General features: G+C 43.2%; 8 protein-coding genes, 7 long non-coding RNA genes, 1 other non-coding gene and 3 pseudogenes across 42 annotated transcripts, besides 63 other annotated features; 10 read left to right on the forward strand and 9 right to left on the reverse strand.

The window, feature by feature from the left end:
* MTHFS (methenyltetrahydrofolate synthetase) lies at positions 2879–56617 on the reverse strand. Of its 3 annotated transcripts, none has more exons than NR_037654.2 (3): positions 56123–56346; positions 48425–48686; positions 2879–4774 (listed from the first exon to the last, which is right to left on the reverse strand). NR_037654.2 is itself a non-coding variant. In NM_001199758.1 (3 exons), the coding sequence occupies exons 2-3, from the start codon at positions 48630–48632 to the stop codon at positions 4542–4544; spliced, it is 441 nt and encodes a 146-aa protein (NP_001186687.1). In that variant the 5' UTR covers positions 48633–48686; positions 56493–56617; the 3' UTR covers positions 2879–4541. The 3 variants fall into 3 exon arrangements, 2 of the variants coding, with proteins under 2 accessions (NP_001186687.1, NP_006432.1); NM_001199758.1 differs by lacking the exon at positions 56123–56346 and adding an exon at positions 56493–56617; NM_006441.4 differs by having other exon boundaries at positions 56204–56346.
* On the reverse strand, positions 2879–82424 carry ST20-MTHFS (ST20-MTHFS readthrough). The gene is made up of 4 exons (NM_001199760.2): positions 82371–82424; positions 66961–67016; positions 48425–48686; positions 2879–4774 (listed from the first exon to the last, which is right to left on the reverse strand). The coding sequence occupies exons 2-4, from the start codon at positions 67003–67005 to the stop codon at positions 4542–4544; spliced, it is 540 nt and encodes a 179-aa protein (NP_001186689.1). The 5' UTR covers positions 67006–67016; positions 82371–82424; the 3' UTR covers positions 2879–4541.
* Positions 13039–13540: an enhancer, noted in NCBI's record as "H3K27ac hESC enhancer chr15:80146049-80146550 (GRCh37/hg19 assembly coordinates)". NCBI's record gives its function as "activates a minimal SCP1, AML or CMV promoter by ChIP-STARR-seq in primed H9 embryonic stem cells {active_cell/tissue: H9 hESC(primed)}" and the evidence as "EXISTENCE:reporter gene assay evidence [ECO:0000049][PMID:30033119]".
* Positions 33579–33873: a silencer, noted in NCBI's record as "tiled region #2833; HepG2 Repressive DNase matched - State 6:EnhF". NCBI's record gives its function as "represses a minimal TATA promoter and a strong SV40 promoter by Sharpr-MPRA in HepG2 cells {active_cell/tissue: HepG2}" and the evidence as "EXISTENCE:reporter gene assay evidence [ECO:0000049][PMID:27701403]".
* Positions 56355–56654: a silencer, noted in NCBI's record as "silent region_6724". NCBI's record gives its function as "represses an Ori minimal core promoter by ATAC-STARR-seq in GM12878 lymphoblastoid cells {active_cell/tissue: GM12878}" and the evidence as "EXISTENCE:reporter gene assay evidence [ECO:0000049][PMID:35858748]".
* Positions 56795–56844: an enhancer, noted in NCBI's record as "active region_9934". NCBI's record gives its function as "activates an Ori minimal core promoter by ATAC-STARR-seq in GM12878 lymphoblastoid cells {active_cell/tissue: GM12878}" and the evidence as "EXISTENCE:reporter gene assay evidence [ECO:0000049][PMID:35858748]".
* On the reverse strand, positions 58174–83084 carry ST20 (suppressor of tumorigenicity 20). Of its 2 annotated transcripts, none has more exons than NR_037652.2 (3): positions 82784–83084; positions 66961–67016; positions 58174–58457 (listed from the first exon to the last, which is right to left on the reverse strand). It is a non-coding gene; the product is annotated as a suppressor of tumorigenicity 20 (long non-coding RNA). The 2 variants fall into 2 exon arrangements; NR_037653.2 differs by having other exon boundaries at positions 66961–67038.
* Positions 61540–61589: a silencer, noted in NCBI's record as "silent region_6725". NCBI's record gives its function as "represses an Ori minimal core promoter by ATAC-STARR-seq in GM12878 lymphoblastoid cells {active_cell/tissue: GM12878}" and the evidence as "EXISTENCE:reporter gene assay evidence [ECO:0000049][PMID:35858748]".
* On the forward strand, positions 82103–84186 carry ST20-AS1 (ST20 antisense RNA 1). The gene has a single exon (NR_028330.1). It is a non-coding gene; the product is annotated as an ST20 antisense RNA 1 (long non-coding RNA).
* Positions 82242–82351: a silencer, noted in NCBI's record as "silent region_6726". NCBI's record gives its function as "represses an Ori minimal core promoter by ATAC-STARR-seq in GM12878 lymphoblastoid cells {active_cell/tissue: GM12878}" and the evidence as "EXISTENCE:reporter gene assay evidence [ECO:0000049][PMID:35858748]".
* Positions 82372–82441: a silencer, noted in NCBI's record as "silent region_6727". NCBI's record gives its function as "represses an Ori minimal core promoter by ATAC-STARR-seq in GM12878 lymphoblastoid cells {active_cell/tissue: GM12878}" and the evidence as "EXISTENCE:reporter gene assay evidence [ECO:0000049][PMID:35858748]".
* Positions 82452–82501: a silencer, noted in NCBI's record as "silent region_6728". NCBI's record gives its function as "represses an Ori minimal core promoter by ATAC-STARR-seq in GM12878 lymphoblastoid cells {active_cell/tissue: GM12878}" and the evidence as "EXISTENCE:reporter gene assay evidence [ECO:0000049][PMID:35858748]".
* Positions 82802–82981: an enhancer, noted in NCBI's record as "active region_9935". NCBI's record gives its function as "activates an Ori minimal core promoter by ATAC-STARR-seq in GM12878 lymphoblastoid cells {active_cell/tissue: GM12878}" and the evidence as "EXISTENCE:reporter gene assay evidence [ECO:0000049][PMID:35858748]".
* Positions 83122–83271: a silencer, noted in NCBI's record as "silent region_6729". NCBI's record gives its function as "represses an Ori minimal core promoter by ATAC-STARR-seq in GM12878 lymphoblastoid cells {active_cell/tissue: GM12878}" and the evidence as "EXISTENCE:reporter gene assay evidence [ECO:0000049][PMID:35858748]".
* Positions 83412–83461: an enhancer, noted in NCBI's record as "active region_9936". NCBI's record gives its function as "activates an Ori minimal core promoter by ATAC-STARR-seq in GM12878 lymphoblastoid cells {active_cell/tissue: GM12878}" and the evidence as "EXISTENCE:reporter gene assay evidence [ECO:0000049][PMID:35858748]".
* Positions 83663–84323: an enhancer, noted in NCBI's record as "H3K27ac hESC enhancer chr15:80216673-80217333 (GRCh37/hg19 assembly coordinates)". NCBI's record gives its function as "activates a minimal SCP1, AML or CMV promoter by ChIP-STARR-seq in primed H9 embryonic stem cells {active_cell/tissue: H9 hESC(primed)}" and the evidence as "EXISTENCE:reporter gene assay evidence [ECO:0000049][PMID:30033119]".
* Positions 103776–104964, forward strand: FDPSP9 (farnesyl diphosphate synthase pseudogene 9; annotated as a pseudogene).
* BCL2A1 (BCL2 related protein A1) lies at positions 120224–130528 on the reverse strand. 2 transcript variants are annotated; one of them, NM_001114735.2, is made up of 3 exons: positions 130032–130528; positions 126969–127024; positions 120224–120506 (listed from the first exon to the last, which is right to left on the reverse strand). In NM_001114735.2, the coding sequence occupies exons 1-3, from the start codon at positions 130449–130451 to the stop codon at positions 120491–120493; spliced, it is 492 nt and encodes a 163-aa protein (NP_001108207.1). In that variant the 5' UTR covers positions 130452–130528; the 3' UTR covers positions 120224–120490. The 2 variants fall into 2 exon arrangements, with proteins under 2 accessions (NP_001108207.1, NP_004040.1); NM_004049.4 differs by lacking the exon at positions 126969–127024.
* Positions 127598–127647: an enhancer, noted in NCBI's record as "active region_9937". NCBI's record gives its function as "activates an Ori minimal core promoter by ATAC-STARR-seq in GM12878 lymphoblastoid cells {active_cell/tissue: GM12878}" and the evidence as "EXISTENCE:reporter gene assay evidence [ECO:0000049][PMID:35858748]".
* Positions 129952–131151: an enhancer, noted in NCBI's record as "BRD4-independent group 4 enhancer chr15:80262962-80264161 (GRCh37/hg19 assembly coordinates)". NCBI's record gives its function as "activates an origin of replication core promoter dependent on BRD2, P300/CBP, MED14 and CDK7 cofactors, and independent of BRD4, by STARR-seq in HCT116 cells {active_cell/tissue: HCT116}" and the evidence as "EXISTENCE:reporter gene assay evidence [ECO:0000049][PMID:35650434]".
* Positions 136763–136812: an enhancer, noted in NCBI's record as "active region_9938". NCBI's record gives its function as "activates an Ori minimal core promoter by ATAC-STARR-seq in GM12878 lymphoblastoid cells {active_cell/tissue: GM12878}" and the evidence as "EXISTENCE:reporter gene assay evidence [ECO:0000049][PMID:35858748]".
* Positions 137873–137942: an enhancer, noted in NCBI's record as "active region_9939". NCBI's record gives its function as "activates an Ori minimal core promoter by ATAC-STARR-seq in GM12878 lymphoblastoid cells {active_cell/tissue: GM12878}" and the evidence as "EXISTENCE:reporter gene assay evidence [ECO:0000049][PMID:35858748]".
* Positions 138323–138402: an enhancer, noted in NCBI's record as "active region_9940". NCBI's record gives its function as "activates an Ori minimal core promoter by ATAC-STARR-seq in GM12878 lymphoblastoid cells {active_cell/tissue: GM12878}" and the evidence as "EXISTENCE:reporter gene assay evidence [ECO:0000049][PMID:35858748]".
* Positions 143580–145053, forward strand: LOC100420205 (ribonucleotide reductase regulatory subunit M2 pseudogene; annotated as a pseudogene).
* Positions 160939–161711: an enhancer, noted in NCBI's record as "H3K27ac-H3K4me1 hESC enhancer chr15:80293949-80294721 (GRCh37/hg19 assembly coordinates)". NCBI's record gives its function as "activates a minimal SCP1, AML or CMV promoter by ChIP-STARR-seq in naive H9 embryonic stem cells {active_cell/tissue: H9 hESC(naive)}" and the evidence as "EXISTENCE:reporter gene assay evidence [ECO:0000049][PMID:30033119]".
* Positions 161712–162483: an enhancer, noted in NCBI's record as "H3K27ac-H3K4me1 hESC enhancer chr15:80294722-80295493 (GRCh37/hg19 assembly coordinates)". NCBI's record gives its function as "activates a minimal SCP1, AML or CMV promoter by ChIP-STARR-seq in naive and primed H9 embryonic stem cells {active_cell/tissue: H9 hESC(naive and primed)}" and the evidence as "EXISTENCE:reporter gene assay evidence [ECO:0000049][PMID:30033119]".
* Positions 161712–164027: a biological region, named in NCBI's record as "MED14-independent group 3 enhancer GRCh37_chr15:80295257-80296456".
* Positions 162247–163446: an enhancer, noted in NCBI's record as "MED14-independent group 3 enhancer chr15:80295257-80296456 (GRCh37/hg19 assembly coordinates)". NCBI's record gives its function as "activates an origin of replication core promoter dependent on BRD2, BRD4, P300/CBP and CDK7 cofactors, and independent of MED14, by STARR-seq in HCT116 cells {active_cell/tissue: HCT116}" and the evidence as "EXISTENCE:reporter gene assay evidence [ECO:0000049][PMID:35650434]".
* Positions 162484–163256: an enhancer, noted in NCBI's record as "NANOG-H3K27ac-H3K4me1 hESC enhancer chr15:80295494-80296266 (GRCh37/hg19 assembly coordinates)". NCBI's record gives its function as "activates a minimal SCP1, AML or CMV promoter by ChIP-STARR-seq in naive and primed H9 embryonic stem cells {active_cell/tissue: H9 hESC(naive and primed)}" and the evidence as "EXISTENCE:reporter gene assay evidence [ECO:0000049][PMID:30033119]".
* Positions 163257–164027: an enhancer, noted in NCBI's record as "NANOG-H3K27ac-H3K4me1 hESC enhancer chr15:80296267-80297037 (GRCh37/hg19 assembly coordinates)". NCBI's record gives its function as "activates a minimal SCP1, AML or CMV promoter by ChIP-STARR-seq in primed H9 embryonic stem cells {active_cell/tissue: H9 hESC(primed)}" and the evidence as "EXISTENCE:reporter gene assay evidence [ECO:0000049][PMID:30033119]".
* Positions 167465–167634: an enhancer, noted in NCBI's record as "experimental_41344 CRE fragment used in MPRA reporter constructs". NCBI's record gives its function as "activates a minimal promoter by MPRAs in K562 erythroleukemia cells, with activity observed for the introgressed 15:80300560 variant allele {active_cell/tissue: K562}" and the evidence as "EXISTENCE:reporter gene assay evidence [ECO:0000049][PMID:34662402]".
* Positions 169597–169656: an enhancer, noted in NCBI's record as "active region_9941". NCBI's record gives its function as "activates an Ori minimal core promoter by ATAC-STARR-seq in GM12878 lymphoblastoid cells {active_cell/tissue: GM12878}" and the evidence as "EXISTENCE:reporter gene assay evidence [ECO:0000049][PMID:35858748]".
* Positions 176900–177059: an enhancer, noted in NCBI's record as "active region_9942". NCBI's record gives its function as "activates an Ori minimal core promoter by ATAC-STARR-seq in GM12878 lymphoblastoid cells {active_cell/tissue: GM12878}" and the evidence as "EXISTENCE:reporter gene assay evidence [ECO:0000049][PMID:35858748]".
* Positions 187384–187765: a silencer, noted in NCBI's record as "fragment chr15:80320394-80320775 (GRCh37/hg19 assembly coordinates)". NCBI's record gives its function as "represses an EF-1alpha promoter that drives an FKBP-Casp9 reporter gene in an ReSE screen in K562 erythroleukemia cells {active_cell/tissue: K562}" and the evidence as "EXISTENCE:reporter gene assay evidence [ECO:0000049][PMID:32094911]".
* Positions 191337–192082: an enhancer, noted in NCBI's record as "H3K27ac-H3K4me1 hESC enhancer chr15:80324347-80325092 (GRCh37/hg19 assembly coordinates)". NCBI's record gives its function as "activates a minimal SCP1, AML or CMV promoter by ChIP-STARR-seq in naive and primed H9 embryonic stem cells {active_cell/tissue: H9 hESC(naive and primed)}" and the evidence as "EXISTENCE:reporter gene assay evidence [ECO:0000049][PMID:30033119]".
* Positions 192083–192826: an enhancer, noted in NCBI's record as "NANOG-H3K27ac-H3K4me1 hESC enhancer chr15:80325093-80325836 (GRCh37/hg19 assembly coordinates)". NCBI's record gives its function as "activates a minimal SCP1, AML or CMV promoter by ChIP-STARR-seq in naive and primed H9 embryonic stem cells {active_cell/tissue: H9 hESC(naive and primed)}" and the evidence as "EXISTENCE:reporter gene assay evidence [ECO:0000049][PMID:30033119]".
* Positions 192827–193570: an enhancer, noted in NCBI's record as "NANOG-H3K27ac-H3K4me1 hESC enhancer chr15:80325837-80326580 (GRCh37/hg19 assembly coordinates)". NCBI's record gives its function as "activates a minimal SCP1, AML or CMV promoter by ChIP-STARR-seq in naive H9 embryonic stem cells {active_cell/tissue: H9 hESC(naive)}" and the evidence as "EXISTENCE:reporter gene assay evidence [ECO:0000049][PMID:30033119]".
* Positions 199041–199540: an enhancer, noted in NCBI's record as "H3K27ac hESC enhancer chr15:80332051-80332550 (GRCh37/hg19 assembly coordinates)". NCBI's record gives its function as "activates a minimal SCP1, AML or CMV promoter by ChIP-STARR-seq in primed H9 embryonic stem cells {active_cell/tissue: H9 hESC(primed)}" and the evidence as "EXISTENCE:reporter gene assay evidence [ECO:0000049][PMID:30033119]".
* Positions 218283–297725, forward strand: ZFAND6 (zinc finger AN1-type containing 6). 18 transcript variants are annotated; one of them, XM_047432695.1, is made up of 9 exons: positions 231894–231979; positions 232598–232662; positions 234496–234574; positions 257748–257910; positions 279660–279830; positions 281044–281152; positions 282032–282132; positions 290512–290625; positions 296812–297725. In XM_047432695.1, the coding sequence occupies exons 5-9, from the start codon at positions 279677–279679 to the stop codon at positions 296958–296960; spliced, it is 627 nt and encodes a 208-aa protein (XP_047288651.1). In that variant the 5' UTR covers positions 231894–231979; positions 232598–232662; positions 234496–234574; positions 257748–257910; positions 279660–279676; the 3' UTR covers positions 296961–297725. The 18 variants fall into 18 exon arrangements, with proteins under 18 accessions (XP_047288653.1, NP_001229841.1, NP_061879.2 ...); XM_024449959.2 differs by lacking the exons at positions 231894–231979; positions 234496–234574 and adding an exon at positions 219254–219295; NM_001242913.2 differs by lacking the exons at positions 231894–231979; positions 232598–232662 and adding an exon at positions 219254–219295.
* Positions 218686–219014: a silencer, noted in NCBI's record as "fragment chr15:80351696-80352024 (GRCh37/hg19 assembly coordinates)". NCBI's record gives its function as "represses an EF-1alpha promoter that drives an FKBP-Casp9 reporter gene in an ReSE screen in K562 erythroleukemia cells {active_cell/tissue: K562}" and the evidence as "EXISTENCE:reporter gene assay evidence [ECO:0000049][PMID:32094911]".
* Positions 218686–219580: a biological region, named in NCBI's record as "ReSE screen-validated silencer GRCh37_chr15:80351696-80352024".
* Positions 218711–219580: a silencer, noted in NCBI's record as "silent region_6730". NCBI's record gives its function as "represses an Ori minimal core promoter by ATAC-STARR-seq in GM12878 lymphoblastoid cells {active_cell/tissue: GM12878}" and the evidence as "EXISTENCE:reporter gene assay evidence [ECO:0000049][PMID:35858748]".
* Positions 226466–226515: an enhancer, noted in NCBI's record as "active region_9943". NCBI's record gives its function as "activates an Ori minimal core promoter by ATAC-STARR-seq in GM12878 lymphoblastoid cells {active_cell/tissue: GM12878}" and the evidence as "EXISTENCE:reporter gene assay evidence [ECO:0000049][PMID:35858748]".
* Positions 271695–272421: an enhancer, noted in NCBI's record as "H3K4me1 hESC enhancer chr15:80404705-80405431 (GRCh37/hg19 assembly coordinates)". NCBI's record gives its function as "activates a minimal SCP1, AML or CMV promoter by ChIP-STARR-seq in primed H9 embryonic stem cells {active_cell/tissue: H9 hESC(primed)}" and the evidence as "EXISTENCE:reporter gene assay evidence [ECO:0000049][PMID:30033119]".
* Positions 311760–312319: a silencer, noted in NCBI's record as "silent region_6731". NCBI's record gives its function as "represses an Ori minimal core promoter by ATAC-STARR-seq in GM12878 lymphoblastoid cells {active_cell/tissue: GM12878}" and the evidence as "EXISTENCE:reporter gene assay evidence [ECO:0000049][PMID:35858748]".
* FAH (fumarylacetoacetate hydrolase) lies at positions 312121–346281 on the forward strand. Of its 3 annotated transcripts, none has more exons than NM_001374377.1 (15): positions 312121–312237; positions 312358–312467; positions 317392–317502; positions 319088–319209; positions 319742–319791; positions 321578–321668; positions 327384–327481; positions 327596–327648; positions 331481–331580; positions 332346–332476; positions 334348–334423; positions 336869–336915; positions 339456–339557; positions 340374–340491; positions 345462–346281. In NM_001374377.1, exons 2-15 carry the CDS (start codon positions 312387–312389, stop codon positions 345539–345541), a joined length of 1260 nt encoding a protein of 419 aa, NP_001361306.1. In that variant the 5' UTR covers positions 312121–312237; positions 312358–312386; the 3' UTR covers positions 345542–346281. The 3 variants fall into 3 exon arrangements, with proteins under 3 accessions (NP_001361306.1, NP_001361309.1, NP_000128.1); NM_001374380.1 differs by having other exon boundaries at positions 312121–312173; NM_000137.4 differs by lacking the exon at positions 312121–312237 and having other exon boundaries at positions 312331–312467; positions 345462–345681.
* Positions 319557–320200: an enhancer, noted in NCBI's record as "H3K27ac-H3K4me1 hESC enhancer chr15:80452567-80453210 (GRCh37/hg19 assembly coordinates)". NCBI's record gives its function as "activates a minimal SCP1, AML or CMV promoter by ChIP-STARR-seq in primed H9 embryonic stem cells {active_cell/tissue: H9 hESC(primed)}" and the evidence as "EXISTENCE:reporter gene assay evidence [ECO:0000049][PMID:30033119]".
* Positions 319557–320843: a biological region, named in NCBI's record as "H3K27ac-H3K4me1 hESC enhancers GRCh37_chr15:80452567-80453210 and GRCh37_chr15:80453211-80453853".
* Positions 319979–320273: an enhancer, noted in NCBI's record as "tiled region #12283; HepG2 Activating DNase unmatched - State 5:Enh, and K562 Activating DNase matched - State 5:Enh". NCBI's record gives its function as "activates a minimal TATA promoter and a strong SV40 promoter by Sharpr-MPRA in HepG2 and K562 cells {active_cell/tissue: HepG2 | K562}" and the evidence as "EXISTENCE:reporter gene assay evidence [ECO:0000049][PMID:27701403]".
* Positions 320201–320843: an enhancer, noted in NCBI's record as "H3K27ac-H3K4me1 hESC enhancer chr15:80453211-80453853 (GRCh37/hg19 assembly coordinates)". NCBI's record gives its function as "activates a minimal SCP1, AML or CMV promoter by ChIP-STARR-seq in primed H9 embryonic stem cells {active_cell/tissue: H9 hESC(primed)}" and the evidence as "EXISTENCE:reporter gene assay evidence [ECO:0000049][PMID:30033119]".
* Positions 327164–327664: an enhancer, noted in NCBI's record as "H3K27ac hESC enhancer chr15:80460174-80460674 (GRCh37/hg19 assembly coordinates)". NCBI's record gives its function as "activates a minimal SCP1, AML or CMV promoter by ChIP-STARR-seq in primed H9 embryonic stem cells {active_cell/tissue: H9 hESC(primed)}" and the evidence as "EXISTENCE:reporter gene assay evidence [ECO:0000049][PMID:30033119]".
* Positions 345499–345999: an enhancer, noted in NCBI's record as "H3K4me1 hESC enhancer chr15:80478509-80479009 (GRCh37/hg19 assembly coordinates)". NCBI's record gives its function as "activates a minimal SCP1, AML or CMV promoter by ChIP-STARR-seq in naive H9 embryonic stem cells {active_cell/tissue: H9 hESC(naive)}" and the evidence as "EXISTENCE:reporter gene assay evidence [ECO:0000049][PMID:30033119]".
* Positions 348665–348834: an enhancer, noted in NCBI's record as "experimental_41453 CRE fragment used in MPRA reporter constructs". NCBI's record gives its function as "activates a minimal promoter by MPRAs in K562 erythroleukemia cells, with activity observed for both the introgressed and non-introgressed 15:80481760 variant alleles {active_cell/tissue: K562}" and the evidence as "EXISTENCE:reporter gene assay evidence [ECO:0000049][PMID:34662402]".
* On the reverse strand, positions 354813–411545 carry CTXND1 (cortexin domain containing 1). The gene is made up of 3 exons (NM_001352888.2): positions 411339–411545; positions 362921–363072; positions 354813–361346 (listed from the first exon to the last, which is right to left on the reverse strand). Exon 3 carries the CDS (start codon positions 361279–361281, stop codon positions 361102–361104), a length of 180 nt encoding a protein of 59 aa, NP_001339817.1. The 5' UTR covers positions 361282–361346; positions 362921–363072; positions 411339–411545; the 3' UTR covers positions 354813–361101.
* Positions 356575–356744: an enhancer, noted in NCBI's record as "experimental_41475 CRE fragment used in MPRA reporter constructs". NCBI's record gives its function as "activates a minimal promoter by MPRAs in K562 erythroleukemia cells, with activity observed for the non-introgressed 15:80489670 variant allele {active_cell/tissue: K562}" and the evidence as "EXISTENCE:reporter gene assay evidence [ECO:0000049][PMID:34662402]".
* Positions 401348–401891: an enhancer, noted in NCBI's record as "NANOG hESC enhancer chr15:80534358-80534901 (GRCh37/hg19 assembly coordinates)". NCBI's record gives its function as "activates a minimal SCP1, AML or CMV promoter by ChIP-STARR-seq in naive H9 embryonic stem cells {active_cell/tissue: H9 hESC(naive)}" and the evidence as "EXISTENCE:reporter gene assay evidence [ECO:0000049][PMID:30033119]".
* A 10854-nt stretch (positions 411546–422399) lies between the features above and the next one.
* LINC00927 (long intergenic non-protein coding RNA 927) lies at positions 422400–501137 on the reverse strand. Its single transcript, NR_033833.1, has 3 exons — positions 500888–501137; positions 447147–447185; positions 422400–425025 (listed from the first exon to the last, which is right to left on the reverse strand). It is a non-coding gene; the product is annotated as a long intergenic non-protein coding RNA 927 (long non-coding RNA).
* Positions 477129–477629: an enhancer, noted in NCBI's record as "H3K27ac hESC enhancer chr15:80610139-80610639 (GRCh37/hg19 assembly coordinates)". NCBI's record gives its function as "activates a minimal SCP1, AML or CMV promoter by ChIP-STARR-seq in primed H9 embryonic stem cells {active_cell/tissue: H9 hESC(primed)}" and the evidence as "EXISTENCE:reporter gene assay evidence [ECO:0000049][PMID:30033119]".
* Positions 501138–504184: 3047 nt separating the features above from the next.
* Positions 504185–563528, reverse strand: ARNT2-DT (ARNT2 divergent transcript). 4 transcript variants are annotated; one of them, NR_184070.1, is made up of 6 exons: positions 563323–563528; positions 562834–562917; positions 557276–557338; positions 521707–521842; positions 507031–507116; positions 504185–504459 (listed from the first exon to the last, which is right to left on the reverse strand). It is a non-coding gene; the product is annotated as an ARNT2 divergent transcript (long non-coding RNA). The 4 variants fall into 4 exon arrangements; NR_184069.1 differs by having other exon boundaries at positions 521707–521845; positions 563041–563528; NR_184068.1 differs by lacking the exon at positions 521707–521842.
* Positions 547539–547708: an enhancer, noted in NCBI's record as "experimental_41531 CRE fragment used in MPRA reporter constructs". NCBI's record gives its function as "activates a minimal promoter by MPRAs in K562 erythroleukemia cells, with activity observed for the non-introgressed 15:80680634 variant allele {active_cell/tissue: K562}" and the evidence as "EXISTENCE:reporter gene assay evidence [ECO:0000049][PMID:34662402]".
* Positions 563145–563645: an enhancer, noted in NCBI's record as "H3K4me1 hESC enhancer chr15:80696155-80696655 (GRCh37/hg19 assembly coordinates)". NCBI's record gives its function as "activates a minimal SCP1, AML or CMV promoter by ChIP-STARR-seq in naive H9 embryonic stem cells {active_cell/tissue: H9 hESC(naive)}" and the evidence as "EXISTENCE:reporter gene assay evidence [ECO:0000049][PMID:30033119]".
* ARNT2 (aryl hydrocarbon receptor nuclear translocator 2) lies at positions 563714–757265 on the forward strand. The gene is made up of 19 exons (NM_014862.4): positions 563714–563878; positions 610212–610326; positions 617261–617308; positions 629550–629763; positions 634342–634555; positions 667488–667590; positions 673243–673308; positions 673652–673737; positions 710531–710607; positions 711972–712106; positions 714397–714471; positions 722420–722571; positions 733480–733552; positions 734319–734442; positions 736198–736297; positions 739743–739881; positions 740571–740736; positions 750900–751036; positions 752932–757265. Exons 1-19 carry the CDS (start codon positions 563848–563850, stop codon positions 753028–753030), a joined length of 2154 nt encoding a protein of 717 aa, NP_055677.3. The 5' UTR covers positions 563714–563847; the 3' UTR covers positions 753031–757265.
* Positions 594500–594999: an enhancer, noted in NCBI's record as "H3K4me1 hESC enhancer chr15:80727509-80728008 (GRCh37/hg19 assembly coordinates)". NCBI's record gives its function as "activates a minimal SCP1, AML or CMV promoter by ChIP-STARR-seq in naive and primed H9 embryonic stem cells {active_cell/tissue: H9 hESC(naive and primed)}" and the evidence as "EXISTENCE:reporter gene assay evidence [ECO:0000049][PMID:30033119]".
* Positions 595325–596524: an enhancer, noted in NCBI's record as "P300/CBP strongly-dependent group 1 enhancer chr15:80728334-80729533 (GRCh37/hg19 assembly coordinates)". NCBI's record gives its function as "activates an origin of replication core promoter dependent on BRD2, BRD4, P300/CBP, MED14 and CDK7 cofactors, with strong dependence on P300/CBP, by STARR-seq in HCT116 cells {active_cell/tissue: HCT116}" and the evidence as "EXISTENCE:reporter gene assay evidence [ECO:0000049][PMID:35650434]".
* Positions 639217–640136: an enhancer, noted in NCBI's record as "NANOG-H3K27ac-H3K4me1 hESC enhancer chr15:80772226-80773145 (GRCh37/hg19 assembly coordinates)". NCBI's record gives its function as "activates a minimal SCP1, AML or CMV promoter by ChIP-STARR-seq in naive H9 embryonic stem cells {active_cell/tissue: H9 hESC(naive)}" and the evidence as "EXISTENCE:reporter gene assay evidence [ECO:0000049][PMID:30033119]".
* Positions 639277–653439, forward strand: LOC124903537 (uncharacterized). Its single transcript, XR_007064731.1, has 2 exons — positions 639277–647206; positions 647898–653439. It is a non-coding gene; the product is annotated as an uncharacterized LOC124903537 (long non-coding RNA).
* Positions 640137–641055: an enhancer, noted in NCBI's record as "NANOG-H3K27ac-H3K4me1 hESC enhancer chr15:80773146-80774064 (GRCh37/hg19 assembly coordinates)". NCBI's record gives its function as "activates a minimal SCP1, AML or CMV promoter by ChIP-STARR-seq in naive H9 embryonic stem cells {active_cell/tissue: H9 hESC(naive)}" and the evidence as "EXISTENCE:reporter gene assay evidence [ECO:0000049][PMID:30033119]".
* ARNT2-AS3 (ARNT2 antisense RNA 3) lies at positions 713941–722276 on the reverse strand. The gene is made up of 3 exons (NR_120363.1): positions 722194–722276; positions 719388–719499; positions 713941–716265 (listed from the first exon to the last, which is right to left on the reverse strand). It is a non-coding gene; the product is annotated as an ARNT2 antisense RNA 3 (long non-coding RNA).
* On the reverse strand, positions 739362–743889 carry ARNT2-AS1 (ARNT2 antisense RNA 1). Its single transcript, XR_007064732.1, has 2 exons — positions 743150–743889; positions 739362–742093 (listed from the first exon to the last, which is right to left on the reverse strand). It is a non-coding gene; the product is annotated as an ARNT2 antisense RNA 1 (long non-coding RNA).
* MIR5572 (microRNA 5572) lies at positions 740435–740571 on the forward strand. Its single transcript, NR_049837.1, has one exon. It is a non-coding gene; the product is annotated as a microRNA 5572 (primary transcript).
* Positions 774662–775163: an enhancer, noted in NCBI's record as "H3K4me1 hESC enhancer chr15:80907671-80908172 (GRCh37/hg19 assembly coordinates)". NCBI's record gives its function as "activates a minimal SCP1, AML or CMV promoter by ChIP-STARR-seq in primed H9 embryonic stem cells {active_cell/tissue: H9 hESC(primed)}" and the evidence as "EXISTENCE:reporter gene assay evidence [ECO:0000049][PMID:30033119]".
* Positions 813473–813974: an enhancer, noted in NCBI's record as "NANOG hESC enhancer chr15:80946482-80946983 (GRCh37/hg19 assembly coordinates)". NCBI's record gives its function as "activates a minimal SCP1, AML or CMV promoter by ChIP-STARR-seq in naive H9 embryonic stem cells {active_cell/tissue: H9 hESC(naive)}" and the evidence as "EXISTENCE:reporter gene assay evidence [ECO:0000049][PMID:30033119]".
* On the forward strand, positions 823104–823210 carry RNU6-380P (RNA, U6 small nuclear 380, pseudogene; annotated as a pseudogene).
* Positions 853360–853654: a silencer, noted in NCBI's record as "tiled region #13951; HepG2 Repressive non-DNase unmatched - State 20:ReprD". NCBI's record gives its function as "represses a minimal TATA promoter and a strong SV40 promoter by Sharpr-MPRA in HepG2 cells {active_cell/tissue: HepG2}" and the evidence as "EXISTENCE:reporter gene assay evidence [ECO:0000049][PMID:27701403]".
* Positions 854116–854275: a silencer, noted in NCBI's record as "silent region_6732". NCBI's record gives its function as "represses an Ori minimal core promoter by ATAC-STARR-seq in GM12878 lymphoblastoid cells {active_cell/tissue: GM12878}" and the evidence as "EXISTENCE:reporter gene assay evidence [ECO:0000049][PMID:35858748]".
* Positions 854296–854405: a silencer, noted in NCBI's record as "silent region_6733". NCBI's record gives its function as "represses an Ori minimal core promoter by ATAC-STARR-seq in GM12878 lymphoblastoid cells {active_cell/tissue: GM12878}" and the evidence as "EXISTENCE:reporter gene assay evidence [ECO:0000049][PMID:35858748]".
* Positions 854426–854845: a silencer, noted in NCBI's record as "silent region_6734". NCBI's record gives its function as "represses an Ori minimal core promoter by ATAC-STARR-seq in GM12878 lymphoblastoid cells {active_cell/tissue: GM12878}" and the evidence as "EXISTENCE:reporter gene assay evidence [ECO:0000049][PMID:35858748]".
* Positions 854642–914953, forward strand: ABHD17C (abhydrolase domain containing 17C, depalmitoylase). The gene is made up of 3 exons (NM_021214.2): positions 854642–855351; positions 908845–909024; positions 913483–914953. The coding sequence occupies exons 1-3, from the start codon at positions 854762–854764 to the stop codon at positions 913700–913702; spliced, it is 990 nt and encodes a 329-aa protein (NP_067037.1). The 5' UTR covers positions 854642–854761; the 3' UTR covers positions 913703–914953.
* Positions 854936–854985: a silencer, noted in NCBI's record as "silent region_6735". NCBI's record gives its function as "represses an Ori minimal core promoter by ATAC-STARR-seq in GM12878 lymphoblastoid cells {active_cell/tissue: GM12878}" and the evidence as "EXISTENCE:reporter gene assay evidence [ECO:0000049][PMID:35858748]".
* Positions 855176–855245: an enhancer, noted in NCBI's record as "active region_9944". NCBI's record gives its function as "activates an Ori minimal core promoter by ATAC-STARR-seq in GM12878 lymphoblastoid cells {active_cell/tissue: GM12878}" and the evidence as "EXISTENCE:reporter gene assay evidence [ECO:0000049][PMID:35858748]".
* Positions 855406–855465: a silencer, noted in NCBI's record as "silent region_6736". NCBI's record gives its function as "represses an Ori minimal core promoter by ATAC-STARR-seq in GM12878 lymphoblastoid cells {active_cell/tissue: GM12878}" and the evidence as "EXISTENCE:reporter gene assay evidence [ECO:0000049][PMID:35858748]".
* Positions 908388–909587: an enhancer, noted in NCBI's record as "BRD4-independent group 4 enhancer chr15:81041397-81042596 (GRCh37/hg19 assembly coordinates)". NCBI's record gives its function as "activates an origin of replication core promoter dependent on BRD2, P300/CBP, MED14 and CDK7 cofactors, and independent of BRD4, by STARR-seq in HCT116 cells {active_cell/tissue: HCT116}" and the evidence as "EXISTENCE:reporter gene assay evidence [ECO:0000049][PMID:35650434]".
* Positions 914954–931721: the final 16768 nt, after the last annotated feature.

A 931721-nucleotide genomic window follows, 5' to 3' on the forward strand; every position in this document is an offset into this window, starting at 1 on the left:
GTGGCGGGCACCTGTAGTCCCAGCTACTTGGGAGGCTGAGGCAGGAGAATCGCTTGAACCTGGGAGGCGAAGGCTGCAGTGAGCCGAGATCACGCCACTGCACTCCAGCTGGGGTTGGGGGGGTTGGACACAGAAAGATTCTTGTCTCAAAAAAAACAAGCTGTAAACTCAAATATGAGTTTTATGTGTATTTTTCGCACAAAGAGCAAGTATGCCACATTTCTGACCTTTCTGAGATTGTAAATGGCCACTAGTAAACTTCAAAGAAATAAATACATCTCATTTGAATTTTCAGAGTGAAAGTTATAGTTCATCACTGAGACACAAAGGAACTACTTTCAGAGACTTGTAGTATGAAGAGTGCATATAAAAATGGCTATTTGGAAATATTTTCATCATTATATGACTATGTTGCCAAAAACTATTAATAGTGTGACACCTACAAACACTTTCACATCTACACAACTGAAAAATTTGTAAGCAGAATTTTTCTAACTTGATTTAAAATCTTTGAAAGAATTTCAGTAAGCTTCGAACCTACTTGTTTTTTATGTTTTTGTTGTTGTTGTTGTTGTTGTTGTTGTTAGAGACGGGGTCTTGCTCTGTCACCCAGGCTGGACTTCAGTGCCGCAATCATAGCTCACTGTAACCTCGAACTCCAGCCCCTACTTTTTAACAAAGTAAATGTGTAGCACCTTCTGATTAACATGCAAAAATGACAGATTCACATCAAGAAAATGGATATTTACCAGCCAGATTTAAATTAAAAAAAAATTATCTTTGCAAAATTGGTAAATAGGATTGAAAATTTTAGTAGGTATAGTTTTCCTTCCATCTGAATCTGCTTCTCTAGAAGGTATCCTTTTCAGCTCTAACAGCCCTTAAGACCAAATATTGAAATAAACTGAAATTAGAACCAGAATTTTGAATCATTCAAAAGGTGTTAAAATAAGGTTTTCAAAAATAGTAAATGTCCAAAAGATTTCATTTAAAAAATATTGCTTTTTTAAAAAGTCCATTATAAATTATATATAACATATTCTACTTCAACATCATCTCATGCTGCTCTTGATCATATTGCTCTTTTTAAAAATGAGTATATTACACTTATTTATATATGTATAAAATATATATAAACAAGTATATTATAAATTATATATCATATATTCTATTTCAACATTATCTCATACTTCTTGTGTGTATATTTTATAATGTGTATGTTATTACTCAGAAAAATTTATTATTACTTTAAGCATATAAATAAACATATTTGGGGGTAGGTGCTTACAGGGATTGGCAACTACCATTAAAGGGCAGGAGGTCTACAATCATCCAGGAATAGGGAAGAAGACAACCCTAAAAAGCAAACAAGAGAGCACTAAGAAGGAAAAGTAGCACAGAAAGACAATGTGACACACACACATGGACTGCCCAACACAACGCAATGCAGTAATAGAAAACTTGTTCTGGGATAATCCAAGCCTGAGACAATGCTAAGGGGACAGAATCTCAGCAGCAAACAGCAACCAACATAAAAATGAGCAAGTGCACAGCACAGGCAGGGCAATATTCAAACTGGTTCATTCCTTCATCAAGAATTGATTGGCTCTTAGGCATTCCTGAAGAAGAATTAGGAAGGAGGCTTACCCTCATAGCCATCAAGACTTAAAACTATGAGAACTAAAGCAATGTGGGGCTGGTGCTGAGACAGAAAAACATAACAAAGGGACAATGAAGTAAGCCAGCAAACAGATTCACATATATTGGAGAACTTAATCTATAACAGACATAAAGTTACATATTCAATAAATGTTGCTGGAACAACTAAAAAAAGAATTTATTGGCTCTTTATTTTTTGTGTCTGTGGTAGATACTGGAATAAACTATGAACTTGGCAGAGAATTTGCCTTTGAGGAGATTGTAGGGTAGTGGAGAAATTAAGCATGTAAACATATGACTAAAGAGCAGTGTGATCAACTGAATTTCAATGATCTCTGCAGGAAAAAAAAAAAAAAATTGGGACCAGGAACTGTCTGCAGCAAGACACTCACGCCTAGTCACATTTATCAATCTCCTAGTTAGTAAGACTTTGTGATTAAGTGTATAATGCTCTTGACTAGAACTTTATATAGTTTACTTTCTAATTAAATTAAGCACAGTTCTATAGTACATACAGCAAACACAGACCTATGTTGGGGCCCTGATATATTTCCAATTTCCCAATATTTGAAATTGTTTTTGTGCAGATCTAGTTGCTATTTCTCTTCTACTCAGATTGTCCCCTCATCTGAGACGCTCATCATTCTTGCTTCATGTTAGCCTCTACTGAAGTGCTTGCCTCCTGAGTCTAAGGCCTTGTCTTCAGCCTCTGTGTATGCCCTAATCAGAGTTACAGTGTTGTAATCACCTACATCATAGGGGCATTTTCTCCCTTCCAATATCCCTGCACAAAGACTACTGTGCATTAGTGATCACTAGGGAGTGCTTCTCTTTTCAGGCCGAGATCCTGTGGCCCTCTGACTTTCCTGAATCTCAGCACCCTGCATTTTCTGGCCAGTTAACTCGGCATTCTGTCTGCACTTGAGGAGCTGGTAGAGTGGTTTTTAAATGCTCTCATTTAACAGAAGAATAACATAGACTAAGTTCAACAATGCCAAACTTTCTAGACCTGCAGCAGGTCAGGAATTTTACTGCTCTACCATTTCACACCAACAGTCATGTCAGCTACATTAACATTCACTTTAACCTTATAGTCGAAATAATACTTAACAATATTTTTAACCAGTACAATAATGTGACTTCATAGCTTCTGAGAATTCAGTTTCCTTCCCTTTCCTCATCATACATATTATATTGTACAAACCCATATTCAGCCTGATATTTTTCAAATGTTTTTACTTTTGTACATAAAACATCAAATTTATGCTACTATCCAAAGAATAATGGATGAGTATTTTGAATGAAACACTTCCAATGTATTCAATTATTTCATTAAAAAATTCTCTCTCTCACACACACACTATATGTCTAGTTGTGTACTAAGCATAAGAAGTATAAAGATCACTTCTTTTCTTTGGAGCTCACAGTATGGTGAAGGGGACAGATATGACAACAAATAATTTGATACGTAAGACAACATGATAAGCACATCAATGGCCAAGGCCACTCAGACAAGGGAAGGAACACTCACTCTGCTTGGGAAAGTAGCAGAAGACTTCACAGAAGAGGTGATGCTAGGGCTGAGTCTTCAAGGGAAAACAGTCTTCTAGATGAACAACAGAAAGAGCATTTCAGACAGAGAGAAATGCATGCTTACTATGTGCAAAGGGCAGAAGCCTGCAGTGCTCAGTCAGTGTTACAGGAGAATACAGAGTTGGGAGAGAAGAGGCTAGAAAAAGTAGATGAGGAGACCTCTCTTAAGGGGCTTTGTATACAACAGAAGCCATCTGTTTGCTACCCAAGAGGCTCTGAACAGCCACCGGAAGACCTTAGTCAGGGGTGCTGCATGATTAGATTCGTGTTTTCTAAGATCAGTTTGACTGCAGCTTGAGAAATAAACTGGAAGAGGCAAGATGGAAGCCAAGGGAAGCAGGTGTGACACTCTCGCCTAGTCCAGCTTAGAAATGCTAAAAGGCTGGACAAAAGGAGTGACAGGAAAATTGAAAGGAGAGAATAGATTTAAGAGGCATTTCAGAGGCAAAATCAACAAGACCTGGTGACAGGATGGACATGGAGTGTGAGTAAGAGAGCCACGTGACTCCCGGGTTTCTGGAGATGACCAAATCCTCCCCACAACAAAATTATTGCTCCCTAGCTGTGTTGCCATCTGCCAACTTTCAACTCACAGCAAATTTCATTTCCAAAGCAGAAACCATGAGTAAACAGAAATAATTTCTAACTTATAAGATACTAGATCTTAAACTCATCAAGGGCTGATACATGCAGTGATGGTAACCAATCAGTGGAGTAAAAGTATTTAAATCATAAAAGGTTTCCCTCCACTAACCACCAAAAGCTACAAAGTGTCCAACATAAAATTCTAGAGTGGGTAAAGGAAGTCATGATGAAGTGAGATAATATTCTTAGGGAATTCTGTATCCAAAGCAAATACCAACAAATAAATTAATAGTCCCCAAGTCTCCATGTGCCTGCCAGGACAGACCAGGTCATGAAAGGCGTAATGAAATACAGTGCCCACTCCCGCAAGTTTACCTTCCTCTCGCACTCAGTCGGAGCACAGTTCCTCATAAATATTTAACTTAAATTGCAAAGTAGACAGATCAACTTGTCACATTAACACCAGGAAGTTAAGCTGAAAATCACAGGCTGATAGCCTCCATTTTAATTAATATTCTACTATTCACACTTCTATTGGTTTTTAAAGATGGTTTTATATAAGGTATTTCATAATTACAATTTTAAAATGCAGTCTGTATTCACATTAATGAACAATTTCAACTAATTTTTGACAAGGGAAAAATACACATACTTTGCTTTACTCTCATATAAAACACTGATTATTTGGCTGTAGTAATCCAGATTTAAGCTGTTGACGAGTCTTCGTAAAGGACTTCATCTACCTTCATGTCGTTTTCATTCACTGGGACCTGGAGGCAAATCTGTTCTTTGAAAGCCAACGCCAGGGTGTAGGGCTTCACTTCCTGATGCTGCAAACAGCGCTTCAGATAGGCATCATAGTAGCCCTTGCCCCTCCCCAGTCGGTTGCCATGTTTGTCAAACCCAAGGCCTGGCATGAAGATGAGATCAAGTCCCCCTGCGGAAAAGAGGAACAAATTTAAGAGGATTAATTGTTTCTGAAAGATCATTTCAGGATGTGTTTTTTGTTTTGTAATGACATCAATTCTTTCTCTGATTTCTAAAAACAATGTGTGACCATTAATATCCAAAAAGCACAGAGTTGGACAAAAAAGGAAATAAAACGTACTCAGCAACTTAGTTAAGTCTCTTATTCATCCTCAACAGATCTTTTACATATATCTGTACAAAAGTGCCAGATTCCCAGGCCTCATTCATAACTAGTTAAATACAGAGAATCTCCAGAGATAGGGCCCTCTTTTTTCTAGCATCCTGGTGATTCTCCATACCTGTCAGGTTTGGAAATCAATACCCCAGGATAATGACAGTTGGAGGGCGGGAAACAGTCAAGGAGGAGCCATAAAGGACAAAGCTGTTTCTCAGGGTCAGTGAGCAGAAAGAGAGTCCACTGTCAGGCATACCAAGCAGTTCAGACAGCCTACTCCCTCCTCATTTCCCCTCCCATTGGAGAGGCAAGGCCAGGCTGCCGGGCTTCCCCAGACTCGTGTGAGAGCAGGCTTTGACCTACTCAAGGAAAGGTACAAGATGGGGACCCACAACTAGTTCTCTGGCTACAACCCTCTCAAGTAACACGAAGACCAGAACTGGCTATGACATTATCAGGACAGAATGCTGGAGCTCAGGGTGGGAGGCAGGGTCCTGGAGGCTATAAAAACCCAACTGCAGTAAGGGTGTGTGGGGATTCCCATGAAGATGGCAATGAAGGTCACTAGGTGAAGAACCTCCATGAGGGAATGGTACTCCAGCCTCTGGCAAGAAACATGGGGTACCAGTGTCAGCATAAGAGCCACATTACATGTCAAACCCAGTAGTCTGCCCTGTAGCCTCCTTATACTGAGTCTTGGCCTCCTGACAGCTGTCCTGGGGGTTTCTGGGTGACCTATAGCTTAGTTGTGGAATAACCATTCATATAGCATTTGCTGGCAAGATATACCAGGGTTGGAAGCCATGAATTCTCCAGAACAGCATGTTCAGAGTAGAGAGGATCAGACTGCCAACATGGCTAGCCCCCACTATCAGCAGATATTCTGACTACCTGCAGAACTGTGAGGTGAACTCAGCTTCTCTCTAGCTCCCAGCATACACCTGGTCACCCCTGCCTGCCAAAATCCAGCAAAGCATGCCTCAGATTACAGTAATGACCTTCCCCTGTAAACCTCCTTGTCTATTCCAATCCCAACTTTCTAAAAAGGTCCTGGTCACTGACCTCTGTCTTTCCTCCCTGTTCCTGTCCAGCTCATTTGTCCCTCTTGGGATTGACAGTGGACTGTGAATTTGGACTTTACTCCCTCGTGTCCTCTTTCTGTTGCCAGAGCACCATCAGGCTTGAAGTTCAGTTCTGTCTTCTATACCTAGAACACACAATGCGCAAACCTTTCTAAGGATTCCTGCCTCTTTACAGTATGGCAAGGTGCTCTGTAAGGTCCTCTGGAGGACACACAGTCTCTTCCCTTCATGAAATGGCAGTTCAGTTAGTACAAAATATAACCGCATGTAATTTCCATTCCAATGCACGGCAGCAGTCTCTGCCAAATGCCCCAAAAGCAACAGGGACAAATACTAGAGACCCCAGCAGGGGGAGAGCAAACGCTGGGTGGTCAGGGAAGAATTCATGGAAAACTCAACTTGACCTGGATTTTTAAGATGTGTCAGAGTTGGGTCTAAGTATCTTTCAGAAACCAAAAGAAAGGTGGCAAGAGCTGAGTGAGGGAGTAGGGAGTGGGGAGCAGTTTACTCGCTTGGACAGAAGGATCAACCTGAGGAGTAGCAGAAGACATGAGTGTAGAGTTCACCAGGTACAGGCATGGAGATTTGGGGTCAAAGGCACAGAGACCCCCTAGAACACAACAGCAAAAAACCAAATAACCCAATTAAAAACTGGGCAAAAGACTTAAACAGGATGGGCACGGTGGCTCATGCTTGCAATCCCAGCACTTTGGGAGGCAGAGGCGGGCGGATCATGAGGTCAGAAGACAGAGATCATCCTGGCTAACATGGTGAAATCCCGTCTCTACTAAAAATACAAAATATTAGCCAGGCATGGTGGAGGGCGCCTGTAGTCCCAGCTACTCGGGAGGCTGAGACAGGAGAATGGTGTGAACCCGGGAGGTGGAGCTATTGCGCCACTGCACTCCAGCCTGGGCGACAGAGTGAGACTCCGTCTCAAAAAAAAAAAAAAAAAAAAAGACTTAAACAGACATTTGTCCAAAGAAGACATACAAATGGCCAACAGGCATATGAAAATATACTCAACATCACTGATCATCAGGGAAATACAAATCAAAACTTCAATGAAATACCACCCCACATTCATGAGGATGTCCAATATCCAAAAAATAGAAAACCACAAATGTTGGCAAGGATGTGGAGAAATCAGAACCCTTGTACACTGCTGGTGGGGGTGTAAAATAATGCAGCCATTAAAGAAAAGAGTATATGGGTTCCTCAACAAATTAAAAGTAGAACTACCATATGGCCCAGCAATCCCACTTCTGGGTATTTATCCAAAAGGATTGAAGTCAGGGTCTTAAAGAGATATTTGCACTCCCACGTTCATTGCACCATTATTCCCAAGTGCCAAGATATGGAAACAAGTATGCATCGATGGATGAACGAACAAACCAAATGTGGTACATACATTCAATGAATATTATTCAGCCATATCAAAGAAGGAAATTCTGCAATATGCAACCCATGGATAAGCCTGGAAGATATTATGCCAAGTGAAATAAGTCAGCCACAAAAAGACAAATACTTTATGATGCCACTTACATGTGGTATCTAGAGTAGTCAAAATCTTAGGAACAGAATGTAGAATGATGGTTACCAGGCGCAGGAGAAAGGGGGAGACAGAGAGTTGCCATTCAATGGATACAGAGTTTCATTCATGGAAGATGAAAAAGTTCTAGAGATCTGCTGTACAACTGTGCTTACAGTTAACAATACTTTCCCAGACACTTACAACTTTTAGGAGGGTAGATCTCACATTATATGTTATTTACCACAATAAAAAATTTAAAAAAGCAAAGAGACCAAAAGAGAAGCCAAGAGAATAGTCAGGATTCCCACCAGATACAATACACAAGAAAGAAAAGGCAGAAGTTTGGAACATCCACATTTAGGTAGTTGGAGGAAAAGAATGAAGAAATGAAACAGAGATAAGAAAACAACGTTCTCAAATCCCTTGAGCGAGAGTTAATCTACTCCCTCTTTTCTTGTTACTCCCTGTACTTTGATCACAGCTCTCACTGAAGTCTACCTTGTACCACAGTTGATGGTACACGTCTCTGTCTCCCTCACTGGACAGAAAATTTCTTTGAGGGCCATAATTTTTCCAATTCCTCTTTCATCCTTGGATTTTAATAGAATTTTAGGCCAAAGAAACCCTGAAAAATGAATATTTTGCCTGCAGAATGGATCAATCCTAGCATGACATCCTCTATTTTAATAATTCCGAAGTACATAAATTTGGCTCAAAGAGGCAAAAAAATAAAATAAAATAATAAAAATATAACTTTGTATGGCTGCTTTTTCAAAATGAGTTTTACACTTGAGAAGCAAGACGAGAATGGTTTTGGATTCCCAGGTAACTAAGGCTCGGAAACAGCCCTTCCTAGGTGGAGGTCCTTACATCGTACATGCGGTGTTGTTGTTGTAGCCCTGCCCACAGAACTGTTCCTGCTGCTCCCTTCAACCACGGGGATCACAGGTTGCTCCTGGCCTCAGGTCCTTAAGATATACTTCCTAGTCTTCTCCCACTTCTGCTACTTGTTAAATCCAAGTGTTTTCCCTGAAACACATCATGTATTCTTTGCTTGACTTTATTTGTTGTCATCCTTGAAGCTCTTCCTGTGCCTTACCACCATCCCCACATGCATCACCCACCCCACACACACCCCTGGGGCTCCTCACACTTTGGGAACACTATGCTGGATGTTTTTCCTCCTCAAAGGTGACAGCTCAGTGGGGCTTAAAAATCATGCAGAGGCTCAACAAGCTTCCCTCACACACACTGGTCCCACTAATAGAGGTAGACACCAGAGACACCTTCACACACCACAAGGTCAGAATTCAATAGGGGAGACAGAAGAAAAACCTTAGTCCGTGCACAGTTCTGCATATGCCTCTGGCATTGCTCTGTTTTCAAATCGCCAAAGACTCATTAATAGCGTCCACTGACAGTGCAATGTGCAAGAGCCAACCTGCTCTGATTTTAATCCTGTGTGCACTTGCTTCACATTCTGTGTTAGTGGGCACAGAGCTCTCTAGATGTCATAAGATTGTTCTGCAGAGTCATGGTTTGTTGAGTGTTTTTCTCCAGGCTTCGCTACCTTTCCAATGTGATCTTGCATTCCAAAACTACAAAGCTAACCTTTGGAAAACTCACCCAACCCCACATACTGCATTTATTTGCTCAAAAACATCTTCCGTCTTTTCATTTGGTGCTGGCTCTGAAACAGCAGTGCCCTCTGGAGGCAGTCTGATGTGGTGATTAGGGGCATGGGCCCTCAGGCTATTTCTTAGCTGTGTGATCATAGGAAAGCTACTGCAATCTCTGTGCTTCCATTTGTTTTCTCATCCGTAAAATGGAGCTGGTCATGAAAACTGTATTAGATAATGCAACATATCTGTTCACAACAATTGTATTTATTAGGATACCTTTCTATTTTTTTAAAAAGAAATCTCAGGCACTATTTCTTGAACCAGGTAGCAGGGAAAGGGGTATAGTTTCTCCAATATTTCAAGTATTTTTTGACCAGAGCTTTTACAATCTTACCTTAGAACTGGCTCTTACATGTTCTCTCAGCAAAGGGGTTCAGCAGAGCCAAAAAAAGAGGAAGAAAACCAGGGGAGAATGAGGTTATAGAATGCAGATTAGCACATTTTTCCTACAAAAGACCAGAGAGTAAATAATTTAGGCTTTGCAGGCCTTAGGGTCTCTGTTAGAACATAACTCTGCTGTGTAGTATGAAAGCAGCCAAAGACAAATGTAAATGAATGAGTGTGGCTGTGTCCTGATAACATGTTATTTACAAAAACAGGTGGAGGGCCAGATTTGGCCTGTGGGGCTGCAATGTGATAACCCCCATCATAGAACATAAGGAAAGAGAGTTTCAGGGAGAGAGAAGTAGACGCAGTGTCAAATGTGGCAGAATGGACAAGTAAGGTAAGGACACAAAAATATCTATTAGATTTGGCAACTAGGGAATCACCGGGGCAAGGATAATATAAGTGGAGAGATGGGGACAGATGCTGAGCTGCAGAATCTTCGTTGACCAGGAAAAAAGCCTAGGTAGTAGGCCTCGAAAAAAAATGAAGAAGTAAGATTCTATAAATGCCTCTACTTCCTGAGACAGAAGTATTAGGCTCTGAGGATTCAGTTCACCGTACAAAACATTCTTATTAATTCTGGCAGCGAGGTAGCCTGGGCCCCTGACACCTCCTAAGATGTCCTGAACTCAGACTCCCTGTCCTGAGCTTTTCAGAATATAATCAGTTCAGCTAGTGGACTGTCTTTACTGTAATACTGAAAAGAAGGCTGAAAATAAGTGTTAGAGCCCAAGAGGTATGTGGGCACCTTCCTATCTGCACACCTTTGCTCCTGCGACATTGTTTTTCATTCCTGTAAGGGTTTTCTACTCTTTTTGTTAACTTATTTATCATAACAATCATAATATCACAAATCTTAAACTTCCATTGAGTCCTCCCAGTCCATGCAGTTTGGTGTGACCAGCTCTTATCCTATACTGTAAGAATGCCTGTGGTCCATTAAGTAGTAGGAATCCTTCTCCCTTCCTTCTAGGAACAGAGCTTTTGTCTTTCCCCAGAGAATTTGAGCTCAGTTCTGTTTACCGTGAAAAAAAGAATGACAGTGAAGGATATAAGGGATATAATGAGTAGTCCCCTTGCTGTATTTATTTTAGCTTCCTGACTATATCCAAGGAGTGACTTGTTCAGATTATCCTGTGAGATACCTAACTCTTAACCAAAGTCCTGCTTCTAGAAGAGAAGGAGAGCACAGAAACTAACATTTGTAAAGCGCCTACGATGTGTCAGCCAAGATGCCATATCCTGGAAAGAGAAGGATGAATAAAACCAGCTGGTCAGTACATCTACCTAGGGAGGCAGGAGGGTGGGAACTATTATCCCCATTTCACAAAAGAATAAACTGATGCTCAGAGAGGTCAAATTACTCCCTAAAGTCATTCAACTCATAAGAGACTCAGCTCATAAGAGGTGAAGCTGAGGGCTTGCTGTTCCAGATGGATAATATACATGGTTCCTATTACCAAAAGATACAAATGAGATTAAGTAAAGGTATGGAGGAAACACAACAAGGCCAAGCATCTTAGAGGTAGTACAGGAGAGGGGTTAAGTGTGTAGGATTCTAGACAGGCTGCCTGGGTCTGAATCCAGCACTACCACTTATTAGCTATGAAACATCATCAAAATTACCTTCACCTAAAATCTAGAATGGATAAGCATATTATGATGTAAAGAGTCTCTAAGCTATTAATACCAAATGTCAACTTAATCAACTGCTGCATGCCTACTCCTCAGGCCACGTGGCTGATTACAGAGAGACACAGGTACTTCCATCAAACATGCTTCTAAAACATGAAGAAGCTGAAATCCTAAAATAAAATACAGAACCAATAATTCATGATAGCTCTTGAGGCAGAACTGTCAAAAATCAATACCATATGTTTTGAACTCATTATGATTGCCTTAGAAAGAACAGACTGAAGCACAACCTCCTTGAATCACTCTTCATATAAAACAGTACAGCACATACAAGGCAATAAACAAAACCATTTACATGACTGCAGTAATAAAATATATTCAACTTCTGATTATATACAAAAATTGGGTTTTTAAAAAACATGGTTCCCTGCAAATCTATAACATACTTAAGGAGGAGTTAACTGAGCCACCTATTATTATAGACTGTTAATTTTTAAAAATTACATTGTAAACATACCTTCACTCTTTCTGCTATGAATGGTCACAACCTATTTTGGCCATCTGGGAATATTCACACTGAATCAAACACACCGTAGTGAGAATCATCTATTAAAGACATGACCACCATAATTGATCACTTCTGCATTCTTACTATAAAATTCTTTCTTTTAACACAGATACTAACATTTGCACCAGAATACAGCGACCATATTTGTCACAAAAGCATTAGAAATAAGTACCAACACCATGTAAGGTGGCCCTTCTCCTAGTATCCCTGGATGACACGGGTCATTCTGCTAATCAGTTACTGAGGTATTCAGAATATAAGACAATCTGTGTGCATCTTATATTTAAAACCCAAGTGTATTATGGGTTCAAGGCTTTCACTCAATCTTATGAACACTATGTGTTTAAATGAAGGAAGCAGGAGGTGACAGGAATTTAGACTCTTCTAAGTAAAGCTGAAAAAGCTAATAAGAAATGTGGATAATATTTAGTGACTTGGCTGCTGAAGATCTCACAGCAGCACTTTCCTCCTACCTAATCCAAAGAGCCTAGAAAAATATCAAGGACAAGAGGCCAGGAGTCAAGATAAAATGGGTTATAGAAACCAATCCTTCTACCCATAATACAGGTTCACCCCTATAAGGATATCTCAGGAAGGATACGAAAGAAGAGTGGCTACCTCTGAAACAAAGTATTAAAGAACAGGAGACTTGGATGAGAAGACTATTTTACACTTTCATAGTACTCTTCTATATGGTTTACATTTTTATCATGTGCATATGGAACCAAATTTTAAAAAATATCATCCTTATATTTTTTAAACACAAACATCAAGGACAAGAGCCTTGGAGGCAGTCCTGCACAGCAGTTATCTGTGCAGGCTTTTACAGAGACTGCCCAGGTTTGAATCCCATAACAACCATTACTAGCTAAGAAACATTAGTAAAGTTACTGAAATTCTCTTTGAAACCCAATTTCTTCTTCAGATAAAAATAATGCTATTTTAGAGGGACTAAATAAAGGAGATAAAACTCTAGTAAGTGTTCAATAAATTCTAGCTGTATTATACTTGGGGATATGAATAATGCCTATCCTCCTTCTGTTGACTCTGAAAGTTATTTCTTGAGTCATAATACTAACACTACAAGAGCTATCATGCAGATTTCCTATCAGCCCAAACCATGTGCAAGGGTGGGCCTAGCTCTCTACTGCCACCTCCTGTCAGCTAGAAACATGCAGAGCGGTCCGTAAGAAACTGCTCAAGCCTTAGGCAGAGCAGGAGCCGTGATGGCTCACTGAAATACAGTCTCCGAAACACGTGTGATAGGAAAGCATTCCTCTGTTAGAAATAGCCTTTCTCTTTAAAAGGCTCCTTTGAGGTGTATCTGTTTACAAACCAAGAAAAATGAAGTTGCTCTTTTATAATTTCTTTCAGCACATTCAGCTGTGTGCTAGACACTGTGCTAAGCTCTTTGCAAACATGACTTAATTTAATCTTCCCAACAAGATGATGTAATTTGCCCAAAGTCATACAGCTAGGAAATGCAGGCCTGGGAATGTGAATGGTAGTGTAGCTCTAGTGAAGTGTGGAAGCTCTTTGTTCTTTCCCTACGAAATTAAAGCAGACAGGGAGAGCGCTGCTTATTTGCCTTGGTGGTGGAATCAGTCAAACTGGATGCAGCGTCTGTACCAGTCAGGTCAGGGCCATGGTGAGGGACAGAAGGCACACTCAAACTAGGGAAACTAGAAAAGATTAATAAAGAGATGGAGATGCTTAGAGAAAGCAAGAGAGATGGTACAGTCCCTGGGGTAGCTGACTGTACCAACAACTTGGCCTGAAGGTGCAAGGGGAAGGGCTGGGGAGGGCATGGTTATAAGAACCCGCATAGCTGCGATGAGAAGGCTGCCTGACTGGAGTGTGGATGTGCACTGGGGGCGAGGGGTAACACCCTGCAGCCTCTGGTCTTCATTGCTGCCTGCTGATGTAGTCCACAGAGGCTGGTCTTCCTTGCCACTAAGCAAGTAGAAAAGATAGACAGTGGATCTAGAGGTGGCCAACCAAAATCACCTAGCAAAAGACCAAAATATGGTTATTATCAGTGGTTACTCCTGGCTTGGAGATTTGGGCTTATTTTTAATTTATTCTTTATGTCTTATCTTTATAAGAACAAAGCTATTTTCCTTTAGAAAAAAATATTTTTAACAATATGCAGAAAAATTTCCAGTCTTCTTTTTGAAGAGGTACTTCAAACATGCTATTTTCTTAAGTATGTTTTTTATATCTTAAGCCTACTACGTTGTCTAGAAAATAACTCTAAAATCATGTCAACAGATAATAGTAATTTGATTTACATTATTTTCTTAATCAACATCATCATCACCATCACCATAAACAACTACAATTGTATATGAAAGAAGCAAGCTAGGTTGCTGCAGACTGAAAAGTGGGAATGGTGTCCCAATACTTTACCACTGGGGTTTGCAAACTATAGCCTGCAAGTCAAATCTGGTCCACTGTATGATTTTGTACATAAAGTTTCAATAGGACACAGCCATGCTCTGTCTTCACACTAAAACAGCAGAATTGAATCACTGCAACAGACACTGTATGGACTACAAAGCCCCAGATATTTACTATCTGGCCCTCTGCAGAAAAAGCACCCTGCCAATCCCTACTTTACAGCTTCTGCCATAAGGTTTTTAACAAAAAAAAATCTATACATCAGCTTATCCTATCTTAGCAGATACTGACAAAAATAAAACTTACTGGAAAAAAATATAATTTAAACTCTCTTTACTGCAGATATGTAAAAATGCTCTGCAGAAAATAGGATCCACATCAGCAGTAGCTTAATATAAATGGCATTTCTAAATATTATATTTATTTGGCATCTGAGTTGTTGATAATCAGATGGACCTAAAAATGAAACAGAGAAGACATTAGAACTTCCTATTATTTTTCACTAACTGTAGGCAACCTCTGCTTGTCTGATTTTACTCATCTGTAAAATGGGTGGATGGAACTTTTCAATAACTTTTTTATTAACTTTCATTTTAGGTTCAGGGGTACATGTGCAGGTTTGTTATACAAGTAAACTCATGTCACAGGGGTTTGGTGTACAGATTATTTCATCACCCAGGTACTAAGTATAGTACCCAATAGGTACTTTTTCTGATCCTTTCCCTTCTCCCACTCCCCATCCTCAAGGAGGCCTCAGTGTCTGCTGTTCCCCTCTTTCTTCCATGTGTTCTCATCATTTAGCTCCCACTTATAAGTGAGAACACGCAGTATTTGGTTTTCTGTTCTTCTGTTGGTTTGCTTAGGATAATACCCTCCAGCTCCAACCATGTTGCCGCAAAGGACATGATCTCACTCTTTTTTATAACTGCATAATATTCTATAGTATATATGTACCATATTTTCTTTATTCAGTCCACTATTGATGGGCATTTAGGCTGATTCCATGTCTTTGCTATTATGAATAGTCCTGCAATGAACATATGTGAGTATGTGTCTTTATGGTTGAACGATTTATATTCCTTTGAGTATAGACTCAATACTGGGATTGCTGGGTCGAATGGTAATTCTGTCTTTAGTTCTTTGTGGGATCATCACGTTGCTTCCCACAATGGCTGAACTAATTTACACTTCCACCAGCAATGCATAAGCGTTCCCTTTTCTCCACAATCTCACCAGCATTTGTTATTTTTTGACTTTTTACCAATAGCCATTCTGACTGGTATGAGATGGTAGCTCACTGTGGTTTTGACTTGTATTTCTCTTATGATGAAAAAATTTCAGCATTTTTTCATATGCTTCTTGGCCATGTATATGTCTTCTTTCGAAAAGTATCTGCACATGTCTTTGCCTACTTTTTTAATGTGTTTGTTTTCTTCTTGTAAATTTAAGTTATTTATAGATTCAATATCTCAGATCTCTTTAGAATCAAAGCTTAGTGACTCTGAGAATTTAAGGACAATACCTTGTTTATCTGTGTGATTCAATCAAGAAATAAATTAAGTCAGTCACACACACAAAAAAACAAACATTATATGATCCTAATTAAATGAAGTCTTGAAAGCAGTCAAACCCATAGAATCAGAAAGTAGAATGGTGGTTACCAGAGGCTGAAGAAAGGGGGGAAAGAAGAACTGTTTAATGGGTATAGATTTTCAGATATGCAATATGAAAAATTCTGGAGATCTGTTGCACAGCAATGTGAATATACTTAACACTCCTGAACTGTACCTTTAAAATGGTTAAGATGGTAAATTTTGTTATGTGTTTCCTTACCACAACAAAAAAAGAAAGAAAGAAAGAAAGAAATTAGGCATTTAGGGAAGAGTCTAGAGGGCAGTCCATCCTATGCTCACATTCATGTGAGGGTGTACTCAAGAAAAAAAAGTCTAGCTTACTCTTAAAAGCAGTGAAGAACAATTTCTTCAGATACAGAAATACAACGGTGTTTTGGAGCTATTTCTATTTTTCTCAGTTTTTAGAAGATGAGCTCGCAAAGTCACTTTTTTTTTTTTTTTGAGACAGAGTTTCGCTCTTGTTGCCCAGGCTGGAGTACAGTAGCACGATCTCGGCTCACTGCAACCTCCGCCTCCCGGGTTCAAGCCATTCTCCTGCCTCAGCCTCCCAAGTAGCTGGGATTACAGGCATGCACCACCACGCCCAGCTAATTTTTATATTTTTTTAGTAGAGATGGGGTTTCATCATGTTGGCCAGGCTGGTCTCGAACTCCTGATCCTCAGGTGATCCACTCACCTCGGCCTCCCAAAGTGCTGCGATTACAGGCATGAGCCACCGTGCCTGGCCCACTATTCTTAATTAATTATTGCACAGTATGATTTCCAAGCCTTAAGAGTTTAGTAAAATGGAAACTTCTTCCTGTCTTTCACCATTTTTTTACTGAACTGTTAAATGAGCACTTGAAAGTCCTGCAACCTCTCTGGTTCAGTATATTTAACTAAAATAAAATTACACAGTACATTATATTTCTTCAGCTTGCTCTCTTCTTGCATGCCTAAGAGGACTCATAGCCCAGCTAATATGAGCCTTGTGCCATCTAGAACAAATTCTATTACAGCAAGTCTATGATAAAGTAACCTATTACTTTGAAATAATAGTACATGGATTTTATATAATGTGCTTTTCCAGTTAGTTCCAAGTGCCTTTTCACTGCAACTAGCCTTGTTATCTGCTTCAATAAGTCCTCTTCTGGTGGGGGAGAAACTTGCTCTTAAAACCCAAAATCCGGCTGGGCACAGTGGCTCACGCCTGTAATCCCAGCACTTTGGGAGGCCAAGACAGATCACGAGGTCAGGAGTTCGAGACCAGTCTGACCAACACGGTGAAACCCCCGTCTCTACTAAAAATACAAAAATTAGCTGGGCATGGTGGCGCGTGCCTGTAATCCCAGTTACTCAAGAGGCTGAGACAGGAGAATTGCTTGAACCCAGGAGGCAGAGGTTGCAGTGGGCCAAGATTGCGCCACTGCACTCCAGCCTGGGTGACAGAGCGAGACTCCATCTCAAAAAAAAAAAAAAAAAAAACATAATCCTCTCTAAAACCTTCTAAAACAGCTTTACAGGAAAAGAGCAGAAAAAAGTTTGAATCAAAATTTAATGGATTCAAATCAATAGTCATTACTAATGACTCACTTTATGGAAGGCCCTGCCCAAGGAACTACAGATAACACAGAGATAAGTTACTATTCATGCCCTCTAGGACCTAACAACCTGGTCAGCTAAAAATGCATCTAATCAGTTGTCTGTAAAGAGATTATTAAATAATAGTAATAAGGGGTAGAATAATGTAAGTTCCAAGGTAATAGGTACAAAGGAAGGAAGTTGTATTCCCTTGAGAAGGGAGTTAAACACAGGAAAACCTCACTAGGGAGGTGGCCTATTGTATCAACCACGAAAGGATGAGTCTTTCAGAAAGGAAAAGTCTTTTGGAAACAAGAACACCTGGGTTTTAGCCCTCCTCTGTTTGTGTGACTTCGGACAAGTCATTTCCCACCTAGGCCTGTTCTCTTATCTACAAAATGAAAAACTGACTTAGATGATCTTCAAATCCCTTCCAATTCAGATAATCCCCTATGTGCCAATTAAATAACTAAAGGATACAGAAATTGGGAGACTGAAGACAAATCTGTCTCTGTGGACTAACAATAAATTTGTAAAACACTGACATCTGCTGGAAATTAAGAAAACTATTCAATCCATCTCATAAATAGCCTTTAAAAACCTAGTCTTGAATACTTTGTTTTGAAAACATGTTATCAAAGATGCAAGTTTCTTATGAAATTATATCTTCTAATATTTTATTTTATCAAACTTAAGAAAATTGTGAAGAAAATAACTTTAAAATTACTTCAGAAACGTCTGTTTCCATTTGGAAATTTGGGCCTATGCTCCTACGCTTTCCTATATGACAAAAATAACCAGCTTAACAACACAATGGACAAATTTCTATTTGTAAGAACAACAAATATAAACTGATCCGGAATACACTTAACAATATACTTAACAGGACCAGTGCAGTAACAACATGACTAGAAGCAAAAGCATTTACAAAGGAACACAGCAAAGTCCTGGAATAAATGGGGAGGCACACCATATTCCTGAAGAAGACTGAATATTGCACAGAAATCCATTTCCCCCAAATTAATCTACAAATTCAACACAATTCCAATCAAGCTCTCAAGGGGATTTTGGAAAAGAAACTAACAAAATTCTTTTACAGTTAATCTTAAAAAATAAATTTAGAATAGTCAGCTAAATTTTTCAAAGTAGAATAATGGGGCAGGACTCATCCCACCAGGTATTAAAATCCATTGAACAGCCATTATACATCTATATTCATCAAAATACTATGGCACTAGTGCCAAAATAGGCAGATTCCACAGATAGTTTGGAAAAGACAAAAACATCCAGATACACACCCAAACATATATAAGAATTTTGTTCATGAAAAGGTAGGGAAAGGGTAGATTACTCATTAAATGTGTTCGGACACCTGGCTAACATTTCTTTATAAAACATATTCTCAGCCAGGGGCAATGGCTCATGCCTGTAACCCCAGCACTTTGGGAGGCCGAGGCGGGCAGATCACCTGAGGTCAGAAGTTCGAGACCAGCTTGGCCAACATGGTGAAGGCCCGTCTCTTCTAAAAATACAAAAATTAGCCAGGCATAATGGCGGGAGCCTGTAATCCCAGCTACTCGGGAGATTGAGGCAGAAGAATTGCTTGAACCCAGGAGGCAGAGGTTGCAGTGAGCCAAGATTGTGCCACTGCACTCCAGGCTGGAAGACAGAGAGAGAATACATGTCAAAAAAAAAAAAAAAAAAAAACCCTTATTTTCTCTCCCTGTATACATAGGGATTCAAATAAAAATTCAAAAAGGATTAAGACTTTAATATTTAAAAACACAAAATACTAAGATAAAATGATGATGATTTATATAAACTCAAGTGAAGTAAGAACTCCTAAAAATAAAGCCAAAGGCAAAAATCCTAAAAGAAAACATTAATAAACTTTACTAATAACATTTTAAAACATCTGTATCCTCGCCCTCAAAATACAAAAAGTTAAGAAAAAGGTTTAAAAATGAATACAAATTGGCCAGGCGTGGTGGCTCACGCCTGTAATCCTAGCACTTTGGGAGGCCGAGGTGGGCAAATCACGAGGTCAGGAGATGGAGACCATCCTGGCTAACATGGTGAAACCCTGCCTCTACCAAAAATACAAAAAATTAGCCGGGTGTGGTGTCGGGTGCCTGTTGTCTCAGCTACTCGGGAGGCTGAGGCAGGAGAATGGCGTGAACCCAGGAGGCAGAGCTTGCAGTGAACAGAGATCGCACCACTGCACTCCAGCCTGGGCAACAGAGCGAGACTCCATCTCAAAAAAAAAAAAATGGATACAAATTATTTGCAGCATACATGACAGACTAATGGTTAATCTTTTAATATATAAAGAATTGTTACCAACCTGGAAAAAAATAAATGAATACCAAGAGAAAGATAAATTCCCGGAAAGAAATGGGGCAAAGAACAGCACTTTACAAAAGATGAATTAGAAAGGTTAAAAAACATTTTAGAAAGCTTAGTATATATTTTGAAATTTTCATAAGTAGTGTATTTTAACCATTATAACTTTTCAAAGAAGCAAGGAGAAATTAAAATTTAAGGATTTTTTTTTTGATTAGTACTTCAAAACAAAACCAGAAATACTGATAAGACAAAATTAAGTTACTTCCAAGGTTGAAAATTCACACAGATGCCCACAATGAATTTCTTCTGAGAATAACTTTTTCAATATATTAATGAGGTTTCCGGTTACAGTGTACTTTCTTGAGAGACTTATTAAAAGGGGTATGTTTCCTTCTGATACAACCTCATGGCAAACCACTATTCAAAGTTAAAGACTTAATTACAACTTCCCTTCTGAAGCCTTCTCATGCACTTTAGGCAAAGAGAAATCTCCATCTTGTGTTCCCAGAGCACTCTGGGCACATCCCAATGGGATCCTTAGCACCAGGACTGAAATCACTAGTTCATGTGGAATAGTCATCGTCGTCATCATCATCATCAAGCACTTATATGCACTGGCATTGTACTAAAAGCTTTATGTAAATTTCCTATTTAATCTTCAAAACAATCTAGTGAAGCAGATATTATTACCCTCATTTTCAAATGATCAGAGGCTTAGGTGAAGGGGTTTACTCATGTCCACTCAGCTAGTATGCAGCAGTCAGTAACTAGACTCAACTCCACCTAAGACCAAAACCTTGATCCTAACCACTCCTTATCCATCGTCCCCCTCCATACACCTGTCTTCCCCAACAAAATGTGAACTCCTATGGCCAGACACCACTGCCCCTTATTTATCTTTTTGTTTCCAGGGCATCACATGGAGGCTACCACACAACTGGTAGTCATTAATGCACGTTCATTTGTTATTTCGGCCATTCACTCACTCAGGGAGAGGTCAACATACTCTCATGTGTTGGTGATGAGTACGTAAAGTGGCATAACCTTTTTTAGTAAGCAATACAGAAACACCTATAAAAATTTAGAATTCATAGCCATTTCATGGATAGATGTTGATCCCATGGACTTACTTGCATAACTATGCAGAAAAATATCTATCAGGATGTTCTTTTTTATTTTTATTTGTAATACCTAAAAAACAGAAGCAACCCAAATAGCTATCAACAGAAGACTGGTTAAATAACTTAGAGCACATCAATGCTATGTAACCACTTAAAACACTATGCTAAATCTATATGTGTTGCTATGAAAAGAGTTCTATGGTTTATCAACAAGTGAAAAAGTAGGATGCAAAACAAAATGTGAACTCCGATCCTATCTGTATAAATTTTTTAAAAGGATACAAATATATATATCTAGAAGGATACACAAGTATGTTAACAGTGGTCACATCTGGGGAACAGGCTGGGAAGAAGAGGGGTGGGACTTTTTCTTTCATACCCTTCTAAACCATTTAAATTATTTACCATGTGATTAGTTAGATGGCATGTAATTACTTTTATGAATGAATGAATTGTTGCTCTACTGTTTGGCTTTTTTTTTTCCTTTTTGTTGTTTCTAACACCAACATAGACTAAGATGAAGTACAGTTAACTTGGGTTGGCCAAGACGGCTAACTGAATCAATCCTCTCATATCCCTGTTTTTCATTCAAAGACTATGTCCTTATCTCAAATATTTGGCAGCTTGCACATAAATATGCCTCCTTCCCACCCCCAAAAAACTAACTAACACACCCTATAAGTAACATCAACCTTTCCCTCAAATTTTATTTGTTAAACCTTCAAAGGGTACATGAGAGAGGCAAGTCTTACCTGGGGTCAGCCAATTAAATCTGCTTTTTATCTACGGTTTATCACTAACTGAACATACAGCTCAAAGTACAAAGTTAATTACTACTTTTGCAAGGAGAAACTGAAAATGCTGATGGGTGAGCAGCAGGACAATTCTTGTATTTCTAATGTCTTACTCTCATTGATCATATCAGCCCTCACAGAAGACTATCTTGCCTAAAGTTACCATTCCTCATTCCAGCATCCCTTTATCATTTTATCCTGTCCTTTCTACAGCAAAAAGAGGTATTAAAAAAACTATCTTTACCTGCAGTCTCTTAATTCTAGCAAATTAATATCCATTTCTATATATATGAAGATTCTGCTGTTTTCTCCTTTTAGCTAACCCCTTCCAAATTTATATTTATAGTTTCTCTCTACTTTTATAAATTATACTAGGCTACAAAATAGTTTCAAAAACATTTCACCTAGAAAACCTCATCTAGAAAGGCAAATTGATCTTGGTCCATCTACATTTGCCATGGCCTCATCACCTAGCCACTAAGATCCCTGTTTGTAATATCAGGGCACACCCCAAGACCATACTCTGGCAAGTCCTGAATCAATATCTCCTATGTCCTGACCTCCAGAGCTATATATCCAACTAGCCATCTACCAGCATTTCTGGGAGGTCCTGGAGCCACCTCAAACGGGATTCACTATGTGTCCCCCAACCCCCTACATCTCCTCTCTCTTCTGCATTCTTTGCCTAGGTTAAGAGCATGACATGCAGATGGCAAAGCCAGACTGTCCCTCAACAGCCTCAAGTGGCCTGGAGACTCTACATGCTGCATATGTCAGAACTTGTTCTATCCTCTCCATTTCTAAAAGTGGTCATCATTTCTCATCCATTCGAATCCATCAGATTCCCAAGGGATGGTCCACTCCCAGTTTCTTTGGCTGTCCCTTGGGACAGCCTGTCCTCCTTATTTCTGGCAGAACAACCTTTCCCAAACATAGAACTAGTCATGTTACTCCTATGATTAAAGTCTTTCAATAACTAACTCCCAGCACCTACAAAATAAAGTTCAAATCCCAGATGTGTGACATACAATACCCTTCACAACGTGGGCCTCCAGCCTCAGCTCAGGCCATGACACCAACTGAAATCACAACCTGCCTTGAGCTGAATGCAGCAGAGGCTGCTGGTTGCCCATCTGGACATCATTCTCTCTTTCTCCTTAGTAGCAGAAAACTTTACTCAGGAGGCCATGAATCCCACCGCAACACCACATTTCTCACCTTCCCTGGTAGTTATGTATGACCTTGTGCCTAAGTTCTGACAAATGGGACTTTCAAGGTGAAGGATGCTCTTTTTCTCCCAACACCCTCTCTTTCCTCCTGCTGACTACAATTCAGAGTTGATAGCCGAAGCTTGAGATACCAGGCAGGACCATATGGCATATGCGGCAGGATCTGTCCCTAATGACTGTGGGGCCTGTACAACAGCCACAGACTATAAATACAACTCCCAGACTTCTTTTCCAAGCATCTCACTGATATTTTGAAGTTTTCACTGATACTTTGGAGTTTTCTGCTACATGCAGCCGAATCTGATTCTAACTGATAACCTGAGCATGCCCTCCTTTTACTCGCCTCCACAGCACATGACGGCAGTAAGGAAAGGCACCGTGTGCCATCCCACAAACAGCATGCCTTCGGGGAAAGCAGACCTGGCAGGAAGACCTGGCTCTGCCTTTTGACTGTGGCATGCCCATAAATAATGCTCTGAGACTTACTTTCTGCAACTGTGAAAATGAGATAATAACATAGTCATGATGAGTAATAAGCTTACATATGTAAGAGCACTTAGCATAAGGCTTAGCACTTAGTAGACAAAGGGTAGCTACTAATAATTTACCCATGTCACTGTCTCTGTACAAAAAGTCCTTGGGGCCAGGTACGGTGGCTCACACCTGTAATCCCAGCACTCTGGGAGGCTGAGGTGGGCGAAATACCAGAGGTCAGGAATTTGAGACCAGCCTGGCCAACATGGTGAAACCCCATATCTACTAAAAATACAAAAATTAGCCAAGTGTGGTGGTACGCGCCCATAGTCCCAGCTACTCAGGAGGCTGAGGCAGGAGAATCGCTTGAACCCGGGAGGTGGAGGGTGCATTAAGCCTAGATTGCGCCACTGCACTCCAGCTTGGGCAACAAAGTGAGACTCCATCTCAACAAAAAAAAAAAAAAAAAAAAAAAAAAAAAAAAAGTCCTTGAGAGTAAATGTCCAGAAACTGAGCTTTCATAGACCTGTACACGCTTTCTGGTGCTTACTTCAATATAGTGTAAGAAACTTGACTCATAAGCAGGGTCCAGGCTTATGACAAGTTAGTACCCCCTTGCTTGGCACAGTGTCACACACAGTAGGACTCTCAGAATATTTGTTACACAAGTGAGTGAACAAATACAACACTTTAGAAAGGAAAAGAAAAAGGCAGAGTGGACATAATTGATCACTGGGCTCAGCTCCTGATTTTCATTTGCCTAATTCTGATTTCTTTTTGGCCTTAGGCAGATGGAATAGAGAATATTTTTATGGCTGGCATTTGCAGTTTTTTAAACAACAAAAACTGTTTTTTAAAAAGTCAAAAAGAAAAACACCCCAAAAAAATAAACGTTCACTCCAGGCAAACTTCCAAATATTGTGATGTGTTTTCTCTTTGTTTCAGGGGAGAGGTTCACAATGAAACAAAATATTACAGCAACCTTTTGCAGATTCAAAAGGTTAAATTCAAAATGTTATCAATAATGTAACTCCCACTGTTTTTACAAAGAAAACCTTGATCCATAAAGATACACAATTTCTATTACAAGAAAACGAAGTGGAAATGTACCTGAACTTGTAAAACTGTCATTATTTAAATATAAGTCTTAAAATTCAAGATAAAGACCTTAGCACAAATATTTGACTTTCTACTTTCATTTCCAGTGAAATGAACAAAGGAAAACAAACTTGGGAAAAATGTCTATTATGATTAGAAACCAGGAAAGAATGCCATATCTAAGTCGGAAACTTCGAGGTATTTCTGCAAGATATAATTTAGGAAAAAGGGAATTTGATAATGAAATACATGTTAAAGAAATGGCTGCCTTGGGAAGAGCCGGAAGGAAACCAGTGTGGAACTGCAGTCAAGCCCCCAGCCAGGAGGAGCAGGTATACGTATCGTAACGATGGGTCTCTGGGCAGCAAGTTGCTAAAAAGCAAATCTTGACCCTTCTTGGGCCTCAGACACCTAGTGCAAAGCTGATTTAACGAGGAAGACCACCTCAGCCCTCATCCCTGCTTACCCTCAGCAGTGTGCTAGGCAAAATGTGGGTATGGCCATGAATCCTAACAAAGGCTCCATGTTTGGATCTTCTGCCCCTGCAAATACTGGGCTATGCTGACAAAAACCAACCATGGAGAAAATAAATCCTTCATACAGTGGCAAAGCTCCCTCCGGCAGGTGCCTACAATAATCGCTTATTCCCTTCTCCCCTCAGTTTACTGCATCTTTCTCAAGCAAAACAAAATGTAGCAAATTTAAACTATTCCCTTCTTTCTTCATCTGGGCCTGAACACCAACCACACAATCTCTAACAGAGCCCATCAGAACTACCAATAGCAGGCAAACCTAAACCTCTTTAAGGTGAGGGAAGAGAGAAAACAGTCACTGCAGTTTGAAATTTTATAAGTTTTTTTTTTTTTTTAAGGAGGAGGAACAGGAGCAGCTTTTTGTTTTTTTTTGGTCTCTGTGACAGCGATGGTGGCATTCGAGAGGCTAATGGCTAAGAACAAATCCAGCAGCAGGAATATGTCCAGTTCTCATGAATAAAAGGATCTGTGTTTTTTCCCTCAGAGGACCTGATCATGGGTCCAGAAGATAACTATTTGAGTTCAACGGTTTCCTTCTTTCCTAAGTTTTCCCCTTGATTTTCTCTTATGTCTTCCAAATATTTACCTGTACATTATTTGGTGAAAACAGTTACCTGATGGAAGAGTTTGAATCTATACTTCCCAGAAGTAACCCAAAGGCATTTGAAAACAGCAGTGAGAAAGAGTGTCCTGGATAAAGCATAATGAAAAACATCTTGTTGAGAGTTAGGATCTGGGCACAACCCCCAAATAAAAAGGGAGCTGATGTGGATGCTTCTACAATACAGTAGGATGACAGCCAAGCAGACAGTAGGTGTGCAGGATCTCTTCAGCAGGCGAGACCCTGGGACTGCCTCCTATTCAGTGCACGTGCATACACAGAACACGAGGGCAAACACACGACCTTCCAAAACATTTTTTTCTTAAGAACTGCTAGTGATTGGCCAGGCACGGTGGCTCACACCTGTAATCCCAGCACTTTGGGAGGCCAAGGTGGGTGGATCACCTGAGGTCAGGAGTTCCAGACCAGACCGACCAACATGAAGAAACCCCACCTCTACCAAAAACACAAAAAAGTTAGCTGGGCATGGTGGTGGCAGGCACCTGTAGTCCCAGTTAGTTGGGAGGCTGAGACAGGAGAATCGCTTGAATCCGGGAGGCAGAGGCTGCAGTGAGCTGAGATCGTGCCATTGCACTCCAGCCTGGGCATGCCACTGCACTCCAGCCTGGACAGCAGAGTGAGACTCTGTCTCAAAAAGAAAAGAAAAAAAAAAAGTACTCTTTTAGTGCCAAAAAAGCAAATCTGCAAAACCACATACACCAACAATTTATCTTACTTCCCATTTTCCCCCATTCTCCAGCCTCCCCTAACTCACCACTCCTATGAACTATAGTTTCTACAGGATAAAAATAGCCTAATACATCTTTTAAACATTCCTATCCAAACTGGTTCAGGTATATTGTCAGAGCTATCATCACTATCTTTCTCAACTCAATGGGAACTTGAAAGTTAGCAAATTATATAAATGAAGAACAATTCTTGGTTGATTATCACCATCAATTAACTGTTGAGGTGATTTTAGAAAGCCAAACTCTCAGTGGAGTAAAATCAATATGCTCTTTCTAAGGAAATAAGATTACGTAGCAAAAAAAAAAAAAAGGGGGGGACATTGAAGTTTTCTTTAGGCCTCTGTATGTATATTACCATATGTCACATATGACAAATTTATCTCATTTTCACTCATTACTAAGTAGATATTTTTCTGTAATCCAGCTAAATCTTTATTCTCTTGTAGCTTGTTATAACTATCAAATTCTGAAATATTTCCAAACATTTTTAAACGTAGATAAATGAAAAAATAGAAAAAAATGTAATGATGGTCATAAAAAAAAAAAACCAACAGAAGTTTTCCAAACACATTTCTTAACAATGCCTTAGTCACCAGTAAATTACTAGAGCTAGTATATGTGGGACATAAATTTCTAATTAATGTACTAAGATAATGTTTTAGAGAAAGTTTCTATCAGGAATCTAAAAATGACAATTTTCTAAATATAAAGATGAAGAATCAGCACTAAAAATCTAAAGTTCTTTTTTAAATCTTCAACTTGGAAGAGTATCTCCAGTCAATACAGAGACCTACAATCTACTGGGATCATAGAAGAATGCACACTGTAGCTTTGAGTGGAGTGTGTGTGTGAGAGAGAGAGAGCACGAGCGAGAGAATGAGAGAGATCACACACGTGAGAGTGAGCCCAGCAATCCAACGTTGGTATAGACCATGCTAGCATTTTTTATTTTTTATTTTGAGCGAGGTCTGAATTTTCTCTAAATATTTTGCAGTCTGTAGCACAGTGCTAGGAGACAGTAAAAGTAACAGCCAAGGTGTTGCATGCAAAATCAAGTATCTAGCTTGTTTTAAGCAGACTAAACTTAAGTAGGAATTTCCAATGAATAAAGCAGATTAGGGAGAAGCACAAAATATGTAATAGCTTTTATTTTATATCACCTTTTTCTTTCCAATTTCAATGTAGCATTCAATATACAATAGTGAATTTTCTGCAACTTCGAATATAATTTCATGATGTTGAGAATGAGTCATTATTGAAAGAGCTCTGTATCAGGTTTCTGTGTGGAGCAGATTATTTCCTCATAGAAGATAATCTTCTTAGATTCAAAGAGAAATATAGCACGTACTATGAAGGGTTTGGGGAAAGGAGAGGTATTTCTTGGTGTGATGGTTAATTTTATGCATCAACTTAATTGGGCCAACAGGTGCCCAGACCAAATATTATTTCTATGTGTGTCTATGAGAGTGTTTTAGGATGAGATTAACAATTGAATGAGTGGACTCAGTAAAGTGGACAGCCCATCTCAATGCAGGTGGCCTGAATAGAATAAAAGGCAGAAGAAGGAATTTGTCCCTTCTTTCTTGCCTAACTGCATGAGCTAGGCCATCTCATCACATTTCCTGCACAAGGACTAGAATTTACACCATAGGCTCCCCTGGTTCTCAGTCCTTCGGACTTTGAGTAAACACCACTACCTTTCCTGGGTCTCTAGCTTACAGACAGCAGACTTTGAGACTTCTAGGCCTCCACAATCACATGAGCAAATTCATTATAATAAAGCTCCTAAAAGTATAGATATAGATGTAAATATAGATGTACACGCACACACACAAACATAAAACTTATTGGTTCTGAGAACTCTGACTATACACTAGGTGCATTTTTTTTTAATGTAAACCTTTTCATGAAAAATGAAAAAACGGTGAGTGTTGGTAGCTTATTTGATAATACATACAGTACTTTGGGGTACTGTGACTACATCAGGTCATAAGGAATAAAAGTAAGTATGTATTTATGCCACCAGCATTTAATAAAATATACAAAAGGAACGAAAGCAGACTCTTGGCAAATGAAGTATTTTTAGTCATTGTACTTACTTAAAGAGAAAACAACTCCACAAGTATCCTTACTTTGTTGTGGTATTTAATTACTATTTTAAAAGTTAAATTCTATATCTCTCACAATAAAGATGGGGAGAAGGACCAGTCTGAAGAATCAGTGCAAATATTTCCCATTAAAATAGACATATTTCAGGACAAAGCTTTTAACAATGATATTTGAGAATATGCTGCATCTATAATATAAAATTAGAAAACACAGTCATACAAAAGAATAATCTGAGATTTGTAACAATTGCTTAGAGGTTTTTGTTTTATTTTTTTGAGACACAGTCTTGCTCTGTTGCCCAGGTGGGAGTGCAAGCATAGCTCTCTGCAACCTAGACCTCCTGGGCTCAGGCAATCCTCTCACCTCAGCCTCCCAAGCAGCTAAGACTACAGTTGTATGCCAACACAGCCAGCTAATTTTAAATATTTTGTAGAGATGGGGTCTCATTACGTTTCCCAGGCTAGTCTTAAATTCCTGGGCTCAAATGATCCTCCCACCTCGGCCTCCAAAAGTGCTGGGATAACAGGCATGAGCCACCATGCCTGGCTCACTTAACAGATTTTTTTAAAAGATTAATAATTTTAAAATGTTAATGATGGCAAAGGAATAACAGGATAGACAGAAGAAGAACCCAAATCAATAAAATAGACAAGATAGGGAACTTCGGTTATAAACCCAAATGATTTTGAAAGTGATGGGGATAAAAAGATGAGAGAAATATATTACAGATCCAGAAGAACCAAAGTAACTATAATAATAATTTCAAAAACAGAGGAAAGAAGGGATTATCAAAAAAGATAGTTGAAAATAGTTCCCTGGAGTTAAAAAGGACATGAAACTTTAGGATGAAAGAGATGACTAAATACCAATTAATTCACAAAATTAATGAATATTAAATTTGGAAATCAAAAATAACAAAAATTCCTAAAAGAAGTCAAGCAATGAAAAAACAAGTTTCTTACAAAGGAAAACATGAATGACATCAGACCTCACCTACAATACTAATCACCACAAGACAACAGACTAGTTGTCTAGAACACAGGTCACAAACTATAGCCCTAAGACTAAATCTGGTCTGTTGCCTGTTTTTGTAAATAGAGTTGTATTGGAACACTGTCTGTTTTGGTACCGTCTATGGTTTCTTTCATATTGCAGTGGCACAATCGAGCTGCTGTCAAAGATTCCATGGCCTGAAAAGCCTAAAATATTTACTATCTAGCACTTGACAGAAAATAATTGCCAAATCCTGGGCTAGAATTCTGGGTGGACAAAAGAAACAAAAACAAAAAACTGTGACCCTAGAATTCTATCCTATTCAAGAATTCACTGATGTGTACAAAGACAGCCTCAAAAATAAAAGCATTCTGAAAACATACCACTCACGGACCATGCTGAAAAAAACTACTTAAAGGAATATTCCATCTGACCAAGAAATTCATCAAAATACATAAATCAAGAATAAAGAAGATATGCTATAACAGTAGGAACAAGGAATCATGAACCCAGGAAAATTTACAGTTCAGTTTAAATGACTCTTCTCTATACTCTATAATATAGTAAGAAAATAATCGAATGTCAATGAAAAAAATTCTTTAAAGAATATACACATCTTTAAACTACTATTAATTTTAAACACCAGTTTATGTTGACAAAAGCTAGAAAGAAAAAGCACATTGGCCGGGCGTGGTGGCTCATGCTTGTATTCCCAGCACTTTGGGAGGCCAAAGCAGGCAGATCACCTGAACTGAGGAGGTCGAGACCAGCCTGGTCAACATGGTGAAAGCTGTCTCTACTAAAAATACAAAAAATTAGCTGGGCGTGGTGGCACATGACTGTAATCCCAGCTACTGGGGAGGCTGAAGCAGGAGAATTACTTGAACCTGGGAGGTGGAAGTTGCAGTGAGCCAAGATTGCTCCATTCGACTCCAGCCTAGGCAACAGAGTGAGACTCTGTCTCAAAAAAAAAGAAAAGAAAAGGCACATTTAATTTCTTGTCTTTCACAGGGGTAAGGTCAATAAATACTATATTTATAATGCTAGTGAGAATTTGAGGCTAAAAATATTTTAATGTAACCAATAGTAGAAATGAATGCATAATTATGAAGTACTAGAGGGAAAAAAGGACACAAAGAAAAGGAAATGACAAAAAAAATTGTCTCCCAAAAACATGATGACAAAGGTAACAGAAAGAAGGCCAGACACATGCATTATTCCCAAAAAAAGAGGACAGACTGAACAGCCTAACTAAAAGACTACCAGTTGGGTACAAATATCAAAAATTCAATCATAAGCTATTTACAGAGGGATGCCCCACAGAAAATTGATGAGGGGAGAATTCAAGACAAAGGGATTTTTTTTTTTTTTAGTGTTCAATTTCCACTTTATCTTCTTTCATTACCTCTTTTATAATTAACGATTCATTTGCAGTTTTGCTGAATAAAAAAATTATACAAATATTCTCAGACAAAAAAAATTAATGCCAAACTTAAAGGTGATTACTAGAAAAATAGTACTTTTAAGTACTACCAAGGAAACTCTGTATAATGTTTGAAGTGACAATTTGAAATGCTTAAACAAAAAGAAAAGAAGAAAATTAAATGCTGACTTCAAATGCTATTAAAATTAAAATTTTTTACATAGGCCGGGCACGGTGGCTAATGCCTGTAATCTCAGCACTTTGGGAGGCCGAGGCATGGATCACGAGGTCGGGAGATTGAAACCATCCTGGCCAACATGGTGAAACCCCATCTCTACCGAAAAAATACAAAAATTAGCCGGGCATGGTGGTGGCCACCTGTAATCCCAGCTACTAGGGGTGCTGAGGCAGGAGAATCGCTTGAACCCAGGAGGTGGAGGTTGCACTGAGCTGAGATAACACCACTGCACTCCAGCCTGGCGACAGAGCAAGACTCCGTCTCAAAAAAAAAAAAAAAAAAAAAAAAATTTAAGTATAGCTACTTTATTTCATTTTAATAGAATACACGAGGCCCAAACAGAAATCCTGCAGTTCAATCAAAATAAGTCTTCAAACTAATGAAGCTTTTTTATGCTATACTCTTTACAGAGATCATTAAGCACACTACAATGAAGAAATCCCATTTTCTCTGATCTAATTCTGTAACATTACCAGGTAACACTGTGGAGCCCTATGACCTTCTGGTCTTGTAGGGCTCAGGGATCATGGGTGTTTAAATAGGGAAATGTCATGTGAGTGATGCAGGACAGGTGAGCCCCAAAACTGGGGTTATGCCCAGGAGGGTTTTTGGCTTTGCCGGGAAAGAATTCAGGAGTGAGCCTTTGACTGAACAGTACTGCTCCTTGCAGAGTAGGGCTAGCGCTCAGGCAGTAGCCCAGAGTCAGCAAGGCAGGGGCTCCTGGCAACTGTATTTAACATTCAGGTAAACCCACATTTGGCTATATGTAAATTAAGGGGCAGGTCAATGCAAATTGAGGTTATTTAGAACTTTCTACAAAAGGATCGTAATTTCCAGGTTGTTGCCATGGAAAGGGGTAGTAACTTCCAGGTCATTGCCATGGCATTTGTAAATCGTCATGGTGCTGGTAGGAGTTTCTTATGCCAATGAGCAATGACAGCAGCCAGGGATCACTTTTGTCATCGTCTGCTGGTTTCTGCCGGTTTCTCCATTTTATCCTGTCTGGACCACATCCTGTTTTGGTCAGCAGTGTCGTGACCAAAAAGCAAGTCCTGCTGGTCTGTTACCTCATGAGAAAGGATGCCTTTTCACCATAGGGCTGTGCACTTCTGAAAGACCTTAGAGGCCCAGCCTAGCTGACCATTAGGGAGACCACAGGGCTTGCAAGTAGGACGCAGTCAACACCACAGGGCACTCAGTAAAACCTCCAGGAAACAGAGTGAGAACAGCAAAAGAGGAAGCTCAGGGCTTCAGGACCCTTCACCTTTCAGTCCCCATCCTTCTTTCTGTATCCCTATCTCAATCCCATTGTGACGCCTCCTGGTGCCAGGCTCCAGCTATAGATATATGATGTAGTGGTTTAGGGCTGGGGTCTTAACAGCCAAAGGGACCTGGGTCTTAATATTATTTCTGCCACTCATGAGTTGTGTGACCATCGATAAGGTACTTCATCTGAGCCTTTTTTCTGATCTATAAAATAGAGGAGCAGGATATTAATAGCACCCATGCCTCTGCAGGGTATGGAAAGAATCAAATGAAGCAATGCAAAATAATTGCTTAGCACAGTTTCTGGCAGGTAGTAAGTACTCAAGAAATTTGGACTGTTATTACATTATGCATCTCTCCCACATACCACATCCCTGAAAAATCAGAAATTTCCTCTCCTGAACATTCCCTTTTGCAATGATGGTAAGAAATCAGTGAAAATCCTCTCTGAAAAAAAAAATACTGTATATCAAACAAAATCATCCAAAGCCAGCCATTTCAGGGATTTGGAAGCTGACCAAAGACTGAGTAGGAACAGCAGAAGTCTCTGGTCCTCTTACCTGGTGAGGTTCCCAGGCCCCCAGCTCAGTCCTCAAGAATGGCAGTTTTACCAATATGGGGCTGGCTGGAAAAAACAGCAGCTCTGCTGCCAGAAGGGGCAGACTTAACTTGTGGTAGGGGGCTTTGTGAGCTAAACATAGGAATATTACAGGAAAAATTACAGCTTTACTTGCCAAGGTTGTAATCCCAGTTGGTGTAAGAGCATAATGGGAATGTAATGTGGCTATACTAAAATAAGAGGTCCATAGAAGGGCTGAGATAAACTCTTCCTACATACCTGGCTGACTAGAAACTATAGGGATATGCAGGGAAGATCTGAGAGAGCTTGGCAGAGAGTAACAGCCAAGGACAACTAGAGAAGTGCTAAAACTTGAATGCACTCTGCAACTCACAGACAGATCAATCAGTGGAGCTTCATGCATTCCAGTGTTTGAAAACAACTACTATCTAAATCACTGGCTCAGAATCACTTCTAGAATGGCAGAGTAGAAAACTAAAAATCTGCTCCTTAATAAAACCAGCAAGAACATTGGGAAAAATGGTCAAAATCAACTTTTCAAAACTCTAGAAATTAGTCAAAGGCTTACACCAATCTAAATGTTTATTCTCTGTAAGAACAGTGAGCTTTGTGCCTTTTCAACTTGCCCCATTCCCATCCCCCTCTCCCCAGCTTCATGGTAGACTTGAAAATCAACAGCCTTACAACTAAAATAGCTGTGACAACCACCAACAGCCTGGCAGCCAATGGAGGGGCAGAACAGGTTTGGAGCTCAACAAAAGCTCCATCCCAGAAAACTGTCACTAATTAATTTGTCTGGCAGTTCCCTGAAAAGGTGCATTGTCAGGTCTTATCTTTACTTGATCTGACTCATAGCTCTCTCCATGCAAAAAGCCCTAGCCCTAGGACATTTATTTTAAAAATCAATGGCAATTGTTTAATATCACAGCTGTCTGGGGCAGGAATCCAGTTAGTGCTAACAAGAGGCTGACCAAAAAACTTAAAAGGAAAAACTGGGGAAGAAGATGTCCTGAGGAGCCTTTGAAAAGCTCCGACATATTCCAGGGAATCTAGAAGGCTATCTCAGGGCTGTTCCTTGCTGAAAAAAAGAATTCAGCGATATTTCTCCTATTCGCTTTTGTAAGAGGAGAAATATGGCTCTGTTCTGCCCGGCTCTCAGGCAGTCAGACCTGATGGTTATCTCCCTTGTTCCCTGAACATCGCTGTTATCCTGTTCTTTTTTCAAGGTGCCCAGATTTCATATTGTTTAAACACACATGCTTTACGAACAATTTGTGCAGTTAACGCAATCATCACAGGGTCCTGAGGCGACACACATCCCCAGCTTACAAAGATGATGGGATTAAGAGATTAAAATAAAGACAGGCATAGGAAATCACAAGAGTATTGATTGGGGAAGTGACAAATGTCCATGAAATCTTCACAGTTTATGTTCAGAGACTGCAGTAAAGACAGGTGTAAGAAATTATAAAAGTATTAATTTCGAGAACTAATAAATGTCCATGAAATCTTCACAATTTATGTTCTTCTGCCATGGCTTCAGCCGGTCCCTCCGTTCAGGGTCCCTGACTTCCCGCAACAAAAGCGACAAAAAAAAAAAAAAATCACTAGAGATCCTCAGATCCTCATAAGATTAACAGCTGAATTGTCAATGGCAACCTGGAGGCCAGAAGGCAGTGAAAATAACACATTCAAAGTGCTGAATGAAAAACACTGCCAGCCAAGAATTCTATCTCCAGCAAAGCTGTCCTTCAAAAACAGAGAAGACACAATGCCAAGACAATGCAATACGGAAAGAATCATCTTTTTAAAGACAGTGCTGGGACAACCAAATATCCATATACAAAAGAATAAGTTGGCCCCAACTTATACCATTTACAACAATTCACTCAAAATACATCAAAGACCTAAATGTAAGAGCTAAAACAATAAAACTCTTAGAAAAAAACGGAGGCATAAATCTTCATGACCTTGGATTAGGCAATGGTTTCTTAGCTATGATACCAAAAGCACAAGTAGCAAAAAATTATTACATAGGACTCCATCAAAATCAAAAACTTTGCTTCAAAGTTCACCATCAAGAGAGTGAAAAAACACAATGGGAGAAATATTTGCAAATCACATATCTGACAAGGAACTTATTATCCAGAACACATAAAAAACTTAGATAACACAACAGTAAAAAGGCAATGTAATTAAAATTGGGCAAAAGATTTGAATATTTGAAGAAACAATCATTGGCTCACCACTAAGCTATATGGACATAGGAGCAGCACCTAGGAAGCCAGGCCAAAAAATAAATAAGCACACAAAAATTGAGCAGAGATATCTATAGACACATATCATAGGGAGATATGTGCTAACTGGCTAAGAGCAAGCTAGTTACCAAAAAACAAACAAACACTTCAAAAAGTAAATCAGAATCCAGAGATACTACAAGATATTATCAAAAAGATTTCAACAACAAAAAAAATATAGGATATGCAAAGAAACAAGAAAGTGACCTATAATCAAGGTGGGGGAAATCAGTCAAGGAAAATGAAGTCTAAGTGGGCCAAGATATTCAATTTAGCAAAGACATCAAAGCAGCCATTATGAATATGAGCCAAGAATTAAAGAAAATTCTGTTCAAAAAAACTAAAGTAGGCCAGGCGCAATGGCTCATGCCTGTAATCCCAGCACTTTGGGAGGCCGAGGTGGGCAGATCACAAGGTCAGGAGATCGAGACCATCCTGGCTAACATGGTGAAACCCGGTCTCCACTAAAAATACAAAAAAAAATTAGCCGGGCGTGGTGGCAGGCACCTGTAGTCCCAGCTACTCAGGAGGCTGAGGCAGGAGAATGGTGTAAACCCAGAAGGCAGAGCTTGCAGTGAGCCAAGATCATGCCACTGCACTCCAGCCTAGGTGACAGTGTGAGACTCCATCCCAAAAAAAAAAAAAAAAAAGTAAAGGAAACAAATGTTCCTAGAATTAAATGAATATATGACACCAATGACTCAACAAATAAAGAATATCAATGAAGAAACTGAAACTTTCAATAAGTATCAAACTCTACAGTTGAAAAGTTCAACAACTGGCAGGGCACAATGACTCATGCCTATAATCCCAGCACTTTGGGAAGCCAAGGCAGGTGGATCACGAGGTCAAGAGATCGAGACCATCCTGGCCAACATGGTGAAACTCCATCTCTACTAAAAATACAAAAATTAGCTGGGTGTGGTGGCACGTGCCTGTAGTCCCAGCTACTCAAGAGGCTGAGGCAGGAGAATCACTTGAACCCAGGGACCAGAGGTTGCAGTGAGCTGAGATTGCACCATTGCACTCCAGCCTGGGCGACAACAGTGAAACTCCTTTTTTAAAAAAAAAAGAAAAGTACAACTACTGAAATAAAAAATGCACTACATGGATTCAACAATGGGTTTGAGATGATGGAAGAAAAAAGGCAGTGTACTTAAAGACAGATCTACAGAAATTATCCAACGTGAAAAAAGAAAAAAAAGACTGAAGAAAAATGAACACAGCCTAAGTGACTTGTGGGACAATATCAAGAATACCAATATACTATACATGGAATAAGAGTCCTAGAAGGAGAAGAGAGACAATGTGGCAGGAAAAAAATTTTTTTTGAAAAATAATGGCTGAGAACCTCCTATAGTTGATGAAAAAATTAATCTACAGACCCAAGAAGCTCAATAAATCCCATATAGGATAAAACTAAAGAAATCTACACATGCCAGGCACGGTGGCTCATGCCTGTAATCCCAGCACTTTGGGAAGCCACGGCGGGTGGATCACGAGGTCAGGAAATCAAGACCATCCTAGCCCACATGGTGAAACCCCATCTCTACTAAAAATACAAAAAAATTAGCCAAGCGTAGCAGTGCACACCTGTAGTCCTAGCTACTTGGGAGGCTGAGGCAGGAGAATTGCTTGAACCCGGGAGGCAGAGGCTGCAGTGAGCCAAGATCATGTCACTGCACTTCAGCCTGGTGACAGAGCGAGACTCTATCTCAAAAAAAAAAGAAAAGAAATCTACATTTTTACACATCAGAGTCAAACTGCTGAAAGAGAAAAATAACTTATTATAAAAAGGGAAATACAAAAATAGAATGAATGATGACTTCTCATCAGAAACAATGGAGGCCACAAGGCAGAAGAATAACATTGAACATGCTGAAAGGAAAAAAAATACATATGTCAACTAAGAATTTCATATTCAGCAAAACCCTTTCAAAAATAGAGGCAGAATAAGACATTCCTAGATAAACAAAAACTGAGAGAATTAATTACTGGCAGAGCTGTCTGAGAAAGACTAAAGAAAATCCTTTGGGCCAAAAGGAAATTACACTGGATGGTAACTTGAATTCACAGGAAAGAATGAAGAACACTGGAAACAGTAAGTAGGAAGGTAAACACAAAAGACTGGTTTTTTCTCTTTTCTTCTATTCCTTTTTAAAACATAAGAGTTCTTAAAGCAATAATTATAATACTATTTGTTAGATTTATAGTACATACAGATGTAACTTATACTGTCGTGTGAATTAGGAGGACAAGAGAGACCTCGGGGTAAACCAGGAGGATCTTTTCTGAGTGCACTCAGACCCAGCAGACTCAACATCCAAAAACTGAGCCAAGAACAAAGACAGCACTTGACGCTTATACACACTTCTAAAAGGGGATGGGCTAACTTGAGTCAAGCTTACACTGGCGCAAAGCAAAAGCAAGGATACAGAGGCAAGACAAGACGGTTAATCAAATTGTAACAGGTTCATAACTCAGGATTACACATGACCATTGCTATGCAACTCAGATGGCCATTATCTAGTTTGCCGTAGTGCCTAGCAAGGCTTATTCCATGGCCTTCACTATGGTGCCCAGGTGGCCGTATCTCAGGCCTGCTCAGTTGCTTTATGACCATCACTCCACTGCTTAGATAAAACAGAATACTAGAAGTCACTAGTTACAGGGAACAGGAATCTATAAACTCATACTGTAAAACAAAGAGAAATTTGTTTTTCTTCTCCCTATGTGGAGGGAGTGGTGGGAGAGTCTCCAGAGCACATTCTTCTGTGTCCTGGCTTCTTAGATAGTATTATCAAGACTTTTCCTGGGTTTCAGCTGTGCTTGTTGCTGCCTCTGGGACAAGTCAGCCTAGCACAGGAAAGCTTATTCCCTTTTTTTTTTTCTTTCTTTCTTTAATTTCCTGCCTCAATATGACAATAATAACATAAATGGGGAAGGAAGAATGGAATTATATAAGAGCAAAGTTGCTGTATTTTACTGGAGTCAGATGAATACTAATCTGAAACAGACTGTACTAAATAAAAGATGTAATCCCTCCAGAAACTGCAAAAACAATTTAATACATAGCTTAAAAATCAACAGAGGAACTAAAACAGCACATCAAAAAAAATTTAACACAAAAAATTTTCATTTTCATTTGTATCATGCTTTTCATTTGTATCATCCATTAGTGGAATTTTGAAATTCCACTAAATGACCAGTACTTCCCAAATTTTTCACTAAGGTAACTGCAGAGAAAGTTAAAATCCCTGGAGGGTCTGCCTGCAGGCCTGCCCACAGAGGCAAAGTTTTTGCTTTAATATTTTGTGTTTTACCTTTAAATTATTACCCTTTTTTTTTTTTTTTTTTTTTTTTGAGTCAGAGTCTCACTCTGTCCCCCAGGCTGGAGTCCAATGGTGTGATCTTGGCTCACTGCAACTTCCGCCTCCTGGGTTCAAGCAATTCTCCTGCCTCAGCCTCCTGAGTAGCTGGGATTACAGGCACCCACCAGCATGCCCAGCTAATTTTTTTCCTTAAAATTTGTGAATTTTATTTATCTTCTATATGCTACCTTTGTGATTGTATTTGTTATAAAACTAATGTGTGGTTTGTATGTTTATATGTTTGTTTTTCTGGTTTGTTTCTGCTAAAATGTTGAAGTAAAATTAATAGTTGAAGAAAATTTACCCAATAAGGCCTGTAATAGATGCATGCCTTCTTGAGAAGCAGAGGCCTAAATCAGTGGCTTTCAAACATTTTAGAAACTCAGTAAGAAAAACATCATGACCCATTTTATACACAGCACATGCATATACACACACACATGCACACATATATACACACAAAACTCTGACTAAAATCAAAATTTCTTTCCTAGCTCTTTCTTGTTTTTTAATTAATCACAGGACTTCTTACAAGTGATTCTGGTTCCCTGTGTCACTACACCCAAAGAACACTTAAATTTTTACAGTGGATTTGACTGCTTTAACCCAAAGTAATGACATGGGCAGTTAGGAAGATATTTTTTGTTTCTGTTCAATTTCCATCTCATGATTTGCTGCCTACTTCATCCAACAGTAAATTAGTTTATTCTGCTTTTGTTCTTTTTTTTCTTTTTAAGACGGAGTCTCGCTCTGTCGCCCAGGCTGGAGTGCAGTGGCATGATCTCAGCTCACTGCAAGCTCTGCCTCCTGGGTTCACACCATTCTCCTGCCTCAGCCTCCTGAGTAGCTGGGACTACAGGCACCCACCACCACGCCTGGCTAATTCTTTTTCTTTTTTTGTATTTTTTAGTAAAGACGGGGTTTCAACATGTTAGCCAGGATGGTCTCGATCTCCTGACCTTGTGATCCGCCTTCCTCAGCCTCCTGAAGTGCTGGGATTACAGGTGTGAGCCACTGCGCCCGGCCTCTGCTTGTTTATTTATGGATAATAATCAATACAATCTGGTTTTGTAGATGACGATTAACATAAAAGATAAACATTGATGGATCATGTGCTATTATATCTGCATTTCTTTGCAATACTATCAGTCATTCACTCAATATACAATTCTCAGCTGTACTTTAAAAAGGATATTTAAGTTACTGAAGAAAGAGATGGTACCTCAGATTCATCAGGGCACTGTGCTAAGCCCAAACACACCAAAAAAAAAATGTTTGAAGACTATTTATATGTTTCTCTAAAGGACCATCAGGTGAAAGTTACATGAAGCCATAAACTTAATATGGAGAGTACTTTTCTAACCTTTTATAAAGTGGGGTAAATGAAATGGGGTTCTCTATTAAATAGTGGACTCCTAATCCCTGCAAGTAGTAAAGCAAAAAAAAAAAACAAACAAAAAACTTTTAAACTACATATATAGGATATAATAAAGCAAATCCAATGACAAAAGGTATGCTGAGGTGTCAAAATACAGGGCGAAAACACAGGAGGAAGTGTTTAAATATGACTAAGAAATCTAAGAAGACTTTTGGAGGAGGCAGCATTTAAGCTGGGCATTCATTTACACACAGGTCTTTACTACCCTAGCTTGAAATTTAAGGTTCAGAGCAATAAACTAAAAAAAGAATTTATTTTTTCTAATTCCAACTTCACTCCTCTTAAAAATTCTGCCCTTCCTCTGAATTAAATGTATACACAAAAACATAGAAACCTAATAGACATTTTAATGTCTCAATTAAGGTGATAAAATAAAAATTGAATTGGAAAAGCAGTTTAAACACCTGAAGTTCTATATGTAGCGAGGTTTAAGTCACCTGGGTTAGTCCTTTTAAAGACAGTTAAGTGTTCAATAGTACATTCAATGAATCATTATGCTTGAGTAGAACATTTAGCAGGCTAGCCCATCTTGGCAAGAATAACAGGGCATAACCCCTAAGGAACTGTCTTTTAATCTTAATGGGCTGGGAGTTAACAAGAAGTAAATTACCATTCTCTGAAATGAGGATATATTCTAAAGCCGCTGCAAAAGATAAAATAGACAATTCTGGAACAGGTCCAAGGAAGCCTATCATGGGTGCACTTCTCATTCAAATGAAAGGCCCTGTTATAAATCAAAGCTGTAGCTGGTTCTTCCTGTGTATTTAGCCGAATACAAAATGACTGAAAAAAAAAAAAAAGCTTAACTTTGAGACCAGAGTACTTTTAGATACATGTGACTCAGTCCAAGTTCTTCCTTGGGAAAATATGACAATGTTCCCATGCATACAGTTACCAAGGGTACCTGTTCCATGAATAACGGTTTTAATGCAGTATGCTGTCAAGAGAGAGAAAATCTAGGTAGTAAAGCAATATTAATGAATGAAGTGTGAAGAAAAATGGCACTTCAAAGGGCACTGGAGTGGAAACCAGAACTGGGTGACCTCGCATTATCATTAACTGCCTGTGTGTCCTTGGGGAAGTGACAGCCTCCCTGGGTTGCAGTTATCCTATCTGAAAACAAAGAAGATGAAGCAAGGACAGTAAGGGTTCACTCTCCCTCCCACAGTGCCTAACTCAGGAGGCAATGTTCTCAATTGTCCAGAGAGGGAGGTCACCCAAAATGCCTACAATGGCATGTGCGATGTGCAAAAGCACATTCCAAAATTACAATTGCTTTCATTTACTTTTAGTCATAACTTATTTCAAAAGTTCAAATACAATTAGTGAGAACGATTTTTGTTAAGCTAAAGAAACACGTGTTAAAGGTTTGGAAACACTTTCAATGAGAAGATAAGCTGTAACTCATATTAAAATATCATACCATGTAGGATCTTATAACTACTTATTTCTTGGCTTAGTAAAAATTAAGCATTCTCATAGACATGCTGACAGTCACTGGTGGGACCAGTGGTGTTAGAGTCTCCACAGAATATTATTAAAAATACCCAGACTGTCAGAAAATAAATGTCTGTTATTTAAGCTGCACTGCCTGCCCCCAACAAAAAATAAAAAACAAACCCAGAGACTGGATTGAGAATACCACATTGACCCAGCAGCTGTTACAGCACTCGGGCTCAGGAACCAATCTAAGTATTACTCCATGTACTTAGCCTTACAGAAGAACACAGAAGAGGAGATATGGCAGGTTCAGCATCTTTACCTCATCCAGGGCCCAGCAGCTACCTCAGTACACTGCTTCTTTTGCCTCCTCACTCACACAGGGTGCAGCAAGAGCCAAGGGGCACATAGGTCACCTTCACACAGAGAAGCTGCAACTCCCATTTCCTGCCCATCTTTTATACAGATCTAGTTCCACAGACCCAAGGCTTCCATGCCAACTCACAGCTCCCAATTCAGGTGTAGTAGCACACAGTAACAGGCAGGTACAGGTACATCCCACATTATCACAACTCTATGGCTTCCCCAAAACTAGTGCTGAGAGAAGATAAGTTTCAAGGTTATTCCCCCAGGCAGGCCCAGCTTAGTCCGGGACCGATGTTAACTCTTTACTCACAAATATAAAAAATGTTGGTTGGGTGCAGTGGCTCACGCCTATAATCCCAGCACTCTGGGAGGCCAAGCCAGGAGGATTGCTTGAGGCCAGGAGTTCAAGATCAGCCTGGGCAACAGAGTAGACGTGTCTCTACAAAAAATTTAAAAATTAGTCAGGCATGGTAGTGTGTACCTGTAGTCCTGGCTACTCAGGAGGCTGAAGTTGGAGGATCACTTGAGCCCAGAAGTTCAAGGTTACAGTTAGCTATGATTACACCCCTGCACTCCAGTCTGGGTGAGAGAGTGAGACCTTGTCTCTAAAAACAACAAGTTACAGCGCCTTATAAAACAACTGACTCTAGTATACTTTTTAATGTGTCCCTGTGTACATGCACACAGTTTTTTAAATCCAGATTTTCTTTCATAGCTATAAAGTGTTGATAATCTATTCATTTATACAGGCACGCTTTGAATTCAAAACTGTTAGCTTCACCTCAAGAAACTTTTACTGAAAGTCTACAACATAAACCATATGACTAGGTACCAGGGATACAAATGATTTAGAAGAAGGTTTCTGCTCCGAAAGAGTCTATCAGCAAAGAAAAGGGATATACTTCCAAAAAGAATTAATAAAACGTGCTAATATACGTAAAGTGCCAAGTACATAAGAATTACGGAAGAAAAGGACTAGTACATTGTAGGCAGCCATGGAAGGTTTGGGGGAAATAATTTCTGCTTACTGTTAATAACTGCCATGTATTGATCTCTGACTACAAGGCGAACTGTACTAGGCACTTTACATATATCACCTTACTACCTTACTTTATCCTCTCAACAACACAATTAGTCAGTACTGTAATTATCTCCAATTTTCAGATGGGGAAATTTGGACTTTGAGATGTTAAGTAATTCTGCCCAAGTGGTAAAGGCCAGATTCAAACTCAGATCAGTCTGACTCCAAAGCCAGTGATCTTAAGCACCAGACTAGAAGAGACTATCCTGAAGAAACACATAATATATTCTAGACTGGAAAATGGTATAAACAAAATCACTTTCACAGCAAAGCACATAACATTACCCTATGCTTGACCACTCAACATCAGCAAAAACAACAGCAGCCACAGCAGCAACAATGGCATTTTTACTGAGCACCTACTATGTGCCAAACACTAGTCAGACATTTTCTCATTTAAACTCCATAACAGATATGTAAGGTAGGTCTGAGTCCACTTACAGGTAAGAAGACTGAAACTCTAAGAAGTTAAGTGATCTTCCCAAGGTAACACAATTAGAAAGGAGCAAAACTAGAATTCAAATCCAGGTTAGTATGATTCTCAAATCCGTATTTTCCATTACTAGGAAATACTGTCTTCCAGCAGACCACTTTGGCTGAAATAAGGAGCTGTACCAAGGAGGCACAAGTATTAAGATAGAGAGGGAGGTCAGACCCAGAAAGTGGCCTGAATGTTTGGATTTCATCCAATGTCCCTTCTTTTGACAACAACCAGCAGGAACCATTGTTTGCCCAGGTACACAGATCTATTCAGCGTACAGAGAAGGCTTGAATAGGGTAGATGACCTGTACAGAAAGGTACTTTGGGAAAATTAATATGGCCAGGAAACCAATTTAAAGTTTATTCCAATGGAACAGATATGAAGAATGAAAATTGTAGACTAAGAATTCCCCCAAAACTGGAATTAGAGAAAGACAGGTGATAAAAACATTACAAAGAAAAACCTGGTAATAAGTAGATGGTGGGAAGGAGGCAAGGATAATTCCATGTCTACAAAGTGGCTGCTAACAGAAATATGAAAAACAAAAAAGAATGATAAGAATGAATTTAGACATGCTGAAAATAAGGAACAGTGAGACATCTAAATGTTCAACAAAAGGTGAAAAAAGCTAAAAGTTCAATAAAAAGTTGAACAGGACAGCTCAAAGGAGAGAGCCCTGTGACATGCCAGCACAAACCTGCTTCTGTGAGGACAATAGGCTAGTTAACTCCAAAACACTGGGAACCAGGTCCATGCTGTTCCCTGCTATACTCCCATCACACCTTCCACAGAGCAGTGATCTACACATCTTTTCTGAATAAAGTATTATGAGCCAATCCAAATTTCTCCAGCCTCCTGAGGATATCATGACTCCATCAAATATGCCTTGATGAAATCCATACCCACTATCTTTTATTATATTCTTGCAGACGCCATGCAACCCTAACAAAGAAAGAAATGAAGTCAATGTGAGCTACTCACAGTGAACCAATCATAACCCTCCCAAAAGTACTGATCATGAACAACCTAGAAGGGTTGTTCAAAGACTCTGTCCTTGATGATGCCCCACTCAATTACTTTAAAATGTTTTATTTGAGGACTAGAAAGTCTTCGTTGTGATCATTAAGTTATGGCTCAGGTAACTACACATAGATATTAATTCCCAAAAAGCCTCCAAGAAGATCATAAGTTAAAAATCAGCACTGACAAAGCTATGACTGCAAAGAGCCTATTATATTCTGCAGAATTTCAGAAATGATTGACAGCATTGGTGAGTTTAGTTTTGACTCTCCAGTATCCATTCCCCCTTGTTCTGGAAACACAACAAACACTCTCACCCTACTCTCAGCTCAGTGGTTTGGGTAGGGCTGCCGAGCTGGGCATATGACCTAGTCTAAGTCAATCCGCACTTCTTTTCTTCCTGGTCACAAAGAATGGGTCAGGGACAGGCACGTAAGACCCAGGCCTAAGCCAGTCAGCCGATTCCATATCTCTGGCCATAGTGATTAATTTCAAGATGCCCATTTGGGTCAAGAAGAGTTAGGTCCAGGACTTTATCGGACTGTTAGAAAACAAACTTGTTCTTTATTGCTAGCAGTAAGGATGCCATGGAACCTAGAGCTGCTATGGGCCACCATGTGGCACCAGTAAATGAAACTGATATAGATGGAAGCAAAGCCAAAAGGCAGAGATAGACTGGCTCCTAATGCCACTGATCCAGCCAGCCCTTCTGTGAACTTTTCAGTCTCTGGGCCAATAAAATCTCATTTTTGCTTAAGCCCGGTTGAATCAGACTATATACTTGCATTGGAAAAATTCCTGCTCTAATCTAATTGCCCAAGCAGCCCTTACCTTGAGGATAAACTTGGGAAAGAATCCGACCCTCGATTTCATTTAGCAATCTATTTCTTTTGCTACATATATAATACAAGAATAGCCCATGGGAAATTTTTGCTTAGGAACTTATAATTGCAACTGAGGACACAAAAGCTCACTCTTTTCTAAGCTCTGATAATGTGAGCAAACAAGAAAGATAAACAGACAACAAAAGCTACACCAACGACAGCCTGAGCTCTGATCAGCTTGTCCCAAACACTGTAAAGCTAGATGTATGCTTAAGCACTGAAGTTGTCACATTTTAAGTTGCTGATGCAAGTAAAAATCCACAGTACAGAGTGTGATGTTAGGAGATAACAAACAGCTGAGGCTGCCTACTCAAACATTTCTATAAACAACAACAGCGAGCTTTGACCCCAGACTGAAGTTTCGAGAAACTGTGGGTATAATCCTCTATCCCTTTACAATCCAGATTGCAAGTATCTGCAAAGAAAAATGCATGGGGGAAAAAAGCCACTGGTACTACAAATATAGCATAAATAAATACTATAGAGGAGAAAAAAAAAATGAGCAACCAGTTGTGGGGTTTTTTTGGTGGACGTTTTTCTATTCAGAACCATATTCTAAATTTCTATGTTTTTAATATTCAGTATCTTTTCATTTGACACTTATATTTGACATATAATACAGGTTAGGATATTCTGTTTATGTTCATTTTCTGTCTCATCAGCTATAGTGTGAGTCCCTTCAAATCAGGGCCTTATCTTTCCAGACCTAAAATAGTGTCTGACACAAAGTAGATGGGTGAAAATATCTGCTGAAAATTACCGAAATGTTAACTACTTGGCTAGTAATGAGTTTATCTTATAATGAATAATTCTGACTTCCTTGCTTAAAATTAATAAATTACCATTTATTCGATAGCTCCTATGTGACAAATGACATGCTAAAAACCATACATAGGCCGGGCACGGTGGCCTGTAATCCCAGCACTTTGGGAGGCCAGGGCAGGTGGATCATCTGAGGTCAGGAGTTCGAGATCAGCCTGATCAACATGGTGAAACCCCATCTCTATTAAAAATACAAAATTAGCCAGCCACGGTGGCGCACGCCTGTAATTCTAGCTACTGAGGCAGGAGAATCACTTGAACCCAGGCGGTGGAAGTTGCAGTGAGCCGAGATAGCGCCATTGCACTCCAGCCCGGGTGACAGAGTGAAACTCTGTCTCAAAAGAAAAGAAAAAAAAACCTGCATAAATGATTGACTCACTTATTTGGATTGAGATTATCCTAACCAAGAAGTGTAAATATAAGTTAAAAGGAAAAATAATGCTTCTTCCTTACTCTTTTCACCACTGTACTTGAATAGAACCAGAACAAATGCACAAAAGTTCAAAGTAACACACTTTAGCTCAACCCAAAGAAGATGTTCTAGAAGGAGCACAGCTGTTCTAAAAGGAATGAGCTGCCTCTAGAGGAATTAGTTACTGGAGGAAACCAAGTAAAATTCCAATTAGCAGGCACATTATAGAGATGATACAAGCATTGAAGGAGCTGTTAACAGAGTCAACTGGAATTGGGACAGTATCCTGGGTTCCACCATTAAGCCTGCGAGTCTGGAGTAGCTGCATTAAGTTTGAGCAAAGTCAGTAGCTATAATTTCCTGTCTTTTCTTCTCGATAAACCTAGGCTGCTCTCCAAGATACTCTGTATTCCCTTATTATCTCATTGCCTTAAAATGCTTGCAATCTTTCCCCTTGAAAATATGAAAGAGTTTTAAAATGCTGACATTCATCTGGCCTATTGATGCAGGACATGAAGGAGGTAGATCTGAATGTATTTTTGGTGCCTAACATCTAGCAAAGCCCAAGATTGGACAATACAGGGAAAGTTAAACTAGCAAAGTACATAATCCCTCTACTGTTACGAGTCCTTGACCCTCTCCCCTCTGACTCCATCATACTGACTTTATAGGCTATGGTGTTATATTGGAAGGGGCAGAAACTGAGCGAAGACTGCATAAAGTTGTGCTAGGGCTTCTTTGCAACCACTTAAGTCTTAGTCAAAAATATACACCTCTAAGATGGGTTTCAGGCATTATACTAAAAAATAATACCCTTAGCTTGTTTTGCTTTCATCTCTTTACCTGTTTCATAATGATAAAACTTCCCAAGCAGCTGTTGGCCAGAGAACAGCATGTATTAAGACCCAGCAGTAGAGAAGGCAAAGTGGAGTTGGGAAACAGAGATACTCAGAGTGGCTGGAACTCAGACTATGAAGTGGGGAGTAGAAAGATGTGAAAATAGAAAGATAGCAGGGCCAAGATTAGGAAGAACCTCGTTAAGGAGGGTTTACTTCAATCTAAGGGCAATAGTAAGTCACAGAAAGATTTTAAGGAGGGGAGAGAAGTGGCAGATTTGTGTTTTCAAAATCTTGTTTCAATTACTTTTAAATAACCAATAAAGAGGAAGGAGAGGATGCAAGACATGGAGAGAAAGAACAGTTAAAAGGCCTTTCCAGGAATGCAGGCAAGAGGAGATGTCAGCTTAGACTGCAGTAGTAGCAGTGGGTTGGAGAGAAATGGACAGATTCAGTAAATATTCAGTAGGTAAAATCATTAGGACTTAACAATAGACCACAGGTGGGGCATAAGAGAAAGAGGGGAGTCAAGGATGACCTGGAGATTTCTGGCATGGCCAGCTGGGTAGCTGGTGGTGCCATGTACTGAGATAAACACATGGTAGGTAGTCGAAGTTGAGAAGATATAAGTGCTCATTAACATTAATAATAATATGCTCATTAGCAAGCAGACCATAACTGAAACCACAGGAAATAATTATTCAGGAAAAATATATAATTCAACCCACAAGGTAGGGCAACAATATGTGAGAAGTCAACAATATTATTCATTTACACTTTACAGTTTTCAAAAGGCATCACATCCTAAACCAGGTAATACAGGTGTCTTGGAACGTAGGCAAAATACAAATTAATCCCTTACAGGAAAAGCAACTCCCACTGACCCACACATAACCCGTGGATCTGAGATCTAACAACTGGTCATAATCTAACAACATCCTAACACCATAATACTCACCTGTGGACAAGGCCTCCTCCCGAACATCACCCTCACCAGGCTGAGGGATATTCCAGGATGTTTTGGGAAGTAAAGAAATTTCCTCTGGTGATTCTATTCTCACCATATCCATGTGATTGCTCTGGAACCGGTACCGAGGGATGAAGCAGATTTTGCCTCGTTGGAAAATGTCCTTGATGATCTCTTCTGTCTCAATTTCATCTTGCATGCTCAGAAAGATGGAAATTCTTTTGGACTTTTGATACTCACTGTGGGCAATCACCTAAATGGGAAATTATGGCAATTATATTTTCCAAGACTATATTTAGCAACTCCTCTTAACAATTCCTCCTTTCTCTCTCAGCCTTCTCCAATTTCTTTAAATATTAAAAAGAAAAAAAAAGGGGGGGGGACCAGAGTGATATAGTGGGTCAGACAGTGTTGCATCATGAAGCCTGACTTTTAGTTTGGGACCCAGCACTTACCTGCTCCTTTTATCCCTTCCTGGTACACCCACTCTGGTAGGTGTGAAAACTCATTAAAAGGTCACTGTGGAGACAAGCTGTCTATCCAGAGAATTCCAGGCTTGATCCCCACCTATCCATTTTAGTAGTCTTCGGTCATTTCACATGCTTTTCCTAGAGTATGCTTTATTTTACCTCTGTATCTTGGCTCCCACAAGCTTCTCCACTCCTTGGATTGTCAGGCTTCTCTCTCCTCCCAAATTCTACCCATTTAAAGCCCAACGCAAGCCCTAACTTTTCCTAACTTCTGCCGAACCCTTACTACATTTAGAGTTAATATATACCTTAATAATGATGTACTGTCATGAGTGGGTCACTAATTGTTTCATGTGCCCTAAATGTGGTATCCCTAACCGGTCCATGAACTGAGTTCTCTGAGGCAGAGAACATGCCTCTACCATCCCCATCCCATTTCCTAAAATCCATCTGTTCAAATGAATATTAAAATATTCACAATTATGGGGTGGGGGCAGATCCTGGTGAAAGAAACCATATTCAGTTGAATCATCCATCAGGCAGGAGAAGGTAAATGAGCTTTGCTCATCATAGAAATGTCAACAATCTCAGGAACTTATCCACACTCAGAAGTTAGCCCTTCGCTCTCTTTTTTCCTTTTTTTTTTTTTTTTTTTTTTTTTTTTGAGACAGGGTCTCCCTCTGTTGCCCAGGCTGGAGTGCAGTGGTGCAATCTGCAACCACTGCCTCAATCTGCAATCACTGCCTCTTAGGCTCAGGCAGTCCTCCTGCCTCAGCCTCCAGAGTAGCTGGGACCACAGGTGCAAACCACCATGTCCGGCTGATTTTTCGTATTTTTTGTGGAGACAGGGTTTCACCATGTTGCTCAGGCTGGTCTCAAACTCCTGAGCTCAACTGATCCACCCACCTGGACCTCCCAAAGTGCTGGGATTACAGGTGTGAGGCACTGCACCTGGCCAGCTCTCTTTTTTTCCCTTCCTTTTCTGTTCCTCCCTATTCTCCAAACTAAAAAGAAAAGAATACTTTTCTTATTCTTTATAAGACTTTTTAATACTTTTGTTATTATTATATAATTGTAAGCCATAAAAGTAGCTTATAAATATGACTGGCAGAAAGATACAGGAACAGTAAGTCAGGTTATCACTAATAAAAAAGGAAACACAGAAATTAAGTAGATAGAGCACATCAAACCAGTCTAAGGAAGAAAGTTAACTCTCACATTCTGAAAAGTTACAAAATTGTTTTGAGGCCTGAAATGGGCAAAGAAAGGAAATGTGAAACCTAGACCTGGGCAGGCCTGGGGCTTTTGGCATCCAACTACTATATGAGAAAGTTAAGTATCCTTTTTGCTCTCTTTACAGCAGAATATAGAAGATCGAGAGTTGAATAAGCAGTAATAAACATCAGTTAACACTCAATGTGAGACTGTGCATGCATATTTATCTTCCTTCCTCAAATCCCATTTATATGATGGTAAAGAAGCACAAAAAAAGAAAATCCATTAGAGTACTGAGAATAAGAGAATAGAGACCTAATTTCTGTAAGACAAAGAGTGGATGGGACAGTATTTTACTGACAAAACAGCAGCAGATCACAACACTCAGAGAATAAGGGTGCAGGTCAGGCAGAATCCACTCCTCCCTTGAAATCCCAAAGCAACCATAAAAGGCAGAGGAAATCCCCATTAGCTAAGACATCTTCATTCACAAATATGTACAGATAACAAAGGATCATCAAACATTTTGAAAAGTCAAAATACAAAATAGAAGGATGGGGAAAAAAATAAGAAGGGGAGAAAAAATGGACAAACAGGACAGATAATTTTTTGAAATTCTAATTAGTTTTCTCAGACACACTCAAGAAGATAACTGCATTTCTAAAATAACAATAGACTGCTATGGGGAGGAAGCAATCAGGGAATTATGAAATAATCAATGGAAACTAAAATTGTGATTAGCAAAATTAAAACAACTTAGGAGAAAGCCGTGGAGTAGGGGAAAAGGCAAAAATAGGAAAAATGAAAAAAATGTTAAGAAATAGAGAAGATCAATCTGTGATTTTTATTATCTGATTAACAAGAGTTCCAAAAAGGCACAAAGGAAAATAAATAATCAAAGAAGATATACTTGGCTCACACCTGTAAACCCAGCACTTAGGGAGGTGGAGGCGGGTAGATCATCTGAGGTCAGGAGTTCGAGGCCAGCCTGACCAACATGGTAAAACCCCATCTCTACTAAATATACAACAATTAGCCAGGCGTGGTGGCACATGCCTGTAGTCCCAGCTACTTGAGAGGCTGAGGCAGAAGGATCACTTGAACCCAGGAGGCAGAGGATGAGCCAAGATCATGCCATTGCACTCAAGCCTGGGCAACAAGAATGAAACTCCATCTCAAAAAAAAAAAAAAAAAAAAAAGAGAAAGAAAAAGAAAAACACGAGTCTCCATATTGAATGGGGGCCATGGGTGCTGAGCAGAACAAGGAAAATAATTTTAAATTTGAAATTCAAACTATCAATCAAGTATGAAGGTAAAACATTTCCTAATGTATATTTAAAAGTTTACCACCCCCAAAGATACTTTCTCAAAAAAAATTATCTGAAAATATACTCTAATAAGATGAAGGGAAAAGAATCCAAGAAAGACAAAGATATTAGACTCAAAAAGCAGCCCTAACTCAGAAGTGGAGTAAGGAGGAACCCCAGGGCAATGGCAGTGCAATGGGCCAGAGGCAACCAGACCAGAAGAAGCAAGGGGCTGGAGTGTTTTCAAAAAGAGAGTGGATTTATTTTAACAGACGATGAAAAAGAATCTATTGATAAGATAAACACATATTCTTGATTTGTCAAAAAAGGAAAAATAAAGGCAATCAGAAGCTCCTGGAAAAATACAGAAATTAGAAATATGCTCCAAATGGGAACAAAGTAAAAAAGAGAATGATTTTGAGCAATTATGGGGGAAAAGAGAAAAGCTTTGGTACTGACACTTGAAACATTACCTTCCTAGCTACACATATCTAGTGACATAAAGTTATGTCTTTTCTTACATATTCAATCATACAACTTGATTCTACAATGAATACCATCTACAGAACAAAAATACGGCTGGGCGTGGTGGCTCACACCTGTAATCCCGGCACTTTGGGAAGCCAAGGTGGGTGGATCATGAGGTCAAGAGGTCGAGACCATCCTGGCCAACGTGGTGAAACCCCATCTCTACTAAAAATACAAAAACTAGCTGGGCATAGTGGCGCGCACCTGTAGTCCCAGCTACTCGGGAGGCTGAGCCAGGAGAATCGCTTGAACCCGGGAGGCGGAGGTTGCAGTGAGCCGAGATTGGGCCACTGCACTCCAGCCTGGCAACAGAGCGAGACTCCATCTAAAAAAAAATTAAAAAAATAAATACAAGGTATGTATTCAGTGCTTTACATATTTTTGTAAATACTGTTTACTGTAAATACAATTTACTGAAATCTCAAGTTTGGAAATCGGTCACAAATACTGCTCAGTAGACTCATTATAGTTACAGAACAAAGTTTAAATATTACAAAACCTGGCCAGGCGTGGTGGCTCATGCCTGTAATCCCAGCACTTTGGCAGGCCGAGGCAGGTGGATCATGAGGTCAGGAGTTCAACATCAGCCGGGCCAAGATGATGAAACCCTGTCTCTACAAAAAATACAAAAATTAGTCAGGCGTGGCGGCAGGCGCCTGTAATCCCAGCTACTTGGGAGGCTGAGGCACAGAACTCCTTGAACCCGGGAGGCGAAGGTTGCAGTGAGCCAAGATTGCGCCACTGCACTCCAGCCTGGGCAACAAAGCGATACTTTGTCTCAAAAAATGAAAAACTGGCTAGGCGCGGTGGCTCACGCCTGTAATCCCAGTACTTTGGGAGGCCGAGGCAGGCGGATCACGAGGTCAGGAGATCGAGACCATCCTGGCTAACACGGTGAAACCCCATCTCTACTAAAAATACAAAAAATTAGTCGGGCGTGGTGGCGGGCGCCTGTAGTCCCAGCTACTTGTGAAGCTGAGACAGGAGAATGGCATGAACCCGGGAAGCAGAGCTTGCAGTAAGCCGAGATCACGCCACTGCATAACAGCCTGGGCAACAGAGCGAGACTCCCTCTCAAAAAAAAAAAAAAAAGGAAAAAGAAAAAGAAAAATTACAAAACTTGACAACATAAATATAACAATATAAATGTCAGAAACTGACAGAGGGAGTAGAAAACACAGTGAGTAAAGGGGCACTAATTTCCTCATCTTAGGGAATCAAGATATGACATAAACCTGAATTTCTTTACCATTTAAATTACTTCTCTGATAAATTTCTAAGTTATAAAAAGGTACAGTGCCAATAAGAATAAATACGCTTTTCTAAATGAAAGACATCATTTAACACCTTTATTGAGCATTCACTATGGCAAAACACTACACAGTACACTGATGTTTCCAGTGATGATCCATTGGTTAGTCATGAAATCAATAGTGGGCTACAATTTTTAAATGAAATAGAATAGAAAATATTAAAGTTCGAGCCAGGCACAGTGGCTCACGCCTGTAATCCCAGCACTTTGGGAGGCAGAGGCGGGAAGATCACGAGGTCGAGTTCGAGACCACCCTGGCCAACATGGTGAAACCCCGTCTCTACTAAAAATAGAAAAATTAGCTGAGCATGGCGGCACGTGCCTGTAATCCCAGCTACTTGGGAGGCTGAGGCAGGAGAATCGCTTGAACGTGGGAGGCAGAGGTTGCAGTGAGCCGAGATCATGCCACCGCACTCCAGCCTGGGCGACAGAGCAAGACTCTGTCTTGAAAAAAAAAGAAAATATTAAATTTCATTGTATGTGCTTAAGAGCTGTAAAATGTTCCTTGTATGTGTATATTTGTTTGTACAGAGTAAAATGTATTTATTACTGAGGGTCATGGGTCTGCTTTTTAATTTTTCTCTCTCCTCCTTTAATGCCAGCTCTCAGTCGTCATTCTATTGCTGTCAGTGACTCTGTATCTATGTAAACTATTTCCATCTATAGTTTATGAATTCTAATCTTCTACGGAGAAAGACAACGTAGAAGATTAGAAACTGAATTCATCTTTATTTTCCCCATGCCCCTCCAAAATTTGTTCCAATTCCTACCTTCTTTATGCCTAAGGCTAAACACCATTATACCAAGCTCTAAATTTTGGAATCACTGGTGACTCTCCTCCCCTTCCAGTATTCTCTAACCTCTTCCAATCAGTTGCCAAGTCCTGCTGTTTCTCACTTAACAGTCTCCCATTTGCCTCCTTTCCCCTCATCTTCACTGCCCATGCTCTGGTTTGCATATTTTTCATCTTTCACTTGAATTGGCACAACAGCCCCTTACTGGTCTCCATATTTTTTTTCTTTCTTCCTTCCTCAACCCATTATCCAAATGCTGCCATTATACTCTTCCTAAAGGACATAACAAACAATAGGTAAAGCTCTGAATACATCCCTTTACACACTTCTTTAACTCTCACAATCGACCTACAAGAGTGATATTATCCATTTTATAGACAAGGAACCAAAGGTTCTGAGAGATTATGAGACCTGTCCAAGGATATACAGTTAAAAAACAATGGCGCCAGATTCAGCCCAGATCTGTGCAGTTCCAAAGCCCATGCTAAACTGTATCCTGTCATCTCTTGCCTAAATATCCCTACTCACACTCCCCTATCCCATCTTTCCCTTCACCTGAAAGAATTCATCTTGTTCTCCGAAATTCATCTCAAACATTTTCCAATAGAAAGCTTTCCAATTTCCCCTCCCCAAGGCTATGTTTCCACAACATTGGTGTTTACCTTTATCATATATCTGGCTTCAATGCAATTCTTTATTCATGTCTGTTTCCTCTTCTAGGCTCTCTGCTCCTTTAGAGCAACAATCATATCTTTTTCATCTCCACAACCCAGTATATAGCCAAGTGTGCACTACATAGGTGTTCAACATATGTGAATGAATTAGCTAAATTTTAAACAACTAGATAGTAAGGACAAGAGTCTATATCCTTTACATCTACTAAAACACCCAGCAATGCTTCCTCATAATAGCTAAAATAATTCTGTTTGAACGAACGAATTAACATCTGTATAGATTCCCTCATACACACCTACATAGATGAAGAGAGGGGTGAAATGAGCATATATGCTTTACTGCTTTAACCCATAGGCACCTTGAATTTGAGTAAATAACGGATAATAGAATAGTGAAGGGTAATTAAGAAAGCCTGATGGTATAACTAATTCCAAGGAACATCAAGTTTCCAAATATCTGGTGTCTCTGAAGCATGATGCTGGGAAGACAGATCATCAGTTTGACTTACAACAGAATTACAAATACGTACTTATTCAGGGGACATTAAATTTTTCTTCCTCTGGTGTCTAACAAAAATGAGTCCCCAAAAACTCTTTAGAACATGCCTTCACAACAGGATATGACTGCCATTTTATTGATAAGAAAACTGACATTACATAGACTAAAAATACATAGCAGTGCAGTTGGTGAAAGTAATGAAACAGAGGTCTGCTAACCAACAAACACGGACCCTCACTTATTCCTCTCATTTCTCTCTTCTGTTTCCTACGTTCTTGGGAAGCCTGGATATGATAGCCAAGTCTTCCTTTCGTTCACTCAAGAAAAAGCATTTAATGTTGACCAACTCTGAGACAGGAAAAGCCTAGGCCCTGGAGCTACTGAGACACAGCCTTAGCCCTCCATATGCTTAGTGAAGTCCAGTCAACCTCTGAGTTCTGCCCTTTGGCATCTCCACACCTTTTTTGGTGTTCCCTCGTCTAAAGCACCTGCATCTTTCTCTGGCCATTTTACTAATATAACCGGAGTCTTACTCGTAGCTCATTAACTTTAGGCCTCACTGAGGGAACCTGGGCACTCAGGTGTTCACCCATCTCCTCTACCACAACTTTCTGTTCTCACCGTGCTCTCACCACAGCACCGTCATCCCCACGGAGGGTTTTCGAGCACCAAAAGAGCCACCCATGCAAACAAACTCCCCTCCCAGAGATAAATCTGTCAACCCCTGCCGTCCTCTCGCTCTTTAGCCCCACAACTTTCACTACCGGGCCCTCTCCCCGCCATAGTGCCAAGAGCGTCCAGACCACGACTAGGGGGCGTGCGCGCGCCGGGAGGGGAAACGTGCGCGCGCCGGGGGGTGGGGGGGCGCCTAGCCCAGCGCCAGCACGGACCATGCACAGATCAGCAATCGCTGGCCGCCAGGCCTTCGGAGGGTCTGTCCGCCGCGGCTTCCGCTACGGGCGGCCTCGCACCTTCTGGCTCAGTACGCGGGACTGGCGTAGCCGCTCCTCGGCACTCATCGCCCGCAGACGCTGCTTCAGCTCTCCCCGCAGGCTCCGCTTGGCGCTGCTCACCGCTGCCGCCGCCATCTCACGCCCAAGCCGAGTCCAGTCCCGCCCTCGGCGCCCTGGGCGCCCTCGGGTTCGGTCTCCGCCCCTGGCCGCTCCCAGGTGGATCCGCGGCCTAGGGGCGGGTCGGGGCTCGGGGAAGCGCCCCCACCCCGCTTCCGGGACGCGGGCCCGCGGCGCGCCGCGCGCTTACCTCGCCTCTGGCCCTTGGGACCCAGCCCTCGTGCGGTCCCCGTGGTCCGGCTCGCCCTCCCCGGTTAGGGGAGCGGTGGCGAGGCGCCGTCGCTGCCCTGCCGCCTGACCTCCCTGAGCCTGGGCCCTCACCGGGACCGCGGAGGCGGCAGCGCCACTGGCGGGGATGGTAAAGATGGCCGGCAGTACCCACGGTGCCTGGCATCTCTTGTACTGTTCAGTAGTGGGACTTCAGGGGCCAGAAAAGAAGGGCAAGGCAGGACATGTAGCGAAATCGTCACGAGTCGCTTAACTACAGGGATAGGTCTGACAGATGCCCCGATTTCCTTCTTGTGCAAACATCAGAGTGTAGTTACACAAAGTTACTACACACCTATGCTACACACCTGTACAGCGTATTTTGTACCGAATACTGTAGGCAATTGTAAGCACCGTGATACTTGTGTATCTAAACACAGAAAAGGTAATGTGTTGGTTGGCTACCACATCAGTAGGTATTAGGAATTTTTCAGCTCCATTATAATCTTAAGGGACCACAGTGGTTGATGGAAATGTCCTTATGTGATGAATGTATAGATGATACATAATCGGGAACACTGCTAAAGCAATAACTGTAGTGTAAAAGCCAAATTTTGCGGGTTTCTAGTGTGAATGTATTCCAGGTAATAGTGCCCACATAGGTACTTCCTGTTATAACCATCAGTGACTGTTCATTCCCACCACTCAGCTCTGATTAAAACACAAAAATGAATTAAAACTAAAAGCAGTTGGGGGGTGGGTGAGGCACTTGCAGGAAGAGGTAAAAGAAACTGTTAAGTCTTAAACTGCTCCCAGTAGACAGGCGCCTCAGATGGCATAGACGGTTGCCTCTCAGATGTGACTTCCTAAGAAAACCAGAGCTGTCTCTGCCAAAAATACGTCCCTACTGACCGCCCCAGTGTCTTAATCCCCACCGTTAAGAATCACACCTCCTAGGTAAAGCATTAATTAAGTGCCCGGTGAGAATGCACATGGCTTGAGAGGGGAGTTCTGGCTTCTTTATGGAATCTATCAACAGCTTCCAGGGAAAGCTAATGCAAGTCCCAGGGGGACTGTGTTGTAAGAAAAAGGGAAGGCCAGGCAGGTACAGCGTATACATAGTGCAATTAGATTTGCTGACCTAAAAGTTAGAACACGAGGTCTAACAAACTACGTACTTTTCTAATCTGTTCATTTTTACCAAAAAATAAAAATTAAAATTAACACTAGCTCCACGTTGAATCATTTACCAATTTTCTTTGTTCAGAATATCCCAGAGTATCCTGCATATCAGGTTGCCATATCCATCAACCCCAAATGGCAAGCCAGAGAGAGAAGGCTGGGGAGGAGGCATCAATGGAAACTCTTAAGCAGCCAGGGGCACTGGAAACTGCAGAAAGCATGGGAAGGAAGGAGGGAAGAGGGAAGCCGACCTGAGTCTGCTTCTAGCCTGAGTCCGCTTCTCAGTCTAGTCTGCAGTCTAGCCTAGTGACACAGAAAAGGACTTTTGGGGTAATGGCACACCTTAAAAGTCTGCCTGGGGCAGAAAAGACACCGCCTTCCTGGTCATCATCCCATAATTAATTGCCTGGATCCTGTGTTGAGCTTTTACCCTTTGGCTGAATTTCCAGCCAGACTCCAAAACTGAAGACAAAAATGGCATATAGAGAAAAATACATACAATTTATTCATTAAATAGGGACAAAATTTCTGTAACTCTGGAAGGTCAAGTTACATCATCAAAGTTGTTTATTTAAAAGTAGAAGTATGTGTTGGCAATCGTTTTCGTAAGAGTCAGAAAAATTAGGCCGGTTTCACAATATGGAGTGTCCTTTCTGGTCAACAGTATTGCTTCAGGACAGAAGAGCATTTCACAGATCTTTCCTGTAACTTCTAGAAAAGTCATCCAGCCAGATTTAGGCTCAAGCTTCTTTACAAAGCCATTTTCCTATGAGAGAATAAATTTAACATTTTAAAAATCATTGGAGATTAAGTATGCTGGAATAAAAAGCAAAAATATTTTCATTTAAATAATGCAAATAATCTTCTATCCCTCTAAAGGAGCATTGTGTAACAGAAACACAGTGTGGCCTACATCTGTAATTTTAATTTTTGGTAGCCACATTTTAAAAAGTACAAAAATAGGAAAAATTAATTTTTAAGATATATTTAGTGATAATGATTTCTGTATGTAATCAATGTCAAATCACTAATGAGATAGTTTTTTTCATAACAAACCTTCAAAATCTCATGAGTATTTAGTACTTACAGCGTATCTTAATTCAGACTAGCCACATTTTACTACCATAGTGAACAGCAAGCACAGCTCTAGAGGATAAAAAGTCTTTTTGTTCTTGTTCTTGTTTAATTGTCCAACATTGATTTCAATGCACTTATATTTGTAATATGAATTCTATTATACTGTAAACTGCATTGTATTGAAACTCATGAGAACTCACAGTAAATCCAAATTAAACCAATACCTTTGAAGCTATGAAAAGGTTGATGGTTTCTTTTATAATCTACTCTCTTTGTGATCGGACATAGTTTTAAAAATGTAGGATAACCCAATTAACTGGACATTTTATTTAATTTACAATCTATAATCATAGAATCCTCACTGAAAAGTCCCTCTGAGATCATCTAGCCTAATGCTCTCTCTTAACAAATGAGGAAAGTGAGGCCCACAAAAAAAATCAGTTATCTAAGATTAGCCAAACCCTTGGTGCCTGGACCTGGATTAGAATGCAAATACCCTACTTCTTTCCACTCCATACATTTCCAAACAAGTGCCAAAATATTCGAAAATTGTTAAAATAATTTTTTCGAATGTTCATCTAGCAAACATTTGTGGCTGCATCTTACAGGTTCCAGAACCTGGGGTTACAAATGCCTGCAAGTAGCTCAGAGCAAAGTGTAACTAATATTGAAACGTAAACCAAGCATAACCCTTTGATAGTTGGGAGAGATTCGAGAGCTCTGCGGTGCCTTGGAATCATTTTATGAACATCACTGGCAAAGCAGATGAATACCACCAGCCAGGGGGATTTCATTTGAAAGACTTAGAAAGCCATTTTCTGCCTACGTAAGTGTGCGTCGTGCTCTGAGACATGCTGTCATGCCTTGACAGAGGAAGGAAACTGCCCCTCTTCTTCCTCTTTCCCTTCTGCCAGTACATACTCATAGATTACACTCTAGGGAGGTATCCACTTCATTACGCCCCTTCCTAAACACCATATTTCGCAAGTATGATGAGACCCTCTGAAATGACTTTTATTATAACGATAATCATTGTCTATTATCATTGATCAGTTAACATGTCATATACATCAACGTCTAAAGAAAGGACAGTGAACAAAGAAAATATTGATAAATTCAGCCAGATGAAGATTAAAAATTTTTTTAACTATGAAAAACTAAAAAGAACAATAAACTAGGAAAATATTTACATATACCATGAAAGTGTTCATTCAAATGTGAGAGAAAATTCTCAGGCCCTTAATAGTTTAAAAAGGAGAGACCATTAAACAGAGAAATATAAATCATTCACAAGTATATGAGAAAAACATTAATAGCAGTTAAAGAAATGTACATTTTAACAAAGTCTTATTTTTTTTAGACCTATTAAAGTGGCTTTATTTGATGCCTATTAAACCCTCAAAATTATTAATAGTACCACCCACACTGATAAGGTTGCTATGATATTGTTCTATTGATATAATACTTTCGAAAAGAAAATATGTTTTCCAGTATGCTAGAATATCGTAATTATACACACATCTTATGAACCAGTTACTCCACTGTTAGAAATTTATCATGAGGCAGTCTTCTAAAATATTGGAAGGTAGGGGGCACCAGAAAAGCATACCTATGCTTCACTACTGAACCATTATATCTAAAAGGGGAAAACCAGGCTGGGCGAAGTGGCTCAGAACTATAAACCCAGCACTTTGGGAGGCTGAGGTGGGGAGATCACTTGAGGTCAGGAGTTCGAGACCAGCCTGGCCAATGTGGTGAAACTCTGTCTCTACTAAAAATTCAAAAATTAGCTGGGTGTGGTGGTACATGCCTGTAATCCCAGCTACTGAGGAGGCTGAGGCAGGAGAATTGCTTGAACCTGGGAGGTGAAGGTTGCAGTGAGCCAAGATCAAGCCACTGCACTACAGCCTGGATGACAGAGTGAGACTCTGTCTCAAAAAATAAATAAATAAATAAAAGGGGGAAAATCAAAACCAAATTGTCTAACAATTGGGAATTGGTTAAGTAAATTATGATATGGCAAATTAATGAACTATTCTGTAGACATTAGAAATTAATGCCTAATGTTAACATGGAGTATGTGAGACAGTGTTGAAAATATTTGTATGTCACACCAAAAAACTCTTATGTACACCCTAATTATAATTGCATACAATGTCTGCATGTGGATATGTTAGGGTGATGGGAGTGACTTTTCTTCCTTTCAAAAATGTTATTTTCAAATATATTTTCTTTAATGATGCTATTTGTATCTTAAGACCATTATATAAAAATAAATATACAAATAAGGATTCAATATCCTATCAGTAATGCAGTAGTAAATAAGAATTGTTCAGGCCTTATTATTTCTGGGAACAGTGATAGTTTGTTAAATTCAGCTACCTTGGTTTCAACAAAACCTAAAGCATAAAATAATATACAGTATCAGTAATCTAAAGAAAATCAGAACCTCAGAATTTTTAAAGATACAGGCAGCCAGGCACAGTGGCTCATGCCTGTAATCCTAGCACTTTGGGAGGCTGGGTTGGTAGAATTGTTTGAGCCTGGTAAGTCAAGGCTGCAGTGGGCCATGATCACACCACTGTACTCCAGCCTGGGTGGCAGTGCAAGACTTTGTATGGGGAAAAAAAAAAAAGATACAGGCAAGTATCATGCTTTCTCACTTCTCTAAAGACTATTCCTTTGTTCACTCAGGAAATATTCACTGAGCATTGGCCACATGCCAGTATCAGTTAAAGTACTGGAAACACAGTGGTGAACAAAGCATACAGGATCCGTGTCCTCACTAAGCTCACATTCTCATGGCAGACACAGACAATAAACAGATAAGCAAATAAATATGCAATGGGATGTCCAGTCATGAAAACTATTATGAAGGCAATAAAGTTGGGCAGGGAGACAGAGAGTGATAGTGGTACTTTCTTAGATGGGTTGATCAAGGAAGACTTCTCTGAGGAGAAGAATTCCTTGGAAGGGATACCTGGGCGAAAAGAAGAGGGAAGGCAGGCGAACTTATGGCGGAAAATTATTCCAGGCAGAGGCAACAGCAACTGCAAAGACTGGAGGATGGAGTGTGCTTAGTTTATCTAAGGAGGCTGGAGCTATGAGAACAGGAAGGGATTCGTAGAAAATGAGATTTGAGAGGCAGGTAGAGGCCAGGTCATAAAGGGCTTTGGGTAACTTCATACTCAGGATGTTGTGCTTTTGTTCCCAGGGTGAAGGGGCATTTTGGAGAGTTCTGATTAGGCCAAGATCAGATCTAATTCAAGTCTGTAACATATCACTGTGGGTACTATGTGGAAAACAAATTATAGCAGATAAAGGATGGAACCATGGAGTCTGGCAGGAGGCTACTGACAGAGTCAAGTGATTACAGCATTTCAAAGGGGCAGCCAAGGGGATTTGCTGATGGATGGATGTGGGCTATGAGAGACAGGAGTCCAGGCTGACTCCCAAGGTTAGAGAACTAGCACTTAAGAGAGCTTGACTGAGGGGCCCCTCGGGAGAGGTGCTTTTCTCTAACTCCTGTGTCACTATCATGCATTTCTGCCTGTCTTGAGGGTCTTTTATTTTTCACTAAATGACTTTAAAATCTCAAGTAAAAATTCAAAAGAAATAGAAAAATTTTGCCCCAAAACGTATTTAATAAAAGGATATATATGAATACTTGAGATCATAGCACCTCACTGCTAGATGTTTATATGTTTTGGAAACGCCTTTGCCAAACTGAATGCTTAGTCAATCATCTATATGTCTCTGTGTGCCCATTTATTTGGCCTCAAATTAACCAGACTATTATTTAGGGTAAGGGGATGACAAAGAAAAGAAAGACCTCTTGGCCTAACTCTATGACCCAAGCTTTAAAATGGTGGTTACTTGGAAAGCACCAACTCTGACTGTACGTCCTACTTTCAGAAGGGCAAAGAATTACCTATCTAAACTTCCTGGAATTTCCCACATGACTCTCATAGTTGCACAGTATTTGACAGTTTGCAAAGCACTTTTAAAAAAAAGTTTTATAATCCTTTAACTTTCCATTAAAGGTAGGTATTATTGTTTTCATTAAATATTATATATAATAATGTCATCATTTTCATTAAATATTATATAAAATAATCATGTCATATCATTTTCATTAAATATTATATATAATAAATTATCATGTCATATATTATTATATACATTATATAAGGAATCTGAGTCTCAGAGTACCTCAGTAACTTACCCAAGGTTATACCTCTAGTGAGTAAGAAAACCAGAGTTCAAATCTCCAGTTTCAGTGTGGCTTCACTAAATCATTCCCTCAGCAAATATTTGTTACCTTCTATGCAACAGGTCCTAGGCATGAGGTACACAGTGATGCATTAAATAGATATGATTTCTCCCATGTGGAGCTGAGTGCCAAGCATTCTTTCTACTCCCCCAGCATATGCAGAGGAGAATGCTTCATTGAAGGGGGAGGAAGTAAGAAGATCCACCTGGTTCAAAAGGAAGGGTGATCCCAAGAGAAGAGACACGAGTTTCATCTCATGATCATACTAATGGTTTTTAAGAACCATCCTTTCCTTATGAATGCTGGAGGCAGCCAAATGGCACTAGCTCTCCTGTCAGATCTTGTGAGAGCACATCCTCTCAGCACTTCAAATTAGGAGAGCGGACAGGAGGAAACCATGGTAAATGTGGAAGAGGACAAAAAGAGAGATGAGAAGCCACAAACAAAAGAAGGCAGGAAGGCAGGTAGGCAGGAAAGACAAGCTGATAAAAAGGAGAAAGAGAATAAGGAAAGAGATTATAAGTCCCATTACTGATAGACCAGTCTCGTTTCTTCCCATTAGGGGATCTGCTTTACATGGTAACTAGTATCTAACTGTATTTGATCATATAATTTATGGAAACTAAATATAGTCAGATTCTCTCAATGGAAGCTAGGTAATACTACTATTACTAACAACAAAAACCCTAAACTTGTACTGAGTACTCATTTTCAGGAATTGTTCCAAGTGCTTTGTTTACATTAACTGATTTAATCCTTATACAAGTCCCAGGAGATAGGTTGCAATATTTTCCTGTTTTTACAGATGAGGAACCAAGGCTTAGGGAAGTTAAGAAACTTGTATAAGTCCGAGGTCTGGAGATTGAGACCATCCTGGCTAACACAGTGAAACCCCATCTCTACTAAAAATAAAAAAAAATTAAAAAATAAAATAAAAATTAGCCGAGCACGGTGGCAGGCGCCTGTAGTCCCAGCTACTTGGAAGGCTGAGGCAGAACAGCATGAACCCAGGAGGCGGAGCTTGCAGTGAGCAGAGATCGCACCACTGCACTCCAGCCTGGGCAACAGAGTGAGACTCCATCTCAAAAAAAAAAGAAAGAAAGAAACTTGTATAAGTCACACAGGTAGTAAGCACTTGAGCCCAGAAATGAAGCCAGGTCTGTCTGCTTCCAAGTTGGTGCTCCAAATAGCTATGCTATACTCACATACTGCATTCTTAATACAAAGTTTCCATAAAGTCTCTGGGCACTTTTAAAATTTAATTAAATTACAGATTGTGGCCAGGCGCGGTGGCTCACACCTGTAATCCTAGCACTTTGGGAGGCTGAGGCAGGCAGATCACGAGGTCAGGAGATCGAGACCATCCTGGCTAACACGGTGAAACCCCGTCTCTACTAAAAATCCAAAAAATTAGCCGGGCGTGGTGGTGGGCGCCTGTAGTCCCAGCTACTCGGGAGGCTGAGGCAGAAGAATGGCAGGAACCTGGGAGGCGGAGCTTGCAGTGAGCCGAGATCACGCCACTGCACTCCAGCCTGGGCGACAGAGCGAGACTCCGTCTCAAAAAAAAAAAAAAAAAAAATTATAGATTGTATGTTTTATGATCAGTGATTTCTTGAGAGTTTTTTCAGGCAAGTTAAAGCCAGTGCTCACATCTTGATAAAGTTGTGAGTGCCTCCTCTACTCTTACCTCTTCTTGCGGGCCACTGACTACTAGCATAAGGAAGTGATTGTGCCATTTCCCCTGAAATGAATCATTCAAGAGTAAATTCATTCATTTGAGCAGATTTGTCAACATCACTATGAAAAGAAGGTAACAGTTTTCCATGTCAGTTTGTACTAACCCAAAAAAGCACTGCCTTTCCTTTCCTTAAGATCAATGTCTCATCTGAGCTGGAAAAGGAGCACATAGATTGCTTTGAAATGACATCTTCAAGAGTATTTATTTCATGTCTACAACCTGAACTATTCAGGTGTTTTTTGTTTTTTGTTTTTTTAAAGAGCTTGGAAACTTTAGAAAGGCTGAGTGTGTGCACATGCAGGCAATGTGTGTATTTGTATCTACACTCGGGAGAGATTCATGCAACTGCACTCATGTTTACATGAGTGTACCACCCTCGAAAGATGAGGGTACTACTAGAAATTCTCACAGACAAGATTCCACAGCCTTTGCTAACAATGAGTTCCAGAAGCTCACAAAATTTATTGTGGAGAAGTTAAATTTTTAAGTAATATTTATTCACTGTCTGTGTGTTCCAAGTACTAAGCTAGGCATTGGAAATACAATCCAAAACCACATAGAGCCGGCAAACTAGTAGAGTATTTCTCTGCAGGCTCATCTGTGGTCCTCTGTGCCAGACAACGTTTGCCTTCACCTGAAATCTACACAGTGCAGCTGAAATTTCCACCAGTCCTCAAGTATAGCCTCCCACAGCCAACTAGAAGAAAACATGACAAAACATTTCACATGCTTCGCCCAGCCTCAGTCAGGCTCAGTTAGAAAGAACTAAGTTCCAGAAAGAAGATGACTAAGAAAGGGGAGTAGCTTCAGTAAGCTCTATCATGCAGGAAGGCCTTAAACAAAATGAAAAAGGCATCAAGTAAAAGATCAATAAATTTGATCGCAACAAATATTTAAACGGCTATAATGACCGAAGACATTGTCAGCTTTAAAGAATAATCAGCAGGCCGGGCGCGATGGCTCACGCCTGTAATCCCAGCACTTTGGGAGGCCAAGGCGGGTGGATCACAAGGTCAGGAGATTGAGACCATCCTGGCTAACACGGTAAAACCCCGTCTCTACTAAAAATACAAAAAATTAACCAGGCGTGGTGGCGGGCACCTGTAGTCCCAGCTACTCGGGAGGCAGAGGCAGGAGAATGGTGTGAACCCAGGAGGCGGAGCTTGCAGTGAGCTGAGATCGCACCACTGCACTCCAGCCTGGGAGACAGAGTGAGACTCCGTCTCAAAAAAATAATAATAATCTTAATAATCAGCAAACTAAAGATAACTGCCACATATATAAAAATAATTTGTATCCAGAATATTCAAAGAATTCCTACAAATCAATAACAGACCAAATAATAGGAAAATGGGCAAAGGATATAAACAGGCAATTCCCTGCATAAGATTTACAAATGATCAGTTAATATATGAAAAGATGCTCAAATGGAAAAATATTTAACCTTACTGGGAATCAAGGAAACAAGAATTAAAACAAGATAAACTCTGCAGTTTTTTAGCCCAACAAATTAAGGAAAGTATAACAGATTGCTACAAACTAACATTAGTCAGCTGGGGTAGGGAGACATGGATACTCTAACAAGCTGCTGATGGGAGTGTAACTTGGTGGAGCCACTTTGGAAGGCAAGGACCTAGTAAATGAAAAAATGTACGTACACCATGACCCAGCATCTACAACCCAACATCCACCCTAGAAAACTACACACATGCATGAGGAAAAATGACATTCAATAAAGCACTGTGTGTGATAACAAACCTGAAATAACCTAAACAGCTATCAGCCACAAATGGCCAGATACTCTACAGCATTTACATACATTAGAATATACATAGCACTTTTAATAATACTATTTTAAATACCTTTGGATAAAAAAAGTTGCAGAATTACCACCATGTACTGTTTTTACATATACACATGTAAATATATGTATGCAAGATTTTTATGTATATATAAAATACATAAACATACATGTACATATATGTACATATATGTATGCTCATATAAAACATTTTACATAAAACATTTACAAAAACTTTTTTTACAAAGAAGTATTATGTTAGCCTGGCCAACATGGTGAAACCCCATCTTTACTAAAAATAAGCACCAAAAAAATTAGCCAGGCGTGGTGGCAGCCACCTGTATTCCCAGCTACTCCAGACTCTGAGGCAGGAGACTCACCTGAACCTGGGAGACAGAGGTTGCAGTGAGCCGAGATCGCGCCATTGCACTCCAGCCTGGGCGACAGAATGAAACTCTCTTAAAAATAAATAAATAAATAAGAAAGAAATAACTTATATTACCAAAGCCTTAAAACCTACATTCTTTTACAGGTTCATTTTTGCTACTAAAAACTAGTGCAACAGGAGTCACATGCAATGTGCTTTGGCTAGAACAGTGTATTGTGGTAACACAAACCATTTACATTAAGACACTACTTAATTCTGCTATTTACTGCCCAAATTGTCTTTTTCAAATATCATGTCAAAATTACACGAATTTATATAGTTGTAGACATGTTCCTAGCAGAAGGGTAAGGGAGGCAGGGGTCTGGGTAAGTGGAAGGAGAAGGCAAGTAGCCCTTTTGGGCTACCAGGGCACCAGGACCGGGTTCCCTGGGCAATTTGGCACAGGGATTTGAATGCAGGGTGGCCTCAAAGATGGGACTGAGCAGCAGCAGCAACATCAGCGATCCAGAAAGTTCACAGGATGTGAGCAATACTGTTTTGGGTTCCTTATCTGATATTCCTAAAAAACAAAGTTGCTGTCGTTTTTCATGAAAACAGACTACATAGTTTATTTAGGTAGATACGATAAACATTTTAATAGTTACACTTGCGCAATTTCATTTTCTAAATGTAAAGTTAGGCCGGGCGCAGTGGCTCACGCCTGTAATCCCAGCACTTTAGGAGGCCAAGGCGGATGGATCACCTCAGGTCAGGAGTTACAGACCAGCCTGGCCAACATGGTGAAACCCCGTCTCTAGTAAAAGTACAAAAATTAGCCGGATGTGGTGGCAGGCGCCTGTAATCCCAGCTACTCGGGAGGCTTAGGCAGCAGAATCACTTGAACCTGGGAGATGGAGGTTGCAGTGAGCCGAGATCAGGCCACTGCACTCCAGTCTGAGCGACAGAGCAAGACTCCATCTCTAAATAAATAAATAAATGAAAAGTTAAAAACAAGAATAAGAGGCATTCTAAACCACTTTTGGTCGTGGGTGCTATCAAATTCAAGAAATTTTTTTGTCCAATTAAATTGTTAAATTTAAAACAAACAAGTATAATAGATCATAAGATCATATCAGCTGTCTTGGGTTCCAATTCTATCAAAAATGCATTATCTAAACTTATTGAAACCAAAATTTCTCCATCTGTGATGTATAATCTTACTAGCACTAAGTAACAAGGAAAACATCAATGGCTTTTAATGTATCAGGTTATATTATGATCCCTACATGACCACGCGGTAATGAAACTGACAAATTTTATCAGTAGGATTTTTTAAATTATAAAAGCAATTCATATTCATGAGAGAAAACTTGGAAATCACAAAAAGTACAAAGCACTTTAAAACAAAGTGCTTCTGTAATCCTACAAAACAGAGCCATGCCAGTACTTTGGTTAATTCTAAAACTGACTTTTAAAATCAGACACTAGATCTAGACAGTATTTTCTTTTTTAATTCATCATGGGAAAGGAGATTCAATACTGCCATTATTCAGAATCTGTGTGAAATTCCTCATCTGTAACTGGCATAACGGTCATGTAAGAAATTTGGTCTCAGTTTACAGTTTCACCTCATTTTAACCTAACATCACTGATAGATTGATTTCATTTAAATTAGTATAACTGAAGTCTTACTATACTGTGGTTCTGTTCAGAAACATAAACATGAATATGGTACTGTCCTCCTGCTTAGATTGCTCACAATCTAGACTACACAGACCAAAGTACAAGGTGGTTGTGTTAAATATACTCTAAGAAAGGATATATAAACAGTGATAGTGTGTCCGGAGTTGGTTCCTTCCACCGGGTTCTTGGTCTCGCTGACCAACAATGAAGCTTTGGACCTTTGCGGTAAATGTTACAGCTCTTAAAGGTGGCACAGACCCAAAAAGTTAGCAGCAGCAAGATTTATTGTGAAGAGCAAAAGAACAAGGGTTCCACAGCTGTGGGAGGAGACCCGAACCAATTGCCTCTGATGGTTGGGGTGGCCAGCTTTTATTCCCTTGTCCCCGCCCACATCCTGCTGATTGGTCCATTTTACAGAGTGCTGATTGGTGCGTTTTTACAGAGTGCTGATTGGTGCATTTACAATCCTTTAGCTAGACACAGAGCATTGATTGGTGCATTTACAATCCTCTAGCTAGACAGAAAAGTTCTCCAAGTCCCCACTTGAGGCAGGAAGTCCAGCTGGCTTCACCTCTCAATAGGTTAACATTAAAGAGGAAGTAAACCAAGTTAAAAGTTCAGAACTTCACTCAATAGGTTAACATTAAAGAGGAAGTAAACCAAGTTAAAAGTTCAGAACTTCACTCAATAGGTTAACATTAAAGAGGAAGTAAACCAAGTTAAAAGTTCAGAACTTCACAAAGGAAAGAAAATCTGCATCGTGCTTGAAGAATAAGGAAAATTTTGGTAAGAGGAAGAGAAAAAAGGGATGAACATCAAATGCCAAAGGACATAAATGTTCATAAAGGTTCTGGGAAAAGCAAGTAAATCTAGGAAAAAGGCAAATTGGCATTGGACTGCTGAGGACTTCTAAGTATCTTGCTAATCCATTTTTATTCACCAGGCATGATAAGGACTTCTAATGGTTTTCAAAATTCAAACCTACCCTCAAGAAGAAAACAACTGGCCATTACTGAGGATATTCAGAGAAATGTGCCACAGACTTAAAAATAAAAAATCCATGATGCTTCCATTGCTAAAGATCTCTCCCACACTTAAGCTTAGCACTTTCTCTTGAAGCTATCTTATGCTCCCACACAGACCACAACAGAATTAAAAGAACACTTAGAATTCAGATAACTCAACTTTTTTATTTCTTTGTAACATCCCCTGCCACAGGAACATTTGGCAGTCTTCTGAAGATTATTTCCAACAATTTTTTCCAGCAGTCCATATCATCCAAAAACAGCTCTATTAGAAAATCCTTCCTTCTACTAAATCAAAATTTTCCTGCCTCTAATTTACACCTATTAGTGTAATGATGAGGAGTTATATAAGTAATAATCCTTATTATAGTCCTTCAAATATTCAAAAAGTTCTCTTCCCAAGCTAAATAGGCTAAATAAAACAAGGTCAAACGTTCTTCATTAGACATGACTTTTAGGTTTGGTGTGAATCTCAACTTCACTTTATTAGCTATGTGACTTTGGGCTTAGCTTCTTTTACTCTAAAATGGGGATAACATGACACATTCTACCACATGGATGTACTGTGAAGACATAATGCTAAATAAGCCAGACACAAAAAAAAACAAATATTGTATGATTCTATTTATATGAGGTACCTAGAGTGGTCAAAATCATAGACACAGAAAGTAGAATGGTAGTTGTCAAGGGCTGGGGGTCATGGGAACAGGCAATTGTTCTTTAATGGGTATACAGTTTCAATCGAGGAAGATGAAAGTTCTAGAGATGGATGGTGGTGATGACTGCACAACAATGTGAATGTACTTAATGCCACTGAACTGTACACTTAAAAATGATTATCATGGTAAATTTTGTTATGTACATTTTACAATAAAAAAAGAATAGTAAGTATGACAAAATTGTACACTTTAAATGATTTAACATGTGTAAAGGAGCTGGGCATAATGGCTCACGCCTGTAATCCCAACACTTTGGGAGGTTGAAGCAGGTGAATCACTTGAGCCCAGGAGTTCAAGACCAGCCTGGGCAACATAGTGAGACCTTGTCTCTACAAAACATAAAAAATAAATTAGCCAGGCGTGGTGTAACACACCTGTGGTCCTAGCTACTCAAGAGGCTGAGGTAACACAATCACTCAAGCCTGGGAGGTCAAAGCTGCAGTGAGCTGTGGATTCCACCACTGCACTCCAGCCTGGGTAACAGAGCGAGTCTCTACCTCAATTAAACAAAAAAAAAAGTGTGGCCGGGTGCGATGGCTCACGCCTGTAATCCTAGCACTTTGGGAGGCTGAGGTTGGTGGGTTGACTGAGCTCAGGAGTTCGACACCAGCCTGGGCAACACAGTGAAACCCCATCTCTACTAAAATACTAAAAATTAGCCAGGCGTGGCGGCGTGTGCCTGTAATCCCAGCTACTCAGGAGGCTGAGGCAGGAGAATCGCTTGAACTTGGGAGGTGGAGGCTGCAGTGAGCTGAGATCACACCACTGCACTCCAGCCTGGGCGACAGAGCAAGACTGTGTCTCGAAAAAAATAAATAAAATGCCTTACACCAAGTGTCCCCAACCCCCAGGCCATGGACCAGTACCAGTCAGCGGCCTGTTAGGAACCAGGCCACATAGCAGGGTGAGTAGCTAGGCAAGTAAGCAAAGCTTCATCTGTATTTACAGCGAGTCCCTATTGCTTGCATTACTGCCTGAGTTCCACCTCTTCAGGTCAGCGGTGGCATTAGATTCTCATAGCAACATGAGCCCTATTGTGAACTGTGCACACAAGGGATCTAGGTTGGGCACTCCTTATTGGAATCTAATGCCTGATGATCTGTTACAATCTCCCATCAACCCCAGAAGGGACCATCTAGTTGCAGGAAAACAAGTTCAGGGCCCTCGCTGATTCTACATTGTGCTGAGTTGTATAATGATTTCATTATATATTACACTGTAATAATAACAGAAATAAAGTGCACAATAAATATAATGCATTTGAATCATCCCGAAATCAACCCCCATCTGCCACCCCCAGTCCGTGGAAAAATTGTCTTCCACAAAACCAATCCCTGATGCCAAAAAGGTTGAAGACCGCTGCTTACACAACACTTGGCATATAAAACATGGGCACATAATAGTGACTGTAATAGACTTACCAACTATGGGGCCTTGCTTGGCTAAATTCTATTTTTTAAGAAAGTAAGAACCTGGGGCCAGGCGTGGTGGCTCACGCCTGTAATCCCAGCACTTTGGGCGGCCGAGACGGGTGGATCACGAGGTCAAGAGATCGAGCCCATCCTGGCCAACATGGTGAAACCCCATCTCTACTAAAAATACAAAAAATTAGCCGGGTGTGGTGGCGGGCGCCTGTAGCCCCAGCTACTCGGGAGGCTGAGGCAGGAGAATGGTGTGAACCCGGGAGGCAGAGCTTACAGTGAGCCGAGATCGCGCCACTGCACTCTAGCCTGGGTGACACAGCAAGACTCTGTCTCGAAAAAAAAAGAAAAAGAACTTGCATTATCATGTCTCTCAGTATTCCCAACACTGTGCTGCACACAGGTACTCCAAGAATTTGTTCCATTAAAGAAAAAATATTAAAGCCATTTTAGAATGACTGGAAAACCACTGCAAACAAGGGAATAGAGGGCCAGACATGGTGGATCATGCCTATAATCCTAACACTTTGGGAGGCTAAGGTGAGCAGACTGCTTGAGCCTAGGTGTTTGAGACCAGCCTGGGCAACATAGCAAGACCCTGTCTTAAAAAAAAAAACCAGCTGATTAGTCTAACACACACACACAAAGAAACCACATTACTTTAAAGTAACATCTCCTTGGTACAGAAGAGTCTAGAAAACATAAAACTTCCCAAGATGTTAGTATGTTAATCAGTGAATGACTGCCAAACTACTCAGATAAATGGTGATAAGTACACAAATTGCTTTATTAACTTAGGCTTATCAGATTAAATTACAGGCAAATTTTACCAATGGCCCTCTACAAAAAGCATACATGAACAAAGAAGTCATGTAATAAATAAACTCTCAGCAGTGAAGAGCCACAAGTGACAAAAAAGACTAAAAACCACAGAGCTACCTGTCTCTGAATTGGGACATTTATCAACAAAGGTTATTCTTGAGAAGTCAGTATGAGTTTAAAGCATCTTCATAAACGTATCCAGTGAGCCAAGATGTAGCTTGACATGGGTTTAGGCATATCACTCCCAATGATGGAAAGGAACAGAAATTTTATCACTAATATTATGGTGAACATTGGTAGGATCAAAAGTCTGGATAAAAGGAAATATGAGAATTTCTCATGAGAAAAATAAGCAGTGTCTAGAAAGTCCAGACCAAACTGATTCCTTGCAAAATTCAAAATTAGATTAAAAAGAATGTTTGGAAGTTAAGAAAGGAAAAGTGAATACATGGAATCCTAGCTAGAAGATTCACCGTGAACAAGTTCAACCGAATCAACTGCAATGGTTATTTTCAAAGGTTAGTAATGTAGTATTCTTCGCTGTAGGTGAGAATCTTATAGGCACAGTATAGCTTAATTATAGTACGGCATTTGACAAAATCTTTCCTAATATCCACATAAAATGTCATATGGGCCTGACAATAATAGACAGAACTAGTTGTTACTGAACAACCATAATGTGTGCTGATTAATGGACTGGTGTTAATCTAAAGTGAGTCTAGCTGACTTGCACACTTCTGAGTAATTTATTCTGTCAATATTTTTATCAACAATTTGAATGAAGACATAGTAGGTATGCCTACCAAATATAAAGATGACCAAATAGAAAGTGTATTAAATGTCTAAATAAAAACTAACAAAAGGAAATTTAAAAGCCTTATATTTAAGCACACCTAAAAAAATAAAAAATAAAAATAAAAGCCTTATATTTAAGCTAAAAAAAAAAAAAATCCACTACACAAAAACAGGATTAGGGAGACTCAGTTTAACATCTTATGTATAAAACATTTTAGAGAGAAGTTGACACTTCTGGTTCATATTAAGCATAAGTAACAGAAGTTAAAACTGTTAATGAAATATTTGGTTTAAAAAAAAAACAAACCAGCATTTGGCTCATACCCACCACACTCTGTCTGGTCAAATATCATCTAAAATGCTGGGCACAATGTATAATGACAATGAGCAATTAAGGGTTAATTAAGAAAAAATAACCACGGTTGAAGGATCAGAGAATTACATTATCTAAGGAATGGTTAAACTAACTGGGATTATTGACTCTGAAGAAGAGAAGGGAATGCTCACCATGTGTGGCAGGGAGAAAGGGTCAGCACGGACACGACGGTAGTCTTCAAATATGTGAAGGGGCCATTCGTGTGAAAACGGGGTTATACTTGGAAAAAGCAAAATACAGTGAGAACAGCATGGGCTATGATGTATAAAGACCCAGATTCAAATCCTGGTGCCATGATTTACTGTGTGTTATTTGGCTTGGAGACAGATTAGCATCCTTACCTAGAAAATGATACTTACCTCATAAATGTATAAAAATTAGAGGCAAAAAATATTTATAAGCTGCCTGGCACAGACTGACACACTGTGATGCACAGTGGTGTTAGTTCTCATCCCTAGACCTTTCTGTAATTCTAGAACAGTGTTTTCAAAGTGAGAACTGAAACTCATTAATGGGTCACAAAATCAGCTTAGCTGGATAGTAACCAGTATTTTTCTTCTGATGAAACAGAAGGAAAATATTAGAGCACACCATTTGTGGCAAACATAATCATAATTTTGTGAAACTTCTGTTTCAGTTATTCATATACATGTGAATAGATTATGAGTTAAAATGTATTTCTTATCATGAAGTTGGATCCAAGAAAAAAATGTGAAAGTGACTACTGTAGAGCACTATTTTCTATGTGTGTTCTATAAGATACTAGTTCCTTGGGAGCTCGATTAGATTTAGGAACAAACCATACTCCCTAGAGATTTACTATGTTCAGTACACATTAGCATCTCCAAGAGCCCAGCATTAAAGAAACCTGTTTATCTTTCTTGAATCCAGTTTTTTCCCACATTTATTCAACTCCAGAACCCACCCACTTTTTTTTCCTACATGGTATTTATTGACATCTTCAGAACTACCACTTTGCAGCATATACACTCTGGAGGAAACATTCCTCTAGATGAAAAAGAAGATGCAATGGCTAGAAGTTATAGAAGGTAGATTCTTAGCTTGCTAAGAAGAAAAACATCTCAACTTTGAATCTTCCTGCCACTGACATCCACCCCCTATAACTTTTACCCTACACACATGCCTCATGCATTTTACATATGATTTATCCAACTTTCAATTCACACAAATGTTCTCAGAAAAAGTGTAGGACATCTATAATATCTAGATATGAAGCCAGGATCAAAGCAATAAGCAGGAATCATCTGGTCAAAAGAAACTCCTGGCATAGTATTTAGGAAGACTTGACAAAGCTTAACAAAGCTCATGCTCAGGAACCACAGCAGCCCAAGACTTAATCGGCTTTTCCAAGTGGACTCAATGTGTTCTAATACATAATTTAAAGTGGGCTTGTTATAAGTAAAGTGTTTATTTAGAAACAGAATGCTTGCTCCTCAGTACTGCAAGGAAAAATCAGCATTTAGACAAAAAGTGTTTTCAGCAAGGCAATTTTACTTTCTGCAGAAAGGGTGCTCCTCACAGGTGAAACAATGGCAACAGCACACCCAAACAAAGGAGGGAAGCAATTTTTATCCCTTATGCAGCTTGTCCCTGCTACTGTGTCCTGTCTCCATTGGCTGGAGCTGGACCTCACAATTTAAATTAAACCTGACTGGCTAACAACTTAAAACTTTCCTAAATAGGGAAAGGCAACAGAGAACAAAGGAAATGAGGAAGTTGCTTGCAAAAGGACTTAGAAAAGTAATAATATTTCCAAATAAGGAAGGGGCATAGGCTGCGAGCTGGAACGTGCCTGTGAGCATGTCCAGCACAAATATCTTGGTTAAAGTACAAGGACATAGAATATACTTATTCCCTTATATCTAACAGCTACATAGGATAGGGCTTAATGAAGAGTTATTAGCACAGAGCAGAGGAGGCTGGAAGGAAGTTAGTCTTTAAAAGAAACTATTATTTCTAACACTTAATGATTTATTCTTTAACAAGAAGGGAAATTTTTAAGAGGAAACTTTTTACTTTCTACAATTCCCTCCTCTTGATTTTGTATTTTTCTTTAAACCTTTTTTTTGTTTAAACGTGTTTTGGCTTAATTGTTTTGCTTGAGTTTTTAAAAGAAAAGGTTTTTATGGCTGATGAAATGTGAGGGCAACAGGGATAGCCAATCGAACTAGAGAGCAAGTACTGCTTTAATTATTTGGCAGAGTGCCCAGCAAAGGTCCTTTATAATACCACCATACATCTGCTTGGGGATGAATAAGGGTGGACTGATGGGTCAGCTTTTGGAAGTGCCTGACCTTACTGCATCCTGTTAAGTCTCCAAGGAATGCCAAATTTTCCCCTTGTCATTGGAGACACGAGATAAAATTGGTCTTGGAAGATGGAGGCTGAATGGCCCTTGGGGTACTGCACTTTAGGAAACAGCAGAGAGAGTTTGGCACAGTTTACTATCCTAGGCTGTAGGATTTTGAAAAAGAGCTACCATGCAGTCCATGTCCTGTTAATTAGAGGACCATCTGAGTGGAAAGGAGACAACCTGAGCCTCTGGCCTACTGTGTGCACAAGCATAATAATGGCTTTTATTTAGAGTGCAGAGGGAAAATTTAACCCATTTTAGCTAGGCATCTACATCCTGATACCCTGTCTTAATTGCTATGGTTTGCCTTAGATTTTTTACTTCTACTACAGAGACTTTGGTTTTGACACTATGTTTGGGAGGAGTGATTGATGGAGAGGTTGAAGGAGCAATAAAGCTTATTTTAAAAATTCCTTTAGGATCCTTTTCTGAAATGTCAGTTCCCATATTATGACTTAATGAAGGGGAGGAGTTTTCAGATGTTGCAATAGTAATAGTAAGCTGTATAGGATTACACTGGTTATGTTGACAGCTAGAAAGAACAACTCTTTTGGTGAAATGGATATATGGTTTTAAGGACAAAGACCTCTGGAAGCAGTCCACCTTAGACTTCTAGTGTTCTATAGGATATTAGACCAAGCAGAATATAGAGATTTTGTTTTAGAGGGACAAAAGTCCAATTCCTACCAATTAATATAGCTACTATTCTCTGGATTATTAGTATCCTTATAGGAACTTATTATGTCTTTCTAAACTAAGGAAGTCCAAGAGGGACAGAGATATTTTTCTGAAGTAGTAAGCTGTGTTTGGTTATTTAAATCTTCACAAGGTGTAACTAAACAGGCATCAAAAGTAATAAGTTCAGGTGAGTTAGATCTAGTTACATTAATAATAAGATGGGGAATAGTTAAAGGGAAGAAAAAGAAAAAGATAAAGTTTTCTTAGCCTTAATTTGGTAGGGCTTGACCTTGGAACAATGTCCCATGATTGTGAAGGTGATGACACTTTCTTGACTCGGGTATGATGTGTCCATCCTTTTTCTGCTGTGCGAAAGGCAGTCTCGGTGGTTAGCAGCACAAGGTAGGGTCCTTCCCAGGCTGGCTCCAGTTTTTCTTCTTTCTATCCTTTGATGAGGACGTGGTCCCCAGGCTGGTGCTAGTGTACTGGAAATTCTAGGGGTGGTACCTGTGCTAAAAGACTTTTAGTTCTGAGGGAAGGGAAAGTGGAAGTATATAATTTCTGAGAAACTGATCTTTTGTTTTAGATGTGGGGGCATCAGCAGTGGAATGTAAGTAAGGTAACCCATAGGTATCTTTTTGACTTTATAGTCCGTAGTGCCTTTTTGCTAAGAAATTTCTTTTTCCTTGTTTTTACTTATGCTGTCTCTGAGGGACCCTTTGGGGCTCCTTATTTTGTCAGAACTCTGCATATCCTGGGGCTTGAGGCCCCATGGTGACGCCTCCCGCTCCACCCCGGCTCAGTGCTGCCTAGGGGACGCTGCAGCCCCACCACCTCTTAAGGTCTTGGCCTCCTTCTGGCCCTCACCACTCCCACGCATTGAGGCCTTAGGGATGAGGGGCCTTGTGATTCACCCGGCTGCCCCTGGACCTTGCTCCTCCCTGAGACCCCGCCATCTGGCCCCTGGCCTTGGGCTGGGCTGTCTGTCTAATGGTTGCCCAGCCCCCTCCCCCACACAGGAAGTGTCTGTCTGTGGTTAGGTCCTCCAGCCGGCTCGCACTGCAGCCTCTATAGGAGTGGCTGGAGGTGAAAACTCGTTGGCATTAAGCCTGAGCTTAGAGGGCCCCGGCCTGGGTTCTTTGATGCAGTTGGAACAAGATTTTTTTTTTTTAATAAGGTGTTTGGATAATATTTCTTTTTGGTTTAGCAATATTCATTTTCCTTTTGAATTTTTTTAGCACCTATTTTTTAATCTTTTAATGTAGGTAAAAATCTATATTCTTATGCCTCCTTATAATTCTTTTACTAAAAGTATATTTTACTTTCTTTACATACTTTGCACATAAACTGTTTAATAGTTTTATATTCAGGATGGCTAAAAACTTTTAAATTATACAATATTTCTTGCATAAATTCCCTTTTATAACATTTTTTTCGACTTTCACAATCTTTAACATGCCTCAACTTTTTGACTACCTTTTACACTATTTCTCTCCCGTTTTACCTTCTGTGACTTTCTTTGATCTCTGTCTCTTTCAGTCTTTCACTTATTCTCTCCCTCTCATTTGGGCTCTTTTTCTGTCATCCCGTTTCCTCTTTCTCTTACACTTAGTCTTCTGGGCTGGGTGGGATCTGCATGGCCACAGTCCGGGCCACCGCCGCCGGCCTAGCGGCTAGGCAGATAGACGCCTGCCCCAAGTTGCATGAGTCATGCCCCTTCGCCTCCTTTGCTCTCCTCCCGGCACCGGTCCCTGCCCTCTTCCACACAGAGCCAGGCTGGGGAGAGGGACCCACCCTCTGGCGCGCCTGGCTGCCTGGCTGCGTGGCACAGGCTCCTGGCTCCGGTGCGCTCATTGTCTCCCACTCGGCTCCAACTTGCAGGTGTCCGTGGCCAGCTAGCCTCTGAGGGTGGCAGGATGCACCCGAGCAGCACGGAAGGTGCGGGGCTCGGGGGCCAGCAGCCTGGGTGGCTCTGGCTGGCTCTGGCTGGCTCGGCCGGGAGTGAGGAGAGTGTCTCAGCCACTGCCGCTCTGCCAGGTGCCAGCAATCCACAACAATGTGGAGCCACGTTCGCTGCTCTTGCTTTCTCTGACTTCCTTTCCTAGTTTCTCTTTCTTCTCTGCTGCTCTTTCCCTTGCCTCTTTCTTCCCCCAAGAATAGGGGAAAGGGAAGTTTTGAACATTTTTCCTATGACCGGAAGTTTCTGTGAGGTTCAATCTCCCCCTAATGGGGATTTTTCACCTCTTTTTAACCTCCAAGACACCTCGACTAAGGAATACTTCACCACCCCCGCCCCCCCTCCCCGCGGCTTTTCTTTCCTTAGTCCTAAGGAATGCTTTACCTTGGTATGTCCCAACCAAAGAATGCTTCACTGCCCTGTGGCTTCTTTTTCCTTAGTCCTGACCACCAAGGAAGTATTTTACTGTCTCCCCTGGCATTTCCTTTCTTGGTCTGTGCAGAGTTGCCTGGTCCAGGTGGTATGTGAGGATCTTTTACTCCAGGTCACCAGCCGGTTTCTTTCCACATTGCTGAGAGTCCAGTTTATTTGTCATAACTGGTGGGTCTCGATTCCTTACCCTGAGGCCGCTACAACAAGGCAGTGGGGCGCCTTCCTCATGAGAGAGGACCAGAGACCCACCCCCCCACCCCCGGAGGAGAATGGCTCCCTGTACAGGCCACCGCCATTGTTACAAGTAAAATGTTTATTTAGAAACAGAATGCTTGCTCCTAGGTACTGCAAGGAAAAACCAGCATTTAGACAAAAAGTTTTTTCAGCAAGGCAATTTTACTTTCTGCAGAAAGGGTGCTCCTCACAGATGAAACAATGGTGACAGCACACCCGAACAAAGGAGGGAAGCAGTTTTTATCCCTTATGCAGCTTGTGTCCTGTCTCCATTGGCTGGAGCTGGACCTCACAATTTAAATTAAACCCGACTGGCTAATAACTTAAAACTTTCCTATATAGGGAAAGGCAATAGAGAACAAAGGAAAAGAAGAAGTTGCTTGCAAAAAGACTTAGAAAAGTAATAATATTTCCAAATAAGGAAGGGGCATAGGCTGCAAGCTGGAACGTGCCTGTGAGCATGTCCAGCACAAATATCTTGGTTAAAGTACAAGGACATAGAATATACTTATTCCCTTATATCTAACAGCTACATAGGATAGGGCTTAATGAAGAGTCATTAGCACAGAGCAGAGGAGGCTTGAAGGAAGTTAGTCTTTAAAAGAAACTATTATTTCTAACACTTATGATTTATTCTTTAACAAGAAAGGAAATTTCGAAAAGGAAACTTTTTACTTTCTACAGGCTGATGAGTGCAGCTAATCCTCATTATTATAAGCATCACTATTATCATCACTTGCAAGAGCCATGTGACAATATTTAGATGATTCTGGGTTCTTTTAAAGTGCATACATACTCAGGATTCCTTTGGGAGGATGCAATTTCATTTATATGAAAAACTGTCACTACCACAGTCAGCTCTAATAATATTTGATATCACCTGGTAATAAAGGTTTGTCGGCTGGGTGCGGTGGCTCACGCAGCACTTTGGGAGGCCAAGGCGGGCAGATCACGAGGTCTGGAGTTCGAGACCAGCCTGGCCAGTATGGTGAAACTCCATCTCTACTAAAAACACAAAAATTAGCTGGGCATGGGGGTGGGCACCTGCAGTCCCAGCTACTTGGGAGGCTGGGGCAGAAGAATTGCTTGAACCTGGGAGGCGGAGGTTGCAGTGAGCTGAGATCATGCCACTGCACTCCAGCCAGGGCAACAGAGCGAGACTCCGTCTCAAAAAAAAAAAAAAATAGTAAATAAAAAATAAAGGTTTGTCACCATATACTCAAGAGTACTTCTGTTATTCAAATCTCCTAACTGGGAGTTACAAATATCTCTGACTCTGCTCTTGTAGCTGTCAGAGCATAAAATGCCCTTCCCACTCTTTCCTCACTTCCAGACTCCAAAGCCTCCTCCTCAAAGTTTGGCCCCTCTACTTTGGACTACTGTTTTCTTCCCAGTTACTGCGCACTGACAGTACTTTTGTTCTCTCTTTCGGCAATTCACCATACACTTTCTAGTTTATTTATCTGCATAAAACTTAGTTCTCAACAAGACTATAACTGCCTTATGAACAGGAATCAACAGTTGAGAATCTTCAGAGTCTCCTATAACATCATGTAAGAGCTCACTAAATGTTTGATTTAAATAACTAGGCTTAAGAGTAATAGGCTGGGCATGGTGGCTCATGCCTGTAATCCCAGCTCTTTGGAAGGCCGAGGCGGGAGGATCACGAGGTCAGATCGAGGCCATCCTGGCTAACACGGTGAAACCCGTCTCTTCTAAAAATACGAAAACAAAAAATTAGCAGGGAGTGGTGGCCAGTGCCTGTAGTCCCAACTACTCGGGAGGCTGAGGCAGGAGAACGGTGTGAACCCAGGAGGCGGAGCTTGCAGTAAGCCAAGATCTCAACAGTGCTAAATGCATACATGGATTATCTTACTAAATTTTCATAACTCTATAGAGGTAAGTGCTATCATTATTTTCTCCATCATAGAGGAAGAAAGTGAAGCTCAGAATAACTTGCTCAAGGTCATACAGGCCTGGGCAAACCCAGGGCCTGAATCCAGCAAAGCTCTTAACTACCTCAGAACACTGCACAGTTCGAGCCCTGCAATACTACAGTCTATGAATGATTTCGATTTCACTAAGTTAGAAATTTGAATTTCAACAGAGACATTTTAGCTAAAAGGTAAAATTTTAAAGAGGATGAATTAAGAGAATTTCCCACAGACATCTTTATAATAAAATGAGGAGAAAAGCCTCCCATTTCCTATTTATGAAAGTGATATTAAGGTGTGTGTCACAATTTCATCAAGAAGTGGCTTATGACAATACAGCTTTGGTTTAGGTATTAAAATAGGACTCTTTTCTGCCCATAGGAGGACATGGAAATGAAGGATAGATGTGATAAATGTCAATTCAGAGCTCTGCAAAATGCCAGACTCAATTCTTGTTTTAAAATATCAGAGCCAGGGCTCTTGTTTCACCCTTGATTCTTCACACAAAACACCACCATCCTCTGACCTCTTCACACAGAGCAAGCTTTACCCCACTACCTAAAGGGGAGTGCTGATCCACATGGTCTCCCCATCCACGCTAGAAATTGATCCCAAACACCAACCGCTGCATAGACGTCGGCGACTTTGGTCTGCACCCCCCGAACTTGGTGATACCTCATCAAGCCAAACCCCTCCCCAACATCCAAAATGCCCAGACCAGCATCCGAAAGCTGGTCTCCTATACAAAGCAGAATCCCTGCCTACAAAGCAGTTTCCCACCTCCGACTCCTCCCCACGGCGAACAGCCCTTCTGGATCCAACCAACCCACCAACCCCAATAGGGCCCAGCACCCAGAGGGTCCACAATCCAGAGAAGGAGCTACAAGCCCTGTACTTGCAAGCCTCGAACCCCCAACTCCAACTGACCTCCCCTCTGCCAGAGCAAGACCACGAGTACCCGCCGAGAGCGGACCTGGCTGGCTACACAAAGCCAGGCGCCCGACCAGAGGGATCCTCCGGGACGTCCTCCGCCACCGGGGCGTCCCCGCCCAGCCCCGCCCGGCGCCCGGCGCTCACCAGCTCTCCTCCCCCTCCTCCTAGCCTGACAGACGCTCCAGGTCGTCTAGCAAGCCGCCCTCCCCCGCCGCCAGCAAGAAGGTGGCGTCTCGCAGCTCCTCGTTATTCGTCCGCCTCGGGTCCATCCGGCCCCGCCGCCCGACTTTGCGCTGAGACCCAAGGGGAAGCCCCGAGGGGACCCCGCGCCGTAGGAGGGAGTGGAGGAGCCGGCGAACCGCGATGGAGCCGGGGCCCAGCACAGCGCGAGCGGCTCCTCGGCTGTTCGTGCTGCTTCCCCAGCTTCTTCACCGGCACCTGCAGCTTCCGCACCTCCTGGTCCGCGTTCACGTTAGAGTTAACGTCCTCCATCCCGGCCCCGCTGCCTCCGCCGCCCGCGGCCCTCTCGCTCTCGCAGCAACAAGGGAAGAGCCGGAGGAAAGAGGCGTCCACGCCGCTCACTCCAGCCGAGGCCCCCGCATATAGCAGGGCCAGGCCCCGTCGCCAGGGTTCCCCCAGCGCGGGTCCCGAAGCACCGCTGGCCACAGATGAACCGCCTCCTCAGCGCAGGTCCGGGATTCGGGGAGGCAGCGCCAATATCCGGTCTCTGCAGCCATCTTCCCTCCGTCCCTCCGCCCACCGAGGGTCGGCCCTGTAGGTGACCTCAGAGCGTCGGGGATGGGCGTGGCCCCGTCGGGCGCTAAGAAGACCTAGCGCAGAGAGGACCGCCGAGCTCCCGACGGGGCGGGGCCAGGTGTGTGAGGGGCGGGGATTGGACCCGGAGGGGCGTGTCTGGACTGCCGGCGGAAGTGGAACGCGGCCTGACCTGCGACGGAAAGCCACTGCAAGCCCGGAGGCGAACAGAAGGCATTCCGCGAGCCGGGCTGAGTTGGTGAACACGGTCCTCGTTCACCCCGCCTATTGGTCTGGGCGTGTGGGGTATTCTCCACCCACTTATACGGCGTGTGGGACCGACGGGCCCGTCCTGCCCGGCTCCGGTCCGGATCTCGAGTAGGCGCTCAATGGGATTCGGGGAGACGTAGTTTACTTTGTTCAGCAAATATTTAACCGATGCCTATTTTAATGGGAGATTGTTTCCGCTGGCGGGAGCCTCAGAGACCGCCTGTGTCCTTTAAGAAACCCGAATTTCAGACAGTTAAGAGAGGTCTAAGGTCAAAATAATAATCATAATTTCTTCTTACTGGCCAGATACTATGCTAAGCCCTTTTTAATTTTATTATTATTATATTTTGTCACCGAGGCTGGAGTGCAATGGCCCGATCTTGGCTCTGCAACCTCCGCCTCCCGGTTTAAAGCGATTCTCCTGCCTCAGCCTCCCGAGTAACTGGGATTACAGGCGGGCGCCACCACGCCTCGCTGATTTTTGTATTTTAGTAGAGACGGGGTTTCGCCATTTTGGCCAGGCTGGTCTCGACCCTGACCTCAGGGTGATCCGCTCACCTCAGCCACTCAAAAGTGCTGGGATTACTGGCGTCAGCCACCGCGCGCCCGGTCGTGCTAATCACTTTGAAAGGCATTATCTCATCGGTTAAAACATAGTTTTCCGGACTTAAAAGTTTACAGCACACTGGCGCAGAAGATGGAAAACCGCTGCTTGCCTTTCTCCGTTTATTGACTCACATTCTGCTCTTTGGATCATTTTCTTCGGAAAAAGTTTTCCAAAGTGTGTCTTGTGTATTAAAAGTTGTGTATTAAAAGTATTTGAACACGCTGACAGATACTGAAGAATGCAGAAAATTGTATGAGTGTGAAAATCTGCCTTTACGATGTGTACTAGTGGCAGCAAATCCAAACAAAATTTAAGTGCTTTGTTTTGATCACATTCATTGGGCTTCAGATGTCAATTGTGCGCTGCTTTGGCTTGTGTTTGCAGCCACAAACACAAGTGGAGTTATTAACGCCACTCACTAAACACAAGTGGAAGTTATTAAGAGTGGAGGTTCCCTCCTCCACTCTTAATAACAGTGATCCAGTTCGTGTTTTTTTTTTTTTTTTTTTTAGACGGAGTCTCGCTCTTTCGCCCAGGCTGGAGTGCAGTGGCATGATCTCGGCTCACTGCAAGCTCCGCCTCCCGAGGTCACGCCATTCTCCTGCCTCAGCCTCCTGCCTAGCTGGGACAACAGGCGCCCGCCACCGCGCCCGGCTAATTTTTTGTATTTAGTAGAGACGGGGTTTCACCGTGTTAGCCAGGATGGTCTAGATCTCCTGACTTCGTGATCCGCCCGCTTCGGCCTCCCAAAGTGCTGGGATTACAGGGGTGAGCCACCGCGCCTGGCCAGTGATCCAGTTCTATTACACCTGGGTGTGGACTCATGCCACGACTGATTTGCTTCTACCCTTTAGCTTTTCTAGTGCCTTAGTTTCCTTGCCTAGAATATCCTGCCTGCCATAGCTGATTCGTTTTCTTAAAACCCGTACTCGCTCATTCATTCAGGAAACCTCTTCCTGAAAATTCCACAAAAATCTAATTATTCTTTGTATTCTAGCATTACCCGAGCCATAGTTTTCAATAGGTGTTTGCACTTTTTAAAAAATTGCATTATTTTCTAAAAATTATTTTGTTTGTTTTTGTCTGTTTACTTGATTTAAAGACACCATTTTTGTTTACCATGTCTAGTACACTGACACAGTGGATACTCAATACTTGGTTTGTTGAAAGTTAAGTAGAATGTAAGTTCTTACAGGCCAAAGACCAGGTAGATGTTTATTCATAGCAAAAAAAGTATTGTGTTAAAAGTTTGCTGGCTAACTGTAAGTCGAGTATTTTCCTAACTATACAGACCTAGTCAAAGTGAGAGGTGACAGCGTGCTGGCAGTCCTCACAGCCCTCGCTCGCTCTGGGCGCCTCCTCTGCCTGGGCTCCCACTTTGGCCAGCTTGAGGAGCCCTTCAGCCTACCGCTGCACTGTGGGAGCCCCTTTCTGGGCTGGCCAAGGCCAGAGCCGGCTCCCTCAGCTTGCGGGGAGGTGTGGAGGGGGAGGCGTGAGCAGGAACCAGGGCTGCGCGCAGTGCTTGCGGGCCAGCGCGAGTTCCGGGTGGGTGTGGGCTCGGCGGGCCCCGCACTCGGAGCGCACGGCCAGCCCTGCCGGCCGGGCAATGAGGGGCTTAGCACCCAGGCCAGCGGCTGCAGAGGGTGTGCTGAGTCCCCCAGTAGTGCCGGCCCACCGGCGCTGCGCTCCATTTCTTGCCGGGCCTTAGGTGCCTCCCCGCGGGGCAGGGCTCGGGACCTGCAGCCGGCTATGGCTGAGCCTCCCCGACGAGCACCGACCCCTGCTCCACGGCGCCCAGTCCCATCGACCACCCAAGGGCTGAGGAGTGCAGGCGCACGGCGCGGGACTGGCAGGCAGCTCCACTTGCAGCCCCGGTGCAGGATCCACTGGGTGAAGCCAGCTGGGCTCCTGAGTCTGGCGGGGGCTTGGAGAACCTTTATGTCTAGCTAAGGGATTGTAAACACACCAATCAGCACTCTGTATCTAGCTCAAGGTTTGTAAACACACCAATCAGCACTCTGTGTCTAGCTCAGGGTTTGTGAATGCACCAATCCACACTCTGTATCTAGCTACTCTGGTGGGGACTTGGAGAACCTTTGTGTGGACACTCTGTATCTAGCTAATCTAGTGGGGACGTGGAGAACCTTTGTGTCTAGCTCAGGGATTGTAAACGCACCAATCAGCGCCCTGTCAAAACAGACCACTGGGCTCTCTGTAAAATGGACCAATCAGAAGGATGTGGGTGGGGCCAGATAAGAGAATAAAAGCAGGCTGCCCCAGCCAACAGTGGCAACCTGCTGGGGTTGCTTTCCAGAGCGTGGAAGCTTTGTTCTTTTGCTCTTTGCAATAAATCTTGCTGCTGCTCACTCTTTGGGTCCACACTGCCTTTATGAGCTGTAACACTCACGGGAAAGGTCTGCAGCTTCACTCCTGAGCCAGTGAGACCACGAACCCACCAGAAGGAAGAAACTCCGAACACATCCGGACGTCAGGAGGAACAAACTCCGGACACGCTGCCTTTAAGAACTGTAACACTCACTGCTAGGGTCCACGGCTTCATTCTTGAAGTCAGTGAGACCAAGAACCCACCAATTCCAGATACAAAAGAATGTATTTGTTTGCGAACATAATTGTCAAGTAATATATATTATCTGTATAATGCACATCTAAATATCATTGCTGTTTCGGACCAGTCTGAACATGTTGCCAGAGGGTTGAAAATCATGACTACTGGCCGGGCGCGGTGGCTCACGCCTGTCTGTAATCCCAGCACTTCGGGAGGCCGAGGTGGGCGGATCACGAGGTCAGTAGATAGAAACCATCCTGGCCAACATGGTGAAACCCTGTCTCTACTAAAAATACAGAAATTAGCTGGGCATGGTGGCATGCACCTTTGACTACAGGTGCGTGCCTGCAATCTCAGCTACTCGGGAGACTGAGGCAGGAGAATCTCTTGAACCCCAGAGACAGAGGTTGTGGTGAGCCGAGATTGCGCCACTGTACTCCAGCCTGGGTACAGAGCGAGACTCCATCTCAAAAAAAAAAAAAAAAAAAAAAAGACTACTTCATGTATAGAAGTTCTCACTTGCGTTTAATGCTTTGTGAAATAGATTCCAACTAGTCAGTGTCTGTAAGGAGAACCCTTCCAATATACTCCTTGAAAAGAGTAGTTCACTGGACATAGGAAGTTAGCACTAACGTTTGGGGCAAGGAGAGCTTGTTGTAGTGTGGAACAATGAATTAAGAATCGTAAAGCCTGATGTCGGGTTCTAGCTGTAGCATAAATGTGCTTGCCCTGATCACTTGTCTCTTAATCTCTGGTCCTTAATTTAGAATATGTGAGTTGGAGGATCTCCAATATCTCTTCCAGGACCAAAAAGTAAAGGATTCTGATGAGTCCCCGTGGTTGCAAAACATAAGAGTAAATATACTTAAATATATAAAGTTAATAGTAGATAGATATACTTGGATTTTTTAATTCAGTTGCCTTACTCAATATCTTACCTTTTTCATTTGATAAATATTGAGCATCTACTATGTGGCAGGCACCAATCTACATATTTGGATGTTTAATAGGCCGTGTAAGTACAAGACAACTTTCGTGTTCTTTTTTTTTTTTTTTTTTTTGAGACGGAGTCTCGCTCTGTTGCCAGGCTGGAGTGCAGTGACGCGATCTTGGCTCACTGCAACCTCCAACTTCCAGGTTCAAGGTATTCTCCTGCCTCAACCTCCCGAGTAGCTGAGGTTACAGGCACGCACCACCACGCCCACCCAGCTAATTTTTGTATTTTTAGTACAGACAGGGTTTCACCATTTGGCTAGGATGGTCTCGATCTCCTGACCTCGTGATCTGCCCACCTCGACCTCCCAAAGTGCTGGGATTGCAGGCATGAGCCACCGTGCCAGGTGACAACTTTCAACTCATACACACACACACACACACACACACACCCTCGTCTGCTTGTCCTGTAGTCTTCACCATTCCAGTAAATGGCAGCTCTTTTCTTCTAGATGCTCAGACCAAAAACCTTAGGATAGTCCCTACTCCTCACTCCTCACTTTCTTTCACCCACCAAATCCCTTTTTTTTTTTTTTGAGATGAAGTCTTGCTCTGTCGCCAGGCTGGAGTGCAGTGGCCCGATCTCGGCTCACTGCAACCTCCGACTCCAGGATTCAAGCGATTCTCCTGCCTCAGCCTTCCTAGTAGCTGGGACTACACACACGCACCTCCATGCCCAGCTAATTTTTGTATTTTTAGTAGAGATGGGGTTTCACCATGTTGGCCAGGATGGTCTCTATCTCCTGACCTCGTGATCTGCCCGCTTCAGCCTCCCAAAGTGCTGGGATTACAGGTGTGAGCCACTGCGCCCAGCCTACCAAATCCATTCTTTAAGCAAGTCATGCTGGCTCTGCATTCAAAATATGTCTTATTACTTCCCAGTACCTCCACTGCTGCGACTCTATTCAAGTCGCCATCTTCTCTTGTCTAGATTACAGTGGTACTGTTTTAATGAGCTATTCCACTTTGCTACTTACAGAATCTTGTGTACACGGCAACCAGATGATCCTTTGTGTAAGTCACATCAGGTCACTCTCCTGCTCAGAATCCTCCAGTTGCTTCCCAACGTATTTCAGAGTCTTTTCCCTGGCCTATAAGGCTCTGGATACTTGGCAACTTCCGCAAGTATCTCAATAAACCACCCTTCCCCTTCTCACTGTATCACACTGGCCTTCCCGATGTTCTTCAAAGAAGCCAAGCATGTTTCTACTTTAGGAACTTTGCACTTGCTTTTCCATCTATTTAGCATCTGTTCTTCCTCCACATTGTCATGTGACTGACTCCCTCACTTCATTCCGGTCTCTGCTCAAGTATCACCTGAATTCACTATCCTCATTATGATGATTCTCCATAAAATAGCATCCCTATCCCCCATCCTCTTAATTGTTTCATTTTTCCTCAGACACATCTTTCTTTCCTTCCTTCCTTCCTTCCTTCTTTCCTTCCTTCATTCCATCCTTCTTTCCTTCCTTCCTTCCTTCTTTCCTTCCTTCCTTCTTTCCTTCCTTCCCCTTTCCTGCCTGTCTCTTCTCAATAGAATGTGAACTTCATGAGAACGGAGTTCAGTTACATTCCCAGTGCCTACAACAGTGCCTAGTACATGCTGAGTGCTCAATAAATGTTTTTTGAATGAGTGAATGGATTTAGGTTAAGTGAAGCCTCCTAAAAGAGAATTTCAGATAATATGGTTATATCTTAAGTCCTTGAAGGGGAAATTTGCAATTATTTTGAATGGCTGACTTTTTTTTTATTTTGAATCAGAGTTTTGCTCTTGTCGCCCAGGCTGCAGTGCAATGGCACAATCTCGGCTCACTGCAACCTCCACCTCCTGGGTTCAAGCGATTCTCCTGCCTCAGCATCCATAGTAACTGAGATAACAGGTGCCCACCACCACACCTGAGTAATTTTTGTATTTTTAATAGAGACAGAGTTTCACCATGTTGGCCAGGCTAGTCTCAAACTCCTGATCTCAGGTGATCTGCCTGCCTCGGATTCCCAAAGTGTTGGGATTACAGGAGTGAGCCACTGCGCCCAGCCGAATGTTTGACTCTTTTTTTTTTTTTTTTTTTTTTTTTGAGAAGGAGTCTCGCTCGCTTTGTCGCTCCGGCTGGAGTGCAGTGGTGCAGTCTCAGCTCACTGCAATCTCCGCTTCCCGGGTTCAAGTGATTCTCCTGCAGCTGGGATTACAGGCGCCCGCCACCATACCTGGCTAATTTTTGTGTTTTTAGTAGAGACAGGGTTTCACCATCTTGGCCAGGCTGGTCTTGAACTCCTGACCTCGTGATCCACCCACCTTGGCCTCCCAAAGTCTGGGATTACAGGCGTGAGCCACCACACCCGGCCGGTTGACTTTTACAATTATATTTTTCCCTTCCAAAAGAGCAACATGTCATACTATATATGTCGTCCTTAAAACTAGGTCACTCTCCACCTCCTGAGAGCCAACAGCCCTTAGGAGTTGCTGAGGAGAGAGTATGAGGACAAGAATATTTCCTTTCTATCCTTAACCTTGCCAGGATCTTCCTCTTTCTGGTGAACTATGATACCCTGTCCTCTCTGGTGACTCAGAAGCGTTAGAGCATTTTTTTTAAGTCACTGTAAATGTGACTGTTGTATAGATACAAGAACTGTTATATAGATACAGAGCTAGTAGGTGTCTAAAGTATGCATCGCAGTTAGCCCAACTAGCTTTTCAGGGGTTGTCTTTTATGATAGCCTTGCTTTCTTACTGGAAGAGGGACTGTCTTCTTTTCTAAGCAGGTGTGGCCATTTTCATAACTTGCTCCTACATGCATGTTAGCGCTTAGCAAAATTCCTGACAAAGTGGAAAATATTACAAGCCACTAAAAGCATTTAGAATGAAAAACTGTTACTCAATGGCTTAAAGATATTTAGCCATTCTAAAATCCTAAATCAAAGTGTGTGTGTGTGTCTGTCTGAGCACATGCTAAAAAGTAATTTAGAAATTACTAGACATAGAAATATTTGCATTTCCTTAGAAAATGCTCACTCCTTTGACAAAACCTTTGCTATCCAATCCATCCATTTTTTAAAATAACAGATCATTTCACTAGACGGTCTGTTCATTTAATCTTCATGGGTACAGATGGTCAGGTATTTTCTATTTATCCTCTTTCATTTATTCCTTACCAGCATCCTTCCTCCAGATGTGCCTCCCTCTGGTCTATCAAAGGGCCTCTTCTTCACTGTCTTGGCACAATGCAATTTTACAAAGGAATCCCAGGAACCTTAAAGGTTAGGTATATAAGAATTGAAAGCTTGGTGGCAAAAAGAAAGGGGAGTTTCTTAGGGGGATTCTGTCTAGACGGTGGTCCCCTACCACACTGTTGGGGGGCATATATTATATAGATGTAGGGGTGGGTAAGTCTGTGATCAGAGCAGAGGGTGAACAGGTTCTTGAACTGTTAGGAAGCTGCTGTCTTACCCAAAGTGAAACAAATACCTTGTCTTTCACCATTTTTCTGGCAGGAGATGGAAAAATAAGATTCTTAAATAACATCTACTATTTCTTTTTTTTTTCTTTAGTATATCAGTAGGACAGTGAAGTTGGAAAAGTGGAATATGAACCACTTCTGAATGTCTTTGATGTTTTAGAGAAAGTACTATTCGAAGATGGAAGAAAACATACTAGAAATAATCCAAATCTCCAAGTCAATAAAATAAGTCTCAATAATCTGCCCTAGGATTTAAAATATATTATTCTGAGTATTGACTTGGAGATGCAATGGAGAGAGTAGATTATAAATAGAAACTTGTATCAAGCAAAAGTAAATTAAGCTGCCATTAAGATACTTATATAATTAGCCTTCTAAGAAGTTGAGCGAATTCTATTTCTGAGTCTTTGGGCACCCCTGGAGTATTACACAGACAAGGACATCATCAACTATTCAATTTGACCAAGTATGTCTACAAAGTTACTTTCTGTCCATCATCCTTCTTATGTAGACAAAGTTATATGTGCCCTGGAAGTTTAATTCTGTAAATATCCAGGTCTCCAAACTGGCCCAGTAATAATAGTAACAGCTATTGACCACTTTTATGACACGTAATAATTCATTTAAAACTCACCATAGTCTTTAGAGGTAGCTGCTGTTACCATCATCATCTCCATTTTACAAATGAAGAAACTGAAACACAGAGAGGTTAAATAATTTCCAGTCCCATAGCCAGAAGGTAGTGGAGCTGAATTTGAACCCAGCTGATCTGACTTCAGAATTGCGCTCACAATCTTCTTTGGCCCATGAACATGATGAGTTCTCCATTCTTCTACTTAAGAAAGTATTAATACCTAGTTAGCCACCCTCTGGGGTAGGGATTGAGGAACAATGTTGAGAACTTAAGGGTCATTGCCTTTGTGATACCCAACAACTCAATCTTCTTCCTCTAAGAGCAAGTTTGCCAGTTTTGATGTCTCAGCACCTCTGGAATCCGCACTGAAGGAATCAGTTCCTTAGAGAGGAAGGCAGTTCCTGGATCTCTTGTTCGAAAGTTGGCTGTGTATTTGGGCAGTACTCCAGCTACTGGAGAGATAGGTAGGAAAGCCGGGAGACCCATCAGTCAGCAGTTTGCTAAAGTGAAGTTTCAGTGTCCAGGCACAGTGGCTCACGCCTGTAATCCCAGAATTTTGGGAGGCCGAGGCGGGCAGATTATTTGAGGTCAAGAGTTCAAGACCAGTCTGACCAATATGTTGAAACCCCATCTCTACTGAAAATACAAAAAAATGAGCCAGGCGTGGTGGTGCATGCCTGTAGTCCCAGCTACTTGGGAAGCTGAGGCAGGAAAATTGCTTGAACCCAGGGGGTGGAGGTTGTAGTGAGCCTAGATTCCGCTACTGCATTCCAGCCTGGGCGACAGAGTGAGACTCCGTCTCAAAATAAAAATAAAAATAAAGCTTCAGCATCTGAGCTTCTCGTTGCAAAGGTTAGTGAACTAGCCCAGCCTGTAGGAGTTTTTGGGAGCAGAAGTTAGCGGAAGGAGTCTTTTACCCAGGGTAGTAGTACCACCACAATCAACAAAGCAAGAAGATTTGAGAGTCAGAATTTACTGGCAACAGTCCTGGGCCTATACATCAGAGAAGAAAAATTTGAACGGGTCCTGAAATAAGATTAGAAGCAGATCTGAAAAGCCAAAGTAAAGAGCCAGGGAAACAAATGAAAGCCAGGCGCACTGGGTTCAATGCTAGATGACAGGGTGATTCTTTGTGAATGCCAAAAGGAAGTGGTTGCAGGCAGTTGCAACCTTTGTTTCCATGCCCTTTGTAGCAGGGCATTTGGAAGAAACAGTTGCATTTAAGGGTTAGGGATTCTGTGCCTTGGCAGGGTTGTGAGTTTCCAGCATTGAGACCAGTTGGTAACCAGATCTGCTCGACTAGAGCCCAATCTGCAAAGCTCCCTAATGCAGAAGGGAGCTTTACCATTGTGTAAACAGATTCTATCTTCCCATGGTTCCTAGAAACCAGATAGCCTTCATCGCACATCTTCACTCTATTCTAGAGAAATGAGGGCAAGGTGTTGGGCAGGGCAGGTTAGAGACGAATAGTCGGGTATGGCACAGGTGGCTCCCTGTTATCAGTGGGTATGGTTTACCTCACATGGGGCACCTACAAACGAAGTAGTGGCCAACAGAGCTGCTTTGTCTGTGGGCATGTTTGTCTACCTGCATTATTAGAGGACTTGTTTCCTCTTCCCTACCACAACAATCCTCCCAAATTGTTTGAGCTTTTTCTACTGCCTATTTTTGCAGCCGATGTCAGTTGATCAAGAGGTATGGCCTGGTATTTAGTCCACCTTGAGTCAGATGCAGGTATCAGTTAGCAACTCTGCTTACTAAGTACTTGAATATTGGGTTCAAATCATGTTATAGTATCATTTATAGACAACTCATGAGCAAACCACCAAAATTCTGCTGTGCAATAACAGCAGGGCAGATCATGGTATTAAATGTATTTATCCTGGCAGGGAGAAGGTATGTGTATACTGTAGGACAGCTGGAGTGTGTGTATTGCTTTCAAAGGTGGGATTGCAGGCTACATGAGAGAAAATGAATTTCCCCAACCTCTCCAACGGCCAAGATAAAAGACATGCCTTTCTATCTCTTCACCTTTGATGCATTCAAAGCTACATCATCATGTTACACAAGGTCCCTTTTAAGAGTAGGTGTAGCCTGGGCCAGCCATGGTGGCTCACGCCTGTAATCCCAGCACTTTGGAAGGCTGTGGTGGGTGGATCACTTGAGGTCAGGAGTTCGAGACCAGCCTGGCCAACATGGTGAAACCCCATCTCTACTAAAAAATAGAAAAATTAGCTGGGCATGGTGGCAGGTGCCTGTAATCCCAGCTACTAGGGAGGCTGAGGCAGGAGAATTGCTTGAACCCAGAGGTTGCAGTGAGCCGAGGTCATGCCATTGCACTTCAGCCTGGGCGACAGAGCAAGACTGTCTCAAAAATAATAATAATGCTGCAAAAATAACATTCTCATTCACCAGTCTCACTCAGTTGTTGGAGAAATTACTTAATTTTCAAAATTGTGGGGTAAGATGTGTAAGATCTATGCACAAAGCTATTTATTATGGTATTATTGCAATAGCAAAAGACTGAGAGCAACCCAAAATTATCAGTGTGGGACTGGTTTTAAAAAACTATGATACATCCACGTGATGGAGGACTATGCATCTATGAAAAGGAAAGAGATGAAGATCATGTAGCTCCAGGATAACTGGTTCAGAATGGTGCTTATAGTATGCACCTTTAGTACAAGAAGCAGGAAGGGACATGAAAATATATACATATATACTTATGTTTGTAAGAAGCTATGATGAGAAGATAAACCCAAAATAAATAAAAATGGTAAACAAATGGAGAAGGAGGGCATAGAGTGAAGGGCATAGAAATAGTCCTATGGAGAAAAATAGGGAGGGGGGTGGGGCAGGATTGCAATTTTATTATTTATTTATTTATTTTGAGACAAGGTCTTGTTCTGTCACCCAGGCTGGAGTACAGTGGTGTGATCTTGGCTCACTGCAATCTTTGCCTCCTGGGCTCTGAAGGAGGCCAGCCCCTCCACACCTGTGGGTATTTCTTGTCAGGTGGGACGAGAGACTGAGAAAAGAAATAAGACACAGAGACAAACTACAGAGAAAGAACAGTGGGCCCAGGGAACCGGCGCTCAGCATATGGAGGACCCGCACCAGTGCCCGTCTCTGAGTTCCCTCAGTATTTATTGATCATTATTTTTACTATCTTAGCGAGGGGAGTGTAGCAGGGCAACAAGTGGGGAGAAGGTCAGCAGGGAAACATGTGAGCAAAGGAATCTGTATCATGAATAAGTTCAAGGAAAGGTACTGTGCCCAGATGTGCACGTAGACTAGATTTATGTTTCTCTTTACCCAAACATCTCAGTGTAGCAAAGAGTAACAGAGCAGTATTGCTGCCAGCACATCTCACCTCCAGCCACAGGGCGGTTTTTTCCTGTCTCAGAATAGAACAAATGGGAATGGTCAGCTTTACACCAAGACATTCCATTCCCAGGGACGAGCAGGAGACAGAAGCCTTCCTCTTATCTCAACTGCAAAGAGGCCTCCCTGTTTCACTAATCCTTCTCAGCACAGACCCCTTACGGGTGTCGGGCTGGGGTATGGTAAGGTCTTTCTTTTCCCATGAGGCCATATCTCAGGCTGTCTCAGTGCAGGGAAACGTTGGACAATACCCAGGCTTTTTTGGGCAGAGGTCCCTGCGGCTTTCTGCAGTGCATCATGTCCCTGGTTAATAGAGAATGGAGAATGGCAATGACTTTTACCAAGCATACTGCCTGCAAACATATTGTTAACAAGGCACATCCTGTACAGCCCTGAATTCATTAAACTTTGATTCATTACAGCACATGTTTCTGTGAGCACAGGGTTGGGGCTAAAGTTACAGGTTAACAGCATCTCAAAGCAGAAACAATTTTTCTTAGTACAGATCAAAATGGAGCTTTTTTGTCTTCCTTTTGTACATAGACACAGTAACAATCTGAACTCTCTTTCTTTTCCCCACGGGGCTCAAGCAATCCTTCCACCACAGTCTCCCGAGTAGCTGGGACCACGGAGGCTTGCCACCATGCCTGGCTAATTTTTGAATTTTTGTAGAGATGGGGTTTCACCATGCTGCCCAGGCTAGTCTCAGACTCCTGGCCTCAAGTGATCCACCCACCTTGGCCTCCCAAAATGCTGGGGTTATAGGCCTGAGCCACCACGCCCAGCCAAGTCTGCTTTTTAAAACAGCTTTCTTGACACACATACTATAACATTCACCTTTTTTTTTTTTTTTGAGACGGAGTCTCACTCTGTCACCCAGGCTAGAGTGCAGTGGCGTGATCACAGCTCACTGCAACCTGTACCTCCTGGGTTCAAGCGATTCTCCTGCCTCAGCCTCCCAGATAGCTGAGACTACAGGCACCCGCCACCACACCCGGCTAATTTTTGTATTTTCAGTAGAGATGGTGTTTCACCATATTGGCCAGGCTGGTCTCAAACTCCTGACCTTGTGATCCACCCCCTTGGCCTCCCAAAGGGCTGGGACTGCAGGCGTGAGCCACCGCACCCAGCCAATATTCACCCTTTTAAGTATACAGTGTAGTTCGTTTGAGTCATTATACAAAGTTCTGCGATCATCACAACCACTGAGTTGCAGAATATTTCCATCACCCCCCCAGGTCCTTCATGCTCATCTGCAGTTACTCCTTGTTCCTTTCCCAGCCCCAGCCAACCACTAATCTACTCTTTACTACTACAGATTTGCCTTTTCTAGACATTTCATACAAATAGAGTCATACAATATGTGGCCTTTTGTGTCTGGCTCTTTTTGCTGGGCATAATGATTTTGGATTTCACTGAAGTGGTAGCATATATCAGCATTTCATTCCTCTTTTATGGCTGAATTGTATTCCATTGTGTGGATATACCACATTGTGTTTATCCCTTCTCCTGTTGGTGGCCATTTGGCTTGAGTCCATGTTTTGGCTATTACGAAGAATGCTGCTGGCCAGGCACAGTGGCTCATGCCTTTAATCCCACTTTGGAAGGCTGAGGTGGGTGGACCACCTGAGGTCAGGAGTTCGAGACCAGCCTGGCCAACATGGAGAAACCCTGTTTCTACTAAAAATACAAAACTTAGCCTGGCATAGTGGCACATGCCTGTAATCCCAGCTGCTGAGGAGATTGAGGCAGGAGAATCACTTGAACCCGCGAGGCGGAGGTTGCACTGAGCCAACATCACGCCACTGCACTCCAGCCTGAGCGAGACTCTTTCCAAAAAAAAAAAAATGCTACAAAAATAACATTCTCATTCACCAGTCTCACTCAGTTGTTGGAGAAATTACTTAATTTTTTAAAAATTGTGAGGTAAGATGGTATAATTTGGAGTTTTTCCTCGTGTTTCCAATTTCTCAGAAATTTGGTTACACTGTATTTATAGTTTTAAGAATAAATTTCGGCCGGGCGCGGTGGCTCACGCCTGTAATCCCAGCACTTTGGGAGGCCGAGGCGGGTGGATCACGAGGTCAGGAGATTGAGACCATCCTGGCTAACACGGTGAAACCCCACCTCTACTAAAAATACAAAAAATTAGCTGGTTGTGGTGGTGGGCGCCTGTAGTCCCAGCTACTGGGGAGGCTGAGGCAGGAGAATGGCGTGAACCCGGGAGGCGGAGCTTGCAGTGAGCCCAGATCACACCACTGCACTCCAGCCTGGGTGACAGCGAGACTCCGTCTCAAAAAAAAAAAAAAAAAAAAAAAAAAAAAAAGAATAAATTTCATTCATTTGATTTAAATTTTATCATGAAATAGTTCAGTCATACACAAAGGCATAAGAAGTATAACAACAAAACAATCATGTACCCACTACAGCTCAAGAAATATCCCTTCCTCCAGGAGATAACTACTATCATAAATTTGTGTTTATCATTCTCACTCATTTATCTGTATGTACTTTTACCAACATATACACATTCTTATACAAATACAGTATTGTTTTGCATGATTTTAAATGGAATATGCACTGCATAAATATAATCCTGCTATGTACTCCTCTTAATACTTTAGTACTAACGTTGTAATTTTCACAATAACCATAAGATGTGGAAAATATTATCCCCACTTTACAGATAAGAAAATGAAGGCCAATCAAGGTTGGAGAATTGCCAAGGTCTTACTGTTAGGAAAGAACAGAAGCAGGTTTGAACCAAGTGAGCCTGACACCAGAACATCTGCATGACTATGCCACACTATTTCAAATGCTGTTATACTATCAGTATTCTTATGCCATCTTCTTTTTCCCTCAGCATTATGTTTTCAAGATTCACCATGTTGATACATGTAACCCTAATTCATTATTTTCACTGCTGTATGGTATACTGTTCAATAAATAGACCACAGGTAATTTGTTCATTCTTCTATTAATAGAAGACATAACCAACAATGTGGCAAGTGCATACTTGTACATGTCTCCTTGTGCATATGTGCAAGAGTTTCACTAGGGTATATGCCTACAGATACAATTTCTGGGTTACATAATATGTGCATCTTCAAATTAACAAGATATTCCCAAGTATTCTCCAAAATGGATATCATTTTACTTTCAGGAAATAAGTTTGTAAGAAATTCTGCTGTCCATAGTTACCATGTATAAAAAAGATACTACAATAAAAGAGAAGAAAACATCAAGAAAAATGACAAAAAATAGGAGCCAAAATAGAATAGCAAAGTCACCCAAGTCTGCCATTTATAAATTCTTCCTCTTAAGTGCATGCAACAGAGGTGAAACACAGCATTTCTCTACTCTCAATTTTCCTTGCCTTCTAAGCAATATTCAACTCTCAGACCTTCTCTGAAGAGTGTGGACATGAGAGTTTACTACAAATATTAAAATTTCTGAATTTGACATGAATCACGTTAAGGTGGATTTCCCTCACAATTCAGCATTTCATTTGATCCCTCTCCTCCTCAAGCATTGCCATCGGTTTCTTCCCTACCAGCTTGAAACTTCCTATTTAATTTCATTCAAAATGATGGAGTATGAAAGAGCTGAAATGCTCTGTTTCATATGGAGATGTAGATACAATATAGAGACATACCTATAGACCTCAAGTAAGTTTTCTCAGCAAAGACCCATGATAAAGTTGTAAGAAAACAACAAATTTGGCATGATATTTTAGTTCGATAATTTAGATGCATCCAACTAGTAACAAATCTAACTGCATTTTAAAATAAAAATTTAGCCCTAGTTCATGATTTTCACTACTATATGTGTACTGTTCGATAAATAGACCATAGGTAATTTGTTCATTCTATTCAAGTGAAGGATGATGACAGCCTGAACTAGAGAATGTGATAGGTATGGAGAGGTGGTGACAGAGAGGAGGCAGAATGGCAGGATTTGTCAATCAGATATGAAGGGTGAGAAGAAAAGACAGAGGGAGGAAGGATGTTCCAAAGTGTCCAGACTGTGCGATTTAATTTCCTTCACCTCCCTGTCAAATGATAAGTTTGAATGCCAGCAGCACCAAAGCATCGTATGATTGAAGATCTTTTGTTTCCCTAGATGCATGATAAGGCAAGGCTAAAAGCCCCCAAGAAAATCAGAATGGCAAAATAGCCCCATCACATACTCATGTAGAAGGAGAGAACTCAGAAATGAATATTCTTTCTCAAGTGATGGCCTGATCTCCCTTTTCCATTTACCGCCTGATCTCCCTTTTCCATTTACCTCCTCCTTTTCATCATATTGCTTCTTACCCTGTCTTAAGGTACAATGTTTTGGGGTAAAAAGGGCACTCACCCTCATACGACAGTCAATGAAAGTGTAAATTACAGCAAGCTCTTTGGTTTTTGTTGTTGTTGTTGTTTTTGAGACAGAGTCTCACTCAGTCACCCATGCCAGATGGTGCAATGGCACCACCTTGACTCACTGCAACCTCCGCCTCCCAGGTTCCAGCGATTCTCCTGCCTCAGCCTCTTGAGTAGTTAGGACTACAGGTGCCCGCCACGATGCCTGGCTAATTATTTGTATTTTTAGTAGAGACAGGGTTTCACCACGTTGGCCAGGCTGGTCTTGAACTCCTGACCTCAAGTTCTCCGCCTCCTTGGCCTCCCAAAGTTCTGGGATTACAGGCATGAGCCACGCGCCTGGTCTACAGTAAGCTTTTTGAAAAACAATATGGCAGTATTCTCCAAGAGCTTAACTATATTCATAGATTTAGGTCAGATAATTCTAGCTCTGGTAATTTAACCTAAAAAAGTAATTATCTGGAAAAAATATTCATGTACATAAATGTTTATTTTGGAAATATTTATAACAGTAAAAAACTAAAAACAATCTCCATGTAAAAAATTTGTACCTTGTGAAATTAGACACATCTCTCTTTTCATTAATGTTTTAAAAGAATTTTTAAATGAAAGAATGGTTATATTATAATGTTAAGAAAAAAACGGCCAGGCGAGGTGGCTCACACCTGTAATCCCGACACTTTGGGAGGCCAAGGCAGGTGGATCACGAGGTCAGGAGATCGAGACCATCCTGGCTAACATGGTGAAACCCCATCTCTACTAAAATACAAAAAATTAGCCGAGCACGGTGGCACGCACCTGTAGTCCCAGCTACTCAGGAGGCTGAGGCAGGAGAATCGCTTGAACCCAGGAGGCGGAGGTTGCAGTGAGCCGAGATCACACCACTGCACCCAGCCTGGGTGACAGAGCACGACTCCGTCTCAAAAAAACAAAAAAAAAAGAAAAAAAGAAAAGAACAAGGCTGAGGTGGAGGATCACTTGAGGCCAGGAGTTCGAGACCAGCCTGGGCAACATAGCGAGCCTCTGTCTATACAAAAAATATTCAAAATATTATCCAGGCATGGTGGCTCATACCTATAGTACCAGCTACTCAGGAGGCTGAGGCAGGAGAACCCCCTGAGCCCAGAAGTTCAAAGAGGTTATAGTGAGCTATGATCGCACCACTGCACTCCAGCCTTGGTGACACAGCGAGACTCTGTCTCTTAAAAAGAAAGAAAGAAAGAAAAAGAAAAAACAGTATAAAAGTAAATATCTATTATAATGTCAAGTTTATTTTATAAAAGCATAGTAAAAACTGGAAAAAAATATATCAGGATTATGATATAGGTGATTTTTGTTTTCTTCATTTTATTTTTCTCAAATTTCTATAATGTAATTTCTTATATAATGAGAAGAAAGGGTGCTTTTTTCCAACCCTACCCCACATCCACCTGTTAGATCAATTCCGAGGTGTTAAAGCAAGATCGTTGACAAAGCAAAATAGTTAAAAGACAAGCACAGTTCCGCTGGGCGCAGTGGCTCACTCTTGTAATCCCAGCACTTTGGGAGGCCAAGGCAGGTGGATCAAGAGGTCAGGAATTTGAGACCAGCCTGACCAACATGGTGAAACCCCGTCTCTACTAAAAATACAAAAATTAGGTGGGCGTGGTGGCGCACACCTGTAACCCCAGCTACTCAGGAGGCTGAGGCAGGAGAATTGCTTGAACCCAGGAGGCGGAGGTTGCAGTGAGCCGAGATCGCGCCAATGTACTCTAGCATGGGCGACAGAGTGAGACTTGTCTCCAAAAGACAAGTACAGTTCAACTGGACTCCTGGGTAGATTACTAGAAAGAGTGCAGCATCAACCTGAGCTACCCATAGAAGCTCAACAATTCGTTAGCAGCTGATTAATGCTGAATTTAAGCCAGAATAGGAGAGAAGAGCTGACCTTTGGGCTTTACCCATTAGAGGTTAGGATTGAAAGCTACAGGATAAGGAGCCAGCCAGTGAGGCTGAACTGATGGCCTCTTACCTTTTACCACTCCCTCCATCCTTGAATTAGAACAGCTCTGTCACCAGGGCATCATTCTATCCACCTTGTGGGCTAGGACCAAGGCTTAACTTACCACATTCAATTTTTGGACTCCTTGAATAATTACTAGGAAGATAATAAGCATGGCTGGGGAAATATGCTCATCTTTATCTATGATTAATTAGGCCCTTAATAATTTGTAATAAGTCAAAAAACATGAGAGGGAGAAGGAGAACTAAAACACTAGTTGTCAGTCCTGGGACAACTGAATGTCCACATGCACAAGAAGGTAGTTGGACCCCTGCCTAACATCATATTCAAAATTTAACTCAAAAAAGATCAAAGTCCTGAATGTAAGAGCTAAAACAATAAACACTTAGAAGAAAAATAGGCATAAATTCTTTATCACTTACATCATCAAGTTCATAAGTGGATTCTTAGTTATGGCCCCAAAAACACGAGCAACAAGAAAAAAATAGGTAAATTGGACTTCATCAAACTTAAATATTTGTGCATCAAAGGACACCATCAAGAAAGTGAAAAGACGACCTATAGAATAGGAGAAAATATTTGCAAATTATGTATCTGATAAGGCATTTGTATCCAGAATATATAAAGAACTCTTACAACTCAGCAATAAAAAGACAGATAATCCAATTTTAAAATAGGCAAAGGACTTGACTAGACATTTCTTCAGACAAGATATATAAATAGCCTTTAAGCACATGGAAAGATGTTCAACATCATTAGTCATTAGAGAACTGCACTTCAAAACCACAAATAGATACCACTTCACACCCACTAGCATGGTTGTAATTAAAAAAAAAAGGAAATAACAAGTATTAGCAAGGATGTGGAGAAACTGGAACTCATACCCATGGGAATGTAAAATGCTGCAGACACTTTGGAAAACAGTTTTGCAGTTCCTCAAAAAGTTAAATACAGAGTTGTCATATGGCACAGTAATTTCACTCCTACATATATACTTAAGAAAACATGTTCACATAAAACTTGCTTATGAGTGTTCATAGCAGCACTATTCACAATAATGAAAAAGTGGAAATTTCTGTCAAGTTTCTACCAACTGATGAATGTCTAAACAAAATGTAGAATTTTCATACCTCGGAATATTAGTCATAAAAAGGAATGAAGTACTCGTATATACTGTGACACAGATGGACTTTGAAAATGGTATACTGCCTGGCTCATGCCTGTAATCCCAACACTTTCAGAGACCGAGGTGGGGGGATCACTTGAGCCCTTGAGTTTGAGACAAGCCTAGGCAACATAGCGAAACCTCATCTCTACAAATAATAATTGTTTAAATATTAGCCAAGCATGGTGGCACGCACTTGTCGTCCCAGTTACTCGAGAAGCTGAGGTAGGAGAATTGCTTGAGCCCAGGCAGTCTGCAATGAGCCATGATTATGCCACTGCACTCCAGCATGGGCGACAGAGCAAGACCTTGTCTTAAAAAAAAAAAAAAGGAATACTAAGTGAAAGAAATCAGACACAAAAGGCCACGTATTATATGATCCTGTTTATATGAAATGTCCAGAGCAGGCAAACCCATAGAAACAGAAGGTAGATTAGTGGTTGCCTGGGGAAGCTGGTGGAACTGGGGTACAGGATTTCTTTTTGAGTTGATGAAAATGTTCTAAAGTTAGAGTGTGGTGATAGTTGCACAAGTCTTGACTATACTAAAAACCACTGAATTGAACATTTTAAAAGGGAGTTTAATGTTATGTGAATTATATCTTCCTAAAATAAAAGAGATAAAAGAAAATATACATTGTAGGGGGAATGCAGTAAACATAAACCAAAAACAAACTTTGGGTACCTACAGGGAAAGGGTGAGAGCTGGGTGGAAACAATGGGAGGATGGGAACAGAGTAGCAGTGACGAGGAGAGAGTAGCATTTCTCTGATTGTAGCTTTGTATATAGTTCTGACTCAGAACCATGGTAATGTTTCACATACACACATACATCCAGTCAACCAGGGTGTGGAGGCAAGCCAAAATAGAATGCAAGCAGAAAAAAAAAAAAACTGTGTAATAAATAACTAACATTACCACCACAAAGTGGGTGGAGAAGAAAATACTTAAGTAATTTAGTAAACTTTTATTTTGACTGTGTCATAAGACTAAAGACAAAAACAACTTCATACAAATATTGTCCTCTGGTTAGTACATTTGTTTTTCACAGGGGTATAAATTAGCAATTGTGAATCTACCTTATCTGTATCTGTATATCATTGAACAAATAAGTAAAGTTGTTGTGACCAATGACAATCAGGACTCTCCCTGTTGGAAAAACAAGTTACAAATAAGAAAAGGGGGAAGGCTAGAATGACCCCTGTTGTTTTGGATTAGAATCAGAGGTGTCAATCTGAGGTATGAACACATGGTTTTTAGTGTACACACACAGATAGATACGGCAGGAACTCGCATCCAGGAACAGAGCCCTTTGCTCCTCCCTCAGAATGAATGGGGACCAGAAATCAGATGTTTATGCCCAAGAAAAGCAGGATTTCTTTCAGCACTTCTCCCAGATCGTTGGGGTGCTGACTGAGGATGAGATGGGGCACTCAGAGATAGGAGATGCTATTGCCCGGCTCAAGGACGTCCTGGAGTACAATGCCATTGGAGGCAAGTATCACCGGGGTTTGACGGTGCTAGTAGCGTTCCAGGAGCTGGTGGAACCAAGGAAACAGGATGCTGATAGTCTCCAGAGGGCCTGACTGTGGGCTGGTGTATGGAACTGCTGCAAGCTTTCTTCCTGGTGACAGATGACATCATGGATTCATCCCTCACCCGCTGGGGACAGATCTGCTGTTATCAGAAGATGGGCATGGGGTAGGATGCCATCAATTATGCTATCCTTCTGGAAGCATGTATCTACTACCTGCTGAAGCTCTATTGCCAAGCACAGCCCTATTACCTGAACCTGATCGAGCTCTTCCTGCAGATTTCCTGTCAGCCTGAGATTGGGCAGACCCTGGACCTCATCACAGCCCCTAGGACAATGTGGATTTTGGCAGATTCACTGAAAACAGGTACAAATCTATTGTCAAGTACAAGATAGCTTTCTACTCTTTCTACCTTCCTGTAGCTGCAGCCATGTACATGGTAGGAATCGATGGTGAGAAGCAGCACGCCAATGCTTAGAAGATCCTACTGGAGATCGAGAGTTTTTTCAAATTCAGGATGGTTACCTTGACCTCTTTGGGGACCCCACTGTGACCCGCAAAGTTGGCACTGACATCCAGGACAACAAATGCAGCTGGCTGGTGGTTCAGTGTCTGCAACGATCCACTCTGGAACAGTACCAGATCCTGAAGGAAAATTACGGACAGAAGAAGGCCAAGAAGGTAGTCCAGGTGAAGGCACTGTATGAGGAGCTGGATCTGCCGGCCGTGTTCTTGCAGTATGAGGAAGACGGTTACAGCCACATTATGGGTCTCACTGAACAGTACGCAGCGCCCCTGCTCCCAGCCATGTTTCTGGGGCTTGTGTACAAAATCTACAAGCAGAAAAAGTGACCTAGAGACTGCAAGGACTCGGGAGAGGAGGCACTCAATAAATATTGTGTAAAAAAAACAAAAACAAAAACAAAAACAAAAAAAAAGATACAAAATATATAGAAATATCTTTATTTACATTTTTTTCTATATTTTATTAACTGGCTCTGTTTGTGAGAGGACCTGGAAGCAATAACACACCAGTAGCAATGAAATCTAACATCAAGATCTTGGTTTCTTAATATCATTTTCCAATTTAAAAAAAAAAAAAGAGCTTCTTGGAGAAATGGCTGATTCTAGAGTTGGGGCAGTGAAAATCAGAGCCGAGACTGGAGTATCTTGTGGTGCCACAAAGCAAGGACATGCTCTGAAAGGAAGGGAGCATGACAAGAGGGAGCCAGGAGCTGAATCAGGGTTCCCAATGGCTAATGCTTGGACAATCTGAGCAACAAAATAATGATAATCTTACATCATAACCCATAAAATAAATATCCATAGTGCACACTGATATGAATAAATAACTAGGAGAGAAGAGATATGCTTCCTTATCACATAATTCCAGTTAATAAATGTGGAAGGAATAATGGAAATGGAAAATCACCATTAAGCAAACATTGCAGTTATAATTGTTGCAGATGAAAACTGTTGATGGATGCTAAGCTTAGTGGGTGGAAGAATGATGAGAAACATCATAATCACAAAAACACCATAATCTTAAAAATATATCCCCACAAGAAACTTAATAGTGGAGAAACCTAGCAGACACCACCTTAACTGAGTAGTCAATGTTAGCATTACTAATAAGATGACATATGTTCCCCCCAGTATGATGCACTGGAAAGGACACAGCTTTCTGTTGTATTCCTGCCAGAAATGTATAACCTCAATCTAATCATGAAAAACCATCAAACCCAAATTGAGGGACATTCTATAAAATGCCAGACTAGTAATCTTCAGAAGTCCCAAAGTCATGAAAGACAAAGACTGAGGAATTGTCACAGCTTTAAGGAGACATGACAACTAAACTGCACGATCTGTTTTAGATTTTGGACCGGAAAAGGACACTAGTGAGAAAACTGGGGAATACCAGTAAGATTTGTAGATTGGTTAATCATACTGTATCAATGTTAATGTCCTTCTTTGGATAGTCATACTATAACTATATAAGATGTTAATGTTGGTGGCAGCTAGATGAAGTGTACTATTTTTGCAACTTTTCTGTAAAACTAAAATTAGTGCAAAATAAAAGTTCAAAAAATTTTTTAACTGTTAAATAAACATTGTGAAAGCATGTGATAGGAGAGACCATCATATGAAAAACATGGAAATTTTGGTTGACCCTATGTGTTAAGTCAAAAAACATGTAGCTGGGCACAGTGTCTCATGCCAGTAATCCCAAAGCTTTTGCAGGCTGAGAGGGGAGGATCACTTGAGCTCAAGAGTTCACGACTGGCCTGGACAACAAAGCAAGATCTCCATATCTACAAAAAAAATTTAACATTAGCCAGTTGTGGTGGCATACACCTGTGATCCCAGCTACTTGGGAGGCTGAGGCAGGAGGACCACTTGAACCCAGGAGGTTGAGGCTGCAGTGAGCACCACTGCACTCCAGTCTGAGTGACAGGCATTTTATTCACTAGAACTCCTCCTAGGAAAGTACCATGTGTATGACTTCTTTTTTTAAGAAGTACTTCTGGAAGACACTTGGGGTAGAGAGCTAGAAGCCAAAATGATAAAAACATGATCCCTCAACTGCTGTACATAAGATGACTACAGGACTTAAAGTTGCTTCCCAAAGGGAAGAGTAGAGGGAAATCACTCAAATACAAAGAAAAGATTGTGGGGATAAGAAGGCTAGTTTCTCCTGCATTGGAGGGAGAGGAGAGAAGGGGAAAGTCCCTGGAAACAACACAGCCAGGAAGAAAAATTTGAAGAATAAAAATGTCTAAGAGGAATTTTTTTTCAGTTATATTTTATGTGGCCTCTCACCTCTCTCCCCGACAAAATATTCAGTGGTCCTTATTGCACAGTCGTGTGAGTGGATTCTTGTGGGTAAACATAAGGCTGATTAGTATGGGAAAAATTTAAAAACTGGAGGATGAGGCCAGGCATGGTGGCTCACACCTGTAATCCCAGCATTTTGGGAGGCCGCCGCAGGCAGATCACGAGGTCAGGAGATTGAGACCATCCTGGCTAACATGGTGAAACCCCGTCTCTACTAAAAACACAAAAAATTAGCCAGGCATGGTGGTGGGCGCCTGTAGTCCCAGCTACTTGGGAGGCTGAGGCAGAAGAATGGCGTGAACCCGGCAGGCGGAGCTTGCAGTGAGCCGAGATCATGCCACTGCACTCCAGCCTGGGCAACAGAGCGAGAATCTGTCTAAAAAAAAACAAACAAACAAACAAAAAAAACACTGGAGGATGAGAGGAGAATGGGCATCTGGACTACAATAAGGCCAGTGATAATAGGTACCATTTCTGAGTTTACTAAATGCCAGGTGCCAAGTTAAATTTCTTATGTTCCTCAAAATGAACCACAAAGTACTTATTATTACAGTATTTTTATAGAAGAGGAAACAGGTTTGGAAATCCTGTGTCTTGCCCTAGCTCACGTACGTACTACATAAAGGTTATCAGATTCTAACCCAGGATCTCCAAAACTGACACTAAAATGCACCTCCTCCTCTGTCACAGCACTGTTTTATTAGCTCTGTAGCTCTGTTCTTGTTCATCCTGTGAAGTATGAGACCGGCCCATGTTCTGTAGTCACCTGTATCTTCACTGCTCAGCACCAGGCCTGGTGTGGAACGGATGCTCGGCAGATAGCTGCTGAGTCAGTGAGGGAAGGCTGTGTCATGCGACAATGAGGTGGGAAGAGCAACTTATTAAGCTAATAAAATCCCCAGCTGCTGTTGGAAGTCCAGGTCAAGAGAAGAAACCCCATTGTACTCTTTGCTGACGGAGCTATAGCTGAAGCGCTGCACCACACTTTAAGGGTGGTATGGAAAGCTAGTTTTCAGAAGGGGCTGACTTCCTCAGCTCGGGGTGGTAGGTAGTCATTGTAGAAATTTAAAAGAAAAGCCACAGTGTCACCAGGGAAAACCCAATAACCAAGTGCCATGCGGTCTCACTGGTTGTGTTTGGGAAGTACTACCACTAATCAATGTATAAACCAAGTGCCAATTTGCAGGAAGAAATAAAATTATCATGCAAACGATAATACAGTCAGCCTGCACAGAGCATTCTCTCCATTTAGATAGATCAGGAGGTTGCTGGTGACCCCTCCTTCCCCCGTTCCACCATCACCCCCACCCCCACTCCAAGGAAATGACTTTTCAGCTGAAATCACAAGGCTAAGTATGCATTCTTTAGGTGAGAGAGTGAGAACAGGGAAGAGAGAAAAACTGGAAAATTTTTCATGAAGAAACAACTGTATATACAAAGTTTCTAAAGGGAAACATGGCATGATATTTTAGAGGAATTGAAAGGTGGCCACAATGGCTAATCAACCAAGAGCCAAGAGGAGAGAGGCACGAGATGAAGCTGAAGAACCTGGGTCCAGATGACATGAGCTTGTATTTTGTTTGTCTGTTTTTTTTTTTTTTTTTTTTTTTGAGACAGAGTCTCGCTCTGTCACCCAGGCTGGAGTGCAATGGCATGATCTCAGCTCACTGCAACCTTTGCCTTCCGGGTTCAGGCAATTCTTCTGCCTCAGCCTCCCAAATAGCTGAGATTACAGGTTCCCGCCACCATGCCTGACTAATTTTTTGTATTGTTAGTAGTGACGGGGTTTTGCCATGTTGGCCAGGCTGGTCTCGAACTCCTGACCTCAGGTGATCCACCCGCCTCGGCCTCCCCAAGTGCTGCAATTACAGGCATGAGCCACCGCATCCAGCCAGTGTCTGTTTGTTTGTTTGTGTTTGTTTTGTTTTGAGATGGAGTCTCACTCTGTCACCCAGGCCGGAGTGCAGTGGCACAATCTTGGCTCACTGCAACCTCTGCCTCCTGGGTTCAAGCGATTCTCCTGCCTCAGCCTCCCAAGTAGCTGGGACTACAGGTGCCTGCCACCATGCCCCACTAATTTTTTGTATTTTTTTTTTTTTTTTAGTAGAGACAAGGTTCCACCCAGTTAGCCAGGATGGTCTCTATCTCCTGACCTCATGATCTACCTGCCCCCGCCTCCCAAAGTGCTGGGATTACCGGTGTGAGCCACCGTGCCCAGCCATCTGTTTGTTTTTCAATGAACATTTTGGAATAATTTGAAATTCACCTAAAAGTTGCAAAGATAATACTAACAGTTCCCACATATCCTTTATCCAGTTTCCCCAAAGTTAAGATCTTACATTACCATGGCACATTTGACAAAACTAAGAAACACTGATATATTACTATTAAATAGACTCCAAACTTTTTTTTACTGGTTTTTCCAGTGATATCAGTGATATCTATTTTCTGTTCTAGGATCCAGTCCAGGGTACCACACTGTGTCTCTATAGGCTCCTCTTTTTTTTTTTTTTTTTTTTTTTTTTTTTTTTTTTTTTTTTTTTTTTTTTAGTTGGAGTCTCACTCTGTCGCCTAGGATGGAGTGCAATGGCACTATCTGGGCTCAATGCAACCCCCACCTCCCAGGTTCAAGCGATTCTCCTGCCTAAGCCTTCCTAGTAGCTGGGATTACAGGCATGTACCACCACGCTGGCTAATTTTTGTATTTTTAATAGAGACAGGGTTTCACCATGTTGGCCAGGCTAGGCTTGAACTCCTGACCTTGTGATCTGCCCACCTTGGCCTCCCCAAGTGCTGGGATTACAGGTGTAAGCCACCATGCCTGGCCTATAGGCTCCTCTTAAACGTGAAAATTTCCTCAGACTTTTTGTTTTTGATGACCTTGACAGTTTTGAGAAATACTGGTTAGGTATTTTGTAGAATGTCCCCAATTTACATTTGATGTTTTCCTGGGATTATGGGTTTTGGGGAAACAATACCACAAAGACTAAATGCCTTTTCATTACATGATATCAAGGTGTGCTATCAACACAACTTATCACCTTAACCTTGATCACCTGGCCCAGATAATTTTTGTATTTTTAGTAGAGACAGGGTTTCACCATGTTGCCCAGGATGGTTTCAATCTCCTGACCTGTGATCCTCCTGCCTTGGCTTCCCAAAGTGCTGGAATTAATTGAATGATTTTTAAGCAGTATTGTGACATTAGATTTCCTTTTTAAGATTAATACGCTGGCTGTATCAAATGTACCAAATGGAGACAGGTGTAGATATGGATACATGAGTAAAAAGGCTGTGGCCTGGGCCGGTCGCTGTGGCTCACGCCTGTAATCTCAGCACTTTGGGAGGCCGAGGCGGGTGGATCACGAGGTCGGGAGATCCAGACCATCCTGGCTAACATGGTGAAACCCCATCTGTACTAAAAATACAAAAAAAAATAGCTGGGCGTGGTGGGCGCCTGTAGTCCCAGCAACTTGGGAGGCTGAGGCAGGAGAATGGCCAAACCCGAGAGGCGGAGCTTGCAGCGAGCCCAGATCGCGCCACTGCACTCCAGCCTGGGCGACGACTCCGTCTCAAAAAAAAAAAAAAAGGTTGTGGCCGGGCGAGGTGGCTCACACTCCAGCACTTTGGGAGGCCGAGGCGGGCAGATCACCTGAGGTCAGGAATTCGAGACCAGCCTGACCAACATGGAGAAAACCCGTCTCTACTAAAAATACAAAATTAGCCAGGCATGGTGGCACATGCCTGTAATCCCAGCTACTCGGGAGGCTGAGGCGGGAGAATAGCTTGAACCCGGGAGGCGGAGGTTGCGGTGAGCCGCGATCATGCCATTGCACTCCAGCCTGGGCAACAAGAGCGAAACTCTGTCTCAAAAAAAAAGCGGGGATTTGGGGGGGGGTTGGGGGAGGGAAGGGGCCGGGCGCGGTGGCTCACACCTATAATCCCAGCACTTTGGGAGGCCGAGGCAGGTGGATCACGAGGTCAGGAGATCAAGACCAGCTTGACCAACATGGTGAAACCCCGTCTCTACTAAAAATAGAAAAAAAATTAGCCAGGTGTGGTAGTGCGCGTCTGTAGTCCCAGCTGCTCTGGAGGCTGAGGCGGGAGAATTGCTTGAACCCGGGAAGCGGAGGCTACAGTGAGCTGAGATCGCGCCACTGCACTCCAGCCTGAGCGACAGAGCGGGACTCCGCCTCAAAAAAAAAAAAAAGGTTCTATCAGTGGTTGGCATAAAAGTTAAGAATGAGAAAAATGGGTAGATTAAGAGATACTTAACAAGTAAAATTGGCAGCATTTGTCCATTTTTAGTTGAATAAAAGGAATGGAAGAAGGTTTGAGAATGACTGCCAGGAACCAAGTTTCTGGTTGAGAAGCTGATTGGATATCAACAAGGGTGAAAGCAAAAGGACACTGAAGAGGCAGGCAGAGCTGCCTGAGGACTTACTGATGGAGGCGACCCCAGCACTGTGGAGGAAGAATGCTGTGGGTCAGGTGCCCCGGCGGAATTCCGGAGGCATCGATTTCCTGTGTATTCATATCTACTCTGATGATTCTGCACCCTGGACAGAACCCTTTAAAAATAAAACACCCTTGTCCAGTTAGGTAAAGCTTTGATTCCCTTGAGGGAAAAGTCTTCCTCATTTGCTCCAAAATCCTTGACAGTTAACAACAATGTAGTATTCATACTCTGCATTTCCATCAAGGATTGTACTTTCAAAGCACCAGCACTTGTACATGCCACACTAGGTGTGAAGTTCATTACGGTTCTGAGTCCCCAGAGAGCTCTGTGGACATTTCACCAATTTTGTTTAAGCCTCAGGAGCCATGTTACCAAGGCACAGATCAAGATCCTAAAAAAAGACTCAGTAACATAAGAGGTTTCAGAAATTGGGAAGAGGGAGTGTGGTTGACACTGTAGGGAAGCTTCTTGAGCAAGGGAAAGATGAAGTCAAGCTGTTCACAGGGAAGTAAATTGTGAAAGGCCTTAGAGCCCATTTTAAGAACTTGGACTATTTCTCTGTGTGCAGCGGAAACCACTGAGTTGTGAATGGAGAGGGAACACAAGTGATCTTATATTTTGAAGGACCCTTCTGACTGCAGGTTGGGAACAAATTGTAGAGGAGCAAGGAAATAAGCCAGACGACCAGCTAGGAGGTCACTGCAAAATCTATACAAGGGACTTCAAGTGGCTCGAGTCAGGATAGCAGTAGTTTAATAAGTAATTTATATATATATGAAATTATATATATTAATTTTATATAAATTATATAATTTATGTTAATTTATATATAATATATATAATTTATATACTTTTTTTTTGAGATGGAGTCTCACTCTGTTGCCCAGGCAGGAGTGCAGTGGCATGATCTCGGCTCACTGCAACCTCCACCTCCCAGGTTCAAGCGATTCTCCTGCCTCAGCCTCCCAAGTAGCTGGGATTACAGGTACGCGCCACCACACCCAGCTAATTTTTGTATTTTTAGTAGAGACGGGGTTTCACCATGTTGGTCAGGATGATCTCGGTCTCTTGACGTCGTGATCCGCCTGCCTCGGCCTCCCAAAGTGCTGGGATTAAAGGTGTGACCCACCATGCCTGGCCCTGTATGTATTTTGATGAAAGAACCACACAGTTTTGCCTGATGGATTGAACGTGTATAGTGAAAGAAAGAAAAGAGTCAATGAGTACAGAAGATTTCCACCTTAAGTGGGTAAAAAGATGAAAATGCCATTAACTAAGATGGTGAAGGATTCAGGGGTTAGAGGTTCAGATATTCAGATTTAGACAGTAAATCTGAAGTGCTTGTTAAACATCCAAGTAGAGAGACATCAAGTCAGCAACTGGATATTTGAGTCTGGAGTTGAAGGGGGAGGTCTTGGCTGGAGATACGATTTTGGGAGTCATCAATACATGGTGGATCCTAAAAGCCATGCTACTGAAAGAGATATCTAGCACATGAAGGCAGGTAAGGAAGAGAAGTAAGCCAAAAACTAGCCAGGGCACTCCAATATTTAGAGTTACAGAGTTTAGCTTGGGGAGATGAGGAAGATTCATCAAGGGAAACAGAGTAATCAGCGACATGAGAGGAGAACCAGCACAGAGTAGCGTCCCAGAAGTCAAATTAAAATATGTAGAAAGTCATTCACTGTGTCAAATGTCACATCAAGGAAGTTGAGGGCTGAGAATTCATCCCTGAACTTAGTAGTGGGGATGAGAGTCTGATTGATACATGTTCAAGAGACAATGAGAGGAGAGGAATTGGAGACAGCATATTATAGACAGCTCTTTTGAGGATTTTTTCTGTGAAGGGAAGCAAAAAATAGGGTAGTCACTGAGAGACTGTGTGTTTGGTTTTTTGTTTGTTTGCTTTTACCATAGGAGAAACTATAGCAAGTTCAGGTGCTAATAGGACTGGTCCATTAGAGACAGGAAATTGTATGATACAGAATAGTTTCCTCCTGCAGAGGAAATAAGAAACAAGGTCTAACACACAAATGTAGGGGTTGGCCTTAGAATAACTGATTCACCATAATAGCAGGAAGGGAAATTTAACCTGTCTAGATGCAGCAGGGGAGGTAGATATGGCAGAGAGAGGATGTAGAAGTTCTCAGTGAAATAGGAAGCAAGGTCAATGGAAATGAGATTGTGTCAAAATAATTATGTTGCAAGAGTTTATAATACTAAACTCTATATATACATTCTTCTGTTGCTCAAATAGCCTAGTCATCTACCTCCTACTTTAAAACAGTGTAAGGAATCATGGGTCATGGGTTTGGATCTCACATGAGCCGGTCAGGCTTAGCTTTTAAGGCAATAAATCATAGTCCTAGGCTCAGTCAGCTGTCTTGAAAATGCTGCCTCTAGTCATAAGGCAGATGAATCTACAAAAACCCAAACTGTAGAAAAACGATTTGGCGTTGTCCTGTCCTGGTGATGGGATCCTAATAGCATCTTCAAGCAGAAATAACCACACAGAGCTCCCAATTATAAATAAAGGATTTGTTGTATTTCCATGTCTGTGGGATGTTACCAAGCAAGGTTTCCCTGTGAGCAACTTTGGACACTATGCAAAACGTGTCCAGATCCAAAATAGTGGCAAGCAGTTTAAGTTGGGGACAATACAACTGGGAGGACACATGCAAAAGGGTGGAAGGTGAAAAAGAGGGAGTATGGGGATGGCCACCTGGCCACCAAAGGTCCTCACCATCAGTGGGGAAACCAGTTTCACCCAGTTGGCCTTCATGCAGAGTTTCAGCCTGTGAAAGGGATGGGGAAGGAAGCATAGGGTCTGAGTGGCCCCATGGGATCAGGAGGAAGTGGTGTAGGAGGAGGACGCCCAGTGACTGAGAGCCAGTGAGGACTGCTGGGAGGTCAGATGCCCCCAACTCTGTGACATTGGGCATGTTTCTTACTGGTTTTAAGCCTGTTTCTTCAACAGTAAAATACGGAAAATATCTACTTCAGAGGGACATCATGAAGATTAAAAATTATGTATCTAAAGTTCTTCACAGATGGACAACAACCATTAAACAGCCATTACACTCTCCCATGCTGCATTAGTCAATTTTCTGTTGTTTATAACGAAATACCTGAAATGGGTAATTTGTAAAGGAAAGAAATGTATTTTTGTACTGCTATGGAAGTCAGGAAGTCCAAGGTTGAGGAGGTGCATCTGGTGAGGGCCTTCTTTTTTTTTTTTTTTTTTTGAGACAGAGTCCCACTCTGTCACCCAGGCTGGGGTGCAGTGGTGCGATCTTGGCTCACTGCAACCTCCACCTCCTGGGTTCAAGCGATTGTCCTGCCTCAGCCTCCTGAGCAGCTGGGACTACAGGTGCACACCACCATGCCTGGCTAATTTTTGTATATATATATATTTTTTTTAGAGAGACAGGGTTTCACCATATTGGCCAGGCTGGTCTTGAATTCCTGACCTCATGATCCACCCATCTCGGCCTCCCAAAGTGCTGAGATTACAGGAGTGAGCCACTGCGCCTGGCCCTGGTGAGGGCCTTCTTGCTGGTGGGGACTCTGTGGAATCCTAAGGCAGTGCAGGGTATCACATGGCAAGAGGGCTGAGCATGCTAGCTCAGGTCTCTCTTCCTCTCCTTATAAAGCCACCAGTTCCCCTCCCATGTTAACCCATTAATCCATTAACCCATTAATTTATTAATCCGTAAATGGATTAATTCATTCGTGAGGGCAGAGCCCTCATGATCGAATTAGCTCTTAAAGGCCCAGCCTCTCAACACTGTTGCATTGGGGATTAAGTTTCAACATGAGTTTTGGAGCAAACCATAGCACATGCTATTACTGAGAACATGATGTTCAGCCTCACTCCAGCCTCATTTGCTATGAAATGACATAATCAAAACCAATTAATGTTCATTCCCATTTGTTGTTGTAGTTTTTGTTGTTCTTGTTGTTGAGACAGAGTCTTACTCTATCGCCCAGGCTGGAGTGCAGTGGCACAATCTTGGTTCACTGCAATCTCTGTCTTCTGGGTTCAAGCAGTTCTCCTGCCTCAGCTTTCTGAGTAAATGGGATTACAGGTGCACACCACCACGCCCAGCTAATTTTTGTATTTTTAGTAGAGACGGGGTTTCACTATATTGGCCAGGCTTGTCTTGAACTCCAGACCTCAAGGGATCCACCTGCCTCAGCCTCCCAAAGTGCTGAGATTACAGGTGTGAGTCACCGTGCCTGGCCCCCATTTCTTTTTAAACAAAAATATTATTGAACTCTTACCAAGTTCTGAACTGAGCTCTGAAATGAAATGGTAAACAAAAACAGCCATAGTTCCTGCCCGTACAGAACTTAGTATCTATTGGGGAAACAGATATATTGATTTAAAAATCACACAAATATAACCCTGTAATTGAGACAGTGACATTTTGTAAGACTATAATTGCAGAATTTAACCTAGTCAGGGAAGGCATCCAGAAGAAGTGAACTTTGAGCTGAACTCTGAAAGGCAAGTAAGCATTAACCAGATGCAGAGGCAGAAGGAACAGCACAGGCAAACATCTGTGGCAGAAGGTCCTGAAAACAGCCCAGCAAAGCTGCAGAAGAGACAGACTCCGGAGGAGGACACAACTGAAATGAAGTGGGACAATCACAGTAGAGAACAAACCACGTAGGGAGGGCCTGGTAGATTGTCAGCAAGGCTCTAATTTACAATGACAAAGTCCTTTTAAATGACAAGGCAAACAAAATAATGGTGCTTCAGGACTTTATTCATGGTATTAATAACTTTCCAGTTTAAATTAGTAGTTGCAGTGATTTTTATTTCTCTCATTTTGTATTGTTTACATTGCTTCTGATGAGTGTTTATTATTTTTCACAAAAAACCGCTTTTTTCTTTTCTTTTCTTTTTTTTTTTTTTTTTTTTGAGACGGAGTCTCGCTCTGACACCAGGCTGGAGTGCAGTGGCGCAGTCTCAGCTCACTGCAACCTCCGCCTCCCGGGTTCAAGCAATTCTCCTGCCTCAGCCTCCTGAGTAGCTGGGACTGCAGGCACCAGCCACCACGCCTGGCTAATTTTTGTATTTTTAGTAGAGACAGGGTTTCACCATGTTGGCCAGGATGGTCTCGATCTAACCTTGTGATCCGCCCACCTCGGCCTCCCAAAGTGTTGAGATTACAGGCATGAGCAACCGTGCCTGGCCAGAAACACTTTTTTCTAAGTCAACTTCATTGAGATATTATTTATCTACAATAAAATGCACCAGTTTTAAGTGTACATCTCTATGAGTTTTGACAAATTTATACACCCATGTAACTACTACCACAATCAAGATGAAGAATATTTCTATCACCCTAGGCAAAGTTCTTAGTCAATACTCACATCCCAGCCTCAGGCAACAACTGACCTGCTTTCTGACACTACGTATTGTCCTTTTTTGAGTTTCACATAAAGGAGTTAATACACTATGTACTCTTGTGACTGGCTTTTTTCACTCGACATGTTTTAGAGATTTATCTATTCTGTTGCATGTACCAGTAGTTCATTCCTTTTTATTGCTGAGTGACATTCTGTCTCATGGATATTCCAAAGTGTGTTTATTCACTCCCCTGTTGATGAACATTTGGGTTCCAGTTTGGACTATTATGAATAAAGCTATGAATAATATAGGCATATGTTTTATTTCTTTGGGGTAAATATCCAGGAGAGGAATTTCTGGGTCCTACAATAAGTGTATGTTTAACTTTATAAGAAATTTCCAAGCTGTTTTCCAAAGTAGTAGTACAATTTTATATTATCATCAGTAGTGTGTAAGACTTCCAGTTGCTCATTTTCCCAAAAGCTTGGCATTATCTATCTTTTTCATTTTAGCTGTTCTGGAGGATATGTAGTGGTCTCTTGCTGTGGTTTTAAATGCATTTCTCTGATGACTAATGGTGCTCAACATGTTCTCCAGAACATCTTTTCCATGTCTACTGGCCATTTGTGTATCTGCTTTTGTGAAGTGTCTGTTCAAATCTTTTACCCATGCTTAGTATTAGGTTGATGATGATCTTGTTATTGAATTATAAGAGTATCACCTATCACAAGTCCTTTATCAGATATTAGTGTGGTACAGATTGTCTCCCATTCTGTGGTTTGCCTTTTTGAGAGCTTTTTTAAATAGCTTTATTGAGGTATAATTCAAATACCTTCTGTTTGAGTTCTTAAAGTGTCTTTTTAACAGTAAAAATTAAAAAAATTTAATTTTCTTCTAGACGTTGTATAATTTTCACATAAATTTAGGCCTGTGATCTCTTTCCATTTAATTTTTCTGTGCCACATGAAGTAAGAGTTGAGGTTTATAAAAACCTTTTTTTTTTGTTTGCTTTTTGAGATGGAGTTTCGCTCTTGTCACCCAGCCTGGAGTGCAATGGTGCGATCTCAGCTCACTGCAACCTCCACCTCCTGGATTCAAGTGATTCTCCTGCCTCAGCCTCCCAAATAGCTGGGACTATAAGTGCACGCCACCACACCCGGCTAATTTTTGTATTTTTAGTAGAGATGAGGTTTCACCATGTTGGCCAGGCTGGTCTGGAACTCCTGACCTCAGGTGATCCACCCACCTCGGCCTCCCAAAGTGCTGGGATTACAGGCGTGAGCCACTGCGCCCAGCCATAAAAACCTTTTTTTAAAGTAAATTAATAAACAAAACACACAGCAAGGTACAGTTTAAAAGACCAGGTCACAGACCAAATCAGAAATAGTCACTGATTTCCCAGTGTCACATTGCTAAAGAAACAACTGCAGTGTAAAAACCAGATTTTGTGGTTGCTCATGTGAATGTATTCCAGGTAATAGTGCCCATATATGTACTTCCTGTTAGAACCATCAGTGACTGTTCATTCCCACCACTCAGCTCTGATTAACACACAAAAATGAATGAACACGGCCGGGCGCGGTGGCTCATGCTTGTAATCCCAGCACTTTGGAAGGCCGAGGCTGGTGGATCATGAGGTCAGGAGATTGAGACCATCCTGGCTAACACGGTGAAACTCCGTCTCTACTAAAAAAAAAAAAAAAAATACAAAAAATTAGCCGGGAGTGGTGGTGGGCACCTGTAGTCCCAGCTACTCAGGAGGCTGAGGCAGGAGAATGGCGTGAACCCAGGAGGCAGAAGTTGCAGTAAGCCGAGATCGCGCCACTGCACTCCAGCCTGGGCGACAGAGCAAGCAAGACTCCGTCTCAAAAATAAAAATAAAAAAAGAATGAACACTAAAAGCAGTTGGGGGGGGGGTGGGGGTGAGGCACTTGGAGGAAGAGAAGGAAAAAGGAAACTGTGAAGTCTTACCCTGCTCCGAGTGACAGGCGCCTCAGATGGCATAGATGGTTGCCTCTCAGACGTGACTTCTTAAGTAAACCAAAGCTGCCTCTGCCAAAAACGCTTCCCTACTGACAGCACCTGTGTCCTAATCCCCACCGTTAAGAATCACACTTCCTGGCCAGGTGCGTTGTCTCACACCTGAAATCCTAGCACTTTGGGAGGCCGAGGCGATCAGATCACCTGAGGTCAGGAGTTTGAGACCAGCCTGACCAACATGGTGAAACCCCGTCTCTACTAAAAATACAAAAATTAGCCGGGCGTGGTAGGGGACACCTGTAATCCCAGCTACTCTGGAGGCTGAAGCAGGAGAATCGCTTGAATCCGGGAGGCGGAGGTTGCAGTGAGCCAAGATCACACCATTGCACTCCAGCCTGGGCAACAAGAGCGAAACTCTGTCTCAAAAAAAAAAAAAAAGAGAGAGAATCACACCTCCTAGGTAAAGCATTAATTAACTAAAGTGCCCGGCGAGAATGTATATGGCCCGAGCTCCGGCTTCTTTATGCAATCTATCAACAGCTTCCAGGGAAAGGTAATTTTGTAAGCCCCCGGGGGAATGTTTCTAAGAGGAAGGCAAGAGGGCCTGGCCTGTAATCCCAGCACTTTGGGAGGCCGAGGCGGGCGGATCACGAGGTCAGGAGATTGAGACCATCCTGGCTAACACGGTGAAACCCCGTCTCTACTAAAAAATACAAAAAAAAAAAAAAAAATTAGCCGGGCGTCATGGCGGGCGCCTGTAGTCCCAGCTACTAGGGAGGCTGTGGCGGGAGAATGACGTGAACCCGGGAGATGGAGTTTGCAGTGAGCTGAGATCGCACCACTGCACTCCAGCCTAGGCGACAGAGCGAGACTCCGTCTCAAAAACAAACAAACAAAAAAATTTAAAAAATTAAAATTAAAATTAAAAAAAAGAGGAAGGGAAGGCCAGGAAGGTCTAGAACAAGGTATGGAGTTCCCATATCGCAATCAGATTTGCTGACCTAAAAATTAGAACACAAGATCTAACAAACCACGTAATTCCTAATCTGTTCATTTTTACAAAACAAAAACAAAAACAAACCCATTTTTTTAAACACTAGCTCCACATTAAATTATTTACCTAATTTTCTTTGTTCAGAATATCCCCGAGTATCCTGCATGTCGGGTTGCCATATCCATCAACCCCAAATGTCAAGCCAGAGAGAGAAGGCTGCGGAGGAGGCGTCAGTGGAAACTCTAAGCAGCCAGGGGCACTGGAAACTGCAGAAAGCATAGGAAAGAAGGAAGGAAGGAGGGAAGAGGGAAGCCGACCTGAGTCTGCTTCTAGCCTGAGTCTGCTTCTCAGTCTAGCCTAGTGACACAGAGAAGGACTTTTGCGCAATGGGCACACCTGAAAGGGTCTACCGTGGGGCAGAAAAGACACCGCCTTCCTGGTCATCATCCCATAATTAATTGCCTGGCTCCTGTGTTGAGCTTTACCCTTTGGCTGAATTTCCAGCCAGACCCAAGAAATTAAGACAAAATGGCATATAGAGAAAAATACATACAATTTATTCATTACATGGGGACAAAATTTCCATAACTCTGGAAGGTCAAGTTACATCATCAAAGTTGTTTATTTAAAAGTAGAAGTATGTGTTGGCAATCGTTTCCATATCAGTCAGAAAAATTAGGCCGGTTTCACAATATGGAGTGTCCTTTCTGGTCAACAGTATTGCTTCAGGAGAGATAGCATTTCACAGATCTTTCCTGTAACTTCTAGAAAAGTCATCCAGCCAGATTTAGGTTCAAACTTCTTTACAAAGCCATTTTCCTATAAAAGAATAAATTTAACACTTTAAACATCATTGGAGATTAAGTATGCTGGAATAAAAAGCAAAAATATTTTCATTTAAATAGTGCAAATAGTTAATCTTCTACCCCTTCTACCCCTGTTAAGCAGCAGCATCTAACAGAAATACAGTGTGACCTACGTCTGTAATTTAAATTTTTTTGTAGCCATATTTTACAAAGTAAAAAAATAGATAAAACTAACTTTTAGGATAGTTTTAGAGTTATTTTTATTTTAATATGTAATCAGTATAAAATCATTAATGAGATATTCTTTTTTCATAACAAACCTTCGAAATCCAATGAGTATTTAGTACTTAACAGTACATCTTAATTCAGACTAGCCACATTTCACTTCCATAGTGGACAGCAAGCACAGCTCTAGAGGATAGAAAGCCTTTTTTTTTCTCGTTCTTGTTCAATTGTCCAACATTGATTTCAATGCACTTATATTTGTAATATGAATTATATTATACTGTAAACTGCATTGTATTGAAAATCATGAGAACTCACAGTAAATCCAAATTAAACTAATACCTTTGAAGCTATGAAAAGGTTGATAGTTTATTTTATAATCTACTCTCTTTGTGATCAGACATAGTTTTAAAAATATAGGATAACCCAATTAACTGGACATTTTATTTAGTTAATTTACAATCTGTAGTCAAATAATCCTCACCAAAAACTATCTCTGAGATCATCTAGCCTGAAGCCCTCCATTATTTTAACAAATGAGGAAATCGAGGCCCAGAAAAATAAGTTATCTAAGATTAGCCAACCCGTTGGTGCCTGGACTTGGATGAGAATGTGAACACCCTACTTCTTTCCACTCCATACATTTCCAAACAAGTGCCAAAAGAATTAGAAAATTGTTAAAATAATTTTTTCAAATGGTCATCTGGCAAACATTTACGTCTTCACCTTACAGGTTTCAGAACCTTGGGGTTACAAATGCCTGCAAGTAGCTCAGAGCCCAGTGTAACTAATATTGAAATGTAAACCGAGCATAACTCTTTGATAGTTGGGAGTGACTCGAGAGCTCTGCGGTGCCTTGGAATCATTTTATGAGCATCACTGGCAAAGCAGATGAATACCACCAGCCAGGGGGATTTCATTTGAAAGACTGCCTAAGAAAGCCATTTTCTGCCTACGTGTTAAGTGTACATCGTGCTCTGAGACATGCTGTCATGCCTTGACAGAGGAAGGAAACTGGCCCTCTCTCTTCTTCCTCTTTCCCTCCTGCCAGTACATACTCATAGTTTCCTATACACTCTCAAGAGGTATCCACTTCATTACTCCCCTTCCTAGAATTTTCATAAACCCCATGTTTCGCAAGTATAATGAGGCCCTCTGAAATTATTATTATTATTATTTGAGATGGAGTCTTGCTCTATTGCCCAGGCTGGAGTGCAGTGGCGCGATCTCAGCTCACTGCAGCCTCTGCCTCCCGGGTTCAAGCAATTCTCCTGCCTCAGCCTCCTGAGTAGCTGGGACTACAGACGCGCACCACCATGCCCGGCTAATTTTTGTATTTTTAGTAGAGACGGGGTTTCACTATGTTGGCCAGGCTGGTCTTGAACTCCTGACCTCATGATCCACTCACCTCGGCCTCACAAAGTGCTGGGATTACAGGTGTGAGCCACCGCACCCAGCATGATTTTTATTATTATGACAACGATCATTGTCTATTATCATTGAGCAGTCATAATGTATCACCTTATATACATCAATGTCGAAAGGACAGTGAACAAAGAAAAAAATGATGAATTCAGCCAGAAAGAGATTAAAATTTATTATTATTATTTTTTGAGTCAAAGTCTTGCTCTGCCACCCAGGCTGGAGTGCAATGGCGCGATCTCAGCTGGCCGCAACCTCTGCCTCCTGTGTTCAAGCGATTCTTCTGCCTCTGCCTCAGCCTCCCAAGTAGCTAGGACTATACAGGCACACGCCACCACACCCAGCTAATTTTTGTATTTTTAGTAGAAACCGGGTTTCACCATGTTGGCCAGGATAGTCTCGATCTCTTGACCTCATGATCCACCCGCCTCGGCCTCCCAAAGTGCTGGGGTTACAGGCATGAGCCACCGTGCCTAGCCTAAAATTTTTTTAAACTATGAAAAATTAAAATTAAAAGAACAATAGACTAGGAAAATATTTACATATAGCATGAAAGAGTTCATTCAAATGTAACAGAAAATCCTCAGGCCCTTAATAGTTTAAAAGGGAAAGACCATTAAAGAGAGAAATATAAATTATTAACAAGTATATGGGAAAAACACTAATAGCAGTTAAAAATGTACTTTTAACACAGTCTTATTGTTTTTTAGACCTATTAAATTGGCTTTGTTATTTTATGCCTAGCAAACCTCAAAATTATTAATAGTACCACCCACATCATTAAGTTTGTTGTGACATTGTTCCATTGATATAATACTTTTGGAAAGAAAATATGTTTTCCAATATGCTAGAGTATTGTAATTATACACACATCTTATGAACCAGTCATTCCAGTGTTAGAAATTTATCATGAGGCAGTCTTCTAAAATATTGGAGGGTAGGGGGCACCAGAAAAGCATACCCATGCTTCAGTATTGAAGCATTATATCTAAAAGGGGAAAACTCGAAAAAACCAAATTGTCTAACAATTGGGAATTGGTTAAGTAAATTATGATATAACAAATTAATGAAATATTCTGTAGACATTAGAAATTAATGCCTAATGTTAACATGAAATATGTGAGACAGTGTTGAAAATATCTACAATATGTCACAGGAAAAAACTCTTGTGCACCCTAATTATAATTGCATACAATGTCTGCATGTGGATATGTTAGGGTGATGGGAGTGACTTTTCTTCCTTTCAAAAATGTTATTTTCAAATATATTTTCTTTAATGATGCTATTTGTATCTTAAAACCATTATATAAAAATAAATATACAAACAAGGATTCAATATCCTATCAGTAATGTAGTAGTAAATAAGAATAGTTCAGGCCTTATTATTTCTGGGAATGGTGATAGTTTGTTAAATTCAGCTACCTTGGTTACAAGAAAACCTAAAGCATAAAATAATATACAGTATCAATAGTCCAAAGAAAATCAAAATCTCAGAATTTTTAAAGATACAGGCAGCCGGGCGCAGTGACTCAAGCCTGTAATCCTAGCACTTTGGGAGGCTGAGATGGGAGGATTGCTTGAGCCCTGGAGGTCGAGGCTGCAGTTAGCCAAGATTGCGCCACTGCACTCCAGCCTGGGTGACAGCAAGACCCTGTTTCAAAAAAACAAACAAACAAACAAAATACACGCAAACACCATTATGTTACTCCCACTTCTCTAAACATTATTATTCATTTATTCATTCAGGAAATATTCATTGAGCATTGGCCACATGCCAGGTACCATTTAAAGCACTGGAAACACAGTGGTGAAGAAAGCATACAGGATCCCTGCCCTCACTAAGCTTACATTTTCACGGCAGACACAGACAATAAACAGATAAGCAAGTAAATATGCAATGGGATGTCCAGTCATGAAAACTATTATGAAGGCAATAAAGTTGGGTAGGGAGACAGAGAGTGGCAGTAGTACTTTCTCAGTTGGGGTGATCAAGGAAGACTTCTCTGAGGAGGCAACCTTGGAACAGAGGCCTGAGCAAAGGGAAGAAGTAAGCCAGGCAAACTTCTGGCGGAAAATTATTCCAGGCAGAGGGAGCAGCAAGTGCAAAGGCCTTGAGGGTGGAATGTGCTTAGCTTATCCAAGGAGGCTGGAGCTATGAGAGCACGGAGGGATTCACAGATGAGATTTGAGAGGCGGTTAGAGGCTAGGTCATGTAGGGCTTTGAGGACCACAGTCAGGATTTTGTGCTTTTGTTCCCAGGGTAAAAGGGCAGCTTGGAGGGTTATGATTAGGCCAAGACATGATCTAATTCAAGTTTTTATTTTATTTTATTTTTTTGAGACAGAGTCTCACTCTGTTACCCAGGCTGGAGTGCAGTGGCACGATCTCACCTCACTGCAACCTCCGCCTCCTGGGTTCAAGCAATTCTCCTGCCTCAGCCTACCAAGTAGCTGGGATTACAGGCATGCGCCACCACGCCCAGCTAATTTTTTGTATTTTTAGTAGAGACGGGGTTTCACTGTGTTAGCCAGGATGGTCTCGATCTCCTGACCTCGTGATCCGCCCGCCTCGGCCTCCCAAAGTGCTGGGAATACAGACTTGAGCCAATGCGCCCGGCCCCTCAAGTTTTAAAAATATCGCTGTGGGGGCTATGTGGAAAACAAATTCTAGCAGATAAAGGATGGAACCATGGAGTCTGGCAGGAGGCTACTGACAGAGTCAAGTGAGAGAGGAAGGCGGCCTAGATGCACAGGGTATTACAGCATTTCAAAGGGGCAGCCAGGGGGATTTGCTGATGGATGGATGTGGGCTATGAGAGACAGGAGTCCAGGCTGACTCCCAAGGTTAGAGAACTAGCACTTAAGTGTCATACATTTCTGCCTGACTTGAGGGTCTTTTATTTTTCACTAAATGATTTTAGAGTCTCAAGTAAAAATTCAAAAGACATAGAAAATTTTGCCCCAAAACTTATTTAATCAAAGGATATATATGAACACTTGAGATAGTATCACCTTGCTGCTAGATCTTTATACCTTTTGGAAATGCCTTTGCCAAAGTGAACACTTAGTTAATCATCTATACATGTCTCTGTGTGCCCATTTATTTGGCCTCAAATTGACCGGACTATTATTTAGAGTAAGAGGATGACAAAGAAAAAAAAAAAAAAGAAAAAAAACCTCTTGACCTAACTGTATGACCCAACCTTTAAAATGGTGGTTACTGGGAAAGCACCAACTCTGACTGTACATCCTACTTCAGAAGGGCAAAGAATTACCTATCTAAACTTCCTGGAATTTCCCACGACTCTCGTAGTTGCACAGTATTTGACAGCTTGGAAAGCACTGTTTTACAAAAAGTGTTTTATAATCCTTTAGCTTTCCTTTAAAGGTAGGTAAGATTGTTTTCATTAAATATTACATATATAATAAATTATCATATGTCATGTCATATTATTATATACATTATATAAGGAATCTGAGTCTCAGAGTACCTCAGTAATTTACCCAAGGTTATACCTCTAGTGAGTGAGAAAACCAGAGTTCAAATATTCAGTTTCAGTGTTGGTTCGTTGAATCATCCCATCAGCAAATATTGTTACCTTCTATGCTAGGCATGAGGTACACAGTGATGCATTAAGTAGACACAATTTCTCCCATGTGGAGCTGAGTGCCAAGCATTCTTTCTACTCCCCCAGCATATGCAGAGGAGAATGCTTCATTGAAGGGGGAGGAAGTAAGAAGACCCATCTGGTTCAAAAGGAAGGGTGATCCCAAGAGAAGAGACATGAGTTTCATCTCATGAACATTCTAATGGTTTTTAAGAACCATCCTTTCCTTATGAATGCTGGAGGCAGCCAAATGGCACTAGCTCTCCTGTCAGATCTTGTGAGAGCACATCCTCTCAGCACTTCCAATTAGGAGAGCGGACAGGAGGAAACCATGGTAAATATGGAAGAGGACAAAAAGAGAGATGAGAAGCCACAAACAAAAGAAGGCAGGAAGGCAGGAAAGCAGGAAGGCAGGAAGGCAGGAAGGAAGGAAAGACAACTGACAAAAAGGAGAAAGAGAATAACGAAAGAGATTATGAGTCCTATTACTGATAGACCAGTCTCGTTTCTTCCCATTAGGGGATCTGTTTTACATGGTAAACAAAAATCCTAAACTTGTATTGAGTACTCATTTTCAGGAATTGTTTCAAGTGCTTTGCATATATTAACTAATTTGATCCTTATACCAGTCCCAGGACATAGGTTGCAATATTTTCCTGTTTTTACAGATGAGGAAACAAGACGTAGGGAAGTTAAGCAACTTGTACAATTCACACAGGTAGTAAGCACTCGAGCCCAGAAATGAAGCCAGGTCTGTCTGATTCTGAGTTGGTGCTCTGAACATCTATGCTGTGCTCACATACCGCTTTTTTTTTTTTTTTTTTTTGAGATGGAGTCACTCTGTTGCCCAGGCTGGAGTGGCACAATCCCGGCTCACTGCAACCTCCGCCTCCCAGGTTCAAGTGATTCTCCTGCCTTAGCCTCCTAAGTAGCTGGGATTATAGGCATCCGCCACCAGGCCCTGCTAATTTTGTATTTTCAGTAGAGACAGGGCTTTACCATCTTAGCTAGGCTGCTCTTGAACTCCTGACCTCAGGTAATCCACCCACCTCAGCCTCCCAAAGCGCTGGGATTACAGGCATGAGCCACTGCACCCGGCACATACCGCATTGTTGATTCAAAGTTTTCATAAAGTCTCTGGGCAATTTTAACATTTAATTAAATTATAGATTGTATGTGCTCACATCTTGATAAAGCTGTAAGTGCCTTCTCTACTCTTACCTCTTCTTGTGGGCCACTGACTCTACCAGCATAGGTGTGTGATTGTGCCATTTCCCCTGAAATGAATCATTCAAGAGTAAATTCATTCATTTAAGCAGATTTGTCAACATCACTATGAAAAGATGATAACAGTTTTCCATGCCAGTTTGCACTGACTCAAAAAAGCACTGCCTATCGTTGACAGAATCAATGTCTCATCTGAGCTGGGAAAGCGGCATGGAGATTGCTTTGAAATGACATTTCCAAGAGTATTTATTTCATGTCTACAACTTGAACTATTCAGGTGTTTTTTTTAAAAAAAAAAAAGAGCTTGGAAACTTTAGAAAGGCTGAGTGTGTGCACGTGCAGGCAATGTGTGTATTTGTATCTACACTCGGGAGAGGTTCATCCGGCCACACTCATGTTTACATCTGTACCACCCTTGAAAGATGAGGGTACTACTAGAAATTCTCAGAGACAATTCCACACCTCTTGCTAACAGTGAGTTCCAGGAGCTCACAAAATTTATTGTGGAGAAGTTAAATTTTTAACTAACATTTATTCACTGTCTGTGTGCTCCAAGTATTATGCTAAGCGTTGGAAATACAATCCAAACCCAAATAGAGCCTGCAAACTAGTAGAGTATTTCTCTGCAGGCTCATCTGTGGTCCTCTGTGCCAGAGAACATTTGCCTTCACCTGAAATCTACACAGTGCAGCTGAATTTCCACCAGTCCTCAAGTATAGCCTCCCACAGCCAACCGGAAGAAAACATGACAAAACATTTCACATGATTCGCCCAGCCTCAGTCAGGCTCAGTTAGAAAGAACTAAGTTCCAGGAAGAAGGTGATTGAGAAAGGGGAGTAGCTGCAGTAAGCTCTATCATGCAGGAAGGCCTTAAACAAAATGAAAAAGGCATCAAGTAAAAGATCAATAAATTTGATTGCAACAAACTTTTAAACATTTATAATGACCAAAGACATCATTAGCGTTAATCAGCAAACTAAAAGATATCTGCCACATACATAAAAATAATTTGGGTGCATGGCTCACGCCTGTGATCCCATCACTTTGGGAGGCCAAAGGGGGAGGATCACCCGAGGTCAGGAGTTCGAGACCAGCCTGACTAACATGGTGAAACCCTGTCTCTACTAAAAATACAAAATTAGCTGGGTGTGGTGGCACATGCCTGTAATCCCAGCTACTTGGGAGGATGAGGCAGGAGAATTGCTCGAAACCAGGAGGCAGAGGTTGCAGTGAGCTGAGATCACACCACTGCACTCCAGCCTGGGCAACAAGAATGAAAACTCTGTCTCAAAAAATTTAAACAATAATAAAAATAATAATTTGTATCCAGAATATTCAAAGAATTCCTACAAATCAATAAGAAAAAGACAAAATAAAAGGAAAATGGGCAAAGGGTGTAAACAGACAATTCCCTGCATTTACAAATGATCAGTTAATATATGAAAAGATGCTCAAAATGTAAAAAAAAAATTAACCTTACTAGAAATCAAGAAAACAAGAATTGAAACAAGATAAACTCTATATTTTTAGCCCAACAAATTAAGAAAATTATGATGAATTGCAGCAACCTACTGTTAGTCAGCTGGGGTAGGAGAATCCCGGGGCATATCCTAACGAGCTGCTGATGGGAGTGTAACTTGGTAGAGCCACTTTGGAGGGCAAGGACCTAACAAATTAAAAAATGTATGTACACCATGACCCAGCATCTACAACCCAACATCCACCCTAGAAAACTACACACACGCACAAGGGAAGATTTACGTAAAATGATATTCAATGAAGCATTGTGTGTGACAGCAAACTCGAAATAACCTAAACAGCTATCAGCTAGAAATGGCCAGGTACTCTACAGCACTTACATATAACAGAATATACACAGCACTCTTAATAATACTATTTTAAATAATTCTGGGTAAAAAAATAAGTGGCAGCATTAGTACCATGTACTATTTTTACATATACACATGTAAAAATATGTATGCAAAATTTATATGTATACATAAAAAATCTATGTGTATATGTAAAAAAGGTATGTGTTATATGGTATAACATATATGTTATGTAAAACATATACATAAGCATACATATACATTTTATATAAAACTTTTTTTACAAAAAATGTTTTACAAAGAAGTATTGTTTATTTTCTATGGATAGATTCAGTAGGCATGTTTTGCATGCAAAATAATTGATAACAGTGGTTACCTCTTGGGAGAGGTGAAGGCCGTTGGAGAGAGGATCAATGAACACTTAAGTGCTTTAAAAAAATAATTATTAAGTATATTGGAATATAAAGGAAACCATATACATCCAGCTGTGTCAGGCTTTTTACCAACATGAGTTTCAACACAGGCCTCTACATAGTCTTGGCTTTTTTAGGCACTGATAATAAAGTAAATTTTTATTTGAAAATTCTTGAATAAAGGTTCTTGCTGGTCATACAGTATATTATGTTTTAATCAACAAACTTTAACAGCCCGGAATTTATTATTAGTAATAATGTGTTATATATTATATGTAATGTAATTTGCTATATATTAATATATGTTACTATTTATTATGTATTAGTAAACTGAAAAACACCAATTTGTAAGCGATGAACTTACAAAAATTTACACCTGTCTTTTGCAACCCATAAATACCTAAAAATAACAGCATCTGATAGCAACTTTCTGTGCTGATTGTAGAAATTTCTGTACTGTCTGTACTGTCATGACAACCCTAGCAAAAGCTAAGTACTAGATTAGAGTGTGTGCACAGCTGATTGTGAAGCTGCATGAGAGAGGTGCTTTATTAATCCCCAAAGCTCACTACTGTAATTTATACTGTTAAGAATAAAAACTGAAAACATAAGTGCTTTCCAACTATAAAGTTCAAGTTCAAGGATTCATTGGAAATAAGCCAGAAAGTATATTTTTATTTTAAAAATTAAAACAAACCACCCAAGGAAAATAGTATTCTTAGGTAAAGTGTTTTGTTGTTGTTTTAACTAGCAAGGAAATTCTCAATTTCTATTTCACAGGAAAGAACAATGAAGAATTTTTCCATCACACATACCCAGCCTCCGTTTTGCCTTATCCATTCTCCTGTGTTATTCATTATGAACTCCGCAACAAAATATGAAATCTCCTTATAGGTATCCACATCCGGGGCAATTTGCTGTCGTAGAAGTTTCTTGATGAGAATACCTTCAAATGCAAATATGGTTACAATTCTTCCCCAGTTAATGATGCCGTCTTCAAACTCCTTTTCCATCACTTGGTTGAATAGTGTTCTGGCAGTGTCTACGGACACAACATTAACATTGTCCAAGCATGACTTCAGATTCTTTTCCACTTCTTTTTGGACTGAGAACGCAACATTTTGTAGCACTCTGGACGTTTTGCTTGGACCTGATCCAGGTTGTGGTATCTGTAGGACGCACTGCAGATAGTCCTGAGCCAGCCTGTAAATATATCCAAATTCACAGTCTGTCATCTTCTGCCTGGTGGAGAGCAAAGTCTTGAGCTGGCTCACCTTGAAGCTGTTGAGGCAATGTGCTGAGAATGCTCACTGAGCTTGACTGAGTTATGACACATGATGATACATGGAGGCTGGTGGAATTTCTGTTTGCATCACTTTATAATATCCTTCCTCCTAGTCACTTTCGTGCGTAGGCTGTGTTTCATGTCATGTATGAAAGAGAAAGTTTAAAATGTGAAAGAGGAAAATGTTTCAGAGAAGCCACTTCCTCATCCTGTGATTAATTCAGCTTTGCAAGTCTTAAATGCAGGATGTGGAGAAATTAGAATCCTTGTAGATTGCTGGTGGGAATGTGAAATGGTACAACCCCTGTGAAAATGTTGGCAGTTTCTCAAAAAGTTAAATACAGAATTGTCAAAAGACCCAGCAATTCCATTCATAGGTATACACCCAACAGATACTCAAATACTTACATACGAATGTACATGGCAGCACTATTCACAATAGCCAAGATGTGGACACAACTCAAATGTTCATCAACAGACGAAAGGATAAATAAATTATGGAACATTATTCATCCCAAAAAAGGAATGAAGAACTGATACATGCTTCAACAGGAATGAACCTCAAAAACATTAGGCTAATAGAAAGAAGCCAAACAGAAAAGGTCATACATTATGTGATTCTATTTCTATGAAATATCCAGACAGTTAAATCCATAGGATAGAAAGCAAATTGGTGGTTGACAGGGGCTGAGAAGAGGAAGGAGTAACTGCTTAATGGGTAGAAGGTTTTCTTTTGTGTGATGAAAATGTTTTACAAGGCCGGCCGCGTTGGCTCACGCCTGTAATCCTAGCACTTTGGGAGGACAAGGCGGGCGGATTGCCTGAGCTCAGGAGTTTGAGACCAGCCTGGGCAATATGGTAAATCCCCGTCTGTACTAAAATACAAAAAATTAGCCAGGCGGGTGGCGTGTGCCTGTAATCCCAGCTACTCGGGAGGCTGAGGCAGGAGAATTGCTTGAACCCGGGAGACAGAAGTTGCAGTGAGCCAAGATCACGCCACTGCACTCCAGTCTGGGCAACAGAGCGAGACTCTGTCTCCAAAAAAAAAAAGAAAAGAAAATGTTTTGCAGCTAGATAGAGGTGGAAGTTGCACAACACTGCGAAGGTACTAAATGCCACTGAATTGTTCACTTTAAAATGGTTCTGTGAATTTCAAATTTAAGAAAAGTCTTAAACGCCATCCACGGGGTAAACCGGAGTAACGACAATTTGGAATGGAGACTACAAAACAGCCTGGGTGGCAGAGAACAGGGCCTCTCGAGGTGACTCTGGCAGTACCGCCCTTGATCATTTGTAATTGAGTAAGGATGATACCGAGAGGGAAGAAAAAAATACCCTCTTTGGGCCAGGCACGGTGGCTCACCCCTGTAATCCCAGCACTTTGGGAGGCTGAGGCGAGCGGATCACGAGATCAGAAGATCGAGACCATCCTGGCTAACACAGTGAAACCCCATCTCTACCAAAAATACAAAAAATTAGCCAGGCATGGTGGCGGGCACCTGTAGTCCCAGCTACTTGGGAGGCTGAGGCAGGAGAATCCTTTGAACCCAGGAGGCGGAGCTTGCAGTGAGCTGAGATTGTGCCACTGCACTCCAGCCTGGGCGACAGAGCGAGACTCCATCTCAAAAAAAAAAAAAAGAAAAAGAAAAAGAAAATACCTTCTTTGGTCTTCACCTTCCACCTACTCTAGAATTTCTGATAGAAAACAAAATTCTGCTTTAAGCCTGACTTAATTCACATTTTTAACTCAGGTAAACTATCCGATGTGTGGATTAGAAATTGCAGGACCAGAAAGAGCACTGGACTTACAGTCAGAGGGCCTGGACTCAGTCCCAGCCAAATCTCTCTTTCTTTACTCAGTATGTACCTTGGGTCTGTGCTTAATTTGTAAAATGAGGCAATACATGTTGACCTCAGAGGGTTGAGGTGAAGTTCAAAGAGATGACCTATGTAAAGCCTCTATCACCATGCCTGGTAAAACGTACGTGCCTAATCAAAGCTAGTTCCTCATTGTTCTTTTGTGGACTAATGAGGAATTTGGCCTCCCAATCATCTCTTTACCTATCAAGGATATAACTTCATAGGTGAAATGCAAATCTCATTTGATTTAGCTATGGCAGCAATCCTGAGAAAAGGTTTGCAGTGGATGGAAGAAAAAGGAGATAACTCATGGTCGCTGGAGAAATTGAATTCACTTTTTTTTTCCATCCACATATGGAGTGACTTTGAGTCTTTTATCCTGTCTATGACCAGCTGCAAATAGGAAAAATGATTCATATATAACCTGCATTTCTGAACTATCACCATAGGGTTAAGGAGGAAAGGAGAGGTGCTGCTTAGAATGCTCGTTAATAGCGTGGCAGCCATGAAAATGCATCTTTCAGACCTACTGTGGTGGTTTAATTGACTAAGGGCCCCAGCCGCAGTGCTTTGAATCTACCACAGCTTTGCACTGAGGCCACACATCCTACAGGCTGTTCCCAGCCAATGACTGAGCAAAGCAGGAACCTTAAGATCGGTTCCTGCAAGTCAACTTCCTTTGATAGGTAACTTTGCTTCAATGACTCCCCATGGGCTTTGCTGAAACTTCCTTCGACTGCACAGTCATGGAAGACTTCCTACCCCATCTTCCTCCTTCTGTCCTTTGCAGAGGTCAGTCCTGCATTGTAGTCTGACAGCTCTGTAGTCTCTTCTGCCTCCCTCCCTCTTTTCCCTCACAGGCATTTACCCCAGTAAATCTGTTAGACGTCTAATCCCCTCATGACATTTTCTTGGAGTATCCAGACTGATATAGGACCTGTAGAGCACAAAGGAGCATACAGATATGTTGTCAAGCCACTTCTCCAGGAATTCCCCTGGGAAAGTTCTCCCGTGCCTCCTAGACTGTGCCCGTTGGCCCACAGGAGCACAAAGCCAAGAGCAGGCTGCTGTACCTCCTTAAATCATCTTTGAGCATCATAAGAACCAGGGAAAGGATGGGAAGATTGAGTTTTCTCTCTCTCATTACATTTCCTTGGTGCTGAATATTTCTTTAAAAATAAGAGAAGCAGCCGGACCCGCTGGCTCACGCCTTTGGGAGGTCAAGGCGGGTGGATCATTTGAGGTCAGGAGTTCAAGACCATCCTGGCCAACATGGTGAAAGCCCGTCTTTACTAAAAATACAGGCAGTAGAGGCACATGCCTGTAATCCCAGCTACTTGGGAGGCTGAGACAGGAGAATCACTTGAACCCAGGAGGCAGAGGTTGCGGTGAGCTGAGATTGTGCCACTGCACTCCAGTCTGGGCAACAGAGTGAGATCCTGTCCCCTCAAAATAATAATAATAATAATAATAATAGAAGCATGTGGTTTTAAAATTGCAATCAAGCATCTTTGGCTGGGTGTGGTGGCTCACGCCTGTAATCCCAGCACTTTGGGAGGCCAAGGCAGGTGGATCACTTGAGGTCAGAAGTTTGAGACCAGCCTGGCCAACATGGTGAAACTCCATCTCTACTTATAAAAAAAAAAAAGTATAAGACCAGGCACGGTGGTTTATGCCTGTAATCCCAGCACTTTGGGAGGCCAAGGCAGGTGGATCACGAGGTCAAGAGATCGAGACCATCCTGGCCAACATGGTGAAACCCTGTCTCTACTAAAAATACAAAAATTAGCTGGGCTTGGTGGCACGCACCTGTAGTCCCAGCTCCTTGGGAGGCTGAGGCAGGACAATCGTTTGAACTCAGGAGGTGGAGGTTGCAGTGAGCTGAGATTGCACCACTGCACTCCAGCCTGGGCAACAGAGGGAGACTCTGTCTCAAAAATAAAAATAAAAATAATAATAATTAGCTAGGCATTTCATTTATTCAACAAAGATCAACTACCTGCCTTCACTGGGTCCTGGCTTGGGCAATGGGTGGAAATAGAAAAAAGATAGACCCTTGTTTTTGTTTTTTTGAGACGGAGTTTTGCTCTTGTCGCCCAGGCTGGAGTGCGATGGCGTAATCTAGGTTCACGGCAATCTCTGCTTCCCGGGTTCAAGTGATTCTCCCGCCTCAGCCTCCCAAGTAGCTGGGATTACAGGCGCCTGGGAACACTTCTGGCTAATTTTTGTATTTTTAGTAGAGATGGGGTTTTACCATGTTGGCCAGACTGGTGTCAAACTGCTGACCTCAAGTGATCCGCCTGCCTCAGCCTCCCAAAGTGCTGGGATTATAGGCATGAGTCACCACACCCAGCCTAGGGCTTTATATTTCTAATCTTCTGTATGCCAAAAGGAGTTGCTTTAAAAATTCTTACATATTGTGGGCTAGGCGCAGTGGCTTACACCTGGTAATCCCAGCACTTTGGGAGGCCAAGGCAGGCGAATCACCTTAGGTGAGGAGTTTGAGACCAGCCTGACCAGTATGGTGAAACCCTGTCTCTACTAAAACTATAAAAATTAGCCAGACATGGTGGCCGGTGACTGTAATCCCAGCTACTCAGGAGACTGAGGAAGAAGAATCACTTGAACCCAGGAGGCGGAGGTTGCAGTGAACCAAGATCATACCACTGCATTACAGCCTGTGCAACAAGAGCGAAACTCCCTCTCAAAAAAATAAATAAATAAAAATAAGAAATAAAAATTCTTACATATCATGGCCTGCTTTAGTTTCTTTTGGGGAGTTTCCAAATTATCACTTTTCAAGGATAGGTGGGAGAGAGAAAGACAAAGTTCTTTCCAAAAAAGGGAAAATTCTTTCTTTCTTTTATATGAAATGTGAAAGGACTGGTGCGGGGCGGAGTGGAGGGAAGTGTGGGTCAGAGGCAAGTAGCTGACCATGGACCAAGTGTGAAGAGATGGGGGATATCTTCTCTCAGTGCCACTACAATCTGAGTCTGCATTCGCCAGGGTCTACTGTACAGGCCTGTAAAGACCAGCTCATGGTTCCCCATCCTCTGAGCTGCTCTGTCAACGCGTGGAACTTTGTATGAAATTAGGGGTCCAGCCCAAGTACATTCTGAATGAGTCAAACAGAAGGCATATTGTCTGGAAACCGTATGTGTATCCAGTTATCCCATAAACATATACTAAACTGCTACTGTGTAACAGGGACCGTATTAGGCGCTGAAGTTAAAAATTCTTGCCTTCAAAGGATTTTCAGTCTAGGAGAACCTATACCATATTATAGGCAGTCAAAGGAACTGCATAAGAGAATAATTAAAGTAGGTCACTGCAGTGGCCCCGAATGCAGAGACCCTCCCTGGAACCCTTGCTCAGGCCCTGGAGCCAGGTTTGCAGCCTCACAGCTGGGAGTTCTGGAAAATGCACATGTGTAACACTGATCTATCACAGGTGGAAACGGCAGCCAGTTGGGGAGAGGGTGATGATGGAAGATAATTGGCGAAACCTGTTCACACTTAGCAAGTACCTAGCCGGGCGCGGTGGCTCACGCCTGTAATCCCAGCACTTTGGGAGGCTGAGGCGGGCAGATCACAAGGTCAGGACATCGAGACCATCCTGGCCAACATGGTGAAACCCCATCTCTACTAAAAATACAAAAATTAGCTGAGTGTGGTGGCGGGCACCTGTAGTCCCAGCTACTTGGGAGGCTGAGGCAGGAGAATCACTTGAACCCAGGACGCGGAGCTTGCAGAGAGCTGAGATCGTGCCACTGCACTCCAGCCTGGATGACAAGAGCAAGACTGAATCTCAAAAAACAAGCAAACAAAAAATAATAATAATTATAGTAATAAGTACCTATGGCCCAACCAAGGTTCTCTCTGTGATTGTTTTGTCCAGAAGTTCTTACTGAAGAAGCGTGAAGTCCTGGCTAGGACTGAGGAAACTACTTGTGTTTGTCATGAGAATAACAATAAGAAGAATATGAGCCATCCTAGTAATTAACAATTTCTTCTATTTGTAAGGTGCTTTGGACTTCATTCTTGTGATTCTTATCATATACATATATGTGAACTACCACCTCATGAATATTCATTGTGCTTACCTAAATTGCCATATTTATATACAAATGTTCCAGTTATCCATTGCTTTGGTAACAAACTAAGTTCTCAGAACTTAGTGGCTTAAAACAGTAATCATTTATTTTGCTCACGAACCTGAACTTTGGGCAGGACTCTTTAGGAATTATTGGTCTCTGCTCCAGAATGTCTAGGGTTTAGGTGAAGGGGGTATAGCTCAGGGGGCAGAGCATGTGACTGCAGAATGTCCGGGGTTTAGCAGGAATGATTCAAACAGCTGGGGTTCGGCTCTCCTCTGACCAGGGAATAGAAGCGATGGGCTGACAGCCTAGCCAGGTAAGTCTTGATGGGGAATAAGAGGGAAGAACCCTGAAGCCACCCTGGCTGATGAGTGGCCAGAGGAATGCAAGCTACAAGACAAGGTTTGTAACCTCAAAAAGAACTACTGAGGTCAACTTCTCCTTTCTCCAAAGTTGGCTGGGCTTTTGGCTGCTTCAGAGGAGGTGACTCAGGGGAACTCCCACCCCTGGTGTGTTCTTTAGTTTCTCGAAACTTATCATGGCTACTTCCCTATTCCAAAGCCCCGACCAGAGCAAATTATCTGTAGGGGAGAACGATCTTCAATAGTGACACGAGAGTAACACAAAGGGGAGCAGGAAAATATGCACGAGAAGCCACCTGCATGCCCTCCGGTCGTCCCCCTTGGTCCCATGGGGCCAAGCCTTGGTGGTCAGAACACACAACGAAGGAAAGTCGCCCAGACCATCAAGAAAAGCCAGAGGCCCAGGGTGACAAGGCTTCATTCAGTGGGAGCTTGGTTTCTATCTGGGGAGATGAATTTCCAGGAAATCCTACAAGCATAGGATCCATGTCAGCAGGATTTCCCCCCAATTTTCCTGCTATCTGTGGGAACAAGGCTTAAGAGGGTACTGGAAAGAGTGACTAGTTGTGAACCAAGGGAGCTGAGAGGCAGGGAGGGAAGGAAAGAAGTTTCACGAAGCCTGCCTAGTGGGGCAGAATGTTTTGACTGAGGTTGTGGAGAGCTCAAAGGAGACGGAGGAGGAAAGAGTGCGGGAAAGGAAGCAAGAGGGGAATTAGAGTTACGGATGGTCCATATAAGATGGAGTGCCTGAGTGCAACTGTCATCACGTCACTAATTTGTCCTTCCTCATCCCCTCCGGCACACCTGTGCATGCCGGTGTGTGATCAGCGCAGCCTTGCCTTACCCTCTGGGAATCTGACTTTACTATCCACTGGCCCTTCCAGTAATCAGCTCAGGATCCTCCAAAGGATTCCCGCTGCCCATGAAGGGGAGCTCAGATTCCTAAAAGGCTCTCCATGCTCTGACTCAGCCTCCCCCATCAACCCAATCTCACCCCACTCCAGTCCCCTGCCAGTGCCTGCCCTGACACTGACAGGCATTTCCTTCCCTGGCACCAGCTATGTGTTCTCACTGTTGTCTCTAACTGAAATGGCTCTTCTCTTCCATTCCCGTGTCTTTAAATCTTCTCCATCTCCGAGGTCCAGTCAAATAAAGCCTTCTCTGTTTACCCTGGCCAAGAAAAACCTCTTAGTCTGTGCCCCCAAGGAATTTGTGCCTGTGTAATAGCAGGTCTCATGGTGTATCTTATACTGCAGCCATTGTGCTGTTTTATACCCTTTGCTGGACTCCAGACTGGCAGCTCTCCTAGGAAGAGGGCTGTCTTACTTCTCTTTGATTCCCTCAGAAGGCATAGTGACTGGACTGCCATATGCTAAGCACATGATAAACGCTGACTGGATTCTATTATTATCATTGCTGGTAATGTTGAGTATTCTACAAATGGCCTGTTTCGTAATCAGGGTGATACTGTAGCTGAAGCTAAATTAGTGTTTCAGTTCATTTTTACTCCACAAAGCAAAAGCAAAATTTACTTTTCTTTCCCTAAATGACATCTGGGGGGAAGTACAAGAGAAAAACCTATTTGAATAGGACTTTTAAGTGATTCGGGCAGAAGGCCTTGGACTTTCCACTGCTCTGAATGGAACAGCAAAATATTCAACATGAACCAAAGAAGCAGAAGTACTCAGTAACAGCAAGCACAGCTGGGCCCCTGGAGGGCAATTCTCTGGGAGAGTCAAGGCCTCAGAATGCACCAAAGAGCAAAGTACAGAGAATCCACAGCCACTCACTCAGCCCATTGCTCAGCCAACTTCACTGAGCACCAACTGCATGCAAGACCCTGCACTGGGCTCCAGGAATACATACACGGGGAAGTTGTTTTGTTCACAGGGCAATAGGGGTGCCACACGTACTGCCAGAAAATTCACCTGCAGAAGGTTAAGTGCCACAATACAAAATGACATGAAGTTCATCCTAGAGGAGTAAGAGAGGCCTTGCAAAGTAGGCTGACATACAAGCTGGCTCTTATGGGACCAATAGAATGCCACTGTGCAGACAGCACAGAATTGGTAAATGTGCAGGTGTGAATCATGAATTATGCTTCTAATGAAGCTGAAATGTAGAATCTGGGGCTGTGGATAAGTTGTAAAAGGAGAGCAGAAATCCAGTTGTAGCGGCCTTGTGTACTGGGTCAGAAGTTCAGAATTGACTTTGAAAAGTAACAGGGGCTGGGCACGGTGACTCAACACCTGTAATCCCAGCACTTTGGGAGGCCAAGGCGGGTGGATCATGAGGTCAGGAGATCGAGGCCATCCTGGCTAACACAGTGAAACCCCGTCTCTACTAAAAATACAAAAAAATTAGTAGGGCGTGGTGGTGGGCGCTTATAATACCAGCTGCTTGGGAGGCTGAGGCAGGAGAATGGCATGAACCCAAGAGGTGAAGGTTGCAGTGAGCCAAGATCCCACTATTGCATTCCAGCCTGGGTAACGAGCAAAACTCCGTCTCAAAAAAAAAAGAAAGAAAAGAAAAGAAAAAAGAAAAATAAAAGGAACAGGAACTTTTGAAAGGTTTTAAGCAAGAGAGTACCATGGTTAGATCTGCATTTTAGGAAGGTTATTTGGACAATCGTATTTCTTTCTTTCTTTTTTTTTTTTTTTTTTTGAGACGGAGTCTCACTCTGTCGCCCAGGCTGGAGTGCAATGGCACGATCTCAGCTCACTGCAACCTCCTCTGCCTCCTGGGTTCAAGCAATTCCCGTGCCTCAGCCTCCTGAGTAGCTGGGACTACAGGCACACACCACCAAGCCCCGATAATTTTTGTATTTTTAGTAGAGACAAGATTTCGCCATGTTGTCCAGGCTGGTCTTGAACCCCTGACCTCAAGTGATCTGCCCTCCTCTGCCTCCCAAAGTGCTAGGATTACAGGCGGGAGACAGCACGCCCAGCCTAGACAGTCCTATTTCTAATGGACTTGTTTCTGGGGAAATTGGAATCAGGAATAGCAGAGATTATTTTGTAAAATCAACTTTATCGAGGTGTAATTTCCAAAAATAAAATCCACTCTCTTTAAATGTACACTCTGATGAGTTTGGGGGAAGGCAGTATTTGGGTTTTTGTTTTGTTTTGTAGAGGCAGGGCTTTGCCATGTTGCCCAGGCTGGTATCGAACTCCTGAACTGAAGGGATCCGCCCACCTCGGCCTCCCAAAGTACTGGGATTACAGGTGTGAGCCACTGCATCTGACCAGTGACTTTGATAAGTTTTGACGATTGTAAATACAAATGTAAACATCCCTACCACAATATAACACAATATAAAACATTCCTACCGCCCCAAAATGTGCCCTTATGCCCTTATGCTCCTTTGTAGTCAATTTTTTTTTTTTTTTTTTTTTTGAGACAGAGTCTTGCTCTGTCTCCTAGGCTGGAGTACAGTGGTGAAATCTCAGCTCACTGCAACCTCCACCTCCCGGGTTCAATCCTGCCTCAGCCCCCCTGCCAAGTAGAGTAATGGGGATTACAAATGTATGCCCCCATACCCGGCTAATTTTTGTATTTTTAGTACAGACAGGGTTTCACCATGTTGGCTAGGCTGGTCTTGAACTCTGGACCTCAGATGATCCACCCACCTCGGCCTCCCAAAGTGCTGGGATTACAGGCGTGGGCCACCACGCCCAGCCTTGTAGTCAATTTCTTACCACCCTTGGCCAGAAGCAACCATTGATCTGCTTGCCATCACAATAGATTCATTTTTCCTATCCTAGAATTTCATATAAATTGGCCAGGCATGGTGGCTCATTCCTGTAATCCCAGCACTTTGGGAGGCTGAGGCGGGTGGATTTCTTGGGGTCAGGAGTTCAAGACCAGCCTGTCCAACACGGTGAAACCCGTCTCTACTAAAACTACAAAAATTAGCTGTGCACAGTGGCGCACGTCTGTAATCCCAGCTACTTGGGAGGCTGAGGCAGGAGAATCCCTGGAACCAGGAGGCAGAGGTTGCAGTAAGCTGAGACTGTGCCCACTGCACTCCAGTCTGGGTGACAGAGCGAGAGTCTGTCTCAAAAAAAAAAAAAAAATTTTCATATAAGATCAACCAGTATGTACTCTTTTTATGTCTAGCTTCTTTCACTTAGCATGATGATTTTGAGATTCACTGGTGTTATTCAATACATCAGTAGCCTGTTCTTTAAAACTGAGTGAAATATTCCATTGTGTGAATATACCACTATTTATTTATCCATTTTCCTGTTGATGAACATTTGGGTTGCTTACAACTTTGGCTATTATGAATAAACTGTCTGTAAACATTCACATATAGATGTTTTATTTACACAACTACTCAATGTTGTAATTATGTCACAAGTATCAGTTGACTGTTGCTACAATAATGCTGCATAATAAACTTCCCCAAAACTCAGCGCCATACACCAATAATCATTCAGTATCATGCCCACCAGTTTGCAGGATTGGCTGGGGCAATTCTGTTTTGAGCTGCAGAGCTACGGGTTAGCTGGGCTGGCTCTGCTCCCTCTGGCTCTCGTCCTGTGGGACCAGTGGCCTCCATGGGATGTACTTTTCTAACCGAGGTGGCAGAGGCACAAGCAACCCCAACCACAGAAACTCATTTCAGGCCTCTGCTTGAGCTGCATCTGTTAACACACACCTTAACAAAGCAAATCACATGGCCAGTCCTCTAGTGAGAGGGCAGTGAATATTTGCTGAATAATCCAAACTATTACACGAGCTATAAAGGAAGTCCCTTCCTTGGTAAAGAAAAATTGATCTTTACTGATCTGCTATTATAATGGACATCTATTGCACGCTTCCCTTCTTTTTAGAAACAGCACTTCCCTTTTTACTGAGAAATTTTCCACTCACCAACTCTAATCATAAGGTTTCAATTATAGGTATCAGATTTACCGCAAAACCCTTCAACTCCCAGGTTATAGTATCTAACCACACCAGAGGCCAATTAGAGCCCCCCCCCCACTCAAGCTTTTAATTTTAATAACACAGCAATAATAATTCCATTTCCTCCAGCACGCACGTTCTGGATATGAGGCCCAACAGCTTTAGTGGTTGTGTTTCTGACTTTGGGAAGGAAGTTGGTAAACATAAATGAATTTCATGTGCTGAAAGAGAAGAGATGGCAGATGGGGAGGGTGTCCTAGTGGCCTTCAGGTTCTTTTTTTTGAATTGTTCCATCCTGTATTTAGGTAGAAAAACATCTCAGAGTCCTTCCAATAAATTCTTTTTGTCGTCTCTAACTACAGGGCTTCCAACAAGTATATTTCCCCAATACAGTACCATTGGGAGAATCTGCTTTGGCTCTACTGAGAAAATTGAATGAGGGTCAGGATAAAAGACTTCCAGAAAGAAGGCGGGGTGCGGTGGCTCAGGCCTGTAATCCCAGCACTTTAGGAGGCCGAGGCAGGCGGATCACGAGGTCAGGAGTTCGAGACCAGCCTGACCAACATGATGAAACCCGTCTCTACTAAAAATTCAAAAATTAGCCAGGCGTAGTGGCACATGCCTATAGTCCTAGCAAATCAGGAGGCTGAGGCAGGAGAATCGCTTGAACCTGGGAGGCGGAAGTTGCAGTGAGCCGAGATTGTGCCACTACACTCCAGCCTGGGCGACAGAGTGAGACTCCGTCTCACAAAAAAAGACTTCTGAGAAAGAAACACTGATCACAGTGGACGGGAGTGAACAGCTGCAATGGTGATTTAGATGTATAGTGAGCCTCAGGTGTTTCTCCCTGCACCACTTCCCCACTTTTGTGGTTGATAGAACTGCACTTTCCTGGAGGGACAATCCCAGCATTTTGGGAGGCCAAGAGATTGAGACCATCCTGGCGAATGTGGTGAAACCCCGTCTCTACCAAAAATACAAAAATTAGCTGGGCGTGGTGGCACATGCCTGTAGTCTCAGCTACTTGGAAGGCTGAGGCAGGAGAATAGCTTGAATCCAGGAGGCGGAGGTTGCAATGAGCTGAGAATCGTGCCACTGCACTCCAGCTTGGAGACAGAGAGAAATTCCGTCTAAAAAAAAAAAAAAAAAAAACCTCTGGACTCTCTCTTTGACTCCTATCAATGTAGATGTGGCAGGTGTTAAGTGGTGTGGCTCGGAACATGCAGAATTCTAGTGTTTCTTCTTCTCTGCTGATCAGTATCTCCATCATGTCTTTCCTCCAAAACTCTAGACACATATGTCCAACTACCCACCTTACCTCTCTCCTGAAATATCTAATAGTTATCTCAAGCTTAGCATGTCTAAACTCAACTTCTGATTTCCCACTTGCCTTCTAACCTACACCTCCTATGGTGTTCCTCAACTTAGGAAAGGCATCACCATCCACTCCCCTCAAAACACTCAGAACACTTGTGTGTCTTCTCTATTTATCTCATACCCCATATCCAATCTATCAGCATGTCCTAACAACCCTACCTTCAGAATATGTCTCAATCTGACCACTCCTGCCACTTCCACTCCTACCAATCCTACTCCAAACCACCATCATCTCTTATCTGAAATATGCGATGGTCCCCCAACTGATGTCTCTGCCTCCATTCCTGCCCTACAATCTGGGCTTCCCAGGACCACCAGTTCCCTTCATTCCCTGTAAACATACACCCATCCCCCATCCGTCATGCCAACATTCCCTCTGCCCACAACCTGCTTGCCACTGTCACCCAACCACTTGCAGTAGCAGGCCAACTCTTTCCCTTGAAGAAGCTCAGCCTGGCAGATAAGGACTGAGAGCAAGAGGAAGATCTTCCAGGAGTTTTCAGAGTCCACTAAATCTAAAGAACCTGCCACCTGCATGAAACATGAACTGCATGGAAGACGAGCGAAAACTGCAGCTGTGCTCCATGTTTCCAATTGAATACCATGACATTTGGCAGGTGTACCAGAAAGCCAAGGTTTCCTATTAGACAATTGAGGAGGTAGATTTCTCCCAGGACATTGAGCACTGGAAGCCCTGAAGCTTGTGGAGAGAGATTTTATATCACAGGCTCTGGCTTCATGGCAGTAAGTGATGGAGCTGGACTTGGTGAGCTGATTTAGTAAAACAGGACACGTTACAGAAGCACAGTGTTTCTAAGGTTTCCCAGGTAATGCGGACAACGTGTATGCTGAAATGTAGAATCCCTTTTTTTTTTCAGACAGAGCCTTGCTCTGTTGCCCAGGCTGGAGTGCAGTGACGTAATCATGGCTTACTGCACCCTCAAACTCCCGGGTTCAAGCGATCTTCCCGCCTAAGCCTCCCGAGCAGCTGGGACTACAGATGTGCACCACCATGCCTGGCTAATTTTTTTTATTTTTATTTTTAGAGATGGGGTTTCCTTATGTTCCCCAGGCTGGTCTTGAACTCCTGGCCTCAAGCAATTTGTTCACCTCCAACTCCCGAAGTGCTAGAATGACAGGCTTGAGCCATGCTTCTGGCCTGAAGGGTAGAGGTTCTTTGTTAATATTTACACAAAAGATTCCAAAAAGGAGGCCTCTCTCTTCAATGCCATCGAAATAATGCCCTGTGTAAAGAAGAAGGCAGAGAAGCTGCTCATGGAGAATGGCTCTTTCAGCAGTAGAGGAGACCTCTTTTGGTGGTTTTGCATAGACATTCTGTCTCAAGAAATGAGGATAAAGACCTGGGATCATAGTAGCCAACGAAATTACTAGCAGAGGCCAGGCGAGGTGGCTCATGCCTGTAATCCTAGCACTTTGGGAGGCCAAGGCAGGCAGATCACCTGAGGTCAGGAGTTCAAGACCAGCCTGGCCAACATGGTGAAATCTCATCTCTACTAAAAATAAAAATATTAGCCAGGCGTGATGGTGGGTGCCTGTAATCCCAGCTACTCAGGAGGCTGAGGCAGGAGAATGACTTGAACCCAGGAGGCAGGGGTTGCAGTGAGCCGAGATCACGCCACCGCACTCCAGCCTGGGTGACAGAGAGAGACCCCATTTCAAAAAAGAAAGAAATTACTAGCAGAGATGAAGTTGACACTGTGACTTTACCTGTCTCATATTTGAACACCTGTTATACAAACCTTCAGAGTGAAAACTAAATGAAATAATGATCAGTGCTATTAGGCATTGAACAAAAGCTCCTGAGGCCTGCTGTGAGGCTTATTAGAATGAACTGCACTTTAATGAGTCAGCATATGGAATTCGTAGCAAATAGACATGATGGAACTGGGTTTTAGCAAAGATTTGGAGTAGAAAAGCCATTTGACGTGTTTTGTGATAAAATATACAAAGCACATAATTTACTACTTAAGCCATTTTTAAGTGTACAGGTCAATGGCATTAAGTACATTAATGTTGTTTTGCAACAATAACCACCATTTATCTCTAGAACATTTTCTTCATCCCAAACAGAAATTCTGTACTTTTTTTTTGTTGAGATGGAGTCTCACTCTGTTGCACAAGCTGGAGTGTGGTGGCACGATCTCGGCTCACCACGACCTCTGCCTCCCAGGTTCAAGCGATTCTCCTGCCTCAGCCTCCTGAGTAGCTGGGATTACAAGCATGCGCCACCATGCCCAGCTAATTTTGTATTTTTAGTAGACAGGGGGTTTCTCCATGTTGGTCAGGCTGGTCTCGAACTCCCCACCTCAGGTGATCCACCTGCCTCGGCCTCCCAAAGTGCTGGGATTACAGGTGTGAGCCACCACGCCCGGCCAGAAATTCTGTACTCTTTAAACAATAATTCCCCATTCTCACCCCCAGCCCCTGGTAACCACTATGTAAACAAGAAGGCAGAGAAGCTGCTCATGGAGAACGGCTCTTTCAGCAGTGGAGGAGACTTCTCCTCATAAAGACTTTACGTCTTTAATAATTTGACTATCCTTGATACCTCATGTAAGTGGAATAATACAATATTTGTCATTTTTATGTCTGGCTTATTTCACTTAGCATAATGTGTTCAAGTTTCATTCATGTTGTAACATGTGTCAGAACTGTATTCCTGGCCAGGTGTGGTGGCTCACACCTATAATCCCACCCTGGTAATTGGGAGGCCAAGGCGGGTGGATCATTTGAGGTCAGGAGTTTGAAACCAGCCCGGCCAACATGGTGAAACCTCGTCTCTAGTAAAAATACAAAAATGTGGCCCGGTCTGGTTGCTCACACCTGTAATCTCAGCACTTTGGGAGGTCTAGGCAGGCCGATCACTTGAGGTCAGGAGTTCCAGACCAGCCTGGCCGACATGGTGAAATCCCATCTCTACTGAAAATATAAAAAAATAGCTGGGCATGGTGGCAGGCACCTGTAATCCCAGCTACTTGGGAGGCTGAGGCAGGAGAATCACTTGAACCCAAGAGGCGGAGGTTACAGTGAGCTGAGATTGTGCCATTGCACTCCAGTCTGGGCAACAAGAACGAAACTCCGTCTCAAAAAAATAAAAATAAAAATAAAAATAAAAATACAAAAATTAGCCGGGCGTGGTGGCACACCCCTGTAATCCCAGCTACTTGGGAAGCTGAGGCAGGAGAATCCCTTGAACCCAGGAGGCGGAGGTTGCACTGCACTCCAGCCTTCGTGACAGAGCATGACTCCATCTCAAAAAATAAATAAATAGGCAGGGCTCAGTGGCTCATGCGTATAATTGCAGCACTTTGGGAGGCCGAGGAGGCAGATCATGAGGTCAGGAGATTGAGACATCCTGGCCAACATGGTGAAACCCCATCTCTAGTAAAATACAAAAATTAGCTGGGCATGGTGGTGTGCGCCTGTAGTCCCAGCTACTCAGGAGGCTGAGGCAGGAGAATCACTTGAACCTGGGAGGCGGAGGTTGCAGTGAGCTGAGATCACGCCACTACACTTCAGCCTGGCAACAGAGTGAGACTCAGTCTCAATAAAATAAAATAAAATAAAATAAAATAATAAAATAAAATAAAAATAAATAAATTAATTCTAGCAAATTGGAAGATGTCAGTTTTGTAACTTCAAAGGTAACTTTAAAGTCTACTTGTTAAATAGACCTTAATAAGTCTATTTAATAGTCCATAAGTTTGTAGCACATTTTATATGTGTGTTAGTGTATATACATACATATATATACACACACACACACACACCTTGATAGCCTTTATTGTTCAAAATCCTCTACGGTTTCCTTTAGCACTGGAACAAGAATCCACGCTCTAATATGCCTGGAAGAGCCCATGCTATCTGGCCCTGACTCCTTCTACTTTATTCTTCCCTCCCTTCCCGTTGCTCACCTGACTCCAACCACGCCATTCGTCTTGCAGTTCCCAGCACACCCCATGCACACCCTGCCCCTCAGCACCTTTGTACTCACAGCCCTCTGCTGCCTGGAGTGATCTCCTTCTGATATCCGCATGAGTTTTCCCTTCACCTTATCTTCTTCATAGTGCTTACTGCCACCTGACAATAGATGATTTATTTGTTTGCATCAGCTTCTGTCTCTCCCACTAGAACGTAAGCTCCCTGAGGAAAGAGGCCTTTCTTTGTTCACCACAGTAAACTCAGTGCCTCGAATATAGTATTTGTTGAATGAAAAACAGATGGGTGGAAAAAGACTGAGACATGGAGAGTGATAGGACCCTAATGCTATTGTTTGAGACCCTTAATCCAGCCATATCTGCACCAGACACACTGCCAAATGTTTCAGTTATCTCAACCAATAAAGTCTTTTTTGCTTAATTCAGAGTGTAGCCAGCTATTGCTGTGATAATGCTTTGTAACAAACAATTCCCAAATCTCAGTAGCCTACAGATACAAACATGGTTTTTTTTTGTTTTTGTTTTTGTTTTAACTTGCAAGGTCTGTGAACTGGTTGGCGTGACATTGTTTTAGGCTATGGGTCAAGTTCTAGTCTGCAACGTATGTCTGTCATACTGGGTCCAGCAGCTACACTGGGCATGCTTTTCTCGCAGCAGATAGCAGCAAAGAACCCAAACAGAACTACCTGAGCACACACAGACCTCTGCTCATGTTACCTCTGCTCACACTCCCAATGCCAGTGGGGCCAGGAAATAGCTACTCTAGTGGGAAGTACTATAAAGTTATATGGGGAAAAAAAGGCATGGATTTATAATTTCAGTGCAGGGAAGAAGTGAAGAATCAGCAACAATAATTCAATTGATCACATTCAGTAAGCACCTGTTGCTTAAAAGTGAAAAAGTCCTGACTGATGCAAATCTACTGCATTAGGGCTAAAGCTGCAGTGGAGAAGTCGGACTAAGAGACATGGGCGATAGAGGTCACAGGTAGAGAGAAGGTGGGTAGAGAAGGTCATGTGAGTGAGAAAAGGCTACAAGGGACCTGATCAGGAGAAGACAGACATAAGGGCAGCAGTCCTGAGCACATATTCATGTGGCAGTGGAGGTGCAGACTCTGCATTCAGCACTCTGGAGCCAGCTGGCAGAGAGTGGAAAGAGCCAGAGAGAACTGGACTCTGACCCAGCTTGGTCACTGTAACTCTGTGGTACTGGAGAAGTTTCCTAACCTCTCTGAGCCTCAGTGGCTTCATCTGTAAACTGGGATGAATAGTAGCAATAGTAGGTTTTGAAAGTCATTTTTCTTAAAAAATGCCATTAAAGGACCTAGTACAGGACTTTGGCCCACAGTAAGCCCTCATAGCGCTCCTATACTCCCCAGTTCTTGCCTAAGGGCAGAATGGAAAGTAGCAGCCTCCCCCTTGCTGACTGTACTGATGTTCCAAGACCCTTTGAAAGTTATGTGTCTGGGACTTAGTGCTAAAGAACTGGCCACCCCTGCCACTCAGATGCTGCTCGGCCAGGCAGTGAAGGAAAGATTCACTCCCCATCAAGCATGTAGCCCTTCATGCCCAAAGGCTTCTGGAATACTCTGACCCTCCCTCCCCCAGCTCTGCATCACCTTCAGCTACATCAGGGAAGATATTCCTGCTTGGTAGGGAACCTTGAGTCCAAAGTCACAATGGCATCCCAATGCCTGGATCTTACCAAAGAGACCGGATTTCCACCCTTCACAAAACCACTGTCTTTGTGGTTTTTCCTCTTTGGGGTAAAACTGCAAGAGATGCTTGGGGTCTCAAAGCTACTGGATCCCAGAAGCAGGCAGCCCAGCTCTGGAGCACTCCACCTTTCATCAGGGACACAGCCAAACCAAGAGAAGGACGCTGGGCTGGAAAACACATTCTGAGACCTTGGTGCTAGTCCTGGATCAGCCACTGGCTTAAATCCCTTTGCTTCCTGAATTTCCTATTGGGTTTACAAAGATAACATGTACCATTCATAGATGTCGTGAGGATAAAACGTTCTAATCAAAACGAAGGTGTTTTGCAAACTCCTAAGCTCTGTGTCCATGTGAGCTCCTCATGATGCTCCGTGACTTTTGAACAGGAAACTGTCTCAAGTGTTCTTGCAACACTCTCTCTCCTTCATAATAGATTTTGCTGCAACCTTCAGTGGCTTCTCATTGCCTGAAGCTGGACGAGTCAGCCACTGGGAGGTCTAGGCTTGGTCTCTAGCCCAGGCTCAGCCTCAGCCTTCCAGTGTGCATCTTCCTCTCTGGGTTTCAGTTTTCCTACCTGTAACCTAAGTTGGACTAGAACATTTCCAAGTTCCTCCCAGCCCTGTAAATTCTATCTTTGATACTTATCTTAGATCTTTACAAGGGCTTAGCAGTCTCCTAAAATAAGGGAAGAGAGTTGCTTCTACTCTAGCAAAAAAAAAGTTGGGGACAGATGAAGGAAGAATGGGTGAAATGTTGGAAATTTGTGAAGCTGAGTGAGAAGCAGGTGGGGGTTCATTATGCTACTTTCACCATTTTGTGTAACTTAAAAATTTTCCCTGATAAAAAAAGTTTTTATAAAATAGAAGTTCCATTGAATTTGAGTGTCTTTACAGCCTTTGTTTTCTGGTACCCTTGGGAGGCATCCATCCCGTTTAATAAAAGGTACCTTCCACAGGAAACTCCCTTCCTTTGTCATCTTTGGTATCCCCATCTCCATCTTCCACAACAGACAGTTTGAACAGCCGCACCACTCCAGCATCAGGACAGTTTGGGGGGGTTTCCAGAATCTTCTATTCCCACTTCCCATTTCTCAAATCATTTGACCTGTCGTACGTACAAAGTAAAAAGTCCTAGACAAGAGACAGGAGAGGATTTAAATTCTTGGCCAAGCTGGGGACATTAAGGAGGCCTCCAGGGCAAAGCCTCTATGCCTACAGCTGAGTCTTCATTGTGGATCTTAGTCCAGGTACAGAGGAATTAATGGTCAGAGGTGGTTTCTCCCTGGTTCATTACATGCCTTGTGTTTGGTAGCATTTTGAACGCATGGGGGAAGCGGTAGGGCTCAGTGCAGTGGTTTGGAGACCCCATGGCCTGTGCACAAAGCATCTCCTCATGTCTCAATTGCCCCTCACTGGTGAACTGTTCATAGTGCAGGGCCCCTGCTCAGGAGGTCTTCTCTTAACCTGAGGCAAGGTGGGTGACTCCCGTGGTCCCACCTAGATGGGCTGGCCATCCTAAGGAAAGGTAGCGATCATTCCAGGCCTAGGTACACCCTCTCAGTGGAGATGCCGGAACTACTTCCCACAATGACACAGGCGCTGTCAGGACGACAGACTCAGACTAAGTCCAAACCAAGGGAGGGCAATCCCAGCCCACCTGTCCTTTCTGTCTTGGTTCCCTCTCTGCCAGCCAAGCCCAAGTGGCCAGTCCCAGCTGCTGGCTCCTGCCCATAACAGGGCATCATGTGTCTGCCCTGAGGGGCTGCACTTTTCTCCACAGCCAGGCAAGTCTGCCCTGGAAAGTTGCCTTTTTTTTTTTTTTTTTTCCGGAGACGGAGTCTCGTTCTGTCACCCAGGCTGGAGTGCAGTGGCACGATCTCGGCTCACTGCAACCTCTGCCTCCTAGGTTCAAGTGATTCTCATGCCTCAGCCGCCTGAGTAGCTGGGATTTACAGATGTGTGCCATGGATGCCCGGCTAATTTTTGTATTTTTAGTAGGGACAGGTTTTCGCCATGTTGGCCAGGCTGGTCTCAAACTCCTGAACTTAGGTGATCTGCCTGCCTCGGCCTCCCAAAGTGCTGAGTTTACAGGGGTGAGTCGCCACACCAGGCCTGGAAAGTTGCTGTTCAAACCACTCTGCAGGCCGGGCGTGGTGGCTCACGCCTGTAATCCCAGCACTTTGGGTGGCCGAGGCGGGTGGATCACTTGAGGTCAGGAGTTCAAGACCAGTCTGGTCAACATGGTGAAACCTTGTCTCTACTAAAAATACAAAAAATTAGCTGGGCGTGGTGGCATGTGCCTGTAATCCTAGCTGCTGGGGAGGCTGAGGCAGGAGAATCACTTGAACCCGGGAGGCGGAGGTTGCAGTGAGCCGAGATCGTGCCACTGCACTCCAGCCTGGGGGACAGAGTGAGACTACGTCTCAAAAAACAAAACAAAACAAAACGAAACAAAGCAAAACAAAAAAACCACTCTTCAGTTGGCACATGCAGGCAGACAAGCCTCTGGAGTCAATGATGGCAAAAGTAACTGTTCAGGTTTTATCAGATTTTCCCTGTTGTGTGTTTTAAGCAAAAAATGCCGAAGAATCTTTATCTGAATAGCTCAGGTTTTTCTGTGGTCCAGTAAGAGGACATTGGGTGGGGAAGTAGGGGGAATGTACCCATATAAACTGGATGCATTCATTATGTTTTCATTGATTATTTATTGAACTCCTGCTATGTACCTAGCACTGAGCTGGGTGCTGAAGATGAAGAAAAATCAGACAAGTCCTGCCCTCAAAGAGTTCCCCAGACTAGACTAAGTAGCAATAAGACATAAACAGAAAAAGCTATCATAAAATAAAATAGAAAGCAATGAGTGTAAAAGGATTATGGTAAGGTGACGTAAGAATTTTTCTTTTTTTTTTTTTTTTAGACAAAGTCTCACTCTGTTGCCCAGGCTGGAGTGCAGTGGCATGATCTCGGCTCACTGCAACCTCTGCCTCCCAGGTTCAAGCGATTCTCAGCCTCCTGAGTAGTTGGGACTACTGGTGCGCACCACCATGCCCAGCTAATTTTTTGTATTTTTTGTCTTCAGTAGAGACAGGGTTTCACCATATCGTCCAGGCTGGTCTCTAACTTCTGACCTCGTGATCCACCCGCCTCGGCCTCCCAAAGTGCTGGGATTACAGTCATGAACCACCGCACCCAGCCGTAAGGATTTTTAAAAGGGAAAAAAAATGAATATTTACTGAACATCTAGCATGTGCCAGGATCGCACTGAGAATTCTACAAACCTCATCTCATTTAAAGTTTGTAAAAGGACTTATTAACTGTTTCACGGAGGAGGAACCCAAGACCCAGAACTTGACAGGTCACACAGCTAGTAAGTAGCAGAGCCAGGATTAAAACCCAGGGCCATCTGACTCCAAAATACATAGATTAAATGCTACTTGTAAATTTTTCTGCTAGGCATGGTGGCTAACGCCTGTAATCCCAACATTTTGGGAGGCCAAAGCAGGAGGATCATGTAAGGCCAGGAGGTCGAGATTGCGGTGAGCTATAATCACACCACTGCACCCCAGCCTGGGTGACGGAGTGGAACTTTGTCTTTAAAGACAAAGTTGTCTTTAAAGAAAAGTTTTTTTTGCCTGGGCGCGGTGGCTCACGCTTGTAATCCCAGCATTTTGGGAGGCCGAGGCGGGCGGATCACGAGGTCAGGAGATCGAGACCATCCTACATGGTGAAACCCCGTCTCTACTAAAACACAAAAAATTAGCCGGGTGCGGTGGCGGGCGCCTGTAGTCCCAGCTACTCAGGAGGCTGAGGCAGGAGAATGGCGTGAACCCAGGAGGCGGAGCTTGCAGTAAACCGAGATCGCGCCACTGCACTCCAGCCTGGGCGATAAAGCGAGACTCCGTCTCAAAAAAAAAAAAGAAGTTTTTTTTTGTTTTTCTTAAATTCACATATAATGAATGATAAATGCAACCACTTGATAGCTCTATTCAGCATAACAAACAATTGGGTATCAATCTCATCTCTAACTCTGGGTTATTGGGGCTTCTGCCGTTGCTGGGCTTGGCAGACTATCACGTAGGAAAATGTCCCAAGACTATCTCAACAGGCCGCCGCAGGGCGCCATCTCGTGTTCTCAAATGGAACTGCAGCGGAGGAACCTTTGTAGTCCTGAGCCCCTTCCTCTCTCTCTACTTAATATCAAACTGCAAAGTGCTGCAGGCACCATTACCAAAGGCTTAGCCTGAATTGAGAAAACCAGAGACCTCTGGCAACTCTGTATGGGAAAACACCTGCAAATCAGAGTTGCTGTTCTGCTGTGTTTGCAACAAACGTCCTTCATAATACAAGGAGTTCCTTGTCTGTGACAGACCTTTGCTAAGACACTGGAGATTTGAGAGGGAAGATGTGGCCCTTGAGTTGCTCACAGTCTAGTGAGGGAACAGCCAAATGCATGAAAATCATAACTGCATGTGCCAAGTGCTCTGATAGAGAGGAACACAGAGTGAATTGGAAAGCCTCCCGGATGAGATTACCATGGAGCTGAAGCTTTGGCATGTGTAGGAGTCTGTCAGACTGAGAAGAGGTTAAAGATAGATGATCCAGGCTGAAGGATGGGATAGAAAAGTGAACAGAAGCTGGGGCAGAACTGCAAGTGTTTCAATTTCAGCAAAGTCCAGTTAACAACCAGTGGAGGAAAGGCCACAGGTGGCCAGGGGCCAGGTCATAAAGGATCTTCAAGTGATGTTAAGAAGAATAGACCTTCTCCTGCAGGCTATGGGGCTTGGAGCAAGTCACTGACTCAGTTAGATCTGAATTTTATTTTATTATTATTATTATTATTATTATTATTATTATTATTATTATTGAGATGGAGTTTCGCTCTTGTTGCCCAGGCTGGAGTGCAGCGGCATGATCTGGGCTCACTGCAACCTCTGCCTCTTGGGTTCAAGCCATTGTCCTACCTCAGCCTCCCGAGTAGCTGGGATTACAGGCGCCTGCCACCATGCCTGGCTAATATTTTTTGTATTTTTAGTACAGAGGGGGGTTTCGCCATGATGGCCAGTCTGTTCTCGAACTCCTGACCTCAGGTGATCCACCCGCCTCGGCCTCCCAAAGTGCTGGGGATTACAGGTGTGAGCCACTGTACCTGGCCTAGATCTGCATTTTAGAAAGAATAATCTAGTAACAGAGGAGAGTCTGGAAGGGAGAGGACCAGAAACCAGGAACCTGGTTCAGATGCTTTCGTAATTTGGTAATCCCCTTTGTAACTAGAGAAGACATACTTGAGACCCAAATTAAGGTCAAGATCATCAGGGTGGAGACAAAAAGACAGATCTGAGAGGCATTAAGGAAGCAAAACCACAGTGACCGATGACTTGGGAATGAGGAAACTGGAGGAGTTGAGTAAGTAAAGGATACACTCCTGAGGGCAGGTTTGATGGAGAGGATAAGATCCGCTTAGGACATGTGGAGTTGGTATTGAAGGAACAAAGGAGGCAGTTCAGTGGGTCTGGAGCTTTGGAGAGATGTTTCAGCCAGAGACTGGGAGTCATTCACATATTTATAGCTCTGAAGTCTTCGAAGAAATTGAAATCACCCATGAAAAGCGGGTCGTGTGGGACGAGAAGAAAAAGCATAGGATAGTACCTGGGGGACCTTGGATGTTGTTTTCAAGCTTCTAGAAAAGGAGCCTGTACAAGATCAAGAAGGTGGCCCAAAGTGGTAGGAATGAAAAACAGGCACATATGGAATATATACTTCTGAGAGTACCGAAGATTTTCCAAAGGGTATCCAGGAATGGAACTTTAAGAGAATCTTCAATTTCGTGTGTTCTCTTTTCTAAGCCAGATTGCTTGCCAATGAACCAATATTTGAAGGATTGTGCTGTGGGTTTTCTTTCCTACTTCCTATTCCACAATCCTAGTCTGCCACTGTGGTGCATTTTTCCCCAGGGTATGAAAATCTAGGGTGCCAGAGCAAAGGGACAGCTCAAAGTTTTAGTGTAGACAGTGACAGCATCACTAGGAACCAATCAAATATCAGCTGATACACTGTTAAAAGCAATTCTGATGATAGATTATTATGTGATTTTGGGAGGAGATTTCTAATTGAATGACATTTATATAACAAATCTTTCCTTCCTATCTACTTATTTTGTTTTAAAAAAATTTCTCAGTGCTTATGGTCATAAAAAAAATAAACAAAAACAGAAAAAAGAAAAAGTGATGCTGACCCCTAGCAAAAAGAAATAGTCACTCATGGATATATAAACAAATAGATAACATAATTTTTTAAGTCCTATCTGTCTCATTAAGAGATGCATCCCCAGCCGGGTGTGGTGGGTCACGCCTGTAATCCTAGCACTTTGGGAGGCCGAGGCGGGTGGATCACCTGAGGTCAGGAGTTTGAGACCAGCCAGGCCAACCCGGTGAAACCCCATCTCTACTAAAAATACAAAAATTAGCCTGGTGTGGTAATGTGGATGCATCATCCCCAACAAAAGTATACACTTTCATATTAAGATTTATAAGATACTTGTTATTTTGAATACTAATAATTATTACAATGATAACTGCATCCAAAAGAAATTGCTCTTCATCTGACCCTTTTCCATTTAGTCCTGCTGTGAAAATCTTTGTCCCGGCCCCTGCCCCATGTCACTCGTCAGTTTCCATGATTCCTCCTCTCTGTTCCAGGCTCTCCCAAATCCACTCCCATCTCTCAACACCCCAAGACTGATCTTCCTACAGTCTGACCATAGGAGTCCCTGGGAACCCAAAGTGTGGGCCCTGGGGCTCCAGCATCAGCATTGGCATCACTGTGGATTTTTTTTTTTTTTTTTTTTCGAGACGGAGTTTCGCTCTTGTTGCCCAGACTGGAGTACAGTGGCGCAATCTTGGCTCACTGCAACCTCTGCCTCCTGGGTTCAAGCAATTCTCCTGCCTCAGCCTCTCAAGTAGCTGGGATCACAGGTGCCCGCCACCACACCTGGCTAATTTTTGTATTTTTAGTAGAGACGGGGTTTCACCATGTTGGCCAGGCTGGTCTGGAACTCCTGACCTCAGGTGATCTGCCCGCCTCAGCTTCCCACAGTGCTGGGATTACAGGCGTAAGCCACTGCACCCGGACCCAGGATTTTCATTTTGGTTACAATGCAGCTCAGCAGTCCTCCAATGGAATACTGAATAAACAAACTATAGTACATATGTAAACAGAATACTACTCAGTAATAAAAAAAAGACTGGGCTGGGCACGGTGGCTCATGCCTGTAATCCCAGCACTTTGGGAGGCCAAGGTGGGCAGATCACTTGAAGTCAAGAGTTCGAGGCCAGCTTGGCCAACATGGTGAAACCCCATCTCTACTAAAAATGCAAAAAATAGCTGGGTGTGGTGGTGGGCACCTATAATCCCAGCTACTCAGGAGGCTGAGACAGGAAAATTGCTTGAACCCAGAAGGCGGAGGTTACAGTGAGCCAAGATTGCACCACCGCACTCCAGCCTGGGCAACAGAGCAAGACTCCGTCTCAAAAAAAAAAAAAAAAAAAGAACGAACTATTGATCTATTGATACAAGCAACACAGATAGATGTCAACATATTATGCTAAGTTTAAAAAGCCTTATAAAAAGGTAAATACTGTGTAAATACTGTATAATTCCATTTATATGAAAGTATAAAACAGACAAAACTAATCTATGGTGGAAAAAAAATCAGAGGAGTGCATATCTCTGAGGAGCAAAGGTGAAGATTGACTGTAAAGAATGTAAGAGGAGGCTGGGAACAGTGGCTCTCGCCTGTAATCCTGGCACTTTGGGAGGCCAAAGCAGGCAGATCACCTGAGGTCAGGAGTTCGAGACCAGCCTGGCTAACATGGCGAAATCCCGTTTCCACTAAAAATGCAAAAAAAAAGGCCTGACGTGGTAGTGCACACCTGTAGTTCCAGCTACTCAGGAGGCTGCGGCAGGAGAATCACTTGAACCCGGGAGGCGGAGGTTGCAGTGAGCTGAGATTGCACCATTGCACTCCAGCCCGGCAACAGAGCGAGACTCCATCTCAAAAATAAAAATAAAGGCCAGGTGCGGTGGCTCACACCTGTAATCCCAGCACTTTGGGAGGCTGAGGCGGGTGGATCACAAGGTCAGGAGTTCAAGACCAGCCTGGCCAATATGGTGAAACCCCATCTCTACTAAAAATACAAAAATTCGCCGGGCATGGTGGTGGGTGCCTGTAATCCCAGCTACTCAGGAGGCTGAGGTAGGAGAATCACTTGAACCCAGGAGGCGGAGGTTGCAATGAGCCAAGATCGTGCCACTGCATTCCAGCCTGGGCAACAGAGTGAGACTCCATTTCAATAAGTAAATAAATAAATAATTTTAAAAGAATATAAGAGGACTTTCTGGGTGATAGCAATATCCTATATCTTGGAAGAGGTTTGGGTTACACATGCATTAGTCAAAATTGAACTAATGTACACACATGAGGCGAATCTCATCTGCAGTTAATTGACTGTAAATTTTACAACAAAATTAAAAACCATAAGCAAATATTGAATTCTAGTTAATAATATGCATGCTGACTACCTGGGTGAAGTATACTGATATCTGTGATTTACTTTAAAATTAACCAAAATCAGGCCAGACACAGTGTCTCATGCCCGTAATCCCATTGTTTTGGAGGCCTAGGTGGTAGGATCACTTGAGCCTAGGATTTTGAGGCTGTCATGAACTATGATCATGCCCCGGCACTCCAGCCTGGGCAACAGAGCGAGACTCTGTCTCAAAAAACAAAACAAAATAAAAAATTTAAGTTGGCCAAAATTAAATGAATTAGGCCAGGTGCAGTGGCTCACGCCTGTAATCACAACACTGAGATGCCAAGGAGGGAGGATCACCTGAGGTCAGGAGTTTGAGACCAGCCTGGCCAACACGGTGAAACTCCATCACTACTAAAAATACAAAAATCACCTGGGCATGGTGGCACATGCCTGTAGTCCTAGCAACTCAGGAGGCTGAGGCAGGAGAATCACTTGAACCTTGGAGGCAGAGGTTGCAGTGAGCTGAGATCATGCCATTGCACTCCAGCCTGGGCCACAGGGCAAGACTCTGTCTCAAAAAAAATTAAACAAAATAAAAAAGTGAAATAAACTAAAATGAATTAATCAAGGGATAGAGGGATGAAAAGATCTGTAGTTATATGATAAAGCTAGTAGAGTAAAATATTAACGGTAGACTAGCTGATGGGCATATATGGCTCTAAAACAGAAAAAAACTAAGGTGAAAAATAAATCTGAACAGTGGTTGCTGAGGTCAGGGAAGATTGCCTGGGAGAGGACTTGAGGGAACTTTCTGGGTGATGGCAGTGCTCTCCATCTTGGTATGGCTCTGTTTAATGCAAGGATATCTATTTGTAAATTTTGAGGCTAAGATTTATGCAGTTCAATGCATGTACATTTTGCCAAGAATAACGAACTATAAGAAAATAATAATAGAGTAGAGGTGAGGGGAGGTATAGATAAAACAAGAATAGCAGAGGCCAGGCGTGGTGGCTCACACCTGTAATCCCAGCACTTTGGGAGGCCTAGGCGGGCGGATCACCTGAGGTTGGGAGTTCGAGACCAGTTTGAGAAACCCCATGTCTATTAAAAATACAAAATTAGCTGGGCGTGGTGGCACATGCCTGTAATCTCAGCTACTCAGGAGGCTGAGGCAAGAGAATCACTTCAACCCGGGAGGCGGAGGTTGCAGTGAGCCAAGATCGCGCCATTGCACCCCAGCCTGGGCAATGAGAGTAAAACTCCGTCTCAAAATTAAAAAAAAAAAGAATAGCAGAATGTTGAGTTTTATTAAGACTGGATGATGTATGGGTGAGAGTTTATTACATTATTATCTTTATTTTGTATATATTGAAATTATTTCTCCAATAAGATGCCTTTCCAAAGAATGTGATTTACAATAGCATCAAAAATATCAAATATATAGCAATAATCTAATAAAAGATATGCAAAAGCTCTCTGTAGAAAACTATTAAATATTATTGAGAGAAATTAAAGAAAACTCACATAAATGGAGATATATAATGTGTTTATAGATTGGAAGACTCTATATTTTAACAATATCTATTCAATGTAATCTCAATAGAAATCCCTGCTGCTTATTTAATTGTGTAAGTTAACAAGTTTAGGCCAGGCACAGTGGCTCATGCCTGTAATCCCAGCAATTTGGGAGGCTGAGAGGGGCATATCACCTGAGGTCAGGAGTTCGAGACCAGCCTGGCCAATATGGTGAAACCCCACCTCTACTAAAAACACAAAAATTAGCTGGGCATGGTGGTGCATGCCTGCAGTCCCAGCTACTCAGGAGGGTGAGGCAGGAGAATCACTTGAACCTGGGAGGCAGAGATTGCAGTGAGCTGAGATCATGCCACTGCACTCCAGCCTGGGTGACAAGAGAGAGACTCTGTCTCAAAAGAAAAAAAAAAAAAACCATACAAGTTTATTCCAAAACATATATGGAAATGCAAATGACCTAAATAGCCAAGACAATGATGAAGATGAACAGAGTTGAAGGACTTGTACTACTAGATTTCAACATTTACTGTGAAGTTATTAGTTAGGGCAGTGTAGCATTGGTACAAGGATAGGGGAATAGACCAACAGAATAGAATACACTCAGAAATAGTTTCATATGTACACATCCCTAGATTAATAACAAATGTGCCACCACTGCAATTCAATGGTGGATAGGATGATATTTTAATCCAATGGTGGTGGATAAGTTAGATATTGTATAGGGGGAGGAAAGGAAAACTTTGACTCTTACCTCATAACATACATAAAAATAACTTGAACTGGATCATCAACCTAAATATGAGGCAAAACCAATAAGGATTCCAGAAGAAAACATAGGGGAATATTTTTATGTCCTCAGGGTAGGTAGGCAAATATTTCTTAAACAGGACACAAAAAACTCTATGAAAAATAAATTGACAAATTATACTGTATTAACATTAAAAACTTCTTTAATCAAAAGACACTATTAGGAGACCAAAAGGAGAAGCCATGGATTGGGAAAGTATATTTGTAAAACATATTTCCAACAAAGAACTCATAACTACAATATATAAAGAACTTCTACAAACCATTAAGAAAAAAAATCAGCCCCATTTTTAAAAATAGGCTTGGTCAGGAACTTCATAACCAATAAATATATGGAAGAGTGCTTCACATCATTACTCATTAGGGAAATGTGAATTCAACCACAATATGATATCACTACACATCCCAGAAGAACATCTAAAATCAAAAAGTCTGACAATACCAAGTGTTGGTGAGGAGTGGAGCAATGGGAACTCTCTTACATTGCTTTTGGAGTGTAAATTTGGAAAAGGTTTGGCAGTATCTACAAATAAATCAATATCCTGGCTTTGCAATCCCATTCTTAGTATATACCCAAGAGAATCTGTGCTATGTGCATCAAAAGACACATACAAGAATGTTCACAGCAATTTATTTGTAATACCCCCAAACTGAAACAACCCAAATATCCAACAACAAGGAGAAAAGATGAACAGAAGTTAGAATAGTGATGGCCTTAAGGATGGAGTTGTAATTGATTGGGAAACCTTATGGTTTGCTGTAAATATCCAACTTGCTCTGAATAGAGGTTCTCTGGGTATAGATGTACGTAAAAATCTACTGAGTTGCATACTCAAGCTTCATACAACGTATGCACTTTCTGCATGTTATATTTCTATTTTAAATATTTTTAAAAGCTTCTACTAGATACTATAAAAGAACATATTCATGACGAATATTTCTTAAATAGGAAATTAAGGCCCGGCGCAGTGACTCACACCTGTAATCCCAAAAGTTTGGGAGGCCAAGGTGGGTGGATCACGAGGTCAGGAGATCGAGACCATCCTGGCTAACATGGTGAAACCCCGTCTCTACTAAAAATACAAAAAAATTAGCCGGCCATGGTGGCTGGCACCTGTAGTCCCAACTACTCAGGAGGCTGAGGCAGGAGAATGGTGTGAACCTAGGAGACGGAGCTTGCAGTGAGCCGAGATTCTGCCACTGCACTCGAGCCTGGGCGACAAAGCAAGACTCCGTCTCAAAAAAAAAAAAAAAAAAAAAAAAAAAAAGGACATTAAAGCACTAATAGTAAGGAAAGGACTGATAGATTTCACCATGTTAACAATTAAAAACTTCCCTTTATCAAAAGATGACGTTAAGAGAATGACAAGCCTCTGAGTGGTGGGGGTATTTGCAATACTTGTAACAGACAAAGCATTATATCCATATTATATAAAGAGCTGACTCTATGTACATGTTTGTGTATGTGTGTGTATACCTACAGAATAAGGAAAGAAAAATACAGAGCACACAGTAAATAAATGAGTAAAAGACATGAATAAGCACTTTGCAATAGAGGATACTAAATGGCCAATAAATATATGAAAACGTGCTCAATCTCAATAATCAACAGGGAAATACAAATAAAAACCATTTACGGGCTGGGCACGGTGGCTTACGCCTGTAATCTCAGCAGTTTGGAAGGCCCAGGCAGGTGGATCATTTGAGGTCGGGAGTTCGAGACCAGCCTGGCCAACATGATGAAACCCCGTCGTGGTAGTGGGCACCTGTAATCCCAGCTACTTGGGAGGGTGAGGCAGGAGAATTGCTTGAACCCAGGAGACAGAGGTTGCAGTGAACCGAGATCACGCCACTGCACTCCAGCCTGGGCAGGAGAGCAAAACTCTATCTCAAACAAACAAGCAAAACTATTTACACCCACCAAAATGACTAAAATTTAAAAGACCATGTTACCAAGTGTTGGGACAGATATAGAGTAGCTGCTTCTCTCGTATACGGCTGAAGTGTAAATTGGTACAATCACTACTTTGCTGTATTTATTAAAGTTGGTGATATGCACACTCTAAGATCAGAAATTCCATCTCAGGTTTGTACCTAGCAGAAATACATGCATGTATAGTGCAGGAGACATGCAAAAAAAATGCTGATAGCAGCATTACTCAGAAACATCAAAAACTAGAAATAATCCAAATTTTCAAAAGAAAAAAAAAAGCAGGAGCTGAATATGGTGGCGCATGCCTGTCATCCCAGCTACTTAGGAGGCTGAGGCAGGAGAACTGCTTGAGTCCAGGAGTTTGAGTCCACCCTGGGCAACATGGTGAGATCATGTCTCTTAAAAAAAAAAAAAAAAAAAAAAAAGACAGGAAAGTGGTTTCCTTAAAAGTCAGTGTTGGAAATAAGAGCTCGGAGTCGCAGGAAAAACAAGCACTCAAACAATAGGTTTCTCAGCAAAGCAAGTTTACTTCTACAGAAGGCTGCCGCTCATGCTTCTGGCCGCTGCGAGCACAACTAACAAAGGAGAGGAGTTTTTATCCCTAACATAGTCCCTATTCCTGTGTCCTTCCCCTATTGGCTAGGGTTGGACTGCACAACCTAAGCTAACCCCAGTTGGCTAAGACTTAAACTTTTCAGCCGGGCATGGTGGCTCACGCCTGTAATCCCAGCACTTTGGGAAGCCCAGGTGGGCGGATCACGAGGTCAGGAGATCAAGACCATCCTGGCCAACATGGTGAAACCCCGTCTCTACTAAAAATACAAAAAAATTAGCCGGGCGTGGTGGCCCGCGCCTGTGGTCCCAGATACTCGGGAGTCTGAGGCAGGAGAATTGCTTGAACCCCTGGAGACGGAGGCTGCAGTGAGCTGAGACTGCACCACTGCACTCCAGCCTGGCGACAGAGCGAGATTCCATCTCAAAAAAAAAAAACAAAAAAAGACATACTTTTCCAATTAGGGTAAACGTGCGATTCGCAAGGGAGGGTGGGGGATAGGAGTGGTCCCTCTGCTACAGCACAAGGCGTGTTCGGACATGTCTGGGCAAGTCCGGGCACAACAAGAGCGGGAGGGCTGCTCACAGGCTAGAAACAAGAAAGTACAAGGAGGTGAGGCTCCGAACCAAGGACAAGGACATTACACAATTAAACCCTTTGAAGACGAATTCACCATCTCTGGCAGTCAGAATGATAGAGGGAGACAATTGCAGATAGAACAAGGCCTTTGGGAGAACGGGGAGTTGAAGTGGAGGAGGTGATGCTGGAGTACTGGGAATGTTCTATTTCACGATGAGTGTGAATTACAGTTTATGGAACTGTGAGTTTATGTTTGATAACACTTCTCCAAGTAAGTGTTACATTTTGCAATATTAAAAAAAAAAAAGAAACTTTAAAATTAACAGGGAAGGCCGGGCGCAGTGGCTCAGGCCTGTAATCCTAGCACTTTGGGAGGCTGAGGCGGGTGGCTCACCTGGGGTCAGGAGTTTGAGACCAGCCTGACCAACACGATGAAACCCCGTCTTTACTAAAAACACAAAAAATTAGCCGGGCACGGTGGCAAGTGCCTATAATCCCAGCTACTCGGGAGGCTGAGGCAGAAGAATTGCTTGAACCTGGGAGGTGGTGGTTGCAGTGAGCCAAGATCCCGCCACTGTACTCCAGTCTGGGCAACAAGAGCGAAACTCCATTTCAAAACAAAAAAAATTACAGGTAAAAATCAGTAACATGTAGGACTTGACCAGATAGAGAAGGGAAGGAAGGTTTTTATAGACAGGGCAGAGAGCACGAGGGAGATACAGGGCCTGGGGCGTACCAAGCTAGTGGATTGGCGGAAGTATGGAAGGCTGTCTGAAGGTCCCACAACAAGGAAGCGTGCAGTGGGAGACAAAACCAGGACAATTCAAGGCCAGGCTATGAAGGACTGTGAATAGAACCACCACACATGACTGAAATTTGTGCCCTGCATCCAGGTACCAGCCAAGAGGGCAAAGGTATTCACCCTGGCATGTGCTGGGTCTGCTGGAGGAAGAGAAATTCTTTTCTAATTGCACAAAACTTCACCTCATGGAGAAGATAGTATCTCCTTATATGTTGTTTTTTCTGTAATTTGAATGTTTAAAAATATATATTTTTTATTTATATATGTATATACTATATATGTATATATAGTATATTATATATTCCGTTAATTTTAAAGTTTCTTTTTTTAATACGTATATAATATAGTATATATTATTATATATAATTATATAATATAGTATATATTATTATATATAATTATATATATTATAAAATATATTATATATAATTATATATTTATATATTATATAATATATAATATATTATATAATATATTTCTATATTTATATATTATATATTATATATTATATATTATATATAATTTTATATATTATATTTATAATTATATATATATAATATATATATATATAATATATATATAAAATATTATATATTATATAATATATAATATATATTATATTATATAATATATAATATATATTATATTATATAATATATAATATATATTATATATGTGCATATATTTTATATACTATATATTATATATTTTATATATAACATTATTATATACTATATAATATATTTTATATATAACAAATATATTATATAGTATATAATATATTATATATTTTATATATTATATAGTATATAATATGTTATATATTTTATATATTATATAGTATATAATATATTATATATTTTATATATTATATAGTATATAATATATTATATATTTTATATAGTATATAATATATTATATATTTTATAGTATATAATATACATTTTATAGTATATAATATATTATATATTTTATAGTATATAGTATATAATATATTATATATTATATTATATATTATATAGTATATAATATATTATATATTATATTATATATTATATAGTATATAATATATTATATATTATATTATATATTATATAGTATATAATATATTATATATTATATTATATATTATATAGTATATAATACATGGTATATTATATAGTATATAATACATGGTATATTATATAGTATATAATACATGGTATATTATATAGTATATAATACATGGTATATTATATAGTATATAATACATGGTATATTATATAGTATATAATACATGGTATATTATATAGTATATAATATAATATATGGTATATTATATAGTGTATAATATATGGTATATTATATAGTGTATAATATATGGTATATACCATATAGTATAATATATGGTATATACCATATAGTATAATATATGGTATATAACATATAGTACAATATATGGTATATAACATATAGTATATTATATAGTATAGTATATATGTGTATATATAAGGTATTTTATATAATATATAATATATTTTATATATTATATAATATATAACATAGGTTATATATAATATATTATATGTGTTATTCTATATATATATTATATAATAGAGAGAGAGAGAGAGAGAGAGAGAGAGAGAGAGGAAGGATGTGGGACTTTATCCTGGAGGCACTGCTGAATGATAATATGCATCAGGCCTCCTCCCAGCATCAGACTCAAGTCCCTGTAAGGCTTCTTCCCTACCCAGATTAGAGGGCTCTGGAAGAGGAGCCACTAGTAATTCTTCGTCTTCTTTGGCATACCCTCCAGCAGCCTCGGAGCACTCTGTGCCTGTGAGGTTGCTGAAACATTGCAGACTGACTGGCTCCGGGCTTCCATCCATCACCATTACTGGGGCTGGGCCAACACTGGCATTTTAAAGGATTCAGCAATTAAGGTCATTAGTGGAATAAGGTGATCTCACAGGTGGAGCAGGCCTCAGCTGCTTCAAAATACAAAAAGATCAGACTGTCTCCTGAGATTTTTCACAGGCAGGCTTTGTTGATTATGGTGTTGAAAGGGGCAGTAAAGTCTTAACACTGGGTGCCAAAGGCCTGTGGCAGTCCAGGTGGGTTGTTTCCTCAATTCCTCCTTACACTCCACACCCTTGCATCTCTTTTTTTTCTTTCTTTCTCTTTTTTTTTGAGATGGAGTCTCGCTCTATAGCCCAGGCTGGAGTGCAGTGGTGTGATCTCGGCTCACTGCAACCTCTGCCTCCTGGATTCAAGCAGTTCTCCTGCCCCAGCCTCCCGAGTAACTGGGACTACAAGCACGTACCAACACACCTGGCTAATTTTGTACTTTTAGTAGAGTCGGGGTTTCACCATGTTGTCCAGGCTGGTCTCAATCTCCTGACCTCAGGTGATCCACTTGCCTCAGTCTCCCAAAATGATGGGATTACAGGCGTGAGCCACGGCGCCTGGCCCATCCTGGCATCTCAATTCTTCACAGCAAAATTCTTGAATTGGCTGAATATCTTGGAAAACGTCCTCTCACCTTCATCAGTGAGTAAGAACACTAATATAAACAAACATCATTCAAATTAGCTAGAAGGTGAGCTAATGAGGACGAGTACTGGGCAGTAAGTGGGAAGTCCTATTGTGTTGACCATTTGTCCTGGAGCACAGCAGCACCTGTTGGGCTCCCTGCTGGCCTCCTTTCCTGTGCCTGTGGTTCTCTGACTCTCTTCTACAGACTCTGTAACTCCCATGTCCCAAGCTTCAAGACTGGGAGAATTAGGGAGCTCCAGAAGCTTTGAGGGGCTTCAGCAACAAGGCAGTCTGGCTGCTCGTCCCTGTGTCACAGAGACCTGAGTCTCTGTCCTGAAAACCCATCTGGCCCCTAGCCTTCTTAGAACCAGTGTACTCAGCCTGGGTCTCCAGCGAGTGCCAGCTCCGAACTTCCCATTCTTGTGTGCTCTTACTGATAAAGACTCCTGCCATTTCTTGCAGGGCAAAAGATAATATTCAGAATTTGTCTCTGCTTCCAGTCTTTATCATGATTCAATAAAAGCAAAAATGTGATAGTTACATAAGCTAAACAACAGACTTCAGCCGCATGGCTGATATCGTATTCTATCATGTTTTATGTCCAAACAAAAGTTTTTTTTTCTTGAGACAGGTTCTTGCTCTGTTGCCCAGGCTGGAGTTACAGTGGTACAATCATGGCCCACTGCAGCATTGGCCTCCTGGGCCCAAGCAATCCTCTGATCTCAGCCTCCCAAGTAGCTGGGACCACAGGCATGCACCATTGTGCCAGGCTTTTTTTTTTTTTTCTTCTGTAGAGACAGGGTCTCCCTGTGTTGACCAGGTTGATATCAAACTTCTAAGTTCAAGTGATCCTCCCACCTCCAACTCCCAAAGTGCTGGGATTACAGGCATGAGCTGCCACGCCTGCCCTCCCATCAAATTTTTTTGCCAATGCATTCCATCCCTGCTCTGCGAAGTCAGGATACTGGTGTGATGTGAGTGAATTTAGCTGAAATATTGAGAAAGACATGTTATGCATACAAGGATATGTGCGGCCTCGTCCATGCTACACTGCTGTTCTCAGAGGTAGTTCCCCTGGAACTGCCCCCACCATTTGCAAACATCCTCTTTGGTTTCCACAAGCCAAGCGTCCAAAGAGCACATCTAGCTGCAGATTCCTGACCCTTTCAACCTGCTTCATTTAGTTGGAGTTAATTGCTCCATGCTCAGTCAAGTCACAAGAAAAAAACCACAGGTGATTATTACTATAGTCCAAAAGCCGGCCTTTTCTAATTTGATGTATGGACACATTTTGTATGACATTTAGGAAAATGAGGCGTAAGTGGCTCCAAATGAAATTCGGTCATATATAATTACCACATAGCAAAAGGAATGTAATTCAAAACTATTAAATAAAAAAATTGTCCACATTTGAGAGTTAAAGATCTTCCACTAAGGATAAATCTTCTTTAAAAATATGGTTATTGTGGCCTAGGGGTCTCACTTACACCTCAACAAAGGTAAGTACAATGAAAAGTTCATTTTAACGTCACATTTTATCATGCCCTTGACTGCATTAATATTTCTAATAGCTCATCTCTCTCATTTGAACCCTTCAAGCCTTGGACCACTTGGGGGTTTTTGTTTTATTTACCTCATATCGTTGGAGAGAGTAGTATTTTAGTGATATATAATAATGTCTCAGGCCAGGCGCAGTGGCTCACACCTATAATCCCAGCACTTTGGGAGGCCAAGGTGGGCAGATCACCTGAGGTCAGGAGTTTGAGACCAGCCTAGACAACATGGTGAAACCCCATCTGTACTAAAAATGCAAAAAACATCAGCCTGGTGTGGTGGCACGCATCTGTAGTCCCAGGTACTCAGGAGGCTGAGGCAGGAGAATCGCTTGAACCGCGAGGTGGAGGTTGCAGTGAGCTGAGATCACGCCACTGCACTCCAGCCTGGGTGACAGAGTGAGACTCTGTCCTAAAATAATAATAAAAATGTCCCACTTCCCATTTTCTAGTCTCTCTCTGTTATTGTCAACCCTTTATCTGCAGATGCTTCGACACAGCTATTTTTTCTACAATGAAGAAGAAGCTAATACTATCCTGACATTCTGAAAAAAGAATAATCTCAAAATATACAAACTTTTCTCATAGCTTAAAAGATAACATGAAAAAAATATGTCTCTTCAAGTGACTTTTTGAAATATGTTCACTGGGTATCATATTTTCACATCTTTAACAGTACCTAGCCACCTAACCTACAGAAGTGGAAGCATGGGACCTTCCGACATTCTCTTGCTCCTTGCAGCCCTCAACCTACAAGGAGTGAGTAGTGGGATGGGGAACTTCTATAAAGGCCCCTCAGAACTGGGCACAAACAGGACCAAAGGACCAAAATGGTACTAAAAGGCTGGAGGTAGAGCCAGAGACAGGAGATGCAAACAGAGGTGCCATGTCCAGGATGCAGGAGAGTCCCAGCAGGCATGGAAATGGACTTCACAATGTGGGAGGTTAGACATAAAACCCCATGAGAACCTTCCTAGGGGGCAAGTCAAGAAGCAGAATCAGAGGCCTGTGATCTCCACACTCTGTTTCTTTCTTTTTTTTTTTTTTTTGAGACAGAGTCTGGCTCTGTCGCCAGGCTGGGGTGCAGTGGCGTGATCTCGGCTCACTGCAACCTCCACCTCCTGGTTCAAGCGATTCTCCTGCCTCAGCCTCCCAAGTAGCTGGGACTACAGGCACCCGCCACCACATCCAGCTAATTTTGGTATTTTTAGTAGAGATGAGGTTTCACCATGTTGGCCAGGATGGTCTCACACTCCTGACCTCAAATGATTCACCTGCCTTGGCCTCCGAAAGTGCTGAGATGACCTGGTGATTCACCTGCCTCAGCCTCCCAAAGTGCTGGGATTACAGGTGTGAGCCACTGTGCCTGGCCTCTTTTTTTTTTTTTTTTTTTGAGATGGAGTCTCGCTGTGTTGCCCGGGCTGGAGTACAGTGGCATGATTTCAGCTCACTGCAACCTCCACCTCCCAGGTTCAAGCAATTCTCCTGCCTCAACCGCCCAAAGAGCTGGGATTACAGGCATGCACCACCACACCTGGCTAATTTTTGTATTTTTAGTAGAGGCAGGGTTTCACCATGTCAGCCAGGCTGGTCTCAAAACTCCTGACCTCAAATGATTCACTCGCCTCGGCTTCCCAAAGTACTGAGATTACAGGCGTGAGCCACCATGCCCTGCCAGACACACCCTGTTTCTTTCTTTCTTTCTTTCTTTCTTTTTTTTGAGACAGAGTCTTGCTCTGTCACCCAGGCTGGAGTGCAGTGGCGCGATGTCAGCTCACTGAAACCTCTGTCTCCCGGGTTCAAGCAATTCTCTGCCTCAGCCTCCTGAGTAGCTGGGATTACAGGCACCTGCCACCACGCCTGGCTAATTTTTTGTATTTTTAGTAGAGACAGGGTTTCACCATCTTGGCCAGGCTTGTCCTGAACTCCTGACCTCGTGATCCACCCTCCTGGGCCCCCCAAAGCGCTGGGACTACTGGCGTGAGCCACCACACCCGGCCAGACACACCCTGTTTCTTGTATGAGTTCTGTATTTTTGTGTGCCACACAAGGTTGCTTTGCATTTGGTAGTACCAGAGGTTTAGGTTGGCACCCCCTCAGATGATGACTGAACAGCTCATTGGCACAGAAACCTGGGTGGTACTCTGGGAAGGATGCCAATGGACACTCAAACAATACTCCTGCTGATTTTTTTCAGCCTACTTGCCTGACACTTAACAGTCAGCAGCCCCACTTGACCAGTGTAATGGTTAAAAGCAAGGAGCCACTTTTATGGGTTTGAATCCTGACTCTGCCACTTAACAAGTTGCATGATCTTGGGCAGGTTACTTAATCACTCTGTTTCCCTATATGCAAAACGGGGATAATAATAGCACCTATTCCACAGTGGTGTGGAGATTGCATAAGTTAATACAAGCGAAGATCCTACAAGGCCTGAAACATAGTAAGCACTCAATAAATATAAATACTAGATATTATTGTTGTTTCCACTCTTTTGGAACCTTCCACCTAATTTTTCCTGCCTCCCCAGGATCCTCCAAATTCCTTACTCACATTTCTTTACCACTGTAGACCAAAAGTCCTTATTCTCTCATGTTACCTTACAGTAGCCCTCGAGTTCCTGACAGAAGAGCCTGATTACTTTACAAAAAAAGCCAACCCATCTCATAAACTATAAAACAAAAAAAGATAAATTGGTTTTATCAAACTTAAAGTATTCAAAGGATACTGTTAAGAAAACGACAAGATGAGTCACAGATTGTGAGAAAAAAATCAAAATCTGTATATCTGACAAAGAACTTGTGTTTAGAATATATAATGAACTCTTGTCCTCAGTAACAAAAGACAACTTTTAAACTCAACTTCTAAAAATGGGCAAAAGATATAAATAGGCATTTTGCAACAGATATATAAATGACTAACAAGCAACTGAACAGAGCTCAACATCATTAGTCAACATGGAAATGTAAATTAAAACCACATTGAGAGGCTGGGCACGGTGGCTCACGCCTGTAATGCTGACACTTTGGAAGACCAAGGTGGGCGGATCACTTGAGGCCAGGAGTTCGAAACCACCCTGGCCAACATGGTGAAACCCTGTCTCTACTAAAAATGCAAAAACAGGTAGCCAGGCGTGGTGGCGGGCACCTGTAATCCCAGCTACTCGGAAGGCTGAGGCAAGAGAATTGCTTGAACCCAGGAGGCAGAGGCTGCAGTGAGCAGAGATCACGCCATTGCACTCCAGCCTGGGCAACAAGAGCGAAACTCCATCTTAAAAAAAACAAAACAAAACACACACACACACGCACTGAGAGACTGCCTCTCAATACCCTCTAGACTGGCAAAAATAAAAAAGATTGATAATACCAAGTGTGACGAGGACATAGAAGAACTGGAACTCTCATACACTGCTGGTGGGTGTGTAAAATGGTACAATCACATTGGAAAATAGTTTGGCAGTTTCTTATAAAGTTAAACATAAACTTATCATACAACCACATAATTCCACTGTCAGTATTCTACTTAAGAGAAAAATATGTCTACCCAAGGAAGTCTAGTCAAATTTTCATAGCAAGTTTATTTATAATAGCCCAAAGCTATTATAAATATAATAGCCCATTCAAATGCCATTAACAGGAAAATGGATAAACAAAATGGTATATCCGTACGTGGAATACTAATCAACAATAAAAAAGAATGACTTACTAATACATGCAACAACATGAATAAATATTTTAAAATAATGTTAAAGTAAAAGAAGCCAGACACAAAAAAATTCCCTATCACATAATCCTGTTTACATGAATTTCCTGAATAGGCAAAACTAATCTTGTAATGGCAGAGAAAGCAAATGAGTGGTTTTCTGGGGCTGGGGTATGGGAATCGGCTGCACAGGGGCATGAGGGAACTTTTTGAGGTGGTGGAAATATTCTATATCTTGATTGTGCTGGCTGGCGGTTACACAGGGGGTTTACGCTTGTCAAAACTCATTGAGCTGAAAAAGAAAATCCCACATTAAATGGTACATTTAAAATGGGTGCATTTTATTATATGTAAATTTTTCCTCAGTAAAATAACTTTTTAAAAACAACCAGCCCATTTGTTTAGCAACAAAAAAATTAGTTCTGCATGCCCCGGGGTGGCAGGGAACAAGATAGCTAGAGGCCAGAGAGGGAGTCAGTTGACTCTTTCTTAAATAGACTTTACTTTTTAGTAGTTTAGGTTCTCAGCGAAATTGAACAGAAGGTACGGAATTTACCATTCACTTCCTGTTTTTATATCCTCACAGCCTTTCCCACTAACAACATCCCACTCCAGGATGATACATTTGTTACATTTGATGAACCTACATTGACACATTATTATCACCCAAAGTCTAAATTCACTTTTGGTGCTGAACATTCTATGAGTCTGGACAAATGTATAATAACATGCACCCATCATTATAATATTATACAGAATAGTTTCATTACCATAAAAATCCTCTGTGCTCTGCCTGTTCATCCCTCCCTACTCCCTAACCCCTGGCAAACACTGACCTCTTTACTGGCTCCATAGTTTTCCCTTTCTAGAATGTCATATAGTTGGAATGATACAGTCTGTGGCCTTTTCAGATTGGTTCCTTCCACTTAGTAATATTTAGCATCCCTTCTTATCTTTTTATGGCTTGATAAATCATTTATCTTTATTACTAAATAACGTCATTTTTTCTAGATGTATCACAGTTTATTTATCCATTCATCTATTAAAGGGCATCTTGATTGCTTCCAAGTTTTGGCAATTATTAATAAAGCTGCTACGAACATTCATGTGCAGGTTTTTGTGTGGACAAAGTTTTTAACCATTTGGGCAAATTAGGAGCATGATTGCCGAATCATATGATAAGTCTATGTTGTGCTGTGTAAGAAATTGCCAAGCTTGGCTGGGCATGGTGGCTCATGCCTGTAATCCCAGCACTTTTGGAGGTCGAGATGGGCAGATCACCTGAGGGCAGGAGTTCGACCTCACCTCACCAAAGAAGATATACAGGTGGCAAATAAATATATAAAAAGATGCTCACATCTGTCATAAGGGAATTACCAATTAAAACAACGAGATACCACTACACACCTATTAGAATGGCTCCAATCCAAAACACAGACAACACCAAATGCTGGCGAGAATATGGAGCATCAGGAGCTCTCACTCATTACTAATGGGAATACAAAATGGTACAGCCACTTTTGGAAGAGAGCTCAGCAACTTTTTTTTTTTCTTTTGAGACAGAGTTTCGCTCTTGTTGTCCAGGCTGGAGTGCAATGGCACAATTTCAGCTCACCGCCTCCGCCTCCCAGGTTCAAGCAATTCTCCCGCCCCAGCCTCCTGAGAAGCTGGGATTACAGGCATGCGCCACCACGCCTGGCTAATTTTGTATTTTTATTAGAGATGGGGTTTCAGCATGTTGGTCAGGCTAGTCTCGAACTCCTGACCTCAAACCCTCCACCAGCCTTGGCCTCCCAAAGTACTGGGATTACAGGCCTGAGCCACTACACCCAGCCTGCTTCCCCATTTTTTAACCAGTTTGTTTGTTCTTATGGTTGAGTTTTAAGAGTTCTTTTTTTTTTTTTGAGATGGAGTCTTGCTCTGTCGCCAGGCTGGAGTGTAATGACACGGTCTCATGGCAACCTCCGCCTCCCGGGTTCAAGCGATTCTCCAGTCCCAGCCTCCCAAGTAGCTGGGATTACAGGTGCCCACCGCCACGCCCAGCTAATTTTTTGTATTTTTAGTAGAGACAGGATTTCACCATGTTGGCAAGGCTGGTCTCAAACTTCTGACCTTGTGATCTGCCCACCTTGGCCTCCCAAAGTGCTGGGGTTACAGGTGTGAGCCACCACACTCAGCCTATTTTTTTTTTTTTTTTTTGAGACAGAGTCTTGCTCTGTCGCCCAGGCTGGAGTGCAGTGGCGCAATCTTGGCTCACTGCAACCTCCGCCTCCAGGGTTCATGCCATTCTCCTGCCTCAGCCTCCAGAGTAGCTGGGACTACAAGTGCCCGCCACCATGCCTAGCTAATTTTTTGTATTTTTAGTAGAGGTGGGGTTTAACTGTGTTGGCCAGGATGGTCTTGCTCTCCTGACCTGTGATCTGCCCGCCTCAGCCTCCTGAAGTGCTGGGATTATAGGCGTGAGCCACCGCACCCAGCCTTACGAGTTCTTTGTATATTTTGGATAACAACAGTTTATCAACTATGTCTTTTGCAAATATTTTCTTGCATCCTTGGCTTGTCTTCTCATTCTGTTAACAGGGTCTTTCACAGAACAGAACTTTTAAAATTTTAATGAATCCCAGCTTATCAATTATTTATTTCATGGGTTGTGCCTTTGGTGTTTTATGTAAAAAAGTCTTCACCATAACTAATACCCAATACCCAATGTCACACAGATTTTCTCTTGTTGTCTTCTAGGAGTTCTATGATTTTGCATTTTACATTTGGGCCTATAATCCATTTTGAGTTAATTTTTGTGAAACATGTAAGATCTTTGCCTAGATGTTTTTTCAAGTGTTTGGCCAGTTCTTCAGCGCAATTTGTTGAAAACAATATCTTTGCTTCATTGTATTGCTTTGTCGCTTTGTCAAAGGTCAGTTGACTGTATTTATTTGGCTCTATTTCTGGGCTCTATTCTGTTCCATTGACATATTTGTCTATTCTTTCACCAATACCATACTGTCTTGATTAGTGTAGCTTTAATAATTAGTCTTGAAGTTGGGTAATGTCAGTCTTCCAACTATGTTCTCCTCCTTCAATATTGTGTTGGCTATCCTGTCTCTTGCCTCTCCATATAAATTTTAGAATCAGTTTGGCAATATGCAGAAAATAACTTGCTGGGATATTGGTTGGGTGTACTTGGCCATTCTTGCTTTGGTGTAAAGGAATACCTCAGACTGAGTAATTTATGAAGAAAAGAGGTTTAATTGGCTCACAGTTCTGCAGGCTATAAAAGCATGGCACCAACATCTGCTTGGCTTCTGGTGAGGACTTCAGGAAGCTTACAATCATGGCATAAGGCGAAGTGGGAGCAGGCATGTAACATGACTAGAGTAACAGCAAGTGAGCCAGTGGGGGAGGGCCTAGATTTTTAAACAACCAGATCTTGAGCAAGAATTCAATTCTCACCAATGGGAAAGTGATAAAACATTCTTGAGACATCCGCCCCCACAATCCAATCACCTCCCAGGCCCCACCTCCAACACTGGGAATAGTATTTTAGCATGAGATTTAAAGGAGACAAACATCCAACTTATACCATTGGGATTGCATTGAAATTATAGATCAAGTTAGCAAGAACCAATATATTGACAATATCGGATCTTCCTATGAATGACTATGGAATATATCTCCATTTTATTTAGTTATTTGATTTCTTTCAGCAGAGTTTTATAGTTTTTCTCACATAAATCTTGTGCATATTTTGTTAGATTTACACTTATTTCATTTTTTGAGGTGCTAATGTAAATGATATTGTGTTTTTAATTTCAAATTCTAATAGTTCATTGCTGGTATATAGGAAAGTGATTGACTTTTTTGTATTAACCTTATATCCTGCAAAGCTGCTATAAGCACTTATTAGCTCCGGGGTTTTTTTTTTAATCTATTCTTTCGGATTTTCTTTTCTTTTTCTTTCTTTCTTTTTTTTTTAAATTGAGACAGAGTCTTACTCTGTCACCCAGGCTGGAGTGCAGTGGTGCAACCCCGGCTCACTGCAACCTCTGCCTCCTGGGTTCAAGTGATTCTTGTGCCTCAGCCTCCTGAGTAGCTGGGATTACAGGCATGCACCCCCATGCCTGGCTAATTCTCGTATTTTTAGAAAAGACGGGGTTTCTCCATGTTGGCCAGGCTGGTCTCGAACTCCTGGCCTCAAGTGATCTGCCTACCTTGGCCTCCCAAAGTGCTGGGATTACAGGTGTGAGCCACCACCCCGGCTCTTTTAGATTTTCTACGTAAACAATCATATCATCTGAGAGCAAAGACAGTTTAATATTCCTTCTTAATCAGTACATATTTTCTTTTCTGGTCTTATTACATTATTAGATCTTCCAGTATGACACTGAGAGGTGACAGTGTGCTGGCAGTCCTCACAGCCCTCGCTCGCTCTGGGCGCCTCCTCTGCCTGGGCTCCCACTTTGGCGGCACTTGAGGAGCGCTTCAGCCCGCCGCTGCACTGTGGGAGCCCCTTTCTGGGCTGGCCAAGGCCGGAGCCGGCTCCCTCAGCTTGTGAGGAGGTGTGGAAGGAGAGGCAGGGGGGGTACCGAGGCTGCGCGCTGTGCTTGCGGGCCAGCGTGAGTTCCGGGTGGGCGTGTGCTGGGCAGACCCCGCACTCCGAGCGGCCTGCGGGCCCCACTGGCCCTGGGCAGTGAGGGGCTTAGCACCTGGGCCAGCAGCTGCTGTGCTCAATTTCGCTCCCGGCCTTAGCTGCCTTCCGGCGGGGCAGGGTTTGGGACCTGTCGCCTGCCATGCCTGAGCCTGCCCGCCCTCCGTGGGCTCCTGTGCGGCCCGAGCCTCCCCGACGAGCGCCGCCCCCTGCTCCAGGGCACCCAGTCCCATTGACCACCCAAGGGCTGAGGAGTGCGGGCGCATGGCGGGGGACTGGCAGGCAGCTCCACCTGCAGCCCCAGTGCGGGATCCACTGGGTGAAGCCAGCTGGGCTCCTGAGTCTGGTGGGGACATGGAGAACCTTTATGTCTAGCTCAGGGTTTGTGAATGCACCAATCGACACTCTGTATCTAGCTACTCTGGTGGGGCCTTGGAGAACCTTTATGTCTAGTTCAGGGATTGTAAATATACCAGTCGGCACTCTGTATCTAGCTCAAGGTTTGTAAACACAGCAATCAGCACCCTGTGTCTAGCTCAGGGTTTGTGAATACACCAATCGACACTCTGTATCTAGCTACTACCAGGGGACTTGGAAAACCTTTGTGTGGACACTGTATCTAGCTAATCTGGTGGGGACGTGGAGCACCTCTGTGTCTAGCTCAGGGATTGTAAACGCACCAATCAGCGCCCTGTCAAAACAGACCACTGGGCTCTACCAATCAGCAGGATGTGGGTGGGGCCAGATAAGAGAATAAAAGCAGGCTGCCAGAGCCAGCAGTAGCAACCCGCTAGGGTCTTTTTCCACACCGTGGAAGCTTTGTTCTTTTGCTTTTTGCAATAAATCTTACTGCTGGTCACTCTTTGGGTCCACACTGCCTTTATGAGCTGTAACACTCACCGCGAAGGTCTGCAGCTTCACTCCTGAAGCCAGTGAGACCACGAGCCCACTGGGAGGAATGAACAACTCCAGAAACGCCGCCTTAAGAGCTGTAACACTCACCATGAAGGTCTGCAGCTTCACTCCTGAGCCAGCGAGACCACGAACCCACCAGAAGGAAGAAACTCCGAACACATCTGAACATCAGAAGGAACAAACTCCGGACACGCTGCCTTTAAGAACTGTAACACTCACTGTGAGGGTCCACGGCTTCATTCTTGAAGTCAGTGAGACCAAGAACCTACCAATTCTGGACACAGTGAGACCAAGAACCCACCAATTCCGGACACAACACTGAAAAAGAGAAGTGAAAGAGGACACCCTTACCTTGTTTCTGAGCTGAGAAAGCTTCTTGTTTCTCACCATTAATAGGTGTTAGCTATAGGGTTTTGTTAATGTTCTTTATCAAATAGAGGAAGTTCTCTTCTAGTCCTAGTTTGGTGAGAGTTTTTATCATAAATGGGTATCGGACTTAGTCAATTTTTTTTTGTATCTATTGATGTAATCTTGTGATTTTTCTTTCTCTGTTGATGTGATGGATTATAGTGATTGAGTTTTTGAATGTTGAACCAGGCTTGCATACCTTGGGTAATTCCATTTGGTCACGGTATATAATTCTTTTGTTTTGTTTTGTTTTTGAGACGAAGTCTCGCTCTGTCACCCAAGCTGGAGTGCAGTGGCGTGATCCCAGCTCACAGCAACCTCCACCTCCCAGGTTCCAGCGATTCTCCTGCCTCAGCCTCTGGAGTAGCTGGGACTACAGGTGCGTGCCACCATGCCCAGCTAATTTTTGTATTTTTAGTAGAGACAGGGTTTCACTATGTTGGCCAGGCTGGTCTTGAACTCCTGACCTCGTGATCCACCTGCCTCAGCCTCCCAAAGTGCTGGGATTACTGGCGTGAGCCACTGCACCCAGCCTGTTTTGTTTTGTTTTGTTTTTTGAGTTGAAGTTTCCCTCGTCATCCAGGCTGGAGTGCAATGACGCGATCTCAGGTCACTGCAACCTCCACCTCCCAGGTCCAAGCAATTCTCCTGCCTCAGCCTCCCAAGTAGCTGGGACTACAGATGTGCACCACCACGCCCAGCTAATGTTTGTATTTTTAGTAGAGATGGGGTTTTTACATGTTGACCAGGCTGGTCTCGAATTCCTGACCTCAGGAGATCTGCCCCCTTGGCCTCCCAAAGTGCTGGGATTACATGTGTGAGCCACCAAGCCTGGCCCTGGTTATGGCATACAATTCTTTTTACACATTGTCGTATTTGATTTGTTAATATGGTGTTGAGTATTTTTGCATTAATATTCATGAGAAATATTGGTCTGTAGTTTTCTTTTCTTTGTCTTGTTTTGATATTAAGGTAATATTGACCTCACAGAATGAGCTAGGAAGTATTCCCTCTGCTTCTATCTTCTGAAAGAGATTAGAGAGTCAGAATAATTTCTTCCTTAAATATTTGATAGAATTCACCAGTGAACTCATCTGGGCCTGATGCTTTCTGTTACAGAAAATTATTAATCATTGATTCAACTTTTTTTTTTTTTTGAGACAGAGTCTTGCTCTGTCACCCAGGCTGGAGTGCAGTGGCGTGACCTCGGCTCACTGCACGCTCCACCTCCTGGGTTAAAGCAGTTCTCCTGCCTCAGCCTCCTGAGTAGCTGGGATTACAGGCACTTGCCACCACGCCCGGCTAATTTTTGTATTTTAAGTAGGGATTCGCCATGTTGGTCAGGCTGTTTTCGAACTCCTGACCTCATGATCCGCTCACCTCGTCCTCCCAAAGTGCTAGGATTACAGGCGTGAGCCACCATGCCTGGCTGATTCAAGTTCTTTAATAGATATTGGCCCATTCAGATTGTCTGTTTCTCTTCATATGTTTTGGCAGATTGTATCTTTCAAGGAATTTGCCCATTTCATCTAGTTTGTCAAATGCCTGGGCATAGTTGTTCATAATATTCCTTTCTTAACCTCTTAATGTTCATGGGATATGTAATTATTAATATCAGAAGTGAAAGAGGTATCTTTCACTTCTGATATTAATAATTTGTCAACTCTTTTTTTTTTTAGCCTGGTTAGAGGCTTATTGATTTTATTGATCTTTTCAAAGAACAGACTTTTAATTTTGATGATTTTTTTTTTTTTTGAGACGGAGTTTGCCCAGGCTAGAATGCAGTGGCACAATCTCAGTTCACTGCAACTTCTGCCTCCTGGATTCAAGTGATTCTCCTGCCTCAGCCTCCCAAGTAGCTGGGACTACAGGCATGCACCACCATGCCTGGCTAATTTTTATATTTTTAGTAGAGGCAGGGTTCGCCATGTTTGCCAGGCTGGTCTCAAACTCGTGACCTCAAGTGATCTGCCTGCCTTGGCCTCCCAAAGTCCTGGAATTACAGGCGTGAGCCACTGTGCCCAGCTTTTTTTTTTTTTTTTTAAAGAGACAGGGTCTTGCTCTGTTGCCCAGGCTGGAGTGCAGTGGCCCGATCTTGGCTCTCTGCAACCTCTGCCTCTTGGGCTTGAGTGATCCTCCCAACTCAGCATCCTGAGTTTCTTTTTGTTTTTTTTTCGGACTATTTTCTCTTTGCTTTTTCATTTCAGAAGTTTCTATTGACATATCTTTAAGCTGAGAGAGTCTTTCCTCAGCCTTATGCACATTACTAATGAGCCCGTCAAAGGCATTCTTTATTTCTGTTACAATGTTTTTGATCTCTAGCATTTACTTTTTATTCTTTCTTAGAATTTCCATCTCTCTGCATTGCCCATCTGTTCTTGCATGCTTTCTACTTTATCCATTAGATCCCTTAGCATATTCATCATAGTTCTCTTAAATTCCTGGTCTGGGCTGGGCGCAGTGGCTGTAATCCCAGCACTTTGGGAGGCCGAGGTGGGCGGATCACGAGGTCAGGAGTTTGAGACCAGCCTGGCCAACATAGTGAAACCCTATCTGTACTAAAAATACAGAAATTAGCCGGGTGTGCTGGTGCATGCCTGTAGTCCCAGCTACTCAGGAGGCTGAAGCAGGAGAATCGCTTGAACCCGGGAGGCAGAGGTGGCAGTGAGCCAAGATTGCACACCAGCCCGGGTGACAGTGTGAGACTCCATCTCAAAAAATAAAATAAAATAAAATAAAAATAAATTCATGGTCTGATATTTCCAGTGTCCCTGCATATCTGAGTCTGGTTCTGATGCTTGCTCTGTCTCTGCAAACTGTGTTTTTGCCTTTTAGTATGCCTTGTAGAAGAAACTGAGATAAATAAGCCTTTAGTGATGTGGTGGCAAGGTGTGGCATGAGGGGAAGGGAAGCATTATATAGTCCTATGACTGGATCTCGGTCTTTTAGTGAGCCTGTGCCTCTGGACTGTGAACTTCACAAGTACTTCTCAGGTTTTTTCCCCCGCCACCTAGGTGAGACATGGTGGCTATAGTGGGTTGAGGTTGGGTATTTTTCTTCTATCAGATAGAAGGCTAAAGAGGGCTGGAGTTGGGCATTTTTCTCTCCCCTGATTGGCTAGGCTCTGATAAAACCCCAGACAATGGTGAAGTCGTTTCTCTGAGTGCAGGCCTTGTTAAGGATAACAGAAGGCAGCCAGGCACAGTGGCTCAAGTCTCCAATTCCAGCACTTTGAGAGGCCAAGGCAGGAGGATTGTTTCAGGCCAGGAGTTTGAGACCAGCCTGGCCAATATGGCAAGACCCCATCTCAACAAAAAACATTAGCTGAGTGTGGTGGTACACACCCATAGTCCCAGCTACTTGGGAGGCTAAGCAGGAGGATCCCTTGAGCCTGGGAGGTGGAGACTAGTGAGCCAGGATTATGCTGCTGTACTCCAGCCTGGGTGACAGAGTGAGACTTTTATTAAAAAAAAAAAAAAAAAAAAAAAAACGAGAGAGAGAGAATGACAGAATATTCTTATACATTTCAAAATGGTTTGTTTTCCCCTCTCCCTGCTAGAAGCACAAGGGGATTTTTCTCTGATAATCATTGTGAGAACCTGTTAGAACTCCTGGAGGTAAAACTCAAAAGTATGGCGGCCCCCCTGAATGAGTCTTCCTGGAATTAACTGTCAAACTTGCCACTCTGAGTCTCCAGCAATTCTTGAATTACAATTCAGATTTTCCTATCCTGGTACAGGTTCCTGTGGAAGTTTCTATTACAGTAAATTGTGATTCTCTGCATTTGCCTATCTCTCCAATTTTGGGGGCAGCAGTTTGCTATGTGACCTTACTTTTCTAACAGAACAAAAGAAGAGATGTTATTTTTTTTCAGTTTGTTCAGCTTTTTACTTGTTAGGACAGAGTGCTGACTTCCAAGTTCCATACGTGTCGGACTGGAAACCAGAAGTCAGGAGTCAGTTTTTTAAAAACACAAGTGCTTCTTTTAAAAAAAAAAGATTGTCTTTATTTAGAAAGTGTATGATGATTGAAATGTTAAAGCTAGAAAGAATTTATAAATGGGGAAATTGAACTCTAGAAAGGTTGTAACTTACTTATCAGTCAAGGTCTTGGTGGGAAACAGATGGTATGCTTTATTTTATTTCATTTTTATTTATTTTTGAGACATGGTCTCATTTTGTCACCCAGGCTGGAGTGCAGTGGCGCAAACACAGCTCACTGCAGCCTGGAACTCCTGAGCTCAGGCAATCCTCCCACCTTAGCCTCATAAGTAACTGCAACTACAGGCACATGACACCATGCCCAGCTAATTTTTCTAATTTTTTGTAGAGATGGAGTCTCGCTATGTTTCCCAGGTCGGTCTCAGCCTCCTGGGCTCAAACAATCTGCCCACGTTGGCCTCCCAGAGTGCTGGGATTACAGGTGTGAGCTACTGTGCCCAGCCCTAGATGGTGTATTTTAACAGGGCAATTTGAGAAGAGTTTAAAAAAGCAACTATGTATACAAAAGGTATGAGCATGGTTTAAGAAAACATATGAGGCACAAGTAGTGCTGTATGCCAGGGCCAGTAACAGCCTGGAGCTATTACCCCCACTAAGGCTGAAGAGGCAAGGGTGAAGGACTAGTTATCAGAACACAGGAAGGGTATCAAGAGGAACAACTGTTAGAAGCTATGACCCCTAAAAGGATGCAGCCAACTCACAACAATATGGTAGGAAGGAAACCTCCCACCTTCCCATCTCCTGCCAATATTGTCCACTGACCAAGCCCAACCAGGAGATGAAGGGCAAAGGTGCCACTGATGCCACCCATCCAGGTTGGCCTCCTGGGACACAGAGCACAGCAAAGTGGAGAGTGGATCTTCATACTGTGATATCCTTGTCTCCCAGAGAGGTATGCTTAAACCAGGATATTCTTGGCAATAAATAGCATTCAAAGTCCTTATTTTGGTCACCTCTGTTACTTTTAGAGAATACCTAATTTGTACTCCCTGGAGGAAGGATATCTTATTTAGTCCTGGAAAAGTTGTTCTACCCCCACCCGCCAAAAAGGGCAAATGATTTCTTCTAAGGAACATAAAGATAGGAAGGAAAAAGGAAAATTATGTCCAAACATTTATATGCTGTTACCCCACAGCTTTTTCCCCTCGGAAGCCCTCCATTCTGCTGAGGTGGCAGCAGAGGTAAGCTCGGGGTACAGGTCCCTGGTCCAAGTCTTTTCGTGTCAGGGGTCTAGCGGCAGGCAGGGAGGCCAATCAACAGGTGCTTTCCCACTTCTGCCAGCATCACTGAGACCCTTAGGAAGACAGTCTGGGCTCAGGAGCTGGGCCTGGAGCTCCTCCAGGACCTGCTTCTCTGGTAAGTGTACAGCTGCTGACACGAGAAACTTGGGCCATATGGACTAAGGATCCTACTCCCCACATGCCTTGCAGAGGCTGCTGCAAGCCCAGGTTTAAACAGTGATGCAATGTAGCCTCCACTCCTCCCTCCCAGCACTCCCACATTCAACCATCACCAAGTCTTGTCAATTCCAATTTCAAATAAATTTCAAATTCATCCACTTTCCTTGATCCCTCGTGCCCCAATCCCAGTCCACAGCTCTTTTGCACTTTCGCACTTGTCTTCCTGTTGTTCTTCCTGCTCCCATTTTGTCCCGTCTAGGCTTTCTCATTACTTTAAGGAAGAATTTCAAAATCCTTAAGATGACCTTCAAAGCTTTACATGATCTAGTCCTGCCAGTCTCTCTGGAGCCATCTGATGTTCACTTTTTACTCTTGATCTTTCAGCCATCCTAACCCTCTCTTCTCTCCTCTAACACAACCTCTTTCCTGCCTCAGGGCCTTTGCACATGTTATTCTCACTTAGCTCATGCTTCAGGCTTTAGTTTAGTAGCCACATCCTGTTTTCTTCTTTTTTTTTTTTGAGACAGAGTCTTGCTCTGTCGCCCAGGCTGGAGTGCAGTGGCGCAATCTCGGCTCACTGAAACCTCTACCTCCCTGGTTCAAGCAATTCCCTTGCATCAGCCTCCCGAGTAGCTGGGATTACAGGTGCACACCACCACGCCTGGCTAATTTTTTTGTATTTTTAGTAGAGACGGAGTTTCACCATGTTGGCCAGACTGGTCTTGAACTCCTGACTTCAGGCAATCTGCCCGCCTCAGCATCCCAAAGTGCTGGGATTACAGGTATGAGCCACTGCACCCGACCCACATCCTGCTTTCTTATATTGACATAGTAACCTGTAATGTTTTTCTTCATATAATTTGTCATATTTTAAAATTATATGTTTATTTTTTTGATTATTTGTCTCATGTCTGTCTGCCCTACTTATACTTGTTTTTTGAGATGGAGTCTCGCTCTGTCACCCAGGCTGGAGTGCGATGGTGCGATCTCAGCTCACTGCAACCTCCGCCTCCCAGGTTCAAGCCATTCTCCTGCCTCCGCTTCCCAAGTAGCTGGGACTACAGTCACGCGCTGCCACGCCTGGCTAATTTTTGTATTTTTAGTAGAGGCAGAGTTTCACCATGTTAGCCAGGCTGGTCTCGAACTCCTGACCTCAAGTGATCCACCCGCTTCGACCTCCCAAAGTGCTGGGATTATAAGCGTGAGGCACCGTACCCGGGCTGCCCTACTTATTCTTCGTGTGTGTGTGTGTGTGTGTGTGTGTGTGTGTGTGTGTGATGGAGTCTTGCTCTGTTGCCCAGGCTGGAGTGCAGTGGCGCAATCTTGGCTCACCGCAACCTCTGCTTCCCAGGTTCAAGCAATTCTCCTGCCTCAGCCTCCCGAGTAGCTGGGATTACAGGCTCCCGCCATCACATCCTGCTAATTTATGTATTTTTAGTAGAGACGAGGTTTCACCATGTTGACCAGGCTGGTCTCGAACTCCTGAGCTCAAGTGATCCACCCACCTCAGCCTCCCAAAGTGCTAGGATTACAGGCGTGAGCCACGACACTGAGCCTGCCCTACTTAGACTTCTTAAAGGCAGCTCCAGTGTCTGATTTGCTCATCACAGAATTCTCTATTCCTAGAATTGTGCCTGGTGTTTAAGAGGCCTAAACAGACATTCTTTAAATCAGGGGTTCCCAGCCTCCAGGTCATGGACTGGTACTGGTCCACCGTCTGTTAGGAACCAGGCCACACAGCAGGAGGTGATTGGCAGGCAAGCGAACAAGGCATCATCTGTATTTACAGCTGCTCTCCATCACTCGTATTCCCACCTGAGCTCTGCCTCCTGTCAGATCAGCGGCGGCATTAGATTCTCACGGGAGCACAAACCCTATTGTGAACTGCACGTGCGACAAATCTAGATTTTGCTTATGAGAATCTAATGCCTGATGATCTGTCACTGTCTCCTGTCACCCCCAGATGGGACCGTCTAGTTGCAGGAAAACAAGCTCAGGGGTCCCACTGAATCTACGTTATGGTGAGTTGTATAATTATTTCATTATATATTACAATGTAATAATAACAGAAACAAAGTGCACAATAAACGTAATGCACTTGAATCATCCTCAAACCATCCCCTGCACACACACACGCCATCCCTGGAAAAATTGTCTTCCACAAAACCAGTCCCTGGTGCCAAAATTGTTGGAGACCGCTGCTTTAAATGGATGGAATTAATGAATAAAGGTGCACTTTACAATGTAGGTTTTATTACTGTTTAGGTATGGCAAACCCAACAGACAACTGCCATTGGAAAGATATTTTGTTATACTCCCAGATCCCATAAGAAGGGGGCATGCCAGCTGGGCGCAGTGGCTCACACCTGTAATCTCAGCACTTTGGGAGGCCGAGGCAGGCAGATCATGAGGTCAGGAGATCGAGACCATCCTGGCTAACATGGTGAAACCCCGTCTCTACTAAAAACACAAAAAATTAGCCAGGCATGATGGCAGACGCCTGTAGTCCCAGCTACTCGGGAGGCTGAGGCAGGAGAATTGCTTGAACCCGGGAGGCGGAGGTTGCAGTGAGCCGAGATTGTGCCACTGCACTCCAGCCTGGGTGATGGAGCGAGACTCCATCTCAAAAAAAGAAAAGGAAAAAAAAAGCAGGGCGTGCCACACCATGGGGAACACACAAGAAAGCACCAGGGCTAGACTGAAGGCAGAGGGAGAGAGAGAAAAATGTGGACAAGAGCCTTTGTTGTGGTTTCTATAGGAAGGAATCAGGGAGACAGTGTTGGAATTGGCTGCTTTGAATAATTACAAGGGGTTCTGGGGTATAGGGGCTATCTCTAGCTATTTGGTACCTGGCCCTGGAGTTATTAGGACAGGGAGTGTGAGAGTCCAGTAAAGGAGATGGTTGGGAGGGGGGACTCTGGATTGGTTGGTTTGTATTTGAATAACCCTAGGAGGGCAGTCCCTCTAGAGTCAAGGAGGACCCAAGATGTCAAAGCATCAGAATACAGAAATAAAAGACATGGTTAATATAAGGGGCAAGACCCAGTACTTCATTCATACAAATGCCCCAGGGATTGGTCTTTCATACACACACACGTGCACACACAGACACAGACACACACATCCCTCCTAACCATGGGACTGCTGACTCAGAGAAAGAAGCCCCTGGGCAAGGGTTATTGAAAGAGGTATTCAAGTATGGTTCTCTACTTTCTTTCTAGGAACAGCATGAACACTTCATCCCTTTTGTTTCCTTTCTAACAGGGATATTAGGAAGAGTAACTACCTCCCCAGCTGGAAGCTGGTATATCTCGCAGCAGGGCTGGGCTTCTATTTCAGAAAGAACACGGCCACTTTGCTGGAACCAGAGCAGTGGCACAATCCGAATCCTGGCGGAGGGCAACAAGTCAGCTTCATGCTCAGAATCTGCTTCTCTGAAGGCCTCTGAATTACCAGGAAGAATCTAAGTACAAGCAGACATATTTCTCCCGGGCGTGGGGTGTGGGTCAGTGTTCTCAGTTGCAGACCACAGAATCTGCCCCAGCTAGTTTAAACAGAAAGGTATTTATTACGTGTTAAAGACAGATCACAGAATCACTGGAGGCCCTAAAGAAATAGACACTAGAATGAACCTTCCGGAAGGACTCCCAAAACCACAACACAGAACTGTGCAGCCAAGGGACCTTCTGCTTCTGCATGATCAAGAAGCTTCAGAAGCAGGAAGCTGCCACCCCAGCCACCTCCAGGAAACTACCTCCCAAACCAGGAAATCACTGGCAGCCTCCAGTTCCATACAGCCTCTACCACCATTGCTGCCACATTGCTCTCCCTACAAAATTCAACACCACATGCAGGTACATTTGGTTGGTTGAAAGTAATTGCCATTTTGTACAGTAGCTACAAGGGGGTATGGAAAATGCCATTTGTAGTCCTAGCCTCTCAATTAGAATGGATGTCAGTATACTAATCCATGTGTATACCACACATTGTTTGGTCCTTTCCCTGGGCCTGGTGTGTCCTTAGAGGATCAGAACATGTTTACTTTTTTTAAAAAAATTGTGAATTATTCAACAAAATTCTGTCCCTAAATCTCAGTGGCTATGGCTTGGCTGCCCATGGACCAACTTTCTAGATATTCAAGGCCAACCTGCCTAGATGTCTAAAGGTTACTGTGCTCCTATCTCCTGCTGGCATACACCATGGCTTCTTAGAACATACAGCCAAACATTTGTCCAAACTTCGGCCTGGCACAGTGGCTCACACCTGTAATCCCAGCACTTTGGGAGGCTGAGGTGGGCGGATCTCTTGATGTCAGGAGTTCAAGGCCAGCCTGGCCAACATGGTGGAACCCCATCTCTACTGAAAATACAAAAATTAGCCAGGTGTCGTGGCAGGTGCCTGTAATCCCAACTACTTGGGAGGCTGAGGCAGGGGAATCACTTGAACCTGGGAGGCAGAGGTTGCAGCGAGACGAGATCGTGCCACTGCACTCCAGCCTGGGTGACAGAGCGAGACTCTGTCCCCTCTCCCCACAAAAAAGGCCATGCATGGTGGCTCTTGCCTGTAATCCCAGCAGTTTGGGAGGTTGAGGTGGGCAGATCACCTGAGGTAAGGAGTTGAAGACCAGACTGACCAACATGGTGAAACCCTGTCTTTACTAAAAATACAAAAATTAGCCAAGTGTGGTGGGGTAGTCGCTTGAACCTGGGAGGCAGAGGTTGCAGTGAGCCGAGATCACACCACTGCACTCCAGCCTGGGTGGCAGAGTGAGACTCTGTCTCAAAAAAATAAAAAATAATAATACATTTTAAAAAATTGTCCAGCCGGGCGTGGCGGTGGCTCACGCCTGTAATCCCAGCACTTTGGGAGGCCGAGGCGGGCGGATCACGAGGTCAGGAGATCGAGACCGTCCTGGCTAACACGGTGAAACCCCGTCTCTACTAAAAATACAAAAAATTAGCTGGGCGTGGTTGCAGGCGCCTGTAGCCCAATTACTCAGGAGGTTGAGGCAGGAGAATGGCCTGAACCTGGGAAGCAGAGCTTGCAGTGAGCCGAGATCGCGCCACTGCACTCCAGCCTGGGAGACAGAGTGAGACTCCGTCTCAAAAAAAAAAAAAAAAAATTGTCCAAACTTCAATGAGAGATTGGGATTTCGCAGTATTTTTATCTAGAACATAACATTTCCCAGTTAGAGTAACCAGTACTGTCTGCTACGCCAGTGCAGGAGGCTTAGCAACTGTTCTTGATTTTCTCTGTTCCCTGAGGCTTATTAAATAGTTCTCCTAACTGGGAAGAAACACAGGTGGGAAATACCTTGTTGGTTTAGATAAAGGCTTAGAATTTATAAGCAAGAGCCCTAAGTTCAGATTCTGACTCTCCCATAATTTATATGTGTAATTTTGGTCAAGTCATTTATCTTCATGAAATATACATTTTCTCATCCCTAAAATGGGCCTTTATGAAGTAGCAACTACTTCATAAAGCTGTTGAGAAAAGCAAAAGAGATAATGTATCTAAAAATGTTATGTAAACTGAAAAAATATTGTCCTGAGCTAGTAATCAGGCTCTATCTCATGAACTAACTCTCATGAATTTTTTAGAGCTGTCTGGAGAACTGTGTTGAGAAGGATTCTGAGGGGTACATCCAGGTTTATTGGGAAAAAGTACTATTGTTGGGTAAAAATGCCTGCTGTGATTACCAGGGTTTGTTGGCATTGGAAGGGCACTGGTAAAGACGGTGTCACATATTTGACATTACCACTCTAGATAAGCAGGTGTTGTAATTAGCATCATAATGACAGAAGTCATCTGGAGCAGCCCTAAGAAGACAAAGAAGCAGCAGCAGCATTCAAGAAGCGGAATATCAGCTAAAAGAGAATGTAGCCTAAAGAAACAAATGACTTATTTTGCTGGATGAGGAGTTGGTTTCCCAAACAGCAAACTCCAAGCTGAGCCTTGGTGGGTTAGGAATAGAGCTGAACATTTAGCTCCTTCTCTACCTCCTTTGTGAGTTCCCATTCATCTGCCATTTCTCAAGTGTCCAGGCCAGGTCCTCTTCCATTGTCATGATGCCAACTTGCAGAGTAATCTTTTTTTTTTTTGAGACAAAGTCTCACTCTGTCGCCCAGCCTGGAGTGCAGTGGTGCAGTCTCCACTCACTGCATCCTCCGCCTCCTGGGTTCAAGCGATTCTTGTGCCTCAGCCTCCTGAGTAGCTGGAATTACAGGCGCCTACCACCATGTCCCACTAATTTTTGTATTTTTAGTAGAGATGGGGTTTCACCATGTTGGCCAGGCTGGTCTCAAACTCCTGAACTCAGGATATCTACCTGCCTCAGCCTTGGGATTACAGGCGTAAGCTACCGTGCCCAGCAGCAGAGCAGTCGTATCCACTCCCATGGCTTTAACCACCTCCATGAATATCTCTGCCCCAGATTTCCTAAGCTCTACAACTGCATATCCAAATGCTATCTGTACATTTATACTTCGCCTATATGAGACCAAGTGTCTAGTTGCAAGCAACAGAAAGCAACCTTCGTGAATTTACACAGAAAAAAAATGTTAAAAATATTAAATAGTTCACAGAATCTCTGAAAGGACACTAGGCAACACAGCAAAAAACGTCAAAGATCATGCCACAGAAGTGCCATCAGTGGACAAAGTCATAGAATCCTGGGCCACTAATATCACTGACATTGAATACTAGATGCTGCAGCTGGAATAGGTGCCATGCCAGCCTCAGAACACTGGCAGGACAAACTCTCCTGCTGCCTCCTTCACCTGAATGGATTCTGTATGCCATTAGCTTCCAAATCAAAGTCTGAGGGAGAAGTGTCTGAATGACAGTGACTAGGCCATGTGCCGGTGCCTTGGACGCAAGGAAATCTGAGAAAGTACGAGTTGGGCATTTTTCGCTTTATGGTGGGAGGTAGGCTCTGCCTTATAAAGTTTGCAAGAGGGTTTAAATGCTAGATGGCCCTTTTGGGCTAAGATGATATGGTGGAGCCACAAGAGGGAAGGAGTCTGGTCCCCTAAACCACCATGTCACCTTGTTGCCATGCTGATCTGAAATACCTGCATCGGATTGTCATGTGGAGCAAAACAAAAATAAAATAAAATAAACCCAAAACATCTATAGTGTTAAGCCACTGAAATTGTAGAATTTATTTCTTATGGCAGATAGCAGTATTATCTTAACTACCATAGTGGCCCAAAATCATTTTAAATTTCCACTTGATTGCCTCAGCAGATTCTTAAATTCAGGAGTCATCCTCTTTATCCTACACCTCCAGATTTGCTCTCCTTTGTTTCCAGCCTCCCTAGCCCTCAGTCAGAAGCTTGGCTGTCACCTTGCACTCCTCCCTCTGCTTCACCCCTGACATTCAATCAGAGACCAAATTCTGCAGATTCCTGCTGTCAATTCCCTCCTCAGCTTTTCCACTTTTACTGTCTTGGCCCATTCACCAATTCTCATCTCTTTTCTGCTCTGACTACTGGATCAGTCTCTGAATGTGTCCTTGCCTTTACTCTGCCTCAGCTCCAGTTCATTCATCCATTCATCCATCCATCCATCCATCCATCCATCCATCCAACCAACCATCCATCCAACCAACCATCCATCCATTCAACCATCCAAGCATTCATCCATCTAAACATCCAATCATCCATCCCATCCATCCAACCTTCCAATCATCTATCCATCAACCTATGCAATCATCTATCCATCAACCTATGCAATCATCTATCCATCCATCCCATCCATCCAACCATCATCTATCCATCCACTTAATTTATATGTATTAAATACATTACCAGGGGTTAGACAGTATAAATGTTATAATAAATGAGTCCTTGACAGAGGACCAAGTGTTGGGGAGACCAACGCTAATGAAATAGTCTCACTAATAAATATGTAATTACAGGTGCTATGAAAGAAAATTACAGGTTGCTGTGAGAACATCATAATGGGGCTCTGAACTGGTTAAGAGGTCAGGGACATCCTCCTTGAGGAGGTGACTTTTGAGCTGAGGTCTAAAGGCTAGAGGAGGTAAATTGGTCAAGGAGATGGGGACTATGATCTTTCAAGCAGAGGGAACAGTGAGTGTGAAGACTCTGAGGCAGGGAGGAGCTGGACACATTTGGGAAGCCAAAAGTCCAATGTGGTAGAAGAACCAGTCTTTTTTATCATGGTATTCCCAGGACCTAGCAGGGTGTCTGACACATAATAGGTGTTTCAAGAGCTTGTTGAAGGAGCCCATGAATGAATGAAGAGATGGGTGGTGGAGACAGATGGATAAAGAAATGGAACTGTAATCATGGCACAACGTACCACTGAAAAACAGAGCTGCAGCCTCCTTGCTGGTCTCCTTACTTCAGGTTTGGCCACCTCCAATCCCTACTCCACCCTATGGCCCCAGGAGCTTAGGCCATTATAGCACTTATCACACTGGATATAATTGACTGGTTATTGTCTCCCTCCTCCTCCATAATGAGCTCCACAGAAACTTGTTTACCAATAGAGTCCCAGCACCCAACCCACTGCCTGCAAAGAGGAAGCATTGCATATAAAAATTTAATGCGCTGGTAGGCATAGGAGGCAAACACCCAGCATCAAAGTCAATTGGGCAGGAGAGGGTGGAGTTGAGAATGAGTAAAACACAGTCAGCTGCCAGTGTCAGCCAGCACAGGAGGGGCTGAGAGCCAAGTGGAGCACTTACATGCCAGTGGCATTTGACAGTCATATATAGAGACAAGCCTAGAGCCTGCAGAGATGAGCAAGAAAGCAGGTGCAGGAGATGCAAGGAGGAGCTGCAGGGCAGGCCCACGTCAAACAGGGGATGGCATCCTTTTGGCCTTTAAAGAGCTTGGCTTACACCTGTCAGGTCACACAACGCCCTTCAAAAGAAGGCACCCATACCTCCTGACACTTAACTTCTTTTTTTTTTTTTTTCTTTGAGACGGAGTCTCGCTCTGTCACCCAGGCTGGAGTGCAGTGGCACGATCCCGGCTCACTGCAAGCTCCGCCTCCTAGGTTCATGCCATTCTCCTGCCTCAGCCTCCCGAGTAACTAGGACTACAGGCGCCCGCCACCACGCCCGGCTAATTTTTTGTATTTTTTAGTAGAGACGGGGTTTCACCGTGTTAGCCAGGATGGTCTGGCTCTCCTGACCTCATGATCTGCCCGCCTTGGCCTCCCAAAGTGCTGGGATTACAGGCGTGAGCCACCACGCCCAGCCTTAACTGCTTTTCCTACTGCATCTTGGCTGTGTGTGTGTGTGTGTGTGTGTGTGTGTGTGTGTGTGTGTGTGTGTATAATGCATCCCCTAGGAGGACATCCTGTTTCTAGCCTCTGCACCTTCCCAATGCCCAGCCCAGTGCCTGACTCAGTGCCTGAGTAAATGTGCGTTGGAGGAATGAACAGCCAGCAAAAGAGAGAAGACATTGGGCCTGGCAGCAAAGCAGCTGGAAGGGAGGCCCCTAAACAAACAGAGCCTCTGCCAGGAAATCTAACAAACGAGGCCCCATGGACGATTGTGAGTTGTTGTTTGAATGCTTCCTGTTTGCTGGCTTGAAACCAGACTTCCTACAGTGTCTATTCTGGTCCTCTCACTTTGACTTACCGCTTTTCAAAATGATCAGTTTCACCATTCATTCTGCCCTTTTGGCTCCTAGTTTCTGCAACAGACAGATTGAATCTTCATGCATTTATTCATGAAACACTTCTGGAGTCCCTATTATGTGCGATACACTAAGTCACCAGACTCAGGATTCTATGAGAGAACCTGGTGGGAAAGACAGCTACAAATAAAAATTCACAATCTAGAGTGATAAGAGAACGAAACACCAGGGTGACACTGGGGAGCAGACACTCACACCAAAATAATATATGATTGTGTTTTTCCTGAATTCATTTCCTCATATATGAGTGACTAATGAACAAGATTGGAGGTATTTGGGTCAGGAATGCCACTAATTGTTTCCCAAACACCCAGCTGTGTGGTCATTCAGGGCAGCTGGGAACAAACACCAGCCCAACAGTGTTCAAACTTCCAAGGACCAAGCCTGGGGGCTTTGCCACAGCACCAGCAATTACTCATTTGGCATGCGGCCACTCCTCACTCAGCCCCAAGGACCTCAGTCCTGCACTAGAGGGGTTTCCTGGGACAATGCTAAAACCAAACCAGTTCTGGGCAAACTGGGACAGTTGGTCACACTGAAGTCTGTGGGCTTTGCTGAACTTGCAGGTCTGCACACACGCCAGGACAGCTGGTCTGGATCGGGGATAATAGAGGGAGAGGCATTAACTGCTGCGTGGAATCTTAGCCTCAGCACCTGCCTCTCTAATCTGGCACCCTGCCAGCCCCAGCTCCTAAGATGCAGGCCACTCACACTTCCTGCCTGCTGACTCAGCCACACCTCGGCTGCTTAGTTAGTCCTGATGGAGGCAGGACAAGTGGCCTTGAGCCAGTGAGGAGGGTGGAGACCCTGCTGCTCTTCATCACTCTATCCTTAGCAGCTAGCATGGTACTCCATGGAGCAGGGGTTCACTAATGAATGAGTTAAGAGTGGTCTTATGGCCGGGCGCGGCGGCTCACGCCTGTAATCCCAGCACTTTGGGAGGCCGAGGTGGGTAGATCATGAGGTCAGGAGTTCGAGACCAGCCTGGCCAAGATGGTGAAACCCTGTCTCTACTAAAAATACAAAAATTAGCCAGGCATGGTGGCGCACGCCTGTAGTCCCAGCTACTTGGGAGGCTGAGGCAGGAGAATCACTTTAACCCAGGAGGTGGAGGTTGCAGTGAGCCGAGATCGTGCCATTGCACTCCAGCTTGGGCGACAAGAGTGAAACTCTGTCTTAAACAAAACAAAACAAAACAAACAAACAAAAAAAAGAGTGGTCTTAGTCTCTCTCTGTTCAGTGGGGCTTAAAGCCTCTGACTCCTGCCATGTACTCCCCTCTACCCGCCTCCTAAATTCTCTTCTGTTGCAACTGAAATACGGGACACCAAGACCCCAGGGACCAAGCCAGAAAATGCATGCTGCCTGAAACCCAGCCGTTTCTCACTTTCCCACTCCATGGGGACTCTTTTAAGGCTGCGCAGGCCCCTTTGGCCAATATCTGACTGCCGCCTGCCCCCTTCCCCCCTGAAGTGGCCTTGCCTTTTGCCTGCCAGACTTCCCATGTGCTGGAGTTTCCTGGGCAGATCTCCGGCATGTTGGCTGCTCCACCGCCCACAGCCTCGGGTCTGGCAGCTGCCTAGATGGGGATCCTATGTTTTACATACGCCTCCTGGGAAATCTGCATGCTGACTTTTCTGACCTTCTGAGCTGACAATGCTTTTGGGTTCTATCCCCACCCCACCCATCTGCACCCTCAGGGTCAGTCACCATCAGTCGGGTGATGAGGAGGAAAACAAGGTATTAAGGGAAGTTCCAATCTTTTATTTTTCCCCCATCAACACATTTACCATCAGCTAGCACCTGAGTCCCTGGAGAGCTGTGAGGAGGGTGTAGGAGGATCACGGGGCTATTTGTAGACACAGCCTCAGAGCTGGAGGGAACTGTCTGGGTCACTGAGCCCAGCCTCCCACCTGAGCAGGAAAGCAAACTTGCTGTACTCTGTCGATAAATGGGCCTTAAGCTTTTGCTTGAATCTGCCTTCATGGGTGGCTCACTCCCTTTCTGGGGTGTGGTTCATGGTTAGATTGTGCCTACTGTTAGGATGTTTTCCCTATATCTCTTGTAGTAAAATGAGCCCCTTGTTGTACATGTCAAATTCCAATGTTGCACTCCTGGATTCTGGTAAGCTTACCCTGTCGGTACCACTGTGGGTTGAGATGAGATCTCCCACTAAGGATGGGATGTTTCCCATCATTGATCCATTGTATCAATCAGGATCCCGACAGGTGCACTCAAGTTAGGATAACATGAGGAAGATTTATTTTCAAAAGGACTACTTACCAACTTATGGGTGGGATAGACAGGAACCCCAGAGACAGTGCAGTGATCTGCCTTCACTAGCAGTGGAGATCTTACTTGTTAGGCCTGATGGATCAGGGGACAGACTGGTAGTTTCTGGAACCCACAAAGTGGAGTCATGTATAGGAGCTGTCTATCAGAACCACCTAGGGGCTTTCCAAATGCACTCTCCACTCCCAGACTCCCCAGGAGAGTTTCCTAGAGCAACAGGGAATGCAGGCTGGTTATCAGGGCCTGTGAAGCAAAGAAGCTGCATTTCATCACCAGATGTGAAGGCTGAGTTTGGGGCTAAGAAAGAGCAAAGTTGGAGGGGTTAGGACTCAGGCAGGCACTGGCCTGGGGCAGGGAGCCTGGGCAAAGCACAAATGTGGCCTGTGAGAGGCCCTGCAAATGAGATGAGCACCTGGGGCCTATTGTTGCAGTTGACCTCTGGCCTGGCCAGGGCCTGTGTTGCTCCCCAAGATTTCTTTGCCACCCCAGACTCGGGATCCATTTCCTTGAGTAACAGACGGCTCCTGTTCTCCTCACTTGAGAGTTCTTTTGTCTGACTGGACTCTTCCTTGTTTTTGTCAGTTCAGATGAGTGACCTTGTTCAGCTGAAGTCTTTTCTTTGGGCCTGGGGCCAACTTTTCTTGGGGCCCACCTGCTGCCCAGTTCCTCTATGATCCAGCTCTAATGCTTCCCAAATTATAAGGTGAATAAAAATCCTTAAGGACCTTGTCAAAATGACAACACTGATTTAGTAGGTCCTGGTGGGCTCAGAGATGCTACATTTGTAGCAAGCACTCAGATAATACTGATGCTGCCCGTCCACACACCACACTTTGAGTAGCAAGCCTTGAACCCAGTGGTTCTCAATTCTTGGCTGGAATGAGCTTGAGCTCATCTGGAGCACATGGTGAAAACACAAAGGCCCAGGCCCTTGTGTACTCCAATGAGCCTGGACCTCAGCCAGCTGCATTAGCTCTCAAGGTGATTCTCATATACATTAGGGTTTCAGAACCATTGCTGGGCCTCTAGTGTGTTGCAGGTGGCTGGCCTGATTGGGTAGCATTGGTTGCCAACTGCATTTAAGGCCCTGGCACAACTCCCTGCCAAGACTTCCTGGAAGGCTCTTTCCCTAAGGGTGGCTTTATGTTGTCATTCCTTGACATTATGGGTCTCCTGTAGTCCCCCTCATCACTCTCCAACAATAGGTCCCTTTCCTTAAAGCTCCAGGTCAGTGCTGACACTGGATGTCCCCATTGCCTATAGCAGTGTTAGCAAACTATGGCCCACAGGCCAAACCAGCTGGCCACCTGTTTTGTAAATAATGTTTCATTAGAACAGTCATGCTCATAAATACAAATACAAAAATGCTCCCATCCCCTTTGCAAATAGCATGATCAGGAAAATTGTCTCCCTTTGAAATATAACTTCCTATGAAGCTCCTATTAACCAGAGCTTTGAGAGCATGGCATGTGCCCAGTGTTGAGGACACAAGGCTAGGCCACAGATAATGAACTCTTCCCCAGCAACCCCTGCAATGACCCTCCTCCCTGGGGGTCTGTGGATACTTCCCCTGCCTCCTTCTCCCCTATTTACATGCCAGGGCTAAGAGGGTGATAGACAAGCGTGAAACAAAATTACTTTCCATGTGAAACAGGCTACCCTACTTTGGCTGCCAAATGAAAATGCGAAAAGGTTCAAAAATACAGTTTCTTGATGGATTGAAGATTGTGGAAACGGTGAGAAGGAAATGAGGCGGCCACTAGGGAAGCCCAGAGGAGATGTGGTGAGGCACCTAACATCCCCCTCTTCTACAAACCTTCAACCCCAGCTGGGATGCACAGTAAGAAAATTCAAGCTTCTTGGCCCGGCACGGTGGCTCACGCCTGTAATCCGAACACTTTGGGAGGCTGAGGCAGGCGGAGTACCTGAGCTCAGGAGTTTGAGACCAGCCTGGGCAACACGGTGAAAACCCGTCTCTACTAAAATACAAAAAAAAAAATTAGCTGGATGTGGCAGCGTGCACCTGTAGTCCCAGCTACTCGGGTGGCTGAGGCAGTAGAACTGCTTGAACCCAGGAGGCAGAGGTTGCAGTGAGCCGAGATCGCGCCACTGCACTCCAGCCTGGGCAACAGAGCGAGACTCTGTCTCCAAAAAAAAAAAAAAGAAAATTAAAGCTTCTTTTAGGCCTCCCGTCATTGCAGCAACTGCACTGTCAAAGGTACAGCATCATCATCTGACCCAACAACCTCCAGGTAAGATATAGCAAGGATCCTCAGCCTGGGACTTGGCTCCATCCAATGCTTTGGAAGGGGAATCTGGCTTGACATTACAGGTCTCCTGCAGGCTCCCTCATCACTCTCCGATGATGGGTCTCCTTCCTCAAAGCTCCAGGTCATTGCTGACATTGGTTGACCCTGCTGCCTAGAGCAAACTATGGCCCATGGGCCAAACCAACCATTTTGTAAATAATGTTTTACAATAATGTATCTACAAAATAGCACCTATTTTGTAAATCACGTTTCAATAGAATACAGTCATGCTCATTTATTTATATCAGACCTCCCTCCCCCCAGTTACATTTTGGGTTGTGACAACTGAGGAGTGCTACTGGTATCAACTGGGTAGAGACTAGGATGCTGCTAAATATCCTACAGTTCACAGGACAGCCTTCATAACAAACAATGATCCAGCCTCAAATGTCAGCAGGCCAAGGTGGACAATACCTTGTGTATTGTTTATGGCTGCTTCTGAGCTAAAATGGGAGAGTCGAGTAGATGTGACAGAGATCACATGACCTGCAGAGCCTAAAACATGTTCTATTTGGATTTTGTACTAGTCAGGGTTTTCCATAGAAACAGAACCAATAGGATAGAGAGAAAGGAAGAAAAAAAGAGAGAGAGATTTAAGGAACTGGCTCATGTGATTATGGAGGCTGGCAAGTCCAAAGTCTGCAGGGTGGACTGGCAGGCTGAAGACCTGGGAAGAGCCAAGGTTGCAGTTTGAGTCTGAAGGCTGTCTGCTGCAGGATGCCTTCTTCCTCAGGGGAGGTCAGTCTTTGTACCATTCAGTCCTTTGACTGATTGGATGAGGCCTACCAACATTGTGGAGGGCAACCAACTTTACTCAAAATCCACTGATTTCAATGTTAATCTCATCCAAATGTACTCTCACAGAAACATCCAGAATAATGTCTGACCAAATATCTGGGTACTGTGGTCCAGCCAAATTGACACATAAAATTAACCATCAAAGCCAGGCGCCGTGGCTCACACCTGTAATCCCAGCACTTTGGGAGGCCAAGGTGGATGGACTGCGAGGTCAGGAGTTCAAGACCAGCCTGGCCAATATGGTGAAACCCTGTCTCTACTAAAAATACAAAAATTAGCTGGGCGTGATGGTGCGCGCCTGTAATCCCAGCTACTTGGGAGGCTGAGGCAGAAGAATCACTTGAATCCAGAAGGTGGAGGTTGCGGTGAGCTGAGATTGCATCACTGCACTCCAGCCGCGACAGAGCAAGACTCTGTCTCAAAAAAAAAAAAAAAAAAAATTAACCATCAAAGGCTTTTACAGAAAAAGTTTGTAGAACCCTCGGAGTCCCACCTCACCAGAGCTGAAGACTTGTTGGATTAACCTCATGAGAGGATTTTAGGTGGGCGTGACTTTGGATGTCAAGGAGAATGGAGAGTAAGCTGTGATCAGAACGCTGTGGTCATGCCTCCATGGCTCTAGCTGACTCCCCCAAGGGCAAAGTCCACCCTGACCCTCCCCTATGGACACAGTCCTTAGTTTACAATGTAATTTCACATTTTTTTTTTATTTGAAACGACCCTTTAAGGTAGAGTCCGGGGAGATGATACTGTTTCACTGATAAGCAAACTGAGGCCCAGAGAGGTGAGGTAATACCACACAGGGAGTTCGGGTGAGAATGGTGATCTCCTGGTTCCCAGTTTGGTGTTCTTGGGAATCACAATTCACTCTAGGGTGACCAACTGTTCTGTGTTGCTGTTGTTGTTGTTGTTGTTGTTTGAGATGGAGTCTTGCTTTGTCACCCAGGCTGTAGTGCAGTGGCACGATCTTGGCTCACTGAAACCTCCGCCTCCTGGGTTCAAGAGATTCTCCTGCCTCAGCTTCCCGAGTAGCTGGGACGACAGGCATTTACTACCACGCCCGGCTAATTTTTGTATTTTTAATAGAGACGGGGTTTCACCATGTTGGCCAGGCCAGTCTCGAACTCCCCACCTCCCGACCTCAGGTGATCCACCCACCTTGACCTCCCAAAGTACTGGGATTGCAGGGGTGAGCCACCGTGCCTGGTCCTGTTCTGGTTTTTATAGGCCCAAGAGATTTCCTGGAATGCAGGATTTTAGGTGCTAAAACTGGGGAAATCTGAGGCAAACTGGGACAAACTGATCACCCCACTTTGCCACCTCATGGATGTCTGACCTCAGTTACCCTAGCACTAAGTAGAATTAGCCAGCCAGGAGCTCAAGGCCCTGGGGAGACCCCTCAGTTAGGTGTGATGTGAGCAGACTGCCAGCACGGGCACCAACCGGTGTGTGTCCCTTTTCTCCAAACTCGAGAACAGAAATGTGATGGCAGCTTGAAGGGGGCTGGAAGGAGCTCTAGAACCCAGAGGTGAGACCTGCCTCAGCCTGCACCCCCTTTAGCAGCCAATGCCCCTGCTTGCCCCTAAGTTTCTCCATCTCTAAAATGATGATCTTTGGGTGCACCTAATAAATATTTACATTTTTACATTATACTTTCTTCTAGCACCGGAACTAATATTCATTCATTATCATAGACTTGGGGGGAATAAAAAGAGGAAAAAAAAAAGTTTTAACATCTAAATTTCCACTAATTCTAGTTTTTCCTAGATTTTTTTTCCATGTACAAAATTTATGCTTACTTTCACTCACTAGTGATTATACTATACAATTTTATTAGGTTTTTCCTTTTTTTATAACCTTTTCGTTTTTAAAAAAATTCTTACTAGATTATAAAATTGGTGAAAATATGAAAAACACATGAATAAAAAAGCCAATAGTAATCATCACCTATAATGCCACATATGTAAATATATATATACATATATAAATATATACACGTGTATATATAAATATAAACATCTATTTTCCTAGGCATATATGTGTTTACATTTATACGTGTATGTGTGTATATATTTAAATATGTATATATATTTACAAATAGGAGATAGTTATAGATATTTTAAAATACACATATATATACACAATACATGTGTTTATATAAACACATACTTTATGTATCTGTTTATAATTTATTTTTATTATAAAATTAATATATTTTCATTAGAAAAAATTCAAACACTCATAAATAAGCTTTCTCTTAGCCTCAAAACCATCCCTCAGAGATAATAACCCCTATTTTCAATTTGGTATCTATCTTTACAGGCATTTATTTCATTTGTAGGTATACATGTGTCTACATTTTTAACACAGATAGGATCTTAACATAGTACTGTTCTGTGACTTGCCTTTTCACTTAAAATATTATTGGCATATTCATAGAATGTTCTCTCCTGCTTTATTCACTTAACTTTCAAAGATAACTTCTAGACTTTTTATAAACTGAAGTATTTTACTGAATGGCTATAGTTGTTAAACCTCACTTTGGCACTTCTTTGTTATTTCTGATTTTAACTTATTTTTTAAATTACACAAGTAGTATGTAGATACATTCACATTAAAAAAAATTCAAACTATAAGGAAGAGGCCAGGCGCAGTGGCTCACACCTGTAATCCCAGCACTTTGGGAGGCTTAGGTGCCTCGATCACCTGAGCCCAGGAGTTTGAGACCAGTCTGGGCAACATGGCGAAACTCCATCTCTACTAAAAATACAAAAAAACTAGCAGGGTATTGTAGTATGCACCTGTACTCCCAGCTATTCTGAAGGCTGAAGTGGGAGAATTGCCTGAGCCCAGGAGGCAGAGATTGCAGTGAGCTGAGATCCCACCACTGTACTACAGCCCAGGGGATAGAGCCAGACCCTCTCTCAAACAAACAAACGAATTCAAACTATAAGGAAGAAAAGAGAGCAGTTTGCCTTCCTCTTTTCCCCACCCATATTCCTGTCCAGCAATAGCCACTGTAACAGTCTCTCTTCTATGCATTTACATATATGAACATATTTATCTACTGGATTCACACAGTACCTATTGTTCTGCAACCTGCCTTTTACATACACGTAGAAATCTACAGAGCCTTCACCGGCCTATTCAATGCCTTTACTGGATTTAGAAAAAGGCACTCCTTTATCAAATAAGTATTTTTTAAGTTAGCACAATCTGATTAGCTCTGCCAAGGGTGCTTTCCAGAGTGTGGCCTGGCTCTGGCATGGCCTGGCTGTGCACCACACTCTCATCCACTTATACTCTGAACTCCCTGAATGCCAGTGTGCTTGAGCCTCCAAAGAGGGCACAGTCCACCTCCACATGAGGAATCCATGTCAGATTTGGAGTTAGGCAGGAGGCAGGGATTGGAGCAGCAGGTGAATAAGAGGAGATTTCAGTGGGCTCCTAGAATACATGTGGGACTGGTTTTAACTACATATGCATGTGTGTGCTGGTGAGTGTGAGTGCATGCTCTGCTGAGTGTGTGCATGGCTATGTGTGCCGGTACTAAACTACATGAGCACAAGCAAGCTCTCACATCTCAGTATATGTCTAAGATGTCAATGAAGTTCCCTTGTGCAGTGAACAACCTAGACAGCAGTAGGCAGCATCCCTGGAGATGGACTTGTTTTTAACAGCTACATAGCAATGCATAAAATGGCTGTATCATAATTTAGCTAGGTGTTCCCTTTTTGATGGATATTTAGCTTCCCTCCCTCCCTCCCTCCCTTCCCTCTTTTCCTCCCTCCTTTCTTCTCTCACTCCCTCCCTCTCTCCCACCTTTCCTACTTCCCTCCCTCCCTCTTTCCTTCCCTCCTTCCCTCCCTCCCTCTCTCCTTCCTTCCTTCCCTCCCTCCCTCCTTCCTTCCTGTCTACCAACCTGTCTATTGTTATTACAAACAATGGTGTTAGGAATTTCTCTGCACTCACTTCTTTGAGTATTTCTGTAGCCTAGACTACTAAAAGCACAATTACTAGGTCAGAGGTAGGTGCACTTAAATTTTAAAAACTATTGCCTTCTAGTATTTTTATGCCCCAAACTGAATGACTGACAGTCCTTGTTTCATCATGACCTTTCTGGCTTTAAGTATAGTTAAAACAATTTTCTAGCTTTGAAGGCAAGGTATGGTATCTCATTGTTTGTTTCCTTTGCATTTCTTTGCTTACTAGCTAGATTGAACATGTTTACCACTTTGTTTGCCAATTACTTTTGGTTGCTTGCTAATTATCTGTTTGTGTCCTTACTCATTTATCTATTGCAAAAGACCAACTACTTTTAGCCATGACTGGATTAGATAACTAATTAGATAACTTATTGTTTACTAAGCATTTTTTTTGTGCCAGACACTATGCTAAGCACTTTGCACAGACTATTTTTCATTTAATTAACTTAGCGAAGAAGATATTGTTATCTCCACTTTAAAGATAAGAGACTAAGGCTTAGAGAACTAGAACAACATAGATCACTCACCTGGGTGAGTTGAAGGTGCCACAGTTTGAGCCCAGCACTGACTACTCAGTCCTCTAACCACTCAGTTGTATTGTCACAAGGGTGTCTTGAAACTTCTTTAACATGTGATTTGTTGACTGATTCATTCATTTAATGAACACTGATTTCCCACACTGGGGCAAGCACATATCTGCCTGGCACCCAGGCCACAGTGGGTTTGCAAGGTGCTACCTATAAGCTCTACACATATAGTGTGGCATGAATGCTAAGCTTTGGACTGATAGGGACAAGCAGAGGGAGCTGTTACTAGAACCTGGAAAGAGTGGCTGGGTGGAAAAGGCCATTGACAGGAGAATGGCTTTGGTAGAAGAGTGTCACCAATCTTTTATGACCAGCAGCACTAGAACCAGAATAAACACCTATCCTGACACTCCTCCCTCCCTCCCATCTCCTGCCAGTGCTTCCCATGCACCAGACACCACTGGAGGCTAAAGGACAAGGATATTCACTGAGGAAGTCCATTTGGGTCAGCCTCTCAGGGTACAGAGTTGGGGAGGGCATGATAAAATATATCTAGGCTGGTTGTGGTGGCTCACGCCTGTAATCCCAGCACTTTGGGAGGCTGAGGAGGGCGGATCACTGGAGGTCAGGAGTTTGAGACCATTCAGGACAACATGATGAAAACCTGTCTCCACTAAAAATACAAAAATTAGCCAGGCATGGTGGGAGGTGCCTGTAATCCCAGCTACTCAGGAGGCTGAGGCATGAGAATTGCTTGAACCTGGGAGGCAGAGGTCACAGTGAGCCAAGAACGTGCCACTGAACTCCAGCCTGGGAGACAATGAGGCTCTATCTCAAAAAAAAAAAAAAAAAAAGAAAGAAAGAGAAAGTATATCTAGAGGGACAAACAGAAGACATCCATCACCTCGTCTTCTGCACGTGTGGTGGATTCCCAGCAATAGCTGGGGATCCAACCATTTTGCTCACTGGACCAGGTACACCTTAATAGTGGCCACTTGTGGGATCTACTGGGCCAAGGCCTAGACAAGGCAGGTCACTGATGCAAGTTCATTGGAGAGAAAATGGGTTTGCAGGGGTGTTTATGGGGTTACTGGGAATTTTACTCTTTTAATTTATTTTAACTTTTAGGTTCAGGGGTACATGTGCAGGATTGTTATATAGGTAAACTCACGTCGCAGGGGTTTGTTGTACACATCACTTCATCACCCAGGTACTAAGCCTAGTACCCAATAGTTACATTTATTTATTTTCGAGACAGGGTCTTGCTATGTTGCCCAAGCTGGAGTGCAGTGGCACAAACATGGCTCACTGCAGCCTTGACCTCCCAGGCTCCCAAGTAGCTAGGACCTCAGCTCCCAAGTAGCTAGGACCACAGGTGTGTGCCACCATACTTGACTACTTTTTTAATTTTTTAATTTAGCAATATGCATTTAAATTCATCCATCTTTTCACATTTTGATAGCTCACGTCTTTTTATTGTTGGATACTATTCCATTGTACAGATATATCACACTGTATGCATCCATTCACCTATTGAAGAGCACCTTGGTTGCTTCCAGTTTTCGGCAATTTTGAATAAAGTTGCCATGAACATTTGTTTGCAGTTTTTTGCATGGATAGACATTTTCAAATCAGTGGGGTAAATACCAACAAGCGTGATTGCTGGATCATACGGTAACTCTATGTTGATCTTTGTAAAAAAATTGCCGAACTCCCTTCTAGGTGGCTGTATAATTTTGCATTTCCCATCAGCCATGAATGAGAATTCCTGTTGCTCCACATTTTTGCCAGAAACTTGTGTTTTAGGTTTTTGGATTTTAGCTATTCTAATAGGTGCATAATGATACCTCTTGTTTTAATTTGCATTTCCCTAATGACAAATGATGTTGGACATTTTTTTCCATATGCTTATTTGCCATGTGTATATATTATTCTTTGGTAAAGTATCTATTCAGATATTTCACTCTTTTTTTTTTCGAGACGGAGTCTGGCTCGGTCGCCCAGGCTGGAGTGCAGTGGCGCGATCTCGGCTCACTGCAAGCTCCGCCTCCCGTGTTCAGGCCATTCTCCTGCCTCAGCCTCCGAGTAGCTGGGACTACAGGCGACAGCCACCTTGCCCAGCTAATTTTTTGTATTTTTAGTAGAGACGGGGTTTCACTGTGTTAGCCAGGATGGTCTCGATCTCCTGACCTTGTGATCCGCCCGCCTTGGCCTCCCAAAGTGCTGGGATTACAGGCGTGAGCCACCGCGCCCGGCCTAAAGTAGTATTTAAATCAATTAGAAGCCATAAGAAAGAGTAGAATTGATAAGTAAATACAAGATGGTGGCTGGGTGTGGTGGTTCATACCTGTAATCCCAGCATTTTGGGAGGCTGAGATAGGAGGATTACTTGAGCCCAGGAGTTTACAACCAGCCTGGGCAACTAGGGAGACCTCGTCTCTACAAATAAAAATAAAAATAGGCCGGGTGCTGTGGCTCACGCCTCTAATCCAAGCACTTTGGGAGGCCGAGACAGGCATATCAGCAGGTCAGGAGTTCAAGACCAGCCTGGCTAGCATGGTGAAAACCCGTCTCTACTAAAAATCCAAAAAATTACCTGGGCGTGGTGGTGCACGCCTGTAGTCCCAGGTACTCGGGAGGCTGAGGCAGGAGAATGGCTTGAACCCAGCAGGCGGAGGTTGCAGTGAGCCGAAATCACACCACTGCACTCCAGCCTGGGCAACAGAGCAAGACTCCGTCTCAAAAAAAATAAAATAAAATATAAATAAATAAAAATAAGTTACCTAGGCAAGGTAGTGTGAGCCCGTGGTCCCAGCTACTCAGGAAGCTGAGGTGGGAAGATCACTTGAGCCAGGGAGTTCGAGGCTGCAATAAGTCTGATTGCATTACTGCACTCCAGCCTGGGTGACAGAGTGAGATCCTGTTTTAAAAACAAACAAAAAAAAAGATGAAACTTTTTTTTTTTTTTTTTTTTTGATACGGAGTCTGGCTCTGTCACCCAGGCTGGAGTGCAGTGACGCCATCTCGGCTCACTGCAAGCTCCGCCTCTCAGGTTCACGCCATTTTCCTGCCTCAGCCACCCGAGTAGCTGGGACTACAGGCGCCCACCACCACGCCTGGCTAATTTTTTGTGTTTTTAGTAGAGACGGGTTTTCACCATGCTAGCCAGGATGGTCTCGATCTCCTGACCTCATGATCCACCCGCCTCAGCCTCCCAAAGTGCTGGGATTACAGGCGTGAGCCACCACGCACAGCCTGAAACATTTTTAAAAAGATAACATAAACAGATAATCCTTTGAATCCTAGTCAAGGAGCAGGAATAATTACAATTAGAATGAAGAAAGGGCTATACAATTAGGTATAGGATAGTTCTATGTGTTGAGAACAGCTAGCCTGGCCATCACAATAATGCTGTTAGATGTCCTGCCTGAATGAACCCAGTGGGATGTTCCCTGAGAGGCATTATGGGGCAGCATTCCCTATCCTCATTTGGTTACTGTATCAAGTGCTTGGTTTTGCATCTCAGAATGCTGATTTTGTCATCAGATCCATTTCTCAGGCAGACTCACAATAGCCAAGTTCATAAGACTGATGTATAAATCTAAGTACCAATTTATAAATTAAAAATGAGAAATATAACTGAGGCTGGAAAACAGCCCAATCATATTAATCACAACAAAGGAAGTCTGTTAGATAAATTGAGCATTTCTAATAACAAGACATCCTTGTGAAGAATGTAAACTAGATAAAAATGTTCATTTTACAATAAGGATCACCTTGTCAGCTGGACCAGCATATGTGAAATTCAGCCACTGAAACTGCCTATCCCCTGGACCGTGCTGAGATGAACACTGCTGATTATTGCATCTCTGACTCTCCTTTGTCTCTGCTTCTACGAGGACCAACCTTCCCCTCTTTATGATTGACACTGGCTTGTTTCAGATAGGTCAGTGCATTCTAAAGGCAAATGAACAACGGCAGTCCTAGGAGCCGCTCCATCATTTTAGTTACAGAGCTCATGGACATAGATCCATGGTCTGCAGACAGGTTCTGGGAGATACGGGAACTTTCTAAACTAGATGGAAAGCTTTACATATAGTTTTTGCAGTTTTCTAAGGAGAGAATCTACAGGCTTCATGAGACCCTCAAAGAGGCCCACAAACTAAAAACAACAATTAAAATCTTCAAACATCTCTACTGTGATCTTTTTGAGTTGGGTTTGCAGTTTAATTCTCAGTAATTTTATCCTCATGCTCAGAAGAAACTCACATTTGCCCCAGGGTGCTGACAGCACAAGTATATATTAACAAATAAATTTGAGGCCAGGTGCAGTGGCTCACGCCTGTAATCCCAACACTTTGGGAGGCCGAGGTGGGCAGATCACAACAAGGTCAGGAGTTCAAGACCAGCCTGACCAACATGGTGAAATCCTGTCTCTACTAAAAATACAAAAATTAGCCGGTATGGTGGTGCATGCCTGTAATCCCAGCTATTCAGGAGGCTGAGGTAGGAGAATCGCTTCAACCCGGGAGGCAGAGGTTGCAGTGAGCTGAGATCACACCACTGCACTCCAGCCTGGGTGACACAGCGAGACTCCATCTCAGAAAAAAAACAAAAACAAAAACAAAACAAATAATTTCAATGAAATAGGCAAATTTCTATAAAAATACATACTATCAAAATTGATAAAACATGGAGTGAAAAACCTGACTGGACCAGTAAGTCAGGCAGAGACTGAGAACGTTTTCAAGCATAATGTTGGAAAGCAATCTCACACATGGAAATATGTAGTATGGAGAATGCAAGCATCATGGGGAAGACTGGAAATCATAAACATACTCATTTCTGGAACTGTCTATGGGCCCATGGGGCAAAGCAATGGGTATGCCTGCATCCAATCATCTTAAAGTATAGGGGGAACTTGGGACCTGGAGAACAGGGGAGAAGGATTTAGTCCAAGTGAGCCTTTGAGTCCATCTTGCCTTGCTTGCTGCTGGTGGAGGGAGAGTATTTGAATACTAACCCTTTCAGGAGCAGATCTTTTCAGACCCTTCCTGTCTTGCCCAGAGGAACTACTGCTAAACAAGAGAACACACATGAGTAAGACTGCCGGGGACACCAGCGGATGAAGCAACAGAACTAACAACGAAACAAACAGCATAGACTCCCATGCTGACTTAGTTGGCATTCTGGTTTTCTCTCTCTGAGCATAAGTATCCTTTGGCCTGAGTAAATTTCCTGGAATTATCATAAAAGGGAGGATAAAAGAGGGTAAGGGAAGGTAAAATGGGAGTTTAGAATCATTTAACGTAAGCTCATTTGATACTACTGATGAATTGGGCTACATCAGGTAGATATAGATGAAAAATCTAAACTAAAACATTAACAGATGTAATTAAACAACATAATGAAAGAAAAACTCACTATAGTTGTGCTAAGCATATCAATAATACAAGAAAAATTCAATAAGTAAGCCTATTAATATACTACTTTAAAACTATAGATCAAATATAAAAATGATCATCTTTGACCAGGCATGGTGGCTCACACCTGTAATCCCAGCACTTTGGGATACTGAGGCGGGTGGATCACAGGGTCAGGAGTTCGAGACCAGTCTGGCCAACATAGTGAAACCCTGTCTGTACTAAAAACACAAAAATTAGCCGGGGATGGTGGCACATGTCTGTAGTCCCAGCTACTCGGGTGGCTAAAGCAGGAGAATCGCTTGAACCCGGGAAGCGGAGGTTGCGGTGAGCCGAGATCGTGCCACTGCACTCCAGCCTGGGCGACAAAACAAGACTCCGTCTCAAAAAAAAAAAAAAAAAAAAAATCATCTTTATGGAAGGGAAAAATCAGTCAATACAATTCAATAGCCATTTCTAACAAAAATTAATTATAAAAATAGATGGTACCTCTTTAGCATCACTTTTTTAAAAATTGCAATAAAATATACAGAGCCCAAAATTTACCATCTTAACCATTTTTAAGTGTACAGTCGGTGGCATTAAGGACATTCACTTTCTAGTGCAGCCATCACCGCCATCTATCTCCACAATTCTTTTCATCTTGCAAAACTGAAACTCTGTACATATTAAACAATGACTGTCCATTCCTCCCTCCCCTCAGCCCTTGGCAACCATCATTCTACTTTCTGTCTCTATGAATTTGATAACTCTAGGTACCCCATCTAAACAGTCATACAGTATATGTCTTTTTGAGACTGGTTTATTTCGCTTAGCATAATGTCCCCCAGGTTCATCAGTGTTGTTGTATGTGTCAGAATTTCCTTCCTTTTTAAGGTGGAATAATATTCCATCTCATACATATACACCACATTTTGTGTATCCATTCATCTGTCAATGGACACAGGATGCTTCCACCTTTTGGCATTGTGAATAATGCTGCTTGAATATCCGTGTATAAATATCTCTTTGAGACCCTGCTTTCAGTTCTTTTGGTTATATGCCCAGAAGTGTAATTGCTGAATCATACAGTAATTCTAATTTTTTGTGGCTGCACTATTTTACACTCCCACCATCAGTGCATAAGAGTTCCAATTTCTCCACATCTTTGCCAACACTTATTGTTCTGTTTATATAGTAGTCATCCTTGGAACACATTATTATTATTATTTATTATTATTATTATTATTATTATTATTATTATTATTATTATTATTTTGAGACAGAGTCTTGCTCTGTCGTCCAGGCTAAGTGCACTGGCGCAATCTCGGCTCACTGCAACCTCCGCCTCCCGGGCTCAAGCAATTCTCCTGCTTCAGCCTCCCAAGTAGCTGGGACTATAGGCGCACGCCGCCACACCCAGCTAATTGTTTTTGTATTTTAGTAGAGACGGGGTTTCACCATGTTGCCCAGGCTGGTCGCGAACTCCTGAGCTCAGGCATTCCGCCTGCCTTGGCCTCCCAAAGTGCTGGGATTACAGGTGTGAGCCACCGCGTCTGGCCAGAACACATTTTTTTTTTTCTTTTTGAGATGGAGTCTCGCTCTGTTGCCGAGGCTGGAGTGCAGTGCCTGCGATTTCGCTCACTGCAACCTCCGCCTCCCAGATTCAAGCGATTCTCCTGCCTCAGCCTCCTGAGTAGCTGGGACTATAGGCGTGCGCCACCATGCCCAGCTAATTGTTGTATTTTTAGTGGAGAGGAGGTTTCACCATGTTGGCCAGGATGGTCTAAATCTCTTGACCTCGTGATCCACCCACCTCGGCCCCCCAAGGTGCTGGGATTACAGGTGTAAGCCACCACGCCCAGCCGAGAACACAATTTTTTAAAAAGACATTTATTCCAAATAAATCAGCATTTGCCAGAAACTAGTCTATAATGGAATGTCATATCAATATTATCATATCAACAACATGATATATCGATCAATATTGTCATATCAATAATATCAATATTATTTAATTTTGCTTTAAAATTCTGGCTACATCAGTAAGACATGAAACATAAATAAAAATATAAATATTTTAAAGAAAAAGAGAAAATACTATTTTAGTTATATTAACAAAAAACAAAGCAGGCTGGGTGCCTGTAATCCTAGCACTTTGAGAGGCCAAGGCAGGCGGATGGCCTGAGGTCAGGAGTTTGAGAACAGTCTGGTCACCATGGTGAAACCCGGTCTCTACTAAAAATACAAAAAAAAAAGCGGGACATGGTGGGGTGCGCCTGTAATCCCAGCTACTCGGGAGGTTGAGGCAGGGGAATTGCTTGAACCAGAGAGGTGGAGGTTGCAGTGAGCTGAGATCGTGCCACTGCACTCCAGCCTGGGCGACAGAGCAAGACTCTGTCTCAAAAAACAAACAAACAAACATACAAACACACAAAAACAAAGCAATCAACTGAAAAATTATTTAAAATATTTTTTAAGGATGGGGTGTGGTGATATACATCTGTAATTCCAGTACCTTGGGAGTTTGAAGCAAGAGGATTTGCTTGAGCCCAGGAGTTTGAGACCAGCCTGGGCAAAACAGTGGTAGCCCGTCTCTACAAAAAATTTTACAATTAGCTAGGCATGGTGTTGTGCACCTGTAGTCCCAACTACCTGGGAGGCTGAGGTTGGAGGGTTGCTTGAGCCCAGGAGGTTGAGGCTGCAGTGAGCTATGATTGTGCCACTGCACTCCAGCCTGGGAGACAAAGCAAGACTGTCTCAAAAAAAAAAAAAAAAAAAAAAAAAAATATATATATATATATATATATATATATATATATATATACATACACTATATATATATATATACACACACACTATATATATATATACATACACTATATATATATATATACACACATACACTATATATATATATATTTTTTTCTAACCAGTTTAGTGGTTAGGTATACAATAGATATACAGAATTAAATAGCGTTGTAATATATTATCAATGACTAGCTTGAAAATATAAAAAAATTTCATCCACAGTTTCAACAAATCATAAGTGAATTATTAACAAAAAAATAATGCTCATAAGCATTTCTCTTTAATATTTCACTGTTAAGTTAAGGAAACAAAAATATGAGAAATGTTTTTTTTAAAAGCTGAACAAATGAGGAAAAAAGACAGCAGATTTCTTTTTTTCTTTTTTTCTTTTTTTTGAGACAGAGTCTGTCTCTGTCGCCCAGGCTGGAGTGCAGTGGCGCGATCTCGGCTCACTGCAACCTCCGCCTCCCAGGTTCATGGCATTCTCCTGCCTCAGCCTCCAGAGTAGCTGGAACTACAGGCACCTGCCACCATGCCTGGCTAATTTTTTTTGTATTTTTAGTAGAGACGGGGTTTCACTGTGTTAGCAGGTTTGGTCTCGATCTCCTGACCTCGTGATCCGCCTGCCTCGGCCTCCCAAAGTGCTGGGATTACAGGCGTGAGCCACCGTGCCTGGCCCGACAGCAGATTTCTTAATGGGCCATCCAGATACTGTGAAGATGAAAATATTTCTCCCTGCTCCCCCAAATTGTTTTTGGCAAATGCAATTCCAATTCAAATCTTGGCAGGATATTTCTTAAACAACTGATTAAATTATTCTAGAGTTAACCTAGAGGCATAAACAGATCAGATTTTCAAACAAAATTCAGAAAAAGAGCAATGGATAGTAAAAAGACAAGCTCTAGTAGACACTAAAGCATATTATATAGCAATGAGATTAAAATGTCATGGGTCTTGAATAAAAACACGCTGTTGAAGCAAAAATAGCAAGAATAGTGGAAAAACTCAGATCTAGAATTTATTATGTATAAAAAGTTGACATATGCTAAAGAAGGCCTCACACAAAACCATGGGGAAAAGGAGAGTTGATATATTTGTTAGAACAATTGATTAGAGATGGCCGGGTGCAGTGGCCTGTAATCCCAGCACTTTGGGAGGCCGAGATGGGTGCATCATGAGGTAAAGAGATCAAGACCAGCCTTGCCAACATGGCGAAACCCTGTCTCTACTAAAAATATAAAAATTAGCTGGGCGTGGTAGCACGTGCCTGTAGTCCCAGCTACTTGGGAGACTGAGGCACGAGAATTGCTTGAACACAGGAGGCCAAGGTTGTGGTGAGCCGAAACTGCACCACTGCACTCAAGCCTGGGTCACAGAGAGAGGCTTTGTCTCAAAATAAAACAAAAGCAAAAGAACAATTGGTTAGAGACTTGGAAATGGAACAATTTACATGCTTATAATATACCAATTTTTTTTTTAATCAAACTTCAGAAAAACAAGTTTCTAGTCTAACTAGGGAAGAGGCAAACAAATCTCATTCTTTCTTTTCCTTTTCTTTCTTTTTTTTTTTTTGAGACAGAGTCTTGCTCTATTACCCAGGCTGGAGTATAGAGGCACAATCACAGCTCGCTGTAACCTAAACTCCTGAGGTCAAGTGATCTTTCTAACTCAGCTTCCTGAGTAAGGCATGTGCTGCCACGCCTGGCTAATTTTTTTTTTAACTTTTAGTAGAGAGGATATCTTGCTATGTTGCCTAGGCTGGACTGACAAATTTCAGTTTAACAAGGGAACTACTATTGCAGAAGGAAGAATAAAGTGTGTGAAACACAGAAGAGGGGCGTCCTAATTATGGCTAGAGGAATCAAGACAGCCTTGACCAATGAGCAGGCATTTATACTGGGTTTTGAGGGATGAGTGGGAGTTTGATAGGGATAAGAGAGAATACCCGTACAAGGATGAGGTCATAAAAAGGCCCAGCATCCTGAATGTAATGAATAGAAGGAGGTGGGCAGAAGCATGTCCATGAGTTGAGGGAGCTGCTTGCCTGAACGCCTACTACAAGTGTAGTACTCTTTCAACAATTTTAAGACACCGTGTCAACCTGATGGTAGTTTAGACCAGCAGTCCTCAAAGTGTGATCCATGAACCTCTGGAGGCCCTTGAGATCCTTTTAGAGGGTCTGCAAGGTCAAAATTATTTTCATTGTAATGTTAGGTCATTATTTCTCTTTGTCATGAGTGTACAGTGGAGTTTTCTAGAGGCTACCTGATGTGTGATATTGTAACCGATAAAATGTAGAGGCCCGGTGCGGTGGCTTATGCCTGTCATCTCAGCACTTTGGGAGGCTGAGGTAGGCGGATCACGAGGTCTAGAGATTGACACCATCCTGGCTAACACGGTGAAACCCTGTCTCTACTAAAAATACAAAAAATTAGCCGGGCGTGGTGGTACATGCCTGTAGTCCCGGCTACTTGGGAGGCTGAGGCAGGAGAATCGCTTGAACCCTGGAGGCGGAGGTTGCAGTGAGCCGAGGTCGCGCCACTGCACTCCAGCCTGGGCAACAGAGCAAGACTTCGTGTAAAAAAAAAAAATGTAGAGGAAAATAGGAGACTCAATCAAGCAGTCTTGTGCTGAGCCAAACATTAAGGAGGGCCTGCGAAACCAAAAGTTTGAGAACTTTGATTTAGACTCTGATGAAAAGCTATTAGAGGAAACACTATTAACAGAAGTCAAGTCCATGAGAAGTTTTTCTAAAAGTAGCTCCTTCCCCATTAACCAGAGCTTCAAATTCTGTTTTGGTCCTATCCTTCCCTGGGGTTATGTTAGAAGTGGGTGTGCCCTTGGAGATAGTTTTGAAAAGGTAAATTGGAAAAGTGGATTAAAACCATCAATTCTTTGCAAGCTCCCTGTTTCAAAAGATAGAATTTATCTCCCTACCCCTTGAATCTAGGTCAGTCTTATATCATTCTTTCATACAATATAGCAGAAGTGTCATCATACGACTTCCAAGGAAGACCAGGCTCATGCTCCTGTATTCCTGAAAGTGCTGTGCTCTGAAAGACTATGAGGGAAGAGAGGCCCCAGCTAAACAGCCATCACAGCTCATCTGTCACCTACAGCTTCTCCATGAGAGAGTCCAGGCAACACTAGCAGCAGGATTGCCCAGTCCACCCACAGAATCAAGAGAGATAATAAATTGTTGTTTTAAGCCACTAGGTTTGGGGTGTTTCTTACGGAGCAACAGACACTTGATAGAGTTGGGGACTAACTGCCTGGCCTCAAATGCAGAAGTATGTATTTTATCTCCTGGACCAGGGTTTCTCAACATGACATGATTGACATTTGAGGCTGATAATTCTTTTTTTGTTTGTTTTGAGACGGAGTCTCACTCTCTCGCCCAGGCTGGAGTGCAGTGGTGCGATCTCGGCTCACTGCAAGCTCCGCCTCCCGGGTTCACGCCATTCTCCTGCCTCAGCCTCCCGAGTAGCTGGGACTACAGGCGCCCACCACCACGCCCGGCTAATTTTTTTTTTTTTTTTTTTTTTTTTTGTATTTTTAGTAGAGATGGGTTTCACCGTGTTAGCCAGGATGGTCTCAATCTCCTGACCTCACGATCTGCCCGCCCGCCTCGGCCTCCCAAAGTGCTGGGATTACAGGCATTAAGCCACCGCGCCTGGCCGAGGCTGGTAATTCTTTGTTGAGGGGGGCTGCCCTGTGCATTACAGGATGCTTAGCAGCATTCCTGCTGCCACTAGATGACAGTGACAGCTCCACCCAGTTGTGACAACCAAAAATGTCTGCAGACATTGCCAAATGTCCTGTGGGGGACAAAATCCCACCCCCTCCTTTAGAACCATTGTCCTAGGCCAAACCATTCTGAGAATAAGAATCACCTGGGGGGTTATTAAAACTAGATTTCCAGACTCCTCCCCTAGAGATTCTTATTTATTGTGTCCAGATTATGACCTGCAATGTGAATTTTTTAAATGCTCAAGGTATTCTTATCAGAGGAATGTGAGAACTGCTACAGCAGAGACGAGGAACCAAAAGAGGTCTGACCTGCTCATTTTGTGTTTCAGGAAGATCCTTCTGGAAGCGGTTGGAAGATAAATCGGGTAGGATGTGGGGGGATGTAGAAAAGAGAATAGAATTGGAGGCTATTACTTAAATTCAGGTGAGAAATAACAAGGGAGTTGTATAGGGCAGTGGTGGTGGGGGTGCATTCCAAAGATATTTCTAAGGCAGAATCAGTGAAATTCATGACGAATTGGATATTGGGGAGAGGAGGGCTTAAGGAAAAAAAAATGAGGCCAGGTGCGGTGGCTCACGCCTGTAATCCCAGCACTTCGGGCGGCCGAGACGAGCGGATCATGAGGTCAAGAGATTGAGACCAGCCTGGCCAACATGGTGAAGCCCCGTCTCTACTAAAAATACAAAAATTAGCTGAGTGTGGTGGCAGGCGCCTGTAGTCCCAGCTACTCAGGAGGCTGAGGCAGGAGAATCACTTGAACCTGGGAGGCGGAGGTTGCAGTGAGCCAAGATTGCACCACTGCACTCCAGCTTGGCGACAGAGAGAGACTCCATCACAAAAAAAAAAAAGAAAAAAAAGAGCAAAAATTAAAGAACTTTTATACTTCAAATGATATCATCAAGCAAGTGAAAAGACAATATGCAAAATGGGAGAAAATATTTGCAAGTTACATATCTGAAAAGGGACTTGTATCTAGAACATGTAAGAACTCTTATGACCAACAATAAAAAGACAAACAACCCAATTAAAAAATGGGCAAAGATCTGAATAGACATTACTTCAAAGAAGATACCCAAATGGCCAATAAACACATGAAAAGATGCTCAACATCATTAGCCATTAGGGCAATGCAAAGCAAAACCACAGTGATACACCACTTCATACTCACTAGGGTAGTTATAATCAAGAAGACTGATTATAACAAATGTTGGCAAAGATGTGGAGAAACTGAAACTCTCACTCATTGCTGGTGGTTATGTAAAATGGTGTAGTCTCTATGGAAAACAGTCTGGCAGTTCCTCAAATGGCTAAACAGAGTTACCATATGACGCAGTGTCTACCTACTCCTAGGTAGATACCCAAGACAAATAAAAACAGGCTGGGCGTGGTACACCTGTAATCTCAGCACTTTGAGAGGCCAAGCTGGGAGGACTGCTTAAGCCCAGGAGTTTGAGACCAGCCTGGGCAACATAGTGAAACCCCATCTCTACAAAAAATAAAAAAAATTAGCTGGGCATGGTGGTGCATACCCGTAGTCCCAGCTACTTGGGAGGCTGAGGTGGGAGGATGGTTTGAGTCCAGTAGTTGAGGTGTCAGTGAGCTATGTTCATGCTACCACACCCTCACCAGGGTGACAGAGTGAGACCTCATCTGTTAAAAAAAAAAGTCCCTATAAGAACTTGGATAAAAATGTGAACAGGAGCACTATTCACATAATGGGCAAAAAGTGGACAACAACCCAAATGTCTATAAATTAATGAATAAATGTGTTATATTAAATATTAATACAGTGAAATATTCAGCAATAAAAGGAAATAAAGTGCTGATACATACTACAACACGATGAACTTTGAAAACCTTATGCTAAGTGAAAGTAGCCAGTCTCAAAAGACCACATATTATATGACTACATATTTATGAAATGTCCAAAACAGGCAAAACTAGCCAGGCATGGTAGTTTGCACCCATAGACCCAGCTACTCAGGAGGCTGAGGCCAAAGGATCACTTGCAAAACTTAAGGGACACACAGTAGCTTAATGGTTGCCTAGGGGTGGAGGTGGGCCATGGATTGGGGGAAAGGGGAATGTGACTGCTAATAGGTACAAGGTTGTTTTTTTGTTTTTTGTTTTTTTTTGAGATGGAGTCTTGCTCTGTCACCCAGGCTGGAGTGCAGTGGCGTGATCTCGGCTCATTGCCACCTCCGCCTGCCGGGTTCAAGTGATTCTCCTGCCTCAGCCTCCCAAGCAGCCGGGACTACAGGTGTGCACCACCAAGGCTGGCTAATTTTTGTATTTTTAGTAGAGACAGGGTTTCACTGTGTTGACCAGTCTGTTCTCTAACACCTGACCTCAAGTGATCCACCTGCCTCGGCCTCCCAAAACCCTGGTATTTACAGGCATGAGCCACTGCACCCTGCCAAGGTTTCTTTATAGGGTGACAAAATGTTCTGAAACTGATTTGTGGTGATAACTGCACCACTGTGAATATACTAAAAACCACTGAATTGTATAATTTCTTTCATTTTTCTTTTTGTTTTTTCTTTAATAGGAGACAGAGTCTTGCTATGTTGCCCAGGCTGGAGTGCAATGGCCATGATCCCATTACTAATCAGCACAGGAGTTTTGACCTGCTCTGTTTTGGACCTGGGCAGAGTCCTCTTTCTTAGGCAACTTGATGGTGCCCCCCACCCTCTGTGGACACCAGTGGGTACAGTGCACTACTGCCCAGAACTCCTGGACTCGAGCAATTCTCCCAGCTCACCCTCCTGAGTAGCTGGGACCACCGGCATGTGTCACCGCGCCCAGCAAATTGTATTCTTTAAAAATGGGTAAGTTGTAATGATATGTGTGTTAAATCTCAATAAAGCTTGAGTTTCTAGCTTTAATAACTGGAAACATGGTGTCACCATTAGCCAAAATTGGGACTACAGGAGGAAGAATGTGTTTGGGGGAAAATAAGCCTTGGACATATTGAATGGCTGTGATAAGCACACAGTGAATGTCCTGCTCTGGAACACAGGAAAGAAGATGGGGCTGGAAATAATAATGCATACACAATCATTTATTGAGCATCTGTTACATACCAGGTGCTGTGAATATGTTGTTTATGTACACTGACCGGTAGGTTGCGTATGTATACTGTTTATTGTTTCTGCTCCCTCTCTTCCCCTGTGTAAGTCAATGAGAGAAGGGCCTTCATCTTTCTTAATGCTGTCTCCAGCACCTACAGCACAGGCTGGCAGAGAGTCGGCATATAGCATTTACTGGGTGAATAGAAATGCAGTATCTTTTAACCCTCATAACAATCCTTTGTGGTAGGTTTTCGTTCCCATTTCACACAATTTTCTTAAGAGCACAAAGCTAGTAAGTGACAGTGGTCTGTCTGCATTCCACGTCACAATGCAATACTATAATCTCTCAATCTCCCAGAACGAATCTGGAACAAAGGAAAGCAGTAAAGGTCATGTAAACCCAATTTCTGCAAATTCATAATAACTGCATATGAAAATCCAACTGGGTTAGGTGCTGGAGTTAATACAACGATAAACTGGACAAGAATCGGAAGAAAAATACATTTAAGACAAAATCCGTAAGACTTGACGCATAACCTTGCTAGTTCAAGAAGCTCTTTCACACATATTATGTTATTTAACCCCCACAAATAGCCTAACAAGTAGGTTTTATTACCATTCCAATCAGGCTTTTGTCCTCCACTTAAACTGTACTCCCCAAGGTGACTTCTGTGTTGCTAAATGCTCAACAGGTACTCACTTCAGGCACAACATTTAAGGGAGCACCAAAAAACTAAGTGATCAAGATGAATAACATTTTTATTTTTTAAAATTAAAATTAATGCAAAAAAAAAATCCATGAATAACAAAATACCAACATTTAAAATAAAGAGGATTCTCAGGACTGGGCTCGCCTACCTGGATGCCCTAACGGAACTCCTCATTCACAATAGGATTGAATGACCTCGAACTAAAGTGTCACGTACTTCCTGCTCGTGATGCTCGTGAGCCCGAACGAAGGCTGAAAAACTTCAGGGGGAGCCATTCTGCCTATCACCCCTAGTTCCAGCGCAGCAGCCCAGCGTGCACCACGCAGGTGGGAACTGACCCCGTGCTTTTGGAACAGGCTGGAACTGGGGGTGCTTGTGCCTGTGCATGTATGTATTGCACACGTGTGCATGCACGCTTCTCGTCTTGCTTCTATTTCCAAGTCCCAGTTCAGGACAGGGCAGAGAACTGCTTTCCAGTATGCGCCCTGAGCTCGGACTTTGCGCTTGCAGACTGAGGCGCCGGCCTGCATGGGAAGACAGAAGCTCAGAATTCCTTCCTGCACAAGTGGCAGGTGGAGTGCAACTCTTTTTGGTGCCTCAGTCCAAGACAGGGACACGCCATTCCCTGCGAGGTGGCAAAGGTACCTGAACCTACATAACCAAGCCCTTAAAGTCTCCGCGGCACCTCTTAATCGCCTTCCCGTAGCTATTGGAGGTAGAGAAACCGCGGCGGGAAGCGCCCCAGAGAGGGCAGTGGAGCAAGGGACACTGGAGGTGCAGAAGGCGGAGGAGCATCTCCTTTCGCTCCGCCCCGCCTCTTTTCCTGCCTCCGGCCAATTGCCGTGCGCTCCGAGCCTTGACCCCGCCTCTCCCCGCCTCCTCCGGCCTGCGGCCCCGCCCGCGCCGGTAATAATTAGCGGGCGGGCGGGGCCCGCGCGTCAGCCGCGGGAGCCGGCCAATCCAGTGGCTCTCCTCCGCGGTCGCGTCATAGGCCGAACAACCAAACAGAAAAGTTTAATAAACAGCGGACGGAGGGGCCGGCGGTGGCGGAGCCGGAGCAAGCAGGGGTTCGGCGGCATTACCTGTACCCATTCACCGGCGGCTACCGGCGGCGGCGCGCAGCGTGTCAGGCGGAGAGACCCGCCGCCAGGTGAGGAGCGCGGCCCGCGGGGCCCGGCTTGCCCGGCGCTGCCCCTCCCCCGCCTGCTCCCTTCCCCCACCCGGCTGCAGCTAGGCGAGGCCCGCCCCCGGCCCCTCCCGGCGCCCGAGAGCCGGAAGCGGAGGGCGGCCGGCCGGCGCAGCAGGTGGTGGGCCCGCGGGGGCCGCGGGCGAGAGGGCGAGGACTCCCGGCTCCGGGGGTGGGGGCCGGAGATCGGCGGGTTCACCTCAGACGGCGCGCGGGCGCCCGCGGCCGGGGGCCGCTTCCTGTCAGGGTGGTCGCGCTGGGGTCGGGAGCCTCAGTTCTTCAGGGCCGCGGAGGCCGCGACGCGCGCCGCCCCGAGCGGGTTGCGAGCGGTTGGCTGGCGGGGGTCGGAAGGGCCCCGGGCACACTGGGGCGCGTCAGTTCCCCGCCTCCTCCGAGTCTCAGGTCCTCTTCGGGATGTTTTTCCACCTGCGGCGTTTTTCAGAAACCAGCCGGAGGCAGCCCGGTGTCTCCAACTCCTGACTGGCACCGGGAAGGGAATTGGTCTCTTTTTTTCCTGCTTGGGTTTAGCTTGCTTAGGATTCTAAATTTTTTGTCTGCTTTTTTGAAATAGTTATATTTAAGTTTTAGCTACCTAAAAAAGTATGAAAGAATATTGTGTTTGAAATCTTTTTAACTTGGTTTTTAAGTCACGTGCTAACTATCCTACACAGTTGGGACGCTATGATTTACCTTCACATCTCGGAAGTTGTAACCAGTTGTGAGGAAGTTAGGACCTTGGGGTTACCTAAAGATAATTTATATTAAGTTGTTGGGCCATAAAAACTGGGCAGAATTGGCCACGCGCGGTGACTCAACGCCTGTAATCCCAGCACTTTGGGAGGCCGACGCGGACTAATCACGAGGTCAGGAGATCGAGACCATCCTGGCCAACATGGTGAAACCCTGTCTTTACTAAAAATACAAAAATTAGCTGGGTGTGGTGGCGGGCGCCGGTAGTCCCAGCTACTGGGAGGCTGAGGCAGGAGCATCGCTTGAACCCGGGAGGCGGAGGTTGCAGTGAACCAAGATCGCGCTACTGCACTCCAGCCTGGCGACAGAGGGAGACTCCGTCTCAAAAAAAAGCCGGGCAGAATTAATGATTTTGAAGCTCCGAGAAACAGGATTAAATTCCTCTTTCAAACCGAAATCGGAATTTGATTTTTTAAAAGTGTAAAATACCATAAACTTTTAAGGTTAGTTGTTCGGTAACCATGTCACCAATTTTAAGGCACTTTCTGAGTTGTGTATAGTTTCTCCAGAGCCCTAGGGGAAATGTTTTGCAAAATATGCACGTTTAGCTTTCCAAAACAAGTTGTCTTTTTTATTTTTACTTTTTTACGTTTTAAAATGTGTTTAAAGGGAGACATCACAAATGTGCAGGAGAAAATACAGGGGTCGGTGGATTTATTATCTTGTAGTGATAACTTTTTGGGTGTATGCATATGTCAGAACTTACACGTTTTACACTTCAAATATGTGCAGTTTATTGTCAACTATATGTCAGTAACGTTTTTAAGAAGTAACCAAAATATATTTAATACTACCAAAAAAAAACACGGTAAAGTATAAGCAGATAAAAACATCATAAATCCTTGATGACTCCCCCCAAACCCAAAACTGGAACATTACTAAAACTTGCATTTGTCTATGAGTTTCTTATCTGTGCAGTGGATTTTGTGTATGTCACTTCCTTGACTTTTTGAAAAATAGTTTTATCATATATGTTTGTATGCCGAAACTGTGTGGCATTTAATTTGTTTTTCTTTTGAGCTTTATAAAAATAGTATGTGGCTGTAGTTTATTTCATTGCTTTATGATATGTTAATCTGCCATAACTTATGGGCACTTCGACCGTGTTTTTATTGTTTTTTATTTTGTTTTGTTATAAGCAGTCTTGCTCTGTGAACATTTCTTGTTTCCGGCTCTTGGTACACAAGTACAAGAATTTCTCTAGAGTAAATACTTAATGTGGATTGCATTAGACGGTATTAGGTAATCAGGACTAGAATAGATTGAATTACTTAGAAATAAGATGAATGAAAAACATTAGGATTCTCTATTATGTTTAAATAGAAGATTCATAGCCGTAGTGATTGAACTAGTTCAACCTAGTTGAACATTTGCATGAAAACCCAAAATTCCTGTTAACCTATGTGTAATGACTCTCTTACTTTGAAGTCACATTGTAAAAAGTCTGGCACTGTTTGGTATCTCCTTTTCAATGCAAAAATAGTATAGTAGAAAAAACGCTGGATTGTATGTAAAATAAATTATCCTTTCTGCTGTTCCTCTCCTCCCCTCTAATCTCTAGCAAATTACTTAAAAATTTCTCTTGTGCCTTAGCATACTCATGTAAAAGAAACTTGTCCTAAGCTTATCCTTCCACTTTTGCACAGACTTTAATTAAGGAAAACACCTGTCAAATGTCACACCCTTTAAGGGAAAGCATTAGGACCAAGGTGTTATTCTGTGGAATTAAATTTTGTATCCTTTGGAACATTTTTGGAAAAGTTGTGTGGTGGTTCAGGATTTGTTAACTCCATATTTAAATATGTTTTAGATTAGAGAATGCCCACAAGGTGTGTTTCCCGAGGATCTGTTTCATTATGCTAACAGGAACACAGCGACAAATTAGGGAATAGTATCTCCTTACTATCCTGAAGATAGGTGTGTTTTTATGTGTTTCATGTTTCATTCATGTATGTAAGTGTGAATTTACATGTAATTTTGAATAACCTTTTTGTTTGAAGGCATGGGAGTAGAGATGGTTTCATTTTTTCTATATGTAGCTTGCAGACAAATATCAGGATGCTTTGTTTTGGTAGGGCTGTATTCTGCTTTTAAAAACCTTATTTTTTATTTAATTATAAGGACAATGTGTATATGGGGTTTTCCCCCTCAAACTTGAGAAAGAATAGAAAGTTACTAAGAAAAGCCACCTATAACACCATGATAGATAACTATTATTAACATTTTGTCAGGTATACCCCTGGTCTTTATGTGTGTATTCTTAATATCCTAAACTATTAAGAGTCCATTCTAAACACTCTCAGCCTGGCTCTTTCTTAAGAACTTACCGAAATGTAATCTGCCTCACCATCTTATTTCATATAAGATGATAATAGAAGTCATCTGTTACCATTGCTTCAACTTTTCTACTCTTCTGCTTCATTTAAATGTGTAAATTTGTAAATTACAGTATCTTACTCTCTGACTCAAAACCTCCCAGTAGCTTTTCAATATACCAAATAAAATTGAAACCTCTTACTGTGGCTTATATACCTCAGACCAGCAAAGTCCACTAGAAATACAACGTTAGTCACAAATGGGAGCTACATTAAGTAATTTAAAATTTTCTGGTAGCCACATTATGAAAAAAAGAGAAACTGGTGAAAATACGTTTTATGTAACCCAAAAACTATTATTTCAACATGTAATCAGTATAAGAAATTGTTGATGGGATAGTTGTCTTTTTTTAGACTGTCTTTATAATTTGGTGTGTATTTTCCACTTAAAGTACATCTCAATTCAGACTAGCTACATTTCTTTTTTTGTATTTTTTTTGAGACAGAGTCTTGCTCTGTCTCCCAGGCTGGAGTGCAACGGTGCGATCTCAGCTCACCGCAACCTCTGTCTCCTAGGTTGAAGTGATTCTTGTTCCTCAGCCTCCCGAGTAGCTGAGACTACAGACATGCACCACCACGCCCAGCTAATTTTTTTTTTTTTTTTTGAGACGGAATCTTACTCTGTTATACAGGCTAGAGTGCAGTGGCACAATCTCGGCTCACAGCAACCTGGGTTCAAGCGATTCTCCTGCCTCAGCCTCTCCCCAGTAGCTGGGACTACAGGTGCATGCCACTACACCCAGCTAATTTTTGTATTTTTAGTAGAGAGGGGGTTTCAGCATGTTGGCCAGCCTGGTCTCAAACTCCTGACCTCAGGTGATCCACCTGCCTAGGCCTCCCAAAATGCTAGGGTTACAGGTGTGAGCCACTGCACCCGGCCTAAATTTTTATGTTTTTAGTAGAGACCGCGTTTCACCATGTTGGCCAGGCTGGTCTTGAACTCCTGGCCTCAAATGATCTGCCTGCCTTGGCCTCCCAAAGTGCTGGGATTACAGGCGTGAGCCACCATGTCTGACCCAGACTGGCCACATTTCAAGTGCTCGGTAGCCACATATGACTAGTGGTTACCCACATGGACAGTTCCATCTTATAAAAGTACTATAACCTAGTTATCTGTTGGGTGTAACTTAAGTTTATTATTTTTTTCTTATTATTATAAGTAGTGTGATAAATATAAGAGCTACTACTATGTATTTGTCATTGTTTCTTTCGGATCTAGTCTGTCTTACAATCACTGAATCAAAGCATATGAACATTTCTTAAAGTCTTTTCATAAATATTGCCAAATTTTGTCCTTAAAAGTTTGACTAACATCAAACTTTAATATCAAATTTGACTAAAAATATGACAGAATACACATTTCTTGTATATCTTTACCAGCATTATCTGTCTATCCATCTACCCTCCATCTTTCCTTCCCTTTCTATAGGAATCATCATATATTTCTTTAATTAATTATGATGGTAAATAAACCTGGATATTGGACATCTTCTAGTTTATCTTTTGCCCATTTTGGCTGGTGTTTTATATTTGTGATACCCTTTTAAACTTTTTATATTTTTAGGATTTAGGATAGCAACTCTGCTATATACTGCAAATATACATATACACACAAATATATATACACATGTATACATACACACACACACACACACACACGTATGTTTGGGTTTTTTAAAATGTTTTTTGAGACACGGTCTTGCTCTATCACCCAGGATAGAGGGCAGTGGTGCAGTCATGGTTCACTGAGGCCTCTACTTCCTGGGCTGAAGTGATTATCCCGCCTCAGCCTCCTGTGTAACTGGGATTACAGGCGTTCCCCACCATGCCTGGCAATTTTTTGTGGAGATGGGGTTTTACCATGTTGCCCAGAATGGTTTCAAACTCCTGGGCTCAAGCAATTTACCTGCCTTGGCCTCCCTAAGTGCTGGGATTACAGGTATGAGCCACTGGGCCTGGCATGCAAATATTTTTCCTGGCTCTTCATTTACCTAACAGTGTTGTCTTTTCTCTTGCTCTCTCTCTCTCCCCCTTTTTTTTTTTTTTTTTTTTAACAAAACAAAAAAACAGGCAAGGGTTTTTACTTTTTAAGAAAATTAGGTTAATACTTTCTTTTATGGCTTCTACTTTGCTTTTATATTTAAAGGCTTCTCCTACCCAGTTAAGTTTTCTTCTAGTTCTTTTACGGTTTCATATTTCACATCTGTCTTTTTCTGTTCATCTGGGATTTATTTTGACATATGTGAAGTGAAATAACCTCCCTTATTTTTCCTTAAAAATTTTGGCCCCACTAAAAAAAAAAACAACTTGTTGCCTTGAAATAAAGCTGCCTTTATCATATGTTAAATGCACATCTTCTTGGTTCTTTTTAGGTTTTATTGAAATATCAATGATTTGGTACCAGTGTACACTTGTATACATGGGGCATGGTATTTTCATTTTGTAAACAAGTGTGTTTCTGTTATTGTTTAAGTCTCCCCCCCATCCCCCTTTTTTGGTTGTTGCTTTGTTAGTCCTCAGATTTTTTAGTTTATTCTTTTGGGGCTTCAAATTAGTTTTGGTTTTGATTTTTTTTTTTTTTTTTTTTTTTTTGGAGACAGAGTCTTACTCTGTTGCCCAGGCTGGAGTGTGATGGCATGATCTTGGCTCACTGCAGCCTTTGTCTCCAGGTTCAAGTGATTCTCATGCCTCAGCCTTCTGAGTAGTTGGGATTACAGGGGTGTGCCACCACACCTGGCTAATTTTTGTGTTTTTAGTAGAGATAGGGTTTCATCGTGTTGGCCAAGCTGGTCTCGAACCCCTGACCTCAGGTGATCTACCCACCTCGGCCTCCCAAAGTGCTGGGATTACAGGCGTGACCCACTGTGCCTGGCCAGTTTTGAATTTTTTAACTTAAAAAAATTGCAACTTTTATAATATTTTATGTTTTATAATGAAAAAATGTAATCCTATTGAATGTTCCTCTGAGCATAGCTTTAGCTATATTACTTAAATTTTGATGAGTAATATTTTTATGTTTATATATTTAAAAACCCCTGCAGTTGCAGTTTTTATTTTTTCAACAAGTATTTAAGCACCTGCTCCATCTAGACATTCTGCCAAGTGCTGAGGACACAACTATGTACAAGACAAGGTCTCTTGCCTTCATCCAGTTACAGTCTGTCAATATAGACAAACCAACGAATAAAGAATTTTCAGATTTCGACAAGTGTCTAGGAAGTAAATAAATAATAGAAGGTGCTAATTGGATGATCTGAGACTGTCTCTCTGAGGATGTCATGTTTAAGTTGATTGGTGGTACCAAGGTGTGTATGGGAGTTTCTTTAGCTTTCCCAATCTATCGAAACATAAAAAAAAAAAAAAACGGAGTCTCACTCTGTTGCCCAGGCTGGAGTGCAGTGGTGTGGTCTTGGCTCGCTGCAACCTCTGCCTCCTGGGTTCAAGCAATTCTCCTGCCTCAGCCTCCTGAGTAGCTGAGATTACAGGCATGCGCCACCATGCCCAGCTAATTTTTGTATTTTTAGTAGAGATGGGGTTTCACCACGGTGGCCAGGCTGGTCACAAATTCCTGACCTCAGGTGATCCACCCGCCTCAGCCTCCCAAAGTGCTGGGATTACAGGCGTGAGCCACCACGCCCAGCCGAAATGACTAAGTTTTTTTGGGAAAATATTTTGTGAAAATTGCTTTGCAGGCCTGGCTGAGATCACTTGATGTCAAGAGTTCAAGACCAGCCTGGCCAACGTGGCGAAACCTCATCTCTGTTGAAAATACCAAAATTAGCTGGGCGTGGTGGCCGGTAGCTGTAATCCCAGCTACTCGGGAGGCTGAGGCAGGAGAATCACTTGAAACTTAGAGGCGGAGGTTGCAGTGAGCCGAGACTGCACCACTACACTCTAGCCTGGGCGACACAGTGAGACTCCATCTCCCAAAAAAAAAAAAAAAAAATTGCAAACAGTTTGAAGCCTCTTCCCCATCTTCCAGCTGGATTGCTGCTCCAAAGCTTGTCCTGTGTAGAAAATTTGGAACTTTGATTCTGAGTTCTAAAATCAAGAAGTTGAAGGTAGTTTCCCATGTGAAGAGAACTGCTGGCACAAATGGTACATATGCAAAGTGCTTGACTTGACTTTGAATTTGACAGAAGATTAGAATGACTGGTGTTTACTGAGGGAGGACAGTGGGACAAGCTTTGTTTCAGGACTTGTTTGGGAGACTTTTATTTTTTATTTCCAAATGGTAGGGCTGCTTCCACCCCTCCTGCCTTCCTATGGAGTTTTGATTTTGTAATCCAAATCAGTCTCCTACAAATAGCATATATTATTTTACCTCTTGTTACTTTTCTTCATTATTTCTACTGTTTTCAGTTTTCTCTACTCAAGACCTTTGCATATGCTTTTGTTTTGCTTAGTTGTGATTTCCTTGAGGAATCCTTCCTTGATGCCACAAAATAGGTTAGGTCTTTCTCTTGGCTTCATGGGCTCATTTTATATTGGGCTTTTCTTTCATAAACATTTGTAACAACTCCAGTTCATTAAGTTTGTGTGAATTGTTTTAGCATCTATTTCTTCTTCCAGAACCATAGTCTGGTAGCTACCATCCACTTGTGGCTATTTAAATAAATTTAAATTTAATTTAATATTAAAAATTCAGTTCCTCATTTGTATTAGTCACATTCTAGGTGCTCACTCAGTGGCCTTATGTGGCTAGTGGCGATTGTGTTGGACAGCAGAGAGACAGTCTTCTGCAATAATAGATACTTATCTTAATTTATAGTCCTGTGGCTAATGGCTACCATATTTTATTTAAATAGTCACATCTGACTATTGAGATATGGCAAGTCTGAACTGATGTATTAAGTTTGAAATAGGAACTTGATTTCTAGTACCAAACAATGAAAATATCTCAATTTTTAAAATATTACATATTGAAGTAGTGATATTTTACATGTATTGTGTTAAAATATACTATTACTGTTAATTTTATTTCTTAATTAAAAAAATTTTTTTTTCTTGAGACGGAATCTTACTCTGTTGCCCAGGCTGGAGTGCAGTGGCACAATCTCGGCTCACTGCAACCTCTGCCTCCTGGGTTCAAGTGATTCTCCTGCCTCTGCTTCCCAAGTAGCTGGGACTACAGGCGAGCACCACCGCGCCTGGCCTGTTTTTTTTTTTTTTGTTTGTTTGTTTGTTTGTTTTTGAGACATGGTGTTGCCTTTGTCGCCCAGGATGGAGTGCAGTGATGTGATGTTGGCTCACTGTAGTCTCAACCTCCCTGGCTCAAGGGATCCTCCCACCTCAGCCTCCTAAGTAGCTGGGACTACAGGCGCGCCACCATGCCTGTATAATTTTTAAAAATTTTTAAAATTTTTTGTAGAGATGGGGTTTCACTGTGTTGCCCAGGCTGGTCTTGAACTTTTTTTTTGAGATGGAGTCTCGCTCTGTTGCCCAGGCTGGAGTACAGTGGCACGATCTCGGCTAACTGCAGCCTCCAGCCCCCGGGTTCAAGTGATTCTCCTGCCTCAGCCTCCGGAGTAGCTGGGATTACAGGCGAGTGCCACCACGCCTGGCTAATTTTTGTATTTTAAGTAGAGACTGGGTTTCGCCATATTGGCCAGGCTGGTCTCGAACACCTGACCTCAGGTGATCCGCCCACTGTGGCCTCCCAAAGTGCTGGGATTATAGGCGTGAGCTACCGCGCTCAGCCGGTCTTGAACTTTAGAGCTCAAGTAATCTGTCTGCCTTGGCCTCTGAAAGTCTTGGGATTACAGGCGTGAGCCACCGTGCCCAGCCAATTTTTAAATTTCAATGTGACTACTAGGAAATAGAAAACCACATGTGGCTCTCATTATGTTTCTGTGAGACAGCACTGGTCTGACTCGACCATAAGTTTGTACAGTGGTAGGGACTATATCCATTTTATTTACTGTGGTATCTTCAGCGCATAACAGACGTTCAAAAGATTTGGTGAATGAATAAACTAACTCTGTTAACTTTTGAATGTTATTGCATAGTTTACAGAGAATGTTACCTATTCAGCTTTTGCTTTTCAGAATTGTTTTCTTTGTGACTGATTAAAATGGTTGAGAAAAGCTCTTTCAGTAACTATATAAAGAATGAGTCTTCGTCTTTTATGTAATATTTTATTTATTTTTTTCTGGTTTAGGCCTCCAAGGAGAGAGAGAATTTAAAGTTGGCCAGTCTATTTTCTCTTAGTTTTTCTATGTCTAGCACTTTTTCTTAGATGATCTATGATATGTTGTTTGGCACATGAAAATTTATGACTTAAAATCTTAATAGTTGAGTATTATAAATGCCTTCTCTTTTATTTTTGTCTCACTATTGTGATCCCTGTTTCTTTTTATTTTGCATTAATCAGTGACCTTGTTTATCCCTTGAGACCTAAAACAAAGCAATGTACTGTTTTTTTGTAGAAAGATACCTTATCCTATCGGCTTGGTTTATGCTTGCTTATTTGTATGTTTCCTTAATGTTTCCTTTGTGTTCAGTGTTTGACCTCATATGCCATTCATTCAAACTCCCCAACTCCTCATACACACCTTGTAATCTTTTCCCTAAGGAGTCAGGAGAGATACACCAGGAATTGCAGGCTCAAATATATCTTACTTTTGCCAGGGAAATATTTTTTTTATTTTTTGTTATTTATTTATTTATTTATTTATTTAGAGACAGAGTCTTACTCTATAGCCCAGGCTGGAGTGCAATGTCTGCTGCCCGGGTTCAAGCAATCCTCCTGCCTCAGTCTCCCAAGTAGCTGGGATTACAGGCACCTGCCACTGCACGAGGCTAATTTTTGTAGTTCTAGTAGAGACGGGGTTTCACCATCTTGGCCAGGCTGGTCTTGAACTCCTGACCTTGTGATCCACCTGCCTCTGCCTCCGAAAGTGCTGGGATTTACAGGCGTGAGCCACCACACCTGGCCATATTTTTTTATTTTTTATTCCCCATTGAGGTGTTTTTCAGAGTTTATCCTTAGTGATCCCAGTTATGTTTTGCTAATGTCAGGGTGGTCTTTTTATCAACTACTACAATAAACCACCAGTCGTGCCAGAGAAAATGCCCAGGATTAATTTCTTTTGTAGGAAGAGCAGTTTGAACTATATGGAATCCTTCAAAATTCTAAGAAAGTGTTTGCCCTGTTCTGTATATATTCTGCCAAAAGTTGTTCCTAATAGTCTAGATATTGATTCTTTATGTAAGTAGGGTCTTTTTAATCAAAAGTGAAGTGGGACCAAATTGTTCAGTGGCTTGTTCTCTTCTAAATTGTTTTTAGCTGATAAGATTTGGGAAACTTTCTGGGCTTCCACAAATAATATACAATACATCTTTGAATACTTGATGCTTAAAAAGTGTTGTTACTGCATGCAATCAGGGAGCTCCAGAGCTTTTTGCAGGCTCCTTGTTCCTGAGAAGCAATATTGTTTTCATATTATCTCGGTTATACATTTTATGGTTGTGACATTGCTTTCTTTTTGTTTTTGCTGTTGTTTTCTGCTGCTGCTGATTTAGAAATGAAATAAGCTAACTCTTAATTTTAACCTGTTTGCTACCTAAAATGGTAATCATCTTGATGTTCTTTCAAGCAGGTCCCAGAGATCTTAAAATGATCCGGAATCACTGAGTCCACAGTTCTCTTTTCTCTTGGTTATGTATAGATGGAGAGTGGTCTTGGTGTTATATTAGTGTATGATTCGTATTTGTTTCATAATTAACTTCGAAGTGAAAAATTGATGCGAGAGCAAAGGTTTATTTGGTTTCCATAACTATTTACTAATTTTATGCTTGCCAGATTTTAAGATTAAACTGTTTGCCATCTCTTTTTTTTTTCTTCCCGTAAAACCTTTGGCCATCTACAGTCACTTTTCCTCAAATCTTATGCTGTAATTCAAACTGTATATTCTTTTTGCTGATTGCTTCTGTACCTCCTCTGCTTCCAGTGTTCTTTTGCAAGAGTGTCCACACAGTGGGAAGAAAACCTGAACTTGACTCATGAAGTGCTGGGCATTCAAAACAGTGAATCCTTGCAAAGGATCTTGGGAGTAGACCCCTGTGAATTGGCTCTTTCAATTTGTCCACTTAAAGGGCATAATAGATTATGCAGCTGTTTGGGCTTCAGCAGGGTATTGCTCCATATTCATGCCTAGTTGCAATTATGTGAATTTTCAGTTTGTTACAAAGACTTCCCTTTGTATTCAAAACAATTTTGTTGGCTTTGTGTTCTAATATTTGAGTTTTCTCTGAGGAAAAATAGTTGCAAGATTTTGAACTTTGAAAACTTCAAATTAAAATGTTTAAAGGTTTTGTCACTTTTTATTTTCTGATGCAAACCATACATTGAAAGCATATTTTAAGAAGAAGTCACTCTAATAAGCTTTAATTTCGAGTTTATGAATCACAGGATTTTTGGTAGAGGTAAAAACTATACTTACACCGTAAATTAGACATTAAATGCCATTTAATCAGTCAGATAATGATTAATGTTAGAGTAATGTTTGATGGGCCAAGCTGCTAAAACATAAGCAGTTCTAATTAAAATATATAAACTTATCACGTAAAAATAGCAAACTTAGTAATGTATAAAGTGACAGTAGGTCTTTTTTGCTTAAAAATCAGAGTTCCTGTGTAGTGTCTCTTTATGATCTCTGTAGTAAAAATATTATTTAACGTAGCTTAGTGAGAAGTTTAAGAGGAGTATACCTTTTACTTTAGGGTGCCCATGCCACTTTGAAGTTATGGAGTGCAAAGTAGTTTCCACACATTAAAAAAAAAAAAAAGATGAAAAAGACTTAAACTTTTCTAAATTTTATACCTGAACATGTCATTAGAACATGTGCCTTTTGCTTTTAGATATCTGTTTGCCAATGGTTAAGCATTAACCTTGGCAAAATACTCACATGTCAGATCTGTTAAATGTAATAGTATTTCTGCCCAGTATTTTCTTCAGTTTTAAGTAGAAATATCAACCTTTGATGTCACTGAAATTTCTACTCTGTTGTGATACTGAGAACATAAATGTCAGTGAGTTTGATAGCTTAGAAGTGAATCTTTTGCATTCAGTATTTTAGTGCTGTATATTTTCACTTAAGTTATAGTTTTCTCTTTAAGTCTTAGAAAAAAACATTGGTTTGTTCCTCTTAGCAACATATTGTAATGGATTTTCTGTTGCCGTTTTACAATTTTCAGGTAAAATGTGAACTCTATTAAAAATAATCTGTCTTTAAAGCATAACTTCACCTTCATTGCTCCATAAAAATAAATGATTTAGATTAAAAGCATTGTATTTTAAACAATTGGTCACAGCTGCTTCTGTGAGATTTTCATTTTTGTTACTTAGTTTATTTTTCACCTAGACAAGGGTAAGCAAACAGTATATGATGGGAAAACTGAAACCTTATGTACTGTTTCTTTAAGAAACCAGCTTATCCAGGAGGTTTTAGTGTGTCTAACCTAACCTGCTAGCAAGGAAAAGTTCTTTAAAATAATGGATATTAGCCGTATCCAATCACAATTATCAGTTTCACTAACAGGGAGGAGATTTTACTCTTCAGCCACTAGAATTGGAGAAGGTGGAGCTTGGTATTCAGGTTTGGTTGCTTTGGAGTACAGCTTCAAGTGAAGTTAATCTGAGGTGAAGCAAACAGAAAATTGTGGAGGTTTTGTTGGTAGGATTTTTGTTCTAATCTTTTTATGATCCTTTATTTTATAATTTTGCTCCTTTATGATTCTGTGTGTGCTAGGTTTTGTCACTGTTTTTATTTTCTGATGCAAACTGAACACTAAAATTAAGCAGGGAAGCAGAACAAAAGGGCTCTTTGGACAGGAAATAGGTGTTCAGAGAATCAAACTTGACTTTCTCCTATCATTATTTTTAGTTCAGAATATGAGTGTCATTAAAACATCTTAGACTCAAAATCATCTCCAATAACAGGATTTTTTTTTGAATTGGTTGTTTGAACAGTCAGTTGTCAGTTTTTATAAATGACATCTTGAGGAGGTTCATTTGATATGTCATTTTCCTTAAACTTAAAATGTTAAGTTGCTGAAAGATAAATGTGATAGGCTTAAATACGTCTTTTTTAGTAAATTGAAATGCCAACTGTTTAATTTTTTTAACCCCAGCACAGCACCCCTTTTAATTTCAGTATATTTTAATTTAACAATATGTTGACATTTTTAATATGCTTATAATTTTTAATATGCTCATAATTAAAAAGGCCATTGATGAACAAAGTGAAACTGCTTTCTTCTTACTTCATTCAAACTCTTCATTTCTTTCAAAGGTGGAGATAAGTAATTAACATTTCGAAACAGGAAATGAAAGGATTTATATTTTTAAAAGCTATAGGTAGGCTACTACAACTTTTTTTTAAAGTATCTGATTCTATTTACATTTCTTATTTATGACGTAATTGTAGTGTATTTCAGTACAAGAATATTTTTTAGAGACTGTTTTCTTTATATTGTTGCTCTTTGTTCTCATAGAAATTAAGGTATAAATTGCAATAATCATTGCAATAATCAGACCAAAAGCCAGCTAAGCATTTTCAGCCATTGTATTTGCTATGCTACTTGTTCCGGATCATGCAAAGGTTTTTAAATTAATGCTTTTCTGCTATATCTGTTGTTTAAACAATAGTGTAATAATAATGAAATCAAGAAAAGTTACCTATCTACCCACCAGCAGATCATTGTTTGGTCATCTCATTTTTTTCCTGTTCCCTTCTCTGTCTTATATTCTTGCAGTTTTCCAATAATTATGAATCTGTGCAGTTTTATGTTTTCACTTAACTATCTGTTGAAATTGTTTTCATTTCAGTAACTATGTAATTCTCTTAAATTGATGTGACCTGAATTAACCTAGTTTTTTGAATTGTCTACTTTTAGGTTCTAATTTTTCGTCATTTTTAATAGTATTGCGTTGAACACACCTGTGTGTAGCTGTAAAATATTTTCCTTTTTAAAAAAGATTTCTTTTGGAAAAATCCTGGAGTGGCTTTACCTAGATCAAAGGATAATGAACACTTCACTGGCCAAATTGTTTTTCTAAAAAGTTATACCAGTTTATATCGACACCAGCAGAATATGCTTCAAAGTTTTTCTGATGTGTAGCCCCTTAAATGTTCTGTTAAAGTGTGCCTATGGAGCTCTCTGACTTGTTGATTAGTTTTTGCCTAAAAGCCTATTTTCAACACCACTTTCCAAGATGTAGATGGATATAAAGCAATTTTTCTGGATATTAAAATCAGCTGAGGGAAATTGGAAACACTTTTACCCACTTAACTGAGCAATTGTATCTATGCTAGATATTTTATATACTTAGTGTATGTGTTGCTATTAGTAAGTATGGGGCTTAATGTTTTACACTGGCTTTGTTATTCAGGCTGGCTTTTCTTTTTCTTCTGGTAAGCACATACCAGAAGAAATATTTTCTTTCAAGAAAATATATCAGAAACATTTTTAGGAGGAGACTGGAGTAGTGCCAGTTAACATTAGGAGACTGGAGTAGTGCCAGTTAACTTTACCTGTCTCAAAAACATGTATGAATAACCTTTGTCATTATTTGTGCGTTTCTTAATTTTGAGTTTTTAAAAATACACTTTGGAAACAGATAACTTTTATGAATAATTACAGGCTTTGAAATGGTATATCAGCATCTTTCCAGTATTTTATAGGTTTCAGTTAAAGGTAAGAACTTAACTTTACACACATATAGTGGTGCTAGACATATGTTGTTTCTGTTTGTCTTTAAGAGCATGCTTTGTTGGCATTGACCACAAATTATGTATACTTTTACTAGCTTGTCTGTTAAATGAAATAGGCATAACTGGCTTATAAACTAGTTGAGTAACGTTCTAGAATAAACTTAAGTTGTGTTAAAATCAAAGACAATTCTAAGACAATCATATTTTTTCTTACAAATGGGGAGTAATGATAAGCCATAGGCTGGGCTATAACTCATTGATGGAACCAGTAGTTGAGCATGTATGGTATGGAGTTAGTCTAGCTCATTTTGCAATTTAAATAATTTAACTTACTTTGTGTCAACTTTTATTTCAATTAACTGATAATTTAGTATCTCTGACTTTCAGAGCTGATGCTGGTATGTTTGTCATTGTGTTTGTTTCAGAGGGAAGTTTTTTTTGTTAATGTCTACTTTTATTGTTTGATTTTTTTTCAGATACTTTGGTGTTGAACATTTGGGATAGAAGAGAGAAATTTAAAATTAAAAATTTTCCATATTTCTATCACAAATATTGGTAATTTGACAACATGTAATTTGATTGTCGTCTTAATAAAATTTAATGTTATTGCTACCAAATAGAGATAAAGGTAATTGTAAATACTGTAGTGAAAGTTTAGCTGTTGATTACATTTTGCTGGGTACCCCAAGGTAAAGAAGTGATTTTTTTTAGTGGTTTCTGTAACTGTAATTCTGCAGTACTACTGATCTTACATTGACAGATTTAGGGAGTATCTTTTTGGTTTCCTAGGGAGAGTGGAAAGTAGTTTTCTACAAGGAGAAGAAAACTTTTAAATTGACCTAGGTATTTGGGTCAAGATATGAAAAGTGATGGTTGCGTTTTATTTCAAAAATAATGTATTCAAAGTCTCTGTTGTTAGATGCCATTCAAGAGGAACATAGTGATTTTTTTCCCTCCAAATAATATGAGGAAAAAACTTAATGGGCAGTAAGTTGATAAAACTTGAAAGAACCTAGAGCCATTTTTGTTTAAACCTATTAATGCTAATTTTTGAACTGATGTGTCTATGAACTTGTTTGACTAAATTTGGTTTTCTGTGTTTGTATGCCATCGGAGAAAATGAACTCGAAACAGTTTTGTCGTTAGTAGTGCTTTGGTAGAAGAGAGCAGATCCATCTATCCCTGTTTATACCTTTTTTCCCCTTCGCAATATAAATACCCTGTGTCATCTGCTACCAATAGATTTTTGTAAGTACTAGATTTCTCAGCAACATTTAGTGCCATTGACTACTTTTCCTGCTTGAAACTCTTCTCATTATTTTCATGATACTGTCTGTGCTTTCCTCATTAGTGATCTCTGTGTCTTTTGCAAATGTTTCTCCTTTACAACCATTAAGTAATAGAAGTTCGTAGCATTTTGTTCTTAACTCTTCTCTAGACTTCCCTTTTGATAATCTCCAGTCCCATATCTTTAATTAGCATACTATACATATTAATGGTTCCAACGTCTGAATCTAAAATCCAAAACTTTTTTTGTACCTGAGACCCATATTTATCCAGCTCACCAAAAGTCACAGCAAATGGGTGATACTGCCACCCAAGCCAGAATCTGATTGTCATTCTGATTCTTCTTCATCACCAGTTAGCCACAATTAGCCTATAAATTTTAAATTCAGTGTCTCTAGAATCAATCTTTTTTTTTTTCCTTCACGTGTTAGCATAAGGCCACACGGTATGATTTCTTAGATGACTAAACACCCCCCTAATTGATCTTCATTTCCATTTTAGGCTCTGTATAATACATTCTTTACTGTGCGGTCATATCTGTTTTTCTCTGCTTCATATTCGTTAGTGAATACTAGCTAGAGTGAAGAATAACACCAGCTGATTCTGTGCTAAACATTCTCTCAGATGGTCCCCACGCTAAGTACTGTTAGTCTTTTCGAACCAGTAAGTCAATTTAGAAAGGCTAGCTAATTTGTCTAAGGTCTCCTTGGCTGGTAAGTGACTAGCATACTTTAAAACTGAGGTTTGTCAGACTGGAAGTCCTTTCCTTTACACACTGAGCTGTGTGCTTTCCTGAGCTTACTTCTCTATTCCTTTTTTCCCTCACATCATTCCACTTCACTCTTTAACCACCAGCTATTTGTAATTCCTTCTTCTAAGGCATAGTGAAAACTTGCTGCCTGTCTAAAAATGCTTTAAGGGAAACAAACATTAAAAAAAAAAAGTATTTCTGACAGTTTTTTGGAACACTTTGATAAAGGATATTAAACATTTTAGCATCCCCAGGATACAAGAAGATAAAAGAATGAGGCACAGGCAAAGTAAAGGTAGTTTTCCTTATGCACATAGTTTTGAGTTTCATAGCTGTTGAATTCCTCACGTTTAATAAAAGCTTGAGACCAAGCTGTGTAGTGGGAAGATTAGGCAAAGTGCAAAAGCACTTTAAGCTATTTGAAATGCTAACAACTCCTTAAATAACTGTTGGCTTGGACCTTGTGCTCATTCTGCATCCGGGTGTATAAAGCACCTGCCTGTGAACAAAAGTCAAATAACTTACTGAGTAACTTATACATAGGGTAGAGAGGCTACATAGATTATTTTGCATCAAATATTCTATCATCAAAAAAGTTAAATAATGCAGACAACATTACTTACAAATAAAATTGACGTGAACAGAAAAATAGTTGATTTGGAATCATTTTCATTTAAAATATTTTCTCTTTGTCCTCTGTGCCATTCCCCCTCTAACATATTTTAAAGCAAAAGGACCTCTATTGGACCAAAAAAAGAAAAAGTAGCCTTTTTATTCATAGCTTTGAAAGCAACTTGGTGGTAAAGGAAAAAGGTCAAATTGATGAAACTTTTGAAATACAGGTAAATATTACCAATGTTTGTTTCTTTGAAGGGATCAAATTATTAACTATAGTTGGGAATTAAAGGTAATTATAAGCATAGTAAAAATCCATGAATTACCCATTGTAAGAATAGGAGTGAGTTTTCTTTCTTTTTTTTTTTTTTTTTTTGGAGACAGAGTCTCGCTCTGTCACCCAGGCTGGAGCACAGTGGCGTGATCTCAGTTCACTGCAACCTCCACCTCCCTGGTTCAAGCGATTCTCCTGTCTCAGCCTCCCAAGGAGCTGGGACTACAGGTGTCTGCCACCACGCCCGGCTAATTTTTGTATTTTTAGTAGAGATGGGGTTTCACCATATTGGCCAGGCTGGTCTCGAACTCCTGACCCTTGTGATCCACCCGCCTCGGCCTCCCAAAGTGCTGGGATTACAGGTGTGAGCCACCGCGCCCGGCTTTCAAAACTTTTAATGTGGCATTATTTACTATCCATAATAGTCTTTTGCTATATTTTATTTTTTCAACTTTTATTTTAGGTTCAGGGGTACATGTGTAGGTTTGTTACATGGGTAAATTGCATGTCACTGTGGTTTGATGTACAAACAATCCCGTCACTCAGTGACCATAGTACCTGATAGGTGTTAATAGTTTTTCAACACTCGCCTCTCCCCAGCCCTTTCCTCTAATTGTCTCCAGTGTTTATTGTTCTCATCTTTATGTCCTTGTGTACTCAGTGCTTAGTTCCCATTTATAAGTGACAACGTGGTATTTGGTTTTCTGTCCTGCATTAATTCACTTAGGATAATGGCCTCCAGCCCCATCCATGTTGCTACAAAGAACATGATTTTGTTCTTTTTTATGGCTGCACAGTATCCCATAATGTATATGTACCACATTTTCTTTATGTAGTCCACTGTTGATGGGCACCTAGGTTAATTCTATGTCTTTGCTCTTGTGAATAGTGCTGTGATGAACATAAACGAGTGCATGTGTCTTTTTGGTAAAATGATTTATTTTCTTTTGAGTATATACCCAGTAATGGGATTGCTGGGTCTAATGGTAGTTGTGTTTTAAGTTCTTTGGGAAATCTCCAAATTGTTTTCCACAGTGGCTGGACTAATTGACATTAACACCAACAGTGTATAAGCATTCCATTTTCTGGGAAACTTCACCAACATCTGTCATTTTTTTGACTTTTTAATAATAGCCATTCTGACTGGCTTGAGATGATATTTTGATTTTGATTTGCATTTCTCTAATGATTAGTGATGGTAATGTTGAGCATTTTTTCATGTATTTGTTGGCTGTATTTATGTCTTCTTTTTTTTTTCATTTGCTCAATTATTTTATTTTATTATTATTATACTTTAAGTTTTAGGGTACATGTGCACAGTGTGCGGGTTAGTTACATATGTATACATGTGCCATGCTGGTGTGCTGCACCCATTAATTTGTCATTTAGCATTAGGTATATCTCCTAATGCTATCCCTCCCCCCTCCCGCCACCCCACAACAGTCCCCAGAGTGTGTCTTCTTTTGAGAAGTATGTGTTCTTTTGCTCGTTTTTTAATGGGATTATTTGTTTCTTGCTTGTTGAATTCTGGATATTAGACCTTTGTCAGAGGTGCAGTTTGTGAGTATTTTCTCCTATTCTGTAGATTATCTGTTTACTCTGTTCTTTCTTTCCTTTTTTTTTGGAGACGGAGTCTCGCTCTGTCGCCCAGGCTGGAGTGCAGTGGCGCGATCTCGGCTCACTGCAAGCTCCGCCTCCTGGGTTCACGCCATTCTCCTGCCTCAGCCTCCCAAGTAGCTGGGACCACAGGCACCCGCCACCACGCTTGGCTAATTTTTTGGATTTTTAGTAGAGACGGGGTTTCACCGTGTTAGCCAGGATGGTCTCGATCTCCTGACCTCATGATCCGCCCACCTCGGCCTCCCAAAGTGCTGGGATTACAGGCGTGAGCCACCGCACCCGGCCTACTCTGTTCTTTCTTTTGCTGTTCTTTTGGTATACATTAAATAATAAAAATGTAAAATAATGACAATAGATTTTGAATGTTATAATAGATTTATGTGATATATAATTTGAAAAGAATGTTTTCCTTAGCTTTTTTTTTTTTTTTTTTGAAATGGAGTCTCGCTGTGTCGCCCAGGCTGGAGTGCAGTGGCGCAAACTTGGCTCACTGCAAGCTCTGCCTCCCAGGTTCATGCCATCCTCCTGCCTTAGCCTCCCCGAGTAGCTGGGACTACAGGCGCCCGCCACCACGCCCAGCTAGCTAATTTTTTGTATTTTTAGTAGAGTCGGGGTTTCACCGTAGCCAGGATGGTCTCGATCTCCTGACCTTGTGATCCACCTGCCTCGGCCTCCCAAAATGCTGGATTACAGGCATGAGCCACCACGCCTGGCCCTTAGCTTTGAGAAACAGAATACACAACCGTTTTTCTGTTTTTTTTCCCTTTCTTTTTTTTTTCTTTGAGATAGAGTCTTGCTCACCCACCCAGGCTGGAGTGCAGTGGTGCAATCTCCAGTCACTGCAACCACCATCTCCAGGGTTCAAGCAGTTCTCCCGTCTCAGCCTCCGAGTAGCTGGGATTACAGGCACCCACCATCATGACCAGCTAATTTTTGTATTTTAGTAGCTACGGGGTTTCACCATGTTGGCCAGGCTGGTCTTGAATTCCTGACCTCGGGTGATCCACCCACTTCGGCCTCCCAAAGGGCTAGGGTTACAGGCATGAGCCACTGCACCCGGCCTACACAACCAGTTTTCTTAAATTTTGTAGATAATTGTTTAAAATTATATATACAGTAGTTGCCCCTTATTCATGGGAGATATGTTTGAAGACCCACTGTGGATAGTACCAAACCTATATTTGCTGTGTTTTGTCCTATACATAAATACCTATGACATAGTTTTATAAATTAGACATAGTAAGACATTAACAATAATAGAATAATTATACTGTAATAAAAGTTATGTGATATCATCTCCCTCCCTCTTTCTCTCAAAATATCTTAGTATCTTCAGGCTGTGGTTGATCTCAGGTAACTGAAACAGCCGACAATGAAATCTTGGATGTGTTAGGTCATTCTTGCATTACTATACAGAAATACGTGAGACTGAGTATAAAAAGAGGTTTAATTGGCTCATGGTTCTTCAGGCTGTGCAGGAGACATGGCACCAGAGATCTGCTCAGCTTGTGATCATGCCTCAGGAAGCTTACAATCACTGCGGAAGCAAAGAGGGAGCTGGTGCATCACATGACAAAAGCCAGGAGCTAAAGAGAGTGGGGTGCGGAGAGGTACCACACACTTTTAAGCAGCCAGATCTTGTGAAAACTATCTCAAGGACAGCACCAAGGGGATGGTGTTAAGCTATTCATGAGAACTCCTCCATCCCCATCATCCAGTCACCTCCCATCAGGCCCCACCTCCGATACTGGGGATTACAGTTCACCATGAGATTTGAGTGGGGACAAATACACAAACTTTATCAGTTGATAAGGGTGGACTACTGTAAGGTTATCTTTTCTCTGAATGAATACTAAGTCTCAGTAGCTGTAGGAATTTAAAAAATACATTTACTTTTTGTAGAAAAAATTTATTCTTTGCAGACTTTCAAATGAAAACCTACACTGAAAAGGTGACATTGATTGCCTAAAATAATTGTTTCAGTAACAAATTTTTATTGAGTTGTGTGCATACAGCCTAGTCAGATAGTCAGACTAGTTACACAGTCAGATGAGCTTGTAAAGTACTGTAAAATGGTCCTTTTCTGGAGGAAACTCACATACTGTTTGATAAAAGTAGGGGATATGAGTATTTCCTATCTGATAAGTCAGTGTTAAAGACTTTAGACAAATTTAATGGAATTTAATTGAGCAAAAAGCGATTCAAGAACCAAGCAGCTCCCAGAACCAGAACAGTTCAGGAGGACTGCAGAGTACCGTATTGTCAAATAACATATTGTCAGATAACATTTATGGTCAAGAAAAGGGAAGTGACATGCATACAGCAAAGGGAAGTGAGGTACAGTAACAGCTAGATTAGTTACAGCTCAGCCTTTGCCTCATCTGAACACAATTTGAACAGTTGGCCACCTATGATTGGCTGAAACTCAGCTACTGTGATTGGCTGAGACTTGGCTACTTATTACAAGAGTAGGTTACAGTCTGCTTACATATCAAGTTAACTTTATAGTGCACTATGTAGAGAGAAACTTTGGGCCAAACCTAAAATATGGATGGAGGCAGCCTCGGGCCAGACTTAATTTAGTTTAATGTCAGGATCATATATTACTGAGTGCAAACTTGTGTTTGTTATAGATGATTGCTGTAGAAGTTCAAGTGGGAAGAAAGATAAGCCAAGATAATAAGAAAATTAGAAAAAGTAAAATCTGAGACATTCCTTGAAGATTTGTTAGATAGGTTTGAGACTGGATGTACACTAAAAGCTTTATTTACCCGGAAAGAGGCAATCCTGGAATGGCAAAATGGAGGGAGTAATAGATTCTGGATATGCCAACCAAAATTTTGCTGGTTTAGCAGGTGCCATTTAATTTCTCATTTTTCCAGTAAGCCCAGGTGGGGAAGAGGTATGGAGTATACATAGGATATGGGAATGGTGTGACTGTGAGCAGTGGTGAATTATGAAGGCTTCTATGCAAATAAGTGGTAAAAACAGGGTTTGGAATATTAATTTAATTGCAACTCATATTGGACACTATCAGACACATTAACTTTAAGTTCTCACAATATCATGAGATGGGTATTATTGTTGTGCCTATTTCGCAGATGATAATGCTAAGTTTATAGAGAGATAGGAAAAATTGACAAAGGTTAAACAGGTTTATAGACAGATAGGACAAATTGACAAAGGTTATGTGGCAGAGCCTAGATTGAAATTGGGAAGGCTGATACCAGAGCATGATCTTGCTATTCAGGTTTACTTAGAGAGGGAAGGTTTACTTAGGGAGAGGAATTCAAGGCAGGGAGACTACCAGTTGTTGTTTTTGAAGTTCTGTGGTAATGTGAGTAATTTTACTAATGTTCCTAAACCTTTGGGTTTGGTATCTCAATATCACTGTCAAGTGACTTTCTGGGAAAGGTAGGAAAGATTGACAGATGGATATAGCAGGGATTATTCATTCTTATTTTAGTGAGTGTCAAAGGATGGAAACTGGTAAGAGTTCCAGATATTTAAGGAGTTTATTATGAGGATTGGACCATGCTTCCCTCCTTGTTTTGCTGAGTTTATATCTTCTGGTTCTTTGATTTCCTATGAACTAAAAATCAGAATTCCATCTTAGAAATTTATTATTCAATTGAACTGCCCTCACCTCCCTTAATTTTCTTTTATAAAGTTTTCTCTGAGGTGGATATGGGATAGAAAAAATGATGGTGGACTGAGCACCTACTATGTATCCTATACATATATACATATGTTATTTTATTTATTTATTTATTTTGAAATGGAGTCTCACTCTGTCGCCCAGGCTGGAGTGCAGTGGCGCGATCTTGGCTCACTGCAAGCTCCGCCTCCTGGGTTCACGCCATTCTCCTGCCTCAGCCTCCCGAGTAGCTGGGACTACAGGCACCTGCCACCACGCCTGGCTAATTTTTGTATTTTTTAGTAGAGACGGGGTTTCACCGTGTTAGCTGGGATGGTCTCAATCTCCTGACCTCGTGATCCGCCCGCTTCGGCCTCCCAAAGTGCTGGGATTACAAGCATGAGCCACCGCACCTGGCCTATACATACGTTATTTTAAACCTCCCAGCCCTGTGAATTGGTGGTGGTATTATCCATAATAATAAATTCTGCACAGGTTTCTTAAGCAACTACTGGGTGCTATGCTAAGAACTTATGATATGTTGGGGAAACATGCAGAGAATTTATATTAAATGATAATGAGGGAGAAAAGAGACCAGATTATCATTGGAGCAGAGTCAGAGAAGACTGTAAAGTGGCTGTGCTAAGACTTAGAAAATAAATAAAAGTTAACCAGAGTGAGTGAAAGGGATGTTAGGTAAGCCTTGTAACTTTAGAGAAAAGCGTGTTCATGGAGATGATTAAGCATGGAAGTTAGGCTGGGCACAGTGGCTCATGCCTGTAATCCCAGCACTTCAGGAAGCCAATGTCAGGAGTTTGAGACTAGCCTGGCCAACGTGGTGAAACCGTGTATCTACTAAAAATATAAAAATCAGCTGGGCATGGTGGTGAGCATCTGTAATCCCAGCTACTCAGGAGGCTGAGGAGGTTGCGGTGAGCTCAGATCATGCCATTGCACTCCAGCCTGGGCAACAGAGCGAAATTCCTTCTCAAAAGCATGGAAGTTGAGAGCTTTAGGGCCCAGGAGGAAAAATGGCAGGAGAATGAGGCTTCATAGACAAGATGAGCTAAACCTATTCTCTTAGTGATGGAAAACCTTTGAATTACTGATTTGGGGCGTGGTCTGATCACCCTGAGAGGATTTAAATATCCTCTTAGGCAGTAAAGTGGCATGGGTTCAAGATTGTGCAGCTAAGAAGAAACAGCTCAGATCTGAATCCAGGCCTTGTCTCAGTATTATAGCACTCTGCTTCTTATGAAGTCTGTTTAAGCCTAGATCAGGGTTAGGCATGATTACAGCACACACATAGTTGCTGCAAATCAGTTCAGAGAGGCAAGAGATTAAGTGAGATTTACGAAGTGTAGGTCGATCATCCCAAATTCGAAATTTGAAATACTCCAAGATTGGAAATTTTCTGAGTGCAGACACGATGCTGAAAGAAAATGTTCATTGGAGCATTTCAGATTTTGGATTTTCAGATTAGGGATGCTCAACTGTTAAGTATATAATGCAAATATTCCAAAATACAAAAAAATTTGAAATCTGAAACTCTTCTGGTCCCAGACATTTTGGAAAAAGGATATACTTCCTAATAACTGAGGCCTAACTGGCCAAGAAGTGGGAGGGAGGAGGGCCTAAACCAGATGTAATGGCATAAAAGGGTTAGATGAGGAGTATTGATTTAATTACTAATTTACGTGGGGGCAGTGTGTCAGAAATGACCAAGGCGTTAAGCCGGGTTGGCAGAGAGATGATAGTTTCCTTGAAAACAATACTAAGTTAGGCAAAGCTATTTCTTGGAGCAAGTTCCTGAGCTATGTTGAATTTTGAGATTTAGGATTTTCTCTTCAAGTCATTGAAGGTTTTTGCTTTTACTAACCTGCAGATTTGACTCTGTATTAGACTCTGAGGATACAGAGATAAATAATACATGCTGTCCCAGCATCTGAGGACCAGGTGAGTGTCATCCTGCATCATCAAGCCTCAGAATGTCTCCTAAGCTGCAGTCTGAACCTAATTAAGAATTTTTAAGTCGGTTAATCCTGCCATGCCCCCTTGGTTCCTATACCAAATACAGTTCACTACTCATTCCTTTTGCTCTAGAGCTCTATTCTGTAATGAACAAGATACTTAACTCCTCACAGAATCTTTGTTTCCTGCCCTAACTGAAGCTTTCATCTTTCAAAGGACGCCACTTTCCTCCTGGTCCTCAAGTGTTGGCTGCTGATTCTTCCATACGTCATACCAGGAGGTTAAAAGGGGAGTGAGTTCTGTGTTTTCAGACCATTACTCTTCTGTCAAGTATCAAGGCTACTCCTGTTCATTATCTCTTTTTCTTTTCTCCATCGTTCTTTCACGTTCATTTAGAATTTTTGTACGTGGTTTAAGTTCTTCACTCTGTTCAAGTGACTTTCCACTACTGTGAATGCTGGGATTTGGGTCTGTTTTATTCGTTACTGTATCCTCAGATCCTAGAACCGTAGCTGGCACATAGGAAATGCTTAATTTTTATTGAATACATAAATTCATTTAAATTTCAAAGTAAATTAATTTTTTAAACTCCTATGACCTTTGTCTCCAGAGCTTTCGTAATCAACTCCCAAAATCACGACCTTAATCATTGCTTAAAACAGTTCCACTTCTGAACTTTTCTGGTCATACAATTGAAATACATATTAATTATGGAAAATTTGGCAAATGGATAGGCAAAAACAAAAAACACTCATCATCTAACTAGTTAGCAATAAAAATGGATAAAAATATCTGTATATTTTTCTAGCCTTTTTTCTGTAAACATGCATACCTAGGTTTAATTTTTTTAATGGGGATCATATTGTACATACTGTTTTTAAAATTCCTGGTGTGTTTTGTGTGTGTGTGTTTAACTTTAGGATATTTTGTGAAATCTTTACATGTATAGTCATGTGCCACATAATGACATGTTGGTCAGTGATGGACTGCATATAGACTGTGGTCATGTGTGTTTATAATACTGTATTTTTACTGTACCTTTTTTATGTTTAGATACACAGATACTTACCATTGTGTATTACTCTCTTCGTCTCCAGACCTATAAAAAAAGGTAGTTTATCTGCACCCATACCAGTAGACGTATTAATTTTTTTTAGTTATTGGCAATTCATTGGTGAAAAAAATTTTATTTTATTTATTTATTTGTTTTTGAGATGGAGTTTCAACCTCTTGTTGCCCAGGCTGGAGTGCAATGGCGCGATCTCAGCCCACTGCAACCTCCGTCTGCCGGGTTCGAGTGATTCTCCTGCCTCAGCCTCCCAAGTAGCTGGGATTACAGGCATGCACCACCACACCCAGCTAATTTTGTATTTTTAGTAGAGATGGGATTTCTCCATGTTGGTCAGGCTGGTCTCAAACTCCCGACCTCAGGTGATCTGCCTGCCTCAGCCTCCCAAAGTACTGGGATTACAGGCATGAGCCACTTGCACCCGGCCTAAAACTTTTTATATTGAGGTATAATTTACATACCACAAAATTCACCTGTTTCATAAGTGTTCAGTATTTTTTAGTAAATTTATAAAGTTATGTTGTTACTACCACAATCCACTTTTAGAACATTTCTGTCACCCAAAATATTCCTTGAACCAATTTGTAAACAATCCCCTTTCCTACCACCCATTATGGGTAACCAGTAACCTATAGATTTGCCCTTTCTTGACATTTCATATAAATGGAATAATAACAAAAATGACCTTAAAATGTTATTGAGGTACATTCATGTTGCACTACCTGTCATTAGCTTAATCTTTTATTGTGATAAAATATACATAAAATTTACCATTTAAACTGTTTTTAAATAGACCATTCAGTACCATTAAATACATTCACATTGTTGTATAACTATTACCACTTTCCATCTCTAGAACTATAAAAATTGTCCCAAACTGAAACTGTACCCATTAAACTATAACTCCCAATCACGTCTCCCCCAGTCAGTGGTAACCAACATTGTTTCTGTCACTGTGAGTTTGACCATTCCAAGTATTTCACGTAAGTGGAATCATACAATATCTGTCCTTTTGTAGTGTGGCTTATTTAATTTAGCATAATGTCTTCAGGGTTCATCCAGATTGTAGTATGTATCAGAATTTCATTCCTTTTAAAGGTGGAATAATACTCTCTATATATACATACCACATTTTGTTTATCCATTCATCCATGTATGGACACTTGGCTGCTTTTATGCTTTGTCTGTTGTGAATAATGCCACTGTGAACATTTGCGTACAAGTGTGTGGCATATGTTTTTGTTCTTTGTGGGTAGAAACCTAGGAGTGGAATTTCTAGGTCTTAGGATAATTGCATGTTTAACTTCATACGAAATGGTCAAACTGTTTTCCCAAGTGGCTGTAGTTTTTTACATGCCCACTAGTCGTGCTTGGGAATTCTGTTTCTCTTCACCCTCATCAAAAATCGGTGTGGTCAGTCTTTTAAATTTTAACCATTTTAGTGGATGTGGAGTGGTATTCTATTGTGGGATTAATTTGCATTTCCTAAATGACTAATAACAACTCTGATTTGGAATGCTTAATATCCTACTTTTCTGACTGTAGCCTCCTGTCATTCCAATGCTCATTCTCCTTTTCCCAGCACGTTTATTCTTAAGCTTTAAGCTTTATCAAGATTTCTGGTCCCAGCACCTCTTGTTTCATTCTCTCCTCTAGCTTCAGTTCCCTCTTCAATCACTTTTCTTCCAGTATTCTTAGCTTTGAATCTTTGCCCAGTTTTGCCATCTACTCTGCTTCTAAGTGCTATCAGAGGAAATCATATAGTTTTGTTTTGACACTACTATGAATTTTTTTGTAACTTTTAATTTATATTTATTTTCAAACTTTTACATAGTTATTGCATGTACAGTACAAGGAGCTTTCATACATCGTTTTTCTAGATTCCCAATTGTTATACTGTGTCCTGTTTGCTTTATCATATTCTTACTTTCCTTGGGGGTGTATTATGCATGCATATATAAAAATTAAATTAGTATGCACATACTATATATGCATTGTATATATAATACATATGCATGCTATGTTTTTCTGAATCATTTGAGCATAAGCTGGAGACTTTTACCCCTACATACTTCAGTATATATTTCCATAGAGCAAGAATATTCTCTTACACAGTGTGATTAAGTTATCAAAATCAGGAATTTTAACTTTTATGCAATAATATTATTTAATATACTGTCCTTATTTAGTTTTGTCAGTTGTCTCAACAATACCCTTTATAGCTTTTTGTTTTGGTTTGCTTTGTTTTTTTAAGCTTTACTACAAACTTTATACTTTACAACTCCAGCTTGGACTTGTCCATCCTTTTTGATCCTAACCCTCTACCATTTTTCTGTGTGCTTATCTTAAACCTTCTCTATTCTTTAAGACTTTGGCCGAGCACAGTGTGGTTCATGCCTGTAATCCCAGCACTTTTAGGGCCAAGGTGGGTGGATTACCTGAGGTCAGGAGTTCCAGACCAGCTTGACCAACATGGTGAAACCCTGTCTCTACTAAAAATACAAAATTAGGGGGTGTGGTGGTGCACGCCTGTAATCCCAGCTACTCAGGAGGCCGAAGCAGGAGAATTGCTTGAACCCGGGAGACGGAGGTTGCAGTGAGCCGAGATTGTGCCACTGCACTCCAGCCTGGGCGATAAGAGCGAAACTCTGTCTCAAAAGAAAAAAACGACTTCGTCCTCACTCTTTCCTTATGCTTTATTGTTACCATTGACATAATTTTGTGAGTTTTCTCAATTTCCTGCCCCTTCTTTTCCTTAATTTACAAATACCTGTATCTTCATTTACCCTCTTTTCTTTATGGAAGATAAATTCTTTCTGGATAAGAAAATTCTGTTACGTGTGCTGTAGATCATTGCTGTCTAATATGGTAGTTAGTAGTGGCTATTTAAATTTATTAAAACTTAGCTCCTTAGTTGCACTAGCTCCATTCCAAGTGCTCCGTAGTTCCACAGGGCTGGTGGCTACTTAATATATTGGGTAGCACCTTTCTAGATTCCCTTCTTTCCCAACATTTGAGGGATTTTTCTTTATCTCATCTTTATCCATAATAGACCCACCATAATCTTGCCCTTGCTTATCTCAGTATCCTCATCTCAACGTGTACTGTACTTCAGTCACAGTAAACTACCAGCATTTTCTCTAAATACATTGTTTCGGGCCCTTTTCACTTTTACAGCTGTTATCTTCCCACATCTTCCTGAAAGACCTACTCATAATTGACAACTCCTTCTGTTCTTCACTGATCACACCAGATTGCAATAATTCAACATATTTGCCTCTTGTACCAAAGCTGTGAGATCCTTTGTGAGTAGGGGCCATATTCTGTCTTCGTGTGTGAGTGTGTGTGTTTTTTTTTTTTTTTTTTTTTTTTTGAGACAGAGTCTCTGTCACCCAGGCTGGAGCAGTGGCACGATCTCCTCACTGTAGCCTCCACCTCCCTGGTTCAAGCAATTCTCCTGTCTGAGCCTCCCGAGTAGCTGGGATTACAGGCTGTGCCACCACCTGGCTAATTTTTGTATTCTTAGTAGAGATGGGGTTTTGCCATGTTTGCCAGGCTGATGTTGAACTCCTGGGCTCAAGTGATCTGCCTGCCTCAGCCTCCCAAAGTGGTGGGATTACAGGTGTGAGCCACCACTCCCAGCCTAGCCTTTGTGTTCTCTTGACCTAGCATTCAACTATATGTTGAATTGAAATGAATATGTAATCTCTGCCTTCTAGCTGCTTACCATAGGCTGATTGATGATCACTTGTATAGACTCCATTGCCTGTGGAAATGGAATAGCTTTCCTTGTAATACTGCCTGAGCTCTGCTTTCCACCCAGTCCGTTTTAGCCTACTTGAGCCCTGGACCTTGACTGCTGTCTGGATGCTTGAACTATGTTTTCCTTTTTATTTTTCTAATCATCTAGAATCCAGCCTAACTCTCCACCCTTCTAGGTATTTATATTTTAAGAGTATCAGTCTACTTGTGACTCTTGAGTGCACTATGTAGAATCATGGTATCATGTTTTATTTAGTCTGTAATATCCTTCATCCTCATTCAAAATATTAAGGTGAGTCTCCCACCATAAACCAAAACAATCCTTTCCCTATAACGAAGCTAATCACTGTATAACTTCTCTTCCTTGTTTCTATTTGTGTTGTTTCATATTATATTGTGACTTGTTAATTTGTCTGTTTTCCTGAGTAGCAGCCATTCCTTATTCAAATCATACTGCTCAGAAACTTTTTCATTTCAGCTTACGTAGCTATTAAGTAGTAAAGCAAGAATTTGAAGCCAGATGTACATTTTTTTCTGTATCCTCAGTATCTGATAGTACCTAAGTACTCAAGAAATGCCTCTTGAATTGACCAGTGACCACAACTCTGTCAGAATCTGCATTTCATTCTTTTTGATGTCTTAGCATGTTCAGGTGCTTGAGCTTTGGAGTCAGACTCTCTGGGTTCAAATCCTTGCTTTACTGCTTACCAGCTGTTTGACCTGAGCAAGTTCCATAATCTCTGTAGGCCTCAGTTTCCTCATTCTAAATAGTTACTACTACCTTTAAGGGATATTGTGAAGATGAAAGGAGACAATGCAGATAAAACATTTATCATGGGACCCCTCAATTCTGTTCTTACTATTTGTCCTGCAATTCTGACTTACCTACTAGCTCTTAGTTAATCCTGCTCCATGCTCATCCCATGTTTTTGTTTGTTTTTTTAACTGGCAGAGCCAATGAGACATCTAAGTGAATTTCTAGTAGGCAGTTAGCAAAAACAACCCTGGAGAATGGTCTGAGAAAGAGTCATATTTGGGGGAGATTTGCTCAGAACTCCTATTTAGAACTTTGAAACCTGAGCTAATGTATATAAAAAGACAAATAGCAGGTGATGGGATTTTGAGATACCATTCTAGGAGCCATGTATCTTCAGGCAACCCAGTTTTCAAATATTTTTTATTGGTCTTCTAAATTTTTGGAATATTTTAGAAATAATAACTTTTTGACACCCTTAAAATACAGAGTCACACATTTGGAAGTAGCACAAAAATTTGAACTGCCTCTTTGCCGCAACCCACTAGAGGTTTATGTTTTTCTACTGAAATATTCTATCTTGTTGAATCACACATCCTAGGTTTTGATTTAGAAGATATGGTCACCATAGGTGTTACTTGACTTGGCCACTAGGAGGAAGAGAAGTTGCCAAAGGAAATTCTTGCAAAGAAAGATTTCATTAGTATCATATTTTCTATTTAGTTGTTAAGGGGTGTGTGTGTGTGTGTGTGTGTGTGTCGGGCACACGTGCACATGTGTAGTTTCTCACCCTATTAGGTGATTTTATATCAGAATGGGGTGAGAAGGAAGGAGGAGGATGTACGTGAAAATCTAGAGGTGTTATTGAGAAGACTGAGTACCACAAAAAGCTCTGAATCTGGATGCCTAATGGATGGTTTGTATGTGATTAAACTCCAAGCCATACTTCATTCTTCTAATCATTTTGGTAGTTTTCTCAGAATAATCAAATGTTCTTTTGAAAGAAAAGGTAACCAGGACCTTTCGTTCATTTGCTTTCGCAGAGTTCCGTTTAGATAAAATGGTTAATTTTTATAATGTTATGAAAACTAAAAAGTGAACTATTTTAGAGAAAAGTAACACTGAAGATTGCCAGTTTGCCATCGGTATCCTTGATTTGCTCTTCTTCATCTCTAATAACAGATACAAATTTTTAATATATTTACTATTAAAAAAAAAACTTTTTTTAAGAGACAGGATCTTGCTCTTGTCACCCCAGCTGGAGTGCAGACGCACAATCATAGCTCACTGTAACCTCAAACTCCAGGACTGAAGCAGTCCTCTTGCCTCAGCCTCTTGAGTAGCTAGCACTACAGGCACGTGACGCCATGCCTGGCTAATTTTAAAATTTTTTGTAGAGGCAGAATCTTGCCGTATTGCCCAGGCTGGTCTTGAACTCCTGACCTCAAGCGATCCTCTCACCTCAGCCTCCCAAAGTGCTGAGATTACAAACATGAGCCTCCGTACCTGGCCAATCCATATATTTAATATCTCACTTTGACTGTTAATGTTAATAGCTGATAACATTCTTGAAGGTAGACATTTGCTCCCTGATAATGAAGAAATGCTTTGTTTCTGAGTAGAGGTGATGTTTTTGTATTTAGTTTTCTCCACATATATCTGTCCCACTTGCAATGGATAGTATTTATCTGCAAAACAACTGTTAACTGGAATGAATTATCAAAGAAGATTTATAGAAAAAATTTGGTTTGTTGGTGGTTGGGAAAAAAAAAATCAACTGGCCAGCATGGTGGCTTCCACCTGTAATCCCAGCACTTCAGGGATCAAGGTGGGTGGATCACTTGATCCCAGGAGTTCGAGACAAGCCTGGGCAACATGGCAAAAACCCATCTCTACAGGAAAAAAAAAAAAAAAAAAAGGATTGCTTGAGGACGGGAGGCGGAGGTTGCAGTGAGCCAAGATCGTGCCACTGCACTCTAGTCCGGGCGACAGAGTGAGACTCTGTCTCAAAAAACAAAACAACTGCGTATCCTCATTAAACAGTATAATAAACTGAATGTGCTATTTAAAACATATCAGTTATTCATTGTTAACATGTTTTATTAGAGGGGTAGTAACGTTTTAATTTATTCAAAGTTCTAAATGGTAAGAGAGAGGGGGGAAAGTTCTTGTCTCATCATTCAGGCTGAATTAGTGTCTTACATTTTGTATCCCTCAAGGCTGTGCACGTAATCAGTGGTGGGTGAATGGGTTCATTGACGGTGTTACCCTGGAATGTTTTACCTTGGCAACATTGACACACTATAATACCAATAGAATTTTTAAAAATTGTTTAAATTTGAAGGCTACTCTTAAAAATAGCTATTATTTTGAGCATTTTAATTTTGTGGTAAAGAAGCAAAAATGTTTCAAATGAATTATATTAAAATACTTTTATATTTAGCTCTCTGAAGAAGTCTTTTGGTCTCAAAATACCCAATTTACTGTAAGTTAATATTTAGGCTTTATGTTTAAATATTGGCTACTACAATTTTTTTTTTTTTTTGAGACAGAGTGTCGCTCTCTCACCCAGGCTGGAATGCAGTGGCACGATCTCAGCTCACTGCAACCTCTGCCTCCTCGGTTCAAGCAATTCTCCTGCCTCAGCCTCCCGAGTAGCTGGGATTACAGATGTGCGCTACCATGCCCAGCTAATTTTTGTGTGTGTGTGTGTGTTTTTAGTAGAGTCGGGGTTTCACCATGCTGACCAGGCTGGTTTCGAACTCCTGACCTCGTGATCCGCCTGCCTCGGCCTCCCAAAGTACTGGGATTACTAGCGTGAGCCACCATGCCCAGGCAGGACTTTCTTTTTTTTAAATATACAAGTTTTTGTCTAGAAAAGGAACTCTTTAGGAACTTGAATTATTTTGTAATATAAATGTAATAGATGAGCAAGAAGGTTGTATTTGAGGTGTGGGGAGGGAGGTTGCTTTCTCTATATTCTTTCAAATAATCGGAAAACATGAAGAAGTGATTCCTGGCTGGGCGCGGTGGCTCACGCCTGTAATCCCAGCACTTTGGGAGGCCGAGACGGGCGGAGCACCGAGGTCAGGAGTTTGAGACCAGCCTGACCAACATGGTGAAACTCCGTCTCTACTAAAATACAAAATTAGTCGGGCATGGTGGCGCATGCCTGTAATCCCAGCTACTCAGGAGACTGAGGCAGGAGAATCGCTTAAACCCAGAAGGCGGAGGTTGCAGTGAGCCGAGATCGCGCCATTGCACTCCAGCCTGGGCAACAAGAGAAAAACTTTGTTTCAAAATAAATAAATAGTTAGATAGATAACTTAATTTGGAGTTTTTAGCAAGGAGACACACTTGCTACTGCCTTCTCAATGGAAGAATAGCAGAGCTTTACTGGAGAAGTCTTGTCTCTGTTCTTTAATTCCAGTGTAGTTTCGGGAAGGGTGCAGTAGAATAATAAGATTGGGAGGAGGTAGACATTCACCTGACTTAGATCTGTGAGTCATACCTTATCATCAGTGGAAAGGTTTATGTCATTTGGCACTTACATTTGGTATTTTAAACTGGAGCACTATTTATTATAACTCAGTCATCATAAATCAGTTTAAACTGCTGTTGGATTGGATGGAGTTTGTGTGTGGAAACAAGATAAGGAATCTGGTTCTTTTAGCTATTTAGAATCCTTGGAACATGAGGTTCAGATGCTTACCAGGTTTTATTTTGCAATAATTCAAATTTATGGAAGGTTAAAATAGACATGTATTTCCTATCCCAGTCCCTGGGCTGGCAACTGAACTAGGCCTGGTACTAGTCTGTGGCCTGTTAGAAACCTGGCTGCACAGCAGGGGAGCGCGTGGGAGCTGGCATTACCACTTGAGCTCCGCCTCCTGTCAGATCAGCAACACTGGATTCTCATAGGAGTGCGAACCCTCTTGAGAACTGCTCATGAGAGGGATCTAGGTTACACACTGCTTATGAGAACCTAAGGCCTGATGATCTGAGGTGGAACAGTTTCACCCTGAAATCATCCCGCCCACCCCTACCCCCTACCCCAAAAACACACACGGAAAATTTGTCTTCCACGAAACTGGTCCCTGGACCTCTTAGTAAGATTAACCCATTGTTAACATTTTGTGCTATTTACTTATTCATTCTCTGTCATATTATTTTTTTCTGAATCTTTTGGGATTAAGTTGCTTACATCATGTTCCTTCACCATGTAATATTTCAATGTATAGTTTTAACAACAAGGACCTTCTCTTGTATAACTGCATTACAGTTATTAAATTAAGGAAATATGCAGTTATCTAATACACAGTCCACATTCACATTTTACTAGTTTTCCCATTAATGTTTTTTTTCTTTTGTGTGTGAGACGGGGTTTTGCTCTTGTATCCCAGGCTGGAGTGCAATGGCTCACTGCAACCTCTGCCTCCCAGGTTCAAATGATTCTCCTGCCTCAGTCTCCCAAGTAGCAAGGATTACAAGAGTGCCATCACGCCCGGCTCGTTTTTGTATTTTTAGTAGAGATGGGGTTTCACCATGTTGGCCAGGCTGGTCTCGAGCTCCTGACCTCAGGTAATCCACCTGCCTCGGCCTCCCAGATTGCTGGGATTATAGGCGTGAGCCCAATAATCATTCTTTAGGGATTTTTTTTTTCCTGTCCAGAATCCAACCCATAATCATTCATTGCATTTAGTTGCCACATCTCTTTATTCTCCTTTAATCAGGAACATTTCTTCAGCCTTTCTTTGCCTTTAATGACACTGACATTTTTGAAGAGAGTGACAGACCATTTATTTGTAGAATCTCCCTTAATTTGAGTGTATCTAATGTGTTCTCATGATAAAATTTAGGAATGTGGTTTTGGCAGGAATGTTACACTTGTGTGCTTTTCAGTGCATCACATTAGGAGGCACATGTCCACTTGTTTCCTTATCAGTGATACTTACTTAGATCTTTAGGTTAATGTGATACCTGCCAGGTTCCTCTACTTAAGTTAATATTTCTCCTTCTGTAATACATAATTTGTGGGAAGACACTATTAGACTCAATATATACCAGTCCTCATCAAACTTTCATTCACAAAGAGTTTTAACATTCTTTGGTAACTTTGTCTAAATCAAATTATTACTAGATGGTAATAATTCAGATATTTAATGGATTTAGATATTTAACCGGGTTTAGGTATTTAATTGTAGGAGCTCAGTACCATAGTAGGAACCGCTTTGAGCTGTTGGATTCTTTAGCATTATAAAGTGCTTTGTGTTGAACAAGAATGTCTCCTGAGACTTCTATACACTGTTTCAAGTTCTGTACTCTGTACCACGTGAGATGAGCCTGCTTTATTTGTGTCTCTCTAACTGCCCTTCAAAATGTGTTCTTTTTTGTCTTTTCGATAGGTTACTTGCTTTAATTTCATATAGTCACTTCTTGTAAGAGATGACTTTCCTGAATTTATAACCATCCTGTTGGTTTTCTGATAACATTCATTCATCAGTATCACACTTAACATATGGTATCCAAATCTGGATACTAATTCCAGATACAGTTTGATCTATCAGTACAATGGATCACTGTTTGCCTGTAATCTAGCTTTATGCTCAAGAGCACCAGGTTTTGGAGACAAATAGATTTGGCTTCAGGTCCTAGCTCTGCCACTTAACTAGCTCTGTGATCTTGAACCAGTTCCTAACATCTCCAAACCTGTTTTGTCATCTGTAAAGAGTTGGTAATAATAGCACCTGACTTTTAAGGATGGAATGAAGATTAAGCGTGCATGTAAAACTCTCAGTGGTGTCTGTTATATCGTAAACACCTATAAAATGTAAATTATTTTTATGCAGAAAGCATGCTTCTGTTTTATTGCCCAAGATTGGTACAGTTTATGTTTTAGCCCTTGTACTGCAGACTCATTTAAGCCTGCGGTGAAATCAGAGTTTTAATCAGTTCTACTGAAGCAAAGTTAGACACTTGGACAAATATTTTAACTTATTATGATAGAATACCTTTCATATAACTCTTATGAGATTTTGAATTATTTTTAAAATATTCATATGTACCATATAAGTCGATTATAGAGAAACATTTGAGTTACTTTGAATAAACCCTAAAACATCAAGTCATCTCTTACAGCATAGCAAATGTTAAATATTTCAGCATTAATTAATAGTTTTAAAATTAGTCTATGAAATTGGAGTGTTTGGGTGCTATTTCTCATGGTGTTTTTGAATTATGTTGCTAATATAAACAGTACATTTACTATGTTCATGACATCTTTAAGTTTTTCCTAAAATTTACTATAGAAATTTAGACCAATATACATATTAGCCCAGTGTACATATAGGGGAAAGGTATAGCCCAGTGTACATATAGGGGAAAGGTAGTTATCTCAGTATTCTAGGATGTTTTAATTGAAGTGTACATATTTTGCTTGAAGTTTACTTACAGTTGTATTAAAAAATGCAGGTGAATAGGAAATGCATTGAAACATCAAAGCCTAGAATCTTTCTCTGTATTGTGGCTTTCTGATACTGTTATACATTAAAGTTTAGATATAATGTGTTAGATTTTTTTTTTTTTTTTTTGAGACGGTGTTTCCCTCTGTTGCCCAGGCTGGAGTGCAGTGGCATGATCTCAGCACACTGCAACCTCCACCTCCCAGGTTCAAGTGATCCTCCTGCCTCAGCCCCTCTAGTAGCTGGGATTACAGGCATGTGCCACCATGCCCTGCTAATTTTTGTGTTATTTGTAGAGACGGGGTTTCACCATGTTGGCCAGGCTGGTCATGAACTCCTGACCTCTGGTGATCTGCCTGCCTCAGCCTCCCAAAGTGCTGGGATTATAGGTGTGAGCCACTGCGTCCGGCATGTGTCAGATTTTTAAATGGCACTTTTTATGTAGCAATATAAATTTTTTTAAAAATTAAATCTTTTGGCCTGGTGCAGTGGCTCATGCCTGTAATCCCAACACTTTGGGAAGCCAAGGCAGGTGGATCACCTGAGGTCAGGAATTTGAGACCAGCCCTGCCGATATGGTGAAACTCTGTTTCTACAAAAAATACAAAAATTAGCCAGGCGTGATGGTTGGGTGCCTGTAGTCCCAGCTACTCAGGTGACTGAGGCAGGAGAATCTCTTGAACCTGGGAGGCAGAGGTTGCAGTGAGCCAAGATCGCACCATTGCATGCACTCCAGCCTGGGCAACAAGAACGAAACTGTCTCAAATAAATAAATAAATAAATAAATACATACATTTATTTTTGCAGTGCAAACTGTCATTATGACTGCCTATGTAATACATATTTGCTAATGGGATGGAGAAACAAAGATTTTTATCTTGTAATTGTAGTTCTTAATTTACAGACTTTCTGTATTTTTGGTATTTTGAAAGTTCAGTTTAGTAGAATAGTTTTTTTTTTTTATGGGAACAAGGTTTTATTTTCTAGGCAAGGCTTCTAACACTTGATTAACCTGTAGTAATAATGGTACTGTAGAAATTTTAATCTGTCAAGAAATGTGCTATAAACCATAGAAAATGTCAGCAACATGGCTCCTCCTGCTGTCACAAAACAATCTCATTCTCCCTAGTCCGGTGCTATGACATGTATACTTGAGACTCTAAAGGCATTCCACTGACTGTTGGTAAAAGTGTTCTTTAGTTGGTAGCTGTTTATTCTAAATAAATTAGCTAGACTTAAGGAAAACAGAAAAATACCTACTTTTGCTTACTTTGGATAAAATGATTATATAAAGTAATCCTTACTCACCTAGTCTGTGGCCAGGTATAGAAAATCTATGGATTAGTTATATGCATATTGTTAATAATGTCAAATACCAATTGGAATGTTTTTATTTTTCACTTTTTCTTCAGCCACCCTTTTAACCTAGCTATAATAGCGAAAGCACTCCTTAAAATTTTAGGTGGTTAAAATGTGGTACGTAAATTTTATATGTCTCAACTCTGTTTCATGTTAAATGTGTTACAGGAATGAATCTGAAGTCTGCTGCAGTAAAACACAGAAGGCTTTAAAATGTTTTCTTGCATAAAATTCAAAACTTTTAAGTAGCTGCTTATGAGAATAGGGAAGGCAGAAAGCTAATGTCTGTCTCAAGATACAGGACAGCTGTTTGCTCATCAACCTCAACTGTGTGAGTAGAGACTTAAGCCTGTAACCCTATGTAATTGGGCATAGTAACTTAATTTTTTTTTTAATTTAAAATGCTTGAAGATAGACCTAAGTCATCATGATGAGACATTTTTAGGGTGTATTTTTTCTGGTGGGTAGGATACTGAGGGTGGAGTGGGTGGTAGATTTTTATTTATAAAATAATTTGTGCAATAACATTTATAACTAATGTTATTAGTGACTACACATCTTTTTTCAGAATTATTATAAGCATTGGAATCTGCATTACTAATTTATTATTGTGAAGCAAAAGATTGTAATTCTTTAGATTGCTGTTTATTTTGCATTGATTTCAGCCATTTAAAGTTAATATTTTGACCAAACAACCATAAAAAAATTACTTGGGATTATGATGTTTGATATTAATAGAGAAAATTGCTTCTGGAAATAATAATTTAAATTATAATAATTTTAAAAGCTAATATTTTAAAAAATAACTTCATTTAGTCAAAGAGTATATCAAAATACAAGCACCCTTGTTCCCTAAATGCAGTTGAAAGTTTTTTAAATTCGCCAATTTTATTTTTTAAAGTACTTTGAATAATAGAAATGCCTATGGAAGAAAAAAAATCTCCTTTTCTTTCCTTTAAGGTGTTAAAGTTAACACCTTAAGAATCTATGGTAGGGTGGTGTCTGGTTTTTTTCTACCCTCCTCCCCCCGACTTTTTCTTTATGGATTTAGGAGTGAGACTCTTAATTGGATGTTTTTTCTCTCTCTTTAGAAGAATGCATTGTTTGTACAGATGGAGTGATTAAAATGTACAGCATTGTATTGAGCAAAATGATGAGCATGTAGACAGAGACTTATAAAATCTTGTTAACTGTTCACTGAGGCATGGAGTAGAAGGAATGTTATGCAGTGTATGCACTAAAATGAAATTACTTTCTCTTTCATAACACAAATGTGTTGACTGAAGGAAAATAAAAATGGACTATCTTTAGAATCAGTGAATGAGAAAACATTTAGAAAACGTGAAGAATACACACTGAATATGGATATCCTTTTTTTTTTTTTTTTCGAGACGGAGTCTCACTCTGTCGCCCAGGCTGGAGGCAGTGGCACAATTTCTGCTCACTGCATCCTCTGCCTACCAAGTTCAAGTAATTCTCCTGTCTCAGCCTCCTGAGCAGCTGGGACTACAGGCATGCGCCACCATGCCCGGCTAATTTTTGTACTTTACAAAGAGGTGGGGTTTCACCATGTTGGCCAGTCTGGTCTCAAACTCCTGACCTCCAGTGATCTGCCTGCCTTGGCCTCCCAAAGTGCTGAGATGACCAGCGTGAGCCACCTTGCGCGGCCGAATATGGATATTCATAATGAAAGTGGTCAAAGGATATGTGGCAGAAATGGAGGGACACATGTTGCTGCATTCAAAACTAGTGAAAAACCCAAAGGTTTCACTTTGCCCCATTATTTTCTTTTCTATATTGGTCAGTAGATACATAACACTGTGTAAATCTCCAGAGGTTATCTAGTTCCTAATCTTTCAGTATTTCTAGAGAATAAATATTTATAATCTTGTTTAATGATTACAAGGCTCACTTTAATGCAGTTTTAGGGTCTGTAAAACGAAATTTAATTCTTAATTTACTGCCATTTGGCATTTCCCTTGAAAAGCCAAGTTTAATTTGGTGCTGCTATTCTGTGAACAGTACTTCAACACCCTTCCCTCCTCTTTTTTAATTAGTGTTAAAAATAAGGAAAATTCAAGGTGAGAGAGGCCTTTGGAACATACTAATGAAACTTTGATTTTTAAAATGAGATTAGGAGAGAACACACAATAGGGAAGAGAGTTGCTTTTATCACTGTAGAGGGTTTAGGGGGAAATTGTATGATAGTAAATTGGTCCCAAATTTCTTTTTATCTCTCTGAGATGATTCTCTGTGTTCTGTTCTATATTACTCTTCTCTCAAGGGGATAAAGTTAGAAGCTAATTAACTTTCCTAGGATAGAAAGTACATGTAGGAATATGTGAGCAACATATATAAAACTCATCTACTTTATTCCCTCTTCCTTGCTCTACCCTTTACCTTACCACAATAGTGTAGGCTTCTCATTGATCCTGTACGAAATTCTGTCATTTGGTTTTGCTTAGATTTTTAAATGTATTTGAGCTTGTTTTACTGTTGTATAATGCAGTATATTAAAATGAAGTTTTTGGGCTATATAAGGCCATGTAACATGGTCATGTACACAGGCTATAGAGTCTGGCTGCCTGAGTTCAGATCCTAGCTGTCCCTTCTAACATCTCTGTGATACTGAGCAAATTTCTTAAACCTTCCTGGGCCTCAGTTGTGTAATCTGTAAAATAGATACAGTAATAATTTGCTACCTGGTGGGATATTGTGAGGTTGAGTGAATCATCAGTGCTTGCAAATTATTATCATTATTAAACCTGTTTGTTCTTTGAGAGGAGGAATACTAGGTAGCATATTATAAATGCTCAAAATAATAGATTTTAAGGCTTTAGGATTAAGAATTTGAACATTACAAAGTAGGATATTTTCAATTAAGGTATCATAAGAAACATCTCAAGAAGAGTAGAATAGAAATCTTTACTCCCGGCTGGGCGTGGTGGCTCACGCCTGTAATCCCAGCACTTTGGGAGGCCAAGGCGGATGGATCACAAGGTCAGGAGTTCAAGACCAGCCTGGCCAACATAATGAAACCTCCGTCTCTACTAAAGATACAAAAAATTAGCCGGGCATGGTGGCTGGCACTTGTCATCAAAGCTACTCGGGAGGCTGAGGCAGGAGAATCGCTTGAACCCGGGAGGCAGAGGTTGCACTGAGTGGAAATTGCGCCATTGCACTCCAGCCTGGGCGACAAGGCAAGACTCCATCTCAAAGAAAAAAAAAGAAAAAATCTTTACTCCCCTGCCTTCCTGTCTCAATCTGCTGTGTGCATTAGCCCCATTTCACATTCTCAGTAGCTACATGTGACTGATGGCTACTGTGTTGGACAACACTGTTCTAGATAGTTGGTTTCACTAGGTAATGTATTTGCATTAAACATGACATTTATTGATGACACAATTCTCTTTGTCTGGAACATGAAAGATTGGTTCTTGTATCAGATATAACTCCACCAAGAAAGAGAAGAGGAAGCAAAAAATATTTCTTCAAGAATCTTGGTGAAGGTTAGGTGTATTTTCTCTGGGTTTTATGTAAAGTGTTTTTTTTTTTTTTTTTTTGAGACGGAGTCTTGCTCTGTGGCCCAGGCTGGAGTGCAGTGGTGCGATCTCGGCTCACTGCAAGCTCTGCCTCCTGGGTTCATGCCCTTCTCCTGCCTTAGCTTCCGGAGTAGCTGGGACTACAGGCTCCTGCCACCACGCCTGGCTAATTTTTTGTATTTTTTAGTAGAGAACGGGGTTTTTTAGCATGTTAGCCAGGATGGTCTTGATCTCCTGACCTCGTGATCCGCCTGTTTCGGCCTCCCAAAGTGCTGGGATTATAAGCATGAGCCACCACGCCCGGCCATAAAGTGATTTTTAAACAATTTATAAAATTTATTATAGTGTAGTTATTTTTATTTTTCATTTTTATTTTTGAGATGGAGTTTCACTCTTGTTGCCGAGGCTGGAGTGCAGTGGCATGATTCTCCTGCCTCACCCTCCCATGTAGCTGGGATTACAGACGTGTGCCACCACACCCAACTAATTTTGCACTTTTAGTAGAGACAAAGTTTTACCATGTTGGTCAGGCTGGTCTCGAACTCCTGACCTCAGGTGATCCACCCGCCTCCCACTCGGCCTCCCAAAGTGCTAGGATTACAGGTGTGAGCCCCCGCGCCCAGCCTTGCAGTTACTTTTGAATAAAGGTATTGACAGTTGAGTCAAGCAGTGTTGCAAGTATTGAAGTCTGTCAGTGACTGCTTCTCAGATTAAAGTGAGCCATCTGTTTATATGTGATATGGAGATGAAAACTGATTTTTACATTTAAATGCTAGTAGATTTCTTATCTAGAAGCACCTTTGAAGACTAGCAATGTTATGGGTGGCACATTAATTTAGAGTCTTTCAGGAAGGACTAGGTTTCAGTTAGTGGTTTTATTGTGAGATAAATTTATCTGTTTGAGATGATTCCACTAAAGGTTAAAAGTAGTCTGGATTTCAGCACTGATAATCACTTTTACTTTGTGCTTAGAAATAGTGTAGGTGTTAGGGGAGATACCAAAGGATAGGAACAAGCTATTAATGTTATGTTCTAAAAGAAATCACTGTTTACTGGATTCTAGTCAGGGACCAGAACACATGGAAATAGAAATCCATTCTACCTAAGGAAAGAAAAAAGGATTATTTTAAAAATCTTTGGAAAATCATATGTAATTGAATTGCAAGTATATAGCCTTGGTACTTTTTATGTGTGTGCTATTCTGTCTCCTCCCCACCTCCATCCATGACTTTAGATAGGTTCATCGGGTCAGTGTTCATCCAGGTCTAATCACCTTGTCTGGAGGGTTTATCCCATGGTACTAAAAGGTCAGCAAGAGCTGATTTATAGGTATACAGATTGTCTTAGAAGGGAATGTTAGTAGGGAGGCAGTGAATGGCATGTGTAACTTCAGTTTCTTCAACTGATTACAAAGGAACGTGTGTGAGAATGTTACCTTCCTTATACAGATTTGGTGAGGCCTAAGTCAGATAATCTATATAAAGTGCTTAGCCCAGGGCCTAGTACATAATAGTGAGTAGACATTTTCAGTGAGCACTTACTCTAATACATACCTAATTGTGTAGTTTCCTTACCTGGTTTTTTTAATTTAGGGAAAAAATTTGGAGAATTTGGTGGGATTAATTGGTAACTTGTGGATATTCACTCAGAACATCTCAATTCAAAGTGCCTGACTGAAATTTAACTCTTGTAACTAGCGGCCTAGATATGCTCTGAAGTGTTCATGGTATAGTATATCAGCCCGACCTCAGATTGGCTTACTGTTGAGCATTGTTGAGTTTGCTCTTAATCAAGAACTTAAAGTGTCCAAATTTTTTAGCCATCTGAGCCCCTTTATTTAATTGAAATCTTTTGCAGAAACCAGGTATGTGAAAACACCAAAAATGAACTATTCTATTTGAAGCAGAAATTTGTAACCCATTCTGCCTTCTCAGTCTGCTTTCTCCCTACCCTTTTCCTCTGCCTCAGCAATCTTTGATAGAACAAAAGCAGACACTTAGGAGAAATAAACTTTATGAAGGATTGCCTAAATGATAAGCCTGAATGATAAGTTCATTATTATTATTGTTTTTTTAAGAAACAAGAGTCTTGCTCTGTCACCTATGCAGGGGTGTAGTGGTGTGATCTCAGCTCACTGCAGCCTCAATTTCCTAGGCTCAGACGGTTCTCCCACCATAGGCTCCTGAGTAGCTGGGACCACAGCTGTGCACCACCACACCCAGATAATTTTCTTATTCTTTGTAGAGACGGGGATCTCACTGTGTTGTCCAGGCTGGTCTTGAACTCAAGCAATCCTCTCGCCTTGGTCTCCCAGAATGTTGGGATTACACACGTGAGCCACCGCCCCTGGCCGGATTTTATTTTTAACTCTGGCTCCACTCCATGAAGACTGGCTGTTAACTGAAGGTGGCCATGAGACTATTGATTTATATTAGAACTAAATAGCCAGAGGCTGGGTGGGCGGTTCACGCCTTATAATCCCAGCACTTTGGGAGGCTGAGGCAAGTGGATCATTTGAGGTCAGGAGTTCAAGACCAGCCTTGGCCAGTATGGTGAAACCCCGTCTCTTCTAAAAATACAAAAATTAGGTATGGTGGTGTGTGCCTGTAATCCCAGCTACTTGGGAAGCTGAGGCAGGAGAATCGCTTGATCCTGGGAGGTAGAGGTTGCAGTGAGCCGAGATCGCACCACTGCACTCCAGCCTGGGCGACAGAGTGAGACCCTGTCTCAAATCAGTCAGTCAGTCAATCCATCCATCCATCCATCCATCCATCCCAGAAACTTACATTTTACTTTTCAGGTATTATTGACCATATCATTTTGTGTTTTACTTGTTGTAAACTATAGATGAAATCCTCTTATGTTATCTGGGGTAATATTTCATTGTACTTTTCTTGAGTCGCTGATTTTGTTTTTCTTAAGTAGTCATATTCTTCTTTGCATTAGCTCCTTGAAAGAATAGAGTTGAATGGCTTCCAATTAGCAAATAGGCCTTTATGGGCATACATTTTATTTATTGACAGTATTTCTAACTTATTTTTTTTTAACCATTTTTACTTGGATTGACTATTTTTGCCTACTTTTGATATCATACAGCATGCATTTTTAAAGTCACCTAGAATTCTTTTCAGAGCAATTTAAAGTATATAAAAAACAGTAATATTTAGTGAACAGCACTTGTTCTAAAAAGCTCCCCTTTTCATTCTAAGGTGGTGGGATTCCCTGTTGCTTGTGGGTTTAAGTTCAGACTCCTTATCATGGAAACACAGATTTTGTGATGTGGCCTTATTCTAAGATCATTTCCCACTATCCTGTAGTCTAGGCACACAGAAGTCTCCCCTGGTAGACCACATACTTGCTTTTATCCTTCCTTTACAGTTATAAATATTGAGCGTAAGCACATAGTAAATTTTTGTTGCCAGTTATCCAGAGTAATTGATACATCATTTTATAAACTTTTGAGAGGAGGATGTTAGAAACCATTCCATCACACTTTTAATAAAAAACGGTATCATCTCAGGTGGAAGTGAGGCCTATTCACAGATCTCCTAACAGGTGATTACTGTCTCTGTGGCAAGGAGAACTTTTATGAACCTGCCCTTTGTGAGCTATGGGTAAATAAGGAGTCTTGGATTTATGACTGCAGCTACTATTAAATAGTGGACAGTTTGAACCTCTCTCTCTCATGATGAACTGCAGATATGTGACTTAAATAAGCCACCCAATTCTGAACTGAGCTTTATATTGCAACTTACGGGTTAAAGTATTTTCACAATCACCGTCCCAGTTGACCCCCTCAAAATTCTATGAGTTAGAAAGGACAGGCATCATAACTATCTTAAATGAAGTACTTCAGGCTAAGCACTTATCTAAGTAGGAAGTTTATATTCACAACCAACTTGAAGATGAGTCAGTTCTTTTTTCTTTTTACTACATATCAAGTTGTCCCTGTATATATAACAGTTGTTTTGCAGTGATTTGTAGTTAAACTTCCTTTCATGATGCATTTGTTAGTCATCCCTACAAGGTGTGTTACGTTTTAACTGAAAGAAAATCAGTTTCTGAAGTATCTTGCAATCATTTCTGGCATCCATTTTTATATACCTCTATGAAGTGAGAGTGGTGTATTCTAAAACTTTGTGGTTTTGATACTTAACATTTTGTGGTTTTGTGGCTAATAAAGTTGTAATTTTGGAGTTAGATGTGATGTTTGTGCAGATACGTGAAAATCAGACATTAGTATTTCTGTTCTTGTACCTACATTGATGAGAGCAGAACTGTGTGTCCTAAATATCTTTTACAGTGTTTAATAGCTAGCGGAGTGATAGGTACGATAAGTTTATCAAGATATCCTTGAACAAAGAGCTATGACAAAAGAAAGTACTTGCTTATAGTCATGGAATTTTGCTATGTCTTTCCTGATAATATCTCTAACCAAAATAGTTGTGAAATCATTTATTCATCCAGCATGTATTTGAGTACCTCCTATGTGCCTGGCATTAATCTAGAGCGGGAATTGGCCAACTATGACCCACTCACCAAATCCATTCTAGTCACCCCTTATTGTAAATAAAAGTTTTATTGAAACACAGCCATTCCTATTCATTTACTTATTGTCTGTGGCTTCTTTTTTACTGTAAAGGCGAAATTGAGCAGTTATGACAGACTCTATGGCCCACAAAGCCTAGAATAATTGCTCTCTGGTGCTTTAGAGAAAAAATTTGCCAGCCCTAATCTAGAGTGCTGGGAATATAACTCTGAAAAAACCAAATAATTTTTTCAGTATGTTAAATTTGTTTTTTTTTTTTTTGCTTCCATATTATAGGCTCTTTGTGCCTAGAAACTTATTATTTGCTCATTATGCATATTTTAATTCATGTTGAAGGACAGTGTTATTACAAGTAAGTTGTTTTCCTCTGAATTTGTGTAGGTATCTTTTTCCTCAGTAACCCTTTTCCCTGAAATGGGAGACTAATTAAGAACTGTGTGCCAAAAACCTCTGCAAGGATAGAGACTTCAGTTTCCAGTATGTGGATAAGAAACTAGATTGAGGAAGGCTTTACTCTGGGGTGACGTATCTCAAAATAGGTGAAAGAGGAAAAATACAATGAAGTGTAATCAGAATCAAGATTTAATAAAAGGGCCGGGCGCAGTGGCTCACGCCTGTAATCTCAGCACTTTGGGAGGCTGAGGTGGGTGGATCACCTGAGGTCAGGAGTTCAAGACCAGCCTGATGAACATGGTGAAACCCCGTCTCTACTAAAAATACAAAAAAATCAGCCAGGCATGGTGGCGGACGCCAGTAATCTCAGCTAGTCGGGAGGCTGAGGTAGGAGAATCACTTGAACCCAGGAGGCAAAGGTTGCAGGGAGCCAAGATTGCGCCACTGCGCTCCAGCCTGTGCAACAAGAGCAAAATTCCGTGTCAAAAAAAAAATAGATTTAGTAAAAATAATTTGTTTCATCAGGAATACTCAGCAAGTGAAACTGGTTTTTTGTTTTTTAACTGTGAGAGTATGGTGATGAATATAATGACTACTATTAGGTAGTCATTACATAATGACATCACCATATTATGTGACATCTCCTTGTCATATAACGACAACTGTACTATTATAGTATGGTTTGGTGCCGCTGTCTTGATGGCATGTTAAAGCTCTAGCTGTTTTACCCTTCATTGCTTTTACACTGCCAATGCAAATGTCAACACAGTGAATAAGACGAATAACAAGTTCTTGTTATTATGAAAATAGGGGCTGGGCGCAGTGTTTCATGCCTGTAATCCCAGCTCTTTGGGAGGCTGAAGCGGGTGGGTCACCTGAGGTCAGGAGTTCAAGACCAGTCTGGCCAACATGGTGAAACCCTGTCTCTCCTAAAAACACAAAAAGTCATGATGATAGGCACCTGTAAATCCCAGCTACTCAGGAGGCTGAAGCAGGGGAATCACTTGAACCTGGGAGGCGGAGGTTGCAGTGAGCCAAGATCGTGCCACTGCACTCCAGCCTGGGCAACAAGAGCAAAACTCTGTCGAAAAGAGGAGAGGAGAGGGGAGAGGGGAAGGGAGGGGAGAAGATGGGGTTGGGAGGGCAGCGGGGAGGGGGAAGGACCTCTGAAAGGATCTCAAGAATCCCCAGGAGTCCACAGATACGCTTTGGGAACTACTGATTTAGAGTGTGGACTCCAGCCAACTGCTTGGGTTGAATCCCAGCTCCTCACTTACTAGCTGTGTGTCCTTGAACAGTTTATTTCTCTGTAAAATGAGAGTGCTAATAGTACCTACTTAATAGGACTATTATGAGGATTAAAGGGATTGGTATTTATAAGTGCTTGGCACATAAAGTTCTATATAAGTATTGCTCAGTAAATGGTAAAGCAAGTTTTCTTCTGTAAAAAATGTGCAGTTTCATGAGCAGAAAAGATATAAATTTAGAGAATGACCATATATTAAACTTTAAAATTAGGGAAGGACATTCATTTACAATTGAAGATTTACCTTAGGGGGAGAAGAGATTTTTTAAAAGGTTTTGGGTGGAGGGGTTGGGGGGAAGTACAAAGTCTACATAGTTGAATTAAAAGCTTTAAGGGCAAAGAGGGAATAAAAAGCCATAGATAGATCGATCAATCTGTGGTAATCGTGAGAAGAAAGAGAATGAATGTCCATGAATGTGGAAGCCAGTGGGAAAATTTGAACGGGTTCCTCTTTTTGCAAATAAGAATATTGGGTGGCCTTGTGCTGGTAAAAACTGTGCCTTGTTCTTTAAGGTATGTGATATGAAACCTAGGTCAGTTTGAGAATATGAAATTCACTGCAACTTAATTTTACTAATAGAATTACTGTTTGGTATGCTAAATTAGTCACATTGCTAAATGAACCTCTTTCTGAGTAGGCTGAATGGAAAAGATGCCCAAAAGCTTGGAGCATGAGGCCAGGCATCCTTGTTTTTTTGTTTTTTTTCTTTTTTTTTGGAGTCTCACTCTGTTGCCCAGGCTGGAGTGCAGTGGTGCAATCATGGCTCACTGCAGCCTCCGCCTCCTGGGTTCAAGCACTTCTGCCTTAGCCTCCAGAGTAGCTGGGATTACAGACGCCTGCCACCACGCCTGGCTAATTTTTGTATTTTTAGTAGAGACAGGATTTCACCATGTTGACTAGGCTGGTCTTGAACTCCTGACCTCAAGTGATCTGCCTGTCTCGGCCTCCCAAAGTGCTGGGATTACAGGTGTGAGCCACCGCGCCTGCAGGCATCTTTGTTCAGTGCATGAACTGTATAGTCATAGGTGGCACACCTTGCTGACAGATCTAGATCTCTTCTTAAACAGCAAATTCAATTTCTTTAAAAGGAGCCTTTCTCGTTTTTTGCCTTGGGATAAATCCTTGGCTACTAGTGGTGGTGTGCAGGTAAGGTGGCAGGGCAGTTTCATTCATACATTCAATCAATATTGAATGCCTGCCATTTACCAAGCATTATTCAAAGCATCAGTGAACAAAATGGACAAAATCCCTGCCATTAGGGAGGTAACATTTTAGCAAAGGGGAGACACAATATAATAGTAAATTAAGATTAGGATAAGGACGTTGAAGAAAAATAAAACCGGAATTGATGCTGGGGACAATTTTAAATAAGTGGCAAGGGAATTCCTCCTTGAAAAAGGTAACATTTGAGCAGAGACCTGAAGGAGGTGAAGAACCTAGTCATAAGGATTTCTGGAAAGTAGAAGGAATAGCAAGTACAAAGGCCTCAGACAGGAAAATACCTGTCATACCCAGCAACGTGTATGGTAGGAAGGGGAGTAAAAGAGGAAGTCATGTAATGGGGGACCAGATCATGAAGAGCCTTTAAGTCAAGGTAAAGAATTTGTCTTTTAACGCTTTGTAAGTTGGGAAGCCACTGGAAGATTTTGAGTAAGCAGGCAGTGTGATTGATTTAGATTTTAATAGGATCACTGGCTGCTGTGTTGAAAATAAAGTATAGCGGGGCAAGAAGCAGGGAGATATATATACCAGAAGCTGTGTTATCAATTGCTGCATAAGAAACTAACCCAAAATTCACTGGCTTAAACAACAAATATTTATTATCTCACACAGTTTCTGTTGGGAATATAGAAGGGCCTCAGCTGTATGGTTTTGGCCCAGAGTGTTTCATGAGGTTGCAGTTCACATGTCAGCTAAGGCTGCAGTCATTCAAAGATTTGATCAGGGCTAGAGAAGATCGGCTTCCTGGTTCACTCATATAGCTGTTGGCCAGAGACCTCAGCTACTCGTCACATGAGCCTTTCTCTGTGAAATGGCCCTCAGCTTCTCCAGAGTGAGTTACCAAGAGAGAAAGCAAAGCAGAAACCACAGTGTCTCTTATGCCCTAGACTTGGAAGATATGCCATTACTTCCATGGTATTCTGTTGATCTCCCAGACCAACACTGATAAAATGTGGGAAGGAACTGCATGAGGCCTGACTACCAGGAGGCTCAGGGAATTGGGGCAGACCACCTAGGAGGCTGGAACAAACAGACAGAAAATGACATTTAAAAATAAGATACACCATTTATAGTAGATTTTAAACAAATACCTAGGAATATCCAAAAGATATGCAAGACCTCATCACAGAACACTATAAAACATTATGAATCTAAAGGAGAACTAAATAAACTGAGAGATATACAGTAGTATTAGCACATCTGTAGATTCAACACAATTCCAATAAAAATCCTATTGGTTTTTACTTTTTAAGTGGAAATTGACAAACTGAATCTAAAATTTATGTGGAAATGCAAAGAGCCAAGAATAGCCAACACAATCATGAGGAAGATTAAAACTGATACTAGATATCAAAAAAAACTGTATAATTTAGAATAGGATAGAGAAATAAACCAGTAGAATAGAATAGAGAGCCTAGGAAAAGACCCATACATGTATGAGGCCTAATGTGTGGGCAAAGATGAGACTGTAGGGAAAAGATGATCATTTTAGTAAATGGTTTGGGGTTAATTAGATATCCATATGGAGAAAAGCATTAATCTTAACTCTTAACCTCATTCCATACCAAGAAAATCAACTCTAGATGGATTGCAGATCTAAAAGTGAAAGGCTTAGCTTCTCACATGCCCAGCCTTGGCTCAGGTATTCAGCCCTGAGACAGGCCTGGCCCTGGGATGGGAGGGGTCAGGCCTACCCAAGCAAATGAAATGGTCTTCCTGCAAGAAATAGATGTTCTATTATCTAAAAGAGCAAGGAAAGAAAACATAGTAGGCAGATTGAAGCTGTCAGCTTCAGTAATACAGATACCCTTCAGATTCAATTGTTGAGTAATTTCATAATTAAGACACCACAGATATATTTAGCTTGGTGTTCTAAGTGGAGATGGGATTGTACCAAAAGTGTTACTATCATTTATCACATCATGGTTATAACTCCATATAAATCATGTCTGGGGATACACATTTGGATGAGACATATATTGCCTTTCTAATCCTTTCCCTTCATTGGGTGATGAACATATATCAGTCATCCCTCAGTATCTGCAGGTATTGGTTCCAGGACCCCCCTCATCCCACCCCTGCAGACACCAGAATTTGTGGGTTCTTAACTCTTGCAGTCAACCCTGCCAATCATTTGGGTATGAAAAGTCAGTCTTCCTTATTGACAGGTTTCACATCCTGGGAATACTGTATTTTCAATCTGAGGTTGGTGGAGTCGCCGGTAGCCACCTAAGATAGGAATGTCAATCAGAAGTTTTCTAGAATCTATCTTCAGATGCAAACAATACAGTGGCCTCTTGGTGAGATTTATTTTACCAGTATAACTATATAGCAATATAGGATAAGTATATAGTGATATATTGCTATAAGGAAATTTTTCTCATAAGTTTTTAATAAAGTTTTCTTATAAGTGGGAGGGGCTCATCTTACCACTTTGTGCTGTGGTACTAGTTCAAAGTTTAATGTGCATTCTTATTTAACTAAACGTGTATTTTTTCTTCTCTTGAAACTAATAGTGAAGATTCCCAAATTGAAAAGGCCAAAGATTGCTTATAAGATCAGTCAGGTAGCTAAAATTGAAGGTGGTCTTGAATCGGAGAGTACAGGCTCTGCCTAATAGGGCCTTAGCTGATGGGTTTTAATTTGGGGAACATGAGTCCAGTATTGTCAGATCTTCCTATTTTTCAACAGAAGAAATCTGGAAAAAACTGCTGTATAGGCCAGGCATGGTGACTCACACCTGTAATCTCAGCACTTAGGGAGGCCGAGGGAGGTGAATCACCTGAGGTCAGCAGTTCGAGACCAGCCTGGCCAACATGGTGAAACCCCCATCTCTACTAAAAATAAAGAATTAGCTGGGCATGGTGGCACATGCCTGTATTCCCAGCTACATGGGAGGCTGAGGTAGGAGAATTGCTTGAACCTGGGAGGCAGAGGTTGCAGTGAGCCGAGACTGCGCCACTGCGCTCCAGCCTGGGCAACAAGAGCGAAACTCCATCTCAAAAAACTGCTATGCAGAGAAACTACAAAGCACAGTCAGTACAGTAGTCCAAAATCCCTATACTTTTATCAGAGTGACTAGCATTCATCCCAAGTGTTTTGTATCAAGTCATACTTTCTGATCTGTTGGCTTTATGAGCATTCCTGGATTTTTTTGAGACAGAGTCTTGCTCTGTTGCCCAGGCTGGATTGCAGTGGCGTGATCTTGGCTCACTGCAACCTCCGCCTCTTGGGTTCAAACAATGCTCCTGCCTCAGTCTCCTGAGTAGCTGGGATTACAGGCATGTGCCACCACGCCCAGCTGATTTTTGTATTTTTAGTAGAGATAAGGTTTCACCATGTTGGTCAGGCTGGTCTCAAACTCCTGACCTTGGGAGCTGCCTGCCTTGGCCACCCAAAGTGCTGGGATTACAGGCGTGAGCCCCTGCACCTGGCCAGATTTTTTTTATCATCTCTGCAAAAAGGTTACTGCTGCTCCTTACCATCCCTCATGTCTCTTTATTACCCATGTGATAGTTGGAGATCCAAAGGCTCAGAACTCGGAATTACTGTATGCAACAGGAAACACTAATCTCAAGCACCTATGCCAAGTTAGGTAATTCCTCTTTTGGTCAGTTAATAAGAAAAAATTAGAGTGTACCACAAATCCTATTTTGCACTCTTCTGGGATCCATTTGATACAATTGCAAAGAGAATTCACCCATTCTGAGCAGTTAGTTTTCCAGTGATTTGAAAAAAGGCGGAGTGTGACAGGAGCTCGTCTTACCTTTGTGTAACACTTTGTGTTGCGGTGTCGTACTAGTTCAAAGCTTAATGTGCATTCTTATTTAACCAGACATATTATGTGTATTTTTTTCTTTTCTTGAAATTATTAGTGAAGGTCCCAAAATGAAAAGGCCAAAGATAACTTATAAGATCAGTCAGATAACTAAAATTGAAGGTGGTCTTGAATTGGAGAGTACAGGCTCTGCCCAGTAGGGCCCTAGCTGATGGGTTTTAATTTGAGGAACATGAGTCCAATATTGTCAGATCTTCCTATTTTTCAACAGAAGAAATCTGGAATTACGTGACATTCCCCAATTTTTGAATGCTAGCAACTAATTTTTTTAAAAAATAATAGGTACTGGCCAATCAAATATGGCTATGGGTCAGATTTAACTGAGGTTTGCTAGTTCACAACTTCTTTGGACTAATTCATCATTATAAATTATATTTTCTCCCTATTTTTTTCGGGAGGAGGGAGAAAAAGAATGAAGTGAAAAAAAGTATGCATTTTATAACTGCCTTGGGCTGTTGGTCATTCTTGCTGAATAACTGTTTCATTTTATAAATTATGAATATTGCAGTGTGAAACATTCTACATCAGTTTTCTCCCCTTTTCAACAGAATATAGCCGTTTTTTGCCTGACATGAATACTTGTGACAATAATGAAGTGTGTTTACTCAACAAAATATTTTGTGGGGTTCATGTTAGGCATAAAGAGGGTTTGAAGAAGAAACTTAGAGTTTAGCTGGGAACAGAGTTGTATACCAGTGAGAAGAAACTTAGAGTTTAGCTGGGAACAGAGTTGTATACCAGTGAAGTATTTGAGTAATGGTACAATTAAGTGCCCCAAAAGAGTGGTACAAGCAGCTTCCTTAGGAATATAGAGTAGAAGAGGCTTGAGGTGGTCAGAAAGGGGCCCAGAAGAAATAGAATTTAAGCTGATTTCCTGAAGTAGATAGGATTATTACAAGCAGAGTACAAAGGTAGATGGGATATACTAAAAAAGGCGCAATATGAGCTAGAAGCTTGTTTCCAAGAGTGAGCATGATTTGTTTCAATCAGATGGAAGCAAAAGACCCTCTGCTTTTAGGAAGAATAGAGTAAGAACAGTTATTGAAATTTTGCTATGTGCCACACACTATTTGGATGCTTTTCATATGCATTATTTAATCTGGTTAGATAAGTGATGTAAGTGCCCTCTTAGTTGAAACCAGGGAAATTTAGTAACAAGTCCAAGCTTTTACAGGTAATAAAATGGCAAAGCTGGGATTCCAGCTGCTGCCGACCTGACTCCAAGCCCATTCTGTTTACATACAGCATAGTTTCTAGGGAAATTAGGCTGCTCGGGTTAAATTATGTGAAGGACGAATGCTAGGTTGAGTACTCCTCTCTGGGACAATTATTATACAAACTAAAACCGAAGTAATATGATGAGAACTGGGTGTTTTAGGAGAATTTCAATAAATGTATTAGGAGGAGGGGCAGTAAACTGTTAAAAATAACCCAGGTATGAAAAGCAATGAGAACCACAGTTGGGATGGAAAATAAAAGAGGGTGAAGCATTTCAAAATAAAAATTATTGGAACATGGTGACTTACCTTTAGGGAAGGAAGCACAGGAAAGTAGGTTTAAATGACATGTGTGTGCTGTTATAATTGAGTTTATGTTGCCATCATTACTATTCTTTTGTCAGAATTTTAATAATTGGTAATGAATTTTCTTTACAGTCTTAAAGCATTTAATCTTGAATTTTTAATCCTGCTAAGAACTTCCTAGGTAAAAAGACATAAAGGAAAAACAAATTTTTTCAAGAGCATGGTTTTAGCTAATTAAAGCTGCATAATATGTTAACATTGAATAAATAAATGGAATTTAAAAGGTATACTTAAATGAAACTAATAAGAATTAATGAATGCTCAGAAAATTATAGGTTTTCAGGGATATGATGGACTTTGACAGTTCTCTTTTTTGTTGTTGGTTTTGTTTTGTTTTGTTTTTTAGATCAAAAGACACTGACTTAGCTGCTTACCAGAAGGGGAACTTGGGCAAGTTACTAAGTCTTTTTGAGTATCATTTTTTTTTGTTTTTAAAATAGGGATATCAACAGCACCAACATCATAGTGTTCTTGAGAGGATTAAATGAGATATAAATAAACAATAAAAAGAGTTCCTGGCACATAGTAAACTCTGAATAACTGTTAAGTATTGTCTGGGATGTTAGAGGGAGTAATAGGTTGGGGATTTGACTACGAATGTTATGAACAGTCAAAAGTCACATTTTATGAATTCTCTTCAATTCATAGGCTTTTGTTTATTATACCATGCTAATCATTTTTAAAGTATCTGGTAGAGTGATCTTACTCTCTGTCTCTGGATTTGTGGTTTTATAATTCCACAGTGCAGCAGTTAAGGAATTGTTCTGCCTTTTCTCCCCTTATCCCTTTTCCTCCCTGATCATTTGAATGCCAGACTGATTGCCCCAAAAAGGTATAGTAGCAAAGGGAGGGAGGCAGGACTTCCAGTTTCTTCATAGCTACCCCATCTATGCCATTACACATTCAGATAAACTAAATTACTCTTTATGGTTTTTTGTCTTTTTCAGTCTTTCTGACTCTTCATGTAAAGGTACATTTTATGGCCTAACGATTAATAAATAAGACTGATTCTTTTTTTTTTTTAAGAATCCTGTGAGAAACCCTTTGTGCCTCTTGAGTTATGAAAATCATTGTTAATTTGATGCCGTGCAGGCAGTTTGACTTGGGAAAATTGGTAGTGTTACAAGTTTTCAAACTTTAATCTTAATGTTTTGAAGTAATTGTAATGAAAAGCTTAGTGGTCATATTGTACTTTCATCTATGACTTTTTACTTGAGTTTTTATGGAAATATATTTATCCTTTTACTGTTTGGTTGCTAGCCATATATTTACCAGTATCATTGGGAGAGTTCCTTTAATTCCTCTCTTACACTTTAATGTTGTTAATAAGCAGTATAGCATAGTTGGTGGTTTAGACCCGAGTTCCTCAGTCTTTTTTCTCTATTTTTTCCCTAAGGAGCCTTTTTAGGTTTTTTTTTTGTTTTTTTTTTTCTTAAGTGGCCCCCACCTCCAGAAGATTTTAACTCCAGAGAGATATTGCAGGTCTGTTTATGTATTTTATGTATATCTGTGTTTTATACAAGAGTAAGGGTTTTTGTGACCCTTTCCTCCAAAAATCAGTGTTTTCTCCCTTGAGGGGCAAACTGTCTATACTGAGAGTGCACGTTTTATAAGCAGTGGATTCTCAAAATTTTGGTGTAAATATCCCGAAGGGCTTTTGTGTGTGAGAGTTATATCTAGTGAAATCATATTAAAAATTAAAGCTGAGAAAATGTTTTAAGTACTAGTTTATTTTAAAATATTTTAGGAAAATAACCACTTTCCTCTCCCCCACACTTGTTAATGAGAAGAGTGGCATTGTTAACACATTTTTGCAGATTTTTTAAAAAGTCTGCCTTAATAACAACATTCTAGTAGTTGCTTTGGCATTCAATCTGTTATAGTGTTATAAAGAAAATCTGGGCTCATATGTATTTGGAAAGAATATTTTAATAACATTATCAGATAATAGAGGTTCTTTGATATTACACTAAAACTTGACGATAGTTTCTTAAAGGATAGTTGCAGTGTGAAATTGAAACCATACAAGACAAGCTTGTTCAATCTGTGGCCCAACACAAATTCATAAACTTTCTTAAAGCATTATTTATATATTTATTTATTTTAGTTCATCCACTGTCGTTAGTATTAATGTATTTTATATGTGGCCTAAGACAATTATTCTTCCACTGTGGCCCAGGGAAGCCAAAAGATTGGATACCCTGATATAAAACTTTTTGTCCTGTTACATTAAAATTCATTGGCTTTTCACTTTGAATGGATCTTCTGTTCATGAGTAATTTCTTACTATTTCTTGCTAAGCAACCAACATTGGTTGCTTAGAAAATACTGATTCAGTGTCTTAGGATGATATTTCAAATATTGATATAGTAGCAACTAATCACATTTAATTAATATCACCATGAATCTTATCAGAAACTCTCAGAATATTGGAGATGCTTGTCAAGGTTTTTTTCACTTGACTGTTGTCTTTGATAACAGATACTATTAGATGTTTGAAGTGATGAGTGCACTTTGTTCATTTACAAAAATATCTACTGAATACTCTTTTTTTTTTTTTGAGACGGAGTCTCGCTCTGTTGCCCAGGCTGGAGTGCAGTGGCACGATCTTGGCTCACTGCAAGCTCCGCCCCCTGGCTTCATGCCATTCTCCTGCCTCAGCCTCCTGAGGAGCTGGGATTACAGGCTCCTGCCGCTATGCCTGGCTGATTTTTTGTATTTTTAGTAGAGACGGGGTTTCAATGTCTTAGCCAGGATGGCCTCTATCTCCAGACCTCGTGATCCTCCTGACTTGGCCTCCCAAAGTGCTGGGATTACAGGCATGAGCCACCGTGCCCAGCCTGAATACTCAGGTCTTAATAACCAGTTTATTAGTCATTCTTTCAAATAAGAAACGTGTTCCATGAAAAAGGCAGTTCAGTCAGCTCACAACTCAAACAATTGCACAGTGCTTTTTCTTCAGTCTTCATACTTCTTTACACAACAGGAGTGCTTCATGCATGCTTCCCGGTTTGTCATGTAAAATGTTAAGATGTGTATTCAGGGTCAAGATTTAGTAAAATTAATAATTTTTACTGTGAGAGCATGGTGATGAAGAGTTGACTACTAGTACAGTTGGGTGCCACTGCTTTGATTTGGCCCCTTGATAAGGCTTCATCTATTTTTTTCCCCCACAATTGCTATAGCAGCATTTGTCCATATGGTGAAAAAGGCAAATAACTCACTAGTATTATTATGAAAACAATTTTGACCTCTATAGGGGTATGTGAACCATACTTTGAGAATCATTGACGACTTAATAAGTGATGGAGCTGGGATTCAATCCAGGTATTGAATTGTGTGTGTGTGTGTGTGTATATGTATGTATATACATATATGTATACATATGTATACATACTATATATACACACATTATACATAGAATCCCAGCTCCATCACTTATTTTATTTATTTATTTTTGAGACAGAGTCTTGCTCTGTTGCCCAGGCTGGAGTGTAGTGGTGCGATCCCGGCTCACTGCAACCTCCGCCTTCCCAGGTTCAAGCGATCCTCCTGCCTCAGCCTCCCAAGTAGCTGGGACTACAGGCACACGCCGCCACACCCGGCTAGTTTTTTTGTATTTTTAGTAGAGATGGGGTTTCACCATGTTAGCCAGGATGGCTCTAGCTCCTGACCTCGTGAGCCACCGTGCCCGGCCTCCATCACTTATTAATTAGCTACAGGACCTTGAGCAATTACTCTGATACCAAAATCAGATAAACATAAAGAAAGCTGCAGACCAGTATTCTTCATAAAATAGGCAAAAAAGGGGAAAAACCCCAAAATATTTGACATTAGCATTTCTATACTGTGCTTGTTATTTTTTAATGTGATATGTGTGTGTATGTATGTATATATACATATGTATATATTTTACAGGGCTGTAGAAGAAAGAGGGTTCTAAAGTAGCATTTATAAAAAGAAAGGTGGCAAAGGTGGGATTCTGAAATGACTTGTCATCATGGAATAAGAAAGATGCTTGCCAAAATCCCAAATTGTGTTCATAGGCTAAAGGTTTAACTATCCTCAACAGTTTTAGGACTTTTTTTTTTTAAAGGCAGCTGCTAAGCCTGCATCATAATTCAGTCAAGTGCATTATTGCTCTTGGTTCTGAAATACGTATAAATCCTCACTACCCATCAACAGTCTTCAGATAATGTAGAGGAAGAGAAATCTAGTTGGTGACAGTAAACTGTGAATGCTTTTCTTGGGTGTTTACCAGTTCAAGGAAATTTCAGTGGCAAAACATTTTCCTTCTTTGGTTAGTCTCATTCTTCATGATCTTTGAAATAGACTCATCTGTAATACATATACACCCATTTCGGAGTAACCTTCACTTAGGAGATTGTTGTTTTTTAATAAGAAAGAGAGCCCGTTAGTACTTCTGTCATGTTATTCATGCCAAAGAACCAGTTGCTTTATGGGAGAAATGGCACATGGGGTTCTTCCATCTGCTGTAATTGATTATTGCTTTCATGTGGTTCCCAAACAATTCCCTCAGTCCCAGCATCACTTGCCTGTCTGACTAATGCCTCTGTCCTGTTAGTTTTTAGTATTTTTTAGTTATAAATACTTAAAAAAATAAAAATTTCCACCAATTATGCAAGTAATATCTTCATTTTAGAAAATTTAAAAAGTAAAGGTACAAATCAGGGAAAAACACTAGCTTCACCATCCTGGGATATGCTCATTACTGTCCTTTTTGATGATTAATGGGTGCTCCTTTTTTCCTAATTGGCAAAATATAGTATACGCATTTCATATTGTGCCTTTTCATTTATTATCGGTATTTCCCTCAATCAAAAAATATTCTAAAATATTTTTAATGACTGCATAACTTTTGTCATTTATATATCATGCTTTTTTAAAAAAAAACTGCATACATTCTAATGTTATTGTCTGTTTATAAAAATTATAAATAACGCTGTGAAGCACATCCCTTATATTTTATTATTCTTTTTCTGATTATACTCTAGTCATTTTGTTGAAGACCCTTAAAGGGGAATGACTGGTTCAGATAGCAATATTTGTTTTTTACAGGGTTCTTGAAGTGAATTGCTAACTTGCTTTCCAAAAAGATTGAACCAATTTATTATCATTTTACAAGCATTCAGCCCAGTTCTCCATATCTTCACCAGAAATGATACTATGTGAAATGCTTTTGAAACAGAATAAATAACACACATTAGCACATGAACTTCCAGCAAAAGTTTAAATGCTTAGATATTAGATAATATAACATACATCAAAACTTATAATGTATATCTCTTATTACTAGGAGGGTCCAAACTGAGCTAGACTTAATAAGTTATCCTTGACCTTCTGGGGGTAGAGTCTTCAAAACAGATTTCTTTCTCTAGGAGTTCTTTATACTTTCTGAGCCTGTACAGACTTGGCTTATGTAGAGTGGGTTGGAGATAAAAAGTTCAATGTGTGTCCTTTTGGTTTTTATATTTTTCTCTCCTTTTTAGCCCTATGTCTTGGGACAGTTATGTAGAATAGTTTGATATATGTGGGCTTTTTTCTTTATCATATAAAAGCAGTTTTGGATAATGTGTGATTGGAAGTTACGTGTCTGAGTTCTTTGCTAATTTTATGTAATTTTCAGGTGTGCAACTGAGGAACATGGCTCAAGAAACTAATCACAGCCAAGTGCCTATGCTTTGTTCCACTGGCTGTGGATTTTATGGAAACCCTCGTACAAATGGCATGTGTTCAGTATGCTATAAAGAACATCTTCAAAGACAGAATAGTAGTAATGGTAGAATAAGCCCACCTGGTAAGTAATTCTAGTGAAACCCGTCTATATTCATAATTGAAATACAAGTGGATATTTCGGTATACCCAATACCTTTTTCTGCTCTCACATTATATTTATATTACCATATTCATATCAGTAAAATTTCTCATTACACATTGTGATTATAATCAGTAGTGAGGAGTTAGGAATGAGTATCATCACTCATTGAAAATACTGTAAATTCATACCATAATCTTATTTCTGTGGCTGTGGAATTCTGTTACTTTATTTAGAGGGGACACCTCAAGTGTCTTGGAAAGTAAGGGAAGAGAGTGATAAAAGAACCTTTGTTCTTTTATCTGGTGTGACTTACAGCTCAAGTAGTTGTTGAAGGAAGGAGTGGATTATTGATAACCACAGCTCAGTGGACTTGAGAGGAAGCTTTACTCCATTAGGAAGGAGGAGTATCGTGGATTAACTCATAGTAAGGGATGTTCAACCCCAGTTCACTAGGGTTTTTTATGCCTTTTTGTGTCAAAGGATATTCTTGGAATTGAGGTGGTCTTTTGTTTCAGTAGTTGTATAAGAAGGATCATGCGGATTCCAAGTATAAGCTTTGCAAAAAGGAAAGTGTTTAGTGTATTCATTTAGGATAGATCTCATGTAGGTTAATGCCTGCATGTATAGATTTTTGTGGTTAATGAAAGTGTAGGCTATTACTTAGTTCATTTAATATTGTGTGTGAGATCTTGTCTGTTTTTGTTCAAGCCAAAACCTACAACCATTTAACCAAAACTCCAAATTTGCTTAAGGCTAAGATCAAATGAGTATAAATTGTTTTAAAATTAAGTCATCATCTACATTTATAACCTAATGTACTGAGCATAGATTTTAATTCTGAACCTATATTCTTCACTGCTATGTCATCTTATTTAAATATCTCATTTGTTCTCTAGTACTTGGAAGATGTTTTTGAATTAAAGCATTTGGGCTTGGGTGCTATTCAGTCCTAAGAAATAGGAGTTTATTAATGTATACAATTTGCAGATGGTTTCCTTCTTGGTTTAAAATTAACATATTTTTCACTGGCAAACCGTTGAAAAATTTTTTAAAAATAATGAACCAACATACTACATATTAAAAGAAAACCTCTATACTGTGTTCTGTGGAAAATGGATTTTGATTTTTTTAGATAAGGTCTTAGACTGCTGAGCATATAGAATCACTAATACGCAATGTGGTACTGTTACAGCAACCTCTGTCAGTAGTCTGTCTGAATCTTTACCAGTTCAATGCACAGATGGCAGTGTGCCAGAAGCCCAGTCAGCATTAGACTCTACATCTTCATCTATGCAGCCCAGGTAAGATGTACTCTCTGAATTCTAATGAGAATGCTAATAAAAACTAAAGAGTATATTCTGTGTTTGATTAATAAGGAAAACTACGTAAAGCTACTTTTAGATTAACTGGCCTAAAATTTTATCGTCTGATTATAACTAGTTAGAAAAAGCGATTTCTTGCTTTTACCTTGAGGGATCGGGGGTTATCGTTTAAGTCTTAGATTTCTTTTTCAGGCATCTTTTTCTTTCTCATAATATATCCTGACCTACTCCTGAAGTCCTTTGGAAGCATGTTAAGTGAAATGTTAGTCTTATTCTGCAAGTATTACTACCGTGTATTAAAAAAATACAGTCTTGTCACACATTATCTTTGTTTAATATCATGATGTAGTACTCATATTTGTTTATATTGTAATGTGTATATATATATTTTTTAACTCTGAAGTCACATCATTTAGAAGCCTGCATACAGCAATACTGGTTTCATTTTTATTCTGCTTTTAGGAACCAATATATTAAGTTCCTACACTGGGGTTCCTTTTTTCCAGTTCATGATAAGATATGTTCAGTTTTGCTATGCCAGAATATCATTTACAGCTTTGTCTTAGGGTTCTTTAAGCATGTCTTTATCATGCTAGTTTTCATTTAGTGAATTCATGTGGTACTTGAAATACACAAAGGACATATACACTGTTGCTTTGTTTCCAAGGCAGTAAAATTCTGGTCCAAATTAGTCTCTAGTTTTAAAGCTCTATGATTATGTTTAAGTTATTAAAAAAAAGTATGTCTGTGTTCTCATCTTAATTATCTACTTAGATATGTTGAACTCTTACTGTGTCACATTAGTTAATATTCATGTGTAGAGATCACCTTTTAAAATGAAATATTTTGCTTTTCTAGCCCTGTATCAAATCAGTCACTTTTATCAGAATCTGTAGCATCTTCTCAATTGGACAGTACATCTGTGGACAAAGCAGTACCTGAAACAGAAGATGTGCAGGGTTTGTATATGAACTAGCATGTATTTTGTTATTTGAGTATTATAGGCCAGACACTATCCTAGGTGCATGTATAAAAAAATTGCCAGCTTAAAATACATGTTTTTCTGTTTTCCCTATGAACACAATACTTTATATCTTTAAGTATTTAATTAACATGTTGGGGAGCCATTTCACACTTACATGTAATTTTATCATCAGCATAAATGTTGCAAATTCAAAATTTGTTTAGTTTGGAAAATATAATTAAATGAATGTGTGGCAGTGTTACACTGTTCTCTTTTACTATTTTGGCCGTTTCAGTCTATATACTACTCTGTAAGAAAACTGGGGCTGCTGGTTTGAGGGGCATCTCTTTCTTTTGTGTTTTGACTCATTATCTGAGAGACTGTGTCCATCGTGCCTGGCAGTTCTCCTTTTTTCTTCCCCATGTGTGCAATAGTCACATTCAGTTGCTCGTATTCACAGCATGGTATCTATCGTGTCTTGCCCATGCTCTTCATATCCCCATTATGAAGCTCAAAGTGATCTAGGAAGACTTGAAAATTTGTATGAAGGCTTTCGTAGTAGGGAGAGAGAATGCGGAGTAGGCCATTTTGGAGGCTATTAAATAATCTCTGCTTAATTAGTTGTATTCTAGCAGTGTGTGGAAATAACATGGTAACAAGGAAGGATCTCTGGAAAGATAAGCCTAATGAAGAGCAGTGTGTCATTCTGCCTGTGAGATGATTTACCAGTGAAACTTCATTGCACATGGTGTTCACATGATGGTAACAGATACATCTGCCAATCCTAGTTTAAGATGGCTAAATTTTTAATTTAGGCCAGGCACTGTGGCTTGTGCCTATAATCCCTACCTACTTGAGAGGCTAAGGCAGGAGGATCGCTTGAGTCTGGGAGTTTGAGACTAGCCTGGACAACAAAAAATTAGCCAGGTGAGGCGGCACATACCTGTAGTCACAACTACTCAGGAAGCTGACGTGGGAGGATTGCTTGAGCCCAGGAATTCAGGCTGCGGTGAGCTATGATCGTGCCACTGCACTCCAGCCTGGGTGGGCACCAGAGCAATTCCCCCACACCCGGTCTCAAGAATTAAATAAACAAATTTAAATAAGCTAGGTAGTTCCTCTTGCTTTTTTTTCATACCCAGCAAATACTTGAACCAGTTTGCTTGTTTGTGTAGATTTTGCCGTAACAAAAGAATATTCTGTGTGGTCAACGTAAATATTCTAGTCCCATCTAGCATATTGTGATAAATTCTTAAATGTTTTAAGTGAATAATTCTTATTTCTTAGTTACATCAAAAAATTTAAGGAAGGGCAGAAATGAGGAATCTTTAAAGAAATAAGGAAAAGACTGGGCGCGGTGGCTCACGCCTGTAATCCCAGCACTTTGGGAGGCTGAAGCGGGTGGATCACGAGGTCAGGAGATCGAGACCATCCTGGCTAACACGGTGAAACCCTGTCTCTACTAAAAATACAAAAAATTAGCTGGGCGTGGTGGCGGGCATCTGTAGTCCTAGCTACTGGGGAGGCTGAGGCAGGAGAATGGCATGAACCTGGGAGGCGGAGCTTGCGGTGAGCCGAGATGGCGCCACTGCACTCCAGCCTGGGCAACAGAGCGAGACTCCGTCTCAAAAAAAAAAAAAATTTAGAATGTTGGCAGTGAAAAAAATGTATAAAGCTTAAGAATACAATAGTATTTACAGAAGTTTGACAAAGAATAAAGGTCATAGATTGGTGAACTATCATAACACATAGGAAGTGTTTTTATACCATTTATTTATAAAAGTGTTTTTATTTCCATTTGTGGTGTATGGAAAACAATACCGTTTTCTCCACTTAGCCCTGAGTATATCACTTCAAAAGGTGGTCCTGATGCCATATTAGGAGAAATTGTATAGGCCCCATTTTTCATACATGATTTGAATGACTTTTAGGTTAAACCAGTATTAACTTGTAAGTACCTTTAAAAAACTTAGCATTCGTAATATCAGCAGCAAATCTTTGATAAATTAGGTATAAGTTTCATCTCAGTTTTAAGAGAGGAGGGTTAGGTTCCAGTATGTAAAATCTCTTAACAACCTAGTTTTTAAAAAAAATTTAACATATTATTGAATTAAGAATACCCTTTTTATTATAAACATACACAAATATAAACATGTATGTTTGTATATATGTACGTGTATATTCTGTATGTGCACACACTCATACACTTACATGCAATTACGATTTCCCTATTGATCAAATTCAAATAACTTTTTTTCCATTTATTTAATAGATGGATGAAAAGAGACAGAAAAAGTCTCTTTGAGTCAGTCATATGGTCATAAAAGCTGGAACTGGAATCCAGGGACCTAACTCATAGAGGCCAGTATTCTTATGATTAGACAGTTGTGGAGCTTGTTGGACTAGGATGTGGATATGTGTATTCCTGTTAACACATACATCTCCCTCAGTTCTCAGGGTAGGATCAACTCGTTTAGCAAACTACCCAGGTATCAGTTTTCTTCTTCCTCACTCCATATGCTTCCCTCAAGGGAAATTTATATAGATAGGAAAACCATCCCAAATGGAAGAAGGTATATGAGTAGCAGCTATATGTCTAAGCCAGAAGTTTGTAACATTTTGTAATTGGAACATTCAGAACAACTTTTTCTCTACATGTATTCTGCTTATAATTAGGATATGCTGCCACCAGGTTGGTGGTACTGCTTTCATATTGGCCACATGGCTCTGAAGAATTTTTATGTTTCATTGAGAATTTAGCATATTGAAGCATGTTTCTTAGTTGTTCTTTTTGATTTAAAAATATAGCAGTACCTTACTTACATAGTGTCACTCAGGAGTATAAGTCAAATTTCCAGTTCACAAATGCTAGCTTTTAAAAGAACTACTTTAAGCATTTTGGTACACTCTAAAACTGTTGAAGAATATGCTTAAATTTGGTCAACCTCTTAGTCCCTCAGATCTTGGGTCATAGTAGAAAAATACTGAATTTGGATTCATAAGTTCTATTTTCCTATCTTGGTATGCCTGCTTAACTTCACTGAGCCTTACTTTCATTACTCTTAAAAGAGAATAAGAATGTCCCTCTTACAGGGTATTAAAAGATACTGAGATAATGGAGGTTGGATGAGCTTTGTAAGCTGCAGAAGATATTCTTTATATTGCCCAAGTGATTTGGGAGTTGTAGGAGGCCTAGAGTAAGAGAGAATTTTGAAGCTTTCCAACACTCGAATGATGTCATATGTTAAGATGGTAAGGTCTACATCACTGAAGCATTCTAGGAAAGATGAGTTGATGTTAGAGACCATATAGAGAGAGGAATGCTGTGCTTAGTGACAGGATGAACTAGAATTCTCAGGCTCTTTCCTACTCTGAGGGTTTCTGACTTTATACAAAGTTGAATTGTCAAATCATTGGTTCAGAAAAATCAGAGGGGGACAGTCTCTTTGGACTGATTTAGGAAAGCTGTATGGGTTTTAAAAATCAGGCATTTCTTCTGATTCTAAAGAATGAGTGAGAATAGCCAAAGGTATCTTGAAAAATAACAAAGTTGGAGGACTAACAATTCCTGGCTTCAAAATTGAGTACAAGCTACAGTAATCAAGACTGTGTTGTACCGGCATGAGGATAGTCATGAAGGTAAGTGGAATAAAAAATTGAGAGTCCAGAAATAAACTCTTATTATATTTATGGGCCATTGACTTTCAACAATGGTGCCAAAATCATTTGATGGGAAAAGAGTAATCTTTTAAACAAATGATGCAGGAACAACTTCATATCCACATTCGAAAGAATGAATTGGACTCCTATGTCATACCATATGCAAAAATTCACCCGAAATACATCAAAGACCTAAAACGAATATAAGAGAACTATAAAACTCTTAAAGCAGGTATACATTTTTGTGATCTTGGTTTAGGCAGTGGTTTCTTAGATATGACACCTTAACCACAAGCAGCCAAAGAAATTATAGATAAATTGAGCTACATCAAAATAAAGATTTTTGCTTAAAAGAGTGGAAAAACAGCCAGGTGCAGTGACTTATGCCTGTAATCCCAGCACTTTGGGAGGCCAAGGTGGGCAGATCACTTGAGCTCAAGAGTTTGAAACCAGCCTGGGCAACATGGCAAAACCCCATCTGTACAAAAAATAGCCGAGTGTGGTGGCGCACGCTTGTAGTCCCAGCTACTGGGTAGGGAGGCTGAGGTGGGAGGATCACTTGAACTTGGGATGTTGAGGCTGCAGTGAGCCATTAACGCACCACTGCACTTCAGCCTGGGTCACAGAATGAGACCCTCTCTCAAAAAATAAAAGAGTGGAAAACCAGCCTACAGAATGAGAGAAAAAATACTTTGAAATCATATATGTGATAAGGATATATAAATAATTACAATTCAACAATAGAAAACCCATTTTAAAAATAAGCAAAGGATTTGAGTGGACATTTCTCCAGAAAAGATATACAAGTTTCCAATAAACACATGAAAAGATGCTCAACAGGGCCGGGTGCGGTGGTTCACATCTGTAATCCCAGCACTTTGGGAGGCTGAGGCGGGCGGATCACCTTAAGTCAGGAGTTGGAGACCAGCTTGGCCAACATGGTGAAACCCCATCTCTACTAAAAATATGAAACTTAGCTGGCTGTGATGTCATGCGCCTGTAGTCTCAGATACTCGTGAGGCTGAGGCAGAGGAGAATTGCTTGAACTTGGGAGGTGGAGGTTGCAGTGAGCTGAGATTGTGCCACTGCACTCCAGCCTGGGCAAAAGGGCAAAACTCCATCTCAAAAAAAAAAAAAAAAAAAAAAAAAACCATGCTCAACTTCATTAGATATGAGGGAAATGGAAGTCATGGGACACCACTTCGTATCCACTAGGATGGCTCTAATCAATAACAAAGTATTGTCAAGGATGTAGAAAAATTGGAGCCCTCCTGCCTTGGTGGGAGTGTAATATGGTGCCAGATACTCTGGAAAACAATCTCCTAGCTCCACAAAAAATTAAAAAGAATTGTCATATGACCCAGCATTTTTCTCCTGATTGCCAGGAGAATTGAAAACATACGTCCACACAAAAACGTGTACACAAGTGTTCGTAGCAGTATTATCTATAATAAAAAATAGAAACTACTGAGATGGCTGTAAATAGATCATTGGATAAAAAAAAATGTGGTATATCCGTACAGTAGAATATTCAGTCACAAAGAGGAAGGAAATTCTGATACATGCCACAGTATGAGTGATCCTTGAAAATATGCTGAATAAAAGAAGTTAGGTACAAAAGGCTACATGTTGTATGATTTTATTTATATAGAATGTCTAAAACAGGCTAGTCATACAGAAAGATTAGTGGTTGCCAGAAACCGTGGGAAGTGGGGAGTAATTGCTAATGAGTACAGAGTTTTCCCTTAATGTGACTTAAATGTTCTGAAAGTAGATAGTGGTAATAGTTTTATAACCTTGTGAATATAATAAAAACCACTGAATTGTATACTTTAAAGAGTGAATTTTATGGTATGTGAAATCTCCCCACCACCCCAAGACAGTGAAGAGGGCTTTTGCTGGAGGATGACTTGTGAGTGCAAACGCATACAGGTAGGAAAAATGAAATTTGAGAAAGAGTGAAAAGACTGTTTGCTGAAGTGATCAGTTCAGGCAGTTATATGTTGAAACTAAAGCTAGAAAGGTTGTTTGGAAGTTGATAAGGTATTCCTTGGTCTTAAAACTCACATAAAAACTGAGGAAACAGGATGATTTCTGGGAATCATAGACTTTTAAAAATAGTACTATATCATCTTGTCCGTGAATTCATTTGGTGACTGTTGAAATTCAGGTTGTCAGCTATTAGTTTCAAGTAAGCTGAGGTTACCTTAGCCTCATGGGTATATAATCGACATTTATTGGTCCCACATTTGAGTTATAGCATATAAGCTTTTAGATAGCCTTCTGATCCTTCACTTTAAAGACTGCATTTGCCTCAGTTAAAAAGAAACCATTGGCCTTCTTTGGGGCTTTAGGGTTAATACTGTGAAATGTCTTTTGAGATATGCAGTAGTATTTGTATGCATAGAAGATAGATGTATTTTCACTCTTCTCCATTTCCAGATCCCATTCAAATTTGTGTCTCAGTAGTTAGACCAGTTTTGTTAAAAACTATAATCTTGTGATAATGTTACTGCCATTAAATGGGTTTTTTTGAATTTTTCTGGAGAACAGGTTAGATATGGCTTACAGGTTTCAAAACCAATAAATACTGTAGGTTCATTTCTGATTGCAAGGTAAGCTGTTTTTGAGTCCATATGCATAGCCAGATAGGCTTATCTGATACTGTTCTAGGAGCTGGAGATAAACAGTAAACAAGACATTCAGCCCCTGCCCTCTTGGAGCTTACATTCTAGGGATATTTATTCATTGAAAATAAAAGGTTTGATGTGTCTATATTCTGTTTCAAAAATAGTATGTTCACAGTATTATTAATAGAACTGTCCCCTGTCTGGTTTCAGCATGTCTGAGTGGAGTAACATGCTATAGAGTTTGTCATTAGCACATATTTACTTGTTTGTGGCATTCTGCCTTTTGTCATCTTTTGTTAAAATATGAGATAATGATGGTAGCATAAGCAGGTTAGAATCACAGCAAATGTCTGAGCATGTATTACAATGTGTAGTTCACTGTGATAGGACTGGAGGTTCAGATGGGGAATAAGGTAACCATCCTTCTCAATGGCCTTACGGTGTAGTTGGGGAAATGAGGCACATAAATAAAATAGGTAAGTAATTCAATTCAACAGATACTTATTGTCGAATGTCTGCTATGTGGTTGGAGACACTGGGATAGGCACTGATAATGGGATAAATAGGACCGATGTCTCCCCTCAAAGAATTCAAAGTTAAACCAAGTTAAGCCAATGAGGGAATTTTAATATGAAAAGTGCTATACACAGGGTTTCCCACCCCAAGGTTGTTGGAGAGGCAGTGGAGGAAGAGCTGATTATATAAGCTTAAACAAGAAAAACAAGTTAGAGTTAGCCTGATAAAAAGAGGGACAGGAGGGGCATAGAAAGAGTATTTTGTATGGAAAGCACAACTTATACAAGAGCCCAGAGGCAAAAGAGAGTTTGATATGTCCAGGGAAACTGCAAGTCCTTCAGTATGGCTGAATCATGGAGTACTGTTGAGGAATAGTGAGAGATGAGGCTAGAGAAAGAAGGATGAAGAAAATCATGAAGGACCTCTGGGCTTTATCCTGGGGGGTAGTTGGGAGCCATTGAGGAATTCTAAACATCAGAGGGAACACCATTAGATTTTCACTTAAGGCAGATGATTGGATGCAATGTGTGAAGCATGGATTGTAGAGGGAACTCATGAGGTGCCCAGTATTTGGAAAAGGTGTTAAGGAAAATCAGAGTGAGAAGCTACAGAGAATTGAGACAAGGAAAGGGTATTTGACCTTGGTCTTGAAAAAGAGGAGGACCTAGATCAAATGGGGAAAAAGGAAACCCTTTGGAATAGATTCTAAGAAGTGTGAGCAAAGGTACATGGCATATTCCCAGTGTAGATTAATGGAGCAGTGGATCCCTGGGGAAAGTCTAGTTGGGGATAAAACTGGAGAGGTTAAGAATTTGATCCATGGGAAATTCCACCATTTTAGAGCAAAATGTCACGTCTGCAAGGTCATATTATATGATTCTGACTCTGGCGACAGCATTCATGAGGGCTAGAGTAGTTAGCAACTGGAGGGAGGCATGTTAAGATTTCAGAGTAGTAATTTAACCCGAATCTTGGTAAATCTGGCTTTGGTTTCCATACATAAATGCATCAACTTATTATCTTACAACATTTTAAAGCTTCTTTGCTTCAATTTGCCTTATTTCTAACATTTAAAGTGCTTTTATGTGAAACATTCTGGGAACTTTAAACATACTTAATATTCCACAGAATCTTGGTTTCACCTTTTCCCTCCTCGTTCTCTGAGAGACCTATGTCATTCTGACCCCGAACAATATTAAGAACTATGCATATGGCTATTGTCTTGCACACTCCCTTAGAATATTCAAGTAGTATTTGTTTATGTGCCTTTTATTGATTAAATTTGTAGTTACTAGAAAAATTAGAAAGTACAGTTAAAACCTAAAGAAAGTCTATAAAACCACTGTTAACATATCATTACATATTCTAGATTATTTTCTACATGCATATATACATACATTTAACAAAAAGGGGTCATATTTTTGTAAACAACTTTGTAATTTAATGACTAGTTTTCTGTGCTAATAAATTCCTCAGTATCCTCTGAATAATAGACTAGGGAGGGTGGGATGAGGAATAGCAAAATCTTACAGAATAATTAAATTTTGCCACCTTCGTATTTTTGTTAGCTTCAGTATCAGACACAGCACAGCAGCCATCTGAAGAGCAAAGCAAGTCTCTTGAAAAACCGAAACAAAAAAAGAATCGCTGTTTCATGTGCAGGAAGAAAGTGGGACTTACTGGTAAGGACCTAAATCAAATGTTTAAAATTAAAATGATGTTTTATAATAATGCATAGCTTACTGTTGTTGACTTCAATTAAGATTGTTCCTGTTCCCTTGAGAGTTAATATTGGATATACTTCACCTTCTGAATTTTCTTAAGGAAATAAAAATAGCTTTGATTATACACCTAAAAGTGAAATGAATAGCTTTTTTAAAAAAAGTTTTATTTCAGTTGAATTTAGAAGTATTAGACAAATAAGGTTAGTGTGCCAGATTCTGTGAAAGGTCAAAGATGTGGCTCCTGCTTTTAAGGAGAGAATATTTTGAAGTACTTGGTAAACTGGAAGTACTTTCTATATATAAAATAGGGCTAATCATACGTTGTTGTGTGGGTTCAGTGAGTTAAGACATGTAAGCAGTTAGCCCAGTGCTGCCACACAGTAAGTAATTAATATATGTTGGCTACTGTAACATAGCTATCAGATGCAGATGGTGGTGGGAGGGAGAAAGAAATGTTCAAAAGCATTTAGCAAAGAAAGTACATGAAGTGCAGTCAGATTGCTCTGGGAATTCAGGGATGAGAGTAACTAATTTACATTTTAAAATGGTAGTTCTTAGAGGCCCAGCAAGGAAAGGACCATGAAGGCAGAATGTTTCAGTGTGTCTTGAACAGTGAGTAGGACTTATAACTGATGGAAATAGGGGCATTTCAGGCAGAAAGAATAACTTGAAGAAAATGAATAGGGCATGTGCAGGGACCATGAATAGGGGAATGTCGCTGTGTAGCACATAATACGTGAACAAGACTGTTGTGTACTGCAGTCCAACAGGAATAAAGAAATAAGACTAAAAACTTATACAGTTGACTCTTGAACAACATGGGACTGTAGGGGTCCACTTAGAGTTTTTTCTAATACATTGGAAAATTTTTTGGAGATTTGCAGCAATTGGAAAAAACTCACAGATGAACTGTATAGCCTAGAAATATATTTTTTTAATTAAGAAGAGTTAGGCATGTCTTGAATGTGTAAAACATGTGTAGATACTTGTGTATTTTATCATTTACTACCACAGAATATGCACAAATCTATTATAAAAAATTAAAATTTTATCAAAACTTGCCTATACAATATGCAGATCATACATGAAGCCATTCATAGTCAAGAGAAATGTAAACAAATGTAAAGATGCAGTATTAAGTGAGAGTGGCAAAAAGTTACTGTGGTATATACTATACTTCTCTAATAATTTCATAGCCACCTCCTATTGCTATTGCAGTGAGTTCAGGTGCTGCAAGTATCCACTTAAAATGCCACACATTTTAATCGGCACTGATCACCTCTGTTTCAGCAGTTTGTCTCTGTAGTAAATTGCCTACCACAGTAAAAGGTAATCTCTTGTGGTTCTCATGTATTTTTCATCGTGTTTAATGCAATACTGTAAACTTTGAATAATACCATAAGACTCGTATAAAGTGATGCCACTAGCACTAGTGATACTGGAAGTGCTCCCAAGAAGAAGAGAAAAGTCTGACATTACAAGAAAAAGTTGAATTGCTTGGTATGTACCATAGATTAATGTCTGCAGCTGCTATTCTGCCATTTCAAGAAAAATGAATGATGTCTGCCATTTCAGGATAAATGAATTCAGTGTAAGGACTATTGTTAAAAAAAAAAAAAAGGAAATTTGTGAAGCCATCTCTGCAGCTATGCCAGCAGGCACAACAACTTTGTACTTTTTTATGAAATACCTTTTTATTTTGTATTGACAATGCAGCTTTTATGTGGGTGCAGGATTGCTATAAAAAAAGGCATACTATGATTCAAGAAAAAGTGAAGTCATTATATCACAGCTTTTAGATTCTAAAGCTGGAGACTTTAATGCCAGCAAAGGATGGTGTTTTTTTTTGTTTGTTTGTTTTTTGTTTTTTTTTTTGAAATGGAGTCTTGCTCTGTCATCCAGACTGGAGTACAGTGGCACTATCTCGGCTCACTGTAACCTCCGCCTCCTGGGTTCAAGCAATTCTCCTGCCCCAGCCTCCCAAGTAGTTGTGATTACAGGTGTGTGCCACCATGCCCGGCTAATTTTTGTATTTCTTTAGTAGAGATGGGGTTTCACCACGTTGGCCAGGCTGCTCTCAAACTCCTGACCTCAGGTGATCCACCCACCTCAGCCTCCCAAAGTGCTGGGATTATAGAGTGGAACCGCCACACCTGGCCGGTTTGGTAATTTTAGAAAAAGGTTTGGCTTTGAAAAAGTCAAGATAACAGGAGAAACAGCTTCTGCCAGAAAAGAGGCAGTAGGTTCCCAAACTACATTAAGAAAGTTCCCAAACTATATTAAGTTGTTGGAGAAAGAGTATCTGCCTGAACAAGTTTTTAATGCAGACAAAAGTGCCCTATTCTGGAAGAAAAAGGTCACAAAGATCTAAGGAAGAAAAGTGAATACTAGGACTTAAGGCAGGAGGAGATCGTCTAACTTTACTGTTTTGCGCAAATGCAGTTGGGTTTATGATCAGAACTGCCATTACCTATAAAGCTGCTAACCCGAGTCTTGAAGGGAAAAAGATAAACACCAGCTGCCAGTCTTTTGGTTGTACAACAGGAACGCTTAAACAATATGAACCCTTTTTCGTGATCGGTTACATTAATGCTTTGTCCCTGAAATCAGAAAGTATCTTGCTAGTAAGGGACTGCCTTTTAAAGTTGTTGGGTTTTTTTTTTTTTTTTGAGATGGAGTTTCACTCTTTTCGCCTAGGCTGGAGTGCAGTGGCGCACTCTCCACTCACTGCAACCTCCTCCTCCTGGGTTCTAGCGATTCTCCTGCCTCAGCCTCCCTAGTAGCTGGGATTACAGGCGTACTCCACCATGCCCAACTAATTTCTTTGTATCTTTAGTAGAGACGGGGTTTCGCCCTGTTGGCCAAGCTGGTCCCAAACTCCTGATCGCAGGTGATCCGTCCACCTCAGCCTCCCAAAGTGCTGGGATTACAGGCACGAGCCACAGCTCCTGGCCTAAAGTTGTTTTGATATTGGACAATGCCCCTGGCCACCCAGAACCTCATGAGTTCAGCACTGAAGGCGTCGAAGTGATAAATGCTTGCTCCCAGAGAAGCATCTCTAATTCAGCCTCTAGGTCAGGGGTCGTAAAGACCTTTCAGGCTCATTACACATGGTACTCTTTGGAAAAGATTGTCAGTGCTATGGAAGAGAACCCCAATAGAGGGAACATCATATCATTGAAGATACCATTATTGTTTAGAAAAAGATGTGAAAGCTCTCAAGCCTGAAACAACAAATTTTTGCAGGAGAAAACTCCAGATGTTGTGTGACTTCACAGGATGGAAATCATGATAGAGATTGTGGATATGGCAAGAAAGGTTGGGGGTTAAGGATTTCAAGATAGGGATCTTGGAGATATTCAGGAGCTAATAGACACCAAACCAGAAGAATTAACAGAAGATGACTTGATGGAGATGACTGCTTCCAAACCACTGCCAGACAGTGAGGAAGAAGACATAGAAAAAGAGAAAAAGCGTGCAAGAAAACAGATTGACACTAGACAGTCTGACAGAAGGGGTCTGATTATTCAAGACTGCTTTTCACTTCGTTTGCAACGTGGACCGTTTGGTGATATGAGAACTGAAACTAAAGCAAATGGTGGAAGAAGGATTGGTACCATATGGAAACAATTTAGAGAACAAAAAAGCAGAAAAGTCAGAAATTACATTGTATTTCCATAAAGTTACACCAAGTATGCCTGCCTCTCCAGCCTCCCCTTTTACCTTCTCCACCTCTGCTAACCCTGAGACAGCAAGACCAACCCCTCTTCTACCTATTCAATGTAAAGACAAGGATGAAGACTTTTATGATGATCGACTTTCACTTAATGAATAGTAAATATATTTTCTCTTCCTTGTGATTTTCTGAATAACATTTCCTTTTCTCTAGCTTACTTTATTATAAGAATACATTATATATTAATAATATACAAACATACAACACAAAATATGTGTTAGTCGACTATGTTACCAGTAAAGCTTCTGGTTAATAAGCTATTAATAGCTCAAATTTTGAGGGAACATAAAATTATACATGGATTTTTGACTTGTAGAGGGGTCTGCATGCCTAAATCTGGCATCCTTTAAGAGTCAACTGTACTGTGGTTAGTTGGAAAGTAGTTGCAGCTATAGATAGTCAAAATGTATTGTTTACCATGTGCCAGGCACTGTGCTGAACACTGCATAAAAATTGGACTTACAGAAAAGAGTAGATAAGATTTTGAGCAGAGCTTTGCTTTAGGAAGATTATTTCTGGTTAAGGAATGGTTTGGAGATGAAAAAGAAAGGAAGTTAGAGTTTAATATCAAAGATGCTTCAAGATCAGGTATGGTGGCTCACACCTATAATCCCAGCACTTGGGAGGCCAAGGTGGGAGGATTGCTTCAGGCCAGGAATTCGGGACCAGCCTGGGCAACATAATGAGACCTCATCTTTAAAAGAGAAAATTTAAAAAGATGTTTCAGATTTGCCCATACCTTAGCACATGTACATTTAAAGAATACAAACATGGCCCAGTGCAGTGTCTCACACCTGTATTCCCAGCACTGGGAGGCCAAGGTGGGAGGATCACCTGAGGCCAGGAGTTGAAGACCAACCTGGACTACATAGTGAGACTCAGTCTGTACAAAAAAATTTTTAAAATTAGCTGATCATGATGGCATGTGCCTGTAGTCCCAGCTACTCAGAAGGCTGAGGTGGAAGGATTGCTTGAGCCCAGGAGGTCAAGGCTGCAGTGAGCTATGATTGCACCACTTCATACCAGCCTGAGTGACAGTGAGACCCTGTGTCAAAAAAAAAAAAAAAGACATTTTAAAATATACATATTTAATATTAAAGATAGCCTTTCTAGGGCTGGGCATGGTGGCTCATGCCTGTAGTCCCAGCACTTCGGGAGGCCTAGGCAGGCAGATCACAAGGTCAGGAGATCTAGACCATCCTGGCCAACATGGTGAAACTCAGTCTCTACTAAAAATACAAAAATTAGCTGGGTGTGGTGGCGTGCACCTGTAATCCCAGCTACTCGGGAGACTGAGGCAGGAGAATGGCTTGAACGCAGGAGGCGGAGATTGTGGTGAGCCGAGATCATGCCACTGCACTGCAGCCTGGTGACAAAGTGAGACTCCGTGTCAAAAAAAAAAAGGAAAAAAGATAGCCTTTCTAAATCTCACAAACCCTCAGACTTCAAGATTAGAAGGGTGAGATTTAATAATTTTCATCTTGTCCAGTCTGTCTAATACAGTGCTGTTTGCTTCATTTTTCATTCATTATTATGAAGTTACAAATATGTCTTTGAAGTTAAAAATGTGGCAATGGAGGTTAACATCAAATATTAATGTTTAAAATATTGATTCCTGTGCTCCATTTCTAACAATTGTATCATACCATAAAATTCTAATTTGGGGGAGCAGGACCAGTTTTATTTAAAGACTGGCTGCACCCATTACATCTCGATTTTGGTTTTAACTCCAGGCATTTTCTTAAAATTAAGTAGCATTTATTGTGTGTTTTACCATATGTTCAGAATTAAATTCCTTCCTCATTTAATCCTTACTTATTATTATTCCAAAATTACAGATGCAGAAACTCAAGCTCAGAGAGGCTAATTTGCCTTCATTAGTAAGTAGATTGACACTGAGGCAGGCAGGCTCTAGATCCCGTGCTCTTCACCTCTCAACTGCAGTACAGTTCACATCTCCATGGGAGGTTAGCAGAGAAAAGCAAATATCGAAGCTGTGTTCTTTGTTAACAGTTCTTTCAGAGGTATTATTTGATCTTTCTTAAATAAATGCCAAGACTGCCTTCTGACAGTAGGCTTATTCTCACATCGTAGTGTTTGGATTTGAAAAATGTTTTACATTTTCAACCTAGCAACTGTGTTTTTGTTAAGAAGTAATTGTTGCCATATCACAGGTGAAGAAACAAGCTCAGAGGACTTTCTCTAGGGCAAACCTGCGTTTGTAGATAGGAATAAGAAATGAAGCTCTCAGGTAGTGAATAAGAATGTAGTTTGTGAGACAGTGTATTTAGAATGATTCTTTAGTTTACATTGCTGCCCTAAATATATTGTGCTGTTCAGTATTAATTATGCCAAAGACCTTAATATTTCATCCTTCAACTCATGTATGTGTATTACTCCATTTCCAGGGTTTGAATGCCGGTGTGGAAATGTTTACTGTGGTGTACACCGTTACTCAGATGTACACAATTGCTCTTACAATTACAAAGCCGATGCTGCTGAGAAAATCAGAAAAGAAAATCCAGTAGTTGTTGGTGAAAAGATCCAAAAGATTTGAACTCCTGCTGGAATACAAAATTCTTGAGCATCTGCAAACTAAAAATTGACTTGAGGTTTTTTTTTTCCTAGTCATTGGGAATGTAGAGCAGTGTATCTTGCATGTCATCGGAAGAATAGATTTTTGTTTTGGTTTTGTTTTGAAAATGACTCTGAACATTTATTTCCATTGCAATTTCTGTGGCTGAGGAGACTTAAACTTTACAAGTATTATCCTTTTAAGATCATTTTAATTTTAGTTGAGTGCAGAGGGCTTTTATAACAAACGTGCAGAAATTTTGGAGGGCTGTGATTTTTCCAGTATTAAACATGCATGCATTAATCTTGCAGTTTATTTTCTCATTGTGTATGTATATATCGCTTTTCTCTGCAGCACGATTTCTCTTTTGATAATGCCCTTTAGGGCACAACTAGTTATCAGTAACTGAATGTATCTTAATCATTATGGCTGCTTCTGTTTTTTCATTAACAAAGGTTATTCATATGTTAGCATATAGTTTCTTTGCACCCACTATTTATGTCTGAATCATTTGTCACAAGAGAGTGTGTGCTGATGAGATTGTAAGTTTGTGTGTTTAAACTTTTTTTTGAGCGAGGGAAGAAAAAGCTGTATGCATTTCATTGCTGTCTACAGGTTTCTTTCAGATTATGTTCATGGGTTTGTGTGTATACAATATGAAGAATGATCTGAAGTAATTGTGCTGTATTTATGTTTATTCACCAGTCTTTGATTAAATAAAAAGGAAAACCAGAATGCTCCCTTGTATTACTTTTTCTCTTATTCTTTCTGGTAGTTAATTTTATTTTTTGGTCTTTTAGTTTTCTACTTTCCTAATTTTGTAAGAGAACTACCATTATTTGTCTTGCATCTATTTGTGACTAAGCTTATGATCATGAATTGTAATTTTGTATTCCTCTGAGTTGAAGACCTGAGCATATCTTCAGAGGCAAGCACTCCTCTCTGTTACTTAAATGTATTTTTTAGTCCTTGTCTGATTCCCTTTTCTACACTGTCACACTCAATTAACATCTAATAGAAGCTTTTTCTTGTAGGATTGGAGAAATTTTAAGAGTATAATTCAAACTGCAGGGCAATTGTAGAATTGCGGAGTAGAAAGACCCTTGAAAGATCATTTGTCCTGTGGTTTTCAAATGTGTCTGGTAGCCAAACGTTTTTAAACATGAAATGTCATATAAAACAGATGAAGGCAATAATTTTACAATATAAATTTCTCAGTTTAAAATTATTTACTTACTTGCATGTTCTATTTAAATAAAGGATGGTTTAATTATCAAAATCTGTAAATTGATCACATTAACAGATTATAAAGAGAATAAACCGTTATGACTGTCTTAATAGATTCAGGTAGAGTAATAGAATTTAACAGCCATTCGTGATAAGAAAAATTAAACTTGACAAATTAAGACTAGAAAGGAATTTCCTTAAGCTGATAGTTCTATGTGAAATCAACAGCCAAACAAACAAAACCAAGCATCAGCTAAAAAGAGGAAACTTACTTCCTTTTAAAGTCAGAAACAAAGATGACTGCCCACTATTACTGCTTACTATTCAAAATTGTGTTGGAGATTATAATCAGTGGAGCAAGACAAGACAGAAAAATGATAAGAAAAGAGGTAGCACTCATTATTTGCACATTGTTTTTATAGAAAAATCATTACTAGAAATAATAGGGTTTAGTTAGGTAGCTAGATACAACATTCGTTTTTAGAAGACAGTTGCATTTCTTTACACCAGTTACCTAGAAAACCAGGAAACACCATTTGACAATAATACCAGAATCTTGGTTACCTAGGAAATTGACAATATATGTGGATGGCCTCCTCAAGAAAGAATTCTAAAACATTAAGGGATAATAGGAATTCAGTAAATAGATGTTAGTGGATAGGAAGACAGTATCAAAAAATGTCATCTGTCCCTCAGTAGGCATAGATTCAAGGTAATCCCAATCAAAATTCCACTTGATTTTTTTTCATGGAGCTTGTTTAGTTGATTGTAAAAGTAAAAGTTAAAAAGAGCAAAAGGCTAGAACATTTCAGAAGAGAGCAGGGAGACAGGGACTTGTCCTAAATGTCAGGACTCACTGTGAAGCCTTGTTAGTTAAAATAGCATGTTATTAGCTGATAGGGACAGACAGATACCTGAATTGAATAGATTGCCCAGAGAACTCTGCACGGACTGAACTTTGGTGTAAGAGAGAGGTGGCACATTGCATTCAGGAAAGGAGACTTCGATAATTAGAGCTAGAAGAATTGGTTTTCTGTATGAAAAAGGAAAAAACCCGTATGTTATGCCATAGGAAAAAAGGACTTAAAACAAAATTTGAAAACTCTCAGAAGAAAGATGGCTGCCTGTTAGGTCTTAGGATAGAGAGACTTCTTGGCCAGGCACAGTGGCTAACGTCGGTAATCCCATCACTTGGAGGCCGAGGCGGGCAGATCACAAGACCTGGCCAACATGGTGAAACCTCGTCTCTACTAAGAAATACAAAAATTAGCCAGGCGCAGTGGCACATGCCTGTAATCCCTACTACTAGGGAGGCTGAGGCAGGAAAATCACTTGAATCCGGAGGCAGAGGTTGCAGTGAGCTAAGATCGCACCACTGCACTCCAGCCTGGGTGACAGAGCAAGACTCCATCTCAAAAAATAAAAATAAAAAAAATAAGACACAAAGCATACTATAAATGTATTATTAATGAATTTATCTATTAAAAGGATATTTTATTCTCAAACACATTAAAGTATCTTCAAAGAATGTGAAAAGACAAAGGTGGGAGAAGTTCCACTGCAAATGAAGACTACCCATTCAAGCAACAAAAAATTAATCTGTCAGTATATAGTGTTGCCAAATTTCTGTGTGTTCTTGCATTGCTGGTGTTAGTGCAGTGGTTCAATCCTTGAGAAAGTTTGATACTGTCTTTTAAAGTGGAACTTTTACATACCCAATAGTCCAGAAATTGCACTCCCAAGTGCATACCTAGGAAAAACTTACACATAGATAAATGGGGGACCGCAGCCAGGAGCGGTGGCTCAAGCCTGTAATCCCAGCACTTTGGGAGGCCAAGGTGGATGGATCATGAGGTCAGGAGTTCGAGACCAGCATGGCCAAAACGGTGAAACCCCATTTCTACTAAAAATACAAAAATTAGCCAGGCACGGTGGCAGGTGCCTGTAATCCCAGCTACTGGGGAGGCTGAGGCAGGAGAATCTCGTGAACCCAAGAGGTGGAGATTGCAGTGAGCCAAGATCGCACCACTGCACTCTAGCCTGGGCAATAGAGTGAGATTCCATCTCAGAAAAAAAAAAAAGACAAATGGGGGACCACTACACGAAGTTTTATAGTGCTGTTTACAGAAGCAAAAGCCCAGAAACAAGTCTTCAAATCCCCAGTGAAGAAGAGTGGATGAATATAATGTGATATATTCATACACTGGAATAATACACTGTAACCAAAACTGCTGATCCATAGTGACACAACAAAATAGAAGCATATTATGCAAAAAAGTCTTCCAGTATAGTAAGCTTTAGAAATACAGGAAGAAGTGCAGTATAGTAAGCAAAACTAGTCTCAAAATATGCAACATGCTCACCTATAAACACTTTAAAATACATTCGCATGTAATAGGTTCCCCCCCCTCCCCCGAGACGGAGCCTTGTTCTGTTGCCCAGGCTGGAGTGCAGTGGCGCGATCTCGGCTCACTGCAAGCTCTGCCTCCCGGGTTCACGCCATTCTCCTGCCACAGCCTCCGGAGTAGCTGGGACTACAGGCGCCTGCCACCACGCCCGGAGACTTTTTTTTTTTTCGTATTTTTAGTGGAGACAGGGTTTCAACATGTTAGCCAGGATGGTCTGGATCTCCTGACCTTGAGATCTGCCCGCCTCGGCCTCCCAAAGTGCTGGGATTACAGGCATGAGCCACCGCGCCCGGCCGATTTTTTTTTTTTTTAGTAAAACGGAGTTTTGCTCTTGTTGCCCAGGCTGGAGTGCAATGGCACAATCTCAGCTCACGGCAACCTCCGCCTCCTGGGTTCAAGCAATTTCTCCTGCCTCAGCCTCCCGAGTAGCTGGGATTATAGGCATCTGCCACCACGCCCAGCTAATTTTGTGTTTTTAGTAGAGACGGTGTTTCACCATGTTGGTCAGGCTGGTCTCGAACTCCCGACCTCAGGTGATCTGCCCTCCTCGGTCTCCCAAAGTGCTGGAATTACAGGCGTGAGTCACCGCGCCCAGCCAATAGATTTTATGTGAAAAGAAAGCAGGATAATGATGATGAAAAAATTCAGAACAATGCCCTTAGATGAGAGGTGGCAAGGGATGCGCTAGTAAGTGGTACTATATGGTCAAAGCTCCAGCTTTCTTGGGGTTAGTAGAGTCAGGATGCTTATATTAGGAAACTAAAAGAGGCCATGTATGAACCAATGCTGAGAGTGTCTTGAACCAGGGATTATGATTAATCCAATATTCTGTACCGGAAGTCCAAAGTATCAAAAGCAGAAAGTTAATTATAAAGCTGTTTTGATGATCACATTTTAGAACTTGAAGGTTATGCAAGGAAAGGTGTTGAATCAGCCTCAGCATTCAATTTGTATTTCTTTTTAAAATTGTCACACATAAAAAACAAACATTCACAGTCTTCCAGTTTCACTACACCTAAATACACTGTTAATCAAGAGTTTTCTCGTACTTCAGTCTTCCATACTAATTTTTCTGGGATGTTTGTGCTCAAGTCTGGTGCAAAGTGTCCTCTCCCCTAGTTATCCTACAATGCTAACTTGTACTGCACAGTGCAGTCTTGAAATCATTCCTTTACTTCAAGCACAACTCAAAAGCCGTGTATTTTCTAATGTGAAAACAGTTTTTACTAAACTAACAATGGCTATACTTCCCCTTTCTCATAGTTTCCAGAACATCTTACCAAGACCAGCTCGGTCATGGAGACCCTAACCCAGTGGCGCTAGAGGAATTAAGACAAAGACACAGAGTGCAGAGTGGGAATCAGGGGGCTGACAGCCTTCAGAGCTGAGAACCCTAAACAGAGTTTGACCTGCATATTTATTGACAGCAAGCCAGTGATGAGAATTATTTCTATAGATTATAGATTAGCTAAAAGCCTTCCTTATGGGAAACAAAGGGACAGGCTCTGGCTTGTTATCCGCAGCTGGAACATGTCCTTAAGGCATAGATCGCTCATGCTATTGTTTGTGGTTTAGGTACGCCTTGAGCGGTTTTCTGCCCTGGGTGGGCCAGGTGTTCCTTGCCCTCATTCCAGTAAACCAGCAACCTCCAGCGTGGGTGTCATAGCCATCACAAGCATGTCACAGTGCTGTAGAGATTTGTTTATGGCCAGTTTCTCATGGCCTGTTTATGGCCAGATTTGGGGGACCTGTTCCCAGCAACATCTAAACAGATATTATTGGGAATTTAGGAAAGGATACTTTGTTGTGGTGTCTTTTCAGAGACTGGCTTCCTGGCCATTTTCCCTTCTTTTTATTAACACATAAGCATCAAGATTAATTCAGAAGGCCAGTAGAATAGAAAGTCAGAATGTGGAGATGGGAGACAGAATGTAACCAATGAAAGATGTTAACATCTGGAATGAAATCAAAGAATCTACGTAAAGACTCTTGAAACTTATAAGCAGTTATAGTAAGATTGCAGGATAAAAGGTTAATACAAAAAAAAAGGTGAATATATAATACAAAAGCCAATTGCTTTGCTATATACCAGCAATGAAAAATTTAAATTTAAAATTAAAAACACCATTCACACCAGGTGCAGTGGCTCACGACTGTAATCCCTGCACTTTGGGAGGCCGAGGCAGGTGGATCACGAGATCAAGAGATCAAGACCATCCTGGCCAAGATGGTGAAACCCTGTCTCTTCTAAAAATACAAAAAATCAGCTGGGCGTGGTGGCATGTGTGCCTATAGTCCCAGCTACTTGGGAGGCTGTGGCAAAAGAATCACTTGAATCCAGGAGGTGGAGGTTGCAGTGAGCCGAGATCATGCCACTGCACTCCAGCCTGGCGACAGAATGAGACTCCATCTCAAAAAAACAAAAAACAAACAAACAAAAACACCATTCACATTAGCCCCAACAAGAGGGAATGCTTAGGTATAAATCTAATAAAATATGACAAGATCTATGTGAAGAAGATGACAAAACTAATCAAGGAAATCAAAGATCATTTCAATAAATAGCTTTCATTTCAGTGCTAGGAAGACTCAATATTGTCAGTTCTTCCCACGTTAGTCTATAAGCTCAATGTGATTTCAGTCAAAATCCTAGCATGTTATTTTGTGGATAGCAACAAAGTAATTCTAAAGTTTATGTGGAGGGGCAAAGGCCCAAAATGGCCAATGCGATACTGAAGAACAAAGACTGATGCTACCCAACTTAAACACCTACTATAAAGCTCCCATAATAAAGACTGGTATTTGCAGAATATATCAGAGAGCCCAGAAATAAACCAATACAAATATAGTCAACTGATCTTTGACAAAGAAGAGAAGACAATTCATGGAGAAAGTCTTTTTCATAGGAATACTTTTTCAAGCAGTAGTGATCAGCTGTACATTTACATGCAAAAAAAGTCAATCTAGACACCTTGAACCTTTCACAAAAGTTAACTCAAAATTTATCATAGACATAAATGTAAAACACAAAAATGTAAAACTTAGAATATAAGAAATTCAAGGTTTGGTTTCGATTTTTCTAAGTAAAACACTAAAAGCATAACTTGGGAAAGAAAAATTATTGATGACTTGGACTCTGTTAAAGTTAAAAACTGCTCTGCAGAAGCTGCTGTTAAGAAAATTAAAAGACAAGCCACAGACTTGGAAAAAATTAGCAAAACACATAAAGGGCTTTCATTTAACATATACAAAAAACTCTTAAAAGCTTAATTGTATGAAAACAGTCCAACCTAAAAATGGGCAAAATATCTGAATAGATATCAAAGAAGATACACTGATAGCAATTAAAAAAAAAAAAGCCTGCAGCCTCAGCTACTCAGGAGGCTGAGGTAGGAGAGTCACTTGAGGCCAGGAGTTTGAGTTTGGTCTGGGCAACATAGTGAGACCCCATTTCTAAAAATTTTTTTTAATGATTTAATAAAGTATACTTGGTTAAAAAGCAAAAGTGTCCACACAAAAACTTGCACACTGACATTTTAGCAGCTTTATCCTTAATTGCCAAAAATTGGGAGCAACCAAGATGTCCTTCAATAGGTGAACAAACAAACTGTGGAACATTTATACAGTGAAACAGTATTCAACAAAAATAGAAAGGAACTTTCAGGGCAGGAAAAGACATAGAAGAATCTTAATGCATATCGCTAAGTGAAAGAACCCAATCTTAAAAGCTACATACTATATGATTCCAATTATATGACATTCTGGAAAAGTCAAGACTACAGAGACAGTAAAGAGATAAGTGGCTGCCAGCGGTCCAGGGGATGAATAGAAGTAGCAGAAGGGATTTTTGGAAATTAAGAAAACAATCTCATTTACAATAGCTACCAAAAAACCCCCAACCAAACAAAACACTTGGGAATAAATTTAACCAAGGAGGTGAAGGACCTGTACACTGATAACTAGAAAACATCAATGAAAGAAATTGAAGAAAACAGAAATAAATGAAAAGATATGGCCAGGCGCGGTGGCTCAAGCCTGTAATTCCAGCACTTTGGGAGGCCGAGGCAGACAGATCACCTGAGTTGGGAGTTCGAAACCACCCTGCCAACATGGAGAAACCCTGTCTCTACTAAAAATACAAAATTAGCCAGGCGTGGTGGCGCATGCCTGTAATCCCAGCTACTCTGGAGGCTGAGGCAGGAGAATCGCTTGAACCTGGGAGGTGGAGGTTGCGGTGAGCAAAGATCGCGCCACTGCACTCCAGCTTGGACAGACAACAAGAGCGAAACTCCGTCTCAAAAAAAAAAAAAACAACATAAAAGATATCCCATGTTCATAGATTGGAAGACTTAATATTGTTAAAATGTCCATACTACCCAAAGCAATCTACAAATTCAATGGAATCCCTGTCAAAATTGTAACGATATTTTTCACAGAAACAAACAAACAAATCCTAAAACATGTATGGAACTGCAAAAGACGCTGAATAGCTAAAGCACTCTTGAGCAAAAAGAACAAAGCTGGAGGCATCACACTATCTGACTTCAACATCTACTACAAAGCAGCCAGATGTGGTGGCTCATGCCTGTAATTCCAGCACTTCGGGAGGCTGAGGCAGGAGGATCACTTGAGCCCAGGAGTTTGAGACCAGCCTACACAACATAGCTAGACTCCATCTCTACATTTTTTTTTTAAATATTGGCCAGGCATGGTGGCAGATGCCTATAGTCCCAGCTATGCAGAAGACTAAGGTGGGAGGATCACTTGAGCCACTGGGAGGTTGAGGCTGCAGTGAGCCGTGATCATATCACTGAATTCCAGCCAGAGAACAGAGCAAAACCCTGTCTCTAAAGCAAAGCAAAACAAAACAAAATGAATCTACTATATAGCTATAGTAATCAAAACAACATGGTGCTGGCATAATAACAGACATATTGAACAGAATAGAGAGCCCAGGAATAAATCCACAGATTTACAGCCAGTTGATTTTTCACAAAAGTGCTGAGAATACGTGATGGGGAAAGGACAGTCTCTTCAATAAATGATGTTGGGAAAATTGGATATCCACATGTGGAAGAATGAAATTAGACCCTTATCTCACACCATATATAAAAATCAACTCAAAATGGATTAAAAACGTAAACTTAAGAAATGAAACTGTAAAACTAGAAGAAAATGGGAAAAGCTCCATGTCATTGGTCTGGGCAATGATTTTTTGGATATGAACCCAAAAGCACAGGCAACAAAAGCAAATACAGACAGATGCGATTATATCAGGCTAAAAAGCTTCTGTATAGCCAAGGAAACAATCGACAAGAAAAAACCTAGGAAGTGGGAGAAAACATTTGCAAACCACACATCTGATATGGAATTAGAATCTAAAATAAATAATGAAGTCAAACAACTCAATAGCAAGAAAACAAGTAACCTAATTCTTAAAAAATGAGTAATGGATATGAATAGACATTTCCCAAAAGACATAAAAATGGCCAACAGGTATGTGAAAAAATGCTCAACATCATTATCAGAAAAATGCAAAATAAAACCACGATGAGATATCATCTCACACCTGTTAGAATGGCTATTATCAAAAAAACAAAAGACAGCAAGTATTGCAGAGGCTGTGGAAAACAGGGAACCCTTGTACTTTGTTGGTGGGAATGTAAATTAGTACCGCCATTATGGACAACATAGGGGTTCCTCAAAAAATTAAAACTAGCGCCACCATATAATTCAGCAATCCCTCTGCTAAGTATATATCCAAAGGATATGAAATCAGTATGTCATAGAGATACCTGCACCTCCATGTTCATTGTAGCATTATTCACAATAGCCAAGATATGAAATCAAACTGAGTGTCCATCAGCAGATGAATGGATAAACAAAAGGTTTGTATACACAATGGAATACTATTCAGCCATAAAAAGAAATCCTGTCATTTATGACAACATGGATGAAGCTGGAAGACATTATATTAAATGAAATAAGCCAGATGCAGAACAACAAATACTGCATGATCTCACTTACATGTGGAATCCCAGAAAAAGTTGAAGTCAGAAGTAGAATAGAATGATGGTTACCAGGGGGTAAGGGCTGGGAGGTTGGGGAGATATTGGTTAAAGCCCACAAAATTTCAGATAGGAGGAATAAGTTCAAGAGATCTATTGGAAAATATGCTGACTATAATTAATAACCGTATTTTTTTTTTTTTTAGTCCAACTGAGTCTTGCTCTGTTGCCCAGGCTGGAGTGCGGTGGCGCAATCTCAGCTCACTGCAACCTCCACCTCCCGGGTTCAAGTGATTCTCCTGCCTCAGCCTCCCGAGTAGCTGGGACTACAGGCACGTGCCACCACACCCAGCTAATCTTTGTATTTTTAGTAGAGAGGGGGTTTCACCGTGTTAGCAAGGATGGTCTCGATCTCCTGACTTTGTGATCCACCCGCCTTGGCCTCCCAAAGTGCTGGGATTACAGGCGTGAGCCACCACGCCTGGCCTTATTATATTCTTGAAAATTGCCAAGAGAGTAGATTTCAAATGTTCTCAGGACAAAAAAAATGAAAAGTGAGGTAATGTTTATGTTAAGTAGCTCAACTTAGCCATTGTGCAATGTGTACCTATTTCAGAATGACATGTTTTACATGATAAATATGTATAATTTTTATTTGTCAGCTAAAAAAGTAAAAAAGAATTCTCCAGGTGTTGTCCCAGACAGCCGCTGAGATGTGGAACACATCTGACAACAACAATCAGAATCCTGGTGAGGAGGGAGGGCAGGACAGAATGCTCTCACACAGGATGTTCTTAGACAGAGTCAATCTACTTCTCATGTTGCATGTTATACTTTTATGTACATTAGTGATGGGGAGGTAAGGAAGAGGAAAACAGGATTGCTGACATTTATTGAGAACTTTCTGTGTGTCCCACAATATGCTGAGAGTTTTTGCAGGGGTTTTCTTATTTGATCTTCTAAACAACCTTACAAGGCAGGTATCGTTTTTATTATTTCATTTTTCCAATGCATGAAATTAAGATTTGGTGAGGTACAGTAACCTAAACCCAAACTCAATATGAACGTTCTAGAAAGAGATTTCAAATCTTTCTTATTTGAAACCTTAACATATATATTCTTACAGCTGGGTGCAGGGGCTCACGCCTGTAATCCCAGCAACTTGGGAGGCTGAGGTGGGCAGATCACGAGGTCAGGAGTTCAAGACGAGCCTGACCAACATGGTGAAACCCCATCTCTACCAAAAATACAAAAATTAGCCAGGTGTGGTGGTGTGAGCCTGTAATCCCAGCTAGTTGGGAGGCTGAGGCAGGAGAATCACTTGAACCTGGGAGGTGGAGGTTGCCGTGAACCGAGATCGTGCTACTGCACTCCAGCCTGGGCAACAGAGCGAGACTTTGTCTCAAAACAAAACAAAACAAAACAAAACAAAACATAACAAAAAACAAACCAACAACAACAACAACAGACATATATATTCTGTTACCACATACTGTTTCCTTTTGTTCAACATCTAGGGAAAGGGCCACAAGGAAAAATCATGCCTAACCAACTTTAGTGTGTGTGTGTGTGTGTGTGTGTGTGTGTGTGTGTGTGTGACAGAGAGAGAGAGAGAGAGAGAGAAAGAGAGAGCGAAAGAGAGACAGGGAAATTTTAGTGTGGATTTATTGTTGACAAACTAAACAATGTTTGCAGAGAGAGGCACTGAGAATGATCTATTCAGCTGTGCCAAACAGGTTGAATACAGAGGTTGTAACTTATGTGTCAACATTCCTCTGTATTTCTGGGAGCAGAGTGGGATCCACAGCTATAGCTCAAAAAGGCACCGAACATTTGGATGGGAAAAAAGGGATAATTCAGATGGGAAAACTATTGAATATGTATTTAGTTATAAGAAAACAAAACAAAATTAGAAGTATTTTGTTGAAATAACAGTGAGGGAGAGTCTAAAAAGTGGCTCCTGCTTTGATAATGGTAACAGAGAACTCATTATATGGTACACATTATTAAGTCAGATGGCAATGACATGTTCTTTATTTAAGGTGCTGCTTGTTATTTGTGAGTCTTGCAAATCCAGCTTAAATCCAAAATGGATTTGAGGTAGTATTCCATCAGAACATAGACACAATAGTACCTGAAACAGACTAAAGACAGAATTAAAGAGGGCAGGAAGAAGAAAATTTATATTGCAGAAAACCTAGCCCTGGTTGAGCTGGTTCACCTAGGACTTCATCCAATCCCCTTCTCCCCACCCTACAACATGCACTTGCACTTGAATTACTTACGTTCAGTTCCAAGATCCTCTAAATTTTGAACTCCTTTGAGAGGACAGAATGTCATGTATATTTGCACATGACATATATTCTTGATACTAAAATGTACTGGACACATGCCAAACCCATGATGCCCACTACAAAATGTGTACCATAAACATCACTGAGCTCAGACCTGAAAAAGAGAGGACACTTACTTTGCTAAAGTGCTTGGCCTTTGACATAGTTTCCTCTTTTTCTTGACGACCATGCAGCAGTGCTGAATGTTGCAAAAAAGGCCACCCCATCCTGCTTCCCAGTGCAGGCAGCGTCCACACCTTGCTTATCTGAATGGCAACTGCCAGCTTCTCAGAGCCGTTGCAAGACATTAGTGTCCTGGATCTGGAAAGTTCTCTCTCAGCTCTCTTGTAAAGGAGTGAGGGACATGCTTTGTGTGAATGAGGGCTGCAGTGCAGTGTGTTGCTTTTTAGCATCAGAGGGAGGCATTAAATATGGTGCTACAGAGACCCAAACCAGCCTTCATTGCTGGAGATGCTGAAACTCACTGCGAGTCCTGAAAGTGTTCATACTCTTTGAGTCAGGAATCTTCCTTAGATAATTGTCAAGGAAAAGGAAAACATTCTGTGCATGCACCTCTTCATTGAACCGTTATTATTACCATCTAAAACATTGCGACTTCCTTAGCTAATGACAATGATCATAATAAAGCCTATTGGGCCTCAAGGAAAAATATTCAAGAGAATAAGGTAGGGAAAGACTGAAAAATTGCATCTATGTAAAGTTTATAAGGATGGAAAAGCCATGTGCATACAAATGGAATGAAAAAAAAACATGAAAATGAGAAGACTACATTGGTGGGATTATGGGCAATCTCTTTGTTTTAAAATTCTTTTTAAATAATTGTTGTGATATACGTGGCCAACACATTCTCTTCCAAAAAATGAGAAAGAAAAAATATAGTATACTTGCAAGTTATTTCAAATGCTGTTTTCCAAATAGAGAACAGCTTTGGCGTTTTCAGACACTGTGTATAATTAGTGGGTTGGTTAAGTCTATTTTAAAACTATGAAATCTTACTCCCTCTTTAGCCATCTCATCCCCACACCCTTTCCTACACATACATCTGCCCCATGTCCTTTCCCTAAAATACTTTGGTTTTCTTTCTCCAAGGGTTTTATCATTTAGGCTTTTGTTAACTTGTATGTATTCAGTAGAAGCTCCTGGCCTAGCATCCCCCACACAACACATGCTCCATAAAAACAGGAATTAAAGATGTGAGTTGCTGGTGTATCCCCATGGCCTGGCATAGGGCATGGGCTTATTAGTTATTGCTTCATTTCCTTTTGGTCAACAGTTTTATATTAATGACATGTATTTATGGAGAACCTATTCTGTGCCAGGTGTTTTGCTGGGTATTGACAGAGTTGCACATGGAATAAGAAAGCTCGTGGTTTTAATGGGAAGGGGCAGGGCAACTACAGAACGTGGAAATAATTCATTGCGTTGCAGCTGAGGACTAGCTTGAATTAGGCAGGTATCAAGTGCTCCCTGGAATGCCTCTTTATAAGGCCACCAAGTTGGGATACTCTCCTCTTCTTTTCCTCTTTCAGGAACCTACCAGAACAAATCAGACCACCTTCATTCCCTCCCCAGGGCTGACTTAAAAGAACTGAAGCCAGTCCTTGGCAGAGCCACTCAGGGCAGGAGATGAGAGCCAAGAGGCTGTGCCCAGATTACACTCCTTACTGGGTGATGATCACTGGTCACGCCTGGTGGACAGGCACCAGAGTGATCTCAGGGGCTAGGAAGGGGGGCTCAACAGCGGGCCCTGCTTGCCGTACTCGCTCCTCTCAAGCCGTCTGGTTTCAAGCCCACTTAGCTCACATTATCCTGCCATCTTCCAGCCTCTTCTCCCTAAGCTGAAATGCGGAGCAGCCTCCCTAACTCAGCAGTCACTGTGTCACATTCCTCAAGGATCTTCAGGGAACCCTTGCCCAGACTATCGTCTACTTTTCTAGATTTCAGCCGGCATCCTGGCTGTTTAAAAGTGTACCTGAATCATTCACACCAACAATAACACAACGACACACTCTCCGGTGTGTTCCAAGTGTCCTGGCTGTGGCATGGTCTCAAAAAACTGCAGCTGACTGCACATGAGTGATTAGATAACACCTTGAACCCACCCTAAGATAGTCTGCCTTTCCCTTCTTTCCTGTCTTCCTTCTTTTCTTTCTCCCTCTCTCTCTTCTCCTATTTCTCTTTTATCTTTCCTTTCCTTTATCCCCCTCCCCTCCTTTCCTCTTTTTCCCTCCCTTCTCTCTCTTTCCACACACACATAACCTGTATATGCCAGGCACTATTCTAGGTGCTTCACAAATATTAATTCATTCCATTCTTATATCAACTTTGTGAAGTAGGAACTATTATCATCAACATTATACAGAGAAGGAAGCTGAGGTAGAGAAAGTTTAAGTAACTTGTCCAAGGTTGAGCATCTTGTCAACGTCATTTTACTACTGGCATGTGAAACAGGTGAGTTATATTTTTTAGAATATTAATTCTCATTAATTGAAGCCTTCCAAACAGGCCTAACTGTCCCCTTCTCTGACATACAAGTGGAAGTGTCATAGCTGGACGGAGCATCATGGTATGAAGGCAGAAAGGACGCGACTGGGTGTTCTTCTGAAGCTCAGGGAGCAGCTCTTGGGGAGAAAGTGTTTCCAGGAAGCGGACAAGAGTTCTGTTGAGCTGAAGAGCAGGGCAGCAGCCGGGGCGAGCGAGGCTGGAGTCATGCAGGGCAGAGCCTTAAATGCTAAGCTGGGGTTTGCTCTCGGTAGGACCAGCTAGCTGCCCCGAGCGGGGGCTGGAACCAGATCTCCCCCACGTGGACTCGCGGACAGGGCGGGGATCAGGACGGGGGCGGGGCCAGGGGAGGGGCGGGGCTCGGGGAGTGAGGCAAGACTGGAGGGCCTGGGACTCTCGGGTACCCGGGCCAGGGGAGGGGCGGGGCTCAGGGAGGGAGGGAGAGACTGGATGACCTGGGGCTTGCAAGGCGGGGCGAGGGGAGGGGCGGGGCGAGGGGAGGGGCGGGGCTCAGGGAGGGAGGGTGAGACTGTGGAGGACCTGGGGCTCGCGGGGTCGGGGCAAGGGGAGGGGCGGGGCTCAGGGAGGGAGGAGAGACTGGAGGACCTGAGGCCCACGGGGGCGGGGCCAGGGGCGGGGCGGGGCTCTGGAAGGGCGGGCGAGACTGTGGAGGACCTGGAGCTGGCGGGGGTCAGGGTAGGGGGGAGGGGCAGGGCTCGGGGTTCGGGGGCGGGGTGTTCACGGTGAGACCAAAAGTCAGGTAGGAGCCTCCGGGGTCCCTGCTGTGTCACCCGGACAGGCCGTGGGGGCGGGCAGGGGGGCGGGGCCGGGCCTGACCACAGCGGCCGAGTTCAGTCCTGCTCTCCGCACGCCACCTTAGGCCCGCAGCCGTGCCGGGTGCTCTTCAGCATGTCCTTCATCCCGGTGGCCGAGGATTCCGACTTCCCCATCCACAACCTGCCCTACGGCGTCTTCTCGACCAGAGGCGACGTGAGCAGTGGGGCTTTGGCGTCCGGGCGCGGGGAGGGAGTGGAGTGGAGTGGAGTGGAGTGGAGTGGAGTGGAGTGGAATGGAGTGGAATGAGGGGCGGGATGGAGGCTTGTGCCATTTTTCTCTTAAGATTCGTTCCGTGAGAGTGCCTATGGGCTCGAGTCCCGCCTCGTAACTTTCTAGCTGTGCACGTTGTTTAACTTTTCAGCCTCATTGTCCGCAGGTTTGCTGAGAATTAAATGCAAAATGAAATGAATCGTGTCACTCTCCCAGACAAGCAGAGCAAGCAGGATTCTGTTACCGGAAGCTGCAGCACACAGGCATGCTGCCTACTCCGAGGTGGTTGCGGTGTGTTTCTCTCGCCCAAGAGGCCAGGTCAGGGCTGGTGGTTCATCTCGCTGGATAGCCCCTAACCCTAGAACCCGGGAAATGATAACCCGGTATGCGTAGCAGGTCAGAGGGGCACGCGCGTTTCTTGGCTTAGAGTTGTGAGATCTAAGATGGCAAGTGTCTCTGCCTATAGCTGAAATTCTTTCAGCTCCTGGTGTGGGCTCCCTGGCATTCCCCTACTGATCAGAAGAAAGAGGGCAGGGAAACAAACTTTGACTAAGTCAGTGTAGTCTGATTGGTAGAAAGAAGTATTTGAAAACTGGGGGTTTATCAGCAAATAGATAATAAGAGGTTCCCTAGGTTGGAAAAGCAGATTCCCTTGGATTTGTTGATGATATTTTTGGCTTAGATTTCTGCTCCCAACTTTAAAGGTAAACTCCTGATTCATCTCTGTAAGCCATAGAACCCCAGAATCAGGAAATGTTTGCTAAACGAGGGGCCTGGCAGTTGGCTTCTTCTTGGAAAGTGGGGTTCCCTCCTTCCCCCATGGCTTGTCATTGGATGCAAGTGGCTGGCCTTTTGTGGGCCTGTCTGCGGTAAGTGCTTTGGTCTAGAAGAGTCAACTTGTGGTTTCACATCTGGCCGGGCTGACCAGATGTTGCAAGGATACAGAAAGTGGACACTCAATCCCCTGGAGGACACAATCTGAGGCACATTAAATCTTAACTTGTGATGGCCAACAACCTTTCTGCAGACAGAGCCCTCCCTCTGCCCTCCTCAAACACTTTGCCCTCGGCAGATGTGTCCTCCCTCACCTTTCCTGGGAGCACAAATCCATTAGACAGAAACATTTGTGAGAGGCAGGCACACCCCAGTAGGGAGCTCTGACTTGCTTTCTCAGGGGAATCGAATTAATATCCGTTAGAGTGTGGCTAGGTGTTTTCAGACACCATGTCCCGCTGTTTCAACATCAGAATGTGCAGGGCAGCCACTACAGATGTCTGGAAGAGAGAGCCCCATTCCGCTGTCCTCTGATACAGTGCTGGGGGTGGAGAGTTGGCCCTTTGGCCTTCCAGCTGAACAAGCCTCTTCTGAAGCTTTCTCTGCAGGCATTGGACATTCCAACCGTGATGGCTGCCTTGCCAGGCAAGACTAGTTGCCAAGGCAAAACCTCCCTTCCCCCATGTCAGCAGTCAGCCTTTCCTAATTTGAGTGGAATAACAATGAATCCTGCCATCACTTTATTCATTTTTTTTTATTCAGCGAATGCTTATGAACCCCAACTCTGGTCCAGATTTTGCCTGGGCTCCGAGTTGGCATCAAAGACACAGGAGACGCCTTCCTTCCATTTCTGGTTGATGGACTAGTAAGGTGTACAGGGGTGCTCTCTGTGAAGGTAGGGGTGGTGGCCTCTGAGAACGGGGTTGTAGTAGTGTGGAGCTGGTTTTGCCGGGTGCCTTGTTAAAGTCCCCGTGGTCTGGCTGTGCTGCTGCCTCCTGGCCTCTGCTTTCTCCAGCCACATTGGCTGCCTTTGAGTCTCTGAGATGTGCTAAGAGCAGCTTCCTGCCTTCAGGCCTTAGCACATGTTGTTCCTTCTGCCTGGAATACTCGTCCTTCTGCTCTCTATATGCTTGGCCCCTTCTCACTCTTTGGGACTCAGCTTAAATGTCACCTCCTAAGCACCCTCTCTGAATGAGCTCCCCGCTGCGGCCCAGCCTTGGTTATCTCTCACCACACCCTGTGTTTCCTTTTGCTTCTGGAGAGAAGGAACCACGTCACTGTTCCCAGGGCCTCAGCAGCCTTTGTGTAATGCTGGTACTGAGAAGATGCTCTCTAAATCTTTGTGGCATGAATAGCGTCTACCCTGTGTCTGTTCTTGTGGTGAGAGATTTACAGATATTAATTAAATTCTCACAATAAACCTACTGTGAAGTTATTGTCCCCATTCTACAGATGAGGAAACTGAGGTCCAGAGAGGCAAAGCATCATGCTCCAGATCTCACAGCCAGTAAGAGGCAGATATGGGGTTGATCCCCACATCTGTCAGCCTCCCAATCTGTAAGGTCCAGCCCTACGGGGCTTAGCGGGTTTTCTCCCTGTGTGCGGAAACGAGAGATTGTAAGAAATAAAGACACAAGACAAAGAGATAAAGAGAGAACAGCTGGGCCCGGGGCACTGCTACCACTGAGACACAGAGACCGGTAGTGGCCCCGAATGGCTGGGCACACTGATATTTATTGCACACAAGACAAGGGGGGCAGGGTAGGGAGGGTGAGTCATCCAAGTGATTGATAAGGTCAAGCAAGTCATGTGATCATGGGACGGGGGCTCTTCCCTCTAAGGTAGCCGAAGCAGAGAGGGAAGGCAGCATAAGTCAGCATTTTCTTCTATGCACTTATAAGAAAGATCAAAGACTTTAAGACTTTCGCTATTTCTTCTACCGCTATCTACTACAAACTTCAAAGAGGAACCAGGAGTACAGGAGGAACATGAAAGTGGACAAGGAGCGTGACCATTGAAGCACAGCACCACAGGGAGGGGTTTAGGCCTCCAGATGACTGCGGGCAGGCCTGGATAATATCCAGCCTCCTACAGGAAGCTGGTGGAGCAGAGTGTTCCCTGACTCCTCCAAGGAAAGGGAGACTCCCTTTTGCGGTCTGCTAAGTAATGGGTGCCTTCCCAGGCACTGGCGTTACCGCTTGACCAAGGAGCGCTCAAGCGGCCCTTATGCGGGTGTGACAGGGCTCACCTCTTGCCTTCTAGGTCACTTCTCAGAATGTCCCTTCAGTACCTGACCCTATACCCACCGGTTATTCCTAGGTTATATTGTACTACAATAAAGAGTAATATTAAAAACTAATGATTAATAATGTTTATACTAATAATCGATAATTGTCCATGATCATCTGTATATCTAATTTGTATTACAACTGTATAGCAGTATAGCTACAGTTTATGCCTTCAGTCTCTTGCCTCGGCACCTGGGTAATCCTTCGCCCACACCAATCCCATGCTTCCCCCTCTATGTCAGGCTGGGAGTTGGGTAATGCTTTCCTTTGGACAACTTTATATCAGATATGACCAACTATTTTAAAACAAAGGCAATGCACATTCATTCTCTTGAAGTTAGACAAATGCGGTCTCCCTCCTTAGTTTGTTTCCCTCAAGTTGCAGATGGGAAACTGAGGCCCAGAGACTTGTCCAAGGTGATAAGATGGTGAATGAGGGAGCAGACTTGGAGCCCAGGAATCCTGGATCTGACCTGTGAGCCCCCTCTAGTTTTGTGCTGAAGAAAATAACTCCCAAGGTTGAAAGTAGAGGGACTCACTCTCTCAGACTTTTTCTGGGTCCTCAGGTCATAGTTTGAAGCACAAGTTTGAAGCTTCTAGGCTTTGTTTGCATTTGAGGCAGCAGGCAGCTGCACTTGTGACCCCATTTTGGAAGTTGCTTACTGGTGGTGACTCCTTCTTGCCTTCAGCTGGGGTGTGGGGACCAGGGTCAGAGATGTGGTCCAAGGGTCTGCCCTGCACATTCCCTGAATGGAAAGCCACTTGGATTCAGGTGGTTCAGCTCTTTGCCTAAAGCAGATTTGCCATTTTCAGGAGGGGAAGACTGAGGCCCAGGGAGTTGGCAGTGGGGCTGAGAATGAGTAACTAAGCTCTCCAGGCAGCCTCTTCTAGGGTAGGCTCTGCTGGGACCTCAGATGAGGAGTATGGCTCTGGTCTACCCCGATTCCAAGAGCTGACATGCGTGGAGAAATGGTCATCTTTTCTCAGCCCACCCCAGTGAGCAGCCAATGGAGATAAGGCCAGCCAATAATCCCACCACTAAGCTCGCTGGCACTGAAATGGCCAAGCTGGTGGTTCAGGAGAGCTGGAAGCCTGGCTCAGGACAGAGCCCTGGGAAGTTGAGTCTGCAAACATGCCCTCGGGTTCTTGTTGACGAGCAAAGCTCAGGGTTGTGGGGACAAAGACCAGGACTTAACAAATATTTAAGACATCTTTGTTGATGCTGGGATTTTGTGGTACAGAAAGGAACTTGCCTTGCATGTTCTGAGCAGTCTGGCTTCCTGCAGCTCCCTTACAACCCGAGCTCTCCTCCATTTGAGCTACAACAGAGCTCATTAATCCAAGCCACCTGGCCCTCAGCACTGTGTGTTGGGCACTCATGCTCCACCGCACAACTGAACTACCCTAGTCAAGGCCTAGAAACCTGGAAAATAATCCAACATCCTGGTAAGGTGGTAAGCTCCTCATCACTGGAGGCATTTATGTAATGCCTAGGGAACTTTGCAGGGGTCTTTGCCCAGGTTAAGTGGCTAGGACCAGGCTGACTGCTCTTCCCCCAGTCCAAGGGATATTTGATTTCTTTCCCATTCAGGGAACACAGATTATTTTTCCTTTTAGTTCTGGAAGCAGAGATGGCACAAGGGAGCTGGGGCAGGATGCTGAGAACATGGTTCTTCAGTCCGCTCTGCATACAGGGCCACCTAAAGGGGGACCTGTGGACTCTTCAATAGATAGGCTTTCTGAGTAAATGAGCCAAGCCCAGCCAGGGGCTTTTTCTGGTGCTGACGGTGTCGTCTTCCTCCTAGCCAAGACCGAGGATAGGTGTGGCCATTGGCGACCAGATCCTGGACCTCAGCATCATCAAGCACCTCTTTACTGGTCCTGTCCTCTCCAAACACCAGGATGTCTTCAATCAGGTAGGACATTGTGAAACGACTTGTCCCTGACCTCAGTGGCACTTACTGTGGATGCCAACAAGAGAATGCTCCTTGCGTTCCATTTCCGATAGAGGTAATGCCATCGAAGGTCTCAGAGGTTATACTTGGATAAGGCTGGGGTTGTTTTGAGACAGACAAACTGGTAGGAGGTGGCCTTGGGACAATTCAGGGTGGCTTCTCACCTCAGGGCGAGTTCCTAGGTGAAAAAAGTGTCAGTGTCTGCAGTCCTGGGTCGTTCCTAGTTGTCTATGAGATGAAGCTCTTCAGGAACTCTGGTTACTTTTCTTGTCAAGCTGTTTGAGCCTCTGCCTGTCCAAGGGCTGTGTGGGCCCCCAAGGGAGGGAGCTACGAGCCCAGCCCTCCAGTTCTGTGGAAGCAGCTACGGAGGAGTCAGCCTGAAGTACATGTTCACATGGGATGGACATGAATTTGCTTCCCTGTAAATGGTCATCTACTTTGATATAGCATCTTCTCATTGCATGGGTCAGGAAGGAGGGTGGGATTTATGGGTACCTCTTGTGTGCCAGGAGCTTCGCACACATCCTCTCCTTCAATCCTCCTGACCACCCTCTGGCATAGGAATTGGAATTCCTATGGGGGCCTGAGCATCTAGATGGGGACCTGAACTTCTGGAATGAGACATGGTTTTCCCAAGCTGCACAGCTAGAAGTATCAGAGCTGGGACTGGAACTCTGACTCTTAGAACCTACAAGGGCTTTTTCTGCTATGCTTCACTGGCTATAAAACCTCTTCCTTTTTTAAATTAAAAAACCTCTCGGCTCACGCCTGTAACCCCAGCACTTTGGGAGGCCGATGTGGGCAGATCACTTGAGGTCAGGAGTTCGAGACCAGCCTGGCCAACATGGTGAAACCCCCTCTCTACTAAAAATACAAAAATTAGCTGGGTGTGGCAGTGCACGCCTGTAATCCCAGCTACTCGGGAGGCTGAGGCAGGAGAACTGCTTGAACCTGGGAAGCAGAGGTTGCAGTGAGCCGAGATCACATCAGTGCACTCCAGCCTGGGTGACAGAATGGGAAAAAAAAAAACAACTTTTTTTTTTTAATAGAGATGAAGTCTCACTATATTGCCCAGGCTGATCTTGAACTCCTGGGCTCAAGTGATCCTCCACCTCGGCCTCCCAATGTGCTGGGATTACAGGCATGAGCCATCACACCTGGCCCAAAACCTCTTCTTAACTGATGTGAAAGGAATTAGTTTAGGCTGTGATCACTCTGCAGACTGGAGTGTGCCTCTACTGGAAGAACATGGCCACCTTCAACTGTGGGCCGGGCCAAGCTTAGCACAGTTGCTGTGCCAGGTAGCAACTCCTGGGCTTGGACAATTGTGTGCAGGTGCACGAGGGCCTGAGGCAACGTCAAGAGAGGATATGCTTTTCTCCAGGTTGATGAATAAATGACAAAACTAAGAGCAGAGGTCCTGAGAGTTTGAGTTAGCGGGAGAGAAGTGGCAAGGGCTGGCAGGCTGGCTGGCCTTCCATTGGAAGGAGGGATACTCCCTGGGTTTTCCTGTACGTGATCTTTTTTCTCCCTGTTTTGGTCTTAGCCTACACTCAACAGCTTCATGGGCCTGGGTCAGGCTGCCTGGAAGGAGGCGAGAGTGTTCTTGCAGAACTTGCTGTCTGTGAGCCAAGCCAGGCTCAGAGATGACACCGAACTTCGGAAGTGGTGAGAAGCACGTGGTCATAGGGGGGATGAGGGGATGCAGCAGGGGAGGTGAAGGCTGTGTGGTTATCAGTGCCATTCTGAGTCACGGCTTGGCAGCCTTAGTGTGGCCAAGTCAGACCTGCCCTCATCCAGCCCCTGCCTGAGCTGCCTATTGATGGGAGGGCTTTGGGAGGACTGGGATTGCCTTGGCGCCTGGAATGGAGCTGCCCAAGCTAGGCCAGGCCAGGCCCATTGGCCCTCTCTCTTACTCAGGCTGTCCTCATTAGCATCATCTGTGACCTCATCTGGTTTCTAGAGTAGGAAAGAGTTTCCACTTGTCTAGTCCCATTTCCTAGGGTAGAATATAGAAACGGCTTCAGTGGGTGGATGTCCTCTCAGCTGTGAAAGGTTCAGCATAGCTCTGGCCCCAGGCCAGCCAGAAGGTGCCCACTGGAGATTGTGGATAATCTTGGGGATGGTCTGGGCTGAGCCCGTGGGTGGGACCGCGCTTTGCTGCCTACTTGACTTTGAAGCCCCTGGTTCTGTGTTTCAGTGCATTCATCTCCCAGGCTTCTGCCACGATGCACCTTCCAGCCACCATAGGTGAGTGCAGTCTCTTCACCAAGATAAGAACGGAGCAGCTTCGTGGGCCAAGAGGGCTGGCCAGGTGCTTTGGTTCTGCATCTGTGTGGAGGGTCCCTGCTGGTGGGGGGAGATGGAGGAGGGGCTCTGGGGCTGTTACCCGCTCCTCATCACTGACCTTTCCCAGCATCCAGGCCCGGCATTCACTCAGGCTATTATCTTGCCTCAGGTAGTGAGTTGCAGACTGCTCAAGTTCATGACTAGCCGCATGGCTCCCTGCACAGCAAATTGCTTTCCTTCCCCCAAAGGCTATGGGACAAATTCTCTGAGCTCAGTCTGTGAGTCAGCAGTTTTGAGGATAGAGGCCAGAGGGCTATGAAGGGCCCCAGTTTGAGCACGTGGCAGGATGTCTGGTTGGAGTGTCATTCAGGAAGTTGGAGCTGTTGAAACTCTCAACCTGAAGCAGAGAGAGAGGCTGGCTCAGCCTGCGGCCCAAAGCACAGCCCTCTTCCTTGTGCACAGGTCTCCTCTGCTGGGCTACCTGGGCACCTGTGAGCTGAGGGGCCAGTTGACCCTGCCCCTGGGGTACACTGCCTCTCTGGAACAGCTCCTGCTGTCCGGGGAGAGTCCTTTGCTGCTGGGCTGCTTGGGCTAAGCTGACTGGAGGATGGGGTTGGGGACAGGGGCCGAGTCACCTGCCTCCTCCCAGCCCCTCTCACTCCCCACTCTCATACACTCATGGGACTGTGCTATGTTTTGGCAAACCAGCTGTTGTGCAAACCATATGTCTTTCAGGGATATCATGTCTGGTTGACTGATGGTGCCCTTTCTTGTTTTTTTTTTTTTTTGTTATGGATTTATTCTTTTGAAAAATCTCTCAGCTATTACTTCTGTGCAATGGGACTGAAGATGGGAAGCAGCAGCTAAGGCTCCACCTGCCCTGTGGACTGTTCTTCCTCTCCTCACCCTTCACCATGACTGTTGCTAGTCTAGGCTGTTGGTATTGATGAATATCCAGCATTTTTTTTTTTTGAGGAGACATTTAGGAAGATAAAACAGGCAGACTGTCCCAACTGGTTTTTCTTTCAGATTTTTAATTCTCCGAATGGTAGATATGCCTACAGCTTGCTGGCTAGCCCATTCAGTTCATCATAATCAACAAGCACTGATATGCATCTGCAGTGTGCAAGCCCTTGTCCTTGGCACTCGGGCAGAGTCCAAGAAAATGAGGACTGGGCTGGGGCTGTCCTGGAATGTCCACAGTCTAGCAAAGATGTGCACACACATAACTGGAGCACCAGTGGGAAGCGAAGCCTGCCCCAGAAGGATTCAGGGGAGGGGATTTGGAGGGGGAAGAGATCCTGCTAGAGAGAGCAGGGAGGGCTTCAGGGAGGAGCGGGCCTCAAAGAGTTGCCAGGATTTGAATACACAGGGACAAGGGAGAAGTCAATCAGTATAGGCGTGGTGAGGGAGCCTGTGGGAACTCGGGAATGGCAGTTGTGTGTGGGAAAAGTGGGGAGCCTGAGAAGGGAGGTGGTATCAGCCACTTGGTGTTCACATTCCACTGTCAGTTTCAGAAAGTCTGGACTCCTGATTTCTTATTTGTTTCTCAGCTGAGGGCTCTAAAAACAAATCTTCAGTGAGGATATTTTATATTGCATTTGGTGCTGCCATTGCTGGCTGCAGGCTGAGCTCTGGATGTGTAAACAGTATTGTGTGCACACTCGTGGCTCCAGTGCTTGGAACAGTCCATTCTTCCTGAGGCATGTGGGTTGCTGATGGGATCTGTTGGGTCTTTCCTCTGCAGGAGACTACACAGACTTCTATTCCTCTCGGCAGCATGCTACCAACGTCGGAATCATGTTCAGGGACAAGGAGAATGCGTTGATGCCAAATTGGTATGAACTGGGCCAAATGTCTGCATAAGTTCAAAGTCTTTCTTTTCATTTCCAGCAGCATATTTGTCTCAGGAGCTGCCAAGTTCTTCTTAAAGTAAACTGGGGAGGAAAAGCAGTTATGATGTTGCAACCTCTGGAAGCAGTGGTCTCAGCTTCTGGTCTCCTGCTCAGCTTGGCTTAGGACTTGCTGTGGGATCGAAGGGCAAGTCCCTTAAACTTCCTTGGACAGCAGGGGTTGGAATTAGATTCCCTTAATCCCTATGCTCCTTCTGGAGTCTTTCATTTATAAGCTGTGTATTATTGTACTATGGGCAAGTCTTAGACTCTAGCATGCTCCATACTTACATTTTCTGATGAATGAGAATCCTCAAATGTGCCCAGTGCTGTATATTCCTCAACATGTGATCGGTTTCATTCATTTGTTTGATCCTCGTAGTAGTTCTCTGATGTCACAAGGCCATGATTGTAAGCCCCATTTTACAGACAGGAAAATGGGCTCAGAGAAGGATCAACTTGCCTGAGCACAACAGGGCCACAGCCTGTCTCCCAGCCCCCAGATCAGGCCATTGACCAAGCTGAGGATGCAGAGCTGGGATCCTTGCCCTTTGTTCTGTGTTGTCCCCTGGATGTGATGGTTCCTTGGAACTGAAGAGGGCCTGGACTCAGTGGCAGGCATACACTCCAGGCCCCAGTGCCATCAGTCACACACAGGAGCTGGGTTAGGGACGGGGCTTTACTCTCTCTCGAGTGAGTGTCTCCAGTAGGCTATGCCATGAGGGGAGGGTCTGTTAGAACCAAGATGAGGAAGAAAGAAAGGGAGAGAGAGCAGTTCCAAGCCAGAGATGTTGAACAACAAGGCCAAGGTTGCAGAATGAGGCAGGGGTGAATCTGAGACCAGAACCCAGGCTCCAGGTTCCAGGCTTCCACGTGAGATGCGCAAATATTTGAGAATCTTGCACTGTACAGGCTCCAGGCTGTATTTGTCCCCAGCCAGCTTCAACTTGTCTATCTGATGGGCTGAGTGTCTATATGAGTGTCCTTGGCAGTGATGACCCAGTGGACTGCCCAGCCCCAGAAGAGCTGGCTGTCACCTGTGTGCCAGGATCCCAGTGGCCAAAGGGCAGGGGCACCAGGAAGTGAGAGGAGAGCCGGGACCTGGGAAATGAGTGTTGACTGTGTCTGAAACCGAGTGTGGGGGCCGCAGCCATCCTTGCCCCATGTCCTTCTGCAGAATAAGAGTAAACAGGCCTTCTCTAGCCATGTTTGATGCAAGATGGCCCACAGCTGTGACTTTTTAGCTTTATGTACATAGTCTTTATTATAAAGGTAACATATATTTACTGGAATTAACCCAAACACTACAGAAAATATGTAAACATTTACAATTAAAAATGTGTCTACTCTTTGACCTGCAATGCTCACTTTCATGCATCTATCCTACAGAAATAAAAGCACCAGTGGGTTGTATCCAAGAGCAAGGATGTTAATTAGCAGAGTTTCTAGTGGCCCAGAACTGGAAGTAATCTGAATGCTTATCGGTGGAGGAATGGTTGAAAAATTGGTCTATTCACAATATGAAATGTTTTGCAGCTAGTGAAAGATTTAGATCAAGAAAGATGTGCACTGATCTGTGTTAAGTGAAATAGGTAAACTATAGGCAATTAGGTAAAGTGTGTCTCACTTTTATAAAAAAAGCACAAAAAATATATATGTACATACACACTGTATTAGTTTTCTGTTGCTGCTGTAACAAATTACCACAAACTTGGTGGCTTAAAACACAAATATATTCTCTTCTAGTTCCGGAGGCCAGAAGTCAAAAATCAGTCTCACTGGCTAAAGTCAAGGTGTCAGCAGGGCTGGTTCCTTCTGGAGGCTCTAGGAGAGAACCCATTTCTTTGACTTTTCAGCTTTAGAGGTTGCCTGTATCCCTTGCCTTTTGACCCCTTCCTCATATCACTCCAACCACTTGCTTCTGCTGTTACATTTCCTACTTCCTCCTTTGACCTTGCCTCTGTCTATAAGGACCCTTGTGATTACATTTAGGGTTCACTCAAATAACCAGGGACAGTATCCCTATCTCAAGATCCCTAACTTAATCACACCTGCAAAACTCTTTTTGCCATGTAATAATATCCACAGGCTCCAGGGATTAGGATCTGGATATCTTTTGGAGGGCTATTTTTCAGCTTAACACACACACACACACACGCATGTACACATGCACACACACACACTTATGCATACATTAGTTCCATAGGCCGGTATGAGCATAGAGAAAGGCAAAAAATATTAGACTCCAGATTAACATTGCTTTCCTCAGGGGAGTGGCCGGGTGGGGAGAGATTACTAACTCCTTTTTTTCATCTGAATTGTTTGAATTATTACATGCCATGTAATTGCATGCAATGGAATTTTATAATTTAATCCAATAAAGGAACCAAGGTGGGTAAAAAAGGGAGCTCTTCCTCAGCCACTCACCAGAGGCAACTACTTTGAACAAGTTGGATGTGCCGCTTCCTGTACTTTGCTCCAGGTTACACATGCATGACCACACGTATGCACGCATACATATGCATTTTATTTCTTTAGTTAACAAAACGAGGGCATGCTGAAATTTGCTTTTTTTACTTCATCATTGACATATCTCCATGTAGATAAGTTTAAATCTATCTCAGTCTTTTACAAAATAAGTTTTTTGGGGTAGGTAATACAAGACAATTACACAGTAAAATATCATTTTTATAAAAAGATACAAAAATACAGTACAGTAGGGCTGGGCGCGGTGGCTCACATCTGTAATCCCAGCACTTTGGGAGGCTGAGGTGGGTGGATCACAAGGTCAGGAGTTTGAGACCAGCCTGGCCAATATGGTGAAACCCTGTCTCTACTAAAAATACAAAAATTAGCAGCCAGGCGTGGTGGCTCACGCCTGTAATCCCACAACTTTGGGAGGCCGAGACGGGCGGATCACCTGAGGTCAGGAGTTTGAGACCAGCCTGGCCAACATGGTGAAACCCTATCTCTACAAAAGTACAAAAATTTGCTGGTCATGATGGCGGGTGCCTGTAATTTCAGCTACTTGGGAGGCTGAGGCAGAAGAATCACTTGAACCTGGGAGGCGGAGGTTGCAGTGAGCTGAGGTTGTGCCGTTGCACTCCAGCCTGGGTGAGAGAGCGAGACTCCATCTCAAAAAAAAAAAAAAAAAATTAGCTGGGTGTGGTGGCGGGCGCCTGTAGTCCCGGCTACTTGGGAGGCTGAGGCAGGAGAATCACTTGAACCTCGGAGGTGGAGGTTGCAGTGAGCTGAGATCACACCACTGCACTCCAGCCTGGGCGACAGAGCGAGACTCTGTCTCAAACCCCACCCCCCACCAAAAAAAAAAAAAGGTACAGTAATAAAAGTGTATAGAAATATAGGGAAATGAGGACCATGCTGGTTTCCTCTAGGGTGAGGGGCAGGAAGGGAGGGAAGGAGAGTGAGACCAGGGAGGGATCCCAAGGATGCATTGGACTGGATAAGTGAACTGTTATTTCTTTAGCTCCTTGGTGGTGCATGGTGACTTGTGTTATTACATGTTTTTGTATATCATAAATATTACAAAATAATTTATCAAACATTTAAAAAATTAAAAGCAACAAAAACAGTCAATATATATATACATGGTTGAGAATTCAAAAGGTACTTAAGGGTAAACAATGAAAAAAACAGAACTCAACCACCTATGGGCCACCATCCAGTTCCCTTCTCCAGAGACAAAACTGTTAATCGGTGTCATACATATATTTTCTTTTTCTTTTTTTTTTGAGACTGGGTCTTACTTGGTCACCCAGGCTGGAGTGCAGTGGCATGACCTTGGCTCACTGCAGCCTTGACCTCCCAGGTGAAGCCATCCTCCTGCCTCAGCCCCCTAAGTAGCTGGGATTAAAGGTGCACACCACCATGCCTGGCTAATTTTTGTATTTTTTGTAGAGATGGGTTTTCGCCATGTTGATCAGGCTGGTCGCAAACTCCTGGACTCAAGTGATCAGCCCACCTTGGCCTGCCTTAGCCCCACAAAGTGCTGGGGTTATAGGCATGAGCCACCGTGCCCGGCCTTCTTATATATTTTTTCACAGATGTTTTTGCATACTCTGCCAGTTTATATATACAGTCATTTCTCTATTATTAGTTTACAAGAGTGTTTTATAAGTGATAGAAATTAACCCTTTGTTGCAATGCATTGCAAATATTTTCTCCCAGTATGTTATCTTTTTTCTTTGTTTGCCAGTCTTTCTAGATACAGAGTTTTGCATTTTCTTTTTTTTTTTTTTTTTTTGAGACAGAGTCTTGCTCTGTCGCCATGGCTAGAGTGCAGTGGCACCATCTCGGCTCACTGCAAGCTTCGCCTCCCAGGTTCACGCCATTCTCCTGCCTCAGCCTCCCGAGTAGCTGGGACCACAGGTGCCTGCCACCACTCCCGCCTAATTTTTTGTATTTTTAGTAGAGACAGGGTTTCACCTGTTAGCCAGGATGGTCTCGATCTCCTGACCTTGTGATCCACCCGCCTCGGCCTCCCAAAGTGCTGGGATTACAGGCCTGAGCCACCGTGCCCGGCCTAGAGTTTTGCATTTTCATAAAGTCAGGCATGCCAATCATTTTCCTTATGGCATTTACTTTTGTGTAATGTTTAGAAAGGCTTTCTCCACCCCAAGAATTTGGAAGTTTTTTGTGTTTTTGTGTTTTTTTTTTCTAGTGCCTGTAATAGCCTTTGTTTGTACATTTAGATCTTGAATCCATCTGGATTTCCTTTTATGTGTGAGGTGTGGTATGGGTCTGTATCCATTTCCTGGGGCTGCTGTAAGAAAAAGCCACAACAACAGGAATTTATCCCCTCAGTTCTGGAGGCCATAAATCTGCAATCAAGGTGTCAGTAAGGCCATCTCCTCCTGAAGCTTCTAGGACCGTCCTTGTCCTTGCTGCTTCCAGCTTCTGGGGGCTGCAGGCGTTCCTTGTGGCTGCATCACTCCAGTCTCTGCCTCTGTCTTCACGTGGCCTTCTCCTCCTTTCTACATCTTCTCTTCTCTTCTGTCTCTTATAAGGACATTTCTAATTGGATTTAGGGCCCACCTGGATAATTCAGGATGATCGTGTCTCAAAATTCTTAACTTGATTACATGTATAAAGACTCTGGGAGTTAGGACATGGCTGTATCTTTTTTTTTTTTTTTTTTTGAGATGGAGTCTTGCTCTGTTGCCTAGGCTGGAGTGCAGTGGTGCGATCTCAGTTCACTGCAACCTCCACCTCTCAGGTTCAAGCGATTCTTCTGCCTCAGCCTCCCGAGTAGCTGGGACTACAGGCGTGCACCACTATGCCTGGCTAATTTTTGTATTTTTAGTAAAGACGGGGTTTCACCATGTTACCCAGGCTGTTCTCGAACTCCTGGCCTCATGTGATCTGCCCACCTCAGCCTCCCAAAGTGCTGGGATTACAGGCGCGAGCCACTGCACCCAGCCCAGAATTTTCTTCCTTTTTGAGGCTGAATAATATTCCACTGTATGTATGTACCACAGTTTGTTTATCCATTCATCTGTGGATGGAAACTTGTAAGCACCTGTTGATTTTTGAGCCATGTGTATGTGGCGACTCTTTGTTTCTAGTTTTTGAAGTTTTTAAAGTTAATTGACAACATATAACAGCTCTGATGCCCTGCATTCTCTTGCCTTCCTTTCTCAGGCTGCACTTACCAGTGGGCTACCATGGCCGTGCCTCCTCTGTCGTGGTGTCTGGCACCCCAATCCGAAGGCCCATGGGACAGATGAAACCTGATGACTGTGAGTGACCGCAGCGTCCAGGCCTTGCTGGTACCCAGCTCTCTGTTCCCACACAGAGAGTTCTGTGGCCTCACTCACAGCACCGTTTTTTTTTTTTTTCTGGTGTTATTCCAGCTAAGCCTCCCGTATATGGTGCCTGCAAGCTCTTGGACATGGAGCTGGAAATGGTAAGTGAGCTTGATGTTTTATTGCCATGGGATCTATAGACACCCGGCAGGAGAGCCCTTTGGGATGGCTCCCCGCACCATGAGCCGCCCACTCCCCTCCTCTTCAGCCACATCGGCAGCCGCTCTGTGTCCCCACCTGGCCATCAGAAGGACAGTTGATCCTTATTACTTGCAGATTCTGTATTTGAGAATTCACAACTACTTGCTAATATTTATTTGTAAGTCCAGAATTAATATTCACAGAGCTTTTGTGGGCATGTGTGGACATGCGCAGGGCAGTGAAACATTTGAGCTGCCTGGTGAGCATGTTCCTAGGTGAGGCTGGACAAGGTGTTACTCTGCCTTCTTGTCTCAGCTTATGCTGTAAACATGTGTCCTTTGTAGTCTATTCGGTGCCATGTTTTTTGCAGATCTGTGCTTTTTTGGCTGTTTCATTGTTTTTTTATAATGACCCCAAGTGCTGTGCTAAAGTGCCGTCTAGTGTCCCTAGCACAGGAAGACTGTGACGTGCCTTATGGAGAGAATATGCGTGTTAGTAAGCTTTGTTCAGGCAAGTTACAGTGCTGCTGCCTCAGCTCAATGTTCATGAATCAACAAAATATATTACATAAAGCATTTTTAAGCAGAAACACACATAAAACAGGCTATATAGTTAGGTTTTGATTAGTTGATAAAAATTTTCTGACCAAAGGCTTGAAGGAACCTAATCCTGTGTTTCCTCTAGGAAGTCATTCTATATTTGCTAATTCTGTGTTCATGGTGACTTTATAAAAAATAATTACCTGGCCGGGTGTGGTGGCTCACACCTGTAATCCCAGCACTTTGGGAGGCTGAGGTGGATGGATCACCTGAGGTCAGGAGTTCAATACCAGCCTGGCCAACATGGTGAAACCCCGTCTCTACTAAAAATACAAAAATTAGCTGGGGATGGTGGTGGGTGCCTGTAATCCCAGCTACTTGGGAGGCTGGGGCAGGAGAATCGCTTGAACTGAGGAGGCGGAGGTTGCAGTGAGCTGAGATCGCGCCACCACACTCCAGCCTGGGTGACAGAGCGAGACTCTGTCTCAAAACAAAAAACAAAAAACAAAAACCCAAAAATAATAATTACCACGAGTGACAAGAGTCAAGTGTATCAGCCCCATGGCTGGGCCCATACAACCTCAGAACTGTGGTCACTTTAGGCTGCATACTTTTTTATTTGTTTTTTGTTTTGTTTTGTTTTGTTTTGTTTTTCTGAGATGGAGTCTCACTCTGTCACCCAGGCTGGAGTGCAGTGGCACTATCTCGGCTCACTGCAAGCTCCGCCTCCTGGGTTCACACCATTCTCCTGCCTCAGCCTCCCGAATAGCTGGGACCACAGGCACCTTCCACCATGCCTGGCTAATTTTTTGTATTTTTAGTAGAGACAGGGTTTCACCATGTTAGCCAGGATGGTCTCGATCTCCTGACCTCGTGATCCACCTGCCTCGGCCTCCCAAAGTGCTTGGATTACAGGCATGAGCCACCGCGCTCGGCCAGGGCTGCACACTTTTTTAAATTAAACTTTTTATTTTGAGGTCATTGTAGACTCACATGCAGTTGTGAGAAATAGTACAGAGATCCCAATACCCTTCACACAGTCTCCCCCAGTGGCAACATCCTTCGTAACCATGGTGCTCTATCACAACCTGGATGTTGATGTTGATACAGTCGGTCCCACCACCTGAGGATCCCTCATGCTGCCCATTTTTCAGAGGGGACACTGAAATCTGGGCAGCCCCCAAGGTGAGGGGACCAGGGAAGTGATGGAAAGGAGGAGCTGACCTGGGGGAGGCAGCGCTCCGGGGACCTGGCAGGGTCTTCAGCATCTGCTGGGTTGTCTGATGCCCAAGGTTGGAGTCAGTCTCCGTGTGGGAAATGCAGACAGGCAGATGGAGGGGGCTTTCCCATAGTCAGCACCTACAGTTTTAGGCGTTGCCTCAGGAAGCTCTGAGTGCCTCATCACTGATGGTGTAGAAGAAGCTGTCATGGGGCCACCGAGTCAGGCTGAGACAGTGGGAAGCCCTGGTTGGTGGAGGCAGGCTGAAAGGCCCGTCTGCTTTTCTGGAGCTCCCTGTCTCTCCTGGGCTTCCCTGTGATTTCTCTGGATTCAGTCCAGAGGAGGGAAATGAGTGGGCACTGCCGAATAGCCCGTGGATAGCAGGGCATTCCCTGCCAGCCCTCTGCCTCCTCCTGCCTTAGCAAGGGTACTATGTGAGACTGCGGGAGGAGGACCCCCAGCTGAGATTCATCAGAGCAGGGCATCTGAGCCCTGGTTTGGGGCCATGGTCTTCTCTCTGGGAGAACTAAGGACTCTGCAGGCAGACACTTCACCTGTTGAGAGGGAGAGAGAAAAGACAGAGAGTCAGCATGTGGAGAAATGGTTGGGGCAGAGAGCCCAGGTCACCTGGACTAGTGCTTTTGGGTTCTTTTTTTCATCTTGATGAAAAATTTGCAATGTTTAACTATTGTCACAGAACAAATAAAATGGTGACTAAGTTTTGCAAATGTCATGGCTGAGTCTATGTTTTTCAAAGAGATTTTCCCAAATTTTTCTTTCTAATGATGCCTGGCTAGTCTGCTGGTTCATGGACATCACGTTGGTGCTGTTTTTCTTTAGAGGTAGTGGGATGACAGATAGGGGTTAGAGGCCGTGGGGTGTGCTCTCTCTGGTACTATTTGCTGCATGAAGGAGGCAGTCTTTTGGTTTTTCATTTTTCATTAAAAAAATTTATTTTTTATTTTTTATTTTTATTTTTAAATTTTATTATTATTATACTTTAAGTTTTAGGGTACATGTGCACAACGTGCAGGTTTGTTACATATGTATACATGTGCCATGTTGGCGTGCTGCACCCATTAAGTCGTCATTTAGCATTAGGTATATCTCCTAATGCTATCCCTCCCTCTTCCCCCCACCCCACAACAGACTGGATTAAGAAAATGTGGCACATATACACCATGGAATACTATGCAGCCATAAAAAATGATGAGTTCATGTCCTTTGTAGGGACATGGATGAAACTGGAAACCATCATTCTCAGCAAACTATTGCAAGGACAAAAAACCAAACACTGCATGTTCTCACTCATAGGTGGGAATTGAGCAATGAAAATTTTTATTTATTTTATTTTTTTATTTTTTGAGACAGGGTCTTGCTCTGTCACCCAGGCTGGAGTGCCGTGGCGTGATCTCGGCCTGCTGCAGCCTTGACCTCCCTGGCTCAAGCAATCTTCCCACATAAGCCTCCCAAGTAGCTGGGACTGCGGACATGTGCCACCATGCCTGGCTAATTTTGTTTATTTTTTGTAGAGGTGGGGTCTCACTATGTTGCTCAGGCTTGTCTCAAACTCCGAGGCTCAAGTGATCCTTCCACCTCAGCCTCCCAAAGTGCTGAGATTATAGACGTGAGCCACAGTGCCTGGCCTGGTTTTTCATGACATGAATACAAACCCTGATAGTTTCAGTTTTACAAGCCTCATGTGGCTGTCAAGTCTTGAAAGGCAAAGGCTGTATGGGATGAAGAGGAAAGAGCAGAGTGGCCTGGGATGCACTGAAGGGAGGGGAGGCTGCTTTGGAGCTCAGGGGAGTGGAAGGAAGGCCGATGGCGGGGGCAGGGCACACCACTGCACTCTGCTTTCCTGAGGCGTCCATCTGACCTCTGACTTAGAAACACAGTGGATTCATGCCAGGCCCCTGTGGCAGTCCTGGTCCATGGCTGGAGTTTGGAAATACCTGACCTTTGCTCTCTAGGTGACAAGTGACCTGGGCGGCAGATCAGCTCCAGATTCTAATGAACTCTCCCCCATGTAAGGCTTTTTTTGTAGGCCCTGGAAACAGATTGGGAGAGCCGATCCCCATTTCCAAGGCCCATGAGCACATTTTTGGAATGGTCCTTATGAACGACTGGAGTGGTAATTACTGGAGCTCTGCTCCTGTAGAGATGACGGGGAGGAGGCTGGGGACTTGGGGCAATTTCATAGAAGCTGAAGATCTGGTGCAGGTCAAAAGTGGCAGGTGATGCAGTGACTGAGAGTGGGGGTCTGGGTATCAAACAGACTTTCAGCTCTAAGAACTCGGGCCACTCACTTAACTCCTCTGAGCTCCAATTTTCTCGAGTGGCTAGGGACACGGCTGACATCATAACTAATATTTACTGAGCACTTATGTGTCAGGCCCTGTGCTTAACACCCTTCGTATATTCTCCCGCTGATCCCTACACGGTATGTGCAATATTATCTTCCCATTTTACAGATGAGGAACTGAGGCACAGGGAGATTTCAGTTAGTTGCTGAACTAAGATTTGAAGCAAAACAGTCCAGCTTCTGAGCCTGAGCTCTCAACCCTTTGCCATACGTGGGAGGAAGATGGCACCATAAGCCCCAGAAAGTGTCTCTCTCATAGTTTGAGAATGAGCTTCCAGCCCCTTCCTGGGAGATATCCTGACCACCGTTTGGTCATCCTTCTCTTTGCTGTAACCTGGCACAGTGCCCTCAAAGGACCTCTGTCCTTGGCATTGAATGCTCTTGCCCCTTTGTCCTGGGGCAGCCTGACTGGGGCTGATCTTTGTGGAGATGGCAGTGCTAGGTGTCTCTGCTCCTTGGTCAAGGGCAGGAGGGGGTCGTTGGGAGATGCCCTGATCAGCCTTTGTAAGTCCTGGCTGTGCCCTTCTTCTGCAGCACGAGACATTCAGAAGTGGGAGTATGTCCCTCTCGGGCCATTCCTTGGGAAGAGTTTTGGGACCACTGTCTCTCCGTGGGTGGTGCCCATGGATGCTCTCATGCCCTTTGCTGTGCCCAACCCGAAGCAGGTAAGCACATTCTCTGCAGGAAGCTCCCAAACCCAGCCCTGCTGCCTCTGAGGCTGCTTGCCCACTGAGTGGACATGCCAGGCATGCAGACCATCAGGAGGGAAGCTCTGTGCCCACGGCATGCCCACAGCAGAGTGCCTGGGAGTTCCTGGCCACGATTACTTCCAGGCAGCCAGGGCATCATTCTCCCTTGTGGTTTCCCTGGCCCTGGCACAGTTCTTGGAGAAAACACAGAATTTTGTAACCTTAAGAATCTTGCAAGACCCGGGGGATCTGGCCAGTTGGCAGGAGGAGTCCCTGCAGGTACCAACATTGCACAACCTCCCAGGTGGCCATCAAATCTTGTTCTGTGCAAATGGCGCCACCTGGACCCCAACTCATAGAATGCAGCTTGGAGCCCAGCAACAGGGAGTCCCTGCAGCCTCTGGTTCCCGGCACCGCTTGGTCTACCACTGGGTCTAGGCCTTGACCCCTGGTTCCAGTCCTCCCTTCTCAGCCTGTTGCAATCTGCCCCACTCCATCACTGGCAACACCTGGCCAGAGTCACCTGTGACCCGATAGTCAGTGTCATGACCTTGTGTCCCCTTCAGCATGGACTTCCTGTGGCCCCTCACTCTTGTTGGCATTCCCTCACCCCTTGGTTTCTGGCATGTGACCTGTCCTCGTTCTCCAGTGTCTCTGAGTCCTCACGATGCCCCTCTCCAATTCTGACCTCCCTGTGGGGATCCAGGCTGAGCTCCCAGCCATTTGCACATCCTCGCTTGAGCATCTCACCACGCATTTGCTGGGGGCCTCTACCAACACCCGGTGCTGGTCCTGCACCCACACTGCTCTCCCATGCTCCTCTGCCTCTGGGGTCATCTCATGTTTGCTGTGCTACAAACAACCCTGAGGTCTTTCCTTGCAAGCCAGTTCTAGTGAAGTCCTGTGGGGCTTTCACCCTCATCCCTTGCTCTCTCCTCGCTGCTCCCTACCACAGCACCCCCTGCCCACCCTGGTCATTTTCAGTCGCCAGGACTTGACTTTCTCTCTAGCTGGCAGCGGCCTTGTCTAGTCTCCCTAGGGCTGCAAGGCCACAGCCTCTCTTTGCTTGTCCTCCAGTCATCTGCCTTCTTCCGGGTCGGTCATCACAGGGTTTTGCCTGCCTTCCTCTGTGCCAGCCCTTCCCCAACACCATTTAGGTACAACACTACTATTCCCCCTCTGAACTATTATTTACTTAATGTTTTCCTTCAGAGTGGCTCCCAGTTTAAACTTAATATATTAAGAAGGGAACTTTATATTCCTACTGGCATCACTAGCTACACTGTTTCATAACCATTAGTATCACCAAAAACGATCTCATGTCCCGTGGGTGACTCATGTACCATGCTTTGGAAAACACTGCTTTTGGCCGGAGTGCAGGCGTTCTGGCCCAGCCATCCAAGCTGCCTCCCTAGCTGGCTCCAGCACCAGCCAGGGCTGTCTACTTCTGTTGTGACCCCTCTGCCTTCCAGGGGCCCTGCAATGCGCTTTCAGGCCCAGCCTTTCCTCACAGGCCAGGCTTTGTTCTCCATCTCGGCCTGTCTGCTGCCCACCTTCCCTTTCTCTCCCCTCCTGTGGCTTTCAGGAACATCTCTGGTTTGGCTCCTGTGACCTTTGACCTGCTGATGCCCCTTCCTTGGCTGCATTTCCTAGAGACCCACAGTATGATCCCCCCTACTGCTATCCAGGGACACAGTGCTGGGTCCCTGGAGAGGGAATGCTCCTGCTGTCTCAGACCCTCTGCCTAGGGGAGCAGGTGCTGCTGGGGGCCTGGCTGGTATGGGGGCCCAGCCGGGTGAGCTCAGCCCACCTGCCAGTGACCTCTGTGCTGTGCTTTGCCCTCTCAGGACCCCAGGCCCCTGCCGTATCTGTGCCATGACGAGCCCTACACATTTGACATCAACCTCTCTGTTAACCTGAAAGGTATGTTGTAGGGGGACTGACATGGCCAGGAGCTCTGAGGCAATGTGTGCCTGTGTGCCTTGTCCTGAAGGCTCCTGAGCTTTGGCAAGGGTGAGGGCACGTGCTACAGCCCTGGAGATGTGTGTGGCTCGTCTAAAGGAAAGAGGAGGGGAGGGGAGGGGACACCCTGGTGCTCACTGGGAACCTAACTGGGCCCATAGGGCATTAACCCTGTCACTGAGCTCTCAGTGGTAGGGCTGAAAGGATGGAGTCCGGGACTTCCATCTTCTGCTTGAATCCCCTCCCCAGCCTCTCCAGGGGCTGCCTGGCTCCTGCTCACATATCGCCACTGACCCTCACTTCCGTGGTGGGTGGCACATTTCATTGAGTGCCTGTTTGAAAGCATGTCCTTGTGGGTCTGTTCGCTTGGCTGAGCCCCTGGGGCCACACAGAGCCAGCGCATCAAGACCCCAGATTCCCACCATGGGCCAGCCCTGAGTGTCTTGCAGACAGACCCGAGATCCCCACCCTGGGCCAGCCCTGACATAGACAGGGCCCACATCTCCCTGTGGCTGCTCAGCCCGCCTCCGCGAACAGGCCCAATGGGGCGTTGGTAATAAAGAGACTGGCTCTGCAGGCCATGACTCTGCTGCTCAGCTGTGGGACTTTGGGCAAGTTGCCAAACCTGGCCATGTCCTCATTTGTCATCTATGAAATGGGATAATAGCGGCGTTGACCTCATGGTGTGTTGTGAGGACCAAACATGTCAATTCATGCAAAGGTCTGGGACAGGGTCTGTACCTAGAAAGAGTCAGGTGTCATTTTCCAATCCCAACGGGGGCCCTCGGATGGGGAGGGTTTGCCTGGTGGCCACACACAGACCTCCTAGCCACACTCTGGCCAAATCTCCTTTTTAGCTCCATTCCATTCCTTTTTCTTTTCTTTTCTTCTTTTTTTTTCCCCCGAGATGGAGTTTCACTCTTCTTGCCCAGGCTGGAGTGCAATGGTGCGATCTTGGCTCACCACAACCTCTGCCCCTGGGTTCAAGCGAGTCTTCTGCCTCAGCCTCCTGTGTAGCTGGGATTACAGGCATGCGCCACCATGCCTGGCTAATTTTGTATTTTTAGTAGAGATGGGGTTTCTTCATGTTGGTCAGGATGGTCTTGAACTCCTAACCTTAGGTGGTCTACCCACCTAGGCCTTCCAAAGTGCTGGGATTACAGGCGTGAGCCACCATGCCCGGCCAGCTCCATTTCTTTCTTCTGTCTGCTCTGTCTGTACACTCCAGGCTTTGCCATGTCTGTCTCACTGTCAGTTCCAGGGTCTCGGCCCTTCATGAGGTGGTTCCTGTCAGGAGGCGCAGTACACTGCAGGAGCTGTCGCCATGGGAGCAGGATGCTCCATGGAGAAAGAGCTGTCACAGAGAGCCTCCTGGCTGCCCAGGGCCCTCTGGGAAGCTGTGCTGGGCCCGCTCTTTCAGGTTCCAGGTCAGGAAGCTGAGGCTCAGAGAGGAAAAGGATTCACCCCGAGCCACCTACCTGGCTAATGGCAGGGCTGGGACTCAATCCAAGTGTGTCACAAGTTCTAGGTTGGCCTCCTGCCACCCACAATGCGTGCTTGGAGTATACTTTCTATCTGGTTTTGTCCTCAGTATTCCTGGCTGCCTAGAGGTGAACCTGCCCGCCCGGGGGAGGCCACTGGTAGAAAAGGGACAAGATTATCCAGAAAGCACAGTGTCCAGAGATGTAGTCCTGCATTTGCAGTTCTGATGTTCTGAGTTGGGATCTGGGCGAAAGGGTCTGGGGAGGAGCAGCCTTGGCAGACCCAGACCTCGCATGGCTGAAGAGCACACCTGTTCTGTGCCACCTCAGAGGGGAAGTTAGGACCAAGGGAGGAAGCCAGGTTTTGAGGGAGCAGAGGAGCTTTCTACTTATTAGTGCTGTTCAGAAGTGGAACGGCAACAGCCCGGTACCTTGCATGTAGTAGATGTTTAGTAAATATTGTTTAGTACGTTGTGAAGTAGCACACTGCCCATCACTGGAGGAGCTCGGCAGGGGACAGATGACCCAGCTATCCAGAGGACTCCTGAGGGGACAGCAGGTTATCCTTGATCAAAGGTCACAAGTAGCTTTCAAATGGCACACTATCTTTAGTGGATTTGCGGGTGCCAGGATCACTGTGTTAAGAAGGATTCTGAGGCTACATATGGACTCAGAGCAAACATGTGCTGTGATCAATTAATGCTGCCTGCTGTAGGCGTGGGAGGAGGAAGTGATGACTTGTGTGCATGTATTGGCCAACCCTGGACCTCCCAGCTCTGATGTCCTAGGAGCTAATTGTTTCACAGACTCTAAGTGAAATCATGTTGGACAATGGGAAGCTTCAGCCACAGAACAATTCTTTTTTTATTTTCCTCCCTGATGCATGGAATTAAGTTTTCATCAATATTGCTTTTCTTTCCAACAGGAGAAGGAATGAGCCAGGCGGCTACCATATGCAAGTCCAATTTTAAGGTAAGCTTTGACGCTGATCAGACTGCTTTTTAGAATTGAGGGAAAGAGAGACTTTTCTTCCTGGCAGGAACAGGAGGAGAGCATTCCTTTTGGGATATGATGATGGGTCAGCCTGTGGGCCTGGAGCTTCCATGGCCTGTCTCTTTTAGGAGTGGCCATGGGGTCACAGAGTTCTCTCGAGATAGAGGCTGCATAAATGTGGCCAGTGATTTTCTTGGGGGAAAATAGGTGTTCCTGTAAAGGTCTAGTTCCTGGTTTATCCTGTCCTGCCAGGGGCTGTATTGATGAGAGTGACTTATTTTTTAAGTGAACTTTTAATTGAAGCATAATATACATAGATAAAAATGCACACATTACTGTAATCCCAGCACTTTGGGAGGCCAAAGTGGGAGGATCGCTTAAGCCTAGGAGTTTGAGACCAGCCTGGGCAACATAATGAGACCTTGTCTCTGCAAAAAGTAAAAAAATTAGCCGGGCGTGGTAGCATGCACCTGTGGTCCCGGCTACTTGGGAGGCTAAGGCAGGAGGATCGCTTGAGCCCAGGAGGTCGAGGCTGCAGTGAGCCATGATCACACCACTGCATTCCAGCATGCGTGACAGAGCAAGACCCTATTTCAAAAAATAAAAATTAAAAAAAGTGCATATTATACATGTACAGCTTGAAGAATTTTCCTAAAATGAACATCCCTGTGCAACCAGCACCCAGATCAGAAATGGAAAATTTCCAGCACCTCAGCAGCCCCGTGGGGCCCTCCAGGTCACTTCATCACTCCCTCCAGCAAAGGTCACTCCTCTCCTGACCTCTGCTACCATGTATTATTTTTTTTCTGTTTTTCAGTTTTATAGAAATGGCATCATAAAGTAGCATGTATTCTTTTGTAGCTGGCATCTTTGTTTTAGTGTTAGATCTGTGAGATTCAACCCTGTTGCTCTTTGCAGTGACAGCTCATTTTTCTCATTGCCTTATAGTGTTGCACTGTATAAATATTCCACAACTGACTTAATTTTTTTTTTTTTTTGAGATGGAGTCTCGCTCGTTGCCCAGGCTGGAGTGCAGTGGCGCGATCTCGGCTCACTGCAAACTCCGCCTCCTGGGTTCATGCCATTCTCCTGCCTCAGCCTCCCGGGTAGCTGGGACTACAGGTGCCCGCCACCACGCCCGGCTAATTTTTTTTTTTGTATTTTTAGTGGAGATGGGGTTTCACCATGTTAGCCAGGATGGTCTCGATCTCCTGACCTTGTGATCCGCCCGCCTCAGCCTCCCAAAGTGCTGGGATTACAGGCATGAGCCACTGCGCCCGGCCAACTGACTTATTTTGTAAGTCACATCAATTCCACAATCGATGGACATTTGGTTGTTTCCGTTGTTTTTGGCTATCACAGAGTTACTGTGAACATTTTAGTACACACCTTTTGGTGCACATATGTGCACATTTCTATTGAGTGTATATCCAGTAATAGGCTTGCTGGGTCATAGAGTACACATAGACTCAGCCTAGGGGTACTTCCAAACAGTTTTTTGAAGTGGTTATACCAGTATATACTCCCACTAGCAGCATGTAAGCATTTTGCCTGCTCCACATCCTCGTCAGCTCTGGTGGTGTTTGCCTTTTCGTTCAAACCGTGCCTGGGATTGTGACTTCAGTTTGCATTTCCCTAATGACTAATGCAGCTGGGCATGTTAGTCATATGTTTATGGTTCATTTGTTTCTTGGCCTTTTGAATATCCTCTGAATCATTGAACTATTTCTAGTTTCCCTAATTTCCCTTCTAATTTAATATTATTCTGGGCTCCTTAGGGCTAGTAAGAAGAAATTAAGGGGCCTCCTTGCAGGGGCTCGTGGGCAAGAATCCATCTTTTGGGTTTCCTATGCCGGGATGTGTGGCTGTAGGAATGGCAATGTGAGAAGCTGTGGCCTGGGACAGGCATGGGCGTGCATTGCATCTGAGCGTCTCGGTGGGCACGTGGTGCCTTGGCCCCCTCTGCCCACAGCCTGACCGCCCACAGCTCTCCCTCGCTCCTTGGCCTGCCCTGACATCGTGTTTGAATCGTTCAGCTCCATTGCCCAGTGTCCATCCCAAGGCCCGGCATGGGAGAATGGGAGCGAGGGCTTTGCTCACGAGAAGCCTCTGCTGTGGTGTGGACTTAGATTCTCCCAATACGGGACTGGAGGGTGTTCCCAGGGCAGAGTGGAGTGTTGTACACAAGGGCATGTTGCAGGCTGAGGGACTGAGCAGTAAGGTCAGCCCTTAGGGGATGCTGCTTGGAGAAGGTGGTCAGTGTGGGCTTGAGGTAGCAGAGGAGCTGAGGTTGGAGTTTGTGAAGGAGATGGAAGAGCTTGGGGGAGGTCTCTGGGCAGCTCCCCAGGAGGACAATGTGTCCTTACTATAAGGGACTGGAGAGAGCTGGCTGGGGGAGCTGGGGACCGGGGAAAGGCCAGGGAAGGCGGTCGTGAGCAGGGCAGGCTGTGCCCAGCTGCCTCCGGGATGCTAGGCTAAGCCTGCCGCTGCTCATTCCACCTCGCGTCCATTGCCTGCAGTACATGTACTGGACGATGCTGCAGCAGCTCACTCACCACTCTGTCAACGGCTGCAACCTGCGGCCGGGGGACCTCCTGGCTTCTGGGACCATCAGCGGGCCGGTGAGTATCTGGCTGCACTGAGGGCTGCCCACGCAGAGCATCCCTGCTCCCCACACAGCCCCAAGGGCCCTCAGCTCAGCCTCGAGAAGAGATTTCAGGCCCGAGGTGGGTGTATCTCACAACTCTGTCTTCCTCGTAGCCTTTCTCTCTGGGTGCAGGAGGGACTTCTCATCCAAATTCAAACCTAAAGAGACTGGTGTGAGAACGGAAGCCTGGGTCTCTGCCTCTGTAGGGGAGCAGCGCAGTGACACGTGGGGAGGAGTCAGGAGACAGTGATAGTGTCTTGGTTGTCACCATCTCACACTACACCCTCCCAGGATGAGGTGGCCATGCTGCTGTGCCCCTTCCCACCCGCTTGTCCCCCTGTAAGCCTGCGGGAGTCACAGAACCTTCAGAGATGATGACCTTGGGGTGGTGCATGTGTCACTCACTTCCTGCAGGGGGCTGGCCGAGCCCTCTTGTTCCTTGAGCTGTCGACAGGAGGGTGTTAAGCATCACGATATCTGGGCAAACTGCAGCCTCCAGAGCAGGGAGGGGATGCTGCAGGGGGCACTGGGCACTCTGGTCAGGGATTCACTGATTCCTAAACAAGCGATGTCCTTAGTGGAACCATTGCTGTCCCCACAGGAAGAAGGGGCAGAGTTCCATGTCTCAAAGGCATCTCTGCAGTGATCCCACCAAGGCCGAGGCAGGGTCTCTGAGGGGCATGAGGGCCCCCTGCCACTTCTCGGGACTCCCAGGTCTTGCTGAGCATGGTCCATGCCAGAGCCAAGGCATAAATTCATGTTATTCTTTCTTCCCTTTCCTGTGATGAAGGAGCCAGAAAACTTCGGCTCCATGTTGGAACTGTCGTGGAAGGGAACGAAGCCCATAGACCTGGGGAATGGTCAGACCAGGAAGTTTCTGCTGGACGGGGATGAAGTCATCATAACAGGTGAGGGCTGCCAAACCCAGCAGCTCGTCTTCCTCCTTGCCCGCCATGCACTGTTCTAGCTGCGGGGCGCTCCTACCTGGCCATGAAGCCATCTGTTCTCACGCATCCTGACTCTGCCTCCCAGAGTCTCTGCCTGCTTGTTCTGTCCTTCCCCACAGCTATGGCTACCCGGGACTTCAAGTGTGAGTCTCCCTAGGCCAGAAAGACTGTAGACATTCTGCTTGGTCTCCCTTCTCCCTGAGCATAGTTATAAAATACTGGCAGGTTCCTCAAGGTCTAGACTTTGCAGCAAACGCCCTGTGCAGACACTTGGTGACCTATGACTAGGATCAAGGAAGGTTCAGCTGAGTTAGTGACTGAGGCTTCGCAGCAGCCTGTTCCAAGGAGGTGAGGGTGCCTCTTAATTCTTCTGGGGGTGCCATTCTGCCTACCACATTTTACTAATAGAGGGAAAGGGCACCATAATGGTTAGCAGCACACTCTTTAGAGCTGGAAAGGTTCAAGTTGAACTCCCAGGTCCCCCACCAGCTGTGTGACCTTCATTAAGTTATTTAGCCTTTCTGAGACTCAGTTTACCTCATCTTTAATTATTTTTTTTGTTTTTGAGTCGGAGTCTTGCTCTCTCATCCAATCTGGAGTGCAGTGGCACAATCTCAGCTCACTGCAACCTCCATCTCCCAGGTTCAAGCGATTCTCCTGTGCCTTAGCCTCCCGAGTAGCTGGGATTACAGGCGCGCTAATTGTGTATGTGTCAGTTTCCGTGCTTAACTAAAAGCTTGTGTTAGTTTCCTGTGGCTGCAGTAACATAGTACCGCAAACTTTGTGGCTTAAAACAACTGAAATGTATTCTCTCACAGCTCTATAAGGTACAAGTTCAAAATCCTCGTGTTGGCAGTGCCATGTTCCTGGAAACTCTGGGGAGCGTCTGTCCCTGGCCTCTTCCAGCTTCTGGTGGAAGCCTCTTTGTCTTGTGGCCACATCACACTGATCTCTGCCTCCACGGTCACATTGTCGCCTCGTCTTCTGTCTCATCTCCTTTACCTCTCTCTTATAACACACATGTGATAGCATTTAGAGCCCACCTAGACAATCTCCTCATTCTAAGATCCCAACTTAATCACATCTCCAGAAAATTTACTATATAAGGTAACATTCACAGGTCCTAGGGATTTGGCCGTAATTTAGTCCACTCCAGAGCTCTTGGAGAGCAAAGTTTAGTCCAAGTAGCAGCCACATAGTGCATGCCCAGTGTGGCTGTTGGTTAGTTCTTTGAATAAAGTGGATTTGGTAGAGAAGATGCAGGCAGAGCTCAAAACAGCAGATGATACCCATTATTAATCAATAAATACCCATTTTGCTCCCATTTCTGCAGCCTAATTATACCTCTCTAATTTGAATTTGACTATTTACTGAACATCTGCTAGGAGCCAACCATATTGCAGGCATGTCCACCTTCCTTATTTCATTTTCTACTCACAATAGCCCTTTGATGATATAATATCATTGCCCCCATTTTGCAGAGTCGAAAACTTAGGCTGATAGAAGGCAGGTTACTTGACAAAAGTCCCACAACTGGGGAAGCCAGTCTGCAACTGAGGTCTTCTGATTCCCCTGCCAAGTTTGTTTCTAGTCTTTCTGCAATGCTTGCCAGACCTACCGCAGGCCTTTGGTCACGGTTCTGTGGATTGAGTGAAAGCATTTTCTGAAGTTTTGATTTGGGGAAAGGAAGGAAAGAGATGGTGGCAGAAGAGAAAATGATGGCTTTAACTCTCTGTTGTCAGTGTGATAAGGGCCCCTGACTAAGCCATGCTAGACCAGGCAGCTGTCCAGGGCCTGGGAGAAAGGAGGCTGGTATCTAGCAGTTGGAATGCACATGTGTTCTTGACATTTGAGCCAGAGAAGGAAGGAGAAAGGAGCCAAGATGCCATGAGAGTCATTTCCATGTTTGTTTGTGTATACAACGCCTTACTCCGGAAGGATTTTTGGAGGCCAGCAGAGGAATTCAGGGAAAGGCAGTTCCTTGGATCTGAAGAAGCACATGTTGGCAAGTGAAGAGGGAAATGGGAACAGATGGGCAAAATCCCCTGGAACCAAGAAAGAAGAATTATAATTTGCTAAGAGGAGAGGCATACATTATGTGTTCATAAAAAGAAAAAAGAGAATTTCATACAGAAGGGGACCACTGAAAAACTCAAAAGAATGCATATTGCTAGAATTTGGGCTAAGCAGGGGGTAAGCAGAGGAGCGGGCAGGTGGAGGTGGTGTGTCAGCTGTGTTACCTTGTGCAAAGGTTCCCCGCATTGGCGGACGGCTCTGCCCTCACCTTCTACGACTTCACTGGTCACGTGGCCCTGCTGAGCTGCTTTCTTGCTTGAAAGCCACACATGGTTTCTTCAGCTCTTCCCGGCTTTCCTCCTCCTTCTCTGCACCTGCTCAGATGCCTTTATGGCTGCCTCTCATTTCCCTGCTTGCTCTTCACGGATGCTCCTTCCCCAAATCAATTTCTAACCATTGGAAACGCGATAGAACATTCAGAAGTGCTGGCATCAGCCAACGCCGCAGCACTTACTGCAGGCCAGACACTGTGCCAAGTGCTTTACCTGCAATACATTTTCTATTCCAAACAAGGCAGCTACTCTTACTGTCTCTATTTTTCAGATGTGGAAACTGAGGCCCAGAAAGATGCATACTTACCCAGGATCACACAGGCGATAAAGGGTAGAGCCAGGGTTTGAACACAGGCAGTTGGGCTCCAGGAGCTGTGCTCTGAACCCTTGTGTCCTGTTGCCTCTTTAAATGGCGCGATGAAATTCTCATTTCTGAGAGAGTCCAAAAACCACAAAATGTTCAGCAAGAGAACAGGTGAAGTAAACAAACCAAAAATATCAACAAAAATCTCTGATCGTCTTGGTTTAACTCATCCATCCCCTAGTCTCGCTCACAAACCCCATCTGGTGTTGAGCTTGCAACTTGCAAGGATGTGTTCTCGCAGGCATTTGCACGGATGGCTCTGCACTGCTGGACACATGCATTTCTCACTCTCCTTCAGATCTTTGATTTGTTGATAGTTATGATTTGTTGTGGATTCTTTCTTGGTATCTGACATTATTTGGAAACAATATCTGAGCAAAAGTCTTTCGTTTCTTGCCCTGCGTCTCTCAGTGGTGGCGTCTTTCACCTGGTGTTCCTGTGTCTCTGTTTATTCCAGTTTCTCTCCCCAGCATTATTGCTTGCCTTGCCTGGCACAGAATTCCTGCGCAAGGCTGACCAGGGGTCCCAGGGTGTAGAAGCAGTGACCCTTCTCCTTCAGGACCATGGTTGGGAGAGACTCTTTAAAAATGCTGCAGTTCCGAGTTAGTTGTTTTGATAGATGTTTAATAAATTTCTGCTGGGAGCCAGTTTTACTTTAATAGGCTTTTTTTTTCACCCCAGTGGTGTGGATATTTCTGAGCATTGAGGTGGAAAAGAGACTGACAGAAAATAATGAAAATGAGCAACAGAATAGGTGAGGTCGTTGCTCTCGACAAAGGGCATCCCTGCATGTTGTCAGCATGTGGGTCACGGGGCTTCTTAGGGCCCCCCAAAGGACAGCCTCACTGAACAGATGTGACAAATGCATCTCGTGCCTGAGTGTCTGAGCCTTTGCACGTGTTCTTCCCTCTGTCTGGAATGGCATTTTCATGTGTCTTCCCTAATGAACTCCTAGCTACCCGTCAAGGCCCAGCTAAGATATCCCCCCTTCCTGCTCCCTTTCCCTCCATGCTGCTCGCTCAGCACCTTGTAAGCATTTCTCTGTATCTCTCGTCTGGACCTCCCACTCCCTCTAAGTGGACCCCTCTCAAGGGCAGAGATGGGCTTCTCTCTGCTTTTCCATCATCCTTGTTGAAATGGAATTAAATGAAGGAAACTAATATTTATTAGTTTCTGAGATGTGCTGGGAATTTCACTGAAATATTTAGTCTAATCCTTACAACCTTGAGAGATAAGCGTTGTTTTTCTTGTTTGCAGATGAGGGAGGTGAGTTCTGAAGTCAAACAGCTTGTTCCCAGCCACCCAGCTCATAATGGTTGTAATGACTGACACTTACAGGGAATTTCAAATAGGGACTGGAGGCTGTTCTCAGAGTTTTCTATGCATTTGCTCCCATCATCCTTGCAGCAGTCCTGTGCGGTGGGCACTATCATAAGATCCATTGCACAGATGAAGAAACTGAGGTCTAGAGGGACCCAAGGTTACAGAGCCAATAAGTAGAGGAGCCAGGCTTTGACCTCAGGCATTCTGGCTTCAGGCTAATTGGCAGAGCGAGGATTTGAACCCAAACCCATGTGGGGAGAGTTGACCACTGTATTAGTCTGTTTTCACACTGCTGATAAAGACATTCCTGAGACTGGGTAATTCATAAAGAAAGAGAGGTTTAATGGACTCACAGTTCCACATGGCTGGGGAGGCCTCACAATCATAGTGGAAGGCAAAAGGCATGTCTTACATGGTGGCAGGCAAGAGAGAATGAGAGCCAAGTGAAAGGAGAAACCGCTTATAAAAACATCAGATCTCATGAGACTTCTTCACTACCATGAGAACAGTATGGAGGAAACCGCTCCATGATTCAATTATCTCCCACTGTGTACCTCCCACAACACATGGGAATTATGGGAGCTATAATTCAAAATGAGGTTTGGCGGGGGACAGAGCCAAACCATATTAGCCACAGGAAAGCTGTTGAGCCTTGCAGTGCCTCTGAGGATCCCTGGCTGTGGGGTGGGCCCGGGTTCTAGTCCAAGGGCTCCTGCGTGCAACTCTGCCCAGCTTCCGTGGAGGGTTATTCTTGTGTTTAAGATATGTGTGTGTGATTCTGATGGCACCTTCCTGCCTCGGGCCAGCTGTGTGCTGACGGGCACTGCCGCTGCCTAGGTGTTGGTTCCGGTGAGCCCAGCAACTTTGTGACTGATCCTTGTCCTCCTCTGTTCCAGGGTACTGCCAGGGGGATGGTTACCGCATCGGCTTTGGCCAGTGTGCTGGAAAAGTGCTGCCTGCTCTCCTGCCATCATGAGATTTTCTCTGCTCTTCTGGAAACAAAGGGCTCAAGCACCCCTTTCAACCCTGTGACTGGGGTCCTCCCTCGGGCTGTAGGCCTGGTCCGCCATTCAGTGACAAATAAAGCCATTGTGCTCTGAGGCCTGCACTGCCGCAGATGCAGCTGTGTCCACTTATGATCGTGATTTGATCCAGTGGGTCAAGGTGTGTAAAGCCTCCCTGCCAGATATTCATTAATATGTTTTCTCACTCTTATTAGTGAGGTCAGGGGTCTTTGTGGGATTTTCTTATTAGACATCCCAGGCCTCCTGGTATTCCATGGAATTTGAAAAGAGACTGGCACCTGTAGTAGTCAGGGCTCTCCAGAGAAATAGAACCAAGGAGAAAGAGATCGATTTATTGATTGATTGATTGATTTTAAGCAAATTGGCTTCTGGGATTCTGGAGGGTGGCAAGCCCAAAACCTGCTGGGTGGGTTGCTGGCTGGAGACCCAAGGAAGAGCTGCAGTTTGAGTCTGAAGCAGTCTGCTGTCAAAATTTCCTCTTCCTCTGGGAAGTGAGTCATTGTTTGGTGAAGGCCATCAACTGATTAGATGAGGCCCAGCCACACTGTGGGGGTCTTCTGCTTTACTCCACTGATTTAAGTTTTATTTCACCTAAAAAGTACTTTCTTAGAAACATGTAGAATAGCATTTGAGCAAATATTTGGGTACCTTAGTCTAGCCAAATTAATACAGAAAACTGCCCATCACAGCACCCTGCATGTCCAGTGTTTCTTGGGGCTAACGGATGAGCACATATGGGTTGTAGGCTTGGTTCATGGGCCCCGTGGCTGCGTCTCCACACTGTAAGCCTTGGGAAGAGCCTCCGAGTCATGGGTGAGCACCTGAACTGTGATGATGGCAGAAAAGGACCTAGCTTTTCACCTCTTGCAAGCCCACCAGAGTCAGGAGAGTGAGCTCTGCCCCATCTCTTCTGTCCCAACCCATTGCACACAGGCAGCCCTGGTTCTACCCTAGTTCCTTGGTGATGACAGCAGGGGAGTATGCCCTGCGACCTTTCCTGGGCCTGATGAGCCTTATACCGGGGCCTAGGGGGATAGTTGAGGATGCAGAGCCCATCCGTCAGATCGCACCATTCATTCATTCACTCAACAAATCTTTATTGAGCACCTTCTGTGTGTTAAGCACTGTTCTAAGGATGAGAGGCACAGCAGTAAACAGAATAGCCCATTTGAAGCTTACATTCGAGTGGAAAGAGATAGACAATAAACAGATAAGGAAAAGACATGTGGTATGACAGATGGTAATAAGTTTTATGGACAATTGGGAGATGTGGATGCTATTGTTAATGTGGTTAGAGAAGGCCTTAATCCCATAGTACATTTCTGCTAGAGAGCTGAAGGAGTGAGGGGAGCAGGCCAGATGGATATCTGGGGACAGAGTCCTCCAGGCACAGGAATCAGCCCGTGCAAAGCCCTGAGGATGGAATATGCTTATCATTTCTAAAGAACATCAAGGAGGCTGGTATTTCTTCCTTACATAAAAGCAACCTGGGGTCAGGAAGGCTGGAGTTAGTGTGGCAGCTGCACAGTGTCATTAAAGATACCTCTGCTCTGCCATCGTCGGTATGTGGTTTTTAGTCTCAGGGTTACATTATGATACAAAATGGCTGCTGGAGCTCCAACTAGTACATCTAAGTTCCAGGCCAGCAGAAAGAGACAACAAAGAGGTGAGGACTGGGAGGATGGAAGGGCAGAAGAGCCCTCCTTCCTCCTGAGTTAGGTCATTTTAAGCAGCTTTCCTGGTAGTCCCATACCACACATGTCTTAGATTTCATTGATGAGACACACCTCATTACAAGAAAGCCTGGAAATGTAGTCTTTCATCTAAACACATTGCTTGCCCTGTGAAAATTAGTTTGATTGCCCTAAAAGAAGGGGAGAATGGATACTGGGGGACAATTAGTAGTCTCTGCTACACACAGGCTGGGAAATATCATGCTCTGAGGCTGAACTGCTCCCCGTGGACTTTACTTCCTAGAGCTATGCTCTAGGGCCATATTCTCCAGTGCTTTGCTGATTTCAGTGGAAATGCTGTATAGGGCAGATGTCAGCAGGATCTCCCAGATGCTACTTTCCAGATCAGTGATGCAAACACTTCTCTGAATTTGGAAGACCAAAGCCTTCCCCAGGATTTTTCTGAATTCCTGGGGCTTATGTTCCCAGGGCTACATCTGCTTCTGTTGACTCAGCTAAAACCCCTGCTCTCTAGGCTGTGTTCTGAGATTGTTCCTAAACCCTTCTCTCCTTGTTCCTAAAGCCTTCTCTCCCGGCATCAACCCACAGGAGTGACTCATCTTTTTCTCAAAGCCCTCACCTGCACATGGATAAAAGGCCCTCGTGCTCTGCACAGTAGGGCTTTACTGGAGATCTCTGGGTCACAGGCAAAGGTCACTTAAAATCATTGTTAATCCACTTGTTCCCACTGGCACCAGAGAATGCTGGTGTCATCAGTAGAGATCACACGCTTATCCCCTTGTTGGGCATTTAATGCACTTAAAGGGCTTGGTGATGTTGGGAAAACCCAATGGACCTGCCCCAGAGTCTGAAACACACACAGGGCAGAAAGAGCCAGAAACGTTCCTGGCATCAGATTCACTTAAGAAACCAAACTCATGGATGTTAATTCTGGGTCCAGCCTGGGCTTTACTTGGCAATTACTTTTCCTTAATCTTCAGCGACAAGAGCCTCTTTGTTTTACTGTCTCCGACTCCAGAAATGCTCACTGCCAGCCCCACATGACAAGTGACTTTAATGGTCTTTAGTTTTGGAGATCTACTTTATTGAAACCTATCTGTGTGTAATAATATGAAATAGACAAGAATGACTTTCAGGGTCAAATTTCCTCTTTTTGACAGTGATATTTTAAGGACTAGAAGCATTTTGACCAGATGAATGGAGCTTTCAGACGGGATGATGAGCATCTCAAGGCAGGTTGGCCATAGTTATCACTATATCTTCCTTATTAATTTGTATTCCATTTATGCTTCCTGTTTTTAACCAGTGGTCCATTCGGAATATGAATGGATGACTGTGAAACTGAGAGTAGAGTTCATTTGAAACTTTACCTGACCAGGAGGAGTCAGTCCAGAGGTGTTTCTGGCAAGATGGGGCCCACTGCTGGTTTTATTGTAGGGTGGCAAGGGAGCTAGGCTCAGGGGCACGCTACTGCCCGGGGCCAGGGCAGGCACTAGGGGTTCCAGGGGCTGGGAGCCCCTGTCCCTATTGCAGAGGGGACTGGAGGAAGAGAAGCCTTGTTGCCCCCACCATGGGACTTCTCTGTCCTGAGGCCTCTCACACACATTGGTTTACCTTTGAAACACTGTACATTGAGAGCTCTCCTGAGGGTGAGTGTAGACTTGAACCAAGACAATGTTTTTGAGGACAAGGGAACTTTAAGGATTTTTTCTGTTTTTTTGTTTCGTTTTGTTTTTTAATTTTGAGAAAGGGTCTCACTCTGTCACCTAGGCTGGAGTGCAGTGGCACAATCTTGGCTCACTGCAGCCTTGACTTCTCTGGCTCAGGTGATCTTCCCACCTCAGCCTCCCAAGTAGCTGAGACTACAGGTGCACACCACCATGGCCAGGTGATTTTTTGATTTTTTATAGAGACGGGATCTCACTATGTTGCCCAGGCTGGTCTTGAACTCCTGTGCTCAAGTGATCTTCCTGCCTTGCCCTCCCAAAGTCCTGGGATTACAGGCATGACACACCATGCCTGGCAATTTTGGGGTGTAAAGTATCACAATTAATATTATCTCAAAGATTCCTGACACCAAAATGGATCTCAAAAGTGGTTCTATTTTCACATTTTCTCCCTTTCTTTAGTTTGGAAGCATATTCCCTTTAACACCCCCAGAAAAAGTAATTTGGCAGGGTTGTATCCTGAAGTACTAATTTGTTTTCTGTGTATCCCCTCTCTTTCTGTCCTCTCAGCAAGATTTCCAGGGCTGTGGGAGTATTTTGCTCTCCTTCCTCCTGCAGAGAGGCAGAAAGAAACTCGTGGGAGAGGGACCAAGACTGGATGCTTGCTTGCAAGCCTGTTTTTGTTTTTTAAAATTCTGCTCTTGAAAACTAAATAAGGCTGAGGCCAGTCTTATTTTCAGACTGTTTGCCAACAGCACACCAAAAAGTTGGAGTGACAATTTCTTTCTTGGAGAGGGAATGGAGTAGCATGGCACATCTATTCCCACCAAGGTCATGATCCTGGAAATAAATAGACCTTTGTTGTCTATGATGATTTGATCAATATCTGCCTTCATTGGATTTTCAGCTCCTTGAGGATAGTCTGCTTTTGCTTACTGAAAGTTCATCAGTACCTAGCACGTAAGAGCCGCTCGATGTATACTCATTCAGTAAGTGAATGAATTCTAGGAGAGCACTGGGAGCAGATTGTGTCTTATTGATAGGTCTACTTCTAGCATTTGCAGGGCCTAAGCTGAGAGTGCTCATGGAGTCTCAGTATTTAGGAGGTATAAACAAGCTATACACTGTTAAATAAAATACTTTCTATTCTCCTACCTAGATATGTTTGCTTTCATAATTGCAAAACAAACATATTTGCAAAGTGATGGCTTTTATGTGATTGAAAATTGGTAAAATATACAACTAAACTTAATTATCACCGCACTTGAAGAAAGTCGATGGGATGGCAATGTTTGGATGAGCATTAAAGACATAAATTCATGAATTTTATACTTTATACATTTTTAAAATCAGACTTTAATTTTTACAATTATTTTTCTTTCTTTAATTTCATTAGAATCATTAATTATGCTCTCCTGAGCTTTTCATATAATGTGTGGTTTATTGATGATATAAAAGATTAAAAAGTACATTGAATTATACTTCAGTGTACAAGAAGTAAATATCTTCATCAAAACTCTGTGTTAAAAATTGAAAAATTAAATTTTTCATATGCATTTTCAAAGTTAGTTTTCTTTGAAAATATTCAAAATTATTAATAATAAAAAGCGAGATACAAATAATTAAAGAGCTTTAATATTTAATCTCAAAATTCTTTAAATCAAAATGAAATGTCTAAATTCATTTTTTGAAAATGTAATAAAATCTGTTTTTGTTTTGTTTTTTGATATGGGGTCTCACTATGCTGCCCAGGCTGGCCTCAAACTCCTGGGCTCAAGGGATCATCCTGCCTCAGCCATCTGAGTAGCTGGAATTACAAGCCCGTGTCACTGCACCCAGCTCAAAAAAATTAATTAAATCTTATTAAATATATTTTATAAAAACAAAACTACTTTGCAGTCTTAGTGTTCACTGTCCACTTAGTTGCCAAAGTAAAGAATTAGTATCACTCTTTGTTTAGGTTATGAGACCCATGTGCCAACGAGGGCACATGTTGTGAGTCCCTTCAGAACCACAGATTGGAAATAAAGTTTGGTTTTAAAAATTTATAAAGTAGGTATGTAGTTGATGAATTTATGTCTTTAATTCTCATCCAAATATTGCCATCCCATCAACTCTCTTCAAGGGCAATGATAATTAAGTTCAGTTGCCTATTTTACCAATTTTCAATCATATAAAAGCCAAAAAAGAAAAAAAAAAAGCAAGAAAGTGGATATTTGATATAAATGGGAAATGTCATTTGTTTGGGGAAGAATCAGTTACATTCTGGCTAGGAGGAAGTGTGTAACAAGTTGAATAATCATTCCTTTCTCTTACCTAAGCGCTTCCACTGACATGTCCACCTCCAGGGTTGGACCTGCCACAGTCCTGCGTGACATTCACACAGTCTCTTTTATTCTGGGGACACAGGGCAGGGATGTAAAGAAGAACTCCCCTGGCTTGGACAGTATTACTCATATTTGCAGTACAGGTTGAGCTGCACCAACCTGAGGCCCGAGGGATAGAGGTGCTTGTATGAATTTGAACAAATTGATTTGTATGTGCGTATCTGTTATAAGCTGGGCCCTCTGTGGCATGAGTTCCAAGGAAGCCCCCACTCCATACCTTACCCCAGCCTAAGGGCAATATTGCTTCTTTACCTCCATCTTTGGACCCCACACGGTCTCTGATATTTGTTTTGTAATAGCAGAGACTTGTTCATTTCACACAACTAGTGAGTGGCAGAGCTGAAACTGGATTCTAGAGCTTTCAGCATCTAGGACAACACTCTCCCCATTTATGGTCTAGTGGTATGTGGACTTTGATTTCGGCCTGTGGAAGCAAGATTCTCAAGGGCAGGGCTGTGCTCTATGCATCTTTGTGTCCAAAGCCCCTGTTAGACAGTAGTTGCTTCTAAATGTGTGTGGCATTGTACTCACAAAGTTCCCCGTTTCGTAGCTATAAGCTCAAGCAAACTCTTCTTTCAAATGATATTAGTGCTGTATTTGGTAATCTAAGAGAAGAAAAAAGGAAAAAAAAAAAAAACCTGTGTGCACCAAGGTTGGTCACTGAAGCACTATTTTTGTAGCCTAACTTTCAGCCTCCTGAATGTCATCAAGTCATTTAGCTTTCTGGGGTCTCTCTTCCCTTAATATATATTCGTGGAAAGCTTGAGCTGCTGTCCTATCTCCAAAGTGAAACCGCATATCTCCCCACTTAATGGGATGACTGCTGTGAAATGGAGGTGGCTTCTAAGGGACAGCGTAATCTTTTTTGGGGGTATATGTTGACCAGCAGCCTCTGTATGGTCAGCTGAAGTATTCTCAATTCTGGGGTCCTTCTTAGTTATGTAGATGAGGCAAGTGGACACTCCTTTCCTTGGAAAAAGGGTATAGTTGGATATAACCAGGGTGCCCCTCTCTTTGGTGCAGAAGGGTGGAGAGGGAGTGGACCAAATTGCATAAGAAGTCCAAGGGATGTGAGAAACTGGTATTCCAATCCTCCCTCCTAAATAGTCAAAGTTAGAAAATTGGTTTGGGTGCACTGGTTGGGTCCTGACTGAGGTCTGTTGGCAGGAAGAACACCCAGGGCCCTCTGCAGATTCATCTCCCTTTGTCCCTCCAGATCTATTCTCCATCCTTCCCTGCCCTGCTGTTTGCGCACCTGGAGGCTGACCTCGTTGGACAACATCACCCAGGCTCATGCTCTCTGGCTGCTGGTTAGGATTGGCCAGTGGAGGTGCAGGCAGAGGTTGGAATATAGAGGAATAAAGCAGCAGAGAGCATCATCCTCCTTACTCTTTCCCTGCTGAGCCATGGTTTGGGCAGTGGCTGTGTCCCACTATGTCCTACTGCTCCTGTGGGCAACATAACCACAGTCTTTGCTAGATTCTGGTGCCACTGTTTTCTCCCCAGGCAAGGGGCAGTAATGGCTTCTTATCATTGTTAACCCTGGATTAATCATCAACCCTTACTGATTCTCTTTACCTTACCTGTCCCTCTGAAAATTGTCCCAAAATTAAACCCTCTTCATTGAACCTTTTGAATTTGCCGCTTAAATCCTGATGAATAAAGTCATTGGTATTAAGGGTGACAATTGGACCCATGGAGTGAGGGCTATTATTGTAGAAGTGGCCCCATGGAAGCCCTTGGAACTGCCTCTTTGTGACAAAATAGTAAACCAAAAGCAATTCTGCATCTTCAGGGCAATTGAATTGTGCCCCCTTCAAAGACTTGAGAGATGCAGGACAGGTGGTTCTAATCACATCACTATTTAAGTCACCTGTCTGGCTTATGCAAAAGCCAGGTGGGTCCTACAGATTTTCATAAACACAATCAGGAATTAATGCCATTTCAGGAGTTGTTCTGGATGTGGTATCTTTATTAGAGAAGATCCGCTCAGCCCCTGACACCTGGTGTGCACCTGGTATTGTACCTGGTGACTAGAACAGTAATTCTCAAAAGGTAGGTCTGGATTAGCAGCTTAACCTTGGAATGTGTTTGATGTACAATTTATAGAACTCCACTGAAGACCACCTGAATTAAAAATTCTAGGGGCTTACCAGCTGTGTTAGAATGAGCCGTCCCGGTGATTCTAATGCATACTGAAGTTTGAGAACTGTCATATTAGAAATAGTTTCCATTGCATCACAATCAATACAGATAATCAGAAGGAGTTCACCTTCACCTGTTACAAGACTGCGGCACACCCTAAATGCATTACCTCAGGGATCTGCCAATTCTCCTGGTTTCTGTCATATGATATGAGACCCTTATCATCTTGACAGCCCATAGAACTTTATGATTGCCTGCTACATTGATAACATTATGCTAATTGGATCTGGTGAATGAGGACTAGCAAGTGCTGTACTGCCACATGCTTGCCAGAGAGGGGAAGAAAACACATGTGGAGGTTCAGTGACCTGACACATTGGTGAAACTTCTTGGGTTCTAGCAGGCTGAGGCCTGTTGGAATATCCCCACTAAGATGAGAAACATGTTGCTTCACCTTGTGTCTTCCACCATAAAGAATGAGGCTCAGCAGTTGATGGATCTCTGGATTTTTGAGGCAATATATAGAACATTTGTGTGTGTGTCTGATGGATTTACTGGTTACATCATAAGATTGCTGGTTTTGAATGGGGCCCAGAATAATACAGGGCTCTAGAAAAGGTATATCCAGACTGTGATGAAAGCTACTCTGCCATTTGGACCTTAAGATCAGCAGATCCAATAGTGCCAGAAGTATCTGTTGCAAATGGAGTGCTGTATGGAATTCCTAACCATCTCCAATAGGAGAATCACAGTGTTGACCCAACTGAACAGGATGGGAAGAGAGGGTCCAAGGCAGTCTTGGGCAGATATGTGTGAAAAGACATCTTTGAAGGGGCCCTGGGTGTCAAGATATTCAAGAGCCATCTAAATGCCTATCAGAGGGCATCCACTGCAGAAAAGACTCTCAACGATCAGCTGGATAAGATGACCCAACCTGGGGGTGTGAGCCTCTTCCTCTGTCTACTCTGGTGTTTGCTCAATGACATCATGAACAGAGTGACCATAGTGGAAGGGATAGAGGCTATCAACACTATGGGCTTTCCCTTGTGAAGGTCCATTGGTTTCCATAACTTCTGGATATGTAGCCTTCCAATGAATGAGACCAATGCCAAGCCCCTGATATGGCACCATTCCCAGAGATGGGTGGTAGGAGACAGACCAACCGCTTACTTGGTAGCAGGTTGATTACACTGAATCCCTTTCATCATAGAGGGCAGTAGGAATAGACACATATTCCAGATATGGATTTGCCATTCCTGCCCCTCCCTGCCATTTGTGGTGTTTCATTCTTTCATTTTGTGCTGCTAAAACAGAACAACACAAACTGGGTAATTTATAATGAATAGAAATTTATTTGGCTCACGATTTTGGAGGCTGCAAAATACAAGATCAAGGAACCAGCATCTGGTGAGGACCTTCTTGTTGCATCATAAACATGGTGGAAGGAATCACATGGGCAAGAGAGAAAAGAGGACCAAACACCCCCTTCATAACAAACCCACTCTTGAGATAACTGCATTAATCCATTCACTCCGCCCTCATGGCCTAATCACCTCTCATTGGGCCCCAGATCTCAACACTGTTGCAATGGGAATCAAGTTTCCAACATATGAACTTTGGGGGACACATTCAAACCACAGCATATTCATCTCAGCATATCCCACAAACATGGCCTTTAACCAAGAAACCTTAGGTTTTGTGGGTTTGGAAATCTCTAGTGACCAAGAGGAACTGCTTCCACCAGGGAATATAGTTATGGGTCTGTTAAATTGGAAGATGATCTTGTGCCATCTGGGGCTCCTTATGTTGAAATATTGGCAGAGAAAGAGATCACTGCACTGTCAGGATGGTTAACCCCAATATCCAAGGGAAAGTGGGGTTTCTGCTACACAATAGGGGCAAGGAGTACTAGCTTTGGAACCCTGGGATTCGCTAGGGCACTTGGTACTCCCTGTATCCCTTGTCCTCATTCTGTAAGCCTGAGGTGGGGGCATGAAATTAGATTTCTAACAAGCTCCCCAGAGATGCCAATGCTGTCCATCCGTGGACCATAGTTTGAGTAGTGTTGCCCTAGAGCACCTGCTATTCTTTCTGATAATTTTACAGAGCTTCCAGGTGAGATCTTCAAGGCCTCTTCATGTTCTTTAGGAATCTGTGGATACTGTGGCAACTCATTGAAGACACGGCACTAAGAATTTGAATCCTCTGTGGATGAAGATTTGGGTCATTCCACCAGATAAAATTCTCCAACAGCTAAGGGACTGCCAGAAAGTAGAGGGGCTATGGAATGGGTGGTGGGAGAACAAGACTGCAGTTACCACTCTGGGCCTCATGACCAGCCACAGAAGGGGGCACTAGCAGTTGTGCTTTACAGGAAGTGTTCCACTTACCCGGGACTGGCTACATTATGATTTAAGTTGCAGGAGGGAGTGGGACTAAATTGCTATCACCCCCAGACAATATGGCTGCTGGTGAGATTTTATGTTTCCCCTGTGCCGGGGACAAAATATTTTTCTCCCATCTAAGCAAAGTTTGTGAATGGCTGCTAAGTGGTAATAAGATGAATTGTGCTGGTTTTTCTTCTTTTGCTCCAGTGTGCTGCCTATGTGGACCGTATCACCCAGGGTCCCCTGACCTTTAGCTTCTGTTGTTTTTGGCCAATGGAAGACCCAGACAGGAGATTGGAGGGCAGGAGGCAAGAGGTCAAGGTATTTATTCCCCCAGCTCTCTTCCTACTGAGCTGCAGTGGGTGCAGGAGTTTTGATCCTCTAGCTGTGGCCAGGGCTTCCATTGGGTGACTCCTTCTCCATGGCTATAGCTCTCCCTGGGTTCTAGATCCTTCTCCTTGTCTCTCTAGGCAAGAGATGGTAACAGTTGGTGGCCTGCCTGTTCCTGGGTAGTTTGTTTTTGTTTTTTATTTTTAGAGACAGCATCTCTCTTTGTCGCCTAGGCTGGAGTGCAGTAGTGTGATCCTAGCTCATTGTAACCTCAAACTCCTGGACTCAAGTGATCCTCCCACCTCAGACTCCTGAGTAGCTGGGACTATAGGTGTGCAACACCACAGCCAGGTAATTTTTTTTTAATTATTTTATTTTTTGTAGATAAACAGATTCTTGCTTATGTTGCCAGGCTGGTTTCAAACTCCTGGGCTCAAGCAATCTGCCTGTGTTGGCCTCCCAAAGTGCTGAGATTACAGACATGAGCTACCTTGCCTTGTCATCCCTGGGTGTTTTACTGTTCCCTGTTGTTTTCCATACCCTTGCCCAACCTCTGTAAATATTCTTTCATTAAACTGTCTTCAATCAGTGCTTCGTGTGTGCCATCTCTTTCCTGCCAAGACACTGAAAAGTCCCAAGGAGAACCCTCCTAAAGGGAGAGAGTCTTTGCTGATGACCATCAAGCTCATAAGTAAGGGCTGGTGTGCCTGAGGCTGTGTGTCCCTCTGGACACAGGCAACCTGTCTTTGTGCTATGATTGGACAGAATAGCTGGGCACATGGATGTGGACCCAGATAACTCTGTTTGGGCACCTCTCCACAGGCTGGGCCACAGGACATTGTGGGTGGTCATTGATCATGCCTGGCAGAACCAGTCCTCAACAGCAAGACCTAGGGGGTATGAAACCACACTAGTGGACACACCAAACTTTGTAGTTCTCTTCACTTGGTGTTTGAAAGCAGGGCCAGCCCCTTTTGGATTGATTTAGCCTCTGAAGTTCTGGAAATTTAATGAGACAGGGAGACACTGATCTTTCAACTCGATAAGAACATGTAGACATTTCAGCAACTAATTGGAAAAAAATGAAATAGCTATGATGGGAATGATATGCCAGGATGGTAAAGCTAGGGTCCTACTATACATATCCACCTGTCTGAGCATCCTTAGAGGCCACATTTCTTCTAGTGACCATCACTCTGAACTCTTGGTTCTGCATATTTCTGCTACCCCACTTGTCTCTGGGACTGTTGGCCCCTTCCAGATTGTATTTCCCTAAGTGACCCACCACCGAGGTGTCTTCATTGTCCCAAAGACCACTGCTGCAGAGTGGTGGATCATTTATCAGACTTTAGAGAGGGCTTGGGGCAACATGAAGGGAGTGTAGCTGAGCACAGTACAAGCAACAACTTAAAACTGGCCACTAGGCACCATTGCCTGGAAAACCCACCACCCATTCTCTGCTTTGGAGAGTTCCTCTCCAGCCTGTGTTCTCCTTAAGTCCTGGGTTGTGGCTACCTTCACAGGCCTCCCATTCTCTAAATGCTTTTCATTTCTTGTCTGCCAACTTCTAGCCTTCAATACTTCTGTGCATTTCTTTTGCAGATCAGTTTATCTTTCTATCCACAACCCCAAAGTTCATCTTAGCTTGCCAGAAACGAGTTGAGACGCTCTGATCACAAAGGACCATCTCCTCTATGCTTCAGCAGCATAATGCAACAACTGAAGCCTGAGATTCCAGTTGCTTTTTTCTCCTTAATATGATCCAGTTCTTAGACAGGTCTCCCTCCCCCATGTGCTCCATGTGTCTCTTAAATGGAGAGAGTGTACTGTAAGTATTTATTCTCCCCTGTCTTAAGCAAGCTCCCCGGCTTCATCATATCTATCTTGATCTTTCTTTTTTTGCTTGGAACATGTACAACAGGGAAAATGGAAGAAATCCAAATATTTAATAATAGGAGTCTACATAATTATATATGTGCACTAGATGTCATGTTTTATGGCCATTAAAATGACAAGTGTGAAGAATGTAGCAGCAACATGAAAGTATACTTGTGATGTAATGTTAGGAGAAAGAGTATGATATAAAATTATGTAGCAGATCATCTTTATGAAAAAAAATCTTGCATGAGGACAATGATTAGAAGGGAATATATGGACACAAAATGAAAATTGCTGTTTTTTGGAGGCTTGGGTTGGGAGTGCTTTTTATATTTTCCACCCTTCCTGAAATGCTACTATTTCCTGTTGCCATCAAACAAGAGTCAAGAGATAAGGTGAAACCCATTAGCAAATCTGAGTGTGGAAAAGAATTAATTAGGACCAAGGGATTCTCAGGCAGTGCTTCTTAAACTTTAACGTGCACATAAACCACCTAGCGAATCTTGCTAATATACATTCTGTACGTAGGTCTGGAGGGGGCTGTGAGTTTGGGTTTCTAACAAGCTCCTCAAGTATTGCAGAGGCTGTTTGTCCTTCAACCACAGTTTAAGTTGCACTGCCCTGGAGCACCCTCTTTTTCACCCCTGAGGGTTCTAAAGTGTGTCGGGGAGGTCTGGAAGACCTTTTCTTTTTCCTGGGGTCTGTTATTAGCTGACTGGGAGTTGGTTCTAGTTTGCATTGTAAATGCATGCTGATGAGCTTTTCACAGAAATGCCTGGCTTCTCAAGGTAGGCTTCAGAGTGAGGGCTGCTGCTGCTGAACCTGAGGCAATGCACAAAAGGCTTTTGCTTTAGATCCTCCCCATCATACAGGGCCTTCCCTGCATCTTGGTTCACTGCCTTTGCCAGCTGTCCCTTCGTGCATTCCACAATAGTGGGGATAGGGGTGGGTAGGAGAGGGGTATGAGAGGGATGACAACTGGATAGCCCCTGAAATGCTGCCTGAAGAGCTGTGGCCTTGTCCACATTCAGGGGTCACCTAGTAGTGATAGTGCTTTGGAACCCATTTTCCAGGTGGCCTGGGCTGTGGTGGGGACTAATGGCTGGGAGGCAGGCAATGAGAAAGAAGTCTTGAGCTTCTTCACAGCTGCAGGTCTCTTGGATGGGGATGGAAGGCCACAGCTTGGAGGGATGGAATAAATGCACTCAGAGGAAGGGGAGCTCAGGTGCTCTCATTTAACTTCGTACCATGTTATGGGAAAACTGATGACAAAGGCAATTATGTAAATTGGTAGACGCCATATCCCTTGAGGTCAGGTGCTGGGAAAGGCTGCTGTGAGTGTTCCTCTGACCAAGTGGTTCCGGCTGGGAGATTTGGCCTGTAGGAAGCAGCCCTCAGAAGTTGAGAAAAGCTGAAGGTGCCAGGCTCTGTAGGGGCAGGGGGCACCCAGAACCTCTGCTCCTCCCAGCTCAGACCCCTGGCTTCTCCTGGGGTGGTGAATTCAAGAACATTCATGTTTGCCCATGTTCTCTCATTTCGTCCTCACAACAACCTTGCGAGGTAGATGTTATTCCCTCACTTTACAGGTGAGGAAATTGGGGCTCAGAGAGGCTGAGTGAGTTATTTGGGGTCCTCTAACAAGGAAGTAGAGGAATTGGGACTTGGGGCCGGTTTTGTAGGCTCTGCTCTAATGATTTTGCTGCAAGGTCATAGATGTAGGTGATGGAGTGGGAGTGGGGTGGAGGGCAGAAAGAGGTGGGAGGAGGGAGGGCCTGAGAAGAGCCATCATCGATGACTTCTTCCTTGCCCCCCAACTCCGACTATAGCACATTCATAGTATATTCACTCCCCTTTCTGTCCTTTCGTTCACATGAGGTATATGCAAAAAATAAAATTTTAAAAATGACAAGGCTTTTCCTATCTTACAATGAGGAAACTGAGGCGCTGGGAGGTGAAGTGACTTGCTCAAGGTCGCATTGTAACCTGACTGGTAAATGCGAGACTAGAACCCAGGTCTCCCCATTCAATATTCATCTCATGGACTGTGCACCCCCAAAAAGGGTACCGGGCGAAATCATTTTGTGTGAGGAAAAAATAGTGGAAAATAATTAAATATGCAACCAAAGGAGATGATTTTTTAACCATGACCTACCCAACCGATGGGATGCCCTTCGGTCACTAAAACTGGCAGCTAAGAAGAGTGTTTGATGTAATGGGGAAGTATTCCTGCTATCATATGAGGCGATACAACATCATGCACAGAGTATGAATTTGACTAAAAAATACAAGTAAAAAGGCTGGAAGAAAATATATCAAAATGGTGGTTTCCGGGAGGTGGGATTATAAGTGTTATTTCCTCCCCCTTTCTTTCTATTTATCTGCATTTTCCCAAGTTTCTAAAATGTACATTTTATTTATAACAGGAAAAATATATCCCTCTATATTTTAGTTTAAAAAAATACTGCTTGGAAGCAGCCCATATCCTGTGCGTTTTGTGAATTTTCAGGTGAGACTCCCTCAACCCGCTTTCCCCCCTCACTGCCACACCACTGCTAGTCCATGGGGAGGGGGCTGGGGTTCAGGTGGGACCTCTTGGTTGGGAGCCTCCATTGCTACTTTGCATTTAAAGGACCGAGAGTCTCCTCAAGACAAGACCACTGTTATGTGATGGATGGGGGGTGTCTGTTGCTGGATCCAGTTCCAAAAGGTGCCCAGGAACCTGGGAAGGTGACTACCCTATCATCTCACAGGGACTCCCCACACTGGAACCCCAGCCTCCTGGGTCCTGGTCCAGGGCTCTTTTCCCCTGGCTGGTCCATGGTTGCGACACCCACGGCACCCGGGCATTCCACGCTGGTGCTCGAGGGAGGGCTGAGAGGGCTAAGCTGCACCTTCTGTTTCCCTGGGTGGCCAGATTCATTCCTTGCCTCTGTGGGATGGCAGGCTGGCAGGGAACACACGGATGCATCCTGGGGCACAGCCACCCACAGAGCGCCAGGTCCAGTCCCCACAGCCGCTGTGCCTCAGTCGTCCAGGTGCTGCTCCTCCCAGGTGGATGTGGGGATGGCGCTGTAAGGGTCCATGATGACCTTGGCACAGCGGATGATCATCACGACAAGGAAGAGGCAGAGGAAGACGAAGCAGGCCAAGGTCAGCCCTTTGTCTACGTCGACATAGACGGGCTCGGGCGTGGGCTCCTCCATCTCGCGGCAGCGACTGCGGGCTGCTCCTCCTCCGCCTCGGGTTTGACTGGTACCATTTTCCACCCCTGCAGAGACAGCCACAGCAGTGGGGAAGGAGGGGCATGGTCAGGTGCCTGGGGTGATTGCAGGGCACCAACCTCTGCTCCCTCTTATCTGCTACCCCTGCACCGAGAGCTTGCTGCTCAGACCACCCTGCAGGAGGGTAGGAGGGGATGGGTACACATGGACCCACATGGTCACAGCCCGAAACCTTGTAGGTAAACCAGAGTCTCTAGCAGGGTGCAGCCAGTGCCTCCCCAGACTGGGGCAGGGGAGGTGACAGATGAGTCCCAGCAGGCATGGGACTAGGGTGGGGCTGAGGGTTGGGTGGGGATAGAGGCCCTGCAGCTGCCTCCACTCCATGAAACCCTTTAGAAAGGCAGTTAGGATAATGCTTTCCATTTAGCCAAGCCACTATCTGAGGGTGATCTGAAAGCATTCCAAAAATTGGGTAATTATTATATTTATACATGTATTTTACAGACAGGGTCTCACTCTGTTGCTCAGGCTGGAGTGCAGTGGTAAAATCATAGCTTACTGCAGCCTCCAACTCCTGGCTCAAGCAATCCTCTTGCCTTGGCCTCCCAAAGCATCAGGATTACAGGCGTGACCACTGTGCCTGGTCTATCATGTTTTGAAAGCATAAGAACCTAGATTTCAAATGAAACCTATTGTGGAAAACCACAGAGGAATAGACTGAGGAGGGGCTGCTGTCATGGAAGAGAGTGAGAGGCTTGGAGGGTCTATATCCCCTTCCCTGCTGCAGGTCCTCACAGGGACTCTCTAGAGACTCCTGCTGACGCCAGCACATGGCCTGAAAACTGTAAGTGTTATGGGAAGAACAGTTTTGGCAGTCACGTGGAAGAGTCCCAGCTCTGCCACCACCCTGCAGGGCAGGTCTGGACAGCTCTCAATTATTGTTAGGACTCCAGCGGTAGTGCCTACACTGACACATCACTCATTCATCTTGGGATGATTTGCAACTTCTCTGGGTCCTAATTTCCTCCCTGCTGAGGAAAGGTGGCCATACCTGCTTCACAGGGATGTGACGACCAAATGCACAGTCCCTGGCTCCAGTGGATGGTCAGTACATACTTTGAGTGAACTGGGAGCTCGAGGAGCTGGCTAGGAGCGAGCAGGCAGCTCCCCAAGTTCAGCTGCCAGGGACAGCTTTAGGAGGAGGGCCGGCTGCTGCTCCCTCTCCCCATACATAGCATTCGTCCCTATCCTCATCCCTGAACTTGTGGAGTGCTTGAACTGTACTCTGTGCTTCGTGTTCTGTCTGTTATTTAAAGCTCATGATACCCCTGGAAGCAAGTTACCCAGGCATCAATAGGCCCATTTTATAAATGTGGAAACTGAGGCACTGAGCAGGGAAATGACGTATCCAAGGTCCCACATCCCACACCCGAGGTCCCTACATGTCTCTGCCTCCTGTAGTGGGGCTCCATCTTCCCCACCCACTCTGGAGCTTCAGGAAGATACCTGTGTGTGCAAGCTTGGAGCCCGCTGGCTGGGGAATATCTGTAACCACAGTCAACCACGCCTTCCCCTCTCTTAGACCTTGTCTCAGCCCTCATCACTCTCGGGGGACACTGACCTGCTGACTGGAGTGGTCACCACTTCATAAGGACCCTGGCTGTTCCAGGAGGCACGAGGAGCGGTCAGGCATCATGGGGGTCACCCAAGGAGAACAGTGGCCTTTCACTGAGAGCAGGCACTGTGCTGGCTCGTGGGGGCGCTGGAGTGTGACTGTAAGAGAAAGAGACAAAGAAGACTAGTTATTTCCTGAGATGCCCAGCCCCAGATTTGATGTGGACTCGCCTGGGTAGCTCCTCCCTGGCATGGGGGTGGGAGCTGCCACACTCTGTTACTTGATGTTGATTTCTTCTCTCTTTTTAAAATATAACAACTTTCAAGTCTGTAATCCCAGCACTTTGGGAGGCTGAGGTGGGAGGATTGCTTGAGCTCAGGAGTTCGAGACCAGCATGGTGAAATCCTGTCTCTACAAAAAGTACAAAAAGTTTAGCCGGGCGTGGTGGTGCATGCCTGTAATCCCAGCTACTCAGGAGGCTGAGGCAAGAGAGTCACTTGAACCCAGGAGGCGGAGGTTGCGCCGCTGCACTCCAGCCTGGGCGACAGAGCAAGACTGTGTCTCAAAAAAAAAAAAAAAAAAAAAAAATATATATATATATATATATATATATATATACACAAACACATACACACATGCACACACACATATATATTTATAAACTTAAAAAAATGTGACCACATACACATAATATAAAATCTACCATCTTGACCATTTTAAAGTGTACAGTGGCATTTATGTGTACTGTTCAGTGGCATTAAGTACATCCACACTGTGGTGCAGCCATTGCTGCCATCCATCTCCAGAACTCTTCATCTTGCAAAACAAACTGTGCGCTCATTAGACCATAACTCCCCATTCCCCTTCCCCCAGCCCGGGGCGGCCACCATTCTACTTTATGTCTCTATGAATCTGACTGCTCTACATACTTCATATAAGTGGAATTGTACAGTATTTGTCTTTTTGTGACTGGCTTATTTCATTACGCATAATGTCCTCCAGCTTCATCCATATTGTAGCATGTCAGAATTTCATTTTTTTTAAGGTCCGAATAATATTCCATTGTATATATATATATATATATATATATACCACATTTTGTTTATCCATTTTTTCATCAATGGACACTCAGGTTGTTTTCACCTTTTGGCTGTGTAAATAGTGCTGCTATGAATGTGGGTGTACAAATCTCTCCTTGAGACTCTGCTTTCAATGCTTTGGGGTATATAAGCAGAAGTGGCATTGCTGGATCATATGGTAATCATGTTTTTAACTTTTTGAGGATTAAATTGAACATTTTGCGTAATTAATAGTTGTACACTTTTCAAAACTCAAAAAGCACAAAAAGAAAACAGTCAAAGCAGTGTTTTTACTACCCCTCTCCCCAGCCATCTAGTTCATCTCCAGAGAGGAAGCTACTGTTGTCAGGTCTTTATACATCCTTCTAATCTGGAGATATTTTATTCTTATACAGGAAAATATGTATGTTTATGTATTTGTTTTTCTAACAAATGCAAGCCTGTTATATAAACTGTTCCACATCTTTTAAAATTTAACATATCTTGGAGATTATTTCATGTCAGTACATAGAAGGTTGCCTCTTTCTTTTTAATGGCTCTATTGTATTTTGTTGTACGGATATCCCATAGTAAATTCAACCGTTCTTCTATCAGTTAGACAGAATTTCCAATCTTTTGTTTTTCATGTATTGATGGAGTAAATGTCCTTGTAGCGATGTCATTTTGCACATGTCTGAGTATGTCCGTAATTAAATTCCTTCAGGTGAAACTGCTGTGTCTAAGGATAAATTCATTTTAATTCTGATTGATAGTATTATTCTTGGAGGTTGTACCTATGTAAGCTTCCATTGGCAAAGGTTGTGAGGGATGGTTGTCCTACAGTTGAAACCAGCCCAGTTGTCCCATAGAACTGATATTTATGGGTTTTTTGAATAAACATAGAAATTGACCCTCCCAGTCTTAAAACTTGAAACTTACATTTGTCTCATCTGAGTTTTTTCCTTAGAAAACTGACTCTCAGGCAAGGGACTGAAATGCACCAGATCCCGGCATCCAGACAACGAGACACCAGACCCCTCGTTCATCTTTCTTACTGTTCCTTACCTTCCTAGTCCAACTTTTCCACATTCTTTCCCTAGTCTATAAACCCCCAATTTTAGTCAGTTGAGGCGATGGATTTGAGACTTCTCTCTCATTCTCCCAGTTGACATCATGAGAATAAAAAGCCTTTTTCCCTGGAAATACTCATTGTTTCAGTTACTGGCTTTCTGTACAGTGAGCAACAGGACCCAGACCAAACCCCTGGTGTTTCAGTCACACAATCTTGAAAATCAAGTTATCCTTTATTTTTGCCAATTTGAAAGAAAATTTGAAAGAAGATGTTACAACATCTTATAGCAAACATTTTCAAACACACAGAGAAGTTGAAAGAATTATACAGTAAACAAATATATACTCACCACCTAGATTCTATAGTTGTTAACGTTTTGCTGCATTTTAAAAATTTCATAGTTACCCACCTATCCATCCTTTTTATTTTTGGAATGCATTTCAAAGTAAGACGCAAACATTAGTACACTTCACTTCAAAGCACTTCAGCGTGTGTATCATTAACTAGAATTCAATATTTGTTTACAGATTTCTTAAAAGGTAAAATTTACATGTAGTGAAATGTACAAATATTAAATGCATCATTTTGAGATTTTACAAATGTATATACCCTTGTAGCACTCAGAGTAATTTTCATTTATCTTCGTGAATGAAGTTAAGCATCTTTGCATGTGTTTAAGATCCATTTGTCCTTCCTTTTTTGTGAACTCTCTGTTAATATCCTTTATCTATTTTTCTATTGGTTTTTTGGTATCTCTCCTTTTTGGCCTTGAAAGCAGAGAGTTGAAGTAAATATACTCATTTTATTTATTTTTATTTTAGTTTATTACTGTTTTTTTCTTTATCCCTGATTCTTACTCTTATTTTCTCTTCCACTACCTAATTTTAGTCACTAGTATTAGCTTTCTAATTGTTTACGTTTGTTCTTTTAAATGTGTGTCAGTTTCTGTAATTTGAATTGTCAACTTTAGATGTATATTTATTCCCAGCTGTAAGATATTAGGAAATTAGGGAGCTTATTTTAACTTTCACCTCCTTTTCCCATTCTCTTTCCATTGTCAGTTAGTTCTGTTATTTCTACACGGTTAGGGGATGTAACATTTATATGTTGTTTTTGCCCTTATGTCTACCTTAGTTTTCATTCTCAGTTTTACAGTGACATCTATTTAAGGCTTCCCACCAGTCCTTTGGCTGAAGTTTTTCTATCATCTCTTGTTTGGCTGTAGATTGTTGTCTACCATGTCCTTCAGGAAGAGGTCATGTGAATAATATTCCCCAAGGTCTTGTCTCCCTTGAAGGGAATGTATATTTTTCTCTGCCTGCCTTAAAGATTTTCTCCTTCTCTTTGGTTTTCAGCAGTTTTCCTGTGAATGTGCCTATGTGTGGTTTTCTCTGGATTTTCTTGCTTAGTGTTTGTACTACTTCTTGAATGTTACTTGATGTCAGCTTCTGAAAATTCTGGGCTCTTTCCCTTTTAAATATTCATCTGTCCCATTTTCTCTCTCTTCCCTTTCTGGTGCTCCAGATACACTTAGACCTTTTCACTGTGTCACAATTTTATTTGTTATGCTTTTTTCCTGTTTTTTTTTTCTTTTTATGCTGTAGTCTGAATATTTTTATGAACTAACTTCAAGTTCATTAATCTTGTCTTTAACTATGTCCCATCAGCTATTAAATCTACCTATTCACATTTCCCTTCAGCCATACTTTTCAGTTTTAGAATTTCCATTTGATGCTTTAAAACAATTTCCAGCCCTCCAGTGCCATTTTCCACCTTGTCACTGATATCATAATTTTTTTGAAGTCCTTATTTGATAACTCCAATATCTAGGTCATCTGTGAGTTTGCTTCTATTGTTTATTTTTTCTTTTGGTTCAGTTTCTTGATATACCTGATAAACATTTCAGTGAGTTACTGAGCACTGATGTAAAACATTGCAGTAGCTCAGGGTGATGTTATTTTTCTGCAGAGAGGATTCACCATTTTCTCTGGTAAGCAACTATTGTGAAGCAGATCACCTCCATTCAATAAGGGGCTAAGCCCACTTCAGGTGGGGTTCACTTATTGTAAACAAGGCTGTGTCTATCTTTGGTTTGACAATATTCCTAGGGTGTTGCACTGTAGGGTTCCAAGTTGAGATCCTGGGATGTTTACTTGAGCTGTTCCTTTCTTGGCATATCTTAGATTCTAGCTTTTCTCCTTAGTGGCTTGAGATAGCTGAAAACTTCCTGGGGGAAATTATTCAGGATTATCCAGCAACTGGTTTTTGATTCTGCGCTGTGGAATGCAAGTTGTGAAACTTAAGAACATTGGCCATTCATTAATAGCCACTCACAACTATGAGGCCAGGCTTGAGGATGAGGAAATAGGTGTTTGGTCAAAGTTCTGCTGTTCTTTTGCCCTGGGATTTTGAAAGACGTTCACTGCAGTATTGTAACAGTGAAAAACTGGGAACAAAATTAACTTCTGTCAATAAGGAATGGTTAAAACAGCCATGGTATATCTGTGTCATGGAATACTCTTACTTCACTGGAAACACACGTGTGCACACACACATATGCACATACACACAATAGAGGGCTAGAAATTTTGTTAAGTGAAAAAGTAAGTTGATGAGCAATATCACAAATATGATATCATTTATGTAAAATAAAAAGAAACTATAAATTTTTTATGTACAATCTGCACATGCTGGGGGTGGAAGGTCAGTGCTCTCTACTCACTGCTAGATCAAGACCTGATCCTGCTTTAATTGCTTTTTTTTGTTTGAGAAATTTAAGACCTAGAAAAGTACAAACAATACTATAACAAGTACTTACATTTCCATGATGCAGAATTTGCAATTATTATGTTATCGTTTTTGCATTGTCTTTTTTTAAAAAATAAATCCTTACATTGTAACTCCTAACCTATAGAACCATTCCTCACACCCTCTCCAGCAGTATCACCATCATTAGTGTGGTATGCACTCTCCACTTTGGACATCCACAAAACCTCTAGGATTCCTTGGACCATGCTTTGAAAACATGGATCTAACCCATCTCCCTCTATTTCATAGATGAAGAGACTGAAGTGTAGGGGGAGGAGGACTTTTGCTCAGAGTCTCAGAGCAATAACACAGCAGAATTTGGAGAAGCCCATGTTTCCGACCCCATGCCTGTGCCCTGGGCCCTGCAGTGTGCATTCCACGTAGTCATTTAGCGGCTGCTAGAGAAAGTTGAATGTGCGAGGGATTCCTGCTCCCATGTTTCACAGCAGGACTCAGCCTAGCCTCTCAAACCTTGATTCTGAAATCTCAGGCTCTGCCTTAAGATAATATCAGATAACTTCATACAGATTGCAGAGGTCAGATCTCACAGGGATCACCTTGTGACCCTCCACTGTCTTGTCTGGAACTGGGATTGGGTCCTATAACCTGGTGACATATCCCAGGGGAGGATTATCACTGTCTCCTGGATCCTTCTGGGTGGGGTGAATGCCAAGAATGTGGACTCAAAAACCAGATTTGCTTTTCTGCCTTGCAGTTGGAATGTGCTCATTAACCTTAATTACCAGGCAGGCATAAGTCCTATCCAACTCTGCTTTGAAGCAAGGACACATATCCAGGAGAGAAGGCAACACTGAACTCAGCTGTGGTTCCCTGGGAGCTGAGCTGCTGGCCTTCCCGGTGGCCAGCTCAGTGGGCCCCAGCATAACTGCATCATCCTTCAACACTGAGCCTGTACGAGCCAAGTGCTCCATCTGCCATGTTCTTGCAGCAGCTGGAGGTGGATTTGCTTCAGAGTCAGGGACTCTGACCTAGGCGAATGAGTGACCCTCAAAGAAAGTGGCCGCTGGGCTGACCCAGTGTACTTGTCAAAGCGTGAAGGTGTAAGGTTGGGTTGTAGCAGATCCAAGTGGAAAAGAGTCCTGCCAAATGCTGTGAGAAAGCCATAGGACACGATGAAGAATCCAAACATAGACCTGGAAACAAGCATCCGAATCAGGATTTTAGGAAAAAACTAGCAGCAAGGCAATCACAATTCAAAGGGTGCACAAATACAGGATTTATGTACAAATTTGTGTACCACACCAGGGCTGGGAGTGAGGTGCTCAGGGAAGGCGCATATATTTGAATAATCTCACCCCGTTCTCTGTTTTACAGCTATGCCTTGGGCAAGCCTAATTTAGACTCACATGTATCTTTGGTAATTTATTAAAATGCCAATCAGGGCAATTTTTCATTTCAAAAATATGACACCTTATTTGTACTTTTAAAGCATACATGTAACTATTAATCTAAATCAAACAAACTCAATTTTAAAAAGTTATAGAAGATTAGAAACCTACTCAATGCAGATAAGAAAATAATGTCCTCAGCATTTTGGCTACATTTGAGGAATTTTGCCCCTGATCATCTGGTAATAGAAACACAGGCCTGGCCAGGCAGACCTTTTCTTCCACTGGCCTCTGAATCTCTCCAGATCCACCTGTTCGCCACCTCCTTAATGTTTTTTCTTTATTCTCTGGGGGCAAGGTGGGCATGAGACATAGCCAGGCTTGTTCTAGCCAGTCCACTGAAGTTTAGTATTAAGCATGGATACTAAATTAAATATTAATACTAGTAAGTATTGGTACTCATTAAATATTTTCCCCAAAATGTAAGACTCTTTCCACCTTCAATCTGCTTTATTTAAACCACAGTAAGCCAGAAGCTGTTTCTCTCTTTTGTGGCTTTCTCTTCCCTCTCGCAGCCAGAGAACTTGGCATGGGTAGGAAGAGAGGGACTTGCCTTTTCTGTCCCACATCTTGACTCTGCTTCTGCTGTGTCACCTTGTTCCCCTGGACCTGTATTTAATGAAATGATGAGACAGTAGACGCTGTATAGTGTGCGGAGCTTTGTTATCTGTTTGGAGGATCTATGAAAGGCACCAGCTTAAGGCCATCCCTTGCCTGAACACTTCAGAATCAGCAGCCTCGCTTTCTATGCTGATGTATTTCCTTATTTCTGTACATGTGTTTCTTAGTCCGCTCAGGCTGCCATAGCAAAATGCCACAGACTGGGTGGATTAAACAGTAGAAATTTATTTCCTCACAGATCTGGAGGCTGGAATTCCCAGGTCAGGGTCCAGTGGGGTTGGCTGCTCCCCAGGGCTCTCTTCCTGGCCTGCAGACGGCTGTCTTCTCACTGTGTGCCCACAAGACCTTTCCTAGGTAGGTGAGTCTTCTTGTAAAGCCACCAATTTGATTTGATTGGGACCCCACCTTATGACTCATGTAACCTTAATTACCTCCTAAAAGCCCTATCTTCAGATACAGTCACATCGGGGGTTAGAGGTTCATGAGTTTGGAGGAGGAGGGAACAAAATTCGGTCCATAGCAATGAGATCCTCGAGGACAGAGTCTGAGTCTGCTGAGGGGCACTGCCTCTGTGGAGCCAGGCCAGGCCCACACCTGTTAGGCCGGCTCACAGTAAATGCCAGAAGGTGAGAGCCAGTTCCTGGCTGGTGCCCACCAGCTCCTGAAAATAGGAAGATGAAGGGACTGAGAGAGCACGCCACTTCTCACTGTGGGGATAAACAGTACGCTGCAGCGACATTATAAATTCACTCAGGGTAAGAAGAATCCGAGTTGACCATGTGCAATCATCAGCTGGTTCTATAAATAGAAGTGCAGCCATTATGAAAGGTGACCTGTCAGAATCACTTCCCCAAACTGACAAATGGGTTAAATGGATGGCATTTGCTCAGGACAGAGAAGATGTTCAGTGTCCTAACCCCTCACCAATCACATCGTTCTGTGGGACTGCACTTGGTGGCCTCACTCCTCTACCAGAACAATTAACAGGCCTGTCAGGGGGAGGTGATGAGTATATGTTAACAGATAATTAAAACGATGACAATCAGCAGGGCGGGGGAGAGGATGGGATTAATGGAATACTGTGTTTAAGACTTGTTATCTTCCGATATGTAAACACCCCCATCCTCTAAGAAAACTCCCAGAGCAAGGAGGCAGTATGAGCTAACACCATTTTAGATAAAAGTAAGAAAAGAGGGGTATTTCTGCTGAGAGAATGCATTGTTATTACTTCATAATTCTAAGAACCACCATACCAATTCTGCTGAATTATGTTACGATAATGCTGATGCTGTTGGTCTCACTCAGATCTCCTGGATTCCCTTTACCATTTGGTATGCACAGCACCCAGGCTCTGAATGTTTTTTATTCTTTTTCTTATAGCAGGTCACACTTACAACTCCGTAGAAGACTATCCTTAGACTACTAGAGCTGCTTCACCCATGTGTATAGAGAGCTGGAAGTGCCTGGGAGTTAGGAGTTATGTTACCCTGGGGTGGCCCATAGCTAATGGCTAACTTGTGCAGGAGTATGAAAGTCTAGCTCACTAGTCCTGAGGGAGGAAAAACTCTGTTGTGTAATTTACACTACAGAGCACCACAGGATCAGGCTGAGACTTGCCCTTCATCTGAAATTGCACCCTTGCTGGGCTTCTTTCCCTTCTAGCCCTGCTTCCTCCAGTCCCGTGTCAGTTTCTCCTAGGAGCCCTTCCCAAATAAATCCTTGCACATGAATCACTGCCTCAGAGTCTGCTTTGGGGTAACCTGATCCAAGGTAGATGAATATCAGTTTTCTGTATTTATTCCATACTTTTAAATTCAAGATATCAAACTTCCACTGAAAGCCACAACAGGAAACATAGTATGTTTTGGATATTCAATGTTAAATCAGACCTAGTCCTTACCCTCAAGGATTCTCTGCATATCTGGGTTGCAAAAGATGCTAAAATTAGGATATTCACTGTTGGGAAAGTATGCTCTGGAGAGAAAGCCAAAGGTGGGACTGGACAATCTTTTGCTAATGCTGTAAAACTTAGATGTGTCACTCGCAGATCCCCTCAGCCATCTCAGCAGAAGTTAGAAATAGAGATACAGTTATCCAGAAAAAAATATTGGAAAACTCTCTGGTCTGAAGGACTAAATCACCACGACATATATGGGAGATCCGCAAAAATTTTTCAAATGTTATATCAGCAGAAACACTGCCAGCTTGGATTAAAAGGGACAGAGACAAAATGAAATAAAAAAAAGCTGTTGGACTCCCAAAATTCTACAGGCAGAAAACATACTGATAAAACTAACCAGCTAAAAATATGTGCTACCCTTCAGGAAAAAAGGGAGGATGACTCTGAGGGAAGAGCTGTGGCCAAGAGGGCAGAGCTGTGGGCAGAAAGGGTGGAGACTTCAAAAATAGAGGATTATTCAGGCTTTGGAAACCAATGGAGTTTTTCTGGTTGGATTTTGAGATTTCTTGGGACTATGATTCTTTTCTTCCTTCTGTTTTTTTCTCTTTTGAAATGAGAATGCATGTAACTGTTATCCTATGCTTGTCCCATGATTTTCAGAGCAGATAACTTGTCTTCCAGGTCCACAGATGGAGAGGAATTTTGTCCCAGGGTGGATCATAGCCAGAGTCTCACACATATCTAATTTAGATGATCTAGATTATGAGATTTTGGACTTTAATGCTATAATGGGTTGAGGCTTTGGAGTAATGTTGGAATGAGGTGAATATATGTAGCATAGGCATGAATCTTTGGGGGCCAAAGAGTGGCCAATGGTAGGTTGAATAATGGCCTCCCAGAAGTTCACCATATAATCCTTGGAACTTGTGAATGTTACCTTATATGGCAAAAAGGACCGTGCAGATGTGATTAAGTTAAGGGTGTTGGGATTGGGGGAATTATCCTGAGTTGTCTGGGTGGGCCCTAGATGTAATCAGAAGTGTCCTTATAAGAGAGAGGCAGTGGGAAATTTGACTATAGGAGAGGAGAAGGCAATGTGACCCACAGAAGCAGAGACTGTAATGATGTGGCCAGGGGCCAAGGAATGCTGGCAGTGACTAAGAGTAGAAGGAGCAAGGATAAGAAAAATCTAAAGACGTAAAGAGAAAGAAACAACAGGTTATCCACATAGGGGAAGAAAATTATGTTAACAGGCTAGCATAGGAGTCTCCTCTATAACAATGAACACCTGAGGACGAGGAGCAACATCTTTAGGATTTTGAAGGGGGAGATTATAAATAATACATTCTATATTCAGTGGTACTATTCAGCTGTGACAGCAACAGAAAGACATTTTCAGACATTAAAGAATTGTATATACCTGTCTGAGATACGCAAAAACCTTTCTAGCAATAAAAAATTGCTTGAAGAGTTACCTCTACCACTAAGAGACGAATCAAAGTGAATAAATGAAGGGAGGAAAGGCATATAGAGAATAATGAGAATAATAAAACTGGTAAGGCAATAACCTACTGTGTTTATATAGGTATAAAACAATATAAACATTAAAAACAATTTTTGAAAAAAATTACCTATAGTAAGAGCTTTATAATAATAATTTGTACCTATGAGCCCATAGTATTTCAATAAAAATTAGTGGGAAAAGGTAGAAGGAAATGAAAGTACAATACATTTTTCACATTATTGGATAATGTCAATAAATATTATTTTATTTTAATATTGATAGAAAAGTGTAAATTCAGATATGTGTTTGAACATTTAAAGATAACATTTAAAGATAACATTTAAAGATATTCAAAATTTGAATAATACAATTAATTAGCTGAATAAATGTTTTTATTACTGGGAGGGAATAGACATTGTTTTCAAATGTTTGTGGAATATTTACAAAAATTGATTTCCAAAGGAGACATCCACAAATTTTAAAAAGTAAAAATTCTGCAGACTGCATTTTTGACCACAAAGTAGTAAACAAAACAACAAACCAACAAGCTTCTTGATTTAAATAACATTAAAAAAAATTATTGAGTCAATGAGAAAATTAAGCTGTAATTACAGAAGATTTAGAAAATTACTATAATAAGAATACTTCCTATTAAAACTTATGGGGTGAGGTGAGTGACAGCTGTTTACTACACTTAGGGGCAAAATCATAACTCTCATCACTGAACAAAGGGAATTAAATGTAGTGAAACAAGGAATCAACTTAGGAAGTTGTATAAACAGCATGAAGAAAATCCAGAAGATGAGATTAGTATAGTTAAAAGTGGAAATTAATAATTCACAAAACACAAAATCAACACAGTTAAAAATAAACCCTAGAGCAAGTTCTTTAAAATAGTTTGAACCTGGGCAAACTTCTGGCAAGTTTAACCTGGTTAAAAAGAGAAAAGGCAAATGCACACCATTAGGAATGAGAAACAGGATATAACCACAGATGCTATACAAAGGAGATCAAAAATATAATGAGGCAGTACTATGAAAACTCTGCCATTACATTGGAAAACTTCAAAGATATGGATGTTTTCCAGAAAAATGTAAATAGTTAAAATTGGCTCAAAATGAAATAGAAAACCCAAATTAAACAATCTCCATGGGGTGTCTGTCAAGAGTGTTTACTTGGCCCAAGTTGGGCTCCAGTCCAGCAGCCAGACCAAGGCCAAGTCCATGAAGCCACCCAATGTTGTCCAGCACATAATGACCTACGCTTGAAACTCCTCCATATTGGGGGTACCATTTCTTCTTCTGAGAGCTGGGGGAATCGTGTTGGCCACCATTGGAGTTCCTCCTTGCCCCTTTGGGGTACAAACACATTTCCTGTTAGTACTTCCATTGAACAGCTCAAACTCCAATATTGACTATTTTGAATGTGTTTATGATGAAAGAAGTCCCCAAGGTGCTTATTTATGACCAAAGAGCCGGTTTATTCATGCCTTCCAGAGGGTATGTCTCCTCTCCTTGAGGACAAAGGATGTCACATCACCAAGAGAAGGTGATTAGGAAGTCTATTCCAGTCCCTGCCACAGTGGCTCTGCATGGGTGGTCCTTCAAGGTGTGGGAAGGGGGCTTCCTGGTCTTCCTCAGCTCTTTGTCAAGAGTTCCAATGTCACAGCTTTTTAGATTTGTTGTCTCATATAGGGCACATTCCTGGGGCATTATCTGGCCTCCAGGATGGCTGGATTGGAAACTGTCCTAGGATCCACAGCATTAGGGATTCAGAACCATTCCTCTCTTAAGAGCCCAACTCAGCAGTGGCCCGCCCCAAGCCTAATGCTTTTTATCTCCAAGATGATTTCATTCCAGGGGCTTCGTTGCTCTTTCCTCCCTCTGGACGTTGCTTAGGGGAGACTGGGCTACTGAAGCCGATTTCTGCAACTTCAATCTTGGGAAGAAGTGGGTGGAGTCTCAATCACTTCCCACTTTCAAGGGTCCTGGGGGCCTCATACAAATGTGCGGCCTCTCCCCAGCATCTTCCAAGGTCTGCTCATTAGTAGTTTTTCTCCCAGAAAGATATGTTAGCTATGTTAGATTTCCACCTTGTTGAACATTCTATGTTAACTGTGTTGACACGGAATATTCAACAATTCACAAAATGGCATTTAAAGATGTTTGTCTTTATCTCATCTTTCAATTGGAAAACTCTGAAGATCATGTCCCCGTTCTCCAGGGCTGGGGCGGCACCAAGCTGCATCAACCATATGTTTTCTGGCTCTACTCCTGCTGGACATATGGCAAAAGGGAACACTTCCTATTGATAGTATTTCCCCTAAATTAATGCAAATCCCCTCTGCGCAGCTACATAAATTGATTTTCTGTGTTTGAAGGGTAAACTGACATACGCTCAAAGTTTTGCAAACTAGGGAAGAGAGGTTTCTTTTCCAAAGAACACATTTCATTTGTTTACAGCCATGAATTGAGATGTTCGCATTTCCTTCCTACAAATTTGACAACTGTTACATAGCAGCAGGGGGACCAACAAACTGTCATTTACTTTGCTGCAATAGCAAAAGTAATTTGAGCCTTGTTTATGGATCATCATTTAATATAGAAACAGAAGTGATGACGCTGGAGATCATCCAGTCCCTTCCATTATTTTATTTATTTATTTATTTATTTTTGAGACGAAGTCTTGCTCTGTTGCTCTCCCAGGCTGGAGTGCAGTGGTGCGATCTTGGCTCATGGCAAACTCTGCCTCCTGGGTTCAAGGGATTCTCCTGCCTCAGCCTCCTGAGTAGCTGGGACTACAGGGGCACGCCACCATGCCCAGCTAATTTTTGTATTTTTAGTAGAGATGGGGTTTCATCATATTGGTCAGGCTGGTCTCGAACTCCTGACCTCAAATGATCCACCTGCCTTGGCCTCTGAAATTTCTAGAATTACGGGTGTGAGCCACCGTGCCTGGCCCCTTCCATTATTTTAGAGTTTGATGGACTAAGGCTCAGATAGGGCAAATGATTTGATCAAAGATTCTTCTTATATGGACCAGAACTCTTGAGTTCTAGTCACTGGTGTGTGCAGCGACTTGACACTATCCATGATAGTGGCAACTAAATCTCTGCTTTCCTTGAATTGGTTCCAACAGCAGAAGGTAGGCTCTAGTGCCAGGACACAAGGGAAAAAACATTCATCTTGGGGTTTTTCTATGCCAATTGCAAGCTGAACCTCACTTCTGCTGTGGGTTGAATAGCAACATATCAAGCCTTGGGGAGTTAAAAAAAATGTCTAGGAAACTGACAAAACTCCCACATGAGTTTGCTTCTTTGTCTACAAATAGATATCTTAATATAGAACCAATTTTACATCCTGAAATAGATCCTACTTTGTATACTATTTTCTAATACACTGTCAGATTCAAATGTTAATATTTTATTTAGGATTCTTACAACAATTACTAAGTAAAATGGAATCTATTTTTTTGTACTATTTTGTTAATTTTGTGTCAAGGTTGTGCTAATTTCTTAGCACAAATTGGGAAGATTTATATATGTGTCTGTGCTCTCCAATAGCTTGCTTATTTATTTATTTATTTATTTATTTATTTATTTATTTATTTAGAGACAGTGTCTGGCTTTGTCACCTGGACTGGAGTGCAGTGGCAAAATCTCAGCTCACTGCAAGTTCCACCTAATGTGTTCAAGCCATCCTCCCACCTCAGCCTCCCAAGTAGCTGGGACTACAGGCGCACACCACCATACCGGGCTAATTCTTGTATTTTTTATAGAGTCAAGGTTTCACCATGTTGCCCAGGCTGGTCTCGAACTCCTGAGCTCGAGCAATCTGCCTACCTCAGCCTCCCAAAGTGTTGGGATTACAGGTGTAGGCCACCATGGCCAGCCCACTAATAGTTTAAGTAAGGGGAATTATCTGTTCCTTAGAAGTTTTTTGAATTGTAAAACACCCTGTGTGACTTGGATCTTTTCTGGAAATAAATGATGGTAAATATTTTTCAATTTCTTCTATGGATGCCGATGTATTTAGATTTTCTACCTTTTCTTATAGGAATCTGGGAAATGTATAACTTCTTGGGAAATTGTCCATATTATGTATTCAACTTCAGTGATAGAAAATTGTATGTAGTATTCTCATTACTGTTTGGTATCCTTCTTGGCTGTAATTATCTGCTTATTAGTATATGTATTTTTAGAGATAGGGTCTTGTTCTGTCCTCCAGGCTGGAGTGCAGTGGCACAATCATAGCTCACTGCAGCCTGGAACTCCTGGGCTCAAGTGACCCTATCACTTCAGCCTCCCAAGTAGCTAGGACTACAGGTGTGTATCACCACACCTGGCAATGTTTTTAAACAGTGTTTTGTAGAAGTGGAGTCTCGCTATGTTGCCTAGGCTGGTCTCAAACTTCTGACCTCAAGCAGTCTTCCCACCTGGCCTCCTAAAGTGCTGGGATTACAGGTGTGAGCCACCGCTCCTGGCCTATTTGCTTATTTCTTATTGCATATATTATTTATTTGTGTTTTCTCTTGGTTAGGCTTTCCAGAACTTTCTGCATTTTGTTGATGTTTTAAAAGTATTGATATTACAGATCAATTGTATGCTTTCCTTGCTTTCCAATGAATTGTTTTCTTATTATTTATTTTACCTTTCTTCTCAATATTATATATATATATTTTCCGTTGATATTTTATTTGAAATAGTTAAACATGTACAAAATCTGAGAGAGTGTCTGTATATCTACTATCCAACTTTAACCAATATTAGTATTTCACCCTGCTTGTTTCCTTTTTAAAAAGGAAAGATATTACAGATGTAAGCGAAGCCCAGTATGTATTTGAACTAGATCCCACTCTCCACTTTCCTTCACCAGAGGTGAGTACCCTCCTGAAGTTGTGGATCATTCCTATGCATATTTTTATATTTTTATTATATAAGAAGAATATATTCATACACCATACTGAGTGTTATTTTCTGTGATTTTTTTTTTTTTTGAGACAGGGTCTTGTGCTGTCGCCCAGGCTGGGGTGCAGTGGTGTCATCATAGCTCACTTCAGCCTCTGCCTCCCAGGCTCAAGGGACCCACCCCACTCAGTGTCCGTAGTAGCTGGGACTACAGGTGCGCACTACCACTCCCAGCTAATTTTTTTTTTTTTTTGTATTTTTTTTGGTAGAGTGAGGGTCTCACTACGTTGCCCAGGCTGGTCTCAAACTCCTGGGCTCAAGCAATCCTCCTACCTCGGCCTCCCAAAGTACTTGGGATTACAGGCATAAGCCACTGTGCCCAGCCTATTTTCTGTGGTTTTTAAAACTTTAAATATTATTGAGTATGTATCATCTTGCTACTTGCTTTTTCATTCAACTCGATGACTTTGAGACTTTTCCTCATGCCAATACATGTAACTTTGTTTCTTTCTTTTCCACTACTGCATAGTATTCTGTGGTTGGAACAAGGTTTGTTCACTGCTCATTTCTTCTCCAACTAATGGGCTTTTATGTTATTTCAAAATTTTAAATTATAAAAACAATTCTTCAGTGAACATTCCTATACAGGTACACTTAGGTGAAGATTTTTCTAGGCTATGTTAATTGGTATGATTCCTGAGTTGTAGAATAGGCATATCTCTAACTTTATTAGACATTGCCAATTTTTCCTCCCAAGTGGTTATTCCTAATCTCACAGTCACCAGCAGTACCTGGGAGCTCCTGCCACTTCATACCCTTGGCATGAGCTGGTATTATCAGATGTGAATTTCTGCCATCATGGGGTGTGTGAATGGTATGTCATTATGGATTTAATTTGCATTCCTCTGCTTTCTAATGATGTGGTGCATCTTTTTATAATTTTATTGGGCATTTAGTTTTCCTCTTTATAAATTACTATGTTAATTTTCTCTTTCTCGTTTGTCTTTTAGGCTTTATCTTTATTCTAAATATCATTTCTTCGCTGGTCTTGTGCTTTGCCATTCTGCAATCCCTCCCGCCCCGCAATCTGTGGCTTGTTTTTCAAATTTGTTCTTAGAATCCTATTTGTTCAGATGTTTCGAATTTTAATGTAGTAAGCCACATTAATCTTTTCTTTTATAATTTTTGCTTTTTGTGACTTCTTAAATCCTTTCCTGTCCTGATGTCAAATATACTCTCATCTATCTATCTATCTATCTATCTATCTATCTATCTATCTATCTATCATCTATCTATCTATCTATCTATCTATTTATCTATCTATCTATATTAGAATTCTACAACTTTGTTTTTCACATTTAGGTTTATAATCCATCTGAGATAGTTTTTTTCATGTGGGGGGTTTATATTTATGTCTCCCTATAGGGATAAACAATTGTCTCATCCCTATTTATTGACGAATCTGTCTTCTCCCAGGGATTTGTAATGCCACTTCTAGTTTCCATCTACATGAGTTCATTTCTGGGCTCTCTATCCTTTTGAATTTGTTTATTGTCTATCTCTGCCAATACCATACTGTGTTAAATTGCATTAAGTGGCTTTATAATACATCTTGTTATATGCTACTCCAACTTCTCCACCTTGTAGTTTTTATTCCAGAGTGCCTTGACTCCTTACACTTTTATATATTAGGATCACCTTGTTGAGTTCATGAAAAACTCTGTTAGGGTGTTGATTGCGATTACATTGCATTTATGATTTAATTAATAATGAATTATCATCTTTATGATATTGAGTCTTCCCATTTGTGATAAAGGTATTCAGACTTTCATTCATGTCCGTTAATCATGTGTTATAATTTTCCCCATGGGAAAACACATTTTCTGTTTGTTTATTTCTAGGTATTTTGTGGTTTATAGTATTGATTTTTTTTTACACCTTATAATTAGTTATTGTTGGTATGGAAGAACAATATAAGTTTTTATGTATGAATTTTAAATCCAGAAAATTTACTGAGCTCTATTATTAATTAATTTATTATTATTATTATTATTTTTTTTTTTTTTGAGACAGAGTCTCGCTCTGTCGCCCAGGCTGGAGTGCAGTGGCGCGATCTCTGCTCACTGCAAGCTCCGCCTCCCGGGTTCACGCCATTCTCCTGCCTCAGCCTCCCGAGTAGCTGGGACTACAGGCACCCGCCACCACGCTCGACTAATTTTTTTGTATTTTTAGTAGAGACGGGGTTTCACCATGTTAGCCAGGATGGTTTCGATTTGCTGACCTCGTGATCCGCCCGCCTCGGCCTCCCAAAGTGCTGGGATTACAGGCGTGAGCCACCACGCCCAGCCTCTATTATTAATTTATTTGTTAGAAGATTTAGATTTAGAAAATCATAATGCCCGCCAAGAACAGTTTTGTCCCTTTCTTTGCACATTGCCACTTTTTTCATTTCCTGTTGAATTGGCTCAGACCACAAGTGAAATAGTGAATAGTAGGGATGATAAAGGGCATCCTTGTCTTGTTCTTTATTGTAAAGAAATATTACTAATCTTTCATTATAAAAATGATTTGTTTGGACTCGACATGGTGGCACGTGCCTTAAATCTCAGTGCTTTTGGAGGCTGAGATGGGAGGATCACTAGAGCCGAGGTGTTCCAGGCTGCAGTGAGGTATGATAGCGCCCCTGCACTCCAGCCTGGGCGACAGAGAGAGACCCTGGCTCTAAAAATAAAAATGATTTTTTTTGGTAAGTCTGATTTAACCTATATTAATCCCTTTGTCCTACTTTTAGTAACTTTTTTGTTCTTTTTCTAGCTTCTAAAGGTGACAGTTTAGTAAATTTATTTTAAATCTTTTTTGCTTAATAGAAAAATAAATATTTTTTAGGGCTTTATATATTTCTTTGAGTATAACTTTGGCTGCATGCCATAGATTTTGGAAACCATTGCTCTAACTGCTATTCATTTCTATGTAGTCTCAAGTTTATATTTTGATTTAAATGTTGTTTGGAAATATGTTTCTCAAAAATTATTAAATAGCTAGAAAATTTTATTTGGGGTTTCTCTTAATTGTTAATTTCTAGTTTCATTGCACCGTGGTCAGAGAATATAGCTTGTATAGGTGTTGCTTTTTGCATTATATGTGTGTATACATAGTCAGTTTCTTGAAATGATTCCATGGACATTTATAAAAACGTAATATTCTGTTTTGGGGGCATATAGGATTTTAGATATATTCATTAAATCAAGATTATTCATTATGCTATTAGAATCCTCTATTTCTTCATGGCTATTTGATCCATCCAATTTTAAGGTTTATATTCTTTTTGTAAGGGAAAATTTGAATTTAAAATTTTATGGAAATTTAAAACATACACAAAGTAGAAATGGCGATATAATAAATCCACATGTACCAATCATCCAGATGATCAATTATGAATATTATACCACTCTTATTTCATCAACATACCCCCCCTTTTTGGAGTATTTTGAAGCAAATCCCAGGTAACATATCATTTTGCCAGTAAAATACTTCAATTTAAAGCTTTAACAATTAATGACTCTTTCTTAAATAGTCATAACTATAATACTTCTATCATAACCAACAAATGTAACCCTAACTCTCTAATATACAATATCCAATTCATGGTCAATTTTCCCCAATTATCTCAAAATTGTTTTCTTAAAATAGGTTTGTTTGAATTAAGATATGAATGAGTTTTACACATTATCTCTTTTAATTGTTATTAACAGTTCCTCCTCTCTTTTTAATGCAATTAATAGGAACGTTTTTGAAATGGGTATAGTTGTAATTCTGCCAAGTTTCTTGTTTTTCTTACAGTTTTGCCTTATCATTATTTTACTTTTATTGTTGTTCTATAATGCTTTTTATTTTTTACTGCATCTTTTTTAAAAAATTATTTCTTTGTTTCACTAAATCTGCCATAGTATTTCCTTGAGTGTGTTTTTCTTTTACAATGGATTCACATATGACAATGTTTCTTAGATATATTTGTTATAAATAAACAAATAAACACAAATACATACAGACACACATTTGTATCCTGTCCCCTAGAAGAAACCACTATTCTGATATCACCACAGATTAGTTTTACCTGTCCTGAAACTTCATATAAATGGAATCATACAGAATGTTTTCTTTTGTGTCTGGCTTCTTTCACTTAACATAAGGTCTATGAGATTTATTCATATTTTTATTTATTTACTTATTTTTTTGAGACAGAGTTTTGCTCTTGTTGCCCAGGCTGGAATCCAATGGCGCGCTCTCGGCCCACCTCAACCTCCGCCTCCTAGGTTCAAGCGATTCTCCAGATTATAGGCATGTGCCACCATGTCCGGCTAATTTTGTATTTTTTTAGTAGGGATGAGGTTTCTCCATGTTGGTTAGGCTGGTCTTGAACTCCCGACCTCAGGTGATCTGCCCGCTTCAGCCTCCCAAAGTGTTGGGATTATAGGCCTGAGCCACCGCGCCCGGCCGAGATTTATTCATATTTTTGCATGTATTAGTAGTTCTTTTTTATTGCTGTGAAGTATTCCATTGTATGAAATGCACGATATCACGATTTATTCACTCTACAACTAGTGGACATTTGGGTTGTTTCTAGTTTGGGACTATGATGAATAGTGCTGCTAAGAAATTCTTGTCTGTCTTTGTTTATCTTTTGGTGGATATATGTATCCATTTCTATTAGTTGTATATCTAGAAGGTTGCTGGACTGTATAGGTGTATGTTTAATTGTTGCAATTATGGGCAGAGTTTTCCATGGTGGATGGACAAATTGACACTCCTATCAACAGTCCCAGTCGCTCTGCATCCTCATCAGCACTTGGTAGGTTGGGCCTTGTAAATTCCAGCCATTCTGGGGGTAGATTGTGGTTTTTATTTGCATTTCTCTGATGTGAAATTAGAACCTTTTAATATGCTTTTTGGCCAAAAAAAAAAAAAATACCCAAAACAAAAAAGCAACCATATGTGAGGGTTGATGTGCTAATTTAAAAATATGTCCACAAATACTTTGAAGAGGTTGAGTCCATGCGTCCCCCCATTGAGCCTGGGTAGGCCTTTGTGACTGCCTCAGTGGATAAAATGAGGTAGAAATGATGCTGTGTGACTTGGCTGAGTTAGAAAAGGCCACATCATTTTTGCTGTTTTCTCTTGGGACACTCACTTTGGGAACCTTGAGCCGCCATGTCAAGAATCAGCTGCTCTGACGATCACTAAGTGGAGAGACTAAAGAGGAAAGAGGGATGCCTGAGGAACCCCAGCAGTTCCAGCCCCAGCTGTGTAAGTCTCCCCAGCTCAGGTGCCAGATATGCAAGTGAAGAAGACTTTCAGAAGACCCCAGCCCAGCTCCAACCACCGACCGACTGCAATCAGCTGAGAGATCCTGAGTGAGAACAGCCTAGCTGAGCCCACTTAACTCCCAGATTTGTGAACAATAAAATAATTGCTATTGTTATAAGCCAAGATTTGGGGTCTTTAGCTACACAGCAACAGGCAACCAGAACAGTCTAGTTATGGAATTATCTATCCATTCTATTCCATTGTCCTTCTTTTCAACAACACCACACTTTCTTAATGATTCTAACTCTATTTAAGTCTTGAAATCTACTAGAGTAAGTTCTTCAGATTTGTTTTCAAGATTGTCTTGGATATTCCTGGCCCTTTGCATTTCCGTATAAATTCAGTTTATCAATTTCCACAAAACATAAGCATGCTGGCATTTTGATTGGGATTGTGTTAAATCTGTATAGATCAACTTGGAGACAATTGACATCTTAGCAATATCAAGTGACCCAAACAATGAACAAGGTATATCTCTCCATTTATTTAGATTTTTCGTATTTTATTTGAGTAGTGTTTTTTGAGTAGTTTTAAATTGAGACAGGCTCTCACTGTGTCACCCAGGCTGGAGTGCAGTGGCTTGATCTTAGCTCACTGCAACCTCTGCCTCCTGGATTCAAGCGATTCTCCTGTCTCAGCCTCCCAAGCAGCCGAGATTACAGGCAGCCGCCACCATGTGGGGCAAATTTTTGTATTTTCAGTAAAGACCAGGTTTCGCCATGTTGGCCAGGCTGGTCTCAAACTCCTTACCTCAGGTGATCTGCCTGCCTTGGCCTCCCAGATTGCTGGGATTACCGGCGTGAACACCATGCCCGGCCTTCTGAACATTTCTGAATGCCTCACAATGCCTTTCTTTTATCCTTATACGTGAAGTGTTGTTTTGCTAACACAGATTTCTAGGTTCAAGATGTTCCTTTCTCAGAACTTTAAAACTATTGATTCATTGTTGTCTGGGATTTTAGCAAGTAGTGTTAGAGATGAAAAAAATTTTATTTTTCTTTCCATTGTTGGCAACAAATATATTATTTACTAGCCTGGAAGCTTATAGGATATAATCTTTATTTTTAATATCCAAAAATTTTACCAAGAGATTTTTAATGTGTGTGTTTTTTTGTGTCTTGTTTTCATTTGTTTTTTCTTCATCTGGTGGGCACCTTTTATTTAAAAATTCAAGTCTTTCTTCAGCTCAAAGAAATTTTTCCCCTTTTTTCCCCACCATTTCCTTGTGTCTGTCTTTCTGGTTTTATTATACAAATATACAGATAGCGAATCTTATGGATTTATCTTCCATATCTCTTATTTCTTTCTCTCATAGGTTGTTACTTTTCCCATCCCTCTGTCCTTGAGGAATTCCTCAAGTTGGTCTTTTAAATCAATAATTTCATTTTCAGCCATGTTTCATGCTGCTACTCACTGCTTCTATGAATCTTTCTGTTTCATCCATTATGCTTTCAATTTCAAGGATTTTTTCCTTTCTTGCTCTCTTTTTATGAAGTGGTATGCTATCACTCCATAAAATCAGTCTTACTGAGCATACCAATTAGAATTTAATCTTTCCCTCTGTTCCTTCATTGCCATTTTTAAATTAGAGGCCATTTGTTCTAATTGCTCAGTTTGTTGAGATGCTGGTTATCCTCATTTTTTTTTCTGCTCACGTTTATAAATGGAGGTATAGATTCATTTATATTGGTAGCTGATGTGGGCTCTTCCAGCAACTGCCTCATTGTTTATACCCTAGCTATCTTTTCCAAGAGCTTAAGGGTCCATGGGCAGGGTTTATCCTGAGCACAGTGACTAGAGGATGAAGCAATAGGTGGGTTTTATTTCAGGGTGCTTGGGCTTGGGCCAGAAACAAAAAGAGGAGGTTAACCTTTCTCTCCTCTCACTCCACCATCAGGGTAAAGTGGGTAGCTCAAAGCTACTATGGAGGAAGTCCCCAATTGTCCAGTTGTAGTCAGTAAAAAGAGAATGAGGTGGGTCCCTGAGCTGGTGGCTCCCTAATGGATTTAAAGCAGAGCTTTATGAAGACTTTCTTTTGTTCGCTAATGTCCATAAGTCAACCTGCCTAAATCTGCTGCTGAGGTCTCAGGAGGGTCTTTTTGCTCAGTTGAAAATATGTTATAGCAGGAAATAAGGAAGTAATTCCAATGAAGGTAAAAAAAAATTAGGACATGTTTCTTTTGTAACTCCCACTCAGTATCTGCTGTAACGGCCCCAAGTTGTCCCTCCCTGATCTCTCTCTGGCCCTCCTGCTAGTGTTAGAAAGCTCCCAGAACAAATGCTCTGCCTCATTTAGGAGTCAGTCCACTCATGAAGCCCTGTGGCAACGAGAAAGCCTTTCAAGTGAAAAGAACACTGTCAAATTGAATTCTCCACTTTCCCCAACTCCCCCACAGCTGAGTGATCCAGGGTCCCCTTGGCCTGACACTCTGACCCTGGCGGCCTTCTGCTGCTCTACTAGGGACAGCCATCCACTCCTCCCCTGACAAGGATCAACCTTTGACATGAGAGTCAAGCCTTCAGCCATTGATTGTCAATCTGGCCCCATCTGCTTTATATCTTCCTGAAATTCCTATACCCGTCTGCTGCATTGAGAATGCCCTGACTTGTTTTCCATGACTGCTACAGACTTTTGAATCTATTTTTTATTTCTTTGGTAATTTCAGTGGGATGTAAAGAGTGAAGAGAAGGAAAAGAGTAATAAATTCACCATTCTGAAATCCTGCCACATGAGCAGGATTTTTTCCCCATCTCTTTGCTCTTTGCCTATTAACTAGTCTTCTCTTCATATCTTATTCATAGGGATCATGGTTTATTGAGTTTTATTGAGTGCACATAGCAGATGCTGTTCAAAATTTATTTCTGTTTTGTAAAGTACATCATTTTCTATGTTTCCTCTGACTCTTGAATTCTAGCATTTTTTTCAAATGCTACAAAGAAAAGCAAATCAAGCAAACAACTGGTACACAAGTAGTGTGTTCACAGTACCTTTGACATTAAAAAAAATGTGCCTCTGTTTCCTATAACAGATTGAAAGTCCTTTATAGGCACCTACCTCATTGAGTAGTGAAGGTAACTTACTAACTAATATCACAGTCTTCCACACTTAAAAGTCTCTTTTCAGTTTAAATAGTCATCCAGTTTTCTCACTAGGGGTGATTTCAATGATAAACATGATTTATTTAGGTAAACATGCAGGCTGTCAGAATTCTGTCTATTCTTTCTCCTCCTCAAGTAGACATCCGGCTATATAAGGGCTTATTATGGGGTCATACGTTGGAGATATTGTGGGTTCGGTTCTAGACCACCACAATTAAGTGACTATCACAATAAAGTGATATTTTTGGTTTTCTAGTGCATATGAAAGGAATTTTTTGGTTTCCTAGTGCATATAAAAGTTATATGTACACTATATTGTACATTAAACATGTAATAGCATTACATCTGAAAAACTTACATACCTTAATTAAAAAATACGTTATTGCTAAAAAATGCTACTGATCATCTGAGGCTTCAGGAAGTTGTAATGTTTTTGCTGGTGGAGGGTCTTGCCTAGTCGTTGAAGGCTACTAACTAATCAGGGTGGCGGTTACTGAAGATTGGGGTAGCCATGGCAATGTCTTCAAATAAGATGATGGTGAAGTTTGCTACATCAATGGACTCTTCCTCTTATGAAAGATTTCTTGCAGCATGCAGTGCTGGTTGTTTGACAGCATTTCACCCACAGTAGAACTTCTTTAAAAATTGGGGTCAGTCCTCTCAAACTCTGCTGCTGCTTTATCAATGAAGTGTATGTAATATTCTAAATCCTTGGATGTCATTTCAACAAGGTTCACATCTTCAAGGAACCACTTTCTTTGCTCATCCATAAGAAGCCACTCATCTGTGCAAGTTTGATCATGAGATTGCAATAATTCAGTCATATCTTCAGGCTCTACTTCTAATTCTAGTTCTCTTGCTATTTCTACCACATCTGCGGTTACTTCCCCCACTGAGTCTTGAACTCCTCAAAGTCATCCATGAGGCTGGAATTAATTTCTTCCAAACTCCTGTCAGCGTCAACACATTGACTTCCTTCCATGAATCATGAATGTTCTTAATGGCATCTAGAATGATAAATTCTTTGCAGAGGTTTTCAATTTACTTTGCCCAAATCCATCAGAGGAATCACAATCTATGGCAGCTAGAGCCTTACAAAATGTATTTCTTAAATAATAAGATGGGAAAGTTGACATTCTCTTTCACATGGTAAGCATAAGCTGGGCTTATCCAAGGGCCCCACAGTTTCCTTCATGTTATGCCAGAAAGGGAGCTACTGGCCCCATATTCTGAGGTCCTCACCTTTAGCAGGGTGCAGGTTGAGTATCCCTAATTTGAAGATTCAAACGCTGAAATGCTACAAAATCTGAAACTTTTTTTTTTGGAGACACAGTCTTGCTCTGTCACCCAGGCTGGAGTGCAGTGGTGCGATCTTGGCTCACTGCAACTTCTGCCTCCCAGGTTCAAGCAATTCTCTGCCTCAGCCTCCCGAGTAGCTGGGAATACAGGTGCCCACCACCATACCCAGCTAATTTTTGTATTTTTAGTTAGAGACGGGGTTTCACCATCTTGGGCAGGCTGGTCTTGAACTCCTGACCTCGTGATCCACCTGCCTCGGCCCCCGAAAGTGCTGGGATTACAGGCGTGAGCCACGGTGCCGGGTTCAAAATCTGAAACTTTTTTGAGTACTGACATGATACTCAAAGAAAAGGCTCATTGGAACATTTTGGATTTTCAGATTAGCGATGCTTAGCTAGTCAGTATAATGCAAACATTTCAAAATCTGAACACTCCTGGTCCCAAGCACTTCAGGTAAAGGACACTCAACCTACATTTTGAAAGCCTGTAAGGTGTATGACCCTGAGCTGGGTAAGGCTGGGAAACAAGATCCTGCCACCTGATATCCCCACTCACCTGGCTCCTGTTTCTTTCCCACAACCCTCCCGCCCGGCCCCGCACCCTGACTGGGGCTGGAAGGGACAGGTTTCAGGGTTTCTGGGTCTTTTACATCAGTGTTTTATGTTCATTCTGGAACTGTGGTTGCTGGTCATACCAAGGTAAATACAGAATTGGGGAATAAGTGTTAGGAAACCTTTAAAGCAATGTGACGCTGCAGTGTGTCTAAATGTGTGAGAATGGACTCCCTTGGAGCAGGGCATAGGCCAGTTATGTGTGAGTCATACGTGGTGCTTGCTGAGTGCTGACCAGGCAAACTATGGTCAGGTCCATGACAGACTGGAAATTTAGGAAGAAAGCCAACAACAGGTCATTCACTGCAAATTCACGCCCTGGCCACCACAAGGGTTCATGTGTGGGCATCCATTCTTACATTGAAACTCTGTGATTTTGATACTCTGATGCAAATTAAAGGATGTTAAAATATCCTTTGTTCCTACGGTATTTTGGCTTTGAAAAGCAATATCGTCTTGACTAAAAAATTCTGATATGGTCCTTGCTAGTCAAAAGCTGAAAAAGCCATTCTTTCTTTTTGCAGTCCTGGTATAGCGTGCTTTGGGCAGACTAGGGAGAAGGTTAGCTGCACAAAAATAGAAAAAATACATTACATGGAGTTCTTAAAAAATCCCTTTTTATGTTGGCCTCAAACAGAGAGAGATCTATCCAGGTTGGAAAATGCTAAGTATTAAAATTCTCCTTTCACCTCAGGCTGGAAGGCCCTGTGTTGAAGTAAGGTAAGAAGAGCAACTAGGGTGACAGGATAAGCATCTGTAAGGATGGGCAGCAGGACTCCTGGTCATGTTCAGAATTATTTGAACGACTTGGAACCAATGTTCTCTAATTAATAAGCTTGGTGAGTTATTTTCTAGATACTTTTATAGACATTCCCCAAATTAATTAATTTCTAGAATGACTTTCTATAATTCTTAAGTTGGTAGGATTGTGTCAGGTAGAAAATCAATTCTGTTTCCAGATCCGCAGCAGTGTAATCATACAGTGCATCTTGCTGTGCAGGCAAGTGTGATGATGGGTCTCTAAATGCCTCTTGGAAGGCGGGGGCGGTGTCTCCATTGATAAGAAGGAGTACTTTTAGTTCCTATTACTTAAATATTCACAATCTCCCACAAACATAAGCACATGCTCACACACTTCTGTGCTGGGATTACAGACGTGAGCCACAACGCCTGGCCAGTCATACCCTTTTTTATTCCTGATATTGGTAATATTCTTTCTCATTTGCTTCATCAGTTTATCAATCTTATTACTCTTTTAAAAGAAACAGTTCTTAACTTTGTTGTATACTTTCTATTTCATAGATTTCCATCCTTATCTTTATTATTTCCTTCTTTTGATTTTCTTTGGGTTTTGTTTGCCATTCTTTTTTTTAACCTTACTAAGTTGGAAGCTTACATCACTGATTTTAGACCTTTCTTCTTTTCTAACATATGCATTTGGAGCTATAAATGTTCCTTTAAGTAGTGTTTTGGCTGTAACCCACAAGTTCAAAGTATGGGTATTTAAAAGTATGGGTATTTAAAAGTGTGTTGCTTAATTTGGCTGGGTGCGGTGGCTCATGCCTATAATCTCAGCAGTCCAAGGACGCTGAGGCAGGTGGATCACCTGAAGTCAGGAGTTTGAGACCAGCCTGGCCAACATGTTGAAACCCCATCTCTACTAAAAATACAAAAATTAGCCGGGCAGGGTGGCACACACCTGTAGTCCCTGCTACTCAGGAGGCCGAGGAAGGAGAATCGCTTGAAGCCTGGAGTCAGAGGTTGCAGTGAGCTGAGATGGTGCCACTGCACTCCAGCCTGGGCCACAGAGCAAGATTCCATCTCAAAAAAAGAAAAAAAAAGTGTGTTGCTTAATTTCCAAGCATTTAGAGATTTTTTTTTTTTGGTGTGTGTGTCTTCTTGTTATTGCTATCTAGCTTAATTCTGCTCTGGAGCCTGACCGCTGCTTCTCTGTGCCTACTTCTCTCCAGGTTCACATGGGTAGTCTTTAAGATGGCTCAGTCCTGCATGGTCAAGCCCTCAATGCTCCCTCATTATCTCATGCACCTTGCCCCATCCAAATCTAAGCTAGGAGAAGAGAAATTGAATGACAGAGCCTTGCCACCTTCTCTCTCTCTTTTACCATCATCTTTGCCTGCCATTTTTATCCTGCATTTAAAAAAAAAGAAAAGAAAAAAAAAAAGAAAAAACTTCTCCTGTGTCAACTTCTTCCTGAATGCAGCTAATACCTCATTAAGGACACAAACATGGCTCTAAACCATGGGAGAAATTTATAAGCCAACTCCTCTAAATTGGTCTTTGATATGCTAAATAAAGAATGAAATAAGGGAGTTTGGAAATTTCTTCTCGAGAAAATAGCTGGCTTGCAAGGCTATTATTCTGCTGTATAATCGTAATTTTGATTGTCAGGAATGGACTATTCCTGTGGCCTTTTTTTCTACATGCCTCCTGTAACAGTCTGATCTCCTTCCAGGCAGAGTGTTGCCCAGGATGAACTAGGCTGAAAGTCACATACCCAGCAATGAGAAAGAGAAAAGCATATTAACTTTTATTAAAAAATTTTCCATCTTACAAAAAGAGAAAAGTCTGTCCACACTGAGAATAGCAGCTGCTATCTGTGCATAATTTATGTTTTGGAAGAGGTTTTTCCATTCACGGTATTGTTTAAGCATGAACAATTGGACTGTTATGGTTATTAAGGCTAAGCAGGTTCACAAAGGTCCCAGGAACCCAGGTCCCAGGAACTTAGGAAGTTGGATGGCGTGGAGCTTCTGGGGCCACAGTGGGACCTGGCCATGGGGATCAGCCATGGTTCTGGTTGTGGTTGGAGAGAAAGACCAGGGATGGGCATAAGCGGAGTGAGGCTATAGGAGTGGTGGGTATCTGACTGTGACAAGCCTGGAATGCTGGCGACGTGCAACTGATCAATGGAGAGATGAGGAGAGTTGTGAACCAGGCAGTGAGGATGTGCTGTGTGGGAAATTCTCCTGAATCAAAAGAGATAACCCTTGGCTTCTGCATACCTCCCTGCCCCCGATCCTTTTGAATCACAGAGGAATCGCTTACAGAGTCTCATGTATTTAGAGATATCCAATTATCTTAGATCAGACTCGTGGCCAAAGAAATGCTCAGGAAATCGAGCTCATGTTTCTAATCTGATTGTAATTTCATCAGTGGCCCCGATGTAATTATTTCCCTTTTAGTTTACTTAACACTAACAAACAGCCTTTAATGATTTTTTGTTGTTGTTTTTAATGGAAAGAATCAATCTTTCTTCTCCAAATAATGAAGTTGAGTGGAACACCATGCATGAGCAGGAGAGTCGTCCTGGCACAAACGCTCTTGCTCAAGGTGCCCTTTCCTTCAAGCCCTTTAAAGCCCCAACAAGAGCCTCAGGCCCAGGCCTCCCTGAACCTGTGTTGCTCTGTCTGTGCCCTGAAGCCCCCAAATAAAACTCTCCATCTCCCCAAAGCACCAGCAGGTAGTTTCTCTTTCACAAGACAGTCAGGTAGACTCAGGTGCTCATGCCTTTGCAATGATTTCCCATCACCATAGTTAAAATCCCAAAGCCCTTCCCAAGTGAAAAACAGAAGCCAGACTACTTGAAGAATGTTCGTTGGAAATTCAGGTCCTGGGCATAATGTCCAGGCTCAGGTTCTGGCTCCTGAACTACCAACAGTGTGATATTAGACGAAAAATGCAACTTCCTTTTTTTTTTTTTTTTTTTGAGACTGAGTCTTGCTCTGTTTCCCAAGCTGGATTGCAGTGGCGCGATCTTGGCCCACTGCAACCTCCGCCTCCCAGGTTCAAGCAATTCTCTGCCTCAGCCTCCTGAGTATCTGGGATTATAGGCGCCCACCACCACGCCTGGCTAATTTTTGTATTTTTAGTAGAGACGGGTTTCACCCTCTTGGCCAGGCTGGTCTTCAACTCCTGACCTTGTGATCCACCCGCCTCAGCCTCCAAAAGTGCTGGGATTACAGGCGTGAGGCACTGTGCCTGGCCAATGCAACTTCTTTAAGTCTCTGTTTCCTTACCTTTAAAATGGAGAAAATAATATCCCAGTGAATTTCACTGGATCTCTGGGAAGAGTAAATGAGAATATATTTCTAAAGTGCTTAGCATAGTTACTCAGCACAGTAACATATTTACTCAATTAAAATATTAGCTGTCATTCTTACTTTTGTTCTTACAGTTTCCCTCTCTAGGTATCCAAGCCTCCAATCTGGCTGCTGGAATACAAGATGCTCCTGTCCTTCAGGCTGCAAACTGCCTGGCTCTTGGTGGCTTCCACAGAAAATAGCCCCTGGTTTCCTCTAATGAGGAGACATCACAGAATGACCAAGTCTCCCAAGGATTCTTCCTCCCTGAACAAAGTGAGCTCAGAGGGCTGGGGGCTACACCACGCCAGGCTCGGATTCTGCCCTACAAAGAGACTGGGGGAGCTAGACAAGCCCACTTCCCCCACAGCGACTCAGACAAACAAAGGCAACCTGCAAGCGACTGACTTTGCTGTCTCGCGGAGTGATTAATCTCCCTGAAATTAATGGCCCCTCAAAGGCAGGCAGCTGCAGTGGCTGTGCGCATCTGAATTGCAGGATTCCTCTGCATGCGTGAAGACATTTAACAGGACAGATGACACGTTGTGGGTGCCCATGGCCCTCAGGAACCCACACAACTTGACCATAGGTTCCATAAGCATGCAGGAATGGGGTCACCACCATGGGGTTCCCTGCCTACCTCCTCCATTCCCATTAACAGAGGTAAAAAAGCTGTCCCTCAGAAGAGGAGCAAGCCTGCGGTGGAGAAGCTAAGTGACCTTGAGCAAGTGAGTGAGCCTGGGTCTTCTCCAGCAAAACCAGCACATTGCTTTGGAGGACTAGGTCCTTTGTGTGCAGAGCATCATGCGGAAATAAGAAAACAAAGAAAGCCCAGCCGTCTTACTTCAATGCATCTACAAACTTATTGGGGGAAGGCTTTGGGGATACGGATTGATTATGGAAACCTGACATTTTAGAGGCTGTTCGTCTGAGACCAGGGGACATTTGGATGAAATTTAGAAAACCAATTATTAAATATGTTTTATTTTCATCCAAGCGATGGGCTAAATCAGTAGAATGATTAGGTTCAGGGATGGGTGGGAATCAGGGGAGAGGTTGGGTCAGGGATAGGGTGAGACAGGGCTGTGTATTATACACAGCATCCTGAAATAACATGTATTATTCCACAATTTGAACATGCCCTTTTTTTTTTTTTTTTTCTGAGAGGAAGTTTCACTCTGTCACCCAGGCTAGAGTGCAGTGGTGCAATCTCAGCTCACTGCAACGTCTACCTCCCGGGTTCAAGTGATTCTCCTGCCTCAGCCTCCTGAGTAGCTGGGAATACCGGTGCATGCCACTGTGCCTGGCTAATGTTTGTATTTTTGGTAGAGATGGGGTTTCACCATGTTGACCAGGCTGGTCTCGAACTCCTGACCACAGGTGATCTGCCAGCCTTGGCCTCCCAAATTGCTGGGATTATAAGCGTGAGCCACTGCTCCTGGCCTCAGCATACTCTTTTGATGGGGCTGTCTTCCATCGCCTGTGTCAAAATGTCCCCTTTATCTAAACAGCTGCACAGTGCACAATCACTCAGGCCAGTTGTGGACAGAAACCTGCCGTGTTTTGTTTCCTGCTTTTGGGGAATGGCCTTCTTCAATGAAGCAGTGACAGCAAGATGCAGAGAGCAGCAGGCTGAGGTTCGGTCCCCAGAGTTTGAGTTATGACTCTGCCCCCCTGGTGGCTGGGTGACCTTGGGCAGGCTGCATGACTTCTCTGTGTCTTGCAACCAGGGCTCTTCCTTTGCCTCTCAGCTGCTCTTCCCTGGAGGGTTGTGGGGGAGGCAAGGAAAGGGGCCCTTGCGGTAGTTCAGCTACTGAGTCACAAGGCAGCCCTCCCAGCCTGGCGGAGCAGATGGAAAACTGGCCTCCTGTGTTCCTCTGTTCAAGATGTCCTATGCAGTCAACCCTTAGGGGCTGGCAGGACCTAATAGATAGCCTGAGCCCCAGAAGCCTAGGGTAAATGTTTTTCTCTCCAGGTACCGAAAGTACATCATAAGGCCAGCTACAGAAGAGATGCAGGTCAAGTGCCCTCCCAATGCAAGGGCCGAGGTGCACACGTGGCCCTGGTGGAGTGCTGGCCAAGATGGCTGGCATCCTTGGCTTAGCATCTCCGAAAGAGCTCGCCCTAAATTATGCTCATTTGCATAACCTAGTTGTGGGCTTGGTTGACAGGGACAGCAAGCATACTGGGAGTGGCATAACGCGACTGTGGAAGACTGCAGGGGAAATCAAGTCCCAGTTACTATTTTCAGCCTTTAACTATCTCCTGAGGGCCAATCTTGCCAGTTGGACATCTTCACTGGGATGTCCTGGGCTGTTGCTCTTGGCTCCATAAAGTTCTTATCGTGTAGTTCTGTAGTTATGACCCAGAACCAACTCCCCTCTACCCACCTGCCACTATCACAGGGCTACCCTACCAATCCCTTCTTCTCCTCAACAGGCTTCAATGTGGCTCTGCCCCTCACTGACTGGGTAGCCTGACACAAATCATTCATTCCTTTGAACCTCAGCTTGCTCATTTGCAAAATGGGGATACTAAATAACTACCTCATGGGATAATGATGAGGACTTAGAGGAATTAATATACATAAAGCACTTAGAAGAGTGTCGGGTTCCTAGTCAGCACTACATAAATATCCCTCAACCAGCTTTCCATCTGGACTTACCTTGTGCTGGGAACCATACTAGATCCTGCAAGTTCAAACTCTTAGCACCACATTTCCCAAAATAATGCTTGATGGAACAGGGTGGGGAACACCCCAGTGATGCTCAGCCTTTTGCGAAACATCCTATGTCATGGTCCTCTCTGGGATATTCTCACTGCATTTGAAAAAGGAACATCTTCCTTTTACTTCCTTTCAAGGTTGGCCCGCTGCTCGTTTCTGTACAGACATAAATAAGAATGGTTTCTACTTTTTTTAATGGTAGGAAACAAAACGATTAAAATCATGACACATGAAAATCATGTGACATTGGGATTTCAGCGAATGTACAGTTCTATGGGAACACAGCAGTGCCTGTTCATTTACACACTGTCTATGGCTGCCTTTGCACTATGACAGGCAGAATTGAGTAGTTGGGACAGACACTACCTAGATTTGCAGTCATGGTAATGCATAATGATGTTTCCATCAACCATAGTGGTCCCGTAAGATTATAATGGAGCTGAGCCAGGTGCGGTGGCTCACGCCTATAATCCCAGCACTTTGGGAGGCTGAGGCGGGTGGATCACCTGAGGTCAGGAGATCGAGACCAGCCTGGGCAACATGGTGGAACGCCATCTCTACTAAACATACAAATATTAGCCAGGTGTGGTGGTGTGCACCTGTAGTCCTAGCTACTTGGGAGGCTGAGACAGGAGAATTACTTGAACTGGGGAGGGAGAGGTTGCAGTAAGCCGATATTGTGCCACTGCACTCCAGCCTGGGTGATACAACAGGACTCGGTCTAAAAAAAAAAAAAAATTATAATGGAGCTGAAAAATTCCTATCACTTAGTGCTTAGTGGCATGGTAGCCCTCTTAACATCATAGTGCAATGTATTACTCACGTGTTTGTGGCAATGCTGTTGTAAACAAACCCACAGCACAGTCAGTTATATAAAAGCATCACACTTACAATTATGTCTAGCACATATACAAAAATTTTACTGGCTTATGTATTTGGTATATTATTTATTGTTATTTAAGAGGATACTCCTTCTGTTTATTAAAAAAACAGTTGGCCAGGCGCGGTGGCTCATGCCTGTGATCCCAGCACTTTGGGACGCCAAGGATGGCAGATCACGAGATCAGCAGATAGAGACCATCCTGGCTAACACAGTGAAACCTCGTCTCTACTAAAAATATAAAAAATTAGCTGGGCGTGGTGGCAGGTGCCTGTAGTCCCAGCTACTTGGGAGGCTGAGGCAGGAGAATGTCCTGAACCTGGGAGGTGGAGCTTGCAGTGAGCCAAGATCGCGCCACTGCACTCCAACCTGGGCGACAGAGCGAGACAGTGTCTCAGAAAAAAAAAAAAAAAAAAAAAGAAAGAAAAAGAAAACAGTGAATTATACAATAGCTTCAGGCAGGTCCTTCAGGAAGTATTCCAGAAGCAGGTATTGTTATCTTAGGAGATGGCAGCTCCATGTGTGTTACTGCCCCTGAAGCCCTTCCAGTGGGATAAGGTAAGTGAAAGACAGATATATTGATGCTCTTGTAGGCTCAGGCTCATGTGATTGTTTGTGTCTTAGTTTTTAACAAAAAAATTTAAAGGTTATAAAATAAAAATAAATTTAAGTAGAAAACACCTTACAGAATAAGGCTATAAGAAAGAAAATATTTTTGTGCAATATTTTGTACACTATGTTTGTGTTTCAAGCTAATATTTTTACAAAACAGTCAAAAAGTTAAAACACACTGGGTGCAGTGGCTCACGCCTGTAATCCCAGCACTTTGGAAGGCTGAGGCAGACAGATCACCTGAGGTCAGGAGTTCGAGACCAGCCTGGCCAACATGGCAAAATCCCATCTCTACTAAAAATACAAAAATTAGCTGGATGTGGTGGCATGCATCTATAATCCCAGCTACTCAGGAGACTGAGGCAGGTGAATCGCCTGAACCCAGGAGGTGGATGTTGCAGTAAGCTGAGATCGTGCCACTGCACTCCAGCCTGGGAGACAGAGTGAGACTCCATCTCAAAAAAAAAAAAAAAAAAAAAATTAAAACAATTTAAGTTTATAAAGCAAAACACTATAGTAAGCTGTTAATTTATTACGGAAGAAACAAAAATTTTAAAATAAACTTAGTGTGGCCTAAGTGTACAGTATTTATAAAGCCTATACTAGTACACGGTAATGTCCTAGGCCAAACTCACCCACCACTCAGTCAATGACTCACCCAGAGCAACTTCCAGTCCTGCAAGTTCCATTTATGGTAAGTGTCCTGCACAGGTGTACCACTTATCTTTTATGCCATATTTTTACTGTACCTTTTCTATGTTTAGATATGTTCAGATATATAAAACTTAACTTTGTGCTATAATTGTGTCATATGATTTTTATGTGTCATGATTTCGATCTTTTATTGTTTTCAATAATTTAAACATGTAGAAACCATTCTTCTTTCATGGGCTGTACAATAAGAAGCAGCGGGCAGACTTTGCCCAACCATGTTTGTTTTTTTTTTTTTTTTGAGACGGAGTCTTGCTCTGTTGCCCAGGCTGGAGTGCAGTGGCGATTTCTCGGCTCACTGCAAGCTCCACCTCCCAGGTTCACGCCATTCTCCTGCCTCAGCCTCCCGAGTAGCTAGGACTACAGGTGCCCGCCTCCACGCCCAGCTAATTTTTAGTAGAAATGGAGTTTCACCTTGTTAGCCAGGATGGTCTCGATCTCCTGACCTCGTGATCCACCCGCCTTGGCCTCCCAAAGTGCTGGGATTACAGGCGTGAGCCACCGTGCCTGGCCTGCCCAACCATGTTAAACTCAGGGAACAAGTTCTACCATTGCCTACAGTATTCAGTACAATAACATACCGCCCAGGCCTGTAGCCTAGGAGCAATCAGCTACACTGTATAGCCTAGGTGTGTGGTAGGCTCTGCCATCTAGGTCTGTGTAAGCACATGCTATGATGTTCACATAAGAACGACATCCCCTAAGAATGCATTTCTCAGAATGGATCCCCGTTGTTAAGCACCACATGACTGAACTGAACTGAATCTTCCGTTTTCTTCCAAGTCACACCTGCTGGCATCCCGAGCAGTCAGCGACAGAGCAGCACAGTGTCAGAGCTCTCCTTGACCTCTCGATTTCTGCCCACACCTACTCACGCCAGCCCTGGAGGCTCTGCCGTCTGAAGCCCTTCCCACCAGCTCTGGCTTTCCAGGCCCTCCCTGAGCCCCACAGTCCTCTGTGCCTGGGTCCCTTATATGGTCTCTTGCTCCCCACCTCTCCATCCTATGCCCTCTGGTTACCACCCACCCCAAATGGCTGCATTAATTACTGTGATGGTTAATACTGAGTGTCAACTTGATTGGATTAAAGGATACAAAGTATTGATCCTAGGTGTGTCTGTAAGGGTGTTGCCAAAAGAGATTAACATTTGAGTCAGTGGGCTGGGGAAGGCAGATCCACCCACAATCTAATCAGCTGCCAGCGAATATGAAGCAGGCAGAAAAATGTGAAAAGGAGAGACAGGCGCAGCCTCCCTGCCTACATCTTTCTCCCATGCTGGATGCTTCCTGCCCTCGAACATCTGACTCCATGTTCTTCAGTTTTGGGACTCGGACTGGCTCTCCTTGTTCCTCGGCTTGCAGACAGCCTATTGTGGGACCTTATGATTGTGTAAGTTAATACTTAATAAACTCTTTATATATATATCCTATTAGTTCTATCCTTCTAAGAGAACCCTAATACAATCACCAACTCGCTACAGCTCCCCATTGTCCACAGAGTCCAGTCCCTTCAGCCAAGCATTCAAGGATCACCATGCTCAGGCTCACTCAAGCCTCCCTGTCTCCTTGTGATGTCTATGGTATTTTTATCTTGTTTGACTGTTAAAAAAAATTAAGTCTTTTTTATTATTGATCATTTGCTGTTATTTTCTCATCCCAAATATTCACTTTTGTGCTTACTTTTGTTTTCATAATTTTGTATTACTTTATTTATTTATTTTTGAGACGGAGTTTTGCTCTTGTTGCCCAGGCTGGAGTGCAATGGCACGATCTCAGCCCACCGCAACCTCCGTCTCCCAGGTTCAAGTGATTCTCCTGCCTCAGCCTCCCGAGTAGCTGGGATTACGGACATGCACCAACACGCTCGGCTAATTTTGTATTTTTAGTAGAGACGAGGTTTCTCCATGTTGGTCAGGCTGGTCTTGAACTCCTGACCTCAGGTGATCCGCCTGCCTCGGCCTCCCAAAGTGGTGGGATTACAGGCATCAGCCACCACACCCCACCTATATTACTTTATTAAGGGGGGTCCCAAAATTGCATAAACCTTAGGACCCATAAAACCTGAATTTGCCCCTGTCCCTCATCTCCAAGGAAGACCAAGGTCTCCCTCTCTCTACCACTCTGTTTTCCTGTTCTGCCAGGCGTCCCAGATTGGAACATGGCGTAGGTCCCCTGGCCAATCTACAAGCCTGCACTATTTGTTAAATTGAATTGCATGCTTGACTTACTGTTGTGTGCCTGCCAACACTCCCCCCCCACCACCCAACAAATAAAAAGCTGTTAGCAATGGAATCAGTTCCTAATCACTGTGTAGAGCGGAAAGCCTCTCCCGAAGACTCTTCTGGAAGTCCTAAGAACTTTCCAGACATCTGTTAAAAGGAACAGGATTTTGGAAGCTAATTTGTTTAATTGATTCATTGATAAGAGCTCTTGAAAATGCATCTGCTTATTGGAGACACTTTGTACAAGACATAAAAATCAGTGGCAAATGTCACATTCAAGGGAAGATAAATCCAGTGAATAAAGACTTAAGTAGCTGTTAATGAGGGATGTTATTTCCTTATAACCAGGCAGCCATATGAATCTCAGTCAAAGCATCCGGATATCCTGGTACCTAGAGAATCCCCAGGACAAAGCTGGCTTCCTTTGCCTTTTCATCCTGCTCTGTGCCAGGCTGTGAGGGGGACCCACTCGGGAGACAAGTTCTACAGAGACAAGCTCTACTGCAGAGAAAGTGTGGAAATGCTGCTGCTCACGGAATCCTTAAACTGGCATGTGATACACATTTTGTTGATGCTCATTGCACCCTCACCTTCCCTTGTGAATGAAGTCTGTTATCCCTGTGTTATAAACAAAGAGATGGGGGCAACTACCGGCCAACAAGAGCTAAGCGATGGAGGTGGGAGCTGTGTGTGCATCTGTGGGCAGAAAACAGAAAAGCCCCATGTGTGACTCCCTAGACCACTCTCCAGGGTCAGGATTCAGGAGCTCAGGGAAAAAGGGGCCCTGCAGCACCATTGTCTGAGAAGGATTCTCTTCCTTTCCTGCCTCCTGTTCCTTCTTTTCTCATATATTATTCTCCAAACGCTGGGCTTCTCAAATGAAATAGGAACTTTTCCCCTTTTCATGACTTTGTTCAACAGACCTTTCTATGTCGAGAGCCCACGGCCCCTAGGAAATCTTTCAGGACGACCTTCAAGTATCACCTGCTATGATCTGAACTGAGGACCCCCTTTTGGGTTTCTGATGCCTCTTGGCATCAGAAACATGCTCAGACATGTAAGGGCTTCAGCTGCCATGAGGGCAGGGGCCCCCATTCTCCTTTGCTTTGCTCTGCAGGGCAGGGTGGGTGCTCAGTAACCATGCACAGTGAGGACAGCAAGCTCAGCTCTGCGTTCCACCCTCCCCCACAGAGCTGAGATGATGGAACGGGGCCTCATGACTGTAGAGACCCCAGGTGCCCACGGAAGTCAGGCGCACTGGCCCTTGGGGGAAACAGCTGCTCGTTGGCCTACCCTCCCTTCCACCCACAGCACAATTTCCTGGAAACCTGCCTAGTGCAGATTGAAGAAAGAGAAGCAGAAATACCAAAGTCCAATTCTTCCCATCCCACCCATAGAAAAACCCACATATGCAAAATGATAAGCCCTTTCCCCTGCCTGACTTCACCTTCCAAAACACTTTCATGTCCGTATCCCACTTTTTCACTCCAATAACATCCTTGTGAGGTGGGCAGAGCAGTGAGCATTCCTGTTTTATAGATGAGGAGACCGAGGCTCAGAGAGGCTACCTGGTCTGGACAGGACATTCCTGTTTTATAGAAGAGAAACTGAGTCTCTTTATTCTATGTTATGTAGGTTGAGAGAGACACCCTAAGAGAGACAGAGAGGCTGCACTTTGACCTGCATCGTGGTCACTCTGAGTGACCGTCCCCTATGTTGAAAGGCAGGAAGGAGAGGAGAGGCCCTAAAACGAGTTCCTGCACCCCAGGTGTCCACTCTGTGCTTTCAGGACTTGATGGCAAGTTAGATGTCTTTGAAATCTGCAGAAACTCTCCTGGCCCGCAAGGGGGCTCCTGTGAGCCCGGGCAAGAAGTTAAACAACGTGGAAGCCTTTCAGGCATGCTGGGCAGGAAGGGGAGGCAGAGATATGGCCCCGTCTGGCGCCTCCTCAACCAGAATGGCTCTGAATTATCTGTTTTCTAGATTGGGGTATCACAGGGGACTGTGTTTGAAACAAGTTCCACCTCCCCTGGAGTTTGCAAATTTGCATGAACAATGCCTCACTAGTCAATGCCGAGGGAGGAGCCTGTAAATCCCAGGTCACAACACGGGGCCCTCTGGTAGATCGGGGCAAAGCTATGCTATGTTTGGGCTGCAGACTGGCTTTATGTTTAATTTTGTTTTACCTTGAAAAAGTTGGCCCTTGGAGAATTTCACATAAAATTCAGGATTTCTGCTTTTGGAAGATTGGCTACACTGGGGCTGCCTTTCTGCCCTACAATGTGCAGGTGGAGCTGAGCTGCCAGAGTCCCCTTTACACTGCTCATGGAGTTGGTTTTTCACAGCCTCCACCACTCCCTATGGCTCAGACCCAGCCAGCTTTGGTCATTGATGTCATCTGCCCAGCCCCTGGAGGCATCTGATTTTACCATCTCATGCATGTGTGGCTTTAAAGAAGTAGGCTGTGAGTTAGAATTTCCAAACTTTGTTGCACAGGCAGGTCAGGAGGCTTGGATTTGTGAAAGACTTGATCTGTGACCACATGAGCTGCAGCTTCGGTCTGCCAACCCTCTGATTCCTTTGAACTACCTCCTCTTCATTCAGGAAGGAAGCCGTGCCAAGTGCATCTGCCCGGTTCCCTTGACCTGCCACCCAGAACAGATGCCAGTCAGTGCTGCCAGCCAGGCCCAGCTTTGGGAGTCTCAGGGTCTCCTACAGGGCCTAGTTGTTGAGGGCTGTGTTAAGCCATCCCAGGCTGGTGAACACAAAGTTACATTCCCAAGTTATACCTACCAAGCCTGGGGTATGGTGTAAGCTGTACATTAGGCAGTGGCTACTCTAATGGGCATTAAGATACTTTCCTGCACAGGGAACTCCCTTTGCCAGTTGTCACCTTAGCATATTCTCTGGGTCAGGCCCCAAGAGCCCTAAAAGGGAAGGCATGACGGCCACTCACGGGGTGAGTGGTGAGAGGTGGGGGCAGGTAGAACCTTGCAATGGTAGAGTCTTCACAGGGTGGTGTCCCAGTAGCTATAGCAGATGCCTTGGACAAGAGGTCAGAGTTATTTTCTAGGGCTAGGCAGGTAGCAACACACTAAGAGAATCCAGATTATTTACCATCGTCATTTTCCCTCCTTTCTTCCTGCAAAATTCAGATGCAAAGCCATCTTTCTCCTTGTACCCCAAGGGTAAATGATGCCTCCCAGCTGAGAGCCAGAGAGATGAGGCAGACAGAGTGTGCAGATGTGGCTGTCTCACATTGGACTTAGTCCACCAGTCACAGTGAGATGAGTCCCTTCAGTCGTTGAGTCTCTGTACCCTTCTCATGATAATGGAGCAATGACACCCCTTCTTTTGGGGCTACCAGCTTAGATGGTGTAGTCAACATGGAAGAGCATTTTGAATAAGTGGAAAGAGCTGTGTTAACAGCTCCTGGGAGGAGACCAGGGGATGTTGGAGGAGTATGATGCTCTGGGCCATCTGGAAGGCAACAAGCAGTCAGGCTCTGCTGAAGTCCACTGTGGAGCCCAGGGCTCAGCCATCCTGCCCATCTCCTCCATCTCCTGCATCTCTGCATCCATGGAGGGAAGATTGACTTTTCCCATCCTGCTCACCAAGGAGGTGGGAAATGGGAAGATCAACCAAGCCATTGTTATTACCTTTCTCTCTTTAGAGTCCTTGAAACTGTCTGCTTGTTTTCTGCTGAACGTAAGTAATCCTACTTATACTCTGCTAATGCCTTCTTTCCTCTGAGCCTAGCAAGTGAGATTTAAATGAACAGATGAGGTCTGAAAATTTATGTGCAAAGCCCATGTTCAGGACAGTGAGGGATATGCTGTCAAAGGATGTATCAAAGTCAGCTGAAGCTATAATGATCCTTACATTATTCTTGAAAAATTGAACCACGAGGAGGCACAGCCCAACACAGGGTTGGTCATGGGAGGCTGAGCTCCTCAGGTGCGTCACTGGCTGGACTCCATTCTTCCAGGGGGATGTGCAACATGTGATGAGATCTCTAGTTTGGAAAAAGTAAAGGAGCTCTCTGATTGAAGATCAGGCAGAGTTTCCTTTGAGTCTGTGCAGAAGGCCTCACACCAGAGTGGTGCAGGGTGAACCCGTCAGCAAGGACTTGGGTGGCTTTGTATAGTTCTGGCTGCAAGAAAGAGTGAATCAGCCCCAGACACTGCCCTCTGTGGTTGAGGCAAAGAAGACACAAATGACTAGAAATTGTGTTTCTAATAAGTTTCCTGAGGATGCTGATGCTGCTGGTCTGTGACCCTGTGGGCTAGATCTTTCCCACAGAGAAGGGCAAGTTCAGCCCCCTAACACCGTCGGCACCTTAAACCATATAAAGCACTATCAGGTACACAATCTCATCATCTCATCTGCATTCCAACAGCCTCCAGTGAGCTGGAACTGAGTGTAAGGGTTGAGAGTTGGGCCTGGAGCTAGTCCTTGGGTTTTGAATCTCAGCCCAAATCCCATTTATCAGCAACATGACTTGGGTGAATTCATTCACCAATTTGTGCCTTGGACTTCTCATGGGTAAAATAGGGGTGAGGATTAGGGTACCAGCCTCACAGAGTCGGTGTGAGGATCAGAGGCATGACTTTGTGGAATGCACTGAGGACAGTATTACACAGAGGGATCGTAAGACTAACACCAGCGGCTATCGTGATCATGCAATCCCTCTATGGGCAACAGCTCATAGCTGAACAGTTTGGGGCCTGTGATACCTCTCAGCGCTGCAGGCATCAAGACCTCTAGGTTCTGCCCCAACCAGCCTCACCAGGCACCTTGACAGTAGCAAGTTTGTGTTTACATCGAGACTGATGTAAACACTGTTCCCGAAGAGACAGTTCTGGTTCTTTATTCATAAATCACTAACAATCATTTATTTTGCTTACAAATCTGGAGGGTGACTGGGTTCAGCTGGGCAGCTCTTGCATGGAGCTCTATCATGCAGTTACCTTCAGATCCTGGTTGGGACAGCTGGCTCCTGATATGGCGGCCCAAGGCTCCCAGAGCACATGTCCCAAGATTGCCTGGCAGAAGCCACGTGGCCTTTTCTATCCCAGCCTTGAAGTCATACAACATCACTTCCACCTCATTTTATACATTGAGGCAGCCACAGAGGCCCACCCAGTTTCAAGGACAGGGGGCATGGACTCTACCTCTTTGTGGATTGATTATCAAGGAACTTGTGGACGTATTTTAAAGCCACTCTGAGGCTCTCACCCTTCCCACCCCTTTCTGCCACCACCCTCTCCCTGTGAAATGCCACCTGCCTACCTCTGCTGCCCAAATCTGTCCATTGCTCAAAGTCTCATCAAACTCCACTCTCACCACGATCTTTCCTGGCCAGCCCCCATGCTACTGATGGACAACCCCCAACCCCGCAAGCCTCATGAACACAATTTATTAGGTGTCATTCTCACAGATTCCACTTTTGTAATGAAAATCAAATCAACAACAACACCAGAAAAACACCAGGGAGACAAAACTGGAGGAAATACTAACATGGTAATTATGTGTCTGAGATCATAGGTAGTTTTTATTTTCTTCTTTTATAATTTTCAGTATTCCAAAATTTCCACCTAGCACATCTGTAATTTGTATAATGAGAAAAACATTTTCCTCCCAAAAAGTACACTTAAAAAATAAATGGTAAACATTTCTTGCTCTGAATTCAAAGGACTCAGCTGTTAAGCTACTAAAATCTTTGTCTTCCAAAGAAGCAAATTTTCTGTAATTCCAAAGTTCAATTCATATAAAGGTGGAAAAAATACTATGAGATCAAGTAAGAATAGAGAGAAACTTCCTAGTGTATAGGTTGAAATTGGAGTAATTATGGACTTTTGTTGTGGAAGAGTCATGGTTAAAAGGCACCTGGCCTCAGATCTGGGCTTTGCTGTTTATCCGTTTGTGATTTTTCCTGGGTTGGTACGATGAAGATCGGAGCCACATAAGCCTGGACAGGGAAGCTTTGGCTACTGGCAGTGCTGACAGCCGACTGCGTCATGACATTGGAGGCAGCAGGAAATTATGAAGTGCCCTTGTGTGAAACCCGTTGTGGGAGTTAATGTGTGTCTCTCTATGTTTAGAAGGAGAAAGAGGGCATTCATTTTTCTGCCCAGGCAGAATGAACTGTGGACTTTGGGGATTTGGAGTTTGAGTCAAGCAAGTATGCAAACTGCTAATTTGCCCAAGCTGGGTCAGTGATTCTCAGATTTTAGACTCTAATGTTTATCGTGCCTAATAATCTCTCATAGAGTTTGTTTAAAAATGTCTGTTATCAGCTCTGTGCCAGGAAGTTGCGGTTCAGGGATCTGAGGTTGGGTCCCTGAATCTGCATTTTACAATGAGCCTTACAGTTGATTCTTTGGCCATTTCTGTGCTGCCCACTTAGGGACACTGAAAGGTTTGTCCTCGCAGTCGGATTCAGATGTCACATACATTTTCCCAGGCCTGCTGTGTGACAAGCACGGTGCTGGTTAATTTCATATAGTCTCCTCTGTCAGCCTGTCTTAAAACTTAGGAGGTCAGTATTCCGCTTTCCATTTTACCCATGAGAAAATTGAGGCTCAAAGCAGTCGGGTGGTGTGTCTGTGGTCTCGCAGCTGGAAGTGGTGGAGTTAAGATTTGAAGACAGGTCAGGTGAATTTGACACCAGGAGGTCCCCATGCTCCCCTAGGAGAATATCTCCAAGGCTCCATAATTTGTGAATCCAACTGCTAAGGTGTTGATGACTAGATCTCTCCCTTCCCCATCCTCCCACCACCTTAGCAACATTCCACGTGTAGGAGCTTCCTCAAATTGTCCCTCATCCCCATCAACTATGCTTGTGAGGTGCATAGTTGCACCCCTAAGAGGGGTGCCTTTTGTCTTGTGTGAATAGTCAAAGGGTTAAAGTAAAAGGCTTTGTTGCTGGTCTCCATTGGAGGCAGAAGTCCCCTCCTTGGAATGACAGATGAAGAATGCCTCTTCTGAATTGCAGGGGTTGGGTGCTCCTGGGGAGGGTGGGGAGTGGGAGTGGTAAGGGAGGAATTTAGTCATAGGTCGAGATCTGACCCTTGGAACACTCAAATCCACCCTCCTCACACTAACATAGAAACCCATTATCTTGCTGAGGAGTATCCTCAGAAACCAGAAAAACTGCTGAACAAGAAGACAAATTTTAGGAGAGTTAGATTTCACTGGGCATGCATATTGATTAACAATAATTTCCTTGTTCACATGGAAATGTGGACACCAGGGAGAGGCAGGATTTCACAGTTTAGTTTCCTAAAGGTAGCAACTTTTCTCTGTTCTTCTGCAGACACTGAGAATGAATATATTAACATTTTAACTGGGCCCAGGGAAAGGGAACATGCTTTGACTATCACCGCACAATTCTGCCATACTGTTAATGCTGTTGGAACCCAGGTCACTACTTGGGAGCTGAATCTATAATGACAATTTGTCAAGTCAATTGACCTAGCGAAAAAGTGCACCCCTCTGAAACATCAGCTATCGTAGAGGGCACCAGACTTATCTTCCAAGAGGAGGGTCATCTTGGGAGCTGAACAGCCTACTCTCAATGGAGAGGATGCCCTCCCATGCCCTCCAGGGACCTGAGGCTTGTGGCTCTTCCCGTGCATGGGCCTCATTGCTGTGCCAGCCTAGACTACGCCCTCTCACATACAAATGAACCAACTCTAAAGTCTCATTGTCTTTGATGTCCTGGTCGTACAAGTCATACCTGATTCGATGCAGGCAGCCCAACCTGGGAACAGACCTGTTCCCTCAGGCCTAGTAGCAATGCATCAAGATAGCCTGCGTCTGATGTGGGGAATCTTGGGGCAGGTTTGCCTGCACAGGGGTCATTTCTACAGATGATCCTACGGCTTATAGGAGACGCAGCGGAAAGGGTAAGGAGAGAAAGAAAGGTACATTAGGGAAACAATTTCAGGAGTTTTGCCATCACATTACTCTCCTGGCTTAAAACTCCTCAATCTCTCCCCATTGTCTACAGTACCTAACTAGATACCATTTCCTAAGCCAACTCCAGGCAGTTGTAGAAAAGGATTCTGAGGCCTCGTTCTGGCTCCATGGGAAAGAATATCATAATTGATTAGCAATGTCTGCTCTAGGCAAGAGAGGGAGGTGCGACAAATGTATGCCATTAATTTGCAGTTTTCTAGAACACAGGGAGCTCCGTCTGAGTCAAGAAGCCAGGGTAGCCGGAGGGAACTGGATGTGATCATAAAGGCCATGCAGTGTCAGGCCACTTGTCAGCTATTAATAATATCAGCCTCTAAATAACAGACAGGTGTCAGTATGCCTGCTGCCTCTGGTCAACTCGTGGTAACCACCTGGGCATAGAGATTCATGTCTATGGAAAGAACATTGTATTTTAATTACCCATGTCTGCCACCAGGCTGGGTTGCAGGAGTGGCAGCACAGTTCTCTTTCTTTCTTTTTTTGATTTTTTTTTTTTAATTTGGTAGAGACAGGGTCTCACTATGTTGCCCAGGCTGGAGTATAGTGGTGCAATCACAGTTCACTGCAGCCTTGAACTCCTGGGCTCAAGTCATCCTCCTGCCTCAGCTTCCCAAGTAGCTGGGACTATAGGCATACCACCATGCCTGGCTAATTTTTAAAATTTTTTTGTGGAGATAAGTTCTCACTCTGTTGCCTAGGCTGGTCTCAAACTCCTGGCTTCAAGCGATTCTCTTGCTTTGGCCTCTGAAAGTGCTGAGCCACTGTGCCCAGCCTCAATTCCCTGTCTTTCTGACCCTGCTCCAGTCTCAGGGGAACTCAGCTCTTTTCCATCACGCCATCCTAAGGACAGGGATAGAATGCCATTTTGGGGTCTGTGGGATTCTAACGGGACAAGGGCACTAGGAGTCAGATCTTTTAGAGGAAGAACCCTACTCAGAATCCCAGTTTTCCTACCTCATTTAACCTTGAGTAATTCAAGTTGCTTCTCTGATCATTAATTTCCTTGTCAGGAAAATGGGGATAATAAACCTGATAATTAAATGATGGAATATATAAAATGCTTAGTATATACTAAGGGCTTAATAAATGGAACTGACTTTTAGTAATTGATGATTCTGGGGTTTTACAAATAAGAACTGAAGATAAAAAAGGTGGCTTGCTTAAGGTCATCTGACTTAGTGGCAGAGCCAGGACTAAACACTGATTTGTCCCCCACAAATGCCAGTGTTCTTCTCCCCGGTGTCCACAAGGCAACTGATATTCACAGTGCTGATCTTGAGTTGTCAGGAAACACACAAATTCCCATTCGCTGACTCTCTGATTGTAGAAAGCATGTAATGTGCTTTAGAAATATTTCCATCCCAAACAGTTCTAAATGTTGTCACTTTTAATAGCAAACTTAAGCTATCTAAAAAATTTGCAGACACGGACCGGTTCCAGAGCCTTCAATGTCAAAATTCACAGTCATTATGGTCTTCTTCTACATCAGAACTTATTAGGAGCATTAACCTCAGTCTAGGAACCATGTCAGTTTTATAAACACTGTTCTTTCTATTATGGCAAGACAGGATACTTAAAGGACATTTTCCTTGATACCATTTCATTTTCTATTTACGTCATGAAAATAGTATTGAATTTGGGCAATACTACACACAAACTATTTTAGGGTTGCAGATTTTGAGTCTGTGCTGTAATAGTGTGGCCAGGTAGTGTAAATATTTGTTGGAGAAAGATTAACTAGCAAGGCAGTATATTCAGAATGGCTGCCTCTTTCATTAACCCTGTAAGGAAAGGAACTGGAAAGACACACGCAATTCTGTAAATCACAATTTATAAGCAAGCAGCAATTGAACTTCTAGTTGAGCTAGTTTTTTTTTTTCAGGCCAATTAAAGTTCATATTATTTTTTAAACAACTCCTATTCTGCCATAACTTTATTTTAAATCTGCATCTTAAACATGTAATGGCGAGAAATTTGCTATAATTTTCCACATGTATTTGGGTTAGAGATACATTATGCTCTATGCATTCATTACTTGCATGCCGTTCAAAAATCATAAACAGTGTTACTGGGAAAACTGATTGGGAAATTAATCCTTTGAAACAACAACATATGAATGCAATGATTACACAGAATAAATAAACAGCTTCCCCACAATTTCTCTTTTGGATAAATGTAAAGTCATTAGTTTCAGAACAGTTTTCCCAAGGACGTAAGGTTTTGCTTTTCCTCCGTAATGCCTCCTCAAAGCTGGTACATATCTTATGCTGAGCCATCCCTGAAAAGGTAGCCTTAATCAAAATCTAATCTATAAATCACCTTTAAAGCCTTGAATGTTTGGCTTTATGAGGTCTTACACACACTTTGCAGGTTCGCAAAGACCACAGATCAGATTATTACAATTCCTCTCAAGATGTGGCTTAATGAGGGTGAGGGAAGTATAGAAGACTTCAACTCCAGACCCTCGGAACTAGATCCCCTAGTTCACTGGATACATATTTTATGGAAAAGGGTAAGATTGTATCACAGTGTTAATCCAGAAACTCGAATCCTCTGATTAGAATCAGAGGAGAACTGAGAAGAACCTGCCGGCGGATGCACGAGTGGGTTAGAATGGAACTTCTCCCCACGAAGGCAGCACAGGCTTCGATGGAGCTTTTTTCCTGGGTCCCGAGCCACATCCTGACAGGCCACTGTGGCCCTATTGCACGCCTGGTGAGGCGGTGCATCAGCTTGGATTTTCTAACAGGTTCTTTTCCAGAACTTTTGCTGCGGGCACGGAGACTCTTACCAAATTCGGCTCCATAATACATTCCCCAAAACATTAGAACCCAGGATAGGTCTACGCCTCCACTGATACGGAAAAATATATGAAAGCGTGGATTAGGGTTTTTGCCACAGATGAGAACAAAATCCAACGGAGACTTGACATTTCTTTAGAAAGGCTGCCACCAGCAGAACTTTCCCCAGAAGTTACATCCGTGCTGACCTTCATCAGTTACATTGAGAAAAAATCTGTTCTATGTGACTGTCAGCCACAGGAGAGGGAATTTTAGGCACTGAACGTGACGAGAAGGACTTTCTAACTTTGATTCAGTTTCAACTCACACTCCCCAAACCCCTCAATGGCAGAGAGGCCGAGGATCCCCGAATGGGGAGGTGAGGCTCAGAACAGCGAGGGTGCCTGAGCACAGCACCACACTCTCCCGGTTTCTGAGCCCCGAGCCCCGCAGTGGAACTCGGGCCGCTGCGACGCGGCTCCCGTGCGGCTCCCACCGAGGCTGCTGTCCCCTGCCGCGCGGGTCCGGCCCTCCCCGCCGACCGAGGCGCGCCCCGGGCGCAGTGCCGCCGAGGAGGGGATCGGTCCCAGTGTCCACGCGGGTCTCCTCGCCGCCGCGGCAGGGCTCGGCCCGACTTCAGCGAGCAGATCCTCCGCCTGCGGCCGGTGACCCGCGCGACGCCCCGGCGGCACCGACAATGCTGTGCTCCAGCCCCGCAGGCGCCGCGGCAGCGGGTCCCGGGATGCTCCCGCGGTCCTTACCTGGCGAGGCCCGTCCCGTGCGCTCCCGGGGTCCTGGCTGGGCCGGCGCCGAGCCCAGGGCGACCGCGGATCGCCGGCTACGGCGTTTCCCGGTGACGGGGGCGCGGGCTCGCGGGGCGCGGGGGGCGCTGCCCAGGCCCGGCTCGGCAGGAGTCAGAGCCCCCAGCGGCGCGGGCGAGCCCGGGCCAGCAGCCGAGAGGGGGCTCTGAGCGGAGCCGCGGCCGTCCTGGCATTTTAAAGGCGAGGCAGCTGGACGCTGTTCAAGCGGAAACGCAGAGAGAAACTTCAGCCCCCGGGGCAGAGCGTTGGCAGCGAGGGGAGGGGGCCCAAGAGCTCCTTGCAGGCGCACAAACCAATCTGGGCTATTCCAATATGCTCTTCAAATGCATTTTCTTCAGATATTCTCTTTACAGTTAAAAAAAAAAATCCCCCCAAACAACAACGACAGCAAAACCCTCTCAAAGCCTTCTCCTGCAGTATGCTTCATAGCAAGCCAAACATTTCCATTAAAGTTAGGGGCAAGAGCAGGGGGCCGGTTTGGGACGTCTGGTCAATGCAATCAGACAAGAGAAGGAAATAAGGTGTAAAAATACTGAAGTTGTGCCTTTGTTAAAAAAATATATATTCTATATGTGTGTATATATGTATATATATTATATATATGTGAAGCGGGAGAAAAATGATTACTGTTTGCAGCGGATGTGATTGTGTAGTTGGAAAGTGCAAACTGAAGATTGTTGAAATAATAGCCTTTCCAAGGAATTGGCAGGCTACAAAATAAACATACCAAATTAACGGTGTTCTTGTGCACTTACTAACCATTTTGAAAGGCAAATAAAAAATCCCATTCTCACTAATAGCCAAGCCACAGTAGCTAGGAAAAATAAACTTATCATGAAATGTGAAAGAAAAAAAAAAAAAAACAACCTTCTCTACTAGGGGACTAGAGAAGACTTGAATCTATTATGACGCACGCCTTATTCTTGGGCAAGAAGAAGTAAACACTGTAATCCCATCATGTCCTCTTTATCTGTCAATTCAATGCCATCTCTATCAAATTCCAAGTAGAATTTTCTTTTTAACTTGACATGATTCTCAGTGTCATGTGGAAGAATAAAGAGACCAGGCAACAAAATGTTGATAAGGAAGAGCATAAGGGAAGCTAGCCCTGCTGGATATTAAAATGAAGAAATGCTTGCATGCATAAATGAATAAATGAATAAATAAAATACATTGTTTGAGTGCTTACTATTTAAGGAAGTGCTCTACGTGGATTAATGCATTTTATTCATCACAACAAGCTATGATGCAGGTACTGATACTGCTGCCATTTTCAGATAGGAAATGGAAGCCCAAAAGTGTAAGTATCACACTTACACTTTTGTGTAAGGTCACACAAGTAGGAGTAGGGGATCAGGGGTTTGATGCAGGCGTTCTGCCTGCAAAAACTATGCATCTATGTGCTTCAACCCCATCACACGACACCGCCTCTGTCACAAGGCAAAAACCAGCACATTACTGGTCCGGACATGACTGTTCAATGGAATGGGATGAAGAGCCCAGAATTAGAAGTACATGAGAAACTGTGGTGTTTAAGGTGGTACTTCATGTTAATCAGATAGATAGTTTTTATTTTATTTTATTTTATGTTTGAGACGGAGTTTTGCTCTTGTTGCCCAGGCTGGAGTGCAATGGCACGATCTCGGCTCTCTGCAACCCTCTGCCTCCTGTGTTCAAGCAATTCTCCTTCCTCAGCCTCCCAAGTAGTTGGGATTACAGGCATGCGCCACCACACCTGGGAAATTTTTGTTAGGTACAGGGTTTCACCATGTTGGCCAGGCTGGTCTCGAACTCCTGACTTCAGGTGATCTACCCACCTCTGCCTCCCAAAGTGCTGGGATTACAGGCGTGAGTCACCACGCCTGGCCCAGATAAATAGATGTTTAAATAAATGATATTGGAATAACTAGATAGTGAAAGTGTGGGGATCTCATTTTCTACCTAGTTCCCCAGACCAAAACAAATTCCAGATCCGTCATAAATTGAACATAAAAAACTGAAGTCAAAAAATAATTAGATGAATATATACATAAAAGTCATCATAAACCTAGAATTCTGAAAGCCTTTCTAAATATATCATAAAAGCATAAAGGAAAAGACTGATATATATGATTATAAAATATGCAAATAAATGTCTTCATGGAAAAAGACACCGTAAACGGAATTCAAAAATAAACAACAAACTGGAAAAATATTTGCTATCCATATGAGATGGGGTTACTAAGTTTAACAGAGATATAAACCTGGTTGAATTGGAATTTCAGATAGGCTATGAATAATTTTTTAGTATGATTATGTCCCATTCATCATTTGTCTGAAAGTCAAATTTAACTTGATGTCCTGCATTTTAATCTGAAAGCCCTAACATAACAGCAACATTTTAATGTAGATATCTTACAAAGAACGCTTATAATCATTTTTTTTAAAAAGATGATCACCACAATAGAACAAAGAATAAAAGAGATGAGCGGCCAGTTCACAAAAAAAGAAATATAAATGTCCCAAACAAGAGAAAATAACTGTCCTCTCTAGCAGTGAAATAAATGCAAATAAAAAATTTAGGAAGTTGTACTTTTTACCTACTAGCTGGCAAATTTTAAAATATTGAACAAATTCAGTGCTGCTGAAGGGTCTGGAAAAATGGGCATTCTCTCTCACTGTTTATGAGAATGTAATTTGGTACAATATTTCTAGAAAGCAGTTTGAGGACAAATATCAAATTGAATACTTTATGTACAAGCAAATTCATTTTCAAGAACTTATCTAAAGACATCATCTGACAAGTGGACAAAATATATATAGCAGATGTTTGTTGCTTTGCAGAAATAATTTATAATAGTAGAATATTGGAAACAACCCAAATATCTGTCAATAGGGGATTAGTTATTGAAATATAATTAAATCATAATACTATGCAATGAGACTTACTGTGATGTGTGATGCAGGCATTATTCTTTTTTATTCTTTGTTTTTGAGACAGGGTCTCTCTCTGTCATCCAGGCTGGAGTACAGTGGTGTGATCTCAGTTTACTGCGGCTTGGATCTCTTGGACTCAAGCGATCCTTCCACCTCAACTTCCCAAGTAGCTGGGACTACAGGTGCATGCCAGCACATCTGGCTAATTTTTGTTTTGTTTTGTTTTGTTTGTTTGTTTTTGGTAGAGACATGGTTTGCCATGTTGCCTGGGCTGGTCTCAAACTCTTAAGCTCAAGTGATCCTCCTGGCTTGGCCTCCCAAAGGGCTGGGATTACTGGCATGAGCCACAGTGCTGGGCCGATGCAGGCATTATTCTAAACACTGCCTGTGTAATAACTTGTTTAATCATCAGAACAAAACAAAACAGAAACACTGTAAGAAAGTACTATTAGCATCTCCATTCTGCAGAAGACAAAACACACAGAGAGGCAAGCAACTTTCTCAAGGTCTTATAGCTGGAAAATTGAGGACTAGGATTTAAAGCAAGGTGTTGTCGCTCCAGAGACCACACTCTCAGCTGTTATGCAATGTTGTGTACTGAATGGAATCCCATGATAGCATGCCAGAATAAATGCATCCATAGGGTAGAATACCAAATAGGTGTTAAAAATGACAATATGATTCTGTACTTACTGACATAGAAGATATTTATAACATATTGTTAAGTGAAAAAAGAAAATTTCAAAACCACATACTTATATGATTCCATTTGCATAATGTTGAATCTATTTATATGTGGTTATACATATAGACAGAGAGAAATATCTGGATGAATAATCACTAGCATATTAACAGCCTTCCTTTCTGAGTGATGGGATTTCAGGAGAGTTTTTACTTTCTTCATTGTACTTTTCTAAATGGCTTAGGTTTTGGTATTATGAATATACTTTTTTTTGTTTGTTTGTTTTTGTTTTTTGAGACAGAGACTCTCTCTGTCACCCAGGCTGGAGTGCAGTGCCGCAATCTTGGCTCACTGCAAGCTCCACCTCTCGGGTTCAGGCCATTCTCCTGCCTCAGTCTCCCGAGTAGCTGGGACTACAGGTGCCTGCAACCACACCCGGTTAATTTTTTGTATTTTTAGTAGAGACGGGGTTTCACCATGTTAGCCAGGATGGTCTCGATCTCCTGACCTGGTGATCCACCCGCCTCGGCCTCCCAAAGTGCTGGGATTACAGGCGTGAGCCACCGTGCCTGGCCATGTTTTTTAAATATTTAGAAAAACAGGAAAACAAAATCCTGGGGGGAATTCCCATTTTATGATTCCATGCCTTAGTGTCTTGATAGTCTAGGTTTTCTGCAAGCTTGTTATTTCTCCCTTCAAATTCTGACAGCTGAGATACCTGGCTAGGACTCAGCCTGAAGGATCATGGGAGTTCCCAGCAGCAGGTAAACCCCAAGTATCCCCCATGCACCTCCTGCTGCCTCTGGCTGAATGAAGATCGTGCACTGGGCTATGTCAAGTGAATCTTGCTGCTATCAAAAGGGGTGCTGAGAACATGGGCAGGTCCCACCCATTCTTCATGACTAGTGTCTCATCTGTAATGTTAGATATATAGGTTAGGGCTCTAATTGCAAAATACAGAAATTATTTAATACAACTTACACTGGTTTAAAAAATAAGGCATATTCTCTTGAAGGTTTAGAGAATCCAGAGAGAGTAAGACAACCAAGGCACAGTAAGAACCAAGATGCAATTTACTCTAAAGAACTGCTGTCATCATCACCTCTAAGGATTCTCTGTCTACTCCCTGTTTCTGCTTCTGTCTGGGCATCAGTTTCATCTGTTTAATTCTACACTGGTGTCCTCTCCTCCTCAATCCATGAAAATATGGCAGTCACCTGAGTTTTATGTAACGTCTTCAGTCACCCAAATAAATTAATTTTTTTGGTCCTTAGGTTTAAAATTTCCAGACCAGGGCTTCCTTAACCCAGCTTGGGAGAATATCTATTCCCTTGGGCATCAGTCAGGATAGGCTGGGTTATGCTGTAGTAACAAACAGTTCCTAAATCTCAGTACCTGACAACAACAGAGTTTACCTCTTGCATGTGCTTCATGTCCATTGTGGGTTGGCTGTGGCTTGGCTCCATGTTGGGAACTTTACTTGGGAAGAAGTAATTTACAACTGGAGGATTTTGGTCTCATGGCAGATAAAAAGAGAAGACACAGGAAACCATGGGCTAACTCTTAAAGCTGCTGCCAGAGTAATTCACATGGCCAAGTCTAATACCACTGGGATAGGGAAGTCTACAGCTCTGCCAGAGTAACAATACAGCCAACAATATAGCTTCATACACCAGTAAACTGTGGCCAAGGGGATGGGGTCCTAACAGAATCTGACATTGATCACCACAACCACTGGATGGGACAGACAAAGATGCCATGTTCTGATACAGCTCTGTGTAGAAAAAGGTGGCAGGAACATTGGGAAGACAATTGCATCAATCTTGACCAGAGTCATCATTCAGTTAACGGATTCTGTGAAACTGCAAAATAGGCTAAATCGTCCTTGGGGATAACTGGGATACACTGGAAAGAAAGCTGGACTTGGAGTCAGACAGGTCTGGGTTCAAGTTCTGGCTCTGCAACTCACTATGTGTATAATCAGGGCCAAGTCATGGTACAGATTGAGTGCCCCTCATCTAAAATGCTTGAGACCAGAAGTGTTTTGGATTTCAGATGTTTTCAGATTTTGGAATATTTGCATATACATAATGAGATAACTTGGAGATGAAACTCAAGTGTAAACATGAAATTCATTTATGTTTCATATACACCTTATACACAAAAGCTGAGGTAATGTTATATAAATTTTAAAACAATTTTATACATCTAACAAAGATTTGGCTGTGTTTTGACTGAGACCCATCACATGAGTGTGGAATTTTGGTGCTCAAAAGGTTTCAGATTTTGGATTTCAGATGTTTTTTGTTTTTTTGTTTTTTGGGGACAGAGTCTCGCTCTGCCATCCAGGCTGGAGTGCAGCGGTACAATGTCGGCTCACTGCAACCTCCGTCTTCCAGGTTCAAGCAATTCTCCTGCCTCAGTCTCCCCAGTAGTTGGAATTGCAGGCATGTGCCACTACACCCGGCTAATTTTTGTATTTTTGTAGAGGTGGGGTTTTGCCATGTTGGCCAGGCCAGTCTTGAACTCCTGATCCCAAGTGATCCACCTGCTTTGGCCTCCCAAAGTGCTGGGATTACAGGCATGAGCCACTGTGCCCGGCCAGACTTCAGATTTTTAGGTTAGGATGCTCAACCCATATTTAATGTCTTCTCAGTCATGAAACAGGGATAGCAATGTTTGCAGGATTGTTGTAGGGATCAAATGCAACTTTGAATATAAGCCATCTAGAAGAATGTCATAGGTGAGCTCAGCTCTTATTATTAACCTTTAAAAAGAGATAAAGTTTCCTACCTGTTTCTGTTTAGTGTCCACTGGGAGTAAACGAATGTAATCCCTCCAATTTATGTCTGAGTTATTAACTGTGGCACTTCCTTTGTCACTCCCAAAGTTCAAAACACAGGTCGCCTTCAACAGAATTAGTTAAGTCTCACTCACTTGCACCTGGTTTCTGTGGGTATTTGAGCTGCCGAGCCAGCTTATGTAGAAGCCTACTTTCTTTGTGGTAAGGACAAAAAGCCCTAGAATGGCACCAACTGTAGCTTCCAGACCAATCTACTTGCTCTGTCCTGCACAGAAGTGTTGCCTTTGTCATGAGCTTGTACCCAGAGATACCATCAAAAGCCCAGAGTCTTTATCTGTGGGATCCTGATACATTCATAGGTATTGGCACCTTCTACGCAGCAGGTGACTTGCATCTGTGACCACCATGTCACAAAGCAGGCATGTCCTTCTAACTTATTCATGCCGAATTCCTGCCAAAGGCTCAGGGGTTTATTTCAACAGTGAAATTCACAAGAAGCCAGTTGGTAAAAAATTTTCCCAAGCACTTGGCTGGGATGGATGATGACTGACTGCAGTAGGCTTTCTGTATGAGGAGATAGGTAGCCAGAGGATGGAGGGCATTAATGCCCTATGGCCAGCTTGTACTAGCTTGTAGAACACAGTTGTTCAGTTATCAGGAATTTTGCCGGGTGGTTTTTAAGCCATTGGTAGCTTGAAATCAGCCATAGTGGGAGTATTTACACTACAGAATTTGGTAAATGCTACAGATCAGAGTCCCCCACCCCTACCCCAAACCAGCTGTTAAACATTTCCCAGCATAGCCTTGGTGAATGGCCACTCTCTGGAGGGCTGCTGAGGGACTTCAGCTCTGGTACTGGGTGAGAAAGTTGTCCCAGGAGATCTATGACATTTCTTCCAGACCTGAGGCTCCTGACTGCCCTGCAGAAAGGGGACTTGTTGCCTGTGGCTGGCAGACTCATGATTCTGGCCAACCAGGGTCCTCTCTTGAGTCTCACAAGGGGAGGACATCCAGACAGACTAGTTTTGCCACGTGTAAGGAGGTTCGGGCAGCAAATTTCTTTCTGCCTCAAATCTACGTTTTGATGCTCTTTTTCTTACTCCCATTTACAACTACTAGTTAATTAAATTGGCTCTATAAAATACATTCTGAAAGCCACCATTCTTCCAAACAGCAGCCAGAGTTACTCCTTTAAAATCGAAGTCAGAAAATATCACTTCTTTGCACAGAAAATAAACAAACAAACAAACAGCAGTTTTTACTTTCACTCAGGTTGAAATTCAGTCTTTCAATATGACATATACCCTGGAAAAGATCACTCCCATTCTTCTCTGACCTCCTCTGGCTCCCTTGTTCATGCTTCCTCAGCCAGGACAGCCAATGAGTGATTCTCCTGGCACACCTGGTTCATTCCGATCCTGGCTTTTACACATTCTGCTGCTTCTGTTCACACTGTTCTTTCTCCAGAGATCTGCAAGGACTGCCTTCTTCCTTCTTCTTGGGCTCCCCTATCAAGTAACTTCCATGATTGTTTTGTACAAAACAATAACTCTCCCCTTTTCACTCTGTCTCACTGGCTTTGCTTTATCTGTTTATAGCATTTAGAGCCTCTCTCCTCCCCTGCCATGTGAGGTGCTTAATTGTGGAATCATTAGTGGTCTGTTTCTACCTGCCAGATTGCATAATCATGAGGGCATGGACTTTGTTTTCCTGGATTCTGTGTCATGGGTAGTTGGCCCCAGTTGGGGGCATGGATGCTCAGATGGGGTGCCTGGCACAGCTGTCTCCTAAGGATGGATGGGCCCCTGCCTTGGCATGCTGGGTGGTGGGTGCTGGCTCCTAGGAGAGGGTCTCCCCATGAAAGCTCAGCCTTGGGCTCCTGCCCTGGTTGGCCAGTTCCTAACCTAATCCCAGCCTGAGAGCCTCATAGACCCAGGGAAAAGAGACCTAAGACCCTCAGAAAAGATCTCAGAGGCTACTTCAGGAGGCGGCTTGGAAAGGGCACACTGGACAGAGTTCCTTTGGAAGTGACTTTGAGGCAGCCCTTTGCTCTCTCTCTCTCTCTCTCTCTCTCGCCTCCTTTTCTCCACTGGACCAGGGCATGGGGAGCCCTGAGCTTTCTGCCCGCTTTGACATTTCCTATTCCATCCCTAGATGGGCCGAGGAGGCAGCTTTTGAGGGAAAGCTTTGGAAAATTCCCAGCTGTTGACTGTTGTTTACATCTCAGTTGCTGTTTATGCTTCTCCTCTGGGCTCCCTGCCTCTGCAGATGACACAGCATGGCCACTGTGGGGTCAGCTCCTCCTCCCACCCTTTGCCCTGCACTTCAGGGCCACAGCCTGCAGGCTGATTCATGCCCTTAAGAGGCTAGAAAGGTGGCAGGGAAGCAAGCATTGGTCCCTCCTCTTTGCATTTTGGGGAGGGCTGATGGATGACCCCATCCTAAATGAAGATACTCAAGGGAAGAAGATGTTTCCTGCCAGCTGGACCAGCCTCAGGGTGTGCAAAGCCCTTTCTCATACATCGTCTGCATTTCCAACCACTGCTTTATAGGCAGGGCAGGGCAGGCAGTGCTTAGGGCTTATGCTTGTTTTGCAGATGAGGAAACTGAGGACAAAGACCAGTTGAGTAGCTGGTCCAAAGTCTTAAGACTTCAGCACCAAATTCTGGAACTAGCACCCAAGTCTCTGGAGTCCTTGCCTGGTGCAGTTTCTGCCATATCCAACTGCCTCACATGGCACATTGTCAAATTGAACACCTGATATTGGAGTTGTTACTGTGTGGCTGAGTAGCATCATACCCCCTGCTCTAATGCCTGATATTGTTTGGATGTGTGTCGCCTCCAAATCTCATGTTGAAATGTGATCCCCAGTGTTGGAGGTGGCCTCCTTCAGGAACAGCTTTGCACCCCACGAATAGCTTGGCATCCTCCCCACCGCAATGAGTTCACTTGAGATCTGGTTGTTTAAGAGAATCTGGCACCTCCCTTCTCTCTCTTGATTCCTCTCTCACCATCTGACACACTAGGTTCCCCCTTTGCCTTCTGCCATGATTGAAAGCTACTTGAGGCCTCACCAGAAGCAAATGCTAGCACCATACTTCCTGTACAGTCTGCAGAACAGTGAGCCAAAATAAACCTCTTTTTTTGTAATTATCCAGCTTCAGGTATTTCTTTATAGCAATGCAAAAACGGACTGACATAATGCCTCCCTAGGTTCTGCCATTCCAAGGGCTTAGGACATTTGGCTGGAAAAGAAAACTCAAGGTTTTCTCTGCTCTGGGTCCCTGAGGGCTTGTGGTGCAGAGAAGGGGGCTAGATCCAGCAAGAGGAGGTACCGGGAGGCGGGTTTCAGCTCAGCTCAGGAATGCTCTCCCTCATACCTGCAGTCACCTGCAGTCACCTGAAAAGGGATGTGCTGCTCTTCTATGCCCTGTTTCCACATGGGTGTGCCCTAAGGAAAAACACAAAGTATGAGGGAAAAGACATGACTGAAAAAATGCCCGTTTAGCTTATAAACATGTGCACTGCCCTCTGTCACCTTCTAAAGAGGAAGGACTCTTAGCTGGTCTGCATCTTGGGTTTGCATCTAGGATCACATCATGCTGAATGGAGCATGGAGAAGAGAGCTGGAGAGCCAAGATAGGGACAAGTAGTTCTGTTTAAGGAAAGAGACAGTCAGCAGAAACTCTCTGGAAGAGGAATGGGAAGCAGAGGAGAAGCCTGTTCCAGGGCAGGTGGCCCTGAGGGAGGTTTGGGAGCTGAGGCTGGAGCACGGCAAGAAGGGGGACTTTGGAGGGAGGCAGTGGGGGAGAGGGAGGCAGGGAGGGAGCAAAGGGGCAGAGGGAGGAAGCTAGGTGGGAGAGAGGGAATTTTAAGTAGCTGTGTGTGTGTGACATTTTGTAAGACAGAAAGACACAATTTTGTCAAGAGAGAAAGACACAATTAAAACACACTTTAGGAAGTCCTGCTGAGTGGTACACAATGTCACCGTCTCTTGTCTACCCTCACAACCTTCAGTAAAGAGCCACATTACCTTGAGTGCTTTGGGAGCCTGTTCTGGGGAGGGTCTTACTGTGCCAGTGAGTTGGGGTCGTGGAGGTGCCAGGAAGGACAAGGGGTCTGGGAGGCATGAAGCCCTAGATGGGCTTCTGAAAGCAATGATGACCCACCATAGAGAAAACCTGGCTACCATCATGGGTTCAAATTCTGTCTCCCCTACCTATTGTTTAAGAAGGTTTGGGCTCTTTATTCACCAACTCTGAGTCCCGCATTCCTCGCTTTTAAATGGGGATATGATGGGGTCTGATTTTAGGGATGCTGTGAGGATTAAGCCAGGTGACACATGAAAAGCTTCAGTGCTGAGCCTGGTGTTCAGTGAGAGCCCAGTGCCAACAGTGAGGGAGCTATTAAATCATGGAAGGTGGACCCACAAATGCAAAGAGTTGACTGTCATTAGAGAATGCTAATGGAGATCATAGAGCAATGTGGAAAAATGTTTGGCTTATAATATTGGGTAACACATAAAAAAGCACTAAATCATGTAAAATTATTTACACAGGTGGATAGAGCATGGAAAAGAAACAATGAAAAACAAAAGCAGTTGATTTGTTAGAGTGATGGAATTGCGGAGGGCTTCCTTTCCATTTTTATTCCTTGTATTGTTATAATATTTTTGTACAGTAAATATGCAGGAAGAAACGAGTGGTCTCAGAAGGGGAGGAGGACTCATCCATAGCAGGGACTGTGGCAGAATCTTCTAGTGCTCAGCCACAGCCAGCTCTTCCTTTTTTTTGGGGACCATCACTTTTGACTATTTCTGATTAATAGATTGTGAAAGGAAATGAGTGTGTCCCTTCTAGGCTGCAGCATTTAATTGCCAGTCCAAAGGCTCCTCATCTCCTCCTTTCCCTGCCAGGTGACCCAGAAGGCCATGGATTCCAGACGGTGCAGCCATGCTGTGGTAGAACCTCCATCAGCCTCCATCAGGGTCCTTGAAAGACATGTGGAGAAGAGCCCCCTGCTGACCCCCTACTGGTCATGTAAGACTTGAGCAAGAAGTGGATTTTGTAGCATTCAGCCACCGACATGTGTTGGTTAAATTATGCACAGTATAACAGCCCATCCCATGTCCAAACCTCTGCTTGCTGCAGCAATGTGTGCTGAGTTTTCCTTAGATTGATGCGGACAGGCAGACGCCTGAGTCTCTTGTGTCTTAATAGCTCAGTTATGCTTGACTGAAAAGCCTGGTCCTTGCTTCTCCCTGGTATAGCTTCTCAATGCTGCTCACAGAATTTTTTGAAATCTGGTTTCTAGCTTCGGCTCAAGGTCTAAAGAAACCCCCACACCCCATGCACAGGATTTAGCTGAAATGGTGCAAAAGAGCAAAGGAGTGACTCAAACTACAACTAAGCAGGAGAGCCCACTGTGGCATCCAAGCCTTGCTCTGAGGCTCAGACATCACAGTGGGATTCTGAGGAAGTCAGAGTCTACCTGGGATCTGAGAATTCGGAGTTATGGTGTGAATATTTGCTGTTAGCTCTGATGTGGGTCCAGTTACTTCCTGCTGCCCACAGTGCAGCTTTCCCCTTAGCCTTGTCATCTGAGTACCTTGTCCTTGGTACCCTTCAACTCTCACTGGTTTATCTGAGCCAGGGGCACACTCTCCTTCCTAGAATTGAGATGACCTTGGTTAAAGAGAGATGTTAAGAATCAGTTAGCCCTAACCAGGCTTTCTCTCAAGTCAGTTCTACCAGGAGAGAATGAGGAGGCTGCTGTCCAAAGTTTTGGGTGCTGAAACCAAATATGCCTAGATCTTGGAAACCAAATATTTCTGAATCTCTCATCTTATAAATCTGAGATTCTTCTTCTTCTTCTTCTTTTAGATGGAGTCTCACTCTGTTGACTAGTCTAGAGTGGAGTGAAGTAGCTCAATCTCTGCTCACTGCAACCTCCACCTCCCAGGTTCAAGTGATTCTTGTGCCTCAGTTTCCAGAGCAGCTGGGATTATATGCACACACCAGCATGCCTGGCTAATTTTTGTATTTTTGTAGAGACAGGGTTTCACCATGTTGGCCAGGCTGGTCTCAAACTCCTAATCTCAGGTAATCTGCCCACCTTGATTTCCCAAAGTGCTGGGATTACAGTTGTGAGCCACTGTGCCTGGCTGAGATTCTTTTTAAAGTATAATTTACTTCAAGTTATTTAAGTTATTATTTTACTTCACATCCAGAGGGATAAGGAAGGAAACAAATAGCATGTTTCTAAGAACCCTAGAATCATTATTGTATTATGTCCAAAGGGCATCCCATGGTTTAGAATGAATAAAAACAAACTAAATTTATAAAAATTGCTTACAATGGCTTATTTATTTTTTAACAATGAATTTTGCCAAAGAGCTATATTTTTGAAGAACTCAGTGAATCTGATGACTAGTGCAACATTATAAACTGAGTTAAATGAAATGTTATGACATTTATTCAGCAAGTCATGAGACTTTCATATCAGATAAAGAAACCAAGACACAGAGGAGTAAGTGACATCACCAGGTTACAGCAGTAACAGATGTGGAACCTTACCCAAGATCCAGGCTCTCCAGCAGGGGGGTGGCATTGAAGGGGTAGCCCTGACTGGACTGGAAGCTCCTTGAGGGCAGGGGCCCTGTCCTATCTATTGCTGGAGCAGCGGCCATGACAGTGCCTGACACATAGAGGTATATGCTGACTGAGATAATGAGTGAATGAAGGAGGACGTGGTCCCTTCCAGGTTCAGTGACTCAGTTAAGCCAGTGACTCAGTGCCTCTGGTGGGGGCAGAGATGAGAGTGAAGGGAAGTCTGTGTTGTCTGTTGAATCCACTCCAGGCTGCATTGTCACTGATGCTAGTGGCCATCTGCCCATCCTCCTACTGACTCCATGTACCAGGCAGCATTGGTCCCTTCACGGCACTGATTAGGAGCAAGCCTGCTGTTTGTAAGGTAGGTTTGCTTCCACCTTTAGAGGCTTGAGAGAAGGAAGTTTGCATTCTCCTTCTGTATAATATGAGCTGTGTTACATGGGATGGAGGCAATCATTCTTCCTTCCCAAATGCTATAGGAGTAGGAGCTACTGAGCCAAAGTAAATGAATGCAAGGCTCTCATTCTGAGGTACTTCCCTCGAAGTGTCTGTCCTTTTCTGTGTGATTGCTCCTCAGTAAGTCCTGGATTCAAGCTTAGCCCTCCTGAATGGGATCTAGACAGAAGATGTAAGCAGATACTTAAAATATGTTTTTATCGAGGTAAAATATACGTAACATAAAATCGCCATTTTAAGTATTTTAAAGTATACATCCCAGTGGCTTTTAGTAAATTTGCAATGATGTGCAACTATTGCCATTATCTAATTCAGAATATTTTCATCACCCCTCAACAAAACCCCATAACCATTAAACAATCACACCCTATTCCTTCCTCCCTAAGCCCTAGCCTCTGGAAACCACAACTCTGCATTTTGCCTCTATGCATTTGCCTGTTCTGGACATTTCATATAAATAGAATCATACAATATGTGGCCTTTTGTGCCTGGCTTCTTTCACTTAGTATAACGTTTTCAAGATTGATGCATATTATAGCAGGTATCATTCCTTTTTATGGATGAATAATATTTTATTGTATGGATATGTCATATTTTGTTTATCCATGCATCACTTGGTGGACATTTGGGTTGTTTCCCCTTTTTGACTATTATGAACAAAGCTGCTGTAAACATTCGTGTACTGGTTTTTGTGTGGACACCTCTTCTCCATTCTCTTGAATCTATACCTATGCGTGGAGTTTCTGAGTCATATGGTAACTGTATGTTTAATTTTTGAGGAACAGAAACAGGTTCTTAGGGAGTATAAAGGCCCTTCTGGCTGGTGGAGCCTCAGGGGCTATTTAGAGCCTTCCAGTGAAAGGAACTTAATCTCCATCCGACCCCTCTCATTCATTCCTGCTTCAATATCTTTGTTAAGGCCCCTTCCCAGATGTCAGATGTCAGTTGCCATGACTGCTTTCTGTACCAGGCTCTCCCAGGGCCACTCCCACAGTGATCTTCCTATAGACTGACCATAAAAGTCTCTGAGAACTCAAAGTGTGTGTCCTGAGACCTTAGCATCAGCTTCAACATCACCTGGGAATTTTCAATTTTGTCTGCAATGCCATTTCATGAGCTGCACCCCAGATCTGCTGAATCAGAATCTCTGGGAAGGTTGGGCTTGGGCCATCTTTGTTCTAACACAACCTCAGAGGATTTGCATGCACCATGAAGTTTGAGAAGCTTGGCTCTGAGGAGTCTGTGCTCTTTGGGATCTGTGCCACTTGAGGCAGAGAAAGCTCAGATCACTGGGATCTCATTTCCCACTTCAGCCCAGAATAGGTGACCACATTAGTGTGCATGTTTGTGTGTGTGTGCGTGCAGGGCATGGGGGGATTCTGTTGAGAGGTGGTGCTGAGATGCACCTGCTCCCAGGAGAGATGACGCGGGTTGCTGACACCACAGGAGCTCTGATGCTGCAGAGCCCTAGTCTACTGCGGACTCTCCTTCCTGCTGGAGTCTGCAGTTGCTCCTACTTCTCTGGGACCTCAGTCCCATCATAACTCTGTCTCTTGGGGTTTCTCTTGGAGTGGGAGATCCCTTGGCTTCCCTCCTGCATCACCTCCAGAGACAAACATGCTGGCTGTTTGCTTTAAGGAGCTTCCTTTGATCCTCTGGGTAAGCAGAAGGCAGTGACAAATGGCAGGGGGCAAGTGGAGTGGTGGTTTCCAGAGCTCATGGAGTCCTTGTAGTCCAAGCCCTGGGACTGTGGTTCCTGACTGTCCTCCTTGTGTGTGGGTCAGGACGGGTGCCTCTGCCTGCCTGAAGCCCCGTGCTACACTGAAAAGCCCTGACAGACCCCACTCTGAGAAGGACCCTTTTCCTATTTGCTCCTCATCCATCCTCCTGATTGTCACATTGCAGCTCCAGGCACTGCTGGCATCTCCCCAGATCGTCTAACTCCAGGCTCTAGACCTCAGCTTTTTCTACCTGATGGGACGCACTTCTAATCCAAACAAGCTGTGTCCCATGAAGGAAAGACCAGAGAGAAGAGAGGAAAAACTGGGAGATGAGATTTATAAAAAGCTTTGAACCTGAGACAGAAAGGGAGAGGAACTGAAATGAAATCTCAAGCCACTCAATCTCTGTTTGTGATCCATCCCTGTCTTCTCCCCTAAGGTTAATGAATGCCATTGAAAAGGGTTAACCAGGCAGTGGGAGGGTGAGTGTCATAGGTGTTCTTTACTGTGAGTCCCACAACCACTGCTGATGTCCTCAGGATGACCTGCCCCAGGAGCCGGGCTTTCCAGACTGCAGGATAACACCCTGCCATCTCCAGCCAGGGAAGAGGGCAGGAACCCTATTTGTGTGTATCTGCTATTTCCTGTCACCACGCCCAGTAATGCTTTATTCCCCGCAAGCCTACAAAGGGATGATAAAGACTTTCCTCACTCTCATTTTATCTTTTTCTTCCCTAGCCACACACATATGTATCTGTTCCCCAGCCCCCATTCAATGAGTATCTACTGAGTTCCCATTGCACATTTGGCAAATAAAGAAGGCACTGTCTCTGCTCTCATGGAACTTCCAACCCACTGGGTTAGAGTGATATTCAAGAAACATTTACACACTATCTGGTTACAATTGCATTAAGTGGGTGATGGAGAAGAACGGGGTGCTGGGGGAGGATATGTTAGGAGATCCGACCAAATCTGGGCATTCGTGGACGTCTCCTGGAGGAAGCAACATTCATACTGAGACTTGCAGCGTGAGCAGGAGCCAGGACAGCAATGGGGAAAGGGCAGATGCACAAAGGACTGTGTGCAAAGGGCAGATGCACATAGGAGTGTGTGCAAAGACCCCGAAGTAATGACGAGTTTGGGGTAAAGGAAGAACTGAAGGAGGTCTAAGCTGGGGTGGGTGTGGCAGGAAACAAAGTCAGAGTGGTGAGCAGGAGTCAAATGCCAATCACCATGGAGACCTTGACCCTATTCTAAGAATAATGGGTGGCCCGAGACCATTTCTAAGGAAGAAGCAACATCTTAAACTAGCATAGAGAGAATGTACTAGTTAGCATGATGGATGCAGAGGTCAACGCAGAGGCAGAAGATGGGCCTGGACTTGGATGGTGATGGGGACAGATGACACAGACGGAGGGATGTGTGGGAGTGAAGCCAACTTACCAATGACTACTTGTAGGGGTCTCAGGACAGGGGCCTCTCAGGGACAGTGCTCAGGTTTGTAGCTTGAGCAATTGGGCAAGGGTGAGGCAAGGACAAGAGGGACTCATTTGCTGACTCAGGAGCAGGCTTGAGGGGCATTGCACCATGAATTCAGACTTAATATGTCAAGCTTGAGATGTCTGTGAGATGTTCAGGTGGAGATTTTATGGATATGGTTAGATGCACAGAGCTAGAGCTCAGGAGAGAGAGAAAACTAGAGGATGCTGTGGGTAGCTGAAGTCATGCACCAGGCTGGGATTGCAGGGAAGGGAGCAGAGCCTACAAGGAGGGGTGGCCGAAGGGCTAATGGGTAGACAGGGAAGAACTGGCTAAGAAGATGGGCTGGGAGTGGCATTGAGGAGTCAGGGGAACCTTGAGAGAAAAGCATTGCCCAGAACAACGGAGCCTCCTGCAAGAAGGAAGGTGTGGCGAATGCAATAGAAACCTGAGCAAATCTAGTATCAAGGGGACCGGAAAGCAGCCCGGAATTTAGCAACATTAAGGTCAAGGATGACCTTCACAAGAACAGGTACCTGCCATGGAGTGATTGGAGGGAATCAGATAAAGGCAGGTTTGTGGATGATGTAGCAGGATGCTAAGGGGTGTCCTGTCTGGTGGCTTCTATCTTCTCTGTGAAGAATGAGGCAAGTTTATCCTCTAAGAGTGAGGGAGGCAGAGGAGAGGTCAGAGATTCAAAAGGGTGACAAAGGTTTCAAATATGTATTAGCAAGAGGTGTTTGTCAGAGGTTAGTGTTTTTGGCAACAAGGTTTGGGGATAATGAACAGATTCCCCATCAATGGCCCTCAGCCACCATACACTAGGCATACCCAAACCAAACAGACCCCTTTCTCTTTTCACCCACCCTTCCCAGTTTCTTATCTCTATCCTTGGCACCACAACCCAAACCAGGTTTCTAAGGCATACACTGCAGAGTGAGCCTAGATTCACACCTCCCTAACATCCTGATTGCCATCAGACCCCAAGGGCAGTTGACATGAATATCACCACCCACCATCCCAGCTCTCCCTCTGCTGTATCCCATACCACTGCTGTATCCACCCACTTCCTTCTCCACTACGTCAGGATGCTGAAAAAAAAATCACAGGGAAGTACAGAGCTTTTTGTAACAGATACCCATGTACCTGCCACTTATTTAATGACTACTAACATTTCGTCTTATTTCTCTTAATTTTTACTTCTTTAAAAAAAATGCAGTAAGTACACTGACATCCTTGCCTTCACAACATTTGTGTTTCATCTGATTCATATTTTTAATAGGTAAAAGTCATATCGTACAAGACTTAAAGAGTATGAGAATTTGCCCCTTTGTCATGTCCCGATTGTGTCATCTGATGCTGTGAGCATAGTTCAGCTGTTCTGTAATGGGGAAGGGGAAGAGGCAGTGAGACACCATGCCGCCAGAAATCCCCAGATTCTTCATCCTTCCATATGCCTCAGTTAAAGAATCCACAGACCCAATCTTCTGTTGACAATTCAGTTTGGGTGTAATTTAGACTCAGAGTTGGGGCCTGCTTGGTTCCCAGACCCACGCTCTTTCCTGTCTCTACCAGACCACCCAGGAGAATGACATGGCAACCCCTCACAGTCTCAGCTGCCTTCAAGGTTGCAAAAATTATGAGTAAGGTATGCAAAGGGACCTGGCTGCTATTTCCACAGAGCTTCTGGGCCAGTGGAGCAGGGCCTCAGGTCCCACCACCCTGGTGAGCACAGAGGTCAATGTTTCCATATGACAATGGAAGCATCCCTAGGGTCTATGGGTTTTGTTGCCATTGCAGGATGATTAGATATTTAGGATCTGAACTAGGCAAGATGCAAAACTCCTTCCAGCTCTCACTGTGTTATAGCCCTCAGTTTGCACCTCTTCTTGCGTATTCTGGGGCTCATGGGAGCTGGAAGCCTCTACTCCCAGTTGTTGTCAGCACCAGACCATATGGTGGAAGGAACAACAAATTCCCAGCATGGCTGAGCCAGCACAATATGCTTTTTGCTCAAGTGGAGGAACTTCCATCCTTCCAAATTCCACAGAAGCAAGTCATGTAATACATATTTCACCCTGTGGGTAGGCACAGGTTGGTCTAACCCAGGTACTACCTGTCATTCAGAAAATAGAAACTAAAATCCCCAAACTTTTATTGAGTAGCTCTTGTATGTTAGGTGCTTCTAGGGCCATAAATATGAATAATACTTGCCCTGGGTTTGAGGTGTTCAGGGGCCAGCTGGAGAGGCAGACACACAAAATCAAACAACATTTAGCAGCAAGGCAGTAAATTCTGGACAATGCAGAAAATAGAGCACAAGCCTGTATATTACCAATCCCCTAGCTGCATCTCTCCAGCTGCCCCATAACTCTGTTCCTTCCCTTGCTAATGTTGTCTACATCTTCCACACACTACTCACTTTACTAAAATCTTGCTTCCCACTCATACCACTTCAAAAAGCTAATTCCACAGAGGATATCAGTGATTCTAAATGTCTCTAAATCCTATGGGCATTTCCCTCTCTCCCTTCCTTCCTTCTGTTCTTTCTTTACCTCCTGTCAATATTTAGCTCAGTTTCCCTGTCCTCTTTCTTCCACTGATCTCGTGCTGTCTGTCTCCTGTGGCTTGCTTGCTTCCTTCTCTGATCTCTCTTTTAGCCTCCTTGGTTGGTGTGTCCTTTTCCGTAGGGCTCGATGGTCCCAGGGCTCTGTTCGCTGCACACTCTTCCTGCCTTGCCAGCTCACCATCGCTTGGTCACTTCATTCATTCTCAAGGCTCCAATGACCATCTCTGTGCTGAGAATTCCCCAACCCCCAGCCTGAGACTCCCATCTGGTGAACAGCAGGCCCACATACCCAATGACCACTTGGATGAATGTGGGGCAGCTCTACCTCCACTTGTTTCAGACCCAACTCATCATCTTCTCTACACCTGCTCCTCTTCCTGTATTTCTTATCTTTGCGGGTGGCACCACTCCCCACACAATTTCTCAAGTCAGAAGTGTAGGAGTCATTCATGAGACCTATTTTGCACTTACTCCACAGGACCCACAACCAAGCCCTCCAATTTATCCACTCCTCTCTGAACCATCAAGGTCCCTCACCTGCCTCATTGACCCCAGCTGTTTTCTTATTTGCAGACTGGCCCCTCTCCATTCCTTTCTTCACTGGGAAGTTGAAGCAATTTTTAAGAATGGAAATTAGATAATATTATTCCCCTGCTTAAGGTCTTTAAATGGCTCCATTCTCCATTGCGGTAAAGTAAAATCAATTAATATAGAAGCATTTTAGGATCTTACTGAAATCAATGTCAAGTCCTTTTTTTCATGCCTAATTTTGATTCTTTTATGATAAAGTCATAAGGAGAAAATTTCAAGACATGGAGATACAGAGATGAATCCAAGGAGTTTTCTACCATCCTCTTTACCTTCTGCCCTAAACAGCTTCAAATGACATTCAGATATTGCCCACCCTGGCTTTGGTCAGCTGTGCTAATTTGATTCAGTTGTTCTGAAATAATTTTTTTTAAGTCTGAGCAATTCTGGATACATATCTTTTGTTTCTGGAGGGGATAGTTGCCCACCCAGAAGGTTTTGCCTGCAACTGGACAACTGCCTCAAAAATAGAAGGTATTTTAACTCCTTCATTACCTTCCTGGCAAAAATGGTTGATTATCCGTGATGACATTTAATGATACCTTCATTACTTCATAGGAGGTGGGTTCGGTGGGAAGGGTCTATTCCAGGGTTTATAATAAACAGAAAGCTAACATAATTTCTACACAAAAAGGTTTCCTCCTGGTATTTTGTAAACATTGCATGCTATATTTGCTGCAATATGTAAAATATATCTTTCCTAAAAAGGTATACACATATTTTGTCATGTGATATGGTTTGGCTGTGTTCCCTCCCAAATCCCATCTTGAATTGTAGTTCTCATAATATCCACATGTCGTGGGAGGGACCTGGTGGGAGGTAATTGAATCATGGGGGCAGTTATCACTCACAGTGATAGTGAGTGGGTTCTCATGAGATCTGATGGTTTTATAAGGGGCTTTCCCCCTTTTTGCTCATACTTTTTGCCCCCTTTTTGCTCATACTTCTCCAAGTGAAGAAGGACATGTTTGCTTCCCCTTCTGCCATGATAGTAAGTTTCCTGAGGCCTCCCTAGCCCTGCAGAACTGTGAGTCAATTAAACCTCTTTTATTTATAAATTACCCAGCCTCGGGTATGTCTTTATTAGCACATGAGAACAAATGAATACACCATGCCTTAAGTTCAATGACACAAATCAATAATGTCTTTTCACAGGAGAGAGAAAACATTATTAACAGCATGGTGAGTGCTGGGGGACACAGGCCCATGGGAAGCTGATTGCTGGTGCCCCTGGAGGAGCTTCAGGCTTTTCCACAATCTGGCTGCTGCCACCTCTCTGACCCCATCTGCTGCCTCTTTTTCACTTCCACTCTCTGCTCTTGCCACAGCCATGTGGGCCTTCTTTCAATTCCCATGAGAGAAGCCGTGCTTTCTGCCCTCTAGATCCCCCTGCATGTGCTCACCAACTCCGCTCATCCCTTAGGTGTCAGCTGAAGTGCCTCTTCTTCAAGGAGACATATCTGAGCCCTGCTCCCATGGAGAAAGAGAGAATGCCCAAGAGTCAAGCCCTCCCAGTCGGACCTGGCATAGGGTAAGCACTCACCATGTTATAATCACCATCGTAGCACTTGAGCCACTCACTTTAATTATGTGTCTCAATTTTGCTAGATGGGAAGCTCCCAGAGGGCAAAGTGCATGTTTCTCTTTTTCAAGGCTACGTCCTTCATGAAACACAGCAATTAGAACATAGAAGGTGCTCAATGCATAGTTTTTGAATAAACATAATAAATACACAAGCAAATGAATAAATAAATAATTGAATAAATTATTGTGGGTATGCCAGAGTGTAGGAAAGGATTTGTGGTTACCCTGGTCAAAAAAGACATCTTGGAGAAGCTGAAATTCAGCTGAGTCTTAAAGGGTAAGCAGAATTCACACAAAGAGAAAGTGAAAAGATGCTTGCAGAATGGGAGAAAATGTTTGCAAATTATACTTCAGATAAGGAACTTGTAACCAAAATACACAAAGAACTCACAACTCTACAATAAAAGGACAGACAGCCCAATTTAAAAATGGACAAAGGGTTTGAATAAACACTTCTCCAAAGATATATGTATGTGTACATTCACACAAGCTAGACAAGATGAACAAGAAGCACACGAAAAGATGCTTTCATCATTAGGTATTAGGGAAATCCAAATCAAAATCACAATAAGATGCCAGTTATTTTGGCATCAGTGAGATGCCAAAATAAGAAAAGACAGACAGTAAGTTTTGGCAAGGATGTGAAGAAATTGAAACCCTCATGAACTATTGGTGGGAACGTACAATGGTGCATTCACTTTGATAAACAATTTTGCAGTTTCCCAAAATGTTGAACATAAGAGTCAACATCTGACAAGAAATTCCATGCTTAGGAATATACCTGAGAAAACTGAAAACATACCTCCACACAAAAAAACTTGTACAAGGTTGTTCATAGTAGCATTACTGATATGGTTTGGATGTGTGTCCCTTCTAAATCTCATATTGAAAGATGATCTCCAATGTTGGAAGTGGGGCCTGTTGGGAGGTGCTGGGTCATGGGGCCAGATCCCTTATGAATGGCTTGGTGCCTCCCTTCTGGTAATGAGTGAATTCTCTATTCATTCACACAAGATCTGGTTGTTTAAAAGAGCCTGGAACCTCTGCTCCCTCTCTTGTCATGTGACATATCTGTTCCCCCTTCGCCTTCTGCCATAATTAAAAGCTTCCTGAGGCCTCACTAGAAGTGATGCCAGCACCATGCTTCCTGTACAGCCCGCATAACTGTGAGCCAATTAAACTTCTTTTATTTGTAAGTTACCCAGCCTCAGGTATTCCCTTATAGCAACACAAAATGGACTAAGACAATTATTAACACTAGTCCACACAGTGGAAACAACCCAAAGTCCATCAGCTGATGAATGGAAAAACGAATGTAGTGTATCCATACAATGGAATGTTTGGCCACAAAAAATGTATGAATTACCAATACATACTACAACATGGATGAATGTTGAAAACATTCTCTGTTAAATAAGCCAGTCACAGAAGGCCACATATTGTGTGACTCAATTTATATGAATTGTCCAGAATAGGAAAATCTGTAGAGATAGAAAGTAGATCAGTGGTTTCCAGGAGCTGGGGAAGTGGGGAGTGACTGCCAGTGGGTATGGGGTTACCTTTTGTGGTAATGAAAATAAACCGAAATTAAATAGTGGCAATGAAACTGTCCCTAATAAAATTTTATAAAATCAACTAAGGAAAAAAAATCCTACTAGGCTTGCAGCACAATCAGCAGTTATCAGCAATCCACCTTACCCTTTGGCCTGCTTCCTTGTAGCTAGCTGCTTCTTACTATCCCAGGATAACATAGCCCTGTCACAAGGCTCTTTGCTCCTTTTCTGTTCTGTAAAGTCTAAGACATTATAAAATAATAAGCTTTCTGTTTGAGTTTCTCATTTGGGTTCTGTACACTGATAAAACTACCAGTGCCAACAGGGCTGAAGGACCCAGTAAGGAGCTGACTTATGGGAAAATGCAGTTTCCACATTCTAATAATTTTATCCCCCTTACCCCAACCAATCAATAACCCCAACTTTCCAGCCCCTTTCCTTCCATGATCTCCTTATAAACCTTTGCCCAGAACTCCCTGGAGAGATGGATTTGAGGCTTGAGGATTCCTCCCATCTCCTCACTCAGCGGCCTGGAGATTATTCAACTCTTTGCTGCAAGCCCTGTTGTCTCGGTGTATTGGTCTGTTGCTGCACAATGGATATTCAGACCACCCACTGGATGCAAACGGGATGCAGTGGAAAGATGAACTTCACAGTCCTGTAACAGTGATGGCTGAACAACTCTACGAATAGACTAAAAACCACTTACCTGTATACTTTAAAAGGGCAAATTTCATGGTGTGTGAATTATATCTCAACAAAGCTGTTACACACAAAAAGAAACAGTGATTAGGACAGTGTGGCTGTTATGGTATGGGATGAGCTTGGAACCAACTCATAGAGTGTTGGGGTCTGTGAAGTCCCTTGAAGCATCTTATTATGACAGTGATAACAGTTGAGTGTGGCCTGGCAAGACACACTTGACACACTTGATCAGGATGCATAGGGAGGGTTTGGAATGGGAGGAAATGAGGACCATCTTTTAGTGACTAAGGATATCTATTTGTAATCAGCTGGGCTGGAGTTTGAGTGGCATCTGTGTTTATGGAACTGAATAACTTCCTGGTTTGGCCTTAGCACCATCTGCCATGTGCCAGACTAAAAAGGCCTCCCAGGCACTGAAAGATGACTCACCCCTCCCCAGTCCTCACGATCCTAGAGAAGTTCTATTATTTCTTAGCTCATTTCTCATCAGCACCATCTGGGAGTGGCCTGGCTTACAGCCATTTTCCCTTGAGAAGGACCCTGGCAGGGTGTCGATCCCATGGGACCTGGCCCCTGGCCACAGGCTGATTGGTCACCGCTGACCCCAGCTGGGGCACCTGATTCTGTGTCTTGGGATTCTGAGGCACAGAGAGAGTCACAGGTCTGGTCTGTCTGTGGCAGTGGCATCGAAAGGAGTCCCAGGCTGCAGCCCCCAGGCCTCTGACACCACCCGGGCTCCCCTCTTCCTGAAGCTGGATATTCAGCTCTCCCTTGGATGTCATGAGCTGCCTTCAATTCCTCCACTTTGGCTGCATGGGCTAGAGAGGTTTCTGAGGCTTCCAACAGGAGCCACTGTTGGAGCCCTGTGTGGACAGAGGGACAAGCTCAGTCACCAAGGAAGCCCAATCTCAGGGACTAGGGCTACCAAGGAGTCACCTCTGCCCTCAGTGAAGATACAGGTGACAAACAGTATGTTTTTGGAAGATCCCTCGAGTTCTGTTTCTCTCTAAGGTGCTTTCTATCTCTGCATTGGTCACCAGGAGGGATAAGGGTCAGTGTGACACCACCTCAGGAAGGGGGGATTTGGGGGTAGCTGTCCCTTCTGGTCGGGGCATCGTGGAAGGGACAAAGGGGACATGTGGCTGACTTGTTGGTCATCATTTCCTTTCTCCAGGCTCAAATCCTGGATCTGGGGGAGGGAGGAGGTCCTGAAATCTAAGGGGTTCCTGCTTCTCTTCCTGTCTGAGGGTCTGACAGGAGACTGTGCCCAAACATCTCCCATGCCGACATCCCAGGCTCTCCATCGTGAGGGAAGTTTGCCCCAGCACCAGCATAGCAGGAATTTCATAGGCCAGTGTGCCAGATGCAGACACGGATGCTGGGATACCTTTGGGGAGGGTCTGCTGCCCACCTCTGCAATGTGGCCACTGCTGTTGGCCCCTCGGGGACAGCCTCAGCCTCAGAGACCCACCTCACCAAAGGTACAAAGACCCAGCCATGTCAGCCTGATGCTGTACAACTCTGATGATACTTCTCACTCTGTAGTGACCAGCTCGGTTGGCAGGGGCTGCGCTGGGCCCCCAGCACAGGATGACTTCCCTCGGTCTGTGCCTGTGGCACCTTCCTTTCTCAGATGTGACCCCTTATCAGCATCGTGTGAGCCCAGCTCCATTTCAGCATCTGCTTCTGGAGAACTCACTGGCGGCATCAGAGTGTAGGCATGTGGTGTGGATGCACAGATGCCTGGGCACAGAATGTCTGCCACACACAGACATCAGCTATTACTGGGGCTGACATGGATGGAGAAGGGGGACAATATTACCACTCTTGTTCTTCTAACCCAGCACAGCATTCCCTCTGTTCAGGCTGCCAAGACCTCTGACTGCCAGTGTCCAGCAGAAGGAGGGCACAGGAGTGAGATCTGCAAGGCTGAGATTCACCTACTAGGCTCTGTTATAAGAGATGAATGGGGATTGCTTAAAGGGACATCAATGTCACTGACATCACCCTGCCATGGGAGGCTCATAAGGAAGATTAAATCATACAGTGTGAAGAGACAGATGTTCTTTGCACATCTGAGAGACCCCAACAGATATTCAACCATGTAAACTTATATTTTGAGCCATTTTTCATGAGATTTTAAACAATTTTATCTACTGTAAAGTACATATGTGCTGTGAGACATCTCTGGCATAATTTTCCTCCTGTTTCTCTAGGGAACGTGCAAATAGATAAAAACTTCAGGCTTCATGTCCCTTGCCCACACTAGAGGCCTGGGGCCTCTCAGACAGGTCACCTACAGTATTTCTGTTGACTCATTGCCATTACTTGCTTTCAGAGATAGAGAGAGAGAGATTGAGAGAGATTGAAAGAGAAGAAGGAGTCAAGTTATTCCCCAGTGATATAAAGACTTGGGCAAGCACGTGGTTCTTGCAACCCAGGGGAAGGGGACATGGAAGGATGCTACCAAGGCCAGCCCTGGCAAGCCCAATGCCCATTTCACGGTGAAACTTTGCATATTTGTGACTTTCTTTTTTCGCAAATCTCCCAAGGCTAGGTCCCCTGGGAGGAAGGGCCATGGACCCATCATGATAAAGCGTGATGGTGCTGCATGTGGCCTCCCTGCCATCCTTCTTGGGCATGCATTTGCACCTGTCTGATGGAGTCTTTGCAGGAGGCTGGCCCACCCTGTCCCTTCTGTCTCACTCTCAGAAAGGGCGTCCCCCTCTGCACCACAAATCCAATATCTGCAGGGAGCTGCCGTGACCCACAGTGGACTTGCTATAGATGTGGTGAGAGAAAGAGGCAAAGCAAGGCTGTTCATGGGGATGAGGGGGAGAAAATTTGACCGAAGGCTTAGATTGACCTCTATAAAACCAGCTCTGTGGTGTGTGTGGAATTAAAATTCTTGACGAAGAAGCCAAATTAAAATTCTTGATGAAAAAGCCTATCAGGAGTCAAAAGTGAACTTAGTTACGTTGCTGGGGTTCATCGAAAGGCAATCCTTTCCTTTTCCAGGCCCAGGGAATACGCTGCCCAAAGTGACGCGTTGAGGGAGGAACAAAGTTGAGGGTGGGGAGTCATGCTTGGTCTTCTGATGGCCGATCTGGTAAGAGTTTTAGCTGGAGGATTTGTAGCCAAACTGTAAGATGTAAATAACAGACCCTGACATGTAGGGGAGGATGAATGTCAGGACCAGGGTCACCAAGGACCTCACAGAGGACCTTGGACACGGACTCCAAATGAGGCTTATACATAAGATGTGTTGCGTTTGTGTGTCGTTTTGGTAAATGTAAACATTTAAGATGTAGTATAATTATCCTAAACTCATTCTGAAACTTTTTTACTTTCTTCCATATATGGGGTAAGAAAAAAAAAGGCAGTTCGTTCAAACCCTTCTCAACAGTGAAGGGTCCTGGCAAATTATATTCTATTAATCAGTCATCAAGTATTCAAATATTCATATAACCACCCACTGGGTGCAAATATGAACAAGAAACATAGATTATGTAAATTAGACATTTGAGTCCATTTAAAATAATTTCCTATCCATATGGGTCCTGTTGTTTGAAGTTTCAACCAAATTATATAACTTGTCATTGGCCCATTATGCTATTTCCTTTCTCTGTGAGTTGCAGCAGCTCAGGAGCTGGTTAAAGGCCAAAAAAGCTTCAGGGTCTCCATGTGCAGTTGGCAGCTCTGTCCTGGTGGGAGCTACCTGGTCCAGACTAGACCCCCCAGCACACCTGTTCATGACATTCAAGCAGGGCCAGGCAATCTCTCTTCTTGGGAAGTGAGAGAAGAGGGTTTGGTAGAGAGATGATCTTGCCTAATCTCATCCTTTGAGAGGCATGTTCAAGTGTCATCTGATGATGGATTTGGTGGCAAGAAAGGGACTCAAACTCAGGTTTCCTGATTCCTGTTCCCGAGTACTTTCCAGGAAACATCACACAGGTTCTTATAGCTCTTATGAACTTCTCAGCTAAGAATGCATGTGCTATCCTCTGACTTCAGTTCTCTGAGCAGCAGAGCCCAAGTCTGTCATTTGTTAATGGTGTGCCCAAGGTGTTGTTACTCTAAAGGGGACACTTCCTTCCCTGGATGGAAATTATATTCCAATTCTCACCTTTCAACCACCACCTCCACGAGCTTGCCTGCCCTTGTTCCCACACGTTCTGCTCTCTGGCCTGGTAGAAGGAGGTGACCCTCGCCCCCTGAGGACTTTGTGTCTTGAGTCTTCTTCTCTTTCCTGCATTGTCACTCTTCCCCTCTTCATGGACAGTTGCTGCCAGCATCAAGCTGTCATGATGCTTCCTGAGGGTGACAGCATGGGAGTGTGCGTGGAAATGGTGGAGTGGGTTTCACGGGGGAGGGACCGAGGCAGTCTGAGGGTCCAGGGAGCAGACATTTCTATGTGTGGCAGCCGAGTCTGCAGTCAGAGAGTCTCTTCTGCATACCCAGTCCGTCCACGTGCCCTCCATCCGTGGAGTCAGCTGGTGTTTATCTCGTGCTTGTTATCTGCCAGGCTCCATTTTAGGGGCTGGGGATACAGCAGTGGACAAAAGCAATCAGTGTCCTACTGTCTTGGAACTTAGAGTTTATCAGGGGATAGAGGGCCAGCTAGGGGCAAATCAATAATTAAAGAATTTTCAGGAAGTGAGAAGTGATTTGAGAATAAACAGGACAAGGGGGATGGAGAATGATGGAACAAAGGGGCGAGAGTGGGGTTGCTGTTTATATGGACTCATCAGGGAAGGTCAGTGTCAGGGACTCTTCCCCAGATGCCGCATCATCATTAGATCTCGGCTCCGATATCACCTCTCCCAGAAAGATTTGTTGACTTCCTTGACCCCGTCACCACCCTGCTGCCCCCATTGTAAGCTCTCGTAGCACCCAGTTTCCTCTCTTCTTAAAATGTATAAACTTTCAGTTTTACATTAGTTAAGTGGTTTTTTGTTTGCAAGGCAGGTGAGCTGAGTTCACTCACTAAGCGTCTCTACTGCCTAGAAACGGTGTCAGTGGTGGTTCAGTGAATGAATGGATGGGTGGCGGTGGCATCTCTTCCCCAGACCTGCTCTTCTGGTTGGGTTTGTTAACTTGGTACACGATGCTACTTACCTGGGGATCACTCTGAAGTCTTTCTTTTTCTCAGCCTTGGCCTCACAACACATTACTGGTCCTACTTCCCCTTCCTCCCTTTGTGAGACAAAGTAGCAAACAAAAGAAGCCACGCCTGCTCATTTCTGCTTGCCCGCATAACTCCACAAAGGCCCCGACTCTGTGACAATGTGCGGCGCTCCGGAAAGATGCTTTGAAGACAAAGCAGGCCAGAGCACATAGCCCCCCAGGTCTCTTGCCTGAGTCTCTATTCTCCCTACAAGATAAATGACCCTTATCCTTGCCTTTCCCTACACATAAGGTGACATCTGCTGGGGTTAGTGAGGATGCCTCTGTAATCTCTAACCAGATGCACTCTCAGGCCCAAACCTTGATGTGATTCTGCTTCAATGTCACTTCTCAGCAAGACAGATGCGATTTTGCAGGTACCTGACCCCGCCACCTGCATTTAAGCTGTGGCTAAAACACTGTACCGAGAACTGACAGGACCCCCACCGAAGGGCGGCTCTTGGGCTACCGGCCTCTGTCTACAGTCCTACAGGCTTCTGAAGGAAACCAACTTGAATTCTTTAAAAGCTTGGCTTTTTTGCCTTTAGTCAACACCTTCTATCATTGTCTGAGTTCAAACCCTCATTTTTTTCAGAACCCCTCTTCTCTGTATACATTTTCCGGATATATATATTTTGGCCCTTCCTCTATGTGGAATCACCAGGGCATTTTGCTTCTAGGTGTGTCCATTGTTAACATGAGCATTGGATTTGTCGCTGTTTGTTTGTTGTTGTGCATAGCTTGCTTAGAATGTCTTTTACTAGGAGACGAGAGCTGGGCGCAGTGGCTCATGCCTGTAATCCTAGCACTTTGGGAGGCTGAGGCAGGCAGATCACAAGATCAGGAGATCAAGACCATCCTGGCTAACACGGTGGAACCCCATCTCTACTAAAAACACAAAAAATTAGCCGGGCGTGGTAGCAGGCGCCTGTAGTCCCAGCTACTCGGGAGGCTGAGGCAGGAGAATGGCGTAAACCCGGGAGGCGGAGCTTGCAGTGAGCCAAGATGGCGCCACTGCACTCCAGCCTGGGCAACAGAGCGAGAGACCGTCTCAAAAAAAAAAAAAAAAAAAAAAATAGGAGAGGAGAAGCAATTCAGACTTAATGTGATCATTGATAAGCTAAGGTAATAAAGGGTAAATTAATGTGATGACCAGCAAGTCAACAATTGGAATAGTGGATTTTAAGAGCTTGGGGGCTGGGCACGGTGGCTCATGCCTGTAATCCCAGCACTTTAGGAGGTTGACGCCAGCAGATCACTTGAGCCCACGAGTTCCAGACCAGCATGCGCAACATGGTGAAACCCTGTTTCTACAAAAAATACAAAAACTACCCAGGTGTGGTAGCACGCACCTGTAGTCCCAGCTACACTGGAGGCTGAGCCTGGGAGATCGAGGCTACAGTAAGCCATGGTGGCACCACTGGTACTTCAACCTGGGCAACAGAGTCTCAAAACAAAACAAAACAAGAAAAGAAAAAAGAAAAAAAATACATCAGATGAAATGGCTCATGCCTATAGTCCTACCTACTCAGGAGGCTGAGGTGGTAGGATCGCTTGAGGGCAGGAGTTCAAGACCAGCCTGGGCAATGTAGAGAGACTTTGTCTCTTTAAAAAAAATTAGCTGGGCATGGTAGAGCATGCCTGTGGTCCCAGCTACTTGGGAGGCTGAGGCAGGAGGATCGCTTGACCTTGGAGTTGGAGGTGGCAGTGGACTATGAGTGTGCCACTGCACTCTAGCCTAGGCAACAAAGTGAGACCTCATCTGTAAAATAAATAAATACCTCTCTGTAAGAAAATAAGAAATTTAATATGCTTTTAAATATTCCATTTAACATTCATTCTCCCCTCCATTTAACACTGTATTTTGCTGAGAAATCAAGGCTTTTAGATCCAGACTATTATTAGCAGGCTTTTTGTTCTATGACATTTTTGGAGGCTATAGTTGTCTACATTAAGTTAACATTCATGTTAATGAACATTATTTCAACACTAACTATTCATTTTACAGGTTTAACTTTTATAATTTGTCTCTGCCATTCTTGCAGTCTTTAATTTGATCATTTTTGGGGGTTGCATGGAGTGTGATGTGCATTGCAGCTTGGCCTCAGTTCTCCCCGGCCCCATCCACACCTCTGCCACAGCTTCATTGGGAGCAGAGTGCATTTCCCCTTCCCTTGACCTTGGCCTTGGCCTTGGCTATGGGACTTGTGTTGGCTGGTGGTACATTGGCAGAAATGCTGAGTTTGAACTACAAAAGCCCTTAGCTGTTTCTACTTGCCCACTTCTCCCATCTGCCCCCACTATCAGCAGGAGAGAAGCCCTTGCTCACCTGCTGGTCCCAGGTGGGAGATGAGACACATGGAACAGACCTCCCAGCCCACCTACAGACCACAGAGAGAAACCATGCTGTCCTGCCCCATCCCTCCTAGATCTGCCAGGCCCAGCACCTACAAATGCATGAGTGCTAACAAGTGACTGTGTGTGATGGTCAGTTTTACATTGTCAACCTGAGTGCACCACGGGTGCCCAGATTAAACACAGTTTCTGTGTCTATTTGCATTCTCATTGGTGGATCCAGTAAAGTAGACGGTCCTCCCCAGTGTGGATGGGTATCATCAATCCATTGAGGGCCTGAATAGAACAAAAGACGGAGGAAGGAGAAACGAAATTTGCCCCTTCTTTTTGCCTCATTGCCCGAGCTGGGACTTCTCATTTATCTTTTCCTGCCTTCAGGCTGGGATTTACACCATTGGCATCCTTGGTTCTCAGGCCTTTGGACTTGGACTGAATTACAGCACTAGCTTTCCTGGGTCTCCAGCTTGCAGATAGCAGATCATGGGACTTCTCAGCCTCCATAATTGTGTTACCCAATGAACCATAAACCTCATTTCATGTCTGCCTGTATCTATCTGTCTATTTCTATATCTATATCCCCTATTGGTTCTCTTTCTCTGGAGAACTCTAATGGCACTGTGGTTGGGGGTAGTTTGTTAAGAACTAATAGGTTAACAATACAGAGGAATTCCTAAGTCACCTTTTTCTAGGAAGGATAAATAAATGTCATATTTTTGGTGCTCTTTCACATTAGAAAAATCTCACGCTCTCGTCTTGCAGCATTTAGCACTGTGGAGCAATACCCTGATTTCACCTTTCACCCTTGACAGTTAATTTTATCCCAGCTTCCCTCCCTTCCAAACTGAGTGCTTGTACATTTATTTTTTTATTTTGGATATGTCTGGGTATTAGTCTATTTTCATTGTCTTTGTTTTTTTAATCTTGCCTTTTTTTTTTTTCCAGGGCAGCAATTTTTTTTTTTTTTTTGGTGTGTGTGTGTGTTTTGTTTTTTCTTTTACGATTGTTCCTTCCCCATCCCTTCTGTTCTCTATTTCTGGGATTACTTTCGTCTATTTGCTGGAGCTATAAATACCCAGTCTTATACCTTTATCTTTACATCTTGCATCGGTTCTTTTCTCTTACATTGTGGGAAATGTGACTGTGTTCATCTTATTATTCTGCGATGCTGTTTCTGCAGAACCCAATCTGTTCTCTCTCCCCACTGAATGTTTTCCCTAACTTTTCTTCTTCTTTTTTTTTTTTTTGGTCTTCTTCTGTCTCCCATACTGGAGTGCAGTGGTGTGATCTTGGCTCACTGCAACCTCTGCCTCCTGGGTTCAAGCAATTCTTCTGCCTCAGCCTCCTGAGTAGCTGGGATTACAGGGGCGTGCCACCACATCCAACTAATTTTTGTATTTTTAGTAGAGATGGGGTTTCACCATATTGGCCAGGCTGATCTCAAACCCCTGACCTCAGGTGATCCACCCGCCTCAGCCTCCTAAAGTGTTGGGATAGCAGGTGTGAGCCACCTCGCCCGGCCTGTTTTCCCTAACTTTGCTCATCTCTGCATTTTAAAATTCGACCATGTATTTTGCATCTAAATCTTTCTTGTTGTCAGATTCTTTTCTCTGCATATTTACATATATATTTTTCTATTATGTATTATCATCAAAAAGAGAAATTGGAGATTTAGGGAAGATATTTTCCTATTTTAAAAAAAATAAATCTGTTTTATTGGGGGGAGGGGGGGATTGTGCTTTTATCTATCAGATTGGTTCCTGCTTAGGGAAGCAGCATGTATGAGGGTGAACGGCACAGGCTCTGTGGCCAGACTAACTCCCTGGTCTCAAGACCAATCCCACCATGTGGAGCTGTGTGGCCTTGGGCAAGTGACTTAACTGCTCTGAGTCTCAGCTACCACATCTGTAAAATGGGGACCACCATAGCACCTGCCTCACAGGGCTGTCATTGTAAATAGATGAGTTTAATATTCATGTAGACTTTAAAACAATCCTGACTCTTGCATCACCACGTCAGTATTTGATACATGAAATGGTGGCATCTGTCCATTTTTCTCTTTGCTCATCTTCATTTTGTCCAGTACTGAGGGTTCATATGGGATCTCTCTGGCATAAAACGGGAAGGGAAGCTCATGTTTTGTGTGTGTGTGTGTTTTTAGGTTGCTTCTTGGAGGTCTGGTGGGCCAAGAGCAGGAGTAGGAACGCAGAGCCTTGTGGCAGAGAAGTGTCCTCAGCAGGATGGGCAGTTGCTTTTCTGATAGCTGTGGTGGCTCATGGTGAGGCGAATGGGACATCCTGCCTCAGCAGGGCCCCCGCGTTACCCAGCTCATGCCTGCACAAGGGGCAGGCTCCAGGGAGCCTCGTGGCCTTCACCATGAGAGCAGGCCCTGGGCTGTTCTGAAGACTTCGATCTGCTCCATGCCACCCTCACTCCAGCCTCCACCGTGCCTCCTTGGGAGAAGGAAGCCGTGGGTAAAGAATCCTGGACAGGTGGACACATTATTAGTCTCTAGCAACACCTGAAGAAGTTTCCTTTCTTTCTGGCTTATTGATGACACCTTTTCATTTTTATCTGGCATATATGCAGAGTTTGTTTTTTTCTTTTAAGAACTTTAAAAAATATATCTTAAAATTCAACAAGAATTTGGGAGGAAGCAGAGTTTACTCTCTGGATTCAATGACTAGGTTGAAATGGAGTCTGTCATAGTCTCCTAACTGGTCCTCCTGGTTCCAGTCTCCCTGACCCCTCTGTCTGTCCTCCTACAGTTGGAAGGAACTTCTCCGTCAAGTCTGACATTGGGCCCCTTCTTTAGCAGCATCTACCACGTGGCAACCCAACACCCCTCAAGGACACCCACACTGCGCTCTGATCTGCTGCAGCTCCCATCTTGCCATTTCTGTCTTGGCCCCTTCTCTCCAGGCACATGGCGTCATCGCTGTGCCTCTTTGTGCATTTTTGACTTCTCATATGCTCTCCCCTCTGTCGGAAATCCTTCCAGCCATCCTCTCAGGCCTGCCAAACTCCTACCCTGCCAAGGCCCCAGGCCAGGGAAGTAGTCTAGCCCGGGTCTTCCCATCCTGCAACAGCTCCTTCCTGAGTGACACTTAGTGTCTTGCAGTTGTTTAGTTACAAGCCTGTTCCCTCCATGGACTGTTAGTTCTTCGGTAGCAGGAACTATGCCCTTTTTACTTTTGGGCTCTTAGTACCTGGCATAGGACTTAATACCTAGTGGATGTTTTCTGAATACTTTATTGGCCCCTAGAGTCTCCAGTGTGAGCCATGCTGTCTTGGTTGCACCATCTGGCTTTCACTATTCCTGGAAGTAGGGATGAGATGATCTACTCCCTCTGACACTGGGTCCTGGCCACTGGGCCACTCTCCCTGGTTAGTTCCCCCACTATTCTCTCTCTGGATCTAACGGAGCACCCCTCCCATAGACGTTGGATAATGACCTGAGACCACAGGGATGCCCAATCACCAGAAGCCATTCCCCACAGAGAGTTTGGGAGAAGGGGGACTCATTTACAATTCTCGTGAAGGGCATCAGATGCACTGCTTTTCCGCAGCCCTCATGTCTGCATTTAACCCTCACCCTCACGATCTCTGAGGACACTGTCACCTGTCCATTTATGGAGCCCAAGCAAAATCAGAAAAGGAGAAGAATATTAGAGTATGATGTTGCCCTTCATTTTAAATGCAATTCATTGTTGCTTGTGTGTGGGGACAATCGCCCATCTCCCTGTGGAGGACCAAACAGAGGGTCATCACCCAGTGTGGGACATGCAAATGGTCAGAGCTAGTTAATTGACCTGGTTATGAGTTCAGGAATGAAAGTTTGGGCTTAAGGTGCTGGTGCACAGGTGTGTGTGAAAAGGTGAAGTCAGGGAAAAGAGAAGGCAGGCTGCATAGAAGCCAAGAGGTGGGAGCACCCATATGTCCTAGGGATGAATAGATGGACAAAATGTGGTAGATATTAATAGATACAATAGAATACCATTCAGCCTTAAAAATGACATTATGACATAAGCTACAATGTGGAAGAACCTTGAAGACATTATGTTAAGTGACATACATGAATCACAAAAGGGCAAATACTACATGATTACATCACATGAGGTACCTAGAGTAGTTAAATTCACAGAATGGTGGTTGCGAGGGCATGGGGAAAGAGGGAATGAGGAGCTGTTGTTTAACAGGTACTGAGTTTCAGTTTTACAAGAGAAAAAGTTCTGGAGATTGGCTGTGTGACAGTGGAAATCTACTTAACACTACTGAATGGTATACTTAAACTGGTTAGGGTGGCAAATTTTATGTTACCTTTTTTTAAATAGAAGATAAAACAATCAAGTAGGCTGATTTAGAGAGTGGGGCATGGCATATGACCAAGGAGTAAATATTTGAGATCTAGAAGGAACTTGGGGAATTATGCTGGGTCTTAAGTTTGTCTAAGGATGTGAGAAACTATCATTATTGGAGTAATGGCAACTTCTTAGAGTAGCATGGTGCTGTAATGTTTACAAATGATTTTACTTCTAAGATCTAATTGTAAAATGTACTTACCTCTCTCCACAAAGCATTCAACTCGGCTTACAAATATACCTATAAAATATAAAATGTATAATAAATAAATTTGTGTAAATACAAAATAAAACAGAGCTAAGGAAAAATGGAAATTCAAATAGAAGGATTTTTCTATAGAGGGATTTTCTATTAGAACACATGTGTATTACTTGGAAAATAAGCTCAACTGCATATAACAGACACCCCAAACAACAGAGATGTAAAACAAAGATGCAGAATGACAGAGACTTATTTTGCTCTCCAAAAAGTCTAGGCCATTATGGTGGCTCTGGTCACAAGGCCATTATGCTAACAAGTCTCTTGTCAACACATTCTGTTGATGCTGTCCTGGGACTCTCTTTAACCAGTAAAATCAGGTGACGTTTCTAGACCTAGCCCTTAAGAGGCCTGGCAGCTTTCTCTGTCACTATTCTGGGATCCAGCTCCATATAAATAAGCTCAGACAAGATGATTGAATGATGAGAGACTGCCGAGAGAGAGAGAGAGAGACAGAGAGAGAGAGAGAGAGAGAAAGAGGAGGGCCAGAGAGCTCCGACCTATTCTAGCCACTGCAGCTAAGGCACCAGATTTAGCTACTAGCTAAGTGTAACTGCATGAGTGTCTGCTGTCCATACCACATTCTGCAGAACAGCCTAGCTGAGCCCAGCCAGCCCACTGAACCGTGAGAAATTCTAAATTCTTGTTTTAAGCCACTAAGTTTTAGAGTGGGCTGTCACACAGCAATAGACAGTTGTTAAAGGGAGAACAAATAGTGGGGGACAATTAACACTCTCAGCCATAACATTTCATGAGCTCTTCTGCACTGAATAGCTGCCTGGGGTAGATAGTGCCTATGAGAAGTCACACACTTCAAGCTGATAGTTTACCATGACCCTGAGTCAGCTGCAGGTATGAAGCAGCCATCCTCACACAAAGTCCCCAGTACATCTTTCAGCAAACATGCATTTGAGGACTAGGAATGAGTCTCTGGATGTGTGATGCGAACAGGTGTCTAGTGAGCAGATTCCGACTTGCCTTGATGACTTGCCACTAAAATACTTGCAGACTAAACCAGAGAGATCGAGAACCCAGCACTAACTACCCATTGAGAAAATAAGTCTGAAGGTCAACCTATTTCTAAAATTCTAGAAGGAATCCCAATATTAATAAGTATAATTGGAAGGGGAAAATAAACTTGTTAAAAAAAAAATCCTGGCTGGGCCCGGTGGCTCATGCCTGTAATCTCAGCACTTTGAGAGGCTGAGGTGGGTGGATCACGAGGTCAGGAGATCAAGACTATTCTGGCTAACATGGTGAAACCCCCTTCTCTACTAAAATACAAAAAATTAGATGGATGTGGTGGTGTGCACCTGTAGTCCCAGCTACTCCGGAGGCTGAGGCAGGAGAATCACTTGAACCCGGGAGGCGGAGATTGCAGTGAGCCGAGATCACGCTACTGCACTCCAGCCTGGCGACAGAGCGAGACTCCACCAAAAAGCAAACAAACAAACAAACAACAACAACAACAAAACCCTTAAGCTGCTGGGGACACCTAGAAGGTGTCTAGGGCAGTGGGAAGAGTCTTTGCTGAGGTTGAGAGTTCTTTTATTTAAGTCAAGATCTTGTGGGCTATGTTAGGTTTTGCAAAGCCTGGATGAGCCTGCCCTGTGACAGCAGAAATGAGGAGGACTTTGGAGCTTGTGGGAAAGTCTTTGGGGAGACATGGATTTGAAAAACAGAGGGAAGTGGTGATGTCAAGACAGAGAAAGAGCAAAGTAGACACGGCTCAAATTCTGAATGAGAAATGCCCTGTCAGGAGTCACTGAAGAATCTTAGAGCAAGGATATAATATTCTGTTTGAGTTGTTTACTTTTGCAGGAAGCAATCTTCCCTCCCACACGCCAAGCCTGCAGGGAAAGCCTGCTGAATACAGACTAGGTTCAGGTCGACTATACACTAGGGAGGAGAAGCAGGAGGGGGTGACCTCTCACTGAGACCAGAGCGGCTTGGAGGCAAGAGGAGCTCTGTAGCAGGTAAGAGGCAAATGTCAGGTCAGTTCATAAAGGAGCGGCAGATCCAGTCAAAAAAGTCTCAACCAGCCAAAAAAGAAATAGGCAAGAAAGTGGAGACTTCTGGGTGACCTGAGGCAGATGCAGCTGGACTGAAGAAACGCCCATCCAGGGTTTCCTTCCAGTAAACTGAGAGCTCCGAAAGAGGTGAGCACTTTCCACCTCTCCCTGTCTCTGTGTCATGTGACCAGAGCCTCTGCCCAACCAGCCATACCCTCTGGCAGGCTTTCCTTTGTCCACAGGTGCTGTCAGGGAGGTGGTCTGGGTCCTAGCCTAATTTTTGCCATAATTCTACATCCAGTATCTTCAGAGCACTGAAGGAGGTGCAGGAAGTGCAGAAAATGCAGAAAACAAAGGAAATGCAGTGGGGAGGGGCCTGGCTTCTGCACATTGCATTCACTGCTGTCTCCCCAAGGAAAGCTGTGAGAGCTGGACTGGAGATTGGACGCATCTGGAAGGAAAAGGATTCTTCAGCACAAGGGGGAATAACTCTCAAAACCGACAGGAATGTATGATGGCTCTCTCCTTAAAGCCAGAAACAAAAGAAAGATGACTGTTATCAATACTCTGTTCTTGAAAGTTCTCTATCAATCAGCTAAGAAAGTGAAAGAAGTGTGATCGTGAAGAAGTAGGAAAAAGTACCAAGACTTGCTGACAGGTAATTTAATTGCCTACCTAGAAAATTGAGAGAAGTAGAAAAACTAGAAGAGTTAATATAAAGTGGCTGGTTACAAAGTAAACATTCAAAAATCCATAGTTGTTCTAGGAATAACTAGATAGAAAATGTAATAGACTCTATCAACAGATAGCAATGCAATTTAGAAAATACATAGGAGCAAATTTAACATGAAATTGGCTGGGTATTTTTAACAGTGGTATGTTTTTTTACAGAGGGACATAAAAATCCACTTGAATAATTAAAGAGATATACATAGGCAATGGAACAGTTATTGCCAAGATAATCAATTCTCCCAAAACTAATTTACAAATTGAATGTGATTTTAATGAAAACACAAGATTATTTTTTGAACTTGCGAAATAGACCCTAAGTTCATCTGAAAGAATAAGTGCCCAAAGAGAGCCAAGAAATTTTTGAGGAAACAGAAATAATATCAGTGTGTCTGGAGGTGGTTCCTTCTGGTGGGTTTGTGGTCTTGCTGACTTCAAGAATGAAGCCATGGACCTTTGCGGTGAGTGTTACAGCTCTTAAAGGTGGCACGGACCCAAAGAGTGTGTAGCAGCAAGATTTATTGTGAAAAGCGAAAGAACAAAGCTTCCACAGCATGGAAGGGGACCCGACCAGGTTGCAGCTGTTGGCTGGGGGTGGTCAGCTTTTCTTTCCTTATGTGTCCCTGCCCATGTCCTGCTGATTGGTCCATTTTACAGAGTGCTGATTGGTCCATTTTACAGAGTGCTGATTGGTCCATTTTACAGAGTGCTGATTGGTCCATTTTACAAACCTCTAGCTAGCTATAGAGCACTGATTGGTGCATTTTTACAGAGCACTGATTGGTGCATTTTACAAACCTCTAGTGAGCTACAGAGCGCCAACTGCTGCGTTTTTACAGAGCACTGATTGGTGCATTTTACAAGCCTCTGGTAAGACAGAAAAGTTCTCCAAGTCCCCATTCGACCCAGGAAGTCCAGCTGGCTTCACCTCTCACCAGTACTTGTGTTACAAATACTGATTCAAAGCTACAATAATTTGATTATGGTTCAGGAATAGGCAGATAAACAGAAAAGAAACTAAATATTTTAAAGAAATTAGTATATATTAAAGATGGCATTTCACAGCAGTAAGTAAAATAAGATGAATTTTAAAAAATCAAAAAGAAAACGCTAGAACCTCAGACATATATGTCAATATTAATTCCAGGTGGAGGGAATATTTATATGTTAAAATAAGTAAAAATGTTAAAAAGAAAACCACAGAAGCACTAGGAGGAAACGTTGCTATTTGTATTAGTGACGTGGTCACTGGAGTGCAGTTTCCATGGTTCCTGCTCCGTCTGGTCCAGTATCTAGAGCAGTAACAATACAGTATCTATTTTTCCAAGAATAAATGAATAAACTTCAGTACATATACTTCTAAAGCTTTTTCTGCTTTTGAAACAATTTTGTTACACAAAACATTTTAGTCCCCACTGGAAAAGATATTTGCAGCATATGCAATAAAGAAATAATATCTTTAGTTTATAAAGAACACTTTCAAATCAACAAGGGAATGATAATCCTTCCCCAGTAAAAATGAGCAATTCACAAAGGAAGTATTAAAATGGTCGATAATAGGAGAGTATGCTCAGGCTTCTTGAATATTCAAATTTAAACAACAAAACACCAGTGGGAAGATATTAAGGGCTGGTGAAGTCATGGGAACACAAGGCCTCTTAAACGCTGGGTGGAGATGGGAGACTCATTTTCTGGGAGGTCATCTGGTATTTCGTGAAGTGTCACTGAAATCTGTGTATGTGCACATCATTTGACTCAGCATTTCTTCTTTCGGGAATTTTATCTACCCTCATAGGTGTGCCCAAAGATTTAACTACAAGCATATTCATGGGAATAAGCCACCTAAAAGCCCAGCAATGAAATATTGACTATGTACACGATGGCAGATCCGTTTAAGGAAAGAACATGCCATCATTAAAAATGGTGCTGCAAAAGAAAACTTAATGTTCTAGAAAAAGTGGTCTAGATAAATCTCTAAGTACAACAAGGGGCTCGGTGTACATGTTGAACTTATCCTATTACTATAAAAATTACATATATATATGTAAATATATATATATACTGAAATAGGGTGAATGGTTAGGTGCCTTATCTATGCATAGTGGGATTATAGATGATTTTAAATTTCTTCTTTTTGCTTTTCTGTAAATTTCTAAATTTTCTACAATTTGTGCAATAAGGTGTATGTGATTAGGAAAAAATTATGTGGCCAAAGGAGCTCCCCATGTAAGGAGAAGCAGACCGTGAAGAGACACCACTGACATCTGGGAACAAGGCTGCAGGAGAGGCCAAGTGTCCAGCACCCAGTGGAAGGGCCCAGGCTTCCTAACCCTGGTCTCCCTCAGCAGTGTGTGGGGGGGTCTGGCCTCCATGCCCTCTTTAGCCTGGCTCCCCTACTGGCCCTTGCCCCTGAGGCCTATTCACAAGACATCTTAGGACCTGACCAGGACAGTTTTCCAGAGCTTTCCTAGTTCACCCACACAACATCCTCCTGCCTGAGGACTTCTGGCCACCTGAGACTGTTTTTCTTTTTGAGACGGAGTCTTGCTCTGTTGCCCAAGCTGGAGTGCAGTGTTGTGATCTCGGCTAACTGCAACCTCTGCCTGCTGGGCTCAAGCAATTCTCATGCCTCAGCCTCCCCAGTAGCTAGGATTACAGGCGTGTGCCACCATGCCTGGCTACTTTTTGTATTTTTAGTAGAGATGGGGTTTCACCATGTTGGCCAGGCTGGTCTCGAACTCCTGACCTCAAATGATCCGCCTGCCTCGGCCTCCCAAAGTGCTGGGATTATAGGTGTGAGCCACCGTGCCCGGCCCACCTGAGACTGTTTAACCTTATGCCAAGCTGAAGGTATTCTGTCATTTCCTACTTTTGAAATGAGAAAGGATTTGTCATTTAACAGAAGAATTAAAGAATGTGCCACATGCCATATATTTTCTTCTCATTGCAGATTTAGTTTTGCCTCTTTAAATAATTACTCATTGTAATTTCCAATGGAATCCCCCAAAATGTATTTCTGCCTTTGATAGCATTTGTCTCTAATAAACTTTGTTAATGCTCTTTTCTTTCATTTATCCATTCTTTTTTTAAACAGTGGGGAATGAGATTTCCAGGAATATGATAGAGAACCATGCACCTTGAGTGTTGCAGGAAGGGATCTGAAAGCCGTGTGGTTCAAATTCCATTTTTGGCACTGGACATTGAAGCCCAGACACTGGTGTTAATTTCTTATCGTCCCAGTTGGTGGCTGAATGAGGGTGACCCCAGGCTAGGTTTTGCCTGTGTTTCCTCTGAAGCAGGTGCTGCTTCTCTGCTCCTGTCCCTTTCTACCTCTCCCTTCCTTTTCCACTTTAAGTTGCTCCTTGACTAGAATGTCCCATCAGCTGTCTCCCTGACAGCTCTTCTTTTTTTATTTTTGAGACAGGGTCTCACTCTGTCTCCCAGACGAGTGCAGTGGCACAATCTCGGCTCATCGCAACCTCCGCCTCCCCACAACCTCTGCCTCCCAGGCTCAGGTGATTCTCCTGCCTCAGCCTCCCGAGTAGCTGGGATTACAGGCGTGTGCCATTATGCCCGGCTAATTTTTGCATTTTTAGTAGAGACGGGGTTTCACATGTTGGCCAGGCTGGTCTCAAACTCCTGACCTCAAAATGATCCACCTGCCTCAGCCTCCCAAAGTGCTGGGATTACAGGTGTGAGCCACCACGCCCGGCCCCTGACAGGTCTTCTAAACAGCCAGTATCCCAGGTACTTTATCTTTTCTCCTCCTTCCTCCTTCTTTTCCCTAACAAGAAACTAGATAAAAATGATCACTGGTGCTGAGCTTTAAAGGACTTTGAATCACAGCATGTAAGTTCACATTATCAGTCCAGCATCACATGTTCCAGCCCCTTCAAATACGTGTGTATACAGGGAAGAAGTGACTTGTTTAAAGCATCAGGGCTGGATCTGATCTCACATCTTGTTTTTAGTTAGGGTTCTTCAGAGAGACAGAGTGAACAACATATATATGTATGTGTGTTACGGGATCTCTGAGGTGTTGATTTTTCTGGCCAGAAACCTCTGTGGCGGATGCCTTTGGCTGTGGCGCCTTTACCCGAGTTCTTTGTCCAAGTTCTTGTCCTGTGTGCAGGAGGCACACAGACAAGTGAAGGGCAAAGAAGAAGAGTTTTATTTAGTGTTAGAACAGCTCAGAGGAGTGTGCAGCTCCTCTCTGTAGGGAGGTCATCCTGTCGAGTGTTCAGCCCTCAGCAGAGAGGAGGCCCCAGAGAGGGTGGCTCCTCTCCGCAGGCAAGCCATTCAGTCTTCTCTGCAGGTCTCTGAAGCTCTCAGTGGAGAGGGTACTCCTCTCTGCTGCTGGGTGTTCCCATCACCTCCAGCTATCAGAAGAGAGGGTACTCCTCTCTGCAGCTGGTCATCCTATTGTCTTTCTGCCTTCTTCATCCTCTGGCTGTCTTCTGCCATGCTCTGGCTGAGCCCAGGGTTTTATGGACCTCAGAGGGGAAGAAATGTGTGCTGATTGGTCCATGGGCAGCCATGGGTAGCCCAGAAGAGGCACCATGAGTCCCCACTCTAGTCCGGGGACTGGCAGCCCATCCCCTAGCCTTCAGTCCCTCCTTGGTCTGAAGGTGGGGCCTTACTGAGGACCCACCCCCTTCAGCCAAAGACTCTGCCTCCTGCTATTCAAAGCCCTGGGGCTAGGCCCCAACCCTGCTACCAGATTGGAGCGGGTGCATGTAGAGAGAGACCAGGCAGCCTAACAGACATCCTGGAGCTAGGAAAGAAGGGGTAGGAGGGAGGCGGGGGGCCCTTCCTGGCCAGAAGATGTAGGCAGAGATGCTTAGGTCCTGTGCCTGGGAGAGCAGCTGCAGCTACACTCGGGGAGCTCTGGCCCCTGCAACTCAGAAGGGGCAGGGTTCCTGTTTGTCCTAGCTCCTGCCTGCTCCGTGGAGCAAAAGGCCCAGGTCTGCAGCCACGGATCAGGCGGTTGCAGCTGCACCGAGGAGGGCAGATCCTGTCTGCTTCTGCCCCTCTCCAAGTGTGTCCGGAGTTGGTTCTTTCCTGTGGGTTCATGGTCTTGCTGACTTCAAGAATGTAGTCTCGGACCTTAGCGGTGAATATTACAGCTCTCAAAAGGGGCACGGATCCAAAGAGTGACCAGCAGCAAGTTATTGTGAAGAGAAAAAAGAACAAAAGAACAAAGCTCCCACAATATGGAAGTGGATCCAAAAGGGTTGCCGCTGCCGGCTCGCGTGGCCAGCCTTTATTCCTTTATTTCTCCCTGCCCATGTCCTGCTGATTGGTCTATTTTACACAGTGCTGATTGGTCCATTTTATAAACCTCTAGCTAGCTACAAAGTGCTGATTGGTGCATTTTACAATCCTAGCTACAGAGTGCTGATTGGTGCATTTTACAATCCTAGCTACAGAGTGCTGATTGGTGCATTTTACAATCCTAGCTGCAGAGTGCTGATTGGTGCATTTTACAATCCTCTTGTAAGACAGAAAAGTTCTCCAAGTCCTCATTCCACCTGGGAAGTCCAACTGGCTTCACCTCTCACAAGAGCACAGGGAGGCTGGGACCCACAGCCACAGTTTGGGCGGCCATAGCCCCACCCAGGAGAGCGGGGCACCAGCTCCATGGAGTGTGCAGCCCCAGTTGCCCCTCCCTGCTGCAGTTGGCGTGATGGCAGCAGCCACTGATGTCATACGGAGAGAGAGGAGAGAGGGAGAGGGATAGTGAGAGAGAGAGACGGAGAGAGGGGGAGAGGGAGAGAGGGAGGAGAAAGGATTTAATAGAGGAATTGGCTCACTCAATTATGGAGGCTGAGAAGTCCACACAAGTGGACTTGTGTGATTGGCGAGTTGGAGAACCAGGGAAGCTGGTAGCATGGCTCAGGTCAAGTCTGAAGGCCTTGAACCAGGGAAACGGATGGTGTGTAACTGTCAGACTGAGGCAGAAGGCCTGAGAGCCTAGAGGGCTGCTGACACGACTTCCAGAGTGCAAAAACCAGAAAAGCTGGAGTTCTGATGTCCAAGGGCAGGAGAGGAAGGGCGTCACAGCTCCCCTTCCTCCGCCTTTTTGTTTCATCTGGGCCCCTAGCTGACTGGATGATGGCTGCCCACATTGAGGGTGGATCTTCCTCACTCAGTCCGCCAACTCACTTGCCAGTCTCCTCTGCAAATACACTCAAAGACACACTGGGGCAGCCCAGTTATTTTAATCAAATGCCAAACCACCTGTGTTTCCTTTCAGCAGAAGAGGAATGGGCTCAGTACCTACTGAAGTATTGAGAATAAATAATGCTTTACCAACTATCTGGGTATCCTTTAATCCAGTCAAGTTGACACCCAAATCAACCATCACACCTCCTATTTCACTGATCTTTCATTTTATTTTTCTCTATTAATGGCACTATCCTGTAATTTATAAAAACAAAAGAAAAATACTGCTTCTATGTCTCTTAAATGATTATTCATTGTAATTCTCATTGGAGTTATATATTGTGGAAAGTATTTGAATGTGTGCCAGACCAAAAAAGGTATTTCTTTGCATTCTTGCTGAATCCTTTTAATGTGCTATAAACTTGATCTAATTCCAGTGTGTTATTTGACAGTCTCAATGTTTTCTAAAGTCCCTATAACTCATGATAGGATTCTCATGGCTGCCATCTTCATAATTTTACCTGTCATCATTCTTTCATGTTCTGTGTAAAACAAGTCCAAGAAGTCCAAGAATTTGGATAGGGAATATATAAGTTTTGTATCTGCATTAAAGCATATGGCTCTCCATCCCTCTAGTGACTTTCAATTATTCATTCAACAAATATTGATTAGGTTCCAGAAAATATAACAGAGGACTTGGTGAGTGGTTTGATGTGTGGTGTGGGATATGCCAAGAGTGAATGCTGGATCTCTGAAGCTTTTGGTGGTGTGAAATACTGACACTGGGAAGACAGGTGATGGAGCAGGTGGAGGTGTGGGGGATTTCAAGTTCAAGTTTAGTTGTGCTAAGCTTGAGGCACTTAGGGTATCTTCAGGGAGACACGTCAGATTGACAATTGCATAAGTAAGTTAGGAATTCAGAAAAGGGGAAATTTGGGGGTCACTAGCACATAGATGGCAGTGGAGGATGAGAAAAGAGGGGAAGGGGAAGAGGGGTGGGAGGGAAGACAGAGAGAGGGAGGAGATATTCAGAGGAACTCTAGCCTTTAATGCCTCATCAGAAGGAACCATAAAAGAGTGTGCAGAAGGAATAGGAGAGAAACCAGCAGCGCCTGAAGGCAGAGAGACCAAGAGAGGAGGGGGATTCAATGTGAGGTCGAGGTTGCTCAAGACTTAGCATGCATAGTTAATAAACATTAGAGGTAAACAGCTCCAGAGGAGTAATGGGGGTAGAAACCACGAGTCAAGTCTGGTGGGCTGTCTGTATTTGAAAATAAAGTTTCATGGGGACACAACCACACGCATTCATTTCTGTGTTGTTTATGGCTCTGCTGTGATGCAACAGCAGAACTGAGTAGACTACAGCCACAGAGACTGCATGGCCCACAAAACCTCAGCTATTGGCTATCTGGCCTTTATAGGAAGAGTTTCCCACACCTGAGCTAGTGGTTTGAGAAGTGAATGAATGGAAAGGGAGAAAGGGAGGCAGACTGTGAATGACAATCTTTTTTTTTTTTTTTTTTTTGAGATGGAGTCTTGCTCTGTCACCCAGGCTGGAGTGCAGTGGTGTGATCTCAGCTCACTGCAACCTCTACCTCCCAAGTTCAAGTGATCCTCCTGCCTCAGCCTCCCAAGTAGCCGGGATTACAGGAGCGCCCCAGCACACCCAGCTAATTTTTGCATTTTCAGTAGGGATGGGGTTTCTCCATGTTGGCCAGGTTGGTCTCGAGCTCCTGACCTCAAGGGATCTGCCCACATTGGCTTCCCAAATTGCTGGGATTGCAGGTTTAAGCCAATTGACAATTTTTTAAAGAGATTCAAGAAGGAGAAGAGAGAAATTGGATAGTAGTCCTAGAGGAATGACAGGAGATCAGTAAGAGGATTTTGTTGTTTTCTCTTTGCTTTTTAGATGGGAAGAATTTAAACATACATAGTTGTTAATCGAATGAGGCTAGAAGAGAGGGAGATATTGAAGCCACATAGGAGGGTAAAGAAACTCGGTGGATGGTTTCCTGAGAAGGAAGAATGGGAGAAGGTCCCATGCAAGGTGGAAGGGAGTGGATGGAAGAGGAATGTCCCCCATGCAACAGTGGGAAGTGGGGACAAGGTAGGTGCCAAGGCTGGGATGTTTAAAGATTTAGGAGCAAGATGTTGAGAAAATTTCTTTTGGGATTGTTCCATTTTCTCTGTAAAGTAGGAGATGAGAGAGATGAGATCACGTGTTAAGAATGAAGAGGTAGGAGGGGGCGAGGAGAGTTGAGCCCTTGTCCTTACTTCATCATCTCCACCAAGGTCACCTCTGTTGACGTCAGTTAATGACCTACGGCTCCTGGTGAGAAGTGGCCCTTATCAGGAAAGGCAGAGGTGACCTTTGGGTTTGCCTGGAGTTCACCCATCCAGCAAATGGCAAAAGTGACACTCAAATCCAGCACTGGGGAACAGACCTGTGCTCATAACATCTACGCCAAACTGCCTTGGTTGGTTATAAATTGCAGTGTATTATTTATTTCTCCTAATTTTTTTTAATCTCATAACATCCTCCCAGAAATTGTGGGTTTCTAATTTTGTTAGATTCCGGAAAGGAAAGCGTGTGATTCTTCACAGTGTCCTCCATGAGGGTCTGCCTCTTTTCTGATAACTTAGCCTGTTTTCATCTCTGTGCTCCCACTACCTCCCTCGCCCAGCCTTTTGGTAACAATACTCTTTACAAATATATATATATTTTTCTTAATGTGATCACTTTCTGTAATGCTTTTTTAGTAACAACCCCATTGAGATTTCATATACCATATAATACCATACAATACACCCTTTTAAAGTGTTCAATTCAATGGTTTTTAGTAGAGGCACAGTTATGCAATCATCACTACAATCAATTTTTATCACTCCCCTCTCAAACCCACCCACTTGTAGTCACTCCCCATTTTCCCCTCAAATCTTCAAGTCCTAGACAATAAGTTAACTGTGTTCTATTTCCGTAGATTTGCTTAATCTAGACATTTCACAGAAGAGAAATCATACAATATGCGGTCTTTTGTGACTGCCTTCTTTCACTTAGGATAATGTTTTCACGATATATTCATGTTGTACCTTGGTGTATCTTGGTGTGTGTTAGTACTTCATTCCTTTTTGGTGCTAAGTAATATTCCACTGTAGTAATATACCACATTATGTTTATTCATTCATTAGTTGATAGACATTTTTTTCCCCATTTATTGGCTATTATGGAACAATACTGCTATAAACACCTGCGCCATTTTACATTCCTACTAACAATATATGAGGGTTCCAATTTCTCCACATCCTTGCCAAAACCTGTTATCATCTGTCTTTTTTATTATGATCATCCTAAAGAGTGTGAAGTGGCTAATGTTATGACATCTTTTCATGTGCTTATTGGCCATTCATATATATTTTTGAAGGACTGTCTATCAAACTCTTTGCCCATTATTTAATGGGGTTGTCTTTTGCTATTGAGTATTAAGAGTTTTTTATATGCTCTAGATATAAGTCCCTTATTAGATAAATGGTTTGCAAATATGTTATCCTATTCAGTGGATTGCCTTTTCACTTTGTGGATGGTGTCCTTTCAAACATAAAGTTTTTAAATTTTATGAAGTCTGATTTATCTGTTTTTTTCTTTTGTTGCCTGTTATTTTAGTGCCACATCTAAGAAATCACTTCTAATCCAAGTCACAAAGGTTAATGCATATGTTATCTTGTAAAAGTGTTGTAGGTGAGCTCCTATGTTTAGGCCTTCAATTCATTTTGAGTTATTTTTTGTACATGATGTAAGGTAGGGGGTCCAACTTCATTCTTTTGTAGTTTTTTTATGTCTAGAATTTTAAAAAATATTTTAACTTTTATTTTAGGTTCAGGGGTACACGTGTAGTTCTGTTACATGGGTAAACTCATGACTCAGGGGTTCGTTGTACAGATTATTTCATCACTCAGGTAGTAAGCATAGTGCTGGACACTTTTCTTTTTTCTGAACCTCTTCCTCCTCCTAATCTCCTCCCTTAATTAGGCCCCATTGTCTGTGGTTCTGCTCTTTCTGTCCATGTATTCTCATTAGTTATCTCCCACTTATAAGTGAGAACATGCGGGATTTGGTTTTCTGTTCTTGGGTTAGTTTGCTACTCATAATGGCCTCCAGTTCCCTCCATGTTCCTGCAAAGGACATGATCTTTGCTCTTTTTTATGCTGCATAGTATTCCATGGTGTATATGTGTCACATTTTCTTTATCCACTCTCTCATTGATGTATATTTAATGTTAATTTTTATATATGGTGTAAGGAAGGGGTCTAGTTTCAATCTTCTACACACGGCTAGACAATCATCCCAGCACCATTTATCGAATAGGGAGTCTTTTAACCATTGCTTGTTTTTGTCAGTTTTGTCAAAGATCGGGTGGTTGTAGGTGTGTGGCTTTATTTCTGGGCTCTCTATTCTGTTTCACTGGTCTATGTGTCCGTTTTTGTACCAGTACTTTGCTTGTAGTACAGTTTGTAGCCTTGTGGTACAGTTTGAAGTCAGGCAATATGATTCCTCCAGTTTGTTCTTTTTGCTTAGGATTGCCTTGGCTATTTGGGCTCTTTTTTTTTGTTTCATATAAATTTTACAATAGTTTTGTATTAGTTCTGTGAAGAATGTCATTGGTAATTTGATAGGAATCGCATTGAATCTGCAAATTGCTATGGACAGTATGGCCATTTTAATGATATTGATTCTTCCTATGAGCATGAAATGTTTTTCCACTTGTGTCATCTCTGCTTTGAGCAGTGTTTTGTACTTTTCATTGTAGAGATCTTTCACCTCCCTGGCTAGCAGTATTCTTGGGTGTTTTATTCCTGGGTATTCCTTATTCTGGCAGTTATGAATGGGACTGTGTTCCTGATTTGCCTCTCAGCTTGGGTGCTGTTAGTGTTCAGGAATGCAGTGTACAGGAATGCTATTGATTTTTGTGCCTTGATTTTATATCCTGAAACTTTGTTGAAGTTGCTTATCAGCTTCAAGGAGCTTTTGGGCAGATACTATGGGGTTTTGTAGATATGGAATCATGTCGTCTATAAACAGAGACATTTTGACTTCCTCTCTTCCTATTTGGATGCCGTTTAATTATTTCTCTTGCCTGATTGCTCTGGCCAGGTCTTCCAATACTATGTTGAATAGGGGTGGTGAGAATGGGCATCCTTGTCTTGTTCTAATTTTAAAGGAAAATGCTTATAGCTTTTGACTGTTCAGTATGATGTTGGCTGTGGGTTTGTCATAGACAGCTCTTATTATTTTGAAGTATGTTCCTTCAATGCCTAGTTTATTGAGGATTTTTAACATAAAAGGAAATTAAATTTTATTGAAAGTATTTTTTTACATCTATTGAGATAGTCATGTGTTTTTTTCTTTAGTTCTGTTTATGTGATGAATAATATTTATTTATTTATTTGCATATATTGAGCCAACCTTGCATCCCAGGGGTGAAGCCTACTTGATCATGATGGATTAGCTTTTTGATGTCCCACTGAATTTTGTTTGCTAGTATTTTGTTGAGGATTTCTGCATCTATGTTATTCAAGGATATTGGCCTGAAGTTTTCTTTTATTGTTGTGTCTCTGCCAGGTTTTGGTATCAGGATGATGCTGGCCTCATAGAATGAGTTGGGTGATGAGTCCCTGCTCCTCAATTTTTTGGAACAGCTTCACTAGGAATGGTATCAACTCCTCTTTGTACATCTGGCAGAATTTGGCTGTGAATCCATCTAGTCCTGGGTTTTTTGCTTGGTAGGCTATTTATTACTGATTCCATTTCAGAGCTCATCATTGGCCTGTTCAGGGATTCAGTTTCTTCCTGGTTCAGTCTTGGGAGGATGTACATGTCCAGGAATTTATCTATTTCTTCTAGATTTTCTAGTTTGTGTGCATAGAGCTGTTCAGTTATTTGTATTTATGTGGGGTCAGTGGTAACATCCTCTTCATCATTCTAATTGTGTTTATTTATATCTTCTCTCTTTTCTTCTTTACTAGTCTAGCTAGTAGTCTATATATCTTATCAATTTTTTCAAAAAAGCAACTCCTGGATTCATTGATCTTTTTTATGTTTTTTTGTGTGTGTGTGTCTCTATCTCCTTCACTTCAGCTCTGATTTGGTTATTTCTTGTCTTCTGCCGACTTCATTCTTTCCAATGTGAATATACAGTTGCCTCAATGCTGCTTGCTGAAAGACTATCCTTTCTCCATTAAATTGTCTCGTCCAAAATTAATTGACCATAAATGTAAGGGTTTATTAATGGACTTCTTTCACTTAACATAATATAAATGCTAAGTGAATAGATCAATTATATTCCATTGATCTATATGCCTGTTCTTATGCCAGTACCACACTATCTTCATTACTATAGTTTTGTAGTAAGTTTTGAAATCAGGAAGTCTGAGTCTTCCAACTTTATTCTTCTTTTTCAAGACTGTTTTGCCTATTCTGGATCCCTCGTGATTCCATATGAATTTTAAGATCAGCTTGTTAATTTCTGCAGATAAGCTAGCTAGCATTTTGGGAGGGATTTTTTTGAAACTGTGGATGAATTTGGGGTGTACTGCCATCTTAACAATATTAAGCCTTCCAATCATGAACACGAATTGCATTTTCATTTATGCCTGCCTTCTTTAATTTATTTCAACAATGTTTCATAGTTTTTAGAGTATGTTTTACACTTCTTTTGTCAAATTTATTCCAAGTATTTTATTCTTTTTAATGTTATTGTCAATGAAATTGTTTTCTTAATTTCATTTTCAGAGTGTTCATTCCAAGTGTATAGAAATGCAACTAAATTTTGTATATTGATATTGCACTGCGTAACTCTGCTGAACTTGTGTACTACTTCTTATAATGCTTTTTAAAATTATATTTCCTGGTCTACTTCATGTACTGTTATAAAAGCCTCTCTTCTATTCTTCTACTATTTCTCTAAGACATGTGTTAGGTTGCAGCCAAATTCACCTCTTCTTTAAAAGAAGACAAAGTCAAATAAGCAGGCCAAATATTTCATTTCCTCTTGCAAATGAAACTAAAGGGGACTAAAGTATTGAGATCTTCATAGAGATAGAAATAGCTCAAATTGCAGTTACTTCTGGTACAGTAAGGATTGTGGTTGCTTTAAAAATCCCTAAAATCAAACTTATTTTTAATCAATGATGTTTCAAGGAAATACAGAAATAAGAGCTTCAGTGCTTTTTATGCTAATGAAAATGTTTATTTCCCTGAAAAACATGCAGTTACAACAAAATAGTGGATACTATTGGAAATTGTTGCTTATTTTCATCCAAGATGATTTTTTTTTCTACTTTCAGTGCCTGACCTAATGGTGATACTTTCCAAGATTCTTTTTTTTTCTTTTTTTTAAATTATACTTTAAGTTTTAGGGTACATGTGCACAACGTGCAGGTTTGTTACATATGTATACATGTGCCATGTTGGTGTGCTGCACCCATTAACTCGTCATTTAGCATTAGGTGTATCTCCTAAATCCTAATGCTATCCCTCCCCCCTCCCCCTACCCCACAACAGGCCCGGGTGTGTGATGTTCCCCTTCCTGTGTCCATGTGTTCTCATTGTTCAATTCCCACCTATGAGTGAGAACATGCGGTGTTTGGTTTTTCGTCCTTGCGATAGTTTGCTGAGAATGATGGTTTCCAGCTTCATCCGTGTCCCTACAAAGGACATGAACTCATCATTTTTTATGGCTGCATAGTATTTCATGGTGTATATGTGCCACATTTTCTTAATCCAGTCTATCATTGTTAGACATTTGTGTTGGTTCCGAGTCTTTGCTATTGTGAATAGTGCCGCAATAATCATACATGTGCATGTGTCTTTATAGCAGCATGATTTATAATCCTTTGGGTATATACCCAGTAATGGGATGGCTGGGTCAAATGGTATTTCTAGATCTAGATCCCTGAGGAATCGCCATGCTGACTTCCACAATGGTTGAACTAGTTTACACTCCCACCAACAGTGTAAAAGTGTTCCTATCTCTCCACATCCTCTCCAGCACCTGTTGTTTCCTGACTTTTTAATTATCGCCATTCTGACGTGTGAGATGGTATCTCATTGTGGTTTTGATTTGCATTTCTCTGATGGCCCGTGATGATGAGCATTTTTTCATGTGTCTGTTGGCTGCATAAATGTCTTCTTTTGAGAAGTGTCTGCTCATATCCTTCGCCCACTTTTTGATGGGGTTGTTTGTTTTTTTCTTGTGAATTTGTTTGAGTTCATTGTAGATTCTGGATATTAGCCCTCTGTCAGATGAGTAGATTGCAAAAATTTTCTCCCATTCTGTAGGTTGCCTGTTCACTCTGCTGGTAGTTTCTTTTGCTGTGCAGAAGCTCTTTAGTTTAATTAGATCCCATTTGTCAATTTTGGCTTTTGTTGCCATTGCTTTTGGTGTTTTAGTCATGAAGTCCTTGCCCAGGCCTATGTCCTGAATGGCATTGCCTAGGTTTTCTTCTAGGGTTTTTATGGTTTTAGGTCTAACGTTTAAGTCTTTCATCCATCTTGAATTAATTTTTGTATAAGGTGTAAGGTAGGGATCCAGTTTCAGCTTTCTACAGATGGCTAGCCAGTTTTCCCAGCACCATTTATTAAATAGGGAATCCGTTCCCCATTGCTTGTTTTTGTCAGGTTTGTCAAAGATCAGATAGTTGTAGATATGCAGTATTATTTCTGAGGGCTCTGTTCTGTTCCATTGGTCTATATCTCTGTTTTGGTACCAGTACCATGCTGTTTTGGTTACTGTAGCCTTGTAGTATAGTTTGAAGTCAGGTAGCATGATGCCTCCAGCTTTGTTCTTTTGGCTTAGGATTGACTTGGCAATGTGGGCTCTTTTTTGGTTCCATATGAACTTTAAAGTAGTTTTTTCCAATTCTGTGAAGAAAGTCATTGGTAGCTTGATGGGGATAACATTGAATCTATAAATTACCTTGGGCAGTATGGCCATTTTCACGATATTGATTCTTCCTACCCATGAGCATGGAATGTTCTTCCATTTGTTTGTATCCTCTTTTATTTCATTGAGCAGTGGTTTGTAGTTCTCCTTGAAGAGGTCCTTCACATCCCTTGTAAGTTGGATTCCTAGGTATTTTATTCTCTTTGAAGCAATTGTGAATGGGATTTCACTCATGATTTGGCTGTTTGTCTGTTATTGGTGTATAAGAATGCTTGTGATTTTTGCTCATTGATTTTGTATCCTGAGACTTTGCTGAAGTTGCTTATCAGCTTAAGGAGTTTTTGGGCTGAGACGATGGGGTTTTCTAGATATACAATCATGTCATCCGCAAACAGGGACAATATTTGACTTCCTCTTTTCCTAATTGAATACCCTTTATTTCCTTCTCCTGCCTGATTGCCCTGGCCAGAACTTCCAACGCTATGTTGAATAGGAGTGGTGAGAGAGGGCATCCCTGTCTTGTGCCAGTTTTCAAAGGGAATGCTTCCAGTTTTTGCCCATTCAGTATGATATTGGCTGTAGGTTTGTCATAGATAGCTCTTATTATTTTGAGATACGTCCCATCAATACCTAATTTATTGAGAGTTTTTAGCATGAAGCGTTGTTGAATTTTGTCAAAGGCCTTTTCTGCATCTATTGAGATAATCATGTGGTTTTTGTTATTGGTTCTGTTTATATGCTGGAATACGTTTATTGATTTGCGTATGTTGAACCAGCCTTGCATCCCAGGGATGAAGCCCACTGATACTTTCCAAGATTCTATAACAAATTTGCAGTCTTCTGAAATCATCCTCTCTAAAGGGCCCTCTCTGTCCTTTAGGCAAACATGAAACTGTGACCAATGTTATATTTACTTTCAGTCATATATGAACATAACCAAACACCTGAGTTAACAGGATTTGATCTTTTTTAGCACCTGCTACTCTCATTTGCCTTACTTCTGTTTTTGGAAGCATTTGAATTCCATGCCGACTCTCAACCTGCTCATACAGATGTATAGATAAAATGCAATTAGCCTCAGCCAGCTAGAATAGCTGAGGACAACAATGGAAAATCTTTTTGTACAATGCAATGAATTATCAATAATGGATGATTACATGTCCCACTGGTCTGAAGGGAATACTGATTCTGCTGTATCATAAGAAGCAATTTCTGGTGTCAAATGAGGTGGAGAATGTGAGCTTTCATCTATAGTTTACATTTTTGTACTGAGCCCATCAGTGTTGATTTATGGGAAGTGATAGGGACATTTCCAAGTTTGTGAAAGGAGGGTTAAATTCATTTGTCAGAAAGACAAACCAAATGGGTTCCTAATTAAAAACACAAACTCAAAAGATAAAAATGTATGCCCGCTATTTATCTGTGCCATGTATTCAGTATGGCAAAGCAATCCTATGCTGAAAGTTGTTAAATTACTAATATACAGGTTGCTCATTTGATTTGGTAGAATTTGTGATGTTCTGCAAAGAGAAAGCCTGAGATGCAAGTTGTTTAACTGATTTATGTCAAGAAGACCTGAGGATGCTAATCTTTCTTGCTAGGTTGGGGAAGTTCTCCTGGATAATACCCTGAAGTATGTTTTCCAACTTGGTTCTGTTGTCCCTCTCTCTTTCAGGTACCATGGTCAGTTGTAGGTTCGGTCTTTTTGTGCAATCCCATAGTTCTCGGAGGTTTTGTTTGCCCCTTTTCATTCTTTTTTCTCTAATCTTGAGTGCCTGCCTTATTTTAGCAAGATAGTCTTCAAGCTCTGAGCTTCTCTCCTGTTTGGTCTATTCATCTACTGATACTTGTGGTTGCATTGTGAAGTTCTCGTGTTGTGTTTTTCAGCTCCATCTAGTCATTTATGTTCCTCTCTAAACTGGTTATTCTGGTTAACAGCTCCTGTAATGTTTTATCATGGGTCTTACCTTTTTTGCATTGGGTTAGAACATACTCCTTTAGCTCAGCGAAGTTCATTATTACCCACCTTCTGTTAGTTCATCCATCTTAGCCTCAGCCCAGTTTTGTGCCCTTGTTGGAGAGGTGTTGCAATCATTTGGAGGAGAAGAGACACTCTAGCTTTTTGAATTTGCAGTGTTTTTGCATTGATTTTTTTCTCATTTTCGTGGGTTTATCTCCCTTCCATTTTTGAGACTGCCTACATTTGGATGGGGTTTTGGTGGGGTCATTTTGTTGATGTTGTTGTTGTTGCTTTCTGTTTGTTTGTTTTTAACTGTCAGACCCCCCTTCCATAGGGCTGCTGCAGTTTGCTGGGGGTCCACTGCGGAGGCTATTAACCTGGGTCCCTTCTGCACCTGGAGGTATCACCAGTGGAGGCTGCAGAACAGCAAAGATGGCTGCCTGCTTCTTCCTCTGGGAGCTCTGTCCCGGAGGGACACCTACTTGATGCTGGCGGGAGCTCTCCTGTGTGAGGTGTCTGGCGACCCCTGTTGGGAGGTCTCACTCAGTCAGGAGGCACGAGATCAGGGACCCGCTTGAAGCAGCCTGGCTACCCCTTGGTGGAGCGGGTGTGCTGTGCTGAGCGGAATCTCCTCATCCGGACTGCCCAGCCTCTCCAGAGCCAGCAGAGGGGAAAGACTAGGTCCGCTGAACTGCAGAGACAGCGGCCACCCCTTCCCCCAGGGGCTCCGCCCCAGGGAGATCAGAGCTCTGTCTGTAAATCCCTGGCTGGAGCTGCTGAAGTTCCCGCAGGGAGGCCCTGTCTAGCGAGGAGGGATGAATGTGGGTCCCACGTAAAGAAAGAATCCGGCCACAATCTGCCACAGCCACTGTGTTGCGCTATGAGAAATTTCTCTCAGTCCAAACTGCCCAGTCTCCCTGGCCCAGCAGGGAAAATGGCCCACTGGGGCCACAGTGATGGTGGCCGCCCCTCTCGTTGGGAATATGGTCATCTTAGGTAGTTTCCAGCATGCTGCTGCTGGCCTCCCGAGTGGCCACCAAGAGTTTGCACAGTTCTGTGCTTGGGACCCAAGGTCCTGGTGGCATGGGCTCACAAGGGGATCTCTGATCAGTGGGTTCCACAGATCTGTGGCAAATGCGTGGTTTCCCTGGCAGGGTAGCACAATCACTCACTGCCTCCCTTGGCTGGGGGTGGGAATTCCTCTTACCTCGTGCAGGTCCCGGGTGGGCTGTCGCTCCACCCTGCTTTTCGTCACTCGCCATGGGTTGAGCCAACCTCCTGGTCAGTCCCAATGAGAGAACCTGGACACCTCGGCTGGAGGTGCAGGATTCACTCACTGTTTTCATTCTTCTTGGTGGGAGCCGCAGACCAGAGCTCCTTCTAATTGGTCATCTTGGCCCCTTGATTCTGCTAATCTTTCAAGGACAAGACTAGTGGACTTCCTTTAGGAACCTCCAAGTTTGAGTAAAATCACTTGAGCTTCAAAACATAGAGCAAGTGCTGAGTTGACTTCATTCTCATTGTTGCTCCCTTCCTCTCTTTCTCTTTCTCCCGTTTCAGACATTGAGCTGAGTGTCAGCGCTACTTGTTGCAACTCCAGCCTAAAGGTTCTAAATTTATCCTTTGGAGACACATGGAACAAGTATGAAGTAAATAGCTTTGCATAGAAATGAAGATATCTCATACATCTCTTCTGATATTTCTTTCTTTTTGAATATCTACCTATGTATCTTTCTATGATCCATCTAACTCTTCATTCTTTCATCCATCCATTACTATTTCTATCTCATATCCACCTCCACTGTCACTAATGTCTTACACATCTCTCCAAAGTGCAGATAAAAACAAATATAAATGTAAGTTCATATTTTTCTTTTCTTTTATATAAAAGGTAGCTTATTAGTCACACTATTTTGCATGATTTTGTTGTTTTTAACTCTCTAATTCAGCAAGAAGATTTATTTTCATCCTTCAGAGGCAGAGTATTCCATCATATGGACACAACACATTTTCCATGTTTTATTTTTCAGAAAAAAAAACTATGTTGGTTGGACATTTGGGTCATTCCCAATCTTTTTGTGTTACAAACTTAATGCTACAGTGAATAACTTGGTGTATATGTTATTTTGTGCATGTGTATCTGTAGTGTGACATCTCAGAGGTGAATTGCTGGATGAAAGAGTGAATACATTTATAAGTTGGATAGATAGTGCCACATTCTTTTCCAGAGGAGCATTTTATGGATGTTTACTCCCTCCTGGCAGCATACAGAGGGCAGGGACGCAGAGGAAGACTGCCCCCTGGTGCAGGTAACAAGGCATTATTTGTACAAAACAACATGGATGAAGCTGGAAACCACCATTCTCAGCAAACTAACACAAGAACAGAAAACCAAACACCCCATATTCTCACTCATAAGTGGGAGTTGAACAATGAGAACACATGGACACAGGGAGGGGAACATCACACACCAGGGCCTGTCGGGGGGTCGGGGGTTAGGGGAGGGATAGCAATAGGAGAAATACCTAACGTAGATGATGGGTTGATGGGTACAGCAAACCACCATGGCACGTGTATGTATACCTATGTAACAAACCTGCACGTTCTGCACATGTATCCCAAAACCAACTGAAAATTGGTGTGCTTGTTATTGATACCATGAATGGGAAATTCTACAGTCAATGATAAAATATTTCTTACCAACCCCCAAAGTATTTGATTAGCCTAAATTCTAGGTAATTGCTGCAGTCACTGTTGGGTTTCAATAATCTACATGCAATCAGTACATGGAAGTTAATTGGGAGAACCAATAGTCATACAGTTGGCCCCTTCAGACTCGGGTACATTTTTGTGTTGTGGAGTAAGAGTGAGAAGGCTCTGGAATCAGACCAGACAGGTTCCTGGGGGCTCACTTCAAGTGCAGTTCATGTCTTCATGTAACCAGCTCAAATCCAGCTGCGCACCGCTCAGAAGCCGAAAACAGGAGAAACAAGGTGTGGTGAAAGGAAAGCAACTTTATTCAAATGCTAGCAATTGGGGAAGGGCCAGGCTCATGCCTTTAACAGACTATGTTAGTCCATTCTCACGCTGCTGTAAGGACATACCCGAGACTAGGTAATTTATAAAGGAAAGAGATTTAATTGACTCACAGTTCTGCAAGGCTGGGGAGGCGTTCAGAAAACTTACAATCATGGTGGAAGGGGAAGCAAACACAGTCCTTCTTCACAGAGCAGCAGGGAGAAGAAGAACGAGTGCCCAGTGAAGGGGGAAGCCTTTTATAAAACCACCAGATCTTGTGAGAACTGACTCACTATCACGAGAACAGGATGCGGGAAACCGCCTCCATGATTCAAATATCTCCACCTGGTCCTTCCCACAACACGTGGGGATTATGGGAACTATTAATACAATTCCTGATGAGATTGGGCTGGGGACACAGCCAAATCATATCACAGACCATCCCCACTTTTTGGGCCAAGTGAAAGGGTTTAAGAAGGAAGAAGGTGTGGGGAATACTCAGGGGTGGTGCAGGAGTGTGTAGGCCTGCGTGCCTCATTCCCATAGCTATCTTGAGTAATCACCTGTCTGGAGGTCCGCATTACCTCATTCTGACTCCGCCCAGTAGTGGTGGGCTAACTTCGTAATTCTCCTGGAGAAGGAGGATTCAGCAATTGGGTCTCTCTGCCTGGTTTGTTTCAATGTTGGCCCCTGGAATTTCTAAGCAAGCCCATAATTAGATAAGAGAGCACTGTGAACTGAAGTGGCTGGTGGGAAAGGGAGGAACAAAGAGTTTCAGTCTGTTTCAAGGCTGAAAGCAAGAAAGGAAAGAAAAAGTTTTAAAATGCATTTTGAGGCTGAGATACTCAGTTACATTAGCAACTTCTTCAACTATTGACTGATACTAAATTTTGAATTGGCCTAAACCCCTTTGAATGGTGGCCTCGGTTGGCTATGACATCCACATTTTGCCACAAGAAAAATCAGATTTTTGTACTCAATTAAGAGTACATTATTTCATGTGTACATTTTGTTTTATTAGATTTCTGCCATCATTCTGGCTTGTTGAGATTATTTTGGCTTTTGTTTCTGGCACCTGCAGTAGCCTCTAAGGGTTTCAGCATCATATTAGTGGCAAATTTGGAAGGTCAGAATTACCCATCCTCATTTTGATCACTGAAAAAAGAAAACTGAATGCCAAGGCCAGAACCTTGGGGCAGATCAGGAGATATTTTCCAACAGCTGGCATTATCCCATTAGTCAGAACTCTATGGGAAGGGCCCTTAACACACCTTTTAGTGCTTTATCATTATTTGGGAAGAAATACATGCTCATTATAGAAAATTTACAAGATATAGGAAAATATGAAAGAAAAAATAAAATCCTCCCTCCAGAAAAGACACTGTTAACATTTTCCTTTTTTTTTCCCCCAGACAGAGTCTCGCTCTGTCACCCAGGCTAGAGTGTAGTGGTACAATCTTAGCTCACTGCAACCTCTGCCTCCTGGGTTCAAGTAATTTTCGTGCCTCAGCCTCTCAAGCAGCTGGGACTAGAGGTGCATACAACCATGCCTGGCTAATTTTTTGTATTTTTACTAGACATGGGGTTTCACCATGTTGGCCAGGCTGGTCTCGAACTCCTGACCTAAAGTGATCCTCCTGCCTCGGCCTCCCAAAGTGCTGGGATTGCAGGTGTGAGCCACTGCACCCAGATGACACTGTTATCATTTCAGTGTCTTCTTCATAATATGTACCAGCATTGTCTAACACACTAACTAGTAGCCATGTGTGGCTATTAAGCTCTTGAAAACATGGCTTGTCAAAATTGAGATATGCTATAAATGCAAAATACACACTGGAGTTTGAAGATTTAGCATGAAAAAATGTAAAATAGCTCAAAAATATTATATTGATTCCATGTTGAAACAATAATAAATTACATTATTAAAATTAACCTGAGTTGTTTCTTTTTACTTTTTAAATGTGGCTGCTAGAAAAATTAAAATTACATGTGTGGCTCATATTATATTTCGTTTGGACACACACTCATTCTCTATTGTCTATACATTAGACCTTCAGGGTTTGTCTATATCTCAGTGATCCTGAAGGCCCTTGACATGGATGGGAGCATCTATGTGCTTATTTAGGTATGTGTCTGTGCCTCAGGGAGCAATGTAAAAAAAAAAAATCAAACCCCACCCCCCAAGGAAGAACCTCCCCACCATCGTAGTCTGTGTGACTCTGGTAGAGCTGAATCCACACCTGGCTCACAAGTCATCCATACCTGGCCAATTGGCATAGTCCACTCTCCAATCAGCACTGGGCGTGTGACCAAAGTGGGTTAATTACAGCCGGTTCTTGGACTTCACCAACTGCTGGAGAAGAGACATGCTTTTTCTACTGTGGTAGCCTACAGAATAAAAGTCTGCATCTGCTGCTGACCATTGCTAACCACACATGGAGGGTGGCTGCCTAAGAAAGAAGCCAACAGAGAGGGAAGCAGGGCAAGAGATGGAAGGGGACAGACCACCTTGTCTGGGCACCTGGATACAGCTCTGCCTGAGGCTGGAAGTCTCTGGACTTTTCATTATAAGAATCAACATATTCTACTTTCTGCCATTTTCCACCCATAATTTCATTTCTGTCGCTTGCAACCAGAAGAGTCCTGACTAGTACATACACTATGAGGCGTTTGTGTGAGACCAAATGTTTTAGCTGGTAAGAGAGCATGGCAATGGCCCAGCATCTGTAGGTCATTGACATTGACTCTCTTTACTCATTTTGCTCATGCTGCTAACTGCTCAGAAGTAACAAAGACGTCATTTCCTGGTAATTGTTCCCTCCCCATACACCTGACCCAAACCAATTGCTACACTGATGACATGAGTGAGGAAAAAGTAAAGTGTTCTAATGTTGTATTATATCTTTATGCAGTTATTAAATATTATCAGCAGAGATGGAAGCTACTGAAGATATTAGGCCATGTCCCTCAACCAAGTTAAGGGTCCACTTTACCATTACTTGTTTCTATTTGTACCCATATGCATATTATATCCATATTATCATGTCTAGATCTATTTGAGGCATGTTGTCTGTAAAGGATATTTATGAATTTTTAATTCACAGTTGTATTATGAACATTTTCCCATATCAAAAACATTTGAAAATGTAATTTGTAATGACTGATGCTATTCAATTATGTTAACCTAGTAACATTTCTCCTCCTTCAGTAGATTTTGGAAGAGTATTTCTTAATATCCAGTTGAATTTTTAATTGTACATTTTATAGTTTCATTGCATCAAGAGTGTTAAGTGTGGCTCCTGTGATTCCTACTTTTTGGATCTTAAAGTTTAAGATGAATTTTTACAACTGATTGTAACTTGAAAATACGGATGTTATCCTGCAAAGGACAAAGTTTGGTATGTATATTTGTCTACTTGCACACACAGACATAGAGATCTGTTGATTCAATAATTATTTCAACTCCTTAAAGTCTCTTATTTAGTGGTCGTATCTGTAATGCATCGGGAGTGCTGCGTTAAAATCTCACAGTATTAAGGGCAGTGCCAATGCGTAGCTTTGGGAAGGGCTTTTATTCCTTTCTATCCTCTATCAGCCACTGACTTCCGAAATTCCAAAGAAACGTACAACCTAAATAAAAAACCTGCTTTGCTGTGCACATACAGCTTCAAGATAAGTCCCCCAGGCTCTTCTTCCAACTATAATGCTACTGTCAAAACCCTTCTTTATGGATAATCTGAAGCCCATTGCAATTGTGATTCTGCAAATTGTTGAAAAATCATTGAAGAAATAGCTATTGAACACCTGCTATATTTTAGCCAATGGACAAGATTTAATTCCTCTTTATTTGCCAAATAAATTTAGCTTTATATATTTTTTGTCATTTTGCATATAGTTTCATGACTATGTCCTTTGTTGTTCATTATACCTCTCAATTTAAGTGGCTTTCCACCTCCTCAATTAATTGTACCAGTTATCAATATTATTGATATTATTATTAAATATAAAATATTAGTTTTTTCCTCTGAACTCCCAATATATTCTTCATCATTCTGCTTTATGTTATGAGAAGACCCTGTCAACATCTGTAGGTAATATGTATTTGGTGCTGCTGTTTTAATGAAAAATTTTTCCATCTTTATTAAACATCCTGCCGCGTACTCAGCGGTTTTCCTTTCAGCAACACAGCCGATATGATCTGACTCCATTCAAAGCCCTTGCTGTCACTGTAATACCCTTGGTATTCACTAACTGGAGACTTCTACTGAATAAGTAACCAACAAATATTTATTGAGGTCCTTACATGTGCAGAGCACTATTTGGGGGAAACGCGGGACATGATATAAATTCATTGATTCTCAAGGATTTACTATCTGCCAGCCTCTAACCTTGGTATTGTGGATACCAAGGTGAAGACAGGCATGCTACTTTGAGGATCTGAGGGAAGGGTGAGGACAGGAACTAAACTCCCCACAGGCTCTCTTGTCACCAGGAGAACAAAGAATGATGAGGATGGAAAGGGAAAAGGGAAGGCTTTCCTGTTGCAGGGAGCTTCTCAGCCTGCCTGTGGCCTTTGAGGGTGGGGATGGCTCCTCATCTCTGGGGTCTTGGTGGCCAGCACAGAGCTCAGCAGGAGCAGATCCTTGGTATTGTTACCATATCAGGCCAGAAACGAAAGTGTCACATGGTGAACCGAATGCCTCTTGCTGGGCAAGTGGGACTTGGACCCTTCTAAGAGAAGTACGAGGGACATCCAGGTGGGACACACCCCACTGCGTCCCCAGAGAGTACACTGCTGTATGCCAGTCTCTGGAAACTGACTGACCGAACACTGTGACCAAACAGGCAGACTCGACAGGCATACGACAGATTATGACAGGTCAAAGGTAGTGGAATGATTTGGGTTTTACAGCCTTTTATTCCTTTAGATGAGTGATTTCAAAATCAGAGGGTCATAACTTGAAAAGCGATTGAGATAGAAAATGGAAAATGTAAAAGAAATGATTTGTGCCTGAATGGGAGTGATTCATGGGCTGCTATTTAGTTTTTAATTTCCAGCAAGCTTGCCTAATCTAACTTCCTCTGCCATCAACTGAAATATTAAGTGTAATTACATCACATTTATTCCTAGAGATATTAAATAAAATGGAGAGCTCGAGAGCACGTTAATATGCACTCAGAGTGTGGTCTGCAGTTTAATAAGCCTAATTTAAAAGTACTCAGGCCGTGGCATTTATTTTTTAATTAAGTAAAAGAAGAACTTGGATGTATTCTCTTCAGCAAATGCATGTCCTTCTTCAAATAAACCTGTATGGTCCACTCCAGCTGTATGCTATAAAAATGCATACCTCCTAATATTTAATACTTTAGTTTCTCATTCTGTGAACAATAATACACAAAAATAAGGCTGAGAGATTGTCTAGATGGAAAATCACAAAATCCCTAAATGTCAGAGCTGGAAGGGGCTGAGATATCATTTCATTTCCTCCCAATACTCCCAACCCCCATTTCACAGAGGAAGGGTTGAACCTGGATGTGAGAAGTGACTGACTCAAAGTGGACAGAATCCAGCTCTGCAAGGCCCATGCAAAATGAGAGGGGGAAAAAAAAGGGATTTGGAGAACAACAAAATTCTCAGTTCAAACGAAAGCAAGAACAAAACAGGGCTTCTAATTCAAACCCTGAAACGTTTTGTTGAAGATTAGTTGTTAGAGCAACTCAAGAAGAATTTTCTTTTAGAAATCATTGATTTCATTTGAGGCCATTTGTTTTCCTTCTTTAATGCTCTCAAGCATGAATTTAATATCTTTACTCTAAAACAAATAGCTTCTGTAAGGCTCAAAGGACAAGGAGATATTGCAATCCACTGAGTCCAATAAGATCATTAATTATTTTGCTGACCATTAAGCACTGGTCCTCTGAGTTGATTGAAAAATTATGGGCTGCAGAACGTAATCTTCAGCACATCCTGTGTTACAGGAATCTGTTACCCATTCGCTGAGTGGATTGCCAGTCTTCAGCAGACCCTTCACCCACCTGTTCCTCAGTGTCATTTCTGAGCACTGTTTGAAACTTCATCTTTCCTTTAGCTTGTCCAGGTGCTCAGCCTTCAGGATTTGTCAGTATTTCCCGGGCTCTGGGTGTTTCTCCCTGGTCTTCACTTGGGCTCCTACTTCCTGGTCTGACATTCACTTCTGACTGTCCACACAATCCCAACAGCCCAGGCTTCAGAAGAACTTTTCCTTAAAACCCTGTGAGCACCTTAGAAGAGAAAGTCTGTCCCTCCAAGCTCCGTACCTGCCCTCCCTGACCCCAGCTCTGTTCCCAAATGACTATTACAGACATATGTAGACGGTCACAGTGAATTAGCAGGTGGGGAGTTGGGAGCATTCTTGTGAATTGCCTCTTATTTTTTATCTTTCTACAGTACAGATATTACAATCACACCCCAGGATGCCTGATTGCTTTAGAATAGCCCACAGATAGTGGCTCCAACACTGAAAGCTTCACAACAAGCCCTCAATCTTAAAGAAGCTCAGGGACTTTTTAGAGAGAAATAAAACAGAATCAGAGAAGAAAGACTGTCTGAGTAATCACAGGGATTCTTCCAGGAAGCACTCAGCCCCAGATACACAATTTTTCCTTCTTTAAATCAAATGAGAGAAATGTCTTCCTCCATAGAAGTAGGAATTCTAGCACAATGCAAGTGAAGACAACCAAGACCCCATCACACTGAGTCATGAACAGCTAAGAGCAAGAGAAATTCAGCTGGGGAAACCTACACGGCCGAGGCAGTTTCTGTTCTTGGATCAGATCATACTTAGCTCATGTGCTGAGCAAAAGGCTGAGAATGCTCTGTCACCAAATGATCAGTTCTGATGCTGCCAGCCCATTAGGCCAGCTTGGGAAGCAGGAGCAGATGACGTGGGTGGAAGAAGAGTCATTCAGAACAAGGGTGATGCAATAAGCCAAGGGCCATGAACAGAGCTACTGTCTGAACCTCCCCTGGGTGAGAGGACAAGAATTCCCCAAGGAGGAGGGATTGCGAGACCAATGCTGCCGCTGTCTGGCAACAGGGTCTCCTCAAATGAATTCCACATCACCCAGCACAAGTTTAGGAATAGGCTTTATTTTGGAAAGGAGGAACTTACAAAGGTAAGATCAGTAAGAGAAGAGGCTGGACGTCCCCTCTCCTCCCAAGGCCCTGGCGGAGAGGGTTCTGGGCAGGGTGCTTTGCCAGGCACACACACACAGTGAGGTGGGGGGTGTGTTCCTCAGGCTCCTGCTGGCCTCTTGTGTAGGACATGGGCGAGCAGCCTTGGAGCAAAGGACTCACACACTGCTTTGACCAGCACTGTGGATTGGGTGTAGCTGTCAGAGGAGTTGTTTCAGTTCATTTGGGCTGCTGCAACAAAATACCATAGACTGGGTGGCTTATAAACAATAGAAATTTATTTTTCACAGTTCTCTAGGCTGGGAAGTCCTAGATCAAAGTACCAGCAGATTCTACGCCTGGTGAGGGCCCCCTCCCAGGTTTGGCTGTCTTCTCGCTGTGCCCTCAGGTGGTAGAAGGGGCATGGCAGTTTTCTGAGGCTTCTTTAATAAGGGCATGAATCCCATTCATGAGAGCTCTGCCTTCCAATGTCCCCTCCTTTAAATGCCATTGCCTTGAGGACTAGGATTTAACATATGAATTTCAGAGGAGCATAAACATTTAGTCTACAGCAGCAGTTGTCTGGAAATGTGGCTCCTAGAACCTGGGAATCTTAGATCCCATGGAAGCTGAAGCCGCCTGTTCTGCATACAGCTCCCAGTGGACCCTGGTCCTAGTTCTGGGCAATCAGAGTGAGTCCTTGGATCATTTCCTGACCCTCCCTGTCCCTATATCAGTAAGTCAGGGTAGCCACCTAGAGTGATGGCAGTTGCCAGGCAGGTGATTTGACAAAGAGCCCTTGTAGGAAGCATGGGGATTGGAAAGCGTGAGTTCTGGTCAAAGGGGACAGTCACAAAGAAGCTTGGGCTCATTTTTGTCATGTGCAAATGTGTGCCCAATGTCTCCAGAAAATTGGGTTTTACAAAAGAAAGCTTATTTCCAGATATTTTTTAAAAAGTGGACTCAATTGAGACCATCCTGGCCAACATGATGAAACCCCGTCTCTACTAAAAATACAAAAATTAGCTGGGTGTGGTGGCATGTGTCTGTAATCCCAGCTACTCAAGGGGCTGAGGCAGGAGAATCACTTGAACCCAGGAGGCGGAGGTTGCAGTGAGCCAAGATGGCACCACTGCACCCCAGCCTGGCGACAGAGAGAGATTCTGTCTCAAAATAAAATAAAATATAATATAATACAAATAAAAAGTAAAAAGAGTGGACTCTACTAACTTTGTATGTTATTAATGAATTCATTTTTTGTAGCACGGTGTGGGCCTAACAGACTCATCTGTGAGCTGGATGCAGCCTCTGGCTGCCAGTTTCAGCCTGTCTTGTAAATTGTCATTTGCAATGTGTTTTAATTCAACAAGCATTTGCTTATTATTCATTTTTGCAAATTTCATTTTTCTCCTGCAAACAGAGATACTAATCTATTCTGCAATTCCATAGGCTTGAGGGTGAGGGAGAAAGTTGGTATTGTCTAGAGCAGAGTTTGGCAAACATTTTTTGTGGTGTAACTCTTTTTTTTTTTTTAATGAAATCTTCTTCACTTGAGACTCCAATACATAAAGCACATAAAAGTGATAAATGGGCTCTTTTATTTCCATAGTGGAAATTGACTTTTTTCTCTCCCCCGTTATATAAATAATACATGTTTGTTGGGGGAAAAATAAAACAATACATAACAGTATAAAGAAAAAAGGGGGATGGGGCAAGCCCGTGAAATCAGACCTCCTGGCAGGGTCACCATTAACCCTTCCAACCATCATGATTTTGTGTATGTCCTCATGCACACACATATCTGTGTACACACACACATAACATTTACACAAGTGGGATTGTGCTGCATTTACTGTAGACTTCATTTTAAATGCTCATTTAGGTTCTCATTTTTTTTTTGCTTGTTTCTCCCCCTCCTCTCTTCTATCTCTTCACTCACTCTCCCCACTTCTCTCTTTACACCCCATGCCCAATATATGTTAAGAACCTAATGGGTATTTTTCCATTCTGCTCTCTATGTCTATGGTGTCTATGTCTATGTCTGTGTCTGTGTCTGTGTCTATGTCCCTATGTCTATGTATCTATGCATCTATCTGATCTATTTACGTATACCACGTGTGTGAGTAAAATCAGATTTGAGGGATCATTGCTTTTGAAAAACAAATGAGATAGCCTCATGCATACTACCCTGAACATTGCTGTCCTCAGTCAACATGGAAACTGATGCACAAACTCATTTGCTGCTACACAGGTATTGTATCCTGCATAGTATATTGATGCACCTTATTCAACATCCCCTTTACTGACACACATGCAAGTTGTTTCTGGTTTGGAGCCACTACAAATACACTGTAATAAACATTCTTGTCCATAAAATTTTATGTTTTGGTGCATTTTTTTCTAAGGTTAGAATCCGAGAAGTGAGATTATAGGATCAAAGAGTATGTTTTTAGTTTTAAAACATATAGTCAGATTGTTTTCTAATGATTTAAAACAATTCCCTGGCTTCCCTGAATGCTTACCAGAAAGATGGTTTACAATTCATTTTAATTTTCTCAGTCTGGTGGGCTGAAAATGATAATACACTATTTGTCTTGCAATTCTCTGACTTCAAAGGGTTTTGAATATCTCTTCGTAGGCTGATTAGCCATTTGGCTATGCTTTTCTGTAATGGGTATTCTTAGCCTTTTAAAAATTAATTTGTACATTATAGATATTAATTTACTATCTACCATATGCATTGAATTTTCTCTAGTCTACCATTCATCTGCTGAATTTATGATATCCAGCTTCTCTGTGAAATTGCAAATAGAAATCAGTTGCTTTCAGTTTGAAATATTTTACCATGTAAAATTAAAATGTATATTTAAAGGAATTTGCTTATCTTTTATTAGTTCTGATTCTTTGTCTCATTTAAAGAGGTTTCCTCATGACTATATGGATATGTGGTGAGAAACAATAGGAGCAATAGTGGTTATTGATAACTAGCTGGCTATTGCTATACAACAAATTATGTCAAAACTCTGCAGCTGAAAAGCAACAGCACTAGTTGTCTTGAAGTTCTGTGGGACAGAATTCTGGCTGTGGCTTAGCTGAGTCCTGCTTGTGGGTGTCTCACGATGCTGCAATGAAGCTGGAGGCTGGGGCTGTATTCATCTCCTGGCTTTACTGGGGAAGGATCTCCTTCCAAGCTCATGTGGTTGTAAACAGGATTTAGTTCCTTGCTGGCTGTTGGCCACAGATCACCCCCACCCAGGCCACCCTACATGGGCCTCTTCATAGGGCAGCTCAGTACAAGCAAGCAGGAAGGGTTAGCGAGAATGCTAGCCAAGAGGAAAGTCATAGTCATAGTCTTCTATAGCTGAATCTTGGAGGTGACATCAATCACTTTTGCTATATTCTATTCACTGGAAGCAAGTCACCAGGTCCAGCCCACACTGGGGAGGAGATTACATAGGATGTGAATACGAGGAGGTAGGACCCATCGGTGGCTGTCTTAGAAACCTGTCTGCCAGAGAGAGAGAATTACGTCAGTGTATGCGCTTCTGTTTTTAGAGGAAGATAGTTTTGTCCTAAAGTAGTTGTTCATGTTTGGCTTTTTGTTTGTTTGTAGACCTCTAGACTTTAAATTGAGTCACTTTTTAAAAAAAATTTATTTATTTTTAGAAACAGGGTCTTGCTCTGTCACTCAGGCTGGAGTGCAGTGGTGCAATCATAGCTCACTGCAGCCTCGAACTCCTGGGCTCAAGAGATTCTCTTGCCTCAGCCTCCTGAGTACCTGGGGCTACAGACACATGCCACCACTCCCAGCTAATTTTTTAATTTTTTAGTAGAGATTGGGGTCTTGCTATATTGCCCAGGCTGGTCTCAAACTCCTAGCCTCAAATGATCCTTCTGCCTTGTTAGGATTATAGGCGAGAGCCACCACGCTCGGTCTCAATTTATTTTTATGATAAATTATTGCACTTCTTTCTATCTATGTTAATAAACATGCCTTTAGGCACCTACATTAATCCAAAGGCTGAGTTTGAGAACCCTTGGACTAGAAGTTTCTTTCTGGTTTTCAAACTCTGCAGCACTTTTCCAACCAGAAATTGACTTTCAGATGCAGCGGTGCCCAACAAAGTGCACTTCATCCATTACAAACGCGTCTTTATCATCTAATTAAGCTGCTTAGGATTTAGTGAACAGAAAACCCATAACTGTGCTTTATTCCCGCATTCATTACGCAGATGCTGCCTGATACGCTTTTTGAAGCTGATTCACTGACTCTATATTTTCATTTCAAAAAAAAGGCTTTAGCCTTGTGGAAACTACATCAAAATAAAAACTCAGCTTAGCAATAGGCACAGAAACGTGAGACTTAAACTCCAATGAAATCAAAGATTGCAGTTAACACAGATATTTTCTTGGGAATTAAATGTTTACTCAAAAGCACAAAATTAACATGGAAGGGCATTATTATGTATTTATAATTGTGTTTATATGCATGTTTTTATCTCTGTTTTACTTGATGAAAATACAAATAACCAATATAAAATGTTATTTGGAAGCTACCTAGAGTACCAAGAAGAGAAGAGAGAATTTCCTTTTAAGGGAGAAAAAGCATCCATATTTAGGATGGTTTATGCTATACTGGAAGGGAAAACAAAAGATTCGTGAAACATATGATGGGAAATGTTTTATCATAAAAAGCAGTCTTTGTTCATTGAAATCAATTATGCTACTTTAAATCATTTCAAAAATATATCATTTGCATAATTAAGCTAGTAGTATAGACATCAGATAAACAGAGAGGTGACAGATGTATTTCAGAATTAAAGTAATCAGAAGCTAAAAAGTCATGTTAGAAATTTTCATAAACGTGTGTTTTCTTGTTACTCACAGAATACCTGACCAACGAATGCTGTCAAATGCATATACTCAATATTCATTCTTTTTTACAATTACAGCTTTATTGAACTATAACTGATGAACAATCAATTTTACATTCTGAAGTGTACAATTAGATGTTTGACATACACACACAAAACCAACAGCACAATAAAAATAATACATTTTTATATCAACCCCCAAAGTTTTTTTGTGCCCTTTGTATTTATCCTCCTTCAATTGCCCTGGTCCTCCACCCCACTCTGTCTCCAGACAGCCACTGATCTGCTTTCTGACATCATAGATTGGTTTGCATTTTCCAGAATTTTCTAGGAATTATTCCATATGTATTACTTTTAATGGCAAAACCCGCAATTACTTCTGCACCAACCTAATATTTTGTTGTTATTGTCTGGCTTATTTCACCAGCATAATTATTTTGAGATACAACCGTGCTATTGTGTTTATCAATACCTTTGTTCCTATTTTATTGCTGAGTCTATAGTAAGAATATTCCAAAATTTATTTAGGTATTTGCCTGTTGAACATTTGGGTTGTTTCCAGTTTTCAGCTATAAATAAATAGAACTGCCATTAACATTCATATACAAGTGTTTGGTGGACATGTGCTTTCATTTCTTTTGGGTAAATATTTAACAGTGGGATGGGTGGATTGTACGGTGGAAACAGGTTTAACTTTTTACTAAACTGTCAAACTCCATTTTCTAAAGTGGTTGCACCATTTCACATTCCTACCAGCAGGGTATGAGAGTTCTAGTTTCTCCATATCCCTGCCAACATTCATGGAATAAATTACAGCAATGTATATTTCTTGGTGTATATAGAATATCTTACCAACTAATGTTGTCAAATGCACACAGTCCCCTTTTATTTTTAATTCAGTGAGGCTCAAAAGGGTCCTATTTTAATTTGAAGAGTTTCTTTTTTGCAAACCAGCACCACAGATTTAGTGAGTGTGAGTATGGGAGTTGCATTAAGAGTGTGGGCTTTGAAATCAGATTGTCTGTCAAAATTCGAGTTCTGTTACTAATAACTGTCTCACCTCACTTTCCTCAGCTTTAAAACTCATTTAATAACAGTGTCTATCTTACAGGGTTTGGGAGAAGATAAATATTTTAATGCATGTAAGCCACCGTGCACTGGGCATATGGCAATTAATAAATGTTACATATAATGCAAATGAGCTATATATAGACCTTTGCAGTTACTAGGAAAAAAATAGTTCTTGAGCTCTCATCTTAGGGATTATGAGATTATTTGTAAAGTAATTTGATCTCAATTTTTACAAATAACTGTTTACTGACTTTAAATAATATATGTTCATTGCAGAGAATTTGGAAAGCAAGGTTTTGGCAACACATCAGGCTGAGCAGACATGGAGATATTCCTCCTGTTACAACGACATACAAATGGTGGATAAAAGAGAACAAAACGACTAGGTGCAGTGGCTCATGCCTGTAATCCCAGCACTTTGGGAGGCCGAGGCGGGCGGATCACGAGGTCAAGAGATCGAGACCATCCTGGCTAACATGGTGAAACCCCGTCTCTACTAAAACAAATACAAAAAATTAGCCTGGTGTGGTGGTGGGTGCCTGCAGTCCCAGCTACTCTGGAGGCTGAGGCAGGAGAATGGCGTGAACCCAGGAGGCAGAGCTTGCAGTGAGCCGAGATCACGCCACTGCACTGCAGCCTGGGTGACAGAGCGAGACTCCGTCTCAAAAAAAAAAAAAAAAAAAAAAAAAGAGAGAACAACTTTGAAAAATGCAGAGCTAAGCCCCCGCTAATGGTGAGCTAGGAGATTCTGATCAATATTCTTGTTGGGAACTATAAAAGCTGCACAAAATAGTAAAATCAAAACAGAAACATCAACTTAAGGCTTCAGATTGCTAAGAAGATAAAGAATTTCTGGGCCGTGATCTGGGGAGGATGAAACCCTGGTAAGCACCCCTTGTTTGGGATTGGGCCTTCAAGGACTGTGAGACGGAAGTGAGTGCTGGCAGCAGACAGGCTGTCATTAGAACTGAGCTCAGCTCCAAATCATGTCAGTGCTTATGCCTGTCTGAAGGGATATTGGATTGATATTAATCCTAAGGAGCTGGCAGAAGCAAACAAATCCTCTCCAGAGGAAGATAAGAACGCTTTAGACCCCAAATGGTTTCCATAAACAATTTCACAAAGACAACCATTGGCACCAACAAGTAATAAGCAGGCCAGGAGGGAGATACAGCAACATGAACAAAACACCACAGAAACAATAGACAGTGGAGACAGACTCAGAAGTTTCCTTACTGGTATTATCAGAGATGGCTTTAAAATATCTATGCTTGTTATGTCCAAGGAGAAACAAGACCAAGATGGAGAAAATCTGCAGAGAACTTGAAACTGTGAAATAGAAAAAAACAAATTAAATTCTACCTCCATGGGTGGGTTTAATAGTGGACCAGACACAACTGAAGAGAAAATTAGAGACTTACAAGAAAGTCAGAGAATAGGATTGAATAGACACAGATAAGACTTTGTCTGACACATTGCAGGCAAGGCCATGCCACGTACAGTGAAGGTTGTGCCCTGGAAGTGTCATTTGCACAGACTGTGAGAAAATAACCCTTGGAGTCGTGCAGCACCGTGGTCGTGGTCAAAGGCATGCAGTTAATGACCGCAGAAAATCACTTCCGCCCTCTCTTTCACAATTTACAGATCTGCTCATTCTTCATAATGCTAAAACTGCCTCTTGGGCTCTCTTCTGTCCCGAAACTGGAAGTTAGAATATGTAGAGATTATACTGCTCTCAGATATTCTTTGTTTATCCATTTAAAAAACTTCTTAGGGCCAATGCGTGAGCTGGAGAAGGATTTTTTTTTTAATTGAATGACTTTGTGTATTTATACATACAACCAAGTCAAGGGACCCTAGTGCTCGAATATCCTACAATGTGAGTGTAAGAAGCAGTGTGTCTCCCTCCAAAGCAAAGCAAAGCAAAGAGTGGCTGTCAATTAACGCAGACAGAAAATTTTAATTTTTTCTACCTCTCCATTATACAGGCCCTTTTCTCACTGTATTGAATCCTGAATTTATGAGTTTTTGTCCCCCTTTCCTTGTCTCTGTTTTTATGAATGTGAATAAAGAGCAGTGCAAAGTTAACAAACCCACAAACATTCACTCATTCAACAAATAGTTTTGAGCATTTCCTACCTGGGAGCCAGGCACTGTTCCACATATCAGGAAATACATTGAGAAACAGATCAGACAAGTTACTGTCCTCATGGACCTTCCATTTATGTGAAGGAGGTGGATGCTACCCAAAGAAAACAGCAAACACATAATATAACATCAGGGAAGGACACATATTGTTTTAGAGGTGTCCCAAGCTGTCTCTCCCTCACCAAGAGTCCTCTCTTCACTGTGAACCTGAATAAGCTATTTTAAACAGACTCTGTAAGCTCAAAAACAGGAAAAAGAAATTTCATTTCAGTTTTAGTTTATTGATTTTACCTAGCCCCCTGTCAGATTTCTCTGGCTTTTAAAAAATATAATTTTGCAGCTAATGCAGCTGGCAGTGAACGCAAAGCTACTGTTTGAAGGAATCTGAAAAATGCTGTTTGTGGAAGTGTGAGGGACTAACTAATATTTCCAGTGGCTTCCAAGGGAGTAGAATGTGTTAGGGAAGATGCCAGGAGGAATGGATGGGGAGCTATTCCAGAAGCTTCATGTGGAGCTGCCTCTGTTCTTTGAATTCTTCCCCATAGATTACGACACAATTAAAAATTCTGTTTCCATCCTCTTGCAACTTGTAAGAGGCCTGAGGGGACTCTTCTACAGGGCACTTTGAACATATATGGCAAGATAATTTATTGAAACATGAAAATTGCACATAAAATCTTCCTATGTTTTTTTTGTGCCCAATTTGATTTCAGGAAGGTAGTTGGGCTAGCAAGGCAGAAGCTGCCTAAGTGCATGGCTCTCAGGGTGTCCGTTGTAAAAGTCGCAGCTCACTGACGTGATCGCACAGAGTGAATGGGAGGCTGAGGGGCATGGGGGAGTTGGGAGAGGGAGGAGAGTTCTAGACATTGGGAAGGGGTGGGCCCTGTCTCTGGGCAGTGCCCTGGCATAGGTGGCAGCACCTCATAGTGCAATGGCAGCACCCAGGTAGGCCAAACCCTGTGAGAATTCTCTGACCCCTGCCACTGGGCTTGTGCCCAAGCAGGAAATGGAAGCTGCAGGACCAGCCCTTCTGGAGGCCCCACGGGTTTGGGCAATGGCTGTGTTAAGGCCCTTCTCCAATGCCTGGGTCATTTGTCAGACCCTGGCAATCATTGCACAACACTAGGGGGGGTACCCTAAGAATAATGGACTTAAATTTCCTACCTACTGGGGAAGCAAGAAGATCTAAAATGGAATTATTTTATTTAATATCATAAACAAGATAGTTTTTGCACTACTGATTTTATGCATGAATTCTTATTTGCATATTCATATCATTCACTCATCCATTCACTCAGGATAGAGTTAATCTATAATGGCTACATACCAGCCCCTACAACAGATGTCCTTGATTCAGAAATGACTAAGAGAAGGTTTCTTATCCTAAGTGAGAAACAGCCAAATTAACAAGTGTATCAGTTATCTAACGCTGTGTAACAAATGACACCAAAATGTAGTGGTTTTAAACAATAACCATTTAGAGCTCACAGTTTTGGAGGTTGATATTTTGGGGTTCTTTAGGTCTGTGTCATGCTCAGTTGCTATCAGCTGGACTTGCTTATGTGTCTGCAGTCAGCTGCCAGGGCAGGTGGGGATGGGGTCAGCTAGGAATTGGCTGTTCAAAAAATAACTCAGCTCCAACCACTGGATCTTGTTCCTACATGTTTCCTTATCAACAACAGGGCTGCCCTGGGCTTGATTCTCCAAGTTTGAAGAGCAGCAGAGGCAATCCAAATGGACAAACTAATTTCTCTCTCTCTTTTTTTTTTTTTTTTTTTGGTGGTGGAGTCTCGCTTTGTCACCCAGGCTGGAGTGCAGTGGCGTGATCTCGGCTCACTGCAAGCTCCGCCTCCTGGGTTCACGCCATTCTCCTGCCTCAGCCTCCAGAGTAGCTGGGACTGCAAGCACCCACAACCACGCCTGGCTAATTTTTTTTTGTATTTTTAGTAGAGACGGGGTTTCACTGTGTTAGCCAGGATGGTCTCCATCTCCTGACCTCGTGATCCGCCCGCCTCGGCCTCCCAAAGTGCCGGGATTATAGGCGTGAGCCACCTCGCCCGGCCAACAAACTCATTTCCAATCTCTGCTTGCCTAAGACTTACTATACTGTCCCAGTAGCCAAAGCAATCACGAGGCCAGCCGCAACTCAGGAGGGAGAGAAAGACTCCTGCTCTTGAAAAGAGTTGAACAGGGATATTAGAGGGAAGAGGATACAGGGCAAGAAGACTGTGTGGTCAATCTCGCAAACAATTACAAGAAGTGAATGAAATCAAAGGTGTTCTGAGATATAGCAAAGTATTATTTTAGTATAAGGGAGTAGAGAGTAGCAGATAGAAAATTGTACCTGGAGTAGGTTCAAGAAGGGCTTCCACCAGGAAGTGATGCTTGGCCCAGATTTGGAAATGCAAGTCGATGACGAGGACAGGGAAATGGCCTGGTGCATTCAGGAAGTGCCAAGAGTTCTCCTGAGGGTGCAGTGCAAGGTGAGGGGTGCCATGGGGGGGAAGAGCCCGAGGAGAAGGAGGGGCCACTGGGGAATTTCTCTGCATTTCTGACGAAGCCCAGATCTTCCCGGTTCTACTGTGATTCCAACCACTTGTCCCTGTTCTGCCTTCTGGAGTCACACGAATCACACCCCTCTCTTCTCTGGAGAGAGCATGCATTTTCCTCTATGTATTCAGCCTCTCCCTCCCACCACCTCAACATTATAAACCCTTCCTCAAAGGGTTCCCTGTTCCTGTTTTTGCTGCTTCCTGTTCTAAATGGCCTCCAAAACAGAAGCAGATCTGACTCAAGCAGAGCTCAGTGGGCTTTCCCCAAGTGTCTTCCTAACCCCTAGGACAGGTCAAGAACAGGGATGCTGAGCCCCAGTACTTTGTTGTGAGGCCGTGGTGCCATCAATGTCACAGTGGCCCCAAGGAAAAGCATGGGCGTGCTCATTGGACCTTCACAGTGACCCTTCCTGGGGTTCAGGGATGGGGATGGGGAGGTGGAGGGACAGTGGCCCTGGATCCATCCTTAAGGAACAGCAACTCAGGTGGCTGATCACACAGCCCCTTTCTCCACCAATGCCCATAAGGGCAGGTCTTGCGTGGGATTGCTATTCATTCACTTATTCAACAAATGCACACTGATACCTGCTCTGTGTTAGGCATCGCCGTACTGTCTGGGACTAAGGCATGAAGCAGACCTGATCTCTGCCCCAAAGTTCATTCCAGTCCTTTAAGAGGAAGGGACAGGTTTGTAAAGAAGCCTCCCCAGTGACCCTTGAGTGACATCATGACCACTTATCAGGCTCTGAATCCATAGGGCAAGGGACATCACCGCATCTGGGCACCCTCAGCAAGCTGTGACCTTCAGGGTTAACAACAGTGAGTGTTCTCATGGATGTGTCCTGTAGCAGCCACTGTCCTAGATGCTTTCCACGGGTCCACTGATGCAGCCTCTTACAACCCTGTGAGGTGGGTGGAGTCCTCCCCATTGTATGATGTGGGGAGGTAGCAGGGAGAGGACTCTTAGGGGTCCCAGACTTCCTGGGCAGCAGGGTGCTGTTGGGTGCTGATTAGAAGAAAACATAGGGGAAAATCTCCATGGCATTGGTCTGGGTAGTGATTTCTTGGATATGACCCCAAAAGCATAGGCAATGAAAGCAAAAAGAGAAAAGTGGGATTGCACCAAACTAAAAGCATATGTGTGCACAGTCAAGCAAGCAATCAACAGATTGTTTGGGAATGAGAGCAAGAGGAGTTTTAAAAAAATAAAGTAAAAAAAAAAAAAAAGAGCAAAGAGACAACCCACAAATTAGGAGAAAAAAATGGATAAAGGGCTAATATCCAAAATATACAAGAAACTCAAACAATTCAATTAAAAAACCCTATTTAAACATGAGCAAAAGACCTGAATAAACATTTCTGATAAGAAGACATTATAAAATGACCAACAGGTATATGAAGAAATGCTCAACATCTCTAATCATCAGAGAAATGCAAATCAAAACCCAATGAGATATCACCTCACATTTGTTTGATTGGCTATTGTTAAAAAGATGAAAATAGCAAGTGTTGGTGTGGATGGGAAGAAAAGAGAACCCTTGTGGATTGTATCTTTTTTATCCTTACTTAAAAATAAAACACATATATAAATAGACACATCTCTTTTATGCATACATAATACATATACATATATTCAAATAACTTCAGGTTTTGTTATTATTTTCACCCAGATTTACTCATCTTATATACTCTGCATCTTGATTTTATCCTTCAATAATAAATACTTTATGGGAGTTCTCTTACTCAACTTCTGTACCCCTATTTATTTCTAATGACTACCAACTTTTATTACATGATGTAGCTGTACTGTAGATTATTCCATTATCCTATTAGTATGACCATCAAAGGGCACTCATTTTATTTTTCCTTTTTTTGTCACATTAACAATACAATAGTAAACATCCTTGTGTATATTATAGCATTTATTTCTGTGAGATTGTTTCCCAGCAGTGAGATTTTCAGTTAAAAGAATGTTTTAAAATTTTAGAGCTATTTCAAGTTGCTTACCCTAAAAGGCTATAATAATGTCTGTTTCTAACTATTTCTAAGGATATCCTTTTCCCCACAATCCAGCCAACAATAGATGTAATTAATTTTTAAATTTTGGCAATTTCATGGATACTGTTGCTGAATATTTTCTTGACTACTGTGTTCAAATAACTTTGATTATGCTTCTTGGGCATTTGGATTTGCTTTGAATTGTCTGCTTAAGTTCCTTGCTCATTTTTCAAGTGCTTAATGTTTGTCTTCTTCATATAAAATAGAAATGATTATTAATCCTTTGTCATCTCCATTACAAAGAATTTGCCAAATCTATTGTGTATATCACATTTGACAAGCTTTTTTCATTTCCTCTTCAACAGTTTAAATGTTTTATAGATAATTCTGTTTTCTCATAGTTTCTGGATTTTCTCTTATAAAAATTATAGATTTTTAAGTCATTTGGTACAATAAAATTGCAGAGCAAAAGGGATAATCTATATATCTTACCCCATTTCCACTTTTGAGTGCTTAGTTGTAGGTTAGAGGGAATCCATTGATTTGGTATATTTGTCTTGTATCTAGCCACATTATTCAAATTTTCATTTTAGTTTTCTAAGTATGCCATTATATAATCACTAAACTTTTCAAAAAAATCTCTTAATGCTTAACAATTGGTATGCAAATTTTCTGGCTTATTAATTCATGAAGATTATGTTGAGAGATAAACATAACCACATGTTTAGTTCCAAATTTTATTTTAAAATGTTGAATACTTTGCAATTGATCCCATATCTCCTAAGTTTTGGGCTAATTTGTTATGTACCAGTAGATAACTAATTTATCTACTTATCTATTAACTAATGCACCAGTAGATAATACTAACCTTGCCAAACATGGTTAGCCTTATAGTACAAATTGGGGACCATTTTCTCTAATTTCTATTCTTTGATGAACTTTGTATAAGATTAAAATAATTTATTCTATGCATGTTTGGTGAAAACTGTCAGAGAATGGTATTGGCCTTTTCTTTTTGTTGTAGCAGATTTTTAACTGTTGCTCCATTTTGTTGAATGGTTAAAGGACTCTTCTGGTAATAATTAAGAAGGTTGTCTTGCTGACTTTAGCCTGCTATATCCCATCTTTAGATATTTTGTGGGTTGTTACTGTTAGCCCTATCCACACTAATTAACCAATCAATCAGAGGTTGGTAACCACTCCCGGTACCAAGTCAATTATTTCAGACTTACTCACTGGGAAGTAATGAATATAGGATATCAGAGCAGTTTTGTGTCTACAAACCTCCTTGAGTTCAGAATGTAGGAAAGATATATTTTGATTTTTTTCCAATTTACTTTTTACTTTTTAAATTATATTTTTATGTTTTCTCCTTTATTGTTTCAAATTTTGCTTTTCAGATTCAGGTCTTTAGTCCAGCTGGAATTAATCTTCCGCATGCTGTGGAAAACGTGAACAGTTGCATTTGTACATTTGAAGAAAATGCACTACCTGAGTGAACACTCAGGGAGGGCGGCGGCTGGGGCGGTTTCAGCAGTGGGGTCCTCGCGGGGTCCAAGGCCTGTCCCTGTGCCCAGTGCCAGCCCGGTGCGGGGCAGGACCGGAACTCATTCTCTAGCACCGCTGGCGACTGGCCCAGCCCTCCAGTACCACCGCCCCGTCCCCTCCCCAACCAGTTCCCGCGGGGACCAACAGGACAGAAGAAGCTGGCAGCTGCGGGGGGCAAGGCTGGGGACTCAGATTCCAGGTGTTTCAGGTTGTAGCTGCCCAGCCGGCAAGGTAGGCGCTGAGAGGTGCGGCAGACGGTGGAGAGTCGTCAAGCGTCGGGTATCACCCAGGAAGGGTGAGGGTGGCTCCGTGGCACACGTGCCCCGGATCAGCCCATGCAAGAAGCCCTCGGATTTTATGTCTGGAGTAGAAGGCAAAGCCACAGAGGCCACACCGCAATGTGGACCACTGCCTCCAGACTGCCTGCACGGTCCTCTGAGGAAACCTCCCAGGGCGCTCACCCATCGTTGGGGACACTATGACCGGGCAGCAGTGATCTCGAGGCTCCCAGAGCTGCTGCATGTCTAAGGGACAGTGTGGAGATGGGCCTGGCCGTCTGCTTGCCGCAATTCTTGCTGTAAGTGGCTCATCTAGCCAAGCTGGACTTTTTTGAGTGTTTTATTATCAGCCTAGCATTCTGGCAATGGCCACTCCAGGGAGAACAGGTTCTGGAAGCGTGTACCGCCAGCTGTTTTTGCCAGTGCCTGTCCAGGACAGCTCTTCCCAGCACCGAGAGCCACAGCTATCCTTTCACCTATCCTTTCCAATGACATAGCATCCTAGATCTTGCTTCTGCTCCATTGCCTTGTTTTCCTGACCCCATGTTATTTCTTCAGGCGGAATCCACGGGTTCTCCTTTGTCCCCACGTTATTTCTTCAGGCGGAATCCACGGGTTCTCCTTTGTCCCCACTGTCACCACTGCTCTGGATGCTCAGCCTGGAAGAGGCCCATGGAAGATGCTAGAAACTGGCCTATGTGCCAATAGCTGCCCAGGACCTTGGAGCTGGGGATTCTGTGGACCTGCACTTCTTAGAAGACTGCAGGGAACTCTGATGCTGATAAAGTAGGAGATGCCCTAATTTTCAGGAGTGCTTGTGAGCAGGTCTTCCATGGTGCTCCCCTACTGTGTATAGTCCATGGGGGACTTAGGAGGAAGGTGGAACTAAACTGCGAGGATTCCTGCAGCAAAGCCTGGTCTGGCCTAAGGAGTTTCAGTGTCTTCCACTATCATCTCCAGGTGTCAATAGACCATCAGAGGAAAGAGGAACTTGTCAAAATAAGTTCAAAACAGACTCTCCAGATTCGACATATGGGTTATGCATTGACAGAGGGAATGTCAACGTTAGCAATAAATGCCTGTTTGGAGGCTTAGTTGTTTAGGGGCCCTAAACAAAGCCCTAAACAAGACTTCTAGGAAGTGAAAGTAAAATTCGCTTCCTTTTTTTCTGCCAGCCTCCTTGGCCTCCAGCTTTCTCATGAAACACCTCCCAATAATGTGTATGCTCCTTTTAGTTGCTTGGGATAAAGATTCCCAGGAATACTGTTGCCTTCCCCTGCTGAGGACTTTCTCCACTGCTGGATGAGGGGAGGGTGGGAAAAGTCCTTCAGAGGTCGTCTGAGCTTCCAGACTGCACATTCAATGCACAGAGTGTCAGAGTCTCTTCAGTTTCCCAGCAGTTGGGGATAACTCTGGTGACTATGAGCCCTTGAGGGCTCTGAAACTTCTGGAAGCCAAAGACGTCCCCATCACAGCCCTCCTCTTGGATGTCTCCACATCAGGGCCTCAGGATGAGTGTTGTGGTCCTTCCCTCCTTCTTAGTAGGTTCTCTGTTAGGAATATGAAATAGGCACTGTGGGGTTGTGCCCTATGCCACATCTCAAATGGTCAAAGAGCTGTGTAAACCACACCTGTATAACTGGAAGCCATCAGGAACACAGTGCCAGAGGAATGCTGGGGAGGAGGGTGAGTGGATAAGGTGGAAAGGCAAGGTGTGAATGCAGCCAGGGACCAGTGTGACCTGAACCTGCAAAGTTGGCCTAAGTGGAAGCTCCTTAAACTTGTGGGTCCTGGCCCATTTCTCATTCTAAAGGAGAAAGTCTTTGCCCCGAACTTATTTGACTGGGTTGAAAGTGCCATTTGACTCATGATAGGAGGGAGCCTCTAAAGCCTCTCAGGTGGATGATGGGTGCCAGTCCTCATCCCATTCTTCCTGCAGGATGGAGTATCAGGCATTTCAGCTCCCTGGCTGATCTTAAGACTTGGATTTCACTGCACATGAGAGGTGTTCCCCTTGCAAACATCTCCTGGGTTTGTCTTCTCACAGCTGGCTGCCAGTTCCTGATTTTATTATCTAACTGAGAAACTGGACAAGAAGTGGAGTTTGGGGGCAATGGGGCCTGATTTCTGGGATCAGTTCCTGCTTCTTATGGAGAGTTAAAAAGAAGGCAGAATTTTCTGTATCCTTTTTCATGTGTGTCATGAAATCATCACAAAAGCTGTCTCAGATAAGAAGCTGATGGGAATTGCTTTGCTTTTCAATTCAACTTTGTCCTTGAGGCACTCTGCTGATGAAAATACATTCCACTCAAGGAAGCATTCTAATTCTCATCAAGATTATGCCGTTTGACTATATAAAGCACTGATCTTGTACTTAAATGGCAGGTTACCCTTCTGAGAAGGCCCATGGGAAGTTTATTCACAAATCTCCTAATGCTGCTATGGCTTAGATGTGCCTGAGAGGCTTCTCTGGAAATGGCCTTTAGAGCTGGCTTATGGGCTGTATGGGATTCAGCTTCATTTTCTTTTTTTTTTTTTTGGAAACACTCTCATTTGGGGCCTAAAATGTTATTCTCTAGTTTATTTGCCTAAATTCACACATCTCTCAGATATTTTCCAAAATCAATTCCATTCTCTAATAATGAGTTGCCATTGAGAGCGTATTCCAAAATGTTGCCCATAGGCTAGAAAAGCTTCCCGAAGGGCAGAGTCAGCACAGTGCTGTGCGGTGAGGGCTTTATTGGCATCAGCGTGGAGCTTTACAGCACAGCTACTTAGGTACCAATACTTACGTGGGGAGATTAAGTAGTTGGCTGTCCACAAACAGTCTGTTGCCTGACAGGCATAGTCCAAGGCCATTGAAACTTGAGGTGTTCTTTACTTATTGAGGATAAGCCTTGGAATTTAAGGCTTTGTACTACAAAGTGAATCCAAGGAAAAATTGTGTTTGTGTGTGAGTTCAGCGTGTGCATGTGAGGTCAACGTGCTGTTATGGAAGAGGACCTGAAAGCGTCAGGAGAGGAAAGAACAGAGAACTGAGAGGAAGAGTCCTGGGGGAAGGGCTTTATGGTAGAAAATGGGCCTGGGACACCAAGAAGGGGACAGAGCAACATGATGAGGAGATGGAGGTCTGTGGGGGCAGAGGACCATGAAGGGAAAGAGGCAGGGGAGGGGACCTCAAACCACGGATGCACCAAAAGCTGAGGTTGAGTGGTAAACAAAAACGAGATCATTTGGTGGATTTTCCACATAGAGCTAAAAACAGTTGGAGGACAGGGAGCTAAGGAGAGAATGCAAAGTGAGTGCCCTGGAGCCAGGATGGGAGGGGTCTCCTGAAGACCATCGCTTGCTACAGCAGTACTTGGATTCTTAGATGGGATGTTAAAACTCCTGGAGTCTGCCTAAGGACCAGGATCCTCTTATTCTACCCAATATAAAGAGTCATGTTTAACTTTTCACATTGCGCTTCCATTAGAAACCTGACCATCATGTCGGTCTCTTTACTCACACCCTGAATGCTGTAGCTGTCATGTATATTACATCTACATACACTGAAAACCCCACTTCACAATGTCATCATCTTTGCTTTCATCCATAATTCATACCTTTAAAAACTTAGAAGAATGTAAATCTATTCTATTCACCCCAGTAGTTACCATTTCTATGTCTCTTTAATTCTCAGTTTCCCCAGTTATCATTTCCCTTCTGTCTGAATAACTTCCTTCAGCATTCTGAAAGAGTAAGTCTGGTGGTGATGGATTCTCTTCATTTTTTTTTCATCTGAGAATATCATTTTCTGATTATTTCTGTGGGATATTTTGTCTAGGTATAGAATTCTGAGTTAACAGGTTTTTGTTTTTTTTTTTCTTTCAGCGTTTAAGAAACATGGTTTCGCTGCCTCTGGCAGCTGTGGCTTCTAATGATAAATCTGCTGTCATTTGAATGGTTGTTTCCCTATGAGAGAGAAATGTATCCTGTTTCTCTGGGTTTTCTCGTGGCATTTTTCTTTTATTTAATATTTGATAGATGGTTAGGATGTGTTTAGACATGGGTTTCTTTGAGTTTATTCTCTTTGGAAGTGGCTGAGCTTCTGAAATCTGTAAGCTTGTCTTTTACCAAATTTAGGAAATTTTCTTCAAAACATTTTAAAATACCACTGCATTTTCTCCTCTCCTGTGGGACTCTATTGAATGAATGTTAGACTTTTTATACTGGTGCTTAGGCCATTTAGGTCCTGTTCATTTTTAAAAATCATTTTTGCTTTCTGTTGTTTAGAATGGACAATTTCTATTGAACTAGCTTCGAGTTCAATTAATTTTTCCTCTGTCATCTTCATTCTGCTATCATCATGTGAAGTGGTGGGAGAGAGTGGACTGATGCAGCTCCAAGTTTAGAAATGCCAAGGATTGCTGGAAGCCTCCAGAAACTAGGAGAGAGGCAAGGAAGCAGTCTCCTCTAGAATCTTCAAAGGGAACATGGCTCAGCCAACACCTTAATTTTAGGTTCCTAGCCTATAGAACTGTGAGGGAATACATTTTTCTTGTTTTAAGCCACCAAGTTTATGGTAATTTGTATGGCAGCCCTAAGAAAACTGCATCAGTATTTACCCATATCTCCTGTTCTGGTCCCCAGGCATAATTTGGGTAAATATCAGATAACACAGCTGATAAAATACTGGTTCTACTAAGAGCAAAGAGGACTCTACAGTGAAGGAGCTGCAGGACCTGGTTAATGTGGCCAGCAAGACAGGAGAGTATGCTTAGGAATGGATCCTGAGCTCACTGATTCGGGAGAGGGCTGAATATAAAGTTGGGAATGGGAGATCTGTCACCACAGGAGAAATCTCTTGTAACACAGTGTTTGTGTCCATGGCAAAGACTCTAGAAACAATCCTACTATGCTGCCTGGATTCTTGGGAGGGAAGGGACTACATTCCTTAAGTGCAGATGCTAGAACTATTGTGGTCGACAGAGGAAGAGGAATTAAAAGTCTCAGTAAATGGGTATGGGGAATGGATCTTGTCTATAAGATCATTTCTTTGGAAGTCCTGAAGTCACTCCTTTTACCAGAACAGTGAGGATGGTCTCGATCTCCTGACCTCATGATCTGCCCGCCTCGGCCTCCCAAAGCTGTGAATTATTTTCTTATTCTACCATCAATGGGCAGTCATTTTATTATCTCTTGCTATTATTTTAAAAATAGTACTAAACATCCTTTGTATATGATAGCATTCATTTCTGTGGGAAATATTCCAAGGAGTGAGATTTCCCGCTCAAAGAATCCTTGAAAATTGTATAGCCATTGCCAAGTTGCTTCCCTTAAAGCTCTATAATAATGCCCATTTCCAACTATGTCTGACAGGATCCGTCTCCTCTACAGCCCAGCTAGCACCAGGGGTCACTGATTTTTAATTTTGCTAGTTTCACTGGCACTTTGATGGATAGTTTCTTTACTACCAGTTTTTTGAACAATGCTGATTATGTTTACTGGGCATTTGGATTTGCTCCCAATGATTAGCTTCATTTGTTTATTTTTCGACTGCCCAATTTTGCCCCTTTCGTATGAAATACAAAGTTATGTTGTTGTCATCTACATATAAAATAATCTTCCAATTCTATTGTTCATGTACTACATTGTTTTCCAAGCTTTTTTTCTCCACTTCAGTTGCTTAAATGTTTTATGGTCAATTACATCTGTCTTTTCTCTTATAGTTTCTGGGTTTCCTATCCAGGTTAAGAAAATATTCCTACATTTCCCTTCTAATTTTCTATTAAAATTGTTAATTCATTTTTTCTTTAATTCTGTAAATATATGTGGTACAGTGGTATTTTTTCCAGAATAATAATCAGTTGAGTCAGCATAATTTATGAAATAAATTACAATATTAAATTAAAAAAATAATTAGCCAGGCGTGGTGGTGGGTGCCTGTAGTCCCAGCTAATCGGGAGGCTGAGGCAGGAGAATGCCATGAACCTGGGAGGCGGAGCTTGCAGTGAGTGGAGATGTGCCACTGCACTCCAGCCTGGGTGACACAGCGAGACTCTGTCTCAAAAAAAAAAAAAAAAGAAGAAAGAAAATAATTCATAGCACAGCCACATCATTCAATAGTATTTGGTAGTCATTAGAATGAAATAGAGCTACAGCAATTGAGCAACAAAAATCTCCTTGAATTAATAGTTAAGGAAAAAATCAAGATGCAGACTAGTATATATAAAATGTGCCCATTTGAGTAAAATTAACAAATACTTGAATATATTTGAATACCTATATGTATTTATATGTGCATAAAAGAGTAGATGCACATGTTTGTGTGTGTGTATGATTGTGCAAGCAAGGATAATAAGATAGACTGCTTACCAGATTATTGGTATGAATTATTGTGATTCACTTGTGGGACAGGGACATAAAGTGGAGAGTTAGATATGCATTTTCATTCTGTAGTTTATGTAAGTGTATATAAGGTATACTATATTTTTGTTATAGATGAAATTAATTTATGTTAAATGACTTAGATTAGAACAAAAAACACAGTGTTAGCACTATATCTACTGACTTAACAGGAAAGCATGGTAGTCAATTGAAAAAATGTGCAGAGCAATGTGGGTAGAGCGTGACCCAGTTTCCAAAAGAGCACAGCAAACAGCTGTACGTGTGTGCCTGTGACTATATATATGTGTGTGTCTGAGCAAAGAGAAATATATAGAAGGATATACAAGTGCTTTTTCACACTGGTACCTTCAAGGAGAGGTGCAATTTACATTTGAGGGGCAGTTCTGATTATAACTTTGTCTTTTTAAAGTTTTGTACTTTGCACATGTTTAAGTAGGGATATAAGAGTTTTCTAAGTTAAAAAAAAAGCACATATATATTTTTAATTTTGGATATGTTTTTTGAATAAGGATAAAAATATCTTTAAAGTTGGATTTAAAGATTTGAGCCACGGCATGAATACACCTACAGACTGCACAAAGTTAGCCTCGGAGAGGTCTTGCTTGCTATTTGGAGACAATGACCTCTTCTGGCCTCTATACCTATGAATGACCAAAAGAAATATGTAAAGGTTAATGCATTATTTTCCAAACAACTCTGGAGTGTACCTGTCTACTTGGAAGGAAGAAGGCTGGACATGATGTGCAACTCACTATGTAACCACTAGAAGATTCTAGAAGATTCTCTGATGTGCCACTCCCACCTTCCTCTCCTGACTGGTGTAAAGGAAAACCCAACCTGGTACATCCAAGGCTACTTTCCAGGACTGCATTTGGAGGACATTAACTGGAAAGATGCAGATTTTAAGGAAAAAGATTTTGGCCAAATCACTTTGGACAGTTGGAAAAACCCCAGCTTGTGCTCACCCTGGAGAGGCCAGACCTCTTCAACTTTGGTGCCTCTAAGAATCATAAAATTTCCTTCCTTATCATCTGGAAAATGCAAGCCTGGGCTTTTGCATTCAGATGTTGAAGGCTGCGTGGCCCTGTGCCCTGGGGTGGAGGCCTCTGAGAATGGAGGTAGTGCACATGAACTCGCTGGCCCTGCGTCCTTGTCTGTGAGCCCAGGGATCCCTATCTGGTCTCAGGGATCCTGGGGACTTCTCCATCCCTATTGTTCTCCCTCTTGTTTTGAAATCCCATGACATCTTTCATCTTTCCAGATGTCTATCATTGGCCTGCAAACATTTGGGGGAACCACTATGGGAGACAGAGTTCCTGCACACAGTGGTACAAGTGGTAGCAGTGCCTTATAACGAGCTACACTGAAAACATTATCATACATACTGGGACTTTTCTGGTTTGTAATGGAGGATCTTAAAGATAATTTCTTTCCTGTATTGCAACATTTGTTTAATGCCAAATTAATTTGCTTCTCTGGGACTTGGAAACAATCTAATTTCTCCTTAACATACATAATATGTAGTTCTCTGAGATGTGTCTATGAAAGTGATTTTCTTAGCACATTTAGTGTTAGCATTCAAACAGGAGAATTGCTCACCTTGCTTCAACCTCTTTATAGAGAAGGCATTCATAGGAAGAATTATGCTTACAGAATACTTCTTTGACTTTAAGACTCTGCCATGTGTCCATCTTTCTTGTGCTTTTTCTAAGTAACAGTTAAAAGTTAAAATGGCCTTGCTCTGAACAGAAACTCCCTCACATGTTCTTGTTAGATGGACCCCATCAGGGAAAAGGCAGAAAACAGACATCCGTATCTGAGAGCCTTTTGATGCCGCAAGCGCCAATGGCCCAGGTATAAAAACCTCCACCGAGTGGACCTGGGGGCTGGATATGTCAGCCTAAGGGTCTGTGCTAGTTTCTGGATATGAGAGTAGATTGGAGGTTCAGGATCAAAACAGATGAGAGCAGTTTGTGGATGGGACTGGGTAAATCTTGCAAGCAGAGACACAGTTGAAGAGGAACTCTTGGGAGGGGTGAGAGGACCAAATAAACAACAAGACACAGGGTGGTGCCAGGGGAGGGCAGCCCAGGTGCTGGCCAGAGAAGGTGTAGGGTGCAGACACTGGGCGGGGAAAGGGTGCAAAACTATGATAATAGCAGAAGCTCCGTTAATTAGAGCAGGAATTTAAAATCCGATTCTGAAGTGAGACTTGGCTGTGAGGGGTTGTGAAGCCCCAGGAAGAGGTGGGCAGGAAACAGAGGAGGAGAAGGGAAGATTCTGCAGCATGGGGGACTGGGGTCTGCCCAGCCCTCCTCCCCATCCAGGCTGGGGGCAGCTGCAGAACTCACTCTGTCAGTGTCGGGGGCCCGGGGTCAGTGTGAGCTCCCTCCAGCTCCCACTTCCATACCTACTGCTGTTATTTCCTTAATTCCTCAAGTGATATGTGAATTCTTTCTCATAAGTAATGAGGAACTGAAGGACAGGTCTCCCTACCCACCCGTTCTGGCTATGCTCTCTGTCCCACTTGCCCACTTCGTCCTTTCCATGGACATAAGGACCCAGGCTTAAACACCTGAGACAGTCATCTGCCCCTATTCAGAAAAGCCCTTCAGACTCACAGGAGAATTTTTTGGTTCTCCCATTCATTTATTCCTTCAGTTATTCCTTCCCATTACAAACTTTTGTTAATTGTCCACTAGACAACAGTGAGAACTTCCTCAGGGAAACCTCAGCCAGCCTCATCCTGCACTCCAAATCCTACATGTTCCTTTTCTGACGAGGTGTCCAGGGGACATCAGAGCCCTGCGGCCCAGCTCTGATCCCTGAGAGGCAGCTTCATCCCCTACCTTTCGGAGGAAGGCCTCTTCCTTCTGTGTTGCTGGCTCATCCTGTCCAGGTGGAGGAGAACCGATAGGGTGGTCTCTGAAGGATTTCTAAGCCTCCTTTCAGTTGTAGGTGTGCCCCAGCCTCTCTGGGATTGGGACTTTGCTTCGGCCCTGGGTTTCTGTGACTCAGTAGCTAGGGCCTGTCCTGCAGGAGATGTGGGACCCTCACCCTCTGAGAACTTCTGGGAGCTGAGTGAGCGCCAAGCTTCCAGAGCCCTGTGTGACATCATTGCTGACCTAGTCCAGTGGGGTGGGCCACGACGACAGGCACACCTGGCAACTGGTGATAGGTGCTTGGGGCAAGGGGAAAACGTGGGTGGGAAATTATATAATTCTTTACCAAAATGGACTTGAACCTTTCCTTGCTCCCATGGAGTTTCCATTTCTCAAGGAGAGATGCTGCAGGGAATGGGGACAGACTGTGGTGGGGTGTGGCTTCCCCCAAACCTCCCCCTGCCTCTGTTTGAAACTCTTCCCCCTAGTCTTAGTCACACAAGGTCCCCCTGAATCCCTTCAGGTCTCCACACCTGAGTCTCCTCACAGCTGGTCCCTGGACTGGAAAATTGTCCTCGCCCTCCCTCAGAGAACCTGGGGTGGAGCAGAGCTGCCTGCACCAGCTGCTGCCTGTGTCCCAACCCCACCCCAGGCCTGGGGGTCTGGGACCCCTAAGTGTCCTCTCCCTGCTCCCTCCCCACATCTTAAGATGGAGAGCACTCCGCCCACCTCGCAGGGTTGTAAGAGGCTTCACTGGTGGACCCGTGGAAAGCATCTAGGACAGTGGCTGCTATAGGACATGGTCATGCAAACACTCACTGTTGTTAACTCTGCAGGTCACAGCTTGCTGAGGGTGCCCAGATGTGGTGATGTCCCTGCCCTATGGATTCAGAGCCTGATAAGCCCTCATCATGTCACTCAAGGACCACAGGGGAGGCTCCTTTACAAACCTGTTCCTTCCTCTTAAATGACTGGAATGAACTTTGGGGCAGAGACCAGGTCTGCCTCATGCCTTAGTCCCACAGAGTAGGGCAGTGCCTGACACAGAGCAGGTATCCATGTGCATTTATTGAATAAGTGAATGAATAACAATCACACATAAGACCTGCCCTTATGGGCATTGGTGCAAAACAGGACTGTTTGATTAGATGCCTGAGTTGCCATCCCTCAAGTGTGGACCCAGCGCCACTGCCCTCCATACTTCCCCAGCCCCATCCCTGAACCCTTAGGAAGGATCAATGTGAAGCTCCAGCGAGCACTCCCATGCTTTTCCTTGGGGCTGCTGAGACAGTGACGGCATCATGGCCTCACAACCAAGTACTGGGGCTCAGCACCCTTGTTCTCAACCTGTCTTAGGGGTTAGGAAGACACTTGGGGAAAGCCCACTGAGCTCTGCTTGAGTCAGACTCTGTTTCTGTTTTGGAGGCCATTTAGAACAGGAAGCAGCAAAGTGTGGGAACATTTTGAGAAAAGGTTTATGATGTTGAGGTGGTGGGTGGGAGAAGCTGAATATATAGAGGAAAATACATGCTCTCTCCAGGGAAGAGAGGGGTGTGATTCGTGTGACTCCAGAGGGCAGGACAGGGACAAGTGGTTGGAATCACAATAGAACAGGGAAGATCTGGGCTTAGTTAGAAATGTAGAGAAATGCCCCAGTGGCCCCTCCTTCTCCTCGGGCTCTTCCCTCCCAAGGCACCCCTCACCTTGCACTGTGCCCTCTGGAGAACTCTTCTGGTTTCCTGGATATATCAGATCATTTCTTCCTTCCACAATTTTGTATTTCCAAATCTGGCTCAAGTATCATTTTCAGGCTAAAACTGTCTCTGACCCATCCCTGATGGAGCTTCCCACCCTGTGACGTGCACTCTTTTGTACCTACTACAACCCTTTGCCATAGCTTTGAACACACTGGGTTGCATTTACTAATTGTGGTGGATGCAACAATGGCCACACGTTCTTCCTCTTTCTGTATCCACACCCTTGTAATGTGACTCTGCTGTTCCTTGAAGAGTAGGAGTCTTTCTCCCTCCTTGGGTTGAGGCTGACCTTATGATTGCCTTCATCGCTGGGACAGTAGCAAGCCTGACGCAAGCAGAGACTTGAAAGGAGTTTATGCATGGGGTTGCAATGATGCTCTTCATACCCTGAGAATCCATGGGAACAAGCCCAGGGCAGCCCTCTGGTTGATAAGAGACCATGTAGAGACAGCATCCAGCTGTTGCAGCTGAGTTATTTTTTGAGCAGCCAGCCCTCAGCTGACCCAACCCCCAGCTGATCTGGCCGCTGACTGCAGACACATGAGCAAGTCCATCTGGAGCTGCAGAGCCTGGCCTAGAACAGAACTCCAGAATGCCAAGTTACATGATCATGAGCCCATTAAATGGTTGTTGTTTCAAGCCACTGCATTTCTGGGTCATTGGTTACATAGCAAAAGATACCTGATATACTTGTTAACTTGGCTGTTTCCCTCACTTGACTTTCAGGAACCTCTGCTTCATCATTTCTGTATCAACATTATCTGGTATAGGTTCTGACATATAGCTATTATTTAGTAAGCCTTTGTTGACTGAGTGGATAAATGACTGATATGTATATGTAGGTGTGAATCTGTGCATAAAACCACCTGCTCAAAAAACTACCTTCTTTATATATTTTAAATAAACTGAATTCAACTTCAGATCTCAGCTTCCCAAACTGATGGAAAATGTAAGCTTATTTATTCTTAGGTTACTCCCCACCCAGAGTTGTGCAGTGACTCCCAGGGTCTAATGAAAAACCCAGGCATTGGAGAAGAATCTCAACAAAGCCTTCCCCCCATCATGTGTGGTGTCTCTAGAAACATTGGTTGGCAGCTTCCATATCCTGCTTGAGCACAAGCACTGTGGCAGACCCAGGAGTCCCATGATAAGGCCGGGCTCCCCTAGGCACTTCTGTTTCCCTCCAGATGCTGCCACCTACTCCAGGGCACCTCCCAGAAACAGGGCCCACTCCTTCCTAATGTCTAGAACTCTCTCCTTCCCTTTCTCAACTCCCTATGCCCCTCTCAGCCTCTCGTTCACTTCGTGTAATGTCAGTGAGCTGAGGTTTTTACAACAGACACCCTGAAAGCCATGCACTTAGGCAGCTTGTGATCTGAGCCCAAAAATGAGGTGGGATAGGAAGAAAATATAGGAAGATTTTATATGAATTTAATGTTTTAATAAATTATCTTTTCATGTGTGTTCTAAGGGCCCTGCACAAGAATTCTCTCAGGCCTCTTACAAGTTGCAAGATGATGAAAAGAGAATTTTTATTTGTGTCATAATATACTGGGCAAGATGCAAAAAGCAGAGACAGCACTACAGGAAGGATACAATAGCAGTTGGGGAGAGGAATAACTTCCCATCAGTTCTTTGTGGCATCTTCATCAGCACACTCCACCTCCTTAAAAGTCACTGCAAGTATTACTGATTCCCTCACACCTCTTCAAAGAGCATCTCTCAAATTCCCACAAGCAGTAATTGCTTTGTGCTCCATTTGTGGCTGCATACATAATTATGCTTAAAAAAATACAAAAGCAAATAGGGTAGGAGGTTAACACAATAAAATGAAACTGAAATAAAATTTATTTTTCATATTTACTTGGTGTAATCTTTTCAAGGTGTCTACCCAGGTTTACAGCGAAGAGAGGACTCAGAGAAACACAGCTGTAAAATAATAGGTATCACTCCCTGGTTACATTATTTGCGTGTTGTATTGCTTGTATATCATCTGCCTCCTCCTCAAAAATGGAAGGTCCACAAGGACACGAATTTGTCCGCTGTGTTTCTCAACATATTCCTGGTGCATGGGACAGTGCCTAGCACCTAGGAAGAGCTCAAAAATATTTGGTGAATGAATTCATGAATGTTGATGAGTTTGTTAAATTTGTACTGCTCTCCTTATTTACATCAGTGAAAACAAAGATAAGGAAATAGAGACTATTACTCATATAACTGAGGATTAAATACAATGAGGAAAGAGCTTGTATAATAAAGTGACTGAAAAAAATAAAATTTTCTTCACTTGTCTGTGGAGAGAGATACTCTGCTTCTTGCTTGCACATTGTAGGATGTTTGAGCCGATATACCCTGGTCTGGTGGTGTGTATAAATGCACAAAGGCGTTTAATTAAAAAAATCCTGCTCCAATTCAAGCATTATCCTTCAGAAGTTTTTTAAATGAGTAAAAAGGAATATATGAGAGCAGCATAATCTCTACATTTTCTTTTTTCCAATTTTGTAAAAGAGGACAGCGAAGGAGGCAGTTTTAGCATTATGAAAAATGAGCAGATCTCTAAATTGTAAAAGAGAGGACAGATGTTGTGAGTTTCTGCTGTCATTGATTGAATGTCCATGACCAAGACCATGGTGTTCCACAACTCCAGGGGTTGCCATTTTCTCACAGGCTATGCAAATGACATTTCCTGAGTTGCACAGTGCATGGCCTTCACAATTCTATGGTCTGGCCCTACCCACAATATGTCAGACAAAGTCCTATGTGTGTATATTCAATCTTATTCTCAAAGCCACTGTTCAAAGTAAGGGTGATTAATTTTCTTTATTAGAGAACAGCAGGCTATGACTCTGACAGGTTAAATGGCTTGTTGAAGCCTGCAGACTACTCTTTGCAACCTGCCAAACTTTCATTTTGACATGGAGGACTCCTGTTAGCATTTGTTGTAGGACAGGTCTATTTGCAATGAACTCCTTCAGTTTTTGTTTATCTGGGACAATCCAAATTTCTCTTTCATTTGAATGATAATTTTGCTAGATACAAGTTCTTGGTTGACAGCTCTTTTTTTTGTTTCAGCACTTTAAATATGTCATTGTCCTTCCTTCTGTCCTTCAGGGTTTTTGATGAAAAATATGCTATTAATGTTATTGAGAATTCCGTGTGTGTGATGACTTTCTTCTTTTTTGTTGTTTTCAAGATTCTCTGTTTTTTGCTTTCAGCAGTGTGACTACAATGTGTCTCAGTGTGAATCCCTTTGGGTTTATCCTGCTTGGAGCTGTTAAGCTTCTTGGATATGTAAATTCGTGTCTATTCATTGGTATTTATTCTACTATATATTAATTTGAGATATAAACTAAAGTACAAAGATAATTATATAAAAAATTTGAGAGTGGTTACCTGTAGGGAGTGGGAAAAAATTATGGTATGGGGAAAGGAATTTCTGTTTTCCTTAACAAGCTTTGCAGAACAAGTTGACTCTTCAAACTGAGTGCATGTATAACTTTGATAAGGTAAACATTAAATTTTAATAAACGGCAAAAGATAGAAACAATCTACAAAAAACGAAATACAAATGGCTCAACCACACTCATAATAACACAAGTGAAAAGAGAGAACATTATCACCTATCTGATCGGCAAAGGTCAAAAAGGTTGGTAACACACTGTATTGACAAGAGTGAGAGGTGACAGGCATTCAGATACATTCTTGATACAATTACATCAGGTTGCACATGCCTTTTGGCCTAACAATTCTACTTCCGCAAGTTTATGCCACGGGCACACTCACTAAGGTGCTCATAATTATATATGCACAAAATCAGCATTGTTTGGAAGAGCAAAAGATTTGAAGCAAACGTTCACCAGTAGGGGACTGGAAAAATAAAGTTACATCCATACAATAAAGCACCATGGAACCATAAAAAGGAATGAGGACATTCTAATGTACTTACATGAAAATATCTCTAGGATATTATGCTAAGTGGAAAAAAAGCAAGATTTAGAAAAGTGTATATGGTATGATTCCATTTGTGTAAACAAGAGGAAAAGGGAAGAATTTATATATATATGTATTTCCTTGTATATTCATAGAAACATTTCTATTTTGATACCAAACAATTTGTTTCCTCTGGAGAATGGAACTGGGAAGCTAAGGGTAGAATTGAGAGGGGGACATTGTACCCCCTTATGCTTTTTGGATTTGAATGATGTAAATGTATTACTTATTCAAATAAATTAATTCAAATAGTATGAATAAATCACTGAATGAATAAAATAATTCATCTAATGAATAGAAACACACATTGCACATTCCTTTCTGCAAGTCAACACCAGAGAATTTTATTCACCTTTCACTTACTTAGTCTCAGCTTCATTATCTTTCTGTTCTTTTGTTCTATCGCCTCATCTCTTCACCTCTTTTTCAGTGTCCAGTCAGGCATGAGGCTGTCCAGGAGGGACAGAATGACCACCAAGAAGACACAAAATAATATTTTAGTGATATAAGCAAGTTTTATAATCTGATCCTAGTATTGTTTACTCAGAAATACCTAGAATGGACCAGACATGCATGTCACCAGAGAGACATATAGAGAAGCCAAACCCTGGCTAATAAATTTATAAGAAATAGACCTGGTTGGACTAGATATTCACATTATACTGAGCAACACATTCTGTCCAATAAACAAAATGTGTAAAGAAGATTACTAGATCACAGGTCTTCAAACTGCATTGCTTGGAAAGCAGAATCTTTCCAAAGAGTGCATGGGCACAGTCTTAAAGGAATCCATTTTCATGTTCTTAATTTTCTTATCTCGTTTAAAAATCATCTGCCCAAGAAATCTCCTACATCCCCAATAGCCCTTTCCCATTTTGAGAAAGAAACATTTATCTGTTAGCTATCCTAGCTCTTACCACGGTGCTTCTCCAGCATTACTAGATATTACCAGATTGTCTTCAATGATTTTACTAGTTTATAGATCTACCTAAGAACTGGCATTGTCAATCTTTTTAATTTTTTAAACGTGACAGGTGTGAAATAGTACCACAATGTTGTTTTCATATGAATTTCCCTGATTATTAGAAATGTTGAGGACATTTTCATGTTTACTGGTATTCAGTGTTCTTCTGTAAAATGATTTTTGTACCGTGTACCCCACTTTTTATTGTTTTCTTTCTCATTTAGCATTAAAAGTTTCTTCATATATTCTTGATACTAATCCTGTGTTGGTTACACAAATATACACGTCTTTAAGCATTCAGGACTTCTATCTGTGCTCCTGGACAATTTCAGTGTGCTAAAGTTTTAATAGAATCAAATTTATTGGACTTTTTCTTTCTGGCTTATGCTTTTCGGTCTTCTTTAAAAAATCCTTTCCATTCCCTAGGGCACAAGTATATTCTCCTATATTTACTTCTAGATATTTTGTTCCTTGCTTTTAATATTCTTAAGTCTTTAATTTACCTAGAATTGATCTTTAAGTATGATATGAGATAAGAAAGATAATCAAATAACTAATAGTCTCATCATCCATTGAGTAATCATCATTTCCCCCACTCATTTGTAAAGACATCCCTATTGTAGATCAAAATTTCTGTAGTGTGTGCTTGCTTCTAAGCTCTCTATTCTGTGTAATCTGGGGAAGTTTGGTCTGTTTATATACCAATACTATGATTTCTTAATTATTACCATCTTAAAATAAATGTTGACTTCCAGTTGGGTGAATCCAAACATTTTGTTCTGTAAAAACTTTTTGGGTCCTCTTTCTACATATACTGTGAGAGTTAGCTTTTTAGGTCCCACCTCCCCCCAAAAAAATCCCTGATGGAATTGCAATTGATACCATATTGAATTTATAGATTGATTTTGGGAAATGGCTATCTTTATTTTTAATTTTTTTTTTTTTTTGGAGATGGAGTCTTACTAAGTAGTCCAGGCCAGACTCAACGCCTAGTCACAAATGTTCCCTGCCTTAGCCTCCTGAGTTGATGGGACTACAGGCAGAGGTTACCACGCCCAGATGTCGTCTTTAAAATATGGAGTTATTTTCCATCCAAGGACACAATCTAATTCTCCATTTACTTAGGATGTTCCTAATATTTTTCAATGAAGATTTTTTAAAGTTTTCTAACAGATGTTGGACACCTTTATTGATATTTAAAATGTGTGTGTGGGGTGTCATTGTAAAACACACTATCTTACAAATTATTCCTCGTGGCAGCTTTTTAAAAATGACTGTACATTCTCCACATCTCCGTTTGAGAGATGGAGACTAATTCTTGTTGCCTTTGCTCTGGGATGGCTTTAACACTTGCTTTTAACAAGTAGGTTATGGTAGAAGTGATGCTGTGTGACTTCTGAGGCAAAGTCAGAGAAGGCCATGCAGCTTTCTCCCAGTTTTCTTGGAATGCCCATTTTCTGAAGTCTCCCTCTCAGATGTTTCATATAATAACTCAGCCACCATGCTGTGAGAAGTGTAAGCCTTATGGAAAGGTTATCAATAGGTGCTCCTGTCAACAACCCCAGCTGAACTCATTTCCAGGCATAGCAGGACATGTGTGAATTAGAAAATTATCCTAGAAAAGGATCCTCCATGCCAATGGAGCTCTTCCAATCCTGCACTCCCAGCTATTTGAGACTTCTGCAGTAAATCCTCATACATCATAAAGCAAAGAAGAGCCATTTTCATTCTCCCATTTTTTTTTCAAACTTCTGGCCCACAGATTCTGTCAACATTATCAAATTTTTGTTCTTTTATATCACTAAGTTTGGATAATTTTGACATAGTAACAATAATCAGGACATTCCTTATTGCCATTATAGACAGGCAACTTAATTTTGTACATTTATCTTATATTTAGCAACTGTGTTAAACTCTCATTCATTCTAGAAGTTAGTTTTGGGTGTTTGATATCAGGAGTCGTCATGCTTTTTCTTAACAACCCAGACAAGAAATATGTTAGGTTTGTGGGCCACATTGTTTTTTGTTAAAACTGCTCAACTGCTTTTGTGGTGTGAAATCAGACACAGACAATATGTAAAAAAATGGGCATGGCTGTGTTCCATTGAGCGTTTACAGAAAGAGGAGCTCCTTGGGCTACAATTTGATGATACTTCTTTATATAGAATATTATGTATTTGTGGTTAATGACAGCTGTGTTTCTTCCTTTCCAGTCAATAGTCAATCTGATAATAGGATGTACATTTTCAATGGAGGCAAAAATTGGTTATTCAATGGGGGATAAAAATAATCTTGGATATTACAGTTGTTTGTGACCCTATAAAGGGCTATGGTACATATACATGTGTACAGTATTTCTGTGGTATAAAATTATCAGGGGAGGAGTGGCAATTATTGGAAAAGAAATGCCTGAAAAGGCTCCTTAGGGAAGCAAAAACTTTTTAAAAAATGTTACAATTCACTGCTCTGGGGTTAACATCATCCAGTACCATGTCAATAGAAATAGTAAATCAAGCAAGCCATCTTATCTTATTACTAACTTTAAAAATAATGCTTTTTTTTAAAAAAACTATGATGGTATCTAGCTAACTAGATATGACACTAGCTAGCTGGTATCACACAAACTCCCCCACAAGGAACAACTATAAATGCTATAAAATAATAATATTTTTGCAAACTGTTTCAAGCCATGAGATAACCATTAAAGCAATGAGGACTTGAGGGATTAAAAGCTTAAAAGCCTGAAGGCAGGGAAACTCAGAAAAGCGAGCCTTTTATATAGCTCATATTTTCCCTTTGAGTCTTCAGCAACAGCCCAGAGGCTGAGAAGCTCAACAGAGCCTTTAACAGTCTCCAAAAGCTAAGGAGACAAATATAAAAGCTCCATTCTGCTAAGGACAGGCAGTACTGCATTTTACTAAGGACAGGCAGGCTTTCAACTCCAATCTTTGAAAGTAGTAGAGAGGGAAAATTGGAAACATACCAGACCTCACACTGTCTGAAATACAGCTTCTAATTGTAGGAGAACTGTTTTGCCATGGCACCCTGTGACCTTGTGTACCTTCACTTAGGCCATACATGCAAGGATCAACCCCAGACTGATCCAAGTATTGGCAGAACACCTTGAGATCCTCCCAGGAACATGGCAAGATGGGCAATCTTGTGAGGAGCTGTCACAGATCATTTCCCATGTGCCTCTCTGTCTTGTGGGAGGCTACCACAAGGCAGTTTCTGATTTGCCTCTCTGGTTCTAACAAGACATGGGACTTTCTGCCTCTCCTCCATCCTTGAATACAGTTTGCAGGCTATAAAACTGTTTAGCTGCCATATGGAATTGGCTCTTCCACAACAAAGCTCCCTATAACTCATGTTGCCTATCATCTGGCCCCTTTGGTTCAATGACATTCTATGGGACATGGGGAACTGAGAGCATGTGATCTTGTTAATGATAACTGTGTTTCTTCCTTTCCGATATTCAATCTAGTATTAGGGCATGCATTTTCAGTGGAGGCAAAAATTAGTTCATCTAGAGGCTCCAGGAGGGAAATATGCATTTCCAAATTGCCTCTGGTTGTTAACAGAATTAATTTCATTACAGCTGTATGGCTGAGGTCCTTAGTTTTTGCTATCTGTTAGCCAGACTGCTCTCAGCTCCTAGAGGCTAGTCTTAGGTCCCTGCTTCATTGTCCCCTCTACTGGACCTCTTATATTTCCAATCTCTTTTTCAGGAAGGGCTCAGATTTTAAAGGCTTGCTTGATTAGGCCAAACTTTCTCAGATAATATTCCCTTTAATTATCCCCAAAAGATTGATATAGTTTATTACTTACACAGGCAGCGTGAATAATTCAAAAGTCAACTGACTAGTAACATTATCATAGGAGATATTGATCATATTCATAGGCTCTTCCCACACTGAAAGGATATTCTCTGACCACATTGGAATGAAATGACAAACCATTCACAGAGGAAATTTGGGAAATTCATAAATATGCATTAATTAGGCAATGCATGCCTAAATAATCAATGGGTCAAATAAGAAATCAAAAGGGAAATCGGAGACTACTTTGAGATGAATGAAAATGAAAACACTATATACCAAAACTTATGGAGTACATCTAAAAAAGTGCTTAAAGGGAAATTTATAGCCATAAATGCCTATATAAAAGAACAGAACAATTTCAAATCAACAACCTAAACTTCCACCTTAAAACACTGGAAAAAGTATTAGACCCCAAACTCATAACATGCAGAATATAGAAAAATAATAAAAATTAGAATGAAAATAAAATAGAGAACAAGAAAATAGCAGAGAAAATCAACAAAGTCAAAATATGTTTCTTCGAAAAGATTGACAAAATTGACAAACCTTTAAGTAGACACTGAAGGGAAAGAGAGAGAAAATTCAAACGACTATAATCAGAAAAGAAAGAGGAAACATTACCACTGACCTTACATAAATAAAAAGGATCACAAAAGAATACTATAAACAATTGTATGCCCCCAAGTTAGGTGAAATAGACTAGTTCCTTAAAAAAAAAAAAAAAAGAAAACCTCCACAAACTATCAAGATTGATTCAAAAGAACCAGAAAGTCTGAATAGACCTATAACAAGTACAGAGATTGAATTAGTAATCAGAAACTTTCCTCGAGGAAGAGCCCAAGACTAGATGGCTTCACTGGTTAATTCTACCAAACAAGTAAGAAGAATTAACACCATCTTGTTAAAAAACCAGAAGAAGAGAAAACAGTTCTCAACATATTCTATGAAGCCAGTACTACCCTGATAACAAAACTGACAAAGACATCACATAAAAATAAAACTATATACCAACATTTATTATAAATATAAATGCAAAAATCCTGCACAAAATATTAGCAACATTTATAAGCAAATCTAGCAACATTTAAAACATGATCAAATTGGATTTATCCTAGGAATGCAAGCTTGGTCCAAACTGTGAAAATCAATCAATATAATAAACCACATTAACAGGATGAAGAAAAAAAAATCACGTAATCATCTCAATTGATGCAGAAAAAAGCATTTGACAAAATCCAGTACTCAACAAACTGGGAATAGAAGGCAACTTCCTCATCTTAATAAAGGACATCTTTGAAAAACACCCACAGATATCATACTTAATGCTAAAAGATGGAGAGGTTTCCTACTAATATCAGATATATTTTTACCACTTCTATTCAACAATGTACTGGAAGTTCTAGGCAGGGCAATTAGGCAAGGAAAAGACATCCTGCCTGGAAAGAAAGAATTAAGACTGTCTCTATTTGCGGATGATGTAATTTTATATGTAGAAAATCCTAAATGATCCAAAAAACAACTATTAGAGCTAATAAACAAGGTCAGTAATGTTGCTGGATAAAATATCAATATACACGGATTATTTATACTTCCATAAACTTGGAACTTGGAGGATTCACACTTTCTGACTTCAAAATGTACTACAAAGCTACAGTAAACAAGAAACAGTAGCATTGGCATAAGGCTAGACATATAGATCAATAGAATTGAATTGAGACCTCAGAAATAAACCCAAACATTTATGGTCAATTGATTTTTGACAAGGGTGCCAAAAAAATTCAATGAGGAAAGGTAGTCTTTCAGCAAATGATGCTGCTACAATTAGATACCTACATACCAATGTAGTTGGACCCCTACCTCATACAGTATTCACAAATTAACTCAAAATGGATCAAAGTCTTAAATGTAAGAGCTAAAATTATTAAATGATTAGAAGAAAATTTAGGTGTACAGCTTCATCATCTTGAATTATGCAACAATTTATTAGATAAAAAGGCAAACAAATAAAATACTTAAAAATTGAGAGTCATCAAAATTAAAGACTTTTGTGCTTCCAAAGACTCCATCAAGAAAGTAGAAAGACAACCGACCCCTTGAATGGAAGAAAATATTTTCAAATCACATACTGTTAAGTGTCTAGTATTCAGCATATATAAAGAAGTCCTGCAACTTATAGTTGTATTACTCACAACAGTAAAGAGTAGAAACAACACAAATATCCATTGTGGTAGGCTGAAATATGCCACCTCCTCGAATGGTATTCACACCAAATACCTAGAACATGTTAATATTACTTTGTTTGGAAAAAGGTTCTTTGAAGATATGATTAAGGTAAGAATCTTGAGATAATCCTGGATTATATGGGAGGGCCCTAAATCCAATGACAAGTGACTTCATAAGAGAAAAGTAGAGAAAGAGACATGAGTCAGACAGAAGAGGAGGAGGAAGAGACACAAAGATCCAGAGGAGAAGGAGAATGTGAAGATGGTGCAGTGAGAGATGAAGGCACAAACCAAGGAATGCCAGCATCCACCAGAAACTGGAAGACAAGGAATGGAGCCTCCCCTAAAACCACCAGAGAGGACGTGCCCTTGCTGACACCTTGATTCTGGACTCTGGCCTCCAAAAGTAAGAGATAATGAATTTCTGTTGTTGTAAGTCATCAAGTTTGTGGTAATTTGTTACAACAAACACAGGAAACAAATACGCCCATGAAGTGAAGAATGAATCAATAAAATGAGGTACGTTCATATAACGGAATACTATTCAGCCATAGCAAGAAATGAAGTACTGGTTCATGCTATAACGTGGATGAACCTTGAAAACATTATGCTAAGTGAAAGAAACCAGTCTTGAAAGACTACATATTACATGATTCCATTGACATAAATATCCAGGATAGGCAGATTTTATAGGACAGAAAGTACATTAGTGGTTTCCAGGAGCCGAGGGGAAGGGATAACGCGGAGTGACACTAATAGGTATGGTGTTCTTTTGGGGGGAGATAAAAATGTTCTAGAATAGTGGGAATGTTTGCACTGCTTTGTGGATATATTTAATGCTAAAACCACTTAATTGTACACTTTAAAAGGACGTCTTTTATGATATATTAATTATATCTAAAATTTTTAAAAAGTGAAGCACTAAATCCAGCCCATACTCAAGGGCAGGGGAATTAATATCTACTTCCAAAGGATGGTATATCAGAGAAACTGTGGACATATTTCTAAAACCACCAGTAACTACTCTCTGTCTACAACTTATTTTCATTCCTCATACATGCAAAATACCACTTCCCAAGGCCCCACAAAGCCTCATCTCATACCAGGATCACCCAAATGTCCAGCAATACGTACTTAAATGCATATAGCAGAACTACAGAAGCCGAAGCAAAAGAGAGCATTCTAAAAGAATCAGAAAAAGAGACACATTGCCTTCAAAGAAGCAACAGGAAGATTCTCACTGACTTCTTAAGAGAAATGATGAGGTAATATCCTTAAAGTTTTAGAAAAAATTGCCAATGTAGAATTCTATTCCCATCAAAAATGTTCTTTAAAAAAATGAGAGTTGCTAAATGCAATGTGGTATCTTGGGTTGGATCCTGAAACAGGAAAGTGATATTTGTGGAAAAACTGTTGAAAGCCTAATGAAGTCTGCCATTTAGTTAGTAATATTACACCAATGTTAAACCAGCCTGACTGACATGGAGAAACCCCATCTCTACTAAAAATACAAAATTAGTCGGGCGTAGTGGCACATGCCTGTAATCCCAGCTACTTGGCAGGCTGAGGCAGGTGAATCGCTTGAACCCAGGAGGCAGAGGTTGCACTGAGCTGAGATTGCACCATTGCACTCCAGCCTGGGCAATAAGAGTGAAACTCTGTCTCAAAAAAAAAAAAAAAAAAATCTAAGTTCTGACAATGTACCATGGTTATTTAAGAACCATTAGTGGAAGCTGGGTTAAGGGGCAGTATTTTCTGTCCTATCTTTACAACATTTCTGTAAATCTAAAATTATTTTAAAAACAAAAGATTTCTTTTCAAAAAATGAAGGCTAAATAAAGACATTTTTCAAAGACCAAAAGAGAGAACTTGTCACATCAAAGGAAATAGTAAGGCAAAGACGCTGAAAAAGAATCAAACCAGATGGAAGCATGGGGATGCATAAAGGAATGACGGGCAATAGGGAAGATAAACACGTAGGCAAAACAAAATTAATACTGGCTATATGAAGCAATCAAAATCATATATTGTGGAGTTTAAATATACATGAAATGAAAACACAATAGCATGAAATGTGAGAGGGATGGTAAATGGAATTAAAGTGTTCTAAGGCCCATGCTTTGTCCTGAAAGTTGGTGAAAGTGTTAGCTAAATTCTGCTGCCATAAATCAACTATTCATACTGAGGAAGTAGGCTAACCACTACAAGGATAATAAAGTGTATAAACACAGTATATAACTAATTAGCTAATGAGGGATGAAATGGAATAATTCAAAAGGAGAAAAAGAGACAGAGAGAAATATAGCTTTGGCGAGATAACGAATATTAAAATGGCAAATTTAAAAGAATCCTCCAAATTTTTCTACATTAAGTATGAAGTTTGTTGTAGGGTTATTTTGAGAGGGAAGAAGCAGATACTCTATTAGAGCACAGACATGTTCTTCTGGTTTATATTCTAAAAGTTTTTATCATGAATGTCTTGAATTCTATCCATTTTTTTGTATCTACTAAGAAAACCATTAGTTCTTTCCTTTAGTAAAGTGATGTGTTAAGTCACATGAATGGAGTTTTCTAATGTTAATTATCCTTGTATTCCTAGGATAAACACAACTTGGACATAATTAAAAGTATGCATTCCTGAATTCTGTTTGCTATTTTTACAAATGTGAGCTTGTCAAGTCTATATTCACAGTGAGTTGACCTTCCTTATAATTCCCACGTCTATTTTTAATATTAAGTTTATAGTTGTATTAGTCTGTTCTCATGCTGCTAATAAAGACATACCTGAGACTGGGTAATTTATAAAGGAAAGAGGTTTAATTGACTCACGGTTCCACATGGCTGGGGAAGCCTCACAATCATGGCTGAAGGTGAATGAGGAGCAAAGTCATGTCTTACATGGTGGCAGGCAAGAGGGCATATGCACGGGAACTCCCCTTTATAAAACCAGCAGATGTTGTGCGACTTATTTGCTATCATGAGAACAGCACAGGAGAAACCCACCCACATGATACAATTACCTCCCACCAGGTCTCTCCCATGACACATAGGAATTATTACAATTCAAGGTGAGATTTGGGTGGGGACACAGAGCCAACCCATATCAATAGTGGTAGTAAATGAGTTGAGGAACGTTTCCCCATGTTCTCTTCTTTAGGACCATAAACAATAGAGATGACCTAAGGGATACATATTTAATAGAACTCTCCTACTAAACCATCTGGGCCTGGTGTTTCTACAGGGAGTTTTTAGCTACTGTGATAATAAAATAATATATATATATATTTGGTCTCTGCCCCCAGTTTTTGATGCAGAGCTCCTCAATCCTGAAATATCTGGGTGATGGGAGCATCTTTGGTTTTAATGACTATTGGTGAGCTCCTGGATTGTTTTAGGATGGGGGCTATTCACTAGAAAGACCAAGCATGATTAGGAGGTTGGACATTTTAGCCCCACCCTCTATCCTCCAGGGAGAGGAAAAGGGCTGGAGACTGAGTTAAATAATTGGTTATGCCTATGTGATGAAGCTTCTCTAAAAAACCCCGAACTATGGGAATTGAAGAGCTCCCGGCTGGTAAGCACACTGAGGTACTGGGAGGGTGGTGCACCCAGAGAGGGCACTGAAGCTTTGACTGTGTGGCTCCCCACCTTATCCTGGGCATCTCTTCCATTTGGGCATTCTTGAGTTGTGTTCTTTACAATAAACAGTAAAAGTAAGTGAAATGTTTTCTTGAGTTCTGTGATTTCGTCTAACAAATCATTGAACGTAAGGAAGGGGTCGTGGGAGCCTCCAGTTTGTAGCCAAGCCAGACAGAAATCATGGGTAACCTGGGGACCCATTATTTGCAACTGGCCTCTAAAATGGGGCACAGTCTTATGGGACTGAACCCTTAACCTGTGGCGGGGGGTCTGCCACCATCACAGGGTTGTTAGCATCAGAATTAAATTATAGAACAGCCAGTTAGTATCTGCAGGGATGTAAAAAATTCCTTGGTTTGGAAAACCCACACATTTGGTGTCAGAAGTGTTGTGAGTATAGGAAAAACAGTTTGTTTTCTTTTTTTAACTATTAATTGAATTCACTTAATGAATATGATCTATTTACTTGCCTATTTTTTTGTGAATTTGGATTTTTTGTAAATTATACTTTTCTACTACATTATATTATCTAAAGGTTTACATTCATTGAGTAAGGTAATTTATATTATGTATATTAAATCTAATCTTCCTATATTTATAACTCCCTTATCTTTCCTAATTGCATTTATTTGTGGCTTTTTTTTTAATCTATATCAATCTTCTCACTGGTGTGTATATCTATTTTTACAAAGAACAAACTTTTGCCTTTATTGATACTTTTTTTTTCTATTTAATTTGTTTCTTCTCTTACCTTTATTTTTGCCTTCTATTATATTTGCATTTAGTTTCTTAGGGTTTTTTTTTCTGGCTTCTTTATTTAGATGCTTAGTCTATTAATACTGAGAAATTTGTCTTCTCCAATAATTATACTTAAGGCTATAAATTTTCCTCTAAATACTTTAGTCACACCCCAAAAATAAAGTTCTAGTTATTCTCTAATTTTCATTATTTTTTATTGAGGAATGTGTTTTTAAATTTTCAACGTCTATATCTTTTAACTTTTGAAAAATTAAAATACAACATACATACTTAAAGATGTCAAAGACTTTAATAAATTTGCATAAAACTACCAGCAAGGTCAAGGCATAGAACTTTGCCAGTTCCCTAAAAACTCCCCACATGTCACCTTTCATTTACGACTCCTTTTTCCTTCCCAAAAGATCACCACTATTCTGACCTCTAACGCTGGAGTTCAGTTTCACATATTTTCTAACTTTAAATAAATGGAGTTATACTGTATGTGCTATTTTGTATCTGTTTTCCATGACTTTGACTCTATGGTTCAGGTTCACATATTTTTGAAGTTTATATTAATGGAAGTAAACAGTATGTATTCTTTTGTATCATTGTATTTTGATACACTTTATGTGAGATTCATATCCGTTGTGGCATTTACCTATAACTCATTCGTTTTCAGTTCTCTTTACTATTGCATTACACGGAAACAGCACAATTTATGGATCCATTTTATCGCTGGGTTGACAATGGGTGTTTTTCAGTTTGGGGCTATTGTGAATAGTGCTGCTATGAGCATTCTTGTCATATCTTTTGGTGTAAATGGAATTCCTGCCAATAGCTGACTTCAATTCTCTCTCCTTACTCACTAGAAACTGGAGGGCTAACGCTATCATATGTTTGCACTGACCAACATATACAGTGATAGAGGCCACTCTAACCTGCAACCTTCCAGGTCCACAAAATCTAAAATAATGAGCCTCCCAAAGAAGTGGTAAGAAAATTTGCAGTCAAGGGCCTGGGAGCACATGACTCGTCAGCTCCAGAGCAGCTCCCTTGGCCCTTCCTCGGCCACCCTCTGGATGGAAGGCAGATGATCAACACTGCACAACATTAGCAGATGAGGGCCCCATCTGCACACCTGTGGGGCTCCTCTCCAGAAACACGAGTCGTTGTTTAAATCATAAATAATAAATCATCTTTGATTTCTGACAGGAGGGTGGAATGATAAATTTATCTTTGTCTTGGTTTTGAGGAATGCAATAAACAAAGAAGGAAGCAGGTAACGCCTTTCCCCAATTCTCACCTTCTGGATGAGCTACTCTCCATAGCTGGGTGTTTTCGGAGCTGGATGGGCTGGCAGGAGGGCCTTGGTAGTGGAAATGTCTGGCATGGGCTCAGCTTAGCTTGCCTCCACCAAGAGCCTTGGGAATCTCTCAAGAAGGGAGCATGGGGAAGCCTGGCTGCTGTGGCCTGTCTCTGTATCCAGGGCTCAGTCTTCTGTCTTTTTTTTCTCTCAAAACCTCAGTCAACAAAAATAAGCGTGTTCCTCTAGATCATACCATGAAAACTTTTTCCATTTGTTTCCTATACTTCTATGGATCCTTTGTTACAAGTCTGGCTTGGTTCTTGCCAGCACGTCAAATTTGTCCAGTTAACAGAAGGTTAAAATACATATTGAAAGACATAAAAACTTAACTCTCATGCACTCTCTCAAACCGATGCATTCTTAATATCTTCAGCTTCACTCTTACTTTCTGAAGAAGAGATTTTCATGACATAGTTTTCAGAGGAAATTTTCCATCCCAATAGCTAAACACTCAGTAATAGGTTGCCTTAGGTGGTTAGGTCAATATCATGCATCCCAATTGATTGGGATGGTTCTGACTATCAAAAGAGAAAGTATGCGGAAAAAAAGCAAAAATCAAATGTTATCTATTGGTTTGGAGCATGTGATGGTTAATTGGTATAAATTGGTTAGGCTATGGTGCCCAGACATTTGGTCAAAGGCCAGGCTAGAATATTGCTGTGAATGTGTTTTTTTAAAGGTGCAATTAACACTTAAATCAGTAGACACTGAGTAAAGGAGATTATTGTACGATCCATGATGTGGTGGGCTGCATTCAGTCAGTTGATGGTCTTAAGAAAGAGACAGAGCGCCCCTACCCACCCCCCACCAAGGAAGAGGGAATTCTGCTAGCAGACAGCCTTCAGACTTCAGCTGCAACATCAACTCTTCCCTGGGTCTCCAGCTTGCCAGCCCGTCCTGCAGATTTCAGATTCACCAGTCCCACAGTGGCATGAAACAAATCCTTGAGATGAATCTCTCTATACGTATCTGCATCCAGTTGGTTCTGTCCCTGTCAAGAACTCTAATACAGAGGCCACATTGTCAAGGGTCTGAGATAACATGCCAGTGGAAGGAGATTGGTACTCTGTGTCTCTGCCTCCTCCCAGGTTACACTCACTGTGCCTTCTTCATTGGTCAGTCTATGAGTGTACAGGAGTGTAGACAGGAATACTTGAGAGTTTGGGAAGACTGGGTCAGGAAAAGGGATAGGGAAAAGATATTCATAGTGGGGGTGGTTTTTCACCATCAGGAAATTAAACTGTGGAACACACGCTGCTAGAACCAAGATACACTTTCTGGTTCCTAAGTCAGGTGCAAACCCCTACTCTTTCTCTCAGCTTTCCACTCCTGCTGTGGTGGCCAGGGGTATTTGGGCCATCCTCACCCTGACTCAGTTGGAAACTGTCACTGCTTCATACTCCTGTTAAACATGTCCAAACCAGCAGCTGCTTAGCAGCCTTTACCTGTCAAACATCATGCTAGACACTGAGACCAGGGAGAACTCTTTAGCCAAAGAAGCCTCCAAGAAAAGAAATCCTGCAGAAGCCTAGCTCAATGGGCTCACAGTTTATTCACTTAGTGGCTGCTAAAAAGTCTTGATGCATCCCCGTTTTAAACTATTTACTGTCTGGCTCATTGAAGAAAATATTTGCTGAGCCCTGAATTATTCACTGTGTGTGTCTCTTCCCTAAGGAAGGCAAGGACCAACCTCTGTTCATTTTCCTCCTCACTCTGTCACCCTGTTCATCTTGCTGCCATTGCTTTAGTTTAAACTGGACCCACAAATCTGAGCAATGTCAGCAATGAGGTCACACAAGGTTCCTGGAAGCCTTAGTGACCACTCCGAACCCAGTTGGAGACTGCAGTTCTAAGAGCTTCCTGTGAGAGAGTGACTTTAGTTATCATTTCACAACAAATTAAAGAAAGTAGCATTTCTCCTGGAATGTTACCCACAACCACAAGAAGTCATAGAACATCGTTAATCACCTTACTTGCAGGTGCAGGTTCTCCCTGATTGAATGAAGCATCAATTCAAGTGTAACAGCCTTACCCTTAACTCTTCTAGTAAGATGAGGGGAGATATCTTTCTCCAAGAATGGGAATTCGGTGAATAAACTGGTCTTTCCAAGGGGCGAGAATCAGATACAGAAAAAAAAATATGGATATAATTTTGAAAAGGCTTTATTGAGTCAAAAAGCATAGCGTGGTTTCTGGGATGTCTAAGCCATTCAACAATCTTTCCATTCCCAATGAACAAATGGAATGAAGGAAGGGAGGTAAAAAGGAACATGAATATTTGAATCTTACCTTGATTAAGAAGACTCAAGTTCGGCTGGGCGCGGTGGCTCACGCCTGTAATCCCAGCACTTTGGGAGGACAAGGTGGGCGGATCACGAGGTCAGGAGATTGAGACCATCCTGGTTAACACGGTGAAACCCCATCTCTACTAAAAATACAAAAAAATTAGCCGGGTGTGGTGGTGGGGGCCTGTAGTCCCAGCTACTCAGGAGGCTGAGGCTGGAGAATGGCGTGAACCCAGGACGTGGAGCTTGCAGTGAGCCAAGATCGCGCCACTGCACTCCAGCCTGGACGACAGAGTGAGACTCCGTCTCCAAAAAAAAAAAAAAAGACTCAAGGTCTTAAGATGATCTGCTGGTCATAGACAAAGATGTATCTCTCAGTTACTCAGATCTACGGTCTCTGTACAGTGATCAACAACAGCTGCAAGGATATCTCTAGAGGAGACACCACCTTTTTATTTTTGTGAACTTTCAAACGTGTATTTTTATTATGAACAGCATTGCATAGGCGGAGGGCATGAAAGGAAGAAGATTCGGGACAAGAGAATGAGAGGAGGGTTAGGTGGTCTGACATGTGTCTTCAAAGAGGAGGTTGATGTTTAACAAAGGAATTAGGGTAACAGGAAAAAACAGGAGGGGATTGAAGAAGGATGGAAGACCAAGGTCTGGGGAATGAGAAATGCCAGCAGGGAGGACTGTGCTTCCTGGACCCTACTGTCCCACCATGAATAGGCTGGAGAACCACTCTTGCTGAGCCGGTTACTCTATCCTAGATCCCAGGGCCCATTGAAGATGCTAAAGTGTGATGATTTGCAGATAATTGGAAGCCAATGAGGAAAGGAGAAGGTGTTCCAGGGTCTCTGTACCCTAAAGGCAGAGAGAGGACTGCAGCTACCTGGGGAAGCAGATGGGGTGAAACTGTGAAACTGAAACAATGCCTGGAGAGAAGCAAGAAATGGAAGAGTAGAGGGTCAGCCTGGGACTGTGGTTGGGACCCCCCACCATGGCCCTGCTGCTCCTCACTGTTCTGGGCCCATGGAACTGTGGACACCCAGGACTCTCAAAAATTGGGAATCAGCAGAAGTTTAAAAGTGAAGTAAAAGCACAAATGGCAGAATATGAAAAAAATTTATTTGAAAACAAAAACCATTTCTGTGGAGGTGTGAGTGTATATATATATGCATGTGTGTGTACATATATTTGTATAAATGTATATATGTGTATATTTATACATATTTAAGTTAAAGTTTTGGAATTGTGGATACCATCTGGAAATGTAAAAACTAGGATATCAATGGGAAACACTACCTTCATCATTGCTGCTCTACTGGATATGGAAACTAAACTCATTCAGTGTTTGAGCAATTTTATAAATCAAACCATAAACAAGGGGATTCTGGGAGGGAGGTGGAATTAGGGTGCAGAGTCCCAGAGGATCTGCAGAAGTAAAGATTTGTTGCATCAGGTGCTGTAGTCCACAGCATAAACACAGCACGCACGCGCACCCACACACACGCATGCGAGCACAATACACTCTCCTTCTGTCTGAATTTTCTCTACCCTGAACTTGTCCTCTGGCAAGTTCTTAAATAAACTCATCACATATTTGCCTTCTGCTTGAAGATGATGCTCTTTATCAGACACATATTTGATAAGGGAATACACTAAAAGACACTTTGTACTACTCAGGTTTAGATGTGAACACTCACACTATGCAGAGGGAAAGCAGGAAATTCTGAATCAGGACATCTTGGTCAAGCCGTAATAAACTGATAAGTCTCCTTCTGATTCTTTAAGTGTAATTCCTTACAGGAGAAATGGCTGCCCCCGTTAAAAAGGTAGATAGTCCCTTTATTTTACACTAAAAATTTATTGAGAAAACTTATATGCTTCCAAAGAAGAAAATTCATATTAGAAGTTGGAAAAACCCCAAGTCATCATTCCACTAAACCATACTGCAATACAAGAGTTTTAAAGTATTCAAACTTTACCAAAATGTACAAATACAACGTATTAACATTGTCTCCACATAAAAACCCTCTGGTAGTGAGATATGGCTGCGTTTAATCCTATTGTATACAGTAGACTAGGAAGGGGAATTTGATCCTCTTTGACCAACCTTCTACCTGGGCACTAATATTTCAAGGTAGGTGATGCTGAGCTACCAGCTGGGAGAAAGAATCGGATCATATTTCATAGAATAATTGAATGCCTGGCTAGAAAGGACCTGGGGGTCATGAGCACAAAGCCTTCAGTTTCTAAGTAGCAACATAGGGGCCCAGGAAGCTCATGGGAGTCTGCTTGTTTTCCAGAGGTCCTGGCAAGAAGGGAAAGCCCAAAAGAGCCTGGACCTGATAAAACAACAGGGCCAGCCTCAATGGAATTGGAGACTAAGTGAAGTAACTCAGCAACGGAAAACCAAACGTATGTTCTCACTCGTAAGTGGGAGCAAAACCTACTGAAATGAGAAATAAAACAACAACAACAATAACAACAACAACAGTTCCAGCAAGAGCCAGCAGGTAGTTGAGTGATCTTCCAGCTTAGATCCAACACCTCCCAGCTATAATCTACCTGACTGGCCCCAAAGAAACAGTGGAACAATGGATTGGATGTGCATATTTCAGGAAAGTCAGCACCCTAAAGGGGGTAGCAGTTAAATGGGAAACAAACACTGAGTTTTTACCCACCAAATATACCCTCCAAGTCTTATCTATTTATTTATTTATTTGTTTATTTATTTTCAGACTGAATCTCACTCTGTCGCCCAGGCTGGAGTGCAGTGGCGCGATCTCGACTCACCGCCACCTCTGCCTCCCAGGTTCAAGCAATTCTCCTGCCTCAGCCTCCCAGGTAGCTGGGACTACAGGTGCACGCCACCATGCCCAGCTAATTTTTTGTATTTTTAGTACAGATGGGGTTTCACCATGTTGCCCAGGCTGGTCGTGAACTCCTGAGCTCAGGCAATCTGCCTGCCTTGGCCTCCCAAAGTGCTGGGATTACAGGTGTGAGCCACTATGCCCGGCCACCTTCCAAGTCTTTGAAGCTGAACTTTCAAGCCAGAGTATTGGTCCTCCTCCCAGTACAGACCACACCAGGTCCCTGGTCAGCCCCGTCAAGCCTCTTGAGGAGGAGCCTAATGCCTGCACACTTAAGCCTGCTGGGCAGGTGCAGGAGGGAAAGCAGAGGCCCCTTGTGGTGACCCGGAGTGACCAGTCACCTGCAAGCATGGCTTTTTTCTGCTGCATGGCCTGCTGCCATGGGTTGCCCTTCTGGGCAGCTGTGGCAAAGCCTGCAGAGCACAGCTGGAAGGATGGGTTCAGCTGCCATGTCTTACACCGGAGATGCTAGAGAAGTGACAGCCTCTTTCAGTGTCTTAGAGGCCCAAACAGAAAGACCCAATTGGCCAGCATCTCCAAATGGTTGTTATAGTGGCAGAAATGGAAACAAAGCAAAGAACATCTCAAATGCTCCAGGGGCAGTTGGATGAGGAAACATAGCAGCTGCAGAGGCAGGAAAAAGAGCTGCAAGAATGCAGAGGCAGGCATGGTGCTCAAGGAGAAAAAAGATCTCACCTTATATCTCTTAGAACTCCATGGAGCAACCAGTAGAATGGGGGTGATCAAGCTCCTGCTGTAAAAATATCTCCATTCAAACTGATACAGGAGTTAAGAAGAAATTACTTCAGTGGGTAGTAAGGGCACAGAAGTCCTTGGTAAGGTTTTCCTTTTAATGAAAAGCAGCCCCAAATTATTTTCCTTTCTAACAAAGAGCAGCCGGTAAAATTGACCTGCAGACATAGATGCTGGCAGTTGTGCCAATCATGTTCAAGATGGCGGCTCCATCTTCCCTTCTCTTTGTCAGCCACGTGTACAGTAAGGAGCAGATAAGATGGCACTGGCCAAGCGGAAAGTTCCTTTGCATAATTAGATTAGGATGGGCTGGCCAGCCTTCCCCATGTGCTATTGTAAACATCATACCTGATCGAACCAATCTGTGAGCCCTGTGTAAATCAGATACCTCCTCAAGCCTGACTATAAAATCCAGCGCATCTGCCACTGGCCAGTCTTTTCTGCTCAGAGGACTCTTCTCTCTCAATAGAGAGCTGTTTTTCTTTCTCTTTTCTTCTGCCTGTTAAACCTCCACTCCTAAATTTCTTGTGTGTGTCCATGTCCTAAATTTTCCTGGCACAAGACGATGAACCCTGGGTATATACCCCAGACAATGTAGCCACTTCATACTGGGGACCTTGTCTGGGATACCAAGGTACAGCATTCATCAAAAAGGTGAGTAGAGGAGCAGACTTGAACTCTGTCCTTTCATTTTGGGGCTCTCAGCCTCCATTTTAGGACCAAATGAAATCAATAGCAGGCATTCATCAGCCAATTAAAAACATGGTTAGTGTGGCTGCCGCTCTTAAAGACTTAGATGTGGGGCTTATTGGAGAGAACATGGAGCATCCCCCAGCAACCACAGGTTGCTGGGCATGTTGGCCATGTTTGAACCAGCTTCCTTTCGTGGAGGACTTAGCTGTCACATGGGACTGGAAGAGATTTTGGAGCAACTGAGGATTTCTGGCTGGAGCTACCCCCTGGTGTTATCTAAAGGCTTCTGGACTGACCCCAGCCTTTGACTGCCCGATGGGATGTCGGCAACAGGATCTCCAACTTTCCTATCGTAATTTCCTCCTTCCCTGTCTGTGACCACCATATATCCTATCTTCTCTGTGTATGCAATGTGTGGGATGTTTTACAGTTCAGGGAAGTAATCTTGTTTGGCAAGATCAGGGAATGTCATAGTAAATGGGGATATAGCTCAAGGGAAAGTGTCTTTGTGACTTTCTGGGAACAGAGGGTTCTCCCCCTCCCCCCACAGTGAGCATCACTCTCTGCCCTTGGTCTGGAGAGCACATGGCATTTCAAGGCCAACAGCGCCACCTAGTTGAATAGGGATCCTCTCCATGAGGCACATTGTCGCTCCTTTATAGAAACACTCTAGCTTCGTAATTCTCCCTTTTTGTGCCCCTCTGCTAAAGACCAGGCCTTATGCTGCTTCTATGAACAGGAAAATTCTGCCTTCAACAACTAGGAGTAAAATGTCCTCCAACACCAAATTTTAGTTTCAATACTGTCTCATCAGCAGGAAAATGGCCATTTGGTTCCTATGTTCTTTTAAGGCACCTATTCTGCCTCCAATTAGAATGGTAATTAGTAAGGGGATTTTAGGTTCAGACATTAACTTGAACCATTATCTAAGGGTAAATGCTTTAGCATGGGCCATAATAGCATGATATAGAGCTCAAACCAGCACACTTCCTGCATTAAAGAGGGAATTGCAACAGTTGCTCAAATGCAACTGTGATGTAGTCTCACCTGAGATCCACTTTTCAGGGATCCAGGCAGATCACAGAAGTCTAGGAAGTCAAAGGGAAATCACAGGCAGAGGAGTAGGGTTGCATGGGTAAGTGTGACAAATCCCAGTAGCTTAGTTCCTCTGTTTCCATGGCTGGGGGTCATGCCTGCAACCATGGATGGCATTTTCAACAAGGTGCTGGGACTCAGGAACCACAGAAGGAAAACAGCAGAGGGGCACCCCTACTGTCTTCCTCTCCACCCTAGGTCACACGGAAAGGAAGGAGACTAAAGGGAAGCCTTTTTCTTGCTTCTCTTTCTAGATGGGTACCATCTTCAGCCTGCACTCCCCTGGAGTGCATGCTGAAGCAGTGGGACTCCTTTCACCCTGAGACTTTAAAAAAAAGCAGCTTATTTTCTTTTGCACAAGGGCATGGCCTTCTTACCAGACCTTATGCAAGCATTACAAAACCCACTCAGTTCTTTCAGCAATCATATCAGGCAGGCCCAAAGGGAATAATTCCCCAAAAGTAGAGAAGCAACTTCCAGGGGAACCATCTGAGGATCCCCCTTATTTGGGGCCCCTTCAAGGTCCTTTCTCATTGCAGGACCTTAGGCAAACAAAAAAGACTTAGGCCAACTTTCTGATGACCCTGATAGCTATAGAGAAGCTTTGCAAAATTTTACTCAGGTGTTTGATCTCTCATGAAGGGATGTTATGCTGCTACTAAGTCAAACCCTAACTGCAGCTGAAAAACAGGCAGCTCTGCAGGCAGCAGAGAATTTCAGAGATGAGCAATATGTCTCCTATCATAGGCCAAAAAGGAAAAGAGAAAATAAGAAAGGCAAAGAAACAGGGGAAGCTCCATTTCCAATAGGAAGAGAGGCATTACCTCTTGACAACCCTAACTGGAACCCCCAGACTTTTCCATGGTGTTTTTCCTTCTTTCATGGTTTGAAATGGCTCCTGTATCTTCTTTTATAATTTTCTTCCAACCTGGGAACAGTTAATTTTCCAAACCTTAAAATGCTTGGCTTAGAGTTAAGCTAGGGGGAAGGGAACCCAGAAGGCTGACACGCTGGCAAAAGTGTAAAAATTTCTTACCAGTTGGGCTTTTGGCTTCCCTCTCCCTTTGCAAACTGGTAAAAGGAATAATAAGGATTGTTGTTCATATTATCTGTAAAGTTTTAATTAATGAAAAGGGATTTGTGAGGTTTGTTTTAAGCTGTAGCCAATCTGATGTGCTTTTTGTGTCTTTCTGTATGGTTCTGTCAAGACAAAGGGTACCTTAGGTAAACATGCAGACCCAGGACCCTATAAACCTACTGTTCAAGCCATCCCAACAAAATGGTCAGTAACAAACTTGGCTGCAGGCCTCCATCTTCTCTCATGTTCTTGGGAACATGACTTGTAACTGCATGGCAATACTTTGTTCCAGTCTCTGCCATTTTACGGTGGTGGCTGTCTTCTTTTACTAAGTCAGTTCTTGGGTGGGGGCCACAAAATCAGATAAGCCAGTTTATTGATCTGGGTGGTGCCGGTTGATCCATGAAGGGCAGGATTTACAAAATATCTTAAGCACTGATCTTGAGAGCACTTTAGGAAAGGTCAAAATCTTGTAGCCTCCAGCTTTGTGATTCCTAAGCCATGGTATCTAATCTTGTGGTTAGTTTCTTGGTCTTGTCTCCTGGCAAGTTGGAAGTAAATTTTAGAAAAGGGCTGTTATCATCTTTGTTTTAGGCTACAAACTGTAACCAGGCTCTTCCCAGAGTTGGTTTGCCCTACACCCAGGGATGGGCAAGGACCGCTTGGGGGCTGGAAACAAAATGGAGTTGTTTGGGTTGGATCTCTTTCACTTTCTCAGTCACAATTTTGCAATGACAGTTTTAAAAGCTGCTTATCACCCTTTTAAAAATACCTTGTACACTCGTGGCTAAGTCATAACTTAGTTAAGACTTGTTGGTTTCACCTGTGAGATTACTTTCTGTAAAGTTCAAAAGCCAAAAATCTTAACTGCTTGGCATGGCTAAAATCCAGTAAAAAGGGAAGTAAAAGAATTTTCTTAAAGACCACTCAGCTTAATTAAAAGTGGATATCCAAATCATAGGTATACTGAAAAGGTCTTTATGTTTTTTTCTCTACTTGGATTTTGTTTTTCTGAAAAAAGGATTTTTTTCTTTTCAGTCCACTGAATTATTTTTTCTCCATTTTTTTTTTTTTTTGAGACAGAGTCTAGCTCTGTCACCCAGGCTGGAGTGCAGTGGCGTGATCTGGGCTTACTGAAACCTCTGCCTCCCAGGTTCAAGCAATTCTCCTGCCTCAGCCTCCTGAGTAGCTGGGATTGCAGGCATGTGCCACTATGCTCAGCTAATTATTTTGTATTTTTAGTAGAGACGGGGTTTCACCATATTGGCCAGGATGGTCTTGATCTCCTGACCTCATGATCCACCCACCTTGGCCTCCCAAAGTGCTGGAATTACAGGCGTGAGCCACCATGCCCGGCCTGTCTTGTCACTCTTAAAGCACACATGAGAGGCCCTAAGGTAACTTCTGGTAGCCTGTGATTCCTTGGGAAAAGCAGAGGAGGTGCCACAGACCCCGTTTTGGGAAAAAAACCCTCTGTTTTCCTCATGAAACCCGAGGAATCAAAAGCAAACAGTTTCCTCTCAAAATCAAAAAGGTTGTGTTCTGTTTTGCATTTTATTATGTGACAGTTTTGAGTTTTGGAGGTATCAAAATACTTAACATTATGAAAGAGCTTTGGCGTGTAGTAACTAGGTAGGAAATATACTTTAAGGGATGGCTAATAGTAGTTATGGAGGGATACTTAACTCTTTGCACATTTGAATCAGAGAAACATGCTCTTGGCCACCTGGAAGATATGGAAACATCCCCACCCCCCATTTAAGAGATGAGACTCCCATGGGGGATGGGCTAATTGCAGAATGGGCTGATTTGGCTTTGGGTTGCCTTACAATGAAACGCATGGTAGAAGCACTGACCTGCCTTTGGGACTCCTATAGTATCTCTCTCCTTTTGGGGATCCAGAATCCAGTAAAAAATGGCATCTTTAATTTTGGGATCTGTCTTTGCCTTCAGCTGTGTCTGCTTATTAGGCCCTAAAAATGGGTGCTATCGTGACCCTGTTCCTCCAAGGGTTCCATCCTGAAGGCAGTGATCTAATTAAGAAACTGGCAAATGAAAAACCTTACAAGTGCTGAATCTTCTGTCTATATTGCTATATATATATGTTGTGTGTAATGCCTATAAAAAGAGCTCTAATTGATCGGCTTAATGAAAAATAAGCACTTAAATATTTTTTTAGTTCACATGACTTTAATCTTTAAGAAATAAAAATAGTCTTAAGGATTATTGGTAAAATGCAAACGTTGTCAAAATGCAAATAGTGGCCTAAATCATACAAGTCAGATACTATTTTTCTCTCTGGTGCCTAGGCTCTATTAGTCCCTGGGACAGTGAGCTCTCCACTTGTGGGGGATGGGGATGAGGGGAAAGAATGGTGGTGAAAGTTATTACTAATTTAAATTGCGATGGCTTCTTTATCTCTAAGGCAAAAGGGGCAACTGAAGGGGAGTTGAGCCAAAAGGATGTGCCAGGGCTGAGCTCAGCATATCATAGAAAGGAGAACAGTATGGAAAGATCAGCAAATGTATACTATCTCATGCAGAGGCTGAGCTGAGGGCACCTCTGGTTCCTCTGGACTTTCTGGGCCTGGGGACCTCCATGGCAATGAAAGTGCTTGGAATGTCTGCTAAATACATCTGATTACAAAATAATTTTATGTTCTAAGGAATATACACCCTCTGGGTCAATCTACGATGGGAATGGTTAAAACATAGCATCTGTTTTTATTTTATTTTATTTTATTTATGTATTTATTTATTTTCGTTTCCAGCTATTGACATTGAAATATGCACGAGTGGATTGTCTGTCTTTGTGGTTCTAAGATCTTAAGACCAACAAGAGAACCCAGATATTCCTAGAGGTTGCAAGAGAGAGATGATGCTTGTTGGACTCTTGGAAGTGATGGAGATGCCCCAGATTTCAAAAGCAGGGATGGGATTACTACGCTCACTTTAAAGGATGGTTGAGAAAGGGTACCACAGCTGCATCATCAAATGCGAGGCTATAGGAATCTTCTGAGACTCTGGGCATGAATCCCTGAAATGGCAGACAGAAGCCCTTTGGGACAAAGGGGAGGTCGGAGTAGGCTAAGGAGCTGGTAAGTTCATCTACCTGGCACCACATTTCTATTTCTCACACTGGTAGTGAATGTCACCTGCCTGGAAGAGGGGAAGAGGTGTCCAACTGAGAGAGGACTCTGCATGTTTCTGAGGCTCAGAAGGGGTGAGTCCAGGCTGAGCTGGGTTGCAGAGAAAGGGCCTGGCATTCCTGGGAGTGAGCAGAGGCTGCACTGGGAACTGCAACTCTGGGAGAAACTGACTGAATTCTGTGTTCTGAAAATTAGCATTGATTGAGATATGTTTCATGCTCTCTTTTGAAAGCAAGTCCTGGACGCAGTAGATGTGTTTCCTAAAAGGGGCTATTTTGGAATCTGGATGTGGTAGCACATGTGTTATAGAAACTACTCAGTGACATGCACCAACAAAGTATATTTTGCGGCCTCTCTTGTTCATGAAATTGTACATCAAACATGCTTAATAAATGTTTGAGAAGTACTTAGAAATAATTTTTGTAATTTTAGGTCTGGAGACTATAATATCACTTTCTTTTTCTTTCTTTTTTTTTTTTTTTTGAGACGGAGTTTCGCTGTTGTTGCCCAGGCTGGAGTGCAATGGCGCGATCTCGGCCCACTGCAAGCTCCGCCTCCCGGGTTCAAGCCATTCTCCTGCCTCAGCCTCCCAAGTAGCTGGGATTACAGGCAACTGCCACCACGCCCGGCTAATTTTGTATTTTTAGCAGAGATGGGGGTTTCTCCATGTTGGTCAGGGTGGTCTCGAACTCCCAACCTCAGGTGATCCGCCTGCCTCGTCCTCCCAAAATGCTGGGATTACAGGCATGAGCCACCGCGCCCGGCCCAATATCACTTTCTTAATCTGCCTTATTTAAAGGATATAAGGTTCCTTTATATGTCAATTAAAACAAACCTGTTGGTCATCTTCTATTTATCCATATCCTTTATAACTTTCATCTAGGAAATATGTCTGATTCTGAAATATAAGTCTATTGAAAATCTCAAAATTATACTTATGTCACTGTTCATGGATTTATCTGTACTGGGTGTTAATTTATCCATGCAGTACTTTATATTAAAATCATATATGTATGTATTATATAAATAATATATAATATTTTGAATATTTTTAAACTTTATATAAATGGTGTAATTTTTTATATATTTCTGCAATTTCTTTTTTAAAAAACAAACATCCCACCAGAACCCATATTTAATAACATGCAAATAAAATAAGAATATTTTCAGAATGATTTAAAGCAAGCAGGAAAGGATCTGACATACTTAAATTGAAAGGATAAACATTTAAAAAATGCAAATAATTTTATCAAGCAGAAATGGTTCCTTTTCAAAGAAAAATAGGCAGGGATATTAAAATATTAAACTGATATAGTTTCCAAAATAATCCAATAAAACAAAAATTCCCCTATGCATGCTTAAGCATAGAACATTCTTTGAAAGCTACACAGCAAAAATTCATGAGAATAATATTTTATTCATAGTTTTCCTTTTCAACTATTCTTTGAATAGCTCTTGTACACATACAACAGAACTACAAGCTCATAAATAATGAGTTTCAGTTTTTATGTATAGATTGTAATTATTGAAGCAATTATGAGAGGAAATCTGAGGCCACAATATTAACACCAAATGAGAAACATAGTGGATTGTTCCCCACATTGATATCAGAGAGAGCAATTGAGTTGTGTCTTTATCCAACATAAAAATTACTTGATGCTGAGCAATTATAATGAACAATTTTAGTTTGGAACCTAATTTCTACTGGTATTAAAGATTCAGATATCGTAACAGAAAGAAAATAGTCATCACTAATAGTGTAAGCTGTTTTTTTTGTTTCCCTTTTAGGAACTTTCCACTATTTTTCCCTCAACTTTCTCATGTTCTGACAAAAGATACTTAAATTTGCAATATTTTAAACTTATTTTCAGCATGCACAATCCTGATTTTAGAAGTTTATCCATTTAATGATAATGTGTACAATACTCAATCATTTTTCTATCCTCATCATGCTCCCAAAGGTTATCCAATTAAAAAAAATTCCCCACTATAATAACTGAGAAATTTACATTAGGAAAATAAGCAGTGAGAAAAAAAATTACATATCTGAGAATAAAGATCACAAGATATAAAAGTTTCTCTGAAATTAAAAAAAATATATTTAGGCCACAGATTTAAGGAACCATATGGGAATGACTTGCAATTCATTTTATGTAAACAGAGAAGACAACATTTATTGGCACAATTTAATATGTAGATTAGTTTCTGCATAAATAGTTTAGAGTTGCGTGATTGGTATATCAAAGAGAGATAAATATAATTTTAGTAGATGCCTTGAAGTTTGGAAAGGTCTTCTGTAAGTGGCATATTTGCTTATTTGCTGTTTAATAGCAAATTCAAGGTCTGATGATGTGACATGTGATAACAGCCTTTAGATGCCTCATCCCAGGCAGCCTCCTGTACCCCTCTGGTCTGCCTTCCCCACTGGTCTGTGCTATCAGCTGCATTATTCAGTTGCCCATTAAGTGGGAATCAAATCTGTGTCATTAAGGAGCCCCAGGTCACAATAAGCCTTCATTACTTTGCTTATAGCAGTGTGGCTTTATTTTGAATTGGACCACTGATTAATACTGTCCAGCTCCTGTTATACTGATGAGATCATTATTTAACCTTACACCTTCTGAGGCTATCAGTTACACATCAGAGAAGCCTTGCCTTGCATTCCCCTTGCCAGAAAAATATTTTCTTTGGGAGTTCCAGAAGCCAACTTTGTCCCAGTTCTTACAACAAAATTTCCTCCTCTCTGCCCCACCTGCAAGGCTGGCCTCACGTAAACAGCCAGCCTTGGTCTCGGCCACCAGGGCCTTTGCAGCAAAGACGTGCCCGGGGGAGAAAAATTCAATTTGTACTTTTCACTCAACTTTATATTTGTGACATGCATCCACAGGCATAATTTATTTACTGTCACTGCTATTTATTTATTTATTTTTAATTTTAATTTTTATTTTTGAGACGGAGTCTCGCTCTGTCGCCCAGGCTGGAGTGCAGTGGCCCAATCTCGGCTCACTGCACGCTCCACCTCCTGGGTTCATGCCTTTCTCCTGCCTCAGCCTCCTGAGTAGCTGGTACTACAGGTGCCCGCCACCACGCCCGGCTAATTTTTTGTATTTTTAGTAGAGACGGAGTTTCACCGTGTTAGCCAGGATGGTCTCATCTCCTGACCTCGCAATCCACCTGCCTCGGCCGCCCAAAGTGCTGGGATTACAGGCGTGAGCCACCGCGCCCGGCCCTAAATATTTATTTTTAATAGTTATGTAACAATTTAATTATCCATTTGCCTATTCACAAACAAATATTGGTGAGTTTTCAGTATTACAATGTTGCCAGGAACACTTGTGTACTTGTCTTCTGGTGCACTTGTGTAAAGACTTCTCCAGGGCATATGTCTATGGGCTGAATTGCTGGTCGCAAGTTATGCACACCTACGGCTTTACTGGATATGGCTGGATTGCTCTCAAAATTATTCCCTTCAGGGACTCAAAGTGGCTACAACAGGTCCAGAAGTCATATTCAAACACTGCAACAGCCAAAAGAAAAGAGACAGTTTCTTCTGGTTCTTCTTAAGAATGAGAGAACCTTTCTCAAATAGCTTCCAACAGACTTTGCTTCAAGACTGTTTGCTGGGATGAAGTCTTACACTCATTCTTAAAGCAGGCATTGGCAAATCAAACCCCATAGACCACCAAGTTTTCTCAACATCGGCACTCTTAACGTTTTGGGGCAGGTAAGTCTTTGTTGAAGTGCTTTCCTGTGCATTGTAGGATGTTAAACATCATCCCTGGCTTCTACCCATGAGATGCCAGTAGCACCTCCCCAGATATGACAACTAAAAACGTTGCTAGATATTGCCAATGTCACCTTAGTAGGGGAGGGGAATAGCCTCTCATGAAGAACCACTGGCTTAGTCTGATTATTTGGTAAGGAATAGATGGTGGGAATTCAACCACTGTGACCACTACAGACCCTGTGCTGGGTCAGTGCAGGATGCAAATGAACCTTCCGGAACCCTGTGTTAAAATGCCTCCACATTGAACACCACTGCTTCTGCTAAATACTTCTTCCTAGGAAGTGTTAGATCCGTAGCTGTTTCTGCTTTTAGCCTGGCAGAGGATTAATTCCAGAATCTAGTGAGTGGCAGAAGGTACTCACAGCAATGAAACCACTTCAATTGTGCAGCTGTAGGACAGCAAGCTACTCAAGTCATCACAATATAGGCCTTGATTTCATTTTCAGGTCAAAATGTGATTGAAAATCAGGTCCTTATTTCCCTTTAGGTCCTGGACTCTTTTACATTCTTTTCTTCCAAGTTTCTTTAGAGAGCCTTGAAAATATTGCTGAATGTCAAAACAAGATGTTCCCAGTTCCCCGCCCCCCCGCCACCCTCCTAATTTATATATAGCATGGGCTAATTTTCAGTCTTCTGTTTCAGTGACAGTGACATCCTGTTCCTAACAGGTGGCAGAGTTACAGTCAGCTTCTTTGCAGTTATGGAACCATTATTTTAGGGCATATCCAGCCCTCCTAATTTATTTTATTAAATGAGGAGAAGACTCATCCCAGGGGGCTGTCATAGCAGGTAGGTGAACTTTGGCTACCTTGGCTTCTTGTGTCCCCTGGGCTTGCATATACTTGTAAACTCTGGGGAAGACTATTTGCTCCAGATGACACTGAATGGGGAACCCTCACATAGATCATTCCAGCTCTTCTCTCTGAGTGCCCTCCCTGATCATACTGAGGATTCCAAACACTCATATTCAGCACAAGCTGCAGTAGATACTTTTTTAAGAGGCAAAGGACCCACTCTTACATGCACACACAATCCTCCCCTTTTTTCTCCCACTCCTCACACTAGCCCAAGTCAAGATGTTTCTGAGCTCCTGCTGTATTCCCAGCCCTGTGCTCTGGGAGTAAGATTTGGTCTCGGCTCTCAAGGAACTCATGGAGCGGAGGGAGAGACCCCTGATGACAGTGCAAGGCAAGATTCATCAAATACGAAAAGCAGGTGCTATGGGCATCTTGAGGAAGGAGAGCTCCATGCCTGGGGTTCCCGGAACCAATGCTGGGAGTGGTTGAAAGAGAAACGGATTTGGGACTGATGGGTTTAACTCACAGCACTCCCTCCTCCAGCTTTGTGAATATATTAGTCCGTTCTCATACTGCTATAAAGATACTACCTGAGACTGGGTAATTTATAAACAAAAGAGGTGTAATTGGCTCACAGTTCTGCATGGCTAGAGGGCCTCAGGAAACTTACAATCATGGCAGAAGGTGAAGCAAGGCACCTTATTCACAAGGCGACAGGAGAAGGACAGCGCAGGAGAAACTGCCACTTTTAAACCATTAGATCTCACAAGAACTCCCTCACTATCACGAGAACAGTATGGGGGAAAACTGCCCCCATGATCCAATCATCTCCCATCAGGTCCCTCCCAAGACACCTGGGGATTACAATTTGAGATGAGACTGTGGTGGGGACACAGAGCCAAACCGTATAAGTGATCCTGAATGGAGTAGTTGGTGGTCATTTGACATTTTGATCCTTCTTTTTCTCATGTGCAAAGTGGGAACAGTAACACTTATTCATAAGGCTGATGTGTGGATGAAATGAAGTAATGGTTGTTAAAGTTCCCATTATGGTACTAGCTCAATAAAGTGATGTTCTGTTTAAAATATGAAGATGAGGAGTTCCCTACCCCTGGGAAAATTCACGAAGTAGTTTGGCAGTGTGAGTAATGCCCATAATAATTACTAACACTTCTTCAACACTTAATCATGTGCCAGGCACTATACTTACTGGTTCATTCATGCATTCTATAAATATTTACTAAGGACCTACTGCACGTTAGAGACACATCTAGGAGTTGAAGACAGAGCAGAGAACAAGACACTCAAAGCCCCTGTCCTTACCGCCCTTACAGTCTGGTGCTAGAGACAATTTACAAATTGCTGTTTCAGGAGTAATAAGCAAGTATGAGAAAACTAAAGCAGTGTAACATGGCAGAGGGGGTCCAGTGGTACTATTTTAAGGTGAGGTATCCAGGGGGTGAGAGATGTACCAGAAGTGAGATGGGTGAAGTACGCAGATATCAGGAGAATGATATCCAGCTCAGGGAGCACAAGGTTGTGGAGACAGCAAGGTGTCCCCTGAGCTGGAGGCAGTCAGGCCAGCGTGGCTAAGGCAGAAAAAGCAATGGTGAGAGAAGAGGGAGATGAGGCTGGAGAGGCAGCCAGGGGCCAGATAGGTGGGATGTTTTGGCCTTGGTAAGGACAGTGGATTCTACTGTAAATGTGGGAGACCATTAGAAGATTGGAAGTAGAGGCTCATGGGCTGGCTAGTAATTTCAAAGTGTCCCTCTGGCAGCAGTAAAGGGATTAAGGGTGGGCGCAGGGAGAGTGGAAATGTCCAGTGCACAATCCAGGTGACCGGCTACTGGCTTGGACTAGGGTTGTGATAGGAGAGGCGAGAAGAGGTCCAGTCTCCTGTGGGATTGGATGTGGGGTGTGAGCAAAAGAGAGGAGGCAAAGGTTTTGGCCAGAGTAGCTGGGTGAACAACAGTGCCACTAACCAGTAAGAGGAACCATCAGGGAAGAGCAGGTTTGGGAAGTGGAGAATCAAGGTTTCCATACTGCCACAATAAACTTAAGATTCTGTTAGACATAAAGATGTTGTGTAGGTGGTTGGAGATATGAAATGAGTTCAGTTAATATGTGGTCACATATAAACTACTTAGTCCTCTTAAACTAAGGTACGTACTCCTATTATGCTCATTTTATAGATGAGGAAACTGAGGCACAGCTTAAGAAAATTGAAACCCTTTGGTCCTTTCAGGACAAGGAGACATGGTTCATGAATGGAGCAGGTGGAAGAAGATGAAGGTTGTCCCCATCAAGTTACTGGAGACACCAGTTGGAGCAAAGCAGTGACTATTTTAGATGCTGACTCCAAAAAAGTAAGGGCACAGATAGGACTCATATGTTGGAGGTGAGGCCTGAAGGGAGGTGTTAGGGCCATGAGGGTGGACCCCCTCATGAATGGCTCAGTGCCATCCTCATAGCAATAAGTGAGTTTTCACTCTACTAGTGCCCATGAGAGCTGATTGTTAAAAGGGAGCCTGGCATCTCCCCACCTGCCTTCTCTCTCACCTTGTTGTGATTTGCACATACTGGTGCCCCTTCCTCTTCCACCATGAGTGGAAGCAGCCTGAAGCCATCACCAGAAGCAAATGCAGGTGCCTTGCTTCTTGTACAGGCTGCAGAACTGCAAGCCAAAGTAACCTCTTTCTTTATAAATTACCCAGCCTCAAGTATTCCTTTGTAGTAACACAAGTGTTCTAAGAAACTCCCCAACGCACAGCGTTTTTCAGGACTTAACATTGCCACCTAGCCCGCCAACGATCTTTACCACCTCTCCAACGCCTTTCTCCTCTGTGGGTTCTGGGAAGGACCTGTTTACTGGGATGGCAGCCAAGAGGAGAAGGGAGAAGAGCTGTGCGATGGTCTCCATGGCCAAAATCCCCTAGAATGAGAAGCATTTTCTAAGATCCAGAAGCCCATGACAGCACTGTCTACTTTAAGGCAAGCTGTCCCAAGAAAAGCAGGTAAGCTCATTAGTGAGGAGCTGGGTCTTCCTCAATATCTATATTCCTTCCTCAAGGTCTTTATTCCCTGTTTAGGAAGAAATTCAAACCTGCTCAGCCCTGGCATCTCCCACCGGCATCTCCCAGATGCCTGAGCAGGTCTGTGGCACTAAACTCACAGGAGCGAATAGTAGAAGAAATACGTCTTCCATCCTGCCCAAGCTCTGAAACCACCTTTTGTGTTTCCTATAAATGTATTCACTCTTTTCACTGGACAACCATGGAAACCAGTAGCAAAGGCATTTTGTTAAGTTCTAACTCAAAAAGCTTAATCACATTTTGGCAGCTTTTCTCTATGACACAGACGCATAAACTTCATTCTCTCCCCTTTTGCCCCTCAGCTTTGGGTATTAGGCATGTCTTAATAGACCAGCACAGCAGTTTAAAAGGAGAAAGTGTAAGCTTCCTGATACATTGGTTAACTCTGCTTCCATTCCTTTTGCAAACTTCTCAGCATTTTCCGAGAGCAACCATCTTCCATGGATCGATATCTCCCTTTGGATCTGGAATCAGTAAGAGAGAGAACCTGTGAAATGCCATTCCTGAATAAAATATGGAAAGAGTTCATTCTGATTTTACTCATTTTTTACCATGCCAACTTCTCTCACATGTTGGAAGGATGTGTGCCCATGAAGGGGGGCTGATCAGGGGAGGAAAAGCAGGGAAGCCATCAAGACTGTGGAGGAATCAGAGCAGAGCAACGACTGTACAAAGAAGCAGCCAGCAAGCTGAGGCCAAGAAGGTCTGGCCCAGGCCAGACCAAGCAATAAAACCTGAAGGAAGGACTCTCTGTAGGGCAGTGGGACAGGGGGCAGATGTGATGGCGCAGAACAGAATGGCGAAGTTTCTGAGCCAGGCAATTTCAAGAAATCTGTAACAGAGGGACAAAGAATGAAAGGGAGAAGGAGCTATCCAGGAGAACAGGGCTAGTAGGAAGAATGTAAGAAATCTAGCAGGCTGGTGGCCAAGCAGTGGTGTGCTAGAATCTATTCATATTAGTACTGGCTCATGAGAGCCCATTGTTACATTTTCAGGATTTTTGTGAGCCACTTGACATTAGGTTGGTTGCTGGAAATTGGCTATGTCGTATTCATACTACAGAAATTGATAAATGCTACAAATCCGGGTGCCCACCCACCTCTTGAAGCTCTCAATGGCCAGTTGTTAAAATTTACCAGCACACCACTGGCTGCCAAACTCCTAGGCTCCAGTGGCTTAAAATCCCAACGATCTAAGAGATCCAACTTGAGAGGTGAACTGGACAGCCTAGCCCCACCCCTTCTCTCCTCCTTGTGCTCTGAAGGGGCTGTGCCCAAGAGCATCAGAGAGGAAACTGCGATATGCCACCCACAGCCCCTGGGTGGGGACTCCCTGTAAAAGAGTAGTGATCACAGCCTAGACTAGAGTTCTCAAAGTGGGGTCTCCAGACCACCAGCAGCAACATCACCTGGGAACTTGTGAGAAATGCAGATTCTCAGGCTCCTCTCCAGGCCTGCTGAATCAGGAACTCTTGGAGTAAGGCCAAGAAATCTGTGTTTTAACAAGCCCCACAAGCAATACTGATGCTTGCCTGATTTCGAGAATCATCGGGCGAGGTTGTGGTAATGATAGTTGGGTCCAATTTGTGAACTAAGACAAAAATTTAAAAATGTATCACTGTGTCACAGTAAAGAGGATTGGAAAGATGGTGGGAGGTGGGTGCAAGATGGCCCAGCAAATGGTTCAGGATGAAGTCTTGAATTATGCAAAGGATTGGCAGGCTTTATGATCCCAGGTTGGGGAGGAGCTGATTAAGACCTGTGCTGGATAAAAACAGACACACAGACCCAGTGGAATAGAATAGAGAATCCAGGAACAAATTCATACATCTACTGTGAACTCATTTCCAACAACAGTGCCAAGAACATACATTGGGGAAAGGACAGTCTCTTCAACAAATGGTGCTGGGAAAACTGGATATCCATGTGCAGAGGAACTAAACCAAACCCCTACCTCTCACTGTATACAAAAATCAAATCAAAATGGCTTACAGACTTAAATCTAAGATCTCAAACTGTGAAACTACTATAAGAAAACATTGTGAAAACTCTCCAGGACATTGGACTGGGCAAAGATTTCTTGAATAATACCCCACAAGCACAGGCAACCAAAACAAAAATGGACAAATGGGATCACACCAAGTTAAAAAGCTTCTGCACAGCAAAGAAAACAATCAATAAAGTGAAGAGACAACCCACAGAATGAAAGAAAATATTTGCAAACTACCCACCTGGGTATCAATAACAGAATGTATAGGGAGTTCAAAAAACTCTACAGGAAAAAATGTAATAATCCAATTTTAAAATGAGCAAAAGATCTAAAAAGGCATTTTTCAAAAGAAGACATACAAACGGTAGGTATGTATATGGAAAGGTGTTCAACACCATTGATCACCAGAGAAATGCAAATCAAAACTATAATGAGATATTGTCTCACCCCAGTTAAGATGGCTTTTATTCAAAAGACAGGCAACAGCAAATGCTGGTGAGGATGTGGAGAAAAGGGAATCATCATCCACTATTGGTGGAAATGTAAATTAATACAACCATTATGGAGAACAGTTTGAAGCTTCCTCCAAAAATTGAAGATATAGCTACCATATATATGATCTAGCAATCCCACTGCTGGGTGTAAGCCCAAAGGAAAGGAAATCAGTATACTGAAGAGATATCTGCACTCTTATGTTTATTGCAGCACTACTCACAATAGCCAAGATTTGTAAGCAACCTAAGTGTCCATCAATACATTAATGGATAAAGAAAATATGGTACATATACACAATGGAGTACTACTCAGCCATAAAAAAGAACGATATTCTGTCATTTGCAACAACATGGACGGAACTTGAGATCATTATGTCAAGTGAAATAAGCCAGTCACAGAAAGACAAATTTCACATATTCTCACTTATTTATGGGAGCTAAAAATAAAACAATTGGGCCTGATGTGGTGGCTCATACCTGTAATCCTAGCACTTTGGGAGGCCAAGGCGGGTGGATCACTTGAAGTCAGGAGTCCAAAACCAACCTGGCCAACATGATGAAACTCCATCTCTACTAAAAATACAAAAAAATTAGCTGGGCGTAGTGGCAGGTGCCTGTAATCCCAGGTACTCGAGAGGCTGAGGCAGGAGAATTGCTTGAACCCAGGAGGCGGAGGTTGCAGTGAGCTGAGATTGTGCCACTGCACTCCAGCCTGGGTGACAGAGTGAGGCTCTGTCTCAATAAATAAATAAATAAATAAATAAATAAATAAATAAATAAATAAAACAATGGAACTCATGGAGATAGAGAGTAGAACAACGGTTACCGGAGGCTAGGAAGGGTGGAGCAGGGGGTTGGAAGAAAGTGGGAATGGTTAATGGGTCCAAAATAGTTAGAAAGAATGAATAAGACCTAGTATTTGCTAGCACACAGGGTGAAAACAAGGATTTATTGTAAATTTAAAAATAACTAAACGAGTATAATTGGATTATTTGTAACACAAAGTAAGAATAAATGCTTGAGGTGAGGATACTCCATTTACCCTGATGTGATTATTACACATTGTATGCCTGTATCAAAATATTTCATGTACCGCATAAATATATACACTTAATATGTACTTATAAAAATTAAAAATTAAAAAAAAAGACTTGTTCCGGACCTTAGTGATTCCTATGTATTATTCAACACCATGTACCACGGCGAAGTTTGCAACATCTACACACCCATCTATTTATTGATTCATTCATTCATTGAACAATTATCCTGAGGGAGCACAACTATTCAAGGATCCTGTGCTTTGCAAAAACAGGAGTGAATAAGTCACGTTCCCTACTCATAAATAGCTCATATTTCTAGAGGAGAAACAGTTGGGCAAAATATAATTACAATGCCCTAGCTACCTGACCCTAGCTAGGAAGGCTTTCATTTAAACTATATCATTTAGTTTTTATAAATAATCCAGTCAGCTATGACTTACTCCATTATATAGAGAAGAAAACAAAAGCTCAGGGAGGTGAAGTGACTTTTCTAAGGACACACAGTCTTTAAATATCAGAGCCAGGCTTGAATTCAGGTTTTCCAAAGCTAATTCCAGCTCCGTGTTCTCTGTATAACTGAGGCCTAAAAGATTGAACAGTTCCAGTTTTGCCCAGTGTTTTCCCCATGGTTTGTAGCAATTATAAAAATAGATATCACACAAGACCATGCTGAACCTTTCCTTTTTGTCTAAGTACTTCCTAAAGGAACAGTCCTGCCATGTGTCATTAAAGCAGGAGTTCTCAATGGGCACAGTGGTTCACGCCTGTAATCCCAGCACTTTGAGAGGCTGAGGCAGGCAGATCACGAGGTCCAGAGATCAAGACCATGCTGGCCAAGATGGTGAAACCCCGTCTCTACTAAAAATACAAAAATTAGCTGGGCGTGTTGGTGCTTGCCTATAATCCCAGCTACTCAGGGGACTGAGGCAGGAGAATCGCTTGAACCTGGGAGGTGGCGGTTGCAGTGAGCCGAGATTGAGCCACTGCAGTTCAGCCTGGAGACAGAGTGACACTCCATCAAAAAAAAAAAAAAAGGAGTTATCTTTTTGAAAAATGCAAAGAAGAAATGAGAATTTGTTTTCAAAATTAAATTCAGAGTGATAAATTCCTCTCCTGGGACCCAATTCCATGAGCCTGTGGCCTGGCATTCTTTCCTTGGACTTATATGTAAAGACAGGGATACCTTCTACCTGTATTTTTCTGCGGTTGGCATGATTTCGGAAGTAACTATTAACAACACAGTGGTACGCTTCAACAGTAGAATTGTATACTTATGCAGATTTATGAGAGATTTTTGTTCTGTTAAAATTTCTTTTCTGAGGCAGTGTAATGGGAACACGTGCCAGATGGACTCAAGATGGTCTTATCTGATATCTATTAATATTACTGTTGCAACCCACAGGAAAGGCACTGGGTGGAGTTGGCTGACCCTGTCATGTGAAGCATGAGGCTTGCTATTGCCTACTTTAGCAGAGTGATGTGCAAGGGATGCCTGACACCAACTCACCCCAGCCTTGGTGAAGCGTTTACATTACTAGTCTATTTATAATAAAAAGCTCTGGCTGTGCCACTGAGGTCCTTTAGGAAAATAGCAACCCAAAGAGTTTATGCAAAATAATATCCTTATTTGCTTATTGGGCTAAAATGTGTCAAGGACAAGACTTTGGAAATAGGATGCACATGAATCCCAGCCCAAACCTTTTACCAGCTGTGTGACCCTGGGCAGACTTTGATTTCCATAAATGCAAGAGGGCAATAATAAAATATACTTTTCCAGGTAATCAGGAGTGTTAGCAATAATGTTCATAAATAACATAAAGTTCCAGGAGAAGAGTGGATGCTCAATAAGTGGTTACTCTTGTTTTCAAGATTTCCCCCCATGAAGTTACCTAAGAAGCGTAACATTTCCTCCAATGAATAATATGTGTGATGCATCGATCACAATGGATATATGTTGTTTAGAGTCAACCTTTTTTTGTTTTGGAACCTATCTTAAACTATGCTGGCAAACTTAAAAATTCAGCTAACATTTGGCCTAGAAAAAGGTAGAAAGGTTATGTTATGCCCCATTAAAAAAAATGCCAGTATGGTATTTTTCTCATTTTTACATGATGGTCTCTTATTCTGCATCAGTGATAATGAAGACTTTTTAATTATCAATAATTTTTCATTAAATATTGCCAAGCTGTTGCTAATTTTCTTTGGTGAACACTAGCAAAATATTTGCCTGGATGACAGTACTTGAGAATTATCCAAGTCCAAGAACACAGAATAATGGGAAACTAGGCCCTTCCTTTCTAATTTCCAGGGCTGTTTCTAGAACAGCACTTTCTTCTACAGCAGGCTCTCCAAGGACACCAATTTGGGCAAAATCAGGCACATCATTGCAAACCTGAGTGTGGAGACTTGCTCACTTGGCATTTACTGGAAAAAAAAAAAAAAAGAACTTCCACGTGCCACGGGCATTTAAATGCTTGCTAGACCTTGCGGTTGCAGAGGGGAGTCAACAGGACTCCTGCCTCCAAGGATTCTCAGTGGGCTGAGGTCTGCAGGCATGCATTGAATCCCACAGCGCAGAAAAAACTCCAACAAGTTATGAGCTTGTGTGATGCGGGAAGAAAGAACAGTTCTTGTAATGACACAAAGATAGAGGAGGCCACCTATCTGACAACTCAAATCTAATTTCATTATAAAAGTCACTTATTTCATAATGAAGTCAAAACTTCTGTTGCGTATGTATTTGTCTCAACAAACTCTTTGGTTGTAAGTAAAGGGCAACAATTCAGGGGACTTAAGGACTAAAATTCGGAATGGACTCAAGAATGCTTTGTGAAGCCTTGAGGCTTAAGTGACCGGACCTCTCAAGGGAGGTAGTCACAGTCAGAAAGCCCTCAGCTATCTGAGCAGTCCTCATACCTCACCTCTGTTTCTCTGTGTCTGTTTCATTCTTGTCTTTCTTCCACCTGTCCTACTCTGCCTTTCTAGGTGAAGCACAGAAAACAGTTGCCTCACAGCATCTAAGTATGTCTTCCCTAAATCCAATCAGCTAAGGGCTCTGTGTCTGGACCTTGTGGAACCAAGAGGCAGCTGCAGCCCACCCAGCTGGTGAGGGAAGTTCTTAGGGAAAGTGAGTCATCCCCCATTGTTAAAGCACTGGATTGGGACTGTTCATAAGGTAAATAACCCAAGTTGCACACATAGCTATGGAAATGGTAGGTCAGAGGGAGAAGGTTCGGCTTCAGATTGGAAAGAGAGGAATGTTTGTAGAAGAAATGAAAATCAATTGAGCATGGAAAGAAAGTTTTAACCAGCATAGTGAAGCAGCATCATTGTCTGGGGTAAATACCTGGGATTCGTTGTTTCACGGCCAAGGAAAACTAGGACACAGACACACAGAGGGTAAGGTTCAGAGTGGAAGTTTAATAGGCGAAAGAAAGAGCTCTCTTGCTACAGAGAGGGGTCCCAGAGAAAATGGTTGCCGCGTCCGCAATGAAATGCAGGTTTTATAGATGAGCTTGAGGGGGTAGTGTCCGATTTACATAAGGCATGAAAGACTGGTTGCACCAGGTGTGCTATTTGCATAGTGCGTGTAAAAGCTGGCCGCCCCACCATAATTTTTTACTATGCAGATGGGTTCGCTGCCCGGCTGGTGCCATGTTGCCTGGTTCTTTTCTGTACACGTGGTGACAAAGAAGGGGGAAGATGGAGCCTCCATGTTGAACATGCCTGGCCTTCAGGTAGCCCTTTCCTATTGGCACAGCTGCCGGCACATTCACATGTGCAAGCTTCCAGCTTGCTTATTTATGTCTGCAGCTCGTTTTTTCAGGCTGCTCTTTGTTAGAAAAGAAGTGATTTGGGGGCTGTTTTTATTAAAACGGAAAATCTGCCGAGGACTCTGTTGCCCTTACTATCTGCTTAAATAATTTCTTTCTACCTCCTGTTATCAGTAGGGATGAGGGGGCGGGGGTGGGGAGTTGGGGGGAAACCCAGACCCAAAGAGTGAAGAGAAGTCTAAGGAATAATCAGACAGTAACCGCTAAGACCAAAAGCAAGACAGAATTAGGTGCCAGGAATTAACTGAGGCAAGCAGTTCAGAACAAAACCTGGAGTGAGTTTGTCCTGAAGTTTCCCTGTGGGAAGTACATAAGGAAAGCTATGGTCCTTCCGAGATGGTGGCTGTGTGGAGCTACTTGGTCTCCATTTCCCAGGCGCATCTTCAATTAACCACTCACATCCTAACCCCATAATGGCATCTCATTCTTATTCTGGCTAGTTAACATCTATTGAGCAGTTAACCATGCACCAGGCACTGTGCTATCTATATTACTTGAAATGATTTCCCCAATAGTGCAGTGAAATAGGTGTCTTTATTTACATTTTACATATGAGGAAACTGAGGTTTACGTGAAGCAAATCGCTTAGGGGCACATAGCAAGTAAGCCACAGGTGCAGCTTTGTGCGACAGACACTAAGACCTGTTTCTGCAATTACTATAGTGTCTATCCTCCACGTATTCTATCTTTGATTTGTCAACTAGATTGTCACAAAACTAGCACCCGATACATCTAATTTTCTGCCTCCCTTAAGAAAATAACTTATAATTCCAGACCACCTTCACTGATTGGGGGAAGAAGCTGAGGGTGATGAATTCATGCAAATTCTGGGGAAAAGTCTAATATAAAATAAAAGACAGGCCAAGCCTCAAAAAACCTCCATCAGGTTTTGTTGTTGTTGTTGTTTGCCTACTTTATGTTTTTTGGGTTCTGAGCTCTTGAAATTGCAATGGCTGCCTGTTTTCATTTGCAAAACTTCTCACCGTAGCATTACAGCTTTGGTAAGTGCTTTTGAAAGCAAAAGAGCATATATATTTAGCAGAGAAGGTCAAAAAGAAGTCTCTAAATAGAAAAATATGTGTGCTTAAACTTTTGTCTCATTTAAATATGAAGATAAATTTAAGCACTCTTTGGTATCCACAATTCCAACCTCATAAATTAGAAGCAACCATAGTAAATGCATCCAGCAGGATTTAAGCTATCCTTTTATTTCCCCTAATTATAAAGCACGGGGCTGAAAACATTCGCGCTGATTTACTCAATTTCCTATTGTCAAGTTCTATGTCTACACTTGATGTGATTATGTTAATGCGCTAATTAAGTTTGGTGTCCTTTACATACGTTCTGCTTCCAGCAAAATAAGAAAATGCTAAGAGAAGTATGTTTTCCTTGAATGTGGTCTGGAATAAATAGGGCAAATGCCCTGTGAGAGCAGAAAATATTATCTTTTGGGTTGAGCTGCCTTAGATACAATTTAATTTGAATGCTTGAACATATTTATGAGGTGCAAGAAGCAAATAGAAAAGAGCATTCAAGCTGTGTAGTGTGCCTTGCTTTCACCATTAGAGCTGAAACGATGGTGAATGTTCTCATATGTGAGCCAGAGTGTTTTGGGGGACACTACAGGGAGCAAAAGTCAAGAATATGCTGCTTGTATATTTCACCCAAGGGCACCTTTAACTCAAATTTATATCTTGTTCTATTTTTTTTCTGACTCGATTTATGCAGACATTTTCATTATTTTGCAGGTTGATATTCCTTCTGATTTTCAACTCTAGAAAAAGGACTGGGGCCCAGGTCTTATCTGTGATAATGCATATTCTTAAAAGAGACAAAAAGAGTCAATTGTTTCCCTTTGCAAATTAAAATATGACACGATATTTTGTTAATACTTAAATTTTAAATTTCATGTTATTGAAAGAGCTCTTTCAGATTTATTTAGATGTAGATTTTTATCATGTGACACTCAAGCATATATTAGTTAAGCTTTTCCTAAAATTGGATCATAGTCAGAGTCTTTCTTCTGAATCACTTACAACTCAGAGTCAATGTACATGTTTTTCTTCACACTTTCATCCTCTGGACTAGATGTTGAAGCATTTCTCATATTTGTCCCAATGCTGCCTCCAGGACGTTCTGCAAGTCTCGATGCTGAACTTTCTTGATCTTATTAGAAGGGTCATCCAAAGGTTTTTAGTCTATGTTGTGCATGCAGAGCATAGCAATTATGCCAATATGACAATGACTGTGAAACACTACTGACTGTAAGCCACCTCCTGATTTCAGAGAGAACCCTAGAATCCATGAAATACCGTAAATCCATAGCAGCAATCCTCCTAGGGTTGTTGTGAGAAATATCCTGGAATAGTGCCTAACACTTAGTAAGCATTCAATAAGTGATAGCTGTCAGCAATACTACTCTAACTTGTTGTGATGGCTCTGTATATGTAAATTATTGAATAATTAGGGTAATAAATTATACCCATAAATTATACCCAGGCTTTAGTTAAACAGGTATTTCAGGAATGTGTGCCTGTTTGGTCTCAAACAATGGGAAAGGATCTCCTATTCAGTAAATGGTGCTGGGAAAACTGGCTAGCCATATGCAGAAAACTGATACCGGACCCCTTCATTACACCTTATACAAAAATTAACTCAAGATGGATTAAAGACTTAAATGTAAAACTCAAAACCCTAAAAACCCTAGAAGAAAACCTAGGCAACACCATTCAGGACATAGGCATGGGTAAAGGCTTCATGACAAAAATGCCAAAAGCAATTGCAACAAAAGCCAAAATTGACAAATGGGATCTAATGAACTAAAGAGTTTCTACACAGCAAAAGAAACTATCATCAGCTTCAACAGGCAACCTATAGAATGGGAGAAAAATTTTTCGATCTACCCATCTGACAAAGGTCTAATATCCAGAATTTACAAGGAGCTTAAACATATTTGCAATAAAAAAAACCAACAACCCCATCAAAAAGTGGGCAAAGGAGGCTGGGCACAGTGGCTCACACCTGTAATCCCAGCACTCTGGGAGGCCGAGGCGGGCGGATCAGCTGAGGTCAGGAATTTGAGACCAGCCTGGCCAACACTGTGAAACCTCGTCTCTACTAAAATACAAAAAAATTAGCCAGGGGTGGTGGCGTATGGCAGCAGTCCCAGCTACTCGGGAGGCTGAGGCAGGGGAATTGCTTGAACCTGGGAGGCAGAGGTTGCAGTAAGCTGAGATTGCGCCACTGCACTCCAGCCTGGTGACACAGCGAGACTCCGTATGAAAACAAAATAAAACAACCAACCAAACAAAAAACTAAGAAATTAGCCGGGCATGGTGGCAGGCACCTGTAATCCCAGCCACTTGGGAGGCTGAGACAGGAGAATCGCTTGAACCCAGGAGACAGAGGTTGCAGTGAGCCAAGATTGCACCACTGCACTCCAGCCTGGGTGACAGAGTGAGACTCCATCTTAAAAAAAATAATAAAATAAATAAACAAATAAATTAATTAATAAAGTGGGTAAAGGATATGAACAGACACTTCTCAAAAGAAGATATTTATGTGGCCAATAAACACATGGAAAAAAGCTCAACATCACTGATCATCAAAGAAATGCAAATCAAAACCACAATGAGATCTCACGCCAGTCAGAATGGCGATTATTAAAAAGTCAGGAAACAATAGATGCTGGTGAGGCTATGGAGAAATAGGATTGCTTTTATGCTGTTGGTAGGAATGTAAATTAGTTCAACCTTTGTGGAAGACAGTATGGTGATCCCTCAAGGATCTAGAACCAGAAATACTATTTGACCCAGCAATCCCATTAATGGGTATATACCCAAAGGAATACAAATCATTCTACTATAAAGACACATGCACACGTATGTTTATTGCAGCACTATTTACAACAGCAAAGACATGGAACCAACCTAAATGCTCATCAGTGATAGACTGGATAAAGAAAATGTGGTACATATACACCATGGAATACTATGCAGCCATAAAAAGGAATGAGATCATGTCCTTTGCAGGGACATGGATGAAGCTGAAAGCCATCATCTTCAGCAAACTAACACAGGAACAGAAAATCACACGCACACATATGTTTATTGCAGCACTATTTACAACAGCAAAGACATGGAACCAACCTAAATGTCCATCAATGATAGACTGAATAAAGAAAATGTGGTACATATACACCATGGAATACTATGCAGCCATAAAAAGGAATGAGACCATGTCCTTTGCAGGGACATGGATGAAGCTGGAAGCCATCATCCTTAGCAAACTAACACAGGAACAGAAAACTAAACACTGCATGTTCTCACTCATAAGTGGCTGCTGAATATTGAGAACTCATGGACGCAGAGCGGGGGACAACACACACAAGGGCTTGTTGGGGGTTGGGGGATGAGGGGAGGGAACTGACGGGTCAATAGGTGCAGCAAACCACCATGGCACATGGTTACCTATGTAACAAACCTGTACGTTCTGCACATGTATCCCATTTTTTTTTCGAAGAAATAAAGAAAAAGCTAATCTGAAAAGTCTACATACTGTATGGTTCTAAACTATATAACATCCCACAAAAGGCAAAACTACCGGGATAGTAAAAAATTAGTGGTTTCCAGGGATTGGTAGGGAAGGAGGGATGAATAGATGGAGCAAAGAGAATTTTTAGGGTAGTGAAACTATTCTTTATGATACTATAAAAGTGGATACATATCATTATACATTTATCCAACCCCATGGAATGTACATCACAAATGTAAACCCTGATGTAAATTGTGGACTTTGGATGAAAACGATGTGTCAATGTAGGTTTATTGACTATAACAAATGTACTAGTCTGATGAGACATGTTGATAGTCAGGAGGCTGTGTGTGTGGAGGGGTAGGGGGTATGTGGGAACGCTGTACTTTTCACTAAATTTTGCTGTGAACCTAAAACTGCTCTAAAATAATATCTTTTAAAAGCAGAAACATTTCTAGATTAAAGAGACATAAAGTCATGACAATGAAATATAACATGTGATCCTGGGTTGGACCCTGAACAAGGATTCTTTTTTTCCATACAGCACAATTTTGGGATAATTGGGAAAAAATGAATAAGGTTTGTAGCTTAGATAATTATATCGATGATAATTTCTTGATTTGATAATTATAATATGGTTATATAAGAGGGAGCCCTTTTTCTCAGGAAATACACAGAAGTATTTAGCAGAAAGGACTCTGTCTCCAGTTAGTCTCAAATGGTTAGGAAACAACAATATTGGTATATATATATAGATATAAATATGTATAGAGAGAGAAGAAATGATAAAGCAAATGTGGCAAAATGCTAACAGTTGGGGTGAAAGGCTTATGATAGTTCTTTCTACTATTTTTGCAACTCTATTGAAAGCCTGAAATTATTTCAAAATAAAAAATATGAATAATTGGGAAAACAAACCACTTCAAAGAAAATAAAAAGTACATGAAGAGTATTAAACTCATTTTGAACCAATGATAGCATTCTAAATTCCATTCTGAACGCTTTTGTTATTGACATGCACACTCGTAGAATTATAGTCTTAGTGTTCGCTTCTTTCTTTCTGCTTTCTTTTAAACTCAACATTATTTCATGTAAACAATCTCTGCATTGACAGAGTGCAAAGACCTGCTACTTTCTAGGGACGTTTTAGGATCCCACCACTTGGCTGGGCCTTGGTAGCTTATGAATTATTTTTTTTTTGTTATTTATCAATTCCTAGCATGTTTATCTTATTCTACAAAAAATAGTGTCAGAGCTAGTATTGTTATTAACTGTAAAAAGCCTACTCACCTCACCTACCCCAACCCCTTGTTCTCGCATCCTGTAGCATCATAAGATGCAATCACCTACCAGTGAAAGCACAATGATGAGTTCTCAGAGTGGTTAGCCTGCTGGCTCCTGCATTGTTAGTCTATGCAGATACCTGATTTTGAATCTTGACCATGTTTGCGACTAGCTGTATGATCTTAGGCAAGTTATCGAGTCTCTCTAAGCCTCTGTTTCCGTTTATTTCATTTACTTAAGTCTTTCTCAAAAGTTTGAATGTAGATCTTGCTCTATATGTGAATCCTGAATACCTTACTCTATTTTTTGTTTCCCCTATTTACAGAGAACTTCCTCAATCTCATTCCAATTTACTTCACTAAGTTAGCAAGAGAAGTTACATATCAAGTTTCTGTGTTAAAATGGGATAACATTATCAGTGGAGAGAGCTCTAGTTTGCATAAATTAATACTTTAAGATTGACTGAGCAAGAATTTTGGAGTCAGATTTGTCTGTATTCACATATTTATCTATGTCACTTATCAGCTATGTGACCTTAGGCAAATTCCTCTTTAACTCTGTAAGTATCAGTCACCAGATCTATAGAATGAAAATAATATTAACTACATTAAAGAGTTACTTTAAAGGGTTAAATGAAATCTATATAAAACAATTTTGCAATATTTTAGACACTTTGTAGATATAGACATAGTTTGTATATATATATATATATATATATATATATATATATATATATGCACATATATATAGACGTTGACCTAAATACTCACATAAAAATAAATATGATATAGTTATTTACAGATTAAAATTGGAAATCAGTGAGACAAAGATGCTCTCTAGAAAGGTCAGGGGCTGCTCAGCATCACCCTGGGGCATGACTACTCCCCTTGGTCTGGAACCTTGGTTTTTCTTTTTAGCTCAAGCAGAGCTCATCAGGTCCTGAGGGACAGACTGAACTGATCAAATATCAGTTTATTTTTAATAGGGAGCAAAAATGGCAAGTACACTACAGTGAACCTGTGGGCTGATCTGCTCATTACCTTTTAGAGGAAAGTCTCCTTAGGAAGCCAGATTATCCTCTGAAGGTTGCTGGGGCAGGGTGGGGTGTGTGTATGTACACATGTGAAGTATAGGCCAGAAGTGGAGTGACGGGGGATTAGAAACATGGCCTTGTGGCCAATATCACTGAGTCATACATAACAGCCTAATGTGCCCCCATCAAGGAGAAGAACTGGCAGCATGATTAGGGAACTACTTGAGTCCTGGACACATCTTGTTTCTTGACGAGGCTCCTCATAGACCATTCCTTGCTATTGACAAAGAAGTTCTTGTGTATCATTGCTTGTTATTTTGTTTTTCTCCAAAATGTTACTTGTAACAAGTCTTTATTCTTCCCCCTCTCCTCCAATACACATTCATCTTTAGCAGGTCTTGTTAGATTTTCTAGCTCTTTTTTTTTTTTTTTTTGCATTTGACCCAAAAAAGATATTCTTTTAAGTCAACATCTGCCCTAAACAGTTGTATCTAATTTGTGCTTATTTCTAGTATCTTGCCTTCAATTTCCTGTTGCTATGGTCAGAATTTCAGAAACAGCTTCAGAAACCATCATGCCAACTCAGGAAACAAATTCCTTTTCTTTTTGAGCCCTGTGAGTAGGATGACTGGGGAAACACCTAGTTAGGAATATACTTTGGTCCAGAAAAAAAGAAAAAATGGGAGTTTCAAAGACACATTATATGAACAACCTCTGAGACATGTCACACTCAGCAAGGGTGCTAAGGCCCTGCCCTTGGCTCTCCATTTGGTCAAATTCTTATGCATTATGTAAACAACTTAGGTACCAGGAACAAAAGCAGAATGCTTTTCATAATGAATATTGGGAATGTCAGGGATTTTCCTATTCAAGTATCATGTAACATGAATATGATTTGATATACAAATATTCTGTTTAAGTTACAATTTTAGAGACTCAACTGATGAAATAGAGACCAGGTGAGGATTTGTGTTTTCCTCTAAGCATTTTCTTTTCCTCAATGTTGTAGTGCGTTGGAGTTTAACAACAGTAGTGTAGGAACGAGACGACCCCAGCCCTGTCTTTGCCATCATCCCACATTCTTACCAGTGATTTTCCTTTGTAGCCAGGGGTTTGACTTTTAATAATGTATAAAATTGAGAAACCCAGACCTAGAGAAATGTACCATTATCCATCTCTCATCATTGTCCTGTTGAGACCACGCGGGCAGGAGAGACCCCCATCTTGGCAGATCAGGAAGGAATGGGTGTCTCATTTTGAATCACCTAGGAGAATAGCTAATCTTAAGCCAGGAATTGAGGTGGGCTCTGGACTGGCTAAGGAAGGAACTTCTCCCTCGTTCAGGAGGCTAGAAGGAATTGGAACTCTGGATTTAAGGTGTAGTGAGGGCTGGAGTATGTGGGTGGTGAGGGGTGCACCCAGAGGCAGGCCAGCCAGATGGTACCAACACACCTCTTTGGTTTGTTTTTCAGTTAATAGAAAGTTGGTTTCCAGTGCAAGTATTAGATGAATTAGCAACACAGGGAAATGGTGAGTTTCTGGAGCAGTCAGCAGTTACTGCAGCCATAGCTAGAACTACTTCTGGGTTCTGACCCCACATGCAGGTGAGAAGGAGGAGCAGGAATGGCCCTTTGTAAGGGAGGAGAGCAGAGGCCTGCCCTGAGGCTAACTCTGGATGGCAGCCATGGTGTTGGCAGCAGTGCCAGGAGAACAGAAATCAAGCAGGGTCGCTGGAAGAGATGGGTGCTGATCAGGAGGGAAGTCTGGAGTAGAGGTGGCAGGGAAGTGGATGACAGTGTGACAAGAGGCAACCAAGGCAGGTTTGTGCAAGATTCAGCTTCGTTGAGGACCACCCCCGCAACCTGCCCAGAGAGGCCTGGGGGTTGGAAACATTGTGAAAACTGGAGTTCTCCCTAGCAGGGGTGGTGGGTATTTGTGTTATACTTTAAGACACAAGAATGGAGTAGTTGTGACTGCTTCTCCTTCTGCCCAACCCACAACTTCCCTCCAACCCACAACTCCTCCACTTTTGCTCAACATGCAAAAGCAGCACCTCTCTCTTCCACCCCAACCTTTAATTTCCTAATAGTCTAATACACAGGGAAAATGAGAAAGTTTCTTAGGTTTACCTCTAAATTGTGTACTAGATGGTTTTTAAGGTCACCGCTAAAATTCTATGACTCTGTGTTTGAAATAGTCATACATTCAAAGGACCGAAATCTAATTCCTCAATGAGTTAGACTGAATGTTCTTGAAATAAATTTTCTTAAACAAAAACATGCTTCATTTCCCTCTAAGAGTGTGACCTACAGGAAGGAAAGTCATTGTCACCTGTCCTTTGTTTGTGGTAATTTGCATGCTAATGATCGCGCAGTCCCAGACCAGTCGGTTGGATAATGAACTTGGCCGAGCCCTGTTGTATCAGAGTAACCAGTGTGAACGCCAACAGAATGCTGAGAATCACTTGGAAAGAGAGATTAATCATTAACCAACCCTATTAATTCACTTGGCATTTTTAAGCAAAGATTACTTCTCTGTATATAACATAAGAAAAGATCAGATGCACATATTCAGCATTACTTGCTAAGACGTCCAGATAATCATATTATGCTCAAAAAGATTGTTTTCAATTACGCAGGTGGCTTCCAAAATGAATTAATACAACAGGAAGGTGGTTAGCTATTAAAATCTGAATAATTTCATATATGTGGCACTTCTTCACTAATAAGACCAAGTAAAAAATGCCTGGACCAGTGAAATAATGGTGTTAAAATGATTTGAAAGTCAGAAGGTGCTGGGCGTAGATGAGAATTTGTTATAACTACAACTGGTAAATGGAGTTACGTAGATGAGAATTTGTTATAACTACAACTGGTAAATGGAGTTACTGAAATCTTTCCCATGGACTGGGAAAACATGAAGACTTATACTGAATAGGGCACTAACTGATGAGTAGAATATCTTCTTTTTCCTATGTCCCTGTTGTTCTCCAAGAGTAACTGATGTAGCTTTTAATATGAGTCAGAATCAAAGCAGGAAATTAAAAATAAAAATCCAGAGAAGAAGGGTTAACGATTGAGAGATGCTGGGGTTCCCTAACACTGCAAACGTGTTAGCTTTTGCAGGGAGACACAACATTTAGCTCTATGTATGCTGCCATGGAAGAGACAAAGGGATGGAAACATGCTGCTTATATGATCACTGATGTCTGATAAGATACTCAATCACTCACTCCATGAGTATTAGAATATTTCATATGGCTCCGGCTATGAGCTGGGTACCAGAAAAGAAAAAAAAACGAAGGTAGTAGCTCATACCTAATGAATTAAATAAGATGTTATTTTAAAAACCAATCCTTGTGTAGTGAGATATGTGCTAGAACAAGGGGAAAGCAGGAATTTGGAAGTACATGTCGGAAGAAGCCCTGAGCACACCACCAGGAAGACAGAAGGCAATCCATGCATGGTTCCTGATGAATGAGAGGTTCACTGGGGAGAGGGGCATTTTGGGCAAAGGGAATAGCATGGTGCACGTAGGAAATGACTGTGAGGCTGGATCTTACTGGAGCATAATTGGTGGGGAATGGGGAGCAACTATGGAGGTAAAAGTGGACAGGAAGGTAGAATCAGAGACATAGGGGTTCATTCCAGAGCCTCTGCCCTTGGACTGATTCATGAATGTTTCTTTTTGTGCTTGCTAAATTTGTTTCTGCATTTATCTTTGTTCATTTTTCCCTTGCTATAATTTTTTTTCCCACTTTGTGGCAGACATCTATGGAAATGTCCTCCTAGCCTGTCCATAGCCCCATCATCTTGAGCTCTGCTTCTCTGGAGCTCCAGCCTCTAGGTCCCATCAGGGGAGGCTTCCTTCCCACATATTCTTGTCTCCTCTCCCCACCTGGGACAGCATGGTCCCCAGCGCAAGGCTGGCCTAGGAACAGGCATGTGACTCGAATCAAGGCTTCCCCCAACCTTTCCCTAAGTCGCCATTCCTTCCAGAGAGGGTGTCCCCTTCTGATCATGGGAGCCAAAGATAGTTTCCATCCTACCTGTCAGGAGCGATGTATCTTCACCACGTGGAGGAAGGTGTGTGCAGCGCGAAAGAATGACACCTGAAGGGAAGGAGAGGGGAAAATACACACAGGGAGTCCTTGTGAAGTCCAGATGCCTGGTCCCAGTTTTCCTGAAGTCGAACTGTATCCCTGCCCTTCTGAGTTTTGGTTGTTAACCCTTCCTTTGGGATACCTGGGCATCCTTAGCACCTTACCAATAATATGGCTACATAAGCTAATGTGAGTTGGGGTGTTTTCAGGTACAAAACACTTATTGACCCTGAGATTTCTGAGCTAAATGCTAATTTCACATATTTCCATTCATTTCTATTTAATAAACAAGTATTTGCAGCTGTGAATTTTTCTCTGCAGCTAGCTTTTGATACAGACAGTCATCATTATACTATTTTCCAAATTGTCAGTTGCTTTTTCATTTTAATTAAATTTGTCCCATCTCATTTCAGGGATGGGAGGCTGAACTTACCTCACCCCTTTGATAATAATATCAACAAATATTCTATACCAACCACATACCAGATAATGTTCTAAGCTTTCTACAAACATTAACTCATTGAATTCTCACAAGAACCCTGTAAGATCGTACTATTAATATCGCTAGATCGTGGATGAGGAAATGGAGGCACAGGGCGTCCAACTCACACTGAGCAGGTAAGTAGAGTTGCTGAGATTCGAACAGGGGACTGTCCGGCTTCCAAGTCCATGCTCCGAGAGCAGTTTAGAATCTAAAGTGCAATGCTGTCACAGCCCTGTGCGGTAGAAAAGGCCAGCCCACATGCTGCTAGCCCCTGAGACAGCCAGAGAACACAGCAAAAGCACCAGCACAAGCATGTGCTGTTCTTCAACACACAAAGAAGCTCAGGCCTCAGGACACAGGGTTCTGTTTGCAAGAGAACAACTCCCAAGAGACAAGACACAGCCAGAACGCAAGATTATGCCTGTAACATCGTGGTCCCATCATTGTTTCCAAACCCACTCAGTCATTGCCCCATGCCTTCCTCCTGGGGCCGGGTGCTTTGGGTCCATGCTCGGGGAGGAGTAGGGAGATGGTAAGTGGGGCAGAGTTATCCAACAGGCCAAGAGTAAATCAACCTCAAATCAACATATTTTACATTTGTCCTTCATTGTTGTTGATCTCATCTGCCAATAACTAGAAAATCTTGGTTAAAGTCTCTACTGGTAAGGTGATTTTTGTCAGCTTCTCCTTAAATTCCTGGTAGTTTTTGTTGTGTACAGTTTAGTACTATGTTACTCGGTCTTGATTCCTAAGAGTTCATGGATGGTACATTCTCACCATGGATATGTTTCCATCTGTTATATTTTTCACTTTAGATTGTCTCTTTTTATCCCTGTAGCAGGGTGAGAAATTTACTCATACCATACTCATTTGAACTAAATGAATTTTAACCTTGAGAGCTCATAGTATTTCTTTGTTTTACACCATCTCTTAGAAAGCTCAGCATCACCCAGGTGAATGCACAGTCATTCTTAGGTCCTTTCCCTTTCACTTCCAGCTCCCCTTCAAGGTGGTGTCTAGGTGGTCAAGGAGGGAGTGGTGGGAGAAAAGGGAGCCTTAGAGCCTTGCCCGCCTCCATTCTGAGGGGCTGGGATGGTCATTTGGCTGGTGAAAATTAAGGTATCTTTAGGAAGACTCACACTGAGAGCTGATATCTGTGGCCTTGGTTTGGGGCCTTGTTCATTCAATCTTGCCTACTATAGCCTTTTAGTCCTCACCCAGATATCTGTTAATTTAGACCCTCAATGCCTTCATGTCTCCTCACCTGTGGGACACCTAGCATACTTCACAGAGCCACGAGGAGCCAGGAGTGCCATATAAAGCCCAGCTTTGCAGCTACATCCTTCGATCCCTGCAGAACCACCCTGTGTGTTATCTTCCCCAAGACTCCCACATGGGTGGTGGCCAGAAACCCCTCTGCTTTTGGCTATTCCATCAGCTGCCTTGATATACCTTCCACGGAAACTAGAGCACCTGGGTCTGACTGCCTGTTTCCCCTCCCACCCTCCTTCCTTCCTTCTCTCCACTCTCCATGAAGGTAAAGCACGACAAGCTTCCCCTTCCTATCTCTGTGGGACAGAGACTTGCCATACTTTTCTTCTTCCCTCTGCAATACTATCACAATACATTTTAAAGTCTCTAAAGTGTATACAGCACACACATTACTTCCTTCAATGTCATCTTCACCAAAACTCAGCACAGTAGGTAACATCATCCCCATTTTCCAGGTGAGGAAAGTGAGACTTAGAGAAGTTTCATGAAGTGACAGAGCAAAAACCTACACCACACTTTCGCTTCAAAGGCTGGTGCTTATGCCTTTTTGTATAAAACTAACATCTCATCCACATTTGATCTGTTATAAGTCCATGATTCTTGGTGTAAAGGAGAGACTTGATAGAGAAGAAGGCAGGGGTGGGGGCTGGGGGTAGTGCCTGGACAGACAATCCGTGGGCAGTTGTCACCTGTGTAGAAATAAAGATAAGGAGGTAGCAGTGGGGATAACACAGACCCATGAGCCTTTATCTCCAGCAAAGAGAGAGAGAGAAGTTAGAAAGAATGGAGGAGGAAGGAAGGGTTGAGAGGAGACATATAAATGGAGAGAAAGCCTGTGGTTATATCCATGGCAGCCCTACCATGCCTCTCCTTCTGCAGAAGCCCATGCGTTCATTCCTGGTTTCTTCATATCTTAAAGTGAAGTTAAAAGAACATAAAATTAGCCAGGCATGGTGGCTCACGCCTGTAATCCCAGCATTTTGGGAGGCCGAGGTGGGCGGATCACGAGGTCAGAAGATCAAGACCATCCTGGCCAACATGGTGAAATCCCATCTCTACTAAAAATACAAAAATTAGCTGGGAGTGTTTGGTGGGGGGTGCACCTGTAATCCCAGCTACTTGGGAGGCTGAGGCAGGAGAATTGGTTGAACCAGGGAGTTGGAGGTTGCAGTGAGCTGAGATCACTCCATTGCACTCTAGCCTGGTGACAAAGCGAGACTCCATCTAAAAAAAAAAAAACAAAACAAAAAACAAAAACAAATAAACAAAAAACCGGGTGCAGTGGCTCACGCCTGTAATCCCAGCACTTTGGGAGGCCAAGGCAGATGGATCACCTGAGGTCAGGAGTTTGAGACCAGCCTGACCAACATGGAGAAACCCCGTCTCTACTAAAAATACAAAATTAGCTGGATATGGTGGTGCATGTCTGTAATCCAGCTACTCAGGAGGCTGAGGAAGGAGAATTGCTTGAACCTGGGAGGCAGAGGTTGTGGGGAGCCAGGATTGCACCATTGCACTCCAGCCTGGGCAACAAGAGTGAAACTCCGTCTCAAAAAAAAAAAAAAGATAAAATTGCCTTGGATCATTATATATTATACAATGGAAATCCTTTGTCTCGAGTATTAGGACTTAAAGGGATATGAAGCAGAACTCAGGTGGCTGCTTTCTCCCATCAAGTTAAAAAAAAAAAAAAAGAAGAAAGAAAGAAAGGCTGTGGACCCTGGTACACATTAGCACAGCAGCTGGTCAACTCTGGTCATTTCTAGGAGCGCTGTGCTCAGAATCGTGTGCTATGGGCCCGGTGGATCTGCATTAATCTTTTCAAAAATGCAAATCTCAGCTTCAAATTCAACAGCCTCCTCTGGAATTTCAAAGAGTTCTGGGTTGTTTAAAGGTTGAGTGGAATTCCTGAGCCTGTGTTAACTGGTCACAGTCTACTGACTCTCATAATTAGCGCAAGACCACTGTGTTGTGTAAATGCCACTCAGTATTCAACAATGACTAACCACTCCATTTCAGATTGTTTACTTAAGTGGGGGGCTTTCATCCACAATCAGTGTTTCTGAGCATTTAACCTATTTAATACTGAGAGACGAGAGAGAAGGCGAGTTGCCCATTTCTCTATTTCTTCCCCTACACCCTAACCGCTCCCCAACTCCAGCCACCAAATCCCAGTATTGTGCGTAGCCCAGTTCTAAGTCTTGTCTGGCTATTAAGCTGCATGACGTTGGCTACCCTGAGCCTCAGTTTCCTTATCTGCAAACTCCAGGGGCAGAATTGGATGATGTCGAAGGTCCTTTCTACCTCTGAAATACACTGACTGGGGGAGAAGATGAAATGTCTCCTTTGTGAAAATCTAAACGTATTTATTACGTACCAAAAACCACAGCACGGCCGACTCCAGACTTGGGAAGTGTCTAGCAGTTGTCCACGTGTCGCCTGTCTTTTATTGCAATGGACCAGTGCAAGAAGTAGGAAGCTTGAGCAAGATCCAGTTTTAAAGATATCAGCCGAGTAACATTTAGAAAAATGGGCAGAACACAACAGCAGAGTAAGAAAGTAAAACTTGTCAACAAATTTGTATGGTTAAATGTGTGTGTGCGTAAGAGTCATGTTCACTCATATTTTATTTTTTAGGGATGATATTAGAACTGTATTTGGAGACAAAATGAGCCATGGGTCCTGGCTGAAATGCTAAACTGATACATAAACACCAAGGAGAGGAACTTGCTTCCTTCTAAGGGGTGTGGAAAGTTGGAGAATAAAAGAGCCTCGTGGGATAGGGGGCAGTGATGCCAAGTGCTATTTATGGGCTATTTATGGGCCACCAGAGATTGAACTGCCTGTGGGGAGAAGGATCCAGAAGGGACTCTGGGTAGCAGAAATATCTGAGATGGAGTTTTACCTTTTTTGATGTGGAGTGAGTGAAGAGAGCCTCCTCTTTTACTTTCCTTAAGAAATCTTCAGTCCAGTATACGTTATACATTAATTAAGTTGGTATTTTGAGTGTGTTGCTTTTCGGGGTATGTAGAAGAGAGGCTGAATTCTCATTTGGCTTGATGTTGGAATCAGGAACAGTCAACTTTGATACGGGGCACAAGAGCGGGCCATAGCTGATACCCTGGTTTCTCTGTCTGGGCCTGGCCTATCTTGTGGCTGGGTGCACACCTGCTTTATTTTTTACTTGAAATGTCTTCTTTTTCCACCTGTCCTACTCATGTCTTCAAAGCCTAATTTTCATTTTCCCTGATCACTCCACCTCCTCTCTGCCCTCATTCATTCATTAGTGACTACAGGCTGGAGATGCCAATTTCAGGGCTTCTGCCCTAAGCCCCCAAGGGAGCTGTGTGCTTCTTGAGTGCAGATACTTTGTTTCACTCTTCCCCACTCTACCCCCCAAACCAGAAGAACAGAGCTCCTGTTTCTTCCTTTCCATGGTAGGCCCAACACCTGGCTTTGTGCCTGGCACACAGCAGACATTCAACATTTGTAGAACTGATAGACTATTAGATTAGTAGTGACAAATACTCCCCGAAGAAAATGCTTATTTGAACATACATCCCAAATTTTCTGCCCTCCAGAAAATGCTTCCTTGGAAGGATTTAAGACAGTTTGATGTCTCTGCAAACATTATCTGCGTTTAGGGACCAACTTGCCCTTCTCAGCGTTCACCTGGGATGTCTTTATTCTTCCATTTAACCTTTACAGGGGACCCCGATGGTGACGTGTCCTTCCTAGGGGCCATTACCTCTCTCAGGGATCCTAGTGTCTGGTAGAAAACAACAGCTCCAAGTTCTCTGCATCCAAACTTCGCCAGGATACGCAGATAAACCTATTTAAAAAAAAAAATCTTTTTAAATTCTCAACTTGGTGGTGTAAATAAGGCCCTTGCAGCGCCCTCAAGTAATAATCAACGGCAGTCATTATGGAAGGAGGGTAGAGATGAGCGCCTTACTCAAAGCCAAGACATTCACAATTTCTCGGGCCGGCTGCCTGTGCCTGGGCGTGTGCACTGTGCACTCCGAAGCTGTGTGCGGCGGTGGCCTTGGAGGTGCGCGTGGCCTTAGGAATTCCCGCGGTCGGGCACCCTCCGCTTAACACCGGGCCGTGTCCCCGGCCTGGGAGCCGAGCAGCGCGGCTCTGGCATGCTAAGTGGGCAGCACTGGGGCGCCTTTGTTCCTCGCGGCCGTCTCCCAGGACCGGCTTCCCTCTGAATCTAAATGGGCTTCTCCCTCACCCGCTCCGCCCTGGCCTCCTGGCCTGGGCACGGCGCCCCTGGGTAAAGCGCGCCCGGACACCTGGGGCGTGGGCGTGCGGGGGCAGCCCGGGCTAGGCGAGCGCGGGAGAGGCGCCTGCGGTCCCAGCCCGGCCAGGCCCGAGCACCTGCGCGAGCCCGAGGGAGCGCCCGGCCCTCTGCCCCCGCCAGTCGCCGGCGCCCAACTTGGGGGTCCCGCCGTCCGCAGCCCCAAGTCTCGCGGTGCTACCGCTCTGACCGGGGAGCCGCGGGCCGGGCGCCCCCCGCCGCGCGACAAAGGCTGAACCGGGAGGAGGAGGCCGAGGAGGGGGAGGAGGAGGAGAGAAAGGCGGGGACGGCGAGCGGCCGCGGCGGCGGGGAGAGCGGAGGGAGCGCCGCCCGCCCGCGCCGTCCTTTGTGTGGCGGCGGCGGCGCCTGGGCCTGACCGGGTCCCCGGGGCTGAGCGCCGGGCTCCGCGCCGCCCCTCCCGCGCCCCTGCCAAGCGGGCGCCTATCCTCTCCGAGCAAGATGGCAACCCCGGCGGCGGTCAACCCTCCGGGTGAGTAGCGGCCTGGGCCCCGCCGCCCGCCGCAGCCCGCAGGCCTTGCCCGGGGCCGGAGCGGACCAGGCGCGCCGGGCGCCCCCGGGGGCGCGGAGCCGCAGCTCGGCGCGGTGGGTGGTGGAGCGGCTGTCACTACGCGGCAGCCGCAGCATCAGCACCAGAGCGGCATCTGCATCCCAATCGCTGCCCATCCGGTCCCGGGCAGGCGCCGGTCCGGACCCGCGGGCGGCCGGACGCTGGCCTCGCATCCTCGGGAACCCGAAGGGCAGGCCCGGGAGCCCCCGAAGTTCTGAAAATAACCGCCTTTGCCTTCCCCATCCCACGCATTTTTCTCTTCCGGTCCCGGCTTTTGTGGCATCACGGCGTCAGCCAGTCCTGGCTGGTGGAGGGCTCCGCGCTGACGGAGGGAAAAGTTTGGAGCTGGGATTCAACAGGGTACAACTCCCGGGACTCTCCCCTGCCCGCCCCGCCCACTAAGCGCTGGTCCTTTGCGCCCTTTGCGACTGGCTGCTGTGTGTCCTAACCCTCCGGGGGCACAAAACACCCAGCCTGTGGTCACCAGCGTGGAGCAGCCCTGGTCCTGCCCAGGTGACATCCTCTGCTTTCTGGTCTGACCTGTCCCCAGGGTGCAGTCTGTGACAACTGAGCTCATTAGGAAATATTTCAAAAATGGAAGAGTTCTTGATCAAGTGGCAACATTGACTTGTTTTGGTATTGTAGTAGGGAAGTTCCGTTTTCACTGGGAAAGTTCCCTACCTGATGAGCAGGGTGTGGGAGAAGAGAAACGTGAACATCTAAGCTAGTACAAACTTTTGGGTGTTGTGCAGAGGCTGCTGTGGGCACGGCAGGTTGCTGGGTCCCTGTGGAAGATGCAGGGAGAGTCACAGAGGGCGGCCCCCAGGAAATTCCCAGCAGAGGGAGGTCATGTGTTGGAGATAGGGAGGGTCGGGGGAGGAACAGCAATGCCTAGCAAAGAAAAGTGTCTCTCATCATAGAATTAGGAATGAAAGATCCCTTTCATCTAAGGCGGCCAGGGAAGGCTTCTGGAGATTGGACATTTCGGCTGAACCTTGAAAACGGGAATGTTTGAATATACAGAGCCAGTAGCAGAGGGGCATTGCAGGCGTAAGTAACAGTGGACTTGCTCTAAGCAAGTGCAGAGGTCAGTGAGTAGTTGGTGCACTGGGGATATAAGAGGCAGCAGTGGGATTTAACACTGAGTTGTTTGGATGTGACCAGGCTTTAAAGGACAGACTGAGGAGTATGGACTTTCTCTCTCCACATTAAGGGAGAGTCCTCTGCACACTTCCTAAGAACCAGAAAAATAAAATAAAATAGAAAAGAGAGAGAGAGACAGAGAGAGAGAGAGAGAGACCTCAATGGTATTGAACAAGGAAATCGCATGATCACTTTTTCTGGAAGACTGATTTGTCAGCTATGTCTAGGAAACATTCTAAGGAGGGAACAAGACTTGAGACAGGGAGGCCAGCATGAAATGAGGCAGGTGCTGGGGAGGCCAGAATTGGTGGCCATGGCTGGACCAGAGAGGAAGGAATGCACCACTGGGCGGGTAGAAGAGTTCCAGATTTGGCACTGATTAGATTTGGAGTAAGAGTAAAGGAGGAGGCCAAGGAGAGACAAAGGGGAGGTGTCCATGGAGACACCAAGGTGAAGAGCCTGTGTAATTCCAAGGAAGGCAGTTCCATCAGCAGAAATAGGGACTCTTGGAAGAACAGACAAGGAGGCCTCTGTCCAGAACACTGAGGAGGAACGTGGCTGGTCTGAAAACAAATCTGTGCCAGTTTGCCTGTGACTGAAGCTGCAATTTCAACCCATTCAACTACTTCAAAATCAATGGAAAATTGATAGATGTAAATGTTATGAAATTAGAAAAAGCAAAAGATGTTAAATGAAAACATTTTAGTCCAATATACACTGGGAACAGGAATAAAATCCCTGGTGATTTACATAATTTCTATGCCAGGACATCATTGTTTAAAACTTTTTTGTCCATTACATTGCTCCATGAGCTACATGGACTAAAGATCTAAAGATGGAGTAACTGCCCCTGGCCCCGTGGTGTGAAGCACAGGAAAGCCTGTGCCTGTGCCTTGGACTGCGGGAGACTTGAATGGTACAAGCATAGGGTATTGTTGGCGTTGCTAGTCAACACCTGGCCAGCTTGACAGATGCTTTTCTCTGTTGACAGCTATACCAGAGATCTTCAGCATGGTGATAATTTCTCAAGGGAAAATTCCTTGAGGTGATCACCTTTCCTTTTACCATCATTTCTTTTACTGGTCCCCTGAGGATGATCCGTGGGGATGTGTTATTATTGCCCCATGTGAATCTCCATCTTTTTCTTTGGGAGAAAGGGTTTAATTTTAAGGGACATGGCTCAGGGTTTGAGCCAAAGAGAGAGAGTTCAGATTCTATGGGCAATTTACAACAAAAAGAGCCATGGTACCCAAGCTTGTCACCCAGAGCCTACCTCACATGGGCTTGTGAGACTTCTTTGAATTCCTTTTTCTTCCTGCCTCCTTTCCCCAGATATGGTTGCTTTGCAAAGAATAAGAGCTTGGTAAACAGAACCAAATGGATGGGGAAGCACCAGGATTTATTTCTGCTGCTAGTTCGTGTCCAGGGTACAAAGGCCACAGCCAGTCACCTCCCCACGCCCCCACTTGTTCCTTTTTTCCCAGCTGACCACTTCACAACAGCAGAACCATTTACAATGACACTCTTCTGTGATGTGTAGTGGGGATTCTCTAGGGTCTTGTTGGTGACCGGTGATGTTGGGGTCTTCACGCTCATGTTACTCATGTTACTCTGTGGATATAATACAGGTCCAAATTTGGAATCTGCTCCTTCAAGGTCCCCTGTTGGGGTTTTAGGTTAGGATTCTACCAGCTACTCTGGGAGAGGAGAAGAAAGGATTGGGCTCCCAGATATTCTCCTCATGACTTCTGCTATGACAGTCCTGGTTATATTCCTCATATCCTGTGGCCCCTGGTGCCTCCTCCTTCTGGGTCATTTACAGTCCTTACGTTGGTCACTGAAACTGTTGTATTGGCTGATTTTCTCTTTTCTCTCTGGCCAGGAATGACATATATCCTTTAGACTAGAGAGTGAAGTCATAGAATCTTCCGTTTTGTGTGTCTGTGTGTGTGTGTGTGTGTGTTGTTTTGCTGCCTTTTTGAATGACATTTAAGTGTTTCTGATGTATAGGAAATAGTGAAGATTTGAATTAGTTATATACATAAAAGGGTATTTGCAGCTGAAATGGCACAATTAAGAAGGAGATTGTTTCCCCAATGTCATTGTTCCATCTTAATCTTTTGTAATTTAAGCATGAGGGAATCAGCTACAAATTCAGACCAGTAATCATTAGGAATTAAGCATTATGTGGACATTCTCTGAGATGAGTATTTGCAGAGTAATTAATAAGGCTCATATGTTTTAAAGGATTTCAAAATTATGTTTTAAGAGATTTGGAATTCCACTTTTTTTTCTGAAATCAATTATTGGATTTTTTCCCCACTTCCAGGTTTCTGGTCTTTGGCATTTCAATTTGGAATTAATTGTATAGTGCAGGAAGATTCTCTGGACAAATTGCCTTAGATGGAGGGACATTTGAATCAGCTTGTTGAACTGATTGGATATCTTTGATATGCCAAGCTGTCTGCAGGGAATAGAGCAATGTGGAGATGAGGGAGAATATTTCTTGACCTCAGGGGGTTCTAAGTCTACTAGGGGAGGCATAGGTAGACTAACTTAATAACACCAGGTGGAATGAAATGAACGTTGACTAGGCATGTTCATATCATCATGGGGAGCCAGAGGAAGTCTTATGGGAGGTAACTTCTGAACGTGGGCCTTTTGAAGACAGAGATTTTGACTTATAGAGAATTTAGGAATGGTCATTTTGCGCTGATGGCTGGCGTGTGAGGCAGACAAGATTTGTGAAAATATGGAATACTGTCAAGTGGTTGCTTCCTCAGTGCTCTTGGGGACTCAGCAGGACACCCAAGAATGTGGGTAGGTTTTGAGCCTTTGAGACGTGTGCGCTATGCTTGCAAGCTGTCCTGCCTTGAGTAGGGCTGGAACAGCCAAACCAGCTGGACATACAGTTGAGCCCAATTTCTCTATATCCTGTCCTTCATTGAATCTACGAGCCCATCAGTTGCAGGACACATCATTCTTTTATGGACTTATAAGAAAAAAATGAGCTGATGGCATTTTGGCTTTCATCAAAAGAAAGAAAAAAAGGAAGAAGTGATACCTGAAAAAAGAGATTTATTTATTCCTTCAGTATATATTTATTTTAATTAATTAATGAATTTTAAAAAGTTAATTTTTAAAGGCTCCTTTTTTAGGGCAGTTTTAGGTTCACAGCAAAATTGAAAGGAAGGCACAGAGATTCCTCATATATCCCCTGCCCCCACACATGCACAACCTCCCCCATGATCAACATTCCCCAGCAGAGTAGTACATGTGTTACAATTGATGAACCTACAATGACACATCATTATCACCCAAAGTCCATAGTTCACATTAGGATTCACTCTTGATGGTTGGTAGACGTTCTATGGGTTGGACAAATGTATATGACTTATATCTACCGTTATAATATCATGCAGAGTATTTTCACTGCCCTAAAAATTCTCCATGCTCCACCTATTCATTCCTCCCACTTCCGAATTCTTGGCATCCACTGATGTTTTTACTGTCTCCATAGTTTTGCCTTTTCCAGAAAGTCATGTAATTGGATTCATGCATTACGTAGCCTTTTCAAACTGGCATTTTTCACTTAATAATATGCATTTACATTTTCTCTGTATCTTTCAGTGGCTTGATAGCTCATTTGTTTTGGTGCCGAAGAATATTCCATTGTCTGGATGTACCACAGTTTATTTATTCATTCACCTACTGAAGGACATCTGGGTTGCTTCTAAGTTTTGGCAATTATGACGAATGAAGCTGCTAGGGGCTAATACTTACTGAGTAACTACTATGTGCCGGGGACTGATCTTGGTTCTGGGATCACTGTGGTGAGCAAATTAGGTATAACTCCTACCATCATGCTGCTTGCTAGCAAGACAAATAGTCACAAAAGAGTAACACAATTGGGTTAGTTATGAAAAGTGTAAATGTTATGAAGAAATGATCCCCTGAGATAAAATAACCAAGGGACCTAAATTAGAGGATTAGCAAAGGCCATTTGAAGTCAGTGAAAGCCTCTCTGAGGAGTTGACCCTTGAGTCAAGCTCCAAGGAATGATGAGAAATGTGAGGAAGAGCATTCCAGGCACAAGGAAGAGCCCCTTCAAAGGCCCTGAGTTGGGAAGAGCTGGAGAACAGGGAGCAAGGGTGAAAGCGGTGTGAGAAGCTGGAGCTGCGGTAGAGGCCAGCTCACGGGGGACCACTTTTGGGTTAGGGACTGAGACTTCATTTTTAAAAAGCGCTGGAAATCTACTGAAGGGGGTTTGAGCAAGGGGCATGATCTGACCTGCACTTTTAAATGCTGCTTCTGGCTGCTGTGTGGAGAGCCAATTGGACTGAAGCGGGAGGAAAAGTAAGACTCCAGTTAGATGGTGCTAACTTAGGTCAGGGGCTGTCAGTAGAGAATGAGAGAGAGGGAGGTGGATTTGAGTTATACTGGGGGCAGGGATGCCATGCTGAACAACTCCAGGGGCACCAGTTACTTCCCTGTCCATCCCTTGGGCACGACATGTCCTGCTTGGGGCAGAATCATCATGACTTCATTGTAAGGAGTTAGGGGAAGAGTCAAGGACGATTCCCAGCTTTCTGTCCAACACCTGGGTGGTTGGAGGTGACAGGAAGTTAGTGAGAGGCAGGGGGCCTGTGGGGTGTGCTCCAGGCTTCAGTATTGGACAGCTGAGTTGAGCTGCTTGTGCGACAAGCAAGTGGAACTGTCATGGAGGCAGTGGGACACATGCTCCCAGAGATCTGGGCTGGAGAAGGAAACAAAGAGGGATGTTGGCCAGCCATTTACCAGGTTCTCTAAATGCTTTCCTTGGGGTAAGTTAGTTCACAGAACATAGAGCTTTTGGTCCAAGTACCATAGTTCCCAAACAATGCTTGCATTTACTGCTTTATTGTCTGTCTTTATTGAGATTCACTAAGACACAAGGTCATAGGGAGATTATTTCTGCATCTTTTCCAGATCCAGCAATCCATTCATTTTTATCTATCTATCTATCTATCTATCTATCTATCTATCTATCTATCTATCTATCTATCATCTATCTACCTACCTATCATCTGTCTACCATCTCTCTCTCTCTCTCTCTTTCTCTTTCCCTCCTTTTGTGGGGCAGGTCAGGCTGTTGGACTAGCTCACCACACGAAACTCTTTGTTCAATGAAGAAAAGTTATTTCTCAGTTTTAGCCAAGCTCCTTTCCAATTGAGGGCTCTTGTTTATGTTGTGTCCCTCTTCTTGGAATGATTAATTGCTCACTGTCCCTCCTTCCCTACCCTTACCCCCTCCTCACTCCTAACCATTTTCCTGTCCAATTCCTACTTTTCTTCTGGTCTCAGCTTGAATTCTTACTCCATTAGGGAAATCTATCCTGATCCCTTTATCCAGGTAAAATGTACCTATCATGCATTCTTCCAGGGCCCCATAAAGCTGTACTTTGCTTCTGGAGCACTTCGCCTCATGTAAATTGTGCAGTTATTTGATTGATACCTGACTGGAAGCCCTGTGAGGGCAGGGAATGTATCCAACAGTATGGCAGCCCTGGCACCTACCATATTGCTTCCCATACAATAGATACCCAGTAGGGTTTTGTTAATGAATAAATGGAGGGATGCCAGGGAACTGTCTTTTATTTTGTATGTGGCTGCCTTTCAATGACTCCCTTGAAGGAAAGAAAGCATATATCCTATATTTGTGGGTCTCTGTAACAAAATAGTCCAGAGCTGTCTAATTGAGATTCTGACTTTTATTTGTGGAAACTGATTTTGATCTGAAAATCCTACCAAGATAATCCCTATGCAAACTAGTTCCTCTAGACTTTCTAATAAGGAGCCTTGGACACACAAAGCTCATCATTCTTCCCAGAAGAAGATTAGGTCAGAATTGAACAGTCGAATGTATTTATATATTTTTATTTTATACTGCTGTCCACAAAGGTTACACCAGAGGCTTAGAGAGGCTCAGAGACTTACCTCGAGTCCTCAGCAGGTGGGTGGGTGAGGAGGTCCTACACCTACCTGATACCTTGGACACACAAAGCTCATCATTCTTCCCAGAAGAAGGGTAGGTGATAGCTTGGAGACTGGCTGGTGGTAGTGGTAGGTTCCGTGTTACAGTCCCACAGGGTCTTCTCAGAAGGGAAGTGGGATCCTCCCATTTACTGCCTTCTGTGTTGTGTGTGAAACTATTGACATGGCTTGCTTAATTACCAGCAGTTACTGATAAGACAGACTCCAGGCTGGCTTTGAGATTCAGCCACCCCAACAGCATTCAGGAAGGCAGCAACAAGGTCAAAAGATGCATTCATTGCCCTCTGATTGAATAGTGCAGGCTTTAGAGTTGGAAGCTGAGGCTCTTTGCAGATAAGCAGAGACTCTGTGGCTGCCAAGTCTATAACAATTTGACCATTTTTTTCAGGGAAATCTACAAAAATGCCAAAATGTTTACAAATAGGTACTTCCTGCTTTTGTACATTGTATGAAAACATGGGACATCTCTTACTGTTTTGGTTTCATTGTGAGAACATACAAAGCAGAGGTTGGAGCTCTTCTCCTAGCCCCTGCTGAGGAGTTGGTTGCTTTCTTCACCACAACCACTTTTCCCCCACAATAAAGATCTGTGTTGATTGTAAAAAATTTGGAAAATGCACAAAAACACTAAGATAATTCTGCCACCCATAACTAACATTTTTGCGTATATCCTTACAGACTTTTTTCTAAATATTGTGTGTGTGTGTATATATATATATATAACAAAATAGAATTATTTCGAGCATATTGCTTTGTCATCCCTTTTTTCCCTTCATTAATGGTATATCCTATCAAGGATACTGATTTGAGAAGCTGCATATATTCTGTTTATGGCTGTGTCATAATTCATTAACTCACATTCTTATATCTGGGCATATAATATTTGGTGTGCTTTTCTGTTTGCCAGAATTGTACACACCATTGTATTGAACATCCCCGTATATGAATGAATATATGAATACATGATTTTTTCCTTATTGTCAATTCTTTGAAGTAGAATTGAACAGTCAAATGGATTTATATACTTTTATACTGCTGTCCACAAAGGTTAGAACAGAGGCTCAGAGAGAGGCTCAGAGATTTATCTGGAGTCCCCAGCAGGTAGGTGGATGAGTAGGTCTTACACCCAGACGCTGTGCCCCCTATCCTTGGCAGGTTCCGGCAACCCAGGCCAGGCCCTGTTGCCTGTAAGTCTGGAACTCAGATCATCTACTGATGTCTATAAAGGGCAACTGTGTACCTTTCCTGGCCTCCTTTCAGTGATTTAATAATTTCAGTGGCTTTTTAATTAACTGCTGTTAGGGTAATTGGTCCAGGTCAAAACAGGCAGGAAGTTGCCTTACTCAACAGGCAGAGAGCCTCTGATGGCCTCAGTGGGCCGCTGCAGGGGCCCCATGACTGGGCTCTCCATGCCAACCTGGGTTCTCATCTGAGGCCCCATTGTTCTCCCTCCACCCCCTCCCTTACCAATTCACCTCTTCCATATGGCCTTTCTCAAACGCTGGTGCCACTAACTTACCCAGAAACCTTTGCTCACCGTCTATTGTCCACACATCCTCCTAGGATTGACCTACACACTTCCAACCAGACCACCTGGCTGACAGGGTGGTCCCAGGGCTTAGAGAGCATGCGGCCAGGTGATTTCTGGTCCTGCCTGCCTGCCTGTGATACCATTAGGCAGGCCATGGTGGTTATTCCTGTTTCAAATGCACATTCAGGAGTTGTTAGTAACTGAGGATAAATGTGTTTGTTTCTGATTTGGCCATCCCTACTTTTCTTCCAACAACTCTAAAAAAGTGGAGAGCAGCTGCAGGTGGAACTAGGCATCTCTCTATCCAGGCTTAGGTGGCAAAAGGAAAGACTCTGAGGTAGGACAGCCTGGGAAGATTCAGGGGTGCAATGTCCAGGGTGGGAGCACCAGAGGAGTTGGCCTGAGTGGAAACCCAGCTCTTCGGGTAGAGCCAGGCCTTCCAAGAGACAAATTAGCTGAAGGCCTTACTGGTGGCTGAGCGAGGGAGGTGGGGCCAAAGGAGAGGAGGGTGGCCTTCCATATACTCTGCCTGTTGAGTAAGGCAACTTCCTGCCTGTTTTGGCCTGGACCACCCAATTACCCTAACAGCAGTTAAAAAAGCCACTGAAATTATTAAATCACTGAAGGGAGGCCAGGAAAGTTACACAGTTGCCCTTTATAGAGGTCAGTAGATGAGCTGAGTTCCAGACTTAGAGGAACAGGAAGCCAAAGTTAATTGGTGCACCAATTTTTAAATTAATAGCCACACAAAATAGTATTGTCTTTCTTATCTTCAATAGACCTCTAAGTTGGGTGGCAGGACATGTGAGAAACCTGGGCACAGAGGCCAAACGTGTATCCACACAGTGCTTCTCAACTGGGGGCATTTGCAATGTCTGGAAACATTCTTGGTTGCCACACCTCCAGGGAGTAGGGGTGCTACTGGCATCTACGGGTAGAGGCCAAGGATGCTGCTAAACATCCTACTGTGCACAGGGCAGCCCCCACAGCAAAGAGCTTATCCAGCCTCAAATGTCAATAGTGCCAAGGTTGAGAAACTCTGGTCTATGGGAACAAAACTCTGTAGGCCTCTGGACAGTGGCAACTAGAAGAAAACCCCAGGAGTTTCACAAGGACATGTGGCCCCCAGATAATAAAGGGCTGGCCCCTTTAAAACATGTCAAGAAAATGTGACAGCTTTAAAAGCAAGATGATGCTTTTGAGATAATTATGAAATCCGTGATGGAAGTTAATTTAAATGTGAAATAACAGAACTGCAAAAAGTTATTTTATTATTATTTTTAGAACAGCATTGATGTTTCTATCCCATCAGCAGTTTGAAATGAGGCATAGTCTGGAATCGTTTGCCATAATTTGATATGCTTGATGGATTCCAAGTCCCCCAAAGAATAAAATGAATGAATGTGATCAAGGATCACAGCTGTGTTCTCTCTCTCTTTTTTTTTTTTTTGAAAATATTTCACGCCAGAAAACTTCCAATTCAGTTCAGCCAGCCTCCCTGAACACTTCTATTCCCTGCACAAAGGGTGCTGTGCTCAGTGCTGGTGGTGGTGGTGTGGTGGGGGTGGGTTGGAAAGATGTGGCATAAAACAGGTTGGCTACGTGTGTGTTCCATCAGTCTCTAACACAGGCAGCACTGGACACTTATGCAAATTTATGCAAATGACTGACCAACCATTGGTGAACAGAGGAGAATGTAGACCCCCTCCATTTCTTTCCTGCAGGCAAGGAAAGATGCTGAAGACTGTTCCGGTATTCAACACATTTCAGGACCAGTGTGTGCCTTTTCCTAGTCAGTGTCACAAACTGCAGGCCTTATTCCCAGCTGCTTGCTGGGTCTGTGGTGTCCCACAGATTCTGCAAAGCCCACCGCTCCCACATATTTCCTCCTCCTGCTATGTCCCCTGTGGCAGCAAGTGGCACCACTATCCATTCATTGGCCCAAGCCAGACATTAATTATTTTAATTGCTTATCCACCTAATTAAACAAATATTAATTGAATGCCAACCGTGTGCTCACAGTAGTGTGCAAACCCAGGCGTGGTTTCCGCTTTCACAGAGCTTTCCTGTGTGGCAGGAGAGTCGGCCATTTATTAAATAATAAGTATTGTGAAAGAAAGGAGTCTTTGTTTCCAAATGCAACAGGAGGCCATTGAAGTGTGGTGAGTGGGGGCGTGATGTGATCAGAGGTGGGTTCTGAAAAGCTCTCTGGCTGCGGAATGAAGGACATTCTTATTGGCAGCAGGCTGGTGAGGAGGGAGGCCTGCCCGGAGGCCATTTCGGAAGTCCACGTGAGGGACGTGGAGGCCCGGTCCACGTAACATTGGATGTGGACAGCAATAAATGGATCTTTCAGATACTTAGGAGGAGAAACAATTGAACCAAGAGAGTAAGTGATGGACCAGATATCAGAGATGAGAGAGAGGGAGTGGTAGTGTTCCTGATTTGACCACTGGGTGGATAGGCTATCATATCCCCAGCTAGAAAATACTGGACGAGATCCAGATATTTTGGGCTTTTTGGTGGGGGTTGGGGGAAGATCAGGCGTTTGGTTGAGTTTAAGGCACCTTGAGCTCAAGACCTCCAAGGGAGATGGGGATTTGCCAGAAACCTCCAAGTTGCTTCATTTCCCCCTGGAGTCAGAACTTTGCCTTCCCCCTGCCCACTCTCCACTGCTGTGTCCCCAACACCTTCAGTAAGGTCTGGCACACACTTGGTGCTTAAAAAATATTTGTTAAATAATGAATGAATGACTGAATGAATTGGTCTCCACATCCTCCAGATCCCAAACAAATGAAAAGAGATGTGTCCATCACAAGGTTTTGTGTTTTTGGTAATGTTTTATGTTGAACTTATTTCAAGTTTACAGACAAGTTGCAGGAATAATACAGAAAGCACTTGTATACTTGTCCCCCAGATTCCCCCATTGTGTTGCTATTTTACCATGTTGGCTTTATCAGTTTTTTTTTTCTCTGTCTCTCTCTCTCTCTCACTGTGCCACTTGAGAATGAGTGGCATACACAATGTGCCTTCTAACTCTAAATGCTTCAAGGTATATTATTTCCTAAGAATAAGGACTTTTCCCACGTAACTACAATTTATGACAAAAATCAGGAAGTTGGCATTAATGTAATAGCATTATCTAATCCACAGACCTTATTCAATTTTCACCAATTGTTCCTCATAACAAAAAAAATGATTTTTCAAGTTCAGGGTTTAACCTAGGATTATAAGTTACATTAAGTTCTGATGTCTCTTTAGTGTCCTTTAATTCTGGACTAATTTCTCAGTTTTTTTTGTTTGTTTGTTTGTTTTTTTCTTTCATTACCTTAACATTTTTGCCAAGTATAGGCCAGTTATTTTGCAAAATATCTCTCAATTTGGTTTTGTCTGATGTTGCCTCACAATTGCATTGGAGTTGCGCTTTTCTAAAATTTTAATTTTTTTGGCAAGAATACCCCAAAAGTGCAGTTGTATCACAGGGTTACTTTTAACAATCATTTAAAAGTGAGTCTGTTGATGAAGTCAAGGTCGTGTATAGACAAGACTAAGGAAAGACGATTAGTCATTTAAGATGCCATTTATGTGCTTGGCAGACCTCATCTTTGGGTCCTATACACCATTTGCGAGTATAGGCAGCTTTACATGCTTCCTGTTGAGTACAGGTCCCAGGGGTTTTTTAAAAAAAAATTGTAACATTAACACTTTCCTAAACTAAGTATCAATTTCATTTAACAAATAAAATAATTATAAGCAAACTATGCAAAGATTATCATATCTCTAATAAAAGTCAATAGGGAGTTGAAGTGTTTAATTACCAACTTTCCTGACATACAAATTGAAAAGCTTTTCAGGTAAGTTGCTCACATGGAATGCCTGAAACACACTGCAATTAACAATTGGATCTTCATTCAAACAGTAATTAGTGTGTGATTTGTCCCGTTTTTGGTTGCTGGTGCATATCCAGGTTTAGATGTGTATTTGCATTCATTTTAGGAAATTAATTTATGATTTAAGTTTCACTTGAAAACAAATTTGCGTTTTACTGTGGCTTCATAAAAAGAGATCACCTTTTGTTGCCTGACTTAGTGACTTAAAAACCAAATTCGGGAGGTTATAATTTGTCTGCAGAAACTTGCCGAATTTTCCATTCTGAGAATTCTCCCTCTCCTTCCCATCCCCCCTCTGCTTCTTCTCCTCCCTCCTCCTTCTCTTCCTTCTCCTTTCTTTTCTCCTTCTCCCCTCCCTTCCTCCCTCTTTCTCTCTCTCTCTTCTCCTTCCCTCCTCACCCTCTCCTGCTCCTTTTTTCCTTCCTTCTTTTCCTCCTTCTCCCCAACCCCCTCCCTTTTTTTAAAGACCCAAAGAAACAGGATGAGGTGGAAATGTTTGGTCTACCCAGTAGTTAACACAATCCACTAGGAGACAGTATAGACATTGAATGCATCCATTTTCCCAGCTGTGAAATGAGGTGGCTCCTCCGTTGGGTACTGGCCATGCACTAGGGCTGTTCTGTGTGCTTGGGATTCAGAGGTGGACAAGGCATTGCATGACCTGGTGGACCAGGGGACCGTAGTGTGTGGGTGGCTGGTTGTTCTCTTGTTCCTGCTGTTGCCTTATATGTAAAATGGGGGGTGATCACAGCACTCATCTCATTTGATTGTGGCATGGTTATATTTACCAATGTTTGGGATGGTACCTGGCACACAGTAGGTGCTCTGTAAGCACTACTTGTTTCTCTCAGCACCATCCTAGTAGTGTGGAACATGGCACAGGGTTTGGGATTGAAAGGCATCTTACCAGCCCAGCAGTGAAAAGTTGGGGAGGAAAAACCAGATGTGCTTGTTGAAGAGAGGGGGTCTGTCATGGACCAGCAAGCCCCATCTTCCCTGGCACTCTGAGTCTGCTGGGTGTGTGCAGGATCATAAGCTGTCCCTGCTCTGGGCATTCCCAGTTCCACTGCGGGAAGAGCCTCTAGGCCCTGCCTCTGCTGTCCCTACCTTGCACTGCCCTGGGAAGAAGGACAGTGGTGACCTTGGATTTGTCCCTTCCCTGAACCTCCTGGATCCGGCTGCTTCCTCCTGTCCCTGTTGTGCTGTGACAGTCTTCTCACCACCCCTCTCCATTTGCTGGACCATTCTTCTGTCCTGACTTCTGCAGCTGAATGCAGACCAGCAATGCCCTAATCACCCACTCCTCCTTCCTTGTCCTCACTGACAGAGTGGGGTAAGGTTCCCACTGTCCAAGGACTGTTCTTCCTCTTGGCCCCTCCCATGCTCTGGACTGACCAGATGGGATCTGACCACTCTCTATGGATCCTCTGTTGGGTCGGGGGCTAGGCTGCTGTGCTGTGGGACGGATGCTGTGTCTGGTCTGCCTGCACATCTGAAACTTACCTCTGTAGCTGGCTGGCTCCTTGTACCTCCTTACCTGGCCCTGCTGGGCCTCAGGCTGAGTCCCAAGACAATCAAGTTTTGTACAACACTTTATGGACAGACTAGGAGTTAGGACATGTGCCCCTTTTTTCAAGTTAATTCATTTGTCCTCATTCATTCATTCAATAAATATTTATTAAATATCTGCCCTTCATTCCTCACGGTGCTTAGGTGCTGGGAATACACTGGGTGGAAAGAATGACAGAGTCTGTGCCTTCATGCATTTAGAGGCTTCTTGAGGGGAGCGTCTTTCGGAGTCCTCCAAGCTGAATATTCCAGCACTGGAAACAAACCATTTTCTAGAACGCAGGATCTGTTAGGTCTGTCTGCCACTAGATGGCGTGGTCAAATAGGTACCTCAGTGATTTGCAAACTTGACCCAGGGATCACCAGGAGGGCTTGTAAAAACACAAAGTGCTGCCCCATCTCAGTTTTGGAGTCAGTCGTTCAGGGGTGGGAGTGGGCTGGGGTGAGATCGGCATTTCTAACAAGTTCCAGTGATGCTGGTACTGCTGGCCCAGATCCCCTTCAGGTCCACTGAGGCAGGGGCTGCACTAAGCCAGTACTATCCAATGCCAGCTAACTCACCTGGTTCAGGATGGCTGGGCTCAATCGCCCATTTCACAGGTGAGGAAATAAAGGTGGTCGAACTGAGCCTTGAAAGGCTGATCCTAACACACGGATTTGCCTGATCCCAAGTGTACCTTCTTTCCACTGTCACACTGGCTTTCCCTGGGTGATCTGGAGGGAGAAGGGAAGATAATTAATGAGTGGACTGTGCTGAAGAGAAATGAACCAGAGGTGTTAACTAGGCATCCAGCAGCGTGAGAGGGTAGGAAGAGGAATCAGTGGCCCAGTCCTGGCATTGACATGGCATGGTGCCCTGGGACACCCCTACCTTTTCTCTTTGGGCTTTTGGTTTTCTTATCTATAACGTGAATGGTTGGCATGAAAGCACCTCTCATGTGGCAGGGTCCTGGAAAGTCCCGGGAGAAAAAGCTGAACAGACACCATGCCGGTTCTTAGGGAATTTCCATGGTATTTGGAAGATAAACACAAATGGTTTTCCTGTGCCTGGCAGCAGGTCAGCCTTAAACAGCAGGGCATAGTTTGCTTTGGAACGCAGTGTAAGGCTCTCACCAGAGGGTCTTAGGATAAGGGGTGGAGCCTGAAGAGCCTTGGAGGAGATGGTGGTGGGCTCCGTCTGAGTTGGGGAGCCTGGGGCAATGGGAGGATAGGCTGCCAATGGTCACAGCACCCGCACCTCCCTATGCAACCAGCCATCCACGTATGTCTTTGAGCCTCTCTCCACATTTTATCATCTCACACCAGAACCCACATTCTGGATCTGTCTTTTAACTCCTCTTCTATCAGCCCCTCTTTTTAGTTTAAAAAAAAGACCCTATGAACATATGAATATATGTATTGACTATACAGATGGTCCCCAGCTTACAAGGGTTTCACTTAAGATTTTTGACTTTATGATGGTTACAAAGTGATATGCATTCAGTAGAAACTGTACTTCAAATTCTGAATTTTGATCTTTTCCTGGACTATTGATATTTGGTACAGTACTCTCCCAAGATGCCAGGCCAGATCATGTGACACAAAGCCTATTTTATAATGAAGTGTTTAGTGTCTCATGTAATTTATTGGATATATACTGAAAGTGTTCTGAGCATGTTTAAGGTAGGCTAAGCTAGGGTGTTTGGTAGGTTAGGTGTATTAAATGCATTTTTGACTGAAGATATTTTCAATTTACGATGGGTTTATTGAAATGTAACCCCATCAGAAGTGGAGAGCATCTGTATGAATATATATATTATGAACATATGAATATATATATTATGAACATATGAATATATATTATGGACATATAAAAAGAATTATATGTGAATATATATTTTTATTAGAATGAATATATATATTGGAATGAATGAATTAGAATGAATATATATGTACATATGTTCATTCCAATAAAAGTGGCTTACTACCTGCCTTAGAAGAGTTAGTGAGATGAGATGGTAAGAACGTAATCACTCCTGGGATGGTTGACCTTGGGTAACTGAAAGCACGGACCTTGGGTAACTGAAAGTGAAAGATAACAAGGGACTACTGCAAAAGGTTTGGCAGTTACTGAGTATCTACCCAAAGGCAAAAGAAGTCATTATGTCAAAACAGCACATGCACACATGTTTATTACAGCACAATTCACAATTGCAAAGATAGGGAACCAACCTAAGTACCTGTCAACTGATGAGTGGATAAAGAAAATTTGGTATATATACACCATGGAATACTACTCAGCCATAAAAAATAACAAAATAATGCCTTTTGGAGCAACTTGGATGGAGCTGGAGGCCATTATTCTAAGTGAAGTAACTCAGGAATGGAAAACCAAATACCTTATGTTCTCACTTAGAAGCGAGAGCTAAGCTATGGATGTGCAGGGGCATACAGGGTAGTATAATGGACATTGGAGACTCAGAAGGGTGGAGGGAGTGACGGCTAAAAAACTATATATTGAGTACAATGCACACTACTTGGGCAACAAGTACACTAAAATTTCGGCCTTCACTATACAATTCATCCATGTATCCAAAAACCAGTTGTACCCCTAAAGCTATTGAAATAGAAAGAAAAGAAAGGAAGGAAAGGAGGGAGGGAGGGAGGGAGGGAAAGAAAGAAGGAAGGAAGGAAAGCTGTCATCACAATATTAAAATCAATAAAAATAAATGTTAAAAAGTACTTAATGGTACAAAGAAAGTCATTTTTAACCTATAGTTCACTAGTTTTGAAACAATGCACCGAATGACATTGTATAGGTTATATGAATTGTCTGATGGTAGCTGAGTGCAAACTCCATCTTATTGCTGTATTTTCTCCATCAAATTAAACCCAACTTATTTCTTCCAGCTTGGCTGTTTAAACATTCAGTCTCATCATTTGTTTTGAGGAAGGTGCACCTTTTTCCTAGGGTATTTACGACACCTTGGGCCTTATGCAGCTCAGGAAAATTAGAAGCTAATCTCTGATCTTCTTTTAATTGTGGTTCCTAGTGAGATACTCATTACCAGGTTTCAGGGTCCAGTTGAAGGCAGTCAGCTGGCTGGCAGTCCTTTAGTCCAAGTGGGTGTCAGGAAATTACAGCATTGAAAAATAAACAGAATTAGTAAAGCATGGACGAATTAAATAGCTACTCAACACAGATGAATAGAGAATTAATGACTTAGAAAGTAGAATGAAAGAAATTACAGAGAATTCAGCACAGAATCAGAGTTCAAAAATATAAAAGAGTGGCTGGGAGACAGAGAGGTGAGACCTCCTCCTTCTTATGTAAGTTAGAGTTTCAGGTAGAGATGGTAGGGAGAACAGGGAAGTTAGGTGTATTAAGATTCAAAGAGAAGAGGCTGATACTTTTTCAGAATCGATGAAAGTCATTGAGCCTCAGATTCAGGAGCAACAACAAATTCCAAGCGAGATAAATAAAGAGATATTCAAACCTTAACTAGATGTAGGGAAAATAGAAAATAACAAAGAGAAAAACTTAGAAGCAGTAACAAACAGCAGACATATCACCTATACAGGAGCAGCAATTAGATTGATGAATGACTTCTAAACAGTGATCATGCATGCCAGACGACAATACAATATTTTAATATGCTAGTTGAAAATAATTGTAAACCTAGAATTCTATACTTAGACAATTTATCTTTTAAGAATGAGGAGATAAAACATTTTTAGATAAAAATTTGAGAGGATTTGAGACCTCACTAAAGGAACTTCTGAAGGTGTACTTCTGGAAGATTTAAGTAAGTGACCGCAAATGGAAGTTCTCAGATGCAGTGAGCAAAGGAAATAATGGGCACAAGAATAAAGATAAACATGCTTCGGCTATCAATAATAACAACATGTACTTTGTGAGGTGATCAGAGGTAAAGCTGTGTAGTTTAGAACTATTAAACTTTTACTAAGTAAGTATAATAATATTTCTAGAGTAATAATTAAGGCATATAGAGTATACAACCACCAACATGTGATATTATTCATATTAAATATTTCTACACTTACTTGTATTTATATATGTAAGGAGAAGAGTCTGGATTTACATATACCAAAAAGTTAACCATGATTATCACTTTTTGCGTAAGTGTGTTTCTTAGCCTTTTTGGTCTTGTAATTTATAACAGAATAAAAATTTTAAAAAGAAAACGTGTTCCTAACTTACGTATCATACTTTATATTATGTAGTTAAAAACATTTGCTTTTAAATCAAATGTATGTTGGTTTGCATATTTCAGCTCTGTCACTTAGCTGTGTGACTTCAGGCAGGTTCTTAGCCTCTTTGCTTTGATGTCTTGTAAAATGAGAATAATAATAATAATGATATCCACCTCATAAAGCAGTTGTGTGTACATGAGGGGACACATGAAATGTGTTTCGTGCAGCACCTAATGGCGTCTGTGCCCAGTAAACATTAGCTGTTACCATCAGCGGGTCAACGTCACCATCATCCTAGACCTGAGGATCATTTCCACAAAGAGTTGAGGACTGATGCTCAATGGATCTGTGCAGTGGCAGCATTAAGGAGTTAGTGTGGAAACACACAGGAATTCCTAACCCTAGGAACATGTTGCTTACACTGGGAACGCTCACTATGTGATTATGAGTCACATAATCAGTTATGTCTAATGTATTTTTTCAGTGTCTACTGAGATAAGCATGTGTATATATATATACTTATTTGAACTATTGATAGATTTCCCAAGGTTGAGCTATATGTATCTTCCTGAATAAAAGGCACATAGTAACACTGCATGGTTCTTTTAATATTGTTATTAAAAGATATGATGAATTTGATTTGCTAAGATCCATATTAGTAAGTGAGTTTGCTAATTCCCATCCATTATGAGTAGTGAGATCTTTCTGCAAATATGCTAGAATTTGTAGTGTGGTCAGTGAAGCTTTTGATGATATTTTGTGTGTGTGTGTGAAAGAGAGGGAGAAAGAGGCAGAGAGAGAGAGAGAGAGAGAGAGTCATACTATATTGGTCAAGATTCTTTCAGCTCCAAAGACAGACAGCCCAGTTCAAACTAACTCTTAGACAATCCATAAAGGAATTTTTCATAAAACTGGGATATCCAGGCAAGCGTTTGGCTTCAAGTAAAGATCCAAGAGTGCTAGCAGTTACTTAAGGCACTGTTTCTCTTCCTCGTGGTCCCTTAGCTTTCCCCACCTTGTGTTGGTTTTATTCTCAGGCAGGTTCTACCCAAGTGGTGGCCCAGTTGCATCTTACCAATGAAAACTCCAGCAGGGGTCTTAGGTAGAATAGCCCTGCATGATATTCCTGAACCAGGCCCTGTTGCCAGGGAACACCGTGCTATGACTGACCAGATCTGGGCATGTATACACCCCAGGAACCCTCATGGGGTCAGACTTACCTGGGCCGCAAGGACTGTGGGTGAGAGAGGGAACATTCCTCAGGCAGGGTTCTCTGGGTTGTCCCCAGAAGGGAGACGAGGACAGGACAGGCAGTACAATAGATGTCTATGCCTCGTTGGCAAGGTACTTTTGTGTCACAGGTTTCAGACTTCATCTGGTTTGCACACCACTCCCATGAGGTTTTATTTTGTGACATTTCATTCCCACTTTTATTGGGAAGATGTCCTCATCCAAGATGTTCGGAGGCTGGCCCACTTTGGCAGGATGATAAAGTGGCAAAGTCAGGTCCCTCCTTCCACGGGCTGCTCTTCCAGTCAGATGTTGCCTCTCTCTGAGTGCCTCACAGTCCAGCCATGGCAGTGGTATTGCCCATGTCCCACTTGGTTTTATTATGGCATTCTTTTGTCTGTAATCATCAAATAAAAAATGTACCTGTGGGTGAAAGTCAAAGTGGTTGTATTCTTACTGCTTCACTATTGCCTGGAACCTTTCCCTTTCAGTGGTCTGAGTCATAATTTTTCTTTGGTTTGTTGACAAAACAGTTTATACTGTTTTCTTCCAAAACAGCCCTCAAAAAAAAAAAATAGGTAAACAGAGAATGGATTTCTAATTTGTCTTACCAGTTCAGGCTTCCGGCAGGAATTGAAACCCGGAATCTTTGTTTTGAAGACAGTAAAGTGGGGCTGCCTATATCTATGGCTGCTTTTAAGAATCTGACGTGAATTTTATCCAGTTCCTTGTGCAAAATAAATCCTTTTTTTGTAGCAAAAGGGGTTGAAGTTGAAGGAACACATGAGATAGTCAACAAACGAATTACTAAAATAAAACTATATCATGAACATGCTTGTGCAAACTTGGGATAATAGGCCATATCTGCCCACCTGTGGCCAAGTCTTGGCACACTGGTTTTTGTTTTATCGAAGAGCTGCTCACAGTAGCCTTGTTTCTGTCAAGAAAGATGAGCAGAGACTCAAACATATCTCCGAGTAGCTCACAACAAGAATACCCTTTGGAGGATCCTAGAGTGTTGTGCAGTCTTTGACTTCTGAAATATACAGAAGACTTACTGTTTCTGCAAGTATGGCTCCAAAATGGTGGTCATTTTTTGTTTTTGTTTTTGTTTTTTTGAGTGAAGAAAGGATAATTTATTTAAAAATAATAATGAAACTAGTGGCTATCCTTCTGAGACAAAAGAAATATCATATACTAAAATTCCAATTTACTTAAAAATTTAAATATAAACCTAAATCAATAAAAATATTGGGAGAAACTTTAGCAGACTGAATGTTCAACCCAGAGGTTAAAGATAGAAATATCTGAATGTGTAAATATTACAATCTTTTTTGATCATTTGTTTTGTTTTGTTTTGTTTTTATTTTTTCCAAAAAAATGGGATACATGTGCAGAATGTGCAGGTTTGTTACATACATATGTGTGTGCCATGATGGTTTGCTGCACCTATTGACCCATTTTCTAATTTCCCTCCCCTCACCCTCCACCTGTTTTGGAGTGTTTTTTTTTTGTTGTTTGTTTGTTTGTTTTGAAAATCTATAGGAAGGGGGCCAGGCATAGTAGCTCATGCCTATAATCCCAACACTTTGGGAGGCCAAGGCAGGAGGATCACTTAAGCCCAGGTGCTCGAGACCAGCCTGGGCAACATAGTGAGACCTTGTCTGTGATAACAAATCTTTTAAAAATTAGCTGGGCATGGTGGTTCACACCTGTGGTCCCAACTACTGTGCAGAGTGAGGGGGCTGAGGTAGAAGGATCGCTTGAGCTCAGGAGTTCAAGGCTGCAGTGAGCTATGGTCTCGTCACTGCACTCCAGCATGGGCAACAGAGGAAGACTGTCTCGAAAAGAAAAGAAAAGAAAAGAAAAGAAACTCTATAGGATACGTTTCTTTTTCACTCTCTTCAATGAAGATTGCCATTTCAGTGAAGCAGCAAAATGCTCAATTGAATTAAGTACTCTTTAGAACTGGACACTTAAAAAAGAGGAGAATATCATTTATTGGATGCATGGATACAAGAGAAAAGAGAGAAATGTGATTGGTTGCCTAGCTCCTTCTGTGACCAAAGTAGAAGATTCTTGAGATCTTCGCTGCTTGTTGAGATAAATGTGGATTGCTGGTAGCTTCTTAACCACACCATGGTCCTGTTGGTCCCTGTATTTCTTGTTTTGAGCACAGCTGGGGGAGTAGAGCTGAGTTTTAGGGTATCAACTTAATAGGATAGATATAGCAGCCATCACAGCGGCCCCAGGCTGCCACCAGAATCCATAGCAAAACACAGTCTCTCAATTGCCCCTGTGTCCCAAGGCTGCTGCATGGGAGCGGGTAGGGCTAAGGGAAGGAGGGGCTTGGTTCATGCAAGGCCGTGATTGTTTGTTACTGGGTTGTTCCTCTCTTGGAGTCCATGAAGAGGAAAGGAGATTTCACTGCTGTTGACCTGGTTAAATTATCTTGTTTAGAGCAACCCATTTCATGAATTAAAAATATCCTTCTGGTTAGGTGCTGTGGACCAGTTGTGTTCGTCAGCTCAGGCTCCCCTAACAAAATACTATAGACTGGGTGGTTTAAACAACAAATATTTATCTTCTCACTCTTCAGAGGCTGGGAAGTTCAATATCAAGGGGCCAGCTGATTCGATTCCTGGTTAGGGCTCTCTTCCTGGCTTGCGGACAGCCACCTTCTTCCTATGTCCTCACGTGGCAGAGGGAGCAGGGAAGCGAGCTGTCTGGTATGTCTTCTTTTCATCCTATCATGGAAGCTCCACCCTCATTCATGACCTCATATAAGCCTTATTGTCTCCTAAAGGCCTCATTTCCAAATACTTTCACATTGGGGGTTAGGACTTCAACATATGAATTTTGGGTGGACACGATTCAGTCCCTACCACCAGCTCAAAATTCTTTCTGTTGGATGATATCGTAGTGACCCGTGTTTGGGGCAATAAGGTAATAAATTCGGGCAAAAAGGGTAAGAAAAGACAGACATCAAGAAGGGCATCAGCAGGAGGACCTGACCACTGGGGCTGGGGCTGTGTGAGTGGGGTTTGTTCTGCTGAGACTTATGCACAGGAGTTTTGTGTCTCCCATCTGTCTCTCTGTTGAGATGCATTTTAAGATTGTTTCTTCGTTCACAGTTTAAATGAATCCTGTATTGGACTGTCCTGCTCTATTTTGAGCATGAGGGCCGTTCTTGGTATGGTACCTAATATACAAGAGATGTGTCCAGAAAATCTTAGTGAAAGGAAATTGGGAGTTTTGAACCTCAAGACTGAAAAGAAGGGAGGTTCTGCTAAGGAGAACACGGACTTGAGGTTGCCAAATGGTTTGGGGAGAAAAAAAATTAAGTTCAGTTTTAGAATACAGAGTGTGAGGTTAACTGTGAAATCTCTAGGTACACCTATGCCAAGAAGTCGCTGAAGTTGATAGAATCACACACTCTTGAAAGGTGTGGGTCATTTATTTTAACCCTGTAGTCACAGCGAGAATCCTTATGATAAAGCCATACCCTGCTGCTTACCCAGGCCTTGCTTGGTATATTTCTAGGGACATACAACTGTTTAGTTTACAAAGCAATATTTTCTGCATTTAGACAGTCCCAGCTCTTCGATAATTCTCTGCCACTCTTCAAAATCTACCTCTGTGACAATTATTCCTTGTCCCTGGATGTGTCATCAGAGGGAATACCATCTACATCTGGCCTTGTTTCCTTTGGCCTGACTCCAGCTCTGAAGGGTCTCTCTCTCCCACTGTCTTCTCCAGCGTTCACTGTCAGGATCACCTGCTCATCAGCTCGGCCTGATAATGAGGAGGGGAGATCTCTATTTGTCTGTTGCAGGTATCTGTGGGCTTAATGCAGTGCCTTGAACACCACTGCTCTTTGCACAATAAAAACGGTACTTGCTGAATGACTGAGTGGAAGACTCCGTGTGGGCCAGAGGGCCAAGATTTAGGTGCCTTCTTCCAGTCCTGAAAGAGGCAGAACTGTGGAATCGTTCACCCTCACCATGTCGATGCACAGACCCAAAGGGCTCTAGGGAAATTATTGAACAGTGTAATCGATATTCATATGTCCATTGCAATTTTAACCTTACAAAGATGTCTTGGACATGATCTCATGAAGCATGGATATATGTGGTGCATAATTTACAGATGGAGAGGAATCAGACTGTTACCCAGTTCCATGGACTAGCAAGTGAGGAACCTGGATGTGGTCTCAGCTCTTCTGCCTGCGTTCTTATCCACAGGGTTGTGTCAAACCTTACACAGTAATTGTGCAGGAATTATCTCATTTGCTTGAAACCACTGTCCACTGAAATGTGCTCAGTTGATAAATGTAGAAACTGCGTCCGAAGGAGGGCCAAGATCACAAGGGAGGAGGAACTGGTAGAACTCAGACTTTAAGCCAGTCTTCCAAGTCCTTGGCACAGGAGTTTTTGGAGCAGACTTTTTCAATTTAAAAGGAGTGAATTCTGTCCTCTTCTGGAGGGGAGATGAGCAGGATTCTGAAGGAAACAGAGAACCACTGTTGGTTAAAAGCAAACATTACTCCTTTAATATACAACTCCCAGCTTTTATTCTGTCATCTGCTCATATCCACGTCTGGTCTCTGGATCTAGAAATAGACAAATATAATTTTGCGATGTGTAATGAACTGACTCCTCAATGTTCATTCGACACATGCTTCCTGCCAGCAAGTAGATTGGAAAAGATATACGATCGATCTGATACAATATATGTCATCGGGAGATTCTTATTAGAATACTGTATTCCAAATCCCCCTTTAAAATAAAAGGCAGAAGAAAATAGCTCGACTGGTGCAGCTTTTCTGAACAAAGGAATGGTATGGCCTAATACTGCTTAGTTGAAGTTCCCGACTGTGATAATAAGAAATATATATTTGGTCTTCACCTGTTTCCTGACAAACAGCTCCTAAAACCCTTGGAATCTCTGGAGTGATAAGAGTGTCTTTTGTGTATTAATGAGATGACCTGTGGCTGGGGCCCCTAGACAGCTTCAAGAAGGGGCTGGGCCGTGCTCTGTGCAGGATTAGAGGGTTGAAGCTTTCAGCCCCACCCCTGACCTCTGAGAAGGGGAAAGGAGCTAGTGATCAAGCTAGTGGCCAATGATTTAATCTCTCGCACCTTCACAGTGGAACCTACATAAAAACCCCTAAATGTTGGGATTTAGGGAACCTCCCGGTTGGTGAACACATGGAGGCGCTCGCAAGGTGGGGCGCCTGGAGAGGGCATGGAGGCTCCACCCACCCCACCCCGCAATCGCCTGCCCTGTGCATGTCTTCATTTGGCTGTTCCTGCATTGTATTTCTTATCCTACACTCATAACAGAAAGTGGTTCTGGGAGCTGATATAGCAAATCATCGAACCTGAGAAGGGGAGTTGTGGGAACTCCCAATTTATATTCGGTTGGTGAGAAGTGTAGGAGGCTCGGACGTGTGATTGGCATCTGAAGTGGGGCAGTCGTGTGGGATTGAGCCTGTAACTGTGGGGATCCATGCCAACTCCAGGTAGTTAGTGTCATAATTGAATCAAATTGTAGGAGATGCAGTTGGTGTCTGGAGAGGTGGAGAATTGGTTAGTTTGAGAAAAAAGCCCGCCCACTGACAGAGCCCCTGCCCAACTAAGCTCTGTACCACCAGATATCATGACTGCCCTTCCATCCTGGGAAGTGGCAGAGACCCTGGCACCCCCACCAGGTACCTCTTTCTTCCTCCATTCTTCTCTCCTTTGGTAGTCACATCCCTGGGACATCACTGTCACCCAGAAATAGCAGCAGGGCAGCCTGGGGATGAAAGTGCCTGTCCTTGAGGCCCCACCAGCGGTTACCAGGATCTGTCTGTCCTCTCAGAAGGCTTCCCTAGGTCACTCTAGGTCTTCTCCCGAGAATGAGCACCCGCTTCCTGGTGCCACCCAGAGCTTCCTAGGTCCTCTGACTTGATACCACAGCTATAACTTGTGCTTTCCTGGGCCACGCTCTGTGCTGGATGCAACAGGCATGTGGCTGTGTGTCTGAGATCCTGAGTTGGAGATCTCTGTGGTCTCCCCACTTTCCAGGTCCAAGCAGCCTCCACTCTCACCTGTTCTCCACACCCGGCTGGCCACTTTTCCTCCAGACTCCAGAGTTAGGTTCACCTCATGGGAAAACAGGAAGATCATCTATGTGTCATTTATAAGATCAAACCAGATGATCAAAGCCATAACAAAGCTCCTAGGTCAAAGTTCCTCCTATCCTGGAAGCTCCTTGGATGTGTTCCCTGTTGGGATAGCCCAGGGCTAGGAGGAACCATCCCAAAGGAACAGAGCCCAAAGCTACTGTAGATGCTGACTGTCCAGTCTCAACGGGAGCTGCAAATAGCCTCAGTCCCTCTGTGCTGGCTTCTTTGCACTCTCACTCTCCTGTCTCTGAAGGGCTGGAATCTGCCTGATTCTTCATGGGTGTTGGTTGTGACCTCAGGGTTTTTCTTTGCTCTAGTGGTCTTTTTTGCCTTAGTGACAGAGAAGTAATCGGAACTGGGAAATGTGGGAATGAAGGAACGCAATCTCCTATCCTCTCTCCCACAATACACAGAACCCTGACAGCAGTTGGGCAGCCTGTCCAGGGCAGCAGTGGGCACAGATATGCAAATCCAGCACTGATCTTCCCTTAGTGGACTAACCTATGATCTTGCCCTGCACCTGCTGTGTGCTGGGCCCTGTTCTGGGTGGTGCATGTACGTGGTGATGAACCATGCACTCTCCTTCCCCAGATTCTGTCCCAGGGTTTTTTCCCACCAGCTGTCAGTCTGCCTATCTTCATTTATATCCTTCCTGGAATCCAATGTCACGATCCCCCCACAAAGCAATGGACACCGCTCAGGTACTTACATGTACCCCTGAAGCCACCTGCCACCACCACCCCATTCCCTCAAAATAAAGACAAAAACAAAACCAGAATCCTGAACCTTACATTTTCTTCGGGAGGCCACAGCCTTGGGCCTTGTGAACAGCACGCCCCCTCTGTCCTCTCTGCATGTTCTTCTCGAGGGCCTGGTGCTCTTCTGTGCAGGGGTATCACTGGGACCGTGGCAGTGGGATATAGAGCATTTGTAATCATCGTTCTTGCCATGCCCAGGTTATGGCCAGATCAGATCCACCCCCTCCCATTCCACAGCACAGGTCCTTTCCTGACCTTGCTCCTGCCAACCACTTCCCTCTGAAATCCCTTTTGCTCCTTTCCCAGTAACAATGAGGCTTCCCTTCAGGGTCCTGAAGAGGGCACAGAGGGCTCCCTGGCTCCCTTTGAGCCTGTCCTGTCTCCAAGTCCCGAAGCCATTCCCGGATGGGCCGTAGTAGGGGAGTGGGCCGGAAGATAGTCTGAAGCGGCTGGAATAGGGGTCCTTACAGACAGGCCCACCTTCCTCTCGTGATTGTCTGTTCTTCCCTTGGACCTCCTGGGCAGGCCCCTGTCTCTGCCTCCTGTCTGGCTGTTTTTCCAGGCTACCGGTTGTTGTCCCTACTTATCCAGCAGGGATCCTCATTAGGGGACACTGGCCTACCAGCTCTCTCCCTTTTGGTGCTGAGGGTGGGCTTTGTTCCTCCAGTGCTTCCTCAAAGACCCCCTGGTGGCCGAAGCCCTCTCTCAGGACCTCCTGGTGGAGAGCACCCAGCAGGGGGCTGAGCAGCTGAAGTAGCTCTCAGCTGAAGTAGCTCTCTGAAGCAACCGGCCATTCTGGGGTCGCTGCCCAGGGCCGCTCCTCCTTTTCCTCCAGGACAAGCTCAGGTATGTCAGCCTAAATGGCCCAATGGAACTGACCATGATCCTTGTGAAAGTTTTTCTCCACGGAGAATTGATGCTGCTGTCTCCTGAAAGCTCAGCTGCAAAGATTAAGGGCCTACTGTCAATAGGTAAAAATGCAGCATCTGTTTCCCATTCAACTACTGCTCCCTGGAGGGTGTGGACTTTGATGAAATAGTGCACCCGCACCAGCCCTTCACCTGCGTCTCTGGGGCACGGGGGGAACGGCAGTGTCTTGCCATCAGGTCAGCTGAATTAGAGGTAGAAGATTTCTCGCCTCTTCTTGAATTTTCTGGGACCTGATGCTTAGATCAGAGGTTGGCAAATTATGGCCAATGGGCTGCATCTGCCCTGCCTCCTGTTTTTGTATGGGCCATGAGCTGAGAATAATTTTTACATTTTTAAATTGATGGAAAAAAAACACCAAAAGAATATTCCATGACATGTGGAAATTATTTGAAATTCAAATCTCAGTGCTCATGCATTGAAACACAACCACCCCCACTCATTTATAGACTGTGTCTACGGTTGCTTTTGTACCATAACTGCAGCGTTGAGTAGTTGCCACAGAGACCTTATGGCCTTCAAAGCCTGAAATATTTACTTTCTGATCCTTCCCAGAAAAAGTTTGCCAACCTGTGGCTTAGGTGGTGCAGGTGGAGATGGATCTTCTGCTTGGGCTGAGGCCTCTGAGAGACACAACAATGTTCCCATGAACAGAGAGCTTGTCCTCCTCTATAACCAGAAGGTATGGTCTCACCATCACAGCTCAGCCTCCTGTGCTAGGAAATCCCACAGCCTTTTTCTCCTCCAGAAGCTCATGCTCCCCTATCTTCAAGTATTGGAGTCCCAAGCATAAATTAAGACATCGAGGAGCATCCCATTTGGTTTATAGTACCAAATAGCATAAAAATAACACCTTAACTGCTTTGAAAAGAAAACAGATTTTAATGCCTTGTGTGTAAACATTTTTACTGTTTTGCATATATTTTATATTTGTAGAGTAATTCACAGTTTAAAATTTAACACAAAATGTTTTTTTGGTGAATGATGGATGAATATATTCATCAAGGAATATATTCAACAAGGAAACTACTTTGTTTCATAAAACCTCTTAAAGGGGATTTTAGATCTGTGGAAGGATATGTGAGTTCCTTAATCAATTTGTTGTGTAAACAGCGGGTATGCCCACATTTTTTTTCCTTTTTAGAAAAGGCACTATATTTTATTTATTTTATTTTATTTTATTTTATTTTATTTTATTTTATTTTATTTTATTTTATTTTATTTTATTTTTTGAGACCGAGTCTTGCTCTGTTGCCCAGGCTGGAGTGCAGTGGTGCGATCTCGGCTCACTGCAACCTCTGCCTCCCAGGTTCAAGTGATTCTCCTGCCTCAGCCTCTCGAGTAGCTGGGTCTACAGGTGCACACCACCACGCCCGGCTAATTTTTGTATTTTTAGTAGAGACGAGGTTTCACCATGTTGTCCAGACTGGACTTGAACTGCTGGCCTCAAGTGATCCACCCACCACCTCCCCCCGCCTCGGCCTCCCAAAGTGCTGGAATTACAGGCGTGAGCCACCACACCCAGCCTAGAAAAGGCATTTTATAGAAATAATTGTATTTAGAGAATGAGATACCATTTTGTTACTGGAGGGGCAAAGGGAAAGCCTCTTCATTTTCTGAAGGTTTGCTGAAAAATCAACTCACAAAAGGCAGGTTAATTGGAGAAAATGGGTATAAATTTTATTAATGTGTACATGAGAACCTTCAGAATGACCCAAAGATACAGAGGAAACTGACCATTTTTATGCTTATGTTCAACAAAGTATGGACAGCCGTGTAGATATAGGATTAGACGAAAAGGGCATGATCCAATGTCAATCGGCTGAGTGGGGAAACTCAGCAAGGCCTGTCTGTTTAGATTCTTCTTGGCCTTGCTGAACGTGCATTCCTTCCTTCTGAGTATGAGGCAGGACCCTCTCTGGAATGAGGGTCTTATGACCTTCAGTCAAACAAGGTAGGGCAGATAGTTTCTTTATGGCCAGTTTTCACACAGAAAGGCAGAGGGAAAGTTAGAGTGACATCTTTAAGTTTTATGGCTGGCTTTGGGGAAAAAGGCTTCTGGCTTCCATGCCCTGCCCTGGGGCAGAGGGATTCTAGTGTCTGTGTCTAGCCTCAGGGGAGAATGGCGCTAAGAGACAGGAGGGCAAGAGAAGATCAGAGAAATAAATTTTTCCTCTGAGGATGCTTCTGAGGCCTTCATTTTGGGGTATTGTTGACTGAGTCCTGACATTTATGATTTTACAAGATTTCCTGAACAGGAAGTGCTCCTTTTTCTCCAGTTCACAATGTCACACTGGGCATCTATGGACTTGAGAATAACGGAATTGCCTTTGCTGCGTGGATTTTCTTATGCACGTTTGCTTCATTGCCATTAATCTTCACATATTACACCTAGAAACTTGAAGCCGGAAGCAAAGTCCAGAGTGACAAAGCCAGAGAAGAGAGACCTAGGAAAGAAAGCATTTGTGTGAAGGTGTGAGTGTGAGCTCATCTGTGCTTTTTGTCGGGGAGGCAGAGCATTAGTAGGACTCAGAGATGCCCAGAGGGGTCAAAGGAGTGGGGACAGAGAGCAAGGGATGCAGTGAGAGATCAAGAGAAAATCGGCAAGTGAGTGGAGGAAGAGAGGGGACAGGTAGACCGGGAGAGGGAGTGGGGAGCAGAGGAGAGGCAGGGAACGGGGAGTGGAAGAGAGAAGGAAAAGGAGAGGGGATGTCCAGGAGCAGGATAATAGATTGAAATAAAGATAAAGCCAGGAGCTCGGGTTAAGATAGGTAAGAAGTGGTACTTTCATGGAAGTTTTTCCTGAATCTTTCTGAGGTCCTGGGCGCAGGGTGGGTGGGAGATGGATACAACAGGGGAGCTGTTTGAGGCCACCTTCTCCTTTTATGTTTTCCAACTCCTGCTCCTGAGAGGCAGCACCTGGATCCTTACCTGCGGGTAAACCACTGGGATGTCTGGGGTCACTCTCCCCTCCTACCGGTTGTCGCCTGTACCACTCTCCACGCTCACTGAAGCCCAGTTTCCAGGGAGCTCCCCAATCCCTTAGTGTCTGCAGATACAGCCAACAGCCAGCACTGCCATCGGGCCACCTGGCCACACACCTCCTGCCCTCTGCCTGCCCTCGTCCTTTTCTCAGCCAGGACACCCCATTGCCTCCTCCATAGGTGCCAGCTCTGCCCGAGGTTCTCTTTCCCTCTTGGAGTGATGGAGGCTGGCAGTACAGAGTACCCTTCCCTTTAAGTTTTGGTTCTCACTTTTGAAGAACCCTGAGCCTCCAGGATTGCGGGCATAGTAACTTCCTCCTGAGAAGAGCCGTTATTGGGTCAGTCCCTGCTTCAGAAGCAGCAAGGTCCGTTGCTGCTGAGCGGAGGCTGCATGGGCCTTTGAACTGGCTTCCTTTCATCCTGGGCCCTGGTCCTCCCTTTCCCACCCCTTCCCATAGAACCATTTGCCTCCCAGTCCAAACAGCTGCCCCCCTCCCATGCACATTGCTGACCCCACAGCCCTCTCACATTCCTCTGGCTCAGAGGCCAGGTTCCCTCCCTCCCTCTGTCCACAGGAGCAGGCAGTACTAAGGATATGCTGTCCAAGGCCATTACCGGCTTAGAAGTGGGAGGCGTGTGGGCTTCAGAGACAGCTTTGAAATGGCCGTGGATCACTTGGCACTGATTTTGCACCTGAATAATTGAGAACCTTGTATGTGCCTCTTAGGGCAGCACTCAGAGCAAAATTTATCCATTCATTGATTCATTTATTCATCCGTGTCAAAAATATGTGTTGATGGTAAAAGGAATTTGAGGAGATATGGGCAAAAAAAAGGAAAAAAATGTGTTGAATGGCTAGTGCGTCCCAGCTACGATGCCATGCACATGTGCAATTGTGAGCACATTGTCTTCAGCTAACTGCACCGGAAGCCTCCACTTCCTACAGCCCAAGTCATCCCCTCCTTCATCCTTCCCCCCCGCCCTGCACAGCTCCCCTCCTTATTCAGCTTTCCCCCACCACTTTTACCTACAGACTCAGGGATGGGCCCCTTCATCTTGGATTGATGCTTCATCAGCCTGGGTGGGGCAGCGGTAGGTGAAGTCTCAACATCTTACGAGGTCTGGACTCTGATCTTACTGAGTTTCAGGATGCTGGCAGGTAAAGCAGCTGGGATCTGAGCAGTCACCAAGGCTTCTGGGAACGCCGTTCTGTGGGGCCCACTCAATCTCAAAGAAGGCGACAAGGAAAGCATGGCCATCACTGAAGGGTGTGGTGATTCCATACGACAAATGAATAGACACTGCTTCCTGACCTCGGGGAGTTCCTCCTACCTGGGGAAACAGAAACACACAGCAAGTGAGGGATTCTAACTGTATTGTGTTCCTTCACTACATCCATCCAGGTGTCCCCATCGTGGTGCCACCTCCATAGGGTTTGAGTTAAATGTACAGGAAGTGCATGTTGCTGTCCACTGTCTAAATTAGGAGTGATACTCCCAGGACACCCACATCCTCCAGATGATTAACCATCTGGTATCCTGGCGGGGGCTGTGTTTGCTTCATGACTTGTGTGGGCCCTGGCACCAGGAAGGATGGTAGCTGCTCTCGTTGTGTCTGGACAACAATCAGTACACGTGGAGAAGGGGCACATGTCCCTGGTTATGTGGACAGTCTTCATTTGTGCCTGGGATTTTAACGTCTCTGCATGCTATCTGATTTAGTATTTGTCCCACTCTCCTTCAAAGGTGTGGGTTTTGCATAATTGAGAAGGCCAGGGTATCTGTGAGCCCAGCGGGCATGACTCAAGCTTGACTCACCTTGTCTGTTACTTCCTGGTTAAACAGTGTTTAGAATCCACGAACTTATTGCCTCCTCCAGAGCCTTCTGCATCCGTCCCACTGATGGTCTCTCCTGGTTTGTGCTGTTTGGCACCTCTGGTTCCCAGAGCTCTCTGGATTTACCTGCTGTGTCACTTTTCACACAGCTTGTCCTGGCTGTTTGCTGGTCCTTCTTCTCCCTTCTCGATGGGCTCCATCTTTCCTTTCTGTATATTCAGGGCCTTATACTGTGCCATGGAATAACCTCAGTCTACCCTTTGTGGAGAGAAGTGGGCCTTCACTCCTCACTGCTCTAGCATCAAGAAGTCACGAGGTTGTGAAGGGAGCCACAGGAGGAACTGCACGCTCGTCAGGCCACTGTTACCTCTTGCCCCGACTTCAGAGCTGGTGGCGGTGTCTCCCCCACCTTGAATAACTCATCTTTTAATATTTTCTTTGCCAGAGTCTCACCCACTCCATCTCTCTTATCCCATTTTTGTCTTCTCTCCTCTTTTGTGGCCTCATCTCCCCGGTTTTTACTCTTTCCTGAGTATTTCAGATATTTTACCGTGCACATTTACTACTGTACTAATCAGAAAACCCTGAATATGATCACACCCAGGACACAGTGATAATGATGCTTCTTTCACAGTGTTGCCATGTGGATTTATGAGCCTGCTCAGGGCCTGCCACCTCTTTGAAACTCAGTAGCTATTTCAGCCTCAAATTCTGCCTTTTCCCCCTTTCATCACCTCTGTCCCATCCCTGTAGGGAAGTTTGCTCAGCTGGAGGTGGCTACACCATTTCACAACTGCCGGCTTCTGTTCCCCTCCCTCAGTTCTGTGTTCCCAATTCCCACGCAGCCTGCCCACAGAGCCGAGCATTTCACTTACCTTCGATTACATCACTTGCATTGCTTCCTGATCATAAGAGTATTATATTCTAAGTTTTTAAAACACAGAGATAATAGAAAATAAGTGGGCAGTAAAAATCCTATGTAGTCTTACCATTCAGTTATTAGCTTTGTTCCTTTTTAAAATGTATTTACCTACACACACACACACACACACACACACACACACACACACAGAGTCTCTTTCTCTGTCTGGATGTACACATATTAGAGGTGCGTTGAGTTAATTCAGTTTTCCTTAATGCTGAATGGCTGAGCATCTATGTTTGGCTGTGATTGAGGCTGATGCTGAATCATTGAATGAAAATATGACATTCTAACAAAAATAGGTATTGTTCTTATGTTATTTTTATTTATTAGGATTCCTCACATTGTAAAGTTAAACTCTAAGTCAGAAACAGTTGTATCTAGACCTTGCCCGCTGCTAGATACTCCTGTGCTTACCATGCTGCAATTTATTATACTAAATATAGACATTTGTTTGCAACTGAGTTTGGTGGAGGAATGAACTACGTTGGTTTTGTTAATTATGTCTGCATTGGTGATGATTTACTACAGATGTTATGGTGTGATATGGGAGGTTTTTTCCCCTGTGAATTTTTGAGGTGGCACAGTTGATAAACTTGGCAACTAATTTGTCCTTATAAAGATATGAAGGATTCCAAATAAGACTTTTTCTTGAAAGATGCATGGTCTAAACAGAAACAGGTAGAAAAATTTAAAATCCTAAAGATTGTTTATTGTTGTGAAGGCCAGCATACCAAACAATTCCACAAAGACATAATTTATAATATACACTAATAATCTCTTTTATTCTGTTTTATAGTAGTATTTATGGTTCTGTACATATCTTGGCTCAGAAAGAATATGACAGTCTTTGTAAAAGTAGCAAGCAAATGTTTTGCCTCTTTTTTGGGGTGGGGGGATGGAGTCTGGCACTGTCACGTGGGCTGCAGTGCAGTGGTGCAATCTCGGCCCACTACGACCTCCATCTCCTGGGTTCACGCGATTCTCCTGCCTCAGCCTCCCAAGTAGCTAGGATTATAGGCACACGCCACCACGCCTGGCTAATTTTTTGTATTTTTAGTAGATACGGGGTTTCACTGTGTTGGCCAGACTGGTCTCGAACTCGTGACCTCGTGATCCGCCCATCTCGGCCTCCCAAAGTGTTGTCTCTTAATATTTGTATTATTTCCTCACTTCCTATTAAATGTAACTATTTGTTAAAGTTCTTGATAATTGATTTGCACACAAATTTTGCATATAAAATTAATAGCTTTTACCATATGGTCAAAGATTACTGCACATTTCATTCTTGCAATAATATTTATATTTATACACCATCTGACTGGGAGAGTTCAAAATACATCATACATACAAGGAGCTTTTTAATCTGAGTACATCTAGAATGCAGATTTACATTTGAAAGTGAACATGCGGACTTGAGCAATAAGTTCATGTGGCATGGCTTATTTGTAGTATTGATGTTGTTATGCTGTAGACGTAGAGATGGTGGTGACCTGAGTATCGTAAGGCCATTGATCATGCACAAGTTCAGGGATGCCAGAAATGATCTTGCAATAGGTATTTGACTGTTTGTCCTTTCAAAGGCCAAGGCATTCATTTAGAAGCCATGGCCAAATAATAGGTTTTGGGCAAATAGTGTAGCTGAAGCTGAACTTTGATGGGTCCCTGATAAATATGTTTGCATATATGATTCTGTATCCTGCTCCATTAACTTACTCTTAGCATTTTCCTATAACATTATCTTTGAAATCATGATATTTAAAGGTTAAGTAATTTTTATCTGGGAGTATTCCATAAGTTATGAGCTTTTCTCTTTATGTCAGACTTGTTAGTTCATTTGGTTTCTGTTCAACTTCCAACTGCCTTTGGACAGTCAACATGCATCTTGGTCATTCATTTCTTTCCCCTACCTTTCATATCCTCAGCCACTGTGAAGAGGTCTCTGCAGTCATTGAGAACTGGCCTCTTCCCTTTTATACAGGAAGGTCCCTCAGGTATCTGAAGACAGTTTTATCCCTCCTTCTGCCTCAAGGACTCTCCAGGCCAACAAGTTGTGTCTCACTAGCAGGTCCTCCTCAGTGAACCCTTCACCATCCCATGGTTCTTTCTCGTATTTTTGAATGTGGAGAATCAGAGCTTTGAACCCTCCTGTGTACTCTTCCACCAGCAACCCATGCCTTGCACTTTCTCCTTCAGGGTCTGTCTTACTGCACAGGGCTCCTGATTCCCTAGACTCAGGTCTTGGTAGGCCAGAGTCTAGGTTTTGGCTGAGACTCCTTCTAAGACCTCATTAGGGACATTCAGTTCACTGACGGACACCAATCCTTCCAACCTAGATGTTCTGGGCTGGCTTCTGTGTGATTGATGACACACACTTTCTTCTGATGGTCTGCGGCTTCTAGGTTTGACTCAAGCATGAGACAAGTCATGGGTGGATGTCTCATTGCAGTTAGACCTGTGGGGTCATCTCGCACAGAGTGGGGCAGGTTGAATGGGTCACTCATCCTTGTTGTCTTGCTCCAGAATCATATCCTTGACAGCAGCCTCTCCACTTTTCTTCCATTGGAATTACTGGTTACCCATCTTCTTGCTGGGTCTGTTTTATTTTTACTCCTTTTACAAATTTCAGCACAGAGATTACAGGACTTCAGCCCACAGGGTGGAGAAGGAAGCTGGAGTTAGTGGGTTCGGACACTAGTGGGAACATGGGGAGTGACACCATAGTGTGCTGTAGTGCAGTGCCCCTGTTCCAGAGGAGAGCCAGAGCTCTACCTGAGCCAGCACTGTTAGCTGAGGTGGGAGGGCATCTCCCCGGGCTGCCTTGGGACTGGTTTCAATTCCCTAATGCCAAAACCTGCCTGCCTACTAGAAGGGGCTCAGGCAGGCATCCAGGGCTCGGTATCCAGGCTGGAAGCACCAGCCAGAGGAGACAGGACCTGGCCTCTTCTTGCTTTCCCAGGTCCAGTGGCCATCCTCTTCTCTATTGCAGAGACCTTGGCCCAGCCTGCTGATCAGAAAAGAATGTCTTACAGAGGATCTCACGGCTGGTTAAAGCCGAGCATGGATCTGCAGTCAGAGTTCTCTGATTCTCAGTCTAATGATTTTCTGTACATTGTGCTATAAAAATGCTACCCCATGGAGGCCCTTTGGGAATCATGTGCCCTGTCTTCATTCCAGAAGTAAGAGGGACCCTCCCTTGCTTGGACTTCAAGAAAAATCCTTTATTATCTCTCACTAAAATGTTTGGATAAGAATCTAGATTTTTCAAATATGCATTTGTTATGGTTTCATAGGAAATCCAAGTAACCGATTTTTCAGAACCTAAGCAGTTAATGCTAGAAATTTTGCTGCAAATAAATTGATCAGTATGCAAGACAGTTGTCACGGCTGAATCATGGTCCACAGTTAAGGTAAACAGATCTGTGATGACATTTTCTCAGCAGAATACAAATGCAGCTACATTTCCTCCCAGAGGTTTCTGACATTTCTTCTACACGGATAACAGATTCTCCTAAGAAGGTGTTGGTCACAAGGAAGAAAGATCTTTGTTTAATCCCTCTGAAAAGGTAGGGCTGTGATATTTGATGTGCTTTCTGTGAAGAGAATTGTTCTAAGAGAGATGAATATTGAGAAGAGCGTTTTTCTTTGGTTAGTTGCCTGCCCTCACCCCCCTCCCAGCCATGGAAAGAGCCTTTTGGTTTTTCATTTATTTGAATGGCCATTAAAATATTGTGTGTTGTCATGTTGTGAAAGTTTGCATGTAATTGATTTTTTCCCAATGTAAAGATCAGGGGATATTTTTCTTACTTGGATTCACATGAAATGTAGGGAGAGCAAGATGTCTTTTTTTCCATTTCCTCCTGTTCCTTTCATCTGTAATGCTCTCAAGTTCCACGTTTTTTCCAGGTTTTCGCTGCCTACACTGTATTATAGGAATTCTACACAGTACGTCTGCATCTGAAATGTGAAATAGTCTGTAGCTAGATGCTGCATTATAAGCCAGATATGTTTTCTGTGTTACGGTGAACCTTACAAAATCTTTAGCTTGTACTGATTTTTAAATGAGCTCCAAACCTCATTCCAACTTTGCCTAAGAGCAGACAGTCATTTCCCCTCTGTGTGTAATGGGAAACAATTTCCTGAGGGGATATTTGCATTTGGAGTCAGACTGCTGCGAATACAGATATTTCTGTCTATTTGTGCATTTGCCATCGGTTATGATCAGGGATCTGAGCAGAGATCTAGACAAGAGCGTTGCATTTGAGTGGGGGAATAACTCTCGATCTGTAGGGAGTTGCAGTTGGGATAAAAGACCAGAAATCTCCAGGGACTGGAAATGAACAAGAAAGCATACCCCTCAGAGGGGGCTAAATGACTCTGCTCAGAAATTCTGGAGCAGTCAAAGGAACGCTTTTTAGGAAACGGCATCTTTCCCATCGTACTTCGTTCCTCCCAGAGCATTTTTTGCAGTCCATTGCCAGGTTAGCATAGGGGTGGTGTCCTCCAGGAAGCCTTCTCAGATCTTCCCAGCCTTCCCCACCACATGGTATCCAGCATCCCTCACAGCATGCATTTCTCAGTGTGAAATTACTAGGCTCTGTGCCTCCATCACACTTAAGCTGAACTTGTCAGAGGCAGGATTGGGTCCTTTCATCTCTGACCATCGTTCAGCTTCTAGCACAGCCCCTGGCTCAAAAGAAGAGCTTTGCAAATGCTGCTTATAATTGAAACAGAGACCACTTTCTCACAGCAACCTCTGCAAAAGGAAATAATGTCCTGATAAACTCCATGTCTTAGCTGAGGAGAAACTGAGGAAAATAGTGATGAAGCCAGAGCTAGAAGTAGGCTGCTACTGAATGTGTGGCCCCCTGATTCAATGAACCGAGGAATGTGTGAGCACTTGTACCTCTACTTTGCTGCGAAAGTCCTCCTGTATTGAGCATGTGTGGCATGGTAGTTGTAAATATGCAACTGGCCCAATCATATTTTTCTTCTGTCTCTAAAATTTTTTTTGCCCTATACAGTGTAGGAGGATCAGGTGACCAAGGTTTTTTAGAATTTTCCCTTTTTGGGATCTGACGCCGACACACTATTTTGAGGCAGTGACATCATCTCTTTCCTCTGGCGTGCCCTCCTTGCGGCTCCATCATTCAGGCCTTGTCATCTCTCACCTGGACTGCTGTGACCTTCATTCATTCCCAGGAGAAGTCCAGGTACAGTAAGAATGAATCACCAGGGACCAGACCTGGACTGGGTAGGGGAGGGGTTGTTCAGAGACAGGCCTCCTTGAGGAGTGATATTTGAGCAAAATCTAAATGACTGTAAGGAACTAATGAGGTGAAGAGAGAGAGGAGAGCTTTCTTGCCAGAGGACATAGCATATGCAAAGGTCCTGGGGTCAGAACGGAACATAGTGTGTTCAAGAAACTGATAAGGCAGCATGGCTGCAGCCAGAGAGGTAGGCTGGAGAGGTAGGCAGTGGCCTGATCACACAAGAACAAGTTGATGATGGCAGGGAACTCCAGGTTTGGGCTAAGAGGAAAGAAAATGTGTTAGAAGACAGAGGCAAGGGCTGGCCTTGTCTGATGTGGCTTCCGAGTGTGGAATGAGTGGGAAGGACAAGAGTGGAATGCAGGAAGGTCAGGGGCGTCCTGAGGCAGGCCAGCAGCAGAGCCCAGAAGATGGAGAGACCTCTCGGAGGTAGCAGCAGGGCTTGCTATTGGATTGGAGAAGCAGCAGCGGAGGCAGCGCTGCTGCCAGGCACCTGGATGAGTTCACCTAGGAGGACACATATGATAGGAGGCTGCACAAGATGCCCTGAGGTCTGGAAGAGGAGGAAGAACAGGCAGAGGAGGCCTAGGAAGAGGGGCCTGAGGCAGGAGGTGAAGGACGTGGTCCTGGAAAACCAGGCGAAAATGCTTGAGACAGAGCAGGGGGCCACATCCCCATAGAAGGTCAGGGGCAGAAGAGCCACTGTTTGCCTTCACAAGAGTGGCCTTGTGACGATGGCAGCTCTCTAGTGGGGTGACAGACGAGAGAAGGTTGAAGGAAGCATGGGAGGCGAGGAACCAGCAAGGGGAAGCAGCTCTTTGGTGGTTTTGCTTCATGAAGGGGAGCGGATTACTTTTCCTTGTGTAATGGAAAATTCGGCCTTGGCTTTTGAGATTGATTTGAATTTTGATGTGTGTTATAGAATGTGTTCATGTTTCTATGCTGCACCAGATGCCTGTCTTTTCCAAATGTGGCAAACCCTCAGCTGCATGGGGAAATCGAGGTGAGGGTCCTGTTCTTCACGCCCATTTCAAATGAGTTCCTTGCCAGGCGCTGCTTGAGCTACCCGTGACAAACTGGAAACAAGAGGGGATGGATGACTTGTCCAGGATCCCTGGGTTTCCTTCTGAAGGGTGCGTAGGGCTGTGGGGTCCCAGGGCTGTGACAAATGGAGGGCACACTTCCCCGCTCAGGCGAAGCTTACCATCAGCGAGGAGGAAGTTGTTCCCTGTCAGGTCTGGGGTGGGCGGTGTGTGTGGTTTGTGTGTACGTGGTGTGTGTGTGTGTGTGTGTGTGTGTGGTGTGAGAGAGGTGTCTGTGGTATGTGTATGAGTAGTGTGATGTGTGTTTATGGTGTGTGTGTGGTGTGTATGTTGGTTTGAGTGGTTTGTGTGGTGAGATTTCTGTGAGTGGTGCATGTGTGTGGTGTATGCATGGTGTGTTTATTGATGTGAATGGTGTGTGCATGTGTGGTTTGTGTTGTGTGTGGTGTGTGGGGGTGTGTGTATATGATTGGTGTATGAGCAATGTGTGTTGTGTTTGTGAATGATGTGTGATGTGTGTGCGTGGTGTGTGTGTGAGTGGTGTGTGTAGGTGTGTTGATGTGAGTGGTGTGTGTGTGGTGTGTGTGAATGCTTTGTATGAGTTGATGTGAGTGGTGTGAGTGGTGTGTGTGTGGTGTGTCCAAATGGTGTGTGTATGTGAATGGTGTGTATGTGTGTTGTGAGTGGTATATGTGTGGTGTGTGTGTGAATGGTGTGTATGTGTTGAGTGATGTGAGTGGTGTGTGTGGTGTGTTGGTGTGAATGCAAATGGTGTGTATGTATGTTGCTGTGAATGGTGGGGGAGTGTGGGTTGTGTGAGTGGTATGTGATGTGTTGTGTGTGAATGGTGTGTGTCGTGTGTGTGTGAATAGTGTGCATGTGTGTCGATGTGACTGATGTGTGTGTGGCATGTATGTGAGGGTGTGTACGTGTGTTGATGTGAGTGGTGTGTGTGATGTGTGTGAGTGTTGTGTATGTTGATGTGAGTGGTGTGTATGGAGTGTGTGTGGTGTGTGTCACTGGTGTGTATATGTGTTGATGTGAGTGGTGTACGCAGGGTGTGTGGGGTGTGTGAGTGTTGTGTATGTGTGTTGAGAGTGGTGTGGAGGGGTGGGGTGTGTATGAGTGATGTGTATGTGTGTTGATATGGGGTGTGTGCAGGTGTTGTGTATATGTGTCGAGAGTGGTGTGGGGGTGTGTGGTGTGAGTGGTGTGTTTGTGTGTTGATGTGAGTGGTGTATGTGGAGTGTGTAGGGTGTGTGCAGGTGTCGTGTATGTGTGTTGAGAGCAGTGGGGATGTGTGTGGTGTGTGTGAGTGTTGTGTATGTGTGTTGATGTGAGTGACGTGTGTGGGGGTGTGTGGTGTGTGTGAGTGGTATGCATGTGTGTTGATGTGATGATGTGTGTGTGTGAGTGGTGTGTGACGTGTGTGTTGGTGCATGAAGCCCTGAGAGGAGGTGGGTGGGAGACAGGATGGAGGAGGCCGGTGCAGCATGGACTGGGTGCAGGCTCCCAGCTCAGGACTCAGCTCCGCACAGGGAGACCCGAGTGGGGTCTGCACTCCCTCCTGAGATCCGGGTGGGCCTGACAGCTGATGCAGAGACAGGACTCTGGGTAGAGGGACCACTGGAGGTCGGAACAGATGGAGCACCTCATCTCAGGCTCACGGGGTTTGCAGCTCCTCCTTCTGTCTCTGGCCACAGCCTCACGTGGGGGATCGTGTTACGAGTGGGGTGCTGAGGAGTCCAGAGGGCCTTCTGCCCCCTCTGCCCCTCTGATCTCTCTTGCACTCCTGTGAGTTAGAACCAGAAAAGCAACATTATCAAAGTGACTCAAGTCCTTACCATAGCAAAATGACTCTAAGTGGTGTTAGCATCTGTGTGTGTGTATTTTTATTGAACACTTACATGTGCTTACGCTGTGCCAGGCATCATTCTAAGTGCTTTACAACGATTAGCTTCTTTAATCCTCATAACTCCAGGAGGTGCGTTGCTATCCCCATTTTGCAGATAGAAAACCAAGGCACAGAGAGGCTAAGTAATTTGCTCAAGGGTTATATAAAGATCACACGTACATACAGGTATAATGTCTGCTTGGAAAAGACGTTCTGTGCTAGGCGAAAGTAACAGAGGAGAAGGAACATTTCTTCTACTAGACATGATAAATAATTGGCTTTCCTTAATACTTACAATAACCGTGTGATGTAAGTATTTTCCTGATCTTATAGAGGGGGAGACTGAAACTTAGCGAGGTTCAATAGCTTGCGCACGGACCCCATGGCTAGATGGAGTGACCCCAAAGCATGAACATGTCCTACGTGCCATACAACTTTCATCTGGGCCTGTGATTGAGAATCGTGGCCTTAGCACATCTCTTGCCACCCCAGGGAAGGATCTGCCTAGCCACCTGGCCTCCGCCTGGGCACCACAAGGGACAGGGACCCCACAGTGGGTGGCCAAACACGTAAGAGCCTGCTCTGCCCTTCACTAGCCATGTTACAGGGTACAGGGCTGACCGGTCCCTGCCGAGTTTCCTAATCTGTAAAATGGGATGAATTTCCATTTACTTTATAGGGTGGATGTAAAGCTTGTGCAAAGAAGATGGCAGAGTGCTGGAAACACAGTCAGTACCCAACATAAATCTTAGTTTAGGTAAAATTTTATCATTGTTCTTAAGCCAATCCGTCCCATTATTGGACACTTACTATTTAAAAAGGGCTTCCCCTTCCTCTGTCTCTGTCTCATTCATTCATTGCTTCCAGTTCTCACCAGTTATATATACTTTCTCCTGTGTCTTCCACATGAAACCCTTTAAAAAGTATTATTCTATTTGTGATCACTCAATTGACATATCATTAAATTAACACATGCATTGGGAGAAAATTAGAATATTCAAAAAAACAAGAAGAGCTTTTAGGATAAAATAAAACCCACCTATAATTCTCACAACAGGAATAGCCAAGTTTAACATATTAGTGTGTTTCTATCTGCCTTCTAGTCTTTTTTCTGTGCATATAACACACACACACACACACACACCCTTCCTCTCATCTCCCATCACAGCAAGGGAGAAGCTATGTCTGTGTTAGGTCCAGGACAGTGGGGAGTGTGTTTGCTGTGTGTCAGGGGTGTACATGTGCATGAATATTCTAATGTCTGTTGACACAGACTGCTGAGCTCTCCTCTGGAAAGGCTCTACTCATGAATACCCACAGCTGCAGGGTATGGTGGTGGCTGCACAGCCACCCTGGAGGTATCCAAAGTGTGATTTCCTCCCTATACAGTGCAGTGTTCAGTTCTCTTGGTGAGTGAAATTCAGAAACCCTGGAGCACATCATCAACTGGCTTGCAGGGCTGCTCTTCATCTGAAGGTTTAGCCAACTTTGCTCTATTGATACCAGGCCTTGTCTTTGGGACTGTCACCTCCAACCTGAACAGGGACCTTCCTAAGCCACCTTCTTTGGATGGACATCCCAAGAACTTTGCTTGCTTCGACTTGAGTCACAGAGAAAAGATGCCAGATTTGGGAAGCGGGTGCCAGACTTTTCCAGGGAAGGCTGACAGCTGATCACATTATAGATACGGACATAGATTGCAGAGGAGAGAGACTTGTTTTTTCACTTTTGTTTGAATTTATTAAGGGTGGCTCCTAAAAATCAATATTAGAGAAAATATTTTATCTTTAAAGTCAATGTTAGTCTCATCGATTGCATTTTCTGTTTGGCTTATTTAGTATCCAGAACACTTAATTACAAAAAATAGCATTTGATAAAATGAGGCATCCATTCCTTAAATAAACTTTTTAAAGTAGACATAGGAGCAGATTCCTTGACAACAGAAACAGTGTCTGTCTTAAACCAGCAGCTCATTCCAGTTAAATGCAAGGCTCAAGCAAGATTGCTTACCATCAGCATAATCATGATCATTTTAATTATTGTTGCTTGAGTGTTTTTTTTTCCCAAGCACTATGTTAGGCTCATCACATACCTTGTCCTTAATTTTTAAAATGCCCCTTCAAGGTACATATTATGAACATTTCACAGCTGACACTTTGACCTAGAGTAGCCCCGTCACTCATAGCTGGGAGGTGTTTGAGTTGTGATTTGAAACCAGATATATCTGACTGCAAGGTAGTGACTTTCTTTTACCTCATGATAGGTCATTTTTACTCAATATTGCTCTGAAAGTTCTGGCCAATGAAATAGGACGTGAAAATAAGAAACTAGACATGAAATCAGACAAGAAAAAGAAAGATCACTTGTGGGCACCCACGCAGGTCATCTAATCTCTCTTTGCCTTGCTCCCTTCATCTGTTGGAGGAAAGAAAGGACTTGGTTTTCAGTGTTCCTCATCCTTTGCCCCACCAGCCAAGGTTTTGGGGAGCTTTACTTTTTTCAACTTATATTGCCAAAACTATCGGCATTTTTGTTTTACCCAAATTAAATTCAGGTGATTGGAACGGGGAAGGGATGACAACATTTCTAGGATTACCAACAATGGCTAAGATCTCTTCCAGCCTGAAATTTCCTCAACTCGAAGGCAGGAATGAGGTAATGGCTTTAAAATACCAAAACTTGGGCCTGGCGCGGTGGCTAACGCCTGTAATCCCAGCACTTTGGGAGGCCGAGGTGGGCAGATCATGAGGTCAGGAGATGGAGACCATCCTGGCTAACACGGTGAAACCCCATCTCTACTAAAAATACAAAAAAAATTAGCCGGGCATGGTGGCGGGCGCCTGTAGTCCCAGCTACTCGGGAGGCTGAGGCAGGAGAATGGCGTGAACCCGGGAGGTGGAGCTTGCAGTGAGCCAAGATCACGCCACTGCTCTCCAGCCTGGGTGACAGAGTGAGACTCCGTCTCAAAAAAAACAAAACAAAACAAAACAAAACAAAAAACCAAAACTTGTGCTGCTTAGAACATTAGCTGAGCAGGTGATCCATTTTTAAAGTTTCCACAATTAGAGATATTTATGATATACTGGGATAACCGAAGTTAAGCAATCCTCTTTATATAGGTAGGACTTGTCAATATGTTTTTAGTGGATGTTGGAATCTCCAAGAAAGGGGGTAAGTGCACAGCTTTTTTCTTAACTTATTTGACCATGGAACTCTGTTTCTTGGAGAATCTTAAGGGGCTGCTGTTCTGTGGAACTTATTTTAGAAAGTAGTGACTTTCATTGTCATCTGTCTTTGCTGTAACAGTGATTCTGCCCTTCAGTTTGGGGACATAATGGACTCAATGTGTTTTAGCCTCCATTTCAGAAAAATATAAATATTTTATCAAAGCAGGCAGATGATAAAGTTGTTGGGTTATTGCTTTTAATACTGTCTAGCTGTCACAAACTCAGTTGTCTAAAGGGGAGAGAATTACTTTAAGAGGAGGATTTTTTTTTTCTTTGAGGACTTTTTGATGTGTACCTTGGTTTAAAAAACAAAACAAAAGTGTAATCATTCCCCAAGTTTTGTGGACATAGCAAGATGACTAAATTAAGCTTTTGTTTATTGTGAAATTGTATTGTGTATTGTAAAATTCTTCTTCAAGAGTTTTGAGTGGGATAGTTCAAGTTGAGCTTCAAATGTGTTTATTAAACATACAGTGTTTTGGGGCGTAACTGTGGGTCAACTGTCACAGGACTCCCTGAGTTCTACTGAAAGGAAACAGAGCAGTAGCCTACACCAACCATGCACTGTCAACATCACCAGGCATCTCTCTCCACTAAGAAGGGCCCAGATTCCTTATGTATCCTGACCCATCTTTTATATATATTTTTGTAGATTGCTGCTTCCCTTCTTCCCCTGGGTAAAAGTTGAGCTAAGAAAAGCTAACACTGTGGAAGTCGTTCCCAACCACGGTAAACAGAATCACAGAGGCCACTTGAAACATTTGTCGAGTCATGGAATGGTCTGGGAAAGGGTGCCTGAGCTTAGGAGCTCTCCGTTAAGTAGGAAAGAGAGACTGCTTAGTGTGGTTTCTTTGAAATCAGGGATGCTTAACATGACCTTAACGAGCTTCCAAAATTATCTGGCTTATAAGAAATAATGTCTTGGCCACAATGTGCAGGAAAGGTACTCTTATTTAGTAATAGACCTTCTTATTCTTTAAATTAATATTTATTCCTGAAAAGGTCCAGCTCTGGAGATCCAGGAAGCCTCAGCCTGGCCTGCTATAGCCTGAAGTGATGCTTTTAACACCCTAGAGCTCACTGTCTTCGTCAATAACAGAGGGGCCAAGCAGGGCTCAGATACTCAGGGCTTCTGAGTCCAGAGTAGGCGTGGCAACCAGCCTTTCTGCTTGAACACGAACCTAGGGCAACGGAGGGGCAGTGGCGGGCACTGCAGCAGGGCGTTGCCTCTCAGGGCGTGTGCCCCATCTGGGTTACCAGGAGTTGGTTCTTTCCCTCAGGCCTTAGCTGTGCTGCTCGGATTCCTCTGCATCTTACCTGCCTCCAGGTGGTCAGGAGACAGGAGTCCCTTATGAAAGCTGCTAAGCTCTTTTAATTCTGTTTAATTCTGTGGTTAAACTGTTTAACCACTGTTCCAATCAGTAAATATGAGAGTACTGCCAGAGATACCCTTTTCCAGAGAAAGAGGAAAGACTTGCCCCAGCCACATAGCTGATGATGGCAGAGCGGCCGCAGGATGCAGGTCCCTGGGCTCTCTGCGCAGGTGGTGCTTCTGGTACCGTATCACAACTTTCTTGCCCGTTACTGGGCTTTTCTGGCATTGACAAAACCTCTTGTCTTTGCTGAATTCCAGAAATGGCTTCAGACATACCTGGATCTGTGACGTTGCCCGTTGCCCCCATGGCGGCCACCGGACAGGTGAGGATGGCGGGGGCCATGCCTGCCCGTGGAGGAAAGCGGCGTTCCGGGTAAGCGACCTCAGCGTTTCCAGGAATTGGCTTAATAAATGTTGAGCAATGCTCTTGACCTGTTAGGAAAATATTGTTTCTCCCCTTCCTGTAGAATAAAAGCTCAGCAGTTTGCATCCTGTTTAACTTTTACAAGATTCCTAAATATGCACATGATTTGCTTCTAAGTGTTTTGGGCCTCGGCACCCAGCTGGGGACTTCTGTTTGCTTGTCCTTGTGGTGAGAATGTGCTTTGTGATCCTGCTGGGCCTGGCTCAGGCCATCTGAAGGGAGAGGGCTCACCCGTTATCCTGCCTGAGCCTCCAAGCCAGATTTGGCAGCACTGCTGCGCTGAGCTCCAGCCCCTGTGGGCTGCAAAGATTCCACCCTGGTGCTGTCCATTCTTTCCTCCTTCAGAGATGGTGTGCAGGAATTCCTTTCAAAATAATTGGCTAAATCTCAGTGCTTGAAGACCAGACAGTTGGCATTGTCTGCTGCTCTGCTGGTGAAGGTGGTAATAATACTAAGTACTATTGTTCCAAGTGTACTTGTTCTGATAGGGCCAGAAATGTCATCACTCTTGAGCAGATGGAACCAAAACTGCACCTATTCATGATCCATAATGTTTGTGGCTGTACACAGACCTGAAAAACCAACCAACCAACCAACTAACCAACCAACCAACCAACCAACTACCCACCAACCATCCAACCAACCAACCAATCAACCAACTAACCAACCAATCAACCAACCAACCAACCAACCAATCAACCAACCAACCAACTACCCCCCAACCATCCAACCAACCAAAATCCTGCAGGAAAAACATGATGGACATTTTCAGACTCAAGATATCACCTAGCCCCTTTCTCCTGTTGAATCTATTTTATTTTCGATGCACTATTTGATAAACAAGGTTTCTCATGAAGTTGAATCAATTTGTACTTTTAAAGCAATTTCTGATAACACACAGCTCCTTGGGAATGCAACTGTCTGGTTACAGCAGAACCCACTTCTCACAGCCCAAGGCCTGCAGGGTGTGCCCGTTTTTAGGTGGTCCAATATGATTCTTAAAGGGGGCATAAGTGGAGGCAATGGGAAGTATCAGGATCTGGGATGGAGTGTGGCTAGAATGCAAAAGCATATTCAGCCTTGTAATTTTAGGTTGGAAAAAAGACTGTTATGTGTGTTGTATAGTCTCTAAAGGAGGGCCTGAGATTTTTATGATGAGGGAGAGGGTTAAAAAGCCCAGCAGCAGAGCTCAGTGGTTATGCCAGCTTTCCCTGTATTCAGCACGCTCACTTGCACTCGCTGGGTGCTGATACAGCCACTTCTCTCTCTGCAGCTGCCACCATCTTTACAGCAGAACCAGCAGAGCTATAATGAGCAGTGTTGGTGCCTGGGGCAAAGCTCCACAGATCAACTCTGTAATAAATGATGTGGCTCACCGCTGGGGCTTCCTGCAAACCCAGCCATCCGATTTCAACCAGCCATTCTTGCTAACTAGGTGCTAAACTCAGCAGTTGCTAAAAGAAGACAAGAGGTGTCAACTTAATTGATTTTTTTTACAATTCCAGGCCTTTTAAAATTATTTTAAATGTCTATGTGCACTCTAACTCGCATTCCCTGAGGACAGAGCCCCATTGCTTGCCCAAGTCCTTTTCCAGAAGAGGCCAGCACAGGGCTCTGTGAGGAGGGAGGTGGGCTGAGTCAGGACCAAGTCCAGGCAGAGATGCTCAGGCCCAGCCTAGTACTTACAGGACCAGAAACCGTCTCTGTGCTGGGAAGTCGCCTCTGAGCCTCTGCCAGGAGTTTCCTCTTCCCCTCCCGTAGGGCCTGGGCTGCGGTGAGCCGAGGCTGCTTCCCTCCTCGGCCTCCATGTTTCTGACCCCAGCCTGGTGTCCACACCCTGATTTGTGGTTGCTCCCCGAGCTGATGATTTGACTGGGGACCCAGTCCCATTTCTTTTTATTTTATTTTTAGAGACAGGGTCTCGCTCTGTGGCCCAGGGTGGTCTTGAACTCCTGGCCTCAAGCAATCCTCACACCTTGGCCTCCCAAAGTGTTGGGACGACAGGCATGAGCCACTGCATCTAGCTTCAGTCCCATTTCTGAAGAAGTCCTGCACCACTGTGCTTTCCTTCCCGGGTCACACACACAGCGTGGCACTGGAGGCAGATGTGGATCCTGAGCAGGCAGAGACAGAGCCTAGCATGGAGTTCCACTTAAAGCCAAGGGAATGAAACATCAAGAAAAGCAATGAGAGAGGAAGGAGGATGAGCAGCAATTGCTGACAAATCACCCAGGGGCAAGGGCAGGACCTGTGGAAGGCAAATCAATGGGCTTGACCTCTCTAGGGTGCTTGTCCTCCACCATCCTCACTCCTACTTCCTTTTCCCTGCCGGAGGGAGGGGGCACACAAACCATGATTCCACTTGCCAAGCCTCAATGGCTTAGAGATGTATCCTGTGTCTAAGCAAAGAAACCTCCATTTTTACAGGGCCGTTTCCATAGTAATTCTTGCATCTGACGTTTTTACATGTTTTGCTGAAATTCTATGACTGAGGCCTCCGCTGTTCTAGAAGCTCATGATAATAGCTCCTTCAACCACAGCCTAAACACTTAACTAAGTACAAAGGAGACCCTGATGGAAGTCACTCACTCTCATCGAAATGCAGGTAACCCCATGGCAGGCCCCTGCTCCTGTGCCATGGCACGCATTTCCCACTGCCCTCCCTACTGATGGCATGGTGTTCTTCCACCTCCCTTTTCCATCTGAGAATGTGGGACATGGTGGAGAGACTCAGAGAGAGAGGGGAAAGAAGAGAGAGGAGGAATGGGGGTGGTGGAAGGGGGTAGTGGCATTGGCAAGGACCTTCCCACACCCCCATTCCTTGCCTAGGTCTTCCCACTCTGACCTGATTATTCTGATGGAGGGAAGTATCCCAAATTTCCAGGATAACCCCCCTTCCCACCCTAGTGTTCCAAAGCCAATTAGAACCAATGTCTTGCAGTTGGGATCCTCCAGGCCTCCCGCCGGGCCTAGCACTGTGGATCTTCATGGTTTAACTTTCTTCCCATTTCCCTGACAGCCTTCATCAGTAAGTGTCTTAGCGAGCTGCCTGCTCTCCCAGCATTTGGGACTCAAGGTGGAGGTTCCAAAGTCCCAGATTCTTTCAAAAGTGATTCCACATGCGTGGGAGAAATGAGCTGAAGCAAGTCACCTGGAATGCATGTTTGTAGTAACCTCCCTGATCTCAGTGACAGGGTGGTGAGGGGTGGGGGGCTTCACTGGGGCAAATTCAGTTGGGGGAAGCAGCAGTGGCTAGTTAGGGTTTGTGCCCATCTCAAAGCCAGCTTTTGATGGGTTGGAGGGTGGAGGCTGAGGGCAGGGATGTGTCAGTCCCTTTCCACTTGGAGTCCGATGCTGGGCTTCTAAAATAGCATCACTGAGGAAAAACTATTTTCAAGTTACTTATAGCCAATGGACTATTTTCAAGTTACTTGTAGCCATCTCCCTCTAAGGTAACCCTGGGAGCTGCTGGAATGTGGTCAAATTGCAGGTATATTTATGTAAGCAGCTGTTTCTCTTGGTGAACTTTTATGTGCTAGCATTGCTGCAGTCTGGGCTGGCCAGTCCAGGCTCTGAAGGAGGAGCATTTTCCAGCAGCCCTTGACACTTCACTTGTTGCAGAAGCTTTGGGTTGGCCCAGGATCACTCCTTTACTGTCACTGTGGGACCAGCCCTTTTATCTCACTAGAGCATAAGTGACTTCTGTTTAGAGGCTCGTATTTGATGAAGCATTATTATGATTACAGTCACCGTCAGGGAGCTTCACTTCACTCACAACTAACTGCAAGTTCAGAAATGCTTATCATGGCTTTCTGTCGAGGCAGGCATTCAGGCTCATCGACGGAAAAGTACAGTAAAATGCATTTTCAGCCCCCTTTTTGAAGACTCTTCTATCATCCATTCACTGTGTTGAATTAAAGTGAGTACAATAGGACTTAAAAGTCATATTTTGATTTCTCTCCTTTATTATCCAGATGCTGCTGTGTAATAGAGACACATACAAGATATAAAACAAAGGATGATTTACTTAGACTTATAGAAAAGAAATAGGCACAGCTTATGGTAGTCCTATGTAAAGTAGAGAATCCAAGATGGTGATAGCAGTCCAAAGCAGCAGCATCTTGGCAGGTGTGGCTCTAAAAGATCCTTTGTGTCCTCCAGGGTTGCATTGTTTTCCATGTTGCTGATGAGCCAGTGAGACTGTTTTCGGGTGGATTGAGTCATCCTGAGTATTTAAACATTTGTGTCCTGATTTACCTCCTGGTTCGCCTCCGAATTCCTAGAGCTGATGGCTGTACACATGCACAGGTGTGAGGCACAGGATCTGGGTCCCTAATTTTCCCAGACAAATGCTGGTTCCCAAGTTCCCGGCGGACTTCAGAAGACTCTGGCTCTGGAGCAAGGCCATCTCTTTCTCATACCCTCTGCTTGATTGAGCCACAGCTGACCTGGCCAGCGTGGTATTATTTACCATGGGGCTCACTTCCTTATCTGTCTGGTCCCACAAAGGGCTGGGTAAAGAACAGAACTCTTTGCAAAAACAAAAGTGACCAACCATCCTGGTGTGTCCAGGACTTTTCCAGTTTTAGCACTGAAGTCCTAGATCCCAGGTATCTCCACTCCTATACTGAGAAAATCAGGATGGTTGGTCACCCTAAACACCCCGAAGATCATGAAGGCTGAGGACAGAGGGCTGGCTTATAAATTGCATTTTGCAGGAGTACTGACAATCACACTCATACCAACTTGAGCTAAAAGGAATTTTAAAGATAACTGTATGTCTCACACCCACTTGTGGTTTTGTTAAATGCTTGCATGAGTTCTTTGGAATGTTGAAACTGCTATTTCTTTTTCTTAACGCTGAAATGTTTTTGACAGCACGCACGGGGTGTTAAATAACCTTCATGTGGACGGCAAAATCGCTCTTCCCCATGGTGAACACTAGGTGGCAGCGTGGTTCTGCGGCTCTGCAGAACACCGGGTGAATTTGGTTACAGCATTTTTGGTGCTTACCTTCGCGATGTAATTTTCCGAGAAAGGTGGGGTGATGGCTTAGTAATTATGCAGAATATTGATAGCTTTGATTCGTTTAGAAAGTCTTGCATTCAGCTCCCACTTGTCCACAACATCGGCAACTCTAAAGCTGCTGCCCGGTGCCTGGTTTCCCAAACTACCTTGCAGAGGTGTGTGTCTGTCTCTCTTAGTGGTGTCTGTAAGGCCCTTTAACTGTACTTTTTTTTTTTCTTATCACTGTTCTACCCCATCTCCTCTTCTTTTTGTGCGTAGGTATTTCTGTTATCATTACTGTCATCTTTTCCAGTTATGTAACTCCTTTTGTTCTTATACTGTTAGTATAACCCTTGTGTCCGAGAACCAGAGATTCCAAATTAGCAGGGGATCCCGTCAGGTCATTCCAAACAAAATAAGGCCAAGATTAGGACTTTGGCTACGCAGTACATAAAACAAAACAAAAACAAAAGATACTAATTTTAAGAAGAAAATACTTCTTTGCCTTACCTAATTCCAGTCCCTAGGTCCCTCAGTTTGCACCTAAACCCCTAGAGACTAGGATTTGTCTTGTTGGGAGCTTCTTGGGTGTGCCCATGCAAGGATGGCTCGCCCTGTGTAATCTGCCATTTCCTGGTAACCTGGGTGTCCTGTGCCTTCTCCAAGTCACTCATTAGCCACTGAAGCCCTGCCCTTAGAGCCTGAGGGTATGGGTCACCCTTACTGGGAGGCCAGCAGCTCTAGAATCTGTAGCAGTGGTCATTTAATACACACTCCATTCTGATACTGAGCTGTTCAGGCAAGGAGTTTCTCAAGCCAGGCTGCCAGGCAGGCTGGCCTTCCTTCTCCTTGAATTCCATGGGAACTGTGCCTCATCCAGTCCACCAGGACTACAAAGAACAAGATGGGGAATGCAGGGACTCTGAGACATTCTCTCCAAGGAGCTCCACTCACGTGGATGTCCAGGAAAGCTCAGACATCTGTATCATTTTTCATTTTGTTTCCCCAAGGACTCTGGGTACACTTGACACCAATTAAGTACCCCCTCTGCCCTAACATGTTTAGGAATTGTGTGAATTACCATTACAGAGACATGATTTTTTGAGAAGAGTTTGAGGTATTAGTTCAACAAATATCTATCAAGTCTTTTTGTCTTATGTTTACACTGAGAGGCCCAGTAAAGGGTGAATCTGAATAACTACTTGGTGAGTTTCCACAAGCACAGCTGATTTGAGTAGCTTGAGCCCCAAACAGCCATTTTCCCCTCAACAGCCATGTTTGTGGTCCTGGATTTAATAGGGCAAAGTCTTAAATGTCCTTTTCACTTTGACTCATCAAGACCAGCCACATTTTTAAGCAGTACAACCGGTAGTATTTCTCTTTCCCTTGTGATCCCTTCACCCTGAAAACTTCTGTTTTCAAAATCCCGTGAGCCTTTTTAGGCTCTTAATATACCACAAGATAAACTAAGAAAAAAGTCTTAATGTGGAATAGGTGATGCAGAGGGGTGCAGGTATTCCCAAAGATGGTGAGAGAAAAGGAAGAGACACCTTTCCATCATAGCCAGAGCAATCCATTGTCTGCTAAGAGTTCTAAGAAGGGAATGGCATATAGAGTTCTGGAGGGGACTAGTTGATACTTAAATATTCCCAGCCATAGAATTAGTGGTGCTTAGACTGAAGACCTTTCATTTTGCCTCTTCTTGTCTTGAACCCGTTTGATGACTGTGTAGAGATATTGCTTGTAGCACTGCCAAAGGTTGGGATCAATGGATAGCAGTCCTAGTGAATAAAGCTCCTTTTGTTCCAGCAGCTCCTGTTACCAGTTAAAATGTTCTCCTAATAATCAGTGCTCACTTGTGATCTTGACTTTTCAGAATGGACTTCGATGATGAAGATGGTGAAGGCCCCAGTAAATTTTCAAGGTAAGTTTATTTTATTTTCCTTAGACTTAAAGAAGGCAATAGCCAGCATTCACCTTAGAAAGATACAAGAATGTAACGTCTTTTGTCATTGCAAAAGCCATTGCCTGCAGTTTGACTGGTCCCTCACTCTGTGGCAGTATTTGGCCCAGTGGCAGCTAGCTATTAGCGACCCTGCCACATCCCAGCAGAGATGATCAAAAGGTAAGTAATAAGTTATTAACTCTGTTTGCTTTATAAGAAATTAATGTCAATTTTAAGGATTCATTTTAAAAAGACAATAGGGCTTTTTAAAAAGTATTTTTAAAAATTCCTATGTCTTTTAAAAAGGAATCTATTAAAATTAATATTCATTGCTTATAAAGCAAACAGAGGAATTCATTCTTCCTGAAAAGCCCTAGAGTTCAAGTTTAGAAAAAACTGTCAAGATAAGTCTTTTATTGCTACCATGGAAAATAAGAAGAGATATGAGAAACCAGGCAGCTGTGTTCTGGATGCAGGATAGAAAACTGGGTTTTCAGCTCCTAAGAACTGTATTGCCCCCTGGCCACGTGACAGCATCTTTATCTGGGCTCTGCGGGGCCGTCCTGAGTGCAGACCACCTCATGGAAAGTTTGCTGGATCATGAATGTCCATGGGTTATACACATTGCATACGTGAAGGATAAGGCAGGCCCAACCCCATGACTGTGTCTTTTTTTTTTTTCCATTTTGTTTAAGATATGGTAGGAAGTTTGGCAGTGTTGACAGGAAGGCACAAATCATTCCATCATTCTTAGCAAAATTCACATCTGTACCCACTTACCTAAGGAAGGGCCTGCCTTGACATTCCTCTCCACTAGCCAAGCCTCCAAGCCTTCCTAATTCTTGGTCATTGATGGACTTGAAAACTTGCCATGGGTGACGGTTGCTTTTCTTCTGTATCCATGCTCCATAGTTTGGACTGATGGCCTCAGTTGTTTTTGGAGGAACCACATGCATATTGAGTTCTGGGCCCCCTGAGTTACCCTAGTTTTCTCCCCTCATGGTAGCCATTTTTGGTGATGATTCCTTTTACAAACTGCATTGCGATTGTGAGTTCCACACACTTTTCCACCAGTCCAACAGGGACATGCATCTCCTTACTTCCCAGGGATTCCCAGAGTCTCCAAGTCCATAGTAAACTCGCATCATGCCATACACTTTCGTCCCCAAAATCTTTTCCTTCCGTCTTTCAGCTTCTGCTTTGGTTGAAACAGTAGAGAGGAGATGGAGAACATTTTGGTCACTAATGACCTTGGAGTTTCGAATCAAAACAGGACATGAGTTTCAATAACAAAAGCATGTATTGTTTTCCCTCGGTGCAGACAGAATGGCAGCTTGGACATCCACCCATTTCTTGGGATACACTTTAATAGCAGGGTGTGCTTTCTTGCTGAAATGGAAACAAGGGCACATATCTCCCTGCCCCAGTTTGCTCTCGCTGTACACAGCCTCCCTCTATGAAGGAACAATGACTTTGGTTCCTCCGTGTCAAAATTCCCCTTGAGATAACATTCCATAGCATGCTAACCTTAGGAAATGATGATTCCTGGGGCCTCAAAACATAAAGAGGAAGAGAGATGAGGAGTGACGTTTGTTTGACATTGAAAAGATCAGTGTCAGTGATGAAATAATAGTGCAGGGGTACAAAGAGCTCATTGTATTAGGCCCGATCATTAAGAAACAGAAACTCTACACTCTGGGTAACTATCTCATGACCGTGTCTGTGAGTCCGTTTTTATACAGTCAAGGTTCAAACCCAGGCATCTGTGAACCATATCATTTCCCCCATGAAAAATAAGGAAGATAGGATGTGTTTCCAGCATATGCTGTTACTAATAGGAATGAGTTTGTAGGACCGCAGAGGCCCAGAGGTCACCTAGGCTTAGCTGCTGGGCCCTCAGTGAATGGGCCCATGGTTGCATCTGAGCTTCTCAGCACTGGGAGAGACGACTGAGTCCACCCTCATCCCTCCACTTTGCAGTGACTGTGGCTGCTGTCCAGGGGAGGAGTGGAGAATCTGCTTCCAATTGGCATGGAACACCCCAGTGCCTCTCCTGTTGGCTTTTTCTCTTCTTACAATCAGGCAACAGAAGCCCCTTCATGTGAGGCCCTGGAAGAGATAGAGGCTGCCTTGTGAGCCAGCACCCACCGTAGTTTGCTGACTCAGAATCTAGGCAGGGTGCTGTGCCATGGTTTCTGTCTCCTGTGTGTGTGCCATCAGCTTTTCCAGCTTTTTGCAAGGGGGCTTCCCAGTTTAAATGTCCTGCCTATCATGAGACCTCATGTCTCAATTTTTGATTTGGGAAGTGTGGTCACAGTCACAAAGCAGCTCAATTATAGGAATTTGATATGGTTCCTACTTTAGCACAGCCAGGCCCATCACAGCAGGCCTTAGATGCAACAAAGTAGTAGATGTGAAGCTGCCACTGCTGTGTGACCTCAGGTGCACACACAAGCACGCACATGCACACGCCCATACGTGCATAGGCATTCCAGGATCCCGCCTGCCAGTGCCATAAATGTTCTCAGGCCCGCTCCACCACATCCCAAGGCCTCAGCTCTTTCTCACACATGGGATTCATGCCATTCGGGGAGCTGTGATATGCAGAACATGGCTCTGCCTACATTCGAAGTTTCCTTCCCCCCACACAAAGTCACGGGGACCCGGGGGACAGAAGCCAGACTGCAGTGGGCTGAGGACTGATGGGGAGATGAAGACATGAAGATGCGTGAGAACAACTCTTTGAGCAGTTTGGATGTAGATCAAAAAGGAAGGGGCTCCGGGAGGGGTACTTTTTAAGGATGAGTACATCCATGTGAGGAGGAGAAGTAATGGGGATAGCCAGAGATTTGGAAGACTCAGGAGTGACGCTGGGGAGAGATGGGTCCAGAGGAGGAGGAGAGAGCTCTGCCCCACAGAAGGGAGTACTCATGCTCCAAGGCAGAAGGAAGGAGCTGCAGGTGAGGCCAAGTGCGAGGCTGTGGGTGCATCAGAAGTGGAGGGATTAATTCTCGTGGCTTCCATTGTCTTGATTAGGTAGGAAATGGGGCTGTGTGCCGCAGGTGGGAAGAGGTTTGCTATTGTGCCTGAGAGCGAAGTTTAGGGTGGCCCTGGGTTGAATTCACAGGAAGGAGGCTAACCGAAGACAGAGATGTAAAAACTTTAGACCCCATTTGAGATTGTGGACCACCAATGTGAGGTGGCATCAATGTGTATAAGTGCAATTTCCCTCCAGCAATACCCAACGGTGTGGATACAGGGAATGGAGGCTTTTCTCAGACTCAGGGTTGAGGATTAGGGCAGGTGCCATGGAAGGACAGGAGTCGAGGTGGTTAAGGTCTCAATGAGAGGGTGGTTGAAGAGGCCAAGCTGTGGGTCCAATGGCAGAGGGAGTGAAGGGAGGCCGGCAGGCCGGAGGAGTGAGAAGAGAATGGAGGAGGCCGGGGACGGGAAGTAGCAATGCGGTCAAAGAATAGTTCTGATTTTGTGGGAGTTTGAGAGGGCTGGAAAAGTAGGAAGTTGTGGTCAAATAGTGAGAAGCCACCACCATGGGAGAGGCTGGCCGAGGTCCAGTAGAGGAGGCCGAGGTCAGTCCTGGGAGCAGAGGCATGGGGAGACAGATGGGTGGGTGTGCATCACCCCCTGCAGAGGCTGTCTTGGGGGTGGTCTGGGGGCAGGGGCTGGCTGGCTGTGTGGGTGGGCAGTGGTGATGATGATGCAGAGCCTAGAAGGTGGCAGAGACGGATGGCACGAGTTTCAGAGGAGGAGGCCTTTCTGCCAAGGAGGCAAAAAGGAGTGAAGTCGCAGAGCCAGCCTTTCTTCCTGGGCTCAGCCAAGAAAGCAGCCTCCACTGGGAATGCTTGGCTTGACCTCACTCTTGGAATTCCAGTTATCAAGTCACTGATCCTAACAGCAGGTGGTGATAAACCCTGTGTCTTTGGAAAAATGCCGATTACACTCCAGCAAGTGTTTCTCCAAAGATGATCCTCCCGGGCAGCTGGTAGTGGTGCCGCACCCTCCTATAGTGAGGTCGGCACCAGTCCCTCCCTGGTTCCTGTGCCTGTGTGGATGGCCCTGGTGTGCCTGGGAGGCAGATGCCAGTCCTGCCCAGCACGTCCTGCAACCTCACACTCAAGCAGAGGGCCAAAGCCTTTTCATCACTCTGAGTGGTTCAGGGGCATCTTCCTACTTTAATGGACCCTTAGATTGATACATTTTCTAGGGAGTTCCAGGACACCTTCTCATACCGGCAGCTGGGGTCAGCTGCCACCAGTACATGGAGGCATCTTAAATATTGTTTCATAAGGGGCATTACTAACATCCCAGAGCTGTCATCAACAGAGTCAAAATTATACACCGTGCTCATCGTGTGCCTTACGTATGTGAATGTATGCGTAATGTGTCATTAAAACAAAAGAGAGGAAACATTCCTAATGTAACTGTCTTTTTGTTACATTTACAACTTGGGGACAAACAAGCATGCAGTCCTCAAACTTTAATTCTTGCCACTGTGTATTATCTGTATATTTTTGCTCCCTTCAGACTCATTCCACACCCTTTCTCAAAAGACCCTAAAGGCCTTCCAAGGAGTTCTCGTATCTGTTGCTGTGGATTCAGCTCCAGTGCTTGGAGCCTCCTAAGAGCTCGGACTCAAAATCCCTTATCAAGGGGCTTCCTGGCCTCTCTTTAACCTTTTTAGAAATGGCTGCAAGTGACCCCATTGGCTGCTCTTTGGTGAGATTGTAGCACCCAGTTGCACCAGTCCAACATTGTGCCTTATATTTTGTAGAGTTAGCCAGTGAACCTCTAAAGTTATCTAAAAGTAAAGATATTCACGGTAGGAAAGCTTCTGCAGAATTGACCTTTTGTTTCTCATCACGTCCATTTTGGTACTTCCCTTTTGGTTTTGTGTGGTATTTAAGCTTGTAGGCATTTTCCCCCCTGGCTTTATAGGTTGTGGTGATGTTTTAGTTTTAATCATTCCTGCTTTGTGAGTAGGTATCATGACCAAAACTCTGTTGATAAGGAAAATATGCAAGGTAGACGTGTCCTGCAGAGGTCTTTCCCGGCAGAAAGAAAAGAAGATTGTGGGTTTCCAGAATTCTTAGTCTGAGCGTCTTAGCCTAGAGAGTGGGTTACTCTGTTTCCAAGTGAGAAGACGCCTAAAGTATTTCCAAGGCAGAGAGGATGACCAGGCAGCAGCAAGGAGTGCCCCTTTTTTTATCTGGCCTCATCTTATCAGTTACCATGTGTGGGACACACTGGATGGGTACGTGAGGTCCTTGTAAGGCAGGAAGAGATTCAGCCGAGCCTTTCAGAGGTTGCAGAGCAAACGCCAAGAGGAGCCCTTCCAAACTTCCCATGCCTCCTCCCTGCCTCTACAGTCTCAGTTCATATGAACCAGACAAGTGTTGCAGATAAGCTGGGTAGAATTTGGTACAGTGTTGCTTATGAGCAACTAAAGTTGCTTCAGTGGGTTAGGGTTAGGGTTAGGGTTAGGGTTAGCACACACTGGAATGAAAGATTTTGTAGGAGGGGTGGCTTTCTAACACCATGCTGATATGGATGGGTGATTTCCTTTTTTTTTTTTTTTTTTTTGAGACGGAGTTTTGCTCTTGTTGCCCAAGCTGGAGTGCAATGGCGCGGTCTCGGTTCACTGCAATGTCTGCCTCCTGGGTTCAAGCAATTCTCCTGCCTCAGCCTCCGGAGTAGCTGGGATTACAGGTGTGCACCACCGCGCCCGGCTAATTTTTTGTATTTTTTGTAGAGACAGGGTTTCACCATGTTGGCCAGGCTGGCCAACCTCAGGTGATCCGCCTGCCTTGGCCTCCCAAAGTGCTGGGATTATAGGTGTGAGCCACTGTGCCCAGCCAGTGTGATTTCTTCATACAAGATGTTTGGCTCTCACATGATGGACCTGCACCTTGATGTGTTTCTTACCATGTTTAGCTATGCTACCCGCTTCAGTTTTTCTGCTGGAGAGATTAACCCTGATTTGAAATGATAGTGCCTGGATAACACTAGAGTTTTTTGGAGAGAGAGGAGGAAATCACTTCTGGGATCATAAGCAGTCCTGAGCTGTGTCTCTTTGGAAGCTGCTAGGCATATTCTTCCCCCATAAAGCCTTAAATATCTTTGCTCCCTAGTCTCTCCGGGCATTCTAGCTCTGAACTAGGACCAGTTAGTGCTCTGTTGGGGAGAGGTGGTGAGAGAGAGGCAGCAGGTGACTGGCAGGCCTGTTCCCAGTCCTGGTAAGTCAGTGTGACCCTTGGAGCCTCAGCTTCCTCCTCTGGGGAAAGGAGATACATCCCGATTGGGGGCTGGGGGTGGGGGGTTGCAAGGATCGATTGCAGTCAGTGCTGAGAGAGTGCTTGGGAAGCTGTAAGTTGCTATAGAAACATGCAAGATGTGTGTCTCACTGGGAACAGGGATTGTCAGAGGTGCCGGGCCTGGGTCCCTGCTTGGGAGGATCTGGGCTTCTCAGACTCCTCCCTGTGTTTTGGGTGAGTCTTGCATTCAGCCTGGACACACAGGTATCTTGTAGTTGCCTTGCAGAAACCTGGGCCTTGGATGGCTTCTGGGGAGCAGGATGCCTACCTCCTTCTCAAGGAGAGAGCAACCCTCTGCCCTTCCTGGAGCAGCCTCAGAAGCTGGGAAAACTGCCTTACTGAATATGCCTCAGTGGGCCCTCTCTGCAGGTATCTGACCAGCCTCCATGGGGCTCCTGAAATGGCTTTCTTCTGGCCTTCATGGCTCTTACAATGCCCTGCAGCATGCCTGGGAGCGACTGGCCATGAAGGATGTTCCTGGAAAGGTACAGTCTTCCTTCCCGAGTGTCACCGAGGTGGGGCAGAGCCAGTCTGTGCCTAATACTGCACCAGAGGCTCCTGACAGCTGACCAGGACTCATGTGTAGACCCCCACGCAGCCACTCTTGGTCTGATGACTCCCCCAGGCTACCTCTGAAGGCCAGGTGGTATGAGCCTATGCAAAGGGTCTCTTCCTACAGTTCTGACTCTACCCTAACTGGTCAAATCTCACAGAGAAATCCCTAGTAGGGGAAGACGGGGATTGATGCTTCCTTTGCTTGAGAAGTGCTGAAGCCCTTTACTGGAATTGCAGGCAGAAAGCCTTGTTTGTTCAGTAACTTGAGCCATGCACAGTTTGGTGAATTGTCCAAGAGCAGAGGTTATCACTGTGTGCTGGGTGAATTCTGAAAAGGAAAAAACTCCTGGTGTCTGGTCTTCCAGTTCTAGTGCAATCTGGGGAAATGAGCACAAATTCTGCCCTGAGTGAGGCCTGTTTCCAAGCCCGATGGCTTTGAGAGTGGCAGCTGCTTGGTGATGCTTCTCCAGGTTGGGGAGAAGCTTTATGTTTATTTTCAGCAGGTCTGTTGTTTGGACTGCTGTGGCCTGGAGAGGGGTGTGGACCTCAGGAGGTAGAAATGGAAGCTGAGGCATCATGGAGAAATGTGGTCCTGGTGCCATCTGCAGCAGGGCTGCTCTACAGACATTCCACGTGTGTAGAGCTTCATGTAGCTCTGAAGCTGGCAGTGAGGTGTAGTGACCAGTCGTATTATTTCAAGTGCTGACTTCTCAGATTTGGACCATGGCAGTGTAGGTGGCCTGGCTAGAGCTAGACTTGGTCATATCTCTCTCATAGTATCCTGCATCAGCCCACCTGCTGCCTTGAGGTGCCCACACCTGATCACCCTGACATGAGCAAAGAGGAGGCTGCAGAAGCACTTAGGTTTATGTCGTGGCTCCTCTCAGCCAGGCCTGCGTGGGGACTTTCAGTGTCCCATGTCCTAGGGTTCCTGGGTATTTCCTGGGACTTTTTCACAGGGAGCTCTCCCCATCGCACACTCTCAGCATCCTCTTCTGACCTTTTAGTGTACAAGGAAACCACACAGGGATTGTGTTTGCACCTGCTCACTCTCTGTTGCCCCTGCTTTTCCGTGGGCTCTCTGTCCTGTCCAGCACCCGTCTCCAGTACCCAGCACAGTAACTCCCAGACTGGAAGTATGCTCCAGGTATACCATGTCTGCAGTGATCAGGGAGTTCCCAGCATGGGGCTGTCTCATTCAGTCTGCTTGCTCCGGGTCTAAGGTTCCCTTCCCATAGCAGACAGGAGACTCAACGGCTGTCAGCAGTTTAAGGATGCTCTTTATTGAGATCTTATAAAATTCTCCTTTCGTATTCTTTAACTAAGATGGGTACCTCACCGTTCAGATTAAACTTAGGAGGTCCCCATCAGGAACAGAGTTGGAAAAGAAACACAAGTCAGTGTGCAGTTAGTTGAACCTCTTCTTTCTGTGCCTTGATTTCCATAGCTGTGCTCCTGGAGCCAAGCTCTGGGTCCTCTTAGCACAGCAGAGGTGTCTTTGAAACTGACAGCTCTACCTGTGTCCCCAACTGTCAATTCTGTGGAGTCCTGGTCCTGCTTCCCTGTACATAGGAGTTAATTTCTTTATTGATGCTACTCAGCCCCGAGCAAGCATGTGGTACACACGCAAGTCACAGACACCAGGTTCACAGGCTCACTCCTGCAGCTCCTCCAGGCAGACCCCAAATTGTCTCCTCACTCTGGGGAAGAGATGGCCTTGCCCCAGCAAACATGATCTTGGAGATATGTCCTTCTGTGTTCCCAAGATGGCATCATCCCCGCTGCCTTGATGAAGGCTTCAGAATGAAACCGTACATACATATGTGTATGTCACTCACTTATCAAATCTTGTTGCTAAGTAATTGGCAGCTGTCAGTCATTTTGACATTCTGCTGGTAACTCAGTATTATTTCATAAAATATAAAGTACTTGGAGCATTTTCTGGACTAGGCAATAAATACAATCAGTTTTTAAGCAGTTGCCCTAAGGCCATCTTCTTCATACACCTTATCTCACAGATTGGGTTCACAGAGCACTGTGGTGAAATTGCTTTAGATCTCTGTTTAAGATTCCCCATATGAAGATTTTTCACCTGCAGAATATTTATAAAGCAAGATGGTCTGTGCCACTATGGGACAAGCTCTTTGGATAATAGTATCAGAAGCAAGTGTGCGTCAGCCCTGCATTGAAGCAGTGGTCACAGTGACCAGCTGAGGGGTTTGGAGGCTCAATGGAAGGGGTTTAAGCGAAGGCTCTGGTTTGTATTTTGAGAAACATCAGTCTGGCCACAACATGAGGACTAAACTGGAGGGTGAGACTGGAGAAAAAGGCTGGGAAAAGGTGGTTGGTGACAAGGGGAAAAGTGATGACAGCAGGCAGTCGGCATGGACTGGAGAAGGTGGGAGAGAACCAGGAAACAGCTGCAAGAGCTTTGACACAGATGGAATTTTGAGGGACGGGAGCAGTTCCACGTGTGCTGAATCGAAGATAAGTAGGAATGGCTATTGCCTGGTGATACTGATGGGTGGGGAGCAGCTGACACGTGGTTGGAGTAGGGAAGAGGGCTGTGGGTGGTGCCTAATGAGCGAGATCCCAGAAGTCAGGCTGAAGAGCTGGAATGCAGACTCTAGGTGGTGTGGGTGCATGGGAGGAAAGCCGGTTCTCCAGGGTGTCTGGCGGGCAAGTGCGGGGCGGTGGCGTGCAGCCCTGGACCTAACTCATGCGTGTACTGCCCATGATCTTACAACGCCCATCAGCGGCCAGGGTGCCTGCCCAGCATCTTGCAAGGTCAGCAGCCTCAGCCAACGGTCTCTGTGTTCCGTCCACCCCATCGGGCCTTGATGAAGTGTAGGCTGGCGAGGCGGGGGCTCACCCTCCTCTGAGAGCTCCTCTAGGCCTTTCTTGCTGCACCTTGGTTGTCTCGTGACAAGCTCCTGGCTGAGGAGTCAAATGCAGGAGACGTTGGTGAAGACCCAGTTCAGGGTGGGCTGCCACCACTAATTTACCTAATTTATGGAGAGAAGGAAAAGGAAGTCCTGTATCTCCTCCAGGGAAGGGTTCCTGAATGCACTAAATAACTCAACAATCTCTAACCAAATCCCCCTTTTTCATCACTTTCTTTCATTATGATTGCCCCGCCCCAACCCATTCTTCTCTGGTTACCTCTATCTACCCCCGAGTCAACAAGCCCTGCCTGATTACGCAGCAGCAGTTTCTCCTGGAGAGTATATGCCCTTCCCTACCAGAGTGGCTGTGCTCTGTGGACCAACGGCATTTGTGCCGTGGCTGGTGTTTCCACCATTCCAGTGGGTTGGCTGCAGAGTTATCCTTTGTGGGTGGGAGAGAGCACCAGGCCTCAGGAATCTCCCTGCTGGTCCCAGCCTCCATCTCCTCCTCCCCAACCCTGAACCTCTCCCGCAACCTGCACCTCCCCCGAGAAGCCAGCCACAGAGGCAGAGAGCATCACGGCTCTTATCAGCCTGCCATGCACGACAGCTTTCCCTTTACTGTCCAGCAAGGTTTCCCAGCTTCTCTTGCTCCTCGGCCCCTCTACTCCAGGGCCCATCTCTACCCTTCCGTCTAGGCCTGCCTCCTCACCACCCTCAAATGTTTCTTCCCAATTCCAGGCCTTTATTTGATCCTGCTGATCCCCTCCCCAAAATAGACCTCCTCTACTTGCTGACAGGTTAGGCCCAGCTCTCTCCCAGTTCCTCCTCCCTACCCCTTCTAGCACCCTCAGCCCCAGGACCACCTCCTCCTCTTCGCTATATCGTTCTCCATTGTGGTTTTTGCTTTTCACCTGCCTTTTGAAGCATTTAATCATACTCTGCGTTTCATTTCCACTATGCAAGGTGTATGTTTTATATTCATAGTTAACCCCCCACTGCTTGAGGACAGAGTTGGGCATTCCTTGTTTTCTCTACCACTCCTCCCCTCATGGGGTCTGGAAGGTTCATGGTGGATGGCTCAGGTCGCTCTGCAGTGACCTGTACTGCAGTCTCACTTCCCCTCGGTCTGTGTGTTCAGAGACCCTCAGCACGTGCTACTTGGTGTCATCAGGGCTGACTGGCACGTCTGTTCCCCAATCTGGGAGGATGGGCTGTTAAGCTAATTAATACATGCAGTGTCTGGAGGCAGCCCTGCCTGAGTTGTTTTTTTCTTGCCCTTAGTGTCACTCTCATTTTTTGAACACCAGTGAAACCCTAAATCCTGCAGCAGACATGGGATTTATTTTTAGATAATTCTTTTATCCCAAGTAACAGCTTTGTCTTAGAGTCGTTGAACTGAGTTGGCTGTGACTCCTTCAAGCCTGAAGGTAAAAAGCCTGGGTTGGAAACATTCTACCATCCCTTCTGCTAGTTTTTTATCATAACACATCACAGAGATTGCATTCAGTAATTCCTTTGCCATGCGTTTTTATTTTAAATTGGCTATTTATTGTTTCATAAGCCAGGGGTGTACCTGTTTTGTTACTATGCTGCAGAAAATCTGTTGGGCATAGAACAAAGGCTTATTCACAACTTTAAAGTAAATTTGTAGCATTATTGGTCTACTTAGTGACACAAAGAATGGTAAGACTATATAGTGCTTCTTACTGCAAGATATAATATGTAAATATTATTTATAATATATTACATACTTATATTTATATATTACATATTTATATGTAATAAATATGTAAAGATACAACATGTAAACCACATATTGAGGCAGACAGTAACCACATTTGTGTGTGTGTGCACGTGTGTATATCCATGTACAGATTCATGTGTGCACAGGTTGGAGTGCAGTGGTGCGATCTCAGCTTACTGCAATCTCCATCTCCCAGGTTCAAGCAATTCTTGTGCTTCAGCCTCCCAAGTAGCTGGGATTACAGGCATGCGCTACCATGCCCAGCTAATTTTTGTATTTTTAGTAGAGATGGGGTTTTACCATGTTGGTCAGGCTGGTCTCAAACTTCTGGCTTTAAGTAATCTGCACACCTTGGCCTCCCAAAGTGCTGGGACTGCAGATGTGAGCCACCGTGCCCAGCCCTCGTGTCTCAATTTTTTATGCTTACAAAAATACCTCAGGCATATGGGAGTAATTAGAAGATTTTGATATGTATTTAGAGATTGAGACTATAGACATCTGTGCTTCCAACACATAGATGTAAGAGCTTGCTGAGGCATCAGAAGGGCCATTTTGCCCAATAGTCATTCAAAGCACTCAGCTGTTAGGTGTTAGCCCCTAGTTCCTGGTCATTTGGTGTTAATGGTTTTATCCCATTAGATAGTAATCCCTAATCTGATACTTCTCTTTTTTCCCCCTCTCCTGATCTCGTGCTTTCTGGAAAGAGAGAATCATAGTGAAATCGAAAGGCGCAGACGGAACAAGATGACTCAGTACATCACGGAGCTCTCCGACATGGTCCCCACATGCAGCGCACTGGCTCGGAAGCCAGACAAGCTCACCATCCTCCGCATGGCCGTCTCGCACATGAAGTCCATGAGGGGTACAGGGAACAAGTCCACCGATGGCGCGTACAAGCCTTCCTTCCTCACAGAGCAGGTACCCTGGTCATCACATCACCATTGGAAAGCGGGGGGAATCCCAGCGTCACCAAGACGAAATAAACTACGTGGGGAACCAGGGCTCAAGGTTGAGGAAGGAATGAAGCCAACATGTTTTGTTTCCATTTTTCTCCAAGAAGCTGTCTTCAAAAGAGGGTTTGTCTGATCTTTGGGTCTTCTGCTTTTATGTTTCCCATAACCTTAATGGGATGTCACTCAAAAAAATATATTGAGCATTTGAACATCGTGCTCAGCACACTGACACAGGAAGAAGTTAGTAAAAACGCTGTATGCTGGAATTGTGCTGATATGATCAGCCTATGAAAGTGATGGTATATGAAAAAATCTCCACATCACTGATCATTAGAGAAGTGCAAATCAAAACCACTATGAGATACCATCTCACTCCAGTCAGAATGGCTATTACTAAAAAGTCAAAAAGTAACAGATGCTAGTGAGGTTGCAGAGAAAAGGGAACACTTATACACTGCTGGTGGGAGTGTAAACTAGCTCAACCATTGTAGAAAGCAGTGTGGAGGTTCCTCAAAGAGCTAAAAACGGAAATACCATTTGACCCAGCAACCCCATTACTGGGTTTATACCCAAGGGAATATAAATCGTTCTACATAAAGACATATGCTTACGTATGTTCATTGCAGCACTATTCACAATAGCAAAGACATGGACTCAACATAAATGTTCATCAATGACAGATTGGATAAAGATAATGTGGTACATATACACCATAGAATACTACACAGCCATATAAAAGAATGAGATCATGTCCTTTGCAGGAACATGGATGGAGCTGGAGGCCACTATCCTTAGCAAACTAATGCAGGAACAGAAAACCAAATACCACATGTTCCCACTTGTAAGTGGGGGCTGAATGATGAGAACACATGGACACAAAGAGGGGAACAACAGACATTGGAGCCTCCTAGAGGATGGAGGTTGGGAGGAGGGAGAGGATCAGAAAAAATAACTAATGGGTACTGGGCTTAGGATCTGGGTGATGAAATAATTTGTATAACAAATTTTCGTGACATGAGTTTACTCCCTTGGCAGTACGTAACAAACCTGCATGTGTACCCCTGAAAAAAGTTAAAGAAAAAAGACAGTGATGGCAGCAGTAGTGATAATAGTAGCCGCGATCAGAGCACTTAGCCGGCCGGCATTTGCTGGGTGCCTGGTGTGAGTCATAGTTTTCTGTGAAATATCTCATTTACTACTTATTCTAGCCCTGTGAAGAAGCCACTGTTATTTAGCTCTGTTTTATTGATGAGGAAGCTGAGGCTTAGAGTCAGCAGATTGCTCAGGGTTAATCTGCTGCTTAGTGGAGGAGCCAAGATTGGGTCCAGTGAAGACAGGCTGGTAGGACCCCAAAGCCATATTTTTAACACCTACACTAGTCTTTGACTAGTTGGCAAGAAGAAACGCACAAAATGGCTAGTGAGGTCGTATTTTATAAGTGGCTTTACATGAGCCAGAGGCCTGTGTTCAGGGTCTTTGTATTTCCATGTGCTGGTCATAGGGCAAGTTGGCAAATACTCTAAGCTTCAGTGTGCTCATCTGTGAAATGAACATAAAGCTTTTTGCTTTCCTGTCTCCAAGAGCTTTTGCAGGATAAATGAGGTGATGGATTTGAAAGCACTTCATTGTGTATAGCCGGTGGGGGGGCATTGGGGTGGGGAGGTGAAATAATACAGTTGTCAGGGCATGCAGTTAGGAAATGCAAAAGTATGTAGGGTATAGGGTCCTAAAAGTAATGGAGGATTTAACAAGACACAGCGTGTGGCCAAGCTGAAATAGAGTGGAAGTGTCCTGGTATTATCAAGAGGGACTTCTCAGGACAGAGACAGTATTGGCATAGAAAGGAGCCACAAAAAATACCTAGAAAGAGGGGAGCAGAAGGGATTTCACAAAAAGGGAAGAGTGTGTACAGAACCTCACAGGCAGGAATGAAAAAGATTTTGTTGGGAGACCTAATGATTTATTCTGCTAGAGCCGAGACTCGATTTATGTCATGGAAGTTAGGTTTAAAAAGAATAAGGGATGAGGAACTAACGTTTATTACTGTCTGTTCTGTGGCAGACACTTTAGCAAGCACTTCACCTATTTGATCCCTTTCTAAATCATCCCAGTGGTCATGGGAGCCCTCGCTTGGCAGATGTTAGGAAGGTCCAGCAGTGGTAATATGTGCCACTTGGAGGACACAAACTGTGGTGGTCAGGGCAGGAGCTTCAAGCCTCATTTCCACCTCTGTAAAAATAAATGCAGTGATAGCTCCCAGCTCGTGTGGTTGTGGTGAGGAAGGCAACAAGCATAGACTGTTTAACATGGGCCTGAGGTATAATGAAGGGTAAATAGCTGGTAAGTAACAGACAGAAATTATTGAGCACTACTGGCTGCTAGAATCAGTTTTTTGTCTATATTTTTTTAATCCTCACCAAAAGACCTACAGAGTCAAGGTTTGAAATGAATCTCGTTATCTTTAAGTGACTGAGGATTATGAAAGTGGCGTGAAGAGAGAAGGCAGCTATGCAGGTCAGATGAGCCCTACCTTTGTTCCTCTCTCAGCTGCTTGGATGGTGATGATAATGGTTACATTTATGGAGCACCTACTGTGTGCCAGGCCCTTACTAAGTCCTCACACACAGCATCTCATTTAACCTTGCAAGAGCTCACTGAAAAACATTGCTGAGGGCGTGAAGTAACATGCCCAAAGTTGCACAGCTAAGTGGGAGAGCGGTAGGTGATAGTCTCCTTTTACTCCAGAATACATGCTCTTAACCGTGACTGTTTTCTTGGAGTGTAGAGGCTGGTTCTGGATCAGGGCACAGGAACTTGGTAGTGATAGATGGTCTCCCAGGGAATACACATCAGGGAGGAGGGTGGAAAAAAGAGGGTCCGTGATGCGAGCAGGGCTTCATCCCATAAGACCTCCCCACAGTCTTTGCAAACTGGACAAAAATGTGAATTCATGAGTAAAGTCATTCAGTCTCCACTTCCTCTCCTCCAGTGACAAAGAATTCTGTACTTCCCCAGGCACCCTCTTCCGTTTTTAATTCTCTTAACAGCTCTTTCTGTTGGGAAGATCATCCAAAAACTGAAAATAAAAATGCTGACCGAATTCCCTGAACTAATTAAGCATCTAGGTGACGCAGAACAGCAAAAGTGCAAAGCAAGAGAAATGGGCAAAATAAACTTATCCTTAAAAAATGCTTGTACCAACTGCTTCTGCCCTGGTTTCCCAGGCAGAGGATGTTAGAATTCCTCCCCAGCCAAGGGCTTAGACACATTTACAAAGCTCCCTGGGTTCTGCTCATCAGCATATCAATGTTCCCTAGTCTCTGGGTCCTTGTACCCTGCTCAGTTACTGGGATTTGGGGCGCCAGACTCTCCACCTTTTGCCTTCACTCTGCTGGCTGTCCATGTGCTTTACAGTGGGGTTTTCACATAAGATTACATTCAAACAAAAGATTGCCAGCCAAAAGATGTTTGCTAGCTGCTGACCTAGAAGGATACCTTTGTCCTCTGGAGCCTGAACAGTACTTGAAGTGGTTGGAAGGGTGGCCATGGATTACAGTGTCTAGGGAAGACTTAGTGCCTGGCTCCTGCAGGCACAAAGCCCATTTCATTCAGTGGCAAAGGGCTCCTTAGCTTGATGTGAGAATAGTATGGGCAACTATACTTGAGCTGCCTTCAGGCGCTGCAAAGAAAAGACATCTTGTTTTAACAAAGTTAATTTTGCCCCATCCACGTCCTTCTGAGGATAATATCAAGGCTTCCTGCTGCCCCTTCCTTGATCCCAGTTTCCTCCCTGCCTTCAATGACAGTCATGACCCCAATGAATCAATGTGAGCTGAAGGTTGATGCTCCTATCCTCTTCTCACTGTAAAGTGATATGGATAATGCTGTATTCCCTGCTGCCTCCCAGAGTTACTCTGAGAGTCTTTTGAGATGATGGTGATTATTGTCAGTTCTGGAAATCTGACAGAAATGCAAATGTAAGGGGATACTCTTATAGCCAGTGCCAGCATTCAGCTCAGAAATATGGAAAGAGAAAAGGAACAAGAGGGTACTTTCAGTACGGCAAGCTGTGGGTGGGGAGACACGTGGTCTCTTTCGTTCTCCCTTCTCACCTTCCCCTTCCCCTTCCCTTCCTTCTATCTAGCACCTTTTGTGCCAAGCACTATGTGTTGGGCCCTTCTGCTCCAATGACATGACTACAGTTTCAATATGTGGCAAAGCTGTTCACGCCTCTGGCAACCCAGTACCTTCTGGTGATCACTCATTGCTCTCCCATCCCCCTAGGCTGGAAATTTTCTCTCCCCAACAAAGGACTAATGAAGATGGGCTAACCGTGTTTACAGTAGCTGTATCGTAGGGATGGTGCAAGCTTTGTGCATTTTTCTAGCTTATTTTCCAGAAACAAAGTTCTCATTTCCCAAACTATTTGTGTACCAGAATAAATATGCAGATAAAGGAAATTGAAGGCTGCTTTCCCAATAAGAAAGTTGAATCATCCTGGGTCTGTCAGTGTATTGTGCCAATCATAATCTTTTCTTTATAGGAACTGAAGCATCTCATCCTTGAAGCAGCTGATGGATTTCTGTTTGTGGTGGCTGCTGAGACAGGGCGAGTGATTTATGTGTCTGACTCCGTCACCCCTGTTCTGAACCAGCCCCAGTCAGAGTGGTTTGGGAGCACACTGTATGAACAGGTGCATCCTGATGACGTGGAGAAGCTGAGAGAGCAACTGTGCACCTCAGAAAACTCAATGACAGGTCAGTGGAGCTCCCTTTATGAGGCTGTTTGACTCTAGAAAACATTCTTGGCTGGGCATGGTGGCTCACGCCTGTAATCCCAGTACTTTGGGAGGCTGAGGCGGGTGGATCACGAGGTCAGGAGATCAAGACCATCCTGGCTAACATGGTGAAACCCCGTCTCTACAAAAAATACAAAAACAAAAAATTTGCCAGGCGTGGTGGTGGGCGCCTGTGGTCCCAGCTACTCCGGAGGCTGAGGTGGGAGAATGGCATGAACCTGGGAGGCAGAGCTTGCAGTGAGCCAAGATTGTGCCACTACACTCCAGCCTGGGTGACAGAGTGAGACTCTGTCTCAAAAAAAAAAAAAAAAAAAAATTATTTTAGTAAACAGGCCAGGAAACTGGAGGCCATAAAAAGCTGCCTAAAGGTGAGGGAATATATGTGAGTTGGCCTGTGTGATAGCTTCATTCATTCGATAACATTTAAAAATCCATTTTTACTACATCACATTTTTCTGTATTTTACCTGCAATTAGTATACATTACCACTAGAGGTTGTCGTTGATATATTAGCCAGATCCATATGCCCTGTTTGAAGTTTATCCAATAAGCATGTGATTTTCTGTGATCCTGACCATAAACATTCATTACCCAGGCCTTAGTTACCTGAAATCTAGTTCCTTATTGAAATGTTTAAATATAGTCAATTCTACTCATACATGTTTCTAAAAATCACTGCAGTATACACAATCATGCAATTCAAAACTATAGGGCTTATCGAGAAAAAGTGGTTTAGAAGAACAACACTCAATAATTTGTCAGATAAAAGCAAAAATAAAAACCTATTATAAATGGTAGCACAGCTTTAACATTAAGTGGTTAAGAAATGTATACATCTTACCACACATATGGCAGTTGAGTTTGAAAATGACCTAAAGTTTGCTTAAGAGGTGGTCTCAGAAGGTGTGGTCATTTGTATGTTATTGCGAAATGGTAGGAGGACAGTCATGTGAAATCAGACGGAGAGTTTTAACTCCAAATGTGGATGAGTGTGGCTAATAACACACCGTGGGCCGAGAGAGCTGACTGATGTCTGAGGTATGTGAATTTTGTGTATTTCCGTGTGGCCCGGTTCAGCTAGGCACAACCTTTCTATGTTCATCTAGTTTTTCTTACAGATAAGCAAACACAACATTCACATTATGCTCAGATTGTTCCTTAATATGTCAATCACATTGGAACAAATTTGCATTGTTGAAACAAGAGTTATAGAAGCATTATACCAAAATATTTGCATTCTGCTCTATGACAGATATATTTGTGTTGTCATTCTCCCTGACCATATTGTGAGCTGTTGTATTCCCACTTGCTTTTGTGTCTGCCCACAGTGCTAAACTCAGTGCTTTGCCCATAGTAGGCCTTCAGCAGAAGCCTGATGAATTAGTGAGTGTGTTGTTTATTGTGGTCAGCCTAGGATGCCATAACAAAATACCACAGAATGGGTTACTTAAATAACAGAAATGTATTTTCTCATAGTTCTGGAGGCTGGGCATTCAGTGTCCTAATCCATTTGGGCTGCTATAACAAAATACAATAAACCGAATAGCTTTTATGTAACAGAAATTCATTTCTCACTGATATGGTTTAGATCTGTGTCCTCACCCAAATGTCATGTTCAATTGTAATTCCCAATGTTGGGGGCAGGCCCTGATGGGAGGTGATTGGATCATGGGGGTGGGTTCGCCTGAATGGTTTAGTACCATCCTCTTGGTCCTGCTCTCGTGATAGTGAGTGAGTTCTCACAAGATCTGGTTGTGTGTAGTACCTTCCCACTCTCTCTCTTAAGAGTTCCTGCTTCTGCCATGTAAGACACCTGCTTCCCTTCACCTTCCGCCATGATTGTAAGTTTCCTGAGGCCTCCTCAGAGGCCAAGCAGATATCAGCATCATGCTTTTTGTACAGCCTGCAGAATGGTGAGCCAATTAAACCTCTTTTCTTTGTGAATTACCCAGTCTCAGGTATTTGTTTATACAATGGGAGAACAGACTAATACAGTCAGAGTTCTAGAGGCTGGGAAGTCCAAGATCAAGGCACCTTGATGTCTGGCAAGGGCCTACTTTCTAGATGTTGCCTTCTAGCTGTGTCCTCACATGGTGGAAGGGACTAGCTATCTATCTGGGATCTGTTTTATAACAGTACCTAATCACCTCCTAAAGGCCCCATGTCCTAATATCATCATCTGGGAGATTAGAATTTCAGCGTACGAATTTGGGGAGAGCGTAAGCATTTAGTCCATTGCATTCAAGATCAGTATATCATCAGGTTTGTTGTCCCCTAAGGCCCTTCTCCTTGATTTGGAGATGGCCACCTTCTTGCATTCTCACAAGAATTATAACCAGCCTAAGTGTAGGTCTCTCCTCTGTGTGCACGAATCTTTTGTGTCTCTGCCTCTTCTTATGAGGACACCAGTCACTAAATTAGGGCTCACCCATATGATCTCATTTAAGCTTAACAATCTCTTTAAAAGTCCTGTCTCCCAAATACAGTCACATTCTGGGGTACTGGGGATTAAGACTTTAACATACTAATTTTAGCGGGGAACACAATTCCACCTATAATAACACTTATGATAAGAGTGAGTTTGATGTTGCTAAAAGTGAGAAGTGTACAGCTGTTTTGGAAGGATATTAGTAATTTTCTCAGTGCTGGTGATCAAAGATGTAAAAAAGGAGGAAGAGGATAGAGAATTAAGGTGTAAAGACAGTGTCTTTTTCTCCTGGCAGTAAGCTTTGATGTTCTTGTAAAACAGCGATGCTGAAATAGGCTCAGAAAGACTCTTTCTGCTACCCCATTCTCCTGCCTGAATTAGCAAACTCCATATAGAAATCCTAAGGGACACACCTTATAAAGTTAAATATTTGGGAGGAATGTAAAAGGGGAAAACCAACCAACCAGGAAATGTTGGTTTGACAGCTGAAATCACCTTCTCTGGAAAGTGCTGTCTTTCCCAGACTTCTATATGTGACCACAGGATGTGGCTTTTGGAAACCCAGTCTGGAGACCCAGCTGGGGAAGCTGCCAGGGAAGCGATGGTCAAGGCAGGTCAGGCTCTGGCCAAGGGTGTAGCCAGCTGGTTCATCATAGTTGGGTGGACATTTCTGTCCATGTGAAGTCTGAATGTGTCTGGGAGAGTTTAAACAGGCGATGTGAACCACATTTGGACAGAAATGTCCTCGGAGTGGACACTGGACTGTGGCCAAGGCAGCCAGAACCAGTACAGTGGAGGGTGTCCTCCAAGATGCCAGAGAAGGCCCTGTGAAAGGTGAAGAGCCAGGTCTCTGAGTTTGCCTATGGGCCAAGCCCGTCTTGTCAGGAACAAGATGAGGCTGGAGAAGTGGGTTCTTATTCTTAGGGTGGAAGAGAGGACAGGGTCTCTTTTGCAGTCATAGGGTGTGATGCGACTTTCCTAGAACATGCAACAAGCTCTTATTGATTCCGTGGGGGAGAGCTTGGAAGAGCTCTCTGAAACTGGGCTGCTACTCAGACAGGCCTTAGGGTTTTCCTGGTGCTCAGGACAGGACTGGAGTGGGTTTCATATGTAACCAGCCCAAGCATAATTTTAAAATTGTATTAAAAGGCCTCAGGTGTGGTTTAATGCCTTCAATTATTGGACTAGAGTCTCTCAAACCCTCCTGTCCCTTGACTCATGTGGTTTTAGGCCTGGAAAGAGGTGACATGGTCCACTTTGGGAGAGTCAGGGTGGAAGGGTGTTGAGGCGAGGCAGGGAGCCAGGCAAGGCCTGCTGGAGTGGAGGTGGCTTAACTAGGGCAGCCTGACCTCCTTTCCCAGTGGAGTTTCCCTCCTCTGAGCCTCTCTCAGTGGTGATTCAATGTCTCATTCGTTGGACCTGCAGGGTCACCTGTACTGAATGTGTGGAGGTTTGCATGTGCACAGGGGAGGGGACAAGAAACCTGACTTCACTGGGGCCTGCAGACTCCCATGTTGGCTCAGGGACCCCAGAAAATCAATATGCTGTCAAAGAGTTTCAGCATCTGGGGTGAGGGTGATGGTGGAGTTCTTTGTTGAATTAAATTTTTTCCTAGCTGGAGAGGTGGTGACAAAGAGTGGGTGAAAGGTTATATACAGTCTCCTTAGAAACATCATGGAGTGATGTGACTTGTCATGATCTGACTTGTCTGCGAATAAAACTGGAATTTATCCACATGGAGAGAGAATGGGTGAAGCCTTACCATACAACAATGACACTGCTAGTGGAAAAGTGCTGGAAAGGGAGTTGGGAGCTCCCTGCTTTTGTTCTGGTTTTCACTTTGTGATCTTGGCAAGTTCCTTTCTTCTCTAACCCTCATTCCCCTCATCTTGACCCAGGAAGTTTCTAAGGCTCCTTCCAGCTCTGATTCTACTCTTTTGTTCAAGGCCTCATCCACCAATGTATGAAATGGAGGCAGATTGGAGGAGGGGGACTGGTGAAAAACCCAAGAGGACCTATTCTGAAGGCTCAGCAGAAACAGGGTGCCTTCCTCCAGTGGTTGCCGCAAACATCCTGGGCCCGGCTCTCTTGGCTCATTTTGGTCTACCTGCCCTGCTGTTGGCTGATCCTGATGGCCAGGGAGACTCTGAGCTAAGATGTGAGGTCCACCTACCTCACCACCCAAGGCACTTGGATTCAGAAAGAGAAGATTCCCTCTTGGAGGAAATCAGGTGCTGTCTGTCACTAAAAGAAAGAAGAGACAAGTGGGCAGGCAGGCACTGGCTGGCTCAGGAGAGCTGGCCTCGGTGGTATTGGAGGAGCTCCTTATGGGGAAGGACGAGTGTTCTGCAGAATGAAAGTGCCTTTTCCTCTCACCAGGAATGCTGGGATGTTTGGGTTACAGGATTCTGAGAAGAAGATGGAGCATGGAGGTGCCAGGATCAGATGGGAGTGGTGTCAGGGAGGGGCCACAGAATTAATGATCCTGGATATCTGAGTGGCCTAAGCCCCAGCTCTCTGCAGGGAAGGAGAGGAGCTGAGGAGAGGCCCAGGGCATTCCAGGTGATAGCAGAGCCTGTGACTGTAACTGGATATGCCCAAGAGGTGGGGTTCAGAGAGCAAGCAGGGAGCAGCAGAAGCAGCTCAGCAGGGGCCGCCCAAGGGAGCATGGAGTGAGCAGATTCTTTGTGCCTTCCGGTGGCCTTTCCCAGGTTCCCTCCTGTGGCTGTTGAACTCTGGAGAACCTTGATCCTGGTGAGCAGAACTGGAGGCGCCTTGTGGGTGACCTCAAGCACTGCCCTGGGTGGGGACCGCCTGGCTGTCCTGGCTGGAAAGTGGATGTGCACAAGCATAACCCACGGACTCTTCAAGACAAGGTCGATTTGGCCTGTTTCCCCTGCATCATACTTCCATGGCTCTGTTTCTGCTGGACTCTTCCTGCATTCAGAGAATTGGGTCAGCATTTTGGTTCAGTGTAGAAAATAGCTTCAAAATAGAGCTGTCCAACAGCAGAAGAGGGTGCAAGCAAAGGCCAAATTCCTCCCTCCCTCCCTTCCTCTCCCCATCCTTCCTGCCTGCCTGCCTGCCTGCCTTCTTTGCTTCCTTTCTTCTCTCTCTCTCCCCTCCTTCCTCCTTCCCTCTTTCTTTCTTTCTCTGACCACTACTTAGTTTATTCATTTATTCATCCATTCAACAAATACCTGCCTTGCATGGCTGTAGAAAGGTTATGTGGGATGCAGCTTACCTTGCGATCAGCCTCTCCTTCCCCTATCTCCTATATGCAGGAATCCCCAGCTGTTGTTGAATGAATGGACCCCCATTTGCCAACTATTCCAGCCGGGATTCTTTGTGATAATTTGTAGAGAGCCTGAGCCAGGTTGGTCCCCAAGGGATCTGGCTGGAAAGTTCCTGTGCATGATTCACATGTCCCAATCAGCTGTGATTAAGCTTTCCTATCTCCCTGAGAGCTTCATGGAAATCCAGAGATATTTTCAGCCTTGGATCACAGGATTTGGCTAGGCTGTGGTCTGGGCACAGATAGCAGCTCACGAGAACAGCTCACCGGGGAGCCATTTTCAGCCAGCTCTGCAGCTCTGCTCATATACCTTTCATCAGGCTGCATTTCCATGAGAGTTTAAAGATGGTGCATTCACTGAAGAGTCTCCCTGCCTGGGAGAGAGGACGTCTGTGGGACACTCGGTGCATGTTGCATTTATTCTTCTCATTAAACCATCACAGCTGGGTGGGTGGCTCACACCTGTACTCCCAGCACTTTGGGAGGCTAAGGCAGGAGGACTGCTTGTGTCCAGGATTTTGAGACCAGCCGGAGTATCATAGCAAGACCTTACTTCTACAAAAAAATTTAAAAAAATTAGCTGGGTGTGGAGTCATGCACCTGTAGCTGCAGCTACTCAGGAGGCTGAAGTGGGAGGATCGCTTGAGCCCAAGAGGTCCAGGTTGCAGTGAGCCATGATTGTGCCTCTACACTCGAGCCTGGGTGACAGAGCGAGACCCTGTCTCAAATAAACAAATAAATAAATACCATAACAGTGAAATATTAATAGCTGTAATGAATTCTTTTACTTTTTTAGATATAGGGTCTCACTACATTGCCTAGGTTGTTCTCAAACTTCTGGCCTCAAGCAGTCCTTCAGCCTCATCCTCCCATGTAGCTGGGACTACAGGTGTACACCATCATGCCTGGCTCATTTTTAAATTTTTTTTGTAGAGACAAGGTCTTGCTCTGTCACCCAGGCTCGAGTGCAGTAGCACAGTCATAGCTTGCTGCAGCCTCTCTTGAGCCTAGGAGGGTCCCAAGCATTTCTCCCACCTCAGCTTCCCAAGTAGGTGAGACTACAGGTGGGTGTCACTGCACTCAGCTAATTTTTTAATTTTTTTGTAGAGATGAGGTCTTGCCATCTTGCCTAGGCTGGTCTCACACTCCTGGACTTAAACAGTCCTCCCATCTCAGCCTCCCAAAGTGCCAGGATTATAGGCATGAGCCACCGCAGTGGGCCATCTTGCATGTTTCTAGCACGTTTACCTATTTCAGTGGATATCAACCCTAGCTGCACATTAGCATCAATCACCTGGGTAGATTTGATAAATACACTTGCCCAGGATTGGGGAAGGGAGCTGGGCACTGGCGTTTTGTTAAACCTTCCCAGGTGATTTTGATGCACAGGAAGGGTTGAGAACCATTTGTTGTCTGGGGCTCATCAAGGTCCTATGCATGGGGATTATCGGCCCCATTTCACAGGTCAGGAGCATGAGGCTTGAAGTTACTGAGAAGTTCTCAGGGCCACACACCTGAGGCCAAACAGCTGCTACAAAGTAGAGCTCGTAGTCAATGCCAAAGAAGCTTATTGCCTTTGGGGCATCTAGAGACAAAAAAGCCTTGGCGTGACCCAATATCCCTGGGGCACCAGGAGCCAGAACAGCGTTTAGTGGGGTTTGGGCATATGAGTGGTGAATGGCATCAAAGCTCTGAGACTGAGGCTCGGATGCAGGGGTCTCTAGGATCCTGTGTAGTCTAGTGGAGCACTTCTCAAAGTGTAGTCCTTAGGCCAGATGCATGAGCATCACTTGTGAACTTGTTAGAAATGCAGATTCTTCCCCACTGAATCAGAAGCTCTGGAGGCCCAGAGATCTGTATTTTCACCTACCTTTCAAGTCATCGTGATGCATGTTAAAGTTTGAGAACAACTGACTTGGTGAAACCATCCTGGGACTTCATATCAAGTTATCTGGATTGAGTCCACTGTTATTCTTGGCTTTGCCAAGCTCTTTGATCTCTGAGTTTAGCTTTACTCCTCAGAAAGTTGGGGAATCTATGACTTTGTGAAATGTCTTATTATAGAACTCCATGCACATGTTTATTTGAGTTTACTTGGAAGGTAAACCCTGGTAAAATCTGTTAAGTGTGTTTCATGGGTACACTGCACTTGCATCCATGAAGTGCAGGGAGCTTCTTAGAGATGCAGAATTGCAGCTCCCATCCCAGGCCTACTGAATCAGGATGTACATTTTAATAGGATTCCCGAGGAACTTATATACTTCGATGCACATTTTAGTTTGAGAACTGCTGAACTAAAGAATTTAGCAAATAGTGATTGTGCTGGGGGCTGCTTGCAGCAACCTGGGTCGAGGGCATCCTTTGGCATCTGGGACTGGCATGAAGTGATGGGATCTGCCTGAGTGACTCAACTGCCCTACTTGTGTTTGTACAGCTCTCAGGCGACCAGGCCTTGGTGGGGAGCAGCTAGAAGTGTAGCTCTGGGGGTTTGCTGTCCCCTCTATGCTTGCTATCTAGGGCAGAGGCTGACTAGGCAGGGGAAATGTGTATGGCAGCAGAGCAGCCTGTGTAGCAGCCTTAGGAACCTCACCGCACAAGCCCATACATCCTCTGCTCTCCACCAGGGTCCGCACCAAGTTTGCAGGTTCAGCAGGCGGCATCCTCCACTGTGGAACAGGAGAGCGAGGAGCTGGTAGCATGCTCATCCTGTCACCCTGGAAGGACCCAGACTAGAGCAGGAAGAAAGCCAGTTATACATGATGCTGCAAGAGTCAGCGTGCACCTCCTGGAACGTGTGTGCCTGGGAAAATAGCTGCCAGTTGTCAACATGCAGCCTCAGCCTACCCAAGGCAGCTGGGCCTTCTTCCTGACACTTTGCAAAAGAGGGCAAGGACAGACTGTTGAGTTCAGCCATGTGGTTGAGTCCTTCAGTGGAAGAATGTCAGGCAGATAATTGATCCCACAGGGGTCCTGTGAATTATGCAGTCCACCCCTGGGGTATCAGTTCTGGAAAAAGATGGTCCATTTCCAAGTGTCAGTCATGAAGGTAACTTCATAAAAACTGTACTTTCAAATATATAGCTTATTTTCTTTGGAATGCCCAAACTTAGTCTTTGGACTAATGCCAGAATCTTAATCCTGAACACATTCAGCAGTCCATTTCTTGCTATATTAGGTAACATATATAAATGTGGCAAAAAAAAAAAAACAACTTGATTTGATCTCGACTCAACTATTAACACTGTTATTGAGTTTCTGTTGTTCAAAATAGAAATAAAGCATTTTTATGGCAAGAAAAGCATGTTTATTTGACTTAGGCCCCTTGAAAATTGCCCAGTTGTGTAAGTAAACACTTAAAAACAAAGCATTTGGGGGTAAGTTGCCAGAGGTGCTTGATAAATGCACGTGAGAATGAAATCTGAGAATTGCTGGCTGGTTGTTTTTTGTATCTTCACAGTGACTTTCCCACTAGAAACCTCAGCCTCCTTAGATCTGTTATCCCAGATGTTTCTTTGGAGCCAGTTCAGTTCTTTCTCGTTGTTAAATATTTATACAACCTGCCTGTTTTGCTTCGCTACATGCATAGCATGGCTGATGCTGCTGAACTGTTTGTGTTTTTTTCTCATATTTTATGTTGAAAGATATTCCATGAATCTGGACAGATTTCCAGCCCAGGCTGTTGGGTTCATTATCACTCTTGTGTCACAGCAGATAAAGGAGTCAGAGTGGTGCTTTTGCACACGTTGCTGACTCTGGCTGGAAGGCTGGCCTCCCTGCACACAGTGAGCTCCACCAGCCGTGTGTGCTGAGGAGTGGTGGTGGGGATGGGGGGCGGTGCATAGGGGTGTAGGGAGGCAGCGGGGGAGTGGAAGAATCCCTGTACTTGGAGTCAGATGAACCTGGTGACAGTTACAGTCCATGGCCTTTACCTTGGGTGAATGACTTAACCTCCCTGAGCCTCAGTTTTCTCGCTTGTAAATGCAAACAATAACGCATCTCCTACAAAACTGCTTTGAAGCAGGCATTCAATGACATATGGGATAGTATTAATGATAGTGTTTGGGAATTGTAGAGAGTTCATTCATTTGTTTTAATAACTGCAAATTCCATTTAAACACTACTATAGATCAGTGGTTTCCCAAACTTTCCATCTTGCCCTGCTTTATTTGTCTTCTTAGCTCTCTAAAATGTGTCTTAGGATTTTGGTACTGTTGACAAGGGAAGATGGGTAGGCCCTGATCTTTGTTAGTTTTGCCCCTTTACAAAAGTGTGACATGTGCTTGAGAATCCCCATTGCAGGCTCAGGTAGAGGAGAGGGAAGAAAAGAGGCACTTACTTTTTTCTTTCTCTTTGTTCTATTCATTCATCCATTCATCCAGCATGTATTTAGTGAGTACTAACTAACTTGGTGCAAGACACTGTACTAAGTGCTGGGGATCTAGTGATGAATAAAACCCATGTGGCCTGGCTCTTGTGGAGTTTACAGTTCAGTGGGGAAAAGAGACACCAAAGAGATAATCACATCTAACACACTGTGGTAGGTGTTGTGGAGGAAAAGGCCAGGAGGGCAACAAGAACAAACAATACAGAATGGGACATGTCTGGGCAGGTTGGAGAATGCCCCTGTGAGTGACTGATGCCTGGTGAGATCTAATAAGGAAGCAGAAGGCAGCCAGGTGAGGAGATGGTGAAGCGTGGGGAGAGGGGATGCTGACTCCAAGACCAATTGCAGGCCACTGAGGATTTTAACCAGTAGAGGCCCATGAACCATGTTAGATGTGAGATGCTCACTCTGGTGACAGAGTGGAGAACATGTCATAGGACAACCAGACAGGTTTGGGGTATTCAAGGTTAGGAGGATGCTAGAGTTATCTATGCGAGGGCTGATGCAGGCTTGGGTTGGGGAGGAGTATAGTTTCCTCTGGCTGCCGTAGTACATTACTACAAACTGGGCAGCTTAAAACAATGGGAATGTGTTATCTTGCCGTTCTGGAGGTCAGAAGTCCAAAATCAAGGTGTCAGCAGCCAGGTCAGTTATTTCTGGAGGCTGTGAGGAAGAACCTGTTCCATGGCTGTCTCCTAGCTCTGGTGGTAGCTGACAGTCCTTGCCATTCCTTGTAGACACATCGGTCCAATCTCTGTCTCCATCATAAGGTGGCATTTTCCCTTTGTGTCTCTGGGTCCAAATTTCCCTCTTCTAAGAATACCAGTCTGTTGGATTAGGGCCCACCTTAATCTGGTATGACCTCATTTTAACTTGATTCTATCTACAAAGACTTTCTTTCCAAATAAGGTCACATATGCAAGTTCTGAGTGGACATGAATTTTGGGCAGGGGGTGGTTGGAGACACTGTAAAACCCAGTATAGATTGTAACAGTGGAGATGGAGGGAAGTGGTTAACTTCACCAGATATGTAGGCAGTGAAACCAACAAGGGGAGTTGATCCACTCACTCTAGTCCTTTACCCAAATAGTGTTTTAAAAAAGCTGATATCCAGGGTCATTGGTGGCCTCGTTGGTGCCTCTTCTCATTGTCAGATCTCTTCTACTAGAAGCAAGTTTAACTGCGGGGAGGACAGGAGGCACCTCCTCAGCATCCCTGACTTGTCGTGTTGAGTCAAGCCACAAAATCCACTGCTTCCTTTGATGTTTATGCATTCACTGATGGATCCCTTTGGACCCACAAGCCTATTTTTGTAGATCAACTTGGGTGCAATGCAGAATGTGCTCATTGTGCCCTGCTGGGGGATAGGAATACTCACTGGTGTTAATTTTTTATAATTGCTAATCACCTATGCAGTGAGTCAGCAGAGGTACAGCCCTAGGAATGGTCTTCTAGGCTGTGGGTGGTGTGGGATTTGATTTGCCCCACCATGTAGGCATGGAGCCCATTCAGATGTGAACGTGGTTACAGGTTGAGCCTTGCTGTATCGATTCCTCTGCTTCACTTTCCTGCTCTATTCCTCTTCATTTCCTTCCAGATGGGGCTACTGATGCTCACCACTCATCCATCTGGAGTAGGCTGAAGCTACCCTAGGTGGGACAGAGCAGCACTTCCCCCTCTTCCTCTCCACACCTCCCTGATATGGCAGGGCTTGGAATTCAGTCGCCGTGCAGACCCAGGCAGGCAGTTGAATTCCTCCAGGCTGCCCCTTGCTGTACTTCTCCCTGCTTCTCATACCACCCAGCCCTGAGCCCGGGCTTCCATCTCTCTTCGCCTGCCTTTGTCCTGACCTGATTCATCCTCTCATGCCTGAGTCCTGCCCACCTCCCCGTGCCTTGGGTCAGACCTGCCCCTTCATGTTGTCCATGCGCACAGCAGCAGAGCTGGGCACAATCCAGAGCCGAGGTCAGGGCTGTTTTTGCTGAGAGCAGTGGCAGGTCGCCACACTGAGGGTGGGTTCAGATGGGGCGCGTGGAGGGGTCAAGTCCAGGAACTGATGCAGGAGAGGGTGCAGGGAGATGGGCCAGAATGTCTGAGTGGGGAACAAGCCATGCACATCCAGGAGTTGAGAAGTTTGGCCCCCAGCTCAGGACATAGTCTGTGACTGACACCTGGCCCGCTCAGGCCTGGCTCTGACAGCCTGCAAGGTACGGGCTCAGTTTCCAGATGTTGGACTTAGATAGCTGGTACTTGACCATTGTGCCTACATTTCCAGAAGCTTCCTTTATAATCGGACCCTGAAACCAGACCAGGGCACCTGCCCCTCACCAGTCTCCTTCGTCTTCTGGACCTTGTCTTCTAGGTATGCAGACCTCCCATGCTTTGTTCATGGCAACAACTTCTTAGGGAAGGGATCTAAAACAGAAGCCAACCTGGGCATTGCAAGACCGGAAGAGGAGGCTTGCCCAGTAATGTCACTGAATGACTGGATTTTCCATGCATGGTAAATATTTCTTTGTAAGAGAAATAACGGAGAGGACACAGCCTCCCCAGCACAGGGCTTACAGGGAATCAGGGAGGCTGCCAGGGATACAAGTAGAACAGCCCTCACTGTGAACCTTATGTGCATTTTATGTACACATCCAACTAGGTTCTCCCTTTTGGCATTAGAGAACAAGCCGCTTCCCTCTAAACAAGATTCTGTAGTAGAGGGAGCTCTCCAGCCTCTGCCTGAGCTGGGCTGTTGGGAATCAGGAAGTTGGGTTTGAGAAGCAGGGAGAGGTGGTCTGCAGGATCCAGGCCTTTCCCAACTCCCAATAACAGTGCATCTCTGTCCTGGATAAAGAGGGAGTAGGCGGTGAAAGTTCTCTTCAGTGGTTCAACATACATATTTTCTATCCCACCAAAAATGTATGTGAATCGACTTGAGAATGCTAAATCTTGCTTTAAATTCATGCAGAGATTTAACCATGTAACACTGGTGTGCTTCTTTGTAATGCTAAAAGTCACCTCCTAAAGTTCCTACATTCTCATTTTCGTATTATGGCTTTTCTTGAAACAAGGCATACCCAAGTGACGCCTGAAGAACATTTATTACAGCTTTGTACATAAGTTTTTAAAATTCCCAGCTCTTAAAACAGTGGTTCTCAATCTCATTGTGCATCAGAATTCTGTTGATTCTTTTAAAAATTCAGATGCCAGGACTCCACTCCATTTCTGTGAACTCGACTGTACCATAGTGAAGTTCAGACATCTGTCTTTCAAAAGCTACCCTGATGATTCCAGTGTGGACCAACTACTGCTCCCCAATGCGACCCCTGCCAACAAACCCCACGCATAAATAAAATAAAATAAAATAATACAACCTAATTTGTCCTTTATCTAGGAGATAAATTTCAGGAAGATAGTTTCTTAATTTACTACCACCGAAAACCAAAATGTTAAAAATGTAGTCATCAACACAACTGAAAAATGTGCAGCACTTAGCATTCTAAGTCCTCTTTGAAAGAGTCTTGATTTCCTAATGAAGTATCTTTTATCCTAACTTTGATGTTCAGGAAGCCAATCGACAAATACTTTTTTCTTCCTTCTATAACAGGAAACTACAACAGAAATAACCTAGAAGTAGTATTTTTTTAGGCAGATATAATTACTTTGAGTTACTTTGGGATGTTTGAAAAGACGAATTGAATCATTGCTTCTTGCTGGTATGATTTAGATTTCAGTAATCATCTCACGTGATAGTCATATTTTGTAATACTTTGGTTAAAAATAGCTTTGTTGCAAAAACTCCAGTGTGATAAAGAAAATAAAATAGTTTCCTTTAGCTTCACCAAAGACAGACACATTTCCCTCTGAAATGTCATGACTCATGCCACATGGCTAAATAAAAGTGCACGTATAGCACTGATCTTTCCTGTTTATTGCTTTTTTAGTAGAAGCTAATTGAGGAAAACATCTGCATCCAGTTTTCCCTTTATTTTTGTAGATTCTTTTCTTCTACTCCAACGCAAAGCCTCCCTGGACAGTCATTTGCTCAGGCAGTGATCTGATAGATGGCTTTCAGTTTTCTCCTTTTGGGTGATGACATAAATTACTCTGCAATGAGCTATTTACAATGCCACTCTTTAACCTTGAGCTGAGCGCACACGTTCTAAGGACCTGAACTCACAAGAGCTCGGCATCATGAGGGTCACACAGGCTGACTCTTCTCTCAGTTCTACAGCTCTCTCCATAATAGGCCTGTGAAGTGGCCACTGGCTTCTTTTTGAACACCTGCAGTGGCAGAGCTGGCCACCTCAGAAGATAGCCCTTTCTACACTGGAACAGTGCACTTGTACTCAGTTTGAAGTTATCCCCAGTAACCCTTGCCATCGTCTTAGCACAGCCCACATTGCTTGCTAGGGCTGGGAATTGGCAGATGGGTGGACTCACCGACAGCCATGGTGGGGGGTTAAGAGCATGGACTTTCTGCCTGGGTTTGAGTCTTCGTTTCCCCGCTGACCAGTTGGGTGATCTTGGACAGGGTACAGGGATCCTCCCTGAGCCTCCAGTTCCTCATCAGTGTTGGTGTGAGGATGGTGCCCAAGACAGTGCCTGGCGTGGTCTGGGTACTCAGTAAATGCTTGTCATCTTTTTTTTTCCCCCAACCGTAGGCAGCTTTGTCTTGGGAGGTATTCTCAGTCCCTACCTAGTCAGGGATTCGTGCACACACTTTTGTAAGCACTCCCAGGAGAAAGTGGTGAGAGAGAGAAGCTGGATAGGTCAGGACAGGTCAGAAGAGAAGCCAGGCAAAGATGTGATTCTGGGGAGTCTAGCTTCAACCTGATCTGCAGGGACAAAGCCTGGGAGAGTAAGTTGCACAGAGTCAGTCCCTCTTTGAGGCAAGGGTGTGGGGTTTTGCAGTCCCTCTTTGAGGCAAATAAGTCACTGGTCGCAGGCCTTGAGGGGTGGGTGTAACTCCTAGATAACTTCAGTCCAGGCGGCTTCAAGGAGAAGGCTCTGGAGAAGATGCAGGTGTGAGCCATCAGCTGAAGAACCTGCAGCAGCTAGGAGAGGACCCAGCAGTCAAATTGGTGCGTGAGATCCAGGGTATCTGGGCGGGACATCCGCAGTGTCTACTGAAGCCCACGGAAGAAAGCCTGTTGGTGGAGCTGGCTGCAGGCTGGCCACCAGAGCAGCTGAGGTTTACCCAAAATAACCTGACAATGCAAAGAGCCCCTCCATGTGGATGCAGACCCCGCCCCACAGTCCCGTCTCCCCTCGGGGCTGCCCACAGCCTGGCCCAAGACTGAGGCCAGCAACTAGGGCTTGGCCACCAGGTCTTCACAGATGAAGGGGAAACCTCTTTATGGGAGGCAAATTGCATATCTTAGTTTAAGTCAACAGATAGTTATCAGCACAAGTCACTGCACTAGAAACGGAAGATGCAGCAATGCATGAAACTGTGGTCACCATGCATCATGGAGCTTTACCCCAGGAAATGGACAAACAGGCAGTTATATAATGAATATAGAGTCAAATTGGTGGCATGTTCTAAAGAAAAAGAACAGGAGGCTATGGGACAGGGGCAGGGGACCCTAATTTACACGTTAGAGGTGGTGGGGAGAGTGGAGCAGGGAAAGGCCTCTGAGGAAATGACTATAAAGCTGAAAATGGAAGGACATGAATGGGAATTAGCAATTTGTGAGGTGGTAGGGGGAGTGAGGTCAAGAACTTTCCCAGCCATGGGAATAGCATAGCATGTGAAAAGGCTCTGGGGCAGGGAAGGTATTGGTGGCTCTGGGGAAGTGAGGAAGGCCATTGTATTAGTTAGTTTTCACGCTGCTGATAAAGACATACCTGAGACTGGGAAGAAAAAGAGGTTTCATGGCCTTACAGTTCCACATGGCTGGGGAGGCCTCACAATCATGGCAGAAGGCAAGGAGGAACAAGTCACGACTTACATGGATGGTGGCAGGCAAAAAGGGAAGTGCTTGTGTGGGGAACCCCTTTTTATTACCATCAGATCTTGTGAGACTTATTCACTATCACGAGAACAGCACGTGAAAGACCTGCTCCCATGATTCAATTACCTCCCACCGGATCCCTTCAACGACATGTGGGAATTCAAGATGAGATTTGAGTGGGGACACAGCCAAGCCATATCCCTTGCAGTGAGATGAGGGGGAAACGTCAGGCCAGGGACAGCCACAGAGAACCATTATGCACTTGGAATTTACTGTTAGTGCAAGAAGCAGTCCCTGAAAGCATGTTAACATGATCCAATTTGCATTTTTATATAGAAAGACTGTTCTGGTTGCTGGAAGGGAAATGGATATTTTGGGGAGTGAGGTTGGGAGGATCCAAGAAGAGAAGAAATTAATATTTACATACTGTGTAAAGTGACTTCACAAATACATCTCATTTACTTCTCAGGACAGGCCTTTTTTTTTTTTTTTTTTTTTTTTTAAGTATAGGCATATTCAGTTGTTCCAGCACCTTTGGTTTTTTGGTGATTTTTTGCTTTGTTTTGCTTTTTAATCTCTTGGCTGAATCACAGTACCTTCACTGAAAAGACAATTCTTTCTCTACTGAATTGCCTTTGCACACCAATTATATCTACACAGGTGTACGTCTATTTCTGGACTCTGTGCTATTCTGTTTATGCAGAGTGTCCTTCTTTCTTTCTTTCTTTCTTTTTTTTTCTAGACAGGGTCTTCTTTGGTTGCCCAGGCTGGAGTGCAGTGGCACCATCACAGCTCACAGCGGCCTTGCCCTTCCAGGCTGAAGTGATCTTCCCACCTTAGCCTCCTGAGTAATTGGGACTACAGCCATGCGCCACCACGTCTGGCTAATTTTTTTATTCTTTGTAGAGAAAAGGTCTGGTGTTGCCCAGGCTGATTTCAAACTCCTAGGCTCAAGCCATCCTCCTGCCTCAGCCTCCCAAAATGCTGGGATTATGGGCATGAGCCACCATGCCTGGCTCAGTGTCTTGATTACTACAGCTTTATCATCTTCAAATCAGATAATGTTAGTCCTCCAACTTTGTTCCTCTTTTCCAGTCTCTCGGGGTCCTTCACTACCTGATGTCCAATGTGTAAGAACTATTCTATAGATTTTACTGGGTGCTTGATGGTTTCAGAAGGGAAGGTCAGTCTGGCTCCTGTTACTTGGTTGGAAGCAGAGGTCCTTATGATAATTTCTTTGAATGCCTCTTCTCTGTCTCCTCTGTCAGCTCAGTTCTCAAATTCCTGTGATGGATTGCCTGACTCTCTTATCTAGGAATCTTAGCCTTTTGCATATTATATTTACCTCCTTTCCCTTTTGTTTTGTGTGTGTGTTTGTGAGTGTGTATGTGTGTGTGTGTGACCTCGGAGAATTTCCAAAGGTTTCTTTTAATTCATTGATTCAGTTTTTAGCAGTATCACTATTTATTGCCTCCATTTGGGTATTCATTTCTGAAATCATGTTTTTCATCTAAAAGCAATCTTTCTTGGTCCGAGGTTATTTTCTTTTTATTATGAAAGATTTTCTCAAATATTGCTGAGACTTAATGTTTCAACATATTGTGTTCTTTCTGTTTCTTGGTGTCTTAATCTGTTTACTGCTGCTATAACAGAATACCACAGACTGATTAATTTATAATGAACAGAAACTTATTTGGCTTACAGTTCTGGAAACTGGGAAGTCCAAGACCATGGTTCTGACATCTGGCAGGGGCCCTCGTGCTGTGTCATCCCATGGTGGAAGGCAAAAGACTGAGAGAGCAAAAGCAAGAGAGAACGAGACAGAGAGCGGAAAGCAAGAAGGGCCAAGCTTGCTTTTATAACAAACCCATCCCTACAATCATGACATTAAACTATTCATGAGGGCTCTGCCCTCCTGAGGCCTTATGACTTGATCACCTCTTAAAGGTCTTACCTCACAACACTCTTGCATTGGGGATTAAGTTTCCAATACATGAGCTTTGGAGGACACATTCAAACCACAGCAAGTGGCGGGGGGTGGGGGTGGGGGATTTGTTCTGATTTTTCCTGAATTGTGTACAGCTATCTGGGAGCTGCAGCCGAGGCAGCCCTGTACCTTGGTCACCATTACCTGAAGTTAGTAGGGCCATGCCCACTCCTTTACATGAAATGCTGCCTCTCAGAAGCAGGCTGTGGCAGCTTTTCTTCCTCTTTATGTGGCAGGTTGTTTGCTTTAAGTCAGGGTGATATGAGGGGGCTCTGCCTCTGGCCTCACTGTGATTATACCCTAGGTCACTTGTCTTCTGCTTCCTGATTTCCTGTTCTCTCTCTCCTGCTTGGAGTTTGGAAACTTCTAGTAGGGAACTCTTTCACTTTCTTCCCAGGCAGTTTGTTTCCTCATATTGGTTGAACCATGATGATATAGTTGGAATGGTTGTCCCCTCCAAATCTCATGTTGAAATTTGATCCCTAATGTTGGAGATGGGGCCTGGTGGGAGATATTCGGATCATGAGGGCAGATCCCTCACTAATGGCCTGGTGCCCTCCCTGTGGAAATGAGTAAGTTCTCACTCTTTTGGTTCACCTGAGAGCTGTTTGTTTAAAAGAGCATGGCACCCCTCCTTCTCTCTCTGTCTTGCTCCTTTTCTTGCCATGTGACACTCCTGCTCCCTCTTTGCTTCTGCCATGATGCTTCCTGGAGTCCTCACCAGAAGCAGATGCTGGCACCATGCTTCTTATACAGCTTGCAGAACCATGAACCCAATAAACTTCTTTTCTTTGCAAATTACTCAGCCTCGGGTGTTCCTTTATAGCAACACAAAATGAACTAAGACACATGAGCTGCTCATACTCATTTCCAGACCATCCCAGGTGTGCTGTGCTGTTTTTTGCAGAAATATTTCAATATCTCTCTATTTTAAGGCCCCTTTTACTGTTTTTCTTCATGAATGCAGATTTTTCCTGCTATTTTTGTATTTTTAAAATCATTTCATTAGCAAACTGCGAAGGAGGGAAGGCACGACTTGAAATTGCCTTCTTGAACTCCATGTCAGCCTGGTCTCCTGGCATATACTGGGCTGCCTTTCCACAGCCAAGGAGGGTTAATCATTTACCGTTAAAATTAAACCCCTCAGGCTTGCATTTCTGGCATTTTTGTAGCATGATACCCCAAGAGGAATGTATTTCTTTAAATCACACTTCAGCATATTCTAAACAGGATGAAGAATTTGTACTTTTGTCTACAGATTAAATAGCAGAAGAGGTGCCGGCCATGGGAGGACTGTGGGGTGATGATTTTATAATGAATAGCAGAGCAGCAGGCCACAGCAGGCGGTGGCCCATGATCCCACATCATGTTGAGAATGTGAATGCAGAAAAAGCTGTGAAGTTCTCAGGCTTTTCAGAGAGCCACGAGAGCCCAGTTGTCGAGGTGGGAGAGGTGGTATGGCCTGCCATTCATGTTGGAGTTCTCTGCCCGTTGGTATGGACTGACCCCAAATGTGCCAGTCTTGGTCTTTTCATTGCTCATGAGATGATGATCTCTTGGATATTCTCTGCAGAGTTTTGCTGCCCTCCTTGTGCCATCCTGCTGCCTGCTCCTTGCCTAGTTAGTCTCATTAGCACCTTCCCCAGATGGTACAGTAGAGGGACAAAGGGATTGACATGCAAACAGACTGCTTGGCGGAAAGGCTCTTCTGAGTGTCTGCAGGGCCTATTAGTCGCAATGCTAAGTCCCTTTTGCCAGACCTAATCAGGCACCCCCACCCCTGTAAGCCTTTTTTTTGTCTCCTTATTCCATGGCCACTGATTCTAATCTGAGTTCTAACCCAAACCCCAGCCGCCATCTTCCTTGCTCAGGAACGCAAGAGGGCCCAGAGGGGGATGGTTCCCAAAAGCCTATTCTTACTATCTGAAAACAGTTTCCCTCTGTGGGTCAGCAGGAGCCCATTCTGCTCAGTGAACATTATTGTTGCTGCCAACTCTTCATTCTTCCCAGTACACTCTTTGTGTACACAGGAGCTCTCCCGACATGGCTGGACACTCAGGTTCCAAGTTGAGGTGTCTCTCTTTTCCTGAATGTTGGATATGAATGCTAATCTTACAGGTTTTTTGCTCCTAAAATCTAAATTATTGATATTCGTATATTTAAACTGCAAATCATATGAATTTTCCTAGGCAGTTCCGGGAGGTAGAAGTTTTGCTTTTAGAAGGGAATGTGGCCTTTGCAAAGCATGCTCAATATTCATTGCCAACAGCATGAAGGGCTGGAGGGTTTGTCAGAAGCATGTTTCTCAAGTCTCTGGCTTTTCTGCCTGTGTGACAGATAGCAGAATCATTTTGAGAGCTTGACTCCTCTGTTTGCTTTTGCTCATGCCTTCCTAGGGCTCTGTGCCCTGGGGTTGGGCCCCAGCCCACCTCTCCAGCCCCTCTCCCTGTGGAGCTCCAGCCAAACAGGACTTTGTACTATTCTCAGACCCCTCCTTCCACTTTCCCCACACCTTGCTCTGAGCCCTTTACTTGGGGCATCCTATCCCTTGCAGCTCCATCTCTCTGAGGCTCCTTTAGCACCTCCTCTGGGAGGAAGCTTTCCCTGACCCAGTCTGCTCTCTCCAACATGAAGCACTCTCTCTGTCTGCTCTGTGCTGCCTTTGCATTTTGTGCAGACATCTCCTCGAGTACCAGCTGAGTTGGTTTCATCGTTAAGTAGGAATGGTGTCTTGCTTCCCCTACTCTGTGAGCCACTTTGCTTAGTACTGCAGCTTGCACTTTGTAATTTCTGTTGGATGGAGTCAGTTTATAGATTCTTGCTCTCTACCCAGTCTCTACACATTTGTGAGCTTCCACGCACCCTCTCTTGACAATATTATTTTGAAAAAAAAAAATCCATTGCACTGTGACTTATTCCCATGCCATGGAGTGGGACTGGGCTGTCTTCTATAGTGCATTCCTGTGTGAATTCACCACATGCCCAGCACCCTTCTCCCTGCTCCCAGCTTGAACTGTGAGCATCTTGTGTGAAATGGGAGAACTTGCTCAGCACTGGTCTGGGTAGGTAGAGTTTGACACAGCCTGTAACTCCAGCTGGTAAGGACGCTGCACTTGGTCACTGCTGTGAAACCATGTGTCCTTTCTTAAAAACCTTTTCCAGGCTCAAGTGCCATAAAGTTCTGAATTAGTAGTGGATAAATAAGTGGATAAATAGTTCTGAACTTGCCAGTGGGATACATGTAGCCTGCCATTCATTGCCTGTCACCAGCCTTTCCCTGCCTGGATAACCATATAGAACCAGGAAAGAGGAGACGTATTAGTTGATAAGTGGCCCAGGTTACTAGGGGAGGGCCTGTGTTTATAGCCTCCTAGTTGTTGAGAATATGTCAGGAGCTCAGCTTCTGGAAGTTGCTTAGGATTCCTACTGCCAAAGGAAAATGCTTTGTTAGGCTTGAGGGGTAGAATTACTTGTAGAGAAAAGCATTAGTTCTAAATCCTCAAGGATTCTTTGGAAAACAGGAAAAGAGAGATACATGGAGCATCCATAGGAGCCTGTAAGGAGTTGTAACTGGGCCACTGTGCAGTCATGACAGCTTAGCCTCCACAGTGGGTGGTTGTGATTCAGGACAGAGCTGTTGGACACCAGTGTATGTATGCGAGGCACCCTGGACTAGGGGACACAGAGATATTCAACCCCTGGCTAGCTGCTTTCACAACGTTTGTAATCCAGGAAGGGAGGCAAGCTATCTGCCTAAGTGTCGATAATGTTGGGGACCATGTGGGCAATATACTAAAAGGATCCCTAAGGTTTCCATCCTCTGGTTATTCAATCAAACACTAATCTAAGTATGGCTGCAAAGGGATTTTGCCTATGTAGTTAAAGTCCCAAGTCAGTTGATCATCAAATACAGAGATTATCCAGTAGGCATGACCCAAACAAGTAAGCCATTTAAAAGGAGAAAATTGTATCTGGCTCATGACAGATGGGGAAGTCAGAAAGATTTGAAGCACAAAAAGGATTTGATAGGCCATGACCATTGCTGGCTTTGAAGTTGGAGGGGCCATGAGCCAAGATCTGTGAGCAGCCTCCTAACATGGCCCCTGGCCAACAGCCAGCAAGGGCATGGGCACCTGACCTGACAACTGCAAGGATCTGCCAACAACTGGAATGATCTCAGAGGTGGATTCTTCTGCAGGGCCTCTAAGTAATAGCCCAGCCCAGACAACACCTCGATCTTGTCCTTATGAGGCCCTCAGCAGAGAACCTGGTCAATTGTGAGGTAATAAATGGGTGCTGTTTTAAGCTGCTGAGTTGCTACATGGCCATGGAAACTAATATAGATACCATTCTGTTGAGGGCAGTAGCATTCCCTGTGCTGCAGGAGAGCTGAGAAGCTCGCAGCCCATCATGACCATTAAATAGATTTGAAATGGTAGAGCAGTGTTGGATATAGATTTGAAATGGTAGAGCAGTGTTGCAGAGGAGATAATTATAAGTATATTCTTCCTGAGGAAAACACTTTACTCAGCAAGTGAGGAAGAAAGGCCTTCTCTCTGGAGCAAGAATTTAAGGGAGAAGGGGGAAGGGAAGGACTTTCTAATACACTTCGTGTTGTGATTCCACTTTCGTGTTAGTCTCCAAGTGTTTGCAAGAAGCTGAACATCTGCATGTGGCTCCAACTGTGTTCCTAGTGTCGTGGTGGCCCTGGTGAAGTTCAGGCCAGAACAGAATGAGGTACAGCCAGCTGCACCATCGGGGGCCCTCAGAAAGCTTTTCTTTGGAAGAATGGAGCTTTCTGACTCTACCTGAGGGTTAACTCCCTGTTACTAAACTGGAACAAGTTCTACCCTGAGTGACCAGCCATCTCCAGTTGCACTCCCTCCTTCCTGCCTGGAAGCACCGATGGCACACGATTTTTTTCTGAGGGGCTGTTGGATCATTGCCCCCTACCCCTAAAGACAAAATGTAGACCTATCTAGGAGGAGAGAGGAGCTTAAGTGACTGGCAGAAGGGCTACGTGGCCTTAAATGTAACTGTTTCTCAACCTCCTTGGTGTGGGATTCATCTCTCACTCATGACTCTCTCTTTGCTACCACTTTAAAAACAGTGACCATATTGTATATATAGGTGATGGTCCAAATCCACGCACTAGGAGAGTGAAAAGAGGCTGTATTAATGACCGTCCTAGGACAATAGGCAAAAGCTAGGCTGTCCCAGCCAAAGCTGGAAAGTGTGGTCACTACAACCGTGCCTGCCATTAGGGGACCTGTACCTCCTATAACTCCACCAAATATGGATGCAAACCCATTCCCCCGAGTCTCCCAGGAATGGCTGAGAGAGGCTGGAATGATCCAAAGTTCTCTACTAAACCAAAAGGAAAAATTGAAGAGGAATAAAGACATACACAGAAAAGAACTACACAAAAATAAAAATAAAAAGGCAGATGTTCCCAGTCTGGGTTTCTGATCCTGAAACAGCCACAAGCTGGCCACAGTCCCTGCAGATGGCTGACCTCCTGCCCCCTCACTGCCCATCTGCTTCTGTTCGGTGGGTGCCGTCTTATTTTCTGCTTTGGGGAGTGGTCTCCAGACTTCCCAGAGCAGTTGTACTGTGAAAAGTAGTACAGGCTCTGCAGTAAGTCAGGCTGCCCTCTTCAAATCCTGACTCCGCAGTTCTCAGCTGTGAGACAACCGTAACTGGTTACTTAGTGTCTCTGGGCTTCAGTTTCTTTGTGGGACAAATACAGCCTGGCAGGGGCTATAGAGGAGGGGGCATTGCCCACCATGCAGGCAGTAGGAGCTGCATTGTCCACAGGGTATTTAAAAACAATAATAGAACCTACTAAAAGTTAATCTGCTTTTTATTATCATCATGTCCCAGCAATTCTTGGCATATCAATGATCAAATATTTCTCCCCTCTGAAATGAACTGCCCCTAAGGCCCTTCTCCCCGCTGCATCTTGGTGTGCAACCACTGTGACCCACTTCCTAGGGCTGTGTAGATAAAATACTGTAACACATGTAAAACGTTTCAGAATACCTAGCCCTTAGTAGAGTCCTCAGTGAGTAAAGAGTTAATTCCCTTGTCCTTCCTCTTCTGTCAAAGGCCACAGAACATTGTATTAGCCTGAACTATTTGGTTGCAGGTGACAGAACCAAGTGTTAAAGACTTGAACACTGGGAGAAACTTTTCACTGTTTTATGTTTTTACTACTTTCTTGGAGTCAGTTTTGTTCTCCTAGACCCCATTGTCCTTGAAGCTGAATCACTGCTGTTGAAAGAGCCATGCTCAGATTCTCAAAGAGAAAAGAGGGGGAAAGGTGGCAAAGGTCACATTTTGCCTATGGAGGACTCTGATTGGCCTGGTTGGATTCTATCCTAGTCTTGGGACCAATCACTATAGACAAGAGGGTGGGTGAGTTACTATGATTGGCCCAGGGTGTGTCAGGTGCTCAGTCCTCAACCAATCACTATGGCGAGGGAGATGGGATCTTGTAAGAAGATGGCAGCTCTTTTTTTGACTTTCATAATGAAGGATTAGTATGAGAGCTATTTCTCAAGAAAGCATTGTGGTAGAGGAGGTAATGGGTAAATAGAGTAAGAGATGTCTTATGCAACTCTACTGCCCATTCAGAGCTCCCTCTTCTCGTTTGGGAAGAAAATGGTTTGGCTGCAACCGGTGAATTGATGTGTTTGTGCCCTCAGCCACTTATAAACACCTGCCAGAGAGAATGAAGTCTAAGGAAAATGCACCCACCTTTAGTAGTAGAAGGCCCATTCTCTCCCAGGTTCACTGACACAGCTCCAGGCTCCAAAGTTTGTTCAGGAGCAGGCCTCAGGCACACTGGTTGGATCCCTGTCCTATGGCCTGGTGTTTTTTCCTGTGTGCACAGCTGCTGTAATAACTGGGGTCAACCTTTTGAGAATAAGAACACACTGTCACTGGAACAGTGACCAAAGCATCCTCCAGTTCTGGGCCCCCATTTCAGGGGGACACATTTTTGGAACCACATCAAATATTGTCCTTCATGGGGCCATCGTTTTGCTTTGTTTTTGTTCCTAATTATTTTCTCTTGTTTTCTTCCTTTGCCATCTCACTGTTCCTCCTTTTTGAACCAAGATAAGATGTTTCCAGTTTTCTTAAGGATTCTTTTGATGAAATAATTCTAATTTATATTTGTATTTCTCTTGTAGCCTGGGGAGAATTTTTATGTGCACAAAGCCTTCTTTTGTGATCTTATCCAAGACAAACTTCAGATTCTTCTTTTTAAAAAGTTACTACCGACCAAAATAATACTTACAAATCAGCTTACTGCAAACAATTACAGAAGGGCCCTCTGCCCATCAAAAAAGATGCTCTTTTCTGGAATCTTTATATCTTCTGAAGCAGGAGTCAGAGAATGCATTTTTGTGAAGGGACACACAGTAAATATTTAGGATTTGTGGGCCATGTTGTGTTTGTTACAACCACCCAGCTCTGCCATGGTGTATGAAAGTAGCCATAGGCAATAAATAAATGAGTGGGTGTGGCTGTTTTCCAATAAAACTTTATTTACAAAAACAAGTGGTGGACTAGATTTGGGCTGCAGGAAGTACTTTGTTGACTCATGTTATAAAGCATGTTATGCTTTTCAACTGTCTTAGAAAAATTACAGTAAAAAACTTTGAGGTAAGGTGGTCATAATTCTTATTCTCATTTCATGGAGTAGAAAAACTGAGAATCAGTAAAGGTATTGACAGCATAGTTCCCTGTGAGCTTTAGAGGCAGAGTAGGGTTTGATATTAACAGCCTTAAAAATATTCTCCTTATTTGATGCAGGAATGCCATATTTGGAAATCCATCCTAAGATGGTTTGGATTTTTGTTTGTATGTACATGTTCACCCCAGCACCCTTGGCCATAGGAAAAACCTGGAAACAAAGTAAAAGTCTAATAGTAAATTACCTACTCAAAATAATATTAAAAGAGCCTTTAAAATGAGGTTTGTGATGAAATTCTTGAGTTTATGCTAAGTGACATGAAGTAGAAAAATATACACCATGAGGCCTCAGCTAATTAAAATAAAGAACAGGCATGCATAGAAAAAGACTGACCAGAAACGCACCTAAATGTGAACAGTATTCTTCTCTGGAGAAGGTTATCTGGGATTTTCACTTAAAGTGTTCGTGTGCGTGACTTTTCTAAAACGACCATGTTAGTTTTAGAATGAAAATTAAGGAGAAAAACAAGAATAGCAAGTTATTCAATCTTGTAGCCTGAGGCCTTGCTCTGTGCATTATTCCAGAGTGGTCTGAATGCCGTCTCTCCCTCCAGCAGCCAGGAGGCAGGGGCTAACTCCCGGTCTCAGGAGACCCTCCCTGCCTGCGGCTCTCTGTGCCGGGAGCCTGCCAGTCACTTGTACTCTGATTCTCTAAGGGGGTTTGTTGAGCTTTAGTGTGTAGGTCTTGAAATCTGTACATAACCCTTCAAAGTAGGAATGCCTGATTCCATTTTCCAGTTGAAGAAACTGAGGATCCGAGAAATGAAGTGACCTGAACAAACTCTCACAACCCGCATATGGAGGAGCCATGTCTTACATCCTTGCTGCCTTTTTCATTTGAAATAGCGTAATTACTAATTTATCAGCTCACTAATGGGTCTCCTTTGTACATCAAACCCAGAACAATATCTGCTTCCACAGCTTCTGGTTGTGTTGGAAGATTTCTGGGGCCTCTTACAAAGCCAGCCATTGTGCAACTTGAGCCCAAGTGCTCTAACAACTGGGTCCCTGAGCCACAGGGAAGCTCATAGCTCTGTACCAAAAGCAGGATGCTGATAGGACATCAAGAATTCTGACATTAGATTCTCCCTGAATTCAAAGAATGGGGAAGGTGAGAGGACCAGAGTGAGAAAACTAATTGTGGTCCTGGGGGCTGTTTGATTGTACCATTTCAGATGGAGCAGTTATAGATGCCCGCAAGTTCCCAGATGTGGCAGTGGGCATGGCTGGCTGCCCCGGACAGGAGGAAAGCGTGCTCAGAATTGAGGAGGACACGTCCTGAGAGGGAGATGTTAGGTGGGCCTTCCACATGGGTGCTGAAACCATGTAGGGTGATAGCAGGTCTTGGGGTAAAGAGAAAGGCTGTGGGTGCTGTGCTGAAAGTCTAAAATGCAGGAGGAGGAGAGACCCAGAGGTGGGAAGACAACAGAAACAAAGGAGGGGTAGTAGGTGGACGAGGTGGATGACATGAGTCTGGAAGGAGCGTGTCATGCAGGAGTCGGGTTTTGAAGGGCTTCGGGGACTGAGGAAGACAGCAAGACTACCTTTGACCCCATGCCATGTGGGACATGGGAGCATGAGCCTTCTCTCCAGAGGGCATGCTCCAGAGGGCAGGCTGGTTTCTACTGAGGCAGGGAGTTGAGTTGAGTTCAGGGAGTGTCTATAAGGAGGCTGAGTATACAGGAGCTGTCTTACTTCCAAGTGGGTATTCTGGAGGGCACCCAGGGGGTTGGAGATTAGGAGGGAAAGGAGCAGGGGGCTTGGATCAAGGGTGAAGAGTACACATAGGAGAGGTGACCAGGGTGGCCGGTTGTTTAGGCACTGACTAAGGAAAACAGAATGGGAGGCATCATGGGACCAGCCCAGAGACAGGATTACAAAAGAACCAGAGTCCTTCAGACCCAGTGGATGAGGCTGGGGAGCAGGGATTCTAGAAGGAGCCAGCCTTGGCTGGATGGATTGTGCCTCTAGGGATCTGCTGGGAGTCAGCCCGAGGAATCCAGGCCCATGGCTCTAAGCAGAACCCAGGCTTCTGTGGGTCAGGAATGAAGATTAGATTAGGAGCAGTGTAACTGGCAGTAACATCTCTGTTTGCCTCTCTACTGGGAGCCGGTAGTAAGCAAACCCAGCACCCAGGTCTCCTGTGGGATGGAGACTGACTGCCATTCCATGACACTGGGATTCACAACCCAGTGCTGGGGCGATGGCCACTTGATTTTGTACATCTCAACTGCTATTACATTTGTCAAAAATCCAATTTACACACAACCTTGCAGGAACACACCTACTCTATGAAGTCAGGCATGCTTTCAGAGGAGCCTGAAGAGCGGCTTCATTGTGTCCAAGGAAACCGGAGAAGCACACAGAGAAATAAACGTTGAAGCTGTTGTCTCTCAAGGTCATGACAACAGATCATGGAAGTGTGTTTTTTCATTTCCTCATGTTCCACTGCTCATGTGCTACGCAGCTGGGATTTATTTTCAGAGCACACTTTGGAATCTGCCAGACCCTCATGCTGGCCTGCTTCACAGCTGAAACCATTTGCCATTTGGTAGATGATAAAGCAAGTGACAATTTACACTAACATGGCCGTAAAAAGATGCCGTCTGTGAAGGAGACAGACAGGTGTCAAACCTGGGGCAGCAGACAGCGCAGAATCAGCAGACGCCCAGGACCTCCCCTGCACAGGCTGCGCCAGAGCTCTCAGCACACTGAGTCAAACCATTCCACTGAATAGAATTCTGGTCTACACATCCTGCTTAAAGATGTACGTACCAGTAGTCAGCATGGTGGTGATTGCTGGGTCTTTGTAGAGCGCCATGCAGTCTGCAGAGCCCTGGTCCATGTGAGAAGGGAAGGCTGCAAGTGTTGAGGGGAGCAAGCTGACCAGGCACAGTCCTAGACCATGTGTGCAGGATAGTTCTAGCACAGCGTGACAGAGCCGGCCCAAGGAGAGCACAATATGCTGCAGAGTGCAGCGAGGAAGGTGACCATCCTCTCTTGCATGTATTTTCACTCCCCCACACCTTCCTCCATTTGGAGCAGTGGGACGCAGGCTTGGGGAGGGTGACTTCTTCAAGGCCCTTTTGATTTCAAATGATAGAAACCCTTATGAAACGCTGTCTGCTGCAAAGCCGCAGCTCTCCAATCCCTTTCTCACTCTTCCTGGCTTTATTGTTCTTAGCTGTTGTCTCAGTGTAACAATCTGTTCTGTTTGAGTCTATTCTCATCGACTTTAGTCTGTTCTCTTCTTTGTTGTTGTTGTCCGCTCTCTCATCCTCTAGGATATAATGGCCTTTGCCTGTTTAATTCTTTGTGCTTACATTAGTGTCTCTCACATATTGTCCGGGCTAAATGAATATTTGTGAAGTGATGGCTGAGGTGACACCTTGGGTAAGTTGTGATAAAAAGTAGAAGTCAGCTAAGCACAGTGGCTCACGCCTGTAGTCCCAGCACTTTGGAGGCCGAGGCAAGAAGAATGCTTCAGCCCAGGAGTTCAAGACCTGACTGGGCAACATAGTGAGTCCTTGTCTCTACAAAAAATAAAAAAACAAGCTGGGCATGGGGGCACACGTCTGTAGTCCCAGCTACTTGGGAGGCTGAGGTGGGAGGATTGCTTGAGCCTCAGAGGTCAAGGCTGCAGTGAGCTAAGACTCCACCACTGCACTCCAGCCTGGGCTACAGAGTGAGACCCTGTCTCAAAGAAAAAAAAAAAAATGGAAATCAGGCAAAGGGAAGGGGATTGCTCAGGGAGGGGAAGTGGCTGGGAAGGGCCAGGGATGAGAGAGTGGCACACTGGGGAGCTGTGAGTCCTTCCGGGCAGCAGCAGGGGCCTGCGTGGAGTGGTGGGATGGCATAGGGTGAGGAGGGAGTATGAGAGGAGGGCAGGGGCCGGACTTTGGAGGCCTTTTATACTGGTCTGCGGGACTTGGATTTTCCTGACAACTAAGAGTGGAGAACATGAAAGGTTCTCAAGGAGGAGTGTGACGCGATCATTTGATCTAAGCCTGCCAGGAAACACATTTGTCGCTTGCCTCCTGTGTGCGAATCACTTTTATGTATGTTGTATCACAATAATCCTGAAAGCAAGATCTTGCTCTTTCATTTTTTGCAATAGAGAAAACCATGGACCAGCGAGTCTGAGTGACTGGCGTCACATAAATGGTAGAGCCATAATCGTTTTTGTGTTTTAAGTGAAGAATTCTGGTAGCAGTACAGAGGCTGGAATGAAGGGGACAAGACCAGAGGAAGTGATGACTGCCCTTTTTCAGCCATCCATCCAGAAATGCAGTGAGGGGGACAGATGTAAGGTGGTAGCACTTCAGAGGCAGGAAGTGCACAGGCCAAAGATACACAGGAAGTAGAATTGATGGAATATTGGTGACTGATCAGATGTTGGAGTTTTTCATATTCATTATTTAATAAGCATTTATAGAGCCAAGCATAATTGTAGTCACTTTGTAATATTAATTCATTTAATGCACACAAAAACTATCTAAAGGAAGTACTATTATTATCTTCATTTTTACCAATGAGGTAGCTGAAGCACAGAGGTGTTAGGTAACTTGCCCAGGGTCACACAGTGAGTGAAGGAGGCAGGACTTAAAGCTAGGTAGTCCAGCTCCAGAGTCTATGCTCTTACCTACTAAATTTCTAGTTTGAGCAACTGGGTAGTGGTGGTGCCAATGACAAAGATAGGGGACTGTGGAGAAAGGGCAGCTTTGGACAGGAAGAAGAATTTGCTTTTGGACCTGAGGAATGTGAGATGTCAGTGAGATGCCCAAGAGACAGTTGTACATGTAAGAGCTTCCAAGAGAGGTCTGGCTGTGTTAAAGAAAAAATGATTCCCAACATTTGTTGTTTTTTTTTTTTTTTTTTTTGAGACGGAGTCTTGCTCTGTCGCCCAGGCCGTACTGCGGACCGCAGTGGCGCAATCTCGGCTCACTGAAAGCTCCGCTTCCCGGGTTCATGCCATTCTCCTGCCTCAGCCTCCCGAGTAGCTGGGACTACAGGTGCCCGCCACCGCGCCTGGCTAATTTTTTGTATTTTTAGTAGAGACGGGGTTTCACCTTGTTAGCCAGGATGGTCTCGATCTCCTGACCTCATGATCCACCCGCCTCGGCCTCCCAAAGTGCTGGGATTACAGGCGTGAGCCACCGCGCCCGGCCCCAACATTTGTTAAAAACTATAAAGAAGATTCCATTCAAGGGATGCCATGTCAAGAGGTGCAGGCACCACTGCACTGTGGTCTTGCATGCTAGGAGAGAGTGGACCCAATTCCAACAAGGATAAGTGAGGGTTTAGAAGCAAGAAGCAAGAATCAAGGTGGCAGCAGGAGGCAGTGGGTGGAGAATGACTAAAAGGAAACATCAGAGGTTGGGGGATTCCGGTTAGACTCAATCATCAGAATCCTTGCTGAGGACAGTGCAGGGTGGTAGATATCAAGGGTGTCAGATACCGAGGGTGGGGGATTCTCACCAAACTAAGTTAGGATGCTTGCTCAAATTGGGTTCTGCAAGGACAGAGAGGGAAGCTCAAGGTTAGGCCTAGACAGGCAGAGGACTCACAGGAGGCCGATTGAGTTTCGGTCAAAGGAAGGAGGCTTTATCAGCTGGAGATGGACATCTTGATGTCCTCAGTATGTAAGAGGTGGTGAAGTGGAAAGTCGCCAAGGGTCCCTGGGAGAGAGTGAGAGAGAGAAGGGCCAAGGCCCAGCCCTGAGAATGCCAACATGGGGTGGGGAGGAGCTGGACTGAGGAAGAGGGGCTGCCCCAAGGATAGGCTGGAGAAGGTGGTGTCCCAAGGCAAGAATGTTCCAAGGGACTGGCCAAGGATAAGGACAAGGTGGAGAGGGGCTGAAGAGTGTGTATCAAATTGGGCCACATAGAGAGCCCTTGTGGCCTGGGCTGGAGCAGCTGCCATGGAGCTGTAGTGGGTGGAGGCCCAATACAGTGGGTACAGTGGGCTGGACACCAAAAGGGGGCAGTGAGTGTGGACAGAACCCTCCAACCACAGATGCAGAGAGAGGATAAGAGCTTCAAGGCCAGAGAAGATCTTTTGCTTGTTTGTTTTCCCCTAAGATGGAAGAGATTTGATGGTGTTTAAATACTGGAGGAAGTAGACAGTAGGGAGGGGAGAGGGTAGAAATAGCCACGTGGGAGGAGGTCAGTTGATGGCCCAGAACCCCGTGGGGGGTGGGAGCAGAAATGCACTGAGGTTCACTGCTTCTTCCTCTGAGGTAAGAGCAAGGTGGGGGATGGATGCAGAAAAGTGGGAGGGACAGAGATGTGTGTGCAGGCGGTGAGGGAGAGGAGGGACTCGGGGATAATGTCTGGTTTCTGACTTAGATTTCCATGCAGATGGCAGTGCCCTTGCTGATGTTTAGGGAGGGTTTGGGGAAGAGTGGGTGAAGCTGCTTTTGCGGTGCATGGTCAGCTGCTGATGGTGTGGCCCTGGGGCTAAGGAAATGAAGAGGTTGATGCTAGAGGTGTAGATATAGTACGGTCATTGGCATCCAGAGGTGACTGTCAAAACCTGGGTGTGGATAAAATTGCATAGGGAACATGTACAGTGAGAAGAGAAGAAGGCTGAGGTTGGAGCCTCCAGGGAGAAAGGAGCAGAGAGGAGAGAGGAATCGGGAGCGCTCTGTCCGAAGCCAGGGGAGGGCAGATGCTTGAGAAGGGAGCAGTGCGCGGTCGCATAAAGCCCAGCAAAGCAGTTGGATCAAACAAAGGAAAAACGTGTTTTAGATTTAGCAGTAAGGAAGTTGGTGACCTTGGTAAATGCCTTTTCCATGGAGTGGTGAGGGAGAGAGCCAAATTGGAGTGACTGCAGGCGACGGAATCCAGCAAAGCAGAGACAGCAAGTGTAGACGGCTCTGAAGAAACAAAGCATTTTGAACTGTATGGATTTCATCACTATGTGAGTTTCTTGCCAAAGAATGTTGGGAATTCCAAGACACAAACAATTTGCACAGCCACACTTGTCCTCATTTGGCAGAGCATTTGGAGAAAGCACTCCCCGAACTCCCTCCTCCATCTCCCAACCGAAGGCAGAGGCTTACGTAACTGTCCTTCTCTCTCTCTTAGGCCGGATCTTGGACCTGAAGACTGGGACGGTCAAGAAAGAAGGGCAGCAGTCATCCATGAGGATGTGCATGGGCTCGCGGCGGTCTTTCATCTGCAGGATGAGGTCTGTTTTGGGGGAGCAGCAGGCCATCAGGTGGTTGGTTTGCTCCTTTTTCTGTCACCGTTAAGAGCCTTGACCAGCTCTGCCGCAGTCACACATGCCAACGTGGGTTCACTCCAGGGACTTCGTCTTCTTGACCTCAGCATGCAGATATACAGGATCCTTGGTTTAGGAAGGATTCTCTCTATCCTCCTACCATCCCACTTTGTCTAATTTCCTACCATTTTCTTCTCATTCCTAGATTTACACCCTCTTGTCCACTGTATCACTCTACTTCCTACCCATCTTTAAGACCCTTCTCCAATCCAACCTCTCCAAGATTCTGTAGTTCTCAACATGTTTTATATTAAGATGCCTGATTTCACACTTATTCATATATTTCCTGTCACAATTCACACATTTACTTGGTCTCTATGATATTGTTGATTGATATGTTAAATGTAAATGTCTGGGTTCCATGAGTAAATTATAGTGCCTTGAGGATGAAGGCTTTGATTGAGACTTCTCTGAGCCTCCCTGACATCTAGCAGAGTCTTCTACATATATTTGATTTGTACATCATAATTGAAGAAATGCAGGAATGAATGAACTTTGGAGAAAGCAGGGGAATTTTGCCATGTCGTTGAAGAAGAGAGAGCTGGGATCTTGAATCCTCCAGTCCAGTTCAGCACCTCTGTACCTTCAACCCTGTGCCCCCTGAGGGATGGTTGACATGAACTGCAAGGTGGGAGGTGCAGGACAGAGAATTGAGATTGTTTGGGCTGTGGAGTTCATGAGGCAGTGATGTGAGGTGATGCCACTCATCATTCATTTATTTAGTTATTCAACACATTTATGTTAAGGGCCTACCTGTGCCACGTGCTCTTCAAGGTGCCCGGGAGTCAATGTTAAGTAAAGCAAACAAGGCCGGGTGTGGTGGCTCATGCCTGTAATCCCAGCACTTTGGGAGGCTGAGGTGGGCAGATCACCTGAGGTCAGGGGTTTGAGACCAGCCTGGCCAAAATGGTGAAACCCTGTCTTTATTAAAAATACAAAAATTATCTGGATGTGGTGGCACACACCTGTAATCCCAGCTACTCAGGAGGCTGAGGTGAGATGATCGCTTGAACCCAGGAGGCGGAGGTTGCAGAGAGCTGAGATCGCGCCACTGCACCCCAGCCTGGGTAACAGAGTGAATCTCTGTCTCAAAAAAAAAGAGACTAAAATAATAATAATAATAATAATAAAGCAAACAAAACCCCTGCCTGCATAGAATTCATTTTAGTAGGGGTGATACAAAGTAGACAAAAGTACCAAGTAAATATATGGAACATCAGATGGTGGTGAGTGCTATGGAGGAAACATAAAGCAAACTTAAGTGGGAGTAGGAAATAGCAGATTTCGTTAATTTCCATGTTATATAGGGTGGGAGGGGAAGACATCACTGATAAGGTGACTTTTGAGCAGAGACCTAAAGAAAGTGAGTGAATGAAACAAGGGAATGTCTGGGCAAAGAGAAGGGCAAGTAGAGGGAATAGCAAGTGCAAAGGCCTGGAGGCAGGGATGGTCTTGGCATGTTCAAGGAACAGTGAGAAGGTCCTTGTCTCAGAAGCAGAGTGAATGGGGTACGGTGCAGGAGGAATGGGCAGAGATGTGGTTGAGAGGTAGTGGATGTTAGGTCGTGTTGACTTTACATCGCTTCAGCTTTTACTCTGCATGAGATGAGAGGTCCCTGAAGTTGACTGTGAGAGTTACATGTTCTGAATAACATTACTAAAAACTGCCCCGGTTTTCTGTGGAGAGTAAACCTGTGGACAAAGAAGAAGGGTAGAAGTAAGGAGGTTATTGCAATGATTCAGGTGAGAAATGTGATTGTGGTAGAAAGTGCTCAGATTTTGAGTGTATTTCACAGACGGAGCCAGCCTTCAGGCAGGGTGTGAGGAAAAGAGAGAAGTCAAAGGTTCCGCTAAAGTCTTTGCCCACTCAGTCGGAAAAACTGAGTTGTCATTCTCTAAGATGGAAAAGGTTGTTGGGGGGAGCTGGTTTGGGGTTGAGGGGAATTCCAGCATTTTAAGGTTAAGATGCCTGTCTATAAGAAACTTAAACAAATTTACAATAAAAAAACAAGCAACGCCATAAAAAAGTGGGCAAAGGACGTGAGCAGACACTTTTCAGAAGAAGACATACATGCGGCCAACAATCATATATAAAAAAAAAGCTCAATATCACTGATTATTACAGAAATGCAAATCAAAATCAAAATGAGACACCATCTCACACCAGTCAGAATGGCTCTTATTAAAAAGTCAAAAAGGGCCGGGTGAGGTGGCTCATGCCTGTAATCCCAGCATTTTGGGAGGCCAAGGCGGGCAGATCACGAGGTCAAGAGATCAAGACTATCCTGGCCAACATGGTGAAACCCCGTCTCTACTAAAAATAGAAAAATTAGCTGGGTGTGGTGACGCGTGCTTGTAGTCCCTGCTACTCGGGAGGCTGAGGCAGGAGAATTGCTTGAACCTGGGAGATGGAAGTTGCAGTGAGCCGAGATCATGCCACGCACTCCAGCCTGGCAACAGAGCAAGACTCCATCTCAAAAATAAATAAATAAATAAATAATAAAAATTTAAAAAGTCAAAAAATAACAGATGCTGGTGAGGTTGTGGAGAAAAAGGAATACTTACACAGTATTGGTGGGAATGTAAATTAGTTCAGCCATTGTGGAAGACAGTGTGGTGATTCCTCAAAGACCTAAAAAGAGAAGTACCATTTGACCCAGCAATCCCATTCCTGGGTATATACCCAAAGAACTATAAATCATTCTGTTATAAAGACATATGCATGCATATGTTTATTGCAGCACTATTCACAATAGCAAAGACATGGAATCAACCTAAATGGCCATCAGTGATAGACTGGATAAAGAAAATGTGGTACGTATACACCATGGAATACTATACAGTCATAAAAAAGAAAAAGATCATGTCCTTTGCATGGATGTGGATGCACCTGGAAGTCATTATTGTTAGCGAATTAACACAGGAATGAAAAACCAAATACCGCATATTCTCACTTACAAGTGAGAGCTAATGATGAAAACTCAGGGACACATGGAGCAGAACAACACACGCTGGGGACTTTCAGAGGGTGGAGGGTGGGAGGAGGAAGAACATCAGGAAAAATAACTAATGGGTACTAGGCTTAATACCTGGATGATGAAATAATCTGTACAACAAAGCCCATGACACGAGTTTACCTGTATAACAAACCTGCACTTGAACTTAAAAACTAAAAAAAAAAAGATGCCCACAGACACCTAGACGGAGAAGATGAGCAGACAGTTGGACATGTAGTTCTGGAATCCAAGGAACAGGTTGGGGCTGAAGATATGGACCTGGGGATTGACATCAATAAAATGGTATCTAAGGCCTCAAAACTGAGATGCATGTGAAATCTCGTGGGAGGTGGGTATAGACAGAGGAGAAGACAGAGGACTGAGTCCTGGGGCTTTCCTGCCTCAGGGGGTTGGGGAAGAACCAGCAAAGGAGACTGAGAAGGAGCAGAGAGGCAGGTGGGAGGGGAAGAAGAGAGGGCAAAGGGAACAAGAGAGGGCGAAGGAAGTTTCTGGAAAAAAGGAGTTATCAAAGGCCAAAGGCTACTGATGAGCCCTGAATGTGAGCCCTGAATGTCCATCACTGGACCTCAGAGAGAGAACCAGCAGGAGATATGGCATGTAGGATATACGGCACGTAGCAGCACAATGGAACCACTTACTAATGTCACCCTCACCTAATTGCGTGCCACAGGATCTGTGACTTGCACTGGGGCGTCCGTTGCGTACTATGAATTTCCAAACAATAGGTGCTTTAAAATAAGTATCTATTTTCCCTAATTTAAAGTAATCTTTTAAAGCAACTACACTTTTTAAGCAAAACCTGTTTATGTACAGGCTGGTTGGTCTCCCTCAGATCACCAAGGTTGCCTGTGCTGAGGGGAGACCTGCTTCTCTCACCCACTCCTTGGGCTCTGAGAACTGGCAGAGACCATTTGTTCTGTTTTACGAGAAATGGCCCTTCAGGGATTTGAGCCTCGCTGTTCTTTTCTCTGAGTCTCCTCCTCTCGAGGCTGAGCCTCTGGAATTCTTGAAGGCACAGATGAAATCCTCTTCACCACCTGCCTCAGGTCACAGGATGGTGCTGGAATGACAGAAAGCACGCATGTCTCCATTTAACTTAGGACTGGGTCCCCACAGACTGCCTGCCCCTCTTTCAGCAGCAGGGGCAAGCTGGGCAGTGGGATCCACTTGCATTGCTGTGCATCCAGAGATGAAATGCCATCAGTTAGTGTAGTCAGTCACGGCATGTTTGTCCTGCAGTGCTTCTGTGAATAAATGCCTATCCTAGCTTAGTAGACATTGAGTAGAGCACCAGCAATACAAATCTTAATGGTACCATCTAAGCAATTCCCTTATGAATAAATTGATTGAAAGTGCCATAGTATATCATTTCCATTAGCCCATAAAGCCATTATCACTGCCCCGTCAATGAAATTCATGCAGTCCCTTCCCTGCCCTAGTGTCCTTCCAGGGAGCGTGATATTGGTTGCTCTTTGAAGTGCCAGGTCCATACTGCCTGTGTTTACCTGAGAGGTGGGCAGTGCTGCCATCTACTGAGAACATAACATTTTCCTCCAAATGAAACAGCTATTTTCAGTAAAGCACTGGGCACAGTCAGCCAGAAAAGGGCAGAGGGCCAAACATTGCTGGGCAGCAATGACATGGGGTGAGCCTCCTGTGAAGACCACACTAGTGCTGGCAGCTGTCTAAGGTCTCAGAGTATAACTAGACTCTTATCCCTGCTGTATTGAAAATTAAGATATTCAGGATATCATTTGTGATGTAGTTGGGAAATGGAAATGCACATAAAAAATGGATATACCAAGCAGCAGTCAGAGCCTGGCCATGGTGCAGGCTTTGGGTGTTCAGCACCTGAGATGCTGAGAGGATCATTGTAAAGGGAGGCAGGAAAGGTTGTCCCAGAGTGTACAGTGTGATGCCACCATCCCCTGCCTCCCAGATGGGGACTCACAGAAAGACCGGATTCTCTACCTGTTTATCTCTCATCCCCACGCTCTCCTCTGCCATCAGCAGACTTCCAGCTGTCTGGTTGTCCCTAGTGCTAGAACAGTGTATGGGAGGAGAGAGTTTCCACAGCTGTGATGCTAAAGCCTGAGAAGATGTTACTGTTCATTAACTGGCAACATCTGTTTTAAGTTGATGTCACTGCTCAGGCCTGAAGGGACATTATTGCTGTCATCACCCTCTTCCCTTCTTTCCTAAAAGCCATGGAGTTCCACTGAAATGATCTGCAGGACTGAGCATGGCCAGGTCTCTCCTAGAGTCTTTCTGTAGGTCTCCAGCTCCTGGACTGGGCCCTGAAACAATTTCAGTGTGTGTTGTAATGTGGGTCACACTCTCCTTTCTTCAGTCACAAAAAAAAAAAAAAAAAAAAATCAAAGGCATGCAGGTCTGCTTCTGCACTTTTGAAGAAAATTGGCTATAGGCGTCACCTGAATAAATGTGTAAGCATCAATTAAGGCTCATCTACTTGATGGCAGCACCATATATTGAATAAACTTGCCTGGGTCTTTGCTCATTCTAATACACTTGTCACATCTTAGGTGTGGAAATGCTCCTTTGGACCACCTTCCTCTAAACAGAATAACCACCATGAGGAAAAGGTTCAGGTCAGTATCTCTTCCGATGTATATTTTGGGACTGTTCTGGTAGATAGTCTAAACACCCTAAGCTAAGCAGCCTAGATTAAAGAAGGGGCTTAGTGTGGTGAGGACCAAGAGAACCAGACATCAGGGTGGCAGTGGCAGAGATGAGAGAGAACAGGGAGTTGGGTGGAATTTATTTTTGATTTTCAGACCATGTGGGAGGAAGGAACACAGGATGGTGAGGAGTCAAGATTCAAAACCACAAAGGCAGACAAGGGAACCCAGTAGCTTAGATGCCAGAGGAGTCATCAACATCCTTGCCTCACCCTCATGTGATGAAAACAATTTCACAAATGTTCTTTTTTAGGAATGGCCTTGGCCCTGTGAAAGAAGGAGAAGCCCAATATGCTGTGGTCCACTGTACAGGATACATCAAGGCCTGGCCACCAGCAGGTAAGGAGACCTGCATGTAAATTCCACGGGAACTGGGTGCTGCTCATACCTGACCATGGTGTCCTGTTAGAGAAGTATTCTCATAGGAATAGGTAGGAAAATATTCTTATTTTTCTTTGTGGTTAGAACACAATGATCTTTGTAATTGGAAAACATCCTGCTACTTGAAACAAAGGTTTCTGTAAAGAGCTAATTGTGCAACCAGACGCAGTGGCTCACGCCTGTAATCCCAGCACTTTGGGGGGCCAAGGCGGGTGGATCACGAGATCAGGAGATGGAGACCACCCTGGCTAACACAGTGAAATCCTGTGTCTACTAAAAATACAAAAAATTAGCTGGGCGTGGTGGCGGGCGCCTGTCGTCCCAGCTACTTCGGAGGCTGAGGCAGGAGAGTCGCTTGAACCCAGGAGGCAGAGGTTGCAGTGAGCCAAGATTTCGCCACTGTATTCCAGCCTGGGCAACACAGCAAGACCCCATCTCAAAAAAACAAACAAACAAACAAAAAACAAAAAAACCCACAACTAATTGTACAAAGGTGATTGGAGTCTTAGCAACTTGTTTCTAGGTTCTGTCACCCAGAGCATTCTATAAAGTCAGAGTGGCAATTTGAAATGATGAGTGTATCTAAATCATTACAGAAATGCAAATAAAAGCCACACTGAGATACATCGTATTCTCACTAAGATGGTTAAAAGACAGGTAACAACAAATGTTGATGAGAATGTGGAGCAACTGGAATCCTCATACATTGCTGGTGGGAATATAAAATAGCATAGCCACTTGGGAAAACAGTTTGGCAGTTCCTGAAAATATTAAAAACAGAGTTACCATATAATTCAGCAATTTTCACTCCTAAATATACAACCAAGAGAATTGAAAATGTTCATAGCAACATCATTCATAATGGCCAAAAAATGGAAACAACTCAAATGTACACCAAGTGATGAATAGATAAATAAAATGTGGTATATTCTTGTAATGGAATATTATTCAGGAATAAAAAGCAATGAAGTATTGATACATGCTATATTATGGACAAATCTTAAAAATGTCATGCTAAGTGAACAGAGTCAGACACAAAAGGCCACATATTATATGATTTCATTTATGTAAAATGTCCAGAATAGGCAAATTCATGAAGACAGAAAGTAGATTTGTGGTTTCTTGGTACTGCAGGGAAGAATGAGGAATGACTGCTAATGGATACAGTGTTTCTTTTGGGGGTGACAGAGGTGTTCTAAAATTACATAGTGGTAATAGTTGCACTGCTATGTAACTATATTAAAAACCACTGATGTGAATTATATATCAATAAATTTGTTCCTAAACCAAAAAAAAAAAAAAATACAATGTTAAACAATTTTTTGTTCACTTTATGGCCCAGAATGTAGTATATATATCTCAGTAACTATTTCATGTCAGCTTGAGAACAATGTGTATACTGCTGTTGTTGGATGAAGTATTCTTTTTTTTTTTTTTTTTTGAGACGGAGTTTCACTCATTACCCAGGCTGGAGTGCAAAGGCATGATCAGGGCTCACTGCAACCTCCACCTCCCGGGTTCAAGCGATTCTCCTGCCTCAGCCTCCTGAGTAGCTGGGATTACAGCCTCCCACCACCACACCCAGCTAATTTTTTGTATTTTTAGTAGAGATGGGGTTTCACCATGTTGGCCAGGCTGGTCTTGAACTCCTGACCTCAGGTGATCCACCTGCCTCGGCCTCCCAAAGTGCTGGGATGACAGGCGTGAGCCACCGCACCCAGCCAGATAAAGTATTCTTTAAATGTCAATTTGATCAAGATGATTGATAGTGCTGTTGAGGGCAACTATGTTTTTATTGACTTTTTTGCCTGCTCAATGTAGCAATTACTGAAGGAGAAATGTTGAAATCTCCAATTATAAGAGTGGATTTTCCTGTTTCTCCTTGTAGGTCTTTTTTTGCGTCACGTATTTTGATGCTGTGTTGTTTGGTGCACATATGTTAGGGATTGTTATATTTTCAAAGAAAAGTGTTCCTTTTTATCCCTGATAATTTTCCTTGCTCTGAATTCTGCTTTGTATGAAATTAATAGAGTTTCTTCAACTTTCTTTTAATTACTGTTAGCATGGTATATCTTTCTCTATCCTTTTACTTACAACTTAACTGTGCCTTTATATTTAAAGTTGGTTTCTTGTAAACAACATATAGTTGGATCTAGTTTTTTAATCCACTCCCATAATCTTTTAACTGATACATTTAGACCAGTTACATTTAACATGATTATTGATATAGTTTGATTGATAGCTACCATGTTTTCTATTCATTGCACTCATTCTTTGTTTCTTTGCCTCTTTTTTTGCCTTTTTTAAGTTTCTTTAAAAATATTTTTATTCTTTGCCCTAAGTTTGCAACATACATTTACAATTATTATATACAATTACAAATATATATATATATATATATATATATATCCATGTTCAAAAAATATTATGCCACTTCATGTATAGTGCAGGCACCTTATAATAAAATCTTCCTTCTTCTGTCTTTTCATTTCTTATACTATTGCTCTCATTCATGTCACTTATGTGAATGCTATCATCACCCAATACATTGTTACTGTTATTGCTTTGAACAAACAGTTATCTATTAGATCAATTTAAAATAAAATGTTTTATTATATCTTTATTTATTCCTTCTCTGATGCTCTTCTTCCAAGGAACTTATTTTAGTATTTCTTACAGGGCAGCATTACTGGTGATGAATTCTGTTTTTGGTTTTTTGTAGAAAATGTTTATTTCTCCTTCACATTTGAAGGATTGAAATTATGAGATATGGAAATATAGGTTGGCAGCTACTTTGTTTCAGTGCTTTAAATATTTCACTTCATTCTCTTCTTGTTAACATGGTTTCTGAAGAGAAGTCCACATAATTCTCATCCTTGTTCTTCTATAGGTAGTGTGGGATTATTTTTTCTAGCTTCTTTTAAGAGTGTCTCTTTATGTTTGGTCTCCTTCAGTTTGAATATAACATGCCTAAATATAGAGGGGTTTGTTTGTTTGTAATACTGCTTGGTATTCTCTGAGGCTCCTGGATCTGTGGTTTGATGTCTCTCATTAACTTTGGACATTTTTCAGACATCATTTAAAAAATATCTCTTCTGCTCCATTTTCTCTTTCTTCTCTTTTGTATTCCAATTACACAGATATATCTTTTGAAATTGTACCACAATTTTTGAGTGTTCTGGTTTTTTTTTTTTTTCATTCTTTTTTTCTCTTTGCATTTCAGTTTGGGAAGTTTCAAATTGATATATCTTCAAGTTCACTGATACTTTCCTTGGCTGTGTTCAGCCTACTGATGAGTCTATCAAAACTCTCCTTGACTGTTTTCAGTTTACTGATGAGTCTACCAAAGGCCTTCTTCATTTCCATCACAGTGTTTTTTAATTTGAGCATTTCTTTTTTATTCTTTCTTAGAGTTTCCATCTCTCTGCTTTTTATTATCCATCTGTTCTTGCATATTGTCTACGTTTTCCATGAGAGTTTATAAGTTATTAATCACAATTATTTTAAATATTTTGTGATTTCATAATGTGTTTCACACCTGAGTCTGGTTCCAGTGCTCACTTTGTCTCTTCAAACTATGTTTTTTTTCTAGCTTGTTAGTATGCCTTGTAATTCTTTGTTGAAATCCAGACATGTTGTATCAGATAATAGGAACTGAGGTAACTAGGCCTTTGGTGTGGGGTTTTATATTAATGTTCCTAGGAGTTGGGCTGTGTTTAATGTTTTAAATATTGTAGCTATAGGTTCCAGAGGCTATAAATTCCTTTCATGTTCTTGTTTTTCTCTCCTACTACCTTTGGTTTTCCGAAGAACTTTTTCTTTTTCTATTCTTTTTTTTTTTTTTTTTTTTTTGAGATGGAGTCTCGCACTGTCACCAGGCTGGAGTGCAGTGGTGCAATCTCAGCTCACTGCAACCTCTGCCTCCCAGGTTCAAGCAATTCTCCTGTCTCAGCCTCCGAAGTAGCTGGGACTACAGGTGTGCACCACCACAGCCAGCTAATTTTTGTATTTTTAGTAGAGGTGGGGTTTCACCATGTTGGCCATGGTGGTCTCAATCTCCTGACCTGGTGATCCTCCTGCCTTAGCCTCCCAAAATGCTGGGATTATAGGCAGGAACCATGGCTCCTGGCTCAAAGAGCTTTTTCTTAAATAGTCTTAAATAGAGTATGCCTTGCAGCTATTTGAGCCCTGTTGATGTGGGATGAGGAGTTGGGGGAGAGAAATTGTTCTGTAATCTTATGATTAAACCTCATGGGCCTATGTCCTGGGGCTGTGACCTTCACAAGTGTTTCTTGTCTCTCCCTCCCCTTAGGCCATATGGGAAGGATAGAGTTGGGCTGGAATTGAGTAACTCCTCTTTTCCGTAGGTGAGATAAGGTTCTGGTAAAGTCTTTTCTCTTAGAGAGTAGGTCTTTGTTATGGAGAATGCTCTGGACATATTTCAAAATGGTTACTTTTTATCTCCCCCTACCAGAGATTGGGGGGGTGATTTTTCTTGGTTTTTCACTGTGAGAACCTGGTGGGTTCCTGGAGGGAAAACCCATGAAAGTGTGGGGGCCCATTTTTGTACATTTTAAAACACATTAATAATACATTCATATAGTAAAGTTAAAAATATTGTTTCATTCATTCATTCAACACGTATTTGTTGACCACCTACAATGTATGTGCGAGGCATTGTTCCAGGCACTGTAGATATTATAGTGCATGTAAATCAGTGAAAATGACCACGGCAAGTCTCAATCATTTTAGGAGATTTATTTGCCAAAGTTGAGGAAATGTGCCTGGGAGATACGTATATGCCTTTCTCCAAAGATGATTTTGAGGGCTTCGATATTTAAAGGGAAAAGGGTGGATATGGGGGGAAGAGGAATACATTTTTAAAAGGTGCAGGTAGATAAGAGACAAATAGTTGCATCCTTTTGAGTCTTTGATCAGCCTTTCACTGAATATACAATTGGTGGGGGCAGGGGGCTGCGGTAAATAGTCACTTTTGCCTTCATCTGGCTCAGTGACAAGCCAGATAACATAAACAGTAGAGCAGAGGAAGCAATCAGATATGCTTTTGTGTCAGGTGAGCAGAAGGATGTCTTTGAGTTCTGTCCTTTGTCTCACACCTGTGAAGATAAGCTGTCAATTTTCATTGCCAGGGTGAAATTCACCAGAACTGTTTTAGGGTAAAGATTTGGGGCCTACAAGGAATTTCCTTATGAACAAATTGTGGGGAGGTATGTAGCTTTTTTTTTTTTTTTTTTTGAGATGGAGTCTTGCTCTGTCATCCAGGCTGGAGTGCAGTGGCGCAATCTCTGGTCACTGCAAGCTCTGCCTCCTGGGTTCACGCCATTCTCCTGCCTCAGCCTCCGAGTAACTGGGACTACAGGCACCTGCCACCATGCCCGGCTAATTTTTTGTATTTTTTTTTTTTTTTTTTTACTAGAGATGGGGTTTCACCATGTTAGCCAGGATGGTCTTGATCTCCTGACCTCATGCTCCGCCCGCTTTGGCCTCCCAAAGTGCTGGGATTACAGGTGTGAGCCACCGTGCCTGGCCGCTTTTTTTTTTTTTTTTAAATCTTTGTACCTATCTTATTTAGGAACCAAATGGAAGGCAGGTTTGCATGACCCAGTTCCCAGTTTGACTTTTCCCTTTGGATTAGTGAGTTAGAGTTCCTGAGATTTATCTTCCTTTCACATGCGCAAAATAGACACAATTCTGTATTCTGAAGATAAAAATGGACAATAAACAAGATGCATAATCAAATATACAGTACCTTAGATAGTTCATGCTGAAGATGTAGACTCAAGAGTCATCAGTGTACACACGGTTATTAAAGTCGTAAACCTCTGTTTACCTCTGGGGAGAAAGGAAGCAGAATGGTATCAGGAAGCCCTCCAATTACACTGGATATTTTTTATTTCTCTAATATAAAGATAACATGAAGTAAATGTGGCAGAATGTTAACATGTTTTAAATCTGTGTATTGAAGAAGGTAGTTAAGCAAGACGAGTAAATTACAGAGATTTGCTGTACAATATAGTGCTTATGGTTAACAATAAAATACTGTGCACCTAGACATTTAAGAGTGTAGATCTCATGTTGTGTTCTTACCACAAAAAAAAATAAATAAATAAAAATAAAAAAATACCAACAGACATACAAAAGGAAACTTTTGGAGGTCATGGTATGTTTACTACCTTGATTGTGGAGATGATAACGTGAGTGTATACATATGTCCAAACTTACCAAATTGGATATGTTAATTAGGTACAGTTTTTCATATACTGACCATATTTCAATAAAGCTAGGGAAAAAAATCTGTGTTTGGATACGTGGGTGTTTGTTACATTTTCTATTTTTGTCTATGTTTAACCCTTTTCCCATTTGCCCTGAGAATACTTGCCGGTAGCACTTGTGGCTGCAGAGTTTACCCCAAGATAACTTTGCCACAAAGTATCTTGCTTTTATTATTGTCACATTGCTCTAGTATATTGACTTTGGAAACAAAAGACATTCTATTTATAGCAGTCTGTGCTTAGTAGTGATATTTCCATTTACAAAATATAGTAATTCTCAATTGCTGAAAATACAAATCCTAGAAAATGTAACATTCCTAGACACGATGTTAACATTGTTCTTGAACAGTTGTTGGCCAAAGATTTATTTGATAAATCTGATTTTACTGAGATAGACAATTCTGATGATTCAGATGATTCTGATGTTACTTCTGTTTAGAAGTAACTCAAAGAACAGATTTTATATTTTATTTTCACATTGAAAATCAGTCATATTTGCTTCAGACTCCAAGAGCGTGTTTATGTAAAATTAAATGAGTGCTGGCAGCAAGTTACACTTTTTTTTTCTAAACAGGAGAAGAGTTAAAGCATAAAAAATTAAAAATCAGACTATAAAAAATTGTGGTACACAAAATATCCTGGCCACAAAAATCCAACAAATTTACTGGTAAAAATGTATCAACTATATATTTTTGTAAAATAAAAGCAAATACCGATAGTGTATTTCATGACTACACAAATAAATCATGATATTGAATAAATTTGCATCAATTTATAAAAGGTACATAAGGAGAAAGCAGCTATAGCAATAATAATTGTTACAAATCAAGCTGCAAAATGTAAATTTTTATTAAATTCTACATGTCATTGCAGTCCATATAAATAAATACTTTAATACACAAGAACACAAAGCATATGGCAAAATAATACATTTGAAGAAACGCCAATGCCATCTTCATGCTTGGAGTAAATAAAACGTTTCGTAGAATGTTGGTAATTGGCAAGCAAATGAAAAAATCATGAATTCTAAGAAAAACTAGCTTAAACTTAATATATATCATTGCCTCCGCTGGGTAATGGGTTATGTTAATAATGGATTCTGGTAGTAACAAATTGAATCTCTAGTATTAGGATAATGATCCAAGTCCTATCTCTGACCAACTCATACACCTGTCACGTACATTCCTTTGCTCATTACCATGCTCTGTCAATAGACAGTGAAGCCTTGCTGTCTTCTAGTAGACTGTACCTCTGACCTTGTATATGAGGCCTTCCATGAACAATATGGATGATTTGAAAGCAAAATAATTTTTAGATACTGTTTAAAACGTAAAAAGAATGAGTTTTCTATATTCACAAATATAGTAAGCACCTTAATGCAGTTCTTAAATGTAAATAATAATAATAATAAATACTTACTGAAGGCTTACTATGGGTCAGATGTAATTATAAATGTTTTAGCTACATTAACTCATTTAATCGTCACAACAGCTGCATGGAAAGGGTGCTATCATTTTTATGTGATAAACAAGCAAACTGAGGCACAGAGCTATAACCTGCCTAAACTCATACAGCTAGTGCATACATAATGGAGCCAGAATGTGGACCCAGCTAGCTTGATTCTTAAGTTTGTGCCCTTAATCAGCATATACATACATATGTATACATATACAGTCTTGCATCACTTAATAATGAGAATACATCCTGAGAAATGTGTCATTAGGCAATTTAATCGTTGTGTGAACATCATGGCGTGCACTTAAACAGACGTAGGTGGTATAGCCTACTACACACCTAGGCTATGTGGGATAGCCTGTTGCTCCTAGGCTACAAATCTGTACAGCATGTTATTGTACTGAATATTTTAGCAGTTGTAACACAATGGTGAGTATTTGTATATCTAAACATAGAAAAGGTGTAATAAAAATATGGTATTGTAATCTTATGGGACCACTGTCATATATGCAGTCTGTTGTTTACCAAAAACAACTGCATAATGACTGTGTGACTGTACATACACATATATATATATATATATATCTGTTTGATATTTACATATGTGTGTGTGTGTGTGTGTGTGTATATATATATATATACACACATTAAAAAATTTTTTTCTACTTAGACCATAATGCACAGAAATGTCAGGATATTGTTTGCCAAAGGCCTCCAGCTGGACTCAAGGATGGCGATCCTAAGAAGCAATGCCTTCCCAGTGTTCAGAGCCTGGACCTCAGCTTTATAGATCCAGAAAGTCTTGACAGTGTTCTAGAATTTCTCAGAGCCAGGGAGTGTGAAAGAGTTCTCATAAGTGAATGTTTTAACCAGGTGCAATTCAGTAATGTCATGGGGCTCCTTGTCCCTGGCATGGATGCTCATGTCCAATGTCTCATGAACCCATCAGTTTTGAGTAGTTGAGAAACCACATTTGTATTAGAAGTTTGTTTGCTGAGAGGAAATTAAGAGTAAAGGGATGTGGACCACTGGAAGGGAGATTTCCGAGAGTGGCCCAGTTCACCGAGCATGTGTGCTGGCTCCAGGGGTGGCAGTTGTTGAGCCAGGCTTTCAGGGGTACAAACACAGACCCATCCTTCAGGGATTGCACAGATTGGTGGGGAGATCAGTGCATGCACAGGTGACTATGGGGAGTGTGGTCAGGGCAGGCAGCCTTGTGGGGGCAGAGGAAGGGTCCCTAACCTGCCTGGGGTTAGGACAGGGTTCCTGGAGGAAGCCCATAATACTGCAGGATTGGTACTGACAAATTCTGTGCCATTCCAAGGTGACCATCTCATTCTTCTTGATGCTTTCTTCACTTGAGTTAATCATTCTAATTATACCAGGCAAATTTCTCTTCCTGCTTCTAGTCTCAAAGTGATCTTCTTCTTACCACTTTATTTGAGCTCCAGCCCCCTGATATCACATGGTAAATGCCTTGATCATGGAAAGACTCACTTTTAGTGTCCTTATGGATGGGAGTGAGAAAGGAGGCTGAGGCCCAAGGTGCGGACAGGTGACTGCATCCAGAGAGTCTGCAAAGAGGATTCAGGATAAGCTTTTCTGAAGTTGCATGCAGGTCTGTGACTGTGAGTGTGAGTGTACAGGGTAACAGAGCAGTGGGACTATTATGCATTAAGTCTGCAACGATGGCCCTTGAAACTTTGCCGCATGAGAAATGATTGAAGGAGCCAGGGGTGTTTATCTTGGAGAAAGTGAGACATGATTTCTGTCTTCAAGTATTTGAGGGGGTGTCATATGAAGGAGGAATTAATCTCCTTAGGATAGTTCCAGAAGGCACAATTTGGATGAAAAAGGGAAAGTTACCAGAAGGCAGAGTTTAACTTAATAGGGAGAAATGAGCAAAGGCAATGAACAGGGTGCTAAAAAATGTGTATACAGAGACACTAAACATATGGAAAAAGTTAGCCTCACTATTAATCAGAACTGCAAAGTAAAACAATTTGTTACCATCTCTTACCTATCAAAAGGTAAAAAATAGAAAAGACAAAATACACAATGTTGGTAAAGTTAAAAAAAATGGACACTTTATGTACTGCTGGTGAAAAAATAGGTTAGTACAAACCTTTTGTAGAATAACCTGGCAGTGTGTATTAAATATCTTAAAATGTGCACCTCTTGAGATACAGAAATTATGCTTTTAGGAACTTATTTCAAGGAATTAATCAGAGATGTGTGCATGTGTGTTGAAGCATTAATAATAATTGTGAAAACCTCATATTAATCTACATTTCAATGGTAAAGAATTGGTTAAAAATAGCATGGGACATCTACATGATAAAATACTGGACAATAATTAAACAGGCATGCTTTTAGAGGCTATGTAAGAACAAAGTGCTGGCCGGGCGCAGTGGCTCACACCTGTAATCCTAGCACTTTGGGAGGCCGAGGCGGGCGATTCATGAGGTCAGCAGATCGAGACCATCCTGGCCAACATGGTGAAACCCTGTCTCTATTAAAAATACAAAAATTAGCTGGGCGTGGTGGCGGGCGCCTGTAGTCCCAGCTACTCGGGAGGCTGAGGCAGGAGAATGGCATGAACCTGGGAGGCAGAGCTTGCAGTGAGCAGAGATTGCGCCATTGCACTCCAGCCTGGGCGACAGAGCCAGACTCTGTCTCAAAAAAAAAAAAAAAGAACAAAGTGCTAAGAAGTATTAAAAAGAAAAACAGTCTATAAAACATGCACTTCATGATCCCAATTTTATTTTTAAATTATAAGTGAATCAAGTGTATCTATGCGTTGAAAAATGATACGGAGAATAGTAATCACTGTTATCTCTGTATAGTAGATTGTTGGCTACTTTTTCTTTTCTATTCATTTCTGTATTTTCCAAATTTTTGCATGACTTTAATAATAAAAGAAAATGTCATTTTTGCGAAATCAATCTAAATTTTCTAAAGAGGCATTCCAGACAATTGGATTGAGTGGTCTGCACTGGATTTAGAAGTTGTATATTTTTGTTTGTTTGTTTTTATATTTAGTTGGTCATGTTTCTGTCAAGATAGAGGTTCTGGAAAACAACACCATCTCCATACATGATGATAATAGCATGCCTACAGGATACCTAGCTATGCCACCTTGTTCTGTGGCTATTAATACTCTGTTTCTTGATTGTAACTACATTCTTAGCACATATAACACTATTTTGTGCTTACTGTTTAGATCCCTCAAGAGCAAGAGGCATGCTTTGTTCATCATCTCATTCTAGTGCGTAGCTCAGACCTGACAGATAGTATGTATTTCATGAAGACTGGTTGGATGGATGGACAAAAGGAAGGAAGGAAGGGGAGGATGGAAGGAGGGAGGGAGGGGGGTAAAAGGGAATTTTTTGCCTAGACAAAGAAATCACTCACTTTGAGGGATGGGTATGTGAAATAATTTCTTGCCAGGATTTCCAAACAAGTTTATAGAATCTGCTTTCCCAGAAATCTTTTAAGATGGTAGAGGCAATCATCTAGCTTAGATGAGTTAGCTGAAATGAGGTCATGGCACTCTTACCCTATTACAAGGTCATAGAATTAGAGCATTGAAGCAGCAACTCCCTCAATGATCGGATGATGCCTTGTAAGTGTTCATGGGGAATGCTGCCCTTGCTTGCTCATGAGTTCAAGTTCCCTAATTACCAACAATAACTTGGTTAGGAAGTATGAAGATTCTTGAGCAGCAAAGTTGCTAAAAATATCTAAAGGCAACCTTGAAAAATCTTTAAAGGTGGGCAGCAGAGGTAGACTTTGGGGAGTGAACAAGGGTTATTTGACAAACCACTTGCAACATGTCTGCTTATACCTGAGAGGGTTAGTTGTACACTCGTTGTTCTTTCTCCTCCCTGCCGACTCCCTGTTAAATGTAAATCTCACAGTGTATTCTCATACATTCCAGAAGCCCTTTCTGTTACACAGTGGCCTTCTTAATTAGCCTCACCAGGCTTTATACTGAATAGGTTTCATTTAAAACATTTGGGATATGACTGAAAGAAAAGGAAGAGTTCTAAAGTCAATCAGCTCCCTTGTCTAATGCTTCAGGTGTTCATTCTGTCAGAAATCACTCATGATGGGCTGCGTTTTCCATTTTGTGGGGTGCGTTCAGAGTTCAAAGGACACTTTGAAAACCTGAAGATGTGAATTGCTTCTACCCCATTGTTATCACCCAGCACCTTGAATTTCATGGACTAACATTCAGCTTTGAGCCAAATGTCTTTTCTACAACAAATCTTCCTTTCTAGTAACCATCGTCCGACCTGCCTGGTTCCTCACCTAACAATCCATGGAAAATGCCAGGTTAACTGGCAGTGTGTCTGCACAGCAGAGCCAAGGTCTGACCCTGGCAGCTTGACCCAGAGCAGGTGAACTCCCACCAGACCATCTGGGTCAGGAGGAGGTTCGGGTGTTGGCTCCCTTGTGTGCTTTCTTAGTGGTGAAATGATGCCTGTCCTCACTTTGCTGCTAGACTTTCAGTAAGCCTTGGCCACAGCATGCCAGAGGCCTGAGGTTATTTTGGGGTTTTGGCTAGAATCTGCTATGGTCAGGCCAGTGCTGTCACTTCACCAGACAGCTCAGTTTTGCCATGAGCTCATCTACAAGAACCTTGCACTTCTTGCAGTTTGCTTGTTGATCATTGTGTTTGTTTTCCCTTCACTTGGAAATTTCCAAAAGCTGCTTGTCTGTATTGAGGCCACCAACTCACAAGGCATTGGCTGGACCCCTGCTTTCTCCAGCCCCCAGCCATCCCACCCTGCCCATGTGGCATGAGTACATCAGGTCTCTGCCTACTGCTCAGGACCTCACCAGGCATCAAAGCCATGATGACCTTAGCTGATGAGATGGAGAGTGATGATTGGCAAAGTCTTCTGGCCTCTTTGTTCTCAGGCAGGGCAAAGCCACTCTTCCATTTTGTTCCATAAATACTTTCTGAGCTCTTGCCACAGGCCAGCCACTTTGCTAGGTCGTGGGGATCCTAAGGTGAGTCTGACACAGTTCCTGTTCTTAAGGAGCTCACCTCCAGTGGAGGAGACAGGTAGGCCTGCAGGTCATTGCAAAGCCACAGGTCAAGGGTCATAACCGAGACACATGTAGGGGAAACATGCATGTAGGAGAGAAATGCCATTAATTGGGAGTACCAAGACTGGCTTTTCCTTGCTACACACTGTGGCCAAGCCCTACTGAAAGCTTAGCAGGCAAAGAGAGAGTAACATTTGAGCTGAAACATAAGCACAAAGGAGATGTGGGAATTGGCTGGTTGAAAAAATGCATTACAAGCATGGGAAATAGTGTGGACAAGGACAAGGGAGATGTAATGATGATTCCAGTTTTCATTTGCAAATGATCACTATGTGCCTGCCTCAGTGAAAAATCATTTCAATCATTTCCATGCATTGTGCTATTTTAATTTTCACAACAACCCTAATGAGGTACAGTCACTCTTACCATCTCCATGAGGATTGGAATAGTGAAGAAATCAGCCCAGTTTGCACAGCTGGTAACTGGTAAGGTTGGGTTGCAAAACTAGGCTTTTTGATGCCCTTACCATAATTTTCTGCTTTCTCAAAGTGGGAGAGAGACACTGTGTTGAGAACCACATGTAATTCACTATGGCTGCTAGGGAAGATGGCTGGACAGGGAGATAGCATCAGATCTTGGGGAGGGGGCCTTGTGTGCTAAGCCTGAGAGTTTGTACCCTTCCCTACATTCCTGGGAGTTTGTAGCCTTCCCTACACTGAAGGTTTTAAATTATTCTTCTGGAAGTTGGATTGAAGGGAGAGGAGGGACAGGAATAGGCCTGAAAGCAAAGGGACCATAAAGAGGAGTACTTATGCAATAACCCATGGAGAAGCTGTGAGGCCGAACTAGGGCAGCAGCCGTGCACATGGGGAGGGGTGTGGAGAGTTTATGAGAGCTGGGAGATGTGTGATGACTGGGATGAAGTAGGCCACAGGCGGGGGTGGCAAGGACCACAGCTGGCGGGTGGGGACGCTGGGATCCACACTCAGGGAGGCTGATTCCAGAGTCTGAATGCTTAAGCATTACCCTTGCTGCCTCCTTCACTCTGCCAATGGAGCTGAAAGTCATCTGAGGCTTTGCATCCAGAATTTAGATTTTAGATATTTGACCATTTATCTATCTATCTATCTATCTATCTATCTATCTATCTATCTATCTATTTATCATCTATCTATCCATCATCTATCTACCTATCTGTCATCTACTGACATCTATCTATCCATCTAACTATCTATCTACTATGGTGTGGTTTGTTTGCGCACCCCCTGCCCCACAACCTCATGTTGAAATTGGACCCTCAATGTTGGAAGTGGTGTCTAGTGGGAGGTGTTTGGGTCATGGGAGTGGACCGCTCATGAATATATTAATACCCTCCCTGGTGGTGGGGGATCTGTGAGTTCTCATTCTTGTTAGATCCCAGGAGAGTTGGTTGTTAAAAAACCTGTTGTCTCCCCACTCTCTCACTATGTGATCTCTGCACATGGTGGCTCCCCTTCACCTTCCACCAGAGTAGAAGCACCCTGAGACCTTCACCAGGAGCAGGTGCTTTTTATACATCCTGCAGAACTGTGAGCCAAATCAAACCTATTTTCTTTATAAATTACCCAGCCTCTGTTATTCCTTTATAGCAAGACAAAACAGACTAAGACACAAATCTTTTTCAAGAAACAGGTTTGCCATTTCCAACAAATTCCTTGGCCACATTACCTACAGTTAGTCTGACACCAAGTTGGTTTCACTGGTTTCATTGCTTACCCCTGGTTTTATCTACACCATGCCCCCTCCATTGTTTTATTCTATTTTATTTGTGCCAGGATGATTTTTAAAATAATTTCTTACAAGACAGGTGAGCAGGTGCTTCATTTCATGACTTCTTGCAAGGTTGAGAAGTTCTTCCTGTTGCTCTCGAATTCTTGGTCATAGGGTTTCTTCTTGGTCCCTCCACCTGTTCTTGCCATTGCTAGCCTGCCCTGGTTGCCATTGCTGATTTACATTTCTCCCTATTTCAGACTTGAGTCACTTCTGTTGTAAGTTTTGGAGGGACGGGTAGTTACTCAAGTGGTATCACTTCACTCTGATGAGCTGAAAGCACCTGGTATACTTCAAAGCTTTGCATTGCATAGTGGGGGATCCATTTCTTTAGGGTCACCAGCAGAAACCCTGAAATGCAAAGTACCTACAGATCAGCATTAGCTTTGTAGAGAAGTCTGAGACCAGCTTTTATTATTTTTTTTCTAGATAGCCTGTTTTTCTTTTCTTTTTTTTTTTTCATTATGACCTTTCTAGGTTGTTTTTTCCTTTTCCTTAGAGTTCAGAATTTTCACTCAAGTGAATGTAGTATAGGTCAGTTTTCCTTCATTTTCATTATTGCCCGGTGGGCTGTTTTGGTTTGCAGACTCAAGTCTTTCTTCACGATAGGAGAATTTATCTATGGTTTTTCAGAGTTGCTGCTGCTTCTCAGTTGCTCTCTTCACTTTAGGATGTTCTGTATTGATTTCTCAAATCTGCTTTCCCTGCCACTTAGATTTTTGCTCATCATATTAATTTCCTTATCCTTTGCTCCAAAATCTTGGAGAATTTCTCAATCCAAATCTTCTATTCATGGTTACTGTTTAATTTTCTTAAAAATTTGACAAGTACACATTTCATCTGAACTCCATCTTTGCTGAATTAAGGTTGTGCCTTGCGCATAAATATTATGTCCTCTTATGTCACACTGAGTAGTTGAATTTAGGCTTTTTCCTCTTTTCTTTTTATTAAGAAAGTCTCCTTTTCTAGTGGAAACATTGGCTCTAATTCCTTAACTCGGTATCTTCTTTTTCATAGGCTTGTGATTTTTTTTCCATGTGGCTCAACTTCGAGAGGTCACTATGTGGTTGTCCACTTTTGAGAGTTGAGAATGGTTCCATCAATGATCACATGGGTTCCAGAAAGATATTTCAGGCCCTGACACGGGCAGAAGAGGAATGTTTAGCTTTGCTGCAGTTTTACTGTCAGCTGACCAAGGTTCACTTGTCTGTACATGAGGACCAAGGCTGACGGTGGGAAGATAACTAAAGTCACAAACACCCCCTGTAGTGAGCGCAGACATTCTGCCACCATACTGCTTGCTGGGACTTACTGGGAGGGAGGGATAGAGATCTGCTCTCCCTCACAACATGCCGTGTTCTGTGCTGATCTCAGCCATGGTGGCTGTAAGCTTGTAGGTTGGTCTTGCTGGAGCCTTTTCCTCATATGCAGGGAATTCAGGCTTTGTCGACTCTTCCCTCCACCCATTCTTGCCTGAACCATATATTTCAAAGTTTTCTCGCCATTGCCATCCTTCCCTGGTTGCCAGGGCTGATATATATGTTTCTCCCTATCTCAGACTTGAGTCATTTTTGTTGTAAATTGGGGAGGGACGGGTAGTTACTCAAGTGGTATCAGTTCAATCTGTTGAGCCAAAAGCACCTGGTATACTTCAAAGCTTTGCCTTGCAAAGTGGGGGATCCATTTCTTTAGGGTCACCAGCAGAAACCCTGAAATGCAAAGTACCTACTGATAAGTACTCCCCAAAATATCTTCCAAAATTAGTCCCCGTAGATACACCATGAATACAAGAATTCCATGCTCAATCCATTTGGGAAACTTGGCAGTCTGTATTCTCCTCCTAGATAATTATACTCCACAGTCCACAGTTGCATATTAAATTCTCTTAGACTTCTACAGTGATGAAATCTCTTTATCTTTGTTTAAACTATGTTTCCCAAATGTGTTTGGCCAAAGAAGCTTTTTTTGCCCAAAACTTACTAATATTCCTCTGAGAATACTTTGGATGCATGCCGTGAACAAGTACCCTTAACTCTGCTCGTAGCAGAAGGTGGTTTTTTCCTTCTGAGTTTTGTGGAATGCAAAAATATGTTTCAATTCACATGTGACAATGTAAGTCCCCGGACAGCCTCCACCCAGTGTTGTTGAAAAACTGTCCACTGTTCCCTGAGTGTTTGCACAGGGTTAATGCAATCCTTGGGAAGAAATGAAGAAGCATTTCTGGCTAATGCCGAGTTTCATCCCAAACAGCAGTTTCCAGTTAAATTTCATTTGTGTGTTGTTTATATTACTCAGGATTTACTTAGACCTGGTATGAGGGAAGAGTATATCCAAGGAGAAGGTAATTTAATGTGGGGCACAATGAGCTTGTGAAACCAATTAGGGAATCATTAAAATCTGTTAAAATAGCTGGAATTATCCTGTTCATATTAAAAATCAGTTTGATAAATGTTGCAATTCCTGCCAGGAAGCTCTCCCTTCCGACATGGCTCCTTCTGGTCCTGGCATCCAGCCTTGGCCATGTGCCCCTCCTCAAAGCAGAGTGTTCTTTTCTCCGTTATAACACCAACCATGTGGCATCCTCATCATTTGGTTCTGTTTTCCCCACTAACCGGTAAAATCCTTGAGTAGGAGCTGGATCTCATTCACTGCTAAACTCCTAGTCCATAGTGGAGTGTCAGATGCTTACCTGGAGTTTGGACTCATTGAATGTCAGAGCCAAAGAGAACCTGGGGCATGATCAGTCCAGCCTGCCACTCTTATAGATGGAGAACCTGAAGCTCCGTGAGGTTCTGAATCTCAGCTGACCCTAACGTCTCTCAGCTCCCCAGCACTTCCTTTCCCTTGACCACAGCCCACACCCCGCAAAGGACGCCTGCAGCAGGACAGAGCTCAGCCACAGAAGAAGCCAGCTCGGCAGTGGGCGGCTCCACCTCTTCTGACTTGTGCTAGGATGGCCTTATCAGCTTCACAGTGAAAACAAGAACTGGATGTGTTCAGCCCCACGTGCCAGGCTAAATGCTTAATGTGTATTTTCTTATCTAATGACCACAGCAACACTATAGAATAGGACCATGGTTATTCCTATTTCACACATAATAACTACTATTATTCCCATTTCCTGAAGCCTTGAGAGGCCAAGTCTTTTGCAGTCAGTACATGGTGGAATCAGGATGTCTGAGTCAGGACACCTCTTTGGTCACCCTAGAGCTTGAGCCTTTGATGACCCCCAAGCTGCACTGCCCCCAGTCTTCTACCATTGCTTCCATCATTGTTGGTGTCAGCCATGATGACCATTTTCTCTTTAAAGGATCCTTCCTGGAGGCAGTTTTGCTATTCATTGTACCATTGTGAGGCCCTCACAGTGGTAGCCTATGTCCCTGACCTTCAAATAATCTTATCACCACCATCTCAAATATAAAGATTTGTGTCTTCCTATATGAAGAGGAGCTCAGCTGATGTGCTCCGAATAGTCCTCTCCAAAGGACAGATGCATGCTTTGCTCCATGTGCTTGGGCCACAGGTCACTTTCTAAAAGGCCCTGTGAGTGGCCAGCATGCTGTTGGGAGAGAGAGGAAGAAGCACTCAGCCACCGTCTGTAGCAGAAAGTTATTTTATTCTTCTATCAAAAATATTTGCCTTTCATAACTGTCCTACTGTCATTATTCTTATTTAGATGAGCTGATCACCAAAACAGATCCTGATACGTGCTTTCAAGGGAGTATTCACTAGAATCATTTTCAGAAATGGAATGAATGGCTTTGAAATTGTTGACCAGTGGGAGACCTTTGAGGTTTTTTGAAAAGGGACTCAAATATGGTCAAGTCTGTGCTTTGACAAGATGAAAGTGGAGATTGGGTAGACAGTGGTCAGGGAGAAGCAGGAAGAAGAGGAGAGAGTGGTGGGAGTGGACAGTGGAGGTGAGTTTGCAACAAGAAGAGACTTTTGAGCACCAGGAACAGAAGCACTGTGTGGAGGCAGCACCAGGCAGGAGGGACCGGCTCCATGGCCAGGGGCTGTTGGAGAAAGGAGCAGCCACTGTTGGGGAGGGGATTGACAGCCAGGGAGGGCCATGGGGGCAGACCAGAGCACAGAGCCCACAAGAGGTAGACAGCCAAGGGCGAGGATGGAATACAGTTCTCAGGTCCTGAGTGGAAGGAACTCGTTTGGGAACTGGTTAATTTGGGAAAGGGGAGCAGGGGCAGGTGGAGACTGATCCTTACAGGGAAGAGTGTGGAGCAGGAAGTGGAAGGACACTGATGGCGGTGAGAGGTGATAGCAGGATAAGGACGCAGGGGCTACTGGAGAGGCCACTGTGATGGATGACGAGTTGGCAAATTTTAAAAGTCATGGAGGAACGGTCAACACAAGCCAGCCTGGGGTGCCCCAGGCAGAAATATGGTAATGGAAAGTTGGAGTAATGGTGTAGCCCCAAAACTGGTTGGGTGGCAGATGGACTGCAACATGGCCCTACACTTCAGATGCCCATCCTGCTCTGAGGGGCATTTTCAGCTTCTAGAAGTGAGACATGGGGGAGAAGCCAGCCAATGAAGCATGTCATGGTTTCTGTGAATTTTTTACAACTGAAAGTTGAAAATAACAATGAAATTCCACAGCTAAGGCATGGAAAGGATTCAAGGTTCTAGGTTCCTCTGCCTCCCTTGAGAAATGACCAACTGTGTTCCCATTGAATCCCACTGCTCCTGTGCCAGTGAAGATGAAGCTAACTCAGAAGCACACAGTGGGCAGAAGCCTGGGGGCCTCCTGGCCCACTTCTTTCTTTACTGATGAGGCCCCAAGAGGGACAGTTGTTGTGCCCCCTCATTCCATTTTCCTGATGTCCTCTTTTCACCTCACTGTGTCTTTATTTTTATGGCCCTGTAGCAAACACTGTGTTTACAGATTCTGATTTATTGGAAATGAAGCTCTGTCTTCTAAGTCCAAGTTTGTACAGAAAATACTCATTTGCAACTTCCCCTCTAGGCAAAGGAAGATGCTTTTTCATTTCCATGATTTAGTGGCAGTAAATTTGGAAAGAAATGTTCCAACTCTGCCAAATGTTTTAGAATTAAACTCCTACCATCATCAGGCATGTTATCTCTCAATTTGATCATTGAGGGGCAGGGTTCTAGAGTCGGAATGGTACACCACACTCGTCTTTCTGGCATTGTTTGAGAATGATGTACAACGTGAGAAAATTTCCCAGCTCTGCAAAGCGTAACTTTTTAAGTACCAAAACATCATTGCTTACCTTCTTTTTTTTTTGTCTTTTTAAGAAAATGATTACAAAAATGGTGCATGTTCATTAGTGAAACTTGAAAGATATAGAAAACTTTGCGAAATAAAGTAAAAATTACTTGTAAACTGAACTTGCTTTTAAATTTTTAAAAGGTTATGAATAGTCCCCCTTCCTACCCTAGTCCAACCCCTAAAAACCAATTGACAATATTCTAGCACTTCTCGTTCTAGACTTTTGTATTTAAAAAATGGAGCTCATGTATATTTTACTACATGGTCTTGTTTCTTTTTAGCTTATTTTGGATGTCATAAATACCTTTCCAAATGAATACAGATTTGTATTAATTCATTCTACCTTGTTCCTTTAAATGGCTGCATAATATTCTGCCAGCCATTCCCCACTGGGAACATGAATCTTGTTTTCAGTCTGCAGCTCTTGCAAAAGATACTGCAGTGGACGTCCTCGCATTTGAATCATTATCCATGAATACTGGTATTTCTGAAGATAGCTAAGAAGTGCTATAGGAATGATACATTTAAGTTTTGGTAGTTACCCTGCCGAACAGGATAGGTATACCTTTTTTCCCACACTCCTACTGTACCTGAACCCAGGTTCAGCCGTTCTCTACTCAAAAGCCATACAGGAGAGACAAGATTTAGTGGGAGGAACAGCAGATTTATTCAGAGACCCAACAAATCAGGAAGATGGTGGATCAGCATCCTAAAGTACCATCTGAAGTCAGTACAAATTTTAGGCTCTTTCTACATTCAGGGCAGGAGGAAGAGGAGGTGGGTAGGATCAAGAGATAATGGACTACCGCAGACATCTGGGAGCAAGGATCCAATGAGGTTGGGAACTTTTTTGTGCTTGGTCAGGTCACAATGCTCCTACAAATCTTTAACAAAAACATAGTTAGTTGTTTACATATTTCTCCTTTAGTCCCAGAGTTAGTTTTATAAAACACGTGATTGCTGTTTTTGCAATCGTTATGTCAGTGCTCTAAAATCTTCCTAGCCTACAGGCAGGAATGGGTAAAGGCCTCTTAAACAAAAATGGAGTCCGTTATGTTCATTATTTTGCTGTTTCACTGTTACACTACTAACTCTAGATGTTTTTATTCTTTTGTCAGTTTTGCCAGTCTGATAGTTTGTGGGGGAGAGGAATGACATATTTTAAATTAGATTTTCTTCATTAGTGAAATTGAGCATCTTCCCTGGATATATTTGCTGTCTATTTCCTAGTGAATTGCCTGTTCATGCTGTGTGCCCATTTTTCTACTGGGGGATTTGTGCTTTTCTGATTTTCTCCTATGAGGTCTTTAAAACATTATGAAGGTTAGCTGTCTGATTACTGTATGTGCTACAAAGATTTCCGTTCAACCTGTCTTTGTCTTTTAATTTTGCTTATGTTGTTTTGCATCACACAGGTTTTTTTTTTTTTTGTCTGTTTAAATAAAAGGCCCCGGACATGCTTTCCTCTTTCTCTGTTTACTCAGAGCACTCATTACAAACGCAGAGCTTTCCATTCAGAGATGTCCTCGGGGCTTTTCCAAGTACGTGAAGCTTTTCAGCCCATGTCCCTGTGGTGTTTGTTGTTTTGTTTGTTGTTTGTTTTTCAGTTATTTTTATGTCTTTTTATGTAAGGATTTGCTGTCCTACCTCCTGCTGGTAGCTGACACTTCTTGTTTCTCTCTGCATGTCTGCTTTTACACCGACCCAATCCAATCACATCCTTTTATTATGGTCTAGAAAACCAAACAGCACAACTTGCTGGCATTGAAGCAGCATGGTTGTCTGGGGTAAATACCCGAGGTTCGTTGCCTCATGCTGAGGAATCAAGGACACAGAGGCACGTGGAGTGAGGTTAAGAGCAGAGGTTTAACAGGCAAAAGAAAGAGAAAGGAGAACAGTTCTCTCTCCTGTGAGACAGGGGTGCCCGAGTGGGACCAGCAGAGTGCACAGGGTTTTATAGACAGGCTTGAGGAGCCAGGGTCTGATTTACACAAGGCCTGAAGATTGGTTGGACCAGGTGTGACGTTTACATAGCTTGCCAGGAATCTGGCCACCCCACCCTAATCTTTTATTATGCAAATGGGATCTCTACTTGGCCAGTGCGATGTTGCCTGCCCCTTACTGTGCACCTGGTTGACAAGGAAAGGGGAAGATGGAGCCACCCTATTGGACATGTGTAGCCCCCAGGTACCCTTTTCGTATTGACACAGCTGCTGATATTCACCCGTGCAAGCTTCCAGCTTCCTTGTCTATGTCTGCAGCTCAATTTTACAAGCTGTTCTTTGTTAGAAAAGAAAATGATTTGGGAGCTGCTTTTCATTAAAGGAAAACCTTACCGAGGACTTCCTTACCCCCACTATCTGCCTAAATAATTTCTTCTTAACTCCTGTATCAGCATCATGGGTAAAAGGAAGCAAAACAGGCTGTGAGTCAGGAACCAGCTGACTTTCCTGAGTGAAGCATCCTAGGTTTTAGTGCTTGGCCTTTGGGGCATCTGTCACGGCTGCACAGAGACCTTGTTCCTGTCAGCTGAGATTTGTAAAGGGGTAATTTCCAGATGAATGAAGTGCTTTTGTGGTCATTTATCTTACATGACAGGCTATGGAGGAGCCTCTGCCCTGACCTGACTGCAGGGGTGCTCAAAGCCTCAAGCTGGTGGCCTCAGGGTGATGTTCAGTGTGACTGTGCCAGAGCCATCATTACATGACATTGCCCCTCCCTCCCCCTTAAACCTAGAGCACTCTTTCATCCTCAGCCCAGAGCACTCTTTTCGCAGGCTCTGCTGGTCCCACCAAATGTACAAAGGCCAATTCTGATGAGTCCTGCTCCAAGGAACCTTCACCAGTTCTGCCACCAGCTTCTCAGCCACTTGGTTTGTATGGACTTTCTCACTTCCTGCGTTGTATTATGGCCATTTTTGCATCTGTTTGTCTCCTCTGCTTACCTGGCAGTCCAAGAGGACAAGGACCATATTATTTAAACTCCTGAACACAGAACTTAGAACACAGCAGGAATTTTGGTGAATGGCGACTAAATTCCTCTTGGCATCTCCCAGTTATACCCCCTGCAGTACCTCACCAGAAGGTACCCAGGTTTACCAATATCACTACTTAAAATTTTAACCTAATTATTATTGAGAGAATTTATACAACTTTATATTAAAACACTAAATATTTTTAATGACAAGTAGGTTTGATTTCATGATATGTTTTGATTAACTGTTTAGGATCTGCTTCTGTAACTAGTGGGAAAATGTCCATGATCAATCTGTGATGCCTGCCATGGATACAGGAGCAGGTTCTCTCAGTTCCTGTGCTGTACGCCTGCCATGCCTGACCTGGTAGAGAAAAGGGCAAGAATAAACATATAAAATATTTGTGTACCTCCAAAAATTCCTATGTTGAAGTCCCAACCTCCAGTACAGTTACTGGTGGAAGGTACCCGTGTTACCACTGACATCCCTGGCAGGAGGGGTTGCAGGGGGAGCCCTCTCCTGCCCCACCCCTACCTGTCTAACTATTTATAACAGTGCTTCAAAATGTGACCATATTTGGAAATAGGGTCTTTTTGCATATAGTTAGTTAAGATGAGGTCATACCTACCTATTAGAGTGAGTCCCTAATCCAGTATGACTGATGTCCTTATAAAAGGGGGAATTTGGACACAGACGTGGGACACAAGGAGAATGCCATGTGAAGATGAAGGAATATTTATGTTGAGCTAAGTAAATTTGAAACAGAATGTGTTTAATGGAAATGGAAAGGTATATTTATATTGCCAAAACGAAGAGTTCATAGTAAAACAAAGAAGTCATGAAATTTTATAATATTTAAATATATGAAGCAAAACTATTAGACATACAAGAAGAAATTAAATAAACCACCTTTTGCATTATACCTTTAATGTACTTTTTTCAGATTTTGACAAATGAAGCCATTGAAATGTAAATGAGGATTTAGAGGATTATATAATATGGCCAATAATCTTGATTCCACATGCATAGATATTCAATGTCAAATTTTAACATTTTAATAATGGATTTTCAAAATTTTAGTAAATCTCAAACTTATAGAACTTGGAAAGCCCATTTTTTTAATCCCAGTGCAATAAATCTAAAAATTCATAACAAAAAGTTACATTTTTAAAAATCAGTTATTTGTACAAAGGAACCTGTCCCAACTAGCTTCTGGTGAAGGATGGAAATCAAAACACTAAATATGGACTATTTTGTAATTAAAACCATGGCCCCACTCCATATCAAGGGGATGTGGCCAAAACAATGTTTAGAGGAAACCTGTGGCTTAAAATGTTTTTATTATTAAATGTGGGAAAACTAAAAATTTTACTTATGAATTATTAACTAATGAAAATAGAAAAAGAATAATAGAATGCCATAGGCAAACTGAGAGGAAGCAATTAATAAAAGAAGTAAAAATAAGAAAAATTAAATTAGAAAACCAAAGTATTATCCAATTGATAAATAATTCTTCATCAAGACTGGTAAAAGAGAAAATCCCTGACAAGTCTATTGTAATTTTAAAAAGAATGAAAATAAATGAATATTAAGAATAAATCAATTTAACAAAGTTTAAAAGTTTATGAACAAATAGTGTGCATAACTTAGATTTTTATGTGTCAAAACTTTTCAAAAGAAAGCTAATTCCTGGAAGGAAGGAAGTAACCAAATTTGAATCAAAAAAAATTTTTTTTCTTTTGTATTTTTTTAATGAGAAAAGATCAAAGCTAGGCAAAAAATTGAGAAAGCTGACAAAACTGCACCCCAAATGGTTCCAGGCCTTGAAAGCTTTATGGGCAAATTATTTAAACACTTCCAGAGCATGAGAAAAGTTAGAAAGTAGACTGATTTGTGAAGTTAGCACAACTTTGAAACAAAAACCTACAAACTATGAACCCAATTTCATGTGTTAGGATAAAGATACTAAATACAATGCTAGCAAATCAAATTAATAGTTATAGAAATACATACTAATGACAAAAATGCTTGGGTGGTTTATCATTAGGAAATCTGCTAATGTAAATAATTCAAGGAAAAAAACTATTGACAAAATATAAGTTTAGGTATTAATTTTTAATGGAGAAATATCTTTGTAAACTAATAATAGAAATATATTTTCTTAACATAGATGAAACACACACTTGAAACCATAATTAATATCTTATGCAGAGTGATTAAATATTAGAAGGGTTCTCAAAAAAGTGAAGAATCTGAGAGGAATGCTCATTGTTATTCAACAATGTTTTGGAATTTCCAAGCCAATAAGTTAAGGAAATAAAATATAATTACTTAAGAGGTAGAAAAGTAAGGGAAGACAGAATTAACATTGTTGGAGATGTCATGATTATCTACATGAAAAACCTAATCCAGTCACTGGAAAATCTATTCAAAGATTGAGTATGAAATGGCCAAAAAATGTATGAACAAAATGCTCAAATGTATGAAAAAAATTATCTTAGTGTTGCTAATCCTCAGGGAAATGCAAACCAAAATCACAATGAGGTATTATCTCACCCCATCTAGGATGGCTATTATCAAAAAGACAAAAAATATTAATAATAAATGTTGGCAAGGATGCGGAGAAAAGGAAACTGTTATACGCTGTTCTTGGGAGTGTAAATTGGTACAACCACTAAGGAGAACAGTATGAAAGTTCCTCAGAAAACTACAAATAGAACTACCACATGATCCAGCAATCCCACTACTGGGTATTTATCCGAAGGAAAAGAAATCAATATATCAAAGAGATATCTATGCCCCCATGTTCATTGCAGCACAATTCACAACAGCCAAGAGTCCAGTTTTTATGCAGACATATAGCTTTATTTCTCTTGGATGTGACCTAAGAATGGAATTGCTGAGTCCTGTGGTAGCTCCACGTTTAACCTCATGAGAAACTGCTAGACTGTTTTCTGAATAGTCGCACCATTTTACATTTCCACCAGCAGTGTGTGAGTGTTCCAGTTTCTCGTATCTTCACTAACACATGATTGCGTTTTTTTGTAAATTATGATAGCCATCTTAATGGGTGTGAAGAGGTATCTCACTGTGGAATTGATTTCTGTTTCCTTAATGACAAATGATGTTGAGCTCTTTTCATGTGCTTATTAGCCATTTGTATGTCTTCTTTGGAGTAATATTCAGATCCTTTGCTCATTTTATTTTTTTGTAATTTCAATTTTTATTTTAGATTCAGTAGGTACACGTGCAGGTTTATTGCCTGGGTATATTGCTGATGCTGAGGTTTAGGGTATGGTTGATCCCATCACTTACATAGTGAGTATAGTACCCAATAGGTAGTTTTGAAACCTTTGCCCTCCTCCTTCCCCCATCTAGTAATCCCAGTGTCTATTGTTGCCATCTTTATATCCATGAGTACCCAATGTTTAGTTCCCACTTATAAGTGAGAACATGTGGTATTTGGCTCTCTGTTCCTGCATTAATTCATTTACAATAATGGCCTTCAGCTGCATCCATGTTGCTGCAGAGGACATGATTTCATTCTTTTTTATGGCCATGTAGTATTCCACGGTGTATATGTACCACATTTTCTTTATCTGGTCCACTCTAGATGGGCACCTAGATTGATTTTATGTCTTTGCTATTGTGAATAATGCTGTGATGAGGGCACATGTCTTTTTGGTAGAACAATTTACATTTTCCTTTGGATATATACCCAGTAATGGGATTGCTGGGTCAAACGGTAGTTCTAAGTTTTTTGAGAACTCTCCAAACTGCTGCTTTCCACAGTGGCTGAACTAATTTACATTCCCACCAACAGTGTATAAGCATTCCCTTTTCTCTGCAGCTTTGCCAGCATCTGTTGTTTTTTGACTTTTTAATAATACCCATTCTGACTGGTGTGAGATGGTATCTCTGCGGTTTTGTTTGATATTTCTCTGATGATTAGTGATGTTGAGCATTTTTTCATGTGTCTGTTGGCTACTTGTATGTCTTCTTTTGAGAAGTGTCTGTTCATATATTTTACCCACTTTTTAATGGGGTTATTTGGTTTTTACTTGTTGAATTGTTTAAGTTCCTTATAGATTCTGGGTCTTAGACCTTTTTTAGTTGCATGGTTTGCAAATATTTTCTCTCATTCTGTAGGCTGTCTGCCTACCCTGTTGATAGTTTCATTTGCTTTGCAGAAACTCTTTTGTTTAATTAGGTCCTACTTGTCAATTTTTTTCGTTGCAATTGCTTTTTAGAACTTAGTCATAAATTCTTTCCCAAGGCTGATATCCAGAATGGTGTTTCCTAGGATTTTCTTCTAGGTCTTACATTTAAATCTTTAATCCGTCTTGACCATTTTTTAATTGAGGATATTTGTGTTTTTGTTATTGAGTAGTAGGAGTAAAACCCACTTTTAAAGGTCATGTACTGTTAGAGGATATTGTGCAAACAATGCTTGGAAGATAGAAAGACATCCGATATCCAGATGACAATATGTAGATTGCACAGTCCTGCCCTGTCGTAGAGGCATTTTGTCACAAACAGCATGTGTGAACTTAATCCTAAATCTTTTCCACCTGCTAATGGCAGAGCCCTCCCCTACTGCCTTCCTGCAGTCATCCATCAAGACCCTGGTCACGTGAGTGGCAATGGCCACAGGTTCACTGGCAGTTGGATCTCTGTGGCTGCTCGTCAGTGTTGGTGTCAGGGCCTCCTTTACAAATGCTGGCCCTTCTGACTTAGATGACATCCCTTCCACAGGGAAGCTGAGCCCAGTGTCCTGAGAACATCACACTTAGGCACATAAAGCATTCATTCCGTTAATGAATTTGAATTTACTGAAGACATTCTGGAAATTTTACATACACACACTTGAATCTCATTCACAACTAAACATTTTTTGCCCATATTAAGACATAAACTTTTTAGTAAGTTGCAGCTTTCCCACTTCACTTCTGTAAAGCCAGCTTGTTATTTTAACATTATTCTACTTGGTTGATTAAAATGCATTCTTACAGATGAACTCCCTTATGTGCTTAAAGGACTGGTATCTTAGGGCCCCCATCAAGTCTCTTTCTATTCACTTCTAGGCTGATGAAACTTACAATTGAGAATTATTTTATTTTATTGATTTGCATAAAACCACCACTATTTTATTATATTCATAGATTTTGTGCATTAGGAATTAGACAGGGTATAGTAGGATGGCATGTTTCTGCTCCTCAATATCTGAGCTGCTAGTCTAGAAGTCACATAGTGTCACTTCCACTGTATTTTATTGGTCAAATAGTTGCAGAGGAATCTAACTTCAACCCTTGATGGAAGGAATATAAAGAAAATTTATGGGTATTTAAAAAAATCTGCGGAAGTTCTTCATTGATGCTCATTGAATGAGGAACAAATGAAGGAACTGGAGTTTGTTATCTCTAGGTAGATGATCTCAAGTTTTAGCCAGTCAGACCCTATTACCGAAAGATCCCTCCAAAGGATAGGACTGAGAAGAACATCATTTTCTTTATGCCAGCTGGATTAGAGGGTTCTTTATGCTGTTTTCTCTGCTTCCTGCCTGGCCTGTGGCATTGATTCCTGATTCCTAAGTATGGCAAAAGCGCATTTGTGCCAGCCTGGGCAACATGGTGAAACCCCATCTCAACAAATACAAAAAAAATTAGCCAGTGTAGTGGCACCTGCCTGTGGTCCCAGCTACTCAGGAGGCAGACATGGAAGGATGGCTTGAGCCTGGGAGGTCAAGACTGCAGTGAACCAAGATCGCGCCACTGCACTCCAGCCTGGATAACAGAGCCAGACCCGGTCAAAAAAAAAAAAAAAAAAAAAAAAAAAGAAAAGTGCGTATATGCCTCTTGCCTTCTTTGCCCACAAACATATGTTTACCAGCAACTGGGGAAGCAGGTCAGGTAAATGAGAAGGAAGCTGACATTCAGGCCTCAGGTGGGGTGCTCCACACACATCTTTCTAGCATCCCATAAGGTGAGCATTCTGATACCCATTTTATGTATAAGGTAACAGAGGGTCAGAGAGATTAGATCACTCTAACAGGTCCTTGTGGTGTCCGCTTCCACTTTCATATCCATGTGGCCCAACTCTGATTTCAGCCACAGCTACAGTGGGCACTTCTGTATGAGCTCATTCTCATTTCAAGCTGACAGTATCCCGTGTCATGATGGGATATACTTGCTATCAAAGATTTATACTTTGTATCAAATTTGGAAAATTGTCAGCCATTATTTCTTCAAATGTTTTTCCATGTTCCTTCCCTCCTCCTTCACAGACTTTTAAGTGTATTAGGCCACTTGAAGTTTTCCAATGAGATCACTGATACTCATTTTATTGAAAAAGAACATTTTTATTACTTTCTATCTTTCATTTTGGATTGTTTCTATTGTTATGTCAAGTTTACTAATCTACCTTGTCTAATATGCAATTAATACCATCTAGTACATTTTAATTTTTTATTATTTTACTTTATTTTTGAGCAGAGTCTCACTTTGTTGTACATTGGCCTGATCTCGGCTCACTGCAATCTCCGCCTCCCACGTTCAAGTGATTCTCCTGCCTCAGCCTCCTGAGTAGCTGGGATTACAGGCACGTGCCACCATGCCCGGCTAATTTTTGTATTTTTAGTAGAAACGGGGTTTCACCATGTTGGTCAGGCTGGTCTCAAACTCCTGACCTCAAGTGATCTGCCCACTTCAGCCTCCCAAAGTGCTGGGATTACAGGTGTGAGCCACCACACCCAGCCCCATCTAGTACATTTTTAAAATGTCAGACATTGTAGCTTTCATCTCCAGAAGTTTGCTTTGGGTCCTTTTGCTTCTTCCACAGCTCTACTTAACTGTTAGTATGCAGTTATAATAACTGTGTTAATGTGTTTGTTTGCTAATTCTAAAATCTGTGTCAGTTCTGCGTCATGTTTTGGCAGCTTGGTCTGTTTTCCTTCATTATGGGTTGTATTTTCCAGCTTTGTTTCATGCCTGGTAATTTTTTATTTGATGCTAGACATTGTGAAATTTAAGTTGCTGGCTTGAAAACTCTCTTAAGGCTGTGAGCTAGGGGCAGTCACCAGGCTTGTCGTATTTGTTACCCATTTCTCAGGGATTGCTCTTGTTCATTGCCTGATATCTAGTGTCTTCTAAACCATCATTTCTTGCATTTGTTTTGTTTTTTTCTTTGTTTGTGTGTGTTTGTTTCTGACAAGAAGGTAAATCTGATCTGTTATTTCATCTTGGCTGGAAGCATAACTCCATTGTGATTTAAAAAGCAACGACTAAATAAAAGTTGCTCTGGTTATGGGGAACTGTCAGCATAACTCACACCTTGCTTCCTGAATGCACTTCATTTATTATCAGTAAGCCAGGCTTACAGACCAGAGGATGTGAAAGGCCTCTGTAATGATCACACCTAAAGTACTGTGGGCACATTTTAGGGAAATAGAGGCAATCAGAAACATATTCAGAAATGTGACAAGAATATAGAGAGGCAAACTATTTTTGTAGGAAGAACAGTTTAAATGATGGAAGGATGTTTGTCCCAGAACGGAAAAGACTCAGAAACTCAGTCATATTCTTCACTTGTCTAAAGGGCTACACAGCAGAAGAATGTATGACTCTAAGGGCAAGTCCAGGACCAGCAGGCGAAATCTTCAAGGAGATAGATAGACTGAGTTGTCTGGGGCTATAGTGACCACCCCACCACTGGAGGAGTTCAAGCAGCAATAGATGGACATGGGATTGAAGTCTCATGAGGGTGTTGGGCTCAGTGTCTTCTAAGGACACCTCCTACCCTGAAACTCCATTGCCATGTGGAATCCTATCTTCCTTCATCTCAGACCTTGGGGCAGTAACCCTTGTCCATCTACTGAGCAGGAGAACACCTTCTTCCTTATTGCTTTGGGGCTCCTACTGTAAGTTATTTCTGTGCTTTCAGAGCTAGCTCTTTAGTCAGCTGAGTGTGCTGCTGCCCAGCCCAACTCATCATTCTAGAATCACCTGGTCCTCTTGAAAGAGGGCAGGGCTCTTTAAATTCCTGAGGGGCAAGAAACTGGACATCCTTAAAGGCACATGTGTGCTGTTCATGTGAGTCCTGACTGGTATTTGGTGTTTGGAGGAACTGTAGGTACATGGTAAATGTCATGAAAAGCCATGTGTGCTGGAATGAAGACTTTTGATTTGTGTTTATTCCCTGCAGAGGAATGGTGTGGCCAACTTCTAGGAGTGATATAGACGACAGGGTAGAGAGGAGATGATTGGAGAGCTAACTGAAGTCGAAGCAGACAGGTTTGGTGTCCATTGATATGCAACTGGTGAGAGGAAGGAATAGTGCAGGATGATGCTAAGATTTCTAACCTGAGATATGCAGTCACTAATACATAACAGAAGACAACTCTAGATGTCATTAGCAAAAAGAGAATTCTTAGATAAATGTTAATGAGTCCCATCATTCAAAGGGGGCCAGCTTTGGAAAATGAACAGAAACCTAGGCAGCTTCCATGGGTTAAAGAAGCATGAAGCCCAGGGAATATCTGTTAGTAGCAGCAGCCTGCTCAGGACACTGTGCTTTGTTCTGCTGATGAATTTGAACCATCCCTTCACCCCGGAAGGATACAGGGAGGTAAAATCTAGCTTCTTTGACTTCCAGAGTGGAAGCTAGTATACCGTCTTCCACCATGATCACTCATAAAGGAGGATTTCTTTCAAGTAAGACGTAGGTTTGGCTGCTGGTCAGTCTAATTAAGTGACAGATGTTACTGCTGGTAGTGCTGCTTCTAATAGAGATTAGAATGTATACCAGTAAGTGATTGAGTTTTGCTGCGTATAACAGAAAATCCCAAATATCAGGGCCTTAAATAAATCTATTTTATATCCAAAGGTAGACAATCTAGAGTTAGTACAATGATTCTGTGATGTAAGCAAGGACTCCTTCTCTCAGCTTTCACTCCACAATCGTTATTGTGTGACCCTGGCTTTCCTGCCTTTCGAGATGGCTGCTAGCACTCCCCGGTCATATCTATGTTTCATATGGAAAGGAGTGTTCCCAAAAGCCATGCTCATGACTTCTGCATCCATCTGATAGGCCAGAGCCATGTCAGTTGAACACCTCTAACTCTAATGGAGCAGGCACATTGCCGCTCTGAATAAATCAAGGTTCCTTAGCATGGAAGGAGAGAATGTAAATGATGTATGTCACTAGTGGTCTTTTCCATGGAGAGCAGAAAGAGGAGGATGTTTTGGTAGAGAGATTTGGGCACGATTTTGAAAGACCTGTGAGACTGAGGTAGACATTTTCAGTAGGTAAGTGAAGGCAAGATCTGGAACTGCAAAGGAACATCTCGACTAGAGACATAGTCTTGGGTCTCATAAATGTATGGTTAGAAATAGAGGCAATGGCTGGGCGCGGTGGCTCATGCCTATAATCCCAGCACCTTGGGAGGCTGAGGCAGGTGGATCATGAGGCCAGGAGTTCAAGACCAGCCTGGCCAAGATGGTGAAACCCCGTCTCTACTAAAAATACAAAAATTAGCCATGTGCGGTGGCAGGCGCCTGTAATCCCAGCTACTCAGGAGGCTGAGGCAGGAGAATCGCTTGAACTCGGGAGGTGGAAGTTGCAGTGAGCCGAGATCACGCCATTGCACTCCAGCCTGGGCGACAGAGTGAAACTCCATCTCAAAAAAAAAAACCAAACAAAACAAAACAATAAACGGAAAGAAAGAAATAGAGGCAATGGAAAAATGATATAAAAAGAGACAAGATGAGGTATAAAACTCTGGGGAATGGCAATGCATAGAGCAGCAACAGTTATCAAGGTGTGGTCCATGGACCCTGGGAGTCCCTGAAACGTCTTCAAGGGCACACAAAGTTAAAACTATTCTCATAATAACACTGAGATGTTATTTGCTGCTTTCTGTGTGTCAACATTTGCGCTGATGGCGTAAAAAGCATTGGTGGGTAAACTTGCTGGGCCTTAGCGTGAATCAAAGCAGTGATACCAAGCTGTCCTGGTGGTCATTGTATTCTTTATCACTACACACTTGCAATTAAAAAATAATTTAAAAATGTTTAAATGCCGGCTTCACTTAAGAATGTCCCTGAAGAGGCAGTAAAAATTATGAGTTGTATTAAGCCCCGGATGGAAAACTTGCATAAAGCAACTTCTGCAGCATACCAAAGCACAGGGATTGTGTCAGGGGAAAGCATGTATGCTTCCTTTGGGCTGTGAGCTGAACTAGGTGTTTTTTCCATGGAACATAGTTTTTGCTTGAAAGAATGACTAACAAACAAATGGTGGTTATTATAACTTATGTATTTAGCAGATATTTTCTCAAAAAAAATTGAACTTGTCACTTCAAGGAAAACAATTGACAGTATTTGTTGTCAGTGGTAAAATTCAGATTTTCTAATAAAAATTTGAGTTTTGGAAAGCTTGTATCTGTCACCATAATTTTGACCAGTATCTAGAGATGTTTCTGATGAGATACATGGTGGTATTAACAAGTGCAGTTTTTTTTAATGTTGTATAATGCAATGTGTCAACATTTAGAAGGTCTGTATAATACGGTGAACTAGTATTTTCCAAATGACCAATACATAGTATGTAAAATTATGTGATGGGTAAAAGATCTATCTAAAGTGTTAGACAAACTAGCCTATTTTAATATTGTATTGAATATTACAATATGACAGTATGAAAAATTCATTCATATAGTTTTGGATTTTATATTACAATTAGCCTTTAAGAAACTAACACTTGTCAAGATTTGGAAAAATACCAAAGGAGAATATACTCAGTATTCTGAAAAAGCTTCCCCTTTTTCTCTCTTTTCCATATCTGTGTGAGGCCATATTTTCTTCATATGCCTCAACTAAAACAACATATTGTAGCAGATTGAGTGCAGAGCAGATATTAGAATCCAGCTGTCCATTATTAACCAAGGCATTAAAGAGATTTGCAAAAATGCTAAACAATAATTGAGGGATAATTACTTAATATGATAAATGTGTGTGCGTGCATGTTATATCTTAGTCCAAAAGGTGATATTTAATGGAGAAAGCCCTGAGACATTTCCACTAAGATCAGAAACAAGGCAATAATGCCCACTATCTCTACTACTATTCACAATTATAATAGACATATTATCCCATACAACTAAACAAGAGAAATTAGAGGCAAAAGAATGCACAAAGAAAAAGGAAAACTGTCTCTGTTTTCAGATTATATAATATTACACCTGGAAAAGCCTAGTGAATCAGTGATAAAACGGAAACAAATAATTCAGGTTAATATATGAAAATCAATAGCCTTCATATACATAAACAATAAACAGAGGCTATAATGGTAGAGAAAGCCACATTTACAATAGTAAAAACAGGATTAAATACTTAGGAATAATTTTAATGAGTACACAAAGTACAAGTATATATGAGGAAAATTTGAAAACAGTCCTGAAAGACACAAAAGTAGGTTTAAACAAATGAGAAAACATCCTTTGTTCTTGGGAGGATAACTCAACATTGTAACTTCAGGAGATGTCAGTTCTCCTGAAGTTAATTTACAAATTCAATGCAATCCTAATAAAAATATTATCAAGCTATTTTATGGAGTCAGATAAGTTGGTACTATCAAAGTTCCTGTGGAAAAACATACCTTCAAGAATAGCCAAGAAAAAATACAACGAATAGTCCTACCAGACATTAAAACATACAATAAAGCCTCTATAATTAAAATAGTATGGTACTAGTGCCTGAATAGACAATTGGGCAGTGCAATAGAAGAGACAGTCCAAAATTAGACCCAAACATGTATGGAAATTATATGATAAAGTTGGCATCTCAAATCACTGCAATTTAAGAAAATGTTGATGGGGCAACTGGATAGCTATTTAGAGAAAGATAAAATTAGATTAATATCCCAAAACTCCCAAAAGAATAACTCTGAATGGATTAGGGATCTAAATGTGAAAAATAAAACCATAAAAGTATCAGAGGAAAACAAGAGTGAATTTTTCCTTAAGCTTTGTGTAAGAAATAGCTTTCTAACTATGACTCAGACTCCAGAGGTAAAAAAAGGTTGATAAATCTTACCACATAAAATTTTTGAAATTTTTAAATCACCACAAAGTCAAAAGACAGGGGACCATCTGGAAGAACATATTCATAACATATACCGCAAGGATTTAATATCCCAAATACAGGGAACTCTTAAAAATGGACAGGCAAAAGATCCAAATAGAAAAATGGGAAAGAGACAGAAGCAGACAATTCACTAAAAAACAAGATATAAAAAATGATCCTCAAACATAAAAAGTAATGTTCAAACTCACTCATAATTAGAGAAATGCAAATTAGGACAACACTAAGAAATCACTTCTCACCTGTCAGACTGACAAACATTAAATAATGTGACAGCACATTCTGTTGGCCAAGACTCTGGGGAAGCAGACCTCCTATACATTCCTGGTGGGAATGCAAATTGGTGCAACCCTTCTGGAGGAAAGTTTGGCAAAACAAAACTACATATGCACTTACCTTTTGACCCAGCAATCCCACTTCTAGGGATCCACTCCGAAAACGCACTTCTGATGATAATAAAACACATATGCACAAGGTTATTCATTGCAGCATTGTTTCTCATTGCAAAATATTGGAAACACCTAAACGTCCAGTATTTAGTGGTTGAATAAATCATGGCACATCAATAAGATGAAGCAGTGTGCAGTTATAAAAAAGAATTGAGGAAGAGCTGTATGAATGAATATGGAGTGAATTCCAGGACATAGTGTTCAGTGAAGTAAGCAAAGCCCAAGAGTGTCTACAGTAAACAGCTCTTCATAGAAGAAAGAAGAGGACATGAGAAAGTGTACATGTATCTGCACATTTGTGCAAAAGAAATGCAGTAAGGATAAACCAGAAATGAAAGAGACTGGTCACCTACAGAGGGTGAATGGAACAAGGATGGAAAGAAGACAGAATGTAGTGTAGTGAGAGTGACATTTCTCCGGCTCACAAAACCATAGTGATATTTAACGTGCTCTTATCAATGTCTGGAGTGAGGGGCTGTCACTGTACTTGTGTGACTCTATCACTGTGAACCCTTGGTCCGACCCAGTGTGGAAATATTTGCGTTAAGTGTCATGCAGTGTAAAAGGAAATGTTCTACTTAACAGCACTTGCCTATGAGGTATCAAAAAGGAATGCTTGTTTTCACTACGACAGTTCTAACCAACTGCAGATGTTTAAGAACCTTGCACTGTGAAGGACCCCAGATACCAGACCCACATTGGACCAAACAGAAGACTGTTTTCTAACCCCTGTGAAGAGTGAGGATTGTTTTAACCAGTTCCTTTCTATCTGGAGCACTAGTTTTCAGTGCTTAGCATAACCATCACCAGTGTCTCCTTTCTAGCCCTTAAACAACCCTGACTTCCCCCTACAAGGGGAAACACTGGTTGTGCTCCCTTGCCTGACAAGTTAGTAACCAGCTTCAGTGGTTTTTACTTGTGTTTCTTTTGCCTCAGATGGTCTTTGTTTCATTCTTTGTCAGCAGATAAGAGAGATATTTACATAAGCTGAAAGACCCATATTGGCTTCTTACTGAAATATCCTAAATAAATGTTTTGTCCAAGTTGTACAAGTGTACAGAATAACTATTTCCATTTCATCTTCCTTAATTTCCTCTGCATCATCCACAGATGGAGATGATAATGTACCATAAAATTATCAAAAGACATCAGGCAGAGAGAAGCAGGAACTGAGTGAGGAACTGGTTAATTCATTGGCTGGCTTCCCAGCCCTGCATGGCCAACACTCACTGTATTTTCGATTGCTTAAATAAAATCGTGGACACTTTTCTTCTTTCCCATTCACCTTGGGCATATTGTTGATGACACAGGTATTTCCCATTTCAGGAATGACCATACCTGAAGAAGACGCTGATGTGGGACAAGGCAGTAAATATTGCCTCGTGGCAATTGGGAGACTCCAGGTAAGAAAAAATTCGTAGCCTTTTTAATCTTAAATGAAGGCTTATTGCCACAAAGTGCAGAAGACTGTCGGTTTGGCTGCCTATTCTGATCACCTGTGTTCTTGGTATTTGTTGGGTTTCGTGTCTCACTCTGTGGGACAAGGCTGAGGCCAAATCTAGAAGAGAAGGGGACTGTGAGCTGTAAGCAGAGTTCTTACTGAATTGAGGGGTTGCATCAGTTCATCCCCCATGCTTGTGCTGGTTGCCACAAACTTGCGTTCTGCTCACATCACATCCCTGCTTAACCCCCTTGACTGTTTCCCCAGAGTCTATGGGATGAAGTCCAAGCTCATCATTACAACTTTATCTCCTTGCCTTCTTCCTCTCTCACATCTTATTCCCACACAGCACCATTCCCCTTTCTATAAACCCCCACCTCTACGGGTGTTCACAGGCTGTTTCTTCTGCCTGGTATTTCCTTGTTCTCCTTCTTCTCCTTTCAATGTTCCTTATCCTCCTTATCTGCTCATCTTTCAAGACCCAACTAAAATGTCTCCCTGATCTTAGTCTAAATCAATCCTTCTCTCCTCCCTATTCTCATAGCACTGAGCTCTACCCTCAGTTACTCTTCTTTCACTGTCTGTTGCAGGTAGTAAGTTGAGTGCATGCTCATCCCCGCAAGCTCCTCAAGGCCAGGGAACGTGTCTTTTATTGTGTGAAGGTTAAATTTGCTCAATGTCTGGCACACACAGTAACCACTCATTCAACTGGACTGTTCATTCTCCCTAGGACATTGAGGGTCTTCCCCATGCTGAAGAGGAGAGACATACTAGACCTGGTTCAGATACACTAATCCCTGGTTTCCTAGTTCTGACCATTTTCAGACAAATGAATAGGTAATTTCATCCATGTATGGGTATTGCTTGCACATGGGTGAAGAAAGAATATTTGGGTAAATTCAGTTCACAAATATATATGCTCCAAGTATTTTAACTAGTTCCTTAGGCTCGTTTGCCATCCTTAGTAAAGGGAAGGTGGGGGAAGAGAAGGGGATTAACATTTATTGAGCACCAACTTGAGCAAATGCCAAGGTTTAACATGCAATATCCCTTTTAAGGCTCACAAATGCCCTGTGAGATTATAGGTTTTATTATTCCCATTGGTTGATAAGGCAACTGAAGTTCAGAAATGTAAAGAAAGTGGCCAACTGTTACAGTTAAAGATGTGACCAGGGATAGATATTTGAACACTTTAGGGTCATCGTACTAAATGACATGGAAGGATCTTTGAAGTGAAATGCACATGGATTATTCTTCTCATCTCTGTCACCATCTCCATCTCGTCTCTGTCAACACCACCTCAACTGTGGATTTTCCCCATCCCAGGTGACCAGCTCTCCTGTATGCATGGACATGAATGGGATGTCGGTGCCCACAGAGTTCTTATCCCGGCATAACTCCGATGGAATCATCACATTTGTGGATCCAAGATGTATCAGTGTGATTGGCTACCAACCCCAGGTGAGTAGATAGTTTTGAGCCTATGGCAATTGACTAGAGATTTAATTGTTTTTAAAACATTCTTACTTCATTTGAGATACAACACAATGGCCATGTGGAGAAACATCATAAAGACCCATATACCCTGCCTAGATAGAACGATAGATATCCTTCCAAGGCAAGAAAAGACGTTGTAAACACTTGTGCCACTTAACATGGACTCTTTCTTCTTTGCCCTCACTGTTATGTTTCTCTAGTTGATTTTTCACAAACTGGAATTAAGATGTTCTATTAATAGGGGATCTCTTATTAATATTCATTACAAAGCTCATTAATGTGGAAGACCCTGCAAATCCTGGTAAAGATGCCTACCTAATTTTGCCTAACCTCTTGTTTCTCAAGTGCATTTGGAAACCTTTTTTTGTATAGGTGGCACGTCTTTAGGTCTGTGTTCTAGACTCTTTTTTGAAAAGTCAATGTCATAAGAAACAAAAAGGCAGGAGCAGTTGTCCCAGATTAAAATAGACCAAAGAGATAAAATAATAATATGCCACATAAGGGCCTTAATTGTGTCCTGGGCCTCAAGACATATTGATAGAAAAGACATTTAGGAGACAATTGAAATGTTAATATGTACAGAATATTGGGTGATGTCATTGAATAATTATTGATTTTCTTAGGTTTAGTATAGCACATGATAGCACATTGTCGTTTTGTAAGATAATCTCATTTTTATGAGATACATGCTAAAATACTTTGAGAAGTACCATGATGTCCACAACTCAATTTCAAATGGTTCAGTAAGAAATTAAGTATATTAAGTATATACATGCATATGTATGAATATATACACATATATGAAGAAAAAAATGCAAATGTGATAACATATTGATAATTATTGAATATACATAAAGGATATATAGCAGTTTATTGTACTATCAACTTTTCTGTAGATTTAAATTTATTTAAAAATAAAAAGCTTTTTTATAAAAGAAAAAATATTTATTCTGAGCAACTACGTTTGGGATATGTAGATATGAGTATTTTAATGATGTGTATTTTAGGACTAGAAGCAGTTCAAACTAGAACTATTAGGACTCTGCATATAATTCTGCATCTCTAGATTCATATAAACCTCGAGATTCTTGGATGAAATAAAGGGAGAAATTGATTTGTTTCCAAATTCACCCCAACCTCTGATGGCAGCCAGACCCATTTATCTAGTGGCACCTCCCAGGGGCATCCAGTTGCTCCTTGGCACACAGATAGGACTTCCCCTCCATTGCCAGTGTCAGCATTCACTTAGACCATTTGCTGATTTGGATTGCGATCTATGAGTTAGTTTAAATCTTTTGCTGTTTAAGACACTTCCTGGCCAGGCATGGTGGCTCATGCCTGTAATTCTAGCACTTTGGGGGGCCAAGGCAGGTGGATCACTTGAGGTCAGGAGTTAGAGACCAGCCTGACCAACATGGTGAAACCCTGTCTCTACTGAAAATACAAAAATTAGCTGGGCATGGTGGCGGGTGCTTGTAATCCCAGCTACTCGGGAGGCTGAGGCAGGAGAATTGCTTGAACCCAGGAGGCGGAGGTTGCAGTGAGCTGAGATCGCGCCATTGCACTCCAGCCTGGGGGACAAGAGTGAAACTCCATCTCAAAAAATAAAAAACATAAAATAAATTTTAAAAAATACACTTTTAACTGGACCACTTTACTACAACACTTTTGAAGTTATCCGTTAACAGTTTATCTTATTCTGATCAGTTTCATTGTGAAACACACTTTTGTTTTGGGCTAATGCTATGTCCTTTGAATGTAGCATAGACTAATGATGATAAATAGATAGTAAACAGGCTTTTAACAAGTACAGTTATTTTATGATAACCTCATTTTTTCAGCCACAGGAGAGCTACAATTTCCACATTTAAACAATTCCAGTTTTCATAAGCAACACATCTGTCCTCAGGCTATCATTTTGCTTTCTTTTTATGTTATTAAAGTATGTTTATTGCAGTTTGCCTCTCCAAGACAAACAAAAATAAAATTGCATTCTGAAGCTACTGATGTAGTGCCTTAGCAAAATTAGAAATGGATATTGAGCATGCCAGAAGAACTTAGAGTGAATACCAAGAAGCCAGTTCTCTGACGGCTCCCAGGGAAATTTTGCACTCACTTTTTCAAAAAATCTGGGGTGGGACAGGCTAAAGGAGATGAGTTAAAGGAGATGGAAATGAACACTGTTGTATCACAGTGAGTATACAAATAATTACAAATGGATCTGGGATTATTAAAGCTTGTCTCTTTTATTTAGGATCTTCTGGGAAAGGACATTTTGGAATTCTGCCACCCTGAGGATCAAAGCCATCTGCGTGAGAGCTTCCAGCAGGTACATACTGCCAGTACCCACTTAAAGCTGATGCATAGTCTGGGCACCTGTGGATGTGGCTGGCAGGACATTAGTCCTACTATGTGCCAGGCAGGCTGCAAGGTCCTACCTATGGCCTCACTCAGGGCCCCTGCTAGGAAGTCACTCACAGTCTAGTAGGGAAGACAGACACACATCAGTAAATAAGTACTATGTAATAGGAGGAGAACTCTAAAGGGTCATGAAGAAAAACATTGCAGAGCACAGAGGCTGGAGAGGTTAACTGCATGGGGAAGAGGCAGGAATTGTTCCAGGGGAGAGAATAACTGGGATGGGTCTTAAAGGATGAGCATAGAATAAATGAGTGAACATTCTAGACTGAAGGGGCAGCCCTAGAGATGCAAAAGGGAGAATCCTAAGCAGTTCCTAGTGGCTGGAGTGACACTGGCTGACTTGGAGGAGGTGGGCAGTGGTGATAGAATGAGCCTGGTACAGCCAAGTTATGAAAGGCCTCTTAACCCATGCTGAAGAACATGGATTCTCTCCTCAGTCATTTAAAGGTAAGTGAGGGCCAGGTGTGGTGGCTCATGCCTGTAATCCCAGCACTTTGGGAGGCCAAGGTGGGCAGTTCACTTGAGGCCAGGAGTTCGAGACCAGCCTGGCCAATGTGGCAAAACCTCTACTAAAAATACAAAAATTAGCCAGGCATGGTGGCACGCACCTGTAGACCCAGCTAGTTGGGAGGCTCAGGCAGGGGAATAGCTTGAACCTGGGAGGTAGAGGTTGCAGTGAGTGAAGATTGCACCACTGCACTTCAGTCTGGGCGACAGAGTGAGACTCTGTCTCACTCACTCACTCACTCACTCAATCAATACAAAGTTAAGAGACCGGGTGTGGTGCCTCACGCCTGTAATCCCAGCACTTTGGGAGGCCAAGGTGGGCAGATCATGAGGTCAGGAGTTCGAGACCAGCCTGGCCAACATGGTGAAACCCTGTCTCTACTAAAAATACAAAAATTAGCCGGGTGTGGGGGCGGGCGCCTGTAATCCCAGCTACTCTGTAGGCTGAGGCAAGAGAATCGCTTGAACCCGGGAGGCAGAGGTTACAGTGAGCCAAGATCGTGCCATTGCACTCCAGCCTGGGCGACGAGCAAGACTCTGTCTCAAATAAATAAAGAAAGAAAAATAAAATACAAATAAAGGTAAGCGAGGATGACTTTGAGGATTTTAGGCAGAGCAGTGTTTTGAAAAACCACTTTAGTAGCCCAGGTTTGCAGAAGAGACAGGTGGAGGAAATAACTGGAAACAAAGACAAGAGGCTTTAAAATTGTCCAAGTAAGAGGTGATGTGGCCAGAATATGGGCAGGAGCAGTGGGAATTTGAAATAGGGGGCAACTTGAGGAGACAGTTGTTTGATGAGTGCTGATGCTTTGGATAGACATGGTGAAGAGAGAGAGGGATTTAGGATGACCTGGGAGCCCAAGAGGGTGGCCACCTGAGTAACAGTGTCATGCACATCGTGACTGTTAGCTGCTGTGTACCGAGCACCTACTGTGTGCCAAACATATGGGAAGCCTTGTCCCATGCACTATTAAATCTGCACAGTAGTCGGAGGAGGTAGGCATCATCATCTTCATGTTACAGGTGAGTGTAGTGAGGCTTGGTGACCTAAAAGCACCGTCCCGCCACACAGGTGATGAATGAGAGAACCAGGATTCACATGGAGGAGTTTCAGCTTCCTGAGCCCAGGTTCAGCTGAGGTGAGAGAGAGAACACACCTCCTCTCTCCACAGGGCTCTCACATCTTGCTTCAGCCCTAGGAAAGAATAGAGCGGGCAGTGTTCTATTCAAGTAAAGAGGCCCTTGAGTTACTTTTCAAGAGGGAATAATAGTTTGTCATGCCTCTGAGAAAACATGTGCTTGACATTCTGCCTTACAAGTATCTAAGAGTGGGCCTCTCTGACCGCCAAGCCTTCCTATTGAAGGCGTTGCTATGTTTGCACAAATTGACACAGGACTCCAAATTTATGCCACGTATGTGGATAGAACTCTTAACCCCCACTCCTCCCTGCACACTCTGCTCCTTCCTTTCATAACATCAGCCACTCCTGGCTTTCTTCCCACTTCTGGCCTCCTCTGCTGGTTTCTCCTCTTCTGCCTTCTTCTACAAGCCATGATGGATGATGCCCCAGGGATCTCCCCTTGGCTGCCTTCTCTCCTCCCTGTGATGTCTCCCTGGATAATCCTACCCATGGGATGACTCCAGCCCAGACTGTCCCTCCTGCTCCACACTTGCTTATACACCACTGGGGTAGTAGCCCACTGGGGTCTACTTGAGGGTGGACAGTGGGAGGAGGGAGAGGAGCAGAAAATATAACTATTGGGTACTGGCCTTAACACCTGGGTGATGAAATAATCTGCACAACAAACCCCTGGGACATGAGTTTACCTATGTAACAACTGGCTGCTACTCCACACTGCCACGTGAATGCCCCACAGCCCTCAAATGCAGAATGCCTGAATCCTTTCCCAGCCCCCAGTCCTCCTCTCATCACCATCCACCTGTTTGCCCAGGCCAGAAACCAAGAAACATCCTTAGCCCTTCCCTCAATCCCACTCCACACATTCAGCCCCTCCTCTCTTTCTTCTTTCCTACCCCCCTGAACCAGATCACCCCATCTCCCATTCTGACCATTGCAGTCATTTCCTTGCTGGTCTCTCTGCTTTTACTCTTACTCTACTCCAAGCCATTCGGAAGACATAAATTAGGTTTTGCCACGTCTTTACTTAAAACATGCCAACAGGGCATTTAGAATCAAATCCAAGCTCCTTATCATAGCTTCATGCTGTATGTATACCTGGCCCCGTCTCATCCTCATGTGGACACTACTCTTGAGTCACGCTGGCCTTCTTTTTGTTCCTTGAACATGCTTTTCCCAACCTCAGGGCCTTTGCACATGCTGTTCCCCTGAGGGAATGCCTTTCCTTCACTCTTCACATTACTGACATCTTATCCTTCAGCTTTCCACTCATATTGTCTCAGGGATGCCCTCTGTGGTCACCCTAGCTAAGAAAGTCACCCCAGCCTCCTTCTAAGTCCCTTGTTTTCCTTCATAGCAACTATTTATTTGTCCATTGGCTTGTTTGGGGGGTTGTTTTTCTGTCTTCCTTACCAGAACCTGACCTCCCTGTGGGCAGACTTCATTACGTCTGTGCTTTTTTTTTTTTTTTTTTTTTGAGACGGGGTCTTACTCTGTTGCCCAGGCTGGAGTGCAGTAGTGGCACAATCTCGGCTCACTGCAACCTCCACCTTCCAGGTTCAAGTGATTCTCATGCCTCAGCCTCCCGAGTAGCTGGGATTACAGGCCTGTGCTGTCACGGCTGGCTAATTTTTGTATTTTTAGTGGAGATGGGGTTTCACCATGTTGGCCAGGCTGGTCTCAAACTCCTGACCTCAAGTGATCCGCCTGCCTCGGCCTCCCAAAGTGCTGGGATTACAGGCATGAGCTACCGTGCCCGGCCTTCATGTGTGCATTTGATCCTAATCTTCACCACTGAGTGTAGAGCCCTGTACAAGGGTGGCTCTCAACAAAGCAATCTAAATGGATCAAAACCCATAGCAACTGACTTTCATTTTGGAAAAATGTGAAATTGGAATGGTTAAGCATTGTAAGGGGATGTGTTTTTGTGCCATATGTTTGCTGACTATGTGGAAATTATGATAAACTTTGCATCGTTTAGCAGTCAGGTTTGGGCTGGGTGGGCTTTATTTTTGTGGGTTAATGGAAATGGAGCTTTAACAGTGGTGGGGGCCTCCATTCTGTGCCCAGTAACTGGCCAGACCCATTTCATTATCTTATGTAATCCTCAAACCTACACAGTAAGTGTTGTCTTCCCCATTTTTTTCACAGTAGACACTGGGAGGTGCAGTTGCCTGCCCCAGGTTACAGAGCCCAGGCCTGTCTCCCTCCAATGCATTCAATCACAACACCACACCCCACACATGGGCCTCTCCATCCAACAGCACATCCAAGGCTTCAGACTGCTGACGCTGTCAGAACCGGTTGGTTTTGAAAAGACAAAGAAGGAATTTAACATCTGATCCCACCCTGATATCCAGGTTAAGTAACTCTCACTCTGTGAGCAGCCACCACATTTCTCCAGTGGGATGGGAGGCCGAGACAGCAGTGCCGGCAGTCCCAGCCCCAGACCCAGCCCCAGCCCCAGCCCCGGCCACAGGGCACTGTGGGCAGCGGCCAAGCAGCCACAGGGACATCCTGGAGCACACCGCACCTCGGCCCCGTGCTTGTGTTCTTTGGTCTCCGGCCACTGACAGCCAAGGTGGGGGTCAAATGTTGATAAAGGGAAGTGGCTTCTTCTTGCAGAAGCAGGGAGGTGGCTACGTCAGCTAAGAGCCAGCTCTTGAACTCTGGATTTAAACAAAAGCACTTGAATAGCCCAGACAGGAGGCCCTTAGAACTTGTTTGTGAGGAATTTGAGTTTGAGGGGGTGAGAGGGAGCCAGCCAGGAACCGGGAAACTTGCCTCTGCTCTTGGATTCCCTCTCCAGGCACAGTTTACCTATAAGTCAAAAAGAGCTGAACTCTGTGAAAGTGAAAGCAGCCTCCCATCTCCCCCGTCTCCTCTCCACTCAGGCACCTTCCATGATGATGAGGATGTTGAAGGGGGCTGTTTTTATGAAGAGCCAGGCTAAGCCGGGTTTTACGCTTGGCCTTGGCCATCTACCGCATTGCACCTGGGTTAAGCACAGCCACGTGTATCACCCTGGTCTGAGGGCCTGGACAATGTCACCTGCACCATGCATAGCCAATCCCCCATCACATCTCAGGTTTCCCAGCCTCCCAACATTGGCCCATTGCTGTGCCTTCTGCCAGGAGAGCCCTCCCCACACATCTTCACTTGCCAACACTTTACCCACCTTCCAACTGTGTTCCAAACCCCATTTCCCTCCAGGAGCCGTCTTCAGATCCTGACTGCAGGTCATCTCTCCTCGCCCTCCTGGTAACCCCATGGCATTTCATCTTGTGTTTCTGTAGTGGCAGCAAGCATACTGTCTCTGGGTTACAGTTATCTACACATTGATCCTTCACCTGCTGGCTGAGAGGCTCTTTGGGGAGAGAGAATGTGCATTGGCAGTAGGGATTTATGCAAAGGGCTTTGGGGCCAGGTAGATCTAGGCTTAGGATCATAAGGCTTTAGGCAACATATTCAACTCCTTTGAGGCTCAGTTTCCAGGTTCACAAAATGCTGTTATGGGGACTGCTTGAGCTAACATGTCTAAGGTGCTTAGCCTATAACTTGGACCCAGGAGGGTGCAGAACTGCCCGCTCCCTTGTTCTGTTCTCTTTCCACAGCTCCTAAGGCTGAGCTTCCCTTTCCCCAGCTCCTAAGGTCGTGCCTTCTGTGTGCTAGTTGCATGGAGCTAACAAATTTCACACTGTCTCGGGCGTTCTAGTTAGAAGAAACAAACAAAAAAGAAGGACCGCCCTTCCTGTGCTTCCTCAGAGTGCAGAAGATGTGGGTTTCAAAACGTGGACAGTGACTCCCTATGTCCCCTGTTTTTGGTGCAGACACAGAGAAGTCCCTCTTGGTTGCTGACCTGAGAGGCACATGGCCTTGACCTCCAGCCCCAAGGGGAAACAGCCAGGTTGCTGTTGGGGCCGCAGATGTGCCTGGCCTTACTTACTCTGCAGCTCAGCCTCCTCCCCTGTGGTGTCAGGGACAGCCTCCCACCCTCCCAGAGCTCTTGGTTTGGTTTATTTATCACTCAGGGATTTCCCACCAGGGAGCCTTATCTGACATCCGCAGGCTCAGATCTTGTCTGGCTTCCCCTAGGGACAGTGTGGAGGGAGGATGGCCAGCCCCAGCCGTGGGGCCAGCACACCATTGAGTCCCTGCGGGAAGTGTGCTCTGAGAGCCTGCTCCTTGCAGGTCTTGAGGATAGAGATGGGGTATTCACAGGTGACCAAGATGTCCCTGTCCCCATGCTGCATGCAGTCTGGCCAAGACGACAGACACCACCGAAGAATAGACCACAAGTGTGGCGGGTGTGAGGAATGGGTGAGTCAGACCTTCCCTGATCACAGGGACCAAGTCCCCATTCTAATCTATGGTCACATTGTGATCTCTCAGTTGGCAAACCCGACTGCCATGGCCCAGAGATTTACCAGCCCTGATCTGGGGTCTGCACATGCCTGTGGAGGGGAGAACTCCTGCTCACTGTATTTTGTGCCAGGGGTGTAATCACACCCAGGCCTAGCCCCACCAGTCATTTATATCCCTTCTTCCATTTGTGCCTTGACCATGAGAACCACACCCGAATGCTACCTTCTGCACATATGCGTGCGTATTTCCGTGTCTGGTTTGCTGTGTGTGCATACAATGTATACAGCAGTCCCCCTTATCTGCCGTGTTGCTTTGGACAATTTCAGTTACCAGCAGTCAACCACAGTCCAAAAATATTAAATGGAAAATTCCAGAAAGAACTCATCAGTTTTAAATTGTGTGCTGTTCAGAGTAGCATGATGAAATCTTGTGCCTTCCCACTCTGCCCAGCCTGGAATGTGAATCCTCCCTTTGGCCAGTGTATACACACTATGTTCACTACCTGCCCAGTAGTCTCTTAGCCACCTCAGTTATGAGATCAACAGTATCTTAAGACTTGCATTCAAGTAGCCCTTATTTACTTAATAATAGCCCCAAAGTGCAAGAATAGTGATGCTGGCATATTGGTACAATTGTTCTATTTTATTATGAGTTGCTGTTAATCTCTTACTGTTTCTAATTTATAAACTTTATCATAGGTGTGTATATATAGGAAACAGCATAGCATCTATAGGGTTTGGTACTATTCACAATTCCAAGCATCCACTGGGGGTTTTGGATTGTAGCCCCCTTGGATAAGGGGGCACTGCTATATATTTTATTTATTCTTCTTCCTTCTTTTTTTTTTTTTGAGACTGAGTCTCACTCCATCACCCAGGCTGGAGTGCAGTGACGCAATGTCTGCTCACTGTAACCTCTGCCTCCTGGATTCAAGCGATTCTCATGCCTCAGCCTCCCAAGTAGCTGGGATTACAGGCATGGGGCCTGGCTGGTTTTCGTATTTTTAGTAGAGACGGGGTTTTGCCATGTTGGCCAGGCTGGAGCATATTTTCAATAGAACAAAGGGGAGATCTGTATAGCCAGAGGGACAATCTTGTGATTTGGAAATGAGATCTTGCTTCCTGTCCCAGCTTTTCCACCAAAGTTGTCTGATCTTGGATGACTTATTTAATTTCTCTGAGTCTCAGTATTATCAGCTGTAAATAATAAAACTCATCTTACCAAACTCTTATGAGGCTCTTTCTGAAGCAATACATTTGAAATCATATTACAACATCAAAGTGTCATACATAGAAACTTATAAATAAATAAATAATCCATAGAAAGTGATCATTTCATTACGTCTCCTACCAGAGTCTACTGACTCCATTTTACAACGTTAAGCAGGGTTAAGCATCTTGTATGTTGCCGTACCAAGAAATAAATCAATGAATACAATGTAGCTACATACCTGAGTGAGATAACTTGGGGGTGAGTGGAGAGCACCAAACCCAGAGTACCCTAGCAACCGAGGCAAAAAGAAAAACGCTCTGGCTTGCAGAGTTTTCATGATCTCATTTGTAAAAGCTAAATTAAAAGTTCTGCTATAAAGCAGGCATTGAGTGGTTGCTTTCTCATACCGTGGTTACAGAATGACCCAGATGCAGCACCCCATTTCACCAGAAGGTAGACGGAGGAGTTCCCATTGCAAAACTGCTCTCCCTCTCTTACTGTCTTTTAGCCACAATGCCCCTATTCTGAGGTCCTGCTGGCCCCTGCCGCAACCCCACTGCCTGCAGCTTCTCCCTCCTCCCGTTTGGCACCATCCTTCCTCCTGCTGACTTCCTTCTCCAAATGTTTTCTCAGGTGGTTAAGCTGAAAGGCCAAGTCCTGTCGGTCATGTATCGATTTCGCACCAAGAACCGGGAGTGGATGTTGATCCGCACCAGCAGCTTCACATTCCAGAATCCCTATTCTGATGAGATTGAGTACATCATCTGCACCAACACCAACGTCAAGTACGTACACTGCCATTTCCCTCTCCTGGAATCCACATGCGCTTGCTTGGGTCCAGAGCTGGCAATTTTATTTGGAGTTCTTTCTCCCTGCCGGCTCTCCCTGCAGCTGGAAATCCCTGTAGGATTAAGAATAGAGGAGACTGTAGGTCCCCATCACTGTCTCCCTCCCATGTTCCTCCTTCTCATTTCCCTCCTGATTTGTGAGAAACAAAAGAATGAGTGATAATCATGACACTCCCTTCCCTTCGGTGCAAGGTGCTCCAGTTTCTGCTCCTCTTTTCTTCCCCCTGAGCATGGACCTCAGCCAACTGGAGCTCTGCTGGGCCCCGCCTTGTTGCTCCCTGTTGCAGCAGCTGCTTGTGCCTGGTTTCTTGGTCCTACCGAAGCCGGGGGTGGAGGAAGGGAGGCTGAGCCTCTTGGCAGCTCTAGGGAATGGGACAGGTGGCCTGGGTGTAGGCACCTCAAGGACACATGATTTCCCTGCTGCCCAGCCGTGGAAGCATTCCTCCCTGCCCAGGGTCCGAGGATCCCAAGATCTCTGCTGGAATCACCACTCCTGTGTTCCATGCATGTTAGCAGACCTCACACCACTTCCTGGCTGTGCGTCCTTGAACAAGTCACTTCCTCTCTTCACCTCCCTCATAAGGTTGCTGTAAAGATTAAATGAAGTCAAGCTACAGGCCAGACACTTGGTTCAACTTCCAGCACAGTGAGCATGACCTTGAACAGGTCATGCCTCCTCTGCATTTAATCTCAAGGAAATACAAGGCCAAGGAACCAACACAAAGACATTTGGACAAAAGGATGTCCAAGCAAACGCAAGCATGTGGAAGCCATGGCCAGTGTGTCGGGAGGACTGTAGCATGCAAGGGTATGAGATGAGGCTGGCATCCGGAGAACTGTCCCCATGTCTCACCATCGTAGTCAGTGGCACCAGCATCCATCATTTTCCCCAGTTCAGCACTCAGTCGGGGGACCTGTTTCCAACCCTACCACCTCTTCTTCCTCATCTGCTGACATCCCTTCTCGGTAGCCTCCCTGGGATTCTGAAGCCTCCAGGCGGTCACCACAGCCTACTGGCACTCTCAGAACTTGCCTGGCTCTGCCCTCTGTTGCCGTCTCTGAGCCCCTTGGATTTGGGAGTTCCCATCTGGGCCCCACAAAGTAACCTTCTTTCCAGGCAACACCACCCTCTGAGTCCTCAGCCTCTGCCCTGCTCCTGGGCCAGAAGTCACAGAGCTGGACAGACAAGCCCATGAGAGAACCCTCAGAGGGCCAATGACCTGGATTTTTTTTTTTAATTTTAGATTCAGGGGTTACATATGCAGGTTTGTTACATGGATATATTGCATGATGCTGAGGCTTGGACTTCAGCTGAATCCATCACCCAAAGGGTGAACATAGCTCCCAATAGGTGATTTTTCACCCCTTCCCTCCCTCCCACCCTCCCTCTCTAGTAGTCCTCCCAGTGTCTATTGTTCCCATCTTTATGTCTGTGAGTACCCAATGTTTAGTTCCCACTTAAAGGTGAGAACACGCGGTATTTGGTTTTTTGATTCTGCATTCATTCACTTAGGGTAATGGATTCCAGCTGCATCCATGTTGCTGCAAAGGACGTGGTTTTGTTCTTTTTAATGGCTGCATATTTTGTGTCATTTATGTACCACATTTTCTTCTTCTTCTCCTTTTTTTTTTTTTAAATTGAGACAGAATCTCACTCCGTCACCTAGGCTGAGGTGCAGTGGCACTATGGGCTCATTGCAGCCTCGACTTCCTGAGCTCAGGTGATTCTCCCACCTCAGCCTCCCGAGTAGCTGGGACTACAGGCACACACCACCACGCCTGGCTGATTTTTTTGTATTTTTAGCAGAGATGGGGTTTTGCCATGTTGCCCAGGTTGGTGTCAAACTCCTGGACTCAGGCAATCTGCCTGCTTTGGCTTCCCAAAGTGCTGGGATTACAGGTGTGAGCCACCATGCCCAGCCCACGTTTTCTTTATTCAGCCCACCGTTGATGGGCACCTGGATTTGTTCCTTGTCTTTCCTATTAGGAATAGTGTTGCAATGAACCTGCAAGTCCAAGTGTCTTTTTGGTAGAACAATTTATTTTCCTTTGAGTATATACCCAGTAATGCAGTAATGGGATTGCTGGGTTGACTGGTAATTCTGTTTTTAGCTCCTTGAGAAATCTCCAAACTGCTTTCCACAGTGGCTGAACTAATTTACATTCCCATCATCAGTGTGTGAGCATTCTCTTTTCTCTGCAACCTTGCCAGCATCTGTTTTTGTTTTTGTTATTGTTTTTTTTTTTTTACTTTTTACTAATAGCCATTCTAACTGGTGTGAGATGGTATCTCATTGTGGTTTTGATTTGCATTTCTCTGGTGGTTAGCGATGATGAGCATTTTTTTCATTTGTTTGTTGGCTGTTTCTGTGTCTTCTTTTGAGAAGTATCTTGTTCATGTCCTTTGCCCACTTTTTAATGGGATTTGTTTTTTTCTCATTGATTTGTTTAAATTCCTTGTGGATTCTGGATATCATGTCTTTGTCAAATGCATAGTTGGCAAATATTCTCTCCTATTCTGTAGATTGTCTGTTTACTCTATTGATAGTTTTGTTGTGGTTGTGTTTGTTTGTTTTTTCTGTGCAGAAGCTCTTTAATTAGATGATGACCTGCATTCCAACCCCAGCTCCCAACTGGGCAAGTCACCTACTCTTTCTAAGCCTCGGTTGCTTCATCTGTAAAATGGGGAGAATGACAGAACGTACTGGCCCAGAAGCATAGAATTTTTCTGCAGATTCTGCATGGAGCTACTGCATATGAAGCACTCTACTGTGATAGCAGGCAGAGTCGGCCCCGGTAAAAGTGGTCTGCAGTAACTATCACTGAGATTGTCAACAGCACCAGCAGCAGCAACCCTGCCACCCTTTGCAGCGACTTGGCAGTTTCTTGGGCCAGCTCTTGCCTGCAGCCCTAGATTATGTTTGGTCTTCTAAATGCCCTGCCTGCCTTCTTCCTCTAACTCTGGGCAGATCACCTTGCCTTCCAACAAACAGAGACACCAGGACCCTCCTGGTGATTCTCTTCCTGTTCATGAGTGTATCTATCTCAATGCCCTCCTCTCCTCCATTTCTGGCATCTAGCAGAGGCAAAGCCTCCTCCTTCCAGGGCCAAACTCTGCACCTTCTTCATCTCCCTGCACGTCCCTGGACTCCCGTGACCCTCCCTTCTTGTCTCATCCTCCTTGTTGGCTCCTTCTTGGGCTTTCACATAGGCACCTGACTTCCTGATCTCGGAGAATCCCTGTCTGGCCAACCCACCAAAGCTCCCCTCCCACCTGGCCCTGCCAGACGTGTCTGTGGGAACCTCCTTCTTCACCATTCATCTGTTGTTAGCACCTTACAGCCTGGCTTTGGCCCTGAAGGTATTGAAATTGTTGTCCCAGCAGCCTCGGATAACTCATATGAAATAACCTGTTCTCACTGGTCATTCTACCCAAACTCTGTCCAACCAGCTCCTCTTTGTTAATGTCACCCTTGGCTGACTTGATATTCTGATTCTTTTTTTACCTTTGCCTTCTAGTCAAGACGTTCTTGGTTGTAAGTAGAGCAGGAACAAATGTACTAAGTCATAGTTCCAGGTGTGCAAAAAGATAATACTATTTTACTATTTTCTATTCTGATTTTATCTAGTGAAACTCAGTTAGCTTGGCCAAATTAAGGATGTTTTATTGTCTCACTTCTCCCAACATGGGAAAAGGGTGGTTCTTCTTTACTCAGGAAGCAGAGAGGTACCACCTCTGTGCCAGGCTCATGTGTGGCCCGGCCTTGAAGAAAATAGGGAAGCTTGAGAAACGGGAGTAAAGGTAAGCAGGGCTCAGGATTCCATGGTGCTTCCTTTGTTCAACAGATGGGTTATGGAGGGTGCTGAGCATGGGCCTTTCAGGAGCTCTTGAGACAGGGTAACAGGATGTGCTCACTGACCTGAAGGAGCCAGGTGCAGGGCGGTGAGAGCCCCAAAGGGAGAGGAGGAGGAAAACACCATCCTGGATCTGCTTAGCATCTGTTCAAGACATAGCTTTAAATGCCAGCCTGGATCTGCTTAGCATCTGTTCAAGCCATAGCTTTGTCCCAGGCTCATACCTCCTGTCATGGCCCCTTGCTCCAGCCACTCCAGGCTAAGACTTGAGCTCCCATAACGTTCTTGAGCTCCAAGAACGTAAGAAGGGGCAGACGGGAGGGACAGGTAGAATGCAATGGGGGCAGAGAATAAATACTTCCCCGCAGGGCCTCGGAGAAAGCATCCCCAGGAGGTAGCACTGCAGTGGGGTTTGCAAGAAAAGTAAAGATCCCCCTGTGAAAACCAGCCCCCTGGCTGAGGTTTTGCTTTATTTTTCTGAAAGTCAGGCAGCACTGAGAAAACAGAAAAGCCATCTTGTACAGGGGGTGGCCTACGTAGTTCCTCCAGACAACTGCTTTTGCAGCTTGTGAGGTTACACGGATCAGGATGCCCCCTCAGGGCACAGTTACACCAGAAGCCTCAATCTGTGTCTCTGAACTGAAAGGTCCTACACTGGTGAAGTTGGTTGGAAAAGTCTACTGTGGACGGTAGAGGGCAGTGACAATCAGGGATGTGAACTGGCCAGCTCTTTTTTGAATTTGTGAGGCGAAACTTTGCCAGCAGTAGGCAGACTTGTTATGGAAAGATCCTTAAATGCTCTGTGCTGAGGGGAGGGGATGGCGAGGGTGGAGTGTGGGCAATTTGCAAGCTCGGTTGCTTTCAGTCAAAAGCATCCAAAAGAAACTTCCTGGAGAAACTGAGTGTTTAATGTTGAACATTTGTGTAAAGCCACTACAAAGAAGACCTCTTTATCATCCTTGCTTTTTTTCCTGTTCCATCAAATATGGAATGAGGTCCAGAAAAACACAGACTGATTTAACGTGCTGGTCACACAGCACAACTTTGAAACGTGCCTTGGCACTGGGGGGCCAAGACTCATTTGGGGCTGTTTGTTAGCTTGAGTCATTTCAGCGTTTTTACATGGGCACGACCTAGCTGCTGTGCTTTCTTCATTTCTGACATCTTTTTAGGGGAGTGATCTGAAGTTATCTCTTTGTGTCTGTTCAGGCCAAGTCCTATTTCCTGTCACAGCATTGTTCCAACGTTGTCATAACCACACCTGTTGGTCGTGCTCGTGTATGTGTGTGTGTGTGCATGTGTTTTTAAAACCCCAGAATGCCCAGAATCATGACGGAGTCTCTCTCGAGCTGACTCACCATCACGTCTCCTTCGTCATGCTTAGCAGTGGCCACCTGGTTGGTCCTAGGCAGGCAGTGGAGCATAGGGGTGGGTACAAATGAAGTCAAAGGAAGGCTGCTTTCCTGGTCTCTGCAGAGCGTAGAGGCAGTAAGGGGCTGAAACAGCCAGTCACCAAGCCCCAGATCTGGGAGCTATCCTGGATCCCTCCCTCTCATTCACCTCAACAGGCAACCTGGCACAGAACCAGAGCCCCACAGGTTCTACCTGCGATTCTCTCTAGCGCATCTCCTCCTCTGCCTCTTTGGCCTTGCCTCAGTTGAGGCCTTTGCCGTCTCACAAGTGATCATCGGTCTTCCTGACCATCTCCCCTGCCTTCCATCAGGCCCCTGCTGAGCCAGTCCACGTGGCCCAGGAAGTGAGCTCTAACACACACACACGCGCACACACACGCGCGTGCACACACATGCTTGACTGGACCGTGCTGCTCCCTGCCCTGATCGAATCAATTCCAAACCCTGTAACAAGTATTTCGAGTCCTTCACAATAGGCATGCAGATGGTGCTCAGTCAGGGTGGATATTATTAGCCTCCATCCCCAGACGCCTCCCAGTGTGCTTCCAGTTACTCCCAGGGACATGATTCCAGCTACCTCAGAATGCCCGCTTCATGGCTTCTTGCTCACTTACTCAGGCTGAGTAAAAACCCCTGTCCAGGGAGCATCAGGGAAAATTGACAGCATCTGCCCGGACTCCTGCACCTCGCCGGCAGGAAGCCGCACTTGATGCATTCACTTTCTACTCCTCAGCCGTTGTAGCCCAGCTAATGGAGGGCAGCACTGGCTGTGGTAGGAACCCACTTCCCTCGCATGTGCTGTCAGTCAGTTTTCTCCTGAGCAGCCCTGCTTTCTCCTTCTCTGGAATTTGCAAGCACACCGAGGTTTATTTTTATACCATTGCCGTGAAATGTCTGAGAAAACTCCCCAGGGCTCTTCTCAGGATGGGGCAGCCTGCAGGTCAGCACTTTCTCTTCCACACATGCTCAGCTATGGAAGCAGAAACCCAAAGGTTGTGGGATGGAGATGCTGATGTTCCGACCACAGAGCCAGAGCAGTTAGGGTCCTGGGGATTTGCCAGCCATACCTGCGACCTAATTTTTCTGCTTCCCAGTGAAAGGAGCTTTTTCTGGTCTAGGAGCCCAAAGAGGAACAGAACTGAAAGCAAACCCCCGGCCTAATACCAAGAACCCTTATCACAGCCTTTATCCACATTAGAAACATGGGCCTTCCCCAAACACAGACCTGCACCAAGGTGTGTGAGTGGAGAGGGCCAGGTTTGTGCCCCACTTCGCCCCTTGGCCAGGCATCCGGGGCACAGCTACACAACTGCGCACAGTGGTCCCTGTCCTGTCTCTGAGATTCTGGGCCTGGGCCAGAGAATGGTTCATGGATTGCTGCCATCATGGGGAGTTCACTGCTTCAACCCCACAAAAGTCCCAAGGAACAGATTTTTCTCTTTCCTGTGGCTCAAGATGCCCAAGGTACTAGAATGGGAGACATGGAATAATTGTCCTTGTTATAGCCATGGGTATTTCTCTTGGGCTGGGGCAGCAGCCTAGGCCAGAGTAAAAAGACCGCAAGGCCAACAGCCAGACAGACTTGGGTTTGAGTCATATGTGTTCCATATTCTTGCCATGTCACCCGGATGTACCCTTTACACATCAATTACATTCTAGCCATGTCGCCCTGGATGCATCATTTACATTCTAACTGTTACTCTGGACCCATAGTTCACACCCTGGACACTTACATCTACACTTTCCTCATATGTCTCAGTTGCTTTATCTCTAAAATGAGGATACTGCAGAGATGTGAAAATATTGACAAAGTGCTGGCCATCAGTCCTACATTAAGTGGAAGGTGACGGTGCCCCCAAGGTGTGAATCAAAGCAAAACATAACAAAAGCCATAAAGTAAGAATAAGAGAGTAGAGAAAGTAATGCTTTTTTTTTCTATTGATTATACTGATTCATTTTTCAATTTCTGAAATATCAATTTGTTTGGAAAATTATTTCTAGTGCTCCCACTTTGCTGGTCTAACAAGTGTGGGCTGAGACTGCCTGGTGGGAGATCACATGCTTTTGGTTTTATCCTTTTCCTTTTATCTGGGCTCCCACACCGACATTAGGAGGCAGACTGTACCCTTGGATAGAACCTTGTTCTTCCTGAGGCGTCATCTTAACTCACCACACTGTAATTGCTTGCCCACGCCTGTCTTTCCCTGGAGACTGTCAGTTCCATGAGGGCAGGGATCTTGTGGGTTCTGAGCAATCAGTCTGTCCCCGGTGCCTGGCAAAAGAGTTCCGTACAGTTCACTGAATGAATGACTCTTCTGGGCTGAATTCGAAACAGAATGTTCTCAGGGTCCTCCAACTGGGGTTCCCTTCAAGGAGGCCTTCCCTTATGGTGGGGACACACACACACCAGGGCCATCAGCACAGACGGCATGGCCAGAGGAGGAAATGGCGTTCAGATCATACATATTTTATAATGCCGAGTAAAAGAGTTTAGAAACAGAATCCAACTTATTTTGTGTTTCTCCAGGGGCAGAAGTTGTTCCCCAGATGAAAGTTATAGGGAGGTACATTTCAGCTCCTTAGGGGTCAGGCTTTTTATAAGTATTTCTGTCTGCAAATGGATCAGGCTGCCCCAAAACGTAGTGAGCTCTCTAGCAGAGAAAGTCAAGCAGAGACTGACCAGTTGCCTGTCAAAAGAAATGATGTACTGGGGGTTGCTGTTATCAGAGGAGCTGTGGACCAGATCACTTGTGTGCATTTGCTTCTTAGGAGCTGAGGAGAGTTGGTAAATAGCAATGCATCTTTTGTGTAATCCAAACAGCCTACACTTGGAATGAGAAAATCTAGTCTTGCTCAGTCTTCACCACTTACCAGCCTGGTGATTGTGTTTCTACCACACACAGTTGGTGCACCCTCTGCCTTGCCTGTTTGCCTGGGAGGAAGATTGAAGTTAACCATTGTGGAAAGGGCCAAATGGGATCCCTTGATCTCTGTCCTGGTTAAGTTTGGCCAGTGGAGGGACTGGCTGGAAACAAAGGAACAAGAGTGGAAGAGTAAAAGGTATTAGGCAGCCTTGCTCACCACGGCTCTCACAGGTCTGATAGCTGCTCACTCCCCCTGTCCCTTTGGCCCTAGGGATGGTCATGGCTTCCTGTTGTTGCTAGCCTAGGGGCTCTTCACCATCCTAGTATAACAACTATGAAAGCTTTTCCTTTCCCAAATGGGGCAGACAGCAAAGCACCTTGAAATCAGAAGTATCAGGTCAGTCCTTGGCTCTGTTCTGTGATAGCCACTTGCCAGTTGGCCAACTTTGACAACCACTTAACCTCTTTGAACTTCAGTTTCTTAACTTTAATATGGGGGTGAAGTAACCACTCTGAAAGCTTAGTGTGAGGATTGGATGAGATAATGTAAACACCTGTCCATTTATGGCCACACCTGTTAAGTAGCCCCTTCCCTAAACCTTCTTTAATCATCCCTTTTGAGGGTGCCATCTATTTTCTGCAAACCTCTAGCATCTCTGGGCCTCAGTTTCCTCATGCGGAAAGGGAATTAAAAAAAAAAACAAACCTATTTCCAAGGTGACTGTGAGCCTAAGGTGAGTTAGGATGAATGCAGGCACCTAGCAGGGGGCCAGGGCAAATGCACAGGGGCGGGTGCAGGTGTTACCTCTGCCTTCCTTCCACGGTGGCCACACACCACCTTCTCCTGGATGGGGGCCTCCAGATTCTCACCAAGCCTGTGCTTTTGCTGATAGTTACAATTTTGTTACAGTTTTTGTTACAGTTTGTTTACAGTTTTGTTACAGTGTTCCAGCCATGCATTCCTGGTGGTTCCTCCCCAGGAAGCTGGTCTACCTTCCACACCTGCTCCTCCCCACCAGCCACTTCCTCATCCTAGATAACAAAGGCTTCCTCTCCCACCCTCCCCTCTCTTCCTACCCACAGAATATCTAGCCAGCCCTCCTTGCATCCCAGACCCAGATGAGGGGAGGTGGCCTGTGGGCAGTTCCTCCATGGGGTTCCCCACCACCCAGTCCAGGACACAGCCATGGGTGAAAAAAGTGGGACCACGAACGTGTCAGAGGAGACCCACTGTGATCCTTCTTGTTTCAAAATAGACAGTGGACGTAAACAAAGGAAATCCATAACCTTCCTAATTAATGCAGACACTTGAGAGATTGTTTTTCTTGGTGTTAAATTTTGCTCACCCACATAGTTTGTGGCCATAATTGCAGCGTGCATAATATATTGTGCTGCACTTGAACTTTTCCACACCTTTCATCATACCTTCCTGTGTTTCCAGACGATCTTCACAGTGGTTGCTGTCAGTGCTGTGGAATAGTCACTCAGGAAATTAATATTCAGGATTTACAAAGTCACTCCTGATTACAGCCAACTTTGCATGGGTAGCTCTTACTTCCTTCCACTGAATAATTTCCTTACTACAGCTCAGCAGCAGGATGACCACCTGGGAGCGTGTGAGCAAGTCCACAGTCCCTCATCTGGGTCACCATAGTTTTCCGAAAAGGTCGTGCCATGCACACTTCCCCAACACCGTGTGACCATGGTAGTTTCAATGCAAAGCCACCATGTGAAACATATTTTTACCAACTTAGCAGTTGAAAAATTATACTTCAAAGGTGTTTTAATTTACATTTATTTTGATTATTTTAATGGCAAAATGTTTCCCTGACTTGTTTATTGTATCTATTATATATACGTTATTATAGGTACATACAGTACATGTATATTTGTCCTTTTATTTATTTATTTATTTTGCTTGAATTGTCTGTTCATATGCTTTAAATTGATTGCTGGGCTGGGAGTAATGTCTGTTAGTAATTTGAATTGCATAGTACCACTAATAATTTTTTGCCTGTCCTTCTTAATGATATTTACAATTGAAGAGGATCCTGTCATTTGCCCCATTTTTAGGCTCTGAGCTATAGAGTTCACTTTCCCTTGAAAACAATCCAGTAAAGCCGCCATTTCCTCCAGCAAGTCTTTTTCTTCCCCAAATGGAGCAGGCAGCAAAGCCCCTTGGAGTCAGAAGTATCAGGTCAGACCCTGGCTCTGTTCTGTCATAGCCATTTGCCAGTTGGCTGACCTTGGCAACCACTTAACCTCTTTGAACTTCAGTTTCTTAATTTTAATATGAGGGTAGAATAACCACTGTGAAAGCATAGTGTGAGGATTGGATGAGATAATGTAAACACCCGCCCGTTTATGGCTAAGTGTTAGCTGAAGCCAACTGCTTCATTCAGCATTAAACCCAACTGCTTTTCTGAATTTGCCTTAAAGTATTTGTTCTGCGGTATCTTTTGACCCTGCATAAAATGAAGTCACACGTCAAAATTGGTTTCTTAAATAGTTGAGTTTGGTAGCCTAAACATGAAATGCAATGTCTGGAGTCTTGATTTAGGGCATTAAAAATAAAATGATTAAAAATGGAAAACAATGTAGAGATCCATCGGATATCACCCACTCTGCCTCTGAGGTATGGGAAAAGTCCTGGCTTAGCCCTATTGTCACCCCTTCTGTTCTTCATGACCCTCTGTTGTCTTCTTGTTTCACAGGCAACTTCAGCAACAGCAGGCAGAATTGGAAGTGCACCAGAGAGATGGATTGTCATCGTATGACTTATCCCAGGTGAGTTTCTGGAAAACCCTTTCCCTGTTGGAATTGTCTCCAGCCCAATGGACTTGGGACTCAATTCAGCCCTGAGCTTGAGCCCCTCAACACAAAGGATTGCCCCATCCCCCCACTACAATGGAAAGAGCAGACCTACAGGTCCCCTGGGGGTCTGCTGCTGTCACTCCTCCCTATAGAACTGAGCCATGAAGAATGTGTGAGTACCAGGTGAAGAACCAGGGGCCATAGTCAACCTAAGGGCTGAGGGACATTTCTGAGGACCATGCGTGAACTGTAGTATGAGTATACTCAGAGGCCAGCAAGAGCAGCTTCTGATCCCCTTGGGCCCCTTGGCTTCTTGGCCATTTCCCTGCCACTGCCTGTGTCCTGTTCTTCCTCAATGTGCCTCTTCCTGTCATGCTCTGAGCCTCCCTCTTCACCGGCTCTGTCTCCTTTCCTTCTCCTATCTCCACATGATGTCCACTTTTCCTGATATTTAGAGTAAGTTGATTGTTGTTCATTTCTCACTCTCTCTAAGAAAGTAATCAGTGTGACTCTGCTGTCCTTCCTCTGACCTTCAGTTCACCGCCCCCTAACCCCCTCACCGGCTTTTCTTGGCTTTCACATATAGAAAAGCTTCCCACCCGATAAAATGTTCCAGCCCAAAATGCCAGTGATTCCAGAGGGAGGGGGCTCTGATGAAGGAGAGCTGGTGGCTCCTGGGGACGCATGTTCTGTGCCTTACGCATGAGTTGCTGTTGTGTTTTATTTAATGTGCAAATAGGTCCCCGTCCCCAACCTACCAGCCGGTGTTCATGAGGCCGGGAAGTCCGTGGAAAAGGCGGATGCAATCTTCTCCCAGGAAAGAGATCCTCGGTTTGCTGAAATGTTTGCAGGAATTAGTGCATGTAAGTTTCCAAATGGTACTGAGGTTTTGAGAGTGTGGGTTTACAGTTGCTTTCAGGCCATCTACAGACAGCTACTCTTAGTAAGAGGGGGCCACGGAAGGTGAGTTTTGAGTAACCATTGCAGGGTATAAAAATACACGAGTTGGAATGGATTCTGTCTACTCCTGGCCTTGCCTCTGTATACCAGTTACCCAGGGTATGGTAACTAAACTTTATTTCCTTTATTCCAATATCGCATTGCGGGTGAACATGTTAGGGATTGTAGGAATGAGATGGGTAGAAATTTGAAGATTCTGGGGCACTGGGAGGGCACTGCAGAGAGCCCTGGGCACCCTCGATGACCGAAGGAGGGAGAACTGTCACATTGGAGCCTGCTGTCTAGCACCCTGCCACCACTCGTGTTCCCACTCCTGTTTCTCAAACCACCATACAAAGCACCTTCTCTCTCGTGTAAAATTCTAAACAGCCAGCTGGGTCTTGAGCCCATTTCTTCAGCCGTGTGGCTGTGGGTGAGCCTGTGGGTGAGACGACTCTGCTCACCATTCTGCGGTGGCAGAAAATCATGCATTATTGCACCTGCTGGCCAGGGGCTGAGTGTTTTCAGTGTTAGAGGAGCTCAGTCTCTCAAAGAAACCCTAGTGGAACGTCAAGGCACACAGATCCAGGGCTGTTCCCTGGACATCACCTGCTGCGGCACCTGCTGGGTGAGGGTGGCCAGGGGTAGCTGAGTTCCAGAGTGGGAAGAGCACTGGGCTTGCATTCACGCCTTGAGCCCTCCCTCGCCGGCTCATGACTTTGGACAAGCTACAACTCACTTTTCTCATCTGTAACAAACGATAGCAAACTTTTAGTTTCTGTTTGCTCCCTTAATCAGGCACTGTCGTAAGCACTTAGGTTAACTCACTGAATTGCCACTACAGCCTTCTGAGGAAGATACTTTTATTCTCGCCTTCTTTCTGTTGGGAAACTGAGGCAGGGGATGATTAAGTAACAGTCCAAGGTTGCACCTCTTACCTTGGAGATGGGATTCAGACCCAGAGAGCTGAGATAAGAGTCCATCCTCTTCGCTGTTACCCTGTGCTTCCTCACCCAGAACTAGAGGACTTGGAATCCCTACACCGCAGGGTTGGAAAGATTGGATAAAATAATGTCTGAGAAAGAACTCTCATTAATTTTTTTTTTTTGAGGTGGAGTCTTGCTCTGTCGCCCAGGCTGGAGTGCAGTGGCGTGATCTCAGCTCACTGCAGCCTCCGCCTCCTGGGCTCAAGCGATTCTCCTGCCTCAGCCTCCCGAGTAGCTGGAACTACAGATGGCTGCCACCATGCCTGGCTAATTTTTGTATTTTTAGTGGAGACAAGGTTTCACCATGTTGGCCAGGCTGGTTTTGAACTCCTGACCTCAAGTGATCCGCCTGCCTCAGCCTCCCAAAATGCTGGGATTACAGGTGCAAGCCACCATGCCTAGCCTCATTAATTCTTTTAATCTTCCCCACTCTCCAAAAAAGCCTTGCCGTCAAGCAGCCTGTGGCCTAGCCTAGGGGTCAAGAACAACAGCCCAGTGCCTTCATATGCCAGGGAGGCTCCAGGGGAGATGAGGAGGCAGAGGCAAGGCTGAGAAGATTGCGTGCAGGCGGGCTGCCCTGACTTGTGTCCTCCCGTTCCCACGCCCACCCCTGCACCTCTTCTTGGGGCAGCCTCCTCTGTGGTCTGCAGAGCAGGGAACCTTCGCATGTGACTCCTGCTCTGGTTTTCCTAGCGGAGAAGAAGATGATGAGCTCAGCCTCTGCAGCAGGAACCCAGCAGATCTACTCCCAAGGAAGCCCATTTCCCTCTGGACACTCCGGGAAGGCCTTCAGGTATGTGCCAGCGAGGGGGACAATGGCGTGGGAAGATGCTCCCTCACCAAGAAAGCCCTGGGTCTCAGAGCACAGCTCTGTGGGCTGTAAGCATGAGTTAGTGGTTACTGGCGCTCAGGCCTTGGACTAAACTGAGGATTCTGGTGGCTCTGCTTCTGCTCTGTGAGCCCTCTATGAGTTGCCATAGATTCCTGGTGTCAGTTACTCTTTCTTGGATGTGAACAGCACCAGCCACTGTGTTCTGTGGCAGTGATTGCCAGGGAGAAGGGAGTGAGTTCCCTCTAGCCAGGACCCAAGTGAGCTGGAGCTGGGAACAGCTGACAAGGTAGCAGGAAGTATCCTGTCATCTGGTGCCCAGAGGCTACAGCCAAATCCAAGGAAGACTGGTCAGCTCAGCCCACCACGTCTGAGCCTCATCCTAAAGGGCACTCAAGGCTTCAGGCAGGGTGTCCAACCTTCCCAAGGGTTGGTTCTTAGCATCAAGGGCATCTGGTAGGTCACTGAGGAAGCCCTGACATCATCACTGGAGGCAAGGCCTGGCTCCACTGACTTCTGGGGAGACAGAAGCATCAACTGGGAAGAACGGTCAGAGAAGAGGCTGGCAGCTCTTGGGGAGGGTATGTGGGCACTCACCTGTGCCCACCAGACACCCTAAAGTTCCTCATGCCCAGCAGGGCAGGGCTTCTCCAGTGAGGTTGGCCAGACCCTAAGCAGAGCTTCCAGATGCAGAGGCCAGGAGGGCAGGTGGGGCCGGCCACCCAGAGAGAGGCCCCTGCCACGGGACTGCCCTAGCCACAAGGAATGAGGATTTTGCTTCCACACTGGTTCAAGGACAGACCTCCTGGAGACAGATTAGCAGACATTGCAGGGGCTCTGGCCACGCCTGCAGCTGAGTCTTGCTGAATTGCACACTGCTCTGAGGCTCTGGGGAGCCCTGGCTGCAGGCAGGGCCTCTGGTCTGGGGACAGCAGACAAGATGGCAGCCCTCTGTGAGCAGTCCCTAACCATCATCACCGCAGGTCACGCTGCTCTGCTGAGCAATAGTCAAGCCCTCCAGACTTCTCTTGGCTGCTGAGTTACTCAGCTACTCAGCACGCACTGACCGATCTCCGTTGATGCCAAGCCCTGTGCCAGCCCTGCCTGGGTGCTCATGTTCATGGGGTCCTTGTGACACTTGCTGCTTGTCCTCCACTCTGGACAAAGGGGATCAGGGAGAGCACAGCAGCAGGAGGTAAGGAGGGGACAGTTCAAAGGCAAGGGGACAGCCCAAGGTGGCATGACCGGAGAAGGTCTGGCTGACTCTTCAGCTAGGCCTGAAAGCAAAAGTCAGGTTCTGCCTCCTGACCAGGGCAGGGGTGCAAGGGCCTGAGGGGTGTGCTGAGTGAAGCCTTGGAGGAGGTGTTGTTGGAGGAGGCCTCACTAATGGGAGAAACAGAGGATGACCACGTTGTTCTATGACAACGGCCTCACACAGGCTCTGCACCTCACACTGGACTGTCTGCCCTGAGCTGTGTCTGCAGCAGCAGCCGTGGGGACCATGCTGAGGAGGAGGACACCATCACTGATGACCTTTGGGAGAAGAGTGAAGCTGCAGACAGGGCTCAGGGCAGACAGTCCAGCGTGAGGTGCAGAGCCTGGGTAACGCTGTTGTCATAGAAACAAAAATGTAGGGTGCACAGGGCAGTGATGAGTGATGGGGAAGGAAAAGCAGGTTTGGGGCAGCTGGCAGTGTGGGGAAGGAATCCAAGGAACGTCCGAACACCTGTGCAGAGCCTGGCATAGAAAAGGCACTTGCTGAGTACTAGTCTGTAAAATGAATGAATAAATGACTGAGTTAATTAAAGGATGCCTGTTAGGGCTAAAGCCTGTGGAATGGGCAGAATTTCCTGTATATCCGAAGGATCTGAGCTGGCTTGGGATGGGGTAGGCTGTGGGATGAAGGACTCTGGGGCCCAATACAGCCATAGGGAATCCTGGGCCGCTTGCAGAATGGTGTTGCTGGCACCTGAAGTGCATCCTCACCCACAGTCCTCCCTCTCTGGTCCCGCCAGTTTTGGCCCCTGCCTGTCCACACTAAGGCAGGCAGCTGTAGCCCAGAGGCCCCCAGGGAGGGCTGTGCACAAGGGCTGGCGCTTTGCCCCAAGAAGCCCATCCCTTTCTGCCAAGGCGCCTTTCCTAGGACCGTCTACGCTGTAGCGGCCCTCATCAGTCAGTGTTTTGGGGAGGACACCAAGGGCTGGGGGCTGTGGAGAGGGTCCTACTAGACAATAGTGACCAGAAAATGTCCTCTGAAGCAATACTTTCATCAGGAAGGAGAATGGGAAAGGAGCCCTTATGTTAAATGAGGAATTGATTGTATGAAGACAGAAATGATGTCCCCTTTATATAAGCCACTGAACTTGTTTTACAATGATCAGCTCAAGAATGTCTCTGACATTCTTGGTTTCTCCCTATTTTAAAAGGGATCAGATAGCATAGGAAACTTATTAGAATACAATAGTAAAATTTTACCCAATCTCTGCTGATCTCTGGCTTGCCTTTTTTTTAACACGGAGCTGAAAATCTACCAAAGCCTTCTGTGATGAGCCCCATTCTGCCCTACTTGACTGATTCATGGGCACCCAGCGCACTGCCCTGCATGCTGAGCTAGTCCCAGGGAGGCAGGAGGAGGGGCCTGAAACAAAGTAAAAGTCTGCCCCCAGCCTTTTAGTCTTTGATGAGCTTCTCATGTAATCGACATAGCCTGGAAAATCTCCTGGAAGAAGCGCCTGGTGGTACAGACAGTGCCTGCCGAGGAGCTAAGCAGGGTCAGAGATTTAGCCTGCAAAGGCCATGCAGAGAGCACGGCACACAGCAGGGGCCTAATAAAGACAAACTGAGTTAAGTCGAAGGTGAACTGAAGGTGGGAGGGGTAAACTCTGGGTAGCAGGACTAGGCCCCATCCAGCAGGTTTTCATTGAGAAGCTTTTCTTTCCGTTTAAAACTGACAGCCTGCAACCTATTTCCTGAATCCTTAAGCCTCATAGGTGCCCCAAAGGAACAAATTAACCAGAGCACAAAAGAGTGAGTGAACAGTGGGACTGATTTTTATTCTAAGAAGCTTCTCTCTTTCTGGGAACCAAATCATCTGCTGAGAGCAGAGGATGTACAGGCATAGGATAGGGGCTGAAGAGTGCGTGGGAGACCCTGGGGAGAACGAGGAGAGGAAGTACCAGACTACTAGACATGGCAGGACTACTCAGCAGTGTAGAGGAAGCCCTGAAGGGAGAGGAGGACGGCCAAGGGGCTTTGAGGCTCACGATGTGTGAGTCATTTTCTCTAGTGACGTGCTGCATGGAGAGAGAGCCAGGAAGATGGCCCAGGGCAGATTGTGTGGTTGGCTGGGCACGTAGACTCATGCAAACCAGGTGTGTCCTCGGGATAAATGCATTTTCCTCTTTTCTAGCTCTTCAGTGGTTCATGTGCCTGGAGTGAATGATATTCAGTCCTCTTCTTCCACGGGCCAGAACATGTCCCAAATCTCCCGGCAGCTAAACCAGAGTCAGGTGGCATGGACAGGGAGTCGTCCGCCCTTTCCGGGACAGGTATGGGCATCTGTGAGGGCATCTCCCCTGGGTGACCAGAGAGGCAGAGCACTCTGGGAAGTGTTTTCTTTGGATTGCGGTTCTGAGGATGGGTCGGCTCCTAGCTGGAACCAACCACCCTAACAGCAGCTGGCTACTCAGGAGCACCATCCACCCTCAGGGCTCTCGGAGAGCCAGGTGCCCAGCCTGCAACTTCAGCAGCCTTTTCTCCTTACAGCCATGCCCTGAGGCAGCTGGCAGGGAAAGGTTGGGCAGGTTGAGACACCTCATCAAGAATGAGCCCCTCACTACTCTGGACCTCTGGCTGCCCCTGCGCCAGGAGGGCATGAAACCACCAACCCTTGTGACATCCCCAGACCCTCATAGTCACTGTGAGGGTGGGTGTTGATTGGGCTGAGGGAGTTCTAGGTGTTCATAATGCCAAGGCCTTGGTAACCAGACTCCAGAGGGCCCGGATCCTCGTAGCCCTGGGGAGTAACTTCAACCAGACGTGCCCCAAAGATCCTGCAGTTCCTGGGCCCTCACACACCGGGCTGATCCCAGGCCTGTGCCTAGCCAGACAAGAGGGTCATGGGGAGTCACTGTCAACCCAGAGCAGGCACTGCCCCTGCGACCAGCCTGGGGCATCGGTTGGGGTGCAGGGGTCTGCTGGTGATGCTTTCCATCTCTTTGCTTTGTCCTGATTGTAGCAAATCCCATCTCAGTCCAGCAAGACTCAGTCATCTCCCTTTGGGATTGGAACGAGCCACACCTACCCGGCAGACCCCTCTTCCTACAGCCCCCTCTCCAGCCCAGCTACCTCCTCGCCAAGTGGGAATGCCTACTCCAGTCTTGCCAACAGGACTCCAGGGTTCGGTAGGTGGGGAATGAGGGAGTGAGATTCTGGGAAAGCCAGCACAAATGCTTTCTGAACAGCCTGAATTCAGGAGGCTGAGCTCCAAGCTCCCAGCTACCAAAACAAGGTCTGGAGGTTTCCAAGCACCTCCTCTCTCTCTGGCTATGAGGAGGCCTATGGTGTTCCTAAGAGACTGGATGCTTAGGCCTTGGCTTTGTGATTTGACTTTATCATTTTCAAGGCATTGGGATGATGTTGCTGTGCTGTGAGGTGATCTGAATACCATTTTAACCCATTATGGCCCTGGCAAGGATTTTCAGGTCCCCCAAGTCAAAAACCTTATAGTCTTGTTTCAAGAAACTAGAGAATAGCTATAGAGACAATCAATTGCATAAATAACACTGCAAAGTTTTCTGTCTCTTTTAAATATTAAAAACACCTATCTTACTTTGTTAACAAAACCTCAGGCCATAGAGGGTTAAGGAACCGCTGTGTCCTGTGCATTTCTCAGGATCCTGGGCCTTGCCCACTCTCCGTGTGTGTAAGGAACCTCCTCAGCATGTCTCCCAGGGCTAGGGTTCCACTCCACGTCAGGACAAGCTCATAAGAGACCCGTGGTCCTGGTAAGAAGTCCAAGCTGGTGCCTGCTTTCTCACAGTGAGGTCACTGGGTGACACCCAGCAGTGCGGCTCATAGAGCTTTTCTCTACAGAATTGATTCCTCAGATGAGCGTGAATCTGAGCCCAAACATCTGAATTTCCACGTGGCAAGTTAAAAGCTTCCATTAGAACTGCTTGTCTGTCAGCCTTATGAACAATTCTGTGCAGGCAGGGCGCGGTGACTCACATCTGTAATCCCAGCACTTTGAAAGGTCAAGGTGGCAGATCACCGGAGCCCAGGAGTTCAAGACTAGCCTGGGCAACATTGCAAAACCCTGTCTCTACAAAAAAAAAAAAAAAAAATTAGCCAGGTGTTGTGGTGCATGCCTGTAATTCCAGCTACTCAGGAGGCTAAGGTGGGAGGATCATTTGATCCCAGGAGGTTGAGGCTGCAGTGAGCCATGATCACACCACTGCACTCCAGCCTGGGTGACACAGTGAGACCCTGTCTGAAAAAACAAAAGAAAGAAAAATGCTGTGCAGAGCCCCTAGCACACAATGGGGAGTTGTCATCTGCTGCCCAGCCCTCCCCACCTCCTCCACTAACAGCAGCACGTCCGTCCCACTCAGCCCGAGGTCTTGGGGCACAGCATTTCCTGAGGCCATGCTTGTCCCTCCAGCCTTAGTCCCATTTACTTGCAGTGTGTCTCCTCTTCGTCTGTTAAGTATTCTCGCCACGTGGTTCACTGGAACCCAGTTTAGAAGCACAGCACCCTGTCTGAGGAAGGAGAAACCCCATAGCAGTTGCTCTCAAGTCAGCCAGGCACTCAGCACGGTTACCACCTTGAGCCCAGAATCCTGTTTCTCAGGATAGCATCCACCTTCCTGCAGTCACACGTGAGATCCTTCTCCACATCTGGTTCCCCACCCGGGTGTGGAGAGACCCCTTCACCTCCTCCTGAAGGTGGGCCTCATAGACTCAAGGCCTCCTGGGTACCTAGTCCTTCCCGGAAGCCCAGGGACCATCTGGCACCGATCTACTCAAAAAAACCTTCAGTGCCAGGCCCCGAATCAGCCCTGGAAGACAGGAGACCTGGTCCCCACCCAGAGAAGGACACAGTCCAGAGACTGGGTCAGGGGAGACAGACAGAGGTAAAGGGAGGCAGGCAGGACAGTCTGCAGGTGCGGCAGCCATGGTCTGCGTGGGGGCCCTTGTGGCTGCAGGCCAGGACAGTCGTTATGTCTGATGGGGTCAAGAGAGGCTTCGGAGCAGAGCTAACACGCAACCGTGGCAAGGTCTTGGAGCATCCCACTGTGGCCGTGACGAGACAGGTGGGCAGGCCACTTCCCTGCCCCAACCATCCAGTGCCTTTAGCTCCATGCCTCTGTCTAGTCTCCACTAAACAAATGCCAGGCCCTGAAGTATAAATGGAGACGGGACACAGGAAGGACGAAGCCCTGGGTTGAGGCCACTGCACCACTGTGGCCAAGAACAGGCTCAACACAGATGGGGCTCCAGGTTGGGTTTTTACATTTGCCTTTGAGCTATCTCACACTCAGATGATAATAATAGTAATGATAGCAGCCTGCCCTTAGTAGGTACTTATTATATGCTAGCATGTAGCATTCATTCAGTGCTCACAATAGCCCTAAGAAGGAGATACCATTATTATTCCCATCTCACAGATAAGTAAACTAAGGCACACTGAGGTCAGATAACTTACCCAGGCTAACTTACTATAGCTGATAATAGCAGAATCATGCCTTTGGAGCCAAGAATCAAAGCTGGGCAGTACATCTGAGACTGTGTTCCCATCCACTACTCTGTACTTACCATCATTTTCAAATCCATTCACAGGGGACCTCAGAATTAAGCAGGAATTGGATGTCCCAGCAGATGGCCCTTGATGTACATTCATGAGAAAGGGGCTGGAACCCTTCCAATGAGGGCATGGAAAAAGCATATAAAATCGAGAAATGAAGGACTGAGAAGTTTCTTATGGCCTTGCCATCAGTGCATCATGTGTTACCTTTGGCCACAGCTATTTGAGTGGAATAGGATGCAGGGAGAGTGTGTTGAAAGCCAGGCTGTGGTGGAGTGAACAGGTGATAGAGTGGAGACGAAGCTGAGCAGGAGAGCAGGAAGGGAGGCACAGTCTTGGGAGGGAGAGGGAGACCTCGAGGCGAGGGGTTGCTGTCATCGTCTGTGATGAGTACACTGCTGGAGGAAGGCTCCCAGTGCAGGCAGAGGGGACCCAGCATAAGGTGTTGGGGTTCACATCAGAGGTGTAGAGGGGCCTGGAAAATGGGTGGACACCAGACCCCCTTCTGACCACAGGGTCAGCTTTTACTCCACAGGGCTTCAAGGAAGTGGAGTGCTGGCTGGGAGAAGAGGGCAGGCTTTGGTTAAGGACAGAAGAAAGAGGGTGTGTGTATGGTTAGGAAGAGGACCCAAAGGGTTGTTCGTTAGTGAGGATGGTTACTCCCGAGGGCACAGTGGGAAAGGGTGCAGGGAACAGAGCAGGTAAGAATGGGTGAGTGGAGAAGGAACAGAGCAGGTAAGAATCGGTGAGTGGAGAAGGAACAGAGCAGTCTGCCCCATTAATGGTCAGTTTCATTAATTATTAAACACAAAGCAGGCTTAAAAAACAGGCCGTGTTTACATTTGCAATGGACACACACCCTAGCCCAGCGTGGGCACATCTGAGTGGCTTCCCAGTGCCCTCTGTGCAGCCCTGGGGCCTATTGGTGTGGCACTGATGGGTTCCCAGTCCTGACAGCACCCCACGGTACCTGGCCTCAGTTCATTATCCATGGCCAGAGCCCAGAGAGATAATGCGGTTGATCCCAGCCTCCTGCTTCTGGCTGGCTGGAGCAGGCAGGGGATTTGGAATGCCTGCTGAGCAGACTTGCCGGACGTCACCCAGTGGTGGACCAGGGGCAGACATCGAGTTGTGACAAGCATAGCATGTCACTTTTGAACAGTGCTTCAACTGTAGCAGACTCCTCAGGATAGCTTTGTAGACTGAGTTTATACATTGAGTGAGAAAAAACGCCCCTGCCTGGGTCTCAGCCCTTTCTGTGAAACACATGCTGGTTTTGTTCAACGAGCTTTCAGGAGTCAAGCCAAAGCATTTCTTCCATTTCAGACCTTTCACGTTATCTTGAGCTTTACTGCTGTCATAATTGTGTTTCCAGTCTTAGTATCATTTTCATTTTGAGTCCAGTCACAGCAAAAACCTAGCCATTTGAAATGTAGCATCCACTAGGAAACTACACAGTCCCATTACTTAAGCCCTGAAAAATCCAAGCATTTATTCCCTTAACAAAGTAAGTGGGGAAAGTGTTGTGCCTGTAGGGCCCAGTCAGGAGACAGAAACCATGGCAGTAATTTAAACAGGAAAAATTTAAAGATTTTGTGACTAATTAAAGGTGGTTAAGAAGGACCCTGAGGAATACAGGAATAATAAATGTGGGCAGCAGCTTCTACCTCTAAGGCTAAGGGAAAGTAGACAAGACAGGAACTAAGAACTTGGAAGAGGAGACCCCACCCCACAAAACCTGAGGTTCAGCCCTTGTTGGAGAATGTGCATCTGTCTTGGTAACACACTGTGGATGCTCTGGACTGCAGTGGGTCTGTAAAAGCAGCCTGCCCACTGACTGAGACACTCAGTAGGGGGTGCAGATGGACCAGAAATGGTCTACACACCCACCCCACCAGGTGGCCAAGAATTTCCCCAGGGAGTGCCCGCAGGTAAAACTGACTCACAGGAGGCAGCCTCTGGGTGGTAGAGAAATGTGCTGAAGAGGGAGCACCCTGACATCCTGCACACTGCGTTAGACACACTGCAGGAGGAAAGAAACACCTGATCCAGGAAGAGAAGCCACTTCTCTGCAGTACCTCGCTTGTCTCTCCAGCGTCCTCTGCTGAGAAAGCCTAACGCTGCACTCGCTGACAAAGGAGAAATGTTTGCAGGGTGTAGTTTCAGTATCATGAAACAGGGCAAAGAAGGATGGATTTAGAGCCAAGAGGCAATAAATTGATAACTGGCAAGAATGTATATGACCTGAATCCTCAAATTGCTCAGTTTCTTTTCATCTCAACTACTGCCAGGCATCTGCTTGTTGATATTACCTTGTTTCTTGGAGAAATGCAGGGAGCCAAGTGCACAGGTTGCTTAAAGAGAAATGGCTCAAAGGTGCTGTAGCAGACCAGGTTTCAATTCCTTGACTTGCTCCAAGTGTGGCATACACATACGTAGGATCTAAGTTACATTATTTTCTTAGCAGCATGATTTCCAGATATATTGTCTTGGCAAGCAACAGCATGTCCATAGCTCCTTGTTCCCCACATGCGTCTCAGTTTAGGGTGAGGTCTCTAAAGCAATTCATCCATGCATGACACAAGTCAGATCAGGTCGATACAGATTAAATCAGGTCACAATAGATAAACAACTCTGGGGATGAATGTCTTTTACAAAGCTCGAGAAACACATCCAGAACACATTGCCTTTTTGTAAAAGAGCCATGTCCATCCCAGCCTGCCCCACCTAGCCCATACTCACTTTGGAGAGGAGAATTGAAAGAATTTGTTATTCCAGGCTGGGTGTGGTGGCTCATACCTGTAATCCCAGCCCTTTGGGAGGCCGAGGTGGGTTGATCCCTTGAGGCCAGGAGTCCAAGACCAGCCTGGCCAACATGGTGAAACGTTGTCTCTACTAAAAATACAAAAATTAGCCGGGCATGGTGGTGCGCGCTGAGGCAGGAGAATTGCTTGAACCTGGGAGGTGGAGGTTGCAGTGAGCCGAGATTGCACCACTGCACTCCAGCCTGGATGACAGAGGAAGACTCCATTTCAAAAAAAAAAAAAAAGGAATTTATTATTTCAAAAATATCTGGAGTGAGAAACGAAAGGCATAATTCAAAATAGGGGAACAGGGTAGACTAAGCACAGGCAGGGAGCCAGTAGGATTTTGCTGATCTGAAATGTTTGCAGACACCATGCACCCTCTTCCTCCCCAGCTCCTGCCCATAAAGCTCAGTCCCGGACATTTTTACCAGTGAATTATGGGGAATTATAGACCTCTCCATCCCTAATACTAGTTAGTGTTGAAAAGGTGAGGCCTTAGCCAGAAGGCTCAGGAAGACTGTGATCCTTGCTGTAAGGTGCGTTTTTCTTCTGCCTAGAAGGCATTTGTAAGACAATGAGCTGCCCTTTGGTGCACCTTGTTACTTTATCCAGCAGGGTTTCTCAGTGTCAGCACTATTGACATTTTAGGCTGGATAATTCTTTGTTGTGGGGGGGCTATCTCTTCCTTATAGGGGGTTCAGCAGCATCTCCCTGCCTCTACCTACTAGGATTTCTCTGTTTATGATAATGACAAGTGTTTCCAGACATTGTCAAATGTCCCCCTTGGTTTGGTGGGGGGGTGGGGTTGCGCAAAATCACCCGATTGGGAACCACTGAGCTAAACCCAACTACATAGGACTTCCAAGCAGGACTTCAAGTGAGCCTTAAGTCTTAGGGCAATTTCCAAATCAGCTGAACCTCACAAGAAAAAATGTTAATGAGAGGAGAATGATAGCATTGAGCTTCAAATTTTTAAAAAAGGAGGATGTCATCCCTGCCTCTGTGACCTAGGAAGCCACAAGCTCCTCAAGATTCTGACCCGTGGTCTGAAAGCCCACACAGCTGGCCCAGGTGTTATCAGCCCATAACACAGTCTATCTGGGCTGGGAGGTGGCCCATGCACAGAATTATCTAGGCACAGAGAAGGGGAAGGATGTACATGACAGAAAGAACACATGTGCAGTAGCACAGAGATGTAACTGCATGTGGCTCATGGGGGACATGCAAGTATTGTCATGTGACTAGGGCAAGAGGGGCTGGAATTAGACACGAAGTGGGAGATGAGGCTAAAAATAGGTCCAGATCGTGAAGGATCTTCATGCCAACATCCAGAACATGGATGTTACTACATAGACCGCGGTCAACCACTAAGCAGTCTGTAAGCAGTGGACTACTGTTGGAGGGAGATCACGCCAGTAGCTGTGTGGTTATGGGGGCAGTGGGTGTGGCCATGACTCACAGCACTGGTTGGGGCAGTGAGAATGGAGGAAAGCAGGTAGGAGTTGAGAGATGGTATTTAGGGGAGTGGGAACTCAGCCGACCCCAGCCTGTCAATACCACCAGAAGTGCAAGTTTATCATCCCTAGCTCTTCCCACTCACACCCCTCAGCACAGTCAGTAATCAATCAACAAGCCTAGGCACCTCCTTCTCCATCACATCTCAAATCCACCCACTGCTCTCCAGCTGGCTTTTGTTCTGTGTTTTGAGCCACTGTCGTCTCTTGCAAGGATTGCTACAGCAGCCTCCTCCCCTCTGGCTCCTTCCCTCTCCTCTTGTCTACCCCATTCCTTTCTCGGTTGGTCTCTTTCCCTCTCTTTTTGTCCACCCACCCATGGACCATACACATCTGTGTGCTTCCTGCTTCTGCTTAAAAACCTTCAGTGTTTCTCTGTTGTCCCCAAAATTGGTCATACTGACAGTGTGGAACCTGACCCCTGGCTTACCCTCCAGCCTTATCTCTTATGACTTGCCTGATCTCACTCTATTCCTCTTCCATCCTGAGCCACCTGTAGATGCCCGGATGAACCAAGCCCTTTTTCACCATCAGGCCTTTGAACAGACTGACCCTTTTCTCTAGAATTATTTTCAACCTTACCTCCAAGCCCTATACCGGATTAATTACTAATTCCCCTTCTGGTGTCATCTGAGATCTCTGAAAAACCTTTTCTACTTGTCATGGCTAGTTAGGTATCCCTCGTAAGCGTTTTTATTCTAGTTCCTCTGACTCTTAGAGCAGCTCTCACCTGTGCAGAATTGCCTGTTTGCTCCCTTTCCCAACCATGCTATATGCTTGTTGAGAGAGGAACGATCTTATTCTCCAGTGTGTGTACAGTACCAGCATGGAGCCCACGTCAGAGCAGGAGCTCAGGAAATATTTGCCAAGTGAATAAATGAATGAGTCAGTTGATGAGATTAGAAGAGGTTATTTCCTTCTTGTTTGTTGACGAGAAGGAAGGCCTGACTCAGACCCCTGCTTTCAACATATGTTAAGAGATAAGGTCACTTACAGTAAGGACCAGGAGGCACGTGAGAAAGAGTAGTGTAAGAAGTAGCAGAACCAAAATCAAGTTCAGTCCTAGAAGTCAACAAGATAGTTTCAAACAGAATGATCAAGAGTGTTGGATACTCAAGAGAGATTGAGAAGAATGGGCACTCTTCAAATGCCTATTGGATGGGGCCTGGCAGTAGAGTAATTGCACAGGGTTGAGAAGGGAGGGAAAGGAGAAGATGCTGTGGGGTGGGGGTGGCTGTAAATGTTGATGGCAAAGGGAAGGAGAGGTAGGTATGTACTTTAAGGAGGAAGGGCTGAGGGCATTGATTTGTGATGGGCAAGCCCCAAGGAAACCATCATTGCAGCAGCATCCTGGGTGAGCCTGTGTGGCAGTCATCTTCCTGAATGCATAAGGACATTCCCCCAGTCTACCATGCCCTTCCTTCAGCACAGGTGGCTATGTCCCTCCACCCTTCTGCCAAGCAACATGGACCCACTGAAGGCCCCATCTTGTGCTCAGCCTCTGCAGGCTTCCAGAATGGGACAGGTGCCTGTCAGGTGGGAATTTCCTCGTAGCTCCAGCTGGCGATGCTACTGTTTTAACTTTGCCACAGTTGTGGACCCAGCCTTCCCTCTGCTAAGCCAATTAATGAGGCCAGTCGACACGATTCTATGAAAGAGTTCCTCCTGGCCCTTGGGGTCTTGTGTGGGATCATTAGGAAAAGACATTTCACATAGGCAGATGAATTTTTTATAGCAGAATCCTATGTGCACAGTAGATTTAAATCTCTCTTATGCTAAGGAGGGGAATGTACCCTGCCTCAATTTTATAGAATTCCTTACCAACTATTGTCATCATGTAGAGTTTGAAAAGCACCAATGGTAAGGCATTAAAGGGACCTTATGCATTTTATTAAAGCCCTTTATGTCTCAGGCATTATATATGGGTGGATGGGTGGGAGAGAGAGCGAGGGAGAGAGAGAGATTCTTCTCCCTGAACACTTTCTAACCTGGCCTCACATTAACGCAGTGCCCAGGCTGGGGGTTGGGTGGGGCCTGAGGCTTCCCCGTGGCCAGCATGATCGTTGGAAAGAGTAGTATGGGACAAGATGGGGCTTCTCTTGCCACCCAGAGCTTGACAGAGAGCCCATTATCTCCAAAATGGTACTGAATGATTTGAAACAAGAAAAAAAGCTTCTAAGATTTTTGATGTTCCTTAAAGGTATCTTCTCTGAAGGTATTTTTTTAAGCCTCCTCTTTGGTTGAATCTCAAAAACGTTTTTAGACAAAATTCCACTTACTGGATCCTCTTTGGTTGAATCTCAAAAATGTTTTTCGACAAAAAACCACTTACTGGATAGGCACAGTGGCTCACTCATCCCAGCACTTTGGGAGGCCAGAGCAGGGGGACTGCATGAGGCCAGGAGTTTGAGACCAACCTGGGCAACAGAGCCAGACCCCATCTCTAAAAAAAAAATGTTTTTTAATTAGTCAGGCAATGTGGCATGAGCCTGTAGTCCCAGCTATGAGGGAGGCTGAGGCTGGAGGATTGGTTGAGCCCAGGATTTCAAGGCTGAAGTGAGCCATGATTGCACCACTGCATTCCAGCCAGGGCAGTGGAATAAGACTCTTTCTCGTATGTAAAAAACCAATTCCACTTATGTTTCCTATTTTTTGTTTTCTTCCATTGGCTGTTTTTTTGTATAAACTGTAGACAGAAGCAAAGTGGCTCTCATTTATAAATGAATTTGCTGATTCCCACAGAGGAACCTTATCTTGTCTGACCAGTGCCCAAATTTCTTCCCCTGCAAACAAACTGACGCAAAGAAAACACTCTGCCAAAGAGCCAGGCAGGAAAAGACTGTGGTGCTTGGCCCTGTAGGGGGACCTTGTATAATGCGTGTGTGGCTTCCGAGGAGTTGCTCGGGGGCAGAGGCTGAGGTTGGGAATGCCAAGATGAGGCTTTTCCTCTAGCAGGGCCAGATGCCTTTCAAGAGCATTCGGTGGACCGAGAGGGAATCAGGAGCAGGGGCAGGTGTGTCTTCCTCCTCATGCCAACACCATACTGCTGAGGACAGACCCTCTCTCAGCCCACACTCTGCATGCAACAGATATGCCCCTTGCCCCCCAGATGCCCGCAGGAGGCCTTTGTGCACAGTCACCAAGTGCAAGGAGCACTCCAAGGCTTAAAGCACCTAGTCACCTGGCAGGTGACCTCAGGAAGAGCCATCCTCTCTGGCCAAGTACCTGCACCATTGGGCAAAGGGCTCCTGTGTCTCTTATCCACTCCATTTATGATCTGTCAGCCAGTGAGAAAGACGAGGATAGCAAACACATTCCGCCAGCTCTGGATGGAACGTGCCTTTCAGAAGCGGGAGGCCCTCCAGCCGCAGTGGTTCTTAGGTCTCACAGAACCACGGGATGGCTTTTAAAGGAAGTGTCCTGTGTGTCGAATCTTTCAGCTGAAAGTGGACAAAGTAGCGGGCAGTTCCAAGGGCGGCCCTCGGAAGTCTGGTCGCAGTGGCAAAGCCAGCACCATGGCCAGCAGAGCGGTGAGCAGCACTCCCACCAGCAGCCCGGTCAGACTGAAGTGTTCCAGGTAAATCGAGCGAGCACCGCCTTCTCGTAGGTACCGGCGCCTTCTCTCTGCTTCCTTTCCCCCTCGGTCTCTGCCGCACCACCGCCTGCCCGATAGCCGTCGTGAGTTCTGGCCCAGCCTGGGCTCGAGGGAGTCCAGGAGTAGAAAGCCCCATCCTACCCAGCCAGAAACGTCAGGTGCATGTGGGAAGGAGAAGGGGCTGATGTAGCCTTCGAGCTAAGCCACACAATAGAGGAGGCTGCAGTTGGAGATGCTTCCCAGACTCCAGAGCTATCCAGGGTAGAGGCACAAAACCAAGGCCAAAGGGGGTCTCTCCTAAGAGCTGCAGGCACCCCCAGGCTTGGCTGTCTGTCACTGGCTGACCCTCTTTCTTCCCACCGTAGCCCCCAGGATGTGGAGGACATCCCCACCCAGGCCCTTGCTCAGTGCCAGCCTTGCCCTGGCTCTGCTCTCCTCTGTGGTTAAGCTCAGGGAGAGTCCCCGATTGAGGATACCTGGGCACCTTGAAACTCTCCATTATTTGAGACCTTTCTAGACCATCCCTCGTGTCTAAGGCAGACTGTGTGGCTGGGGATGGCACTGCTGCAGCCCCACAGAGCAGGCCCCTGCCCTTTGTGGGCTTCCTTGGCTCAACTTTCAGCCAGAAACATTCCTACTGGAAGGCTTCAAATGGAGGTACGAGCCCATTAACTCCCCTTCAGCCATCCCTCCAGGTCCTTCTAACAGGAACCCAGGCACGTCCTGCATGCCCCAGGCCTGCCCTGCAAAGCAATGATAGGGGCAGGAACCACATCGTGGGAGGGTTCTGAGACTCCCAGGATTGCAACCCCTCCTTCTCAAGAATCAGTGCTCCATATACCCCACCCTCATCCCAAGCCCCTCTCCTGCCGGGGTCAGCTGTGTCTTCACAGACAAAGGCCTGGGACTCAGATGTCACTCAGGGCAGCATTCTGTGAATGTACAGGGGAACGGCTCACCCAGGCCTTCGCCTGCCTCCCCTGACTGCAGCCATCTCCTCCTTCCTCCTTCTGTAAGGCCTTGTTCCTTGCCCATTCTGAGGCCCCACAGCAACCCTGTAAGGCAGAATTTCCTGACATGGATCTTCATGGTCACGATGCTAAAAAGAATTCTTGGCCAAATAAGCTTACGAAAAACTGGTTAAACAAAGTTATTGAGTTTCTTTATTGCAGGACGTATCAGAGCTTTTATTACACCAATAAGGACTGGATTTCTAGGAGGTAGGCAAAGTGTGCCTTGTTTCCCAAACTTATTTGTCCACAGAATTCTTTTCTCACAGAGTATCACATGGGCTGAGAATTCAACAGAACACATGTTGGGGAATTGGCTGTAAGAAACTAAAATAGTGCTATTCCCGTTTTCTGGATGGGTCATCTGAGGCCCAGAGGACTGGAAAGACATGTTGAAACTGAAATCTAACCATTCAGGGATTCGTCCCTGCGCTAAGATAAACATGGAAGACAGGCCAGCCAGGTCTCCACATACATCTTCCTTCCACTCCACTCTGCGTTGCATTTCTCTTATATTTTGGCCATCTGCTATCTGTTAGGTGCACCTTGCTTGGGGCCAGCCTGGGGTCTCCCCGCCAGTGGGGTTCTCGTCTACCCTGGGTCCCTGACTCAACCTTAGATAGACAAAGGGCATGTCCTAATGCCGTTTACCTGCTGTCACAACAGCTCCCTGGGGAGAACAGTTTCCCCGGGTCTCAGACATTTGAGGACCCTTGCAGAGCATCCCGCAGAAGGCTGGGGAGGACCTCTGGGCTGCCCCTTTAGGGATGGCCATGAGGGTGAGTGCAGACTGGGCTCCTGGGACATGCCCAGTGCACGGACAGAGGAGCTGACTCCCCTGTGGCTCTCTTTTCCTCTCCTCTGCAGGACATGCTGCCCATGCCAGGAGATCCAACCCAGGGGACTGGCAACTATAACATCGAAGACTTTGCCGACCTGGGCATGTTTCCACCGTTTTCTGAGTAGCTGCGGCCAGAGTGAGGCTCCTGCTGTACAGTGCCACCCATACTGTGATGTCGATGCCCATGTGAATGAGGCCCACCCTCGCCCTGCTTGCCCTGCCGCAGGCCCCCCACCAGAAGCCATCTCCCCCGCTGTGTGTCCCCAGGCGCATCATTGCTCCACTCTCCCCTGCAGCCGCGGCTGCTCGGCCACTGACCAGGGGCCCTGGCAGACATTAGGGGATCAGTTGTATTTATTGTATTTTATCTGTGTGTGCTCAGGAGGTGAGCCTAGTGGGTCCTTAAGTTTGGTTGTGAATAATCTCTTGATAGACAATTTATACCCATGAAAGTTCAGCCAATGCCCAGAGTGACCAAGCAGCACCAGCAGGCCTGCCCAGGATGCTGAAAGCAGATTTCTTCTTGATTTCACTTCTGATGGATGCATGGGGCTCTGGGGGAATGCTGGGAAAATGGGCAAGCAGAGTGCACAGCCCTCGTTCTGCCAGCTGGAGCCAAGAAGCACAGAGACACAGAGGCGCCTGCCCCTCAGCTCCGCTGGTCTGTCTGTGCATCCACTGTGCCGTGGGACATATGTAATTTGTGCAGTGTGACATGGACTTGCTGTCCTAATGGATGTGTTGTGCCTTGTGTCTGTCATGTGTGGCCAGCGTGATTGTATAGAATCCAGAGTATGTAGAGAGCCAAAATGTGTGGCCCTGTCCCCAAGCTCAGCACCACCGGCCATGACCAGAGGTTGCTCGGCCCAGGGTCTGGGAGCTGGGCTAACAGGCTGACACTTCGGCAGGGTCACCAGGAGGCACAGCTAGGGGCATGCTCACATGGGTAGGTCAGTTCTTTGGTCCAAGCCTCTGGTGCAGATTCAAGCTCCTCCTCTTAGAGGAAGCAGCTCCTTCCTCCCACAGGAGCCCCAAGGGAGCACTCACCCTCCTCCCAATTGGATCTGAATAGCTGTGTTCCTGATCCCACATAAGCATGTCTCATCCTTGCCCCACTGGTGAGAGGAGGACCTTGTGCCTGCCCAGAGCCTGCAGGACAGCACGCCTTGAGGTCAGAGGCCTGGCCCTTCTTTACAGATGTAGATAGCAGGGTAGGACGCCCAGGCCTTCTCACATGGGCACCATGAAACACTTTCTTCCAGGCCACCTGAGCCTTCGTTCTTCAGCCCGACTGGAGGAACAGCAGCTCTGGGAGGCACAGAGTGCAGGTCTCAGGGGCAGAAGACATGGGTTCCAGTTCTGGTTCTGCCACACACCCACCGGCCTTGAATTTCTCTGGTGGTCTCAAGACAAGAACAAGAGCTGACTCTAGAATCTTCTGCCTGGCTGACCTCTGAGCCCATGATCCCTGGCTTGCTGTGCTTCTCTTGGATTTGAGGAGAGTTTATGAATCCATCCCCCTGTTTTCAGGGACCTCTGCCTTCTCCCACACCCCTTACACTAGTGAGGACTCCTTCGGCCTCTTGTGTTTCCTTCCTTTTGTGACCATTACGCCCCCTCCCTGTTTCTTATCACCAGCCCATCAGCCCACTGACTCCCATATGGTAGAAAAGGTACCGTGGCTGCTGCAGGGCACATGGAGGGACCTACCCTCTGGGAAAGCCCTTGTGTCCCTCCCAGAGTCCTTCAGGTAGGCCCTCGCAGATGCTGCTTGCTCAGAAACAACCCGTGCATCCCTGCCCATGGATTCTGCAGGACCTAGAAGAGTGGCATTGGTTCTAGGAACCTGAGAGTGGAGTGAGGCCAGCATGCAGGAAGGAGTTTGGAGAGAGTGTTTGCTGTGATCCATTGAAAGCTCCACATTAAACCCCAGCCCTGTCTGGCCAGGGAGATCCATGTGCTCAATGTTGCTGGGGGACCTACAAAAGTCAAACATTGCTCAGTAAAATGCCTTTGGCTGGTCGCCAGCTGTGCATGACTGCAGTTCCTAGACTCTAACTTAACCCCAACTTTGCAGTTTCTAGAGCTTTTTGTCTGTAATGGTGATTGGGTCTCCACTGTAGATGCATGCAGTGTTCACTCCAACCTCAGAGGCTTTCTTGCTTCTGGGGAAATGGCAGGTGGTTGAAACCCTGCACATCCTCCCAGGGCCAGCCCCAGAATGGGCCTTTCTCTGCCTGCCCTGCCCTTGGGGCCACCTCTGCCTCCAGCAGGCTTGAGCTTGCCCCAGGCCTTGGGCATAATTATTTCCCCCCAAAAAAGGCACAAAAATAGGTTTTGGATCAAAGAAGTGTTTCTCAGTGAAATGAAAACAGTCTTTTTATAGCCTTTAGCTTGTGAGTTTGGAAGTTTGGGGGGTCTTATGTTTGTTTTGCCTCTTCTGTTTCTTGGAGGAGAGTTGAGGCTTTTCTTAGGTGCATACACAGACCCAGGTGAACACGCTGACTGTGAACCTGCCCTGTATCCGGAGCTGTGCTGGGCACTGAGGGGATGCAACAAAATTAGGAGAGGATCCTTGCTCCCAACGTCTACTTCTCCTACCTCAACAGGGGTCCAGGGTGCAGTGAACTCAGTTCTTGGCCCTTGGGTGAGGATTCATGGATGAATGAAAGCTAGACCTGATGGGGAGGCATTATGACTAAATAGGCCCAGCCTCCTTCCCTTCCAGCTCTGTCCTAGGAGCATAGGCGGGAAATCTGAGTAGAGTCTGACTGCAGTTTTTGCTTATGATTTGTAAAAGCCGTCATGGGGTCAATAAGAAAATAGGGGTGATGGAGGGGGAGAAGCCCAGGACTGGGAGAATCGCACATGCCCCAGGGGTTTTCACCAAGGATTTTCAAGACAAACTGGAGTAAGAATTAAAGCCCCAGAGGATTTAATTATCCTGGTTTGCAAAAGAGCCTCCCATGCCAGTACCGCCCAGCCTTGGAGGCCGGAATGCTCATGGCCCCTGTGGTCTGCTTGTCCTTCAGCCCATGCCCAGCAGATACCTCTCTGACTGGAGACGGGCTCAAAGCTGGATTAGAAAGGGGAGAGGCACTTGTGACTTTGTTTGACTCTGTGACTCACTTCCTCGCTCACACCTTGTTTGAACTACTGGACTTTCAACTGGCTTTCCTTAGGTCAGGCAAGCAGACAGCTCCCCACTGAAGAGGTCTGTACAGTGACAACCCGGGCCGGCAGCAAGGACACAGATGCAGCCACAGTAAGGCTCCATCAGGACTGGGTCAGTGATGGCAACAGGATGGCCAAGGATGGCTCTAGAACACTCTGTCCATGCGTCACTCCCCCCAGTTTTATTTTTAGCTTTGGCTTCAGGGAGTGACAGCCATCACAAATAGCCACATTCTGCTCTACTCTCCAACATACCAGATTCTACACTGTTGTTATTTCATGAGACGTGAATGTTGCAGAGAGTGGGGGGATTCTGGTTGTTAAGGAACTTACACTGGGGAGCTTTACTCTTCCGTGTCAACAATGTGACTACATGTTCTCCAGATTAGCCACACATGCAAACATCAGTGTCCTTCTAGCTTTAGCCGAGAAAGAAACCAGTCCCAGGGAATGAATGGTGGTCTCCCCACTCCCGGCAGCACTTTAGGCAGCCCATAAGCTATGCGAGAATGTGAACGCTCACCTTGCTCCGTCACGGTTCTGACCTACCACATAAACAGGAAGAAGCCAGTGACCGGAACAGCTCTAGGAATAACAAGTCAGAATAGAAGTGTCCTTTATATTACCAGAAAATATGGGCTTGGCCTAAGTCGCTGTCTCCTAACCTGCCGGGGTCATTCCCCACCAAACACCCCATACTAAGGAGCCATGAGCCACCTGGACATTCACCTTTTCTTTGACCATCTGGAGTCTGGGGCAACTTAAGGAGGCACCACACAGTGGTGCAGGCACATTTCCAAGCGTAGGTGTCCCTGGCTTTTGTGGCCAAAGCTAGTGTTATGGTCAACAACAGGCCAGGGTCTGTGGGGCACTGACCTTGAAAGTGGCAAAATGGAGGTTTCACAGGCTGTGCGGGAGCAGGACGGCTTGCTTCATCTAACAATCTCAGTTTCCTTTAAAAAAAGAAAGAAAGGAAAAGATTTCATAAGCAGGTGTCAGTGGACAGTTTAAGTACTTAACCATTTCTCTTTCTTCTTATGGATGTGAACTGTGCTGTGGATAAATCATTTGTATTTCTTGAATGTTCTCTATGACTAACAGTTATTAAGTCGGTTGTGTATATGTGTAACTAATGTAACTGCCTTTTAAAATTTCATTACAATAAAAATGACTTTGCTCTGAACAACAAATGGCCCAGGCCAAGTTTGTAATTGAACCATCCTTGAAACCTGCCCTTTGCATTACACTCCCTCCTATGGGCTGTATTGTGTCATAATCTGTAAAGGATGTGGCGTACATTATACTAAAGAGTGACCCTTTTGGAGGTTTAGCTTCTTAGGATAGAAAAGGAAACTAGGGCTGGGCACAGTGGCTCAGGCCTGTAATCCCAGCACTTTGGGAGGCTGAGGTGGGAAGATCACTGGAGCCCAGGGGTTTGAGAACAGCTTGAGCAACAAAGCAAGACCCTGTCTCAAAACAAAACAAACAAAGGAAGCTAGCATATCAGTCATATTGCATTAGAACCAACAGAAAATAAATAAACAAATAATAAAAGGAAACACAATTCTTGACCGTCTGTGTTAGGCAAGGCTCTCTAGAAGCTTCCTTACAAATGCTATTTTTGTTAATACAAATCTGATATGTGGTTACTCTCCCTGGTTTACAGATGGAGAAACTGGAACTCAGAGAAGTTAAGAAAATACAGGAAGGAAATGGCAGAACCAGGATATTGAACTCAGGTCTCAGTCCAAAACCCTGTATATATTGTCCTATTCAAACATTCTTCTTATTATTTTTTAATCCTTACAAAATTGTTAGTGTTTTAATATGCTGATGCCTCTAGTAAATACAATTGACTCTTGAACAACATGGGTTTGAACTGTGTAGGTCCACTTACACGTGGATTTTCTTCCATCCACCTCTGCCAGCCCTGAGACAGGAAGACCTCCTCTTCCTCCTCCTCCTCAGCCTACTCAACGTGAAGATGACAAGGATGGAGACCTTTGTGAAGAGCCACTTCCACTTAATGAATAGTAAATATACTGTCTCTTCCTTATGATTTTCTTAACATTTTCTTTTCTCTAGCTTACTTAACTGTAAGAATACAGTATATAACACATCTAAAATATGTGTTAATTAACTGTTTTATGTTATCTATATTCTGGTCAACGGTAGATTATTAGTTGTTAAGTTTTAGGGGAGTCAAAATTTATACATGGACTTTCAACTGCATGAAGAGTAGGCGTCCCTAACCCCCATGATGTTCAAGGGTCAACTGTACTTACAAATTCTATTGTTCCTCTGCCAAAAGAGAACTTTTTGGATTCTAGCAAAATGGCAGACTAAAATTGTTTTAAAACTCTTCCATCAAACACCTAGCATTGCTAGTTTTTACAGCTTTATTGATCTATTATTGACATAAAGTAGACTGCACGTATTTAAAGTATACATAAAATTCTGTGACCCTGAGTTAAATATAGACTTCTTAGATACTACACCAAAAGCATGATCCATCAAAGAATAAATTGACAAATTAGACTACATAAATATTAAAGGCATTTGCTTTTCAAAAGACACTGCTAAGAGCATGAAAAGATAAGCCACTGATGGGAGAAAACATTCACAAGTCATGTATCTGACAAAGGACTAGTACCTAGAATATGTGAAGAACTCTTACAATGGAATAAAACAAATGACTCAGTACAAAACAGGCAAAAAATCTGAACAGGCACGTCACCACAGAAAATATACAGATGGCAAATAAGCATGTGGAAAAAACTGATTACCATCATTAGTCATCAAGGAAATGGAAAATAAAATATACAGTGACTCTAATATTTGGCTAAAATGTAAAAAGACTGATGATAGCAAGTGTTGCCCAGGATATGGAGCAACTAGAACCCTCATAAAGGCAAAATGGTACAGCCACTTTGAGTAACAGTTTCTTAGGAAGTTAATCATCCACTCATCTTATGACCTAGCTTTTTCATACCTAGCTATTTGCCCAGGAGAAATAAAAACATATTTCCAAACAAAGACTTGAATAGGAATATTCATTGCAGTTTCATATGTAATAGCCATGAGGGAAAAACAACCTAAATGTCCATCAGTAGGTGAGTGGATAAACAAATTGTGGTACCACCACACAGTGGAATACTACCCAGCAATAAAAAGGAACAAAGCACAGATACAATCAACAGCATAAACAGAGCTCGAAAACATTATGCAGAGCAAAAAATGCCAGGCACAAACATACACAATGATTGCACTTATATGAAACTCTAGATAAGACTTATCCAATCAGAAAGCAGATCGTTGGTTGCTGGCCGGAGGAGTAAGTGGGAGGAGGCACAAGGGAAGTTTGTGAGATGATGAAAAGGTTCTATATCTTTCTTGTGTGATGGTCACAAAGGTGTATACAAATCACAAAACTCATCAAACCCTTCATTTAAGATGGGTACATTAAATTCTGTTGTGCATAGGTTGTCTCTAAATAAAGTTGATGTAAAAATAATCACAGCAGTTTCTTGTGGAATTTGTCAAGTTGATTTCAAATTTCCTATGGAAGAAAAAATGATAGGCAGTAAATTTTGTTGAATAAGATCTAAAAAAGAAAAGAAAGAGGGAGAAAGAGGAAGAAAAGGAGAAAAAAGAGCCAGCCTTTATCCCACCGGACAGTGGGAAGCTTTATCATTAGAAGTGTGGGGTTGGGCCAGGCATGGTGGCTCACACCTCTAATCCCAGCACTTTGGGAAGCTGAGAGGTAAGGATCCCTTGAGCCCAGGAGTTCAAAACCAACATCATGGTGAGGCCCCATCCCTACAAAAAAGAGATGAATGGCTTGAGCCCAGGAGTTCGAGGCTACAGTGAGCTATGATCACACCACTGCACTCCTGACTGAGTGACAGAGTGAGACCCCCTTTCTCTAAAAAAAAAAAAAAAGTGTAAGGTTAGCATGGAGATGGAAAAGTAGATCACAGAACACAACAAAGAACCTAGAAATCCACAGACATTCAGAAAGAAGCTTGGAAGAGTCAGCATTACAAATCACAGGGACCAGCTAGACTTCCAATAGATGGTGCTCGAGGAAAGAATGTAGGAAAAGAAATCTTCATACTCTCATCTCACACCCTATAGAAAAAATAAACTCTACACAGATGAAAACATCGCAAGGCTAAAGGCAATATATGTAAAACATTTAGAAAAAATCTAGGAGAATATATTTTAAAAATCAAGTCTTGGAAGGATTTCTTAAACCCGGCACAAAGACAACAAACAATGAAGTAAAATATTGATAAAGTTTAACTCAATTTAAAAAATCAGCCTCAAAAAATGTAACAGTCCATTAACTGGTAGAAAATATTTGCAATTTGTATACCCAAAAATGTAGTATTCAGAATAAATGAAAGATTCCTAAAAGTCAATTTAAAAAAATAGAACTCAATAGAAAAATGGTCAAAGAATTTGAGTTGTGAGTTCATAGAAAATCAGATGGCATTAAATCTATTAGAAGACGCTGAACTTCATTGTAATTAAGGGAAAGGCAAAATTAAAACAAAATAAATGCTTATGTCGCTCAGATTTACTACGTCTGATAACATGATTGTTACTGAGGATATGGGGAGACAGGAATTCTATTTCCTAGCTAGTGGAAAATAGCATACTTGCTCTGAAAAAGATGACATTTATCAGTACCATTTTTCCAACAGCATATTGGAATGTCAAAGATGTACAAACCCATGACAGTGATTCTAATTCCAACTGTCTGTTCTACAAAACGTCTCACATATACACAAGAAGACAGATAAAAAGATATTTATTGCTCTGTGTGTAAGAGTGAAAAAGTGGAAGAAAATAATCTATCCTTTAGTAGAGAAATGAATAAATTGTGATTTAGGTACACAAAGGAATATATCGCAGCACTTAAATACCTTGTTGCAGATGCAAAAATTCTAAAAATATAACATTGAATTTAACTGCTGTGCATATTTTTATAACTCAACATATTAACATATTTTGTAAATAAATAGATAATTGGTCAAAGAAAGAAAAGAAAAATAACCTCATTGATGCTAAAAACAATTCTGGATAATGTTTATCCTTAGAAGAAAGACATAGAATGACTTGTATGATTCAATTCCTTAAAACAGATTAAGAAAGAGAAAAAAAAAGAGGTATTGACTAAAAAGGAACAGAAAAGTAGCTGAGGCAATTATGGCAAAATGTTAAACAGCTGTTTCATTTCGGTAATGAGCACGTAAAATTCTATAATACTTTTCTCAAAATGATGTATAATGGAAATATTTAATAATTAAACAGAACTCAGAAAGCAGACACTTAAATCTCACAACTAGTCAAAGAAATGCAAATTAAAGTAACAATGGCATGACATTTTTCACCCCAATGGACTGGCAAAAGTGGGAATGAATGTGAAAGGATTGTCTTAGTTATTTTTGGTAAAAATAGAAATTTTTGCAATTCATTTTGAGAGTGACGTGACAATATCTATTAAATAAAACTGTATCTTTGACTCAACTATCCCATCTCTAATAATCTGTCTTAGCGAAATAAGAATGTTGAATACAGATATATTTATAGAAATATTTATTGCCACCTTATTTTGTAGGGGTGGAAAACTGTAAATTAAGGCAAAGCTCACTGATAGAAGAATGGATGAATACATTGGAGAATACCTACTTCATGAACTATCAGATAGCATTATTTCAATATATTAATAAATAAAATAAATAATCAGAAAATTATAAATGAAATTAATCTATGTTGATAAAGCAAACATGACCAAAAGCACATTAGTTAGGTTCATGTGTGAGTACATGGTTGTATATATACATACATATGTACATGTAGAAAATGTATAAAGTATTCAGCCTGGGCAACATTGCAAGACCCTGTCTCTACAAAAAAAAAAAAAATTAATTAGCCAGGTGTGGTGGCACATACCTAGTAATCTTAGCTACTCAGGAGGTTGAGGTAGGAGGATCACTTGAGCCCTGGAGTTTGAGGCTGCAATAAGCCATAATCATGCCACAGCACTCTAGAGTCTAGGTGACAGAATGACACCTTGTCTCAGAAAAAAAAAATGTATAAAATACCATATTCACATTAATAAGCTGTATTTGGAGGGATTGTAGAAGCAGAGAAAGTAAGCAAAACTTAAAATAAATGTGTTACGTATAATAACATTGCATTTACGTGAAATTATTTACATATGCATTTATTCATTTATCTTGTGTATTTCTCCAAGAAAAAAAGGCATATGCCTTTATATGTATAACAGATGGATGAAAATCCCCTCATGATGGTCTCAACCTAATGGGATCTGAGGTGAAGTTCCCTTCCATCCTTGTAACTTTTAATATGACTTGTTCTACAAAGAATATATATTACTTATAAAATCATTAAAAGTAATCTAAAGCAAATTGCCTGCCAGAATAAGAAGAGAATAAATGATCACCCACAGTAACTTGAAATCTTGAACCACTATGGAATTTTGATGCCAAGGAGTGGGAAAGAGAAGGACACCTGTGTGCAATGGTAGAATGCACTCTAGCTGGACACACCTGTGGCAGATGGGAAGCTGAGTGGACTGCAGGGCACGATGAGGAGAAGAAGTACTGAATGAAGGCCAAAGGACCTGCCATGACCTAGGCTGGTGCTTTACCTGTAGTCCCTCTTTCAATCCTCAAAATAAACAGCTAACAAAAATATACCCTTTACATAGATGGAACAATATAATTATTTTTCTGATTTTTCTGATGATATACATTCATTGTTTTTAAAGTGAAGGGTATAGAAAAGTATGAAGAACAATAATACTGTATTCCAATTCGCTCTTTTTCTTTTTCTGACAGAGTCTCACTCTGCTGCCCAGGCTGGAGTGCAGTGGTGCGATCTCAGCTTACTGCAACCTCCTCCTCCCGGGTTCAAGCAATTCTCCTGCCTCAGCCTCCTGAGTAGCTGGGATTACAGGTGTTCACCACCACGCTCAGCTAATTTTTATATTTGTTTAGTAGAGATGTGGGTTCATCATGGTGGCCAGGCTGGTCTTGAACTCCTGACCTTAGGAGATCCACCCGCCTAGCCTCCCAAAGTGCTGGGATTGCAGGCATAAGCCACTGTGCCTGGCATCTTTTTTGTTTTGGAGCCATGGTCTCCCTCTGTTGCCCAGGCTAGATTGCAGTAGCACAATCACAGCTCACCGCAGCCTCGACCTCCTGGGCTCAGGTGATCCTCCTGCCTTGGCCTCCTAAAGTACTGTGATTACAAGTACGAGCCACCACACTTGGCCCCAATTCACTCTTATTGATGATTGGGACAAGTGAGTAAGGAGAGGTGAGAGGGGTCAAGAGCAGGGGTGAGGGAAGCACTGTGTCTGCTCAGAATTCAGGGAGTGGAACAAAGCCGCTGGAAGAACCAGCACTCATTCTCATGATACCACCTAGACTTTACTCCCCTCTCAGCCTCCACTCCCAGAGAGAACTTATTTTTCCACTGAGAAAAATAAGCTTATCCCCCCGTTACCATGTTGATGCCTGACAATCATGAGCTTCTTTCTCCTGTAAATCCTTTAAGCATGTTCTCTCAGTAAGCATTTGCGTGGCCCCCACCACCTGCTCCATGAACAGTGCTGGGGTTGAGGCTACACAGGGACGACCCAGGTCCCACTCATGAGGACTGCCTCATCCTGAGGGGAGAGGCAAGCAATATGATGTTCTGGAATGTACTAAGGATTTTGGTAGAGGTCACCTATTCTGCACCAACACAAAAGAGGGAAGGGGGAGTCCAGGAAGGGCTGAGTATCTCATGCGTTTGTGATTAGCATGACTTAAGCAAGAGGTCCCAGTTGGGGCCCATCAAAGATGGAGTCTACCCACTGGGCGCACAGCTTGTTGGCTCAGCTTTTGCAGAAATCACTTAACAGACCCCCAAATCCAAGCCCGAGACCCCTATAAGTCATGAAATAGCTATAGCCTCTCAGCAGGACACCAGATTAAAATGCCTGGAATGTAGCTTGCCTCTAGTTCTACAGCCACAACCTCCTAATTATAAATTACTAATTCTTTCCACACATTTTACCCAGAGTCAAACATATATGCCAAGAATAAAGAAATGTGGCCTGGGGCTGATGAGGCCAGAAAACATTTCATCACAGTGATTTATCAGAGTGTGAGCATTTCTCATTCACAAGGCTCATTGAGTGCAGGTGTGCCTACTCGTTTTTTTCGCAGAATCCCCACTCCTTTAAGTGGAAGCTATGTTTTCATTGCAGCCACAATGAGTTTACGTTGGGCCCATGGAATAGAGCCATGTCAGGGATGATGTTACATGGGGTTCCTGGAAACCCTCGTGATCCCTCATACCCCACCTACTCCTAGGAAAGGCATGGTTTTGAGAGCTCCCTGTGGAAGGGCACACAGGGCCAACTAGTTACCAACTCCATGAGGAACCAGGACCCCAGATGTTAAGAAGATGCCGGGGAGCTTGGAGTCATCCTAGGCTCACTATCAGCAGTCAGAATGAAGTGTTAATTCAAGAACAGCAGGCTCTCTTCCTAGTCGTCACATTGGGGTGGGAAAGAGTTTTGTCCAAGCCCGGGTGCTAGCACAAAGAGATGGGCTGGCTCCCCTGGAGACAGGACAGAAGAAGAGAGAAATGATTCAGGGTGCGATGCTGAGGACGTGTTCAGTGAAGGCTACTTCAGGTTTTTCCTTCATCGGTTTATGCCCTGTACAGTGCATGACACTCAATTAATGTTCAATAAATTCCAAAGAATTCGTCCTACTCTGGGTCGCACCATCATTCCTCAATTGTCTTTATCTATAATGAATTCACAGTGACTGGTTGCAGCTTTAGAAAAGTTTTCAGATAGGTCTCAGAACCCCCACTCTGTGCTGGCTATGAGCGTGCAAACTTGTATTTTCATTCCTGGTTTGCTTCAAGTCTATGGTAAGGAAGCAGAGAGCTGGAATGGAGACACAGTTGGCATCTCATTGTGACAAAAATTGGCAGGCTTCAAGGGGACAGGCTGGCAGGAGTAGTCAGAGAGAGGTGGCATCTCATCTAACCTGAATCCTTGGGTTCTAAAAGGATTCCTAATGAATGACAGATGGGAAGAATTGAAAAGCAATGAGTAAAGTACGGATTCCTGTCACCCGAGTGGACCCTGCATGATGCCTGGGGTCATCTGATGGGAACATGGCATGTCTCAGGCAGATGGCCTGTAGATAAAGAAAAAATGGAAGAGAGGCAGGTGATCAGGCTTCGTGGCCGGGGCCAAGATGGAAATGCAGGTTCTCACTGCGTCTTGTGCCCAAGGATTCTGTAGATGCCACAGATCCAGGATCCAAGGGACCTGGGCCTCCTTGGACATTAATGAGGAGGTTAGGGACACAGGGAAGGTTGAGAGAGCATAGCCTTGCTGAGCAGGCCACAGAGGTCCCCGGGACTCTACTCGTCTGCTGGAGAGACATATGGTGCTGCCAGCAGGCCATGGGACCCTCTGCCTATTTTCATCCACACCTGCCCTCTGCTTTCATGCTCAGGCACAAGGATCCATATCCCTTTTTTGAAAGACTGTCCTTAAGCTGTTGGATCCTACTTTGCCAAAGCATGCAGAGCCAGGGGTTCCTAGGATTTTACATCCCACAGAGAATAGCTTATTACCAATGACTCCTGGGTGCAGGGGCATCAATATGCCAGCTTCCTTGCTCCTAGATGGGGGCATCTCTAAGTTGTAACATATTTTCTCTACAGCATCCCAGTGGGATTGAGATACATTTACCCTCTGCAGAAACTTTATTTGCCTTGCTTAGTCTTCTTTCTTTTCAATCTCAATTCCTGGAGTGAGATGTCTCCCTGAGCCTTCCCTGGGGTTTGGTGACAGCTGAGCCTCCTTGTGTATTGCATGTTCTGTGCAATTTTGTGGGATGGAGGTGGTGGCAGATGGAATTTCCACATCCCTCCCAGTTTTTCCTGGGAATTCCTTAAATAAATCACTTTTACCCAATTTTTCTCAGATTCCACCTCGGAAGAACTCAGCCTCAGGCAGGACTATTGTAATAACCACTAAACTGCAGCTGCATAGATAGTAAGAACTTGTAAATGCTGCTATGTAAATTACTCTCTTACAAAAAAAAACAAAAAACATATGTGCTTTTAAAAGCTATAGATAGAGGCTGGGTGCAGTGGCTCATGCCTGTAATCCCAGCACTGTGGGAGGCCGAGGCGGGCAGATCACCTGAGGTCGGGCACTCCAGACCATCCTGGCCAACATAGCAAAACCCCTCCTTTACTAGAAATACAAAAATTAGTGGGATGTGGTGGCGCACACCTGTAATCCCAGCTACTCAGGAGTCTGAGGCAGGAGAATCACTTGAACCCAGGAGGTGGATGTTGCAGTAAGCCGAGATCATGCCACTGCATTCCAGCCTGGGTGACAAAGCAAGACTCCTTCTCAAACAAACAAACAAACAAAACAAAACAAAAACAAAAAACAATGTTATAGATACAAAGAAATTAAGTTTCACTTTTCAATCAAAATAATATTTTAGTAATGTTTCATACTATAGATGTGAACAGTACTTTGTCCTCAAAGATCAATTTTTTCAAGGACTAGAGAGAGCAACCCATCCCTATTTATTAATACTTAGACTTTCCCAGTTTTGGCAGTGAATGTAGCACATTCCAGGAAATGCTTCAGTCCCAGGAAAACTAGGACATTTGGTGACCCTACCCTGGATGCCAATATTTGTTGCCTGGGAAGGCACAGCCCTGGAGAGGAGGAAGCTGATAGGATTTTATAAGACCACAAAAGTCTGAAGGGGATTTCAGTGATAACGGAGACCACCTTCTCAGAGGAGGAAAGGAGATCCAGATGTTCTGAAGAATTTTATTTTGTTTCCCAGAAGCCTCAGCAAGAGAGAAAAGCTCCTCTCAGCCTGGACTTTCTGCAGAAGCACGGCCAGAAATCAGACTCACAAAGATCCTGTGAGAAGCTGAGGAGCCCTCTCTATCAAATTCCACTCACCAGGCCTGTGGTGAATGACCCTTCCACGCTGACCCAGAAAAGCCTGGCCAAGTCAAGTGCATGTACTCTGCTCAAGTCCACACCATAAACCGAAGGTGAATCCACCCTAGTGATTTACCCATTAAAAGGAATCCTGAGTCTTTGAGGCTGAACTTTCTGAAGAGAGCAACATTGCTTCTCCCCTGAGGAAAACCAACATAAGACTCCCAGCAGCCTCATCAGACCTATAAGAACCCTGAGAAGGAGGGAGTGGCTGAAACTCAAAGCTGGTTCCTTCAGCAGAGAAGGGGAAATCTGGGCAGAGACCCTGGAGCGCCACCCCAAGAGTGCAACCTCCAATGCTTAGCCTGCTGCTGGTGCCCCCAGTCAGGAGACCATTTCAGAAAAAGCCTGGTGTGATGGTTAATATCAAGTGTCAACTTGATCAGATTGAAGAAGGCAAAGTATTGTTCCTGGGTGTCTCTGTGAGGTTGTTGCCAAAGGAGATTAACATTTGAGTCAGTGGACTGGGAAAGGCAGACCCACCCTCAATCCCGGTGGGCACCATCAAATCAGCTGCCAGCACAGCCAGAATAAAAGCAGGCAGAAGAATGTGGAAGGACTAGACTGGTTTAGTCTTCTGGCCTCCATGTTTCTCCCGTGCTGGATGTTTCCTGCCCTTGAACATCGGGCTCCAAGTTCTTCAGCTTTTGGACTCTTGGACTTATACCAGTGGTTTGCCAGGGGCTCTCAGGCCTTTGGCCACAGACTGAAGGGTACCCTGTCGGCTTCCCTACTTTTGAGGTTTGGGGACTCAGTCTGGCTTCCTTGCTCCTCAGCTTGCAGGTGGCCTATGTGGGACCTCACCTTGTGATTGTGTGAGTCAATACTCCTTAATAAACTCCCTTTATATATACATCTAACCTATCAGTCCTGTCCCTCTAGAGAACCCTAATACACCTGCATCTTCATTTCCTCAGGCTGCCACAACAAATTGCTACAAAGTGTGTGACTTCATAGAACAAAAATTATCTCACAGTTCTGAAGATCAAAAGCTTGAAATCGAGATCTTGGCAAGGTTGGTTCCTTCTGAAGGCTCCATGCCTCTTCCTGGCACCTGGAGGCTGCCAGCAAGCCTGAGCATGCCTTGGTCTGCAGCTCAATGTAATTGAGATGTTAATTACATTTGCAAAAGCTCTCTTTCTAAATAAGGTCACATTCACACATACCAGGGGTTAGAACTTGGACATATTTGGGTGGAGGGCAGACATCATTCAACCAACTTCACAGACAAGGGGTGAGGGAGGGTTCCAGCTGCCAAGTCTTCCACAGAGATGGACAGGAATCCAGGTGCTCTGTCTCAGAAGTGAGGAGGCCCAAACCAAATATCCAGGAGTGCAAGAAGCAGTTACATGCATCCTTGCTAAAGAAGTGGGAGCCAAGGAAAAGTACGTGCCAATTCCCGATTAAGCTTTTGGATGAGCAGAGATGACAGTTGCATGAGCTAGAACAATACATGGACGGGAAGCAAAATCAGCCGACCTGGGAGAGACAACAAACAGCTGGTCATCCCCAATGCCAGAGAGGGAATGGCTTAAGGAAAACTTGGCCCATGATATTTAAACCTCCAAAGGACAATAATGAAGTGGGAGGTTCAGGGCTATTCTCTAGGAACCTCCTTTCAGGCACTCTCATCTGCCACCACCCCCACCCCACCACTGCACAGGTTTAGAAGATTCAAGACTCATGGAAGGCTCGGGACAGGTGTCCTCAACCCTCCTCATTGCAGGCTCAGGGGGACGCCTCGCCCTAGATGGGGGAAGCAATCAGGACCTCAAGTGGAGAGGGAGGCTTTCAGGATGCTGAGGGCCAGCTGCACTGATCTCTGTGATTAGAATATGATTCACTGCGAAATGGGAGGTGGGAGGGAAGATAGTTTCCAAAAAGGCTGCCCCCAGGTCTGTTGTTTGTGGAAGCAAAAGGAAAAGAGACAAAGCAAAGGCAGGAATTATGACTTAATTAAGGAAATGGGGCAATGAAGAAATCTGGCAGGATATAAGCAGTAGTCATAAATCACTAAAACCAACACTGCCACTCTTGTTCAGCAATCCTCAGGCAGAGAAAAGAACAAGGCCTATGTGAAAGAAACAAAGAAAGATCCAATGTTCTCAAAAATATGAATCCACACAGCTTAAGGCTAATAGGTTCAGTGATGAAGATTAGGGAGGTTGTTCCATTTTTTTTTTTTTTTTTGCTTTAGTTTTGCATTAAAATATATTGCATTCTTACTTCTGCCTGGAATCTATTTGTTAAGAGGACAAGATTGTGATCTAGAAATGCCCTAGAATAGACAAACTTCCTGGGTGAAAAATTGATTAATGCATGTTTTTTTTTGTTTTGTTTTGCTTTGTTTTTTTGTGACAGGGTCTCATTCTGTTGCCCAGGCTGGAGTGCAGTGGCATAATCTCGGCTCACTGCAACCTCCACCTCCCAAGTTCAAGAGATTCTCCTGCCTCAGTCTCCAAAGTAGCTGGGATTACAGGCGGGTGACACCACACCCCAGCTAATTTTTATATTTTTGGTAGAGATGGGGTTTCACCATGTTGGCCAGACTGGTCTCGAACTCCTGGCCTCAAGTGATCTGCCCACCTTGGCCTTCCAAAGTGGTGGGATTACAGGCATGAGCCACTGCACCCGGCTGATTAATGCGTGTTTGTAGATTGATTGAAGGTGAGGAAATCAATCAAAAGGCAATGCTGGATTTGCCAGTTGAAGGTTCTACTGCATGCACCTCCCCGGCCTGTATGTACTGGTGATGTCTCACAAAAAAACACAAGAACAAGAGGGTCCTTAATTTCCAAATTCAACTTAATTTGTAAGTCTTAATTTCCAAATGCAACTTTGATTTTGTTGGATTTTTTTTTTTTTTTTTAAACAGACTCTCACTCTGTCACCCAGGCTGGAGTGCAGTGGCACGATCTTAGCTCACTGCAGCCTCTGCCTCCCGGGTTCAAGCGATTCTCCTGCCTCAGCCTCCCAAGTAGCTGGGATTACAGGCACCTGCCACCACATCTGGCTAAATTTTGTATTTTTAATACAGATAGGGCTTTGCCATATTGGGCAGGCTGGTCTTGAACTCCTGACCTCAGGTGATCTGCCTGTCTTGGCCTCCCAAAGTGCTGGGATTATAGGCATGAGCCACCATACTCGGCAGGAAGAGCATTTTGTAATTTATAAATAAACTGCATTTACACTGTACTGAAGCCTTAGTTTTTTAAAGAAACCATTTTCTTTTGAAATAATTATAGTTTTACAGGAGGTTGCAAGGAAATGTACAGAGAAGTTCTGTTCATCCTTCTCTCTCCTTCACCTCCTTTTTAACACCTTACACAGCCAAGAAATTTACTTTGGTGCAATCAAAGAAATCAAAGAAGCCAAGAAATTGCACTCTAGCCTGGGCAACAGAGCGAGACTCTATCAAAAATAAATAAATAAACAAATAAATAAATAAAAAGCACTCTTCCAACTTCCTCTTTCTTTCCTTTGTATCCTCTGGCCAAGGTGATATGAACTCACTTTCAACACTCAAGAAAGCCAAAAGGAAACCATAATTGTTTTCACAGACATGTATCATGGGAGTAGCATCAACAATGTCAAATGACAAGATGACATGGCTGAAAAGTAATTTCCAGCCTGAAAATGTCCAGTGGCTTTGGAGCTTAGGAGTCACTGGGGACCCAACAAGTACAAGTCCAGTGGCAAGGCAGAGGCAGGAGCCAGGGGCCCTTTATGTGGGGACTAGTCCCCTGAAGGTTATTCAGACGAGGACCCAGACATCATGAAGCAGTTACGACCTTGATTGCCGCCCTAGATCACAAGGTAATGCCTAGGTTTTAGAAACAGGCTTCTTGGGCAGAACAAGCAGCAAGATGACCTGATGGCGGCAGGAACCGAGCTGAGCCTGCAGGTGGAGGTCAAGAGGTCACAGCAGTGGGCAGAGAGCTGACAGTCTAGTAGCTGGGCAGGCTCGGATGGCCACTTTTTTTTAGAGACAGCATCTCTCTGTCACCCAGGCTGGATTGCAGTGGTGCAAGCATAGCTTACTGCAGCCTCACACTCCTGGGCTCAAGCAATCCTTCCACCTCAGCTTCCTGGGTAGCTGGGACTACAGGTGTGCACCACCAGGCCTGGCTAATTCTTTTATCTTTTTGTAAAGATGGAGTCCAACTTTGTTGCCCAGACTGGTCTCCAACTCCTGTCTTCAAGCAGTCCTCCAACCTCATCCTCCTAAAGCGCTGGGATTACAGGCGTGAGCTGCTGAGCCAGGCCTTCCACTTCTTACTGTGTAAGCAGGTGTTCAGGGTGTTCAAGGATCACTGCACACATCTAAAGACTCCAGGCCAGGTGTGGTGGCTCATGCCTATAATCCCAGCACTTTGGGAAGCCGAGGCGGGCAGATCACTTCAGGTCAGGAGTTTGAGACCAGCCTGGCCAACGTAACAAAACCCTGTCTCTACTTAAATAAATAAATAAATAAATAAATAAATAAATAAATAAATAATTAGCCAGGCTTGGTGGCAAACACCCGTTATCCCAGCTACTTGGGAGATTGGGGCATGAAAATCGCTTGAACCCAGCAGGCAGAGGTTGTAGTGAGCCAAGATCGAGCCACTGCACCCCAGCCTGGGCAACAGAGCAAGACGCTATCTAAAAAATAACCCTAAATAAATAAATAAAGTCATCTGATTTAGGTGCTCACCCAGCTGGGCTTAGCCTTGAAGAATGAGGCTGTGGCATTGTACAACTGTCCTAAGAATGAAAAATGGGACCTGTGTGTGCTGTTCTTCCCCCACTAAGTGGTCACTATTGATCTCAGCAATGCAGCATTCATTGGTCCCATGAGGCCTGGAAAAGACCATTGCAAGTTTCTGACCTTCATTTAGTACTAGAATAGATTATAAGCCACTCAGACCTATATGTATACCCACTGACCCATTCACCCTGACCTGAGAATTTATGATAGAAAAATTGCTCAATAGAAGGAAAAGCAAAATGCACAAAATTCCTCATTTCCATTTTATTTATGTGATATGGTAATGCTTTAATATTAAACTACAGATGTTCCGTTCTCATTATTCCATCCTTCCCTGCCCACTCTCTACTCAGGCAGCAGAAATAGCCTCCACATACGGTGCCACTAGAGGACAGAAGAAAGAGCCTCCAGCAAGCTTGTCCAACCTGAACGCATGCGGCCCAGGACGGCTTTGAATGCGGCCCAACACAAATTCGCAAACATTCTTAAAACATTATGGGGATTTTTTCAATTCTTTTTTAGCTCATTAGCTATCGTTAGTGTTAGTGTGTTTTATGTGTGGCCCAAAACAGTTCTTCCAATGTGGCCCGGGAAACCAAAAGATTGGACCCCCCGGCCCTAACACAAACAAGTTGATTGTTAATAAAATGTTATGTGAATTACTTTAAAAAGGTAGAGAAACAACAAGCTATTTTGCAAAATCCAGCCTTTATTGAAAGTTAAAAAGGACTTTCAGCCAGGCCTGGTGGCTCACAACTGTAATCCTAGCACTTTGGGAGGCCGAGGCGGGTGGATCACCTGAAATCAGGAGTTTGTGACCAGCCTGGCCAACATGGCGAAACCCCGTCTCTACTAAAAATACAAAAAATAGCTGGGCTTGGTGGCAGGTACCTGTAACACCAGCTACTCAGGAAGCTGAGGCAGGAGAATCACTTGAACCTGGGAGGCGGAGGTTGCAGTGAGCTGAGATTGTGCCACTGCACTCCAGCCTGGGTGACAAAGCAAGATTCTGTCTCAAAAAAAAAAAAAAAAAAAAAAAGAATTTTCTAGGCATTCTAGGATCTGAACTTCAAAAATAAAAAGCCAAACTTGGAGGACGGAGTGGAGGTTTTACTACCCAGTGAGTAAGAAAGACTTCCCCGTGACCTCGTGGTGAGCTTCCCATCCAAAACGGCAGCGAGACTTTGCCTGCAGACAGGAAGACATTCAGAAAGGAGTATGGATGCTCATAGATGCTGCGGTCATCTCACGGAATGCTAGCCCTGGGTGCAGTGGCAGATATAGTCCCAAAATATTTGTGGGTGTCGCAGACCAGTCAGGCTGTGTCTCCTTTTCTCAAGCACAGCAAAGCAATTCAGCCCCCAGGCAGAAGGTCAACCATGTCAGGGTGGGGCTGAGGAGGCAGCAAGAGTCCCCGATCACCCAGGGAGATGCAGAAATGCTGACATAGCTGGAGGCTGGAAAAGGCGTGAGGTTACAGCAAGGATGACCCAGGGAACATGGGCCCTTGTGACCAAAGATGGGGACCGTAGACATCAGTGCCAAGAGCAGCTCCCGGTGTCCAATTCCAGGCATGTCAAGCCTCAGCGCCACAGGTGCTGGCGAGGACAGGAAACAGCCAAGTGAGAGGAGATAACCCCTAGGGCCCCTGGAAATTAGAGCTCCTTGGGAAAGATGGAAAGTGGAAGCTAAATGAGGAGAGTTTCAAAGGTGGCTCTTGACCCAAAAGATGCTATCATAACTTTTAAAGGAGAATTGAGTGAAAGAATAAGAGTTTTCTACCCTCTGTGGAACTAAGTGGAGTTCAGTCTCAGAATCGTCACACACCAAAGAGGTGCAGCTATAAATTGTTTTTGTTCTTTTTTTTCTGACAGAGTCTCGCTCTGTTGCTAGGCTGGAGTGCAGTGGCACGATCTCAGCTCACTGCAACCTCCACCTCCTAGGTTCAAGTGATTCTTTTGCCTCAGCCTCCTGAGCAGCTGGGACTACAGGCACAGGCCACCATGCCCAGCTAATTTTTGTATTTTTAGTAGAAACGGGTTTTCACCATGTTGGCCAGGATGGTCTCGATCTCTTGACCTCGTGATCTACCCGCCTTGGCCTCCCAAAGTGCTGGAATTACAGGCGTGAGCGGCTGTAAATTCTTAATGGGCTGCAATGAGAAACCAGGAGCTGTTTGGCAGCCATTAAAAGGTATCAATATGACAAAGATGGAGCAATGTGCCTCAATGCGTGAGGATAGGCGAGGTGAGCTGAGGAGTGACATCTGATTTCTGGGATTTTCTTAGAAGAGATATCCTAGGCTCGGGGAGTGTCTAGGTGAAAGGGAAAGGACGTTTTACACCGACTGTCGTCATGCATTCTTGCCAAGCTGCCTACAGTGAACTGACTGCTGGATACTCCCTCAGAATCTGTCGTCCAGCCTTTGAGAAAATCTCGTGGTCACGAATTTGACCACCAAGCCAAAGCAAAGGATGCAGCCCCTCGGAGCCCAGGCAGCTGTGTCCAGTGAGAGGTGCCTTTTCCAGGATGCCAGGGAGGTGAGGCAGGACTTACATGCCGGCTTCTCCTTCTATCTCTCCGCATCGCCAGGACCACATTCGGATTCATAGTGTGGGCAGTGGGTGGAGGGCTGCCAGGAAACATGGTGCAAGTGCACGCTTCACAACACCTCATGCCAGGGGCCGGCAGAAAAGGGCCTGCCTCCTGAGGGGTGTGTGTGGCGGGGTGAGAGAGAGAGAAACGGGGAGAATGTGTGTGAGACAGAGTGTGTGTGTGTGTGTGTGTCTGAGAGACAGAAAGAGTGTGAGAGAATGTGTGTGCATTTGTTGGGGGAGAGAGTGTATGAATGTATGTGTGTGCTTGCGTGTGTGAATGTGTGTGCGAGGAACTGTGTGTGTATGTGGGGGGAGAGAGTGTGAATGGGTATGAGAGTGTGTGTGTGTGAATGCGTATGAGTGTGTGAGTGTGTGGGGGAGTGTGTATGGTGTGTGTGAATATGTGAAGGGAGAGTGTGAGTGTGTATGTGTGTGTGGGAGTATGTGTAAATGTGTGAGGGAGAGTGTGCATGAGCGTGTGTGTGTGAGTGTGTGTGGGAGAGAGTGTGTGAGAGGGTGTGCCTGTGCATGGCAGGGGGCTCTGGGTTTGGGAAGCAGAGGTTCTTCCGCTCTGGCTTCCGCACTGGCCCCCTATCCTCCAACACAGCCCCGGCAAATGAGCGGCTCCGCGTCTACTCCAGCCTGCTTGCTTGGCGGGAAGGAAAGAACAGGAGCACCCTTTTGCCGTATTCCACGCACATTGTGCTTGCAGCTCAGCCTTGTGCCCTGGATGTACCACAGGGACAGCAGCACCTCACCACGGGGCCCCAGTGCTCTCACCCAACCCTTCACCCTTCTTCTTCACTAGCCCAGCCTTCCAGGGCTTTGGATTGTCTCCAGAGTTGCAACAGTCAAATATTTTTACTCATTGTTCTGTTTGGCCTCAGCCTGTGTTTCCAGCCTCCTAACTCCTCCATGGTCATGTTTTCCAATCAAATCTGACTGCTTATTGCTATCTTAGTCTGTTCAGGCTGTCACAACAAAATACCACAGGCTGGGTGGCTTAAACAACAGACACTTATTTCCTCACAGTTCTGGAGGCTGGAAGTCCCGGATCAAGGTGCCCGCCTGGCTGGTTTGTGTGGAGCCTCTCTACCTGGCTTGGGGCCAGACTGCGTAGTGCTGTGTCCTCACACGACCTTTCTTCTGTGCACGCGCAGGGAGAGATCCATCTCTGCTGTCTCTTCCTTTTTTCACAAGGACACTTATCCTACCAGATCGGAGCCCTGCCCTTTACCACCTCATTTCCCTCCATTATCTCCCTAAAGGCTTTCTCTCCAGTGTAGTCACATGGGGATTAGGGCTTCAGCCTGTGAATATGAGACTCACAATTCAGTCCATGGCACTATCTCAACACATTTTTCCTTCCGTGCCTCTGCTTACCCCAGGCCTCCATCTGGGCCACCCCCTCTCCCCTGATCCCCACTCTCTAGCAGCCGAAATCCAGGCCGATTCGCATCAGTTCCCTGACCCTCCTGTCCGAGGGGCTGTCTCCCTTTATTTACCCTCCATCGCACTTGGAACCTCTACGGATGTGTGTTTTCTGCCTTGAGTACTGGGACTGGTGGATTTACATTTTCTCCCTTCCGAGACCGGGAGCTACCTGGAGGAAAAACACATGCTTTGCTACATTTTTAGCCATCTCAGTGTCTGACATTGGTTGCTCAATAAATAGTTGCTGACTTTAATTTTAAAAATATGGAGCCACGCTATCACTGAGAACATTTATTCAAAAGAATGAATGTATCATCCATTCCATTAGCCGTTCCTTAAATAAGTCTTTCCAAGATGCTGTGTTGGAATATGTCTCTGACCCACTGTCTTAGTTTCCTGTGTCTACTGTAAGAAAATGCCACAAACAGAATGGCTTAAAACAGCACACATCTATTATCTGACAGTTCTAGAGGTCAGAAGTTTAAAACCAGTCTCACTGGGCTAACATCAAGATATCGGCAAGGCTGGTTCCTTCTGGAGACTCTGAGGGGAGAAGCTGTTGCTTTCCTTTCTCAGCTTCTACAGGGCTGCATTCCTTGGCTTGTGACCCCTCCTTGAATAACGGCAACCTCTCACTTCCACTGTCTCATCGTCTACTCACTACAGCCTCCTGCCTTCCCCTTATGAGGATTTCTGTGATTCCACTGGGTTCACCCAGATAATCCAGGATAATGTCTCATCTCTCAAGATCTTTAACTAAATCACATCTACCAAGTCCCTTTTGCTGTGTAAGGTAACATATCCACAGGTTCCAGGGATTAGGATGTGGACGTCTTTGGGGGGCATTGTTGAGTTTACTACACCTAACAAGAAACCATGCCTTTTTCAGTTGAAAGTGCTGTGATTGTCAGAAAATCAGTTACATTATAGTAGGGTTTGTCCTCAGGTTTGCCATACAGTAGGCTGAGTAGGAGTGGATAAAGATCCCAGACAGAGGTAGGAGCCTTGAACTTGAGCCTCCAGTGTCTTGTCTACTCTACATTTTTGAACTCTAGTGCTTAGGGCAACAAACTACTGCTCTAAAGACGTAGGGAGCCAATGCCTGTGGAAGACATTGCATATACCTGAGAATCCGCTTCCTGTCATTCAGAAGTCCGCTCCTTTCCATCAATCTCAGTGTTTAAAACACATCTTCCTCTGTTTTACCTACAACACCTACAAGTGTTGAATTTGATCGAGATTAAGTAGGCTTCCTGATGGAAGCAATTTTTCCTCCCCTGGCAGACTTAAATGAGGGCCCCTTGAATTCAAAATGCAAATGGCTCACATTTGAACTTTGCATGCAGCACAACTCAAGCATGTCTGGCTTCCCTTTCATTGTCAAGATCGGTAGAAACTCCTGTTACACACACACACACACACACACACACACACACACACACATGCCTTTACTACTAGCTCCACTCTAGGGCATTTGAAGCCTGCCTATACAACTTCCTACTAAATCAGCAAACATTAAGCGACCCCCAATGAGGACAAGATCCCAGACAGATCACGAGGACTGCTGAGGGAGACGAGAAGTGGTCCTCGTCATCCTGGTACCCCATCATTCCCTCGGCAGCCTCTAAGCACCAATCCTATCCCTTCTAGCTCATCCTCCACATCGTGGCACAGAAAGTATCTATTTAAAAATGCAAGTCGGATTGGCCCATATCTCATAAAACCCTTCGTGGCTCCTTTGTATGAGAGTCCATGCTCTTTTGAATGACATTCCTTTAAGGCCCCACCCATCTCTCCAACTTCATTGCCAGCTACTCCCTTCCTCACTCCCCAGACTTCACTCAGCTACTCCTCCAGGCACCACAGTGTCCCTGGCCTTCGTGCCTCTGACCATGCAGCAACTCTGCTTCTGATGCCCAGAAAACTCAGTTGAGACATGACCCCTCCAGGAAGTCTTCAACAACACCCAGCCTGGGTGAGACATTTCTCTTCCATACATGGTGTCATGGCCACTTTGCACTGAAACGGCCATCAAGTATTTGTCACTGGAGGATCCCCTTAAGGGCAGCGGTGGTGTCCAATTCATCTCTGTATCTTCAAAGTCTCATTCAGTGCTTAGCACTCTGTGGGAGAACTGGATTTAAATGAATTCAAGCAATTGGCATCCCTGCCAAAGTTAAGCTGATGTTAACATCAGCTTGTCTGGACAGCAGCTGATAGATCCTATGGTTGATAAAAATCTCCCTGGCTGGCAGCTAAACTGTTAAGCCAGCAAGCCCAGAACTTCAGAAACTACCAGAAAGGGGAAATGTGACAGAAGCTGGTATTCGTTACTCACCACCGACATTTGTTTTCCAGCCAAACGGGTTTCTTAATTAATGGTTTTGTAAAATGTTCAGGAAAAAAAATTAATATGATGTTCTCTGATTCTCAGATCCCTGCCAAACATCATCTGTAACATATTGCCATCTTGGCATCTGAAGAGCGTCCCTCCTCTTTGCCCAACCCTCTTGAATTGTGGGGGCAAATTCAACAACCCGGTTTGAGGCAATCATGCTGATGAGGCACACATTGATGTCACTCATCTTGGGAGGGTACACACACAGGACAGTCACCATCTGCCTGAAGGCTGGTACATAATCCAAGAGAGCTGTTTTATTTATTTTTTCATTTCCTCTATTCCCTGCCTTGAAATAGTTTTGCAACTCGGGAAGAAAAACAAAGAAGAGAAAAATTTTCCTACCAAGTTTTGGACTCAAGTGATGTACATAGCAATTAGCAACCAATAATGTGTTATAATAAATGTACAACAACAACATCTATCACTTGTTGACATTAACTCTAATTTAGCCTTCATAGTATCTCGGTGAGGTAAGAACTATCTGTAAAACCACACTTTACAGATATAGGAGCTGAAGTTCATCTTAACCAACTTTACCAAATGGCTAGTAAGTGACAGAGCCGTGATATGAACTTCAGCTTTGACTTCAACATTATGCTCTTAGCTACTGTATTCAGTGTTTGTATCTCCTCACTCTGCCCCTTGATCCATTAGTTCCCTGACTCATATAATTCTAGCACCCAGAGGTCCTTGATATAACCATATTTCTAACTGCTCACAGCATTTCTGTTGAAGCACACAGTCCATTGCCTCCCAAAACAGCTTGTTCCAGATCGGCTCAGCAAAAATTCTGAGCCAGGTCTTTCCCAGGCTAAATTTAAATCCACTATTGGTCTACCTACTGGTACTAGTTCTGACCCCTGGAACTGCACAAAACCATTCTTCCACAAGATGGCTCTTGATGTGTATAAAGAAAATATCCCTAGGCTTGAGCTGTACCAGGATTCAGGACTGAGCCCAGGGGCTAGAAAAGAAGCCAGCACAGAAGCTGAATTTTGAGGAAAGACTAATTGTGAGTATATTGATGGTACCCAGCATTGCTGCTTCTCCACATAAAATCTTGCTTGAACCAACATCTAAATTCTCCATCAGTCAAGTTTTTCTTAAATGAAGCAGAACTTGAGCCTTTTTCTCCTCTTGGGACTAGGATAGGAATGGCTACTCTCATCATGGTGGTCCAAATATGCACTGAGTGATCAGGCAGGGCTCTAACATGGTGACAAGCTACAACAGAGGTTCAATGGAGACAGTCACTGGGAATGCCCATCCCCTCCCTGCATCCAGAGTGTGCCTCACGGAAACACAGTGGCCAGGCCTAACCGTGGATTCCAAACCCTGCTCCTAACCTGCAATACTAGGTTCCCCACCTTGAAAGTGATGCTTGTGGTTTGGCTTTCCCATCCCCTGCTCCTTTCTTCTCTTCTCTTGCTGCTGCATTTTGTGGAAAAGAGTTTAAGACAGAGGACAGCAAACCTTATGCAAAGAACCAGAGAGTAAATATTTTAGGCTTTGCGGGCCACACAGTCTCTGATGCAACTACTCAACTGGAAAGCAGCCATAGCTGTAGACATAGGTGAATGGATGCGGAGGTGTTCCAATGAAACTTTTTTTATGGAAGCAAGCTTGAATTTTATATGATTTTAATTTGTCACAAAGGATTATTTTTTGATTTTTTAAAAACATGTAAAAACTTTAAGAGCATGCTTACCTTGACAGCCATACAATAACAGACAAAAGGCCATAGTTTTTAGGCCCTTGCTCTAGAATGTTTACTGAATCTGAGTGACAGACCCTGGTCTACAGGATCTCCCAAGGGCATTGACCCCTGGACTATAAATCTGGGCCATATGAGACTTAACATCTTTGATGACTCTTCTGGAAATAATGTGTATCCTGACCCTGCGTGGTTTCTTCTCCAGCAGCTCCACTCCTCTACTCATGGCTGTGCCAAGCTCAGTGGCAATCACTTCGTCACATCCATTTGTGTCTTCACTTTGTGGTGTCATTCCTTGGAAGGCTTGGCCTGTACGAGAGGAATATTTGACAACTGAGTTTTGACTCACTACTGCAAAAGGATAAATGCTCGAAAATTGATTTCCTGGGGAAAGAAACATGACTAAGAGGAAACCTGAAAGTTTACGAACAATAGCACCTTAACGGGAAATGAGGCATTTGGGGAAGCTGGCATGAACCAAGAGTTAGGATGAACCATTGAGTTGGACCAGTTGAGGGAAAAGTAGTTTTTCCTTGAGCTAAAACTAGTATTTTCCAACCTTAAAAACATTTCTTAAACTCAGCTTCTAACAGCCTTATTTTTTTTTTATTTTTTATTTTTTGGTGCTGTAATGAGAGGGAGAGGGTTTTTTGTTATTGTTTTTTTGTTTTTTGTGTTTTTTTTGAAAAATGAGAGCTACTTTTAAATATTGTAAGTTGTTTGCAGCAAGTTGTTTTCTTAATCTGGAAATGGGAGTTTTGCATTCTGCTAAATATTGTTCTTTCTTTAAATCCTTTGTTTTTCTTAGGAAAGTCCCAGGGCTCTTGTTCCCGTTTGTATGTTGGCTTTCTCCCCAAATCTTCTCAGTTGAACTCTGTTTTTCCCCATTTTATGGGCTGCCTGGAAAAAGGAAGACTACATGGTTGGAGTGTAAATAATGGAGATCTGAGTCAGAAGATAGAAGCTGTCACTAACCAGCAGGTCAATAGACTCTTCGCCACTGTTACATGCCCAAGAATAGGTATATATCTCCCCAGTGTCCATTGTATTGAGGGCACTGTGGCATGAAGATGGGGTGAGAGGTATAAAGCAAATTCAAGTGGCAAGTCTTACTGTTAACAAAAAAATGTCCAGGGTATTATGCCAGTTATGTTCTGACCCATGTGTCTGCAGAAGGAATGAGACAATCTCCCAAGTTGTCAGCAAAATGATCACATAAACCAGAAGTTAGCTCCACTGTAAACATATATTAATTCACAAATTATGGGAAATGTTGAAAAGCTCACAGAACATATGTCCATTTACAATGCAGAATGCATTCAAATAATTAGATTTTAAAAGTAATGCTTTCATGATTATATAATAAATGTTAAAACACAGAAGAACAAAAAGATAATAATGAATTTAAAATTATTCATTGATCAAAAAATTAAGCACAGAATTACCATATAATCCAGAAATTCTACTTTGGGGTATATACCCCTAAGAATTAAAAGCAGGGACTCAAAGAGATATTTGTAGACCTATGTTCACAATAACCAAAAAGTGGAAATAAACCAAGTGTTGACAGATGAATGGATAAACATGTTGTACATAATATTATTCAGGCTTAAAAAGGAATGAAATTTTGACATATGCTACAACATAAGTAAACCTTGAAGACATTATTCTAAGTGAATAAGCCAGACACGAAAGGACAAATATTGTACAATTTTATGTACATGTGGTACCTAGAGTAATCAAACTCACAGAGACAGAAAGTAGGTTGGTAGTTGCCAGGGGCTGGGGGAAAGAGGGAATGGTGAGTTATTGTTTAATGAGTATGGCGTTTCACTTTGGAAAAATGAAGATATTCTGGGCATGTATAGTGGTGATGGTTGCATAGCAGTGCACTTAATGCCACTGAACTGTGCAGTTAAAATGGTTAAAATGGTAAATTTTATGTTATTTATATTTCACCACAATTAAAAATTCTTCACTAACAAAAGAAGTACAAAACTTATAATCCAAAAACTACAAAACATTGTTAAAAGAAATAGAAAACCTAAATAAATTGAAAGACATCCCATGTTCATGGATCAGAAGACTTAAGATGGCAATACTCTCCAAATTGTTAAGATGCCAATACTCCACAAATTGGTCTATAGATTAAGCACAATTCCTATCAAAATCCCAGCTGGCTTCTTTGCATAAATTGACAAGTTGATTCTAAAATTTACATCAAAATTCAAAGACTCAGAATGGCCAAAACATCTTGAAAAAGGACAAAGATAGAGGACTCATACTTTCCTATTTCAAACCTATTACAAAGCTATAGTAATAAAAGTGTGGTACTGGCATAGGATAGACATATAGACCAATGAAATAAAACTTAGAGTCCAGAAATAACCCCCCACATTTATGGTCAGTTTATTTTCCACAAGAATATCACAACAATTTAGACAATTCAACAGGGAAAGAATAGTCTTTTCAACAAATGGTACTGGGACAATTGGATATCCACATGCAAAGGGAAAAAAAATGAACCCCTACCCCACACCATATCCAAATGCAAAATGCATCAAAGACCTAAATATAAAAGCTAAAACTAAACTCTCATATACTGCTGGTGGGACTGTTAAATAGTGCCAATACTTAGAAAAACACTCTGGCAGTTCTTCAATGACATAGAGTTGCCATATGATCCAGCAATTCCACTCCTAAGAATATACCGGAGAGAAATGCAAATATGTACCTTCACAAATACTTGTACAAGAACTTATAACAGCCCAAAGTGGAAACAACCCAAGGGTCCACCAACCAAAGAATTGATAAATTAAATGTGATATGTTTACACAATGTAATATTCAATCATAAAAGGAATGATATACTGATGCATGCTACAACATGGATACAACTTGAAAGCATTATAAGCGAAAGAAGCCAGTCACAAAAGGCCACATATTATATGATTCCATTTACATAAAATGTAGAGTATAGACAAACCTATAGAGACAGAAAGATTAGCTGTTGCCTTGGGCTGGGGGTGGGGGGTGAGAAACGGCAAGTGACTGCTAATGGGTACAGGGTTTCTTTTGGGATGATAAAAATGCTCTAAAGTTGACTATGGTGATGGTTGCACAGCTCTGTGAATATACTAAAATAATTGAATTGCATACTTTGGATGAATGGTATGGTATGTGAATTATCTCAAAAGACTGTTATAAAAAAAAACTATCCGTATCATTGTTAGCATTTTGGTATATGTGTTTATATCCTTTTTTTCTTCAAATGTTTATAGATTATTAAATAGAATTAAGATTGTAATGTTTTATAGTCTATATTTTTATTTAACTATATAGTTCCATGCCATTAATATTGTACAGAATTATTTTATTTTATTTCATTTTATGGATGGACTATCGATTATTTAAACAATATCCTATAGTCAGACTTTTGTTTTCAACTACTTGCACTTTTAAATAACATCATGATGAACATCCTTGCAGGTGAATTTCTTAGCCATCCATAATTATTCCTTGGAATAAATTCTGGAATCAGGTATTACGGTCAAATTACATGCACATTTAATGGCCTTTGAAAGGTATTACTAAACTGCTTTCCAAAAAGGATGTATCTGGTATATGAAAAGATGCTCAGTATTATTAGTCATTAGAAAAATGCAAATCAAAATCATAATGAAATCCCACTTCACACCCACTAAGATGGCTATAATAAGAAAGACAGACAATATGTAAGGTGGAGGTTGCAGTGAACTGAGATCGCACCACTGCACTCCAGCCTGGGTAACAGAGTGAGATCCTATCTCAAAAAAAAAAGGCAATAATAAATGTTGGCAAAAATGAGGGAAAATTGGAACCATTGTACATTTTGACAGTTCCTTTAAAATTTAAACATAGTTACAGAATGACCCAGTAATTCCATTCCTAGGTATATCCCCAAGGGAATTGAAAACATATACACAAAAACTAGTGGATGAATGTTCATATAAACATTATTTATCACAGCCAAAAAGTGGAAACAACCCAGATGTCCATCAACTAATGAACGAAATGTGGTCTATTCATACAATAAAATATTATTCAGCCATGAGCAGTAATGAAGTGCTGATGCATGCTACAGCATGGATGAACCTTGAAAACATTATGCTGAGTGAAAGAATCCAGACACAAAAGGCCACATCTTACAGGTTTCACTTACATACAATGTTCAGAACATGTAGATCTATAGAGATGGAAAGTATAGTCTGGGTGCAGTGGCTCACGACTGTAATTCCAGCACTTTGGGAGGCCGAGGCAGGAGGATCACTTGAGCCCAAGAATTCGAGACCAGCCTGGGCAAGAGGGAGAGACCTTGTCTCTACAAAACTTTAAAAATTAGACAAGTGTGGTGGTGTGCACCTATAGTCCCAGCTACTTGGGAGGCTAAAGCGGGAGGATGGCTTAAGCTCAGGAATTCAAGATGGCAGTGAGCTATGATCAGGCTACTGCACTCCAGCTTGCATGACAAAGGTAGACCCTGTCTCTATTTTTTAAAAAACTGAAAGTATATTACTAGCCGCATCAGGGGCTAGAGGAAGGAAGAAATGGAAGTGACTGCTAAGAAGTACTGGAGTTTTTTCAGGGGTAATGAAAATGTCTGGAATTACATTGTGGTGATGATCTATAACTGGAATTAGGTGAAAATGAGCCGGAATTAGATTGCGGTGGTGAGCACAACTTTGTGAATACTAAAGCCACTGAGCTGTATACTTTAAAAGGGTAAATTTGTGGTATATAAATTACACTTTGCTTAAGAAAAAAAAAAAAGCTATAGCTCTTTTTACTCCCAAAAAAGCAAAGTTTGAGTGTGACTAGTTCCTTCTAGCTCGTGTATTTTTTATTTTTCCTAATTTGATAAACAAAAAATGTCTTTTCTTAGGTGTTTTAACTTGCATTTCTTTGATAATCAAGGAAATTGCACTACTTTTTATGTTTATCAACTATTTGCATTTTATCTTTGTGAATTACTTGTTCATAGCTTCTGCCCATTTGTTTTGGGGTTTTCATTCTTTCTTTTATTATTTCACAAGACTTTTTATTAAAGTTTTTAATCTGTAATCTTTTACCATATAGTTGCTTAATTTACTTTTTCATTTATTCCTTCAACCAGTATTTATGGATACCTAAGTGTCACTAAGTAAGCCTTTTGACTTAGTGTTGATAAGAATATTTATGTAGTCATTGCATCCCTTTTTCTGCTTTCTGCCTGTTCATATACTTAGAAAAGACATCAGTACATTTTTTCAACCTAATTTTCTCTTAGGATTTCTTTGGTTTTCATGTTTACCTGCAGCTTCTGAATTTGTATGGAATGCTTTTGCTGAAGGATGTGAGAAGTGCAGTGCCCATCACAGGGGGCCCTGCAAGGCTGGGGCCTCTGCGCCTCCAAACCAGATCCCTAGATGCTTGGGACACCATTCCTGCTGACTTCCTAACACCACTATGCCTGGCTAATTCCCAGTCTTGCATACTTTTTCATCCTCCTTCCACCTCCTTTCTCTGCTCTCAAAAGGCTTCCGAAGTGCTGGGGATTGGGTAGGGGTGCCAGCCTCGTTCATTTTGCTTCCCAACTCACTGTCTTACAACAGAGAATATTGATTACCTGCCAATCCCTGTGCTAAGTTCTTTTTGATGCACCAGGTCACTTAAGCTTCAGTCAGTCCTACATGTCTGTTTTACACATGGGGAAACTGAGGATTAGGAGATTTAAGTAGTTGTCCAACGATGCACAGAAATCTGTCTCCAGCCCCTGCCCTTCTAGATATTGCTGTGAATATGGAAAGAACAGGAACCTAGAGAGAAGGCTCTGCCCAACTCCGAGATGCAATGGCATATATCATCCACTCAATGGGCAAGTACATACTGAAATCCTGCCCTGTGCAGGCCCTGGGTATGGGTGCTGTGGGCAGAGAGGGGTAATAATACAAGACCCCTGCCTTCAGGGATGTGACATCTGGTTAGCTCCCTAGAGAATACACTTCACACCATTTTGCCTTCTCCCTTTTTCTTTCTTTCTTTTCTTCCAACTTTCTTTCCTTTCTTTCTTCTTTCTTTCTTCTTTTCTTTCTTTTTCTCTCTTTCCCTCCCTTCCTTCCTTCTTCCTTCCTTCCTTTCTCTTTCCTCTTTCTCTTTCTTTCTTCTTTCTTTTTCTTTTTCTCTCTTTCCCTCCCTCCCTCTTTCTTTCTTTCTTTTTCTTTCCTACCTTCCTTCCTTCCTTCCTTCCTTCCTTCCTTCCTTCCCTCTCTCTCTTTCTCTCTTTCCCCTGCCTGCTTGCCTGCCTGCCTGCTTGCCTTCCTTCCTTCCTTTCTTCCTTTGTTTTCTGAGACAGGATCTCGCTCTATTGCTCAGGCAGGAGTACAGTGGCATGATCACTGCTCACTGCAGCCTCGACCTGCTGGACTCAAGCAATCCTCCCACCTTGGCCTCCCAAGTAGCTAAGACTACAGGCATGCACCACTATGCCTGACTAATTTTTTCATTTTTCTATAGCAACGGTAATGTGGTTTGGCTCTGTGTCCTCACCCAAATCTCATCTTGAATTGTAATCTCCGCATGTCGAGGGAGGGACTTGGTGGGAGGTGACTGGATCATGCGGGCGGTTTCCCCCATGCTGTTCTCATGATAGTGAGGGAGTTCTCATGAGATCTGATGGTTTAAAAGTGGTAGTTTCCCATGCATGTGCTCTCTCTCTTCTGCTACCATGTAAGACGTGCCTTGCTTCCCCTTCACCTTCCACCATGATTGTAAGCTTCCTGAGGCCTCTCCAGCCAAGAGGAACTGTGAGTCAATTAAAACCTTTTATTTTATAAATTACCCAGTCTCAGGTAGTACCTTTATAGCAGTGTGAAAACAGACTAATACAAATGAGGTCTCACTGTGTTGCCCAGGCTGCTCTTGAACTCCTGGGCTCAAGTAATTCTCCTGCCTCAGCCTCCCAAAGTGCTGGGATTACAGGTGTGAGCAACCATGCCTAGCTGATTTGCCTTTTTCTAACCTGATGAGCTCTCCTATTCCTCTTCTTACCTAATGTGGTAGAAATTATGACAATCTTCTCTTATATCTGTTAATAGACCAAAGACAAAATGTTTTTGTTATGGTTAATTTTATGTGTCAACTAGATTGGATCACAGGATGCCCAGATACCTGATTAAACATGATTTCTGGTTGTGTCTGTGAGGATGTTTCCAGAGGAGATTAACGTTTGGACTGATGGGCTGAGTAAAGGAGACAACCCTTCCAATGTGGATGGGCCTCATCCAATCTGTTGATGGCCTGAATGAAACAAAAAGGTGGAGGAAGGTTGGATTTGCTCTCTGCTTGATTGTATCAGCTGGGACATCTCCTTTCTGCCCACAGAATTCCTTGTTCTCAGGCCTTCAGATCCAGACTGGAATCTATGCCATCAGCTCTCTGGCTCTCAGGTCATTGAACTATACAACTGGCTCTCCTGGGTCTCCAGCTTGCAGAGAGAAGATTGTGGGACTTCTCAGCCTCCGTAATCACATAAGCCAATGTCTTATAATAAAGAAATACCTAAGCAAATAAATTGGGCCAGGCACAGTGGCTCACTCCTGCAACCCCAGCACTTTGGGAAACTGAGGCAGGAGGATTGCTTGAGCCAGCCCAGGAGTTCAAGATCAGCCTGGGCAACATAGTGAGACCCACATATCTACAAATTTTTTTTTTTTAAATTAGCTGGGTGTGGGCAGGGCGCGGTGGCTCACGCCTGTAATCCCAGCACTTTGGGAGGCTGAGGCAGGCAGATCTCTAGGTCGGGAGATCGAGACCATCCTGGCTAACATGGTGAAACCCCATCTTTCCCAAAAATACAAAAAATTAGCCGGGCGTGGTGGTGGGCTCCTATAGTCCCAGCTACTCGGGAGGCTGAGGCAGGAGAATGGTGTCAGCCCAGGAGGTGGAGCTTGCAGTGAGCAGAGATTGCGCCACTGCACTCCAGTCTGGGCGACAGAGCGAGACTCCATCAAAAAAAAAAAAAAATTAGCTGGGTGTGGTGGCGCATGCCTATACCCTAGCTACTTGAGAGGTTGAGGTAGGAGGATTGCTTGAACCCAGGAGGTTGAGGCTGTGGTGAGCTAGTGTATTAGTCCATTCTCTTATGGCTATAAAGAACTATCTGAGACTGGCTAATTTGTAAAGAAAAGAGGTTTAATTGGTTCACTATTCTGCAGGCTGTGCAGGAAGCATGGCTAGGGAGGCCTCAGAAAACACAACCATGGCAGAAGGCAAAGGGGAATCAGGCATGTCCTACATGGCTGGAGCAGGAGGAGGAGAATGAAGGGGGAGGTGCCATATGCTTTTAAACAACCAGATCACATGAGAACTCACTCACTGTCATGAGAACAGCAAGGGGAAAATCTACCCCCCAAGATCCAATCACCTCCCACCGGGCCCCTCCTCCAACACTGGGGATTACAATTCCACATGAGATTTGGGCGGGGACACAGAGCCAAACCATATCAGCTAGGATCACACCACTGCACTCCTGGGCAACAGAGTGAGACCTTGTTTCCAAAAAAAGTAAATATGTGTGTGTGTGTGTGTGTGTGTGTGTGTGTGTGTGTAAGATCTATCTATCTATCTTTATACGTATATATCTTCTTGGTTCTGTTTCTCTGGAAAACTCTAACATAGCTTCTGACTCCTTAGCCTTTGGATATGAGGGCTAACGAAGCTGTCTCCCTTTGTCTAGCCTCAGTCTTCATTCCTCCAGATCCCAGCTTACCAATAACTGGCCAGTCTCCATGGTGACTGAGGTAAGGAAATTGTGACTGCCTTGAGTGAGCTGGTAATGGCTTTCAGACTGATAGCTCTGCTGCCTGCTCCCTTGCCCACCCCCCTCACCTTTTGCCCTGAAAGTGCGGTGGGGAACTGAGGAATCACAGACTGCTGGAGGGGGTGCAGAGCCTCCCACAGCATCCTCAAGATGAGAGCACTGCCCCAGGCACCTGCCATTCATCATGCTTGCCACCCTCTGGCAAGGTATTACTACTGGTGACAAGGGTGAGGGCAGACTGACTTCAACCTTGCCTGGCCCAGCCTGCAAAAGGAAGCTAATGAGGACCTGAGGCTGGCATATTTTTAATCTCAAAGTTAGAGTCCCTGGACTGGCAGCCTTAGCATCACCTGGGAACTTGTTAGAAGGGCAAGTTCTTAGGCCCCATCCTAAGATCTACCGAATCAGGAATTGGTGGTGGGTTGGGGACAGCGATCTGTGTTTTACCAAGCCTTCCAGGCTATCCTGATGCAAGTTTAAGCCCAAAAACCATTGTTCCCAAGCAGTGGATCCCAAATTTGTCTGCACTTTGGGATTACTAGGGAGCTTCAAAAAACTACTGATGCCTGTCCCAGTAGTGAACTGGAGTTGGTTTGTACCAGCTCACCACAGCTAATGTTTTAAATTTCAGAAATTTTGTGAGTCGGGTATTTAACACAGTCACTATTTAAAATTAAATTATATACATATAAACTTACAATGAACTAATTATATTAAAAATAAAAGTAATAAATATTCAAAACCCATCACCTCTAAATTACATTTAACTATTGTCTATGCTCTTGAGATTATTTATATTTTGTTTGTTTGCTTTTGTTTGAGACAAGGTCTCAAGTGCAGTGATCGTGACTCACTGTAGCTTTGACCTCCTGGGCTGAAGCGATCCTCCCATCTTAGTCTCCCCAGTAGCTGGAACCCCAGACGTGCACCACCATACCCAGCTAATTTTTCTTTTTATAGAGACAAGGCCTCACTCTGTTGCCAAGCTGGTCTCGAACTCCTGGCCTCAAGCAATCCTTCCACCTTGGCCTGCCAAAGAACTGGGATTACAAGCATGAGCCACTGTACCCAACCTTATTTACATGTTCTTTCTGCATGATGAAAACACTATGTCATGGTTTGCTGCTGAGCATCTCTTTTCAGCTCTGCATTCAGTGAAGGCACATTTGTAGCTGGAAATCAACCATGATGGGAATATTTACACCTCGGTAATCAGCAAATGTTACAGGTCAGGGCTTTTCCTCCCAAAGAGCCTGTTGTTAAGCATTTGCCGCATACTACTACTCATGTTCCACCCCAGAAGTTGTAATTTAATGGGTCTGGGATGTGGCTGGGCTTTGGAATTAAAAAAAAAAATCCCCAGGTAATTCTAATGTGCACCAACTCTGGGAACCACCATTCTAAAGAAAGTCAGCTCACTGCAGACCCCCCGCGGGAGTGCTTAGTGGGGTAGTTCACCCGTAGGCCCCTGCGCTCAACAGGCCCGACTGTGTTGTGTGATGACGTGGGAAGGAGTCCTCTTACTTCTCACAAACTCAGTTTGAGGGGGCAGGTAGTTAAAGTAGATAAGTGAAGAGAGTGAAGGAGGTGACACAGTGGCCAACCCGAGGGTTCACACCCCATTTGCACCTCACCCATGAGCTGTCAGCCCCAGCCAGGAGTTGCCACATGTGGAATGCTGGCTCAAGGCTACCAGAGCTTCTGATTGTTTTTAGATAAACTACAATTCTGGATATTTCAGTGAAATCTTCCCATCTTTAGGAAATCACAAAGGCCACACAAAACACACCTGCTAACCAGCTTCAGCTAGCAAGCTACTGATTTGAAACCCTTATCTAGCAAGGGTGGACCTCACACAGGATACATGAGAGTATGGCCACATTGCAAGTAAGTGAAAATGACTCGATAGTGCTGCTGGGGCCCCTCATCAGAAGGGTGGACCCCACATGGTCACTGGATTCCTCCTCAAAGCCCAGGTGGTAAGTTGGTTCCAGGGGTCCTGGAAAAGCAGGGGGGTGGCATTTCAGATTTCACCTCATATAGTTTAGTAGTCTCCAAATACAAGAAGAGAGGAAAAAGAACAGCAAATACTGATCACAAACCCCCTACCCCAGAACGTCCTGTAAACTGACATTTAATCATTGAAAATGATGTGGGGAAATGAGTGTGGCCATCCACATTCCCACAGCTATTTCTGGAGGTCAGCAAAACAGACCTCCAAGCACATCACCTTCAGGTGAGACCCTGGACACCTCACTGCCAATCCCTGTCTTAAGTTTTGGATGAAAATTTTTCAGATCCTGGACACTTTAGGCATTGGGTTAGTCTAATCACCGTCAAATCGCGGCCATGGAGAAATTAGAACCTTCCTACAGTGCTGGTGGAAATATAAAATGGCATGGCAGCTTTGGAAAGCAGCCTGGCAATTCCTCAAAAGCTTAAGATAGAGTTACCGTGTGACCCAGCAATTCTAATTCTAGATATATATTCAAAAGAATTGAAAGCATATTCACACAAAAACTTGCTCATGAATGTTCATAGCAGCATGATGCATACTAGTCAAAAAGTGACAAGAACCCAAATGTCTATCAATTAACGAATGGACAAACAAAATGTGGTCTTGCCATACGATGAAACATTATTCAGCCATTAAAAGGAATGAAGTACTGATACATGCCACAACATGGATGTAAGTTAAAAACATTATGCTAAGTCGGGCAGGGCATGGTGGCTCACACCTGTAATCCCAGCATTTTGGGAGGCCGAGGCAGGCAGATCACTTGTGGTCAGGAGTTCGAGAGCAGCCTGGCCAACATGGCAAAACCCTGTCTCTACTAAAAATACAATAATTAGCCGGGCATGGTGGTGCATGCCTGTAATCCCAGCTACTCAGGAGGCTGAGGCAGGAGAATCACTTGAACCTGGGAAGCGGAGGTTGTAGTGAGCCAAGATCTCACCACAGCACTTCAGCCTGGGCAACAGAGTGAGACTCCGTCTCAAAAAAAAAAAAAAAAAAAAAAGCCAAAAAACCCATTATGCTAAGTGAAAGAAGTCAGTCACAAAAGGCCACACATTGTATGATTTATAAGAGATGTCCATCCAAGATAGGCAAATAGATAAAAACAGAAAATAAATTAACGGTTGCCAGGGGCTGAGAGCAGGAGAAATAAGGACTGGCTGCAAATGGGGCTGGGTTTCCTTTTGGAGTAATGAAAATAATTGGCATTGGATAATAGTTATGGTTGTATAACCTTGCGAATATACTAAAAACTACTGAATTGTATACTTCAAAGTGTGCAATTTTAAAAATTGTGGCTACATATCTAAGCAGACAGCTTGTACTTTGGCAAAAAATATGTAAACATCCCATTCATCTCATTGTGGAGTGAATCAGGAAGGGAAGAAACACAGTGAGAGTCCCTCTGATAACAACTGATATTACAGAGGCCACAACGCAGGCTGTAACCAACATTTATCCCACCATGGCCAAGGAGGAGATGGACCTGAAGACACCTTCTATGTAATTTAAACACATTGCAAGTGCAGAATGTGAAAATGCAGAGGAAAAGCCCACAGAACAGGCCCCTCGTGTTTAGAATCCTGCCCAGCCATGCTCCAAGGTGGGAAACTCAGCTGCCCAGAGGCCCTCTTCAGGGATTCTGCCTGCTTTGCTGTATGACAGCCATTAGTCTCATGCAGCTAAGTTCTAATTGAGGCTGTAGTGACATGACTTGAAATTCACAAGATTAATTTTTGCAAACCATGAAGGGATTCATTTATTCTTAGTTTATGGAGATGACTCTGCAGAGGGGCAGTTGATTGTGCTATGAAAGCCCAACAGGGCTAAGCCCAGCCACAGTCAACCTGTCCATAGTTCTCACAAGAAAGGGAGGGATATGAGAGGACACACCCCCCAACAAGAGGAATCTTCTTCAGTCACAGAATTATTTTCATATGAAAACATATGTGGGAACAATGTCTAGGTAAGTGCTCAGGGCTGTTATGGAACTACAGCAGGAAGGCATGTTGATCAATGTCCAGTCAGGGAAACAAAAGTCACATCATGTTTTCCAAATACAGAGAAGTGAAGACAGAGAGTTAGTTACAAACTCACTGGGAAGGCCAGAGGAGCAGAAGGAGAGAGATCAGATTAGCCATAAACTAGAACTACAGGAAACCAGATCACCCTTAGGCAAGAGAGCTGACAGGGATACAGTGTTGCCTAGAGTTGAGAACCTAGATATTGGGAGGCTGTAGCTGTTGGACTCTTGCAGCTGACATCTTGATGCTCCAGGAAGTCAGAGCCTACACTCCTGCTGCTGCTGTTGGAACCAGGTACCCAGATCACACCTGCCAGCCTGACCCCACCTGAGCCTCAGCCCACAAACCACCATGCTGTTGAGGCTGCTGATGTACCCACTGCCATTGCCACTGCACCTGAGCAGGAGCCTAGGAGTCCACACTCTGCAATGCTGCGGCAGACAGAAAGGCTAGGAAGGGCTTCACTCTTTCTCCCCATCTTCCAGTCTCCTGCCACTGCTCTGCCATGGACAAAATCTAACCGGTATGCAGAATCTAGATGCAGTGTGCAGGCTCCCAGCCCCCTACCATACAGAGCAGAGCACAGAGGAGTGGGAATGGAGCTGAGGGGCAAAATGGCCAGCATGGAGTGAGTGGGGGTGCCTTTCACAGCCTGAGATAGCTAAACAGGGGCAGAAAGTACCTAATTTCTACCCCAGGCAGAGCTTCAGCTTGGAGAAAATTGGCCTTACCAAATACAGACAGATTTATTGGTCTATTTTTTATTCACTCATGCATTCACACATCAGTTCATTGGGTTAAACAGTAATGCAGCAAATAGTGAGTGCCAATAATAGTATCTGCTCTCCTTCCCTTTTTTACACCCTACAGATCTCTAAGGTCTTTGTGGACTTCTAGAATTCCCTATAATAATTTTTCCTTATCAGAGATTAGAGCCAACATCAACAGAAAAGGTATAACGGGAATGAGGAGGCTCCGGTCCAAGCACACAAAAAGATGCTCCCTGGAGACTGTGAGGGCACCAGGAGGCTGGTGCTGGAATCCCTCCAATTTTGTCATTACTGCTGGTTCGGCGTGCCTGGGGTTCACATCATTCTTTTTATTAAAAAGTGCACCTTTTCCTTGAGGGGACAGGACTTTCTCTGGCACATAATTCTTTTCTTCTTTTAACTTTTATTTTAGGTTCAGGGACACGTGTGCAGGTGTGTTATAATAGGTAAACTTGTGTCATGGGGGTTTGGTGTACAGATTATTGAATCGCCCAGGTGCTAAGCATAGTACCTGATAGGCATTTTTTTCTGATCCTCTCCCTTTTCCCACCCTACTCCCTCAAGTAGGCCCCAGTGAATTCTAAAGGGACTTTGTCACATGGAGTTTTCTATGATACGCTATGATATTATGAGACACTGCACAGCATCCTTGCTCCCATTGTCCCAGGGAGCCCAGAGCAGAATCTACATGACTGCTTCTACTGGAGCCAACAGAGAAAAACCAAGGAGCTAACCAGAGTCATGCCTGCTGGCTGCAATGGCCCCTGCAAGTACCTGGGAGTTTGGAGGAAGCACACGTGTTCTGGAGGAACAAGTCTCAGTGCCCTCAGACCTCAGCTCTTGCCACTTTGAAGAGCCTTGGGCTAGCTGTTGATATGGGTGGTGGATGGGTGGACCAGGGAGGGTTGTGACTCTACTCAGTTGCTTCCTGAGGTTGCATTGCTCCTGCTGGGGGAAGGAAAGGCTGATGATCATAAGAAAATGGCCCTTTTCCTTGGCTAAGCAAACGATCCTCTTTCAAAATCAACTTTTTAGCTCTTCTGGCAAGGGCCTTAAACAGAGTCAGAGAAAACCTCTTTGTGAGTAGAGAAAATCTGAAAGAAGAGAGTGAAGACACTTGAAGAAGAAGTTGTCCTGCAGGTCACAGTGGCCCCAGTGAATGAGGCACTGCAGGCCTTGGAGGAGGGAGTTCCAGAGAAAAGGTTCTGATGTAGCCAAACAGGTCCTGATGAGCTAGACCCAGGTGGGGTAGGCATGGAAGCAAGGAAATATCCCAGGCTGGGTCACAAGGAGAAAGCAAAAGATAGAAGTGGGATCTGAAGGGAAGGGTCAAAAATGGTGAGTAGGTAATACAGAGTAAGAGGGTTCAGAAGGCAGGCCGTGAAAAGATCCGAGAGTCAAATGGGGAAAGAAGATGTGCAAGGGCACAGAAGGAGATACAAGATCATGGAGTTCATTTCTACACTACCCTTTTTTTTTCTGGTGTCCCCATGGATATGGTGTGGCAGTGGTGGAAACACCCTGTGGAGGTGCTTCAGATCCCAGAGGCAGGTTCCCACCAGCACTCAGCAGATGTACTCTCCTGGTGAGCTAGGTACTGAGCCGGCCGTGGTACTCTGAGGAGTGCCTGACTTGCATTTCCCGTTTCTGCATCTCCAGCGCAAGCTGCTGGCACACAGTAGTGGGACAAAACAAGGAGCAGGGAGAGATGGGATTCATGCACACATGACTTACAACAGCTGGCTCATTTCTGCATAAGCAAGTACAGCACATATCTCTCCCACTTAAATGAGCCAAGGCTGCGCAGCACACTACTGCTGTTCTTGGCTGCAGAGTGGCCTGTGCTCTGTGGCCAGAGTGACCATGATGCACACTCAGCAGGACTGGGGGGAGGCCATAATTGAGTGATGGTTTATTGATCCTTCTGGTGGGAGGAGTTCAATAAGGTATATGAGAATTCTTTGAAGGTCAAGTTGATAATCTCATGGTGTTCCATAGATATGGCAATGAACATATTTCACATCCTAGTTGGTAGATGTCATTTTGCCATCTGGAGTTACCAACAACTGAGTAGACCTTGGTGGAGCCTTCTTCCAAATCCAGGAGTCCAACAGGCTGTCTGAGAGCACGGGTATGGAAGGTCAGTTCATGGAAGGAAGAGCATCTCAGTGATCATGAAGTAGACCATAGATGGAGGAGCTATGGTCTACTCCTCCAGGAACTAACCATTCTGGTGAGAGGAACTACCAGAGGGTCCTGAGCACAGTGAGATAGATGAGATGGATGGGAGATCAAGTCTAGGTGAGACGGGTTCCCAAAAGTATCATGCCCCAAGGATCTCACCTTTCTCTACGTGCTGCTTAGTGGAGCCAGGGCTAAGAACCTGCAAACTACATTTCTTAGATCCCTAGACAATGGCCTATTTTAGGTTTGCCAAAAGGAGGCGTTAGAGAGAAACTGAAAGGGGAGCAGAGGGGAGGAGGGATGCCCCTCCCGTTTTTCCTGTTCCTGCTTGTATCGCTTCAGCAGGAGCAGTTGGCTTCAGCTTCCAGCTTCTCTTGGCACTCCCAGAACCAGCCTTGCCTGCTGAATGCCAGTTCTGAAGCGGATATCAAGATACTGTCTAAGAAGGTCTAGAATGGCATCCAAAATGTGTTCATCGGGTTCTGAAAGAGGATCAGGGCACCATATGGCCAAATGTTATCATAAGGAGTAAGGCATGTCCAGAAAGCCACTTTCCTCTGTACTATCTCTCTGGATACAGAGGAGAAAGGACTCAAAGAGGCACTTCAGAGAATAAACTACAAATTGCTAAAAATTAAAAAATTCATCTAAACAAAACAAAAAACCGACCGTGGTGGTGGCTCACACCTGTAATCTCAGTACTTTGAGAGGCCAAGGTGGCAGATCACTTGAGCCCAGGAGTTCAAGACTTGCTTGGGTGACAGAGCAAGATCCTGCCTCAAAAAAAAAAAAAAAAAAAATTGTATAACCATGCACATACACAAAACTTCAACTTCACCAGTAATTAAAAAAAAAAAGAAATAAAAATCAATATTGATATTTGCCACTTTCTACTCACATTGACAAAATTATGTGAGAATGATAAACACTGATTCTCAGGAAAAAATTATTGATGAGCACAAAATAGATTATATGATGGATTGTTTGTTAGGGTGTTATTTATGATGGTGAGGAAAGTTAAGTTACATACCAAACAATAGAATGATATTAATAAGTATAAATCCATAATATAAAATATTATTTAGATATTTAAATAATCCTATAAATAAACATATACTGCCACATAAAATGTGTGTAGAATATTACTTAATAAAGTAATTTAAATAGATAATATATTCATCTAGTAAGATCCCATTTATATTAAATGTATGAATGTATATGTATATATGTGCATGTACACATACACATATATACAATCATGCATCTATTAATGATAAGGGTAAGTTTGGAGAAAGATGTTGTTAGATTATCTCATCATTGTGTCAACATCAGAGTGCGCTTACACAAACCTAGATGGTACAGCCTACTACACACCCAGGCTGTATCGTATAGCTTATTGCTCCTAAGCTATGAACCTGTGCAGCATGTTACACTGCTGAGTACTGCAGGCAATTTTAATACAATGCTAAGTATTTGTGTATCTAAGCATATCAAAACATAGAAAAGGTACAGTAAAAAATACAGTATTATAATCTCTCTGTTGTTGACTGAAACATCGTTAGGTGGTTCATACTGCATATGAAAGAGGTATTTGTAAAAGGAAAGATTTTTAAAGTCCTGATGCCGAGGCCATACGCAAGCCAATGAAATCATAATAATTTGTCGAGTGGGACCCAGCCCTCAGTTTTTAAAGCACTTCAGGTGATTACAATGTATAGCCACGATTGCAAATCACTGATCTAAGCACATCCCACCTTATTCTATACACTCTCCTTTTCACCTCCAATATTAAACTTCTATTTTTATATATGTTTCCCAATCTATTTCTTTTGGTAACATTTGGCCCTCAGGAAAATAGAGAATCCCAATGTTGGTTTGCTACAAAGAAGCCTGGAGCAGGCTGGGCACAATGGCTCACGCCTATAATCCCAGCACTTTGGGAGGCCGAGGCAGGAGGATCACTTGAGAGCCCTGGAGTTCGAGACCAGCCTGGGCAACATGGTGAAACCCAGTCTCTACAAAAATTAGCTAGATGTGGTGGCATGTGCCTATAGTCCTAGCTACTCAGGAGGCTGAAGTGGAAGGATTCCTTGAGCCCAGGAGGTCAAGGCTCCTGTGAGCTGTGATCACACCACTGCACTCCAGCCTGGGCAGCACAGAGAGATCCTGTCTCAGAAAAAAGAAACCTCACGCATTTTCCTGGTCAGGGAGTCTGGACGGTCTTGGGAGCCAGTCTGACTCTGCTCGAGTGAATCATCCACAGATATCACAGATATCAGGTAGAATCTTCTAAAAGTCATTCTGAGCAGAAGCCTGAAAAAGAAACACACAAGCACATACACAGCAGAAGCCAGGGCTGACTCCCCATCTGGCCAGGAAGAGTTGCAGAATATTTGATGTTTATAACATTAACTCTCTTTCATTAGTGACCTTTCATTAAGTTGAATCATTTCCTTTGGAAATAAAAGAAAATGCCTCAATTGTTTTTGACAAGTTCTCTTCATCTTTGAAAATATTTTGCAAAATGACTTCTTGCATTTGCAACCTCAGACTTCCTCTAGATTTTCTCCCTATTGACCTAAGCAGACAATTACAAAATATTGTTGGGCAAAGTCTTAATCTAGCAGGGAAAATTTTCACATTGGAGTTGAGGGATCTCTTAGACTTCACCGTCTGCAACCCCCTCTGCCATTTTATAGCTTGGGAGCTGAAACCTAAATGCCTTGGTTGGGGTTAGCCAGAATATTAATAGCTGAGCTGGGAATGGGACCAACTGTTTGCCACCTCCCTTAGCATGATTTTTGCCAGATCACACTGTGTGGGCCATAAGTATTTCATTGCAACTTTCTCTAGTGCCACCAGATTGCTGCCTCGTTCAGCAGTAAAGTGCATGGCCTCTTAGTGTCAACATGCCCCAGGTTCAAATCCTGGCTCAACTAGGTATTAGCTGTGAGAATTTTGTCAATTTACTTAACCTCTCTGTGTCTCAGTTTTCTCATCTATAAAATGGGGATTCACAGGATTCTCATAAGGCCTAAATGAGTTAATTCATGAAAGGAATGTAGAACAGCGGTGGCCATAGTTACAGCCATTTTTACCTCCATGAGGCACTTTATCCTGTTGTGAGGCACTGACCTCACTCTTGCTTCACTTTGGCCTTAGATGCCCCTCATGGTGTTCCATTTCCCACGCTGAGCCTTGAAAGTCTGTGTCCTGTACCAGATATGAGGGGCCCCTCACATGCAAACAGCGGGAAAAGCTGCTCAGCTTGTAGTGAAGAGGGAGGATGGAAGGCTTGGGACGTGGGAGCAGACAAAGGGCTTTCAGGACCAGAGGTTTCAGAGCACTTTTGTTCAAAGCATTGTTCATTCAGCCCTTCATCAACACCTCCTGACTAAGCCACTTGGTATAATTACCTTGCTCCAATAAGAATCATTAGCATTTTCACAGCTAAAAATGCTAAGAACCTTCATATATATCGCTGGCCACTTGCACTGGAGGGTGGAGACTGTGTTGCAGCCCTGCTCGGCCTTTGAGGTCTGGCGTGGGCTTGGGCTAGATCTCTCCCTTCCCTGTGCCTGCCTCCACCTTTGCCCAGTGGACGCAAGATGGCTTCCACCAGTCATCAAACGCTATAGCCTTTTCTTACTGGGTCCTCATAATACCTGGTAGTGAGAGCAGATGTTTTGCCCCATTTTATGAATGAGGAAGCCTAGTCTCAGAAAGACTTGGCAAGGCTATGGGTAAGTGCATGGAAGAGGTCCCTGGGTCCACAACTTCTGTTCGTTACTCCACATTCTTCTGGACTCTACCCATGTTCTTGCACCTGCCACCATGGCCTGCCTCTCACTACCCTCATCCTTTTCCTCAACCATCTATATCCATTCACTCTGGGCTTCTCTCCGCAGACACTCATATTCCATCAAAATCTATCTCCTTTCCTTCTCCCACCTCTTCCAGGGCCTGGTTTGAGGCTAGACCCTTAGTCAAAGTGATTCTGCCTGAGACAATGATGGTCCAAAATGGGGTCACGAGTTACTACTTTCAGGAAATGAAACTCATATTTAGCATGCCTTCCTCAAATCAAAATGCCATCCCCAAAGGGAATGACTCATGGATGATGGAAATTTCTGGTACCTTGGCAGGCCAGAGTGACAGCTGCTGCCCTTGGTGAAGCTAGCCTATGGAGAAGCAGACAGAGACCTGAGTAAGCCTAGTGGCTGAGTCACCTTGGGCTCATCACTCCCCTCACTGACCCTCAGTGAAGTTCCTCTGACCCTCCGGTGAAGGGGTGAACCAGATTCTGGCTGAGATAAACTCCAATCCATGTTCCATCTTCTCGAAAGTCCCAGCACACACAGTCTTGGGTCTGTGGATCTTCCTCAAAATTTACTGGTATTTTGCCTTCATCTCTCCTACCTTCCTTATGAGGAGTTTCAAATTACCTAGAAAAGTCCCACTTGATCATCTCCCTTCCAATAGCTTTAAGATGTATCAGGTTTGTTTTTTTGTTTTTTTTACCTTACCTTGGCTTCCATTTTCCTGTTTGCTTCTTGCAGACAGAGAAGCCAGAAAGAGGGAATCAAGAAAGTGTTGAATTCAATGAATACTTCTTTAGTAACAATTATCTGTCAGGTACATGGAGCAAATAAGAAGGAGCATGGGTCATGATTTTTGCCCTCAGGACCCCAAACTACAGTCCAGTCTGAGGTGGGGCCAGATGAGGACCATAGGAGAGGAATGAAGCAAGAGCTGAGCGGGGGTTGGGAGAAGATTTGCTGAGCATGGAGTTGCTCAGCAAGGTAAGAGGGGCAGCCCCACTAAAGACAGAAAAGTGAGTCTGCATAGGGTGTTGTCTTTCTTTTGCATTTATTACACAAACAAACAGCAACGATGGAAATCATGGGGGAAGAAATCATCACAATCCTCCCCGCTAACACATCAGATGTTTTTATTTTTCCAAGTGCTTTTCCAGGCCCTGGTGACATTTATGCAAAAATGTTATGTTGTGGTAAACACAGCACGAGCCCAGTTCCGCATCCAGCTGTTCTCACTTAGCCAAGCATGTCTCTGTGTTGCTACACAAACTTCATCGGTTTAACAGCTGCACAATATTTCACCGGGTGCTTCCACCAATACCACCAACAATGAATGGATGTGCCGGCTTCCTGAAATGTGTGTACTGATTAGTGCTGCTATTATTATTATTATTATTATTATTATTATTATTATTATTATTTTAAATGTTTATTCATTTGTTAAACATAGAATTGTTATATTTTCTGTATTTCCTTGATAAGTAGAAGGGTTGAACATGTATCAGTTCTTTTGTTTGCTAATTATAGCTCCTCTTGTTGGAATGATCTGTTTGGGTTCTTTAGTTTCCCTGGACCTGCTACGGTGTACATAGGGTGAGTAACAGCCCTGGTTTGCTCAGGACTGAGGTGGGTTCCCTGGGCATAGGGCTTTCAGGGAGCCCTCCTGAAAACCCAGGATAAGTTGGTCACCCTATTTTTATATAATAGGCACAGCAATTGTGCAGTTAGTTCTTGATGAATTCCATTCCACGCTCCCAAATAAGCCTTCCTTTCTTCTTCATCTGTAATAGTCATAAGAGTCATTATAAGAAATACATGAAATAGGCCAGGCGCGGTGGCTCACGCCTGTAATCCTAGCACTTTGGGAGGCCGAGGCAGGCGGATCATGAGGTCAGGAAATCGAGACCAACATGGCTAACACAGTGAAACCCCGTCTCTACTAAAAATACAAAAAAATTAGCAGGGCATGATGGCGGGCGCCTGTAGTCCCAGCTGCTCGGGAGGCTGAGGCAGGAGAATGGCGTGAACCCGGGAGGCGGAGCTTGCAGTCAGCCGAAATCTCTCCACTGCACTCCAGCACTCCAGCCTGGGCAACAGAGCGAGACTCCGTCTCAAAAAAAAAAAAAAAAAAAAAAAAAGAAGGAAATGAAATAACATAGTTCAGGCACTTAGAACAGTGCTTGGAACATAGTACTTAATAAATTTAGAGGAAGAGGGTATAGCATATTGATTAAGATTTTGTCACGTAGAATCACACTGCCTGCATTCAGATCCTGCCTGCTTGGTTTCCTCCTCTGCAAAACTGAGATAATAATTACCTGTGTCATACTTCTTATGAAGATTAAATGAGCTAATTTAAGCAAAATACGTGGAATAGGGTCAGGCAAATTGTAAGCCCCCGGATGTTAGCTTCTCTTTATGGTAGTAGAAATGGCAGTCATATGTACCAGTAACTGCCATTATTGATCATCTACTACATCAGGCACTGCTAAGGTGACCAGCTGTCCCAGTTTGTCTGGATTAGTATGGGTTTAGCACTGATGGCCTCATATCCCAGGAATCTTTCCATTCCAGGCAAATTGGGATAGCTGGGCATCCAGGTACTGTGAGAATTTTATTTTATTTTATTTTTAATTTTTATTTTTTGAGATGTAGTTTCACTCTTGTTGCCAGTCTGGAGTTCAATGGTGCGATCTCAGCTCACTGCAACCTCTGCCTCCTGGGTTCCAGTAATTCTCCTGCTTCAGCCTCCCGAGTAGCTGGGACTACAGGCATGTGCCACCATGGCTGGTTAATTTTTATATTTTTAGTAGTGATGGGATTTCACCATGTTGGCCAGGCTGGTCTTGAAGCCCTGGCCTCAAGTGATCTGCCCACTTCAGCCTCCCAAACTGCTGAGATTCCAGGCATAAGCCACCGCTCCTGGCCAGGTACTGTAAGAATTTTAAATGATCTCATCTTGTCACCCAACATCCCTTCACTTTTACACATACAGAAACAGGGACTCCAAGCAGTTAAGAAGTTTGCCCAGGTGACACAGGTGGTGAGGACCAGAGCCGGCTGGCCCCAGAAGCAGAAGTTGCCTCACTTCATGAGCAGCATCTTCACTGGGAAGGGGCTGGATACTGCCCGGAGGCTGACTCATGGTCACCAGAGATCATCTTTTTCTTTTTAATTGTGGTGAAATATGCATAACGTTAAATTGACCACTTTATTTTGAAGTGTCTATTTCAGTGGCATGAAGTACATTCGCAATGTTGTGCAACCATCACCACCATTTCCTGACATTATCCTTTTACAATTTTTTAATTTGGTCATGTGCTGACTCTTTCTACATTTATACCACCCTCACCGTGTGCGCAGGAAACAGAGGGTTTTCACTCCCAGGAAAGCCCTGTGAGCCACCAGTCATCCTGATGTAAGCCGAACATCATCTGCTTGCAGTTACACAAGTGCCAGTAATACTGAGTCTGTGGCTATGGCCACATATGCCTCACCTCTCCCATCTCCTCTTCCTCCTCTAAGTGTGTCCACTGAGGTACCACAAAGGACTCAGCAAGCTGAGATCAGGAATGAAGGGATCAGCATTGTTTCATGGAAAGTATTTGAAAGAGTGATGAGTCTGCACTGCATCTGGGCAGATGCTTTTGTTCAGGGAGGTGATGCCTCCGGCCTCTCTGTCCAGGAGACCATAAGACCCAGCACTGGGAAATCCTCCATCACGCTGTGACTAAAACCAAACCTGAAGCATGTGAGTTTAGCCCAGTTAAGATGCTCCTGAGAACACGGCCCATCAGTCCCTGCACATTAAGGCTGCTCAGGGACCGGCAGGCAGCCTCCGGGTTCCCGTGAGGGTGCAAGGCTCCGAGAGAGCTGCACCAGCAGTGGGGTTGGGCCAGGAGTGAGGGCTGTCTTCCTTCCCCCGAGTTTCTACCACCCACCCTTTCTTTGAACTCTCTTCAGATCTTTATCCCATTCATCTTTTGCCTTCTATAGACCATGGACTCCTGGAGGGCAGGAACACCATCTCACTGCCGCCTGTGCTTGAGCGTGCAGGCGCTCAATCACCTGCATTGCCTCAGAGAAGAGCAGGTGTCTTAGGGGTTTGGTCCTGTGCTAACTATGGCAAAGGACTAAGAATATGAAAATAATAATACTAAGCACTTTCTCTCTTTTCTTTTCTTTTTTTAAGACAGGGTCTCATAAAAGACAGGTCTTTTGGGCTGGAGTGCAGTACACAACCATGGCTCACTGCAGGCTTCAACTCCTGGGCTCGAGCAATCCTCCCGCCTCAGCCTCCCAAGTGCATCACCAAGCCTGGCTAATTTTTTATTTTTTTATAGAGAGGGTGGTCTCACTACATTGCCAAGGCTGGTCTTGAACTCCTGAGCACAAGCGATCCTTCTGCCTCAGCCTCCCAAAGTGCTGGGATTACAGGCGTGAGGAACCACTTCCTGCCTAAATACTTTCTGTGTGCCAAACTCTGTGCCAATGCTTTCCATCAAGTGTCCTCACCACGACCCTATGAGGAGGTTCATGCCCTTTTTTAACCATAGAAAAACTGGAGTGAGTTCAGAGGAGTGTGACAAGGGACATGAGTGGCCTTTGGGGTGAGCTTACTGGGTGATAAGAGAGGCCTCCCGAGGGCAGGATGCCCACTCAGGCAGGCTCTGAAAGGGAAAGGCTACAAGAACTGCAGGGGCCTGCGGAGGAGAATGTGCAATAAACAGAGGCCTATAGAAAATAATTATTCTTGCAAGGGCTGTGGGGGATGAGGCGCAGAACTCAAGGCGCTCAAATTCGATTCAGAACAGAGGCTGGGAGACCAGGCATGGTGGCTCATGCCTATAATCCCAGCACTTTGAGAGGCCAAGGTGGGTGGTTCATTTGAGGCCAGGAGTTCGAGACCAGCCTGACCAACATGGTGAAACCCCATCTCTACGAAAAATACTAAAATTAGCTGGGCCTGGTGGTGCGTGCCTGTAATCCCAGCTACTCGGGAGGCTGAGGCAGGAGAATCGCTTGAACCTTGGAGGCGGAGGTTGCAGTGAGCCCACATTGCACCACTGTACTCTAGCCTGGGTGACAGAGTGGAAAAAAAAACCCAAAGAACACAAGTTGGCAAGGTGGCAGCCTCTGGAGAAGGCATTGGTTGGGAGGTGAGCTGCACCCCCAAGATGTTGTTCTGCTCTATAATTCTGGGCTGGGCTGAGGATGTGGTCAGAAAGCACCATCACCCAGAGGGAGCTCAGAGGATGAGCAAAGAAAGAACAGCTTCCCGAAGAACATTTCCTCTGTTTACTCACTATAGCTTAAGCAGAAGGTGTCTGCTGTGGTGGCTTTGCCTGGAGTAATTTGTAATTGACACAGTTTTCACGACCTTCTCTGGGTTTCCTCTCATTTATTTTTTTTTTCGGTTAACAGAATAGTGATGAGTAATTTTATCTGACTTCACTGTGACATCAACTGGCACATCTCCTAAAGTAGCCTTTTGTCTACTGACTGCCCTTCAGGGGGATATATTTATATTTATGTCTCATTTATTCTCCTCCTCTGTGGATTGTGGTTTTCTGGGAGAGAAGTAAACTCCACTTTAGGGGAACATGGAAAATCCAATTGTTTAATAGATGATAAATCGCATTTCCTTTCTCTTTTTTCAAAAGATGAGCTGTTAAGAATCACATGTTAGGAACGGTTGTCATGCTAGAAATACATGGCTCCCAATGTTTACACCTTATGAGTTTCTGGGGTATTGGCTGCCATTTTTACCCATTTTTTATTTTATTTATGTTAATACTCTGTGCCATTTGGTCCACTACACCTGAACATGAATTTATGTCCATCTGCATTCATTGATCACTCGGCTCTTTACAAACAGGGCCCTGTTCATGCAGTCGCTTTCCATCCTCATGCATTCTGCTTCAGAGGTACTGGATCACTTACCACTGTCCAGGTGCTCTGGGCTGTCTCCCCTACTATGTCTTTGCCATGCCATCACCATTGCAAAAAAGAAGAAGAAGAAAAAAGCCTTCCCACTTATTATCTGCCTTGATCATGCCTATAAATCTATTTGGTACCAGTTCAGCCCTGCACCTTTCTCCTGGAGACCTTCACAAGCCTCTCGTCTAGTTATAGCACCCTCCATTCCCCTCTGTCACATGCTATCATGATGGTGCTTGTGTGGGATCTCCTTGAAGGCAAAGACCTGACTTTGTATCTTATTCATTCTTATATCCAGGGCCATTGCATTGCATAGTGTGTGGCATGACATAATTTCTCAATAAATCCATATTAAGTAAAAACAAAACAAATATCTCTGTAGGAAAGGATTCAATTCACTATGCCACGTTCTCCATGAAGACTTCTTTGATCCTTCCAACCTGGAAGACATTTCTACCTGTGGGCTCCTGCTCACTCCACCTGTGCCTCCCTTTGAACCTGATACCTTTCTGATTTTCCATTCTACCAGCAAACCGCCAGGAACGCAGGAGGCGCTAAGTGGTCACCAAATGAAAGTTAGTTGAAAACGGAACTGAATTTGCTCACAGTCACACCGAGATAATCATTCTGGAATACTCTTGCATCCATGCAGTTTTTCCCTCACATTGTGAAAACAACATTCCTAGGAATCCAGAGAAGAACTTCAATCCTGAAACAGAATATTCTGTGTGAGTAGTATCTCCATCTTTCCCTGACTGTAGAGGTACATGGAATTTATTGTTGTCGTTGTTGTCTTGAGGTTCTCAGAATTTTAAAGGTCTACAGTTGGGCTTTAAGGAACTTGAAAGGTCACCTAGCCCTTTAAAGCCACTTTATCGGCCAGCCTCGGCCTCCCGAGGTGCCGGGATTGCACACAGAATCTCGCTCACTCAGTGCTCAATGTTGCCCAGGCTGGAGTGCAGTGGCGTGATCTCGGCTCGCTACAACCTCCACCTCCCAGCCGCCTGCCTTGGCCTCCCAAAGTGCCGAGATTGCAGCCTCTACCCGGCCGCCACCCCGTCTAAGAAGTGAGGAGCATCTCTGCCCGGCCGCCCATCATCTGGGATGTGAGGAGCCCCTCCTCCCGGCCGCCCAGTCTGGGAAGTGAGGAGCACCTCTTCCAGGCCGTCATCCCGTCTAGGAAGTGAGGAGCGTCTCTGCCCGGCCGCCCATCGTCTGGGATGTGGGGAGCGCCTCTGCCCCGCCGCCACCCCGTCTGGGAGGTGAGGAGTGTCTCTGACCGGCCGCCCCGTCTGGGAAGTGAGGAGCCCCTCCGCCCGGCAGCTGCCCTGTCTGGGAGGGGAGGAACATCTCCGCCCGGCAGCCACCCCATCCAGGAGGTGGGGGGCAGCCCCCGCCCGGCCAGCCGCCCCATCCTGGAGGTGGGTGGCAGACTCCGCCCGGCCAGGCGCCCAGTCCGGGAGGTGAGGGGCGCCTCTGCCGGGCCGCCCCGTCTGGGAAGTGAGGAGCCCCTCTGCCCGGCCGCCACCCCGTCTGGGAGGTGTACCCAACAGCTCATTAAGAGCGGGCCATGATGACGATGGCGGTTTTGTCGAATAGAAAGGGGGGAAGTGTGGGGAAAAGAAAGAGAGATCGGATTGTTACTGTGTCTGTGTGGAAAGAAGTAGGCATAGGAGACTCCATTTTGTTCTGTACTAAGAAAAATTCTTCTGCCTTGGGATGCTGTTAATCTATAACCTTACCCCCAACCCCGTGCTCTCTGAAACATGTGCTGTGTCCACTCAGGGTTAAATGGATTAAGGGCGGTGCAAGATGTGCTTTGTTAAACAGATGCTTGAAGGCAGCATGCTCGTTAAGGGTCATCACCACTCCCTAATCTCAAGTACCCAGGGACACAAACACTGCGGAAGGCGGCAGGGCCCTCTGCCTAGGAAAGCCAGAGACCTTTGTTCACATGTTTATCTGCTTACCTTCCCTCCACTATTGTCCTATGACCCTGCCAAATCCCCCTCTACGAGAAACACCCAAGAATGATCAATAAATACTAAAAAAAAAAAAAACAAAAAACAAAAAACAACAACAACAACAAAAAACTCCACTTAACAAAACACAATCTGATTAGTTTCTGAATAAAGTAAATAAAACCTGTAAAAAAAAAAAAGCCACTTTATCTTCAGGGTTTAGAAACCGTTGTCTAGAAAGACAGATCATTCATCAAGGTAAGTCAATGGCCAATAGAGTGGGTCCCATCTATACTACCTCTCTCTGTATAGATATAGTGAGGGCTGATCAAGCTATGATACAGAGTAGGGCTTGATTGCTGAGCATGATATGCAGGAAACAAGTAACTTAATAAACCCGCCTGACTGAGTCTAGAAGGGGAGCATTATTCTCCCTCTTATTGATGAGCTGCAAAGCTCACAACCCTCAGAGAGTCTAAACCAGCCCAGGATACTGGGTCAGTACTCTGAAGAGAGGAACCAGAAGCCCCGAAAAATACTTGGCCTGACTGTGGCCTTGGTCTCTTCCTGATATTCTCCCTCATCATGTCTAGGTCTGACTTAGGGAAGAATCCTCAAGTGCTGAGGGAATAGTGAGAATTTAGAAAGGCCATTCAGAACATATGTACTGAGTTCAGCAAGCCACTATCATAGTCACCAGGTCAGGGGTCCATGAGAGTAGTGAACTTACACTACTTGCCCACAATACTTGGCACAAAGCCTGGCACCTAGCAAAGACTGCCCAATCCACATTTGTTGGGTTGAAATCGAGTCAAGTATGCACACTTCACCAATGTGTTTGTCAAAACTGGAGCGATGCAGAGAAGATGGCAAGGTCCCAGTGCTAGGATACATGCAAATCCATAAAGGGATATAAACACACACAGGAATGCTGGGCACAGTGGCTCACGCCTGTAATCCCAGCACTTTGGGAAGCCAAGGCAGACGGATCACTTGAGGTCAGGAGTTGGGGACCAGCCTGGCCAATATGGTGAAACCCCCCGATCTCTACTAAAAATACAAAAATTAGCTGGGCATGTTTGTGCACACCTGTAATTCTAGCTACTCAGGAGGCTGAGGCAGGAGAATCACTTGAACCCAGGAGGTGGAGGCTGCAGTGAGCCGAGATCATGCCACCACACTCCAGCCTAGGCAAGAGAATGAGACTCCATCTCAAAAAAAAAAAAAAAAAAAAAAAAAAAAACACACACACACACACACAGGAAAATAGTATCAAAACCCCAAAAGGAAGAATATTGACCAATCTCAGAGGAGTGACTGCCACAGGGACCAGCACTGGGTGGGGTTCAAAGGAAACTTGATATGTGTCTATTATGTACTATGTTTTATTTCTTCTCTTTTCTTCTTTTCTTTCTTTTTTTTTTTTTTTTTTTTTTTTTGAGACAGGATATCGCTCTGTCACCCAGGCTGGAGGGCAGTGGCGCCATCATGGCTCACTGCAGCTTTGACCTCCCGGGCTCAAGCAATTCTCCCACCTCAGCCTCCTGTCTAGCTGCTGGAATTACTGGCAGGCACAACCACACCCCACAAATTTTTTTTTATTTTTTTGTAGAGATGAGGTCTCACTATGTTGCCTAGGCTGGTCTCAAAGTCCTAGGCTCAAGTGATCCTCCCACCTCTGCCTCCCAGTGTTTTATTTCTTAACCAAAAAAAGAAAATAAAGGAGGAACTGAAACAAATATGATAAAATGTATTTATTAATTGTAGGCAATGGATACATTGGTGTTATATTAACTTCTGTAATTTTCTGAAGGTTTGAGTTTTTAAAAATAATATTGCAGCAGTATGCTACAAAAATCATTATTTTTGTTTCTGTTTTGGCTCCAGCGTGGAGGATTCCCAAGACTACTCTCAAGTTCAATGATTTGGTAGAAACTTGTAGAACTCAGAAAAGCTGTGATACTTACAGGCTCAGTTTATTAGAGTGAAAGAATACAGATGAAAATGGCAAAGGAGGCCAGGCTCAGTGGCTCATGCCTGTAATCCCAGCACTTTGGGAGGCCAAGACGGGCAGATCATGAGGTCAGGAGTTCAAGACCAGCCTGGCCAACATGGTGAAACCCCATCTCTACTAAAATACAAAAGAATTAGCCAGGCATGCTGGCGGGCACCTGTGATCCCAGCTACTCAGGAGGCTGAGGCAGGAGAATCGCTTGCACCTGGGAGGCAGAGGTTGTAGTGAGCTGAGATCGTGCCATTGCACTCCAGCCTGGGTGACAGGGTGAGACTCTGTCTCAAAAAAAAAAAAAAAAAAAAAAAAAGAGAGAAAGAAAAAAAAGAGAGAGAGAAAGAAAGGAAAGAAGGAAAAGGCAAAGGAAAACGGTGCCTTAGGCAGAGTCCAGGACAGACCGGGTATGAGCTTCCCACTGTCCTCTCCTAGAGGAGTTGTACAGAGAGTACTTAATTCTCCCAGGGACAACGTGTGGTGGTGGTACACACAAAGTACGGCCAACCACAGAAGCTCATCAGAGTTTTGGTGTCCAGGGTTTTGTTATTCAGTCTCTGGCCTCCCCTGAGGTCAAACACAGTGCGGTCTAAGACCTGCATCATAAATCACATTACTAACATTAGGTCATCTGATGTCGTCCAAGACTTCAGGTATACAAAAGCTGGTCCTTTCTTTGGAACATGCAGGGGTTGAACATCATAAGCCTGTGAGTTAACCCTTTGTTACACAGTCCCCAAACAAGCCAAAGTGAGATGCAAGACCTCTGCCTGGATTTGCAAAAGATTTTGTGACCCTCAGCCAACCACCTACCTCAAGCCTACGGAACATTTGGAGAGATGGCATTGGTTGGAGAGCCTCCAGTTTTCTTAAGCTCCTCACCTCAAGCCTAAGAATATGGGCTCCAATCAGACCACTGGAAATCACAGCATGTGTCTCCTGAACTTTCAGAAACAAACAGACTGGTGACTGATTTGCACCTGAGATATCTAGTTCAGGAAAGAGTGTCTTGTTGCTCTGGGAACAGACTTTGGGATTTGACTGCCCTCCCAGATTTTGATGAGACAAAGAATAGGTGCGTATTTCTAGTGGAGGGAGGAAGAACAAACCAGTTCAGGACCTTCTTGGAAGCTGTGGGGCTGGACCACAAGATTCTCAGGGGCTAAGGAAGGCGCTGTAAGCAGCCAGCCAGAGGAAAAGGTATCAGCCCCAAAACAGGAAGTGGAGGAGTTTTCGAAGAACCTTTTAAAGTCCCATGGGAGAGAAAGAGTTAACTTTCAACACTGCCAAGTCCAGGAAACACAAGCCAACTCACTATAGTAGTCAACTTTAAAAGTTCCTGGCCCTGCACCATGGTGCACACCTGTAGTCCCAGCTACTCGGGAGGCTGAAGTGGGAGGATGTCTTGACGTCAGGAGATTGAGACTGTAGTGAGCTACAATTGTACCACTGCACTCCAGCCTGGGCACAGAGCAAGACCCTGCCTAAAAAAGAAAGAAAGAAATTTCTGTCCACTTTCTCCTCCACATTCTGCCCTGTTCTAACTTTGGAGAGTCAGAAACTGGTTAGTAGGGTGCATGAGAAGAACTAGGTGAAGAAAAAGAAAGAATTTTCTTTTGACTACAGGCCTACATAGGTCAAAGCTAGGGAAGTAAAAACATTCAACTTTGAATGAAGTGCAAAATTCTAATTATTAATGAGACTGGAGATTTTAATTAATAGACTGGTACTATTTGGGAAACAGAGTGACAAGAGAAACTTTTTCACTATATTCCCCTCTCTGTACTTCAGTTCTAGTAATTTTCTTGACTTGTCTCCAAGTATACTAATCTTATTTCCTGCTATGTCCCATCTGCTGATAAGTCATTCTAATAAATTTCTAATTTCAGATATTGCTTTCTATTTCTAAAGTGTCTACTTGGTTTTTGAAGAATATATTTTAGTTTTCTATTGAAATGTTTATTCTTTTTACCTATTTCATTCTTTTTTTCCTCCATTTTCTAAAAAATATTAATCAAAAGAAGTTCTTGTGTGCTAACTCCAATACCAGGGTCATCTCTGAGTCTGCTTCTATTGACTGTTTCATTCCTTGGTAATTGGTCTCTTTTTTCCTGCCTCTTTGAGTATCTAATAATTTTATTGTATGCCAAATGTTGTGGATGGTACATTGCAGAGGCTCTGGATTATGTAATACTCCTTAAGAGAGTGTTAAATTTTGTTCTTGCACAAAGTAAAATTACCAAATGATCACTTCAATCATGTTGAGACTTGAGGATTGGTTTTAGGCTTATTTAGGGCAAGTCTTTTATAGTTTTGCCCTAGTTTCTAAAGGGTAGCCCTTACTTCTAATAAATGGTTCTTATTCCTATGGTACAATCTTTCTAGAGTCTCAACTGAAAGCTCACATGTTAACCAAGTACGTCTACTCTGGGTACTCCTGAACTTCAAAATCTCCTCAGCACTGTCCAGTACTGAAATCTTTGCTTTGCTGTCTAGCCTTCTGGTCACCTGGAATCTCAGCCTACCCATGCATCTTTTATGATTCAGTCAAAGATATGATGGAATTTGTGTGTGTGTGCAGATTTTTTTTCACTCCTTTTCTGAGGCTTTCTTCTTACAAGTACACTGACTCTAGCGGCCTACACAGCCATGAACTCTAATCTCTATTTCTTCCACGCAGCGTGATTCCTGCTGTCTGCATGGGTTCTGTTTCCCTGCACCATGGCTTGGAGGTAATTTCAGAGTTTCAGTCCAATCCTCAAATGTTCCGTCTGTCTAACTCCATATAAAGGCTGCAGAAAGGAGAGAAATTGGAGAGGGGAATCGCATAGTTATCCCAGAAAGGCAATAACCCAGATAGAAAGAGGAAGAGCACTGGGAATTAAATATAATGAGAGCAGTTTTCATGTGTTGTGGTATATCCAGATACTGAAAGATTTTAGCTCTAGTGTAGACAACATAACACCAAGGTAAGAAAAGAACAAAGAAAAACCTGGAAAGATATTCCAGTTGAATTTGTGTTAGACTTCTCAAATTGACTTAGGAATTGTGCATTTAAATGTTACTTGCAGGTTTAAATCTGAAAGGGTAAAGTTTCTAGCACCCAATAAGGACAGAGAAGGTATAAGTATCCACCTACCTCCTCCATCCTCTGAAACAGAAAATAACAAAGAGTTTGAAAAGGATAGGAAGACATTTTGGCTTAGTCCAAGATTTGGCAACCAACTCGGGAATGTAAGGACAAAAATGACCAAAACAACAAGTCATGGGAAACAGCTGAAAGAAGAGACTGCAGTTGTTTATTAAACCCATTACAGTAATTTTTGATGTTTAAGATTATGCAAATGAATTTTGATCTTTTCCAATAGGAATATGAACAGAAGGAATAAATAGGATATTTAATTTAAAAAAATACAAATGGCAAAAATCGTAAGAAGAAAACTTTAAATAAAAGCAGAATAAAACAACTAGTTACCATTTTTTAAAACTATAAGCATAGCATAGAAATTAAGCATGGAATAATTTAAATAACCAGCAATTCAAACAAGGCAAAGGTCCCCAAATGGGTAGATTGCTTAAATAAGTTATGATGAATTAAAGAGCTGTATGGATATGATCTTATCTTGGCAGAAATAGAATTATTTGAACATATATGCATATATATATATATATACATGTGTGATCTAAATAATATATGTTAATGTGTTAGTGAGAGTTAACATTACAGAGTGGGATTATGAGTTTTCTTTTTGTTCTTTTGCTTATCTGTACTTACATATTATAATGAAGATATAATGTTTTTATAACAAGAACTCTTCTCCCATCAACACCAAAAGTCTTGTATTTTTTGTGCATGAAAAGTTTTTTCTTACTTAAAATTATCAATTTATTTTACACTAATTATACCTGCTTTGCTTATTTGGCTTTGTTTCCACTTTGTGGACAGGAGTAAAGAGATGTCACTGTTTTAACATCTGTAAGATGGGGATAATACATAGCTCAGAAGGTTACTACCTATGTCCAGCAATAAACTCTTTGCTGTTTAAATCAAACCCCACTGTTGAATTTAGATTGTTTTGGCTGATGAGGGCCAGAAGAAGAGATCAAGTTACCTTCTTTGATCTCCATTGTCCCCTCCAAGCCACTCCAGCTTTCCTCCTTCCCTCACAACACTCAGCTGCTTCCAACTCATTCCTTCCAGCTATCTGACCTGGCACCTACCCGCTGCAGTCACCAGCTGATTTCCTGGTCTCTCCTGTATTCATGAAGGAATTGAATTGGCCTACTGGCTTGCTGTCTTCCTCTCTAACCTCATGTGGGCTTTAATTCTTGATGATTTCAGTCTCTAACTCTTCACTCCCTTAGCCCTTCAATTCCTTAACCTCCTTCCCTCTACCCTAGCACAATCCCCTCTTCCCATTGCCATACTCTAGACCAAGTACCCCTGGTAAATTCACCTTTTCTGAAAACTTCCTTTCAAACATCTTTCTCTCTTCCGAGCTTACTTTCTCTAATACCCCACTTCAACAATTATTAGACTAAATCCATTGATTTCCCCTCCTTCTTTTCCACATTAAATTTTCAATATCCCATTACTTCCCTCGTGTCTTCATTTCTCATCATTACAATCAGTTCCTTAAAATGCCTTCATCTCCCCTGTGCCTTTTTCCCCTTATCATATTTGCCTGGCAGAACTCCAACCCTGGTTGAATGCAACTTTTAGATTTCTTTGTACTTGCTTCCAATTATCTGACTGTCACCAGAGAAAAGGTGCAGAACCTGGGTGACTGGTTCAGCTTAGACTTCATAACCACAAACGAAACAGGTAACCAACACCACGTGGCAAGCCTGTTCCATTTCCTTAGTATATTTTCTTTTCTTTTCCCTCCATATCAAGTTGATGACCAGGTGCACCTTCAGAAGCTCTGTCCACTGAGAGGCTATCTATTCCCTTATGACTGTTTTCAGGGCCACTCCTGAGTGGGACAATAGTGGCGGCAGTCCATCTTTGGCTTGAACCAACATATTGAGCTGACTGATTCATGATCCAGTTTTGGATTTTTCCCTCCTCTATCAGAGGTTGTGGGGAACCTTCCCCAGGAGGTCATGGTGTGAGCAATTGCCTTGGTGCAACAGAAGTAAATAACGTAGTTAAAGCCATTATAGTAATTTTTGATTTTTAAGATTATGCAGATGAATTTTGATCTTTTCCAGTAGAAATATGAACAGAAGGAATAAACAGGATATTTAATTAAAAAATACAAATGGCAAAAATCATAAGAAAAAAGTTTAAATAAAGGCAGAATAAAACAACTAGTTACCATTTTTTAAACCTATAAGCATAGAATAGAAATTAAGCATGGAATAATTTAAATAACCAGCAATTCAAACAAGACAAATGTCCCCAAATGGATAGATTGCTTAAATAAATTATGATGAATTAAAGAGCTGTATGGATATATATATACACACACATATATATAATATATGGATATATATACATATATATAATATGTGTGTGTATATATATATACACATATATATAATATGTGTGTGTGTATATATATATATATATATATATATACATATATCTATACAGGTTCTTGCTCTGGCACTCAGGCTGGAGTACAGTGGCACAATCACAGCCCACTGCAGCTTTGAACTCCTGGGCTCAAGTGATCCGCTCACCTCAGTTTCCCAAGTAGCTGGGACTGCAGGTGCACACCACCACACCTGGCTAATTTTTTTATTTTTATTTTTTGTAGAGATGAAATCTCACTATGTTGCCCAGGCTGGCTCTGAACTCCTGGCCTCAAGCAATCCTCCTGCCTCAGCCTCCTAAAGTGCTAGGATTACAAGTGTGAGCCACCGCGCTTGGCCTAGTAGATGTCCTGTTTATAGAACTTACTTGTGCCCTCCAGACCCATCCAGGCCAGATTGCAAATGAACTATTTTCATTGTGCACTGCTGTTGTGCCCGTCCTACCTAATGACTTGGAGGGTGTGCCAGTGTCCAAACCCTGATGCATGGTCTCAAATGGGACCCTGTAGCACACAGGATCTGCTTCTCAAATGGTGACGAATTCTCTGCTGCAAATGGCATGGCCTTGCTCCAGAACCCTGGGGCGCTGTGCTGGACCCCCCTACCTCACAAAGTGTCCTTACCTACTATGAAATCCTCTGGTACAGTGGATTAATTACAGCAGTGATATGGTTTGGCTGGGTCCCCACCCAAATCTCATCTTGAATTGTAGCTCCCATAATTCCCATGTGTTGTAGGAGGGACCCAGTGGGAGATCATTGAATCATGGGGGCAGTTTCCCTCATACTGCTCTTATGGTAGTGAATAAGTCTCATGAGATCTGATGGTTTTATAAGGGGAAACCCCTTTCACTTGGCTCTCATTCTCTTCTCTTGTCTGCCACCATGTGAGACATGCCTTTCACCTTCTGCCATGATTGTGAGGCCTCCCCAGCCATGTGGAACTGTGAGTCCATTAAACCTCTTTCTTTTGTAAAATTGCCCTAGTCTTGGGTATGTCTTTATCAGCAGCATGAAAATGCACTAATACAAGCAATCACATGCTGCAAGTGGCAAGGCTGGTTGTATCACATCCCGAATCTAGATCAGAATTCTCTACTGCTCTGGGCTCTGGCCAAGAAGTCCCAGCCATTGGAATTCAGTCTCTCTTGTGGGACTGTGATAAGGCTCGGGAGGCACATGGGCAAGAAAATGAGAGGTGGAGACATTAGTTCCTGATTGCTCTTTTTTTGCTGTTCCCCCCCGCCTCAAAACTAGTATTTTTTTTTTCCATACAACATCTGTTTTCAGTGATGGCCCATCTCTTTTCTCCTTTGTAAATAGAGTGTACCTTTCCTTTGAGCTCTACCTCCAGGTATGTAATATTATGTGTATCCCACCCTGATCCTAAGAATGTTTCCGTTTAATGACTGACAGCACATTGAAATAGCTCATTCATCTAGGATATTCTTTTCAACATTTATTTGTATTGGATTTAGGAGGAACTTAGAATTCCTGTGTTAGCAGTTGGGAATGTAAAGTTAATTTTTTTGCCATCTGCCATTTCTTTAAAAAGTCTAGGCCAGCACTGTTGAATAGAAACACAAGGTGAGCCACATATATAAGTTTACATTTGCTAATAGCCACATTGCAAAAACAAACAAACAAACAAACAAACAAACAAACAGGTGGAAGCCAGGCAGCCAGGTGTTCAGGCATGTGTCTGTAGTCCCAGCTACTCAGAAGGCTAGGGTAGGGTATCGCTTAAGCCCAGGAAATTGAGGCTGCAGTGAGCCAATATCACACCACTGCACTCCAGCCTGGGTGACAGAGCAAGGCCCTGTCTCTTAAACAAACAAACAAACAAACAAAAACTTACAGAAGGAGCAGGATTGAAAAAAACTAAGTAAATAAATAGGGAGAGGGAAAGAGGTGAAGTCAATTTTAATTTTTTTTTTTTTTTTTGGGGAAGGAGTCTTACTCTGTCACCCAGGCTGGAGTGCAGTGGTGCAATCTTGGCTCACTGCAACCTCCACCTCCCAAGTTCAAGGGATTACCCAGCCTCAGCCTCCCTTGTAGCTGGGACTACAGGTGCGTGCCACCGTGTCCTACTAATTTTTGTATTTTTAGTAAAGATGGGGCTTTACCATGTTGGCCAGGCTGGTCTCAAACTCCTGACCTCAGGCGATCTACCCGCCTTGGCCTCCCAAAGTGCTGCGATTACAGGTGTGAGCCACCGTGCCTGGCCAATTTTAATATATTTAATCCAAGATATCTAAAATGTTTTCTTTTTTCCCCTTTATTTTTAAATTTTTTTAGAGACAGGAGTCTTGCTCTGCCTCCCAGGCTGGCGTGCTGTGGGGCAGTCATTGCTCACTGTAGCCTTGAATTCCTGGACTCAAGAGAACCTCCCATCTTAGCCTCCTGAGTAGCTGGGACTACAGACATGAGCCACCACGCCTGGCTTAAATATTTTCCACATTTTATCCTAGCCACCTTTCAAGAGCTTAATAGTTGAATGTGGCTAGCGGCTATCATATTGGAGAGTTCTGATCCAGACTCATTCCCAGTAATTCTTCATATCCACGCAGAACTTTAGAGGCTACAAAAATCCCCCTACACCTTCTCTAGTTTGTTTCTTGAAAATGTGATCAATGGATTTATGACCTCCCTGTTGGAGATCAGAAACTGAAGATCAGAGATATGAACTGATTTTCCCAAGATAACCCAGCCAGTCTGAAAGTAGCAGAGGTGGAACCCAGATCTGGCCATTCAGAGTCTAATTCTGTAATGAACAGAGCAGTAATTCCCAAACTTGTCTGTATATTCAAATCACTTGGAGATCTTTAAAATTTCCAAAGTCTAGCCACACCCTAGATGAATTAAATCACAAGATCTGGGGTGGGACACAGGCGTCATTAGTTTCTGAAGCTCCGTGATGGCGTCACTGGGCAGCCACTTTTGGGAATCACTGGTATACATTCTTGTTCCTCAAAGTGTGGCCCATGGACTCATAGTATCAGCATCACTGGGGAGCTCGCCTTGTCAGAAAGCCATCTTCTCAAACCCACCCCAGACCTACTGAATCAGAACCTACCTTTTAACAGGATCTTCCAGATGATTCCAGTGCATGATAAAGCTTGAGAACTCTAAAGCATAGCATACTCCTTTTAGGTGAAATAAAATATAGTCCAGTACATTTTCATTATGGAGTTTATTGAAAAAGGCAGTAACCATGGTTTCATATTGGTAGCCATTATGTTTTCATTAAATTAATATTATATAATTAGGGTGCTGCTTTCTTGGTTTTATTATGACTGTATTTCTGAATGATTATTATACACTCCCTTTCTATTGCACAGAATTGATGTAAGAAGACTAGGGAAATTGCCCTGAATCTCTTTCCATGCATTTCTCTCAACCTTTAAATGCACCTTTATTTAACAACAAAAGTTCAACTTTTTCCCCCTCATTCAATCAGCAGACTTTTACCAAGAACTTATACTGTATATGATGTTGAGAGGTGAGATGAGAAATAAAAAAAAAAACCACTTCAAGTCTTTTTGTATGTTTTCAAGAGGCTTACAGTTTGTAGCAAAAAGCTAGCACATGCACCCAAATGGCTGTAAAATAAGAGAACACAGGGCACACCATGAGGGTGTGTAGATAAGGTGCCCTGTGATTCAGGAATAGGAGAGGCCACTTCCTGCTACTAGGATTAGGGAAATTGCCATGAAGGAGGTGACCTTTGTGTTAAAGGATTTGGACATTCAGAGGGGAGGGAAGCTGTTTTTACAAGAGAGAACGACCTCCCAGGATGGCTTCAATCATTAGGTGAATACTGATATGTATTAGTCAGAATGCCTGGTAGTAAGGGACTGATATCCTACTCAACCTAGTTAAAGCTGGAAGGAAGATTTTGGGCTCAGAGAATCTACAGATGTGAACAATCAAACTGTGGAGAGGACTCTGGAACATTGGGAACCACAGACTCAAAAGCTTCCAGAACTCTTTCTTCCTATTTTTTTCTTTATGTCAGTTTCATCTTTTCTTCCTTTAGACTGGCTTTTTCAACATGAGAGAAGCATGGCTGCAAACCACTCCTGTCTATTTACATCCTACACCTTCCAATACCAGAGAGTGAAATCCCAGATTTTTGGTAACTGCTTCAAAATAATATGACGACGGAGGAAAAAGATGGATGTATGGCTGAACCAAGATAGGTCAATGAATCATTGTTGAAGCTGGGTATTACACAGATGGGAGTCTGTTATGCTATTCTGTTTGTTTGTTTTTTTAAGACCCAGGACAACACACTGAACATTATGCTATTCTGTAGACTTTTGTACATGCTGGATGTTTAAATTTTAAAAACATCCCCATGAAGCAATCATACTTAGCTTCTCTTGAGTCAGACACCTGCCTCTGGATCAGGCAACAGTGGCCAGGGAATGTGGTGATGGAGGAACTTGGCAGTTCCAAAGAGAGCCTCATGGTGGGGACTGTGAGGTAGGATAGAGGAGCTGTTCCTGGAATAAAGGAGGCTCTATTTCCAGAGGAAAGGAGGGAAGGCATCCAGGGCAGAGATGATTGATTTACAGTGACTCCACCTTGTTATTATCAGCCTCCATTTCTCTCTCCTGGGCTCTAGGCCCATATTTCTGAGAATCATCAGATTGTCCCAACTGGATGTCCCTGGGCACCTCTAAATTGACACATTTAAAATCAGACTCTTCATCATCTCGTGTTCCTGCAATGTTTTCATCTTCCACTCAGTACTCTAACCAGAAATTTCTGAGTCATGTTCAACTGATCCTGCTTCCTCACCATTCCCATATTTCAGTTTTGTCATATCTACTTCTGAAATAATTATTGACTCCATCCCTTCCTCCCTATTTCCAGCTTCGCTACACCAGGTCAGAAGTCTCCTAACCTCAAGGGCTCTGAAGTCCGCACCACCTCATACAAGACATCACAACTTTCTACAACACCTATTTAATCTTTTCATCCCTGGGCTTCAAGTCTTCAAGAATTTCTTGTGGTCTCATAACAAACATAAGGCATCATGAGCTTAAGCTCTTATAAGGTTGTTAAAAATCGGGTCTTAGATTACTTTTAAAGCTTTAAAGCTTCTCACCTCCCAATATCGTATACAGTATAAGTGCTCAGTAAAAGTCTGCTGATTGAATCAGGGGAAATGAAAGTTTAACTTTTGTTGGAAAGCAAAGGTGCAGTGTCATTTAAAGCCATTTATATTCATTAGGCTACACACAACATGCACATCTAATTCTCCTGTACTTTTGCTTATGGCTCTTCCTTCTACTAATTTATTAGTTATAATTAACAAGTAATTGTGTATTTTTGTGGAGTACAATGTAATGCTTTGATCTCCAATGTATGCATTGTAGAGATTAATCTAGCTCATTAACATATCAATCACTTTACCAACTTATCACTTTTTTGTGGTGAGAATATTAAACATCTATACTTTTAGCAGTTTTGAAATATACATTATTATTTCTTTTTTAATATTTTTTTTATTTTATTTGACTTTTTTTTTTTTGTTTTTTGACATGAGGTCTCACTCTGAGACCCAGACTGGAGTGCAGTGGTACGATCTCAGCTCACTGCAGCCTTGGTCTCCCAGGCTCAAGTGATCCTCTCACCTCAGCCTCCCAAGTAGCTGGGACCAAAGTCATGTGCCACCATGCCTGGCTAATTTGTGGTATATTTGGCAGAGGTGGAGTTTCACCATGCTGTCCAGGCTGGTCTTGAACTCCTGAGCTCAAGCAATCCACCCACATTGGCCTCTCAAAGTGCTGGGATTACAGGTATGAGCTACCGTGCCTGGTCCTGAAATATATGTTGTTATTAACTATAGTCACCATGCAATTCAGTAGATCACTATGTTATTTCTTATCTGTAGTCTAAATGAAAGTTTGTACCCTTTGACTAACAACTCCCCTTTCTCTATCCCTCCTTCTCTGTGAAGCCTCTGGTACCCACCCTTCTTTCTACTCTCCATTTGCATGTGATTGAACTTTTTTAGATTCCACATATAAGTGAGATGATACATTATTTGTTTTTCTGTGCCAGGCTCATTTCACTTAACATGATGTCCTCTGATTCCATTTGTGTTGTCTCAAATGACAGACATTCCTTGTTTTTTAAAGGTTGTATATAGTATTCCATTGCGTGTGTATATACCACATTTTCTTTATTCATTCATCCACTGCTAAACAGTTAGGTTGCTTCCTATCTTGGCTGTTGTGAATAATGCTGAAATAAACAGAGGTGTGCAGATGTCTTAGATGTTCCAATTCCAATTCCTTTGGATATATACCCAGAAACAGAGTTGCTGAGTCATATGGTAATTCTATTTTTGGTTTTTTGAGGAACCTCCACATTATTTTCCAAAATGACTGTACTTGCTCCTTCTTGATTATGGACACATTGGCTCAATTCTACAAGATTGGGCTTAAAACTCACCTCCTTCATGAAAAGCCTCTGACTTCTTCAGTAGTCACTTCCTCTTTTGTGCTCTTAGACGACCTTTTAGTATGGCACTTCTAATGCCATGCAGTAATTATCCTTTTTTTTTTTTTTTTTTGCCTTCTTATCCTCCTCCCTGGCAAAAGCCCAATTTTAATCATCATGATGTATCTCTTGTACATAATGCAACAAAAAAACATTTAAAAAATAAATTTGAAAGCTACAACACAGAATAATGGGCCCTCTTGGTTACAAGGGATCCCAGCATTCTAGTTCAGCCACCTGTGACAGATTAGACTTTGACATAATCAGCTCCAGTGAAGGGAACTCTCTCCTGAGGGAGCCCATTCTATTTTTGGAGAACTTTTGTAAGGTCCCTCCTTGTACTGACCCTTGAATCCTTCTCTCTGCAATTCTTGCCAATTAGTCCAAGTTCTAGTTCTTGGAACCTCCTGAATGACTATTGGACTTCAGAAATCAGCTCTCCTGTTCTTCAAACTAAACATCAAACATTCTTTCAAGAACTGCTCACAAGGCACAGGTTGAATTTCTAAGCTTCTGCACATGCTTCAGCTTGTCTCAATCTCTCTGTATATGTGGCTCCAGAATTGTGTATGATAACAGGTGTGGTCTGATTGGGAACAGGACATCAACAAGGAAGTCTCATGAGTAAGAAGACTCGTGAGCAATATTGAAGGCACGGCTGATGTTGTGCAATGAGATACCAATTTCCACAGCCAAGCACAGCAGCCCATGATGAAGAACAAAGGAGACAGGTGTTTGTGTTTTTATTTATTTTGAGATAGGGTGTTGCTCTGTCACCCAGGCTGAAGTGCAGTGGTATAATCACGGCTCACTTCAGTGTCAACCTCCTAGGCTCAGGTGATCCTCCTCCCATCTCAGCCTTCCAAGTAGCTGGGACCACAGGTGTACGCCACCATGGCCAGCTAATTTTTTTCATTAATATGTTTTATAGAGACATGGGTTTTACATGTTGTTCACACTGGTCTCGAACTCCTGGGCTCAAGCGATCCTCCCACTTCCTCATTCCTAAGTGCTGGGAGGGATTACAGGAGTGAGCCACTGCACCTGGCCTGCTTGTGTTTATTCAGGGCTACAGATTGGCAAGGTAAGAATAGTGAAGGATCACAGAAAAGGAACCTCTCTGGAATTCCATTTCATCCATTTATATCATGTTCTTCACACTGTCATCTTGAGAGCAGTCCCCTCATTCTTCAAAGACTTCGTCATCTAAAGTGAATTTGTTCAGACTTTCCTCTGTAAGTTTTCAGAAGTTATTGATTTTTAAAAAATCTATCCCTTCTTCTTATTTGATGTGGCAAAGAGAAAGACACTTTTCACATTATTTTCCTAACAATATGTTGCTTAAAATTTGATAAACTAGTAATTCTTTTGAAATTACACGAGGAAACAAAATAAACCTTATCTCATTAGATTTAAAAAGAATAAAATAGTGCTCACTTCAGCAGCACATATACAAAAATTGGAATGATACAGAGAAGATTAGCATGGACCCTGCATGAGTATGATACACAAATTTGTGAAAAATAAAAATAAAAACATAAAATGGAGTGTCCAAGTCACCCATGATTGGTGTTGTTCTGTAAACATGGGAGAATCAGACTCCAGGGCAGGGTGCCATGAAAGAAGGAATGGGCTTCATGGATCTCTATTCTTCACTGTAAGATTATGGGGGGTGGGGGGTGGGAGCTGGGGATCAGGGAGATGTGTGGAACTCTCCCTTCCTGGAGTGCCCATTTCAAAATTAAAGCAGGAGCAATTTGTTAGACATAAAGAAGAAATTTCTGACGATCGGGGTCTCCAAATATTGGAACACTTCAACAACACGAAACATCAACATTCTGTGAAACAGCAAACTGACACATGACTAGGGAAGGAATGTCCCTCAAGAGGGTCAAGATTAATATTCGTGTCCTGGAGATAGGGCGTCCAGATCAGAAGGGCTTTAGATTGAAATTAGAGGAGGAGACAAACACCTAGATAGACTTGTGAAACCAGTTGCTATGGAAGACAGGTGTGACTTCTACAGGAAGAGCCTTATTTTGTAAATGATATGTGCAACCTCCACTGCCTACATAATAACGTGTATTTCACTGGTAATAATGTGGACGTGAGATATAATATAGTATAGTACAAACAGTCTTAGGAGGATAAGGTTACTTCGTCTGATAGGAATTCAAGAGAGGAATATGGGAATTAAAATACTTCTATAAGTCAGGCAAGGTGGCTCATGCCTGTAATCCCAGCACTTTGGGAGGCTGAGGCAGGCATGGTGGTGGGCACCTGTAGCCCCACCTACTCAGGGGGCTGAGATGGGAGTATCACTTGAGCCTGGGAAGTTGAGGCTGCAGTGAACCAAGATTGCACCACTGTACTCCAGTCTGGGTGACAGAGTGAGACCCTGTGGCAAAAACAAAAACAAAACAAAACCTTACAAATACATCTTTAAGCCAGGAGAGGTGGCTCATGCCTGTAATCCCAGTGCTTTGGGAGGCCATGGTGGGAGGATATCATGAAGAGGCCAGGAGTTCAAGACTAGCCTGGGCAACATAACAAGACCCCATCTCTCTCTCACACACACACACACACACACACACACACACACACACAGCAGGGCATAGTGACGAGCTCCTGTAGTCGCAGCTACTTGAGAGGCTGAGGGAGGAAGATCGCTCGAGCCCAGAAGTCTGAGGCTGCAGTGAGCTACGATCACGCCACTGCACTTTAGCCTGGGCAACAAAGCAAGATGCTGTTTTATTTTATTTTATTTTTACAAAATAAAAGTACATTTTTTATAATGACCAGTTAGAAGGGAAACTGCAATGCACCAAAGACTCACAGACCATGGCCATATGTCAAGGGCCAGATGCTGCATTGGGCCCTAGGAATGTGATGATAATCAAGGCAACTATCCTTCCTGTCCTTGTGGAGTCTAATGGGGGGTAAGGGAAGAGAGTATGGCCTGTTTAAGGGACTGAGAGAAGGTTCTGATGAGGTGGGAAATGGCTAGAGATAAAGTTAGAGAGACAAGAAAGGATGCAGGGGCCACATAATGGAATTTAGACCTTATCTTAATGTCAAGGGCATGTCATTAAAGGATCTGAAGCAGGAACGGGACATGAACACATTTTATGGGGAACAAGAATTGAGGCAGAGCCTAGAAGCTAAGACAGCAATCTATGCACGAAAGAATTGTGGCTTGAGGCTGGGCAGGCGGCTCTCGCCTGTAATCCCAGCACTCTGGGAGGGTGAGGCAGGCAGATTGCTTGAGTCCAGGAGTTCAAGACCAGCCTGGACAACATGAAAACCCCATCTCTACTAAAAATACAAAAAATTAGCCAGCCGTGGTGGTGCTTCCTTGTAGTCCCAGCTACTCAGGAGGCTGGGGTGGGAGTATCACCTGAGCCCAGGATGTTCAAGCTTCAGTGAGCCACGATCACACCACTGCTCTCCAGCCTGGGCAACAGAGTGAAACCCTATCTCAAAAAAATAAATAAATAAATAAAAATAAAAAAGAATTGTAGCTTGGATTAAGGTAGGGATGGATTCAATTATAGTCAGGATTAAAATTAGCAAGACCCAGACCAACTGGAAATAGAGGGTGAAAAAAAAGAAGGAATCAAAGATAACACCAACATATCTAGCTCTGGCTTTCTGGGGAGTGCCATTCGCTGAGCTGGGAGCATGGGAGGAGGGCTCCGGTAGATGAGGTGGGGGTTTGAGCTGAGCTCCATTTCAGCCATAATAAGTAGAAGGGGCCTGCAGCTCATTGGAGTGGAGATGCCTAGGAGGCAGGTGGAATTACAGACTGAAGACGTGGGAAAAGAGGTGGGTAGGTATTCAAGATTTAGAAGTTGAGATTATCCAGGGAGAGGCCCAAGAATGAAATCATTCATCTAGACATAAATGTGTGAAAGGCCGGGTGTGGTGGCTCACACCTGTAATCCCAGCACTTTGAGAGGGCGAGGCAAGCCGATTGCTTGAGCCCAAGAGTTTGAGACCAGCCTGGGCAACAGAGCAAGGCCCTGTCTCTACAAAAATACAAAAAATTAGCTGGGTGTGGTGTGTGTGCCTGTAGTCCCAGCTACTCAGGAGGCTGAGGTGGGGGGATCACTTGAGTCCGAGAGGTTGAGACTGCAGTGAGCCAAGATTGCACCACTATGCTCCAGCCTGGATGATGGAGTGAGACCCTGTCTCAAAAAGCAAACAAAACAAAACAAACAAATAAAAAACCACACCAAATCTGTGAAAAGGTACAGAAGGAAACTGCAGAGTACACACATATTTTTACATCAATCCCTTCTGTACTCATTCCACAGCAACATTTTAAAAATAAATTTGTAATCTGGAAGTTTTAAATAAATAAATCTGTAATCCCTGGGCGCGGTGGCTCAAGCCTGTAATCCCAGCACTTTGGAAGGCCGAGGCGGGCGGATCACAAGGTCAGGAGATCGAGATCATCCTGGCTAACGCTTAAAAATACAAAAAAATTAGTCGAGCATGGTGGCTCGCGCCTGTAGTCCCAGCTGCTGGGGAGGCTGAGGCAGGAGAATGGCGTGAACCCGGGAGGCGGAGCTTGCAGTGAGCCTAGATCGCACCACTGCACTCCAGCCTGGGCGACAGATGGAGACTCTGTCTCAAAAAAATAATAATAATAAAATAATAAATCTGTGATCTGGAGGTTTAATCTGTCAAATTAAAAACATAATAGTCTTATTATGGGGTATTATTTAGGAATGTGGCTAACATCAAGATATGAAAGAAGAATGGAGACATCTACTTTTTTTTAATTTTAATTATTTTTTTAAAGGCAGGACACCACTATGTCACCCAGGCTGGTCCCAAACTCCTGGGCTCAAGCAATCCTCTTGCCTCTCTGCCTTACAAAGTGCTGAGATTACAGGCGTGAGCCACCGCATCTGGCCTTTGTTAACATTTCAAGAAAAGGTAATGTCCCTGTAATCCCAGCAATTTGGGAGTCCGAGGCAGGTGGATCGCCTGAGGTCAGGAGTTCAAGACCAGCCTGACCAACTGGTGAAACCCCATCTCTGCTAAAAATACAAAAAAAAAAAAAAAAAAAAAAAAAAATTAGGTGTGGTGGCAGGTGCCTGTAATCCCAGCTATGTGGGAGGCTGAGGATTCCCAGAGGAGAATCGCTTGAACCTGGGAGGCAGAGGTTGCAGTGAATGGAGATCACGCCATTGCACTCCAGTCTGGGCAACAAGAGAGAAACTCCGTCTTGAAAAAAAAAAAAGAAAAGAAAAGAAAAAGAAAAAGAAAAAAGAAAAGGTAATGTCAGTATTGTAAACACTGGAGTCCTGGTTATTGACTTAGGAATTGTTGACCTTGAGAGTGTAATCCTCATCCCTGATTTTTCATATTTTTTTCTCATCTATTCAGGTCAGAGAAAAACTTTTCTAGTTATTTCACACTCAGATGGATTTGCCAAGAGCCTGAGGTACAATGGAGGACCCATTCTCTTTTAGAACTGCCAGCTGGTGACTGGGGTCACATGCCATAAAGACAAACAGCTGGTGCCTAAGTCAAGACATTCTCTTTACTTATCAAACTCTTAAGAATGCTTAGCATTATTTCCTAGGTTAAAGTTGTATCTTAGACGTTAATGGGATGCAAAATTATTTGACTTGTCTCTTTGCATAAAAGATCTTTGCCATGCTTCGGGGCATACCAGACACAATCACCCCATAATTATGGGATAGCTCTTGGGACTGGCTTCAATTAACCAAGCTGCTTCTCAGTTACTACTATATTATCCATATTTATAGCATTTGACATTTTCACAGTGCTCTTTAATCAGATTGTATGTAGGCTGACTTAATCTAAATCTCTCACATACTTGGGATACCAGATGTTCCTGTTTTCTGGACCTTCGAGATGGAGAAACAAGGCATGAATCAGTTGTCCGATGATGGCACCTGGGAGTTACAGTCTCAAGTTACTTGGGCAGGTCAGGGGTGGTTGAGCATTCATACTAAAGAAAAGACCTTTTTGGTAAGGTTGGTTAGGTCAATGGGACACCAAGAAACTGGGCTAAAGGTAAAAAGACATTGTCTTGAGTTCAAAGGTCCAAGGACTGGACTAGCCCAGCTAGTTCAATGGAACCTCAGGAGCCTAAAGTCCTTGCAACCACCAGGCTAACAAGGCAATGAGACGGAGCAAGGATGCCTCTTAGGGGCCTGCCAGACAGCCTCTCACAAGCATGGAAGTCAAGGAAAATCTTGAGTTCTTTCTAGAGAAATTCCAGGCATCTAGCTCACCCTGAGAAGTAAGTGAGCAACTTGATAAGCAAGAAAGTAATAGTAGCTTAAAACTATAACCAAGGAAATTAGAATCACGAGATGTTTGGTTCCACATAGAAACTAAAGATAACATCTTACCATATCTCTCTGAGTTGTTTCAGAAACTTAAACCCCCAACAAATGGAACTGCTGGCACATACACCTCAGATAAAGGGGAACTGAGGAATGAATTCTGACAAGAGTTCTTTGTTCTAAATTTCTTCATGAAGGGCCTGGAGGAGGTCATCTCCACAAGCCAGAATTTACATTCTTTTCTGCGGATCCCAAATTTTTAGATAAAGCTCTGCCTCCTGAACCAACTACAAATCAGAAAATCTTTGAATCCACCTATGACCCGTGCCCTGCCTGACCCAGACATCCTGCCTTTCTAGGTCAAACAAATATATAGTTGCCATGTATTGATTTATGACTTTGCCTGTAACCTCTGCCTCCCTACCTTTACAAACTCTTACCTGTAATCCATCAGGGACTTCAGGTCTTAAGCATGAGCTGCCTGATTCTCCTTGCTGGGTGCCCTGCAATAAATGCCCCATTTTCCCTGGCTGCAATCCCAATGCCAGTGTTTGGTTTTGCTGCACTGGGTGAGCAGACCCCAGTTTGGTTCGGTAACAGCAAGAGCTGTGAGTGGACTTCTGCTATTACGTTTTAAAGTGAGCTAACTTTGGCTTCCCTGTTCTTTATCCCCTGGGTCTAACAGTTTTCTGGGCTCTGCTGGAAGTTCTATCTCTTGTGACTGGACAGTGGTGATCAGGACCCAGGATGGAAAGTTGTCTGAATCTGAAATAGTGAATATGGGATGCCATCACCTTATTCCTGCTCATCACCCATAAGGATTGGGCATGGACCCTGATCACAAAGATTCTGACAAAGCTTTATATCTATTTATGAGTGGTTAATTTTACCATTCTGATTGATAGCAGCCCCAAAGAAATACTAATGCAAATCACAATAGCCAGCACTTTCAATTACATCCCATGTGATTGAAAAGATAGGGATGCATATATGCTATCCCATAGGTGCATAGCTATATATGCAGATACATGACTTTTGTTGTCTTGCTATCCTGGAAATCTACAGCAGAATCCATATGGAAATGATAACCCTCTGTCATTCTATATCTGATTCACTGAGAACACATCTGCCCCTCCTAGCCCTCCAAGATTTTTTTCTTTCATTATAAACCATAAATCCTGTCCCCAAGTTTGTAGAGCTGGAAATCATTTGAATTTGCGGGCTGGATTTGTTAGAAATGTTTTTTGCAGTAAATGTGAAATGAGATGAATGTTAAATTGTGCAGTGTTTTTTTCTTCTTCTGATTTAATGGTGACTATTATGCTCAGGTTTTGCTTTCTTTCATTAGATGAGTCATTTTAAAGAAGAATGACCTGTCCTGAGATTGTCTTCTGAAGTTCTGTATTTGACCAAGCACAGCTGGCTGGTTTTGTAAATGTCATTACTAAGCAAAGTTCTTTTTCAATGAGTGGCTTTCTGGTAACTCAGCTGGGTCCTCGGTGCTGCTCCACACATGGTCACACATTGTCACATACTCCAAGGCAATTCTTCAAACCTCAGTGTTCCTTGTTAACCCATCCAATCTTTTCTATCTTCACTTACTCTCAATAAATAACTGCCCACACAGTTCAGTGACCAGGTGAAAACTTCTTCAACTTCCCTACTTACAGCCTCATACTCTTTATTTCTTCACAACTGACCTTACAGGTGAAATGTTGTCTTTGGTCAAGCCTGGTCCTCTATTTGTACTTTTGTTTCTCTACTGCCCTCCTTCTCTTCTGGGTACATCAGGCATTCCCTCCTGAATTTTCCATTTCTTCTCATTGTCTCCTTCTCCCTGCCTGCAAAACCACAAAGTCTCTTCTATATTTTCAAAGAAATACCCTTCCCTAAAAACAAAATATAGTCATGTTTCTCTTCCACCCTTTGCCACCAAGCTCCTCTAAAACATTCTACACCCATGTAGTGGGTCGAATAATGTCCCAACAAAATTCATGTCCACCCAGCGATACAGGAGACAGGGAAATACTGGGTAGAAGAGGGCGGTTCCCCGGCAAAGGCCCCACCCTCAAGCCTGAAGACTCGTGGCCCTACATGAGGACAGGCATTTCTGTTTTCACGCCCAAAAAGTTGCCTTTTGGCTCACCATGCTCCCTATCCTGCCCCCATATAAACCCCGAATCCCAAACTCCAGATAAGACCCACAAGTGAGGAGACAAGGAGGCAAGTAGACCAGCAGACCAGCGATAGCAGAATGACATGGCAGAGAAAGAGAGAAGAGGAGGGATGTCTGGACACCGAGGGGAGTTCGGCCGAGGGTGGTCGGAGAAGAGTCCGGCCACTGGGTTGACTGACTCCTGAGGAAGATCACCTTCCCGCTCCATCCCCCTTCTGGCTCCCCATCCATCTCTCTGAGAGCCATCTTCACCACTCAATAAAACCTTGCACTCATCCTTCAAGCCTGTGTGTGATCTGATTCTTTCAGGATACTGGGTAAGAGCTTGGGATACAGAAGGCTGTCACATTGGCCCCCTCCCTGCCCTTGTGATAAGGCAGAGGGTCCATTGAGCTGATTAACACACAAGCCATCTGCAGATGGCAAAGCTAAAGGAGCACACTGTAACACATGCCCACTTGGACTTTGGGAGTCACAGACACCCACCCCTAGATGCAACTACGGGCCGAGAGCCCAAAGCACTCTCCCCAGCCTCTCTGTACCTACCTGTCTGCATGCTCCACCTAGGGGTTTGAGCTCAGGGTGACCAAACAGGCAAGCCACACCCCTGTTTGGTCCCCACACCCAAGTCAGGGAACTCTCTCATTTCACTAGAGCCTCAGAATGTGAGCTTATTTGGAAATAGTCTTTGCAGAATTAATTACTTAAGAATCATTAGATTTAAATAATCACAGATCTATGGTGGGCTCTAAATCCAATGACTGGTGTCTTTATAAAGAAAGGAGAGAGATATTTTGATACACTGAGAGACACAGAGAAGGCCATGTGAAGACAGAGGCAGAGATTAGAGCAATGCAGCCACAAGCCAAGGAATGTCTAGAGCTCCCAGAAGCTGGAACAATCAAGGAAAGAGCCTTCCTTGAGAAAGTATGGCCTGATACTGTTATTTCAGGCTGCCAGCAGTAAAAGAGAATGAATCTCTGATGCCAGCAGTAAAAGCCACCCAGGTTTTGGCAATTTGTTATGGCAGCCCTAGGAAATTAATAAAATCCTCCTTCCTCCTGCTTACCAGATGTTTGAGCAAGAATCATAACTGAAATTTTATTGAGCACCTAATATATTCCTATTTCCAAGTTTATTTTCTGTTTTCTTTTTTTCTATTATTTTATTTTAAATAGAGACAGAGTCTTACTCTGTTACCCAGGCTGGAGTACAATGGTGCAATGATAGCTCACTGTAATCTCAAATTTCTGGACTCAAGTGATCTTCCCACCTCAGCCTCTCCAGTAGCTGGGACTGCAAGCACACATCACCATGCTCGGATAACTTTTTAAATTTCTGTAGTGACATGATCTCACTTTGTTGCCCAGGCTGGTCTTGAATTCCTGAGCTCAAGCGATCCTCCTGCCTCAGCCTCCCAAAATCCTGGGACTGCAGGCATGAGCCATCATGCCCAGCCTATTCCAACTTCTTTATACATATATCTCATTTGATCTTTAGTCTCTTAGAGGTAGGGGCCATTATTATTCAAATTTATATAGATGAAGTAACTGAAGCTTAGAGTGCTTACAAGATCACACAGCTAAAGGGGAGAGTTAGGGTTCAGGCCCAAGTCTAGCAGATTCCATAGTCCAAACTGTCAATCATAATCACAACTGGCCACTACATGATCCTCAATTTCTTGCAATTTAGGTTCCATTCAAAATATGACAATGTTTCCTTAATACCTAACAACGGTAGTGTTTTTCTGGTCCACTGTATAACATTTCATGTTTAGCCCTGTTGATCTAAAAAGAAGAGACTGAGGCACAAAATATAATTTATTTATTTACACTTATAGACAAGGTCTTGCTCTGTTACCCAGGCTGGAGTGCAGTGGTGCGATAATGGCTCGCTGCAGCTTTGAACCCCTGGGCTCAAGGGATCCTTCCACCTCAGCCTCCCGAGTAGTTGAGACAAGTATGGGCCAGTGCTTCCAGCACAAAATATAATTTAAAGAATGTACTTGCGCCAAAGTGAGGACAGCTTCCAGGAAGACTCAGACTCAGTTAACCTTGGATGTGAGCTCTGTTTGGCCTTTGTTACAAGCAGGTTTTGTTTTTGTTTTGTTTTTGGATGGGGTCTCACACTGTTGCCCAGGGTGGAGTACAGTGCCACAGTCATGGCTCACTTCAGCCTCAAACTCCTTGGCTCAAGTGACCCTCCCACCTCAGCCTTGTAAGTAGCTGGGACTACAGGTGTGCATCACCATGCCTGGATAATTTTTTAATATTTTGTAGAGATGGGAATCTTGCTATGTTTCCCATGCTGGTCTCGAACTCCTGGCCTTAAGGGATCCTCCTGCCTCTGCCTCCCAAAGCACTGGGATCACAAGCATGGCGTGAGTCACTGCACTGGGCCACAAGCAGATTTATTTATTTATTTATTTATTTTTGAGATGGAGTCTCGCTCTGTCACCCAGGCTAGAGTCCAGTGGCGTGATCTCGGCTTGCTGCAACTTCTGCCTCCCAGGTTCAAGAAATCCTCTGCCTCAGCCTCCCAAGTAGCTGGGACTACATGTGTGCACCATCATGCCCAACTAATTTTTGTATTTTCAGTAGAGACGGAGTTTCGCCATGTTGGCCAGGCTAGTCTCAAACTCCTGGCCTCAAGCGAATGGCCCACCTTGGCCTCCCAAACACAAGCAGACTTTTAAAGACAAAAATGAGGTACAGTGACTACAGAGTGTGGGCTACAGTGTCCAGTGAGGCATTGTTACATTAATTTACAGCTACCTGTGGCAACGGCAAGCAGTTTTAAGAGACGAATACATAGCTCAAGAGGGTACAGTTGCTGTCTCATGCTAATGCCTCTCTGGGCCTGATGATTTAAAAGGACTCACATTCCTCAGATAAAAATTATTTTTCCCTTAATCCCTTCTTGTAACTCCTCCATCCGCATGGAAAAGTACTCATTTTCTTACCCTGATTCTTCACAGATGTCTCTTCCACAGTGGCATCTGCTTAACTTTCTTCTACCTCTGCACTCTCTTCCCCAGAGACGTGGTCTACCTCCACAGCTTCAATCATCACTTCTACCTCAAAAATGCTGCCCTCCTCTGGGGAACCAGCTTCAAACTAGCATTGCTGTCCTCTTCCTCCAGCCCTCCTCCCGGAGGTCCCGCAGCAACCTTACTCATGTGATCACCCTTGCAAAGGTGCCTCTCACTCTAGATTAGCTCTGATTATAGAACCATCTCTGCCCTGTAAGACTCATGGCCATATGTGATACCCACCCCCTATCTGTGCTATTATGACAGATATATATTTGGTTTTCATCAAGGATTCCCAGCTCTCAGCCCCAGTAGCCCTTGTTATTTCCTAAGTGACTAGTACAGTAAGAATATTTTTTGCTAAAGTATTTGGATTTTTGGTTTTGGTTCCTAAAGTAGCTCCTGAAGGATAAAGGTGAAAGACAATCTTTTACTATTTACAAGTCCTTTCAAATACATCTGAGCTTATGTGAATGAGGCAATGTTTGGAAAGTCCCTGAAACCACTGGATGGGGGTTGGTTGCCAGAGGAAGCAGCTTTGTGCTTAAAGGGTTGGGACTTTCAGCCTCACCCACCAACCTCCAGGGAAGGGACAGGGCCAGTGGCTTCCTCAATCATGCCTACAAAATGAAACCTCCAGAAAAACCCAAAAGGACAGGGTTTGGAGAATTTCCAGATGGTTGAACATGTGGAGGTTCCTGGAGGGTGGTGCTCCAGGGAAGACCTAGAAGCTCTGTTCCCTTCCACACACCTGACCCTATATGTCACTTCATCCACATTCTTTGTAATATCCTTTAAAATGTGAAAGGAAAATAAATCTTGAAACCCAAAAATCACTAAGCTAAAAGGGAAAGTCGAGCTCGGAATGGCTTAGGGTAAACCTGCCTCCCGTTGTATTCCAAAAAAAAAGATAGCTACTAATGTCAGAGGCGTGTGAACCAGAGCAACTCCGTCTTAAATAGGAACTAGGTAAAATGAGGCTGAGACCTACTGGGCTGCATTCCCAGATGGTTAAGGCATTCTAAAGTCACAGGATGAGATAGGAGCTCAGCACAAGATACAGGTCATAAAGACCTTGCTGATAAAACAGTTTGCAGTAAAAAGCCAGCCAAAACCCACCAAAATCAAGATGGCCACAAGAGTGACCTTTGGCTGGCCTCACTGCTACATTCCCACTGGTGCCATGACAGTTTCCAAATGCCATGGCAACGTCAGGAAGTTACCCTATATGGTCTAAAAAGGGGAGGCATGAATAATCCACCCCTTGTTTAGCATAGCATCAAGAAATGCCCATAAAAATGGGCAACCAGCAACCCTCAGAGCTGTTCTGCCTATGGAGTAGCCATTCTTTCATTCCTTTACTTTCTTAACAAACTTGATTTCACTTTACTGTATGGACTCACCCTGAATTCTTTCTTAGGCAAGATCCAAGAACTCTCTCTTGGGGTCTGGATCCGGATCCCTTTCCTGTAACACTAAGATTAAAAAAAAAAGTTACATACCTCTGTCACAATTTGTGGGCAAAGGCAAGACAGAGCTCAAAGTCACCCCTCTGCTCACTGAGATAAATGCATATCGGATTGCTTCCTTTGGAGAGGCTAATCAGAAACTCAAAAGAATACAACCATTTGTCTCTTATCTACCTATGACCTGGAAGCCCCCACCCCGCTTCAGTGGTCCCGCCTTTCTGGATTGAACCAATGTACATCTTGCATATATTGATTGATATCTCATGTCTCCCTAAAATGTATAAAACCAAGCTCGCCCCAACCAAGCTTGGGCACATGTCATCAGGACCTCTTGAGGCTGTGTCATGGGTGTGTTCTTAACCTTGGCAAAATAAAGTACTTCCTAAACTGATTGAGACATGTCTCAGATACTTTTTGGTTTACAATAATAAACTGGTTATAGAGTTCATAAGCCACTCTAGCAAATTATTCAAAACCAAGGAGGGGGTCATGGGAATCCCAATTTATAGCCAGTCAGTCAGAAGCGCAGGTAAAATAATCTGGGGCTTGCAACTGGCATTTGATATGGGGCCAGTCTTGTGGGACTGAGCCCTCACCCTGTGGGATCTGATGCTGTCTCCAGGTAGACCATGTCAGAATTGAAGTAGAGAACACCCAGGTGGTATCTGCCACAGCACTGCTTGCTTGCTTGGTGTGGGCGGGAAATGCGCTGCAGTATTTGTGAGCGCCCCCCGCCCCGGTCCCCTGCTCTTGACATTTGGTCACAGAAGTCTTCTGTATGGATTGTCGTGGGATGAGAAAATAGAAAAAACACATTGGGTTTGTTATTTCCACACTCCACCCCCATGGAGTTAGTGTATGAATCTTATTGTTGATTCTTCTTTCTTAATCTCTTGCAAAACTCTCCTCTTCTCTCCATCCTTTTGTCAATGTTTGAGTCAGGCTCTATCTCTCATTTGGTTTGTTGCAATGGCCTCCTATCTTCACTGTCCCCATCTCTAATCCATGCTTCACACTACTGCTCCTGCCATATATTCAAAACACATGCTATTTCCTTGTTGAAAATCCCAAATAGGTTCTCATTGTCTAGAGAGCAGGTCCAGGCACTGCCCCTGCATTTTCTTACCCCTCCATAATTTTGTCTCAATGTGGAATACCTATGTAAACCAAAAATAAAATTCTAAGCCCCCCGAACATGTGAATGGACCCCTGCTCTTGGCAAGGGCATTTCAAAGCTAACTTGAAAAACTAGCTCAGGTCATGATGGGCAGGGGCCGTCTGACATGCCTCATTATACCCTCCTGCCTTTTGGAATTACTGATAAAACAGACTCTTTACGTCTGACAGGTAACATTTACAATGTATTCTCTCTGAAGCCTGCTACCCCGAGGCTTCACCTGCATGATAAAACTGTGGATTCCACACCCTCAATCTTGACCCAGACATTCCTAAGTTTTAGACAATAACAACTATTTCAACCAATTGCCAATCAGAAAAATTTTAAATCTGCCCTTAACCTGGTAGTCCCTCCCTCATCCCAATGCCCCATTTTGAGTTGTCCCACCTTTCTGGACTGAACCAATGTACATCTCACGTGTATTTGATTGATGTCCTATATCTCCCTAAAATGTAAATGAAACTAAGTTGTACCCCAACCACCTTGGGCACATGTTCTCAGGATCTCCTGAGGGCTGTGTCATGGTTCATTGGGCACTCATATTTGGCTATAATAAATCTCTTCAAATATTTTAGAGTTTGACTCTTTTCATAGACACCTAGTTTTACCTTATACCTCTTAGCCCCACCTTCAATACTTCCTAGAGCAATTTGTCAATCTATTTGTCATTATTGACTTTCTACCACATCCACCTCCTGTTAAGCCAAGTTTAGCCTAAAGCTGCCTCCTTACATACATATTTTAAGTTTGGCCCAAAGGTTTTTCTGTACATTGTGAACTATAACAAGTGGAGGTGTAAACAGACCACAGCCTACACTTGCGCCAGTCACCTGGTTTTGGCCAATCAAATGTAGCCAACTGTTCGAACTGTGTTCAAATAAGGCAATGCCACCATGTAACCAACCCAGCTGTTTCTGTACCTCACTTTCTTTTTCTGCACATCACTTCCTTTTTCTATCCATAAATCTTCCACCATGTGGCTGCACGGGAGTCTCAGAGTCTACTCTGGCTTGGGAGGCTGCCTGTGAATCGTTCATTGCTCAATTAAACTCCTTTAAATTTAATTAGGCTGAAGTTTTTCTTTTATCACTTCTTTTTTTTTTGGAGACAGAATTTTGCTCTTGTTGCTCAGGCTCGAGTGCAATGGCGTGATCTCGGCTCACTGCAACCTCCGCTTCCTGGGTTCAGTGATTCTCCTGCCTCAGCCTCCCGAGTAGCTGGGATTACAGGCATGTGCCAGCACACCCGGCTAACTTTGTATTTTTAGTAGAGATGGGGTTTCTCCATGTTGGTCAGGCTGGTCTCGAACTCCCGACCTCAGGTGATCCGCCCGCCTCGGCCTCCCAAAGTGCTGGGATTACAGGCGTGAGCCACTGTGCCCGGCTTTTTATCACTTCTTTGATATTGTTTCCCTAATTGTTTCTCCTCATGAAACTGTAATGTAACAGCACAGATATACTCTCTACGTGTTTATGTTCTGTGACTCTTTGAAGGTCGCAAACCCTGTAATATCTAAGATCATTTTGTCCCTGCCAAAAAACAGTTTTCTGCCAGGCGTGGCGGCTCATGCCTGTAATCCCAACATTTTGGGAGGCCAAGGCGAGAGGATCGCTTGAGGCCAGGAGTTCCAGACCAGCCCAAGCAACATAGCGAGACCTCCATCTCTATAAGAAATGTTTTAAAACTTAGTGGGGTGTGGTGGCACATGCCCATAGTCCCAGCTACTTGGGAGGCTGAGGTGGGAGGATTGTCTGAATGCAGGAAAGTCGAGGCTGCAGTGAGCTGAGGTTGCACCACTGCACTCCAGCCTGGGTGACAAAGTGAGATCCTGTCTCAAAGAAAAAGAAGAACCAGTTTTATACCCTTGAAGACAATATTACTCCCTGCCCCCATATCTGCCACTGAGAATGCACATCCTAGAGAGAATACGAACTTTGGAATCAGAACCAGACTCAAATTTCTGCTCTGAGATGTGTAAGCTGTGTGATATGTGACATGAAAAAGTTGTTCAGTGTTCTCTCTGATCTTCAATGTTCCCTGTGCTGGCAGCTAAGATATTCAGTGAGACCGCATTACAGCCCAACTTCCCTTCTGCCCAATCCTGCTTTCCTTTTTTCCCTTTCCCATCAACAGATGTTGATGCCAAGGTCACTCCCTGATAAACTTCCTGCATGTTGATCTCTAGCTCAGAGAGTCTGCTTTCTGGGGCACAGCCTTTCACAGTGCCCTGTTTGTCACAGGGCGAACCCCAAAACTGCGGTTCAGCCTGGGAGCCCATGTGGGTTCTTGGTTTTGTGTAGGAAAGAATTCAAGAGTGAGCTGACAGAGTAAAGTGAAAACAAGTTTATTAAGAAAGCAAAGGAGGCCAGGCACGGTGGCTCACGCCTGTAATCCCAGCACTTTGGGAGGCCAAGGCGGGCGGATCGCCTGAGGTCGGGAGTTCAAGACCAGCCTGACCAACATGGAGAAACCTCGTCTCTGCTAAAAAAAAAAAAAAAAAAAAAAATTAGCCGGTCATGGTGGTGCATGCCTGTAATCTCAGCTACTTGGAAGGCTGAGGCAGGACGATCACTTGAACCCAGGAGGCGGAGGTCACAGGTGAGCCAGATTGCGCCATTGCACTCCAGCCTGGGCAACAAGAGCGAAACTCCGTCTCAAAAAAAAAAAAAAAAAGAAAAAGAAAGAAAGCAAAGGAATAAAAGAGTGGCTATCACATAGGCAGAATGGCAGCATGGGCTGCTTGACGGAGCATACTTATGGTTTTTTATTGATTATATGCTGTGTGAGGGGGTGGATTATTCATTCCAGAAAGAGGTGGGGAGTTCCCGGAACTGAGGGTTTCTCCCCCTTTTAGACTCTATAGGGTAACTTCCAGACATTGCCATGGCATTTGTAAACTGTCATGAGCTGGTGGGAGTGTCTTTTGGCATGCTAATGCGTTATAATTAGCATTTAATGAGCAGTGAGGATGACCAAAGTCACTTTCACTGCCATCTTGGTTTTGGAGGGTGTTGGCTTGCTTCTTCACCACATCCTGTTTTATCAGCCAGGTCTTTGTGACCTGAAGCTTGTGATACCGGTCCTGCCGAACTCCTATCCCATCCTGTGACAAAGGATGCTTAACCTCCTGGGAATGCAGCCCAGCAAGTTTCAGCCTCATTTTACTCAGTCCCTGTTCAAGATGGAGCTGCTCCCATTCAAACACTTCTGACATGTTTACTACTGCCTGGCACAGAGGTAGGGCTCCATAAATGTGAATTCTCTCCTTCCTGATTCTGACCAAGATTCCTGGGTTGCCACTTACATTGCTTGTTGGTACACACTCTGGACACTTTCATCTGCTCAAAAGTCACCTTCTTGAAGCCTTTTCTGACTGACTACTTTCCCAGGGGTGGAGAGTAACTACTTCCTTGATGCCCCATAGCATTTCCTATTTGCCTCAGTTAACGTGTCACTGTACTGGCTCAGCACAGACATGGATTGCTGAGTGAACAGGAAGTTCTGCCTGTCTAGCAGGATAATTTTCTGTTGTCAGAAGCTGGGTCCACCACCTGCCTGGTGCCTATCCCAGGGCAAAGAATACGTATCATTTCTGGATTCCTGGCCCTGCCCCACTTTGTTTATAATGTCCCAAAACACCTACTTATGTAAACAGTGCAAGGTTCCAATTTTATTAGAAGCAATTCCACAGAAGGCTTTGAATGCTAAGAGTGTATACCTAGTTGGTAGCCAACTATTTCCAATGCTTTGGGAAAATGGAGCATGATAAAAAAAATAAGAACATAACGGGGTGCAGTGGCTCATACCTATAATCCCCAAATTTTGAGAGGCCAAGGCAGGAGGATCTATTGAGCCCAGGAGTTTGAGACCAGCCTGGGCAACATGGTGAGACCTCCATCTCTACAAAACAATTTTTAAAAATTAGCCATGTTTAGTGGTGCATACCCGTAGTTCCAGCTAGTGGGGAGGCTGAGATGGGAGGATGACTTGCACCCAGGAGAGGTTGAGGCTGCAGTGAGCTATGATTGTGCCACTGTACTGCAGCCTGGGCAACAGAGCAAGACCTTGTGTCAAAAAATAATAATAATAATGATAACATTAAACTTTGCTTTTAGTGATCTTCAAGGGAGCAACCTGCAAGGGTTATGGCAGTCCTTTTCAAACTGGTCCACACAATGGAATTACTTAGTCCCTCCATCAGAGACTGGGATTTCTGATCTAGAGTATGACCAAGTGTATTAGTCTGCTCTCACACTGCTATAAAGAACTACTGGAGACTTGGAAATTTATAAAGAAAAGAGGCTTAATTGACTCACAGTTCTGCAGGCTGTATAGAAGTCATGGCTGGGATGGCCTCAGGAAACTTACAATCATGGCAGAAGGGCGAAGGGGAAGCAAGTACGTCTTCACATGGTGGTAGGAGAGAGAGAAGTGGGAAGTGCTACACTGTTTTAAACAACTAGATCTTGTGAAAATTCACTAGAAATATCACAAGAACACTAAGGGGGAAATCGCCCTCATGATCCAATCACCTCCCACCAGGTCCCTCCCCCAACACTGGGAATTACTGTACAATTTGACATGAGATTTGGGTGGAGACACAGAGCCAAACCACATCACCAGGGTTTTGGAAGTTTTAAAGATACTCAGATAGTTTTGATTTGCAGACAAGCTTGGGAACCACTGGGTTGTGGGATTGCTGGATATTGACAAAATGGAGATAGTGAGTATAGACCACCCTTCTCAAAAGAGCTTGGCAGTGAAGAGATAAAAGTGCACAGAAGGTAGGAGATAAGAGGATACCAGGAAGGTGAGGGTTTATTTGTTTACAATATGGATAACTTGAGAATCCTTATCAGCTGAAGGGAAAAATCCAGAAAGCAGTGGAGACTGAAGCTTCTAGAATAATCCCTAGAGGTGATGGGTCTGTGGCACTAATGAAGAGATTTATTTTATTTTTTATTTTTGAGTCAGGGTCTCTGTGTCACCCAGGCTAGAGTTCAGTGGCACGCTCATGGCTCACTGCAGCCTTGGATTCCTGGGCTCAAGCAATCCTCCCACCTCCGCTTCCCAAAGTTCTGGGATTACGGGTGGGAGCCACCACCCCCAGCAACAAGCAGATGCCTTAAAAAGACACCTCTCCAAGGCACTGGGGGCATCCTTCCCAAACCAGATAGGATTATTACCTTCCTAAATACCCCAATGTCTGTTGCCTACAAAATGAAATAAAAACTCTTTAGTGTAGCATAGAAGGCATTAACAAATAAAATGCATTTTTATTCTCCAACATGCCAAATGTAATTATGTTCATCATAGAAAAACTAGAAACCACAAGGGAATAAAAATAAGTAGATAGACATTACCCACAGTCTTACAGCTAACGACAACTGCTCCCAATATTTGGAGATACTTCCAATATTTCTTCCCACTGAACATCTTTTGTTGGTTGTAGGACATAGCTGGGATCACACTATAAGCATATCCAAGAAACCAGTGCAATTTCTGGCAGCATTAATAGAAACCATGTGGAATAAAGAACAGAATGGTACCCCTTTGCTCTGCTCTTGTCAGTGTGGACACTGACTTTGTGCTGCTCTGTGGAGTGTGAAGTTTGAGTCTGAGTACCCTTTTAAGAGGAGGACCAATGAAGTGGATCACATGGAGGAAGGGAACAAGCAATATGAGGCCTCTGTTAATTTAGTTTCAACTTCGGATTTTCTTTTCATCTCCTGCCATCCTGCCATATCTGGCTCTAAACCCATGCAAGCCATATCACCTGTTGGTTTCCCAGGCATCCAAACATTTACACTCATCTGTGTCCTCTGCACACTTCCCTTTGCTTTGAATTGCCCCTTCTTCCTCCAAAGTCCAGCTCTGAGAAGGCGTCTACCAGAGGCCCCACAATGAAATAAATCATTCTGTGTTCTCAGAGCACTTTCAGTATTTCTTATATTACTGCTACCATACAAGTTACAGAATAAGCATGAGAGTTATTTTCGTATGGGTGTCTCTCCCTGAGAACAACACCGTGGCTGATTCAACTTTATGACTCTTTCATAAACCCTGCACAGTTCCTGGAAAATAGTCTATTTATTTATATTTATTACATTCTACCTGGTTATAGGAATAAGTTAAGAAAGCTTACAAGGATACTTGAAATGTAAGCTCACATAAATTATATGTCGGGTTTTTTTAAGGTAAAAAACAGAAAGACAACAAAGTAAAATTTTTTTAAAAAAGCTATGATTGCAGATGATTACAATCACACCAGTCTCAAGAGGGGCAGCACTTGGCTCTGGGCTCTCTAGCAGTTAAAATGAAAGGGTCAACTTCCGGGCCATACAAGTCACAATGTCCATGGTTGGATGTGGGTAGGTGAGAGCAGGACAATTAATTACTCAACGCTTTTTGGCATCAAGATAAAATAGAAATTTCTCCTAAGGAATCCTAATGAAGAGGACTTCATTTGGCATGATAAAAAACGTTTTTGTTTCAGTTTTCTAATGCTACATAAGAAACTGCTCCAAAGATTGGTGGCTAAGATGACAATTTATTCTTATTATTCATGGTTCTGAGGGTTGATAGGCTTAACTAGGTGGTTCTCACTTGGGATCTTTCATAAGGTTGTGGTCAGATGGCAGCTGAAGCTGATCATTCACTTGAATGTCTGATACCTGGGCTGGAACAACTGGAGAATCGGGGAGGTTGATCAGACACTCTCAATGCAGACCTTCCATTTGGATAACTTGAACTTCTTCACAGCATGCCAGCTGGTTTTCCCCAGAGGAAGCATATCAAGAGAGTCAGACAGAAGCTGGGAAGCTTTGTAGGATATAGGCTTGGAAGTCTCACAGAACCACTTCAACTACATTCTGTTAATGAAAGCAGTCACAGGCAAACCCAATCTCAAGCAAGTAGAGGAATAGAATACATCTCTCAATGGGGAAATTGCTTGTAAAGGGAGGGAAGGAATTAGCAGAGGCCATCTTGGAGACAAGCTACCATAATTCTAAACATGTTCAAAATATATGTAATTCTTCATAGACTATTTCTTTTTTCTTTTTTTTTTTTTTTTTGAGATGGAGTCTCGCTCTGTTGCCCAGGCTGGAGTGCAGTGGTGCGTTCTCGGCTCACTGCAAGCTCAGCCTCCTGGGTTCACACCATTCTCTCACCTCAGCCTTCCGAGTACCTGGGACTACAGGCACCTGCCATGGCGCCTGGCTAATTTTTCGTATTTTTAGTAGAGACAGGGTTTCACCTTGTTAGCCAGGATGGTCTCGATCTCCTGACCTCATGATCCACCCACCTCGGCCTCCCAAAGTGCTGGGATTACAGGCATGAGCCACCACGCCTGGCCCATAGACTATTTCTTATACCATACTTTCAGCATAGTCTGTGACACTGATTGATTCATAAATCTATGCTTTCATTCAACAAATAGTTATGAAGTATTTTCAGTGAGAGGTAGTATACAGCAGTGGTTAAAAGCAAGGGTGAATCTAGGCTTTTCCACTTATTAGTGGTGTGACCTCAGAAGTTACTTTATTTCACTGTGTCAGTGATATAATTTGGCTGTGTCCCCACCCAAATTTCATCTTGAATTGTAGCTCCCATAATTCCCTGGTGTTGTGGGAGGGACCCAGTGAGAGATAACTGAATCATGGGGGTGGTTTCCCCCATAGTGTTCTCATGGTAGCGAATACGTCTCACCACATCTGATGGTTTAATAAGGGGAAACCCCTTTGCTTGGCTCTCATTCTCTTGTCTGCCGCCATGTGAGACGTGCCTTTTGTCCTCCACCATGATTATGAGGCCTCCCCAGCCACATGGAACTGTGAGTCCATTAAAACTCTTTGTTTTGTAAATTGCCCAGTCTCAGGTATGTCTTTATCGGCAGTGTGAAAACGGACTAATACAGTCAATTTCTTCATCTACAAATGGAAAGAAACAGTAATGTATACATCAGAAAGATTGTTCTGAGGGCAAACTGAGCTAACAACTGTAAAGTACATGTATTAATCTGTGAGCACAGTAAGTTCTCAACAAGTGTTAGCTTCTATAATTACCATCAGCACCATTATCACCATTGCATGCCAGGTACTATGTTTTCCAGAGCACAAAGCAAATTTAGTAAGAAGGAATTTTCTGGAAACAGGCAAAAATGCTGTGGTCTGTTTCTCTCTGCTGCATACTCAGAACTGCCAATAGAGAAAGCAGCATACATTTGGTGAGCAATTTCTATGTGCCAAGTGCTGAATACTACACACACATATTTCCTTCAATTTTCACAAAGCCCTAAGAAACAAAGGAACAGACAGATTAGGTCATGGGCCCAAGTCTACCTAGCTGGTAACAGAAAGAGCTGGAATTTGAACCCAGGTTCTTAGTCATTACTTACTTAGCCTGTCAAAAGGGTAAAAGGTAGTCTTCACAAAACTTTTATTAGGGGCCAGAATTGAGTCATGTGCTGCTGAAGTGCTTGTACTCATAACCCTGGACTTCTTATCAGTTTACAAGGTATTTTCTCTCAAAAGGTGTTGTCATCCTTTTTACAGATAGGGAAGCTGAAGTTCACAGAAGTGGTTTGCCCAAGGTGGCAGAACCAGGATTCAAATCCAGACCTACTATAGTCTAAATCCCAAGCTCCTCCACTGAACCAAGCTGCCTCTTATTCTATTAAACTTAGTAATAGAAAAGCAGTTTTTAAAAATGATGTGATCTGGGTATCCAGCTCTTTACTGATCTACATGGCACAGAGTAGATGCTCAATAATATTTTGTTACATATTTGTTCTGTCCAGAGAAGGGGATTAGCAAAGTGGGCACAGCAGAAGCCGAAGAAGTATGGGCATGGAGGCGGGTTGCAGTTTAAAGTGGCAACAGAGCATTCTAGATATGATTTACTGCAAAGTCAAGGTCAGGAAGAACATTCTGGACTGTCAGGTCAAGGAGGTACTAATTAATAAGAATCTAGTAGGGGGTCAGTAGAAGAAAAGAAGAGTGGAGGAGTAGGATGCTGTGGTCAGGGAAGGGGACTGCATCATCCTAGGAATGACGCAGTGCCACGTGATAACAAGGACAAGAGAGTGGCAATGTTAGGGGTAGTTCAGTAGAGAATAAGTAAAAGGGTCAGGAGAGATGAGGCAATACAGAACTGTGAGGTCAGGTTCTTTATCTGGGCATCCTCACTATGACTACTGCTGTCATCATTATGGAGAAGAAGGTAGAGAAGAGAGGAGAAGACAGTAAACCTGCTGCAAAAACCATCACAGAAGACAAAAGCACATCCTTGGGCTAAGCAAGTGTATTAGTCAGAGTTCTTCAGAGAAACTGAATCAATAGGAGAGACAGGGTGAGAGAGAGGAGGTTTATTATGGGAACTGGGTCACACAATCATGGAGACTGTGAAGTACCATGATCTGCTGTCTGCAAGATGGCAGAACCAGGAAAGCCCGTGGTGTAATTTAGTCCAAGGGCCTGAACTAGGGGAGCTGATGGTGTCACTCTCAGTCTCAGGCCAAAGGCCTAGGAACTGGACAACAGTAGGTGGGGTGGAGGGACTGTTGATGGGAGAGAATCACTCTTTCTCTACCTTTTTGTTCTATCTGTGCCCCCAAGGGATTGGATGATGCCCTCCCACATTAATGAGGGTGAATCTTCTGCACTTAGTCTACTGATTCCAATGCTAGTCTCTTCCAGAAACACCCTCCCAGATACAGCCAAAAATAATGTTTTACCAACTACCTGGGCATCCCCTAGCTCAGTCAAGCTGACATATGATATTAACTGTCACAGCAGGTACCAATATTGAGAAAGTTTACATAACCAGATCATTTGGATTGTAAAAGAGAGAGGGATATGAGAGGGAGAGAACGTTCTTGAGGGTGGGCATGGGCTGTCTTGTTCATCTTTGTATTTTCTTCAGAAATTACCATATTTCTGGCTCATAGTAGGTCTTGGTAGAGCTTTGCTGAACTCAATTGTAATAACATTGTTTTGTTCTTATATTAATAGAAAATTACTTTATCTCTGAGATATTAATTTTAAAGTATCTTAAATAGGTCCAGCACGGTGGCTCATGCCTGTAATCCTAGCACTTTGTGGGGCTGAGGCAGGCGGATCACTGAAGGTCAGGAGTTCGAGACCGGCCTGTCTAACATGGCGAAACCCTGTCTCGACTAAAAATACAAAAATTAGCTGGATGTGGTGGCATATGTCTGTAATTCCAGCTACTTGGGAGGCTGAAGCATGCGAATCACTTGAAACTGGGAGGCGGAGGTTGCAGTGAGCTGAGCTCACACCACTACACTCCAGCCTGGGTGACAGAGTGAGTCTGTCTCAAAAAAAATAAAAAATACAGTTAACAAAATGTAAGAAGAACAATTAAATTTTTAAAAGAAATATTTTTAAAAAAGAAAAAATAAAGTATCTTAGAATAGCTAGAAGAACATTTTCATTATTTGTGAGTACTTTCCTCCTTTTTTGTGTGTTTTGCATAAAAATGGCCTTTATTATTTTAGTGTTAATTACAAAAATAACACATGCTTAGAACTTACAGAATAGATGCATTCACAAGACACAACCATCAAACAAAAACAAATCTCCCATAATCTCACTAGCCAGTGATATGGTTTAGATTTGTGTCTCTGCCAAATCTCATGCTGGAAGAGTAATGTAGTCCCCATTGTTGGAAGTGGGGCCTCGTGGGAGGTGTTTGGGTCATGGGGGCGGATCCCTCATGGCTTGGTGCTGTCCTTGCCATAGCGAGTGAGTGCCTGCAAGATCTGGTTCTTTAAAAGTGTGGCACCTTTCCCCATCTTTCTTGCTCCTGCTCCTGCCACATGAGAGAGCTATTCCCCCTTCACCTTCCACCATGATTGGGAGCTTCCTGAGGCCTCCTCAGAAGCAGACGACAGCACTACGCTTCCTGTACGGCCTGCAGAACCATGAGCCAATTATACCTTTCTCCTTATAAATTACACAGTGTCAGGTATTTCTTTATAGCAATGCAAGAATGACCTAATAAAGTCAGTGATAGTGTTCTTCAGGGCTTGAACTTTTAAAGTATATTTACATATTGCTGTATATACTTTGTGCTCTGTTTTCACTCAACATATTGTGGATATTTTCGTACCATAGTAAATACGGTTCTTCAATTTCCATTTTAATGGCACATATCACTCTATTGTCTGTACTATTATTTACTTTAGTTTTTGGTGTTCTCAATTTTTTTTTGGCTATGATAAACAATGCTGTCATAAACATCCTAGTATTTAAAATCTATGTGAGAAATGAGTTATTTCCTTAGAGTAACTTCCAATCTGAATTACTGGATTACCAGAAGGTATGTTGTTAAGCCTTTAGATATATATTGCCAAATTTCCTTCCAGAAAGTTATACGAATTAACACTCTTGCCAGAAAGTTGTATATGAGAGTGCCTGCACTCCAGCACCATGTCCAACAGAGTGCTAGTGGTCTTTATTCGTTTTCAGAAAAAGATCTTTTAGTTTGGGTCAATCGAAGGGGGTAAAAAATACAGTTTTTCAAATTTGCTTTTTTAAAACTAATGACTCTAAACATTTTTTCATATGCTTATTGGCCATCTGTACTCCTTTTTATAAAATGCTTGGTCATTTATTCTGACAATTTTTCTCCAGTGGGGTGTTTGACTTTAAAAAAAAAAATGAATTTGTAGCAAATATTTTTGCCCAGTTTGTCAAAATCCTGAAGATTAAAAAATATGTAAATTTTATTATGAAAATTTTCAAACATATACACAAGTAGAGAACAGTATATCAACCCCCCATATACCCATCAACCCATGATTCAACGATTATCAACTCATGGCCAATCAATCTTGTTTCTTGTCTATCTTCCTTCCTCACCCTCTCCTCACATTATTTGATTTGATTTGATTATTCTTTTTAAGACAGGGTCTTGCTCTGTCGTCAAGGCTGGAGTGCACTGGTGTGACTTCTGCTCCCTGCAACCTCTGCTTCCCGGACTCTAGCAATCCTCCCATCTCAGCCTCCCAAGTAGCCAGGACTACAGGCAAGCACCACCATGCCTGGCTAACTTCAGTAATTTTGGTAGAGTCTAAGTTCTGTCATGTTGCCCAGGCTGGTCTGAAACTCCTGGGCTCAAGCGATCCACCTGCCACGGCTCCCTGAAGTGCTGGGATTACGGGCATGAGCCACAGCACCAGGCAGATGATTTTTTTTTTAAAGCAAATCCTTAATACCATGTCATCTCATCTGTAAATATTTTAGTATAGAGAAGACTGAAAATTTATGTTATCAATTTTTTTTTTTTTTTTTGACAAGGTCTCACTCTGTCACCCAGGCTGTAGTGCAATGGTACAAGCATGGCTCACTGCAGCCTCCTGGGCTCAAGCAATTTTTCCGCCTCAGCCTCCTGAGTAGCTCAGACCATAGGTGTGCACCACCACACCCGGCTACTTTTTAAAATTTATTTTTGTAAAGATGGAGTCTCACTATATTTGAACTTCTGGTCTCAAGTGATCCTCCCACCTTGGCCTCCCAAAGTGCTAGGATTATAGGCATGAGCCACCACACTCAGCCCATGAATTTTTATCTAAATTTCTTTTTTGGTTGTCTCTTGGTTTCATTAAAAATAAATCTTTGATTTTTTAATCCATCAGAACTGATGTTTTCCAAATATGTAGCTAATTGAATATGTTAATGTATCCTCACTGATTTGAAATATCAACTTCATCATATGCAAAATACTTATACACTGCTAGGTCCTGTTGGTTTCTCTCTCTGGTCTCATGCTGGTATTACTATTTTTTGGAACATGCATTTAACATTTGTTATTAAAAATTTCCAGGAATAACACTATAATCATCCATGTATATTGTGTTAATGTGCAACTATCCAAAATTCTTTTAAAAAACACTTAAAATTGATGCCATGATATTGTTCATCATCATCTTAAAATTAGATTTGCAAACTCAGCATATAAGAGGCTGCTCCTTCCCACTTTCCATTTAAAAAATTACTTATTAAGTTTAAATTTACTTATTACTTAAATCCAGTCTATTACATCTTTGCATATTTTTAAGTGTTTGGAAATCACCAGAAATTTAATTCCAATCAAGTGACAAAGGTGTTTTATGTTCCCATTATGTACTAGGATATGATGTTTGGTGCCGATTACACAGGGAAAAACAGGTGGACACCGATCCTATGAAGTACTGTACCAACTCGAAATTCTGTCATCAAGTTCAGGGACTCTGGACCCCCTGTTAAGAATCTATGAATAGGAGATTGGATGAGATGAGTCAGAAATGCAGGTTTGAGGGCATTATCATCCATGGAATGACCGTGGTTATAGGAACTGTGAAAACACATTTCTGTGGGTGGGTGGTGTTTTATTTCTTTCAATCTTTATCTCTGCAGTGCTTTCTCAGCGGTTTGTGGATCTCAGAGCTCTCCCCGGCTGGGTTCCAGTCATCTCATTTACAACCCTTTGGATAAGGGCCTTCAGACTGAAAAAGATTCTGGGAAAAGATATTTTGCCTCCAAAAGTGTTTAGTTGAATGGCAGGCCTCTTATCCTAATTAATGTCAGCATAGAACTTCTGGAATAGCCTCAAAGTATCATTTATTTTAAAAATTATAACCTTTTCATGTTTTCACATTTCAGATTTGTTACTTTACTGGTTATCTCCTTAAAACGTTTTCCCATCTTTAGTCAGTCATACTTAAATATTTTTCTACAGAGGGGCAAGCAGGATTTAGGCACACTGTTCCACTACCGATCAACAAAGTACTCATTGTCCTTATTCAGAAAGCAGTTAAGAACAATGTAAGATCTTTGCTTCTGATTCCTGAATCAGTTAATGCTGCATTAGGTTACAGGTAACAAATAAACCAACTACAATGACATAAAAAGACTTAGTTTTTTCACATAAGAAGCCTCGACAAATACAGGCGAGATCGGGGCAGCTATTAAACCATGAAGGAAATAGACTATCTTTCTGCACCACCATCTTCAGCTGTGAAATTTACCCTCATGCTTGCAAGATGGCTGCTGTTGCTCAAAAAACAATGCCTGCAACCCAGGCAGGAACAACAACAAAAAAAAAGTGAAGGGAAACATTACAGCTGAGCCTGGCTCTGTTAAAAGTCTCTCCAGAAGATCCCCCAGTATTCTCCAGTTAGGGCCTATTGGACAGAATCCTGTCATGTGGCCATCCTGATGGCAGGGGAGGTTGAGTGACTATCTTAACTGGGTACATTGTTACCATAACAAAATTTGAGCTCTATTGGTAATAAATATGGAGAGAATGTCACAATTCCTTAGCCAGAGGACACAGTGTGATGCTGGCCTTGGCTCTGGACCACTTTGTATCTTCTTCAAAGCCCATAACTCCAATAATACTGCCCAAACCAGAAGGAACAGGCTTGGTATTTTGGAAGCATTCACTAAATCACTCATTCATTCTTTTATTTTATTATTATTTTTGAGACAGGGTCTTGATCTATCACCAAGGCTGAAGTACAGTGGCATGATGACACCTCTTTACAGCCTCGACCTCCTGGGCTCAAGTGATCCTCCCATCTCAGCCTCTGGAGTAGCTAAGACTACAGGAGTGCACCACCACACCTGGCTAATTTCTTTTTGTATTTTTTATAGAGATGGGGTTTTGCCACGTTGCCCAGGCTGGTCTCAAACTCCTGAACTCGAGCAATCTGCTTGCCTCAGCCTCCCGAAGTGCTGGGATTACAGGTGGGAACCCCTGCACCTGGCCTCTCATTCTTTAATTTAGCAATTTAATTAACATTTACTGAGCATCTTCTCTATGCCAGTCATAGGGGAAACGATGAACAAAATACACATGATCCCTGATTTCACTGAGTATCCAGTCCCAAATTTTTAAAAAAATGTACAATGGGGCAACATTACCTTAGATTCCATCAAGACAACCAGATTCTGTTTTTAAGCATGAGTATCCTCTTATGGTCAAAAGTTGGTTCTACTTTTACAAATAAAAGTGGTCTTGAGCAACTCCACATCCAGCTGACTAGTGTGGAAGCCAAAATTCAGTGTGTAAAGGGCCAATATTAAGTAATAGAGATCAGGGTATTTAGTTATGTGGAATATTGTTTAGTTCATCAATACTGGCTGGCTTGGCAGGATACAGAGTTACCTAAGAGACAGATCATACAATGCACTTGTTGAGGGCAGGAGGAGCTGTGCATTAGCCACCTTTACATTCCCAAGTCAACTCAGTGACTGACTCATGATAAGTACCTAGCAGAGTAAATATGTTTGCTGACCTGAACTCAAAGTTAGATCTTTCTCTACTAGGATGATCAGAATGACATAGAAATTTAAGGCAGAGGTCCCCAAACCCCGGGCCGTGGACCTGTACTGGTCAGTGGCCTGTTAGGAACTGGGCCACATAGCAGGACGTGGGTAGCTGGTGGGTGAGCATTACTGCCTGAGTTCCGCCTCCTGTCAAATCAGCGGCAGCATTCGCTTCTCATAGGAGTGCAAACCCTATTGTGAACAGTGCATACGAGGGATCTAGATTGCGCACTCCTTATGAGAATCTAACTAGGATTTTCATGGAAAAAAATTGCCTTCCATGAAACCAGTCCCTGGTGCCACAATGGTTGGAGACTGCTGCTTTAAGGTCAAAGTGGACAGCTGGTAATCCCCAATTTTCACATTTTATAGGGCAAATGCATTCTTTATGTGCTGTATGTTAAAGTTTCCAAACCAACATGACAAGGCACACTAACACATTTGTTGTTAAAGATGTTAGATGTTAGAGACGTGCTGAGATCTTTAACCTCTTATCCCCTGGGCAGCACGTCTCATGTCAGTGGGCTACAGAAACTCTACCACTGGCTATATGTGGCATGAGATAAGAAAGGCTTGGTAGCTTCACTCTACGGCATATAATTTTAGGGTCTCAACTGAATATTTACACAAACCTGAACCAACATGTTTTCCTGGGGAATAAATGCTCTTTCAGCCCACCTCTGTGTAGCCTTGTAATAGAATGAAAACAAAAGCCAGGCTTTTATTTATTTGCTTATGTATTTATATTATACTGAATCACACTCCACAAATCCCTTGTGGAATGAGACCAGGTATAAATAAACAAGTATCTAGCTTTTAGATTTTTCTAACAATGCTAACACTGCTGCCAGGCCATCTGAAATATAAAGACTGTCTTTTCCATCAGCAGCACAGAAGACGAGTACTTGAGACTCTCATCATTCCCCCCTTTCATGAACTAAGGGCTATTCAATTCTTATAAAGGACAGGTGAGAGGAGTGGTATCTGAGAAAGACTGACTAGGGGGCTGTTAGATACCCTTTCATCTCAGTTCCCAAAGTTTGATTCTTGTTCTGAATTAGATTAGGGACTAATGCACTCGACTATAACCTTAGCTCCCCATAGAAATATCACCACTGAATCAGGACGCAAGACCATCTTCTTAGCTTTTATGAGGACTTGATTTTTTTTAAAGGCACATAAAAACTGTTTTGAATCTTCTGCTGATGCCCTAATTAGACTGTAAGGTATCTGAGAGCAGGGACTATCTTACTCACCTTGGTAGCTGTAGCACCTAACACAGTGGATGCTGTGAGCACAAAAAACATTACATACATAAATGCTGAATACAATAAAGTGACCAAAGTATACCAATGTGTAGCAAGTTAGAAAGCCTTTTTATTTTTTTGAGACATAGTCTCACTCTGTCACCCAGGCTGGAGTGCAGTGGCATGATCTCGGCTCACCGTAACCTCTGCCTCCTAGCTTCAAGTGATTCTCGTGCCTCAGCCTCCTGAGTAGCCGGGATTGTAGGTGCACGCCACCATGGCCGGCTAATTTTTGTATTTTCAGTAGAGACGGAGTTTCATTATGTTGGCCAGGCTGGTCTTGAACTTCTGACTTGAAGTGATCCACCCTCCTCAGCCTCCCAAAGTGGTGGGATTACAGGCGTGAGTCACTGTGCCCAGCTGTATAAAGCTTTTTTTTCTTTTTAAAGGATTTTCGCAGAAAAATTCTTTTTTTAAAAAAAAAAAAAAAAAAAAGGAAATGCAAACCTGCAAAGCTAGAATTGGGCTTTATGTGAAGAGTTTCACCAAGTGTGAAAACCTTCAAAACAGACTTCAAATATGCAATCTGGACAGGCTTTGTTACCAGGTTTTTAAAAATCAAGTTTGAATAGTTCAAAAACAAGTAAAATTGTTTTAGTGAAGAAATGGCCTTTTAAAACCCAGGTCCTAGCTGGGCAAGGTGGCATGTGCCGGTAGTCCTAGCTACTTGGGAGGCAGGCCGGAGGGTCATTTGAGCCCAGGAGTTGGGAGTCCAGCCTGGACAATACAGTAAGACCCTGTCTCTTAAAAAAGAAAAAATTAAAAGCGAGGTCCTGAAGGTTAATGAAATCAGTATCGGCAATTCATTTAGATGACGGTGCTCAAAATATTCGTCCTGTGGAAAGTCACAACGAAAGGTAAAATTCTCAGGACATCTGTGAGTTAAAACAACAGACCCAGCGTAGGGATTGTGCCAACCTCCCAGTCTCTAGCTGCCCTGCTGGCAGTCCAGGAAGGGTATCTCCTGTCAGTTCCTGAAAGGGAATTCTTCAGCTGCCAAATCAGGCGGGAAAAAGGAAGTATAGAAGGCTCTGTGGAAACTGGCACCAGAGCACAGTTTCAAGGCACCGAGAGTTATATTTGAAAAATCATGTAAAGGTGGCTGCCAAGATTACAGTAGATTTAAAGCAGTATAAGAATCGTTCATGACTAAGACCACTGAAAAATCCTGGACCCAAAACAACTCTAGAGACACAAACACTGTAAACGATACCTAGTATATACTTACTACCGGAAAATCTGCCACACGTGGGATTAGAAATGACAACCTCAACATGGTTTGTTGCTAAATACAGTACCCTCCTGTTCTAACAGCTGACTTTTATAGATACAGAAATGTACTAAGGGTAAAACCATGCCCTTAGAAAGGAAACGCTGTTGCTACCTATACAGAAACAGCCTCTCCTAATAAGAAACACACTGATGACCACCCTATCCCACAACCCCGGTACCCCTTACGGTGCTGAGAACTTTTGGTACTGAGCCAGTTCAGAAAGCAGCACACACGAGAGCCAAATATTTCGGGCACATTCCAACTCTTGTCCACCCCTTAGTTTCCTTTTCAGTAGACTCCCAAGAACCTCCATCCACGGGAGAAACCTGGATTTGGGGGAGGGAATCCCAGGGGGAGGGGAGGGGAGCGGTCCACCCCGGGACACATGCACCCCCTCCAGGGTCCCCTCTGCAGATCGGCCCAGCTGTCCGGGCGCAGAGCCCCCAGCCCCGGCACCCAGCTTCTCCGGGCCCCGGAGCCGCCTGGAAGCCCCCGTCGGCCGCAGGTCGAGAAGGTGCTTCCCAGGCCGGGGAAGGTGCCCGCGCCCTTGCCCGCAGCGCCCCGCCCCGATGCCCGGCTCTGCGCCGCGTCCCAGCGGCGGCGCCGCCGCGCGGTAACCCGGAAGTGGCGGCGGCGGCGGCGGCGGCGGCGGGCGTGCGGGAGCGGGAACGGGAGCGGGGGGCGGCGCGCACGAGCCGGCCATGGACGCCGCCGCCGGCTTTGTGTGCCGCGCGCGGGCCCGGGCCGCCCGCGCCTCGCCTGGGTTCCGGGGCCGCCGCTGACCCGCCCGGGCTCCGAGCGCCGCGCCCGCCGGGCCGGCCCCGCCTCCTGCCCTCCTCCGCCTCCGCCTCCTCCTGCCGCCGGGCGGGCGGGCTGCAGCCGCCCTCCGCGCTCGCCTGCCAGCTCCCTCGCCGCGCGTCCGTCCTCCGTCCTCCCGGGCCAGCCAGCCAGCCAGCCAGCCGGGCCGGCGGCGGGCACCAGGCCGTCCCGATGCCCGAGCCAGGCCCCAGGATGAACGGCTTCTCGCTGGGTGAGCTGTGCTGGCTCTTCTGCTGCCCGCCCTGCCCGAGCCGCATCGCCGCCAAGCTGGCCTTCCTGCCGCCCGAGCCCACCTACACGGTGCTGGCGCCGGAGCAGCGCGGCGCCGGCGCGTCCGCCCCGGCCCCGGCCCAGGCTACCGCCGCCGCCGCCGCGGCCCAGCCGGCACCGCAGCAGCCCGAGGAGGGCGCGGGCGCGGGGCCCGGTGCGTGCAGCCTGCACCTCAGCGAGCGCGCCGACTGGCAGTACTCGCAGCGCGAGCTGGACGCCGTCGAGGTCTTCTTCTCGCGCACGGCCCGGGACAACCGGCTCGGCTGCATGTTCGTGCGCTGCGCGCCCTCCAGCCGCTACACGCTGCTCTTCTCGCACGGCAACGCCGTGGACCTGGGCCAGATGTGCAGCTTCTACATTGGCCTCGGCTCCCGCATCAACTGCAACATCTTCTCCTACGACTACTCGGGATACGGCGTCAGCTCGGGCAAGCCCTCCGAGAAGAACCTCTACGCCGACATCGACGCCGCGTGGCAGGCGCTGCGCACCCGGTGAGCCTGCCGGGGTCGCCAGGCCTGACTTCCAGCTGTGGGGAGGCGGGGTGGGGGTCTCTTGGGGCCCCTGGGGCGGCCTGCCAGGAGAGGGGCCCCTCCTCCGGGGCTGAGGGCCAGCGGAGAGCCCCTTGGCCGCCGTAAATTCGCTTTTCTTGTCCCACCCTGGCTTGCTCCCACCCTCTCCAAAAACCGCGCCAGCCTTCAGGTTCCTGGAGAGCTCGGACTCAGAGAATTTTGCCTGCTTTGGCTCGCCTGTGTGTCGCCGGCCCACCGGCTGGGTCTTTTGTGGCTCCGGTCACCGCGAGTGGCAGAGTGTGGGTGCTTAAGTACCGGGCAGAAAGAAACAACTTGGTTCGAGTTTCGTTTGTACGAGCTGAAGTGACCTTGGGCAAGGCACATGGGTTTCTAGACTCAGTTTCCTTCCCTGTAAAGTCAGTGGGCGAGACAGGATGGCCTCTAAAAGACTTTCTGGTTGTAAAGTGCGGGCAGGACAATGTCTGGGCAACCTTGGAAACAGCTGGAGCGTCAGGTGGAGCGGGGAGTTTGCCTCCTGGTGGGGCAAAGTAGTGGCACTGTGGGGCAGGAAGTTAGCTGGTAGCTGTGGGCCTGGCACCTTCCACACGGCCTCCATAACAGTCCAGGATAAGTTTGAAACTTGCAGGGGCTGGGAAATCTCTGACCTTAAATTAGCATTCACAGAAGGACTGAAAAGTGTTTAGGGTGGGCCATCTGTGAGCCAGGCACAAACTGGGGGCATGGTTTAGGGGTTAGACCTGGTTGTTTTATAACAAGCAAACCAAAAACCTGACTTTTATTCACTATTAGACAAAAGTCTTATACATGTGCAGGTCAGGTTACCTGTTTGTGCTCCAGTTTGGGTATCTGTGACCTTTCCGACCTGCCTCATAGCAGTGATGGTGAAAATAACCTGAGGCCATGTCTATGATGAGATTTGATTTCTTCAGATGAAAGAGTCCCCAGAGGAAGTACACCGGGCATTATTGTCGCCATGGACCCTTCTATAGTTTTTATCTAAAACCTGTTTGCTTATGCACATCACCAACGTTAATGATTTTTTTTTTTCATTCGTACTCACGCATATGTTCCTAAGTGACTCCTTGCCTGTCTGGGAAAATGGCTTGTCCAACAGGGAAGTACTTAATATTTGCTCTATGTTGCATGTTTATGCCCTCCTGAAGTCCTGAAGGGGATGCCCTCATTGGGATTATAGCTTTTCGAAAGTGGCTTAGGCAGATGAGAATGTATCATATGCAGATGCATTGGGTCAGAGTCTGTAAGTAGTTAAAAGCCACCTGTTCCAGTAAAGGGTTTCAAAAGTATGTGTCACACACAGTCTATAGCTTGCTAGAATTTGCTGTTGGCAAAGGTATTAAAAATAAGGTTGGCATTAGATCTTTAAAATTTGAAACATGAAAATCCTACCTTGAGTAGATTTTTTAATTGAAGAGTTTCCATAGAACATTGCTTCTGTGTGTGCATGTCCACATTACAATGAAAGCCTTTCACATGGCTCACCCTTTGCCCCAAATATACAGGTGTGTCTGTGTTACAGCTTACGTGGAGTGTAGTTATTTCCTGGAAACTTTTTTTTTTTTGGTCATATTTAGTTGAATTAAGGGGCGTTGTTTTGGATAATGTTGAATTATCTGATAGTGTATCAGTTGAATTAAGGGTAATTGTTTCGGATAACTTTGAATTATCTGATGGTATGTCTAAAGATTGCCCATGATTTATTTAATGTTATACCAGAACTCATATCTAAGTTAATTTATTCACCTGTAAAAAAGGTTAGAATTTGAAGGCTGCATGCGAAGCTTAGAATTTGAAGGAACCTTATAGATCCTCATGTCTTGTGCTTTTCAAACTGTTTTGACTGTAACCTCACAGTAAGAAACACATTTTACGTTTTGATCAAGCACACATACACGTCTGTATCCACATACCTGAAGCCAATGCTTCACAAAACAGTAATTTTTCTATGGGCAGCACACATAGCAGAATATGTTGTTTTATTTCACTTTTTTTTTTTTTTTTTTTTTGAGACGGAGTCTTGCTCTGTCGCCCAGGCTGGAGTGCAGTGGCGCCATCTTGGCTCACTGTAAGCTCCACCTCCCGGGTTCACGCCATTCTCCTACCTCAGCCTCCCGAGTAGCTGGGACTACAGGCGCCCGCCACCGCGTCCGGCTAATTTTTTGTATTTTTAGTAGAGACGGGGTTTCACCGTGTTAGCCAGGATGGTCTCGACCTCCTGACCTCATAATCCGCCCACCTGGGACTCCCAAAGTGCTGGGATTACAGGCGTGAGCCACCGCGCCTGGCCTATTTCACTTTTATAAAAAAGAAAAAAAAAGATGGTTGTGAATTGCTAAATTTATTTCCCAACTCATGTATGGACACTGCACACGTTCACCCAGCTCATCTGACAGGAGGATAGACTGGCGGCAAATCAGCAGTAGGTCTCTTGACTACCAGTTTAGTACTCTTGCGAGGGCACCATTGCCACGGTAAGCATATTTATCAGATTCTTCAGGAGGTGCATTTGTGTGTCTTGGTTATTCTGCTGACATAAGAGTTACCTAATTCTGAAGCCAATCAGCCCCTCAACCACTTTCCTCTTGCTGTTCAGTATGGTTCTTCTGCTCTTACTTGCCTGGAGCAAGTTCTTATGCTATTCTCTCTTCTTTTACAGCTTAATTCATGTCAGTGCCATGGCAGGAATGCCTTCCATCCCATGTGTCCATTCTTCTGTTACTGGGTCAGACTCTGTTTTCCACCAGCCATCCCCCATGTCTTCTTTGGGAATCTTTATCTTTCCTGCCCTCCTAGTTAACCACACTCCCCAGGACACTGATTGGAGAGCTTGCCTTGTTCTGAGTCATCTTCATCTCTGTACTTAGATTATTCCCCCAGGAGGACTGTAAGGTGCAGTGCCCTGCAGGCCCCAAAGCCCCACACTCAGGACTTTGCCCCACTCTTCTGCTCACATCGTCTTTTGTATCTGCCCTTCTCCTGTGCTAGGAACAATGGATCCTGACTGGATCTTAATTGGATTAGGAGACCCTTTGTGTTCCCTGTGCACCTGGTACTCAGCCCCTTTGCTTGAGTTATCACAGTGTTGCTGTATCTGTTATTTAACTGTATCTCCACTAAATTGGAAGATCTCTGAGGGCAGGGACACTATGTCTTCTCTATTCCTGACAGTTGGCAAAATGTCTTAAAATAATAGGTAGTCATTGGTATTTGTTGAACGAATTGCACATAATGGGCGCCCCATAAATAAGTGGGGTAAAGTTAATTTTTCCTAAGTTGGACTCTTACAAGTACTTGGATCTTATTTTATCTTCGGGGTTTAATATCCATGGGTACAACCATAGACAAAAAAAAAAGGGCCAGATGTATTGGCTTGAGGCCTCATCCACTTTGTATTCATTGTATTGGTGTTCTTGTGACACTGAAATGTCTGTATTGAAGAGAAGAACAATACTAACCCATCCTTTGTATGTCTCTACATCTTTTATCCATTACCTATTTGTGCCAGCTCCTGCGCATGCTAGAGTGAGCTGTCCAGCCCTTGAAACAGATGTAAATACTACCAGTGTGCAGACCCCTCATGCATGGATAAAGACAGTGAATCCCCCCAGATGATGAGTATTAAGGTGGGCACGTAATCCAGAGTAAGGGTTTCAGGAGGAAGTAGATTTGGTAAGAAAGGTGGTTGTTGCCGTTTGGCCAATAGATGATTATTTTAAACTCTTGAAAAGTTACTGAAAAGAGTGTAGCGGAGAGGCAGGGTTTGAAGGAGCCAGGAAGAGTGGCATGAACAATGAGGAGAGCTCATTGAGCATGATGGAGAGCCCCAAGATCAAAACTTGTTTTACGTTTGCATTACTGGTAAGAAATATAAGTATGTTGTGAATACAAACAAGTGAGGGAATGAATTGAAATCACTTAGACATATCTGTGGAAAAGACACTGAAAATCAGGGTCACCTTATTGGAGTGTATTGTTGTCACTTGAGTTGGGGAAGTAAAGTGATTAATCTGTGCAGGAATGGCTGCCTATTGGTTAAGGTGGGAGTAGGCAGATTCAGCCTCCTCAACACACATCCTTCCAGGGGATCCTCTTAGGGCTGAACAGTTTTAGACTGTGTGTGCACAAGTGGCACCATGACTCAAGAGACAGTGAATCAGACTGATTTGAAACTATAAACCCAAACAAGCAAATAGCCCGAAGAATGAGGTGTAAAGGAGGCAGAGTATTTTAGCTGAAATATTTTAATCTGGAGGAACAGGAGAGTGGGACTCTCCTGTTTGGACATTTGTAACTTAGGTGTCTGCTGATGCCATCCACAGAAGTCGTCTTTGATGCTTCTTTTTGATGCTGGTGACAAAAGCTGTGGAGGAGAGAGGCGTTTGGTAATGTGGGCAGAGAAACGTTGATACAGTCAGAGAAAGCAGATGCAGAGGGAAGAAGATAAATAAGACTCTTCAGTGCCTTTAGTACAAAAGGCAAATTACAAAAGACTTAATATTTCATTTATTCCTTCATTTGACCAGTAAACCATTAAACATAGGCTGGGTGTGGCGGCTCATACCTGTAAACCCAGCAATTTGGGAGGCCTAGGCAGGAGGATCACTTGAGCCCAGGAGTTCAAGACCAGCCTGGGCAACATAGTTGGGACCCCCATCTCTACAAAAAATTTTTAAAAGTAGCCAGGTGTGGTGGTGTGTGCCTGTAGTTCCAGCTACCCAGGAGGCTGAGGTGGGAGGATCGTCTGAGCCCCAAAGTTTGAGACTGCAGTGAGCTGTGATTGCGCCACTGCTCTCTAGCCTGGGCAACAGAGTGAGATCCTGTCTCAAAAAACAAAACAAACAAAAAACCCCAAACTGTTAAACACACATTTATTTATGCTCTGCTTGTGCCAGACCGTGTACTACGTACTCTTGAAGTATCGTTAATCCCAAGCTGTTTCTTTTTGTTGTAAAAGGATGGATAGATTTCAGAGGCATTTTGAATACGTAACTATGATTTGCTGTTTTATAACTTTTGTGTCGGTGATTCACAGGATCCATAATTGGAAAATCCATGTCACAGCAAAGCTGTAGTGGCATCCTCTCAGGTCGTGGGACCCTTGAAAAACACCTTCTGTTGGTTGTGAATGGTGTTCACAGCCAGCAGTCTCAGGGTGGAATTCTCCTCCAGTAGCAAGTTACTTTCCTGGGCATGTTGAAGTTAATAACCTAACTTCTTTGTTCTCAGTGTTCTCAGAGGGAATACTATGATGCCACTAAGGGAAGAAAGCTTAGAGTTTCTGCTTGAGTTTGACTGATTAGGGAACAGAAAAACAGAAATATGTCGGCCGCGGTGGCTCACAGCTGTAATCCCAGCACTTTGGGAGGCTGAGACGGGCGGATCATTTGAGGTCAGGAGTTTGAGACTAGCCTGGCCAACATGGTGAAACCCCATCTCTACTAAAAATACACAAATTAGCTGGTCGTGGTGGCAGGCACCTATAATCCCACCTACTCAAGAGGCCGAGGCATGAGAATGGCTTGAACCCGGGAGGCAGAGGTTGCAGTGAGCCAAGATTATGCCACTGCACTCCAGCCTGGGCGACAGAGCGAGACTCCATCTCAAAAAAAAAAAAAACAAATGTTATGAATACTGTTTGACATAAGGGGAAAGCACAATGATATTTCTACAAAGGAAATAGAATGTTGGCTTGCAATTCAAGGCAGCCAGTATGTGAACAGGAAGAATGTAACTCTTAAGAACAGACCTGTTGAAATTGAAGTAGGCATAGTCCGTTTTGGGGATCCACTCAGAGCCCTTCTCTTTGGTCCACCTTCAGCCTGTTTCCAAGTGCTCTTTTGTCATACCTGGCTCTTCCGGCTTGCCTCACCGTGTGGTTCGGCAGGTTTTCTCTCTTTATCAGTACCAGAAGCTGAGCTCTCACTCTCCTCTTGCCACAATTTACTTACCCGTGGTTCTGTTTTGAGGGGCCTTGCTTTTCTCCAGTAATCCAGTTGCAAAGGATCTGACAGATGACTTCATTTTCTGTGTTAATGGGCAATAACTCCTTAATGTGTTCTCTTCCGAGCACAGTTGTTTTCATTTAGTGCACTCTTAGAGGCTCAGTCTTCTCTAAAATTCAGTCTTAGGTCAGGCACGGTGACACAGCCTCACTGAGACCTCCCTGTAGTCTCAGTTACTGGGAGGCTGAGGTGGGAGGATTGCTTGAGCCCAGGAGTCTCAGACCAGCCTGGGCAACATAGTGAGACCTTGTCTCTACAAAAAATAAATTAGCTGGGCATGGTGGCTCATGCCTGTAGTCTCTGAGCCCAGGAGTTTGAGACCAGCCCGGGCAACATAACAAGAACCTGTCTCCAAAAACCAAAATCAAGTCTTAAAATTCTAATAATGCCATGTCATATTGGTGTAGAAAGCATTTTTTTCCCCTGCAGAAGTCACTTAAATCATACAGTCCTGAGATTACTTAGAGTTTCCCTTTAAGGTCATTCCCTACCTTATATTACTGCTTCTATTCCTCACTCTGTCTCCAAATTTAGTAACAACTCTCTTCAGTGTTGATAATCCCATATAAGACTCCAAAATCTGGCTTTAGGAATTGCAGTGTTCATTTTGATAGCAGCTTTACCCTCTGTACTGGATTTTGCTTAGGCTCGTGTTGAAACTATAAATCTGCTCTACTTTAAGAAGCCTGTGTACAGGAATCCAGAGTCTCAACATATACAGTTAGGAGATTATTATTTGGATAACAGAGTGCTTTTTTTTTGTTAGGGCTGCTTTAAATAATAGGCTTTCTAATTTCATCTAAAAGATGTGATTCAAAAAAGACAAACAAAACCTTTTAGAGTAGAAAAATCAGTTCTGACTCTAGCACTCCCACTAATTCACTATGTCAGTTTTGTGCAGCTGTAACAGAAGATCTGCGACTGGATAGTTTATAAAGAAAGAGGTTTCTTTCCCAATTTCTGGAGGCTGGGAAATGCAAGATCGAGGCACTTGCATGTTTGGTGTCCGATGATGACTGCTCTGCTTCCTGGCTGGCTTCTTGAACCAAAGGCGGGAGGAAGGCTCTTGCTCAAAGCTTTCCTCCAGAAAAGCCAAAGGGCAAGCGAAGGAGGGGAGAGAGGCGCAGACTCCCTCTTTGATAAAGAAGCTTCTCTGAGATAAGGCATAAGAATGGAGCCCACATGGCCTGATCACCCGTTAAGGGTCCCACTTCTTAATCCAGTTACCATGGCAATTACATTTCAACATCAGTTTGAGAGGGCACAGGCATTCAAACCATAGCAGCCCCCTTAAACAAGACACTTCACACTTCTGGGCTTCACATTCCACTGTTTGAAACCTGGACCAGTGAATTGTGATCCAACTGTATGGCTTCTGAGGTGTCTTCTGGTAAGTCTGTGTTTTGTGACTTTTAGGGAAACCACCTAATGTTTTTGAATTTGCTTTTTCTTAACTACACTGGGAAATACGGTGGATTCATTCTGGTACAGTGGATCTCCACCTTAGCTGTACTTTAGAATCTCCTAGGTAGATTTTTTTTAAGTGTGCAGTCTATGTATATGAGTGTGCGTGTGTGCACACACACAGCCAGAGTTGAGACACACTAGCCTAGAAATGTCCAAGAGCCAGTGAGTATATTAAGATCAGCCCCAATTATAATTTGTTAAGAGTTGAAAAAAATGGAATGTTAGAAAAGATTTTTTATACATTTATATACAGCTATCCCCCCTTACCTGGTGGGGGATACATTCCAAGACCCCCAGTGGATGCCTGAGCCTTGGAGAGTACCAAATCTGGTTTACATTATGTTTTTTCCTATACATACCTATCTACAATAAAGTTTAATTTACAAAGTAGGCACAGTAAGAGATTATCAGTAACAGGTAATAATAAAATAGAACAATTGTGCCAATATACTATAATGAAAGTTAAGTGAATGTGATTTCTCTCTCACAGAGTATCTTGTTCTGTACCGTGGATAGCTGAAACTGCAGAAAGCAAAGCAGTGGATGAGGGGAGAGTGCTATAGATGGTTTCAGATAAAGATCTCTGGTGGCCAGGAACCCACTAGAGTAAACCATATGAAGGGGTAGTGGTTGAAAAGAAACCACATTCGTATTTGTGAGATTCCAGGGAGCCTGAAGCTCCTGCCCTGTTCCTCTCTCTCCAGCTGCCTCTCTCTGGGGTTGGCTCCTCTCATCTCCTGTCCACATGCCTGTCCCATTGCTCTTTCTACACTCAAGCCTTTTCCCTCATTCACACTCGCTGCACATCACTGTGGCCCACCCCACCTAGCCTTGTTCTGACCTGGCTGCCTGGAGCTGGGCTCCTTCATGCTAAGTTCCCATCCTTGCTTCACCTGGTTGTACCCCCGGGTTAGTGAGGGCTGCATGGCGCGTGTGTAACATATGTAACTAACCTGCACATTGTGCACATGTACTGTAAAACTTAAAGGATAATAATAATAATAATAAATACATACGGCAAAAAAAAAGAAAAGAAAAGAAATGCAGCCACCTCCTTGGAGCCTGCAGGAGGGCGCAGTCCTGAGAGAAGGGGCCTGTGGCTGGGTGAGCATGTGGACACCCCAGGATGCTGTCACTTCTGTGCCTCCTGAGTCAGGCTTCTGCCCCTCCTCTAGTTGTGGATGGAGGGTTGCATGGAATCGTCACTGCTCTCCACTGAGCTCCCTGTGTGACACAGAGCTCAGTCTGACAAGAGAGCATCGACCTTGAAGAATAGACTACAATTAATTCCTTAAACCAGGTCAGTAGAGTGGTGACGTCATTGCCTTTTTGAGACCACGTGTGTGTGGGTGCCCATTGCAAGCCTGAAAGTGAAAGGCTATGGAAAAATAGGTCTGTTCCCTTTTGTTGACTCTGCTGTCTCCTGTCCTGCAGCTGACACACCATCCACCGTTGGGCTATGGGACTGCTGATGAGAAGTGATCTGTGGTGTGGACATAATTCTGAACAGCCTGTGGGGCAGTGGAGGTCAGCCCAGGCATCAGGTGAAGAAGGCAGGAGAAAAGAGGCAAGAGAGGGAAGATGGCCAAAACTTGATGGTGCCAGTGGACTTCTGTGTGGCTTGGGTTGGAGGTTCCTGGCGTGAAATGGTTTAATGATTTAATTCTTCATTTGGAGGGTTTACAACCGGAACTGATTCTGGCTCTTATGTCAGAGTCACATGGGCAAGGTTGTCTCAAGGGTAACCTGGGGAGAAATGTTCCCTGCAGTTCTGAGCTTCCTATGATTTGTGTGTGTGTGTGTGTGTGTGTGTGTGTGTGTGGTTAGGAGCATATATTTTAGAGTTCAACAGACCTGATTTTAGGTCCTGCCTGTGATTAGCTGCTTGACCTCAGGCAAGTTTTCTACCATTTTGAGCCTCAGTTAAAATAATGATGATGGTTACCATAGCTGCAACCACCTTGTCAGTTGCTTAACACAGTGCTTTCCACATAGTAAGAGGATGGTATTGTTTAGGATTATTGATAACATTTTTAGAGCTATAATAACCAAATGCTCAGATCATGCTGAAAACTAGGTGCTTAAATCAGAAGGAGTGTTAAAGAAGTTGCTTCTTTTCCCACTGTGTATAGATACAAATACCCAGGTCAAGCCTAGCTTGGTGGATGTGGAAGTGGAGGAACGGTAAAGGTGTTTTAGTTTTATTTGTAGCTAAGGGGGAAGTCTCTTTGGAATTGTTGCTTATGGCCTCAAGAGCTTTGGAGAGTGGTATGCATTAGTATTTTAAATCTGATAGCATTTCATCTACCTAGGTGTTTATATGCCCAAGGGAGATCTTTAAAGGAGAGGAAACCCTACCTGTAATCCAACACCTGCAGTTACTTTGCAAACCATTCCTGGTTTGCCCCTCCACTTTGCACTTTTTGGAGCTGGGCAGGAATCAGAGACTTCTCTGAGCAGAGTTAGGGATGGCAAGGACCAGAAGGCAAAAGCCTGTATTGTGTGCACCATTCAAGATGTTCTGGTTGCTCTTTACTTATGAGACGATCCTTAATAGAGTTAACCTTCCCTTTTCCTAGTTGGCCAGGGGACCTGAACAGCAAGCTTCCTTTTAAAATATGAATGCTCCCATAATGCCTTGTACCTCAGATTCATGTGGCTTTTTCACAGCTCTGTGTAATGGAGCTCATTGATAACTCCCACGTTATTGATTCACTTTAGAGTGTTAAAGGACCATGGCTCCATGGTGAAATTGGAAACCTCTGTTTTCCAGGAAGTCGAGGTCATTCAGATTCAATGCTCAGACGGATAGTTAACGGTTGTACGTCAATTACTTGCTGAATTGCTGAGAGGAGCCTAACCTCAAGCTTACTTGTTAACAGAGTACTGTTTAAATTTCCAAAGGAAAAACGAGCGTAGAGAACCGCCAGTACTGATGATTAGTTTGCTCCTTCACTTTACATGTTTTAATGGTTACAGTGAAATCTGGGCAGTTATTTTGGGGGAAAAATGTAAAGGAGCCTGTGTTCAGAATATATCCACAAAAAGTGAGTTTCCAGATGTTAAGTATAAATCTACTAGCTAAAATCTCTGAGATTATGATTGATAATCAGATGAGAATTCTTACCTAATCTCAGACTGTTTTTGGAGACTGTCATGGACATAACTAAACCCTGTGCAGTGATGATTATATGGACTGCAAAGGTCTGTGATACTAGAACAAGAATTTTGTCTGCTGATCTCACTTAAATAATTTTATTTATCCCTATTGTCATAAATAACTCAAGGGTATTTCAGTTTCTCCAGTTTTGATTGTTGTCGTGATGTTTAACTATCACTGTTGTCCTTATAACATGTAAACTTTATACTATTTTAATTTTAATGTAACTATTAGGAAAGGACAATTCGCATGCTAATCACTTTGAAGCATGTTTTATAGTATACAAGAAGACTGGATAAAATAAGTTCGTTAAAAAATGAACATGCCATTGTAAAGGCCAAGGGAAAACTTCTTTGTGCGCAGAAGGTCTGCTGAAAAATCACTTGATAAAAAGCAGATTAATAGGAGAAATGGCATATAAATTTATCTGTGTGCACAGGAGAAAAATTACAGAATACCCAGTATCCCAATGGGGTGCATATTCTTATATATCTACTTCTTAGGGGAAAGGGAAATGGGAAAGTGTGGATGATTTTAGAGGGATGGAAATGATTTTTAGGGGAATTCAATGGACTTGAAGAACATACAGTGGCCTGAGATAAAGTCTGTTGGATCTGCAGGGCAGACAGTGGTTTGTGACAAAAGTCTGTCTAGGTGTGTTGACATACTGCAGTCTTTCTTCCTGCAGTAGGAGTTCAGTTAATGAAAACTTACAGAAGGCACCAGAAGTAATTGTTTTCTTCTTTGGTGGATCTAGATCAGAGCTGTCCAATCTTTTGGCTTCCCTGGGCCACATTGGAAGAAGAATTGTCTTGGGCCACACATGAAATATACTAATACTAGCAATAGCTGATGAGCCCCCCCTCAAAAAAAAAAACGCAAAAAATCTCACAATGTTTTAAGAAAGTTTACGAATTTGTGTTGGGCCACACCATCCAAAGCCATCCTGGGCCGAGGGTTGGACAAGCTTAATCTGGACTTAAGGCAGATAAGGGAACTTTAGAGAACAACTTCATGCTGTGGTTTGGGAGGGTCAGGGTTTTGGTGGGGAGGGGCAGAGAGGCTTCCTGAGGCTTCTACAGCTCGGCGTGTCAAAGTACTGTATTTGGGGATATCCATTTTTGAGCCCCAATACCATCATATATTTAATTGGAATAAATTAGTTTTTCCTACTAAAAATTCCAAGAAAACCCTAAAAAGGCTAAGAAGGTATTAAACTAAAAATATAAATGGTTTCCAATTCCTGTTTCCATCCCTGAAGCTCAGTGGGAGCTTGCAGTGCAAGGGTTCCAGCTGCCTCTGGCTGCGGCCACGGGACAGTCCTTCCACACCTGGGCCCCGGGCACTGTCAGCGCAGCTCTTCATGCCCCTGTCACTCTCTTCCTTTTATCCAGGCTCCAAGTCACAGAGTCCTCTGTGGTCCCTTTCTCTTCTTCATCTGAATATCTGGTCAGCCACACGTTTCTATTACTATTTCCTCTGTTTTCCATCTTTTCCTTCTCCTTCTTTCTTTATTCTAGGCTCTTGATAGCTTGTCCCGGAATTACTACACTAGCCCGTTCTCCCCACCTCACATTCTTCTCTATTTTTTTGTTTTGTTTTGTTTTGTTTTGTTTTGTTTGTTTTTCCAGACAGAGTCTTGCTCTGTCGCCCAGGCTGGAGTACAGTGGCATGATCTCAGCTCACTGCAGCCTCTGCCTCCTAGGTTCAAGTGATTCTCATGCCTCAGCCTCCCAAATAGCTGGGATCACAGGCATGTGCCACCACGCCCAGCTAATTTTTGTATTTTTAGTAGAGACAGTGTTTTCGCCATGTTGGCCAGACTGGTCTCGAACTCCTAAGCTCAAGCAATCCTCCCGCCTCAGCCTCCGAAAGTGCTGGGATTATAGGAGTGAATGGTACATATGTTTTGTGAGTTAAGCCTGAATACTCCAGTACAGGGGGCAGGCTTAACTCTGCGTGGTCAGCTTCACTCACTCCTTCCTATCAGGCACCTGGACCAGTGCAGCCTGGCGGGTAATGGGTACTCATCGGATATTGGTTGAGTAAATAAACAGGTAAGTTGGTAATAACAGAGTTCACAAACTTTAGTGTAAGAATTACTGGGAGGCCTTGTTAAAATAGATGCCAGACCCCGTCCTCAAAGACTCTGAGAGAATAGTTGTGGAGCAGGCCCAGATGCAATCATTTTAAACCCGCAGGCCTGCAAGGGAGGGTGAGTTGTCTGTATTTTAGGAACCTGGGGACATGAAGTTCCTGAGGGAGGCAGTTGGAGACCCCACATAGTGACCATGCTTGTACAATATTACCTGCTCCTGGGAAGTTTCTGCGAATCTCCTTTGCTGAATCTCCTTTGCCGGAGCAGTAATAGTCACTGGGCAACTTGCAGTTTGTATCATACCAGGGGTTTCAACATTTTTTAAGCAGTAAATATATACTTTTATAAATATATGTATATATTGTAAATATAAATATATAGTTTTTTAAAAAAAAGCTATTGGGGCCTGGCGTAGTGGCTCACGCCTATAATCCCAGCACTTTGGGAGGCCGAGGCGGACAGACCACTTGAGGTCAGGAGTTTGAGACCAACCTGGCCAACATGGTGATACCCCATCTCTACCCAAAGTACAAAAATTAGCCAGGTGTCGTAGTGCACACCTGTAGTCCCAGCTACTTGGGAGGCTGAGGCATGAGAATCACTTGAACCCAGGAGGCAGAGATTGCAGTGAGCTGGGATTACGCCACTGCACTTCAGCCTGGGCAACAAAGCGAGACTCTGTCTCAAAAAAAAAAAAACAAAAAAACACACACATGAAAAAGCTATTGGTAGCTGTTGTTGGCCTCCAGGATATAGTTGCATACTCCTCGAAGACTCGCACATCTGGATCACCATTTTCTTTACCCCTGGATCTCCTGCTTTCATCCCGTGTAGTGTGAATATCCTGGGCTGTTGAGAGCCTGTTCAGCAGCCCCGCCTCACACTTCCCGGCCTCTCCCTCATTGTTCTCCTCCTCCACCCTGCACCACTCTGCAGCAGCCCACACCTGTGGCCACACCTTGTACCTCGTGATCACCTGGAATGCTTTGCTTCCAGGATTTTGAATTCTGAAATACTCCTTTCTGACACACCTAATATCCTGTTGGATCTGCCTGTTTAACAAACATATTAAGTGTCCACTGTGGGCCAGGCTTTCTTCCAGAACAAAACAAGCAAAACCCCTGCTCTTGTGAAGCTTTGTTTCATAAGTGCCCATGAAAAACAGTAATCATAATGAGTATGTGAATGATAGTTTATTATTCAAATATGATAAGTGCTAGAGGAAAACATAGAACAGGGCAAGGGCATTGGAGTACTAGAGAATGGATGGGTTGGCTGCAACTTTTAAAGGATGATTAGGGTATGCTTCATTCAGAGACTGACACATGGCCCCAAGCAGTGAGGGGTTAGCTATGTGCAGAAATGGGCTGAGGGACCAGGGTCCTAAGATGGGGCATGGTTGGCAGATGTAGAGATCATCAAGGAAGCCAGCGGGGGGCTAGAGCAGGGCAAGTAAGGGGTGCAGGGGTAAGAGGAGTAGTAGGAGATGAGGACTGGGAGTAACTGGGGAGGGGTGAGGGCATTAGTCACATAGGGCCTTGCAGACCATTGCAGGGACTTTGGCTTTGACAGCAGGAAATGGGAGCCATTGGAGGGCTTTGGGTAGAGGTATGACATGATTTGACTTAGGTTTTGGAAGGATCACTCTGTGTTAATGACAAATTGGAGGAGCTGATATGTCGAGGGAGGAAGGTGAGAGACCAATTAGGATGCAAATGCAGTATTTTAGATGAGAGATGCTGGTGGCTTGGGCCAGAGTGTTAGCAACAGCGGTGGTGAGATTTTGGATGTATTTGAAAGGCGGAACCAACAACAGTATTTGCTGATGCAGAGTGGTGAAGGGGAGTGTCAAGGATAACGCCAAGGATTTTGGCTTGAGAAACAGGAAAACTAGAAACTGAGACTGATTTTTTTTCTTTTTTTTCTTTCAGTTTCATTAGCTTTTTTCTTTTTGTGGAGATGGGGTCTCACTATGTTGTCCAGGCTGGAACTCCTGGGCTCAAGCAATCTTCCTGCCCCTGCCTCTGCCTCCCTAAGTGCTGGGATTACAGGCATGAGCCACCGTGCCCAGCAGAATTGCTGTTGATTGAGATGGGGAGGGCTGTGAGTGGCTCAGGATTGTGGGGCAGGGCATAGATCAGGAGTATTGTTGAGCTGTAGGCGCTCATCAGACCTTTAAGTGGAGATGTAGAGTAAGCAATAGAATTTAAGTCTAGAGTTCAGGAGTGAGGTCTGGGCTAGAAATAAATTTGGGAATTCTCCCTTCAGAGAAGGAAAGGCAATTAAGCCAAAAACAAACCTGAAAGAATTGGCAGTTTTTCCTGGGGTGGACCTACCTCTGCTTCTGTGCCAAAATCACCCTGTAGGCGCTCTGCTCATCTGGCTCCGTAGCATCTTTGATCAGTGTTGCCACCAGGCCTTTAAAAGAACCCAGTGTTGAGGATCGGATGCTCGCATGAATCACTGAGTGACAGGTCTCTGTAGGAGAGAGCATCCTGACATCAGAGTGTGACATCAGCTTGTGGGTTGTGGCTCTTTGGTCACTTTCTGTGGCTGGAGAGTGATCGCTCATTTCCCCCAAGATTTCTTTCCAGCACCCAGAAGAGCAGCAGGACAGCTCCATGCTTGCTGTAGCAGCCCCAGGCAGCCCGCAGGTGATTTCCCATAGGAGGCTCTATGCACTGCAGTTTTGCCAGAGGTCTTGTCATTACTGCATGCTGCCTGGCTTCCACTAGATTATTTCCAAAAAAAACCCTCCTACTGACTCGGTGTGGACTAGTGTTTCTTGATTTGTAAAATGTGAGAGAACCATAATTACTTTGGCAGGATTAAGTGTGGTGAAGATTACAGTTTTAATTTGCATAATGCCTCCTGCCTGTCTATTTTCCTGTATTTCCTCTCTGAACTGAAAATGGGACCAGTTTCTTGGGGACTTTTGCAGGCATTGGATCTTCTGAAACCCATTCTTGTATTATTTTTGAGTTTTCCTCTTATTTACATTTGCTAAAGAACTGCAAAGCTAACTAACTAACACACCAAACAATTGGAGTCTGTATTTCTCAGGACTTGTCCCTTCATTTGCAACTCTTTTTTGAAAAGTTCTAGGTAGAATGAAAGACTGCTGCCTGTATATTTATGAAGGAAGAAAAATGCCGTGGCCTTTCTTTGCTCTTAACCTGCTTTTCTGCAGTCGTCAGATGCTGGTGTCCATTAGCCCTCCTGCACCATTCATATCTCTTCCTTGCCAGCAAGACAGACTTCCCGTTCTCTGTCCCCATAGTTCTAAGATTATGCCTTTGTTCTAGCCCTTATCCCCTGGTCCTTTGGTTACTGATGACTGTACCTGGACTCCTCCGTTGGAATGTGATCTCCTTGAGGACAGAGGTAGTATCTAACTCTTTAGACTCACCCGGAGCCCAGTACAATAGTTCTTGTGTCGAAGGACTGGGTTGAATCACTGTAAGAGGTAGGATTTGTATTGAGAGCTCTTTCTTTTCAGGTTCAGGATGTGGGGCCTTCATCTCCTTTGATTCTTGGAATGGAGGCATCAGTCAGGTGGCTGGTTCAGCCCCAGCTTCCTGCTGAGGTTCCTCTCTAGGCATGGATGTGAATGTGTAGCCCAGCCAAGGAGGGGTAGAAGGAGCCCTCTGGGCCCAGGAAACAGCCTGCCATCGATCCTTCAACTGCCTGGACTTCTGTATAGAAGACAAAGCTTATTTTCTTAAGAGCAGCCTCACCTGTCTATGGGTGAGGTCCAAGAAGTGTAACAGAAGTGCTCAGAGGAGAAGGGGAATGTTTGTTCTTCTTGTGGTGTGTTAGGGAGGAGTGTGTCCATCTGTCAGTGTAGTACAGCCCTCCATATGTGGATTGACAGCCAGCTCATTCTAATATGTTTTTATAATACTTGGGAAAAGTGACTGTGGTTGTTATGGTTGAAGGATATGCCTATACTTCAAGTGTCACTTGATAATGAAAATGCAGAATTCAAACAATTTTTTTCTAAATCTATAGTTTTACTGACTGCCTATCAGCTTCATCTCCTCGGATCCATGAGACCTGTGCATTTGCTGTCTTTTTGTTACTTTGCCATGTTGTTTATTAAAAACAAAACAAAACTTTATAATGGAAAAATCTCAAATTATATACAATGTACAGAAAATATTAAGCTAAATTCCATGGCGGTCTCATCACCTGCAGCAACTATTAACATTCCACCATTCTTACAGCATCTACAGTTCCACTCACACTCCACCCCCAGCCTCTTATTACTACTTTGTAAGTCTTTTTTTTTTTTTAAGGAAAAATGTACATGCATTGGAATGTACAAATCATAGCTCTCTTAACTTCCTAGCAGTGTCTTCTTGCCACCCACATCAGCTCTCAGGCGCAGTGATGAGCCAGCCACAGAGCCAGGCTCTCCTTGGTGTGCCGTGGTAACAGTGTCCTGCCATTTTTGGGATGTGGATTGCACTATGAGAGTATAGTTAAGGGAGGTTGTGGATAAATTTAATACCAAATAGTTACCGAAGGAAAGCCACTGAGGTCTTGTTCTTTTTTTTTTTTTTTTTTTTTTTTTTTTCAAAATCAGCCTTAGAAAGGAAAACAGAAAGAAAGATAGGGAACTCCAGGAGTGTGTCCCATTTGTCCAGAATTAGTGGTATGCCATAAACAGAGCCCTGGTCTGGAGCTGGGAGAACATTGGCTTTCATTAATATTGAGGTACAGGCCAGGTGCAGTGGCTCACGCCTGTAATCCCAGCACTTTGGGAGGCCAAGGTGGGTGGATCACAAGGTCAGCAGTTCGAGACCAGCCTGGCCAACATAGTGAAACTCCGTCTCTACTAAAAATACAAAAAATTAGCCGAGCGTGGTGGCAGGCGCCTGTAATCCCAACTACTCGGGAGGCTGAGGCACGAGAATGGCTTGAACCTGGGAGGCGGAGGTTGCAGTGAGCAGAGATCGTGCCATTGCACTCCAGCCTGAGTGACAGAGCGAGATTCCGTCTCAAAAAAAAGCAACAAAAAACATTGAGGTACACAGCTGTATGGCCTGGGTAGTCTTATAATATCTTTGGGTCTCATTGTCTCCATATACAGACCACACACACACACACACACACACACACACACACACACACATATATTTATTTATTTATTATTTTTCTTTTCTGAGACATGGTCTTGCTCTGTCACCCAGGCTGGAGTGCAGTGGCGCAATCATGGCTCATCACACCCCTGACCTCCTGGGCTCGGGTAGTCCTCCCACCTCAGCCTCCTGAGTAGCTGGGACTACAGGTGCAGGGCACCTCACCTGGCTAATTTTTGTATTTTTTTGTAGAGAAGAGATTTTTGCCATTTTGTCCAGGCTGGTCTTGAATTTCTGGGCTCGAGCAGTCTGCTTACCTTGGCCTCCCAAAGTGCTAGGATTACAGGCGTGAGCCATCACGCCCAGCCTGTCTCCATTTATAAAGTAGGCAGTTTGCATTAGATTGTAGTTCTGGTGTATCCGGCATTCCTTGAACGTCTGTTTTATGCTAAACACATTTCACACATTACATAATTTTAATCGCCACCCATCTGTGAGGCACAAACTGTTGTTGTCTCCATTTCACAAATGCAGAAACTTAGGACCATGATAGATGAATGATTTGTCCCAGGTCACACCATGTTAAAAGGTGAGCCAGGATTTGAACGCAGGCAGCCTGACCCTGGAGCCTATGCTCTAAAATTAGAAAATATTCACTACATGCATAGTCTTCCAAGGTGGCGGGGGGTGGACATCTAGAAAATGCTCAAGACGTACGCTAGGGGTGCAGAAAGACAAAACCAGAACTTATATTTTGGCTTAATATTTATTATTTTTCATTGTTTTTTGTGTGTTTTCAATTTCTGTGGATTTTGTAGTGTTTTAAAACACACACAGACACGCACAAATCGGGAGCACCTGCTCTCATTTTTATGGAAAAGAATGCATGATTAAAAGTTGAGACACCAGTGTTCTCAATTCATAGTGTTACTTAATATATTTTTGGATTTCTTTTCTCAGAAATACAGTATCTGAGCATGACAGTAAATTAAAATGCTTAGAAATTGCAGTCTTTCAACAAATTGAGTACTTGATATATGTCAGGTGTTGGGCTAAGTGCTAGGTATAATCTTCTGCAGTATAAAAAAATACACAGCGTTAGCCAGGATGGTCTCGATCTCCTGACCTCGTGATCCGCCCACCTCGGCCTCCCAAAGTGCTGGGATTACAGGCGTGAGCCACCGCGCCCGGCCTACACAGTTTGCATTTTAAAAGATTACTTTGTATACCCCTAGAGAGGTTCCCCCCCATGGAATTCTATATTGTCTAACTGTTTTCTGATGACATAAAATTTCTCCTGAGTCTTTGGAAATCAATTGAAAGGAAGGAAAGAATTGCAATGGCCATTCAGATTCCTCTCACCATTTGGATTGGGTGGTTCTGACCACTTTACCATTTTTTATGTTGATTCTGATCAGAGGAAGATGGCTGAGGATTAGTAAACAGAAACCTGGATAACTGTAGGTGGGCCTAGGTTAAGAGCAAGGACAGTAGAGCCAGACCACCTGAGTTTGAATCCTGCCTACACTGTTTAATCTCTGTGCCTCAGTTTCCTCTTCTGTAAAGCGGGGAAATGATAATTGTGAATATAGTAGGATTGTTATTCATAGTAAATGAGTGAGTGTTTGCAAAGTGCTTACATGTAAGTTGGATAGAATACATTTTTAAAAAACTGAAAGGAATGAGGGAAAGATATGAATGAATGAATTTATAGTAGTAGACAGCTTTCAAAGATTTGAGGAAGAGCAACCCACCTATTTCTAAATGGGTTTGTGATCTTCAAAGCGCTTTCACGTACACTCTCTTGGTTCCTAAGAACGGTTCTGTGCAGCCCACATGGCTGTTAAGTAGTGAGTGCAAGGTTTCCATGTATTTCTTTCGACTTTTACATGTTTTCAGGGTTTCAGTTGCCCAGATTAACTTGTTGCCATTAGTAGTCATTTTTGTCATTCGCTTTGTAATGCTTTTGTCAGTCTAAATAAAGCAGTGTGTCCAAATGGTCTAGCAACATAGTCTTTCCCTATTTGACCTGAAAAAAAAAATTTAGAGCAATTGAATTTTAATTCTTACAGTATGCTTGTGGACATTACTGTAATTGTTTTCTTGAGCCATGATAACCTATATTAAATAATCTGGAGCAACATTTTATTCCTGATTATTTAAACAAGGACCAGTTTTTCCTACTGACTTGCATCTTTTTAGACAGGGAGTCAAAATCTTTAAAAGTCAGTCTGATGTGTTTATGGAGTCTGCAACATGCCTAACTCTAAGAGGTAACTAAAGAAGGGGGTTCTTTTATCTTCCAAGAGCATGGCTTATTATTGCAGGTGGCTTCCTGGAGATGTGCGTACTCCAGGGAGAAAGGATGTTGATTATAACTAGCTGCTCAGGAGCCTGGTCCTTGGCAGTTCTCAGTAAAGGCTCTTTGACCTAATTCCACAGACTAAGCTCCGACATGCTTCTGTCTCAAGACCACAGGGACAGCCGCGTAAGACAAGGCCTGTGACCTTGTTGGAAACGTCTCTGCTTCATGGGTTCTTGCCAGTCTGTAGGTCCCCCACAATTTCTACAAAGTAAGAAGTTCCCTTTAACCCTAAAATGAGGGGGCCCTGGCAATAGAAGAGCTACGATCATGTCTAGAGCCTCTGTAGGTTTCTTGGTAGATTGGATCTCTAGTGTAAGATGCCATTAATAAAGGAAATCATCTTAAATCCCTAGTTCTCGGTTGTCATTCCACTTTACATCCCATCAGATACTTGGAAACTGCTGGTTTGTAAGCTCCATGAAGGCAGAAGTGGCGTCTTGTTCATATTTGAATTCCCTACAGAACCTAACGTGAAGTGGAGCCTCAATAAATCCTGGGTGAAGTAGATTAAATTATTCTCTTACTTAATCTCTTTTGCAGCCGGAATGTTCCCAGTTCCCTTGACCATTCTTTGTATAAGGTATTTCCAAATTCTTCACCATCCATGTCCTTCTCTCCGAACGCATCCCTGTTGAGCAGAATTTCTGAGACAGGCCCGTAGTGCAGGTATGGTCTGACGAGGGGCAGTGCAGTGGGTCTGTTCCCCCATGACCTCATCTCGCCAGTTAATGAGGCTTAAAGATGAACAAATAGCCTGCTATTATCTGAAAAGCATTTCTGAAAATATTGCTTTGAGCAGGATGATAGACTTGTTATAGGGAAGATTCCATTCATTGAAAGCTTACTTAAAAATATTTCCCTAGTTATATTTTTATTTTTATTAATAGTTTTTTAAATGACATTTATTTCTGGGTTTTCACACATGTGCTTTACATGTTCTTGTTTTCCTTTACAATTGAACATACACTCTATCAGCCAGAGGCCAGTGAGCATTTGATGGGGGCCAAAAAAAAAAAAAAGAGTTTTGGCATAGCTAATACTTTTCATCTTTGCCTCATCCATATTAAGTTTGAGTCTTGGGCTTATTATTAATTTGAGCACTTTCATTTTTTTCTATTTTCCACTCGTTATAAAATTACAACAAATTTTTTTTTTTTTTTTGAGACAGACTCAATTTGTTGCGCAGGCTGGAGGGCGGTGGCATAATCTTGGCTCACTGCAACCTCTGCTTCCCAGTTTCAAGCGATTCTCATGCCTCAGCCACCTGAGTAGCTGGGATTACAGATGTGCACCACCATGCCTGGCTAATTTTTGTATCTTTAGTATTTTCATCATGTTAGCCAGGCTGGTCTTGAACTCCTGACTTCAAGTGATCCACCCGCCTCGGCCTCCCAAAGTGCTGGGATTACAGGCGTGAGCCATTGTGCCCAGCTGCAAAATGCATTTTAACAGTGGTTTTAAAATCTTTATTTGGCAATCTTTATTTTTAAAAATTGGAACCATTTTTCTTCAAAAGTTGAATTAGGATTGAACCAGAGTAGGAAGCCGAACCTTCTCCCCTGGACTAGGTTCCTGGGGAGCTTAAGATGCTCTGAAACAGAATTTGAAAATGGTTGCAATAAAATATTCCCATGATTTCACAAGTACTGCTGAGTAAGGATGCTGCTGCTCGCCTAACGGAACTACTAGCTGGTAGCCCCATCATCATGGAATACAGAGGTCTGCCTGGGGAGTCTCTCTGAACCTGTTCCAGTTCAGACAGACTGCCTGATTATTGAAAAATAAATAAATAGTTAAATAAAAACAAAACAAAACAGAAGCCTACTTGAGTTGTTAGGAAGGTGGTTTAGATTAGGAGCATAGGATTGTTTGAGATTTGAACACTGCCCGTGTAAGCTTTTCTAACAGTCCCATGCTTTTGATCAATTATAAGATCCTCCCTCAAAAAATTTCCCCCCATAAACTATTGCCAAATCAGGTCTCTAGCTTGTAGTTTATTTTTTTTTTGACTGGCTTTGAAGACTTTAAAATATTTATCTATATTAAATGTCTTCTTGTAATTTTATTTTATTTTTAAATTTTATTTATTTATTTTTTTGAAATAGAGTCTTACTCTGTTGCCCAGGCTGGAGCACAGTAGCACAATCTCGGCTCACTGCAGCCTTTGCTTCCCGAGTTCAAGTGATTCTCCTGCCTCCGCCTCTGGAGTAGCTGGGATTACAAGCATGTGCCACCATGCCTGGCTAATTTTTGTATTTTTTAGTAGAGACGAGGTTTCACCATGTTGGCCAGGTTAGTCTTGAACTTCTGATCTCAAGTGATCATCCCACCTCAGCCTCCCAAAGTGCTGGGATTACAGGCATGAGCCACCCATGCCCAGCCGCTTCTTGTAATTTTAAACCCCACACTTTGCCCATCAATATCTCCTTGCCACTGACCTTAATATTCAATCTTGGTTTTTAGATCAGATTCTTAAATGTAATTACTGCAAATTAGCATCTGGTGACTTGGAGGACTGCAGCATCATTCCAATAGAGTGGCGTCATTTTGCTACAGCTGAAGAGACACGGTTGATTTATGAAGGGCAGAGTAAGGTAGAGGAGAGAGATAATAACTTTGTGTAACTTTGTCAGTCAGTCTGAATAATGCCAGCATTTCATGTCCTCATACAGTGATGATGGCGACATACAGGGTAGTAACTCCCTCTTCTATTTTTTTAAAGAAGGAATGCCTTTGGGGTATTAATGGAGAATATGCCTTGATAAGTACAGTAAGATGTGTTATTAGGTATTAGGATATACCAGCCTTCCAGTGAGAAGACTTAGTAATAAATGAGTAGCATTTTAATGATAACATTTAATGTTTCTACTTAAATAATATATGCAGACAATGTAACGAGTCAAACAGAAAAGATCACGAAGAAAAGCAAGAGCCATCCCTCTTCCTCTTGACTCCTAATAACCAGGAACAACTTTAGACAGTTATTTGTTGACTTTCTGCAAAGAAGTGAGAATTTTTCTTGGTTAACCAATTTTGCGGACTTCCTTTTACTATTTCCAGTGTTTTATAGTTATTTTTGGTTCTTCATTGAGAGTGTTTGTAATTTTTAGGTAATGTCCATGAGCTTTATTTCTTCTTCTGTCCCCTTGCATGAGCACCCGAACTCTCCTCCCTTTCCTTACCCCCAGTTCCTACTTGCTGTCAGCCTAACTTTTACTACTACAGGATTAAGGTTGCAAACATCTCCATTCTTTCTGGTAGTCACAAGTGACTTTCCATTGATTTCTATCATTTGAATTTATAAGTTTAAAAAATCAGCAAATATCATTACTATGGGGATATGTGTTATGCTAGAGTAACATTTTCATCTCTACACATGGTTTCAGGGCTTCCAGCCCATTCAAAGATCATGTTTTGTAGATCTTTCTGATTTAAGGCAAATGTGTACTCCAATCATGGCTTAAAAACTGCTATATATCTAATTTCATCTTTGAATCATGATTTCTTTATATTACATTTTACATTTCCTGAATTTTGTGATCACCTTTTCTTTTTGTTTTTTGGAAACAGAGTCTTGTTCTATCGCTCAGGATGGAGTGCAGTAGTGTGATCTCAGCTCACTGCAGCCTCCGCCTCCCAGGCTCCAACAATCCTCCCACCTCAGCCTTCTAAGTAGCTGAGACTACAAGTGCACACCACCACGCCCAACCAATTTTTTTGTATTCTTTGTTGAGGTGGGGTTTTGCCATGTTGGCCCGGCTAGTCTTGAACTCCTGGGCTCAAGAAGCCCTCCCACCTTAGCCTCCCAAAGTGCTGAGATTACAGGCGTGAGCTACCGCAACCAGCCTCCTTTTCTTTTTGTTGTTTAGAAAAGGATCGTGGGGTTTCATCATTTGCTCAGATGTTTCTGTCTTCTTTGTTACACTGTCTTTTGCATCACACTCTCCCTTGTCTTTTGGAACCTTTCACTTTCTCCCAATTTAATTTTCTGCTTCCCTGCCCAGGACTCAGGGATCACCTGAGGCCTTTCCCCTTTCTTGGTGGGCCCCCTGTTTTCCAGTTTCTACTTGTTCTTTCTTGGTTCTCTTTCTAGTTTTGCTAGAGGAAGTTTGTAATATCTTCAAAGGAATGGAAATGTAGGAGGTAAACTTTCTAGAAACCACTTGATGGATCCATGTCTGAAGGTCAGTTGACTTGAGAATGTAGAAGGCATTGTCCTGTAGGCACCTGGAATGCAGAGCCTGGTGCTGGACTGGTTCTGGTTTCTTGAAGCTGGCCTGTTTTTTCTTCTAAGGAAGCTTTTAGGATTTTTTTATATATATTCTTTGTGTTCTGAAGTTTTACAAAAATATTCCAAGGGAGGGTCTTTTAAAAATGATTATTAATGGCCGGACGCAGTGGCTCATGCCTGTAATCCCAGCTCTTTGGGAGGCCTAGGCAGGCGGATCACCTGAGGTCAGGAGTTTGTGACCAACCTGGCCAACATGGTGAAACTCCGTCTCTACTAAAAATACAAAAATTAGCCAGGCGTGGTGACGGGTGCCTGTAATCCCAGCTACTTGGGAGGCTGAGGCAGGAGAATCACTTGAACCCGGGAGGTGGAGGTTGCAGTGAGCCGAGATCACGCCACTGCACTCCAGCCTGGGCAACAGAGTGAGACTCTGTCTCAAAAAAAAAAAAAAAATATTAATTTATGTTGAACACTTAATGGGGGCCCTTACCGACTGAAGACTTGGATCCTTTGGTCTCAGAGATTTTCTTTAATATTTCTTTCAAAATTTCTTTTCCTACATTTTCATAGGTGTCTTTTATTACAACTTCTATTATACTGACCTCTGGATTTTCCTTGTCTCCCATATTCTCCATCTTTTTGTCTACTTTGTTTGATATTCTGAGAGGCCTCTTCAACTTTATTTTTGGGACTGTGAGTTAGATTTTGTGTTTACCCATCATTTTTTGTCTTTTTTTTTTTTTAACTCTTTGACTTCCCTTTTTCATAACATCCTGCTCTTGTTTTAAGGATATATTTTCATAAATCCAAGAGTATACTTATTTTTTTAAGCCCTATATGCTGGTCCCATACCTGTCTGAGTCCTCTGTGAAAGATACTTGGGTCTTTGATGCTGCTAGCTTTCCTTGTATGTTGGTAGGTTAGCTTGGTGATAAAGAGCCTGGTCACTGGCTCAGATTTGGGCTGAATCTTGGCTTTTTCATTTCCTAATTGCAAAGTACTTTAATAATAATGATATCCAACTGCTAGAGGTATTGAACATTAAATCATTTAGTACATGTACTTTTAGAATTGTGCCAGGCAAATAGCAAATGTGCCGTAAATGCTATCGTCATTGTCATCGTCATCACAGGCAAAATAGCAGATGTGCCATAAATGCTATTGTCATTGTCGTCACTTTTGTTCTTCAGTTTACACTGAGGAAGGAAAGATTGGGTAACCAGGTTGGGTTTCCTCTGTGCAGCGTAAGGTGGTATTCCTTGCCAGGCCTCTCCCGCAAGAGGAAATTTGGCTGGGGGCTTTCAGACACACGCAGCCAGTAGGGCACTGGGGGCCTCCTTCCTTGTTGTGGTAGACTTTGTTTCTGGAGGGAAGGAGGCCCCCCAGTGCCAGCATAAGGATGACTTTCCTTGAGAGCACCAACTAAAAGTCTTAGCTCACCCAGGAGGGCTTTATACTTTGTGTTGGGAAGGGAGTTGGATTTGTATAACTTTCTGTTCAGACTTCCTATAATTTACCTATTTTTAGTTGCATGCTAATTTTGAGTCGGAATCCTCTCTGGGATTCAGGTGGTTTCCATCTTCCCTGCAGCCCTGTTATAGCATGTCCTGGACAGAGTTCTCCACTCGATTTTATCCGTCAGTTTGTTTCCACACACCTTCAGTTACCGAGAAGCGCACTGGAATTCCTTCTGATTTTTCCCTGTCTTCCTATTCTCTCTGCTGTTGTAAGTTTATTTCTTTCTAATTTTTATGCTGCTTTTCCAGTGATGTTTGGATTGGTTGAAAAGTGAACAGATGGGCTCAGGTCATCATTTTGAACTAGAAGCCAAAGGAATCTTTTTTTTTTTTTTTTTTAATGTTTCCCCTTTATCTTCACTATGAGAAAGGAATCTTTTTTAAAAGAACTGCTTTGTTGCGCTGTGATTGACATACAAAAAGCTGTAGATATTTAATATATACAACTTGATGTATTTGAAGTTTACACCTATGAAACCATCAAACTGTCATCACTGTTGTTGCCATAAACTTATCCATCACTCCAGAAGTTTTCTCTTGCCCACCCTTTTTTTTTTTCCTTTTGTGGTAAGAGCACTTTACATGAGATCTTCCCTGTTGGTTAATTTTTAAGTGTACAACGCAGTATTGTTAATCATATGCTCTATACTGTACGGTAGACCTCCAGATATTTATTTCATATAACTGAAACTTGGTACCCTTTAACCAACACCTCCCCATTACTGTCTCCCCTAACGCCTGGCAACCACCATTCTACTCTGTGCTTCATGTGTTTGCCTATTTAGATTCCACATGTAAGTGAGATCACGTAGCATGTGTCTTTCTGTGTCTGGCTTATTTCATGTAGCATAAAGTTCTGCAGGACCATCCATGTTGTTGTAATTGGCAGGATTTCCATCTTTCTAAGGGCTGAGTAGTACAGTTAGCTTTCGCATCTACAGATTCAACCAACCTTGGATGGAAAATAACAGTGTTTAAGCAATGCACAACTTGTGGATACGGAGGACCAACTGTTCACATCCTTAGGTTCTGCGGGGCTGACTGTGGGACTTGAGCATCTGAGGATTGTCGTCCTGGAACCAGTCCCCCAAGGATACTGAGGGATGGCTGTATTCCATTGTTTGTGTGTGTGTATATATGTGTGTGTGTGTGTGTGTGTGTGTGTGTATCACATTTGTCTGAATGACACAAAGGAATCTTTTAAATTCCAATATTATAAACCTGTGTTTTTCATTGTGAGCTGCCAAGGCTGTTACATGTGCTGGTGATCAGGGCACCCCCTCCCATGACCCAGGGGTCACCACTGACTTCTCAGCCTGTGTGAACAGAAGTTGCTATTAATGAAGCCTGCACAGTTGCAGGTGAACTTCTCCATGGGTGAGACTGTCCTGTAATTTTAATAATGCTGACAGCCAGATTAGTTTCATTTGGTGTCCCATAAGGAAGGAACTGACTAGATCATGTTGTTAGGGCCTATGCTCATTATCTCTTGTTGAATTACCATAGTCTAAGGGGTAATTTACCATGGATAGTATTAGGGATTCCAAAACCCCATCTTATCAGTGTTCCACAGTTTATCAGACTCAGCTAGTACACACTAAATGACTCTTAATAGATAGTTTATTAACTTACAATGAGAAATATTAGGTCAAGCGGATGTTTGCGTTGTTATAAACACATTGTCTCTGTTCAGGCACAACTTAAAGTCACATTGCCACAGGTTTCCTGGGGCACACAGAATCAGTGCAGGAAGAGAGGCTGCTGCTTTGCGTGGCCGATGGCATGAGTCCTTTCTAATCCGACCAACCGCTGTGGCATCATCCTGCTGCAGCTGAGGTGAACGGGGTGCTTGCATTTGCCTGTCAGTATGGTCTGTCCTCCTGACGGCCTCTGAGCAGAATGAATTTAAAATCATTTTCAGTCCGGGTGCAGTAGCTCGCACCTGTAATTCCAGCACTTTGGGAGGCTGAGGCGGGTGGATCACTTGATGTCAGGAGTTCGAGACCAGCCTGGCCAACATGGTGAAACCCTGTCTCTACTGAAAATACAAAAATTAGCTGGGTGTGGTGGTGGACACCTGTAATCCTTGATATTTGGGAGGCTGAGGTGGGAGGGTTGCTTGAGTCCAAAAATTCAAGACCAGCCTGGGCAACAAGGCAAAACTCCACCTCTACAAAAAAAATTAAAAAAAATTAGTCAGGTGTGGTGGGGCATGCCTTTAATCCCAGAAGGTGGGAGGATTACTTGAGCCCAGGAGGTTGAGGCTGCAGTGAGCTGTGATTATGACACTGCACTCCAGCCTGGGCAACAGAGCAAGACCCTGTCTCCTCCTTCCCCGTCCCCTCCAAAAAAAACCCCTTATCATTTGTGATGAAATAGGCTTAAAATATCTTGTGTACTTCTTTTCCATCAAAGCAGAAAATCGGCAGTGTAATAATTTATTAATGACTCAGGGTCGTCACTGTGGAAGTTGGGTATTATACAGTGCAGTGATTTTTGATTGATGATTGAGTTATGTCTTGTTTAGAATGATGTATAAAATATTAAAAGGGATAAATTCTCATAAGGAAAAACATAAATAAGGCTGAAAAAATATAAAATAGAGCCACAAATAAGGTTTAGAAATGCCTCCTGTAGTCAGCTGCTGCCTGGTCTCTGGTGTCTGTACTGGGTAGAGTTGCCCCCAAGCTCTGTGGGTCTGGGAGGGTGATGGATGCTCCTGCACAAAAGTAACCTGCAGTGCTGTTTTCTCCCCCTCCTCCTCCTTCTCCTTCTCCAGTTCCCTCCTCCTATTATTCATTCTGTTCCTAGTTTTATCAGGGATGGAGTTTTCTGCTCCTGGCCCTTTCTTGGAATCTTTTTATTGGTGGTGGGTTTCAGTGGAGGAGAACAGAGTGACATGCTTTTACTTTGACAATTTTTATTACAAATCCTATCAAAGGTCTTTTAAATCCTGCACCAAGTAGTACTTCCATGTTGTCTTCATTATATAACCACTGTTGTTATGTTTTTATACCCTAGTGTCTTACAGAGTGACCAGAGTCAAACAAAGAATTGCAGGGAAGAGGCACGAAGACACCAGGGCAGTGTGCCTAACCAACACGATTTTGTCTATGGGATAGTTTCATTTCTGGATGTGACTGCCTATTGGGTATCAGGGTCCAGTCTTACAGAGAATATAACAACGAATACAACCTCATGAACCAAAATTTGCCCCAAACACTGAACCCATAAATACAGAAAAGTTTCTCCACCGTTTCTGAGTCAGCAGACCCTTGGAATGGAGATGATCTGAAGTGTCTCCTTCCTCAGGCATTCTCAGAGTGATGGGCTGTTGCAGACATGGGATAGGTGAGAATTCCTGCTCTGTGTGATTATCTGCAGGTTCTTTAAGCTCGAATTTTACATTCTGGTTTAGTAGTATTATAGCTTTGCTTATTTTGATGGTCAAGATGACTCTCATTATATCACCTCTCAATACCTGGTGTCATTTTTATAATTTTTATGTATTTCATTTATTTATTTATTTAGAGACAGGGTCTCACTCTGTTGCCCATGATGGAGTTCAGTAGCATGATCCTAACTCATTGCAGCCGTGAACTTCTGGCCTCAAGTGATCCTCCTGCTTCAGCTTCCTGAGTAGCTAGGACTACAGGTGTGCACCACCGTGACTAGCTAATTTTTATTTATTTATTTTTATAGAGATGTAGTCTTGCTATGTAGCCCAGGCTGGGTTTGAACTCCTGTGATCCTCCCACATTGGCCTCCCAAAGCTCTGGGATTACAGGTGTGAACCGCTGCACCAGCAGTTTTTTGTTTGTTTGTTTGTTTGTTTGTTTGTTTATATAGGCTATTGTTGCTGTGCTGAGACCAGCTCGGTTGGGGAGACCCTAACCCAGCGGCACTAGAGGAATTAAAGATACACACACAGAAATATAGAGGTGTGAAGTGGGAAATCAGGGGTCTCACAGCCTTCAGAGCCGAGAGCCCCGAACAGAGATTTACCCACATATTTATTAACAGCAAACCAGTCATTAGCATTGTTTCTATAGATATTAAGTTAACTAAAAGTATCCCTTATGGGAAACAAAGGGATGGGCCAAATTAAAGGAATAGATTGGGCTAGTTAACTGCAGCAGGAGCATGTCCTTAAGGCACAGATCGCTCATGCTATTGTTTGTGGCTTAAGAATGCCTTCAAGCGGTTTTCCACCCTGGGCGGGCCAGGTGTTCCTTTCCTTGCCCTCATTCCCATAAACCCACAACCTTCCAGCTTGGGTGTTAGGGCCACCATGAACATGTTACAGTGCTGCAGAGATTTTGTTTACGGCCAGTTTTGGGGCCAGTTTATGGCCAGATTTTGGGGGGCCTGCTCCCAACATTGCTGTTTTGATTTCTTCTTGACTCAGGAGTAGTTTAGAAAAGATTTTTCTGCATCTGTTTTTTTCCCTCCAGTTTCAAGGATTTTCCCTTCTCCCTTGGTTAATTGCTTCTTTTTCTGGTTTTTTTTTTTTTTTTTTTTTTTTTTTTGAGACGGAGCCTTGCTCTGTCGCCTAGGCTGGAGGGCGGTGGCGAGATCTTGGCTCACTGCAAGCTCCGCCCCCCCGCGTTCACACCATTCTCCTGCCTCAGCCTCCCGAGTAGCTGGGACTACAGGCACCCACCACCACACCCAGCGAATTTTTTGTATTTTTAGTAGAGATGGGGTTTCACCGTGTTAGTCAGGATGGTTAGTCAGGATGGTCTCGATCTCCTGACCTTGTGATCCGCCCGCCTCAGCCTCCCAAAGTGCTGGGATTACAGGCGTGAGCCGCCACACCCAACCCTTTTTCTTTTCTTAACCTTTGCATTGTAGTTAAGGAATGTGCCATAGCTTTCATTTACTTTGATTCTTAAGTTGATCCCTTTATAAACTTTATAAAATCTTTTTACATGTCTGTAGTTTTCCTCTGATTGTCTGTTCCTTCTGTGTGTCTGTAGCTGCCTAGTGCTGGGAGTTGAAATAAGTTCTGTCAGAGGTCATATATAGCTGTATTCAAATCTTGTAGTTTAAGACAGGGAGAAAGAAAGGTTTAACTTAAAGTACAAAAAGAAAATACAGTTAACTCGTCTGAAAGTGTTGTAGGGGGTGTGATGAATTCTTAAGGAGACCTGACCTTGATGTCTTTTCCGTGCCCTTGAACAGCTGAACTTTCAATCTTTCCTTCTCCCACATGGTGAGAGATCTGAATCGTCTAGGGTCACTCAGTAGTTTAGTGCATTTAAGCAGAGATTGAGGGCAGTTCAGCCAGTGGAGAGGGCGTGTTAGAGTATCTGGTTGCTTGAGAAATTTAAGATGAGAAATTCAAACTATCTGGTTGTTTGGCAGGTGGAACCGCATAGCCCCATGGTGCTTCTGTTAAAGAATGTTGTGTGTGCCCTCGCTAGCCTTGCTATCCTAGAAGGTTTGAATAGTCCAGATTCCTTTGAGCCACTCTTGATCCTTTGGCTAACAATCAGTGTCATAGCATAGCATTCTTTTCAAATTAGAATATAATCAGTCTCCAGAAATAAAGACAATTTCCTAGAGGTAACTCAGCAAGTATTGGGTGAGCAAAAGGTGGGGAAGAAAGGGAACAGTATGGGTGAGGACTGTGAACCAATGCTTGTTATTTGAGGAGCTGCATGCAGTGGGGTCTGTGAGCGTTCCCAAGGTTGAGGGGGCCAATGACCAGTCGGGTGACATGTGTGCTGTTCTTTGGCCTGATTGCTGCTGCACCATGAATTCTGAGGTTTCCGAGTAAGGTTCTGGTTCTTCATCATTTAAAAATGTGAATGTGGTATTAGGGGAAGGGCTGGGGTGACATCCATAGGGATTGTCAGGCCTCTGCACTCCAGACTTCACTTTGCCACTCAAGACACAGCATTGTTGCTGCCACTCCTCCCTGGGTGCAGCCGTCATTGGTGGCTCCGTGGAGACTTATGGCTCTGCACAGAGGGGCTTAGCTCTGGAGGCAGGCATCTGACCTGGGTTCACAGCCAGGCTCTGCTGCCTAAGAGCGTTGTGGTCTTGGGCGATTCATCTACCTGGCAGGAACCTTAGTTTCCTGGTCTGCGTAATGGAGCTGGTGGCACCACCTTGTAAACTGTTGCCAGGATTAGAGATAGGGTATGTAGAGTGCCATCATCACTTTATTATACTTTATTCTGTTGTGTGCCACGTGCCTTCTAATAATGAACAAGAGCAAGCACCTGCTGTTAAGGAGAGTGACTGTATGAACACGTGCACGCACACTCACCTACCTACAAACTCACCAGAATGGTCTCTGGCGTCTTCCTGATGTACAGGGGCCTTCTAAGAGCCAGGACTGCTATTCACACACAGATGAGACCTCAGTCCTCCCTGGGAAAAACACCTTTGGTCTGACCTGATCAAGCATGCTTTATCACCTGGTGGGGCTGAGCTTTTAGGAGAAGTGACAGTGACTAGCTGAGAAGGACCAAAGGAGGCAGATCCAGGCCTCATCCATTCCCCTCACTTGATAGATAGGAGATCTAAAGGCAGGTAAATCACCTCAATGCCTATGGGCATTTTTATTGGGCATTAGAGTCAAGACTATAGTGATTTGTGGGCTCAGAGTCCTTGACCTCACTTTCTTTAGTACATCTAAGTCGATGAAACCAGGTAAATCACTAAACTTAGGGCCTTCTGGCATGTGAATCAAATTGAGACTTTTTGAAGATAAAAGGGCATCTCCTCCCAAGTAGTCAAATTAGTTATCAAAAAGCACAGATTGGATTGATTGATTGATTGTAGAGATGTGGTTTCACTATGTTGTCCAGGCTGGTCTCGAACTCCTTCGTTCAAGGGATCCTCCTGCCTCAGCCTCCCAAAGTGCTGGGATTACAGGAATGAGCCACCACGCCCGGCCTAAAGCACAGATTTTCTAAAGTCTGTATCTTGTTCAAGAGTTGATGAGACACGTGAGTGCCAGCCACATGAAACGAATTGGCAAGACTTTAAAAGCAGCCATTCTTATTTTAGAGTAGAAATAGCATTTATCATCAGATTGTTAGACTATAAGACCCATGAGAGTAAAACTCAGGTCTTCCTTGTTTATTATCGTATCTTCAGCTTGTGGGCACCAAAGGTGCATTGTGGGTGCCTGATAACCACTGGAGGAATAAATTCTTCCTTTCTCTATTTCTGGTTCCTGGGAGGCCTCACAGAGAGAACCTAGCCAGCATGTATGCGTGTAACCAGCAGGGCAGAAAATAAGCTCAACTGAGGTATTTATTATGTAATACTCAACTCAAATACTCATTTTATTTACATAAATTCTGCCTTGTGCCCAAGAACTAGTGAATATGAAATCTTAATAAAATCTTAATATTTTCATAAATATTTTGTTCATATTGTTTCACATTTTTCAATCTGAGGAATTCTAATATGTTGTAGAAAAGGGTGAAAAACAAGCTTTTTATGATAAAAATGCATACAAATGGAGTTATGTTATGGAAAGCATTTGTTAATACTGTATAGAAGATTATATATCATTCTGATTGCTTTCAAGTTTTGGGTGAAAAAAAACAGTTCTTGACTACCTTTAAAATTATATAGTTAAAACTCTCCTTTTCCACATTGCTTTTCTTTGATGGGAACTAAAAAAGCATGGTAAATTGTCAACAGGGAGTCGGATGTATTAGAAATAATAATGCAGGAGCATACTAGGGCCGAGGAAAGGAACTTGCACGTTTGATATGTTCGAGAACCTAATGGCATCTTGGGTGGAATTTTAGAGAGACAGGACTGTTTGAGGTCCAGTGGGTTTTGAAAGAGGAGAGAACTCAGGCCGGGTGCAGTGGCTTACGCCTGTAATCCCAGCACTTTGGAAGGCTGAGGCAGGAGGATCATTTGAGGTCAGGAGTTCAAGATCAGCCTGGGGGCCAACATGGTGAAACTCCGTCTCTACTAAAAAAATACACAAAAATTAGCCAGGCTTGGTGGTGCGTGCCTATAATCCCAGCCACTCAGGAGGCTGAGACAGGAGAACCACGTGAACCCAGTTGCAGTGAGCTGAGATCGCGCCACTGCCCTCCAGCCTGGGCAACAGAGCAAGACTCCATCTCAAAAAAAAAAAGCTGGGACAAGAAGGGCTCAAAGTGAGCAACTAGGCATAGACATAATGGTGGTTATAGATAAGCCTCACCAGAGAAATGGAATAAATTTCATATGCTCAGAACAACTCCACCTTGAACCCTTTCCTTTGAACATCTTAACCCCAGTATCTGGGACCACTCAGTTGGGTTCCTGAAGTTCCCCGTCCTGCATAGCCCATGGAATCCACTTCTGGTGGCCAGGCCTCCTATGCCCTCCCTGAGTTCCTGCTGGGTGGATGGGGATGGAGATCCTCTCCACCAGGCTCCTTAGTGTGTATGATGAATACATCTAGATGTTGTCATAGTCTGAATTTTTTGCAATGACAAAACAGTTTTATTTCAGGATGAAAACGCAGTTCTACTTCTGTAGCTGTTTGAGACGTTGTTGGCATGCAGCTTGTATGAGGCCTCTCCATTTCTGAAATGATTTAAACTAGGAGACACAGTATTGTATGTTCTGCCAAAGAAAAGTCATTAGCATGACAGGATAAATGTAAGACACCAAGGTTGAGAATGTGGATTGAAACGTTGACTCGCAGGACAAAAAGCGTGTGAAGTGCTTACTTCAGAGTGCACGATTTTACAGGCTTGTGTTGCTTGCAAAAGAAACGGAATCTGCTATTTATGCTGCTTTGTCTCTGGTTATTGCATTTTACTCCAAAAACTGGGTTATAAGGATATTGTAATTGTTTATGGTGAAATGCATAGGATGGCACGTGGCTAGCTGGGTATTTTGAATTATTAATGTCATGGTGCTCGATGTTTTTAGTGGCCAATAAAGGCTTCCTGTTTATGATAAATCAGGGTGTAGGATTTGTTTCATTATGTTTGTACACTACATAGTATTTTAATTAAAATATAATGTTGAAGTTACTTCAAGGCCTTATTTTAGACTGACTTTAAAAGGAAATGGAAGAGTCCATGTGGTAAGGCTTGTGAGTCATACAGTCCCCGTCGTCTGTGTGGAGGCCGTGGGGACCAGATCTGGCACGCAGAACCCCAAATCCCATGTCCTTGACAGACGGGTGGGGGTGATATTTTAGAATGCAGCCAACCTCTTTAACAACTGCCCTTGAGTGTTCAAATATAGAAATTGGAGTTCTGTTACCATTTTGTTCAAATGAAAGGTACTGCTAAAAGAAATACTTCTGTCTGTGTTTCCGCTTACTGCACTGGCATCCTGTTAGAAGTGATGTTCCTCAGGGAATCCTTTCATCTCCAAAAAGGATGGCAGACTTATGCTTTTCCAAGGAGTCGTTTTCCTTTGTTGTACTTTTTAAAAATCCAGGCAAGGAGGAGAGGTAATGGAAGGTCTTCGTGACAGGGAAGTCATCATCATGTTTAAATAAAAGAGTTCTTACAAGATCCCAGGTTTGTCATTGCCACCAGGCTTCCCTGAACCTTCTACCTCACCAGCAAGATAGATCACGAGTAGAATGTTCCACCAGATATGTAAAAGAACACGTATATTTTTCCACCAGATATGTAAAAGTATTAGTGACACGTATATTTTTATAATCTTTTTTTTTTTTGCAAATTGTTAATGCCCTTGGATTTTAGAGATTTTACAATAAAAGACAAATTTTACTGTTTACTGTTTTTACTTTTATAATAAAATCTCATTTAGAATTCAGGAGAGCTGGAATTTTCCTTGGTACTTATGTAATAAGAAAATGATGAGCATGAGCCAGATTTAGGAGGAATGCTGACTCTTTTTTTAAAAATTGTGGTAAAAGAGACATAAAGGTTGCCATTTTAACTATTTTTAAATGTACAGTGCTGTGGCATTGAGGACATGTGCCTTGTGCAGCCATCACCACCATTCATCTCTAGAACTTCATCTTCTCAAACTGAGATTCTGCACTCATTGTATGGAATGTTCACATTTAAAGTGCCATTTACATCTGAGATGCTCAGGCTGGTGCTGGGGACAGACTCCTTCCAAATTGCTTTTCCCTGTGAGCTAAAGGAGGGGGTGGTGATAACTAATGTGACTGGGCAGCTACACACCAGCTTTGTTAGTTCAGAGCCCCATTTTACACACGAGAGAACGGACACCCAGAGCAGGGTTGGACCACTTGCCCCAGACTTTTTAGCTGCAGTGGTGGAATTCAGACAGTTGTGCCTGATGCAGAAGCTGTGCAGACTACCTCAATTCAGCGATGCTTCTGCCAGCTTCTGTAATTCACTGAGCTCACCGTGCTTCTCCACGTTTAGTCCATATCCCAGACTCTGATAGGCTTATCGCAAGCAGCTCTCTTGGCAGTTTCCATTCTGAGTTAAGTCATTAACCTCTCTCAGAGCTTTAGTTTCCTTCTCTATGAAATAAAGTGGACCATCTGTGTGATTCTCTAAGGGCCTTTTCATTTCTATCCTGTGTTTGGTATATTTCCACAAATGATGCTATGAACTTTTTAAGCTTTTAAAAAGGACGGGGTGGGGGGATAGAAGGTTTCTGGTTGCAGAATGGAAAGTAGGAAATACAAGGAAAACAGAAGGTAAGACGGGCACAAAGAGAGGATTAGGCCCAGGAGAACAGAACTGAAGATGCCATCAAGGAGGGGCCAAAGGGCTGCTTCGCTGCTTCATGGGTTCTGCCCAGCGGAAAGTGTCTGTTTAACACACTTCCATTTTGAATGTTTGCAAAACACATTTAAGGGAGTAAACAGCAAGAGTGGGCAGTGCTGAGCCAGAGCTGATGGAATAAGTGGGCCAGCATTCAGGTTTCAGTTCACATGTGGCCTTGTGGTGTCCTGGGGCTGCATTTGACTCCACTTAGGCCTCGCTGTTTATGGAAACAGGAAAGTGGCCTGGATGGGTGAAGGACTACAAGTGCAGGAGAGAGGATTAAGGCTGGCCTGCCCCAGCCTGTCAGTTTCACTCACTGCCTATTTAATTCTTGCAGCAGTCCCAGAGGCAAGCCTTACTCCACCTTTCTATGGCCGTGGAGAGGGTGCTACAGGTGCAAGGCAGAGCTGGGTTCAGACCTTGTGCTGTCTGATTGCAGAGCGTACTCTTCTTTCTATGTCCTCTACGAATCTCCACCTTCCCTCCCCTGTCCCCGACCTCCTCATGGTCATGACCACATACTCCAGGTTACTTACAGAATCCCTGTTTTAGTCCAGCATTAAGAGAGAGGACTCTAAGCTCTCATGTCTGGGTACAGGGCCTCAGACGATGGCATCAAGCAGGCTCACTTGCTCTCAGCTTTGCTTTCTTCCTTGTGTAATTCTCAAGGAGGCCCCAGGCTCAGCAGAAGAGGGTGCTGACATCCTGGGGAGGACTGGGATTGACCAGGCTTGGGTCCTAGGCTTATCCCCTAAGAAGTCACTCTGGCCAGGAGGATTCAATACTCTTATTGCCCAGACCTGGACATGTATTCACACCTAGAGTTCAAGGACTGGGAGGCAGAGGGATGCTCCAAAAAGACAGAACAGGTCATACACGTTCTCTATCCCCAGTAAGTCACTATCCAAGAACTTCCTGGCAAACATCTCAGCAGTTTTAGTGCAGGAGCTAAATGTAGCATTGCTGTCTCAGATTCACAGTCATTTGCAAGTCAGTGTCAAGCAGGCAAACTCACCAACCATCTGTGTCTCCTCCACTATAGCACTTGTATGAACTCATCCTACAAAGAGATAAAACAATTAGAAATTAGATACTTGAGTTTCTAGTTCTAAGAAATATTTTTCAGCCTTGGCAATCAAATTGATAATTAAATTCAATATTTAAAGTTTTTTTTTCCCCAACAGAGAATTCATGAAATCTGTACCTTAACTTTTGGCTGGGTTTCTTGGAAATGGAATGGTGAATTTTATTTTATTATTTATTTATTTATTTATTTATTTATTTATTTATTTTTTTAAAACAGGGTCTGGCTCTGTCACCCAGGCTGGAGTACAGTGGTGCGATCTTGGCTCATTGCAACTTCCACGTCCCGGACTCAAACCATCCTCCTACCTCAACCTCCCGAGTAGCTGGGGCTACAGATGTGCACCACCATGCCGGACTAATTTTTGTATTTTTGGTAGAGATAGGGATTCACCATGTTGCCCAGAGTGGTCTTGAACTCCTGGGCCCAAGCAATCCTCCCACCTCGGCCTCCCAGAGTGCTGGGATTACAGGTGTGAGCCACCATGTCTGGCCTAGATGTTTTATATAAGCCAGCTTGTGCAGTCTGCTCAAATGCCCTGTGGAGGAGGTAGCTTTCTAACCATTCGACAGATATTTGTGCAGTTGTAGAGAGAAGGCAGCATTTTCTGGCTTTTCCAACATGTTAAATAATTACAGAATGCCAAAAGAATCTCCATTATTATTAGAACAGTTTCATGCACAATTATACTCAGATAAGTTCAAGCAAATTATTCTATTTTACTTGTAGCAGATCCAAAGAGATTTAATTTTATATTTTTTAGGACTATAACTTTTCCTCTGAAAAATGGAAGATAAAATTTTTTAAATTTTAAAAAATTAAAATGAAGTCATCATGTCAGGTCTTGTTTATTTTTGCTTTGGCACAGAGAAAGGGTATATGGTAGGAGAGAATAGTCTTGAATGTCATAAAGTATTACATTCTTTTGAAGGTAGATTTTGACATGACACAGAGGGCCCTTCCTTGAACCACTATTTGAAAAGAATTTCAAACATCTAGGATAGAATGAAGCATCATACATTAAGGGTGGATGCTGCTTTACAAAAATTAGGTAAAGCTTGTCTTGATATGTATTGAAATGAGTGAATAGGTTTAGGAAAGGCTACATTGATTAGCAGGTATTTCACCACACCAAGCCCTTTTGTAAGTTATGTTTTCCTAAAATGCCCTTGTTACTCTGTGCATTATGGTATCATCATCTCGCATGGGACCTGGGCCTTCCAGAGCCTCTGCTGTTAGCTCTGCTCCTGTGTCCTTGCTTGAACAGATATCCCCCAGGCTGCTACTTCCGGCCACTTGTCTTCCTCTGCACTGTGGCAGGAGAAAGAATGAGGAGAGCTCAGGGACTGGTCTTTCTTAACATAGATATCCAGTTTCAGGAAGATTTTTCTTTGTAATTAACCCTGAGAGGTTAACCTTTTATGCCCTGCTTATTAGCATGTTCCAAAGTTCCCTGAAACTCAATATATTCCCAAACTAAACTTATTTCCTACTGAAACAGACAAAAATCCAACTCTACCTATTATCTCCTTCCCAACCTCCCAATTTGTGCCAATTTTCTCAACACTTACCTATAGAATTGTCTTTGAATCTCTCCCTGTGCCCCTCTACCTGCTACATGCATGTGGGATAAGAGCAACACTCTTCTGCAAAGCACTTCTTCCCACCCAGCACCCTCCTTCCCATTGCCACTCTCACCACCCACCTCCACCTTGTCGGATCTTGTGTGCGTTCCCAAGCCTTTCCACACTCTGTTTCCTCCTTGTTTTTACGCCCCTGCCGCTGCCTACCATCAAACCCTCGCTCCAGCCAGGGCGGGCTCCAGTGCCGTGTTCAAGAGAGACTCTCCCTCCCCTGCTGCTATTGCCTTTCTTCATGTTTTTAAATCTCCTCTCCTTTGACATTGGCTTTGAGCTCCACCTTCTACCTGAAGCTTTTTCCGACTTTCAGGTCCCCATTTCGATCATTCTCTTTGCTGTACCTCAATGAACTTGACCATAATATTAATTTTGCCTACATTTATACTTGGTTTTAGTGTTATTTCTTGTTTTGAATCTCATTTCCTTCATTATTTCCCCCAAAGACCTGTAACTCAAGAGCACATGGTTTACCCTCCTTACATCCAGTGTTACTTGAAGGGACTGAGCCTACTTTTAATGCTGTATTTGGTATGTTTTCTTTTATAACCACTGTTGAGAGAATACCTGGACTGTGCCCAGGTTTTAGAAACTTCCAGGGGTTATAATGAGCTGCTTATAAATGACCCTTTTAATCAAATTAGTTAAAAATTAGAAAAAGGAAAAAATATACAGCAGACATTACTAACCTTTAAATTTTTATCCACATAGCACCAAAACAGCGGATACTTTAAAATGTGTTTTCTTTGTTTTCACCATTGGAATGAACAACCAATAGAAGTCTGTTTGTGAAATTTTACTTAGTATAATGCTAAAAAATTTTCCAAATCTACAAACGTGTTTTTGTTTTTTTTGACAGTTCCTCAAAACAAAGTTGTATTTTAAGGAACAATAAGTACATTTTAGGTGATTGATGCTTTTTTCCTCCTCTTCCTCATAATTAAAATATAAAGCACGTTTGTTAAGTTTTGGCTAAAAGGTTTGCCTGGGGCAAAAGTATTCCACATGACCGAGGGACTGTGTTTTCTGGCTGGTCCTATTTACACACCTGCTTCCCTTGCATAGTCAGTCTTTTTATTCTGAGGCTTTTCTCTAAAGTTTAATTTTTATTTTTTTAATGTTTATCTAAAGTTTATAAAGTTAGTAGGATTTCTCAGTATCCTCAGACCTCATCCTTCAGTTAACATTCACGTTACCTTGTGTATTTATCTTCTTCCTATGTCTTAAGATATTTCCACTAGGAATTCTAACTCTGAAATATTTAAAATGTTGACTTCAAAGTCAGTGGAACTGTGCCAAGCGTGCTTCTCTGAAGATAAATGGGAGAGCTCCTGACAAAGGACAAAGTCAAGGCCCATTAACTTAAACAGGATGCAGTGTGTCTCAGGGAGGCCAGGCTTGTTCATGGTTGTAGAAGGAAAAGCAAGCCTTACATTAAAACAAAAACAAACAGATTTTAACTTTATAAGTGATCGTTCCCATGAGACACCATCTCCTTGGCGCTGTCAGCCTCCATTGCAGGAACTTCCTGCCTCAGTGCTTCCTCTTGCTGCTGAGATGGCTGCCAAACCCTCGGTTTCAGGGTGCTCTTGGGGGCATGTCCCATTCCCATATGCTGAGTGGGAATGGAAACCCAAATTCGTGCTGATCAACCTGTACTCAGCATAGCCTGTGACTGCAAAAGGATGGTAGACATTGGGAGAGGCTGAGAGCAAAAACTTGCAAAGGGGATTACTGCACACATCGCACTGCCCGTGACAAAGAGTAATGATTCAGGGCTGTGGCTTCCCCCGGTAAAAATTGGGAGACTTTAATTTCTTGTGCTCTGTTTTAAGAAAATCTTACATCATGCTTAAAAATGTTAATGCTTGCATGCTTACTAAATATTAGTACGGTCTTTGTTTTTGCTGCAAGAGATTCTGTTCCTGTCTAGATCCCCAAGGTGATGGTAAACTTCGAATGGATTATATGTCCACTGGAATGATGACTGTGTCTGAAATTTAATTTTAATTTGTTCAAAAACAGCTTTTGGCTAGAATCACATTCTGTTCAAAGCAAAAGGTGCCCCCCAACTCACTGATCCCTGAGCCTGGAAATTGTTAACTTGCCCAAAGGGAGATACAATTTTATCTACCCTTGTGGAGCTTACATCGTCATTGTAAGTGTAGGGCATGCCACGGTGCAGTTAAACACATCCACCTTCCTGTCATTAAGCATCTGAGTGGATGGCTCAGGAAAGAAAATTATGTCTGTAGACTGGAGGAGTCAAGAAATGTGAAAGGACGAGGTAGGACCGGAATGGACCTGTAGGACCCCAGAGTTGTCCAGGTGATGACAAGGAGGGAGAACATTCCAGGCAGGGGGTGTTTATGAGCCAGTGAGGGAAGAGCCTGAGCCACAGGAGCAGAAGGGCCACCTGGAGAGAAAAGAAAATGTTGGAATAGTCGGATGGGGCTAGATTGTGGACATGGACTTTTATCCTAAGCACAGTGATTGTCCAAAGAGTTTGATGAACAAAGCAGCATAAAAAAAGTTTGTTTTTTTTTTCTTTTTTCAAGGAAGATATATCTGTTGGGAAGGACGGATTGGAGTAGGGAGTGACATGAGTGGGACAGTTTATATAGATAGAATTGGAAGGAAAACAGGTCTGGGAGAGAAGAGAAGAAGTCAGCTGTGGGCATTGATTATGCCTGAGGGATTCTCAGGTTCTGCCTTGGGAAAAAGGGAGAAGCTGGGATGGAAGCTGGTAGGCCATCAGAGTGTATGCTGTTAGCGTGAGTCAGGGTACAGCAATGGATTGACACCAGGTCAGTAGTCAAGAACCGTAACACCTGCTTCCTTCTCAACCATAAGCTGATACACAGAAACCAACAGGATAGGACAGAACAGGTGGGAAGTTTGGGCAGCCAAGGTCCCTGTGGGGCAGTCTGAGCACCATGGAGGGGATGTACAGGCAGCAAGAGTAAGGTTTCCAGAAAGACTCTGGGTACCTGGATGGAGATGTTCATCATTGGGCAAACTGTGCGGGTTCACAAACCAAACAGAAGGCAGGCCCTGATTAATTGTCCAAAAGATGCTGCCATTTGTAGCCCACCACAAAGCAACAGAAGTGGTGTCAGAGAAACAATGGGTCTGTAAAACATCTCAAAGATAGAAATGGTGAGACTTAGTGACTACAAGTGTGTGAGAGACAAAGGGGAGAGAAAGGTGAAAAATTCATCCTAGTTCCCAAGCCCATGAGATATAGGGCATGGTGATTGATAGAAACAGAAAGATTGGGGAACGAATATGAAGTGTCAAGTTTGGGAGATGTTACATGTGAAGGGATGGGGTGCTCAGGAGGAAGCATCAAAAGAAAGGAAGGGTGGGGAGGCTAGAGTTCAGATGAAATACTGGGGGCAAATGAACAAACATTTTAGAGAGTCTGGCCACTCATTTATTCATTTAACAAATATTTATCATATAACTACTATATGTCAGCCACTGTGCTAGATGCTGGCATTGGACAAGTTCTATTAATACAAGGAAATCAATTTGAAGACAAAAGATGCCAGAAAGGGGTGAGGATTGAGCTTTGAGGGATGCCAACCTGTTGTGTGGGAGAAGAAAGAGGAGTGACCAAAGGAAACAGAAGAAGAGTGCCCAGAAAGAGCAGGGTAGATCTAGCTAATGTGGTATTAAGGGAACCAGAGGAGAACATTTTCAGAATGACATGATGTAGTCAACAGCAGATATTTATTAAGCACCTTTTGCTGATGCAGAAAATACTTTGTTCTTCACCTCATCCCTTCAAAGGTAGAGAAGCCTCCCCTGGCCCCTGAAAACACAGCCTACCTGTGAGCTCTCTTTCATCCTGACTGCCAGGTTCCACAGGCAACAACTCCATTAACCATGCCTTAGCTACTGCCCTACATGTTGAATTTTGTTTTATATGTATTTTAAATCAGAATCCTTCCTGATTTTGCCCTTGATATGGTTTAGATATTTGTCTCCTCCAAATCTCATGTTGAAATGTGACCCCCAGTGTTGGAGATGGGGTCTGTTGGGAGCTGTTTGGGTCATGTGGGTGGATCCCTCATGAATGGCTTGGTGCCCTCCCCATGGTAATGAGTTCTCTTTCTGTTATATTAGTTCATATGAGAGCTGGTTGCTTAAAAAGAACCTGACATCTCTCTTGTTCTCTCCCCCACCATGTGACACGCTGCGTCCCCCTTCACCATCCATGAGAAAGGCTTCCTGAAGCCTCACCAGAAGTGGAGCAAGTACTGGTCCCATGCTTGTACAGCCTGCAGAACCATGAGCCAAATAAACCTCTGTTCTTTATAAATTACTCAGTCTCAGGTATTCCTTTATAGCAACACAAAGTGGACCAATACAGCCCCTGTTGTTCTGTGTCATTTGGGTATTTCCTTGAATTTACAGGTGGGCTGCTGAGTTCTCCCTAACTCAAATCTTTTCCCTTTTGGCCTGTTCGTCTTTCTTTTTAAGCCTCTAGTGTCACACATCTATTCTGCAGATGCTATGTGTGTTCTGAACTTGGGGCTGCACTAGCTCCCCGTCTGACTTCCTAATCCCTACTGCCTGGTCAGTGCCTGGGTTTGTTTTCATTTGTTTTGTTTTCTTGCCCTACCCTTTCCACACATGCCGACTTCCTGATTCTATTGCTTAACTAAGCCCTTGATACTATGTCCAACAGCTTTAATCCTGCCACCTGCTCAGACCTGTGGTAGACTTGACCTCATTACTTACTTTTCTGTGACTTCTCCCTGCCGGTCTTCCACTTGCAACAGGACACTGCCTGTTGCTACCATGTTAGTATCCTTTCTTCTGAGCTATATCTTGAGTTCCTTAGAGGGAAGAAACACATGTCCCAAGAGTTTTGAGCCCTTACGATAGACTCTGATCAGAAACATCATGGATTCCATTTTCAGTGCAGCTGTACTCGCTGCACTGGTCATTTGGATGGGCCCGTGGTTTCAGTAGTAGGAGAATACATCAACTGTCTGCCTTCCTGCCTTCTCCCTCTGGCAAATCCCCTTACCTAAGCCAACTCCCGGGACTGGGAGTTGACCAAAGTAGGATGGTCAAGAGGTCAAAGGATTCTGGGGTTTATAACGCCAAGGGCTGAAGATGATGGACTGTGCTCAGGTACAGAGACATACGGATCAGAATTCTGGCCTGGAAGAAATGTGAGGGGGTACAGGTCATGATGATGGTTCTTCTACCGCCTCAGCATTCTCATCATTAATATCAAGACGTTTTGTCCCAATTCCAGTCCTTCTACATAAGTCTGAGCTCTTCAGTCAGATTTCAGTGTCAGAACCTGCCGTGGGACCCAAGGGCCAGCTGTACAGTCCTAGACTCATCTTGGCAAAATATGATGACACTCTACCTTGAGACTCTGTTGTAAAGTGAATATGTTTAGTCTCACTGGTGAGAATGACCTTTCCCTGGAGAAGAGTGTACAGAAAATACCTACTTACACATTTAAGTCAGGACCACAGATTTCATGAAGTCCAGGGAGAATCTGATGAAAACACGTGTTTAGTGGACATGGAAACAGATCAGTAGTTGACCAAGAGCAGACATTGCCGTTGCCCACATAGCTTGTACCCTGCCTGGTCTTGATCCCCTTCCTTCATCTGCCATGACATCTGTGTCCGAATTACTCACCTTACATATAGCCTTGCTTCTGCTCGTGCTCCCCTTTTATATGTATGTCTTGGCTCCCCAGTTAGACTCAGCTCCTGGAGGCCACCAAACATACTGCATTCATCTTTCTGTCCTCTAAAGGTTTCATGTCCGGTCCAAGGGAGATGCCCAGCAGCTGTTTTTTTAATGCATTAAAAAAAGATGAAGACCCCCAGTGGATACCTGAAACTGAGGATAGTCCTGAGCCCTGTACATGCAGCAAAACTAGCACAATTTTTTTTTCTTCGTAATTTCACAATTAGAAGATTTGTTCTTACTGTAGATCCTACCAACTTTGGCAGCAGTTGTCTTTTTTCTTATTAAGTTGAGAACTTCCTATTCACTTAAAGGAAGCCCTGTACATGCAGCAAAATTAGCACAGTTTTTTTTTCTTTGTAATTTCACAGGTAGAAGATTTGTTCTTACTGTAGATCTTACCAACTTCAGCAGCAGTTGTCTCTTTTCTTATTAAGTTGAGAACTTCCTATTCACTTAAAGGAAGCCCTGTACGTGCAGCAAAATTAGCACAATTTTTTTTTCTTCGTAATCTCACAGGTAGAAGATTTGTTCTTATTGTAGATCTTACCAACTTCAGCAGCAGTTGTCTGTTTTCTTATTAAGTTGGGAACTTCCTTTTCACTTAAAGGAAGCATGTTGCAACTTCTCTTTGGCATATTCGAATTGTCAGCATCGCCTCTCTTGTGCTTTGGAGCCCCCGTGAAGTAAAATAAGGGTTACTTGAACACAAGTCTACAATACTATGACAATTGATCTGATAACCCAGCCAGCTACTAAGTGACTAATGGGCAGGTAGTGTAGACTCTGTATGCTGGACAAAGGGAGGGTTCACATCCCAGGTGGGACGGAGTGGGACAATGTGAGATTTCATCATGCTGCTCAGAATTAGGAATTGTTTATTTCTGGAATTTTCTATGTAATATTTTCAGACTGCAGTTGAGCTGTAGGTAATTGAAACCGTGAAAAGCAAAACCATGAATCTGGTGGGGGGACTCTACTGTATATACATATATAAGAGGAGATTTTTTTTATGGGAGTTGCCTCACGTGATTATGGAGGCCAAGTCCATGATCTCCCATCTGCAAGCTGGAGACCCAGGAAAGGCTGTGATGTAATTCATCCCAGTCCAAAGGCCTGAGGACCAGGAGGAGCTGATGGTGCTGCATTCCCACTTGGAGGCCAAAGGCCTGAGAATCTTGCCGGGGGGTGAAAGTGGGCAGGGGAAGGATACAAGTGTATGTCCTGAAGTCTGAAGGTCTTAGAACCAGGAGTTCCAGTGTCCAAGGGCAGGAGATCGATGTCCCAGCTCAAGAAGAGAGAGATAATTTTCCTGTTGTCCACCTTTTTGTTCTATCTGGGCCCTCAATGGATTAGATGATGCTTTCTTTACCCAGTCTACTGATTTAATACTAGTCTCTTCCAGAAGCACCCTCACAGACACACCCAGAAATAATGTTTTACCAGATGTCTGGGCATCCCTTATCCCAATCTAGTTGATACGTAAAATTAGCCATCAGGCCAGCATAGAGCTGCTAGTTGAAGTCCTGGGGTTAAATGAGATTGTAGGAGAGAAAATATAAGAGTGTGATAGTAAGACTAGAGCTTGGGGAAGATGAGCCAGTGAAGTAGGCCAGGCCCATTTGTGGCAGGGGCAGGAGGAGGAACCAAGAGTGACTCCGGGTCTCAGAGGCCTAGGAATGGAATTTAAGAAGGAAGGCATCGTTCTTAATGTGAACTGCCAAGGAGAAGTTGAACTGGATGAGAAGTGAGAAAAAGTGGTTGGGTTTGGTACTTCTGATAGCTGTTTGCAAGACTTCATAGGGGCAGAAGGCAGGTTTCAGAGGGCTTAGGGTTGAGTGGGTGGGAGGGTGGGGTGGTGGGGAAATGGAGGTAAGAGATGGGGCTGTGGCCTCAAGCACAGAGTGCTGATGAAAACAGGTCCTTTCTTAGATTCAGAGACTTGGATATATCTGTGGCATTGAGAGAATAAAGATTGAAATTTTACAGGGGCGGGGAGGAGATTCTTCAAGTTCTGGGAGGGGTAAGAATCTGGCGCTCAAGTGGAAGGTTAACCCTTGTTAAGAACCAACATGTCTTCAACAATGCCAGGGAGCAGGGGCAAATGGGCAGGGGAAGGAGAATGGTCTGGCCTGGTGTAGTCTGTGGAGGAGTGCCCCCAAGGCCTCTAGATCCGCACTCACCCACTACCGGCTGTGTATGTGTACTTAGGGAGCAGGAATGTTTACTTTTAAAATGCTGCCTTAGGGATAGAAAGCGCTGTGTGTAGGCCCTGCTGCGGTTCCTGTCCTCCCTGCGTCTTTCCCACAAAGGTCATGCTGACTAGCAGGAATCATTTTTAACCTTTTCCCATTGTGATACTCCCCAAAATAGCAAATCATAATTAAAAATGCTAAAAATCCTGCATGAATACATCTTTTTGTTTTATTTTGTTTTGTTTTTTTGGAGACAAGGTCTCACTCCCATCGCCCAGACTGGAGTGCAGTGGTGTGATCTCAGCCCACTGCAGCCTCAACTTCATGAGCTCAGGTGATCCTCCCACCTCAGCCTCCCTAGTAGCAGGGACGCTACTAGGCGCACAGCACCATGCCCAACTAATTTTTTGTATTTTTAGTAGAGATAAGGTTTCACTTTGTTGTCCAGGCTGGCCTCAAGGAGTTCGCACTCCTCGGCCTCAGAAAGTGCTAGGATTACAGGCGTGAGCCACCGTGCCTGGCTATGAATACATCTTCTGTGTCGCCTATATTGTTTCTGGCTGCTCCAAAAATACTGCCTTGTTCCAGACTGGTAGGGTTTAACTTCTGTTTTATTCTAAAATAAAGGCTTTAGACTTTGGAACTGTTAATGTTTTTTGAGAAAATACTTTTCACTTGATCCTGTTATGTTTTTTCTAAAGCTATGATGTTAAACTGACCTATGTTTCACACAAACTTAATTCATTGTCTCTTTTTTCCCCCCTCTGTCTTTTATGTAATTTAATCTGAGAACTAAAGGGGCCTTAGGCTGTAGTCCAACTCTTTTTGCCCAATGTCAGTCAGTATTTAGTTTGAAGAATCCGCACACCCACTGAATCAGAATTAATAAGTGTAGATAGAGCCAGGGAGTTTACATGAAAAATAAATACATAATAATAATTTCCCAAGTAATTCAGATACTTCTCATTTTGGAACCATTGGCATAGAGGTCACTAGTCTAATACTTTGATAGAAAAAAAAAATCCTAGTACTACAGTAAAAAGAGTTGTCCTCACCTGCTAAAACCGGGTGTTAGAACAGAGGCCTCTTACTGTTCTACTAAAAATCCTGATACTTTCACAGAATTATCTACCTCCTTGGTTCCTCATTTATTGTCCAACAGTATAGTAAAGACAGGAAAAAGCAATGGCAAAGTCCTTAACACAGTGCTAACAAATCTGAGCGTTTGACTTAGCACGCTCTTGTTTTCTGAGCCCTTTGAAAAACGCTGGCAGTTCGCAGCATGCCTACTGACTCTACACAAAAAGGACTAGCGATACTGCTTCCCTTTTTTCCCAACAAGTCACTGCCTAATAACTAAAGGAAATTAGGAATGAAAATTTGAAAGAAGAAAAGCTACTCAGTCTCACCACCTGAAGACAACAGTTATTACCATTTTCATGTATTGCTTTCAAGTCCCTTTTCCATGTAAAGATTTCTCTTTAGAAATGTAATTGTGGCCCTGTTTTTGTAAGCTCCTTTTCATTGCTTTTTGTTAAAATTAACATGAGTGTTTCCCCACGTTGATTCTTTATGAGACATCATTTTTAATGGTCTGATGTTGCCTCATGAGGTTTATTTTTAGCACAAAATCTACCATGAGTTGTCACAGTTTTGTGAGGGCTGTCTCCATATCTGAAGTATCTGGTGAGCTTTTAAAGAATTTTTTTGTCATGAAATATAACTGCCATACATAAAAGTTCATAAAATACAGATGTCCAGCTTAATGACTTATAAAAGGAACACTTGTGGTGTGACATAGACTATCCCCAGCATTTACAACCCCCAGGAAGGACATCCTTCTCTCCAGTGATGACCCTTTCCCTTTTTGCCTGTAATCACTATCCTAACTTTAGTGATTCACTTCCTTGCTTTTCTTTATAGGCTTACCACCCAATTAAATATCCCTAAACAATGATGTTTAATTTTGGTAGGTTTAAGTTTTTGTAAATGGTGTCACATAATGTGTGTTCTGCTGTATCTGCCTCTTTTCCCTAACAGCATTTTTTTTTTTTTAAGAGGGTCACCCAGGCTGGAGTACAGTGGCATGAACACTGTTCACCTCGACCTCCTGGGCCCAAGTGATCCTCCCACCTCAGCCTCCCAAGTAGTTTGGACTACAGGGGACGCCACTTTGCCCAGCTAATTTTTTTTATTTTGTGGAGATGGTGTCTTGCTTTTTTGCTCAGGCTGGTCTCAAACTACTGGTCTCAAGTGATCTTCCCACCTTGGCCTTCCAAAGCGCTGGGATTACAGGCGTGAGCCATCGCGCCCAGCCTTAACAGCATGACTTTAAGATTCACTGGTGGTGACGGGTGCACCAAAATCTCAGAAATTACCACTAAAGAACTTACCCACGTAACCAAAAACCGCCTGTACCCCCAAAACTATTGAAATAAAAATATGAATCTTAGTGTCCATGTACATATTCTACAGCACAACCATACCACAGTTTCTTTATCCACTCTGCTGTTGATATACCTTAGGGCTGTCTCTGTGTAGACATGCACTCAGTCTAGTAGATATTTCTGGTATATGTAAGCACTTATTTGTGTGTTGAATTTATCTCGGAGTAGAATTGCTAGGTTCCTGGGTATGTGCTAATAAATCATGTCACTTAATATTGCCAAACTTTTTCTAAACTGATTCTATCAACATAAGTCCCCATCAACAGTGAATGAGCATTCTTGTACACATCCTTGCCAACACTTAATATTGTTAGGCTTTTGAATTTTTGTCAATCTGATAAATGTGTAGAGTATCACATGATTATTTTAATTTGCATTTTCCTTTTTACTAATGAAGTTGAATAACTCTTCTCTTTTTTTCTCTTTCTCTGTCTTTCCCTCCCCTCTTTTTTTCTTATTTTGTGAAATTCTATTTTTCTTGTTTAGTCAGTTGTCTTATTGATTTGTAGTAGTTATTTGTATATGCTAGATCTAGGCTCTGTGGCAAATATATTTTCCCACTTGGTGGCTTGTCCTTTCACTTTCTTATGGGTGTCTTCTGATGACCGGAAGTTCTTGATTTTAATGTAATACTTTCTGTCTTTTTTTTTTCTTTATGACTAGTGCTTTTTTGTGTTTTACCTGGTGACATTTTTCAGTGAAACTTTGAGTTGGTTGTCACGAAGGATGTGAGTCCATTGGAATCAAAGGTGGGCTTTGTAGACACTGGTACTGGGTGTGTCCTAGTGCTGAGAACCGAAGGCTAGGAACTGAGAATCCTCAAGCACAATAGCTCTAGCTTCTCCAGAAGGCATTTAAAGAAGGTCATGATCTCTGAGGATGGCTGGTCCAGGACATTGGCAGGAGAAAGAGCTGCCTGCCTGATGGCCAGGGCGCTTCCCTCTGCCTTGTCTCCTGGGCTGTGCCTCTTGGGTCGGTGCCTGTTCCTTCCTTTATTCAGTGCAACCTCTGAGCTTATAAAGTCCCATGGCGTGTTATATAGAAGACAGGATTTTGAAAACATATGTTGGACTCGTCATAAGAAGTAAAATGAACACTTCCTCATAACTATGATAATGTTATCCTATATAATCCTCTCAGACCAGATTTTATCAAAGAAGGTGAGGGCTAGTCTGGTTGCCATTTTTACCTGGAAGTCTTTTACTTTATTTTTGATATTCAGTATTAATCATCTCTTAATCTTCTGTGCGTCATTCATTAACTGCCTTCAGTTTTCACTTCTCTCCTCCTCTTATATTTTCTTTGATTTATGATTTTTAAAAATAATTGATAGGAAAATGAATGGCCTGTCCACAAGAGTGGTCATTGTGGAAAGAACTCATCCCCAAATGTGGAAATTGGAGGCTCTCTCTCTCCAGGTGCCTGCAGACTCCCTGTAATGCCACATCTCATGGTCCATATGCTTTTTGGGGTCGTAGACTGCTTTGAAAATCTGATGAAAATTGTGGAGGGAGGAGGAGACCCCTGATGTTATTTATGCTCTCCCCAAAGACTCCCTGGACTTGAGGTTAAGAACTCCTGCTGAAACGGCCCTCCCAGTCCGTGAAAGAAGGATCTTGGTGGCAGTTGCTGCTGGGGAGATCCCTGGGACAGCTTACCTTCAGCATTGAGACATGAGAACAGTGTTCCTTTCTAACCCCTCTCCCCATTTAGTCCTCGTGGAGGGTGCTTTGTGTTTGAAAATCCGTGGTCTCTGATGTGGATTTGGGCACAGGATGCTGCTGTATCAGTTGTTTCCTCAAACCTCCCCACCAAAACTGCCCATGCTGACCATTTTTTAGTAACCTGTTACGCCAACGGGAATGAAGCCCCAGGCAAGAACGCCAGGCAAAACCTGCATCTGGGGGCCTCTTCCATAGGCACAGTTTTATTGGATGGTGTCAAGTTGCAGGGCCACACAGACACTTCACTTTAGAAATGGAGGACGGATGCTGTTTTTGTTATAATCTTTTATTTCCTCTCTTCTGCATGATTCTTAATAGTCCCCTGCCGGATCTCCCAGCTTCCTTTTCATGCTGTCATCTCCTGCCTGCCATTGTCACCTCACCCTTGGACACTCCAGTGGCCGTCATCTCCAGGACAGCCCGTAACCCTTTAGCTTCCAATTCACGCTATCCTAGCACATCCCCTGCCGGCCGGCCCAGTGCTTTCCTGCTGCTGCATTGGGTATGCGTTGCACGTCTCCCATAGAAAGTCCTCACCTCCATGTGTTTAATTCCTGTCTCCATGGCACAGCCCAGGTGTGGTGCTCTCCATAAAGCATGTTCCAATGCCCTGAATTCTTTCTTTAGGGCCTCCATTCTTCCATGGAGTTTCGTGGAGCTTGGAGGGGAGGAAGTTGGGCTGAAATCCTGCCATTTCCATCAGCTGTGGATTGATAGTTCTTTTCACTGAACGCCGTTATCAGAAAGCATTTCATATTGTCCTGTAAGCTGCAATACGTATTTATTCCGAAAAGGAGAATTGTTGGCTCACGGGCTTCAACTTTTCCAGATAATGTTGAATTGTTTTCCCAAGTGCTTGTACTAATTTACAAAGTAACAGCGTTCCACTTTTCCATGTCCTTGCCGTCTTTCAACACTGTCTGGCTTCTTCATTTTTGCCTATCGTTTGGGTATAAAATAGTAACTCATGGATTTAATTTGCATCTTCATGTTCTAGTGAAATTATCACATCTTTCTATGTGTGTATTAGACATTCGTCTTCATTTCTTTCGCCTATTTGTCTTTTTCTTTTTCTTTTCTAAGCACTCTTTAGATATTCTGGACATCCTTTGTAGGATAATAAGAGAGCATGTATTTTCCCGGGTTCCTTCTATTTTGTTCCACCATCATATCTAGGGTGCCGCATCCTTCTGCATGGGCTGAGGTGGCTCACTGTGATCTACTTGCCACCACCAGGAAGGCGGAAGGCATGGGGAATGCACACCATTCACTTTAAAGCATGACCTGGAGGTTGCTCGTGTCACTTCTGCTGACATGCGGTTGGCTGGAACTTAGGTCTCTGCACGCACCAGGCTGCAAGGGAGGCTGGGAAATGAAGCCTGTATTCCACACAGCCCTTTACTTAACTAACAATTTGAAGAGAATGGATTGGAACCCACTGATGGATTGAAAGACTTGGAAGGGTTTAACCCTGAGGGAGACTAAAGAAAATATAATTGTCTTCAAACTAATTGTCTCCCAGTAAAACTTTTTCTGATAAATGTTAATATATTTTGTATCATGATAACTTTGCTTCGAGTTTTTAATATTGCAATTTGCCAAACTTGCTTTTGTTTTTACTTCAGAAGTGTGTTTATGATTAGCAAAGAAAATATAAAGGGGGAATAATAGGAAATGAGATGACCATCTTTGTAGCTACTGAAATGAAATTTATAAAGCATATATTTAATTAGCCAGAAAAATAATATCATGTTTATTGTTTTTTGCAAATGTTGTGGAAGGCAGAATCATAGTCACTTAGTACCAAAACAGGCCCCTAACAATTGTTTTTGTCAAGCTCACATTCATCTTAAACTAAAGTGTACAAGTTAGATGATATGGTTTTAAGCTGGTGGATGTGGGAATTTTATGGGTTTAAGAGGCGGGTTTCTCTGTCCCTTTCTCTCTTTCTTCATACCTTAGCTAATGGCATACAACCTCTGATTTCTCCAGGTATGGCGTGAGTCCCGAGAACATTATCCTCTATGGTCAGAGCATTGGGACTGTCCCCACGGTAGACTTGGCCTCGAGGTATGAATGCGCAGCGGTAATTCTCCATTCCCCTCTGATGTCTGGTTTGCGTGTGGCTTTTCCGGATACCAGGAAAACATACTGCTTTGATGCTTTCCCCAGGTAAGTTCATGCTTGTCCAACAAGTGGTAAGTCAGCCAATGACTGTGTTTATATCTGATGCTCCCATAAATATCTGTGTAAATATTTATTGAATGCAGCCATACGTCAGACCCTGTGCTGGGTGCCACAGGGCATGTGGGAGCAAATATGACACACACTGTCCAGAGATTTTATCCTCCCAGGCCTGACTCACTTGTGAAAATCTCCCAGATGATGTATAAGGACCTTGAGTATACTGACGCCTAGGGTTAATTGATTGAGCTCTAATATACAGGATTTTTAACAGCACCCATACATCCTAAAGGAACTTACAGTTCAGCACTCGCTCATTCATTCAGAGACACTTCTTGTTAAATCTTGAGCTGTATACAATATGTGTGATGGGGCAACTAGTGGTGTAGACACTCAAAAACTTCAAGCAAGCACAGTTTGGAAATTTCTCTTACTTTTTCAGTTGGACAGTACAGGTAAGGGAAAAGGTACCATGCTCAGTTAATCTTTGTAAATAGAAGAATAAAGGCAAAGTGAGTTACTCGACAAGCCAGGCTTTGATCTTCGGTAAATAGCCACAGGAATGGTATAAATGAACAAACTCACCTGCCACCCCCTATTCTGCTCTACCACTTTGACCGGAAGATCTCACCCCTGCAGAGGTGCCTGCATGAGGAAAGTATTTTTAATACAAAATATTTTGCCCCTTATGCTTTTCCCACAGTCCTTGCTGGAGGGGCCTAGGATTGTTACCCCAGGACTGGCCCAGCTCATGTTGCCATTTTATAAAAAAACCTCAGCAGAAAGAAGACACGGTTTTAGGGTTTTTGATTGACCCATTAATTGCTTTCATCCTGCTATTGCTGGAAAAAAAATAAAAGATCATCGTTTGGTTACATAAACATCTATTATACAGACTGTCTTATTTCACAGAAAGGAACCTTCTGTTAACACCTTGGGTGAACTTCAGTTTTGTGCAGTTTGTACCAGGATTCAATGAGATTCGGCTTCATGGGAAAGTTGCACTGCAGATTTATAGTGGCGTGGCTGGGAATGCTAAGTAGGGCTAATGTGCCTCTCAAATGTGGCCTTATTTGTGCTGAATTGGTAATGAGAGGCCAGTTTGCTGAAAGACGGATACTTAGCATGTTTGTGGGAAGCAATGCGGGGAGTTACCCTGGCAACAAAACTAATAGTTTTTTTTTTTTCCTGGCTCTTAAATTAGCATATACCTTAAAATACAGCCATCTCAACAAATTGCAAATGATTAACAACAAATTAGCAACTAATCTTATCTGAGTTTATCTGGTATGGCAGGTATCGGGCTATGCATTTCATGTTCATGGTCCCCCTTCATCTTTACAAGAGTCTTATGAAGTTTGTCAGCTGGGCGTGATTGCTCACGCCTGTAATCCCAGTACTTTGGGAGGCCAAGGAGGGTGGATTGCCAGAATTCAGGAGTTCAAAACCAGCCTGGGTAACATGGTGAAACCCCGTCTCTACTAAAAATACAAAAAAAAAAAATAATTAGACGAGCGTGGTGGTGCACACCTGTAATCCCAGCTACTGGGGAGGCTGAGGCATAAGAATTGCTTGAACCCAGGAGGCGGAGGTTGCAGTGAGCCGAGATCGCACCACTTCACTCCAGCCTAGGTGACAGAGCAAGATTCTGTCTCCAAAGGAAAAAAAAAAGATGTTTGTTCAATTACTGTGCTCATTTTACAGATGAGGAAATGAGAGGTTAAGTAATTTATTGAATTAAGGTCGGTAATTAGAGGACAGGCACAGTGGCTTACACCTGTAATGCCAGCACTTTTTGAGGCCAAGGCTGGAGTATCACTTGAGGCCAGGAGTACAAGACCAACCTGGGCAACACCACAGCAAGATCCTGTCACTACAGAAAAAGATTAACAAGTTAGCCAGCCATAGTGGTACACATCTGTAGTCCCAGCTCCTCAGGAGGCTGGGGTGGGAAGATTCCTTAAGCCCAGCTTTATCTCTTTGAGGTGGCAGTGAGCTAGGATTACACTATTGCACTCCAGCTTGGGCAACAGAGCAAGACCCTGTCTCTTAAAAAAATTTTTTAAAAGGCTGGTGATTGGAGACAACAAAGGAGACAAATCCTCATATTTAATGCCATAAATTATTAATATGATAGATTTCAAACCATTAATGGTTGCATTGACTTTCATCATGAATTTGAATTTGGTAAACATTTTCTTAATATGTCCGTTGTTGCCAGATGGCAGAATCATCTGTGTCCCTCTCCTTAAAGGAGGATACTTGCACATTTCCTTTTAATATTAAAACAAATTTAAACAAAAGGAAAAGGAATCCAGATTATTATTTCATTTATAGTTTATTTTCTTTTACCTCCTTTACACTTGGGATCGGATGATGGAAGTCAACTTTAAATACACCCTCCAGGCAGTAGAGATTCTCCTAAACTGTGCAGCGTGGAGCATAGTCCCAGGCCCATTGTAACTGTTGAGTAAATATCTTTTTAATTGTGTATAATTGAACTCTCTTAAAGGAAGTCACTTTAAAATTAAATATAGGGGGAAAGCAGGTTTCCAAATAAGATTTCTAAAGTGCATAATTGAATACTGCCACAGTGGCTCTGATGTTTGCAAATTACATGGCTGATGAGGTTTTGCAATCTTTCTGGGATGTCTTGAAGTGGTCCGCGGCTTCCTGAGTTTTTAATAAAGGCTAGATGACAGTTGTTTGTAGATCTTTGGAATGTGTAATTGATGTTAGAGCTCTTTATTATCTCCACGACCTCATTCCTGTTATTTAATAATCTCTCTGAGCTTCAGTTTCCTCCTTGATAAAACAGAGGTGGTCATTCCTCTCTCACTGTGTTTCATTAAATATTAAAAGAGATTTTGTGGGTTAAGTGCAAAGCACCCGGCTATGGTAAATGTTTAAAAAATGTTAGCTGTTACTTTTAACAAAAAGATTCCCACAAATAGTACTAATTGGTATCCTTTTGTAACTTCGACTAGGATCAAATATGGAAAGAGAAGTAAACTACAAGAGGCTCTTTGGCAGGACAGAATGGAGAGAGAGCCATTTCTCTTGATTTATTTGTGGATGAAATGACTGTTATCCCGATCAGAGAAGTCGCCTACACACCCAGCTCAACCAATGCTTAAAGTCTTTTGGATTCCTCTTTTGGATATGCTTTCAGAGCCTGAAGCATATTGTTTTAAAGATCCTCAAATATTCATCCTTTGAGAGTAGATTTGATTTTTGCAGAGAAGTCATTTGGAATAAAATCTAGGCATTACATTAAGTTTTCAAGCTAAATAGTACAGTTTTTATTTTTTAAAACAAGGCACTTGCTTTTATGAAATGGGGTGTGTATCTTTGAGTCAATTCTGATGGTAGCTTTCAGAATTCTGAAGACTTGAGTGGCAGCAAATTAAGTGTCCAGCTTTCCAAATAGACATTCATTTGATATGTTAAGTTCTGGCCCTTTTTAAAATTCTCTTGAAAAATAATATATAAATATAAAAAAATCTAAAAGTAATATAAAGATAATATATAAAAAATAGTAGTTGCTAGTTTGCTAGTCTGATGCTCTGAAGAGGTCTGTCTTTAATAAAATACTTCAACAAACACAACAGCCAATTGCAGTGTGGTATTCTTGTTTGGATCCTGGAACAGGAAAAGGACATTAGTGGAAAAACTAGTGAAATCCAAATAAAGTCTGGAGTTTAGTTCATAGTAATGCACCAACGTTGGTGTTTTAGTTTTGACAGATGTATCACGGTAATGTACAATGTTAACCTTACAGGAAATGGGTCAGGAGTATGTCAGGGCACTGTATTATCTTTTTGTTTTGTTTTCTTTTCTTTTCTTTTTTTTCTTGAGACAGAGTCTCACTCTGTTGCCCAGGCTGGAGTGCAGTGGCACGATCTCAGCTCACTGCAACCTCCCACTCCTAGTTCAAGCAATTCTCCTGCCTCGGTCTTCCGAGTAGCTGAGATTACAGGCATGCACCACCATGCCTGGCTGATTTTTGTATACACTGTATTATCTTTACACCTTTCCTGCAAATTCAAAATTATTCTAAAATGCAAAGTTGATTTAAGAAAAAAAACTAAATTACCAGAAAAAAATAAAGCAAGAAAAAGCCAAACTGTTATGATATGTTAATGTAGGTTCATCAAAGGTACTGCTGTGGTAGGGGATATTGATAATTGGGGAGACTGTGCATGTGTGGGGACAAGGAGGTATCTGGGAAATCTCTGTACCTTCCTCTCAGTTATGCTGTGAACCTAAAACTGCTTTAAAAGATAAAGTCCTTAATTTAAAAACAAAACAAAACAAACAAAAAAAACCCACGGTGTTATTTCCCTGCCTGTGGAGATTATTAACTTATCATTAAATGTGATGTGTATTATCTGTGAGCATAACTAATGGAGTCCTCTTTCTGCCTCCCCCCTTTCTGTTTTGCAGCATTGACAAGATATCTAAAGTCACCTCTCCTGTGTTGGTCATTCATGGTACAGAGGATGAGGTCATCGATTTCTCCCATGGCCTAGCGATGTACGAGCGCTGTCCCCGAGCCGTGGAGCCCCTTTGGGTTGAAGGGGCTGGGCATAATGACATAGAGCTTTATGCACAATACCTAGAAAGACTAAAACAGTTCATATCTCACGAACTTCCTAATTCCTGAAGACAACAACTTGATCTTACCTCATTTACTGTGAACAGAAGAGTCCTCTGTTTTGCACATGCTTTAACTGGGTAGCTGTAAAGGCTTGATAACCATGAAGAAGTGCCCAACCTTTAGGGTGTTCTAATCAAAGAGCTGATGAAATCTCAGTCTTTTGTATCTAGAGGTGGTTCTGCTAATTCACACAACACGTTAAACTGAACAGTCGTGATTCCCAGCTTCATTACCTTGCAGGAATGGGAATGAGAGCTGAATGTAGGGACAATTTTCTAGTGCTGTATAAAGTAGCCTCGCATCTGTTTCTCAACCTTATCCATCATTTCTGACATTCATGCAGGACTTGCCCTGTTGCCACCAATGTTCTCGGTATTTCACATGCAGCTCTCTTTCTGCCACTGGATACATGGGTTCAATCCATTTGTGAAGCTGTGATAGTGTAACTGGAAAGCTAGTGTGGTGAAAATTCCTTTATTATTTTTTGTTAACATGCTGATCTTTCCCGGACAAATGAACTGAAGGGTAATTTACTGGAACTCTCGTGTACAGCTTCATCAACTGTAACCATATAAATATAACTGGAATATTCTTAAACAAAAAGAAACTAGGGGTTTTTTTAAGTGTAAATTTATTACTAGCCAACAGAGTTTTACTATTTTGATTGTCTGGTTGGTTTAACAAAGAGCCTAGCTGACTTTCCTTCTGTAAAGTCCTCCTTGTAGGCTTTTTTAAAGTACTGTACATATTTGCAATCACATTGTGCATAGATTCTTAATGGTAGATATGATTTCTTTTGTCAGGCTACAACAATGAACTGCAGATTCCTTGTTTGTAATGTAAATGATTGAATACATTTTGTTAATATGTTTTTATTCCTATGTTTTGCTATTAAAAATTTTATAACATTTCCAAGACAAAAATTCCAAGTTTATGCTTTGAAGAATTTATGTAATTAAAATTTCACTAAACTAATCTTTTTAGTTTAGGAATTATTTGGGTTTTGACACTGGAAGTTGCGCCAAATAAGCATCAGAAATAGGAGATGCTTAACATTGCTATACTACTTGTGTTGGTTAGGGGTTTGGATTTGGGGGTTCTTTGGTTTTAATTTTTTTTTCCACATTTAAAAGCCTTAAATGTACTGTAAGCCTCAGATCGTTGTACAACTGGACTGCGGTTGATTGCCAGTTTGTGTACTGTTGCTTGGATGCGGCACAGTGGTTGGTAATGGAATAAAGGATGCATGGATCAGAATGTGTGGGCTTGTGCAGTTTTTTTCTTCATCTCTCCATCAAAGAAAATAGTGAATAAGAAAACAACTTTTTGTCGTAATGTAGGAAGAAAACCTTGAGGCTTTCAAACTGCACCATCTTTCTCAAGGTATATGGTTTTGTTCTATAAAAGGCCTTGGATTACTTTTGGAAGAAGCCAAGATATAAAGCATATAGCAGTAAAGTGCAGATGATATCTAAATAGAGGATGCAGTGGATTCTGGCTATGAAACAAAATTGATGAAGGTGACCTCATTGTGACCTGGCTCAGAGGAAGGACAGTGCCTCTTTTGTTGGGAAGCCTGAAACAGGTGTGTTCCATAGTTTTCAGCCCTTTGACCAGCTGAGCAGAAAAGAGCAGCTGAGGGATGCTAGTTTTCAACTCTTGGAACGCACTCTCCTAAGGGTGCATTAGGAGGAAGTGGTGGTCAGGAAGGTGTGAAGACATGAGTATGCACATGTGAATGCATGCATATGCCAGCTACTTCCTGATCTTGAATCAGGTGGGTGGGGCTGGCTTACCCGAGGGGGCATCAGCAAAGCTCCAGTGGTGATGCCTGTCCCAAAAGTCTGGGAGACCTAGGTAGGAAAAAGCACAAGCAATGACCTGCCTTTGGGGCCAGAGACCAGCGGGTCAGGGTTGCCAGAGACCTGATTTCTGATTCTATTTGTGTGCTGCTTGCATCTTCTGTAATCCTTACCCCCCTTTTTTCTCCTAAACTATTTAGTAAATTTCTTTTCATCAGCCAAATATCGGGAAATGATAAGATTGACAATAACAGAAACTAAGGTGGCAAAGCCTTTTGCTTCATTGGTTTTGTCACTTGATGTGGATGGTTTGTATCCACTGGAAGCAGCTCGTGCTTTGCCAAAACTGAGGAGGGAAGTTTCTCCAACTTTTGCCAGGGTTTGGCATGGGAACGGCATTCCTCTGAGAATTGCATGTGTGGTAACAGTGGGAACCCCAGGGAGAAATCCTCTATTGGTTTCTGAGAGACACCCCTCCTGAGCTGCAGGCTTTTTCTAGAGCTGTTCTCCATTCAGACCTGGGGCCGGATTCCAGGTGTTTGGTTTCCACTAAGTGAGGATGCGTCTCCTTTCTGAGTGCCTTACTATTTCTTTCTCCCTAGTCAAGAAGGAAAAATTAAGTGGCTACCTGAAGTCCTTGCAAAGTATAGAGAAGGTATATGTATTGTTTCTAATATATGAATTCGTGCCTTACGCTTGTGGAAATCCGTTTATAACTATTAAAAGCCTAGAAGTAACATTCAGAGCAAGATATTGTGACCGTATTATTATTCATTCTGTTGATGATTATTATGCTTTATGATCCCTAAAATTAAGCAGAGTAATACAGATTTGGATCACTCATTATAATCGCATGAGAATCTCAAATCCTAATTTAAATGATTGTAGCATCCTTTGAAAACAAGAATGGAATGATTGCTACTGTCTCAAAATAGAATGAGTCTATAGTTTAAAAAACAAAAAAAAAACCTGTTAGCACTCTTGTTCAAGACTGAATTTTGAATGTGAAAATCAAAGGTTTGAAAGGGCAAATGAATTGTCAAAATACTCTTTTTGGGAACATTTCTGTGACTCTTGGTGTGTGGAGGAGAAATATAGAATCTATAGACTTCGGGGCCTTGATCACTTCAGGAAATGATCACAAGTGTATTAGCCTGCACAGAACAAGAAGGATCCCTTCTTAATGTGAGGGATCACCTTGGGTTCCAGTTGAAAACTGAATGCCCCCTCTCTCAGTGCTCCCCTTTCTATAGGTACCTGCTACTGCCCTATCTTAGAACTAGGACTTGAAAGTGCAAACACATGAAGAGGGTCTGTCTGTTCTAGTCTTTTTCAGGTGAGCCTTTTCAGAGGGAGGATTAGGACCATATCTAATCTGTCTTTGTATCCAAGCTGAGTGATTTTGACCTCGTTCCCTAATTTCTCTGGGCCTCTGATGCTTTTTTTACCCCTTGTTGACCACACGTAGGGCACATAGTCATTAAATGAAATCATGGCTATGCAAATACTGTCCATTTTTTGCTTTATTTTCGACACAGAGTCTCACTCTGTTGCCCAGGCTGGAATGCAGTGATGTGATTATGGCTCACTGCAGCCTCAACCTCCCAATCCTCCCATCTCAGCCTCCCAAATTAGCCACCGTGCCTGGCTAATTTTTATGTTTTCTTGTAGAGGCAGGGTTTCGCCATGTTGCCCAGGCTGGTCTCAAACTCCTGGCCTCAAGCGATCCTCCTACCTCGGCCTCAAAGTGCTGGGATTACAGGTGTGAGCCTCCACGCCCGGCATTTTGTGCTTTGTAAAGCACTGTAAATTGTATTACTGGCAGCAGAGCTACTTAAGATGAAGCTCTCAAAAGAGAATAAAATGATAACATTTGAAGAACTAGGGGAAAGCAAGCACCAGATTATCTTCCAAAAAGTATACTAGGCCCAGGCAGTTATAAGAATAAATTCCTTCAAACTATTAAGAAATAATTCCATAGTATATTAACAGTTCTAAAGGTGCGTGCATGCGCACATCCATTCATACTCAAGAGACTAAAGTGGAGCTCACATACAGAGGCAAAAGTGCTAAACAAAATACTGCAAAATCAATCCTCTATCAAAAGAACAAACAGCATGATCAAATTCGAGTTATACAAACACAGCATTAGGAGATAATGTTACTTTCTGTTTGCTAGTAGTAACTAGTTAGGAAATATCATGGCCAAAAGACCTCACTTACAATAGTACCTCACTTAGAATAGTAACACAGAAAACATACTCAGTGCAATAATGAACCTAGAAGATCTCGTGACTTCTGTTTTCTGCTTTGTGATGGTCCTGGGATGTGAACCACCCCTTCCACTGAAAACAGTTACTGAATGAAATGGTAAAAATCTAAACAGATGCATGAACTGTCAAGAAAATAAGACCTGTGTGCAGGCCAAATGCAAAATAAAGATAAGAACTGACAGGAAGGAGAAGCACTGAAACTAGTTTTCTCTTTGAAGGAATTTGCTGGACTCGTTTAATCTGAACACTGGTTTTCCAGTCTGGTGAATCTCAGAGCAGTGAACAAAACCTAGAGCGCCCTCCAAGGCAGGAGATCTACTTGGAAACTATCTTCTTTTAGGGCAAATTCGTAGGATCATTTCAATAGACACAGAGAAAACATTTTCTGGAACTCAATGTCCCATTTAAGTTAAAAAAACCAAAACACTTATTAAACAAGGAATAGGGGGAAACTTTTATATAGAGAGATTATCCCAAAACATAATAAGCATTATACCAAGAGGCAAAACATCAGAAGCCTTATGCTACTTTAGATTGGAAATTAAAGATAATATCCACTACCCTCACTCTCTTCAAAGTTACACGAAAAATTCTAGCAAGTTCAGTAGGGTCAAAAAGGTAAAAAGATATAAGACATGGAAAAGAAGAGGCAGTGAATATGCTCTAAATCCAAACTATTGTGATGGTTGCACAACTCACTAAACTTGTCAAAAATCATTCAAATGTACATATAAAATGGATAGATTTTATATGTAAAGTATACCTTAATAAAAATTATAAAAATAAATGAAAAAAACTATTCAGGTTATGATTGTCTATGTAGAAAACCTGAAAGTATCTATAAATTATTAGATTTAATAAGAGTTTAGGTTGCTAGACACAAAATCAATATACAAAAATCTACCTTATTTCCATAAATCAGGAAAAATATTTAATAAGCCATAGAAAAGAAAAATGCCACTTACAATAGTATTAAAAAACATTAAATACCTGAGACTAACACACCATGCACAAGACACATTCAGGAGAAAAAGTTATTTTTGAAAGACATTAAAGAAGACCTAAATTAGAGATATACCATGTTTATGGATAAGAGGTCTCACTACTTAAATATATCAGTGCTTCCAAAATAGATCTGTGGGGTTAATATGATTCAATCAACATCCCAACAGGTTTGTTTCTGGATTCTGACTCTAGAAATGTGTGATTCTGAAATTTGTATGGAAGAACAAAGGGCCAAAAATAGCCAGAATAATTGAAGATGAAAAAGGTGGAGTATATACCTTACCAGAATAAAGAATTCCACGTGAGAAATTTCAAGATTCAAAAGCCTCCATCCTTCCAATTCTGTAGTGTAGAAAGCCTTGCCTGACACCCGACTCTAGGTTAATGCCCCTCCCAAGAGCTGTCTTCATATTCTGTACTCCCCTGCACATCGCAGTTATCATTAATATACTTAATAATTATTATATTATTAATATAAATAGTTTCTTTGTGGTTCATATAATTCCAGAAGTTATAGCCATGTATTAAGACAAGAAAAATTTAGCTGGGCATGATGGCACATGCCTATAATCCCAGCTACTTGGGAGGATGGCTTGAACCTGGGAGGTTGCAGTGAGCCAAAATTGCACCACTGCACTCCAGCCTGGGTGACAGAGGCTGACCCTGTCTCAAAAAATAAATAAAGTAAAATCAAATGGTTTAAAAAAAGAAAAAAAGAATGAGATATGTATATCTCATGCAGTAACACCCAAGAGAAACAATTGAACGATGATTTAGAATTAATAACAGATTAATAAAATAATTGGTGACAAAATGAATCTTGAAACCTCAAAGGAATAAATTTTTAGATTTGGTTTATTTAAAATATAAAACTTTCATAGTAAAAATAGCATACTCTAATGACAAATTTGGGGTAAAACATTACAAAGCATATGATAGATAATGTAAAAATATACTTAGTTATCCAATGATTGAGACACTCCATGTGTAAAAGAGCATAGGACATGAAGAGATTGTTCATAAGAGATTGTTGTCTGTAATAATCATATAGATTTAATTAAATAATCAAATATAGCAAACAACTACAGATTTAAATAGTAAAATTCCATTTTAAATTATGAACTTGGTATAAATATTTAAATTATAATACCCATTGGTGATGAGGGTGTAGATAAATGGGTTCTCTAAAATGATGCTGCTAACTTTATATATCACATAGGTACAAACTTTCTAAAGTACACCTTGACTCAAAATCCTAACAATGTCCATTTAATCTAACTAATTGTTTCTAGGAATTTAGCCTTAGGAAATAATCAAGATGAGATAGAATTATATGGGATAATTACTGCTCTACTCTTAGCAACAGTGAAAGCTCGCAAACAATCTGTTTTCAGCCATAGGGATTTAATTATTATGTTTATACAACGAATTACTCTGCAACCATAGAAGAGAATGCCATAGAATAGTATTTAGTGGCATGGAAATATTTTCAAGAGCTAGGCGTGGTGGCTTGCACCTGTAATCCCAGCTACTCAGGAGGCTGAGGCCAGAGGATCACTTGAGCCCAGGAGTTTGAGACTGCAGTGAGCTATGATCATGCCACTGCACTACAGCCTGGGCGACAGAGTGAGACTCTGCCTCTTAAAAGAGAAAAAAAAAAAAAGAGAGAGAGGCAGTTGAATCTCATCAACAGAAATGTGCATCTGTTAACATTTTGGTGCGTAGCCAGCTGTTTGTCCAAGTTTGGGGGTGTGGAGGAGGTGCAGGAAGCAGTGACGGGAAGTCATACACACGAACTATTTGGTATTCACTTTTATCACATAACAATGTATCTTGAAAATCTTAAAATTTTTTTTTTTTTTTTTTAGAAATAGGGTCTTGCTCTGTCACCCAGGCTGAAGCACAGTGGTGCAATCACAGTTCACTGCAGCCTCAAAATCTTGGGCTCAAGCAATCCTCCTGCCCCAGCCTCACATGCAGCTGGGACCACAGGTGCGTGCCATCACACCCAGCTAATTTTTTTATTTTTCGTTAGAGGTGGGGATCTCACTATGTTGCCCAGACTGGTCTCAAACTCCTGGCCTCAAGTGATCCTCCCACCTCGGCCTCCCAAAGTGCTGTGATTACAGGCATGAGCCACCACACCTGGCCTTCTAAGTGTCTCCTTAATATGCCTTTATAAAGAGGAATGCCCAAACCCATTCTTCAGGATTCATGTGAAGTAGTTGTTATATAAAATGGTGTCAGTAAGAGCCTTTGTTATCATAAGTTGTTCTGGAACACCACTGGATGGCACTATCTAACTCCCCCAGAAAATGTTGCTTTTACTAAAGAGAACAAATATTCGGGGTAAATCGCCTCCCGCTGTGTGTAAGGGTTATGCAGCCAATAAATGAAGTGCATATAAATACGGCATTTCACTCTGTCCAGCTCTAATACTTCCACCTGAGGCTTTGCCCATTGGGATTTCAACAGGAGACACAGGCATTTCCCATTGGAACTTGCCCGGAGCTTGCCCTGCTGGATGGGTTCCAGGCAGAGGGCCAGGAAGCAGCCCTGGTGCAGGAGGCCCGCCTGTTCCTGACCCTGTTCCTTTTCAGCCAGAGACCCTGGCCACTGCCTGGACCTCAGAATCCTCATGTGTGAAGTAAGGGGTCCATTCCATCTGCAGTTCTTTTATGTGTGTATGGTAAGACATACATAACATACAATTTACCTTTTAAACCTTTTTTAGGTGTGCCAGTTCAGGGGCATTAAGTACATTCACATTGTTGTGCAACCATCACCACTCTCCATCTCTAGAACTTTTTCATCATCCCAAACTGAAACTCTGTACCCACTAAGCACTAACTCCCCATTCCCCTGTCACCCAAGCCCCTGGCATCCACCATTCTGCTGTCTCTATAAATTTGACCACTCTAGGTATCTCATGTATGTGGAATCATTAAGTGTATTTGCCCTTTTGTGTCTGGCCTATTTCACTTAGCATAATGTCCTCGAGGTTCTTTCATGTGATAGATTTTGTTCCTTTTTAAGGCTGAATAAGTTTCCATTGTATGTATATACCACTGTATTAGTCCATTTTCATGCTGCTGATAAATACATAACAGAGACTGGGCAATTTACAAAAGAAAGAGGTTTATTGGACTTAGAGTTCCACATGGCTGGGGAGGCCTCACAATCATGGCGAAAGGCAAGAGCAAGTCACATCGTTGGCAGCAGGCAAAGAGAGAGCTTGGGCAGAGTAACTCCTGTTTTTAAAACCATCGGATCTTGTGAGACCCATTCACTATCACGAGAACAGCATGGGAAAGACCCACCCCCATGAGTCAATCATCTCCCACTGGGTCCCTCCCACAAAATGTGGGAATTATGGGAGCCACAAGATGAGATTTGGGTGGGGACACAGAGCCAAACCATATCAACCATATTTTCTTTATCCTTTCATCCATTGATGAACATTCGGGTTATTTACACCTTTTGGCTGTTATGAATAGTGCTGCTATGAACATGGGTGTGCAAATATGTCTGAGACTCTGCTTTCAATTCTTTGGGGTATATACCCAGAAATAGAATTGCTGGATCATATGGTAATTCTATGTTTAATTTTTGAGGAACCACCATATTTTATCTGTAATTCTTAAACAATTTTTTTTTCGTTTTTTAAGTTCTGGGGTACATGCGCAGAATGTGCAGGTGTGTTACACAGGTAAACCTGTGTCATGGTGGTTTGCTGCACCTATCAGCCCATCACCTAGGTATTAAGCCCAGCATGCATTAGCTCTTTTTTCCAATGCTCCCCCTTCCCCACCACCCTCCCCTGGTAGGCCCCAGTATGTGTTGTTCCCCTCTTTGTGTCTATGTGTTCTCATTGTTCAGCTACCACTTATAAGTAAGAATGTGCAGTGTCTGGTTTTCTGTTCCTGCATTAGTTTGCTGAGGATAATGGCTTCCAGCTTCATCCATGTCCCTGCAAAGAATATGATTGTGTTCCTTTTTATGGCTGCATAGTATTCCATGGTGTACACGTATCACGTTTTCTTTATCCAGTCTGTCATTGACAAGCTAATCTGCAATTCTTTTTTTTTTTTTTTTTGAGATGGAGTCTCACTCTATCACCCAGGCTGGAGTACAGTGGGGCAATCTTGGCTCACTGTAACCTCCGCCCTCTGAGTTCAAGCAATTCTCCTGCCTCAGCCTCCCAAGTAGCTGGGATTACAGGTGCCTGCCACCGCACCTGGCTAATTTTTTTTTTTTTTTTTTTTTTTTTTTTTGTATTTTAGTAGAGTCGGGGTTTCAGCATCTTGGCCAGGCTGGTCTTGAACTCCTGAGCTCGGGCCCACACGCCTCGGCCTCCCATAGTGCTGGGATTACAGGCGTGAGCCACTGCGCCTGGCCTAATCTGCAATTCTTAACAGGAGTCTTGGGATCTATGACCCCCTTTGAAACTGCATGCCATACTTTGGATGCCTGTACCTATGGGCATTTTTCTGGGGAGAAAATCCACAGTTCCAGCAGAAGGTATCAATGATTCTGAAAGATTAAGAACACAGAACTAGACGGTATTTACAGGTTCTTTAAAAATCAATATTTTTGGCCTCTGAGAACTGTGAGAGAAGATTATGGAGAGGTTAAGGAGCTCGGATTTATCCCACAGTCAATCCCAGAGAGAGGCATGAGTTTGTCAGAGCTCTTTGAGTAAGGAGGGGGTCTCTGGATGTACCAGAGTGGAGTGTAGAAGTGTTTATAAGCCCAGAAGAAGACAAGACAGTGATGGAGTCCTGGATGCAGAGACAGCAGGTGTAGCTGGGAGTTTTTGTGCCATGGGAACTGTGTGACCTTGGGCAAATCTCTTAACAGCTCTGGGCCTGTCCCTTATCTCTGAAATGGTAGTAATTCCTTGACTACACAGTCAAGTAAGGATCAGGTGAAATTCTGTAGGCAGAAATAAATGCCTTGCAAGAGGTAATGGAGGCTTGGACCCTCTCATTAAATGGATGGGCGAGGTCTGGGTTTAGAACAAAACAGAAAACCTTTGAAAACTCTTGGGTAAGACAGTTTACCCTGTCTGTGCCCTCACTAGGTTGTTACTTAAAATCATTACTCTGCTGCTAAATGATTTACCATTTGGCTGGCCCCAGCTTGTTCATACCTGGCCCTGTCTGATTCTGTCTGGGTGTGGGTGGAGATGGGCCCAGGGCCTCCAGACCTACACAGATACTGTCTTCTGTCTGAATCCCACTCCCCCAGACCTCCCTTCTTCAGGCTCCCACGTGCCCTGCAGATAGGTCTGTGAGACACACGTGGCTTCTGAGCCCCTCCAGCACATTCCAGGATGGGACCTGGAGAGGACCAGGGTCCCTAAAATAAAAAGCCAGTTTGGGAAAGAAGTGGACCCTCTCTATGCTGGTATCAAAGCAAGGGCCGGGGGAGCCAGCTCAGAAGAGAGCAGAGAAGGATGTTTGATGAAGCCTGAGTTACATTTAAGAAGGGGGCTCAGAAGAACTTACAGGAAAGATGCCCTTTAAACAACTTTTTTTTAAATTTAAAATTTTAACATTTTATCTAAAGAAGTGGATAACAGATATTTTTACAGTTTAAGCGGGGGGGAACCCATATTCCTACTATTGAACCTGAAATAGAATATTACCAGGACTTTAGAAACTCACTTTCTCCCGTTCTCCCCAATCACATTCTCTTTCCTCCTGTATTCCAGAATAACCTCTATCTTGAATTTCCTCTCACTCATTTTCTTTTCTATATAGTAAAAATGTATGTGATATATGTATATGTATATATGTGCATATGCATATATCACATATGTATGTGTATGTATGCATGTTATATAATCTGCTCTTTAAGATTTTGTACAAGTATAATCCTACTGCTGTACTCTTCATTTGCTTCCTTCTTCTTTTTTTTTTTTTGAGACACAGTCTCACTCAGTCCACCAAGCTGGAGTGCAGTGGCATGATCTCCGCTCACTGCAACCTCCGCCTCCCGGGTTCAAGTGATCCTCCTGCCTCAGCGTCCCGAGTAGCTGGGACTAAAACATGTGCCACCACGCCCGGCTAATTTTTGTATTTTTAGTGAGACAGGTTTTCACCATCTTGGCCAGGCTGCTCTTGAACTCCTGACCTTGTGATCCAGCCACCTCGGCCTCCCAAAGTGCTGGGATTACAGGCGTGAGCCACCGCGCCTGGCCTTTTTGCTTTCTTCTTTTACTCCACATGATGCCTTTTAGATTTGTCGATGTTAATCCATACAGCTGTAGTTTAGTTTATTTATATTCATAGCTGTGTAGCATTGTATAAATATACTCTATGCAATCTGTTTTTTTTTTTTCTTTTTGAGAAACCATCTCTTTCTATTGTCCAGGCTGGAGTGCAGTGGCACCATCTCAGCTCACTACAGCCTTGACCTCCCAGGCTTAATCAATCCTCCCACCTCAGCCTCCCAAGTAGCTAGGACTACAGGCCCATGCCACCATGCCCGGCTAATTTTTTTGTATTATTTGTAGAGACGGGTTTCACCATATTGCCCAGGCTGATTGCAAACTCCTGGGCTCAAGCGATCTGACCCCCTAGGCCTCCCAAAGTGCGGGGGTTACAGGTGTGAGCCACCCCACCCAGTCTATGCAATCTCTTGTTGGTGGACATTTAGGTTGTCTTCCAGGCTTTCGCTATTAAAGAGTTTTGTACATCTTACAATGTGAGCGACTTCTGGTTGAAGGTTCTTAATGTTGGCAACATACTGAAATTACCTGAGAGGCATTTGCAAGTGCTGATGCCTGGGGTGCCACCCTCAGAGATTCCAATTTAATCAGTCTGGAGGGGGTTCCAATGGGCACTTAGGGATTGAAAGCCACTGCTCCAGAAAGGGCTTCTCAATCTCCAGTGCGTACACAAATCACCCGGGGATGCAGGTTTTGACTCAGTAGCTTCATGGTAGGACCTGAGATTCTGCATTTGTGAGAAGCTCCCAGCTGCTGCTGGTCCATGGCCCCATCTGAGTATTGCTGAGTCACTGGGGATCTGCCTGTTCAGCTTCACCAGGTAATGCCAAGTCATTTTCCAAAGGAGGGGCACCAATTTACCCTCCCACCAACAGAGGATGGGCGTTCTAGTTATCCACACATGGCATCCTCTAACTTTGTAAATTTTTGCCCAAATAGTGGATGTGAAATGTTATGCTCTTGATTACACATGAGAATAAGCAACTTTTCAGAAACATATGGTCATTTGTAAGTTCTACGTTGCAAAATGTCTGTACATGACTCTTGACTACTTATCTGATAGAGTTCTATATTTTTCTTTTTTGAAGAAATTATTTATATATTCTGGACACAAATCCTTTATATACGATCAATATATTCTCTCCATTTGTCCTTTGAAGAGAATTTTATTTACTGATTCTTCCTCCCAGTGATATCCCAGTTGACATATTAGTTTCTAATTAGGAAGCTTCTAATCAGTTTCTAATTTCTTGCCACTCCCATATGAGCCATTTCAGCACCATCAACTTCTCAGAATCATTTAAGAAAAGATATATGTAAAGAGTAGACAGAGGCCAGGCACGGTGCCTCATGCCTGTAATCCCAGCACTTTGGAAGGCCGAGGTGCATGGATAACTGAGGTCAGGAGTTTGAGACCAGCCTGGCCAACATGGTGAAACCCTGTCTCTACTGAAAAACCACAAAAAGTAGCCGGGTGTGGTGGTGGGTGCCTGTAGTCCCAGCTACTCCGGAGGCTGAGCCAGGAGAATCACTTGAACCTGGGAGGCAGAAGTTGCAGTGAGCTGTGATCACGCTACTGCACTCCAGCCTGGGCAACAGAGCGAGACTCTGTCTCAAGAAAAAAATAAAAAATAAAATAAAATAAAAACCATTAAAAAAGAGAAGACTGAGGTCACTGGGCAATCGCCTGAGGCCAGGAGTTCAAGACCAGCCAGCACAACATATTGAGACCGTGTCTTTCGGCGGGGGGGGGAAAAGGACCATTTGGTGCATAAGGAATGATAAAAAATATAATATAATACACATTCTTTTTTTTTTTTTTTCTTGAGACGGAGTCGCGCGCTATTGCCCAGGCTGGAGTGCAGTGGCATGATCTCAGCTCACTGCAACCTCCACCTCCCTGGTTCAAGCGATTCTTCTGGCTCAGGTCCCCAAGTAGCTGGGATTGCAGGCACCTACCACCATGCCCAGGTAATTTTTGTGTTCTTAGTAGAGACCGGGTTTCACCATGTTGGCCAGGCTGGTCTCAAACTCCTGACCTCAGGTGATCCACCTGGCTCGGCCTCCCAAAATGCTGGGGTTACAGGCGTGAGCCACCGCGCCTGGCCCACATTCTTTTAATCAGACCTTATTTGCCAGGCTGACTGATGGATAGAATTTACTCATGCATTCATTAATTCAATAAATGTTTCTGGTTCTAAACACTCAGTTTGGTTCTGGGGATGCAGCAGTGAACAGACAAAGCTCCTGTCCTCTTGGAGCTTATATTCTAGTAGAGGAAACAGACAATAAACAAGTGAGCAAATAAAAAAATTAAATTGTAGTACACACTTTATAGTGTGTATTACACACATTTTGTTTTTCTCAACAAAAAAACATGCTGAGAAAGTGATTAAGGGCATCAAATCTTTAGGCGTTTGGGAGGATGAGGGTATGGTGGTTCGACATGTATCTATGGCATTTGTTTACCTGAGCTTGAATTTTAGCTCCACCTGCTACTAGCTGTGTCACAGGGACATTGTTTAACCTCTCTGTGCTTCCTCACCTGTAAAGTAAGGATGATTTATTACTTACCTCATAATATTAATGTGAGGATTATATGAGCCTAGAACATACTGAGATCTCAATAAATACTAGCTATTATCATCTGGAGAAACAGAACATTTTATTCTTTACTGAAGGGATTTTCCACATGAGCACATTAATAAAAAGCCTCTTGGAAATGTATGGGAAATGGCATCATTCATTCAATGTGTACTGAAACTTGATTCGTTCCAGGCCCTGAATCATGCATAAGAATGGCTTTTGTGTATAACAGTATGCCTTGGCTTTTAACTTTTTTTTTTTTAGTAAGTATTTTCTTTGTAAAAATTGTTATCTTTAGAAACACAGGAAGTGTTTTCATTTCTCTTCCACATATTTAGAACCAGTGGCCTCCCCTCAGAATGTTGCAATGCAAACACAAGCGTGCACAGCTTTTCTTCTGAAGACAGCGTATATTTCTCCAGCAAAATGGTTTATTTTAAAAGAACTAGAATGGCCTGACAGTATCCAACACTTCAACTGATGTAAAGGGGAACACTTTTAGGGTAATTTCACAAGTCAGTCTTTCTCACACACACAGAGACATACAGAAACACAAACACTACAAACCAATTGTTTTATAAACTTGCTTGCCTCCTGTATTTGCAAATTACATCAGCTTATTGACGTGGCTTATACTTTGACTAGAAGAGTTCATGTGCCCAGGCAGGACCTGCAACAAATACAGAATCACAAAACTAGGAGATTCCTTGACAAATATCTGGTATGAGATTACCCAAGATGGAGTGGGCCACAAATTTCTGGGAAGTAGGCAGGTGGTAGGGAAAAGGAGAGGAGGAGAAGAGAGGAAGAATTACTGCAATATATCCTGGAATTTATACTTTCTAACCATTATCTGTAAATGAAATAAATATATTTCACCTACATATTGATGGTTCTTTTCTAATGTAAATGATTAATAAGCCATTCTATAAATTCATTTTACAGCATTTTTGTACTCATTAGGATCCTATTTTTGTAAGTATTTTCTTAACCAATAATTAAGTACCAATCCTATCATGCTGGATTCTAGTGGTTCTCAGAGTGTGGTCATTAGACCAGCAGCATCATCTGGAAACTCGTTAGAAATGCATATTCTAAGGCTGGGTGCAGTGGCTCATGCTTGTAATCCCAGCACTTTTGTTACTGGAAAGGGATCCTGATCCAGAACCCAAGAAGAGACAGTTACTGAATCTTGTGCAATTAAGAATTCGGAGTGAATCCATAGAGTAAAGTGAAAGCAAGTTTATTAGAGAAGTAAGGTAACAAAAGAATGACTACTCCATAGGCAGAGCAGCGACATGGGCTGCTCGACTGAATATGCTTATGGTTATTTCATCATTGCATGCTCAACAACGGGTGGATTATTCATGAGTTTTCTGGGAAAGGGTAGGCAATTCCTGGAACTGAGGGTTTCTCCCCCTTTTAGACTATGTAGGATGACTTTCCGATGTTGCCATGGCATTTGTAAACTGTATTGGTGCTGGTGGGAGTGGCTTTCAGCATGCTAATGCATTATAATTAGCATAAAATGAGGAGTGAGCAGTGAGGACGACTAGAGGTCACTTTCACCGCCATCTTGGTTTTGAGGGTTTTGATCGGCTTCTTTACCACATCCTGTTTTATTAGCAGGGTCTTTGTGACCTTTATCTTGTGATACCAGTCTTGACGACCTTCTATCTCATCCTGTGACTAAGAATGCTTAACCTCTTGAGAATGTAGCCCAGCAGGTCTCAGCCTTATTTTACCCAGCCCCTGTTCAAGATGGAGTCGCTGTGGTTTGAATGCTCTGACACTCCTGAGGTGGGAGGATCTCTTGAGCCTGGGATTTTAAGGAACCTAGTGAGACCCTGTCTCTACAAAAAATAAAAAAATTAGTTGGGCATGGTGGTGCATGCCTGTGGTCCCAGCTACTGGGGAGGCTGAGGTAGGAGGATTGCTTGGCCATGGGAGGTCAAGGCTGCAGTGAGCTGTGACAACAAGCCTTTCCAGTGATTTGATCTGATTCATGCTATATTTAAATAAGTAAGGCATCCTACTGAGAATGAATTGCTCTAGAAATAGTTTTTAGAAGTAGTTCCTAGAAAGGAAAAGACTTACTGTTCCTTTGTCCTAGTAATAAGTGAGAACTGCTTTTAAAGCTACCCCAGTCCTTTGGTGACAACTTCCTTCTGTCAGTACACATGCTTCTGAAGGCCAGCCAATCAGCAACAGCCTCCCTCAGGGACCATGCTTCTAAAGGTTTTTTAATCCCTAAAAACTCCCACCGCTGAGTCAGCCAACCTCCAAGTCCTGCACTCCCCGAAGCTGTACAGAGATCAGCAGCATGCTGTGTTCACTTCTCCCATTGCTGAACTGCTATAGAGCAGCGGCCTCTTCCTTCCACAACTCCATGGAAAAGCTGGATTCAGTCCAGAGATCACCTGTCTGGCACTTACAGGGGTATACATTGCAAACACATGAGGTGAGCCAGGTGCGAGGCAACACTGAGTAAATGTGGCGACTTGGAGAGGCCGTCACATTGCTGTGACACATATACACACCACATGGGCCAAACCATGCACATCAGCAGTCCTGTGGTCTACAGGCCATCAGTCTGCAACATCCAAATTAGCGCAATCCTTCATTTCATACATTTAATTCATTTTAGGCAGTCCAGGAAGTATTAGGATTCTCCGGAGAGACAGAAAATTAAACATGTATATAAAATACTTATATATACAGTCATGTGCCTCATAATGATGTTTTAATCAATGATGAACCACAGTAGTGGTCCCAAAAGATTATATTATTATTATTATTATTATTATTATTATTATTATTATTATTTTCTTTTTGAGATGGAGTCTCACTCTGTCTCCCAGGCTGGAGTGCAGTGGTGCAATCTCGGCTCACCGCAACCTCTGCCTTCCGGATTCAAGCGATTCTTCTGCCTCAGCCTCCAGAGTAGCTGAGATTACAGGCACACCCCACCAGGCCCAGCTAATTCTTTTGTATTTTTAGTAGAGATGGGGTTTCGCCATGTTGGCCAGGCTGGTCTTGAACTCTAGACCTCAAGTGATCTGCCCACCTCAGCCTCCCAAAGTGCTGGGATTACAGGCGTGAGCCACTGCACCCAGCCAGATTATAATATTATAATTTTACTGGACCTCTTCTATGTTTAGATACATTGCCTACAGTATTCAGTACAGTAATGTGCTGTACAGGTTTGTAGCTTAGGAGAAATAGACTATACCATATAGCCTAGGTGTGTAGTAGGCTGGACCCTCTAGGCTTGTGTAAGTACGCATGCTATGATATCCACACAATGATGAAATGGCCTAACAATGCATTTCCCAGAACGTATTCCCCTCATGAAGTGATGCATGACTGGGTATAGATACACGAGAGGGGATTTATGAGGGGGATTGGCTCACACAATTATGGAGGCTGAGAAGTTCCACCACAGGCTGTCTGCACGCTGGTGACCCAGTGGGGCCGGTAGGGTGCCCCAGTCCAAGTTCAAAAGCCTCAGAACCGCGGAAACTGATGGTGTAACTCTCAGTTGGAGACCGAAGGCCTGAGAACCAAGGGGCCAATAGTGCAAGTCCTGGAGTCCCAAGACTGGAGAGGCTGAAGTTCGCATCTGCAAGGACAGGAGGAGGTGAATGTTCTAGGTCCTGGAGAGAGAGAGAGAAAGAGAGAAGGAAAAAAAATCCTTTTCTCTCCTTTTCTGTTTTATCCATGCTGTCAGCTGTTTAGATGATGCCCACCCACTCCGAGGGTGGATCTTCCCCACTCAGTCCACCAACTCATATGCCAATCTCCTCTGGAAACAGCCTCACAGACGCATTCAGAAGGGATGCTCTACCAACTCCATAGGTTTTTTGTTTGTTTGTTTGTTTGTTTTTGAGATGGAGTCTCACTCTGTTGCCCAGGCTGGAGTGCAGTGGCGCAATCTCAGCTCACTGCAAACTCCACCTCCCGGGTTCAAGTGATTCTTCTGCCTCAGCCTCCTGAGTAGCTAGGATTACAGGCGCCTGCCACCACATCTGGCTAATTTTTGTATTTTTAGTAGAGACAGGGTTTCACCATATTGGCCAGGCTGGTCTTGAACTCCTGACCTGGTGATTCGCCTGCCTCAGCCT

This window comes from Homo sapiens, chromosome 15, assembly GCF_000001405.40.
Source record: "Homo sapiens chromosome 15, GRCh38.p14 Primary Assembly".
Classification (NCBI taxonomy): Eukaryota; Metazoa; Chordata; class Mammalia; order Primates; family Hominidae; genus Homo; species Homo sapiens.

Bases quoted from the DNA above. Each gene is read 5' to 3' on its own strand.
- CTXND1 (NM_001352888.2), bottom strand. From the start codon at position 361,281: ATGGAGGAGCCCACGCCCGAGCCCGTCTATGTCGACGTAGACAAAGGG.
- ZFAND6 (XM_047432697.1), top strand. From the start codon at position 279,677: ATGGCTCAAGAAACTAATCACAGCCAAGTGCCTATGCTTTGTTCCACT. The intron at 279,831-281,043 runs GTAAGTAATTCT...GTACTGTTACAG, and splicing joins TGGTAGAATAAGCCCACCTG to CAACCTCTGTCAGTAGTCTG. The intron at 282,133-290,511 runs GTTTGTATATGA...TATTTTTGTTAG, and splicing joins TGAAACAGAAGATGTGCAGG to CTTCAGTATCAGACACAGCA.
- ARNT2 (NM_014862.4), top strand. From the start codon at position 563,848: ATGGCAACCCCGGCGGCGGTCAACCCTCCGG. The intron at 673,309-673,651 runs GTCAGTATCTCT...GTTCTTTTTTAG, and splicing joins ACCATGAGGAAAAGGTTCAG to GAATGGCCTTGGCCCTGTGA. The intron at 733,553-734,318 runs GTGAGTTTCTGG...ATGTGCAAATAG, and splicing joins CATCGTATGACTTATCCCAG to GTCCCCGTCCCCAACCTACC.
- MTHFS (NM_006441.4), bottom strand. From the start codon at position 56,320: ATGGCGGCGGCAGCGGTGAGCAGCGCCAAGCGGAGCCTGCGGGGAGAG. The intron at 48,687-56,203 runs GTGCGAGGCCGC...TTTCCCATTTAG, and splicing joins CCCGCGTACTGAGCCAGAAG to GTGATTGCCCACAGTGAGTA. The intron at 4,775-48,424 runs GTGAGTATTATG...TCTTTTCCGCAG, and splicing joins GGAGGAGGCCTTGTCCACAG to GGGGACTTGATCTCATCTTC.
- BCL2A1 (NM_004049.4), bottom strand. From the start codon at position 130,451: ATGACAGACTGTGAATTTGGATATATTTACAGGCTGGCTCAGGACTAT. The intron at 120,507-130,031 runs GTATGTGTGATG...ATTCTTTTATAG, and splicing joins TAAGGCAAAACGGAGGCTGG to GAAAATGGCTTTGTAAAGAA.
- ST20-MTHFS (NM_001199760.2), bottom strand. From the start codon at position 67,005: ATGGCGCGATCTCGGCTCACTGCAACCTCTGTCTCCCAGGTTCAG. The intron at 48,687-66,960 runs GTGAGTCTCCTG...TTTCCCATTTAG, and splicing joins CCTCTGTCTCCCAGGTTCAG to GTGATTGCCCACAGTGAGTA. The intron at 4,775-48,424 runs GTGAGTATTATG...TCTTTTCCGCAG, and splicing joins GGAGGAGGCCTTGTCCACAG to GGGGACTTGATCTCATCTTC.
- ABHD17C (NM_021214.2), top strand. From the start codon at position 854,762: ATGCCCGAGCCAGGCCCCAGGATGAACGGCTTCTCGCTGGGTGAGCTG. The intron at 855,352-908,844 runs GTGAGCCTGCCG...TGATTTCTCCAG, and splicing joins TGGCAGGCGCTGCGCACCCG to GTATGGCGTGAGTCCCGAGA. The intron at 909,025-913,482 runs GTAAGTTCATGC...TCTGTTTTGCAG, and splicing joins TGCTTTGATGCTTTCCCCAG to CATTGACAAGATATCTAAAG.
- FAH (NM_001374377.1), top strand. From the start codon at position 312,387: ATGTCCTTCATCCCGGTGGCCGAGGATTCCGACTTCCCCATCCACAAC. The intron at 321,669-327,383 runs GTATGAACTGGG...TTCCTTTCTCAG, and splicing joins AATGCGTTGATGCCAAATTG to GCTGCACTTACCAGTGGGCT. The intron at 327,482-327,595 runs GTGAGTGACCGC...GTGTTATTCCAG, and splicing joins ACAGATGAAACCTGATGACT to CTAAGCCTCCCGTATATGGT.